Source organism: Myotis yumanensis, unplaced genomic scaffold (genome assembly GCF_028538775.1).
Source record: "Myotis yumanensis isolate MYYU_CA2020_CCGP unplaced genomic scaffold, mMyoYum1.0.hap1 SCAF_14, whole genome shotgun sequence".
NCBI lineage: Eukaryota > Metazoa > Chordata > Mammalia > Chiroptera > Vespertilionidae > Myotis > Myotis yumanensis.
The window spans coordinates 53,219,085-54,324,471 of record NW_027223765.1 but is presented as its reverse complement, the minus strand read 5'-3'; the positions used below and the strand labels follow the sequence as shown (position 1 = coordinate 54,324,471).

The following is a 1,105,387-nucleotide window of genomic DNA, read 5'->3' as shown; positions in this document are numbered from 1 at the left end:
ATGGTGGTGTGGTCATAAATTCCTAACTGGGTAGGTCATAATGGTAGTCATGCCTGTAGTTTCCTTAGCAAAGGGGTTATCTTTGTCTTAAGTGAGCCCTGTGCTTTGGTGTTTTTTAAATTGAATTAGTTGGGATAACATTGGTTAATATAAATTTCAGGTGTACATGTTTATAATACATTATCTGTATATTGTGTACTCAACTTGAATTACCATATAGTTGACCCATTTGGCCTCTCATCCTCTCCTCACTGCCTTTCTCTCTGGTTAACTACCATACTGTTGTCTGTGTCTGTGAGTTTGTTTGTTCATTTGTTGCTGACCCAGGGCACATTGAGGAGTTTGGTTAGTAAATGGTTTGCATATTACCCTATTCCATAAAAAATTCAGGAATACATGATCGATCCCAAGGAATTTGAAAAGGGATTGTATACCTGCACTTAATCTTTAAATCAATATTTTGAAGTCGATGCCATTATCGGCTTCTTTTATTTTTTATTTTTATTGATTTCAGAGAGAGAAACATCAATGATGAGATAGAATCATTGATCGGCTCCCTCCTGCACACTCCCTACTGGGGACCAAGTCTGCAACCCAGGCATGTGCCCTTGACTGGAATTGAACCCAGGACCCTTCAGTCCACAGGCTGATGCTCTATCCACTGAGCCAAACCAGGCAGTGGTTCTCAACCTGTGGTTCGCGACCCCTTTGGCGGTCGAACGACCCTTTCACAGGGGTCGCCTAAGACCATCCTGCATATCAGATATTTACATTACGATTCATAACAGTAGCAACATTACAGTTATGAAGTAGCAACGGAAATAATTTTATGGTTGGGTCACAACATGAGGAACTGTATTTAAAGGGCCAGAAGGTTGAGAACCACTGAGCTAGGGCTATATATATTTATTGTGGCAAACCAGCTTGTTAAAAAAATTATTTTAGCCGAAACCAGTTTTGCTCAGTGGATAGAGCGTCAGCCTGCGGACTGAAAGGTCCCAGGTTCGATTCCGGTCAAGGGCATGTACCTTGGTTGCGGGCATATCCCCAGTGGGAGGTGTGCAGGAGGCAGCTGATCGATGTTTGTCTCTTATCGATGTTTCTAACTCTCTATCTCTCTCCCTTCCTCTCTGTAAAAAATCAATAAAATATATAAAAAAATTATTTTAAATGGCTGCAATTCATTTGAATCAACTAACAGGAAAGCTACACTTCCTGTGCATAACAAAAATAGGATGGTGGCAAGTAAGTTCAGAAAAGCATTTTCAAAAATTACTATCCTGCCTAGCAAGTGTGGCTCAGTGGTTGAGCATCAACTTATGACCCAGGAGGTCACGGTTGTGGGTTCGATCCCCAGTGTAGGGCGTGCAGGAGGCCACCAATTGATTCTCATCATTGATGTTTCTATCTCTCCCTCTCCCTTCCTCTCTGAAATCAATAAAAATATTAAAAAGAAATTACGGTCCTTATTGGTAAGGGGTGGGCAAAGTATGAAATAGGCCAAGTCCTTTACATGAAGAGTAAATGAATTAATACCGTAAAGTGATTCAGAACAATTACTGGCCCCTGTCAAATACCATGTGTTTTTGTGTTATTTGAAAAAAGTCCAGATAACATTCCTAATTTAGCAGGTTATTAACGGAACTTGTAGCACCTAAAAACTTATTTTAAAAGCATGTAAGCCTTTGGAGATGTGGACAGACGAGAGCAGAGCAAGGACGATGGGCCAGGTACAGAAGGTCACCGGTGGAAAGCCCCGGGGGCCTAGCAGAGGACAATGCCAGGGTGGGACCTGGCCCTCAGGGTGACATTTCCTCCCCTAGCATTTGCTGGTCATGCTTTTTGGACCCGACCTTTCCTCCCTAGAGATAACATTTAGGCCTCAGTTATATTTCAGCTCCAGGCTCAGGAAAGCAGCCAAACCAGACAAGTGACCCCAGGGCTGACCTCAGGACCAGCTGCATTAAATAATGACCCCTCTCCAGGCTCCGACCCATTCATCAGTGGAGACCCCGACCCTGAAAGGATACCCCTGGAAAGCTGCTGAATATGCCATTGAGATCTTCCCTGGGACCGCCCCTAAAATCTCACCCTTAGAACCCTTAGGATGGAGGGCTCAGTGCCTCTCCCTCCCAGGAGCACAGGGAGCCTGTCCCCCAACCCCCCACCCCCCAACCCCCCCTAGCAGGCGCCTTACCATCACCTTCCTCACTCCCAAGCTCCAAGGCCCCTTCCTTTATCTCAGTAACTGGTTTCCTAAGCCCATCTCTTCTAGGAATTACTTTTTCCACCTCTGTGATTTACCAAATAAATGTTTCTCTAATTTGGGTCTTGGCTCTGATTTCTTTCTTAGCCAGAATTCAGGTTACCAAGGTTGCTGAACCCAGGTCCAGTCAGACCCCACCAGTCTAACACCCGGTGCCCTTCCGCTGCCCACAACAGAAATAAACTGGTGTTTCCTGTAATCGTATTACTTAACACTGGTGACTTTCTGTGCATAAGGTTACTTTGTGTCAGCCTTCATGTAACCCGAAATCTGTTCAAGTTGAGTCAGTATTGATCAACTCTAGTATGCTCTATACCAGTGGGGTAAATGGGGGTTCAAAAAATGATACAATAAAACAGAGTTAAAATAATTATAACAAAATGGTAAAGGTTAAACTCCACAGGCAGCATTTGAACTTGGCGAGTTTCTGATAGTAGGGAGAGAGGCAACTGTACTGTATACAGTGTGAGTGAACCCCAGAAATCTCACCACCAGAAAGGGCCAGCTCTGACAGCCAGGGGGGGCACTTCGGTCTAATCCAGGGAACAGCAAACCCGCCTCCGTGCCACGCAGCCAGGTGAACAGAGCCGGTTTCCCACTGCTCGTCCCGGAGTCCCGCGCTCTCCCAGCTCTGCGGAGCCCGCACCCCGACCCCGCCGGCAGCGCCCCGCCTCTCGGGCCCTCGCCCCGCCTCCCCGCCCCCCGCCTCCCCGCCTCCCCGCCCCCTCGCCTCCCCGCCTCCCCGCCCCGCCTCCCCGCCCCCCGCCTCTCCGCCCCGCCTCCCCGCCTCCCCCCGCCTCCCCGCCCCCCGCCTCCCCGCCCCCCGCCTCTCCGCCCCGCCTCCCCCTGCCTCCCCGCCCCCCGCCTCTTCGCCCCGCCTCCCCGCCTCTCCGCCTCTCCGCCTCCCCGCCCCCCGCCTCCCCGCCTCCCCGCCCCCCGCCTCCCCGCCTCCCCGCCCCCCCGCCTCCCCGCCCCCCGCCTCCCCGTCCCCCGCCTCCCCCCGCCTCCCCGCCCCGCCTCCCCGCCCCGCCTCCCCGCCCCCCGCCTCTCCGCCCCGCCTCCCCGCCCCGCCTCCCCGCCCCCCGCCTCTCCGCCCCGCCTCTCCGCCCCGCCTCCCCCTGCCTCCCCGCCCCCCGCCTCTCCGCCCCGCCTCCCCGCCCCCCACCTCTCCGCCCCGCCTCTCCGCCCCGCCTCCCCCTGCCTCCCCGCCCCCCGCCTCTCCGCCCCGCCTCCCCGCCCCCCACCTCTCCGCCCCGCCTCCCCGCCCCCTCACCTCCCCGCCCTGCCTCTCCACCTCCCCGCCCCGCCTCCCCGCCCCCTCACCTCCCCGCCCCGTCTCCTCCCCGTCCCGCCTCCCCGCCCCGCCTCTCCGCCTCCCCCCGCCTCCCCGTCCCGCCTCCCCGCCCCGCCTCTCCGCCTCCCCCCGCCTCCCCGTCCCGCCTCCCCGCCCTGCCTCTCCACCTCCCCGCCCCGCCTCCCCGCCCCCCCGCCTCCCCGCCCCGTCTCCTCCCCGTCCCGCCTCCCCGCCCCGCCTCCCCGTCCCGCCTCCCCGCCCCGCCTCTCCGCCTCCCCCCGCCTCCCCGTCCCGCCTCCCCGCCCTGCCTCTCCACCTCCCCGCCCCGCCTCCCCGCCCCCCCGCCTCCCCGCCCCGTCTCCTCCCCGTCCCGCCTCCCCGCCCCGCCTCTCCGCCTCCCCCCGCCTCCCCGCCCCGCCTCCCCGCCCCGCCTCCGTGCCCGCGTGGGCTGGCGGAGCGGGGCTCCCTGGCGCCCCCTGGCCCGGGCGGCGCGGTTTCCGCTGAGCCGCAGTAGCGAGCGCTGACTCCCTCCTCCTGAGCAGCGGCCTCTCCTCCGGCTGAGCCCCGACTCCCCGGCTCAGGTGGGACTCGCCCCGGGACCCGCGGCGCCTTCCTCCCCCTCCCCTTCCTTCCTTCCCTTCCCGCGGCGGCCGGGCTGCGCGCCCCCGGTCCCAGCGCCTGGTCTCCCGGCGCGGCTCCCGGCCCCGGGCGCTTGGCCCCTTCTGGGCGCGGGCGGCGCCGCGTGGCCCTCGGGCGCGCGGGGGACCTGCCGGCGGGGGCGGCGTGCGGGGCAGGTGCGGGCGGCCCAGGATCTCGGAGTCCCCGGGGCAGCCCCGCGGGGCCCGGGTGTGGAGCCGAGCGCGGCAGGGCGGCCGCTAAGGGCGCTCGCGCCGACTCCTCCGCGCTGGTCCCCGTTGACGTTCCAGCCGAGCTGGCGGCCTCTCCGTCGGGCAGCCAGGCCGCTCCCCGGCCATCTGCCGCCGCCAGGCTTCGGGCACCGCGGGGCGAGCGCTCGGGGGTCACTGTGCAGATGCGTGTAGCTGCCCGTTGGTCCACTGCATCCTGCACGCTTCCCCGTCTGCTGGGAGCATCGCCCCCGCCCACCCACTGCGCCCCGTCCGCCGCGGTGTTTCCTCTCTCATCGTCTCCTAGGCTTTTCCGTTTTCTCTTGCCTCCTCTTAGGCTTTGGAAATCCACTCGGGCTGCAGGAGTGGAGGGAGCCGGCCGCTTTGTGCTGAAGGAAAAAGTAGCTCAGCTGCTAAAGCTTCCATCTGCCCGGGAAGGGCCCCCACCCCTCCCCGGGGGCCTTGCGGGAGGACTCCACACCCAAAGTCCTCCCCCCGGGCCCTGGGGTGTGCCTTCTGCACCAGCAGCCACCTGCCTCTAGCTTATGCAAGTGGGTGCGTGCCCTCTGCAAAAGCCAGGCTTCTGATCTGTGATCCGTGGGTTTAGTTATGGCTAGAGCTCGGTCCAGGACAATACACGTGGATAACCAAAGGGCAGGAGGACTTGGTCACAACAATGACCTTATTTCTGGGGAGGATGAGTCAAAGGAATGGATGTCCGGTCTCTTGCACAGGGAGGCTCAAGTCCAGTCCTAGTGTGACTCAGTGAGTGGGTTACCAGGCTGAGAGCCGGCAAGTTGTTTGCTGCTAGGAATGCTTATCCGCCTGTACCCGTTGCTGCCTGCATACAGCGGGCATCTCCTTCCTGCTCAGCTCGAGGTTGGTACCTGTAACTATGAGTGTGATTTCATTAAGGCAAAGAGAGAGCACCAGCAACCAGGCCTTTTATTTAGTTAGGCCTTCGCTCACTAAGTGCCAGACTCTTTGCTTACAGGTTATCTCATCAATTGTTTTTTCTCTTATTATTTCCATTGACTCAAAATATCACCCGGGTAGTAAAAACTACTTCTGCATCTTTTTAAGGTAATGTGTTTCATTTCTGACAGCTTTGTATATCTGAAACATTATAACAGCTGCAGGGGGGTTTTGAGGATTAAAGTGGTAAATATTTTCATTATAAGATACTATTACAGTTTTTTAAAAATACATTTTTATTGATTTCAGAGAAGAAGGGAGAGAGAGAGAGAGAAAAAAAAACAATAGTGAGAGAGAACCATTGATGGGCTGCCTTCTGCACACCCCACACTGGGGATCAAGCCCTCAACCTGGGCAAATGCTCTGACTGGGAATTGAATCATGACCTCCTGGTTCATAGGTCAATGCTCAACCACTGAGCCACGTGGGTCGGGTGATACTGTTACTATTAATATGTACTTTTTACAAAGATTTTTATTTTTTAATATATTTTATTGACTTTTTACAGAGAGGAAGGGAGAGGGATAGAGAGTTAGAGACATCGATGAGAGAGAAACATCGATCAGCTGCCTCCTGCACACTCCCTACTGGGGATGTGTCCGCAACCAAGGTACATGCCCTTGACCAGAATCGAACCTGAGACCCTTGAGTCCGCAGGCTTACGCTCTGTCCACTGAGCCAAACGGGTTAGGGCTTACAAAGATTTTTAAATTGATTTTTAGAGAGAGAGGAAGGGAGAGGGAGAAAGAGAAACATCAATATGAGAGTGAAACACTTATCAGCTGCCTCCTGCATGCCCCCTACTGGGGATCAAGCCTGCAACCTGGGCATGTACCCTGATGTAGAATCGAACCCACAACCTTTGGGTGCACAGGGCATGCCTAACTAACTGAGCCACACTGCACACTGGCCAGGGTGAATTTATACTTTTAAATTTTATAAAATTGTAATCAACTCCCTGTTTGATAAAAGTCCTAACCAAAAAGATTAATTCAGATCACCCTTACAACAGATAACAGTATACTCTAGCTCCACCCAAAAGAAAATCGGAGTTTACCACTCTCCTTGGTGTCCCCCCTGTCCAGAGGTGACCTGCTGGCCTTGGAAGTTGGGGCTAATGGGGCACAGCAGTCTGCTTCTGAAAGCCCCCTATTTATCGCCCACAGTGAACGAACACTGATTTTGAAAGTTGAGTTTCCCAGTGTGCCCTGGTACAGCAGATCTAGCTGGGAGCAGCTAAGGTGTATACAGCTTGATCACCTTGTGGAAAGAGCACTTTTTTTAAATTGAGAAAAGATACCACTAAAGTGAACCGGAAAGATTATTGTCTATGATACTGATTATTGTCTACTAGAGGCCCAGTGCACGAATTTGTGCATGGGTGGGGTCCCCAGGGGGTAGGGGGCGCTGGGACACGATTGGCCCTCCGGGCAGGCCGAGGGATGCCCTTACCGGCCCGGGATCCGATCCGTCCCGCTGACATTCGCACTGGTTGTCGGGAGCCACCTGGCAGCCGCTTTTATAGTTTCTTCCTTGTGGAGCATCTAGGGAGGGGAAGCAGCGTGGTGCCTGAGGCCGACTTCCAGGAGGCTGGCAGCACTGTCAGGATTGTGCCAGCAGCGCTGGTTCATCAGCGCCTGGCCCGTTCTCCAGAGAATGGAACTGTAGGACCACTGAGGGAGTGAATGGCTGCTGCCGGGCTGGTGGGCCATGGAGGGGTCTGTCAGCTGAGTGGCGCTCCCGCTGTGAGAGCACACGCCTGGTCTCCCTCTGGGGCGATCATGGAGCCCTCCGATTGATCGATTGCTCCGCTGGCCTGTGGCCTGGGCAATCATGGGGCGATGGCTGGGCCCCCAACCAATCACATTGCGCCTGCCTTGGCTGGCCTGGCGCCAGTGGGTATCATAGTGTGGTCATCTGGAAGGTCGTCCAGAAGGTAGTTCGGCTGTCTGGTCTAATTAGCATATTATGCTTTTATTATTATAGATAGATGATATGTAGGGAAATCTGGTCCAAGACATTTAGATGGAGAGACTTAGAAAGGCACTGAGGTCTGTAACCATTATCTCTTCACAATTCTAAAGCAGGACAGGGAGAGCCTCAGGGTCTGTCTCTGAGGCAGACTGCCTGGATTTCACTCCTGGAGTTTTCCAAGTCTCAGCTCTTACTACCACCATAGATTGTCATACACGCACGAGCATGTTAGCTTCACAAGGGCAGGGAGTCAGTTCCTGACTGCGTGCTTGTTGCTGCACCTCGGTACCGAGACCCTGGCGCATGGTGTACTTGCTCATGCCGGTTGTATTATTACCTCACTCAGCAGACACGCTGGCTCCGAGCCATGGCACTTCTTTTCCTCTGTCTCTCTGGCATGTGTCCCTGCTCCTCCTCATTCAGGTCTCAGCTCAGATGTCATTGAGCACCCTGCACCCCATCCAACATGGCTTTAAACATTTGTTTTATTACTTTTAAAATATCTTTTTATTGATTTCAGAGAGAAAGAGAAACATCAATGATGAGCGAGAATCATTGATTGGCTGCCTCCTGCATGCCCCACACTGGGGATCAGGGATTGGGGGTTGAGCCCCCAACCCTAGGTATGTGCTCTGACTGAGCATTGAATTATGGTTCATAGGTTGAGACTCAACCACTGAGCCACGCCAGCCGGGCTAAACATTTATTTAATAAACATACAACATTTAACACACCAGATACATCTAAACACTTTACCAATATTTAGTGCATAGCCCTATGAGGAAGGCTTATTATAATTTCCATTTTACAGATGGAAAAGCTGAGGTACAGAAAAGTTAAATAACTTGCTAAGGTCATACAGCTTAGGAATCTGCATCTGGATTCAAACCTAGATGGTACAGTTTTAAAGTCCAAATTCTTAACTACATTATACTATGTTGTCTGTCATATTACTTTTATTTCAGGCAGCAGCAAACTGGTTCATATTAAGGACTTCCTCCCATTTTTGTAAATAAAGTTCTATTAGAACAGCCATACCCCTTCCTTCAGCTGCTTCCCTGACAAAGGCACCGTGGGGTAGTTGTCACAGAAACTGCACAGCCTGCAAATGCGAAGTAGAATTGGCCCTTTGCAGAAAAGGTCACCGGCCCCTGGGTTACTTGAGTCACAGCCCTTGTCATCTTCTGAAGTTGTGTGTTTATTTTATGTCTCTTGCACTAGGATAGCAGGGGTTTTCTTGCTTTGTTCTCCCCTGTATTCATAGCTCTGATAAGAAAAAAAATATTCTGAAATGTTCTCAATTAAATTACAGCAACTGGAGAGCGAGAGAAAGAGACAGAGCTGTGAGTCTGAGAATGGCTAGGGGCCTGCTAGCAAAAAAGTGGTCACATTCTTGTTTTACCTGCTGGGATTTCGGATTAATTTCCAGGTGGATATTCTGCAGATTATTTTAGCCAGCCACCATCTAATCCCAGGGAGCCCTGCTTCTCCCAGCCAGCCCATGGGAGCTGGCGTTCTCCTGCAGACGCTGCTGTCTCTTGCAGGGGCGTCGTCGCCCCCACCGCTTTGCCTGTAGCTCCTGTAAATTCTTCCCGACCACTTCCTTCTTTCCCTGCCTTGGCTGGATGTATAACGATGCCTGCAAAACTCCAGGATGACAGACATGCTTTATCTTCTTGCCATGCTGCTGGGGGCAAGACCCATCTTCATTTTGGCTAGCATCTTTGGCTCAATAAAACCTTACTTTTAAAAAGACTTGTAAAAAAGGGGACATCTGTAATACTTTCAACAATAAAGATAAATTTTTTAAAAAGTAAAAAGATTTGCAGCCATGGAGATTAAAAAGTTTTAGTGTAACAGCTCCTAACACAGTGCTTGGCACATAACAGTAAATGCTGTATTTATGGACTAAAGGAACGTTATGCCCTGATGTAGCAAAGTTCATTGTAATTATGCTTAGCGCTGGCCCCCTTAGATTGTTGAAGGATATGTCTTGAGGAACGTGTTTGCAATTTGATCTCTAGGTTTGGAGGCTGCGATGATAATGCTGCTTGTCTTTGGAATGTTGCTTCATGACCTCCCACTGAGTCGCCCCCAGGAAGCTTCGCCCCAGGTGGGGGCCGAGGGCGCCCAGGGCGGGCCTGGGTTTGACTATGCCAGCATCCGCCTGCCGGAGGAGCACATCCCCTTCTTTTTGCACAATAATGGGCATGTTGCCAGCGTCTGTAAGAAAGACCCACACTGTCCTTATAAGGTAGGTTACTTCTCTTGTTTATTAAAAGCATGCAGTTTAGACTAGCTTACTAATTCTGCTTTATAACTTGAACTTGAAGGTAGCATTTTATCTTTTGGTTGTAAGGTGAGTTGATCATTGTATTTCATATAAGGCTTCTAATGACCAAACTTTGTTTAAAACTCTGTCCCACTCACAGCAGTGAGATTTAAAATCTAAATCACTAGTACTAAAGTAAATAGGAAACCAATTCTATTTGTATACTCCATAAGTGAATCAAATTAGATTTTATACACAAAAGAGTATCTAGTTAAAAATAACTAAAGAATTTGACACCTACACCTCTCCCTCCTTCAGCTGCACTGAGGGTCTGTCCCTTAGCACTTCATTTCGATAATAACACCTCTGGCCCTGTCTCCACATAATTAAGGCTGATACTGAGGCTGTCCTTCTGGTGTAGAGCTGTTGGAAAGGCCTCAAATTGGAGCCCGTTAAGGCAGCTTGTGAGGCCCTGAGATCAAAGCTGGGCCTGTGGAACACTTCCTTTCCCACGGTGCTGGCAGGGAGCCCGCTGACAGGAGGCCTGGGAACCGGTAAGAGCCTGCGGGGCTCTCTGGCCACCAGCAGCTGCTGTGGCCCACGGGCTGCATAGCTTTCCATGTCTGTGGGATCTGCTGATCTGGGTGCATGAGTAAAGTTGCTGATCCTTTTAATTTAGCTGATTCTTTTGGTGACAAATTCCATTTTAGGTGACTTTTAGGGTCTGATTTTAAAATCAGTTTGCTCTCTGAGAAAGGAAGGCTGTTTCAGGAAGCTGCTTCCAGAAGTTTCAATGCAAATGGTCTCTGGTTGTCCAGGTAAAGCCTAGGCTTTTGGTCAGGGGACAGACAGGGGGAGGGGCTGGTAATTAAAGATAATTGTTGTTAAGAACCTGAAGACTCCTAGTCTTAGAATTTACTCTTGTAATTTTTATTGCTGAGTATGTATCGTAACATATAAAAGTGAAAGTCCTATAATGCTTTGTTTCTTCATGGAAAAATCTAAGAGTCCTCTCTAAATGTCAGGAGAAGGGAGCCTCATCTACATGCACATTGTTAGGGTCACCGAAGGAGGAACGCACGAGGCCAAAAGGGGTAAAGAATTATGATTTATTAGTCATCCTGAAAACCAGATGGGCTAAGCCTCCAAATGGTGCCAGCACCAGGAACTGGGAGTCTGAGGTTTTAAAGGATTCTAGGTGGGCTTTTTCTGGTCGGAGAACTCTCTGGGCAGATATGGATCCTGGAAAGGTCCAGAGGGGAAGGAGAATGGTCTTAGCAAGTGGAAGGTGGTTTAAGTGAAAGGGAATGTGGGTTGTGAAGTGGCCTAACAGTCAGTCTCCCAGGGAAGGGGGTATGGATTCAATTATTCGATCAGACCCAACACACATGATTTGTGTTCTAGAAACACTTAGAAAACCTGAAGTACTGCTGGGGCTATGAGGAATCCTGCAGACCCGAGTTCCGGTTCAGCTACCCTGTCTGCACCTACGTGGACATGGGATGGTAAGTAATGTCTCCCCTTTAAGCCGACCTTCACGGCTGGGGATGCTGATGCCCCGTTCCCGCGAGGCTCTCTGGTTTTAGATAGTAACTCCTTTAGACATCAGTTTGCTCACATGGTCATGGATTCAACTTGACTACCCCCAGGAATAGCTGTCATTTCCTCTGTCAGGAAGAGAAACGGTATAGATCACAGGAAATATTGCCCCCGGCAGACACTAGGAAGATAAACTGAAGTTTTCCTCGTGATTCTGGAGGGAAAGGTAAGTGTAATTTAAACTGCAAAAGTCGGTGTTTGTGGGGCTGGTCACCACCAGAACTAATAAGTCGAGTCAGGGATTGAGTCTTTACGGGCGCTTTATTCAGATGGCCTGCGATCTGAGAAGACTGCGGGTTGTGTACCCCAAAAAGACTGTCTTACCTGTCATCTCAAGCCAACCCTTTTATAAGGAGAAGAAAAGTGTAGGTAAAGGGTTTGGAATTCAGGAGCAAGGAGGTAAGAGGTTCGGAATTCCGCGGGAAAGGTTAGCCAGGTCAAAGCTGCGTCCGTGATTTCCCAGCATCCTCTCACCTGCGGATGGGTATCTGCGCCGGGCGGTGGGCGTTCCCTCCTGGGAGCACAGTGGGTCAGACTCGTCTTGGCCACTCGCAGTGCTCCTGGCCCACGGGGTCGGATTGCTGGCTGGTCTCCTCGGGTCAGCGCAGGTCATACATTCCAGTCCCCAGAACAGTAGCCTTTACATGCATTGATGACCAAGCCTAGTAACTATGTCTAAAGCTAAACATTTTAACATCTGGAGTCCCCACCACAGTTACTATAATCAATACATTCACGGTGGCGGGGAGGAGTGTGGGTGGAGGTGGAAGAGGCATAGAGGGGATAAATGGCGATGGGAAAATAAAATACATAAAAATGCATGCCAGGTTAATGGAGTAAGTAAAATACAGTAATTAGCAGTCCATTCTCTTTAGTTCCAGATGACCCTAATTTAACACATTTATGTGTGCATTTGTATTATAAGTATGTCTGTAAATAATGTATTTTGGTAACTTATTCATGTAGCAAGGGATCGTTTTAAGAAAATTATGATAGTTTACTTAAAAACATTAATGAAAAACTTACAGCAATTTAACCTTTCGAATGAAGACTCAAGTCTCAGAAAAAAGAAAAAGAAAAAAAAGTGACGAAAGTCTTTGTTTGCAAATAGGACGGATACCCTGGAATCAGCCCGGGACACGTTCTGGGAGCAAGCGGACTTCGGCTACGCAGGCGCAAGGCGGCGGGAGCTGCGGGAGCTCTGCCGGCCCGAGCAGACGGTGGGCTGGCGGTCAGCGGTGGTCAGCGGTGGGCTGGCGGTGGGCTGGTGGTCAGCGGTGGGCTGGCGGTCAGCGGTGGTCAGCGGTGGGCTGGCGGTGGGCTGGTGGTCAGCAGTGGGCTGGTGGTGGGCTGCCGGTCCGCGGTGGGCTGGCGATGGGCTGGCGGTGGGCTGGTGGTCCGCGGTGGGCTGGTGGCCAGCGGTGGGCTGGCGGTAGGCTGGCGGTCAGTGGTTGGCTGGCGGTCTGCGGTGGGCTGGCGGTCAGCGGTGGGCTGGCGGTCCGTGGTGGGCTGGCGATGGGCTGGCGGTCAGCGATGAGCTGGCGGTCAGTGGTGCCTGGCGGTCCGCGGTGGGCTGGCGATGGGCTGGCGGTGGGCTGGTGGTCCGCGGTGGGCTGGCAGTGGGCTGGTGGCCAGCGGTGGGCTGGCGGTCAGCGGTGGGCTGGTGGTCAGCGGGCAGTTTATTTAATATGCTCCTGTGTTTAGATCATGATGTGGAAACAAGGTGGACGGCCTTGAGAAAGGACTCCTCGCTCCTGCGTGTTTATTGGCTTAGACTCTTTTTTAACTTCTGAAAACAAGTTGTTCCATGTCCTTTGGAAACCGTGTCCCAGCTTCACACATACATCAGGTGGCCATAGTGTGAGGCAGTTAAAATATCACTAGGATTAGCATTTCCCTTAAGCATGTGCTAAAGAAGATAAATTGATAAAATGCATCTTTACACATTTGCTTGAAAGTACTTTGGGACAGAGGATACACTCACCATGCTGCTCATATTTGCTTAGGACTTCACAGCGTGTAAACAGCTGTTCTGTATATGTGAGCTGGTTGGGTTCTCGCAAGCACAGCAGAAGGCGGGCAGAAAGGCCCCGGGTCCTCAGCGACAGTAAGCAGCTTCGGTGAGACCAACAGCCGCTACGGGGACTGTGCGCCTAGAATTAGAACGCAGGTCTGTGTCACCCTCGCCACATGCACTCAGCTGGTAAACGCACCTTTGCCAGAGGCAGCCACTATCAGTCAGAAGAAGGACAGGGCCCCCACTGCAGGGTTCAAATCCTGATCCTGGACAGGCACCCAATGGGCTGTTTTTCAATTTCTCCTGCTTTTTAAACTTTTAAAAAAATATAGATTTTTATTGATTTCAGAAGGAAAGGAGAGGGAGAAATGTTGATGAGAATCACTGATTGGCTGCCTCCTGCCTGTCCCCTACTGGGGATCAAGCCCACCACCTGGGCATGTGCCCTGACTGGGAATTGAACCGTGACCTCCTGGTTCATAGGTTGATGCTCAACCACTGAGCCACATTTGCCGGGCGATTTCTTCTGCTTTTAAGCCATGCCTATTTCAGAGCTTGTGGTAAGGATGAAGTGAGAGTCTGTATATAAGAATGCTCAGTGCAGGGCCCAAGTCCAAGCAAAGGGTTCAGTGTTTGTTTTTACAGGTCCAGGAACTTGTAGGCACTTATGATTAGGGTCTGTTTTCTCCCCATGTGCTTGAACCCTGGCCGAGTCTTGGGCATCTCAAGCTTCTCCATGGTCTTCAGGCAATCAGAAAATTAAAGAAAGATTTTATTAATGCACTTGCATGCGCTCTGTAGCTTTTGGAGGCTGTCACATAATAGGACTTGAGGCACTTCTCGCAGGAAGCAGGGCAGGACCCACACTGTGCTCGGCCCTGCAGCAGACTCTGTCTCACCTGCCATCCTCTGGCCTGAGTCTGCTGTCTGTGCACAGGGCAGGCAGGAGCCACGGCCCACCTGGCACACTCCTCCGGGGCGGTTTGTAGAATGCTCTCCTGGCCAACATCTACCTCCATGTGCTTTGTGCTCTCAGAGTCTGATCCAACTGTGGACTCCAGAACACCGTGCCAGTCAAGGCCTTGTGTTCATGGGAGTTATAGGAAAAACAAATGGCATTTAATCTATAAGTAAAATCCAGAGACGATACTAGTAAAGTTCTTGACACTCCCTCTTCCTGCACAAACCAGACTGGTAGAGACAGGAGCCGGCTCTGGTGGCCGCCTCGCCAGCTCGCTTATGTCAGTGATTTAGAAAACATTGCCCTGTGTCACCGTTGAGACAGGGACCTCCACCAGCTTTCTGTTTGCAGACAGTACCTCTTATGGAATTGGCACACTGCCCTTTAGCCTTCCATGTTAATGTCTTGTGTGCATTCTTCTTGTTTCATTTGGCTCGTCTTTGAAAGATGCTTTTCACACACTGTGGTGGTGATGGTTCTGAGAGCTTTTCTACTTAGAGGACTGAACCACACATTCCGCTCTTGCCTTAACAAAAGGTGATGTAAATAGAACATTGGGAGTTCTTAGTCACTGAAAAATGTGAAAATAGGCAAAACTATGTGTGGCCAAAACCTTCGTGGGAGGGAAATGTCCTAAACAGAAGCAGCCTTTGGGAGTGTGCCTCGTCACACCGTGTGGCTCGATCTCAAGGTGCACATGCTGTCACACGTCTAGCACATCTGGGGGTGTCCTTGGAATGTTAATACTCAGAGTTGTTTTCTCAACCTTATTTCAGAGTGACTCAAGTCTGGTATGTTCCCGCTACCTTCAGTATTGCAGAGCAACCAATCTCTACCTTGACTTAAGAAACATCAAGAGAAACCATGACAGGTACTTAAGTGATTGATGTTAAAAATCCAATGGAAATTCTGAAATATTTTCAGGCCCAGGGATATACCTTGGGTTTGCTTCATAAAGACATGGCAATGAGGCTGGGACAGGTGGAGGATGGGGGACTTGATTGGCCACGAGTTGATTGTTGTGAAGCTGGGTTTTGGGTCCATCAGCTTCCTTCCTATACGATTCTGCTGCTTTTGTATACATTTGAAATATCTAATCTAATAAAAGGCAAACATTCAAATTAACTATACCTTTGCTACGCCTTAAGCCACGCCCACCAGCCAATCAGAGCAACTGTATGCAAATTAACCCAACCAAGATGGCGGCTGGCAGCCACGGAGCTGAAGCGAGCAGGAGGCTTGGTTGCTCCAGTGATGGAGGAAGCCAAGCTTCCTGGCTGGCCCTGAGCTCCACTGAAGGCAACAAAGTTTTAATTATAGAAGGTAAATAAACCCCAGAATAAAAAAAGAAAAAAAGGAGGGGCTGGGAGCTTCCGTCGCCGGGGGGCTTGGCCAGCCTGAAAACGGCCCTCAGCCCCTCACCCAGACTGGCCAGGCACCCCAGTGGAGACCCCCCACCCCCACCCTGAAGGGGCTGTGGCCAGCCTGCAAACAGCCATCAGCCCCTCACCCAGGCTGGCCAAACCTCCATGGGGTGAGGATTCCCACTGGGGGTGGGGGGCGCTTGACCAGCCTGCAAACAGCCATCAGCCCCTCACCCAGTCTGGCCAGGCACCCCAGTGGGGACCTTCACCCTGAAGGGGGTGTGACCAGCCTGCAAACACCCATCAGCACCTCACCCAGGCTGGCCAGGCACCCCAGCGGGACCCCCCAACCTGATCCAGGACACCCTTCAGGGCAAACCAGCCAGCCCCACCCATGCACCAGGCCTCTATCCTATATAATAAAAGGGTAATATGCAAACTGATCCTAACAGCAGAAAGACTGGGAATGACTAGTCACTCTGACACACACTGACCACCAGGGGCAGACGCTCAATGCAGGAACTGCCCCCTGGTGGTCAGTGCGCTCCCACAGAGGGAGGTCTGCTCAGCCACAAGCCATGCTGACGGCTGCCAGTACAGCGGTGGTGGTAGGAGCCTCTCCTGCCTCCTCAGCAGCGGTAAGGATGTCCGACTGCAGCTTGGGCCTGCTCCCCGCTGGCAAGTGGACATCCCCCGAGGGCTCCCCGGCTGCCAGAGTGATGTCTGACTGCCAGCTTAGCCCCAATTCCCAGGGAGTGGTCCTAAACCAGCAGGTGGTCATCCACCAAGGGGTCCCAGACTGAGAGAGGGCACAGGCCAAGCTGAGGGACCCCCCTGAGTGCACAAATTTTTGTGCACCGGGCTTCTAGTTCTATTATAAAGAGTTCAATTCTGATGAAAAACTGATTTTGGTAAACCACTTTGGTGACAGCTCATGTGCTTGAGTCCTGAAAAAATTTTCCAACGTAATTTAATTTTTGTTATCGACCAGATTTCAGGAGGATGTTTTCCAGACTGGTGAAATTGGAGGACACTGTAAGCTTGATGTGCATACATTGATGTCTGAAGGTCAGCGCAAAAGCCCCCTGCAGTCTTGGTGAGATTTTTTTTTTATTGTGTTTGTAATATATTTGCCTTTATTTCTGGAACTTGCAGATTTTGGTAGGGAATCCCAAAGGGAAAGTTTTACTTCATTTGTGAATAATTTGGCATGAGCTTTCAGGAATTGATGGCTACAGAGCAAATCCACCAGTTATAACTGAATTAAATACGTTTATAAAATATTAGGAAGTATGATATAGTACATACTTTTTGCTAATGAAAGAAAAAAATGAGTTAAAAATAATGAATTTTTATTAACTCGTAATTTCTGTGTTTTGGGGAATACATTTAAAAAAGAAACACAATTTATTGAAGTCTGTAACAAGCATAGAGAAAAGTATATAGTTTGGATTATGAACGAGTGAACCTACCTGTGTGACTCTGACCCAAGTCAGAAATAGACCATCATCAGGGGACATCTGTAATACTTTCAACAATAAAGATAAATTTAAAAAAATAGACCATCACCAGCACCCGACTCTCTCCCAGTCCCAACCCCCGTCCTGCTCTCCAAAGATAAACGCTATCCTGACTTTCAACACCATTGATCAGCTTTTTGAACTTTATATAAATTGGGGAATACATTTTGATTTAAAACATTTTTAAAATTAAACTAGTTCTGTGTTTACTAAGAAAGTTGCCATCTCTAGAAATGAAGGAATTAGGGTAATTAAAAATTTTCTTTAATTTTAAAATACTTTTAGACTCATAGAAGTTTAAAGATACAAGGAGTTCCCATTGTAGCCTTATCCTGGCTTCCTCAAATGGTGACATCTTACATAACCATAGCACAATGACCAAAACCAGGAAATGGACACTGGTTCAATATTAATAATGAACACATTTAGATTTAAGTATTTGCTTATATACTTTCATTTTTTGGGATGCATATTTCTGAAGTTTCAGGGGGCAGGTTAAGGGTTCAGTCCCTCAAGGCCAGGTTGTCACGTGTCCTCTGACTATAGGTTGGGTTTAGTTTGGCAGAGCTTTGAAGAACATTGTAGTTATTAAGTGGTTTATGTTGAAAGCATGTGGCTCAGGAACACCAGAATGTATGAGATGCGCAGGGCACGTGTGGGGCAGGGGTGCCGGGCTTCCATGTCCTCTCCAGGCACACCAGTCTACAAATCTCCAAGCGTTCCCCAACCCGGAAGCTCTCTGTTTCGTTTTCTATGGAGGCTTCATTGGTAGGCATTGCTGATGAAATCACTGGCCACTGATGGGTTCAGGCTCTAGCCTGTCTTCCTTTCCCAGAGGTCAGCAGGTGGGACTGAACATTCCAAACCTCTCATCACATGGCTGTTTCTTCTGGCAACCAGCTCCCAACTTTAAGGGTGAGCCAAAAGCTAACCCGCTAACACAACGAAAGACACCTTTATGATTCTCATGACCTCAGCAATCCTAAGGGTTTTAGGAGCTCTGTGCCAGAAATGGGGGTGAAGACCTAATATAACCCTATCTAATAATAGAGAAACATGGTAATTAACCGTAACTTCGCTACCCTTCCCATTGGCTAATCAGCGAGATATGCAAATTAACTGCCAACCAAGATGGCGGCCGGCAGCCAGGCAGCTGAAGTGAACAAGAGGCTTGCTTGCTCCAGTGAAGGAGGAAGCCAAGGTTCCCTGCCTGCCGCCACCCAGCTCTGAGCTGCACTCTAAGCAACTATGTTGCAATTATAGAAGCTAAACAAGCCTCAGAGCTGGAGCTGAAACAGTGTTTCAATTATAGAAGCCAAACAAACCCAGATCAGCAGCCGAGGTCTCAGAGCTGGAGCCGAGCCTCAGAGCTAAAGCCGGCTCTCAGCTCCAGTGACAGCCATAGAAGGTAAATAAATCCCAGAATAAATAAAAAAAAAGGAAAGGTTGGGAGTTTCAGTCGCCCGCCAGCCTGAAAACGGCCCTCAGCCCCTCACCCAGACTGGCCAGGCACCCCAGTGGGTACCCCCACCCTGAAGTGGGTGTGACCAGCCGCAAACAGCCATCATCCCCTCATCCAGCCTGGCCAGGCACCCAAGCGGGACCCCCACCCTGATCCGGGACACCCTTCAGGGCAAACCAGCCGGCCCCTACCCGTGCACCAGGCCCCTATCCTATATAGTAAAAGGGTAATATGCCTCCCAGCACCGGGATCAGCGGAGCCACGAGGCCTCCTGGCACCAGGATCAGCGGAGCAGCGAGGCCTCCTAGCACCGGGATCAGCTGAGCTGCGAGGCTTCCTAGCACCTAGATCAGCTGAGCAGTGAGGCCTCATTGCCCCGGTGTCAAGCGGAGCCACGAGGCCTCCCAGCACCGGGATCAGTGGAGCCTCGAGGCCTCCTGGCCCCTGGAGCAGTGTGACAGGGGGCAGCGCCCAAACCCCCTGATCACCCTGTGGCTCTGTGTGTGACAGAGGGCGGGGCCACAACCTCCCTATCCGCCCTGCTCTGTTCGTGACAGGGGAAGGCGCCCCAACCCCCTGATCGGCCCTGCTCTGTGCCTGATAGGGGGGAGCTCCCCAACCGCCTGATCGGCCCTGCTCTGTGCGTGACAGGGGGCGCTCCCCAACCCCCTGATTGGCCCTGCTCTGTGGGTGACAGGGGGCAGTGCCCCAACTCCCCTATTGGCCCTATTCTGTGCATGACAGGGGGGAGCTCCCCAACCCCCTGATTGGCCCTGCTCTGTGCGTGACAGGGGCGCTCCCCAACCCCCTGATCGGCCCTGCTCTGTGGGTGACAGGGTGTGGCGCCCCAACCCCCCCATGGGCCCTGCTCTGTGTGTGACAGCGGCGGCGCCCCAACCCCCTGATCCGCCCTGCTCTGTGTGTGACAGGGGGCGGTGCCCCAACTCCCCTATTGGCCCTACTCTGTGCGTGACAGGGGGGAGCTCCCCAACCCCCTGATCGGCCCTGCTCTGTGCGTGATAGGGGGCAGCGCCTCAACCCCCTGATCGGCCCTGCTCTGTGTGTGACAGAGGGTGGCGCCGCAACCTCCCCATTGACCCTGCCTTGAGTGTGACAGGGGGCGGTGCCCCAACCCCCCAATCGGCCTTACTCTGGGCGTGACTGGGGGTGGCATCGCAACCTCCTGATCCGCCCTGCTCTGTGCATGACAGGGGGCGGCGCTCCAACTCCCCAATCGGCCCTGCTCTGAGCCCGACCAGGGGCTGCACCTAGGGATTGGGCCTGCCCTCTGTCACCCGGGAGCGGGCCTAAGCCAGCAAGTCGTTATCTCCGGAGGGGTCCCAGACTGTGAGAGGGCACAAGTGGGGCTGAGGGACACTCCCTCCCCGCCAGTGCACAAATTTTTGTGCACCGGGCCTCTAGTATTACTATAAATCACAATATCACAAGTCACATAGGATACTCTTATGCTAATTTTTGAAGTCAAACACTCATTCTAAGAAAATCCTTCAGGATAATAAACTACCGTGCATCTGTATGACATTTTACATACAGTCGGCAGTGCGGTACCTTCTTTGACTTAACAGACTTCTGCAGTAGGAGCTTCTGTGTTCCAATGGGCGTTCTTAGTCCTGTATATTTTGTTATCTGATTTCACATGGTAGTTGCTTAGGGTATGTTTGTATTAGTTGTTTATTTCTATACAACACATTACTCCAAAATATACTCTAGAGCAGCAGTTCTCAACCTGTGGGCTGCGACCCCTTTGGCGGTCGAACGACCCTTTCACAGGGGTCTCCTAAGACCATCCTGCATATCAGATATTTACATTATGATTCATAACAGTAGCAACATTATAGTTATGAAGTAGCAACGAAAATAATTTTATGGTTGGGTCACAACATGAGGAACTGTATTTAAAGGGCCAGAAGGTTGAGAACCACTGCTCTAGAGTATATTTGCATTCATTATCTATTGCTATGTGACTAATTACTCCAAAATTGGGCAGTTTAAGACAGCAAACATTCATTATTTCATGAGGTTTCTGGTGGTCAGGATTTGGAGGCAGCCACCCTGGGGGTCCGGCTCAGAGTCTCTCACGGGTCCCAGTTCAGTTGTTGACAAGGGCTGCAGTCAACTGTAGATTCAGCAGCCTGGAGGTTGCTTCTGAGCTCACACATGTTGTCAGTTGACCTTAAACAAGTAGGCAGCTTGATATTCCTCTAGCAAAATATGCTTATTTGGGTATATCAAAGAATTGCAATTATGGACACCCACGCTCATGGTGACCCATGCCCAAGTCTAGAGGACAAAGAGAAGAACATTATTTTATAGAGAAACTAGGGGCCCAGTGCACGAATTTGTGCACCTGGAAAGGAACTGTGGACTGCGAGTGAGGCTGCTGTGGGCACAGGGGCGGGTCTTGGCCCATCCTCAGCACCCCTGCCCGGCCCCTCCCTCCATGGCCCACGGTTCCCTGTCTGCCGGCAGCCCCACTCCCCCCACCACCGCCACTCTCACGTGCTGATGGCGTTGGCCCTGCTCGCATCGCTGACAGAGCGGAGCAATTGGGGCGGGAGCTAGCAGTGGGTGTGAGTGGGGTTGGTGCCCTGATCGCTCCTCAGGAGCAGGGGGAAGTGGAGAAGCCCTGAGGGACAATCAGGGCCAGGGGGTCAGTGCAGGCAGCAGGTGCAAGCACTGGGTGGGACCGCGGTGCATGGGAGCAAAGAATTTTCAGTAACCACCAAAGGCTCACCCCGATGACAGCAACCGGCACCCCACCTTGGTCTGGCGCCCCCGCTCACCTGCTCCACCATCCCGCTGCCGCCGACGCGTGCCATGTTCCGCACACACCCCCTGGTGGTCAGCGCGCGTCATAGCGGCCGGTTGTTCGGTTGTTCTGCCATTTGGTCTGTTTGCATATTAGCCTTTTATTATATAGGAAGGGGAAGTTTAGAGGGTTATTATAAACAAAGACCCCATTGGAGGGAACTGGGAGTTGGAATGCAGCAGCTTTTCATTGGCTGAGCTGTGGTCGTCCTTCATTGATTTTGTGGGTTCCTAAGTGAAAAGATTCTCCTTCTTACTGTTGCAGTCCTGGGGCAGTCATTTTCCTGTGGAGGTTTTCTTCCTGTTTGGGTAGCAGAGCTCCCTCTGCAGGCCCTCTGAACTCCAATTTACAGGACATGAGCCTTCTGTTGACTGATCTTCACATAAGTTTCAGTTTCTTTCTGGCAATTGTAGGGGGCGTCATTTCTTTGTCATGTGGGTCTCTTCCTACTCATAACATGGCAGCCAGGTTCCCCTAGAGAGCAAAGAGAGAGAGAGGAGAGAGAGAGAGAGAGAGAGAGAGAGAGAGAGAGAGAGAGAGAGAGAATGCCCAGTCTCAGAAGTGACACCGTCACGCTGCCTCACTTTGTTCCTTAGGAGTGAATCACTAAGTCCAGCCCACACTCAGGGGAGGGAAAAGTTTCAAAGAATTGTGGACATATTTCTGAAACCACAATATTTCACTCTTGTGTATTTTAAAAGGACCTATTGGATATTTGTTTTACATCAGACGTGGTTTCAAAGCTGAAGTGCTGCAAAGGATCTCAGGTTAACGCTAAGTGTCTCTTGTCCCCTGCGGGTGATTGCCTTCTTCTCTATGGGAGGGACCTGTGCCCTGTGGCTTCCAAGACAAAGACTTTCCTTTCTGCTGGGAAGCTGAGCTGTGTGCTGGCTCTCCGAGACACCGATAATTCTTGGAATGCCGTCTTTCCAGGGATCCAGGAAGCCCATGCCCAGGAGCCTCAGGGTCAGGGTGACTGCCCAGCCTCCTCAGACTGCAGAAACCTTTGGATCCTCCCGCCTGCTGGTAGATTATTTAGCCCATTCACTGTGCAAATTTTCTTTTGTCTGGAAGGTTATCAGTGTATATCGCACTGAGATGTAAAATCATTTCTGTTCCTGGTCTCAGTGTTAAAATCGACAGCGACTTCCGTAAGGTTAGTAAGTGGGAAGGTCCACATGTCTTTCTAGGAGGCTGCTCCGGGATAAAGTCACCCTGATGAACAGAGCTTAAGTTACAGTGTTGCAGTAGGAGATTCGGGAGAATCACTTTGAAAGCGTCTCCCAATTCATAATTCCAGGTTCGCTGAGCTCCAGAGCTACACTCAGCTCAACTTCAGACCAATAGAAGACGCTAAATGTGACATTGTGGTTGAGAAACCAGCCTACTTCATGAAATTGGATGCAGGTGAGAAGTTAATTTGTAATTTATTAGTTAATGAGGCTTTGTTCCTTTTAAATAAATTTTATTTATTGATTTTGAGAGAGATAGAGAGAGAGAGAGAGATAGAGAGAGGTTTGTTGTTCTACTTATCTGTGCATTGGTTGGCTGATTCTTTTTTTTTTTTTCTTTTTTTCTTTTTTTTCTTTTTTTACCACATCTAATAATTATAATTAAAATTCCTTAATGACTATACCAGTAACATTGACTTTGTGATACCGCTGAAGTGTATCATTGAATTTTCTTTTTTTCTTTTTTTTTTTAAGCCCTTGCCCTCCCTTACCCCCCAGTGTCTTATGTCCATTAGTTATGGTTATATGGATGCATACAAGTCCTTCGGTTGATCTCTTACTCCCCTCCCTCCTGTCCCCCAACCCTCCCTGGCCTTACCACTGAAGTCCGACAATCGGTTTGAGGCAGCTCTGCCACTGTATTTATTATTGTTCAAAAGTTTGTAATGGTCTTAATTATCCATGAAAGAGTGAGATCATGTGGTATTTTTCCTTCATTGACTGGCTTGTTTCACTTAGCATAATGCTCTCCAGTTCCATCCATGCTGTTGCAAATGGTAAGAGTTCCTTCTTTTTAACAGCAGCATAGTATTCCATCGTGTAGATGTACCACAGTTTTCTAATCCATTCATCTACTGATGGGCACTTAGGCTGTTTCCAGGTCTTAGCTATGGTGAATTGTGCTGCTGTGAACATCTGGGTGCATATATCCTTTCTGATTGGTGTTTCTGGTTTCTTGGGATATATTCCTAGAAGTGAGATCACAGGGTCAAATGGGAGTTCCATTTCCAATTTTTTGAGGAACCTCCATACTGCCTTCCATAGTGGCTGCACCAGTCTGCATTCCCACCAGCAGTGCACAAGTGTTCCTTTTTCTCCACATCCTCTCCAGCACTTGTCGTTTGTTGATTTGTTGATGATGGCCATTCTGACAGGTGTGAGATGGTACCTCATTGTTGTTTTGATTTGCATCTCTCGGATGATTAGTGACTTTGAGCATGTTTTCATATGTCTCTTGGCTTTCTGAATGTCCTCTTTTGAAAGGTGTCTATTTAGATCCTTTGGGTTGGCTGATTCTTGCATGTGCCCTGACCGGGGATTGAGCCTGAAACGTGTCACCGGGACGATACGCTAACCACCTGGGCACCCAGCCAGGGCAGTGTTCCTTTTCTGATACATTATGTGATTTCCGGTAACTTTTGGGAAGCAGTATGACATTGAACAGTGGGTTTGCTTTCTGCTTTCTTCTCTGAAGCAGTGAACTGGTTTGAATTTCCCTTCATTCAATACCTTTAGAAGAAATCTGCATATTTGTATCGAATGACTCAATCAGAATCAAAGGGCCAGAGAAGAGGTGTATGAATGCCTTTGAAACTAAATGTACCCCATCACCTTTCCCGAAGCACTCGATGTAGGTGGAGCTTCGTTGGGACTCTCCTCCGAGTAGAAGCCATGTGTGCACTGCGGGCAGGAAAGGGTCCGTGACCTCTTCTGCAAACTTTCTGACATCGTTCCCATGATGGAGTAAATTTCAGATTCCTCTGGAAGTTGGGTTTGCAGTATATTCTTGGGGGGAAAGTTGAAATTACAGTGATTTTCCCGTTTATGCATAAACCTTCTAACTCTCAACTTGTAAGTACGCTTCACTTTGTGAGCTGCTTGTCTTGCACGCTCGCATGCTCCCATGCTGCTTGGAATGCAGCAGCTTTTCATTGGCTGAGCTGTGGTCGTCTTTCATTGATTGTGTGGGTTCCTAAGTGAAAAGATTCTCCTTCTTACTGTTGCAGTCCTGGGGCAGTCATTTTCCTGTGGAGGTTTTCTTCCTGTTTGGGGCCACTGGCCATGAGGGGTGGGGTAGCAGAGCTCCCTCTGCAGGCCCTCTGAACTCCACTTTACAGGACATGAGCCTTCTGTTGACTAATCTTCACATAAGTTTCAGTTTCTCTCTGGCTATTGTAGGGGGTGCTTGCTGTGGGAGGTGAGGGTCACGCTGCCGCACACATCACGCTCATGAGCGCCGGCCTTCGGCGAAACAGAGCTCTCCATCCTGGCTGTTTCAGCATTACGATGATTTATTGCTCATATTTTTAATGTGTTCTGCTTTCTGACGTCATAATTCTTATATTACAAAGTATTAAGTTCAGGAATCAGACAAGTTTACATTTTTAAAAATAAGAGCAAGTAAAAATGCTATGTTTGATGTCCTGACTCATTTAAAAAATATGCTAATTAAAAGGGGCCAAGAAAACACTGATTTGCCTGTAAAAGGGTTTATTGTGTGCACTGAGATACCTGTGCAGTAGCATATGTTGAGGGGGAGTGATCGGCCAGTTCTTTCCTATTCTACATTTGTCTTCTAACTTATGCTGTCTTCCCATTTTCCTTTTTTTGTAATACAGAGTTTCAGTGAAGTTATTTATTTTTTCATTTGCTGATCCATTTATTTTCTTTTTTTCCTTTTTATTGAAGTTATTGGGGTAACTGGTTAACAAAATCAGGTGCACAGTGCACACTGTACTGTGTGCCCACCCCACGTCCCGTCTCCCTTTCATGGGCACTCTTCCCGGGGAGAATGAGAGGCTGGGAGGAAGCAGGACTCACGTGTCTGAGGACGGAGCCTGTGATCGTCCCCGGCTTAGAACCCTCCTGGCCCGCGCGCTGTTCTGTGTGCTGTGCTGCAAGCACGTGCTGCGACCTGCTGAGTGACGCACGTGCACCGGGGGCTGGCCTGGGCAAAGGGCTGTGCTGGAATAGAATTCTCTTTTTCTTGTTTATTTGAAAATATACTCTTTGCCAACCTTTCTCTGGGTGAAAAAGGAGTCCCTCCAAACATCCATCTAATTTACTTGTCTAGAAAGAACTGAGTGTTGCCAGGGCCAGTGTGTCTCAGTGGTTGGAGCACCGGCCTCTAGACTGAAGGGTCCCAGTTTCGATTCCCTGTCAAGGGCACATACCTCGCTTGCAGGTTCCCCAGCCCTGGTTGGGGTGCGTGCAGCAGGCAGCCAGTCAATATTTCTCTCTGTCTCTGTCTCTGTCTCTGTCTCTGTCTCTGTCTCTCTCCCCCTCCCTTCCACTCTCTCTAGAAATCAATGGAAAAAATACCCTTGGGTGAGGATTAAAAAAAAGAACTGATTTTTTTTAACTCATTTTCTGGCATACAATGTAGTTATTCACTGTGGGAATGAAGTCAGAGTAGTTCATGATTTCTGCTCTTAAGAGTCACTTTTTCTTTTAGTAAACATTTTTCCTCCTTTAAAGTACATGTTTTAAATGCCAGTTGCTGGAATTGCATCCTGTTCAGAGTCGCGCATTTCCAAGTTGAATCCTGGGTCCTGTGTGCTGAGCCTGGGTGGCGCGTACTTGGGCCTGGGGCTCTCGTTCCTCTCCACCCATCTGATCCAGCCCGACCCAGCTAGTTGCCGTCGTTTCATGCTGCCAGGCCCTGGCTGGGCAGTTGTGGGTAATTTCTAACAAAGCTGGCACCTCAGTGTAGGGATTTCCTGTTTCTAGTTGAGGAGCTTAGGGACTCAGGAACTTGTCTGAGAACGTGGCTCGTGAATGGCTGAGCTGGGATTCAGCCCAGTTCCTCTGATTCCAAAGTTCAGGCTCCTTCAACTAGAACACGAGACATCCAGCCCTTTTAAACAATAGTCGGCTAATATTTCCCCAAGGAGCAATGTTGTAAGTAGTAAGTATGAAGAAAAGAGACAGGAATGAAAAAATACTCAAATGCTAATAGTTGCCGTCCTTTTAATCCTATGATGAACAGGTGTAGCCTAATTTCTTTTTAAAAATAAATGATCCTAAAAATAAATTCATGGTCCTATAGTTCTATCCAATTCTGAGCTAAATAGACTTGTATTATTCACTCCCCTCACCCCCCGGGAACTTAAATGATTATTTATTACTTAGTTTATATAGGAAAATGCATTCCTGATTTCTAAACAATCAATTTTAGAGTGAATTTTTGAACCCAATCAGTCTGTAAATTGAGGATTGCCTGAGTATAGATCATGTCATGTTTGGAAAAACTCTTTTCTCTCTCATTTATTTCAGCTAAAAGTCCATCATGTGATAAACAGAAGGGGTGGAGTAAAATTGTCTGCTCATGTGTTCTCCGGGGTTCGCTAACGCAGGCTTCTTTCTCCGACACTAGGTGTTAACATGTATCACCACTTCTGCGACTTCCTGAACCTGTACCTCACTCAGCACGTGAACAACTCCTTCAGCACCGACGTGTACGTCGTGATGTGGGACACGGTGCGTAGGCTGCCTCGCTTCCGCTCTGGCCTTGCTCCTCACATCTGTGGCTCTGCGTGGTGAACGGGACTCTCTAAGGCACCACATTCAAATATACACGCACGCACACACGTCCACGGGCGTGCAGGTGAGCGGGGGCGTGTCTGTGTGTGTATGCACATGTTCAGATGGGCGGACACATAGGTAGGCTTACATTTCACTCTGGGAACTGGAGAGGTGGGCAGTGGAAGAGTCTCCTCCGCGTGTAGGCAGCGGGGGCTCCGCAGACCAAACCTGGCTCTCCCTGACCTCGGCGCCCCGCGGCCCGGGGAGAGCTGCCCCTGCGTGCAGCTGTGCTGCGTGGATGAGCTCACTACAGGGCGGGCCCTAGGCCTGCACATCAGCACCGCACCTGCTTTTTGCTCTTTGTTTTTACTGCTGTCTTTTTTCTTTCTTCTCTCTCTTTTCCTGCCTTTATTCTTTCAATGCTGACCCCTCCACCTGCCAAGGTCACCCCCCAAGAGTTGCTCCCGTGCACCCGGCTGTGAAATAGGACAGTTGTCATCTCTACCCAAGTGTCATTTTGAGAATAAACCATGAGGTGTATGAACAGTCACAATGCCCGACACAGCACCTGGGCTCTGAATGTCCCTCTGACAAAGACAGTGGTGAGGACACGTGGTTTATGACACACACAGGGGAGGCTGCCTAGCCTGGGAAGTTGGAATGCTCACTGGGAAGTGACCTCAGGTCCGACGGAGCATTCCCTCACAGGATGCTCTGGCTCCCTCGTGGCACGAGTCTATTCAGACGATGGTGCAGGGGAGCTCAGCTTGCTGGCAGGGCGCATCGCCACTGCTGGAAGGCGTCTTTCTAGCCGCCCACACAGCACAGCTCGAGTGCAAGGAGGCGGACGCCTGGGGGCAGGCCTGGGCTCGGGTCCTACAGGATGTCCCCCGTGTGTCCTGGGACAGCTGATTGGCAATGCCTCCAGGGTCCCCAGAGAGAGGTGGCCAGTTCCAGGAGTCATTACCTGGTTTCCCGGTCCAGGTACAGTTTACCGAGAAAGCATCTTTTAAGTCATAAGCAGTGTTAGCTCGAAGCACAGGTGACACATGCCAGAGAGCAGAGCGAGACAGCAGACTGCAGGTCCAATTCTTGTGCAGAAGGGGAAATCTTTTTGCTAACACTTTTTTCATTTACAGGAAGCTTGTGGTCAGGCTACGTAGGCAGGTTTTCATTTTCCACACTCCTGAGGCCCTTGGTTTCCCTGAAGTCTGATGGGACTCGGTTCCCTAAGTCTTGGCCGTGACTGCGTCCCTGGTTCTCTGAGTCCGGCTGTGGGTGCGTCCCTGGTCCTCTGAGTCCGGCTGTGACTGTGTCCCTGGTTCTCTGAGTCCGGCTGTGGGTGCGTCCCTGGTCCTCTGAGTCCGGCTGTGACTGTGTCCCTGGTTCTCTGAGTCCGGCTGTGGGTGCGTCTCTGGTTCTCTGAGTCCAGCTATGACTGAGTCCCTGGTTCTCTGAGTCCGGCTGTGGGTGCGTCTCTGGTTCTCTGAGTCCGGCTGTGACTGTGTCCCTGGTTCTCTGAGTCCGGCTGTGATTGTGTCCCTGGTTCTCTGAGTCCGGCTCGGGGTGCATCCCTGGTTCTCTGAGTCCGGCTGTGGGTGCGTCTCTGGTTCTCTGAGTCTCGGCCGTGTCTGTGTCCCTGGTTCTCTGAGTCCGGCTGTGGGTGCGTCTCTGGTTCTCTGAGTCCGGCTGTGACTGTGTCCCTGGTCCTCTGAGTCCGGCTGTGACTGTGTCCCTGGTTCTCTGAGTCCGGCTGTGGGTGCGTCCCTGGTCCTCTGAGTCCGGCTGTGATTGTGTCCCTGGTTCTCTGAGTCCGGCTGTGACTGTGTCCCTGGTTCTCTGAGTCCGGCTGTGACTGTGTCCCTGGTCCTCTGAGTCCGGCTGTGACTGTGTCCCTGGTCCTCTGAGTCCGGCTGTGTCTGTGTCCCTGGTTCTCTGAGTCCGGCTGTGGGTGCGTCTCTGGTCCTCTGAGTCCGGCTGTGACTGTGTCCCTGGTTCTCTGAGTCTGGCTCGGGGTGCATCCCTGGTTCTCTGAGTCTGGCTGTGGGTGCGTCTCTGGTTCTCTGAGTCCGGCTGTGACTGTGTCCCTGGTTCTCTGAGTCCGGCTGTGGGTGCGTCTCTGGTCCTCTGAGTCCGGCTGTGACTGTGTCTCTGGCTCTCTGAGCCCGGCTGTGACTGTGTTCCTGGTTCTCTGAGTCTGGCTGTGGGTGCGTCCCTGGTTCTCTGAGTCCGGCTGTGGGTGCGTCCCTGGTCCTCTGAGTCCGGCTGTGGGTGCGTCTCTGGTCCTCTGAGTCTGGCTGTGACTGTGTCCCTGGTTCTCTGAGTCCGGCTGTGGGTGCGTCTCTGGTCCTCTGAGTCCGGCTCGGGGTGCATCCCTGGTTCTCTGAGTCTTGGCTGTGTCTGTGTCCCTGGTTCTCTGAGTCCAGCTGTGGGTGCGTCCCTGGTCCTCTGAGTCTTGGCTGTGTCTGTGTCCCTGGTTCTCTGAGTCTGGCTGTGGGTGTGTCTCTGGTCCTCTGAGTCCGGCTGTGACTGTGTCTCTGGTCCTCTGAGTCTGGCTGTGGGTGCGTCCCTGGTTCTCTGAGTCTGGCTGTGTCTGTGTCCCTGTTCTCTGAGTCTGGCTGTGGGTGCGTCCCTGGTTCTCTGAGTCTGGCTGTGTCTGTGTCCCTGGTTCTCTGAGTCCGGCTGTGGGTGCGTCTCTGGTCCTCTGAGTCTTGGCTGTGTCTGTGTCCCTGGTTCTCTGAGTCCGGCTGTGGGTGCGTCTCTGGTCCTCTGAGTCCGGCTGTGGGTGCGTCATGGGTTTACATTTTCCTTGTCCTCCAGTTTTGCTGCCACCAGTTTCATTTCTTGGAAATGTTTCTGTGAGCAAAGGGCACACTGTCTCTTTCTTTCTCTCTTTCTGTGTGAGGGCTTCTAGGCCGCGATCGCTGGTCATCGGCAGCCCTGAGGTTACTCAGTGTGGTGGTGGCTTTTTAAAAATGACACCTGGTATCATCTCCTTTCATACTCACAGCATCAATGGACCAGGGCTGAGCAGCCTGTTTCACAGGAGGGGAAGCTGAGGTCCGAGCAGCGGGCTGACCTCCGAGAACAGTCATGGAGGTGGAGTCAGGGTTCCCGTGCGGCCGCTGACCCAGATCTGCGCTTGAAGCCACAGTGCTGTATCCCTCCGAGCGGTCCCTGCAGAACCTGGGACGTGGATGGAGGTTCTCCAGAGACTTCCCTTCCTTCCCAGAGCTTCCTGGGCTCTTGCTGTGTGTTTGTCCCTGCCTCCCCCTTGGGCACCGAGCCCTGCGGGGCTGGCTTCACCCCCTGGGGAGTGTGTTGCTCAGCCACCGCTGTTTCCTGGCACGTGTGTCAAGCAGAGGGGCTGGGGCTGTCGGGCAGGCAGGTGGGAGTCGTCCAGCAGGCAGACACCCTGATGTTACCTCCCTCCTGGCTGCTCTCTGCATCCATTTCAACTCTGCCAACTGGGGCAGAGAGGCCTTTGCCTGCTGCTCACGCCGATTCTCAGGCAGCCAGGTCTGCTGGGTCGCTCGGAATGGAGGCCCACCAAAGGCTGACGGCTGCACCAGGACAGCGTCAAGGCCGCGTGGAGCCACTGCCACCCTCTCTTGCTGGTGAGGCCTTGAAGGAAGCAGCACTGTGACGGGCCGGCTGTGACCTGGAGCCCTGACGGTGGACGTGCTGCCTCAGCACCGGTCCCGAGGGCCTCCACGCGCTGGTGCCCAGGGCAGGAGCAGGGAAGTGGCCAGGCCGCAGGTCAGAGCTTGCTGACCTTTATGATCTGCTCTCTACTGGTCAGTGTGCATCATAGCAACCGGTCATTCAGCAGTTTGGTCAGTTTGCATATTAGCTTTTTATTATATAGGATTGAGCCAGAACTGGGACATTTCACTTTTGGTGGTGTCGAGAAGGGCCTTTCTTAGACTGGCATTGGAGAGACATTGAAGGAAGGAATTATTTTTTTATCACCACATTTAACAGTTCTCAATATTTTTGTTGTGGTTGTTAATCCTCACCTGATATTTTTCCATTGATTTTTTTTTTTAGAGAGAGTGGAAGAGCGGGGGAGACAGAGAGAGAGAGCAACATTGATATGAGAGATATATTGAAATGTTGATTGGTTGCCTCCCTGCAACTCAGGTACGTGCCATTGACAGGGAATTGAATCCAAAACTCTTTGGTGTGCTGGTCAATGCTCTAACCACTGTGAACACCAGCCAAGGCAGCAGTTCTCAATAATTCTGAAATACCTCTAAAATGTGCAACATAAAAATTTCATAATCTGAAAAAAGTGTGATAAAGATAAAACGATATGAACATAATATATAACCAACGGACACTTTGATATTTCTTATTTCTATTGGCTGATTTTCAATCTAAGTTACACAATTTTAAAATAAAATAAATTAATCTGCCTCCTTTAGCTGATGGATCATGTAATTAATTTCTACTTTTCAAAAATCTAATGCATTTGGTAAATGTACTGGAAAGTACTAGTTTCTGCATGTTCACAGGTTGCAAACATGGAGTCTGGAACCAAGCAGACTGGGCTCATCCCAGCCCTGCAAACACCAGCTCTACAATTTAGGGAAATTGTGTCTCAGTTTCCTCATCTGTAAAAAGGGGGTAATGATATTACATAGCTCATTAAGTTTGTGGGCTGGTTTAATCCTATCTAATAAAAGAGTAATATGCAAATTAACCATCACTCCCTCACTCCATCACTCCCTCACTTCGTCACAAATATGGCGGTGGCCACGGAGCGAGCAGGAGGCTTGGGTTGCCCCTGGCAATGGAGGAAGCCAAGCTTCCTGCCTGCCCTGGCCGGCCCTGAGCTCTGCTCAAGGCTACAACGTTTCAATTATAGAAGATAAATAAATCCCAGATACCTGCTTCCAGCCTGCGGCCATGGCCAGCCTGAAAACGGCCATCAGCCCCTCACCCAGGCTGGCCACACTCCCATGGGTGAGGGTCCCCGCTGGGGGACTAGGCCAGCCCTGAGCCTCTCACCCAGGCTGGCCAGGCACCCCAGTGGGACCCCCCCACCCCCACCCTGAAAGGGCTGTGGCCAGCCTGAAAACAGCCCTCAGCCCCTCACCCAGGCTGGCCACACCCTCATGGGGTGAGGGTCCCCACTGGGGGGCTTGACCAGCCTGCAAACAGCCATCAGCCCTTCACCCAGGCTGGCCAGGCATCCCAGTGGGGACCCCCCCAGTCTGAATGTGCTGTGGCGAGCCTGAAAATGGCCCTCAGCCCCTCACTCAGGCTGGCCAGGCACCCCAGTTGGACTCCCACCCTGATCCGGGACACCCTTCAGGGCAAACCAGCCGGCCCCGACCTGTGCACCAGGCTTCTGTCCTATATAATAAAAGGGTAATATGCAAATTGACCCTAACAGCAGAACGACTGGGAATGACTAGTCACTATGACACACACTGACCACCAGGGGGCAGATGCTCAATACAGGAGCTGCCCCCTGGTGGTAAGTGCGCTCCCACAGGGGGAGCTCTGCTCAGCCACAAGCCAGGCTGACGGCTGCCAGCACAGCTGTGGTGGCGGGAGCCTTTCCCACCTCCTCAGCAGCACTAAGGATGTCCGACTGCAGCTTGGGCCTGCTCCCTGCTGGCAAGTGGACATCCCCCGAGGGCTCTTGGGCTTCCAGAGGGATGTCTGTCAGCTTAGGCCTGTTCCCCTGGGGAGCAGGCCTAAGCCAGCAGGTGGACATCCCCCGAGGGGTTCCAGACTGCGAGAGGGCACAGGCCGGGCTGAGGGACCCCTCCGAGTGCACAAATTTTTGTGCACCGGGCCTCTAGTGTGTTAATAATATCAAATGCTTAGAACAGTGCCTGGGACATAGGAACGTGCAAGATGCTATTATTACTTCTGTTATTATTATTAATGTTAATGGGATGTTATCATATTACTCATTAGTCAATGGGTAGATCATGTCAGAGTTACACACATTATGTTTTTAATGTTAAAACTTTTCAAAGCATTTTTCTTGCTCTGAAATTTATTTCCAAAGATATTTACCCGAATGGTTTTGTTCACTGAGCATATCAGAGTGTGTGCAAACGGTGGTGTGTGCATGTGTTGTGTGTACTTGTACCGTGGATAGAAAACTCACAGGAAAAAAGCCCACAACAGCTGACGTTGCAGACATGCAAATTCTAAGGGTTGGGGTGGAGAAACAAACCACTCTGAGGAGACTAAGGCTGAAATTGCGGTGATTCTTTTTTTTTTTTTTTTTTAATATATTGCATTGAGTTTTTACAGAGAGGAAGGGAGAGGGATAGAGAGTTAGAAACATCCATGAGAGAGAAACATCCATCAGCTGCCTCCTGCACACCCCCTACTGGGGATGTGCCCGCAACCAAGGTACATGCCCTTGACCAGACTCGAACCTGGGACTCTTCAGTCCACAGGCTGACGCCCTAGCCACTGAGCCAAACTGGTCAGGGCTGTGGTGATTCTTTTTGATGACAGTACATCAATGAGGCCCACGGTGGAAGCTGGTTTTCTTACCTGGACTTCATAGCTTGCTTAGGATCGTTCCTTCTTCACACTCAGGCCAGTGCTGGTGTGTTTTACATTCTCAGAGAGCCACGTTGAGCGATTTTATTGCCCTGACTTATTTTGTTTCCTCTTTCAGAGCACCTATGGCTACGGGGACCTCTTCTCTGACACGTGGAAGGCATTTACTGATTATGACGTGATTCATCTGAAAACCTATGACTCCAAAAGGGTACTAGAAACCGCTGAAATGTCTATATTACTTGTCATTGCAGTGACTCACTCATCACGTGTATACTGAATATGGGTTTCTAGTAGCTATTACCATTGATTTCTTACTTTTTAGTTTCCTTTTTGGTAACTGGAATCCTCATTGTTAAACTCTGTAGCTTTTAAGACATTTTTTCATAGCTTTCCCAAAAACACAAATTTCACTTGAATGAAATAGTTTGCTATTCAAAAATATTTTAATGTAAAATAGAGGTTAGTTAAAATTTATGTTCTGTAATTATAAGTGCTGTTTTGGTGTGAAGGGTACAGATGGTTTCTTCTTACCTTTTAAAATGTCTTTATTGTCAGGTGTGTTTTAAAGAAGCAATTTTTTCCCTCCTCCCCCGGATGCGATACGGGCTCTTCTATAACACCCCTCTGGTAAGAACGTTATCTGTGGTGAACAGTCATATTTATAAAACTTATTCTTGACCTATTTTAAGATAACATTTGTATATAACTTGAGAACCTTTGAAATAGTAACAGAAATATTCATTGTCATAGGAACTATTCTTTTATTTTAGATTTCTGGCTGCCACAGTACCGGGCTGTTCCGGGCGTTTTCCCAGCATGTGCTGCACAGACTGAACATCACACAGGAGGGACCCAAGGTAATGGGCCCACAGCAGGTCCCAGAGTAATGCCGCTTCGCTCAAAGCCGTTTCCTTATACCGTTGATGAGATGCCTAGGAACTTCATTAGCCTGTGGTAACATTGGTTTTGTTACGTGTCGTGTAGCTTAAAGATGATAAGTGAGGACTTACTGCGTTTTGGGTTCTAGGTGGGCTTGACTTTTACCCTGAATAAAAAACCAATACCACCTTTGCAGAAAAGAAATACTCAGAAGACAATGTTTTCTGTGCTAGTTTCTGAACCTGAGTGTTAGAAATCAGATGTCTACAATTTATGAAAGATAAACTAGGGAGAGTGGATGAATGTACTTTCTTCTCTTTCTCTTCCTTTTGCCATATTTCCCCATACAGCCCAAATCCCCACCTGAGCCACACAGCTTATGCTAAAAAATCTACCCACCCATCCACACAGAAGTGTAAGGAACTGGTTTGTCTTCTGTGGCCAAAGGAGATGCATTTTTTATTTTCTGAGAGAACTGTGAAGGAATTAGGCTTAAATTTTTTTTTAAAAAGTTCCATAAATGTGTCCTTATTGCGTTTCATCTCTTTGTGAAAATCACATTTGAGGTTTAGGTGTTCACTCACCTGTCCAGGCATAGACAGCATTATTTTGCCTTGCCTTCTGATTACAGGATGGAAAAATTAGAGTCACCATTCTTGCACGGAGCACAGAGTACCGGAAAATACTCAACCAAAATGAGGTGAGTGTGTGGCATGCGTTTTTAACGTCACCGCGTTGAACTGAGCTTCCTCTAACTGGTGTGTTTTATTTTTCACATTGCATGAACTGTTTTGATTGAACTTACTAGCCTTTAGAAAAGTTTGATAGCTATGCCCAGTTCATTTATTGGATTTTTACTGAACGGCACCAAACCACTTGTTAGACTCCCAAACTCATTTCAACTGCAACAACTCACAGACTGTATTTCACCTCGCCTGAGGCCATGCCTGCAGTAGCATGGCTGCAGATGTATTCACAGCAGTGAGATTTGCTCCCCAAACATGCACTGAGCACCTGCCATGTGCTGGGTCCTGGCTCTGGGTCAGGTGAGAAACGGTAGGACCAGGTTACAACCCCCGCTTTCTGTAGTTCATTCCTCAGTCTTGGGGAGCAGGGGGGTGACTGCTCTAGCCACTTCCTGCCAAGAGGGGGCAGTGAGTCAGGAAGAGTGCAAGGAAGCACAAGAAATATGCTGAGAATACTTGAATACTAGGACTGGACAAGCAAATATCACAACCAGGAGAGGAAAACATTGTTTATGTTCACCCAGTAGCAAGTTAAGACAGGTAACTCAGGTTTCTACAGGCTGGTCCGGATCCTGGGCGGAAGCAGTCCTCTTTCGAGATGCCTGTTTTCTCTTCTTGGCCAGGTGGGGTCCGTCGTCCTGTTTTATTTGAAAGGGGACGAACTAGAGGGACTTCACAGGGTCCCTCCCGCTTAGGTTGTAGCTGACCTCACTGTGGGTTTTCCCAAGTCTTGAGGCCTGATAAAGCAGCACCCGGAGACTGCACACATTTTATAGTGTTGAATATTTTTACAGTATGCTTAAGCTTCCATACGGCCTCGACTGGAGCTTGCTCTAGGGCAACTGATGAGACCTCATCCCGAGTTAAGTTGGTTTCATGACATAGTCATCCTTTCAGTCTTGCCTTAGACTGAGTTCTCCGTGAAGCATGTAATTCCGAAGGCCTCGCACCTTTCCCGTCTTTCCTGGCTACGCCTAGTGGGAGCACCATCCAGCAACACTGGTGTTTCCCATTATTCTCTGGATTGTCCCATTCAAAGGCACACAGTTCCTGGGACTCAGGACCCGGGGGTATGTGGTAAAAGGCTTCTTCTAAGTCTAGAACTGTAAACAGCGACGGCCTCAGATGAGGTGGTAAGCACAGAAAAAGGATCTGGTGCCACCAGACGTCTGTCCTCTGCAGTGTGATGGCTCTCAAATCCCGTACAAAGCGATCCTCTCCGTCCTGGGCTCCTGCCGTGGCCGCTAGTGTTCCACGGGGATTGACGGGGTCGCGTTCACTGGCCCTCAGGCTCAAGTGTGGATGTGGGTGCCTGGACGAAGCTGTGCTCTTCAGCGTTGTGCTCTTGCTGGCCGCGGTCAGCCCAGACCCCGGTCACCTTTTGTAGACTTTGTTCAGGGGTTACTGGCTCAAGCTTGTCTTAGGACTGTAACAGCACCTTGAAGGGTGCGGGATTGATCTTTTTCTGGTGAGAAAGTCACTTGGGCATTTAATTTTGTTAGTGGATCTCATCCTGACAGGGAATGGGGCATTGGGGCGCACATGGAAGGCTGTGTCTTAAAGGTTTCCCGATGTGATGTGAGTGCCCGGAGGAAGGGCCTGGGGGGCTCCCCCAGCTGTGGTAGCCATGGTTTTAGGGGAGAGGGCCTTGTCTGGCATTTAAGACAGAATATGTAGCCACCGTGTCTGTCGGAAAGTCTGCGCCTCTCCTTCCCACAGCAGTTGTCACCCAGGGCTCCTGTGGGAAATGTCCAGGTCATAGGATCTCGGGGCCGCCCAGGGCCTGTCATGCCTGGTCCTTACCCTCTTGTTTCACATGCATGTTGTTGCCGCCCTAAAGGGGCAGCCCTTGCAGTCAGGGCTCCAGGCCTGGCCCTCGGGTGTTTGCCGGTTCCAGCCAGTGCCTTGCTGGGCCTGAAGGATGCTGGTGGGTGCCAAGCTGAGCAGCTTGCTGTCTCATGTCAGCCTGTGAGTGCAAACACCCTGTCTGGGAAGGGGACGGTGCTCCTGGTTTGGGTCCCTTTATAAAGCCCCGGTGCCAGGTGTCCACTTCTGCGGGGCCCAGATGGTGCACCTCGGGGACCCGGTGCTGTGGGCCTTCTCGTCCTCCCGGGTCTGCATGGAGCTCGGGTGCCTGCGTGGAGCTCGGGTCCCTGCGTGGAGCCCGGGTGCCTGCGTGGAGCTCGGGTCCCTGCGTGGAGCTCCGGTGTCTGCATGGAGCTCCGGTGCCTGCGTGGAGCTCGGGTCCCTGCATGGAGCTTGGCAGCAGTGAGCCAGGCAGGGGACAGGGCCAGGGGCCGAGGCGATGCCCAGCCCGCGCTGGCCGAGCACGCTGCCTGCTATGGTGTCCACCTGGCGGCTCCTCACAGCCCCTTCTTGTGGACACTCAATTGCCTGAGTCGTGCCTCCACTGAGATTTGAACATATATACAGTAATACTTAGTGTTTCAAGATAGCAACTAGAATAATTTCATTTGACAAATCTTCCCATATAATTTTAGTATGTTAAGTAGGCCAAATTAGTTTAAAACTTCTCTTTTATAGGGAGAGAGAACAAATGTTTGAGGCATTATAGGGAATAACCCAAAGCCATTTCCAGGTTAAAAAAAGTCTCCTTTAAAAACCTGGACCCCGGGAATACTGTCAAACATACTTGACCAAAAAGATCATATATCACTGTGACACAATATTAAATTGCCCGTTTACCCAAAGTGACAATAAAAGACCTCAGACTGTCGGTAGCTTAGGTTAAGGGCTAACATCTCACTCGCAAGGTGATTCATGTGGGGCTCCCGTTTCTGAAGGACTGCAGAGCTTCAGGCTGAGTGAGATGCTTCTCAGCGGGGGATGGGGACATGAGCGCAGCACACACACAGACACAGAGATACACCCACAGTCACAGACACACAGACACACAGTCACATACAGATATGCATACAGTCACAGACACAGAGACACAGTCACACACACAGCCACATACACACAGACACAGTGACACAGATAGATACAAACAGACACAGTCACACACGGGCACACATACAGTCACAGACACACAGACACACAGTCACATACAGATATGCATACAGTCACAGACACAGAGACACAGTCACACACACAGTCACATACACACAGACACACAGTCACATACAGATATGCATACAGTCACAGACACAGAGACACAGTCACACACACAGTCACATACACACAGACACACAGTCACATACAGATATGCATACAGTCACAGACACAGAGACACAGTCACACACACAGTCACATACACACAGACACACAGTCACATACAGATATGCATACAGTCACACACAGACACATAGTCACACACAAAGACACAGATAGTCACACACAGACACACAGTCACAGACACACAGATACAGACACAGACATACACACAGTGACACAGATAGATACACACAGATACAGACACATAGTCACACACAAAGACACAGTCCCATACAGACACACAAAGTCATAGATATACAGATATAGACACCCAGACATACACACAGACACACAGTGACGCAGCTAGGCACGCACAGAGACATACAGACACACACTCACAGAAACACACATACACTCACACACACACTCACTGCTGCCCACCCAGGACCAGCACCCACGAAGTGGGAGGCTGACCTGGGGTAGCCACGCACGTGCTCGCTCAGGGCAGTGACAGAGGGCTGCTGCGGGCGCCTCCCTGCCCTCATGGTCGGCTGGAGGTGGCGTGCATAGCTTCACCTTCATAGACGCTGGCGCAGACACGTGCAGGGTGGAGGCTCTTGCGGAGGAAGGCCCGCAGGGCTGGGGACGCAGCCCCCTCGGCTCCCTAGAGCCCCTCAGAGCCCCCCAAGGGCGGGGCTCTGACCCGCAGGCCTGACAGGCGTTAGACAACCAGGGGACACCCACTGCTTCTTTTCCCGAAAGTGACACTAGAAAGTAGCATGGAGGAGGCAAGCGTTGGGGCACACAGCCTCCAGCGCCACCTCCTGGGTCTAGGGCCTCAGGCAGGCGGCCATAGGCCACAGTCCCTTCCTGCCACCCAAGCCGTCACCGAGCAGGGCCACCACCTGAATGGTCACCGAGAGGGGCTGTCGCCTGAATGGTCACCGAGCGGGGCCACCACCTGAATGGTCACCGAGAGGGGCCGTCGCCTGAATGGTCACCGAGAGGGGCCGCCACCTGAATGGTCACCGAGTGGGGCCGCCGCCTGAATGGTCACCGAGCGGGGCCGCCGCCTGAATGGTCACCGAGAGGGGCCGCCGCCTGAATGGTCACCGAGTGGGGCTGCCGCCTGAATGGTCACCGAGCGGGGCCGCCACCTGAATGGTCACTGAGCGGAGCCGTCACCCACACAGAAGCCAATGCTATGACGTCGGCTGTGGAGAAAATGGAGGCTTTTTGGCATATCTTTGGGCGAGGAGGCGGGAGGCGAGGCTCAAGTCTGAGTCCCTGACCCAGGCCCGGTGGGACTTCGGGGGTATCAGCACCGATTCTTCCTGGAAAATGGACTTTTGCTTCTGAAAGGTTCCCGAGTTCAGGTTCTGGGAATGTGGGCCCTTGGAACGGTGCCGTGGGGACAGTGAAGGGTTCACGCGTGTTCTGGGGAGCCGCCTACTCCAGGCTTAAACTTTGGATCTGGCACTTGTGAGACCTGGGAAAGGATGTGCAGGGCTGCGCAGTCCGTCCTGCGCTGAGCCTCTGGGGCATCACGTACAGGCGCACAGAGCAGTCAGGCTCTGAGGAGGAGTGAATGCGGATGGAGACCTGCACCTAAGCTGAGAAGGGCCAGCACAATGTAAGGGCATAGTCAGCGAGGCTTTGTAACCGTTGGTGTGCATCTGTGTGCAACAGGCACAGGACACAGGACACAGGCTCAGGGCATAGGACACAGGACACAGGACAGACACAGGACACAAATACGGGGCACAGGACACAGGACATAGGGTACAGGACACAGTGCACAGGGTACAGGCACAGGACACAGGGCATAGGACACAGACACAGGACACAGATACGGGGCACAGGACACAGGGCATAGGACACAGGACACAGGACACAGATACGGGGCCCAGGACACAGGGCATAGGACACAGACACAGGACACAGATACGGGGCACAGGACACAGGGCATAGGACACAGACACAGGACATAGATATGGGCCACAGGACACAGGGCATAGGACACAGGACACAGGCACAGGAAACAGGACACAGGCACAGGGCTTAAGCCACAGGCGCGGGCATTTGTGAAGAGCCGGGAGTCAGTGTTGGGTTAAGGTGGCCTAATTCCCAGGGACATAGAAAACCCTGGCTTTGATTTTACTAGTAGGTTAATTTGCTTTTTTACCTTCTGTTTGCTAAAAGAACAATTGTTTTTCTGTGTAGAAATATTGAAAATGTTTTTCTGCCAAGAATTCAGTATTTCCAGAGGATGAGGTCCAAAGCACTAATGGTTTGTCTGAAATGAGAAAATGGATAGGAAGAAAATTCTTAACATAATGTCTGGAACCAGTAAGGACCCAGGAACTACGGGCTGAAACTGGAGGGAAAAACTAGCAAATGGTAGTAGTGGGAGCTGGCACGCAGCCGCCTCCCTCCGAGCACTCTGACCCGAACGGGTCCGAGTAGCCTCAGAACCAGCCACTGTGGAACTCTGGGAGGTCATGTATTCAGGGGTGCAGCCCACACGGGAACTCAGTGAAGGTTAGAGCAATAGACCTGAGGCTGTTTAGTACGTGAAAAATATTTTATATGGGAAAGAAGAAATTGAGGACTCGAATATAAGTAAAACTGGGGAAGGAAAAGAAATTTCACATGTTTCTGTTGCTTTCGCAGCTCGTGAACGCACTGAAAACGGTCTCCACATTTGAAGTCCAGATTGTCGATTACAAATATAAGTAAGTGACCAGCACCCTGGGCAGAGCTGGTGTCTCTGCTTGGATGCGTCGGGGGGAGAGGAGGGTTTCGGACTGGAGTGCTGGCCTCTAGGCTGGTAGGGGCAGCAGACGCCAGCAGGGATGAGGTGGGCAGGTGAGACGGGCACAGGGCGAGTGCTCTGCGCTGTTCCGGGCCTCATGTTGCTACCTTACTATCTCATCTCTCTTTCTTTCTTTTTAAAAATCTTTATTGTTGGAAGTATTACATAGGCCTCCCTTTCCCCCCCATTAACCTCTTGCAGCCCACTCCCGTCCCCCCCGCCCAAGGCCCTCACCACCCCATTGTCTGTGTCCACGGGCTATGAATATATGCAAACAAGTTCATTGGTTGAGCTCTTTCCACCCACTGACCCCACCTTCCCTCTGATGGTCAACAGTCTGGTCATGCTTCTGTGTCTCTGGTCTATTTTTTAAAAAATATATTTTTACTAGCGGCCCGGTGCACAAAAATTTGTGCACTCGGGTGGGTCCCTCAGCCCGGCCTGTGCCCTCTCGAAGTCTGGGGCCCCTTGGGAGCCCCTTCCCCTGGCTGCTGGCACCAGTTTTCCTCCGACGCCTGGAACCCAGGCCTTCGCTCTTCGCCGGGAGGGGCCAGCGCCGCAGGCTTCGCTCTTTCCCCGCTCGGGCCCTGGGGGCGGGGCCAGCGTGGCGGGCTTAGCTCTTTACTTGCCACTTGGGCCCTGGGGGCAGGGCCGGCACGGCGGGCTTAGCTCTTTGCTCTCGGCTGGGGCCCCGGGGGCGGGGCTGGCACAGCAGGCTTAGGTCTTTGCTCGCGGCTGGGGCCCCTGGGGCGGGGCCAGCGCTGCGGGCTTCGCTCTTCGCTTGCCACGCCGGCCTTCACTTGCTGCTCCTGCCCAGGGCCGGCGGGCTTCGCTCTGTCGCTTGGCGCCTACATATGCAAATTAGCCACCATCTTTGTTGGCGGTTAATTTGCATATCATGCTGATTAGCCAATGGGAGGCATAGCGAAGGTACAGTCAATTACCATGTTTGTCTATTATTAGATAGGATTGATTTGAGAGAGGAAAGGAGAGGGAGAGAGAGATAGAAACATCAATGATGAGAGAGAATCATTGATTGGCTGCCTCCTGTATACCCCCTACTGGGGATCGATTCAACAACCTAGGCACATGTCCTTAGACCGGAATCAAAACTGGGACCCTTCAGTCCACAGGCCAATGCTCTATCCACTGAGCCAAACCAGCCAGGGCACTGGGTTTATTTTTTTCATCAGTTTATGTGGTTCATTAGATTCCACATATGAGTGAGATCATGTGATATTTCTCTTTCTCTGACTGGCTTATTTCGCTTAGCATAAGGCTCTCCATGTCTATCCATGCTGTGGCGAATGGTAACAGTTCTTTTTTACAGCAGCATAGTATTCCATGTGTAGATGTACCACAGTTTCTTAATCCATTCATCTGCTGATGGGCATTTAGGCTGTTTGCAAATCTTAGCTATTGTAAATTGTGCTGCTATGAACATAGGGGTGCATATGTCCTTTCTGATTGGTGTTTCTGATTTATTGGGATATATTCCTAGAAGTGGGATTACTGGGTCAAATGGGAGTTCCATTTTTAATTTTTTGAGGAAACTCCATACTGTTCTCCACAGTGGCTGCACCAGTCTGCATTCCCACCAGCAGTGCACGAGGGTTCCTTTTTCTCTGCATCCTCGCCAGCACTTGTCATTTGTTGATTTATTGATGATGGCCATTCTGACAGGTTGCAATGGTATCTCATCGTTCATATTTGCATCTATTGGATGTTTAGTGACTTTGAGCATGTTTTCATATGTCTCTTGGCCTTCTGTGTGTCCACTTTCGAAAAGTGTCAATTTAGGTCCTTTGCCCATTTTTTTGATTGGATTATTTAACTTCCTTTTGTTAAGTTGTATTAGTTTCCTATAAATTTTGGAGATTAGGCCCTTATCAGATATAACATTGGCAAATATGTTCTCCCATGCAGTGGGCTTTCTTGTTTTGTTGATGGTTTCTTTTGCTGTGCAAAAGCTTTTTATTTTGATGTTGTCCCATTTGTTTATTTTCTCCTTAGTTTCTATTGTCCTAGGAGCTGTACCGGTAAAGATATTGCTATGACATATGTCTGATATTTTGCTGCCTGTGGATTCTTCTAAGATTTTTATGGTTTCCCGTCTTACGGTTAAGTCCTTTATCCATTTTGAGTTTATTCTTGTATATGGTATAAGTTGGTGGTCTAGTTTCATTTTTTTTGTATGTATCTGTCCAATTTTCTCAACACCATTTATTGAGACTGTTTTGACTCCATTGTATGCTCTTGCCTCCTTTGTCAAAGATTAATTGAGACTAGTGGCTTGGGTCGATTTCTGGGTTCTCTGTTCTTTTCCAGTGATCTATATGCCTGTTCTTGTGCGAGTACCAGGCTGTTTTGAGCACAGTGGCTTTGTAATATAGCTTGATATCGGGTATTGTGATCCCTCCAACTTTGTTCTTCTTTCTAAAGATTGCTGCAGCTATTCATGGTCTTGTATAGTTCCATATGAATTTTTTGAGAGTTTGTACTAGGTCTGTGAAATATGCCATTGGTATTTTAATCGGGATTGCATTAAATCTGTAGATTGTTTTGGGTAGGATGGACATTATATTGATGTTAATTCTTCCAATCAATGAACATGGTATATTCTTCCACTTGTTTATATCTTCCTCTATCTCTTTGTTCAACTTTCTGTAGTTTCCCGAGTACAGGTTGTTTACCTCCTTGGTTAACGTTATTCCTAAGTATCTTAATTTTTTTGTTGCAATGGCAAATGGGATGTTCTTTTTAGTTTCTCTTTCTGAGAGTTCATTATCTATACTAATAAAAGCATAATATGCTAATTAGACCGGCTAGCTGAACAACCTTCCAGACGTCATTCCAGACATCATTCCAGATGAAGCCGTGGCGGCAGAGACCGAGGCAGAGGCGGTTAGGGGTGATCAGGCAGGTAGGCGAGCAGTTAGGGGTGATCAAGCAATCAGGTGAGCAGTTAGGGGCTATGAGGCAGGCAGGCAGGTGAGCAGTTAGGGGTGATCAGGCAGCCAGGCAAGCAGTTAGGGGCAATCAAGCAGGCAGGTGAGTGGTTAGGGGTGATCAGGCAGGCAGTCAGATGAGCAGTTGGGGCAATCAGGCAGGCAGGCAGACTTGCAGTTGGGGCAATCAGGAAGGCAGGCAGAGTGGTTAGGGGCTATCAGGCAGGCAGGTGAGCAGTTAGGGGTGATCAGGCAGGCAGGTAGAGTCGTTAGGGGCTATCAGGCAGTCAGGAGAGTGGTTAGGGGTGATCAGGCAGGTAGGCAGGTGAACGGTTAGGAGCCAGCAGTCCTGGATTGTGAGAGGGATGTCTGACTGCTGGTTTAAGCCTGATCTGTGGGATTGGGCCTAAACTAGCAGTTGGACATCCTCTGAGGGGTCCCGGATTGTGAGGGGGTGAAGGCTGGGCTGAGGGACCTCCCCCCCCCCCCCCCCATGCACGAATTTCATGCACTGGGCCTATAGTTGGTATATAAAAATGCTATGATTTCTGAGTGTTAATTTTGTATCCTGCTACATTTTCATTTGTTCTGAATTCATTTATTAAATTTAGTAGTTTTTTTATGAGTCTTTAGGGTTTTTTATGTACAGTATCATGTCATCTGTGACTAATGAGAGTTTTACTTCCTCTTTTCCAATTTGGATGCCTTTTATTTCTTCTTCTTGTCTGATCACAATGGCTAGTACTTCCAGTACTATGTTGAACAGGAGTGGTGAGAGTGGGCATCCCTGTCTTGTTCTTGTTCTTAGGGGAAATAGTTTTAGTATTTGCCCATTGAATATGATGTTGGCTATAGGTTTGTCATATATGACTTTTATTATGTTGAGATCTGATCCCTCTATTCCCACTTTGCTAAGAGTTTTTATCAAGAAAAGGTGTTGGATTTTGTCAAGTGCTTTTTCTGCATCAACTGATATGATCATATGATTTTTGTCTTGCATTCTGTTTATGTGCTGTATCACATTTCTTGATTTGTGGATATTGTACCAGCCTTGCATCCCCAGAATAAATCCCACTTGGTCATGGTATATGATCTTTTTAATATATTACTAGATCTGATTTGCTAATATTTTGTTGAGGATTTTAGTGTCTATGTTCATGAGGGATATTGGCCTGTAGTACTCTTTCTTTGTCATGTCTTTATCTGGTTTTGGAATTAAGGTAATGCTAGTCTCATTGAAAGAATTTGGAAGTGTTCCTTACTCTTGAATTTTTGGAATAGTTTGAGGAGGATAGGTGTTAGTTCTTTTAATATTTGGTAAAACTCTCCTGTGAAACTGTTCGGACTAGGGTTTTTGTTTGTTGGGAATTATTTTTATTACTGCTTCAATTTCATCAGTAGTTTTTGGCCTATTCAGGTTTTCTGGTTCTTCCTGATTGAGTTTTGGAAGGTTGTATTTTTCTAGGATTCTGTCCATTTCCTCCAGGTTGTCCCATTTGTTGGAATAAAGTCGTTCATAGTATTTTTTAAAAATATATTTTTATTGATTTTTCACAGAGAGGAAGGGAGAGGGATAGAGAGTTAGAAACATCGTTGAGAGTGAAACATCCATCAGCTGCCTCCTGCACACCTCCCACTGGGGATGTGCCCGCAACCAAGGTACATGCCCTTGGCCGGAATCAAACCTGGGGCCCTTCAGTCCACAGGCCAACACTCTATCCACTGAGCCAAACCGGGTAGGGCTCATAGTATTTTTTTTTACGATCCTTTGTATTTCTGTGGGGTCAGTTGTTACTTCACCTCTTTTGTTTCTGATTTTGTTTATTTGGATCCTCTCTCTTTGTTTCCTGGTAAGCCTGGCTAGAAGTTTATCAATCTTGTTTATCCTTTTGAAGAACCAGCTCTTGGTTTTATTGACCTTTTATATTTTTTCTTTTTTTTCAGACTCTGTGTCATTTATTTCCTCACTGATCTTTATTATTTCCTTCTTTCTACTTACTCTGGGCTTTTCTTGTTGTTCTCTTTCTAATTCTTTAAGTTGTAGTGTTAGATAACTTACTACCTCTCTTCCTTCCTTCCTTCCTTCCTTCCTTCCTTCCTTCCTTCCTTCCTTCCTTCCTTCCTTCCTTCCTTTTCTTTCTTTTCTTTTCTTTTCTTCCTTCCTTTTCTTTCTTTCTTTCTTTCTTTCTTTCTTTCTTTCTTTCTTTCTTTCTTTCTTTCTTTCTTTCTTTCTTTCTTTCTTCCTGCCTGCCTGCCTGCCTGCCTGCCTGCCTGTAGTGCTATGAACTTCCCTCTCAGAACTGCTTTTACTGTGTCACATAGATTTTTGGATTGTTGTGTCTTCATTTTCATTTTTTTCAAGGATTTTTTAAAAATTTCTCTTTTGATCTCTTTGGTAAACCATTCATTGTTTAATAGCATGCTATTTAGTCTCCATGTATTTGATTGTTTTTGAGCATTTTTATTGTAGCTGACTTCTAATTTTATGCTATTGTGGTCTGAGAGGATGCTTGATATGATTGCAATCTTCTTGAATTTGTAGAGACTTAGCTTGTATCCTAACATAGTCTGTGTTTGAAAATGTCCCATGTGCACTCAAGAATGTATATTTCATAGCTTTGGGGTAAAATGTTCTGAAGATGTCCATTAATTCCATTTGATCTAGAGTGTTATTTAGGATTGCCGTTTCCTTGTTGATTTTTTGACTAGAAGATTTATCAATGATGTCAATAGGGTATTAAAGTCCCCTGCTATGATTATATTGCTGTCAATCTCTCCCTTGACATCTCTAAAAGCTTTTTAAAATATATTTGGATGCTCCTATATTGGGTGCATAAAAGTTTACCAGGGTTATATCCTCTTGTTGGATCGATCCTTTTAGTATTATGTAGTTACCTTTGTTATCTCTTGTGATGGCCTTCATTTTGAAATCTATTTTGTCAGATATGAGTATTGCTATTCCAGCTTTTTTTTCTTTTCCATTTACATGGAAAGTGTTTTCCATCCCTTCACTCTTATCCTGTTTGTGTCTTTTGTTCTGAGGTGGGTCTTTTATAGACAGCATATAGTTAGGTCATGTTTTTGTATCCATTCAGCTACCCTCTGTCTTTTTATTGGAGCATTTAATTCATTTACATTTAAGGTTATTATTGATAGGTACTTATTTATTGCCATTTTAATTCTGTATGCCTAGGTTTTTCTCTCTTTTTCTTCTTCTCATTATAGCAGTCCCTTTAGTATTTCTTGTAATGCTGGCTTGGTGGTGATGTACTCCTTTAGTCTTTTTTTTTTTTTTTTTGGTCTGGGAAGCTCTTTATTTGACCGTCTATTTTGAATGATAGCCTTGCTGGATATAATAATCTTGGTTTCAGATCCTTGCTTTCCATTACCTTGAGTACTTCATGCCATTCCCTTCTGGCTAGTAGAGTTTCTGATAAGTAATGAGTTGTCAGCCTTATGGGAGCTCTTTTGTAGGTAAGAGTTTGCTTTCCTCTTGCTGCCTTTAAGATTCCCTCTTTGTCTTTAATTTTTGGCATTTTAATTATGATGTGTCTGGGTGTGGGCCTGTTTGGGTTCTTTTTGCTTGGGGTTCTCTGTGCCTTTTGGACTTGCATGACTTTTTCTTTTACCAGGTTAGGGAAGTTTTTTGCCATTCTTTCCTCAAACATGTTCTCTCTTTCTGCCTCTTTTAGCACACCTGCTATTCAAATATTGTTATGTTTCACATTGTCCCACAGCTCCCTTAAGCTGTCCTCCTTTTTTGTAGTTTTTTTTCTTTTTGGTTTTCTGATTGAGTGATATTTTTCAACACTCTCTTCTTCTTTTTTATTGTTGCTGTTAATCCTCACCTGAGGATATTTTTCCATTGATCTTTTAGAGAGAGTGAAAGAGAGAGGGAAAGACAGAAAGAAACATTGATGTGAGAGAAACACATTGATTGGTTGTGCCCTGACCAGGGCCCGGGCCGGGGAGGAGACTGCAACCAAGGTACGTGCCCTTGACTGGAATCGAACCTGAGACTCTTTGGTCTGCAGGCTGACATTCTATTCACTGAGCCAAACCAGCTAGGGCCAACCTTGACTTATAATTTACTGATTCGATCCTCAGCTTCCCCTAGTCTCCTTCCAATGTGTTCTTTCTTTGTGCTATGTCATTCTTTTTAAAAAAAATATATATTTTTATTGATTTCAGAGAGGAAGGGAAAGGGAGAGAGAGATAGAGACATCAATGATGAGAGAGAATCATAGATTGGCTTGTGCTATGTCATTCTTTATTTCTGTTTTCATAGTTACTATATCTTTTCTCATGCTGTTGAGCATTTTACCATCATTATTCTGAACTCTATATCAGATACATTTCTTTTTTTTAAATACATTTTTATTGATTTCAGAGAGAAAGGGAGAGGGAGAGAGAGACAGAAACAGAAACATCAATGATGAGAGAGAATCATTGATCAGCTGCCTCCTGTATGCCCCCTACTGGGGATTGAGCCAGCACACCAGGCATGTACCCTTGACCAGAATTGAACCTGGTAGCCTTCAGTCCACAGGCTGACACTCTATCCACTGAGCCAAACCAGCTAGGCCCAGATAAAGTAATTTCTTTTAAAATATATATATATTTTATTGATTTTTTTTTACAGAGAAGAAGGTAGAGGGATAGAGAGTTAGAAACATCTATGAGAGAGAAACATCCATCAGCTGCCTCCTGCACACCCCGTACTCGGGATGTGCCCACGGTCAAGGTACATGCCCTTGACCGGAATCAAACCTGGGACTCTTCAGTGTGCAGGCTGATGCTCTATCCACTGAGCCAAACTGGTTAGGGCTCAGATAAATTTCTTATCTCCATTTCATTTATCTCTTCTTCTGGAGAATTCTCTTGTTCTTTCATTTGGGGGTTGTTTCTTTGTCTTCTCATTTTGGCTGCCTGTTTGGGTTTGTGACTATGTATTAGGTAGATCTGCTACACCTCTAAATTACTAGTGCAGGACAGTGTCAAACGCTGTTTCTGACTGATTAGACCAGGCAAAGACTCAATTTCTGGAGACAGACTGCCTACAGACTGATAGGGTTCCGTCTTGAATTGCCCTCAAGCAGTTGTCCACAGGTGTGGTGAGAGTTTTTTTCAACTGGGTGGGGCAATTGCTTCTCCCTGGAGTCTAATTGTTATTCTCAGTCTCTTAATGGGCATCAGAACCTCCAGTATGGTGGGGCAAGGTGTTTTCCAATAGGGTGGATCAGCTGTCTTCCCCTCAGGCAAGGTTGCCTCTATAGAAAATGTCTATGTGAGAAAGATGACCTCTGCAGTGTGAGGGAATGACTCAGCAAAGGAAACTGGGGTTTCTGCCTTCTCAGGTTTAACCCTACAACCCCCAATCTTGGATTCTGCTCACTCAGCTCCAGTCCACTCTGCCCTCCCTCTGCTGGAGCACAAGGTGGGTGGCTCCACAGGGAATTTTGTGCATTGGCCCTTTAAGAGGGTGCCTGGATTTCCAGCTATCTCTCCCTGCTGGCAGGCAGCAATCCTGCTTTTCACAGCCAGATGTCATGTGGGCACCCTTCTCAGTTCTGGTGCTCTCTGATGGGGGGCCAGCTTGGGGATTAGATCCCAGAGTTCTCAGTGGGAATCCCCCACAGCTGAGATATCTCTCTGGAACTTCAGTTGCTGTCTGTGGGAGCCTGGCCATCCTTTTTGTGCCTCCGCCCCTCCTACCAGTCTCTATGTGGTCTCCGCTTTCTGTTCTCAGTTATCAGGGTTCTCTCCAGCGAGTCTTCTGTTGATTATTCAGGAAGTTTTTCTGTATTTTAGTTGTAATTCCAGTTTGGTCCTGGGAGCCTGTCCATGCAGCATCCACTTACTCTGCAGCCATTTTTAATCTCTTGGCATTGCTTTTAGTTCAGAGTTTTGTATCTTTCAGTGTCTTGAATTCAAAGGACACTTTTAAAACCCTAACGTGCATAAAATTGTGGATTTGTCTGTTGCAAAGGCAAGAAAATGCTCAGAAGTATTGGGACCATTTTAGTTCTTCAGAATAAGTCAGCTCACTCAGGAGGAATCACTTTCCTGCTAAAACTCCTTTATCACCAGGGAATAGTCTTCAGTTTGTGCTGGTGTCCCAGACATCTCTTCAACCTTCCCTAATTTCTCTTTTTCATCGAGAGCAGGCAGATGGGCTTAGAGGGTTGCCTTGCAATGATAACTACCTTGATTTGAATAATGCTTTTTAGTTTGATTATGTCTATTTTTTAAAAATATATTTTTATTTATTTCAGAGAGGAAGAGAAATATAGGAACATCAATGATGAGAAAGAATCATTGATCAGCTGCCTCCTGCATGCCCCCTACTGGGGATCGAGCCTGCAACCCGGGCATGTGCTCTTGACTGGAATTGAACCCGGGACCCTTAAGTCCACAGGCGACACTCTATCCACTGAGCCAAACCAGCTAGGGCTGATTATATCTATTTTTACAATTTTGTTTATGGCCTGTGTTACTAGTTTTCCACTTAAGACAGCTATAAAAGGTTCCTTTTAAGATAAATGCATTTAAGTTTTTAAAAAAGAGTGTTTACTTGGGAAAAATGTAAAATTATTGACTCATTAAGTTATTAAATACTGGAGTAAGGCTTGAAATTGGCAAAAAGATCACGGTCGAATGTGAATTAAATCAGGAAAGACACTTGTATAAATATTGTTATTGTGAGTCATGAGCTCAACTGGACTTAATACTTTGTTCTCTCCATCTGTCTTCTGTATGTTCACAGGGAACTTGGGTTTTTAGATCAGCTAAGGATCACCCATAACACGGATATATTTATTGGAATGCATGGAGCTGGTCTTACCCATTTACTTTTCCTTCCGGACTGGGCTGCTGTATTTGAACTGTAAGTACTTGGCGCGGTTTTACATTGCTGTGGCTCATGATGTTCTTTATGCATGCTGAGACTTCTGCTCAGCGCACCCAAAGGCTAAGCACTTAATCCTTCCAGGGAAGTCACATCCTATAGGCATCTGGAAAGGAAAAAGACCTAATACGAAAAATGAGAAGGCTGCAGCCTGCCATTTCACTTAGCAAGCAAACCACCTGCTCCTCCCTGTCTCGGCAGAAGATGTGAATCTGTGATTTCTTTTCTTTTTTACTATTTTTTTTTATGTTGACTCTGTTATAGATGTTCCCCATTTGCCCCCTTTGCTTCCCTCCACCCTGTTGCCCTGTCCCAGGCCTTCACCACATTATTGTTTGTGCTCATGGTTATGCACGTGTGCATATAAGCTCTTTGGTTAATCACTTCCCGCCCTGCCCCTTCCCTCTGAGAATCGTCAGTCTGTTCCATGCTTCTATGTCTCTGGATCTATTTTGTTCTTCAGTTTATTGTGTTCATTAGACTCCACATGTGAGTGAGATCATGTGATACTCGTTTTTCTCTGGTTGACTTATTTCACTTAGCATAATACTCTCCAGGTCCCTCCATGCTGTCTCAAAGGGTAAGGGATTTTTATGGTTTCATGACTTATATTTAAGTCTTTTATACATTTTGAGTTTATTCTTGTGTATGGTGAAAGTTAGTGGTCTAGTTGCATTTTTTTGCATGTATCTGTCCAATTTTCCCAACACCATTTACTCCATTGTATGCTGTTGCTTCTTTTGCCTAATATATATTTTTTTAATTTAAATTTTTTATTGTTTAAAGTATTACATATGGCTCCTCCCACCCCCACCCCCCATTGACCTCTCCCTAGCTACTCCCAACCCTCAGCACATGCCCTAATCCCTCTACTATCTGTGTCCATTGGTTTTGCTTATATGCATGCATACAAGTGCTTTGGTTGATCTCTTACACACTCCCCCTCCCCTGTCTTCCCTCTGAGATTCGACAGTCTGTTTGATGCTTCTGTGTCTTTGGATCTATTTTTGTTTATTATATTCCACAAATGAGTGAGATCATGTGGTATTTATCTTTCACTGACTGGCTTATTTCACTTAGCATAATGCTCTCTGCGTCCAACCATGCTGTTGCAAATGGTAAGAACTCTTTCTTTTTCACAACAGCATAGTATTCCATTGTGTTGATGTACCACAGTTTTTTAATCCACTCATCTGCTGATGGCACTTAGGCTGTTTCCAAATCCTAGCTATTGTAAATTATGCTGCTATGAACATAGGGGTGCATATATCCTTTCTGATGGGGGTTTCCTGACTTTTTGGGATATATTCCTAGAAATGGGATTTCAGTGGTCTTTTGCCAAGTATTAATTGACCATATTGCCATGAATTGACTTCTGGACTCTGTTCTGTTCCATTGATCTATATGCCTGTTCTTGTGCCAGTACCAGGCTGTTTTGATTACAGTGACTGTGTAGTATAACTTGATATCCTGTATTATGATCCCTCCTACTTTGTTCTTCTTTCTTAAGATTGCTAAAGCTATTCGGTGTCTTTTGGGGTTCCATATACATTTTTGGAATATTTGTTCTTAATCTGTAAAAGATGCCATTGGTAGTTTAATAGGAACAGGCCTTTTACCTTTTTGGTTAAGAAAAACATACAGCCAACATCATACTCAATGGGCAAAAACTGAAACCATTTCCCTTAAGATCAGGAACAAGACAGGGATGTCCGCTTTTACCACTCTGATTCGACATAATATAGGAAGTCCTGTCACGCAATCAGACAAGAAGACATAAAAGGCATTCAAATTGGACAGGAGGAAGTAAAACTGTCATTATTCACAGATGACATGATATTATACATAGAAAACCCCAAAAATTCCACCAAAAAACTACTGCATCTAATAAGTGAATATGGCAAAGTAGCAGGATTACAAAATGAATATCCAGAAATGGGTGGCATTTTTATACACCAATAATGGACTCTCAGAAAGAGAAACTGAAAAAATAATCCCATTTACCGTTGAATCTGGTTTCGTTCTCAGGGTTCATTCCCCTGTGCCTCTCCAACTGGGCGTCGCTGACACTGGGCGTGATCAGTGTGCTGCGAGAGAAGCTGTGTGTTGCACACCCATGTTCACAGCAGCCCAGATGTGGAAGCCACCCACACGTCCACCAGGGGATGGGTGGGTTACAGAATGTGGGCTGGACACGCAGTGGAATATGACTCATCCTGACAAGGAAGGAAATCTCGTCACATGCCCACATGGCTGGACCTGGAGGACATTATCTGAAGTGAAGCAAGCCAGTCACAGGAGGACAGATACTGACTTCACTTACATGAGGTCCCTAGAGGGTCATATTCGCAGAGACAGAAAGTAGGTGGGGTGCCAAGGGCTGGGGCCCAGGAGGAGTGTGCGTTGGAAGCTGGAAGTTCTGGAAGTTGCTTACACAGTAATGTGAATGTCCTTACTGCTACTGAACTGCACACCTGAATGGCTAAGGTGATACATTTTATGTATGTGATTCCTACCACAATTTTTAAAGCATGAGAGTGTGAAAGCCTGTGCATCTCATGAAGAACCAGCTCCAGCACAAGCCCTGTTCCTGCGAGCTCCCATGTGCTCCCTGCTTCTGCAGGTTTCCTGCTCCCTGCTCCTGTGTGCTCCCTGCTCCCTGCTCCCATGTGCTCCCTGCTCCCTGCCTCCTGTGTGCTCCCTGCTCCCTGCTCCCATGTGCTCCCTGCCTCTGCCTCCTGTGTGCTCCCTGCTTCTGCAGGTTCCCTGCTCCCTGCCTCCTGTGTGCTCCCTGCTCCCTGCTCCCATGTGCTCCCTGCCTCCTGTGTGCTCCCTGCTCCCTGCTCCCATGTGCTCCCTGCCTCTGCCTCCTGTGTGCTCCCTGCTCCCTGCTCTCATGTGCTCCCTGCTCCCTGCCTCCTGTGTGCTCCCTGCTCCCTGTTCCCATGTGCTCCCTGCTTCTGCAGGTTTCCTGCTCCCTGCCTCCTGTGTGCTCCCTGCTCCCTGCTCCCATGTGCTCCCTGCTCCTGTGTGCTCCCTGCTCCCTGTTCTCATGTGCTCCCTGCTCCCATGTACTCCCATGTGCTCCCTGCTCCCTGCTCCTGTGTGCTCCCTGCTCCCTGCTCCCTGCCTCCTGTGTGCTCCCTGCTCCCATGTGTTCCCTGCTCCCTGCTCCTGTGTGCTCCCTGCTCCCTGCTCCCTGCTCCCTGCTCCTGTGTGCTCCCTGCTCCCTGCTCCTGTGTGCTCCCTGCTCCCTGCTCCTGTGTGCTCCCTGCTCCCTGCCTCCTGTGTGCTCCCTGCTCCCTGCTCCTGTGCGCTCCCTGCTACCTGCTCCTGTGTGCCCCCTGCCTCCTGCAGGCTCACTGCTCGCACAGACCTTGAGGGTCAGGGTGAACATTCTGGCCCCTGTGCTCTGCCCCTGCAGCTGGTGTGGAGACATGCCTCCTCTCCCGGGAGAGTTCCACACCCGGCTCATTTATAGGTCTCATATCCTGATTGTGTGGTTTCACTTTAAAAATGAGCTGACTCACTGTTTAAACAGATGACTATTTAGAAAGAGGTGCCAGGAACTTCCACACCACGCAAGACGTAAAAAATACACTTAGAGAAACAGCCAGATGATTATGGATTTGATCTGTCTTCGTTTCTCTTAGAGACGGAGCGGGGAGGGGAGGGGACGGGAGGAAAGAGAGGTCACTGAGGCAGCCCAGGCCTTGGACTTGCCCTGGCTTCGCTGGCTCTGTGACCTCGGAAGTGTTACCAGCCCCAAGGCCACGGCCATGCCTGCCGAGACGGGTATTATGAGGATATGGAATTCTTGGTCAGCCCTGTTAATAAAGGTCTGTCTCCATTCCATTCTGTTTTTTAAAAGTGAAGGTAATTTAGTTATGAGAATATTTTAAAAGTACAGGGTGGGGCAAAAGTAGGTTTACAGTTGTCCATATGGCAACGAATATGATAATAAATGAGAATAAACTGTTTCACGTACTGACCCCTGCACACCTGGGTTGCCCACCTGTAACCTCCCTCAGTCTTGTTCACTGTGTTCGACCTTTTGCAAGAACCTGTTTGGAGGTGCGTTTTTCCCCAGAGACTGTGGGCCGGGCACACACTGCAGCCAAGCCTCACGTGTGGCTGCCCGGCCTCAGGTACAACTGTGGGGACCAGCGCTGCTACCTGGACCTGGCCCGGCTCCGCGGCGTCCACTACGTCACCTGGCGCAGGCAGAACAAAGTCTTTCCTCAGGACAAGGCAAGTGCAATGGCGAAGCTCCCCGGCTTTTGCTTTTCAGCTCGTGTGAAGTGTGTAGTTATGAATGTGAAAAACCGTTGCTGGGCTTCAAAGGAAAATTGTTCTCTGGAATACTGAGTTGTATCTCATATTTGCAAATTGGAGGAAGAGGGTAGTTGTTCACTCGGTATCTTTAATGTTAATAAGAAAATTTCATGAAATTTGGGCCTAGAAAGGGCTATTCAATTGCATATCAGAGAGATCAGCGGACCGGAGACCAGCAGGCCAAATCTGGCCCCCACCTGTTTTTACAAATAAAGTTTTATTGGGACACAGTGTACCCTCTGTGTATGTGTTGTCTGGCTGCTTGTGCCCTTCCATGGCAGAGTTGAGTCATCGTGACAGAGGCTGCGGTCCACAGAGCTGAAATATGTGTTCTTTGGACTTTACCAAACAATGTATGCTGACTTCCGAGGGAGAGCGCGAATTAAGACTGTTGCTTTGGCCAAAGTAAAATAAATGTTTCCTGTTCAGAAAAGCATGTCCTCTGACTTACAGACCTGTGTTTTGGTTTGGTTTTCCAGGGCCACCACCCCACTTTGGGGGAACATCCGAAGTTTACCAACTACTCCTTCGACGTCGAAGAGTTTATGGACCTTGTCCTGCAGGCTGCAGAGCACGTATCGCGACACCCGAAGTGGCCGTGGAGGAGCAGACGAGACGAGCTGTGACTGCAGCTGTCTGCAGGGGGCGAGGTGGACACCCCTCCAGCCCCTCAGACCGGCCTCAGGGCTCTACCTGTGGGCTTTATACTGTTTCGTGTGACGTTTGTGTCACTGCTTTTTGTCAGATCCTCTTTTTGCACTGAAATGACTTTTTGAGTTCAAAAACTGGCCATGGCTCGCCGAGGATTGAGCTTTCTTTTCGGGGATCCAAGCACTCAACTTTCTCAGTGTTAGGATCTGTAACTGGTTCTGTGGGACACCTCAGGGTGGTTCATTCTAGAGGCTCCACGTGGTTATGATGTCGGAGTAAATTCACCATGGCCTTTATTTGTCATAATTTATTCATAGCACTGCTTGTGGTAGGAAAGGGAAGCATGCAACACCCACACACACACACACCCTCACACCCACCCTCACACCCACACATACACCCACATACCTACTCACACACACACCTACACTCACACCCACAGCCCGCACACACCACTCACACACACTTACACCTACACTCACACCCACACACCACTCACATAGTTACACTCATACACACACACACACACACACCCCCATGCACTCACACATATCCCTACTCACATCCACACATACACACACATGCACACCCCCACACACCTACTCACACACATACACACACCGATACACCCACTCTCACACACACCTACACACACTCACACACCCACACGCTCACATCCACCCACACACTTACACTCCACACCCCCACACACACTCCACTCACACACACCCACACATTCACACACACACATACACACACTCACACTCACACCCCTTACAGACCTCCCCACACAGGTGCGAATCTCAGTGCTGGGCCATAGGACGCACCTGCAGATGAATGTGCTGTAAGCAGATCAGCTTCACACTGTCCGAGCCCAGAGCCCCCACTGATTCCCTGCTGTATCTTTTCGGTCGCCTGCAGGTCATAGGCGCCAAGAGCCTGGATGAATCCTGCTGCTGTGCTAATTTATAGTCACATATTTCATATGCAAATCAGGCTTCCCACAACGCACTATCTGTGATGAGTGCACACCAGAACGTTCTTTAGGACTGCCTGGGACCTTCCAGCGGGCTTGCACGGCTCCTTGCTGGGGAGCAGGTCTGTCCAGCCCCGGTCTCCGGCGTGGGCGTTGTAGCCGCAGTGCCTGTGTGCGTGCCCCACCCTCTCCCAGGAGAAGTTGTGTCCAGTATTAGTGCAAACTTCCGATGAGCCCCATGGAGAGTCTTTCCTCTAATAAGACACGTGTGCATCATCCATTTCAATTGCAAAGAAGCCGTAGGAAGTGCCGTCGACGGAAGAGCATGTCGGAAGTGCAGGCCATCGGAATGGGCCTCATTTCTGACTGTTTATCGCTTGCTTTTGCAGTAAACAATCATGGGCTTCTCTTACTGCAAAATGTGGTGTTTACATTTTATTAGCAACTGACTTGCCTAATGTAGAGGCTGGTGACTTCTGTTTTTTAAAGTCTACTTTTAAAAATCAGCAGATTCCAGCAGAGCTAAGAACTTTTTTTCACATTTTAGAGTTATTAAAGAAAAGAACAATGTGTCACAGGGTGTGACCGAGCAACCTAAACCAGCTAAGAACGAGTCTGCTGCCCCCGCTTTAAGGGTTAGGAACAGTCTCCTAGAGGTTAGGAACATTTATTAAAACACATGCACACAAACAGTGCACTGCTGAAGCAGTAGCTTTGATTTGGGTCTTGAAATTGTGTGAAAAGAATGACAACATGAGTTTTCAATGATGGAATTGCTGCTGTGGTTTCTGCAGGATCCCAAGTTGGCAGGGTCGCACTTTTAGTCAGAGACATAAACATCGGGAAAGTTATCTTCTTACCTCATTTTAAGAAGCGTGTGGAAATGTGATGCTATTTATTTGCTAGTAATAGACGCGAGAATTTCAGAAATTGAGAACAATTTTATAATAAAACTATAATATTTGAATATTCTATATTTAAAGAGAATATGTTGTATATAAACAAAGTACATTTGACACTATGGAATTAACTTTTATCACAATTTTATGGTAGCAAAAGAAGCTTTCAAATGTTATAAAATTTACAATGTCAAGACTGCTCTTTTGCCGAAACCGGTTTGGCTCAGTGGATAGAGCGTCGGCCTGCAGACTGAAAGGTCCCAGGTTCGATTCCGGTCAAGGGCATGTACCTGGGTTGCGGGCACATCCCCAGTAGGGGGTGTGCAGGAGGCAGCTGATCGATGTCTCTCTCTCATCAATGTTTCTAACTCTCTATCCCTCTCCCTTCCTCTCTGTAAAAAATCAATAAAATATATTAAAAAAAAAAAAAAAAAAAAAAAAAAAAAAAAAAAAAGACTGCTCTTTTTACTAAATCTTTAAAAGAGATGCATTTCATAGTTTATACATTTGGGGATTTGGGGTATGGCTTTGGAATAAATTTTCATATATTTTATTTCAGTAGCAGACCATTTTCAAGGTCTTCTGTGTCTGAATGTTGCATGCTTGCTTTTTGGCAATCCACCAAGTCTAGATTATAAAAATTAAGTAGCTTGCTGATGGAGAATTCAGTTTAAATAAAAATTATACCTTACATTTATTTAGCCACTTATTATATGACTAGAGGCCTGGTGCACAAAAATTTGTGCACTCCGGGGGGAGGTGGAGGGTCCCTCAGCCCGGCCTGTGCCCTCTCGCTGTCCGGGACCCCTCGAGAGATAACGACCTGCTGGCTTAGGCCCGCTCCCGGGTGGCAGAGGGCAGGCCCAATCCCTAGGTGCAGCCCCTGGTTGGGCTCAGAGCAGGGCCGATTGGGGAGTAGGGGCGCCACCCCCTGTCATGCACAGAGCAGGGCGGATCGGGAGGTTGCAATGCCACCCCCAGTCACGCTCAGGGTAGGGCCGATTGGGGGGTTGGGGCACCGCCCCCTATCACACTCAAGGCAGGGTCGATGGGGAGGTTGCGGCGCCACCCCCTGTGACGCACAGAACAGGACCGATCAGGGGGTTGGGGCACTGCCCCCTGTCACTCACAGAGCAGGGCCCATCAGGGGGGTTGGGGCTCCATACCCTGTCAGGCACAGAGCAGGGCCCATCAGGGGGTTGGGGAGCTCCCCCCTGTCACACACAGAGCAGGGCCCATCAGGGGGTTGAGGAGCTCCCCCCCTGTCACTCACAGAGTAGGGTCAATAGGGGAGTTGGGGCACCACCCCCTGTCACCCACAGAGCAGGGCCTATCGGGGTTGGGGCGCCGCACCCTGTCACACTCAGGGCAGGGCCGATGGGGTGGTTATGGCTCTACCCTATCACACACAGAGCAGGGCCTGTGGGGGTTGGGGGGTTGGGGCGCCGCACCCTGTCACACACACAGCCACAGGGCAATCAGGGGTTTGGGGAGCTCCCCCCTATCAGGCACAGAGCAGGGCTGATCAGGGGGTTGGAGCGCCTTCCCCTGTCACGAACAGAGCAGGGCGGATAGGGAGGTTGTGTCCCCGCCCCCTGTTACACACAGAGCCGCAGGGTGATCAGGGGGTTTGGTCGCTGCCCCCTGTCACGCTGATCCCGGTGCCAGGAGGCCTCGCTGCTCCGCTGATCCCGGTGCTGGGAGGCATATTACCCTTTTACTATATAGGATAGAGGCCTGGTGCACGGGTGGGGGCCAGCTGGTTTGCCCTGAAGGGTGTCCTGGATCAGGGTGGGGGTCCCCACTGGAGTGCCTGGCCAGCCTGGATGAGAGGATGATGGCTGTTTGCAGCTGGTCACACACCCTTCAGGGTGGGGGTCCCCACTGGGGTGCCTGGCCAGTCTGGGTGAGGGGCTGAGGGCCGTTTTCAGGCTGGCGGGTGACTGAAGCTCCCAACCGCTCCTTTTTTTTTTATTTTTTATTCTGGGCCAGCTTTAGCTCTGAGGCTTGGCTCTAGCTCTGAGGCCTCGGCTGCTGAAAGCAGGTATCTGGTTTGTTTGGGTTCTATAATTGTAACACTTTTGCTGTCCTGCTCACTCCAGCTCTGAGATCCCAGCTGGCTGAAAGCAGGAATCTGCATTTGTTCTATAATTGAAACAATGTTGCGGTCCTGCTGGCTGAAGCCCGGCTGGCTGAAAGCAGGTTTCTGGGGTTTTGTTTAGCTTCTATATTTGTAACAATGTTTCTTAAACTGCAAGCTCAGAGGCCGGCAAGTCAGGCGGGGAACGTTGGCTTCCTCCGTCACTGAAGCAAGCGAGCCTCCTGTTCGCTTCAAGCTTCCTGGCTGCCGGCCGCCATCTTGGTTGGCAGTTAATTTGCATATCGCCCTGATTAGCCAATGGGAAAGGTAGCGGAGGTACAGCTAATTACCATGTTTCTCTATTATTAGATAGGATGCTTTCACAAATGTTGTATTGCATAATCCTTGCAAGGATGACGTAAGAATTGTTCCCATTTTCCTGTGGAAGAAAAGCAGAAGCTGTTCAAGGGACTTCACTGAAGACCCCAGGCTGAGTCCACGCCTTGCATTCCGCCCCCTCACGTGCTCACTCAGTGCAGAGGAGCAGCTCCTGCAGGCCCTGCTGTGCTGGGCTCCGGGCACAGCAGAGAGGAGGTGAAGGCCCTCGCTGTCCCGCGCTTGCCCTCAAGGGTAATCTGACTGTACGGCACTCGAGCGCTATGGTGGGAATAACCAGAGGGAGGTCTTCGGTCCAGTTCTCTGGAAAGCCACCTCTGGGATGGAGCTGTGTGTGCAGGTTTATTGGGGGCGGTGCTCACGATCCACTCCTGTGAGATGGGAAGGGGCCGGACGTGGGCCAAGGTAGGACTTGAACTGCAGGCAGTAGCAGGGGAGGCCTCCTCAGGGGAGGGTAGAGCGGGTGGTTCTTCAGAGGGGTCCCCAAATGAGGCAGGGATCCTCATATCAATGAATCGAATAGAGCCATCCCCATGGAGGGCGGTAACCTGAGGGCGATGGGATTCCTGCCAGGAACTGGCCGCCAGCAGCCAGCAGCCAGCATCCCGCACCCCTATGATCGGTCTGAGGGCATCCTGGGGGCCAGCTGCAGCACCCTCCAGGGCAGGGCGGTGCCATCCCGCTGCTGCCTTTGCCATCCACAGCCTGCCACCTACTACAGCCTGCCACCCACAGCCTGCCACCTACCCACAGTCTGCCACCTACTACAGCCTGCCACCTACCCACAGCCTGCCACCCACAGCCTGCCACCTACCCACAGCCTGCCACCCACAGCCTGCCACCTACTACAGCCTGCCACCTACCCACTGCCTGCCACCTACCCACAGCCTGCAACCCACAGCCTGCCACCTACTACAGCCTGCCACCCACCTATAGCCTGCCACCCATAGACTGCCACCTACCCACAGCCTGCCACCCACAGCCTGCCACCTACTACAGCCTGCCACCTACCCACTGCCTGCCACCTACCCACAGCCTGCCACCCACAGCCTGCCACCTACTACAGCCTGCCACCCACCTATAGCCTGCCACCCATAGACTGCCACCTACCCACAGCCTGCCACCCACCTATAGCCTGCCACCCACAGCCTGCCACCTACCCACAGCCTGCCACCCACCCACAGCCTGCCACCTACCCACAGCCTGCCACCCACAGCCTGCCACCCACCCACAGCCTGCCACCCACCCACAGCCTGCCACCTACCCACAGCCTGCCACCCACAGCCTGCCACCTACCCACAGCCTGCCACCCACCCACAGCCTGCTACCTACCCACAGCCTGCCACCTACCCACAGCCTGCCACCCACAGCCTGCCACCTACCCACAGCCTGCCACCTACCCACAGCCTGCCACCCACAGCCTGCCACCTACCCACAGTCTGCCACCTACTACAGCCTGCCACCTACCCACAGCCTGCCACCCACAGCCTGCCACCTACCCACAGCCTGCCACCTACCTATAGCCTGCCACCTACCCACAGCCTGCCACCCACAGCCTGCCACCTACCCACAGCCTGCCACCTACCTATAGCCTGCCATCTACCCACAGCTTGCCACCTACCCACAGCCTGCCACCTACCCACAGCCTGCCATCTACCCACAGCCTGCTACCTACCCACAGCCTGCCACCTACCCACAGCCTGCCATCTACCCACAGCCTGCTACCTACCCACAGCCTGCCACCTACCTATAGCCTGCCACCTACCCACAGCCTGCTACCTACCCACAGCCTGCCACCTACCTATAGCCTGCCACCTACCCACAGCCTGCCACCTACCCACAGCCTGCCACCTACCTATAGCCTGCCACCTACCCACAGCCTGCCACCTACCCACAGCCTGCCACCTACCTATAGCCTGCCATCTACCCACAGCCTGCCACCTACCCACAGCCTGCCACCTACCCACAGCCTGCCACCTACCCACAGCCTGCCACCCACAGCCTGCCACCTACCCACAGCCTGCCATCTACCCACAGCCTGCTACCTACCCACAGCCTGCCATCTACCCACAGCCTGCCACCTACCCACAGCCTGCTACCCACAGCCTGCCACCCACAGCCTGCCACCCATAGCCTGCCACCCACAGCCTGCCACCTGGCAGTTAGACGGGTGGGCTTCACTAGAGACCCACAGTGCGCCTCATTCATGCTGAAGAGGGTTAGAGCTGGCTTTGCGGGCCATGTGTTCTCTCTCATGTTATTTATTGCTCCCCTATCTTTAAAAATATAAAGTCTGCCGGGCCAGCGTGGCTCAGTGGTTGAGTGTTGACTTATGAATCAGAAGGTCACGGTTCAATCCTGGTCAGGGCACATGCCCAGGTTTCGGGCTCAATCCTCAGTGGGGCCTGCAGGAGGCAGCTGATCAATGATTCTCTCACATTATTGATGTCTCTATCTCTCCCTCTCCCTTCCTCTCTGAAATCAATAAAAAAAATAAACATATAAAATCTATTCTTCTACTAGACGTTTAAATAGAGAAGAGATCAAGGAACTTTCCCAAAGCCGGGCAGCTAGAAGGTAACAGATGGAGTGGAGAGAATTTCTTTGTAAAGTAATTTAAAGTTAAATGGAAGTTTACAGGCGACATAGGGAGGAGGAGAAGGAGAGAGGAGAGACATCAGTTGGGAATAGGGAGCAGAGCAAATAGTCCTGGAGTTAGGCCCCTTCTTGGTGTTACAAACAGTTTTCTTCAAAACAGTCCATGAAGACTTGTTTTTCTGAAACGAGGTGCATGTAAGAAATCAGCACGGGTACGACTGCCTCAGAGAAGCCAGCTGTTTAAATTAACCTATTCCCAACCAATGCTATTGCCAGACACTTTGACATCTTTCTTTTGTTTGAGCTTATTGGGGCAAATAAAAAAATGCCCTACACCTTCTTGTCAGCAAGCAAGTGGCCCAGGGCAGTGCCCAGACTGTGTCGGCCCCTGCTCTGGACGGCAATGCACATTGTGACCACGAGGTGGCAGCCAAGCCCTTCCAAATGGCTTCTGTGGCCTGAACCTGGTGTAATAACCCCCATGGCAGATTCTGAGCACCGGAGGGAGGCCCTGCTTCTGTGTGAAGGATTCTTTCATCCCTTCTGTGAGTGAAGTAGGAAGATTATCACGGAAAGTTTCCCATTGAAGTGTGACATTTCTTAGCTGCAGCCAACACCTGGGTCCTTGTAGGACATGCACGCCTGGAGCAGAGAAGGTGACCTCCCAGGCTGTCTTTCAGGGGCAGCAGCAGCTCAGTGGGTGCGTTTCACTGAAGTGCAGACATTTCCTTGCGACCGGAGCTTCATTTTAGGGTCAGACATAGCACATTAGCTCCTCAGTCACGGTTAGGGGCTCATTTCTCTCTTGTGTTGGCTTTATAGGTGATTGCAAACGCAGGGCTGCTCTCGTTTAGTTGAGCAGAACCAAACTGTATGCAGAGGATCCCGGAGGGGACCCCGGCGGTGCAGCGTCAGCCAGGAGCGCTTTCCAGCACGAGGAGGCTCAGCGTCGAGTCTGCTGGGTAAGACCTGGTGCTGCCCTCAGAGCGCGTGGAATCGCTCATCCCTCACAGCCTCAGTTGCCGAATTTTAGATGTTTTGCTGAAAAGGCCCTGGAGGGCCCTCGTGGCCTTTGTTCATCCTCAGGGCTTGCTGACTGCCAGGAGAAGGGCACTTCCAGACCAAGGGAGGAGGTTCCTTGGAGAGACAGGGACAAAGCAGTTCAGGCGCAGAGGCCAGAGGCCTGACAGCCTCGCGTGGCCTGCCTCCCGCAGCGGCGGTGGGAGCATTATCTCCCCGGCAGAATAGGTTAAAGATAAAATAAAAGGAATAAAGTTCCACTTGCTCAGGGCCTGGCACACAGGGTATGTTCAGGAAATGCGTTATTACATATGCACGGGGAACTGAGACTATTGCTATTCTGGTCCTCCGCCTCTCCCCAGACCAGTACATCAGAATCTCTGGGGAGCCAGCCACCCCGGGGCTCCCGCCCGGCAGGGGAACCGGGAACCGGTGTGGGTCTAAGCCGGCGCGCGTCCAGTCGCTCGCACTGGGTCCCGCTAAGATGCCGCGTGGAAGACATTTACTTGGGGACGCGCCTGGGGCGAGCCGGGCGCTGTTTGTGGCGGCTTCTCGGCACCTTTCCCGGCTGCGCCTCCGCGTCTCCGTGTGTGCATGTCGCGTGCGCTCCTTCCTGACTCGCTTCCCGCTGGAGCTTCTTCTCCAGGAGCCGGAGCTTCTTCTCCAGGAGCCGCAGCTTCAGAGCTGCGAGGCGCCCGCAGCCTTGCTGTGGCCGCTGCCTGGGGAATGGAGGGTGGGGGAAGGGGGTAGTGCTTTCCCTGGAAGAGGCTCAGCCAGATGCACCGGTTTGTGAGTTAGATCAATTGTGCCACGTGGTCACCGTTGATCGGACCAGAGATCAATAGCTGAGCCAAAGTTATCCAATCAGGCGGCTGAGAGGTAAAAATAAAAGACCCACCCAGACCCCTTCTGCGGGGACAGGAGGTGAGACGTGGAGCGCGCAGGAGTCCCTGGCTCCCGGGCTGAGCTCCCACCGGGAGGACTGGCAGCCACTTTCCAGTTTTCCATGCAAACACGTGTGCATGAACCGGCCTCCCTCCACCCGGCTGCACCGCCCCAGGCAACCAGGCCCACTTCCCGGTGACTTTCTCCAGATCTTCTTACCCCAAGTTAATGCCATCCAGCCAACCAGCAGGTAGGTAAAAAGCAATTGTCGTTTCCAGAAAAACCTGGAAAATAAATGGCAAGGACACAGTTCTGTTGAGGTGCCCGGAGCCGTGGGTGGAACCAGCACTGTGTAGGGGCTGAGGAAGGTGCCAGAGCAACAGGCCAGCTGGCCTGAGGCAGCTGGTGAGATGGGGGCGGTGGGGAAGCGACGGTGGCAAGTCCCAGAAGAGGCCCCGCGAAGGTGGTGCGGGCGGCAAACCAAGCCCAGGGCAGGGGTGAAGGGAGGGCAGCGCCAGGAGTCGCGCAGGCCTCAGGCAGGGAGAGGCTCGGTGGACGGTGCAGACGGCCCGATGGCGAATCTAAGGCAGCGATGCGCCCTGGAGCGGCCCTTCCCACTCAGGGCAGGGGGTGCGGACGAGAGCGAAGGGGAGTCCTGAGCGAAGTGCCTTCAACCAAGAGTCATTAAAAAAAGGAAAAACCCCGGCGATATCCAGCAACTTCCCGGGGAGCACTTACACCGTGCTTTCCAAGTGTTTGTGGAGATGGGACGGAGTTTCCCTCTGCCAGTTCGGATGTCACGGGCCTGCTTTTCTGTACCATGAGCAGGAGGGTGCGAGGGCAGAGCGCCAACGTGCGGCCCCACATGAGCGCCGAGCTGGCGTTGGGCTCGCCTGCCGGGGGTCCCCGGTGCAGATCCACCTGCCAGATGCAGCTTCGTGAGCCTTCCTGTTCACCCACTGGCCCTATGCTCTCCAGCAGCCTGGCTTCTGCCCCCTGAACAGTCTCCACGGAGGAGAGGTTCCCTCTGGGGCCACTGGTGTCATGGTGAGCCTGGAGCGGGGAGCAGAGGTGCCGGCAGGAAAAGACACCTTTCTTTTGTGGCTTTGCTTTTAAATTGGTGGAAAGCAAAGCTGGGAAAGACGTTGTATTTTGCTTTTCTTTGTCCTTTTCCTCCTCCACCAACAACTCCCCCCTCATCCCCGCTTTCCAAGGTCAGCATTTAAGGCTGCTTTGTGGATGGAAGGAAGCAGCCCTGGGCAGAGCCTGTGGAGAGGGTGGTGGTGTCCCGGCTCCTGCAGCCATTCTGGTCACCGTGGCCCAGGACTCTGCAGACAGTTTGGAGTTCCTGTTGGCTGCAGCTGCCCCGCTGAGGACCTGGCCGCCTGGGGCAGTGGTCGGCAAACTCATTAGTCAACAGAGCCAAATATCAACAGTACAACGTTTGAAATTTCTTTTGAGAGCCAAATTTTTTAAACTTACACTATATAGGTAGGTACATTGTTATTAACTTAATTAGGGTACTCCTAAGGCTTAGGAAGAGCCACACTCAAGGGGTCAAAGAGCCGCATATGGCTCGTGAGCCACAGTTTGCCAATCACTGGCCTGGGGCAATGCACTTCTTCCACCAGACTCGCTGTGTCCCCCCCTCCCCCCCCCAAACCCCCGGTTCCGCTGGAGGCGGTGCAGGTGCAGGAATGGGGAGGTGATGGAGGCCTCCCAGTGGCTGGGCTCCCAGCCTCCGGCCTCACACAGGCCCCACACTGCCCGCGTGGCCCCACGCCCGGAGCCTCAGTTTTCCCGTCTATACATGGGCTGTGAAGGAATCCGCCTCAGTGTTGGTCATCCCATGTGCTGGGAAGCAACGGTGAGGGCCGGTGAGGGCCGGGAGACGGACTGATCAGACAGCCACGCAGGTGGGCACGCGATACACGGCCTGGTGCTCTGGAGGGAAGGGCATGCTGTGACCCAGGGGCCGGGAGGGGGCGGTTAGTCAGGGGACCGCAGATCACACCTAACACCGCACACAGAGGCCTCCACAGCAGGGGTTGGGGGCTGGGGGGGGGGGGGGGGGCGGCCAGGAGGAAGGAGGTGCTGAGAAGCAGGAAGGAGACAGTAGGAAGCAGGGTCACTCTGAACACTGGAGAAGCCTCTGTGTAGGCGCCACCTTTAACCCCACAGGCACCCAGGCCTGTCGCCCAGGCCTGTAACTCCAGGTGCTTGCTCAGTGACCGACTGGCCGGCTAAGAGGGGGACAGCCTCAGGGACACCTGGGGAGACCAGGGGAGACCAGAAGGCCCAGACAGACGAGGCGTGGCCTCCAGACAGTGGGACTTGAACTTGGCTCCCACTGAGCGTCTTCTCCAGCATCACCCACTCCTCTCCCAGCTCGGCGCTCTCAGCTGGTGGATGCCCAGGTGGCACCAGCATCTAAGCTGCCCCCTGGCTGAGTCTGAGCGCGGCCAGCTGTCCGTGGAGGTGTGCGCATACACGCACCTCTCTGAGCTCACGTTCAGGGGGCGGGCAGCCGTGCTCATGGGCGGTGGGCTGGGCCCCTCTTGTCTTCTTCCAGTGTCTGCTCTGGGCCCAGGGCAGGGCTGCATGCCCTTGCTGAGCGGTTAGGCCGGGCGGAGCCTTAAAGCCCTGCTGCAGCCCTGAGTTGTCCGTTGTAAGTAGACAAGTGACCTCCGGGAGGTAAAACCCAGGCTGGCATTTGTGAAAAAGAAATGAGTAGACTGCTGCTTGGGGAGGGGGCTCCTGGGGCAGGCGTTACTACTCATTCGCCTTGCGGGGATCGTGGCCCAGAGGCCCTGGCCGGAGCCGGAGGTGGTCTCCGAGGCAGCCAAGCCCGCTGCACACAGAAAAGAAGGGCCTCACACATGAAGGCCTCTGTGGACTGCGACCCTTGTCCGTTCTCAGCATTTCGTCGGTCCCACCCTTAATATTACCAGGCACTCAGACGAGGTTGCTCTGCGGATCTTCGGCCTCCAGAAGGCCCCCTCCTGGCCAGAACGGTTTGGATTCCGCCTCCCAGAGAGACCCAAGGTTGGACGGTGGGCCGAGGGGCAGAGTGTAGCCTGGGAGTGTGTCTACGACTGGGCCACGGACAGTGCCGGTGGCTTGGATCTTTGTTGGTCTCCGAGTCAGAGGACTTGAGTTTCTGGTTGAATAGATAGTAGCAACTATCTTTCAAGTAAAAGAACAATCCCACAAAACACAAAACCTTTCCCAAGCCAGAAAGAAGAATCCACGGAAGGAGGTCTGCGTTGCAATCGTGTCAAAATGTGGACTCGGGATACTTTCTGTTGTGAATGTCTGATATACAGCACGGTGGTGGCTGATCTTCATCAGCCCCGACCTTCACCCCCTCTCCCGCCACCCCCTTCCTCAGCCCCGCCCGGCCCTGGCCTCACCCCGCCGGGTTTACATGTCTGGAAAGAGCAGCGGCGTTATTTCTCACCCCGCACAACGCTGCGCAGAGCCCGGTGGTGATGTCAATGGGGGCAATTCATTATTCTATCAAGCACTTGGCATGTCAGTCAATGAAAAAATACATGCTTGAGAAGTGACAGCTCAAAATAGTCCCTTCAGGATTGGCATGCCAAGATCTTGATAGTCTAATGAATTATTCTTTAAACCTATCATTTTATCGCATCAGTTTGGTCATATAGACTTTTCTTTTGGGGAGGGGGGAGGAGCAGGACTGAATTACAGAAGTTACCTAAAATAGCAAGCAAAATAACTTTGCAACCAGCACTTATATTCACAGAATCATAGGAGAAGTTCCCCGGTTTATAGGACTCTTAGGCATGAAACATAGTCTGTTTTCATGGACACCTGCAGAATGGCACCAGTTTCATCCTTCTTTTCCACACCCACACGCAGGGCAGATGCGTGACTCTGTGTGCATGTCGATGCAGCCTGCGGGCAAGAGGTCCTGAGCACCCAGCACAGTGTGAAGGGCAGTCACATGGGGCCTGGAGTTTAATGGGAAGGTCAGTTTTCCCAGGCAACTCCCATATGCAGATTATTGTCCTACCCTTGATGTACAGTTTTTCTTGTATTCACATGGCTGATTGAGTCCACTCCTTCTGAAGCCTGACCTCTTTACAGATCTGCACCCACCTTTTCTCCCCTGAGTGTTCAGAAAACAGGGTGAGAAATCGTGCAGCTCTCTGGCTGCGTGGGGAGTGGTGGCTGCAGGTGGCCGTGAGAATAAACTGTGTTTCATGCCTGCATTCGGGGTGCCTTCTGAGCATGGCGCAAGCACGCCCAGGTTTCAGCTGCGTAGGTCTAAGTGTTTCACCCCAAAATGTTAGCTTTATTCTAGGCCAGCACCTGCCACATGCATTTTTTGTCTCTCAGATATCTCTGCTGACTGCGAGGCGTAAATGCTTGTTTTCTGTCCTGTTAAACAATGCCCCCTGGTCATGGCGGGGGTCATTCTAAACATCATCCCCACATGACCGCAGCACCAGTTTGTTCTCGGGACTGGATCTCACTTGCTTGCCATAGTTTGAAGACGGGAACAGCCTCATGACCCCACTGCAGAGGCTCAGGTGTCTCATTGGAATGTTGCTGGGAAGGAGTAACTTCACACCCTTCACGTGCCCTTGGCAGCAGCAAAATGACCCATTCTGCATTTTCCACGACCAGCTGAGCAACTCTGGGCCCCCATGACCTTTCAGTTTGTGCTTCAAAGAAAACGTTTCTTTTTTTAAAAAAAAATTTTTTATTGATTTTTTACAGAGAGGAAGGGAGAGGGATAGAGAGTTAGAAACATCGATGAGAGAGAAACATCGATCAGCTGCCTCCTGCACACCCCCTACTGGGGATGTGCCCGCAACCAAGGTACATGCCCTTGACCAGAATCGAACCTGGGACCCTTCAGTCCCCAAGCCGATGCTCTATCCACTGAGCCAAACCAGCCAGGGCGAAAATGTTTCTTAATGTTATGTCATAAATCAGTCATCACTTGCTTCATAATCTCGATGCAAGTCTTTGAAGTTAGCGATCCACAGAGAGGCTGGGATTTAAAAAATTGACTCGCTGGTCATTTGATGTAAACCATGTTTTACTGATCAGCCGCGGAACAGTCCTTGACATGATGCCTGTGAAGGCATGTGGTCATGGGAGTGATGAGAAATGAGGACTATTACATAGACACACAGATACACACACATGTATATTTATAGTCTGAAGTGCATTGAAAATATGACTTCTTAGTACTTTAGTATTTGAAATTTGTCAGATAATACTAACTCCCCTTAAGCCCATCTTATTTTTTGTACATGAACATACTGGCATATACAATATTTATATATGTTATGGTTTGCCTAACCTTGAAATGACAATTTTTGTAATGGTATTTTCTATATATCCCATAGATTCCTTATTTAAAATGCACATTTACCCATGTTTGTACAATCCTCTTTGTCTGCCTTGATTTTTTTTGTTATCTGAAGAATTTTTCAATTTAGACATTTTCAGCTTAAAAACAATATCCTCATTACTTATTATTAGTGCTCTATTTATCACACCAAAAACCAGACCCAGATGTTTGTTTTGTTCCGTGGCGGAGCCCGGGTGACGCAGCTGCAGACCCTGCTACTGTGTGACTGACTGCGGAATTACAGATTCCTGACCTGCGGTGTATTTAGAAAAAGCAGCAAAATGCAATTACTCTGATAGTAACAGGGATGGAAGTTACTATTGGCCTGGAGCTAAGCCGCTCACTGTAAGCATCTCGCCTGAATAATTGACAGCCGCAGGGGCTCATTTCTGTTCCTGAAGAGCCCCTCATTGCTGCTGCCACCAGCTGCGAGACCCATCCTTCAAGGGGTGCTACGCTGCCCCGGGAGGGGCCATCTCATCAGCATCATGTGACAGTGCCTCTCTGGGAGCTGAGCTGCCTGGCTCCCTCTTCTCTTAGTTATGAGAGCCTCACGCATAGGGGAGCGGGCACATCTGGTTCCAATCTCAGCTCGAGTCCACCAGCTAGAACCTTGGGCGAGGAGTGGGACCCCGGACCACCCTTTGTGAAGACCTATCTTGAGGGCTTGCTTAAGGGTCGGCAGTTATAGAAGTTCCAGAAGCTCTGGTGTCTCACTGGTTTGAGGGCATGTGTCACTCAGAGCTCCCAGCCTGCACTTGGGATGTTGTTTCCAATCACAGGTGACTCCTCTCCCCCTCTCCGCTCCTCCCCTTGACCTTGCCCATCACTTCTGCTCCATAGGTTCTCTTTATGGAAATACCCAGAGGTTCTCTTTATGGAAACGGTGCCCCCAGGGTTTCCACATCTCTGCCAGGTTATGCCTTTGTCTTGTATCTGAGCACTTAAAACACATTACAGTAGGTTTTATCTGTTACTTTTTTTTTTATTTCTTATGTTTATTGTAGAAATACATGAAGATACAGAGAGGGGAAAAAAACACTTGAAGGAAACCTCAGTGTTTATCAGTCCAGAACTTTTTACCTGCTAGACTATGTACATATTTATACTAAGCACATTTCTGGGTAACCTGCTGATTGCTAACTGGATGTAATGGAACCTCTCGATTTATCATAAAAAGTATTTACATCAACCTTTTTAGTGTCTGCAGATCATTTCATTGAGCTAATCTCATGATCTTGGGCAGTTAGACTCTAATGACTTAATATTATTTAAAAAATAACCCACTGCCTTGAATATCCTTGTGCATATATCTTGGTGCATCTGCCCAATTACTTTTTAAGGATAATATCCTAGATCTGACTGCTGGACCCCAGGGCATGCACATTTTTAGAGATTTGATGATATACTGATGAACTTCCACCCAGAAATGTGGCCCTTTCACCTAAGCCCTTTGCTGACATGCGAGTGGCCAGCGCCCTGGTCACACCCGGCGTGTGAGTGGGAAGGGTTTCAGGCAGAGCTGTGGGAGCTTGTGCAGGCGACACGGGGAAGAGGACACGCTGGCCGAGCTGCTCACACACCGAGACAGCTCCGCACAGTGGTTGGGACACTCACACTTGTGACAAGGGTGGAGGCTGGACATGCACCTGACTATTGTTCTGATCGAATAGACCCGCGGCTGAAGGAACACTGACAGACATCATTTAGAGGCCCGCGTGGCTGTCACTTCTCAAACGAGGTTAAGTAAGAGAGGCTGCGTAAGAGAGGTTAAGTAAGAGAGGTTAATTAAAAGGTAGCAGCGTGCGCGGTTGGACACAGCGCCTGGGTAATTGTTCCTGCCACGGCGACAAGTGTGCAGTGCATATTGCAAAGGTCGGAACAAAACAAAACTTGTTTGACAAAGATGAGACATTTTGTCTAAAGCTCACGTGTGTTCTCGAATCCCCATATTGGGTGTTTTTAAGTCTGAACGCATAATGGAACATTTTGAAATTATCTACAAGCTCTGAATGGCTCTCCTGATCAGTAGGCGTAGGTAGGTTGTTTGTAATTGTATTTAAAATGATGTTAAAACCTCCACATTGTTATTTGGCAAGTTTCAAGTACAGTGGGGCTTTGACTTACAAGTTTAATTTGTTCCGAGACCGAGCTCGTTAAGGAGCTTGTTAACTCAAATTACTCTATCAACTCAATGCAAAAAATCCGCAGAGAGACAGCTGGTATCTCAAAAAACTCGTTAGTCAGGACACTTGTAAGTCAAGGCCCCACTGTATACACAAAAGCAGAGCAAGCAGTACAATGAGCGCCAGCCTTCCTGTAAGCAAATCTTTGGCATTGTATCCTTTTGCTCATGAACTTTTTAGCATATGGAAGTGATTTTGAGTGATTGGTCCTAATCAATTTCATTTTCAGATTCAGCATTATTGGAATATCTTTGTAAAATATTGATTAATTGTACAAACTCAGCAAAATTATTTGACCTCTCTGAGCTTCGGTTTCCTGTTCTGTAAAAGGTTAATAATAGGTAGTAGACACTGCAGTGGATTGTGAGGATTCAAGGTAACAGCATGAAAGTGAAGAAAATGTTAGCTCACCATCATTGCCGTTACCACCACTGGAATTCAGATCTTATGGGCCAATGACATGCGGGAGCTTTGGAGAGTTGAAGACAATGTGCAGGGGTTGAGAGGCTGCTGGGAAAGAAGATGGAAAATGCGGCAGGTGTGTCAGAAAAAGATGAGTGAAGCAGAAGATTCATGAAGAAGGAACGCCAGCGGAAATGCCAGCAGGGGGCTGAGGGAGAGGGAGGGCCAGGGGTTGGGAAGGTGGTGGCCTTGAGTTAGTGCTCCATTTCTCCGCGACAGGATCAGAACCTGGAGAAGTGGAACATCAGTGGAGATGGAACCAGCAACCCAGGTACATGCCCTTGACTGGGAATCAAACCTGAGACCCTTGGGTCCCAGGGCCAATGCTCTAACCACCGAGCACACTGTCCAGGACTAGAAGCAATTTTAAGCCTTGCCTGATGGGTTCCTAATTGCCAGAAATGATCAATAAAGCAAATCTATGTGATCAATGCGTGTAAATCATTCCTTGAAATGTAATTTTTGGGAACTTGATTGGGCCTCTAGCTGTGTTCATTTTTAAAAAATTAATCTTTATTGTTGAGATTATTACAGATGTCCTTCATTTTTCTCCCCATAGCTCCCCTCCACCTGGTTCTCACCCCAACCCAGGCCCTCGCCACCCTATTGTCTGTGTCCATAAGTAATGCATACGTGCATATAAGCTCTTTGTCTAATCTCGTCCCACATTTCCCGCACCTCCTTCCCTCTGAGAATCTTCAGTCTGTTCCATTTCCATGCCCCTGATTCTATTCCATTCACCAGTTTATTCTGTTCATCAGATTTTTTATTCATTTGATTTTTAGATTCACTTGTTGATAGATATGTATTTGTTGTCACTTTGTTGTTCATATATGTTTTTTATCTTTACCTTTTTCTTCTTCTTCCTCTTCTTAAAGAATACCCTTCAGCATTTCATGTAATACTGGTTTGGTGGTGATGAACTCCTTTAGCTTTTCCTTATCTGTGAAGCTCTTTATCTGACCTTCAATTCTGAATGATAGCTTTAGGCTGGGTAGAGTACTCTTGGTTGTAGGTTCTTGCTATTCATCACTTTGACTATTTCTTGCCACTCCCTCTGGCCTGCATAGATTCTGTGGAGAAATCAGCTGACAGTCGTATGGGCACTCCCTTGTAGGTAACTAACTTTTTCTCTTGCTGCTTTTAAGATTCTCTCTTTCAAAGAGCCCATGCATCTGCCTTCAGTGCTTTTCAGGCTTAAAAATGTCTGACTCCCAGGTCTGGCTTCTTTCCGTCTAATCACATTCTTAGATTTAATCTTCTCCACCCAGTTGCTGAGCTAATCCCATCTTTCCCAGGGGAGAACCACCCTTTCCTCCTGGGAGGGACAGAGGATACAATCTCTCCCTTTGCCCTCTAGGATGGCACTGTCTCCCCTCCAGCTTGTTTCATTTTAAATCTTAAATTAACCCAGAGAAGAGTCTTTCCATCTCTCTTCTTTCCAAGAAAAAAACACCCATGGTTTACGTGGCCATGGGTCATTCACAGGGTTCCCTTAGGAGGGCCCACCCCGATCCTGCCCAGCCCTGACCCTGCTTCTCATAATGATTCTTACCTGAGGGCCCTCAGAGAAGCCTTGGGGTCTACAGGGCCACTCACATGCTCAATTCCCCACCCCTTGATCCCTGTGGAGCTCATGATCTGCTATGTCAACTGACATAAAACCTCACTTGAAGCATGGACACATTTCAATTATTTTCTTTGTTGATGACACCAAATGGTGTCAGCTGTGGGCCTTGGCTGTTTTAACTGTGGATACATTTGGATTAGTCTAATGTGGCCAAAGACCCCCAGCCACCATGCTCTCAGGTTTTGTTTTTTCCTATTTAACAACAGGAAACCATTACACCTTCACTGTCTCACACTGAGGATGACAGCTGGGGGCCATCAGTCAACCTCAGTCAGTATCTGTGGAAGGAATCCATGAGCCAGGCCTCAACCTTGCCCCTCCCTAACTTTCTCTCAATCCATTAATCTGGAGAGAGGAAATAATCCCAATAAGATTAAGGGATGGAGACTGGGGTTTCTGATTGGATGTTAGCATTTGAGAAGGTGTAAAAAACCTCAGGCACCAGAGGAGAGATTCAGAGTCCTCCAGCTCTGCAGTCAGTGCGGTGGTTCTCCACCAGGTCTGAGATCTGAGCCCCAGCCAACCGGGTCACAGCAGACGTTTCTGCAGGATTCCTTTCTGAGCACCTTGAAGATGAGCATCCGGACCCCACCCACACTCCTGCGGCTGGCAGGAGGGAGCCTGCTGAGGGACCAGGCCTCAGCCATCGCAGCTCTGGAGTACCTGCCCGCTGAGCTCTTCCCGCTGCTGTTCATTCAGGCCTACCGTCGGAGAATTCAGGAGCCCCTGATGGTCATGGTGCAAGCCTGGCCCTTCACTGTCCTCCCTCTGGGCTGCCTGTCACAGCTGTCACTGGACCAGGTCTTAAAAGCCGTGTTGGATGGGCTGGATGTTCTGCTTGCCCAGGAGGTTCGCCCCAGGAGCTGGAAACTGCGGGTGCTGGATTTAAGGAACACGGGCGCCAACTTCTGGAGAATGTGGTGTGGAGACAGCACCCGGAATTGCTCACCTGCGGGACCAGTGGCTGTGCACAGCTCCAGCCCCAACACTGAGCACCCCTTGGAGGTGTTCCTAGACCTTAACTTCAATGAAAGGGATGGGGATGAGTTTCTCAAGTTCATCATCCAATGGGCCCAGCAGAGGGAAGGGTTGGTACACTTGTGCTGCAAGACGCTGAGGATTTCTGAGGGGCCCTTCCAGAGGGTCGGGAAGGTCCTGGATGGGGTGAAGCTGGACTGCATCCAGGAGGTGGAAGTGAACTACACGTGGGACCTGCCCACCCTGGGGACGTTTGCTCTTTACCTGGGTCAGATGCGTAACCTGCAGAGACTCTCTCTCTCCCACATCCATGTGTTGACAGAGGAGGAGGATGTGGAAGAGGAGGAGGAGGAAGAGGAGGAGGACAGGGAGGAGGAGGATGTGGAAGAGGAGGAGGAGGACGAGGAAGAGCAGGAGATAGAGGAGGAGGATGTGGAAGAGGAGGAGGAGGAGGAAGAGGAGGAGGACAGGGAGGAGGAGGATGTGGAAGAGGAGGAGGTGGAGGAGGAGGAGGAGGAGGAGGAGGAGGAGGACAGGGAGGAGGAGGATGTGGAAGAGGAGGAGGAAGAAGAGCAGGAGATGGAGGAGGAGGACAGGGAGGAGGAGGATGTGGAGGAGGAGGACAGGGAGGAGGAGGACAGGGAGGAGGAGGATGTGGAAGAGGAGGAGGAGGAGGAAGAGCAGGAGATAGAGGAGGAGGGTGTGGAAGAGGAGGAGGATGTGGAAGAGGAGGAGGTGAAGGAGAAGGATAGGGAGGAGGAGGGGGAGATGGAGCAGGAGGTAGAGGAGGAGGACAGGGAGGATGAGGACGGGGAGGAGGAGGAGATGAAGAAGGAGGTGGAAGAGGAAGAGGAGGAAGAAGAGGAGGTGGAGGAGAAGGAGATGGAGGATGAGGAGGTGGAGGAGGAGGATGTGGAAGAGGAGGAGGTGGAGGAGGAGGAGGATAGGGAGGAGGAGGGGGAGATGGAGCAGGAGGTAGAGGAGGAGGACAGGGAGGAGGTAGAGGAGGAGGAGATGGAGGATGAGGACGGGGAGGAGGAGGAGATGAAGAAGGAGGTGGAAGAGGAGGAGGAGGAAGAAGAGGAGGTAGAGGAGAAGGAGATGGAGGATGAGGAGGTGGAGGAGGAGGAGGAAGAGGAGCAGGAGTGGGAGGAGGAAGAGGATTGGGACAGAAAGCAGGAGGAGCAGCAATTCTTTTCCCAGTTCCTCTCTCAGATGCTCAGGCTGCAGCACCTCCGGGACCTCAAAATGGATTCTCCCTCCTTCCTCCGAGGCCGTCTGGACCAGATGCTCAGGTGCCTGCAGACCCCCTTGGACAAACTCTCCATTACAAATTGCCAGCGGCTGACGCGTTCAGACCTGACACGCCTGTTCCAGTGCCCGAACCTCAGGCAGCTGAAGTCCCTGCATCTATTTGGTCTCAGCCTCTCGGATTTTAGTCCCGAGCCCCTCCGAGCTCTGCTGGAGGCAGTGGCACCCACCCTCCAGGACCTGGGCCTGGATAACTGTGGGATGGCGGACTCCCAAGTCGAGGCCATCCTGCCTGTCCTGAGCCGCTGCCACCAGCTCAGGGACTTCACCATCCCTGAGAACCCCCTCTCCGTGGCCACCGTGGAGCAGCTGCTGCGCCACACAACCGGGCTGCGCAGGTTAGAGCTCGAGCTGTACCCCGTCCCCCTGGAGTGTTACAGGATCCAGGGGACCGTCAACCAGGAGAGACTTGCCCTGATCCGGGCTGAGCTCACGGCGATACTGAGGGAGTTAGGACAGCCCAGGACCATCTTTCTTGGCACCAAGTACTGTCACAAATGTGGCAAAAGTAAAGTTTATGACGTGGAGTTTTCATGACGGAGCCGTGCTGTGCCCCTGTAATGACCCTGCTCAGTGGGAACACTCAGCTAAAGCTTTGTTCTGGGCCCCTGGAAGCTGAAACCTCGGACCGGGGTGCGTTATGCAGGGGGCACCCGCGTTTCAGGTTCATGCTCAGCTTGAATGGGGAAAGGAAGGGACCAAGCCCAGGTCCACGATTACGGGGGCAAATGTTGGGGAGTTCATGGGACCTCAGGGGGCAAGTGTCCTAGAATCAGAAATATGAATCTGATTTGCATGGGGAGGTGGGAGGGGTATTTGGGCTCCAGCTGCATGTGTGGGAGTTAATCCTGAGGTGGATGATTGTAAAGGAATGATCAGAAATAAAGACAATTTTAAAGGCAAAAAAAAAAAAAAAAAGATTCTCTCTTTGTCTTTTGCCCTTGGCGTTTTAATTATGATGTGTTTGGTGTGGTCCTCTTTGGATTCCTCTTGTTTGGGGTTCTCGGAGCTTCCTGGGCTTGTAAGTCTATTTCTTTCACCAAGTAGGGGAAGTTTTCTGTCATTATTTCTTCAAATAGGTTTTCAATATCTTGCTCTCTCTCTCTTCTTCTGGCACCCCCATAATTTGGATGTTGGTATGCTTGAAGTTGTCCCAGAGGCTCCTTACACTATCTTCATTTTTTAAAATTATTTTTTCTTTTTGCTCTTCTGGTTGGGTGTTTTTTGCTTCCTTGTATTTCAAATAATTGATTTGATTCTCAGGATCCTCTGGTCTACTGTTGAATCTCTGTATATTATTCTTTATTTCAATCAGTGTATGCTTAATTTCTGACTGGTCCTTTTCCTTTTTTTTTTTTTTGCATTCTCACTAAGTTCCTTGAAAGTCTCACTAAGTTCCTCAGAGGTTTCTAGAAGATTCTTAAGTAACCTTATAAATGTGGTTTTGAACTCTATATCCAGTAGTTTGCTTTCTTCCATTTCTTTCATTTGTGACATGTTTCTTTGTCTCTGCATTTTGGCTGCTCCCCTGTGTTTGTTTCTATGTATTGGGTAGTTGCTAAGTCTCCTTGAGTTGATAGAGTGGCCTTGTGTGGTAGGTGTCCTATAGGGCCCAGTGGCTCAGCTTCACCAGTCACCTGAGGTGGCCACCCTTGGTGTACCCTTTTGTGGGCTGTGTGCAAAACTGTTGTAGTTGAGCCTTGATTGCTGCTGGTGTCACTGGGAAGAATTGACCTCCAGGCCAATTGGCTGTAGGGACCAGCTGTGACTACAGTGGGAGGGCTACTGTGCAGGAGACACCCTTATGGAGAAGGACTTGCTTCAGTGGGGCTTTGGTGCTCACTCAGTCTGCCCCTTGAGTGTGTCACTTATGGATGTGTAGAGTTGTAATCTGGTATGGTCTCACACTGACCACTGGGTACACTGGCTCTTGGGTCTCCAGGGAGATGCAAAGTCAGCCACTGCCTGAGTCCATCCAGTAGGAGCTACAGAGAGATCTTCAGATTCCTCCTCTTTGTATTGGATTTGGAAGTGACCAGATGAGACTCAGCTGTGAAGCAAGGCGGGCTAGTGCTGGTGACAGTTCTTGGGCCTTTTATTGATAGGTTTGGGGCTCCCTGACCTAGCTGCAGCTTGTTTGACAGAGTTTTAGCCTGAGAAAGGACAGAGCATTCATATGCAAAAGCTGATGCGCACATTTTGGGTGGGGTTGTAAATTGGATGAGATGGGGTCTCAGGGAATCACCAGGGAGGAGCAAACAGAAATGGCTACCAGTTCGCCCTGCGACTGGGAGGTCCCAGCACAGGAACAATGACCACTGCGAGCACCTCCGTCTGAAAGAAAGCTGCCCCCAAGTTCCTGCCCTGATGCCAGACAGTCCAGTTTCTTCCTGTATGTATCTAGGTCCCCCAGAGCCTCACCTGGACTGGGGGTCTGGTGTGGGGCTGGGACTCCTTACTCCTCCAGGTGGCCTCCAAAGAGGCGATCTCCCTCCTGATTAAAAAAGCGGCACATCCAGGTGCTGGACCAGCCTGATCTGCACCTCCACACCTCCCACCAGTCTCAATGAGCTTTCTTCTTTACCTCTCTAGTTGTAGGACTTCCACTCAACCAGCTTTCCCATGGTTCTGGATAATAGTTGTTCTGTATTTTAGTTGTAATTTTGATGTGGTTGTGGGAGGCAGCAAGTACAGGCGTTTACCTATGCTGCCATCTTCTCAGCTATGTACATCTTATCAAACAAAGGTGGTTAGATGATTCCCAGGTGATTTTGAAATTTTGGATCTAAAGTGGCTGTATCCATCATTCCATTCATTGGGTACCTTCTTTATTTCCTTTCCAATGCAAGTATCTAATCCATCCAAAAAATGACATACAGGATAATTTCACTATACAGAATCTCTCTAGACCCTTGAATATTCTATATACATCAGTCAATTATTTCAATTTTTATGCATCAGAAATAGCTCTCAGTACTGACTTAGACATCCTGGCCTCCCCCCCCCCCCCCCCACCCATAACTTATCTATCCTGTGACTCATCCCAAAGGATTAAATGGCCACAGAGATACTTCTCTCTCTAAAAATCAATTTAAAAATCTGAACACACACACACACACACACACACACACAAGAAACAACAACAGAAACTATAGATGCCTTGACTGGAAGGAGTGGATACCATGGACATTTTATTGGTAATGCCAGTGAAAGCAATATATTGGGGCCAGGAGGGCATTTGGTGTCTTCAAATCAAATCACACAAGAACAACATTACATTAAAGAGTTAGGATTTTATCCTCAATGGTGTGCCTCCCAACTGAAATGTGAAGTGACATAATCATATTTGAATTTTAGAAAGGTCACTGTGGATTGTATGGAAGCAGGACAGGAGGCAGGGAAAGTAGGAGGGGGTGCAGAAGTCCAAGAGCTAGGACAGAGGCAATGAGGACAGAGGGAGGAGGCGGGTTTAGGAGTTAGAATCCATAGGCCACGATAGCAACTTAATGCAGTGGGTGAGGGGGAAGGAGAAGTCGAGGATGACACTCAGGATGCAGATCTGGAAAGCAGGGTGGCTGATTGTATCCCTCATAATAGCAAAGGCAGGGAGAGGCAGGTTTTGGAGGAAAGATGATGAGCTCCATTTTGGATGTACGGGGTTCGAGGTGCTTTGAGGTACTGATCTGGAGGGTGCAGGAGTCTTGGAGCATAGGAGAAGAGATGTCACTTCTCTTAGAGACGTCCCCACCATAGAAGTGGTGGTTGAAGCCATGGGAATCAATAGGATCAGCGACAGCAGGCAGGCAGCAGAGGATGCAGGTGGACACACTGGCCGAGCCCTGCTGACGTCAGCTCTCTCTGGTTTGCAGCCTCCCTGATCTAATTAGTTTCTTAGGAGAACCACTCCTAATGTCGGGAAAGTGGTCAGTCATCGGGCCACATGCCCACATCTCAGCTGGATCTCATGCGGATTAAAGATGCCATACAGTCTTCTCATCTAGAGATGGGGTGCCCCCCTTCCCCTCACTTCTTATATCTTGGTGGGCTCCGTGACTGCCCGACCAACCCAGTATGTGGAAGGGACCACGTCCAGGCATTGGAAGAGTGGCAGCTTCTGATCTCTGTCTCTCCAAGGATGCGCTCTTGGCTTCCATGGAAGGTCTGACTACCCTGATGGACAGACCTGGGAGGGGCCCCCAGGCAGCAGGCAGCAGGACAGAGACCCGGCTGGGCCGGCCTCCCCGCGGTTTCACCAGGGCCACGTGAGTGCAGCTGCCGCACACCCTCCAAAGCAGCCACCAACCAAGGACCCCGGTATGACCCCTATGGCCCCAGGGTAACCCCTGTGGCCCCAGGGTAACCCCTATGGCTTCAGTGTGACCCCTATGGCCCCAGGGTGACCCCTATGGCCCCAGGGTAACCCCTATGGTCCCAGTGTGACCCCTATGGCCCCAGCGTGACCCCTATGGCCCCAGCCAGCACCACATGGAGCAGGAGAACCACTCAGCTGAGCTCCACTAAATTGTGAGAGACAATGAAATGTTTGTTGTCTGAAGTCACTGAGTCATAGGGTTGTTTATTCAGCAGGAGAGAATTGGAACAGTTGTTTGTGCCACCTCCCGCCCCAACCCAACTTTGTAAAACACAATGTTTTTGATTGAGTGTTCTGTTAAGCCCAAGGGACTTATACTCGGGACTGAAGCCTGTGTCTTCATCGTTAAGTCAGCGATGATATCCTGCCATGCCTTCTTCTCAGAATTATTTTAGGACTCAAGTGAGATAGTAGATGTGAGTGTACTTCATAAATTATAAAGCACTCTAGAAATCTCTACAAATATAGATGCATTTAAACAGAATTGCAAAGCACTCTACAGATACAGTTTAAATAGAATTTTATTGTAAAAAAGTTTTAAACCGATATTACAATTTTAAAAACAGTGTTAAATATACAATGTTAATTAGTATACCTACAATTTTAAATTACATTAAGATCAATTAGAATTACTCTGACTCTCCATAAATTAATTTGGAAGCTTTTTATCAGTTCTCCTGCTTAGTTAGTATTTTGATTCTTTGTAAAAGGATGGAATTTAATTTTCTCCTCTTCTTTCACCTTGTGTTGGTCTAAAAAGAGCCTTATGTTCTTGAGCAGATTTATTTTGGTTGAGAACAAGGAGTACAATTGGATCCAAATTAATACAGTAGGTACAGGTGTCCTCAGCCGACTAGCTTTCAAACGTTGGTCACATTACCTCTGTGGTAAACTGAATCACCAAGTTAGCATGAGCTGCTCCCCAATCTTCTGGCGATCTGGTACCAGTTTTCTTCAGGGCAATTGAATTAATTTGTGTAGTTTAAACGAACACGAATCTTGTAATTTTTCTATCACAACGCCTTTGAAAAAGTGATGGATGGAGAGATCAAATTGAATTGTGATCCTTAATAGAATCACGGGAGGGACACTCTCCAGCGTTTTGTTTGCCATGTGCTTGTAATCGCCAATTCAAAGTAAAAGCACGACAAAGTCAGATGTGAAGTGGGTTCCCAAAGAGTAGGGTTTCTCAATCTCTGCAATATTGATTGTTTTGGGTTAATATTCCTTGTTGTGGGGGGCTGTGCTGTGCATTGTAGGAAATTTAGCATCATCTCTGGTCTCTACCTACTAGATGCCAGTAGCAGCTCCCACCCCGCAACTGAGATGTGACAACCAGAAATGTCTACAGACACTGCCACCTGCCTGGCGGGGGCCCAGGTTGCCTCCTGCTGAGAACCATTGTCTTAGACGATAGACTGTGCACCAGGGAAACAAACACATTTCACTTCAGATTCCTCCTCACTTGTCATCCTTACCTCCCCCACCCACAGCTTTGCTCATCACACACATTTGTGTTTAATCAATCCATGTCTGGTGGTCTTTCCCGGAGCAATGGTATCTTCTTTATTTCCTTTGATATTTGACAATGGATCACTCTTTATTTGGCCCACGTGGAGACTGACATCCCCATTTGAAAGTGACTTTTTGAAAGAAGCCATCCTTTAAGAGGTCATAAAACACTTGGTGTTAGGTTCTCAGAGTGTGTGATGAATATTTTAATAGTTAAAAATATAGCCATGCAGCAAGGAAATGATTAAATGTTGTAAATAAATCTCGTTGTGGGATTTAATGCACAAAATGGACAGCACTGGCTTTAAGAAATCGTTCCTGAGTGATGGGATCTAGCCAGTGCCGCACTTTGTATGTGGCCCCACATCTGGAGGCAGTGTTCGCCGCCTTTCCTAGACATCGGAGGAAGACACGAAGATCACTCTCTCTTGGAGGGCCCCTATATGTTTCTGAAAACTAGAAGCCCATAAGGTTAACTTTCTGGAAATATTACTGGTACCAGAACCTTGAAGAGTGTAGCATTCATCACATTCCACTAGATAATGACAATAAATCCGAGCAGGAAAGGGGTGCTGATGCTGTACCAGGCCCCGCTCTAAGGGCTTTGCATGAGTTAATACGCAACCCTGTGCACTGACTGAGGAGTTGGCAAACTCTGGCTTGTGGGCCAAATCTGGCCACCGCCTGTTTTTATGCAACCTGTGAGCTAAGAATGTTGTTTATTGTTTTTAAGTGGTTGAAAAATATCAAAAGAAGAACATTTTTTGACACCTGGAAATTATATGAGATTCAGCAAAAGATATTTGATACAGGACTGTTAACCAACATATCCGAAGAACTTAAAAGGTCAACAATAAGGGAAACAAGCAACCCAATTAAAAAATGGGTCAAAGGCCTTAATGAACACCTCACCGAAGAGAATCTACAGAAGGCAAACAAGCATAGGAAAAGCTGCTTCACATCATATGTCACGAGGGGAATGCAAATGAGAACAACCATGAGATACTGCTGCATACCTGCCAAAATTCAGAGCACTGACAACACCTCATGCTGGGGCCGATGAGGAGCAACAGGATTTATATGCTGGGGAAACGCAACACGGCGCAGCCACGTTGAAAGCTAGTTTGGGTGCTTCTTACAAACTAACATAGTCTTACCTTGTGATCCAGCAATTGTGCTTTTTTATATTTACCCAAAGGAGTCGAAAACTTAGATGTTCCCCAAAATCTGCACAAGGATGTTTACAGCTGCTTTATTTTTAATTGCCACAACTTGGAACCAAGATATCCTTCAGTAGGTGAATGGTTAAATGAACTGTAGTACCTCCAGACAATGGAATATTACTCAGCACCGAAAAGAAGTGAGCTATCGAGCCACGAGGAGACAGGAGGAGCCTTGAATGCATATGACTGAGTGACAGAAGCCAATCTGAAAAGGCTGCATGCTGTATGCTTCTACCAGGTGACACTCTGGAAAAGGCAAAACTGTGAAGACAGTGGAAAGATCAGTGGTTCCCAGGGGATGGGGAGGCGGGATAAACAGGCAGAGCACAGAGGAGGTTCAGGGGAGTGAAATGGGCTGTGTGGCCCCATAATGGTGGCTATTTATCATTACACATTTCTCCAAACCCATGGAACGTGCAGCCCCACGAGTGAAACGGGAGGTAAACTATGGATTCCGGCTGATACGTTGCATCCATGTAGGTTCAACCTTTGTAACAAATGTACCATCTGGTGAGTGATGTTGGTAATGGGGGAGGCTGTGCGTGTCTGTACAGGGCGTATATGGAACATCTCTCTACCTTCCTCGCGATTTTGTTATAAACCTAAAACTGCTCTAAAAAACAGTGTTAAAAAATTATATGAGATTCAAAGGTCAGTGTCCACAAATAAATAACAGCTACGCCCATTCGTTGCATACTTTCTGTGGCTGCTTTCACACCTCAGGGACAGAGACCCGGCCGTCGAAGCCTGAAGTATGTGGTGTCTGGCTCTTACACAGAGCGCTCGCCGCCCCTACTCTGCTAAATGTAACTGATAGGCAAGTACCTTTGCTATGCCACCCTAATGTCACGGAGCATGCATCTATCCCCCCTTTGTTGAACCCTTCCCCCCAGGGATCTGCAGGGAATGGGCCAGTGTTCCCTGGGGAGTGTGAAAATGCAGCTTCCTGGTGAAGTGCCCAAGTGACATGCCTATAATGTCTGGCCTTCCCTTTGCGCTTTTCCTATTATTAATAACTAGCTAATTACAATGGTATCAGAAGTACAGAGAAGCAAGTCTTACTCAAAGTCACCCTCAACATGTGGCAGAACTGGGGTTTGAACTCAGCTAGGTTTGGTGCCTTGACTCCGCTGTGGTGCCGCACAATAGAGGGACGATAAAACTTGCAAGTATAGAACTCGTAGTTACACAAACACACCAGGAGAAACAACCTCCATAATTCAGCTCTTTTTTTCAATCCTCACCTGAGGATATATTTTCATTGATTTGAGAGACAGAAGAAGGGAGAGAGGGGGAGAGAGAAGGAGAGGGAGAGGGAGAGAGAGAAAAAGAGAAACATCTATGTGAGAGGGAAACAACTATGTGAGAGAAACAGCAATTGGTGCCTCCCGCACACACCCTAACCCAGAGATCAAACCCACAACCTAGGTATGTGCCCTGACCGGGAATTGAACCCACGACGCTTTGGTGCACAGGGTGATACTCCAACCAACTGAGCCTCTGGCCAGGGCTCAACTCTTTTCATTATACTTTACAGTCAGCGCATACGCCTCTCACTTAGTTCGGTACTGTCCCGGAGCAGCAGTTACTGAACGAAGAGAAATTTCCACTTCTTTGGCTTTCTCTATATGCCCTTCATAATTTCTAAGGATGAGTATTTATAATTCTCCTTTTATGCAATAAGACTTTTGCCACATGGGAAGCCATCTGAGGCTGTGTCCTGTGGGCTGGGAATAAAGGCTGGTACCTGACTTCCTGCTGCACAGGACCTGGTGTCCAGCACAGAGGCAAGTTCTGGGGCTGCTGACACTGAAATTTTAATGGCTGTGTAGAAGCTGGGGCCTCTAACAACCTCCAAGCAATCTCATCCAACAGGTTGGCCCAGATCGGCCTTGCCTCATTCAATTTCCCTTTCAGAGGACAAGTGGCACCAGCTGCCAGGCTCCAGCGTCGGTCCCAGGGAATCATCGTGTTTTTAATCAGAGTTTGGGCCATGATGCCATCCCTCTGTCTGCCCATCAGGATCAGTTCCTTCCTGTGTTGTGTTGTTAAAAGGCACTGGACATCAACTGGTTTCCAATGAGATTTGGCTCCCCAGGGAATTGGCTCACAGGTTTTAGTTTATTACTTTTGAAATTTTAGAGAGGAGTTCATTCCTGTAGCAGAAGGCTATCTAATAATTCTCTTGCCTTTTAAAAAATATATATTTAAATTTATTTCAGAGAGGAAGGGAGAGGGAGAGAGAGATAGGAACATCAATGATGAGAGAGAATCATTGATTGGATGACTCTTGCACACCCCCTAATGGGGATCGAGCCTGAAACTATGCCCTGGCTGGGAATTGAACTGTGACCTCCTGGTTCATAGGTTGACGCTCACCACTGAGCCACATCAGTTGGTCTCGCTTTCTTTTTTTAAGCAGCCACATGAAAAACTTAAGCATATGGAATGCTCTAGACCTTGATTGGAGTAATGGTCTATGAGTGTATACATTTGTCAAAGCTCATCCAACTGTATGCTTGAGATCTGAGCATTAGAGGAAAATGCATGAAAACTAGGTTTAAAAAAAGTCAAAGTAGTTACTTATGGCACCTGTCTGAGGCTGGTTAAATCCAGAATTACTCTTTAGTAATCACTTCTGATCCTTTAGATTTCTTGAATCCCAGATCAAGGTACCACCTTGTGGGAGGCTTAGACTTATTTCCTCTACTTTGTATTCTGTATTTATTTGAAAGCAGGCATTCTAAGGCCACATAAGGATGACAGATACTTATTCCTGTGAATAGTCAGTGTCAGAAAGGGAAGCTTCATCTTTGAGTCTCTGTATTATGCCGCACTGAATTTATAATTAAGCTAGAAGCCTGGTGCATGAAATTCGTGCACTGACGGGGAGGTGACCCTCAGCCTGGCCTGTGCCCTCTCACAGTCTGGTAGCCCCGCGATTGATTGCCCCAAAGAGGTAGGCCTCGCCCACCCGGCCAGGGCTTCGAGATGCATTGCCCCTGCAGAGGGAGGCCCAGGCTACGTGCCACAGCACCACTGGTCGGTGGCCTGAGCCTCCCTCTTTGGAGCGATCTTGGAGCCCCCCAGTTGACTGCCTCGCCTGCTGGTGGCCTGGGCCTTCCTCTGCAGGGCGATCATGGCGTGGTGGCTGGGCCCATGACCAATTGCATTGCACCCTTATTGACTGGCCTGGTGACAGTGGGTGTCATAGCGTGATCATCTGGACAGTCATTCTGCTGTTCTGTCGTTCAGTCGATTTGCATATTATGCTTTTATTATTATAGATAAAGATAGAAAAATCTACCTGGGATAGGGGCAGTGAATTTATTTAGGGCCCATTTCCTCCAGCTTGTGGGGAGAGTAAGTGTAAAGATAAGAACTATAACTTTAAAATAAAAAGTTTTTGGTTCAATCATGCATCATGTCTCCAATACAGATTTCTAGCCTTGGATATAAATATTTCAGGATCAGATGCTTTCATCTCTCTCTGCCTTGCAAGAAGAGAAGATTGGAAACAATCTTCCTTAAGTAAAGTAGCTTTAATCATTGTTTCTCAATCAGCTGAGCTGTGTTGGAAAAAAAAAAGATGTAAGAATCCTATAATCCCTGGTTTAGTGGTAATGAAATTGTCCAGGCTGAGAAAGGAACAGATGGATTTTGATTAATTTCTACTAAGACCAGCAAGTATCAACCTCAATATTCTTTATAAACTTGTCAGGGTAAATGTTATAAAGTCATAAGAGGATGAGACAAAAAGATATAAAATAAACATGAGTTTATAACTGGGTTGTGGATAGTTAAAGGGGGATTTACTTAAAAACACAACACATCAAAATTTGGATTCATTGAATCAGGACAATCTTTTTAGATTTAATCCCTTAAAGAATAAAATAATTTTTTGTATTTTTCCCTCAAGAGAGGACCCATTGCCCTAGGTATCCAGTGAAGTGGGCGTCACACCTGATGGGGGGCAGCAGTAAGAGGAATGCAAAGAAGGTTCAGAGAGCTGGGAGGCTGAACCTCGGGTTCAACATGTATGATTTCAGGGTGATAATTGAAAACAAAGATGAACTTTACCAAGACGTAATTTGGAATGAACTCAGACAACCCAGTTGCCACAGTTCATCAGTTTTATGGTTGATATTTAGGGCACTGAGGGGCAAGTTCTCAGCTTCCCCTGTCCTCTGCGGGACTCCTCCCTCCTCCCAGCTGTCAAAGGCCCAGCTGTCTAGGGGGCGCAGAGAGATCCAGAGGCGTAGAGATTTAAATTTGGCATTAACCTGAAATTAGAACTGATTAAAGAAAGGCCAAAAATAAAATATCTGAGTGACATTGGTTTCACACTTGCTAGGGTATGAAGTGTTTACCTCCAACAGAAAATCAATAACTGCTTGTTTTAGGTTTAAGAATACTTCTGTCTGGTGGTGCCCATTTCATTCCGCCCAGTCAGGAGATGGTCGTGAGGAAAGATAGTAAGAAGCTAGAGAAATTCCTTGGCAAGTGGAATGAGGGAAACTGAGACAAAATAGTCAATAGCCTGCTAATAAATTGCAACGTCTTTTTGTTGTTGTGGTTAGTCCTCACCTGAGGATATTTTTCCACTGATTTTTTTAGAGAGAGTGGAAGGGAGGGGGAGAGACAGAAAAACATCGATGTGAGAGAGACACATCAATTGGCTGCCTCCTGCACAAGCCCCAGCCAGGGCTGGGGATCAAGCCTGCAACTGAAGTACGTGCCCTTGACCGGAATTGAACCCGGGACCCTTCAGTCCGCAGGCCGAGGCTCTATCCACTGAGCAAACCCGGCTAGGGCTACCCTCATTTTGATGCATTAGCATATTAACAAACACACCTGGAAAGCTGCTGAATATTCTGTTGAGACTCTTCCCTGAAACCTCCTGTAAAATTCCCGCCTTTAGAAAACAGATAAGAACGGTAAAACAAAAGATGCCCTAGTGTGTGCTCTTTCTCAAGCACCAGAGACCCCTCCTTTCCTCAGGCATGTAGTTTTGCTTTCTTTCTCCTAAGCTCTAAGGGTCCCCATGAGACTTGCAACCAGGGGAGCAGCGGGCAGTGGCCGCTCATCCCAGGTTAACCCTCTGAACCTGTCTTCAAGGGCCATCCTTTATCTGCTGTAACTTGTTTCTTGAGTCCAGGCAGCCCAGCGTGGCTCACTTCTTCAGGCTTATTTGTACCAATAGCACAGAAGGACGCCAGTTCTATGTAGACAGTAGCCCAGGGATCCATGTGATCCGTCCTCACATCAGCAGACAGCGGCCTCTACTGTGGAGCCTGTGTGGGGGCCTGGGCATCTTTGGGAGCCTGAGCCTGAGCCGCAGTCAAAGCCTGGGGCTTGGTGTCAGCGTTGGCCTTGGACTTTGGCTGGCAGAGCCTGAGACCCTTGGTGATGTGGACCTGAGCACATTTCCCAGGCTTGGTGAGCAATGTAGGCAGGTCGACGGAGCTGTGGTTGTCACCCTTTGGGATCTTGGGCTTGACCTCCTTGGGCTGCACGAGAGCCTGGATAGCCTCAGGATGTGCGCTCATGGCCTTGGCATTGTTGGCCTGCATCTTCAGGCTCTTCTTGCTGTGCTTACTGGCAGAGCGCATGCTCCCCGGGAACTTGGGGTCTACCCCTTTAAGAGATTTGTATCTTTGCGATCGGGGTTTCTTGTTGCCATTTCTGTGCCATTTTCGGGACTGGTTGTGTGTTGTGTGGTTCTGGTACTCGGCCATGTCTGCACGGAAGCCTGCGGCTCCCAAAGCACCTGGGACCAGAGGAGAAAGAGAGCGTGGCTCCCTCCTGTTCCCATGGCTCCTTCGTGCGTTGGGTGGTTCACTCTGTGCTCACTGCTGTTGCTGTGATCTTGCCTCTTCTATCTTAAGCCTTTTCTTTGTTTCACTGTCCCCATCTTTAATAATGTGCTCTCAGAATCACCTGGACTCGGGGCGTGAAACCTTTCCTACATTAGGCCAAGAACCCACACGTTCCAGACCATGAGTTACAGACTGAGAGCTGGCTGAGCACATAGAACCCTAACTATATCCTTGAATATCATCAATACTTAACACCCTGCCAATTAAAGGCAGGATTCATCATGAGAAATTCTCATTTCTCTTATGAAAACAAAACAAAATAAAACAAAACAAAACAAATTCCAGCCTTGCTTTTCAATACTGGGAGCCAGAATGCAATCCTCATGAGAACATAGGAGACATGTTCTCTCCTTCACAGACGCCAAGTGGGGTTTACTCGGAGGAAGGTGATGGTTAGTAACGGAGTGTGACAGTCAACAAGTCAGGCATCAATCCTGCACTCGATACTCTAGAGCAGTGATGGCGAACCTATGACGCGCGAGTCAGAGGTGACACGCGAACTCATTTTTTTGGTTGATTTTTCTTTGTTAAATGGCATTTAAATATATAAAATAAATATCAAAAATATAAGTCTTTGTTTTACTATGGTTGCAAATATCAAAAACTTTCTATATGTGACACGGCACCAGAGTTAAGTTAGGGTTTTTCAAAATGCTGACACGCCGAGCTCAAAAGGTTCGCCATCACTGCTCTAGTGCTTCCCTGCTGTAATCTTGTCATCTTAGCCGTGACTTGGAAATAGGATCTGCTTAGGGACAAGGGCGCTGCGTTCACTAATGTTGAAACAGGCTCTTTGGGAAATCTGACCCAAGGATCATGATTTTAACTTGGCAGTGACCTTCTGTCCATTTCCTGTCTTTCAGGTATGCAGGTAGAAGAGATGGGGGCCTTGGTCAGGCGCTGGCCAAAAACAACCAGGGCCATCTACGCCATTACGCATGGCAGTAGGCTCAGTGCCTAGGCCCCTGATACATTGAGGAGCACATGAAATTGTTTTAATGTCTTTTTAAATATGTTTTTTATTGATTTTAGAGAGAGAGGAGGGGAGAGGGAGAGAGAAACATTGATGTGAGAGAGAAGCATCAATCAGCTGCCTCCTACATGCCCCCTCCTGGGGATTGAGCCCCTGACCCAGGCATGTGCTCTGACCCGGAATCGAACTGGCAACTTCTCGTGCATAGGACAACACCCAACCAACTGAGCCACAGTGACCAGGGCAAAAATGTTTCAATTTCTTTCAAAATCAGAAGAAAAACATGGGTACAATCCTGCCTGGATTATATTCATCTTTATATCAACACAGTCACAAGTGTAATTTTTAATAATTTTTTATGCAGGAAGGAGCTCATGGAGGTAGAAATGCTGAGTGGTCACAAAACTCATCATGTGAATCTGGAAACGGATGGCAACTCACAGACTTTAACTGGAGAGAATAAATCAAAGGGGCTCTTTGCAAAAGTGTGGTTGGGTTAAGAAAAAACAATAAGAAGTAGCGAAGTGCCCAGGGCCCAGCAACCATGGGATCCATCATCACCGTGGGGCCTGAATCGACAAGGGCAGGGACCACTGGCCAAACCCAACCAACAGTCAGCGTGGAAGGTAGCCCAGAGGCTCAGTCCATATAGGCCGGACTTGTGGGGCACAGAGCAGGGCAGACAAGAGCAAAAACTAGATGGGGTGTGCCGGAAGCCGGTTCATCCTTGCTGCTTGACACAGTCGCTACAGGGAAGAAACATCTGCACAGCATATGTTTAAAGGGACCTGGCATATATGGCATACTGTTCTTAATATGTTTGCTCCCCTTCTTAGCGCTGTGTGTTTTAACCAAGGTCACCTCTCCGAGAAAGCTTGTTTCCCCAGGTGGGATTTTTCCCTGGAGTTAGGGATTAACAGGACTAAGGAAGGGAATAAAACCCCTTAACTAAGTGCCAGGCGGGTAATTAATCACTTTAACTATGAACAATCACTTAGGATAATCTCCTTCAGTTACTTACTTGTAGCTTAACAGAACAATAGAGTAGTGACTTTGGAATGGAGATAACAAACGCCCTAACCTTTGGAATAGAATGGATAGGATTAAAATCAACTGGTATAAATACAGATGTAACAGGACAATAAAGACCGAACCTGGCTGGAGAACGTGGCTAGGCTGCTGATCAACTGAACACTGTCTCCGTGTCATTCCTTCCTGGCTGACTCCATCCACACCTTTGGGAACCCCTGGATCTGTTAGGGTTGGACCCCAACATCTGGCGCCTGGGGTCATGAATACAGAATAACCAGTACTGGACTCAGATTCTCACCACTCCCTGTTTCTAGAGTTTTCAAGTGGATGTAACTCCGGCCTTTGTGTAGGATTGATAGGGTCTAGGCATGGATTATAGAAGGAGGAACTTATTTTCTGTTTCAAAATGAAAAAAAAAATATATACCCCACACCAGATTTCGAAAGGATAGTACCCCATCAGGTGGCAAGTGTCTCAGCCTTTCTTGCCCATTGGCTTTATTCAGAAAGCATCTGTCTTTGAGGATTTAGGTTTCCTATTCCTTTCACAATCAGGGTTCAGTCTCCTGTTCTAGTCCAATGAGGGGACAGGCTGGAGAACTGGTCAAGAAAAGTCTTTTGAATCAGACTGCTTGGCCCAGTTTGGTTATTAATTAGCTATTGAGTCCCTGTGCTTCAGTTACTTTGTCTGTAAAGGTAGGACAATAGTAGGACATGCTTCAGAGGATGGTGGAAAGATGAAATGAAATAATAGATTGAATGAAAAAACATTTATACAGTGCTTATTATGAGCTAAGCACCATTCTAAGTGCTTCATGTATGTTGACCCATTTAATTGCACAGAGAAAAGCAAAGATGAAAACACAAAGAAAGACAAGCTTGTGATGGTATTATTTGAGAATCTGCATATGGTTGTGCTTGACACTAAACTGCCACTGAATTTTTCACATCTGTGAGTCAATAAATATTCCTTAATTTTTGAGGGATCTTAGCCAGTTAAATTGAATTTCTGCCACTTGCAACCAAGATAGTTTCAATAAAGTGATGATATAGATATGTATATGTACACACATATGTGCACATTGTATATATTTGCATATGCATAAATATACATTCATTAGTTAAATACATCAAGGAGAGTTATAGAATGCATAGGCAATTTCTCTGAGCTTTTGGGGATGCTTCTTCAGAGAATCTTCCATTAAAACTTGTTAGTACTACGCCCACTTAATGGAGGAGGATGGGAAGCTCCAGAGAGCTGGGGTACCTTTCCCAGGCACTTAGCTGATGGCTGAGTGAGCTAGGACTTGAACCCAAAGACGGCGTTCTTTCTCACAATAGGCTTCCTCTGCTTGTCATTCTCAGAGCGCAGGGATGGGTGGACCCTGGGCTTGAGCCAGTGTGGTTTTCGCCACCCTCTTTTATTTCATAGGAGGTTGGGGTAGCTGCTGGAATGCAAAGGATGATGAGGTCAGAACTGTGGCGATGTACACAGCTCATAATTATAAGTGAGCTCCATGCATCAGCTTTGAAAAGGCAACCGTCTCTCCTACAGATGACCGAACTCGGAGGCTTTCCTCCACCGGCTGCCACACTGTGTGTGCATTTGCAGCAAAGCTTTCCTCATTTACTTCTGTGGAAACTGACAGAGTAATTTTCTTACTATGTTATGTGCTTTGGCAGCAATAGAAGTGGGGCCCACAGGTCCAAATCTAGAAGCGAATCCCTCTTTTTAATGATTCCAGTTAACACTCTTCCTGCCCTTATGGGAAGAAAAGGCAGGTCCTAGTGGTAGGTGTAGGTGGGTAGATGGGATGGTGAGTAGATGGTACTTCCAGGGCCCAGAGCCTACAGTCTCTGGCTCCTCCCAGGGTGGGCCTGGGGCAGGAGTGGGGCCGATGAGTCCAGAAGCCACTCCTGCAGGCTCCAGCCTCTGAAGGATTCCACCTTCAATTCAGCCTTTCACAGGCCCTTCAAATCAGGAATGAAGAATGAAGGAACACCCTCAGACCTTGTCAAGCCAAGGTTCCCATCCCTTGGGGCAAATATCAGATGATTCCCTGTGACCCTTTTTCTGACCTTCCTCAGGCCCAACTGCTTTCTATGTCCTGTCAGCTTCCACAGCTTTAACAGAACACTCATTATATCTTTCTCTAATATTTTACAAATTATTTCCCTCTTTATAATATAACTAGAGGCCTGGTGCACAAAAATTTGTGCACTTGGGGGGGGGGGTCCGTCAGCCTGGCCTGTGCCCTCTCGAAGTCTGGGACCCCTTGGTGGATGACCACCTGCTGGTTTAGGCCCGCTCCCTGGGGCATTGGGCCTAAGCGGACAGTCAGACATCCCTCTGGCAGCCCGGGATCCCTCGGGGGATGTCCACTTGCCAGCAGGGAGAAGGCCTAAGCTGCACTCAAACATCCTTAGCGCTGCTGAGGAGGTGGGAGAGGCTCCTACCACCACCACTGTACTAGCAGCCGTCAGCCTGGCTTGTGGCTGAGCAGAGCTCCCCCTGTGGGAGCTCACTGACCATCAGGGGGCAGCTCCTGCATTGAGCGTCTGCCCCCTGGTGGTCAGTGTGTGTCATAGTGACCAGTCATTCCCAGTCTTTCTGCTGTTAGGGTCAGTTTGCATATTACCCTTTTATTATATAGAATAGAGGCCTGGTGCATGGGTGGGGGCTGGCTGGTTTGCCCTGAAGGGTGTCCCGGATCAGGGTGGGGGTCTGCTGGGGTGCCCGGCCAGCCTGGGTGAGGGGCTGAGGGCCGTTTTCAGGCTGGCCAAGCCCCCCGGCGATGGAAGCTCCCAGCCTCTCCTTTTTTTCTTTTTTTTTAATTCTGGGATTTATTTACCTTCTATAATTGAAACTTTGTAGCCTTGAGAGGAGCTCAGAGCCAGCCAAGGCGGACGGGAGGGAAGCCTTCTGCTTGCTCCAGCTCCTTGGCCACAGCCAGCTGAAAGCAGGTATCTGGGGTTTATTTACCTTCTATAATTGAAACTTTGTTGCTTTGAGTGGAGCTCAGATCCGGGCCGTGGCAGGTGGGAAGCTTGGCTTCCTCCATCACTGGGGCAACCAAGCCTCCTGCTTGCTCCAGCTCCGTGGCTGCTGGCCACCATCTTGATTGGGTTAATTTGCATATAGTCCCTCTGATTGGCTGGTGGGCGTGGCTTAAGGCATAGGGAAGGTATGGTCAATTTGCATGTTTGTATTTTATTAGTGTAGATGTCATTATATTCTAGACTCCTGGAAATAAGAAAATACTCATAATTCTTAAAAAAAAATTCTCACCTGGGGAAATACTTATTGATTTTAGAGAAAGGGGAAGGGAGGGAGAGAAGGAAGGAGGGAGGGAGGGAGGGATGAAGAGAGAGAGAAAGAGAGAGAGAGAGAGAGAGAGATAAACATTGATTGGTTGCCTTCTGTAGCACCTCGACTGGGGTTCAAACCCACAACCTAGCTGTGTGCTCTGACTGGGAAACAAACCTGCATTCTTTGGATGATGCTGCAACCAACTGAGCCACACTGGCCAGGGCAAGAATCATACTTTTTTTTTTTTAATATTTTTTATTGATAGATTACAGATATCTTCCATTTTCCACCCATCCCCTCCTCCTCTCAGCTCCAGCTGCCCCTCCCCCCAGCAGGTCTTCACTAGCCTATTGTCCATGTCCATGGCGTATGCATATAAGTATATAAGTTCTTTGGTTTACCTCTTCTCATCCCTCAACCTCATATCGAGGTATGTCAGTCTGCCTCATGCCTCCGTGCTTTGGTTCTTATTTTGTTGGTCAATTAATTTTGTTCATTAGACTTCACAAATAAGTGAGATCATGTGATATTTGTCTTTCTCAGTTTGGCTTATTTCACTTAGCATAATATTTTCCAGGTCCATCCATGCTGTCCCAAAGGGTAAGAGACCCCTCTTTTTTACTGCTGCATAGTATTCCATAGTGTACATGTCCCACAGCTCTTTTATCCATTCATCTACTGATGGGCACTTGGGCTTTTTCCAAGTCTTAGCTATTATAAATAATTCTGCTATGAACATAGGGGTGCATATATTCTTTCTGATTAGTGTTTTGGGGTTTTAGGATATGTTCCCAGAAGTGGGATCACTGGTTCAAACGCAAGTTCCATTTTTAGTTTTTTGAGGAAACACCATACTGTTTTCCATAGTGGCTGCCCCAGTCTGCATTCCCACCAGCTGTGTACTAGGGTTTCCTTTTCTCCACATCCTCGCCAGCACTTGTCATTTGTTGATGGTACCACCATTCTGACAGGTGTGAGGTGATACCTCATTGTTGTTCTAATTTGTATCTCTCTGATGATCAGTGATATTGAGCATTTTTTCATATGTCTCTTGGCCATCTGTATGTACACTTGGGAGAAGTGTCTATTTAGGTCCTTTGCCCATTTTTAATTGGATTGTTTGTCTTCCTTTTGTTAAGTTGTATGAGTTCCTTATATATTTTGGATATTAAGCCTTTATCAGATGTATCATTGCCAAATATGTTCTCCCATTCAGTGGGCTCTCTTTTCATTTTGCTGATGGTTTCTTTTGTTGTGCAGAAGCATTTCATTTGTTGTAGTCCCATTTGTTTATTTTTTTCTTAGTTTCCTTTGCCCTAGGGCCGTGGTCAGCAAACTGCGGCTCGCGAGCCACATGAGGCTCTTTGGCTCTTCCTAAGCCTTAGGAGTACCTTAATTAAGTTAATAACAATGTACCTACCTATATAGTTTAAGTTGAAAAAATTTGGCTCTCAAAAGAAATTTCAACCCTTGTACTGGTGATATTTGGCTCTGTTGACTAATGAGTTTGCTGACCATTGTCCTAGGAGATGTATCTGTAAACATATTGCTATGAGAGATGTCTGAGATTTTGCTGCCTATGGTTTCTTCTAGGATTTTTATCGTTTTCCAACTTACATTTAGGTCTTTTATCCATTTTGAGTTTATTCTTGTGTATGGTGTAAGTTGGTGATCTAGTTTCATTTTTTTTGTATGTATCTGTCCAATTTCCCCAACACAATTTATTGAAGAGACTGTCTTGACTCCATTGTATGCTCTTGCCTCCTTTGTCAAATATTGATTGAGTGTAATGGTTTGGGTTGATTTCTGGTGTCTTTATTCTGTTCCATCGGTCAATTTGCCTATTCTTGTGCCAGTAGCAGGCTGTTTGGTTACAATGGCTTTGGAGTATAATTTGATATCTGGTATTTTGATCCCTCCAATTTTATACTTGTTTCTCAAGGTTGCTGGAGCTTTTCTGGGTCTTTTTTGGTTCCATATAAATTTCTGAAGTATTTGTTCTAGCTCCGTGAAGTATGTCATTGGTATTTTAGTAGGGATTGTGTTGAATCTGTAGATTGCTTTGGGTAGTATGGACATTTTAATGCTGTTAATTCTTCCAATCCATGAACATGGTATATACTTCCATTTGTTTGTATCTTCCTCTATTTCTGTTTTCAATGTCCTATAGTTTTCCAAGTACAGACCTTTTATCTCCTTGATTAAGTTTATTCCTCGGTATCCTATTTTTTTGTTGTTGAAATGGTAAATGGGATTGCTGTTTTAGTTCCTCTTTCAGAGAGTTCATTATTGGTATATAAAAATGCCATCAATTTGTGGATATTGATTTTGTATCCTTCTACCTTGCCAAATTTATTTAGTAAGTCTCATAGTTTCCTGATGGAGTCTTTAGGGTTTTCTATGTACAATATCATGTCACCTGCTAATAATGACAAGAATCGTTCTTAATATTTGTACTCTGTTTATTTAAAAAATATTTTATTTTCTAGTAAAAGACCATAACTCCAAAAGGGTAGCATCTTTTTAAATTTAGGTAGTTGACACATAGTAGGTGCTTGGGCAATATCTGCTGAATTTAGTGGGTTGACCTGAGCACAGATCTGGTATGGATTTTATCTTGCTTCTAAAAAATTTCCAATTAGTGACTGAGCTACAGCTCAGGCTCCCTATGAAGCCCTTCTGTCTCTGCTTGTTTTTTTTTGTTTTTTTTTTTTTAAGAAAAGCTTTATTGAGCTATAACTCACACTACATGCATCTCAGTGGTTTTAGTGGATGGACAGTGCTGTACCACCACCGTTACTTACTTGTGAACACTTTCATCACCCCCAAGAGAAACCCCACACCCCTTAAGCAGTCTCCCCATACCCTTCCCCAGCCCTTTGCCACTAGCCTACTTTGTCTATGGATTTGTCCATTCTAGACATTTCCAATAAATGGAATTATACTATATGCAGTCTTTTGTGACTGGCTTCTATCATTTAATAATGAAATGACACAATGTTCTCGAGGGTCATGGTGCTACCACAGGCCTCAGAGTTCCATTCCTTTCTGTTGCAGCTCTGCCTGCTTTCTGTGTCTCCAGTTCTTACCATTCTTCAGAGCTCCATCACGTGCTCTGATGGCCCCTGCTCTTTACTGAGCGTGTCACAGCTAATGTGTCCCTTTGCTCACAACTCCCAGGAGGAAGTTAAAATCATCTTCAAATTTGCCATACTCTCAGAAACTCTTTATTTCAGGTTTATGTAATGCACGTTTACATACTTGAGTGTCTAACAGTTAGAAAGCAAGTATGTTGAAGGTAACAATCTTACACACAGAGATTCATATACATGCACACACAGAACAGCTCCAAAGAGAGTCAGGCAATCAGGAAAGTAAAATAGAATTTCTAGATGAATCTGTTGTACACTTTCTTAAAAAAAAGTACAAACCTGCAAAATAATTTTAAGTAACTGGAGGAAGGCTTCTAGGAAATAGAAAAGTTATGTGCTGTTTTATTTATTTTTAAAAATTTATCTTTATTGTTGAAATATTACAGATGTCCACCTCCCCTCCGCCCCCCATTGATCCCCTCCTCCCACTCCTGCCCCCTTCCCAGAAGTTATGTGATGTTTTAAATTGAGCTTAGAGTGCACCGAGATGGTGGTGTAGGTAAACGCTGGTACTTGCCACCTTCCACACTCACATCAAAACTACTACTAACACACAGCAACACCATTATTCAGAACCCCCTGAAATCTGGCCGAATTGAAGTCCTACAACTAGAAAAGTAAAGAGGAAAGTACATCAAGACTGGTAGGAGGTGCGGAGGCATGGAATGAGCTGTTCCGACACCCTCGTGTGGCATTTTTTTCTAATGGGGTGGGATATTGAGGCTGCAGAGGTCCCCCCTGAGAGGCTGAGCCACTGGATCCTACAGGGCAACTATTACACAAGGCCACTCTACCAAGACTTGGAAATATAGAAGTTCTACCTAATATATAGGAATAAACTCACAGAAGCAGCCAAAATGTAGAGACAAAGAAACGTGTCACAAATGAAAGAATGGAAGAAATCTCTAGAAAGGGAAATAAATGAAATGGAAGCAAGCAAACTATTGGATAAAGAGTTCAAAACAGTGGTTATAAGGTTGCTCAAGGATCTCAATGAGAGCTTCAAGGGACTTAGTGAGACTTTCAAGGATCTTAGTGAGAGTTTCAAAGACATTAAAAAGGACCAGTCAGAAATTAAGCATACACTAACAAAAATAAAGAATAATCTACAGGGATTCAACAGTAGAGGATTCTGAGTATCAAATCAATGATTTGGAATATGAGAAAGCAAAAAACACCCAATCAGAAGACCATCAAGAAAAAAGAATCCAAAAATATGAAGAGAGTTAAGGATCCTCTGGGACCCTTCAAGTATACCAACATTTGCATCATAGGAGTATCAGAAAGGGAAGAGAGAGAGCAAGATATTGAAAACCTATTTGAATAAATAATGACAGAAAAGTTCCCCTACCTGGTGATTGAAATAGACTTATAAGTCCAGGAAGTGCAGAGAGTCCCAGACAAGAGGAACTCAAAGAGGACCACACCAAGATACATCATAATTAAAATGCCAAGGATTAAAGACAAAGAGAGAATCTTAAAAGCAGCAAGTAAAAAGCAGTTAGTTACCTACAAGGGAGCACCCATATGACTGTCTGCTGATTTCTCAACAGAAACTTTGTAGACTAGAAGGTAGGGGCAAGAAATATGAATAGTAAGCACCTACAACCAAGTTTACTCTACCCAGCAAAGCTATCATTTAGAATTGAAGGCAGATAAAGAGCTTCACAGATAAGGAAAAGTTAAAGGAGTTCATCACTGCTTTGCCATATTTTAGGTTTAATGAGACTAAACCAGTATTACATGAAGGGTTGTAGGGTATTCTTAAGAAGAGGAATAAGAATAAGAACAAGAAAAAATGATAATAAACATGAACAATAAAATGGCAATAAATACATATCTATCAACATTGAATCTAAAAATCAAAATAAATGAACAAGGAATCCAATGAACAAAATAAACTGATGAATAAAATAGAACCAGAGGCATGGAAAGAGGGAACAGACTGACGAATTTCAGAGGAATAGGGGCAGGGGGCAGGGAGAGGTTAAAGATCTTATATGGATATATGCATTACCTATGGACACAGACAATAGGGGTGGTAAAGGTCTGGGGTGGGGTGGGAACCAGGTGGATGGGGGCAATGGAGGGAAATGGTGGACATCTGTAATAATCTCAACAGTAAAGATTAAAAATAAAAAAAATAAAAAAATAAATTGAGTTTATTCTCTAGGTATTAGAACCGAGAGAAACTGGTTCAAGGTTTAGCTGGAGCTTCAAAGTCTAACCCTTAAATTAGTGATTATCAATTACCTGCCACAGGCTGCCCAAAAGATTCCTTATTCTTGATGGGTAAGGAAATGGATCACTGGGATGGCAGGATGCTTCTTTGTAATGAGTACAGTTGAGTTGTTTTCCTAGCTGAGTTCCCGAGGTCTAGGATATTTCTTAACTAATCAACTCATTGCTTCTTCCTGTGCATATTATTAAGGCACTCATTAGCCTTTGATAATGCTGCAGAAGTTGGCTTTGGTTTAAAATTATGCCCATGGTAGAAGGGATGTTTCTACAAACTACTTAAAATATTATTAAGCTGTACTCCGTTCCACCTCAGAATTTAGTCTCATTAAACCTAAAATATGGCAAAGCAGTGGGTAGCATTTTTGTGTGTATGTGAATCAAAACAGGAAAAATAATGCAAGCGCTACAAGGTAATGGACATTAGATGCACTCTCCGTTGCAACTGTTCAGGCCTCAGGCAATATGAAATACTTAGGTGTCATTATCCAAAACACTGAAGATGGGGTTGTGTTTCCGAGATAAGAAATTAATTGGTAATAAATCTGTGTTAGAATGTAACTGGGAGTCAAAACAAACTGTACCAACCTAATGTGTCTTCAGGGATAAAAACAAAGCAGCTGCTGGAATTAGCATCTTTAAATATTACCCACTAAGTCAGCATCTGGAGATGAGATCAGTTGTGGAATTTTGCACAGGAAGCAGCAGATTCGCTCAAGCAAGAGCTCAGCCTTGACTATGTTTTGGGAATTCTGGCATCTGCACAAAACTGTTCTTAGAGACAGAACTTATAATCAAGAATTACCCTAATATCTGAGTGCTCACTAACGTGCATGTCATCCATGAGCAGTAGACATACTAATTTCCTCTGGATTGTTTTAATTTTGGCAGTATATATGCTATTGTGTGAGCACTAATAGCAAAAAGCCCAGGACTTAGTAGAGGTGGGTTTTAATCCTCTGTTGCTAAATAATTGTGTTGCCATGGGCAAGTCATGTGACTTCCATGAACATATTTTCTCATCAGTAAAAAGGGACCATGGGAAGCTGCTCTGCCCTCTTGACAACATGGGCAGCATGGTGGAAAGGTGAAAGCACTAGAGAAGCAGAAGGTATACTTTAAGTCATCAAACTATGTCTTAAACCAGTGAGATAGTAGATATTTTAGATACTAGAGGCCTGTTGCATGAAAAGATTCGTGCAATAGGCCTCCCTTCCCCTGGCTGCCGGCACCGGTTTTCCTCCGGCACCCAGAACCCAGGCCTTTGCTCCGGCTGGAGCCGCCTTCAAGCCTTTGCTGCTCCGGCTGGAGCTGCCTTCAGTCTTCGCTCTGCCGCTTTGGGCCTACGTATGCAAGTTAACCGCCATCTTTGTTGGTGGTTAATTTGCATATCTCTGATTAGCCGATGGGAGGCGTAGCAAAGGTACGGTCAATTTGCATATCGATTTGATTAGCCAATGGGAGGCGTAGCAAAGGTATGGTCAATTACCATGTTGGTCTATTATTAGATAGGATAACTCTCCAAATACCAGTTTCCTATGTTGAGAACATTTCTTAGGAATTTACCCTAACAAAACAGCCAAAGGAATATATAAAGATGTTCACCAGAGCATTAACGATGATGGGAAAATATTGAGAGTAACCTGAATGGTTAGCAATTAGGGATGGATAAATAGATGGTGTGTGGCTATGGTTAGGAATGCTATGCCTCTGTGAAAATTCCTGACTTGTAAGTAAAAAAATTGCAGATAAAACAAGATAACATATGGTTATGTGGCGCCACTTTCTGGTTTCCTGGAAATAAAATGCATATATTAGAAAAATTATGTGTAGATAAAACATTAACAATGATTATTTCTGAGTGGGTAGAGTATCGATGATTTCTTAGGAAAATTTTGTGTGTGTTCTTAAAGTTTTCTTTATTAAGAACACAGAACTTTTGTATTAGAAAAATATGTGTGTGTAAGTGTATGTAATCTCAATCTCCTTCTCTGTCTCTCACTCTCACTCTATCTCTACCTCTACCTCTATCTCTATCTCTACCTCTGCCTCTCTCTCTCCTTCTCCCTCTTCCTCTCCCTCTCTCTCTCCCTCTCCCTCTCCCTCTCCCCCTACCACTACCCCTAACTCTAACCCTACCTCTACCTCTATCTCTATCTCTTGCTCTACCTCTTTCTCTCTTATCTCTCACTTGATTTCTATCTCTACCTCTATCTCTACCTCTATTTCCTTCTCCCTCTCTCTCTCCCTCTACCTCAACCCTTACCTCTACCCCTACCTACACGTCTACCTCTACCTCTACCTCTGCCTCTGCCTCTACCTCTATCTATTGCTCTACCTCTTCCTCTCTTATCTCTCACTCGATCTCTACCGCTACCTCTATCTCTACCTCTATCTCCTTCTCCCTTTCTCTCTCCCTCTACCTCTACCTCAACTCCTACCTCTACCTCTACCTCCACCTCTACCTCAACCTCTACCTCTACCTCTACTTCTACCTCTACCTCTACCTCTACCTCTACCTCTACCTCTACCTCTGCCTCTACCTCTATCTATTGCTTTACCTCTTCCTCTCTTATCTCTCACTCAATCTCTACCGCTACCTCTATCTCTACCTCTCTCTCCCTCTCCCTCTCTCTCTCCCTCTACCTCAACCCCTACCCCTACCTCTACCTCTATCTCTCCCTCTACCCCTACCCCTACCCCTACCTCTACCTCTACCTCTACCTCTACCTCTACCTCTACCTCTACCTCTACCTATCTCTATCTCTTGCTCTATCTCATTGTTTTTCAACTGGGGAAAATTTTGCCCTTTCTCCACTGCTTCTCCGCACTCCCAGTGGGTACATGGCAACGTCTGCAGTTCTTTTTGGCCGCCATAATTTGTCAGTGCTACCGGCATTGAGGGAGTAGAGGCCAGGGATGCTACTAAACATTCTACAGTGCACAGGGCAGCCCCACCACAAAGAATTATCCGACCAAAATGCCAGTAGCGCTGAGGTTGAGAAGCCCTGTGTGTTTCCATCCTGGATCAGACTTTTTGCTGTTCTTGCACAGCGTGGGGAAAGCTGTCCACGTTGGCCTCTCTAGGCAATGCTCACCCCATTTTACTTTTTTTACCCAGACTATCTTCTCTTCCATCCAACCTATGGAATCTGTTCCTCCCCTGAAAGCTAGAGAGGAGTCTATTTCCCCCCAATTTATTGTTTAAGGTGTGCTCTGACTTTTTGACATGCAAAAACCTGGCTTCTGGGGTTTAGAAACTTCTGAAAACTACTGTTTCTGGCAAGGGTTTCAGCAGCCTGTTTTGAAACTCATAAGCCAGGGCTTTATTCTTTGTTCTCTGGGCTTTGCTTTGGCAGATTCCCCCCTAGGGCTTAAGCATACTGTGTAGATGCTTGAAGTTGTTGGGAGCAAGGATAGAAAGAAGGATCATGGAGTAAAGGTAAGTACAAGGGAATATTTAAAAAGTCATCTCAGCACATATTTTGGTTCCTTAAAATTTATGTCAGTGTGTGCTAATGATGAATCATACTTTACTTTTTATTATAAATTTTATTTAGTTTTGAAACAAGTAGGTTTTATAGGTTATATTTTTAGCATTCAATCCCTACTTCCCATATTCAAGATAAAGTATATAATAGAGGTTTTTAAAAAATATATATTTTTTATTGTTTTCAGAGAGGAGGGAGAGTGATGGAGAGATAGAAACATCAATGATGAGAGAGAATCATTGATCGGCTGCCTCCTGCATGTCCCCTAGTGGGAATCAAGCCCACAACCCAGGCGTGTGCCCTTGGCCAGAATCGAACCTGGGACCCTTCAGTCCACAGGTTGAAGTTCTATTCACTGAGCCAAACCGGCTAGGGCGAGGTTTTGTTTTTTTTTTTAAACCAAGAATTGACTAGCTTATTCATTCAGTAAATCTTGTTTTGCTCACCTATATGAAAAGCATAGTTTACTTCTGAAAATACAGTGGTAAATCAAAATGTACATGGCTTTTTTTCTTTGTACCTTTTAGCCCTTTCTCTATGAACTTTTATTTTTTTTAGATTCCACATATAAGCGAAATCATATGGTATTAATTTTTCTCTGTATGACTATTTTACTAGCAGAATGCCCTCAGAGTCCATCTGTGTTATTGAAAATAGCAAGATTTCATTCTCTTTTATTTTTGTTGTTGTTGTTGTTAATCCTCACCTGAGGATATTTTTCCATTGATTTTTAGAGAGGGTAGAAGGGAGAGGGAAACAGATTTCTTTAATTTGAAGCAAGAAGATGGGTAATTGTTGTTGCATTTAGGGTCACATGGCAGGAGGATATAGCTTGGAGCTTTTGAAGGGCATCTTCCCCACCTTATGGAAGAATTCTCCTCTTAGTAAGAGAGAATGAAGCCAATCAAAAAAAAAAGCTAAGAGATGGGGAAGGCATATGTACACATGCCCTCCCTTGAGTACCAGTATCCAATTACACATCTGGAACATCTCGGTTTCATGGACAGATAGCTCTTTTGGCCTATGTCAGTTTGTGTTGAGTTTCTGTCACTTGTAATCAAGGATTCTGGCTAGCACACTTTTCCAAACGGGGGTGTTTGGCAGACAGGCAAATGTCTTGTACTGCAACTTTCTTGAAATCCAGGAGATTTGAAGTCTACTGATAGATTTGGCTTCCCTAGGGTGTAGGTCCCTGGTCAAGAGTATTCCAAATGTCAGATGTCCAAGTGAAGCCTCTTAAATCCTACTTGAACATTAATGACCTTTGACTAAATAAAATTGTTCCAAGGTAGAGGCAGAAAATTCAAGTCCAAAAGTCAAGGTCAAATGGCATGTGGTTTTTGTTGCCTGCACTGAATAGGGCAGGTGGAAAGGACGTTGGAATAAAACCAATACTTATTTTCTGCTCTCGCCAAAGGTCTGCACGGGAGGTCTAGGGAGGAAATGGGACAGGCGCGGGCTGAAGGCAGAGCTGCTTTCCTACCACCGGTTGGCCACAATATCGACTTGCATGATGCAAACCCAGCATGTTCAGAGCCCACGTCCAAAGACAGTTCACTATTTCCCTCTCTTCACTACCATCGTTCTCCAGGTTGAGTTTTTTCCGGGGAAGCTGAGTTGGTAAATGGGGAGGAACCTCATCAGTCACTGTGATGTCAGGCGCTGCCCTAGGAGTTGCAGGGTTTAGAGGGAAGAGAAAATTAACAATGGAGCCAGGCGCGGCCATGGTGGGTTATGAAAATGATTACAAAGCCTGTGTCCCATCACAGGGCATTCTCGTCATCCTAGCGCTGGGCAGGCATTCCTGCCAGTGGACGCACTTCCGTTTTCACAAATGTCAGTCCCTTCTTGACCTTGTTGTTCCCCACCTTCCTGATTTTGCCATATGCCTAAATTATTACCATCACCGTAATATTTTTCTTTAATTGGAACCCAGGATATCACTGGTTTGATGTTGTTTAACTCACCCCCCCCCCCCAATATACATGAAGTAAATTACAAATATTAGGCAAATTCTTCTGTGTTTCAGCTAAAATTATGTTGCAAACCATCTGTGGGATGCAAACCACATTTCGGAAAAGACTGAGTTACCATATTCTTTCTTGTGTTGCCTCACAAATACTTTACAAGTATGGGAGGGTTGCAGTGGAAGCTCTATATCTGGATGTCATTAGCAGAGGTCAGAAGGTCGTGTGTCCGAGTCTAGAAGGGGAGAACCAGTAAATGCTGGTGGAGCACAGGGGCTAAGAAACAGTAAGTTCTCGCTTGGTATTTTCTCCCCTGCAGATCGGCAGCCCTGTGAGGGCTGGGCCTGCGTCTGTCTTGTTCAGTGAATCCCAGCAGGACGCAGAGAGCCTGGCACATGTACACACTCCTAAGTGTTTGTTGGAGGCGGAAAGTGTGAACTGAATCAGATCCCGTCCGAGTCAGCCAGGCGCTCTTCACAAGTTCTGTGAGTTCCGGGATGATGAATGTCTTTTAAAACTGCATCTCAAGCGCCTAGTACAGTGTTAGCACACATAAACCGAATGTAAAATTTTTTTATTTATACAAAAATATGTTAAGTCTAAGTATGGTCATTTCTGTACAAATTGATTCACATCTCACATTTTAAACTTTAAAATTTTGCCACTTGAAATTGATTTACTAGTAGAAGGTCTTCTGTTGTTTCAGAATTTTAAATTTTGGTGAAATACACATAAAATTTACTGGCTTAACCTTTCCTAACTGTACAGTTCAGTAAATTCCCGGCCCTGTACAGCCATCACCATCATCCATTTGCCATACTCTTCCCATCTAGCAAAACTCTGGCCCCATTAAACAGTGACCGCCCATTCTTCCCCCTATCTCTTCCCACATCCTTTGGCAACCACCATTCTATTTCTGTAGCTAGGAATTTGGCTCTTTTCGGAACTTCATATAAGAGAAATCATACTGGGAGAAACCAAGATGACGGCATAGGTAAACACCGGAGTTTGCTGCCTCGAACAACCACTTCAAAAATACAACTAAAAGACGGAACGGACATCAACCAGAACCACAGGAAGGCTAGCTGAGGAGAGACTCTTCAACTAGAAGGAAAAACAACAGCATTACGAGGCTCAGAGGAGGCGCAGTGTGGAAAATTTAAAGGTACGGTGGTGTGGCGGTGCGCACGCAAAGCGGGCTGGTGGCTGAGGGCGCGGTTGTCGTTTTCAATCAGGAGTGAGTCTCAGACTCTGGGCTACAGATCCGGGCGAGTCTCTAGGGACCCAGACTCAAACGGGAGAAGCGGGACTGTCTGGCTACGGTCTCTCCGAGGTTTGCAGCGGTCGCTGGGACAGAGAGGCAGAGCCCCTGGGGACGGACTGAGAGCAGCCATAGCTGCTCCCTCCCCCCGTCCTGTGGAGCCTGCCCCGCCCAAGCCCTGCGCAGAGCCATTTGCCGATCGCCTCAGGCAAAGGCTGGATTAGCGCCTCCCCAGAGGACTGAAGTTTTCCACACAGCTGATTCCTACAGCCAGTCGGCCTGGTGGTCAAATTCCTCTAGTGTTAACTACAACAATTAAGGCTTGGCTAGAACAAGACTGCGCACAAAGACCACAAAGGGGTGCACCAAGAAAGCATAAAAGATGCGGAGACAAAAAAACATGACAGAAATGGAGGATATGGAGCTAAAAATCGCAATTTTGAGGGCTGCTATAAACTTGAGCAGAGCCTCACGAAAACTAATGAGACCCTCGATGCTACGATAAAGAAATTAGAAAGTAAGCATACACGGACTGAAATAAAGAATATTATACCCAATAGCAGACCAGAGGAGCACAAGAATCAAACCAAAGATTTGACAAAAAACACCCAACTGGAAAAGCAAAATGAAAAAAGAATCCGAAAGTGTGAAGATAGTGTAAGGAGCCTCTGGGACAGTTTCAAGCGGACCAATATCAGAATTATTGGGGTGCAAGAAGATGAGAGACAGCAAGATATTGAAAACCTATTTCAAGAAATAATGGCAGAAAACTTCCCCCACCTGGTGAAAGAAATGGACTTACAGGTCCAAGAAGCGCAGAGAACCCCAAACAAAAGGAATCCAAAGAGGACCACACTAAGACACATCATCATTAAAATGCCAAGAGCAAAAGACAAAGAGAGAATCTTAAAAGCAGAAAGAGAAAGAGACTCAATTACCTACAAGGGAATACCCATACGACTGTCAGCTGATTTCTCAACAGAAACTTTGCAGGCCAGAAGGGAATGGCAAGAAATATTCAAAGTGCTGAATACCAAGAACCTACAACCAAGATTACTTTATCCAGCAAAGCTATCATTCAGAATTGAAGGTCAGATAAAGAGCTTCACAGACAAGGAAAAGCTAAAGGAGTTCATCACCACTAAACCAGTATTATACGAAATGCTGAACGGTATCCTTTAAGAAGAGGAAGAAGAAAAAGGTAAAGATACAAATTGTGAACAACAAACATGCATCTATCAACAAGTGAATCTAAGAATCAAGTGAATAAATAATCTGATGTACAGAATGAACTGGTGATTATAATGAATCAGGGACATAGAAAGGGAATGGACTGACTATTCTTGGGGGGGAAAGGAGAATGGGAGATTCGGGAAGAGACTGGACAAAAATCGTGCACCTATGGATGAGGACAGTGGGTGGGGAGTGAGGGCGGAGGGTGGGGCGGGAACTGGAAGGAGGGGAGTTATGGGGGGGGGGAGAGGAACAAATGTAATCTGAACAATAAAAATTTAATAAAAAAAAAAGAATCATACTGTGTGTGTGTGTGTCTGTGTGTGAGAGAGAGAGAGAGAGAGAGAGAGAGAGAGAGGCTGGCTAATTTCACTTAGCCCTATGTCTTCAAGGCTCATCCCTGGTGTAGCATGTGACAGGACTTCCTTTTCATTCTATTCTGTTCCGTTATATGCACACACCACATTTTGTTTGCCCAGTGATGTCGATGGACACGGGTTTCTTCCACCTTTTGTGCATGCTGCTGCTGCTGCTATGAACATAGATGTAAAATATCTGTTTGACAACAATTTTACAATGAATTAATAAAAGAATCAACGACAGAATGATTTAACACATGACAATAGCAGTCTTCTGTGCAGCTGGGGAGTTGAGGGACAGACGGAGGGAGGAGCATTGCCCTGGGTGGTGCCCCAGGCTGGTCTGGTGTGGCGCTGGCTCCTCTGCTCTGTGTGTGATCTCTGCCCGCGGCTCACAGGTCCTTCCCATTTGCATGAAGGCTGTTGGTTTCCGGGCATGCACTATGGAGGCAGCGGTGGTCAGCAAGGGAAGGGCAGTGAAACCCACCCAGCCTTCCAGTGAGTTGCTGGACAACTGGTCTGAGTGCCAAGCGCTTAAAGGAAGCCCGGCCACGCCCCCAGGCAGGAAGCCATGAGCAGCGAAGGCTGCCCTTCCTCTGCAGGCAGGGGGGGATTCGGGGTCCCAGGAGAGCTACCTCCTGTCCCTTCTCCAGGGCAAGTTCCCAGCTTTCTCCCTGGCCAGGCTGTGGGGGGCCATCAGGATGGAGAGTGATGCACCAAGACAAGCTGCAGCCATTGGCAGGGGCCCCCTCTCGCGGGAGGTCTGGGAGTGCCAGTGTGAACAGCTGGCACAGCCCGGCCCACAGCCTTTCCTCTGGCAGGGGGTGCTGCCTTCCTACTATTTGAGAGGGCCTTGTGCCGGGAGCTGCCTGGGATGCACTTTGGGTGTGTGACAAAGTAGGCTGAGCTCCACACTTGACCCACATTTCCCCAGAGGCTGCCTGAACATAGACAGACTGAAGAGCAAAAAATGTATCCGTTGTGTCATTTATCAAAGTTCTCCAAGTTCCCAGTTTGAAGCAAGGGAAAACCCAATGAATATCTGGGCAGAAAAGTGAACTTGAAAGCTAGAGGGCTGGGGCAAATAAAAATCAGAAAACAGTGCTCTGAAAACTTCAAAGACAGATGCCAAGGAACAGACCAAGGCTCTTTGCTTTTGCTCGCCGACCCTTGCCAAGCCTTGCAGGTAAAGAGATGGGCTCTTGGCATAATTTTACCATTGGCTGGTGGTCTCAACCGCGCATGTTACTTAACCTCTTTTGAGACCCAGTTTTCTCATCTGTAAAATGGAGATTATAATGAGAGCATTTATTTTGCCAGGTTATCTGGATAATAGTCCATGGGAAACTCTGAGCATAGCGCACACAAGCTCCCAATGAATGTTAGCTATTCTTCCTGTTAGTCTCTTAAGTGAAAAGCACAAGTCAGTACAGGAGCCCTGCAAGATTTCAAAACTGAAGCCTCACTTGCTAAGAGGATTTACACCAGGCCTAGGAGAGCTGGTGTCAGTTACCAGTGTACTGATGAAGCTCCGGACGTGCCCAGGGCTGTTCTGGGTGTTACACAAATGAGGACAAGAAACGCAATGTCCAAGTCACGTGGTGTCACTGTCTTCAAATACAGAAGCACATCAAGGAGTGGTGTGTGTGTGTGTCCAAAATCCTGTTGGCATGACCTTCACAGGTTCTTACACAAGAAGATAAATAATTTGACCCCATTTTTATGAAAAAGACATTGATTGATTTTGCACAACCTCAAAGGATGTAAAATGGGCGGCAAAGAGAGAAAAAAAGGGTGTTATGGAATGAATGGCAGGAATATTGTCTTGCAAAAGATTGTTGTCCTGCCTTACCAGTTGGGCCCCTGTTTTGTTTACCTCGTGTACACCAGCCTCTTTTGCAGTGCCTGTCACAGAGTAGGTCCACAGTTTCATGGAGTGAATGGTGTCCAAGGAGAGCTCTGTACCTCCTGCGGGCAGCGGCAGGCCTGCCTGGGATCTGCCCTTGTCCTTCATAGAGTCTCCACACTGAGGCCCCTCACAGACCTCCCTGCCCCTGAGGTTTCATTCCCTCTCAGACTGGCGACAACTCAGTAACAGACCTGTGTTTGGCTGCAGAGTCCCACTTTGATAATAAAAGAGGAAAGGATTGAAAATGTTAAATGATAAACAAAGTAAGATGGTGTGTGTGTGTGTGTGTGTGTGTGAATAGGGAGACAGAGGGGAGACCTGCCATAGATTGTTGAAGCAGGAAGCTCAGAGAAGGGCAAGTTGACCTTGGAGTGCAACTGGGGCAGGATGAGGCGGAATGTTATGTCAATCGGAGTGAAGATTGTAAGGCAAACCAAGGACAGTGCATAGCAGGTGGTACGGGGCAAGGCCCCTCGAACTTCATGCATGTCTAGTTACGTGGGGATCTTGTCACAGGAAAATTCTGATTCCAGGTGAGGTCTGCAGGTCTGCATTCCTCGAAAGTTCTCAGGGGATACCGCAGAAATGCTTCCTGGGTTCAAATCACACACAGCGACCACTAATGACTGCGCGGTCCTCAGTCAGTCATGGCCCCTCTCTGCCCTCGGCTTTGTTGTCTTCAGGTTTTCTCTTTGAAGTGAATACGATTTAATGCCACTGATTAGCAGTACTTCACTCGGGGAGAGGAGAAGAAGGAACGAGGGTTTGGAATGAGGTGCAAGTCTAAAAAGTCGTAGCTGTATTTCTGTAATTGTTGGGAGGCGAAATAAATATTCAGGTGCAGATGAGTGCGGGCTTCCTCCTCTCCATGCAAGCAAATGACATAAAAGCCAGAGTAGTCGCGCAGGTGCCACGCTCAAGGGCGGCTAAGGAAGCCTGTTTGCAAACGGCTTTGGGTCCTCAGAGGAGACACGACGCGTGGGGATTTCTTTCCATTGCGAGTCAATTCGTCTCCCTCCTGCGGGACTCCCGCGGCTCGCAGGCTTTCAGGAGGAACAGCGGCACCTGCCGAGTGGCGGCCGCCGAGAGGCGCTCGGGAGAGGCGCGGGAGCTGAGGGTGGGTGCGCAGCCACAGGGCGGGAGCAGGGCGGGGGGATTGGGGTTGGGGGAGGAGGGCCGGCCCAGGGGACCCCCGGCCGGGCGGGGGCAGGGCCCGCGGGTCCAGCCAATCAGCGCGGCCCGCGGCCGGCCGAGCCCCTCCCCGGGGCGCTCGCAGCTCACTGCACTGCTCGCCGCGCGCTGCCCTGGACGGGGCGCCCGGCCGCGCGGTTGCCTGCCGCTCCGGGCGGATCGCTGCCGCCGCCTCGGGAGACGCCGCGTTGGCTTTGGCAGGCAGTTTCGGACGTGTCTACCCAGAGACGCGGGAACTTTCCGTCCAGCGAGCCCGGAGGCGAGGGGCGGCCGCGGGGAGGCGGCGCCGGTGCGGAGGTCAGTGCCTCCGCCTAGAGCGCGCTTGGCTGCCGGGTCTGGCCGAGTAAGGGGGCCGGGACGGGGGGAGGAGGGTCGAAAGGAGGGGCTGGGGGCTCGGACCCCGCGCTCCACTCTGTCCCTTAGGCTCGGCTCGGTACCGCCTCGGCTCGGCTCGGCTCAGGGCAGCCCCGCACCGCGGTGCGTGGAGCGCGGGGAGCTGTGCCGTAATCGGCGCGACCCCGAACTTGGAAGCGGTGCCCTGAAACGAGGAGGTGTGGCTGGGGACGGGCGGTGCTGCTTCCAACCCCGGCGGTCCCGCGGCCATTGGACGACCCCGGGGCGCTCCGCGGGGGCGGGGCGGCCGCCGCGGGGTTGGTGGGAGAGGGAGGGCAAACTCGCCGTGAGCTCCTGCTCAGGAGAAGCCGCCTTGGGCTGCTCCCCGCGGGGCGCCCGCCTTGGGTCCCCTAGGAACCGGCGGGGTTAGTAGGTCAGCCTCGCCGGGCCGGCCGCCGGCTCGCGCTGGAGGGCTCCGCGGGCGCCGCTTCCGCCGGGAGCGCACCGCTGCTTCAGGTGCAGAGCTGGAGCGCGTCTGGAAGTTCTCTTTCCGATTTGCCCGCCAATCCGGCGTGTCTGTGTTTCTTTCCCTCTTTTTCAAACCTATTTGCCTCATTTGCCCTGCCAACCCGATTCTTACCCTAAGCCACGCGCTCACCCCCGGGGGAGATGGGAAGTGGGAAGTCTGATGTCCCGCCCCTAGCGAAGCAGCCCAAGCCAGATCCTGCTGGGCTGTTCTCTTGAATTAGTATCATTTATCGTTTTGGGGCACACGGACCCCTCTGAGAACCCTCTCCGAGCTATGAGTCAACTCCCCCAGCGAGATGTGTAGGCACGGGTTCATTGACTTGCTGAGACCTACTGTGTGCCTGCACATCCCCTACCAGGATGTGAGGGACCCCACTCCCACCCGTGAAGCACCTGTATCCTTGAACTTTACAATGGCTGTCCCTCCAAGACGAGCGAGGTGAGTGTGATGTGACACGCACCCGGGAGCGTGGGGATGGGCATGCTCAAAGCCTTGGTCCAGTTCTTCCTCTAAATCCTGGGCCCCAGGACTGTCCACAGCTTTCGGACCACTTGCTGACTGGTGACAAGCTGAGGGCAATTTGTCCATGTGTCTGAGCCCTGTTCAGGCAGGGACTGGAGTAGAAAAAAAATCGCTGAAATAATTTAGGAACAGCCATTTCACAATGCAAGACATCAGTATTTCCACTGAGTCATTTGAGAACAGATGTATGACTAGAAGAATCTTCCACAGCTTGTGTGGGTTTTACAGGGAGAAGCATTTCTGCTAAGTTTGGGGTCATAAGTCAGTGCGCAAGCCCAGCATTCCCTTTGGATTGGCCATGCAGCCCCTAACAAGGCAGCAGGAGAGCAGCCTTCAGAGTCCTCATGACTAACGATGACTGTCCTCCCAAACTGGCCGCGTGAGTTGGCATCGTGCATTTGTGCGAAAAGGGCTCTTCATTTGTGTGGACATTTCTTGGTATTTTCATAGTTGAAAGCTGTGTTTGGTTTCCTTTCTCAGGTCTGTCTCATTGTTCTGCGCTGCCTGACTTCACTGTCTAGATCTAGACCATCCTCATTACCCTTTGACACTTTAAAATTTATTGAGTTTTTAAGTCACGTTTGGCTTGTCTAGTTTTGCTCATTAAAGAGAAGAAAGTTACCCAGTGACTGCTTTTTTTTTTCTTAGTGGCTTTCTTTCTTTCTCTTCTCCCTTAACATACAAAAACTTACAAATTGTTCTTGATTATTGAATATTTTTCATGAGAAGTAACCTCTCCATATCTATAATAATAAAAGCGTAATATGCTAATTAGACTGGACATCCTTCCGGACAACCTTCCAGATGAAGCCAGGGCTGCTAGGGAAGCCTGGGTCCCGGAGGGAAGCCCAGGTCCCAGGTGCCAGAGGGAAGCTGGTGCCGGCAGCTGGGGGAAGGAAGGCCTACTCTTGCACGAATTTCGTGCATCGGGCCTCTAGTTTCTAATACTAGAATGTTCTAGGTCACTTGAATTTCAGTACTCATTTATTTGGTCTTTTTAGATATGTGTATTGTTTGATGACCTAGTTATATTTTGTCACACACACACACACACACACACACACACACGATGCTTTGCTTTATCCCATTACTACCTTTCCACAGCTCATTCCTTGTTACACTTGACATACTTTGTTATGTAAACGATGAGTGGAGGCCTGATATTAAAACTACATTCACTGGGGATTTCCCAGGCCATGACATCATCACCAGCCAATCCTCTATCTGATTTGAAGTGCATCGACAAAAGTCACATATTGTATTGAGCAGGGTTTCGTCATTGCCTGTGATGAATGAAAACAGGAGGGAAAGGTCTTTTTGGCTCTTCTAAACCCTAAATTAGCTGAACAATTGGAGAGCTTTGGGGGTTTCTATACTAAGAAGCTTAGCTTAATAATAAAATTCTCAGATTGCAGTTTTTGAAACACATTTCCCCTCTCATGGCTTCTTCCTCGTTGGGAGTTTTCACCCTGCATTCTGGCTCCATTTGTTTATGTGCATGAGGAGCTATCATAGTGCATAGACTAGCCTTTTGACTTTTTTGTCCTTAATGGATGGAACATTGAGGGGATGGACTAATTTGTTTGTGTACATTGTGGGTGCCGTCAGGTGTTGGATATAAAGCTGCTAGGATTAGCAAAATGACTTCAGCTCCTGAAGCCAGTCAAACCGACCAGGCAGTTACGCCGCGTGCTTTGTCCTGCGCTGAGAAGATTCAGGAGTGAGAGCGGAGGTCAGGCAATAGGAAAAAGGTGTCCACAAGGGGTTGGTGAAGTGATCATATTAACCACTTTATAGTTACTTGTTTTTAAAATGTTATGAGAAAGCTCAAGCTGGGCCTAGGCCCTAGGTGGTCAGTGGGCTCGGCTGGCCCCTCGGAGCTGTGCTTTGTAGTGATACCCACGCAGCTGGTGATCCCAGCAACCGGCTCTCACAAGGTAAGTGACTTTGGCGCCCTCTGTTTGATATTTGTGGGGGAAAAATAAAGGTACCTTCCTGTTTTACAGTTGCCATACAAATGAAATCCATTTTCCTTCCTAAAGTCAGTTAAAATGGCTCTTTTGTGTTTCTTTTAAAATTAAATTAAATAAAAAAATTATTTATTGATCCTAGAGTGAGAGAGTGCGTGTGCATGCAGAGAGAGAGAGAGAGAGAGAGAGAGAGACACTGACTTGTTGTTTCACTTATTTATGCATTCATTGGTTGCTTCTTGTATGTGCCATGATGGGATCGAACCTACAACCTTGGCATATCAGGACAATGCTCTAACAACTGAGTTACCCGGCCAGGGATTCTTTTGTGTGTGTGTTTTAAAACATGAATTTAATTGCATAATCTGGTTTAAAGAAAGACTCAAAGACTTGCAGAATTTTAAATCTGGGAAGTCCCTCAGAGTTTTAGGAGATGCAGGGTAGGAGGTGTGACTTGGATCACTTTGGTTTTAAATGAACTGGGCTTTGAAACCTGGGGTCCTGGGTCCTAGCCGAGTGCCCTTTCCAGTAGAGACCTGTGGAGAAAGACTTGTGATGGGCAGGACCCTCTTTCAGCCGTCTGTGCAGAGCGCGACAGCCTCCTCCTCTTTCACTCTCCAGGCTCAGGGGAGCCCAGCTGAGGATCGGAGGATTGTACGCAGCCGCAGTTCGCTTGAGTCACCTCCTAGTCGCTGTCTCCTTTGCAGTGACAAAGGAGACATTTAAAGGGGAGGCGGCTCTGGAGGAGGATTGGGTGGAATGACTCAGTTTGGACCTTTGAACACATGGGAAGACACAGATGTTAAAATAATGGGGAGGCAGTTTTAGGCAGTGATTTAATTTACTTGTGAAAAGAGAACTCAGAAAATTAACTTAGTGTGTGATAGTCTCCTTTTTAACATTTGTGCTTTTTAGTTGCTGTTAACCCAAACCAATGATTAGGAATAAAGGCCTACTTACTGCCTGGTTGTAATAGGAATGGTGTCCTCCATTGTTTACCACGGCATGTGTGCCAGGTGTAGGGTGTTGATGTTAATGAAGCATCCTGGTCACTGGGTGCCGCTCCGTGTGGATGAGATACTGATTTCCAGTCATGAATCTGAAAGCACACTGGATCCTTTTAAATCATTTGTTTTTAAAATTCAAGAGATGCCAAATTCAAAATTATTTATGCTCATGCTAATGACATTTATCATGAGCATAAATAATTTTAATTCAGAAGTATGCTAGTGTCAGATATTAGGGAGTTCTTGTTAATAAATTGGCAAATAAAAAGACATTGTATTTAGGAAGGTAGTAAAGATGTGGCTAATTTGTCTCCTTTTATGAGAGTGTTTGTAATATTGTTAGTGCAGAAGAATAAAGTATCCCATTTAGAAGCTACAAAGATACCCTTGTATTTCTTATAAAGAGGAAACAGTAAAATAAAAAGATGGCATTGCCTACGAAACGATCTGTGTTGGCTGTTAGTGCTGTAAGTTCATTCCAGACTAGATAGCAGTTGCACATTCTGCAGCATTTGAACTGTCTTAACTAAAACTGGAACTGTCAGAAGCGGGAGTTATTATTAGTACTAGTTTTTCAATGACCACTGTGACTGCTTGAATTCTCTTAGCTTCACATCTATGCCATATGTCCGAAAATTTTCTCTGAAAACTCATGGTTTTATTTCTTTATTCTCATTTTCATACCATTCTTTGCTTAGTCAATCAGGAAAATGTTGGTGAGTCCTTGGTATACCATAGTAGGTGCCTTTGGGTCTAAAACTCGGGACTTGGATACAGCTTGTAAAATGACCCGAGGGTCTCCAGCGGGGCTTCTCAGCGGGGCAGTGGGCCCCCTGAGGGTGCCCTGTGGTGTGGGGAGGCCCTGGGTGGCTCTGTAGTGGGCAGAAGCCAGAGATGCTGCTAAACATCCTACAGGGCACGGCCCAGCCCCCACAGCAAAGACTGTTCTGCCCACAGTGTCCCAAGTGCGGTAGCTGAGGCACTGCCCCGGGCAGCGTGTTAGGCGCCCAGCCAAGTGGCTTTTCCAGGGTCTGCAGCCCTTGTTTCTGGCAGGGAACCGGCCTCCGATGTGTAAGCCAAGGCCCTCTAACGCTCTAGGCTTCTGTGTGCAGCCACGGCCAGGGCCAAGGCCCCTCGGTGGCCAGGTGAGCCCCGTGGTCACGCAGGCGGCCTGCGTAGGGGGGACCATTTTCCGTGCATTTCTGTGAGACTCAGGTCTGCTCTGAGCCGTTCTCCGAAGGATGAGTAACTAGTAGAAAGGGCTATATGCCATTCTTTTCCACAGCTGTGTGTTATTCTAGTTAAAAATTTGTCTCAATATTAGTCATAAAACATCCAAAGTGAGAAGGGATGTGAGTCCTTTTAACGCAGTGGTTCTCAACCTTCTGGCCCTTTAAATACAGATCCTCATGTTGTGACCCAACCATAAAATTATTTTCGTTGCTACTTCATAACTGTAATGTTGCTACTGTTATGAATCATAATGTAAATATCTGATATGCAGGATGGTCTTAGGCGACCCCTGTGAAAGGGTCGTTCGACCGCCAAAGGGGTCGCGACCCACAGGTTGAGAACCACTGTTTTAACACATCCCTCTGTGTCAAGACAGCCAGTGTCCAGCATCAGCGCTGGGCAGGTCCTCAGCCCTCCCTTTTGCATTGCCTGCAGTTTAAACTTCCAAGTAGCTTGAAAGCCACAGATAGTTTATGCAGTGGGCGCTGAGGTAGGGCCACCCCAAGGAAATGAGACTGGGGTGCATTCCCGCATGTATTAGTGGGCAACACACCACTGTGGTCTCTACGGTTGAAGTCATCTGTCATGTGAACATATCACCTCTTCTCTGCTTCTGAACTGATTATGCAGCCGGCTTCGCGTGCGAGACTCACAGCTTTCTTCCTCTATAGTTTTGGATTAATTCCTTCTCAGCACACGCACGCACACAGACAGACACAAACCAAAAGAGCCATAAAATTGGTCAGCATGGCCCAGTCCTCCCCGCATCAAACTGAAATTTTGTTCGCATTCTGTCCTGCCCTCTGTGCTCTGTCTGCTAGGAGCATGGCTCTCCATCAAAGCTGTGTGTGGCTGCGCCATCTGTCCCTTGGTACCAATGTTGTTCTCCATGTGCTGAACTTCCACCCACCTCAGAGATCTAGGGGCTGGTTGGCAGCTGAGGTTTTGGAAACTAGCTGGTTAACACCCCCAGTGAAGCCACGTGGTACTAACAGGGGCAGGGAGGGGGGAAGCATGGGTGGGCAAGGAGACACTAAAATGGAATTGGAACTTTGATAGCAAATGTCTATCACTAGAGTTTTCTGCGGGTATTTGCTGTTTTTACATTAGGGAATATTTGTTAGTATTTGCTTTATTGACCTTGCCAAATATTATAGTAGCACCAATAGCTATCATCTGTTGACTAAGGTTATTGTTGGGTCCTGCACCAATAAACATCTTTAGGAAACTGTGGTGAAATATAAGCAGCATAAAAATGTGTGTACTTAACCACTGCCAAGTGCACAGCTCAGCGGCTGGAAGCACCTGCACACGGAGTGTGACCGTCACCGCCTTCCAGCCGCAGGACTCACTCATCTTGCAAAACCAAAATTCTGTTCCCATTAAACAATTCCCTATTCCCCCTCACGCCAGCTCTGCAGCCACCATTCTGCTCTCTGTCTCTGCCGGTTGAACTGCTCTAGGCCCCTCGTAAGCAAAATCACACAATAGTTGTCCTTTTGCTTCTGGCGTATTTCCCTGAGCGTGTCTTCAGGATTCATTCATGCTGTAGTGTCTGTCAGAATTTCCTTCCTTTTTAAGGCTGGATCACCTTCCAGTGTGCTATTTATCACACTTTGTTTATCCATTCACCCATCGATGGCTACATGGGCTGCTGCTTTTTGGCGATTGTGAATAATGTGGCTATGCACACAGGTGAACACATATCTGTTTGAGTCTCTGTTTTCAATTCTCTTGGGCATATTCTCACAGGTGGAATTTCTGTGAGAATTACATATGGTAATTCTGTTATTACTTTTTTGAGGAACCACCATACTGTTTCCTATAGTGGCTGTGTTATTTTACATATTTTTATGTACTGTCTAATTTACCCTCCCACCCCCGGCCCTACAAGGTGGACACAGCCACCTCTCCTGTGCATGAGGAGGGTCAGGCACCAGGATGGAGACACACAGGTAGCTGTGCCAGAGCCATGATTTGAACCTGGGCAGTGTGGTCCAGAGCCAAAGCTTGTCCTAGATCATTCATTCTTTCAGTTCAAGAAATACTGACCTAGAACTGCTCATGCATTTGGCTCAGGTATGGGGGAAGGGAATAAGAGATAAATAACAAACATGTTTATCCCAAGGAGAAGCTCTACAAGTCCTCATCTTGCCACACGGAGGAATTTGATTGAGACTTGGAGTTCCCATGAGTCAAACGCTCATTGTGAAATTGGTATTTTATCAAAATAAATGTACATTGTGGTTATTTTGGCTGCTGATGTCAGTTCTGTCTCTAGTCTTCTGCAGTTAATAGCCATGCCACCCATGGGTTTTAAAGTGCCATGCCAATTTCTGCTTCTCTTTGGAGTTGGGGGGTTGAGACATTTCAAAGAAATAATGAAGCTCAAGATCAGCCTTAGGTGAGATCTGAGTGAGGATTGCGTTTTTACTTCACAGAGACCGGGGGCATCTTTCCCACCAAAAACGTAGAGCAGTGGAGTTACTGCAGAGGATGACACGTTTGTCACCTTATAGCATGAACAGCGGATCGATTTGGTGGTGCCTGAGCCCCTCATGAGCGCGCTGTGTTTACTCATTGCTGTGATCACACAGTGGAGGAGGCTCTGCTGGATGCGAAGTGCAAAAGCAAGATGTGAAGACATTTAAATACACTCGAAATTAACGTCCGCACAAATAGGTATGGGATGGGTGTTCTGATTTGATTCCGAAGGCCTGGCAGTAAGCCTGCAATCTGCCTGTCAGATGTGTGCAGCTCATTGGCAAGGCTTCTGTGTTATTTAGAGGAAAATGGCCAATGTTTGGAACACACCAGCCCATGTTCCTCCTGGGTAAGAAGGGGGAGCTGAGAATATATGTAGGTCAGCTCACCATTGGTACCGGCCTAGCATGTTGGTCACCCTTTTATGTTGGTGTTCTTTTTTTTGGTTTTTAATTTTTTTCTTTTCTTCCCCCCCCACCCTCTTGGTGTTCTTGATAGCAGTGAAAAGTTGGCTTGTCTTGATCTATAAATGAGCAAAGCACACTAATCATCCTACAAAAGTATTAATCAGGAAGGAAAATATTCCTCAAGTCTGAAAGTTAAGGTCACCCTGAGAAAAAGGACTGGCACGATTCCTAGAAAACTGGTTCTTCAAGACATTTTTATTCTGAATTTACTCTTCGCGTTTACAAAGGACTCAGGATCCCAAGTGCAAACTCAGATTCCAGTTTGATGTGCAAATATGTCTGAACCGTAATGTAACTAGACGTGAACTTACAAGCAGTTGACTCCATCTATGTTTGAATTTCACAGTCCTCATTTAATTAGAAGTAAGTAACAACGGGAGATGGATACAGGATTTATACCGATTGCAATTTTTTTTCTTCTTCATATTCTGGATCTTTAAAATCTATTTCATATTGTCAGTCTTCTTTGGCATGCTTGTTCCCCAATTCCAGTGTCATTGCGATTCTTAATGTTGTCACTTGGACCAGTGCATAAGAATCACCTGGGGCCTCCCTTCAGAGCTCCTGGCTCAGTAAGTCAGGGATGGAGCCTGAGGATTTACATTTACAACAAGTTCCCACACTATGCCCAGGCTGCCAAGCCTGGAACAGACTTTGCATCACTGTAGTTCATTGTTCAGTGAGGAACATTTTTAATATGGAGAGTTTTGTAAAACAATATTGTGGAGAGCTGCTACAGTGTTTGGACAGGTTCAAGCCTCGGACTGATGAGAGGACACAGTCCTCTCATGGCCACATGCAAGTCCCAGCTTGGAGGACAGATATGCGGGTGGGGGGGGGGGGGGGGGCGTTCTCTCTTCCCTCGACCAGCGCAGAAAGAGAGAACGCAGGGGTTGATGAATCTTGATTAGAATGTGACGAGGATTAAGGGAAAACGAATAAAACAAGACTGAGACAGAAATAGAGGGAAAGCTGGGCCTGGGTGTGGCGTCTGCCCTCTGATGGATGGACAGACAGATGCGCAGCACCAGAAGTAAATTTAATATATATTCGAGGTAACAGGAAGTTACATCACATCTGGGTGGGTCTTGAGTTAATAGGATCCATCCACCTTAGCACCTGGGCGGGAAAGTCAGACTGAGTGGTGTCCTAGCCCCAGGGCGTGGCTCTGCCTGCGCCGTGCGTTCAGTTGACGATATCTAAAAAACACTCGGATGTGCTAGCCAGCAGCCCTCCCAGCACAATTATAGCCAACAGCTATAGTTGTGAGCTTGAACCTATGGTCTGAACACATGGCCCCATGTGCCTGAGTGATGTGGGTTTCATAGAGTTCAGGTGCATGTAATTGAGTAGGATGGAAACCCACGAGAATGTTGTAAACATCTTGACCACGCCCTTACTTTGCCTCGTGGCATCTGGCTATAAAATAAAGACATGGCCTGTAGTCCGTGGCGCTGTCTCTCTATCAGAGAGGGCAGCATCCCACTCAGACCCAGCTTTATTCTCTTGTCTGTCTTTTCTAAATTTTTTACCACCCCCTCTCAGGGTCACCTTTGGCCATGCTGGCGTGGCACACAATATTGTTTTGAGTAGCATGTAAATTTCTCATTTTGTAATATACTGAATGCTTGTCTAAATATTATGATTTTGAAGATAAATTTAAATGACTCAGCCAAAAATACAAATTAGATATTGGTTTCTTCAGTGTTATGTATGAGAAACTGATTTTGAAAATGTCCCTAAGTCTCTTTTAGAGAATAGGGCGCATTTCCTGTAGTTGAGGACATCTACACTAATAAAAGAGAAACATGGTAATTGGTGTACGACCGCTACCCTTTTCATTGGCTAATCAGTGAGTATATGCAAATTAACTGTCAGCCAAGATGGCGGCCAGCAGCCAGGCAGCTGGAAGCAAACATGAGGCTTGCTTGCTGCAAACTCAAACATTCCCCGCCTCACTTGCTGGCCTCTGAGCTACAACTCTAAGTAACTATGTACTATGTTGCAAATAAGAAGGTAAACAAAACCCCAGAGACCAGCTTTCATTCAGCCGAGCTTTAGCAACCTTGTATTGATGTTTTCAGCGGCCAGGCCTCAGAGCTAAAGCTGGCCCAGAATAAAAAAAAAAAGAAAACAAGGAGCGGTTGGAAGCTTCAGTCACTTGCTTCCGGGAAAACAGCCCTCAGCCCCTCACCCAGATTGGCCAGGCACCCCAGTGGGGACCCCCACCCTGATCCAGGACACCCTTCAGGGCAAACCAGCCAGCCCCCACCCTTGCACCAGGCCTCTATCCTATATGGTAAAAGGGTAATATGCCTCCCAGCACCGGAATCAGCGGAGCAGCGAGGCTCTCGGCACCGGGATCAGCGTGACAGGGGGCAGCGCCCAAACCCCCTGATTGCCCTGCGGCTCTGTGTGTGACAGGGGGCGGGGCCACAACCTCCCTATCCGCCCTGCTGTTTGTGACAGGGGAAGGCGCCCCAACCCCCTGATCAGCCCTGCTCTGTGCCTAATAGGGGGGAGCTCCCCAATCCCCTGATTGCCCTGCGGCTCTGTGTTTGACAGGGTGCAGCGCACCAAACCCCTGATTGGCCCTGCTCTGTGCGTGACAGGGTACGGAGCCCCAACACCCTGATGGGCCCTGCTCTGTGTGTGACAGGGGGCAGCGCCTCAACCCCCTGATCGGCCCTGCTCTGTGCATGACAGGGGGCAACGCCCCAACCCCCTGATCGGCCCTGCTCTGTGCATGACAGGGGGTGGCGCCGCAACCTCCCCATCGACCCTGCCTTGAGTGTGACAGGGGGCGGTGCCCCAACCCCCCAATCGGCCCTACCCTGAGCGTGACTGAGGGTGGCATCGCAACCTCCCAATCCGCCCTGCTCTGTGCATGACGAGGCGGCGCCTCAACTCCCCAATCGGCCCTGCTCTGAGCCTGACCAGGGGCTGCACCTAGGGATTGGGCCTGTCCTCTGCCACCTGGGAGCAGGCCTAAGCCAGCAGGTCGTTATCTCCCGAGGGGTCCCAGACTGCGAGAGGGCACTGGCCGGGCTGCCCTCCCCCACCCCGAGTGCACAAATTTTTGTGCACCGGGCCTCTATTTTAAAATAAGAATCATACAGCTGATTAATTGGACATTGAGGCAGTTTTGCTGCACATAGTACATAACCAGCATTGCCTTCTTCAGTCGTCCTGCTAATGTCTGTATTGACTAGGAAAAAGCGTGGCTTCTGTTTCCATATACTTTTGAGTCTGATGTAGATTTTAATCTGCTCAGCAGGTGACACAGGAATTTTGTTTTTGTTCCTGTAGAGTTAAGACTCAGCAGATGTTAAAAGCTGATGTGGATTTAAGATTTCATCCATTCTGGGAAGAACTGAAGATTTAGTCAGGACCAGAAGATGGAGTTGTAGATAGAATTACAGGACTTGAGGGGTATGGTACATTTTTGCACAGATGCCTGGCTTGTTGCATTCTCTTGACGGATGAACGGATACATTATCTTCTGTGTTTGCTTAAATGAAAAGCTTTCAGTGGATATTAGTTTGTCTTGCACTATTAAAACATGTGAAGTTTGCCAACCAAAATCTCTTCGGAATAAAAGCAAATGTAAAGAGTTTGATTTAAAAAAAATTTTACTCATTTTTAAAAACTGAGGTTTGCAAGATTTTTTAGAGATAGAATGACTAATAGAAATGTGTGGGTGTTGGCAGGAAGGTGGGAATTGCCAATTACCAAGAGCAATTGGTGGTCAGTCATGGACCTCTGCAGTCTCCAGAGCTGAGTGTTAATTACACGGCTGGTTTGCGGGGCATGTTGTGCAGGACTAGGTTTGCACTAACATTATCTTGGGACATGTCTGTCCGTGTTGTCCCTTCAGCAGGTTCTCACTTTGGTCATCTCAGCCCAACTGTCAGGATGCTGCAGATCTGCTCCCCGCGGCCTGCCATTGGCCCTTTGTCCCCCCAGCACTCAGCTCCAGACACTTAGAAGATGAGGCTTCCATGTTGAGAGTCAGACTAGGGCAGGACAGGCGAGAGCTTACAGGGAGGACTGAACAGAGAACCATCTAAACAGGAATACTGCTCTAATTTTATATATTATGTATGTATGTATGTATGTGTGTATGTATGTATTTTTAATCCTCAACAAGGGATATTTTTTTCCCATTGATTTTTAGGGAGAGTGGAAGGGAACCTGCAACTGAGGCATGTGCCCGTGTGCTCTTGACCAGAATTGAACCCATGACCCTTTGGTTCAAGGGATTGCTGGGATGGGCAATGCTCTAACAACTGAGCCACACCGGGCAGGGCTGCCCTAATTTTTTTTTTTTAAAGAACAAATATTGACTTAAGAAAACTCCCATGGTATTTGACTTAGAGCAGAGCCTGGTGTGTATGGATGGTGTTCTCTGCCAGCTGGGAATGGTAGGTCAGTGTTGTTATAGACACTTGCATTGTATCATACGGATGATGGCGCCACCAGTCACAGTACAGGATCACAGCAGCTTTGTGGAAGCCCCACTGGTAACGTGCAAGTTGTAAAAATAATAGTGAATTCAGAGTTATAAAAAGTAAAGATCCCCTTAATTATCCTTCCAACCCATATATATATTTATTGTTGACAATATTACAGATGTCCTCTATTCCCCCACCTCCAACTCATTTCTAACCCTCCCTCCCCAGACATTATTAAGAGTTTGGCTAATATCATACCAACACATATTTAATTTTTTTATCCTTTATTATGTACCTTTGATGAGTTTTTTTAAAAAAATCTTTATTGTATTACAGATGTCCCCTTATTTTCCCCCCATTGCCCCCCTCCACCTGGTTCCCACCCCACCCCAGACCTTTACCACCCTATTGTCTGTGTCCATAGGTAATACATATAAGATCTTGGGTTAATTTCTTTCAGTGTCCCCCCCATACCCCTTCCCTCTGAGATTCATCAGTCTGTTCCATGCTTCCATGCCTCTGGTTCTATTTTATTCATCAGTTTATTTTGTTCATTAGATTCCTTGTTCATTTATTTTGATTTTTAGATTCAATTGTTGTTAGATATGTATTCATTTCCATTTTATTATTCATGTTTTAAATCTCTTATCTTCCTCCTCCTCCTCCTCCTCTTCCTCTTCCTCCTCTTCTTAAAGAATATTAATGAATACTCTTAAAGAATAATCTTCTTAAAGAATACCCTTTTCTTGTCTGTGAAGCTCTTTATCTGACCTTCATATCTAAATGATAGCATTGCTGGGTAAAGTATTCTTGGTTGTAGGTCCTTGCTATTCATCACTTTGAATATTACTTGCCACTCCCTTCTGGCCTGCAAAGTTTCTTTTGAGAAATCAGCTGACAATTGTATGGGGGCTCCCTTGTAGGTAACTATTTTTCCTCTGATGCTTTTAAGATTCTCCTAACCTTTGGCATTTTAATTATGATGTGCCTTGGTGTGGGACTCTTTGAGTTTCTCTTGTTTGGAACTCTGTGTGCTTCCTGGACTTTAAGTCTATTTCTTTCACCAGGTAGAGGAAGTTTTCTGTTATTATTTCTTCAGATAGGTTTTCAATATCTTGCTCTCTGTCTTCCCCTTCTGGCACCCCCATCATGTGAATGTTGCTATGCTTGCAGTTGTTCCAGAGGCTCCTTACACTATCTTCATATTTTTTTATTCTTTTTTCTTTTTGGTCTTCTGATTGGGTATCTTTTGCTTCCTCATATTCCAAATCATTGATTTGATACTCAGAATCCTCTACTTTATTGTTGAATCCCTGTAAATTATTCTTTATTTAAGTTAATGTATGCTTAATTTCTGACCGGTCCTTTTTTATGTTTTTGAAATTCTCACTAAAATTCTTGAAAGCCTCACTTCAAGTTCCTTGAAGCTCTCATTAAGATCCTTGAGTAACCTTATAACCATTGTTTTGTACTTTGTATCCAGTAGTATGCTTGCTTCCATTTTCTGGAGATTTCTTCTATCCTCTCATTTGTGACATGTTTTTTTGTCTCCACATTTTGGCTGCTTCCATGTGTTTGTTTTTATGTATTAGGTAGAGCTGCTATGTCTCCTGGAATTGGTAGAGTGGCCTTGCGTAGTAGGTGTCCTGTAGGGCCCAGTGACTCAGCTCCCCTGCTCCCTCCCTGGTCACCTGAGCTGGGCATTCTAGTTGCACCCCAGTGTGGGCTGTGTGCACAGTCTTGTAATTGAGCCTTGATTGCTATTGGTGTACCTCGGATGAATTCACCCCCAGGCCAATTGGTTGTGAGGACCAGCTGTGGCTACAGTGGAAGAGCTGCTGGGCAGGAGATACTTCTGTGGAACAGGAATTGCTCCAGTGAGGCATTGGTGCTCACTGAGTCTTCTCCTTGAGTGTGTTGCTTGTGGATGTGTAGAGTTGTAATCTGGTATAGTCTGAAGCTGTCCACTGGGTTCACTGGCTCTGGGGCCTCCTGGAAGGTACAGAGTCAGCCACTGCCTGGGGTTACCAGGCAGGAGCTTCAGAGAGATATGCAGATGTCTGCTACTTGTATTGGGCTTGGAAGTGCCCAGGTGAGGCCCCACTGTGAAGCAAGGCAGGCTGCTGCTAGTGCCATGTCTTGAGCCTTTTATTGATAAGTTTGGGGCATGCTGACACCAGTTGCTGCTTGTTTGAGAGATTTTAGGACTGTCTGAAGCCTGAGCCAGGACAGGCCATTCATGTGGAAAAGCTGCTGCAAACATCTTGGGTGGGGCTGAAAATTGGATGGGGCTGTATTTTTGGGTAATTGCCAGGCAGAGTGAACAGTGTGGGCTGTACCCATGGAAACTCAGATATGGCTGCAAGTCATGAAGAGCTTTCAACGTGGGATGTCTCAGCATAGGAACAATGACCCCTGTGAGCACTCCCATCTGGGAGAATGCAGCAAGTTCCTGGGCCAATGCCAGACATTTCAGTTCCTCCCCGTATGTAACTGCATCCCCCAAAGATGCCACCTGGTGCTGGAGCTCAGAGTAAGCAGGACCATGTAAGTTTGTGTACCAGCCCTTAAAAGGAACAGCCTGGGACTCCAGTAACCTCAGTGTCACTCAGCCACAATCCCCGCTGGTTTCTACAGCCCGAAGTTATAGGGACTGATTTTCCCAGCTCTTGAACCATGGGCTTGGGGTCTGGTGTGGGGATAGGACCCCTTGCTCCTCACATGAAGTCTCCACAGCTGAGATATTCCTCCCGATTAAAAAAATGCCACACATGGGTGTTGGACCAGCTCGTTCCATGCCTCCACCCCTCCTACCAGTCTCAATGTACTTTCCTCTTTACTTTTCTAGTTGTAGGACTTCCATTCAGCCAGATTTCAGGTGGTTCTGAATGATGGTTGTTCTGTATTTTAGTTGTAATTTTTTTTTTTTAATATATTTTATTGATTTTTTGCAGAGAGGAAGGGAGAGAGATAGAGAGTCAGAAACATCGATGAGAGAGAAACATCGACCAGCTGCCTCCTGCACATCTCCCACTGGGGATGTGCCCGCAACCCAGGCACATGCCCTTGACCGGAATCGAACCTGGGACCCTTCAGTCCGCAGGCCGATGCTCTATCCACTGAGCCAAACTGGTTTTGGCTTAGTTGTAATTTTGATGTGGTTGTGGGAGGTGACAAGTATCAGCATTTACCTACTCCGCCATTTTCTTTTTCCACACATATTTAAAATATTTAATATACACATGTCTCAAAGAAATCCAAAGGGGAAGAATGGATTGATGGTGTCTGCTGGACCTTCTCTAACCATTTGAAGGCGATTTGTCATTGCTCTCTGATCAACAGAAGTAGGAAGCACAGCTGGCACAAGGGTTCCTTTTTCTCCACATCCTCCCCAGCACTTGCTGTTTGTTGATTCTGACAGGTCTGAGGTGGTATCTCATTGTGGTTTCAATTTGCATCTCTCTGATGATTAGTGATGTTGAACATCTTTTCATATGTCAGAGGGTATGTTTTAGAGTATCACACTGCTTTGGCAATGCATCTAGAAAATGGGGAGCTGCTGACAATCTCTTTCATCATTATGTTCTCTTGGAATCAAGAGATATGAACTCCAGAACAGGTCAGGCCCTGAACATTGTAAACAAGCTTATGACTCCCAACAGAACTTTCTGTGATGGGGGAAATATTCTAAAATGTGCGCTGTCCACTGTGGTAGCTACTGTTCCATCTGTGGTTGAGCAGTTGAAACTGTTAGTGATCAAGGAATTTTAACCTTTATTTAATTTTAATTAATTTAGCTTTAAATTTAAATAGCCATGTGTGCATAGTGGCTACCATGTCCGACATTGTGGGTGGAAAGTATACCCCATCATAGAGGCACAGCTGCTACCTAACTTCAGTCCCAAAGTGTTTCAGAAAGTGGCTCGTGGAAAGTTGGAAGTGTATGTGTTTTGTTCAGTAAAAGGCCCAAGAGTCGCTAACTGAAAATAGAGAAATAATCTAATGAGAACAAGACAGCGTCCTTACGATTGATCAGAGACTGTGCTCTGCCCTGGCCAGGCTGCCTGATGGGACTGCACAGGGCCCAGGCCCATCTTTGTAACGTGAATTGATGACTATGTAAATATAGCCAATTAACCTGAAGCACCTCAGACAGCTCCTTGGGCGATGCGATTTTCTTGCCCTTGAAAATGCTGGTTGATGGATGCCAAGATATTAAAAGATTTTTTTCCCCCCTCTAACTCATTGAAGAAATGTACCTTCCAAGTTACAGGTCAAAGGAGCCAGTGAAGTTGAGGGCCCCCAGGGTGTAAATACTGTGGCAGGGCTTTGGGCTCCCATTCTTGTACAGAGATATTTGGAAGGTTCACTCTTGATTAGCAGAAACAGGATCCTGTGTATTTGGAGGTGCATCTTATTTTAAAGAATATACAAATGGAGTTTTAATTTGAAAGCACTGATTAAAGGGGGTTTGGGGAAAATCTGCTTTTAAAGCAAATGATGTTCTATAATTCTGGAATTTTGTTTATATTTTAAAAAGGTGCACCTTGCCATTAAAATAACACCTTTTCTTTCTTTTTTCAAAATGCAGTTTTAGAAGTGGTTTGAGTGGGGATGTGGAGGCAGGCTAAAGCATACGATTTCTGTGTCGAAAATGTGTTGGGTAGTAGGAGAAGCAGAAGTGGTACTAGAGGAGGGTTTCCGGGACGGGATTTTCTCCCCGATGTCCTCTGAGTCTCTCCCCTGTCACTCCCACGATCACACTGGCCATCTCTGCTTCTATAGAGCCCTCAAAACCCCTTCCTTCATCAGTGGCTGTGTACTTGATGCTTCATTCCTTGGAGCATGGGTCCTTTGTTTATTTGGTTTTTCTTTTTTCTTTTGGTTGCCTCTCCTCATCCTAAAGTCTCAAATGTTACCTTGAGTGTATATATCCCTCACCTACTCAGGGCAACAGTGATCTGGCCTCCTATGAAGCACTGGTGGGAGTTTCCCATTGCTGACAATGTGGAAATGCTTTGACAACTGCAGCTCAGTGTATATGTGTGTGTTGCAACCATTCCTGAGGTTCTGCCAACATGTAGTGATCTTCCATGAGGCTGGGCATTGGTGTGAAATGCACAGAGGTGGGAATTTGGATTTTGAGCTTCTGCCTTATCATATGATCCTAGGGAAAATGCCATAATTTCTCTGAGCTTTCATTCTCCCTCATTGACACACAGAGATGGAAGGCTCTGATTCTGCTCTGGGGTTTGGATGAGATAGAAACACCCATCCTATCTAATAAAGATGGAATATGCAAATTGACCGTCACAGTGTCACAAAGATGGAGCCTCCCATAGCCAAAAGATGGTGGTGCCCAGACCCCTCAGCCACGCCAGAGTCCCCCAGTCCTTTCAGCCCTACCAGGGGTGGCAGGCCCGTGGTGTGGCCAGACCCGCCCTCAGCCCCCCAGTCGCCCAGGGCCAGCCTGAGGCGCAGGCAAGCCTCAGATGTTGGCTGCCCAGCCGCCCAGGGTGGGCCCGAGTTGCAGGCAAGCCTCGGATGGTGGCTGCCCAGCTGCCCAGGGCCGCCCAAGGCTCAGGTAACCAGGGCCGGCTGAGGCTTGCGCTGCTGGCAGTGGCAGCAGCAGAGGTTGTGATGGGGGCATCACCTTCCCCTGATGGATGGCTCCTGGACTGTGAGCAGGCTGGGCTGAGGGACCCCCCTCCAGTGCATGAATTTTCATGCATCGGGCCTCTAGTTGTTTTATAATTAAAATTCACAGAAAACAAAACCTGAAAACTCAAAGCACGGAACACCTCAGTCTCATAAGTGCTGTTGAGGTATTGTTTACATCTGAAATATGTTATGTTCCCATGATGAGGAAGCATGATGAAGTATTATGTTAACTGACCTGAGAAGAACTGTTCAATCTGAGAAGTACATTTAGTGATGAATGTTACCTTCCAGGATGTTGAAGTGGAATCTTCTGGGAGGTTTCCCGAGGTGATGGAAGACACCATGTTGGAGAATCTACCTTTCTTTCATTTATTTTATCTTCGATGGTCCATCTCTGTACAAAATGGATATACACAGTACAGGGTTGTGGGAGAGATGCTAGAGATCCTTCCCCCTTCATTCGTAATGGAACCCTGATTCTAGCCAAACACACACTGCACAGAATCAGGACTGGGTTTTACAGCCTCTCTGGCCCTAGGGTGGCCATGTGAGATATATGTAGAAGTGTTGGGTAGTATTTCTGGGGAGTTTTCCTAAAATTGAGGGTGGAGCCCTCTCTAGATCTCTTAAGTCCTGGAATGTGACATGATAGTTGGTGCTTCAGCAGCTCTATTGGACTATGACATGACCCTGAGGATGAGAGGCAGATGGGGAGAAGGCAGAGCAGAAAGATGGAAGCAGCCTGAGGCCCTGATGACTGTGTGGAGCGGAAGTACCTCTTTGCCTGCCTACCACTAGACTTAAATTTTAAAAAGAGCAAGCCAACTCCTGTTGACACCTTTATTTTGTAGGTGATTGGTACATGCAGTGAGGTGAAATGATACAGGTGGAATGCAGAGACAAATGAGGTTAGGACCTTATCCTTAATGAGTTGCTATTGCAGTAGAAGGATTTATAGCCTGTCAGTTGGAATGCTCCTTTGGGTTATGTGCAGACATAACCTGAGTGTTGGGAAGCAAACTCGACAGCACGTTTGGAATTGGAGGTACGACTACTACACAGATAGATACTCAGGGCCATTCCTGGGGAGGCTCAAACAGAGGTATTCTGTGGTTCAGGGGCAAGAAGTGAAGAAAATTGCCAAGGTTAGTAAAAGCCATCAGAGAATTCTTCAAATTGCCAGTATTGAAGTTAGTTGCAACTTATTCTCAACTAAATTGAAGTCTTTTTCGTTTGATGTGTTTTGACAGGAAATGTATATTTACTGCCTGAAATGACCCCAATTGCTGAGCTCTGAACTACAGTGTTTTACAAATGATTAACATTAGACCGAGCCAATAGAAGCCTCCCAGCTGTTCTTAAGCAGCCTTCCACAAGAAAGAATTTCTTACAATTGCAACGTATTTACCCAATTTCCAAAAGTACGCATTTTCCCTGGTAGGTTTTGAACTTGTCTGTCAAAAATAGTTATTGCTTTTGAACATAGAGAAATAGTTACATAAAATATAAGGAGATGAACAGATAAATTCAGTATTATCTTGGTCAATTTAATATTTATTGAATGAGAGTAGAACTTTCTCTTATAAGTTTCTTCCTCTATATATTTCTCAGGTGCCTATTTTGCATAAGGCGGTGGGCTGTGTACGATTCTTGATTCTAATATGGATTTAATATTCAGTGAGCTTTCTGTCTAGTAGGGGAGACTTAGCTGCAATGGATAGAGGAGGAAGGATTTCCATGTGGAGGAAATAAGCCTATTGAAAGTTCAGAGATGGGGAAATTCATTTTCCATCCCCACTTGACAGTTAAACTTTATTTTTTTTTATTTTTTTATTTTTTTATTTTTTATTTTTTATTTTTCGCTTAAAGTATTACAAAGGGTATTACATAAGTGTCCTTTTTTCCCCCCCCGCCCTTGACAAACCCCTACCCTCCCTTACCCCCCAGTGTCTTATGTCCATTAGTTATGCTTATATGCATGCATACAAGTCCTTCGGTTGAACTCTTACTCCCCTCCCTCCTGCCCCCCAACTCTCTCTGGCCGTCCCACTGCAGTTTGACAATCAGTTTGAGGCAGCTCTGCCTCTGTATCTATTATTGTTCAAAAGTTAAACTTTCTTATTAGCTAATTAGAACCCCAGTTATTTTCTACTGATACATTTCCAAAAATAGCCTAAATGTTTATTTTTAAAGACATACTAATGGTAACCAAACCGAAAAAACACACCAAAAAAACAAAACAAAACACTGGAGGTTTGGCTGCCTGCCACAACAAATGCCCAACTCGTGAGGCAGTGATGGTGCAAAAGGAAAGAGGTTTATTCAGCTCCCACAAGAGAATGGTGGTCTCCTCTCTCAAAGGCCCTCATTTCTTCTTGCTCAAACCTGGGTTCTTATAGGGATAGAGAGGGGAGGGCTTTTTTTCTATCCAATTATCTTGTTAGCTTCCAGTGTGCTCAGGCCCCTTGATAGCTTGTGGTGCACCCTGGTCCGTCCATTCATTTTCTAGCTTTTGGCTATTCAGTATATGAAACTCCCTGGTGCCATCTTGGCCAATGGGGTAGACTCCTGGGAGCCCCGGCTGACTGTCTAGGGTAACTGCGGTTTGAAATAGAGGAGGATTCTACAGTTGGTTGATTTTAAGCAAGATCTAACCTGAGGGCAGTATAAACATTCCAGAAAAAAATGGACAATTTTACCATGTGATACAGGAACTAACTCATGATGCTTGCTCATGATGGTTCATGATTGTGTTGTCTTTTGTGGCAAGGATCTCCTGATCAGGCCGAGTTGCCAGGGGGTCAGTGTGCAGAACTTGTACACATGCTGAGCACTTGAACCGGAGCTTTGTAAAGTCAGGATTTGCAGCTAAGGGGCTAATCATGGTGGGTATTTGAGAAGAGCCTCTCAGTGAGAAAGGATTAGGAGAGTATGGTGATTTTATGACAAGACGGGATTTATCTGCTACAGCTAGCAGCAAACGCTTTCTGTAAATGGCCATGTGGTGAATATTTTAGGCTTTTTGGGCCTCATGGTCTCTGTTGGAACTACTTACCTCTGCTGCTGCCTTGAGAAAAGAGCCAGAGACAACCCGTAAAGGAAGGTGCAGGGTGTGCTCCAATGGCCTGTGGTTTGTGGACAGTGGAATTTGAATTTCACATAATTTTCATGGATCAAGAAATACTATCCTTTTGATTTCCCTCAAACATTTAAAAATGTAGAAACCATTTTTAGGTTATAGGTTGGCTGGCTTCCCTGTGTCCTCTGTTCTCATCCCTGCTGGCCAGCGTTGTTTTGCAGCCCCCTTGGGCCACCAGGAGGAGGCAGAACTGGGTGGCTTTTAGAAAGTGGGGTCTGGAGTCACTTATCTTGGCTTCAGTCCTCACTCTGTGCAACCCTGGGCCCATAATGGGGGCTCTTTCAGGTGTGCTCATCAGCAAGTGAGAAACTACCAGGTAAGAATTAGACAGGAAATGCTGCACAGCACACAGCACAGTGCTCAGTACAGGAAGTTGCCATTAGATACAAGCAGCCATTGTATTTATTACTTACTGGAGGCCCAGTGCTCAAAATTCGTGCACTGGTAGGGTCCCTAGCAGCTGTGGTCTGCTGGCCAGGGCCTTCTTTCCTTCCCTCGGCCGGCCCCGCCCCCTGGTTGAACTCCCAGACAAATTCCTGGTTGAGGGGACAATTTGCATGCTATGCTTTTATTATATAGGATTTGGGTGGTGGTTACTCAAAATGAGTGTCATTAGGCAATTGGAAAATCACTGAGCACCTGAAAGTCTTCCCATGTTAATTCCTCTAGGGCAGACAGTTCCTTAATCACCCAAGTGCTGGTCTCTAAAAGTATAATCTGGCTGGGGACATATTTTGGGGGCAAGGCTCCTTCTCTAAACTCAATCTCGCCTTTCCCAGCAGCCTCCTGCGTTAGGAACCTATGCAAATACAGTGGGGCCTTGACTTACGAGTGTCCCGACTAACGAGTGTTTTGAGATACCAGCTGTCTCTCCGCCGATTTTTTGCATTGAGTTGATAGAGTAATTTGAGTTAACGAGCTCCTTAACGAGCTCGGTCTCGGAACCAATTAAACTCCTAAGTCAAGGCCCCACTGTACCTGCAACCCGCAAAGTGAGATCCACAGTGGTTTACATCCATCCAGAGAGAAACATAGGAGAACCCACAGGATTTTCCTTTGATTTTGTTCATCTCTAGTGGCTTCCTGAAGCCCAGAGCGGGTATTTTTAGGGCTCCCCAATTTTTAGGCTGTAACAGAACAGCAGAGTTTGATCTCTTTTTAGGAAAAGAACAGCTATGAGTCTGAGAGCACTTGAACCAGAGCCAGCAACACCTGGGTCCTCTGGTTCCCAGCTGACCCTGTTATCCACTGAGTGCAGAGCAGGCACAGGAGTAAGAATGGATTAAGGGCATGCTGCTTGCTGGCTGGGCCCAAATGCTTTGAAAATGCAGCGGATGAGGAGGAGGAAAACCAGGGGTGTTCATTGTGCAGAAAAAAACCACCCACCCAATATAGTGTTGCTCATCCCACTTCGCATTCATGCTACTGTTTTGCATTTAATTAGTGGCTAGTAGTTGGCCAGGAAGCAAACATTCTGGCTGTCCTTCATCAGGGCAGTCCCCGCCTCCTTCTTTCTTTTGATGTGCGATTCTGCCAGGAAACAAAAAGCCAGATTCCATGGGGCTGCTTGGAGGTGGAAGGGGATTTTGGTTTGCAGGTCTTTCCCCGTTTCATGATTAAAGGGGCCCTGGCAGGTGTAGAAAAGGATATTGGCTCACCTGCTCTTTAGGAGTGGGCTTCTCTTTAATGTCACCGGAAGTGGGAAACAGACAACAGGGCAAATAATGGGATAAAGGTGCGGGAAGCTCTGAGCCCAGACCCAGAGAATCACAGAGAAGGATCAGCGACTCGCTGGAACGTGGCGGATGAAACATTGATCCAAGGGGCTTAGGGGAGGAGGTGGGGCCTCAGAGGCGAGGCTTGGAGAATAGAAATGACCACACAGTGCTCGTGGGCGGGCAATCTGGGCACAGAGCCTCTGCCTGGTAACAAGCATGTTCCTGCTAATAGGGCCCCCGAGCCGAGGCAGCCCACCCGCTGACCCACAGCCCAGCACACCCTCCCCTCCCCCCCAGGCTGCGGTGCTGCATTTTTCTGTTTACTGAGGTAAATTAAGCAGCCTCCCCTCTCTATGTCCTATCTGCTATCCCAAGATTACAAGTGAACTTGTATTTTGCGTGTCTTCTGTTTATTGGTTTCTGGTTTATTTATAAGCCATGCAGTGGCTGGTGGTGTTCAGCACATATTTGTTGAACAAATAATTAGTTTTGGGGATTCTGCTGTGCTGGAGACATGCTCTCGCTTAGGTGATCCCTCTCTGAACGTCTAGTTTCCAGTTCTGGTTTGGGTGTGTGTGAATGAGTATGTGTGTGTGTATGCACGTGAATGTGTATGCATCTGTGTGTGTGCGTGTGTGTGCATTCGTATGTGTGCGTGTGTGTGCATTCGTATGCGTATGTGTGTCCTCATGTATGCATGTGTGTATGCATGTGTGTGTGTGTGTGTGTGTGTGTGGCTTTAGGCAAACCGTTTAGCCTCTGTCCCAGCTTCTGTTCCTTCATCTATAGAGCAGGGTTGACCCTCTGGGTGGCTGTTGGGTGTAAGTGAGCCAGCATGGGCACCTTGTCCAGCACAGTGCCTGCCATGCAATGTCTCTGTTAGTGTCTCTCTTTTCACAACCAAGGTTTACGGGGAATGTAAATCTTTTAAAAATAACATTTGGCTCTAATTAGACAGCATCTTTTAAGTGTTGATGTTTTGTCTTGAAAAGATGATAGAGATGGGGAAAGCAGTTGAGACGCCTCCCAATGCAGTCTTCTATAGGGAGAAATGGATTATGGGGGATTAATCTTCACGGTTCACATTATCGATTGGTGTGGCATAATTGCTCTCCTCTTGAACATCGGCTGCAACTGCACTCAGCAGCAAGCTGCTCAGAATGGGATCAGGGCCCTTACCCTGTTTGGGCTGCAGTTACTGAAATGTGAATTCAGTAGAGGAAAAAGAGACAGTGTCTGACCCTCTTGTTGGGAATGCAAAACTAAAATGGACAAATATTTCAGACAAAAACGATCCTCAAATTATTTTTACATGCTTAGCAATTTAATAGGAAGTAAGAGTTGATATCTATATATATAAAAGCCCAAGCGACCGTTATGACTGGTTGCTATGACGTTCACTGAAAACCAGGGGCCAGATGCTCAACCCAGGAGCTGCCCCCTGGTGGTCAGTGTGCTCCCACAGCCAACCTCCCTCGGCCGGCCAACCTCCCCAGTCCCTCCCCTCAGACTGGGCGAGACGACCCCAATTGGCCCCGATCGCTGGCCAGGCCAAGGGACCTCACCTGTGCACAAATTTGTGCACCAGGCCTCTAGTTTATCAATAAGTGCTAAGCACTGTGTCACTCTTTTAATGACACCTTTTTAAGACAAACCTCTGAGGTTGGGATGATGGATCTGATTCACATAGGACTTGGGACTGAATTAGTGCGTAAAAGAAAAATCATATATGGTCAGAATTGCTCGCTGAAAGATCCCATAAAGTATTCGTGTGCACAGTCCTGTGAAAGAATCCTCAGGGCCTCGGCATCGCTGAGCTACTCCACAGGAAGTAACACAGGAGTGCTTACATGCAGGAGTCCGGCATTCAGATTTGTTGAATAAATGAATGTTGAATGAATTCTGCTGATAACTGACCACGTTCTATAGAGTGGATGCCAGGTTGAGAATTCTTAAGTATCTCTCTGGCTTAAAGTGTTGCTTGCTTCTCTTTTAATATTAAGCCTCTTTAACCTAAATCTACCCTACTAGATTTGTTATTTGAGGTTTAAACGCTATTGTGGAGACAAACGGGTCCTGGTTACATTCTAAAGTGAGTTTGTATGTTAGATGTGCCTCTCATGACTCTATTGAAGTATCAGTGGCCTCTTCTATAACAGTAAAAGCGTAATATGTTAATTATGCTTCCGGACGACCTTCCAGACGAAGCTGGGGCTGCGAGGGAAGCCTGGTCCTGCGTGCCAGAGGGAAGCTGGTGCCGGCAGCTGGGGAAAGGAAGGCCTACTCTTGCACGGATTTCGTGCATTGGGCCTCTAGTTTTCATAGAAGAGAAGCTGGAGTGTGCTGACTTTCTAAGGTCGCTGTCACAGACAGACACCAGGGTGGCTGTGCATGATACCCACCTCCTAGAGTTCATACCTCTGTGGAATGGGCTCCCCTTGAGTGTGGGCTGAGTGTGGGTGGGATCTGACCTGCTTCTGACCAGTGGAATACAGCAAAGGTGGTGTCATGTCACGTGTGATCGCTTCCTTCAGTCCTCGGGCCAACGCTCTATCCACTGAGCCAAACCGGCTAGGGCTAGGGGCTGGCTCTTCTTAAAGACTTGGAGATGAGTGGGCATGCTGAGGAATCAGGTGTGGCAGGGAATGCAGGTGACCTCTAGGGACTGGGCCAGCTCTGCTGAGAGTCAGCACAACCCCAGAGCTCCCAGCGCTGCCACCACAAGGATGAAGGACTGAGTGTGGCCAACAGCCATGCCAGTGGGGACACGGACTCTGCCCAGTCCAGCCTCCAGGTGAGCACCCAGCCCTGGCTGACACCTGGATTGCAGCCTCATGAGACTCCAAGTGGAGCAGCCAGCTAAGCCGTGTCCAGACTCCTGGCCCACAGGAACTGAGGTAATAAGTGTCTGCTGTTTGAAGTCGTAGCGATCTGTTATGCAGCTGTAGATATCTAAGATAGTCACACAATAGTGAGTGTCCGATTTGAACCCAGTCCCAGCTGATGGTGGACGCAAGGCTCTTAGCAGATCTGGAAGGACCTTAAAGGCCAACTGGTTCAGCAGCCTTTTGGTGGATGCCTGTATCTTCCACAATATTCCCCGCAGGGAGGTAGCCAGCTCCCGGGGACTCCTCCAGACTGGGGAGTCCGCTGTCTTTGGAAGCATTTGTATGCCATTTGGACAGCTTCCTGTTTCACTGATTGATCGATTTCATTTCCTTGTTCAATAGAAGTGCTTCCCGAAGGCTTCCTTGTTGCCAGGCACTGTAGGTGCTGGGCAGTGAATACAATGGCCATGGGTCCTGCCTATAGAGGTGAAATTGTCATAATTATAAATAATTATTTCTTTACGGTCATGACTTGTATTTTACTGTAATTTCTCCAAGTCCTAGTTCTGCCCAATGGGCTTCAAAAATATGTCTAATCTCATTTCCACCAGACAGCACTTTCAGCTGTGCCCCCGAGGCTTCTCTTTAGGCTGCTATCATCCCAGTTACTTCCACCATTTGGCCTGTGCTGCCTAGTGCAGTAGCCAGAAGTAGCCACAGAAGTTTAAATTGATTAGACTAGCAGTTCTCAACCTGTGGGTCGAGACCCCTTTGGCGGTTGAACGACCCTTTCACAGGGGTCGCCTAAGACCATCCTGCATATCAGATATTTACATTACAATTCATAACAGTAGCAACATTACAGTTATGAAGTAGCAACGAAAATAATTTTATGGTTGGGTCACAACATGAGGAACTGTATTTAAAGGGCCAGAAGGTTGAGAACCACTGGATTAGTGAAATACATCTAGAAATGTAGCTCCTCAGCCGTATGAGTCACATATGAGAAGCTCAGCAGGCATGTGTGGATGGGAGGGCCTGGGGACTGTGGGTCAGGGCTGGGCCAGCATCCTGGTCACAGATGCTGAGCGAACCCTGGTTTGTCCATGTCATCCTTAAATTGAACTGAACAATGTCATAGCCTTCATTCTGGTGGAACTATGTCAGAGCATAACTGAACAATCCCTTCTAGTTTTAAGTAAGAAACTTTCATTAATAAAACATAAAATCAAAGTAACCTTTTGGGCCGCCATATTGTATTCCTTCTTTTAAATTCAAAGATAGTTAAGATGTTTACAAGCATTTTTTCCTCCGTGTGCTGCCAGAGAGCAGTGTCTCCTCAAACCTCCACGCTCCCACTCCTGTTTATAGACCAAAGCTTAATATTTTGCATTTACCTCCAGAGAATTCCGTTTTGTTACCTGTCAGTGGATTTGGCCCCTTTGTTGGAACTTTTTCAATTTTGCTTCTGACATGTCAGAATCGTTTCCTTTCTAGCTTCAGGTCGTCCCCAAATTTGAGTGGAATGCTGGCAACATCAGCATCCAAGTTATTGGGAAGAAGATGAGCAGGCGGGGCTCTGGACGGAGCCTGGTGCCTACCACTGGAGGCTTACCCTCTAAATCAGTGGTTCTCAACCTTGGCTGCACATTAGAATCAGCGGGAATCTTTTTAAAATCCTGATTTCTGGGCCTCATCCTCCGGAAATTCTGTTTCTTTGTTACTAATGTCGTGGCCCCACCTCATAACAAAGAGACAGAATTTCCGGAGGATGAGGCCCAGATAGCAGGATTTTAAAAAGATTCCCAGGTGATTCTAATGTGCAGCCAAGGTTGAGAACCACTGCTCTAAATGGACATCGCCAAAATTAATTAGCACGTTGGAAGGAAAACTTGTACTGGGTATTTCAGCCTACTTATTTTCATTATGGCTAGCTGATATTTCTTTTTACTTTTGCATCAGAATTTTGTGAAAAATTGAGAATATCTTGCTAAATTTCAGATGTTATGATCATAATGGCCCACTTCAGTGAGCCTGAAGACAGGGAGTGAGCACTGCCTGCTATGGATTATTCTTGGTGACTTTATGCTGATTCCGAGTAATCACTGTGCCCCCATGTTCATAATGACAGTCTAAGATTTTTTCCCCTGAGCGCTTGGCAGTTGCTTCCTGATTTATGATGGGCAAACCTCTGTTTTCCTCCCTTCTCCAGGAGTTTTCAGAGTTTGCTAACAACGTTCCTGCCACCTCACCTCGTGCCATCAGTAGCAGGGGCTTCACTCATCGGGCAGGAGCCTTGGACTCATTTCGAGGCAAGCGCCCTGGCACCTGAGCACGGATTACGGGTCTCAGTTCCCGCTGAGCAGTGGCTCCCTGACCCTTCCTGGGAAGTGTCTCATCCTCGGACAGAACAGGGACGCAGCTGGAGGCTGAGTAATCCTGTTTGCTGTCACCATTCCATCACAGCACCCTCTCTGAGCAGGAGACCTTTGTCTTCGTGTTCTCCTTGCCCTGAGCACAACGAAAATAGCCTTTTGTAGTTCTGCGGGTTTCTGCTGGGCTCAGCTCATTCTAGCCCTTGCCTTCCTGACACGTGTGTCAGGCTGAAGGCTCTGCATTTGAGGATCGAGGCGTCCTATCTGCAAAGCCGGCTGGGAAGGAGCCGCTGGAGAGGAAGCTGCTGCTGAGAGCGGCCCCTGGAGCGTATCTTGGCCTCCACCTCCGGTTCGGAGGGTCGCGTCAGTTTCTTTGACAACCTTGGGTCTTAGAGGAGGGTCAGTTTCTCTACCTTCTGTCCCTTGCCTCTTCTCTCTCTTGGCTAACACAGCTTTATCAAGACCCTTTGATGGTAGGTGTAACACACCATGGGAACGGGTTTTCAAATGGCAGCGGGTTCTGAACAAGATCCAGGTGCCTCTCTGCAGGCTCCATGGCCGGGAAGTCCGCTCGGCGTTAACACGGATTTAACAGAGCCCCGGAGCTTGTGGTGAGGAGGACTCTGGAATCTGGCCCTTGCTGGTTCAAACCCCAGCTTCCCTGCTTTTTGGCTTTATGGCTTTGGCCACGTCGTTAACCTTGCTGTGTCTGAATTCCCACTAAGAGGTTCCTGCCTCAGAAGGCTGTTGCAAGACTTGAATGAGTTAATTCATGTAACAAGTGTTCAGCGTAGTTGATGCTAAATACAAGCTCTCTAATAGCCATGGTTACTATTTGCATACCGAGTCTCTCCAGGCTAAAGGCCCCAGATAATTGAAATTAAAGGGCAGTCAGCTGGCAAGATCTTCAATTCTAACGCCCAGGGAGGGACATGTGAAATCAATACCGGCTTTTCTCTTACGCCAGTCAGTGTACCATCACCCAGGACACAGAAAGGCACGGAGCTCAGAACTCCCTGGCGTCTGAGGAAGGACACTGGTTTTGGTGGAGCAGAGAGCCCGCCCCTGTTCCACACCCGGCCTGCTGTGCTCGCTGAGCAGCTCACCTCTCATGTGCCTGTGCCACTGCCCCTCGTCAGCTCCTCCTCCGACGTGGAGCGACACTGTGGTTTACTCTTGTTCTGTCTTTTCGAAATGCCCTGGGACTGCAGGCAGTTGGGGTTTTTACTTTGGTTAACACTGTTAACCTCCAAGTTCAATGATCTGTGGATGAAAATGTGGGAAAAAAGGAAAGAGATCCTTTGGCTTAGTTAGAAGTCGAGGGCCCCATGGATGGTACAGGACCCGTCACCATCTGGAAACAAACCCACAGTCCGCTGACCCTGCTGACGGGAGCTCTGGTTCTACTGAGTGCTGCCCGGCCCTAGGGGCGCGGCACGGCCAGCTGGCTTCTGGCCCCTCGGGGCCTTTGCAAGGGTGTTCCCTCTTTTAAAGCTCTTCCTGCACCTGTCCCACAGCCGGCCCCTTCTCACCATTCAGGGGACAATTTAAAGCAATACTTCTGATGTCCCTTGCTAAGTCATCCTCTCTCCCTCTTCCCTGTCCACATCCCTCTTTCTCCTGTTAGTTCTTTTTTCGGTATCTGGAATACACATTTGCCAGCTGGCTGCAGCCAGTGCAGGCGGGCAGGGTCCTTGCCGTCCTGTTCATCGCTGTGTCCCAGTGCCGAGCACAGAGCTGGGGCCCAGGAATAGTTGTGAGTGAGTGAATTTTAAAATTCAGGGCAAGCCCCTCCAGAAGAGAAAAGCTCACATTTCTCGTTTGCCCTGGTTAGCCAGTACCTGTGCTACTCAAGTCTTGTCTCTCAGTCCCCCACGGCTGCAAGGATCGTTCCGAGCAAGTCCCGGGGTAAACCTGGGGGCGGGGAGGCTGGGGGTCCAGCACGAGGAAGCAGCTCCAGCTGCCCAGGGCTGCCCCGGGCGCGGTGGTGTAGAGCAAGGGCAGCCCAGGGGACAGGGGCTTCTTGTCTTTGCTGGAAACTGGTGGGTACATGCTTTCCCCTCCTTCCCTTTGGTGGACAATTCTGTGAGCCCCTCTCTACGTTCCTTGGGAGGCCCTAGTGGATTCCCATGGTCCCCTCGACCATGACTCATGGCAGAGACCTCGGTCAGGCGCCTCGACATCCTGGTCTCTGGCTGTGCTGCGGGAGGACCCACCCAGGAGCCCCGATCATGGCGACCACGTCACTGGTTGTTGCCTGCCCTTCGTCAGAGCCTGCATGGACCTGTGTGGTATGACTTGGGAGCCCTTTATGAACCTCTTTATTAACGGTTGCCTGCTTATATATTCTATCTTTTTTCAGGATGACCAGGGACTCTTGCCCTGGACTTCTGACCCCTGTTATCCTAAAGGTCTTTGAAAGGCATGCCCCTTTCCAGCTGAGCTATTGCTGGCCTCCAGCCTCCGGCCTCTCTCTTGCAGACACGATCTCGGAATCCGTCTTGCTGTTGCTTTCCCGGGCTGAGGGCATTCACGGCCCTGGCTCTCAGATTGCAGGAACGTTCAGAGGTGCTGGCTTTGAAACAGACTTTCTGAAGGACCTCTGTGGGGCAATGAGGCCTTCTCCTCACTTGCAAGTCAGAATACATTGTAGGTAGTGGCTGCGAGAAGGACCGGAGGCAATGGTGCTTTCTGTGTAGGGAAACCTGTGTTTTGTTTTGTTCTTTAGCCTTCCAGAATTGTCCTGCAGCTGTTTGCTGGTGCTTTTGTGATTGGTCTATGCCTCACACAGAAGTCATCGCATCATCTGTCAGTTCTCTTCCAAACTGCCTGTGTCTGAACCAGCAGAATTGATGGGCGAATGGTCTGGCTTACGCAGCATGGGAGGGGCAGAGGGAGAAGGCAGCCGAGACGGTGCACCTGAAGGCCAGCTCCTAGCATGTGGCTCCTTTAACCTCTTCTGTGCCTTAGGTGGAGCTAGTGGGTCCTGTCTCAGAATAATGTTTCGCTACACCTGAGACCAAGCGTAGAGGATGACAGAGGAAGCCAGCCATGAGATGGAGTCATCAGAACATTCAGACAATTTGCAGCGTAGAACCTGTGTTTCTGTATAGACACACTGAACAGCAGATCCACGAACTGAATCACTATGAGGCTGAAGTATCTGCAGCAAACGGTACAGTGACCTGAAAATACCAGTGGTTTCTAATTGTGACCAAGTCTCAGGAACTCCAGAACACCCTGTGGTTTGTTGCTGACATTTATAATGGAAGGAAAGGATGGGTTTCTAGTAGAGGTTGGTGAAAATAAATATGCCAGTTTTGTTCTCATCCCAGTGCCTGAACTCCTGAGTGTACATGTCCAGGGGGCCCAGATTTGGAATCTCTGTTCTCAGGGTGGCGGTTGTTACGGGGGGTGCTGACGGTCTTGTTCAAAGGTGGGGGGACCCTCTGCTCCAGCATTTGCCTCATGGAGATGCTCGGCAGTGCTGGTTGGAGGAAGCGCTCCTAGCACGGTGCTTGCCGTTACCACACACCAGGTAAATGTTAAGGATGGGAGTGAGGATGCGGGGATGTTGTCTCTCAGGAGTCCTGCCGCTGCTTTTTTTGTTCTTTCATCTGTTATAGAAATGACCATTGATTGGGAGAAGCAACCATGTCTGAAATTACTTATTAGATTGCAAATACTTTGGAAAGTGATTTTACTGACTTGGTTTGCTGGGTTTCTTGAGTTTGTTTGTGGATGATTCCTTTGCATAATGTTGTGACAAGAACAAGCTTTTTTTCTTTACATCAGGTGTTTGGGTCCAGTAAGGGTCTCACTCCTATATACAAATATATGTGCACCCGAGGTAAAAATCCTAGAAGAGAAAGCCCCAGACAAGATTATAACTAGAGTTTGCATACACGAAGTGCATGGTACAGGCATTATCTGAAATAAAGTGGTGGGGGTAAAAGAGAGGGCGGGTGAATGCCCATGTTCAGCTGAGGAGAGGCGGTGCTGTGCAGTGGTTAGGGGGGCAGAAGGCAGCCAAGACGGTGCCTTCACCTGGAGCCTGGGTCTATGTCCAGCTCTGCCACCTGGGCAAGTTGCATCACTTCCCTGCATCCAAGCTTCCTCCTCTGTGAGTGCGTTAATGACAGCAGCTGCCTCAGAGCAGGTGGGCAGGACGAACTCTGATGCGGTCCAGAGCCAGATATGTGCATGGACTCTGGAGGTGCTGGTGGGTGCTGCTGGCATTCATAATAGCTGCTTAGATTAGCAGAGGTGCCATTGGCAGAGGCCTTCCTGGCACCCCCAGAATCAGTAATTGATTCAATAACTACTAATATCTATTGAATGCTTGGTACATGTAGGCTCTGTGCTAGGTCCTCTGCTAAGGGCTACAGATGAAATGAGGTGCTGAGAGAAGACACCTAATCCTTACCCTCATGGAGCTTCAGGTGTTATGGGGAAGACCCACACATGTGTAACAATGCAATTGTGAAAAATCAAGAGAAAAATACTAAAACTTAGAGATTTTACTTAGTAATTAAGAGAGCTTCTTTGAAGAGCTGATCATTTTCTTGAGATATGAAGCTTGGGCCAGAATTATTGGGTGGAGATCAGAAGAATGTGTGTGCCTCTGAGCAGTAGGAATGGCATGTGCAAAGGCCCTGTGGCAAGAAGGTTATAAAGGACTGGAAGAAAGAGCTGGGTAATATTGGAATTTCATTGTTTTGGTTCCCTCTGGCACCAGTTACCACAAATACTTTGGAAGTGATTATATGGTAGTGTCCCCTTATCTGCAGTTTGCTTTCCACCGTTTTAGTTGTCCACAGTCATATGTGGTGTGAAAATATTAAATAGAAATTCCCAAATTTTAAATTGCATGCTGTTCTGAGTGGTATGATGAAATCTCATGCTTTCCTACTCCATTCTGCCTGTGATGTGAATCATTCCTCTGTCCCGTGTATCCATGTCCCATGTATATGCTCCTTGGCTGGCATTAGTCATCTTGGTTTTCAGATGGCTGTTGAGATATTGTAGTGCTTGTGTTCAAGTCACCTTTATTTTACTTCACAAAAACCTCAAGTGTCAAATGTAGTAATGCTGACAATTCGGATATGCCAAAGAGGGATATGCTTCCTTTAAATGAAAAGGCATGTACATAGAGACAATACACAGAAGGAGAACCAAGACAGTGGCATAGGTAAACGCCGGTACTCACTGCCTCCCACAACCACTTCAAAATTACAACTAAAATACAGACCAACCATCATTCAGAACTGCCCAAAAGGTGACTGAATGAAAGTCCTACAACTAGAGAAGAGAAAATCACATTGAGACTAGTAGGAGTGGCAGAGGGGCTCTGAGTATCAAATCAATGAGTTGGAATATGAGAAAGCAAAAAACACCCATTAGAAGACTAAAAAGAAAAAACAATCCAAAAATATGAAGAGAGTTAAGGAGCCTCTGGGACAACTTCAAGTATACCAACATTTGCATCATAGGGGTACCAGAAAGGGAAGAGAGAGAGCAAGATATTGAAAACCTATTTAAGTAAATGACAGAAAACTTCCCCTATCTGGTGAAAGAAATAGACTTAAATACCAGAAAGCATAGAGAGTCACAAAAAGAGGAATCCAAAAAGGCCCACACCAAGACACGTCATAATTAAAATGCCAAGGGTTAAAGACAAAGAGAGAATCTTAAAAGCAGCAGGGGAAACACAGTTAGTTACCTACAATGGAACAACCATATGATTGTCAGCTGATTTCTCAAACGAAACTTTGTAGGCCAGAAGGGATGGCAAGAAATATTCAGGGTGATGAATAGCAAGAACCTCCAACCAAGATTACTTTACCCAGCAATGCTATCATTTAGATATGAGGGTCAGGTAAAGAGCTTCACAGACAAGAAAAGGGTATTCTTTAAGAAGAATATTCTTTAAGAAGCAGATGAAGAAAGAGGAGGAGGAGGAGGAAAAGAAGAAGAAGAAAGAAGAAGAAGAAATAAAAAATAGAACAATAAAGTGGAAATGAATACACATCTATTGACAATTGAATCTAAAAATCAAAATAAATGAACAAGGAATCTAATGAACAAAATAAACTGATGAATAAAATAGAACCAGAGGCATGGAAGCATGAAATAGACTGATGAATCTCAGAGGGAAGGGTGGGAAGAGATTAGCCAAAGAACTTATATGCATATATGCTTTACTTATGATGCAGACAATAGCATTGTACAGGCCTGGGGCAGGGTGGGAACCAGGTAAAGGGGGATAAGAAGGGGGTAAAGAGGGACATCTCCAATACTCTCAACAATAAAGACTAAAAAAGGAAAAAAAGAAAATGCTTGTATGTATACGGAAAAACACAGCATATACAGAGTTCAGTACTATCCACGGTTTTAGGCATTCACTGGGGTCTTGGAACATATTCCCTGCAGTTAAGGGGAACTAGTACTGTTGTTTTCTCTGTACTGTAACATCATCCAATAGTTATCTTATTCATGTGTATTTTCTTGTTTGTCTGTCTTCCTGTGCTAGAATGTAAGCCCCTTGTCCATTGTCTGTCCATGCCCAGAACCCAACACAGGGCCTGATGCAGAAGAGTTGATAAAGGATAGTTGTTGAGGCTTAAAAAATGCCAGCAGAGTAAGTGGAAGCTACACTGTCACTCTCCCAGGACAAAACTGCAAATATAACTAAAATACAAAAAAAACACACCATCTTGAAAAATCAATTGAAGACTAGCTGGAGAGAACCCTGATAACCAAGAACAGAAAGTGGAGACCTCATAGAGACAGGTAGAAAGTGTAGAGGTGCAAAAGGGCTGGCCGGGCACCCACAGACAGCAGCTAAATGTCTGGAGCAGGGGTCCTCAAACTACGGCCTGCGGGCCACATGTGGCCCACCGAAAACATTTATCCAGCCCGCCAGGTGTTTTTGCCACCTCTGCCTGTTGCTTAGCAGCCAGCTAGTTTTTTTTTAAACTATAGTCCGGCCCTCCAATGGTCGGAGGGACAGTGAACTGGCCCCCTGTTTAAAAAGTTTGAGGACCCCTGGTCTGGAGGGATATCTCAGCTGTGGGGGATTCCAACTAAGAACTCTGAGGACTAAACCCCAAGCTGGGCTCCTCAGCTCAGAGCACTAGAACTGAGAAACGTGCCCGTAGAACATCTGGCTGTGAAAAGCAGCAGGGTTGCTGTATGCCAGACAGAGATGGCTGTGAATACAGGCACCCTCTTAAAGGGATAACTCACAAAATTTTGTGTGCAGTCACTCACCTTGGGCTCTGGCAGAAGGAGTGCAGAGTGGACTGGAGCTGTGTTTGGAAAGTCCAGGGTTAGGGCTCCGGGGTTGGGATTCAGAGGCCAATTCCCCTGTTTTCCTATGCTGAGTCATTTTCTCATGCTGCAGAGGACATCTTTCTCCTGTGGGCCTTTGCTTTCCAGGTGGTTTTTGCCTGGGAGGAAGGCAGTTGCTCCACCCTGTGGCTGATAGCCTGAGGCAAATCAAACCTGAATACAATCAAAGTGCAGGTAGAGATGGGTGTCTGGAGGCTTTGAGTCTTTGCCTGATCTCCTTCTGGGCCCAGGGCTAGGAAAAACAGAACCTGGTGCACATCTTGGTCCTTTCCAAAGACCCCCAGCCCCAGTAGAGGGAGTCACAAGCTGTGGATTGCTGATAGCTCCAAACAGGTTACTCAGGGCCAGTCACAAACAGCGTCTGACATTGTCCTGCACTAGAGATTGGGAGGCATAGCAGATCTACCTAATGCATAGACACAAACCAAAACAGGTAGCCCAAATGGGAAGACAGAAAAACAACCCCCAAATGAAACAGAAGAAGAGCTAAATGAAGTGGAGATAAGAAATTTATCAGATATAGAATTTAGAATAATGATTGCAAAGATGCTCTAACAGCATGAGAAAAGATATGTTAACTCTGAAAATAGACCAGTCAGAAATAAGGAATGACATAGCACTAATAAAGAACACTTTGGAAGGAATACACAGCAGATTAGGGGAAGCTGAGGATTGGATCAGTGAATTAGGAGATAGGGTAGAGCCCAACTGGTGTAGCTCAATGGTTGAGCATTGACCTATAAACCAGGAGGTCATGGTTCAATTCTCAGTAAGGGCAATTGCCTGGGTTGCAGGCTTGATCCCTACTGTGGGGCATGCAGGAGGCAGCCGACCAATGATTCTCTCTTTTCATTGATGTTTCTATCTCTTTCCCTCTCCCTTCCTCTCTGAAATCAAGAAAAATATATTAAAAAAAGAAGGTGGGGTTCTCAATCAGAGAACCAAAAAAAAAAAAAAAAAAAAAAAAATAGGAGGACAGCTTAGTGGAGCTGTGGGACAATATGGAACTTAACAATGTTTGTGTTATGAGAGTGCCAGAAGGAGAAGAAAGTGAATAAGGGATAGAGAACGTGTTTGAAGAGATAATAGAAGAAAACTTCCCTAACCTGGTGAAGGAAAAAGTCATACAAGTCCAGGAGGCACAGAGAGTCCCAAGGAAGAAGAACCTAGTCAGGCCCACACTGAGACACATAATAATTAAAATGCCAAAAATTAAAGCCAAAGAGAGAATCTTAAAGGCAGCAAGAGAAAAAGCAAATTGTTTTCTACAAAGTAGCTCCTATAAGACTGTCATTTGATTTTTCATCAGAAACTCTATAGGCCAGAAGGAAATGGCATGAAGCATTCAAGGTAATGAAAAGTCAGGATCTGAAACCAAGATTACTATATCCAGCAAGGCTATCATTCAAAAGAGATGGTGAAATAAAGAGCTTCCAGACAAAAAAAAAAAAAGGCTAAAGGAGTTTATTACCACCAAATCAGCACTGCAAAAAATGCTAAAGGGACTGTTGTAATGAGAAGAAGAAATAGAGACTGTACCTTGGTTGTGGGCACATACCCAGCAGCGGGTGTGTAGGAGGCAAAAAATAAATACTGTAAATGGTAGATGGCTATGTAACCATGAAATGATGTACGTCAAGTCTGACATAACCCGAGGACTGCCTGTATGACAAAATAGACTTCAAAATGCAGGCCATCACAAGAAGCAAGAAGGCCACTACATAAAACTAAAGGGATCAATCCAACAAGAGACTATAACTCTGGTAAACATATGCATCCTATATAGGAGCACCTTAATATATAAAAATCTTCTGGAGGACTTTAAGGGAGAGATCAATTCTGTATGCATACAGAATTAAAATGGCAATAAATAAGTACCTATCAATAATAACCTTAAATGTAAATGGACTAAATGCTCCAATCAAAAGACATAGGTTAGCTGAATGGATAAAAAAGAACATGACCCAATTATATGCTGTCTACAAGAGACCCGTCTCAGAACAAAAGACACACACAGGATGAGAGTGAAGGGATGGAAAAAAATTTTCCATGCAAATGGACACAAATAAAAGCTGTAGTAGCAATACTCATATACAGGAGGTCCTCCGGTTATGTCAGAGATCCATTCCTATTGCATGACGTAATGTGATTTTCACCGTAAGTCGGAACCCACCTACATAAACACCTACGTCACTCACATGGAGCACATACACAGCAGTAATGAAGTGAAACAGTAAAAAAAATGTAAAAGAAAGATAACAATTCCTGACCTTTACTTGTGGTAAACAATAAAAAAAATAAAGCACATATGTACATACGTCGAAATGATGGAACTTTTTTTTAAAAAATAAATACTGTAAATGGTAGATGGCGATGTAACCATGAAATGATGTACGTCAAGTCTGACATAACCCGAGGACTGCCTGTATGACAAAATAGACTTCAAAATGCAGGCCATCACAAGAAGCAAGAAGGCCACTACATAAAACTAAAGGGATCAATCCAACAAGAGACTATAACTCTGGTAAACATATGCATCCTATATAGGAGCACCTTAATATATAAAAATCTTCTGGAGGACTTTAAGGGAGAGATCAACAGCAATATAGTCATAGTAGGGGATTTTAACACCCCGCTGACATCACTGAATAGATCTTCAGACAAAAAATTAACAAGGAAACAGTGACTCTAAATTACACATGGGATCAGATGGGTTTAATTGACATTTATAGAACATTTCACCCCAAAGCTGCACAATATACATTCTTCTCAAGTGCACATAGAACATTCTCAAAGATAGATCACATGCTAGGGTACAAAACAAGTTTCTACAAGTTCAAGAAGATTGAAATCCTATCAAGCATTTTCTCAGATCACAATAAAATTAAAAATAAACTACGGGCCCTAACCAGTTTGGCCCAGTGGACAGAGCGTCGGCCTGCAGACTCAAGGGTCCCAGGTTTGATTCCGGTCAAGGGCATGTACCTTGGTTGTGGGCACATACCCAGCAGCGGGTGTGTAGGAGGCAATTAATCCATGTTGCTCTCTCATCGATGTTTCTAACTCTCTATCCCTCTCCCTTCCTCTCTGTAAAAAATCAATAAAATATATTTTTAAAAAATAAACTACAGTAAAAACAAAAACATTAAAACATATGGAGGCTAAGTAGCATATTATTAAACAATTAGTAGGTTACCAATGAGACCAAGAAAGAAAGAAAAAACTTTCTGGAAACAACAAGAACACACAACAACCCCGAATCTCTGGGACACAGTGAATGCAGTCCTGAGAGGAAAGTTCATAGTACTACAGGCTTACCTCAAAAAACAAAAAAAATTAATAATACACTACTTAACCCTGCAACTTCAAGAATTAGAAATAGAACAATCCCAGAGTTGCCCAGAGTAAGTAGAAAGGAAGGAAATAATAAAGATTAGAGCAGAAGTAAATGACATAGAGACTAAAAGAAATATAGTACAAAAAAATAAATAAAACCAAGAGTTGCTTCTTTGAACAGATAAAAGAAATTGTTGAACCATTAGCCAGATTACTCAAGAAATAAAGAGAGAGGACCCAAATAAATAAAATCAGAAATGAAAGTGGAGAAGTAACCCCTAACACCACAGAAATACAAAGGATTGTAAGAAAATATGAACAACTATATGCCAACAAGCTGGACAATGTGGAGGAAATGAACAAATTCATAGAAAAATACAATCTCCCAAAACTGAATCAGGAAGAATCAGAAAACCTGAATAGGCCAATAACAACGGATGAAATAGAGTCAATAATAAAACAATTCCCAGCAAACAAAAGCCCTGGCCTGGATGGCTTCACAAGGGACTTTTTCCAAACATTCAAAGCAGAGCTAACATCTGTATTCCTCAAACTTTTCCAAACGATCCAAGAGGAAGGGCCACTTCCAAGCTCTTTTTAAGGGGCCAGCATTATCCTAATTCCAAAACCAGATAAAGACACTACAAAGAAAGAGAATTGCAGGCCAATATCCCCGATGAACATAGATGCTAAAATCCTCAATAAAATATTAGCAAATCGGATCCAGCAATATATTAAAAAGATCATACACCATGACCAAGTGAGATTTATTCCAGGGATGCAAGGCTGGTACAATAGTCACAAACCCATAAATGTGATGTATCACATAAACAATTTGTGAGATAAAAATCATATGATCATATCAACACACACAGAAAAAGCATTAGACAAAATTCAACACCCATTTTGATAAAAACTCTCAGCAAAATGGGAACAGAGAGATCATATCTCAACATAATAAAGGCCATATATGACAAACCTACAGCCAACATCATGGTAAAAAATTAAAAGCATTTCCCCTAAGAACAGGAACAAGACAAGGATGTATGCTTTCACCACTCTTATTCAGCATAGTATTGGAACTCCTAGCCACAGTGATCAGATAAGAAGAAGAAATAAAAGGCATCCGAATTGGAAACAGGGAAGTAAAATTCTCATTATTTGCAGATGACATTATATTATACATAGAAAACCCTAAAGATTCCACCAAAAAAGCTACTAGATTTAATAAATTAATTAGGCAATGTAGCAGGATACAAAATTAACACCCAGAAATCGATGGCATTTTTATACACCAATAATGAATTCTCAGAAAGAGAAACTAAACAAACAATTCCATTTACCAATGCAACAAAAAGTTTAAGATACTTAGGAATAAACTTAACCAAAGAGGTAAAAGACTTGTACTTATAAAATTACAGAACATTGAAATAAGAGATAGAGGAAGACTATACTGTGGTCATAGATTGGTAGAATTAACATCATTAAAATGTCCATACTACCCAAATAAATATACAGATTTAATGCAATCCCCATTAAAATACCAACAGCATATTTCACAGACCTAGAACAAATACTCCAAAAATTTATATGGAACCAAAAAAGACCCAGAATGCTGCAGGAATCTTGAGAAACAAGTATAAAATTGGAGGGATCACAATACCAGATATCAGGTTATACTACAAAGCCACTGTAAAAACAGCCTGGTACTGACATAAGAACGGATATGTAGATTAATGGAACAGAACAGAGACCCCAGAAATCGAACCAAGTCATTATGCTTAATTAATATTTGACAAAGGAGGCAAGAGCATACAATGGAGCCAAGATAGTCTCTTCAATAAATGGTGTTGAGAAATTGGACAGATACATGCACAAAAATGAAACTAGACCACCAACTTATACCATTCACAACAATAAACTCAAAATTGATAAAATACTTAAATGTATGTCATAAAACCATACAAATCATAGAAAAAACCATAGCCACAAAATCTGAGACATCTCTTGAAGTAATATGTTTCCAGATGCATCTCCTAGGGCAGTGATGGTGAACCTTTTGAGCTCGGCGTGTCAGCATTTTGAAAAACCCTAACTTAACTCTGGTGCCATGTCACATATAGAAATTTTTTGATATTTGCAACCATAGTAAAACAAAGATTTATATTTTTGATATTTATTTTATATATTTAAATGCCATTTAACAAAGAAAAATCAACCAAAAAAATGAGTTCGCGTGTCACCTCTGACACGCGTGTCCATAGGTTCGCCATCACTGTCCGAGGGCAAGGGAAACTAAGGGGAAAATGAATAAATGGAACTACATAAAAATAAAAAGCTTCTGCACATCAAAAGAAACCATCAACAAAATGAAAAGGGGGCCCACTGTATGGGAGAGTATATTTGGCAATGACACATCTGATAAAGGTTTGATATTCAAAATATATATGGAACTCATACAACTTAACAAAAGGAAGACAAACAATCCAATTAAAAATGGGAAAAGGCCCTAAATAGACATTTCTTCAAAGTGGGCATATAGATGGCCAGGATACATATGAATAAATGCTCAGAGTCACTTATCAGAGAGATGCAAATTAAAAAAAATTAAAACCCCACACCTGTCAGAATGGCTATCATCAACAAATCAATAAATGACAAGTGCTGGCAAGGATGGAAAAAAGGGAACCCTAGTACACTGCTGGTGGGAATGCAGACTGGTGAAGCCACTATGGAAAATAGTATGGGATGTCCTCAAAAAATTGAATATGGAACTCCCATTTGACCCAGTGATCCCACTTCTAGAAATACATCCTTAGAATCCCAAAACACCAATCAGAAAGAATGCACGCACCCCTATATTCATAGCAGCACATTTTACAATAGCTAAGATCTGGAAACAAACTAATTGCCCATCAGTAGATGAGTGGGTAAAAAAGCTGTAAGTAATTTACACCATGGAATACTATGCAGCAGTAAAAAGAAGGATCTCTTACCCTTTGAGACAGCATGGAGGGACCTGGAGAGTATTATGCTAAGTGAAATAAGTCAGAGAAAGACAAGTATCACATGATCTCACTCATATGTGGAATCTAATGAACAAAGTAAACTGATCAATGGAGTGGATCCAGAGACAATGGAAGCAGGGAACAGATGCGGAATCTCAGAGGGAAGGTAGAAGGTGGGTGGGTGGGAAGAGATCAGCCAAGGAACTTGCATGCATATATGTGTAACCTATGAACACATAGGGTGGTGAAGGTCTGGGCGGGGGTTGGGGGTGAGCTAGAATGGGTCAATGGGGGAAAAGGGGACATATGTTATATTTCAATAATAAAGATTCAATTTAAAAAAGGGTAGTTGTTGAGGGAAAGGTGCAGTGGTGACCAATTGAACACGGAGACAGAACGTGGAAGATTGTGCTCGGCTCTTCTGTGTGGCTCCCATGTGTGGGCAGCCCCCCTACCTCTGTCCTCTCCCTCCTACCTTTCTCCAAGTTTATTGTGGGTTCCTTCAGTAGCTCTTCCACCTCTTCCACTAAATCAAATCAGAACAAAACAAAGCAAACCCACACACATACAGCTCTTTGCCCTTCAGTAACAAACCATGAAACAAGTGAACAAAAACAAAAGAAAAAAACCCCAAAGCACCTTTACTCCTTTCCCCAAATACCCCTTTGCTTTTTTTCACTCTTCTGAGTTGTTGTCCCTTCCAGGAAGTTCTCCAGGGTTACAGTGGTCCTTGCAGATCATACTCTCCTTGACATGGTTAAAGGTCTTTATTTTTATTATTCCAAAAGGCAGTGCCAAATCTTATTGGCTGACTTTCTTTGTTGCTCCATGTATGTTTGTCTTTTCCAGTTAGATTGTCACTTCTCGATAGATATAAATTGGTCGTATTGATTTTCCCCAACATGGCCTGGTATAATGCCAGTACCCAAATGCTTTCAGTATATACCGGCTGAGTATTTTGAGCATCTAAATCGCCTGGGGAGCACTGATAGATTGTAGCATGGACTTGTGCTACAGAAGTAACAGGGAAAGCCAACAAGTATGGGATCACGTTATGCTCTTGTGTTTATGGAGTGTAGTATTCATATAAACAATTACCATTTCATTTAGAAGCTATGAGTATATTTTAAAAATTTAAATGCCATTTAGTGTGATATTGTTATTTAATTATATAGTATCTTGTGTTTATTTAAGGATAGTTATATTTTTATTCTATTTATAAATATGGCTTTATTAAAAAATTAAAACATACTTATAATAAAAACATCGTAGTTAATGTTAGTACTGTCAAAATACTATTTTTTTTTGCCACAGGAGGGCACTGTTGTCAAACAAAAGATGATTTTAAGTTGAAAATTTAATAAAGGTTTAAATTAAGCTTTTTAAGAATCATTTATCCAGTTAATGGATCGAAATGGCCAATATTATCTGCAATGGGCCTTGTCTTCTTATTTAATCCTGCGGCAGCTGAATTGACTGTGTATGTATGTCCATGAGGTGCATGTCATTAATAGCTGAATCACACTGTATTTTCCCTAAAATGCTCTGAGAGTCACAGCTGGAAGGTGGGCATTTAGCTGAGCCATGTTAGTTCACAGGGAGGAACTTGGCGAGCATTGTGGTAAATGGGAGTGAAACTAGAGACGACTCAACAAACACGTTTACGCCCATGGTGTGCAGGGCATCGGGCTGGAGGTGATGGCACAAGAGAAATACAGGACCACCCCTCCCTCCAGAGGTTTGTCTGAGTTCTGGTTACGCAAGCGAAATGATGAAAGCAGTAGACGTGCTGTGACTGATTTTTATGCACAACTTTATTTTTTATGAATATTCTTTTTCCTTTCAATTTTATTTTGTGTTAGTTTTGGTGTACAGCCTAGGGGTTCCAGTGATGGCGAACCTCTGACACCTCTGACACGCAAACTCATTTTTTTGGTTGATTTTTCTTTGTTAAATGGCATTTAAATATATAAAATAAATATCAGAAATATAAATCTTTGTTTTACTATGGTTGCAAATATCAAAAAATTTCTATATGTTACATGGCACCAGAGTTAAGTTAGGGTTTTTCAAAATGCTGACACGCCGAGCTCAAAAGGTTCACCATCACTGGTTAGACAGTCATATACTTTGCCTAGTGTTCCCCTCAATATTCCCAGTACCCCAACGGGACTATACATAGTTACCATAATACTAGTGACTCTATTTCCTTTGTTTACTTACATCCCTCTGACTTTTGAATATTCTTTATGTGGAATTAAGTCATCACATAAAAACTTTTTAGATAAAAGTTCAAGTGCTTGGCAACTTGTGGGAAGCCTCCAAAATATGTTGGCTATTTATTATGTTTTTGTTTTTTTAAAATACATTTTATTGATTTTCTACAGAAAGGAAGGGAGAGGGACAGAGAGCCAGAAACATCGATGAGAGAGAAACACCGATCAGCTGCCTCCCGTACACCCCCCACTGGGGATGTGCCTGCAACCAAGGCACATGCCCTTGACCGGAATCGAACCCGGGACCCTCCACTCTGCAGGCCGACGCTCCATCCACCGAGCCAAACGGGTCAGGGCTATTATGTTAAATAAAATTCTTGAACACTGTGTTTTGATTATTTGAGTAATGAGAAATGAGAGGAAAATTTCCAATTAAAACCTGGTCTAATGAAAAGAAAGCAAGCCTCTGCAGTACGGGTAATTGGGCCTGGAGAGATTTATGGCTGAATTGCCTTTACCGCTCACCTTTGTTCAGCCCCAGAGTGGGCAGTGCCCCTCGGACCACAAGCTGTGGAGTCGCACAGGGTGTCCTTGGATTTGGTGAGTGCATTTTACTTTATGTAGCTTGCTCTTTTGTATGTAGGCTCTCAGTGAGCCATGATCACTCAGTGATGATTGCTTTTGGGCTCTTCATGGTCAGTGGGAGGCGAGGCTTCCTTATTAACAAAATGCACTGTTTGCCCATCTTCCAAAAGAAAGCAATACGTCACTGCACTGAACTAGGGTAGTTTTAGGACTTGCACAGTTCTTAAAATGACAAGAGTGTGAACCGTATAAAAATGCAGTAGGCTTTTTAATTTATGGAAATCATTGCCGACTGGAAGAGCCTTTTAAAAGAACTCTCTACCACTAATTTAGATGAGACGGCATTGGTAACACCTGAGATGCCATTTACAAAATTCTTTAATATTAATAGGCACGCTTTTCTTCTTTAATGGCTCATTTATAACAGCGTGTTGTAAAGTGGTTCAGTAGTAAATTCTTCATAGATGTTTTCAAGCAAGCAATAAAAAAGCAATTTATTGCCCTTTTGATGTGGCTCATTGGCTGAGCGTCAACCTATGAACCAGGAGGTCATGGTTTGATTCCCAGTCGGGGAACATGCCCGGGTTGTGGGCTCGATCTCCAGTAGGGGCATGCAGGAGGCAGCCAATCAATGATTCTTTCTCATCACTGATGTTTTTTTATCTCTCCCTCTCTGAAATCAATAAAGATATATTTTTTTATAAAGAGCAATTTATGACATGTATGTACCATATTCTGGCAGAAAAACGTGCATGCTTTAACATGTGATGTGACTGTGCGGTAAATTACAAAGCAGTCCATGAGCCTTGGGGTGATGTGAGAGTTGAGTGCGGCTCCCATCGTGTATCAGTGCTCGACAGACAGGCACAGAAGCAGCACACTCTCAGATACAAGGAGGTCCATGGTACTGGTCTTACTTCAGAATAAGTTGGTCAAGACAGATTGTAGAGGATTTTGCATACTTTTCGGAAAAGCTGAAAATTTCCGGACGACAATTCACTGTGGTTGTGTTACTTAAGCAACTGGAAATGGACCCATCTTTCTCATTTCCATCTGAAGAAATGGTGCATTATCTTATGTAGGCAACTTCCAGTTGTTGGACACCACATCGCTTCGTGAGACCACCGTCTCACCCCTTTCCACTCACAGAACTCGTTTCCACTCCCCAAATGCAGGAGCTAGCTTATGAAACATTGCTCACTTCTAGCACCTTTGTCTTGAGTAGAAATTAGTGTGGAGAAATGACTTACCACAGTCTCTAAACTCTTAGGGGCGTGACTGCCACATCATTAGCTGTTAGAATTATTCCTGCTGTGACCTGAAGTCACCAGGCATCCCAGTCGGCCCTTCCCCGGAGGTCAGAGGCAGGGATGGTGAGTCTGGCAGGAGCTAATTATTGACCCACTGAGGCGGTGATGCAAGCGGAGCCTGGGACCTCCCCGGAGAGGACTGGGCCTGGGAGCCGCCCAGCAGAGGCAGCCGGAGGACAGCGCTGTTCAGCAGCGTGAGGTCTCTCTGCTTTGCCTGCAAGCCAGTCTGCTGGCTGTTTTGTTGCAAAAATGCTTCTGAATGGGAGTTTGGGGAAATGAGCGTGAGTGGACGCACAGAGGGAAGTCCTTTTCCTCATTTGTTCCAGGCCTGAATTCCTTCCCGGAGCTCGGCGGCCTTGCGCTCTGGTGGTGGGTTTTCACTTGGGGATACTTTTTCTGTTGATCGTTTAGTCTTTAGCGTCAAAGGGAGGGAGGGTGAGACAGTCACACACCGTTTGGTTGCCTCCTGCACGCTGACCCGGAATTGAACCCGGGATCCTACAGTGCTTGGGCCAACGCTCTAACCAGCAGGCCACATGGGCCAGGGCTCTAGAATTCTTGCTTGTTTGGTCTTAATTAGGAAAATGATGTATACCTTTAATGAATCTGCAGCAAATCAGAAGCACTGTTTTTCACCAGCTTTTCAGAGATGGCAAAACTTATTTAGAGGTTAATACAAAATACCTTAGGTTCCAAGCCAGAATCTGGTAGCAAATTCAGCCCAGTTGCCTATACACATTTGTCCACAGACGGAAGTTTCACCTACATGATCAGCGTCTTGCATTCCAGAAGAAAGAGATTTATTTTCAGTCTATTTGCTAAAGCACGGAAGGGGGCTTTGGAAATAATTTCTACAACTGAAACAGTAGTGCCTTGTGCTGGGCGGCTGGAGTTTAGTCCTGACTGAGGCCCTTGCTACCTGCGTGACGCTGGGCAGGCCATACGTAAATCCTACTTTCAGTGAGTTAATACTTTACAGTGCGTACCGCAGTGCTTGGCCCATAGTAGGCATGCTGTGCGTGCGTTATAAATGCAAACAAACAAGCCTGCTCTGGGGCTTGGGTGAATTCTCAGAGAACGAAGTAACCAGAAGACTCCAGCTATCACCTCTCCTCCTTGTTTAGCATCGGAAATTAATAATCATTTTAGAGTATCTTATGAACTGACGCCTTATAAGAATATTTAATATCTTATTGTGATATGATTTCCAACTTAATGAAAAGTTGAAAAAATAGAAAAATAACTCTCATATACCCTTCACCTGGCTTTACCAATTGCTTACATTTTGCTCATTTGTTTTCTCATTAATTAATTAATTAATTAATTTTTCTTTCTCCCTTTCTTTCCCCTTTCCTCCCTTCTCTCTCTTTTCTCTCAGAATCATTTGGAAGTTGGAGACATTTGACCCTTTATTATTAAATATTTCAGGTTGTATTTTTTTAAATAACAAGGACATTTTCTTTCCTGACTATAGAATAATGATCAAAATCAGAAAATTTAATGTTGACACAAAACTAATTTAATCTGTCATCTATATTTAGAATTTGTTAATTGTCCCAATAATGTCCTTTATAGCTATATCTGTATGTATTTGTTGTATGTACTTATGTTTGTATGTATGTATGTGTATGATTATGTGTATGTTTACATGTGTGTTTATATGTGCATGTATGGGTGTATGTGTGTGGTATGTGCAGTTCATTCTGAGGATAACTCTGTATGTATGTATTTTTCACCCAAGATCCAATGTAGGATCACAATTGCATTTAGTTGTTATGTGTCTATCCTTTATTTGAGAATATTCCTCACATGTATGTGTGTATGTATGCATATATATACATGCATGTATCTTACGTGTACACACATATCTACTTGACACTTTTTAAGAATATAGAGCAATTCTGTTGCTGAATGCTCTCAAATTTAAATTTTAATTCATGATTAGATTCAGGTTTAAGATTATTTTGTCGTACAATTTTAAAAGGAACTGGGATATTTCATCATTGTAGGCTTTGAGAATGACAATGAGAACTTGATGCTGTATAGATTGATGTGTGGAGGGAGGTGGGTGCAAGAAAATGGACATGAGCGAGATTCTGAGGGTGCTTATCTGTAATGAGTAAATAACTATGTTCCCAAAGGGTAACCCTCTTAGGGACTTGTCCCCTCTGGTAGTGCAGGCAAGTAGATAAAAAGAAAGGAAAGGTGAAGCCTGTGTTTATTCCGTGGTGAGAAACCCAGTGTGGGCAGCAGCCTTCCTTGTGCGCAGCAGACATGGATTAAACATCCGAAGAATGGTCCCCGCCTCGGCAGCTCAGTCACTTGGCACCGGGACACATGAACAGGCATTCGCTCCTGTTGTACCAGAGGGACTCTCCCCACACAAGGTGGGAGATGAAAGTGTAGCCCAGCCTCCAAACACTGAGTCTCTTTAGTTCATTCTGAGAATTAGTGGACACATTAACAATTTTTTTCAGTCTCAATATGGTCAGTGTCTCTCATCATTGAAAATATTAGACAAGTGACTTTGGAAGCAGACTGGTAGGAAGGGCAGTGCTATTGCTGGGACACAGCAGAGAGAAATGAAATGACGGGAAGGAAATGCTTTCGCTTTCATGCACAACATTTTTGGTGGTCTTGGACGTGCTAACATTTGGAAGTGACAAGAGTTACTCCTTTTCCGTCAGTGTCTAGGGTCTACGGTGGGACATCTGACTGAGTGAGTTACTGCTCAGCCCAACATTAAGCTCCTGGTTTTATGTCTGGCATATGAACCATTAGGTCACATTTCTTCTCACTGATGGATTCATGTTTTAATGAATTGAAAAAAGAATCCCCAGTGGCTCTTTCTGTGTGAAGAAAACAAGATAAATATTAGCTAGGAAAGGTCAATTTGGTTTCCAATATTGTGGGGAGTTCATTATGGGTTCTGATAAATTATACTGTGTATTTCTTTCCGATAAGAGAAGGTCACATTGTGCTCTTGGGTGGACATCAGGACAAACATATTTAATAAAGTTGCGGTGTCTGGGAGATGAACACTGTCAGTGTTTTTGAATCCCTTATATTTATACAGTTACAGCCACTTTCCTCCGGTTGAGCTGATCACTCACGGCCTCTCTCCCTGCAGCCCCACAGGCCACACACCTGCTACTGAACGTGTTCTCTAGGCAAACATGCATTTATCTTCAGGGATGTCTACCGAAGAGAAAAATCTCAGCTGTGCTTTGGGGCAGATCTGAACGGGCTAGGCAGGATTCTACAGTAAGGAGGCTTTGTGGCAAGAATAATTTCCATATTGTATTTGCAACTTTAATATCTACTGACACACATGATTATTTCTTGTTGACCTCCACCATGGGAGGGACGCATTTAACTTAGCAACGTTAAAAGGGGTATAGTTTCACGGTCCGTTTGTTGTTGAGATGCCTTTGGTTTAGAACAGTGATGGTGAACCTTTTGAGCTCGGTGTGTCAGCATTTTGAAAAACCCTAACTTAACTCTGGTGCCGTGTCACATATAGACATTTTTTGATATTTGCAACCATAGTAAAACAAAGATTTATATTTTTGATATTTATTTTATATATTTAAATGCCATTTAACAAAGAAAAATCAACCAAAAAAATGAGTTCGCGTGTCACCTCTGACACGCGCGTCATAGGTTCGCCATCACTGGTTTAGAACCATCTGAGTTCTCTTTGTAAGAATGTTTTTGCTGAGTAGCAAAGGCCTGTTAGGTCTGGGCACTAAGGGGGTGCGTCGAGTATCAGTTCTGGTATTGACAGTGCCCTTTGAACTTAGGTATGGTGTTTTCTACTGGAACCACTTTTGCCCTCTGCCTCCCATCAACACTTTTCCAAAAGCGCCTGTGCTGATGGTTTAGCATCGTCTTTGGGTTTATGTCTCGTAAAGCTAGCAGGTCAGATCTTCGTGCTGGCTCTTCCACTGCTCTGTGAGCGTGGCAGGTTGCCGAGCTCTTGGGAATGGATCATCCCCAATTCCATTTTCCACCCTTGGTTAAGGAAACGAGAGAGGGGAAATTTGCATCATGAATGGTTTTGGAGTCTCCGTCAAATTTTGAATGTCTTTGCTGTTGAGGGAACTTTTACTTTAAAATTGTATTCTGTTAGCTAATATGTGGCTAGTTAATGAGTGTGGAATTTTGTATACCGCCGCATACTTAGGACACTTCACAGATGTATATGTGCTTGGCTGTGTACCACTTGCCGGAAACTGCAGGCATAATTGTAAAATACATTATTTTGCAACTGGAAGTTTGTATCATTTCAACATAAATGCTAATGGCTTCCTGTTTTCATTTTTTTTTGAAATAGGTCTTCTAAGCTAAGATAACTTCCTGGAACTGCAGAAATGGTTGGTCCTCACTACGAATGGGAATTGTAGTCACTCCGAAGTACACCCTGGAATAATTGTGTTCCCTGGAACCAGAACTTATGCAGTCTCCAAGGTAAAATAATTCTAACACTATCGGGAGCTGATATCGTTACGAAGCACTAAGAATGTAGCAAAATGGAGTAGCCGAGAGTTGATGATTCTTTATAAAAGCCTTCCTTTACATTTAATTTTTGGGAATTTGGAGAATTATAGTTTTTTAAGTTTTAGTTCTCATCTTTGAAATTATTTCAGTTTGTAAAGCAGTGTCTGACTGTTCAGTGGGGTGAGATGTGCGATTTTTAAGATAAACCAGTTTTGTTTTACGTCTGGAGAAAACGTCCAGTGGGGAGAATTGAAGCTGAAGAAGCACAGCAGGTGAGCGGCCAGGAGTCCTTTATTGGGGGCCTGGATTATTGAATGAAACGAGGAATTGCTGAATTGTGGCCCCTCATCCCCAAACATCGCTCCAGGAATCATGGCTTTATTAAGTCAATACTTGAGAGAGAGAGCCAGCGCTTGGCAGAGTGGGCTCCTGTAGATGTGGCCCCCGGCCCCTGGGGCTGTGTCCCCTATAGCACAGGGCAGCAGGCTCTGTGCACCAGCAGGCGGTTCCTAGACCCGCCCTTCCTTCCAGGACTCCCTCAGGGCCGTGCCCCCAGGGTTACCCGAACAGAGTCCAACCCCATGAGCCATGTCTTGGTTGAGTTTATACATCTTGTATATGAGGAGTGGGTTCCTTGGATCCACTGTGGAGCATTATATTATCAGGGACCTCATAGGATCTGGGCCAGGCAGAGCCCAATACCACTGCAGGCTCCAATCCCAAGTGCCCTGACTTTTGCTTGAAAAAGTTAATTAAAAAAAGAGCAAACAAAAAGCTAATCAAGTTCTAATTTCCCTATAATATAAAAAAGGGCAGGAAATTAGGGGGTGGGTGGTGTGCATTTTTCCCCCAATGGGTTTATTTTTAACTCTTGGTTTAAATGTTGTTTTTTGATGTGCATTTTTATAATTTCTTTTTATTTACTTTTTTGGGTTTGTTTTAGAATAGACCACACAACCACATTTGTGAACTGAATTGTCTTTGAACAACTGTTTCGATGAAATTAATTAAGTTTATGTATTTATTTTGTCAGGTTTATTGAGATGTATTTGTCACATAACATTGTGTATGTTTAAGGTGTACAACGTGTCATCTTGATGTCTGTGAACTGCAAAATGATGCCACCGTGGCATTAGCTGCCTCCTCCATCCCTCCCACAGACCCTTTTATTGTGTGTGTGTGTGTGTGTGTGTGTGTGTGTGTGGTGAGGACACTGAAGACCTCCTGTTGTAGCCGCGTTCACCTGTATGATACAGCGTCATTAGCTGTAATCCTCATGCTCTATATGAGATCCCAAAACTTGTTCATTTCATCACTGGGACTTTAATCCCTACATCTCGCCCTTTCCCCACCCCAGGCCCTGGTAACCACCTCTCTGCTCTCTATTTCTGTGGGTTTGTCTTTTTTAGATTCCACATATACGTGGTATCATAGCGTATTTCTCTTTTTCTGTCTGACTTATTCACTTAGCATAATGCCATCAAGGTCCATCCAAATTGAAGGCCTTCCTTTTCTCTCAGGGATGAACCATATTCATACATATGCACACGCTCCGTCTTCTTTATCCATTCATCCAAGATGTCCATATGAAGTTCATTTCTATTCACCTGTACTTGCCCATATTCCCACCAAACTTTGAGATTCATTTAATCAGCTACGAGGCCAGTCTTCTAGGATTCATAGTCAACGAAACCAGGACAAAGCTCTTGGGCTGGGTGTGAACACTTCTGTGGTTTCTTTCAGGTGCAGAAACCTGTATAATTATTTGCGTTCCCCCTCGGTGTGTAGCTTTCAAATCCTGTGATATAAAACGGTACGTGACGCCCGTGCTCTGCCAGGCAACCTGAGCTGCACCAGGGGGATTCATAAAGAGACTTCGCACCCAGGCATGTTGCTAACCTGGAAACTCTTAATTATAAAAGGTGTTTACTGAAAATTGGGTTACTGCACAGCGCAGATAAGGTGTGATTAGCCCTCAGCCCACCTCCCCTGGACCGTGCTTGCCAAAGAGCCTGCTTCACCGGCTCGCCCTGCTCTCTGTCCTTCTCCCTAGGATGGGAGTTTCTGGGAAGGCAGTCTGGCCACCGCACTGGCTCTTTCTGGCCTCCGTGTTGATCATCTGCTGTGAGCTGATGTCTGCCTCGAGCCTGCACCCCTGGGGACTTGCAGGTAGGCCCTTTATACCCATTATGTGCTGATGAGGTCAATTAAGAAAATTCTTTCAGAGTCAGAGTCCACCTTAGAACAGGTCAAGGATAGGAGCTCTTGGTGGCATATGTCTCACCAGAGGAAGCGCGAAGCCCAGTGGAGTCAAGCGTTCAAAGGTAAAGGTTTGGTGCTTAAAGAGTGTCGTTCAGGCACCTTTGCCTTTCCTGAGTACACTTCCATTTTTGTAGTGATTTTTAAAAGAAATCCAGAAAAGCAGCAGCACTTTATTATTATTTTAGTAAGTATATGAAATTCATCTTTATTTTTAAAACAACTCATAAGTTTATTTATTTTAAATTAAAAAAATTTACTCTTTCAATTACAGTTGACATTCAAGATTATATGAGTTTCAGGTGTACAGTAGAGGTTAGACAGTTAAATGATTTAAGAAGTGGTTCCCCCGGTGAGTCTAGTACCCACCTGACCCTGTACACAATTATTACAATTTTACTGACTACATTTTTTATGCTTTATTTCACATTCCTGGGACTATTTTGTAATTACCAATTTGTTCTTAATTCCTTCAGCTTTTTCACCCAGTCCCCCAACCCCCTTCTCCTCTGGCAGCCATCAAAAGATAGTTTCTTCTCTATCTTTTATTTGGTTTTGTTTGTTAAATTTTTTAAATTTTGTTCTTTAGTTTCCAAATATAAGTGAAATCACATGACATTTGTCTTTCTCTGTCCAACTTGTTTCACTTAGCGTAATACCCTCTAGGTTCATCCATGTTGTCGCACATTCTTTTGTTATGGCTGAGGAACACTCCGTGTGTAAATGTACCAGCTTTTTTTATCTCCTCATCTACTGGTGGGCACTGGGGCTGTTGCCATGTCTTGGCCACTGTAAATGCTGCTTCGGCAGCACTTCATTTGTGTGTATGTGTTCCCACAGCCTCATTCGAAGGTAGAACATCTTTGTTATGAACTTAAAGTGTACGGGGCTCTAGCAGAGGGAGCTTTCAGATAATTCAAGGCACTTTCCAGATGTAGGGGAAAGATGATGGATGGTTTTTTAAAAAATAAGAAAGATGCCGAAACCGGTTTGGCTCAGTGGATAGAGCGTCGGCCTGCGGACTGAAAGGTCCCGGGTTCGATTCCGGTCAAGGGCATGTACCTGGGTTGCAGGCACATCCCCAGTAGGAGATGTGCAGGAGGCAGCTGATCGATGTTTCTCTCTCATCGATGTTTCTAACTCTCTATCTCTCTCCCTTCCTCTCTGTAAAAAATCAATAAAATATATTAAAAAAAAATAAGAAAGAAAGAAAAGCAAAGAGGACCGTCTCTTTTGCAGGGGACCTAAATGAATGTCTAAAATTTTAAAGACTCATTCCGAAAATTTCTAAGACCCATGTTTATGCTTGCTTATTTCTAAAGAAAGATTAATCAGTTATGCATCTCTCTCTGCCTTTTCTTGTTGCATATATGTTTAAAGTGACACCGACTTGGAAACACCCTATGAATTGCATTTTCCTGAATAACTTATATTTATCAGTAGACTTGTTGCCAGACAATTAATTGTCTCTGCTTTGGTTATTTGAAGTGAAAGTCCCAGGCATGTTTTGACTTCTTAGTGAAAGAATGAAGCTTGAACCAAAATCCATGTAGGTGTCAAAACTATAAAGCCCTTCTTCAAAAGGTCTTGAATATGGAGTTTATTAGATATCCTTACCCTCAAACATAGCTTTTTCCTTAGTTATTGTGAGAAATGCTCACCTATCCCAATTAAAATAACAGACTTGGAGACTGAAGTATGACTAAAACAAGAACTAGTAGATGAGGGGATAAAAAAGCTGTGGTACATTTACACAGGGAGTGTTCCTCAGCCATAACAAAAGAATGTGCGACAAGGTGGATGAACCTAGGTCCTAGAGGGTATTATGCTAAGTGAAATAAGTTGGACAAAGCAAGAAAAATGTCATGTGATTTCACTTATATTTGGAAACTAAAGAACAAAATAAACAAAACCAAATTAGTTCTCGAGAGCGTGTGTTGGCTGGTTATACAGGCACACCTGGGGCGGTGATCACAGCCTATTTATCCCCCAGGTGCGAGAGTCCCTCCTCTGGTTCCTCACTGGTTGAGTACTATGGGGTTAACAGTTTCCTCATACGTCACCTAGGTCTTGCTGTCTCCCATTGGGCCATTTAATAATGGGCTGAGCCCTTTTCTAGTTGTTTCCACCTCCTCCCGTCTAGTTGAGACAGGCGCCGGAGGTCGGGGGTGGGGGAGATATCTACCATGATGCTGGCCCTTGTCCACAGTTCTTTGTTCTTACATCCTCTTCCCTCCTCCCTACATTCTGTGTGCCCTGGGGAAACTCAGTAACCATTTCCATTAGAAGTTGACTCTGCTGGAGATGGATCCCAGAGGCCTATTTCCTACAGTTATTATATTTTAAGTTAAGACATACTTTTAGGCTCAAAATGATTTTTAAAATCTCTCATGACTCAGTTTTCACCCCTCAAGCTACAGTTTCAAGAAGACAGGAACAGTAATGATTGACATTTTAAGGAGTCAGCATATAGTCCAGCCATGGGCAAACTACGGCCCGCGGGCCGGATCCGGCCAGTTTGAAATGAATAAAACTAAAAAAAAAAAAGACCATACCCTTTTATGTAATGATGTTTACTTTGAATTTATATTAGTTCACACAAACACTCCATCCATGCTTTTGTTCCGGCCCTCCGGTCCAGTTTAAGAACCCATTGTGGCCCTTGAGTCAAAAAGTTTGCCCACCCCATAGTCCCTACCAGTTGGCTGCTGCGAGGCGCCCCTAGCTGGTATTGTGCTGCGTGTTTCAATGAGCTGCTTCTCCAGGATGGAGTGCTTGGAGTCCTCAGTCTTACCTGTTCAATACATGTCTCTTTTCTTGGTGCTGCTGAGAGTCAGGCTGGTGAACAGGCCATTTCAGTGGAAAGGTTATCAACAGCAGACTCCCAGATGCCCAGAAACTAGGCTCGAGAGATTGTGCTGAGAGTGGCTGAAACTTGAAAGAAACAGAGGACACGGTTTAAGTTTTATCTGTGTGGCAGTCTTTGTTTCATACCAGAACCCTTTGATTTTGGGGAAGGTAGGACTATAGGGATAAATACAAATGACAGTTAGAATTATATACACCGTTAAGTGTGTAATAACACCAGGTTTAAGGAAGCAGAACATATCTGACTCAAAATGCTACCCATCATCTGAGCCTTCAGCGGGTTGTAATCCTTTTGCTATTGGAGGGTCTTGCTTGGATATGAAGGAAAAAATGCATTATCTGCAAAGCACAGTAAAGCGAAGCTCAATAAAATGAGGCACATCTGTGTGTGTGTATGCGTACATGTGTTTTATATGTGCGTACATGTGCATGAGTATATGCATACATATGTCCACGTGCATGTATGTATACATGTATATGTTTGCATGAACGTGCACGCAGATGTACATGCACACGTATGTGGACATATATGCATGTGTGTGTCAGTGTGCATGGGCATACATGTATGTGCGTATGCATATGCATGCGTATATGTGCATGCACGTGCATATGCGCACACACATATGTGTACTAATGTACAGATATGTGCATGTGTACATGCACACACATGCATACATATGTGTATACTTATATACGCATGCATGGACATGCATGCATGCATGCATGCATGCGCATGCATGTGTATGCGTGTGAATGTGCATATGCATGTGTATGTTTATGAGCGTGAATGCATACATATGTATATGTTTACATGCATGCATGTGAACGTGTACATGCGTACGTGTATAAGTGTATGCGTGTGTACATGTATATGTATGTCTACAGAATGTATCTATGCATGCATGTACACATGCAGGTGTGCATGCACATGTGCACACATGCTTGTGCATATGTTTATGTGTGTTGATGTGTGCATGCATGTGCATATGTTCATGTGTATATATTTATGACTATGCACACATGCATGTACGCATATATGTTTGCACTGTGTGAATGTGTGCATGCATACGTGCATGTGTGTATGAATGTGTATATGTGTGTGAATGTATGTGTCTCTGCGTGCATGTATGTGTTTGTGTGTGTCTCTGCATGCATGTGTTTATGTGTACCTGTGTATGTGTGCAGAGACTTATTGTAAGTCTGGCTCACACAACTATGGAGGCTGGGAAGTCTAATGATCTTCAGTCTGCAAGCTGAGGACCCAGGAGAGCCAGCTATGTGGTCCCAGGGCCTGGGAGCTGGGAATTGATGGTGTAGACTCCAGTCGGAATCTGAAGGCCTGAGAGTCGGAGCGCAGAGCTCCACCATCAGAGAAGAGGTCGTCCTTCTTCCACCAGGTCCTCAGCGGATTGGATGAGGCCCAGCCACACTGGGGAGGCTCGCCTGCTCACTCTGTCCACAATGCAAATGCTCACTTCTTTCAGAAACGGCCCCCCACACCCCTGGAGATATTGATTAAGCAGATATCTGGGCATCCCATGCCGAGTCAGGTGGACACATAAAATTAACCGTCACCACTATCCTTCTAGGAGAAAGGAATGTGTGTACCTATGTGTGTGTATGCACACACCTGTGTCCTTGCACCCTGTTCTGTACCTTGATTCCCCTCCCCCCATTTAACAATGGAGTTTGGGGCTCTTTCGTTAGTACTTACAGATCTATGTCACTCTCTGACACGGCATAGTTGTCTGTTGTGTGGATGGCCATAAATTACTTGATCTCTCCTAATTTGGTGGACATTGGGCTTGTTGCTGGAGTGGCACAAACATTTACGCCCTAACTTCAGTGAGGTCTCAGAGGTGAAGCCCTGAGTTCAGGTGCGTAGAAATGTGTTAGTGCGAGTAGGTGAATTGCTGTAACAGACCAAATCCACATAATGGCTCAAACAAAAGAACTTGTATTTTTTACCCTAGAGTGCTGGGTGGGGCCACTGGGAGGTCCCCCTCGACTGCAGTGCTGTGGGAGCCCACATGGATGGAAGCTCGCTCATTTGCAACCTGTGGCGTCCATGGCTGTCCTGAAGTGGTTTCCATTCTAGCCAGCTGGGAGGGAAATGAGCAGGGAGGGAACACCTGGGGTGTTAATGAGCCACTGGCCACACCTGAATGTGGGCGGATGGAAAACACAGCTGTGGGCCCAGGGGAAGGGGAGGGCATGAATGTTGGTGAGCATCCCACACCTCTGACATAGCATGTTAACCTGTTACTAGGCCAGAGTGCCTTTGAACTTATTTATACTTCCACCAACAGTAGTACATTAAACCCTGAATTTTGCAGACCTCTCTTTAACAGACTTTGGATTTAATGGACAAAATTTCTGTTCTGTAGGTCATGTGTGAAAATTAATACCCTGTTAATTTTAAAATGCTTTTAATCAAGATTTGCGTATAATTAAATTAGCAGGGTTTTTTGTTTGTTTTTAATTCACTCTTATTTTTAACACATTTTAGCAAATAAGCCATATATTGGAAAAAAACTAATAATTTCACCAATATAAATTTTACATATCTACAACTATATCTGCCTATTTAAACCCGAGTCACCACTAGTAAACAATGTGCAGTGAATGATTAGCACGTGAGCACACCACATCACCTGCATGGTACTTGGTTCTGTAGTCACGTGGCGTGACTTTCTGCAGCAGTTTTAATTCGTGCTGGCTGAGGTTCCCACGTGCGCTAAGCCCCGGGGAGTGCATTTGTTTACTCGCGGTGATTGGTGAGTGCACAAATTTACTAGACCGTCTCAGTATACATTTAAAACGGCTGTAATCACATAGAAAACTTTTGTGAAATTAAACTTTTCATACATCATTGTAATTGCACAAACGTGTCAACATAAGTAAAAACTGGTAAACTAATTTATTAATTTTTTAACATATGCATTTGGAAAACCTACTTTATTACATAACGGACTTTCAGCTTTAATGGACACCCCCTAACCCGAATTAGCCCATTCCATGGAGGTTTTCCTGGAGTGCGATGCCGGGCCCACCATCAGCTCTGGATGCTGTCATGTTTGTTTATTTATTTTTGCCAATATAGTAGTGTTTGGTTTTTTTTTTTTTTACTGAAGACTCCTTTAATGTGCTGGTGAACTGTTTGTTTTTCTTTGAGCTATTTATCCTTTATTCATTTTTTTCTCTTGCTCTATCCATTGTTTACGCATCATCTGGTCAAAGCTCTGTAAATGGAGGACAGGGAGTACCTTGATCATCCCTTCCTGTGCCTTCCTGCCCCTCCTCCCACCACTCCCATTCCAGGGAGGCTGCGTGTGAGTGCGTGTGTGAGTGTGTGTGCATGTGCACGTCTGTGTGTGTGTGTGTGTGAGTGTGTGCGCGTGCGTGTGTGTGTGTGTGTGTGAGTGTGTGTGCGTGTGCGTGTGTGTGATGGGAGAGAGTTAGGGGTGCTATACATTTTCTCTAATGACCTTCGGGAGAAGAAAGTCGTGACCCTCGCAGTGGCCAGGTGGTTTTGTTCCTAGTGCAGCGCTCAGCTGCTGGGAAAAGCTCAAGGGTCAGAATTCATTGGGGGTCGTGTAGCGAGATGCTGAGAAGCTCAGATTTTGACTTCACCGTGGTTGTCTCTGAGGGAGCCAGCTGCAGAGTCACCTGCGGAAGCTGGTGTGTGGTGTGTAGAGGTCCCCCACTGTCCCAGGGCTTGTGGTCGGTGCTGGTCGGTTAAAGGAACAGTGGCCCAGGAGCCCTAGGGGGAGGCTTGTTGGATGCTTGGAGTAGAGGAATGGCTTGTTGATGGTTGTGCATAAACGAGATATTTTAAACCCACCCTCTAAAACAGGGAGAGAAGGGAAGAAGGTGGGTTCCCCCTCAGTGTCAGGAGAGGGAGTGTTAGGTATGGATTTCACTCTAGTTCAAGCATTAAAAGACAAAACAAAAGCAAAGCCTGCCTAGTTTCACAGGTTGGTGGTGGGAATCGTTCTTTAAGGTAAATGGCAGTGATAAACTTGCCCAGGAGCCCAGAGGTGGTGTTTGTAAGGAGTGGGAAAACACAATAGTCTCTGTTGTTTTTAAAATTCTACTTGACATATGACTGGTTTGGAGACCACATGGACTTCTTAACCTCAAACTATCCATAAGGTGAAGGGGCCAGCTGGTAGGTTAATTTCTTTTAAAGGAAGCCAGAGTTAACTCATTTCCTCAACTAGCAATTTGCCCTTTATTCCTTTTCTCCCTTTCTTTTCCTTGTAATCAGAATATTTCCCCGCAAGAGGGCAGCAAACAGAAGGAAGTGGAAAGATGCTGGCAATTTCAGAACCCTGAGCCATGCGGAATCAGTCATTTGGGGATCTATCTGTGTGAAAACTTCACTTGACGTAGACATGATGAGTTTTGGACATGATGCACCTCGCATCCCTGAGATCTATCCCTGGGAACGTTGGCACTTCAAAAACTTTAAGTCCCCTCTCCCAGCCCCCAACAGAATCGAAGCTACTTTTCTGATGTGGCTGAGAGAGCTGGGGACTTGGGTGCTGTGGTTTACAAGTTCCTTTCAATAGTTCCGCTTCCCAGGAGCCTTCATATGACCTGGCCTGGCATGCTTCAATTCCACCAAATGCCCTGGTGCCTCGCTACTATTTAGTATAATCTATTTTGGGGTAAAGTCTCCCAGTTAATGTATTCCATCCAGGTGTAAAGGCCCTGCAAACCTGGAGACACTTGGGAATGAGGCAGTAAATGGAATCAGGAAGTGGACCTCAAGAAACAGACATAATCCTGCTTCTGCACATCCTGCTGTGTGTCCTTGTCTAGGCCACTTAACCTCTCTGAACCTGCCTCACCTGTAAAAACAATCTCTTTATGTGCTCTGCCTTCTCTTTTTGATAGAGGCTTGTTTCTATGCAGGTTCTGTACTGTTTAAATTCATGGACACTTAGGTTTTATATTTTCTCTATTATAAATGATAATGCAAAATATGAATGCTGTGATTGTGTGTTTTGGTGCACTGTGTTATTTTGAACTGGATAAATTATTTGTAGAGTGGCTTTGCCTCCAACTTCAGGGTGTTTCTGTCCCGTCTAATGGCTGAAATTTTGTAGGAATCCTGTAGATACTTTTGATTGGAATGATTATTTTAGCCCTAATTTTCCATAAGAAACTTCTATTTCTTTCAAAGACAACAATTGGGTGGGGAACATAACTTCTATAGGTTTGTGTGAGGCTTAAATGTCATGTGTTATTTGTGAAAACTTCAACTAATAAAGCTGCACGTGTAAGCTGCTCTTTTTACTTAGCGGACTAAAATGAATTGTACTGTTACAGATGGTTTTGAAAAATTATCTGCCTGTATTGACAGAGCTCTGCCAGCAGGGGGCGGGCAAGGCTTGGAAGAGCTAAACCGGAAGAGGCAGGGTCCTGGTCTATTGCAGGGGTGTCTGGAAGAAGCCTGGGCACCACACATGTAATTTTAAGCGTTCTATTACCAATTAAAAAGGAAAAAGAAGCAGGTGAAGTTAATTTCACTAATATATTTTATTTATCCTAATCCAAAATATTTCAGCGTGTGGCACTAGGCTCATGCAGCTGGAGGCTGCAATACCAGCTAACAATTGGGTTTTCGCATTACTTTCTGAAAGACTAGAGCGAGTTATTTGATTCATGGGCCAATCATAGGGCACAATGTCTTATATCCCTTTATTTTACTTCTTTTTTAAGGTTACTTTTTAAAAACTAAATGACTAATTACAAATTTAGGGAAAGTGCAGGTAAGTGGAGTTTATGGTGATGTTTCTTAATGAACTGCCCATGCGATCATTTTTTGCAGGAATGTATTTTTAGAGAGAAATGGCAAAATAACTTGAAATAGTGTGTGTAATTTCTGTATTTAACAAAAAGGGAAAGGAAAGAGTATCAGAGGTGTTAATACTCGGCTTCTCATGTCGGCTGCAAGTTCAAGGCCTGGTGCTGTGACAAGGCCAGGGTGCGGCGCATCTGACAGTGAGCTGCCCTGTGGCTTTCTCCCCGGAAGAAAGGCGGTTTCCCGGCGGGAGTGAAGAACCCCAGTTACTGCCTGAGCCTGAGCCTGAGCCTGAGCCGTCCTGCAAGCCCATGTGCTCCACCCTCACCGAGTGAGAGCAGGCCTCGGAGAGTTCTCTGGGCAGTTAGGAAAAGATGCCCTTCCCCTGAGAAGAGCATTCCTTTTTCTTCCCTCAAGCCATGAACTTCCACTCCCGTAAACAAAGCCTACAGTTTGGGCTTTAAAAAGCCATGGCCAGCCCTGCCGGCATGACTCAGTGGTTGAGCATCGACCTATGAACCAGGAGGTCACGGTTCGATTCCTGGTCAGGGCACATGCCTGGGTTGTGGGCTCAATTCCCAAAGGGGGGCGTGCAGGAGGCAGCCAATCCATGATTCTCTCTCATCATTGATGTTTCTATCTCTCTCTCCCTCTCCATTCCTCTCTCTGAAATCAGTAAAAATATATTTTAAAAAAGCCATGGCCAACATCACATGTGAATGTCAGTGCAGTACAAGGAAACCAAACCTCTGTCTCATGCCAGGGAAGTAAACTCATAGGAAAAATGGTGCAGGAGGGGTCGCAGTGGCGCAGGAAGAGCAATGAGATTTGGTGTCTTAGGTGTTGCGTGGATGCTTGCAATATTTTGGCCCATATGGTGGTCTCCGAACAGCACCCTGCAAATTCTTTCCTCCTCCTCCTCCTCCCCTCCTCCTCCTCCTCCTCCTCCTCCTCTTCCCCTCCTCCTCCTCCTTCTCCTCTTTCTCCTCCATTATTATTATTCCTCACCCCCCAAAATTTCTCCATTAATTTTTAGAGAGAGTGGAAGAGAGAAAGAAAGACAGAGAGAAACATCGATGTGAGAGAAACATTTCAATTGGTTGCCTCCTGCATGAGCCGAGACCAGGGTCCTGGCGGGAGGAGAGCCTGCAATCGAGGTCCGTGCCCTTGACAGGAATTGAACCCAGGACACTTTGGTCCACAGGCCTATGCTCTATCCACTGAGCCAAACCAGCTAGGACTGGAAATATTATTATTGAAGGGGCACTCAAAAACCCAGTAAAAAGGATGAAATGATTGTGCGAAGACTGTGCACAAGTTAAAAACAATCCCACTCCTAGTGCTGCGTGCCATCATGCTTATGTTTTAGGGACTGTCTGCAATCAGATAAGCACTAGGACCAATTTAAAGTGGGCTGGGAGGGCTCAGTGGTGGTGGGCCTCTCCAGCTGGGCGCACTCCTCCATCTCTCACCGGCTGTGGAGAGAGTACTGAGACCCCAGAGCTGGCAAGGGGACAGTAGAGAACGTGGTTGCAGGAAAAAGAATATGAGCATGAAATGAAATAAGTGAATGGATCCACAGTGTTGTCAGGAGCTGCTCACTTCTCTGTAGTTTGTCCCTCATTTTGCACAGCAACCTGCAAAAGGCTGGCCATTAACACAGTGAGCAGGGCTGCGGGGACTTGGACAACTTGAATGGTTGGGGATGGAGTGCAAGGTTAGGGTTTGTGTCTTCTCCCCCTGAGTCAAACACAGGTATAGACTTCATTCTTTGGAACACATTTGCAAGGGATGGTGGGAGTCATTTCTTTCAAGAGGAGCTTTTTAAAAAAATTATGTTTTTATTGATTTCAGAGAGGAAAAGGAGAGGGAGAGAGAGCTAGAAACATCAATGATGAGAGATAATCATTGATCGACTGCCTCCTGCACGCCCCACACTGGGGATGGAGCCTGCAACCCAGGCATGTGCCCTGACTGGGAATTGAACCTGTGACCTTCTGGTTCATAAGTCAATGCTCAACCACTGAGCCATACTGGCTGGGCTTTGAAGCCTAGTTGGATTCGAGCCAGAGAAGTTGCTATTTTCTCACAGGCGGACCAGGGTGGGCAGTGACTTCTAACTGGGGATACTGCATGTGTTTGACCTGTTGCTGGTCAGTCACATCCGATAGGGAGCAATCACCGTATATAAAGTGAGAGAGCAGCATTAACCATTTTTCTAGTGTGTGTACTTTTAGGGCACCATATAGAAACCTGAAATACCCAGTGTGACTACTTCAGCACTTAGGTCGCCTGGTGTGTGTGTGTGTGTGTGTGTGTGTGTAAGTGTGTGTGAGTGTGTGTGTGAGTGTGTGTGTGTGAGTGTGTGTGAGTGTGTGTGAGCGTGTGTGTGAGTGTGTGTGTGTGTGTGTGTGTGTGTGTGTGCCAGTCTTTTCCTGGAGAAAAGATCAGTTTGGTCTCTGGGGTGGGGGTGGGGCAGGAAGCTATCAGCCGCCTCTTCTACCCTGTGCTGTGCCCCTTGACCGTGTTTCCAGCAGGCCTGGCTTTTGACTCCGCACCGTGCACGGTGGAACCGGACTGTTTCCTATGTGGCTGAAACCTTAATTTGAACCCCATTAATTTTAGAATTTGTGATGATCCCGAGATGATAGGGCTGACATTTACCCATGTGCTGTCTGTGAAGAGACTTGCTTTGCAAATAAACAGTGTAAATATGTTTGCCTGGGACTGGTTTAAGTTATCTTAAAAATTGTCAAGTGCCTTGGAAGCATTTATTTAACATGAAATTAAAATGCTTGTGCCTTTGCTCTGTGAATTCCTATCTGTGTGAGCTAGTGAATAACAAAATTACTTAAGCTCTCTGGGCGCCAACCCAGTCTGTTAATCCTGGAAACTGGTGTAACAACATCCCCTATTGGTGTAAAAACATCTGAAAATGTTTTTGTGAGGTTTAAATGAAATAGTTTACATAAAGAGTTTGGTGTTATGTTTGGGACTTAATACATTGGTTTTAATTAATTAACTAATTAAAAATTTTATCTTTATTATTAAAAGTATTACAGATGCCCCCTTTTTGCCCCCATTGACCCCCTCCACTCCTGCTCGCACCCCCTCTCCAGGCCCTCACCACACTATTGTCTGTGTCCGTGGGTTATGCATATATGCATATCACTTCTTTGGTTAATCTCTTCCTGCTCCCACCTTCCCTCTGAAATACATCTGTCTGTTGCATGCTTTAATATCTCTGATTCTATTTTCTTAGCTTATTTTGTTCATTAGATTCCAAAAATAAGTGAGATCAGGTGATACTTGTTTTTCTCTGTCTAGCTTATTTCACTTAGCATAATACTCTCCAGGTCCCTCCATGCTGTCTCAAAGGGTAAGAGATCCTCCATTTTTACTGCTGCATAGTATTCCATGGTGTGAATGTACCACAGCTTTTTTTATCCACTTATGTATTTATGGACACTTGGGTTGTTTCCAGATCTTAGCTATTGTAAATAGTGCTTCTATGAACAGAGGGGTGGGTAAAAGTATTCTTTCTGATTGGTATTTCAGGATTCTTAGGATATATTCCTAGAAGTGGGATCACTGGGTCAAATGGCAGTTCCATATTTAATTTTTTGAGGAAACTCCATACTGTTTTCCATAGTGGCTGCAGCAGTTTGCATTTCCACCAACAGTATATTAGGGTTCCTTTTTCTCCACATCCTGGTCAGCATTTGTTGTTCCTTGATTTATTGACAATCACCATCTTGGCAGGTGTGAGGTGATACCTCATTGTTATTTTAATTTGCATCTCTCTTATGATTAGTGACTTTGAGCATTTTTTCATATGTTTCTTGGCCATTTGTATGTCCTCTTTGGAGAAGTGTATTTAGGTCTTCTGCCCATTTTTAAATTTGGTTGTTTGTCTTTCTTTCGTTGAGTTGTATGAGTGCTTTATATATTTTGGAAATTAAGCCCTTATCAGATGTTTCATTGGCAAATATGTTCTCCCATATAGTAGGTTCCCTTTTCATTTAGATGCTGGTTTCTTTTGCGGTGCAGAAGCTTTTTAGCTTGATGTAGTCCCATTTGTTTATTTTTTCCATTGTTTCTCTTGTCCTAGGTGATGTATCTGAAAATTCTGCTATGTGAGATGTCTGATATTTGTTGCTTAAGTTTTAGTCTAGGATATTTATGGTTTCATGACTTACATTTTAAGTCTTTTATCTATTTTGAATTTATTCTTGTGTATGGTATAAGTTGGTGGTCTAGTTTCATTTTTTTGCATGTACCTGTCCAATTTTCCCAGCACCCTTTATTGAAGAGACTGTCTTTACTCCATTGTATGGTCTTGCCTTTATTGTCAAATATTAATTGAGCATAATGGCTTTGGTAGATTTCTAGGTTCTTGGTTCTGTTCCATTGATCTATATGCCTGTTCTTGTGCCAGTATCGGGCTGTTTTGATTACAGTGGCTTTGTAGGATAACTTGATATCCAGTATTATGATCCCTCCAACTTTGTTCTTCTTTCTCAAGTTTGCTGTGGCTCTTCGGGGTTTTTAATGGTTCTATATAACTTCTTGGAGTGGTTGTTCTATATTTGTGAAATATGACATTGGTATTTTAATTGGGATTGCATTGAATTTATAGATTGCTTTGGGTAGCATGGACATTTTAATGATGGTAATTCTACCAATCCATGAACATGGTACATTCTTCCACTTGTTTATATATTTTTTTCAGTGTCCTGTAGTTTTCTGGGTATGGGTATTTTACCTCCTTGGTTAAGTTTATTTCTAAGCATCTTAATTTTATTTGTTGCAATGGTAAATGGGATTGTTTTTAGTTTCTCTTTCTGAGAGATCATTCTCATCATTGATATATAAAAATACCATATATTTCTGGGTGTAATTTTGTATCCTGATACATTGTCTAATTCATTTATTATCTCTAGTAGTGTTTTGGTAGAGTCCTTAGGGTTTTCTCTGTACAATATAATGTCATCTGCAAATAATGAAAAGTTTACTTCCTCCTTTCCAATTTGGATGCCTTTTATGTTTTTTTCTTGTCTGATTACTGTGGCTAAGACTTCCAGTACTATGTTCAATAAGAATGGTGCAAGTGGACATCCCTGTCTTGTTCCTATTCTTAGGGGGAATGCTTTTAGTTTTTTCCCATTGAGTATGATGTTGGCTGTAGGTTTATCATATAGGGCCTTTATTATGTTGAGATATGAGCCCTCTAGGCCCCCTGTGCTGAGAGTTTTTATGAAAAATGGGTGTTGGGCCTGGCTGGCGTGGCTCAGTGGTTGAGCATTGACCTATGAACCAGGAGGCCACAGTTCGATTCTTGGTCAGGGCACATACCCGGGTTACAGGCTTGATCCCCAGTAGGGGGTGTGCAGGAGGCAGCCGATCAGTGATTCTCATCATCGATGTTTCTATCTCTCACTTCTCTTTCCTCTTTGAAATAAATATATATTTTAAAGAAATGGGTGTTGGATTTTATTGAATGCTTTTTCTGTGTCTATTGATATGATCATGTTATTTTTGGTTTTCAATTTGTTTATGTGATGTATCACATTTATTGATTTGTGAATATTGTACCAGACTTGCAGCCTTGGAATAAATCCCACTTGTTCATGATGTATGATCTTTTTAATATATTACTGGATATTTGTTGATGATTTTAGTATCTATGTTCATCAGTGATAATGGTCAGTAATTATCTTCCTTTGTAGTGTCTTTATCTGGTTTTGGGCTTAGGATAATGCTCATAAAAAGAGGTTGGGAGTGTTCTTTGGAATAATTTGAGGTGGATAGGTGTTAGTTCTTCTTTGAATGTTTGAATGTTTAGTAAAAGACCTCTGTGAAGCCGTCTGGTCAGGGTTTTTTTTTTTTTTTTAATACTGCTTCAATTTCATCAGTTGTTATTGGCCTATTCAGGTTTTTTGATTCTTCCTGACTCAGTTTTGGGAGATTGTGTTTTTCAAGGAATTTGTCCATTTCATCCACATTGTCCAACTTGTTGGTATATAGTTATTCATAGTATTTTCTTACAATCCTTTGTAGTTCTGTGGTTAGTTGTTACTTCACCTCGTTTGTTTCTGATTTTATTTATTTGGGTCCTCTCTTTTTGTTTCTTGATGAGTATTGCTGAATGTTCACCAATCTTGTTTATCTTTTCAAAGAACCAGCTCTTGGATTCATTGATCTTTTTAATTTTTTTATAGTCTCTATGTCATTTATTTCTACTCTGATCTTTTTTAAAAAATGTATTTTTATTGATTTCAGAGAGGAAGGGAGAGAGAGAGAAAGATAGAAACATCAATGATGAGAGAGAGTCATTGATTGGTTGCCTACTGCACGCCTCACACTGGGGATTGAGTCCTGACTGGGAATTGAACTGCGACCTCCTGGTTCACAGTTTGACTCTCAACCCCTAGTCACACCTGCTGGGCTCCACTCTGATCTTTATTATTATTTCCTTCCTTCTACTTACTTTGGGTTTTTCTTGTTCTTTTTCTAATTCTTTTAGGTATAGTAATAGTTTATTAGATCTTTTTCTTATTTCTTGAGGTAGGCCTGCAATGCTATGAACTTCCCTCTCAGGATTGCTTTTGCTGTGTCCCATAGATTTTGGGTTGTGTGTGTTCATTTTCATTCATTTCCAGGAAGTCTTTTCTTTCTTTCTTGAATTCATTAGTAACCCATTCATTGTTTAATAACATGCTATTTAGCCTTCATATGTTTGAATGTTTTTGTGTGGTTGTATTGTAATCAATATCTAGTTTCATGCCATTGTGATCCAAAACAAGTTCAACCCTTTTGAACTTGTAGAGTCTTATTTTGTGTCCTAACATGTCTATTTTTGAGAAGGTCCCATGTGCACTTATGAAGAATGTATATTCTGCAGCTTTGGGGTGAAATGTACTGTAAATGTCAATTAAATCCATCTGGTCTAGTGTGTCATTTAAGGTCTCTATTTCCTTGTTTATTTTTTGTCTGGAAGATCTATCCAGTGATGTCAGTGGGGTGTTAAATTTCCCTTTGACTGTATTGCTGTCAATCTCTTTCTTTAAGTTCTCCAAGAGTTTGTTTGTTTGTTTGTTTATTTATTTATTTATTTGCTCCTATATTGGGTACATATATGTTTACCAGGGTTATATCCTTTTGTTTTATCTATCCCTTTAGTATTATGTACTGGCCATCTTTGTGTCTTTTTTTTTTTTTTTCTGTTCATCAGATTATTTATTCACTTGATTCTTAGATTCACTTGTTGATAGATGCGTATTTGTTGTTCATAATTTGCATCTTTACCTTTTTCTTCTTCTTCCTCTTCTTAAAGAATACCTTTCAGCATTTCATATAATACTGGTTTGGTGGTGATGAACTCCTTTAGCTTTTTCTTATCTGTGAAGCTCTTTATCTGACCTTCAATTCTGAATGATAGCTTTGCTGGATAAAGTAATCTTGGTTGTAGGTTCTTGGCATTCATCACTTTGAAAATTTCTTGCCATTCCCTTCTGGCCTGCAAAGTTTCTGTTGAGAAATCAGCTGACAGTCGTATGGGTATTCCCTTGTAGGTAACTGAGTTTCTTTCTCTTGCTGCTTTTAAGATTCTCTGTTTGTCTTTTGCTCTTGGCATTTTAATTATGATGTGTCTTGGTGTGGTCCTCTTTGGATTCCTTTTGTTTGGGGTTCTCTGCACTTCCTGGACTTGGAAGTCTCTTCCTTTCACCAGGTAGGGGAAGTTTTCTGTCATTATTTCTTCAAATAGGTTTTCAATATCTTGCGCTCTCTCATCTTCTGGCACCCCTATAATTCGGATGTTGGTACGCTTGAAGCTGTCCTAGAGGCTCTTTACACTATCTTTGTATTTTCGGATTCTTTTTTCATTTTGCTTTTCCGGTTGGGTGTTTTTGCTTCTTCGCATTTCAAATCTTTGACTTGATTCTTGCGCTCCTTTGGTCTGCTGTTGGGAGTCTGTATAATATTCTTCATTTCAGTCAGTGTATGCTTAATTTCTAGTTGGTCCTTTATCACAACATCAAGGGTCTCATTAGATTTTTCTTGAGGATCTCACAATATTTATCGGCGGTCTCACCAGTCTTTTCGAGGGCCTTACTAAATTTATCGGCGGTTTCTAGACAGTTCTTGAGAGACCTTAAAAGTGTGGTTTTGAGCTCTATATCCAGCATTTTGCTTTCCTCCATTTCTGTCATTTGTGTCCTGTTTCTTTGTCTCCGCATTTTTTATGCTTTCTTGGTGCACCCCCTAGTGGTCTTTGTGCGCAGTCTTGTTGTAGTTAAGCCTTGATTGTTGTAGGTAACACTGGGGGGGATTTGACCTCCAGGCCAACTCCTTTGTGTCTTTTTATGGCCTTTGCTTTGAAGTCTATTTTGCCAGATAGAAGTATTGCTACTCCTGTTTTCTATTTCTTTTCCATTTGCATGGAAAATTTTTTCCATTCCTTCACTTTCATCTGTGTGCTTCCTTTTTTCCGAGGTCTCATGTAGACAGCATATATATGGATCATATTTACTTATTCGTTCAGCCACTCTGTCTTTTGATTGGAGCATTTAATCCATTTACATTTAAGGTTATTATTGCTAGGTACTTTTTTATTACCTTTTTTCTCTTTATACCTATGTTTCTCTCTCTCAATATCTTCTTCATCTTAAAGCACTCCATTTAATCTTTCCTGCAATGCTAGTTTGGTGGTAATGTACTCTTTTAGCCTTTTTTTGGGAAACTCCTTATTTCCCCTTCAATTTCAAATTATAGCTTTGCTGAACAGAGTAGTTTTGGATTCAGGTCCTTGTCTTTCATTCCTTTGAATACTTCATGCCAATCCCTTCTGGCCTGAAGTGTTTCTGTTGAGAAATCAGCTGGCATTCTAATGGTTACTCCCTTGTAGGTAACTTTTGACTCTTTTGCTGCCTTTAAGATTTTTTCTTTGTCTTTAGTGTTTGACCTTTTGATTATGACATGCCTTGGATTGGGTCTCTTTGGGTTCAACTTGATTGGAACTCTCTGTGCTTCCTGAATTTGTGTGACTTTTTCCTTCACCAGGTTAGGGAAGTTTTTTATCATTATTTTTTTAAACAGGTTCTCTATTCCTTGGTCATTTTCTTTTCCTTCTGGGACCCTTTTGATGTGAATGTTGTTATGTCTCATGTTGCCCCAAAGTTCCCTTAAACCAGTGGTTCTCAACCTGTGGGTCGCCAACCTGTGGGTCGCAACCCCTTTGGGGGTCGAATGACCCTTTCACAGGGGTTGCCTAAGACCATCGGAAAGCACATATATAATTACATATTGTTTTTGTGATTAATCACTATGCTTTAATTATGTTCAATTTGTAACAATGAAAATACATCCTGCATATCAGATATTTACATTACGATTCATAACAGTAGCAAAATTACAGTTATGAAGTAGCAACGAAAATAATTTTATGGTTGGGGGTCACCACAACATGAGGAACTGTATTAAAGGGTCACGGCATTAGGAAGGTTGAGAACCACTGCCTTAAACTATCCTCCTGCTTTTTAATTCTTTTTTCTTTATGCTGATCTAATTGGGTATTTTTTCTACCTTCTCCTCCAAGTCACTGATTTGATCTTTGCTTCATTTTATCTACTTTAATTCCTTCCAGTGTATTTTTGATGTCAGACATGCATTCTTCATTTTCATCTGATCCTTATTTATGGTTTTTATTTCTTGTTTCATACTGTTGTAGTTTCCACCAAGTTTCTTGAAACTCTAAATTATGTGAACATCCTTATAACCATTACTTTGAATCCATATCTGATAAATTGCTTCTCTGCATTTCATTTAGCTCTTTCTGGAGTTTCCTCCTTTTCCTTTTTTGGGGGGTTGTTTATTTGTATCCCCATTTTTGTTGTCCCATTTTATTTGTTTCTATGTAGTAGAGCCAACTGCTAAGCCTCTCAGTCTTCTTGGAGTGGCTTGTATAGTAAATGTTTTGTGGGACCCAGTGGTGCAGTCTCTTAAATCCCCTGAGTTGGGTGCTCCAGGAATATCCCTTGTGTGCATTACTTGGACTCTCCCATTGTAATTGGGTCCTGAATGCTATTGTCGCTTTTGTGGGAGGAGTGATTTTACTTTTTTAAATGGTATAATTGACAAACAGTAAACTGTACATATTTAAAAGTGAAAAATTTGTTGTTTAACATATATTGATATACACACACACACACACACACACACACACACACACACATATATATATATATATATATTATATGCCTCCATGAAACCATCTCCATGATCAAAATAATGAGTATACCCATCACTCCCTAATATTTTCTGTGCATTTTTGTGATCAGTCCCTTTTGTCCTTCCCTCTCCCATTCACGGGCAACTACAGATCTTTCTGTCATTATAATTGAGTTTGTGTTTTCTAGAATTGTGTTTAAATGGAATCATATAGTATGTATTCTTCTTGTGTTTGATTCCTTTCCACATAAGTGTTTTATGATTCATGCATGGTATTACATGTATTAATAGCTTATTTTCATTGCTGAGTAATGTTCCATCATATGCCACACTACTCATCCATCCACCTGGCATATGGGGTGTTTCCAGTGTTGGGTATTACAAATTGAGCAGTTGTGAACTTTTCGTGTAGGTGCTTACATGGACCCATGCTTTCCTTTCTCTTAAGTAGAATACCTATGGGGCAGAATGGCTTGTTCATCTCTTAGGTGTATGTTGACTTTATAAGAAGTTGTCAAACTGTTTTCCAAAGTGGTAACATCAACCCACACTACCACAGACGTGCATGCGACTTAGTCCTTCATATTCTTCCCAGCACATGGTATGATCTGTATTTTTAATTTCAATAGGTGTTTAGTGATAACACATGTTGGTTTTAATTTGCATTTCCCTAGTGAATAATGACATTGTACATCTTTTTGTTTGATCGTCTGTATGTCTGTGGTGAAGTGTCTATTCAAATTATTTGACTGGGTTTTAAAAGTTGAGTTATTTTCTTAATATTGAATTTTTAGAGTTTTTAAATATATTCTTGATAAAATCCTTTATTGGATAAGTGAATTGCAAATAAATTTTCCTAGTCTGTTTGGTCTCTTAACAGAGTCCTTTGAAGATCAGAAGTTTTTTGTTTTGATGAAATCCAGTATACCAATTTCCTCTTTTTATGTATTGTGCTTTAGATGTCTTAGAACTCTTTGCCCCTAACCTAAGGTCACAGAGGTTATTTTCTATTAATTGTTTTAGTTTTAGGCTTTACATTTAAGTCTGTGATTCATTTTGAGTTAATTCTTTTATATAATGTACTAATGCATTTTTAGTAGGTAAAAAACATTGCCCGTTATAAATTCTCCATTTGTTATTTAGGCGAAGTTGCTGAGAGAATTTGAAAATAACAAAATCATAGATTTACTTTTACATAACTTAGGTATTTTAATAAGCCAGACTGATAGTTCCACACTAATTAGTGTGAGTTAGTGAGTTAAAATAAAGGTATTCGCTAATTTAAACTACACAGTTTTTCAGGTAAGACTATTTTAAACAGATCACATTTGTACATCTCTAAATAATAAGAAGAATGCCAGTCTGGAAGCCAGGAGACAAGCTCTTCTTCAGACTTAGACAATAACTAGTTCTGTAGATCATGACAGATTACTGTGATAAATTGTTTAATGTCTTAGCCTCAGTTTGTACAGCAATAAAACACAGAGGTTTAGATGAGTTTTTAAGTTCACAATGTGTAGATCTGCCCATGAGGGGTGGGTAGATTCTTACAGTTCCTCATATCCACCTTGGTACCAACAATTGACTAGATTGGCCCTCATCTGTATTTGTCTCATTTTTCAAGCATGTGTTGTTGATGGCATTTTGATGGAGAAAATATAAATTAACTTGAAAGGACTTTGATTTCTATTAATGCTGTGTCATTTATGCATTTTTGTAATCAAAGAGTACAATGGTGCAACCACTGTCTGATTGAAAATATACTGTGAACTTTATTCTTACTAGGAAAATGTCTTCTTACTCATGTGAGCTGGGGACCCTCCAGCTGGATGAGCTTCTGCTAAGATTTGGTCAAGCTTTGAGGTCTGACTGTGGCTAGTGGGTTTCAGCATTGCTCAGATGCCAGTTTGTTCAGATGGTTCCAGCCCAAGATGACTAAACGACTGGCCTTTGCTCCATGGCTCCTACAGTGTCCCTCACTCTGCTCTGTCTGTGCTGCTGATGGCTTGGAGGGGAGACGGTGGTAGAGTGATGATGTCACTATTAGGATGTATTTGTAGCTCAGGCCCTCTTGAAGAGTAGAGCTGGAATCCTTCTTCATGAATATCCTGTAATATGTGCTAGCTTGGAAACCCTCAAGAACATGTTAATAAACATGTTGATTAGGGCAAAAAGAAACATTCCTGTAAGGACTGCCATGGTCCATAAGCTGCTATGGCCTATTTTCAGTAAGAGCTCTATGTCTACATACACACATGCACACTCCACAAGTGATATTTACGGATTGCTTGGGTTCTTAACTTAGACTGTTCTAATGTAAATGATGTCCTCTGCAATGTTTCTGAGTTTTGTTTTATGCATTTATTGTACAATATTAGTTTTGAGAGGACGTTTGTAGGTTTCACTGTGACATAAAAAGATGAACATTTGCTGTGAGTGTTTACAACTACATCTTAGCCAACCTGCCCTAAACAAGTACCCTAACTTCCTACGGCGGGCATCTGGTGGCATGGTCAGAGCCTGTTTCCCCACAGGGAAGTGACTGGACGCTGGTCTGCCTTGCCCTCAGGGCCAACAAAGATAAGGTTACCTGTGGCCACTGGGACAGGGAAGAGGAAAAGTAGGTCAGCAACTGGCAGACGTGGAGTCAGTTACATCATCTTGCAGTATTGGGACATGGAGCTTATGTGTTTGGAGGACATGAGTGACATTTCTGTTGCAGCACCTCCCAATGAGGTGCCCAGGAAACAATGTCCATTCCTCACATTTGTCTTCTCCATTTGCCCTTCCAGCACGTGGGAATCAGGTCAGTCACAGATGCCATGATTTCCTGGTGAATCCCACCCGCTTGGGGAAAGAAGAGTAAATGAGTGCTTGGAAACTTCCAGGTGGGGTGTCTTGGCTGAGGGCATAGAGCTGGACCCAGGGCAGGTGGGCGGAGCCCTCCAGGGAGGGTCCTGGCACAGGTCCTCTCTTCTGTTCGGGTCCTGTGTGGAGCCTGTGCATCAGTCTCTCCCCACTGGGTGCGCATGTTTTTTGTAGCCTTTACCATTGAATAAGAAAATGATTTGTGTCTCCTTCTTCCAAGGCAAGAGTTTCTAAAGCTGCGGTTCTCAGCCTGTGGGTTGCGACCCCTTTGGGGGTTGAACAACCCTTTCACAGGGGTCGCCTAAGACCATCGGAAAACACATATATAATTACATATTGTTTTTGTGATTAATCACTATGCTTTAATTATGTTCAATTTGTAACAATGAAATTGGGGGTCACCACAACATGAGGAACTGTATGTATTAAAGTGTCGTGGCATTAGGAAGGTTGAGAACCACTGTAATCTAAAGGAAGGCACAGGTGTCTTATTTTTGTATCCTAAGGACCCAGCACAGTATGATTAAAAAGGCACACACACACTGAATGACTGAAATGTTAGAGTGTTTTTTCTCCTACAGTAAAAATTTCCCAGGATCTTTCATCTTGCCTTTTCAGGATACAAGTGGGAAAGATTTTCCTGTTAGTTCCTGATAGTGAAGGACACACCACCAAGATGCCAGTTGCTGTGGAAGATTCCACAGTGAACACTCACCACAAGGGAGTCCATTCTGAGGACTGGACACGCAGGCTGCTCAGCCGTCCACTATCCCAGAACGGAAACAAAACACACAGCAAAAGGAAGGTGCTGGCGATGCCGTGACAGTGTCCCTGCATGGGCCTGGCCAGCAATTTCCCTGGATGTCGGGAGGGGTGGCGGGTCGTTGGGGGAAAGGTGCGTATGTAACATTACGGAACTAACAGCTCCGGCCGGCCATCTGCCTTTCTTCCTTACAGTCCCAGAGCTGTGTGGAATGCCTTCTTTGAAAAGAAGGAATTTGAAGGAAAAGATTTTGGAAAATGGTTTCTGTGTGTCGTTTTATTAGAGTATGTGGTCAGCGTCAGGTGAGGGACTCACTGCTAAGTAAGAGCTGTGGACTTGAGTTCTTTCCTAAAGCGCTTTACCGCCAGGGATTCAAGTGTTCTGCGTACTGTTAGGCGTACAATTGTAATTTTGTAGCATTCTAAGAAAACCTGATGCTAGGAGGCCTAAAAGGTGGGTATTTGCACTTACACTTGAAATACTCGCTTCTCCTTTTGTGAGTTAGTGTTCACCTGGTTGGCGAGTGCTCCTGCTAAACCTATGGTGGGCACCGCGCTGGTGCTCCTGCCACTGCTGCGAAGCCAGGCAGTTCACGGTTGGTGTGTAGTTGGGAAGTTCTCAGCTGAAATTATTTTCATTATTTCCCAAGTCTCAGTCCATTAAACAACTTGGTCAAGAGGCCAGGAAGAGAAATGGCATTCTCGAAATATTATTAGCATTTTGCAGTGAATGCTAACACAGTACATTTACAGCTGATTAAGTCTTCTCTCTCTGTTTCATTATGGATTCTGACAGGGATTTTGAGACTGAGTTCCGTTAAATAATAAACAGAATCAGCAAGGTCATTTTCTTCCCTCCAAGGGAAACTTTGCAGGAAGAAGACAAGAACTGGGAAGAGATTTAGTTCAGTATCTCAGGAGGCATGAGGGAATCAAGTTTTTCAGAATCAGAATCGAACAAATACCAAACAGATATTTGCAATGAACTGTGGATATTACCAATTACTTATTGCCAGTGATTTGATTTTTTTTCCCCAGGGAAAATTTGAGTAAGGTATGGTTTAGGACAGAGGTCTCAAAGTCGTGGTCCACAGATAATTTAGATCCACAGATGTGTTTTGTTCAGCCCAGACTGTGTTTAAAAAGTGTCTTTAAATATGATTGCTTTGTTTGAAAAATAACAGAATTTTACATAAAAAGTCAGATTTTGGGTAATACTGTCTCCCCCCCCCCCCCACCTGCCTACTTTGTAACAGTTTGCTGCAGCTGAGTGTTGGCCGCCCCCAGCAGATGAGGCAGTTTTCATTCTCTATGTCACCTGCTTCCCTCCTTTATGTTGACACCATGACCGTGCAGTATAAGCAGTTAAGTTTGAGAGACTTGACTCACATGTTCTGGAATGAAGATTAAAAAGAACTAGAATATTTTATTTCAGATTTTGTGGATCTTTGTCATTTTATAGCACAATGGTTCAGTTTTTGGGCTCTGGAATCAAAATTTCCTGGAAACAAGTGTGGTTTCTTTCAAATTAGTTGTGTGACCTAAAGCAGGTTACTTAATCTCTCTGAACACTTGTTTTATCAGTTAACTAGCAGTTATATTTACCCTATAAGGTTATTGCACTGATTACATTTGCATCTGTATGAATGTGTATCTATTAAATACTAACACACAAACATACACACACCAGTTAGAATAGCGCCTTGTTTATGCTAACCCATCAAATATTTTTATAAACAAGTTGGTTTAAAAAGAAAGTTTATTTGGTAAATAAAGGGTATTTCTCTTCCCTTTCCCATTGGCTGAGAAAGGCAAGAAGTACTGTTTTTGCGTCACACAGGTGGTCCTTAAATGGCAGGTACACTAGGTTGATAGTATTTTTTTGTTTATAGATTGCTATGTTTTTATTCACTGATAAACTGAAAGTCTATTTCTAGATGATTATTTCTCTTGTACACTTCATTTGTTTTATTAGTAATCAAAGCCTGTAAAGAGTGGCTTCATCTAGTCCCCAGACTCAGATCTGTCTTCGTCCTGACAAATCTGGCGTAACAAAGTTCCTAAGTCTTCTTGTCACATGCAGCCACATGAAGGCAATTCTGAAGACTGTTCTTCTTAAGGAATTTCATGGTAAGATATTTTAAAATACCGTTTAGATAACTGTTTTTCAGAAACAACGGTGATTTTGTTCTTTTTAAAAATATTTCATTGATTTCAGAGAGGAAGGGAGAGGGAAAGAGAGATAGAAACATCAGTGATGAGAGAATCATTGATTGGTTGCCTCCTGCATGCCTCCTACTGTGGATCGAGCCTGCAACCCGGGCATGTGCCATTGACCAGATTCAAAACTGGGACCCTTCAGTCCTCAGCCCGATGCTCTATCCACTGTGCCAAACTGGCTAGGACTGATTTTATTCTTGAAGTATTCAATGTAAACAGCATTCCAAAGATTTCCAATTTTTCCATTGACTTTAACCTTCTCCCATAGAAAGGGTTCAAAATGTCCATAATTAAAAATGCCATCTTCTACTGGATGAGTAAGGTCCAAACCAAACTTCAAAGTTGTCCTCTTAGGATTCTTGACTTTTGGAGCCATCTTGAATGTAGTCTATGTGATCAGAGCTAGGTTGATAGTATTCTATTTTCACATAACTACAACATGGAGATTTGAAAGTTCGTGGATGTTATCCTGTTCTTGATATCCTTCCAAGCACTAGGACTTGAGGGGATGGTACTTGTATACAGGATGCCAGGTATTCCCAGGAAGCATTTTGCATGGTGGTCTCCATACTCCACTTGAGGATCTGGAGCTCATGCCATTTTCACTGATAAGTGACTGAGATCTGACCATCTGCAAAGGGAAGAAATGGCGTATTGTGGTGATGTTTGGTGTCTGGAAAACCAGAAATCAGATTTTAATTGCTGGATGATGGAATGCGATGGAGATAAATAGGCCTGCTCTAGTCATTATATCCTCTTTTGACTAGAATCAGAGGTTAATATATTGTGTTTTTTCAGCTTTCCCCACTCCCTCCTTTCTAAAAAATATGTTGTTGGCTTCCAAAGATATTTAGAGCTAAAACTCAGTGTTGTTAAAGTAGTTTTTGTGTCTGGAGCTTTAACTCAAGGAAAATTAATGACATTTAACTATTGTGTGTGTGTGTGTGTGTGTGTGTGTGTGTGTGTAATATAGTTAATATATTGCATTACTTATATATAAATAAACCATAAAAAAGGACCAGTCAGAATGAAGAATGCAATATCTGAAATGAAGAATACACTAGAAGGAATCAACAGCAGCTTAGATGAAGCAGAGGATAAAATCATTAATTTAGAGGACAAGATAACAGTAAGTACCTAAGCAGAGCAACAAAAAGAAAATAGAATTTTTTAAAAATAGGAAAGTCTAAGAGACCTCTGAGACATCAAATATAACAACATCCACATTAAAGGGATACCAGAAGGAGAAGAAAGTGAGCAAGGGCTCGAGAATATGTTTGAGGAAATAATGGCTGAAAACTTCCCTAACCTGATGAAATAAATATTCACACAAGTTCAGGAAGCACAGAGTCCATATCAAGAATAACCCAAAGAGGCCCACACCGAGACACATTATAATTAAAATGGCAAAGAGAGAATCTTAAAGCTGCAAGAGAAAGACAGTTACCTACAAGAGAGCTCCCATTAAGTTGTCAGTGGATTTATCAACAGAAACATTTCAGGCCAGAAGGGATTGGCATGAAATATTCAAAGTGATGAAGAGCAAGGACCTACAACCAAGACTACCCAGCAGGGCTATTACTTAAAACTAAAGGTGAAATAAAGAGCTTCCCAGACAAAGCTAAAGGAGTTGATTAAACCAGTATTGCAAGAAATGTGAAAGGGCCTTTTTTAAGAAGAAGAAAAAAAATATATGGGTGTGTGAGTGTGTGAGTGTGTGAGTGTGTGTGTGTTTATGTATGTGTGTGTATATATATATATATATATATATATAGAGAGAGAGAGAGAGAGAGAGAGAGAGAGAGAGGAACATAGGTATAAAGAATAAAATGAGGGGTGGGGGTGGGAGTGGCCAGGGAGGGGTCGATGGGGAAAAAAAGAGACATATGTAATACTTTAAACAATAAAAAAAGAATAAAATGGTATCTATCAATAATAACTTTAAATCTGAGCAGATTAAATGTTCCAAATAAATGAAGAAAACATGACCCATATATATATATGCTGTCTACAGGAAATTCACCTCAGAACAGATGATTCACACAGACAGAAAGTGAAGGGATGGAAAAAATATTCCATGCAAGTGGAAACAACAACAACAAAAAAGCTGGGATAATAATACTTATATCAGACAAGATAAATTGTAAAACAAAGGTTATTATAGCAGACAAAGAAGGACATTACATAATTGTGAGAAATGCTCACCTGTCTGAATTTAAATAACAAACTCAGAGACAGAAGTATGGTGAAAATGAGACTTTTAATATGTTCTTGAGAGTGGGTGTCTATCCGGTCGTACAGGCTCACATGGAGTAGTGATCAAGCCTATTTATTCAGTCCCTCCTCCGGTTCCTCATTGGCTGAGTACTATGGGGTCACCTGTTTCCTTATACTTCACCTACGTCTTATTGCCTCCCATTGGGCCATTTAAAAAAATTGGGCTGAGGCCTTTTCTAGTTGTCTCCACCTCCCCCTATCTAGTTGAGGCAGGCATGTTGCAGGTATCCACCATGATGCTGGCTCATGCCCACAGTTCTTTGTTCTTATATACTCTTTCCTCCTCCCTACATTCTATTTTCCCTGGGGAAATTTAGTAACCATTTTCATAAAAAGTAGACTATGCTGGAGATGGATCCCAGAGGCCTATTTCCTACTATAATACTAAAGAGATTAATCCTAAAAGAGGATATAACACTTGGTAAATATATATGCACCCAATGCAGGAGGGCCTAAATATATAAAGAAAATTTTGGTGGACATTAAGGCAGAGATTGGCAGAAATACAGTCATAGTAGGGGATTTTATCACCTCACTGAGATCAATGGATAGATCTTCCAGACAAAATAGTTAACAAGGCAACAGTGACCTTAAATGACACATTGGACTGGATGGATTTAATTGATATTTACATAACATTTCATCCCAAAGCAGTAGAATGTACATTCCTTTCAAATGTACATGGAACATTCAATAAGATGGACCTCATGCTAGAACACACACAAAAAAAGCCTTACTAAATTCAAGAAGATTGAATTATCAAACATTTTCCCTGACCACAATGGTATGAAACTAGAAATCAATTACAATAAAAAACCTCAAAAACACTCAAACATATGGAGGCTAAATAACATATTATTAAACAATGAATAAATACATTCAACAGTGTGGTAAAGGAAGAAATCAAAGGTTACCTGGAAACAAAAATGAACACACAACCCAGCTTCCTTCCTGAGAGGGAAGTTCATAGCATTACAGGCCTACCTCAAGAAGCAATAAAAATCCTATATAATAAAAGGCTAATATGCAAATAGACTGAATGGCGGAACAGCTGGAACAACTGAACAACCAGTTGCTATGGTGTGCGCTGACCACCAGGGAGTGTGCGCGGGATGGTGGAGCAGGTAAGCGGGGGTGCCAGACCAAGGTGGGGCTCCGGTGGTTACTGAAAATTCTTTGCTCTTTTGCTCCATGGTCCCTCCTAGCACTTGCACCTGCTGCTGGCACTGGCTGCCCTCGCACCCACTGCCAGCACTGAAACCACTGCTCACACCCACTGCTGGTGCTGAAGTTGCTGCTCATACCCGTTGCTGGTGCCCGGTGCTGGCCCTGATTGCTCAATGCTGTCAGTGAGTGTGAGCGACAGCTGCCGGCCCCAATCACCCCTCAGGGCTTCTCTACCTCCCCCTGCTCCTGAGGGGAGATCAGGGTCGGCAGCTGCCTCTTGCACCCGCTGCCGGTGCTGGAGCCACCGCTTGCACCCACTGCCAGCGCCAGCCCCCACTCGCACCTGCAGCTGGCACCAGAGCCACCGCTCGTACCTGCTGCTGGTGCCTGGTGCCGGTCCGGATTGCTTGGTGCCATCAGTGGGTGTGAGCAGCGGTGCCTGCCCTGATCACCCCTGAGGGCTTCCCTACCTCCCCCTGCTCCTGAGGGGTGATTGGGGCAGCAGCTGCCGCTTGCACCCACTGACGGCGCTGGCCCCAATTGCTTCGTGCCTTCAGTGGGTGCAAGCGGGGCCGACACCATCAGCACATGAGAGTGGCTGCGGTGGGAGTGCGGCTTCAGGAAGACACATGACCAGGGGCCACAGTGGGAGGGGCCGAGTGGGGGTGCGAAGGATGGGCCAAGACCTACCCTTGTGCCTACCACAGCCTTGCGGCCCACAGTTCCTTTCAAGGTGCATGAATTTGTGCACTGGGCCCCTAGTATCAAAATTCTCAAATCTACCCCTACACATAAAATAACTAGAAAAATAACAACAAACAAAGTCAAGAGTAAGTAGAAGGAAGAAAATAATAAAGATTAGAGTGGAAATAAATTACATGGAAACTAAAAAAATTATAAAATGATCAATAAAACCAAGAGCTGCTTTGAAAAGATAAACAAGATTGACAAAACTTTAACCAGACTCATCAAGAAAAAAAGAGAGAATCCAAATAAATAAAATGAGAAATGTTAGGCGAGAAGTAACAATTGACACCAAAGAAATATAAACGACTGTAAGAAAACGTTACGAACAACTATATGCCTACAAATTGGACAAACTGGAGAAATGGATACATTTATAGGAACATATACTCTTCCAAAATTGAATAAGAGAATCTGAATAGACCAATTATAACTAATGGAATCAAAGCAGAATAAAAAAAACTCCCAGCAAACAAAAGTCCTGGACTGGATGGCTTCATAGGCCAATTTTACCGAACATTTAAAGAAGAACTGACACATATCCTTCTCAAACTATTCCAGAAAAATTCAAGAGGAGCGAAGACATCCAAGATCATTTTTCAAGGCCTGCCTTATCCAATTACAAAACTAGATAAAGACACTACAAATAAAATTATAGGCCAATGTCCCTGATAAAGATAGATGCTAAAATCCTCAAGGAAATATTAATAAACTTGACTCCATTGAATGCTCTTGCCTCCTTTGTCAAATATTAATTGAGCATAATATCTTGGGTCGATTTCTGGGGGTCTCTGTTCTGTTCCATTGATCTGTATGCCTGTTTTTGTGCCAGTACCAGGTTGTTTTGATTATGGTGGCTTTATAGTATAACTTGAAATCTGGTATTGTGATCCCTCCAACCTTGTTCTCCTTTTTCATGATTGCTGTGGCTGTTTTGGGTATTTGTTCTAGATCTGTGAAATACGCTGTTGCTATTTCAATAGGGATTGCATTGAATTTATAGATTGCTTTCGGTGGTATGGACATTTTAATGATGTTAATTCTACCAATCCATGAACACAGTATATTCTTCCACTGGTTTATATGTTCCTCTATCTCTTTTTTCAACATCCTACAGTTTTTGGAATACAAGTCTTTTATCGCCTTTGTTAAGTTTATTCCTAAGTATCCTAATTTTTTTGTTGCAGTGGTAAATGTGATTGTTTGTTTAGTTTCTCTTTCTGAGAATTCATTATTGGTGTATAAAAATGCCATAGATTTGGGGGTGTTCATTTTGTATCCTGCTACATTGCCAAATTCATTTATTAAATCTAGTAGTTTTTGGGTAGAGTTGTTAGGGTGTTCTGTGTACAATATCCTGTCATCTGTGAATAATGAGAGTTTTACTTCCTCCATTCCAATTTAGATGCCTTTTATTTTTTCTTCTTGTCTGATTGCTGTGGCTAGGACTTGAATAAAATTGGTGAAAGCAGACATCCCTGTCTTGTTCTGCTCTTAGGGGAAAGGATTTTAGTTTTTGCCCATTGAGTATAATGTTGGCTGTAGGTTTGTCATATACGGCTTTTATTACGTTAAGGTATGATCACTCTATTCCCACTTTGCTGAGAGATTTTATCAAAAAAGGGTGTTACATTTTGTCGAATGCTTTTTCTGAGTTTATTGATATGATCATGTGATGTTTGTCTTTAAATTTGTTTATGTGATGTATCACATTTATTGATTTGCAAATATTGTACCAGCCTTGCATCCCTGGAATAAATCCCACTTGGTCATGGTATGATCTTTTTAATGTATTGCTGGATTCTATTTGCTAATATTTTGTTGAGGATTTTAGCATCTATGTTCATCAGGGATATTGACCTGTAATTCTCTTTCTTTGTAGTGTCTTTATCTGGATTTGGAATTAGAATAATGCTGGCCTCTTAAAAAGAGCTTGAAAGTGTTCCTTCTTCTTGTATTTTTTAGAATAGTGTGAGGAGTATAGGTGTTAGTTCTTCTTTGAATGTTTGGTAAAAGGCCCCTGGGAAGCCATCCAGACCAGGGCTTTGTTTGCTGGGAGTTTTGTTTTGTTTTGTTTTTTTGTTTGTTTTTTTTTTTGGTGAGTTTTTGATTACTGCTTCAATTTCCTCAGTTGTTATTGGCCTATTCAGATTTTCTGATTCTTCCTTTCTCAGTTTTGGGAGATTATATTTTTCTGGGAATTTCCATTTCATCCATATTGTCCAGCTTGTTGACATATAGTTGTTCATAGTATTTTCTTACAATCCTTTGTATTTCTGTGGTGTCAGTTGTTACTTCAAAATTCTCATCTGTTCCACTGACGATGATGTTCTCAAACTCAGTGTATTGTTTTGCCAAGTAAAGCATGTTGGCAGTATGGTTAATGGACTGGGCACAGTCATGGTTCCCCAAAGCGGCAGCTCCACGTCCTAATTCTTGGCACCTAAGAATTTGACCTGGCAAAAGGGACTCTGCTGATGGGATTAGCTTAAGGGTCTTGAGCTGGGAGACTGTCCCAGATGATCCGGGTGGGCCCAGTGCAATCCAGGATCCTTGCGGGTGAAAGGGGAGGCGGGAGCGTCAGGACCTGGGGATGCCATGACAGAGCAGGGGTGGCAGTGTGAGACTGCTGCCTTTGCAGGAGGCAGGGGACCAGGAGCCAAGCCATGTGGGCAGCTCGGAGAAGCTGGCACAGACGCGGAGGTGGCTTCTCCTAGAGCAGGGGTGGGCATCCTTTTTGTGAGTGTGTGCCAAAACCAGCAAAATCTCTGACTCAAAATTCTTCTGTGTGCCAACCCTAATTTTTTGAGAACATGTTATGCCTAGTTGATATCTCTTAAGGTGTACGTATGTGAAGAACCTTGAAGAAATAATGAAATTCATTCGAGCGACAAAAACACAGTATATGATGATGAAAAATACATTTATTTTTTTAATGTATACATGTACACTGATAGTCCGCCAGAAAACTTTATGACCCCGTTTGATATTATCAGTGGGACTTTTGCTGCTGCATCACTGATGACAGAGATTTTACATCAGGTTTATATTTCGTGACCTTCAGAGATATGCATGAGCTACTACTTTCATCCGTCAGGCTACTCCTATTACGAGACTTAACAAAATTCATCACTGAGAACAAAGATTCACAAGCGTATGTGGATGAAACCAAAACACTGGTCGGATCTAGGAAGGCAGGGAGAGTTAAGGCAGAGACATACAAATTGCTCTTCCCCTCTCTCGTCAAGCCATGTCTATGGTCTTTAAGATAACTTGTTATGTAAAATTATTTATTTATCTAAGATGCACCTACACTGAATTTATCTGAAAAATAAAAAGTCGATATTAAGAAAAAAATTGTAAATGGAAGATTATAAGAGAGGGTTTCGCGTGCCAGCAAAAGTTACTGGCATGCCATGTTTGGCACGCGTGCCAGGGGTTGCCCACCCCTGTCCTAGAGCCTCGAGAAGGGGCACAGCTTCAAGGTACCTGCACTCTAACTGGGGTAGAGCCGTGTGGACTCCTGAAATCCGCACGTGAGGTAGTAATTGTAATGTTCTCAGCCACCAGATTTGAGGTGATTTATTACAGCAGCAATAGGAAACAAACACAGGAAGTATTTAAACGTGATTGATATTGTGGTTATTTTTTGAGTAATTTGGAGCAGCCAGGTAGCCTCTCTGGGCTGGGCTCCCTCTTGCGAGGCAGGCCCGCTCTCTGCAAGGGGAGTCATTTCCCAGCCACTCTCCCCTTTGCGGGGTGTCACATAAAGCTTGTGGACCGTTCTCATAATTACGTTTTTAATTAATGAAAGAAAACCAGTATTTCAGCAAAGGAAACCCATTATATTGAAATAACAGTTATCAAATATTTTAAAAATTGTGTTAAAATAATACTTTAGTAACACATTAAACATGATGTTGTGGCAGGCCTGGTAACCACTGTCACCTTGCAGTCATAACGCACATAAATGGCATCTCAGCGGACCTGCAGACACTGAATGTGAGAAGGAGATGTCCGCGGCGGCCCCTGGTGCCCATCGCAGGCGCTGCTGGTTCTGTCGCATGTCATTGCCTGTGTTCATCAGGAAGTGCCTGGTTTCAGCTCCAGGTTAGTGGAATGAAGATGTAACTTCTTCTGCATTCAAGTTCTACTCATCACGCCCTCCCCTACCCCCTCCTCTCAGATCTGACTGTGGACCCTTTGGGGCCCCAGGACCTCAGGTCTGACTGCCTGGGAGGGGCATTGTGGAAAGATCACAGGGAAGTATGGCGACACAAGACCTTAGTACTTACACTTGGAGTCAATGCACGCACTCTGTCAGTCCTCAGATGGACCGTGGACGAGGAACTGACTGCTTGGCGTCCTCTGGGAGGGGCCAAAGCCGTTCTTGTAAATCCACTGAGCTGATGTGGGCCTCATGGTTTTTGACATTAGTTGCAAAGATAACTGACCAGGAGAGAGAAGGTAGCAAATAAACAGTTTTAGGCTAGGGTAGGGTGGTAAGTGTGAAATTAATTCCTCATAAGCAAAGCATTTAAACACAGTGAAAGGAATAAGTAGTGTTATGAGAATTCCAGTGAAGTTGCTTTTTGGAGATAATTTTGGATAAATAACAGTAGTTAGGGAAGTTTTCTTGCCTAAGAGTGAGTAAGAAGGTGCAGTAAATTGGCTGACCTTTGCCACTGAGCAGTATAGACAGTGAGTTTCAATTAGGGTCCATAGACGCGGCTTGATAGCATATCAAGGGCTTATTTGGTGTTAGGCTTAAATCTGACACGTTGCCTTGCACATAGTAGGCATGCAAATGCTTGTTAAATTAGTTTGAGTCAATAACATTTTGCATCCTATTCACTTTGTGGATTACATTTTTTAAAAAGTCAATATTTGTTTTCACTGGATACTTTAGAAACACAGCTAAGGCAGCCACAAGTAAACAGGTAGCTTTCAAAGCTGCCCTCACCTGCCATATACATAGAGTGAGCATCATACATGCTTATTTGTTAACACGAGGCTCAATAGGATTGCAGATTACCAGCAGAGCTGTCTAAAGGTGGCTTCCCCTGCAGATTTGCTAGAAGGAACTTGCAACTACCTTTGTAATGATGGATTTGACAGCTGTGTCTTTAAATAGAAGACAGAGAGCTGTTAGGTCTTTACATGGCTTGAACATGTCAATAGTTTTTCATTTTTCTTTTGATAAAAAATTATATTTGGGTAAAAATTCCTTCATGAAGTGTAGTTGGGAGTGTGGCCAGGGCTGGCTAAAGCCCTCACGTGGTTCATAATGCCCACCACCCCGACTTCTCTCCCTGGAAAAGAAATTAAGTGGGCTGTTCCCATGGCCCATAAATCTACAACTGTCAGTCTTATAGTGAGTGGCCTTGACACTGTGTCTATTTCCTCAGTATTTGTTTTCATAGCTCTGACTTTGCACCTGAATTAACAGCATGGTATTTTACCAGTGGATCAACAGTTATTGATTTTTGGCACATTTTTCACCATCAGTGAATGTATGAATGACATTATTACTGAACTTAAAATATATTTCAATTTTTAAGTATTGGCTGTTAAAACAAGAGCGCAATAGTGAGTGAAACTATCGGCTCCTACATGCTCACGAAGCCCATGGGTTCCGCATACCAGCTCGGGGCCCCTTCACCGTGGCGGAGCAGTTTGTAATACTCGCGGCTCACTGTCTTTGAAGTGAAATTCCACATCTTTTGTTTAATTACGGGGGGGGGGGGGGGGTTACATGGTTTCTACTTTTGTACATGAAGTGGAACTTCAATAATATTTCATATCTCATTTCAAGTTTGTATATTTCAAACTACAAAAAGCAACCAAAGGATATTGGCGACAAATGATATTTCTAGACAAATAGCTATAAGCTGCATATTGTTACAGTGAACTTTACATTCATGTCCAAATCATTTTGCTTCTCTGGGATTTCACTGCAGCGGTGAACTAAATTTGGAACTGGCAGTTCAAACAACATAACTGATTCTGGTTCATACTGATCCAAAGTGCTGTGTTTCCAGGGTTTTAATTTGTTCTTTAAAATGTTCAAATCCATGGCGACTACCGTATTAGAGTAAAATACCCATACTGGCTTGTTCCTGTGTTCTCGTGGGTGAGGGCATCCTGGGAAGTGATCATAACTATGCGGGTTGATCAGTTATTGCAGATTAGGATAGGATTTGAAAATACTTGCCACCCCTGCCCTCGGCCTCACTGACGTCCTGCTGGGCACGCAGCTTGCTTTGGCCTGAGTGGAATGGATACGTGCGCCTCCTGAGCAAAAGCTCCAGGTTAGGGGGTTATTGTGTTCTCTGTTCCTCTGTCCGGTGAGGATCAATGCTGAGATAAAGGCCAGCCCCTCGGTGTGTCCTGGAATGCAAGTGACCGAGCCCCAAGCACTGTCCATGTTCCCTGGGCATGTGGCCTCGGGAGAGGGACAGCCCTGCTGTAAGCCGTTCCCACCTGGGCCGTGTGCTTCCTTCCGTGGAATGTTCCAGTTCTGGCTACGGAGCCACACTCAGATGCTTCCTCTAGGTGTTTAGAGGAAGAAATGATCGCTTGGGCTTGTGCATATGGGATTGGAACTGTACCGTATGGGAAAATGTAGAGTTTGGAAACAGAGATGAGAATGGGCTTTGCCATAGGGAAACCAGAGAGGTCAGAGGTGTGGAGATGCGACTGGGACTGCTCATGACCTATTTAGGGAACAGTGTAGATTGGGGTGGCTCACCCAGAGGGCTCCAGTATGCAATACATTCTTCTGGGGAGGTTGGTCTGGATTGTGAGCACTTGAAGGCAACTGGGACTTGTCAAGGCTTCTGAGTGGGCGAAGCCATCAGCACTGTTGCATTTAGGGCGGTTGCTGCAGCAGCAGGATGGATGGAGGGACTTCAGAACAATGGGGGCCTCTCCGAGGGGCTTGCTCGTGGGTGTGGGCGGTTCTCTGCTCTGCTCCCTGCACGGAGGCTCCTTCTCCGCCGTGATGTTCCTGAACCTCTTCCTTTCCTCCCCCAGACCCGTCAGACTCAACCCCCTTTTTCCTAATAAATACTTGTCTGTACTTCCTATATTGTTCTAAGTCCAAATTCACAGATAATATAATCTCTTTATACCCATAATAAAAAAACCCTCCGATATGATGCCTTGTCCTATTATAAGGCAGAAACGAAAAGGCAGTACTAAAGTGCTCTGTAGTTCAGTGTGTAGACACTCCGACAGGGCAGTGCTAGGGACACAAGGACTTCACCGGATCACCTGCAAGTCGGTGCAGAAGAGAACGAGGCTCAGACCTGCAGCCCAGATGGACTTCTGACCTTCCTTCACCACCCGAGTGTCTTCCCTGGGACACACACTCGGCAGAGCAGTCACCCACTAACCCGCCGACCCACCACAGTGGACCGTGGCCTCTGTCCTACCCCTGGAGTGCAGGACGGCCACATCTTTGTGTCTAAATCAGCTTTGCCCAGGACAGAGTTATGGACAGGAATGCCGCACTCTCATCATTTCACCATCAAATCAACCCTTCCTCCTCCCATTTGGAAGAGTGACTGTGAGGAGGCAGCATTTCAAACCAGTTCTGTAGAAACACAGGGAGAGGAAGGCTGTTCTCTGGATTACCCAGCTCTGCGTTTCTAGTCGTCTAGCACAGGACATAATGGGCATGGCCACCAGACGGATGGAGCTCACACATACGTATTTATTGAAGCCTGTTAAGTACAAAATATGATGACAGGCTGCAGTAGATACGAAATAAGCTACCTTTGCAATTCACAATGAGGGGGATTGTCAATAAAGATATTTTTATGTTGCTAAAGATCTTTATTATGTTATCCTTTTACATGTACCTATTTCAGGTACGAAAATAAGTACCAGGGAACCAGGGGGAAAGGTCACAGGACCTAGAGAATCGTGGAAAGTTACACTTAGGCTTCAGCAAACCTTCGCCTCAGAGTTCCCGCCTGCATGGCACAGCTCTTCATCTTAACAGCGAGCTTGGTTTTTGACAGCAAGTTTCCAAAGAAGGAAGCACCTGAAATTCTCCTGCAAGTCCTCTATTGTGAGTGCGGTAATTGAATGGGAAGAAAGGCTAGTTCCTGGCCACGTGCTCTCTGTGTTACTACTGTGCAGGAGCGGGGTGATGTCCCACTGTGCTCAGCACTCTCCCTGTGGGAAGAAGGGTTCCCACTCCTGTGTGTGTCAGCAGGTTCTCCCTCTGGACGGGGTTGGTCAGCACTTGTGTTTTGGCTGCTCTTCAATGCAGAGCTTATATTTATGGTAGCTCCAGCCATCTGCTGCTCCACCGCTATCAGAACGAAGACCCATTTTCAATTCAAACGAAGCTCATCACACCAAAGAACGTTCGCAGTCTTTATCTTCCAGTGCACTAGATTTTGTAGTTGTAAACTCACACTGAGTTTTTACTTGCTTTAAAAGATTATTCTTACACACACACACACACACACACGACAAAAAAACAACGTGCTACCTTTTACTCTGGGACAATGCACAGGGCTCTAAAGATGACAGAGATTCATTTTGACCTTCTGATTTAGCATGTAAATTAGGATACTTGAAGCAGAAGGCTCCATATTTTTTCCAGTTCATGTGTAATGCCAACAGATTGCTATGAATCAAAATGGGACACTTAGAAGCAGATAGCATTTATAAAATGTTAATTAGAGAAGGCAAAACTGCACATCAAAGTGAGCTAACTGGTGATATCAATTAGCATAGTTTTCACTATTGTTTAATACCGCCATTACCATTTTGTACCAGGGTAAAAATGAAATGAATCTCCATCCTGTTATTCTGAAGAACTTTGTGGACGTTGGCGTGTATCAGTATTCCCTAATGCATTTCCCTGCAGAGACCCCTGAAGATCCCAGGGCTGCTTGGCACCTGCCTGTACACGGTAGGTTCGGGCTCTGGCAAACAGCTGCAGTCAGGTGCCACTTCCAGTGGGGATGCATCCGAGCAGTGTGTTGCTAGGTGGTTCCGTCATTGTGCGAACATCACAGAGGGCACTTACACAAGCCTAGGTGGTCCAGCCTGTTGCTCCTAGGCTACCAGCCTGTCCAGCATGTTGCTATACAAGACCACGTGAGATGAAGCCAAGAGAGAAGATGATGCCATCTGGACTCAGCACGAGATGTGTGAGGCTGCTGCCTGCGCAACACAGCGCAGTTTCTAAAAGTAGAAAATAACAATAAAAGTATAGTAAACACATCAACCAGTAACACAGTCATGTATGTCATGATCAAGGATGATGTATGTGCTGTACCTTTGTACGACTGGCAGAGCCGTAGGTGTGTTAACACCAGCATCACCACCAACCCGTGAGGAATGTGCTGTGCTATGGCACTGGGAATTCTTCAGTTCCATTATAATTTTATGGGACCACCATTGTATATGAGGTTTCTTCTTAACCAGAATGTTGTTATGCGGTGCATGACTGCATGGGATTTTTTGTAAATAATTTGAATGACTGGGGAATAGTTCAAACTATTGGGTTTAGCTAATAGCTCAAAAACAAATGGATTTATGAAATGGTTTTCTTAATTATGTTAATCAGAGGTTTGCAAAGTATGGCCCTTGGGCTAATTCATAGCATCTTTCCATAGGGCCATGAGTTAAGAATATTCTTTACATTTTTAAATGTTCACATTTTATACCTGGCCGGGTAGCTCAGTTGGTTAGAGCATCGTTCCGATGTGCAGGGGTTGCAAGGTCATCCCTGGTCGGGGCATGTACAGAGGCCAACCAATGAATGCATAGATGGGTGGAACAACAAGTCGATGTTTCTCTCTTTCACACTGATCTCTCTCTCTCTCTCCCTCTCAAATCAATAAAATAAAAATTTAAAATTAAATGTTCACATTTTTTTGTTTTGTTAATCCTCACCTTAAGATATTTTCCTTTGATTTTAGAGAGAGTGGAAGGGAGGGAGGGAGGGAGGGAAAGGGAGGGAGGGAGGGAGGGGGATAGAGAGAGAGAGAGAGAGAGAGATCAGTGTGAGAGACACATCAATTGATTACCTCATGCATGCTCCCTGACTGGGCTTGGGATCAAACCTGCAACCCAGGTATGTGCCCTTGACTGGGATTCGAACCTGTGATCCTTTGGTGCATGGGCAGATGCTCTAACCACTGAGGACACTGGCCAAGCAAATGTTCACATTGTAAGTGATTTTTTTTAAAATATATTTTTATTGATTTTTTACAGAGAGGAAGGGAGAGAGATAGAGAGTTAGAAACATCGATGAGAGAGAAACATCGATCAGCTGCCTCTTGCACATCTACTGGGGATGTGCCCGCAACCCAGGTACATGCCCTTGACCGGAATCGAACCTGGGACCTTTCAGTCTGCAGGCCGACGCTCTATCCACTGAGCCAAACCGGTTTCGGCGTAAGTGATTATTTAAGCATGGATATAATAGCCTCGATCGTGCTGCTTGGCCCTCAATGCCTACCATATTTACTGTTTGGTCTGTTAAGGGAAAGTTTACCACCCTCTGATCTAGATCATAGTGATGAGACTGCCTAACTGAATTGCCTGGATAGATAAGTGGATGCTAAAAATGCCTGCTGAGCCAAATTCACCATTCAGTTCACCACAGGTTGTGCTGTGAGTGGAGAAGCTTCAGGAACTAAGAAGCTTCTTAATCCAGCTTCACATACACGCCTCTGAAAAGAGATACAAGTGGTTCCCAACCTGGACCTTATGTTCCCCTGGGGCCCACCCCCGCCCCTCCTGCCAAGGCTGCAGCAAAATGCGCAGGGACTCCACACCTTATGCAGAGCTACAAGGTGATGGCCAATCAGACCAAGGCAGAACACAACAGGGATACGTCAGCAAAGCAGTCATTCTTCCTACTCTGCTGACCAATGGAGGGCCTGCTTGGAGTTTCACCTGGAAATCTACATGCCAATGACCCTACAGCAGCAGGCCCTTGAATAATGCCCTTTCCTTCAGAATCGTTTGATATGCATGTGAGGGTGATCTGGCTGCCACAGCTGTCACCCACTGATCACCGGGGCTTGTCTGGCTGGTGAGGCGGGTGTCCCCTCCTCCCTCACTGACCCACCTGGGTCCCTCCCGAGGCTGCATGCTCACCTTCCCGAGAGGGGAGGCCTTTCCTTCAGCCCAGGGTCTCCGGGCAGCTGCGCTCCCTGCTAGAACCTCTCAAGAAGCTCTCAAAATCGTTTCATGATGTGGATGCGAAGCCTTCAGAACATAACTCTTGTTTATGTGATAAAACTGGTAAAACTGGTTTATTATGCGTCGTTTCTCTTAAAGTCGCAGAATCTACCAACAACACTCCATGAGGATTTACTGTACATGAGAACAGGATGGATTAAATTTCCCGTCTCCATAAAAATAAGACGAGTATTCCTGGCATGGCGAGTCACCTCTCCTGGAACTTAACCCAGAGCAGGTCTGGCTGTGAAACTCGGGCTCTCAAATAAGGGCGTGGCCACGCCGGCTAATGGGATCCTTCAGAGCCGGCAGCTGTGGCCATCAGACACTCGAAAGCCCGTTCGCTTTGCACCGTGGAAGGGGTGGCACCTGCTCCGGTCCCCCGAGGCTTGCCACACACCCACGGCCTTGGTGACAGCTGATGTCCTGTCGTTTTGATCTCATGCCTTTGCTTTCTCCATAGCCTCACTGGCAATCCCACGTCTCATTAGTGATGATTCCAACTCATTTCTTCACGTGCTTTGGCTCTCGTTAAAGGTGTGGAACATGCACCTGGCAGAACAACTCGCCTTCCTTTCTTCCTTTACCCTCTGACCAACTCTCAAACACGCCTTAGTGCGGTTCTTCAGAAGCAGCCTCCGCGTTCTGGGGCCAGGCCCTGGAGAGCTGAGAAGCAAGTCAGCTGACTGTGAGCGGGAGGCAGAGCCCACATGCTCTGAGTCTGGGCCGTTGCCCAGCCACTGGGTGGCTCAATTTTTTCATCCGAGCAGGAGGATCCACCCCATGTTCCCATCTGTTTTGAAAAGTTTGATTCTACAAGTGATACTAGGATAGTATCTAGAAGAAAACTGGCTTTACACCACAAACTTAATTGTTTAAAACAACACCTATTGGCCAGTTTAGAGTTCTTGAGGCAAGAAGTTCGCAATGAGGTGTCTGCACTGCTGGTTCCTTTAAGGGAAGATTCATTTCCTGACTTCGTCTCCTCTGCTTCCTTGGTCACTTGCCACTCTCTGACTCAGCATACTGCTTCCCTCTTATAAGGACCCTTTCGATTACATTGAACCCATCAGAATAATCCAGAATAACTGTTTTGTTTCCAGATCCTGAGTTTAATCACACCTGCCAAGTCCCTTTGCCAGGTGAGGCAACACATTCATAGGTTCTGAGAGTTCAGAGGTGGACATCTGGGGAGGCGTTAGGGGAAGAGGTGGCTTTATCCTGTCTGCCAAGCATTCCTAACATGGTTCTGTTGAAAACCCTTGGATGGTTCCCTGTGCCTAGGAACTATTTTCAAGATTTGTCTTCCTTTAAAAGAAAACAAACAAAGACTACAATAAAACAGACTGTGTTCCCTTTTCACCCTGATTATCAGCAAGCTCAGTGACATGTTTAAATTTAATAACAGTAACCATGTTGATGTTTAAATGTGCATATTTTATTTTTTCAAAAATTTTATGTTTTAATTACAGTTGACATACAATATTATATTAGTTTCAGGTGTGCAACATAGTAATTGGATATTTGCATAACTTACAAGGTGATCACCTCAATGAGTCTAATACTCACCTGGCACCCTATATAGTTATTGTAATACTAGAGGCCCAGTGCATGAAAATTAGTGCACTGGGGGGAGGGGGTGTCCCTCAGCCTGGCCTGCCCCCTCTACAGTCCGGGAGCCCTCAGGGGATGTCCTACTGACGGCTTAGGCCCGCTCCCCGTGGAGAGCGGGCCTAAGCCACAGTGTGGCCTCCCTCTGTGGGAGGCGACTGGACCGATCAGGGGAAGGTGCCGCACCCATCACCTCACTGCTGCTGCCACTGCCGGCCACCGTGGCTGCTGGCCCTCAGCCCTTGTAGCTGCCGCAGTGGCTGTTGGCCCTTGGCCCTCGCTTCTTGGCAATGGCCCTGCCCCCTGCCCACTGGTGGGTGGGGGGCGATCTGGGGCCAGGCCGGCTGGGGAAGGGGCTTTGGGAGGTTGAGGCACAGCAGGTCGCACCCCGTCCAGGCTCTGCGGAGGCGTGGCGCCGGGACCGGGCCATGCCGCTGCCTCTGTGGTTGCCTCTGTGAAAGGGGCAGCACTGGGACTGGGACCACGCAGCCCCCTCTCCTTCTACCTCTGTGGAAGGGGTCGTGGTGCTGGACTGGCCCACACTGCCGCCTCTCCCATGCCTCCAACCCTCCGCCCTTGCAGCTGCTGCGGCTTTGTCTGGAAGGACGTCCAGAAGGTGTCCTGTCTATCTGGTCTAATTAGCATATTACCCTTTTATTAGCATAGATTACTAAATTCCCCATGCTGTACTTTACATGCCTGTCACTATGTTTATAACTGGCAATGGGCACATATTAATCCTTTCCCTTTTCTACCCACCCCCCAACACCCCTCCTGTCTGGTAACCATCAAAATGTTCTCTGTATCTATGAGCTTGTTTCTGTTTTGTTTGTGTATTTTTTTATTTTTATTTTTTAGATTCCACCTATAAGAGAAATTATACGGTATTTGTATTTCTCTGTGTGAGTTATTTCACTTAGCATAATATCCTCTAGGTCCATCCATGTTGTCAAAAATGGCAAGATTGCATTCTTTTTTATGGTCATGTAATACTCCATTATTTACATGTACCACATCTTCTTTTCTGTTCATTTATCAATGGAACACTTAGGTTTCTTCCATTTTGTGGCTATTGTAAGTAAGTAATGCTGCAGTGAATATAGGGATGCATATATATTTTTTAAATTAGCATTTTGGGTTTCTTCAGATAAATACCCAGAAGTAGAATTGCTGGGTCTTTCTTTGTTGCTTGCCTATAGCCTTTGTTTTAAAGTCCACTTTGCCTATTATAAGTATAGCTACCCATATTTTTTTCATTTTCATTTGCAGGAAATAGCTTTTTCCATCCCTTTACTTTCAGTCTGTCTTTTGATCGGGCAGAATATGTGTGGATCTTATTTTCTTATCCATTCAGCTACCCTGTCTTTTTATTGGAGCATGTAATTAATTTAGATTTAAAGTAATTATTGATAGGTATTTAGTTACTGCAATTTTATTATTCATATACTAGAGGCCCAGTGCACAAAATTTGTGCATGGGGGGAGATGACCCTCAGCCCGGCCTGCACCCTCTCCAATCTGGGACACCTCAGGAGACATTCCTCTCTCAATCTGGGACTGCTGGCTCCTAAACTGCCTGTCAGCCTGATCACCACTAACCACTTTGCCTGCCTGCCTGATGCCCCTAACCTCTCTGCCTGCCTGCCTGATCACCCCTAACTGCTCTCCCCTGCCTGCCTGATCTCCTTAACTGCTCTCCCCTGCCTGCCTGATCTCCTTAACTGCTCTCCCCTGCCAGCCTGATCCTCCTAACTGCTCTTCTCTGCTGGCCTGATTCCCCTAACTGCTCTCCCCTGCCAGCCTGATCCCCCTAACTGCTCTCCCCTGCCAGCCTAATCCTCCTAATTGCTCTTCTCTGCTGGCCTGATTCCCCTAACTGCTTTGCCCTGCCGGCCTGACCCCCCTAACTGCCTCTGCCTCTGCCTCAGCCCCACCACCATGGCTTTGTCCAGAAGGACATCCGGACGGTTGTCTGGAAGATGTCCAGTCTAATTAGCACATTACCCTTTTATTAGTATAGATTTTTTCTAAGTCTGGTACCCACCTGGCACTATACACCTTGTTGACTGTTTTTCCTATGCTGTACTTTACACCCGTTGACTGTTTTGTAACTACCAATTTGTACTTGGTCCCTTCACTTTTCTCACCCAGTTACCCATCCCCGCTTCCCTCTGGCAACCATCAGTTTGTTCTTTTTATCTATGAATTTATTTCTGTTTTGGTTATTTATTTCTTTTGTTCTTCAGATTCCACATGTAATTGGAATCATATGGTATTTGTCTTTCTTTGTCTGGCTTATTTCTCTTAGCATAATACCCTCTAGGTCCATCTATGTTGTTGAAAATGGCAGTATGTCATCCTTTCTTATGGCTGAGTAGTATTCCCTTGTATATATGTAACACATCTTCTTTATCCAATCATCCATCAAAAGATACTTAGGTTGTTTCCATGTGTTGGCTATTGTATAAATTGCTGCAATGAACAAAGGGGTCCATATATCTTTACAAATAAATATTTTCAAAAATTTAGGGTAGATACCAGAAGAGGAATTGCTGGGTCATATGGTAACTCTAGTCTAAACTTTTTGAGGAAGCTCCATACTGTTTTCAAAAGTGGTGGTACCAGTTTACATCCCACCAGCAGTGAATGAAGGTTCCTTTTTCTCCACAACCTCTCCAACACTTGTTATTACTTGTCTTACTGATAATAGCCATTCTGTAAGGTGTGAGGTAGAATCTCATTGTAGTTTTGATTTGTATTTCTCTAATAGCTAGTGAAGTTTAACATCCTGTATAATAAAAGCTTAATATGCTAAGTGTCCAGTTGTCCGTTAACCAATCAAAGCATAATATGCTAATGATATGCTAAGACTGCTCAACCTCTCACTATGATGTGCACTGACCACCAGGGGGAAGACACTCTGCCTGGTAGGTTTGCTTGCTGCTGGGATCCAGCCGATTGGGACTGAGAGAGATGGGCTGGACATGCTCTGGAGCCCTCCCGCGGTCCCTCCCTGGCTGGCCATGCTCTGGAGCCCTCCCGCGGTCCCTCCCTGGCTGGCCAACCTCCTGCGTCCCTCCCTGGCCCTGATCTTGCACAGGTGGGGTCCCTCGACCTGGCCTGTGCCCTCTTTCAATCCACGACCCCTTGGGGATGTCAGAGAGCTAGTTTTGGCCCAATACTGTAGGCTAGGATGAGGGACCCTACTGGTGCTCGAATTCGTGCACCAAGCCTCTAGTCTTTTCATATATATGTTTGCCATTTGTTGTCTTCTTGGGAGAAGTGTCTGTTCAGGTCCTCTGCCCATTTTTAAATTGGATTGTTTGCTTTTTTGCTGTTGAGTTGTATGTGTTCTTTATATATTTTGGATATTAACCCCTGATCAGAGGTATTGTTTGCAAATATCTTTTCCCATTTTGTTTGTTGCTTTCTTGTTTCATTGACGGTTTCTTTTGCTATGCAGAAGCTTTTTAGTTTGATATAGTCCCATTCATTTATTTTTGCTTTTATTTCCTTTGCCTTTGGGGTCAAATTAATAAAATCATCTCTAAGACCAAGGTTCATACATAAGTTCAGACATATGTTTTCTTCTATGTAATTTCTTGTTTCAGGACTTATATGTAGGTTTCTGTTCCATTTTGAGTTAATTATTGTGTATGGTGACAAACTGCAGTCTAGTTTCATTCATTTGCATGTGGCTTTCCAACTTCCCAGTACTATTTATTGGAGAGGCTTTCTTTTCCCCATGGTATGTTTTTGGCTCCTTTTGTTAAAATTATTTTCCCATATGAATGTGGGTTTATTTATTTCAGGGGTCTCATTTCTGTTCCATTCGTCTCTCTGTGTGTGTTTTGTCAATATCATACTATTTTGGTTGTTGAAACTTTGTAGTAAAACTTTAAGCCAGGTAGTGTGATACTTCTGGTTTTGTTCTTTTTCCTCGTGGTTGACTTGCCTTTCTGGGTCTTTCGTAGTTCCATACAAATTTGATGATTTCTTGTTCTATATCTTTCAAAAATGCCATTGGTATTTTGATGGGGAATAGATGAACTCCATGTATTGCTTTGGGTAATATGACCATTTAAACTATGTTGATTCTTCCAATCCATGAACACAGAATATCTTTCCATTTTGTGTGTGTGTTCTTCAGGTACTTTTAAAAATGTCTTATACTTTCCAACGTGTTGGTCCTTTACATTCTTTGTTAAGTTTATTCCTAGGTGTTTTATTATTTTTGTAACAATTGCAAAAGTAATTGTTTTTAAATTTTTTTCTGAATTTTATTGTTAGTAAATAGGAATACAATATATTTTTGTATATTGATTTTGTATTCTGCAACTTTACTACATTTGTTTATTGTTTCTAGTTTTTTGGAGGGTTTTGTATAAAAGAATAATGTCATCTGCAATTTTACCTCTTCCTTCCCAATTTGGATGCCTTTTATCTTATTCTCTTGCCAGTTGTTCTAGTTAGAACTTCCAGTACTGTGTTGGATAACAGTGGTGAGGGGGCATCCTCATCTTGTTCCTGATCTTAGAGGAAAAGCTTTCAGTTTTTCTCCACTGACTGTGATATTAGCTAAGGGTTTGTCATATATGGCCTTTATTATGTTGAGGTACTTTCCTTCTATACCCTTTTATTGAGCGTTTTAATGATAAATGGATGTTGTATATTGTCAAATGTTTTTCTGCATCTATTGATATGATCACACGATTTTGTCCTTTGTTTTGTTAATGTGGTGTATCACATTGATTGATTTGTGTATATGGAACCATCCTGTGCTCTTGAAATGAACTCCACTTGATTGTGACATGTTTTTTTTTTTAATGTTTTTGTGGTATTTGATCTGCTTATATTTTGTTTAGGATTGTTGCATCTGTATTCATCAGGGATATTGGTATGTATTTTTCTTTTATTGTGTTATCCTTGCCAGTTTTTGGTATCAGGATAATGTTGGCCTCATAAAATGTATTAGGAAGTATTGCCTCTTCTTCATATTTTGGGAAGAGTTTGAGAAGGATAGGTATTAATCTTTTTTGAATGGTAGAATTTATTAGTGAGGCCGTCTGGTCCTGGACTTTTACTTTTTGGGAGTTTTTTGATGGTTGTTTCAGTTTCCTCACTGTTGATCAGTGTATTCAGATTTTCATGATTCAATCTAGGAAGGTTGTATATTTCTAGGAACTTTTCCATTTCTTCTAGGTTATTATATTTGGTGACATGTCTTTCATAGTATTCTTGGTTTTTCTCTGGTATCTGTGGTAATTTCTTCTCTTTCATTTCTGATTTTGTTTATTTTAGCCTTTTCTCTTTTTTTCTTAATAAGTCTAGCCAAAGGTTTGTCAATTTTATTAATCTTTTTGCAGAACCGGTTCATAGTTGCATTAATTTTTTCTATTATCCTTTTGTTCTTTATTTCATTTAATTGTGCTCTGATTTTATTACTTTCTTTTTTCTGCTTACTCTGGCCTGCTTTGGTCTTTTTTTAGGTCTTTAAGATGTGGTGTTAGGTTGTTTATTTGGGATTTTCCTTGTTTCTTGAGATAGACTTGCAATGATATAAACTTCTCGCTTTTTACTGCTTTCGCTGCATCCCAAAAGTTTTGATCTGTTGTACTGCCATTCTCCTTTGTCTCTATGTATCTTCAATCTTTTTTTTTCTTCTTTGACCCCATCATTCTTCAGTAGCATGTTGTTCAATCGCCACGTATTTGTGGTTTTCACTGCCTTCTTTTTGCAGTTGATTTCTCATTTCAAAGCATTGTGTTTGGAGAACATACTTGGTGTGATTTCATTCTTCTTAAATTTGTTAGGGCTGGTTTGTGCCCCAGCATATGGTCTGTCCTTGGGAATGTTCCATGCGCGCTGGAGAAGAATGTAGAATCTGGTGTTCTGGGACGAAAGGTTCTGTAACTGTCGATATGTCCATTTGCTTTAATATGTCAGTTAAGGCAGATAATTCCGTACTGATTCCTTCATTGGTTCACATTCAGGAATGGGGTTGCAGCATGCTTCCCGAGGTGTGCAAGGTGTATCACCCCGCCTACATCTGCTGTCCCTTGCTGGCACTGATATCTGCTGGTCCGCCTCCGCTGCCACCTGTGAGATCCGCACACGGTGTAGAATTCTGGAAGGGATGTGAGGACAGGAGGGAGCCAGGGAGGCGGGAAGAGCTCCAGAGGGGGGAGAGCAGACCTTTGGTCAGTCAGGGAAGAAGAGAAAGTCGTCTGAAGGCCAGGGCTGTCCCTGTTGCTTTTATTTAATTGAGGATGAGGGTGTTTAAAAGTCATTTGTATATTTAACTTCAGTAAAATACAGCAATCTTTCATGCCATCTGGTTTATAAATTACAAGAGAAGAACTGAAAACAGCCTACGCTCTATCCACTGAGCCAAACCGGTCAGGGCAACCACCCACTTTTTTTTTTTAAACCACTTTTAAAACATTCTCACCTGAGGATATGTAATATTGATTTTTAGGGAGAGAGGAAGGGATAGAGAAAGAAAAACATCAATCGATTGCCTCCCATACCCACAACCTAGGTATGTGTCCTGACCAGAATTGAATCTGTAACCTTTGGGTGTACGGGAGGATGCTCCAACCAGCTGAGCCACCTGCCAGGGCAGCTGCCGTCCACTTTTAAATGGTGGCTGGGGGTGGTGTGCGTGGAGCAGCGGTACGTTCCAGGGTCTGACATGCCGGGGTTGACACCGTCAAACACTGTGCGGCTGAGCTCGAGTTTCCTGATAGCTCGGCAGGTGAAGAGATGACGGTTTCTGAATTTCACATTGTCTGATTTGGAATTCCTCTTTATGTGCCTACATTTGATTCATTGTTTCAGAGTGAATTAAACTTGCATGAGCGATGCAATTTTTATTTTTTTTTTTGTTCAGACCAGCATATTGGATCTCATTTGCTTTTCAAGAAGCAAATTGCTTTTATTATTTTTATTGACAATTTAAAAAACCCATAATTCAAGCACAGCAATAAAAGCGGCAGCTCCCCTTTTAAAGAACTGGCTCAAAGTCTCCCTCGTACCTTTCCTAAAAGGTCGTAATTGTTTTTCCTGAAGTTCTGCTGTTACAGGACAGAGAGCATTGGTTCATGCTAAATGTTTTTAATGTTCTCTTGCTCATATAAAAACTCAAAATTAAAATGCCACTTTTGCCATTTAGCTTTATGACTAATCATTGCATAAGTGGAATTGGATTTCCGAATTGACCTGCCTAACTACAAACTATCACATAGGGTTGCTTATCTGAAACAGTTTTCTGCAAACCCCAACCCTTGGACCGAACTACAAGCAAGCAATTTTAACAGAGGGCATTTTTCAGTAGAGCAATGATCATCAGAGTGCAGTTCTCAGCCCTATGTTCTCTTAATTCTGCAGTCTGCTTAGTTGAATTTAAAAACAATAGCATCAAACAGACTGTCAAATTATAGCGGGAAGGCTGGGGAGGTTTGGTGGGAGGGGGGAGTGGGGGAGGTAAGGGATCAACCGAAGGACTTATATGCATGCATATAAGCATAACCAGTGGACGCAAGATACTGGGGGGTAGGGGAGGCTGGGGGGAGGTCAAGGGGGAAAAAAAGGAGACGTATGCACTACTCTTTGTAATACTTTAAGCAATAAAACAAAATAAAAAATAATAATTAAAATAAAATAAAAAAACAATAGTCCATTCTCCTTTTCTATTTAGTAAATGTTGGGGTCGTCTTTTTCTGAGTTGAATCAGACGATCTCATCAAAGGTCTAGTTCCCAGTGTGGGATTTGGACAAGTTGGTTCCTCCTTTCGTGCAATCAGAGAGTTATTAACTGCCTGTATTTACCTGCAGCGTTGAGATGCTTTGTGAAGTCAAGAATAATAAAAGCAGAAATATAGGGAAAATGTAATCCCACTATTAAGAGACAATATAACCCCTTGATCTCCCAGAAGCAATAGCGCAGCTGTACAGGGATAATGAAGAGAATGAGGAGGCTTTTCCCTGTGTATAGATGGCCATCAATTTAATAGAAATATGAAAGTATCAAACTCATCTTATTCAGTGTTTGAGATTCTGCTTGAATTCAAGATGAAAGGTCTGAGTCTCATTAGGAATAGAAGCAAAGTTGTATCTATCTTCAGAGCACATTTTAGCTGCAGTAAGTGGCATTCTTTTAATCTAGTTAATTTGAAAACATTTTAGATGAAAATTATTGCTGTACAAAGAAAAATAATTACAAAATGATATGGGCAACTTTAGACCAATTTAGGAATCTAGATGATATTCATCAACCAAAATAGGTCAAGAGAGCATAAATCAGTCTGATTTTTTTTCTGAAACTCTGAAAGCTTAGAGGGGATTATCTTTGGGAAATGAGTGTCATATTTTGAATTTGAAGTAAAGTAATACTAGTGTTAGAAAAAGTCCTTCATCCTACGGCTACTGTACAGGTTTGCAAACTTTGCTGCATTCTAGAATCCCCAAGGGAGCTTTGAAAAGTCCTGATGTCCAGTCACCCCAGACCACGACTCAGGATGTGTGTCACCAAATTGCAGACTTTAATTCTGTCTCTTCTAAAAATGTTTCCTTGATTCATTGATGAAAAAAAATGATTGCCAATGAGTGAGCCCATATAAGTAATGATAGCTTATGTGCTCAACTAAAAATTACAAATAAAATTAATAATTGATGATGATGAATTAAGAATTCTTTATTAAGCTCTTTCCTTGATAACTAAGTACTATTTAATAGTGTGGTATTGGTTCAGCATTTATGAGTAGAATGAACTTGCAAGGATAGATGTTGATGGCATATTTCTAAGAAAAATTAATATTGTTTAATAATTTCAGAAAATCAGACAACAAGCGAAATCCATTGGTAGGCCATTAATGTTGAAAGTGCTATGGCTTTTCTCCCCGTTGTAGGGTTTTGTTAGAATCTGCATCTCTGCCTTGGGGTACTGGGGTGTGATTGACAGCAGGGATTGTAAGCTATGGCTTGTGAGTTATGTTTGGCTCACAGATGTGCTGTGCTCAGCCTGCACAGTGTTTTGGTGTCTGGGATTATCACATTAAAAATCCCAATTTTGGTTTCTAAAACAGATTAGCATCCCGGTAGCTGAGAAGCTATTGCTCTGCACACAGAGATAGGGCTCTTACTTGTTTCTGTGCCTGGTTAGGTCATATGGTCACTTGTTTTATTTATTGCCTTTGAAGCGTGAGATCCCTGCTTCATACAAGGGAATGAGGCAGAGTATGGTTTACTACCTGGGTGTCTGGTCCTCCTGATGGATATAAGCCTTATCTTTTCTCCCCACCACCCTCTCTAATGATGGTGTGTTCAAAGGGAAGTGTCGTCCTTCACTGTATTAGTTTCTTTGGGCTGCCATAACAAAGTACCACAAACAGGTGGCTTAAAACAGCAGAAATTCATTCTCTCCCAGGGCTGAGATGTCCAAAATCAAGAAGTTGACAGGGTCATGCTCCCCCTTCAAAGCTCTAGGGGAGGGTCCTTCCTTCCCTCTCCCAGCTTCTGGTTGTCCCAGGGTTCCTGGGCTTGCGGCTGCAGCATCACAGTCCCTGCCTCCATTGTCACACCGTTTGTCTCTGTCTTCACACCACATTCCGCTTCTTATTTACAAGGACACCAGTCATACAAGATTAGACTTCATTTGAACTTGATTATATCTGCAAAGATCTGTTCCCAAACAAGGTCACACTCATAGCCACTCTGGTTTAGGACTTCAACGTATCTTTTTGAGGGGCGCAATTCAACTCATAACATTTGCATTGAACATAGAGCAAGACCAGTGTGACCATTGGCTCCTGGGCCATGTGTGATCAGGTGGTTAGGGTGGAGCCCTTTTGTGGACCATGTGGCCCAAGATCAACCCATATTAAGAAGATGACTCCAGCCAAGGGGCCCTGTATTAGTTCTTTACCAGGTTTCTTCCTCTTTCAGTCACATGTCTCTATGCGTATCCATCCATACACATCTGCCCTCCTCCCACTAAGTCACTAACACATGGGAGGTGGTCATAAGTACTTGAAAAGGAAATCATTATGCTGGTGGGAAGTGGGCATAGATGCCAGAGAACCACAGTTACAAAAGCAGGTTCCTGAGGCTCGCTTAATGCCTTCATTAGCGCTGAGCTGGTACACAGGTGGGGAGATCCTGTCAGGTTTTCATTGCTCCTGGGCAATGCTTTTTCCACTTTGCCCAAGTTTGCAGGTCAGTGGTCGCAGCTATTTTGCTTTATTGCTGTGGCATTGTAACAGATGCTTCCTGGTTCTGAAGCTCTGCACTTATGTACGATTTAAGGTCATTTGCACAATTACCTCAGGGAATTCCAAGTCTATCTGAATGTGACACTGATCTTCCACCTGATATTTTATTGTGAGTCACTTAAGTAGATTTGGCATGATCCTTTTCTTCAACACACAAAGGATTCTTATTTGTTAAATTATGAGCATTCTCCTCATTTTATCCAACTTGATCATCTCTTTTAATTGGTGTGTTTAGATCATTTACATGTAATATAATTATTGATATATTTAGAATTTAGGTCTACCATTTTATTTTTTTACTAGAGGCCTGGTGCACAACATTCGTGCACTTGGCGGGGGTGGTCCCTCCGCCCAGCTTGCACCCGTTCACAGTCCAGGAGCCAACTGTCAGCTCGGCTTTTGGCTGAGCAGCACTTCCCCTGTTGGAGTGCACTGACCACCAGAGGGCAGCTCCTGGGTTGAGCGTCTGCCCCTGGTTGTCAGTGCACGAGCGTCTGCCCCTGGTTGTCAGTGCACGTTATAGGGACCAGTCGTTCTGCCGTTCAGTCAATTTGCAAATTACCCTTTTGTTATATAGGATATTTTGTTTGTCACTTCTGTTTTTTGTTCCTTTGTTCCCCTTTCTTGCCTTCTTTTGGGTTATTTGGACACATTTTAATATTCTATTTGCTTTCAACATTCATACATATTTTTTAAACATGTAAGTGGAGAAAAGTAGACTATACTTTCCCAGTTATTCACCCCTTATGTTGCTCTTCATTGATAAAGTTCCAAATTTCCCTCTATTATAAGTTCTCTTCATCCTGAAGAATAGCCTTCAGCATCTCTTGTAGGGAAAGTCTGCTGCAGATAACCTGTGATCTCATTCTAGAAGTGTGAGGTCACCATAGTTTCACTGAGGTGTGTGGGTACGTGTTGAGTATATGTGTTTCTTTTGCTTCCTGATCAAAAACAAAGTTAATTTTTTCAATGGGTATTTCTTTGGTGCCTGCTATGTGCCTGGCACTGCTATCTATCAAAAAATTGATGATAAAGCAGTGAACAAAACAGAAAAAAAATCTTTGCACTCGAGGCCTACATCAAGTATGTTGGGAGATAGCCATTAAGTAAACAAATAGGGCAGAGTGTGACAGAGCAGGGGTCAGAGATGGACTTTTCAATCACTTGCTCAAGGAGGACTTCTCTGAGAAGGGAATGTTCAGTAGAGACTTAAAGCAGGGGAGGGAGCCTACCCTGATGATAGCTGGGGGAGGAATGTTCTAGGAGAGGCCACAGCAGGAGCAGATGCTGAGGCAGAGGTGGCTGGCATGTGGAGGAGCAGCAGGGAGAGGCCAGGTGGCCGTGGTGGTGAGGGAGAGGGTGGTAAGGAATGAAGTAAGGCAGCAGATGGGTGAGGCTGGGGCCACGGGGGTGCTGCGGTGAGGAGGTGGAGAGAAGCCATGTGTTACACCCCTGCAGGGCATTTCTGTAGGGAAAGCTGTGTTTGATTTTAAAATTGTCACTCTTCTGGGGCCATAACAGGGATCAAAACATCTCAAATACCTAGGACCTGTCTCTAATTGAAATTGTAAATGCCACCTAGCACTGTCAGGTAAGCTTGAGACAGACCAATGAGTTACATCTTTTGACTTTTAAATATTGAGTACTAAAAAATTAATTTTTAAAGGCACCCTGATTCAAACAAACTCCCCCTCCTCACCTCCCCTCCCCGGTAGGCCAGAATCAGGTTATAAGTTGCCAGTTTCTGAGCACTGCATGGAAGCTTTGTCATACACCAAGTGGCTCCGCTCCATCACACTTTAAGGAAAACAACGCACTTGACCCTTGAAGAACGGGGCTGGGGAGCGTTTGGCTCAATGGATAGAGCATCTGCCTGCAGACTGAAGGGTCCCAGGTTCAATTCCAGTCAAGGGCATGTACCTCGGTTGCGGGAACATCCCCAGTAGGGGGTGTGCAGGAGGCAGCTGATTGATGTTTCTCTCTCTTCAATGTTTCTAACTCTCTATCCCTCTCCCTTCCTCTCTGTAAAAAATCAATAAAATATATTTTTTTAAATGGTCTTTTTTTTTTTTAATAAGAAAATTCTACTGTAACTACAATCTGCCTTCCATATCACGGATCCCAACCATGGTTTGAAAATAGTAGTTTGTGTGCAGATCGCTTTAAATTGATTTGTGCCCCTCTGGCTCTTTTGTTTAATTTGATGTTGTAGCCAAGGACTGTGGGCCATAGTGAATCACTTGGTGAGAAAATATTCTACTTGCAGGTGTGGCTCCTGTGGTGTCGATGAGCTGTGACCTGCTGGGTGAGGCATGGGCTCCAGTTCCTAAGTGGCTCACGGACGAGCTGCCGTGTCGCTGGCCATGCAGCCTCCGCCCCGTGTCCCCTGCACGCAGGCTTTGGGCAGTCTGACTTTCATTGCGGGAGAGGTTTATTATACTCCGCACAGCCTTCTCCTCAGCCTGTGATATAATTATGATAGTTATCTTATCGTTTGACTCTCCCTGCTCCGAGATGCAGCCTCTGGTAGAAATATGTGACAGGGAGGGCGCTGGCTCTTTCTCCTTCTCAGTCTAATGGATGAACAGCTGGGAGTTAATGAGCTTTTAATAGTGAGTGTAGGGGGTTAGTTTGTTGCAATTTTAGTCTCTGCTGAATACCCTGAGGAATCATTGTTTTTCTATTTTCCCTTAACATTAGCTTTATTGATACCTGAAAACACCTGCTTAAAATTCACCCAGCATGGAGGGAACATCTTTCTCTTTGGATCACCTTGGCCTCAGCTGACTCGCCTGTAATTAGGAGGCCTCTGTGGAACTTCATGTGAGGTTTCTATCTTCATTTTTAAGAATCTTAAAATATGTAATGTTAGATTAAATTCTTATTTAGCACAGGAATGTAAAAAAAATCACTTGCACAAGCTTTTGTATATTTTCTAGACTCATTTTATTCTTTCTGCTTTGATCTAGGGAAAAATACGACAAAAGCCTTCCTCCACTAATACATTTTATAGCAATGTTCTTAGCTTTTATCTCTCATTTACCTTTTCCCCCTAAATTAAATTTTCCTCAGACACATTTGTTGTACATTCTGGGTCACAAAATGATTTCATATTGCTAAAAAGATCATGATTAGCAACAATGCCTAACTGTTACAGTTTATTACCACTCTGTGGAGCTTACAAATCACTTTCATGTGCCTGTGTTTTCTCACTTAGTATTCACAATTCTCTGGGGAGGGGGGCCGGGCAAGTAGTATTACCATGTTACACAGTAGAAATCCAAGGTACAGTATATTATCAGTCAAGGTGAAATGGTGATAAGAGCTAACCCATGCACATGGTAAAATTTGAAACAGTACAAAGGTTATCCAAGAGTTCCCCTACCTGAGGTTAACCATAGTTAACCATAGTTAACCTGCATTTCTTCCAGTAGTTTTCCATGTACATACAAACTATTTTTATCTTTAATTTCTTTATTGGTTAAGGCAGTGGTTGGCAAACTGCGGCTCGCGAGCCACATGTGTCTCTTTGGCCCCTTGAGTGTGGCTCTTCCACAAAATACCAACTTCTGCACATGGGCCACGAAGTTTTAATCACACTGTACATGCACGCCTGCTCGTGGTATTTTGTGGAAGAGCCACACTCAAGGGGCCAAAGAGCCGCATGTGGCTCGCGAGCCGCAGTTTGCCAACAACTGGGTTAGGTATTACATATGTGTCCTCATCCCCCCATTAACCCCCAACCCCCACCCACTCATGCTCTCATCCCCCTATTGTCTGTGTCCATTGGTTGGGCTTTTATGCATGCATACAAGTCCTTTGGTTGATCTCTCCCCCTTACCCCCACGCTCCCCTACTTTCCCTCTGAGGTTTGACAGTCTGATCGCTGCTTCTCTGTCTCTGGATCTGTCCCTGTTCATTAGTCTATGTTGTTCATCATATTCCACAAATGAGTGAGATCATGTGGTATTTATCTTTCGACTGGCTTATTTCACTCAGCATAATGCTCTCCAGTTCCATCCATGCTGTTGCAAATGGTAAGAATTCCTTCTTTTTTACAGCAGCATAGTATTCCATGTGTAGATGTACCACAGTTTTCTAATCCATTCAGCTGCTGATGGGCACTTAGGCTGTTTCCAAATCTTAGCTATGGTGAATTGTGCTGCTATGAACATAGGGGTGCATATATCCTTTCTGATTGGTGTTTCTGGCTTCTTGGGATATATTCCTAGAAGTGGGATCACTGGGTCAAATTGGAGTTCCATTTTTAACTTTTTGAGGAAACTCCATACTGTCTTCCATAGTGGCTGCACCAGTCTGCATTCCCACCAGCAGTGCATGAGGGTTCCTTTTTCTCCACATCCTCTCCAGCACTTGTTGTTTGTTGATTTGTTGATGATAGCCAGTCTGACAGGTGTGAGATGGTACCTCATTGTCGTTTTGATTTGCATTTCTCGGATGATTAGTGACTTTGAGCATGTTTTCATATGTCTCTTGGCTTTCTGAATGTCCTCTTTTGAAAAGTGTCTATTTAGGTTCTTTGCCCATTTTTTGATTGGATTGTTTATCTTCCTTTTGTTAAGTTGTATGAGTCCCCTATAAATTTTGGAGATTAAACCCTTATCAGAGATAACATTGGCAAATATGTTCTCCCACAAAGTGGGCTTTCTTGTTGTTTTGTTGATGGTTTCTTTTGCTGTGCAGAAGCTTTTTGTTTTGATATACAGTGGGGCCTTTACTTACGAGTTTAATTCGTTCTGTGACAGAGCTCGTAACTCAAATTACTCGTATGTCAAATCAAAAAGTGAACGAGTGAGACTCGTGATGCTGGGCTGATGTTGTGGCGTTCACTGTGACGTTCGCTGTGCCAACTAGCGGTGGGGTATCTGAAGCTGGCTCGTAACCCGAATTTTAGCTCGCAACTCAAAGCAAAAAATTGGCCGAGAGACGGCTCGTATCTCGAAAAATCGGGACACTCGTAAGTCAAGGCCCCCCTGTAGTCCCATTTGTTTATTTTCTCCTTAGTCTCCATTGTCCTAGGAGCTGTACTGGTAAAGATATTGCTATGACATATGTGTACCACAGTTTTTTAATCCATTCATCTGCTGATGAGCACTTGGGCTATTGTAAATTGTGCTGCTGTGAACATAGGGATGCATATATCTTTTCTGATTGGTGTTTCTGGTTTCGTGGGATATAGTCCTACAAGTGGGATTACTGGGTCAAATGGGAGTTCCATTTTTAATTTTTTGAGGAAACTCCATACTGTTCTCCACAGTGGCTGCACCAGTCTGCATTCCCACCAGCAGTGCACGAGGGTTCCTTTTTCTCCACATCCTCGCCAGCACTTGTCATTTGTTGATTTGTTGATGATAGCCATTCTGACAGGTGTGAGATGGCACCTCATTGTCATTTTGATTTGCATCTCTCGGGTGATTAGTGACTTTGAGCATGTTTTCATATATCTCTTGGCCTTCTGTATGTCCCTTTTCAAAAAATGTCTATTTAAGTTCTTTTTCTATTTTTTTAAATTGGATTGTTTATCTTCCTTTTGTTAAGTTGTATGAGTTCCCTATGCACATCCAAACTATCTACATTTTTTTAAAACACAGTGGAGAATGCTGTCATTCTGTCCTGTAACTTGCTTTATTTATTTATTCCTGCAGATGGAAATGGAACATATCTGATGCCAGGCCTTGCAGGTCTCCCTCCTAAGTCATGGGGACCTTGTATAGTTTTTTTAACCTATTGATTGATAGTTAGGACAGTCCCTATTGATAGACAATTAGGTGACTTCCAATTTTTTGGTGCTGTGGAAGAGTACTAGCCTGAGTAGCCTTGTACATGATCTTTGTGTATGTATTGCAAATATTCTTGATTTAGACAAATATGCAAATTACTAGAAGTAGAATTGCTGAGTTATCAGGCATGCACATTTAAAATTGATACTGTTTTTAAAAGTGTCCTAATACTTAATTACACTATATATACAATATAACAATGTATATGAAATATTATGCCTTCCCTCACAACTGCTCTAAAACTTTAAATCATAACGTTTTTTTATTGCCAATCTGAGTTGTTTTAATATGCATTTCTTTAATTATTAGTGAGGTTGAACATCTTTGCATATGTTTATAAGCAATTTGTATTTTATTTCAATTCTCTGTTCATTCATGATTCTTTGCATTTTCAATGTATTTTCTTATTGATTTTAAGAAATTACTAGATATTGAAGAACTAATTTTCATCTGTCCTGTTGCAAATATTTCCCCCAATTAATCATTTGTGTTTTGACCTTTTTTTCATTTAAAAACAATTTTTTTTAAATTGCAAGAGTGAACTTGGGAAAATCTGAAAAGCAAAATGAAGAAATTTTAAATCTCCATAATCCTGTCTGTTATTTAGTGACAACCACTTTGTTATTTTGATACTAGAGGCCCGGTGCATGAAATTTGTGCACTGGAGGGGGAGGTGTCCTTCAGCCTGGCCTGCTCCCTCTTGCAGTCTGGGAGCCCTCGGGAGATATCCAACTGCTGCAGAGGTGGGAGAGGCTCCCGCCACTGCTGCTGTGCTTGCCAGCCATGAGCCTGGCTTCTGGCTGAGCGGCACTCCCCCTGTGGGAGCACACTGACCACCAGGGGGCAGCTCCTGCATTGAGCATCGGCCCCCTCATGGTCAGTGCGCATCATAGTGACTGGTCATTCCGCTGTTTGGTCGATTTGCATATTAGCCTTTTTATTATATAGGATATGTTCTTCATGTTTTTTTCCTCTGTGTGTGTGTGTGTATGTTTGTTAATTGTTTTTCAAAGTTTATCTTATATTGCCATTTCTGCAGCCACCTGGAGTGGCAAATAACTAGGTGGGAAACTCTGAGACTGATTCATCCACTTGTTTGTATCATTTCCCTCTTTATATTTTCTTTAAATAGGCAAACCCTTAAGTCCCTGCAAGGATCCTTTTCTTGTTCCTCTAAGTTTACTCTAGGAAGGTGGTAAGTGGGCTTCTCCTTGCAAACAAGTTTTTGGTCACAGTTTTTAAAGCTCCCAAGCTGGATGGAGCGCCTCTGTCTGTGTTTGTCTGTCTGATTCTGACATTGTCTGCTTTTTTTTGTTTGTTTTGTTATTGGGGTATAATTACTGGATCAGTTATAAAGTATCTCAGCTTTCATTTTTTAAAGTCAGGTTTATTAAGATAATTTACAAAACACAATCCCCTTTTTAAAATGTACAGTTTGATGAGTTTTGATAAATGTATACAGCGAGTGTAATCATCATGTTTAAGGTACAGAACATTTTCATCAACCCCAAAAGTTTCCTCAGGCAAGTTTGCTTCTTGCCACCACTGATCTGATTGCTGTTCCTATAATTTCACGTCTGGGTTGACATATACATGTCATTCATCACGTAAACTTGTGTCTCAGGTTTCTTTAGTTAGCGCAATGTATTGAAGATTTATCCATACTGTTCTGCGTGTCAGTAATTAATTTTTATTGTTGAGCAGTATTCCATTGCCTGGATATACCTGTTTATTCACCAGGTGGTAGACATTTGGGATGTTTCCAGTTTCTCACTAATAGGGGGAAAGCTGCTATAATCATGCACATACAAGTCTTTGTGTGGAAATCTGCTTCCATTTCTCTCGGGTTGCCGGGTGGTATGGCATGTGTATGGTTAACTTTGTCATAAATGCAAGCTTGCTTTCCTAGGTGGGTATTTTGGATTTCTACCAACGATGTATGAGAATTACAGTTGGTCCACATTCTCACCGGCAGTTGGTTTTGTCACATCTATGACTAGCAGTTCTCATAGTACCTAGTAACATCTTGTCACACTTTTCATGTGCATTTCTCTGATAACTGTTGATAATGAGCATATTTTTATGTTTATGTTGGTCATTCATAAATTTTCTCTTCAAATCTTGTGCCTATCGTTGTGGCACGGGGAGGAAGTGTGTGGGGTGTTGGGTTTTTTTTTGCCTTATTATTTATTGATTTGTAAGAGTTCTTTATATATTCTAGAGAAAAGTTCTTTATCAGATATGTTTTATTTTTCCCAGTCTGCTATAATTCCATTTTCAGGTGTCTTTTGATGAGATGTTTTTTTAAATTTCTTTATTGGTTAAGGTATTACAAATGTGTCCTCATCCCCCCATTGTCCGTGTCCATTGGTTTGGCTTATATGCATGCATACAAGTCCTTTGGTTGATCTCTTCCCCTTACCCCCACCCTCCCCTACTTTCTCTCTGGGGATTGATAGTCTGATCGCTGTTTCTCTGTCTTTGGGTCTGTCCCTGTTCATCAGTCTATGTTGTTCTCTATATTCCACAAATGAGTGAGATCATGTGGTATTTATCTTTCTCTGACTAGCTTATTTCACTTAGCATAATGCTCTCCAGTTCTATCCATGCTGTTGCAAATGACAAGAAGTCCTTCTTTTTTACCACAGCGTAGTATTCCATTGTGTAGATGTACCACAGTTTTTTAATCCACTCATCAGCTGATGGGCACTTAGGCTGTTTCCAAATCTTAGCTATGGTGAATTGTGCTGCTATGAACATAGGGGTGCATATATCCTTTCTGATTGGTGTTTCTGGCTTCTTGGGATATATTACTAGAAGTGGGATCACCGGGTCAAATGGGAGTTCCATTTTTAGTTTTTTGAGGAAACTCCATACTGTCTTCCACAGTGGCTGCACCAGTCTGCATTCCCACCAGCAGTGCAGAAGGGTTCCTTTTTCTCAACATCCTCTCCAACACTTGTTGTTTGTTGATGATAGTCATTCTGACAGATATGAGATGGTACCTTGTTGTCATTTTGATTTGCATCTCTCTTATAATTAGTGACTTTGAGCATGTTTTCATATGTCTTTCGGCCTTCTGTATGTCCTCTTTTGAAAAGTGTCTATTTAGGTCCGTTGCCCATTTTTTGATTGGATTGTTTATCTTCCTTTTGTTAAGTTGCATGAGTTCCCTGTAAATGTTGGAGATTAAACCCTTATCGGTGATATTATTGGCAAATATGTTCTCCCATGCAGTGGGCTTTCTTATTGTTTTGTTGATGGTTTCCTTTGCTGTGCAAAAGCTTTTTATTTTGATGTAGTCCCATTTGTTTATTTTCTCCTTAGTTTCCGTTGCCCTAGGAGCAGTATCAGAGAAGAAATTCCTTCAGCATATGTTTGCGATTTCGCTGCCTGTGGATTCCTCTAGTATTTTTATGGTTTCCCATCTTATGTTTAAGTCTTTTATCTATTTTGAGTTTATTTTTGTGTATGGTGTGAGTTGGTGGTCTAGTTTCATCTTTTTGCATGTATCCGTCCAATTTTCCCAACACCATTTATTGAAGAGACTCTCTTGACTCCATTGTATGCTCTTGCCTCCTTTGTCGAATATTAATTGGGCATAGTGGTTTGGGTTGATTTCTGGGTTCTCTATTCTATTCCATTGACCTATATGTCTGTTCTTGAGCCAGTACCAAGCTGTTTTAAGAACAGTGGCTTTGTAATACAGCTTGATATCAGGAATTGAGATCCCACCTACTTTGTTCTTCTTTCTCAGGATTGCTGCAGCTATTCGAGGTCTTTTTTTATTCCAGATGAATTTTTGAAATGTTCGTTCTAGATCTGTGAAATATGCCATTGGTAATTTAATGGGGATTGCATTGAATCTATAGATTGCTTTGGGTAGTATGGACATTTTGATGATGTGGATTCTACCAATCCATGAACACGGTATGTTCTTGCATCTGTTTATGTCTTCCTCTATCTCTTTTTTTCAGTATCCTGTAGTTTTTCGCATATAAGTCTTTTACCTCCTTAGTTAAGTTTATTCCTAGGTATCTTAATTTTTTTGGTGCGATGGTAAATGGGATTGCTTTTTTAGTCTCCCTTTCTGTAAGTTCACTGTTGGTGTAAAGAAATGCCTTAGATTTCTTGGCATTAATTTTTATCCTGCTACATTGCCAAATTCATTTATTAAGTCTACTAATTTTTGGATGGAGTCTTTAGGGTTTTCTATGTACAGTATCATGTCATCTGCAAATAAGGACAGTTTTACTTCTTCTTTTCCAATTTGGATGCCTTTTATTTCTTCTTCTCGTCTGATCTCAATGGCTAGTACTTCCAGTACTATGTTGAACAGGAGCGGTGAGGGGGCATCCCTGTCTTGTTCCTGTTCTTAGGGGAAATGGTTTTAGTTTTTGCCAATTGATTATGATGTTGGCTGTGGGATTGTCATATATGGCTTTTATTATGTTGAGGTATGATCCTTCTATTTCTACCTTGCTGAGAGTTTTTATCAAGAAAGGGTGTTGAATTTTGTCAAATGCTTTTTCTGCATCAATTGATATGACTGTGTGATTTTTATCTCTCAATTTGTTTATGTGATGTATTACGTTTACTGATTTGTGGATATTGTACCATCCTTGCATCCCTGTGATAAATCCTACTTGGTCATGGTGTATGATCTTTCTGATGTATTGCTGGATCCAATTTGCTAGAATTTTGTTGAGTATTTCAGCATCTATGTTCATGACGGATAGTGGCCTATAATTCCCTTTCATTGTGTTGTCTCTATCTGGTTTTGGTATTAGGGTGATGCTGGCTTCATAGAATGAGCTGGGAAGTGTTCCTTCCTCTTGAATTTTTTGTAGTAGTCTGAGGAAGATAGGTTTTAGTTCTTCCTTGAATGTTTGGTAAAACTCCCCTGTGAAGCTGTCTGGCCCCGGGCTTTTGTTTGCTGGGAGCTTTTTGATGACTACTTCAATTTCTTCCGTAGTTATTGGCCTATTGAGATTTTTAGAATCTTCCGGATTGAGTTTTGGAAGATTGTATTTTTCTAGGAATATGTCCATTTCCTCCAGGTTGTCTAGTTTGTTAGAGTAGAGTTGTTCATAGTATTTTTTAACAATTCTTTGAATTTCTGAGGGGTCTGTTGTTATTTCGCCTCTTTCATTTGTGATTTTGTTTATTTGAGTCCCCTCTCTTTGCTTCTTGGTGAGCCTGGCTAGAGGCTCATCAATCTTGTTTATCCTTTCAAAGAACCAGCTCTTGGTTTCATTGATCTTTTGTATTGTTTTTTTGGTCTCTATGTCATTTATTTCTGCTCTGATCTTTATTATCTCCTTCCTTCTGCTCACTCTGGGCTTTTCTTGTTGCTCTCTTTCTAATTCTTTGAGTTGTAGAGTTAGATGATTTACTATCATTTTTTCTTGTTTTTTGAGGTAGGCCTGTAGAGCTATAAACTTCCCTCTCAGGACTGCTTTCATTGTGTCCCATAAATTTTGGATTGTTGTGCTTTTATTGTCATTAGTTTCCAGGGTGTTTTTAATTTCTTCTTTGATCTCATTGGTAACCTAATCATTATTTAGTAGCATGCTATTCAGCTTCCAAGTATTTGAGTTTTTTGGATTGTTTTTATTGTAGTTTATTTCTAATATTATGCCATTGTGGTCTGAGAAGATGCTTGGTATGATTTCAATCTTCTTGAATTTGGGGAGACTTTGCTTGTGACCCAATATGTGGTCTATTTTTGAAAATCTCCCATGTGCACTTGAGAAGAACGTATATCCCGTGGCTTTGGGGTAAAATGTTCTGAAGATGTCAATTAAGTCCATCTGATCTAGTGAGTCATTTAGGATTGCTGTTTCTTTGCTGATTTTTTTTCTAGAGGATTTATCCAGTGATGTCAGTGGTGTGTTTAAGTCTCCTACTATGATTGTGTTGCTGTTGATCTCTCCCTTGTTATCTTCCAGGAGGTTTTTTATGTATTTGGGTGCTCCTACATTGGGTGCATATATATTTATCAGGGTTATATCCTCTTGTTGTATTGATCCCTTTAGTATTATGAAGTGGCCTTCCTTATCTCTTGTTATGGCCTTCACTTTGAGGTCTATTTTGTCAGATATAAGTATTGCTACCCCAGCTTTTTTTTCATTTCCATTTGCCTGAAAGATATTTTTCCATCCCTTCACTTTCAGTCTGTGTGAGTCCCTTATTCTGAGGTGGGTCTCTTGTAGACAGCATATGTATGGGTCATGTCTTTTTATCCATTCAGCCACTCGATGTCTTATGATTGGAGCATTTAGTCTGTTTACATTTAAAGTTATTATTGAAAGGTACTTACTTGTAGTCATTTCTATTTTTGTGCCTGAGTTCTTTCTTACCTTTATGTTTCTTCTTTTTACAGCATTCCCTTTAGCATTTCTTTCATTGCTGGCTTGGTAGTGATAAACTCCCTTAGCCTTTTTTTGTCTGCAAAGCTCCTGATTTCCCCCTTACATTTTGATTGATAGTCTTGCTGGATAGAGTATTCTTGGATTCAGTCCTTTGCTTTGCAACACTTTGTATACCTCCTTCCATTCCCTTCTAGCTTGAAGTGTTTCTGTTGAGAAATCATTTGATAATCTGATGGGGGATCCTTTGTAGGTAACTCTCTGTCTCTCTCTTGCAGCCTTTAAGATTCTCTCTTTGTCTTGTACATTTGCCATCGTTATTATGATGTATCTTGGTGTGGGTCTTTTGGGGTTCATCTTGCTTGGGACTCTCTGTACTTGTGTAACTTTTTTCTTCCCCATATCTGGGAAGTTTTCTGTCATTATTTCTTCAAATAGATTTTCTAATCCTTGCTGCTCTTCTTGTCCTTCTGGTAGCCCTATTATGCATATGTTACTTCGTTTCATGTTGTCCCAAAGCTCCCTTAGGCTCTCCTCCTGCTTTTTAATATTTTTCTCCAGTTGCTGTTCAGATTGAGCTTGTTTCTCTACCTTATCTTCTAACTCACTAATTCGGTCCTCTGCTTCTTCTAGTCTGCTGTTGAAACCTTCCATGGTGTTTTTGATTGTAGCTATATCACTTTTCATTTCTTCCTGATTCTTGCATAGGTTGTTGATTTTCTCATCCATCCGGTGAATGAATTGTACAACCATTATTCTGAATTCTTTTTCTGTCATGTTGCATGCTTCAATTTCATTAATTTTCTTTCTTGGTGACTCCTCATTTTCTTTCTTCTGGGGGTTGTGTTGTCTCCCTGTTCTGATTATCTCCAGATGGTTCAAACGTCGAGTTGCATGGGCCTGGGCCGTGTGCAGTGGGAGCCTCACACCACCCTAGTGTCACTGAAGAGCTCTGACACTAAGATGTGTGGTTGTGGTGGGATGGTGGGAACCAGGCTCACTCAGAGTCAGTGTTACCAGCACTCAATGTGGCCTCGTGTGTGCCCTTAGAATCAGGGACCCTGCCTGCACCGTGCTGAAACAGAGACCCCCCTGGAGCGTGTTGAAAATCAGAGCCCCCTAGCGTGCGCCAGGAGTCAGAGTTCCCCAAGAATCCAGTATCAGAGTCTCTGTTGCTTCGTGCGGCCTCGCATTGAGCATCAGGGTCCCTGTGTGCCCATGTACCAAGAATTGGAGTCAATGGCTCTTAGTATGAATGCACACGGAATCAGGGATCCTAGGCACAGGTGATAAGAAACACAGTCAAGTCACTGGTGCTTGGTGCTGCCTCCTGCCCAGAGAATCGGGGTCCCGGGGCCCACGCTACGCGGGACCAGTTCCTGGTGTTCGCGAGTTAGCTCCTAGGCCAAGGCTCCCTTAGCCTGCACTGCGCAGGACCAGTTCCCGGTGTTCGTGCATTTCCAGGCTAAAGTTCCTGTAGCAGCCCTGAGGCCCGGGCAAGGGGTGGGTCTATCAGTTACTATGGCGCTGCCCGAGAGCCTGCGGGGATGGGGATGGGCTCTGTTACTCACGGATCTGCCACGGGGATTTCTGGACTCTTGGTATCCGTGGCTTTGTAGCTGTGGTCGCAGGTCTCTGTCCCCAGTGGCTGCAGGGTCCTGGTTTGCGTTTCTGAGACCAGACTGGGTGGTGCTGAGGCCAGGATCCTAGTCTTAAGCAGCTCTGTTTCTCAAGATGGCGTGGTCTCTGTGCTGGCTGCCCAGGAGTGTCCACGCAGGGAGTGGGGTTCCGCCATCTAAGACTGCCCGGTTTAGCAGCCCCTTAGAAGACCTGCAGCATCTAACTGTCTGTAGCTCATACACACACCACACATATCCACACACTCTATCGATCCCTCGAGCTCTCACACTCTCTCCCTCCCTACCTTCCTGCCTGTCGCCATCGAGGCAAGCCCCCGAGGAGATATTTTTAATTCTGATGAAGTCCAGTCTATCTGTTTTTTCTCTTGTTTATACTTTTCCTGTCATATACATATTTAAGAATTCAATTCATTGCTCGATCTATGTCATTAAGCTGTATCCCTATTTTTTTCTAAAAGTTTTATAATTTTAGCTCTTACTGATTTGCTTGTTTTTAAGTAGATGTTTATACCTATGTTTATGAGAGATAGTGGTTGGTAACTTTCTTTGCTGGCAATGTTTTTGTTTGGATTTAGCATCAGGTTAAATAAAATGAGGTAGTAAATGTCCCCCCTCTTCTTTTTCATTTCCTGGAATGGTTTATGTAGACTTGGTATTAATTATTCCTAAATATTTGGACAATTTCAATAGTGAAATCGCCTCGCATCTAGTTTTCTTGGTAATCATAAGTCTGGTGCTGGCTTGAGTTGTGTGAGTTGTTCTAGTGAATTAACCTGCGAATCTGAGCTATATTAGTAAGTATGGATGACCTGGGGTCTGAAGTGGGGGCAGCCTCGTGGAGCATTTGACCCTTAACTGTGAGGCTGCACTAACTCCAGGTAGTTAGGGGGAGAACTGCATTGCAGGCCACCCCAGGCGGGTAGGAACAGACCAGCTGGTCTTCCAGGGGCCCCTTCGCTGCAGCAGGAGATCCAGGTTCTCTGTTGGGAATGACTGAGCTGAAGTCAACAGAAACTTTTTATTCTAGTCACTTTGATTTCATTTAGTTCAGATAACATCTGAAACTCCTCTTCATTTGTAAAACATTATTGGAATTTCATCTCTTAATGGGATGAATATTGGGGAGGGGCCTTTCATTGACACCACATTTCAAACTTCCTTTTGTTAGGTGTTGCTCTAGCCATGTTTCTCCTAGTGCCACAGTGAGATGATGGGCTGCACGAAAGTTACTCTTCTTTATAAAGTGGGAGAAGGTGAGCTGGGTCTGAGAGCAGGCATGCATGTGCCTCTATCATAGGAACATCTTCTATGTTTAGGTTAAAAAAAATGCATGGAGAATAATCTGGAAAGTGATTCCCTTGGAAAGTCTGTGTATTCCAGGGGTCCACATACCCTAGTTGGAAAAGTCCTATTTCAGTACATTGGTTAACAGAGCTTCTGCTTCACTTACTTTCATGTTTAAATTGCCTTACTTTCTTTAATTATAAAACCAGCCCCTGTGTATTCCAAAAATTCTTTTCCTTGGTCTCATTTCTCAGAGATGGTCACCGTTAGCAGTGGAATGCTGTACTAGATTTTTCCTGGCCGTTTCATAACATTCTATCACCACTTGCCCTGGGTGGCCGCAGACATTCCTGTCCTTTACAGCACAGTAACCCCACTTTCACTCTTCTTTGGGCATCTTTCCTAAAGCCACAAGGAGTAAAGATAGTCTCTTCAATAAATGGTGCTGGAAAAACTGGAAAGCCACATGCAAATGAATGAAATTGGACTACAGTTTTTCCCCATGTACAAAAATTAATTCAAAATGGATCAAAGACTTAAATATAAGTCCTGAAACAATAAGTGACATAGAAGAAATTATAGGTACCAAACTTATGGACCTTGGTTGTAGAGAACATTTTATGAACTTGATCCCAACGACAAGGGAAATGAATGTAAAAATAAATGAATGGAACAATATAAAACTTAGAAGCTTCTGCACAGCTAAAGATACTGAAACAAACAAAACAAAGAGGCAGCCAACCAGATGGGAGATGATATTTGCTCTGACAAAGGTTTAATTTCCAAGATATATAAAAAACTCAATACCAAACAACCCTATCAAAAAGTGGGCATAGGACCCAAGGAGACAGGAACAGCCAATAGATAAATGAAAGGATGTTTGATCTTACTGGCAATTAGGGAAACGCAAATCAAAACTACAATGACATACCACCTATACCTGTTAGCATGGCCATTATCAACAAGACAAGCAATAACAAGGGTCAGAGAGGTTGTGGAGAAAAGCGAACCCTCATTCACTGCTGGTGGGAATGTAGACTGGTGCAGCCACTGTGGAAAGCAGTCTGGCGATTCCTCAAAAAATTAATAGTGCTACCAGCAGTCCCTCTCCTGGGTATATGCTTGAAAACCTGAAAATGATGTATTCACAAAGATGTATGCACCCCAATGTTCATTGCAGCATTACTCATGATGGCCAAGACACGGACACAACCAAAGTGTCGTGCAATAGAGGACTGGATAAAGAAGATGTGGTCCATTATACACAATGGACTACTTCTCAGCCATCAGTTACATGCTCATATCTCTCCATCTACAGCACCATTTCCAGCTCTTACTATTGTCTCCAATTTCTCCCTTTTCTCCCTCCCTGTAACCCATTCCAATCATGACTTACTTCCATTTTTCTCCTGATACTTTTCTTGTTAAGGCACCAGTTACCTTAATATTGCAACATCCAGTTGTTCTCACGTTACTTGAATTCGTAGCAGCATTTACCATGATTCCCCATTCACCCTTTGATACCTTTGTCCACTGGGCTTCCAGAACACATCCACACCACACCTTTGCTCTTGGTTCTCTTTTCAGGCCACTGGCCACTCCTTCTCTTCTCCCAAACTCTGAATTTTGAAGTGATACTTTTCTTTATCCTCTGGCTACAATGATTCTTTTGGGGATTTTAATCCAGCCCCATGCTTTGTATACCGTCCACAGGTTCCAGTGGTGAGCAAATGTCCACCTTAAAAATAGACTTCTCTCTTGAACTGCAGACTCAGATGTCTAACTGCCCGCATTATCTTCCTCAGTTAGCTCTCTACTTGGCAACTAATACTTAACCAATCTCCCAGTTCCCCTCATTTGTTTAGGGGACAACCAAAGCCACAACTTTGGAGTCAGTACTGACTCCTCTTCCTCTCACATCTGACATTTAACCCATCAGCACATCCTGTCACCGCCACTTCTCATTATACCCAGAATTCCACCTTTCACCATCTGCCTGCTGTGACTTCAGTCCAGGACAGTATGACCTCGCCTTGGTTATTGTGACATGAGCTGTGTCCCTGCTCCATCCTGGCTCTTCTTTGGGCTGTTTTGATCACATCACAATAGATCCTTTAAAAATATCTGTCAGATCATGTCACCGTAAGTTCAACAGGTCCAGGGGCTTCATGTCCCATCGTGAGAAATTCCAGGGGCCCTACAGTGACCACCAGCCTGCAGCATGGCCCATTCACCCTCCATTACCTTCCTGGCATCATCTCCTGCTGAGCCCTCACATGGCTGCAGCTGTAAGGGCCCCTTGCCCACCCGTGAGTATCTGCAAGTCTTGTTCTTTAATTCCTGCTTTAATGTCCTACTCAATGCTAGCTTTGTAGGCCCTCTCTAACTTAAATGTCGTTCCTGCTTTGTGTTTCTTTCTTCACTGAAATAGGATAGGTCCTTGAGGAAGAGGGTTATTTTGCCTGTTTGTTCAGTGTTATGCTTACATGCGAATGGCACGGAGTACATGCTCAACAAAATGTGAACGAATATTCAAACAGAAGAGTCATTTAGCTCACTTGATGGACATCTAGCTCACTATGTTCATTAAGCACTTTAATTTAAACTTCATTACCATCACGTGAGGTTGGCAGTAGACTACTTAGATTTGAGAAAAGTGAGATTGAGGGGCTCCGTCAAATTCCTCTGGTCTGGAAGCTGGCGCTCAGCTCAGCCATTCCCACTCCAAGCCCAGGTTCTCACTTTGTGAGGGAGCAGGTGACGGATCCTCCCAGGAGAATCGTGAGTTTCCATCTTGTGTTTCCTGCTTGTCGAGCCCAGAGGCATCTCTCCTTTCCTGCTCTATCCCGAGCCCCAGCGGAGGGCTGGGCACCTTGTAGGGGCTCAGAAGATATTTGTCTCCACAACTAAGGTCCCAAGTTTGCCCAGCTGAATGTCCCGTGGCCACAATGGTCTTAATGTCTATATTGTGACATCTCCATTGGTGACTAAAGGCCACGTTGGGGCAGGGCTAGGGAATCCGAAGGGAAATGCTAGGAGTACAGGGCGTGTTTTCCAAAGGTGGTGACTGCTCTCATCTCAGGACATCTTGTTTTCAGCCTTCTCCGCCCTCTGTTCTGTGTCCGTGCAGCGAAGGCCTGAGGGTGCCATAGGGAACGCCATGCAGACGAAATCAATGCCTTCTGAGATGAGCGCGGGGGGCGAGGCTTCCCTTTGAGGGTGGGTATTTTATTTATTTTTATTTTTTGTGCTGTGCAGGAGGAGGGAGGGAAGAAAGGAGTTGAACAAAAGGAAAAGGATCCACGGGAAATAACAGCAGGAAGAAAGTCACTGCAATCTGCTGCCTCTGTCTCTCTATGGGACAAGTAGTTGCAGCTGCAGAGCTATTGCAGCCGTGCTTTTGTAGTCTATCCCTTTTATGATGGAAAGGCTCTGGTTGGATGTGTCCCCTGTTGTTTACAACTTTCTTAAAAGCAGTTTGAATAAGAATAAAAACGTGCATTTAAACAATTACTCTCCAGATAAAGTTTCTCATCCTCTATGGCAATCCCAGGGCAATCAGTTGCTTTAGGGAAGGGCTACCACAACGCTTGGAACCGTGTCCACGTGAACGAATTGGGGAAGTGAGGATCCAAGGGCAGCCTCTTCACCTTACAGTCCCGCCAATATTTTAAGTCACCTTTTTAAAAAGAAAATGTGCCACCTGATTGCATGTTCAGAATGAAGAAAAGAATTAAGAAACAGTTTCAAGTTTCCCCACTTATGAAACATGTTTCCAGGGCACTGAGAATGGAGTCTGGCATGTAGTGCTCTGTATCCAAGTGTTGGTTAAATAAGTCAGAATGAACACCTTCCATCCACCTACCCAGACAAAATGGGAAAGGCAGTGGCTCAGCAGCTGACGAGGATGAACAGACAGCACCTGGGGGCAGAGTGTGCTTTTTCTCTCTGGCCCGTTTCTCTCTTAGCCAGCTCCTCTCTGGGTAACCCAGTCTCATCTACTCAAACCCACACCTTGAAACCCTGAAAGAAACTCCATAGGGAAGTTTCAGCCACAACCTCCCACTCATTGCATGGGTCTCATGTATATAGATTTAGTTTTCAAGACAGAGCTCCAACGAAAATATTCCCCACTGTTTAAAATGGAAAACACACCTCCGTTTCAACTGGAAATGGCCACTCTCTGATACTAAGCTGTTGAACATGGCATCCCTCCTGAACCTAGTTAAATAACTAAGTTTGCCACAAAGCCACTAGTCTTTTATCTGTTCTCAGATTTCACCTTTTCTCATCTAGCAACACTATATTGCATAGTTGTGATAATTGTGATGGTTAATTTTGTATGTCTGCTTGACTAGGCCATGGGAATACCCGTATATTTGGTCAAATGTTATTCTGGGTGTTCCTGTGAGGGTGTTTCAGAAGGTATTTTGAGTAAAGCAGATTGCCCTCCCTAATGCGGGTGGGCCTCATCCAATCAGTTGATGGTGGGAATAGAACAAAAAGCCTGACTATCCCCTGAGTAAGAGAGAATTCAGTCTTTTTATGCCTTTGGATACAAATCCAAATAGGCTCTTGCTGGTTCTCAAGTCTGACAGCTTTTCAGCTGCAATGACACCAGCAGTTCCCTGGTCTCAGACCTTTGGGCTCAGACTGGAACTAAACTGTCAGGTCTTCTAAGCCTCCAGCTTGCAACTCATCCTTTGGATCTTGGGTCTTGCCAAGACCCGTAACCAATCAATCACAATCTCTCCTCCTCTTCTCTCTCTTCCCATCTCCTTTTCTCCCTGCCCATCGCCGCCTTCCCCAAACCTTCCATCTCCTGTCTTCTCTCCATCCTCATTCTTTATATCTACTTATATCCTATTGGTTCTGTTTCTCTGAAGAACTCTAATACAATGTTATAATACATGCTGCTCAGATGATATAATCAGTGATTTCTGTGTGTAACCTGTACTGGATCCTTATCTTCTGCCATCATGCTTTGGGCATTTTTAAGTACCTGTTTCTGAGTTCCTATCTCCTAGGCCAGGAGCTGTAGACTACAAAGAAGTAAGGCACACGCGTGTTCAAAGATCATAGTTCAGTGTCAACAGTACACACATCTAGAAAAGGCCGTCTATGCAGAGCCCCATAAACACTGTCGTCAAGTGGGAGAGCATTTTCAGTGGGAAGCTGAGCCATGTCTTGTGACCTGCTGAGGAGGAGATGCCACTTTGGCTGTAGTTGGGGTGATATTAGCTACATCACTCCTCCTGCCCCTCGTTCTGTGAGAATATGGATGCTGTCTGGGTTCAAAGCTCACCTCTTTCTAATTTCTAGTTGTGCGACCTTCGGTAAGTTGATTTTTGTACATTTTGTTAAATGTAAAACAAATAAAATTAGCACCTACCTCATAGCACTTTAATAAGATTACACAGGATAATATTTGTAAAGAATTTAGAACAGTGCCTGCAAGTTACCATATTTTATTAAATCCCAGAGGCTGTCAGTTGTGAGACAAACTGCTGTTATGTGTATTTCTAACAAAGAAAAGCAATGCCAATTATTGTGGTAAGGTGGTATCAGTTGTGACACCTCCCAACAGGTTAAAAAATGAACAAATATATATCTTAAAATCAGTAAAATACAATAGTGGGTGCTGTAAAATGAATAAAACCCTAGACCAGGCAAGCTGATTATTCAGACAAGTTTGAATAGGAAGAAAACCCCTTTCATTTGTGTTTGTCAATGGTTATCTAGATAACAACAAAATTCCATGCAAATTATCCTATATAATAAAAGGCTAATATGCAAATTGTCTCCTCAACCAGGAGTTCGACCAGGAGTTCGACCGGGGACCAGGGCTGGCCAGCCAACCACCTGGTCCCCTCCCCCTGGCCGCCCTGCCCCAATGGGCCCCAATCAGGGCGGGCTAGCCAGACCCCACCCATGAATGAATTCATGCACTGGGCCTCTAGTATTATTAATAAATGTCCCAATCACTTCTTGACTATTCTAAGAAGTTTCTAAAGCACATTTATTTTCTTAATCAGGTTTAAAGCTGCTTTCATTCTGGACTCCCTGGGGTCATTTAAAATCTAATTAAGGCATGATGGCAATTATGGACTGAATGTTTGTGTCCCTACTCCTGCCCCAATATGACTGTATTTGGAGACAGGGTCTGTGAGGAGGTGATAAAGGTTAAATGAGGTCATGAAGACAGGCCTAATCTAATAGTGCTGGTGTCCTTACCAAAAAGGGGAAGGGACCCAGAGCACTATATCCCTGTGTAGACAGGTTAGAAGGTGGCAACGAGAGCCAGGAACAGACCCCTGACCAGGAACGGAATTGGCAGTATCTTGATCTCACATCCACCCACCAGAATGATGAGAAATTACCTGTCATTTGAGCCACTCGGTATGTATTTTGTTATTGCAGTTTGAGCAAACTGAGACAGTGGCTGCAGGGAGTACTGTCGATGAGACAGGACCTGGGATGAATTCCCGCTGCCCCAACGTGGCTAGTCAGCTGTCAGGAATGTTACCTGAAGTGCTTATTTGCAACTGGAGGCCAGAAAAGGATCTCCCACCAACTCTTCCCAGTCCTCGCTTTTCTGCTTACTCAGATCTAAAGCCCAGGGTTACTACTGACATTGGAATTACTATTAAATTTTTTTACAATTGCATACAACTACCTATGGGAAATCACACTCTTGTTGTGAACATTTGATTAAGTTTATATTTTAACTAGAGGCCCGGTGCACAAAATTCATGCACTCAGCAGCGTGTGTGTGTGTGTGTGTCCCTCAGCCCGGCCTGGGCCCTCTTGCAGTCTGGGAGTCCTCAGGGGATGTGCGGGCCTAAGCCATCAGTCGGACATCCTTAGCACAGCCACGGAGGTAGAAGAGGCTCTCGCCACTGCTGCTGGGCTCTCCAGCCATGAGTCCAGCTTCTGGCTGAGATGGGCTCCCCCTGTGGGAGTGCACTAACCACTAGGGGGCAGCTCCTGCGTTGAGCGTCTTCCCCCCTGGTGGTCAGTGTGCGTCATAGCAACTGGTCATTCCACCATTTGGTCGATTTGCATATTAGCCTTTTATGCCTGCGGGATCATGCCAAAACTGGCTCTCAGACATCCCCCAAGGGGTCCCAGATTGCAAGAGGGTGCAGGCCAGGCTGAGGGACCCCATGGGTGCACAATCGAGGCCTGGGAGGGACACGAGAGGTTGGCCAGCTGGGGATGGACCATGGGAGTATTCCAGGGCATGTCCAGCCTGTCTCACTCCCGGACCCCAGCAGCAAGCTAACCTACTGGTCAGAGCGTCTGCCCCCTGGTTGTCAGTGCACGTCATAGTGAGCGGTTGAGCGGCCTTAGCATATCATTAGCATATTACGCTTTGATTGGTTGAACAGATGACAGGATGACCAAACACTTAGCATATTAGGCTTTTATTATATAGGATTACTTCTTTCACATTTATGCTTTCTTCTGCCGCAGGCTGACCCTCTCTTGCTGGGGTTCTTCTCTGGGTACTGGTTCTTCTTTTATATGTTTTACAAACAGAACTTCCCCTTAGTATTTGTTTTCCCCAGTCACTAAATTTTGCTCCCACCAATATTTAAGATAGTATGACATGGGAGAGCCAGAAAAAATTCAGAATAACATAAAGCTTATTTTGTGGGAGGCCTGTTTTTATGGATGAAAAGTCAGAATTGTGGAATATTTTTAAACTGGTTATGTGAAGCACATTACCAAACAGCAGGAGCCAAGGAAAGCCTTTCCCAGTGGGAAACCCTGCGGAAACCTCTTCTAATGAGTGATGCGATTGCTTGTAGTTCACAGAATCATTTATATGTAAATGGTGTATCTGAGAAGCATGAGGGTGCTCTAAAAGGTTGCCTTTTATTAATCATTTCTAAACCTCGCCTCCTCTGCACTCCTGTTTATGTTGCTTTTATTGGAGCAAAGCTCAGTCCCTGCATCTTGGTGCAGCCAGAGTTGGCAGTTTAGTTATTTGTTGTCATGCAACCAATTAGCTGAAATGTTAGAAGCTTAAAACAATCCACAAGCTATTTCACATGGGCTGTGAGTGGAATCTGGGAGTGGCTCAGTGGGGTGGGCCTGCCTCCTTTGTAGGATTCCAGTTGAGCTGTTGCTGGTGTTGCAGTCTTTGAAGACTCAGTGGAGGACAGTGGTAGTTTGCACCTCCATTCACTCAGATGACTGACTGATGGCAGTAGACTTCAGTTGTGGGCCCAGCGGCCTCTTCATGGAGCTACACACAACATGGTTTCCCCAGAGTGAGTGGTGAGCACGCAAGTGAGTGCGCTGCTGTCTTTTATAACCTAACGTGGCGGTGACAGCCACCACTGGGCGTCTCTGTGTGCCACAGAGCAGCACCGGCCCGTGGGGAAGGCAGTCTGCTTACCAGCTCACTTCCGGGACTGTTGGCTGCAGACCTCAGTTTCTTGCCACACAGGCCTCTCTCCAGGGGCTCTCATGCCATGCTTGCCCCAGAGGGCGTGATCTGAGGTGCACTGAGTGGCCACCCAGTCTTGGAAGTGACGTGCCATCACTTCTACTGCCTGCCCTTGGTCATAAGGACCAAGCTGTTTCCATGTGGGAAGGGACTGCACAAAGCTGTGGACACTAGGAGGCGGGATGGTTGGGGGCTGAGATGGTGGTTTCACAGATGACCTTGCCTTGAGCAGTATGACAGACTCATACAATGGAATGATTCATTCAGGGTCAGCCACAAGGAACATTCCACTTAATAAGATAAGTTCTCTCTCGGTTCTGCAGTCTCCTGATACTTTCCCAATAAATTCTCTTCAGATTAATTTGGCTCGGATCAGTTTCTGTTGTTATAACAAGAGACCCCCTAAGTAATAAAATGTATTGTGATATAAATTAAACAACCTACTCCCTGTTACAAACTGATTGCCCTGAAAGCTCAGTACCCCTCTGACAACACATACAGTTGTTGCTCTATTATTGACTGTGTTCTCCACACTGCTTTACATCCCCATGCCTCTGTTTATAACTGGTCATTGTACTTCTTAATCCCTTCCCCCTTTTCACCCAGCCCCCAACTCACTCCTATCTAGCAACTGCCAATTTGTTCTCTGCATTTCTGAGTTTCTGTTTTCTTCGTTTATTTTGTTTTTTAGATCCCACATATAAGTGAAATCATATGGTATGTGTCTTTCACTGACTGATTTCTCTTTATTAAAATCAATTAGTAACCTTAATGATATCTGCAAAATCTGTGCCATGTAAGTAATATAACATAACCATGGGTTGAATCTTTTGGGGGTCGAATTTCTTTCTACCACAGGCTCATAGAAATTATTTGCACTATTCTTGAGAGCTTTAAAAAAATGTTCAAACTTACCTTTGTTTTTTTTTTTAATTTGTATTTGCCATAACCTTTTAAAGCAGAATGTGACGAGAGCACTGCACTTCTATTCACAAAACTTGCTCCGAGTTAATTTCAAACGGCTTTACAACATATGCCTAGGTAGCTTATATTTCTGCTATGCTACACAATCCTTTTCTTTGGAGAGAAACCCTATGGACAGTTACTAGGAGAACTACAAAAAGTTTTATGAGCAGTTCTCTAAAAATATTAAGCTTGGAATTCATGAAGATTCTCAAAACCGGAAGAAGTTCTCTGAGCTATTAAGATACTACACATCTGCTTCTGGTGATGAGATGGTCTCCCTCAAGGACTACTGCACAAGAATGAAGGAGAACCAGAAACACATCTACTACATCACAGGGGAGACCAAGGACCAGGTCACTAACTCAGCCTTTGTGGAGCATCTTCGGAAGCACGGCCTAGAAGTGATCTATATGATCGAACCTATTGATGAGTACTGTGTGCAGCAGCTGAAGGAGTTTGAGGGGAAAACCTTAGTGTCAGTTACCTTTGTTGTTTTTATATGAAAAACAAAACATAGCCACTGTCAAACAACCCTGAAAAATGCATGCTGGAAGAAGAAATGATCAAATGATCACTGAAGTATCATCCTCCTCACTGTGAATTCTTTCTTTAAAAAGTTTTAAAAATTAAAATATAGTTAATATACAATATTACATTAGTTTATGTGGAGAGCAGCTACAGTGTTTGGACAGGTTCAAGCCTCAGACTAATGAGAGGGCACAGTCCTCTCATGGCCACGTGCAAGTTGCAGCTTGGAGGACAAAGCCCTTCCAGCACAATTATAGCCAACAGCTATAGTTGTAAGCTTGAACCTATGGTCCGATCACGTGGCCCCATGTGCCTGAGTGATGTGGGCTTGATAGAGTTCAGGTGCATGTAACTGAGTAGATTTGAAACCCACGAGAACATTGTAACCATGCCCTTACTTTGCCTCGTGGAATCTGGCTATAAAATAAAGAGATGGCTTACAGGCCATGGCACTGTCTCTCTCCATCAGAGAGGGCAGCGTCCCACCCAGACCCAGCTTTCTTCTCTTGTCTGTCTTTTCTAAATCCTTCACTGCCCCCACTCAGGTTCACCATTGGCTGTGCTGGCATGGCACAAGTTTAAGTTGAACAATATGTTCATTCAGCACTTATATGCCTAATAAAGTGATCACCATAATAAGTCTAGTAACCACCCAACACCCTACAAGGTTATTTTTGTATTATTGACTCTATTCCCTATGTCACACATTACATTCTGTGACTTACTGATTTTATAACTGGAAATTTGTACCTTTTAATCCCCTTCATGTTTCTCACTCTTCTCCCCATACCCATCCCCTTCCCCTTGGCAAATATCAGTCTGTTCTCTATGAGTCTGTTTTTGTTTTGTTTGCTTATTTTTATTTTTTGGATTCCACATATTAATGGGATCATATAGTATTTCTCTTTCTCTGAATTAATTCACTTAGCATATACTTCATTCATGTTGTTACAAATGGTAAGATTTCATTCTTTTTTATGGCTGAGTAATATTCCAGTGTGTGTGTGTGTGTGTGTGTGTGTGTGTGTGTGTGTGTATGTGTACTGCATCTTCTTTATCCATTCATCTATCAGTCACTGAGGTTACTTCCATATCTTGGCTCTCCTATCTAATAAAAGAGTAATATGTAAATTAACCATCACTCTGCGACAAAGATGGAGGGGCCCATAGTGGCCGGGGCGGGACATTGGCGGCATCACCCCGGCAACACAAGCCCAGCGTCCGCGCCCCGGCCACGCGGAGGGAGGGGAGGGGCCTCGGGCCGGAGGCCAGGGTGAGGGATGCTGGCATTGTTGTGGGCTGGGCTGAGGGACCCCCACCCCCTGTGCATGAATTTCGTGCACCAGGCCTCTAGTTTTAAATAATGCTGCTATGAACATAGTGTGCATGTATTTTTGAGTTAGTTTTATTTTTGACTTTTGACAGATATCCAGAAGTGGAATTGCTGGGTCACATGGCAGTCCTATGTGAGGAACCTCCATACTGTTTTCCATAGAGGCTGCAACAACCTGCATTCCCCCAACAGTGCATGAGGGTTTCCTTTTAGCTACATTCTCGACAACACGTTTTTCTTTGTAATAGCCAAGCTGACAGGTGTGAGGTGATTTCATTGGGATTTGATTTGCATTTCCTGATGATTAGGGATGTTGAGCATCTTTTCATGTGTCTGTTGGCCATCTGTATATCTTCTTTGGGAAAATGTCTATTCAGGTCCTCTAATTTAAATCAGATTTTTTTTATGTTGACTTGTATGAGGTCATTATATATTTTGGATATTAAACCCTTGTTGCATGCATCAAAATTGCAAATGTATTCTGCCATTTAGTGGGTTGCCTTTTAATTCTGTTGATAGTTTCCTTTCCTTTGCAAAATCTCTTTAGTTTAATGCAATCTCATTTGTTTATTGTTGGTTTCATTGTCCTTGCTTGGGGAGACATACACAGAAAATTATTACTAAGATTGATGTCAAAGAATTTACTACTTATGTTTTATTCCAGGAGTTTTATGGTGTCTGGTCTTGCATTTAAGTCTTTAATTCATTTTGAGTTTATTTTTTTATATAGTGTAAGAAAGTGGTCTAGTTTCATGTTTTTGCATGTAGCTGTCCAGTTTTCTCCACACCATTCATTGAATAGACTATCTTTTCCCCATTGTATGTTCTTGCCTCCTTTGTCATAGATTAATTGACCATGTGGGAGTGGGTTCATTTCTGAGCTATTTATCTTGTTCCATTGATTTATGTGTCTACTTTTTTTTTTGCCAGTATCAGACTGTTTTGATGATTATAGCTTTGTAGTATAAAATCAGTGAGTATGACACCTCCAACTTTGTTCTTCTTTTTCAAGATTACTTTAGTTATTTGAGGTCTTTTGTGTTCCATATAAATTTTAAAATTATTTGTTCTAGTTCTGTGAAAAATGCCATTGGTATTTTGATAGGGATTGCATTGACCCTATGAGTGCTTTGTGGACAGACATTTAACAATACAGTAAGCATGGTGTATCTTTTCATTTATTTGTGTTCCCAGTTTCTTTCTTCAATATCTTTTTTTAAAAAATATATTTTATTGATTTTTTACAGAGAGGAAAGGAGAGAGATAGGGAGTTAGAAACATCGATGAGAGAGAGACATCGATCAGCTGCCTCCTGCACATCTCCTACTGGGGATGTGCCTGCAACCTAGATACATGCCCTTGACTGGAATCGAACCTGGGACCTTTGAGTCCGCAGGTCGACGCTCTATCCACTGAGCCAAACCGGTTTTGGCCTTTCTTCAATATCTTATGGTTTCCAGTGTATAGGTCTTTCACCTGCTTGGTTGAATTTATTCCTGTGTATTTTATTATTTGTGATACAATTATAAATGTGATTTTTTTTCTTGATTGCTCTTCCCAATGGTTTGTTATTAGTGTATAAAAATACAACTGACTTCTTTTATAAAAATCTGTTTTTATTGATTTTAGAGAGAGAAGAAGGAAGAAGGATAAAGAGATATAAATATCAATGAGAGAGAAACATCAATCGGCTGCCTCCTGCACACCCCCCACTGGAATTGAACAGTGACCTCTTGGTTCATGAGTCAGTGCTCAATCATTGAGCCACACCGGCCAGGCCACAACTGATTTCTTTTTTAAAAATATTTTTATTGATTTTAGAGAGAGGAAGAAAGAGGGAGATTCTTTCAAAGATGAGAAAGAATCATTGACCAGCTGCCTCCTGCACACCCTACACTGGGGATTGAGCCTGCAACTCTGGCATGTGCCCAGGACTGGAGTCAAACCCGGGACCCTTCAGCCCTTCAGTCTACAGGCCCATGTTCTACCCACTGAGTCAAACTGGTTAGGGCCACAACTGATTTCTTATATTAATTTTGTGTTCTGCAACTTTACTGAATTCACTTTTTAGTTCTCATAGTTTTTTGGTGACTTTTTTATGGTTTTCTATATATAGTATTATCTCATCTGCAAATAGTTACAGTATAATTATTTGTAGTAATCTCTTATGATTCCTTTTATTTCTGTGGTGTCAGTTGAAACTTCCCCACTTTAATTTCCCATTTTATTTATTTGAGTCCTTTCTCTCTTTTTTTTATGATTCTGGCTAAAAGTTTATCAATTTTAAAAAATCTTTTCAAAATAACCAGCTTTAGTTTTATTGATCTTTTCTATTGTTTTCTAAAGCTGTATTACATTTATTTCTGCTTCGATCTTTATTATATCCTTCTTTCTATTAACTTTTGGCTTTGTTTTTTCTTTTTTCCTAGTTGCCTTAGGTGTAAAGTTACATTTGTTATTTGAGATTTTTCTTATTTCTTGAGGTTGGTCTGTATCGCTGTGAACTTCAATCTTAGAACTGCTTTTGCTTACCCCATAGATTTTAGAATGTTGTTTTCACTTTCATTTGTCTTAAGATATTTTTTTCTTTGATTTCTTTGTTAACCCATTAATCATTAAGTAGCATATTGTTTAGCCCCCTGTGTTTGTGCTTTTTCATTTTTTTCTTATAATTGGTTTCTAGTTTCATACCATTGTGGTCTGAGAAGATGCTTGATATTATTTTATTCTTAAACTAGTGACCTGGTGCACGGATTCATGCACATTGAAAGGAAATTAACTAGAAGGTGGCTGGTGGGTGGGACTGGGTGAAATGGGCCGGACACGCCCTGAAGCCAACCTCCTGCAGTCCCTCCCTGGCATCTGCGGAGTGAGCAGGGTCTCTCCGGCAGGCGGGGCCCTCCACCTGGCCTGCAGGGATCGGGCCAAAACTGGCTCTCTGACATCCCCTGAGGGTTCCTGGAGTGCCAGAGGGCACTCTGCAAAGTTGTTGTCATACAGGGTGTAGAATGTGAATGCAAGTGTGCAGTAAACTAGATTCGGGGCCAACAGTGCCCCAGCAACAACATAACCCATGGCCGAAGATGGAATCACGCGGCCCTGCGAGGAATCAGGCTCCCTCCTCTCTCGTTTTGAAGTGCATCACCCGAGAACTGCCACTGCCATCACTGCAGCTTGGCTGCTTCTGCATTGAGTGTGTGCCCCCGGTGGTCAGCGCTCATCATAGTGACCAGTTGGATGGTAGGAGGGACACTTAGCATATTAGCTATATATACCTATATCTATATATCTATATTGATATCGATATAGATATATAGATATATAGATATATAGATATATAGATATAGATATATAGAGATAGAGATAGAGATATATATAGATATATATAGATTGAGAATTGTCTGTGGCCTAATGTGGTCTATCTTGGAGAATGTCCCAGTGCTTCCTGGACTTGGATGCCTATTTCCTTTGCCAGGTTAGGGAAGTTTTTGTTTATTATTTCTTTGAATAGGTTTTCTGTCCCTTTCCCTCTCTTCTCCTGGGACTCTATAATGCAAAAGGTAGAATGCCTAATTTTGTCTCAGAGGTTCCTTACACTCTCATTTTAAAAATTTATTTATTTTTGGTTTTCCAATTTGGTGATTTCCACTATTTTGTCTACCATGTTGCTGACCTGTTCTTCTGCCTCATATTTGCTATTGATATTCTCTAGTATATTTTCCTTTAATTATTGTATTATTTAGTTCTGATGTTTTTATCTCTTTGTTGAAGTGCTCCCTGTGTTTATCCACTCCTCTCCTGAGTTTGGTGAGCACTCTTATGACCATTACTTTGAATTTTTTATCTGGTTGATTGCCTGTCTCCACTTTATTTAGTGCTTCTTTTAGGGTTTTGTCTTGTTTTCTAATTTGGAAGAAATTTTGTGTCTCCTCATTTGGTCTAAGACTCTGTTTCTGTGTATTAGGTGTGTCTCACAGTATTGGAAGTGTGACCTCATATAGAAGGTGCCCCATGGGGCCAGTAGCACAACCCCTGGTCACCAGGGCCTGGTTTTCCAGGGCATCCCCTGTGTGGGCTGTGTATGCTCCTGTGCTTGGGCTGCAACTGTGAGGGCACTGTGTTGGGTGGGCTGGTCTGCAGCTCATTTGTCTGATGGCGTGGCCTGCTGAGGGGTAGTGGGGGGTTGGGCTGGCCTCTGGCCTGGCCTGCTGCCACTGTTGCTGGTGTACAGAGCAGCCTCCAGGGTGGATGGCTGAGGCCTGGTCACTACTATTGTGGATACATTGGTGTGTAGGGTCTGGCCCCTCAACCTCACTTTGGGGATGTTTCTGGCCATCTCCAGGCAGTGGGGACAGAGCCCCCACTTTCCAGGCCTCCTGGGCTGCCACTGAGTTCTAGGGTGGGGAGCAGAGTGCTGCTTTGGAAGGTGGTTGGCTGGGTAGGTCCTCAGGGGAATGCCAGGTGGGTGGAATGGTTAGCAGCGTAATGGAGAGTGTCAGGCAGGCTGGAGAGCAGGAGAGCAAACAAAACAAACAAGGGGAGAAAGGCACTCACTATTGCCTCCGTTCCCAGAGAGAGCCCACTAAATCCCTCCAGTGGACACCCTAAACATAGTCACTATATCTCTTTCACGAATGACCCCCGTGCTTTGATTCAGAATGAGTGACTTGTGCACAGACCCTGGGAGGGAGGGTGCTCGCTATCCCAGAGCCCTCAGTTTCTGGAACACAAGCCCTGCTGGTTCTCACAACCAGATGTTAGGGCCTCCTCTTCCTGGAGCAGGTCCACGCTGGAGAGCCTGAGGGGGGTCAGACGCCTCACTCCTCCAGGCGGCCTTCAGGCTGTGATATCCCTCCCACTGTGGAATGCCTCTCTGCTGACCCCTTACCCATCTCGATGTGGCTTCCTCTCTATATTCTTGGTTGTAGAGAATTTGTTCTGCAGTTAGTTTTGATGTGTTGGTGGGAGGAGGTGAGCCCAGGATCTTCCTGTTCTGTCATCTTGACCCCACCTCTCCCCTCTGACATTGTTCTAAACATCCTATATAATAAAAGCCCAGTGATCATTACGGTGGAACGACCAGTCGCTATGATGCGCACTGATCACCGGGGCCATACGCTCAGTGCAGGGGGGGGGGGGTGCAGTGAGGCCTGGAGGCGCACTCTATGGCCCAGGGATCCCAGGAACCGCAAGCCCAGAGCTTGCGTTCCAATAAAAAAAATAAATTGGAAAAAAAAAGTGGCTGACGCCACCACCCTGGGAAGAACGGCTCCAGGAGGGAAAGGCCTCCTGAGGTCCCTCCAGTGATGTTCAGTAAGCACAGACCCTCCAACTCCAAAGCCAGTTGCACCGACAGCTGCTTCCTGTCCTGCTCCATGGTGGACGCAGCACTGCCAGGCCGCCTCAGCTCCAACTTCCAGCTTCTGGCCTCCTGCCTGCCCCTTCATATACTACGTGTGCTTGGGGGCATGGCTTCGGCCTCCCCGGCCAATAGCACCTCAGCACAGCCAGAGAGTGGCAGGACACAGCCACCAGGGCTGGCTGGGCATTGATTTGGCCGCTGACTGACAGCAAGTTACACTGTGTGTTTACATTTGTAGACTCCTGCTGCCCGCCTCACCTTCTAGGCTAAGAAAGGCCTGCTTATCTCCGTGTTTCTCCTCCCCTCCGGAATCAAAACCTCTTGGGATGAATGATCCCAGCGATGGCCCCAACACATGCTCGGTGTCACTGTCACAGACATTCCCAGTCATTACAGCCCATTCCTCAGCCCGCAGTGCCCTGCTCCACCCACTGCCACTCCTCACCTGTCACCCCTGAGGACCACCTCATGGTATCCTATTTGAAATGTGAGCAAGATCTCAAATGCCCCCCTGTCAATAGCTCCCTTGCCCTACCTTTCTTCCTCTAAAAACCTTGCATTTTAAGAATATATATTTGATTGATTTTGGACATGGAAATAGAAATATCAATGATAGAGAATCATTGATTGGCTGCCTCCTGCAAGTTCCAAACTGGGGATTGAAACCTCCCCTGGCCCCTTCCCCCATCCCTCCCCCTGGCCAGCAGTCCCCCGGGGGTGTGGCGGTGCCACACTGAGGAAAGAAGGGGAGGGGGGAGACGGGGAACTGTGGGGTGGCAGGGCACCGAGGGCAGCGTCGGCATCTGTTCCTTCCGCACCTGGCCCAGCAACCGTCACCTCCTCTCCCGAACATGCCAGGGCCTTTGGTCTCCGATTGGCCTGGCCCTGATCAGCCCTGATGGCATGCCAGGCCTAGGGACCCCACCCATGCAAGAATTTCGTGCACCGGGCCTCTAGTTTGCATGTGAAATTGCATCAAAATAAAAATTGCAAAGATTCTTAGGCAGCATAGGAAGTTGGAAAATGAAGCCATGGCATCATTCTTGTTCTTGGTGGTGTCCTTTCCTCATAACAGCCCTGGGTCTGTTTTTCTCCCCCGTTACCTACCAGGTCAGCATCATGTCAAGCAGGGGACCTGTGAGGTGGTTGCTGTGCACAGGTGCTGTAACAAAAACCACATAGAAGAGCGATCACAGACAGTCAAGTGTTCCTGCTTCCCAGGACAGGTTGCCGGCACCACTCGGGCTCAGCCTTCCTGTGTTGAAGGTAAGACCGTTCTGGTCTGTTTCTCTAATATTGCAGGAAGGGCCTACAACTACCAAGAATCTCCCAACTTTACTGTCTTTGCAATTCAAAGAAAACTAGGTTTATTCTAGGTCAGTGTTACCCCAAAAGTGAACATAAATGTAACTCCACAAATTTCATAATTAGTAAGCTAGGTTAATAATGGTGTCCCTTAAGAGGTACCAGTGGGGAGTTCCATTACTGGACAGTCAGGAAGTCGTGCTTTGATTTCTTCTGACCCACTATCCCATCTGCTTCCTTAGACACTTTTCTTCCTGCTCTCAAACTCTGGACTCAGCCTGGTTTTCTCACCTTATGTTAATGTTATAGACAAATGTTTTCTTAATTTCTAGTTTATTATTATTTTAACAAACATTATAAAGCATCTTCTTTGGCGCAACTTCTCAGAGAACAATTTGGGATTGTGCGGTATTATTCATTTGTCGTCTCCAAATCCTAGCAGAGCACTCTGCCCAGCAGAGTGAATGTTGATGTTTGTAGGTGGAGGCCTGGGATCGATTCCTTTTGATGTGATGCCTTTTCCCAGGAGACACCTTGTTAGAAACATTAGTTCCCAGGAGATCAGCTATGAGGTTAAATCTTGTAGAGTTTCTCAACAGTGGCATGAAACCTCCCAGAAAATGAACTTTTCCAGTCTCATCTAATGCACATGTAAAGGTCGGCAGTTAAAGCACACATGCACCCACACACACAGACACACGCACAGACATATTCTTAACTGCAGATCTATTGCACAATCGAAAATAATAGCTGACTCCCTCCCCTCTCTCCTCCAGGCACCTCTTTATGGGCTGTTTGCTCACCAGTGGTGTTGTATCAGCGTAATCTCAGTTACTCTAAAGCTGGAGAGGGAACATGGAAAATTTCCCTTCAACGTTTCCTTGTCAGAAACCCTGAGAGCCAAAGGTGTTGCCAAATTCAGGTGTCGTCAGATTTTTATGAAGGTAACATAGTGCATATACCAGCTATCACGTAACAAACCCTCTGTCTTCTCCAGTTGCACCCATAACCACAGCTGTTAATATTTCTACGGTGAGGTATATGGATAGTCATGCAGAAGGGGCAGGTAGGATGAAGAGCCTCACGCTAATTCAAGTCAGGTTTTGCTGCCATCTTACAGAAATCCTTTTCATTTTCAGAGCTTTTTGGATTTGGGGATTATAGGTAAAGGATTGTGTACCTGTAAAAAAAAAAGGTAAAGATCTTTAACACTAAAAATGCATTTAAAAGAAATTTTCTAAATTCCTTCATCTCCAACTGGGACAGTGTATTATGTATTTTCTCCATCAACTGAAGCCAAGTCATAGCCATTCTGTCTCCTTCTCTCTCAGGTCAGTCCACCTTTCTCTGCCCCACTGTCACCCCCCCGCCCCCCCAGTCTAGGGGCCAGCACCACATCCTGCTGAGCTTACTACCCCCCCTCCCCCCCGGGTTCCATTCCCTGCCCTGTTGCAAGAAAGATGCTTCTAAAAAACAGAACTGATCATGTCACTGTTATTCTTGAAACCACAGTTTGGTGACTTCCAGCTGTTTGAAGAATAAATCTATCTTTGGCTATCAAGTCTTATATATCTAAATCATGTTTTACAATTATCAAAGTGTTTTTACTTTAATCCTCACTTAAGGATATGTTTATTGATTTCAGAGAGAGAGGAAGAGGGGAGAGAGAGTGAGAGAGAAACATCGATGTGAGAGAGCAACGTGGATCTGCTGCCTCCCATACGCACTCCAGCAGGGTATTGAACCTACAATCTAGGTCTGTGCCCTAACCGGGAATCGAACCCACCTCCTGTTGATGTATGGGCAACGCTCCAATTAACGGAGCCACCTGGCCAGGGCAATCCTCAAAGTATTGGCACCTGGAAAATAGGAATGGGGTAGCAATTACTATTAGCATCTTTCTCTTAGTAAAGGGAACATTAATACCTTACCCTAAACTAGCTTGTTTTATATTTGGGCAAAATGCCCTTTGGCCACCACCCTAGGGCTACATTTATCTGTTTGGACAATATATTTTCCTGTGTATTTGTGTGTTTAAGATAGATTTGTGGAAAATGCAGATTTTGATATGAATGTGTGTTGTACACAAATGGTATCACATTGGATACTTCTCAATCTAATCTGCTTTAGTCAACGGATAGGCCATAATGTATGCAGCCGTTCTTATACTGAAGGGGCGTTTTGGTTGTGTCTATGGCAAATCAGCAGCCTCACCGGCTAACTGGCTGGTTTCCCTAATGTCATAGGTCAGGAGGTGATGGGGACCGATTATTTGGGGTCTGAGTGGAGTGTGTGCAGCAGAACCTTCTGTGATGATGCACACGTTCTCCTTGCATCTCTGCACCCACATGTCATGATGTGGGCGGGTCCAGGATGATTGGTAGTGACTAACCACATGTGGCTACCGGTTATTTGAAGTGTGTGACTAATTCGAACTGAGCATTTGAAATATGACTAGTACCAATTTAAATGGAAACTTTTGATTAGATGTGCCTAGTGCAGGATAAGTTTTATGTAAATATACAACTTCAGAGCAACATTTGTGGCCAGAGAACACCCAAACTCTGAAAGATGGGTTGTGATTTTGTCTGTGTATTTGTGTTCCCTGAACCTGGCATTGCCTGGCAAACAATTGGTGCTCAATAAATGTTTATTGGATCAAAGTCACAGAGGAGGTAGGAAGTTGTAGTTCAGGCTTTAGTTAGGATATATTTCTGTTTTCACATCTCCCTAATCTTCTAGTCCTTATCTGAATATATTTCCCCCTAATCTTCTAGTCCTTATCTGAATATATTTCCATTAGGGCTTTTTAGTTTTACCTGCCTAATCTTTATCCCATAATAATTATGCAGTATCATGCTGCTAATTGGCTTGTGGGAAGACCTGGTCTCTGCTGATACATTCCTCTTCCCTTATTTGTCAATAAGAATAGAGAGGACCTGAAATATAAAATTCATTTCAATTTACATTTAAATTAAAACAAAGGTGAGAACATGTTGGAGCAGGCACTAATTAATGTTGGCATAGGAAGTGGAACAGCCTCATGCATTTTTATTAATCCACACATCATTTTTTTCATCGCTTTTACATAAAATTATAGCTTTTACAAGTTAAACAGGGAGAACAATTAGCTATCCCCCCCCCCCATTTCCCTCATCGAGCTTCTTTGTTATAATGAATTTATGAGTCTCCCTGAATTATTGAAATGTGTCTTTAATACACATTTGGGATTTGGGAGATGGTCTGGGAATTACTTGGTTGAGGTTATGCTTACTTGGGTCCTCAAACAGACAACTGTTTAGCGGGTCAGTATTTTCCCCTTTGAGTCTTCTCCTGGCATACATAGGCTGTTTAGTGGTGGGAAATGCATTCTACACATTTATCAAAATATAGCTCTATAGAGATCATGCTGAGTGGTTTTATGATAAAATGAGATAAATGAGTAGTACAATGAAACTTAATTTATTTTGTCAAAGGGAATGCTTTCTAAACTGAGTTTAAAAAGATGAAGAAGACAGGCTTAAGAATGGGAGGCAGTTACTTTATAAACATTTTTCTTTTTTTAAAATATTTTTATTGATTTCGGAGAGGAAGGGAGAGGGAGAGATAGAAATATCAATGATGAGAGAGAATCATTGTTTGGCTGCCTCTTGCATGCCCCCTACTGGGGATCGAGCCCACAATCCGGGTATGTGTCCTTGACTGGAATCGAACCTGGGACCCTTCAGTCCGCAGGCCGATGCTCTATCCGCTGAGCCAAACCAGCTAGGGCAACTTTTTTCTTTCTTTTGATGATACCTGAATTTTTTTTCTCAGATGTCGGAACTTGCTGGCTTTGGGATGAGGGTTACTGTTCGCACTGGAGGCGATGTCTGTAGCTCCAACTGTGTGAGATCCAGGTCTGCCTTACAGCTGTGATTTCCCAGGGGTTTCTCATTGCGTGTGGTGTCCTGCCACTTACGATGAAGCAGGGCTCTGGGCTTCTCTGGTCATCAGGTGAATGCCAGCAAGGTGTACTTTGCAAAAGCACTTGGTGAGTTGGACAAATGTGTCTTGCATGTGTGAGTTCATTCATCAACTTTTAATTTAGCAACTTGGTGCCTGGCATGTCCTAGATGCCAGGGAAGGAAGGTAATTAGGCATAGGTCCTGCTTTCAAGGAGCCCACACCTTACTCAGAAGACGGACAATTAAATTCTAGTCGGTGAAGGGCTCTGGGCAGAGCAAAGAAGGGGAGCAGTGGTGAGAGGGAACTGGGCAGTGCAGCCACGTGAAGCACATGAGAATGAGTGGGAGGTGGAAGAAGCGCAGTCTGGCTTGGACATGGCAGGGGACCAGCCTGGAGGTGTAAACAGAGCCATGGGTGTTAGAGGCCGTAGATACAATTACATTTTAGAATTTAATTGCCACCTGCTGGGAATTTGTATTCTGGATTGGATGAAGCAGGGGTGCCAATAAGAAAGGGCATGAAGTGCTGTGAACAAAGTTCATTAAAACAGCCCAAGATTTCCGAGAGTGTAGGTTTCCAAGTGTTAGGCTTGTGGCATTGCCCACGGTGGGGGCATGAAGGAAGACCCGGGGCTGTGGGGCTTGGTGTCTATTGTGGAGTAGGAGTCTTTTAATGAGCCCTAGTTTAATGAGGTCTGATGAACAGCTAAGCCTCTCATTTGGTGTGAGTATCCTATATAATAAAAGGCTAACATACAAATTTGAGCAAACGGTGGAATGACCGGTCACTATGATGTGCACTGACCACCAGGGGGCAGATGCTCAACACAGGAGCTGCCCCTGGTGGTCAGTGTGTTCCCACAGGGGGAGTGCCGCTCAGCCAGAAGCTGGGCTCATGGCTGGTACGCGCAGCAGTGGTGGGAGGCTCTACCGCCTCTGTGGCAGCACTAAGGATGTCCGACTGCCAGCTTAGGCCCACTCCCTGCAAAGAGCGGGCCTAAGCCCTCAGTCAGACATCCTCTGAGGGCTCCTGGACTGCGAAAGGGTGCAGGCCAGGTTGAGAGACCCCTGTACACCCTGCCCCTTCCCCCCTGAGTGCACAAATATCGTGCACTGGACCTCTAGTATCTAATAACCACAAATAATGTTTCTCAACCAGGGTAGACATCCGACAATGTCTCCAGACACTTTGGGTTGTTACCCTGGGATAGAGGGTGCTACTGTCATTGGGGAGGTGGGGGCCAGGCAGACTGCTCAACATCTAACAAGGCACAGGATGGACTCTTGCAATAAGGGATTATTGGCCCCAAATGTCAATAGTGCCAAGGTCAAGAAACCCTGCCGTAGAGGTCCTCACTCCAGGGGTATGTACTTGTGTGAGGGGGCACTTGGCCGAGGACAGACCTGGTCACAAAGGGTCCGGCTCTGCATCCCACCACGCCCACTCAGCGCTCCGTGCACAGTGTGGGATGACAACACTGTGAGTGTGGAGTGGGAAGAAGTGGGATTCCCGAAGCAACATCATAGTGCTGTCATGGCTGCTTTTATGCTTGTTACCTGTCAGGTTGGAATGGCTTTTTGTCTTAAAAAAAAGAGAGAAATATACATTGGCAGGGCTTGCCACCTAGCAATCTTAAAAATTAATAAATGACTTATTTTTTTTTTTTTTTTGAAGATTGTGAGTGTCTTGAAATAACAATGGTGACAGCAAAATAGCTGAAGCTAAAACACAGAATCTCAGAGAGTATTCTGGTGGCTACTTCCATTTTCCAGATGATATATATTCCGGGAAGAAGTTTTCTCCATCTTCCTGTCCATGTGTCAGTGTGAAAACACATCTTTCTTTAGAAAAGCCTTAACTCTGTGTAAGTACAACTGAGCTAAGTCAACAAATGGGAGGCCAGACCTTGAGAAGTGAGCCTGTTTGCTGTTAGTCTTACCCAAAGGTGGCTTATCTAAGTAGCTATATAAACACACATTGTAAGTTGTGTTTAGTGGGATGATATTTATTTAAGATAAGGGATAGAAAACAACCCAAACCCTCAATGTATTTTTTACATCAGAGAGTAAAGAAAATGCACCAGAAGCAGATTAGCTGATTGGACACATTCCTTTTCCCCCTGGAACATTTATAGAAAGTACTACTCACTTCCACACAACCGGGGTTTCACTGTCTTCTTCTTCCTTTCTGCATAAAATGTGAAATTTATTACAGACTGGCATCTTTATGTTTTCATAAGTAAGGAAGGCATGAGGCTGTTAAAATAATTTAAAAAATAGAAGCGACAAGACATTCTCATTGAAAGTACCTTACGGTATCAACAGAAAAATAAAAGTATGCCTCCTACAGGTTTATTTCCTGTGGGCACAGGTTCAGGTCAGGGGGTGCTCTGCGGTTGTTCTAGGAGAACCCCACTCGTGTCCCTGCCTCAGCCTGGCCCTGCGCAGTGTGCACACAGAACCTGAGTGCCCAGGCCGTTCAATCACCTGCTCACCTGCAGGGCACACTCTTGGTTGGTTCGAACCTCATTATGAGCTTCTTAGTCAATCTTTAATCATAAAGGAATTTGCAGCTTTCATTCTGGCTCCTGTGGTGGCTCTGATGTCTGTCTCTTCTGAGAGAACATTTGCTCCGAGTCTTGCCCAGTGAAGCCCTGGGGAGCAGGCGCCTGCTGGGGCACCGCCCTGTGCGCCCTGCTAGCCCTAGGCCGGGGCTTCACAGTGGAAGCACTGCCCGCCCAGGGCAGCTCGCTCTTTACGGAGGCTCTGCGAGTCTGTCTCTGACAGTCACTTCATGTTTTCCAAGTAAATAAAAGAAAACTGGTGAGTAATTTCACAAGAGCTTGACTGTATATACTTCCTTCTTTTATTTATTTAGATAAATTCAATGTAAATCTTTAAAGAAAATACTAGGGAAACAATCTTCTTCTCTGTAGTTAAGAACTGGCATTTTTTTTCTATGATGAATGCCTGAATCAACCCATCATTTCTTCTCCTCCAGCGCCTTTCCTCGGGGTTGGCATGAGGTGTTCTTGGTCCCCCTGAGTCAGTAGGGAAGCACTGGCATTTCCCTGCTGTGAAGTGGGGAAAATGTGATGCACCCTGTTTTCTCTGCAAAGAATTGTTCCCAGATCTCTCCCTGCACTCACACCTTTTGGACCCCTTTATAGTGCTCTACAGGCCTCTGCCTGCTGACCCTTCTAAGACTTGCCTCACCTGTTCTCTCTCATACTCCTTTCTGCCCACAGCCTTTCCTACTGCCCTGCCAGGCGGACTCTGCCCGGTGCAGGTGTCCTTGGTGCCCTGCCCTGCCTTCCTCACACACTATCCGTGGCTCCCTGCTGCTTAGAGAGCCCGGTTTAGTCTAAACCCAGCCCCGGAGCCCCTGGAGATTGCTTTCTATACCATCCTCCTTGGCTGAGTGCCCAGGTGGCCTTGCTGACCCCCCCTTCGGCTGCATGGTCTGCTGGCTTCCAGGGTGGCCACTCACTGTCCCACCGCTCCTCCTGCCCCCACGAGGACAGGTCACTGACCATGTGCCCATCAAGGCTTCTTCTGACTCGTCCACGTGGCTCTGATTCCTCTGAAGAGTATAGAGTCCCCTGCTGAGTGAAAGCCAGGGTCTAGGGAACAGCTTTAAAGATAAGAGAAAGTATTTTAGATTCAGCTTTAACACTGTATAAATATAACCAAGCTCTGTCAACATTTATGAAACTTCTCCAGTCCTGTGGATGGTATTTTAAGTTGGGGGTTGAGAACCTTCTCTTACTTGCCTTTATATCCACTTGGGACCAACCAGGGTGTTCAGGAATAATGACTCAGTGGCAGCTCTATAAACATGGCCAGACGCCGGGGAGCACTTGTTAATCTAAGCTGTTGTACAGTGTGGCATAGGAGACAGATGGGTGGGGAGAGAGCACTAGAATCTAATACCTCCTCTCTCATTTAACTCATGTTACCGAAAGCTCTGGTGTTTATTCCTGGAACCTTCTGCTTCCATTTCCTGCTCTGAATGTTGTTGGGACAATCAAAAGAGGGACAGTAGGTAAAAGTGCTTTGAAAATGACAAAGCTCCATCTAGTTTGAAGATGAGCGTATTGTGATATCTGGGGCTGGAAAGAATACATGTTCTCAGGCCCCGATGTGTCCAGTGGCAGTGTCTCAGAAAAAATAACCCACTCAGCTCTTTCCCTCTCAGTGTCGGCGCCTTCCGATTGAACTAGCAAGTGGTTATCCCAGATCGCAGAACGCCCTACTCAGTTATTGGTTTTGATGGGACTGATGGCATAGGAGCTCAGGATTTGGCCAGAATCGAGAATGGTGGCCACTTTTCTGCATCAGGGTAGACGCAGTGTCCGGCCACCACAGCTGATAATGAAACCGTGCTGTGCCCTCATCATGCTGCACCACAGCTGCCTGACAGAGGAGCCTGCATGTACTGGCTCGCTGTGTCACCTACTTTCATCCCTGGTTCTACACAAGGGCTTGTTTCACTAGAGATCCCTGGTGTGAGGGAGCAGCTGTATACAGCGGTGGGCAAAGGGAAGCATACAGTTCGTATGGAAAATAATACAGTAATTAATAAATAATAATACAAGAATAAGCTCTGTTTTGTGTACTCACAACTGTAGACCTGCTTTCGCCCACCTGTATTTCCAGGTTGGAGCGTGGGTGCAGGGTCAGACTGCCTCCATTCAATGTTGCTTGACTCTCTTCAAACTATGTGACTTTGGACAAATCAGTACCTCTGGGCCTCAGTTTTCTCTTCTCTGTAGAAGCAAGGAGATCATTTTTAACCTCAGAGGTACAGCTACATTGAAATTAGAAAATGCAGGGAAGCCAATTAGCATGCCAGGCCCTCAAGAAAAGGATTTATAAAGATTTTCTTGAACTTGAATTTCAAACTTCTCAGGTGGTAGTAGTTTAAGTGAAATCCAATGGGGGATGTTTTCTATTAGCGTTGCTGTTTCAACAAGAAAAACAGGGCTAAGATCCTCTCTATTTCTCCCCCCACCCTCCCAGCACCCCGGCCCCAGCACCCTGTCCTGTACCAGCCTGTTGGCTGGGCTCACCCTTAAAAATCAGTCACGATCCTTTTGTCCTTTGATTCTGTGGGAATAACCAGCCAAGTTGATGGTACTTTCTTCACTTTTCTTCTTGTGCTTCTAAACCCAGAGGATTCAGAGGGTTGCTACTTCCTGCTCCATGGGCTTAAAACACAAATGCTTTTACTGGTCGCCCCCTGCAGGCATGCTGAGGTAACAGGAAGTGAATTCACAGGTGAGCTGGCTAGTCTAGAATGTGGCATCGAGGGGCTATTGGGACCCCCGTGTTGCAGTGTTCAGCACCGGCTGGAAAGGATGAGGAGATGAGCACCGCGTGGGTTGGAAATGTTGACTGCTGTTAGTCTTTGCTATTGACAACAAAAACCATTAAACATAACTTTGCACCATCAACATACAGCCTACCACCAAAGATGAGGACCACAGTAATAGCTAACGCTTTCCGAGAACGGAAGTGATTGCCCCAAAGTCAGCCAAGACTGTCACATGAATTAGCTTTATCCTTCATATCTTGTGGCGAGGTTCTATCTTTACCCCCATTTTACAGATGAACAAAATGAGGTGGAGAGCAGGAAATAATGAGTTCAGTGTCACTTGTAAAAAGTGTCACAGCCAGATTCAGCCCGAGGCAGGCCTGCCCTGAAGCGTGAGATCCCACTCACTCCGCTATGTCAGGGAGGTCAGCGTGCTCCTCCGTGCTGAGCTTCATGTCCACATTGGCAGGAAGAAGCAGTGTCACCTGCAGTATTTGGCCTTTGTTTTCCAGCTTCCATCGTGGTTCAGAAGTGGTGGTGTCACATGGATCCCTGTTTGGAAGGAGAGGATTGCAAAGTGCTGCCAGATGACTCAGGTTGGGCCTGTAGCAGTGGCAATAAAGTCAAAACTACAAAGGCAAGTATAGACAAAGCAGCCGCATGGTGCAACCTCAGCACTAGTAGCCATGGTCCCCTTTGGTGTTATCTGGCCATCAATTAGATGGGCAATCTTTTTTTTTTTTTTTTTTTTTTTTTTTTTTTTTTTTTATTTTCCTCTTAAAGTATTACAAAGGGTATTACATAAGTATCCTTTTCCCCCCCCCCCCCCCGCCCTTGACAAACCACTACCCTCCCTTACCCCCCAGTGTCTTATGTCCATTAGTTATGCTTATATGCATGCATACAAGTCCTTCGGTTGATCTCTTACTCCCCTCCCTCCTGCCCCCCAACTCTCTCTGGCCTTCCCACTGCAGTTTGACAATCAGTTTGAGGCAGCTCTGCCTCTGTATCTGTTATTGTTCAAAAGTTTGTAATGGTCTTTATTATCCATGAATGAGTGAGATCATGTGGTATTTTTCCTTCATTGACTGGCTTGTTTCACTTAGCATAATGCTCTCCAGTTCCATCCATGATGTTGCAAATGGTAGGAGTTCCTTCTTTTTAACAGCAGCATAGTATTCCATCGTGTAGATGTACCACAGTTTTCTAATCCATTCATCTACTGATGGGCACTTAGGCTGTTTCCAGATCTTAGCTATGGTGAATTGTGCTGCTATGAACATCTGGGTGCATATATCCTTTCTGATAGGTGCTTCTGGTTTCTTGGGATATATTCCTAGTAGTGGGATCACAGGGTCAAATGGGAGTTCCATTTCCAATTTTTTGAGGAACCTCCATACTGCCTTCCATAGTGGCTGCACCAGTCTGCATTCCCACCAGCAGTGCACAAGTGTTCCTTTTTCTCCACATCCTCTCCAGCACTTGTCGTTTGTTGATTTGTTGATGATGGCCATTCTGACAGGTGTGAGATGGTACCTCATTGTTGTTTTGATTTGCATCTCTCGGATGATTAGTGACTTTGAGCATGTTTTCATATGTCTCTTGGCTTTCTGAATGTCCTCTTTTGAAAGGTGTCTATTTAGATCCTTTGCCCATTTTTTGATTGGATTGTTTATCTTCTTTTTGTTAAGTTGTATGAGTTCCCTATAAATTTTGGAGATTAAGCCCTTATCCGATATGACGTTGGCAAATATGTTTTCCCACGAGGTGGGTTTTCTTGTTGTTTTGTTGATGGTTTCTTTTGCTGTGCAGAAGCTTTTTATTTTGATGTAGTCCCATTTGTTCAGTTTCTCTTTAGTTTCAACTGCCCTAGGAGCTGTATCAGTGAAGAAATTGTTTTGGCATATGTCTGAGATTTTGTTGCCTTTGTATTCTTCTAGAATTTTTATGGTTTCCTGTCGTACATTTAAGTCCTTTATCCATTTTGAGTTTATTCTTGTGTATGGTGTAAGTTGGTGGTCTAGTTTCATTTTCTTGCATATGTCTGTCCAATTTTCCCAACACCATTTATTGAAGAGACTATCTTGGCTCCATTGTATGTTCATGCCTCCTTTGTCAAAAATTAATTGAGCATATTGGTTCGGGCTAATTTCTGGACTCTCTATTCTATTCCACTGATCTATATGTCTGTTCTTGTGCCAGTACCAGGCAGTTTTGAGAACAGTGGCTTTGTAATACAGCTTGATATCTGGCATTGAGATCCCACCTACTTTGTTCTTTCTCAGGATCGTTGCAGCTATTCGGGGTCTTTTTTTATTCCAGATGAATTTTTGGAGAGTTCGTTCTAGATCTTTGAAGAAGGCCATTGGTATTTTAATGGGAAGTGCGTTGAATGTATAGATTGCTTTGGGTAGTATGGACATTTTAATGATGTTGATTCTACCAATCCAAGAACATGGTATGTTCTTCCATCTGTTTATGTCTTCCTCTATCTCTTTTTTCAACGTCCTGTAGTTTTCTGAGTAGAGGTCTTTAACCTCTTTAGTTAAGTTTATTCCTAGGTATCTTAATTTTTTTGGTGCGATGGTAAATGGGATTGTTTTTCTGATCTCCCTTTCTGAAAGTTCACTGTTGGTGTATAGAAATGCCTCAGATTTCTTGGGGTTAATTTTGTATCCTGCTACATTGCCAAATTCATGTATTAAGTCTAGTAGCTTTTTGATGGAGTCTCTAGGGTTTTGTATGTATAATATCATGTCATCTGCAAATAAGGACAGTTTTACTTCCTCTTTTCCAATTTGGATGCCTTTTATTCCTTCTTCTTGCCTAATTGCAATGGCTAATACTTCCAGTACTATGTTGAACAGGAGTGGTGAGAGTGGGCATCCCTGTCTTGTTCCTGTTCTTAGGGGAAATGGTGTTAGTTTTTGTCCATTGAGTATGATGTTGGCAGTGGGCCTGTCATATATGGCTTTTATTATGTTGAGGTATGATCCTTCTATTCCCACCTTTCTGAGAGTTTTTATCAAAAATGGGTGTTGGATTTTGTCGAATGCTTTTTCTGCATCAATTGATATGACCATGTGGTTTTTTTCTTTCAATTTGTTTATGTGATGTATCACATTTATTGATTTACGGATGTTGTACCATCCTTGCATCTCTGGGATGAATCCTACTTGGTCATGGTGTATGATCCTTCTGATGTACTGCTGGATCCGATTTGCTAAGATTTTGTTGAGGATTTTGGCATCTATGTTCATGAGGGATATTGGCCTGTAATTCTCTTTCATTGTGATGTCTTTACCTGGTTTTGGTATTAGGGTGATGCTGGCTTCATAGAATGAGCTTGGAAGCGTTCCTTCCTCTTGAATTTTTTGTAGTAGTCTGAGGAGGGTAGGTTTTAGTTCTTCCTTGAATGTTTGGTAGAACTCTAGATGGGCAATCTTGCATGGGCAATGCCACCCCATCTGTGACTTTGGCCTTTCTGGAATGTCCTTTCCCCAGCATAGCTCTTTATGTCAGACTTAGAGGCCCAGTGCATGAAATTCATGCACGGGTAGGGTCTCTAGGCCTGGCCGGCAATCAGGGCTGATCAGGGCCTTCCGGCTGCTGGCTGGGCCTTCCTTCGTTCTGCCCCCTGGTAGTCAGCACACATCATAGCGAGTGATCCAACTCCCAGTCTCCGGTCGAACTCCTGGGGGGACACTTTGCATATTAGCCTTGTATATATATATATATATATATTATATTGAACAGTGACTACGACAAATAAGCTGATGTAATATTTTATATCCAGGGCAGTGGGAGGTCATGGAGTCATTGTTGGTGGAGGAAGGAGGTTAACACTCCCATCATTTCTATGGGCTCCAACTCTAAGTCAATCCCAATCCACTTCCAACCTATGTAAACTCATGTGCTTGCTAAGCAAACTCACCTTAAAAGCATTCCATTGTCCTTTTCCCAGTGGCCCCTTCCGGCCATTTCCCTAACCCCTTCCTAAATAAAAATTTTGGAGTTACTGATAACCTAGGGTCGTACATCCATCAATGATAATTTTTTCCTTCACTGTATTTCTTGTAGACTAAGAAATGACATTTCAGAAGATTATACTTGTATTGATTTTTACTTATAATATGAAACAAGACCATGAGCACAAGCCATGTTCCAGAAAAGAAGGTTTCTAAGTAGCCTCTTGCCACAGCACTCCCTCTCTGTTTATGTGCAGTCAGGGAGGGCATTTGCAGGAAGCAAACCTTCAGGGCATTTTGGCTGTGTGTCGGGGAGATGAGTTTGCTCTCGCGAAATCCTCAACGGAAGTGACATTTCATTTGGCACTTCAAAAAGTGGCAGAAACATAATACAGTTCCCTAAGCTATCATGATACTTAGCTGCTTTTTTTTTTTTTAGTGATATGCCACCTGAGAATAATCTCAAAGTTGTAAAACTTTGTTGCCTTTATTAATCCAAGTCAGTGTGGCTTGGGCTGCATAAGATATTTTATGTCTTTTATGGATCTGACGCAGGTGCAGTAACTCATTTGTGGAGCTGTGACCAGCCTCTGTGCAGAGCGCGGCACCCACAGAAACGATTTCTGTGTCTTAAAATCAATGCTGACCTTACCCGCAGGTGAGACAGGGCTCCCGTGAAGGCAGAGCTGTGGCCTCCCTGGAGGAGGGCTATCAGCTACCTAACAAAATAGTTCCCACTTTCCTTAGGCGGTTCATCCCTACAGCAGTGGTTCTCAACCTTCTGGCCCTTTAAATACAGTTCCTCATGTTGTGACCCAACCATAAAATTATTTTCGTTGCTACTTCATAACTGTAATGTTGCTACTGTTATGAATCGTAATGTAAATATCTGATATGCAGGATGGTCTTAGGCGACCCCTGTGAAAGGGTCGTTTGACTGCCAAAGGGGTCGCGACCCACAGGTTGAGAACCGCTGCACTACAGCATCAAAACAAGGAAGGGCTAAAAAGTAGGCTTGTCGACAGTAAGCCGCCTATGTCAGAATTTTATTTTCCTTTAAATGTAAATAAGAAAAGAGTAAGCAGTTAATGAGACATTAAGAGCCTTAGGTGATGGTATGAAATGAGAGGGGACGGTTCCGGAAGCAGTCACCTAGTCTTTCCTGAGCATAAAAGGTTGGCATTGAGTTTATTCTACCCGTGCGGTTTTCAGGGTCCTGAGAAGAGGGTGCGGTGATTTCTTCTTGTGGGAAAATGTAACTGGCTCTGCAATCCCACCTCCATTGTCCTTTTCTTAATTCTGAGTTGCCCTGTCTTCTCGGTGCCGTATTAAGTGCCCGGTGCCCGCTTAGCACCAAAGCCAGCCATTTGCCAGGACTTTCTGTTATTTGAAAATAGAAGTAAATCATATTGAATCTGAAGAATTTTCAGATTTTTACAACATCTCCTAAGGGTGAAGAACTGTATCTTTAGAGCAGTAGTTCTCAACCAGGAGCATTTTTGCCTAAAAGGGGTTATCTGACCAAGAGTCGTCTGGTCCCAGAGTCATTAGTGCTGAGATTGACGACTTCTGCCTTAGAGAACAGTCTATATTTTCAGTAGCTCTTTGCAAGTATCCTACCTGATTCTCCTACTTCATTTTGATCTTCAAGGTTTCTGCTAAGTGTTTTAAATGTTTCCAGTATTTTACATTGGACACCCAGAGGTAGGAGTTAGGAATTTAAACAATAGGGCATTCTTCAGCACCTGTCAACCTCGCCATCTAAGATGCCCAGGTCCTCCTGGTATTGTCCTCAGTGGCCCTTTAAGGGCTGGATCCCTTTCTGTCTCCTGGGCTGTCACCGTGGGCCATCTTCATCCTCTTCTGCTACCATGCTATAAGAGTTTTGGTATCAATTGCTATAGAAAAGTCATCATGGGAACTTGTTAGAAGTGCCCTGCTTTGAGCCCCGCCCCGAGGATATTCTGGGACAGTCAGCCTGGGTCGGGCTTAGGAAACCACACTAGCAGAGTTGGGGTGATTCTGATGAGCAAGCTGGATGCAGGACGTGCTGTTTCTCCGAGCTCCCCACCTGCCCCTGTTCTCCCCTTCATTTGGCTTCTCCTCTGCTTTCTGTGCCACCCGAGTTACCTCCCTGCCCAGATTCTTCCTTGATGAGAGACCATTAATGGGTCCCCAAGTAACAGGTGGAAAACATGAAGTATACGCATTTTGAGAAGAGCCTTCATTGCCACCCACCCAAGAGGCTGTGTTCCCATGCCCACTGCTTTTTTTCTTAACCCTCCCCCCCCTTCTTCTAAAATTCCTCTTATCTTTCCAGGTCCAGCTGAGGTGGCTTCTTTCCCCTGGGGTTGGTCTTCCCTCATCCCTACGGCCAGAGCGTAAAACACGCGGTCCCCTGTCACAGGACAGTGGAGCTGATATTGGCTTGCTAGCAGCCTTATCCACCCACATTCCAAAGTAACATGGACCTTCTTTATACAATCAGCAAAACCAAGGTTTTACAGGAAAATAAATCCTAAAGAATCTTCTCCACCCTTCAGTGTAGATGGGCTCCAAAATGAGCTGGGCCTGGCGAATGAGCTTCCTGAGGGAGGATGCTTTTGAGAGTGACATCCTAGATGTAGGTCAGCACTTGGCTGTAAACACTGTTAGGGATATACAGATGATGGGGTCCGGAAAGAGCTGTTTCCTGAGTGTCAGCCGCATGCCCGGCACTGGGCCATGCTCCTCAGGCCACTGTCTCATTCACTCTTCCCTGCAGCGGAGGCGAGGAGACGAAGAAGCGAAGAAAGACAGTCCTCCCTATCTCGGGAAATGACCAACTCAGTCAGGATTTTCAAGCCAAGGACTGATTCCTCTTTCTGTCACATCCTTCGTGCTATTTGCCAGAAGTCCTGCTGGCGTTGCCTTTCCTCATCTCAGTCAGCGATTCCTTTAAGTTGCATCTGGTCGTGCGCTCCTGTGCCATCTTTGAGCCACAGTCAGGGAGAGGCCACACCCCGTGCATGGCCCGGGGCTCCTGCAGTCACCCCCTCTTGCCCCGGAAGGCTCTTCCTGCAGAGTCGGCGCTCCCGCCCCTCCTGCAAGTGTCTCCTGACATCTCCTTCCCTCACACGGCTCGGCACACAGGAGCCTCCCACCGCCTGCCCAGTGTCTTCCTCATACCGATGACTGTGCGCCATGGCACGTCACCTTCTGATGGACCATCTATTTGCCTGTTTGTGCAGTACTTTCCTCCAGAAAAGAAGTCAGCAAGCTATGGCTTGTCAGCCCAAACCAGCCCTGGCCTCTTCTTGTAAGGCCTCTGAGCTAAAAATGGGTTGCACATTTTTTATTTGTTGAAAAAGTAGGAAAGAAGGAAAATAATATTTCACAACATATGAAAATTCTATGAAATCCAAATTTCCGTGTCCATAATAACATTTTATCGGAACGAAGCCATGGCCCTTAGTCAATATCGCACTGTCTATGCTGCTTTTGTGTGTGAAGGAGCGTTGAGAATGTGTGACAGTGACTGCGAAGCCTGCACAGGAAGCATGCTCACCGGCAGGCCCACGTGGAAAAGTGTGCCAGCCCTGCCCCAGGGGGCCCCGTGAGGATGGCCGGTGTTGGCTCCGTTCGCTGCAGTGTTCCAGCGCGAACGTGAGAGCCGTTCTACTGCAGATGCATGAATAAAGGCCTCTCCGCCAGTTAGTCGGGAACCTGGGGTTTGACTAAAACCTGATTGGGTCTAAAGACCAGCCTTGGTGACTGTGCTACAAAATAACATAATTTACTTTGAAAATATTTTCCTGGTGGAGACCTATTAAAGTCCTAAGGTTTTTGCTTTTTCCTTCTAGCTGGTGTATTGATCAACCTGTAAAATTTCTTATCTAAAGGAATCAAACTATAGAAACTGCTGATCTGTTTTCTTAGATTTCAAGTAATGAGCCTGGGGTATTCCAAATGAAAAAAAACAACGAACTTTTTAATGGGTGTATCTTTCCAGTAATTACAGCAGTTTCATAAAATAACTTCTTCTTTAGAAATGCAAGTTAACTACATTAAAAAATAACACAGGCAATGTTTCGGTCCTGACATCTGCTGATTTTCATCGGCATTCATTACACAGAATTCCAGCACCGGTAACAGAGCACGCTCAGCACGTGCGAGTTAGCCCCATGGGCCTTGAATGGGATTTTTGTGTCTCCACAGACACAAAGCGAAGACACATAATAGCACGTGTGGGACTGTGTGCATGTTGTCTTTGCAACCTATAAGCAGGAAGTGTGAAGGAGGATTTAAAGAGCTGATTTGGGGAGGTTGGTTATGTGAAGGTGCAACCTGCTAACCTGCACACAGTGGCACAGACTGTGCGTGGAGGTGTGGGCAGGAAGGACTATGTCGGGGGGTGGGGGGTGGGAATGGGGCATCCCATGCTCACTGTTTAATTTGTTTTAGGTCACCCGGTAGCAAAGGGAGGTGTGTGTCCATCTCGGAGGAGCGACAGCCGGCAGAGCTTCTTGCTTGGATCACCGTCCGGCCTCTTTGTGGGAAACTGTTTTGGATTTCAGCAGCTTCATCTGGGCCTATGTGTGCTGTGAGGAGTGCACTCAGTTTCCTGCCCCTGTCCCCTCTCTGCCTCATCATTTTGTTACATGGAATTGTGACAGGGGCTGCTGCACAAGTGACAGCTCGCTGCAGCTCCTGACCGCTCCTCCACTGAGCCTGGGGGAACGAGGAATGCACCAGCCGCGGAATGGGCCGCCCCGGGCGGAATAGCGGCCTTTACAAAGGAATGTGGATATCGGTTCCGCTCGGCCTCCTCTTTCTTCTTTGACCTGTTCCGTTAGCGTTGCATTAAAGTGGTTTGAAAGGGATCTAGGTAACAAAAGCTGTTTGCAGATGTAGGTTAATGAACACTGATTCACTAGTGACGGAGACTTATTTTATAAACCTTGAAGAATAGCAGGACTTGCTGGGGTCATTGTGTGTGCATTTTATTTTTGCTTTTGATGATTGAAATGTTTTCTAGTTTAAGTTAGGTTAGCAGAACTGAAATGTGGGTGCTTTAACTTCAGTGCACCATTGTGCTGAGTGCTAAGGAAGCATAGCGACTCTATTGTTTGATTGCCAAAGCTTTATCGTGACATATTCACAAAAGAAAGAAAACCTCCCGGGCTTTGTATGGCTAATGTGTAGTCACAGAGGTAAACCATTTAAAAACGGTGTGGCTCAGTGGTTGAGCATCGACCTATGAACCAGGAGGTCACAATTTGATCCCCGGTCAGGGCACATGCCCAGGTTTTGGGCTCGAACCCCAGTGGGGAGCGTGCAGGAGGCAGCTAATCAGTGTTTCTATTTCTCTATCCCTCTCCCTTATTTTCTGAAATTAATAAAAATATATTTCAAAAAATAAAATAAAATGTGAAATAGTCTCTGTTTAGATCCAGAGTGACTTCTTAGATCCAACTTGTCAATCATATTAACACATTTCGTACTGCATAGAAATCTCTAAGACATACGCCAGGGACTGCACGTTTTTGGGCAAACCACGTTATTTAAATCATCATAATGCACTTTAGGTGTTGTTTTTCAATAATTATAACATTTTTATTTACAAAAACAAACAATTAATTAAAGTTCCTAGTACTTTTTTAATGTATGGTACTGAGTAAAACATTTTCCTCTATGAAGAGGGACCAAACAAAATTTACCTAAGTATCTAGATTCGCTCCTTTTTCCATGGGCGTGAAAAACGAGAACACTCGTGAGCGGTCCTTAACAGATGGCGCGAGAAACACGAGAAAACTCCTGAGCGGTACGAAATGCGTTAAAATATTTTAACTCCTAGACAGGCATCTTGAAATGCTGAATGTTTAGACTTTAAGTGATTTACTCTTAACATAGCTCTTTCCCTGCTTGTTAGTAATTTTATTTCTTTAATTGGAAGTAAAATCTGATTCATTTTTTTCTGGTTTGTTGATTTTGCAGCAGTCATGTCCCCACATATTCCCAAAAGCTGTTATGTAGAAATAGGCTGCAGATAAAAGACTGACCCAGATTTTAAATGCATAGTGTTATAAGAACACACACTACTTAATAACACTAGAGGCCCAGCGCACGAAATCGTGTGGGTAGGGTCCCTAGGCCTAGCCTATGATCAGGGCCATCTTCTGCCCCTTCGCCAGTCCCCAGTCCCAATGCCACCTCCGCTGCCAGGGCAGGTAGGTCACGGCGTGCCCCACAGCTTCTGTCAGCGCCATAAGCCCCAGTGGTGGCGGCAATGGCAGCGGTGGTGGCGCCTGTGTGAGCGGCTCCGAGTGGGCAGCACGTTCCATTAGCGGTCTGCCTGGCGCACGTGCATGGAGGTGAAGTTGCCGGCGCCCGCTTTCCTGCTGGCCTGAGCCCCTGAGCAGTGGGGTTGAGCTGGAGATCACAACGGCCTGACAGCCACCTGGTCCTCCCGCTACCCACCCCGGTTCCCCCATTCACCATTGCTGATCCATCGGAGCCTGCGGGCCATGGGAGGGACCAAGAGTTCAGCCATTCAATCCACTTGCCAGTCCCCAGTCCTGCCTTGCCTTTTCCTATATAATAAAAACCTATGTGGTAGTGACGCCCTCATGCTGTGATGCCCTCATGCCATAACGATCACCAGGAGGCTGCGTGCGCAGTGGGAGTGCATGGGTGGGCGGAGCTGCATGTGCGGTGAGGTGCGTGTGGGTGGGTGGGGGCTCCGCGAGGCAATGCCAGGGGTCCCGTGGCTCTGCACGGCGCAGAGGTGGGACCCTGGCTCCAGCCTACCTCTTTGGGGCAATCCATCAAGGAGCCCCGGATGGGTGGGCGGGGCCTACCTCTTTGGGCCAATTGATTGTGGGGCTCCTGCACTGTGAGAGGGCACAGGCCAGGCTGGGTGACCACTCCCCCCGCCCGAGTGCACGAATTTCGTGCACTGGGCCTCTAGTTATTATATAGGATGGGATAGGTTTTATATATTGAGAAATGCCAAAAACATACTTTCACTACTATTAGTGATCCCTGTATTCACACAATTATGGGAAAATATCACTATAATGTTTATAATAGTAACAGTTGCATATATTTAATTATATTCTTGCAAAAGGAATCAAAATAGATGACATCCATTTGTTCACTAAGTTTTGTTTGAATTTGACTGACTGGATGCTTACCAGATTGTTACGCTGGCATTAGTAAGTAAACAATCATTCTGCTGATGCTTATGGCATATAAGTTTTTGTGATTATTTTATTGCCTTGTGTTAACATCATAGTCTTGCAAATTTCAAATGCAGAAGTGAAAAATAACTTTAAAAATAACATTTAATGTTGGGGATGTGAACTATATGGAAAACTTCAGACCTAAATATGGATTACTATTTTATTTCTTCTCCAAACCTATGTAGCATTACGGAGATAAAATCTAGGGAGATTAATTAAGTTTAGGCACATTCAGGATGTTTTATGCATACTCTGCTGTCTTCAGTATAAGACCGCCCCGCCCCCCACCCATTGCAAGAAGAGAGAGTTAAAAAATAACTACATTTTATAGCACATGAAACAATGTCTTCATCCTTGCCCACACATCAGATCTTGTGCCCCAAATAAAAGCAAGTAAAAATGACACCGCCTCGCCTTGAGGCACATTTCTAGGGTGGAAACTACTTCCAGGGGATAAGTGGTCCATCTGGGAAAATGGCAGGTGTCAAAGCGGCCATTGCCTCCATTATTGCTCCGCAGCAGGCTGTTTGCCCTGAAATGGGGCTTTCCCGGGAGCATTTCAGTGTTATCATTCCAGCCCTATTCTCTTGGGAAGTAGAGAGACACTCTTCTATGTTTTCCACAATTTAAAGCAAAGATACCAAGGGAGTCAGGAGGCTTTCAGTCCTGCTGGCATTAGGCCCTCTAACTACGGCCCATGTGGCTCAAGACGCCAGAGGCTTCCATTCTTACACTTGCAGGCCTGAGCTGCCCAGGGAGCTGTTGGCTCAGCCCGGTCTCCCCGAAGGACCGGGGCCTCCCAGATCTCAGCTGCCCCTCAGTCCAGGTTTGCGGCTCTTCCCCAAGGACACTTACCTAATGCCTGTCCTCAGAGAGGTGGAACTCTGTTCACACATCAAATCAGTAAACACTTAATGAACCTTCCCAAGACCCCGCTAAGTTGTTGGGGAAGTTGTCTACCCTCATACACGAGTCCAGTTTTCTTCTCAGCCTGGGAGAGCTTATGAATATCCCTATTGTACAGAAGAGAATTTTAAGAGCCAGTAAAACAAAACCTGCCCCTACTCACATAGACAGTTACTACTGGAAGTTGCACAATGAGGAATCATGAAAAAAGAAAGTTTTATATTTACCTTCCTTCGAGCATTTCTTAAATGACATACACTGCCCTGTGTTCTCAGTGTCAGGACAACGGGCTAGCGTCAGGGTTGGGCAGTGTCTGCCCTGCTCCCTCAGGTCGCTCTGTGTCTGTCCAGCACCTGAACTCTTTGCCAGTCCACCCAGGAGGAAAGTCATGCTGACAGTATTTTAAAATCGAGTAAAATACACACTATTGAATTTCGACACGAATTTAAAGAGTAGCTGTACTTTTCATTAAAGGAGAATATTGGCCTGGGGTAAAATGAAAAAGAATTGAACTGCTCAGCAGCTGGACTTTGACCAGACGCAGCTCTCAGGTTGGATGCACCGCTGAGTATGGACAGAGCCCGGCTCTGCTCTGTGGAGCCTCTGCTCAGAGCCCCCACGGGCAGACAGCCCAGCATGCCACACGGGTGTCCGAGGTCTTCCGAGGAAACGTTGCAGCAACAGTGAGCCCTGTTCCCCAGGCGACACCATCAGAGGGAGAGGGGACAGCGGCCCTCCACGGGCCTGAAGTCCCAGGCCAACAGGATGACCACTGGGCCAGCTCCCTCATTTGAACCTTTGCCCACACTGTGGACTTTTTGGAAGGAATGTGTTGGTGCTGAAGGGTGATAATTGACTCCTGAAAGTGTCAGTGGAAATGACCTATTTCCTACATAAATTCCCAAGGATTGGAAAAATGTATGCACAGAATTCTTTGTGATGGGCTGTTAGGGACTCACTGACCAAGAATGAATCCAATGCCGACTTCACCACTTCGGATCTCTCTGAAATGACAAAATCATTAGTAAGCGCTGCATCGGGAGATGCCAGACCACAGGTCCGGACTGTCCCGCTGTTTCTGCAGACAGGCGTAGGGACTCAGCCATGGTTTGTTCACATGTCGTCTCTGCTGCTTTGGCAGTACACCAGCAGGTGGGTTCTCTGTGGCAGAGCCACATGGTCCTCCAGGCCTAAATACTCTCTGCTATTTTACAGAGAGGTCTGCTAATTCCTGTTCCAATGGTGGCAGGACATGGAGGTCTTCATGAGTTCCCGGGAGCACTGCAAGACAGTGACCGAGTTCAGGTGCCGAGGCAAAACCCTCCAGAGCTTTATGAAATAGGCATAATTACATATACCTCACAGGAGTTTTTCTTTTTCATGGATGTCATTTAAAAAATCTTTATTGTTGAGAGTATTACATAGGTCAGTGGTTCTCAACCTTCCTAATGCCGCGACCCTTTAATACAGTTCCTCATGTTGTGGTGACCCTCAATTTCATTGTTACAAATTGAACATAATTAAAGCATAGTGATTAATCACAAAAACAATATGTAATTATATATGTGTTTTCCGATGGTCTTAGGCAACCCCTGTGAAAGGGTCGTTCGACCCCCAAAGGGGTTGCGACCCACAGGTTGAGAACTGCTGACATAGGTCCTCCTTTTCTCTCCATTAACTTCTTCAGCCCATCCCCATAGGCCCTCACCACCCATTGTCCATGTCCACAGGTTATGCATAGATACATACAAGTTCAATAGTTGATCTCTTCTCACCCATCCTCCCCTGCCTTCGAGAGGTTAGTTTCTCATTTTGATTTGCATCTCTCGGATGATTAGTGACTTCGAGCAGTTTTTCATATGTCTCTTGGCTTTCTGTATGTACACTTTGGAAAAGTGTCTATTTAGGTCCTTTGCCCATTTTTAAATTGGATTGTCTTCCTTTTGTTAAGTTGTATGAGTTCCCTATATATTTTGGAGATTAACCCCTTATCGGATGTATCATTGGCAAATATATTCTCCCATGTAGTGGGCTCTCTTATTATTTTTCTGATGGTTTCTTTTGCTGTGCAGAAGCTTTATATTTTCATGTGATCCCATTTGTTTATTTTCTCCTTAATTTCTATTGTCCTAGGAGATGTATCAGTAAACATATTGCTACAAGAGATGTCTGAGATTTTGGTGCCTATGGTTTCTTCTAGGACTTTTATGGTTTCATGTCTTACATTTAAATCTTTTATCCATTTTGAGTTTATTCTTGCGAATGGTGTAAGTTGGTGGTCTAGTTTCATTTTTTTGCATGTACCTGTTCAATTTTCCCAACACCATTTATTGAAGAGACGGTCTCTGCTCCACTGTATGCTCTTGCCTCCTTTGTTAAATATTAATTGAGCATAATGGCTTGGATTGATTTCTGGGTTCTCTGTTCTGTTCCATTGGTCTATATGCCTGTTCTTGTGCCAGTACCAGGCAGTTTTGAGCACAGTGGCTTTGTAGTATAACTTTATATCTGATATTTTGATTCCCCCAACTTTGTTCTTCTTTCTAAAGATTGATGCAGCTCTTCGGGGTCTTTTTTGGTCCCATCTAAATTTTTGGAGTGTTTGTTCTAGGTCTGTGAAATATGCCATTGGTATTTTAATAGGGGTTGCATTGAGTCTATAGATTGCTTTCAGTAATATGGACTGCATAGCACTACAGACCTACCTCAAAAAAACAAGAAAAACTGGTAATAAGTTATCTAACACTACAACTTAAAGAATTAGAGAGATCAACTGGAAAACCCCAGAAAAAGTAGAAGGAAATAATGAAATAATAAAGATCAGAGCAGAAATAAATGACATAGAGCCAAAAAATATACAAAAGATAAATAAAACCAAGAGCTGGTTCTTCAAAAGGATAAAGAGGATTGATGAACCTTTAGCCAGACTCACCAGGAAATAAAGAGAGAGGACCCAAATTTAAAAAAAAAATCAGAAATGAAAGAGGTGAAGTAACAACAGGCACCATAGAAATACAAAGGATTGTTAAAAAAAAATACTATGAATGACTTTATTCCAACAAATGGGACAACCTGGATGAAATGGAAATATTCCTAGAAAAATACAACCATCTAAAAGTCAATTAGGAAGAATCAGAAAACCTGATTAGGCTGATAACTACTGATGAAATTGGAGCAGTAATATAAAAACTCCCAGCAAACAAAAACCCTGGCCCAGAAAGATTCACAGAAGAGTTTTACCAAATATTAAAAAAAGAACTAAAACCCACCCTCCTTACACTATTCCAAAAAATTTAAGAGGAAGGAACACTTGCAAACTATTTCTATGAGGCCAGTATTACCCTAATTCCAAAACCAAATAAAGACATAACAAAGAAAGAGAACTACAGGTCAATATCCCTGATGAACAGACGCTAAAATCCTCAACAAAATTTTAGCAAATCGAGTCCAGCAATACATTAAAAAGATCATACATCTTGACTAATTGGAATTTATTCCAGGGATGCAAGCATAGTCCATTATTTGCAAATCAATAAATGTGATACAGCACATAAACAGATTGCAAGGCAAAAATCACATGAGCATATCAATTGATGCAGGAAAAGCATTAGACAATATCCAATACCCATTTTTTATGAAACCTCTCAGCAAAGTGGGAATAGAGGGATCATACCTCAACATAATAAAAGCTTTATATGACAAACCTACAGCCAACATCATACTCAATGGGCAAAAACTAAAACCATTTCCTCTAAGAACAGGAATAAGACAGGGATGCCCTCTTTCACCACTCTTGTTCAACATAGTACTGGAAGTCCTAGCCATAGTGATCAGACAAGAAGAAGAAATAAAAGGCATCCAAATTGGAAAGAAGGAAGTAAAATTCTCATTATTCACAAATGACATGATACTGTACATAGAAAAACCTAAAGATTCTATCAAAAAACTACTAGATTTAACAAATTAATTTTGAAACATAGCAGGATACAAAATGAACACCCAAAAATCCATAGCATTTTTATATTCCAACAGTGTTCTCTCAGAAAGAGAAATTAAAAAAAAATCCCAGTTATCATTGCAACAACAAAAAGTTTAGATACTTAGGAATAAACTTAACCAAGGAGGTAAAAGACCTGTGCTCTGAAAACTATAGGACGCTGAAAAAAAGATAGATATAAACAAATGGAAGGATATACCATATTCATGGATTGGTAGGATCAGTATCATTAAAATGTCCATATTCCTTACAGAAGTTTTTAAAAGAATTTTGTGTCAAAATAAAAAACAACACATCTTGGCCTGGTGACTGGCAGTTAATAAGCTCTTGATAAAGTTGTGCCTCTTATGAGAATTTGTAGTCTGCGAAGTCACCTCATACAGAAAGAGAACCACACAGCGGAGCATTGCCTCAAAATTTGAACATAAATTTTAAGTGGACACAACTGACAGAAAATTGGGGCCACATAGGGTTGGATCTTAATATCTTCTCTTTGTTTCCAACTCAGCAAGGACTCTGACAAAGCAGAGCTAGGGCAAGCTCAGCAAACAACTCAAGGAGCATAGCCTCCCCTTGTCCGTGGCTGTCGGTGCGGTAGGGTGTTGCAGATGCTGCACTCACTTCATGGACAAGTGGGTATCCTGGCCCATGGTACCCATCAGGGAGGCTGGAGTAGCACTCAAAAGATGAACAGCATGTAGGCCTCCTGACCTGCCTCTGACCTGGGATGAGAAAGGCAGCACATCCCCCCAAACACCCTTCGTTCAAGTCTGTCTTGTAAAGTAAGCCCCATCCTGCAGTCACATGCAAGGAAGTGATCATTTCAGGTTACAAAGTGATGTTGTAAAGAGAAGCTTTGAACAAAAGAGCCCTTAAATAATTGATGAACAGCTACTGAAGCATGGTGGGCAGTCTTGGTAATATTGATTTTGGGCTGCGAATACAAATGTCTAATCACTATGAGGGGCTCTGCAAGCTCATGCTTTTGTCCTTTCCTTTTCTGTCTGGTGCTGTGGATATTCCTAGCCTGGTTATATGTTTGGAATGTGAACTACTGTCTTCATGTTGTTCATTTGGGCCCCTGCTCTCTGTGAATAGGGTCCCTGACCTATCCTTTAATTATCAGCATTGATTCTCTTAATGAGGAGTTATCAAAATAGTTTAAGACACTGAATAATTAAATGACTGCAATTAACGATCAGGGAATGGGAGCAATCAAGTGAACTTTGGTCTTCTACTTCCAAACCTGAAATCCTACTCTCCGTAGTTCAGTTTGGGTCTGAACTTCCCTGCCCTCTTTTTGAATTTCATCTTCACCTTTGCTTTGTCCGACATCTAGTATTTTATAGCCATTCAGAGACCATCATAGAAAAAATATCACACCCTTTACTATTTTAGCATTGCAGTAACTGGAAAGAAAACATAAAAAATAATCCATAGTTTCCCTCTCGAACACCCTCACACAGATCAATCGAGTGGACTGCTCAGGTCGGGTCAGTGGCATGGCTGAAATAAGAATCTGTATAATACTTTGGGATATTTAAATATTTATGAGTGCCATCTATCTGACGGAAGACTGAAGCTGATCCTTAATGCCACAGTAGAGACACTGCAGTGGAACCACTAAGTCTCAGCTTGAGAACAAGTTAGTGACAACTCTTGCAACTGTCCAAGTCAGAAAAAAATGGTATTTGATGCTGCCATATGCTATTTCAACCACTGTCTTTCTGATTCACTACTTGAGCGCAGCTGAAGAGCAGGGATGGGAAGGGATCTTTAAGATGCTGTGTCTGATATACTCAAGGGAAAGGGACTTTGCCTGCAGAAAAGCAATGTAGATGGCTCTGATTTGGTGATGTACACACTTGGCTGCAGTCCGAGAGTGGGAAGTAGAATGAGATTTCAGTGTGATTTTGGAGGCTCTTATTTCACTCTGATTAGGTAGAAGACTAGGGTGGCAGGTTTCCCCCACTTGTTACTCCATGCATCTTCCTGTGGTTTAAAGAGACATGTGTCTCAAACGCCAAAAGGGGCCCAAAGTGGGGAGCATTCTGCTCGAGGTGAGAGTATGGCCTGGAAGGCCAATCTACTCAACAGAAAAATGCTTCAAAAAATTAATAGATTTGACTATATAAAAAGCAAAACCTGTACATGGCAAAATCACACAAACCAAACTAAAGGTCAAACTGGAAACCATATTTACAGCTTTTATGGCAGGCAAAACATCAATAACCACCTAAACCAGTGATTCCCAAAGTGGGCGCTACCGCCCCCTGGTGGGCGCTGCAGCGATCCAGGGGGGGCGGTGATGGCCACAGGTGCATTTGGGGGCGATGAGTAACTGCTATTAAAATTTAAAAAAAATTAATTTCCAGGGGCTGAGTAATATTTTTTCTGGAAAGGGGGCGGTAGGCCAAATAAGTTTGGGAACCACTGACCTAAACAAAGCTTTTACAAATCAGTCATCAAAAGATGAACATCTCAATAGAAAAGTGAACAAGAGGTATAATAATTCACAAAATAATAAATACAGAAAGGCCAGTGTTGCAGTTTTTGATGACTAGTTGGGCTTGAACTGTCTCCTGTGTATCAGTGTGGCCGATATAAAAATGAAAGAGAACACTAAACAGCAGTGGCAGGGTTAGGGGTACACTGCATGTATTGCATATCAAGAGCCGTAGGAGTATATTGTTTCTTAACTCAAGATTAGTACTTATAAGAATTTAGGAATTAAGAGGCCAAGTGGCATGAGCAAGAATATGAATCACAGAATTGTTCATAAAAGCAAAACATTAGAAATCCCACATAACCATCCAAAGGGGCTGTACCTAGGTTCTGGGCAAGGTGCATCGCATTCACTGCTGTCAATCACCCGATCCCTGGGCACAGCACATCAGTCACCGCAGAAGCCTCGATGGTGGTGAAGGCAGACTAGCTGGGACCTTAAGACTTAAAGAACCAGCACGAGGTCCTGGTTTTTGTTTTTGTTTTTGGTGTGTGTGTGTGTGTGTGTGTCCTGTGTACCCAGCTGGGGTGTTTAAGAAGCCTGCAACCCAGGAATGCCAAAGGGTACAAACCAAAAAACAGGTTCCCTAAAAAGCTGCTTTCTTTTGCACGAATTACTAAAAAAGGGGCAACCCAAGAGTGCATAAACCTTTAACCATATCTGCCTGTTTGAGAGAACACTGTGAACACCATCTACAGCCACCCTTTACCCCAGTGGGTACTGCAGCAGGGGAGTCATGCTCCTCTCACACAATGAGTCTGTCCACCCCTGCAGGGCCTGTGGGTGAACTTGGGCTTCATCCCCTCTGCAGGAAGAAGGTGACACCTCCAGGTGTGTTAGTGCAGAAAACCCCGTCTTCCGCCCCCATTCTGCAATCACCAGGCATGTTTTCCCCTTCCTGCCCACCCAACCACCGCTGAGGGTTGACTGCTGTCATCTCTGTGGCACACACTGGGGCAGAGAGAAGGGCACTGCCAGGCTTTATAAACCGACATTTGAACCATGACATACAACAATGAGCCAGGACATGCATTTTGAACCTAATAGGTTGACTAGCAGATAAAGTAGAAGTTTTAAGTAGGAACCAGAATATGATAAAATAATATTCATTATGTCCAGGATATAGTCCAAAATTGCTCACCATAACAAAAAAAGGAAAACAAGAAAAAGGAAACTCTTAACTCAAATGAGAAAGGAGGTTTAACAGATGCCAACACTGTGATGTAAGATATTATTATTGGAAAATTGGGGCAAAAGTTACATATAAATAAATGCTACTATTATTGTAATTTCTGTGAGTCAAACTATTTCAAAATATAAAAATATAAAATCTTATAAAAGAGGGGGTGGATAAATATGTTATTGTATCTCCAGGCTTATTGTTATAGAGACATTGAAATGGCATTGGTGTATATTGAAACTATCTAGTATAACCCCATTTTAATAAAATACATGTATAGATCTCATATATGAAAGGGGAGGATGATGTGGGATTTTAAGTTCCTTCTTTACAATATCCTTTGAGACAAGTTCACTAATATATATATATGTATATATATCCTATCTAATAAAAGAGAAACATGGTAATTAGCCGTATGGCCGCTACCCTTCCCATTGGCTAATCAGGGCAATATGCAAATTAACTGCCAGCCAAGATGGCGGCCGGCAGCCAGGCACTGAAGCGAATAGGAGGCTTGCTTGCTTCAGTGACGGAGGACTCCAATGTTCCCCGCCTGCCACTGCCGGCCTCTGAGCTTGCAGTTTGAAACATTGTAACAAATATAGAAGCTAAACAAAACCCCAGTAGCCTGTTTTCAGTCAGCCGGGATCTCAGAGCTGGAGTCGCAACAAAGTTTCAAATACAGAAGGTAAACAAAGGCCAGAAACCTGCTTTCAGCAGCCGAGCCTCAGAGAGAAAGCCGGATCTCAGCTCCAGTGACAGCCATAGAAGGTAAATAAATGCCAGAATAAAAAAAAAAGAAAAAAAGGAGAGGTTTGGAGCTTCAGTCGCCCGCCAGCTTGAAAACAGCCCTCAGCCCCTCACCCAGACTGGCCAGGCACCCCAGTGGGGACCCCCACCCTGAAGCAACAAGATGGCGGCTAATTTGCATACTGAAGGCAGGCGGCAGCAGGCAAGGCTGTCTGTGGTCTGGGACCTGGATCTGTGACCCTGCCAGGCGGGGGGCAGTGCTTGAGGCTGTCCACGGTCTGGGACCTGGATCCATGTCCTCGTGGGTGGGGTGGCAGTGCTTGAGGCTGTCCATGGTCCCAGGACCCAGATCAGTGACCCTGCCAGATGGGGGGCACCGTGGGAGGCTGTCCGCAGTCCAGGACTCGGATCTGTGACCCTGCTGGGCAGGGGCAGTGCTTGAGGCTGTCTGTGGTCCCAGGACCCGGATCCGTGACCTGGTGGGCAGGGGGGCAGCACGGGAGGCTGTCTGCAGTCCGGGACCCGAATCTGTGACCCTGCCAGGTGGGGGGCAGCACTTGAGGCTGTGCACGGTCCCGGGACTCGGATCCCTGACCCTTCATGGCGGGGAGGCAGCCATCAGCACCCAGGAGTGACTACGCAAGATCCGCCTCCTGGCCCAGAAGGTGCAGGATCGCAGGGACAGCCACCGTGGTGGGCCAGACTGATGTCCTCCTGGCCGCACCACGGGGGTTTGCGGATCTGCAAAGCCAGAGGCCTCCAGTGTGCACATACCCCCCTGGCGTGCGAATATCCCCCAGCACACTGTCACCCTCCCGCGCCTGCAACAGTTGCAAACCAAGGCGTGCGCAAGTTCCCCCGCCTCTCCACCGCACTTCCATCAACCCGGCATGCCTAACACCCCCACAGGATGTGCACACATTCCCTCTGATGCACTCACGTCCTTTGGAGAGTGTCTGGGTGTTCTGTGTGCTGAGGGTGGGCGCCTGTGAGATGACAGTGAGAGGGCGGAGTGTTGGTGCCCTGTTCCCATGGAGGCCAGTGCAGCTACGAGATCACCTCTGGGAGGTTAATGCAGGTGCTGAGGCAGGACCAGGTGCAGACAGACACACCTGGTGGGCGCGGGCGGCCCTCTCTGAGGTGCCTTCGGTCAGCGTTCAAGATCAAGAGCCCAGAGGCAGAGAGGAATTCCATCCTCTCAGTGAAACAGTGGGATAGTCGGGGCGACTGTAGAGGAGGAATGTGCACTTTGGGCGCCAGCACCCATGAGTGAAGGCTGCCCTGACTGAGCTTTGCTTGCTTGGGGCCTAGCTCACTCCTGCCGGGCAGTGGGTGACAGGATGTGCTTTTCCGAATTAATGAGAGAAAACATTGATTCTCCTGCTGCCCACAAAGGTGGAAAGTGAAGTGGGGAGACATGTGGGGAGTGAGCGAGGTTCCCTGTCTGGGGGTTCCAAATCTGCTGTTGGTTTCTTTCACCACTGACTAGAGATATACAGGGTGTCCCCCCAAAATGTAATTGAATACCTACTAATTCCAATGGTTTTAAGCATAAGAAAGGAACAACAATGGAGCTGTTATCTGTTAAAAGTGTGGGCACAAACAGGTAGTTGGACATTCCCTGAGGGGTCTCAGATTGGAGAGGGTGAAGGCCAGACTGAGGGGCCCCTTCTCCCCCCCTACCCCAGTGCATGAATTTCGTGCACCGGGCTACTAGTATATAATAAAAGCCTAATATGCTAAGTGTCCGGTTGTCCAGTTGTCCATTCAGCCAATCAAAGCATAATATGCTGATGATATGCTAAGGCTGCTCAACCACTCACTATGATGTGCACTGACCACCAGGAGACAGACGCTCCAACCGGTAGGTTAGCTTGCTGCTGGGTGCCCTCTCTCAATCCAAGACCCCTTGGGGGATGTCAGAGAGCCAGTTTTGGCCCGATCCCACAGGCCAGGCCGAGGGACCCCACTGGTGCACGAATTTGTGCACTGGGCCTCTAGTATATATATAATCTCTTACTGGGCTACCTTCAGACATTCCCTTGACTTATATAGTCATTTTAACCTAAACTGAGTTATTCCAGGGCAGGAAGAACAATCCAGATAGCTAGGAATGACATTCTGTTTGACAGTTAAAACTCTTTGGAATAATTACTCTATTAACTAGGTTTTTCAAATATAAGTCCTGCCAACCCAGAGATGTCATGTATCAGAATGTTTGGGAAGAGATTTGTGTAGCCACCAAAATGGACCTATTTTCTAAGGGATCCCCATATTCTAGGTTTTGGTGCAAGCCTGAGATATCTATGACTCTACTGTGTAGGAATTGCTAGAGATTAAGGGAACTGATAGTTATTAAGCACCCACTATGTGTAAGGGACAACATGATAATGTGCCTGTATTTTCCAGATGAAAATACTGGGTCTTAGGAATACTGAACAACCATCTCTAACACTCACAATCAGTGTGAGAGCTGAGATTCACACCTCATTATACCTCCCTTGTCTTTCTTAGAAGTTTGCAATTTGAGAGTAAATATTAGTAAATGTTAATGCAGAAAGCACACATCATTCTCAAGGCCTTAAAGCTTGAGCAGACCCCGACCCCCAGGGAAGCCATTGTAAAGGTAAAGCCATATCAGGGTGGTTATGCTAGAAGTGAAAAGGAGACAGATTTGACACCTAGTGCTATAATCAACTTTGTAATTACGTAAGACTGTCCAGAATTGGGAGTTTGAGTTCTTAGAAAGTAAATAAATTTAAATGAGAGTTACTTAACTGGAAATTTGATAAGCTACTAATTGATTTTAGTAAAAAAGACATTATGTAAAGTACAGTCAGCAAGACTGATAAAACAAAGAAGTACGTGTCTCAGCGTTTAATGGAGCATTATCCCAATTGCCAAGACGCTGTCTCTAGCAGAAAATAGGAACCAGCAGGATGCTATTAGACGGAAGGATTTGTTTTTCATGGCTAAAAGGAGAAACTGGCAGGGCCCTGGGGGAAATGGCTTCTGGTTTTGCACCGATGCAAGTGATGACCCATTGCCTTCTGATCTGATTGCCAAACACAGGATTTCCTTGGCCAGTCCGAGGTTTCTTCAGGGGGGAGAAAGATGTCCCTGAAAGCTGGGCCACTGCTCCTGGCAATGGTTCAGAAAAATAAAAAGAAAGAAAGAAAGAAAGAAAAAAGACCAAATCAAGGCCTGGGAGAAAAAGAGGCATATCTCTAAGAACCTGGAAGCCATGTTTTTTCAATAAATATTTTCATTCTACTTTCTCACAATCTTTCTCTAACAAAGGATAATTTCCTTTAAATTTCTATCTGAAAAGGTCTTTTAAAAAAGATAGGAAGTATTGTGCTATCATGAGTAATATCGAATCAGTTCTAATGACTGCATTTGGAATGAAAGTATCGGAAGGACAAATGATAAACCAAATGCCATCCCCATGAAAGGATCCTAGCGGATGTTGATTTACTGAATCAGAGTCAAGCCTTTGTAGGTAGCAGTACCTAATGATAAAATTGGACATTTGATCATATGTAATGTTTGAGTCTTTTTTAAATGTTTCAATGAATATGTAAAAAAATAGTAACTCTTTGGTTCACAGTTAAAAAACAGATAAATAAAACTATATTTTAAAACAAATAAAACCCAGAACCTTTATTTTCTTCTGACTTTTGGAATATCTGTGGTGTGGCACAGATTAATTGCTAGAGTTGCCTTTCTACATCAGCTGTGTTCCATAGGTACATTGATTCAGTCATTCAGAATAATCCTGTGTGCATCTAATTGGAGGTTAAGGTGCTACTGAACATCAGCTTCAATTTTCCTGCCGTTTTTATCTTTCAATTGTATCTGAAATTCAGTTGTCCAGACAGTCCCAAGATACTAAAGAAGATGTTAGAATCTAAGATGTTTTGAAGGAGAGGAAGATCATTCCCACAAAACTTAACTCTTAAATGACAGTAACCATGGATATGGGAGTCTATTTCTGGATTCTTTGTTTTATTCCATCTATCTATGTGTTTATTCTTCCACCAAACATATAGTCATGATTACTATATAATAAATCTTAAAATTGATATCATTCCCAAGAAACCAGAAACACCAATCAGAAAGGATATATGCACCCCTATATTCATAGCAGCACGATTTACAATAGCTAAGATTTGGAATCAGCCTAAGTGCCCATCAGCAGATGAATGGATTAAAAAACTTTGGCACATCTACACAATGGAATACTATGCTGCTGCAAAAAGGAACTCCTACCATTTGCAACAGCATGGATGGAGCTGGAGAGCATTATGCTAAGTGAAATAAGTCAGTCAGAGAAAGATAAATATCACATTCTCTCACTCATTTGTGGATTATAATGAACAACATAAACTGATGAACAAAAACAGATGTAGAGACAGAGAAGCATCGACCAAATGCTCAAAACTCGGAGGGAAAGTAGGGGTGGGTGGGGGTGAGGGGGAGAGATCAACCAAAAGACTTGTATGCATGCATGTAAGCATAAACGATTGATGTGGACAACAGGGGGTGAGGGTGAGGGTGAGGGCAGGATTGGGGGGATGAGAGGACATTGGGGGGATAAGGACACATTTATAATATCTTAATCAATAAAGGGAAATTAAAAAAAAGGAAATAATGACAGGACATAAAATAAATAAAAAAAAGAGAAGCATTTGGAGCCCTGGCCAGTGTGGCTCAGTTGGTTGAGCGGATTCTCTTGCATCGAAAGGTCACAGGTTCGATTCCTGGTCAGGACACAGGCCCAGGTTGCTGGCTCATCCCTAGTAGGGAGCATGCAGGAGGCAGCCAATTGATGTTTCTCTCCCTTCCTTCCTCTCTCTCTCGCTCAAAAAAAAAATCAATAAAACATATAAAAAAATTGATATCATTATTCCTTCTACTTTATTCTTATTTATTAGAATTATTTTTAACTATGTGATAATGGTATTTTGAAAAATCTAGTCCCACCTGGGTGAATGGTTCACCTTGGATTTGCTTTTTAAACATTTTATTTAGAAACTAGAGGCCCAGTGCATGAGATTTGTGCACTGGGGTGGGGGAGTCCCTTAGCCTGGCCTGCACCCTCTCACAGTCCAGGACCCCTTGGGGGATATCCACCTGCTGGCTTAGGCCCGATCCACTTGGGCCTAAGCCAGCAGTCAGACATTCCTCTCACAGTCTGGGGCTCTTGCAGTCTGGGCCCATCACTCCTTACTGCACCCCTGCAGCAGAGGTGGGAGAGGCTCCCACCACCACCACTGCACTTGCCAGCCTTGAGCCTGGCTTCTGGCTGAGTGTTGCTCCCCCTGTGGGAGTGCACTGACCACTAGGGGTCAGCTCCTGTATTGAGCATCTGCCCCCTGTGCTTGTCATAGTGACCAGTTGTCCCACTGTTTGGTCGATTTGCATATGATGCTTTTATTATATAGGACTAGAGGCCTGGTGCATGAATTCATGCATGGCTGAGGTCCCTCGGCCTGGCCAGTGACCAGGGCCAATAGGGGCCATCTCGCATAGTCAGGGGGGAGGGACCGTGGGAGGTTGGCTGGCCAGGGGAGGTAGACAGTGGGAGCACACTAACCACCAGGGGGCAGTTTCTGCATTGAGCGTCTGCCCCCTGGTGGTCAGTGCGTGTCACAGCTACTGGCCAGTCGTCCAGTCATCTGGTCATCCGGTCATAACAGTTGCTTAGGCTTTTATACATATAGATAATTACAGGACTTGCAAATATAACACAGAGAAATACGTTCCTTTTACCCAGATCACCTGCTGGTTCTGTTTTACATAATTACAGCACAATCTCACACCAAGAGAGCATAGCCTTGGTACAATGTTTGCATGTATAGTTTTAGATATAAACTATGCCATTACCACAAAGATCTCCCTCACGTTATTCTTTTTAATGACATCACTATCCCAGACATCCATCATTCTTAGCCCTTGGCAACCACTGATGTACTTTCCATCTCTATAAAAATTCAGTATGAAGCCCTTGGGATCCACCCAAGTTCATGTGTCAATGGTTTTTTCCTTTTATTGCTGAGCAGTATTCCATGGTATGATTGAACCTCAGTTTGTTTAACCATTCCCCTCTGAAGGTACATATTGTTTCCAGTTTTCAGCTACTACAAATAAAGTAGTTATGAACAATCATATGTAAATTTTTGTGTGACCTTTAGGTTTTCATTTCTATGGTACAAATGCCCAAGAGTACAATTGTTGGGATATATGGTAAGTGAATGTGATTTTTTTTAGAAACTGACAAATTATTTTTTGAGAGTGGCTGTACCATTTTACATTCCACAGGTAATGCATGTGAGATCCAGTGTCCTCTTCAGTACTTTATCAGCATTTGTTTTTAATGTTGAGTTTTGAGAGTTCTTTATGTATTCTAAATATGAGAATCCTTTGTCAGATATATGGTTTATAAATATTTTCTCCTAGTCTGTAGCTAATCTTTTAACTGGATCTTTCACAGAGTAAAAGTTCTAAATTTTGATGCGGTCCAATTTATTACTATTTTCTTGACTAGGTCATGCTTTTTGTGTCATGTCTGACAACCTTTCATTAAAACATTTCATTTGTCCCAGGCTGTCTTCTGTAAGTTTTACAGTTCTGTACTTTCCATTTAAATCAATGATCCATTCTGAATTATTTTTTCTATAATGTGTGAGGTTTAAGTCAAAGTTATTTTTTTGCCTATGATGCAAACTATGTGTTGAGAAGACGACCCTTCTCCATTGAATTGTGTTTGCACATTGTAAAAAATCAGTTGGCCATGTATGTGGGAGTCTATTTCTGGATTCGCTGTTTTATTCCATCTATCTATGTGTCTATCCCTCCACCAAACATATAGTCATGATTACTATACAAAAAATCTTAAAATTTTTGGAACAATTCCCTCTACTTTATTTATCAGAATTATTTTTAACTATTTTAATTCCATTGCCTTCCCATATATATTTTGGAATATTCTTGTCTATCTACAAAAATATGATTGTGTTAAGGCTATATATAGGGATGCCCTAGCTGGTTTGGCTCAGTGGATAGAGCGTTGGCCTGTGAACTGAAAGGCTATGTATAGGGTGTCCCAAAATATGTATACACATTTTGAATAATTAATTCCCAGGGGTTAAATCTGAAAAGAAAGAAACATCAATTGAGCTATCTGCTGTAAAGTGTGTATACATTTTTTGGGGGGACACCCTATGCTAATTTTAGAAAAATTGACTTTTACTAATTGGTGTCTTCAAATATATGAACATGACATATCTCTCCACTTGTTTAGGTGTTTTTTATTTCCTTTGTCAACATTGTATAATTTTCATCATTCATATCCTATACAGGTTTTGATAGATTCACATTTAAGTATTTCATGTTTTTGGAATAATTTTAAATGGTATTGTATTTCAAATTTTCTTTTCCATGTGTCTATTGCTGGTATATAGAAATATAATTTTTTGTTATGTTGATTGAGCATTCTGAGACCTTACTGAACTCACTTGGAAGTTCTATGTTCTAGGAGTTTGGTTTTTGTGCATTCTTTGGGATTTTCTATGTAGAACATCATGTCATCTACAAAAAGAAGCAATCTTATTTCTTCCTTTCTGGTACTTGTCTTCCCTTTTATTTTCTTTCATTATTGTGCTGACTAAAATTTCCAGTTCTATGCTGAGTAGAATGATGAGGGCTTGGTTTCTTGCTTGGTTCTGATGTTAGAGGACACGTTTTTAGTCTCTCCCCATATAGTATAATGATATTTGCAGGTTTTTTGTAGATGCTCTTTATCAAATTGAGAGAGTTTTTCTGAGGGTTTTTATCACAAGGTTTTTATAAGTGTTGAATATTGTCAAATGCTTTCCCCCACTATGATTGATATAATTTTGTCCTGTTTCTTCTTTAACCTGTAATAGAGTGAATTATGTTGATTGATATTTGAATACTATAACCATCTTAAGTTCCTGTAATAAACCCCACTTGGTCATGGTAAATAGTTCTTTTCACATATTACTGAATTCCATTCATAAATATTTTAAAAGGACTTCTGTGTTTGCATTCATGAATGATGATGTGTAGGTTCACCTTTTTCTATTGCTTTTGTCAGCTTGGTATTAGAATAATACTAGCTTCATAAAATAAATAGGAAAGTGTTCCCTCATCTTCTGGTTCATGGGAGAGATTAGAGTTGGTGTTAATTCTCCTTTAAGTGTATGATGGAGTTCTTTAATGAAAACATGTGGGCCTTGTATTTCCTTTTGCACACTCATTGGAGTTTCCAAGTATTGCTTTCTCCAGCATGCAGTCTAAGACACAGATGAGACAGGAAGAAAAGTCTGGAACTCACTGCCTTGTTCCCTGGATCACAAGCTCCTTAGCTAGTTGGCCTTCTTCTTTATGTCATACTTTTGCCATGTTTGTCCAGAGTTTTTATTTGTACTGATAGGGACCAGTAAGAAAAAGTACGTATATCCCATAATACAAAAAGGGGAAGTCTCCAAAAGGAATTTAAGCTGGTGGGTAGCCAAGAAGGAAAATGTTTAGGAGAAAGGGGACAAGATAGCAAATTTTATTTTATTTTATTTTTTAAAATTTATCTTTATTGTTGAAAGTGTTACAGATGTCCACCTTTCCCTCCCCCCTCTACCTGCCCTCCCCTGGGACATCTCAATTGTCTGTGCCCATGGGTTATGCATATATGCATGTAAGTTATTTGGTTAATCTCTCCTCCCAGACCCTCCCACCTCCACCTTTCCTCTGAGATTCATCATTCTGTTTCTTGCTTCTATGTCTCTGGAACTATTTTGTTCATTAGATTCCACATATGAGTGAGATCATGTGACACTTGTCTTGCTCTGACTGGCTTATTTCACTTAGTGTAATACTCTCCAGGTCCCTCCAGGCTGTCTCAAAGGGTAAGAGATCCTTCTTTTATACAGCTGCATAGTATTCCATTGTGTAAAAGTACCACAGTTTCTTTATCCACTCATCTACTGATGGGAACTAGGGCTATTTTCAGATCTTAACTTTTATAAATTGCACTGCTATGAATATCAGGGCGTATACATTTGTGTGTGTGTGTGTTTGTGTGTGTGTGTGTGTGTGTGTGTGTATTTACTGATTTTAGAGAAGAGAGAGGAAAAGAGATATAGAAACATCAATGATGAGAGAGAATCATTGATCAGCTGCCTCCTGCATGCCCCAAGCTGGTTGATTGAGCCCACAACCCAGGCTTGTGCCCTGACTGGGAATTGAGCCATGACCTCCTGGTTCTTAAGTCAACGCTCAACCACGGAGCCACACTGGTCAAGTGCAAATATTCTTTCTGATTGGTATTTTTGGGTTTCTTAGGATATATTTCTAGAAGTGGGTTCACTGGGTCAAATGGCAGTTCCATTTTTAATTTTTTTGAGAAAGCTCCATACTGTTTTCCATAATTGCTGCACCAGTCTGCATAGCACACTAGCAGTGTACCATGGTTTCCTTTTCTCCACATCCTCACCAGCACTTGTCATTGATGGCAGCCATTCTGGCAGTTGTGAGTTGATACCTAATTTTCATTTTTATTTTAATCTCTCTGATGATCAATGACTTTGAGCAGTTTTTCATATGTCTCTTGGCCATCTGTATGTCCACTTTAGGTCCTTTGCCTGTTTTTTAATGGGATTGTTTGTCTTCCTTTTGTTAAGTTCTATGAGTTCCTTATATATTTTAGATATTACCCCTTTATCAGGTATATCACTGCCAAATATGGTCTCCCATAAAGTGGGCACCCTTTTCATTTTGATGATGATTTCTTTAACTGCAGAAGTTTTTTTTATTTTGATGTAGTCCCTTTTGTTTATTTTATTCTTTGTTTTCCTTGACCTAAGAGGTGTATTGGTAAACATATTGCTATAGAGATGTCTGAGAATTTTATACCTATGGTTTATTCTAGGATTTTTATGTTTTCATGACTTACATTTAAATATTTTATCCATTTTGAGATTATTCTTGTGTATGGTCTAAGTTGGTAATCTAGCTACCATTGCATGTACCTGTCTAGTTTTCCCAACACCATTTATTGAAGAGACTGTCTTTATTGTATGCTCTTGCCTCTTTTGCCAAATATTAATTGAGCATAATGGCTTGGGTTGATTTCTGGGGTCTCTGTTCTGTTCCATCAACCTATAAGCCTGTTCTTGTGCCAGTACCAGGCTGTTTTGAACACAATGACTTTGTAGTATAACTTGATATCTGATATTGGGATCCTCCAACTTTGTTCTTCTTTCTCAAGATTGCTGCAGCTATTCAGGGTCTTTTTGGTTCCATATAAATGTTTGGAGTATTTGTTTTAGATCTGTGAAATATGTTGTTGGTATTTTAAAAGGGATTGTATTGAATCTATAGATTGCTTTGGATAGTATGTATATTTTAATGATGTTAATTCTACCAATCCATGAACATGGTGTATTCTTTCACTTGTTTATATCTTCCTCTATTTCTTTTTTCAATGTTCTATAGTTTTCTGAGTATAAGTCTCTTATCTCTTTGGTTAAGTTTATTCCTAAGTAAATCCCACTTTGCTATGGTGTATGATCTTTTTAATATATTCCTGGATCTGATTTGGTAATATTTTGTTGAGGATTTTAGCATCTATGCTCATCAGGGATATTGGCCTGTAATTCTCTTTCTTTGTAGTGTCTTTATTAGGTTTTGGAGTTAGGATAATGCTGGCCTTATAAAAAAAAGGTTGGAAGTATCCCTTCCTCTTGGAATTTTGGGATAGTGTGAGGAGGAAAGATGTTACTACCTCTCTGAATGCTTGGTAAACTGTGAAGCCATACTGATGAGGGCTTTTGTTGTTGTTAATATTCACTTGATATTTTTCCATTGATTTTTTTAGAGAGAATGGAAGGGAGGGTGGGAGACAGTGAGAGAGAAACATTGATGCAAGGGAGACATATAGACTGGTTGCCTCCCACATACACCTGGACTGTGGCCAGGGATCAAGCCTGCAACCACGGTACATGTCCTTGATGGGAATCGAACCTGCAAATCTTCAATCTGTAGGCCAACAGTCTAACCACTGAGAAAAAACAGCTAGAGGTTTCAGGGAGTATTTGATTGCTGCTTCAATTTCATTAGTTGTCATCAGCCTATTCAGGTTTCCTGATTCTTCTTGATTCAATTTTGGAAGACTGTATTTTTCTAGAAATTTGTCCATTTCATCCACATTGTGCAGCTTGTTGGCATATAGTTGCCCATAGTATTTTCTTACAATCATTTGTATTTCTGTGGTATCAGTTGTTACTTCACCTCTTTTGTTTCTGATTTTATTTATTTGCTTTCTCTCTCTTTGTGTCTTGATAAATCTGGCTAAAGGTTTATCAATCTTATTTATCTTTTCAAAAAACCAGCTCTTGGTTTCATTGATTTTTTGTTTTGTTTTGTTTTAGTCTCCATGTCACTTTTCTCCTATTATCTTTATTATTTCCTTTCTTCTACTTATTCTGGGTTTTTCTTGTTGTTGTCTTTCTAATTCTTTAAGTTGTAGGGTTAGAAGTTTATTAAAATCTTTTATTTTTTGAGATAGGCCTGTAGTGCTATAAACCTCCCTCTCAGGACTACTTTCCCTTTGTTTCATATATCTTGGGTTGTTGTGTGTTCATTTTCATTTGTTTCCAGGAAGTGTTTTTTCCTTCTTCCTTAATTTAATTGGTATCCCATTCATTATTTAATAACATGCTATTTAGCCTCCATGTATTTGAGTGTTTTTACTGTAGTTGATTTCTAATTTCTTAGCTTTGTGATCCGAGAAGATGCTTGATATATTTCAATCTTCTTGAACTTGTAGAGACTTGTTTTGTGTCCTAACATGTGGTCTGTCTTTGAGAGTGTCCCATGTGCACTTGAGAAGAATGCATATTCTACAGCTTTGTGATGAAATGTTCTGTAAATGTCAATTAAATCCACCTGGTCTAGTGTATCACCTAGAGCAGTGATGGTGAACCTATGACATGCGTGTCAGAGGTGACACGTGAACTCATTTTTTTGGTTGATTTTTCTTTGTTAAATGGCATTTAAATATATAAAATAAATATCAAAAATATAAGTCTTTGTTTTACTATGGTTGCAAATATAAAAAACTCTCTATATGTGACATGGCACCAGAGTTAAGTTAGGGTTTTTCAAAATGCTGACACGCCGAGCTCAAAAGGTTCGCCATCACTGACCTAGAGTCTCCATTTCCTTGTTAATTTTTCATCTGGAAGATTTATCCAGTGAACTCAGCAGGGTGTTAAAGTCCCCTACTATGACTGTATTACTATTAATCTTTCCCTTAAAGTCCTCCAGAAGTTTTTTAAAAAAATATATTTAGATGCTCCTATATTGGGTGTATATATGTTTACCAGGGTTATATCCTTTTGTTATATCAACCACTTTAATATTATGAAGTGGCCTTTATTGTCTCTTGTTATGGCCTTTGTTTTGAAGTTATTTTGTCAGATATGAGTATTGCTATTCCAGCTTTTTCCCCGTTTCATATGCATGAAATATATTTTTCCATCCCTTCCCTCTCATCCTGTGTGAATCTTTTGTTCTGAGGTGATCAAGGTGTGACCGGGTTGTGGTCCCTCTGGTGGTGCAAAGGGAGAATCCATTTCTTTCCTCTTCCAGCTTCTGGAATGCTGCTGGCACTCCTTGGCTGATGATCACACCGCTTCACACTCCATCTCAGTGTTCACAGGCCTGAAGTCTTCTGACTGTGTCAAGTCTCCCTCTGCCTCCCCCTTATAACGTCACTTGTGATTAGATTTTGGGCCCACCCTGATAATTCAAAATGATCTCCACATATCAAATCCTCAATCACATCTGCAAAGAGCCTTTTTCCTAATGAAGTAACACCTACAGGCTCTAGAGAGCAGGACATTATCCAGGCTACCACCGTAGAATTAAACACTGTTTTTGCATGTGGATATCTAGTTGTCTCAGCACTATTTTGTGAAAAGGCTATTATTTCCCTCACTGAAGCACAGATACGATTCCTATTTTCATCACCAGGCATGTCCGCATGACTGGAAACTTGAATATTGATATCTGACAAATAATAAATCCAAGACAATATAATATTCTCATGCAAAATTAAATATATTTATGAGCCCTGGCCGGTGTTTGGAGCTTTGAACCGCACACCAAAGGATAGTATTCCCAGTCAAGGGCACACACCTGGGTTGCAGGTTAAATTCCTAGCCCCGGTCGGGATGCATGTGAGAGGCAACCAATCGATGTGACACACTCTCTCCCTCTCTTTCTCTCCATTCCACTCCCTAAAAATCAATGGAAAAAATATTCTCAGGTGTGGATTAACCAACAAAACAAAAACATGTATTTATGAGTGGAGTAAATCCCTGCAAGTCAATTACAAAAGAGCATCCTAAGATGTATCATATTTAGCTGAGGCATGAAACTATGTGTTACAAAATATTTGACAAGTATTGAGCTTTCAAGATTCTAAGATTACTCCTGAGGTCGCAGAGTGCAGGGCAGGGAAACTGGGCCCATTCCAACAGACAGGTCTCATAACAGGAAAACTGAGTGTTGATTACTTGCTGCTCATGGAATGAAGCAGTCTGTAGTAGAGTCCAAATCTACACTAATAAAAGACAAAGATGCTAATTGACCATACCTTCGCTATGCCCACCAGCCAATCAGAAGAGTATGCAAATTAACCCAACGAAGATGGCACTTAACTTGCATACACAGGAGCCCAGCAAAGACTGAAGACAGTGTAGAAGGAAGCTGAGCACTGCAGAAGGGAGCCAAGCAGCGGAGAAGGGAACGGATTGGAGATAGCAGAGATGGGAGCGGAGCTGAGGCAGCGGGCACGGGAGAGAGCAAAGTGGCGAAGAAGGGAGGGAGCGAGGCGGCAGACACGGGAGGGAGCCAAGGTGGTGGGGAAGGGAGGGAGGGAGGCAGCAGAGAAGGGAGGGAACCGAGGCAGTGGAGAAGGGAGGGAGCAAGGCAGTGGAGAAGGGAGGGAGCAAGGCAGTGGAGAAGGGAGGGAACCGAGGCAGTGGAGAAGGGAGGGAGCGAGGCAGTGGAGAAGGGAGGGAGCGAGGCAGTGGAGAAGGGAGGGAGCCAAGGTGGTGGGGAAGGGAGGGAGGGAGGCAGCAGAGAGGGGAGGGAACCGAGGCAGTGGAGAAGGGAGGGAGCAAGGCAGTGGAGAAGGGAGGGAGCCGAGGAGGTGGGGAAAGGAGGGAGCCAAGGCGGCGGGGAAGAGAGGGAATGAGGTGGTGGAGACAGGAGGGAGGGAAGCAGTGGAGAAGGAAGGGAGTGAGGCAGGGGAGAAGGAAGGGAGCGAATCGGCGGAGAAGGAAGAGAGCCGAGGCGGCAGAGATGGGAGGGAGCCAAGGGCGAAGCGGAGAAGGGAGCAAAGCCTGCCTCGGTGGGCTTCACTCCCTTCTCCGCTTCGCTCCGGTCTCAGGAAGCCCTATTCTTGCAGGAATAGGCCTGAGGAAGCCCTATTCTTGCAGGAATCTTCCTGCAACGGGCCTCTAGTGAATAATCAAATCCCAGCTATAACGTAAGGAATTCTAGATTGTGCAGTATCGTTGTATTACCAAGAAATGTCGTTGTAAGCTTATCTGGTGCCAGGTCCTGTGTAAAAGTTTTGACCTATGTTATTGTATTTATTCCTCAGAAATGATACCATGTAGTGATTGGAATTATCCCTGTTTTAAATATTAAGAAACTGAGGCTTTGAGCAGTTAAAGAACTTGAACAAATTGAACATTCTTTCTCTGATTCAAAAACTCTTCTTTAAATACTTTTTGCAGTTTCCTCCGCCAATACCACTGTTTTCGGTTGCCTGGAAGTTATACTGTGTGTCGAATGCTAGTGATGCATCTGGCTACTGGCCAGTCTCTTGGGAACCTGGGCAGCCTGAATGATGCTCTCAGAACTGAATGGATGATCATATTAAGTTGCCAAAAATGAGAGACTGTGGCTTCTTTGACCACATGAATTACTGGTTGTTGGGGGCGGGGGGGGGGGGGGAGCAATGCCTCCCTGCTTCTTGCCCCCTGACCCCTGAGTATAGACAATCATTGCTGTGGGAGGTTCGGGGAGGCTAACCGCTGTATGAGCTCAGAAAACCAAAAAAGCTGTGCTCGGCAGAATTCTAAAATGTCCCCCAAACTGCACAGATCCCTGTCCCCCATGTACACACCCTGTGAAATGCCCTCCCTGTGTGTATGGACAGACTGTTATTGTTTGCTGAGAAGAGCAGATAGTACAAAGAACCTGAATGATGCCTGGTGCACAGGAGGCTGTCTTTGTTGCTCAGGAGTTGTGGCTAAGGCCCCAGCTGAAGAGCTATCTGGACGGAGACTAAGTGCTAACATCAGGGGGAAGAGGGCGCTACCTCCCTGCAGCACTTCATAAGGCCCTGCAGCCTCCTCCCGGACTCAGCCTTGCCACCCACTAACAAGAGAAGTTCAGCAAGAACAGCTCTGCCTCGACTTCTCCCCAGGGGTATGTGGCGAGAGGCAGTCCCTCTCCTTGGAGTCAAGAAAAGCCACTCCTAAAGCTGGAGAACGACAGGACCGCTTTGCTCCTGAGTTGGGTACAGGTTGGAGACAAGAGATGCTCTCTTAATGTTGATGAGATTCAGGACTGGACACTAATGGGGCAAAGAGGAAAAAAGACCAGAATGACATTTAAAAACAATACAGCCAGGATTGAATTGCAATACAAATCCAAAAATGACCGTTGGGTTAAGTAGAAAAACATCTAAAACTCATGGAACTGGGCTGAGAGACTCAAGGAAATGTGACTTAGCTGGGAATGGGTGGGGAGTTTTACACAGGCTCCTTGAAAGAGTATTATTCGGAAAAGATTTTCCCCTAAACTTGACCCTTTAATTGAGCTGTCACACCAGGACGATGCTTGGGATGTAGCGCGCCCCAGTGGTCTTCCCAGGTGCTGCAGCTGGTGAGGCGTTTTAAAAATTGGCTATTGAATACTCTTTGCTTCCACCCTTTAAGCTCAGAGTTGATGAAACTAAAGTTATCATTAAAAGGGAGCGTGGGGGATGCATTTTGATATTCTTAGAGTATTTCTAGTTTTATAATTAATTCATGGATGAGAGACCATTATTCAATAGCATCCAGAAATGTGGGAATTATTCGTTTCAGACAAGCATCCCTGGTCCTGTTATAGTTTTTTATTAAAATGAAAACTTACCAAGTTTTATTCCTCAGTACATGATAGCTTCACGGGCAATTGAAATCAGCTAGTTCCATTGTTGGGTTTCTAATTCCAGGGCTTATAATAATACTATTTTTTTTGAGTCAAACATGACATAATGCTAAAACTCTTGGAGCTAGCAAAGATGATAAAGTGTTTTAGCCACAGCAGGTGCTCTGCAAAATCCTTTATTAGAAAGAGCTGCCACACGCAGGCTCAGAGTGTGATGGATTATACAGAAATTAAGAGTGACTCTCTATGAATTTACAACATTAAGTTTTGTCTCCTAATTAAAGCAACAGGAATGGCCCCAAACAAAAGCTGACTGGTGCTGGACAAGAGTGACTGTGTCCCCCAGGGCTCCTGAGGAAGAATTCTTGACCCAGAGTTCTCATGATGAGAGTGCTTGAATTAAACCATGAGCGGACAGCAAATGGAAGCTGACAGCATTTAATTAAAAGCCTCCCTTTTCTATTATACTTTGACTTTTATTTTCAGCTTGATAGGTGGACATTTTCAATTTTTTATGTGTGTGATTAGACTTCAGATGGTAGTTGTCCTGTTGTCAAAGTAAAAAGTTGGGGTGACCCCGTCAAGGCTTCAGGAGGGCTCACAGAGTAAGTGCAACTGTGACGCGTGTGCTAGAAGGCAGGCCACGTCTCAGAGCTCCCTGTTTTCTGGGGAAGGAGCCCCATGATGTCCCAGCTGACCCTTGAAGGGCAGGGATGGGTGGTGGGGTTTAGGAGCACAGTTACATACCACTTTTGATCCCCCAAAACTCAACTACGAATACCCTACTACTTACAGGGAGCCTCACCAACAACATAATCACTCGATTAACAGTTGATTTGCATGTTATGTGTATCGCATGCTGCATTCTTACAATAAATAAGCTATAGAAAAACACATCTTATTGAGGCAATCTTAAGGAGGATAAAATACATTTGTAGTATTGCACATGTTTATTGAAAAAAATCTGCATATCAGTGGACCTGTGCAGTTCAAGCCTGTGTTTTTCAGGGTCAACCCTACCTTATTAAGTTCATCCTTGCACAGAGGAAATGAAGGTATGTGTATGTCTCCTGTAGGAGGAATTTAATGAGTCACAATTGTGATAGAAAAACAGACAAGTGTACTTTTCTAATCCTGGGAGATAAAGGATGGGGGGCCATGCCGAGTGGATCACGTCTGGAATAGAAGTTTTCAGAAACAATAATGTAACCAAGTGATTGACTATGCTGCTATACAAGCTCACTTCTGATGTTCGTCCCCCTCCTGATTGTCAGTGAGGTCTTCCCCACACGGACCCATGAGTGGGTCCTTCATGCAGCAGATTTATAGCCTCCTTTTTCCTTCCAAACTCTGAGCAGGACAAGAACAGGAAAACACACACACTCTCATGCATAGTTCATACATCCCATACACACGCACAGCAGACTTTCTCACTGTTCCTTAAATACATCTGTATTTCCCATCCTGATAAATCATTGTTTTAATTACTTTTCTCTATTAGGGTGAGCAGTGTTATTAGTAACAGCATGGACTCAGAGCCAGGAAGCCCATGTGTCCTAGCAAGGTGACCTTGGGTAAGTCACATCACTAAATTGTTTTTGCAAAATGGGGAGGTCAATAGTATCTCTTCTCAAAGAGTGGTTCTTAAGATGGAATGAAGTCATGTATGTATGTCTAGTATGTGGAATGCTATCGCATACTACAAATGTATTTCATCATCCTTAAGATTTCCTCAATAAAATTTTCTTTTCTCTAGCTTATTTAGTGCAAGGATACAGGATATAATACACATAATATATAAATCAACGGTTAATCGAGTGTTTATGTTGTTGGTGAGGCTTCCAGTAAACAGTAGGCTATTTGTAGTTGAGTTTTGGAGGAGTCAAAAGTTAGCTATGAATACTTACTATCATTATAATTATCAGTGAACTGAGACATGAAATTACTCAAGCTAATAAGAAATTACACTTGCAAAAGTAGATTTTGGTAATAAATTACAAAACTCTTTCAGGAAGACAAGGAGAGGCCTCTTTCTTCATATGATACTTCTCTTTTCAATAGTGTTAGTGTCAGGGATGGGTGATGTCAGGGAGAGAGGGTAAGACAAATGGGAGGAAAAGTGGAAAAAATGAAACAGTGAGAAGATGAAATGGAAGGGGAATTCCAAGATGTAGGGAAGGAGAAAGAAGGGGTATGTAATTTTAAAACTACATTCTTATCTTTTCCCTCAAACCAGCAGCTTCTCTAATGACTGTTCCACTTATTTTAATGAGGCCCCAGAATCCTGCTCACATGCTTTTGAAAGCTCTGACTACTTTCCTATCACCGTGATTTTAACAGTGTCACTGCTGGACCCAAAACATCTTTCTCGCTATCAAAATCTTACCTACCAATTAGTCTATTCTCTCCAAATCACTGTGACTTCTTAGAACCCACAGTCCAAGGATGAAAAATAGAGTCCGACTCAGATACTGACTCCCCTGGAGTGGTGACGGCCACCTGCATTTCTATGTGGAGAAGATTTCTGAGTCCGTGTCTAGACTCAGACGTGGCACGTGTTGAGTCTGTCTGAAGCGTGGGAGGGGAGTAGGGGCAGGATTTTCAGGCACCGCTGTCCCTCTCTGGACCGTCACTGTCCGTGTCATCACTGTAGCTAGTTGTAAGTTCCATCCTTCATGAGTTCACTCTTGTGTAAAATCATTTCGACTGTCACTCAAACTTTCTGAGGAATTCACTGAAGAAGGATTTTGTCTCTCTTTTAGTAACAGTCCCACAGGAATGCTTCACATGCTGGAAGTATTTGTATGCTGAGTGACTGACACCCAGGAGCAGAAATTAAGGTGTTTTGAGGGAGTATAGGCAGCCACAGGACAACGCTTCGTTTCCTCTAGAATTTTTCTCTCTCTAAACACGCAGAGTGTGAAACCTCTCCAGCTCCCCTGGTGCTTTTCAACGGAAGACACACATGTATGCCCAGTGTGGGGAGGAGAAGAGGAGCCTGCCACAGGCTGAGGAATTTGTCTCCGGAACACAGAATCACTGAGTCGGTCTTGTTCGTTTAATGGTCTCTGCCCTGAAAGCCACGGAACGGAGGCCAGAGAAAGGCAGGCCTCCTGAAAGGGAGCGCACACCCTCATCGAGACGAGGACGCTCCATGAGGCTGGGAAAGCCGGGGCTCACAGCTCCGCGTGGCAAGATCGCAGCCACTCCTCGCAGGTGCCATAGCACCTGCCCTGCTCCCCACCGCTTCTCTCCTTGGGGTCATTAAAAGCCACAATGAACCAACAGGGCAGGGGCAAGCTGTCAGGTCAGAATAACTGTGGCAACTTTCAGGCTGCCGGATGTCTGAGAGAGAGAGAGAGAGAGAGAGAGAGAGAGAGAGAGAGAGAGAGAGAGACGCTAGGCTGGGGTTCACAAAGTAAGTGAGTGAGTGAGTGAGTGAGTGTGTGTGTGTGTACAGTGAAGGTGCAGATGGGATCAGCTCAGTTTCCTTTTCTTCTCAGAGAGGGATGCAGTCATCAAATTAATGACCGAGATGTTGTTTGGGCAGCTCTGACAGGGCGAATGGCTAGATAAATGTTGATGTTCACACCTAAGGGCATGAAGGCATTTACATTCTCCAGACTAGATCAGGGTTTCTCATCCTTGGCACCACTGACTGTCTGGGGCAGATCAGGCAGATCATTCTTTGTTAGAATGGGGCTGCCTTGTGTATTGTAGAATGTTGAGCAGCATCCCCGGCCTCTCTACCCACTAGATGTGGGTAGTATCCACCCCTTACAAGTGATAAACAAAAGTGTCTCCAGATATTGCTAACTGTCCCTGAACCGCTGGACCTGACCTTTCTCTTTTATCTGGGGGTGAGAGAGACATCGAATCAACACAGGATGGCTTGGTGACATGGCTAGACAAATTGCATACCTTGTATTTTATCACTCCGGCATTGCCTTAAGAGAAATTTGTATCTGTCCCAAACATTTGTATTTAAAATGTCTTTAGTGTATTAAATACTTGTAAATAACATAAGATCTTAATTTTGAAACATACCAGCTGACATCAATCAGAGCATTTTCATGCAGATAGAAATATGTATTCAAACACAAGGAAGTTATAACTATAAATCATGGCAAAGCTTGCAGCATAAATTGGAAATGAGCCTACACAATAAATGAAAACACAAAAAATTATAAAATGAGTATGTCCCTTACCACATCTGTTTTTATTATTATAAATTGGAAAAAAGAGAAATGCATACGGTGGGAGTTGGATATTCAATACATCCACCTGTCAAAATACACAAGCACAAATAAATTTATGAGCAGGTGTGGCTAACGGCTATTGTCATTAATCTGGATTTGTAAACATCTTGACTTTCCAATGAAAAGGTGAAAAATAAATAAATGAAATCCTTATCATCATTAATTGAATGACAAAGCAATGTCAAAGATGTACTATTTGATAAGCTTTCTATCAAAATCTTCACACCTTTCATTGCCAGGCATTTCTTCAATTTGTTTCCGTGTTGGCTACTCATTAACGCGTTAGATATGATGTGAAAAGAGGACGAAGATGGCCAAAGTGGTCAGAAGCGTCCCAGTTCACTGATGTAATTTCTCCTGACAAAAGACAAGCCTTCAGTCAAATTGTTCTTGCCAGGTAAATTGGCTGCTAATTTGGCAGAACTAGGCCTGGATAAAGGTTGCTTTAAGTATAGTTCTTTTCACTAGAAAAATAGGCTTAGCAACTCAGTCACCTCAACATTATACTTAGATTGGATAATTTGAGTAAGTAGTCCTTTTACCAAATTCCATCATTACATTTATCTTTCCCATTCTAAAGCAGGGTGATTGTCTCTACAAGTTAGATGCATTTGCAAACTTCCACCAGCTCTCTTGCAGTCACAGTTGAAGTCTTCAGTTCTTTTTCATTGTAAGGAAAGGATTTCTACTTCAGGGTATAAATTTTTGGACTGTTTTGTTAATGCATTTTATTATTTTGCTTGCTAATCAGGCACCTACACCAAGCAATTCTGCACTAAATTGGCGCTCTGCTCACACTTCTATTGGAAAAGGCAAGCCCCTGTTTGCTGAAGTATCGCCCATGACTTTATTCCAAGTGTCAGTTGATGAAGATACTGATGGACTTGCCTTCTTTAGAAAACACAGCCAGCTAGTCCCGGTCAGCTGCTGCTAATAAACTGGGGACAATGGCGGGTGTTTTGTTTTGCTGACTGGTGTTAATGTGAATCTTACAATGATCAAATGATGAGTTAAAACTAGTCCTTCTCCCAGGTTTAGCTGAGAGAACATGGCCCCTATAAACCACCTGCCAGTGAATCCACTCTTCCTTGTGCTGTAGCTATTTGAACATAACTCTTCTTAGTACTTAACCAATGGCATTATTATTTGTTTCCATGCCTTTCTCCCCTACCCAATGGTGAATTACTTGAGGGCATTGAACACATCTTATTGATTAGTGTATCTCTCAGAGATTTCATGACACTTAGCATAATTACTAGTATAGTCACTTGTCCAGTGTCTGTCTTCTCTGCTTGACTGGTACTAACTAGAAGACATTGGTAATAATAACATAATACTTACATGTACTTAAAATGTGCCAGACATTGTTCAAAACAGTTCCTAAAGTTAACGGCATCCTATTCAATCCTCACAACAATAAATGCGGTAAGTACAACTGTAGCCTTTATGTTATACTGGAGAAATCCGGCGTTAAGTAACTTGCTTAAAGTTATCCAGGGGCTAAGTGACAGGGATAGGGTTTAACTCATGCAGTCTGGCCCAGAGGAAATGACTCTTCATCATTACATTACAGTGCCTATTAGAATCTTCAACAACATTTGGTACGAACAGATGCCAGAGCCTCAAAATACCCGATTCAAAACTGAAAGGATTGAGGAAGAGAGAGAAATTCACAGGAGACTTTAACACTCCCCTCTCAGCATTTGATAGAACTACTAGACAGGAAATCTGCAACGATATAGAAAATTTGAACAGCGTACTCAACAAAATGATCTAATGCACACAACATCAGCAGAATATACATTCATTTAAAAATATATTTGTATTGACTTCGGGGAGGAAGGGAGAGGGAGAGAGAGATAGAAACATCAATGATGAGAGAGAATCAATCATTCATCGGCTGCCTCCTGCTCGCAACCCGGGCATGTGCCCTGACCGGGAATCGAACTGTAACCTCCTGATTCTTAGGTCAACATGCAACCACTAAGGCAAGCCGGCGGGGCTATACATTCTTTTTCAGTATCATGGAGCACTCACTCAATGTCCCAAGCCATAAACAAACTTCTATAAATTTGAAAAAGTTGAAATTACAGAGTGTGCTCTCTGACCAGAATGGGATCATTAACAGAATGAAAATGGTAAACACTAAAGAGTGTAGAAACACTATTAAGTAATCCATGGATCAAATAGAAAGTTTCAAAAGCAATTAAAAATTACATAGAAATGGATGAATATATAATGCAACATATCAAAACATGTGGGCTAAAGCTAAAGCAGTGCTAAAAGGAACACTAAGTGCTTACACAAGAAATGAGGAAAGGCCTCATAAAATAATCTCACTTTACACCTCAAAAACTAGAAGAGGAGCAAAACAAACTCAAAGCAAGAACAAAGGAAATACTAAAGATAAGAACAGAGAAAGGTAAACAGTAAAAAGTCAATGTAACAAAAAGATGGTTTTTAAAAAAAATTAGTGTAATTGATAGCCTCTAGTAAGATTAACAAAAGTAAAAGGAGAGATGATACAAGGAGAATATAAAAAAACGAAGTAGCAGATACCACTGAAGATCCCTCAGCCATTAAAAAGATAATAAAAGAGAAGCAGGTATGGAGATGGCGGCAGAGTAGGTGGATCTTTCTTGCACGTCCTTCCAGAATCAACCTGGAAATAAGACTAAATTGGGGAGCATTCACCCTGAATGACCAACTGAAGACTAACTGAAGAGGAGACTTTTAACAGGAAGGGCAGAACCACCTCCAGACTGGTAGGAAGGGTGGTGTTGCAAGAGGGGCTGGATCAGCACCCAGGGGTGGCAGGCCAAGGGTGAGGAGGATATCTCGTGTGTGGGGGTTGTTATCCCTGAGAGGAGTGAGGCCTGGACCCCAGGTTGGCACCAAAGCCGAGAACAGCATCCCATGTAACATCTAGCCATGGAAGGCGCCAGGGCTTCTCTCTCCAGGAAGAGGAGATTGATGGCGATAAAGCCGCTTTAAGAAACCAAACCAAAATAAACAAACAAATAAAAACAGAGTGCAGGATTTTCGTTTGCAGCCACCCACCTGAGGCTTCAGTGGAGGGAGGGTGGTGGTGCAGACTGGAGTCTCCTGAGTAGACTGCGGTGGAAGGCGCTGGGGGAGACATGGAACATCGGTGGCTGGGAGACCTGCAGTTGGTCATCCCCTTATCACAGGAGCCATTTTCCTGAGAGGCACAAACTGCTTCCAGCAGGAACAGCTGAGGAAAGACAAATATATCACCTTCAGGGATACAGCTCACTCCACCCTCAGGAATCCTGCTCACCCAACCATGCATCTCACCCCTGCTGAGGGGAGAGCAGCAGAGGCCAAGCCTACAGGTCAGGGCACTCACAGGGGGTGTCAGTGACTGGCTTTGGTAGGGGGCCTTTCCCGCGACTGTTCTGTGAAGCTGACGCGTGCTTCCCCCTCACATGAGAGCTAAGAGAAACTCCTGGCTTCCAGCAGACCCCACTGGACTGAAGATAAGGGGCTCTGTCCTGCCAACGTCAGGGAAATATTCTGGGACAGACTCAGACGTGTGGCTCTTGGACAGGGGAACACATCCCCCATCTTCCACAACATCTGATCAGCACCTACCCCTCACGGGAGACCCAGAGATCTCATCCTCCTGATTCTGCCAAAAGTCCTTCTAGAAAAAGTCTTTTTTAGTGACTAAGCCTGACAGCTGGCCTGCAGGTGGAGGCGGGCAGAGGCAGACAGTGAGATGCCATGGGATGTTTGCTGCCATGCCTGTGGACCACATGCTATTAACAAGCCAGCCTTACAACTCAGCTTAGCTCCTCCCATGTATAGTTAAATCCTGTGGAGGCAGCTACAAACTGTGGATCACGTGAAGTTTAGAACAGGCTGCCAAGAGCCAAATGCGGACAGCTTCTGAGAGTGGCTAGCACCAAAGTCCCTCCCAAGAGACCCAGAGCTGGCATACGAAACAGTGAGACTGAGTCCACAGAAGAGCAGGATCTAAAGAGAGCTCCCAGCAGGCACTAAGCTCTGCCAAGACAAACTCCACTTCATTTTTTGGACATTATTTTCTCTTTCTTATTGCTTTTTATTATTTTTGTCTTTTTTTCCTTCCATATCTCTTATTTTTCCATTTCCTTTTCTTACTCTATTTTTTCTCATTCTTTTGCTTTTTTTCCTTTATTAAATTCTTTTTCTTATTTCTCCTTTTTCCCTTCCTCTTTTCTTTTATACATTTTACTTTTATTTTTATTTGTGCTCTTCTGTGTTTCCATTCATATTTTTTTCTTCCCCCACTTCTTCATTTTGTATTTTATTCTTTTCTATTTATTCTAGTTCTTCTTTCTTTTTCCTAATTCTCTTTTCTTTTGTGGTTGTTGTTGTTGTTCGGGTGTTTTCTTTTATAAATTTTACTTATTTCTTGTTTTATTTTGTTGTATTTTATTTAGTTCTGTCAGCTGTGGCACAACAGCTCACATGATGTGGTTGGGGTTGGGCCTCACAGACAGCCAGCCTGAGAGGAGATCCCATCCATGAAACAGACAAAATATCAAGACCCAGTTACAACAGGTGAGCCCAAAAACTCACACAAGGGATATTCCAAGAACACTCAGCTCAGGTCAAAGAGACTGCACCATTGGGTCCTACAAGACACTTACTATATAAGGCCACCCCATGAAGACTGGGAGGCACAGCAGTTCTATCTAATACATAGAAACAAACACAGAGACAGTAAAATGGAGAGATAAAAAACCCCAAAATGAAACAAAAGGCGGAATCTCTAGAAAAAGAACTAAATTAAATTGAGGCAAGCAATTTATCAGATATAGAGTTCAAAATAATGGTTATAAGGAGGCTCAAGGAATGTAGTGAGACTTACAAGGAACTTAGTGGGAACTACAGCAGCATGAAAAAGGAAATAAGAACTGTGAACAAAAATCAGTTGGAAATAAAGAATACCATATTTGACATCAAGAATACACTGAAAGGAATTAAAAGTAGATTGAACAAAGCAGAGGATCGAATCAATGACTTGGAAGACAAGGTAGAAAAACACCCAATTATAGCAGCAAAAGAGAAAAAGAATTAAAAAGCATAAGGATAGTTTAAGGGAACATTGGGAGAACAAGAAATGTAACATCATCTCCATCATAGGGGAACCAGAAGGAGAAGAAAGAGAGCAAGGAATTTAGAACCTGTTTAAAGAAATAATGACAGAAAACTGTCATAACCTGGCAAAGGAAAATGTCACACAAGTTCAGGAAGCACAGAGAGTCCCAATCAAGATGTACCCAAAGAGACCCACACCAGGACACATCATAATTAAAATGGCAAATGTTAAAGACAAATAATCTTAAAGGCAGCAAGAGAGAGTTCCCATTAGACGGCCAGCTGATTTCTCAAGAGAAACACTTCAGGGCAGAAGGGATTGACATGAAGTACTCAAAGTAATGAAAAGCAAGGATCTGAAGGCAAGACTACTATATCCAGCAAGGCAATCATTTAAACTTGAAGGCAAAATAAAGACCTTCCCAGAGGAAAAAAAAAAAAAAAGGCTAAAGGAGTACATTACTACCAAACCAGCATAGTAAGCAATGTGAAAGGGATTGCTTTAAGAAGAAGAAATCAGGAGAGAGAGAAAGAGAGGAATATAAGTATAAAGAAAAAATGGCAATAAATAAGTACTAATGAACAATGTTAAATGTAAATGGAATATGAAATGGCAGTGGAGTAGCTGGATGTTGCATGGACATGCTACCAGAACCAAACTGGAATTACAGCTAAAATACAGGAAAACTTCCTGAATAATCAACAGAAGACACACGGGACAGAACCCTGATAACTGAGGACTGAAAGTGGAGACTGCATAGAGTAGTGATGGCGAACCTTTTGAGCTCGGCGTGTCAGCATTTTGAAAAACCCTAACTTAACTCTGGTGCTGTGTCACATATAGAATTTTTTTGATATTTGCAACCATAGTAAAACAAAGACTTATATTTTTGATATTTATTTTATATATTTAAATGCCATTTAACAAAGAAAAATTGACCAAAAAAATGAGTTCACATGTCACCTCTGACACGCGTGTCATAGGTTCGCCATCACTGGCATAGAGACTGGTAGTAAGGGCGGAGGCCTGAAAGGGCTAGCGGTCTCCCACAAACAACTGAAGTTCTGGAGAGATATCTCAGCTGTGGGAGGTGGCCACTGAGAACTCTGAGGTCTAATCCCCAAGCTGGACCCTCCAGCAGAGAGCACCAGAACTGAGAAGGGTATCAATATAACATCTGGCTGTGAAAAGCAGCAGGGTTGCTGTCCGTCAGGGAATGATGGCTGGAAAATCAGTTATTCTCTTAAAGGGCCAACGCACAAAATTCCCTGTGGAGCCACCCACCTTGTGCTCCGGCAGAGGGAGGGCAGAGTGGACTGGAGATGTGTGAGCAGAAGCCAGGATCAGGGGCTTTGGAGTTAGAGCTCAGAAAGCAGACACCCGGGTTTCTTGTGCTGAATCATTCCCTCAGGCTGCGGAGGTTATCTTTCTCATGCAGACATTTGCTATACAGGCACCCTTGCCTGGGGGAAGACAGTTAATCCACCCTATAGGAAAACACCTTGCCCCATGGGGGCGGAGTTGCTCAGGCCCTTGGAGAGACTAAGAATAACATTTAGTCTCCAGGCAGAAGCAATTGCCCTACCTTGTTAAAAAAACTATTGCCATATCTGTGGATGATTACCTGAGGGCAATTCAAGACAAAATCCTACCCTAGCCAGTTTGGCTTGGTGGATAGAGCATCAGCCTGCGGACTGAAAGGTCCCAGGTTCGATTCCAGTCAAGGGCATGTACCTTGGTTGTGGGCACATCCCCAGTAGGGGGTGTGCAGGAGGCAACTGATCGATGTTTCTCTCTCATTGATGTTTCTAACTCTCTATCTCTCTCCCTTCCTCTCTGTAAAAAATCAATAAAATATATATTTTTTTAAAAAGACAAACTCCTATCAGTCTATACAAAGAGGGGGTTTCTGGAGGCATTGAATCTTTGCCTGATCTAACTAGTCAGAAACAGCATTTGACACTCTCTTGCACTAGAGATTGAGAAGCATAGCATTTCTACCTAATACATAGTCACAAACACAAACAAGCAACCAAAATGAGGAGATAAAGAAACAACCCCCAAAGGAAAGAACAAGAGAACTCTCCAGAAGAAGAGATAAATGAAACGGAGTTCAGAATAATGATGGTAAAGATGTTCAAGAACATGAGAAAATATATAGTAACCGTGAAAACAGAAATAAAGAATGACATAGCACACACACACAAAAAACACATTGGAAGGGATACACAGCAGATTAGGGGAAGCTGAAGATCGAATCAGTGAATTAGAAGACAAGGTTGAAAAAAATCACTCAATCAGAGAACCAAATAGAAAAAACAATTAAAAAAACAGGAGGACAGCTTAACACATTTCGTGCCGCTCAGGAGTTTTCTCGTGTTTTGCGTGTCATCTGTTACGGACTGCTCACGAGTGTTCTCGTTTTTCACGCCCATGGAAAAAGGAGCGAATCTAGATACTTATGTAAATTTTGTTTGGTCCCTCTTCATAGAGGAAAATGTTTTACGCAGTACCATACGTTAAAAAAGTCCTAGGAACTTTAATTGTTTAATTGTTTTTGTAAATAAAAATGTTATAATTATTGAAAAACAACACCTAAAGTGCATTATGATGATTTAAATAACGTGCAGTTTGCCCAAAAACGTGCGGTCCCTGGCATATGTCTTAGAGATTTCTATGCGGTACGCAATGTGTTAAGGGAGCTGTGAGACAACATGAAACGTAACAATATTCGAATAGCAGGTGTGCCAGAAGAGGCAGAAAGGGAGAAAGGGATAGGGAAACGTGTTTAAAGAAATAATGGCAGAAAGCTTTTCTAATTTGGTAAAGGAAAAAGTCACACAAGTTCAGGAGGCACAGAGAACCCCAAGCAAGAAGAACCCAAGCAGGACCACACCCTGACACATTATAATTAAAATGCCAAAAATAAAGGCAAAGAGAGAATTTTAAAGGCAGCAAGGGAAAAGCAATTTGTTATATACAAAGGAGCTCCCATAAGACTTCCAGCTGATTTCTCATCAGAAACTCTACAGGCCAGAAGGGAATGGCATGAAGTACTCAAGGTAATGGAAAGCAAGGATCTGATACCAAGATTACTATATCCAGCAAGGCTATCATACAAAATAGACTGTCAAATAAAGACCTTCCTGAACAACAAAAGGCTAAAGGAGTACATCACCACTAAGCCAGCTTTACAAGAAATGCTAAAGGGACTGCTGTAGTTAGAAGAAGAAAAAGAGAGAGAAACCTAGGCATACAGAATTAAAATAATAAATCAGTACCTATCAGTAATAACCTTAAATGTAAAATGGATTAAATGCTCCAATCAAAAGACATAGGGTAGCTGAATGGATACAAAAACATGACCCAACTATATGCTGTCTACAAGAGACCCACCTCAGAATAAAAGACACACACAGGATCAGAGTGAAGGGATAGAAAAAATTTTTCTATGAAAATAAAAAGAAAAAAAATCTGGAGTAGCAACACTCATATCCAACAAAAGAGACTTCAAAATGTAGGCCATCACAAGAGACAACAAAGGTCACTACATAATAGTAAAGGGATGGATCCAACAAGAGTATATAACCCTGGTAAACATATATACACCCAATATAGGAGCAATTTAAATATGTAAAATATTTTCTAGAGGACTTCAAGGGAGAGATCGACAACAACACAGTCATACTAGAGGACTTTAACACCCCACTGACTTCACTGGATAGATCTTCTAGACAAAAAATTAACAAGGAACAGTGACTCTAAAGGACACACTGGATCAGATGGATTTAATTGACATTTATAGAACATTTCACCCCAACACTGCAGAATATACATTCTTCTAAGTGCACATGGATCATTCACAAAGATATACCACATGTCAGAACACAAAACAAGTCTCTACAAGTTCAAGAAAGTTGAAATCATATCAAGCATCTTCTCAGATCACAGTGGAATGAAATTAGAAATCAACTACAGTAAAAACACCCCAAAACATTAAATCACATGGAGACTAAATAGCATGTTATTAAACAATGAATGGATTAACAATGAGGTCAAGAAAGAAATAAAAAACTTCCTAGAAACAAATGAAAATGAACATAAAACAACCCCAAATCTCTGGGAAACAGCAAAAGCAGTTGTAAGAGGGAAGTTCATAGCACTACAGGCCTACCTCAAAATAAAAAAAAATCAACAATAAATTATTTAACCCTACAACTTAAAGAACTAGAAAGAGAACAATGAGAAAAGCCAAGAGTGAGTAGAAGGGAGGAGATAATAAACATTAGAGCAGAAATAAATGACATGGAGACTAAAAACAACAACAAAAATACAAAATATCAATGAAACCTAGAGCTGGTTCTTTGAAAGGATAAATAAAATTGATGAACTGTTATCCAGACTCATCAAGAAACAAAGAAGGAGGACCCAAATAAAATAAGAAATGAAAGCAGAGAAATAACCACTGACACCACAGAAATACAATAGATTGTAAGGAAATACTATGAACAACTATATGGCAACAAGTTGGACAATGTGGATGAAATGGATAAATTGCTAGAAAAATACAGTAGGTCCTTGGGTTATGTCGAAGATTCGTTCCTACAGCGCGATGTAACACGATTTTCACCTTAAGTCGGAACCCACCTACATAAGCACCTACATCACTCACATGGAGCACATACACAGTAGTAATTAAGTGAAACAGTAAAAAAAATTTAAAATAAAGATAATTCCTGACCTTTACTTGTGGTAAATAAAAACAAAACAAAACATAAAGCACATATGTACATACGTCGAAATGACGGAACATTTTTTTTTATAAATAGATGGGAGATGGCGATGTAACCACGAAACGACATACATCGAGTCTGATGTAACCCGAGGCCTGCCTGTACAATCTTCCAAAACTCAATCAGGAAGAACCAGAAAACCTGAATAGGCCAATAACAATTGGTGAATAGAAGCAGTAACCAAAAAAACTCCCAGCAAACAAAAGCCCAGGTCTGTACGGCTTCACAGGGGAGTTTTACCAAACATTCAAAGAAGGACTAACACCCATACCTCTCAAACAATTCTAAAAAATCCAAGAGGAAGGGACACTTCCAACCTCTTTTTATGAGGCCAGCATTACCCTAATTCCAACACCAGATAAAGCCACTACAAAGAAAGAAAATTACAGGTCAATATCCCTGATGAACATAGATCCTAAAATCCTCAACAAAATATTAGCATATCAGATCGAGCAATATGTTAAAAAGATCATGCACCATGTTCAAGTGGGATTTATTCCAGGAATGCAAGGCTGGTACAACATTCACAAATCAATAAACGGGATACATCACATAAACAAATTGAAAGACAAAAATCACATGTCATATCAATAGATACAGAAAAAGCATTCGACAAAATCCATCACCCATTTTTGATAAAAACTGTCAGCAAAGTGGGAATAGAGTGAACATATCTCAACATGATAAAGCAGGGGTCCTCAGACTTTTTAAACAGGGGGCCAGTTCACTGTCCCTCAGACTGTTGGAGGGCCAGACTATAGTTTAAAGAAACACTATGAACAAATTCCTACGCACACTGCACATATCTTATTTTGAAGTAAAAAAACAAAACGGGAACAAATACAATATTTGTATTTGCATGTGGCCTGCGGGCCGTAGTTTGAGGACCCCTGTGATAAAGGCCATATAAGACAAACTGACACCAAACTTCATACTCAATGGGCAAAAACTAAAACCATTTCCCCTAAGAACAAGAACAAGACAGGGATATCCATTTTCATCACACTTATTGCTGCAGGTGCGAGTGGGGCCAGCACCGGCAGCGGGTGCAAGCGGAGCCTTCACTGACAGCAGGTCTGAGTGGCGGCTGCCGGCCCTGATCACCCCTCAGGAGCAGGGGAAATTGGAGAAGCCCTGAGGAGTGATCGGGGCTGGTGCCAGGTGCCAGCAGTGGGTGCAAGCGGTGGCTCCAATGCTGGCAGCGAGTGTGAGCGCCCAGCAGAATTGTGGCACAAGGGAGCAAAGAATTTTTAGTAACCACCAGAGGCTCGCCCTGACGACAGCGACTGGTGCCCTGCTTTGGGCTGGCGCCCCTGCTCTCCTGCTCCACCATCCCACTACGGCCAATGCCCGCCATGTTCCACACTCTGCCACCTGCTGCTGATGCCCATTATGTTCTGCGCGCACCCCCTGGTGGTCAGCACACGTCATAGCGACTGGTTGTTTGATTGTTCTGCTGTTTTGTCTATTTGCATATTAGGGTTTTATATAGAGAGATAGTACTGGATGTCCTAGCCTCAGTGATGAGACAAGAAGAAAAAATAAAAGGCATCCAAATTGTAAAGGAGTATGTAAAACTCTGATTATTCACAGATGACATGATATTGTACATAGAAAATCCCAAAGACTCCACCAAAACAAAACTAGATTTAATATATGAATTTACAAAATCAACACCCCAAAATTGATGGCTTTTTTATACATCAATAATGAATTCTCAGAAAGAGAAATGAAACAAGCAATCCCATTTACCATTGGAACCAAAAGATTAAAATATTTGGGAATAATCTTAACCAAGGAAGCAAAAGACCTGTATTTGTTAAACTATAGGACATTGAAAAAAGAGAGAGAAGAAGATATAAATAAGTGGAAGAATATACTGTGTTCATGGATTTGTAGAATCAATATCATTAATATGTCCATATTATCCAAGGCAATCTACAGACTCAATGCAATCCCTATTAAATTACCAATGGCATATTTCACGGATCTAGAACAAATACTCCAAAAATGTATATGGAACCAAAAAAGACCCAGAATAGCCACAGCAATCTTGAGAAAGAAGAACAAAGTTGGAGGAATCAAAATACCAGATTTCAAGTTATACTACAAAGCCATCATAATCAAAACAGCCTGGTACTGACAACAGCAGGCATATAGATCAATGGAACAGAACAGAGACCCCAGAAATCTACCCAATCCATTATGCTTAATTAGTATTTGACAAAGGAGGCAAGAGATGCACTGCAGTCAAGACCAGTTCTTCAGTAAATGGCATGGGGAAAATTGGACAGATACATGCAAAAAACAAGACTACACCATCAACTTACACCATACACAAGAATAAACTCAAAATGGATAAAAGACTTATATGTAAGTTGTATAACCATAAAAATTCTAAAGAAACAATAGGCATAAAAATCTCAGACATATCTCATAGCAATATATTTATGAATACATCTCCTAGGGCAGTGGTCGGCAAACTGCGGCTCGTGAGCCATATGTGGCTCTTTGGCACCTTGAGTGTGGCCACAAAGTTTCAATCGCACTGTACGTGCATGCCTGCACGTGCGTGCCTGCACATGGTATTTTGTGAAAGAGCCACACTCAAGGGGCTGCAGTTTGCCGACCACTGTCCTAGGGCAAAGGAAACTAAGGAGAACATAAACAAATGGGACTACATCAAAATAAAAAGTTTGTGCACAGCAAAAGAAAAAAAAAAATCTATAAACAAAATGAAAAGAGAGCCCACTGTATGGGAGAACATATTTGGCAATGACACATCTGATAAAGGGTTAATATCCAAAATATATAAGGAACTCATACAACTTAACAGAAGAAGACAGACAATCCAATTAAAAAATAGGCAAAGGACCTAAATAGACATGTCTCCAAAGAGGACATACAGATGGCCAAGAGACATATGAAAAAATGCTCAAAGTCACTGATCATCAGAGAGATGCAAATTAAAATGACAATGAAGTATCACCTCACACCTGTTAGAATGGCACAACGAGTCAATAAATGACAAGTTCAGGCAAGGATGTGGACAAAAGGGAACCCTAGTACACTGCAGGTGGGAATGCAGACTGATGCAACCATTATGGAAAACAGTATGGAGTTTCCGTAAGAAATTAAATATAGAACTGCCATTTGACCCAGTAATCCCATTTCTAGGAATATATCCTAAGAAATCCAAGATACCAATCTCAGAAAGAATGTATGCACCCCTATGTCCATAGCAGCACAATTTACAATAACTAACATCTGGAAACAGCCCAAGTGCCCACCAGTAGATGAGGGGATAAAAAAGCTGTGGTACATTTACACAATGGGATACTATACAATAGTAAAAAAGAAGAATCTCTTATCTTTGAGACAGCATGGAGGGACCTGGAGAGTATCATGCTAAGTGAAATAAGTCAGTTGGACAAAGACAAGTATCACATGACCTTACTCATATGTGGAATCAAAGTAACAAAATAAACTGATGAATGGAATGGATCCAGAGACATGGAAGCATGGAACAGAGTTCTGAATCTCAGAAGGAATGCAGGGGAAGGTGGGTGGGTGGGAGATAAATAACCAAAGACCTAGTATGCAAATATGCATGGTCCATGGACACAGACAATGTAGCCGTGAGGGCCTGGGCCTGGGAGCTGGGAGTGGGCTGGAGGGAGTCAATGGGGGGCGGGGGGAAGGGGACCTATGTAATACTTACAAAAATAAAGAATTATTTTAAAAATGTATAAATAGAATACTACATGGCTGTAAAAAAAAAGAGCTCTTACCCTTTATGACAGCATGGATGGACCTGGAGATTATTATGCTACGCAAAATAAGCTAGCTAGAGAAAGACAAATATCACATGATCTCGCTTATATGTGAAATCTAATGAACAAAATAAATGGATGAATAAAATAGATAAAGAGACAAAAAACAAAACAAAACAAGAAAAAGACTATCAAATCTCAGAGGGAAGGAGGGGTGGGTGAGAAGAGAGTAACCAAAGAACTTGTATGCATATATGAATAACCATGGACACAGACAATAGTGTGGGGAAGGCCTGGGGCCGGTGTGGGCTAGGGGTTAATGGGAAAAAAGGGGCTGTCTATAATACTCTCAACAATAAAGATGTAAATTTAAAGTAAAAGAAAAGAACAGGAATAATACAGGGAAGTCTGCTTTCACCTCTCTTATTCAACATAGTAGTGAAGTCTTAGCCACAGCGATCAGACAAGAAGAAAAAAATCAAAGGCATCAAAATTAGAAAGGAGAAAGTGAAACTGTCATTATTCACAGATGACATGACAGCATATATAGAAAACCCTAAAGACTCCACCAAAAAAATGCTAGATTTAATAAATGAATTTGGAAAAGTAACAGGATACAAAATTAACATCCACAAATCGATGGCATTTTTATACACCAATAATGAACTCTCAAAAAGAAACTAAAAATAAAAAATCCCATTTACCATTGCAACAAAAAAATTACCATACCTAGGGATAAACTTAATTAAGGAGGTAAAATACCAGTATTCAGAAAACCACAAGATATTTTTAAAAAGAAATAGAGGCAGATACAAACAAATGGAAGCATATACTGTGTTCATGGATTAGTACAATTAGGTTTTATTATCCTAAATTTACTGATCAGAAAAAAGGCTGGAGGAGATAAGAAACTTGCTCAAATAGTAAATAGCAGCACAGAGCTTCTATTATCTTATGTTTAACTTATACTAGAGCTCAACTTTAAGCAACTATAATTTTTTATAAAATATATTTTATTGATTTTTTACAGAGGAAAGGAGAGGGATAGAGAGCTAGAAACATCGATGGGAGAGAAACATCGATCAGCTGCCTCCTGCACACCTCCTACTGGGGATGTGCCCGCAACCCAGGTACATGCCCTTGACCGGAATCGAACCTGAGACCCTTGAGTCCGCAGGCCGACGCTCTATCTCCACTGAGCCAAACCGGTCAGGGCAGCAACTATAATTTAATACCTTAATAATTACCAACATATGTAAGACGTTTGCATACATTACACATTTAGTGTAAAAAGGACACCATTAAAAAAAAGTCTCGATTTTTTTTTTTCTGATCTTATGCTGAGGTGACTGGTTCGGTAGCGGGCAAAGCTGGTTCTGTAGAGAGAACAATTATAAGCCTCTAAAGAATCCGTAAATGGTAAAGTTTGTCAAAAAGTAAAATATTACAAAGGCAGTTGCTATTAATTTTTAAATAATTGCTGGATCTCAGTTCCATTAGCAAGAAGAGACATCTATAATCTGCCTAATTTGATAGGGCTGAACTTCAAAAACAGATGAAGTCTTTTTAGTTTTTCATCTCAAAGATAATTAGCTTGAAATATAGGAGAAGAGAATAAATCACAAATACTGTTATTTCAAAGACATTTTCTGCCACTTGATCCTGATTTGGTTGATGTCTTGATGCATAAAAAGTAATGTTCCATCTGTGTGCAAGTTTCCCACATTTATTCAGAAATACCATTCTTACCGGGTAGCCCCCAGGTGATCGTTTCCAAGGTTCATCTCCTCTCGTGTGGCAGTTATTCAGGGATTACCTGGAACCTCACAAGTATAAACAGCAAATCAGATAATGTGGTAAAACTGAGAAATTCAGGCGATCAAAGGCAAGGCGAGGGGACTTTTCTGTACAAGCCTGAGTGATGGTTACTTCAATTCTTCTTGCTGCTTCAAAAGACCAGGAGCCACTCCTAAGACCTTCACCCTGAGCTCCCAGCCCCCTAGGAGGAACCTCAAGAAGATATACGTATATGTCTGCCTGATAGTTTCAAGCAAGGTTTTCACCCAGTATAGCAACATTGACATCTGGGCAGTACTTGGAAAATTGAAATAAACATTTGTCCACTAAACCCAAAGTTTGCCTTAAAGGATTACACGTCATCTTAGCATCACCTCATTTCTAGCAAAACCTGAACAAGGTCCAAGTCCGCGTTCCTCCTGTGGCTTCGCCTGGCGTGTGCATGTATCATGTCCCCTCCTAACTTGCTCACCCTAAACATTATTTCAGCCATCTAAACAACCACTTCGAACACCACTCACTAGGCATCACAAAATACCAAATGGAGTAATTTCCAGTTTGTCACGCCCATTGTGCTGACCAGCCACCTACAGACAGAAATGCTGGTATTTGAGTCCTGTGGTGGACAAGGAAGGGAAATAATAGCATATGCTATTTGCTTTGGAAAATCATCTACCCTTTTCCAAATTATGGACTCTGGTTGCACATCTTTTAACAAAACATTTCTAAGCCTGATCCAACTTCTGGAAAGTTGCAATAAAAGCCTGCCTTTTGTACTGCTTCCCATATTTGCCTCATTACTATGAGAAAAAAATGTTAGTCCAAACACCTCATTGGTCTGAAAACTGAAGCCATAGGCAGTTCATAAGATGCAAATTGCTTCCTGGTTGGATCCCTTATTTGCATGTGGACCACACCCACAATTGTTCAATTTGCATTGACTCTGTACATTTTGTGCTCAAATCTTATACATGTGCACTGGGCTGGGTCAGTAGATGGTGGTGGAAGGAGTTGTTTTGAAATAGTTTGAGAGTTAATTTGAGATTGCTTATGCAATAGGTAAAAAAAACCTACAGCATTGCAAAATATTAAATTATTAAAAAACACTATTTTACATGTCATCTTTTTTGAGGTGTAATTGACCTAGAACATTGTATTAGTTTCAGGTGTATAACATAATGGCTCGATATGTATACATGTTGTGAAATGACCACCACAATGTCTAGTTAACATTCATCATTCTACAAAGTGACAAAATTTTTTTCTTGTGACACACATGTCCTTTTCCAACATCACTGGTGCTTATATTCGACCTTCCAAATTCACTCTAAGGGCTGCACCAGGTGAATTCTCTCCCTGTATGGATCAGATAGAATCATTGCCTAATCACCCATTTGAAGTGCCTGTGTGAAAAGCAAAACTGATCAAAGTGAAATTGATCTGTGCAAATCATGGTGGCAACTCCAACACAGTTCAGTTTTTCTCTGTCAGAGCTCTCCCCACCACGGGACTTGCCCAGCTTGCTCTTAGCACAAGGTGTGTTCTTGACAAAGGTTTTTCTGTGGGGTGGCAGGTTATCCTCTTGATATCTACACGATCTGTTATCTCCTATATGAGATAGGCCTGCAGACTGCTAACATGACAAACACCCACATATCCAAACACAAGCTTCGGCATTCGCTGTCCTGAGGCTCAGGGTAGAGTGTTCACCCTGACTTGCACACTAATAAGTGGACCTACATTTAGAACAATCTCTTATAAATCCCAAGTGATTATGGAGCAGGGTCTCAGGACACGGATGTATTCCCGTGGTCTCTGTTCCTTGACCTCAAACCCATGGCACCTTCTTAGTTTCTATACTGATTGTCATTTAGCAAAGCTTGCCAGGGCTTCAGTCAACCTCAGCTGTTGCCAACCTCTAACGCTCCCCTTGAAGTGAACTTCCCCCTGCCCCCCATCACCTACAGGGGAGTAAAGATGAGACTGCATTGCCAGCTCCCAGATCATCACGCTGTGGACGGTTAGGGGAAGGCAGTTCTGGGAGTGCAGGAGCCAATTCTCAGAAATTGTCTTACACAAAGAAACGGACCCCATTCACCTGGAGCAGGCACTGGTCTCCTCTGCTCCTAGGGGGCAGCTCAGGAAAGTTCATTGGTTTTGTGTTCTTTTTATTACTTTTTTAAGTATGCATTTTAAATTTTTTATTGAAGGTATTGGGGTGACATTGGTTAATAACATTATATAAGCTTCAGGTGTACAATTCAACCATAGATCATGGTGACAGAGAGGGAGAGCTCTGAGAGCTGTGATCTTCACCATGACAGATGAGAATAAGATTGATGGCTTGGTAATAATTCTCCTGTTGAAGAAAATGATGATTGATTCTGCTAGGTTTGCTTTAGCAAACCCTCAAAAGGAGAAAAATTCATCGTAGTGAAAGGACTTCTTAAATACTGAGTTTGGGCTAATCACCTTAAAGCGACTGGACCAGGTAGACTTATGTTTTAGATACAGACAACAACCTACTATTTATCTTGGTGTTCAGAAAATACACTTTTTTTTGTTTCAATGTGATTCTATCTTTATTTTTTTCTGCCTGTACCTTAACAGAAACAGAAAACTTATTTTATTAAATGGTCAGCTGGTTCACAATTACTGGATGACTGAGCCTTTAGTAGACTAGCCTAGTCACTCCAAGGAATACAAAATCATGAACCCCTACAGGATTCAATCTAGATGGGAAAGGAAAAGTTTTATGCTTAGAAAACAATTAGAGAACAACTGTTTCATGAATATTTTAGAAGATCATTGCATTCTAGGGCAGCCAAAAAATATTTCATGGAGTGTGAGGAATTGACCTTTGAAAGCTACATAAAATCTAGATAAGCATTTTATTTATGTACTTATTTTAACATTTGTCTAGTTACACCTTAATTTACCTGGTTACATGTCCTTCTCCCAGCCTATAAAAGTGGGGACTGTCCTAGAAGTAGTTTGGGGTGCTGTCAGCTATGTATGTGCTTGTCACCTTCAGAACCAGGTATGAGCCTTTCCTTGAGTTATATCGTTTTAAGAAGATAGGCAGGAATTGTAAATAGTAGCAATTTATCTTCAGAAATATTAATTTATCTCTACTTACAACAAATTAGTTAGAAATCTATTATTCAGATACAGGTCCTGACTCTGGGTTGTTCACTTAGGAGAGCTGCATAAGGGTCTCTGATGGGTTGCTGTTGAGAAGAGGAGGTGCAGGTGTGTCATTAACTGGACAGCTGGGTCAGGGAGAGAGGGGGACGGGTCAGGGAAATTGGATGGGACTGATTTATGGTGGGAAGTGCGAGCACTGTAGTCTCTGTGGGGCTCAAGTCCTGACTCTGCCACATCCCAGCCATGTGACCCTGCGCGAGGTCCTCTGCTTTCTGGATGTCAGTTCCTGAGAGAACGGGTTATTAGTACTGCTCACCTGAGATCAGTGTCAATATGAGCAACATTTACTCAGAAGGGTTGCTATATATGTTAAATAGGTGGAATAGAATGAAAGTCAATTAGATTTTCTGTATTCAGTTTACTTTTAAATTTTCTAATATCCCATATCATTGTTTATATTTCATTGTATCATTAATAATGCTTACATGCAATACATAGGTAGCATTTTCAATATATTTTTAAAAAATTTAAAAAGGGAAGAAGTGAATGTAATTTCTCGTGCCTTATCCTGAGATATTCTAGATCAGCAGTTGCAATATGTACCCAGGAACCTGCATTTTGGAAATGCTCCAGACTTACAACATAGATGATTCCTGAGCTACCTGTTGAGAACCGGTGTATATATTCCACATTCCTTACTGCAAAGAAAGTACCTTTCTCTTCTGGATGTCCTCAGTGGCTAGTATAGAGCATGCTACATAGTAGTTGCTCAGTAAACCTTTGATGAATGACTAAAAGGATGAACAGTTGAGTGAAAAGGGATATTAATCCAAATCAGAGCTCTCAGCCTCAGTGGTATTGACATCTTGAGTCACATAATTCTTTGTAGTGATGGTTGTCTTGAGCATAGTAGGGTGCTTATGAACATCCATGACTTGTACCCACTAAATGTCAGTGCCCCCCCTCCAGTCGTAACAACCAAAAATGTCACCGGGCATTGCCACATATCTTCTTGGGGCCATATCATGCCCAGGTTAAAACCACTACCGTAGATGATGCAACAGCGTAAGAGAAAAGCCCTCGCACAGTATGTGCCACTTACGCATGGAACAAACACTGGTGCCATTGCTTGTACTGTTTTGGATGTTGAATCACTGCAGATAAATTGGAGGAAGCTCATGTTTAAACTTTCCAAATGAAAGGGTTATATGGTAGTTCTGCAAAGTTTGATAATTATTTTCTCCTTCAGAATGGTTATCTGAGAATGGTCATAAAATTAATTTGATTTTGAGCATCCCTAGTGGGTGTCTGATCCTTAATTAAAAAAATGTTATGTGTTGCAATTTATCAGTGTGATTCCTATTAAATCAGTGGGGGAGTCGATGAATAAATCCATACACAGGACTTGAAGACGTAACCTCGGATGTGATCCACTTGTTATATTCATGAGAATTAGAATTGATTGCCTGGGTATGCACATATTAACTTCTCCCTCTTCTTTAAAAAGTTAAAGTCACACATGTTTTGCAAAAGGAAATCACTTTGTCAAGAAATCAAAAAGAAAAATATAAAGGGTTAGTGCCATAAACTTTTTCACTTCATTCTTTTTTTAAAAAATATATCTTATTGATTTTTTACAGAGAGGAAGGGAGAGGGACAGAGAGTCAGAAACATCGATGAGAGAGAAACATCAATCAGCTGCCTTCTGCCCACCCCCCACTGGGGATGTGCCCTCAACCAAGGTACATGCTCCTGACCAGAATTGAACCTGGGACCCTTCAGTCGCAGGCCGACGCTCCATCCACTGAGCCAAACCGGTCAGGGTTTTACTTCTATAGTTTCAACCTAACATTAGACTTTCTCTGGGGTCAGGAGCAACTGACAGCAAAGGCGATGATTTGAACTACAAGTAAATGTGACTTCGTACTCTCCTCCTTCATAGGATTAGAAGCACATGGATCTCCAGTTCAAATTCTAAAGCAGAATTCTGACTTTTACCTGGTGTTCAAAATAATGAGTTGGGGACTTTAGTATGCTAGTTATAAAAAAATACTAAATAGAGAATCTAACTTGAGTTTTGCCCAAATTCTACCACCACAACAACTCCAAACGTAACAGCATTAACAGCAGTTAACATCAACAATAGCCACAAGACCACAAAACACCCATCTCTACTACAATAATAACCACTACAAACTTCTGCTCTAAACTGCTATTACTACACATACACAATAAGCACTATTACTACTGCACAGACACAATAGCAATAGCTACAAGGACAATAACAACTCTACTATTATTTCTACTATTCTTCTACTACTGTTGAAAGCCTGTATTGAGAAACCACTGCATTCCCTGGACTTTAAACAATCCTATGAGGTAGGCATTATAACTCCATTTTCCAAAACTGAGGCTTAGAGTTTGACTAGCGTGCTCACTGAATGCAGTTAATGAGGGTCCCACGTACTCCACTCAAGGTGTGATTCTGGATCTCCAGTTCAATGATGCGCTGCTATACACCACGAGGGCATCGCCTGTCTGCAACTTGATCTCTTATTTACTGAATGCAGAAGACATCAGATGATGTGTAAGCAGTGCCCTCCATTCCTTCTCAGACTGACTCTTTCACTGCATAATGTGAGCTCGGAGCAGCATGGTATTTCAGAGCGACTTATAACTGAATGTTCAAATGTGCTCTCTGGGTTTACGTGGGGACAACTGGCTATAGCTATGACCCAAGCCAATAGCTGCTAATTAAATTTGTCCTTTCTGGCCAACAGGACAATGTTGAGATCAGGATCCCCAGTGTCCACACCAAGGCTGGTGATAAGCCATTTTGTTTGAGTTTTAAAAAGGGATAACTATGGAACCCCCATAAAATAGACATTGTTGAAAAAACACGTGCCCTCAGGAAGAAAGCTTAGGGAGGAGTAGAGCCCAGAAGGACAGAATCAAGCCTGTTTGTAAAGAACAGAATTGTGAATGACAGCAATATTCCTCCTAGTGTTGTTTATAATAGGAAAACATTGGATGCCACTTATCCACCCATCAGGAGCGGGCTGGTTACATTAATTATGAAACCTCTTACAACGCACTGCTGCACAACCATTAACAGGACGGATAGGGGGCTTCTGATCGATGGTAGAGCCAGGAGAGGCTGTGCTCGCCTCCTCCCACGACCACATCAACATTAGAATGAAACTACAGAGTGACCGTCTCCGAGAACCAGCCAAGTCCAGCTGAACAGAAGTCCTATTACAAAGACACACCGAAGAAGCCAGGTTGAGAATGGCAGGAGGGTGGAGACATGCAATGGGCAGGCTCCACACCCCTGTGTGGTGTTAAAAATCAAGAGAGATATCTCGGCTGTGGAGGTCCCCTCTGAGGAGCGAGGGGACCTATACCAAGCCCCGCAGCCCAGGGTTCCAATGCCAGGAAGAGAAGTCCCCATAACTTCTGGCTGTGAAACGGGCAGACATTGTTACTGAGTGAGACAAAGGGCTACCGGCATCCCAAGCATCCCTCTAACAGCCCCCGCAAAAACTGAGCTCACTCCCTCTGAACTCCAGCGCTCAGGCCGCAACTCGAAAGGCCCCAGGGATACATGGGGAGAAACTAGATTCTCGGGCTGCAGGGTGAGGGCTGGAGAGGCAGCTTTCTCCAAGACAGAAGTGTTGGCAGAGGCCATTCTGGCTGTTGCGAGGTTTTAAATTGTTTGCGGGTAGTTTTTTTATCGCGCGCTAACAGGTGGTGCGTGGCGCGGGCCATTTTTGCTAATTTTTTGCGCAAATGGCAACATTCAGTAAAATTACGATAACTTTAGTTTACGTATTTATACGTTACCCGCATTCTACCGCTAGTCTATAAAAAACGTATTAATAGGTGTCCCGCGCTCTACTTACTACCAGTCAACGTAAAACGTATAAATACGTTTCCCGCATACAATGTGTTTGCATCTCTGATGACTAGTGACAAGAATTTTTTCATATGCCTATTGGCCATCTGTATGCCTCTTTGGAGAAGTGGGTCTTTTATCCATTTTAAAATTGGATTGTCTTCCTTTTGTTGAATTGTATGAGTTCTTTATATATTTTGGAAATTAAACCCTAATCAAATGTATCCTTGGCAAATATGTTCTCCCAAACAGAGGGCTCCCTTTTCGTTTTGAGAATGGTTTCTTTTGCTGTGCAGAAACTTTTTAGTTTGATATCATCCCATTTGACTCTTCTTTTGTTTCTCTTTACCTAGGAGATGTATCAGCCAAAATCTCAGACATGAGATGTCTGAAATTTAAATTTTTTTAATCTTTATTGTTAAAAGTATTACAGATGTTTCTCCCCCCCACCACATTGACCTCCTTCATCCAGATCCTGCCCCTCCCCAGGCCTTTCCCACATTATTGTCTGTCCACGGGCTATCCATATATGCATATAAATTCATTGGTGAGATTTTACTGCCTATGTTTTCATCTAGTATTTTTATGGTTTCATGCCTTACATTTAAGTCTTTTATCCATTTTGAGATTATTTTTATATGGTGTAAGTTGGTGGCCTTTACTTCATTGTATGCTCTTGCCTCCTCTGTGCAAAATATTGAGTGCAATGGCTTGGGTCAATTTCTGGGGTCTCTGTTCTGTACCATAGATCTATATGCCTGTTCTTCTGCCACTACCAGACTGTTTTGATTACAATGGTTTTGTAGTATAGTTTGATATCCAGTACTGTGATCCCTCCAACTTTGTTCTCCTTCTCAAGATTTCTGTGTCTATTCAGGCTCTTTTTGGGTTCCATATAAATATTTGCTCTAGGTCTGTGAAATATGCCATTGTTATTTTAATAGGAATTGTGTTGAATCTATAGATTGCTTTAAATCATGGACATTTTAATGGTATTAATTCTTATAATCTGTGAACATGGAATATGATTCCACTTGTTTGTATTTTTTTTCTATTTTCTTTTTTCCACGTACAAGTCTTTTACCTCCTTGGTTAAGTTTATTCCGGGATATCTTTTATGTTGTTGTTACAATGGTAAATTAGATTGTTTTCTTAGTTTCTCTGAGAGTTCATTGTTGGTGTATAGAAATGCTATTGATTTTCAGATGTTAATTTTATGTCCTGCTACTTTTCCTAATTCATTTATAAACCTAGTAGTTTTTTGGTATTATCTTTAGGGTTTTCTATGTACAATATCATGCCATCTGCAAGGAATGAAAATTTTACCTCCTCCTTTCCAACTTGATGCATTTGATTTTTTCTTCTAGTCTAATCACTGTGCCTACAGCATCCAGTACTATGTTGAGTAAGAGTGGTGAAAGCAGACTTCCCTGTCTTGTTCCTATTCTTAAGGAGAACACTTTTTGTTTTTTGGCCATGGAGTACGATGTTGGCTTTAAATTTGTCATATATGGCCTTTATTATGTTGAGATATGTTCTCTATATTCCCACTTGCTCAGAGTTTTAGGAAAATTGGGTGATGAATTTTGTCAAATGCTTTTTCTGTGTCTATTGATATGATCATGTGACTTTTAACCTTCATTTTGTTTATGTGGTGTATCCCATTTGTTGATTTGTGTATATTGTATCAGCCTCGCATCCCTGGAATAGAACCCACGTGGCCATAGTATATGATCTTTTTAATATATTACATTTGATTTCTTAATATTTTGTTGACCATTTTAGCATCTGTGTTCATCATGGATATTGGCCTGTTATTTTCATTCCTTGTAGTGTCTTTGTCTGGTTTTGGAATTAGAATATTGTTAGCTTCATTAAAAGAGCTTGGAAGTCTTCCTTCCTCTTGAATTTTTTGGAATAGTTTGAGGAGGATAGGTCTTAATTCTTTGAATGTTTGGTAAAACTTGTCTGTGAAGCCAATCAGTCCAGGACTTTTGTTTGCTGGGAATTTTTTGATTACTGCTTCAATTCATTAGTTGTTATTGGTTTGTTCTGGTTTTCAGATTCTTTCTGATTGAGATTCTAGCAATTTGTCCATTGCACTCAGGTTGTACAATTTATTGGCACAGAGTCGTTCATAGTATTTTTTTTTTTACAATCTTTTGTATTTCTGTGGTGTCAGTTGTTGCTTCACCTCTTTCACCTCTGATTTATTTATTTGGGTTGTCTCTGTTTCTTGATGAGTCTGGCTAGTGGTTCATTAATCTTGCTTATCTTTCAAAGAACCAGCTCTTGGTTTTAGTGATCTTTTGTATTGTTTGTTTGTTTGTTTTTGTTAAGTCTCTATGTCATTTATTTCCCCTCTAATCGTCATTATTTCCTTCCTTCTAATTACATGGGCTTTTCTTATAGTTCTCTTTCTGAAGAGAAATCTTTTAGTTGTAGAAGATAGTTTATTACAGTTTTTTTTGTGTGTTTTTTTTTTAGGTAGGCCTGCAACTTTCCTCTTAGGACTGCTTTCGCTGCATCACAAAGATTTGGGGTTTTGTGTGTTTATTTTCATTTGTTTCCAAAAAGTTTTTGATATCTTCCTTGATCTTATTTCTAAGCCATTCACTGTTTAATAACATGCTATTTAGCCTCTATGTGTTTGAATGTTTTTGAACATTTTTATTATAGTTGATTTCTAGTTTCATGCCATTGTGATCTGAGAAAATGCATGCTATGATTTCAATCTCCTTGAACTTTTAGACTTATTTGTGTCCTAACATGTGGTCTATCTTTAAGAGTGTTCCATGATGCACTTGAGAAAAATGTATAGTTATAGCTTTAGGGTCTAATGTCCTGTTAATGTCAATTAAATCCTTCTGATCTAGTGTGTCATTTAAAGTTGCTGTTTCCTTGTTGATTTTTTGTCCATTGATGTCAGTGGGGTATTAAAGACCACTACTATGACTATATTGCTGTCCATCTCTCCTTTAAAGACCTCCAAGAGTTTTAAATATATATTTATGTACTCCTATATTGGGTGAATATATATTTTCTAGGGTTATATACTCTTGTTGGATTGATCCCTTTAATATTATGTAGTGACCTTCTTTGTCTCTTATCATAGCCTTTGTCTGTGTCCTAATATGTGGTCTATCTTTGAAAATGTCCTGTGTGCACTTGAGAAGAATGTATATTCTGTAGTTTTGAGGTGAAATGTTCTGAAGATGTCAATTAAGTCCATCTGATCTAGTGAGTCATTCAGGATTGCTATTTCTTTGCTGATTTTTTGTTTAGAGAATTTATCCAGTGGTGTCAGTGGGGTACTAAAGTCCCCTACTATGATTGTATTGCTGTTAATCTCTCTCTTGATATCTCCCAGAAGTTTTTGTTTATGTATTTGGGTGCTCCTGTATTGGGGGCATATATGTTTACCAGAGTTATATCCTCTTGTTGAATTGCTCCCTTTTTGAATTGCTCCCTTTAGTATTATGAAGTGGCTCTCCTTATCTTTTGTTATGGCCTTTACTTTGAGGTCTATTTTGTCAGATATAAGTAGTGCTACCCCAGCTTTTTTCTCATTTCCATTTGCCTGAAAAAATTTTTTCCATCCCTTCACTATCAGTCTGTGTGAATCCTTTGTTCTGAGGTGGGTCTCTTGTAGACAGCAAATATATGGGTCATGTTTTCTTATCCATTCAGCTACCCTATGTCTTTTGATTGGAGCGTTTAACATATTTGCCAATGATATCACCCATAAGGGTTTAATCTCCAACATTTATAGGGAACTCATAAAACTTAACAAAAGGAAGATAAACAATCCAATCAAAAAATGGGCAAAGGACCTAAATAGGCACTTTTTGAAAGACGACATACAGAAGGCCCAGAGACATATGAAAACATGCTCAAAGTCACTAATCATCAGAGAGATGCAAATCAAAACAACAATGAGGTCCCACCTCACACCTGTCAGAATGGCTATCATCAACAAATCAACAAACAACAAATGCTGGAGAGGATTTGGAGAAAAAGGAACCCTCGTGCACTGCTGGTGGGAATGAAAACTGGTGCAGCCACTGTGGAGAACAGTATGGTGTTTCCTCAAAACTGTATCCCAAGAAAACAGAAACACCCAACAGAAAGGATATATGCACCCCTATATTTATCGAAGCACAATTTACCATAGCTAAGATTTGGAAACAGCCTAAGTGCCTATCAGCAGCTGAGTGGATTAAAAACTGTGGCACATCTACACAATCGAATACTACACTGCTATAAAAAAGGAATTCTTACCATTTGCAACAGCATGGATGGAACTAGAGAGCATTATGCTAAGCAAAGTAAGCCAGTCAGAGAAAGATAAATATCACATAATCTCACTCATTTGTGGAATATAATGAACAACATAGACTGATGAACAAAAATAGAACCAGAGACATAGAAGCATCGAACAGATGCTGTACAACCTATGAGGTAAGGTGTGGGGTGAGGGGGTAAGAGATCAACCAAAGGACTTATATGCATGCATATGAGCAAAACCAATGGGCACCACAGAGGGGTGAGGGCTTGTGCTTGGGATGGTGGGGGCAGGGGAGAGGTCAATGGGGGAAAAAGGAGGCTCATGTAATAGTTTAAATAATAAAAAAGAGAAAAAAGAAAGGAAAAAGAAAAATGAAAAAGGAGAAAGGAGAAGAAAAACAGGAGGAAAAAAGAGAATTGAGGAAGAAAAAGGTGCAAAACATAAATAAATAAAAAATAAAACCAGCCGAGTTTTAATGCTCATGGGAGCTGGCTTAGAACCCCACTCTTCTCTTCTGTCAACTCTGGGCTTCCTGTTAGGTACTTAGGTGCTGACCGCTGTCAGGCACTGTCTTTTGGCTTTTAGCACCTGCTTGGAGCTCCCAGCGATCCACTGCTCCTCTGCTTGTGTCTGCCTCCACAGGCCCTGGCTGCAAGCAGGCGGGGCCAATCAGCCCTCATTGCCTGTCTGCCAGCTGTCAATCTCATCACTCAAGCGTCTGTTTCAGACGGGCCTCAGGTGGGGCTGGTGTTGCGCTTTGAGGGAATAGGAGGGGTGTGTTTTCCTGTCCCAGAGCTATTCCTCCGAGTGGCCCAAACTACTCCTCTGCCCTTGGCTGGACAGAGATCCTCGCATGGAGAGCAGCGGGCCAGCTGGGACCCTGGAGTTTTATCAGAGTGGTTCCTAGAGTAGTGGGGTGCATGGCCCCTCCTCCACTCCAGTCACGGAGGCTCCTTGGGACTGCTCAGCCCCCTCAGCTTGGCCTTGGCCTTTGTTTCCCGGTGAAGCTCACATGCAGGGTGTGGCAGGCTGTATCACCAGGGCGGGTTTCTGTTTCCTTCACCTGCCCTCTGGGTGTTGGGAGGAGGTAGCTCCTCCCAGGGAAAATGGCCATTTGGGTTTGGAACCACATGAACGACCCAATGCTGGTCTCCCAGCTACTGCTTTTCCAAGTCTCCCAGCCCTGCTCCTCCCCACACCCACCCCCACCTGTCCTCAGGCACCTCAAGTCTGCGCCTCCCTCCCCGCGCCAGTGCCTTGGTGTGGAGCTTCAATGAAAACTCCCGTGCTCTGGGTTTAGAGATGAAAAAGAGAAAAGGCAATGGAAACTGCGGCGCCCCCCACCCCCCACGGCTCTGGTCTGCCGGGTCTAGACCCCGCCACCAGCAGTGTCGCTACCTTTTCCAGCTGCTGGGATCATGCGGGCGCTGCGGTCGCACTGTCGGGTCGCGCCTCCACGGGTCCTGAGTGGTCGGGTCGCCGCTGCCGGGCAGGTGTCTGAGCTCCTGGAACAGTTCTCCTGGACTCAATGCCCTCCTCCCCGGCTCCCCTCCCCTCGCGATCTCGCCCTTCCTACGGGCTCCAGGTGCCTTCTGTTCCTCCTTGTTAGAAGGCACCTCCTCAGCGGGACCACAGTTGGAAATCCCAGGTTCTCCAATTCCCTTGCACTTCCAGCCGGGCCCTGGGGCGAGGTGCCCACAGGATGGCCTATACGCTGCCATTTCTCTCACATCCCATTCTCTTCTTAAAAAGCCTTTCCAAGGCAGGTGTCACTACTCTGACTCTAACATGGAAACAAAAAAGTAGAGCAACAAAGACACCTGCCCACGGTCACACAGCTGGTGAGAATCAGGCTCCTCATGTTCATTTGCACAGAATTCAAACGACTCTCCTATTTGGTGGAGACCTGAGTGTTGTCCCAGAGACTCAGAATATATTTTGGTCTATTTTTAGTTCCTGATTAAATGTCGGTGGTTTGATTGCTCATCTGTTTAGTCTGCTCGGGCTCCTATAAAAGATAGCATAGCCTGGGTGGCTTAAACAAAGGCACCCTCCTGGCCTCATCTCAACCCAATTACCTCCCAAAGGCCCCATCTCTGAACACCATCACACTGGGAGTCAGGGCGTCAACATATGGATTTTGGGGGGACACAGACATTCAGTTTATAACATGGTCCTGCCCTTCGATCCTAGTCTCTCGCTCTCATCTGACCTCTCCTGAACCCAGGCATCCTTTGGCAGGCGTGTTAACCCGAGAAGGGAGCACTGGCTTTGTGGAGGTGGCTTTTGCTTCCATGTCCAGCAGCGCCCACATCTGGGAGCCAGAGGCACCGAGCTCGCCCTCTCCTTACTCAGCTTCTGCACACTTCATTCCAACACGTCCCAGGACATTTCAGCTAGAAATTGCTGTGAGCTGGATTCCCAATGAGCTTTTCCCAGTGGAGAGGAGGGGCACGCAGCCTCCTTACTCAATCTGCTAAAAGACCTCATTTGGTGTCTACTGAGAGGAACAGGCTTCAGGTGTTGCTGGCGAGGCTGAGCGGGTTAATAACTCGCCTTGGGTTATCAGCGGAATTTCAGCCAGAAATAAATCCTGTCCAAGCCATGAGATTACTCCATCTAGTCTGGAGGCGAGGGTTTTTGGCCTTAATGTCATGCAGCAAAACGACTCTGACTAATGCATGTTTTGTATGTTTCAGGGTTTGGTGAATTTAAGAGTTAGGATTATGGGAGAAGGTTGGCTTGCTCACTGTCACCAGAAATTTTATAGTCAAGGAGAATACGATTGAGCTGGAGCGCGGTTCTCATCCTGAGGGCAGGTTGCCACCCTTCCTCCCGCCAGGGGACCTTTGGCCACGTCTGGAGACATTGATCCCCAGGATGGTGGGTAAGGATTACCATTGGCATCTACTGGGCCGAGGCCAGGGATGCTGCTAAGCATCCGACAATGCACTGCCCAGCCCCCTCCCAACAAGGACTTTCCTGTCCAAAATGAAACAGTGCTGAAGCCTAAGGTAAATCCTCAGTAGACAAGGATGCCACACGTGCTTCCGATCGGCTGGAACGTTTAAGGTGCTACGCTCACCCAGGAAATGCCCCTTTCTTTGGCAGAGGCTGCTGACAAGGAGCTTAGTCCTGTGTTAGTTTCCCGCAGCGGCTGTAACAAATGACCACAAACTAGGCTTAAACAACACAGGTATCATGCGACGCTTCTGCTCAGAAGTCTCACTAGTCCCTCTGGAGGCTCCGGGGGAGAATCTGTCCCTTGTCTTTCTCAGTCTCCAAGCTGCCTGCACCCCTCAGCTTTTGGCCTCTTCCACCTTCTGAGTCAGCAACCTCATCCCTCTGACCTCTGCTCCATCATCACATCCCTGACTCCATCTTAGAGGACCCTGGTGATTACATTGAGCCCACCTGAATAAATCCAGGAAAACGTTTCTATCTGAAGACTCTTAATTTAGCACCATCTGTGAGATCCCTTTGCCATAGGAAGGTAGCATAGTCACAGACTTGGGGGATTTGGAGATGGTTATGTTTGGGGAACCATTGCTTTGCTTCCCACGGTCCCATTCCTCTGCTAACAGACTCCCTCTGATTTCTGAGACACCTTTGCCCCAAACTCCCTATATTACTAGAATCCTGTGAGCACAAAAAAAGCAGTTCTAGGAAAACAAATCAAAACCACATCCCTAACCCATCCCCTCAAAAGCTGAATCCCCTAAAGAAGTTTCTGGCCAATTGTTCAAGTTACTAAGCACGTAAGAGTGAATACAGCAATGATTATATTTTAAGATTCCAAGAAGGAATGTTTTGGCTTCCATTATTTCTTCTTTCTGTATGTAGATTTGCAGTAAACATTCTTATTTTAAAAAATTGAATTTCTAGTAGTCTTTATCCCTTCAATCTTACTTACTCAAAATTTCCAGGAAAACAGCTACTATTTTGGTCTAGGTTGGTGTCAATGTCCAACTCAGTCCTTCAGGGCCTCCCAAAACGCAGACGTTGAATTTCAAGCTCACTACAACAGCGTTCCTTTGGGGTCTGTGTTAATTTAACTGATTTGAGCAGCTACCTGTTCACCATTATGCTTTGGAGGGCAAAGTGGGCACCAAAGACATGCCGTTCTCCCAGGGGTCAAGGAGCTCACCATGTCTCTGCCTCCACCTATGGAGTTTGGAAACTAGGACAAAATTCAAGCCAATGGAGTGAATATTTATGGAGCATGTACTCTACACCACCTTGGCATAAAACACCAAGATATGAAGATAAACACACAAATGCTTCTCCTGATTTGGTACCCAGAAGAGGTTTGCCTTAGTCTTTCTCATTAGTCTGTCTTTGCATAGGTAGCCCCATAACAGCAAGCCTTCAACTTGTCTCCCTTCACAAAAGGTTACATCTCTACCTAAACATGACATTGTGCAAAGAAAATAGTCATTTCCCCGGCAATTGAGCCTTCAAACCCTAGGATTTCTCCTATGCTCCCTTTTAAGAAAAACGCCCTGGCTCTCAAAAGCACAGACCTTAGTTTGAACCCGAGTTTGGCCCCTTAACCTAAAGGCAGTCAGACCTTGGACACGTCCTTTACTCTCCCTGTTTCACTTTCATTTATAAAACGGGGTTAATAAGGTTCCAACGAGAACACTTGTAAAGACCAGGACCAACGCTGGGAAAGACTGCCCCCAGGAGCAGACACCTAGCGGGTGGCGGGTTAGTGACAGTTGTCACACCCGCTCCCTTCTGCCGCAGGTCATTAGAGAGCTGCTTACCTGTGACTGACCCCATTGGAAATCAGCTCACAGGCCTTTCTCCCCGAGGGGCTCAAAAAAATATTAATATGCAGACCAGTTACGACTGCCAGCCTCCTCAGTTCACATGTGGAATAATATGTTTCATACCTTTAAATATAACTCACTTGTTACATAATTGAAGGCCATAAAAGCCTCCACTTAAAAAAAAATTAGTACCCAACTGAGTGTCTTCTGGAAGGTGCTGACGGCAGTTTTTAAAGCTCTTATAATGGAGTCATTCTTCACTTTGGGAATGCCCCTCATTTTCCTACAGCCATGAGGCTGGCCACACAGCTCACTGCGAGCTTCCACCCCTCTCCATTCCAGGCAGGCACCTCCCATTTGGTATCATTTTGCCTGGAGAAAACAGTGGTATCAGCATTGTTGATCCACTCCATGCTTCTAGAAAAACTGAACATTGGCATCTTCATTTTATGATGCAATATCTATATGGTTTTGAGTTGGTGAGAAATTGAGGGCCTGAGTTCCAACTCTGCCATTGACTAGTTGTGTGGCTTTGGGCAACATAGTTACCCTTTCTGCATCTCAGTTTACCCATCTGTGGAATGGAGATTATAGTAGAAACTCGATAACAAGATTTTGTGAGACTAGACATAGTACTATAGTGCCAAGTGCATATGCTATTATTATTTTGCTGCAATTATTATAAATAATATCATTATTTATTATTACTATCACATTATTATACTTTATTGATTTATGGTTGGAAAAAATTAGCTGTTCAATGTAAAGTGCTCAGCATAAAGTCTGACAAAAAGAAATTCTTAGTAATGCTTTATAAACGTTTTTATAACTTATTTATAAACATTAACTTATTATGCACCCCTATGTTCATTATAGCATTACTAGTAATAGCGAAAATATAGAAGTGGTCTAGATGGCCAGCAATAGACAGGTGGGTAAAGAAGATGTGGTACATAGAACAATGGAATATTTCTCAGCCATAACAAAAAAGAAATCTTGCCGTTATGACAACATGGATGGACCTAGAGGGTATTATTCTCAGTGAAATAAGTCAGAGAAAGGCAAGTACCATATGATTTCACTTATATGTGGAATAAAAAAATCATAAATGAATAAACAAAACAGAAACAGACCCATAGGTATAAAGAAAAGCTGATGGTTGCCAAAAGGGAGGGAAACAGGGGGAAAGGAATTAATAAAAACACCCAAATAAACATTACTACCTTAAAATATTGTACAAAATCAAAAGGGTGGATAACTCTGACAAAAATAATTCTTTTTAACCTCGTGTCTTTTTCTATTAGAATGAGACTCAATTTAAACATGCTTTTTTCTGCTTAAAATTATTATTAAAATTTATCTTTATTGTTGAAAGTATTACACATGTCCCCTGTTTTCCCCCCACTGACTCCCTCCACCCCTCTTTTGTCCCCTCCTCAGGCCTTCTACCCCACTATTGTCTGTCTATGGGTTATGCATATATGCATATAAGTTCTTCGGTTAATCTCTTCCTATACGGACCCCTCTCCCTTTGAAATTAGCCAGTTTGTTGCATGCTTCAATGTCATTAGATCTATTTTGTGCATCAGTTTATTTTGTTCATAAGATTCCACATCTAAGTGAGATCATGTGACGTTTGTCTTTCTCTAATGAGTTCTTTAAAAAATTTGGTACTAACCCCTTATCAAATGTGTCATTGGTGAATATTTTCTTCATTCAATTATCCTTTTGTTTTGTTGATAGTTTCCTTTGCTGTGCAAAAACTTTTTAGTTTGAAGTAGTCCCTTTATTTATTTCTCATTTGATTTCCTTGCCTGAGGAGATATATTGGAAAAAATAATGCCCAGAGAAATGTCAGAGATTTTATTGCCTATACAAAACTCAAAGCCTTAAAGCAGTAGCCACAACCCTGATGTGATTGGGTGTAAAGGTAACTCATTTCTCAAATCCAGGAAATAATTTTGGCAACAGGTATCTTTATTATCATGCAGCTCAGAAGGACCCGCAGACCTCTAACCCACTGTCAAAATTTGAAGGACAAATGCTTCACCGTAGACAGTGCTTTGGTAAAGGGAAGATTGCAACCAGCCTCCACTGTTCATTGTGCCTGAGGTCACCTTCTTGGGAGGCAGCCTTGATGGTCACAGATCATGCTAGGAAGGGTTACACCAGAATATGTGGCTTTTTACAGCGGGAAGAGCATTCTGTCTGTTATGTCTCCCAGTTTCCAGGTCTCCTAGGTGGACCCATGCCAGTGCTGGGAATTCTTGATATTATTCCTAATTCTCCAAGACCTAACATATTGCTTGATAAAAGTGAGAGATAAAAATGAAAACTAAACAAAGCAAAACAAAACACTTTTAGAATATGTGTCCATTGTGGTTGGACTTAGGTTTCTACTTAACACTCCTGTAGACTTGTTATTCATTCATTTCTATACATAAAGTGTTCAGTCAGCTTATTTGGCTGCTGCTGAGTCATTGACCACCAAATGTCAGAAAGCATTTGAGTGACTGGAGGATGGAATGGCCCCAAGGAGGGAAGAGAGACATCGTGTCTCAGAGTCATTTCATTTGTTTAGTAAAAGTCATGACCTCACTTTGGACCACAAACTGGTGAAATTAAAATTTAGTAAAATAAAGATAACAAGAACAACAATAATATTTAGTATTTTTTGATTGCTGATTATATACTTTATACATTTTAGCACTTTTAGTGTTCACCATAACAATGATAAATACTATTCCTATTCCTATTTCATAGATGAGCAATTAAGCAGAGTTTTGGTGACTTGCCTACAGTCTCATAGCTAGAGCTAGTAAGTGGCATATGCTGCTCTCATCTCCCATTGGCAGTTCTCAAACTGTAGCAGGCAACAGATTCCCCCGGCATGTTTGTTAACCACACAGATGGTTAGGCCCTGTCCCCGTGTCTCTGATCATGTAAGTCTGGGATGGGACATAAGGATTTGTAGTTCTAAATTTACAGGCAGGGCTGATGGATTTCCAAAGGCCACATTTTGAGAACCATGGTCATAGGTAGATAGGCTCTGAAGTTTACACACGTAACAAATTTTAGGCGAAAAGAATATCCATTGAGAAATTGTGACATGTGTTGATTTGAATTTTACACTTTGCACTGCTGGCATAGAACCCATGTTTGTGCCCAGATACAGGTCATTTTCTCTCACACCTCCAAGACCACAAGCATTCAAATTGTGCACTGCACTACCTGATCACTTTGTATAGATTTCTCACAGCTGTAATGCAATGTTGACTTTTCTTTCTAGATTATTTATTCCAAGAGTAATTTGTTACAGAAGCCTAGGAGACCTCTCTCTGGTGGTCATCAATCATAACTGGTTAAGTAAAAGTACATGCAGCTAAACAAAGGTTATCTGTAATACGATCAACAATAAAAATATATTTAAAAAAGAATTTCCCAGCTTTCTTTTCAGCTTGTGTGGTGGCCACGTGATCAACTGCTTCCCAGATGAGATGAGTGCAGCTTTCATATTATCCTATATAATAAAGAGCTAATATGCAAATGGTCATCACGCCCTCACGCTGTCATGCTGTGATGCCCTCACGCTGTCACAATTCATCACCAGGAGGCCACATGCGTGGGGAGGCACGTGCGGGTGGGTGGGGACTTGACGCTGCTTGTGCTTTGCAGAGGTGGGTCCTGGCGCCTCCGTGTGGTGAGGCCTGGGGGGTCCCGCAGCTCTGCGCAGTGCGGAGGGGAGACCCCCAGCTCCAGCCTACCTCTTTGGGGAAATCCATTGAGGAGCCCCGGGTGAGTGGTTGGGGCTGACCTCTTTGGGGCAATCGAGCACGGGGTTCCCACACTGTGAGAGGGCACAGGCCAGGCTGGGGGATCCCCCCCACCCCCAGGGCAAGAATTTCGTACACAGGCCTCTAGTTTTCTTTATAAGAAGCTTGCTTGCCTTGAACATCCTTATTTTCCCTTTCTGTGAGCTGAGCTATAGACAGGATAGCAGCTGGCTTTGATCTTACAGATGATGACAGTACCATAGGGGATGGCAGAACAGGCAGAGGAACCTGGGCCTGAAAGAATGTGTGGCACAGAGATTTCCTGCTGCCTGGGCCTCACATCTCTAACTATTTTATGGGAGGAAAACAATCTTTATTTAAGTCATTGTGCTTTAGGATGGTTGTGTTGTTGTTGTTGTTACCAGCCTTTGCAATTACTAACAAAAATGACATATTATGGTATATATTAGTTATCTAAAATTACCCAAATGTAGTGACTTAAAGCTCCGAGTAATTTGTTATCTTATATTATCTGTGGTCAGAATTTGGGAGTAGCTTAGCTGAATGGTTCTGACTCAAAGTCTCTCCTGAGGGTGTAGATAAGATGTTGATGGGGGCTGCAGTTATCTGAAGACCTTCTTGGGACTGAAAGATCCCTTTCCAAAATGACTCACTCATATAGTGATGGGCAGGATGTTTCCATTCCTTGCCTCTTCTTAGGGCTACCTGAGTGCCCTCCCAATATGGCAGCTGGCTTTCCCTAAGGTGAGTGATCTGAGAAATATCAAGGAAGAAACCACAATGCTTTTATGAGCTAGTCTTAGAAATCATACTTCATTTCTGCAATGTCTTGTTGGTATACAGTACAGCTCTTCTCAATGTGAGAGGGACTGCGCATAGGAGGGGTTCACTGGGGTCACCTTAGAAGAGTGCCACCACTGGCATGGAACGATCTCCAAGATAAACTCAGAGCAAGTAGGGAGTGGATGGCAGGCACAGTCTGCTGCCATTTGCTGTGCTTTGGGCGATATACACATAATGCCTGGACACACACACATGCACCTCGTGGCTCTTTCTGAAAGGACACCCAGCAAACTGTCTCTGGAGTTGCTGTTAGAAGACTAGGGGTGCGCAGAAGGCTAATATCTTTTATATCATTTTTCACAGTTTGATCTACTGGTATATATTTATTTGTAGCCAAAGTTTAGTGAAAACACTTTTGTTAAAAGTCAAACAATACCAAAATAAAATAACAAAGCAAACAAAAATTGCTATTCAAACCTAAGTCCAACATACAACCATTCTTAAAAAAGTAAGCTAATATTAGATTTTGATGTTATTCTTTATTTCCCTCAGACTAATAACTCACTATGAGTTAACTAATATGATTTTTCTATGTAAAAAGCAGTTTTTCAAAGCAACACCTTCCTTGGAGTTAATATCTTTGCTGTAATGCACAAATATTTGGAAGTAGAAGTTGGAAATGCAGGAAAAGCCATAGCATCATCAATAGCAAATGTGTCCAGCAGGTGGAAACAGCAAAGGAACATAACGAACTCCATATCTCACTTTTTGAAAACATTCTTTTATGTCACTAAAGCCATTTGAAATGCTCCTAACTGATATGCTGTGTCTTGAAACAAAGCAGCTCATGTCTACAAAATCACAAAGTTGTTTGCAAGCAATGAAAACACTGTTTCCTGGAAAGTTTTACTGGAAGTTTAATTTAGATTGTGTTATTCAAAAGGAAAAAGGGAAATTTTGCCCAGCTCGTGTGGCTCAGTTATTGAGGGTCGACCTATGAACCAGAGGCCACTGTTTGATTCCTGGTCCGGGCACATGCCAGGTTGTGGGCTTAATCTCCAGTAGGGGCCATATAGGAGGCAGCTGATGGATGATTCTCATTATTGATGTTTCTCCCTCTCCCTCTCCATTCCTCTCTGAAATAAATAAAAATATATTTTAAAAAAAGAAAAAGGGAAAAATTTTAAATTTCTAGAACAATTAGTTCTAGACAACAATTCTGTGTTTAGGAGCCACGGGTTGGAGTGGTGACTGGGGTTCACATAAAATGCATGGGGAAAAGTGGAAGATGGTCAACTTTTTCCCCATTTATGACCATTCACAGTCTTTTAGCCACAACAGTGCATCTCAAATGATCTGTAGTGAGCAAAGCTTTTAAAACTTTCTTACCCATGCTATGGCCAATATACAGATCATGCCACACGTGACTCACCAGGTAAGTGAGACAGCATTCAACCCCACCCGTTTCCTTTAGAACAAGGTATGTCCAGTGAATACCTGCTGGGATGTCATGGCAATGTCAAATTGCTCTGGAAGTTTCTGAAAGCATACTTGCCACTTTGGTACTGATCATGGCCCAGATCTGGTCAGACAGTTCATGAAAGACATCAATCACCGTGCCAGACAGTGAATGATATTGAGCTAGATCACAGAAAGTGGGAGGGTAGGGTTTGGGCCTAATAAAGTATGGCTGGACCTCTTTGACTCATATATACTGAGGACACATTATGGGTTGAATTGTATCCCTGGAAAGATATGTTCAAGTCCTACACCCTGGTGCCTGTGACTATGACCTTATTTGGAAATAGGTCTCCTCTGCAGATGTAGTCACATTAAGATGTGGTCATACTGGATTAGAGTGAGCCCTAAATCCAATGACTTGTGTCCTCATAAAAGAGAGAGAGAGAGAGAGAGAGAGAGAGAGAGAGAGAGAGAGAGAGAGAAGAAATCTGAAGACCAGAGGAGGCACAGGGAAGAAGGTCGCAAGGAGACAGAAATGGGAGTTATGAGCTACAAGGCAGAGAACACCAAGGAAGCTGGCATCCTCCAGAGCACAGGAAGGGGCAGGGCAGGGCCCTCCTCCTCTCTCACCTCCAGAGGGAGTCCTGCCAACACCTAGATTCCACACTGCCAGCTTCTGGAACCATAGAAAATAAATTTCTGTTGTTTTGACACCAGTTTGTGGTACTTTGTCACTAGAGTCCTAGCAAACCAACACATACACCAACAGTGGATCCTGTTGTGAAATATTTTAACATGCATTAGGTTAAAAAAAGTTTTTGGCCAAATAACTAACAAAAAAAGTAACAAATTTAAAGATTAATCTCTATAACATTTCTTAGGGCTTTTAAGATAAAATTAGCAGCTCCAACTGACTCTCTCTTCCCAGAAGGTATGTCGAAAAAGTTAGGCTCATTAACTTGACTGACACAGCAACTCTATGAATTAGGAATATTGCTTTCCCCCCTTCAGAGATGATGAAACTAAGGCATAGAATGGTTGGATGACGTAGATAACTGGTGAGGAGTGATGAAGCCAAGACTCAAAGCCTGGCAGTCTGGGGCCAGGGTCTGGCCTATCCTGCATGTCAGGGGGGCCCCGGGGGTCTCTGTGATCTCCCAAGGTGAGAGCAGGGTTTTGTGTGCAGAAGATTCATAGGATGACTGCTCAGTGGGACTTGTCATCGGACAAACGTGAGAGTATGTTAGGATTCAAGCAGTGTAGGACCCCCTTGGGAAACTACTTTCTCAATGGCCTCCAGCGGGCAAACATGTAGAGAGCTGGACAAGTTTTTTTAATAGCTAGATCTTCCCATTAGGATTTGAGCTCTGAGCAGGGAGGCACATTGGTTAGTGACAAATACAGCCTGTCATAAGCCTAAGAATAAAACCGGCCCCAGCAAATGGAAGAAGGAGCTAAATAACTGGGCCGTGAGCACTGAAGAGAAACGGACTCAGCTGTGAAGAAATGGCACGATTGTGAGTCACACCACGTCGCCCAGAGAGGGAGCTCATTTTAAAAAATGAACAACACAAAAGGGATCAGGGAGACCCGCAGCGAGCCAGGGGCATGGGCTGCGGGAAAAGGGAAGGAGCCTGAGATGTGGCCGGAGAGAAGCATTTCAAAGTCCACTCTTCACAGAGAGTGACATGGGGATGATGACAAAGGAATAAACGATTATGCTGTTGGTGTTAGAAAGTCAAGATCACTCTGCTCTCGTGCTGCTTATTTCATTGAGAATCTGGTAGCAACCAGAAAACAACACCCTCCTGTCTCACCCAGAGCTACCCCTGCCTGCAACTCACCCACTTCTATCCTTTTTTCCTGATGTGGGGGAGGAGCCATCCCCTCACACATGTGGTCCCTCCATCTGCCCCCGACGCCTTCCTTCTCACCCACGTCCACTCCGGGACTCTCCTCCTGTCACCTTCCTCCTTCCATTTTGTGTCATTATTATTATTATTATTATTTTACTCTCACAGGATCACACCAACGAGATTATAGCCAAACTAAAATATTGTCGTCCTTAAAATGCTTTCCCTCAACCCTCTCCCTCCTCTAGCCAGAACCCCATTTCTCTTCTCCCCCTTTAGCACAAGAATTCTTCATGTTCCCTTTTCCCATTTCCTTATGTCCAATCTATCTTGAAAACACTGCGGTCTGGGCTTTTGATCCAGACCGTTCCACCGAATTATCCCTGTCAAGCTGGCAATACTCTGTCTTGCCAAATCTAACAATTTCTTCTCTGTCTTCATCTTGCTCAACCTCTCAGCACGTTGCCATGACTGATCCTTCTGTGAGGCACTTTCTCTGCAGGTTTCCAGAACACCCAGCCCCCCTGGTGTTTCTTCTGCGCGCTGGCTGCGTCTTTTCAATCCTCTTTGCTGGTTCTCTTTCCTCTGACCTCGAAAAACTAGGGCTTAAGCCTTGAAACATTCCTCTTCACCTTTATACTCCCCCGCTTGGGGCCCTCATCTAATCCCATGGCTTTGAATTCCATCTGCAGGTTGTTTTCTCCCAAATCTGCATCTCTAGCCTAGAGCTTTCCCCCAGCTCTAGGTTCATACATAGAATCGCTTCCTTGATGTCTCCCTTTGGCTCTCCAATAGAAACCTTGCCCACAACCTGTCGTCAACGGAACCCTTAATTCTCCCCGAGCCCCCCGAGCTCCCTCCCACCCCCCCGCCCTCAAACCTGCTCGTACAGGCTGGGTCCTCTGGAAGTAAATGTTGAGCTGGAGTTTGGGGAGCAGGGGGATTATTAGGGATCAACCTCTGTTGATGGGAAGGGGGAGTGCAGTGAGAAACAGGATTGAGAACACCCCTTGGGGAGTTCTGGAGTGCACATGACCCATTAGAGTTGCCCCACTGTGGGCCGGGCCTTTATCAGTCACTGGGTTTGGGCTGTCCGCAGAAGGGTGCTGAGCAAGCCACGAAAGCTTGGTATACCTCGGAGGTAGTGTCTTTGTCATCCTTAGAACCACTTTGTGTCACTGAACAGTTTTCTAGAGCATGTCGCCTTTGTGTCTGAGCTTAATGCAGTCCACTGGGAATCCAGGCATTTTGCTAATTTTGGATATTTTAACCCAGGCTACAAGTGTTCTTTGTATAACATTAGGACACCATCTTCTCCACTCACTCTGCACTGGTTGTGTTTGTGATCTCCCCACTGCCACTATCTATTTTATTCTAAAGGTATTCTTAAAGGCCCACTTATGACACAGAAGCTTTGCAGGTATAAGGGTCATATGTGCAGAAATAAACAATCTGTGTATACAGACAAGTGGACATTAAATGTAAGGCAGTAATTCTGTACAGGGGCCTTTATATGTACAAACTAGAATTGACTGAGGATCTTTCAGGCTAGTTTCCCCCAAATTATACTTGGTTATTCAAAATAAAGTAATTAAGAAACTTGTAAGGACATGTATATAAGGAGGTTCCTTATTTTCTGAATGATGAGTTTTGAGAAAAATACCTGCCTTATATTCAGGCACTTGTCATTTAAGACTATGCACAACCAGATAGATCCGTCACAACAGTTGAAGGAAACCCTACTCTGTATAGTACTGACTGCAATTCCTCTCAGGCCCAAACAACAAACCATTTTGCTTCAAAGCAGCACATCTTGAGAAAATCCTGCATTCCTGTTTCAGTTCTATTTCATTTTCCATATAAAGTTCCCCTTGAAAACAAGTACCTTGTGGAATAAGTGACAGACCCTTATTTCAAGGCACAGACTTGAGGATTCTACAATATGTGGGCCCACATCACCAGTTTCACATTTTACCACCTGCTCTTAGAAAACTGGGCCTGTCCTCCTCTATTCCGGGGTTGCATTCCTTACCAGGACTCTCACATTGTCCTCTGGAGTCAGGAAATAGTACTGAGAGGGCCCAGGGGCTCTGGCCCTCCGGGCAGGACTGGGGAGCCCACGCATGCGCGTTTGTATTCCAGGGGAAGTTAGGAATATTTCCGCCACCGCATTCTGGTACCTCATAATTTGTCAGACCCTCAGAAACATATGACTATAGAATTGAGAGGTGCACATGTTAGAGTAAGCATTATCCCAATTAGTAAGTTTTATTTTTAAAAAGTTCAACAAATGAAAAAATTTTAGGCCATTCTATACCCTTTAAACTTTGTAAAAAAGTGATATTGTTTTCTACTTCCTTCCTGCTCTTTCCCCAGGCTCACTCTGCTGCCTCCTACTGAACGGTTAAATGAAAGCAGTATCACAAATGGGATTGGTAGGATAGTTCATCTTTCTCCCAGGATCTCCCAGGATGGCCTGATCCGTGGCCCAGCACATGGACCACCACACGGCATGCTGGGCTCACCACCGCACAGTCTCCTGTCACATGACTTGCTCCCCACTTTATTGCTCTTCCTTAACATCCTTTGGCTAAAAAACTATTCCCCTCCCCCCAGTCATTATTACAAAACAACCAAAGAATATAAACTATTTATTGACTGTATATTATGCTTCAGGGTACTGTATCTAAACTAACTTCTGTGAAGTGGGTACTATAATTAAACCCACTTTCCAGATAAAGAAATGAGGCTTAAGGAAGTTAAGGAATTTCAGAGACAAAGCTATTTAAGTGGAAGGCTTGGCCTAGCTGCCAAATATACACTCTTGACCTCTGCATGTTTCAGAGCTAGAATACACCCAGCAGATTCCCTCTTCCTGGCGCCTCGTTTTCAGGACAACACAATGGCTGGCCAGGGAGGCAGAGCGATGCATCTGAGGTTACAGAATAGTTGGCCAGGATCATGGCCTGGATCCTTCTCACTTAAGTTCGATGGTTCAGGTACATTATGATGCTGCCTCCAATGTAATTAGGATTCTAGGAAATAAGGGACTAATAGCTCACACGGGCTTTGGTTCAACAAACACTGACTTGAAACTGTAGTAGTGTTATGTACATGCCGACACTTAGGAGAGAAAGTAGTGACTGTTTAGTTCCAGGTACTTTTCAGCTGCTTTTCATTCATCGCTGTCAGGCTAAATGGGCACCTTTCAGTGATGCCCATATCAAATGCTTTCATTGACTTGGTATCTTTGTGGATGTTTGAGAATGACCAGGAGAGAATCCGTTTCACTTATCTCACCTTCTAGGACTTGGCTCTAACTCTACCCATCATACCGGATTAGAAGGAGAGACCAATAGTCACTAACATGAGTTCTTGATGTATTTTGCTTGCGGCATTTGAATGCTAGTTTTTCAAGGATAAATAAAACATTTTCTCCCTCCAAGCTTCATCACTTCTCTATCTAATTATCTATCTATCTATCTATCTATCTATCTATCTATCTATCTATCTCTATCATCTATCTATCATTTCTGTAATGGCCAGGTAAGAAAACAGATTCAAACACTAAACCAAGTGGGGTAAAAGAATTGCTTGTCTTATAGACTTAACTAGAGGCCTGGTGCATAAAATTCATGCATGGGTAGGGTCCCTAGTCTTGGCTGGTGATCAGCGCTGATTAGGGCCTTCCTTCCCTGGCTGCCAGCTGCTGACTGGGGCCTTCCTTTGTTTCACGCTGTCCTCCCCTAGTGGTTAGCACACATCATAGCAAGTGATCGAACTCCTGGTCTCCTGGTTGAACTCCCAAGGGGACACTTTGCTTATTAGCCTTTTATATATATACTAGAGGCCTGGTGCACAAAAATTTGTGCACTTGGGGGGGGGAGGGGGCAGCCTGGCCTGTGCCCTCTCGCAGACTGGGACCCCTTGGGAGATAACGACCTGCTGGCTTAGGCCTGCTTCCAGGTGGCAGAGGGCAGGCCTAATCCCTAGGTGCAGCCCCTGGTCAGGCTCAGAGCAGGGCCGATTGGGGAGTTGGGGCGCCACCCCGTCATGCACAGAGCAGGGCAGATCGAGAGGTTGCGAGGCCACCCTCAGTCACACTCAGGATAGGGCCAATTGGGGGGTTGGGGCACCGCCCCCTGTCACACTCAAGGCAGGGTCGATGGGGAGGTTATGGTTCTACCCTGTCACACACAGAGCAGGGCCCGTGGCGGGGGGGGGGGGGGAGGAGGGTTGGGGCGCCGCACCCTGTCACACACAGAGCAGGGCCCGTGGGGGGGGGGGGGCGGTTGGGGCGCCACACCCTGTCAAACACAGAGCCCCAGGGCAATCAGGGGATTGGGGAGCTCCCCCCTATCAGGCACAGAGCAGGGCTGATCAGGGGGTTGGGGTGCCTTCCCCTGTCACGAACAGAGCAGGGCGGATAGGGAGGTTGTGGCCCCGCCCCCTGTCACACACAGAGCCACAGGGTGATCAGGGGGTTTGGGCGCTGCCCCCTGTCACGCTGATCCCGGTGCCGGGAGCCTCACTGCTCCGCTGATCCCGGTGCTGGGAGGCATATTACCCTTTTACTATATAGAATAGAGTCCTTGTGCATGGGTGGGGGCTGGCTGGTTTGCCCTGAAGGGTGTCCTGGATCAGGGTGGGGGTCCCCACTGGGGTGCCTGGCCAGTCTGGGTGAGGGGCTGAGGGCTGTTTTCCTGAAGCGAGTGACTGAAGCTTCCAACTGCTCCTTGTTTTCTTTTTTTAATTCTGGGCCAGCTTTAGCTCTGAGTCCTCGCTGCTGAAAACATCGATACAAAGTTTCGGTTCGCCTGGCTTTCAGTCCGGCTGGTTTCTGGAGTTTTGTTTATCTTTTTTGCAACATAGTACATAGTTGCTTAGAGTTGTAGCTCAGAGGCCGGCAAGTGAGGTGGGGAACGTTGGAGTCAGCAGCAAGCAAGCCTCATGTTCGCTTCCAGCTGCCTGGCTGCCGGCCGCCATCTTGGCTGACAGTTAATTTGCATATACTCACTGATTAGCCAATGAAAAGGGTAGCGGTCATACGCTAATTACCATCTTTCTCTTTTATTAGTGTAGATATAGACTAGAGGCCTAGTGCACAAAATTCATGCAGGGTAGGGTCCCTAGGCCTGACCGATGATCAGGGCCAATTAGGTTCCCCTCCACCTTACCTCCCCGCCTCCTCCTTCCCTCACCACCCATGTGCCATCACCACGCGGCTCCCCCCCACCTCCCTGCCTTCCCACCTCCTCCTTCCCTTGCGCCCTCAGTGCCCTGCTGCTGCCGCTGGTTGCCCACCATGTTCCACACCATCCCCTGGTGGTCAGTGCACATCATAGCAAGCAATCGAACTCCCAGTTTCCTGGTTGAACTCCTGAGGGGACACTTTGCATATTAGCCTTTTATATATACAGATAATTGACTTTCTGTGCACTTTGATTCAACTACATTATTTTTTTTAATACTCACTGGAGGATGTTTTTCCACTGATTTTTTTAGTGAGTGGAAGAGATAGGGAAAGACAGAGAGAGAAATATCTATGTGAGAGAAACACATTGATTGGTTGTCTCTTACATGAGCCCTGACCAGGGCCTGGGCTTGGGAGGAGCCTGCAACCAGGGTACATGCCCTTGACCAGAATAAAACCCGGGACCCTTCAGTCTGCACACCAATGCTCTATCCACTGAGCCAAATTGGCAAGGGCTGATTCAACTATGTTTTTGTTAGGCTTTTGTTAAAACATTTTATTGAGTGTGATGCAAAATTTCATAACCACTTCTGAGCTTGACTGCCAAACCTAAAAATTAAAAAAATTAACAAAAACAGTGCCTCCATGCAGTGGTGGTGCATAAGAGGCAATTTCACAAAGTATGCCACAGATTTTGATCTATAAAACTTTGCTAACAGATTGCCTGGCTGTAGTTTCAATTCTTATTTGCCATGGTACTGATGCATACTATTTTCCATGGAGGAAACAAATGATTGTGCTGAAGAATAATTTGCCACCTCTTCTAGTGGAGTTTGATAGAACTATTCAAGGCCATGTGATTGATGAATTATTTATAAACTACAGCACTAATGTCTGGCAGCAATGCTATTGTTAAGGGTCTATCAGATTTTCCAATAGATTTTATCCTTTTTCCTTCCTGAGTGCGGATGGCTTGCCCATTTTAAATTATAATAAGTGCAAACTTGGTGATAAGAATGACATTTTATAAAAAAAAATTACCAATGTCTCAGTAGATAGCAAAGAAAATTGTCCTCTCCCCAGTCATGTTTAAATTCCCAGGCACACAAAGGTTGAAGGCAAAGAAGTTGGAATAAGCATATATTTTCTCAAAATAAAACCAAGATAATTTATTATCAAGGAGAATAATACAATATGCTTTTCTATAAGATTTAAGGTAAGATGAATGCACAAATAAAATCCTGAGCAAGCTTACTCTCTCACCACCCTTTGCACATTCATAGGGATCATTGTCCATGTCAGAGTCAGATCTACCCTTTAATCTCTCTCTAAGGAGAATTTTCTAACATCCCCTTTACCAACACCTTGAGCTGCCTATTATTAGGATGGGAAAATGTGGTGTGCCTATACGCAGCATGAGTCAACCACAGTGCCCCTCTTTGCTGCTGAACCTGGCTTGGTCAAAACATAAGCACCCCTTGTTAGTTGTCTTGCACTGATGTTCTTCGAGGATGCACTCAGCTACTTCCATTTTATAGGAAGGGCAAGCCATTTCTTTTTTTAAAGTTACATGACCAGGACTGGAAGCAAGGTCTAAATTGTACTTTAAATCAGTTTCAAAACTGCCCGAGGCACTATGGAGATGGTGGGGAAGATCAAGTTAGTACCCCAATGCTCATTAGCTCACTAGACCGGATCCCCTGCCTTTTTAGAGGACAGTGCCTAGTTCATGACTTTAAAGATGCTCGGTGAATTGTAGTAACAAATAGGATTTGGACAGACAGGCTATGCCCTGGGATTTTGGTTTAGAAAAGTAGCTAGATTACATCAGAATTACTTGCGTTTTCCTCGTTGTGCCCCTAATCCTACTGTCATCTAGGCCATCATCATCTCCCACCTGGAACAAAGCAATAGCATCCTAACTCATGGATTCTTAACCTGGGTTTGTGTGTAGAAATCAGGGATGGAGGTGAAGGGAGTCATCCATAAACTTTGATGGAAAAATATACACCTTCACTTTTACTCACCATTTTATAAAAAAAAACACCAATATGTTTTTATTGATTTTAAAAAGAGAGGAAGGGAGAGGGACAGAGATGACAACATCAGTGAATTGAACTGAGGACTTCTTGGTTAATGGGTTGTCACTCAACCACTGAGCCACACTGGGTGGACCATTTTTACTAACCTTTAATTGAACTTGATCATTTCCTTCAATTATGTCTGTATGTAGCAAACCACAATAGTTCAAGCAGAATCTGTAACTTGTTCCCAACAAAAATCAGAGAACTTTTCACACATTATAGATGTTGAAAATATCTTGAAATAATCTTTGTGCTCACCACATCTTTGAAATTAGAGTGGATCCAAAGAGATTCAGTTATTTAACTAGAGGCCTGATGCACGAATTTTGTGCAAGGGGCTCCCTCCTCACAGCCCCAGCTTTATCTGGAAGGTTGTCTGGATGGTTATTCCACTGTTCGGCAGTCCAGGCCAGTCTAATTAGCATATTATGCATATATATATTTTACAGGCCCAATGCATGACATTCTTAGGCCCGCTCCCCACAGTCAGACTTTCCCCAAGGGGTCCTTAGCGCTGCCACAGAGGCAGGAGAGGCTCCTGCCACCACTGCTGCCCAACAGCTGTGGTGAGTGCAGCGGTGGTGGTAGGAGCCTCTGCTGCTTCCAAGGTAGCAATAAAGAGCAGCAAGCCCAGCTTCTGGCAGAGCAGCACCCCTCCTGTGGGAACGCCCTAACCACCCAGGGGCAGCTTCTGCATTGAGCATCTGCCCCCTGGTGGTCAGTGTGCATCATAGTGACCAGTCATTCTGCTGTTCGGTCGATTTGCATATTAGGGTTTTATTATATGGGATATGTATATATATACACACACATATACATGTATACATATATATGTGTGTGTGTGTGTATATATATATATATATATATATATATATTTTTTTTTTTTTTTCAGCAGCAGTTTCTGAGATCTTCATACAGATCTCTCGGTTCTGCTTTGCACTGGCTCTTTCCTTGGGGTGGAAACTTGTCCCCTGGTATTTTCATGACTCCCTTCCTACTTCCTTCAGGTCTCTGCTCAAATATGCCTTTATCAGGGGGTCCTTTCCTGACTATCTTATTTAAAATAACATCTCCAGCCCCATCTTTTCTTTATTGATTAAGGCATTACAAATGTGTCCTTATCCCCCTATTGCCCCCCCTTCCCCGCTTGTGCCCTCACCCTCCCTAGTGTGTGTGTCCATTGGTTATGCTTATATGTATGCATGCATACAAGTCCTTTGGTTGATCTCTCCCCCCGCCACATTTTTAACAATTAATTTTATATTCTTTAATTTTTCAATTACAGTTGATGCACACCACTCTCATTCTACTTAACTTTCTTCATTCTTTTACCACCACCAGCATGTTACATACTGTCGAGCTCCCCCACTGGACTCCAGGCACTCAAGTTTGTGTCAATGTAATAGATGGGTAAATAATGTGAGGAAAATGCACAGGCAAGACAAAGCAAGGGGATGCCCAAGGGGCAAGGGAATGAGTCTTACTCTGTCTCGAAAGTCTCCTCTTCCCAGCAGGAAAACTCCGGTGATCTTCGTGGTCTGACAATAAGCCAGGTGATTTTACCTTGGTCCTCAGCAAGGGGAATTCTGGGAGGACTGAGCAAAATGAGCATGTGGCTTCGGAGACTGAGCCCTGAAGTTATTGAGCTGGGATGAGCTATAGAATCTCTTATAGGCCCATGTTTCTCAGCAGCAAAAAAGGGACAATAACATTACCTAATCCTCAGGGCTGTTCAAGAGTAAAATGAGATAAGGCAGATAGGAAGTGTAGCTCAGAAAGTGTAGCACTGGCATGTGGCAAGTGCTCAGAAGAAGGTTAGTTGTTGCCACTGTTATTGTTGTTTTTATTATGGAAATGAATCATTTATCTACTATGTTGTAAGCTTTGGACCAGGAGCCTGCAAAAGTCTTCATGAGGGCTGTGAAGGCCAAATACTTTCAGCACGAACATATCTAGATTTCTCTGGAAAAGAGAGTGTGATAAACTCCCTCCACCTCCCATCCCATCTTCAGTTATCAAGATGAAGAGCAAGGGACCTGTGAGGACTGGGGTGGTAAGACAGGCACATAGCTGCAGCTCAGCACAGCAGAGAATTGTCAATTTCACTGAAAGACTAGGGGACTATATTTTTCCTCACTGGATCAAATGTATTGTGGAATAGAATACATAGAATTTAACTATTCATAAATTTTAGAAAGAAAACAGTAGAGTTCAAAGAAATGTCCTGCCATGAAGGCTTAGAATGATCCTCCCATGTCCTTTGACCTGGGTTTGACCTGGAAGAGGACTGCTCAAGGCTGCTGATGGGTGGTGTTGAAGGCTGCAATTTCGTATAAGTGGAGAGGCAACAGTTCTGCTTACACTTAATTGGCAATCAAATTTTTCTGCAACGTGGGCTGAAATGCCCAGAGATTCTGACTCAGTGGGTGAGAGGTGAGGTCCAAGAATCTGCAGATGTAGTAAGCACACTAAGGAATTCTGATACAAGTGGTCCAAGGCCCATTCTAAAAAAGATGGAGTGAAAGGGAAAAAGTTAAAAGGCAGGCCTCTCAGCACATCTCAGCTGAACTCTCCTGGACCAGAGAGCACCAGGATTTAGTGCAAACTCCAGAGGTGACAATAAAGAGATGCATTTGCGTGGCCTATCTTTTGTATCTCCAGCGCTGGAAACCTGTGTAGTGATGGGAGGCTAGTTGAGGCTTAGAGATCTTTACCGTCTTCTCCCTGGGAGCCTAGCTCAGATCCACTGCATTTTCTAAGATTATTTCATAGTCCTTTGTACAGTGGGGCCTTGACTTACGAGTTTAATTCGTTCCGTGACAGAGCTCATAACTCAAATTACTCGTATGTCAAATCAAAAGTGAACGAGTGAGACACGTGATGCTGCACTGATGTTGTGGCATTCACTGTGACGTTCACTGCGCCAACTAGCGGTGGGGTATCTGAAGCTGGCTCGTAACCCGAATTTTAGCTTGCAACTCAAAGCAAAAAATCTGCCAAGAGACGGCTTGTATCTCGAAAAACTCGTTAGTCAGGACACTCGTAAGTCAAAACCCCACTGTATCTTGGAACACAGTTTGCTCTATCCAGTAATCCACAGGTGAGTACTGAGGTATCTCTTGGAATTCTGGAATTAGGATTCTGATTTTATAATCTAGTGTGCAAATGCTAGCAAAGAAACAAAACAGAGTGTGGTAGATTAGAATATTATTAAGCAAAAAATCACTTGTTTTCACTCCTCCTTAGAAATAGTATATTTCCCGCCGAAACCGGTTTGGCTCAGTGGATAGAGCGTCGGCCTGCGGACTGAAAGGTCCCAGGTTCGACTCCGGTCAGGGGCATGTACCTGGGTTGCAGGCACATCCCCGGTGGGGGATGTGCAGGAGGCAGCTGATCGATGTTTCTCTCTCATCGATGTTTCTAACTGTCTATCCTTCTCCCTTCCTCCCTGTAAAAAAATCAATAAAATATATTAAAAAAAAAGAAATAGTATATGTCCCAGCCATATAAATGTTGGGTTTGACCTGGTGACCTTCTTTAGCTTATGTAAGGTGGGTAGATGTGACAACATGGGAATTTTAAGCCTATACCCTAAGATCCTATATGTTCCTACTTATCACTCCATGATTAGTTTTCTGTGGTTGCTGTAACAAATTACCACAAAATGAATGACTTAAAACAACAACATTTCCTTTCCCTGTTCCAGAGGCCAGAAATCTGGAATCAAGGTGTCGTCAGCAGGGCTGTGCTCCCTCTCCAGTTTTTAAGGGAGAACCCTTCCTACCACTCCCAGTCTTGTGGCCCTGGTGTTTCTTGACTTGCAGCTGCATTGCCCTAATCTCTCTCACCTGCACATGGCCTCTTCCTCTATGTGTCGTCTTCTCTTCTGTCTCATAAGGACTTTTGGTCACTGGGTTTAAGGCACTTCAGGACTACAAATCATAACCTCATCTGGATCTTCTTAATATATCAGCAAAGACCCTTTTTAATAAGGCACTTTCATAGGTTCAAGAGGTTAGGGCATGCACATGTCATTTGGGGTTGGGGGTTATATTCAACTTACTATATTCTGGGAGCTTCGGGTGAGAAGTACATGCCCAGTTCTCCACATGTGGGCACAACTCACAGCATGAATAAGAGCATACCAGCTGATCTACAGAAACTGGAACAAGAGGTAATGCTGATTCTTGTGTGCCACTGAGAATTTATGGTAGCTTGTTATGCAGCTAAGGCTGACTAATACACCAGGTATGAAACATGCACCCACTTATTTTACTTTTGGAGAAAGGGAATTTGTAAACTATGTCACAGACACAGAAACAATAAGAAGTGACTTTTTGTCCTGGAAGTTATTAGGGAGGCTGGATTTTGGCTCCTGTGCCAGATAATTTACCCCCAGATTGTCCTGAGAACATTTATTCTGCTGGCTTGGAGGTTGGGGGCAGAGAAAGTGATTTTTGTTCTCCTTACATGCTCGCTTCTCAATAAAACAACCTATAGTTGCAAGTAGTGGGATAGCTCCTTTGGATAATTTGCATTTTTTTCTTTAGAGAGAAACTGACTTTTGGAGATCTGATTAAATGTATCTTGCCACAGCACACTTTTAGTTGAATATATACCAGCCTCGATTCAGCCATAAGAAAGGAGTTATTAGTCAGATTAGGGAAAGTAATGGATAAGACTGTGAAAAATGTGTTTGCCACCAAGCAAACACAAGGCAATAATATATAGGAATGGTAGAGGCACTCAGGAGTGGAACAAAATTACAGCCTCACTTACAACCCATGGTCGTTGCCCATGGACTGAATTAAATAAGACATTTATTCATGTTCATAGCAACCTGTATAAATAGCTACTGCAAAGTCTGTGCACTGAAAGAAGGGACCAGATTCTGTTCAACTTTGTGTTCCTGATACTTGGCCTCAAGCTTAATACTGGAGCATATGGTCCCTAAGTGATAAATGGACACACAGAGCCAGAGTTAACATCTTAAAATGTAAGACCTCTTATGTCAACCCTCTGCTCCACTTAAGCCAGAGATAAATTCAAACTCCCTTTGATGATTTTCAAAGCCCGACATAGTCTGACCCTGAACTCCCACTCAAAAGTCATCTATCTTCTCTTGCTCTACAAATCACTCAATCTTCTCCAGCCGCACAGTCTTCCCCCTGTTTCTCAAACTCATCAAACTTGCTTCTGCCCCAGGACCTTTGCACTTCACAACTCTACCCTATTGCTCTTCCCTGGGATATCTCCCTGGCTCATTCCCCACTTTCTTGAGATCTATATTCAGGTTTCCCTGTTTGTTTGGCCATCTGTGGTCACCACCATATATAATATTGTAACTGCCTACCTCACTCCCCAACACTTCTTTCTTCCATTTACTGCTGTATTTATTTAAATTGTCATTGTTCTTACCCAATATAACAATGGACATTGATATATTCATCTCTCTCTCTAGCTAGGCTGTAAGCACCCCTAAATAACGATATTTTTATATTTTTTGTTTATTGCTTTATCCTGAAACAGTGCCTGGTAGAGAGCAGTCATACAACACATGTTTGTTAAATGAGTGACAGAGAAGCCATTTTTGCCACACAGTGGGTAATTTCATAAACAAAGAATGTGCCTTGGCAATGAGTTCCATTGTCCCCGCGCAGGACCAGGACTGTCTCTGCAGAGCTCACTGGAAGGAGCTAGTCTTGACCAGGTGAAAGGTGCACAGCAGGTAACTCCTCCAGGTGTTTGTGAGGATTGGACCTGACAGCTGGAATAACAGCCCACTTGGTGCCAATGGGCAGTGTCGAGGCAGCGCGTGTGTTTTAGCTCAATATTGCACATCAGTCTACAACTTTGTACTGGTCAAGAAAACAGCCAGGTGAACGTTGTGAGTTATTTATTTATGTATTTATTTAGTTATTTCTCACCCAAGGATATTTTCCCCCCCCATTGATTTTTAGAGAGGGTGAAAGGGGGAGAGTGAGAAAGAGAAAGATCGATGTGTCTTACATAGATAGGTTGCCTCCCGCATCCAACCAGGTGGGGATCAGATGTGCAATCCAGGTACATGCCCTTGACTGGCAATTGAACCTATAACCCTTTGGTGCATGGGCTGACACTCTAATCATTGAACAACACTGGCCAGGGTGAATTTTGTGATTTATTAAATGTGTAACCTTAAGATAAAATAGTGAATGCATTAGAATTTTCCATGTCTGCTGCCTGAGTCTTAAGAAGAAACCCTGTGAGAGATACCAGGTAAGCCCTCCTTACCTCCATTCCAATACATTGCCTTGGGAAAGGGACTTGAAAAAGCTGGTTCTTTTCTTGTAGAGAGAAGTAGAAAGAGATACCCTAAATCAGTGGTTTTCAACCTTCCTAGTGCTGCGACCCTTTAATACAGTTCCTCATGTTGTGGTGACCCCCGACCATAAAATTATTTTTGTTGCTATTTCATAACTGTAATTTTGCTACTGTTATGAATCGTAATGTAAATATCTGATATGCAGGATGTATTTAGGCAACCCCTGTGAAAGGGTCGTTCGACCCCCAAAGGCAGTGGTTCTCAACCTTCTGGCCCTTTAAATACATTTCCTCATGTTGTGACCCAACCATAAAATTGTTTTAGTTGCTACTTCATAACTGTAATGTTGCTACTGTTATGAATCGTAATGTAAATATCTGATATGCAGGATGGTCTTAGGCGACCCGTGTGAAAGGGTCGTTCGACCACCAAAGGGGTCGCAACCCACAGATTGAGAACTGCTGCCCAAAGGGGTCATGACCCACAGGTTGAGAACCGCTGCCCTAAATGTTCTGAGCTTTGGAAGAGATTGTGGCTGCATCTTTGCCAGCCTAACCTGCCATTAGAGCAAGGATCCAAAAACCAATGTTACCTCATTGGCTCTCCCTGGATGGAAAAGATGGGGGCCCAAGTGGTTCAGAGAGCGCAATGAACATAGCATTCGCCATAGGTCAAACCAAGCCCTGTGGGAAGGAGCCTCAGAGGTTTGTCCACTTTGAGGGTCTTCTATCTTGTGTCAGGGTGGGAGAAATGAGGGGGGCTGAGGTATCAGTTTCATCTTTATCATTTCCTTGTATAGGTTTTCTTAAATATTGGGATTAAAGAATAACCAAATTGGTGGGCTAAAGAACACTTACACTGTGAACTAAAGTCATGGCGAATAACCCAAATGAAGTTGTATAAATTATTAGGGATGTAGTATTGAAAGGGAAAATCCTGGGGCACAGATAGGTGACTTCTCTGGAATTCAGGAAAGTACAGACACTTACATACATTGAATGCTGGCAATGTGTGGGCAAGGTGCCTTAGGCACATTTCTAGTGTAATTCTCATTACAACCTCATTAGGCAGGTAATATTATCCCAATATGCTGATAAGCATCCGAAGGTTAATTATTATAATTTTATTTTTACCAGTTGGGAAACAATTGTAGTGAATGTAGATAACTTGTGCAAAGTCAAACAACTGGAAATGACAGAGCCATCGTGTGAGCCTGGCTCTTTCTCTTCCCAAGTCCTTGTCACTACACCCCACTGCCCCGCTGGCAGCCTGAGGGAGTAAATTTATAGCACTTCAAAGTAATAAGTTATTACACAGATATAGCACATTGTAAAACTCATTGTATAATAATGCCATTACTGGAGAAAAGTTTCAAAAGAGGTTCTGCATAAATTAAACTCTTACCCACATCTTCAACTATGTGTTCTATTTTATTTACCGCTCTAGCTGAATATTCTTCCTCTTCAGGTTTCTTATCACCATGCTTTGCATGGGCATTTAATCCAAATCCTACATATTTTTCAACACCTACACTAGTTCCTCTTTCCTTTGAAGCCATCTTATTTTTACTCAGGAAATTAGGTACTTACCTCTTTACACACCCCGTTGGGAGCCAGGGTTGTTTCTGATTTACTGCTACGATGCACAGTATACACCTATAACATGGCTTTAAAATAAATTTATGAAAGTAGATTGCAACCTTATGCGCTAGAACAAATAGGAACCAGAGCTGCTCTGTGGACATCAACAAACACCCGGATCAGCACCATGGAGAGCGGCCAGGCCTGCTAAGAACCTCACCATGTGTGAGCCCCGGGCTTCGTCCTTTGACAACTGCGTATGCCCTTCTAAAAAACGGTCTCACTTGTTACTAAGAAGGTACAGGTAAAATATAAGAGATATGGTACAAGGCTGGGGATTTTTACCCACTGAGAACATCAGATGCACTGAGCGGTGCTTTGGCTATCACAGCTCACATCAACACCTGACATGGAATTCAGAGAAACGCCCTCTCCACACAGCAGAGGAGGCAGCTTTGTAGAAGAGAAATCACACAGACGTCGGAGTCAGGAGATCTGAGTTGTAATCCCAGTTATGCTGTTCTGTACAGTCAATGTCACTCACTAGGCTCAGTTTCCTCATGTGTAAAATAATCATATTTTCTTTGCTTACTTAGAGGGTTATTCTGGCAATCTCTCTATATAAAACCCTAATCTGCAAATAGACTGAATGGCGGAACAACTAAACAACCAAACAACTGGTCACTATATCATGCGCTGACCACCAGGGGGTGCGCGTGGAACATGGCGGGCATCAGCAGCAGGCGGCAGAGTGTGGAACATAGCGGGTGTTGGCCGCAGCAGGATGGTGGAACAAGTGAGTGGGGGTGTCAGACCAAGGCGGGGCGTGGTCGCTGTCATTGGGGCGAGCCTCTGGTGGTTACTGAAAATTCTTTGCTCCCCCACACCACGGCCCTGTCCAGTGCTCGCACCTACTGCCGGCGCTGGCCCTGCTTGCACCTGCTGCCGGTGCCAGAGCAGCCACTCGCACCTACTGCTGGTGCCCAGCGCCGGCCAAGATCGCACGGCGCCATCAGCAGGTGCAAGCGGCGGCTTCCAGCCCCGATCACCCATGAGGACTTCTCCACGTCCCCCTGCTCCTGAGGGGTGATTGGGGCAGCCGCCGCCGCTCACACCGGCTGACAGCGCTGGCCCCAATCGCTCTGTGCTGTCAGTGGGTGCGAGCAGGGCCGGCACTGTCAGTGCGTGAGAGCAGCAGCAGCGGGAGTGGGGCTGCCGGCAGACAGGGGGCTGGGGTACATGGCAGGAGGAGTCAGGCGGGGGCACGGAGGATGGACTGAGACCCGCCCCTGTGCCCACTGCAGCCTCATGGCCCACAGTTCCTTTCAAGGTGCACGAATTCATGCACTGGGCCCCTAGTAATACAATAAGCATATTATGTATGATTACTGTAAAAACATAGTTTAAACTTTTTTTTGAAAAAGTAACAAAATTCCATAACTTTTGTTACAACAATCTCAATCCCATAAAGCCCAGCATGGACTGATCAATCAACCCACTAGACAACTGTAATTGTGTGGGCAGAGGGTATTTAAATTTACCAAATCAGAATTCTTTTAAATAAGTCATTGTCTTATTTCTGGTTACCTATGTACTGGCAATACTGTGAGAATAAAATTTATAAAGATTCTTTTTTTCTTTTTTTAGGTGAATTGAGAGGAAAAACGACTCCATGTTTAATGTGGCTACTTCTCAAGTTAGCATTTAAGATCCTGCTTTGAAAACCTTCCTAGGAAGTGAAAGAGAAACGATGCTAACTAGAATAATGGGGATTTCTGTATCTCAGTGTAAGGATCCTGGGGAAGAGAAAAGGCTTCCCGGGACAGCTCCTCCTTCAGGTGGGAGTGAAGAATGCACCCTGAGAGTGATAAAGGCTTTCTCCTCTGCTTGGGGAAGATTGAAAGCTGTGCTGAGGACTCTGAAGGATTTATGCAGGACTGATATCAATAGACAGTCCCCTACCCTTCAATCTCTGTGTCATTCTTTCTTCTCACGTGTGTGTGAACACACACACACACACACACACACACACACACACACCTCTGAGATGCCCTTTGGGACACATTTCCCCTTTAAGCGTGCCTGCATGGGCATGGCCCTGTATGTCAGCCAGAGCTCCCCAGCCCTCTTTATCACCCTTTTTGTTGCTTCTCCTGAGAAAAAGTAACACTCTATTGTCAGATCCTAGGATACTTTAGGACAAATTTACCAGTGGATGGAGCCACTGTGAATTCAGAGGGTATACACATGTTATTGAGCACAGTATCCAACTCAGGAAGTTTAATGTTAACATGGACTTTGAACTAAAGCAGATTCTTACTCTAGAATTTCCCTCTAATATCTGTCTGGTGTCTATAAAACTAGGTCCCCTCTACTAGTCAGATGATGGCATAATACATTCTATTGGTCCCCCTCCCCCCTCCGGTGCTGGGTTTGAGTTTCTCCTTTGTTCATACTTTCAGTTCTGAGGATCAGTTACAGCCCACAGGAAGCAGGGTATAGGTGAAAAGGTCTAAAATACAAAGTGATAACCTCTCCCACTGTGTCATAGAGACACAGCATTTGCAGTCTTTGGCTGAAGGAATTAGTGAGTCTGTTACTTATCATTTTGGACTTTATAAAATCCTGTGAAAGCCCTTCTCTCCAAGTTGGACTGCAACTGGGACTCTATGACATGGGCTATGCCACATGAGAAGAGAAAATGCCAAGTTCTGCCTCCTCACCCACCCCCACCCCCAGCCCCACCCCCACCCCCCTACCCCCCGCCCACCATGGCCTCTTCCTGAAGGACACTGACTAGGAAAGAGTGGCACATGCGTTTCATTAGCCATACAGTTGGGTGCGACTCTCTCTCTGCTTTTCTTCTTCATCTTACTTCCAAGATAAGCACACACCACCACTGGAGGAATCTGTTAACATGTATATTCTCACTCAGTAGTCTTTTTGGGAGACGGAGAATCTGAGTTTGTCACTGGCTCTCAGGTCTGTGACCCCCACACAGGCAGCCCGGGGTTTCAGCTCAGTCCCTGAGGCGCAGTCCTTGCCAGGAGCACAGGCGCAGACCCACCTAACAGCCAATTGATGTTTTGCTTTCTTCTGCTTCCATCTTTTGTATGTATAACTCCCTTAAGCTCTTTTTGGGGAGGGATGATTGGAAAGCTAGGTAGGATCTCCTTGTAAATACCACATTGATACCTTCGGATGTTACCACTATTCTTGTATTCCACTATTCCATTCCATTTGATATTCTAGATTTAACACTGCAGTAGTGCAGTACTTACTATCCAGAGGATGATGACCAGTGGCCAGAAAGGTGTCACTGTAACTTTTCTTTTTTTCTTGAGTTATGTTTAAGTTTCTTAAGACATCCAGTCTCCATGGAAGCCATTATCATTCAGTTGCTGATATTTTTGGAGCTTCCTGTGTAGAGGCTGGTAAGAGCTTTTTCAAACTAATGGCACCTGAATTAGAATAACACTCACAGACACAGCTTTAAACACAAGTGGGAACTCAGCAAAACTGCAGAGGCACATTCGCCTGCTTCCTCAGGCAAGCAGGGCGATGGAGGATTATTTCTCTTGGGCTGAGGACGTTAGCAGCCTCTCTTGAGTACCTGTTCTTTGATGCCAGTAATAATACTGAGTTCTGTTCCGTTACAGGATAGTTCTTCTATAAATGTTACTGAAGAGTTGCTTCATGTCAGAGACCCTATGGGAGTAACAAAGATAAATAAGACAAGTGCCTACTTTCCAGAGATCTAAGGCAGGCCAGAACTAACTCATTAGTGCCACGAGATTTTAAATAATTTAGTTGTCCTTTAATGTATTCATCTAATAAATATTTATTAAAACACTACAATGTGCCAGGCTAAAATTGTGAAAACAATAAATATAGTCCCTCCTTCAGTTGAGCTTATTAGATAACCAATCACAGGAATACACATGTGATGGCAAATTCACATGTCATGAAGGATAGATGGGCTGCAAGGAAGAAAAAAGAGGAATGGGGCACAGGGAGCTGCTCTGAGGAAGGGACGCTTCTTTCTCTGGAGACTGCAGCGTGAGGGGTTTGCTGGGTAAAGAGAGGGCAAGAGCAGATCAGGAAGAAAGGAGAGAAGGTACGGAGGCCCCCAGGCTGGAGCACAGCTGTCACATCTTAGAACTGAAGGCAGGCCAGTGGACCAGGGCTGCGAGGGAGAGGAAGAGAGCGGCGGAGTGAGGCTGGGCAAATAGGCAGAGGCAGCTTGCACCCAGCGCCTGTAGGACCTTCTATGAATCTGCACTTTCTTCCAGGTGCATTGAGAACCACATGGTCCATTCTGCATCTGAAGATGCTGACTGTGACTGCAGACAGGAGAGAGGCAAGGCTGAGGGGCCTGTAGGAGTTGTCAACGGGGCCACATTCATCTTCTTCAAGAAGTTTAACATTGAAGTGCTGCAAGTCAACTTGGACACAAGTGTGGTCAAATGTTTCATTCATTCATTTGATAATCTCTCTATATAAAAGCCTAAGCAACCATTCAACCATTTGACAGATAGCTATGATGCAAATTGACCACTAGGGGGCAGACGATCTGACCAGTAGGTTAGCTTGCTGCTGGGATCTGCCCGATTGGGACTGGGTGAGTGGGGCTGGACACTCCCTGGAGCCCTCTCACGGTCGCTCCCTGACCCCAATCATGCACCAGTGGGGTCCCTCATTTCCTTCCTTCCTTCCTTCCTTCCTTCCTTCCTTCCTTTCCACCCTCTCTCCTTCCCTAAAATGTTAAGTGGTTCTGTGTGCTACACAGCCTATTAAGAGCTTGTGAATACTCCTTTGCATGGCGATCCCTTAACTACACAAACCCATGGTGAATCAAATCCATTAGTCATTAACAACTACACTGGGGTATAAATGTTACTTCCTATAAATGTTTATTATTATTATTATTATTAATTATTACCAATTTCCTGCTTTCCTGTTCTACAATCAGGTCTTCTGAGGGGATGTGAGTTGGAGAAAGAATTTTAAAGCATGTCCTCCAGTGAAGAGCATGGGGTTTGGAAATGTCCTAAATCTATGCAATAAATCTTGTTATCCTTTTGGACAAGGGCAACACACTGGGTGTTGGGGGACTGGAGTTCCCATTCCCATTCACTATTTGTAAATTGTAACCTTGGGTAGCATGCTTATTTTCCTCATGTATAAGGTAAAAACATTGAATTGTGTAATCTCCAAAGCCCCCTCACCTGTAAGTTTCTTCTGTGGAAATCAACGTGGGATTTGGAATCAGAGGACCTGATACTTCTGCTCACTAACCTGTGGCCAGTTTCCTCATCTGAAAACACAGAGATAAGTGATGCTCTCTAGAATTTCAGACCTAGCACAATTTTAGCACAATGCCTGGAATTCGGGAAGAATTAAAAGCTATTTTTTCAATGGATGATTACTTTTTATCCTGTAAAAATTAAATGAGATCAGGCATAATAAGAAATTTGGAAACTATATAGCACTGTTTCAGTAATAGCTTATATACTTATTATTAACTCAAATTAATATATATATACATATATATATAAGCTTTCTTGTGTTGTGGGCTGGGGCTGAGTATGGCTCTTTATCAGGCATTATTTGTCAAAATGAGGGTACGTCTCCAAATTCCTCAGCATGCATTACAACAGCAGAAAGTAAGGCTAGAAAAAATGAGTGGGTATGCCAGTTAATGAGCTATTAAACTTCCCATCAGAAAGCCAGAAACTCAGAGGTAGTCCAAAATAGCAACTTCTGCATAACCAGCCAAATAATAAGCTACATTTAAGAGCCAGCAATCCATTCTTAACACGACTGCAAGATAAACTAAACAGAAACAAAGCCAGCGTTGGCTCAGACTTCCCTGTAAGGTAACTTGATTCATCATCTTTAACATTTCCAATTTCCAGGCAACAGCCTCCTAACATGGACGTGCAGGTTTGATATAAGAATGACAAGTAGTTTAAAATATGAAAAGTTGCCTCTGTTGCAGAATATTTGTCTTAGGTTGGGATTTCTGTAAAATGGTGGCCTGGTTTCAACCTGCCAATATTATTAATATTTAAATGCCAGGGTGGTGGTTCGCTTTGGTCCCCACCCGTATCCCAGCACTCTGGTTTTTCAACTTTTGCTTTCCCATTCTTGAAAGAGTTGTAGGGGAACCCACCATAGTTTGCTCTGGTTTGATGATCAGTAGATTTCCCATGAATAATTTCTCTCATTGAGAATTACTTTGAGCTTGAGGTGGATTTCAATGTTCTCTAAAGTCTAAAAAATCCTTAGGTTTGTGATATAATGAAAGAAAATTGCCTCCTATTTCTGCTCCAGTTCATCCATCTAGAATGCAGGCCAGTGGAAAAGCTGGAACAAAGGCTAAGCTAAGTAACACTCTGGTTCCAATATTCACTATTTCTATATTGCACCAGGAAACTTGCTGGTTGCCTCACGGAGTGAGCTGGAAATGAGAGAAGGGGAAGGTGCTATGTAAAGAGACATGACAAATAACAAGTATTTTATCAGGGAGTGGTAAGGACCAGATATTTTATTAGTAAGAACAGCAGAAAAAATAGAAGCAACACCAATAACTAAGTGACTACCATTTAACTGAGTGCCTACTAGGTGTCAGCTACTATAGAAGGTCAGTCATATACATCAACTTGCTTATTGCTTACAAAAACCACAAGCAATTATCACAGGTGAGGAAGTGGAGTTAAAGAGACGTTAAGTGATTTACTCAAAGTTATGTAACCAGAAAGATATAAAACTGGGAAACAGGTATGATATTGGCACCTACTTAATAGGATTGTTGAGAGGAAATAATAAGATGATGCAGGTAAAGCACTTGTTACAATAATCCTATATAATAAAGAAGTAGTATGCAAATTGAGCATCACACCCTCACAAGATGGCTGCCTATGACCAGGCCAGTAGGGAGGTTAGTGAGGAACAACCAAACGACTGAACAGCAGGCTGTGTGGGGTGGCCAGGCTGGCAGGGGGTGCTGTGAGGGGCGACCAGGCTGGCAGGTGGGGCAGTTGGGGGCGACCAGGCTGGCAGGGGGGGCAGTAAGAGGTGACCAGGCTGGTGGGGAGGCAGTTAGGGGCAACCAGGCCAGCAGAGGGGGGCAGTTGGGAGTGCCCAGGCTGGCAGGTGAGGGAAGTTAGGGGCAACCAGGCTGGCAGAGGGGGACAGTTGGGGGCAACCAAGCTGGCGGGGGGGGGGGGGCAGTAAGAGGTGACCAGGCTGGTGGGGGCAGGGCAGTTAAGAGTGACCAGGGAGGGAGCAGTTGGGGGCGACCTGGCTGGCAGCAGGGGGCAGTTAGGGATGATCAGGCTGGCACGCAGAGACAGTGAATGGTGATCAGGCTGGCTGGGGAGGCAGTTAGGGGTGACCAGACAGGCAGGCAGGTTAGTGATTAGGAGCCAACGGTCCAGGATTGTGAGAGGGATGTCCGACTGCCGGGATTGGGCCTAAACTGACAGTTGGACATCCCCTGAGGGGTCCTGGATTGGAGAGGGTGCAGGCTGGGCTGAGGGAACCCCCCGCCCCTCCTCCGTGCATGAATTTCGTGCACTGGGCCTCTAGTTTCTCAATAAATGTTAGAACAATTATCCTCCAGATGGACAAAAGAGGGTGCCTCAGAGCAGGTTGTATCAAGTTCTCAAGTTGATACAACTTGAATGGTGCTTTTAAGTGATATTGTTTGAAAATAGAACAAAATGATATCAAAGGACAGGGGCTCAGATCGTTGTGGCTGCTCCTCAATTCTGCTTTGCACTGTTTGGTCACATGTTGGTCTCACGTCACTTTAAGAAACATTGAATGGGCCATCACGGTGTCACTGGAGGAACCAAGTGCCGTCCGGAAGTTCTGTTCACGGGACCTGTCACTGCATCCTCGACTTGGCCATGCTCCCAGCACGAGGACCTGGATGTGCTCATTAGTCTGGATCTGTAAGAAGTATCATTCCGGGAAATCTTTTTGTGAGTCCTAAACCTGTCTGGATGCAATAACTTAGGACATACACGGCTCTCAGGAACTATCAGGGCTTTCTTTGACTGTGAAATTTTGATCAAATGCTAGGTGGGGAGTTTTGTACGTGACAATATCAACGCCCAGGTGGTATTGTCCAGGAGCAATTACTGCTGTTGGGAATAAAAACAAGCCACTGACACTCTTTATTTCAGCGGTTCTCAAAAGGGATGTCACAATATTCCTAGTGTACTGTGAGTTCTTCACATGTTTCCCTTCAAATTTTGGTCAGTGTGTATGATTAATTGTTGCCACAAATGCGGGTCCATGACATGATGGCGATTTCTGCCAGATGTGAGGTTGTGCTGACTGAGACTTAGAGAAGAGCCTGGGGAGCAGAGAAAACTGCTGACAGTGAGAAGAGGCTGATCTTGGTGTCAAGTCAGCATCAAGGAAAGGCTTGGTCTCTTCCACTCAAGAACTTTGCCCTGTGGATACTTTGCGACCTTAGGGAAGTAATCTGCTCTAAACCAGTCGTCATGGGATTGAAGAGCAACCAATGTTATTTCTGTAGACACTGTGAAGCATGATCCTATTTTAATAGAATTGTGCTCCTTAATACAGACTTATGACTTATCTATTGTTGCTTTGAATCTCTTAATTGCTTTCATATGTGGCTAAAATTTCTGATACTTTAAAGGTTGTTAATCACTATGTTAGCACCACAAAACCTGGTGTTTTAAATGTTGTAGGGAAAGAAACTCAGTGTTTACCCCATGAATGGGAACCTAGGACCTATGTGCTTACACATGGAATAGGCCAGACTCTCAGGAGAGCTTTGAAATTTGATGAAGTACAAAAAATATCTGAAGAATGGCAAGTTTGAAACTTCCTTATATTAAAAAGTGATAAGAAATCAAATGCTCTAAAATAACAAAGAATAATATGCAGCTAATACAAAACTGCTACACACAGATTTGAGGGGTAGAATACCAGTGGTTGAACACATATTTGTTGAATAGACAAACAAATGAATGAATTAGTCAATGAATAACCCTTACCATATATATTGTGGATTTATTATGTATCATACATGTATATAATGTTATTTAAGAAAGCAGGTATTATTATTGCCATTTTGCCATTAAGGATATAAAGCCAGAAATTAAGTAACTTGTTCAAGGTAAGATAGTAAATTATGCCCAATCATCAAAACCTATTCTATCAAGCCAAAATTTAACCTTGGAAAAGTTAAACCTGGTTATGCCATTCTACCACTAAAGTCCTAAGATGGTTTTCTCATCACTCAGATCATAAAATCCAAACTGCTGAGCAGGGCCCAGAAAGTTCCACATGATCTGGCCCCTGCCCACCTCTGGGTCCTTACCATTTTTTGCTTTGGCTTCTTCCTGTTTTTCTAACCAACCAAGCCTGTTCCTGCCTCATGCTTGCATTTGCTGTGCCATCTGTCTGGAATATGCTATGCCCAAATCTTTCCTGTTTTCTGCACAAATGCCACCTCTTATAAAGGCATTTAGTGGTCACCATATCTAATTGTATGTTTTATTTCTTTGCCTTAGTGTTAGTCACTGTATGAAATTTGTGTTCTGTTTACTTGGTTATTGTTTCTCACCCCCAGTCCTATGAGAGTTTTAGATTTCCTCAGTGTTATCAGTGCAGCCCTAGGCTCTAAAATAATGCCTGACACATAGTAGGAACTCAACGAATTTTTAAAAAAAAATGAATTCATCCCCTGAAGCAAAGACTGAGTGCTGGTTGTAGTCCTAAAAATATTTCTTCTGTCTGGAAGATAGATTACACCTTGAAGGGTTAGGGAGATGAAAAATAATGTCTGGGTAAAATGTTGTTACTTTAAGAAAGCACAAGATTGATCAAGGTACATAACACCCCAGCCTGTAAGAATAAGAGAGTGAAAAGATGAAGTTGAAACAGAATTGAAAGGGCTGAAAATTTGTGGTTATATTCCTGCTGGTCGGGTTAAACTTCATGATCTCAAAATGGTGCTGGTAAAATGAATTTTGGTCAAAGTTAGCTGATGACAAATTTGGCCACAGGGTCACAAGGCAGACATAATTTTCATGTAAACAACCTTTCATAGCAAGGGCAGTATCTTATTTGCGAGTGTGATTCCAATAAAATATCTTAAAGGCTGCAGAAATTTTGGCCAGACACAGAACTATACAGTCTCTAGCTAAGTTCAAGCCACCACAGAATTCAGAATATGTCTTCTGAGTGTCAACTTGTAAACCCACTTCTAAAGTTTTAGAAGATGACAAATCAATTCCCACTCTGAGACTCACCCCAAGGTTAATGTATCTCTGCAGCACGATCTCCAAGATTCAGATGTAGTTTGGGATTTAACAGTTATTGTTTTGGGTTAGAAGTAAATCTAATGAAGTGTGAGCTGGATCTCATCTGACTTTGTCATTTACATTGAATTTAACACTCCCACTGAACGCCTTTCGCGTAGCCCACCTTAAATGGATGTGATCTATTTCAATGCTCATTCTTCCTCCCGATGGTTTAATACAGCTGAGTAACTCCCAGGGCTGTGGTACAAATCATCAGTGTTGCTCCCTGCTGCCAGTGCTGGGCTGTGCATGACGTAGCTGGAAACTGACCTTCACACACACCTCTCCACTTCTACCACTGATGCTCATTCCAGAGGTGATCGGGAAACCCAACAGTTAACTCTCCCCCGAGGGTCTGCCCCGCTAGCCCATGGAAGGGAGGGTCTTGGCCGAGGTAGGATGTGTGACAGATGGGAACTGGAAACATCTGTTTCCTTTTATAATTAGAGCTGCACAGCTTTGAGAAGTCATTTAATGCTGCAAGGTAACATTATGCAGTAGTTTCTGGTTTCCATATTGGGTAGAGCATATGGGGAAGGCATAATTCACTCTGATCACTTCCATTTTCCCAGGTGAGCTGGTTACTGCCAAAGGATAAGTCATGGCCTTTATTTTACTTTTTCAGGATATTTGCATGGACTCGACTTCAATAACCTATTGCTGTCATATCCAAAGCATGGGAAGAATCGCTTTTTTCTACACCCATCCAAGTAAATGTTAGCTCATTATTTACCTAACATTATTGTATAAGCAACTGGAGAATCCAGATCTCTGTTGAGAATGAATGTGCCTATTTAGAACATGGAATGGGTAACTTTGGGCAAAATATCCTCTTTAGATTTCAGGAGATATGATATTCTCTTTGTGTAAATCAGATTAAACTATATTAATTTAAAAAGCTCTGTTGCTTCCTGATGTAGATTATGTAGTTTACTCTCCCGGGAAAACAACTACAGTTTACTTAATCAAAAAGACAGCAAAAATGGACCAAAATGTCACCCTAATTATTTATGATGAGTCTGCCATGTGCTGGGTCCTGCACTAGGTATTATAGGGAAGTCTCACAAAGTCAAGTCCTTTAAGAAATGAGACAGCTGGGTGATTTTGCCCACATCCAACTGCTGGCAGGAACAGCACTAGGACTTGAAGCCAAGTTCTTTCTGACTCTGAAGTCCAGTGTTTTCCTGACATCCATTTGCAATCAAGGTCTGTGATCCTATCCACCAGCAATGGGCTGGCTCCCTGAGGAGAGAAGCCATTGCTGAGGTATGACCTGCAGCATCCTTCTCAGGGACTACTGCTCGGTGCAGTGGGCACCAACACACTCAGAGGGCCATCTTAATGCCCGCGAGGATACTCATGTCTGTTTTATTTACCATGTTATTCCCAGCATATGGCAAGTATTAGGTGTTTGATACATAATTGGTGGCATAAGTGAATGAATGAACAAACAAGCAAATGGCTCGCACAGCAGTCTAAAATACTCTCCTCTGTAGGAAGAAGTTAGATGATAAGCTTTGAGGCACATAAAGGTCAAAAGCAAGAAGCAACAAGAATACTGTTAGTTCAGGTTATTGTCTCTGCCTCAATAATTCTACAAATCTTTGCATATTTGGCTCAACCTTTCCCTTTAGAGTTCATCTCCAATCCCACGTCCTCAGAGCTGCTTTCTCAGGCCTAGAGTTTGCCTCAAATCTGGTCATGTTTTGTCCCCCAACCTTGTTTTACTTTCTATAGAGCTCATCAGCAGGCTGTCCAAATTACTCATTCATTTCCTTCCTTGTGTATAGTTTGTTCTCCACCTTTAGAAAGCCAGCTGGCACCTGCTTGTTTGCACCACTGTCTCTAGGGCCCACGCACACAGTAGGCACTTAATTATATCTTGAGTCAATGGGAACAAATCCTGGAAAATGGGTTCCAATCAGGATTTCAGAGGTCAGAGTCTAAGAGGAGGGTCAAGGTCTAAGAAGCTGACGGTTAATTAATACAACAGCACACAGCTGATCCCCAGGCCTCTATACCCATCCCGCTTGGAGTTGGGGTCTTGTATCTCATCCCAAACCCTCTTTTAAAGCTACCCTGCTCTCCAGCATCTCCTCCCCACCAGACTGCTTGGAGGCAACTATTTCCATCCCTTGGCCTTTCACATTATTTATTCCTAATTGAACACGGGGGGGGGGGGGGGTGGTGGTGGTGCTGGGACAGATTCAACACTGACCTCTCCTGACCACAGGTCAAAGGAGATAGAATCCAGCTGACCTGGCTGGACAGAACTGAGCCTCTCAGAGATACAGCATTGCTCCCATGTTGATCTTTGGATCAGTCCACCCACCATCATCTTCTTCTCTCTGACCACTGCTACCATCCTGAGCCTTTCGGTGTTCTTTTATAAAATCCTCTCAAGTATTCCTTACAATCACCCCCATTTTACAGGGAGAAAACATGGAGGCCCAGAACTTGATTACTTCACACACCTCCACAGTGACCACCTTTGTCTGAACCATCATTGCCTGGAATAAAAAAATAGCCTTGTAGCATGTTTCCTTGTGGCTGCTTCAACACCCTGGAGTGATACGGCCAGCATGTAAATCAGGTTATATCATTTCATAGCTAAAAGTCTTCAGTAGCCCTCCACCATGCAAAGTACGATGGTTAATATTATGGGTCATCTGGGCCACAGGGTTCCCAGGTATTTGGTGAGACACAACTAGGTATGCTTCTGTGGGTACTTTTTGAGTAGGGTTAACATTAGTATTGGTGGACTGAGTAAAGTGGGTCTTCATCCCTCACGGAGGGGTCCTCATCCATCCATTGAAGGCCTCAGTAGAACAAAGGAGCTGACCTTCCCTGAGTCACAGAGACATCCTCCTGCCGGAATGCCTTCGGACTGAGTGAGCCCTCAGGCTCTTCCCTGCCTTCAGATTCAGACTGAAATATTGGCTCTTCCTGGGTCTTGAGCCTGCTGGTCTTGAGACTGGAACTGCACCACTGGTCTCCTGGGTGTCCAGCTTGCCAGCTGCAGGTCTGGGCACTTAGTCTGTATAATCACATGTGCCAGTTCCTTATCATCTCTCTCTCTCTCTCTCTCTCTCTCTCTCTTTCTCCACACACACACACACACACACACACACACACACACACACCGCTAGTTCTGTCATTTCTGTGTCTCTCTAGAATGCTGAATAATGCACACAGTAAAAGCCCTCAGTAGGGCTTCACACGATGTATAAGCCCTTTAGAGCAGGGTCAGCAACAGGCCTGTTGTGTGTGGCTGCTTTCACACCACAGTGGCTGGTGGCAGAGCTGAGCGGTTGACATGAAGACTGTACAGCTTTCAAAGCTGAAAATCTTACTATCTGGTCCTTTACAGGAAAGGTGTGCTGAGCCCTGCTCTAGTCTCACGCTGGCTCCTTGTCATTTTAAGAAAGGTGCAGCACTCTCCCGCCCCAGGGCCTTGGCACTTGCTCTTCTCTCTGCCTGGAAGGCTATTCCCACAGACACCTGCATGACTCCCCCGCACCCCCCCACCCCCAGCCTTCCTCAGGATTTTGGCCAAAAGTCATCATCCCAGAGAAGCCTTCTCTTCCCTTTCCCCCATCTCACTTATCATCATCTAAGTTAGCAAGCATTTTATTTATTTTGATGCTCATATGCTTTTCTCCACTCAATGTAAACTCCACGTGAACATGCTTTTGTTTTCCACTGTCGAACCACTAGTGCCATGAGCAGGGGCTGGCCGAGATGTCCAATAGAAATGCTGAATGAGCGAAGGAACCCATCTTCATCTCTTCCTAGGCTGCTGAACTTTGTCTCCTGAATCAGATACCACAGCTGGAACCACATGGTCACAGACTCAGTAGGGCTTCATATGTTAGTTAGCCCATGTAAGTGCGGATGGGCACTGAATCACACGGAATGAAATAGCAGTCTGAACAAATATATATAGAAACATATTTCATTTCCTCAGAAAACACAAAAAGGGCAAATGTACACTTCGAGCATTTAAAAACTTTTCTTTTAACTTTTTTTTTATCCTTCTCCCGCTCCATAGCATGTGTCATTCCTTGCTTACTCCCCGGCTCCTTGACTTGCCCTGAAATGACCACATTGGCTTTTCCTGGTCTATTATCTTCTCATCCTCTTCTATTTGTCCAGACTATCTCAGCTCTCATCCTTTAATTCCATTTAGTAAACAGGAGTGGCAAGAAGTAAAACAGAGGTAAACCTCAAGCACAGAGACTGTGGACAAAAATGAGTCCCATGAGGAATAGACATTTGTCTCTTTTGTTGAACAGCCACTCCGAGTCTGCCAGGCAATGCTGCGTGGTCGCTGCGCTTCCTGGGAGCAGATATTCATGGGTTTGCATGTGGTGGGTGAAGGAGGGATCGCGAGGACGTGGAAACTTTCCTCTGAGAACTTTCATTATATTCTTATTTAACTTTGCGTATGGTTAGGAGCTAACATATTTATGTATTTCTTTCCTGAGTGCAGTGCCACGCCCTTCTCTATAAATATGGACACAGCCATAAAGGATATGCTAGCATATGAGACATCTATATCTAATATACATGACATACTGGTATATGAATCAAAATCTGTATATTGATACCTGTAATTTAGGACTGCTAGAGACCCCCAAGTCAGCGATGGAGATATTAGCTATAGAAGCAGAGTCAGAGAGAGAAACAGAGCGAGCGAGAGGGAGAGAGGCAGGCCAAGACTCAGAGCTGCAGTGCTGTGGCCTGAAGGCGGGAAGGAGCCCGGGCCAAGGATTGCAGGCGGCCTCCAGGGGCGGAAAAGTCAGGGGAGGAGAGTTTCCCTAGAGCCTCCGGAGTGAATGTCGCCACGGACACCTGGATTTTATCCAGGAAAGTGTATAAGATAAGTTCAGATAAGTTCACGTCGTTTTAAGCTGCTAAGTTTGGTTGTAACCTGCCACAGCAGCAGTAGGAAACTGACACGGCTTCTTTGGAGTCAGAATGCCCTGGTTTGAATTCCCACTGCCACTTCCTGATCATGTATGTGTATCACTTGGCTGAGCTCTGTTTTGCCAAGCCTCAGATGCCTTCTTATGCCTAATAAAAGCACATGTCATAGGCTGCTGATCAGTAAATGCTGGGCTTGCAACACGCACTTAACAAAGATGAGTTAATAAGCCGATCCTTGACTAAAGCCCTGAGGCCTCCATAGGAACATTCCAGAAAAGAGTACATGTGGGGCATCACATCACAGCAGGTAGGCTACAGTGAAAACTTTGCTGTAGCTGTGGTCAAACATGCAGGGTGGGGAGAAGTCAAAATATGAGGCTGAAGGGGTGGGAGAGGAACAGATTGTGAATGAAGTGTCCACCTCACCTGCTTCATTAGGAAGCCAAGAGTGATCTTTAAGAGAGTGAGGGCTGAGATGAGTTTGAGTATTTACAGAGATGGTTCTTTTGTGGGTACAGAGTATAGGAATGGAGATTTGTTTGAGGGACATAAGAATGTAAAATGTCCTGAGTCTTACAAGTGATGCTGATTTGAGTGCTTACATGGTGCTAAGTATTGTGCTAGTTGTTTTCTGGAGGTTCTCTAATTTAATTATCCCAACAATCCTATAACATATTACCTTTGATGTACAGAAGGAAACATGTATACTTAGAAAGGTTAAATGACTTGTCCAAGGTCACTTGACTAGCAAGGAGTAGAGAGAGAATTCAAGTTCAAGCCTTCGATGCCAAGGATTATTGTTTTACCTACTGTGCAATTTTTCACTTCTGTCTCTGTAGTGCCAACTTATGAATAAAACTATCTTTTGATGAAGTCCTTAAAAGAAATTAGGGCTCCATGAAGAACCCTCACTCTATCGATTCAATTCCTTTCTTTCTAGATCCATACAAGAGCCAGTATCCAGTGTAATTGTATTTCTATGAGCTCATTATTGAGTCTAGCGCACATATATGCTAGATAGAGACTACTTAACAATGAACATCTTTATTGGTGCAAATTTTTGCCCTGCTCTGAGTCTGGCAGATAAAAGAATAATCACTTTATTAAAGTGCATCAGAGGGAGTATCTGCCTTGCTGGGTGCAGAAGGTGTTGTGATAATGACTTGGGATCTTTCCCAATGTGGAATGGGTGAGATAAATATTAGTGAAAGGCTCTTGAGTTATGGGAATTGTATGAGGTATACTTTATTAGGAATTATTAAGAACTTGCCCACATTCAGTAATATTCCTTAAACAGCAAATGTACCAAACCCCAGATAATCAGGACAAGAAAGGAAATTCTGAAATCTGATTTTGCACATTTAAGGCCAGAAGAAGTTGAAGAGTAACATCAAAGACAAGGGATGACACTTGTGGTTCCTAATATAAAACAGGTAGGCTAGGTTGAAAAAAGAGATAGGGTGGAGAGTAAACATAGAGGCAGAGAAATATGGACAGCATTGTAATGGGAATTTAATGTCCAGTCGAAAGATTAGAAAGAGTTCCCGAGTCCCTGGGGCAGTAAAAGGGCTGGGCGTACCCCAGATAGGTAAATTGGTAACACCAGGACAGAGATTTAGCTACTTGGTAGCTAAGCATCTCACTTGTGGAAAATCATGTAGCCATCTGAAGCTTCTCTCTTATCAAGCCAATAATTCATCTTAATAAATATTTGGTGACCAAGATTTTACTGTTATGTATAAGCTAAACACAAAGTCAGACACAGCTGGTGGAAAACCAAGCTGAAGGAGTTGTAGGGCCTGCCTGCCTTCAAGAGCTGGCAGTTCATGAGTTGCAGACATTTAGTCCCCACTTCCATCTCCCCTTGGCCCTAACATTTTGGAGATTTCCTCAACACATTTCTAAAACTATTGTCTCCTTTGGGCTAACCTACATAGCTGTTTTTGAACAGAGAAAACACTTCTCAATCTTATGAGAAGAAATGAAAAAGTAGCACATAATTTAATATGATGTACTCTTATGAAAGACATTTCAATGAAAAGGTAAGAATGTCATCTGGAAAAAGCGATGTTTCCACATGAAATATATACATACAAAGTATCACATCATTAAAATGTGTGCATTTTAACATGAGAAATCTAAGGTATGTTTCTGATAGAATCAAGAAACATGGTTATGAAGGACACATAAGCTTTTGGCATCTCAGTTCCATACTCTATGGGGGACCAGTCCTCTCATTTTCTACATGATTTGTGCATGGCTGTCTCTGCTCTCTGAGCACAAGAAGAGCATATAATCAGTTCCGGCCAATGTACCCCTCTCTCTGGCTGCACTGACTGGGGTTGGATACTTAACTCAAATAAGCCATTCACAGTTCTCCTTGGACATTTCTGCTGGAACTTTGGAGAATATGCATCCTCTTATACTTGAAAGTAAGAAAGTCTGTTATACACATGGGAGTGTTTACTGTCATCTATCCAATTATATGACAGGAAAAAATGAAAATGAGGCCAACACATATGAAAATAGAACTAGATATGGAGAAATAAAGGCAACCGACTGTCATCTGAGCCCCCAAAATCTACAATTCCCAACATGTAAATATCTTCTATGCCTGTGTCCTCTTGTGGACTTCCAGCTACAGGAAAAAAATTGAAATACAAAAATCACATCATTATATCAATAGACCCCCCCCCCCCAAAAAAAAACATTCGACAAAATCCGACACCCATTTTTTATAAAAACTCTCAGCAAAGTGGGAATAGAGGGAACATACCTCAACATGATAAAGGCCATATATGACAAATCCACAGCAAACATAAAACTAAATGGGAAAAAACTAAAACCATTTCCCCTAAGAACAGGAACAAGACAGGGACATCCAATTTCACCACTCTTATTCAACGTAGTACTGGAAGTCCTAGCCAATGGAATCAGACAAGAAGAAGAAATAAAAGGCATCCAAATTGGAAAGGAGGAAGTAAAACTCATTATTCGCAGATGACATGATATCATAATAGAAAACCCTAAAGACTCAACCAAAAAACTACTAGATTTGGTAAGTGAATTTGACAATGTATCAGGATACAAGATCAACACCCAAATATCAATGAATTTTTTTATACACCAATAATGAATACTCAGAAAGAGAAACTAAACAAGCAATCCCATTTACCATTGCAACAAAGAAATTAAAATACTTAGGAATAAACTTAACCAAGGAGATAAATGGCCTGTATTTAGAAAAAATACAGGACATTGAAAAAAATAGAAGAAGATATAAACAAATGGAAGAATATACCATGTTCATGAGTTGGTAGAATCAACATCATTAAAATGTCCATACTACCCAAGGCAATCTACAGATTCAATGCAATCCCTATTAAAACACCAACAGCATATTTTACAGATCTAGAACAAATACTCCAAAGTTTATATGGAACAGAAAAAGACCCCAGATAGCCTCAGCAATCTTGAGAAAGAAGAACAAAATTGGAAGAATCACAATATCAGATGTAAAGTTATACTACAAACCACTGTAATAAAAACTGCCTGGTACTGGCACAAGAACAGACATATAGATCAATGAAACAGAGCAGAGACCCCAGAAATCAGCCCAAGCCATTATGCTCAATTAATATTTGACAGAGGCAAGAGCATACAATGGAGTCAAGATAGTCTCTTCAATAAATGGTGTTGGGAAAATCGGGCAGATGCATGCAAAATAATGAAACTAGACCATCAACTTACACCATACACAAGAATAAACTCAAAATGGATTAAAGACTTAAATGTAAGTCATGAAACCATAAAAATCCTAGAAGAAACCATAGGTAGCAAAATCTCAGATATCTCTCATAACAATGTTTATGGATACATCTCCTAGGGCAAAGGAAACTAAGGAGAAAATAAACAAATGGGACTACATCAGAATAAAAAGCTTCTGCACAGCAAAAGAATCCATCAGTGAAAGAAATGTGAGCCCACTGTATGGTAGAACATATTTGGCAATGATACATTTGATGAAGGGTTAATACCCAAAATATATAAGGAACTCATACAACTTTATAAAAGAAAGACAAACAATCCAATTGAAAAATGGGCAAAGGACCTAAACAGACATTTCTCCAAAGTGACATACAGATGGCCAAGACACATATGAATAAATGCTCAAAGTCACTGATCATCAGAGAGATGCAAATTAAAATGACAATGAGATATCACCTGAAACCTGTCAGAATGGCTACCATCAACAAGTTAAGACATGATAAGTACTGGAGAGGATGTGGAGAAAAGGGAAACCTAGTGCACTGCTGGTGGGAATGCAGACTGGTGCAGCCATTATGGAAAACAATATGGAGTTTTCAATGTTGCAGCACTTATCAGTACTTCTTATCATAGCAAAAAGAGTGAATTAAATTATAATGAGAAACTAGCAGTTTGTTGGAATTTCAAATGTGGCAAATCTTCAGTGCACAAAAATTTTCAGTGATTGTGAAAAGGAAAAGAATGGTTTGAACCTTGAAGCTTTCTCCCAACAACCAGATCAGACCCAAAACAAGCTGAGCATTTCATCCTGGAAGGAGCTTATTGAATTAATAGGACAAGTCAATTAATACAATGCTCTGTTGCTTCAGGATAAAACACAGAATGGAAAAATATGAGGCTCTTTACCAAATTGGGATTGAGCAGCCAGGGAGACTGAACAAAACATCCTTCTTTGTCTTAGCCTTAAAGAAGAACTCAGCATGGCTTTGCTATGGAATAATGGTGTTCTTCCTGAAGTTACTTGTGGAAGGGCTTCATTTGGAGGTAGGAACTATAAGGGGTGATTACATTTATATCTATATATAAAAGCCTAAGTGACCATTAGGACCTAATGACTAGAACAACCAGATGACCAGAACAACCGGGACTACCTGTGGACTAGTCGCTATGACATGCACTGACCACCAGGGGCAGACGCTCAATGCAGGAGCCGCCCCCTGGTGGTCAGTGCACTCCCACAGCCAATCTCCTGTGGCTGGCCAACCTCCCATGGCCAGCCAACCTCCCATGGTCCCTCCCCCGGCTGGCCCCAATCACCGTCCAGGCCTAGGAACCCCACCAGTGCACAAATTCATGCACTGGGCCTCTAGTAAAGTCATAAGAGTGGGTCTCTGATTCTATAGAATTTGCATCATGAGAAATGACACGCGAGAGCTCACTCTCCCTCTTTGCCATGTGAGGACACAATGAGAAGATGACAGTTTATAAGCTAAGAGGTGGGCTCTCACCAGGAAGTGCAGTGGGAGAACCTTGATCTTGAACTTCCAGCCTCCAGGACTGTGAGAAATAAAGTTCCGTCATTGAAGCTTCTCAGTCTGTGGTATTTGGTTATGGCAGCCCATGCTGACAAACATGAAGGTATTCTGTATAGTGCTCTGGAGAGGAGGCTGTGGTGGAGACCAGCTGGGGCTCACCACGTGGGTCTCTTCTCCTTCCCAGGCACCCAGCTGGACTGCATTTCCCAGCCTCCCTTGCAATTAGGTGGGTACTTAAATAGAACTTTGCTTCATGGAATATGGGCTGCTGTATTTTCTGTCACTTCCCATAGCACCTCCAGACCAGATTTTAGTGCTTACTTTCTCTTCCCTGCCTGCTGGTGGGACTAGAGGCTCAAATGGAAGGTTTCATTGGCCAGACATGGCAGGGCCTCTCAAATCCCCAAACCCTTGGTCTATGGATAAAATTCAAGGAGTCCATGAGTCTGGTTAGAAAAACCTTACCTCTACATTTTCATGAAACTCTAACTTAAATTTAGCATTGCCTTGTATTATGAATGTAGTCAAACAACCACAATAATTTAAGCACTACCTATGACTTTGTCACCAAGAGAAATTACAGATATTTCAAATCACATTATAGTTGTTGCACATATTTAAAATATTTTTACACCTACCATTGCTTTGAAATTACAATAGTTATTAAACCTGCTGCTAGATATTGTGAATTAATGCTTTAATAAAGAGGCACATATATTACTACATCACATGTAAAATATTTTGATTAGTGAATTTTTATATAACTTTCTTTAAATCTTTTGTATTTTATTGTTTGTGTTTTAAATGTATTATCCTGAAAAAGTGTTGACAGATGTCACCAGAATGCCCACAGGGTCCAAGGCACACAAAAGTCTCAGTGCCACTGGGAAGGAGCCTGTGGCAGGAGGGTGAAGGAAACAGTTTTGGGGTTACCCACTGAGACTTTGAGGTGTTGGTTGTATTTGTTAGTCTCTGCAAAGAAAAGGTCTACACTGTCCAAGACATGAGTGCACAAAGGCTTTGTGGAAAGGTCAGTGAGTAAATATTCGGGCTTTGCAGGCTGCACAGCACCTGTCACCATTATTCAACTCGGTCCTTGTGGGAAAGTAACCACAGACTATTTGTAAATAAACGGGCTGGCTGGGTTCCACTAAAAATTTCTTTATAGAATTTGAATTTATTATAAGTTTGATATGCCACTAACATGTTTCTTTAAAGCTTTTTTCAACCATTTAAATATGTAAAAACCATTCTTAGCTCATGGGCCATACAAAAGCAGGCAGTGGGCTGTAGTTTGCCAACTCTGATCCAAGACCTGGGGCACATGCTACTTTTGGAAGGATTAGGAAGTATAAATGTGCTAACTGTGGAGCTAGCTGGATCACGTCAGCAATGTTTGCCTCGCTGGAGACATCCCTGAATGGCAGGCGATCTGAAGCTATTCTGCATTGTCTACTCTTCATAAATCTAAACACCATCCTAACACCACACGTCCTTAATGTTTTGAGGAGGGTTCTCTACCCTGGCTGTGCTTATTCTACATACTTTTATAAATAGTATGGGCGCGGGGGAGGGGGGCATTAAAAAACATACCTCGGCCGGGCCTCACACGGGACCCATTAAGTCAGACTCTCTGGGCTCTGAGTCTGCACACTGGCACCTTTACAAAGCTCCCTCCTGATCTCATGTACAGCCAGCGAGAGGACGCTAGTGCCCATGCGCTGAAGCTAAGGCTGATCATGCAGTGTGTCTCACAGTGGGTTGGGGGTCGGGGAGGGGGAGAGGAGAAGAGCACTTGTTCTCTCACACCTACAAGGTCTTGGTCTCCACTTTATTTCATTTCTCTTAGGTTTAAAATAGCACATGTCATTTTGGTTAAATAAATATAAAGCATTTCTCTTCTAACACACATCACCGGGCCAGTGAGGTACCAAATATGAATGACTGGAATGTGTGGGGCCTCTTGCCCAGAGTTTGAGGAATGGTTTGGCCATTTATCTTTTTCATTTTTTTCTGCCTTTTCCTGTTTCATTGTTTCCTCTCTCTCAGCCTCTGCCTCCATCCTTCTTTCCTCATTCCCTTCGAATGTATACAGGGAGGGGCAAAAGTAGGTTTACAGTTGAGAGTACGCGAAACACAGAGTTAATAAAGCCGTGGTCAGAATCATAGCCTGCAGATTTTTCTCCATAGACCAACTGTAAACCTACTTTTGCCCAACCTGTATTTGTCGACAATCTGTGTGCCTACTAAGACTTTTCTCCATGTCCTGAGGTTTTTTTTGTTTTGCTTGTGTGTTGTGTTAACATTTTTCAATTATTTTCCAGTGTTGAAAAGGGAGATTTCCCTGAGCAGTTAGAAGAGTTACCAGCATCTCCACGTGGGGACAGCTGGGGAGAGCTGAGTAAGGCCCCTCACGTTGGGCGGCAGGTTCTTTCTGCTCAGCTGCATTCGGGCCACTTCCAAACACTTACACACCCACGCATCTCTGTACCCAAAAGTTTTCGCCAGGTAGAAATCTGAGCTTTGACCTCCTACCCGAGTCACTTTTTAAGAAAATTATTCTATAATCTACACTTGTCCTCTCACCCTTACAATTAAGGGGCAGCTTCTCACATGAGAGCGAGTCTGCCACCCTCTGTGTCAGGGCCTGTGGATTGCGGCTCACATGCCACACCTGGCCCACGGCTTCTATCTGTGAGTTCCTTTGTAAGTACATTCTATTGGGCTACACCCTGTGCCCATGTTCATGTGTTGTTTCTGCCTTCTTTCATGCTGTGATGGGAGAGTTTAATGGTTGACTTTGTAGGCAAAGGTTTGCTAACCCATGATTTACCTGTTTGGTGTAAGAAGCTTGTATACCTATACATCTGTTAAAACCTGGATGATTTCACTTTTAGCTTTTCATTCCAATGTTTTATACTATTTGCAGCCCATTAGCAACCCAGAGGGCCCTGCCTATCTGTTGGGAGGTGCAGCCTCAGGAATGGGGAACACATGCAGAGGTGTGTTACTAGCACCTATTGCTATTCTTTTAATGAAATATCTTTTCCTTTATATTAATTCCAGTCACAGCCACTTTTTTCAGTCAGTTGTTTCTTCAAAGGGTCATTAAAAGAAACATTTTACTTCCTCTTCTTATGTAAATGTTACCTTAGTCAAAGAATGAAGTAATTGCTTGAGTTTTTAGCTAATTCCCACTTATCCCCAACTTCCTGGAACCATATGTGTAATAGGCACTGTGATAGATAAAAATAGCTCATGGCTGAAGGGTATTAGACCACAAACACTACTATTGCAGCTAATTTGGAACATGCTTAAGATACTACGCTTATTTTATGTCTCCAGTCAGCAGGAAAGAGATTTAGCTTATTGGGTGAGTGCAAAATGCTTGACAGTGGCAAGATACCTATCATGTGGCTTAATCCTCTCCCAGAAAAAGCTATTCTGACCTGAAAAAACTTTTTAAATGTCTCCCTTTTTATCCTCACCTCTACCTCTGCTCAACCTAAAAGGGCTTGTTACAATAAGATTTGTTCTCTATAGGGTTTTCATTTACTCTGCAATACCTTACAACTTCCTCCATCCCTGGGAATCGAAATTTTGGTGAGCTTCATGAACTGTAGTTCTAATCAAGAGAAAATATACCAAGCTATAATCCATGTCCGTTCATGCCATGAAAATATTCTGTGCAAATATTCTGTTGATTCCATCCCACATTTGTGTTTTCAGTTATACCTAGAAGGTGCCTAAGATTGTTCTCAAGACTGTGATGGGAGTAATGATAGTAATAATAATAACAATAATAATAATGCTTAGCTTTATTAAGCCTCAGTATTAAGAACCACGAAGCCAAAAGACCTAATACCTCATCCCAGCTCTACCATCACGAAGCACTGGTGACCCTGATGCTTTACTTACCTGGTTGTGTGTCCTCTATTGTGCTGTCTGAGAGCTCACCTCCGACATTACTGTGGCTTTGGATGAGCCCAAATGAGAAGCAAGAGTGTTGGAACTCCGTAAAGCACTCTATAAGAGAGAGAAGTTCTCGACTTACTGCTCAGGCAGCCCTTGGGATTCCTACTGAAGTTCCTCTCCAGTTTGCCATTAAAAGTCCTTGGCAAGTCCTCAGTAAGTTTTAATTGGCTGAAGGGCAGTTTGAGCTTAAATCGGGAAAATACATGCAAAGAATTAAAACGGTTCAAATGTGTTTACTTTCACAAAGTCATAATAAAACTCATTGGTCATTTTGGAGGATGTTGGTTAAACACCTCAATATTATGAAAGCTGATAAACTAAGAGAAACAAGCATTTATCACACCTTCTTATAAATCTGTTCCTGTAGATAATGATGAGGAAAATTCCTCTTTAGAGAAGTATTCCAGCTAATAAATAAAAAAAGAAGGGTGGGACTGAAAATTTCACTATTTTTAACTGCTAATAAATTAATGAATCTGAGCATTGATCATCAACAACTGATAATCAATCATTAATCAGTAATATTATAAAAACACACAAGCAGACATTATATACCTCTTAATGGCAAAATGCAACACGAATCTGAGCAAGCCTCTCGATCTAACTACTAACATTATAAATTCAAGAGACAGAGAAACATTTTTAAAAATACCACAGGGATGTAATCCATAAAATGATGACTTTGGGAAAATTCTAAAGGACAGAGACATCCACTTCTTCCAAAAAAATTCAAGGAAAGAAATTAAACATTTAAGTGGAAAGAAACTTAGGAGACATATCAATAATTGTATAGAATTTACTTGGGTTTTGACTGAGGAAATTTACTGAGAAATTTTAAGATGATCAGAAGAGCACAAATATTACTGACTTGATATCAGTGAACTGTTAATTGTTTATTATTTTTGATAATCATATTATGATTATGTTTTAAAAATATGCATGATCGTTTACAGTTTAATATTTTAACAGATGAAATGAGATGACTTACTTCAAAATAATATGGGGTAGGAGTAGTTGAGGATGTAGATGAAGCAAGATGGGCTGTGTAATACTATTTGTTAAAGCTGGGTGATGCCTAAACAAGGGTTAGTACACTATTGTATCTAATTTTGCTCATGCTTCAAATTTTTTATAATAAAAAGTTAAAAAAAATAAAAAAGAAGGAAAATAACTCCAGCCTGGAAGAAGAACAGACCTAGGATTCTTCATGTGTGTTCGGGAGCTTTGGCCTCAGAGCTGGTAGTTGTAAGAGCAGACAGGGCAGGTGAGAGCCTGGAAGACTCTTTCCTATCAAGTGCTTACGTTAGATTTAAATTAGATTTTGAGAAGCCAACTCTGAAACCCATATAACTCACTGCCCCTGCGGAATCCCCTTGTCTCTCATACACACCCATATCTCCAGTGTCAGCACAATCTGTTAAATGTCTCAGAAGATATAAAACATAATGACCACTGTTGCCGTACAAATTGAAAGACTCTTCCTGATGGACTGTTAGCCTTCCTTGAGTTTCTCTAACAGTGTCTGATCTGACCCACATTTATTGCTCTTTTAGATGCTATCTTAAACAAATGTGAAATGCTGAGTGGTCAGTTAGAAAACTAGATTTCACCTTATTCAAAGAGATTAACTGTATGTTCAGATGAAAACATTTCACAAAAAGAGTTTTCAGTTGCAGACTTTGCAGTGCTTATGTTAGGAGTCAAATGGAATTATTATTGTTGAAAAATACAGGGACTACTATGGGATTTAAAATTTTCCATGGTGTTTAGGAAGAGAATGGCATCCTATATAATAAAAGCCTAATATGCTAAGTGTCCGGTCGATGGGTTGGCTGTTCAACCATTTGAAGCGTAATATGCTAATGATATGCTTGCTATGATGTGCACTGACCACCAGGGGGGCAGAAGCTCCAACTGGTAGGTTAGTTTGCTGCTGGGGTCTGGCCAATGAGGACTGAGCTAGATGGGCCAGACATGCCCAGGAGCCTTCCTGTGGTCCCTCCCCAGCTGGCCAACCTCCTGCATCTCTCCCCAGCCCCTACTATGCACCAGTTGGGTCCCTCGGCCTGGCCTGCACCCTCTCGAAATCCAGGACCCCTCAGGGGATGTCGGAGAGCCAGTTTCAGCTGATCCCGCAGGCCAGGCAGAGGGACCCCACTGGTACATGAATTCATGTATCGGGATTCTAGTTTTTAAATAAAATGCCTTATTTTCTTCTCTCTTTGTTCATATAGTCAATATTTAAGCTAAATAATTGTTTATCAAAATACCACTGCACAAATGGCGATGGCTCCCAGTGGGCTCAGAAAACATTCTCGCCCTGAGGCCGCCATGACCAGCGGCTGGAATACTACTTCTGAGAAAGGTTGGGTTGCACCACTCTTCTAAGTTCCTCTGGGAATATATTTTATTTTGAAAAAAAATTGCAAATAAAAATGGAGTATTTTGAGACTTTCAGATTCTCCTGGGAACCATTAGAGACATCTTTGTGTGAGCCAAAACTTAGGTTAAAAATTACTGACTTGGATCCTGGTTTTAAGCCTAGAGTTTGGAAAGGGCCAGTTCATGGAAAGAAAAACTGGGAGGATTCTTTGTTGTTTTGGTGACACCAGCAGCTCTTGGCGCCTCCTCAGCTCTGCAGTCAGCTACCCAGTATCGCCTTTGAAGCCCTTCCCTTGTCTTGAGGCTCCTTTAACTGCTGTTTTTGATAAAAAATAAACAAGGATAAAAAACCTTTTAGAGACAGAAAACATCCTAAGTAGCTTGGAAGTTTTTTTTTTTGGTTTGTTTTCACCCTCTACCTCAAAACATCATTGAAGTCCTTCTTGAGAAACCTCATTATTGAACCGCAAGGGATGCTGAAAATTCTGAACAATATTGCACATTTTAATAATATTTATTTAGAAAACCCCAACAGGATCCCTCAAATATTTCCTGGGTCCATGGACAGGAGAGCATTGTGTACTGCTGGCGTAAAGTCGGTGGATGGGGCGGGAGAGGCAGGAGAAAGAACCAGCTGATAGAACTTGAATCAGCCTTGAACTGCTGGTAGGTGGTGGCTGATTGTCAGTTGGGAAAGCCGTAGTGCGAAGTATTTACACATTTAGATTATGTTTGCATATACTTACAGCTACAGTTCTCCACAGCGACCAGGCCTTCCTCTCCAGGGCCATGTGGAAACATGTGGAGTGATTGCTTGCGTGTTACAGGGTTGTGGGATGCTCCTACCAGGTGGTGGGCTGGGAGCAATGCCGTATGTCCTGGAATGCGTGAGATAGTTCTGCTCCAGGGAGAATTATTAATGATGTGCTGAATATTAATATAAGTAAAAAAACTGTTTAGAATGAATTATTAATGATGTGCTGAATATTAATATAAGTAAAAAAACTGTTTATAATGACGTGAGCCCAGAACTAAACACTGATACAAAAATAAATTTTTGTATGCTTTTTTTAATTGGGGCATAATTAACATTCAATAAAATTCACCCCTTTAAAGTAGTGTAGAAGTCAAAGGGTTTTAGTATATTCACAAGGTAGTGCAACCATCCCCACTACCTAACTCCAGACCGTTTTCATCCACCCCAGTCCCTTTTCTCTCTAACCCCAGAAACTCATTTTCTGTCTCTATAGATTTGCCTATTTTAGAAAGTTTATATAATGGAATCAGACACTTTATCCTCTGTTCCATCTGGTTTCTTTCACTCAGCATCGTGTTTTCAGTGTTGCATCACCTGTCAGTACTTCATTCCTTTATATGGTTAAAAATAGAACATTCTATTGTATGGATAAGCACCACTTTGTTTCATCCATTCATCAAGCCATGTTGTGTTGGGATGATTTCAATATGTATGAAAATCGCTCAGCAGTGCAACTATCATGTGAATGGGGGAAAGAGTGTCGTTTTTTTTGTTTGTTTGTTTTGTTCTGAGTTTTGCAAAGAACTTGTCACCATTATAGAAAAATCACATGATTGTGGAGTAGAGTTAACAAAAACTAATATGTTTCAGTTTTTATTTACAGATGTTGTATCCTTTGTTTTAAATATACACATGCCTATTCTTTTACTTAGTCCATATTTTAAAATATAATTTTTCAGCATTGGAGTAAATTTCACTTCTATTAAATCTAAACTTTGTCATTATAAGTACCCTCAAACCTTTAAGTATTTCATTTTATCTTCTGACATTATGTGCCAGAGCATTTTCTTATTTAAGATTAAAATAATTATTATTTTATTATAAATTTATTTTATCTGTTTATTTGTGAGTTATGTGTATCTTCTGGAATTACACGTATGGAGTGGTTATATCATTCATGAATTTTGTTTCAGAAAGGTAACGTGTTGTGCAAGGGGGTATTGAATATTTCAGGGTTGGTAATCACTGTTATTAGGGCAGGATTATCTTGTGGAGTGATGTCCCTCTGTGTAGGCCACACTTTTTTTATTTTATTTTATTTTTTTATAGATTTTGTGTCCATACAGGCATTGTTCAGAACCTTACTTTATTTGGGACAAGTGATTTGTATTTTGCTGTCAGACTTCAAGTAAACTTCCTGCAACCATAAATTAATTACCAAAGGACATGGAACCTTTCACTTAGCAAGGACTGTTCTCATTTAATGATTTTCTCCCACAGGAAGAAAACAAAACTTGCAACAGAGCAAGGGAACATCTGAGGGTCTTCTATTTAGACATCCTTGGAAGGTGTGTTGAGATCATAAGCAGCAAGTTAAAACTGAAATGTGAAAGATAGTTGAGAAACTTTTGTCTAGTGAATTTTCATTTATTGATTATTCCACTACCCATACGTGTTATTGTCTTTTAAAATCTAGTTTATAATTAAATGGCATCTATAATGTGTTAAAATGTTGTAAAGGAGGTGGAGGCATCCTGGCTAAAATACTCAGTGACTTGCTCAATGTTACAATTTGAGCCAATTCCTACCTTCAACCTTTTTGTTTTTATCTATTTGTTTTTGATCTGCTTCCCTGTTAGCAAACTTCCTGCTGGTTAATTCTTGGGTTATAGTTACTCCTGCCTGAACGTCCCTGAAGTCTTCTGGCCAATCTCCATGATGGAAAGCTGATATTTACTCTACAATTCCTGAGACTCCCAGTCATTTCCATCGTCATCCAGGATTGCCATCCCTGGCTGATGAGCGATGGAGCTGGCGTGCTCTGGGTGTGGCCTACTTACTCTGAAGGTACAAATGCTGCTGAAATTGGGAAGGAAGACCTATTTTTGCTAGTGATCAATGCTTCTGCGGCATTTAAGGGACATCTCTATGTCTGGTCTGTATATAGGCAGTTTGAGTTGCTTTTCAGAATTTAAGAATTAGTTGTATCACAAGAATCTGACATTATAAAATATCTCTAATTCTATTTTCACTGTACTGAGAAGGAATCAGACTCAGATAATCACACATTTCGAGTAGTATAAGATTCTTAGGCATGAATCCTTCTACATACAGCACTACTAAGAGTTCTGGTCTATCTTTGAACACCATTCATAACAAGAAACTCACTAACTAATATAAAAGCCTAATGGGTAAATTGTTCTTATATCAAACTGAAATATGTTTAGTTATTGCATGCACTCTTCAGAAACTAATTTAAATGAAGCTTTTCATTCTTGATCCACTTATTATTTTTCTATGAATCTAAACATTATGTCCTTCGACCATTTCTAACCCTCATAACTGTGTTCTACTGCTACTGGTATTTGTTTGAATGATTTAAGCTTGCTAGATAGTTGGTGATCATTTGACTGTAGATGATCTGAAGAATTGGTCTGCATACCGTATCTCTCCCATATGGTTGATAAGAAAACAATGCACAGGGCACGGCTGGAGCAGAACCCAAGATTCTGCTACTAGAAATCTTTCTCCAGGATACAATTATTCCACACATTAGAAACATTTGAATACGGCTATTCATTATGGTTATGTGCCTAAAGAACTCACATAACTTTTTACTATCTATCATCCAACCTTCTCCATAACGGGCCAGGGGTCCGCAAGCTTTACAAAGGGCAGATAATAAACAGTTGGGGTTTTCTGCGCATAAAATTTCTGTTGAGCTATTCAGCGTTGTTGTGTGTAAAAGCAGCTGTGGCCAGCCTGTAAACAATAGCACTTCATTCATTTACAAAAACAAGCCACAGGCCAGATTTAGTGTAAAGGCCACAGTTTGCCAATACATTGCTAAAGTTTAGTCATTTTACATTAATCAACTTTATAAAATCCTTCAAACTAGTTAAAGAAGACAGTGAGGCTAATGGAAAAGGTGTTTGGGTGATTTTTTTCCCAGTGATCCCAGGTTAGCTCCTGGTGATTACTGTTTCCCTAAGTATTTATTCAAATTTCTTACACAATCTGCCCTGGAACCTTGTCCTGGTCTGACTTCAGGGTGGCTCGTTTACAGTTTTTAGGTTCCACTTCCTCTTCTTGACAATTGCAACTGTTCTCAGCCACTTAACCAGAGTTGGGTGTAAAAGGGGGCATGAAAGGTCTTAACTCAGCAGTAACAGGGTTATCTGTGAATTTGGTTGGATGATTAAAATGATGACAAGAGAGATGGATGTAGGGAAAGAGTGGCCTGGTGTCGACATTGTGTGTAGTTGCTGAAAATTGTCTTACACACCAGATGGCTCAAGCTATTAGCAATTCAGGTTCCAGGTAAACATTCTGGACACCAGCAGGGTGGGGTGCCTTCTCCAACATGCAGTTACTTGCTTGTGTCAATGACATTGCTTAAATCTGGGTTATGCTGGCATTTTCCAGTGGCTTAAATACATTAGCAATGGTGATGGCAAATGGGGACTTCTACACAGTTGAACAAGGATCTCTTTCTATAAAGAGACAATAAAATAATATTTTGGCTTTTTCTCCCTAAGTTTGTTTTTCTGTTTGCCTTGAGTGGGGCTAGCAATGACACAGGGAGCTTTAAGTGACACACACTAGGAGTAGTCTGAGAATAGTAATAATAACAATAGTTTACCCACTGCTTTCTATTTATAAAACATTTTCATTTTTTCCTATTCTCCTAGTCCTCCCATAACCTTAAACTTTGTACAATGATCTCTATTTTACAGACATGGAAACCCAGAGAGAGAGGTTATGAGCTGGTGTAGGTTGTAAGTGGAGGGTGAAGACTAGGATATGTGGTAGGGGTCTCTTTTGGCTCATAATTGTAGGGCTCTTTTCCACAGAGCTGATATACAGAGCTGTCCAGTCCTGAACTGTGAGAGGAAGAGAGGAAATGTGAAGGTGGAGTGAGTGGCAGGGTGACTCGGAGAAACCTCGCAAGCTTCTCGAGCTGGCCATCTTGAAGAGGAGCCAGGTCAGGGACTGAGAAGTCCCTGAAATTCACACGTGTGGAAGGGTGTGTGCCGTGTGTGTGTGTGTGTGTGTGTGTGTGGAGGGGTGTGTGGAAGTTGAAAGTAGAGAGAAGAGGCTATCTTGATTGGGCAGCCAGTACCAAGCGTTCTTTGAGCTAAGTGTACACACTTCTCACATGTTTTAGTACCTGCTGTGGGATCTACTTCCTTCCATTCCCTACATTTTGCTCCCACAGTAGCTTGGTGATCCCAGAGTTAGAGTCTGTGGAAGTTTGATCCATATGCTCTATTGCAGTACAGTGGATGGCACTTTATTGCAACCTCAGCATGCCCCCCGTCGAGGGTAGCTGATGTCCAGTGCTGTACCATAGCATTCTCAGTGACCTGCAATCCAGCTTCATCTCCATCATTTTTTTTTTACTACCAGAGGAAGCATGTAAGAATGAAATCCATGAGAATAATGTAATTTTAGGCCAGGTTTGCAAACTGGTGTCTTGTAAGTAGAATAGAGTGTTTAGCCATATCTTTTAACAAAAATTCAATGGGTTAGAAATTGTAAAATTTGGATATTTCATATAAACATAAGTTTCTGGTTTTCCAAAAAAGAAAAGGAAAGAAGAGAAAAGAAAAGAAAAGAGAAGGAAAGAAAAGAAAGAAAAGAAAAGAAAAGAAAAGAAAAGAAAAGAAAAGAAAAGAAAAGAAAAGAAAAAAGACCCAGAAGAATTGGGCCACACAGGCTCCTAATGCTGCATCGCAACAATGGGCCAGGTGAGACAGTGGCAGCTCGAGCTCTGCAGAGAGCTTAGTCTCTACCCTCAGCATGTGGGCTGAGGCATTGCCAAGAGAATTTCATTAACTAACTTGTGTCACCTGGCTGGCTCTGAGAGGCATGTACGCCTTTTAGGCTTTGTTTGAGAACTACCCTTAACCGAGTATGAACCCTTCAAAAACACTTCTAATCCACTCCATGGTGTTTGGCACACACCCATGTGTCATGGCCTAATCATTAAGAATGACTGCCTTCAGGAAGGTCTGGCCTCAGGTCTCCCTCATGGCAGGCATGTGGAGCTATTGGGTTACAGCCTCTCTAAGCAGGTGGGAGATAGGACGGGATAAACATCACCTGGTCTATAAATGTAGTCAGTTATGGTAAGGGTCCTGGCTTTCATATCTGGTAATCAGTTATTTTTAGTAATGTAACTAACTACCAAAATAAAGAAATGGAAGCTTAACATTTTTGACATAAAACAAATCTACCTAAATAAGTAAAATAAATGAGAACCATTGATGGGTCAACGAGCTGAGCATGCCACAGCATCCAGTGATATGCCCCCGAGATCGGCTACGAGGAAAAACTCCTGACCTCCTCAGGCTAAACTCTCCAGCTCTTTGCTAGCAGGGGTTTTTGGGTACTGTGTGCATGCAACCAATGGCTCCCTCTTTCATTTTTAAGAGTGAACATGGTTCTATTCCTCGCTTTTGCATTGTGCCCATGGCTACTAGGGTCAGATACTAGTCCCAAGACCCCACATTCCTTAGTAGTGCCTTTTATCCTGTTTTGTGATATTTATAAACTAGATGGATGTGGTTGGAGCCCTAGAATTTGCTAGACACTAACTCCTTTATTTAGAAGGTAGAAAGCTCACAAAAGGAGACGCGACACACTTCTTTATCCATCAAGCCCTAATAGATCCTGAAATGGGGCTGTGAAGCTTAAAGAGAAACTCATATTTTGACATGATATTTAACTTTCCAGGAAGGAATGCATATGCCAGGAAGGTGAGGGATGTGCATCATCTTTTAACATTTTTTATACCTTCCATAACTTACTGAATCAGTGACAATGGCGAGGTGGCATAATATACTGCACTATAAAATCACTATATTGCTTTCTGAAAGTTACATTAGATTTGATCAGAAAAAGATGTTGAATTGTGTATCAGTGAAAACATTCTTCATCGTTTTATCATGGAAAAAAGCCAAGCAGTAAAACTTCTCAACGTGCTTGCCAAGTCCATTAATACATAAATCTAATCACACAAAAAAGTAAAAAAAATAAGCTTTATCTTACTCAAAAGTTTTTGTCTTATGAAAATAAGCCATATTTTCCTTTTACCCAAGAGAAGTGCTCTGGATAAAACCCTTTGCATTTGCTCTAATTTTGTTATAACATTATTCATAGTATTTCATGCACAAGCTCAACGTCAACATCGGTCATACCGCACTGAGTTCTTTATTACCAGAAATACATAGTTTTTAAACCATAAATGTTCAGATTCAATAGGCAGATGGTAGCTACTGAATCCCCCAAACTGGCGCAAGTTAAATTTAAACACAAGTTGATGGTTCACACATTTGTGTAAGAAACTTGGATAAATCTGAGTTGAATTTGATGACATTTATAAATATTTGAACTGTTTTATTGGATGGTTGCCTGATCCTGATGTGCTATTTTTTATGCTTCTCCCTTCTTGAAGGTCTTTCAAGGGTGACACTGCACTCAGTGACCAACAGGAAATGCACTAACAGACCTGGACCTCTACTAGCTCTTTCATTGACTTACAGGCTCTGGTTACGGAACAGGAAACGCTGCGAACTCCACGGAGTGTGAGTTTTGAGGAGGGTCTGTGTGAGTGAGGCCACAGGGAAGAGAATATCCTTTTCCTTCTGCTTGGATGCTCATTCAGGACCGACACTTCTAAAAGGGCATTCCAGGAAACTCATATAATAGAAAAGGCCACTTGGTCAGGGAATTTGGGGCAATAATAATGCTTGCTGAGTTTTTATTTAATAGAAATAATCTTCATGGTGGAGCAGTTAATCTTACTTAAGAAGATTAAGAGATTTTATGTAAAAATTCACATTGATGGTTCTCCTGAAAAATTAAAGCTATGATAATACACCTAATCTATCCTCACACAGAAATAATGTCTTGTAGCTTCTCATTAGGCAGAAAATGAGCTCTCCATTCATCAAGTGGCCACTCCGCACTTCTGGGAGATTCGTGCTTGGCTCCTCTAGTGCCGGCTTCCCTGAGGACACACAATGTCTTCTGGTGTATTACAGGCTCTGAAGATTCCCTCAGTAAACATGTCTATTTTATATTGTGTATTATTTCCCCAAAGTACATCTGATTATGTAATATTTTGGACTGTAGGTGCTCTAGACAATTCTTTGGGTTTTTAGTTTCAATTTATACTTTAAAGTGTCCAGATGAAAGTCAGTTTCTACTATATTACTTGGTATTTAAATTCAAATAATTCTTATTTTCTGCTACCTTCTGACAAATATTTGTGAAAGCATTTGGAAAGCTTAGATTTTGCAATGAAGATTTCATTTGCATATCTGGACGATTTTGTAAGCATTCAAGGTGTAGAATCAACCTGTCTAGTTAGAGTGTTTTCACATTCAATCAAACCTCAAGCTACATGGCAGAGATGAAGGAGCTTCTGGATTTAACCTGAGGTTCAACGTTAAAACGTCCAGATGACGGGACCCACTGTGCTGCTGATCTAATACGAGGCTCTCACAACATGCATTGCAGAAAAGGCTTTGGAGAAAAAACCAGATATACTTGTGTATGTATATGGTAAGTAATAGGAGTGTATAGTACTATTATGCTACCCTTGTAAACTAGAACTTAAGTAGGTATTTCCTTCTTATAAGCATCAGCTGAGTAATTCTCAAAGAGATGGGCAATAATTGCTTTTTGGGGAGGCGAGCCCCATATGTACCATTCAATTGCTCACTTTGAAAGCCCCCAAATGATATTTGACTTTTAATCTTGCTAGCTGAGGACACTGCAGTTATAATAATGGGTTTCTGGTTTTTCCAATGTTAGGGTTGGAAAGCATGCTTTTACGGCTGCAAATATTTCATGGAAAAAATTCTGACTATAAGTCTCTAAGTGGGGTGTTCTCTGGATTTGGTTGAACTGGATTCAGGAAAAATAAATGGCAAATAAAGAGGACAAGTAGGTTTAGAAAGAAGTTATTTACCATTTTAATAGGGCTGTCCAACATTTGGTCACATAGATTATTCTGAAACCCAATTGCTTTAATGGTCTTCCTATCTAACCAGAGAGATCTGAATACTCTTAGAAAAAGCAAATCAAACATAGAAAAAGATGCCATGATGAGACTTGTTGCTACAGCACTATACTTAATGATGCCAGAGTTTGGACTAATCAAGGGCATTCCTGCAGTCTAGGACAGCTGTACAAAGCCTCAGGACACTGTATTTACAGGGCTTATTAATACAGGGATCCATATCCTACCACAACTCCGCCAGTCTTAACAGTGTGGTGGAGCAGCAATCTCCAGCATCCTCTCTTTCTTATCTGTGTAAACGCTAGTATTCTGAAAATATTTTCCTGGAAGAGGTTAAAACTGTTATTATATATCAGTTGAATATAAAGTATGGTTATGTAAGCCAAGCTTGCATGCTACTATTGCACAGGGCAGAAAGCAATAAAGCAGGACGCGCACTTCCTTGGGCATCTGATACAAACGGAAGGAAGCTCTTGATTCAGTATTGTGACGCTCAGATTCCAGGAGTCCACGGGGAGCTGGCCTTGCAGTGTGAGTGCCCGGCTGAACTCTCAAAAGGGCACGTCTTCCTTGCCAGTAGAAAAAGAAATGACAACAAAAAGCAACAAAGCAAAGCATCTAAAATTCAAAGTGATACACCAGCCGTCTCAAACTGTGGCACTGTCCATTTCTTGAAGAGAATATATAATATTTCAAAATATTATATATACATATATTTCAAATGGTACAAAGTAACTATAGATCCATATTAGAAGACAGTTGCTCATTCTTCATAATCCCCATAATTTTCATTGAGAAAACCCTTTTTTTTTCTGGAACCCACTTTCCATGGTGTTGGCCAAATCTCCAGGTCTTCCCATTATAGGATACTTCATGACACACAGTAAAAGCACTGTGATTAGCTGGTAACCAGTCAAAGTGCAAGTAAGAAATCCATTTGGCTTGTAATGTGCTAGATGTTTTAAATTCTTAAAAGGTATTTTCCGCAGAGTTGGTTTCCTTTATTACTATAATCAATGCTTCTGTTAGGTTCTTGGGTGAATCTGAAACCAAAGAAAGAAAGACATTTCAGGAAGAAGAGAACAGAATGAAGGTACAAAGGAAAGTGACCAAGCAGAAGATTGAGAACATCTTGAATTTTTAGGGTGTTGATTCTTTCAGGTGATCTGAAGTGCAGAATGTTAGTGTTTAGAGCAGTAGTTCTCGAATGGTGACCCGAGCACATGGACAGACCACCATATTTTTAAAAATCAATTTATTAAATTGATTTTGCCGCAACTAAGGAGACAGACTCTCTGAGCCAGGTCTGACTGGCACTGGCTTTATGGGCCTGAGACTACCCGATAGCATAGTGCCCAGTGCTGACAGGGCCCTGCGTTTCGTTTGATGACCTTCTGCTGCCATCTTGAAATTATTAATTTTTGAAAAGGGGCCCTATGTCCCCATTTTGGACTGGACTCTGCATACTATGCCAGTGGTTCTCAACCTTCCTAATGCCACGATCCTTTAATACAGTTCCTCATGTTGTGGTGACCCCAACCATAAAATTATTTTCGTTGCTACTTCATAACTGTAATTTTGCTACTGTTATGAATCATAATGTAAATATCTGATATGCAGGATGTATTTAGGCGGCCCCGGTGAAAGGGTCCTTTGACCCCCAAAGGGGTCGCAACCCACAGGTTGAGAACCGCTGCACTATGCAGCCAATCTGTGTCTGATTAGAATTTGAACCTAGTAGGTCATTGTCCTTGTCATGTTGGCCTGTTGAGAGATGTAGAGGGGTGGCATAAGGTGAAGTCATTGCCAAGGTTTTGGGACACAATACATTTTTCTTCATCATCTCTTAATTCTTTATAGTATTAGAAATTGAGTGTCTGAGTACAGGGAGTATATTTGGCAGTACACATGAAGCTTTTGAGTTAGGTAAGGACAGTAATAAAAGACTGTATTCAAATGTGGAATCTACAAGAAATCACACATTTATCTTTTTCATCCTCTCCGTATAAATAACAGATCCTTCCAAAGCTTGGTTTCCTACATCCCAGTGGCATTTATCACTTTCTCTTTTCACTGTCTTTTTTCTTTTTTTTCATCAAAGCAGAGAAAAAGTGACATTCACAAAAATAGCCTTTTTGTTTGTTTGTTTGTGTCTACCAACCCATCACCCTTACCCCCACCACCCAAACTTGGTCCCTATCCTCCATGGAATACCAGGGGCTCTGCCATGTCCACCCTCACATCCTCAAGACCTTCATACACTAACTTCAGATAGTGGAGGCTTAAATATACCAATTGGCTAAAGAAATAAATGAGTTCCCTTGGACCTAGGGATTATTGTGATACTGTGTTGGGATAAGTTGGTTCATTCTTCCTTTCTGCAATCTCCAAACATGTCTCTCTCTCTCTCTCTCTCTCTCTCTCTCTCTTTCTATTTCTCTCCTTCCTCCCTCCCTCCCTCCCTCCCTCCCTCCCTCTCTTCCTCCCTCCCTCCCTCCATCCTTCCCCTCATCTCTTTTGCTACCTCAATTTTAAAACATTTAATACAAAATGAAATGGAGATCAGGATTGTACAGGATTGTAAAGGTTCTCAGAGCACTTCAGACCAGGTGGAATTCTGAGAGAGGAAGATGAACTATATCAAAGCTACTACTTTATCTTTTCAATAATATAAAAACATCATGGAGATATGCATGCCGTGGGAGAGGCACCATTAGGAGGATGGGCCAGATTTGTGTTGGGCTGATCACATAAAACAGGCATTTGACCAGAAGGTGATTGTAGTTAGGTGTGCAATCTGAGTTCTGTTCACTTGCCCTGTTAGAGGAGGAAATTTGATTCTGCATTGCGTACTAGTTTGATTTTCTCGCTGTTTGAAAGACAACATATGGGGTTGTAGGAAGCCCAAAGTTGCATGACACTTCCCCAGGTATTATACCACATTATATTTTGCTGTTTTAATCTGCTTATTTTTCTTTCCAAGAGACTTTGATTTTCTCCTCATTTCTTTTCCTTCCTCTTTCTATCACCAAACACCCAGTGTTCGCTTTTCACCTGTGAATTATTGCAGCATTGCCAAACGGCTGATTTCCTCTATGGAGAGCTCTGTCTTTCTAAACTAAGCCATTGTTCCTGCATACACAGTGTAGAGATTTGTTCCTCAATGTATGAGCTATTGCCTTTCCAACTTTCAAACTTACATGTTTTGATATATGAGTTTAAAAAAAAGGAATAAACCAGCAGGTCTCTGAAACCATAGGAAAAATCTCTAGTTGATATCTAAGTTGGGTATTCTTGCAGTAAACTACCAACAAGTTAATTTTAATAAAGCAATTGAAGCAAAGATCAAGCAGGGATAGGGTTGAAATTCAGCCCTGAGATTTTACCCTGCCTCTTCGGGAGGTTGTCTGTCACCAGCTTTCTCCTACTGGAGGTGTTCTATAGGCGGCATTCACTCAGGGAGCTTCCTCATCCCTTAAGATTTATTCTTTCAAACCTCCTGACAGGAGGACCCTTATCTAGCCCTACCCCTCTTCCTTCTGCATCATATTGTCACCCTGATCTCATCTCCCCAAGGTTTTCCTTCAGGTTGTGGCCTGTTATCCTGGCTATTGTCAATCGGGGGTCTAGGGGTTTAAATGGAACAGTGAATTTCTACTCTCTACCCTTTTAAAAAGAAACATCATAAAAATATAAATTAGATTACACTCTGAAGGATCCATCTGCATTTCAAAGACTGCTGAGATTTTTGGCTTAGATGCTTATTTGGGAAGTAAGCCCTCTAATAGGAAGACTTTGACAAACAAATACAAAACTATATAGGAAAAAGCAATGAGGTACCAGCAATCTTTTTTTTTGCAAATATCTTTACATTGGATTTACTTTTAAAAATTACATATAAAGGAAACTCTCAGTTGTCATTAACAATCTGGGTATGTTTCTTCATTTTTTTTTCCTGTAAGATCACCCTCTTTGAATCAGTCTTACATATAAGAACAAAAATGGTGATTTTTCTTTATTTTCCCTTTCACTTTAATAAGAACTTGAATAATTTGTATAATAAAGATCACCTCTTAGTTAAGAACAGAAAATAAAACATGTGATTTAAATTAAAGTACATCTGTGAATTTAACTCTTTCAAAAGTTAGATTGCTAGAGTCCATAGTTGAAGTCTGTAGACATATCATTCTCTAATGGGGAACAATCCCCATTAGAAAAATTGGTACAAAACCTATTTCCAGAGCAGATGATCTGAGGACTCTTGTTGGCATGTCATTTATACAGAATGGAGAACTCCTGTATGCATCATCTGGGCTTAAATGGTGCCTTTGTGTTTAAAAGTGTTTTTTTCATTGTGAATTTCTTGATAAGGAAGGGAGAGAAATTCTAAGTCAGTAGGAATGTCTGAGTCCTCTCAATGTTTAAAAAGTGCAACCTTGCCTGGCTGGCGTGGCTTAGTGGTTGAGCATCGACCCTATGAACCAGGAGGTAACAGTTCTATTCCTGGACAGGGCACACGCCCAGGTTGTGGGCTCAATCCCCAGTGGGAGGGGGGGGGGGCATGTGGGAGGCAGCTGATCAATGATTCATTCATCACTGATCTTCTGTCTCTCTCTCCCTCTCCCCTTTTCTCTGAAATAAATGAAAAAGAAATGCAGCCTTTTTCTAGTGTCTTCTTTTTCCTTGTCTCCAGACAGACCTGAGAATTCTCAGCTGACTGGTGTGCCACTCACAGGGCTGAAGAGCAGCGTTTCATTTCCTCACTGGAAATGGATTCATACCGTGGTTCTGCTTTCAGACCCAGGGCAAGGGCAGTTGTTTCTCTCGTACACTCAGCTGTCTGGGTTGCACTGCGCCCACCCGGGGTGGTAGCAGGCACAGTGCGCTCCAGCCTCCATTATTACCATGAGGATTCTGCATCCTACTACCCTGATGCCTGGAATGTCTCGGATGTATTTACAACAGGCCTGGTGCTTTTCCAACATACTCCACAGAAGGAGAGAAAGCCCATGGTCACAGGAAGGTGGCATTAACAAGTTCTGTGTTGTGTTTGTTGTTTATGTTCTAGCTTCCAAAGACTCTCCCACTTGGCACTCTTGGAATGTCCCATATTTAAATCCTGAAATGACTTGCATTATTGCTCTTTACTGAGTTCCAAGTCTGGAGGCATCATGAGAGCAGGGCTTATCTTCAGTAAAGGGTCACCTGTTATCATTTGGGATAGGGACTAGAGATTTCAGAAAATACAGGGTGGGCAAATGTAGGTTTACAGTTGTAATAAAAGTAATGAACACAATAATTAATAAATAATAATACAAGAATAAACTCTGTGTTTTGTGTACTCACAACTATAAACCTCCTTTTCCCCAACCCTGTATATCAGCAACATTTAAAAGAAAATGGTGATCGGATTCCAGTCATAATTCTGGAATTGCACCAGCCATATGCAGAGTAGCTTAAAACTAACTTCGAAGGCAGTGATGGCGAACCTTTTGAGCTCGGTGTGTCAGCATTTTGAAAAACCCTAACTTAACTCTGGTGCCGTGTCAAATATAGAAATTTTTTGATCTTTGCAACCATAGTAAAACAAAGATTTATATTTTTGATATTTATTTTATATATTTAAATGCCATTTAACAAAGAAAAATCAACCAAAAAAATGAGTTTGCATGTCACCACTGACACGTGTGTCATAGGTTCGCCAACACTGTAAATCTAAGGACATCTTCAAATTATTTGGTAAAATCATTTTCAGGCAAAATGTAACTAAAGGCAACCCTGAAAGCCACTCTCCACCAGGTAATTAAAATGGTTATGAGGGATAATTTGCATGAACCAGGTTTCTTTCTGTAGGTTTCTTGGGTAGGTGTTTCACTGACATGAAATACAAGAATCCAAGTTGAGCTTTTTGGGTGCTCAAAAATGTATGTTAAAAAGCCAAGATGGTTCAGAAATCTCTCCTGGCTGCAAGCCAGGGAGGTATGGCCATTTACTAGCTAATGTGATCAGTACAGGCAACTAAATTTGACAGGCAAAGCATCTTCACTTATTTTACATATGAAAAAATAAGTGTTTAAAATGGTATCCTGTAGAATTACTTTTGTTTTCTGCATCACAAAGCTGCAAGAACCAATTTTATTTTTTGAAAAGATAATGCTGAGAAGAAAGATCAGGTGAGACTCATAATACAGGAATTGGAATCAGAGGTGTTTTCTAAAATTCGAGTCACCCTTTTGGAAGATTACAAGGTCAGCATTTGGGGATTTATAATTGGTAGAGTTTCCTTTAAAAAAATATCCAATACATTAAAATACACAAACACCTAACTACCAGGGCTGATATCCACGTGGCACGGATATATGTGACCATACTGGTTGTTAAAATAGTAACATACCTTTGTACTGTAAATAGATAGATACTGCATTAAATGTTTTGAGTACCCACCCTCCCCTTACCCCTGCAGGACTCCCAGGTCTTCTTATGGTCCAGTACATGGAAGGTCAACAGCTCGCCTAGCTGGGCCTCTTCCTCCTTCTCCCACATTGTGACACCGATTCTGACCCGTTGGGTAAGCCCCTCAGTACAGGTTGTTACATATTTTGAAGATAACTTCTGATTTAACCAGAGAAATCAAGGAATGATTATTCACATCACAAAACCTTTCCTTTCTCTATAAAATTATCATAGAATTCCTTTAAAGAATCTCTACTTAAATGCAGACCTTTTCAACAAACTATGTGGACAAATTAAACATCCTCATTTCATCATCTGAGCACCAGAAGTGTTGGACGAATTGTCCAAATAATTGCCTCACTGCAACCGAACTTAATTTATGAGCCAGAAGCAGAAACAGTAGAAAAGTTCAGTTCAATCTCTAGCTTCTCGCTGATGGCTGGACACTGGTCAGAATGGTTTGTCGGGAAAAGGCTTCCCCTGCTCCCCTGTTTCAGCTTCTCTGGATGATACTCGTACAACACAGAGGAAAACAGTACAGTCGGTCACATGCACGAGACATTTGAGATAATGAACTTACTCTTGTGGTCTTAATCTTATTGCCTGTGGCGCACATCCATCCGGAATTGTCAGGGAGCGTCTTACATTCTTCTCCCTCAAGACAAGGCTCCATCTCACACCACCATTTCCCAATCACTATGGAGGCTGTTTAGAAACAGGAAACAAGTGTTTGCGATTCACTCACACAGCCCGGCCCTGCTGCGGCTCACTCCGCTGATATAGTGCTCTCTGAAGCAGCAGGGTCTTCTTTACCCTTCCACGGCTGGCTAAGAATACTCTATTTAGAAGAATAAAATTTAAATTTACGCCTTACAATGCAAATGGAATTATGTCGTCTGGTTTCATCAAACAGCATTTGGTCAAAAATCCCCTGGTATGATGAAATGATATGGACTGGAAAGACTTAATTTTTGGAAGAAGTTTTATCTTGTTATTTTTTTGTAAAATCAAAATCGTGTACTATTTCTTTCCAGTGACGGGGACAAATTGCTAACTGCTGTTCAGAATGACAGCCATTTTTTTTCAGAAAGACCAGTTCATCCATCCAGCGTTAGGGTTTATTCCCCGGCCTAGGGCTGGTGAGAATTTTAACGGCCTACAAAAAGGAAAAGATGAATCAACGGAAAGTACAAAAGAAAACCTGCAAAAAAAGGAGTAATAATAAATGAAAATATTGTTTACAGTCAAAAGTATATCTGATACAGGCTGTGTTTTCTATTGAATATGTTTGACTTGAAGTGGGTGAAACTTTCAAAAGCTGAGTCCCTGATGGAACAGCTCTACCTTCCCGGCCACATCGGGGTGGTGGGGGGTGGGGAAGCTGGCAGAGAACTTGCGGATGTTGACAGCCCACTGTTCTTGACAATGAGGTTTTACACAAGCGCTAGGCTGACTCACTCAGCACGAGTGAGGGAGCTCCACGTTTTTCTTAGTGCCCGGGGTGAAAGCCCTCTGTGGGCAAAATCCTGCTCCGCTTTTCTTTCTTTTCTTTTTTTTAAATTAAAAAAATTATTTATATTGATTTCAGGGAGGAAGGGAGAGGGAGAGAGAGATAGAAACATCAATGATGAGAGAGAACCATTGACTGGCTGCCTCCCGCACGCCCCCCCACTGGGGATCAAGCCCACAACCCAGGCATGTGCCCTTGATCGAAATCGAACCTGGGACCCTAGAGTCCACAGGCCAATGCTCTATCCTAGCGTTTCTCAACCTAGGAGTTGTGACCCCTTTGGGGGTTGAATGACCCTTTCACAGGGGTCGCCTAAGACCATCAGAAAACATATATATAATTACATATTGTTTTTGTGATTGATCACTATGCTTTAATTATGTTCAATTTGTAACAATGAAAATACATCCTGCATATCAGATATTTACATTACGATTCATAACAGTAGCAAAATTACAGTTATGAAGTAGCAACGAAAATAATTTTATGGTTGGGGGGTCACCACAACATGAGGAACTGTATGAAAGGGTTGCGGCATTAGGAAGGTTGAGAACCACTGCTCTATCCACAGAGCCAAACCAGCCAGAGCCTGCTCAGCTTTTCCATTCAAAGTCTTCAAAACCTCTGATTGGCTGATTTGCAGGACTCGAGTCTAGTCCTTCACATCATCACTGTTAGGCACACTCTTGCCCCTCCCGGGATTTTCCTGTTATTCTCATTGTAGGTTATTCAGGATTGAGGGCGTTGGGCTCCCCGTAAGCCGCCCCACCCAGTTTCCAGTGACCGCCCACACCTGGCCCACCTGTGCCTGGTCCCACCCGCTGCTCTGGGGACCTTCAGAAGAGACATAAACATCCGCTCCCCCTCCCCTGCCGCTCACACCGCACCCTGGTCTCCTGGCAGTGAGAGAAGGTGATAACATTTCTTAACCGCTGCATAAAACCTTTGGTTAACAAAAAGGAGCTAATAGTCATGCTATTTAACTGTTTTTGTAATATTTTTCTTATGGCTACATTTATCATAATAAAAAATCAATATTAAAAAGTCTTAGATGTCTTGAATGATAATAAAAATGATAACTGACCTTTTTGTAACCTTTTTAGATGTGTCTGTGTTAGGCACTTTAAAAGAATTGTATTAGTCTTCACAGCAACCTCGGAAAGTTGGGGGTACTCTAAACCCATTCTGCAGATGAGCAAGCTGAGCCCGTGTCCTAGCTGACAGGGAGGGAGTGCAGGAGTCAACACTAGCATCCAGGCAGGCGGGCCTGACCACAGCGCTCCCGGTTTCACCCTTCTAAGGCTCACGCATCCTAGTTTTGTGTTTAGGATTCACAGAAGTTAACAAAGCATTTATTGACCGCTGAGTGGAGGAATGAGCGCTCTCTGCTCTATTACTGTGGAAAATAAATTTCAAGCTGACACACTTGTGGAAAAAAAAATACATTTGGTTTCTTGTAAAATTAAGTTAATTTAAAAATAATTCAGGCAAGAAGGCAGTTTATATTATGCTTAGTTCTTCCTAGTCTGAGTTACACATGGCTTAATTTCATTAGTTACAGCATTTTAATAAAATTCCCGCTAGTGAATATGTTTGGAAGCCGAGAGAAACTTTGGAGGTAGATGCATAATTCTGTAAAAAACTTCCCTCCCTGAGAAGAACCAAGTTAACGAAATATCAGCTGGAAACTCCTCTCGCTTATCTGTGGCGATTACAAACGAGGGTCTTAAAGGTGCCTTAGCCCCGGGGTTCTGGGATTTGCTCGATGACTGTGCCATGTTCAGAAAAATAGCTGATCTTCAACTTTTTAAAGAATGCTCAGCTTTCCTTGAGAGTCTCAAACCCACTAAAGCCATGTTAATCATGAGTCTCGATTTCGCCCTTACACAGGGTCACATTGCTGTAGAGAAAAAAGAGAGACTGTAACGGCGAATCAATCTGTCTTTCAGGGATAAACCTTAAATAGGCACAAATCCTTTCTATCTTATTGTTGGTCGCTTGCAGGCACTTCCCCGTGGGAACAGAACAGGGTACTAATAAGCGGTGGGCTTAATAAACACGGCAAATACACACGGTATTGCCTAAGAAGTGTAGTCCCTTTCTATAATTTCAAAGAAATAATGTTTGCTTTTTAATTCAGTACTTTCCTTATGGAAAGCACTCCAGTTTGTAAAATAAGGAACATGACCTAGCCCTGCCCTCAGAGCTTACACTTCAGCTCAGGCGTCTCAACATGGGCACTGTTGGCTGTGAGGCCTGCATTACGGAGGCATAAACGAGCCGAGTGCTGGGCCAGCAGCAAGCCCGGCATTGTGTCAGAAGCGCAGGCTCCCAGTGGACAGCAGCCCGAGAAAACCTAAACAGGAGAGCTCTCAAAAGCAATGAGCCTGAGCTTTTAAATTTTTTTTTAATTGTAATTTTTAAAGGAATGGTAAGTCAGTAAAGATTCATATTTGGTGAGCAAAGGGAAGATGTGATTACAGGGGTGGTTGGGGAAGCACTAGTAGAGTATCTGGCATTAGTATATTTACTGTAAATGTTACCATCACCATCATCACCTTGGCAGTGACGTGCAAGATGGAAGACAGAAGCAAGCCGCTGACATGTCAGTAAGCACCACAGCTTCAAACAGAGAAGGGATAAGGGCTTGATTTTTGGATGCCTCCTCTGCAGTTGTGAAGAACGGCAGAGTTGCAACTGAGGAAACATTATGGCCAGTAACTCAACCCCAACCACGTTGGACTCAGCCATCGGCTCATGTGCCTGCCTACTTGCCAGGCAGTGAATGCCTTGAGGATCATGCTGCATTCATCTTTGAATGGCATGGAATTTGTCAAAACTGGTTTGCAACTTATAAATGAATAAAAAATGAAACAAAATGAGAAAGAAAACATAGTGCCTATATCAAAGGATGGGGAGGATCACATGAAAAATGCATGCGAAGCACCAGCAGAGCATCTGGCGTTAGTAAATGTACAATAAATACTAGCTATCATCATCATCAACAGCAGCAGCAGCAGCAGCAGCAGCAGCCACCCATTTTTATTACTCCAAAGAATAAAATCACTCCAAAGCAGAGAAGGCATTCATCACAAAGTTAGAGAGAAAACCACTGTTCTTTGATATTATGCCAAACTCTTAGCTCACTTCTATGACTTATGAAAGTTTCAGCATAAATTAAATGGTTGAACATATCGTTTCATTCATGTTCCCAGAAGTAGGTTATGAGAACATCAATCAAGAACAAGTTTAGGCTCATTTTTGTGCAACCTGTCATACAGTTTAAAGCAGTGGCTGGAACTCCATCAGCAGGGACTGGGCAGCCAGCTCTCCAGCCTCCCCTTTGCACAGGTGGTTGGAACAGGTGTTACAATGCTCTTTTTCAAAAGACCTGCAGTGGCTCTCTGTGTGTTACTGTCTTCATCAAAGCAGAAAATTAAAGTCTTTGAATACTATGCCTGCAGTCATTCCAAACCCCCTCTTTCCTCTGAGCCCACATTTCAGGACAGGATTTATACAGAGGCACGTGTAAAGACTGAGGTACGCTCTTGGCTGTGATAGAAGAACCTGGGTTTGGAAGTTAACCCTACCTCTTCCTGGCGGTGTGTCTCGGGAAAATTCCCCAGTTCTATTCTCAGGTTCCAGAGTTATAAATGGAGTTAAAAATCACTACGGCTTATAGTGAATTTTAGATGAGATAAAGTACTTAGCATAGTACCTAATGAACTCTATACTCAACACATGGCAATCGTTCCTATTATCTACCCATGCACTCTCTATCCAGCTAAGTATGCACCCATACAATTACTGTTTTAGAGAGCTAATGCCTTATCTTTAATGGAAGCGTATACTAATTCTTGGGTGTATATATTATTTTTTTACTGACTAGACTGTATTTCTTTGTAGGATTTACAATATATTTCTTTTTTGTTGAATTTATTGGGGTGACATTAGTTAATAAAATTATGTAGGTTTCAGGTGTACAATTCTACATCATCTGCATATTGTATTTTGTGTTTGCCACCCAAGTCTAGTCTCCTTCCATCACCGTTTATCCTCCTTTTACCTACAATATATCCCAAAGTCATAACAGCTGGTGATGGAGTTGTTGGCATTGCTCTCCTATACCAGTAGTTCTCAACCTTGGCTGCACATTAGAATCACCTGGGAATCTCTTTAAAATCCTGATTTCTGGGCCTCACCCTCCGGAAGTTCTGTTTCTTTGTTACTAATGTTGTGGCCCCACCCCATAACAAAGAAACAGAATTTCTGGAGGATGAGGCCCAGAAATCAGGATTTTAAAAAGATTCCCAGGTGATTCTAATGTGCAGCCAAGGTTGAGAACCACTGTCCTATACAAATTCAATGCTTTTCAAACTGGGGCAATTTTATGTTGGTGAGGTTGCAGGTGAGGGTGTGGATTGCAAACTGGGCAATATTTAAAACCAGAAGATAAGTATGATACAATTTTCTTGAATGGTAGTTTTTCTTAAAGGTATTTAAAGTTTTTCTTAAAGGTATTTAAAGTTTTTCTTAAAGATAACAAAAGTTATCTTTTATTCATTCAAAAGTTATTTGTTAGCTGCTGTGCTGGGAATAAAGACAGTTTATACTCTAAAGTGGAATGCAGTCTCTTATGGGAGATATTCACTAAATGTAATGAAGCAATAATATATACTGAGGAATAGCGATACACAAAAAGTTACAATGTGCTATAATGGAAACTAAAAAGTGGGTGTGATTTAGGTTGTCAGGGTGATGGTGGTAAGAGAAGCTCTCCTTGATAAGATAATTTAACAACTAAGTAATCAACAAAATAATTCTTATATTAAAGCATATATGTATATGTAATAAGGAAAAAGGCTAACTTCACAGGAATTGGAAGTAATACGCAAAACATAAAAGAAATCTTTTCCTTGTCATGGGTTGTGCCAACCTGTTTTATCAGAAGGCAGGGATACAGTTCATTGTTCTTTGACAAAAGCTGTCTCCTCTGGTGAGAAGAAATTTTTAGAGACTTTTTGCAAAATCAGGGAAGTGCTCTTAATGCCTGCCAATAATAATACTCTTCTTCTGAAACTGAACACCAGGGCTGGAGCCCCAGGCTTATTCTGCATTGTCAATAGAGTAGTCCCTGCTTATCCATGATTTTGCTTTTTATAATTTCAGTTACCTGGGGTCAACTGTGGTTGAAAATACATGAATGGTATTTATTGAAAAATACACATATAAGTGAGCCTGCACAGTTCAAACCCATGTTGTTCAAGGGCCAAATGTGTATTCTTATAATTGCTGTATTTTATTATCAGTTATTTTTGTTAATCTCTTACTGTGCCTAATTTATAAATTCAATTTATCCTAGGCATGTATGTACAGGAAACAGACTATGAAGGGTTTGGTACTAGTAGTGGTTGCAGGAATCACTGGGGTCTTGGAGTGCATTCCTGTGGGGAAGGGAGATGTCTGTACATGCAAAGCTATTGCTCCACCCACTCATAAGTCAAACACTGGATGCTTGTCTTGCTTTCACTAAATTGATGATTTTATTTTAGAATTAAATTCAGCATGTCTTCTTGCATTTGTATAGGTACATAACTTTAACATATGGTTAATTATTATGCTTATTAAGTAAATACCCTACTTTACATTCCCTGTATTTTCATATTTAGCATTCTGTCTGTATTTAAAATAGTTAAGTGTGACCTTGAAGTTTATAACAGATAGTTTTTTTGTTGAGATACAAACATTTTGATGTTCTCAACCACAGAAATCTTTACATTTCCCTCCATAGTTCTGAGTGTAGTATATATTCTTTCCTAGAATTCAAAACACACTGATCGTCAAAAGGAAAATATACATCACCCATAATCCCATTGGGTGGAGGTAGACTGTTACATATGTTTTGCCTCAGACTTTCTCTCTGACTATTCTTGACACAGCATCCAGAATGATCTTTTAAAATGCAAATAATTTCATATCCCTCCTCTGCCTAAACTCTCCAATGGGTTCCATCACACAGAATAAATTATAAACACCTTACTACATATCCTTCAGAGATCCATGCTATTTGAAACCTCCCATCTCTCCAGTCATGTTTTCTACCATCCCCACTGCACTCCACATTTTTTCCAATCTCTCCACCCCTTGCAAAGGAGGAACTTTTTAAAATTTGTAAATTTTAAATTCATAAGACCTAGTAGTAACCTGTTCCCTTTTCTACATTTCCTTATTAAATTTCTTAACAAGTGATAAAACATAAGCAGGATATTGCAAAATCAAAATCACTTTTTGTTTGATAAAGAGGTTTGTCGATCTCTTTTCTTATTTGGCTCACCCTCTGTCCTGGGTGTGTCCTCCCAGGGTTGACACTCACCTAGCCTAAATGCAGCTGTGCCTGTTTAGAGTGTTCTTTCTTGATCATTTACCTAAAATAATCCACACCCACCTCACCCTGCTACTTTCCCCTTCTACCCTGCTACGACTCTCTTCATAACAGTACCACTCCCTGAATTCACACAGTTTCAGTTTTCTTGGGTATTTTTCCTTCCCTCCCACTTGACTGTAAACTTCATGAGGCTTGAACGTTGTCTTCCCAAGTGTCTACAACAGTGCTGGCACATAGTAGGTGATCGATATTTATTTTTTTAAACAGTTGAATAAATGCATAGACCAACACAATTTGTAACATAAATTTTTTTTATGAAAGTAAGATTATATAACACACTGTACTCTAATTTAAAACCTAACCACAGAATCATAAACATTTTTCCTTGACTATAAATGAATTAAATGCATCATTATTTTAACACCTGAATGATATCCATAGCAGGACTGTGGATTTATTTATTTAACCACCTAATTCATTTAACCACTCCTTTCCTATTGGAAATTTAAGTTGTCACATTTGTGTGTATGGTTGGTGGTTTGTTGGTAGAAAGAACGTTTGTATAAACACCCTTGAACATATACTCTTTGCAAGTGTATTTAATTATTTTCTCAGGACGAATTACAAGGAATGAAATTTCTTAAAGGGTAAAAAGGGGGTTAGTACTTGTCATATATATATTGTCATATTATCCTTCAGAAAAATTGTACTAACTGCTATTTTTACCACAAATACCCACTTCTCTGCACAGCTTCATCAACACTGAATTCCTAATGATGTTAGTGAGGCGTAGGTTTTTCTTTTGGGGATACGGAAACATGTGGCTTAGCCAGCTGGTGAACCCAGCCAACTGCCAGCCTTCAGAGTTCATCTGGACTATATATAGAGCAGATCTAATATAGCAATAAAATCTCAATTTCTTTGTGAATAACTTCTTCTCAAAGAAGCTCAACTGATATGAAGGGAGAATGAAGAGGTCAAGCCTACTGGAGGCTCTAAGCCAGGGGTGGGGAACCTTCTCTCTGCCAAGGGCCATTTGTATATTTATAACATAATTCGCCGGCCATACAAAATTATAACTTAAAAAGTAGCCAGCTATATTTGGTCAAACACGTAATTAAATCACCCCTAATGCCTTGGCAGGGCCAGACCAATTGATTTTGTGGGTCTTAAACGGCCTGCCGGGTGGACCCTCCCGACTTCAAGCCTAAGCCAAAACCAACAAGCCAACCAACTAACTAAAACACGCCATATTTGATGCCTTTGTGTTAATGGGTGTTTCTTGTTATTCCGATGGTACACATATCTTTTAAGTTTAGCCAGCTCAGTGAGGAGAAACTTGCAATTTCAGAACAGAATTGGAATTCCTATCATTGTGGTTGTCACTTCTTTTTTTTTTTTTTTAAATAAAGCTTTATTGTTGAAAGTATTACATATGTCCCCTTTTTGCCCCATTGACCCCATCCTGCCGCCCCCCCCCTGCACCCTCCCTCAGGCCATCACTGCTCTATTGTCTGTGCCCATGAGCCATGCATATTTGCATACAAGGTTTTTGATTGATTACTTCCCATCCACTCACTCTCCCCTGCCTTCTCTCTGAGATTCTGCACTCTGTCCCATGTCTCTGGATCCACTCTGTTCATCAGTTTATTTTGTTCATTAGGTTTCACATATGAGTAAGATGATGTGACACTTGTCTTTCTCAGACTGGCTTATTTTGCTTAGCATAATACTTTCCTGGTCCTTCCATACTGTCTTAAAGGGTAAGAGATGCGTCATTTTTACTGCTGCATAGTATTCCCTGGTGTAAATGTACCAGGTATTTCTTATCCACTCATTTACTGATGGGCACTTGGGCAGTTCCCAGATCTTAGCTATTGTAAATTGTGCTTTCTGATTGGTGTTTCGGGTCTCTTAGATATATTCCTAGAAGTGGGATCACTGGGTCAAATGGCAGTTCCATATTTAATTTTGTGAGGAAACTCCATACTGTTTTCCACAGTGGCTGTACCAGTCTGCATTCCCACCAGCAGTGAACTAGGGTTCCCTTTTCTCCACAACCTCGCCAGCACTTGTCATTTGTTGATGATAGCCATTCTGATGGCTTTGAGGAGATACTTCATTGTCGTTTTAATTTGCATCTTTCTGATGATCAGTGACTTTGAGCATTTTTTCATAAGCCTCTTGGCCATCTGTATGTCCACTTTGGAGAAGTGTCATTTAGGTCCTTTGCCCATTTTTTAAAAAATTGGATTGTTTGTCTTCCTTTTGTTAAGTTGTATGAGTTCCTTATAGATTTTGGATATTAACCTTTTATCAGATGTGTCATTGCCCAACATGTTCTCCTATACAGTGGGTTCCCTTTTCATTCTGTTGATGGTTCCTTTGGCAGTGCAGAAGCTTTTTATTTTGATGTGGTCCCATTTGTTTATTTTTTCCTGAATTTCCTGTGTTCTAGCAGATGTATCGGTAAACACATTGCTACAAAAGATGTCTGAGATTTTGCTGCCTATAGTTTCTTCCAGTATTTTTATCGTTTCATGACTCACATTTAAGTCTTTTATCCACTTTGAATGTACTCTTGAGTATGGTATAAGTTGGTGGTCTAGTTTCATTTTGTTGCATGTATCTGTCCAATTTTCCCAACACAATTTATTAAAGAGACTGTCTTGACTGCTTTGTATATTCTTGCCTCCTTTATCAAATATGAATTGAGTATAATGGCTTTGGTCAATTTCTGGGTCTCTCTTTTTTCCCATTGATCTATATGCCTGTTCCTGTGCCAGTACCAGGCTGTTTTGATTATGGTGTCTTTGTAGTAAAACTTGATATATGATAGTGCAGCGGTTCTCAACCTGTGGGTCACGACCCCTTTGGCGGTCGAACGACCCTTTCACAGGGGTCGCCTAAGACCATCCTGCATATCAGATATTTACATTACGATTCATAACAGTAGCAACATTACAGTTATGAAGTAGCAACGAAAATAATTTTATGGTTGGGTCACAACATGAGGAACTGTATTTAAAAGGCCAGAAGGTTGAGAACCACTGTGGTAGTGGGATCCCTCCAACCTTGTTCTTCTTTCTAAAGATTGCTGTGGCTATTTGGGGTCTTTTTTGGTTCCATATAAATTTTTGGAGTATTTGTTCTAGATCTGTGAAATATGCTGTTGGTATTTTAATAGAGATTGCATTGAATCTGTAGATTTCTTTGGGTAATATGGACATTTAATGATGCTAATTCTACCAATCCATGAACATAGTATACTAGAGGCCCGATGCATGAAATTCATGCAAGGGGCTCGGCCCTCACAGCTGCGGCAGCCTCAGCTTCATCTGGAAGGTTGTCCGGAAGGACATCCGGAAATTCCTTCAGCTATCTGGTCTAATTAGCATATTATGCTTTTATTATTATAGATTCTTTGACTTGCTTACTAGTATATCTTCCTCTATTTCTTTTTTCAAAATCCTGTAGTTTTCTGAGTACAAGTCTTTTAACTCCTTGGTTAAGTTTATTCCTAAGTATCTTACCTTTTTGTTGCAATGGTAAATGGGATTTTTTGTTTAGTTTCTCTTTCTGAAAATTCATAATTGGTGTATTAAAAACCCATCAATTTCTGGGTGTTAATTTTGTATCTTGCTACATTACCAAATTTCTTTATTAAATCTAATAGTTTTTTTGGGTTTTCTATGTGCAATATCATGCCATTGCAAATAATGAGAGTTTACTTCCTTCTTTCCAATTTTAATGCCTTTCATTTCTAATTCTTGTTTGAGGGATAGGACTTCCAATAATATGTTGAATAAGAGTGGTGAAAGCAGACATCCCTGTCTTATTCCTGTTCTTGGTAGGATTGGTTTTAATTTTTGCCCATTGAGTATGATGTTGGCTGTAAGTTTGTCATATATGGAGCCAGGATCCTGCTATACCCCCTTTGCTGAGAGTTATTATCAAAAATGTGTGTTGGATTTTGTCGAATGCTTTTTCTGCATCTATTGATATGGTCATGTGATTTTTGTCTTTCAATTTGTTTATATGATATATCACGTTTATTGATTTGTGAATATTGGACCAGCCTTGCATCCCTGGAATAAATACTACTTGGTCATGATCTTTTTAATATATTGTTGGATCTGATTTGCTAATATTTTGTGGAGGATTTTAGCATCTGTGTTCATCAGGGATATTGGCCTGTAATTCTCTTTATTTGTAGTGTCTTTATCTGGTTTTGAAATTAGGACAATGCTAGTCTCACAAAAAGAGCTTGGAAGTATTCCTTCCTCTTGGATTTTTTGGAATAGTTTGAGGAGAATAGGTGTTAGTTGTTCTTTGAAGGTTTGGTAAAACTCCCCGTGAAGCCACTTGGACCAGGGCTTTTGTTTGCTGGGAGTTTTTCTTTTTTTTTGTCCTGATAGTATATATTTTTTAAAATTTAAATCCTTTATTGCTTAAAGAATTACATAAGTCTCCTTCCCCCGCATTGACCTCTCCCCAGCCACCTCTACCCCACAGCACCTGCCCTCACCCCTCCTCCACCAGGTCTGTGTCTATTGGTTATTCTCATATGCATGCATACAAATCCTTTGGTTGATCTCTTATCCCCTCACCCCCTGCCTTCCCTCATAGTTGGACAATCTGTTTGATGCTTCTATGACTCTGGTTCTATTTTTGTTCATCAGTTTATGTTGTTCATTATATTCCAGAAATTAGTGAGATCATGTGACATTTATCTTTCTCCGACTGGCTTATTTTGCTTAGCATAATGCTCTGGGATGTTTTTTTTTTTTTAAATTAAGTTTCTATTTCATAAGTTGTTATTGGCCTATTCAGGTTATCTGATTCTTCCTGATTCAGTTTTGGGAGATTTGATTTTTCAAGGAATTTGTCCATTTCTCCCAGGTTGTCCAATTTATTGGCACAGAGTTGATCATAGTATTTTCTTAAAATCCTTTGTATTTCTATGGTGTTAGTTGTTACTTCTCTACTTTCATTTATGATTTTATTTATTTGGGTCTTCTCTTTTTGTTTCTTGTTGAGAATGTCTAATGGTTTACCAATATTTTTATTTTTTCAAAGAAGAAACTCTTGGTTTCATTGATTTTTTGTATTGTTTTTTAGCCTCTATGTCATTTATTTCTGCTCTAATCTTTATTATTCCCTTTCTTCTACTTACTCTGTGCTTTTATTGTTATTCTCTTTTTAATTCTTTAAGTTGTGGAATTACATAGTTTATTATTAATTTTTCTTATTTTTTGAGGTAGGCCTGTAGTGCTAAGAATTTCCTTCTCAGAACTGCTTTCACTGTGTCCCATAAAATTGGGGTAGTTGTATGTTCATTTTCATTTGTTTCCAGGAAGTTTTTTATTTTTTTATATTAATGGTAGCCCATTCATTGTTTAATAACATGCTATTTAGCCTCCATGTTTTTGAATATTTTTTACTGTAGTTGATGTCTAATTTCATTTCATTGTGATCTGAGAAGATGCTTAATATGATTTCAATTTTCTTGAATGTGTAGAGACTTGTTTTGTATCCTAGCATGTGCTCTATCATTGAGAATGACCCATGTGCACTTGAAAAGAATGTATATTCTGGATCGTTGGGGTTAAATGTTCTATAAATGTCAATTAAAATGATTTGATCCAGAGTGTCATCTAGAGTCACTGTTTCCTTGTTAAGTTTTTGTCTGGAAGATCTATCCAATGAATTCATTGGAGGAATTAAAGTCCCCTACTATGACTGTATTGCTGTTGATATCTCCCTTAAAGTCCTCTAGAAGTCTTTTTTATATATTTAGGTGCTCTTATAATGGGTGCATATATGTTCACCAGGATTATATCTTCTTGTTGGATTGATCCATTTAGTATTATGTAGTGACCTTTGTTGTCTCTTGTGAGGGCCTTCATTTTGAAGTCAATTTTACCAGATATGAGTATTATTACCCCAGCTTTTTTTGTTTTGTTTTGTTTCCATTTGCATGGAAAATATTTTTCCATCCCTTCACTCTCATCTTTTGTAAGTCTTTTGTTCTGAGGTGGGTCTCTTGTAGATAGCATATAATTTGGTCATGTTTTTGTATCCATCCAGCTACCAGATGTCTTTTGATTGGAGCATTTAGTCCATTTACATTTAAGGTTATTATTGATAGGTACTTATTACCATTTTAATTCTGTATGCCTCTGTTTCTCTCTCTCTTTCTATTTCTTCTTCTCATTATGCAGTCCCATTAACATTTCTTGCAGTTCTGGTTTGGTGCTGATATACTCCTTTAGCCTTTTTATTTTGAATGAAAGCCTTGCTGGATATAGTAATCTTGGCTTCAGATCCTTGCTTTTCATTACCTTGAATATTTCATGCCATTCCCTTTTGGTCTATAGAGCTTCTGATGAGAAATCAGCTGGCTGTCTTATGGGAGCTCATTTATAGGAAACAATTTGCTTTTCTCTGGCTGCCTTTAAGAATCTCTCATTGTCTTTAATTTTTGGCATTTTAATTATGATGTGTCTGGGTGTGGGCCTGTTTGGGTTCTTCTTGCTTGGGACTCTCTGTGCTTCCTGAACTTGTCTGACTTTTTCCTTCACTAGGTTAGGAAAGTTTTCTGCCATTATTTCTTTAAACACGTTCTTTATCCCTTGCTCACTTTCTTCTCCTTCTGGTACTCCTATTATGCAAATATTATTACATTCCCTGCTATCCTGTAGCTCCCTTAAGTTGTCTTCCTGTTTTTTTTTTATTGTTTTTATTTTCTTGTTGGTTCTCTGATTGAGTGATTTTTCCCACCCCATCTTCTAATTCACTGTTTCCATCCTCAGCATACCTTAATCTGCTGAATGTTCCTTCCATTGTGTTATTAGTGCTATGTCATTTTTCATTGTTACTCTATCTTTACTCATGCTGTTGAGCATCTTTGTCATCATTATTCTGAAGTCTGTATTTGATAAATTTCTTATCTCCATTTCATTTACCTCTTCTTCTGGAGAATTTTCTTGTTCTTTCATTTTGGGCTTGTTTTTTTCTCTCCCCATTTTGGCTGCCTGTTTTGGTTTGTGTCTATGTAACAGGTAGATCTGCTCTGACTCTCTATCTCTAGTGCAGGACAATGTCAGATGCTGTTTCTGACTGGTTCTGAGTACCGGTCAGAGCTATCAACAATCCATAGCTTATGGCTCCCTCTGCTGGGTTTGGGTCTCTTTGGAAAGGACCAAGATGTGCACCAGGGTCTGGTTTTCCTAGCCAAGGGCCCAGAAGGAGATCAGACAAAGACTCAAAGCCTCCAGAGATACCTCTATGCCTGTAGTCTGATTGTTATCAGCCTTGATTTGCCTCAGGCTACAGATCACAGGATGAGGCTAGAGGTCTTCTAATAGGATATGTCAACTGCCTTTTCCCCAAGCAAAAATGACGTGGATAGCAAAGGTCCTCCATGGATAGATGAGGGAATAACTTCTGCAGAGTGAGGGAATAACTCAGCACAGGAAACTAGGGTGGCTGCCCTCTGAGCTCCAACCCTAAAACCCCCAACTCTGGATTCTTCTCACCCAGCTCCAGTTTACTCTGCCCTCCCTCTGTTGGAGCCAAAGGTGAGAGGATGCACATGGAATTGTGTGCATTGGCCCATTAAGAGGGTTCCTGCATTCCCAGACATCTCTTGCTGGCAGACAGCAACCCTGCTGCTTTTCACAGCCAACTGTTAGGTGGCAACACTCTCAGTTCTGGTGCTCTGCGCTGGGGAGCCCAGCTTGGAGTTTAGACTCCAGAGTTCTCAGTGGGAAACCCCACAGCTGAGATATTCCCCCTGGACTTAAGCTGCTGTCTGTGGGAGCCTGGACAGCCCTTTTGCACCTCCACACTTCCTAGCAGTCTCTATGGGGTCTCCACTTTCTGTCCTTGGTTGTCCAGGTTCTCACCAGCTAGTCCTAAGTTGATTTTTCCAGGTGGTTCTTCTGTGTTTTAGTTGTATTTCCAGTTTGGTCCTGGGAGAATGTCAGTGTAACTTCCACTTACTGTGCTGCCATTTTTGGATCTTTCCTTTGGCTGTCACTTCTATTTGATGCAGTCACATCCATGGTAACAAAATGGGGAGCCAGTAACCTGATTGTGGGTGTAAAGAAGAGCTCCCAAATGGCTTTTGCATTTTAAATCAAAGGGAAGATCAGATTTAAAAAATGATATTTACAAGGAAGGTTTGAGCACCATGAACCTCTGTATATGTTTTGGTGCTAAGCTCTCTGTGTTCTTACAACTTTAGCGGCATCTTACCTAATAATAGACAAACATGTAAATTGACTGTCCCTCCGCTACACTAACCAGCCAATCAGGAGAGTATGCAAATTAACACAACAAAGATGGTGGTTAATTTGCATATGTAGGCACGAAGCGGCAGAGCAAAGACTGAGGGCTCCGGCCCGAGCAAAGCCCTGGGTCCCGGATGCCGGAGGAAAACCAGTGCCGGCAGCCAGGGGAAGGCAAGGCCTATTGCATGAATCTCTTTGTGCAATGGGCCTCTAGTATATTTATATTCAAGTATTTCCCCATTTTGAAAAAAGTACTTTCTAAGATCATTAGACTCTATAATATAATTTTTGCTATAATTGCTAGAGATTTACTATAATCAGATGTCAGGTAAGTACCCTTCCTTCTTTTCATATATAAATTAATAACTTTTATAGTTATTGATATGTTGAAATATCACTTTTTGTTGATCTCACTTTGCAACTGATCCCAAATTAAATTACTCCCAGAAAACTCTTGGCATCAGGTTCCTTTGTGAAACTGGTGCTTACACAGTCCTAGCAGCAATGGGAAAGTTGTACATTGATTGTGCGGTCTTTCATTTTAATCTCACTTCTGCTAGAGAAGATTAACATTAATAAAATTTAAATAGAAAATGCATTTCAGATGCCAGCTGTGAAAAGGACTTTTTCAGCCTAATGAAGAAGTATCAATTTTCTCTACTTTATTCGATAAATTGTGACTCATTTTCTAAATGGATTAAAGAAAAGTTCAGGCTCCCCATGAAATGCTCTTGGCACTGATGGAGACTTTAGACCAGGGAGAAAGAACAGGGCCTGTGAAACCTCTTAAGCCTCTTCAGATCTATAAAAACTGTTAGCAAGTGTGAGAGAACTATCTCTAACCCTGAGCTCACCTACTGCCTTAGAAGCCATATCCCAGGGAATTGTTTCTCTTATTTTATTAGGATATCTTGGGTGGTTGACTGAGTTACAACTGAGAACATGGGCATCGTAGGAGATGTGAGGCCTGGGTGAAAGCTTATGACTCTCAGTGCTCTGTCTGCCTCTCTCACAGGTGTTTGATAAAATAAGAGAACAGCCAGCTCTAAAGCCATTGTACTCATGCCGTCTCTGGGGAGACTTTGATGCCTTCAGGTTTATTATAATAATTGAACTTCAGAAAACAACCTGACTATCTTGTGAGGATGAAATGTGTAAACCTTGATCATAGAGCATGCTTGGATCTAATTTATTTGTGTACATGTTTGAAATGGCAAGATAACTTCATAATTTGTTATTTTTGTAATTTCACAAGAACTTCCCAACAGCTCCTTGGAATATGCCTTCACCTACCAATGATCAGAGAAATAGAAAATGAGAAATAGAAAATGACTCACAATTTACTGCTTTCTTTATTTTCCCTCACACAATGGAACACAACTAGCATGGTTATTTTTGTGGAATTGTCTAGGTAGTTTAGAAGAGTTTAGCTTTGCTTATCAGAAAATATTGATAGACTATCTCTCTATGTTTAGCACCACTTACTACAGGCAGTATGAGCTACATAAAAGCATGCCAGGGCTTTTACATATGCATTTCAAAGTAGATAAATAAATGAGAAATAATGTAAGGTCCTTTTTTTAAATATTTCACTTATATGTGTAATATAAAGAATGAAATGAACCAACAAAACAGAAATAGATGCAAGGAACAGGTTGATGGATGCCAGGTTAGAAGTTGGGACTGAGTGGAAAAGATGAAGGGATAAGAACTAAAAATTGGGCCCTGGCCAGTGTGGTTCAGTTGGTTGGAGCATTGTACCTTAACCGAAAGTTCATGGGTTTGATTCTGGGTCAGGGCACATATCCAGGTTGCAGGTTCAATCGCCGGTTGGGATGTGTACAGGAGGTAACTGATAGATGTTTCTCTCTCATATTGATGTTTCTTTCTCTTTCTACCTCTCCCTTCCTCTCTCTTTAAAGAAATCAGTAAAAACATATCCTCAGATGAGGATTACAAAAAAAAAGTAAAAATTGGCAGTGACAAAATAGTAATGAGGATATAAAGTACAGCATAGAAAATACAGTCAATAATATTGTAATAACTATGTATGGTGCCAGGTGGCTACTAGACATATTGGGGGGAATCACTTTGTAAATTATGCAAATGTCTAACCACTATGCTGTAAACCTGAAGTTACTATAAAATGTCAACTGTAATTAAAATATAGAAAGAAAAGAAAACCTGCCAACATAGCTGGGAAAAGAAAACTCATAATAGTGGCATTTCAAAAGTTATGTTGTTCATGTCAATAATGGTATCTGGAGAGCTAGAGAACCGAATGAGACAAGGAAGATAAACACAGCAATGATTCAGATGTATCCATTTGCAGAAAGTTCAGAATTCTAGTACTACTGCCTTGAGCTACACATCCTCTACTTTTCTGCCTCAACAATACTTCTCTTTAAAGAAAATTATATATTTTTTATTTCAGAGAAGAATGGAGAGGAGAAACAGACAGAAACATCAATGATAAGAGAGAGTCACCCATTGGCTGTCCCCCGTATGCCCCACACTGGGGATTGAGCCGGAAACCTGAGCATGTGCCCCAACCAAGAATTGAACAGTGACCTCCTGGTTCATAGCTCGATGCTCAACCTATGAGCAACACTGGCCAGTACTTCTCAATCTGAGAGCTGAGGATCTCTGAACAGGTGAGGAGAGCTGTAGTTGTGGTGATGGTTTGAAAAACTTCCTGCAATAGCAATAGTGACTTAGTTATGCTGATTCACTTTTATTTTTAGTATTTACCTTCTATTTATGTCAGTAATACTAATTTCCCATTTTTGGCTATAAATGGCCACAAATTCTTCCTCTCTCTATATCCACCCCCTTGTACAGTGACTTTGTCTTTCCCCCATCAAGAAGTGAACTCTATTTCCCCCCTCTTTTATCTAGGTTTGGCCATGTGGTTTGTCTGGCCAATTAGACATTAGCAAACACGTGCTGGGGGCTTGTTGCTCTTTGGAATCCTGGACTGGCTGCCATGGGAGGTCGCATGGAGCACGGAGTAGCCATCCCATCTGAGGCTCTCCTGCACTAATAACCTGCCAATCATCAGACCTGTAACTGGGGCCATCCGAGGCTCCAGCTCCCCAAAGTCAATGTTGGCCTGTTCCTCAATCATCAATCCTCCCACTTCCTGTCTCAAATACTTAAATGACAGCTGCACTTTCAGTGACTATCATAAAGGAAAGTTCAGGAAAATTGCTGAAATGCTGGCACTTATGTCATTGAACCAATGTCAATAGCTAATACCTCCAGACTTCTTATATCCAAGAAAAAATAATTACTAGTAATCAAGGTACTGCAGCCGAAGGATGCTTGCCTAACTTTCCACCTAAATAAGACCAGGGGTGCTCAATACATGTATTTGTGGACTAACTGAATAGATGAATGGATTCAGATACATGACTGCCCCAAGGCCAGATCACGGCCATTTCTATCCACTTCTGTAAATATTCACTATGACCAAAGAATGTTTTTTGGTTATGTTTTGCATTCAAATTAAAAATTCAGATCGCCTATGGCCTGTAGACCATCCTGAGAGTGGCTTCCTGCTCTCCTTCTGTGTCTCTCTGCTTTGCATGCACACTCACACTATCCTTTACAACACACCAGATGCAGAGGAACAGAACTGGCACAGCTGCATGTGAGTTAGGCATCTCCCGGAGCACTTCAGTGCCAGAGGTAATGTTGAGTTCCTTAATTACAATCCAGATATGCTCACAATGGAGTGACACCAACTGTTATGGTCTAGAGAAGCTGAATTCAATTTTACAAAACTATTGAGATTCATTTAGATCTGGTGCTATTGGGTCAGAGGAGGAGAACATGTAGAAATCTCTCTCATGGTGAAGTGTCATCTGAGGCTTGCTGTAGCACAAGAAAGAAATTTGGAGAGGACTAAAAATCATCCATCAAAACAAAAAGGAATATATAGCAACTAAACTAAAAGCTTTTACTACTTATTTATTTATTGTTTATTTAATATTATTTTCTGTCCTACATCTGGAAGCCAAAAATCTCTCTCTTCCTGAGTATGAGACATGGGGAAAATCTTAAAATATTTTTGAGTTGGTAATATTTAGGAAGAAGACAGGTCTAAGAAACATTTTTTTTTCTGTTCTGAGTTTTTAAGTTGACTCTAGGCCAAGTGCCGAGTTCCAAAACCATTTCAGTTCACTTTCCAGATGACAACTTTTCTCAAAAAAAAATCACCAATGCAATATGACTTAATATGAAATTCTGCATAAAGCCATACTACTTTGTTGGGTCATAAAACTCCCTTTCTACAAAACAAAATATATCAGAATTACTTTCTTTTAACTATGAATTTGAGTATGCACCTTTTCCTGAGTCATGTCCCCTTTATGCAAAAGGTAAATCATATAGAGTATGCAAGTCGTTGGAACACATATCCTAATCTCAGCTCATTTCTGAAATGCATGATGCTCTGCAAAGTAGTTGGTGCCGAACGATGAGGCAGCTGTAAGTCACTTTTTAAAGAGACCCTTCCTAAATTGTATTTTAGAGCAAAAAGCCCCATTTTATGAAACATATACACACATGTATCAACTCATTATTTGGGACTAGAATAATTGATATTTAAACATTTTTTTAGTCTTATATTAGTATCTATTGCTAAGCTTGTTGTCATGTAAAGATCCAAGAAGCAGGCTTTATAGACAAAAATTAAACTGAAACCAGTGTTGTTCTCATCTGTTATTTGGCCTCCCAAGCAACAATTCTACTTCCCCGCCCCCCTGATAGTAATACTTGGGTTGACCTTTAGGGAAGCAACGTTTTCTCACCTTCTCAATTTATACGGTCCTGTGACCTAGTTCCAACCTCCTTGCCTCTCCCCTTCTTTGCCTCAGTGATTGGTTCAGATGTGAATAAAACTAGCAAATGTGTTAATTCTAAGAATTTGATTGGCTCCTTTGAGAAAAGGAAGCTCTCCCATGAGAATGCTAAACTGGTTAGTCAAATTTGGAGTGTCCAGGTCTCCCACATAGGGTGGTCCTGCTTGAGAATAGGGACAACATACACAAAATCACAGTCAGAAGATGGTGACCAAGAGACCAAGTCTTGAGCTTTCTCCCATAGCCTGTGTCCAAGTGTATTTGCAGCTAACTTGACATTGGGACTTTTGATAAGAGCCAGCTACATCTTCTGTTTTGCTTAAATTAGTTTGAGTGGTGCCTCTGTAACTGACAACTGTCAAGAACCCAGATTAACATGATGTATACATGGTTTTGAAGAAAATAGAGGTACTGTGAGCTTTATTTAAAAGCTTATTTGAAATAAATTGACAACAATCTATTATATATACTCACCCACACATATACCTGTTAATGAGTATCTTGAGCAGTGAATCATTACAGTGAGGTTAAGAGGGAACTCTCTGGAGTCAGATTCCCTTGCTTCAAATCCATAGTCAGATACTGTTTGGTCTTAGAAAAAGGATTAATGTCTTTCTACCTGTTTTCTAATCTCTAAGATGGTAATAATACTAGGACCTCACTTAAAGGATTGTACAATTGGAGGGATTAACACACATAAAGCCCAAGACCAATGCCCAGTACAAAAACCTTAACTTTTATTGCTATTATACAAGTAAGCATCAGCTGACCTCATCCAGATATAATTCAACTAAACAAAACTGTATTGCACTCCTGGTACTGTGCTGGGGCAAAGGACCAACTGAATAAATTTCAGTCCATGTTCTAAGGAGCTCCTAGGCTAATAGAAGTGATTATAATTTACTTGTAATCAATGTGGTCAGTGCAGTGGTTAACGCTTTGAAATCATAACATTCATATTCCCGCCTGCCTGCATTGCTGAGCTGGCCGGGCAGGGTCCCTGTCCTCTGCCTCACATTGAAGAGCGGGCCCTGTGGAATTAATGGCTGGGACCTGGGAACTTGTGGAGATGGCTATAGCCAAGAGATCCTGAACATCTGCCCACAAAGCAGGAGACTCTAGGCGGGCAGCTGGGACCATCCTCCTCCCTGACAGGTGTGTCTACACCAGGGAGGCCTGGGCACCAAGAAAAAGAAGACATTGAGCCCCCTTCCCCCACCCTCCCAGGATCCACAACACCACCGCCACTTCCCTGCGCCCTCCTTGCTCGTCTCTGAGGGGCGCGCCAACTGATCACAGCAGGGATTGAACGCTGGAGGCTCAGGCCCTGTGTTAGTTCTAATTCTTGAACTTCCTGCCTTACTCCGTCCCTCACCCTGGAGAAGGCTCTAGGAAAGGCCTCGGGCCTGGAGAGGCGCCTGCTGCCGTGGCCCCTGCTTCTCTCATCTCTGCGCCAGCGGCAGCTCAGAGAGGCCGGCAGAGGCGGAGCGCGTCTCCTCCTGGGTCAATGCTCTGTTTGTTGTGGCCAAAATCAAATATAACAACTTTAGGATAAAAAATAAAATTAAATGAAGTGATGCGTGGACAGCTAGCTGTGTGGACGGAGTGGGAGATGGCAATACAGATGCCACGAGGTCATTTGTGCTGCGCTGGCCCGCGGAGAACTTTGTGGTCACTTTCAGTTCCCAGAGCAGAAGGACAGTGACTCTCCCTCCTCCAGAGACGCACTGTCTACCCAAAGAACATTCCCCTGGAAGTCTTCACCACAGACACGGGAACTGTGCCTATTCTAGGACTGTGACGGGAGGAAATTGGGACACAGTGGATGAAGTTATCCACACGTCACTACCAATGCCAGGATTACTGGCTTTGAGAGAGGCGACCAGTTAGGGGTTCATTCTGGCAAAGGGACACCGTGTCCACTTATTGGGCATGAGTGTCCCTACAGAATTAAAATAGCCGCCTTCCAGACACTGCACTCCTGCCATAGGCATCCTCAGACTTCGTCAATCCTTCCACCCTCTGCAGCCCTTCCTCTCGAAATATCTGCCCCTGCAGATGCAGTGCCAGTTCACCCCGCAGCCCAGCTGCCCGGAGGTAGCCCTGCAGCTGAGCGATTCAGGCCAGGAGAAGGTCTGTCATAAAGCGGGCCTGTTGGTGAGTTCTAGCACTCGCCTGGGTAACTTGCCCATGTCACCAACCTCTCCTGTGCCAGGACAGCTCCGTGGAGTGTCTTTGCCAAGAAACTGTGCGAGTGACCAGCTGCCCAAACCTATCTCAGGTACACTTTCTTTTCTTAATCAGAAAGGACCCTCACAAAGGGCGTCTTCAGACAGCCAGCCGGTGTGAAATCTCTCAGGGAGCTGAAGGGGAAACTGAATCCCAGAGTTGAATGACCTGGACTGTGACTCCGTATTGTGATAGCATCTGTTTGAAAGGCTGTTGTAGGAAATACTCCTGGAAGTGTGTGGTCATCAGATCTGTCATCACTGGGTCTGTGCAATGGGTCAGAGAAATGATGAAGAGAAAACAAATGCAATTCAGGGGCTGCTAGACGAGCTTCCGAGGGCCTTTCTGGGGCAGTTCACAGCCTTGAGCAGCACCCCTCACCCAGTCAGATGACGGCATTTACCTTAGCGCTGTGCATTGCACCAAGCATTCTGTGGCCTCTATTCCTCCAGCCCAGAACCACAAAAGGTCACTCTGCTTATTCAATTTCCAATTGAAAACTGCTGCCGAGAACTTGGAGAAGAGACCGCTTCCCTCCTTGGAGAGCTTTAGGAGACGTGTGCTAGCGAGAATGCCTCCAGGATCTCTTGCTTGGGGGTGACTGACTTCTCTCCCCCAGCTTGGAACCTGAGCTGAGTGCGGGCGGTGACGTTCCGGCAGGGACGTGGTGAAGAGCCTCGGTCAGGGAAGCAGAAGCATGGACTCCCTCTTCGCCCTCTGTGACCATGACCCTGACCAGCCTGAGTGGGTGGTCTTCACCCTGAGCGACTTTGACTTGGGCCTTTCTGAACGTGCAGACATTCAAATGGAACGGCCTCTGGAACCCCGGCAGCTACTGTCCCAGCCCTGCACTGGAGGCCACCTGCAGGAGCACTCGGGCCACCTGACACCACCACACCCAGCTCCCTGACCACAGCTGCAGAAGATGCTCCAAAAACCCCGAGCCCAACACCAACTCAATGCTTTCCTTTTCAGGCAGTTTTACAAGATAAAGCCATGCAAGTCCAGCTGTGATGCAATTATCCCCCCAAAAGATAAGGACCATCTGAGGCAGAATGAACCCCCAGACAAAAATCACTTGGGTAGCAAGAGTCAGCAGGAGAAAGATGTCCTGCCCGGCGTGAGGGAAGGACTCAGCACAGAAAACCGATGGCTGCCCTCCAAGCTCCAAGCCCAGAACCCCCAACCCTGGCCTCTCCTCACACAGCTCCAGTTCACTCTCCCCCTTTCCTCCCAGAGCCTAAGGTGAGTGGCTGCACATGAAGTTTATGCATTGGCCCTTTAACTGGGTGCCTGCATTTCCAGACATCTCTTGCTGGCAGACAGCACCCCTGTTGCTTCTCCTAGTCAAATGTTCTGTGGGTATCTTTCTCAGTTCTAATTCTCTGGGCTGGGAACTCAACTTGGGGTTTCAATCCCAGAGTTCTCAGTGGCAATCTCCTCCACAGCTGAGATACCCCTCCGGACCTTCAGCTGCTGTCTGTGGGAGCCTGGCCAACCCTTTCATGTCTTCATTCATCCTACCAGTCTCTATGCGGTCACCACTTTCCATCCTTGGTTACTCTCCAGCTGATCTCCAGTTGATTTTTCAGGGTGGTTTTTCTGTATTTTAGTTGTATTTCCAGTTTGGTCCTGGGAGAGTGTCAGTGTGGCTTCCACTTACTCCATCACCATTTTTAAGACCTTGATTGCACTTTTCAGGCTCAAAGTGTGCAGGACGAGCTTTCTTCTGACTTTTGCAGCTCCAGTCTCATTTCTGGAATGCCTGTTGCCTCCGCTGTGCAGGCCAGCAGCCACCTGGCTTATACAAAAAATGACACCATAGAGAGTCACTCACCAATGCATTCTGCTACTCTTCAAGCCAGCACATGGTTGAGAAATGGTTTAGCCAGTTTGAAAAACTGGTCCCTCAAAAAGAAAGCACGGGCATCCAGATCAGAGGAAGAGAAAATAGCTTCTCAAAAGTACTCGTGGAGCAACCTCCCCATGATCTGTTGTCCCAGAAGCCAACTCACTGCAAGAGAAACAGGAGGACTTGGGCAACAGAAGGACTTGGGCTGTGCAGACAGCCCAGCAGTATAGCTCTTATCCTAGCCAAGGCTCAGAGAAACATAGCAGTTGTGGAAGACAGATGCGAGTTTTCTATGAAATCACATGAGGAAGGCGAGAATAGTGGGCAGTGCTTTCCCAGTAACCTGCCTTGTGAGAGATCCTCACCCAGCTCTTTGCTCTGGATGATATGTCCAGCTCAGTCTCAGGGCCTACAGTAGTCAATGATGTTGGGGACAAACATTCAAGCAGAGACATTTCACCACAAGAATCTTATTTCTCCAAGAACAGACCCTGGGATACTAATGGCATCAAGACAAAAATTATTATGATTTTTTTGTATAAAATACCTGGGATAGGGAGCATGAAGATAATCATTGCTAATATTTAGAACAACAAAATGATTCTGTTTATTGAGACTATTTGGCAAAAAAGTTTAGATGAAAAAATGGCACCACCCACCTACGTGTTTGGGAGGAATGGGGCGGTCCCTGTTGTGTGATTGTAGCCTTACCAGCAAAGAGAGAACACATCTTGGCTGTCGGGTCCTCCTCTGTCACTGGACTTTGGATTTCCTCACCCCCAGAAGTTTTTACATACATTCATTCTAAATGATTCATAACTTACAGATACTTTATTTCATGTCCATGGACCTTTCTCCTCTCTCACCCTCAGAGGTTACACTGGTACATCTGGTGTACACCCTGCCAGCCAGAACGAAGGGGAAGAGTCAGGAATGGATGTGCATCTTCCTTCATTTTAACGTGTAAGAAGTTGCTTAGATTTCCTTTGGGTCTCTTTAGTCCACCATCAGATGGACCTTTCTCCCACAAGCTGGCTTATTCTGAATTATTTTTCTGAGCCCCGGGGAAACTCTCATGTTGTCTTTCCATCTTGTCCCAATGTTGCATTTTTCAGTTATAGGGGGAAAAAGTAATGTTTTCGGTAAGATATGAACAGTTTTTTCAGTATTAGCTACCGGTATACCTACCTCTAGGGTACATGGCCCTGTTTGTGCTAAGCATTATAATTAGCTTTTAGAACTCCTTCATGGCGCTGGCCGTCTCAGTCACAGATGTGAAGTAGATGCCAACTTGTGTCCTACCACTCCTGTAGTTGGGCTCCTGAGTGTCTGTGTGCATCTTGTGTGGTGTGTAAAGGCAGCAGCGATTTCCCCACCCTCAGGGCAATGCTGCGGTCTGACCACGAGCTGTGAATGAAGCTCTCCAGCCTGCAGGTCCTTTCTGGAAGAAATTTCTTCTCTACTTAACAAAATAATAGCTTGAACCTTCCTTTTTTTCTCATATTGATGAGTAGAAAATCAACCGCCCAGTTTGAAGCATAGAAGAACATAGATGTCGAGGTTCTTAAATAACCACTTCCCTCTCTGTTTCCCTTTGATACTCCTGCGATGCTTCATGTGAATAGTTTGTTAATATTGCTGTAAAGTATTATATTGTATGATGTGAAGAACATGTCATTTTATTATACTCTGTTAACCTATAATATATTAGACTGCTACTTTATCTAAAATGCTTTGACTTGCATAATATATCTCGACAAATTTTAATGCCACATGTTATGTAATAAGTGTGTAATTTTGTACTTGCAGAAGCTGCTGCTTACTTTTAAAGTTGGTTTTTGATGGCACTGATAATGGACATGTATGAAGTCCACACTGTCAAACAAGAGTTAATAATCAAATAAAACATTTATGGAATTCTTACTGTGGGCCAGGCACTGTGCTCCTTGAATTGCACTGATTCTCTAATTTAATCCTGTGATGGTCCTGGGATGTGAGCACTATTATTATCCCATTTTAGAGAGGAGGGAATTAAAAAAGGCTGTATAGCTTGCTCATGCTCACACAGCTGGTAACGGGCAGAATTGTGAATCAGAGTAGCAACTCCCTCCAGAGCTTATTAGAGGTTGATGTCTGAGATAAGTGGTGAAGGATGCAAAGTAGACTTGGGTAATCTCAGTGGAGGCAAAGCTGTGCACAGCCCCAAGCTGTGCGCTGGAATGCTGTACTCTGGGAACTATGACTGATTTGGCATTCTGGAGCGAAAGTGCACGTGTGTTTGTGAGTGAGTGAGGGCAGGTGAGGCTGGCGTATTTTAGGTATTGTGGAATTTTTCAGTCTCCTTCATTAACTAGGCTTTACGTAAATGCAGTTGCTGTACCAAGTATGTCAAACTCAAAGGCTAACATGGCCCAAATAAACGAGGCATGCAGCCCGCAGGCCAGAGTTGGACATGCTCACTGTAGCCAATCAAAGATGCAATGAGGATACTGGAAATGATCACTTTTGATGAGAGCAGGTTCTCTCTCATCTCAAATAATGCTTTCTCCATCGGATGAATTTCCCCTCCTGGGCCATGGTGCTGTGTTTGGAAAGTGCAATGTGGTAGACTCTGGGCATGAATGAACTCTTTTGGCAGAAGCAAGCAGCCTGTCCTCACCAGACATTTCCTCCAGTTTACATCTCCATCAGAGGTAGCCTGGAGGAGGCTTGCTCAGCATTTGTATCACTCCTCCTATTGCAGACCTCTTGATTACAGGACTCGGTGTCACTGAGTGCTGTGTCTGTAATCACCTCAGATGATCTTATTTATCATCAGTGCTGTGACTCCTACACACAGAACACAATGGAATAATCTCAATTGCTCTCGTTCTCTTCCTCTCCTTCTCTGTTACTATCTCTTCTAGGAGCAGGAGGGAAAACTAGTTATGTCCTTAGAAGCCAGACAATATCCTGGCTGCTTTCAATCTAAGGCCACTTTTACTTAGGTTCTGTAACTAGACACATTAGTTAAAGAGATAAAGAACTAGACATATTAATTGAATATATAAATAAGTGAAATTGTAAAATATGAATGAGCTACAACATAAGTAGCCTAAGTTCCCCAGTTAACACTCAGATCATACAATGTATAAAGCAAGGCAAACATTACTTGAAGGACAGCTCAGTTTCAGCCCTGCCTCCATGATGAAAAAGCACAGACTGAGAAGTCATCTTTCTGGTATTTTAAGACACATTTAATTACTGAATTGGGAAGACAGCTTCCAGTACTTGAATGTCCAGGAAATATATTAAGCAATCAAGTTTTATCAGTGATGACCAATAAAAGAGGAAAGCTAACTTCAGCCTTAAATTTCATTATGAAGATGGCTTGGGTGACCTCCAATATTCTTTAAAAGACTGATGGCCTTGAGTGCTTAGGATTCCAAGAGAAATGAATTTTGAAGATAAAATAGGAAATAGTATATCATGGCAAAGATGCACAGAGGTACTCTCTCACATGAACAGGGACCAAAGTGTATCTATCTGCTTTTATTGATCAAAGTGAATAATGTGAATTGCATTTTGAAAACAAATGGCCAGGGTAGCTTGTAAACAATGCTTGGTTTCAACATTTGAAACTCCCTGGGCTACTCCAAACTTTATAGATAAGAAAGGTAATGTTCAAATTTATGTAATTAGCTCAAGTTACTGATTGGCAGAGTTAGAATACAAATACAGGCCACAAATTTTGATGTATATTTTATTTTAAAATGTATGTTTGAATCAAAGGTTTGGTGATACTTAGCAACTCTCTGCTACCTTGTCTTCTGGCAATAACACCCTAATTTTCCTTTGGGGAACTAGAGGTCTCACAATGTTAGTCAGATGCCTCAAATGGAGCTGACCCCATCTCTTGAAACAGAGATGGCACATGACGAGGCTTGTCCAATCAGGTCACTCCGTCTCCAGGTAGATTAAAGTTTGCTGCAAAAAGTTAGCTACTCCTCCCCTTGAGAAATAAAGTCTCACTTCCCTCATGCTGAGCCTCTGATGGCACTAGTACTTTGACCAAAAGAATGCAGCAGAAGTGGCATCTAGAATTCCTTAGAGTAGGTCATGAAAAGCCTTGCAGCTTCCACCGAGCTCCTTGGATGCCTCTCTGGGAGTCCTGAGCCATCTCCTTAGGAGACACTGCATGGTCTTCAGTCAATCCATATGGAAGATGGTCATGGGAGTGAAACTGTACTTCTGATAGTGGGTAAAGAAAATTGTGAAGAGCTAATGGAACTAGTATTTAATTTTGTAAAAGACATTTCCTTAAGCTGGCTACTCATTATTCTTCATGATGGTAAAATAGTATCTACTTTTAAAATGGTAGTGAATGATGTTTTTTAAAGGTAAGTTTTTGGAAGTGCTCAGTTCTATATTGTGAAAGATAAATCTAAGTGCAATAAATGATGAAAGAAGCAGAATGAAGTTTGTAAGCAAATGGACAGGCCTGGTCACCATGGCTGTGCTCTGAACAGCGCTGTGATGTGGGTGAGAGTCATGTGTAAAGTGAAATGTAGGATTGATGAGGCTTTGACTAAGTATGTAACTTCTTAACCTTGGTGTCCTCTCTCATCACATGGGGATAACCACAGAGTTGTTATGATGATTATATATTAAACAATTAATACAGAAGGAATTGGGAAGAGGACCTGTCATATAAAATGCTATATGCATGTTATTGATGATGATGATGACCATCACTATCACTTATATTACTTAGAACTATTCCTGCTTTATAACAAATGCTCAATTAAATACTGACTAACACTAAAATTATCTACTGTAATTCTAAAATGATATATTTGATTTGAATTTGAATAAGTAAATTATATGGATAATAATAAAGGCAGACAAGTGATTTCAGTTAATTTATGGTAACTACCAGAAAAAGGTTGAAAGATGGTAAGTTTGATAAATATTATTTGCATTTAATAAATTGTATTCTTTTAAAATTTAAAGGAATATATATATATGCAAACATTCTTAAATTTAGAGAAGAGAGTCATCAGAATCATTTTACAACATAAAATAATCTCCTGTTATTTACCAAGCACACACTCTATTGACTCTATTCAATTAATTTAGGTTTTATTGTTTAGAATCTAAACTTTAGATATAAGGACAATGGTTACCTTTTCTAGTGTATTTCTAATTGAGCTTTAGAATAAATAAGTTATTTCAACTTGTCTACAAGTAGAAATATATGATTAGAACTCTATTAAATCTATGAAGATAATTATATTAATAATATTTATGGTAACTGCATTTGCAATAGTAATATTTTCACATTTGTTTTCATACTTTTACTTCATGTTTAAATTTATCATCTCAACAGGCTGAGCATTATTTCCATATTTATTGCTATAATGTGAACAGATATTTACATTATATGCTTATTTAAAAAATAGCAATGGATATAATCTTGACTATGAAAAGCAAATGAAATATGATGGCAAAAGATCTAATGAGTTTTCTTCCTTTCAGAGGCAAACTGGTGAGATGCTTTTACATCTGAGTATTCTTAATATACATTGTGGAAAATCAATACAATAGATACCTGACCTTTCTCTTGTTCTTCTGAATAAGTAAGAACAAATTGAAATCAAAAGGTATAAAATCTTAAGAACTGTAATGAGCCGGTTTACATGAAGGAACACATTTTAACTTACATTTACCTGATAGCCAAAAAGGAATAATGTTTCTATTTCTTCCCTTTACTCTTTGGTAGAGCCCAATAAATCTGTCACCTTTCCACACTGTGTGAGCCCCAAATAATTTAGTCTAACAACATCTGTTTCTCCTTATGGATACTGCAGCTCAGCTGAATGGTAAGTTTAAAGGGTATGATAAAGGGAGAAGAGCTGAAAAATTCTAGCTACTAGTTTTTTGTTTGTTTGTTTTTATCCTCACCTGAGGATATATTTATTAACTTTAGAGAGAGTGGATGGAAGAAAGAGAGGAAGGGAGAGGGAGAGAGAGAGAAACATCAATATGAGAGAAAAACGTTGATCGGTTGCCTCCCATAAGCACTCTGACCAGGAATTGAATCCTAGGTGTGTACCCTGACTGAGAATCAAACCTTAAACCTTTAGGTGCATGGGATGATGCTCCAAACATCTGAACAACCTGGCCAGGCTCTAGCTACTAGTTTTAAGCAAATTTGTTTGCTCTGATGTGACTGTCTGGTAATCATAGATTATAATTTACAAATAATACTACTGATCTCATTTTTTTCCATATAAATATTATTTCAACAAACCTTTCTCTTTCTGTCAGTAACACCAGTAGCAAGGATCTCTTCCCTACACTATCTCATCATTGTTCTCCATCAGCCTATGTTTGCTATTTGCTTTTGAGCAGATTATCTCATTTTTCGTGAAATTTTGGGACCAAGAGTTGGTGCTATGATGAAGTAAATTAGAAAAGTGACGGTAGGGTAAGTCCAGACAAAAGATAGTCAACAGGCTTTAACTCAATTTCTAATCCAGTCACTGTCTGGGATGTAGAGTTTAAGATTTCAAAGCTCGGTCTCACCCCGAGGAGAATGAATATTGTGACTGATTATCAGTGTCTTCCATGGATGAAAAGACAGGATGGCAGTCTGAGAGCTCTAGATTTGGTGTGCATGGCCTAGAACTTCAAATGTCCAAGATTCTTCCTGTATCTTAGTCTTCGCATGAAGCCATAGAAAATATCGTTTCAGTCCAGAAAAACAATGTAGAGTATTTATGGCCATAGGAGTACATGTTTCTAATTCATTTTCAGTATGGTTGCCTTTAGGAATGATTCAAATGAAATCAGTGGGTATATTTGTCATTTCAAAAGTAAGGATATTTTCAGGAATGTTTCATCTGCCAAATTCAATGAAATGGTCACTGTTAGGTACTAAGAGCACCCTGGAAAATTAACTTCCATGAAAATATTTCAAAAATATATAACATTTTCTCAGTGTAAGGACAGTTATTTCACCCTGAATTTTTGGGCACTAGTAAGCCAATCAGGAACCAATCAGACGGCAACCAAACACAGACCAGTGGAACTCAGTATTGCTTCGATTATGTCCAAAGAGGGTTTAAACCAGCTCTCAGATATTGGAAATTACCCTGGAGTATAAATTGAGAAAGCATGTTTTCTACATGTGTGGTGTGTGGGGACACACCCTATGGTGACTGCCAATGATTCACGTTCTTGTTCAGCCCCCTCTGCTTGAGTGTAGCAGGACTGTGACTTGGTTTTAAGAAATAGGATATGGAAAAAGGGGTGGAGAACCCTTTATGTAAAGAAACATGACATTGTTTCTTTATATAAGACTCCGTTCCAGTAGACTGGGAGAGTCTCCTGCTGGTCTCAAAGAAGCAAGCCACCGCTTTGTGAACAGCCCGTGGAGAGGAACTGCAGGCAGCTCCTAGGACCTGTAGGTGGCTTTCATCTGGCATCCAGCAAGAGGCGAGGGTCCTCTGCCAGACAGTTGCCAGGAACTAAATCCCGCCAACAGCCTGAATAGTTTGAAAGTGGTTCTTCCCTCGTCGAGACTCCAGATGAGAACACAGCCCAGCTGGCTCTTCGATTGCAGCCTGGTAAGATACTGAGCAGAGGACCCAGCTGAGTCAGCCTGAATGCCTGACACACAGAGACTTCGAGTTACAAGTGTTTGTTAAGTTGCTAGATTTGTGTAATTTGTTACACAAATAGAAATAGAAAAGGAATATAAGGCGAGGAAGAGGAATTTGAAAGCTGACCGTTGATTTTGAATAAGGTGATCATAAGGTTATAGCCATCCTCAAACGTTAACAAGTGTGAGAGAACCCGCTAAAAGACACAAGCAGAAGACATTGGACGCATACAGCCTATGTCATGTATGACTGTCCTCTGGGCAGTGCTTTCTAATGTTTTGTGTTTGCTGAACACTTTTAGACACTAGACATTTTGGCTAAATGCTTGAAAGGATTGAACTGTTTGGTTTCTGCAGGTATCTTGTACACTCGGCATCCTCCAACCCTTCGCTGTTTGAGTAGATCACTTCCTGCTGGGCTCTGCTCTCGCACATGTGCAGAGGAAACGCTGCCGTATTTCAGGGGCACACTCTGGCCTTTGTGGCCTGCTTGGCAGAAGGCAGTGCTGCTGCCCTTTCGCTCTGACTTTTTTCATCAACCCGCACATTTTATAACCTGACAGCCTTTTCGCGTAACCTTTGTTTTGGAGTAGGTAAGTTCAGTCTTAGCAGGAGTCATTTTTATTGCTTGGCCACATTTTGATCCTTTGAAGGCACTGTGTACTCCCCTGTGGTGTAGCACAAGTTTGAAACCATTATCCCCTGCTACCCTTGCAGAGACTTTCACTTTAAATGGCCATTGATAGTTTTGTTGATCAGATGGGGGACATTTTAAAGCTTATTAGCTTAAACGTTAAGGGTTGGATGGTAAATTGTGGTAAAAGGGTAAAGAAAAGATTGATAACAACAATTCTGATTTGGTAGAGCATTTCCTCTTCTTCTTCTTCTTCTTTTTTTTTAGAATCAGATGGGAGAACACTTGAAATATAATGAGCCGACAGGGAAAGCTGCGGGTCTGTGACTGCTTTGTGTGGAGCAGGTGAACTTAAGTCCGTGGGCAGTCCCAGTGGCCGGTGCTGCAGGAGCAGTGTGTCTGCCAGGCTTGAATCCGATTAAAATCCTGGTCAGGGATGCACCCTAGTGCAGGGATGCCCTCACAGGGCTGCAGCAGGCTGATGAGGACAGCTGCTCTGAGAACAGTTCATGCCTAGAGTAGCTCTGGGTAGGATGGCAGTGCAGGAGCCTGCCCCAGTTCAAAACCAAGGCTGAGCAAGCTGCTTCCCTCCAGCTCAGGTGGTGAGCTCCGCAAGGACTCATGGCTGCACAGGAAAGATCCTTATTAAAAAACTAGAGGCCCAGTGCATGAAATTTTTCGCAATGGTAGGGTCCCTAGTCCTACCAGTGGCTGCTGGCTGCCAGTGGAGCCGCCCTTCCTTCCCCCAGCAGGCCCGCCCCCTGGTCAGACTCCTGGATGACCTCCCAGTTGAGGGTCAATTTGCATACTATGCTTTTATTATATAGGACTAGAGGCCCAGTGCACGAAATTCGTACATGGAGGGTGGGGGTTCCCTCAGCCCAGCCTCCACCCACTCCAATCAGGGACCCCTCAGGGGATGTCCAACTGCCAGTTTAGGCCTGATCTCACAATCTGCGACTACTCACCTGCCTGCCTGCCTGATCACCCCTAACCTCTCTGCCTGCTTGCCTGATCACTCCTAACTACCATTCCCTGCCGGCCTGATCGAGCCTCCAACTGCTCTCCCCTGCCAGCCTGATCTCACCCCCAACTGCCTTTGCCTCCCTGATCGCCCCTAACTGCCCTCCCCTGCCAGTCTGATCTCGCCCCCAACTGCCGTCCTCTGCCGGCCAATTTAGTTCTGATTGGTCAGTTTCTACGCCAGTCAGCGTCAAAAGCTCTGCCTTCTAGGCAGCCATCGGCTCCTCATAGTTGACTCAGATTTGGTTCTGATTGGTCAGTTTCTATGCCAGTCAGTGTCTCTGGGCCTATCAATGGGGCCTGATCAGAAAGGCGGGGCTGATCAGCAGCCCCGGTGGAGGCCTGGAGAGAAATGGAGGTGGGGCTGTTGGCCAGGCCGGGAGAGAAAGAGAGGCAAGTTCTGATCAACAGCTGCCACAGAGGCTAAGGATCAGACCCTGCCTCTCTCTCTGCAGGCTTCTCTCTGGGTCTGATCTGCAGCCCCCTAAGCAGTCAGTGCTGGGTTGGGGTGCCCACAAAAGCTCCAGTCACTGCTGGGTCACCACAGCAACCCAGCACTGACTTCCGGTCTGGTCGAGCCTTCAGTCCTTAATCTGTCTTTACGACCCTGGCTCTTTATTATATAGATGCCCATGCCAAAGGAAGTAAAGGCAAAATTAAATGAATGGGACTAAATGAAACTAAAATTATTCTGCACAGCAAAAGAAACAAAACAAAGAGGCAACCAACCGAATGGGAGATGACATTTGCAAACAACAGCTCCAACAAAGGTTTAATTTAATATATAAATAACTAATAAAATTCAACACCAAACAACCCAATTGAAAAATGGGCAGAGAACCTGCACAGACACCTCTGCCAAGAAGACATACACATGATCAACAGTTATGTGAAAAGTTGTTCAACTTCAGTAGCTATTAAGGAAATGCAAATCAAAATTATAGTGAGATACCACCTCACACCTGTTAAAATGGCTATTTCCAACAAGACAATTAATAAAAAGTGTTGGAGAAGTTGTGGAGAAAAGGGAACCCTCATTCACAAATGGTGGGAATGTAGACTGGAACCATTATGGAAAGCAGTCTGGTGATTCCTCTAAAACTTAACAATTTTACCATACAACCCAGCAATAATGCCTCTCCTGAGTATCTATTCTAAAAACTCAAAAATATTTTCATAAAGATTTATGCATCCCTATGTTCATTGCAGCACTATTCATGGTGACCAAGACATGGAGACAACAAAAGTGTTCTGTGATATGATGATTGGATAAAGAAGATGTGGTACAATGGAATACTACTCAACCATAAGAAAAGACTAAATACTGCCATTTGCAACAACATGGATGGACCTTGAGAATATCATGCTGAGTGAAATAAGTCAGGCAGAAAAAGCTAAGAACCCCAGGACTTCACTCATATGTGGGATATAAAACTGAAACTTGTGGACACAGACAACAGTGTGGTGGTTACCAGAGGGAAGGGGGGGTGCGGTTTAGGGGTTGGAGAAGGCCTAATAAATGGTGATAGAAGATGATTTGACTTTGGGTAGTGGACACACAGTGCATTATACAGATTTTATACAGAAATGTACACTTGAAACCAACATGATCTTACTAAACAGTGTACCCCAATACATTTAATAAAAATAAATAAATTTTTTAAAAAATGTCTGTGAGACTAAAGGGATAGTTGAACTCCACTTGCAAAGGTTCACCCTCTGCTGTTTGCCTGGTTGCACATAAATAAGGCTAAAATCTTTTCCTTGTCCCTATACCACAAACATGCATATATAACCCTTCAAAAAAGACAGCAATCAATTATGTATGAACTAAAATTCAGTTTGCTATCCATTAGATTACTTTTTCTGTAATTATCAAGTTCATTCAGATTATATAATGATTATCTTATCTAATAAAGAGGGAATATGCTAATTGACCCTCACACCATCACAAAGATGGCAGCACTCACAGCCAATAAGGAGGGAATATGCTAATTGACCGCCACACCCTCAAATATGGTGGCACCCACAGCCAATAAGGAGGGAATATGCTAATTGAATGCCACACCCTCAAAGATGGCAGTGCCCACAGCCACAAGATGGGCAGCAGGGGAGGGCAGTTGTGGGTGATCAGGCCAGCAGGGGAGGGCAGTTAGGGGCAACCAGGCCTGCAGGGGAGGGCAGTTTGGGGTGATCAGGCCTGCACGGGAGGAGTTAGGCATCAGTTGGGTCTAAATCAGCAGTCGGACATCCCTCGAGGGGTCCCAGATTGGAGAGGGTGCAGGCTGGGCTGAGGGACACCCCCTTCAGTGCACGAATTTAATGCACTGTGCCTCTAGTGCTATAATAATGATCATGGCTTTCTTTGACATGATGTCATCATCATCACCATCATCAACAACAACTATTTACTTAATCATTTGAGCAGCATTGAACATTTAGTTCAAATACAAAAACAGACCCATCAGTGCCAATTCACTGGCTTCCTTTCCAAAATATGTATTATTAGAAAATGATGCTTCCTTCTGGGGAAATGGACACACATTCACTTTTTGCCAGAAAGGCCTCCTTATGAAGAATGATTTTTAAAAAATTGTTATGGTAATATTCACATAACTAAGACATACCATATTAGCTATTTTATTTTTAAAATATATTTTTATTGATATTTTAGAGAGAGAAAGGGAGAGGGATAGAGAGATAGAAACATTGACGAGATAGAAATATTGATCAGCTGCCTCCTGTATGACCGCCTGCCCCCCCCTCCCCTGGGGATTGAGCCCCAAATCCAGGCATGTGCCCTGACTGGGAATCGAACCTGTGACCTCTTGGTTCATTAGTTGATGCTCAGCCACTGAGCCACACCAGCTGGGCCATATTAGCCATTTTAAAATGTACAAATCAGTGGACTTTAGTGCATTCACAATGTACAATTATCACCATTAACTAACATTTTCATGATCCCAAAAGGAAACCCTGTACCAATGGATGTCTATTCCCTCTTAAGAACTATTCTACTAGAACTATTTTATGTTTAAAGACAGTTCTTATTTCTGTGTATTCTAAACCACAAGAAGACCCAAATTTATTTTTCTAGCAGACAAAGGAATAATTATAATCATTATCTGTAAAATGGAGTTAATAGTAGGGTTACTGGGAGGATTGAGTAAGTTAATATGTTTAAATTGTTCAGAACATTGTCTTAAATATTTCTCAGTCATTGTTATCATTACTCATTAATGCACAGCAGTGAAAGTGATGGTTCAACAATTAAATGAAGTCATGTTATCCCTGCAAAGTCTTTCTACTTTACTGACTCAGCAAAGAATTGGCATGTGCAAAGGCCCTGCCTGATCAGTTGCCTTCTAATTTCCTAAAGATTTTCGGAGTATTTTTCTTCTTGCTCTCTCTGATCCAGCCATGTGGGTTTCTTTTCCTAGAAATGACCAAGATTTCCCTGCCGCTGGGACGTGGGACGGGCTTTTCTCTCTGTGGGACTGCATCCCCACTTCCCCTGGCTGCTGGCTCTTCTCCTGCTGGAACTTTGCTTCAACATCACTTGCTTGTAGATGCCTTCCTTGCTATAGAAAACCCTCCGTTATTGACTTCCATTTCCACTCCCTTTGCTACACAGTGAAATGTTAACCTGATTATAAACTGCACTTACTTTATTTAACTCCCCACTGACTAGTTTGTTCATCCATCAGTCTCTGGAAAGAACTGATGTTTAGCCCACTGTTTTTCTATCATGATATGTATTTATTAAATATTTTCTAAATAGATATAAGCTTCAAATAGTATCCATTTCCATTTCTGGAAAGTTGAGTTATGTAAGTATTTAGAAATACAATTATACACAATCATGTTTTATACACTATTACGGTAGGTGCCATTAACTCATATTATAATAACATTGTAAAATTATTATGTATTCCTTTGCATGTTTTATTCCTCTTCCTTCAAGGGATTTGAAATATGAGTCCTATTGAGTCTCAGTTATGGCCTGAATTCACTTAAGGCGAGTTTTCACTTTGCAGTGTTCATTTTATATAGTCATTCAATTTTAAGTAGAGTCAAGAAAAGAGGAAATTAAGAGTAAAAGGTCTAAATTCTGTACTAGACACTTGAAGGTTCTTAGCTTTCTAAAATAATACCCTTTTCTTTTTATAGCTGAATCTCATTTCCTTTGGAGAATCATGCAATCTCTAACCTCACCCATACGTTTCAGGAGTGGACCTGTGGCTCCTCCTTGCCAATCACTGGTCACAGTCTTGGGGTTACAGTGATTGCTCAGAGTAGGAATTGGCAAACTTTTTTCTGTAAAAGGACAGATAGTAAACATTTCTGCCTTAAAGGCCACATAGTCTCTGTCCAACTACCCCATTTTATCATTATATCACAAAAGCAGCCTAGACAATATGCAAACAGTGGGCGTGGCTGAGTCCCAGGACAGCTTTCCTGGCCCCTGGTGGTGGACCGGACACCTGTGTGAGCTGGAGTCGCTGGCCTGGCTGAGAGCCCCGCCCACAGGTTGGACTGGCATTGCTCTGCAACCAGGTAAGTGCAGGGATGGAGAGACTTTGGGTAGATAATTTTATGCCAATTTGGCAGTCATTTTGTGCTGTGAAATCTAATCATGATTTAGGCTTGTATTGTGTAGCTCCCTTTCACTTTTATGCTAACTCATTCTTAATTGTATTCTATAGAATTATTGGTCCATGACAGGTTGGCTATTTTAAGAAATAATTAAAAAATCTTTCATGAAAGAGAATTTGAAAAGCACTGGCATAGGCAATAACAAGAGAAGCCAAATTCATCAGCCCAAACCAAGCTGATCCAAAGAATTATATAAAGAGACCCCTTTCCCACCCCCATCCCATGGAGACCCAGGAAATGTGAGCCGGGTGCTGTCCCGAGCACCTCCAAGAGCCTCGGAAGGCAGGCAACTTATGGGAAGGCACGACCCCACGGTGGACAGGGATTGCGCACAATGATGTCAGTGGACACTCCGCCTTGATAGAACCTGGTGACTGGTGGCTTGTGTTTGTCTGTTTTCCCAACAAAGTTTTACCACCTGACTCTACTTGTATATAAGCCAGGTGTCTCCTACCCCCTTTTTAAAAAGCCAGTTTCAATTGTTCTCTGTCACTTGTGACCAAGAGATTCCTGACAAGTACACCTTTTCTTACTTTTTGCTCCCATTAACTCACTGTGAGATATTGGAAAGTCACCTCCCTTATTCATATATTCATTTCTCCAAATATAAAAATTATGGGGTTTTGCCAAATAACAACTTAGTTCTATTAGAACTTAAAACTGTTTTATTACACTCACATTTTTATGGTTACATTGAATGCATTTATGTTCTAAATTTAAAATGTGAATTAAAGAATTTTAGTTTGTGTGTATTCTAAAAAAGAAAGAATGAACCACTGAATAATAAAGAAAAAAAAGCAAAAATATCCTCCCTCTTAAGAATTCAAGATTTGGTTGTCATGTTGTTCCTAAAATATATTAAGAATGATATGAGTGCTTCAATAAACAGTGTTTTTAAAAGTCAACACAGTTTCCATGGAAAATACTGCCCAGATAGTCCTGATTCCTATCAGCTTGACCCTGACAAAGAATTAATATATACGAAAATTCTGCATGGATCTCAAAGGATATTTTAATACCCAGGCTGCTTTAGGAGCTTTGGGAGAAAATGTATGTCTTTGATGATTTCCAGTTTCCAGTTTAATGACATGAAGTTGGCCACTGTGGTTTCTATCAGGATAAAGGGAAAGGATTGTTGCAAAAGCAGAGAGAAAAGGTACTTCTAGAATCCATCCAGTGCACGTCAAAGTGCTGTTTGCACACCTGTAGGCCTGTGGTTGGTCCCTGGCACCTGTTTATTTCTATGATTTATAATCCAACCCTTGTAGATTGTAAGTATCCTTGAGAGTGGGGACATGAACTAATTCACCCTTGAATCCCAGTGCCTGGCTCAGTATGTGTGGAATGAAGGATTACAAAATAATAAGAATTATCATGGAATATTCTCTCCATTGCAGGTGTTGTCACAAGTGCTTTTCATACTTCTAAACCCCATGAATAAACCGTATTCATATGCCCATTTTACAGATGAGAGAACAGGCACAGAGGATTAATTTTTCCAAGGTCCTATGACTGCCAGTAATTGCTGAACCAAGATTCAAACTCTGACTCTGAATCTCTAAACGATTTCACTGTACTGAGGACTGACCCTCACGTCTCTGTTAGGGAAGTGTACTAACTACCAAGCAAGGGACTAGTGATCAGAGTCAGCGACAGGTGATGCTCTCTAGAGTAGCATCAGACCCAGGTAGATCCTTAAACTATTTGCTACCAATTGAGGATCATTATCCAATGGTGAGTGACTCCTGAGTATTTCTCCACCCTGCACCACACCCTAGCCCAGTGATGGCGAACCTATGACACGCGTGTCAGAGGTGACACACGAACTCATTTTTTTTTGGTTGATTTTTCTTTGTTAAATGGCATTTAAATATATAAAATAAATATCAAAAATATAAGTCTTTGTTTTACTATGGTTGCAAATATCAAAAAATTTCTATATGTGACACGGCACCAGAGTTAAGTTAGGGTTTTTCAAAATGCTGACACGCCGAGCTCAAAAGATTCGCCATCACTGCCCTAGCCCAAGCTATTATCCTCTTTCTGCACCATAGCCATATCCGCTCACATGCATACCTCTCCAGTCCTTTCTATACACAGCAGTCAGAGCCATCTAAACAAAGACACACACAAACACACCATTCTATGTCACTTCCTTACTCTAAAACCTTCACTGTATTCTACATGCCCTTAGGAAAATGTCAAAATCCTCCCCTGAGTGTGGAAAGGCCTTTGTTAGTGGCCCTGCTCACTTATCCAGGCTTCTCTCAAGTGTCTTCCCTGTGTCCAGCAAAATCTTTCATTTCCTGGAGGAAGCACACTTTCTCCTAGCTCAGGACAGATGCTCAGGCGGAATCTTCTGCCAGGCACACTACCACCCCATGCTTCTACTGCCCAGCTGTGTCACTTTGACCTGCTGACACACTTCTACTCATCCTTCCTTTTGGCCTCAGCTTAGCCCTAAAGGACTTTCTGGTTACATTCCAATCTCAGGTCACATTAGAGTCCTCTAATTTACCCAGCATAGCCTTGTCTTGCTTTTCTCTTTTTAAAACTCCCATTGTACCCTTAAAATTACTCATTGATTATCTGCCTGCCTTCTCCATATTCCCAGTATCTATCAGAAGTTCTGTCATATTGTTGACACTCCATAGTTGTTGTATGAATTAATGAAAATATGTTAAATAATTAAACTTTTATTACTTCTAGGACCTTTACCTTAGAGATGATAATGAGTCTGAAGCTTATGTTAAAAATCTAAATAGTTGGTAGCATACTGGAATAGTGTATCCAAGAACATTCATAAGTGGTTTGATAATAATAGCTAATCTATGCTAAGCTTATACTATGTAAAAGGCATTGTTCTAAGCAGTGTACAAAGCGGCCATTTTTATTTTGGGTTTTCGTTGGCTTTTTCACAATGACCAAGTCAGAGATCTTTCTCTTTCTACTTTAAAAGCTGGTAAGAGTCAACAACACTATCAACAGTAGTGACAGTGTTGTTGCTGGTAATAGTAAAGATAATGGTGATGACGATGGTTGTGACAGTGGCATGTTGTGGTGGGTTACTGTATGTTATGTTCTTCAGATGCAGCATAATCATATGTGGTTCTAAGGACCATTTTAAGAGATAGCTAACATTGTTACCCACACCACAGAGATGAAGAAACTGTGGAACAGAAGGGTTAAGTAATTGCTTACAGTTACTTAGATAATAAGGGCAGAGTCAGGATTCACATCAATCCACTCTTTAAATTTATTTTTTATTTCTCTATCACAGTTGACATTCAATGTTTCATGTGTACAGGAGAGTGGTTAGACACTTAATGTAACTTAGAAAGTGATCCCCATTAAGTCTAGTGCCCATCTGACACCACCACCGCATCAATCCATGGACAATCGGAGCACACACTCTTGACCACTGTGCTTGACAATATCTGTTCCAGTTTCCTATTGTTCAAAATTTGGAAGCTGAAAACAACAGGATAACTCAGTTTTGTGAGTTGACTGGCCTTAGCTGTGTAGCTCTTGAGTGGGGTTTCCCATGTGATTGCAGGAGATTGGGGTCTCTAATCATCTAAGCTTTGTTGGGCTGGATAACCGAGATGGCTTAGGTACAGGGCTGACATAACTGTTGTCTGGGAGCTTTTTGAGACCAACACACAATCTCTCCACGTGGCTTGAGCTTCTCCCAGCACTGAAGCTGGATTTTGATATGAATTATCCCAACAGGAACTTTCCATGTTACCATGGAACCTGCAGGGCTTCTCATGACCTGGTCTTAGAAGTTCTGAATGTGACTTCTCTCGCACTCTACTGGTCAAGCAAACACTAAGGATACTCCAGGTTGAAGAGGAGAGGAATTAAGCTCAACATGGAGAGTGGCAGATGTGCACAGAGAGGGAAGGACTGGATGAAGGTCGGCTCAACAACTATCTGCCTCAACATGCTCTTTTCCTTAATTACCCTTGGTGCTGATAATCTTTAATACTGATGGTGCCCAGTACATTGCCTGCGTCCTTCCAGGGCTCAAGGGAGATCAACTTCAGGCATCCTTTAGACAAACCACAGACAGAGTGATATTTGATTTGAGAAAATCTATTTTTTGTCTTTTTTTCTTTCTTCTTTTTTTTCTTTTGCTTGAGGGAAAGAAGATTCACTCTCATTTTATTTCAAGAGGCAAGTGGGAAAATGCTGCAGAACAAATAGGAGCACTTCAAAGAGTGCCTCTTAAATCACTGTCCACAGAGATCACTTTTCCCTTTAAGGCTGTGCAGGAAGTTTCAAGTTGCCTAACTTGTTTTGATGTAAATTTCTTCATCCGTTTCCTTTCTTTCTGGATCCACCTGGGAGCCAGGGGAGCATGTGTCTTTCTGCACCCCTCAATCAACCCCGGGTTGCTTTAGATATCTGTCCTCGGGCTATGCCTGTAGCAATGTGGACTCTGGATGGCATTGAGAATGTGCCCTCTAATCCAAAGAGGTTGAGGATGGCAGTTGGTGAGTTGAGAAATTCAGTGAAAGCAATAAATGAGAAGTTGATACACACACCTCAAATACATTTCAGTGAAACTGAAAACAACTAAATGTACAATTATTTTCCAATTTTTAAATGTAAGGCCAAGGACTTTTCTTGGATTTAGAGTTTAGATTTTGAGGTTCCAATTAGTCAATCTTTCATGACCCACATTTATTATGCATCATCCTTGGTGTGCAATTTTGTTTATTTTAAAGTAAAATGAGAATTTTAAGGCAAAGCACAGAATACTTTCAAGTTTTTAAATGATTTTCCCCACATGCCAAAAGATAAAGTTTCTCTCTTATTTAGCTTTTCTAAATATTAAATTACACATTTTATATACAATTAATTATGTATTTCAATAACATATACAACAAGCAGCAACAGGCTTAGACACAATCTTGCTAAGTATACAATTCAATTGGTGAGAACAGAGTACTCAGCTGCACTGAAAGTGGCCTACTTGTGAGAGGCCTCTCTGTGGGGCTGGTCTCCATCGGGGCTCATAGAGGACAAGGAGAGTACCCGCTCCCTCGAGAGCAAGGCTGGTCTTCATGGGAGTGGGAGTGGGCTCGTGGAGGGCAAGGAGAGTACCCGCTCCCTGTGCTTTGGCTTTTCACTCTGTCACTTAACCTCAGTGAAAACCACAGTGTCCACAGCCCAGAAAGGAACCAGCATGGTCCTTTTGTGATGCCCTGTGGAATCCAAACCCAGTTTAAACAAAAATTATCATTTTTAAAGCATATTCTATGTGTCAGGCACTGATCTGAGTGTTTGACATGCTTTTTTTTTTTTTTTAAATATATTTTATTAATTTTTTACAGAGAGGAAGGGAGAGAGATAGAGAGTTAGAAACATCGATGAGAGAGAAACATCGACCAGTTGCCTCCTGCACACTCCCCACTGGGGATGTGCCCGCAGTCCAGGTACATGCCCCTGACCGGAATCGAACCCGGGACCCTTCAGTCCACAGGCCGACGCTCTATCCACTGAGCCAAACCGGTTTCGGCTTGACATGCTTTTTTAAAAAAAAATATCTTTATTGATTTCAGAGTGGAAGGGAGAGGGAGAGAGAGATAGAAACATCAATGATAAGAGAGAATAATTGATCGGCTGCCTCCTGCACACCCCCTACTGGGGAAGGATGCCGCAATCCAGGCATGGGTCCTTGACTGGAATTGAACCTGGGACCCTTCAGTCCACAGGCCAATGCTCTGTCCACTGAGCCAAACCGTCTAGGGCTCACATGCATTGTTTAGGGAATGAATAAGCTGCTAGTTCAGGAGTAACAGGGGCTTAGAAAGGCAGTTAGTTTTCTTGTAAGGAAATGATAAAATCAAACAGCCCAGGGTTTGGGTGGTATCATTAGGAGTTCATCCATCACGTGTGACTTCCCTTTTCAAGATTATTGCCTGATCCAAGGTGACTAGTGGTGTCTTCACATCTGTTTTCTGGCAGCAAATGGCAAAAGGGAGGAAAGTTCTCCGGGAGACTTATCTAAGATTTACAACTTACACTGCAAAAGCCACACTTCTGTGAGGGAGTTAGTGTATTTTTTAGCTGTGCAATTTGATACTCGACATAGAAACTTAGTGGGCATCAGCTACAGACAAGGACCCAGATGGTCCTTGTGACTCTGTTTTGTAGAGCAGGGAACTGAGGTTCGTCAAGGTAAGATCTTGATCATCAGAGTAGTGACAGATCTGACACTGAGACCAAGTGTGGTGTTGTTTTAACCCTTACCACCAACCTAGCAAGGTTGATCATAGCTGTCCTAATTTTTAGGAGACTCAAGTTTAGAGAGGTTAGCCCTCAAACAATTACATGTCAAGTAAGATCAGAGACTATAAGGGAATCCTGGTTTAGCAGATCCCGAGGTGGGAGCTCCAAGCCAGTATACTGTCCTTGCTCCATTGGGTGCTTTTGGGAAGAGTGGACACAGAGTCCAGATACAGCCTTACCTTTCTGTGCATGAGGCCCCCAGGAATGTTGTTCAGCATCCCAACTATTACACATTTACAATATGCAATTAGCAATATGGCTCATTCCCCTTCAACCTGTTTTCAAGCTTTCTAATCACTAAGTATTCAAATTTGTCTGATCATAAAAATCACCAAAGTATTTGTCAAAAAATAAATTCCCAGGTTTTCGCCCCTAGAGATTATAGTCAGGAGATCTGGGGTAGGGAAATCTGTATTTAAAAAATTCCCCAGTTTATCCTTATAATAGGCTAATGTGGGAAATATTTACATGGTTAATCAAATTCTGTCTCCGTTAGTGCTGAGTTCACAGGGAGCTTGAAGGTGTTTTTTTAATGTCTTTCCTTCCAACAAAAGAAACAATAGCACATTGTTGCTTATTCTTGATCTACTGTTTTCCCAGCAAAATAAATGTGGAACCATCACAAGCAAGCTATTGTTCCAATTCCAAAGTCACTTACGTTGAAACTTCAGGATTAAAAACCATCCATGAATAAAGTAAAACATAAATACCTACAACGAAACCACAGAAAACTGGAGCAAACCCTCTTTTCTGACTCATTCATTGTTTTTTTCTTTTGGTCACAGAGAAACCAGAAGAACCGGGGGAACAAACTAGGAACTGCAGACTTGAGCGGCAGTTCACTCAGGAGCTCTCCCCGAAGCCTGGCTTCCCTGGCTCACCACCCTCACTTTGATAAGAGTCTCAGTGGCAGACACCTGCTCTGAGGGTTTGGAAAAGGCTTCATGCAGAAGAAGGCTGCTGGTCACAACGGAAGAGGGAGGAAGAGGCAGTGCTTAATTCATCCAGGCTCAATCACTGGAGGAAAGGGTGTTTTTACACCTTTCTAGGGAGCAATGCAACTATAACAGGAGACCCACATGGTTCTACAGAGCAATGCGATATATAGAACAGAAAACATATCATCCTCCAATTTTATCTTTTGTGCATATTCCTGGTTTTCTTTAAATCTAATGTTCATAAAATATTAGTACCAAAGCATATAGACTACTAAATATAGACTGAGTAAATGAATAAGTATACGTAAATTGAGGGTGTGATCTCGAGTTTTCTAACTGTGATGTAGGTGATCAACTCAGATATAGAACACTGCTTCATCTTTGAGGAGATTCTAATCACCTGGAAGGCTTGTTAAAATGCAGATTTCTGGGACCCATATCCAGAGATTCTGATTTGAGAGGTCTAGGGTGAGGCCCATGGAATTACCTTTTAAACAATTTCTCAGGGGGTATTCTCACTGCTCATCCATAAACAACACTTTGAATAGCAGGATTCTGGAGCAGTGCTTTAATAGAGTTTGTTCTCAGGATTCTTTTATATTTTTAAATTGGTGAGGAACCCCAGAACTTTATTTACCTACTAAGATCCATTGATACTTACTGAATTAGAAATTAAAAATTGAGAACTTTAAAAATATATTTATTTGTTAATTCATTTAAACATAATAATAATAAACTCCCTATGTTAACATAAATAGCATATTTTAAATGACAAATAACAATTATTTTCTAAAACAAAATTATTAGCAAGAAGAGTGGCTTGTTTTATAGCTTGTAAAACTCTTTAATGTCTGCCTTGATACAAGAAAGGAATGATTTCATATCTGCTTCCATACTCATATGTTTTGATATGTTGTTTAGCTTAAGGTATATGAAGAAAATCTGGCTTCCCATAGATATGTAATAGGAAAGAGAGGGAATATTATCTGATAATATTACGGCATTATAGGGTCTTTAAGGTAATTGTGGATATTCTTTGATGCTCAAAACTCGAAAGGTTGTCGTTTCCTAAAGTTTAATTGCAATGTAGCTGTGAAACCGTATCAATGGACTCGAGAATTTGTTCAAAGTCTCACTTTGAATGATCTCCTCTCCATGAAAGATTCTGTAATAACATGAGTCATTCACTGGAAAATACTGGTTTACTGAGTTAAGAAGATTTTATAAATGTTGAGTTATGTCACTGTACTATATTAGAAAGCACAATTGTTCATGTAGCATACCATAAGATCTTTTAAGTATTGGGAATCTCTCAAGTTGAAGTTTTGAAAAATTTTAATTTTTCACTTGAAACTTGAGCTTTGTCATGAGCAGAGTGTCATCAGTTGTTTTCCTTGGATGTGGTAGGCTCACTTTTTTTTTCTTTTTTTGGAGAAAATGTCTGCCCAATACCAAATCCGAGTAAGCATGGTTTGTGAACTTACTGTTTAAGTAAAAATGGCATTCCATAAAAAAGGTGCTACTTCAGTCCTTCGCCTAGAGAACGAACTTTGTATAAACTTACCATTTTATCACACTTAAAAGATGTATGTTCAAAGGTTTAGATTAAACAAATGAATACTTTTTACTGCTTTATTAATGGCATTTTTAAATAAAACTGGCATTATTTTATTTTACTGTGAGAATGTGGTAGTGAATAAAACAATAGTTAGTGATATATTTTGGAAAAACTGCCTGAATTCATGTTAAGGCATCAACATTTCTACCTAACACTGCTTTTGCATCATTGATGCAAATGTCAACACAACATAGAACATATTTTATTGTTATTGTGAAGATAGTTTTGATCATGCAGAAACACGTAGTCACCGTGAAGGGGTCTTAGGAGACCATCAAGGATCTACAGATCACACTCTGAGAAACACTGATCTAGAGAATAATATTGAGGTGACATTGTAAATTGAACTTGGCCTGTAGACATTGGCTTTGGCTATCACAGATTTCAAAATAAACCGAATTAGCTATAAACATTTACTAATCAGGAGGCTTCCTATTAAAATCTGGGTTCTAGACCTTTCTTCATAGATAACACAGCTGATACCATTGGTTCCCCATTCCTTGATGGTGATAATGAGTGTTGGCTACCCCTTTACATGAGGCAGGCTCTTCCCAGGTGCCATCATTTGCACTCAGCTTATTTCAGTTATTACATTTACCTCCCCAGGTGCAAAGCAATCTGAGTCTGTAACTCATGGTATTATGATAACATGGTGAAAAGCAAAGGCTTTGAAGTTAGATATTCAAGAATTAAGAACTCAACTTTTCTACATGCTAGCCATGTGACTTGAGAAGTTAGCTCAGTCTTTCTTAGTCTCAGTTTTCTTATCATCTAAATGGGGTTGATAATATGATAACATGAAAGTTGTGAGGATTAAAGGAGATTAGGAAAGTAAAGAATTTTCTCAGAGTCTGTCAAATCCATAGTGCATACTACATATTAGTTCTGTCACTAATGCCACTTTTGGTAGAGAAAGAGAATAGTTTGACATTGAGAAAAGTTTCAACATATAAAGGAATAAACATCACTTCTATCTTCACAAATATGCCATAATTTGTGAACCATTTATAAGAATGCATAGTTAATTGGCTGTGAAAAATTAAAACCATGGACATAGCTATGTTTTCTTTTGTCATATTTAAAGGTTTTAAATAATAAAAGAAATTCACTGTGTGTTAAAAAAATCTTGCTGTTTTCTGACTGTAATTAGAATAACCTGAACTTTGCTGTAGAGCACTAGCAAGCTTCCAAAATCTTTCCTGACATTATAATGTTTGGGATTTAGGTCACATTTCTGGGCAATTGACATTCTCTCTTATTTGCAATTAAATTCTGAAGTTTTCAAACACTCTCAAGTCATCATAACATTTCCATCTTTTCATAAGTTTAAGAATGACCTTGCTTGGGTTAATTGGATCCCAAAGGGCTGTGATTTCTGGTATTTTATTTCATTTTGTCACTGGTTTATTGTCAAAATTTATTGGAAATAAAGCACCACAATAAACTCATATTTAGTTTTAAATGGCTTCAAAAATAAGCATACCAGCAACACATAAGGTGATGCCAAGCTGCCTCTGCAAAGCTGTGTAACGCCAAATGGCAGTCGGATGAGACACAGGTAACTCAGTTGTCCGAATGCCCAGATGTCAAGACACCTGGGTGACTAATGTACTGCTTACCTTCCTTTCATAAGAGTTGTTGCTATGTCGACAACATTAAACAAGGGTTTGTTGCACAGATTTGAGAGGTCACTATTGTTAAGTGCTTTGCTATGTGCCATGCATTGTCTCTGACAACAGCTACCATACAAACAGCCTATAAAGAGGTGAGTTACTAGCCTCATTTGACATATGAGAAAACTGAGGCTTAGAAAGATTAAGGAAGTTTCTGCAAATCACTGAGCTGGTAAATGGCAAGGCTGAGATTTGAGCCCATGTCTGTTGGATTCCCAAGCCCAGGCTTTGGTGTGGCTCAGGGGCTGTAAATGGAAACACTTCCAGGGGTGAGGCCGATGGCTTGCATTTGTGAACTGCGTTCTGTCAAACCACAGGGCGTGGCCAGACCTGTGAGGAACTGGAGGTTGCGTGCCTTGGCTGACAGCTTTCAAATCCAAAATTCTAAAAAGCACTGTGTAGGCAAAACAAAACAAAATCTCCTGTTGTTCCCAGTTTTTTACTTTGCTGCTCTGATGTACATAAAAACAGAGCAAAAAACATAAATAGAGGTTTCTCTTTTCATTTAGCAGCTAGTTGTGTAGGCAGCTGAAATCTGTATTAATAAGGACTTAGTAAAGGAAGGAAGGAAGGAAGGATTTCTGGTTACTGAATGGGAATGAAATACAGGCTCAACTTTTTAAAGCGGTGCCTGGAGTGGAACAGTGACTGTCTCCTCTTAAATCCGTACACTAGCTTTGCACTGTCTGAACATGCGCATCTCAGTATTTAACGTTTCCTAGAAATCATAGTTCAAGGTGCTAACCAGTGGCGAACTGCCCTCAGGCCAGCGGCCAATGTGGCGGTCTGAATCACCTAATGAATGAACAATTGGGCATTAAAATTTAATTGACTTGATATACAATTCTTTATGGGATAGACACAAAGGCCTTTTACAATAGCTATCATTTGCCTACACTTATTGGAGTGTCAAGGGAAGAGAAGAATAAAATTATCTTAGACATTAACTGGTAAATGTGGTGCGTACAGACTGGGTTTTAACATAGAGCCAAGAGTGGTCCAGTAATTTTCATCAGGTAAACAGCTTTTTTATTTAGACCTGATTTTGTCAGTTGGGGCAAAATGGATCGACTGACTTTTTCTAATTCTCTAAGGAAGCCAGTGGCAAAGTAGGAAAAACATTCAGATTTATTGAGGCCACTATTACATATGTAGTGTGCTTTGGGATAGAGCAACTTAATTCAGACGAGTGGTTATTTCTAAAAAAAAAAACCCCAAAACTGTCTAGAATTAAGTTAAACATCTGGTAGAGCCAGCTGGCGAGTTACAACATTTACGTTCTTCTCCAGATGGCTTCAGTGTGATAAGGTAGTGGAGTTGACTATCAAGAGAGCTTTTGTAGCCTGTGGAAATCATTAAGAGAGGGGACAGTTATTGGTTCTGGGTGGATTAGAAGCCCTAGAGGCTGGGGCTGCAACCAGTGAGCCTTTCACTGCTGCTTCTTCAGTGTATAGATAGAGCCTCCTCCACCTGGAAATTTCCACAATCTCCGGCTCTTTGCAAGAGCATGTGTTTTCGGGGAAGGTAATGAAGGGAGGGGTTACAATTACCTGGGGTATAATTTTTGCCTTGAAATGAAACCCCAGCAAACAAATTGTTTCTCTTTCCCTGAGAAGATTTTAAATCCAATTTTATTTGTGGTTTCTATTTAAATTGAAAATCCTGTAGCATCTCTTGCAAAGTGAAATCAATCTCTTTAGAAACAGGAGGAGGAGAAGGGAGTAGGGGAGAATGGGGCCAAGTATATGTAGATTAAAACTTGTTTCTTCAAAGATTTTGAAATATGAAAAACTATCTTTGCCTTTAAGATTAATGATGGTTCATCAGGACAGACCCGCGCTATTTAACTGCTTTCCTGGATGTCTAATAGGCATCTCGAACTTAATACATCTAACCTCCCCCCCTCAACCCCTCCTCCTGCTTCTGCCCAGCTTCATTCTCTCCTCAGCTCTGCTCACTCAGAAAATGAAACCAACAACCTCATTGTTTTACCATCCCCTATCCAATCCAGTAGACCTTTCCCCACCACACATCCTAGTTTCATCTCGCTGCCTCTGTGACCCTGGGCCATGCCCTTCCACCCAGATCCCTGCGATGGCATCTGCCTGGTCCCCTTGCTTCCACTCTTACTTTTGACCAGCCATTCCCTCCCCAGTAGTCAGGTGCTCTCTCTAAAACCGCACTGTCCAGCATGGTGGCCACTAAACATAAGCGACGACCTAGTCGTGGAAACGTGGCTAGTTCCAAATGAAAAGTGTTGTCAGTATAAACTATCCACTGTATTTCAGAGACTCAGTGCAAAGAAAAAGTAATGGGAAATGTCTCATTAATAATTTTTATACAAATTACACATTGACATTATAATATGTATGAGTTTGGATGAAAGAAAATACAAGGTGCAGCAAAAGTAGGTTTACAATAGGTTATATGGAAAAAATAATCATTAATACATAATAATGCAATAATAAACTGTGTTTTGCATACTCTGAACTGTAAACCACTTCTGCCTCACCCTGCATATTATTCAATTTCACTTATTTCTTTTTGCTTATTTCTTTGGCTCCTAGAAAATTGAAGATCTTGGGTATGACTCACATATTTCTGTTGGACAACATTATAAAATATGTCAGATCATGTTATTTAAAAATCCTGTAATGGCTTTCCATGGCATGAAATCCAAGTTTCATACTACAGCCCATAGACTCGTAAGTGACCCACCCCCTCATCCTGTTCTCTACAAGCGCTAGGCCCTAGTCACACTGGCCTCTGGCTTGGGTTTTCAGTAGGTGAAAGACATGCTCTTCTTAATGTCTTTGGTCTTGCTATCCCTTCTTCTTAAAAGGCATCTCTCCCAGGCATTCACCTCTCCCAGGCCCAAAGAATTTCCTTTAGAGAAGTATTTTCCATCCCAGCTACAGTAACCCTTGACTCCTCCAATCTCACCACCCTGCTTACCCTTCTTCCTAACAACCGTCATCTCCAATTGTCCTGTTGGTCATTTGTTTTATGTCTTCTTTCCCCATCTGGTCACACTCCACCTCAACTGAGTCAGAAAGCAAGGCAGTGTGTGCTAACTTAGCTTCATATCTAGAGGCTACATCAGAGCCTATTGTGTAGCAAGTGATCAACGGGCACTAGTCGAACAGATTAATGGCAAATCTGAAGCATCATAGACCAGGTGTTGGCAAGCTATGGCCCCCACTTACCCATTTTTTATGGCTTCCCCACACAGACATGCTTATTTGTTTACATATTATATATTGGTTACTTCCATCTTACAAAGGTGGAGTTGAATATTTATGAGAGAGACCATATTTGGCCTCTTGGCTGATAGACCTGAAAATATTTACTATCTTGTCTTTTAAGAAAAAGTTTGCTGACTCCATATATATATATAAAGTCATACAAGATCCTTTATGAGCTGGACATTATCTCACCAATATCTGCTTAAGTCACTTCCTCTGTCCCATTCTGTGCTGCAGCCAAGCCAGGTCCCAGGCTGAGGACTGCACTCACCATCTTCTCCCATGTTCCCTTCACTGGAAATGTTTTTCTCTCCTACATCTGGCAAAGTCCTATGCTGGTTGCAAGAGACAACAGAAATGAACCTAACTAGTTTAAGAGAAAAGTTGAATTCAGTGGTTCCATTAACTAAAAACTTTGTAAGTAGGACTAATATTTGGTACAACCAGGACAAGTGTTCAAACTATGTCAACAAGATCTGGTTTCTTTCTTTCCATTGCTGTGTTCTTCCTCTGTGTTGACTCCAACCTCAGGTAGATTTTCCACTTGTTCTGCAAAAAGGCTTCAAAGACATCCCAAAGCTGTGAGGGTCCAGAAGTCCAAGGAAACTGTACTTATTGGTTCCAGTTGGACTATATGTCCATACCTGAACCCATCACCCTCGCCAAGAACTAGGTTAAATGGCTCAGAACTAGGTTAAATATCAGTCAGCTGAGTGTAGGCAGTTCTACCAGAAGACAGAGAGTAAGGAAGGTGATTTTTCTGAGGAAAGTCAGGACTTTGTAACCAGGAGAAGCAGGAAATGAAAACTGTGTGACAGGAATCATGGATACCTACTGCCTTGTCCTCTAAGTCTTAGTGGAAAGGTCATCATCTTCTTTGGGGTTCTTCACTGATTTCTTCACCACTATTGCAGCTGAGTTCTACACCCATTTTTGTCCCCCCTGGCCCTGGACCTTCCTCTATGTCAGGACGGCTCACACTACATGTTAATAACTGGTCAACTTGCTTCTCTCCTGCACAAACTTCCAGCTTCTTGAAACAGGACTTTTCTTTTTGTATTCACAATATCCAAAGACAGTGCTTGGTTAAAAGGAGTCTGATAAATGCTGAATAAATGTTTATAAATCTGTACTTTATCCACTCTTTTCTTGAGTAAGGAATAATGCAAAGGTGTTATTTTAGGAGGGTTACTCTGGTAGTGATGTGTAGGATAAATATGGGAAGATTGCAGCTAGGAGGCCTTTACTATGTTCTGGTGTGAAATGAAGAGGATGAGAGCAGGGATTGAGTCATGACAATAGGAAAAGAAATGAAGAAACTTAATGTCTATAAATTTAGAAGTTAGGTTCTAGATCAGTGATACACAGAGAGAGTTTCCAGACATCTTCTAAATCATTGATCAAAAACTTAAACTAAATGTAAAATGCTACTGTTTATTGATAACTTGCCTATGGGCTAGACACTATGATATATGCTTTATGTAAATTAACAAATTAAAGTCTTTTGATACCCTTGAGGTAAGTGTTATCCTAATTTTAGAGATAAGGAAAGAATTTCAGCAGCATTAAGCAAGCTTTCAAAAGTCATGCAGTGAGTTCGAGTAGAATCTAGATCTGAATGAATATCTGTCTCCAAAGGTTACGCTGTTGATAAAGCCAAAAGAAGTATGTATATGTAGTCACCCAGTTCTTCTTAAACTCTTTTAGGTCCCAAAATGAGTGACTTTGGGATTAAGGATCCATACTAGTTTTAACCATTTGAGCAAGACATCACTTGTTTCTGGTAATATTTTTCATAAAAACCAATTGACTAAGACACACACTGGTTATAGACTCCAAAAGGTCTGTTGTCACATTAATGTCTCAGGAGATCCCCCTAATGGCAACCAGTAAAATCAAATTCAGATAATGGTCATGAGTTGAATAAAGAACTTATTACTTCATTGTCATGGGACATGAGAAGAAGTATTAGGTCCAGCAATCAAAGAGATATTAAAACTCAAATCATGAAGATTCAAAAATATAACTGTTCATAAGGTGGACAAGTTTATAAGGGATTCTTATACTAGTAATACTTATGTCCTCACTATTTGCTGTAGGACGTAATAGTTACTGTCCGTTGACTAGATTTCTGACCCATTTATTGTTCTCAAAAACTTCACAATATGAAGGGAAGAAAAGAGATATCTGGGATCTTGAGGATTTCACAGGTTCATAGAATGTAAGAGCTGGAAGGGGAATTCCAGATAAGTTATGTTCTCAAACCTCAGTCTGCTTCAGAAAGACCTGAAGGACTTTGCTGAAACATGGTTTACTGGACCCTGACTCTAGAGTTTCTGAGTCAGTTGATCCTGAGCAGACCCTGAGAATTTACATTTATAACAACTTTCCAGGTGATGCTGCTGTCACTGGTATGTGGAACACACTTTGAGAGTATCTTTTTGCAAAGGAGAAGTAAAAAACTTGTCCCAAACCACATTAACTAATGTCACAGCTGAAAATGAGTCACATGATAATTTGTGGGTTCCTCTCTAAAGTGGAAATGAGTCTGTATGAGCTCGTGTGTATGTGCACATGTGTGAATGTCAATGTATGCATGTAAGTATGCATTTACTTATTTGTTTTTGGCCTGTGAGGCATCCTTTACTCCTTCTTTTCATCACAATGCTCCCCTCCTCTTAGTTCCCATGATTTGAGTGAAGTTGATATCATGCCCACTTGCAAAGACAAGCATGTAAAAAAGGCTGGGAACAGTTTCAGAATTTATGTAGCCCCTCTGATTGAGCATGTACATTTTTCAGAATCTATCCTACAAATATAGTCTCATGTTATGTAGTAAAGATATTGAGTATGGATGTTTATTCCAGCATTGTTTTAATATGAAAAAACAGCAAAGAACCAAAATGTTCATCAAGAAGAGAGTGTTTAGCTGAATTATGGTAGATGCTCATGATGGAATTTTATGGAGCTATTTAAAAAAACAACAAGAGATGAACTGACATTGAGTCCTGAAAATCTTGCAGATGCTGGAAGAACTATAATATCTAAGTGAGAAAAAGCAAGATATAACACAATGCATAGAACTGCCGTTTATATAGAGTACAGCAATAATTGTATTCACATAAATATACACATAACACAAGCATACATGTGTGTATTGCACTGTGTTCTTGTAGGGTTTAGTAATATAGATCTCTCTCTCTCTCTCTCTCTCTCTCTATATATATATATAGAGGCCCGTTGCAAGAAGATTCATGCAATAGGCTTTCTTTCCCCTGGCTGCCAGCACCAGTTTTCCTCTGGCACCAGGGACCCAGACCTTCACTCTGGCCACCGCCTTCCATCTTTGCTCTGGACACAGTCTTCGCTGCGGCTGGAGCCTTCAGTCTTTGCTCCTCACTCCGGCTGGAGTCTTCAGTCTCTGGCCAGAACTGCTCCTGTAGCTCCTTCTGCTCCCCACCCTCCCCCTCATAGCTTGATCGCTGCTTCGCCTGCAGACCTCGCTGATGGGCTCCTGGGTCCCAGGGGGCTGCCTTGCCTGCGGCCTGGCTTTCCAGTGGCTCCTGGGGTCGCACATGGGGGCCTGGATGGCGGCTCCCGGTGTCCGGCCCTGCCTGCAGTATGCAAATTAGCCACCATCTTTGTTGGTGGTTAATTTGCATATCGCGCTATCAGCCAATGACAATGGTAACAAAGGTACGGTTAATTACTATGTTTATCTATTATTTGATAGGATTATACATATATAAACATACATACACAATGTGTGTGGTTGCATATTTAAATACTTCATGAAACTATTTTTTTGGACTTGCTCATAATACAGAAATACAGATTTTGGTATTTGCATACATGACATGTATGTATTCTTCAGGAAATCATTCACTCACTTAAATCATATGTTTAAACTACTCTATACTTACATGTTATACTTACAGGTTGTCCTTCTGGCCTTAAAAAGTCATGTTGCTTCAAAGTGGAACATAAGTTGAGGACCACTTGTACTAATGTCTTAGAATGATAGGGACAATCTACATAAATTTATACTTATTAATCATTTATCATAGCTTATAAACTACCATGGTACAAAGATGATAACAGAATTTGAAGGAAGAATTATTTCTTCAGCTTTCAGCATTTTATGGGAGGTGATTAAATATTCATTGAGAAAGAATTCCATGTTTTGCAGCCTCTAAACCTCACTGAAAATAATTTTTACTTGTCTTTCTTTTTACTTCCCTTTCGTTCATGTCATAGAAGTTACTAGATTTTTTCCCCCCTCAAACAGATTACTGAAAGCCTTGCCAATCTGTCCTTCAGGAAGAGCCTGCTGACTTTCTGCTCAAAGAGAATGAGAACAAAAAATATTCACAAGTGTCCTAAACTCATTATGTTCATTGCTGAGAATTTGCCTCCACTCTTCTGCCAACTTGCCACACAGCATTCTGATTTGTTAAACCAAGACAGCAACAAAGTTGGGAACATATATGGAATTACCAACTGCTGCTACTGTCGTCTATGAGAATTCAAGAATCAAAGAGAATGTGCTCATACCTCAAGGACCAGCTTCAGTCTTGCTTTCTATGAGAGCCCTTCTAGCTCTAAATTCCATTCTATGATTGAACCCTAACCCCCTTTTCTGGTGAATAAAGCATAAGATCCAAAGCTCATGAATAGACAATCCCCAAGCCACAGGCAGAACTGTTAAAGCTCAAATTAAAATGATAAATAGACACCATCATATATCAATAGGATTTTTAAAAAATCCCAAACCTGATAATACCTTATATTGGCAAATTATGTGAAGCAATTTGAACTCTCATTCATTGCTGGTAGGAGAATAAGTTGGTAGAACCTCTTTGTAAAATTATCTGGTAGTGTCTTCTAAAGTTAAAAATATGCATATTCTTTTACTTGGAAATTTCACTCTTAGATTTATATCCAACAGAAATACTCACATATGTTTGCCAAAAGACATGTATAAGAATGTCTATAAATGTATGATTTGTAATAGTCCCAAACTAGAAGCTACTTGAGTGCCCATCAAACTTATAATAAATCAATAAAATATGCTATGCTGTTTCCTGTGGAATACTACACATAAATAAGAATAAAGAAAAAAATTATTATGCATAACACTAGGGATGGATCTCACAAACAAATTAAGTTTAAAATGCAGAAATAGAAAAGTGTGTAGTATACATATTCATTGATATAAAATTCAAAAAAGAGTGAAAAATGAATATATGGTGTTAGCAGTCAGAATAGTCAATATCCTTGGGGACAAGTAGAAGTTGAAAGGAGACATAGAGGGCGTCTGGGATGCTGATAATGTTTCTTGCTGTGAGTGCTGCATAAGTGGGTGTGTGCACTTTGCAAATTCCAGTGGCTTTTTAGTATGTATGCTATACACTACATGACAACAACACAACACAAAACAACAATAAAACAATAACTATTGCAATAGAATTTATTCATTTCATCATATTTCCAATATTTAAAATTCTAAAAACTATAACTATTCTAATAGCTATAACAATTTCCAGGTTAGAAATGTTTTACACCTCTTTTGCAAACATGCTGATCCTCCCAATAAAATCCTATGAATTTGAAAAGACAGATATCTACACTAATAAAAGAGAAACATGGTAATTGGCGTACGACCACTACCCTTCTCATTGGCTAATCAGCGTATCCTTATGCAAATTAACTGTCAGCCAAGATGGCGGCCGGCAGCCAGGCAGCTGGAAGCGAACATGAGGCTTGCTTGCTGCAGTGACTGCAGACTCCAAAGTTCCCCGCCTGACTTGCCGGCCTCTGAGCTGGCAGTTTGAAACATTCTAACAAATATAGCCGGCTGGGATCTCAGAGCTGAAGTTATACATTGTTTCGATTATAGAACCAAAACAAACCAGATACCTGCTCTCAGAGCTAGAGCCAGAGCTAAAGCTGGCCCAGAATAAAATTAAAAAAAGGAGCCGTTGGGAGCTTCAATCAACAACCGCCAGCCTGAAAGAAGCCCTCAGCCCCTCACCCAGACTGGCCAGGCACCCCAGTGGGGACCCCCACCCTGAAGGGTGTGTGACCAGCTGCAAACAGCCATCATCCCCTCATCCAGGCTGGCCAGGCACCCCAGTGGGGACCCCCACCCTGATCCAGGACACCCTTCAGGGCAAACCAACCGGCCCCCAGGCCTCTATCCTATATAGTAAAAGGGTAATATGCCTCCCAGCACCGGGATCAGCAGAGCCGCGAGGCCTCCTGGCACCGGATCAGCGTGACAGGGGGCAACGCCCAAACCCCCTGATCGGCCCTGCTCTGTGTGTGACAGGGTGCGGCGCCCCAACTCCCCCCACCCCCCCCGCCCCACGGGCCCTGCTCTGTGTGTGACAGGGTAGAACCATAACCTCCCCATCGGCCCTGCCCTGAGTGTGACAGTGGCGGCGCCCCAACCCCCTGATCGGCCCTGCTCTGTGTGTGACAGGGTATGGAGCCCCAACCCCCCTGATGGGCCCTGCTCTGTGCGTGTCAGGGGGTGGCGCCCCAACTCCCCAATCGGCCCTGCTCTGAGCCCAACCAGGGGCTGCATCCAGGGATTGGGCCTGCCCTCTGCCACCCGGGAGCAGGCCTAAGCCAGCAGGTCATTATCTCCCGAGGGGTCCCAGACTGGGAGAGGGCACAGGATGGGCTGAGGAACCCCCTTTACCCCCAAGTGCACAAATTTTTGTGCACCAGGCCTCTAGTTAGGAAATAATTTACTCAAAGCTAATTTAGGTGGGGCCCCAGGTTATACCATGTATTATAGTCACTATCCAATGAATATTAGGCATGTAAGCTATCCTAAGCCAACTTAGAAAAATTGCATTTATTGGGTTTCATTAATTATTTGAAAATATTCATTCTTATACCACCCTTTCAGATATGTAGTGAATGGGGAATAGATAAAAATTTAAAATGGCTAAACCTGAGTTATTCACACATTTGCATGCCACCTCAACTTCTCCAGTGCCTGGTCTTTATTTTTAAAGTCTAGTTGAGTTACATGCTTCCTTTTTATAACTTTTGTGCCAATAGGACCAGTTTCAAGCACTTTCTCACTGTATGGAATGGCTGTTGGTTTCTGAAGACCATGGCTATATCAGAGCACATACCTGGGTTGTAGGTTTGACCCCTGGTTGGGGCATTTATGGAAGGCAACTGATCAATGTCTCTCTCTCTCTCTCTCTCTCTCTCTCTCTCTCTCTCTCTTCCTTTCTCTAAGCATGCCCTCAAGTGGGGATTAAAATTTAAAAACAAATAAAAAATGACAAGCCAACCTTAAAAAGTTGCTCTAGCAGTGGTTCTCAACCTTCCTAATGCCGCGACCCTTTAATACAGTTCCTTATGTTGTGGTGACCCCCCACCATAAAATTATTTTTGTTGCTACTTCATAACTGTAATTTTGCTACTGTTATTAATCGTAATGTAAATATCTGATATGCAGGATGTATTTTCAGGAATCGTGACCCACAGGTTGAGAACTGCTGCAGAGGGTTAGCTAGAACCTTTCCACATTTGACTCTGAGTAAGGGGATTTTCAATTCCAACATCAATGGTAAACTCAAAGGAACAGAACCTCTTTGATACAAAGCAAGACCTTGGCTAGTCAGTTCAGCAGAACTCATCCCAGCTGCAAGAAACTCTCCACGTTCCTAATATTCAACAGGACAAATACAGTCATACCGACAAAACAAAGCCACACTAATGTGATAAACAAGAACTTTGTCCTAGGAGTCAAAGTTATCTTTGTCACTTTCAATGCTTCTCTTTCTTGTACTATTTTCCCCTCTGCCGGAGACGGTATCTTAGTGATGATTTATTTTGCTCCCCGTGTCTTAATCTCTGGCATGCCTTTCTATTTATGACCTCTTTCTAAAATTTTCCCCATAAAAAAGTCATAGTAATGATTGGAAATATAGTTAGGGCAATAATTTTCAAGGATTTATGAAACCAAGATGCCAAAGCTGCATTATATCTATGTAAACTCGGTTCTCTTGACAACCACTGCTTTCCAGAATCTGCCTTGAACTATTTCTAGTTCTAGAGATCAAATCTGCACAATGAGTCCAAACCTTACTTACTCTGGAGGCTCCTGCCAAATAACCTCTAAAGCAGCGGTTCTCAACCTGTGGGTCGCCAACCTGTGGGTCTCGACCCCTTTGGGGAGCAAACAACCCTTTCACAGGAGTCGCCTAAGACCATCAGAAAACACACATATAATTACATATTGTTTTTGTGATTAATCACTATGCTTTAATTATGTTCAATTTGTAACAATGAAAATACATCCTGCATATCAGATATTTACATTACGATTCATAACAGTAGCAACATTACAGTTATGAAGTAGCAATGAAAATAATTTTATGGTTGGGGGTCACCACAACATGAGGAACTGTATTAAAGGGTCTCGGCATTAGGAAGGTTGAGAACCACTGCTCTAAAGCGTCTGGATGTGGATAGCCTTCTGACAGCTGAAGAGCCTGTCTCGGTTCTATGGATGGTGCAGCCAGGATGCCATCATTTTCAGTAATGAGGCACGGGTGTGGACAACTCTGAGGCAAAGCCTCAGGTCCTCAAATGGTTGAGCAGACAACCCCTGTTCCTAGTCCCATCAGAGAAGTGAAGCAGCTTGTAAAAGTGGTAAAAATACAGGTTCGGGAAACTTGGGTACATTTATACCCTAAGTAATTTTCTCACTTAATCTTGCTAGCCTTTGTTTCATTGTCTATATATCAGATCAATAATACCTCCACATTAGCATTATTATGTTAAAAAACACCTATGTCAAGTGCCTAGGAAATGGTTTGGCACTTAAATTGCAGCCCAGACTTGTAATGATAGATTGGCATTTTATTTCTTTAGGATGATACGTTTTCTTGAAAATGCACCATTTCCTTTTAGGCTCTAAGCTAATCCACTGCCCATGGTGACTTTCTTCTCCATGAAACCGTTCTTCATTCAACAAATATTTACCCCACACCTTCCACGTTTCAGGTGCTTTATGTCTGGAGGTTTAGAGTAGAACAAATTAGAAACTAGTGGGGAGGAGGTAAAGAGTAAATAAGCACACAAGTAAATAAATGAAATGATTGAAGATTATGATAAACTCAAGGAATAAAATAAATAACAATGATAGCAAACTCTTTGATAGAGTAACTGGGGTTGAAGAACAAGTATGCTAACTCAAGTAGGGAAGATCTTTGCAGCCGTGGGCAAACTACGGCCCGCGGGCCGGATCCGGCCCGTTTGAAATGAATAAAACTAAAAAAAAAAAAAAAAGACCGTACCCTTTTATGTAATGATATTTACTTTGAATTTATATTAGTTCACACAAACATTCCATCCATGCTTTTGTTCCGGCCCTCGGGTCCAGTTTAAGAACCCATTGTGGCCCTCGAGTCAAAAAGTTTGCCCACCCCTGTCTAGAGCCTGTTCTGTGCCTGTAGCAAACTGGAAGCCAAGTGATCAAGACTTAGAATGACATTTTCTTTGCTTGGCGTTACTTGCTCCCCTAGCCTACCAAGGCAGACAGATTGCAGACCTGATCTCAGGTAACCACTCTGCCTTTGTCACTCCTCCTTGAGAAGGAGGCAAACCAAACAAGTGAGGCTGATGCCAGCTAGTGGCAAGTTTCATTATGGAAACAATGCTACCCAATAATAAGATCCCTGGGTGGTTAGTGTGAGGTGATAAATGCTTTACATGGAAATAGATGGGAAAATAAAGAGAAGACAGCTGAGAGTTGTATTTCCTGGAACCCCATTCCCCATGTGTTTCCTGGTTAGCTACAGTCAGTGAGAAGCATTTGAGAGAGGTTGGGAAAGTGGAAGAAAAATAGAAGCCAAGGTTCTCTGATGGCAGTTTCAGGTCAACAGCTTTCCTGGGATACTGAGGGTCCCAGCAGCCAAGATCATGGACAGTGGGTTTCTTTATCTTCTGTGGATTCTTCTGAACATCAGCAACTTTGGTCTTGAAAGCAGCTGGTATCATTGGCTCCTATTTTTTTTTGCAATTACTTTACGATTTCCTGAAAGTGGTCTCCTAACCATTTCCTCACTTTTCCCACATGAACCCTCTTGTCAGTTATGTAAGCCTGTAATTCCTGTATGAAATGACTAGCTCAGTGGTTGGCAAACTCATTAGTCAACAGAGCCAAATATCAACAGTACAACGATTGAAATTTCTTTTGAGAGCCAAATTTTTTAAACTTAAACTATATAGGTAGATACATTGTTATTAACTTCATTAGGGTACTCCTAAGGCTTAGGAAGAGCCACACTCAAGGGGCCAAAGAGCTGCATGTGGCTCTGGAGCCGCAGTTTGCCTACCACGGGCAGCTAATCAAAATACTAGAGTGGCTTTTATTTTTCTTTTCAAAACTTGAATGATAAGGGCCTGCAGGTCCACAAGGGCTTGGTCAGGTTCATCCCCAAGGCCAGGCGGCCTCCCTGGCGCCCCGAGTTCTGCCCATTCATCTGGGAAGGCCTCAGCGCGCCCTGGGGGAGAGTGGGGCCACCGCGCTGGTTTTGCGCTCAGAGCCCTGGAGCTTCTTCTCTGCCAATTTGGGGAAGAAGCGGCCCATGGCCTGGAGAGCCACATCCTCAGGGTCCAAATAGAAGCCCAGAGAGAGGTGGATCCGATATTGAATACCTAGACTTCTATAAGCCTGTCGTGTGGTTTTGGATCCTCGTAGGACTTGCTTACTTTGCTGCTGTCCTGAGCATGATTGGAGACTGGCTCCGAGTGATTTCGAAAAAGACAAAGGAAGAGGTGGGAGAGTTCCGAGGCCATGCTGCCGAGTGGACAGCCAATGTCACGGCTGAGTTCAAGGAAACGAGGCGGCGGCTGAGTGTGGAGATATACGACAAGTTCCAGCGTGCCACCTCCATTAAGCGGAAGCTCTCGGCAGAACTGGCTGGGAACCACAACCAGGAGCTGACCCCTTGTAGGAGGACCCTGTCCGTGAACCACCTAGCCACTGAGAGGGATGTCTTGCCTCCCTTATTGAAAACTGAAAGTATCTATTTGAATGGATTGACGCCACACTGTGCAGGGGAGGAAATTGCTGTTATTGAAAACATTAAATAGCCCTCTCTTTGAAGAGCCTTAGGCATAGCCATAGGTGAGGACTTCTATATGCTCTTTAAGACTGTTGCTGGTAGCATTTTTAAAAATTGTGCATGAACTCCTAAAGGGGGAAAATAGATACACCCATCACGGTCATCTACCATCAAGAGAATTTGGAATTCCGAGCCAGCACTATCTTTTTGATGATGCTTGTACTGTCTATTTTCTTTGACCAGTGGAATAAAACAAGCAAGGTCTGAAAAAAACAAAAAACAAAAAAACTTGAATGATATACCATTCCTCATTTTTTATGTTGTTAATTTCCATAAAATAAGCAAATTTTATTATTGAAAGCAATTTATCAGATAAGTAGGCATTTGCTTAAAAGTAGCTATCATTCATTGGGGATACACAATGTCCCTAGGCATTGAACTACTTGCTTTACATGCATTTTACTATTTTTTAATTGAGATAATTACATGTTAACACACAGTTGTAAAAAACAATATGGAGAGATCCCATGTATCTTTTAACATTTTGCCAAACTATAGTACAATATCACAACCAGGATACTGATGTTGATATAATCTATTGATCTAATTTAGATTTTCCCAATTTTACTTGTATCCGTGTGTGTGTGTGTGTGTGTGTGTGTGTGTGTATTTTGTTCTCAACCATTTCAGCATGTTATAGGCTCATGCATCCACCACAGTAGTCAGGCTAAAAAACAGTTATTTCCATCACCACAGAGACTTTATATGTAGTTTTAAAGTTCAACCCTTACAGTGGACCTATGGGTGCTATTATTATCTGCATGTTCTAGGTAAGAAAACCGAGGCTTGGGCAGCATAAGTCAATGATCCAAGGTTATGTAACTAATAAGTAGTAGGGCCAGAATTTGAATCCCAGTTCTTTAACAGCTGGCCCAGTAGGAGAGCGGACCTGCCTCTGTAAGACAGCCAGAGAAGCTTCTAGTACCTCGCTGAATGTCTCTGCCTTTTCAAGACAGAAAATAGCAGAAACAGCCGTCAAAGGCAGCCAACAAATGGTGGATGAATTATCCTTCACCACGGTTAATCTGCTTCTTTTCTGTTTGGAGAGCAATTGAGTCTCCTGACTATGTCTTACCTTTTTTTTTTTTTCTTTTAACATCCTATAATACTAGAACAAGTCAACACTCCAAATGCATTCTTCTCTCTGACTTCTTAAGCCTTGGTCAATTCTTCACAATTGCTTGGAAAATAGCTCTGATTTCAGGCATTGTGGCATATTTCTTACTTCCTCTTTCTTCTGTGGCTTTCTAATGAACCACCACTTTGAAAAGCAATAATTTGACACCTTGTGGAATTAATTTCTTACTACAATGATGTAGCGGTTGATGAGTTGGCAGTTTTTAAAGTCACGTAGGCAGCAAACATATGTCTTTCTTAGAGACCAGATCTGAAGATAAGAGGCAAGTGCTGATTATGTGGCCTCATGCTGGATGTAGCTAACCAGTGAAGAAGCCTCATAAATCTCAACAGTATTGCCAACTCCAAGCTATTGATAGTAATAGGGGTCTAGAGAGCACAGATACTGTAATTGAAATCCACTGATAATCTAAAAACTTCATTTTATCCAATAGTTTCAATGCCCTCTTGGGCCAAGCTCTTGACAAGAATGGATACCAAGAGATGTGAGTTTCATCTCTTTCTTCCTGTCTTGTCACAGCTGGCAGTGGAGGCACCCAGCCTGGGAAAATGCAAAATTCAGGAAGCAGAGCCTGTCACTGAGAAGATGGGAGTGTAATTTGGCTCATGTCTCATAAATACAAAAAACCTCAATTTAGACTTATGAAAACATCTCCAAATAAAGTTTTGTACACATAGTCACAGAGGCACAATGTAGGATTGAAAGAAAAATATGATATGTTGTTCATACATAATTACATTTATATGCCATTTCTAAATCACCATCTCCCTAATCTAGATACCATGTATTAAATTTTTTTTAGATTTCACATTGTTATGATGTGAATAATGCAATTTTACTGTTTCTTTCATTTTGCATTAAAAACTAAAATTTGTTAAATATGCCTTTAAGCTATTATAAATATTTGAAACCCTGTTTTAGTATCTCCTGACTTTTTATGTATCAGGGCTACCAAAAAGTGACAGTGGCCTATGGTGCTAGAAGAAAATGTAAGAGAATTTATGAGGAACTGGATAATCATTTCTTAATATCACAGTAAGGTATATAGTTATTTTTACTTTTCAAAAAATAGAGGATACCCATTAAATCTTTACTATGATGAATATAAAGTTTATGGACATCTCTAGATTTTGAAATATTTACCCACCCATAAGCATGGCATTAGTATGATTGGTTAATGGTCAAACACGTAGTGTTAAAATAAAAATATTGAAATTACGGCAATGTGAAGCTTTGGTAAGACAAAAAAATATAAATATATTTTGTTCATCAGTATTCATCTTTAGGATAAATAAGTAGCTCAACATTTTGGATTGAAGTATGAAGAACTGGAAAGACTCAACTTTTCATCCTATATAATAAAAGGCTAATATGCAAATTGACTAAATGGTGGAACAACCAGTTGCTATGATGCACACTGATCACCAGGGGGCAGACACTCAACACAGGAGCTGCCCCCCCTGGCGGTCAGTGTGCTTCCACAAGGGGAGTGCCGCTCAGCCAGAAGCCGGGCTCATGGTTGACTAGCACAGCAGTGGTGGCGGGACCCTCTCTCGTCTCCAAGGTAGTGCTAAGGACCCCTCGGGGGATGTCCACCTGCCGGTTTATGTCCCTTCCCTGGAGTGGGCCTAAGCCGGCAGGCAGACATCCCCTGAGGGGTCCTGGACTGCAAGAGGGCACAGGCTGGGCTGAGGGGCCCCCCTCCCCCTCAGTGCACAAATATTGTACACTGGGATTCTAGTATTTAAATAAGATCCAATTTTTCAAGGGGTGTGGCCTTTGCCATATCATCTACCTTCTCTGACCATATGAAAAGTAGGGATTGTAATATTTACATTTCAGGGTTGTAATTTAAGAGATTGTACATGTATTATTATATCAGTGAGGATTCCTGGGTTACATCATAAAAACACACAATCTCTAAATCCCAGTGGCTTGAAAAAAAAGGTTTATTTTCTCCCTCTGCTGGTGGCTGAGGTACCTGCTCCATCTCATTGGGCATTAGGCCAACAGGGCAGCTACCACCTGGAACAGTGCCAGCTACAGTGGCAGAGGAGACACTCTCTGTAGGGTTTCCTATCAGTAAATAATGCTTTTCTGAAAAGTGAAACATGTCACTCCACTCACACCTTTCTCACCTTGAGAATATCAGGAAGTACATAAACCTCCTATATACCCAGAAACAGAGGAAGAAGTGGAATATTTGGCAGCCATTTCCAGTGGAGAGCTTGATACACTCAACAAATGGTAGCTATTACCATAGCAATACACACTACAATCAGCTCTCAATCCTATATAATAAATCCCTAATATGCAAATTGACCAAATGGTGGAATGACTTGTGGAATGACTGGTTGCTATGGTGTGCACTGACCACCAGGGGGCAGACACTCAATGCAGGAGCTGTCTCCAGCCTGCAGGTCCCAGGCCAGCCAAGGCGGGTGCCAGTAGGGGCCCCCAATTGCCCCACCGGTCACCCTGCAGAGGGAGGAGACCAGCAGTGTCTGTGGGGTGGTGAGGGGGGCCAGGGCTGGTGAGCTGGCTGTGCCAGGCTGGCCAAGGTGGGTGCCAGGGAGGGCCCCCCGATTGCCTCACTGGTTGCCCACAGATTGGCCCTGATAGCCAGCTCGGCCTAACCATGCATGAATTTCATGCAACAGGCCTCTTGTATACTAATAATTGCTGGTCTTTTGATATAGCTGTCTATGGCAGAAAGACTAACTGCTATTTCCCCCTCCACCAAATAGGTTATCCTCCTCTTCTTTTGGTAACTGATTCTCCATGTCTTAATCAGCTACATAGCTTCCTAGCCAAAGACATTTTCCAGCCTCCTTTGCAGCTAAGAGTATTCATCTGACTAAGGGCAAATGGGATACAGTTGGAAATGGTTGTCTTTAAAGGAAAAGGTCATATCCTTCCCTGTCTTTCCTCTTTCTTGCCAGGCGGACTATAGCCCTGGTGGCTGGAGCTGGAGCTGTTCCCTTGTCTCACAAGGTAACTGTGTTGTTTTTAAATCCTCACCCAAGGAAGTGCTTTTATTGATTTTAGAGAGAGAGGAAGGGAGAAGAAGAGAGGGAGAGAGAGAGAAAGAGAGAAACATCACTGTTCCTTTCACTGTCAATTATGAAGAACTGGACTAGTCTTAGCAAATTTACACACAGGTGCATCAAATTAGAATGCATTTGGCTGCAAGTAACTGAACACTCAAATTAATAGTGATTTTAACATAAAAGACACCTAGAGATGTCTAGACATCAATTTTGATGCTTTTTAAAAAATCTGTGATCCTCATCATTTTGGATTTGGTCACGGTATGGTTACTAGATGGCTGCAGCAATGCCAGTTAGCCCTAATGGTACTCAAGGCATAGAGAGGAGATAGGACTCTATTTTTTATCAGAAACCATTATCCTTTACAGAAGTTTATCACTGGTCTCTGCTCCTCTCCCTCCCACCCCACTCCACAAGGAATTTTCTTTAGTGTCTAGAACAGCCGTGGGCAAACTACGGCCCGCGGGCCGGATCCGGCCCCTTTGAAATGAATAAAACTAAAAAAAAAAAGACCGTACCCTTTTATGTAATGATGTTTACTTTGAATTTATATTAGTTCACGCAAACACTCCATCCATGCTTTTGTTCCGGCCCTCCGGTCCAGTTTAAGAACCCATTGTGGCCCTCGAGTCAAAAAGTTTGCCCACCCCTGGTAGAAGAACAGTGGTTCTCAACCTTCTGGCCCTTTAAATACAGTTCCTCATGTTGTGACCCAACCATAAAACTATTTTCGTTGCTACTTCATAACTGTAATGTTGCTACTGTGATGAATCGTAATGTAAATATCTGATATGCAAGATGGTCTTAGGCGACCCCTGTGAAAGGGTCGTTCGACCGCCAAAGGGGTCGCTACCCACAGGTTGAGAACCGCTGGTCTAGAACAAAGCCATGTGCCCTCCGCTAAGCCAATAATTAACAAAGACTGGAATGACCATGGCTTAGGGCATCATTACTCACCTCCTGGGGCTGGGGAGTGAGTAGCCCTTCCCTGAGCAGACTGCTGCCCAAGTAAAACCAGGCTCCTGTACATGAAGGAAGAGGGGGAAGCAGAGTCTGTCTCACAATTCACGAATCTGATTTATACTCGACTTTTACACAAGTCTTGTAGCTCCATGTTTAGTCTAAATACAGCAAGTCCTCACTTACTGTCATCAATAGGTTCTTGAAACTGGTGAAACAACATATAGCAAAACCAGTTTGCCATAGGCTAATTGACATAAACAAGAGCTAAGTTCCTAGACATCTGTAATGGCAGGACTTTGAACAAAACCACGTCAAAGACTTCTTGTATATAGAACCACATGAGGAGGTAGAGAGGAAGGATACTTCATAAATGCTCTTCCAGACGCTGTCCATTTCCCTTACCCACATAGCTCCAGCAAATAGACCAGTGCCCGGCACAGGGTACGGGCTCAACAAGTGAACAAACAGTTGGGTGATGGACGTGGTATTTGAAGATCATCCCTACCTGGCTAAAGAAAATGGCATGGAATCGTTTCCTTTGCCCATGAAAATGAAATGACATCCTACCTCATCCAGAGTGCTGGTCAAATTTATGAGTCAGGCAAAGCACAGTTGTGGAAATAAAGTAAAAGGCATAAGCCTATCCATTTACTGTTTTGAATCCATTTGGCTCACTGAATTTGTCTTAAAGCCAATATCCTTTTTTTTTTTTTTTTTTGGTAACAATATGTATCTTACTCATGATGGCTATTCCAGAGGCTATGGAATTGCCTGTTAAGCTGTGGATCATAACTCAGCAGACATGGCTCAAAGAAATAAAAACTGAATATCAATCCTGCAAATAAAAAAAAAATTGTCATCAGATTTTAACTTCATGTTCCCCAACATCACCTGGCAAGGCTTGCTCTTGGGTATGAGGACATGATCAGTGTTTCTTATTGAACTCCTTCTATATAAATCTGCAAGCAGGTTCAAACATGGAGATAAAAAAAGAGTTTTCAAGTGACAAAGATGGAGGAGATAAGCAATATAATTCAATTGGCAAGAGTAGTTAGGGACAAATCCAGGGACAAAACCAAAGTCATCAGACAAGTAAAATTCCCACTTGTTTGTCAAGAAAAAGTGCTAATAAAAAAGCCAAGGAAAGTGCAACCTTTGGCAGAAACCTTGTAAATGACTGCATTTGAAAATGCAACTTGTTCACATCAACCCCGGGGATGAAACAGTGGTTTCTCCATTATGCTCCAGGAAATAGATTCTTGCTAAATAACTTCAACTTTTCTCTGGCATCTATTGATTATATCCATAGAAATTAAGAGGAGAAGGCAATTAAGTTTAAAATTTAATGGTGCTCTGCTGCTGTGAATTTAGTGGCTGACTCAATCAATGCGTCACCCTGGCTGGAAATCTATGCTCCTTTCCATGCGATAGAAAGCTTTACGACGGCCTTCCAGCTAGAATTGTAATAATCACAAGAAACCGAAGAACTAAGAAGCAGGCACCATACAAAGATGTGAGAGAGTGACTACCACTGCCTGCAACAGTTTAATCCATGTTTTTAAAGAGGCCACTTAAATGGAAAATTACAAATCTTAGTTGTTTTGTTTAACTTAGTACTTGCCAATTTTGGAATTCACTAAGTGGTACATAAGCCACACTCATAACAAAAGGTAAGTTTTTAGACCCATGAGAGCTAAAGTAGGTATGTACTATAGAATTTCAACTTGCTTGTCAGGCAATGAACAGAAGTTCTGGGTATATGTCATGATTTAACCTGAAAAATACATGGTTACTCTAAAAGGAGATTATTTTATTTGCCCTAAGATGTTAGCATATTAGATAAGCCCAAAGCTTAAACAGTTCACTCTATGACAATAAACTTTCCTCAGGATACAACTCAAGACAAAACTAATGGTAATTAGATATAAGTAACTAGAATATCTTACTTTTCACAAAATGTATCTGGAATCTGTTATCTATTAGGTTTATCTAGCTTTTCTTTTAAATTATATTTTATTAAAATTAAATTTATGTATATAGGAAGTCCCCCAAAATGTATACACACACTTTGAATAATTATAAAGGCAGTGTTTATTAAAATAAAATTCATTTTCAAAATGGAGCTACCAGCTGTTAAACTGTGTACACATATTTTGGGGACACTCTGTGCATGTCTCTGCATTTATTCACATTACAAAACACAAGAAAAGAATAAAACAACAATCTTCTATTCCCTTAAGCTTCCCTTTTTACCTACCAATGTACTGAGAGTGTTCCCAAAGTCTTCGCAAGTACCCTTTTAACAGCCAAGACCTATTCCGTTATTAGTGCCTCACGGCCCCAGACTCTCCTCCTGCTGCACCGTGTGATCTGCCCACTTTTGCTCCCATGAATCTCCTTGTTGCAACCCAGAAAGCAGCTTGAGGAGTGAGTGGTTCTCTCTTTTCTCCGAAGGCATTTGCCCGTTATGCATGAACAGCATAGATGTTCCTAGAACAGGCTGTCACAGTAAAATTAACCAGAAAACCAGCAAAAGTGGGCGCATGTGTCCTGCCTGCCTGAGCCACAGGACGACACCCTGGAATTAGCACCATGTTTCCAGGGGAAGAAAAGCAAATGGGACCACAAGGGCAACTGCCTCCTGCTTGAGAAGAGATGAGCAGAATAACAGAGCGGTTTTCATTCCTAACGACATTGCGATGACATGCTATGGTAGGTGTGTGCTCTGTCTGGCACTAGAGTTCCACAAAACCACAGAGGCCGTTGTTATGAAAGGGGGGTGTGGGGATCAAGGCCTCAGTCCTTCTTCATGCTGCCACCCCACCAAGTCTCAGCCTTGAGTGGGGACAGCCAGGGAAACTGAGGGCAGACTTAATTAACAGTGATAGGAAAACAAATTGGGTCACAGCCAGGTCCCCTCGCTCCTATCTTCACATGCACATGTACATAGTGCAGCATTGCTAGCAGGGACCCTTCAGGATATCCTGGGAGGGGTATTTGTCCTCTTTCTCTTCTCTATTTTGGGCCTTGGAGCAACTCATCTTTATTTGTTTTATATCTTGGATGTTGGAGAAAAATTTTATCTCAAGATACCTCCCTCTTTTTAAATATCTATATTAAAATGTTAAGTTTCTGGTATGGTGGTTCTCCAGGTGTAGTCCCCAGTAGCATCAGCATCACCTGAGAACTTGTTGGAAATGCACATTCTCAGGCCCAGCCCTCTCAACAGAGTCAGGCATTCTGGCGGTGGACTCAACAACCTGTGTGTTCCCAGCCACTCAGGGTGCTGCCTCCTCTTGTCCCTGGCATCTGTGTGGGTGAGTATCCATTCTCTGTTTCTGGGCTCCAGGCCAGGAAAGAGCAGGGGATGCTTTGGACCTAGAACATGAGGAGGAAGTAGACATTCTCACAGAGATCTTGCCTTTGAATGTTATATCTAAAACTCTAGGTGGACTTCCTTTCCTGGGCTGGGTAAGCTCCTGCTGCCATCTACCCTGTCCCTTATTATGCTAAAGGTCTGTGTCTTCTCTGGACCAGGGTGACAGTATCCTATCTAATAAAAGAGAAAGATGCAAATGGACCGTGGCCCCGAATGCTTCCCATTGGCTAATCAGCATATCCTTATGCAAATTAACTGCCAACCAAGATGGCGGCCAGCAGCCAGGCACTGAAGCGAACAGGAGGTTTGCTTGCTCCAGTGACGGAGGAAGCCAATGTTCCCCACCTGCCGCTGCTGGCCTCTGAGCTTGCATTTTGAGAAACATTGTTATAAGTATAGAATCTAAACAAACTCCAAAAACCTGCTGTCAGCCAGCTGGGCTTCAGCCAGCAGGACCACAACATTGTTTCAATTATAGAACAAACCCAGATCCTTGCTTTCAGCAGCCAAGGTATCAGAGCTGCAGCCGGGCCTCAGAATTAAAGCCAGCTCTCAGCTCCAGTGACAGCCATAGAAATAAACCCCAGAATAAAAAAAGAAAAGAAAAAAGGAGAGGTTTGGAGCTTCAGTTGCCCGCCAGCCTGAAAACGGCCCTCAGCCCCTCACCCAGACTGGCCAGGCACCCCAGTGGGGACCCCCACCCTGAAGCAACAAGATGGTGGCTAATTTGCATACTGAAGGAGAGCGGCAGTGGTCAAGGCTGTCCACGGTCTGGGACCCGGATCTGTGAACCTGCCGGGCGGGGGCAGTGTGGGAGGCTGTCTGCTGTCCCGGGACCTGGATCCGTGACCTGGTGGGCGGGGGTGGCAGCGGGCAAGGCTGTCCGTGGTCCGGGACCGGATCTGTGACCCTGCCAGGCATGGGGCAGTGCTTGAGGCTGTCCGTGGTCCCGGGACCCGGATCTGTCACCCTTCCTTGGCTGGGCGGCAGCTCGCACAGGAGTGGATCTGCAGGGGGTTGGGCAGGGCAGGACACCTGGCTTCCGCCCAGCCCCAGTCACTCTGGGCAGGTGAGCAGCGCATAGAGCCTCTGGACAGGGGAGGCAGGCCGGTGGAGGGCGGCCTGTGCTCCCCACATGGCGGTGGTGACAGTTGTGAGCGCGCCAAGTGGAGCCTGCAGGCTGAGCTGAAGTAGCGCCTGCAGGCCATCAGCGCCCAGGAGTGGCTGAGCAAGATCCGCCTCCTGGCCCAGAAGGTGCAGGATCGCAGGGACAGCCACCATGGCGGGCCAGACTGACATCCTCCTGGCCGCACCACGGGGGTTTGTGGATCTGCAAAGCCAGAGGCCTCTGGTGTGCACATACCCCCCTGGCGTGCGAACATCCCCCAGCACACTGTCACCCTCCTGCGCCTGCAACAGTTGCAAACCAAGGCGTGCACAAGTTCCCACCGCACTTCCATCAACCCAGCATGCCTAACATCCCCACAGGATGTGCACACATCCCCTCTGATGCACTCATGTCCTTTGGAGAGTGTCTGGGTGTTCTGGGTGCTGAGGGTGGGTGCCTGTGAGATGACAGTGAGAGGGCGGAGTGGTGATGCCCTGTTCCCACGGAGGCCAGTGCAGCTACGAGATCACCTCTGGGGGTTAATGCAGGTGCTGAGGCAGAAGCAGGTGCAGATAGACACACCTGGTGGGCACGGGCGGCCCTCGCTGAGGTGCCTTCAGTCAGCATTCAAGATCAAGAACCCAGAGGTGGAGAGGAATTCTGTCCTCTCAGTGAAACAGTGGGATAGTCGGGGCGACTGTAGAGGAGGAATGTGCACTTTGGGTGCCAGCACCCATGAGCAAAGGCTGCCCTGACTGAGCCTTGCTTGCTTGTGGCCTAGCTCACTCCTGCTGGGCAGCGGGTGACAGGATGTGCTTTTCTGAATTAATGAGAGAAAATGTTGATTCTCCTGCTGCCCACGAAGGTGGAAAGTGAAGTGGGGAGACATGTGGGGAGTGAGTGAGGTTCCCTGTCTGGGGGTTCCAAATCTGCTGTTGGTTTCTTTCACCACTGACTAGAGATATACAGGGTGTCCCCCCAAAATGTATACACACTTTGAATACCTACTAATTCCAATGGTTTTAAGCATAAGAAAGAAACAACAATGGAGCTGTTATCTGTTAAAAGTGTGGGCACAAACAGGGAGTTGGACATTCCCTGAGGGGACTCAGATTGGAGAAGGTGCAGGCCAGACTGAGGGGCCCCTTTCCCCCCTACCCCAGTGCATGAATTTCGTGCACCGGGCTACTAGTCCTATATAATAAAAGCCTAATATGCAAATTGACTGAACTGCAGAATGACTGGCAGAACCATCGGTCACTGTGATGCATACTGACCACCAGGGGGCAGATGCTCAATGCAGGAGCTGCCCCCAGGCCACAGGACTCAGGCCAGCCAAGATGGGTGCCAGCGGGGAGCCCCCTGATCGTCCCACTAGTTGCCCCACAGATTGGCCCTGATCTCTGGCCAGACCTAGGGATCCTACCCATGCACAAATTTTGTGCACTGGGCCTCTAGTTGAAAAATAAAACTCCTTTATTCATGGAGAAACCAGACCCTAGGAAGAGAGTGGTGAGGGGAAATATAGCCACCTCACACTGAGTTCTTCCACAAGGGGAGAAAGGAGAGCCTTAAGTGCATTTATTTATACCTATGGTTAATTGTTGTATGAATCTTAACAAGCAAATATTGGAAACACAGCCCAAATGGAAAAATAACATCACTTTTCCGTGCTTTCTAGAGCTCTCGGTATCTCTAATTACACATGACAAGTTCACCTTTATTTAACATGCTTTTTATTTTTATTATTTTTAAAAATCTTTCTTGTTGAAAGTATTACATATGTCTCCTTTTATCCCTCATTGACACCTTATAGCCTGCCCAGCCTCCTGCCCCTGGCCTCCACCACTCTATTGTCTGTGTCCATGGGTTATGCCTATATGCATACAAGTTCTTTAGTTAATCTATTCCGGCCCACCCACCCTCCCCCACTTTCCCTCTGAGATTCCACAGTCTGTTCCATGCTTCTATGTCTCTGGATCTATTTTGTTCATCAGTTTATTTTGTTTATTAGATTCCACATATGAATGAGATCATGTGATACTTGTCTTTCTCTGACTGGCTTACTTCGCTTAGCATAACACTCTCCATGCTGTCTCAAAGGGTAAGAGATCCTTCTTATCATTTTCTTTTATTTCACTAGGGATTATATTAGTTCTTGAGAAATTGACTGGGCATCTTAAAATGAAAGTCTTATATGAGCAAATAGAGAATTAGGGAAAGAGCAACAATGAGATTTCTTTGTATTGATCTTATCACTCATTTAAAAGATGAAATAATATTTTCTATCCACTGCAAACACTTTCATTTAGCTCCCATAAAACTAGTATTAGTTCCATTTATTTTGTCCTCAGAATCGAGATATTTATTCAATTCTCAGAACTTGCATTTTGTAAAAATGAACAGTCAAGGGTGAAGCATTGCTTACTTTTCTTGTGTGCATTTAGAAATAAAGAGAACAAAAAGGTAATGTCTTTGAACTCAGTCCCTGTTTAAAAATTCTCATTTCTTTCTCTCTAAAATATAGATTCTGAACCCAAAGTCAAAGCATAATAATACATAAATTTTCCAACAATTTCCAGTGCTCTAAATATTCTCAAATATTCCATTATTTTTTGTGTATTCTTATCGATTGTTGTCCTAAAGGGTGGGGACTTATTTCTTGTAGTGAATGCTATGATGTGCCACCCAGACCCCCTCAGGACGAACACACTCATACTCCCAGGTCTGTGCTGGCCAAGGGCTCACGGGGAACTTACTGGGAATTGCCCTCAGCTGAAGAGAGTTTCCTTGTCCAAAGTCAATGTCTGGCAAATGTAGGGATGAATGGGCCTGATTCCTTACCTAAGGGAGAACAACCCTGAAGGGCCCCCTTGTGGAATGGCTAAGGCTCTGTTCTTTCTGTACACAGCCCAGCTCCTCCCTCTGCCCACCTGACCCCACCTCTCCCACAGTGTGGATCCTGAGGACATCACCCCCTAGACATCCTGAAAGCAAAATTGCCTTAGAGTATGTTTCCCAGGGAACCCACCCAATATATTACTAAATATCAGGATTTACCCTTTCCTGTAGGAGAAGTGAAAGTTTTTAAAAAGCAAAGAACACTCTTCAAAAATATCTCTACTACAGTCACATAATATTCTCATGCAAGCGACCTACCTATAGAGGGTTGGTACCTAAGACATCTGGAAATGTCATAAGAGTAGTTGCCATTACATTATTTATTCCCAGTTGAAAAATCTATAGAGCCTCTTAGGAAGACTGGGGTGAATGATAAACTTAGAATCGAAATCCTGACTTCTAATGTTGGATTCTGAGTTAATAACTTTGGACAAACCATTCAACTTTCCTGAGTCATCTTGGAAATGATAAAATTGAACAGGTGAGTGAATCTCTGTGCAAAGCAAAGCTGTAACTTTGGCTTACCAAACAAATATCCATCTGTTAATTCATACAGCATGCTGCTGTTGTAGAATAAGACCAGATCATTAAATGCTTCATGGAGTCCTCTCCTTACCCAAGAGTGATAGGGTAAACTACTTTAAAGCACAGTCCGTAAGAAAACATAACTCAGCCTGTCTGTTAAAAAGTACCTACTGAGCCAGGCTGGCATGGCTCAGTGGTTGAGTGTTGACCTATGAACCAGGAGGTCATGGTTCAATTCCTGGTGAGGGCACATGCCCCAGTTGAAGGCTTGATCCCCAGTGTGGGGTGTGCAGGAGGCAGCTGATCAATGATTCTCCCTCATCATTGATGTTTCAATCTCTCTCTCTCTCTCTTACTCTCTCTCTCTCTCTCTCCCTTCCTTTCTGAAATAAAAAGATTTTTTAAAAAGTGCCTACTGAATCTGAATCCCTGGGAGGTGGCATTAGGGATCCAGCATGTTCAGTAAACATTCTTGGTAATTCTCACTCACCTGCATTGGAGAGTTGCAGAACAGGCTGGGTGTCAGGGCTCAAGGAGGGAAAAGAAGGCATGAAAGACCACCTGGTTGAATTACCAACAATGACAAATAATTGCCACGAAGAGCTCCTGTGAGGATGGATCAAATTGTTGTGCATAGCATGGGAACAGCCCAAGATTTCCAGTACTTAGAAGCTCCGGAATGGGCTTGGAGGTAATCAACTCTATTCATTCAGAACTGAGGCTGTGTCACTCAGGATCCAGTGAAGGAATGTAGATATTGGCTGCCAAGTTCACAGTGATGAGACAGCTGACATTGTGATCTAAGGCTGGAGGAAGGGCACTGAGACCAGTTGGAAGCTGATAGACTAGGGCAGTGGTCGGCAAACTGCGGCTCGGCAAACCGTGGCTCGTGAGCCACACGTGGCTCTTTGGCCCCTTCAATGTGGCTCTTTCACAAAATACCGGCTCTTCCACAAAATACCGACTTCTGCGCATGGGCCACGAAGTTTCAATCCCACTGTACGTGAGCGCCTGCACGTGGTATTTTGTGGAAGAGCCACACTCAAGGGACCAAAGAGCGGCATGTGGCTCATGAGCCACGGTTTGCCGAGCTGCAGTTTGCAGACCACTGGACTAGGGGAATTGGGAGGGACCAAAGGGGTCACAGTGGTGGTAAAATCAAGTTCAGTAGAAGTGACAAAGTAGATAAAAAGAACAAAAGTTTAAAGACAGACAAGAACATTTAAGAGACAAAAATACATATGGCAATCCTATTTCTTGTAAAGGTAATATAATGCTAGAAGCCTGGAAAAGCTGCCACGATTCTTGGCAATTCCTGGGTCAACTACAGTAGATCTCATATTTTGAAGCTGCAGAACATTCGTTTAATAACACAATTGCAATCACTGCTATAAATTTACAAGTTGCTATAGGTGCCCCATTGGTACCAAATATCTGTTAACCTGCCTTTACTTCTATGAGATGGGCAGACTTAATTTTTCATTTCAGTATTTCTCCTGAAGCTTTATTTACTCAGAGGCTCCTGAAAGTGAACTTCATGTTTCCATCAGAGCCAAGGTGAAGAGCCACAGAGTCAGTGCATCTTTATCAATAAAGAATAAGCCCCAGAGGATTATGGGGAATGTGAACACTTTAACTGCAATGTAAACCTTGTAACTAATTATCATTTAAATCATGGGGTTGATAAACAACATCCCAGGAATAACAAATATTCATTTTGACAACTAGTTCATTACATATTATCTAACACGATGTTGGCATATTGCTTTTTGTCAAATTAATCCTATGCCAGATGCTTCCTAAAAATCTGTTGCCCATTGCCAAGTGGCCTAGCAGCACATTTTTCTCATGCTAACTATCTGGTTAGCATTGGTAATCTGTGCAGAGAATACATCATGTATAATTGAGGACAAAGAGGTGTATGTGTTCTCTACACCCGCAATGCCTGTTACCACCCTACACTTCCATTCACTTGCTTGTTCAAGCCAGCCCATGTACACCGCAGCCTCGCATTTGGGGAATCAGAATGTGCTAGTCTCTGGGTGTAGGACTGCAGCTTGCATTTGATCAAACAGGAATGAAAAGTGGCGTGAAGAAGACTTGCTTGTATAATGTGCACCACTTTTGCCATTTTTGAAACATGCTGTATTTTTTGATTGGAGACATTTTCACATCCTAATATAGAACTTGGCACAAATTCTGTGAGGGTCTGCAATTCTGAGAGGAATCTGCAAGGACTTACTTGTCAAGGCAGAGGGCTTGGGTCATCACCTCTGACCCACTCAAACCCCAGCATTCTTAAAAAGATTTTGAAAATCTTGAATCCGGCAGCTCTCAAGGTTAGCAAGTACTTATGTCTCTAGAGATGAATGCAATTTTTCAATCGTTGAGAAAAAAGCAATGCCATAGCAGCGAGGGAAAAAAAGGGAGTATCCAGCTACATGTAGTATTTCAGATGAATTACATTATTCAAAAAGGCGAGTAGCTGAGCCTGTGATTGACAACTACAGTATCTGACATTTACAATTCCCTCCTTAGGGATATTTGGAATCGATTGAAAAAGAATGCAGTGTGTAGCAACTACTCAGGGGCACTTTCAGTAAAACGCTTTAAATAATGACTGTCTGAAGCTTGCGAAACACTGTGTAAATGTCAGAAACACATTAAATATGTTAAATGAACATGTTCGATATCTAGAAAACAACACAAGTGATTTACAATCAATTTCCCACTTGCGAGGAATGTCTCCTGATGGAAGACAAAAAGATCCTTTCTGACGGGCACACCGACACAAAGCCTTCATTCTGGCCCAGTATCTAGACTCCCAAGGCTGCTGACACACAATGGGGGCGTTATCTAGAGCAAACTACGTGCTGTGGAGCTGAATAAACGGGGTGTTGAGGATGTCTCCTCTGGCTGCGTTACTAAAAGTGGGTGAGAGAAAGGAACTGGCTTCTTGAAGTTAAATTCCGAATCTCTGCCCGCAGCCTCTTGTCTTTCGGGCTTTCTCTGCTCTTCCTTCCACCTCCCGACTCTCCACCATCATCCAGGCGTGCAAGCATTTTGTCCCTTTATTCTTTCCAGCCCTTTGTCTCTCCTCTGGCTTCTCATTCTTTCTTGGGTGACCGTCTGAAATACTCTCTCATAGGCCACCTGGATTCCTTCACAGTTCTCTCTGCCATCACACGTGGCCAGAAAACCGCATTAAACGCAGAAACAGCATGAAGCCCATCTTTTCACCATAAAATGCCTGTTCTCCAACCTCAGTTAGAGCTGCTCTTCAATCCTTTTATCGGTTAGCAGCCTCTGCCTCCTTTTGGAGTGGTCGCTGCGTATTCATACCTCCCCCTCTCTCCTTCAGCCCTCACCACTCTCTTGACAGCTGGCTCTGACGTCTGTCTCATGAAAAGTGTGTAACTCTTTTATTCTCTACTGTAAACTTCCTTTAAGTCTTATTAATATGTTCAAGTCTTACCATTGTAGGTGCTAGTCAGCTTCTAGTCTCCCTTCATGAATAACATTTCTCATGTATTCATTTAAAGAATGCTTCTTGAGAGCTTATGAACAATGAGACACTGTAGCTCAAAGAGCTATTTAGACTCACAATAGGTATTTCCCGACTGAATGGGTGAACAGATAGAATTTATATTTCAATCTGGAAAGGAAGTGCTTCTGGGACAGCATTTGGAACAGCAGGTATAAACTTAGTCATCCTATTTACTACCCACTGCAATCTGGAATGATGGTCCCAGAGCCTGGACTCTGCAGCTAGACTGCGATCAAACTGTGGCTCCATCACTTACTTGCAGTGTTTCCTTGGGAAAGTCATATAACCTCTCTGCCCTCAGTTTCCTCCTTGTAACCTGGTGATGGCCATAGTACCTATTTCATAAGGTTATTGCTTTAAGTAAATTAAAACGTAAAGCACTTAAAGCTCTGCCTGTCTACAAGTGCGATGGAATTATTATCGTTATCTGGCATTGTCCTTATAATTATACTGGGATTGCTTTCAGTAAGATTAACAATGAACTCCAAATATCCAAGTTGAATGGACTTTCATTTCTTATTGCATTTGATACTTTTTAAAAATTGTCTTCTTTGACTTCCATACTACTCTCATCTCTGGACTCCATTCATTCTGTGTTTCTATCCCGGCTTCATTTCATGAGCTCTCCTCGTTAAATGTGCCATCCCTGGGCTTTTGCCCATGAACCATTTTTGAAACTCGGCTCTCCCTGAGTGATGGAATTCACTCTCATGGCTTCACCTACCAACCATCTGCTGCTGACTCATTAAATCTGAGGTTTCACTCAGATCTCTGTGGATTTCATACTTACATACTCAACTTTCTGCTCAATATTGCTACTCTGTGTTCCAAATTTTCCTCCAACTCAACATTTCTAAACCTGATATTTTCTTTACCATAAATATGTCTTTTCTTTCTTATTCCTTTAACTGATTGAACCACCAGCAGCCTCCAAGTACTAAGGAGAAAGCAGGGAAACCATCCTTTTCCTCTCTTAGCCTCAGAGTCAATAGGTCACGAACCCTGTTATTGCATCGCCAGCAGAGTGTGAAAATGCACTTCTCCTTGGGCATCATAGTTTCAACTCTCACTCTAATTATTTCTTGCTTGGATCATAGTAATCACTCAACTGTTCTCCCTTACTCCAGTTTTGCTCCAAGAAACCTGTCTCCATGAGTCCACCAGTCCATGCTGTCCATGGCCAGAAGAGCTATACACTCAAATATCAAGCTTCAGGTACGTACTATGAGTGAGTGAAGCTGGTTAGAATAAGAAGTGAAATATTGTTTCTCCCATTTTTCTCAAAACATGTGGTCTGTCTTCTACTTTCCAACTTTTAAAAATATATTTTTTTTATTGATTGCAGAGAAGAAGAGGGAGAGAGAGATAGAAGCATCAATGATGAGAGAGAATCATTGATCGGCTGCCTCCTGCATGTCCTACACTGGGGATCCCAGCCACAACCCAGGCATGTGCCCTGACTGGGAATCAAACTGTGACCTCCTGGTTCTTAGGTCGACACTCAACCACTGAGCCTCACCGGCCAGGCCACTTTCCCACTTTTGACACAAATATGAGTACAGAGAAATATTTATTTCCTGTAAGAAGAATGTACTGAAGTCTGATGATAAATGGGCCCACTCTTATAATTCATTGGGCATTGGCAAGGAAACAGAGAGTAGGGTAACCAAAGCTAGGTCTAGTCAGGCCAATAGATGCCATGCGGAATGTAACTCTGAGATGTTGAATTTTCCTTTCTTTCTTCTTCTTTCTTTCTTTCTCTCTTTGAGAGTTAGTCACCAGCTTTTTAAATATAGGAAGAATTTTTAAAAATTCAATATAATGGCCAAACATATATAACCTAGATTTTTCCAGACAGTCACCAATTTGTAACCTTTTTCTAAAACATAAATTTGAACATATAAATTACCTAATCAGAGGATATTTGGGTCTCCAATCTCCTGTAGAATATGATCCAAGATCCTTAGCACTTCAGGTAAGAATTTTCATGTTCTGGCCCCTATCTCTCTCTTCTTATCTCTCAAAAATTTCTCTCCTTTCTAGTACATCATGCTTTGGCAATGGCAACATGAGTCTCATTTTCTGCATACATAAGCCTGTATCTTAGTTCTATGCTACTTGTGCTGTCCCCTCTAAGTGGAACACACATACTCTTTCTTTGCATGACTAACTTCTATTCAACACTAAGGGCCAGTTGCATCACCTCCTACAGGAAGCCTTCCCTGAATCTACTCTGTACATTTCCCTCTCACTGTGCTTCCCTCATAATTTTGTAACGTGTTTGTCTTTCCCACAGTAGACTTCAACCTTCTTGAAGGTAGGGTCCTCTCTCATTCATATTTATACCTTAGTATGGAACCTATCCCAGTATAGGCACATAGTAGGCAACCAATGAAATATTGATTTTAAACAGTATGAATGAAAGCTGAGTAAAAGGCTACTTAAATTTTTATACTACCTTGCAGTAGATTTTCAAATAATAATCAAGTTATCCTAGAATTAATAACAGTTTTTACACCTTATAGAATCATTTCCAACACTGTTATTTTTTTTTCTGCTGCTTTATATCATCCCTGTAAGAGGTCTATTTCTATTTTGCAGAGAGAAAATGAAAACGCAGGGAGGGTAGAAGACTTGTTAAGGTTATACAATTACAAAGAAGTTAATAAATTCTACTTCTGCCTTTCACATCCAGTTTTCCCTTTACAACATTAGAGCCACTCTTACTATAATTCAAAGATTCAGTGGGTAGAATTCAGAGGGTCTGTGACCTTAAATGGGAAAAAAATTACACCTTTACTTCCATTAACCTTTAACTAAAATTTAGCATCTCTTTCAATTACGTGGGGAGGCAACAAACCACAGTAGAATCAATAGTACCTGTGGCTGTCACCATGGAAATCACAAAGATTTTCTTATCTCGGGAAAAGCTGATGCAGAGTCTTTGAAATAGTATTTATGCTCTTCATTATTTCAAAACGATGGCTGCTCTTGGACTCACTGATGAATCTTGTTATTTACTTCATTAATGAGGAAGCATGCGTCTTACTCTCTTACAAATTTACTACTAATATATGTTAAACACTGGATTTCAATATATTTGACTTTATAGTTACCCAAGTCTTTTGGTTTAGACATTTGCAACATTATTCTGAGAAGGGATCTGCGGGTGTTACAAGACTGCGAAGGCTCCCCTGCAAGAAACAGACTCTGCAGCCCCCAGACTTCTTGTTACGGTGCCTTCACCAGGAGGCTGCCCCAGGGAGGCCGAGGCCTGTCCCACTCACCTGCTCTCTCTCACCCTCCACACTGGGCTGCAGGCTACGTGGGCTCCCGCCAACCCTGCTCCACTCCTGTCCTGACTGTGCGTGCCAGGCAAGTCACTGAGCGCTGTGGCTGTCGTTCCCTCATTTGCGCCTGTCTCGTAGGGTTGTTGCAGAATTGGCCAGGTTAATATATTTAGTGTGTTTAGGTCTGTGCCTGGCAAGTTGTGCTATGTGTGTTGATTCTTCTGATTACTATTTATAACAGTCTTTCCTTCCGAGGCAGAGTGTAGCTTCAGAATCCTGCTCAAAACAGCCCTGCCAACAGCCGCCAGCCACTGAAAAGAGGTGGCCGGAGAGGAGGAAATGGCCGTCAGTCTTGTTTTCATTCAGTTTGCGGGCCTGGGCCTGTTTCTATGTTTCGAGTTACAGCACCCTATGCAAACATACACGTTTTTATTCTCAACTACCATCCACACTCATCTACCTGTTGCCTATATCCTTGAAGTGGACTTTGGCCTGTTAATGCTCAGACCAGAAGCTAGAGCGTTTAGGAGCACTGGTCGCAGGCACCGGGAGCAAGAGCAGACCAGAGACTCCCTGGGAACACGCACTCAGAGCCAGTGACGCATCATGACTGGATCTAGTGATCACACCCAGAAAACTTTGGAGGCCTTCGCAAGTGGGCAGAGCAGAGCTACCGGCAGTTTGGTCCTTAGTCCACAGTTCAATCCCGGCTCAAGCATTCACGAGTGGGTGAACTTAAGGGAGTCTTCTTAGCTCTTGAAAGCTCAGTTTTCCTTCCCATAGAATTAAATTCGCCTCCTGTTACTGTCACACGCTGCCACCAGGAGCTGGAGGTGGCACACATAAACCTAAGACCCTCTACTGGTACACTTAGGGATACTCAGCAAATGCTCGTTTTCTCTTCTTTACCTCGCCTTTAAAGTAGGGGACATTATTCCAATACCATATACATCCTTTACAAACGTCTCATTTAATGGGCCAGCAAATGACCGACACCACCAACGAGAATCTAATCTGATTCCTCACCCTTTCCTTTTGGACCGGCTCAGAGATGCGATAGACTGGTACTGAGTGAGGTGCAGTCATCAAGCCGAGAAGTCAGCGGGACCACACAGACCTCACCCCCGGGGCTTCACTCCACCAGAGGGACCTCATCCAGTAGCGACTGCATTCAGACACTTTGTTCTGTGCAAAGGCCTGTTTCCCTTCTTGAGCTTCCCCAGCAGATGAGCAGCATGTCTAACCAAGTGGACAACCATTCATCGCCTTGATGGAGCCCCTTTGTCATCGCAAAAGGGAAAGCTAACCACTGTGTCTTTTCAAAAGGTTCGCGATAAAAACTGACTTTGTGATTCTTTTTAAATAGAAGTCTTCTATCCATCTAGTGGAAATTACACTGAAGTGTGTAATTCAATTCCCTTTAATTTTCAATCTTTAATGACAGGGATATATACATTATTTGTCCTTATAATTGTGCTGCTGGTGAATCCCTAACTCAAGGCAATGAAGGGAGCTTCTGGGAGGTATTAGATGGGAGGGAAGGGGCCAGGCCTATTTCTGTTCCATTTCCCACTCACTTCCCTGTTCTTTAGTCAGGGGTCAGCAAACTTCTTTTCTGTAAAGGAACAGATATTAAATGTTGTTGGCTTCACAGGCCTTATGGTCTCTGTTGGGATGATTCATCTCTGCCACTGTAGTGTGGAAGCAGCCACAGACATTGAATAAATAAATGAGAGTAGCTGTGTTCCAATAAAACTTTATTTATAAAAACAGATTGTGAGTCAGACTGGGGTGCAAGCTGTAGTTTGCCCGCCATTGCTTTCGGCTAGTGGATCTCAAAGTGGGGTCTCAGAGCAGCAGCCTCATTTGGAGACTTTGATAGAAATGCACATTTGTAAGCCTAGGTGTACAGAATCACAAACCTTAGTGAGGAGGCCAGTGCTGTGTCCTAAGAAACCCTCTAGGTGAGTCAGATGCATGAGAACCACTGCTTAGCCTGTAGGACCACATGTTGGATCCAAATATAACTCCCTCAAACCCAGTTTGCAGCTAAAACTCATTTCAAAGGATTTTCATGCTGAATGCTAATTTTAATGTCTGCAACTGCATCAGCATTTATATATTTGTTCAATATAAATTATCCATGGATAATTCCTCAGAGAAAATTAGTTTGCCCATACTTCATTGCATAGATCACTTGTTCATTTGTTGACTAATTAAAACAATAATCTTGTAAAGCAGATAATCCTTCAGTGCTACATTCTACAAAGGTGCCCATAAATTTAGATCAAATTATGCACTGTTTGGTGCAGTCAGGCTTTCTTCCAAATGGATTGGGGTGGTTGCTATTACTTTCACAAAAGGCACAATTAAAAATGGCAGAAACAGATGATGCGTTATACATATATTTTAGTAAATCGGCTACTTTTACAGAAATAAAATGCTCAGATGCAAAGTTTATAAAGCATAAAATGCCTTAAAGATATAAATATCAGCATGTCCAGGTCTTGTCTAATTATCACTCAATGACTAAAAAAACTAGACACAGATAATGACTATAATTATCAAAATAAATTTTAACTCTCATTTTAAATTACTGCACAGTTATTGGCTAGATAAATACATTATTTAAATATATCACTCAATGTAACAACTTTGTTAAACGGGTGCTTCTCAATATCTTAAAAATAACAAATTGTGATATTGAAAAGAAGGAGAATAATGTTTGAGATTATAGGAGATGCAAATATTAAAGGTGAAATCTGAACCCAGATTCACCTTAATTAAAAAGAAGAGCTGACAGCAGTAGCATTTTATACTATACTAGAGGCCCAGTGCACAAAAATTTGTGCACTCAGTGGGGGAGGCTCCCTCAGCCAGGGCTGTGTCCTCTCACAGTCTGGGCCCCCTCGGGGGATGTCCACCTGCTGGCTTAGGCCTGCTCCTGGAGTATCAGGCCTAAGCTGGCAGTCAGACCTCTCTGGCAGCCTGGGAGCCTTGGTGGGATGTCCACTTGCCAGCAGGGAGCAGGCCTAAGCTGCAGTCAGACATCCTTAGTGCTGCTGAGGAGGTGGGAGAGGCTCCCGCCATCACTGCTGTGCTGGCAGCCGTCAGCCTGGCTTGAGGGTGAGCAGAGCTCCCCCTGTGGGAGTGCACTGACCACCAGGGGGCAGCTCCTGCATTGAGCATCTGCCCCCTGGTGGTCAGTGTGTGTCATAGTGACCAGTCATTCCCAGTCGTTCTGCTGTTAGGGTCAATTTTCATATTGCCTTTTTATTATATAGGATAGAAGCCTGGTGCACGAGTGGGAGCCAGATGGTTTGCCCTGAAGGGTGTCCTGGATCAGGGTAGGGGTCCCGCTGGGGTGCCTGGCCAGCCTGAGTGAGGGCCTGATGGCTGTTTGCAGGCTGGCCAAGCTCCCCAGCGGGGACCCTCACCCCATGGGGTGTGGCCAGCGGGTGAGAGGCTGAGGGCTGTTTTCAGGCTGGCCACACCCCCTTCAGGGTGGAGGTCCTGATGGCTGTTTGCAGGTTGGTCACAGCCCCTTCAGGGTTTGGGGGGGGGGGCATCCCGCTGGGATGGCTGGCCAGCCTGGGTGAGGGGCTGAGGGCCATTTTCAGGCTGGCCATACTCCCTTCAGGGTGGGGGTCCCCACTGGGGTGTCTGGACAGCCTGGGTGAGGAGCTGATGGCTGTTTTCAGGCTGGCCAACCCCCCAGTGGGGACCCTCACCCGATGGGGGTGTGGCCAGCCTGGGTGAGGGGCTGAGGGCCGTTTTCAGGCTGGCCACGCCCATGGGCTGGAAACAGGTATCTGGGATTTATTTATCTTCTATAATTGAAACTTTGCAGCCTTGAGCGGAGCTCAGTGCTGGCAGGGCAGGCGGGAAGCTTGGCTTCCTCCATTGCTGGGGCAACCCAAGCCTGTTGCTCACTCCAGCTCCGTGGCCACTGCCATTTTATTTGGGTTAATTTGCGTATTTGCTCCTGATTGGCTGGTGGGCATGGCTTGTGGGTGTAGTGGAGGTACAGTCAACTTGCATGTTTCGCTTGTATTAGGTTAGATATGCTTAGCAAAATATTTCTATTCTTTCAAATATTCTCAGGGAGATAAGGTTCATTGGTCAGCTCTTCTCTGAAGATTGGTGCTCCCTTCCATGGCATAGCATGGTTACTGGAAAGCCCAGAAAAGGACCACATTTCCCAGGCTACCTTGGTTTTGGGCAGTCATGTGACTAGTTATGGTATATGCCTTGTGAACTGAAATGATGCTTCACACAAGGGTGAAAGCAAAGAAATAAAGCAGACTTGAGAATAGCTTCTAGGAAATAACACTGAACTAGATCAGTGGTGGGTAAAAATTATGGGGAAAAATAGGTCAGGAGCCTTTAATGTTTTAGGAAATTGTATTGCCCTAATGACAACAATCTCAGATTTTTTAAAAAAGGATTTAGCTGTCAGAGCTTAAAACTACTCTTGTGCTCTCAGTTCAGTATGAATGAAAGGTGCAGGGCGAGAAGGGCACAGGCCTGAGCCTCCCTTCAGGTGAAACCAGGAGGTGATGGACGAGCAAACCCTACTGGAGGGCAGAGGCAGCACCGTGGAGGGAATGGACCCGGACTTCCTCCCACGCACAGGGCAGGGGTCTCCGCAGTGTCCTTTGGGCAGGATTTTGGATTGTTAAGAAAAGGTGACCACTGTTTCTTTTCTGCTCTTTCCTGATCCGAATGGGAGTTTTTAAACTTGATTCTGCCCTGCTCCAATACCTATCTAGTTAGTATGTGGGATGGGGAGAGGGGTGATTCCTCATGCTCTGGTGTCTAGGAGGCCAGGTTATGAGGAGGAGTCTCAGCTACACTGGATGGAGAAATGATCTGCCACCTGGAGAACCTGGACTTTGGGCTGTTTTTGAGGAAGGGGAAGGCTTGTGATGTGCACAGGAGATATTTGGTGGCTGGAGGTAAGTCCTGTGGAAGAGACAGTGCTCTTATTTCACAGAGAAAGGATGTGACAGGGAAGCAGCTGCTTGCACAGGCTATTTTCAGCTCCCTTGCAATACGGTGGGGCCACTCACTACTGCGATGTGAAAAGATGTGATGTGGGTCATTCCTGGGCCCATGAGGATAAGAGGTATATGGGCCTTCTCCCCTGCCTGCCACTTGGTGTGGATGCCCCAGTAGCCGTGCACCACAGAGACACAATATGGAAGGATCACAGTTCCCGAAGCACCACATGAAGGAGAGCCACCTGCCATTCAGTATGCGGGAACCAGTTCTCATATGAGCAAGACGTACATTTCTATTATGTTCAGTAACTGAATCAAGCAGCTGGGGTTTACAGGAGTATATCGTCAAATTACTGCTCCTCCATCCTTAGCAGATGTCTGGTGGAGAGAAGGTCTTTAGGAAAGATTGCCTGTAAAATACCTAATCTGTTCCCTTCTATGGGCACTAAAATCTATTGCTGGTTTCAGTCAGACTAGCTGAGTACTGATTCCTGCACCAAGTCATTCTGCATACACCACCTATAGAATTTATTTTACTGAATTGTGGGAGGCCATCAGCCCACTGTGAGGAATGTTGGCAAAGTATCCCATGGATTTTTGAGACAGGTTCCCCTCCCCCATCTTTCTTCCTCTCCTCACTCATTAAATATGCATTAGCTGCCATAGTGTCATGCCTGCTATTGGGGTGCTGGGATGTGATGAAGATGCTACTATTTTACACAGTGCCCTTTTTATTTCAACTTGGGAGACTTCTCTCTGGCATTCTCTCTCTCCTCACCAGTTGCCAGAATTAAGCTGAGAACCTTCTAAATATTGTAACCAACCTTGTTTCCCTGTCTACTACAAGGCTTAAAGCCAACCTGTAGCCCACTGCTGGAGTTTTCACAGCCTCCGTGTGTTCTCATCCTTCCAGCCTCTTCTTCTGTCTCCTCCCCTATTTTCCCTGTACTCACTCCTTTCAGATCTATACTAGTGGTCCAGTGCACGTATTCGTGCACATTGAATGGAAATTAATTAGAAGGTGGCCGGTGGAGCGGGACTGGGTGAGACAGGCTGGACAGGCCCTGGAGCCAACCTCCCCTGGTCCCTCCCCAGCCAGCCACACCTGGGGCACAGTTCAGCAGTAAACCAGATTTGGGGTCAACAGTGCCCCAACAGCAACATAACCCACAGCCAAAGGTGGAATTGCATGGCCCCGCGAGGAATCAGGCTCTTTCCTCTCTGGTTCTGGGATGCATCACTCGAGACTTGCTGCTGCCAAGTCACTGCAGCTCAGCGGCCCTGGCATTGAGAGTCTGCCCCCTGGCAGTCAGTGCATGTCATTCCTACCAGCCAGTTGGCCAGTTGGAAGGTCGCTTAGCTTTTTATATATATACTAGAGGCCCGGTGCACAAAAAATTGTTCACTCGGAGTGGGAGGGGGGTCCCTCAGCCCGGCCTGTGCCCTCTCATAGTCTGGGACCCCTCGGGAGATAATGACCTGCTGGCTTAGGCCTGCTCCCAGGTGGCAGAGAGCAGGCCCAATCCCTAGGTGCAGCCCCTGGTCGGGCTCAGAGCAGGGTCGATTGGGGAGTTGGGGCACTGCACCCTGTCACACACAGAGCAGGGCAGATCAGGGGGTTGGGGTGCCGCCCCTGTCATGCACAGAGCAGGGCGGATTGGGAGGTTGCGATGCCACCCTCAGTCAAGCTCAGGGTAGGGCCAATTGGGGGGTTGGGACACCTCCCCCTGTCACACTCAAGGCAGGGTCGATGGGGAGGTTGCGGTGCCACCCCCTGTCACGCACAGAGCAGGGCCCATCAGGGGGTTGGGGAGCTCCCGCCTGTCATGAACAGAGTAGGGCTGATAGGGGAGTTGGGGCACTGCCCCCTGTCACACACAGAGCAGGGCGGATCAAGGGATTGGGGTGCCGCCCTCTATCACCCACAGAGCAGGGCCGCTCAGGGGGTTGGGGCGCCGCCACTCTCACACTCAGGGCAGGGCTGATGGGGGGATTATGGCTCTACCCCGTCACACACAGAGCAGGGCCCATGGGGGCGGGGGGTTGGGGTACTGCACCCTGTCACACACAGAGCCGCAGGAAGATCAGGGGGTTGGGGATCTCCCCCCTATCAGGCACAGAGCAGGGCTGATCAGGGGGTTGGGGCACCTTCCCCTGTCACGAAGAGAGCAGGGCGGATAGGGAGGTTGTGTCCCCGCCCCCTGTCACACACAGAGCCACAGGGCAATCAGGGGGTTTGGGTGCTGCCCCCGTCATGCTGATCCCGGTGCTGGGAGGCAAATTACCCTTTTACTATATAGGATAGAGGCCTGGTGCATGGGTAAGGGCTGGCTGGTTTGCCCTGAAGGGTGTCCTGGATCAGGGTGGGGGTCCCCACTGGGGTGCCTGGCCAGCCTGGATGAGGGGATGATGGCTGTTTGCAGCTGGTCACACATCCTTCAGGGTGGGGGTCCCCACTGGGGTGCCTGGCCAGTCTGGGTGAGGGGATGAGGGCCGTTTTCAGGCCGGTGGGTGACTGAAGCTCCCAACCGCTCCTTTTTTTCTTTTTTTTTTTTATTCTGGGCCAAGGCCTCTGCTGCTGAAAGCAGGTATCTGGTTTGTTTCGGTTCTATAATCAAAACACTGTATCATCTCCAGCTCTGAGATCCCAGCCGGCTGAAAGCTGGTTTCTGGGGTTTTGTTTAGCTTCTATATTTGTTAGAATGTTTCAAACTGCCAGCTCAGAGGCCGGCAAGGCAGGCGGGGAACGTTGGAGTCCTCCTCACTGAAGCAAGCAAGCCTCCTGTTAGCTTCCAGCTGCCTGGCTGCCGGCCGCCATCTTGGCTGACAGTTAATTTGCATATTGCCCTGATTAGCCAATGGCAAGGGTAGCGGTCGTATGCTAATTACCATGTTCCTCTTTAATTAGATAGGACTAGAGGCCCGTGCACAAAAATTTGTGCACTCGGGTGGGAGAGGGGGTCTCACAGCCCGACCTATGCCCTCTCGCAGTCTGGGACCCCTCGGGAGATAACGACCTGCTGGCTTAGGCCTGCTCCCGGGTGGCAGAGGGCACGCCCAATCCCTAGGTGCAGCCCCTGGTCAGGCTCAGAGCAGGGCTGATTGGGGAGTTGGGGCGCCGCCCCCTGTCATGCACAGAGCAGGGTGGATCAGGAGGTTGCGATGCCACCCTCGGTCACGCTCAGGGTGGGGCTAATTGGGGGGTTGGGGCACCGCCCCCTGCCACACTCAAGGCAGGGTTGATGGGGAAGTTGCGGCACCACCCCCTGTCACGCACAGATCAGAGCCGATCAGGGGGTTGGGGCGCTGCCCCCTGTCACGCACAGAGCAGGGCCCATCAGGGGGTTGGGGAGCTCCCCCCGTCACGCACAGATCAGGGCCGATCAGCGGGTTGGGGCACCGCCACTGTCACACTCAGGGCCGGGCCGATGGGGAGGTTATGGCTCTACCCCGTCACACACAGAGCAGGGCCCATGGGGGGGGGGGGGTTTGGGGTGCCACACCCTGTCACACACAGAGCCGCAGGGCGATCAGGGGGTTTGGGCGCTGCCCCCTGTCACGCTGATCCTGGTGCCGGGAGGCCTCGCTGCTCCGCTGATCCTGGTGCTGGGAGGCATATTACCCTTTTACTATATAGGATAGAGGCCTGGTGCACGGGTGGGGGCCGGCTGGTTTGCCCTGAAGGGTGTCCTGGATCAGGGTGGGGGTCCCCACTGGGGTGCCTGGCCAGCCGGGGTGAGGGGATGATGGCTGTTTGCATCTGGTCACACCCCCTTCAGGGTGGGGGTCCCCACTGGGGTGCCTGGCCAGTCTGGGTGAGGGGCTGAGGGCTGTTTTCAGGTTGTTGGGTGACTGAAGCTCCCAACCGCTCTTTTTTTTCTTTTTTTTTTTTTTAATTCTGGGCCAGCTTTAGCTCTGAGGCTCGGCTGCTGAAAGCAGGTTTGTGGCCTTTGTTTACCTTCTGTATTTGAAACAATGTTGCAGTCCTGCTGGCTGAAGCCTGGCTGACTGAAAGCTGGTTTCTGGGGTTTTGTTTAGCTTCTATATTTGTAACATAGTTGCTTAGAGTTGCAGTTGAGAGGCCAGCAAGGCAGGCGGGGAACCTGGCTTCCTCCGTCACTGGAGCAAGCAAGCCTCCCTGTTCGCTTCAGCTGCCTGGCTGCCGGCCGCCATCTTGGTTGGCAGTTAATTTGCATATCTCAGTGATTAGCCAATGGGAAGGGTAGTGGCCGTATGGCTAATTACCATGTTTCTCTTTTATTAGATAGGATAGGTAACATTTAATCTTTCCTTGCCGGGAGGGTTGCATCCTTGTAAGTTACCTTTAATCTCTTCTGGAATATTTATGAGGGTAAAATGAAAAGAACAGAAACAATTTTCAGCACTATTTAGAGTTTCCTGCTGAAGTGGTCTTGGCTCTCCCTGTGAATGAGCCATGGGGTCAGGTGTAGCAAAGATGAGGACTGGTCTTGCTGAGTCCCAGTATTTAATAAGACCCAGTGCTTTGCTGTTCATTGTCGAAACTTATGATTATTTAATTTCAACTTTTCAAAGAGATATCTATTTGTTCCAACTTCTGTGTTAAATTCAAATCAGAACCCGAATTTGGAATGTACTCTGATCAATTCTGTAATTTATTCTATATTGTACACTAAACACCTGCTTGCCTCACATTTGGAGACTATGCTATTAGATCATCAATTAATGAAAACTTGGCTCAAATTTTAACATTAGCCTGGAAGGCAAGAAAGCAATTTGGCCCCAACTTGTCTTTCTAAATGTTTTTCCCCATTATTCCCTGAAGCACCAGCCAAACTAATTGGTGCCCTTGAAACATGCATTATGGTTTTTATCTCTATGCTTGTTTCTCCTGTGAACTGCATCTGGGTTAAGAACAATAGCTTACATTTACAGAGCACTTGTCTGCCAGGTATTGCAAATCCCTTTACTTGCACTGATCCTACCAGCTAGATATTATTATTTTTTTCATTTTACAGATGAGGAAACTGAGGGCAGATAAAAGCTAAATTCCTTTTGTGTCTATATTTGATGTATCCATGTAAGCCAGCATTTATGAAATGTTTATAAGTGGAAAATTAAAAGACCAAAAATAAATCTATTTCCAGAAAGAGCTGTAATTCCAACCCATCCTGCTTATGCTCCCCAAATAATATAAAAATAAAATCATAAATAAATAAAAATTGAAGAAAAAAAGATAATGCTAAGTTAAAAGAAAAGAAAAGTTACTTTTGTTGAAATGTATCCATTTTACAGTAGGATGGCCATTCAGAGAATATGGTCTGTCATATTGCCAAAAGAGAGTACCCATTATTTAAAAAAATTATTGTAAACTTGAACAAAATTTGTCTAAAGTTTATTCTTACACATAACGAGTTAAGTAGTTATAAAATAAAGCAGCCCCCTAACTATTATTCCATCTCCCCTCTCCAGAAAAAATCCCTTTCCCTCTTCTAGCTTATTCTTGTGGAATTCACTTCCATATCTCTAAATAATATACTTCTTGCCCTAGCTGGTTTGGCTCAGTGCATAGAGCATCGGCCTGAGGACTGAAGGGTCCCAGGTTCGATTCCGGTCAAAGGCACATGCCTGGGTTGCAGGTTTGGTCCCCAGTAGGGGGCATGCAGGAGGCAGCCGATCAATGACTCTCTGTCTTCATTGATGTTTCTATCTCTCTCTCCCTCTCCCTTCCTCTCTGAAATCAACAAACATATATTTAAAAATATTTTACTTCCTGTTTTTTTCCAATTTTAAGCATGATATTGACTTCTTGCTATGGGAGTTATTTCTGTCCCACTGTCTCCTATCCCCACTATGTGTGAGGCATTCCTTAGTACAACTATATGTAACTTTGATGAGATTAGTATTCAGTGTAAAAACTATTTAGAGTTGAACTATGTTGTAATAAACTAATTACATTTCCTTTTCTGCCGCCCTCCCCCCCCCCCCCCAAAACGAGATGTTCAATAATAACCTGAAGGAAGGGCCTGGTGTTTGGACGTATGGATTAGGTTAGATAGGAGCTGTTTGGGTCTCTGAAGCCGTGAGAATAAATGAATGAAGTCACCTCCGGAGAGTGTCTATAGTAAGAAGAGAAATGGCAGCCGTTATATGAAGGCTGAGAGAAGACCAAAGCCAGAGGTACTCCAGTTTGTGCCTGATCTTGAAGGAAATGTAACCTTCTTGTTCCATTCTAAAATTCATCATCCATATGAGATCTTTCGATCTCAGAGATGCTGTGTGCACACCAACAGGCACTTGAAAAATGAGTGTTTTCTCTTACTTGGACTGGCATTAGAAGATGATGTTCGTTTTTAATGTCTTCACTTTTGAATAGAAAACAAGCGCATCTCACTGAGAGCGTGAGATGTTCAGGCGACAGCAACCATGTGGGTAACAGTGTGTGTGGAAGGTAGTGCTATCAAAGAGGCAACCTACTTTGCTTTGCGTTGGCGCTGTCTGAAGTGTTAGCCTACTGCTTTCAAATCTGCTTCCAGACTCCGCAGCGGGAGAGTGTCTTCTCAGTAGAGGACTCTCAATGCTCTCTCATCACACATACAATCCAAGTTGACTTACCATCCCACTTCCCACAGCAGATCCCAGCACTGCTGCCTTTTCTAAGTATTTTACTAAACTATCTCACTTTTAAAAACTATATTAGGAACTGGAGATACACAGCTCAGTCACAACACTACTGCTTGGCCCCTGGCTCTTAAGCCTCCTCCTGAATATGATACTATTGTTCTTTGGTTTCAGCCACCATGGCTTTCTCCCAAAGTCTCTATCAAAACCCAAGACTTTCCCCAACGCTGTTCTCTTTCCTGGAATCTTCACCAGCTACCTTGAGTCACACCTCACATCTCAGACCTCGGTCACTTCTCCACAGAAGTCTCAGCTTTCCAGCCTCCTTCAGATCCTGTTATTACATCCTTTCCAAAGCCCGGGTTCTTTTCCTTTTGAAGTACGGTTTCTACTTGTGCGTCTTTATGTTTGATTAGATTAAAGTCTGTCTGTCCTGCTGAGCTGTAGGCTCCACAGGTGCCAGGGGCTATCTCCGCTCATCGTTATGTGATCAAGTGCTTGGCATAACTTCTGGCACACAATCAATGTCCTGAAGATAATAGTTGAATAAATGAATACATAGGTAAATCTCTTTAGCAGAGAAGACCACAAGTCAACAAACTATTATCGTACTTTATGGTCAGTTACGATAAATGTTGTTCAGGAGGATGTTGCTCTGCAGAGGAGAGCATCTGTTAGCTTTAGGCATGGTGGGTTGAGGGAGGACCTCTGGAATTGGTGATACAAGTTGGGAAGTAAAGTCAGAGTCAATTGAGGACACATTTTAATTAGATAAGAGTCCAGATCATGGCAGTATTGAAATTCGGAAATGGTGAGAGGTCGATGGGTTTGAGATATATGGGACATGGATGATGATGGTGTGTATGCTAAAGGGGGTGCTTAAGTAAGAGTCTAGCATACCTGAATGGTGCTGTCCTTCTGCAAGGAAGGGAATACAGGAAGTGAACAGGTACTCTGCACCTTTCCTAGCCATGCTTCTGATGCTCTCTCCTACCCATCTTGTGTGGAAGTTCCTCACATGGGGCCCCAGAACTACTGCTACCGTGTCCTGGATGAAATAACGTAACCTCTCTAAGGCATCAGATTCCTCCTCTATAAAATGGAGTGTTAATAGTACTGATCTTATAAGGCTGCTGTTGTGAAAATGACCTGAAGTAATAATACAAGCAATACACAAGGTCAGCACATAGTAAGGGCTCAATAATTATAACCCAGTACAACTAGTAGTTTTAAATTAGTACTTTAACTATACTTGAGAAGACCCTTGCCAGCTGACCTGGACAGACTTAATCTCCCTAGTTTCTGGAGGAAAGAGAAAGAGAACGAGGCAGATAACTAAGGAGAGCCCAAGAGGAAAGGTGACATTATCGGTGAGACAGAGCCATGGTGAACACACATGCCTGACCCAGTTGCAGCTGCCCAGAGGCCTGCTATGAGCCACATCTGCTCTTAGGTTTTGAGGCCCTAATACATTCTCACAATAATTCTCTTTTCATTTGAGCTACTACTAAGAAGGCTTAGGTTTCTTGCATCCTAAGAATGTTGATAAGAGCAGCATTAGCATAAAGCAAAATTATTTTATAGTAAGAAGGAGAGCATGAATGACAACTTCCAAGTTGGCACATGTAGGAAATTCTACATTTGAAGGAAAATGACCTTCCTTTAAGTGAGTGGCTGGTTAACCATACAATCATTTTACCAGCCTAACTAATATTAGTTGACATTGAAATTTAGTCCATTAAATCTTACCATTAATTTTTTAAAATAATGCCATAATGAAAATGTCAAATAACACTAGGGATTATAAGTGAAATAGTTATGTTGGGGAAGTGAGAATGTTCCACCAATGTTCTAGCTCCATTGGAGATCTTAATTCTATCTAGCCTTGTATAATTGGTACATGAAATTTCCTTTCCATGTCCATCCCACCCAATAGGAGCCCAGGTCTCTCCTCTGGCTTCCTGGTTTTGTAAGTGTCCTGGGGTCACCTATTCAGGATGAAATGTGAAGGAGGGCTTAGGACACTGGTGGTTATGATTCCTGTTGGACAGTCAGTGCGCCATATTTTATATGCTATTCATGGATGGTCTAACTGGAAGACAACCAAAAGGATATGAAGAGGGAGTGCTGAGCTGTCATACATAATGCTCTCTTGGTTGGCAGTTGGAGAGGTGGTCTACCAGGGGTGACACATCTCTCTGATTGTGGTGGCAGAGAGCCTTTGCTCCAGTGAACCACACTTCTCTTATACCTGTGGTCCCCCCTCCCTCAGCTCACAGCGTCCATCATAGTCTGGGGGTAGGAAAAAAGTAATTCTTCAATTTATGTCTAAGTATTTAAATGGCTTTTGAACTTAATCACCAAATATTTGGGTCTCTGTTCTTTGGTTAGTGGGTAACTAATGTTTCACTGTTTGGGCTTGGGACAGACCCTCAAAAACTCAAAGAGCTGGAAAGGATGGAGGAAGACACCATTAATTTTCAACATAGTATCCATTCTCATGAGTGTCTACACCAGTGATGGTGAATCTATGACACGCGTGTCAGAGGTGACACGAGAACTCATTTTTTTGGTTGATTGTTAGTTAAATGGCATTTAAATATATAAAATAAATATCAAAAATATAAGTCTTTGTTTTACTATGGTTGCAAATATCAACAAATTTCCATATGTGACACGGCACCAGAGTTAAGTTAGGGTTTTTCAAAATGCTGACATGCTGGGCTCAAAAGGTTCGCCATCACTGCTCTACACAGCCTTAGCTGGAATGACCGGCATCTTCCACATAGAAACGTACTGATATTCTCAGCAGCTTCCAGTGCTACTGCAGAAGGACAGGGCTATACATTTCCCGAGAACTGTGAAAGAACAAGCCGCACTCCTTATTCATATGGAAAGCACATAAGTAACACAGGACCTGAAATCTTGCCTTGCCTAGGCTGGAGCCCAGCTAGAGGGCTGGGAGTTGACTCCTTAGATTTAGAACAACATCCCCCCTCCGCCCTTTCTGAATAGAAAAAAAATGAATAAAGTGCTCTCATTTTAGACAAGAGCAGGTCTTTGAAAACACCTGAGTTCCTTGGATGGAAACCAATGACTTTGGGGCTACTTTAGGGAAATTTTCTCGTTGATGAATTTGAGATTATTGTAACCCAGTATATCACAGCTACGTACATGACAGGGTTTGTGTGTGCCATGCCATGATGTCTCTCTGTCTCTCTCTCTCTTACACACACACACACACACACACACGAATGACAAATATTTGTGCAGAGAATTTTATACCTCTCAAGTGACTACAAAGACGGACTTATGATGGAACATACTGTATTTAGGCCCAAGTATATATATGCACTAAATATACTTTTATATATAGTTTGAAGTGACATCAAAATCTTTATATTTCTTAGATAATATCAAGATTAATTAATTTGATCCTGTTAAGGAAATGCAGAGTATTATACATCCAATAATTGTTGCTAAATAAAGTTACCACCAATAGATATAATGCATATAATTTGTATTATGTTCCCCAAACATCCAGTCTCATTACAAAATTTGGTATTTCTCTTCTCTCCTTTTAGTGAATCAAATAAAGAAAAGTAGCTGAGTTTGTAAGCTGTTTATCACTGAGTATGACTTACATGTAATTTTTCTCCCTTCCCTCCTTAATACTGGGTATTACCAACCTTTTTATCTCTGCCCATTTGATTGCTGAAATATTGTGTATTAGTGTTTAATTTATACTTCTTCAATTAAGTGATGTTGAGCATTTCCCCATGTTTACCAGCCACTCTTTCACTGAAAGAGTGAACTATATAAGACAGTTACTTATACTTAAAAAATACAAATTCAGACAATTTTATATAAAATGATACCATTTTCATTTATCAAGTTTTATGTGTGGGCATCTACAGGTCTGCATGTATATAGATATTTTCTGTAATATACACAGAGATATGGGAACAGTTGTTCCTTCTGATAATTAAGATATGAGAGTACTGATGGGGGAGGGAAAAAGAGGGGGCTACTGATATTTTTATATTTTCTTTGCTATTTTTGTATGCATGCTTTTATTTCTACTTATTCCCAATTATGTGTATTATTTTATACTATACAGAATTTTTTTCCAAAAAAATTAATTTGCTTATTAATTTGAGAATAGTAGGGGGGACTGTGAGCCAGAGCTATCCATTCTGCTGTCTTCAGCAATCAGGCAGGTAACATGCATGTGCCGGAGTCAGGTATGATCATAGGTGTGGTGAGCCTGTGGGAACTGAGAGGCACACAATGTCACATTCCCGTCACTCTGCTGCCCTATGGAACAGGCCTGAGGGTGGTGTCTGCCCATGGGCTGTGAGCTGGCAATGGCTGCTCTACACTATAAAGCAATGACATCCACTATCAGAGGTAGGGGACCAGCTGAAGATGGAATTCACACTCTTTATTATGCGAAGGAACAGGTACAGAGACTGATGTTTAGTATGAAAAACTGTGTCCATTCTTGCACGTCTTTCCTCTCATTCCTCTTACTAACACAGGCTTCCTAATTTCTCTTACCCAAGCAGTGTTAAGTGGCAAGTAGGGGAGCACAAGAAAATTCATATGTAATTCAGAAGTTATACCTGAAAAAATGCCACTGTCTTCTAATAAAAATGACTGGATCTCCTTTCACAAATGCCTCCTGATAAAACCAACTGAGCTCTGCATTCATAACAAGCCAGAACCTTCCTTGATAGAACAAAGCAAGTTTCAAATGACGACGTAGGAAGGGAGCAAGGAGCACTGCTGTGGCCTGTCCCAGACCCACCTCCACAATTCATTCCTTGGTATTTCATTGTGTGGGATGGCAAGTAACAAATGGCAGAACCAAAGCAGGCCCTCTTCCCTTCCCCTATAATGTTTCAAATCTGTGACTAACAATAAGGGCTTAAGCTTTTCATATTGTCTTTGCTCAGGAAGGTCTCTAGATGGTTCCAAACTATAGCTGAGTCTGCCATGTCACTAAGACATGAGCCTGGTCAGCCAGCCTTAGGGAAAGGCACTGAGCTCTTGGCATAGTCGTTCTCAGCCAGCCCGGGAGACCTACAAAAACACTTAGAGAGACGAAAACAGAACGTCCTCTACCTGGTCGGTACCAGCATGGCCCAAAGTCTAATGTATAGGACACTGGGTCTGCAGGATGCATTACAGAGAAAGGCTCTCTCATCAAACATGTGTACTTGAAATATCGGTGCATCACTTTGCAAAATATCTTATTGTCTAACGGTTAGACTCTAACCACCATGCTGTACCTCTGAAACTAATACAACATAATAATTAATGTAAACTGTAATTGAAAAAAGAAAAATTTTAAAAATAAAACATTTGAAAAATACTGTGTTCAAGCTCCTCAAGCTTCTTATCTGTGGAACTTCTCAGGACCTTACTTGCTACGATGGTCTTCTACAGAGAACTGGTGCTGAATTTCAAGTTTCCTCCGATTCCCAGACCTTTTTCTCCACCACATCTGTCTCTAAGGAATATGATGGTATGTGGTCAAGAAACTTTTATCAGGGTATTTCCGTGGTAAGGAATGATCTCCAGAAGCAATTTTTTTGCAGAGATTCTGGTTCTTAAATTATATATAATGTACTTTAAAAAAGTTGAAGTCTCGATCTACTAAATAAGTTTTATTTAGTTAAAAATAGTTATAAGCTGTGAGCATGAGTACAAACTGTTGTTTGGAAGGATGAAGGAAGCAGTTTTATGGATAGATGCTTTAATATGTCTTCTCAGTGTCTAGTCTCTTATTTCTCTCTTTTGTTACAGTTCTTTCTGATTTTTCCTTCCCATGGCCCTGTCTGTCTTCTTCCTTTTGTATCTATTTGTCTACCTGGGTTTAGCCTTGTGCATCTTTATTTCTGTCTCTCTTGCTCTGATCCTGGAGGCTAAGTATGATGAGCAAGGAGCAGTGTCTTGATATATTGTGGGGGGTTTTCTTCACAGAAATAGGTAGGATGGCTTTCTCATTATGTTAACTGTACTCTAATAGTTAACATCAGAAATCTGGGGTTTCCATAACTGAAAATTAGAAAGTTACGTGTTATAAGCTGACCTCTTCTTGCTGTGGCCTTTGGCTGGTAACCCAGTATAAAAAGACAAGAATACCAAGTAAAGTTTGCTAGCCATCAGAGTCATTAAAATGGTCACTAGAGGCTCGGTGCACAAAAATTTGTGCACTCGGGGGGGAAGGGAGGGCCCCTCAGCCCGGTCTGTGCCCTCTCGCAGTCTGGGACCCCTCGAGAGATAACGACCTGCTGGCTTAGGCCTGCTCCTGGGTGGCAGAGGGCAGGCCCAATCCCTAGGTGCAGCCCCTGGTAGGGCTCAGAGCAGGGCTGATTGGGGAGTTGGGGCGCCCCACCCTGTCATGCACAGAGCAGGGCGGATTGGGAGGTTGTGATGCCACCCTCAGTCACGCTCAGGGTAGGGCTGATTGGGGGGTTGCGGCGCCACCCCCTGTCACGCACAGAGCAGGGCCTATCAGGGGGTTGGGGCGCTTCCCCCTGTCATGCACAGAGCAGGGCCCATCAGGGGGGTTGCGGCGCCACCCCCTGTCACGCACAGAGCAGGGCCAAACAGGGGGTTGGGGCGCTGCCCCTGTCACACATAGAGCAGGGCCCATCAGGGGGTTGGGGTTCCATACCCTGTCATGCACAGAGCAGGGCCAATCAGGGGGTTGAGGAACTCCCCCATGTCACTCACAGAGTAGGGCTGATAGGGGAGTTAGGACACCGCCCCCTGTCACACACAGAGCAGGGCGGATCAGGGGGTTGGGGCGCCGCCACTCTCACACTCAGGGCAGGGCCGATGGGGAGGTTATGGCACTACCCTGTCACACACAGAGCAGGGCCGAACAGGGGGTTGGGATGCCGCACCCTGTCACATACAGAGCCGCAGGGCGATCAGGGGGTTTGGGCGCCGCCCCCTGTCATGCTGATCCAGTGCCAGGAGGCCTTGGGGCTCCGCTGATCCCGGTGCTGGGAGGCATATTACCCTTTTACTATATAGGATAGAGGCCTGGGGGCTGAATGGTTTGCCCTGAAGGGTGTCTTGGATCAGGGTGGGGGTCCCCACTGGGGTGCCTGGCCAGCCTGGATGAGGGGATGATGGCTGTTTGCAGCTGGTCACATACCCTTCAGGGTGGGGGTCCCCACTGGGGTGCCTGGCCAGTCTGGGTGAGGGGATGAGGGCTGCTTTCAGGCTGGCGGTTGACTGAAGCTCCCAACTACTCCTTTTTTTCTTTTTTTTTTTTTTTTTAAATTCTGGGCCAGCTTTAGCTCTGGCTCTAGCTCTGAGGCTTCCGCTGCTGAAAGCAGGTATCTGGTTTGTGTTGGCTCTGAGATCCCTGCTGGCTGAAAGCTGGTTTCTGGGGATTTGTTTAGCTTCTATATTTGTTACAATGTTTCAAACTGCCAGTTCAGAGGCCTACAAGGCAGGCGGGGAAGGTTGGAGTCCTCTGTCACTGAAGCAAGCAAGCCTCATGTTAGCTTCCAGCTGCCTGGCTGCCGGCCGCCATCTTGGCTGGCAGTTAATTTGCATATCACCCTGATTAGCCAATGGGAAGGGTAGCGGTCGTACACTAATTACCATGTTTCTCTTTTATTAGATAGGATAATTTACACTGAATGGGAAAGAAAGGCCTATGAACTTATCATGGGGATTTCTCTTAATTAGATTGATACTAAAATCCACCATTGAACAAAAAGACCTCCTCTACTAACCAGTAGTTATAATCATTTTTTCACATATTTCTCTAAGTTAGAAATAAATTACATGAGAATAAACCCTAGAGAAAAATTGAATGAAAGTTTCCCTTTGAAAGTCATTTTATCCTCTATGCCTTAAACACTGAAGCTTTAGTCATTCTCTAAAACTGAAATCATATTTTCAAAGCTGCTTCTTACGTAGGGCAATCAATCAACCATCCTTAAGACACAGAAAGGGAAGAGGCAGATACTGCCCAAAGTGAAGCATGGTAGTTCCGGAAGTGTCCACGTGGTTAGACTTTCTTCCTCTTCTCAAAGCCCCTGGGTTAGAACCTGTGCAATGTTAGATCCTGGTTTGGCTGTGATTGATAGTCGGAGGCCCTGGAGTCAGGGAGCCCAGGCGACCTCCTGCTCTGCCACTGCGGGCTGCGGGGGTTTTGAGCAAGCCTCCAAATCTCTGTGGCTCTCTTCTTGATGGATAAAATGGAATAATGGAAGGATATACCACATGGGCTTGGAGGTAGGATTAAATAAATATACAGACTTGAAGGACGTGGAAAAATTGGAAAGCCTTCATGAAAATGTTAACCATTAGTCTTATTACTAGGGGCCCAGTGCACAAAAATTTGTGCACTGGGGAGGGGGTTCCCTCATCCCAGCTTGCCCCCTATCACATACTGGGAGCCCTAGGGGATGTCCTACTACCTGCTCCCTGCTCCCCTGGGGGAGCGGGCCTAAGCCACAGTCTGGCCTCCCTTTGTGGGAGTCGACCCGGGCTGATCAGGGGAAGGCACCAGCCCCATCACCGCACTGTTGCAGCCACTGCCAGTCACCGCAGCCACCAAGGTGTTTTCATCAATATGGACTCCAGTCCTTTTACCATGAAAAAATGACAACTTTCTTTAGGCATTTTCAAGAAGTGTCTTTCATAGGATATGACATTTCTTTCTTTCTTTATCCTCACCTGGGGTTATGTTTCCATTGATTTTTAGAGAATGTGGAAGAGAAAGGGAAAGACAGAGAGAAACATCAAAGTGAGAGGAACACTTTGATTGGTTGCCTCCTGCATGAGCCCTGACCTGGGCCAGAGCCAGGGAGGAACCTGCAACCTAGGTACATGCCCTTGGTCAGAATTGAACCCAGAATCTGCGTTGGGCAGGCCGAGGCATTATCCACTGAGCCAAACCAGCTAGGACAGGATATGACATTTCTTAACCCTCCAGCAGCAGACCTTCCTTTTTCTCTCCAGGAGTGTGGTAAAAAAAACCCTAGATCACTTTTTGGACTCTTATTACCCAAGTTACTAAGAATATTACCAGTGGCATACAGGGAGCTTAACCAATCAGCAGTCAGAAAAGGTGTTTCCTCTGTAGTTCACACCAATTGCTGGTTTGGCCCCTGCCCAGGCCTAACGCCTCTGGCGAGTCATTAGCCCTGGGCCAGGGCACCCTCAGCTCCCAGCCTCCGTGGACATCAAGGATCGCTGGCTAGCTCCTCCCTGGCCCGAGGCGTTAGGCCTGGGCCGGGGCACCCCCAGCTCCCCGCCACCGCAGCCATCAATGATCGCTGGCTGGCTCCTCCCTGACCCAGGCCTAAAGACTCAGGCCGAGGTTTTAGGCCTGCGCTGGGGCACCCCCAGCTCCCCGCCGCTGCCATCAACAATCGCTGACTGGCTCCTCCCCGGCCTAAGCCTAAAGCCTCTGGCCGAAGTGTTAGGCCTGGGCCGGGGCACCCCCAGCTCCCCGCTGCTGCCGCCACCAAGGATTGCTGGCTCAATGATTGCTGGCTGGCTCCGCCCCAGTTCCCGCTGCTGTCGCCATCAATGATCACTGGCTGGTTCCTCCCTGACCCAGGCCTAAAGCCTCAGGCCGAGATTTTAGGCCTGGGCCAGGGCACCCCCAACTCCCCGCCGCCACCGACATCAAGGATCGCTGGCTGGCTCCACCTCGGTTCCCCCGCCATCGCCGCCATCAACCATCGCTGGTTCAATGATCGCTGGCTGGCTCCTCCCTTACCCAGGCCTAAAGCTTCAGTCCTTGGCTTGGAGTCGACATATGCAAATTAGCTGCCATCTTGGCTGGCGATTAATTTGCATATCTCACTGATTAGCCACTGGGAAGGGTAGAGGTTGTATGGCTAATTACCATGTTTCTCTTTTATTAGATAGGATTGTTATCATTATTTTTATTAATTATATTCCATTATTTTTAAAACTTTGAGCTGGATATTCTATGCCATTACAGATCAATTATAATAATAAAGCATATTTTAAAAAGCCCCCAAGAATTTCTGTTTGTTTGTTTTCCATATCTGCTTGGAGAAGGTCTTCCCTAAAGTAAATAATTATGTTTTGAAACACCATCTCTTGTTTGTGAGCTTTTATTTTATTTTAGGTTTAGTCCCTGGAAAGTACAACTGACCTGGGAACAACGTGGGTTTGAACGGTGTGTGTCCACTTATACATGAACCTTTCATATCCGTCGGCTTCGCATCTGTGGATTCAACGAACCACAGATGGAAGAGCAGTTTTGCATTTCCAACCATGGTTTCCAGCCATGAATTTGAAATACAGCTTTTGGTTCTTGGTTGGTTGAATCCACAGTATTGAAGGACACACTGTAGAGTCAAAAGTTATACTCTGATTTTCAGCTACTTGGGGCTGGAGGTGGGGAGGCGAGGGTGGCACCCCTAACCCCAGCATTGCTTAAGGGTCACCTGTAACTGGAGATTAATAGAAGGCTGTACATTATAGTCTGAGTTGGTCTCAACCAAAGATATTGAGTAAGGGTGTCCCCACCCCCATTTTGGGTTATAGAATAATTAAAACACTTCAGGGTGTGGATTAAACTATAAAGGCATATTCCTTCAGAATCGTGCTAGACCCAAGTCCAAGGCATCCTGCTTTTTGTAATATTTACAATGAGTACCCTCAAATTTAAGTTGTTGAGTTGTTTTGCTATTTTCAGTCACTAGCCAATAGAATATCATTTTAAAACTAAAATTGACTACTTAAAGATTTCTCCAAATATCATAAATCACACTTTTAAATAAGTTGCTAAGATTGTACTGCAGAATTTAAGTCCCATTTAAAATGATCTGGTTTCAGGTTTGGAATCTTAATCCAATATATGCTTATTTTAAACTCTTTGCTCTTCCTCTGCTTTTGAAAGTACTGTAGAAATTGCCACCGACCCACACTTTCAGAGGAAAGTGAGTAACAGCCATCAGAACCCTTGCCATGGGAAAGGCACCAGGTGTGACAGATTATGTTTAGGACAAATGTGCTTCATGGACCGACAAGTGCTGTCAAGGGCAGGGGCTGGTTCTAGGCTTCTTGGGCTGAGGAAGGGACGTGCACAAAGCCCCATCTATGCACCAAAGTGGGACATAGTTAGGTAAACAGTGGTGATCCTCCCTGAACCTATGTGGCTACTGACAGAGATGTCCGAAGAGTGTGTATTAAGGTGGGAAATGCTCATCATATAGTAAATGAAACAAGCTGCTGATAAAACAGCTTCTGTATTGTTCTCTCGGCTCATGCACTCTGGGGAAGGCCAGACGCCATGTTGTCAGAACACCAATTTTAGTTTAATAAAATACATAGTATGTGAGTTGCTCTTTAATAAGGGGTAATGCTGGAAAGCGGTGCACATGTTACCTTATAAAGCAATGATAATCTTTGAGCAACAATGTTATGGGTGATTTTAATGTACAGATGCATTCTTTTAGTTTTCAAGATTCCTAAAATGAACATGCATGTATTCCTGAATATGGCATTCGCTATATCCAGGGTAAATGGTCAGAAGCAGTTCCAAGGAAAGTTGGTGACTAAAATGCCCCTGTGTTGAATTAACATAAAAACAGGACGGCGTGAAGCAATGCCTCCTCCGAAGCATGACCAGCATGCATTTGTGAAGCAGGAAACAGAGGCCATCATTTAACGAGCACCGGATGGGAACCGGCCATCATGCAGAACACTGTGCACATGACTCCCTTAACTGTGTGAAGTAGAAACAATTATTATCCCCATTTTACAGACCAGGAAGCAGGTTAGAAAAGAAATGTCACTTGCCCAAGGTCATGGCTTAATTACTGTACCAGAAATATTAATTTACATACACACTTCATATTTAATCTGCATGTAGAGATCTAGGCCATTAAGTCCATTTTGATCATAGCAACACACAGACTTGCCATCCATGCCAGTGGATCCCAGGACACCAGCCAGCGGGAGACTCTGGAACACTTTATTCTTTGGCTTTCACTTGGAAGATAGAGACTAATAACCCTCGTGCCCGAACCTACCACCCTAAAGGTTCAGAGTTTCCCACGCCAAACAGACCTGCTCTGAGAGACAAATGCTACCATGACACGGCCTAGCTTCTCCCAGAATGAGGGCCAGCTGCCACCCCTCTGCCAGCAGACACAGCATCCCTCTCGGTGCCTGGCATCCAAACCCTGAAGGGAGTCACAGCTCTCGATCATTAGAGACAAAAACGAAATGAAACGAAATGGGATTTATCGTTAACAGACTCGGGGCTTTCTTTGGCGAGAACAGGAGAAACCATCATGGTTTTATGTTTATTGGCTTCTAGGACCAAGAGTTTTCTCTGGTGAGAGGGTGAGGCAGCTTTTCTGGTCTAGCCGCTTGCCTTCCCCGCACTGGAGGTGCCTCGTTGTGTTGACTGGGATTTAGAAATAACCATAGTTCAGGTTTCTCAACCGCAGCTCCACTAACATTTGGGGCTGAATGACAGCCTGTGGTGGGGGCTGTCCTCTGCATTGTGGGATGTTTAGCAGCATCTATGTCCTCTACCCACCAGATGCCAGGAACACCCCCTTAGTTACAACAATTGACAAATAAACCCCGAGGATCACCCTGATGGAGAACTCCAGTTCACGGTGTGTTTCCTCTCCTCACTTTTTTACATCCTTAAAAAAAAAAAAAAAAGCTTTACATTCCCACAGAAGAGAATGGGCAGTGTGCATGCCACATAAGTTTGTTCCTTTGGCTGACTGGGCAAAGGTTGGCATGTGACCCAAGCTGGGCCGATCATACTTAGTGTTTTCTGAGAATGCATTTAAGACATAAACTGAGTCAAATATATTTGGGACATACCATGATGCTGAGGGAGTTCAGAGCAGGCACAATGGAAATAAAAGCCTCACTCCGTCCTCGAGTTATGGGAGGCAAAGGTTCAAATCCTCGAAGAGGGAACCAGTCCACACAAAGGAGAATGAAGGAAACAGGTCAGAAACAAAGCAGATGGAGAATTTTTGAATTCTCCAGGCAGCTGAGGTTTGGCTGAATTTCCTGTGACCAGCTCGCCCAGAATTTTTCTATTTTCTTAAAAAATAACTTCATCTTTACTTGGCCCAGTTTGAGAGTGTTTCTCTTACTAACTACATAGTGATTCATAATGAAAATCCGTAACAGGAGCCAATCTGGAAGGCTTTTTACCATCTATATCTGGAGCCAGAAGAGTGAGCCCTGAGCCAGAAAAGTCAAGCTCCAATTCCTGCCGTGTGACCCTGAGCATGTGACTCACTTCTTTAACCCTGATTTCCTTACTGAAGAGTTTGGAGGTCAACTCATATGTGGCTCTAAAATGATAAAAGCTGAAGCTGGCAAGAGAAATGTGTGGTCTCTTTGAACCTTGGACTCACTGTTTGATAGATCATATAAAATTGCTTTAAAGATGGTGCTCAAGACCTAGTATTACTATGTCAGTTACTCAGGGATCAAGAGTTAGTTAAGCCCAGCCGGTGTTGCTCAGTGTTTGAGCATTGACCTATGAACCAGGAGGTCACGGTTTGATTTCCAGTCAGCACACATGCCCAGGTTGAGGCTCCATTCCCAGTGGGGGTTATGCAGGAGGCAGTCGATCAATGATTCTCTATCATTGTTGATATTTCTATCTCTCTCCCCCTCTCCCTTCCCCTTGAAATCAATAAAAATATATTAAAAAGAAAAAGAGTTAGTTGAGCTACGACTTATCATCCATGAGACACTGAAAATTACTTAACCCTTCTAAGCCTCACTTTCTTCATGAATTAAATGCAGGGCAAGTGTACCTGTGCCAGGGGTCCCTGTCTCCTGGCCTTCAAGCCCTGGCCCATTTCCACACTGAATGCAAGGGCTGATGTGTATAACCAATAGGTTATCATGGAAACAAGGACGTGTCACTTCTGAGCTTAGATTGTCAAAAGGTCATTTTGGCTTCTGTATGGTTCTCCTGGCTCACGCACTCTGGGGGAGGCCAGATGCCATGTTGTCAGGATGCCAAGCTTCTACAGAGAGGTCCCCTGGCGAGGAGCTGGGGCCACCTGCCCACAGCCAGGTGAGAGAGCCGTGTTAGAGCCGTCTTCCAGTGCCAGGCGGGCTGTGACCGCAACTCCAGGAGAAACCCTGAGCCAGAACCAGCCAGCAAAGGTGAATTATTGACCCACAGGAACTGAGATAATGTCTGCTGTTTAAAGCTGCTAAATGTGGAGGGTAATTTGTTGCAGAGCAAATGATCTAGTGCATGGGAAGTGTTTAGGACAGTGCTTGGCACACTCCATCATGAATGTATGTGAAGCACCAAGCATATAGTAAATGCTCATTAAATATGTGTTATATGAAGGTTAGGTATTGTTTTCTTACTACCATTATCACCCGCATCATTGTATGCAACCTCAATCCACAATCACTTCCCAAATGAGCTGGATTCTCACATTTCTTCTCTAAAATTGTGAAAATAGAGCTACTTAAAAATGTGATAGCCCGAGAAACAAGAATTAAAACTCTACCCCGAGGGCTGGCATTTACTCTGGATGCCCCTTGTTGACTATCCTGAGCCACATTTAGGTGAAACAGAAATGTATGTTGTGCCCGGTGAGCCCAACCCCAGGTGAGCACCCGGAGAGAGAGAGGGAACACCAGTGACTCACCGTCCACACAGGAAGGCCGGTTCCTGGTCGTTCCGGCCACTTTCCCAGGTAGACAGGAGCACTTCACCGTCTGCGACCGCTCCTCGATGCGGTTCTTATTACAGCATCTGTGCGCGGCTATCACTTCACACGTCCCTCCTTCTGGAGAGAGAGAAAGAATAGGGCATCTGATGAGAGGGGATTCAAGCGGCCATTTATGCCTGTGGGGATCCGTGGGGAAGGCTGGGGAAATGGTGTAAGAGAGAAATGATAGAAACAGCCACCCTGAGATCTAATTCCTACGGGATTCTTCCCACCCTCTCCATGTAACATGTACATATACATGTAGACACAATTATGTACAAGGTCTGTGTGATCTTGAGGAGGACAACGGCATTGCAATACACTTCAAATAATGCAACAAAGGCACCATGCAGAGCCCCGGGGAGGGCGACTTGGGGCTGACGCACTGAAAGGCCGAGCTCAGCGAGCGCCTGGGGCTGCCACAGAGAAAGGGGCGGCCTGACCTGAGTGCCTGAGACAATGGGAGCTCACTGCTGGGTTACCTTTGATTTGCGATTCTCTGCGCTCCCGTTAATGGCAAGCACCTGCTCCTCCAGCGATGCAGCGCCTGCAGAGGTGGGAGGACTGCCCAGGATTTCTCTCTCCCTCCCGCCGCCTGCCCTCGCTCAAGGGGGCTCCATGGAACATCTAACTGGGAGTCATTTCCCCAATCCAGATCCATTCCAGAAATTATAGGAATAACCGCTGGGGAAAATAGGTCTGTGCTGTAAATGGCACCTCAAACCAGAGACCGAAGCAGAAGGCTTCGCTGGTTGCTGCAGGCCAGCCATGCATTCCTCAGCGTTCCTTGGCACCTATTCATGTCTGTCCCTCTCCTCCCGGTTCTTCCTGGGCGCACTGCCATGACTGTGAGGTTTGGTGAGCATTCAGGTGGGCCTGTCCTGCCTGCAGGGCATCCTGTTCCCAGGGGACATAAAAGACACTCCAAGTGTCCAAGAACCAGAAATTATCTTCCCAACATCAAGCTTTGCATTTAGAAAAACTGTTTTTCTTTTGACAAGAATCAGCCATAACATTTATGATTATTGGCATTTAGGATTCAGTTGGCAGAAATGCAACACACATTTGCTAAGCAACCACTATATACAAGTTACTGTGTTATAAACTGTATGGGAGCACTTAAAAAGGGGGGGGGGAAGGAAATTAAGAAAAAAGAGAGAAAAAAATCATTGATAAAAGGAGAGGGCGGGGAGGAAGGAGCGAGGACTGAAGGCAGCTCCTTCCTGTCCTAAAATGTACAGTGTAGTCAGTGCTCCTCAGTGCAGGGGTGGGGGCTGAGGTGGTCTGACTATTTGTCCTACCCACTAATGATATTTGACAAAACTGGAGACATTTTTAATCATCATGACTGTGAAAGTTGGATGAAACTTTCCATCGGTTGCCTCCTGTACATTCCCCGACCAGGAATCGAACCCACAACCTGGATATGTGCCCTGACTGGAAATCAAACCATGACCCTTCAGTCAATGCTCCAACCAACTGAGCCACACCAGCCGGGGCACATCACTATTGCATTCAATATGTTGCTCAAAATATTCCAACTTTGGCCACTGTGAGCTCTTTCAGGTGATTTCTGTGTATTCCCCTTTCCCCTTTTCTTGAGCACTTCCTTACTCTCTGGTGCTACAAGACCCTCCAGATTTACCTCATTTATGTCCTATGCTGGTCCTAGAATCAGCCATTTCTCTAAGGAGACTGTCATTTAATAATATTAAATACATTATTTATATCATTAAATTATTAACTAGAGGCCCAATGCACGAAATTCATGCAAGGGGCTTGGCCCTCGCAGCCCCAGCTTCATCCAGAAGGTCATCCGGAAGGATGTCTGGAAGGTTGTTTGGCTGCCTGGTCTAATTAGCATATTATGCTTTTATTATTATAGATATTAAATAATATATTATATTATTAATATATTATTAATATTAAATAACGTTATTTATTTAAAATTATTTAAATGATTTATAATTTTTCAATTAAAGTTGACATTTATTATTATACTAGAGACCTGATGCATGAAATTTGTGCAAGGGCCTTAGCCCTCGCTGCCGCAGCAGCTGCCTCGGCCCTCCCAGCCTTGGCTTCGTCCAGAAGGTCATCTGGAAGGATGTCCGGAAGGACATCCAGAAGGTGGTTTAGCTGTCTGGTCTAATTAGCATATTACGCTTTTGTTATTATGATTAATTTCAGGTGTGTAGCATAGTGATTAGACATTTATATAATTTACAAGGTGACTTCCCCAATAAGTCTTGCACTCACCTGACACCATATATAGTTATTAAGATACTACTGATTATATTCCCTACACTGTAATTTACATCCCCATGACTATACTGTAACTGCCAATTTTTACTTTTTAATCCCTTCACCTTTTTCACCCAGCTCCCCAAACCCCTTCCCATCTGGCAACCATCTGTTTATTCATTCTATCTATGCATTTGTTTCTGTTTTGTTTGTTTATTTTGTTTTATAGATTCCACATTAAGTGAAATCATATGGTAGCTGTCTTGCTCTATCTGACTTATCTCATTTAGCACAATACCCACTAGGTACATTTAAGTTGTCACAAATAGTGAGATTTCATTCTTTTTTATTACTGAGGAAAATTCCATTGTCTATATATACTACATCTTCTTAGCCAATCCTTTTTCAATTGGAGCATTTAATCCATTTATATTTAAGGTAATATATGGTTATATAGAGATATGTGTAATCCATTTACATTTAAAGTAATATATAGGTATGTAGTTCCTGCCATTTTATTAATTGTTCTCTGTTTTTATAGTTCTTCCCCATTGCTTACTAGAGGCCTGATGCAAGAAATTTGTGCCAGAGTAGACCCAGGTGCCAGCACTGGCTTCTCTCTGGCACCTGGGACTCAGGCTTCCCTCCGGCTGCATCTGGAAGGACAGAAGGACGTCCGGAAGGACATCTGCTCTAATTAGCATATTACGCTTTTATTGTTATAGATTCTCTGCTCTTGTATGTTGATGACTTTTTGTAGTGTTGTATTTGGATTCCTTTCTCATTGTTTCTTGAATATCTCTTATAGACTTTTGGGTTTTGGTTTCCATGTACTTCATGTATACCAAGCTACATCTATAATAGTCTATTTTAATTTGATCATCACTCTAAAATTACTACCACTTTTACTCACCCCTTCTATGTTTATGTTTTGTCATATTTTTTATTTCTTTTTTGTGTGTGTATTTGTGTGAATTCTTTAATTTACTGTTAAAATTATATGTGATCTTCTTACATTTGCTGTTTAAAAACAATATTTTTATTGATTTAAGAGAGAGAGGGAGAGGAAGGGAGGGATGGAAACATCAATGATGAGAAACATCATTGATTGGCTTCTCCTGCATACCCTTTACTGGAGATCGAGCCTATAACTCTGGCATGTGCCCTGACTGGGAATTGAACTATGATTTCCTGGTTCATGGGTTGATGCTTAACCACTGAGCAATACCAGCTGGACCCTACATTTTCCTTTTAAGCTTTATACTAGTTTTAGTGTTGGTTGATCCACTGCTTTTGTCAGTTAGAATTATTTTTTTTTGCAATATTTTCTCATGTATACTTTAAATTTTTTTCTCCTTAAAAATGTTCCTCTAACAATACTGGTTTGGTAGTGATGAACTCATTCAGCTTTTTCTTGTCTGGGTAGCTCTTTACATGTTCTTTGATTCTAAATGATAGTTTTGCTGGATGGAGTTATCTTGGTTGTAGGTCCTTGCTTTATATGACTGAATATTTTGTGCCAATCCCTTCTGTTCTGCAAAGTTTCTGTTGAGAAATCAGGTGATAGCCTAATGGGAACTCTCTTGTAGGTCACTGCTTTTCTCTTGCTACTTTTGTACTGGGCTGCATATCTGGCACTTAGGCCAGACGGGGCTCGCTGTGCTGTCTGTTCCTAAAACATATAGATAGGAAGGTACTGACATCCGGCCAGGCCTTGAGATATGGTCTCATGGCCCCTTCCCGGCACTCTGTACTCTCTGTTCCTAGAACACATAGATAGGAAGGTAGTCACTGTATGATGCTATACTGTGTCGAGAACTAATTATGTAAACAAGGCTTTGTAACTAACTTTGTGGTTTTTGCAAATAAAAACGCTGTAACTCTTGCAGTCAGGGCTGCAGTTCAGCCTCTGCTTCGGCAGGGTGCTGTAACTGTAGTCAGCTGGCCAGCTTAATAAAGGCTCTTAAATTTAAATTCTGAGTCGGTGGTCTATCTCGCTAAGTGAACTCATAACACTTTTATGATTTTCTCTTTGTCTTTAATCCTTGGCATTTTAATTATGATTTGTCTTGGTGTGGGCCTCTCTGTGTTCATTTTGTTTGGGACTCTGTGATTTCTTGATTTGTGTGTGTATTTCCTTTACCTGGCTAGTGAAATTTTTTGTCATTATTTCTTCACATAGGTTTTCAATCCTTACTCTCTCTCTCTCTCTCTCTCTCTCTCTCTCCTCCTTCTGGGATCCCTATGATATGAATGTTGTTACACTTAGAGTTGTCCCAGAAGTCTCTTAAGCTATCCTTATTTAAATGTATTTTCTGCTACCTTGTCTACCAAATTGCTGATTTGATTGTCTATTTAGTCTGATCTGCTATTGGTCCCATCTGATATATTTTCAATTTTAGTTATTGCATTCTTCATTTTTGACCAGTCCTTTTTTATGCTTTCCATCTCCCTTTTTATGCTTTCTATCTCTTTGTTGAAGTTCTCACTAAGATCACCTATCCTTCCTCTGAGTTCATGGACACTCCTTATCAGCTGTATTTTTAAATCCACCTCTGATAGATTGTATCCAGTTTGTTTAGTTTCTTTTTTGGAGTTTTGTCCTGCTCTTTCATTTAGGGCACATTTCTTTGTCTTATTTTGGTTGTCTCCCTGTATTTGTTTCTATGTATTAGGTAGATCTGTTATGAGTCCCAGTATTAGCAGAGTAGCCTCATGCAGCAGGTGTCCTAGTCCCCTGGGCAAAGTGCTCCAGGAGTGTATCTTGTGTGTCTGAGACTTGATTGTTGTTGGCATATCAGTGGGTGGGATTGACCCTTAGGTTGACTGGCTGTGAGAACTGGCCATGACTATAGCAGACAAACTTTTGTGTGGGGCTTACCCATGGAGTGGGATTCACTTTAGCAGGCTCAGGTGTCAAGTCTGCCCTTTGGGTGTGATGTTTGTGGCATTAATTGGGTGGTCTTCTTGTGTGGTCTGAAGTTTGCCACCAAGTATATTGATTCTGGGGCATTGGGGTAGGGACTCTGGTTAAGGCCAAGTTTAACCACTGCCTGTGTCCAGTCCAGGGCCACCTGGTAGGAGCTACAAAGTGATCTGCACTTGCTAGATGCCTATGCTGGCCTTGGAAGTGCCTGGGAATGGCTATGCTATGAACTGAGACCACCTGCCACTAGTACAGGGCTTGGAGTCACTTAGCCAGAGGCATGGAGCATGTCAAGGCCAGCTGCTGCTTGTTTGGGTTTTGGTATCTTAGAGAAATTTAGGAAAGTCCACAGTGTGGGCTCAGGCTGGATGCTTGTTTGGATTACCTCTTAAAGAGGATCTGTGGATTGGGTGGGGCAGGCACTCAGAGAATTACCAGGGTGGGGCAAGAACAGTGTTAATCAGGTTAATGCAGACTAAGATTTGGTGGCAGCCTGCACCTGCAGGTTGTGTGGGGTGAGGGCTCAACAGAGAAACAATGGTACCTGCCTGAGCCTTAGTCCTAGAGAAAACTGCCCTTCCCACCCTCTCCTTGAAACCAGACAACTCAGTTCTTCCCTGTATGTCCCTGATGCTTTGTGGATGCTTTCCATTCACTGGAGCTTAGGGCCAGTGTTTGTGAGCTGGTGAGTTTGTGTGCAGGCCTGTTAAGAGGACTCCTGGGTCTACAGCAGCCTTCTGCCTCATCTGGAAGGAATCCCTGGTTTTCACATCTAACTGCTGTGGGGACTCCTCCTCTAGGCACTGGTGCTCTGAGCTGAGGAGCCCAGTGTTTGGATACTGGGATCTTCCCAGCTGAGCTATTCATCCTGATTCTTAACTGCCACATGTGGGTGTGGGGCCAGTTGCTTTCATGTCTTTACTCCTCTTACCAGGCTCCATGTTGCTTCTCCTTTATATGCTTAGTTATAGAATTTCTGTTCATCTAGTGTTCAAGTGGTTGTTCTATAATTTAGTTATAATTTGGATGTGGTCATGGGAGGAGGTGGACCCAGTGTTTATGTAGTATGCCATCTTGACCAGAAGTCCCAGTCAGGGTATTTAAAAAAAACAACAACATTAGAGTACATGGAACTGAATACCTGAAATAGCATTTAATTTGAGCTGGCTTCCATCTCCAGAGAGAGACCTTATTCCATGTTGCAATGCAGCGCAAATGGGTATTTTAAAGCCAGTAACTGACGTGATCTGAATATTGCTCTAGAGTGACCAACTAGGCTGCTGTTTTCAGTAGTGGTCAGAGAAGTGCAAGGTGCCAAACGGAGGGAACAAAAAGCCAATCGATGCAAGTTTCTGAGCAGGAAGTAAGGAGGCTTGAACTGGATGGTTGAAAGACAATCTCAGTGTCACCACATGCCCATCATTGGGATTAGAGTTAATGGAACAGCAGTGTTAATCACACATTACACTCTAACACAGACACCTACAATTAGGTCCCTTTAGCTTGTAATTGTCAGCTGCAAGTTCCCTCAGTCAAGTCAGTAATAGCTGGTTTTTTCGTCATGAAAATTCCACTAATTTAAAAGTAACCATCTGACTTTAATAAAAGACTAAAGCAATGCTTATGACTGAAAACAGTACAAAGCTTATGAAAGGTCCAGGTTGTATCTTGAATCTTATTTGATTTACAGTCAGTCCAGCAGACCCAGTGATAGACATGCCAGACTGAGTTACTGCACTGACTTAAATAATATGAACAACAAGGTGGCCCCAGGAAGCCAAAACTCAATCCCTCCCAGCACAGTTGTGAATGAAGAAAAGGGGCAGCTCTGTGTCATCTCAGTGCTCACTGCCATTTTGGGAGCTCAGAAGAGGGTGCTGGGCACTGCACTTGGCTCTTAACCTACATTATTTATAAGCCTCATAACAATTGTACAGCTATTGTCCCACTTCACAGCCAAAAACCTGATGCTCAAAGAGGTTGAAAAACCTGCTCAGAATCACACACGTGCGACCCAGATGTGTTTGACTCTAAAACTCATACTATTTTTGCATCTTATCACAACTAGTAAGTCTTTGCTGATGAAACATTCCAAAAGGAAGTCTGACACTTTGCTTAGAATGGTGATCATGGTTAACTAACCAACTTGCCCTCCCTAACCTCCCAATCAAGTTTTGACCTCATTTGCTACCACCCTCTCTCTGCTTCGGGGACACGGTTTTTTTTAAAGGCTATGGCCTAAACATGATGGGCATGATCCTTTTTGAGGGCTGCTCTAAATCCATGAGGTGTTGCTCTAAATAGCAGGCATTTTTGGTTTTGACAAGTTGAACCCTGCACCTCTTGGGGCACCCTTCTCACAGATCTCTGGCTCATTCTCTCACTTCTACATATTTGCCCAAATGCCTTAGTATCAAAGGCACATTTGACCACCCTATTGAAATCATAATTCCCTTAGCCAGCATGTTGGACTATGCCCCACCTGCCCTCCAGGGTACCTGTAACTCTCAAATATAGTGTATAATTTATTTATTAATTATACTTATTGTCTGTGTGTTTTTCCCCTGGTATGTAATATCCTTAAGGACAGGGGATACTGCTGTTTTCTTTATTAAACATTGTCTGGCATATTATTATTGGGGTTTAAAAGGTGCCTCTAATACATATTTCATTTAATCTTCAAAATAATTCAAAGACAGAAATGGGACTCCTGTTATCCCCATTTTCTAGTGAAGATGCAGGCTAAGAACAGCCAAATGACATGGCCATATACATAATGATGATAATAATAATATCACAGGAACTAAACATTCATTGAATATTTACTATGTGTCTGACATCATGGTAGGCACATTACAAACCCTCAATGCAGTTTTTTCTCACACAAGCCCAATGAGGTTATGATTTCCCTCATTTTACAGAGGAGGCAACTGAGATCAAGAGGAGCTTAAACATTTGCCCACATTTTACCTAGTGGTGGCCGGCCGCATCTGGACCAGAACCTAGATCCTCTGACCGCATACACGGTGCTCTTTCCCAGTCCCACCCAGGCACTCATGCTGCCAGTGACTGAGAACTGACAAGTACTCCATTTTCATTAAAACCTTGTATATAAAATCAATGACGCCAGACCACATTTTCCTCAGGCCCATGAATGATGGATTTGCCCACTGGAAGCTAGAGAGGTATTGCTCTAAATAACAAGCTCATGTGGTCTTGCCAAGTTGAACCAGGGCTTCAATTATACCTACTGCTCAGGTATGCCAATGTGGAGTCCAGACCAGGTCTCGGAGGCCCACGGGACCCTAACATTTAGAAAGTCTGATTGGAGCCATCATACTCAAATTTCCTGACCCCCAAGGTTTACATTTGTGACTGACAGCCATAGTTGATCAGAGAAATGTAATCTTTCAGCCTATTCTGATGGTGAAATCCAGTTCTACTGATTTGTGTTGACAAAATAAAAATACTGGATTTCAACAGGACAAGGCTCACATCTGTGGTCTTTGATAAGAAGCTTTCAAGTTATGCTTGTGGGGCTCTACAGATTATCTGAGAGGGTCCAGTTACGTCACCGGAGGAAAGAACAAAGCAGCTCTAGTTATTTTATTGTTGACCTTCAGTATAATAGTCTATTCTTCTGTGATTGCTCTACTAAGGAAAGTGAAAATAACTGTACACAGCTGATGCTCAGCCCCCTCACATACTGACAAGTATTTGTTGGATAGATGGATGGATAGATGGATGGATGGATGGATGGATGGATAGCTGAACAAGATGAAAAATAAATTACAAATCTGTCCTGGATCTTTGCACACTCAAACAGCATGGAACTATTTCTTGAGAAGGTTGAATGTCTTTGGTATAGTAGTGTAGAATTACTTTGTAAGATACATTCCCCCTCCAAATTCTATCTGAGTTTTACTTCTTGGCTATATCAACAGTCCATGTTTACTTTGTCTACCCAAGACATAGTGAGAAGCTAATCAAATTCTGTAAAAAGAAATAAAATTATGGACTTCTATTATAATCACAGGGACATAATTTCTCAAAGACACTCTGGAACAGACTTTTTTAAAAAAATATATTTTCACTAGAGGCCCAGTGCATGAAATTCATGCATGAGTAGGGTCCCTAGGCCTAGCTGGTGATCAGGGTCAAACGGGGCCTTCCAGCTGCTGGCCAGGCCCTTCCTTTGTTCTGCACCATCCCCTGGTGGTCAACACACAGCATAGTAAGCATCCCAGTCTCCTGGTCGAACTCCCATGGGGACAATTTGCATATTAGATTTCTATATATATAGATGGATTTCAGAGAGGAAGAGAGGAGAGAGAGAGAATGAACATCATTGATGAGAGAGAATCATTGATCGGCTGCCTCCTGCACGACCCCTCCTGGGGATTGAGCCCACCACCTGGGCATGTACCGTTGACCGGAATTAAATCCAGGACCCTTCAGTCCACAGGTTGATGCTCTATCCACTGAGCAAAACCAGGTAGGGCTGGAACAGACTTTTAAGTCTTGCTTACCTACTGTCCTCATTTGCTGGCTGTTTGAAAAGGGGGACTAGAAACCAAAACATTCTGTAGATTTGTCCCAATAAAAGCAAAGTAAAGTTAGATTTGTCATAACTTTTTCTGAGAACTAGAAAAATGTCCCTCAAACATATTTTATCTGCATTTAAAAAATTACCTAGGTAACTGTTCTTTGAAACCTAACTGTAAAGATCATTATAAAATCATAAAGTTATTTGTCATGTAGAAATCTTTCAGACTTTTCTTTGGCACAAATATCAATCTATTCCCAAGTTTTATTTCAATCTGAGTCAAAATGATTTCAAGATGATCTGTGGCCATCAAAGCAAAAATCATTTAAGTGCTCAGGAAATTGAGTTTCCTGTTTTTGCTTATGGATTATCAGTAAAATGGCTTCCTTTCTGGATTTTACCCAGCATCCATAGATCCAGCAAACAAGACAGTGAGGTAACCTGCAAGCTAATGGCAGAGAATGTGGTGCAAGGAACAAGCCAGTATGGAGGTTGTCCATACTATTCAGAGTTTTCAGGCTATTGTTTCTATCCTCACCTTTCTTTGTCTATAGAAAACACATCTAAGATAAAATATAAGAAATTAGCTTTATACCCTAAAACAAAGGGGTCCCATTGTTCTTTCAGATTAGAAGGTAAGTATAGTAATTGTCTGGCTAATGCAGGCTATCTGAAAAAATTAGATGTGTTGGATGGACATCAGTTTCCAAGTTCACCCTCCACCACACATTTTCAGAATGATTGTATTGCTTCTCCTTTGTCCATGTTCCCCCAGGCGGTGATGGGAAGGTCCCCTGCAGGGTAGCTCTGCTAAGCATCTGTCCACTTCCCCTTCTTTCTTTCTCTTTGGTTTGTCAGAGCTCTGAGTACATTATGAAAACCTATTTTTAACAGGAAAGAAAGTTTCTAATATCCAAAAAGGGGGGAAAAAGACAGCATTTCAAGATTATTCCTGGCAGCATCAACTCTCAGAGCTGGAAAAGTTAAAAAATTGCCAACCCCAATATGCTTCTAGCAGTGATACCTCCTTCCCAGCTCAATGTATCATTGTCTTGCCCTATTCAAGTGAGGAAACATAAAGAAGATGAATTAATAAGGATACCATTTCCTATAAAGAGTCCCCATTGATGAAAATTATATATCACTAGAGGCCTGGTTCACGGATTTGTGCCTGGCCTATGGGGATCGGGCTGAAACCAGCTCTCCAACATCCCCTAAGGGTCCCGGATTGTGAGAGGGCACACACCAGGCCAAGGAACCACACTGGTGCACAACTGGGGCTGGGGAAGGACTGTGGGAGAGCTCCAGGGTGTATCCAGCTCATCTGGCCCAGTCCTGATTAGCCAGATCCCAGCAGCAAGCTAACCTACCACTCAGAGAGTCTGCCCCCTGGTGGTCAGTGTGCGTCACAGTGACTGGTGGAACTGTTGAATGAACAGTCAGACACTTAGCATATTAGGCTTTTATTATATAGGATAATGGAAAGGAAAGATGAGGTTAGGAATTGGCAGGCAGATGGCTAAAAACTTGAAGGTTGGCATCATGAAACAGAGTTTGCCCCCCAAATAAACATCTAATAGAAATAGCTTATATCAGCCAACTGAATTGCTCTGAGCTACAAACTGGCTCAGCCATTGAAGAATGAGCACTTGTGGGAAATTGCTAATGTCTAATCCTTTTCTGAATGCCAAAGAAGTTGACATTCAGTAGTATATTTTGGTGTTGATGGTTTCATGTCTATGACTCAGCATAGCCAAGCAATTCAAAATTATTACACCACCAGCTTTTCTGGGAAAGAAGATGCTAGAGAAGAATGTAAAGTTTGAATCAAAGAAAATTATATTTTAAAAAAGGACTAACATAAGTTTAAATATAAGTCTATACATTTTTTTGGATCCTATATTCACTATATAGGTTTTCTTTAGGTGGTCACCTTGAACCCCCATTATATGATCCTATAACTTCTCATAATTATACCACATTAATAATCACAATGCATTATTTTGGCATTTTAAATAATGTTTTACTTTTCTTATAGAGGGTAAAGCCAGCAATTTTTCTGTTTCATCACTTTATCCTGAGTACTGGGCCCAGGTCTGTTCTATAAATTTTTGTTGAATGAACCCATTTCCTAAAGAGTATCTCTTGACCCGCATTGTATGCTTTCAACAAGCTGGCCTTTTGTGGTGTGCTTCCTGGAATAACTGGTTCACTGTCTGCATGTCCTGTTGGGCTGGACTTTTCATGATAGTAGAGACCACATCCTGTTTACTTCTTTATCCCTAGTGACTGGCATAATAGTACACAGGAACATATTTGTAAATGATTAAATGACTGACTGATAAGAGAAAGAAAGAAAGAAAGAAAGAAAGAAAGAAAGAAAGAAAGAAAGAAAGAAAGAAAGAAAGAAAGGGAGAAAGAAGTCAGAGGAGGAAGGGACCTGGCCAGTGTGGCTTAGTTGATTGGGTGTTGTTCTGTGCAATGAAAGGCTGCAGGTTTGATTCCTGTCAGGGCATATGCCTGGGTGGCAGGCTTAATCCTCAGTGCAGGAAGCAGCCGATGGATGTTTTGCTCTCACATGGATGTTTCTCTCTCTCTCTCTCTCCCTCTTCCTTCCTCTTTCTCTAAAAATCAATTTTAAAATCTTTAAAGAAATAAAAAGAAAGGAATGGAGTGTGAGGAGAGAAAGAAAGAGGAAAACAAGAAAACAAGTAAAATGAAAAAAAAAAGAAATATTGTGGGAAGAGATCAACCAAATAACTTGTGTGCACGAATGCATAACACATGGACACAAATAATAGTGTGGTGAAGGCCTGAGATGGGGCAGGGCCAGGCTAGAGTGAATCAATGGGGGGAGGGGGGAAGAGAGTAAGTAATACTTTCAACAATAAAGATTTTTAAAATATTTTAAAAAAGAAAAGAAGAAAGATTGAACATCAATTAATTATTTTGCTGGAACTTTCCCTGAGTATCCATATGTAGTCTTTTCAGAAAACAAACTTGAATAATAAATGTAGCTTTTAGAATGAAATTTTTGCACCTTCAAGAAAAATCAACTTGAACATTGGTTTGGAGTAGAGCCAAATGGTACAAATAAAAGCACTTTATTCTAAAAAAAAAAAAAGACTGGAAAATGAAATAGCAATTAAGAGAAATCATAAAGAGACTTTAGTCCTTTCAGTCCTAATTAATAGTTAAGCCAGAACATATCTACTCATAGACCAACTTTTCAAGGAAATGACTAAAATGTGACTAAGGAATGTTAAGCCTGACATGATTACTCAGACCCTTGCATTTTCATTTTATTGCAATGGTTCCTTCCTTTAAAAGCTACTATCTGTGAGACAAAGCACAGATTTCTGAGATTCACTTTTATGGGACTTCTGGATCAAGGCCTTATAAATAGCTCTCTTAGAATCTATTCTAGCAGATGTCAGAAATGCATACTTAAGACTGTGTTAAAAATGCTTTATTGACCCAATGGACTAGAAGGCAGCTCCAAGTGTCTTTGTAAATCATTGGCAAGAGAGACACTAATGAATCTTTAAGCATGTTTTGGTCGAGGGAGGCAAAAATGGCTGTTTGACTTGTTTATGCTCTAGATTAAACAAATCACCATCTTCTCCTTCCCAGGGCTCCGGGTACATAGAAGACAGACAAATGTAAGAAAAAGGAACAAATTCCGGGTCGGACAGCCATACTGGAGGCAGTACAGCATAATGAATCAGATAACAGGTTCTATGATCTCTTTGGTAACCCATCATTGTTTAATATCATGCTATTCAGCTTCCAAGTGTTTGAATTTTTTATTGTAGTTTATTTCTAATATGATGCCATTGTGGTCTGAGAAGATGCTTGATATGATTTCAATCTCCTTGAATTTGGAGAGACTTTTTTAGAATAAAGTGCTTTTATTTGTACCATTTGGCTCTACTCCAAACCAATGTTCAAGTTGATTTTTCTTGAAGGTGCAAAACTTCATCAATAAAGAAAAAAAAAATAACGGGTTCTAGAGCAAGGCCATCAAGATTCAAGTACTGAATCTGCTGCTTCCTACTGTTTCCCATTCTTCACCTCAGGGATCTCCTCAGTTGGTCAAATGTGGGTGATAATAACATTAACTTCACAGAGTTGTTTTGAGGACTAAATAGCTATGACAATTAAATAACTATAGGCAAGTGATTATATTAACACCTGCTTCAGAGTAGGCACTAAAAGATATTCTGCTGTTAGTAATAATACTGGAAACACCATTTTTGAGTAGATCATGAACTTTTTCTCATGCCCATCTCCCTACTCTCACACCAGGCCGATGGCTGGGGAACTGTATTTAGACCTCAGTATCCCTCTAAAATAAGATTGCTAAAAGTAATGTATACCATAATACACTCAAAACACAACCCCTAAATCTCTCCTTTATATTTTTAAAAAAGGAAATGGCTTAAACATTGGATATATTAAACTTTACTGCAGAAACTCTTTTTAGTAGCTGCACTAACAACATGGAAATATTTTTTACTCAATGATGCAGTAATGAGGTTACAAAAAGAATATCCTTGATTTTTTTCTGGTCTTTACATACTTTAGAACATTTGCTCTTTTCCAGTAAGGATGCCTTAGATAGTATTAGGGAGGGGAACCCAAGTAGTGGTTTGAGTATCAGACTACTTTTGTGCTATTCTCAGCTCTGCCTGAGAATTTTGTTAAAATAATAACATAACATCTTCATCTGGCTATTTTCTGCACACAAATTTGCTTGCCTGGTCTAGACTTGCCTTCAATACACTGCAAATCAATGCAACCACAGAAGTGACTTATTGCCCAGTAAGAAAAGCCACTCAAAGGCTTGGTGGCGGCTGAAACAATGGAACGGGGAGCTCTACCTCAAAGTGCAGTATTTACCTGGATGTAAGACCTGGAAATGAAATCACAGCAGTGCCTCCAGCTTCCTTGGGCCATTGTCTAAAATAAATAAGTCTGTATTCTCTTATTATGATTATAGAAAAAGTTGGAATGAAATGGGCTAATAAAATATCTGCATCCATTATTCCCCTCTAAGGTGCAAGATTCTCAATCTACATCCCTCTTGGATCTCTTCCAACTCTATGCTTCAACCAACATCACTAGTCCAGCTGGTGATAGTTTATCAAGCTTTACTTCTTTGTCACTAGCCTTCAAGGCTAGGTACAATGTGGAAACATTTTCTAGAAAAGAGGCAGACCATCCTATTTTATATAAGCCACTTCTCAGGTTAGAGTTTTCTAAAATTATCTGAAACACTGCCATGAAAGGTGAAATATATTAATATATAAATGGTATTTCAAATAATCAATATCATTTGAGTTGCTAGCTGGGTGACTTGAAGAAATCTGTAATCTCTGAGCTTTGGTCTCTTGTGAGTAAAATGCTTAACTTAAGGGATGTTTTAAGCATTAGATATTGTGCATTAAACGTAATTAATACATTGAGTAGCACATAGTAGGTACATTATAAATAAGAGCTGACATTCTTATTAGCATAAAAATGAAATTCAATTTCAAAGACAACGCTGGAGGCGGTTACAGTCTGACATGAATTTTGATGGAAGGACTGAATTTTGAAAGCTTGGACAAGGAGGAATTTACTGTAAGGCATCAGGGCCTGTGAAATGTCTGAACTATTCATGCCATGATGGGTCATCTAATATGCTTCCTACATTGCATCCTTGCCTTATCTGCTCTATGTCTTCATTCATTTTTGTTCTATGTTTCTTGATGACATTTATATAATGGCATATAATCAGGAATACACTAAAAGAAGGAAGCCCAACAGTAATTATAAATTTTTAAAAAAATATATTTTATTGATTTTTTACAGAGAGGAAGGGAGAGAGATAGAGAGCCAGAAACATCGATGAGAGAGAAACATTGATGAGCTGCCTCCTGCACATCTCCTACTAGGGATGTGCCCGCAACCCAGGTACATGCCCTTGACCGGAATCAAACCTGGGACCCTTCAGTCTGCAGGCCAATGCTCCATCCACCGAGCAAAACCGGTTTCGGCATAAATTTTTAAAAATTCTTTTAAAATGAGATTTTTCTATTATCTTCTATTGCTGAGTCAAAAACTGACCTCAAATTATAAGTCCTTCCTTTGGCACATATAGGCAAACCACATGAAATTTTATAGATGTTAGAGTTTCCTTCTGTCTATGGGCTAAATTACTTGCAAATTCCTAAGTGAATTGTTAAGCATTATGGAAATAGGTTATGCAAACACTAAAATTAGTATTTTGCTTATAGCTACTGAATTCTATAATTAAGGGTTTTGTGAAGAAGGTCTCTGCAGTATCAATGGCTGGGATTTTCCAAGTTCCAGAGAGTCCACATGTAGAATGGTTGAGTATAATGTTTGAGATTGGACTTTGGAGCCATACTGACTGGGATTAAATACTATCTCTATCCTTCATGAAAATCATTTAAGTTTTCTATTCTTAGTTTGCTCATCTGGGAAATGGGAAAATAATAGTACTTCCATGATAAGGTTGTTATGGGGATCAGTGAGTGAACATTCTTGAAGTATAAGAACATGTGTTTGCTATTTATGTTTTTGCTATTATTAATTTTAGCTGGGTAGCACTTAGGGCTTATAAATTATATATCTGGCTCTCCTCCTTCTGGGCTTGTGGCAATTCCTAGTTCTCTTAAGGAATGTTGAGCCACATGATTATTGTTAACAGTAGTAACGTATCACTTCCATACTGAGCTTTGAATTCCCTATGCAAGGACCCTCTAGGGCTCTCTTCCTGCTAGTGAGGCAACCAGTCATATTTTAGATCAGAAGCCAACAATTTTTTTCTATAAAGGTCCAGACAGAAAGTATTTTTGGTTTTGTTGGCCATCTGGTCTTTGTGGCAACTACCAAACTCTAAAGTTGTAACCTAAAAGCAGACATAAAAAATATGTAAACCACTGAGTGTGCCTGCATGCCAATAAAATTTTATTTGTGGAAACTGAAACTTGAAGTAATTATGTGTCACAAATATTCTCCTTTAGTTTTTGCCAGCCATTGAAAAAGTAAAGACCATTTTTAGCTCACGAGCAGTACAAAGCCAATGGTGAGCAGATTTGGCTGATGGGCCCTAGTTTGCCCACCCCCATTTTAGGGGCTTCTGCTCCAGCAGTTATACACTAACTCCTACAAACACAACCCCACTGTTGAACCACAACAGGCATGGTGCATGTTCAAAAAATAGACCTTTGTTGTTTTAAGCCAATTAGATTTGGGGTGGTTTGTTGTTGCAGCTTAACACAGCCTAATCTGGCTAACATATTACTCTTTAAGATGATGAGAACAAAAGAGGTATAATACCTCCTTATGAGGGTTTAAGTAACTTCTGTTAATATCTACACTAATAAAATACAAACATGCAAATTGATCACTATGCCTTAAGCCATGCCCACCAGCCAATTAGAGTGACTATATGCAAAGTAACCCAACCAAGATGGCAGCTGGCAGCCACGCACGGAGCTGGAGCAAGCAGGAGGCTTGGTTGCCCCAATGATGGAGGAAGCCAACTTCCCGCCTGCCGCGGCAGCTCTGAGCTCCACTCAAAGCAACAACGTTTCAATTATAGAAGGTAAATAAATCCCAGATACCTGCTTTCAGCTGGCTGTGGCCACGGAGCTGGAGCGAGCAGGAGGATTCCCTCCTGCCCACCCTGGCTGGCTCTGAGCTCCTCTCAAGACTACAAAGTTTCAATTATAGAAGGTAAATAAATCCCAGAATAAAAAAAAGAAAGGAAAAAAGGAGAGGTTGGGAGCTTCCATTGCCAGGGGGTGTGTGGCCAGCCTGAAAACAGCCATCAGCCCCTCCACCAGGCTGGCCAAACCTCCATGGTGTGAGGGTCCCCACTGGGGAGGGCTTGACCAGCCTGCAAACAGCCATCAGCCCCTCACCCAGGCTGGCCAGGCACCCAAGCAGGGACCCCCACCCTGAAGGGGGTGTGACCAGCCTGTAAACACCCATAAGCCCCTAACCCAAGCTGGCCAGGCACCCCAGCGGGACCCCAACCCTGATCGAGGACACCCTTCAGGGCAAACCAGCTGGCCCCCACTCGTGCACCAGGCCTCTATCTACACTAATAAAAGAGAAACATGGTAATTACGGTACAACCGCTACCCTTTTCATTGGCTAATCAGTGAGTATATGCAAATTAACTGTCAGCCAAGATGGCGGCTGGCAGCCAGGCAGCTGGAAGCGTACATGAGGCTTGCTTGCTGCAGTAAAGGAGGACTCCAATGTTCCCTGCCTGCGCTGCCGGCCTCTGAGCTGGCAGTTTGAAACTTTGTAACAAATATAGAAGCTAAACAAAACCGCAGGGATCTCAGAGCTGGAGTTATACATTGTTTCAATTATAGAACGCAAACAAACCAGCAGCGGAAACCTCAGAGCTAGAGCCAGAGCTAAAGCTGGCCCAGAATAAAAAAAAGAAAAAAGAAAAAAAGGAACGGTTGGGAGCTTCAGTCAATCGCCAGCCTTAAGGCAGCCCTCAGCCCCTCACCCAGACTGGCCAGGCTCCCCAGTGGGGACCCCCACCCTGATCCAGGACACCCTTCAGGGCAAACCAGCCGGCCCCCAGGCCTCTATCCTATCTAGTAAAAGGGTAATATGCCTCCCAGCACCGGGATCAGTGGAGCAGCGAGGCCTCCTGGCACCGGATCAGCTTGACAGGGGGCAGTGCCCAAACCCCCTGATCACCCTGTGGCTCTGTGTGTGACAGGGTGTGGTGCCCCAACCCCCCCCCCCCCCCCCCGACCCCCGCACAGGCCCTGCTCTGTGTGTGACAGGGTAGAGCCATAACCTCCCCATTGGCCCTGCCCTGAGTGTGAGAGTGGCGGCTCCCCAACCCCCTGATCCGCCCTGCTCTGTGTGTGACAGGGGGCGGTGCCCTAACTCCCCTATCGGCCCTACTCTGTGCGTGACAGGGGGGAGCTCCTCACCCCCCTGATGAGCCCTGCTCTGTGAGTGACAGGGGGGAGCTCCCCAACACCCTGATGGGCCCTGCTCTGTGCATGACAGGGGGCAGTGCCCAACCCCCTGATTGGCCCTGCTCTGTACGTGACAGGGGGTGGCGCCGCAATCTCCCCATCGACCCTGCCTTGAGTGTGACAGGGGGCGGTGCCCCAACCCCCCAGTCAGCCCCACCCTGAGCATGACTGAGGGTGGCATCGCAACCTCCCAATCCGCCCTGCTCTGTGCATGACAGGGGGCGGCGCCCCAACTCCCCAATTGGCCCTGCTCTGAGCCTGACCAGGGGCTGCACCTAGGGATTGGGTCTGCCCTCTGCCACCTGGAGCAGGCCTAAGCCAGCAGGTTGTTATCTCCCGAGGGGTCCCAGACTGCGAGAGAGCACAGGCCGGGCTGGGGGACCCCCTCCCCCCAGTGCACACATTTTTGTGCACTGGGCCTCTAGTTTCTATATAATAAAAGGGTAATATGCAAACTGACCCTAACAGCAGAAAGACTGGGAATGACTCGTCACTATGACACACACTGACCACTGGTGGTCAGTGCGCTCCCACAGGGGGAGCTCTGCTCTGCCTCAAGCCAGGCTAATGGCTGCCAGTACAGTGGTGGTGGTGGGAGCCTCTCCCGCCTCCTCAGCAGTGCTAAGGATGTCCGACTGCAGCTTAGGCCTGCTCCCTGCTGGCAAGTGGACATCCCCCGAGGGCTCCCAGGCTGCCAGAGTGATGTCTGACTGCCAGCTTAGGCCCAATTCCCCAGGGAGTGGGCCTAAGCCAGCAGGTAGTCATCCCCCAAGGGGTCCCAGACTGCGATAGAGCACAGGCCAGGCTGAAGGACCCCCCCAAGTGCACAAAAATTTGGGCACCAGGCCTCTAGTGTTTAATAATAACTAGGGAGGAACCATTTCCAAAGCTATGACATACAGTCTTTCCAATCTATGCCTTCCATGAAAAAGTAGAATGAAATGAAGCTGCTTAATGTCCTCCTTCATGCATACACCTCACCGTGCCAAGTATCTGGCTCTTGTCATCTTGTCATTTTATTGGTTTAGCAGAGAGGTCATAATGAAAATATATATTTATTTATGTCATGAGATTATGCCTCATAGCCAGGGAGATCAGAAAACACACAGTTAGGGGGAAAGAATGTGAATAGAAACTGATTTGTGTTACACACTGTAGAAGTCATTAACTATGACTCAGGCAGAAAGACTTATTAGTTCTCTTTTTGACAGTGATGACAATTTAATAGTATTTGGCTCTACCAAGTAACATAAAGTGTCCGGAGGCACTGAAAGGGACTGTTTATCAAGATGATAAACAAGATTTCATTTTCTCCCTGGCTGCCTGGGTGTGATCAGAAGTCTGAGGCCACCAAAACCACTTAGCTCTCAGTCTGGCCACCAGGCAGACGCTGAGCCACTCAGGGCCATCTGCGCTTGCATGAGCTTCACTTAGTGGACAGTCTCTGCGCAGGTTGGCGCAGTGGAGGTGTGTTTGCATGAGTTCAGGAGCACTGGGCGTTCTGTTGGGACCTGGAGGCTGAGGCAGGGGTATTCGTCCTTCTAGAAACCCTGCTCTCTGGGAATCTCATGCTCACTCATTTCAAACCAAAGCTATTCAGCCTTCTGGGTTGGAAAAGCAGACTGGAGAAATTCTCAGCACGCCAGGAATGGAGAATGAGAATTTGTAAGCATGTAATAAACACTTTTAAGTGTGAATTCTTACTATGGTTGCTATTATGATTGTTGGCTGCAGCAGTCATTAATGCCATTAATCATTTCTACTCTGTAGGAGGCTCCTGTTCTTTCTGCCTGCCTAGCAAGCACTCCCACTTCTACTGGTGACTGTGGATTCCTTTGGGGAACCTTCGTCCCCATTCTCAGCTCATGGCATTTTGACGGTGCTGTCCCTGATGCAGGAGAGGACACAAGACTTGAGACTAGCTAAGTGGATCATGCATTCTCCAGTGACCACATGATTGCTACAGGGGCTGGCATCTGGCTCACGTCAGGCACAATGAAATGTCATAGTAAAACGTTTATTATCTGGAAAATGTAATTTTTCTAGCAGTGTTTCTAATGAAAATACATAAATCTGAAACTTGCCATTATCATAGTACCAGGATAGAAAAGCTACAGATGAACAGCGCCAGCAAAGAGGGAAGCCAAGTGAAGACGTGCAGCACTTTCTGGCATCATGAGTAGGGCTACTTGATGCAACTTCACCTGAAGCTGGACCGGAACTTTAGCCAGCATATGCTTTTGTTTGTTTAATTGACTTTGAATTAGATTTTCTGCACTTGAAATAAAAAGAATCATGCAGTGCACTTATACTAAGGTTTCAAGAAGATTCTCTGCAATTATCTTTTCTTTTTTTCTATGGATTGTGTTTTAGGCAGGGCCCTATGGTAGGTGCCAAAATTAAACCAGATATGCCCGTCTCCGTGCCACCCTTTCACGGAGGCCATCTTAATGTCCCTTATTAGGTCACTCACTTCTCCTCCTTCCCATTTAGACTCTCAGAGCCGTTTCCACTTCAGCACATTAACGACTGTAATTTTACATGTGTTTGTCAAATATTTTTTATTATTGTCTACTTCTTATACTAAGTAAAAAGCTCGATGAGGCAGGGACCATATCTGTTTGTATTGACCGTGTTATCCTGACTGCCGAGTGCAGTGCCTAACTTGGGGGTCACTTCTGCCAACTCGGCACTTCCCTTCTTCTTTTCATAGATCCAGAACAATCGTTTTGATCAGAGTGGCCATATGTTCACACATGCACAATAGGTTTCTGTTCCCCTTACAGCTACAGATGGACACGTGACCCTTGTCCATGGGCCATGAATGGAGATCTGATGAGGCTGTCTAGGAAGACTTTGCTTTCCTACATAATAGCAGCTCCTTCCTATTTACCATGTCCTGCTTCTTCCTGCCTCATATGCAGGCACGGTGGCTGGAACCTCAGTAGCCATCTTGTGCCAATGGGAGACAAGAAGGTCAAAGAAAAAGGTCAAGAGGATCAGAGCAACCTCTACCTAAGAGTGTTGGGCCACTGAGTCAAAGTCACCAAGCCTATTCCTCCCAACTTTTCTGTGAGTGAGACACAAAGACACCGGCCTGCCAATCTGTTTAACTCACCATTCACTTGGAGTTTCTAGTACTAGCAGTCGGATATATTGGTACATGTTTGACATTCAATAAATACTTTTAAAATGTGTGAATAAATAAAAGGGAGGAAGTGTCCTTGGCTTCAAAGATCTAGTCAGAGAGTTGAGACAGAGAGAGAAAAATAGTCAATACTTCGAAGTAGAAAGCCCTCCTGACACATGCGAGCTGGCAGCATTAACACTGCTGGCCGGACCTCTGAACTTCTTATCTGAGGGTGTCAGAGTCCTTCTGTTCCTTTGATTGTGTTTGCTTTAGCCCACGTAGAACTCTGTGGCTCTCTTCTCACGCCATTCTCCGACTCCCTGACACCAACTGGCATCCAAGGTCTCGCTTCCATTCTGGCGCTCACACCGGGAGTTAGGCTCAGCCCCACAACACTGACCTCACCACAGAAGCCAGCTGCAAACAGGGTGCCCAAACCACCCACACCTCCATCTGAGTTGGTGATAAACTTGGGGTTCTCATGAGCCCTCCTCAGGATTGACCATTTGCTATAATGGCTCACAGAATTCAGATAGGAAGTTTATTTATGCTTCTGCTTGACTATAAAGGATACAACTTGGGACTAGTCAAATGGCAGAGCTGCATGGGACAAGGCATGGAGGTGGAGGGGGGCAGTTAAGTGCAGCTTCCATTGTCTCTCCAGGTACTACCACCCTCCCAGCACCACAATGCACCAGCCCAGCAGCTCGCCAGCTCTCCAAATCCTGTTATTTTATGGAGGTTTCATTAGTAAGCATGATTGATTGAATCATTGGTGATTAAGCCCCTCTCCAGAGGGGGCAGGTGAGGGTGATGTTTCCAATCTTTTAATTATGCCTTGGTCTTGCTGCTGACACTCTCTATGAACCTCGGGCCACCAGTCATTTCACTGGCGTAGAAAAGATACTCTTATTACTTCATAGAGTCGAAGAATTTTAGTAGTTTTGTTCCAGGAACCAGAAACAAAGACCAAATATTTTTTTATGATACAATATGAATTAAGTTTTAGTGTTCTAACATTGCACAGTAGTGCCCCTTCATCTGTGGGAGGTATGTTCCAAGACCCCCACGGATGCTTGAAACCTCAGATAGTACCAGACCCAATATACACCATGTTTTCTCTTGTACCTATGTAACTATGATAAAGTTTAATCTGTACATTAGTCACAGTCAGATATTAAGAACAGTAACTAATAACAAAATAGAATAATTACAACAATATACTGTAATAAAAGTTCTATGAATGTGGTCTCACTTTCTCTCAAAATATCTTACTGTACATAATGTGTGTATAGAATAGATGCACTGGACAAAGGGATGATTCACATTTCACCCAGGATGGAGAGAGACAGGGCAAGATTTCATCACTGTATTCAGAATGGCTTGCAAATTAAAATGTATGAATTGTTTATTGCTGGAATTTTCCATTTAATATTTTCAGACCATAGTTGACTGGAGGTGACTGAAAGCATGGAGAGCAAGGATTGAATTTAAAAAGTCATATAGGCCCTGGCTGGGTAGTTCAGTTGGTTGGAGCATCCTCCCGGTGCACCAAGGTTGTGGGTTCAATCACTGGTCAGGGCCCATATAGGAATAAACCAATGAATGTATAAATAGAGTAATAAATCTATGTCTCTCTCTCTCTTTCCCTTCCTCCCTCTTTAAAATAAGTCAATTAAAAAGTCCCATAAAGAAGCATTCTGTGCAATAACTACAATACAATAAGTTCTCAAACTGGTAGTCATTTTTGTTACCATTATTGTTACTATAACTAATCATATTGCTCATATCCTTTATTATGAAGTGAATGGAATTTTATTATTCTAATACACATATGGGTCTGCAAGAATTGTTGAATGTCTCTAAATTTACTGACAGCAGTTGGGAGAATCAATTAGATTCTGATTTTCTGAGCTATCTACTGCAGGTGAAGTCCAAATTATTCACCATATCGATTAGTAGCAATGGATAGTTAAACAATCAGTTGAATTGACTCATCATCAATGAGATGGCCGTGTCTCTGTTGTTGAGAAATCTCAAATAGCAAAGCCATGAAAAGATTGGCAAAATATTATAGTGAAGTCTCCTGGGTTAGTAATCTGCCAAACATTGTTTCAAATCCCAACTCCCCTGCTTATACATGTAAAGTGGATACATTTCTTAATCCCTCTGAGCTTTGTAAAACAGGGAACATCTTCTTCATAAGGTAACTGTAAAGAACAAATGGAATAATAACAGCTCAGTACAGCCTGACTCAACTCGTAAGACTGTGTAGTCATCATCACTTTCGATGTTTTAAATATATTGACTGACATGAATAAACTCTTCCAACTCTAAAGTGATGTAAATTAGACCTTCACATTTTGGCCAAACAATATTGATTAATTGTGTCTTTTGAGCAATGTAGAAGCAATGTGTAGAAATAGATTAATTTAGATTAAAAGTAAAATGAAAATAGATTAGTTTAGACTGAGATAAATTTTCGTACCTAATGTAAAAGAATAAGTCTATAGGATGCATGTTAAACTATTCCTTTAGAGAAGTCATATATAATGAATAACCCTGCACTTGAGAGCCTACAAGAAAAAAAGAGGTGCCAATTTGGTTGGATGTCAATGTGTCAGCAAACATTTTATGAGTGATAATCTGAGAAGTAGAAAATGGTTGTTGAAGTTTTAAAATCCCTGAAGAAAAAGCCATGTAAGTTAATGATGAAATAACATTATGGAAAAGCTGGCCAAAAGGTTCATAAATATCATCCTAAAGCCAAAGTTTTCTTCTTCACAGCAACTCATTTTCAGGCTAATGGGGCCAGCACGGGAACTGAAGCTGTTCAGGAGGCCACTCTGCTCGTACCCCATTCCCACTGCAGTCAGTGGCGCAGGAAACACGGGGCGCTATGTCCAGGCAGCACTGTGAGGGCCCAAGGTCTCCGCAGAAAAGTCCTGTGGAAGGAACCTGTTCCTCCTTTGTTCACCATAGTTTCGCTTTGTCTCAGCCCAGGGTGTTTTCCTTCCTCCTCAACCACTCTTCACCTTCTTGTCTGTCACCTCTAACCCCACTGAGCCCCTTTCCTTTACCCAGCACACCTTTTGGGGGCAGTTACATTAGCAACAAAAAACAGCAGCCAAGAAAACAGAATCTGATCGTTCAGGGTGCAGTGTCACACTGAGTCCCGGGGTTATTTAACAGTAGAATCTTCAAATAATTACACTTCCCCTCAGATTCCTTATCTGTTAAATGAAGTTGATTTTTAAAAGCATGTAAAGGAATAGGGAGAGCAATAGCCAGTTTGGCTCAGTGGCTAGAGCGTTGGCCTGTGGACCCAAAGGTCCCAGGTTCAATTCAGGTCAAGGTCATGTACCTCGGTTGCAGGCTCCTTCCTGGTATGGGCCCTGGTCGGGCTCATGCAGGAGGCCACTAATTGATGTGTTTCTCTCACATCAATATTTCTCTTTGTCTTTCTCTCTCTCTTCCACTCTCTCTAAAAATCAATGGAAAAATATACTCGAGTGAGGATTGAAAAAAAAGGAATAGGGAGAAAAGAAAAAGTTAATCAAAATTAGCCTAGAAAAAAAATCATTAATTCTATCAGATTGGAGAGATGCTGACGATGTAGGAGGCAAGGAGATTGAAGACTAAGTGGGGTAGAGTAGACACAGAACTGCCCCTTGCTCACTGCAGGGCATTCCTGAGAAGAAAGGTGGGGTCCCTCCCTGTGAACTGCCCCTCATTTGCTATTGGCTCTAGCTCCCTCCTTCCCAACCATATGTGTTTAAATTAAGTTCAATGCATGCAGAGAGGCACATCTGTTCTTGTGTCCGGAGATTAGAAAAGAATCAATTTTACTCTATTACTATTATATTTTAAATTTCAGCAATAAAAATTGTGGTACTTTGTTTTCTCTCTGACATGTTATTTAAAGTAATAACATTCTTAATTTTGCCTTTTGACCAACAAAGTCTAAATCCTTGCTATCTTGCCCTTTACAGAAAAAAAATTAGCCAATCTCTGTTCTGAACTCAACATCTAACTTTGTCCTTAGGCACTGGGTAATGGGTGATAGACAGAAGAAATGAACATTTTTGCTGCTAAGTAAAAAAAAAGCCTGATGTGTCCCACCCCTCCTCTGCCTCAGAAGGTGCCTGAAGCCATGGGAGCAATGGTGACCATTGACACTGGATATCAGAATGGTTCACTTTTCCAGACTCCAGTTCTTTCAGTCCCACAACAACCCTAAGACTTAATTACTATTATCATCCTTATGTGACCAGGGCAGCTGAAGCTCAGCAAGACTTACTCTAGGGCACAGTTAGTGAGAACTGGAACTGAGGCCTAAGGCAGGTCTTCCATCTACAACCAGGATGGCAGTGAAGTGGAACAAAGCCATCCTCTGCTTTGGGCTGAACTTGTTAGCACTCATTCCGTGGCGGGCATGTTTGGTTGTCCTGGGAAGAGTTTGGGGAATTACAGAGCATAGTTAGTAAGCCACTTTGAAGTGGAGACTAAGGTAGAAGTGAATATATAGAAAGAGACATGCTATGTGGAAGTTTCTAGAAACTCAAACAGAAGAATGAAGGTTTTGTTAGTCCTTAGCCAGCAGTTCTAGGTACCTAGGCATATATGTGGCTTTCATCTGTGTTTTAAACAATCATTGCTTCCTTCCAAAAATAGTTTGATGATTACTGTTTGCCATCACTGAGTTAGGCAGAATGCAACAATGAAATCTCCTCCATTTAGCCAGAAGGACAGACAAATAAAAAAAAATTCAATACAATGATATGAACGATATAACTTGAGATGCATCTGAAAGGGAACCTAACTCCAAGTTAGTGGCTGGGAGAAGGTGTCTAAATGCTTTAAGAACTGAAAGAATAGCAATAGTTCTCAGAGAGGGCACAGGAGAGTTGAGGATTTCTCGGGGGTAGGATTCAAAGAGGTTTTGTCCTGAGCAAAATGGCAAGCAATTGGTATGGTTGGAGACTAGAGGGATGAGGACAGTGTCGAGGTAGGTGCTGTTAGAGATGAGAACAGGGGAAGCATTGAAAAGATAACCTGGTGCCGAGCCACTAGAATCCATGTAAAATGCTCTCAGTTTATTCTAAGGACATTGAATAAAATGAGATAAAGGGAGCAGTGTTTTAATAGAATTTTTTAAACTGCTATGGAAAATTGGGGAAATGTTAACAGCCATTTTTTAAAAGAATATAATTTGACAGTATTTATCAATATTGAAATGGATTCCCTTTGACCCAGTATTATTCAATTCTAAAAATCTCTTTGACCAATATTCTTGTAAAGTGTTACAAAACTCTATGTACAAAGATATTCAAAGCAGCCTTATTCATAATAGATAGAAAAAGTGGAATAGTTGTTAAAGATGATATAAAAAATGAATAAAATATTTTTAGTTACAAAGAAGCCACCCTGATGAAAGTGTTTTCCTCTGGTAAAAAATATAAGCTTTACAAATCCTGTCACCAACTAAGTTGAGGCTGTTGGAATAATTAAAAAATCAAGGTGAACCACATTATAGTTTTAAAACTAACTGCACATAAGATCTCCTTGATTCAAGGAAGAGATTGTCTAGGTAGATTTTTCAGAATTGCTATCTCCAATTATAATTTTTAAAATATGGACTTGTCTTAATCAACATGTATCATGTGCGAATTAGCAGACCAACAATTTTATTTTTAATTAAAAATTGACCTGTATCCTTTGACCTATGGTCAGAAACAGTTCTCTCATTTTCATTGTAGAAATAAGTTCTCACAAAAAGTACAAATAAAGTGACCTGTATCATGGTTCATTAACTTCACAATAAGCAAACCCTTTTCCAAACCACCAATATGCAATGACATACTTGGGGAGTTCCCCAGATAAGTATCACTTAGCAGTAAAAAAAATTATAACCTAATTTCCTACAAAACAGATTTTTGAAGTAAAGCTACAGACTGATGGCTAGTCACACAGAGATCTATTCTATGCTGTGATAGAATTGCAGGCTAACTATTAAGGTAGTGGTTCTCAACCTTCTGGCCCTTTAAATACAGTTCCTCATGTGACCCAACCATAAAATTATTTTCATTGCTACTTCATAACTGTAATTTTGCTACTGTTATGAATCGTAATGTAAATATCTGATATGCAGGATGTATTTTCATTGTTACAAATTGAACATAATTAAAGCATAGTGATTAATCACAAAAACAATATGTAATTATATATGTGTTTTCTGATGGTCATAGGCGACCCTTGTGAAAGGGTTGTTAGACCGCTAAAGGGGTCGCGACCCACAAGTTGAGAACCTCTGGCTAAAAGACTATTTCAAAGGCCCCTTTTGCCCCTTAAATTTATATCCCCACCCCCTACCTCCCACACAAAAACAGATGGCCATGAACTCTTTAAAAAGAAGCACATCTTTATTAAGAATGATTTGGTTTGTAGAGTCGTTTGCCAGTTCCCTATTTTTTTGGAATATAGGCCTGCTATCTAAATCTGAAGATGATGGAAATTTATAAGGGAGAGCAAACAAATAGGATGCTGGTGGTTACAATCTACGGAGAAATTCATAGTTGAGATAATAGCTGAATCTAGCAAGCAGTTAGTGATGGAGGTAAATGTTAGATAGGACATATTAGAAAAAAGTGCACGAGTGCAGGTGGAGAAGAGGCTAAGCCGCAGCAACCGTTTACAAAGAAGAGACTCACACTGACAGTGCATTCAGAATGAGGCCTCTGTGTGACATGTTTATTAAAACTGCTAAAGTGCTCTTGGGCTTGATTAACAAAAGTTTCATATCAAGCTTAATGAGTCCAAGCTTTTTTTCTTTAAATCATACTACCTTTTTATAAACACAAGGGTGAAATCCAGATTGTAATGTGCATTCATTCAGTGGGTGGCCCATTTCCCAACCCCTGATCAGCATCATTTTTCTCTGCATATCTCTTCCAGCCGAGATTTCTTTGACCTTAATGTTTTGTAATGTGAGTTAAGATACCAGGAATTTTATTTGCTTTCTAAAAATAACACTATATGGAAATAGTGAATATACCTTTTCAAACTATAGAGAATATGCTTATTATGTGATTAATGATTGATAGTCATTTATAAAATAACACAAGTTCCTTTAGTAGAATGGGAAATTGTGAGCTTGACTCTCAGAAATTAGTGATAATGAGATAGTCAGAAAGGTTTTAGGTACTTTAATGAATACGATGGTAATTGTCCTAGACCTGAATGCAGTCCACGTTACTAAAAATCTTCCAAAGCTGTTGTGGTCTCGGAAAGCAACCACAGGCTCCTCCACTTAAAAAAATGAAAGGGAGGAAGGGAGGAAGGAGGGAAGGAAGGAGGAAGGAAGGAAGGAAGGAAGGGAGGGAGGGAGGAAGGAAGGAAGGAAGGAAGGAAGGAAGGAAGGAAGGGAGGGAGGGAGGGAGGAAGGGAGGGAGGGAGGGAGGAAGGAAGGGAGGAAGGAAGGGAGGGCAGAAGGAAGGAAGGGAGGGAAGAAGGGAAGGAAGAAAATGAAGAAAGAAAGATGAAAGAAAGAAAGAGAAGGAAAGTTTTTCATGTCACTGTCAGAAGTTGCAGGTACTATGGATGATCCCCTATGGCAGCGGTTCTCAACCTGTGGGTTGTGACCCCTTTGGCGGTCGAACGACCCTTTCACAGGGGTCGCCTAAGACCATCCTGCATAACAGATATTTACATTACAATTCATAATAGTAGCAACATTACAGTTATGAAGTAGCAACGAAAATAATTTTATGGTTGGGTCACAACATGAGGAACTGTATTTAAAAGGCCAGAAGGTTGAGAACCACTGCCCTATGGGAACTCTTCACTATAGCAGAGAATCTACAAATGATGTTCTGAGTGAGAGCAGGAGAAAGACTCTAAAGGAAACAGAAAATCTGGGGAAATAGATCAACTTCATGCACCTTCATGCTTATTTTCACCAGCACCCATCATAATGCCAGGCACAGTCACTGTGGGGTAAATGTTTGTTGAAGGCTGAACACGAGGTGAAGTCAAGAGTCTCCATTGAGGCAATTTCTGTGGCATGCTGGCCCACATTATCATGCACAAAAGTTGCCTGAAGGGCACTATTTAACATAAGAAATCATATATAAATACATGTCAGTGCAAATTAGGCTTTATAAACATTTTATTTAAAAGAGAACCTTAAGGAGATGCTTTTATGTAACTGGGAAACTCCAAAAACCACTTGACAGTCAAACAATGTTTTTCTAGCACAGAGAACATCAGATTTGTAAGGAACCTAATTATCACCGCAAGTGCAAAGTCTGGATTTATAGCCACCAGAATTTTCAGTCCTGCTTTCAGCCAACAACAAAGATGGCTTTTGAAGTTGTAGATTTGAGATTCATTCCACCACTCTTCTTGTGCTTAAGGGACTCATCCGTAAGAAAGTTTATGGAGTCTATATGCAGACAGAAAGAAAGAAACATCAAGGCACAGTGTCTATATTTAATTTCTGACTTTGCAAAGAAAATTCTGAGCACACTAGCAATCTAGATGCAGGGCAAGTAAGTGTATGTATTTCCATATCAAACCAACATATACACTAGAGAAAAATCTTTCTTTCTAAACTAAAGAATCTTGCAAATTGATCTCATGGGAGAATTTTCCTAGGATATAATTCTTATGCATATAACATATTTCAAAAGTGAATCAAAGAGAAATTGTACCTTCTACAGCCCAATAAACTTCTAGCAGTTAAACTTCAGACACGTGGCATTCAACTGGCTCCACACCTACTAGCGGCAGAGCAGACATGGAAGAGGCCAATAGGACAGAAGGCCAGTCTATAACGCTAATTCATCAGCTACACAGCTGGCCTTCTGCACGCAATACTGTTGGTGCAGGCAAATAGTTCTGTCTTGGGAAGAGGAGGATGATTGTCAAAAAAGATGGAGGTGTGAAAACATACCTGTAGCTGGGTCAGCCTGACCTGGGCTTGCTGGGCTAGGTCAAGTGCAGAGCATCCTGCATGAGTTCTCAATGCAGGCGAAATAGAACTGATATGCCTGAATATGGACTTTTTAATTATGTATTCTTTGTGCCATCTGTATATGATATTAGATACAAAGTTCAACAGTAATTAGTAACCACCACAGTTACTATATATCAGTGATGGCGAACCTTTTGAGTTCGGCGTGTCAGCATTTTGAAAAACCCTAACTTAACTCTGGTGCCGTGTCACATATAGAAATTTTTTGATATTTGAAACCATAGTACAAAAAAGACATATTTTTTATATTTATTTTATATATTTAAATGCCATTTAACAAAGAAAAATCAACCAAAAAAAATGAGTTCGCGTGTCACCTCTGACACACGTGTCATAGGTTCGCCATCACTGCTATATACCATCAAAGAACTATCTAGCCTAAGCTGAGAAATAAGATCAGAAATGTGTACTGTGGAGTCTAATAAAAATGGTTCAGGTTCAGCTTTGTCAGTTATTGTGTGAATTTAGAAATTTTACATAATAACTATGAGCCTTTGCTTCTTCTGATGCGCAAGGGGGCCAACAATAGGAACTACCTAGCATTCTCCACATAAGTATTTAGCACAGTGCCTTGCTTATAGCAGAGGTCAGAAAACTTTTTCTGTAAGGACCAGACACAGTAAATATTTCAGCTAAACTTCAGCAGCTGTGGGTTCCCCTCACCACTACTCAGCCTGGCCTTGTAGCACAATAGCAGCCAGAGACAAGTCTGAAAATGAATGGATGTGGCTGTGTCTTAACAGAGCATCTACAAAACTAGGTGAACTGGATTTGGCTCTGAGGCCCTCATATATAATGTCCTGTAGACATGCTTAATAATAATATATGAATGACCCTAATGATACCAAATATTTGAATTTGCTTACAGTATGGTACATACTACGCTGAGTGCTTCACGTGAATTAGCTTATTCAGTTGTCATAAGGTAGAAACTATTATGTCTCCATTTTGACGAGATGAAACAGGCCCAGAGACATTAGATAACCCACTCACAGTTCCACAGCTAAAAAGCCAAAGGGCCAGGCTGCAGAGTCTGTCTTCTTAGCCACTGGCTATGATGTTGACCATTATCTACCAGCTTCTCTATTAGAATGCAATGAAATGCCAGGTAAGTGTCAGCTTGTAATTACAGTTCAAATAAAACACTAATGTATTTCAATTTTGAAAAGATACAACATTTAGGATTATGATAAAGATTAGCCAGATAGAAAATTTAGAAGAATTCCAATTTAGCTTTATCTTTGATTTCTACCATCACTATGTAGTTTTCTTGAGAATGTGTTCTACCACTAAGACATCATGTAGATTATCTTAATGATGTGAAGCTATTTAAGAAAATTAACTCATGGGAACATTAATAAAGATGGATGGGGCTACTCTAAATTATTTAGGTGAAAGAGAACTTTAAGAATAATTTGTTATGGAGTATACAAACAATGTATAAGTGATGATTCAGTTAAAAACACATACTAAATTGATTGACAAAGGACTTTACTGTTTGACCGGGATTTAGCCTAGGGAAACACCCTAGTTTTTACAGTCATTGGAAATGCTTTCAAAATAACAGGCAAAAGATTTTTCCTTCTTTAGGAAACAATGTTGAGGGCAGTTCTTCCTCTGTTCCTCAGAACAGTCTATGCATATATTAGCTCCTTTCATTCTCAGGGGGAAACCCTGATAAGGTAGGCTCCACCATTATTCCATTTGCCAATGAGAAGTGTGGGGTTCAGAGAGGTTAACTTGCCAAAGCTCACATAGTTAGTAAATTACTAACTAGCATTAGGAAGCAAACCTAAGATATTAGATTCCAAATTTCAATGTGAAGACACCTAAACTCTGCACATGTCATATAACTGATAGAGGTTAAGAACATGGGGCTTAAAGGTGCATGTCCTGCTTAAGACCAGAAGACAAACAAGAGAAATGGAGTGAAAGGTCAGTGAGACACATCATCTAATTTGGAAAGTAGTTCTCAAACACTCACTGGACAGTGTCTTTAGAAGGCTTTAAAAATTTATAGATGCTTGGGCTGCTGGTCCAGAGATTCTCATTCCTTTTGGACTGGGATGGTGCTAAAAGCAGAGACTTCACACTCACCAGGATAAAATTGGATCATTAGGGGATCTTTATACATGAGTATGTAAAAAATGAATTCCAGCCCAGGTCTTAAACCTGGCCATACATTTGAACCACTTGTGTCTATAAAGTATTTCACACAGAGCCTGATACATAGAGAATACTAAAAATAATATTAGCTGTTATTGTTAGCTAAGAATGTTAAAAATGATAAAGCAGATCTCATAACTGTTTTACTAAATTGAGTTAAACAAGGAAAATGATTCATAGTGGTCCTTGGAAGTTGTCTTCAAGTTATTCTGATGTTTACTTTTCCCAGCCATGAGAGTTGATTGGGCTTATTTATATATACAGTATATATATATATATATATATATATATATATATATATATATACTACCTAATGTCAGGGACAACATCTAATTTATCTTCTTTTTGCTCAGTGATTTGTATAGAATAAGTACCCAATATTCACTCACTGGGTTGATTGCCAATGTGCTTTATGTAGATAAGCCAGAACCTATGATCTTAGTGAACTATATTTTAATCAAAATAGTTTTAGAAATTATTTACAGAAAAATAGAAAGTCCTGACAGACACCGTCATATGGTAACATCACTGTCTGGAGTAGGGTACCCAATGGAGACCAGGCCTGTTTGGAACAAGAGGAAGCTCTTGAATTCGATGGCAATGGCTGATCAGCCAGCAGAGTGGGAAACAGGAGTCAAGAAGGCTATTCAGATTTGGGAGGATTAGAGTTCAGTTGGGAGCACTGGGAAAAAAATCCATAGGGTCATGTCAAAAGAGGATCTTCTACAAAGATTTGGTTTGGATAAGATCAGTAATAAATGAATTTATCCTCAAATACAACTATTCTGGAATGTGATTAGCCTAAGGAGAGTTAACAATGCCATCGCCAGGAGAGAAAGATGGTTGAGATAATGCGTTCCTTTTACTTTTCCACTGGAGGATAATTTTACAGGCAGAGAGATAAGGGGTGTTCAAAGTAATTGGATCCATAAAGAAAATAGAGAGACAGAGCTCCTGAGATCGTTGAGATAATAAAAAAGGCTAAGCAGAACTTCCTAGCAGGAATGGGGACTTTTATCTCAGAAGAAAGCATAATAAGTAACTTAACCAGAAGACCTGGAAGTAAGTGATTTTCATCAATACAAAATCATAAGGTGAATGCTGAACATGATGCTGACATGCCAAGGTGATTTTTGGAAATAGATGGGATGCAGCTATATAATATGGAATTGTTATAGGAATTAAGTCATTTAATGCATAAAGGCATACTGAATTATTGAGTGCTCAGAGTCAATTTATTGTAATAAATATTTGTTAAAACCTTTACAATCAGTGACCTTGTACTCTAAATTCCACTTTGTATTTGCTTGTACACAGCAGGGATAGTTTTCTTTTTATAAGTACACTAGAGGCCCGGTGCACGAAAATTTGTGTATTTGTGGGGGAGTGAGGGGGCCCTCAGCCCAGACTGCACTCTCTCGCAGACCAGGAGTCCTTGGGGGATGTCCGACTGATGGCTTACACCTGCTCCCTGGGGGGGAGTGGGCCTAAGCCACAGTATGGCTTTCCTCTGTGAAAAGCGACCTGCTCACCAGCCGGCCCTGTCCTCCATTGCCTCACTGCTGCTGCTGGTGGCCTCCCTCTGCAGAAGGCGACCTGTGGGGCAATTGAGAGATGGCACCGGCTGGTGAGTGGCTGGCCCCATCCCCCGATTGCCCCTCTACCACCACTGGTCACTGCGCCGTCCCCCTCCCAACCTCCCCCACCCTGATCGCTGTCACCTCCCTCTGCCTGTTGGCACCCACCTTGACTGGCCTAGTGTTGCCTGCTCACCAGCCCCACCCCCCCACCAACTGGCCATTTCGAGGTTCAGTCGATTTGCATATTAGGCTTTTATTATATAGGACAGTGCGACGGAGAGTGTTTACTCTGCTGAGAGCTCACACTCCTTTAACTCCTTTCTTATTTACAGAGACAAGTCCCTTCTGCTCTGCTCCATTCACATGTTTACAGTGTAAGCAGCCATATTCCTAGAATCTGACCCCTGCCCCCCTAGTTCAGTTGATTGTCCAGGACTGGACAACTGATCCATGCTGGACCAAAGGGTCCATCTTCACCCTTCTGGTTGATCTCCTGAATAATTGGATTTAATCACAGAAATGGTGGATGGCTATGTTCACCATGTGGGGTGTGAAGCAGAGAAAGCTAGTCTGCAGAGTAGAGAGATGCAGGGGAGACTGTCTGTCTTGGTTCTATTTCTGAATCTTAGATGCATTTCTGCCCTCTGGTCAAGGAGACACTGTATATCTTTATAATAAATTTCCCTCTTGTGTTTTACTCTTGCTCAAGTGGCTTTCCATTTCTAGCAAACAAGACTGAAATAATACCGAAATGGGCTTTAGCTGTTTGCAGAATCCATTTACTTTTACTTATGAAAAAGAGTCCTAACAAATGAATGTTTCCTAGGCAGCGTGACCCAGGTTTGCAGTTGGAATTCTGATAAGCATTTCCCTCACATTGTGGTTAGATTTGAAAGTCTGATCTCAAATGAAGATTGGCATAGCTGGTCTTCCAGACGATGATTTGTGTCTTGGTATAAAATGAAATGATTTCTGTCTGCTATGGTAGCTCTGACACCCAGATTTATTACACAGCCAGAGTGTGCTGGTGGTTGCTGCTAAACTGTGCTCTACAGGTATTGTTGGCCAGGGCTTCAGGGGTGGTGGTGGGGGGAATCAGTGGGCCGGGGGGGGGGGGGGGAGTGGCTATGGTATGAGGGCAAACAGGTTGGAGTAGATTACCTGGATTTAGGCTTCTGTTTCTTTGAATAGCTTGAACCACCCTTCCTAAGCTTATGTGCATGAAAATAAACAGAATGGTATTTTTAAAAAAGGAATATGCTCTTCAAGTGAACTAGTTACTGGTTCAAATCTCACCTCTGCCACTTACTGGTCATGTGACTTTAATTCCACTCCTCACAATTTCTGAATTCCAGTTTCTTCATCTGTAAAATGAAAGTTATTCTATTTTCTTCCCTTACAGAATTATCATAAGTAACACTGTAAGGGCTGGGTAATTACTGGGAACATAGTAGTTACTGTTTGTAATTAGGCCAGATGAAGTTGCTGGATTTAATTCATTTGTAATACATGTATTTATTCATTCATTCCACAGATTGCTTTCTTTGTTAAGGCTGGAATTGCATCAGTGAACAAAAGTGACACCCATGTCTTTATTTTTTAAAAATATATTTTTATTGGTTTCAGAGAGGAAGGGAGAGGGAGAGAGAGATAGAAGCATCAATGATGAGAGAAACTCATCAATCTGCTGCCCCCTGCCCCACCCGCCCTGGGGATTGAGCCCACAACCTGGGCATGTGCCTGACCTGGAATCAAATCGTGACCTCCTGGTTCATAGATCGACGCTCAACCACTGAGACATGCCAGCTGGGTGCCCATATCTTCATGGTGTTTCTAATTCAGTGTGTAGGAGAGACATTAAACAAACATAATGGAGGATCAAGCTTCTTGGTTTTTGGAGACCCCATAAGATAAACACAAGGTCCTATCTAAGCACTCAGTGGCAACTGCTTGCCTTCATTTTAAATGCAATGTGTATAATCACACCTTTTTTTTCTTCTCAGGCTCATTCTTAAACCATCTGTATGAGGGGTTAGTCATTTGGGTCATTTTCTCTTGGCCACAATTTGCAAGGCACTGGTCTGTATCTTTTTTTGGTAGGCAGCACCATGGTACTCAGCAAATGATAGTGGAAACTTATAATTTAAAACTGGAAAGATAAATTACCTGTGAACTTTACATTTTGAGGGACCTTTTTTTCCCCACTGAGATTGAAGCCACACAAAACCATCTCCAGTGGGAGATTTGCCCCAGGACAGATTGGAGGCCTTGAACACTGGCTTCCTTTATAAACCTGGACAGTTTTTCAAATAAGTTTTGTATTTTTCAACAGATTCCTGGCTATAGCTTCTTGTCAAGGCTATTCCTTTGTGTGTTCCCTTTGTTTTAATCACAATTTTCTTCAGTGCTGGATTTATTTTTCCATCTGATTGGTTGTGCTATTTCATTTTATTAATTCAACCTTTGCTGCATGCAGGTCTTCACAGTTATTCCCCAAATTGTGTTTTTCCAGTTCAGCTTTCATTTGCCGCTCTGACAACAAGGCTATGCTCTATTATGCCCTGAAGTGTCTTTACTCTGCAATTTTGGATCACGTGCCGGTTCTATACTAGGCCATTTGTCATGTGATTAGCAATTAGTAAAAATGGCATTTTGAGAACATGCCTAGAGGAGCACATCCATCTCCAGAGCCACCCTGGTTCTCTTCCTCACAGTGCTCATTAACTCAGAATTTGGGCTTCCCTGCTCTCAGTTCCTGGAATTGAGTCTTCCTCATTAGATCAGCATCCATGATAGTCTTCTCTGTACTTACATGTACATTTTCAGTTGTCCCTGACCGTCACATGGCCACCAGGATCCAGAGGAGCCCCAAATAGTGCACAGTTCTGTTCTTCTCCTTGGGTTTTCCAGACCAAAAACTACCAACGCTGTCTTTTTTATATTTCAAAAGCAAATATATGACACCTGATTTTTGTGTTTCTTTGATGGCTTATCTTCAACCTATGGGGCATCTTAAATAACCTAAATATTATCTTATAATTAGATAAAAGTTAGAGAAATAGATAACATGTTTATGAAATATCTTCTATATGTTAGACCACAGATTTCAAACTGCCTACAAAGCATTAGCCCATCAGATACTCCCTTGCCTCAAGGTTTTACGAAGCTTGAATTAGTTACAATCTAATTTCACGTAAGAATCTAAATAACTGGCTTGGCTGGAGTGGCTCAGTAGGCTGAGCGTCATCCTGTGCACTGAAAGGTTGGTAGTTCGATTCCAAGTCAGGGCACATGTCTGGGTTGTGGGTTCGGCCCCGGTTAGGGGCATGTACAGAAGGCAACCGAATAATATTTCTGTCTCATTTCCTCTCTCTCTAAAAACAATGAATATATCCTTCAGTGGGAATTTTTTTTAAAAAGCATCTAAATTTCTAGTTTCTCTGAATAATATCGGAATTTTTGGCAACAATGGGTCTCTATACCCCAAGGGGAATAATTAACTGGTGTTGAAGCTAACTACTAACCCCATCTTAAATAAAAATTTGGCCACTTTGGTTATTTCTTAATTTTCTGCATCTTGTATGCATTTGAGGTTGCAATATTTGAACTAGATAATTTTAAGCATTTTCATTAAAACCCTGAAAACTAAGTACTATTTGTAGTTTACCAATGAGGAAACAAGATTCAGGTTTGGTTTCAGTTACAAAAGAACTTGTGCTTAATTTTCTCTTAACAGAGGACTGGATGAGAAAAATAGTGTTTCTAGCTCCCTTGGCCTGTTAATGTTTTTTTTTCACTGATTTCTAGATTAGTATACTACTTTAGTGTTTTAGTTAGAGGAAAAAATAACCAAAAGCTAAAGGAGGAAAAAGGAAAAGTGGTGTTCTGAAGATTATATCTCTCAATATCTTCTTTAACCCAGAATATTCAACCACATAATGGCAGTCAATTAAGTTGATAAATATTTTTCTCTCTCTTCTGGACCAGGCTAGGCTGTTTGTTCCTCCATTGGCCCGAAATTTGAACTGACTGGCGGGTACCGTAGCACCTAGGTAAGGAGAATGGTGTAAGCATCAATTCTAAATGCTCCCAACTTTCTCCCTGGCACTCCACTGCTTACTATCTGATTATGGAGTCAAGACAATTAAAACACACAAAAAAGGAAGGGGCTTAACAAAAAGAACAGCCATTCTCTAATTTTCTAATAATATTGTGGTGGGTTGGACACATAATTTCCTGAAGACAACATTTAATTCTTGCAAGGCTCTGACATCACTTGCCTTCTAGACTCTTAAAAAAACAATCACACCATCCCATTTGTGGCATGTACTTCTTTAAGTAGTCAACAATTCATTTAGATTTTTGAAATAAAAGTTCAACTATTTTTTTAACACTGGTTAAATTCAGGCTGCAAAATTTTCTTTTAAATCAATGCTCTGTAATTTGAAACAAGTATTTATTAAGCTATTAAATCTCTTGAATGTTTTTAAAACATATGGGCTGTCCTATTTTCTTTTTTATTGTCTTAAGGGAGAATTTTTCTGGTACTGTGAAGGTATGGTACCTGCAAATATTTTGAGAATGAACCTTGTTTTGACTTAATAAGAAATCTAGAAATGGGAGCTCTTGTTTAACATGAAGAGTATTGGAGAAACAATGTAAGAGGCAGAACCAATTTATACTGAGATTGAAAACAATGTGAGAATGAATGATGGCAAATCCCTAAGAAATGGAGGATTTAAATGGAACAAGAGCTATAAAATAGAATTGGTAAGGGAGAAAGATTATTCAGAAAGCAGATAGGACAGTCCTTTAAACTGAGACTACTGTTGGCTAATAACCAATTGGATGAAGTGGATGACATTACCAATTTTAAAATTTGGGTCTAAAACATTCTGTCAATTTTAACCATTTATTTAAATACATATACTTTCATTGCAGGCATGATTTTTTTAAAAAAATTAAAAAATCACTATACTTTTGAACAATTAGTTGAACTTCAGCATTAATGTATTGACACGTAATGCAAGCCGATACATCACCTTTTTAATATCCACTATGAGAGATATCCTGATCCAAGGATTTGTCAAAAGTTTATCCCAACTGTTACAATGGTTGCTGGTCTAACAGCCTTCCATAACAAAACAATTTATATACAAAACAACTATATACTAGACTCTAGCTCTATTTTTATCTCTCTCTCCCTCTCCCTTCTTCTGATTGTGTGTGTGTGTGTGTGTGTGTGTGTGTTTGCGCATGCGCATGATAGCCTGATGTCCCAGAATGTGTTTTCTCTGAATAGGCATGTGGCATTGAAGTTACAAAACCCACTTTAGAGAAGGAAAGTCTTTGCCATAATGAAACACACATAATACATTATGATATCAGAAGTTAAGATCAAGTAATACAATGAAACCATCAACAAAACAACAAGAGAGCCACTGCAGGGGAGAACATATTTGCCAATGTCATATCTGATAATGGCTTAATCTCCAAAATTTGTAGGGAACTCATACAACTTAACAAAAGAAAGATAAAAAATCCAATAAAAAAATGGGCAAAAGACCCAAATAAACACTTTTCAAAAGTGGACATACAGAAGGCCAAGAGGCATATGAAAAAATGCTCAAAGTCACTAATCATCCAAGAGATGCAAATCAAAATGACAATGAGGTACCACCTCACACCTGTCAGAATGGCTACCATCAACAAATCAACAAATGACAAGTGCTGGTCAGGATGTGGAGAAAAAAACCCTCATACACTGCTGGTGGGAATGCAGACTGGTGCATGGAAAACAGTATGGAGTTTTCTCAAAAGATTAAAAATGGAACTCCCATTTGACCCAGTAACTCCACTTCTAGGAATATATCCTAAGAAATCTGAAACAACAATCAGAAAGGATATATGCATCCCTATGTTCATAGCGGCACTATTTACAATAGCTAAGATTTGGAAACAGCCTAAGTGCCCATCAGCAGATGAGTGGATTAAAAACTGATACATCTACACAATGGAATACTATGCTGTGCTAAAAAAGAAGGAACTCTTACCATTTGCAACAGCATGGATGGATCTGGAGAGCATTATGCTAAGTGAAATAAGCCAGTTGGAGAATGATAAGTATCACATGATCTCACTCATTTGTGGAATATAATGAACAACATAAACTGATGAACAAAAATAGTCATAGAAGCATCGAACAGACCATCAAACCTCAGAGAGAAGGCAAGGGAGGTTGGGTTGAGGGGTAACAGGTCAACTAAAGGACTTATATGCATGTATATAAGCATAACCAATGGACACAGACAATAGGGGGGTGAGGTCTTGTGCTGGGTGGCGGGGGCAGGGTGGGAGAGGTCAATGAGAGAAAAAGGAGACATGTGTACTACTAATACTTTCAATAATAAAGAATTTAAAAATGAAATAAAATCTGGATCTGTAATTACTATATGTGTGATCCTTGGAAAGTTAAGAATCTTAAGAAAGAATCTCAGTTTCCCCACCTGAAAAATGGGCCCATACATACTTCACTGGGTAATTCCTAAGAAAATACATATGAAATAATAGTGTAGTGCTTGCTTAGTATATGAGAACTGCTACAACGCAAATAACTGCAATTATTATTACTCTTCCACCCTACCCCATGTCAGCTTTATGGCATGGTTAAGGGCATTACAAGCCAATTGTCATCCAAAATAAAGGTTCTATGTAGCAGAAACTCCACAGCCAGATGTCTGGGTCCATGACCTTTGAAAAGTTGTTTAAATTTTCTGTACCTTAATTTTCTCATCTACAAAATGAAATTAAAAATAATATTTATACCATAAGGTGGTTATGGAGATTCAGAAGTTAATATGAAGATTAATATCTGTGAAGTCCTCCAGTTAACGCCTGCATTAAGCAGTATGTCAGTATTATTTTTGTTATTTCATTTAATTTCACTGCATATTCATTCTAGCAATACAGAATTAAAGACTATCCTAGAAAACTGTATGTTTATAGGTTACAAACGCATATGCCTTAGTTTAAAAGATAAAACATTTCCTTAGAAATACATGTATCACCTGAAATTCATTAATCCACTCATTATCCTTACCCTCTTTATTAAATTTTTGTTCCAAATATCTCTTTAAGGTGTTCTTCTTATCATTTGGTAACTTATTTCCTGAAATTTTAGAGACACGCCTCTTGAATCAAATACAACATGTAGACTGCAAAGTGCATGTTAATTGCCACGGATCTCTGTTTCTCAAAGATCTCTGCTGACACCACCACAAGTGTCTGGAAAGTACTCAGGTCACCCAGCCTCTCCCTGGAAAATCTGAACTCAGCAAGTTGGGCCAGAGCCCAGGAATCTGAATTTTAAGGGAACAGTGCAGGGTATTCTTCCTGCTGGCTCCATCTGTCCCAACGGCTGACTTGGAGCTGAGGAGAGATAGCAACAAGGCCTCCAGTTACACTTCATACATGTTTCAGCTCCTGTTCTTACTAGTCCCAGCCCCAAGGGGACAATTTCCTGTGAGCAATTACCCTCAAACGCACTGAGAAATCTTCATTTCTCAGATTCCTAACCTCTAGTAGCTCATGTTTTCAAGCACCCCAAATCCATCAGCTGGAAACAGTTTTCGTGGCTTGTTGAACAAGACAGTGGCAATGAGACTCCAGAGACTGCAGAGAGGAGGAAAACAGGTAAAAATTTTGTGTTGCCATCTCTGTAACCTTGAGAAATGCAGCGAGGCCACCTGTGTCTTAGTTTGGGTGACCATAAGGAAAAAGCCAGCACTTCCTTTCCTGTTTGGATGCATTGGAGGATTTTATTGGTTATCCCAGGCAAAAAAAAAACAAAACAAGTCGATGCTTTAAAAAGAACCAGATCGCCCTAGCTGATTTGGCTCAGTGAATAGAGTATCAGCCTGCAGACTGAAGGGTCCCAGGTTCGATTCCGGTAAAGGGTACATGCCTGGCTCAATCCCCAGTAGGGGGTGTGCAGGAGGCAACCAATCAATGATTCTCTCTCATCATTGATGTTTCTATCTCTCTCTCCCTCTCCCTTCTTCTTTGAAATTAATAAAAACATATTTAAAAAATAAATAAATAAAGAGAACCAGGATGATAAGAACCAAGGTAGGTGTTCTAAAGAAAACCTGGCAAAGGCACTCTATAATTATAAACATTTTTCTTGTTGATGTTTCCTTCAAATTGCTTTTTCTCAGGAAATAATTATGAGAAGTAAGGATTTCTTAAACTTGGTCTGGATAGAGACAACATAGCCTAGGGGTCAGGAGCAAGCCATGTTTCCATGACCTTGCTATGAGACCATTATGAGAAAAGCCACTTGGCTTCTGTGAGATTTTTTTCCCCATCTATCAAGGGGGAACAATACTATCGACCTCATAAGACAGTATAAATTGATTTTGAATTTGTATCCAAAATCTGTATCTCACTCGCTCTGTGCACTCCACGTTTGCTCTCCTCTTACAGACCAGGTTTCATGTGTAAAAGGCATACCCCAAAGAGCTTTTGCATGACAAATAAATGATGTACAAAATCACCCAACACCAAGGACTTGTATGCATGCATATAAGCCTAACCAATGGACACAGACACTAGGACGGTGAAGGCATGAGTGGGGGGTTGGAGGGCAATGGGGGGATAAGGACACATATGTAATACCTTAATCAATAAAGGGAAAAAAGTCACCCACACAGTAGGTTACCAACAACGCACACTCACGAAATGTTGGTTCTTGTGCTCTCTTGCTTGTGTCTCACCGGAGTCAGGTGGGTTACTGTTTATTCTTGCACAACACCTACTGCAGACAACCAAAGGGTACTGACTACCCACCTACACTTATTTAAATACCTGAAGACTATTGTGAGATCATTCTTCAGATCTTAGTAAATAATTTGAGTTTTCAGTGAAACTGTAATATGTCATATTACTTCCTTAGCATAAAATTTTACCACATTTTTATCCATCATCATAATAGAAAAGACTGGAAACTACAGTTATTTCTTATGAACATTAAACTTATTAATTTTAAAGGCTCTTACCAGCTTTTTCTAATATTCAGTGAATAATAACTGATATTAATACATTTTGGTTTTTATTAGAGTACTATAAAACTTTCCCCATGGTTGCAGCATGTTGCCAACATGCTAATGTATGGTACAGTCATTTCTGTGGTAGCATAAAATGAAAGCATTTCCGTAAGTCAGTCATTTTAGCATGGTTGTGTCTTCATGGGGCCAAGCTGTGAATGTAAATAGTGGCATATGTCATGCTTACATGTATAGACAGCATTTCAAATGACTAACGGCTAGAATAGGACTGGTGCCACTTTGTGAAATTTTCAACAAGCTGAAGGAACACTCGTGACTTAAAAAATCTACATTAAAAGACATACCCACTGAGTAACTAACAAGGTGAATTTTTCCCTTTTGTTTCTGCCCACAGCCCCCTTGTGTGTACATGTGTGTTGGGTAACAAGTGCAGTTGGCGCCCTGTTCTGGGAGGAAAATGACTTCCTTATGCCAACAATACCGCCGGGATGCCCTAACACAGATCATGTCCCCTATGGTGGCTGCAGCCAGGCGAGCAGCCTCCCAGGGGAGAGGCACCTGTGCTTTACGAAGCGTGGACATTGCTGGCCATAAGAGCGTCCTGTTTGTTAAAGTGGTTGCTCCAAAAGGATGCCATTAGTGGTACTGTCAACGAACTCTCCTCCGGGTGTTGTAGGCTTCTATCAGGATCTGTTGAGTAACATTGTCTGCCAAATCACCATGGCTTTTAGCATTAAGAAGCATGGGATTGAAGAGCCTTTGAAGTTGGTTATTTACTCTTACTGTTCAAGGAATCAAATCCACATCAATTCTGCAATTATAACTGCGAATAACAGAGTGACACTGATTGAATATGATTTGGGGTCTAAAAAACATACCCAACTACCAACAAGGATGTTGAACCCATGAGTCCTCTAAATGTAAGATTTTATGGGCACAGAGAATGGAATTTTCTTGTTCAGTTTATCCATGTTTTGTTAATATGTCTCAGTCAAAGTCCCCTCTAATGGAGTCTACCCAATGGCTCATTATGAACATAGAAGGGCTGTCCTTTGATGAAAACAAGTCCTCTGCTATGACATTGAATAAAGTTCAGCACCAGCCATGATTTGGTAGTCTATGAAGACATATTTGGGGGCTGTATTTCTTCCCTATTGCTGTTGTAACAAATTTCTGCAAACTTGGAGGTTTAAAGCAACACACACTTATCATCCTCCAGAAGTCCAACCTGGGTCTCACCAGGCCAACATCAAGTGGCAGGCAGGGGTGTCCTCCTGCAGCCTCCAGGGAGAACGATTTCCTTGCCCTGTCCAGGTTCCGGAGGCCTCCTGGACTCCCGGACTCATGGCCCCTTCTTCTGTCTTCAAAACCAGGTGGGCGCATGAGTTCTTCTCACAATATATCTTTCCAATCTTCTCTTCTGCCCCCTTTTCTGTTTTTAAGGGTCCTTGTGATTACACTGGGCCCACCCAGATAATCTAGGACAACACCACCCCACCATTTTAAAGTCAGCTGAGCAGTTACAAAACAGACATGTGGATATAAAGCACAGCATAGGGACTAAAGTCAATAATATTGTTAATAACTATGCCAGATGGGTACTAGACTCATCAGCGGATCACTTTGTAAATTATATGAATGTCTAACCACTCTGCTGTATACATGAAACTAATGTAATTAAATTTTTTTAAAAAAAATTAAAATTAAGTCAGATGGTTAGCAACCTTAACCTTACCTGTAACCTTAGTTTCCCTTTACTAGGTAAGGTGACATAGTGACAGGTTCTGGGGATTTGGGGCGGACATATCTGGGGAGCCATTATCCTGCCTACCGCAGTGCGAACCCAAGAGCTACTGACAACTGTTCTGCAATTTCTGATAAATATAATTTTAGAAATATTTGCCCTTTGCCAAATAACATACAAGAAGAATTTTGCATACTAGCGCCAAGTGTGAAAAATAAAAAAGGAGATTTATCATGGACAAGGATCCCATAATTGATATGTATCTGGCCCAAGTGTAGGTAATGGTATATTAGCCATAACATTTATGTTATCAATCAGATCCATGCCAGAAAAAGACTTTTTGGTAAAGTGGTGAAGCCCAGTTATATTTCAGTGGTGGATGAGCTGTACTTTGATAGAACCCCCTAATAGTTCCATATGTTAAAGCAAATTCTGCTTTAGGCAGGATTAAAGGTAAATGGAAGTCTGGAAGCGGAAAATCAATGCAGACTAGTCAATGGGTGCCAACACCTTCAATGAACAGCTATGGCAGGGTTCTTGTCTTCTCTATAATGTTATCGTGAGCTTTCTACAACTATACCTAAGAACCAGAACAAATCACTATCGTGCCAAAGGAACTGTAATTCTGACAGCATTCACTCTTCAGCAATAACTGCAGCTGAGGGCTGTGGTGGCTGCGGGGATGAGAATTGACAGAGAATTGGTGGAGAATGAGGGTGATCAGGACAGAAATGGGGTCAGTCCACATTGAGGGGAATAATGACATACCATACGATGGGATAATGTTCACCATTTTCTTTTTTTTAAAATATATTTTATTGATTTTTTTTACAGAGAGGAAAGGAGAGGGATAGAGAGTTAGAAACATTGATGAGAGACAAACATCAATCAGCTGCCTCCTGCACACTCCCCACTGGGTATGTGCCCGCAACCAAGGTACATGCCCTTGACCGGAATCGAACCTGGGACCCTTGAGTCCGCAGGCCGACGCCCTATCCACTGAGCCAAACCGGCCAGGGCAACCATTTTCTAAATGAAGCCGTATCCTGTGGTGTTTGAAAGAATCCCTCAGTTACCAGCTGCGCATCCTTGAATGAGTTACTCGACCTCTCTAAGCTTCAGGTTCCTTGCCTGAAAATAGGGTAATGCTTCGGATTTATTGAGATGTTAATGATATAACTGATGTAAATATCTTCACATGAAATCTGAGACTTGGTATGCCCTCAATAATCAATGGCTATTTTGGGCTTTATAATTTTGAATGTCATTATCAACTTAACAAAAAGATACAGAATGATATCCAAGATTTAAAAATAAGAAAAATTAAGATAGAGAACTAGAACAATTCCATTTTGTTTTGTAAGAACAGCTCAAAATTCTATATACAGAGTTGATGTAAGTATAGGGACTGTCTGCAAATACACACACCTGGTAATCATCCTGGCAGTGGGATCATATACAGATGTGATTGACTTTCACATTGATCATGGTAAGAACAAACAACTTTGCTGGTTGATGGCTCCCTGAAAATATCACCAAAACTATCTGCTAATCAGACAATTTACTTAACAAATACCATGATGCTTCTTTAAAAACTACAACGAAGCACACCGACCACCACATAAAGTGTGTCTAAGTAATTTGTGTAATATTTCAAGCCTGCATAATCAGATAGATCCTATCACCTTTCACAGGAAAATCCTCTCCCCAGTTTCAAAGATGTAAAATCTAAAATAAAATGGAGAATGTTCCTCATAATTCCCTGGGAATCTGAACCAGGATGTTTGAAAATTCACAAGCAGAAGGAACATTCACATCTGCTGCAGGCCGTTCCTCCCTCGGGCTGCTTTTCGCACACCAAACAAGGATCAGAGCGCTTGCAAGGATGCACTTGCCACCAGCCATTTCCTCCCCGGGTGCTCGGCCTGGGTAACGTATCTTTAACTAACCAAGTGTTCAGCTGATTACAGTTTCCTACATGGTTGGCTTAGCAGAGACACGGCAACTGCTGTGGGGAGCTCGATCTTCAGAATAGAAGGGGTGGAAATGACCTAAAAGTAAGCAAACCTTATCACAGCTTCTAAAGGAATTAAATGACAACACAAAATTAAACAAAATAATGTCAGGTTCCGAATCAGCCAAGTGTTCTCCACCTTTCATATAAGGATTCTTAGTTATCTTTTTAAAGAACAAACACCTTTTCCACCTTGGCAGTAATTAGAGTGCTAACCAACATGTACGTAACGAGCACTTGCTTTGCTGCATGAAGATGGACAAGGTCCACTGAAGTAAGTTGCGGGGAAAGAAAGCTCTTGGTCAATTTGTACTTTTTGAAGATTTAACTCTATTTAATTAGGCAAATCGTCATTTAATCCTTGTGTGTTCTTGGAGACATTAAGAAACAAATGTTATAGCTGTAATTCTTATCTACTAAGAAGTGACAGTATCATTGGGAAGGGATACACTTGGCATCTTCATCCTATATGACTGTGGAGAGATTTAACATGGCTCCAGCAGCAAAAGCATCTGGGAAATGTTGGACTCTGTTTAACTTTCTGTGACTGTTTAACTCTCTGTAGCCTCAGGTTTGGCTGACAACCCAGAAAACCAGAACGCCACCCAGAGGTAAACATCAGGCCCAGGAAGGAGGTATAGAGTGTGGCTAATGGCCGGGTGTTATCTGTTAACTTAGAAATACACTGTTCTTTCTGGTGGTCCATGTGACCACCCACCAGATGCTTTTACCATTAACCCCTACAGAAAAGGGAGCCCGTCAGGGAGGGGTGTGGGTCTCCTCCCGCCCAGCCACCACTGGGAGCAGCTGCCTTGCCCACGTGTGTAAGTTGGTCTTATGAATTTGGGGAAGGCTACGTGTCAGTTCTTCAGACTTGATCCTGAATTTAGACTTTTGGGGCTTTCCCCCAACAATGGCAAAGGCCATCGTGATGTCCACCCTTAACTATTCAGCTCACTGGTCTTATAAACAAGCAGATTAGGCTGGGAGCACAGTTTCAAACACTTGGTGCTGGAGGTGTAATTCCAATACTGGATGCACCAGTTTTTACATCTGAATTGTTAAACAGGTTAACTAAATCTTCAAAAAATGCTCAACCTAGTAAACTCAATAAAAAGGGGGAAACAAAACAGAAAACTATTTAAAAATAAAAATGGCTACAAGAGTTCAATGAGATGGTGCATTGATGTTCTTAGCATAGTATCTGTCATATGTAATACTCTATACTAATAAAAGGGTAGTATGCTAATTAGACTGGGAGACCTCCCGGGAGACCTTCTGGACATCCTTCCAGACAAAGCCATGGTGGCGGGGCTGAGGCAGAGGCAGTTAGGGGCAATCAGGCCAGGAGGGGAGGGCAGTTGGGGGTGATCAGGCTGGCAGAGGAGGGGCAGTTGGGGGCAAGCCAGCTGGCAGGGGGGCCAGTTGGGGGTGAGCAGGCCGGCAGGGGGGGCAGTTGGGGGCAATTAGGCCGGGGGGGGAGAGTTGGGGGCTATCAGACCAGCAGGGGGGGCAGTTGGGGGTGATCAGGCCGGCGGAGGGGGGCAGTTGGGGATGAGCAGACTGGCAGGGTGGGGGCAGTTGGGGGCGATCAGGCCGGTGGGGGGCAGTTGGGGGCAAGCAGGCTGGCAGGATGGGGGTAGTTGGGGGCAATCAGGCCGGTAGGGGGGCAGTTGGGGGCGAGCAGGCTGGTGGGGGGGCAGTTGGGGGTGATCAGGCTGGCATGGGGGGCATTTGGGGGCGAGCAGGCTGGCAGGCAGAGTGGTTAGAGGCAATCAGGCAGGCAGGCAGGTGAGCAGTTAGGAGCCAGCAGTCCTGGATTGCAAGAGGGATGTCCGATTGCCGGTTTAGGCCTGATGTGGGATTGGGCCTGAACTGGCAGTTGACATCCCCCGAGGGGTCCCAGATTGGAGAGGGTGCAGGCCAGGCTGAGGGACACCACCACCACCACCCCCCCGTGTGCATGAATTTTGTGCACTGGGTCACTGGTCCATATATATTAGGAGTTATGAATTACAATCAACCTGAGTAAAAAAAAAAAAAAAAAAAAAACAACCTGTATTGAAACTCTGTATGCATCCTCTGTACAACCCTGGGCAGCTCACACAATCTCTCAGCTTTGGTTTCCTCAGCTGAGGACAGTGTGAGTAGCCTCCCCTGCAGGATGGAGGTAGGAACTAAAGGAGATAATGTAGGCAAGGCATTTAGCTTGAACCCGGTACATGGCTACGTGCTCACCAATGGCAGCTATTGGCATTGGGAAGAGGCTGCTCTTTGGAAGGTGGGCACTACCCGGCTGCTTCGGTGGACTGTGTCACTGGCTCTCACATGTCTCCCTCAGCTAAAGCATGGCCCCGAGCACCTGTGCGTCCTGGTTTGTGCCAGACACTGAGCTTGGATTTTGTTCAGTTACACTCACAGCAACCCTCTGGGGCAAGTTGTAATTATACAGCTGGGGAAACTGAGCCTCAGGAACAGTGCTTTGCCTGGGGCTATGCATGAGTCTGAAATCCAGGCGACTTGGCAAGTGAGCTTCATACCCTCACATCGCAGTTTCTTCGGGTTTCCTGCTCCATGCTTCCTGGATTGACCTTTCCCAAGTAACCAGATTCAGAAACACGGAGCGGAATACCCCTTTCCATGTGCTGGTCATGGGGCTTTCTGTGATGATGGACGTTCCACTCATGTACTGTCTAATAGAGTAGCCACTGGCCACTCGTGGCTATTGCTGTTAGCACTTGAAGTGCAGCTACTGTGGTTGAGGAGCTGAATTTTAAGTTCATTTAACATATATATATATATATATATATATATATATATATATATACACACACACACACACACACACACACACACACACACATATACTAGTAGCCCGGTGCACGAAATTTGTGCACATAAAAAGGAAATTAATTAGCAGAGATATTTTAATATTGCTATTTGCCCTTTCTCTATAATAGAAGTGTGAGAGATGAAAGGAAATTAGTAAAATGTATATAAAAATAATATATAAATTTATTAATAAATAAACAGTAACAAAAGGATATAACAACAGAGGCATGATATAAAAAAGACAAAAACATGATATGAAAACAACAAAAACATGATATAAAACAACAAAAACATGATTTAAAAACAACAGTGATGCAAACAATGTCTGATAAAGTGATTAAACTTATTCTAATATCTCTCTGTATACCACATTAAGAGTGAAAACACTTTCAGAGTGCTTGACTAATTTCCCTTATAATGAAGTATTTAGAACTTTAACTGTAACATCACATGCTCTTCAAACTCGAGAGAAAGCAACGTATAACTGACCATGTGTGAAAATGGGTTCAGGTAGGAATATGCCTACTCTGCCTAGAGTTTGTCCTTGTGATTTATTAATAGTCATCACAAATGTTGGCATCACCGAAAACCATCATCGAATCAATTTAAATGGGAGGCCAGTGTCAGATGGGGACAAATTAATTCTTGGAATCAGAACAACCTCTCCCTCTGCAGATCCTGTTAATACTTCAGCTTCAATAATGTTAGGTTGTAATCTTTTGATAATAAGTTTGTACTATGGCCGATCACATAGCATGTGGTACAATACTGAGACATTGTCGAAAATCTCCTCCAAGAAGGAGAACTTTCCCAGCCAGTACAACATTTAAATTTATCTTAGTAATCTGTCTATGGCGTTTATAGCATGACTGGATGCCATGGTGCATTCATCAATAATGAGAAGTTGGGCCTTTTTAATAGTTTTAGCAACTTCACTCTTTATATTGAGTCTAGAAATTGAAGTTTCATTTAATGAAATTTAATTTATATTGGGAATGAAAGGTGCTTCCACTGAGAAATAAATTTGCAGCAATTCCTGTAGACGCTGTGGGTAAAACAATACCACCACGACCTCTAATATAATGTATTAAAACTTTATACAGATATGCAGGTGAATAGGATTCCTAGCTGGCAGGCCCCTGACAGCAAGCTGGCCACCTGTGGACTCCGTGAGGAATGGGGCTCCCTCCTCCCTCCTGTCAAGGTCTGGGGTGCAGGTGAATGGGGTTCCTGGCTGGCAGGCCATGACAGCAAGCTATCCAACAGCAGATTCTGTGAGGAATGGGGCTGCCTCCTCCCTACTGTCAGGGTGTGGTTTGAAGGCCGGACTCAGTACTTCCACGCTCCGCTCCGAGGGCGGGTTCCTGCCTGAAACCTCCCCCTCCAGGAAACAGCTGGGGGAGGGCACAGCCGTTTCCAAGACGACCCCTGCCGGACTGACTTCCTTCCAGTTGGTTGCACTTCTGGCTGTGATGTTACACCCAGGGTCTTTATATAAGTAGATAAAAGGCTAAGCGACAATCCGACTGTCCGACCAGTAGCTATGATGCACAATGACCACCAGAGGGCAGATGCTCAATGCAGGAGCTGCCAAGCTGTGGTGACTTGGCAGTGGCAGTTTTGGGGTGATGCACCCCAGAACCAGAGAGGAGGGAGCACAATTCTGGGCTGCATCACCCAAGAACCACCCTCTCGCAATCTGGGACCCCTCAGGGGATGTCGGATTGCCAGTTTCGACCCAATCCCCGGAGGCCAGGCCTAGGGACCCCACTTGCCAGAGGGACCCTGCTCACTCCGCAGATGGCCTTTGAGCCCCGGTGCCACCCCAGGTGCAGCCAACTGGGGAGGGACTGAGGGAGGTTGGCTCCAGGGTGTGTCGGGCCCATCTCACCCAGTCCCTCCCCGCTGGCCACCTTCTAATTAATTTCCTTTCAATGTGCATGAATACGTGCACCAGGGCACTAGTTTTAAATAACAGAGTGAAGTACTGACACAAAGCTCAAGGCTACCAATGGGGACAGCCAATCTACAGTATCTCCAGTGGACAATCATCCAGTCTTGGCTGGGACAACATAACTGACAGGTAGCTCCTCACCTGACATGTAGCCTGTTCAATTGTTTTCTATCCCTGGATGTAAGAAAGGCCTTCGTTATGTTGAGCCAACATCGGTTTCTCTCTCACTTTTACTTACTTGGTCTAATCCTACTCCTTCCCCCTCCCCGAGTGCTATATGAAGTATGCTCAGTCATTTTCATATAATAGCATCCCCTGATACTCTTCACCGTGTACAGACCTTCAGGGTTGTTTTTTCAGGCTGTGGTGGGGATTCAGCATACTGGCTGGTGATGTTCTAATGATGGTAATAGGTGTTATCATGTACTAAACTCTTCCTACTGGCATTGTTTTGAGTCCTTTACATAGACTAGCCTGCTTATCTGTTAGAGCAGCCTTACAGACTAGTTCCTATTACTGGGCCCAATTTGAAGACAAAGGAACTGAGACAAAGGGAAGTTGAGCGAATTGAATGAAGTCATTGCCCTTCAAGGGTGAAGCTGGAATTTGAAATTGTGTAGTTTGAATTCTGGCTTTTCAAGGAGGGCGGAAGTCCAGGGACCTGGGTAAAGTGTTTGGTTATTTAAATGTATCTTGATCTGCCCCTTATTTTCTTCCTGGAAACATGCTGTCCTTTCAGGGGCTTTTGCTTTCTCATTTTTCAGGGATATGAGCACAATGCACATTCCATAGGCTCTTCACGGTATTGCTATTGGAGGTGCCAGGAGAGCTAATGGCTATTGTCACTTGGCCCCTTTGCTGGGACACAGTGGGCGTGGAGAAGCCTGTGGCTAACTGGAGGGCATGTGCCCTGTCTGACGGACAGCGGTGCCCCCCTCGAGCTTTGCCAGCTGTGCACTCACGGCCTTGCCACCCGAGTTTTCCAGGGAAGTGTGAAATGCAGATGTTTTATGTGAAATATTTCCGGTTTTAAATATTGACAGTTAATTTAATTAAAATTACCCTGTGCTAAATGCACAATGGTATCTAGATTAGATCTTGGGATAGACAAACAACACTACAAAACACACACAAAAACAAAACAAAACAAAACAAAACAAAACACACAAAAAAAACTAACATCTGAATAAAGTCTGGAATTTAGTTTTTTAAAAAGTTGAAAAAGAAAAACAATGGCACAACTTGAGGGTCAGTTAATGCACATGTAGACTATGGGTGCCCGCTTGTCATACCTAATCTGGCCCAAGGATCACATTTAGTGGGAAGCTGAGGCCCAGAGACTAAAGACCTTTGCTCTCCCTGGCCGGGTGGCTCAGTTGGTTGGAGCATCACCCCATACACCAAATGGTTCCGGTTCGATTCCAAGATGGAGCACATAGGAGAGGCTACTTATTGATATTTCTCTCTCACATTGATGTTTTCCTCTCTCTCCCTTCAATAAAAACATACCCTAAGGTGAGAATTAAAAACAAACAAACAATAATAAAAAACACTTTGCTCAAAGCCATATGAATCAGTTGCCATATTTTATCTTGAACCTCCACTTTTGTACTGCTCAGGCCCGGCATGATTAACTCTGGGACTATAAGAGCCCTGTCTCTTTTTCAGTCCACAGTGGGATGAAGTAAATTTATGGGTTTCACCTGTGAAGTTCATCCCCCGGGGTAAGACATTACTGACCAATATGTTGTGTCATGGCCATGATGAAGATGTTTCCTCTTGCCCAATGGCCTTCCTCCCTCACGGCCCCAGGCTTGGTTCTCCCATTGGCGCCTTTTTCTGAGTAGTTACACTTTTCTTTTACTGCTCCCCACCTCCCTGCTGCCAAGGCTGCATGTGAAGCCAGCTAATGAGGCAGATAGTGGCTATGAATACAGAATGAGGTGCTTATCCACAAACCTAGTCCAGAAACAGAGTTCCATTAAAGCAGCAAGCAATGCGCAAATCACCAAATAGGAACTGTTCCTAGAGTGTTCATGCCACACTGGCCACATCACATGCTCGTGCCTCCGAGCAGAGCAGAAAACGGTCAGGCGAGGACCACATGTGTGTCTTCACTTAAACAAATGATGTGGGCATGTGAGCCCATCCTGACAATGTGCTTCTGAGGGACCTGGGGGACTTAAGAGAAGAGCTCCAGACGTCCTGTTTGTCCAAAGAGGGACCAAGATGTCAGGTGCATGGGATTAGCAGAGAGATAGAGCTGAGGGAGAAGGCAGAGCCAGTGAGAGGCAGTTCCAGCACGCTGTGCTTCCCACTGGGCACTGAGAAAAGCCATGGTTTTCCGGACAAACCAGCAGATTCCGAGTGTGCGGATCACTGCTGCTCCCTGGCCCAGCAGGGCTGCCCCTGCAGACTCTCCTTCACTGCACCTGTCAGACCTGGGAGCGGGCATTTGAGTGAGGTTCCGAGGCTGCCTCGTTGGCGATGGCCAGAAGCAAACGTGGCCCCTGGCTGTCCTCACTGTCCCCTGTGCTGCCTCCAGGAAGTCTTCCCACCTGCCGGCTGTGCTGCTCCCCAGTGTCAGGCTCCGCAGCCTTCCCTGGTGCCCTGCGGGGGTGGCAGCATCTGCCTGCCCATCCTCCATGCAGGTGCCTCCTGTCCTTCACGGGAGCTTCGTGTGGGCTGCTAGTGACTTTCCCCAAATCTTCCAACTCCTTCAGGCCTGCAGGTCGCCAGCTTTTCCAACTGTGTAGCCTATGCCAGTGTACGTCCTTTTTCCTTAACACTGTCCACACTGAACTCCACTTAATATACTAAGCCATCCTCTGGGTGGGTTCCCTCCGATTCACCTGATCACAATAATCACTGCGATTGCTTATTAAAGGCCCAGATCCCAGGGTCCCCCTAGGTCCCATGGGCTGTAACGTTCATGGAGGAGCGTTTTCATAAGCATCTGAGTGGACCCCTGCCACCAGGGAGCTCCGCCACTTTACAGCCACGCAGGTGCCAGTACCGGTACCAGGTCCATGGCCTGGACATCAGGATTGAAAAGCGCCTGCGTGGTGTGGCTGGGCAGCCACAGTGAGAAGTCCTGCTCTCCGGGCATAGGGGTGAGCCATCTACTGAGGAGGAATGCTTTCCTTCCAACTCGCTAGTCAAATCTGACAGGCACCACACGCCGCAGAACGGAATTCTCCTATGGAATTCTAAAGTCAGTGCTGCGCTACATGGGGCTAGTGGTCATTTGGCAATGTCCTCATTTCTGCCCTGAGGTTAGAATGCTGAGGCCAGAGAGGCTAGGTGGCTGGTCCACAGACACCCAGGAAGTTACTAGAAGGCCCAGCTCAGAGTTCTTTCTGCACAGATAAGCAGCCTCTTCATCAATGCTAATTGTGTCTGGAATAAATGTTCTTGCATTTATTGACTTTTCTGAAGGGGCACTCTGCTGCTTTTCTGTTAAAAATGAGCTTAAATTACATCCAATAAGTAAACAGAAGGAGCCATTCTTGTTCTTGTTTTATGGGAACAGTTCTGCAACTTCTACTCACAAAAGAAATACCTTGGGACCTGTTACGAATGCAGATCCTGGAAGATTGGTTCAGGAAATCCGGTGGCCTAGGAATTTGCAGGCACCACGCCCACCCCACAATTCTGAGAAGGTCTGTCCTATCATTTTATTCCAAATAATGGTTTAAAATGAAACAGCATCTAGCTCTCTTCATATATAACACAACATTCGACATTCATTTTCCCCAATGTGTGCGAATATTAAACTCTCAGGTCTTCTAGATCAAAGACGAGATCCACAGCACTTCTAAAGTGATGCCCGGTCAGGCAGTCAGTCTCATCACTGGCTGAGCACACACAAAACCTTCCTCACTGCAGCCTTGCCAACCACTTTGGCGCACCAGAGTTTAGAAATAATGTTTGCTGACCGTGTACCAATATTTTTTGTATATACATGTGATTCAGTTTACATTCATGAAACCAGTCATAGACTCCAAATCCTACAGAGGCCAGAGAAATACTGCAAGTGAATCCTGACCAGGTTGGGTTTCCCAGGCTGCACTGAGGACCCTGGCACATTGCTAGCTCATGCTGCGTCTGGAAAGATCAACTGGTGTTTGGCTCCAGGCTATCTGATGCAGTGGCAGTATGAGCTTATCTTCTGGTCTCGCCCAAGAGAAGGTGACAATCTAAATGAAGAGTCCACAAACTAAGACCTGAGAGCCAAAAGCAACCCCCATTTGCTTTTGCAAATAAGGTTTTATTGAAACACAGCTACATCCTTTTTGTACATATTGTCAGTGACTGCTTTCTGCCCACTATGGCTGAGATAAGAATCTGTGATTGGCATAAGGGTGAGCCTTACATATTTCCTTTCTTTTTTCTTTACAGTTCAAGTTGTCTGAAATTTTAAAATTTCAAATTTTAAAAACACTGCAGGTCTAAGTAAAACAGATGCTGAAGAACAAGCGATCATTACTGTCCATTTCCTCTTGTCTGCATGGCTGGGGATATGACTCTCTATGGTTGAGCAGAGGGAGGTTACTTATTCCTGTAACACCTTCTCATAAGGGAATACATGAGCACAGAGTACTGTGATACTTGGACATTTGCAGCATCTAGAAATCATTTTGCTTGCAGAAGCAAAAAAAAAAAAAAAAAAAAAAGGAAGCACAATGGACTTTGAATTTGAAGACAATAGAATAATTTTTTAAAAATAAAATTAAAAAGTCTAATCTAGATAATAGAGCCTGTGGGAGAATCTACCTCAATTTTTTATGATGCCCTGGTGAAAAAAAACACAGCAAACTTTCCTGAATACATAGATACTAATTCAGGAAGTTCCCACAAAAAAAAAATCAATCCTCTATAAAGGAACAAGAAGTAGGTTGGCATCAACCTTCTAATAAGGTTTTTAACATGAGAAATCCAGTTCGTTTCAGAAGCAAAGTCTTCTAGAATTCTTACCACCTGTGTTTGACAATTATTAAAACCCCAACCCTCTGTTTTATATGCACCTTTGATCCCTTGCATTCAGTTTTCTACCCTCGCTGCTTCCAACAAGGTGCATGGTCCCTGTGCTGCTGGGATTGCTGCGATTCACTCACATTTCACGTTGAGTTGTTGGGAAGAAAGCGAGCGTCATAAAGAAGCTTGGGTTGAAGTAGTTCAGAATTCTGCCAAGATGAAAACCCTTTACAATCCACTGGTGTTTCAGGAGCCAAATTTCAACCTCACCAATAGTTCAGAACAAAATGCCTGATTTGGGTCTTACAACCTACATCATTTCCTTTTCTAATCTCTCAAATGTACCCAAGTAATAAAATTTGCAAGATAGGTATCAAGTACCCTCAAGTGGTGTTCCAGCCCCTAATTTGTAACTCGAGAGACTTAGAAGTCAGTCTGACTTAGAATTGATGAAGGCTTTCATCATCATAAGTATAGGGGTAAATAGAAACCATACCAGTTTCCATAGACTTCCTATGCACAAAGCTCTGTGGTGAGCACTCCACATAGATCATCTCATTAATTCTTACAGGGGATTAGCCCCTCTTCTAGGCAATGGCACCGAGCTCTGCAGAGGGTAAGTGACTTGTTCTAGATGACACAGTTTTCCAGGAGTCCTGTGGGGGGCTGATTTACAGACATGGCATGTGAACGCTCCGAGGCAAGAGCATCCTGGATACCTGGCAGCACTGGGACTCGAACCCAGATCTCCGGACTCTGGTGCCCTCTCTGTAAGGCCACACCATTCCTCATCTGGAAGTCCCAGCCAGCCATTCCAAGCAGAGAGATGCAGAAGCACTCACAGGAGTGCAGCTGCCGGGGGTGCTCCCAGGGAACAAGTCTCAGAGAAGGACAGAAGCGGACCCTCCCAAAGGCAGGGCCTGGTCGCTATTCTGAGGTATGGAATGTGACTAAAAAAGGCCAAAGCTAATGATTTAAGTGTAGGGATCACCAAACTGTGGTCTAATGGGCCAAATCCAGCCCCATGGGCCAAATGCATCCTCAAACCTGCTGCTGTAAATAAAGTTTTATCGCAACACAGCTGCAGTCATTCGTTTACACGTGTCGGTGGCTGTTTTCATGCTGCACTGACAGAGTCGTGTGGTTAGTTACAACAGAGACCTTATGGCCTGCAAAATCTAACGTATTTACTGTCTGGTCCATTACAGAATAAGGCTCCCAAGCCTCTTCCCAGGGCAATGCTGACTGCCAGGAGAGTGGCATGGCTCTGCGCCACAGGGCACCGCTCCCAGCGTGACCCAGCGGGCAGCGAGCTCCCTGCTCACAGGAACACAGTCCCCCTCTCGCCCCGGGGGCCTGGAGAGCTCTCCCCTCCATGGATGGAGAGGGAGAGAGCAGGAGAGACAGGCTGAGTGTGGGGCTGAGGCATCACTCAAGGTGCCCACTGAGGGAAAAGCAGAAGCTAGGATTTGCAGAGTATGTTAAAGGGAAGCAAAACTTTGTACACAGATACCACAGTGAGGATGTGCTTTCTGCAGAAGCATAGCACTAGGAACACTCCCCATGAAGATGATGTGTAATGACAGCCATGATGCAGTAACTGGATGCCTCCGTGCAGATGCAGGAGATGAGAAGCAGGTCCCTGCTCAGGGGAAGCACATGCCTGAGGCTAGTCCTCCCAGGGTAAGGGCAGGCCCCTTCTCACAGAAGATCTGGAGAGTTTTACTGCAATTTGTTGCCTGTTTCCTACAGTCTAATCATTTTTGTGCATGGCTATATACACTAAAATGTTTCCAGTTTTTTTATTTTTCTAGCAGCCTCAACTCAGAACCCGGGAAGTTACATTTCACAGATCTTATGTCATGACATCAATGTCATCACCCGAGCCCCCTCCGCCTTTACCAATTGCATGGCTTACCCCAGCATGCTATAAAAATATATACAACATATAAATAAATTATATGTGCAATTATATATTTATAGTATATGTCATAATACAATCCTATCTAATAAGATACAAAAAGGGTAATTAACCATACTTCCGCTACGCTTCCCATTGGCTAATCAGCGAGATATGCAAATTACCTGCCAACAAAGATGGCGGCCGGCAGCCATATAGCTGAAGCGAGCAGGAGGCTTGCTTGCTCCAGTGACGGAGGAAGCCAAGGTTCCCCGCCTGCTGTGGCCTGGCTCTGAGCTCCAGAAGCAACAGCTCCAAAAGCAACAAAGTTTCAATTATAGAAGCTAAACAAACCCCAGATACCTGCTTTCAGCCAGCCCTGGCCTCAGAGCTGGGAGCGCCAGTGACGGCAACAAAGTTTCAATTATAGAAGGTAAATAAATCCCAGAATAAAAAAAAGAAAAAAAGAAGAGGCTGCGAGCTTCAGTCACCAGTCAGCCTGAAAATGGCCCTCTGTCCCTCACCCAGACTGGCCAGGCATCCCAGTGGGGACCCCCACCCTGAAAGGGGTGTGACCAGCTTGAAAACAGCCATCAGCCCCTCATCCAGGCTGGCCAGGCACCCCGGCAGGACCCTCACCCTGATCCGGGACACCCTTCAGGGCAAACCAGCTGGCCCCCACCTATTCTATATATCCTATATATCCAGGACTCTATCCTATATAGTAAAAGGGTAATATGCAAACTGACCCTAACAGCAGAAAGACTGGGAATGACTGGTCACTACGGCACACACTGACCACCAGGGGGAAGACACTCAATGCAGGAACTGCCCTCTGGTGGTCAGTGTGCTCCCACATGGGGGAGCTCTGCTCAGCCACAAGCCAGGCTGATGGCTGCCAGTACAGCGGTGGTGGTAGGAGCCTCTCCTGCCTCCTCAGCAGTGCTAAGGATGTCCGACTGCAGCTTAGGTCTGCTCCCCGCTGGCAAGTGGACTTCCCCCGAGGGCTGCCGGGCTGCGAGGGATGACTGATTGCCAGCTTAGGCCCAATCCCCCACGGAGCAGGCCTAAGCCAGCAGGTGGTCATCCACCGAGGGGTCCCAGACTGCAAGAGGGCACAGGCCAGGCTGTGCATCAGGCCTCTAGTGAAAATATAAATCATTATATAAAATATACATTTTAGGTATATCATATACATTTTTTGTATTAAATATATTTTTGTACATATTATTCATTTAATATATAATTTATACTATCTAATAAAGAGGGGATATGCTAATTGACCCTCCTGCTGTCGCAAAGATGGTGGCGCCCACAGCCAATAAGGAGGGAATATGCTAATTGACTGCCCCGCCCTCAAAGATGGCGGCACCCACAGCCACAAGATGGCAGCACCCAGTCCCCTCAGCCCTGCCAGGGTTCCGCATGCCTGCCTCCAGAGTCCCCCAGTCCCGTCAGCCCCCCAGCCACCCAGAGCCAGTCCAAGGTGCAGGCAAGCATCAGATGGTGGCTGCCCAACTTCCCAGGGCTACCTGAGGCTCAGGTAACCATGGCTGGCAGAGGCTTGCGCTGCTGGCAGTGGCGGCAGCAGAGGTGTGATGGGGGCATCACCTTCCCCTGATCACCGGGTCACCTCCTGCTCCTGAGGGCTCCCGGACTGTGAGAGGGGGCAGACCGAGCTGAGTGACCCCCCCTCCAGTGCATGAATTTTCATGCACTGGGCCTCTAGTTTCAAAATAATATTGCTGCACAACTGTTTAGACATTTGTATCAGATCAGACACAATCACTCTTACTTCTTGTTCCACATTGATTTTCTCATGGAACGTGCTTTTAATCTCAGCAACTGCTGACAACCCAGCTGTATAAAGATTAGACATCATCAATATGCAGCAAAATTTACAAAAGATATGTAGTTTGAATTGAACCACCTTGAGCTAGCAGTTGGCCTAGTGTTCAAGAGATGTCGAATGTCATTGTATCTTCCTATAAATATAAAAGATCTAGGGAGCCCTCAGCACCCAGTTTGAGAACCATGGACTTAAGCACTCTTAGCTTCATTGTCTTTACCTACAAATATGGAGAGGCTACTATCTATGTGAGGATGGAATTAAATAGTGAAACTCCATGAACAGAAACCAGTGGGACTCAACTTTCAGTGTGCATAAGAATCACATGAGTTCACTTTTCAAAATGAATTATTGGATCTCTCTCCCCAGAAACTGTCTCATTAGGCTGGGGGATTGCCTTCCCCGGAGTCCGCATTTTAATTCTCACCAGGAGAGTTATATGCAGGTGATCTAAAGACTACACTTGTAGAAAAACTGCTTGGAATCTAAGATTGACTTATTTATTTGGGATGCATGAAAATGCCAGCAATTTAGAGAAGAGAGTTAAGTTATGACAATTTCTTCTTAACGGGTAATGAGAAAGCTCAGAATGACTCCAGTGTCTTGGTAAGTAAATCCCTCTCATGCAGTTTCCTGGGTAATCAATGTATAGATCCTCATCTACTTCTACATGGGCCACCTGATGGCACTTTGCTTAAACAGCTAACCTATAGGAAATCTGATCCATGAATAAAGAAAGCCCATGAAAGGAAAAATGATACTTGGAGTGTGTGAAGAACCTATTATTAAGTTGTAAAGGCTGCACTGCATAAAGTGAAATTATTGTTATTAGATTCCCCACAGATTACAAGGAGCAGCAGCTCAGACTGTAAAGGGAGGCTGGGCCTTTGTAGTGCCCGGGCACTGGGCACAAGGGAGGTTGACTTTGCCTCTCGAAGGATATTTGCCAGCAGCATAACGCCAATAATGGGGGCACTATCAGATCAGATGAAGGGGAGGCTTTTATTCTCCACGGAACTGAGCAATGATGAGAGAAGCACTCTGGGAATTTTCCCTTTAGATTAAATATTTGAATCACAACTGTCTGAGACAATCAGATTCAGCTCAAAAATTACTTTGCTATCTCAAGCATACTGAGAATAAAAGACATTTTCGATATCACAATTAAGACATGAAAATCTTCTTTTCTATGGGATTTCAATATTAAGAAAAGAAAAACATATATTTAAATGGTACTTAATGTTCTAGCTGAATTTCACTAGCTCCATCTTGCTGTATAAACCAGGAATGAATGAGTTCGCAGCCTTTGGAGCTGATTAAAGACTCTGCCAAGCTCACATCAGCTCTCAGCAGGATCGGACGAGGGAAACAAACAAAGGCCAACAGGCCACCACCCAGTCGTTCTGCACAGAGGTAGCGAATATTGGGTTCCTGGAATCTTCTTATATTCACTTCCCAAATGGCCTGGACCTCAAATTCCACAGGCATATTGTTATCAAGCCTTGGAGGCCAGAGTCAGCATTGTTTTGTGGGTTTGCTACCTTTATCTTATTTTTGCCAGGGTCAGATGTTATTTCTTTGGAGTCCCCCAATGCCCCCTGCTTTCAGAAGAATTGGTTAAAAGGATGGAGACATTCTATGCTTCATAGCTCAGCTAGTCTCCCAAGTGTGGCAGCCTTAGGAGAAGGTGGTAACCATTTAATAATGCATTTGCTTTAGCAAGATGCCTTCACCCAAATCTCAACTCTCAACGCTGTTCATTCCCAAACCACCGTGAGACTAAAGGCCCATTTATCGAGTAAACTGTCACTTCATGCTTCTCTTTGCCCTTTCTAAGCCCCAGTCAAAGTGAATCAGAATTTTTTGCTCTTACACTCTGGTCCACCATTTCTGGACCTTACCCCCGTGACTCCTTCTACTCTTGAAGACTACCCCACTCCTTCCCAACTTATACATGTTAACATCTTACTCATTGTTAATGCCCTCTCTTCCAGGAAGGCTCCCCTGACTCCCCAGCACCCCCACCGAAGAAGTGTCTGTTGTCTTGGATCTGGACCCATAGCACTGATCTCAATGTGCCCAGTACTTTCCTCCTAATAGGATGGAAATATGGGTATAGGTCAGACTTATGTCTGCCCCATTAGATTACAACTTTTCAAAAGTTCAATTTCGCTTTGCATCCTTTTATACATATGAGACAGGGCCCATACCACACTATGAATGCAGAGTAAATGAATTAAAAATTAGAGAAAAGAGTTGATATGCAGTTAACCCTAGAAATCCTTCCAAAAATCTAACAAGTCTAAAGTGTGCATGATTGAGCACTCCTGTTTCTATGCAAGGGGATGATAAGGAAAAGGACTAAGCAGAGAACACAGCACATGTGGTCACCACTCAGTCCTGAGCTCAGGGGCAGTGACTTTGGGAGGAGAACAGGGAGATAGTTCTACGGGAAACTGTACCTTGTTTAATTGCTTTGCTTAACACTTGACAAAGAAGGGGCTCTGTTTCTCCACCCAATTCTGATCATTTCACATGAAAAAGGCAAGAAGCCATTGCTATATATGCCATTGAACACATTCCTTAATGTAATCAGCACAATCAAATTCCTGGTTTCATGTAGCCCGTAGCCCCTTTCAGATGGAAGGGGCAGGCAGAAAGGAGACATCTCTGGCCCTTAAAACCTTGGCTATGCAAGTTCAACAAGGACATTCATTTCTTTCTTATACCATGAGAAACATGTAACCAGTGATATGTGGTAATATCAATCTAGACAACTTCTCATATAGAATATGTAATTTGCATGGCCAGCAAAAACAGTGCCCAGTGCCTTGTTTTCAAGGCTTTAAGCATGATATTTTCATATTGGTCTCGGAAATCACTTAAGTCTAAAGCATTGTTTTGATGCTATATGAGAACAAACTCAAGAGATATGAAAGAATAATAATAAAAGCCTAATATGCAAATTGTCCCCTCGGATGGTTTTTCAACCGGGAGACCAGGAGTTCGATCACTTGCTATGATGTGCGCTGATCACCAGGGGGTGGCACGGACCATGGTGGGTGTCAGCGATGCACTGCAACTTCTCACCGGCTACCTGGAGGTGGGGGTGATGGGGACGGAGGTGAGGTGGGAAATGTGGGGTGTCCGCCAAGCTCACTCTCGCTCCCCCTGTTACCTTCCCCCAGGACGCCAGGGCTCCCATGCTGGGGAAGCCTCCACACTCAGATTCCGGGTACCAGTGAGAAGCCCGCCCCGCACCCACTCCACTTCTTCCAGGTGAGCCGGGCCGCAGCTGCTGAGACCACAGGGGCTGGTTGGGCTCCCCGTGTGTTCATGCAGGAGCCTGTCTGCAAGGCTGGCTGGGAGAGAGAGCACGCTGCCCACCCAGCTTCTGTGAAGCGCTGCTGGGCCTGGGCCCTTGCCATCTGGCTGCACTCACCACATCTCCACGTGAGGACTCGGGCACCGTGACTCAGGTGGAGGGAGTCACATGGGGTCCCAGTGGCACAGGTGCTGCCCAGGGCCCAGAGGTCAGCTTGAACCTGCCCTTCCACACCAGATGTTCGTGTTTCAATTGCTGGCCAGGCCTAGGGACTGCACCCATGCACAAATTTCATGCATTGGGCCTCTAGTGAAAGAATAATTAGAATAAATGGAATAAGAAACTCCTCGATTCAACCAAGATGGTGGCATAGGTAAACACCTGAAATTGTTGCCTCACACAATCACCTAGAACCACAGGAAGGCTGGCTGAGTGGAAATTCTAGAACTAGAAGGAAAGAGAAAAGCACACTGAGACTCAGAGGAGGTGCAGAAGTAAAGTGCAGAACTGGGCCTCATCTGGGCACCTCCAAACCCCAAACAAAGAAGAGGAGTCTGCAAATCTCTCCGTAGCTCCTGCTGGGTAGCCTCAGGCCTCTGCAGGCTTCAAAACCACACCTAAATTAGCACCTCCTTAGAGATCCAAGAGCCAGTGTACCCAGTGGTCAGAGTGGGACCATCCAGATTACAACTCCTCAGATCCATAAGGGACACACTCAGGGAACAGACTCAGTGAGCACCAAAACCCCACTGAAGCAAGTCTTGCCCCAGAAGGGTGTCTCCAGCATAGAAGCTCTCCCACCATAGACACAGCTGATTCTCACAGCCAATTGGCCTGGAGGTCAATTCCTCCCAGTGATACCTACAACAATCAAGGCTTAACTACAACAAGACTCTGCACACAGCCCACAAAGGGGTGCACTAATAATGTCCACCTCAGGTTATTGGGGATGCTGAACCACTGGGCCCTATAGGACACCTAGCACACAAAGCCACTCTGTCAACATAGGGAAGCAGCCAAAATGTAGAGACAAAGAAACAGGTCACAAATTACAGAAATGGAGGAAAGCAAACTACTGGATATAGAGTTCAAAACCACACTTATAAGGGTTTTCAAGAATTTTCTAGAAACTGCCAATAAATTTAGTGAGACCCTTGATAAATCTAGTGATCCTCAAGGATATGAAAAAGGACCAACTAGAAATTAAGCATACACTGGCTGAAATAAAGAATAATATACAGAGATCCAACAGCAGACTAGAGGATCGCAAGAATCAAGTCAAAGATTTGAATTACGAAGAAGCAAAAAACACCCAACCAGAAAAGCAAAAAGAAAAAATAATCCAAATATATGAAGATAGTGTAAGGAGCCTCTGGGACAACTTCAAGCATAGCAACATTCGAATTATGGGAGTGCCAGAAGAAGAGAGAGAGCAAGATATTGAAAACCTATTTGAAGAAATAATGACAGAAAACTTCCCCTACCTGGTGAAAGAAATAGACTTACAAGTCCAGGAAGTGCAGAGAACCTCAAACAAAAGGAATCCAAAGAGGACCACACCAAGACACATCATAATTAAAATGCCAAGAGCAAAAGACAAAGAGAGAATCTTAAAAGCAGCAAGAGAAAAACAGTTAGTTACCTACAAGGGAGTACCCATATGACTGTCAGCTGATTTCTCAACAGAAACTATGCAGGCCAGAAGGCAGTGGCAAGAAATATTCAAAGTGATGAATAGCAAGAACCTACAACCAAGATTACTTTACCAGCAAAGCTATCATTCAGAATTGAAGGTCAGATAAAGAGCTTCACAGATAAGAAAAAGCTAAAGGAGTTCATCACCACCAAACCAGTATTATATGAAACGCTGAAAGGTATTCTTTAAGAAGAGGAAGAAGGAGAAAAAGGTAAAGATAAAAATTATGAATAACAAATACATATCTATCAACAAGTGAATCTAAAAATCAAGTGAATAAAAAATCTGATGAACAGAATAAACTGGTGAATATAATAGAATCAAGGGCATAGAAAGGGAGTGAACTGACATTTCTCATGGGGAAAGGAGTGTGGGGGGTGCCGTAAGAGACTGGACAAAAATCGTACACCTATGGATGAGAACAGTGGCGGGGGGGGTGGGGCGATGGTGTTAGGGCAGAGGGTGGGGGGGGGGGAACTGGGTGGAGGGGAGCTATGGGGGGAAAAAAGTGGAACAACTGTAATAATCTGAACAATAAAGATTTAATAAAAAAAGAAAAGAAAAGAAATTCAATATCACAAAAAAGAAAGAAAGAAAGAAAGAAAGAAAGAAAGAAAGAAAGAAAGAAAGAAAGAAAGAGGAAAAAGAAACTCCTTGATGGAACAAATATTATTGTTATATTAGGAGAGGTTTCTGGGAGCTGACTCATATCAGAATTTTGTGAGCTGGTTGGATAGCCACTGGTAAATTGAAAGTGATGTGGTGGGAATATTTATACCATAGAAATTGGCAAACATTACAAGTCAAAGCCTTTCAAAGCCTTTTTCTTTTTTTCTTCCTTTCTTTCTTTCTTCCTTCCTTTCTTTCTTTCTTTCTTTCTTTCTTTCTTTCTTTCTTTCTTTCTTTCTTTCTTTCCTTCTTTCTTTCTTTCTTTCTTCCTTTCTTTCTTAGAGCTGGTTTACCAATACACCACTGAGTATAGGCCAGGACAGTCATAGTTTGTGAAGAAAAAAAGTAGATAGATATTTTTATTGATGATTTTTTCCTGAAATATCTACATTAAGAACAACATTGGTGACGACATATTTAAAAACACTGATAATTTTTAAGCAGACCTATACACATTGCAGAAGTATGATTCTATTTAGGACAAGAGGATTACAAGTCACAGCTATGCCAAAATAAAGCATCAGAAATATTTTTAATAAAATGCCTTTTTAAAAAACTTTTAAAAAATATTTTTTTTATTGATTTCAGAGAAGAAGGGAGAGAGAGATAGAAACACCAATGACGAAGGAGAATCATTGATAGGCTGCTTCCTGCACATCACCCACTAGGGACAGAGCCCAAAACCCAGGCATATGCCCTGACCAGGAATTGAACCATGACCTCCTGATCAATAGGTCAATGCTCAACCACTGAGCACACCGGCTGGGCTAAAATGCATTTAATTCACAAATTTCCTCTTTTTCTCTTGTTGTTTATGTAATAGCTCCAAAGAATGAACGAACCATTATCATTCATAATGTCATAATCATCTCTAAACAGTAATTGACTGAGCCCTGTTTCTAATAATACAATTCTCCATCTCTTTATGACTAAGTTGACTAATTTTTCTAGGGTAAAAATGCTATAAAATGATAAAAGAATAACTTTAATAAGAATGACCAAATAAAATCCTATTACCTTTTGTAGACAAATTCAGTTATTTTAATGCTGTGCTCATTAGAATCTAATCCCATGTCTTTGACAGTGAGAAAAAAGACTTTTTTTATGTATTTAATCATTGCTGTGGTGCACCCCACACCTGCCCCTCTCCCAGGATTCACACTGGCCTCCACGCTTCCCAGCACCTCAAGAGCCATTGTGAATTTCTCTTCTGTTCCTGACCCGGCCTGTGGAAAGCTGTGACCTAGGGAGGCTCCATCCTTTAGCCTGAACCCCAGAATGAGAAACATGCACAGGCTTGAATCCAACCTCCGGCCTGGACCCAAGCACGGACAAGGCTAGCTGAGATCAGCCAACTCACCTACCCAGGAGTGGACAATAAACACTTACTTTGAGCCCTGAACTTCTGTTTGTTTTTTAAATATTTGTATTGATTATTAGAGGAAGGGAGAGGGAGAGAGAGAAATATCGATCAGCTTCCTCTTGCATGCCCCCTACCAGGGGCCCAGCCTGCAATGTCGTGGGCATGTGCCCTGCCTGGGGAATGGAACCAGCAGCCTTCTGGTGCCCAGGGTGATGCCCAACGCCCGAGTCACATGGTCAGGGCAAGCCCATGAGTTTCGACATAATTTGTTATGCAGCAGTACGGTAGCAGTAGCTGATTAATATAGTTATCATACATCAGGCAGAAATAGGAAGTATTTGAACCTTTCTTTATGACAGTTTACATGAACCAGCCTTGAGCAGGTTTTGGAATAAGGAAGCAAAGGTTTGAACCCTGGTTCAATTATTTACAAGCACACTAGCCTCCACTTGTCATCCATAAAGAGGACAAGAAGGTGAACGTCACAGGTTTCTGGTGAGGATGAACTGGAATCCTCATCATAAAATGACCCATTGCAAAGGGCTTGACCTGGAATCTGGCACACAATAAACACTCAAAAGTTGAAAGCTATAAGGATTGTTTTTATTAAACAGCATTTGTTGAACATGTACTATTGACAAGAGCACTAATACTAACTGAAATCTGATAGAGAAGCAAAAAGCATATTTTTGGTTTGGAGTCAGAAATCACTAATACAACAAAATCCCTTGCACGGCAGCATATTCACTATTGACCGTAGAACAACCAAAGGCAATTGCTTTGGGATTAAACACAGGTTTGGAACAAAAACTTAATTTTAAAATGCCACTAGGTAGTGGTCATATCAAAAAGTCTGTGCAAAATCTAATGGATGAATTCTATTCTACAAATAAAACTAACACATGGCCTTATCTGAGTGTTGTGAACAGCGGGCACTGCAGATCCATAACAGGTAGCCCAGAGCTCACCAGGGAGGAGAGTTTTCCACCTGAGCATGTACAACAAAAACAAATGCCCATATCATTAAATGAACTCCAAATCAAAGACCTTAAGCCTTGTGCTTGAACTTGGGCTAATCTAATTTGACAGCGACACCCTAAGTGATTAGGAAAACTCAACTGTGTTGTCTTCAGTGAATTAATGATGTCACTGGGGACTTGTCCCAGACATACCCTAATGCCTTTGTTGGTGGAGGAGAGAAGATGGTAGAGAATAAAGAATGTACAGTTCAGGGGGATGCAGACCTCACTTCAGATAGTAGCGAATCCCCTCAGAAGCCACCATGTCCCCACCTGTGTGCCCGATACCATTTCATGATTACTTTCAAAAGGCAGGACCTCCACTAGTCCATGCTGTCAGACATTAGAGGACACAGACTTACTCAGAAGCTGATTTAAAATGCGTATCCCGCTCAGCAGCCAGGTCTCCTACTGGTCTGGGGCTCAGGGGTCTGGAGTGAGCCTGGGACTGTGCTTTCCCGGTGTGTAGCAGGTGGTTGTCAAGCAGACAGCCTGAGGAGTGTACTTGGAGGAACATTGCACTAAGCTTAGTGGGAATCAGAAACTAGTCGTCCGTGGGCCAAAAATGTGTTTTCTTTGGCTCACAGATTTATTTTATTTGGTGGTTGCCAAAAGGCAGGAAATTTCACATAAGTAGATTTCTGGATTTTCTTTAAAGTTAAGTAGATATGGTAATTCCTGAATCAGGCTTCTGCATGACAGAAATATCCTGGAAGTGAGTAGTGTGGCAAGAAGGTCAATTAGAAGGATCTGAAAGAATGAAAATGAGAGATCGAAGGTATGGGCCTGGTCGGGCAGGATGCCCAAGTGAAGACTTTCAGGCTAAAAGCCCAGACCACACGGGATTATAATAATCATAGCCAACCTTTAAAGGAGGCATGCAATGAGCTAGACTTTCTTCAAGATGTTTTACACACATTGTTTCTAATCCTAACATCCACCCTGAAAAACAGCTAATACGTTCTTTATTGTAAGACTAGAGGCCCAATGCATGAAATTCGTGCAAGGGGGTTGGCCCTCGCAGTTGCTGCAGCTTGCCTCAGCCCTCCCAGCCCCAGCTTCATCCAGAAGGTCGTTCGGCTGTCTGGTCTAATTAGCATATTACACTTAGATTATTATAGTTTAGACAGTCAATGGTCAGAGAAATGAAGCGGTTTACCTAAGGCACACAGCTGGCCAAGGGTGTGCTGGGCTGCACGCCCAGGTCTGCCTGGCTCCGGGGCTCCCCTTCCTTAATGATCCATTGCTTTTGGGACTCAGTATATTAAGGAGGAAGAGACGTGCAGGACAAATGTTGAAAGCAGTGGGCTGGGACTCAGTAACTGTAAAGAAGGTTTACAAATCTTAGTTTGACAAAGCAACTAAGAAATGTTTTCTGTTGCCAGCAATATGTATGTGACTTTCTTCTTTCTTCTTAAGGGCATTTTTGTTTGAGCAAATAACTAAAAGACAACTTGGTGTTTGTTCTGGCTATTGATACCATCTATTATTTATCCTGCAATTTTTAGTATTAATGGAATTACTTACAAATTTGGAATATAATTATGTGTCTTCCAATGCTATTATGTGTGTTTGTATGTGTGTGTAAAACCCTATGTCTTTGTAGGATACCCTTAAGTTAAAAAAAATTGGTATCATTGTGCCCATAAACCATTGGAATAACCTAGAAATTTTAGTCCTTTAGTACCTAAATTCCATCCTAAGTCAACTGTTTTAAAAGTAAATGGTGCACAAATTATTTTATAAGATTATGTGCACTAACCACAGGTACAGAAAAGTCTGTCTGTTTGGATAATCCCTTCATTGTTTGCCATTTCTTAGAGTTAGAAATGGGCAGCCATGTAAAAACCCAAAGTGGAAGCCCAAATAACTGAGTTCTAGACTTGATATTCCTGTTCTGGAAAGAAAGTGATTACCTTCGTTTTATGCCACTATAAAGAAGAGGATTGGAAATAACTTTCACAATCTTTTTAGCTCAAAACTAATCAATTTAAGAATTATTAGCTTATTCTCTGAGGAGAAAAAGAAATATCACTCCGAACTCTCTAGTAGATAGAAGGTATGTAACTAAAGCTTGAGGCAAATATATTTTGTGTGAGACTTGTGAATAACTATGTCCACTCCCTCCTTTTTAAAAAAGATTATTCTTTTTTATTACAGTTACATTCAATATCATGTTCACTCCCTTGAAGTTAGGGATGCCCATGGGACTAGTTATGGATGATGAAATATGATTAAAGTGATCAAGCTGCTTAACTGACAGCACAGTGTCCCAGCCTCTCACTTCCTATCCCTTGGATGGCTCAGCTATGACATGGTAGATCCTCCAGTGACAGGGTCCCTAGTGACTCATGGAGCTGAATATCTCAGCGCACTTGCACCAGGCATATAACGTGTGTAAGATATAAAACTTGAGGAAGACATACTTCTGGGATTGGAGTTAATTTCTTTCCATAGCAAAACACCAAAGTGTGGTATATGATTAGCAGTATTGGTATCATTTGGAACACTATATTGTACACCTGTAACTAATATAATATTGTATGTCAGCTATATTTTTAAACTGTGAGAACTATACAGATGAAATTGCCTATCTTCAAAATTTCAAATCTAGTAAGGGATAAAGATATTTAACTATTAAAAATAGAAAATGTCAGTCACTTAGACTAAGACCATTAAGGCAGTCTTTCAGTTAAATATCTCAGAGCTAAATATCTCCTAAGTTAAATAAAACAGACAAATAAGCAAAGTTGGGAGGCTTGGTAGTGAGTTACACCGGATTCCAATCCCATTGCTATGGCTCATTACCTGTGAGCCTAGGCAATTTACTTAATTTCTCCAAGGCTTAATCTCCTCCTTGGCAAATTTGGGAATAATGAGAACATATCTTGTTTCATAGGGTTGTTTGATGGATTAAATGTGAGAATACATGTAAAGCATTAGGAAGGCTCCGTAAGTGGTCATCATTATTATATACACTTGAAAGAAAAATAAGATGTAAACAAGGTGAAGTAACAACATGTGGAGGAGATCCAGGGTGTTCCTTTCTGCAGAGCCCCCTCCTTCCCTCCTTGGTTAGTGTTCTCTGCTCTGTAAAGTAATGCATTTTCTGAGGTTTGGTGAGGCAGACTCCCTCGCCAGTCACTGGGATGGGCACCAGAGCCAGCCTGGTCAGTCTGAGGACTTTCTTGGGGCCAAAGGGATTGCTTCAGGGAATGGCAGGTGACACAAATTGAACTGGAATCTAATATGATTTTGTTCTTATAAGACCATTGGTAAAGGAAGGCTTCTTTAGCATCTGGAACCATAGGAGGATGTACCATTCGCTTCCTTGTTCATCTTACCTATGCTGTAGGAACAAAGGCAGTTACGGTCAGAAAGAATTAGGCCAACACCCACACATGAGTCCAGCTGAAAGGTGGAGAGGGTGTCTATGGCCATCCTGTGAGCCTCTGGACCCACCTGTCCTGCAGTTAGCTACTCATGACGCGTCAGTACTTGAGTTCATATATGTATGTATTTACCTACGTATTGATTTTGCTTAAGCAAACTTGAATTGGGATTCTATCGCTTTTAACTTAAAAAGCCATGACTAATGCAAAGTTGAACACAGAACCAGTTAAACTAACTCGTTTATACAATTCTAGACTCACAAGTCATGAGAATCTGCTATTTCTCCTTCTCTCTGCTCAGTCTCATCAAAAACACACTACCACATGCTGTCTATGGTTCCCATTTCCAAGTTATACCCGTCAAACTCTTCCAAAAGAGTGTAGGCCTTCCCAGCAGCTAGTCCTGAAGATGTGTGCCTGGGGGTCCTAGAGAGACCTCAACACCTGAGACTGAAGGCATTAAAAACAAAACCAAATGGGGAGGAGAAAATGGCGGAGGCTTAGACGGACGTGTTGGTGCTTCGTCCCGGACCAGATAGGGGCGAGCAGCTGAAACGGGTAACAATCAGCCCGATCAAGCTGGGGAGGTTCAGCTGAGAGACAGTCTGCAGCCAGGAAAGACAGAAAACTCCTAAAAAATGCGGATGGTTAGAGATTGAGGCTGAAACCTCCCTCTGGGCGCCAGCGCAGCGGCGAGACCGCGCCATCTCAGGCAGCGTTTACCAGCATCCAGAGATCGGCTACTAACCCGGAGGCAACGATTCGCAAACAGCGCGACTGCAAGAGCCAAGGGGAGACCTGCACCCCTCCACGGAAAGGTTAGACTTACCTCAAAGGTGCGGTTCGCAGTTCAGGTTGGAGCGAGGAACGCGCGCGCGGGCGCAGGGGGAAATCTGCGTCCGCCAAAATCCGCGCTCTCCAAAATCCGTGCCTATAGAGGCCAGCGTGTCTCGCAAGGGGGGAGGGCTCCCGCAGGGCTGCTGCCAGAAGGTAACACTATAAATGAGCCCATAGTTGGACTGGACAAAAGGGCTGCCTCAGAGTTTCCCTGATAGCCGGCTACTTGTTGTTGCCAGGGGCTTGAGCGCGCGCAGACACTCCGCGCGGTTCTGGAGGGTGGAACCCTGCGAGTTCGAACAGCTTCCCAGGCTCTAGTTTACATACTTCCTCTTACTTCTGTGAGTTTGATTGTTGAGCCCAGTGCATGTGAGTGCCCAGTTGGGGTCACTAGCAGAGCTTGTAGGGGAAGATTGATTTTGGGGAGCCTGGGAAACAGAGCTGGGAGTGGCGCCGGGGGAACCACCTCTGGGCGGAGCTGGTTCAGGTACAATAGAGAACTGGTCGGAGAGAACTTATAGCCTCGGAGGTCAACCCAGACACACTGCCACCCAGAGGCAGAGCCACGAACTGACTCCTCTATAAATACAGATAAGGCATTAAGGACTGTGGCTTGCAACAAGGAGGAACAGTGTATCAGAGGGAAAGTCAACATTCTCCTGAATTCCGGGCATGCCAATAAGAAGAGTAGAAGATCTGAAGCACCTGCATTAATGCACATTTTTATTTTTATTTTTTTAAATTACTTTTTCTCCTTTTAACTAAGAAAACATTTTTCTTTTTTTTTTCTTTTTTTTTCTTTTTTTTTTCTTTTTCTTTTTTCTTTTTCTCCATCACCCGATTTTGCCCTTTCAGCTACTACATTTTTATTTTTAACTAGTATTATTACCGCTACCATTTTACCAGTTTTTAAAGTGTCATCTTATCTTGTCTTTATTTTATTTTGGGACTAATGTTCTCCATTCTATTTTCATCGTTCCTTTAGCAACATTTTTCTCTACCTCAATTTGCCTCTGTGCTAAACAGTCTTCCCCACTTTTTCCCTTTTGCTGTCCTGTTTCTCTTACCCTACTCCAGCTTTAGATCTTCCCTATTCTTTTTACCCTCTGTCAAAATTTAACCCTGCTTAAATATCCTATGTCCAATCCCCTGTTCTAAATCCTTATACACCTTTCCCTTATCTTCCTTCACTATCCATTTTTTTTCTCTCTCTTCTTCTTCTTTTCTCTCTCTATTGTTTTATCGTTGTTTGCCTGATTGACGAGTATATTGTTTTTCTTTTTTTTTTCTTTTTTTGATCGTTTGTGAGGTTAGACTGCTTATTCTTTTTATTTTCCTGCCCCTCCCTCTCCCCCCCGCCCCCCTGGTTATTTCTGCGCTTCTCTGTCCCCTTGCGTCGCTTGATATTATTGGTTGTTTGTAGTTTGTATTCATCTCCAGGAATCTGTTGCTGCAATTTGTTGTTATTAGTGGCGGACCTATAGGAGTTTTCTCCTCACATAAATAGTCTCTCCCCCTTTTACACTTCACTCTCTTTTCTCTCTTACTTTTTTTCTTCTTCTTTTTTTTCTTTTTTTTTCTTTTTTTCCTCCTCTTTTTCCCCTTCCTTTTCCAATCTCATTTTTGCACTCCTTTTTTTTTCTTTCTTTATTTTTTCTCTTCTACCTTTTTCTCTTCTTTCCCCCTTATCTCCCAACTCTCTTAGCTCGGGTGGCCACCTTTATTTGGGGTTAGTAATATCGTAAATACAATAGTGTTCAGTGCCTGGTACGTTGTGCCTTGTTGTGTTGTATTTTGTGCCTCTAAATCAACGCAACAGATTCAAGCAACAGCGGCCTCCTGATCACCACACGCTCTGCCTGGGGAACAGTTGCTGCGTCTGAAGCCTCCCTCCACCAGCCAGAAGAGCCACCACAACTGTGAACAGCACCCATCAGAGGCCCTGCTATCAACAGAGGAGCCGCTGCTACCACAACCGCCCAAGGAGCAACCACAGACCGAGGAGCCACTGCCACCCAGGGAGCAGCCACTGCCACCCAGGGTCCAGCCACTGAACGATTCAACAACTAGTAATGTCAGTGAGATCAAACATGGGTAGACAAAGAAACCCCCAAAGGAAAGAAAAGGAGGACTCGCCAGAAAAGCAGCTAAGTGAGACAGAGATATGCAACATGACGGAAAAAGAATTCAGAATAAGGTTCCTAGAGTACATGCACCGGATGTTCAAGAAGCAAGAAGAAACAGATGAAAAACTCAACTACGTATGCAAGAAGCTAGAAGAAACAGATGAAAAAATCAACAACTTAAGTAAGTCCCAAGAAGAAATGAAGAGCGACTTAGCTGCAATAAAAAACACCATTGAAAGTATCAACAGTAGACTGGGAGAAGCGGAGGACCGAATCAGTGAATTAGAAGACAAGGAAGCAAAACACACTCAAACTGTACTGCAAATGGAGAAAAAAATTAAAAGACAGGAGGAGAGCCTAAGGGAACTTTGGGACAACATGAAACGAAGCAACATACGAATAATAGGGGTGCCAGAACAACAGAAAGATGAACATGGATTAGAAAACCTATTCGAAGAAATAATATCAGAAAACTTCCCTGAGGTGGGGAAGAAAAAAGTCACACAAGCCCAGAGAGTCCCAAACAAGGTGAACCCGAAAAGACCCACACCAAGACACATCATAATTACCATGGCAAATGTTCAGGATAAAGAGAGAATCTTACAGGCTGCAAGAGAGAGACGGAAAGTAACATACAAGGGATCTCCCATTAGATTATCAAATGATTTCTCAACAGAAACACATCAGGCCAGAAAAGAATGGACGGAAATCTACAAAGTGATGCAAAGCAAAGGACTGAATCCAAGAATACTCTATCCAGCAAGGCTATCATTCAAAATTGAAGGGGAAATAAGAAGCTTCACAGACAAAAAAGGGCTAAGGGAGTTTATCACCACCAAGCCAGCCATGCAAGAAATGCTAAAGGGACTGGTGTAAAAGAAGAAATATCAAGCTCAGAAAGAAAACAGCCACACACACACACAAAAAAGAAATGGCTACAAACAAGTACCTTTCAATAATAACTTTAAATGTAAATGGACTAAATGCTCCAAATAAAAGACATCGAGTGGCTGAATGGATAAAAAAACATGACCCATACATCTGCTGTCTACAAGAGACCCACCTCATTGGAAAGGACTCACACAGACTGAAAGTGAAGGGATGGAAAAATATCTTTCACGCAAATGGAAAGGAAAAGAAAGCTGGGGTAGCAATACTTATATCTGACAAAATACATCTCAAAGTGAAGGCCATAACCAGAGATAAGGAAGGCCACTTCATAATACTAAAGGGATCAATACAACAAGAAGATATAACCCTGGTAAACATATATGCACCCAATGCAGGAGCACCCACATACATAAGAAAACTTCTGGAAGATATCAGGGGAGATATCGACAATAACACAATCATAGTAGGGGACTTTAATACACCATTGACATCACTGGATAAATCCGCTAGACAAACAATCAGCAAAGAAACAGCAATCCTAAATGACTCACTAGATCAGATGGACTTAATTGATATCTTCAGAACACTACACCCCACAGCTGCAGAATATACATTCCTCTCAGGTGCTCATGGGACATATTCAAAAATAGACCACATATTGGGTCACAAGCAAAGTCTCCACAAATTCAAGAAGATTGAGATCATAAAAAGCATCTTCTCAGACCACGATGGCATAATGTTAGAAATAAACTACAATAAAAACAACCCAAAATACTCAAACACTTGGAAGCTGAATAGCATGTTATTAAATATTGATTGGGTTACCGATGACATCAAAGAAGAAATTAAAAACATCCTGGACACTAATGACAATGAAAATACAACAATCCAAAACCTCTGGGACACAATGAAAGCAGTCCTGAGAGGGAAGTTTATAGCTCTACAGGCCTATCTCAAAAAACAAGAAAAAATGGTAGTTAATCATCTAACTCTACAACTCAAAGAATTAGAAAGAGAGCAACAAGAAAACCCCAGAGTGAGCAGAAGGAAGGAGATAATAAAGATTAGAGCAGAAATCAATGACATAGAGACCAAAAAAACAATACAGAAAATCAATGAAACCAAGAGCTGGTTCTTTGAAAGGATAAACAAGATTGACAAACCCCTCGCCAGGCTCACCAAGAAGCAAAGAGAAAGGTCCCAAATAAACCAAATCAGAAATGATAGAGGCGAAATAACAACAGACCCCACAGAAATACAAATGATTGTTAAACAATACTACGGGCAACTCTACTCCAACAAACTAGACAACCTGGAGGAAATGGACAAATTCCTAGAAAAATACAACATTCCAAAACTCAATCAGGAAGAATCTAAAAACCTCAATAGGCCAATAACTATGGAAGAAATTGAAGCAGTCATCAGAAAGCTTCCAGCAAACAAAAGCCCAGGGCCAGACGGCTTCACAGGGGAGTTCTACCAAACATGCAAAGAAGAACTAAAACCTACCCTCCTCAGACTACTACAAAAAATTCAAGAGGAAGGAACACTTCCAAGCTCATTCTATGAAGCCAGCATCACCCTAATACCAAAACCAGGTAAAGACATCACAATGAAAGAGAATTACAGGCCAATATCCCTCATGAACATAGATGCCAAAATCCTCAACAAAATCTTAGCAAATCGGATCCAGCAGTACATCAGAAGGATCATACACCATGACCAAGTAGGATTTATCCCAGAGATGCAAGGATGGTACAACATCCGTAAATCAATAAATGTGATACATCACATAAACAAATTGAAAGAAAAAAACCACATGGTCATATCAATTGATGCAGAAAAAGCATTCGACAAAATCCAACACCCATTTTTGATAAAAACTCTCAGAAAGGTGGGAATAGAAGGATCATACCTCAACATAATAAAAGCCATATATGACAGGCCCACAGCCAACATCATACTCAATGGACAAAAACTAACACCATTTCCCCTAAGAACAGGAACAAGACAGGGATGCCCACTCTCACCACTCCTGTTCAACATAGTACTGGAAGTATTAGCCATTGCAATTAGGCAAGAAGAAGAAATAAAAGTCATCCAAATTGGAAAAGAGGAAGTAAAACTGTCCTTATTTGCAGATGACATGATATTATACATACAAAACCCTAGAGACTCCATCAAAAAGCTACTAGACTTAATACATGAATTTGGCAATGTAGCAGGATACAAAATTAACCCCAAGAAATCTGAGGCATTTCTATACACCAATAGTGAACTTTCAGAAAGAGAGATTAGAAAAACAATCCCATTTACCATCGCACCAAAAAAATTAAGATACCTAGGAATAAACTTAACTAAAGAGGTTAAAGACCTCTACTCAGAAAACTACAGGACGTTGAAAAAAGAGATAGAGGAAGACATAAACAGATGGAAGAACATACCATGTTCTTGGATTGGTAGAATCAACATCATTAAAATGTCCATACTACCCAAAGCAATCTATAAATTCAACGCACTTCCCATTAAAATACCAATGGCCTTCTTCAAAGATCTAGAACGAACTCTCCAAAAATTCATCTGGAATAAAAAAAGACCCCGAATAGCTGCAGCGATCCTGAGAAAGAACAAAGTAGGTGGGATCTCAATGCCAGATATCAAACTGTATTACAAAGCCACTGTTCTCAAAACTGCCTGGTACTGGCACAAGAACAGACATATAGACCAGTGGAATAGAATAGAGAGTCCAGAAATTAGCCCGAACCAATATGCTCAATTAATTTTTGACAAAGGAGGCAAGAACATACAATGGAGCCAAGATAGTCTCTTCAATAAATGGTGTTGGGAAAATTGGACAGATATATGCAAGAAAATGAAACTAGACCACCAACTTACACCATACACAAGAATAAACTCAAAATGGATAAAGGACTTAAATGTACGACAGGAAACCATAAAAATTCTAGAAGAACACAAAGGCAACAAAATCTCAGACTTATGCCAAAACAATTTCTTCACTGATACAGCTCCTAGGGCAGTTGAAACTAAAGAGAAACTGAACAAATGGGACTACATCAAAATAAAAAGCTTCTGCACAGCAAAAGAAACCATCAACAAAACAACAAGAAAACCCACCTCTTGGGAAAACATATTTGCCAACGTCATATCTGATAAGGGCTTAATCTCCAAAATTTATAGGGAACTCATACAACTTAACAAAAAGAAGATAAACAATCCAATCAAAAAATGGGCAAAGGATCTAAATAGACACCTTTCAAAAGAGGACATTCAGAAAGCCAAGAGACATATGAAAACATGCTCAAAGTCACTAATCATCCGAGAGATGCAAATCAAAACAACAATGAGGTACCATCTCACACCTGTCAGAATGGCCACCATCAACAAATCAACAAACGACAAGTGCTGGAGAGGATGTGGAGAAAAAGGAACACTTGTGCACTGCTGGTGGGAATGCAGACTGGTGCAGCCACTATGGAAGGCAGTATGGAGGTTCCTCAAAAAATTGGAAATGGAACTCCCATTTGACCCTGTGATCCCACTTCTAGGAATATATCCCAAGAAACCAGAAACACCAATCAGAAAGGATATATGTAACCAGATGTTCATAGCAGCACAATTCACCATAGCTAATATCTGGAAACAGCCTAAGTGCCCATCAGTAGATGAATGGATTAGAAAACTGTGGTACATCTACACGATGGAATACTATGCTGCTGTTAAAAAGAAGGAACTCCTACCATTTGCAACATCATGGATGGAACTGGAGAGCATTATGCTAAGTGAAACAAGCCAGTCAATGAAGGAAAAATACCACATGATCTCACTCATTCATGGATAATAAAGACCATTACAAACTTTTGAACAATAATAGATACAGAGGCAGAGCTGCCTCAAACTGATTGTCAAACTGCAGTGGGAAGGCCAGAGAGAGTTGGGGGGCAGGAGGGAGGGGAGTAAGAGTTCAACCGAAGGACTTGTATGCATGCATATAAGCATAACTAATGGACATAAGACACTGGGGGGTAAGGGAGGGTAGGGGTTTGTCAAGGGCGGGGGGGAAAAAAGGACACTTATGTAATACCCTTTGTAATACTTTAAGCGAAAAATAAAAATAAAAAAAAAAAATAAAAAAAAAAAAACCAAATGGGAAAGAAATAGTTGTGTTTGAATACAGCAAAAAAGCCCTGGTAGTCAAGGACTGCGACCCTGAACTTTACAGCCAGTCTCCAAGGTGTCATTAACCACCACCACTTAGTGCAGATTTATCCTATGACAGAACTTGCTTTGAATGGCTTTGCTGGATCAAGTTATGCATAAGGGGCAGAATGTGGAGGCTGATGGGCCCAAAATGGTAGAAGAGTCTTTAGGAGTGGCCTAGAGCAAGATTATGTTCTACTCCTCCAAGGAGGCTTGGAAGAAGTGACTAAGGGCAGAGATAACTCATAGTGCTTAGCAACACCAAGATTATGTTATAATTTTCCATTTTGCACAAATCTGGAACCAACTTGCATTTTGTTCTTGCCTTCCTACTTGCTATCACTCCTCTCCGCTTCTCTGTCCTTGTTCCCTACCATTAAACTCTATTTATTTGGTCCAACTTCATTTTCTTTCTTTGCTCTTTGGAGCTGTAAGGATATGTACACATTCATTATATATAGAACTTGTTCTCTGAAATGAACAAAAAAGAGAATGTACAGAAACCAGGGTTATTTGTGAGTTGGTGCTCAGGCAGAGAGAACTCCAAAGCGAAGAGCACAATACACACTGGTTACTGTAGCGGGGCCTCCTGTCAGCTTGCTGGTCCATGCAGGTCCCTGGGAAATGGCCTAAACAATTTGTGATAATCCACTGAAGTTGAAATATGTGCAGGGCAACCACACAATGTTTGTTAATACCTCTCAGAAAACAGCCAAAATGCTTAGACTAGCAGATACTTTCCCTAGCAATTTCAGCTCAAGGGGCTTCAAAGCAGTAGAGAAACTACTTTTCCCAAACACAAATCGGAGACTAAATATGATCATCAAGAAGAGACTGTCCTTCTGAAACTGGGGCAGCAATTGCCATGTTCAATAAAAATAGCATCTTACCCAACATCAAAAGCAATTTTATGAAATTGGTAATTTCAACACACCACACAGCCCAGGCCAGACACAGAAATGTATTTGTGAGAGTAGCACAAAATCTCAGTTGGTCTCCAACCAGCTGATTCAAGAGAACTGCAGACAGGTACGAAATAGAAGAGTTGAGGCTAGATTTCCAGTGGAGACAGATGAGAAAAAAATCAGATTCTAGGCATCATCGAAGATTAATATTTTTTTTATTTCTATTGATTTGAGAGAGAGAAAGGGAGAAAGAGAGTGAAACCTTAATGTGAGAGAGAAACATTGATCAGTTGCCTCCCATAAGTGCCCCAACTGAGGATCAAAGCTGCATCCTAGGTATGTGCCCTGATTTGGAATTGAACCCACAACCTGTTGGTGTATGGGACAATGCTCCAACAATTAGCCACCCATCCAGGGTGGAGAGTGACATTTTTATATCAATGGATTTACAGTTCAATGACATATGTTAGGTAAAATGAGCAACAAACATGTTCTTGAAAATATGCCCTATTTAAATAATTAACACCCCTCTAATCAATTAGTTATTTCAATACCAGATGCATCCATGTAAAATTTTTCTCATATTATAAAAAAACTATAGTAATAATTCTCAAGGATTAGGAAAGTGCCTAGTTTGTAGATTGGTCTCCTTATTTCTCCTTATGGAGACTATGGTGGAGTGAGGCAGCCCTACATCTTGCTTTAAATGACATGATTCATTTGAAAGACTTCTTCAATGAAAATTTCTATCAGTAATGAGAGGTCAGAGGTTTTCATGCATTTCAGTTAGTTGCAAACAAATAATATGGAACTATATACAGAGCAATAATAATGCCCAACCTTACTCCCTTTTGAGTCCAGCATTGTACCAAGGATTTATAAAAATTAACCCATCTAATCTTCTCAATAAGCCTATAAAGTTATTATTAATATCTCCACTTTACTGATAAGAGAATTAAAGCAGTTTGATGTTAATTTTTTTACCACAGTTTAATGTTGCTAATAAGTGGTTAAATCAATACTTGAACCCAAGTTGGTCTAATATCAGAGCTAATACTTAACTCATATTGTCTCTACTCAGTTATACTACTCAGTTATACATTCACTGTAGTTTCAAACTTTGGTAAACGTTGTTTCTTGATAACACTCTAGATGGTAGGCATAAAATTCCTGAAATAATCACCTTGTTAATATGTAAATACCCTTGAAAGAGGTAGTAGTGTGGGCAACATAGTCTATAATAAGAGACAAAGACAAACATTACATAATGAATGATAAAAGGATCAATCCAGCAAAAGGATATAACCTTTTAATCATTTATACACCCAACATAGGAACACCTAAATATATAAAGCAAATATTGAGGGACCTAAAGGGAGAGATCAACAGTAATGCAGTCATAGTAGGGGACAATAAAACCCCCTTGACATCAATGGACAGATCTTCCAGACAGAAAATCAACAAGGACACAGTGACCTTTAATGATACACAAGCCCAAATGGATTTAATTATAATTTTCAGAACATATCATCTCAAAGCAGCAAATATATATATTTTTTCAAGTGCACATGGAAATTTTCCAAAATAGACCACATGTTAGGCCACAAAACAAGTTTCAATAAATTTAAGAACATTGAAATTATATCAAACAGCTTTTCCACAGTGTGTGTGTGTGTGTGTGTGTGTGTGTGTGTGTGTACTAGAGGCCCGGTGCATGAAATTCGTGTGGGGGGAGGGGGGGTGGGGAATTCCCCTCAGCCCAGCCTGCACCCTCTCCAATCCGGGACCCCTTGGGGGATGTCCAACTGCCAGTTTAAGGGCTTAAACTGGCAGTTGGACATCCCTCTCATGATCCTGAACCACTGGCTTCTAAACACTCTCCTACCTGCCTGCCTGCCTGGTTGCTCCTAACTGCCCCCTACCCCCCACTGCCAGCCTGATTGCCCCTCACTGTCTCTGTGTGTTGGCCTGATCACCCCTAACTGCCCCCCTGCTGGCCTGGTCACCCCCCATCTGTCCACCATGCCAGCCTAATTGCCCCCAAATGCACCCCCTGCTGGCCTGGTTGCCCCCAACTACATTCCCCCACTCGCCTGGTCACCTCTTACTGCCTCCCCCAACCAGCCTGGTTGCCCCAACTGCCCCCCCTGCTGGCCTGGTCACCCCCAACTGCCTCCCTCTGCTGGCCTGGTCACCCCCAACTGCACCCCCTGCTGGCCTGGTTGCCCCCAACTACATACCCCCACTGGCCTGGTTGCCTCTTACTGCCCCCCCCCAACCAGCCTGGTTGCCCCCAACTGCCCCCCCTGCTGGCCTGATCACCCCCAACTGCCCCCCCTGCTGGCCTGGTCACCCCCAACTCTTCCCCTGCTGGCCTGGTTGCACCCAACTGCCCCCCTGCTGGCCTGGTCACCCCTCACGGCCACCCCACTAGCCTGGTCACTCCACGCAGCCTGCTGTTCAGTTGTTTGGTCATTCCTCACTAACACCCCTGCTGGCCTGGTCGCCCACACAGCCTGCTTGTTCAGTTGTTTGGTTGTCCCTTACTAACCCCGCTGCTGGGCTGGTCATAGGCAGCCATCTTTGTGAGGGTGTGAGGGTTAATTTGCATATTACCTCTTTATTATATAGGATGATTTCACTTACATGTGGCGTCTAAAGAACAAAATAAATGAACAAACAAAATTTAAACAGATTCAGAGATATAGAGACCAAACTGATGGCTGCTAGAGGGGAAGGAGTTTGGGGGACTGGGTGAGAAAAGTAAAGGGGTTATGAAGTACAAATTGGTAATTACAAAGTAGTCACAAGGGTGCAAAATAAGTCACAAGCATAAGAAATATAGGGAGTAATACTGTAATAACTATGTACAGTGCCAGTGGGCAATAGAAATACTGGGGGGAGGGGATATTTTGCAAAATATATGATTGTCTAACCACTATGCCCTACACCTGGAACTAATACAAAGTGACATTGAATGTAAACTTTAATTGAAAAATAAAATTAAAAAAGAAGAAGCAAATTCTGAGAAAAATAAAAGTGTATGTACCTTTTCAAACATCAGATTCTGATAATACACTGGCCATGTGAATGTGGCTGGTAGCTGAGGGTGGCACAGACTGAGCAGGTTCATTCAGGGTAGCAGCACGGGTGTGTTAAATGCAAGCTCTCAAGCAAACATGACCAGGACTGGTATGAATAGACAGATGATCTGAATGAGAAATAACTATCTGGTACTGATATGATTAGTGAGCCCAACAGATTTCCAATGGTTCTTATTCTGTCTTTCTCTGGTAATACCTCCCACCTTCCCATTTGAGACTTAATTTCCAAATTAATTATCAATGACTTGAGGCTGCAGAAAGAAACCAACGCTCACTTAAAACAACCGCAGATACTTTTAAACTCAACCGTGCTACTGGGGACACGGCACACTTGGTTTTACTCAACACTAGCAGCAGCAAGTAGGATCTCCAGTGTCCTCTGTTAGCTAGGACCTTCAACTCCTTGTTTGTCATATGAAAATACGTCGCTTCAGGAAAACAGCATTTGGGATTTGGGAACACAGTAAATTTCACTAAACCCTTTACTTATATTTTCTTTGGAATTTCCATTTTCTTGGATTCTCAGACATTTTAACGTGTTCTACATCTGTTTTAAATGACCTGTTTCAATAGCTAAGACAAAAAGTTATGATATCTATTGCCCCCTAATGAGCCCTTCTCCCAGTGGGTCCCGGCCAGAGGAGTGATTGAGAGCTTGGGATCTGGGGGGAAGTCTGTCTCATCACTAACAAGGTGTGTGTCATTAGGCAGATTACTTAACCTTTCTCAAGTCTCAGTTTCCTCGCTCAAAACAGGGAGCTCCAAAGAGACTTTAGGAGCCTCACGGGGTTATGAGAACTGAATAAGGTGATGAAGAGATCAATACATGCCAATTATTACACATGATTCATATAACTGTGGATCTCAAAACTGCAATTGTTTTATCCCAAAGTTTATTGCGGTTGCAGCTCAAGTGAGAAATTGTCTGTGATGCCTAGTACTTGGAACATAATAGGTGTACAATTAATAATGATAGTGACCTTCAGAATCACCACCATACTAGTAGACACAACTACATACTAAGCATACATTCAGTGCTAGGCGCTTCACTAAAATATTTACATATTTCGCCTAATAGAATCATCAAAGCAATTCTTAGAAATAGATTCTAATATCTTCCTCAGTTTAAAGATGAGGAAGAGGTTGAATAACTAGCTCAAGGGTCACAAAGTATGTGGGGGCCAAGATTCAAACTAAATCATGGGTTCTCACCCACACTCTCAACCACAGGGCTTTCCAGGGAATGACTATGTTTAACTCAACCTTTCTCCTACAACTGATGAAACTGACATGTGGAACCATGAGGTGGTTTTCCCTAGGGTCACACATCTTGTCAGGGACAAATAGGGACTCAAAATCATGTCTTCTAAAACTAATCCTCTATCCTTTGTTGCAATAATACCAAAACATTCGGATCTCACGAATAGCTGTGATATTGAGAGGAGAGAGAGAGAGAAAGAGAGGAGAGACCCCTGACTGGTGTACTGGTATCAGTTTGGAGCAGACCTGGCCCTAACTATTAGATCCTGTGTCTAAAAAATTTCATGGAACACCAGCTAACATTAGATATGGCTGCTCTGTGACGTGGTGGAGACAAAGACAAAGAAACCACTGTCTAACCATATCTGAGCACAGACTAAAACAAGAACATGACCCAGACTCCCCTTTGCCTGCCTAATGAGTGACTGTTATTTCTTTACTAATTACTGCTTTAGCCCCACTTTGTTGTTCCCACCTACTTATAAAAATTGTCAAGATACCCAACCACAGGATTCCTTCTACTTTCTGAAAGTGCCCAATCTAGAACAAAACCATGAAACCTTCCCCAGATACTTAACAAGCCAAATCCTGTAGTAAGCCCTTCCTCATGCCATCTTGTTGCAACTCCTTACACTTCCACAAGGAGCGCTGTCTTCTCTGCAAAAGGCCAAGTGCCCAACTTTCATTGACCTCTGATATTCCTGGTATTCTTGTGGTGTAGCTGGTGTTCGTTGATAGTATCTTCAAATAATTTTTTGTGAATTGAGGATAGTTTTAAAAAATTACTATCATTGATCTATAGCCATAATTCCTGAAAAAAATATGCATTTATCAGCACTTTCCCCCTCCCGGCAAATAAGCCCCGTAAGACTACTGCATAGTTAATATTATTAGGTTAGTGTTATGAAAAAGTCTAAATTGTTCTTATTTTTCCTACTTTCTTTTAGACTAGCAAAATCTTTGCCATGGGCCAGTACTGCCAAGAAGAGATGTGGGTTTGGAGAGCTTAAAGCTTATATAATTTGGGGGGTGGGAAGCTATTTTTAAAAAAATACAAAATGCAGGCAGAAAAGTTGATGGTTCCTAAGAATGAGAAAAGAAATACAGTAATTCCTAGAGTCGTGGAGAGTTAGTTTCCCTTCTCCTGGTATCGTTTTAGATGCTTTATCTGAAATGCTTAGGTAGAAATGATGCTGGTTGCAATCTGGCTTCCCATCCAGAACACAATGTAGGGGTGTGTGCACATGGGGGTTCCAAAGCTAACATTTTATAGGAAATCCACCAAATGCTGGCATTGGTAAGCATTGCCTTAGTCATGCAGCTTCTGAGAATTGTTTTTCAAGAACTGAATTCCAACTGATCTCACAGAGTAAAGGACTAAACAAATATTTGTATCATTGGTTCACCTTCACTAGGTGACAGTTGGTGATTCTTCCCCTTTCCTTTTAGCTTAAGACACGTATGGGTGTGTTGGCCTTGAAAAAATGATAGTTTTGATGGCCCAAATTACCTAGTTACACATACAAAGACAGGTAATTCAATAAAATTTGTCCAGAGAATTGTCAGACACTGGCCTGTGATTAATTCCAATGTTCTTGCTTCCTTTCTTTATAAAACTCAATATTTTATTTTGTTTGATTTAGTTTCTAAATCCCCTCAGTTTTTCTTTACATTTGTGCTGGCTCCTATTTCTTGACTCTTAACCGGTTTCCAAGTTTTGGCCAATTGCATCTCTTCATCTCAGTGAATTTTACACAGCTGGGGAGGTCTGCAGGGGGCACCTAGTGTGTTATGCAGGTGGCTCCATAAATCCAGATTCATTTCTTTTGGAGGAGACAGCATCTCCTACTGGGGTAGAGTTAGTTCACCTGGATCTCGGGCAGACAGCCCTGGTCATACTGAAGCCAATGTTTAAGGTGAGATGATACTTGACAAAACCGCATGAGGATTTTATAAAAGATTCAGTTTTCAAAACATATTTCAATATAAGCAATGGTACCTTTTCCCAGGAATTATGAAGTTGATTACAAACCCCAAATGGCCCTCATTTTCCTGGAGGTGGTGAGCTGTGTGGTGTAATGGGAAGGGCATGGTACTAAGGGCAAGATTCTTAACTCTTGTTCAAATTCTGTTACTATATGAACTTGATTGTAAGCCATGTAACTCCTCCAAATTTTGGGTCTCTAATAAAGTAGAGACTTCCACTGATGTTTTGGGATTGTGAGAATGAGCTAACTTAATGACTCTCTGGATTTATTGGTAAAGTATGTGTCTTTCAAGAGCATATGACATGGGTGAGAGGAACAGGAAAACATGGGCACCAACTCAGCAAATCTTCATGAAGCATTCATTTTACTTTACTTAAAGATTGAGCTTCAAGTAATTTAATTAGGAAATACATTAAAATATTATTTTTGTATTAAAACAATTATAAAGTTTGAAGCAAACTGTGGATGCTTTCAATAAAAGTATAATATAAGATCATAAAAAAATTTCACTTACATACGTAATTTTGGCTTATGGCCCCAGACCCATGAAAATTCCTTTGAATTTATAAAGTACTCTCTGAGGTTCTAGAACAATCCTAATTGATATATGTGACTGTAGATAAAGATCTCTCTGCTTTTGGGAATGGGCATATAGCTGAAGTGCATGGGAACATATTTTAAGATAAATATATATCTTTTATGACTGACATTCACCCAAGAGAGAAGAAAGTGGTTATCTGTATTTAGTGCCTTTCAGAGAACCTTGAAGATTATAGTTGGCTATTTCCTTTCAAATGGCAGACAATGTCTTCCTGTGGTTTTCATGGCCTCCAAGTCAAGAGAAGGTGGACAGAGGTGATGAAACATAGAAGGCACAGTGGGAGGGGCGACAGGAATGGACAAATGACTGGTGGGGGCCTGTTGGAGGAGCAGGGACCAGGTCAGGGAAAGAGGAAGGACAGATAAACAAGAGCATCAAAGGTTTCCTTTCAGACAAACACTTAGAAAGGTTGCAGCTTCTGAAAATCCCTAGTGATTTTTATTTCAGTCTTGTTTTCTTACATGCCATTGTTTACTCATGATTCTTAGATAAACCAGAACTGATGTCTTACATCTGCAAAGTGTAAGGAGTAAAACCAATTAAATATTTGGTTCTTGTGCATTTAATATTTTAATTTACTTATTTATTAACATAATTTTAATATTTTTTCTCTCCACCATCAAGGGGAATATCAATTAAAGAAACCCCCACATGAGATGACAAGAATAACAGCTAATTTACTGAGCGCTCATTATGTGCAGTCACATGCATTCAAGTCTTGCATCTAACCTACGAAATAGGGGCCATTGTATCCCCATTTTGTAGGATGACCAAGAAGGATGGTAATGATATCAGCCAATGTTACAGGAGGTTTCCCTGTGTCGAGCAATGCTCTCTCTAATTGCTTTTGTATATTAGAATACATCTATGTCATCAGATCTAATGAGGTAGATTTTATTATCCCCCATTTTGTAGAAAGAGATCTAAGGAAAGAACAACTAACTGACTTGCCCACATAACACAGCAGCAAAGGGCAGGTCAGAGGTTTGAAAGCAGACTGAGTGGCTTTGGAGCCCATGCTTGTCACTCGGTCTATATTGCTCCCAATGTGGAAGAATTGGAGGAGGCAAACGGGGTCTCCTGGCCCCTTCTGTCCTAGTGCCTGCGGGAAAGGGCGTCCAGCTGACTGGAGACCTGGCCAAGGGAGGAGGAGCAGGAGCACTCTCCCTCCTGGACCACAGCCCCCTCTCAGGCCGCACCTCCTCTGCTGAGCCTGGCCTGCCCCTGCGCACCAGCCACCTGGAGTTCTGGGTGAGTGTTAGCATGAGAGGCCTTCAGATCAGGCTTTCATCAGAAAGCTGGCCACGGGGGTGAGAGCCCAGGTGTGAAGGGAAAATGGAGGTGGGGACCCGCAGTAGCAGGAGGCCACCTCTGGCCCTAGGTCCGAAGCGGCCAGAAGAGGCACATTCCTGGGGCTGTCGGTGGAAGGTGGAACCAGGCAGCCTGTCCACAGGGTCTGGAAGCAGGAGGGGATGGGCAGGGGCAGCGGGAGAAGCTCCCATCGCCCTCCTACTGGTCTCCATGCTCCACTGTCTGAACCCCACTGGCCAGGAGCAAGGGAGGCGCAACCCGAGACAGACCACACTGCACAGAGCAGAGCCAGGGAGGGAGTGATGCCCCTGTGGGCAGACCAAGACCCACCCACGCAGTGGGCACATTCCCCTCAGAGGGAAAGACGCACAGAAGCCAGATGGTGGCCACGTATCAAGCCTGTTCTCAACTTGGCTTCATCATTAATAACGCTAAAATACTGTTATAACCTTCATTTGTATGATATCTCTCAACTGACTTGGAATTTGGGGGACAAGAAAGAAAAGCTTGATTATTATTCTCTATCTTCAACCCAAATGGTAAAACGAATCGTTAGATTGTAAGCATTGAATGATTTGTGTTGTTTTTACACACACACACACACACACACACACACACTCAAATTGGACACAAAACATTCAGGTGAAATCATCACTTTAGAAGAAACACTGTTTTATACTATTCTCACTATTCTCATTACTTGCTTTATCAAAGTGAACAACCATTTTAATGTTGCTATGAAAATACCAATTATTTTTATGATAATGAAGACTTTAAATAGCTCAGTAGGATAAATTAGATCCAAACAATGGCTTAGCTGGTTCCTTCCATCTGTGGAATACTAAACTAGAATGAAGGATTTAATCCTTTTAATATGGAAACGTGTCTTTAGAAGTATAAAGAAAAGAAGATATTTCTCACTCAGTTTCACGCATGATGAATTACTTTGGGGAAAGGGATGTGAAGAAATAATTTTTCCCTGAGGGACAATGCCCAGAAAAAATTTAAGCTCAGTCACAATCCTTATGGTGACAAGGATAGACTCCAGCAATGCATGTCCATGTCATAGATTGGACGAGACTTGACTGCTTTGCTATAAGCCACTCACCTTCCTGAGGCCACGGAGCCTCTAGGTCAGGGCTTCTCAAACTCACAGTATTAACCTTTTGAGCCAGATATTTGTGTGTCGGAGTGGGGTGCTGCCCTTTGATTCCTGCACCCTGGCCTCTGTCCAGGACATGCCGCCAGCTCTCCTGCCCCGTGAGGACATCCATTTCTCCAGACTTCATCCAATGTCCCTGGGGCAGGAGGGAGGGGGGCAAAATAGCACCGCTGAGAATGGCTGCTCTGGAGAGGCAGTTATCTGTTTCACTTATGCTATTGTTGGCTCTGACTGTTTGCTAGTTTTGTTAAATTAGTTCAACCTTTAGCTTTAAAAATTGTAAACATTTTACTGGATTGTACTAGTATAGAAGTAATACCCAAGGATCAAATCTTTCTGTGGGATTAAATCGTTTTCTAACTACCTTTTATGTCTTTAAAGTGAACCAAAATTGTAGTTTCAATATGCTTAATGGGACCCAGGGTACCTCCAGTACACAGTGGAGAGGATCTATGGGCTGAGAACGAGCAAGCAGGATGGGGAGAGGAGGAAAGAACAGTGTCCAAATAAAATGCCAGCTCTGAGCTACCTGCATCGGAGTAATTCCTTTAAAAAGTGGGCATTTATTCATGTTATGAATTCTGTTTCTAGCTATGAATTTAAATATTGGGACCTGCTTTTTTTAATAGTAGGCAATTACATGGTACATCTTTATTGAAGAGGACATAATTCAGACCAATTAAATTCAATTAATTCTCAGGTAAATAGCCCACTTTGACCAGCTTATCTTAGAAATTTTCCACAATCATAAGGAAAGATGTACTCTCCAGATGTGAAAAGAAGTAAGTTTCACATAAAACAAATTTCTCAAACAGTTTAAGGAAACCTTTATCTTCTCCTATAACTTCTCATGGAAGCAGGAAACAAAAATCAGATTAAACATTCAAGGAGGAAGAAAAACATAATAAATTAAAACATCTAATCATATTAGAGAGACAGTCAGGAGAGCTGGATTTTTGCCAAGTCTGTACCAACGTAGTATGACCACAAACATGACTGTTTCTATGGACTTCAGTTCCTCTGCCTCCCCTCTTATCAGCGTTTCAGATAAGACACTCAGATTAGAAGACTGTGGAGAGGGGGATCCAGGCAGCTGGTAGGTCGGGGGTGAGGCTCCCAGGCACAGGTGCAGGTCTGCCCTTGCCAGCAAGAATCCCTGTGACTGAGCAAGCAGGGAATTTGCTATTTAAGTAGCAAATAAAAACATTATCACACACACACACACACACACACACACACACAGAAAGAGAGAAAGAGAGAGAGATTGAGAGAGAGAGAGAAATCCTTTATATTTTTGTAACTCTAATGGAACTTTTACCCCTATCTTTAACACAGGGTCTTGCATTTTTATATTACACTAAGCTCCACAAACGGGGCTGACCCTATAATCAACAAAGAGTACCACGCCGGCCCTTTTGTGTTTTCAATGACTGCGGCATGATTACCCTGCCACCCCATCCCTGACACTATGTGCCAAGACCACTTCAAAAGACATTCCCTGTGTACTGGTGAGGAATTATCAAAATCACTTCTTCAGATTGAGTCTGGAGCTTATAGAATACTCTAATTGTCCTCCCTGGGTGTCCCATGCGGAGCAGGGCCATACATCCTCCCCCTGGTGAACTCGGGAGGGCCCTGCAGCTTGCTCTGACCCATGGAATGTGGGCAGAAGTGTGTGTGTGTGTGTGTGTGTGTGTGTGTGTGTGACTGGGGCAGGGCTTCAGCAGCCAGCACACCTCATCTGTTCTCCTTCCCTCAGCTGCAGTGGCTGGCCGTGCCCTTAAGAGATGTTGGCCCCTTAACCTGGGTGGTGGGAGGGAAGCTACATAGAGTGAAGTGGCAACTGACACATCACCTGAGAAATGAACCTCAGCTGTGGCAGGTAACTGAGACATAGGAGTTGGCTGTTGATGCAGCAGAATCTAACCGACTCTCACTGATCTACCAACTTATGGCCTCTCACTGGGGAGAAGAAACCCTATTTAATCCCCAGTGATTTAGCACGAGAGATGGAACCTCTAAACACATGATGTCTGTACTACATCCAGAAACAACGATCTTTTCAACAGATGGTTGGAATTCCTTTTCCTAATAATTGGCTTTCCAGCAATCATCCTTATAGCCATCCCCTCCACCACTCATCACCAAATTATTGCCTCTTCAACTAATGTGTGTTTAATATGACGAATTTTAAGTCTTACCTGGTACCATCTATGTGAAATGTTGACTTGGCTTTGTCCTTTGCATGCCACCATCACAATGTGATGGAAAAAATGAAGGAAATATTGGAGGTATAAGGCAATTTTTTCATTAATCAAAACTTGTAAGAAATATTATTTCATTAACTACATTCTCTACTTTTCCCCATATCTCAAAAAAGCAGAGCAAGAACTGAGCCACTGAATTCCAATACAGACATAGTTCTACCTCCCAGATTCATTCCAAATGTTAACGGAGACCTACTATGTTGCCAGACACTGTTATAGACATTGAATTCCCCAATACCTAGTGTAGCATCAGCAGTCAATAACTAGTTTTTCAAAAAGATGGGAACTTAGTGACTCTGTTATGTACTCACCCTCCTAAGAAAACCTATATGGTTTTCAAAATGTTTTTTAGGCCCATTTCTTTCCCTTGTCTAAAAGAAAATGCCAGGGAAAGGAGAAAAAGCTCAGGCCATTGCACGTTAGCAACCTGAAAGGCAGAACAGTGTGAACAACCCAAACGTTATCAACCCATTATTCAGAGGGAGATTTAGATCTAAAGCAACATGAAGCAGGACTGATAAAGAATTAGTTCTGTTTGCTTCCAGCCTGCAGGGAAGGCTGAGATATCTTGGGGCAGGTGAATTTTCCAAGCCACTACAATTTTATGTAGCCATTTTGATCATTTCAATCTCCTCACTGCCAGGTATTCTTCAGTTTTGTCAGGTTTACTAGCCAAGTAGTAAAATGCATATGTAAAGTAAATTATTTCAATACGTGCATTAGTAGGGTTATGGAACAAAATAATTTCTACTCGGCTTAGATTCATGAATCCCTCATTTAATTACACGGGAGAGGTTAGAAAGTCCTTACACACACGCCTATTCTCTGGGGATTACCTGGCCCTGAAATATAATGAATCTACTCTCGGTGCCTTCATTCCTCACTGTGCACCGAGCCAGGCTTCCTCCTTCTTCACTCATGTTCCTCTGACCTCCCTCACTGTGACCACAGACCTGGGGGGGATTTCCTCAACTGCTCAGTGATGGCTAGTTATTATTAAACCCATTCATCAAGCACATTGTCAGCTCACAAACAGGAAATTTCTGCCTATGTTTAGCCTTTTCCATATACAGCAGTCCAAGTAGTACATGATGGCATCTGTCAATGTTGACAAAAATTAAATTTCAAAATACTCTGAATAATTAAGCAGTCACACAAGGCTTTTCCTCTGGAGCCTAAGCTAGCAGTATACACAATGTGCATACTGGGTTTACAGCTGTTTCAACATGAGCTGATTGCTGTGGTTCATTAAAATGACTTGATTTGTCAGATACCATGATAGTTGAAAGTTTGTACATAAAATGAAATTTGGCAAAATTTTTGAGTTTGAAAGCGGTGCACACATGGCGTAGAATAAAGTGAGGTCAGGACTGTATCTTCAGGAAAAATCATTAGGCTTGTAGAGTGAGAGTTGACTATTCCGTCAATTCCAAAGGGCTTCAGGGCAAACCCGGTTTCTGTCCCAGCAAAGCTGGCTTCCTTTCCACGCCCAGCTCAGAGGCGTGGGACGGCTCAGGTGCACCACTTTCAGCTGTTAAATAAGTAAGAAATCATTGATTATTCTTCCTTCCAGATCATGAAAATCAAACTTTCTCACCATTTTTTTTAAGTGAGTTCCAATCTTCTTGTAGGAGAAAATGCCAACACACCATTTATCAGCTTCACTGCACAACTAGTTTTTATGATTTCGGATTGAAGTGATCGGCTAGTAGATCTGTGGAACTGCAGAATCCACTCCACAGGAAACTGTCAGAGGCAAGTTTTAACATAAAAAAAACTTTTTATGTCTAACTGATGATTTTTCAATATATTTCATTTCCTATTCAATGAGTTCATATATCACCATCATCATCATCACTATCTACATGACTATTCTGAGACCCAAGAATAACCGAGTAAGGTTTCAGCAACTCTTTCAAAATGCGGCCTGAACATGCCTTTATGTGCTCTTTGTGCTGAGCTCCTCCCACCTCACTCAAGTGCAGGGGCCAGGCTGGCCTCTTGTCATACGCCATGTATTTAAGAACTTTTAAGACTCAATATAAAAGCACATGTTAAATGCACTTATGGATGCAGTTCTAATATCAGTAAAACGGAACTCTCATTCCATGACTAGTCACAATCATTAGAAGGGGCTGTGTGTGCCCAGCCCACTTAGGCGTACTATAATGATTTCTCTTTCGCAAATCAATCCCATCAAAAGAGAAATGTGTGAATTGTTTTTATTTTATTCAATGGTATGTAGGAAGAATTATTTTCAGACAGAATTATTTGTGAACTTGAACAGCAGGAGAATCAGAGCATGGGGACTGAGGGAGAGACAAGAATGACTGGATGTCGGCAGTGGGACTTTGCTGGGATTGCTGCAAAAAGGCAGGCATTCATTTCCTTTAGAATCAGCATCCAAATAAAGCTCAGCTTTCAGCATCTGACCAACTCCCCCATGGACAGGAACAGGTGTTCTATTTGAATTTTCTAAGGAAATGGGCACACGCCTACTCTCCCACCTGTCAATGATTGCTATCTAATTGGACCAGGTGTTCAATACCAAGGGCAGTTTCTTCCTAAAGAGCTTTCGTGGTTATCAGAGGAAAGACAGGGATCAAACACCAAACTAGACAAGCCCCCAGTGCCTAGGAAAGTAAACAGGGAGCCTGGATTTTAATCGGATGCAGACACAATGCAGTGAAAATTGTACTCTCGCTTAATGTTGAAAAACAGATAAAAATCCTTTCCTGCATTTCTACTTATTTCTGTAATCACACAAGCAAGGCAGGATGGAGACTTCTGCAGGCTGCTCTTCACAGCCTTTATTAGAAAAGAGCCTTCCTACACCCCCATCCCAGAAGCTTCTATTGAAACAGACTTAACCCCAGGCCCTGAGAGTAAAGGAAGACCCACCAGAACAGCGCATTACCCAGCCACACTGAACGATGTAGGCCAAGCATGTCAAACTCAAAGGCTAACACCGGCCAAATAAATGAGGCATGTGGCCCATGGGCCACGAGTTTGACATGCTTGATGTAGGCAAATGACCCAGGCCAGACTATTTAGGGCCAAATAGAGTGAGTACAGGGGCATTCTTTACACTTTTTTCAGAGTAGTTATATATAGTTGTCCAGGTTGCACACTGAAAAATGGCATTAGAGCTGAGAAGGTACCATTCATATTGATATACTATCATTATTTTGACATTTCTTATCTACACTAAGACAAACATGCAAATTGCCCATACCTTCACTATGCCTTAAGCCACGCTCACCAGCCAATCAGAGCAACTATATGCAAATTAACCCAACAAAGTTAGCGGCCGGCAGCCATGGAGCTGGAGCAAGCAGGAGGCTTGGTTGCCCCAATGATGGAGGAAGCCAACTTCCCACCTGCTGTGGCTGGCTCTGAGCTCCACTCAAAGCAACAAAGTTTCAATTATAGGAGGTAAATAAACCCCAGATACCTGCTTTCAGCTGGCCGTGGCCACAGAGCTGGAGCAAGCAAGAGGCTTCCCTCCCACCCACACTGGCTGGTTCTGAGCTCCTCTCAAGGCTACAAAGTTTCAATTATAGAAGGTAAATAAATCCCAGAATTTAAAAAAAGATAAAAAGGAGAGGCTGGGAGCTTCCGTTGCCAGGGGTACTTGGCCAGCCTGAAAACGGCCCTCAGGCCCTCACCCAGACTGGAAAGGCACCCCAATGGGGACCCCCCACCCTAAAGGGGGTGTGGCCAGCCTGCAAACAGCCATCAGCCCCTCACCCAGGCTGGCCAGGTACCCCAACGGGACCCCAAACCTGATCCGGGACACCCTTCAGGGCAAACCAGTGGGCCCCCACCTGTGCACCAGGCCTCTATCCTATATAATAAAAGGGTAGTATGCAAATTGACCCTAACAGCAGAATGACTGGGAATGACTGGTCACTATGACACACACTGACCAGGGGGCAGACGTTCAATGCAGGAGCTGCCCCCTGGCGGTCAGTGTGCTCCCACAGGGGAAGCTCTGATCAGCCACAAGCCAGGCTGATGGCTGCCAGTACAGCGGTGGTGGTGGGAGCCTCTCCCTCCTCCTCAACAGTGCTAAGGATGTCCGACTGCAGCTTAGGTCTGCTCCCCACTGGCAAGTGGACATCCCCCGAGGGCTCCCAGGCTGCCAGAGGGATGTCTGATTGCCAGCTTAGGCCCAATCCCCCAGGGAGCGGGCCTAAGCAAGCACGTGGGTATCCCCTGATGGATCCCAGACTGCGAGAGGGCACAGGCCGGGCTGAGATAACCCCCCCACTCCCGAGTGCACAAATTTTTGTGCACCGGGCTTCTAGTTGTTATCATAACTTTGTTACATTCAGCATAAGTGATTTGTGTATTTATCTTAATTTTTTTGGCAGATAATGCAAGGTTTTATTGTTCTAAGAAAATTAATATTATGAGGATAATTTTCCAATAGGAAAAAGCAAAGGCTGTTGTTCTAACTGTATATATATATATATATATATATATATATATACTTCAGCCTATGAAGAATAAGCAGTATTGAGAATTAAGAGACTGCACCAATTTAGCATCATCAAACATAGTGTGTGATTCTAAGCAAGGAGCTTAACAAGTAGGTAGATTCTGGAATGCAGGGCAATGATGTACTTCCAAAATTATTCACTTTTAAATGTATTTGTTTAGTATTAATTTGGTGTGATGTTTTGAACAATATTAGTGTTTTAAGCAATATTATAAGAAATCAAATTTCAGCATACAAAAAGCACTTTAAAGCAATAAAAGGAATAAGAAATCCTATATAATAAAAGCATAATATGCAAATTGACCCAACTGTGGAATGACCAGTCGGTGGGGGTCAGGGCCAGTGAGCAGGCAGTGCCAGGCCAGCCAAGGCTCATGCCAGCAGGCAGAGGGAGAGGATGGAGATGGGGGAGGGGACGGCAGTGACCAGTGGCAGTGGAGGGGCGATGGGGGGGCGGGGCTGCACCAGCTGGTGACACCCCCTAATCAGCTGACTGGTCACCTCCTGCAGAGGGAGGTCAGCGGCGGCAACCGGGTGATGATGGTGGTGCCATCTCCTGATCGCCTCCCACAGAGGGAGGCTGGCAGTGGCAGTGGCAGTGGCAGTGGCAGTGGCAGTGGCAGCGACAGCGGCAGTGACAGCGGTGGGATGATGGGGGTGGCGCCATCCCCTGATTGACCCACCTGATTGCCTCCTGCAGAGGGAGGCCAGACTGTAGCTTAGGCCCGCTCCCCGGGGCAGAGTGGGCCTAAGCTGTCAGTAGGACATCCCTTGAGGGCTCCTGGACTATGAGAGGGCACAGGCCAGGCTGAGGGACACTCCCCTCCCCCAGTGCACAAATTTTCATGCACTGGGCCTCTAGTATTTTTAATAGAACAACGTGTTTAAAAAATATGTACAATTAAAGATACATAAATGTAAAATACTTTAGCATTAACATTGACTCCTCCAGCATAGAAAATATTTGACTCATTTCAAATATGAATACTGCAATTACACCCATCTATGTTCCAGAATTAATTTTAAAATACTTCTTACCCTATATTTTCCATTAACTATATCACATTTAAAATACACATATAATAATTTTTGATATTGCTAGATGAGATATAATTTAAAAAATTACAATGAACATGACTACTCTGAAAATGTAAAATATGAACTTGAAATTGACCTGGGAATATAGTAAAAAATGTGATTCTGAAGGGACATCAGTATATGAGGAGCTAAATTTATACATAGTTTTCTAAAACATAGAATGTCTCTCATAACCTTACTGAAATATTCATGGTAATTATTCACCTGAAAATTTCCAATGCTTTTATTTTAAACCTTTTAAGATATATTTCACTTAGTCAATATTGGTCACTAGTTAAGAACTTCTCAAAATTAAAATTAAAATAACTTAGAGTTTTCACTCTCACCAGAAGGATGGTGATGTCTATGATTAGATTGTTGGCACAGATAAGATTTGACAATATCATATTTTGTTTTTCTGAAAGGAAAACAAGTAATTGTTTTATATTAATTAATACATAGTAGTGTCTTTGGATTATTAATTTTTGTGATTAAAAAATTACATTTTCTACTATGTAATTTTCAATAGCATTATTGGTGTTACTTTTTAGAATGCTGTCTGTATGTTCCAAGTATTTTTGCTAAATCACATACAAACTTTGGCGATCTGTTTGAGAAAGGGCTACCTTGTCTGATTTTACGACTGTGCCACATGAGCTGGCAGGAGCCTTGGCTACTAGGGACGCGAACTTCCTCGTCCAGTGGCATAAAAGACAATACAAGTGTTGGTGCTGCCAGGCGACCCATCTGCCACGTGAACACCAAGGAAGTGGAGTGTGGAAATTGAGGGAAAATGGGGGCCTGGTGACATCATTTGAGCACTAGATCCCTCCTCTTTAAAGCCATCCCTTAATCTGTTCAATTCTATGGGCTAATTCATTCATTATGTTATTTTATATTTTCACTCAAGCAGATTTAAGCAGAAATTTCTGCCACTGCTCACAAAAAATATATAAAGGATGCAAGTCCCACAGGGAGTATTTACTCACAAACAACCATAGGGATGGTCAACGGGGAGAGGGTTAAGGGGTGAGTTTAGCTTGAATCCCCCATTGTGGATAACCGGGTTTCTTTCCACATGTATAGATGATGGTTAATGACATGGTTCTGCTATAGGACAGGCATAGTTTCAAATCCCTCTTGGCTAATCACTAGTGCTATGGCGCAGAGTCCATGTGAGAAATTCAATAGATAATTTAGGCAGAACACCTTGCATTCAGTAGGTGTCCAGTAAATGATTATCATTAGTAGCGTTTATTTCTTTTATACTTCTTCAAGATACTAGGTATATTTGTACATATTATGATTGATTACTTATTTTACTATTGAAATTGAAATTAATTATTACATTTGACAAATAGTCCTTGAGTGCCAGCTGTTTGATTGGTTGTCCTGGTGAATAGGGTGGACAATGCTCATTTTCCACTTTCACATAGCTTATGTTCAAGTGGGTAAAATGAACAAAAAAGCAAATTAACAAATCAAACTTCAAAGATTGATAAGCACTATAAAGATAATAAAACAAGATTGTGGATTCAGATGTATGGGGTAAGGCATACCTTAAACTGGGGAGACTTTTGAGCTTAGAGATAAATGATGAGGAAGGATTAGCCATGTGAAGATCTTTGAAGAGTGCATTCCAGAACATTCCAGAGAACACTCAAGGCTCTGAAGCAGCCCTGACATTCTAGGGAGAGGAGGAAAGTGACATGGCAGTCCGACTGAGGAAGCCAGGTGATGCGGATTTGAGTTGTTTCAGGAAGATCATTAAAGTCAAGGAGGCTAGGTACTAAATTTGGATTTGATTTTAGAACTGCCAGTGCTTTTTGCTCACCTGCTACTTTCAGAGGTGCATGTGTGTGTGTGTGTGTGTGTGTGTGTGTGTGTGTGAGAGTGAGAGAGAGAGAGAGAGAGAGAGAGAGAGAGAGGGAGAGAGGAAGGGAGAGAGGGAGAGAGAGAGAGAGAGAGAGAGAGAGAGAGAGGGAGATGGCTTGGCTACTTACTACTTTGTAATAGCACCGTGTTTCTCCTGTGTCACTGATAAGCATATAATTCAGTGGAAGTTTCCCACGACAGTATGGGGGTAATGGAAATTGTTGAACTCAGGATACATTACGCTGTTTAATGAACAACCTGGTAAATTAGAAGCCTTTCTTTTCTGCATTGTTATAAGGGCATCCACTTAGTACACTATCTGTTTTATGTGGTCTGCGCCGAAGATAGCAGATTCATTGGGAAAGGCAGGAGGGAGTACATGGAAAGAAACAAAAGGTGGAAAAGTATTTCTATTTTGTAACAAAATGAAATAAGCATCTTTTCAAAAAACAGAATAAAAAAGCAGAAACGTGGAGCATGGCCACTTGAGGGGTGCAGCATTTTAAGGAGCACAGAGTGCAGCAGAGAAGCAGAATGTGGGATGTCAAACGATGTGCATGAGACAACCACCTTAGGTAAGGAGCCGCCCTTGAGCCTCTGAGTCATGTGACAGTACCGGTTTGTAAATCCTAGGTTTTCAGCCCTAATGGTCTATCCTTCTGAGACTCATTTTCTTTTCTTTTTTAAAAAGGGCACACCAGACATTTATTTTATTTTAAAATGGCTATAAATTACAGATTGTATTTTTTTATTTTTATTGAATGTATTGAGGCAATATCCTCTTATATAATAAAAGGGTAATATGCAAATTGACCCTAACAGCAGAACGACTGGGAATGACTGGTCACTATGACACACACTGACCACCAGGGGGCAGACGCTCAATGCAGGATCTGCCCCCTGGTGGACAGTGTGCTTCCACAGGGGAGCTCTGCTCAGCCTCAAGCCAGGCTGACGGCTGCCAGCACAGAGGTGGTGGCAGGAGCCTCTCCCGCCTCCTCAGCAGTGCTAAGGATGTCCGGCTGCAGCTTAGGTCTGCTCTTTGCTGGCAAGTGGACATCCCTCAAGGGCTCCCAGACTGCCAGAAGGATGTCTGACTGCCAGCTTAGGCCTGATCCCCTGGGGAGCGGGCATAAGCCAACAGGTGGACATCCCACAAGGGGTCCCAGACTGCAAGAGGGCATTGGCCGGGCTGAGGAACCCCTTGACACAAATTTTTGTGCACCAGGCCTCTAGTTGGTTAATAAAATTATACAGGTTTCATGTGTACAACTCTCTAATAAATCACTTGTATATTGTATTCTGTATTCACTATCCCAGGGCAAGTCTCCTTCCATCTCCATTTATCTGCCCTTTACCCTCTTCTACCTCCCCCACCTCCCTTTCCTTCTGGGAATCTATGAGGGTTTTTTTGTTTTGTTTTGTTTTTTGCTTAATCCCTCCTTTTTTACCCAGTCCCCCAAATACCCTCCCTTCTGACAGCTGCCAGTCTGTTCTCTATATCTATGAGTCTCCCTCTTTTTTGTTTGTCAGTTCATTTTGTTCATTAGATTCTATAAGTGAAATCATATGGCACTTGTCTTTCTCTGGCTTATTTCAATTAGCTCATTTTCAAATTAAGAATTAAATATTCCATTCAGATCACCTAATTGATTACCATACTTGGTATTTTGGGGATGGATTGCACATCTTTATTTAGCATTGGTAATATTAAAAATGAGCATTTTTCTCTTAAATTTTTTTTGAACATTCTAGAAGGCTACCATAGTCATATTAGACACCATTCAATTGACAAGGGCAGTTATGAGTCTCTGGTACAATGACTAGCCACTTCTTATTCGTCCTTACATATTCCTAACTCGAACCTCACGCTCAGCTTCTCACATCTCCTCATGGCATCCTTCCAGTTTGGGGGAGCACTGGCTCATGAATTTGTCAACTGCCCAGATAAAACTGGCGGGCTCAGTCAAGGGAAATGTCCAGGGCACACTTCACATTTCCGTTCCTTTAAAATGTTTGCCCTGCCAGCTAAATGAGGTAAGAATTAGATACTAAAGTTAAAATGCAAAAATTATTTCAAGGAAAAGTGGAGGCAGGTTTCCAATTAAAGCCACTAATGAGAACTGGACACAGCCATCCATCCAGGAACTCTGAGAAAGTTAGTCATGTTGCCACGTGTGGTTGAATGTTACCGCTGAGTGTAGCAGATGATACCGATCTGAGAACCTACTGTGAAAAACTGTAGAATTTGCAGCTATTCCATATTTATATGCCCGGGATGACCTTACCCAGAGACCACTCTAGATAAACAACGAAATACCAGAAAAGTTACCCAAACTGCCCATCTTCGTTCTCATTTTGAATTCCAAGACGAGGCAAATATTTCTACAAAGCTAACTCAAATCGTTCCTAACTTTTGCATAGTAAGATACAAATAAATATACTACGTAATTTGCTTTCTTCATTGTATTTTAAAATGGACTTTAATCTTAGAAAATGTGCGATGAGAAATAATAGCTAACATTATCAATGTTGATTAAGCACATTTTGATGTGCTGGGCAATGTACTAAACTTTTAACATATGTTATCCCAATTATACTATTATTACTAGCATTTTAGAAATGAAGAAACAGAAGTCCATTGAGGTTCATGGCTTTCCAAAGTCATTTGGTTCAGTTGGCATTTGAGCAGTCCTGGCTGGTTCTAAAGATCATGTTAATTTTTAAAATATATAGATTTTTATTGATTTCAGAGTGGGAGGGAAAGCGAGAGAGAGAGAAACAGACATCAATGATACGAATCATCAGCCAGCTGCCTCCTGCACGCCCCCTTCTGGGTATTGAGCCTGAAACAGGGCATGTGCCCTGACCAGGAATCTAACCATGATCTCCTGGTTCATGAGTCAACATTCAACCACTGAGCCACACTGGCCAAGCAAAGATCCTGTTCTTAACCACTACGTAATGCTGCCTTAAAATGTCACCAAATATTTACAGAAAAAGGTGTGCAACTATGGGGCAGAAAGTCGTTGAAAATATGTGAACTAAGCCATAATTGGTCTCATGGGGAGCATGGGGTGAGGCTGGTGCTAGAGTGTGGATTTGAGAAAAACCTCTTCTCTTGTACAGTGAAGATCCAGCATTAGAATAGCAACCCGGGGGATGTCGCTACTGCCCTGGGCAGCCTGGCCCACAGAAGCCTGAAACTCAGATCAGACGCTGCAGATATATAACACTGTAGTCAGGATGGCTTTTCAAATGATGTCGTTCCAGAGACCAGCTGTAGCTCCCCTGAGGTCTGGATCCCTCCAGTGGCAAGACTCAGTGAATTTGTAAGAGATCGAATTTAAACTGTCCAGTCAAAATATATTTTTTATAGCACGCAAATTCCCTCTCTCTCTCTCTCTCTCTCTCTCTCACACACACACACACACACACACACACACACACACACACGGATGTTTGTCAGGCCAACATGGGTGGTGTGCAAGTCTTGGACCCCTGTACCCCACCTCCCACACGAGAATCATTGTAATGATTTGATCTCGTAAAAAAATGTATCAGTGTATTGCTATAACCCCCAGGGACCTAGAGTGCCCATTACTTCCTTGGAGAAATTGATTCTTTCAAGGAACTTTCCTTTTCCCCAAGTCTTTATTGTAGGTGGGATGGTACCTCCAGTCCTGAGCCTGGAGCTTGTAAGCGTGACTTCCCTTGGAAATCAGGTCTTTGCAGGAGTAATCAGGGAAGATGAGGTCACTGGCTGTCCCTATGCAAACAGGAAAACACAGGAGAAACAGACGCACAGGAGAACCTGCTTGTGATGGCGGAGGCGGAGGCGGAGGCAGGAGCGTGCAGCTGCAGGCCAAGGATGCCGAACTGGACGGCCGCCGCCAGAGGCTGGGAAGGGGCGAGGCTTCCCGGGTTCCAGAGGGGAAGGGCCCTGGGACAGCGGGCTTCCTCCTTCAGCCTCCGGAACTGTGGGAGGGTGGCCGTCTCTCGTGCCGAGCACTCAGTTTACGGTGCTGTGCTTCGCAGTCCCAAGAAAGGAACGCAGCCTTTCGTCCTTTACTTCTAGCCCAGGGTGCATGAAATGAGGCCTGATGGGATCCCCATGCAGTGATGGGGTCTGCTCTTGTGAGGTTCTGCCTAGTCAGCCAAAACACACACGGATGAAAACACCTAACCAACCAAACAGACAAACCTTCCTTAGCAATCATTTCCCCCAGTGACTCCACTTTGCCTCCTCGTGTGAACTGACCCAATAATTCATTAGCATCCAAAGTAAATGTATGTTCTTGGTTCTCCATTGTAAAACGGTGACCTTCCCAAATCACTCATCAACTTCTTTAAGGAGTGAAGTATGTGCTGTCATATCTCAGTAAGATACAGAATACACTGTAACAATGTTATACCAGGCTCCCCTCACTTCCTGGGCAACCACGGGAGTGGTTATCACTCCATTGTTAGTAAAAACCCTGATAAGAGGCGTTTTCCTCCAACTTCATATACATCCTGATGTGTGGAGGGAGCACAGGGCAGGCGGCAGGCCCACCTCCCAACCTTCACTCACATTATTTAGAAAAGTTACATACTGAAAAACTAGCAGCAATCCAAAGATCTATAATTACAAAAGCGTAATATGCAAGTCGACTGAACAGCTGAACAGTGGAACAACCTTCTGGACAAAGCCGGGGCTGCAAAGTCCTACTCTTGCACGGATTTTGTGCATCGGACCTCTAGGAAAATGATAACCAGGAGTACAAAGGTACTTTAGCTCAGTCAAGATGTAAAGGAAACTTCAAAAAGATTTCTCATTGTGGTTAGGTATTTTCTTGTATTGACTTGGGCTTTAACAAATAAAACATGACGTGCGGCATTTGAATTTTGTATAAGCTTATTCTAAATGCAAACTTCTTAACATATGCTCACATCAGGCATCTATCATTTAAGTCACACAGCAATTGAACACTTGCTACTTTAATAGGCAACAGGATGAAAACAGGGTTAGAAAGTTTCCATGTGCTTTTAGAAACCTTCATTTTGCTGTGTTTAAATATCCAGTTTCAGATTTCTACATTTGAATAGCTCTGCCTTACTCTTTGTGGGTAGAACTGTTACCGCGCACTTCAATTTTCCACAAATGCAATGTCTACGTTTGTTAAGCAAACAGTATATTGCGGGTGCAGCCCTAATATTTGAAATTCTAATGGGTGTGTTTCCAGGGTAACACAAAGAAATAAAAAGCTTTTATTATTTTTTTCTTAAAAATTTTTTTATAAGAAAGACTGTGGTTCTCTGTTTTTCAAATACATGTCTGCAAACTGCCTCTTTGTGACATGTTTTTGAAGTCTTCTTAAGAATTTCCATTACCAGGAGAATTGGACCAAAAGGTACCTTCTTTATCTCTCTTTAGACAGAGTAAGTGGCTAACTTTGAAGGATGATATGCGGGCCAATAAAAAGCCATTCCCCCCCAAATCTCACTCCATCAGGATGCCAGCATTTGTGGTTCTAGAGAAGCTTCCTGATAGAAGATGAATGTGTGTCCTTGAGAGGGGGGCACCAGTCTGGAAACCTACCCCATGAGTTCCTCCTGCAGCCAACGCCTCTCCATCACCACATCTCATTTGAGTGTCACAGTAATGCTGGTGACAGAAGTGGCTACATTTTAGTGAGTAGCTACTAGGTACCAGGCACTTTGCTACATACTATGAAGGAAACAGGCAGTCCTCCTGTTACCGGAGAATTAAACTCCCTGGTCCCTCCTGGGGGGAGGTAGTTGAATTATCTTCAGGAAATGAATTTCCTGAGACTCGCACAGGAGGGCGGGATGTGGAAGGCAGCTTTACTGGCATGGAGTTCCATGCCAGGCTCCAAAGGCCCCTGCCCCGAAGCCAGTCCTGGAAAAGGTGCCGCTGGGGTTTCAGCAGAGTCAAGAACAGGGAGGGAACCCTTTCACTCCTTTCCTGCTAAATAATAACCAGGTCAGCCCTAGCCAGTTGGCTCAGTGGATAGAGCATCAGCCTGCAGACCAAAGGGTCCAGGGGTCAATTCCAGTCAAGGGCACATACCTGGGTTGCAGGCTCCACCCCAGCCCAGGCCTGGTTGGAGCTCGTGCAGGGGGCAATCAATCGATGTGTTTCTCTCACATCGATGTTTCTCTCTGTCTTTCCTCTCTCTTACATTCTCCCTAAAAATCAATGGAAAAAATATCCTCAGGTGAGGATTTACAATAAATAAATAAATAAATAAATAAATAAATAAATAAATAAATAAAAACCCGGGTATTACAATGGCATCTCTCCCAACAATCCTTGAGGTGGGTTATTAATAGTTCCTCACTTTAAAAATGAGGAAGTTGAGGTTCATGGTTAAGTAGCTTGCCCAAGATTATATGCAGCCAGTAAGCAGTAGAGCTCAGATAACTTGCTGACTAGAGCCTGCATTTGGGGCCTGAGTCCTTAGTCCCATTTTATGAACTGTAGCTAGAGAATATCATCTTCCCTGCGGGGTTATATGGCTAGCAAACGTCCAAGGGGAGATGGGACTTCCGGTCTCCCTGGCTTCCGGTCTCGTGGCCTTTCCTGTAGCCTAGATTGCCACCTCTGTCCCATTCATTCAACAGGGTTTATGGGGCCCTGGCCAGTGCAGCTCAATTGGTTGGCATCGTCCTGTGTACCAAAAGGTCATGGTTCAGTTCGCCTCAGGGCACATGCACAGGTTGGGGGTTCGGTCTGCATATGGAAGGCAGCTGACCGATGTTTCTCTTTCACATCAATGTTTTCCTCCCTCTCCCTTCCTCTCTCTAAAATAAATTAAAACATATTTAAAAATAATAAAATAATTTAACTTTTTAAAAAAAGGGTTTACAGAGTACTCTTATGTGCCAGACGACATCCTAGATGTGGGCATGTGACAGCGAAGAAGGCAGACAAGAACACTGCATTCTTGAAGTTTATTTTCATGTGTGGGAGTAAATGATAAGTAAATGGATGAACAAGAAAACGGGAGATTTTAAGAAAGCTATGAAGGAAGCGGAGAGGGTGATGTGTAAGTGGCTGGGGAAAAGTATTGCCATGGTCACCCACACCAGCAAAGGAACTCCACTCACTTCCGGAGGAGCTAGCTGTCACTTGTTCTGCATAAAGAGGTCACGATTGCCTCGGATGGGAGGGACCAGGTCATCTTGAGTAGAAAGTCCCTCTTGGGCGTGTGCCTCCTGGGAGATGCTCAAAAGATACGCACTGAACTGAACTGCCTTGCTGGGGAACTGTGCCACCGCCAAAGCAGTAAGACCACGGCTGGCCTGAGAACAAACACCTGTGTGTTTCTAATGGTTTATTGAGTTGAGGTTTAATGTAATTATTATGTTGGCCTTTTGAACTCCAACGGAGAATATTTATTTCTTCCTTTCAATGAGGATAAAAGAAAACATCTACTCGTTGGTAATGGCCATCAAAAGTATCTTAAATGAATTTAGGTTTGTGTTGAATGTATTTTTTTCAAGAAAATTATAGAATAAATTCTGAATACATTTTGTTTATCACAACAGAAAGAATAACACAACAAAAATGAGTAATTAACAAAAAAATGGACTCATATAAAATGAACTAAAAATACAAAGCTGAATAAACTTACCAAAAAAAAAAAAAATCTCTAAAATATGGCCTTGTAATTAATCCTGTCATTCAGAAATATACTCTCTTTTTCAGCTTTGCCTGGACAGTGATGTTACGGTCTTGCTTTCCCACATAAGCGCCACCGCCAGTCACCTAACGGGCTCCTGCCAGTTTCCAGTGTTGGCCGAGTCTCCAATGCCTGTTTTTAACTGCTGTGACCCCATGATCCTAAACTGTTCAGGTGACGCTCTCTTGGACTTAAATAAATAACTTCCTCTTTCCTTGGCGAGGTGGACTCCCGCCTGGACTGGGCTGTGCTTTCCCTGCTCCCAGCCAGGTGGCCAGCCTGCTCCCTGCATCTGATAGCGTCGCCCCAGGCTGCTGTGCGCATTGGACAGCTTCTCCCAGGCTTTCCCCAGATGCCCGTTTTATGAAATACATTGTGTCTTGTTTGTCTTGGCGCAGAAAGCTGCTCAAAGATGGTGCAAGTAAATTAAAGCTGCAGCCTTTATACGACGGGCTACTATGTGCCTGTGAAAGGAAGCGGAACTCCGTGTGAGATACAGAATGATCCTCAACATCTATTAAGTGAAAATAGTGAGAGGCAAAGGAGTTTATGTAAGTGAGCTAACTTTTATCCGAGGAGGAAAAATTGATTTTAAAGTTGCTTGTATTTTGAAGAAGAATGAATGGGAGGAAAACACAAGAAAATAATAAAAGTGACTATTTATGTGGTGGGGAACAAGATGAATTGGGGATTAGGGGTAGAAATGTCTCAATGAGTGGGTTTTAACAGCATTTTGGTTTTTTAAACATATGCGTGCATTACCTCCTTAAAGGATGGAAGAGGTTACATGAATCTGTGCATGTGGTAAGCTTCCATGGGCCTGTCCATTAAAGAAAGAAATGCATGCATGTGGAACCGCTGAAATTTAAGTCCAGTCTGCAGTTCAGTTAACAGCCTGTCGCCAACGTCCACTTCTTGCTTTTGAGTGCTGTGCTATGTTGGGGTAAAAAGATTTCATTGGGAGAAGTTAGATCAGGGGTATGTGGGAACTCTGTTTTATTTTTGCAACTATGTGAGCCTCATATTATCTCAAAACAGAAAGGTAAAAAAGCCAATTTACAATAGCTAAGATTTGGAAACAGCCTAAGTGCCCGTCAGTGGATTAAAAAGCTGTGGTACATCTACACAATGGAATATTATGCTGCTGTAAAAAAGAAAGAACTCTTACCATGTGCAACAGCATGGATGAACCTGGAGAGCATTATGCTAAGCAAAATAAGCCAGTTGGAGAAAGAGAAGTATCACATGATCTCACTCATTTGTGGAATCTAATGACCAACTGATGAACAAAAATAGACCCAGAGACACAGAATCATTGAACAGATTGTCAAACCTCAGAGGGAAGGCGGGGGAGGGGGGTGTATTAAGAGATCAACCAAAGAACTTGTATGCATATAAGTATAACCAATGGACACAGACAATGGGGGTGGGAGTGGGGGTGGGGTGAAGGCTGGGGCGTGGGGTGAAGGCTGGGGCATGGGGTGGGGGGCAGGGGCAGGCTGGGAGAGGACAATGGGGGGGAAAGGGGACATATGTAATACTTTCAACAATAAATAATTTTAAAAAATAAAAAGCCAGAAGTTACAGAGTTAGCTCAGAATTCCAAGGAATTGGCATTATTGAGAAGTGAAATAAAACAGACTTCTAATACAATAGGTAAGAAAAAAAATAGGTACTAACTAATATCTAACTAATATGTGCAAGAAAGGGGGATTTAAATAGGAATTCAGTAGAGAACTCAGAGGCAGGAAGAGAGCCCCGCATAGGGTGTCCTCAGAGAGAGCCCCGAGCTCTGCCCCTTCTCCCGGGGGCCCTCTCTCTTTCCCACCTCTCTCTTTGCATCATTATTTCTTCCTTCCAGTGTCTCTCTGCCCCATGGTCTCTTCTCTGCCTTCTCTCTTCAGCCTCCTGTTTTTTTCTGTTTCCATCTCTGGGATTTTGTCCCTCCTGCCTCTCCGTTAGCCACCCAGCTACAGGATTTTCATCCTCGCGCAATCCCTCCATTTCGTCCTGGCTCTTTCTTCCTGTCCTTTCCATTGGGTTTCACTTGCTTGGCCTCCCCTCTCCACAGTGCTTCTCAGCATGTGACATCCACAGCCATTTGTCCACTCTCCTGACAGCCCCTCCGGTCCCATCCTACATCCACATGGCCTCTCACTAATGGGATATGTTGGGTCCTACTTAAAGTTCCTGCAAGAAGATCTGAGTGGCTACTAGACTCGCACCCACCTCTGGCTGCTGAGATAGTTGTGTTTTCATCTCACTCTGTGTGTGTCAGGGACAGTGGGCCCAGGCTCTGGGGGGACTGGCACAGTTAGAGCAGACACCTCACCTGGCAGATGGAAAGGACTCACAGAGAGACAGGGGGGCGTTCTCCAGGTCTCATTTTGTCTGGGAGGAAACCTCTTTCTTACTTCTAAACTGTTCAGAAAGTGTAAATAATAGGATTGCAAGGAAGTATTTGGATTATTGCAATATCTGAAATGCTAGACTTAACTGAGCTTGTAATTGATTCAATTAAGTTTCAGAATAAATAGAAACACCACTTACAAAGAATAAAAACTTTGCAAGGAGGAAAGCAAAAGAAGGGGCATAAACTTCTAGAAACATTTTTTAAAATATTTTTTATTGATTTCAGAGAGGAAGGGAGAGGGAGGGAAAGAGATAGAAACATCAATGATGAGAGAGAATCATTGATTGGCTGCCTCCTGCACACCCCTACTGGGGATCGAGCCCACAACTCAGGCATGTGCCCTTGACTGGAATGGAACCCAGGACCCTTCAGTCCGCAGGCCAACACTCTATCCACTGAGCCAAACTGGCTAGTGCTAGAAACATTTTAAATAATATATTTGAAGACTCAGAAACTTCAAAAAATAAGATATCACAAAGCCCATTGAGTTCAGGAAGCTCTCTCTATAAACGTTCTTTTCCATTAGATCATTGGTCAAAAGGACTGGCAATATCATCTATCCCACTGAGGAGGAGTCAGCGAGAATAAAGGGTGGTGCACAAAACTAAATTTCCAATGCAATAGCTCCTAGACTTTACTGTCCATCAGAAAGGCGAACAGAAGGTGTGAAAGATAAAGGTGGCTGTGCCCACCGTAGATCTGTAGATCGGGATCTTCAGGAACAGGGGGAGAAGGCCTCATTCTCAGATCTGTTTTAAATTTCACCAGGGGTTTGGGGTGAAGACTCAGACAGAGACTGTTCTAGAGACCTAAGGAGGAGAACCCACACTAATTCTTGTCTTTCTTGAGAGAACTGAAGGTCTGCGTAGTGCCACAACCTCAGTTAATAAAAAGGAATACCCTATTAGGATGGGTGTTGGAATAAAGACCAGATCAGCTTTCCATTAAAGACTTAGAATAAAGAGTAAATGGTGCACATTTGTGGCAGAGCCTGCCGAGGCCTGTAGGTCTGGCCCCTGCTGCCCCTCTTCTTTGCCCTGCTACATGCCTGCTTGCCCTCTGAGTGCCAGCTACATGGCTGTACTTTGACTCATCTGAGTGCGCCAGGGTACCTTCTGTCTCAAAACTCCGGCACATGCTGTTCCACCTGGAAGGCCTGGCCCCCTTCTCGCTCCTGCGGCCTAGTTAGCAGTACGTCATTCTGTGGGTCTCAGCTCAGCCCAAGCCTTCCTGACCTCCTCTCTAAGCTCCCCACACCACTGCCTTCCTCCCCCGCACATGCAACTTACTGTGCTCACCTGTTTCCATTTCAGTATTTGATGGACAGGTCTCCCCAGTGACAGCAAGCTCCCTAAGGGCAGCAGCCACGTGTGTTTGTTCATCTTTGAATCGTGAGCTCCTCGCACGTGTCCTATGGACCCATTGTTTGTGTCCCCTGGGAACTCATATGTGGGAGCCTGAGTCTCTCCTGTGCTGGCACTCAGAGGTGGGGCCTGGGGGAGGTGATGAGGCCGCAGGGCAGAGCCCTCATGCGGGAGAAGTGCTCTTGTAAGAAGCGACATAAGAGAGATGACTGCGCTCACTGCTCTCTGCCCCCGGGGGAGACCATGAGAACACAGCCATCTATAAGCCTGGAAGAGGGGCTTCACCAGGAACTTGACCTTGCTTGTACCCCGACCTCAGGCTTCCAGTCCCCAGAGCTGTGAAAACAAATCCTGTCCTTTCAGCCACCCATCCCCGAGCTTCGGTGACAGCAGCCCACACCCTGACCGCAGACGTTCAGTGACTCTTAGGCACCTCCATGTGGAGGCTCACAGGTGGGCACTTTTATGTGGAAGCAGGAAGAGCTTCCATCTGGGCCATCGGTTCGGAGAGACCGCGGGGCAGGCTGGCTGAGAGCCAGGGCAGGAGGTTTGAGAGGGTGTCTTTATGAGCCTTAGCCATCGCGTGCTGCTGAGTTCCTTTCAAGGGCAACCTGAGTCCATAAAGTGGACTCTCTTCCTGTGGTCGTTGAGCGTGAAAGCACCCACATGATTTTCATTACAGTACAAGGTAATGTTTGGGATTATGTGCTCTAAATAGAGATTATAAAAATACAACAGAAATTCATTTAGGGGGCTCTTGGGAGCAATTCAACCAAACAGAGAGGCTGAAACTGAAATACAAGAAGATACACATGTGGAGATCCATGTCTTGTTTTAAAAGCCATAGAAGGGAGCAACAACCATGGATGTCACATATGAATCCAAACAAAAGTTATGAGGGCCGGCAATCCAAACCACCAGTGCTGACTGGTGCTGGCCCCAGCTAACACCAGCCCTGGAGGGAGCTGGGTGCGGTGATGTGAAGTGGCTATGATTTGTTGATTTCTCCATATTAATTCCCAGAACCCTTTGCCTTGTATCAGATGATTTTTTCACGTGTATTGATTTTTAATATAAAAATAATACATGTTCTTTGTTCAAAACTGAAATACTAGGGAAGCCTTTGAAATGAAACAGGAAAGTTTCTGTTCTTTCCATCCCTCTTTGTGGGGGCAAACAGTTTCAACAATTTGATGTGTATCTTTTCACAACATACAGACACACACACACACTCACACTCACACTCACGCACACAATCTCACTTTCCACTGTGTCCATTTCACTTAATCTCTTCTTCAACATGAAAGCATAGATTTTTCTAACGGAAAGTCTTAAAAAGACTTCTTTAAGGAACAGCCTAAGTGCCCATCAGTAGATGAATGAATAAAAAAGCTGTGGGACATTTACACCATAAAATACCGTGCAGCTGTAAAAAAAAAAAAAAAAAAAAAAAAAGGATTTCTGGCCTTTTGAGACAGCATAGAAGGACCTGGAGAATATTATGCTGAGTGAAATAAGCCAGTCAGAGAAAGACAAATATCATGTGATCTCACTTATTTGTGGAAATTAATGAACAAAATAAACTGATGAACAAAATAGATCCAGAGGCATGGATACAGGGAACAGACTGACAGCTGTCAGAGGGGAGAGGGAGGGGGACTGGATGAAAGAAGATGAAGAGATTAGCCAAAGACATGCATGCATAACTCATAGAACAGACATCAGTGTGGTCATGGCCAGAGGCAAGGGGGGCTGGAGACTGGGTGAAGGTGAGCAAAGTGGGAAAATCTGTAATAGTGTCAACAATAAAAATAAAGTAAAAGAAAAAGAAGGTAGCAACCCACTAAATCCTAGCTTTGGAATTTATAGCCATCAGTGGCAGTAGAGATGATTTTCTGCCTCTACAAATGTGGAACCTGATTCAAAAATCACTAAATAATTGACTAATAATTTAATATTATTAAATTATACATATGTTAGGCTTAGTTTACAGCCCTTTCACCTACATTATCTCATTTAAATTTCACAATAAATTTATGAGCTCAGAGAGCTAGATAAAGGAGAAAAACTGAGGCTCAGAGAAGGCCAGTGAGTTGCACAAAGACACAGTAACAAATGGGAGAGCCCTGACTGGTGTTGCTCAGTTGATTGGGCAGCATCCCAGGCACCAAAAGGTTGCTGGTTCATGGTCAGGGCACGTGCCTGGGTTGTGGATTCAATCCCTGGTAGGAGGCGTGCAGGAGGCAGTGGGTCTCTGTTTTGCTTTCACATTGATGTTTCTCTCTCTCTAAAAAGAAAAATCAATAAAAGTCTTTAATAATAAAATGGAAGGGACCAGAGCTTCTGACTCAAAATTCACATTCTTTCCCATAAACCTGGACTGTTTAACATGACAGCCTCTAGCCACATGTGGCTACTGTGCACTTGAAATGTGGAAGCTTTGTCACCCAGGAACTAAATTTTTAATTTTATTTAATTTAAATGTAAAATTTTAAATGGAAATCTCTATATATAAAAGCCAAGCGACCAGAACACCGGAATGACCAGTCGTTATGACACGCACTGTGGCGGCCAACCAGCTGGATCAGGGCCCCTATCAACACCCCCCAACCTCCCACGGCCCCTCCTCCCGGCCAGCTTTGGTGAGGATCTCAATAGGGGGCAGGGCCGGCCTGCCAACCTCCCGTTTCCTCTTCTCCTCCTCCCCCACCTCCCCACTGACTGGGCCTGATCAGCCCCCAGGGCGTGAGCTGGCTAGACCCCACCCGTGCATGATTTCATGCACTGGGCCTCTAGTATAAAATAGATTTCCTCTAAATACAACTTAATTGTTTTGGCAAAACTGCATTTTACTTTTACCATTAAAAATTTAGCATTAGAACATAGATGTATTGTGTCATAGACCCATTGGATTTCAAGACTTATATACTGGTAGTATATAATTCAGAATCTCATTAATACAATTTTACACTGACTACAGGTTGAAATAACATTTTAGATATACTGGGTTAGCTATGTGATTACGATTACTTTCCCTTTGTTTAACTTCTAGATATTTGATGACATGGAACTGTAATATTAACCATGTGGCTTGCATTTTACTTATTTTGGGTAATGTTGCTCTAAATTACACTGCCCTGTCAATTTCTTGACCACCGGGGGAATCGTGTATAGGATATTGAAATGTGTGTTCTTGCTATTTGGGGCATCCTTCCACAGTTACAGATGTGCTAAGTGTTCCCTAAAGCAGGGGAGGCCCCAGCCAGAGTCAAGTCAGGGGCAGTTTCCCTAACTCTGGAGGCTCTTGGTAATGCTCCGCTGAATGTGTTTCACTGCAAATGAACACAAATCCTAAATCTTAATCGACAGCTTTGCAGATCGATCCTCGGTGCTTTGATCAAGTTCTGCTTCTCTGCCTTTTTTGACAAGGTGTGCTTTTCTCCCTGACCTTGTTCATAAGCGGGCTGGAGGGAGCAGTCCCTCCGTGGGCCTCGAAACGAAATGAAAGGGCCTTTTCTGTTACAGTTCTCAACCTGGAAATTGCTTTTCAGATTCCCCCAAAGTCTCCAAAGATCAGCTTCTTTGCCTTTGCTCCCATTCCCACTGAAAAGCCTGAACCACTTAATAAATACAAAGCTTTATGAAGAGAGTAATAGCTCACATCGCTTAGCCCAATGCTATGTCCTGGCATGTGCAATATCTCATTTAATTCTTTTGGAGACCTACCTGTGAATACCAACCGCAGGGCTGGGGACAGACAGTTCGCTGTGATCATATATCCAGAAAGAGGCAGAGGTGGGTTTGAGCCCTTGTTCACCTGCTACTGAGTATATTCTGTGAACCACTGCACTCGGTCAGTCCACAGGATAACACAGGGGTTTTTAATCTTGGTCCTCAGATGAATGTCGGGCAGTACAGGAAGCTCCTGACGCTGTCGCTCCATTTGTCAGCGTGCTTGTCCCCTGGGAGCGGATCTGTACCTTCATGCACTGTGAAATTACTCAATCAACCAGGAGGGCTTATGCACCTTTGGTCTACACAGCAGTGAATCTTTCTGGGAACTTTTCTAACTTTCAGATAGTTGTTAATACAAACCTAAGGTATTAATAAAGTCATCCTTCTATACTAATAGCTTAAAAAGGTACAAGATTGAATATGCAGCCCTTTGAATTCATGAGGGAGTGGGAGGGAATTAATCAATGAAATGCTTCTTAATCTCACCTGTGGACGGGAATGAGGAGGTAATTATTTTTTCCTAGGAGCACTCACAAGATACAAAAGATTATGCAAATCCTTACATATAACTCAAACTACATGCATATGAGACTCTCAAAAGTTTTTAAATACTTGGAAGATGTACAGTAAAAGAGCAAAAGAAGACTGGGGAAGAGCCATAGAGAAGATGGTACGGGAAACACGGACAGATGTCTGGCCCTTCTTTAAACCACTAGGTAGGCAAGAGTAACTAACTCCACATAGCTACTAAGCACTATATGTACATAGGTCAACTAAGTGTGGTCTGCATTGCTTAATTTCATGTTTAGAATATATAACATTTAGAATATATAAACATGCAATATGTGTGACAAAAAAAACAACCACAGCTGATACCTAGGTTGCTTTGGGCTGGGAGAGAAAATAAATATGAGAGTATATGATATGGATGAAAATGAAAACCATATTTGTCCCAATACAGAAATAACATTCTCAAGATTTTGAAGGAAAAATTTCCCTGAAGTTTTGCTGAAGTCATTGTTAGAGTCTTTACAAAGTTACAAAGCAAGAGAATCAGACACATTTTCCAGAATCTCAAAGAGCCTGTTTACCATTGAGTATGAGCCCCCTATCCGGAGAACTTGACTCTTTCTATTATTTCCTGGTGGATCTACCTCCAGCCGAATGGCTACCTCAATTTCCCTCAGAACAGACGATGAGTACATGCTGTACGCATCCTCTTGTGTACAAATGTAGCTAAACTATACAATAAACTTAGCTAGTCTAATCCCAAACACATGAAAAACCATCTCTTCTAAAACACCTTCAGCAAATGCTCCAATTCTCTTTGTTCACCTTCCTGAACAATGGTTCTGCTACCTCACATTTTATCTCTAACTTGGTCTGCATTGGATTAAAATTATCTCATTTATGCAACCACTCCCATATATATGTGAAGAAAATACTATATGCATGACTCTATCTCCCCACTAGAAAATTAGATTTTAACGTGAAGAAGTGCACTTTATTTCTGTTATTTCTTGTATGGCAGTTGACCCAGGATTCTCTAAGTAAACTTATGTTTACGGTAAGAAAGTATTTAGACTATTTAACTTATGGCTTTAGGGAGATGAACAGCATTTTGGTTTCTAAGACTTTAGAATTCTTTGAGCAGGACCCACGTTCTTTCTGTGGGGAATGGCCATGTTGTGTGAACTTGCACCGCCTTAGGTGTAGATCCTTCTCCGCCTTCACTCCTTTCATGCAATGACTTCTTTTCAGGGGTCCTTTCAATACCAGCACTTAGAGTGGGTGAGAGTACGGGCTCCCCAGGCAGACAGACTTCAGTCAGAACCTACCTCCAATACTTCATAGCGGTTTGGTTCTTGGACATCTTACTTGGACTCTATAGGGCTAATTTGTTGTTGTTGTAAAATGGGGTCCATAAAATTGCGCACCTCCTGAAGCCATGGTGAAGGCAATGGGCCTTAGCGTACCACTAGGCAAGTGAAAGTACACCCTGTGTGGAAGCTGCAATACTGTCATCCAAAGCGCCTGCTAGATTGTTCCTAGTTACGTTTCCCCCATTCTACAGGTGAGAAAAATAAAGTTTGCAAGAATATACATTTATGAAAGGAAAAGTGGGCTAGACCTTGAGGAAAAAGAAGCATTTGTTTTTAAAAGAGAGATTCAATTCATTTTGAGTTGCAGTTTTAGATTTATCTCTTCTTGACACCATAGTTGATAATGTAATTTTCTGTAATTATTTCTCACATGCAGGTCATAGGTTACACATTAATAGTTAAACATACTGGGAAAGCTTGCATTCTTCATGAAGGAGCAATATAGACGTCAGTTAAGTAGCACATTAGGCATGCTTTTGACTTATGTGCACAGAAGAGAATTGCTGCCATAGGAAAGAGTTTTGACTCCTGGAGAGGCAGGTAATTAGGAGGCTGTCAAAGCTTGGCAGGTGTCTTGTAGCAGTTGGTGTTCAGAATAGTTCTGGCTGCTCCTGTCTGAACGGGATGAGGTTAATATTCAGCTTCAATCAACAAAGGTTCAAAGGGGACAATTTAATTTTGACTCTGTAACTTCTTAATTTTCAATTATTATGACATGGTGGTAACTGCCCTTGAGAAAGAGCTGTTAAAAGACATTTTTTTTCCACACACATAAGATTGCATAAATAGACAAATTTGAACAACAAATAATGTTTGCTTGTTCATATTTTTCAGTGTTGCAGTAAAGTAATAAAGTCTCCAATGTGTGTGTGTGTGTGTGTGTGTGTGTGTGTTTGTGTTGTAACATATTAATATGGTAAATTAAAGACCCACTTTTCCTAAAGTTTATTTAATAGAACATTAATGAACTTGTGCAATTTTAACAGGTCTGACTTTGAGAAAAAATTTTTATCAAATAATAAACTTGAGCCCTGGCAGGTTTGGTTCAGTGGATAGAGCATCAGCCTGCAGACTGAAGGGTCCCGGGTTCGATTCCAGTCAAGGGCACATGCCTGGTTTGTGGGCTCGATCCCCAGTGGGGAGCGTGCAGGAGGCATCTGATCAATGATTCTCTCTCATCATTGTTGTTTCTCTCTCTCTCTCTTTCTCTCTCTCCCCCCTTTCCTCTCTGAAATCAATAAAAATATATTTAAAAAATAATAAACTTGATATATACTGGGTTAAATAAAGCCAAAGAAGTATTTACTTCAGAAAATATGAGATTTAAGTAATGTATATAAAAAACCATCAGGGGAGTTAGTATATAAAATATACTTGATAGGACGATCCTTACTTTATTTTTCTATAATGATTTGAAACTAAAGGTCAATGGAATATTCTCTGGGTTTGGTTTAATGAGCAAAAATCCTGAACTTAGGGTGAAAGCACCCAGGAGCTCTAATTCTGACACTGACATATTTATTAAAGGATAGTCCGTTGGTTCATTCACTCATTTTCACTTAGATGAGTCAATCACACTCAATACTATCACTCACCCAGACACTCATCAAAAATTAAAGGACATCCATAATTTATCTTTTTCTCTCACCTCCCATCAATAAAATTTGAAAGTTCAACTTCTGAAACATATCTTAAACCCAACCACTCCCCTCTATTTTCACTGCTACTGCTGAAATCTTAGCCATAATCATTTCTCACCTGAAATATTGAGGCAGAACTATCAAAATGCTTTCCCTGCCTCAACTTCTATCCATCTTCCACATAGCAGCCAGAGAGGTCGCAATAAAGTATGAACTAGCCCATGCCAAGCCTCTCCTAAAAACATTCCAGTGTTTCCTAATGGCTCCACACCATCACCAAAACAAAATTCTGGGTGAATGTGGTGCTAACAATGAAGGACAAGCTGTAAATGTTCTAGGAAGTAGTAGTGCAGGCTATGGTCCTGACTTTGGGACAGGGAGACATTTTAAAAATGGGATTAACAAATCATCATAGCAGAAAAGTTTGATAAATGGACTATGTTACAATTAAGAACTCCTATTCATCAAAATATATATTAAAAGAGTGAAAATGCAGTCTACATAATAGGCTTTTATCAACATATATACTAGACAGTGTATTCATATCTACTGCTTATAAAGAATGCATATAAAAAACACCTATAAATCTTATAAATATGGAAACACCCCAATAGAATAAAGGCTAAAGGCATGAACAAGGCACCTTAAAAATATCCTATGTCTTGGCCATGTCAGTGGTTATACACTTTTCGATATTTCATTGAGCTGTACATTTATGGAATGCAGTTTCCACTTCAATATATGTGACAAAAATTTACATATTCGAATAGGTCAAGACATGAGCTAATGTACTTGGAGACTGAAGTAACTTGACCTAGTTTTAATACTTAATTATCTCTGCAATGGTCTTTACACAGCAAGTCATTCTTTTCTTGAAAAACGTAAGGCATATTTCATTTTTTGTATGGGGCAGTGCTAGCAGAGCCTTTTGGAATGAGAATCGCATCATTATGTAAAGCCCTAGCTCTCCATATCACAGAGCAGTCATTAATAAGTCATTGCATCTGCACGTACAGTAGCATTTAATACAGATGGAGGGCTCGCTGTTGTGTTTTGCATAAGATGAATAAACAAAGAATCACAGAACAAGGGGCATTAATATTTAAGTGCGGTATTTAATTTGAGAAGCAGGACGGGAGACATTAGCATTGAAAGCAGATAGGGAAAATGTCTGCATGAGAAATGGAGAAGAGGCACCATAAAAACGTGGGCTAGGGAAGAACACAAAGACAAAGGATTCTAACCTCCCTTGACAAACAGCACTTAGCTCAGTGCAAGGGTGACGTGGTCTTCCGTGGGCCAATTCTCCACTGAGCTGAGCACGGGAGAGAAGTTTCTGGAGCCAATCTGAATTTTAATGGCCTAATGTCTGCGTTTGCCAACAAACCCAAGGATAGCTCCGTCTTGGCAAAGCTGCTTAAGAGCTAATGACTAGGGAGCCTGTGGCGATGCCGGGGCTTACACGTGGGCCTAGCAGTGGTTCTCAACCTTCCTAATGCCGCGACCCTTTAATACAATTCCTCATGTTGTGGTGACCCCCAACCATAAAATTATTTTCGTTGCTACTTCCTAACTGTAATTTTGCTACTGTTATGAATTGTAATGTAAATATCTGATATGCAGGTTGTATTTTCAGGGGTCGCGACCCACAGGCTCCACTTTGCAGTGTGACAGGGAGCTGCAATGCAGGAGTAGGATTCCCTGGAGGAGCGCGGTTTCCGATTCTGCTGATTCCGCACTAGAAACAGCCAGGGACTGGCCCCTGCAGGAGGGGGCCATCCTGACCAGAGGGAAGGGTCTGGGAACTGAGCAAAGCCGCCTGCGGACCCAGCACCGGCCTCACTTCGGCATCTGCACACACGGGCTCCAGCGCAGGGTCCCGGGAACCTCGTGTGAATAAACAATCAACCTAAGGCCTCCAATCATTAGGGGCCTCTCAGAAAAAAAGGCCTCAAATCCGAAATCCACCACCGAACAAAGACCTCCCAGACAGGAGAATCGAGGCAAGGTCTACAATGCCCTTCATTCCAAGGAAATAAGCAGATGTAACTAGATTTCAAGAATGCCTCGCCTCAGGGCAGGCCGAGCGAGGGACAGATAGTTCTGAGCGGAACTGCATATAGTGCGCCACCAAACACCGCGATTAAAATCACTTCCTTGAATATATTTGTAGCGCACTTGCAATATACGTGGAGCATCAGAAGGGTCTTAAAAGCCTTTAGCAGGAGGGACAAAGCAAAGCTGAGGTCCTGGGTCTGAGGAGCCGGGTGTCAGGCTCTGGAATTCAAGGGCCAGAGCAGTGCTCAGTGCTCCCTGCCCCAGGAAGGCTCTCCATGTCCCCGACTGCGACTTGCATACCAATAACTTCAACTCCAAATGGAGCTCATCTGTTTGCTCCTGGAGCAGCGTGGGGGGCCGCTGGTCAGGGCAGGACAGCTGCCATCAAACACAGTGGCTCGGGGAGGTTTGCAGAGCCAGTGGGTGACGCATGAAGGGCAGGGGGGCGCCTGCTCCTCCTGTGATCTCTGTGATGGCCGCCGCATTCGGGCTGCTGCACTCCCCCTGGGCTGCTGACAGCTTTTCCATCACAGGTGCAAGGAGGAGATAACTCACCTCCGGAGTGAGGGAAAAGAAATGAACTAAATGAACTGGGGGCTGAGGCTTAGCCAACAGGGTCCCCACTTGGGCATGCAGAGCTCAAGGCCGTGTGAAGGAGGAGAAATGGCTGTTTGCTGGTGTTTTTCTTTGCAGCGTGGTCTACTGTGAGGCCCTGGACTGCCGAGGCCCCTGCTAGAAGCGCATAGCCTCTGTCCAGCTGGGAGCACCCAGGGTGCCCCATCAAAGCCTGATGCCCAGGGGCCGGCCCTCCAAGTAAGATGGCCGCCCCTGTTCCATCAGCACAGGGAGAGGGGCTCTGTCCAGCTTCCTCATCGGCTCGCCCTTCTCTTTCTCCTACCCTCGGTGAGAGGTAAGACCCAGTGTCCGATTGCCCTACATTACTGCAACTGCACTTGTCCCTCGTCCCTACACGCCACTGGGACAGCCCTAGGAAGATGACCGCTCAACAGGGCAATTCTAATGCCCACGAAGCAGGTGCTCAGAAAATCTTTGCTGAAGGAAACTCACCAGGTGCTTCTGCAGTTCCCGATTCTTGGGCTTTCTGCCTTTTCCCTCCTGGTTCTCCTTATGAATCCCCCTCAGCATGTCCAAGGGGGGGGTCTGTCCCCTCTGTCTCTGGGAGCATTAAAGGTCTTCGGCTTCTGGACGCTCTAGTTCACTCCAAATATTCTCTTTATGCATCTCTCTGAAACTCAGAGCAGCAACGTGTGCGACTGGAGACCCTCACGTCTTTCTCTCCAGTCCAGATCCAGGTCAGGCCTGAGCTCTTGGCCCGCAGTCCACAGGCTCCTCTTGAGCGGCTCACTGGGGCAGAAGCCCTCCCCTCAACCCACTCTAAAGGAGTTATGATTGTTGTGCTACATATTTCAGTCACCTGAGTTATCAAACTGGGCTTCCTTCCTGCAAGTCAGTATCTGGCCATTCTTGTTTCATCTCTTTGTTCTCAGTTTATTGGTTGAGAAATTTAATGCATCCCAGACATTGTATCATTTCACCTTGAGTCACAATATCATTATCATACCAAATTTAATATTAAATCCTTAATATTATTTACCAACTAGCCCGTGTTCAATTTTCCCCCAGTGACTCCAAAATATCTCCATAGATTTTTTAAAAAATCAGGCCCAAACAAAATCCACATAGTTTGCATTTGATTGAAATATTAAATAATTCTTAGTCTGTAATAGTTATCTCTCACCCCCTTTTTTGATGCCACATATTTATTTTTAAAACTGGGTATTTAGAAGGGTTTTCATAGAAAATTACCAATTTTTTGTGACATGCCTTATCTTAATAAATCTCTTCCAATACAGTATCTAGGTTACTTGGAATTTTTGAGGTATGGTGTGAATATAGTAAAGTCCACAAATCTCCAAAGCACGTTTCTATGCCTTTACCTATGCATACGTAATGTCAGCGCTCCCCCAGAACGCTCCCTGGGCCTCTTCCCAGTCAACAGCTATTCCCCAAGGCAGACAGTATTCTGACTGGATTGTTTTTGCCTATTTTTGGACTTTGTGTTAATGAAATTATACATTGTAAACTCTTCTTTACCTTGCTTCTTTCATTCAACATATTTTTGTTATGTCCATATTGTTGAGTGTATTATACTTTGTTCTTTCCTATTGCAGTGTAGCTTTCTATCATATAAACAAGCACAATTCAGTTATCCATTCTCCTAATAATGGACATTGGAATAGTTTCCAATTTTGGCTATAATGAATAAGGCATGTATTTGATTAAAGAGTGCTAATTTACCAAAGTGGTTCATCATTTGATGTTCTTATCAGGAAAGTTATGAAAGTTCCAGTTATTCCACATCCTCACCAACACTTAAAATTATCCACCTTTTAAATTTTGGCCATTCTGAAGAATGTTCAGCGCTTGATGGAAGAACAGTGCTAGCACTTACTTTTAATTCCCAAAGTTCTGAGAGTGTTTAAGAATAACCATACAACTTTCATAAGTGTTGGCACTAGAAGAAACACACTCTTTCAAGTCATGTCATCTGACATCAGTAAAAGTGCAATTAAGGTTGGTGGGGCTGACAAAAAGAGAAAGACTCAAGCTCATCTAATTCTTTCCTCTTTCAAAATTCTTTGGCTGAAGGGGGCTTCTGTACAGATCCAACATCAAAAACCTAATGCCATCCAGGCCAGTTGTAGATAACATCGCACGGAGTAGCAGATATTCTCCTTGGCTTCTGGTTAAAATGGATGATTCCATCTTTTCCCCTATGGCTTTCACCTAATTTGGCAATATGTGCAAACTGCACAACCATTTCTCCAAGAGATCCAACTAATCAATGAGCATTTCAAAACTTATGCAACTACGGAATATATAAAAGCAACTTGAAGGCGAATGAAAATACCTGCCTGCTCTTAATCCCAGGAATGGTTTTCTAATTTGTGGTGTGAGATGGGCTGTAGGGAAGAGAAGTAACACGTGCTAAGTAATTGCAATGCGCCAGGCATCATGCAATACCTTTTATGTAGACAGAGCCCTGAGTCTAACTAGGTTCTCACTAAAGTACTTCAAGATGGCTTCCATTACTGCTGGTTACTGAAAATGAAACTGAGGCTCAGGGGCACCTAGGAGTTTTCACTGTAAGTGCTCAAGCCAAGATGCACCCAGGAATGTAATAATGCCAGGGAGTTTTAGCACAAGGAGGATGGAGAACATATTAAATTTAGAGATAATATAAAAATTGTGTATAATTGAATCTAGAAAATCCTTTGAATTGCCCACAAAGTAGGGCAAAGTGGTTTTTTATATATAATAATCTAATCTAATAAATGAGAAACATGCAAATTGACAGCACCTCTGCTATGCCTCAAGCCACACCTACCAGCCAATCAGAGCAACTATATGCAAATTAACCCAACAAAGATGGCAGCTGGCAGCCACGGAGCTGGAGCAAGCAGGAGGCTTGGATGTCCCAGCAATGTAGGAAGCCAAGCTTCCCACCTGCCCTGGCCAGCTGTGGCCTCCGCTCAAGGCAACGAAGTTTCAATTATAGAAGATAAATAAATCCCAGATACCTGCTTTCAGCCAGCCTCCACTGGGAGCTTGGGTGGCTGGGGGCCATGGCCAGCCTGCAAACAGCCATCAGCCCCTCACCCAGGCTGGCCAGGCTCCCCATTGGGGACCCCCACCCTGAAGGGGCTGTGGCCAGCCTACAAACAGCCATCAGCCCCTCACCCAGGCTGGCCAGGCACCCCAGTGAGGACCCCCACCCTGAGGAGCTGTTGCCAGCCTGAAAACAGCCCTCAGCCCCTCACCCAGGCTGGCCAGGCACCCCAGCAGGACCCCCACCCTGATCCGGGACACCCTTCAGGGCAAACCAGCTGGTCCCCACCCATGCACCAGGCCTCTATCTTATATAATAAAAGGGTAATATGCAAATTGACCCTAACAGCAGAATGACTGGGAAAGACTGGTCACTATGACACACACTGACCACCAGGGGGCAGACGCTTAATGCAGAAGCTGCCCCCTGGTGGTCAGTGCACTCCCACAGGGGAAGCTCTGCTCAGCCACAAGCCAGGCTGACAGCTGCCAGTACAGCAGTGGTGGTAGGAGCCTCTCCTGCCTACTCAGCAGCGCTAAGGATGTCTGACTGCAGCTTAGGCCTGCTGGCAAGTGGACATTCCCTGAGGGCTCCCAGGCTGCCAGAGGGATGTCTGACTGCCAGCTTAGGCCCAATCCCCCAGGGAGCAGGCCTAAGCCAGCAGGTGGTCATCCCCAGAGGGGGTCCCAGACTATGAGAGGGCACAAACTGGGCTGAGGGACCCTCCCCCCCCCCCCCCGCCAGTGCACAAATTTTTGTGCACTAGGCCTCTAGTAAATAATAATACTTATGGATACCAAAGCTTGAGTATCATTAAGTTAGGCTAAAAGAGAGAACAAAAGGTATTATAGGCAGATTTGGGGCTCTCTGTCCTTCTGCGTTTTTTAAGATGGTTATAAAGCCTCTAGTGGTGAAATGCCACTTCTGTTTGTGTGCAGGGTTTACTCATTTGGTTTAAGCAATAATCCTCCACAATCATAAAACCCTTTATATATGTTTGTTCTGAGAATTTTACAAAATAGTGAAATCACTCACAGCTGCAGGGAAAACAGTCATTGTACAAAATCAACCAAAATGTAAAATGTGTATGCAATGCCATTTCTTTGTATTCCTCCTGTGCTATTAATGAAACTGAGGTTCCAAGAGATTAAATGTGTACCCAAAGCTCTAGTACATGCCAGACAAAGAAGTGAACCCAGTTCATCTAGCATAAGCTCAGAGTTGAAGTCCCTTTCCATGATCAGGTGGCCAGTGCTTTAGCCACAGCAGACCTGGAATCAATTCACCTGGAATTTGGCAGACAGTCTCATTAAAAAGGTGGGGGAGCTTATCCCTAAAATTATTGTGCAAACTCTTGACTGGCTAGAGAATGAAGGCCAATAATTCTCCTATTTAAAGACAAGATGCTTTGAGAATGCTCTTTCCAGCCTCAATCCCACGATGATGGTCATAACAGATGGTGCTCTAAGAGAGCAGGATGTGCTCACACGGTTGTACTCAGGTGTGGATTCCATGAGGGCTGTCTTTTAACTACTATTAGAGATGATTTTTTGTGACACACCCATAAATTCTGTGACAATGAGACTTCTATATGGACTTTAAGTGGGCCAATGTGAATCCTTTGAGGATAAGCTGAAGAAGAGAGAAGAATGTTGGTCTTCTTAGGTTTAAATTCCAAGTCTGTTTTTAGTTGCCTGTTAGACCTTGGGAAACTTAGGTCTAAGTCACGGTTGTCTCATCTTGTAAAATGAGGATGAAAGTCATGCCTACTTAATAAGGTTATGGTGAAGAGAATGAGAGAATATACTTAACCTGCTTAGAGCATTTAGAGAATTTTATTAAATCTGATGACTACTTCACTTAGGATAATATTCTCAAGATTCATCTATGTCAGACAGAAAAGGTTAAGAACCATGTGATTTCACCCATACAGGGGCTATATAACTAAAAACAACAAATAAACCAGAAAAACAAATAACAATTCACAAACACAGACAACAGTGTGGTGGTTATCACAGGGAAATAGAGGCAGTAAAGGGTAAAGGGGGTCAAATATATGGTGACAGAAGGGTAGATGATGTATCATAGAATTATACACTTGTAACTTATATAATGTTATTAACCAATGTCACCCCAATACATTTAATTTAAAAGAAAGAATAAAAAATGTGATGTGTAAGAAATAGAAGATGGACAAAAGCAATTAGAGAAGTAAGAAGAACATGTGGGTATAACCTGCCAATGTATACCATTAAGAGACAGCAAATTTCAGCATTAAAGAGGCTGCCCATGTATTGACATGCTCTTAAAGTAGTTTTATTACCCTGATGCACAAAGGTGTGCTTAGAATCATTTTGATGAGAAGAAAAGGAGGTAACATCAGACATGATCATAAGGTCTCACAGCTGCATACTTGGGTCAGAAGAGATTTCTTCTGTAAGTATGAGACATGCATACCTTTGCTTCATATCGTATCAGGAGAAGCAGCATCACCTTCTCTCTGTGAGAATGGGTGTTGGGACTGAGAAATGGCATGAGTTCCAGTCCTACCATTTACTTGCTGTGTAAACTTGGGCAAGTCACTGAACTATCTCTGCTTCTCAGTTTTCTCAACTGCTAAATGGAGATTAATAACTGTAACTACCTCATAAGGCAGTTGGGGGAATTATGCACAAAGTACACAGGACGGTGCCTGATTCAAGTTCTCAGTCCCAGTTGTCCATGATCATCACCATCAGGAAGAGGAAAGGAAAGAGGGCAAAATGATTGCATTTCCTTCTGGGGATCAGAAACATTGATATCTTATTCTAATGGAAATCAAAGAGGCAGAATAATGGTGCTACAAATGCACCCACTCCTTTACTTTCCTAAGCAATATAAAACCTTCCCCTGGAAGAAAAAATACAGTCAAATACTCCAACAGATAAATCACATCAAATAGAGGACCTCCATGTCTTTAACTGAATTTTAGAGCTGATGGCAGACTCTGTATGAACAATAGCCCAGATAGCTGAAGATTCAAAATGTAAATTCTAAGTTAGTTGCAAATCACCTATACCACTGTTTTGCTATAAATAAATATATTTAAATACTATAATTGTATTCTCTTGGTCTTCGTTCTCCAACAATCACTATATGCTTCATTAGAATGGTTAATGTATACATTGGTGCCCAGAAAAATCCAAACATCTTAAATCACTGATTCTGGGGCTTGATGTCACAGCATGTTTTTCTCATTTCTGATTTAAAAAACACTAAAAATATAATCTTAATAAGGTATACAGGTAATATCAAGGGCAAAGGATGTAGGGGAAAACGCACTAAGTTAGAAAATGAAGGTTTTAGTCTCATAACATCATTCATTTTTGTGTAACTTTAAGTTGTTTTGTAATGTATACTAGTAAACCTACCAATTTCTTTAAGCCTCAATTTTCTCATCTGTAAAACCTCAAATAAAACATTTATTATGTCTATCATATAGTGTCTATCATAACCTGATAATGTATATAAACTTTAAAAAACTGACAACTTATAAAATACTTTATTAGAAATTGTGTTGGTTTCTTGTTCCATAATAATACTACAAAATACTAAGAAATAAGTTGCATAACAGCATGAAAATATACCTCGCCGTGCCACTGAGCACCAGGGAAAGACAAAACATGGCCACTCCGTCGAAGTGGAGGTGGAGTTCTTTCGTAATGATGTGAGGCTGCCAGTTTGTACCCCTGAGTCCCTTTAAAAACATAATTTCCTGCTTGAGCTCACTCTTTCCACCTGAGGATTCTCCTAATTCATGTACGAGGCTGCACTCATCAAGACATAGAAGGCTGAGGCTGCCTAACAGTGAACCACAAAGCAGGGCAGCAGGAATGCCACTAACTTTGTAACTTACAAAGAGCGATTGCCAGCTGGCGCTGTTAAAGGGATCAATGGTATTGAAAGAAAGAGCTGTGGGGAGCCCCGTATTGACCATTGAAAAGAGTGATGGACAATTACAGTCTCGTCCAATACCAGTGTTATAAAGGTCACTGCTGAAAAAAAGTCTCAGTTCCCCCTTTTAAAAGCCCTTTTATGCTTGATTACATTTCCTCTTCCTCTCCATGATTCTGTTTTCTCATGTGGTTCTTTCAGAATATTAAGGACAGTGGATAGCAACCTCCAGCAGACTAAACATACCACTTACATTATGAGCATTTTGTGATTTTCACAGCCTCTATAGAAAGCCAAATAGAATGAGGAGTTTGGAAAGCACAAATGCTGTGCAAGACTGCAGTTGGCACATTACTTAACATGCAAATGCTAAGTTGTACATCATTAAGACTACAATCGAAATTCCCCCGAAGTCAAGAATGAAGCAAGTTATGCTTCTCCGGGTGGTGTTCATTTCCCCACTGTCACATGTACTGTGTAATGAGCATTTATGTTATACTTACAAATTTAGCTAATAATCAGGAATACAACCCAAGCGCAAGTCCCATATCATGACCTAACTAGAGGCCTGATGCACGAAATTCGTGCAAGGGGCTTGGTCCTCGCAGCCACAGCAGCTGCCTGGGCCCTCTCAGCCCCAGCTTCGTCCAGAAGGTCATTTGGCTGGCCAGTCTAATTAGCATATTACACTACACTTTTATTATTATAAAGGATACTTAGCAAAACACCACCTTGCCATTTATATGCTTTAGTGAGATTTGTTTTGAAATGGGAAATTTTCTATTAAGTAAATATTTTTAATTTAACTTCCCAAAAGGAGAAAATAGAGAAAGAGAAGAAAATATGTTTTTCTCTGACTTCATATAGGTGTTGATAGTGCTTTATTCTCTACGTCTTTGACCAGTTTATCAGGTCTAGAGAAACAGGATCATCTCCAATTCCTGACTCACTCCAGCATGGCCACAGCACTGGCGCAGCCATGGAAAAGGTCAGTGCAAAGCCTGCCTTGATAAGATGGGTGTTTTGAGGAGGGACGAGATGAATCCAAGAAAGAACACTGTACATCACATCTATGGCATGTAATCTAGTGACTTCAACACTTACTTATCGACACAAGAATTGACACAAAAGTTGTCTGAAAAAGGTTCCCTGAAAAATCAGTGATTAGAATTTCTCAATATAGGACCTTGAAATGTGAATTTTAGGGAAAGCTTCTCAGTTCAATATTTTGAGCTCAAGGGACCCCTTGTTTCTAGATCAAACATGGCCAGTTAATTTCACTTCACAAGCCATCTCTGGCCGTGACCGCTGGAGACCTAGATAATCAAATTTGGTCCTGGACCGGCAGTGTCACCTGAAAGCTTGTTAGGAAAGCTGCATTCTGGGCCGTCCAGCATGAGTGGATCACATCTGCACTTCAACCCGAGCCACTGACCCACAGGCACACTAACTTCCGGGAGCACTGGTCTAGAACGACGACAGCAAAGTAGGACATGGAGACTGGCACCATCAGCATCACCTGACAGCTTGTTAGAAACCAGAATCATAGCCATCTCAGACCCACGGAATGAGAGAGAAGCTATGGGAAGGATCCAGGGATGTGTTTTCACAGCATTCTAGGTGATGCTTTCATGCTACAGTTTGAGAAGCAGTGGTCTAAAGCACCATGCTAAGAAGAGTTGTACGGATACACCGGAGCTAACTGCACAAAGATGTATTGATCAATTAATAGCATCTACCCAGGTGCAGAAGGGGAAACGTGATGAGATCCATCCCACCTACTCATTATCTCTTCTCTAGATAAAAAAACAAAAAACAAAAAACAAACAAAAAAAAAAACTTGACTCATGGAGATGGAGCTTTAAGCCCAAATAGATTTGGGGGAAAAAAATCAACATTGATACTAGGATGATAATTTAAAAAACAACAACAACCCAAAAAGTAATAAAAAGAACAATCAAACCTTTTTCCTCCTCCTTCCTCCCTCCACAAACTACTTAAAATATAGAATCAAACTCTGATAAAACTCAATATACAAGATGAGTGTTAGGGGATGGCAAGAAAAATAAGAAAATAATTAAACCCCATGTGGATAAAAAACGTGTGGCAATATATTGGTAATTGTTGAAGCTAGATGATGGGTAATGGGAATTTATTACACTATTCATTCTTATCTTATGTTTGTGAAATTCTTTATAAAAAATCGAAAGATAAATCCATCCAGAGATACATTATTGCCTATGTAGTTTGAATACATTAATAGACTGATAACATCCACTGTTGATGAAAGTGGGAAAGAAGATTCTCATACACTGTTGGTGAGCGTGTCAATTATTATGAACTTTTAAAAGGCGATGTCACATTAACTATTAGAATGTTTTAAAATGTTTCACATATATTGATCCAGTAATTCTATTTCTAGAAAACTTATCTACCGAAGTCACCCCTTTGTGTATGGATACAGTACAAAGATATACACTGTAGTTTATAAAAACCTTAAATTAGAGAAAGTCTATGTATTTACAAAGATGGGTCAGTTTAATAAATACAATATGCTCATAGTGTGGTCCATTGTATAATTTTTACTTGTACACTTCATTACTGTACACTTTGTTATTTCTAAATGACACATCTAAATATTGATCTGGAAGGATGTCAATGATAGACTGTTGAGAAGAAGAAAATGTCTATAATATAGCCTTTTAAAGAAAGAGAAAAGCAATCAATGCTCGTACGTGTGGTTCTCTCTGTATGTACTCAGGCAAACATCTGGGAGCCTAATACTAAGTGGTTAATGGTTACCTTCAGGAAGGAGTATGCCTGCTTTTAGGAAGTTGTCTATCACTTTCAACTGTACGATTTTGGACCAGTTTCAACTTTTGTCTCTTGGCACATGTGGCACAGTCCAGTCAATGAGATGGGTGTCACTGGGAAAGCTGGTTTATGAGGGCACATGCTGGTGGCCTCTGCCTTTTGTTCTCCCCCCTTCCCACCGTCCTCCATTTCTGAACCTGGGTGAGGAATGCCTTCTGTTCTGCAAGCACTGGGCCAGTGGGCTCCTTCTAAGAAATGGTGCGATGGAAAGCCAGGAGGCAGAGGGGGTGGTGGGAACTGCAGATTCCTGCATAGGCCAGGACTGGTTCTCTCAAAAACTTCTTAAGAAAAAGTTGTTAATTTGCTTAAGTTGATGCTTTTCAGGTTTCTGTCACTCACAGCCAAACAATTCATGACCAAAGCATGTCCTAGCTCTGCAGGTGCTGAGGTACACCTGTGGGATACACAGTACGTATATGCATCAGGCTCACCTGAAGACGCCCTGGCCATCTGGTCCAACATGAGCCCTCAGCCGCAGCCCAGGCCCCGCACGTGGTCTCACAAAGGAGAAATGCATCCACAAAGGAGTAATGTACATGGCTACCTCCAGGTTGTGGGATTATGGATGTTCTTAATTTCCTTTTGTGTACTTGCCTGTATTTCTGAATATTTAAAATCAGGGGAAAAAAAACCTCTTTTTAAAACTTGTTAAAACTCTATAGGAAAGCTGTGTGGTAAAGCTGAATGACAAAGTGGGACTGTGTTACTGAACAGACCTCAACATATTGCAAATAAAGCATTTCTCTCCTCCCCTTTCCCACTACAAACTACTTAAAAAATAGAATAAAATCCTGATAAAACTCAATATACAAGATGAGTATTAGTCTGATCACCCATCAAGATGATAAAGGAGGTTTACTCTACAATTATATTACATATTTATGAAGAAAAATTTTGAAAGTGGTTTCTTTTACATTGATGGATGTCTCAACACTAACCATAAAAAATAATAAAAAATTAAGCATCTTTGTTTTGCTGCTGCTACGAACGCATATATGATGTACAGAACTTCAATCCCGGGGACGCATTTATCATTCCTCTCGGGAAAACCTTGCACACAAATCAGCTGAATGCCTCCGGGCGGCAGGGCTTCCGCACCATCCTAGAGTGTCCTGGGTTAATCCGAGTAGCAGAGTCCCGGCCGGGCCGCATGGCAGCACCCGGGGCATTTGCCTTGTGGGTCCTGCTGGACGCCTGGCACCAGTGGGCGGGCAGCGCCGCCCAGCAAGGCCCAGTCCCTCCGCCAAGAATCATTCGGCCCAAATGCCAGGTGACGAGGCTGAGAAACCTCTGCTTTATTTTATTTTATTTCCCCCCCCTGTTTTCTTTGCGAAACCTCTGCTTTCCCCTTGTTTTCTCTCTTGTAATTTTTGGGGTGTACCCACCCCCATGAGAAATTGGACTGCTTTGACTTTCTGGACTTTTTATTGGGTTAGTAGCTTACTCATCAGCTAATTGAATTTTAGCATCTTAACTGTGTTTCTTTTGTGTGTGTTTTGTTTGTTTGTTTGTTTGTAGTCGCAGGGCTTTGACACTCCACACGTGGCTACTGTATCTTAGGGATCCCTTCATGCAACACATTTTGCCTGGTGTCTGGTAGCTCCCGGACATCGCCCAGGCCGGGTAGCACAGCGGTGGGTGACCCCGCGCCCAGGCCCCGCATTGCCCTGAAACAGAAATGCCCCCGACTTCAGGCAGCAGCAGGCCCTGACCATGATGGGTGTGGGTGTGGGTATGGGTGTGGGTGTGGGCACTCCCGGGAGCTCCAGCCCAGGACCCAATCCCAGTGCACCTTCTCCTGCTCACTGAGTAAACCCCGGGGCGTGACCCGCACTCTGGCACTCTGCGCCCCCCCGCTCTGCGTGAGAAAGCCCTCGCTCCAACCAACCTCTGCGGGGTCTTCGCTCCTTTCAGTTCTGGGCTCTGCTCAAGGCCACCTTCCAGAGGACGCTCCTGACCTCCCAGCTGCTGTCTCCTCCAGGCTGCCTCCGCCCGCTGTCCTGCTTCCTAGTCCTTCTCCGAAACCATCGAGTGTACTTGCTCAGTGTTCCTCTCCACAATGACTCTATGGCTCTTCCAGGCCTTGGCTGTGGCGACTTCTGAGGAGGGGGTGCCCCCCTCCCCTCACGCTTTCCAGCCGCACTGGGCGGCTCTGCTCCTCCCTCTGCAGCTGACTCTGGGCCTCTGACTCCTCTCGGCCTGGCACTGGCTCTGCCCATGCGGGCTGACAGCTCTGCACCCCTCAGCGTCATCTCTAAGCCTTTCCTCCACCACCCAGGTGGCCACCATGCTTCTCGCCAGCCTGTGGATTCCATTTTAGGTGTGGGCTCCCCTGGCCTGCATGTCCTCTGGGCTGTGCTCCTGTGAAGGAGGCCCTAGTTTCCTGGCTCCCTGCTACCGCTCCAGGTCCCGCCTAAGATTCGCTTACTTGCCTTGGCTGGTGTGACTCAGTTGGTTAAAGCATCCTCCCCTACACTGAAAGGTCGTGGGTTCAAAACTGGGTCAGGGCACATACAGGAGGCAACAGATTGGTTTTTCTATCTCACATCAATGTTTCTCTCTCTCTCTCTCTCTTTCCTTTCCTCTTTCTAAAAACCAATAAAAAGCATGCCCTCAGGTGAGGAAAAAAATTAAAAACAAACAAACAAACAACAACAACAAAAAAACAAGATTGGCTTATTCCATCCTACAGACCTGAAACTGGTTTTTTAAAATTAAAATTTAGTAAAACCTTAACTAACAATTTTATCTTGTCTGCTTTTCTGAAGAAATACTAACTTTACGGACCCACCTCTACTATGTTTCTGCAAATTGCATTTGGACTATTGCAACAATAACAATAAAAATGCAAACAAGGTCCTTTGCTAATAGAATAATTTCTAGAGAATATAACTAAATGAGAGAGAGAGAGAGAGAGAGAGAGAGAGAGAGCGAGCACAGTCATAGGCTCATTAAACTGAGAGAGTCCACAATGGAACTTCTGGCTAAGGCGGTGACATACCCACACACCTGCAGTTACATGTGAGCAAGATGCAAACCCCAAGCCCCTCTCCACTTCTGTGAGGCCCGACGATAGGATTCATGAACCGTTTAACCATTTATCCCCCAAGTCCTCCCAGTGGGAAAGGTTGCCTCCCATAGTGATCCAGGCAAACTCCTGTTGCAGCCCAACAAGCAGGGCTTGCCCTTGAGAATATTAGTTGCAGAAGGAATTTTGCAAACCACACTGTGAAGCTCTTGTTGACCTGCTGGCATTGAATCTGCAGACAAACATGAACTTGGGGTTTTTCTTGGATGACTTGGCATCCCACACTGTTGTTCCTCTATAAATTCACCATTTCTATCTGAACACCAGAAAGAAAAATGTTGAAGGAAGTTTGGAGAATTTTCTCTTTTGAATACTTCACTTAACAAAACTTGCATCATATTTCTTTGTAATCTTTTGCACTTTTTGAAAACCATCAGCCCAAACACCGCAGAGTGAAACTTAGCATTCATGATCTGGATTTAGGAAATTCATAGTCTGGATTTGGAATTGACATTTCACTTATATACCTGACTGAATGAACCATTTTGAAGCCATTCTGAATGTAAAAGAGAGAAGATAACACCATTTCAAGGCCAGCCAACTCCCAGAGTTCTCTGTAAGACCTACATTACTTTCTCATTTTTTTGGCCCATCAATATTCCCACATTTCTGCCTTGGAGAAGGGCTGGGAAACTGGTCAGAGCATCCTACCCAACCCAGTGGAGGGGGTGTAAAGTTTGGTGTGGCTCTGGGATATTTATACTCTAGACTAAAATGTTGACTCAGGAGAGTCCTAGAGATCACATTCTACATGCTCGTGTTACAGTGAAGCTGAGTCTCAGAAACGGAACGAAGAGTAAGCACATCGCATAGACAGGGGTAAGGCTGAAACACTTACTGTGCATTAAACTGTCACCACCTAGGTTAGCCCACCAGCATCTCTTCTCTGAATTTCTCCAGTTGCTTTCTAAGTGGTCTCTCTGCTTCTACTTTCATTTTTTTTTCCAACCTGTGTCTCCACAGTAGTAAGAGTGGTTTTAAATTATAACTTACTAGAGGCCCAGTGCACGGATTTGTGCACTGGTGGGGGGTCCTCAGGCCTGGCCTGCACCCTCTCGCAATCCGGGACCCCTTAGGGGATTTTGGACTGCCAGTTTTGGCCTGATTCCCACAGGCCAGGCTGAAGGACCCCATCGATGTACGAATCCATGCACTGGGCCTCTAGTATGCATATAAGATCTTTGATTAATCTCTTCCCACCCTTTTCCCTCCCCCTTCCCTCTGAGATTCATCAGTCTGTTCCATGTTTCTTTGCCTGTGCATTGAGCGTCTGCCCCCTGGTGGTCAGTGAGCATCATAGCTACCGGTCTAACAAATGGTCACTCAGGCTTTTATATATATAGATATCACTCTAGTCCCTTGCAATAGTTCCTCAAGGCACAAAGAAATAATACAAGCTTTTCACAACACTACAAAGTCATATAAGATCTCCCTTCCTTTCTCCAATCACATATCATATTACTTTCTCCCACTCACGATTCTTCAGTTACATTATTTTGCAATTACTCTAACATCAAACAATCCAATCAGAAAGTGGGCAGAGGACCTGAAAATACACCTTGCCCAAGAAGACATACAAATAGCCAATATAGATATGAAAAGATGTTCAATCTCACTGGCAATTCTGGAAATGCAAATCAAAACTACAATGAGATACCTGTTAGCATGGCCATTATTAACAAGACAAGCAACAAGTGCTGGAAAGGTTGTGGAAAAAGGGAACCCTCATTCACTGCTGGTGGGAATGTGGATTAGCACAACCACTATGGAAAGCAATCTGGCGACTCCTCAAAAAATTAAGAATAGAGTTACCATATGACCCAGCAATCCCACTCCTAGGTATTCACAAAGATATATGCACCCCTATGTTCATTGCAACACTATCCACAGTGGCCAAGATATGGAATCAACCAAAGCATCCTGCTATAGAGGACTGGATAAAGAAGATGTGATACATAGTACACACAATTGAATACTAGTCAGCCATAAGAAGGATGAAATGGCACCATTTGCAACAACATTGATGGACTTTGAGAACATTATGCTAAGTGAAATAAATCAGACAGAAAAAGCTAAGAACCATTTGATTTCCCTCATCTACACTAATAAAAGAGAAACATGGTAATTAGCGTAAGACCGCTACCCTTCCCATTGGCTAATCAGCATATCCTTATGCAAATTAACTGTCAGCCAAGATGGCGGCTGGCAGCCATGCACTAAAGCGAGAAGGGAGGCTTGCTTGCTCCAGTGACAGCGAACTCCAACGTTCCCCGCCTGCCGCTGCCGGCCTTTCAGCTGCAGCTCTAAGCAACTATGTACTATGTTGCAAATAAGAAGCTAAACAAAACCCCAGAAACCGGCTTTCATTCAGCCGGGCTTCAGCCAGCTGGACCGCAACATTGTATCGATGTTTTCAGCAGCGAGGCCTCAGAGCTAAAGCCAGCCCAGAATAGAAAAGAAAAAAAGGAGCGGTTGGGAGCTTCAGTCACCCGCTTCAGGAAAACAGCCCTCAGCCCCTCACCCAGACTGGCCAGGCACCCCAGTGGGGACCCCCACCATGATCCAGGACACCCTTCAGGGCAAACCAGCCAGCTCCTACCCATGCACCAGGCCTCTATTCTATATAGTAAAAGGGTAATATGCCTCCCGGCACCGGGATCAGTGGAGCAGTGAGGCTTCCGGCACTGGGATCAGCGTGACAGGGGGCAGCGCCCAAACCCCCTGATCAGTCCTGCTCTGTGCCTGATAGGGGGGAGCTCCCCAATCCCCTGATCGCCCTGCGGCTCTGTGCGTGACAGGGGGCGGGGCCACAACCTCCCTATCTGCCCTGCTCTGTTCATGACAGGGTGCGGCACACCAACCCCCTGATCGGCCTTGCTCTGTGTGTGACAGGGTAGAGCCATAACCTCTCCATCAGCCCTGCCCTGAGTGTGACAGGGTGCAGCGCCCCAACCCCCTGATCTGCCCTGCTCTGTGCGAAACAGGGGGGAGCTCCCCAACCCCCTGATCGACCCTGCTCTGTGTGTGACAGGGTATGGAGCCCCAACCCCCCTGATGGGCCCTGCTCTGTGAGTGACAGGGAGCAGTGCCCCAACCCCCTGATCGGCCCTGCTCTGTGCATGACAGGGGGTGGCGCCGCAACCTCCCCATCGACCCTGCCTTGAGTGTGACAGGGGGCGGTGCCCCAACCCCCCAATCGGCCCTACCCTGAGCGTGACCAGGGGCTGCACCTAGGGATTGGGCCTGCCCTCTGCCACCTGGGAGCAGACCTAAGCCAGCAGGTTGTTATCTCCCGAGGGGTCCCAGACTGTGTGAGGGCACAGGCCGGGCTGGGGGACCCCCTTCCCCCCCCCCTCGAGTGCACAAATTTTTGTGCACCGGGCCTCTAGTATGTGGGATATAAAACTGAAACTTATGAACACAAACAGCAGTGTGGTGGTTGCCAGAGGAAAAGGGGTGGGGGAGAAGAGGGTCTTAACATGAGGTGAGGGGAGGAGATTTGACTCTGGGTGGTGAGAATACGATGCAATATACAGATCTTGTAACATAGAAACCCAAACATGAAACCTAAATGTTCATGTTGACCAATGTCCCTCCAATCAATTTAATAAATAAAATTTTAAAAATAGTTCAGTTCTTCAAATATATTCATATCTAACTCACTTGCTCTCCCCTCTGTTTGGAATGTTCCTCTTTCTCTCCTACACATGGTGAAATTCTTTTCATTATATATATCAGTTTACATTGCTAATTTCACTCATTACCTGTTTTATAGTCCTTGCTATATGAAAACCAGACTGCCCCCATTAGCGTTACTTCAGTTTCTCTTGATTTCTTTCTTTACTTCATAACGTGTTTCAGATTGTAATTATTTTTGTGATACATTTTTACTCTCTTCCCCCAGTTAAAATGTAACTGCTTTGTGTAGAACAGAGCAAGGGACAGAGTGGCACTCAGTTCATCCTTGCAGAATAAAATAATAAATGTGACTTGAATATAATGCATAGTCAACTGCATGAAGATGAAGATATTAAAAAAATGCAATTTCAATATTTTACCAATTCAGCCACTACCAAATCATTGCTCAGCCTAACATAAAGGTTAGCTTTGCTTCAAAAACATTCAGCAGTTTCTTACAGTACAGAAAAACAAAAGCTACCAAAATGCTTTACGGAAAGTTTTAAAGTTTTAACATCTAGGAGAAACCAAGATGGCGGCATAGGTAAACACGGGAGTTTGCTGCCTTGAACAACCACTTCAAAAATACAACTAAAAGACGGAACGGACATCATCCAGAACCACAGGAAAGCTGGCTGAGTGGAAGTTCTACAACTAGGAGGAAAGAGAAAAGCATACCGAGGCTCAGAGTAGGCGCAGTGCTGAAGTAAAATACTAAGGTTCGGAGTGCATGCAGAGCGGGCTGGAGGCTGAGGGCGCGGTTGTCGTTTTCAATAGGGAGGGAGTCTCAGGGTCTGAGCTCCAGTTCCGGGCGAGTCTCTAAGGACCCACACTCATACGGGAGAAGCGGGACTGTCTGGCATCGCTCAGAACCCTAGGGCAGCTTTCTCTCCCTGGGGCTTGCAGCGACTACTGGGACACTGAGAAGCAGAGCCTCTGAGGGCAAGACTGAGAGCAGCCATAATTGCTAACCATCCCCTGTTGATCCCGTGGGACCCACCCTGCCCAAGCCCTGCAGGGAGGCTTTTGCTGGATAGCCTCAGGCAAAGGCTAGATTAGCACCTCCCTAGAGATCCAGGAGCCAGGAAGCCCAGAGGTCAGAGTGGGACCATCCAGCTTGCAGCTCCGTGGAACCATAAAAGACACACTCAGGTGTTGGGAGCCATTATAAATCACACATGCATCTCCAGTTTACAGCATAATAGGTTTCTGGCTCCTCCAAGCCAACTCCCGGTTTGGTCTGGAGTTAAAAGACAACCTTGCAGTTTGGTCTGGAGTTGAAGGACAACCTTGCAGTTTGGTCTGGAGTTAAAAGATAGCCTACCCTCACCCTAAGCACAAACCTTCTACATCTCCGCTGATAAGCTCACAGCTGCGACATTCCAGAGCCCTCCTACATCCTTAATGATAGGCTACTCCCATGGACCTCCTTACCCCAACCCCCCTCCTCTAGAACTACATAAATTCTACCCGCTGTAAAAATAAAACTGAGGCTTGATCAGAACTTTGTCTTGCCTCCATTTCTTCGCGTCTCCTATCCTCTCATTCCTTTGCAGGATTTGGTATGGAGTACCCACGATGCGTGCCCTGCAGGCCGGGGCACTCAGGGGGCAGACTCAGTGAGCACCAAAGCCCCATCGAAGCAAGTCTAGCCCCAGAGGGATGTCTCCAGCACAGAAGTTCTCCCACGGCAGACACAGCTGATTCTCACAGCCAGTTGGCCTGGAGGTCAATTCCTCACAGTGATAACTACAACGATCAAGGCTTTACCACAACAAGACTGTGCACAAAGCCCACAAGGGGGTGCACCAAGAGTGTCTACCTCAGGTAATTGGGACACTTAGCACAGAAAGCCACTCTATCGACACAGCGAAGCATAAAAAATGCCGAGACAAAGAAACAGGACACAAACGACAGAATTGGAGGAAAGCAAACTGTTGGATATAGAGTTCAAAACCACACTTTTAAGGTCTTTAAAGAACTGTTTAGAAGCTGCCGATAAATTGAGTAAGGCCCTCGAAAAGACTGGTGAGACTGCCTATAAATGTAGTGAGATCCTGGAAAAGACTGGTAAGACCGCCGATAAATGTAGTGAGATCCTCAAGAAATCTAATGAGACCCTCGATGTTGTGATAAAGGACCAACTAGAAATTAAGCATACACTGACTGAAATAAAGAATATTATACAGGCTCCCAACAGCAAACCAGAGGGTCGCAAGGATCAAGTCAAAGATTTGAAATACGAAGAAGCAAAAAACACCCAACCGGAAAAGCAAAATGAAAAAAAGAATCCGAAAGTGTGAAGATAGTGTAAGGAGCCTCTGGGACAGCTTCAAGCGTACCAACATCCGAATTATAGGGGTGCCAGAAGATGAGAGAGAGCAAGATATTGAAAACTATTTGGAGAAATAATGACAGAAAACTTCCCCTACCTGGTGAAAGGAATAGACTTCCAAGTCCAGGAAGTGCAGAGAGCCCCAAACAAAAGGAATCCAAAGAGGACCACACCAAGACACATCATAATTGAAATGCCAAGAGCAAAAGACAAAGAGAGAATCCTAAAAGCAGCAAGAGAAAGGAAATCAGTTACCTACAAAGGAGTACCCATACAACTGTCAGCTGATATCTCAACAGAAACTTTGCAGGCCAGAAGGGAATGGCAAGAAATATTCAAAGTGATGAATACCAAGAACCTACAACCAAGACTACTTTATCCAGCAAAGCTATCATTCAGAAGTGAAGGCCAGATAAAGAGCTTCACAGATAAGAAAAAGCTAAAGGAGTTCATCACCACCAAACCAGTATTATATGAAATGCTGAAAGGTATCCTTTAAGAAGAGGAAGAAGAAGAAAAAGGTAAAGATACAAATTATGAACAACAAATACACATCTATCAACAAGTGAATCTAAAAATCAAGTGAATAAATAATCTGATGAACTGGTGATTGTAATAGAATCAGGGACATAGAAAGGGAATGGACTGACTATTCTTGCGGGGGGAGGGGGGAGAAAGGGGTGTGGGGGTGAGTGAAGAGATTAGACAACAATTGTGCACCTATGGATGAGGACAGTGGGTGGGGAGTGAGGGCAGAGGGTGGGGTTGGAACTGGGTGGAGGGGAGTTATGGTGGGAAAAAAGAGTAACTAATGTAATAATCTGAAAAATAAGGATTTAATAAAAAAAATAAATAAAAAAAATAAAGTTTTAAAGTCTAAGAGTGTGCTCAAGATCTTGTCTGAATCTTGTTTCAAGTTGAAGAAATGACATTAGCCCAGACAGATGAATTACCACAAGTCCACGGACACTGCTTCTTCTCCTAACCCAGTGGTCGGCAAACTGTGGCCCTTGAGTGTGGCTCTTCCACAAAATACCACATGCGGGCGTGCACGTACAGTGAGATTGAAACTTCGTGGCCACACTCAAGGGGCCAAAGAGCCGCATGTGGCTCGCGAGCCGCAGTTTGCCGACCACTGTCCTAACCTAACATCTAGTCTGCTTTTTACATCCAGTTTCTCAAAAACAGAATAAAAATACCACTTCTGACTTACACTGACTTATTCCATTCACTACATCCCCAACATATACCAACTAGCCACACGTTGACTCATCACCAGTTGTGCCCTCATAATATGTCAGGTCCAGAATTCCATGTGTGTTTGTTTTTCATCTTTATTATTGAAAGTATTACATAGGTTCTCCCTTTCCCCCCATAAACCTCTTCCAGCCCATTCCAGTCCTCTCCCCCCATCCCCCCAGGCCCTCACCACCATTGTCTGTGTCCACGGGTTATGCATATATGCATACAAGTTCATTGGTTGATCTCTTGCCACACACCCTCCCCTGCCTCCCCTCTGAGTTTCAACAGTGGGTTCATGCTTCTATGTCTCTGGGTCTATTTTTGATCATCAGTCTATTTGCTTCATTAGATTCCAATTACATGTTTTATGGGTTTTACCTTATTTTGTCCTAACTCCTCCTGCTTTAGATCACTTGTCTTAGTCACTGAAAGGATGAGGAAACTGAGGTTTAGCAAGTGAATCCGGCCCCCAGGTAAGACCTGGTCAGGCAGGAGTACAAACTGGGGGCAGGTTGGCGCTGCCCTAGATGGTTTTAAAGCCCCGTGAGCTGCCTCCTTGAACGGTGCTCCAGTGCCCACAGGAGTCGCGTAGTTTTTCAAAGTATTGTGCTTTATTACAAAAAAGGCTGCTTTTTACCCAGTGAGAATAGGCTCTTTTATGTAAAGTGATTTTTATCTCTGGCAGAAAGCAACTGCATTACAAAGTCAGATTTCACTCTGTTCCTAGCTTGGATCTCCCTGTACATCTCCATAGTCAATAGGACTGGTGAGAGAGACTTTTCCCTGAGCATCCATTATAGTTATATAGCACAAACGGCTATGTACCTGAAAATCACTCAACCACATCCCAATCCTGTGGGTAAAACCCTCTGGCTAACATCGCATCCATTTTTTGAGGTGGATAAGCTATTCTATATATTCAAAAGTGTGTGTGCGCACACACACACACACACACACACACGTGTGGAAGTGTGGAATAAAATCTAATATGGAAAGTGATGAAACACAGGCAGGTGTTGTCTGAACGTTTCCCCTCCCCATCTTCTGAACTACTTGCTCTTTGGAAGCTATAAAGCATTTGCCCATATCACCTTGTTTGGGAATGCTGCCCCTCTTCGCTGCAAAGCCTTGGACACTCCATCTGTAAAGGAATATATCACCTGTAGTTCCTTTTGGATCTTAAACATCAAATTGTTCTCCCTACCCACAATTCATTCCTCTTCGTGGAGCAACACCTGATTCTGCGAGGAAGTCACCTCTGTTGCCTTCTCAGTCATGGACGCACATGGCCCCGGGCCTGGCCAAGGAGAGGGCGGCAGTGCCATTCCTGGACCACACACTTGGCGCCAAGCTGAGCGGGTGGCCGAGCAGGGCCTGAGGAACTGGGTCCCAGGACTTCTGGGGCTCCACCTGGGAAGCAGGACTCTGACTTTCAGTGGAACTTGATGACACGGTGGGAAACAGACCTGGAGTGGCTAGTGGCCGTTGTCACTACCTCGCAGAGAGCTCTTTTCTGAAATTGAAACCAATTCAGAAAAAGCCACACCAAGAGACAGAGAGGGAGAGAAAGAGAAAAGGAAGGGGAGTGGGTAGGGGAGTATGACATTGACCCCTTCATCTTGCCATGCCCAAATCCAGCCACATCCTGCAAACTTCAGTTCTTTAACCCAACAATTTCTACCTTTTCCTTTTCTTTTGGGTTAAGGAGTTTTGTTGGGGTTTCTATCATTTTCAACAAAAAATCTTGACTAATATAGATTGAATATCAATATTTTTAACAATTCTTCAATAGGAACAATAATTTTTCCCTTTTTATCACTCTGTGAGCTCAATTTCTAAAACACTATATATACAAAATGGTTCCCATGTGCTTCTCTAATCAACTGTAAGTTGAGGGTCAATTTTCCTCTACTGTTAAGTCCATAACATGTCCCATAATTGTCAGTGGGCTAGTTGACCACACCTCCCAGAAATAAAGGTACTTTTGACCTTCCCTTTGGTGCTTTCATCTGAGAGAAGCTCAAGGCCAAGAGGAAGGACAGTTTGGGAGGAGAGAACCATTGCAAGTCCAGCTGATACTTTTGTACATGGCGTGCAGACACCTGGACCTCTAGAAATATCATTGATATCTACAGGAAGCAAATTCCAAAGAATTGTACTGACAGGGGAATCAATGCCACCTAGAAACATCGAGGGACTTCTGAATACATTGAAAACTAACTTTGGTTCACATAAGAAACAGTCATATTTCTAATTCCAAGTATAGACAATGTGAGATATTTTGGAATGTTTGCTCATCTTCTTACTGGACACAACCATGCTACATGTGACAAAAATCACCTCAAAATATTAACAGCTCATGTTTGAAACTCCTAACTATATTCTGATGCTTGCTAACCCTTCACTGAGGCCCTTCCACAATGCCGTTAGGTAATTACTGACTTTATCCCCATTACAAACGGGTCTAGTGAGGTTACGTAAGGAAGTTATGGAGCGGAGATTGACCCACTTCTCCCCGCATCCAGAGGTCTTAGCCCTCCATTCTGCTTCACAGCAGCTGGGATTGGATGTGGTTCCAGCCATGGGGAGAGACCACAGCCTGCCTAGGGTTGGCACGGGATTATTTCACCAATGAGGATCTGAGCACCACTTCCAACAGGGCCTTTGGCTTTGTTAAAATTGGTTATGTCTAAAAGCACCAGGAATGAGTGGGTCATTGTCTTGAGACTTCTCAAAGCATGGTCCTTGGGCCACCACCATCATCATCTCTTGGAACACTGACAGAAAGGCAGGTCCCCAAGCCTCGCCCTGGATTTGCTAAATCAGAATCTGCATTTCAGGAAGACCCCTGAGTGATACAGGTGGGCATTCAGTTTTGGGAGGGACTGGACTGTTCTGCAACCGGCTTTCAAAGCCTGATCCTTGGTCAGCAGCATTCATACCAATGGGAGCACATTCCAGAGGTAGAAGAAGGGTAGGAGGGAGGGAAGGAGGGAGGGAGGGAGGGAGGGAGGGAGGGAGGGAGGGATGGTAGGAAGGAGGGAGGGAGAGAGAGAGAGAAGGAGAGAGAGAAGGGAGGGAGGGAGGGAAGAGTGTAAGGAAGGGAGGAGTGGAAGAAATATCTGCATTAGGTGGAAACTCTTGTGGGCCTGATGCAGTGGGCATTGGAATTAATGTTAGTTCAGTCAGGCAAAACAGCTTAGTGTAATGAGTTCGCATCAGCCGCTCTGGAAGCTTACATCTTTTTTAATTATCATGATTAGCCAGCTGACTGGTTTCTTTCCAACAGCTGGGGGTAAGCAGCCTTCGCAGCCCCACAGCACACGCATACGAGAACAGGTGGAAGTGCCATGAGGCAAGGGGATATTTTTAGGTTTCTGAAAGAAAACCAAAGGGCTTCATTTGACCCTCTTCTCCAGGGGTCAGGGTGTGTGGCCTCTCCTATTTCATCCATTCTTCTCCTTCTATTCCCTTTGCCTTTCATTTTCTTTGCCAGATTTTCTCCTAGTGAATGTGGGGGGTGTGGCAGGGGGCGGGAGGTGATGACAATGCCCATCAAAGAGAGGTCAGGTAGCACAGGGAGAAAATATCTCAAGGACTCTAATGTTTAGCTGACAATTGAACTGCCCTCCCCCCCACCCCTCACTCAGTACCCACAGTGCATTGAATCGTGGGGGCCGAGCAATTTTGATCTCTGGTTTGGATCTGCAAAACCTCAAAATGTCAAAGTTTAGGCAACACCTTAAAACATATTTCCTTGTGGAAACCGAAATGCTTCGGTCTCGCCTTTATTTTCTTCTATCCTGACCTGGCTGTCCGTTTTTAGAATATTATCTTTTGGAGCCAAAACTTCAGGCATCTCCTTAGAATAAGCAAGGCCCATAATGGCACTTTATTTTGGGAGCTGGCGCTACAAAAGAGAAGCCTGGTGGAGTCTGGGAGCAGGCCTCCCTCCCAGCACCCCTGCAGGGGGAAGCTTCAGCACCGAGGACAGCGCAGGGCATTGTCTGCTGGGCCCAGGCCAAAAGGCCTGCTATCCTAATGAGCTCAGGAACTGGCGGGCTCCGGAAGGAAGTTACCTTCGCTGTCTCGTGTTCAGGGCAACTTTAATCATATGTGACAATTGTCTAGCAGACATTTATCTCCTGCTAACGGTTTTTCCATCGCAGACATAAGAGGAGTCACAGAAAAAGCACTCAGAGGGAAAGAAAAGGTAGAATTGAAAAGCTACATCCACAGAGAGGAATATGAAGCTTGGACCTCCCCACCTAATCCCTTAAATAGGAAAAAAGAAGTTCCTTCCACAACCAGCGCAGGTGGAACACGATTTCCAGGAGACAATACAGAAGTCTTACCAGAACCAGTGGTCCCTCCATGAGGGACAGTGCCCACCAGGATGCTGCCAAACCATTGAGCCAGGGCTGGTAGGAAGCCTGCCTCTGGAGGGGGGCAGTTCTGGGGCCACTGGATACCTCGGCTCCAGGTCCCACAGCTGCACTTCACACCCTGGCTTCACACCTGATTTTCTGTGTCACTTGCGTGAGTCACGTGAGCTTTGGGAGCTTGGTTTCCTCATATGAAAGATGCCCACATTATTTATACCGCATTATTTGAATAAAATCGCATGTGTTATGTGTTCAGTATATATATATGTGCAAGAGTTCAGTCAGTCCAAATTGCTGTGTTCTGATGGTCCAGTTTGTATAATGGGTGGGAAAAACCTGTGCCATTCATTGTGATGGGAAATTCAGCTTTCTCTCCTTAAGGCCTCAGGGAAGGAGGGTGATTTGCATGCCAGAGTCTGTCCCTGAGAACTGGTCTTTACTGGCACCCAAAGCCTCGCACCTCTGGCATATTCATGGATAACGCGAGTATATTCATCCACAGAAGCTGCTTTTGCTTGACTGAGCCCAAGAGCAGACGTGCCTCATCAAAGGCCAGCCAGGCAGGGCCAGGCAGAGCTTCAGATGATGGGAACAAGCTTATTAAAGCCACACACTTCCTCCTGGGACTGGGCAGCATGCCGAGAGAGGGGGCTACAGAGGACAGACACCTGCTGGCCAGGGCAGTGGATTGTGGCGTCGCTTTCCCCACCCTCTGCACGTCCCATCCCCAGCACCTGGGAGCTGAGCCTTCCAGGCTCTGGCGTGGACCCCACTCTGCGTGTCTTGGGCCGGGCCAGCTCCCAGTCCACATGCAATAGTTAGCAGCTCTATGTGCTAGAAATGCAGAGTTTCAAACTCAAAACAGGTCTTAGTGAAGGGAGAACAGCATTACTGTGCACACAGAGAGATGGAGAGGTTAAATGAGTTTCTGTTTGTGAAATACAAGCCAAATGTCAGCATCACTGACGATGGCACTGAGGGGCCGAGGTGAACTCAGGCAGTCTTCGGGTACAACAGGACCAGCCCTCACCGCCCAGCACAGGGCACAGGCCTTTTCAATTAGAGACTTTTTTTTATGTCCCGTCTCATTCTGCACTTCCCACTGGCTGAGGGGCACCTTCATCACAGGGTGCAAAGGTTTAAGCGCCACCCGGCTGTCAGGTTGCACTGCATGAGAGAGGTGACAGCCCACTGTCTCAGCGCAGCCCGACGGGGCCACTTGTCTTTGAGGCCTTCTGTATCATGGATGCTTGCTTCTCCCCGCAAAAGGGATGTTTTCTGTCCTGAAGCGCAGCAGCCTGGGCACTGCAAGACGAATAAGCCTAATCTAACTGCACCCTTCAGTGCAGGAGCTCAAGACGCTAGTGTGACACTGACCATATACATTTCCCTTTACTATTCAGAACTTTAACTTCCAGGCGCACACCTTTAAGGGACACATGGAGCTGTTCCAGGCCCGAGAAGCAGCCTGGAGGCAGGAGCAGTGCTCGCAGAGCTTGGGCTGAGGGGACTTGGGTCTCCTGGTCCAGTTCAGGAACCAGCCCCCCAGACAGCTCCTGCTAGCTGGCTGCAGAGACCTCTCTTCTGTTCCTGTGACTTTTCTCAGGCCCGGAGGTGAACCCAGTTAGACCAGGCTTCACCTGCATCTGCGCCCCAGACAAGTTCCTCTCCTTGGCCAGACTGATCAGAACATCTTTCTGAGGCTTCGGGATACACAGAAATTCCCACAGGGCACATGGAGTGCGAGGGGGCCGAACCTTGCCAGGGGCAAGGAGGATGGCTTTGGTGGGAGGCTGGCAGTGTGAAAAACCATCCTTAATTAACAAGGGAGCACTCTGGAGAGGGGGAATCACTTTCAGGACAGGATCTCCCAAACCAGCTGGGAGTGGGGAGCCGCAGGGAGTGCGCAGCGAGGAGAGTGAGAAGCCGGTTAGATTCCTCGCAAGAAATGAGTGAGACAAAGAACATGAACGTGGCAGTGTTAACAGTGGCTGAGGAATGTTAAATCTACGTGATCAGAGCCTCGGGAAGGGTTTTTGATGACACTCTTTTAAAAAGACCTTCCAAGTTAAATAGATCCATGATGACGTGAAAATAAAAATTGGGATTATGGGAATTATACGAAATTGAACATTTCTTGCATTGCTAGCTAAATAGCATATGATTTTCTAACTTCAATATTACATCAAAATGCTCCAATTTTGTATTACATACAAATATGCCAATTTTATATGGAGAGACGTGTTATTATAGCAGATCTTAATAATTATCAATAAAATCTTAACATCTTTTTTCAGTGTTTTTGTGGTATAACTAGAAAATTGTAAGATACTTGAAATATTCAACATGATGGTTTGATGAATATATACACATTGTGAAAGAAAGGCCTGTGGGGTGAATGCACGATGCACGTCCATCACCTCCCTTGCTGACAATGACACAAGCACTGTTATCAACGCCAGTCACCATGGTGTACAGTCCACCCTCTGCTGCTGAGAAGTTGGAAACTCTGCCTCAGGGAGTGGGCCGGGGCCGAGAGTCTTGATTTCCAAGGAGCTCCCAGGCGCTGCCGGTGGTCTCTGGGCAGTGTTTCGCATGGGAAGGTGCTAGGACACCTTTGACGTTATTCCAAGGAGACCAAATGGATGAGGCTTCCAATTAAGAAATCAATCTCCATGGTTGTTGTGTGACTCTGGGGCCACAGTATGAACACTGACTTTCCTGTGCTGTGGCCTTAGCATTATCTGCAGTTTTGATGTGAAAACATTCCCTGAACACTTAGATTCACCATGACAACCAGTTAAACAGATTGACTACAAACAGTTCCTTATTCTTCTGAAAAAATATTTAAAAGGTAGTTTTAAATTATTTAAGAGTATTGAAATACTCTAGTGGATAGAAAGAGACAGGCTAGCATGCTCAGTATATTCAGAACAGTCAACAGCATGCGGGCCTGAGCCTGGCCATGGGAACCAGCAGGCGGGGGGCGGCGGGGTGAGGGGGGGGGCGCGGGGCGGCGCGGAATCCCTGCTGCCCCAGTGATCCACGTGCACTAACCAAGGCCAGCCCTGCTTTCTGAACCAGCTTAGCCACTTCAAACATTGTTTTGGTTCAGAATACTTTGGATATATAGAAATGTGCCAACATAAGAGAGCTCTTGTATACCCTTTACTCGGCTTGCCATGACATTAGCATCCTACATAACCACAGTGCATTTGTCAGAACTAAGAAATTAACATTGGTATAATACTATTAACTAAACTACACACTTTATTTAGATCTCATCAGGTTTTTCACTTTGATCCTTTTCAGGATCAAAAGAAAACGAGGAGGAAGTAGCAATTGTTGGGTTAAAGAACTGAAGTTTGCAGGATGTGGCTGGATTGGGGCATGGCAAGCTGAAGGGGTCAATGTCATACTCCCCCACCCACTCCCTTCCTTTTCTCTTTCTCTCCCTCTCCGTCTCTTGGTGTGGCTTTTTCTGAATCGGTTTCAATTTCAGAAAAAAGCTCTCTGTGAGGTAGTGACAACGGCCACTAGCCACTCCAGGTCTGTTTCCCACCGTGTCATCAAGTTCCACTGAAAGGCAGAGTCCTGCTTCCCAGGTGGAGTCACAGAAGTCCTGGGACCCAGTTCCTCAGGCCCAGTTCAGCCATCCTCTCAGCCCTGCACCAAGTATGTGGTCCAGGAATGGCACTGCCGCCCTCTCCTTGTCCAGGCCCGGGGCCATGTGCGCCCATGACTGAGAAGGCAACAGAGATGACTTCCTCACAGAATTGGGTGTTATTCCAAGAAGAGGGATGAATTATGGGTAGGGAGAACAATTGATGTCTAAGATCCAAAAGGAACTACAGGTGGCATATTCCTTTACAGATGGAGTGTCCAAGGCTTTGCAGCGAAGAGGGGCAGCATTCCCAAACAAGGTGTTTTGGGCAAATGCTTTATAGCTTCCAAAGAGCAAGTAGTTCAGGAGATGGGGATAGGAAACGTTCAGACAACACCTGCCTGTGTTTCATCACTTTCCATATTAGGTTTTACTCCACGTATGTGTGTGTGTGTGTGTGTGTGTATACTCACACATGCATATACTAGTACACTCAAGTGTATAAAATAGCTTATTCACCCAAGAAGTGGGGATGTGATCCCAGAGTGTTTTGCTCACTGGATTGGAATGTGGTTGAGTGATTTCCAGGTATACAGGGATTTGCAGTGTGTTTGTCATTCCTTGCTTTTCATGATCTGGACAGTTCGAAGAGGCATTTTGTACAGTGACCTTACAATGGGGTTTGTCTGATGTTTCCTCACGAGGAGGCTGGGGTTCTGAATATGGGGAAGAATATCCTCCACGTGAGCTGCCTTTCTGACCACATCATGTCATCAACCTTTTATCATTAGTTATTTGACCTTGGTTACCTGGTTCAGGGAGGGTCTTCCAGTTTCATCCACTGTAAAGCAGTTTCCACCATTTTTCCATTTTCATACTCTATTCTTTGGAAGCAAGTCAATACCTTCAGTCCATACTCCAGGAGAGAGGGTAGCCACTTTTTAGAGAGATCAAACAGTCCCTTTTTTATGTCCACTGTGTGATGATAGATCATTTCCACGTTTGTAAAATGGTGATTCTAATTGTAATTAACTCAAAAGGTTATTGTGAGGATGAAATAGAATTATGAGTATTGTTCACTTAGCTCAGTGATTGGCGCATGGTAAAGTTCATTTGTCCATACATTCATTGATTCCACAGCTATTTCTCAAGCACCAACCATGTAACCATGTCTGAGGCATTATCCTGGGAATCTGGATTCAAATAACAAAAAACAAAACTAAATAGACACAGTCCCTAAACATATGGAGTTAACTGCCTATTGGGGAGAGGGAGAAGGGGATGTACCTACTGATAAACATAATTCACATCCAATCTCCAATCTTCTTTCCCCACATTACTTAGCTTGATTTATATTCTAATTAACTTCCCAAGCTTGCAACCTACAGTTGAATTTGCTATCCTCCTGTTCCACAGTCTCCAAATAATATTCTTCACAAATATAAGGGCATGTACATTAAACTACATACAACACTATGCACATTAAATTTTTTAAAATTATAAATACAATGCTTTCAGTTATGTCTTTATGTCTTAGGGTAGACACCCGAGTCTTTTAATAGAGAGGGCTATTAATTATCTGACAGAGAAATTATTCTCTCAAAAAGACAGTAGCAACACATAAATGATGCCACTGGTCAGCAGGAGGTAAAATGTGACTCTACACAGGAGATAGGTATAGTTATCACACCACCCCCACTGCCAATGTGATAACTGAGGTGCAAACAGGTCAGGCAACACACAGTCAGTCTACGTGCTCTGAACCAGTCTGACATATTTCAGTGCTCAGGGAGTTTTGGCTTGAGAGGACCCCTGGCATTTTTCCTGTGGCTAAAGGAAGATAGTTGAGGTTAAAGAAGAATATTTAGAAAATATGGAAACTCTTTAGCAACTGGGCTTTAGGAACTCTTGCCAGAGGTCATCTAAGACCAAATGAGAATAAAAAGTCTTGTATTTTACTCCACATTTAAAAGGATTGTTATAATGCTCCTATTTAAATGGAGTCAGAGCAGCCGTCTGGCTTGATAGTAGAATCTAATATTTGGAAAATGTTTTCATGCGATTTTCTGGCTTTGATAAGTAGTGTGTATTGTGGCAGATAGACTACTATTCTGAAAGAAAACAATGTTAGCAAGTGGATTCATTAACCAATTGAATCACTAGTAAATGGATTTATTAATTCCTCTTCTGTTAACTTAAAGCATGTTTGTTAAAACTGCAATCTCAGGTTTTTGCAGATTAACTGCCTGTCAGCCACAGAAAGTGGACTAGCCTTTCAATTCCTATCAGCCTGCCTCCAACCATCCCCTCTGCAGACATGTGAGAAAAAGAAAATGCTAAGCATCTTTAGGTCCCTTTAACATGTACGTTATTATCCCTCACAAAACAGACATAAAACAACAACAAACTACAGCGATCTATAGCATGGCTTTAGTTTTACTTTAGTGATCCCCTGTGCTGAATGAATATATAGACAATAGTTAGCTCACATTATCAGAAATAAAGAGGGGTATATAGGTCCCTTTCCAATAAATGTCACAATTAAGGAAAAATACTGGCAACTGCTGATCTGACATTGAGACCTTACTTCGGTTTAATTCGAAATACTTCTTTGATACACTGAAGAGCTGGCAAGTGTTTTTACTATCCAGATTTTTAAAAAATATATATTTTATTGATTTTTTACGAGAGGAAGGGAGAGGGATAGAGAGTTAGAAACATCGATGGGAGAGAAACATTGATCAGCTGCCTCCTGCATACCCCCTACTTGGGATGTGCCCACAACCAAGGTACATGCCCTTGGCCTGAATCGAACCTGGGACCTTTCAGTCCACAGACTGATGCTCTATCCACTGAGCAAAACCGGCCAGGGCACTATCCAGATTTAATGATTACTTGTAATCAGAATCAAGCCAATGAATGTAAATAGATTATGTTTTTCTCTATTAGACATAGATCAGATTTACAAAATATAGGTTCATAAATCACAGCTAGTAAGAAAGATAATAATATTTAATAGAAGGACACTTGAGAACTAATGGATTCTCTGTTCCTTCTTAACCCAGTCACATTTACTCAGATGGGATCACTCTACTTTATTTTAATAGTTTCTAATTGTAAAACCAAATTATCTTTTTAGTGACAAGTGATTCATTACAAAATTTATGTGCTCCCCACTTTTTCAATAAGGTCAAGTGATTGCCAGTTCCAGGGTTACTTTTAGTGAGAGGATCAAATTTATATATCTACACTAATAAAAGACAAACATGCAAATTGACCATACCTTCATAATGCCTTAAGCCACGCCCACCAGCCAATCAGAGCTACTATATGCAAATTAACCCAACCAAGATGGTGGCCAGCAGCCATGGAGCTGGAGCAAGCAAGAGGCTTGGTTGCCCCAATGATGGAGGAAGCCAAGCTTCCCTCCCGCCCAACCCGCCCTCCTCTCAAGGCTACAAAGTTTCAATTATAGAAGGTAAATAAATCCCAGAATAAAAAAAGAAAAAGAAAAAAAGGAGAGGCTGGGAGCTTCCATTGCCAGGGTGGCTTGGCCAGCCTGAAAACGGCCCTCAGGCCCTCACCCATACTGGCCAGGCACCCCAGTGGGGACCCCTAACCTGAAGGGGGTGTGACCAGCCTGCAAACAGCCATCAGACCCTCACCCAGGCTGGCCAGGCACCCCAGTGGGGACCCCCCACCCTTAAGTGGGTATGGCCAGCCTGCAAACAGCCATCAGCCCCTCACCCAAGCTGGCCAGGCACCCCAGTGGGGACCCCTAACCTGAAGGGGGTGTGACCAGCCTGCAAACAGCCATCAGACCCTCACCCAGGCTGGCCAGGCACCCCAGTGGGGACCCCCACCCTGAAGGGGGTATGATCAGCCTGCAAACACCCATCAGCCCCTCACTCAGGCTGGCCAGGCACCCCAGCAGGACCCCCACCCTGATCCGGGACACCCTTCAGGGCAAACCAGCTGGCCCTCACCTGTGCACCAGGCCTCTATCTATATAATAAAAGGGTATTATGCAAATTGATCCTAACAGCAGAACAACTGGGAATGACTGGTCACTATGACACACACTGACCACCAGGGGGCAGACGCTCAATGTAGGAGCTGCCCCCTGGTGGTCAGTGCGCTCCCACAGGCGGAGCTCTGCTCAGCCACAAGCCAGGCTGATGGCTGCCAGTACAGTGGTGGTGGTGGGAGCCTCTCCCGCCTCCTCAGCAGCACTAAGGATGTCTTACTGCAGCTTAGGCCTGATCCCCTGGGGAGTGGCATAAGCCAATAGGTGGACATCCCAGGAGGGGTCCCAGACTGCGAGAGGGCACAGGCCAGGCTGAGGGACCCCCCCAAGTGCACAAATTTCTAGTATATATATAATTTCAGAGAGGAAGGGAGAGGGAGAAAGAGAGATAGAAACATCAATGACAAGAGAGAATCATTGATTGGCTGCCTCCTGCATGTCCCCTACTGGGGATTGACCCCAAAACCCGGGCATCTGCACTTGGTCAGAATCGAACCCGAGATCCTTTGGTCCACAGGCCAATGCTCTATCCACTGAGCAAAACCAGCTAGGGCAATATTCCTATTTAATGCACTGTGTAAGCTAGCATTGTGGATTTGGCTTGCTGCAAACAAGATTAATTTGGCATCTCTGACCCATCAAAATATCCCATTACTTCCTTCTGCCTCCATGAAACCATGAGCCTTGGTGGAGTTGAGTCAGACCTAACATTGCAGAAGGTCACTTTCAGAAAACTGGGACTAGTTGTGGTAGACCCATTGATAAAATCTAGGGTTATTTGTAATATCCCTACATATCTTTAGCTTTTATTCACAAAGGTAATAGCTATCCATCAGAGGATCGCTTTGGTTCCCATATAGTTGGATTTTAGCAGGAGTATATTCAGAAAGTGGCCTCAGTCATTGTAGCCCCTCTCCTCATTGTGATGGCATATGGAAAAGTGTTTTACTTAAGGAATTTATGCAAATGATGGCTTTAAAAAGGTCTTTAGAGATTTGACTGAAATTTAGATAGGCACTAACTTATATTAATGAAAAAGTACACTTTGAACCTTTCATCTCCACTAACAATTACATCAATGTTGATGTAATTGATTTTCATACTTTCCCGTAACTATTTTCATGATCTCCATAGCATAACCCAATGTATGTTGAATTTTCACATTTTGTCTTTTATCCATTTTGATGACCAAGGCCTGATATGAATCACACTCATTTATATACAGAATACAGATATAGATATAGATGATATAGATATACAGTTTCTTATATAGCTGTCAGAGCTCCCTATGATTTTTAAAAATGTGTCTAATAGGTGTATAGCTTCTATAAGGTAGGAAGAACTAAACCATATCACAGTTGCCATAGAAAAATGAACTTCATTTTGGAACTACATCACACAGTAATGACCTTCAATCCACATCAACCAATATTAGAAGGGCTGAAAAAAGAGGTTTAGCCTCATACTCTGTTATTTATAACTGATTAGACAGAACCTGACCTTCGAACTTGATATTGTTGGCCAAGAAAAGTGTCATATAAAACTTTTCTCCCGGGGTTTCAGAAACTACATTTTGTACAGTATAGCATTTGTGCCAACTCTGCCAGGAAGTTGAGGCAAACCTAATCATCACCTGCCATGCTTCTCCAATCTGGTGAGAGAGAAAACATCAGCCCAAGCAAGTTCAATGTCAATGCAAATGAATAAGTAAGTATATAATAAAATCAGAGCTAGAGGGATGGAGAGCAGTAAGAAATGATGTTGAGCCAGAATAGTCAGTAAAGGCTTCCTAAAAGGGTGAGATTGGAGGTAGATCTCAAGAATTTGGTGATCACGGAAGACTGGACAGGACATTTTGGAAGGAGGATTAGGCACATAAGAGCAGGGAGACAGGATTATAAACGACATGTTGATCTGACAAGTATAGCAATTTAACTGATACAGGGCACAACTTATAAATGGCAACCTCAAAATTAACCTTTATTGAGTGCTTTCTATGTCCAGACACTGCTCTAAATGTTTTTACATATATTAATTCATTTAATCATCACCCCAGGGATATGAGATAATCATTATTCCCTATACTTTACAGGCAGCCATAGAGATATTAAGTGCGCAGTCAGCATTATAAGATTAGTAAGTGGTAGAGCGGGATTTTCAATCCCAGTAATTTCAATTCCTCAATACCCACTATTCTTAACTATTGCCAAAATATGTGTCACAGCCTGCGAGGACCAGACAGGTTAACCATGACACCTGTGGACATCTTACCGTAGAGATTGGTGAAGACTGTACTGGAATTCATGCCCCATAGAGAAAGGGCAGATGCTGCTCTGCTTCAGCCTCTTGGGAACATGGGGCCAGTATTCTCAGATCTGATTTTTTAAAAAGCGAGTCCAGCCATCTAATTCATATGTGCTTTCTTTTAAGGAACAAATGGTCAAAATGTAGCATGCAGGTGACCAGCTAGAGATGTGGAGGAATAGGAGGGATGAGATTGAAAAGGTAGGTTGGTATCCAATTACTAAGGGTTCAGAGATCTGGAGAAGATAAAGTGTGCACAGCTTGAAGCTCAAATAGGACCAATGGAAAAGAAAGAATACAGTCCATGGATTTTATAAGAGACTAGAGGCCCAGTGCACGAAATTCATGCAAGGCTAGGCCTTCCTTCCCCTGGCCGCCGGCAGGCACCCAGGACCCGGGCTTCCCTCATAGCCCCAGCTTCATCTGGAAGGACATCTGATCTAATTAGCATATTAACCTTTTATTATTATAGATAATTAATTGTATCTATGACAGAAGGGGGAGATTTAGGGAAAGTTGGATTAAGAAATAAGATGAGAAATAAATCCAGCTGAGATTTTGAGGGTGGAGATCTCAATAGATGTAGTTTCAAGGGCTAAGCTTAATAATAAAAGCAATAACAGAGCACATATACTACATGAAATTATCTACTGAGTAACTGAAAAGCTATGCTGTGGTTAAAAATAATTAAGGCTCCAAATGTGTTATATCAATGAGCTATTTAACATCTCTTTAATTTCCTTTTCCTAGCAGGTGAGTCATGTCACTCCCCTGCTGCCATTCATGTATGGCTTCCTATTACCCTCATAAAGAAATCCAGAGTCTTGACTTGGCCTACAATTCCCTGGCCACCTATCTTAGCTCATGTCCCCCTACCCTCTGAGCACAGGCCTTTCACAGAGGCCAGGCTCTGTTCTTCACAAATACTGTTTCCTCCTCAGGACCTTTGCACATGATGGTTTTGAGGCTTAGAACACTTTCCCCTGTGCTCACACCATGGCTTCATTTAGGTCTCTGCTCAGATATCATCTGCCTGGTGTCTTCTCCATCACCAACTCCTTCTCCTTTCATTTCCTGTCTTTCTCCCCCACCAGCAGAAAGCCTTTATTTTCTTCATTGCTATTTCGATAGCACCTAGAATACTGCCTGGCCTTGAGTGGGCATTCAATGAATATTCACTGAAGGGTATGAATGAATGAGCCAAAAATGCCAAAAGAAGAGAACAATACAACTTCTACCAGAGAAGTGGTATGTAGGTTAAATGACATATATAATACGTGTAAAACACTTAGCTGAAAGGGCGAGGGCTAGGCCCTCCATCTTGTCCCAGGGTAAGGGCTAGGCCCTCCATCTTGCCCCAGGGTAAGGGCTAGGCCCTCCATCTTGCCCCAGGGCAAGTGCTCCATCTTACCTTGGCCACATGCTTGGCAAGGAGCTTCTTCCCGGAAGTCTAAGCCTCTGCTAGCCACACCCAGGAACAAGACACCGTCTTGTGCCTGGCCAATCGGCAGAGCACAGTCCTTTCTCCTCCCCTTACTCCAACCCCCCTATAAAACCAGTCTCCACACAGAGTTTGCTCTCTCTTTGCTTCCTGTCGCTGCGTCGGCAAGGTGGGGGAGCCGAGCTAGCTCGAATACAGACTCTTATGCTTTTGCATCGGACTGGCTGGCTCCCTGATGTGGTTTCTTGGGGATCCTGAAATCTGGGCATAACATTAGCACAAAGCCATAGCAAGCATCTTAAAAAGTAGCTGAAAATGTTAGGAAATATTAAGATGGGGCCAGGGAACTGGAGACGAGCCTTGGAGCTTGTAGTCTGAGGTTGTGAACAAGCTCGAGCAGCTTAACCTGTGCCCGCTGCACCCTGTCACCACATAGACTCTCACTGGTCTATCATCTGACTTGGGGAGACTTTTGAATGTTATCCTATGAGAAGCTGATGGGTCATGATGGTGTGTCATAAGCAAATAATATGTTTTCTTTCTTAAAGATAATCTATAAACTGCCACTTGTTGCTGCTTTGCTGATAAATTGGAGGTTTGAGGATGGTATGGCATTAAACTAAAAGCAATGGGAAGTCTAAAGAAAGCAAATGCCATTCTATCAAATGTACTGTGATTCTTCCAGAAATTACCATTTCATTACCATAATAAGATAAATAGGGTTCCTTTTCTGATTTTTATGTAATTACACCCTTTATGAATAGTAATTGACTTGAAAATAGATCCTTGTCCTACAGGGTCAGGCTCCAGGGAAGAAGGAAATTGCTAGAAAAAAATGACAAAAGGATCATTTACATTTGCCCAATTTAGCTAGAAAATTCCTTTTCTTCTCAGAATTTCTATCTGAATCCCCACTCAAGCAATTTTCATTTTGCCTTAGGGGCTGCTTGCCTGCAAAAGAAACAGTAGGTGGGAATTTAAAGTATGCAAGGTATCTTGCAGCTGAGTCCCTGGATGTTTTGGGAACAGAATTAGTCTTTAGAGAAAAGGCAGTGCTGTGGGTTATTCCTAGGAAGCCTGGACAGGTAAGGTGGGGCTGCCCTCGGGATAAAATAGGCACCAGGGCGGCCCAGGTGGGCTAGAAATGGAACTCCTGGTGCGCTGGCGAATTGTACCTTTTTGGAATACTATAGGCAAGTAAGTCTGATTAGTTCCGAGATCATTTTCAAATGAAGCCAAAATGCCCCAACAATAATTACAGACAACATGTGCTTCCCTGCTGCCAGGTCCTGTGGTAGCAAGCCTCTGCAGGTGGATCATTGTTCTCCACGTTGAACAGATAAGCAAACTGAGAGCCAGTTTTGCCCAGGGTTACACAGTTAGCAGGTGGAGAAGTTTAGATTAGAATCATTACACTAGACAAGGAGGCAGGAATGTGACTACAGGTGAGGAAACTGTATAGTTATTCACGGAAATACTTTTTCCCCAAATGAATTTATGCTTTAACATTAATAAAATAGCTTTGATGTGCATTTGGGAGACAGAAAGCTGAAAGAACAATACATGCTTAGAGAGCCATTTTTCACGGTTTGATGTTATTCGGGTAGGTGGCCTTTGGAGGGTCGGTGATTGAGACACATCCATGCAGCATACCAAAGTCCATCCTGGAAGATACTCACAAAACACCCAACAAATCTCCTAGGCAGGGCTCCACGTGGGCTAGTGCTGTGCTTTCTGCTTCTTTATGACTGGGTGGGTGCATGGACCTCGGGAGGGCTTTCCCTTTTCAACTTTCTTTTTCTTTCTGGTCCCTTCTTGCTCATAGTCCTACCTCCTCCGACCCTGTGCTTGTCAGCTCCAGCCTTGGAGGGTGGGTAGTGGAGAACAGCATGTAGATTCCTCTGCTGAGCAGCCATTTCCCCTAGTCCATTGACAGAACCACAATGACCTCAAAGGAAATGAAAGGGCGAGGGCTAGGCCCTCCACCTTGCCCCAGGGTAAAGGCTACGCCCTCCACCTTATGTCCTCCATCTTACCTTGGCCACGTGTTGGGCAAGGAGCTTCTTCACGGAAGTCTAAGACTCTGCTAGCCACACCCAGGAACGGGACATCGACTTGTGCCTGGCCAATCGGCAAAGCACAGTCCTTTCTCCTCCCTTACTCCAACCCCCACTATATAACCGGTCTCTGGGCGGGGTTGGGCTCTCTCAGCCACTTGGCCTGCCGTTGTGTCGGTGAGTCTGGTGGACGGGAGCCAAGCTAACTCGAAATACAGATTCTTATGCTTTTGCATGGATTGGCTGGCTCCCTGATGTGGTTTCTTGGGAATCTTGAAATCTGGGCATAACATTTGGGGGCTCGCCCGGGGTTCCCAAGACCATGTAGGGACTCCCCCAATTCATAGAATCTGCGTGGCCGCGGTAAGTGTCTGTGAGTTGTGTTTGTCTGTTCTGTGTGCTTTATCTGTTCTGTGTGAGCTCACTTCTGAAATCTGTATCGCTCACATTGACCGTGGACGCACAAGGGGGTCACAGGGCGGGAGGAGTCGGGGGACGCCTCGATCCTCCATCTGTATCTGTAGGGGTGTAATTTTGCTTCCGAAAAGGCGGAAGGTCTGTAGAAACCCCAATCTGAGACGAGGTGGGTAGTTCCCGCCGGTTTGGCGTAAGCCATCGTCTGTCTCTTCCATGGAAGTGGAAGGCTGTTTTGGGCCCTGTTTGTCTGTGCCTGTTTCTCTGTTTTCTGTGGACTTACTGGACGGATGTTATGGGACGGACTCAGACTGCTCCTTTGGGTATTGTGATTGATCAGTTCAAGGAGATTGCGGGAGGCTTTAGAGCTCCCTCAGAAATTGGGAAGTTGTTAGGAATTGAATGGATTGTTTAAACTCTGAATGAATGTCTGGTGAAAGTATGTGAGTGTAAAGGCAGGGGATCACTGTGCCTCGGGCCGCAGGAGAGGAAAGATGCGCCTGGATGCGGAGGCTGAAGCCGGCGCGCGGCTGCCCCGGAGCCCGGCCGCGCCGCAGGCCCGGGCGGCTCGGCTGCGGCGGCGGCCCTGGGAGCTCAGCCTCCGGCCCGGTCGGTGGCGGGTGCTGGGCCTGAGCTGGAGCCCGAACGGCGCAGCCTGGGAGAGGCCCTGAGGCCACGGTTTTTTCCCAGTTGGGAGCTTCCTCGCGCCGCACGCGGCCAAGGGTCGAAAGGGTTGGGGTCGCGGGGCCCGTCGCAGCGAAGGGGTCCCCTTCCCCACCCCGGTCCTGCCGGGGTTGTGGCTCGCGCCGAGGCCGAGTCGTGCACGGGGTTGCGCCCCGGGGATGAGATGGGAGAGGCGGCGGCAGCCCAGGCAGCCCGAGCCCCGCAGCTTGGGCCTGCGCTTGGCGCCATGGGCGGCGGCGTGCCTTCGGGGGGCAGCCCTGGGGGCTCGGGCCGGGCGCGGACAAGCTCGTTCGCGGAGCCTGGCAGCGGCTGCGGCGGCCTGCGTTGGCCGGCGTTGGCCCCGGGCTTGTGGCGAGTGAGTGGAGCCAGGTGGAGCGCGGGGGGCGGGGCCGGCGCGTCGCTCAAGGGAGGCGGGAGCAGCGAGGCCCCAGTCGGCATCGGGTCGGGGGAAGGTCCCCCGCGGAGCCTGAGGGCCGGACACCCGGGAGGCCGGGGGCGGCGGCGGCTCTGGATGCGAGCTGGCCTCTTCCCATGGAGATCGCCCCAGCTAGAAATGTAAAAGTTTTAAAATGCATCTGGGATTTCTGTGCACGTGTAAAGGGAAAATACCAGTTTAAAAACGAGTGCGCATAGTTTTGAGCTGAACCTGACCATTTGCTGTGTACAGAATAAAAACCCGAGACTGTTTTGGCCTTAAAAATGGCAGAGTTAACCTGACAAAGAAATGTTTGGATTGAATTGGGAAAAATTGTGTTATTGTGGTAACTAAATGCCTTTGCTTATTGGTACAGCCACCATTTTGGGCTCCAAGCCTTGGCATCCGCCACATTGGCCACATGGTTTGCCGCTCCCCTGGGGGCCGCCATCTTGAAACAGCAAAGGCCCCGCCCTCTGATTTACTCAGGGGTGGAGCTTTAAGGCGGAGTTTTATGGGGCTGCAAGCGTGCTTGCTTCGAGGATTTATTTTTAAACTAATCTCTTAAATCTAGAAAACCCTGCTTTCCTTAAACTAAGGACAATCAAAGGTTATGTCAAAGTCTTTAAGAGGGACTGATAGCAGTAATCTAATTTCTAAAGTACGATTATTTCAGGTAGAAACTGGTTTCTGTAAATTGATCTGTCCTTATTGCTTAAATATGTATCCTTGTTGTTAAATTTGAATGTATTGTTAATCTGAGGAATGTTAATTATTTACATGTCACCTAAAAATTAAGGCTAAAAGTTCTAACTAACTAAAAAGCATGGCTTTGGTGTAATGGAAGGAAAGAAATGTTAAATGAATGTTAAGAAGCTGGAACTGGTCACTGGTGGTGGATTGTGAGAAGGGCTGGAACTTCTCCTTCCTTGGTACCCCTAAAACATCAGAGGGTACTTCTGGCCTTGATTTTCTTGGTTTTGGATTTGTTTGTTTTTTTGTGATAAAAACCGTTTCTATCTAAATAAGACATAGGTCAAGAATCCTGTCCTGGGATGTGGGAAAGGGAAGAGCCCCACATCTGTTCCTGTCAGGCCCCCATCAGGGGACTTGGGGGCGGTGTTCCTGTTATCTGCTCAAGAGCCCAAGACTGTAAAGATACTTGTTCACTGAAAAGGTGTAAGTATGTTTGTAAACACCTCTGTCTGTTTGTTTACTGGGAACTTTGATTTTCTATGTAATATTCTGTGCTGGGTTGGGATTTTGGAATTCTAGTCTGATTGGGACATTTAAGGATGGGGCTCACAGTTCCTCAAGGCAGAGACTTAATGGGCCTTTTCCCCTGCCTGTAAAGGAAGACAATGGGCCTTGAAATTTGTAAAGATAGGCGAGAATGAAGCTGGTCAGGCCCCACCCCCTATCATTCCTGACTTTCTTTTTTTTTTTTTTTAATATATTTTATTGATTTTTTACAGAGAGGAAGGGAGAGAGATAGAGAGTTAGAAACATCGATGAGAGAGGAACATCGACCAGCTGCCTCCTGCACATCTCCCACTGGGGATGTGCCCGCAACCCAGGTACATGCCCTTGACCGGAATCGAACCTGGGACCTTTCAGTCCGCAGGCCGACGCTCCATCCACTGAGCCAAACCGGTTTTGGCATTCCTGACTTTCTTGCTGCAAGAATTGTCTCTTTTATTGAGAGGGCTCCAGAGGGCGCACGAGGACATTTGGCTGCGCCTTGGCGCCAACCAGGCAAAAGGCACCTCCTGAAGCCTCGATGGAAAAGTCCCTACACCCAACTCCGTGGTGCTGACGACCCCCACCGCTCTCAAGATAGACGGCGTCGCGACCTGGGTCCATCACACCCACGTCTGGTCAGCAGACCCATCCGAGATCCGGAAAAACTTCGTCATCGATCGAGAACAACGCAACCTGCTCAAGCTCAAGCTACGGCGTGCTCGACCTGCCTGATGCTGGTAACATTGAATAGACTTAGATAATGCCTGCATCTTCATGGACATGGCTCCAAAGAGACAAGGACAATTTATAGGATCACATGTTTAGTAGCAGAAGATGTGGCTGCCTAAAGCGGCCATGATGCCTATATTATGTTTCATTGTATTGATGTGTTATATTGACCTTTAATTCTCTTGCAGGTTTGAATGTATGTTGGCTGTCCTGGAAGGGTACTATGTGGGGTGAACCCCAAAAAGTAAAGGGTGCCTAGCTGCCAAGAGGGCAGGTGCCCACCTGGGCAGGGAACAGTGCCCATCAGGTTTTGGTCTCTGTTGAGAGACAGCTAACAGTTGGCAGCCTGTGTACTGCTTGCAGGCCTTTGTGACCATGCCCATGTCAGGGGTAGTCTGAAAAAAGCCTGCTTAGAGTAGAAGGTCTGAGGCATGGTTATGCATAGAAAAAAAGTTTAATGCCAACAATTAAAAGGAATTGGCAAGGAAAGTCAGAAAATCTTAGAGTAGATCAGTATGTCTTTCTTCTTATGTAATTCCTCCGAAATTTGGCAATGCTAACATGGCAATACGTTTCTTTGCATAGATTCAATAAGACTGGTTCCTAATAGTGGTTTTATTAACGGAAAACTTTGACTGGAGTATCATATTTTAAAGAGCCCTGTCTAAGCTCTAAAGACTTGAAACCAGTAAAAATGCCATGAAGAAAGCCTGGTATCCTGCTTGGAAGCCCTGAAGATGGCTGGCGCTGGAGCGTCAGGCCCATGCCCTACCATCACTGGCGGTTGGTAAGAGTAGAAGGGGAGCAGTAGGGATGCCTCTACGTTCCTGCGGAACCCCCACACACTCTGGACTGCAACGGGTAGGAGGACTACTGAGATGGGCCTTAAAGCCTGGAGCGTGGGCTCAGGTAGAGTTGCTACAGGTGAGGGATTCACCTAACTCAGCAGATACTGCAGGCGGGCCTGATGGCAGCTGGGTGGCGTGGCTTCCTGGCCCTACGGGGCACATTAAGATTCAACCATGAGATTCCAGCAAAGGTAGTCAGTCACCATTCTTGTTGTGTTTATGCAAACATCAGGACAGTAGATAAATTAATCTTGATTTGGCTTTTTGATAGCCATGGAGGAATTTTAAAAAGAAAAATCCTATTTCAATAGAAGTTGTTAAAGCTAAAATGGTTTCTTCCCCTTCCACCAGACCATTTGTTAAGATATGCCCAGTACGGGCCTCTAGCAACGGTGGAATGGAAGTGCAGTCCGTCTCATGATTGAGCCGGAAGTTCCAAGACAAAGGGGGGAATGAAAGGGCGAGGGCTAGGCCCTCCACCTTGCCCCAGTGTAAGTGCTCCATCTTACCTTGGCCACGTGCTTGGCAAGGAGCTTCTTCACGGAAGTCTAAGGCTCTGCTAGCCACACCCAGGAACAAGCCACCAACTTGTGCCTGGCCAATCGGCAAAGCACAGTCCTTTCTCCTCCCTTACTCCAACCCCCACTATATAACCGGTCTCTGGGCGGGGTTGGGCTCTCTCAGCCACTTGGCCTGCCGTTGTGTCGGTGAGTCTGGTGGACGGGAGCCGAGCTAACTCGAAATACAGATTCTTATGCTTTTGCATGGATTGGCTGGCTCCCTGATGTGGTTTCTTGGGAATCTTGAAATCTGGGCATAACAGGAAACACTCCAGTGTTCATACAGGGGACAAACGGCATGGAAATCAAGCCCTGGCAACTGTAATTCCCCCTGAACCAGGTAACTGAGCCTCAGTCTCATTCTCCCCAGTAGAATTGCTGACTTGGTGGGAAGGTTCTGCCCAGTAGTGAAACCCACAGAGAGTGAAACAGGCATTTTAGGGGGATATAGGCAGGTTTAGGGAATTTTTGGAATTGGGGTCCATGGAAAAACATAGAGCTACAGATTGGGAGAAGGTACATCTCCATAACACAAGGAAGCCAGGTGCAGGGAGCAGCAACAGTTGCATTTACATAAGACAAGGGAGATGGAAGTAGCCTAAAAGGTCTATATTTACAAAATAAAGAAGAAGGAAGGAAGCCCAGAAAGAAAAGAACAATGAAGGAGGAGGGCATCACATGTCCCACATGTTGTTTGACCTTTGAGTTCAGGAGTTGCTATAGAGACCAAATAAAAAAGGGGATAGTGGCCAATCAGAGGGGGTATCAGGACACAGGAACTGCAGCCTTTATAAACCATGGAAACAGGAAGTCGGTGGGATCCTTTCCCCTTCTCCACCTGAGAGTCCATTCTTTGGGACTCTTTCCCTCTCCCACGTGGGAGTCTGTACTTGTTCTTCAATAAATCTCCACCTTTGCTATACTATCCTCTGTCCCTGGATTCATTCTTTGACTGTGGCGGAGAAAGAATCCAGGTTCCAGTCCAAAAATTGTTTCATCAGGGCCTGGGAGGGATCAAGTCCTGACAAGGGCATGGAACTCCTGCATCTGCATTGTTTCTGGATTAGTTTAGTAGGTGCGTTACTGCATTTCTTTTGGCACTTAGCTAGTTTGAGTTGGGTTTTTAAGGCAGGTGGTTGTGTGTGGGGTATCTTCCAACAGCATGCCAACTTCAGGAAGATGTTTACTCTGATGTCTGGATTCAGTCATGTGATAAACTTTCTCTTTCCAAGAGAACGATCGCATCCTTAATCATTTCTCAATAATTTAATTTTGTTTATAGAAACATCAAGCCTCAGGCAAATTGAAATCTTCTCCCACTAATTATCTCAATCATGTCGTTTTATCTAGTGTTTTCAGTGATTGGGTCGTTTTAGGGTTTTGTATTAACCAAACTGGAAATTCTTAGATTTATAAAACAGCCCACCCTCAGATGTTACAAATAAATCTTTACTAGTACATGATATTGTCACTGCATAAGTTATTAGAAATTATTGTAATAAATATTTTAATATTTTACAATAATTTTAGTTCTTCTCTTAATTTTTCATGCATTAAAAATCAGTTATGTTCACATTCACCCTAGTTTTTTATGCAGGTCCTAAAAGGATCCTAGAATCAGACTTAGATTTTCTCTCCAATAGTTTTGCAACCAAATACTCCAGATTGCAACCAAGGGCTACAGATTGGGAGAAGGTACATCTCCGTAACACATTAAGGGTCATCCTTAATTCTGCCCTTTAGCCAATAGTGGTTTGATATTCAAATTATCTTCAGTTTATAAAGAATATAAACCACAGCCTGAGAATTAGTCATTTCCCCAAAGTTACACTGCATTTCTTAACAAGGACAGATATTCTTTCCCCCCAGACACCAATGAAGAGAAAAAATAATCAGACCAGATGATTAGGGCTTAGTGTAGAACACTGCAGAGCTCAGAGCCCGAGGTGCCCACCAGAATCTGTAGCAAGAGCAACTTCAGGTGGCTTCAGGCAAAGATTGTCGTGACATCACAAGGTTCTAAGGGCATTCCATCTGAGGAGGTCACCCAGATCTCAGGAATCTGGATCTAGGAAAGGTGATAGCTCTGGTGACATGCTGAGACAAGAAAAAACAATCATTCTTGAACATGTCTTTTTTGTTTTTGTCCTTAAAGCCTATGAAGAAATTAGAGCATTCCTAGCGTAAAGAGAGTGAAGCTCCTCCTCAGAATACACATGAAAGAAAGAGACTTAGAATCTGAGCTGGTGTTCCAAGGGGACTTTCTTCAGGAAGATACACAACAAAATTTTATTTGCTTTGAATCACTCCCATCTTTCAAAATCCAGGGAAGGGTAAGAAAGGAAGGAGAGATAAAGGTAATAGGTAAGTAGGGTAATTAGAGGTTTTAATAATGGTAATATAACAACTTATATTTATTATATGGCAAGCATTTTTTTAATCATTTTATGTAATTTCATTGGATTCTTACACCATGAGGTAAGAGTCATTATCATATGGCACATAACTGGCAAAGAAACTGAGAAAACAGAAATCTCAGTAATATCAGAGTCACTAGTTGAACCCCAGCAGCTTAATTCCATTTACCATCCTTCTGAATCCTCAGTTACCTAAACTTACCCCATTTTACATATGGGATAAACAAGGTTTTGCTCATTTTCAAAGTTTTGATTTCTGACATTATAGCTTAGTTTCCAGCCAGTCTGAGCAGAAACAAAGCTGTGGTATCACTTCATTGTTATGCAGCAGTGACAATCCTCCTTACATAAGAGATAGTGCTCTGTCATTTGGGAAGTCTTTCACTGGAGAGTTGCATTTCATATTGACTACAGATCAGTGAGGTCTAGAGCTATACCTCATCTACAAAAAGAGCATTGATAACAAGGGTGGGAAAACAGACCGGCCAAGGGTATCCAAGACTCTTTTTCTTGGTTCAATTTCATTTCTTCAAGAAGGTCGGGACTACTTTGGAGGCAAGAGATGGCTGGGGATCAGGAGCATTGCCTTAGGATGGAGTGTGAGGTTCCAAGGCACACCTGGCCAATTTCATTATCTTATAAACTCCACATCAAGGTCTGGAAACAGAAACCACAACAGCAGAGGAGAGTACCAGACACAGTTGTTGTCTCTGGAGATAGAGCAATAAAACACACAGACCCCCTGTTCTCAGAGAGCTTCCATTATGTAGACAATTCTGTGTCATGCTAGTTTTAATCCATGCCTCTGTCTTGCCACCTGCTCTAAATGGGCCCGCTGTGGTTTTTATAAAACACCCACGTATTTACTCTTGCTTCTAAAAGACCAGCCCGTACAATTCACACAAAAAAACAAACAAAAAGCAATAGAGCCTAACCCTCAAGAGCAAAGCATTTGTTTTCTCTGTGTTCTGCACTCACAAGATGGCAGGGTGAGACTGGGAAGCTGTTCAGGGTCATTCAGCAAGTAATCAGATGCGGAAGCAAAGCAATTTATCTTCTGATGGTGCTGGATCCCCGAGATTTTCTATTTGCCGACAGTGACCAAATATTAAATGTTTATGAAAGAAAGTAGAACTATGGTTAAAAACAATCCCCTACCAATTTCCTTCCAAGCAATGTATAGCACTAGGTGACCCTTTTGTTCACTTTGCTTTAATATGCAACATCTAAGCAATCCTCCATGATACGGAAAGTAGCACATTAGAAATATATGTAAATTGAGGGTAACATGTAAATCACAAAGAAATCATTACAGCAGGGTAATGTCCGAGAAAATAGCCTATCAAGACTCTTACAAGCAATTAGATAAGGAAAGGCATCCTTAGCTACATGAACTTTGTTAAAAATCAACAAAGCTCCAGAAGAAGTTCTGTTAAATAAAAATGGAATAAAAAAGAACAAAATTACATTAGGTTTTCTGTTTGTAACTATTGCATGACAAAGAATAATGTTAAAAAATCGAGTCTGTTGGGGTGGGGGAGGGGGTAAGATGGCTACACTCTAAGGAAGTTCCGTCTGCTTGCTCCCAACACTGGACTGGACTGTGGCTATTCTGCAGAACATTCCACCTGAAAAACCAGCTGAAAGAAAAACTGATAGGAAATACTGCAAGAGGGGATCATGGAAAGAGGACAGGAGAAGACACGGAGTAGAAGTGGCGACAGGGGGTACCCGTGACCCAGACAAGCTGAGGCACTGGAAGGAGAGGAAGTGCCCGTGCGCCCTTCCTACAGGCTACAGGTGCCACCCCGAAGGCAAATCTGTTGAAACCACCCTGACTGGGACCAGAGGCCCCATAGAGCCCAGTTCCAGGGGGAAGGGAAAGCAGCCCAGAGCAAGTAAATTCAAGGGGTGAGCCCTGAAGCAGACACAGCCTCGGGGCTAGGAAGGCCATGCCTCCAGACTACTTGGGGATCCACCCTGCAGGGCTTCAGCCAGGGCCAGGCACAGACAGCAACTCCCATTGGTCTGCACCAGAGAACAGCCAGGAAACCTGAGACCCACACCACAAGGGACCAGATACAACAGCATAGGAGCAAAATCCAACAAGCTTCAAAAATAGCAGACCAAAAGGGCATTTTGGTTTGTTTGTTTGTTTGTTTTTTAAATATGTTTTTATTGACTTCAGGGCAAGGAAGGGAAGGGAGAGTTAGAAACATCAATGATGAAAGAGAATCATGAATCAGTTGCCGCCTGCAAGCCCCCAAATGGGGATCAACCTGAAACCCAGACATGTTACTTGACTGGGAGTCCAGCTGTGACCCCGAGCACACCAGCTGGCCAGGTCTTTTTTTGTTTGTTTTGTTTTTGTTGGGTTTGAACATTCTGTCTCTCACTTCTCTTTTTCCTCCATAGTCTCTAAATGCTATTGCTTATTTTAGTCTAATTTTTTTCTTTCTCATTCTCTTTACTTTTTGTTAATTCTTATTTTTAATTAAATTTTTCCTTATTTTCTCTTCTCATTTTTCTTTTCCTATTCTATATTTCATTTTATTTACAATTTTAATTTTTTCAACTTATTATTATTGTTTCATTTGTTATATTCTGTCTTATATTTTTTATACTTACCTTTTTCTGGTCTCTTCCTCCTTTGCTTTCATATTCTCTTTCATTTATTAATTTTATTTTTATTTTTCTTTTCTCTCTTAATTCTTCTGGTCTCAAGTCTTCTAGTATTCTTTTTTTTAAGTCTGGTTTTTCTTTGTAAGTTTGGTTTTTAGTCTTTTTATTGAGGCAGTTGTTTTATTACTGTTGGTGTTGTATTTTTGTACATTTTTGCTTTTTGTTTTATTCTTTTTTTTTCTTCCCTGTTCTTTTTGGTTTGGTATGGCTTTGTCTTTGTTTTGTTCTGTCAACACCTGAATAATAAATAGTTGGCTTGACTTGGTCAGGGTCAAGAATCATAGTTAACAAGCCTGAGGGCTGAGCCCAACATAAACAGAACAACAGCAACTATGATGGATATATTGACGGCAAATAAGCAACTGAAAAGATGTCCAGCATTATGAGTCATTAGGGAAACGCAAATTAAAACCATAACAAGATATAACTAGACCCCTCTCATAATGGCTAAAATAAACAATAGTGATCAGATAAAATGCTGGTGAGGATTCAGAGAAACTGGATCACTCATACATCTTTTGGGAATGTTAAATGGTACAGCCACTTGGAAAATAGCTTGCCTGTTTCTTTAAAAACTAAAAATGGACTTAGAAATTGCACACTTGGGTATTTTTCCCAGAGAAATAAAAAGCTATTTCTTCAGAATGTGCGTCTCATCTTTATTCATAATAACCAATAACTGGAAACTACCAAAATGTTTCTTAATAGGTCAATGGTTAAACAAATTGTGGTATATCCATATCATGAAATATTTACTCAGCAATATAAAGGTATGAACTATTGGTATATACAGCACCCTGGACAAGCCTTGAGGAAATTATGCTGAGTGGAAAAAGTCAATCTCAAAAAGTTAAATACTGTATGATTTCACTTATATTTGTGGAATGCCATAATTATAGAATAGAGCACAGTTAGCAGTGTGAGGGCTGGGGATGGGAGCAGGAGTGAAGTTACACATGATGGAGCTGCATTGGTCTACACTTACACACAGTTCTGTGAATCGTACTATGTTGATTTCCTGGTATTGATACTGTACTACAAACATGTACAAGGTTAACACAGGGAGAGGCTGGGTGAAGGGAGCATGGGGCATCCCTGTATATTTTTATTACAACTTCCTGTGAATCTATAATTATTTCAAAGTAAAAACTTAAAAACTATGCTGACTTTAGTACTTTAGGTAAGTACTTTTAAAGCCCCCCATTTCATGTAAAATTCCAGCATAAAACCTGTGCTGTTCTGCAGAAGAAATATCAACTTAAAATACTTTCCAGGAAATAGGAGACAGAAATGGGGTTGTTTCATCACATTTCTCCCATTACACACATGGTTACTTAAGAGTCACCATATGCTGTGTTACACACAACACACACATCAAGAGATATTTTATGTAGCCTACATCAAAATTGCAGTTTATATAACAATATATGCCTGCACTCAATTCTCACCAATAACATTGAAATAGGAAAAAGGAAAGCACATTTTCAGTTCTATAACTACATTTGTGATGTTAGACAAATCACTTCAACTTTCAGAATAGTTTTCAACATGGCAATTAAACTAGGTAATATTAGAGATTCTAACTATCATTAAATAACTAGAAATTAAAATCAAACAAGTACTAGAGAAATACTACATTTAATGTACAGTAAAACCTCATTAATTTAGGCACCACTAATTTAGAACATGTAACAGCTTAGGGTGGTTGCTTTACATATCACTACTTTTAATGTTTAAGAAAAGAAGAATTTTCAACATAAACAAATTGTGGAAAGAAGTGTCTAAGAAAAATATAAACAATAAACTTTACAAGCTCTCATGTGTGTGCAAGAAGGGAGGGGTTTATTGGAAATCCTTCTTATTCTTCCATCGAGTCCTGGGGGCCTTAGGGTGGTGCTGGAGCAGGAACTAAACCTTTGCAGGAGATTCCCCTCAGCCCATTTATGCCAAGGGAAGCCCCTACTAGCTCCCACCTGCTACCCTGGAAAGTGTCTCCAGTTGGCCAATCTATGAGCCTGGCCCTCAGCTGTATTACTGCACATTCAGACAGAGCAAGGGGTAGTCAGGCCAAAACCCAGGCCCCAACAGGATAAAAACAAATTGACATGACAAAATGACAAAACAAACTTTCTGGACCCAAGTTTTTATGGAACACTACTCAGAACATTTGCAAAGCTGCAGAAGTTTCCATTACCGATTTTTAAATGTCTTTTTCACACTCCCTGCGTCCTGTTAGTCTTGCTTTTCACTTTGGCTCCAAAATCAATTGGACTTTTTGGGCTTGGCATTCTAGTGGGGAGGAGAAAATGAAACCTTCGAATCAAGCATTGCTTTGAGTCTGATGCCCATGTGCTTACCACACTCTTTCCTCTATGCATTCACCTAGCCGTTGCACTTCTAAAAGGAGTCTTAAAGAAGTATGACAACCAGTTCACAGGAAGTTAATATACGACACTATCACACCCAAGTAATGACAGGAAAAGCACGTCCATGGAAAAGCACAATCATTTGGAGTTTAGGGTTGTGTTCTTTGTTTCACTCTAAAGTACTAGCTCTCTTTGCACTAATTCACTTTTAAGCTGGAAATTTTTTTTTAATTTATTGATTTTGGAGAGAGAGGAGGGAGAGTGAGAGAGAAAAAAAACATCGATTTGTTGATCCACCTATTTATGCATTCATTGGGTTGATTCTTGTACATGGTACGTGTCCTGACTTGGGATCGAGCCCACATCCCTGGCCCATTGGGATAACGCTCTAACCAACTGAGCTACCTTGCCAGGGTTTAAACAGTTTTCTTAAAAGTCATGAAGAGATGGACTGTGCAACATAGTTTCTTCCCCTAGTTTGTATTGTCCAGACAGCTTTCAAAACAAAATCACATGGAAATCATATAATTTGTCCAAACACATTGCCATAATATAATTGTACCATATCAGGGTATGCAGAAAAATAACACCAAAGATCACCAAGCAAGCGCTCTATTCTTTTTCCTTATTTTGTGCTCTTTCTAGTAGGATTAAGTATCAAAACTTTTTATATGAAATTGGCAATTTTATGAATAATACACATACTTATTTCACAACCCCAACTTTTTCCTTACAGCTGATAACTGACCTAACCATCGTGAAGACATAAAATTTCATACTCAGACAAGAGACAACTGTTCTGTGATGGTGTATAGCTGTGGAGACCTTTTCCCCTCTGTCAATCAGAGGAAGGCATGAGAGCCTCCACACCAGAGCTGATTTCAGAGCCTCAAAGCTTTCCTTGGCAGAGGTAGGTGTAGCCAAAGCTCAGGTATTTAATGCCTCTTACAGTTCTGTGTTCCTGGCTCAGTTGCTTTCTGTCTCTGCAACAAAGCCTAGACTAAGAAACAGGAACATGTCCACTTTTTCTCTTGGCGGTACAATTGGTATGAGACTGTTTGCGAGTCCTCTGGGAAAAGCTTTGTAAAGATGCACAGCAGCTTCAGAAAGCACGTGGAGGCTAAAGGAAGGATACAGCCAAGACTTGCCCTCTCCTGGCCTCGGTCTTCCTTGCTCTTTTCCTCAGGACAGGGCTAAACACTGGAGGCTCAGATTCTAGGACATACATGTCTAGGTCACAGAGTGGGCCTTGCTGGCCAGAGGGCAGAGCTGCTCTGTAGTCAAAGGTCATGTACAGAGACAGTGTGGGCGGCTGGAGTGAAACCAAAGGGTCCTGTGATGTTCTGAACCAGACGTCTCTGGCTTTCTCTTCTGTTTCTCTGCTCTCACAAAGTGGGCCGGTGGAAATAGCCTGACACTTGTGTTGGCATTTAAGAGAGAGGGAGAATCCCTGGGACCCTAATTAGTAAGAGTCCTGCCTTGCTGTTTTGCTACCATGTTCTTAAGCAACTTCGTCTGTTCATCTGTCTCATGAGGGGGCACCATAAAGTGGGGTGGGATAATTTTATAATTGAAGAGACAATAGGAGTACTTCAAGATCCTTTGGCATAAATATACATGAGCACTCCATTGCCTTCATCATTTGTAAAAGCAGAGAGAGCGCTGAGCTGGCAGTCAAAAGACGAGACACTCTAATCCCAGCTCGGATGCCGACCTGGGCAACCACTTCATCTCTCTAACACTCTGCTGCTTCATTGGTAAAATCATCCATTTTACAAAAGAGCTGCTGTGAGCATCAGCGTTCAGAATGCATACGGAAGCCTTTCAGTGGTAAAGCACTATTTATTTGTAAGGTGCTTTCATATATTTAAAAGACAAGTTCATCCCCAAGGAAACCATCTACTTCTACCTAGGAATGTGCCAATGAGGTGTCACTGGACATGGGGCTGCGAATGGTGCTGAGCCATTGGGATTCAGTTGATCTCTGGGCCAGTTGCTCTTAGTGGCACAAAGGAAGGGGATGGACTGGTTCCTTCACCCTGACTAAACCTGCTAACTAGTCTCTGAGAGATTAGAAGTTACACTAAACACTACTTGAACTCCTCTATGTGCGACTTGAGAACTAAGGCCTGGGCCACTTTTCAAGTACGAGTAATGTGGTCTTCATGGTTACTGTTGTTATTTGGGGCTGGGGAGAGGAGGAGTGCAATGCACACGGAATTTAGATGCCTCTCCTGGGGAAAGAGTTGAAGATTGGAAAAATGTCTTCTTACCAAAAATTAGGGAAGAAATAATATTATTTGTTTTACTATAAATTGGAAATTCAGCACAACTAACTGAGAAATAGAAACTTAAGCACCTTAGTTATAAAATATATCTCTTAAGAATTGTCTTGTGTTCCAATAACATACTGGAAAATTCAAGGACCGAGGTCTAACTTCGCCAGTTACATGTGGTGCTGTTTGCCATTAACACCTTGACACCCCAATCTACTGTTGAAGTTCATAAATCTTTATATTATGAACTGCATGCCTGTTCCAGTTACTGTGTAATTTCTCTTTTCTAACTGGATCCTGATTAATACAATATATTTGGCTATACTTTTATTCTTACAATGAGTAAGGAATATATTTATGATTGAAAAAAAACAACAGCAAAGCAAAATTTTAAAGCCAAAAACATGTGTAGGTAGGATAAACACATGACAATTATTTGTTTATTTTTATGAGATAGTTTGCCTCTAAAATGTCATTCCCCAGAATGTCATGGGTCTTATTCATGACCACATGAATTCATATATACAAGCCTAGTTATCCATGTGCATCTGATGTGTGGGTAACATTCCAAACAAACCAACTGGGGGTCTACTGGGTACCTGAGGATCAATAGTCTATGGTATGTATCCTGTTTTACAATGTTAACATATCCCCTGTGATATTATTCAGTGATTTACTATCTAGTAAACACACTCTAACTTTGATTAGAGCAGCAAATTCATCTCTGAGACTTCTGTTGAGGTCACATTAAATTCAGCACATGATTTTTTTTTGTTTTGTTTTGTTTTGTTTTAAATTTTTTTTCCCCCCCCGCAACGGCCGCCCGGCTCCCCCCTGGCCGCCGCCGCCGCCGCCGCCCGCGCGTCCCAGCACATGTTTTATGAGCTCCTATTGAGGTGCTATTAACAATCCTCTGCAAAGGGTTCCATGATCATGACCTCATGAGAAGATGCTACATTCTCAACATAACCCCTCTAGGAGGTCCAAGGAAGCAGGTTAAGTGATGACATGATGGCCTTCTTCCATGAAACCATATTATGTGACCAGACAGGGATAGTCTAATGCTCACTTAGTTTCAGAAATAATTAAAATCCACTTTAAGATATACATTTTCTTGTGAATAATTTTAACTCATTCTGCATATGACAGACTGCAATTGAAATACTTGATGCAATAGAGATGCATCTGCAACTGCATTCTGTCATTCTCCCCATCATGCACTTGGTGAGCTAATGTCAGTCTCCTGAGTAGGTTGTGTCCATTAACATCCCCTTTTGGCCCATCTTGTTGTTGCTATAACCCTGTCACAGAGCACATCAACCAATAATGAAAGGGAGCTAGTTTAATTGGTCTTTACCCAATACTTTGATTTTGGTAAGAAAGTTATTTTGTAATTCCAGTAATGATAGTAATTTATAATTTCATTCTGAATGAACTAATTTGTGAAAATATGTTTTAAAAACTATAAATTTTTTAAATTAACCTATAACCAAAACAACCTTGCCATATTTTTTAAATAAGAATCTTAGAATATTATCCCACATGCCCTGAGGAATTAGAGGTGTGCCTAATCAAGCAGCTGCAGAACTCCCACCTTCTTGTAAAATGATCCCCACCTTGGTTCTGCTTCATGCTGAGCTTTCAGGCATTTAGGCTTTAGGGAGCACCAACCTCGTACAAAAGGATGGTTGGCAAAGGCGGCTGTGTTGTGATGGTTTTACTATTAATAACTAGAGGTGTATGTTAATCAGCCCCCCAATTGCAGATGCCAAACACCCAATTCAAGACAACTTAAACAAATAAGGGAAATTCATAGTTGTCTTATTGGAAAAGTCCTGCGGTGGTTCTAGTTTTAGAAATGGCTGTAAGAGCCCTAGCTAGTTTGGCTCAGTGGATAGAGTGTCAGCCTGAGGACTGAAAGGTCCCAGGTTCAATTCCTGTCAAGGGTACATGCCCGGGTTGAGGATTCAATAGGGGGCATGCAAGAGGCAGCTGGTCAATGATTCTCTCTCATCATTGATGTTTCTCCCTCTCTCCCTCTCTCTTCCTTTCTGAAATGAAAGAAAGAAAGAAAGAAAGAAAGAAAGAAAGAAAGAAAGGAAGGAAGGAAGGAAGGAAGGAAGGAAGGAAGGAAGGAAGGAAAGAAGAAAGGAAGGAAGAAAGAAAGGAAGAAAGAAATGGCTGTAAGATACCCAACCCATGTGATAAGGACTCCAGCTCTGGCCATATCTCAGTTCTACTTTGCTCAGCTTTTTCTTGACTCTCAAGAATTTTCAATGTGTGTGGTGGTTCTTGAAATCTCCACGTTTATACTCTCACAGAGTGCAGTGCAGCTAAGAGACAATTCCCAGGTCTGAGCCTCACAGGGCTACTATGGGTCACAGGAAGCTTGATTGGCCAGTCATACCAAAGCATAGGGTAGGCCGGTAGGGGCAGCAATAACCAGATCATAATGACCCCCAGAATCTCTGGGGAAAATGGAAACAGGTGTTGGACAGACATAAAAGTTCTCCGTTTGTAGCAGTTGCTATTTATTTTAGCTATGAACTAACCTATAGGTGATATTTCATCCTCACAGTACCACCTTTTTCTTGTGATTTACAGACAAGACAGTTGGGGCTCAAAAAAATTAAATAATATGCGTAGGATTTTAAAGCTGGCAGGTGTCAGAGCTGCTATCAACATACCCTTAGCTGCTGTTAATATAATAGAGACAAAGCAATTACTCATGCAGACCCTGGTTCATTGAGATATGATCTCCCAAATGCTTTTCATGACTAATGTGCTGGGATATAGGAGAGAAAGGTGATTGCCTCAAAATGCTTCACTTAGCTTGATTTAAATAAAATAAGATTTCTACCTAACTAGCTGAACTCAAAGTCTCTCTACAAAGTTGCCTTATTGTCTGCAATAAAATACTTAAGACTCTTACAGAAGGAGTAAATACTCTTCACCTTGAACTGATATGATGAAAATGCATATTGGCCTCTAAGAGTGAGACCTTCAAATCTCCAGGGTGTGTGTGTGTGTGTGTGTGTGTGTGTGTGTGTGTGTGTACATGCACACAAGCATGTACTGTACATATATGCACACACAAGGTGGGATAGAGAGTCAGGAAAGATTCAAATGCTTATCCAAGACAACTGAATCTTCATCTGTACTCCTCATCCATTCATTCCAGTGTGTTTACTGGGCATGGACACTACACTGAGAAATAGAAGCAAGTTGCACCAAATAGACACAAAATCTACATCACTTGCAATAAACATGACCTGCTCTGCTGCTTTCCCTTTAAGCATGTGATTTTCAGGGACTGAATACTGGTGGTCAGAGGGAATCCAAGTACATTTATTGCTGATACCAATTATGCTGTTTTTCTTGGCGGGGCTTGGGGGAGAGAGGGTTGGTGTGTGTGTGTTGGGCGGGGGGGGGTGGGGGGCAGTTCTAAGGCTGAAAGTAAAATGTGGGAGAAGCTAACTGTCAGTGAAAAATGTAGTGAAGGATGATTCCGTCTGGGGAAGCCGAGCAGAGCTATGGCAGGCCGAGTGAAGTCATAAAGAGAGAATCCAGAAGAGTGAATGAGTCCGGAGCCAATCATTTTGGAAGTAAAAAAAACGGTAACTATGGCTTTACAGCTTGTTGGAAGGACTGGTGCTTTTTTGTACTTTAATCACACCAGAGTGGATGGACCCTGCCTGCTCTCCTTTGAGTTAGCACTGGCAGTTTTATCTCCAAAAGAGAAGGTACACAGCATGTGCGCTTTCCCATTCCTCCCTCCCATGCGCCCTCAGGGAATTTTAATGGGAAGAAACCTAAACCTGTCCGCTTGGAAACCTGCCGTGGAAGGAGCTTCCCTTGGAGACGTCTCTCAACTTCCCTCATCGCTGGGGAGTCTGCATCTAGCTCCCTCCTGTCTGAGGCCAATTCCAAATGCGGTTAACAAACACTTGCCACTGCTGTTCCTTGATTTCACTCTCCGATGCCGTAGTGGGGAATGTGTTTAAGCAATCACCACCGGCCGGCAACCTCAGAAGCCTCAGCTGCCGGATAATCTGTGCATATTCCCCCACCGGGCGCTGGTGTGCAGAGGGATGGCGCTCCTCAGCGAGGCCAGCCTGGCTCGGAGCAGCGAGCCAAGCGGCCAGCAGCCAGGGCTGCTGCTTGACTCCACCACTACCCGGGCTTTCCAGCCACTCTCGGCCTTTCCTCCGCCTCTTTCCTGCCTCGTGTGTTTCTCATCAGAAAAATGGGAATGATTTTGTGCTCTAGGCATAAAGAATTAGAGTGAGTACAATGTTAAAAAAATTCCAGGGAGAATTTTCTGTGCCATGTAACCTCTGTTTTGGCATCCTGGGAGTCGAAGCATAAAGCACCCATGAACCCTTGTTATATTGGTTAAGACGTGCAGCCTTTCAAACCTATAGTGGCAGAGCATAGAGTATCGTTGCCTGAGCTGAGCGTGAGAAGAGAGAGGACTACAGAGTCAAAGGAACCCTTTGGTGATCAAGATGGTAATGTTCTAAAGTTGGAGAGGGGTGATGGGGGCACTCTGTGAATTGACTAACAACCACTAAATTGTACACTTAAAACAAGTGGATTTTATGGTGTGTACATTATATCTCAATAAAGCTGTTAGCAAAAATAAAATGGATTAAGGGATGGATGGATTGTATAATAAAATATTAATTGTGCAAGCTAGGTATTGGTCATGAATGTTCATTCTAGAATTTTGTAGTTTTATGGGCATTTAAAATATTTATAAAATGCCAGATAAAATACATGTGTACAAAAAAATTGGTACCTGAGCCCTGGCCAGGTGGCTCGGTTGGAGCATTGTACCATACACAAAAAGGTTGTATGATTCGATTCCAAGTCAGGGCACAAATCTGGGTTGTGGGTTCGATCCCCAGTTGGGGAGGGTTCCAAAGGCAACCAATCAATGTATCTCTCTCACATCCACCTCTCTCTCTCTCTCTCTCCCCCCCCCCCCTCCACTCCCTTCCTCTCTGTAAATAAAGATCAATAAAAAATACATACCCTCCGGTGAAGATTAAAAATAAAATTGGTGTCTGTGGGCTTGTTGGAAAGAACTGAGCCCTCCACTTTCTATATTTCTGTGTAAATATACAAATACATATAATTAAATAAATAAGAATGTGAACAAACCCTTACTGTCTTTGAGGAAAAATACACAATGTGGTGAGATACTTGTGATTAGAAATGGCGCGCACTCAGGAAATAGTGAGTGAATGATACTTAAACAGTTACGGCTAGGCCAGGACTACATCTCCCACGCTGTTCCAAGGACTGTACAGACATCTTCACGTTCAGTGATCGAGGCAGGCACTATAAGTATCTCCATTACATAGAGGAGGACGCTGAGGCTCAAGGAGATTAAAATACAGACTAAGTGGAGGAGTTAGAATCTGAAACATCTGACCTGAAAGAAGACACATTGCAAGCTGCTCACAGGACATGGATCACATTTTATTAGTACTTCCCCACCCACCAAGAAGTATAATTAACAATGTAAAAACCAAAACTCAACTACCTGTGATACGATTATTTTGGCCATATTGTAGTTCCAGTCTAAGATTCTACATTTTCTATGTTAGAGAAGTATTTTTGCATCATTAAAACACACACACACACACACACACACACACACACACACACTATGGTGTTTTGTGCCTCTACTTAGATACTGTGGGGTATCTCCCTCTACCTCAGTCACAAATCAGGGAGAAGGGTAGACTGTAGAGCAGCAGGTATGTTTTCTATGCTTTAGAACAAGATATTTGAGCAAGAATTTACATTTTTAAAGTTAGCATATAAGGATTTATTATACATGTTTATTATATAGAAGTGAAACTGTTGTTTTTGAACCCTGAAAGAGATAATAAAGAGCAATTGAAAATCTTATTCATGTGCTTGGTTGCCAATGAAGAAAGCAAGTGAGAAAACATTTAGTATGACTCCAAATCTATAACACAAAATGTTGCTAAGACTATTTGGTTCAGAAATCTAAAGTTAATAGCCAAGCCCTGGCTGGTGTGGCTCAGTAGTTAGCAACCAATTGATGTCTCTCTCTCCCCCCTTCCTCCTTCCTTTCTACTTTCCCTCTCTAATAATAATAATAATAATAATAATAAATAAATAAATATCCTCAGGTGAGGATTATCAAAAAGGTAGCCAATATTTCTTGAATTTAATGAATATTAATCTACTGGCTTATCAAAAGTTGAGTGAGTTGCCATATTTGGAGGGGGTAGGAAGTATAGGGGACATGGGTTTAGAACAGGAGAAATGAGTGGGAAACTGCCTGGGGTAAAATGTACTCTTCTGGGGCAATCCTTTTACTTTTACCCCCTCAGTGGCCCTTTTTCCTTTTTCTTTCTCCCAAACCTTCCCCTTCTTTGACCTTCACTTAACCTCAGATCTTTGAATAAGACTCCATATAGGTGGAGGAAGGGTGCCACCGCGTCTGTTTCCCTTGCAAGTTTGACATCAGATCAGATGGTTTTATTCTAGTCTTGGTGTATTTCCCAAAGGAGGTGTTACTAAGAAGCAAAGAAATGCTGCTTTCATCCATGACTTTTGTGTATCCTGAGAACTAGCAAATGTTGTCTCTAGGCAGTGGGACTGGAGAGACTAGGAGAGACCATGGGAATAACCTTTGCTCTTGATACATTAATAGGATAATAGGAGAGATGGGCAGGTAAACAAGTCACTTACCAAACAGTCCAGCCAGAGCAAATGAAAGAAGTAAAAGTACAGAGCCACATGTTACTGCTCCACAGGACAAAGATATAGTAGGAATGTATTTATTTCCTATAGGAAGATTCTTGAGTCTGGTTATTAGGTAAGCTTGATGCACTACTAGTTAATATTTTTCGAGGGTTACCACCCATCAGGTGGTGTGATGCTTTAAGTGCAGGATCTCAATTCACTTTCACAATTACCCAGGCAGGCCGCTCCTTCTGTGGCCTCCATTTCCACAGACGAGCAAACCTCAGATACACCTGCTGAATTGGGCTCTGTTCTTCCTTCCATCCCGCAGGGAGGCCCAGCTGCAAAGCGGATTCTATGCACTTGTCAGCCCGGCTCCAAGTTTAACCCTTCGCTGTTTCCTCCAAAAGGCAGCCTCTAAAGTAAAGATGTGCTCAACTCTAAGTTACAGCCAGTGACAAGCATTTCCTTCTGGGGAATCATTTTTCACTTAGGGTGCACAGACCTTGCCCCATGGAGCCTATGTGGAGGGGAAAAGGGATCATTTTAATAAAGTGAAAAATCCCAGATGTTCCAATACTGAGTGATAAATTCACACCCTATTTGGAAATGCACCAAAGATTTGAGCCAGATCTAGAGAGAGAAAAGTTGATATTTCTGACCAAAGTTGGGAGAAAAACCAACACAACACTTTCTTGTATAACACAGAAGTGACCTGCATTATTAATTTTTTTCATTCAGTCTTTCACTTAATTTCTCCCATTGCATTTGGTGATCCTTTATTATTCAATATTTCGCCAAATTGCCACGCAGGGCCTTTCTGTGTGGGAGGTGGCATTATGAGTTTGAAGAGTTCTTCCTCAGGGTTCACCTGGAGGGGCTGTCTTTTCCTTGGCAAGGCTCACAAGGACCTGGCCAAACTCCAGCCCCAGTAATTATCTTCTAACCTATCTTTATCCCCTCTCCTCATTTTTCATGTAATGTTCTTAACACAGTTTAAACCACAAAATTCTTTGCTTTTTAGCAGGAAGGGAAATTAATGGAGGTACTGTGAAATTGTCTGATAACATGTGATTTATTTTTAGTTCTACTCCTGTTTGATGAAACCTAAACAAAGAGTTGTAGGATACAAGCTAATCCACATTAAAAATATTTTATATGAAATACAGGAAAATTACATATAAGGTAAATATTAGGCATTACATGCAATATTTGCATATAAGTTTCACCTACTAGAAATGTTTGGCTCTGTTTAAAAAATATTGACATATTTAAACACTGAGCCTCAGCAGTGAATGACCCGACCCAACTGGCAGCAGATCATTGTCTCATGTGTATGCATTTTTAAAATTTCACTCTATTGATTTCAGAGAGAGGAAGGGAGAGGGAGAGAGAGATAGAAACATCAATAACAAGAATCATCAATCAATCGGCTTCCTCCTACATGCCCCCTCACCTGGGATTGAGCCCACAATCTAGTCATGTGGCCTGACCGGGAATCAAACCATGACCTCTGGTTCATGGGTTGATGCTTAACCACTGAGCTACACTGGCTGGGCCATGTGTATGCATCTTGACGCCCCCATGGTAATAATCATTCTCCAAATGGCAGAGGCCAGGCCAGCTTTTCTTATCTGCTCTGCACTATCTAGGACAGGGCTGGATGCCCTTTGCTCCTCGGAACTTCTACTCACTGTCTGGTGGCACTCATTGGTGGTCGCTGCCTTTTTCAAGAATAGTTTTCTCAAGTGTGTGAAGGGGTGCGATAGAATGAAAAACACTGGCACCCAGAGGGAGCCGAGCTGGGAGGGACCAGTATGGGTCTGTAACTCGGACCAAACTGGCCAAATCACTTTTGAGCTTTGTGTTTTCAGGCTTTAAAAGATAATAGTTCATACTCTGCCTACATCTCAGTTGAAAGTCTTACATAATATAATACACATTTTTATATACATGAAGGTGTCTTGTAAAGCGTACTGTACAAAGGAAGTTAATGTGAAGAAGAGGAGGGCAAGGCAGAGGGAAGAAATGAGTCGGCCTCCTCTCCCACTTAAATCACAAGGTCCTTAAGGTCAAGGAATATACATCTCAAGTTTGATGGTTGCTTGCCTTTGCGTCTCTTATATGGGACTCACAGAAAGGCAGCTAGCGATTGGATTAAGTGGCAGGGTGCGGTGTGGGAGGGCAAGCACACATTTTGAAATTATATGCATATGGCCACATAAAATCATGTCCCTGAGAAGCACGAGAGCCACTCATTCGAACATGAAACAGAGGGACAGGGAAACCAAGGCTGTGATAACACAGTTGTCCCTCTCTGTTTGATGGGCATGAAAACCCGCTGAGCTCCTCTGAGCACATTGGCTTGCGGTGAGCACAAGCACTGCACATGCCACGTAATGATTTCATTTTGAGCTACAGCACAACCCTGTGTTCAGTGGTGTGGCCGAGAAGCACTCAGGGACACGGGGAAAGGCAGACCACTTGGGACAAGAAAATCACCACATTTTTCCATCTTTGAACATAAAGTTGAACTCTGCCAACGGGGCTCAATTTCAAGTCTCCTAGTGACGGCATGCCAAGTGAGCGTTTTGATATAAACACGCCTTTTTGTGAAATGACTTTCTTAGTCATGTCTCTATTCTATGCCACAAATTTACACATAATCATATATTTTCTCTTTATATTGCTAGATGGTTTGCAAAATATTTCCATGTGGATTATGTTTGTTTGATGCTACAGCAGCCCTGAGAAATACAGGTCTCATTGTTGCTCTCCTTTGAAAGAGGGGTTATCTGAGGCTCAGAGACGTTAGGAAACTTGCTCAAGATCCATAGTTGCAAAGTAAGAACGAAAACAAAGAAGAATTTAGGATGAGAACGTCAGGCTTAGCGAAGTGAAACAGACTGCCTAGGCCTCATAGTCAGACACAAGACTGGAACCTGGAGACACTGGTTCCGCACCCTCTCTTACCCTGTAGGGTGGATGCCTGGTACAGGGCCTGTCACATAGTAGGTGCTCAGAAACATGTATTTCCTATCACTATAGGCAACCATGCCCTAAAGCAGAGAGAGCAGACATACTTAGAGATGTGACCTCGTCAAGGTCGCCAGCTGGCCCTCCTTCTCTGGCACCATATTGCCACCATAGGTAGGAATTATAAGGCTATCTATTTAGACTGTGGCTCTCAATGGATTCCTCTAGTGTGAAGAAGTTTATTTTAAACAGATGATCTCCTCTTATTTGTTATGAATATATGGGCATAGGATCTATCTGTGCGAATGTATTACAGGTTGTTGAAACTTCCTCCTCATACCTCCTCTTGCACATGAGACTACAACGGGTTAAAACCAGTGACATAAACTGCCACCCCAAAACTTGATGTAGCCCCACACCTCAAGGTTTCCGAAATGCAAACACCAAGGAGCAAATCACAGGCCCACTCGCTCCTGTCTTCTACCACCTCCTCCACTGCAAGTCCAAGATCCCTTATGTCTATTGTTGACTATTACCGTGAGCTACTCTCTTTCTGAAATCACTTGGGCTAAATGTCTCATTCCAGAGGTGGGGAAACTGAGGCCCAGAACAATGAAGGGAATTTCCAAAAATGACAGCCTGCAAACCTTGGCCCGGAGGTGACTGGTGGCCTGTCTTCCCCCCACCGCATGATGTCGCTGGTAATGACAGCCACAGGCCACAGCATTTTCAAGACAGCAGCACACATCTCACTACCACTCCCATTCTGGATTCTGAGAATGCCAAAGGGTTTGCCACAGAAACTCAATATACATTACCTCCTCTTCAACTTAGATTACACTTTTTTTAAAAAAAAAAAAAAGAGGATTAAAGTGTGAATTACTATGATTTCCTCTGTCCGAGCCTGGGGCAGACCGGAGCGCTCTCCCTAAGGTCTGATGCTGGCTGAGTGAGTGGGGTCAGAGCGAGGGGGGGAAGGGGGCGGGGGGTGGGGAGCCCGTGAGAGTGAGCGTCAGTGCTGGTCTTATTGGAGTTCTTTGCACTGTCTTTGATTTGCCTATATCTACCTTTGCTCACTAAGGCGGTTCAGATATGCATTGAAACCTTCCTCAAAGGGTTCAGATTGTATGTTGAATGTGAGCAGCAAACCAGAAAGCATTGTTCTGGGCGGGAGACACAGAGCATCCTAAACCCTGGCTGCTTGCCAAGGCTCACATGGTGGATGACTATGCAGTTAGTGTTTAGTGAATTTTATTCTTAGTAACTCATTCTGGACAAAGAAAACAATGGATTATGTTTAGTCAAATTAATATATTGGATACTGAGGCATTCACATCTGCATGGTGCTATGGGCTTGTATTCAGTTTTAAATACAGAAGTTAAAATAAAGCAGATGAAATCCATAAAACTTTGATCAATCTCAGGTCTCAGCCCAAGATCACTAATAATTTCAGGTGTGCCGTGAATTACATTTGCTCTGACCGGCAGCGTCATGGTCCGGGCTAAATATTTATGAGACCCTGCCATTTGTCTAAGTCCCCTATCCCGTCAGTAGGCCTCGGGGAAACCCTTAGATGAGTACATGTTTAAGACGTCACTTAGGAAGCCTGGAGGAGTCAAAAAATGCAAATGCAAGTCATCCACGTCTTTGTAAGTAAAATCTGGAAGACCTAGGTTTTTATGACGAGGGCATGATGATGATAGGAAATGTGCATGAGTCTTATGTGCATATAAATTTATCTACACATACACATCCCTTGAAGAAAATTAGGAATGGTGCCCTAGCTGGTTGCTCAGTGGTTAGAGAATTGTCCCACAGATTGAAGTGCGGCGGGCTCAATTTTGGTCAAGGGCACGTACCTCGGTTGCAGGCTCAATCCAATCCCTGGCCCTAGTCAGGACCTGTGTGGGAGGCAACCAATCCATGTGTCTCTCTCACATCAATGTCTCTCTCTCTCTTTTTCTCTCTCTGTTTCTCCCCTTTCTTCTACTTTCTCTAAAAAAAAAAAAAGTCAATGGAAAAAAATCTCCTTGAGTAAGGATTAAAAACAATAACAAAAAAATACAAAATGGCTTTAAATTTGCATATTTCTATGGCCCAGCTCTCCTGATTGCAAAGATTGCCTGACACTATCAAATAGCACCGTGGGTATATAGCACTTAGCGCAGCGTTTGGGACATAACAGCCATTTATTGAAAGAACACTGTGAATGGGAGTCCAGCTTTCTTATTGGCAGGGATTTCCTGCGTGGTGTACATGGAGATATTGAGCGGTTTGGTAAGCTATCTCACTCGGAAGCACTTTGGAGGTGCCTGAAAATTATTCCAGAGGCCCTGGACTATTTTCCATGGGAAGTCCCTCCCACCCTGATCACCTATGCTAGTCCTCACCTCCGGTCTTCCAAAAGGGATATCAAGCCTCAAAGAATAAAAAATGCCAAAATGAAGGATGCTCCATAGCATGTGAGTCATATTTGAAAAGGCCATACTCCCCACTCCTTAGAAAGAGAATTCCTAAGGTGTGACTTAGAGCAATGATCCCTTCATCACAATGAGGATTTACTTCACTCCATTGTGAGGAAACAGATCCTGCACAGGTAAACTGTGGAAAATTAGTGCAACCAATGAATAAACAGGTACTGAATACCCTCCAGGCCGGAGGGCGAGATGGCAGGGGAATACGGAGCAAAGCAGCCCGACCTTTCAGAAAACCCAGCAGCGGCCGGAGAAGGAGATCATCAAGTAAGAGACCAACTCTCATGGCCTCACTTTAAACTCTGCAAGTAAAGAGCTAGCAGGAGAGGAGACGGGAAGGACACGCTAGTGCTGTTCTACCTCGCCCTGAATTTATCTTGTGAAAAGGACAATTATCTAAAGGCACACTTTTTTCTCAATAACATCAGATAAAGGTTCTTTAAAGGACAAGATAAACTACGTCAGCTTGTATTTCTTCAGTGTGTTGCAGTTCCTCTAAAAACACACAGCATTGCACGCGTTAACTTTTCGCTTGTAAAACAGAACTACACACTTAGAGAAGTCAGGTTTTCTCTTGCATTCCTTTCAGTCTCAATAAAATCATGAACGTAAAATGAAAGAGTTAGAGGAGTTTGGGCTTACTCAGGACCAACAATTATTCATCTTGAGAGAATAAGCTCTCCACAGTAGCTCCCAGAGCACTTCCAGGTGTCATTCCCTATTATATTTTAGTGTTCAAAAAATACACCACGAAATCTCATTCTTCTAGACAAATAAGTAACTTTTTCAGAGAGAGGGAGAGGGAGAGGGAGAGAGAGAAACATTGATATGAGAGAGACACATCGATTTGCTGCCTGCCATTCACACCTGCCCAGGGACTGAGCCCACACCCTAGGTAAGTGCCCTGACTGGGAATGGAACCCTTGACCCTTCAGTGTATGGGATGACGCTCCAACCAACTTAGCCACACCGGCTAGGGCATAAGTAACAATGTCTGTGTTCAAATTATATGGGAAATATTATGATTTTTATTGGTGCATCTTAAGGAATTAAAACAAAACAGCACAATCACATTGTATTTGTGTGTCAGATTCATTGAATCTCCCCCCTGTATATTTGCTCATTCTATTTTTTCTACGTAGATACCCGGCTACTGGAAATACTATTTAACATTCTGTGAAATGATTTTCAAAAACATGAATATGCTTTTCCTCTTTCACTCAGACTCTTCTTAACCCCCACCCCCACCCCCCTGTTGCTCCAGGGAATCTGTCTTCTGTAGGTAGAGAAGGAGGGTAGTAGGTGTGTAGACACAGAAGCAAGATAAGGAGAAAGGTAATGCTTTGCTTCTAATGTGGAAAAAAAAAATTGATGCTGTTACAAAACAATTGCCTTACAAGCCAGGCTATTTTCTGGAGAAAATAGAACTGAAAATTATTTTATTCCTCCTTTAACATATCCAAAGGCAATCTAGTCTCTTTGTGTTAGGTTTTTATCTAAGACAGATCTGGACAAGGAAGAGAATAGGCCCCAGGAAACACTGGGAAGGAGAATAGACCAGAGGAGAGCAGATCGGTCCCAGTGATCTTCACTCATGGCCAAAGCCAGGGGCATGCAGCTACCCGGGGGAGCAAAGGAGAAAGGGCATCGGGCACTGGGACAAGATGGTCATCTGGACCATTCCCCACACCCGTGTGAGGACATCGAGTAGCAAGAGGGCAGGTGGAGCGAAGTCCTGGGATTCTAAGCCACACTTGACCCTCCTATGGGAGAGGCCAGATTAGAGCCGCTAAGGGGGTGAGGGGAGCTTTCTGACAGGCGCTGTAGCAGGAGGAAGGAAGGCAGCTCTATGGCTCGGCTCTACAGCAAACCATTGAAACCCATCTCGACGGAGGTCACAGCCAGTAACTCTCCCTAGAAACACTGTTTCAACTAACGGATCAGACAGGCCTTAGACCTGAGTAGACATTCCACTAGGGTTGTTTTTTTTCACTTCACTGATGGGTGGGTAAAGGATTTAGGAAGAAGACTCTGCTAATTATAGATGAGTTAAAGAAATTACACCTTCTACATTTCAGTTGTGAGTATTAAATCTGTGACTCTGCTCTGCTCCCAGCCTCAGCACCAAGGCCCCACACCTGGGAGAATGAATCCCTCCCGTTAACCACTTCCTCATCTGGTCGTCACAAGATCACTTTCCTCTAGCGCTGACTTCATTCAATTTTGCATTGCAGACAATATTTATGTAGCTAAGTCAGAAAATTATAAGCTCTTTGAGAGTACCTAGCCCAGTGATCATATAATATTTTGTCTTACTGAGTTAATAAGTCACTGAATTTAGAACCTAATGGCATTCTTTTCCAATTAAGAATGTCTTGTTTCAAAGGTCTAATTGGTGACTTGCATAATTAAGTGGTCCAAGTAAAACTTACAAATCAATTTAGCACATCACATCCACAAATAATCGGAGAGGAAAAAGTCTTCTTATGCTTTGCTACCTATGGTACCTCTTGTTTTCTGTTTGCCTAGTTACACACAAGGGCGCCTTTTTGTTCTGGTAACAAACTCTAATGCCCAGACTCATAACCAATGCTGAGCCACACTGGTACCCACGTGTGATGGGCAGAACTGGAAGTGGCCCCAAGGTGCCCACTCTGGTGTATACACCTGTGGAATCTTCTCTGAGTGGGCGCAGGGTCCCTGAATACAGAGATAGCATGCCCTTGATTAGGTTACTAATCCGGTGACCGTGAGATCATCCAAAGGGAGATTGTCCTGGAGGAACCGGACTGAATCAGGTGCATCAGAGGCGCTCTCTGGAAGCCCCAGAGAGCCAGCCTCAAGGAGGGGAAGAGGGGCCTCCTGTGGGCTGAGAGCAGCCCCTGGCTGGCAGCCAGCGAGGAGCGAGTCGCAGGGACGTGGCGTGTAGGCAGGACTAGGGAGAGCTCATAAAGGCACCGTGTTTGTGCGCAGCTGCCGTGGGCAGAGCTGAAAGAAGTGTGAGAGACACTGCACTATTACTTCTTCCTAAGTACCATGCTTTCTAGATTATGTTTTGATGCTCAATAATGTCTGTATTAGTAAACTACAGTCACGAGTGGATTGCACTCATTTAGATTTCATTTGACTATAGTTCTTGTCAAATTAAAATACTTTAAAAGTGTCTTTCTAAGGAAAGCTGGAAAGGAGTCTAATTCATTTCTTCAGGCTGTGCTTAAGATTTATTTTTTAAAGATATCATAGCTACAGCCATACTTCCCTGGTGATAAAAAGAAATCCCCCCAGTAATCCCTATGAAATCCTAATGGGCTAACATGCAAGGAAGAGGATTTCCAATGGTAAGTTACAAATCCTTTAGAGAACACCTCGGTATAAAATCATGTCAGAAAAAAGAAGCACGCTTAGGAATTCAGTAGGACTATCAGCAATCCTTCAGCGATATCGAGGACCCTGGAAGGATGTTACACCTGGGGCGGAGAAGATCAAATGAGGCTGTGCTTGTGATGGTCGTGGGCAGTTAGAACGGCAGTTACCGGAGCTCATGGCTGTACCGCTCAGAGCTGGAGAGAACGCAGGGCCCTCACTCAGTGCCGCCCCAGCCAGCGAGCCCCACACACAGGCTGCTGCACACGGACCTCCCAGGTCTGGGGCAGCCACTCCTCAGGTTAATGGAGCAGAAACCGGCTCCGTGTGCCTGCTGAACTACATAAACTTTGCTCTCAGACACTCCAGAGAGGAAGCCGCATCTCCCTTCTACCTGGATGCACTTCCAGTATCTGAAACTGGATACCAATGGAGCCAAGCATGAAATTTAACAAAGACATAAAGACACAGGTACGAAGCTCTGAGACAATGAGAGTGATGCGCACTGCGGCAAACCGCCTCCAGCTGCTCCTCACGCCCCACTCACACGTGGTAACTGGGGAATTAATCACAACAAACCAAAAATAAAACTCTCTCCTTTGAAAACTGTGATTAATTAACCTATATACACAGAAGTCACATTGGATCCCCCTAAACACGTCATTACATCAAAGCATGCTGCAACTAAGACTTTAGAGCAACATTTATATCTTAAAGCCATGTGTCATTCGATGTTGAGTACATAATCTGAAATCTATGTTTATTTAAATACACAGAAATGCAAATCTTGGGACCCTTCATTGAGATTCTACAGTTGTGACCTGAAGGCCAGAATTTTTTATATCGAGATAGTGTTGGAAAATTGAAATATCACATCCTGTGGGAGGCTGATTAACCCCCCGGGAAAATACTGTCTAAACACCGATCCACAGAAAAACCTGAGCACGTGGTGAGTGCCTGGGCGCTCTTCCCCGCAAGCCGAGTAGGAGCAGAGCCCCAGGCATATAATGGGAGGGGCTCACCCATCCCCTGGAAGGATCATTTCCTTACATCTAGATCCCCTTCAAAATAAAAGTGATCATGATACTAAAAGGTAACCTATCAGGCAATGCAGAGGGTTATGGTGAAGATCGCACGAGATAATAAATGAACTGATCTCAGGTAATTGTCATATGATTTGTAGAATATTCCTCATTTTACACTTATTTGATTATACACTTATCAAATAAGTGTAAAATGATTTGTAGAATATTCTACAAATATAAGTGTATATGATTTGTAGAATATTCCTCATTTTACACTTCTTTTTCTCCTGATTAGACTGAGATTATGGGTTTTAAAGAGGAAGATCACAGAGAGCAAGTCATTTTCCTCTTATTATATCAAAGGTGCCTACCGCCAGCGCGGCATCACTGTTTATGCTACCCCCAGCCACCTGCTGAGGTCATGCTTGTCAGCCTCCTCCCCTGCAAGTTACTCTTCCCCCCTATTCCCTATTGTTCACATAGAAGGAAGTCATTGTGCACAGCCCACACTTAAAGAGGGTGGAATCACTACAAAAATTATTTGGCATTTTCCTACATGGTAGTTTTGTCTATTCTCTTCCATTTATCTATGTATTCAGTTATTTGTTTATATCAATATGGAGTCATGGCTACGTATTTTAAACTTTGGGTTACAATCCCTACTAGTTTATTTTGTTGCTCGAGCTTTCCTGTTGGTTTTTGTTTATCTAGTTCTGGTCACTGGAAGCTCTCGGTGGGTGCCAGGGTCTGACTCCGGCAATGTGGGGTGTCTTCTTGCTGTGTGCACATGCTGACTTTCTGGAACTGCAAGGTGATCCAGGCTCAGCTTGTGTGTTTTCTGCCCCAGTCCTTGGATGAGCTGTTTCTCAAGAGCCCTTGGTCCTTTTATTAGATAAAGACATTAGGAACCAAGAACTGGGCCCTAGATGCGTTTACTGCTCCTGCAGGAAAATAGATCTGTGCAGAGCAGCCCGCGCACATGCACACTTACGCACACTCCTGTGGGGCACACCTTCATCAACCAGAGACAGTGTTTATGTACGGGTGTTTGTTTGTTTGTTTGTTTGTTTACCATTTGTTTTACAAACCCTACTTAATTCTTAAATGACTTGTCAGAGTTGTTTTCCCCAATTCCATTCAATGAGGCTGTTTCATATATTTTAATATGGTTAATGGTGAGTTGCTTTTTGTGGGTTTTTATTTTTGTCACATTCTGCATTCATTCAGGATCTCCCAGCTCTAAAATGATTTTTTCTATTTGCATACATTAAGATTTACTCTTTGTTTCTGTAAAGTTCAATGGGTTTTGACAAATGCATGGTGAAATGTATCTACAATTACAGTATCATACAGAATAGTCTCACCACCTTTAAAAAAAATCCCTTGTGCTTGACTTGTCAACCTGGCACCCTCCTGAATCCCTGGAAAGCACTGATCTCTTTACTGTTCAAGTTTTACCTTTTCTAAAATACGGTGTGGTTGGCAGCATGCAGTACGTAGCCCTTTCAGACTGCTTTCTCTAGCTGAACAATATGCATTTAAGTTCCCTCTGTGTCTTTGAATGACTCGAGAGCTCATTTTTTTTATAGCTGAACAATATCCCATTGTGTGGATATAACACCATTTGTTTATACATTCACTTGTTAAAGAACATCTTGGTTGCTTCCAGTTTGGGGGTGATTATGAATAAAGCTGCTATAAACATTTGTGGGCAGGTTTTTGTGAGAACATACACTTTCACATCCGTTGGGAGTGTGATTGCCAAATAACATGGTATAATATGTTTAGCTTCATAAGAAACTGCCTAACCGGCTCCCACAGTGGCCGCACCGGGCCTCAGCCCACAGCAGCAGGAGACTTCTGGCGCCTCCACGTCTGGTCAGCAGTTGCTATGGTCAGGTGCCAGGGTTCTAGCCACTCTATGGCTTGTTGTCATTTATTGGCTATTTGTCTTGCACACATTTTCTCCTGGCCTGTGGTTTGTCTTTCCATTCTTTCAATAAAGTCTTTCACTGAGCAGAAGCTTTCATCTCAATAAAGTCTAGTTTGTCAGTATTTTCTTCCATGGATCGTGCTTTTAGTGTTGTATCTAAAAACTTACCACCAACTCAACTCCACCTAGCTTTTCTCCAGGCCTCCATTTCACAGGAATTACGTATTACTTTTTCTCAGGTGGCAACATGTGGATGTGAAGAGTAACTGGGCAGAGCTAACATCGCATGAATTTCAACTCAGGTGGTCTGACCTCCAAACCCTGCGTGTCTCTTGAGGACTATGTTGTTTAGTGTGAAGAATAAAGAAGATACTTCATGGAAAGCACTCAGGCATGTTGAGTACAGTACAATCTACTTTCCTCTATTACCATTGCTGATTTGTTTTTGCTGTTGTAGCTCCTCTTAGGTGTGCACGTGACCTCAGGTGTGGATTTCAGTGAGAGCTCCCAGAGAACCCTCCTTGGCACACTGGACTAGCGACGCGCCACGGAATGTAAAGTAGTTTTATGGAGCTTCATACTGACGTGATTAAATAATGCAGAAATCTGAGCGCCCTTCATGTCACAGATCAGCATCAGTGCATACAACCTGGGAGCAAAACTCTCACTTTCTTCTTTTATCAGATGCCTTAGCTGAGGTTGTAGAAGCCCCGCCTGCCCCCCGAGCTCCCGCTCCCCTTACCTCCTTCAAAGGGAAACGTGTGGCATTTATTATTGAAAAGGCAGGGGCAATGGGTTCTCTTATGAGTGCCATAAATAATCAAAGACGGTCTGTAAGAGCAGGCTGGGAACATCTTGCGGAGCGTGTTTTAAGGGCAAACTGAAGCAGCTGACGAGAACTTCAATCATTTCTGTACCTCTTGCTGTGTGCTAGGCACAGTAACAAGGATTTACTTAACACATGTTACATACTTAACCTCAGTTACTGTTAATATGCTTATTTGAAAACCAGGAAACAAGAGGCCCAGAGAAATTAAATAACTTGCCAGGTGAGAAAGAAACGGTGCAAGGATTTGAGTTCTGATCTCTCTGCCCTGAGTCTGTGCTCTGAAACACCGCTCTCCTGCCCTCAGCCGAGTGGCTAGAGGCCAGCCCTCCTCCACACCAGCTTTCTTGCGAAGGAAAAGACCGCAGAGCAACTCGGGAATGGAATGGGAGGATTTTGGAAGACGACCCCCAAAATGTTACCTAGGCCACATGGCCATGAGAATAACAAAGAATCGTAGCCTCTATACACAGAGCTCAATGCCTAATCAGTTTAGCAAATAAACTATCATGTCCCAAAGATGCATGGCAGGTTAAAGAAATTATTGTGTTCTACAAACTGAAATAAGAAGGACACAGAAGTGTCTGGATCATTGAATGCTGAGTTGTCAATGTATGTCAAGGAATAGACCAATAGCCCTAGCTAATCTATTCTTTCTAACAAGCTAATCTGAGAAATCAATGCTAATGTGTTTGACTGGGATAATCAGAATTGGTTGAGAAATAGCTTCTTGCAAGCCAATGGTAGAAGAGTAGACACATATATACACAGCTAATATTGGGAACATTGCCGATTTGAAGTCATTTCTTTTTTATATAGTCACATTTCTTTTCTGTATAATAATGCCCATCTACCTAAGGTGAAGACAGGAAAAATTCAAATACTTCTTTTAAAAAATTAAAGTCAAGGTTGAATTGACTCAATATTGGTAGAATGTGCTAAGCAGAACTTTCCAGATGGCTCTAATAATAAAAAGATTTAAGCTGCCACACTCTTTGATTTCAAACATTTATTGTGGATATAATTCCTAAACTGAAGGTTATTATACAGAAAAATATGGCAAGTGACTTTTCATAATTTATCAATCAAATTACCCTGAACATGTAAGTTGGGCATCTTCTTGGCTGGGTGTGGGATTAATAGAATCTACAGGCTTGATAGCATTTCCCCTAAAATTTCAATCTTTCATGGACCCAATAACATACCCCCTTGCCCTGTAAGAACTTGGGGGAGAAAAAAGGAAAGAGGAAATATCACCTTTGATAACAACACCCTGATTTCCTTCTGGAATATTACTTCTCCAAATTACACAGTGCCAAGCTAGATCGGTAAGTTCTCAGTTGAGATTGTTTAATATTAAACAGAATGATGCAAAAAGAAAGAAGCAACAAGTGGTGAAGCGCTTCATCCCAGAAGTGACGACTGGGAAAGAGTGTGAGCTACATGCTGCATCTTACATCATGGACACTTGCTGGTTTCTGTTTTTTTTCCTCCTTCCTGAAAGTTGTTTTTCCAATATTCCCTTTAACTTTCCAAGTCTCCGGGTAGTCAGTCATCCAACCCATTCATTCTCTATTTATATTAGCTGGAGTTGCTTTCTTTTTTAGACAACAAAGTATAACTGATCATATCACCCAACAGAATCAGGTACCAATTTCAGTTGAAGTGCAGGTTTATGTCAGCTTTTTTTCTGCCTAAAATGGTTTCATAAATAACACCATTTGCAAGTTAAGGCTGCTAACCCTGAGGAAGGTTACTGAAGGAGAACATGGAATGAGCTGCTATAGATGACAGTGCCCCCTCTGGCTGGGCTGCTGTGCTGCAACCCCATCCAGCTGCTCAGTGTGTAATTCAGCCACGGGGCTGAGTGTGCACAGGCACAGCCAACTGAAGATGCTCCCTGCGTGAGGGGTAAACCTCTCCAAGCAGTTACCCCCTTCTCCACCTTCCCACCATGGCCTCCGCTTTTCACTTTGGCTGGCCTCAGTGAGACATGTTTTTAAGAAGTGGCTGACATGTCATATGAATAACACTAAGAAAAGGAGCTCCAGCTCCAGCACAACTCTGAAACGGAGTAAGTCTAAGAAACTGTGACACCTGAATAAATGGACACACATGTATCATATCATGTAAGTGATCTGTGTTCTACTAGCAGGAGGAAAGAATAGTGAAAGACATGTGGACCTATAAAAAGACAAAAAGAGAAATGAAGGTAACAACAGTTGAGACTGAACATCCATTTGCTACCTGGTGGTAAGACTAATCAACCCAAAACATAAAGAATAGCATGTTGCTTTTCTACTAAAAACTTCTTAATGGCTCCCATAGCATCTGGAAGTGACCCAGGCGCCCCATGTGCCCTGGCCTTTTCCTCCCTCCAGTCTACTCTCTTGCACCTCTCCTCCCGCTCACTGCACTCAGCCACTGATCTTTCTATCAGCTCTTAAACAGGCCAAACTACATCCCTAATGGTTCATGCCTTTGCTCTTTCATCTCACTTTCTCCCTCCCCCCAACCCAGTTCCCCATCTTTATAGCTCGGGTTCCTTAATCATGCTTTTTGGTCTTGGGTTAAAAGTTCTCTCCTCATCGGTGATTGCCTGATTCTATGTAGTGATTTGCTATGTCAGTGATATTTTCAATAAGATGATCATTGCAATGTCTTTTTACCTGTTAGAGTCTCTCCGCCTCGATTATAAGCATCACGAGAGCTTTGCTCTGTCCATTTCAGTTACCACAGCATTTTTGGTAAATGACAGAATGATAACCAGCAAACAGTAGAACATCAGTAAATATTTTAAAATATACAGATTCAAGCTGATTCATATGCAAGCAAGTAGAATCTGAATGTGATATGAACTGATTAATATCAGTTCAGAATCTACTCTTGGTCACATCCTTTGAGACAGGAGGATGATCTAACAGTTGAGAATAAATACAGAAAATATACTTTGTAAACTGAAACGATATCTCTCCATCTGATGATCATGTTCCAAGATGGTCACATTGATTCTCGCCACCTGTTATTCATGCCCCTGTAAGACTGAATGGCATAACCAGTAAGAAACTTTGGACATGGTGAAGCATGGTTTCCAAGGTGAGGTGATCACATACGGAGCTCTGGCTGCCGGCGCTGCCCTGGGGCACAAACTCTGAGGGAAGCCAGGGGCCGTGTTGCTAGGACTCTCGCAGCCCCTGGAGAGGCCCAGGTGTGGGGATGAAGGCCTTCTCCTCCTACCTGCAGCACCTCACCAGCCAGGTGCGTAAATTATCTTAGAATCAGATCCTCTAGCCCCATCAAGCCTTCGGATAACTGCAGCCCAGGCACTATCTTGACTGCAACCTCCTGCAGCACCTGAGCTGCAGCCACACGGCTAAGCCAGTCTCGGAGTTTTGAACAACAGACTGTGTGAGGTAATAAATGTTTGTTATTGCTTCAGCTGTGACGCTTCAGGGTGCCTTGTCACACAGCAATAGTAACCAGTGAACTACCTCATGGTTTCCGGAACATAGCATATGGCGTGCACAGTGGCAGCAACGGCAGGGTGGCCACCAGAGTGGGACTGGGAAGGAGGGGGGCATGGGACAGGAAAGGACGCTGGGCTGTGTATAGTCCTGCTTAGTCCTGGTCAGCTGGGCAGTGTGGCTGGACATCAGAACTGGCTCTCTCACTGTGCCAAGCCGAGGCTAACTGAAGCTGGCACAGTGGAACGTCCAGGCGGTTCAGTCTCTGTTAGCGGGGTTGCCCCATGAGACACTGTCGCCTGGGGAGCAAGTCCCAAGACGACTCATCAGTCGTCCCCCTTGTGCCTAAAGAATGTGTTTAATGCGGGGGGGAGGGGGGGTCATGGAGACAACGCCCGGCCTCTCAACATGGGCCTCCCAGTGATGTCTCTACAGGCAACTTTCATTTTAGAGGGAAGGCCCTACAAAATGGGCGTATGGCCGCTTGATTTTCAGACTGGAGTCAGGATATTTGTGATGAAACCTCTAAATTAAATTCAGTTTCTTCAGTTTTTGATAACTGAATTACACTTCAAAGGTAAAACAAGTTGAAGGTATTAAATAATAGAAAAATCTTCAAATATAGGACTTGGTTTAATAGGACAGATAGTTCCAATCATTTTCTCCTGTTTTCTTTCTCTCAGACACAAGCTCATTACAAACCCAGGGCAATAAAAAGAAAAGAAATAGATTTGTGATAGACTTTGCTGGTTACAAATCATGTTTAAACATGCTTAAGACAAAATTAAAACTGATGTTGCTGCGTTTAAAAGATCAACCCAGAATTTCAGCTACTGTGGGTTTTCCGTCTAATGTTTGAACTATGTATTTTTGAATTTCAATCTGAGACAGTATATTATATATAAGTTGTGTTGGCTTTTATACTTTGCATTATCGCTATATCTGTATTATAAAACAAAACATTAAATTCTCTAGCACAGCAACAATATAACATGAAAAGTATAAAGAAAAATCTTAGAGATGTTGCAGTCGATGTTGATAGAAAGATAGTGTTTCAGCAATTCAAAAGAAAAGCAATACTGCAATTGTGGATCATCGTCCAGTCACAGACTGGAAGGGCAGGGAAGAGACGGCTGACACATGCTGCACACGGAGGAGGAAAATGACTGGTTACGAAGCAAGAAGGGGCAGATGGGGATAACACGCTATGCCATCCTCTGAACTTATTTGCCCATGAGAATCGCAGCATTTCTGGGCTTTACATGTGTAATGTTGTAGGAGTCTTGAAAATTACTGCTACACAAGTCACATTCCAGCTGGTGGGCCAAGTGTGTTCCTGGCTGTATTAGTTTTCTGTTGCTGCCAACAAATTGCGGCAAATTTTTCAGTTTAAACAATGCCCATGTGTCACCTCACAGACTGTGTCAGGGCCTGGCATCTTCCCGCCGGTCCTCTGCTCGTGGTCTCACACGACGTTGTCAAGGTGTTGGCTGGCTATGGCTTTGTTTGGAGGCTGCACTGCACAGATCTGCTCCCAGGCTCCCCTGCTGGCAGCGGCATGACTGAGCTTCCCATTTTTTTGTTGATGTCAGGTGGGGACCTCAGCACCTACAGGTCACTCTCAGGTCCTTTCCACGTGGCCCTACTTATTAAATAGTATTAAAAAAAAACAGGAGGTGTCTTCATAGCTTTGAATTTCTTAAGAATTTCTGTCTCTGACCAATAGACCCTCCTTTAAAGGGTTCACCTGATTAGGTAAGGCTCACCAATACCCCAGAGGAGGGGGTTGTTCCGGGCATGCACACTGGAGAGTGGGACTCTTGAGGGCCATCTGGAACTATGCCCACCACACAGGCATGCAGTAGGAGAACATTTTGTGCAGAAGGGTGGCGTGGGCTAAGGCACATATGTGCAACCAAGAGAGCTGGCTTGGTCCTTTTTTTGCTGCAGGGCAATGAGCTTCCTGGGACACGGAAAACATGGAGGTTCTAATACTGTTCAGGACCACTGACACTGCTCTCTTCTCAGGACAAGAATTAGGCACTGTTGGGGCAGAGTTCAGCTCAAGAAGGAATCTAAATCTTTTGAGTCATTCCTCCCAATTGTTGACATATGAGTGACTACAAAAGGGCAGCTACTCAGAGAGGATTCTGATTTTTTTCCCAGATCTGGCAGGACCCTAGATGTCCAGAAAGAGTTCTCTGAATCGATGTGCCCCGGAGCGGACTCGGGGCTGGAGAACAGCTGTGCCCGCAGACACTGCGCCCACTCCGCTTGCTGTGACCGCTTTGCCAAAAGGAAGGCTGAAGTCACAATCCAGTTCCTGGGGGGAGCTCCAGTGTCACAAATAAACGCATGCTGGGCCTCCTGAGGCCGCAGGTCACCCCCCTGAAAGGACCAGCTCTGCATGGGCTGGGTCACGGGCAGATGCAGAGCAAGCTCCCTACTTCTGTGTCCTCTATAAGGCAGTGTTTGGCAAACTGTCCCTCAAAGAGTTAAAAAAACAACAACAAACTCGATCTTTTCTTTCTACCTAAAAATAACAATAAAAACTGACAAGGTTTACATTAATGTGAATATGGAGCCAAACACAAAAGGCCTGTCTGTTTCTAAAAATCTCCCCATTTCTTGTTAGTCTCTGGCTAGAGAGACCTTTCCAAGTGCCCACATTATGGGCTGGGTGCCGAAGGAGTGTCAGTTACCAGCTGCGTGACCTAGAATAAGAACTTCATTTCCCCCCTTGGCTTCCTCCTACATAAAATCAGGATGATGAGAGTACCTACCTCCTAGAGCTGTGATCATCACATGAGATACGCATCCATGGTGCCTGGGTTACAGCGAGAGCTCGCGAGTATCAGGCACGACCGTTGCTGTGGGGGGCACTGCTAGTACGATCAGCATGAAATGTGAGGGGATGTGGATGATGGCTGTAAAGTCATGGGCAACAAATTACTTGTGATGCTCAGTTGGCGGTTCTCACGCCTGCGGCACAGAGTCCCCGATGGCTTGAGTCAACACAACTGCTGGGCTCCACGTCCGGAGCTTGGGATTCAGTGAGGAGTCTGGGGTGGGAACCTGAGCGCTGAGGTGACATGCTCATGTCCCAGTCTACTCTGCGAAGTTTGTCATCTCACTAAGTGATCAGAAAACTAGTCACTCCAAGTGGTTGCATGATATTTTACTGCTCAGGTAACCCTTTCAAATGGATCATCTTTTCACTTTGTTGAGTCTAAGTGATGGTCTACAGAAACAGTACCAGTTTTAATTAATCATGACATTTTAATATAATTTAATTTGGAAAACACACAGAAAGTGTAGTATGCAGGATCTTGAAGTTCTACTTCAACAATAATAAATTTATGGCGAAATAAGCCAGTCAGAGAAAGACAAGTATCCCAAGATCTCATTCATATGTGGAATCTAATGAGAAAATAAACTGATGAACAAAATAGATCCAGAGATATAGAAGCATGGTACAGACTGATGAATTTCAGAGGGAAGGTGGGGGTTGGAGGGTGGTTGAGAGAGTTTAACCAAAGAACTTTATTGCAAACTAGAGGCCCAGTGTACAAAATTCATGCATGGGTGGGAGGGGAGTCTCTCAGCCCAGCCTGCACCCTCTTCAATTTGGGACCCCTTGGGGGATGTCTGACTGCCTGCAGTCGGACATCCCTCTTGTAATCCGGGACCAAGGGCTTCTAACTGCTTACCTGCCTGCCTGCCTGATCACCCCTAACCACTCTGCCTGCCTGCCTGAAGGCCCCTTACCACTCTGCCTGCCTGCCTGATTGCCCCTAACCGCCTCTGCCAGCCTGATGCCCCTAACTCAGGGGTGGGCAAACTTTTTGACTTGAAGGCCACAATGGGTTCTTAAACTGGACCAGAGGGCTGGAACAAAAGCATGGATGGAGTGTTTGTGTGAACTAATATAAATTCAAAGTAAACATCATTACATAAAAGGGTACGGTCTTTTTTTTTTTTTTTTAGTTTTATTCATTTCAAACGGGCCCGATCTGGCCCGCGGGCCATAGTTTGCCCATGGCTACCCTAACTGCTCCCCTGCCAGCCTGATCGCCACCCCTAACCACTCTTCCCTGCCTACCTGATCGCCCCTAACCATCTCTGCCTCGGCCCCCGCCACTGTGGCTTTGTCCAGAAGGATATCCAAAAGACATCCAGTCTTTCTGGTCTAGCATATTACCCTTTTGTTAGTATAGATATACATAACCCATCGACACAGACAATAGTGTGGGGAAGGCCTTGGGGAGGGTGTATGTGGGAGGGGGACAATGTGGAAAAAAGGGAATCTGTGTAATACTGTCAACAATAAAGATCATTTTTAGAATAACAAGAACAAATTTATGGTTCTTGGTTACCAAAAAGTAACCCCATTTAGTCAATAGTGGGCAGTATCCTCTTTTTTTTTTGTTAATTTGGGTCTGAAAAAATATCTGTTTTCTAAAAATGATTAATCTTACAGTTTTGTCACTCAGGGTAGTCCCTTCCCAGGCAACTTATTATTAACCCTGACCTCAAACCTTTAGTTTCGTACATACTACATATATAACATTTCTGGGTTTTATTGATGTCAAATTACTTGGCCTTTTTGGGAAAAGTACCCCTATTGTTTGTCAGCGTGCTATGGATGTGACTGACCCCAGCTCCCAGCATCTGTGGGGACCACGTGACCTGGGGCTGACCAATCAGTGAACTCCATTCTCCTGACTACAGGGACAGGTTCTGGTATGGGCACAAACCCAAGTTGGTCTGATAAGATACATCACCAGCACTTGGGTTGGGACCACTCTAAAATGTTTTCTTGGGCTCGAGGTGAGTCAAGAGCTGGGGAGAGAGACCTCGCCAGGCAGCAAGAGTGGCCCAGGGCACAGCAGAGCTCAGAAATAGAGCCTGACCAAGGGCCATGATGGACAACTGGGTCTAGCGCTGCCTCAGGCGGTGATATCATTTGATTCATATGGGAGAGTGAATAAATCCTCTTGTTTTGCATAAGCTGATTTTTTTCTATGTGGGATTGACAGAACCCTGGATAACATCATATGGAAATTGTTGTATTTTTATAGAGCATGACTAACTTAATATTAGCACATATTTGATAATATTTTGTAGCATTTCATGACAAAACACAGACATATTAAAGAGAAAAAAAGACATTTTTTTATTTTAAAGCTGTCCACTGGCTATTGGTTGTTGTGTTACTTTTTTATTTCCTGAGAAAGTATTGTATTTTCTACATTAATAGAGAAGTAAGTTCAAATCCACCATTATCCTACTACCTTAAGAAACACTGCATGTATTTCTTTTTTGTGTTGTAATGTAAGACATGGTTTAAAACTACCCACAATTTCTTTACTACTCACCAAAGACTGCTGGTTATTTATGTGTAAACTTGTGATTTTAAAATAAAACAAATAACAAAGGATTAAGGCACTTAAAATCACTCCAATCTTCATTTGACACATGAGATGAAGAAGAAATCTCAGACCACGTCCTTAACCACAGGCTTGCTGGGCAGGGTAGCTGTTCTCTCTTCCCCTGCAGAAGATTCCAGGCAGTAGGACCCCAGAATGCATTGGTGTGTCCCTGAAACTCAGGTCAGCTGCAAAGAGAAGCTGTACAATATTCTGTTTTGGCCTTCCTCCGGGTTCATGCTTCACTACTTCACAGGTTTTCTTATGAGTGTGAGGAGGACCAAGTCTGTGACTAATTAATTGCTCTTTTTATTTCATCCCTCCTTAGGTGAACAGCAATTTTGTTTTTCCGGGATACAGCTTGTAATAATTTACATTTCACTTATAATCTGTTCCTGTAGATATTCACATCAGCTACACACAAATGCAGTGGTTTGAAGAAAATATTATCTTGGGACCTTTTCCAATCTCCAGGAGTCCAATGTCAAGGCTACGGTCACCCTGGCCCGGTTATAGTTACTTAGCTACCAAACACAGATAAAACCAGCCAGCACGCTGCTCTGAATTCCTCCCTTCACATCACAGGGAGACGAGTGCTCTGCGCGGAGTTGGAGGGGAGGCCTGTTAGGTCCCGGGCGCCCGTGCAGTCACCCGCCTCCTCTCCGCGGGGCCTGGTTGTGATGAGAGGCCATGAAGGGAACACAGCTGGGGCCTCGTCCCACCAGGATTTCCACCGGGTTTATCGACTAAGAGTTTCAGTTCATAAAGCACAGACCCCTGTTACTGAGCTGGTTTAATCATCTCAGGAAGAGTGTTGCGTCCGGAAGTCACCCATGTCTTGTAGGATCTGGTAAAAGGGAATTTCTGTCTCATACTTTGCACTCCTGGTTTGTAAGTCCCGGTTAGCCTTGGGCCGGCCCAATTATGCCATGTCCGCGCATTCAATACAAGGCCAGCTCTGTACTGGATGTGGAGCTGCGATAGCCAATCTACTTGTAATTCTGGGGCAGGATAGGATTACGAGATGGTTAAAGTTAGGCTAGAAGGGAAGGGAAAAGGAGTTGGGTTTGTAGGGCATCTTGGCGGCCAAATAATACAGTGGGAACAGGCTCTCTCCTAGGAAGCCAGATCTGAGTTATCCCAGGGACTGGTCATCAGCTCACTGCACGGCCTTGAGCGAATCACTTCCATCTTACGAATCTGTTTGCTCTAAGGGAGTTGGAAAGGTTTATCACTGAAATCAAATAAAACGCTATATAGGAAGATTGTTAGAGGAATGCAAGGAGCATCTGTGCTTCTTGCTTTTATTTGGCTTTCCTCTGGGCTCTGCCTCTTCTACTCCAAGTGGGTCCCGTGGGCTCCCAGTCCCAGGTACCCCTTCCCTGCCCCAGTGGTGGCACAGGAACCAGGCTGACCTATCCGAGTATCTCTCCTTTCCTCCCTCTGGACACTGTTAGTGCTTCAGAGGTAAACAATATCACAAAAGAGCTAATCAGAGCCACTTCTGGAAATTCATATGGATATAGGGGATGAGAATTGGACTAATTGTGGGAGGACCTTCTAATGACCATATTTATTACCAGATGATGAAGTTCTAAGAATTAAGCCAACACAGAGAAAAGCAGAGATGAAAATGAAAAGAGAGCCGGGCCAGTGTTGCCCAGTGGTTGGGCATCGACCCATGAACCAAGGGGTCACTGTTTCAATTTCTGGTCAGGACACATGCCAGGGTTGCAGGCTTGCTCCCTACCAATGTTTCTATCTTTATCCCTCTCATGTCCTCTCTCTCTAAAGATCAATAAAAACATTTTAAAAATGGAAAGAGAGAGGCAGAATCCAGGTAACATCATTAGGATCTGGAGCCAGCTATACCTAAGGTCAGGTTTATTCCCCTAGACTTCCTAAACGTAACCACATAAGCTTCCTTTTACCATTTGAGATCATTTGAATTGGGTTTTGGTCACTTGCTACTGATTGAATTCTGATTAGTACATCCAGAAATTATGGTATTTAATCTCTAGAATGGAGTATGATTCTGCAACAAAGTAATTGCTCATTAAATAGGTGTTGGTAAATTGAATATATTGATATATGCTATGAATGTTTCTATGACTCTAGGAAATATATGTATGTCCAATATTTACTATATTATAATATTTGCATTAATTGCATTTACATATTTACATTATTATATGGAATTACATTATTAAGGAAGACATGAAGACTTTCATGTTTAATGACTACTCACCATTCCTTTACTCATTCACTGAGTACTGACTGGACAGTTTTCCATGCTAAGCCCTGAGGAGGCAGTACTGAACAAAACAGACAAAAAGGTCTTCACCACTGAGCCAATATTCTAGCAAGACCTGAGTTATTTTATACTTAATTACATCTGATTCAAGTCTTCAAAACACTCAGTCCACTTATATTCAGGAACAATTAGACCCAGGATGCAAAATAACACCATGTAACTTATGGGCCTCAGCTTCCCAAAGGCTCTTCTTTTACCAGCGAATTTGGTAACAAGTTAAACAAGTTAAGTTTTGAATAAGAGCTCCTGCTTGCTATTTTGACAAAGATATCTTCATGCCTTGTCTGATTACACATTTCTGTAGGCTAATTTTGCGTAGCCCCTGTGAACTAAAGTTAGTTCACTGCCAGCAAAGAATTTTTAAAAAGAATCCACATTTCCTTCTCTATAATTCGTTGTTGCCCCTGAATGAAGACACTGTCCTGAATTTCAGTTGTCGCCTGGTGCGATGCTCAGTGCGTGTCCCAAACCCCTGTTATAAAGTCTACCAGGCAACACTCAGGTAATTCCAAAAGATACACCTGACCCAATGAAAGCACATACGCCATACCATTCTCATTTAGTTCTCTTAAACTTCACCACGTTATTGTTAACAAAAGCAATCCAGTATGTTAGGGAAAACTTTCTCAGCAGAGCGTAAATGTTCTCTTTAAGGTCTAGGGAATTTTTCATGCACTGTGCCAGCGCCTCATACTAAATAAACCGGCGTGTGGCAACACCTACCCTATTAATCAGTACACATTCATACATACTCACCAGTTACACTGGGGCGTAAGCATGAGTCCAGGCCTCCTAACTTCAGCACTGCTGCCATCTTGGCCAGATGGCTTTTGCTGTGTGGGACAGTCTTGTGCATTGTAGGATGCTGTGCAGCATCCCTGCCCCCCGCCTACCAGGTGCCCGCAGCATCCTCAGTTACAACCAAAAGGCCTCCAGTCATTGCCCGTGAGCCGGGAGCAAATCACCCTGGTTGAGAACCACTGGCCTATAGGTACTGATGTTTAGAAATGGAAAAGTTATAGCCTGTAGTTCCAGATAAGACACAGTAATAAGCATCTATACACAGGAAGTTCTCAAAATACTTATTAAACTAGGATGTAGAGAAGCCCAGTAGCGGTGCCCGGGGGATGGAGCAGAATAAAGGAACAAGGAGCCTTATGGTGTGTCTTCCCAGGGCGTGGGCTCCCGTCGAGGATCAGGAGGAAAATAAGCAGTTTGGGTAGTAACCAGACCGCCATGTTTATATTTAAGCAAATGTACGTGTTACAGGGGAACCCAAATGAAGTGGGAGCTTGAAAGGAAACTTCCAAGTGCTGTGGGCTGTTCTTGGAGCTCTGTCCCAACCCCTTCGAGCACACGTTCACCTTCCCCACCATCATGAGAACAGAGGAAGCCCAGGAGGACTCAGAGGTGACTAGCACCCAGGAGACCCTGCACTTTACACAGGACTTTAGCACGTGGAAGGGCTGCATTTAAAGAGTGACTACTGCAGAGAAACCTGGGAGAAGGCAAGGACCACTTCACGAGGACGATCCGATGATGATGATGATGACGACGATGGCAAGGAGGACAATGACGGCAAAGCCTCACGGGTAATGAATACTTCCTAGGTGCAAATCTCTATGCTATGCACTCTCAGTACAGAAGCTCACGAGGGACAACTACTGGTGTCATTGTCACCTCAAAAAAGAGGAAACTAAGGTTTCAAACATTGAAGTACTTTGTCCCAAGTTGCACAGCTAGCCTGCTAGTTTCCCAGGTCTGCTGTTACCACAAACTCAGTGGCTTGTAACAACAAATTTGTTTCTCACAGTTCTGGAGGCTAGAAGTCTAAAATCAAGTTGGTAGGCCATGTTCGCTCTGAAGCATGCGGGCAAGAATCCTCCCATCCTCCCTGCCTCTTCCTGCCTGCTGGGGTGCCAGCAATGCCTGGCATTCCTCGGCCAGTGGCGGCAGCACCCCAAGGCCTGCCCCCATCTTCACACGGCCTTCTTCCCTGTGTGTCTAACTCCAAACTGTCCTCTCCTTATAAAGACAACAGTCCCCTTTGAGTCACTGGATTTAGGGCCCACCCCTAAACAATATGACCTCCTCTTAACTTCCTAACATCTAAAGATCCTATTTCCAAATAAGATTTCCAATTACGGTACTGGGAGTATGGCCTTAAATGTATTTTGGGGGGACACAATTCAACCCACAACAGCAAGTAAAAGGCAGAACCAGGTCTCCCGATTACTTAGCAAGTGCTTATTTATTAAGAAACACTAACTCTATGCTAACAAATTTCCTAAGTGGGTTCTAAGTATTCATTCTGCTAATCTCACATGCCTGAGCCCCAGGCACTATCATTATCCCTAGTGTTCACAGGAGATGCCCAAGGCACAGAGAACTACAGAATTCAGCAAAGGTATCCAGAGTCTGGCCCTTACTCATCCCACAATCCCGACTTCCCAATTTGCACACTGAATTGTAAATTACAATTGAAGCATCTGATATAATTGGGAGTTACTCCAGGTTAAAAATATATCTGTGAGTGCAATAAAAGAGTGTCTAGGTGCATAAGATACAAGATTTATATCAAAACACTTAATTCTTTTTGTTTTGTTAGCTCAGCTAGCCCATAAAATCACATTTAGTCCTGATCACTCCATTACCATTTTAAAAAGCAGTATCCCTCTCTTAAGAGTTTGAGGAGTGCATTTATTTTAAAAAAAAAATATATTTTATTCATTTTTTACAGAGAGGAAGGGAGAGTGATAGAGAGTTAGAAACATTGATGAGAGAGAAACATCAATCAGCTGCCTCCTGCACACCTTCTACTGGGGATGTGCCCGCAACCAAGGTACACGCCCTTGACCGGAATCGAACCTGGGACCTTTCAGTCCACAGGCCGACGCTCTATCCACTGAGCCAAACCGGTTACAGTGAGGAGTGCATTTATTGAGTACACCTAGAGTCTACCCATGTTCGAGTATCCAAAAATAATGTTCTTGGCCTCGTTTATTATTCTGTGGAAAGCCTAACTCAATTCGATCCTGGTATAAGGCCCATATTAGTTAAAAATGACAAGCCTGTTACATTCAGTAGGTTCTTGGTTTATAGTATTTCTGAAAATAATTTATTTCTCATTTCATATTTCTAAATGATTTACTGCATACAAATATTCTTAATCCCTGAAATAACATTTTTTCTTGAATGGACATTATGTGGTAAAATAAAATTATATTGCTTGATCATATGATTTTGATAGAATTTTTGAGCACAATATATTTTTGGTAATCATAACCCAACATTTTCTGTTTAATCAATAGTCATCTTCTTTTCCATTAGCACATCTATAAAGGTAATTTTCTGTAAAATAAATTACCTTAGTAAAATCCTTTTAATTTTTTATGGTGGTTAAAGAGTTCTAATTTGTACATTAGTATAAATCTAAGTGGAGTAGGCAATGGAGACTCTCATTTAAGGATATTTTAGTCATCAAGGTGGACTGGAATATTGCTCCCAATGCCTAACTTTCTCCCATGATAGAATCACATACCCTTTGTCATGTGACGTGGTAGTGACTCCCTTTACTGAGGCAGAGTAAGCATCCCTGTCCCGTTGACTTTGAGCTAGGCCATGTTGCTTGCTTTAACCAGTGAGAAGAAGTGACAGTCTTCTCATTCCAAACCATGGTTTTAGGAGGCACTGCAAGATTCCACCAGCTTTTGTCACAGGAAAACCAAAATTCAGATCTTTCAGCCCTAGTGTTAATGAAGACATTAAAATGGCCTAAACTTGACTCAAAGCCTGACAGACAGCCTAGTCCAGACAAATTCAGCCAAGATCAGCTGAACCACAACTGAACTGCAAGCCCCTAAACCTGTAAATCAATGCTTACAGTTGTTAGAAACTGGGATTTGGGGATTGCTTGTTACACAGAAACCTGCCTAAACCGGCCACCATTTCTAATAGATATAGAAGAGAACTGTTCATTTTTTACAACCTAGCTTTAGACATCGGTAACCTAGGTAAACTAAAAAACTTGGAGAAAACAGAATTTCTGTAAATAAAATTATGTTTCCTACTGACTTAAATCATCATTTCAGAGATGTTTTTGCCTCCAAAATGATAATGAAAGCCACACTCTCGAGAATGCAGTGGACTCAACAAACAAAACTCTGCCTGGATCCTGTTCTTGACTGCAAGAAATTGTTGAGCAACAATACGTGCTGAGGTGAGAAGGTTCACTGGAAGAAGATGTAGTCTGGCTTTTGGGTTTTCTGTATTTCTGTTTGTTTTAAGTTTCAAAGGTAGCTGTTTTAGACAAGTTTTCTTTCTGTAAATTCTATTTAGCTCGTGGGTCCCTTTCCTGACATTTTTGGTAAAAATATTGAAACTAGAGCACAGTGCTTTACTATTTCTTTTACTTGACATTTAAAACACATTTTTTGCTTTGCTTTATTTTGTTTTTTTTAAAATCCTCACTTGAGGATAGATTATTTTTAAAATATATTTTTATTGATTTCAGAGAGGAAGGGAGAGGGAGAGATAGAAACATCAATGATAAAAATCATTGATCAGCTGCATCATGCACAACCCCACTGGGAATTGAGCCCACAAGCCTGGCATGTGCCCTGACTGGGAATCAAACCATGACCTCCTAGTTCATAAGTCAGCACTCAACTATTGAGCCACACCAGCCGGGTCTAAGGATATTTTTCCCATTGATTTTTTTTTAGACAAAGTAAAGAGGAGAAATGAGGGGGGAAAGAGAAACATCAATGTGAGAGAGACACATTGCTTGGTTGCCTCCAGTTTGCAAAGCAACTGGGGTTGGGGATCAAGCCTGCAACAGAGGTACATGCCCTTGACTGGGAATTGAATCCGCAACCAGTAGGTTCTCAGGCAGACACTTTAACCACTGAGCAAAACTTACCAGGGCTAAAAACCATTTTTTAATGCAAAAGCATTATGGCTTTATGTGTTTGAATGACAGGGAAGTACCCAAAATAAAAATAAGATAACTGTCTACTATCAGATCCCATCCCCCAAGCACCACAGTTAATAGCATGACATATAGAATTAAGACTTTTTCAGGCTCTGGTCAAGATGGTAGTGTAGGTAAACATGGTACTTGCATCCTCCAGACAACCACATCAAAATTACTGGAATCTAGCTGAATTGAAGTCCTACAACTAAGGATATACAGGAGAAACCACTTTGAGACTGGTAGGAGGCACAGAGATGCAGAACAAACTGGTCCCACACCCACATGTGGTTGTTAATAAATGAGAGGGATATTTTGGCTTTGGAGGACCCCTGAGGAGTGAGGGGTCCCAGCCCCACACCAGGTACCCAACCCTGGATTCCAGGACCAGGAGGAGAAGTCCCTATAACTTTTGGCTATAAAACAAGGCAAGAATTATGGTTGAGGGAGATAGAAGCTGCTAGAGTCCCAGGCAGTTCCTCATAAAGGGCCTGCACATGGACTTATTTGGACTTACTCCCTCTGAGCTCCAGTGCTGGGGCAGCAGCTGAAAATGCTCCAGAGACATATAGAGAGGAACTGAATTGTCTGGCTTTGGGGCAAGACCTGGAGAAGCAGTTTTCTGCCAAACAGAAGTGCTCATAGAGATTATTGTTGCTGTTCTGAGATCCCCTCACCACACAGAACAGGCAGGCAGGCACCATATCTTAATCTCCACCAGCCTGGTTGTCACTGTTCACCCTGCCCTGATGATTCCCTGAGACCTGTCCCACCCAAATTGCAGGCCCACCCATGCCACTTCCAGTGGCTTTTCCAGACAAATGGCCTGTCTTGGCTTATTCTTTTGACTTTCCTAAACTCTCTGAGCAGTTTGCAAATCCCAAACAAGGAATATCTGGCTTAGACATGGTAAGTGGCCCCAGGCCCAGCACTAGTGGCACCCAGATGTGGTTTTCAGCCTGGCCTCTCTCAAGCACCCTCAAATCCAGCACCAGTAGCAACCATCTGCCCATCACTTTGTAGCTTGTGCTGAGAGGCCCTGGCAGGAAACAGTCAGTGGCTGCCCTTAGCTGGCAACTCCTTGGAGACCTCAGAGCCAGCACACCAGGTAACCAGCTTCAGACAACATGGAAGCACCACTCAGTCTCCTTCCACAAGCAACACATTCAAGGAGTGGACTTGGCAGTCACCAGTTCTCTGCTGAAGCAGGTTCTTCTCCATGAAGTCATCCCCTGCACAGCAGATCCTCTGCTTTATTTGTGCAGAGTCCTCATAGCTTATCTGCTTTGGAGTCAATGTCTCCTATTGAAGTACTAGCAGTAATCAAGGCTCAACCACAACAGGGGGTTCACACAGTCTACACAGGGCGTGCCCATGGAGTACCCAGCTAGAGTAATTGGGAAGGCTGTGCAAAGGGTTCTCCATGACCCCTACTACATAAGTCACCTTACCAAGACTGGTAGACATAGAAGACTTGCCTAATACATAGAAACAAACACAAAGAGGCAGCCAAAAAGGGGAGACAAAGAAATAATCTCCAAAGTAAAAGAACAGGAGAAATTCAGAAAAAGAACTAAATGAAATGGAGGCAAACAAACTACAGGATGCAGAGTTCAAAACCATGGTTACAAGGAGACTCAAGGAATTTAGTGAGAACTTTAACAGCATAAAGATGAACATAGAAACCATAAAAAGAACCAGTTGAAAATGATGAATATAATAACTGAAATGAAGAATACACTAAAAGGATTCAAGAGCAGATTAAATGAAGCAGATAATTTTATCAGCAATTTGGAAGACAAGGTAATAGAAAACACCCAATAGAGTAGCAAAGAGAAGAAATATTTTTTTAAAAATGAGGATAGTTTAAGGGATCTCTGGGACAACATCAAACATAGCCACATCAGCACCATAGGTAAATCAGAAGGAGAAGAGAAAGATCAATGGATAGAGAACCGATTTGAAGAAATAATGACTGAAAATTTCCCTAACCTGGTGAAGTGAAAAGGCATACAAGACCAGGAAGTACAGAGAGTTCCAAACAAGATAAACCCAAAGAAGCCCACACCAAAACACACACGCATCATAATTAAAATGGCAATGGTTGAAGACAAAGAGTTCTTAAAAGCAGCAAGAGAAAAGCAGTTAGTTACCTACAAAAGAGCTCCCATAGGACTGTCAGCTGATTTTTCAACAAGAACTCTGCAGGCCAGAAGTGAGTGGCCCAAAATGTTAGAAAAATGATCAAAAGCACAAACCTACAACCAAGTTTACCTAGTGAACTTATCATTTAGAATGAAAGGGCAGATAAAAAGCTTTTCGGACAAGATAAAGCTAAAGGAATCCAGTACTGCAAGAAATGTTAAAGCATCTTCTTTAAGAATAAGGGGAAAATGATATAATAATATGAATAATAAAATGGCAAGAAATATATATCTATCAACAATTACTTTAAATTCAAATTGATTAAATATTCCAGTGAAAAGAAATAAGGTGACTGAATGGATACGAAAACAAGGCCTTTATATATGCTGTCTACAAAAGATTTATTTCAGGTCAAAAGACACACACACAAACCAAAAGTTAAGAGATAGAAAAATATATTTCATGAAAATGAAAACAAATAAACAAAAATTGGGGTAGCAATACTTATATCAGACAAAATAGACTTTAAAACAAAGGCTATAACAAGAGACATGTACCTGGGTGCAGGTTCAACCTCTGGACTCGGTTGGGGTGCATACAGGAAGCAACCAATCGATGTGTCTCCCACATCAATCTCTCTCTCTCTCTCTCTCTCTCTCTCCCTCCCTCCCTCTCTTCCTTCCACTCTCTCTAAATATCAAAGGGGAAAATATCATCCAATGATGATTAAGAGAGAGAGAGAGAGAAAGAGAGAGAAAGAAGGACCCAGGAGTTTCATTTCAGGGTATTTATCTGAAAAAACCCGAAACACTAAATTGAAAACAAAACAAAACACATGCATTCATATATTCGTTGAAGCATTATTTACAATAGTCAAAATATGCAATCAACTTAAGTGTCCATCAATAGATGAATGGATAAAGAAGAAGCGGTGCCAATATATAATGGAATATGACTCAGCCTTAAAAGAAATGAATGAAATATTGCCATCTGCAACAACCCGGTGGACCTAGTCCTAGCGAGTATTGTGCTGAGTAAAATAAGTCAAACAGAGAAAGACAAATGCCATATGATTTCACTTGTATGTGAATCTAAAAAATAAGATAAATGAACAAGCAGAATAGAAAGAGACTCAAAAACACAAAGAACATTTTGATGGTTGCCAGATGGATAGGAGGTTGGAGGATGAGTGAAAAAGGTGAAAGGATTAAAAAGTACAAATTGGTAATTACAGAATAGTCATGGTGATATAAATTATAGCATAGGCAATATAGTCCATAATATTGTGGTAATTATGTATGGTGTCAGGTTGGTACTAATTTGACTGAGATTATCACTTCATAAGTTATATAAATATCTAATCACTGGGTTGTATACCTGAAACTAAGATAATATTGTACATCAGTTATAAATGAAAAATAAATAAAATGTTAAAATTTTAAAAAGACTTCCAAATCTTTTGTTATTCTGATGTACACTGAGGTTTCTGTTGTATTTAGCAGGGTGCGGCGGGCACTGTGACTCGTTTCTCAAGCTTAGGCTACTTGAATGGCTCCTCATCCCCACAGGATAAAGCTCAGCATCTCTCATAAGGTTTAAGAAGCCCTGAATAAACTGCCTCAACTACCACCTGGGCTCCTCCCCAGATATGCTCTATTTTACTTCATCCTATTTGCTTTGCACCCCCCCCCCCCAACTCCCCTGGACCTCTTGGGTGCATCCCTGTCTTCCTGAGGTAACTCCTAGTAAAGTTTCAGTTTTCAGATAATCTATCACAGCCTGCAGCACCACGTATTTTACGTTCTAAGACCAGTTATAATTCCTTGCTATACTCTCCCAGGGTATCCTTTACTTCTTTACTAAAATATTCATTATAATCATACATGTGTACTTTTGCCTCCAACTTTATGGTGGTATAATTGACAAATAAAACTATAATATATTTAAAGAATACAATGTGATGATCTGATATACATACACATTATGAATGATTCCCATAATCAAGTTAATTGACATATCCATCATCTCACATAGTTGCCTTTTTAAAAAGGAATGTTTAAGATCTACTCTCTGAGCAAATGGTAGAGCATACAATACAATATTATTAACTAGAGTCACCATTCTGTACTTCAGATGCTCAGAACTTATTCGTCTTATAACTAAATGATTGATGTTTATTTTTAATCACAGTGATCTCCATGGTAGTCACTCAATAACTAGCCGGGCTACAGTAAATAGAACTCTCGTAGCTCAGAAGGCCAATAGTTAGGAATTCAGACTTTGAAAAGGAAAGGGAGGCAAAAGCAAAAGCACAGAAATGAGAACATGGAAGGAGTCCTGCAATGAGAATTCACCTTAAAACAGTTGAAGCAAAGGAGGTGCTCAATTCATTCAACAGCTCTTGTGACACTGAGGAGATGAACAAAACACCATCCATCAGCTTACATCCCAGGTAATGACGACATCATCAGGCCTCCTAAAATGCCCCAGGGAAAGAACCAAGTGCCCATTACTGCACTGCTTACGGTCCCCAGAGTATTTACACCAAACCTACAATAAATGCAATTTACCGATCATGTTGTCACCTTAAGCCAAGCAGTGGCCCTACTGTAAAATGTGTCTCTTCTATTTCTTGATTCTACTATATTTGCTGTAATTAAAAATTTTTGTGGCAACTATAGTTTAGACTTAGCTGATGAGTAAAGTCTAATTTATAGTTTGAAACCTGACCTATCCATATGCCTTTCCTCAGATATTTCACTCCATCAGTTCTGCAGGTAAACACACTAAACCCAAACCAATAGAGACACAAAGAAAGGGAAAAATAATTGGATACAACTTCAGCTTAGCAACTTTAGTGAAACCACTAGTTTCAGCCTCAATGATTCACTTTATTTTGACTCTATTCATGCTTTTCCACTGCTTGAACAGACTTACTAAATGCCTCTGTAATGATAGTTCTACATGTCCTGTGGGAAATGTTTTCAAACTCTAAAAGATGCTACATAGAGTACACACTCATCCTTTTATTATTGGGGATTCCAGGAGAGGGATATTAGAAGAGAAACTACCCATACAAATAAAATGTGTTACATTGTGTTTGCCACTGATTTTTTTAAAAAATCAAAAAACGGAAAAAAACAAAACAGAAGCAAGATGGGCACTCTAGAGACTCATTATAAAACAGCATCATTCCTCCCTCCTCTGTGTGCAGCCTGAGGACCGTGCACCTGGGCCTTCCTCTAGGGTGTGTTTGAAGTCCCCCCACAGGTGAGCTGAGCCAAATTTCTGAATTAAACCAGCTGTGCTGATGAGCTTTTATGTTTTTATAAATTGTAAGAACTATAGTACAGCGTGGAGCAAAAGTAAGTTTACATTGTTTGTATGAAAAATAATACAAAAATCCTATATAATAAAAGGCTAATATGCAAATCGACCAAAAGGCGGAACGACTGGTCGCTATGATGCACACTGACCACCAGGGGGCAGATGCTCAACACAAGAGCTGTCCCCTGATGGCCAGTGGGCTCCCACAGGGGGAGCACCACTCAGCCAGAAGCTGGGCTCATGGTTGGCGAGAGCAGTGATAGTGGCAGGAGCCTCTCCTGACTCCATAGCAGCACTAAGGATGTCCTACTGCCAGGTTAGGCCTGCAGGTAGTCGGACATCCCCTGAGGGCTCCCGGACTGTGAGAGGGCACAGGCAGGGCTGAGGGATTTTCCCTCCCTACCCTGTGCACAAATTTTGTGCATCAGGCCTCTAGTTAAGAAATAATAATATAAGAATAAACTCTGAGTGCCGTGTACTCACAACTATAAACCTACTTGTGCCCACCCTGGACAGGCAGTACCTGAAATCACTAGGATGTCAATGTGAGGTGAGAGTCATTTGTTAAGATTGTACCTGGGTTCTGGTACTTTATTTCATTCGCACTCTGGTCTCATTGGAAGTTCATATTTCTTTGTTTGAGGAAGACCCAGAAACATATTAAATTGGGAATAAATGGAAAATTTGTTTCCCTGGTTCATAAAGATGTATTAAGAAAAATATTAACAGCCCACTGGTGAATTTCCTCTTTGTGCCCACAAACTCCCCCCAACATACATACACTCATGCAGTGGAGTCAGGGGTGGAGGCCGGGGGTCCAGGTTGAACGTGCAGCAGGAGCCCATGGCTGTCTGCTGAAGACACAGCCGCTGGCTCCACAGGAAGAGCTGGGCACTGGGCACAGCCACAGCCTGGCACGGCTGCCCGCACCCAGCCCCCGCCACAGAACAGATTTTGAGAAACAGGGAGCAACAGGGTGACAGACTCCGAGAGGGGACTTTCCTTGCATCAATATTTCATCTTCAGGAAAAAAACTCATGCAAATCAATTTCTGAAAATATGAGTGGAAGCGCTTCAGGAAATACTTGCAAGTGCTTTCCCAGTGCACTGGTGTCACGGGCAGCGCCCCGCAGTGGCCAGCCCTCGCACGGCCAGCGCCGGCTGCAGGCTTCATACCCTGCGATCAAATGAATCACGCCTCTCACTGTCGGGCAAGGTGGCCATGAGAGAATCTTTTGGCAGCTGACAAGGAATACTGGAGGGGAAAACAAGAGTGACAAAATGCTGGAATCCATTGGCATCTCTTTCTGACACCAGCCAAAGGCGAGAGCAGGCTGACTCTACATGACGAATAGCGGTTCTCTTGACAGAAGCTCCTTCAGCTGGAGAAAGACAGCCTTTCACCCGCTGTAGCTGATATAATATCTCTGAAGCTCACCAGCTGCCTCTGTTCTAACTTATGCTCACCAGCCTCCTTCTCCTCTGTCCCTGGGTGTTCAGAGTTCGCTCACACGCCCGGAGCAGTTCCCTGGCTCAGAGGCTGATAGTGCCAGCAGTGCCATTGGAGTCATGGGAGTGACGGGAGCCATGCGCATGGCAGCTCCCTTCATGCCAGGCCCTTACCCTGCACGTTCCCATTTCCTATTCCAAGCAGCCCTCTGAGGGAGATGTAATTATTATCTACATTTTAGAGATGAAGAAACTGAGGCTCAGAGAGGAGTGATTTACATGAAGGTCCCTTCAGGCTGTTCAATCTGATCATAGAACCCGCTTCCTGTGATTTTCAGCTTTTCCCCTCCCCTGAACACCTGCTGCTGGCCCAGTTGGTGACTGTCGGAAGGGCCAGTGCTGGGCGTGGAAGCTCGCACGGAGGCCATGAAACCAGCGAGCTGGGCAGAGCTCTGAGTGGCAGCTGGGCTGATATGCATGAGGGTGACTGAAATGGGTTGCCAACCCAGAGCTGATATTTAAACTGGGAGGACAGAGTCCGGAATTGAGGAGACAGATAGTAACAACGAGGGCAGGTTTAAATGTTATCACAGGTCAGGATGAAGCAGCTTTTAAAACAGAAATTGCTGTGTGGGGCTGTATTGCCTTTGCCAGATAACAGCGACATGTGCAAGTGTGTGGGATTGGAAAGGCCAGGGAGGGGCAGGCCTGCTACTTACTGTGTCTGTGCATTGTTCCTCCTTGCTGTCATTAGCTAACTGGGATTGAGCACCTGCCTTTGTGAATATGATGATAACAGGATAGAGGCCCCACCTTCATAGAACGTCCATTCTGTAAGTTTACCATCCAATATTTTAGGTCCCTCTCCAAGGATTTTATTTGGTGTAAACCAGCCCCTGAGAACATGATCACTAGTGGTGATCCAACTTGCAGATCTGAGTGTCTAACACAGACTACAGCCTGGGCCCGGGAAGACCTGATCGTGGTCACCAGCTTTCCCATCTCGGGGCACACACCTGGCACCACATCCTCAGGAAAGAGAAATGGCAGGCCACAAAGAATATACCTGACCAAGGTTATCATGAATAATGCAATTTAACCAAAAGCAGCATCACAGAAAATGGTGGCCAGTGTTAAAAAGCCATCATTCCCTCCCCATCATGGGTCTGTTCTCAGTGGGAAAAAAAAGAAAAAGAAAAAGAAAAGCATGGAATTCAGAGTTAATGAAACCTACTGTGCTTTCCCTGCCAACCACTCAACAATTGATGGGAACACAAAGACTGCTTGCAAGAGTCAGGGCTGCACCTGGACATACTAACACAGGTATACGACGTGCTGTTTTCAAGTGGTTACACAGAAACTATTTAGAGAGATTGCTTGAAAACAGGAAAGAACTTTAAAATAAAACATGCAGAATAGGTATAAGGGGAAAATAATTTTAAAATATTTTATTAAAGCCAAATGACTAAACAATAATTAACTTATCCAGTGAGGTGGGGAATCAACATTGCCAACTTGTTCTTACCTATGGTCAGGCAAGCAAGGCAGCAGAAAAAGCATTTGACAACATCTATTTATAATAATAAAAAATCAACAAAGTGGCTATAAAGGTAATGTACCTTAACATAATAAAGGCTATTTATGACACAGCCACAGCAAACATCACACTCAATGGTGAAAAGATGAAAGCTTTTTCACTATGATCAGGAACAAGACAAGGATACCCACTCTCACCACTGTTATTGTACATAGTATTATAAGTGCTAGCCATGGCAATTAGGAAAGAAAAAGAAGTAAAAGCATTAAAATCAGAAGGGAAGGAGTAAAAATGTCACTATTTTCAGATGACATAATACTATGTTAGAAACCCAAAGATGCTACCAAAATAATTGTTAGAACTAAGAAATCGATTGTAAAGTTAAAGAATACAAAATTAATATATTAATATCTATGGAATTTGTATCTATAATAATAAATGGGTAATATGCTCATTAGACTGGACGTCTTCCAGATGTCATTCCTGAGGAAGCTGGGGCCAGGGGGAAGCCAGCCCAGGCCCTGGGTGCCTGCGGGCAGCCCAGGGGAAGCCAGCCCAGGTCCCGTGTGCCTGCCAGCAGCCGGAGGAGGGAAGCCCAGGTCCCGGGTGCCAGAGGAAAGCTGGTGCTGGCAGCCCGGGGAAGGAATGCCTACTCTTGAATGAATTTTCGTGAATAGGGCCTCTAGTATACTAATAAACTATCAGGAAGAGCAATTAAGAAAACAAGTTCACTTACAATTGAATCAAAAAGAATAATATATCTAGGAATAAATTGAACCAAAGAGGCAAAAGACCTAAACACTGAAAACTATAAGACATGATGAAAGAAACTGAAGAAGACACAATTAGATGAAAATATAGTTCATGTTTATGGATTGGAAGAATTAACATTGTTAATATGTCCACACTAGCCCAATTTAAAGATTAGATGCAATCCTTATCAAAATTTCAAAGGCATTTTTCACAGACCTAGAATAGTGATTTTAAAATTTGTATAATGACACAAAACACCTGATTAGCCAAAGCAATATTGAGCAAGAAGAACATACATGGAAGTATCACACTCCTTGATTTCAAACCATACTACAAAACCATAGTAATCAAAATAATATGATTTTAGCATAATAGCCACATAGATCAGTGGAACAGAATAGGGAGCCCAGGAATAAATCCAGATATATATCAACATATATTGACAATTATTGATAAAGAAACCAAGAACACACAATGGCGTTAGTCTCTTTACTAAATGGTCCTGGTAAAATGGAACAGCCTATGCCAAAAAAAAAATAAAATAAAATAAGACTATCTTAAGTTATACACAAAAGAAACTTAAAATGGATTAAAAAATTGAATGTAAGATCTGAAATGATAAAATTCCCAGAAAAAAGCAAGGGCAGTACACTCGTTGACATTGGTCTAGCAATGTTTCTTTTCTTTTTTTGGGATATGACTCTAAAGATAAGGGAAACAAAGCCAAAAACAAACAAATGGGACTACATCAAACTTAAAAGCTTCTGTATCAAGAATGAAACCATCTATAATAATAGCGTAATATGCTAATTAGACTGGACAGCCAAATGACCTTCTGGACGACCTAGGCAAGCCGCCACGGCTGTGAGGGCCGAGCCCCTTGAATGAATTTCGTGCATCAGGCCTCTAGTCATTAAAATAAAAAGGCAACCTACTAAATAAGAGAAAATATTTAAAATTTATACATTCAACAAGAGGTTAATATAAAGTATATATAAAGAAACACATAACAACATAAAACAAACAATTTAAAAAATGGGAAGAGGTTCTGAATAGACATTTTTACAAAGAAGATGTACAGATGGCCAAAAGGCACATGGGAAAATGTTCAACAGCTCTAATTATAGAGAAATATAAATTAAAGAAAACACAAAGAACTGTCACTTCACACCTGTTAGAATTGCTACTATCAAAAAGGTGGAAAAAACACACACAAATGTTTGAGGGGATATGGATAAAAGGGAGCTTTTCTGGTGGGAATGTGGCTTCTGTAGCCACCATGGAAAATGGTATGGAGATTCCTCAAAAAATTAAGAATAGAATTAACATATGACCCAGCCATTCAACTTCCACGTATTTATTCAAATTATACTAGAACACTCATTCTAAAAGATATATGTACCCTCATGTTCATTGTAGCATAATTTAAAATAACCACAAAATGGAAACAAATTAAGCACCCATTTCTAGATGAATGGATAAATACAATAGAATATGTTTCAGCCCTAAAAAAGGAATCAAGTCTTGCCGTTTGAGACAACATGGGTGTACTTGAGGATATTATGCTAAGTGAAATAAGTCAAATGGAGAAAGACAAGTACCGTATGATATCACTTATATGTGGAATCTAAAACAAAAACAAACTCACAGAGAACAGATCGGTGGTTACTAGAGGAGAAGAGGGTTGGAGAGGATGGAGTGGGTGAAGGGGATCAATTGTACGGTGATGGATGGTAACTAGATTTACAGTGGTGATCACTATATAATGTATACACATATCTAATTATAGTGTTGTACCTGAAAATGTATGTAACGTGTATACCAAACTTACCACAATAAGAAAGTGCTCTTCTCTTTATGTTAGATGATACTGGTGTTGCAGTCACATAGTGATATACTTCCGTTTTCTTTTAAAATAAATTAATTTAAGAAAAAAACCAAGTAGAGGAAAAGCAACATATTAAGGAAATAATAGTACAAGTGCTATTAAAGTGGGGCAAAACCAGGAAAATGCTATGAAAACTCCAAAGATGGGTGAACACAAGTTTAGAATCTGCTGTAATTTTCACCCCCAACCAACTCCTTTCAGCCACAAACGTCTCCTACCCGCTTTCCCAGCCATTAAGGTTTCCCAGATTCAAATCACTTGCTTTATTGACTCTGGCCCCACGATGAGTGTTGCTGTTTGGAAATGTCCCTTCTCCCTCTTCCTCTCCTTGACTTCCCTTGCTCAGCTCCTATTCATTCCCCACGGAGCCCTCCGGTGTCACATCTCAGAGCCACACTTCCTGCTGTCCTGATGCCGATTAGGGCGTGTGCATGGCAGGGCACATGCAGGTGTGTCTTCCTGACGGCCTGGGGGCTGCATGAGGACAGGGCCTGTGAGACAGCTATCTGAGCAGAGTCTCTGTCACTTAGCAGAGTTACATATTTATTGATTTGAATCAAATGGGGCCAAAACAGCACCCCAAGCAGGCAATGGAGTTTATAGCAATGGTTTTCACTTGGAGGGTGCAGAGGCCTTCCTGGGTGCTGCTATAGAATGCCCTTTCCCGGGCCTCTGACCCTGAGAACCTACATTACTACATTGGGTTCAGGGGCCAATGTTTTTTAAGGGTAAATGGTGGTCCCTTTGGGCCTATTAATATAACAGTCAATATCCTTTGGGCCTGATACCTTTCTTTTTCCAGAGCAATCCCACATGAGTAAGTAGTTAATCTTTGTTCATTTACTCAAATCTAGTATTTATTCAACACCTGCTTTGTTAGCAAAAGGGAACTTCGTTGGAGTTAATCAATAGTTTGGACTTTGGGATAGAAAAAAGAGGTGTTTCTTCCCCTCCCCCCACTACCTTACCACAAACACCTTTGGAGCATTTTTGGATTATTTTCTTGGAGTAGAAAATAATTTTTATATTTAAAAAGTATAAAATCAACTCTCATTCTGTTTTTCTTATACACATATGCACACACACAGTCATGTGTACACACATAGAGCTTATCATCTTAGATGTGAAGAATATGTTGGTATTCCTTCCAGCAAATGTGTTTTTAAAATACGAACCCTAATCATTTTCCAAGCCTCTAGCTCTGCAAGGCCCATCGCACTTGATATCTGCTTTCATATCTGCTTTGGGGCAGGATTTAGGATGAGATCGCTGTCATGTGTCTTGTGGAGGCAATCTATTCCATTGGCAAGCCCAACTTTCATAAATCATCGGAGTTATAAATGTTAGTGTCGACTCCGTCGTTTGCTTCTTTATTCACAGCAATTGATAGAAAAGTTCAGGAAGAACAAATACGTAAGGCACTTTTTACTGTCCAGTTCCTCTTGAGGCAGATGAACGCAAAATGTCATATTGACATCCTGGAGAAAAGCAGCTTAATGTTAGTGTTTGAATAAGATATTTAAGTTTATTGTTCAGGTAATGGATTAGAAGCAATTACATTAAACTGTGATGAAAGGCAATATCTTTTTGAGTATATTAGCTTTGCAATACAGAAGACCAAGATTAGCTCATTATCCCTCATTGTGGTTATCTCTAAAGCACATGGCATTATACTATACAATTGTGCATTCATTTTCCCTGACATGCTAACTACAGTTATGACTGTTCTGCCTGTACAGATTCCCGTTCTCAGAGAAAAATGAAAACTATAGAACTGACTTTGCTCTAAGTGGAATAATAGAATTGCTTAGTAGCAAAAATGCTATCTTAATCCCCTGTGTTACCAAAGTGAGGTTTGAAATCACCACATGGAAAATGAAGGAAAGGACAGGCCCTAAATTCAAAAGTGATGCATGACCAAGGGGCTCATTTCAGGTGACTGCAGAAGCTGTGCAATGATCGTATCACCTTGTCTGTCATGGTTGAGGGCAGCTAATGAATAGTAATAAAGGATAAACAGCATCCAATAGAGTCTTCCAAATTATAACAGTTCAAATCAGCAAGTCGTCCTTATGCCAAAAATACAGTTCATTCTCAAAATGGGAATTGGACCAGGCTATTAATATGCACCTCACTTAATACCTCACTTGAGACAATGCATCTGAAACCTAATGACTTGCTGGAGTGCTCTAATGCATGGTGATGCTTGCCTCCTGGTTCATTATTTCCTGATGTTATGACATTACTGTCCGATCCCGGAGCGTAATGAGGAGCTCGAGATCCTGTATTATCACTTAATGAAGTCCAATTAAGAATCATTAACCTTTGATCTACTCTGCATACTTCACAGACAATCAGTGGTCTTGGAAAAACTTTAAAAGGTGAAATTGGGAAAAATTAGTCAACGGATTTTTTTGAAGAGTGAAAGCTCTCTCAAACCACCATTTTCACCTAAAACAAGGGCCAGCTGATAATACTGATTAATGATAAAATTACATACACACCCCTCAGGTCAAATGTATTGAAAATTGCAAGAATTTGATGACAGAATAATTATTTGAGAGGGTTTGTGGAACCAACAGATAATACAGAAATAACATTTTGATGACATGTTTTTAGCAGTTCATCTGTAAACTGAATCTAGATGCAAATTACATTTCTTTTTATTTACAATGAGTTCCAACCCATATTTATCACCACCATATGCATTAAATGTAAACTACTTTCATAAAATGTAACTTTATTACTAAAAAAGAAATTGAACTGCCCAAAATAAATGTACATAATGCATAAGGCAATGTACTTCTATAAGGCTTACAGAAACATGAAGTTTATACAAAGAAATGGTTTAAAGTCTACTAGACATTACATTATGAAACACATGAAAGTATGCCTGTGTAAATATCATTAAGCACTTTAAAAGTATGTTCAGGTTAATCTGGAAGATTCAGTATTCTGTAGGAGCAGGGAAATTAATAACAGAGGTATAAGTTTAAGCAACAAACTCACACTAATAATTCTTAATATCCATTTTGATATTTGAATATGTTAAGCTGTTAAAGTAGTTTTGAATAAAATATTACTGCATTGTATGTAGCATTTACAATTCATATATCACAGCCTCGGAAGCTAAGACATGATGCATAGCACTCTATATCTTATTCATGTTTATCTCCAAACCAAGCACAGTAACTGGCTCAATGCAGTGCTTTCACAGAGCTCACTGACCACAGAAATGAACAGTACGCTGTTTCCAGCTGAAAAGGGGACATTGAGCAACCCACTAAGGATTCCATAGCTTATCGTACAGAATCACACTTGGACCTTGGAGGACGTGGTAGCCCTGCTCCGCCCCTTTCCAACTAGATGTCGCCCTATTTTACAGATCTAGGAGCTGCACCCCCTCTCCTGGTGCTCCCAAGGAGACCTCCAGGGTCTACGTCATTAGCCGGCCCCTCGGGGAGGTGTGGTCTGGGAACTTACCATGTTAATACTGTCCAACATGTTTGTGTATGAGACCTACTTTTGATCACCAGACTACTTGGAAACACGTCTGAAGGGTTGTAAGAAAAAGAAACTCAAACATTACTGACAAAGTAATACTTATGTAAGCAACATTTTAGTATCACAGTCTCTCACCACAGTCACCTTATCTCACCATTGGTCACTCTTTATTCATTTGACAGTTACCGTGCCCAATGTCTGCCACTGTACTAAAAATAAAACTACAGCCCTGGGAATAGGAAAGGTCACTGCCTCAATTTATACAACCCCAAGGAAAGTTTTTGGAAGTGCTAGTCAGTGACCCATCTTTCTCTGAAGTAATAAGGTATATGATTTATCTGTTGCGGCATGACAGATCACTCTGAAATTTCACAGCTTAAAACCACACAGAGTGGGGAAGGGGTGGGGTAGAGCATGCAGGACGCTGTCCTCCCAAATTTCAAGAGCCTACGTTCAAACAAAGTTGTCTTATTTAACTTAAAACTCAGTTCAAGAGAAGCTAATTCCTACTTCACAGATTCATATCATCAAGCTCATTCATTTGAAAACTAATAAATGGAAAAGTCTAGCATTGCGGGGCTGCAGATTAGCTGATGTTACTTTGGAAACTTTACAGAGAAAGCATTTTCATGTTCTCCAGGGGCAGAGTTGTAAATAAGTCCTTGAATAAAGCACTAGATAAGTGCTTGTTATCACATAATTACTTAATAATTCAGCAACACATGGCTTACAAAAAAGAAAACCCGCAGTTCAATGTTTACAACTTCAGTTACTCTGTACGTCCAAGCCTAAGTAAAATGAGTCAAAAGGAAAGATAAACAAAATCAGCAGAAAAGACCTGGTGCACCCCAGCCACTCCTAATGAGACACTGGTGCCCCCAGATGACCTCCTGAAGGTCATTTAGTCCACAGTGTCATTACAGGCCTAAAACCTTCCTCCCAGAGAGGAGAACACCAGAGGAAATGCTGATCTTTACATGTACTTGAATTTTAAAAATACCGTGTTTTCCAGCAAGGAAGGTGGGGAGATGTAAAATATAGTTTCCCTGAAAATAAGTTATGACCTAGTGAACTTACAAATAAAGAGATGAGTTTCAAAGCAACAGTAAGTGCAATCTTGAGTGATTCTGCTATAAAAAGCTGCACTTACTACGTAAGTGCCTTCTGAGCGTTGCCTCCCTGACATGTGGAAAATGAAAACATCTACCATCTCAGAATTCGTCAGCTACACAGGGGTCCCCGACATGGAAGTCTGGGATGTCCCCTGTAATCTGGAAGGGGAAAACTCAGGACATTCAATGGCTTTTGAGCCATTCTCCATGGGTAGCTTGAAGCACCTTCTTACAACATCAACCTTATTATCTTTTCTTCTAGGGCTTCTCTCTACATTCAAAGTGCAATTTAAACTTCTGTGTAAGCAGGGGAACAGAGCCCCGTGCTAACCTGCCTTTGTTTCCTGCTCCAAGTCGATCCCATCAGGCTGCCTCCCCTCCCTCCGGTGTAGCCAGCAGGCCTTCAGAGCCTGTGCAGACCAAGCTCTTTCTGCCTCAAGGAGCACACACGTGCTGACGCTTCAGCAGGAATGCTTTCTCCAAGCTGGTCTTCCAAACTCCCTTTGTCCCTAAATTATCAACTTTATAGATGCTGCCCCCTTAAAACCTTCGCGGAACACCCTGAATTAATTATCACACCCCTCTCTCCATTGTCGGTGTTCTGTATTAATCCCTGCCTTGCTTCCTTCCTTCCTAACACCTATCATAATTCATGGTTAGTTGCCTGATGACTTCCTCCCACCAGATTATTAGCTTAATGAGCAAGGCACTCTGCCTACTCTGTTCACCATTGTACTGAGCATCTCATCAGTGTGTCTGAAATAATGAAAACAATGGCAAGTGTGTGGAGTATGAGTAACTGAATGAATAAATGACAAATTGCAAGTCCATTTTGATTAGGCTACTGAATAACTTAACATCATAACAGCTACCATGTACTAGGCATTGTGCTTTGCAGGGTTACCTTTTTACATTTGATAACAATCCTCTGAAGTAGCTACTATTATCACCATTATGTTATAGAAAGAGAAACTAAAGCTCAGAGTCTTACAGTTATTTGCCCAAAGCCCAGGTAGTGAAGGGAGGAGGAACAGCATTTAAACCCAGTTCATCTTACTCAAGAGTTCTGGCTTATAAACAGTCCACACCACTGATATCGAGATCCTTGCTGAAAATCGGGAGTTTCTGATTATGTAGATTGGGACTACATTTTAGATAACTGCCTAAAATCCCATTTGAACTTGTACCTATGATGACAATGCACCTAATCACAAATCGATTCTGATAGGAACACACTCCTGGTCTATTCCTAATTTCTACAGCTGGAGGGTTCGGGATGCTCTGCTCTCTCTTCAAAAGAGCAAAAGGGCAGTCGGAGCACAGATCCTCCAGATTTTTCCCCTTCGTGAGGTTTTCCCTTTCGCCACTAGCTCTGTATCTACATCGAAGAGAAATCTAACATAAATGGCAGTTTTCTAAAAGACCTGGATCTAACCTTTTCTGAGCAATAGCATTGATTCACCAATTAAATAGCTCAGAGCAGTTCGCAGGAGATACCTTGGCATCTTCTTGGTAGAAATATACTGGCAACTGAGGAATTCCCTGCATCCTGCTCCAGTGAAATATGTTACCATTTGTGCCTAATTAGAATTACTTTTTCCTTTTTAAATTGCATTCCTATGCAGATTTGTCCTCATTTATGTAATATAAACAGTGGCACCATCTGAGTTACTGTAATATTTACAGTTTGAGTAAGGCCTGCGAAGGCATCAGTGAAAACCAGTTCTCAATGATCTCCAGTCCATAAAACATCTTAATTCAAGAATCAGATGAGCAGGATAGCAGATCATAAACAACCATATAAATTTCCCCTCACATTCCTACCAGTCCTGGCAAATAACCTACTCCCAGGCTGAGATTTTGTGCTGAGTTTTATCCCCAAGCACAACTTTCAGCAGAGTTATAAGCCCCTAAATTGCTGATACAACTTTAATTATCGCTATGCTGGCGACACCGTTCTAATGAACCCTGTGCTGCTTGATGAGGCTGGGCTCCCAGAAGGAGCATTGTCTAAATGTGCAAATGCCCTGGTCAGGCTGTAGCAGGCTATCTGGGGGATAGAGTACTGGTGAATATGTGTGCATGCGACTGTGTGTGTGTGTGTGTGTGTAGCTTTTAGTGCAAATGTGAATTATGTAAATTGTAATGAGTATAAAACAAAAATGGTGACACCAGTTACTATTGTAAAAATACACTTGAAATAATGCTAATTCAAGTAAAAAATGTATCAAAATGAAAAAGGAGACGAACTGTTCTCTAATGGTATTTATATTTACACTAGAGGCCCGATGCATGGAATTCATGCAAGAGTGGGCCTTCCTTCCCCTGGCTTCTGGCACCGGCTTCCCTCTGGCACCTGGGACCCAAGCTTCCCTCTGGCCCCGGCTTTGTCTGAAAGGTCGTCTGGAATGACTTCCAGAATGATGTCTGGTCTAATTAGCATATCATCCTTTTATTATTATAGATTACTTCCTCTGTTGGCATTAACAGCAATGTTTTGGCTTTCAAACTGAAATAGCAGGCACTTCCCAGTTCCTTGCAAACCAATGCTTTTCAAAGCATAATGTGTTCACACGGCACAAGCCGGTTAAATGTCAGATCTGGATCCTGGATGCCTGGATTGGAGCTTTGCATTGTGCGTTTCTCATAGGTGCTTGGTATGGGATTTCTACCGGAGACTCAGGTCACCACTGTACTTTTTTTTTTTTTTTTTAATATATTTTATTGATTTTTTACAGAGAGGAAGGGAGAGAGATAGAGAGTTAGAAACATCGATGAGTGAGAAACATCGATCAGCTGCCTCCTGCACATCTCCCACTGGGGATGTGCCCACAACCCAGGTACATGCCCTTGACTGGAATCGAACCTGGGACCCCTCAGTCCGCAGGCCGACGCTCTATCCACTGAGCCAAACCGGTTTCGGCTACCACTGTACTTTTAAAAATAACATTCAAAAATCACTTTGAAAATATATTGGGTGAGAGTTTCATACCAGAAATATGTATTTATCACAAGTCAGAAATATTTGTTTTTAAGTTAAATCTAAGCTATTATCTAAAGATTTTTAAGTAGTTATTCTAGTATTGTTTCATAAAACTGAAAAGCTTCTGAAAATTAATGGCTTTGGAAGTGAAGGGAATGGCTTAAAAATACCATGAGGAAAGGCAAACAACCAGTGTGATACATAATTTAGAAAAAGGATCTTAAGAAATATCAAAGTTAATGCTGAGAAGATAAAAAGCAGCATAAAAGCAAACACTTATAGATTTACTAGTGGCCCGGTGCATGGATTCATGCACATTAAAAGGGAATCTGGTGCAGTTGAACCAGATTCGGGGCTGACAGGGCCCCAGCAGCAACCTAACCTACTGGTCGGAGCCCCCTGGTGGTCATTGCGCATCATGGCTACCGGTCAAATGGTCGAATGGTCTCTTAGGCTTTTATATATATAGATAGGCCCCCTTCCTCAAATGCACTCTCATAGGAAAATGAGTCTCAAATCCTGTAAGTTTCTGAAGTGTTGAGGTTTTCAAAATACAACCTCTGCATAAGTATGTGGACCCTTCCATATTGAAAAGCAAGATGAGGAGAAAACACGGCACCCCACAGTATGTTATTCCCTGGTTCTCTTTTTCCCTTTTCAAGTCTGACATCACAAGACGACCACATTTGCTTTTTTGCAGTGTGAGGATATTCCATTACCTCCAAGGAAAGTCAGAAGGGGATGGTTGGCTCCAAAGCTACAGTCCTTAGACTCAGTATGAAAAAGCATTCAGTCAGACTGGTGTGGCTCAGACAGTTGAGCATTGACCTACGAACCAAGAGGTCATGGTTCGATTCCTGGTCAAGGTACATGCCTGGGTTGTGGGCTCCATCCCCAGTAGGGGGCAGGCAGGAAGCAGCTGACCAATGATTATCTCTCATCATTGATGTTTCTATCTATCGCTCCCTCTCCCTTTCTCTCTGAAGAGCATTGTAGAGGAAATATTAGGCCATATTATGTGACCTCAGATTCCAATTTCTACTCTGAAACAAAATCATAAAATAGTAAACAAAGAACTGTGCCATTAAGCTAGGAGAGTTTGCTCAAAATATGTACCTTTATTCAAATGCTCTGGGAGAATAAAAAATCAACCACCACAGGAATGTGAAGAGGCCCTTTAGAAATGAATATATGTTTCGTCCTATTTATTGGATGAATTACATCTCCAACTTGTCAGCAATCACATATATTTCTGGGTATGAACTGCCACTCAAGTATTTGCAAAGTGGCTTTTGAATGACATATGTGATTCATAACTTTGACATTAAATGAAATGAAATGTTAGTGATAAAGCAACATGCAGGCTAATGGAAATTCTTGCACTTAAAGTTGGTGGTGATTGCACTCTTACCTTTCAGGAAGAGTGCAATTTTCTTGGGGAAAAGAGGAATGCAGAGGATTCAAGGAAGATATTTGAATACAGAGGATGTCAATACAGTTCTCTGTGTATTGAAATAGGAAGTCCTACACAGTCACAGCTCCGAGGTAGTGCAGGCCGGGTTCCAGACCACCTCAATGAAGTCAGTGCTGTCGAGACCTTAGAGCCACGCACTGAAGAACACGTTCAGAACCATCCAGTGGGTGGGTTTATAATATATAAAAAGACAAAATCAGATTTGCTCCTGTTGGGGTCCCTCTGATCTCTGGGCCTCTCATCCTCCCCCCACAGTGTGACACCTGCTACACCTGTGACAACTCCTGAAGGTGACACTCAGGAGTAGACTGTTCCACCATGGGTCTAGCCCTCGCCCCCACATTTTACTCCAGACCTGTGAAATGATTTGTCAAATAGCATGCATGTACTTGGTGGGAGAACTTCAACTAGAATTTTAGCTGGTTCTCCTCGTGCCGCAGCAGTGCTGTACCAGAATACCGCATCGCCCCCTTGAGAGCACAGCTGGCTAGCGCTATTGAGAAGGTTAGGGAAAGCATTTTTCCCAATGTACACACCAGGGCAATGACTTAAAGACATATTAATTAGGAATTTGAAAGGATTTTTAAGATAAAAAAAGCTTTATTCAGATATTTAAATAGCAAAAATTCACCACTTTACAGTATAAAATTCAGTGGTTTTTAGTGTATGCATGGAGTTGTGCAAACATCACTGCTATCCAATTTTAAAATATTTCATCAACCCCAAAGGATACCCCATATCAACTCACATTAGCTGTTCCCTATTCCTCCCCAATCCCTGGAAACCACTGATCCATTTTCTGGCTCTATGGAATTGCCCCTTCTGGACATTTCATATAAGCAATATTGTGTGGCATTTTTGACTGACATTGTTCACTAAAAATAAAGTTTTTGAGGTTTATGCATGTTATAGCATGTAGCAGAATTTTATTCCTTTCTACGGTCAAATATTCAGTTCTATGTATAAGTGGCATTTTATTTATCCATAGAGCAGTTTGCCGTAGACCAATTCCAGCATGTCATAATTTTAAGAGTTTCGTCAAAAGGTTGATGAAACTTGGGGACTCAACAGGGTTGAGTCAAACCTGTTGGGAATGGCTAAAGGCATTTCCCCAAACCTGAATAGGAAACTGTGGCTGCCAGACAGTTAAAGGGCATTTTAATCTACATGTTATTGCCTCCTATTGGCCAAACACCTGAACAGCCGTAGGCTATTCCCCAAAACTGACAATGCTTAAGTGTATTATCTCCACCTTGCCTTAGGACAAATTGTGTTAATAAAAGCAAGGGTCCTAGACAAGGAGGGAGTTTACTTCTTAGTCTTATGAATAATGCTGATGTAAACATATGTGTACAAGTGTGAGTACACAGGTCCGAGCCCTTCTTCCAGGGCCTGGACCTTCTTGAACATTGGATGGTAGACAGAGAAGACATGAGAAATTGTAGGTATATAAGGGAGTCTTTATTGTAGGAGCCAGTAGCCAGGTAGCCATTGATAACAAGGAGCCACTAGACAAAACAGCTTCAAAGTAAAGTCCCATAAGTAGGTAGCTGCACACTGGCTAGGTAACAAAACATCTTTCCTACATAGTAGCAGCCTCTGTACTGACGGCCATTATCTGAGCAGCCGAGTGCTGCCGGCTGGTCAGTAACACATCTTCCTCATAATGCAGCTAGCCCCATACTGGCTGGTCAGTGGCAACTATATACTACTTAAACAAAAGAGGCTTTTTGCCAAATAGTAACCTCAGTCTTATGGGTTATAGAAGGGCATGCTTGCACAGTCTAGATTGCTGCGTCCTTGACCTGTGTATGGTATCTTAGCCTTGGACACCCTGATTAAGATTCCCACGTTCAGAGTGGCCTTGGACATCCTGTGTACTCTGAGAAAGGTCTCTACACTTCAATTAGCCTTGAGCATCCAGCGAACTCTGGCATGGTTCCCACAACAAGAATTTATGTGGACTTAAGTTTTTAGTTCTCTTGGATGGACACAGGGAGGGGAGTTGCTGGGTCACGTGGTAACTCTGTTTAGCATTCCTAGGAACTGCTCAACTATTTCCACAGTCTGCACCATTTTACAATCCAACCATCAATGTACAAGTGCATGAGGGGTCTAGTTTCTCTACATGCTTCCCAACACTTGCTATTGTCATTTTTTAAAAGTTTAACTATTTTAGTGAGTATGAAGTAGACATCATTTTGATTTTCATTTCCTTAATGATTAATGATGTTGAGCATCTTTGTATGTGCTTATTGGCTATTTATAAAGATTCTTTGGAAAAATGTCTACTTAAATCCTTTGTCCATATTTAAATTGAATTATTTGTCTATTAATTATTGCATTGTAAGAATTCTTTATATATTCTGGATGCTTATTAGGTAAATGATTTTAAAGTTTTTTCACCAATAATGAAGTTTATTTTCACTTACTTGATGGTATCCCTGGAAACACAAAAAGTGTTGCTAAAAATAAGTAATAATTGATAAAAATCAAATCCATCTATTTTTTTTCCTTTTCTTGCTTCTATTTTTCATATAATATTTTAAAAAAAACTATTGCTTAACAGGCATGTGGAACCTTTTTTCTGCCAAGGGCCATATGGACATTTATAACATCATTCGTGGGCCATATAAAAATATCAACTTAAAAATTAGTCTTCTATATTTGGTCAAACCAAATGATTTTGAGGGCCTTATATGGCTCAAGGGCTGGACATTCCTCAACCCTAGGCCTAACACAAGGTCACGAAGATTTACTCCTATGTCTTTTATAACAGTTTTATAGTTTTGGTTCTTACATTTAGTTCTATTATTCATTATGAGTTACTTTTTTAAAAAATATTTTTTGTTGAAAGTGTTACATATGTCCCATTTTTCCCTCCATTAACCTCTTCCATCCCTGTCCTCTGCCCCAGGCCTTCACATGATTGCTTGAGTCCATGGGTTATGCATAGATGCATATGAGTTCATTGGTTGATCTCTTCCCACCCCCACTAAGGTTTGACAGTCTGTTTGATGTTTCTATGTCTCTGGGTCTATTTTTGTTCATCAGTTTATTTTGTTCTTTAGATTCCACATATGAATGAGATCATTTGATACTTGTCTTTCTCTGACTGGCTTATTACCCTTAGCATAATACTCTCTGAGTTACATTTTTACATGATGTGAGGTAGGGGTCCAACTTCATTCTTTTGCATGAAGCATTACAGTTGTTGAATAGAAGGTCTTTTCCCCCATTGAACTGAGTTAGCACCCTTCTAAAAATCAATTGACCATAAAGTAAGGGTTATTTCTGGACTCATTACTAGTGTGTGTGTGTGTGTGTGTGTGTGTGTGTGTGTGTGTGTGTGTAATATTTTATTATATATTATATTACATATACATACATATTTCCATCCTTACACTTGAAACACAATGTTTTCTTCGGGCTATTTTCTGTCCTTGCATTTCCATATGAATTTAAAGATCATCTTTTCAAATTCTGCAAAAGAGTTGCTAGGCCTTGGCTGGGTAACTTGGTTGGTTGGCGTGGCATCCTGTACAATGAAGGGTTGAGGGTGCAATTAAAGGGACATACCTAGGTTGTGGGTTCAACCCCTCAGAGCTCATAGGGGAGACAACCAATCAATATTTCTCTATCACATTGATTGACATTAATGTTTCTCTCCCTCTCCCCCTTCTCCCTTCCCCTTTATCTAAAATTCAATGAATATGTCCTCGGGTAAGGATTAAAAAAAAAAGTTGCTGGAATTTTGATAGAGATTATATTGAACCTATAGATCAATTTGGAGAGTATTTTCCTCTTCATGATATTAAGTCTTTCAATCATGAATATATTAGACATTTAAGTTTTTTCAATGATAGTCCGTAATGTTCAGTCTTGCACTTCTTTATTAAAATTTATTTCTAAGTGTTTTATTCTTTTTGTTGGTGGTATAAATGGAATTGCTTCCTTAATTTTATTTTTGGAGTTCTCATTACTAGTATGTAGAAATAAAATAGATTTTTTATATTGATCTTGTATCCTGCAACTTTGCCAAACTCATTATTAGTTCTAATGGGTTTTTAATGATTCCTTAGGATTTTCTCTATCAAGATCATGTCATCTGCATTTAGAAATAGTTTTACTTTCTCCTTTCCAATCTAGATGACTTATTCCATTTTCTTGCCTAATTTATCTGGCTATAATGTCCAATACAATATTGAATAGAAGTGGTGAGAACAGACATTCTTATCTTATACTTGATAAAGGGGGAAGCATTCAGTCTTTGGCTATCAAGTATGCTGTTAGCTATGGGGTTTTTGAAGAAGAACTTTATTAGGTTGAGAAGTTTCTATTTCTAGTTTTTTGAGTGTTTTTGTTATGAAAGGCCATTAACTTTGTCAAATCTTTTTTTCTGTGTCTATTGAGATGATCATGTGATTTTTATCATTTATTCTATAAACACGAAGTATGATATTGATTATTTTTTATATTAAATCAATCTTGCATTCTATGAATAAATCCCACTTTATCATCATGGAATATAATCCTTTTTATACTTTCCTAGTTTCTGCTAACTAGTATTTTTATTCAGGATATTTGTGTCTTATTCACAAAGGATATTGATCTTTATCTGGTTTTGGTATCAGAGGATACTGGTCTCATAGCATGAGTTGGGAAAATTTTTTTTCTTTTTCTTTTTAGATGACGTTGTGAAGGACTGGTGTTCTTTTGTTGAAAGTGTGCTAGATCAACAGTGAAATTATTTTTCCTGGCATTTTATTTTTGGGGAATTATTTGATTATTAGTTTAATATGCTTACTTCTTATTGGTATATTCACAGTTTCTATTTCTTCTTTAGTCACTTATAGTACTTCTTTGTCCTTCTAGGAATTTGTTTATTTAATCAAAATTATCTAATTGGTTTGCATATTAATTATTGACATTATTTTCTTACTATCCTTTTTAGTTTTATAATAAGGGTAGTGATCCTAGTAATGTGTGTCTTCTCTCCTCTTGGTCAATCTAGCTAATGATTTGTGCATTTTATTAACTTTTCAAAGAACCAACTCTTTTTCCTTATTTTTCTAATCTATTTAATTTATTTATTCTACTACAGGCCCAGCGCATGAAATCACGCTAGACCCAGACCGCTCCCCCAACCCACTCCCCCCCCCCCCATGTCGCAGGACCCCAGACTCCCTCCTGCTGCCGCCTTGGGACCCCAGAGTCCCACCCGCCACAGGCACCATGGGACCTAGAAGTCCCGCCCACCGTGGCCACCACAGGACCTATCAATGCACAACCTGGTGAGTCCAGTCATTGGTCATTAAGTGTTACTGCGTTATGGCCATAGGCCTTTTATAATATAGATACATAGTTATTTTTTTTTCCTTTTGCTTACTTAGATTTAGTTTTTCTCTTATTTTTCTTATTTCTAAAAGTGGCATTTAAAATCTTATTTCTTCTTCTGCTTTCATGGCATTCCATCTTTTTGTGTGTTACATCTTCATTTTGATCCATTTCAATGTATTTTCAAACTTTATTAGTGATATCTTCTTTGATCCATTGACTATTTAGGACTATGGTGTTTAATTTCCACATATTTGTGAATTTCCAAAATTTTCTAATGCTGTTGATTTATAAGTTTATTCTCATATTGTTGGAGAACATATTTTGTATGGTTTTTATCCTGTTAACATTTTGAAGGCTTCTTTTATGGTCTAATATATGGACTATCCTGGAGAATGTACCAACTGTACTTGGGAGAAGAGTGTATTCTGTTGTTGTTGGGTGGAGTGGTCTACAGATGTTTGTTAGGTCTAGCTGGTTTACTGAACTTTTCAAGTTTTCTATTTCCTTATTGTTTTATCTATTATTGATAGTGAGGGGTTGCAATCTTCAACTGTTATTATTGAATTGTCTATTTTTTCCTCCAATTTTGTCAGTTTTTGGTATATGTGTATTTATTATTGTTCTGTCTTCCTAATGGATCTTCATCATTATAAAATATCTTCTGCCTCTGGTAACAATTTTTGCTTGAAGCCTATTTTGTCTGATCTAGCAGTTCCAGCTCTGTTTTGTTTATATTTGCATGACTTATCTTTTTCCATACAATCACCTTCAACCTATTTGTGTACCTTGAATCTATAGTGTATCCCTTGTGAATATAATGTAATTGAATTTTTCTCATCCACTTTGCCAATTTCTGCCTTTTGATGAGAGTATTACCTCCATTTGTATGTAATGTACTTACTGATAAGGTGAAATTTATGTCTACCATTTTGCTATTTGTTTTCAATGACATTTCATTTAGTATTCTCTAGTCTTTCATTTCTGCCTCTTTTATGTTAAATAAGTATTTTCTGGTATACAATTTAAAACCTGTTGTTTCTTATACCACATTTTAAAAAAAATTTCTTCTTAAGTGGTTGCCCTGGGATTACAACTAACAACTTGACTTAATCTATACTGGGTAAATATCAATTCAATAATATAGAAAAGTCTTACTCTAATCTCTTCCCACTCTTTTGTGCTACTATTATCACAAAGACATCTTTGTTCATTATAAGCCCATCAGCACAGTATTTGATTTTACACAAATTTCTTTTGAATCTGATAGAAAAAAAAGGTTACAAACAAAAAAAGCATTTATACTCTATTTTGTATTTACCTATATAGTTAACTCTATCAGTGTTCTTTATTTTCCATGTGGATTCTAGTTACTGTCTGTGTCTTTTTATTTCAGTCTGAAGTGCTCTTTTTAGTATTTCTTATAGGAAAGGTCTGCTAGTTATAGTTTTTCTCACTGTTTGTTTATTTAGAAATGTCTTTTTGTTTGTTTGTTAATTCCACCTGAGGATATTTTTTCCATTTATTTTTAGAGAGAGTGAAGAGAGAAAGGGGAGAGAGAGAGAGAGAGAGAGATTAAAGTAAGCATATTGATTGGTTGTCTTCTGCATACACCCCTACTTGGGGGCCAGGGAAGAACCTGCAACCCAGATTTGTACCCTTGACCAGAATCAAATCCATGAGCCGTTGGTGCACAGGCCACACTGGCCAGGGCAATGTCTTACTTTCTTATGTCTTAATTTCATTTTTGAAGTATAACTTTGCTGGATATAGAATTCTTAGTTAACAAAATTTTTCCTTCAACACTTTGAATATATCATACTGCTTTCTAGCCTCCATAATTTCTAATAAGAAATGAACTTTTTGAGCAGCTCTTATACATGATGAGTTGTTTCTCTGCTTCTCTTAAGATTTACTCTTTTTATTTTTCTTTAGGCAATTTGACTATATGTCTATCTGTGAGTCTCTTTGAGTTTATCATACTTGGAGTTCATTGAACTGCTTCAATATGGAGACTGATGTTTTCAACATTCTTTCTGCTTTCCCCCATCTTCTTTCTTGACTCATTTATTATTTTCTCTTTAATTGGTCAAACTGGATGCTTTTCAATTGACCTATATTCAAGTTTGTTTGTTATTTTTCTGCCAGATAAAATTTGTTGTTGATCCCTCTAGTCAATTTTTCTTTTCTTTTTGGACTTTTCAAATTAGGGATTTTTATTTGGCTTTTTCTTTTATAATGTCTATCTTTTTATTGATTACCTATTTGGTGAGACTTTTTTATACTTTTAACTAATTCTTTAGACATAATTTTATTTAAACATATTTTAATAGCTTACTTAAATTCTTCATCTAGTAATTCCAATGTTTGTACTTCCTCTGAAATATTTTTTATTGACTGGCCTTTTTCCTGTGTAAGGGCCATACTTTTGATTTTTTTATAATTGGACATTTTAAATATATAATCTTGCAACTCTGAAAATCATGTGTCTCCCAATTATTTATATTATTTTCCTCTTGCTACTGAAATAAATTATCACAAATTTAGTAGCTTAAAACTAAAATTTATATATTACATATATAATTTTACATTCCTGCAGGTCATAAATCCAAAATGGGCGTGATTAGGCTAAAACAAAGGTGTTGGCAGGGCTACATTCCTTTCCTGAAGCTTTACAGTAGAATCTGTTGTCTTGCTTTTTCAGCTTCTAGATACGACTCAAATTCTTTCACTCAGCTCTATTTCATCTTCAAAGTTATTAATAGCTATTTGAGTCTTTCTCACATTTTGTCACTCTGACACTGAATGTTTTTCCTTTCTCTTCCACATTCAAAGAACATTGTACAACCTATATAATTCAGGGTAATCACTTTAATTTAAAGCCATCTGTTAGCAACCCAAATTCCTCCTTGCAAGGTCACAAAACAGATTAACAAATCCCAGGGGTAAAAGAGATGGACATGTTTGGGGAAGGGGCATTACACTGCCTACCACAACTTCCTGTTATTTGCTGTTATTATTGTTGGTTGGTTGGTTCAATGAATTTCCTGATCTAACTGCCTAAAGTTTGGTGTGTGTGTGTGTGTGTGTGTGTGTGTCCACTAGTCTCTGCTTGATCTGCCTAGTTGTCAGCTAGTGATTAGACAGAGATTTCTTGAAATGGCCTGAACTAACAAGTCTCCCACTCTTGCCAAGGGACAGTGTGCTTTAGGGACATGCTTCCAGTGCTCTGACTTTTAAAGGTCTGCCTTCGCTTTTACTCTCTGTCTGTGCTGAGCCCCAATAGCAGCCAGAGATGAAAACTTGGGGACTTCCTAGTTTATTTCTGATATGACCACAGTCTTACACATGTGTGTTGCCATCTAGGCATTTGTCAGAGCATTTTAAAACGTTGGAGCATTTGAAATGCCTATATGGCTATCCCTTTCCCCAGTTTTTCCTTTTAAATTTTTGGGTCAAATACTTGTATCACTGCCTCAAGGAGCTGCATTGTTAAATAAATGCAGATGAAGGTTTTCAACATGCACCTTGGGAATAGAGCTGTTTGCACAGAGACTCAGGCTATAGAAAAGCTATTCCCCTCCCCTCTATCCCCACCCCCACCCCCCAAAATAGTGAAAACTCTCTAGGGATGGGGCTTTGCAGGGAATTTCAAAACTATTTTTTACCCCTTCTTGTGGCTTATATACTGCTGGTTTTCACAAAAATCATGTTTGTAAGGTGATTAGTTGTCAAGGCTACTGTAGATCTGGGACAGGGAGAAGGGAGTGAGGCAATTTAAAATATCACAAAGCTTGCTTTTCTTACCAATTTTCTGCTGCTTTTCTTGAGTAAGTGATCTTGGGATTGTTAACAAGCCTTCAGTTTATCTCCAAAGTTCTGTAAAATTTGATGTAAGGCGTTTTTGCAAGGGTTCTCATTGCCTTTACTGAGAAGCATATTTGGGAGGTCCTTACTCTGTTGTTCTGGAAGGAACTTCTGAAAGGTTTTCTTAACTTTCAAAATCTATGTTTTCTGCAACTAACATTATCTGTTACTAGAGGCCCAGTGCATGAATTCGTGCACAGGTGGGGTCTGGCTGGCCCGGCCCCAATCTGGGCCTGTTGGGGGGAGGAGGAGATAGCAGGAGGTTGGCTGGGCTGGCTGAGGGAGGGGCCACAGGCAATTGGCCGGTGGGCCCTGCCCCCAATTGGTGTGTTGGGGGGAACAATTGGGTGTGGAGCTGGCTGGGGATTGGGGCTGTGGGCCAATCAGGGTGGTGGGGGCTGATCAGGTGTGGGGCCAGCCATGGGGAGAGACTGTGGGCAGTGGGCCAGCTGGCCCCACTCCCGAATGGGGTTGGGGGAGCCAATCGGGGACCAGCAGCCTGGGAGAGGGGCCATGGGTGGTTGGTTGGCCGGCCCTGCCCTGATCTGGTTGGTGAGGGCCCATCTGGGGCAGGGTCGGCTGGGGGGAGAGGCTGCAGGAGGTTGGGTGGCCAGCCCTGCCCCCTATTGGGGTGGGGGGGGGTGATCAGGGGTGGAGGGCTGGGGGCCAATCAGGGTGGGGGAAGGCCCATCAGGGGCAGGGATGGCCAGGGGGAGGGGTGCCGGGAGATTGGCTGGCCAGCCCCACCCTAGATTGGGCTGGTTTGCTGGCCACAGTAGGTGTCATAGCGACTGGTTGTTCTGGTTGCTCTGGTCACTGGCTTTTATATATATATATATATATATATATATATATATATATATATATATGACATTAAACTTTCAGACCAATCATTGAAGGCAGCCAGAAATATAAGTTGCTTTTCTCTAACTCATCATCACAATCTTTTCTTCTAAAACCCATCTAACAGCTAACTTTTCTCTAAAATCCTTTACATAACCAACAGAGTGAGATACAGGTCATGATCATCATGGAGTTTGGCATGCATCCAATAATTTGAAATTCTTTCTTGTCTTTGATGATAAAATTTTTGTATTTGTTATCTATTGTTGACTAATTACCACAAAATGCATTGGCTTAGAACAATAATACCATGTATTAGTCATAAAATCCTATCTATTAAACAACTCTTCAGGGTTGTGGGGACAAGTAGCTATTGCTGCACAGTTTCTGTGGGAAATGAAATAATCTACTTAGTTGGGTGATTCCAGTTTGGGTCCTGCCATGTTGCAATCAGTGTTGACTGGGTCTGTAATGAGTCACTTGCAAGGGGATTCATTGCAAGGCTGGTAGCTTAGTGTTTGCTTTTAACCAGGGGCCTAGTTTCCCCTCCACGTGGGCATCGTAAAAGGGCTGTTTAAATGGCATCATAACATGGCAGCTGGTGTCCACAGTGAGTGACCCAAGCAAATGAGGAAGAAGAGCCAGCGCCTCTGATGCCCTCGCTTTGGAAGTCATGTATCAGCACATCGGTATAGTCAGTTGGTCACACAGGCCAACTCCGATTCAATGAGGGAAGGCCACAGACATGGACACGTGACCACTTGAAGATGTCATGGAGGCTAATTACTATAGCAGCTATTTTGCTTAAGACTCTGTACAGGACATAAACTTTTATAAATATGACCCATCCCTTAAAGAAGTCCAAACCTGTTTGCAGAGAAAAAGGTATATGTTTCAGTAACAGCACTACTGCTACAGGAACCTAAACAGGGTACAGTAGTTCCTGTGATTTGCTGTTGAACCAAACAGATCAGGCCTATTTTTTGTATCTGAAAAGAAGCATATTAGCACCAATAAATAGACAAAAATTTCTAAATTCATAGTAGCAGTCAGTTGTTCGTAAAATAAAATAAAAACTTAACTAAAATAGAAAAGAAAAAGAACTGAATAAAAAAATAGAGGACATTATCCCTTGACCAATGACAATGAAAGTGACTTTTAGACCTACCTCCACGTTTGGCTTTGAGTTTCTTGAAAAAATATTTACGTAAATTCTCCTTTATTTTTAAGCTCGACCTTGGGAATGATTTAGATAGTTTTATTAACTATTTCAACCTAGGTTAGGTGTACTTTGGTGCAGCAGTTTGTGTGGTGAGATTTCTCTAGTGCTCTTGTCAGAAATGCAGATTCCTGGGAGCCTACTTCCAGAAAGGTTGGTTAGGTGAGTCCCTCGAATCTGCATTCTACCTCCTGTAAGCTGATTTCAGAGCAGTTATTCAAGGCCACACTGAGAATTAGAGAGCTGCAGCATGGGAACTGTCCCCTCAGAGCACAGAAGGAACAGCGACATTGTGATCCAGCTGACCTAAGTTCACGTCCAACCACTGACTGGCCAGGTGCCCTTGGGTAGTCCCCCTCACCCCCCTGGACTCCTCTGCATCGTGTTAACACCCCTGTCCTGTGCGTTGAGGACAGAAGAGGCCGCATTAGTGAGCCTAAAACCTCCGCTAAGGATAGTAATATCCTCTCTCAGCGGAGGCATCTGCCAGAGGCGCAGTTCACATCCTTGATCTTACTTACCATTCAGAAGATGTTTACTGCCTGTCTGCCCTGTACCAGGCTCCCGGCAGGTGCACTTCCCCTGGCCTCTCCACAAGCCCAAAGGGCTTTCAGGACCTGCAAATGGGCCATTAAAGGCCAGCTCTTCCTGAGCGTCCTGCCCCATTTGATATGCAGGACCCTCCTCTGATGCTTAAACTGGCACCTCTGCATGGCGAAGACCCCTCCTGGCCATCAAGGAGGGTGCTTGCTTGCACCATAAGCTTCACAAGGGAGGCGTGTGGCAGATGGCTGCACACCGCTAACTGGTACTGTGGGCCGTCAGCCCTGGCCCGGCTGTCTGTGGCCCGGGTCCCCGCGGTCCAGTGCCCTGGAACAGGGATGCAGGGCAGGGCTGCTGATCGCTCCCCGCTGACCAGTGCCCCGGAACATGGATGCAGGGCAGGGCTGCTGATCGCTCCCCGCTGTCCAGTGCCCCGGAACAAGGATGCAGGGCAGGGCTGCTGATCGCTGCCCGCGCTCTCTGTGCCCCGCGGCTGCGCCTGGAAGGCGGCTCTGCCAGGCTGGAGGTCCCCAGATGGCAAGCTGTCTAGTTCCTAAGTCAGTGGAACACGTGGCTAGCTGGTTGTAAGGAACTGGTCTGAAACGGCTGCAAAGGGGCGGTCGCTTGTCTGACTGGCTGACAGGTGAGGGACAACATGCACCAACAGGAAGGAGCAGGCACCGTCAGTGACGGTGGGAAGTGACTCAGGAAAGGAGACACTGGGAAGTGTAGATGGACTAAAGGTCCACTTGCTGGAAACCTTCAGGTGGCTCCAGTCTCGCAGGGGTCCTCAAACTTTTTAAACAGGGGGCCAGTTCACTGTCCCTCAGACCATTGGAGGGCCGGATTATAGTTTAAAAAAAAACTATGAACAAATTCCTATGCACACAGCGGCGGCAAAAACACCCGGTGGACCAGATAAATGTTTTCGGCGGGCCGCATGTGGCCCGCGGGCCGTAGTTTGAGGACCCCTGCTCCACAGGATAGCAAACCTTCTCCCTGGCAAGTAAGACCTTCACGATCCAGTTCCAACTGGCTTATCTATGTGGTCTCAGAGTTGGGTGACCCTGAATTCAGGATTTGGAGTCATTCTGGTCGTGCACACCTGCCTTTGCCTGGCTTTCCCTTTCCATCTGGATCGCTGGCCACTCCTCTGCTCCCACAGCCGGCCAGGCTGGACTTCTGGCCCCTGCAGGCTGAACGGACTGTCCTCCTCAGCGCCCCCTCATCCTTTCACCACAGAAATATTCCCCCTTAGCAGCACTTATAGCCCTTACTGTACTCATAGTTATTTTTATTTGTTTCCTAAATATTTATTAAGCACATACTATATGCCAGATACTGTACTGGATGCTGCGATAGAGCAGTTAGCAAAACACACACTTGCCTCCCCAGCTTAACTACTTGCCTATTGTCTGCCTTCCTGAAAGACGAGAGAGCAAGGTCTTATCTGTTTAGTTCATCACTGTATTCCCACTGCCTTGAACAGTGCCTGGCACATATACAACACGTATTCAGAGAATGACTATTTGCTGAATAAAAAAACTTTATTTTAATAGTAAATGTTACTATAGGATGCCGGTGAGATACCTGTTTTGCAGAACAGACTGCAACCAACTTGAGGGTAGAGGCCACCTCTCCTTTACCTGGGGCTCGGAGCAGATGTGCTTGAAGACATAGAACCATCTATACCTGTAACTTTAGCCCATCCATGCATTTTCTATGCTGCAGCTAGTTGGCCAAGTGAGGCAATTATTCTTCCTGAGATAGCTTACAATTGAAGTGCTACCCTAAGAAGTCTTTTCTAAAGATAGGACTTCAGACACTTAGGAGTGGGCAGAATCTCTCTCTCTCTCTCTCTCTCTCTCTCTCTCTCTCTCTGCCTGTGTGTGTGTTTGGGGGGCGTGGTCTCATTACTGCTGGTTAGGCAGCTTTGCTGGAGGCAGAAAGGGCTTTGGAAGTTCCCACCTTATAAGCATCAAGACTGCTGCTCATTTACCAGCACTTTGCACTGTTAGAAGTGATGGTTGATTCATGGCATCACTCATCAGGTGGAAGGTGAGATTCTGAAATCCCAACAGTCCATGATTCTTGCATAAAACAATATAGAATTGTGGGTTATCTACTTGTTTTCTTTGTCTTAAATTTATTTTTCAATTACAGTTGGCATACAATATTGTATTAATTTCAGGTGTACAACATAGTAATTAGACCAAGTGATCACCCCAATAAGGTGAGTCAATATATTGATGATAGTCCCTATGCTGTACTTTACATTTCTTTGGCTATTGTTATTTCTTTGACTGGCAACTTCTAATTCATAATCCCTTTCACCTTTTAACCCACCTCTCCAACCTCCCTCCCATCTAGTAACCATCAGTTTGCTTTTTGTGTCTATGAGTTTGTTTGTTCATGTATTTTGTTTTTTGGATTCCACATGTAAGTGTAATCAGGTCAGATGGCATTGTCTTTCTCTGTCTGACTTATTTCACTCAGTACAATTCCCTCTAGATCTACATATTTTCAACTTCCTTTTTGGGTATTGCATGTGGCCTGAGCTTTATCCCCCTGATTCTCCATGATGAAAGTTTGTGCAGAGTTCATGCACAAACAGCCGCCCTTTGTTGTTCACAGTATGAAAAGAAAAGGATCCAGATACTACATAGTAGTTGCATATACACAGCAGCATTTAAAAAATTGATTTTAAACATATTTCATAGAGTTTAGGGGACAAAATATATTCCTAAAATTATATACCTCAGAGGATCTACAAGGACTTTTTAATCATTCTGAAAGGAGTTTTTAGGGGTAAAATAGGCAGGTTTTAAGAAATTTTAGGAATTAAGGGGTCCATGGGAAAAGCACAGGGCTACAGAGCTGCAGAAGGTACATTTCTGTAGAATAAGGGACCTGATTGCTGCAGAAGGTACACACTTACAGAACAAAGGGAAGGAAACCCCGCATTCAGAGACGGAAGAGGAAAGCCCAAAGGAATAGGAAAACAGTAAGGGAGAAGAAGAGGAGAACCTCATGTACCTCAGGTGAGGTTTGAGCTCTGAAGTTGCTGTAGTAACCAAATCAGAGGGGATAGTGACCAATCAGAGGGGATGTCAGGGCACAAATATCTGCAGCCTTCATAAACTGTAGGAAAAAGGGACTTAATGGGACTCTCTCCCCATCCCCATGTGGGAGTCTGTGCTTGTTTCTCAATACATTTTCTTCTTTTACTATACCACCTTCTGTCTGTGGTTTCATTCTTTGACTCCACTGAACAAAGACCCGGAATCATCCTGCCCAGAGGAACACCATGCGTTCCAGTTCAGTTTTCCCATTTCAACTCCATGTGTATTATAATGGGGAAGAGTCAATTTGGTTAAATCTAAATGGATGGAAAAGTAAAATTATAGAACAAATATATATATATAATTTCCAATGTGAGTACGCATATGTGAGAATTTCAGAGCTAACCATAAACACTAAATATTAATTTAATTTTCCACATGGACCTACACACAAACACACACATGTTTGTGTTGCAAAGAGAATGAACTTGGAGGATGAGATGGTGAGGGAAAAGCTGAATAAGAGCAAAAGCCAATGGAAAGGGGAGAGAGGATGTCATAAAAAAGAAGAGATACTGCAAAAATGAGAATTTGTTGAGTTTATAAAAACTGGGAATATTCTATAAATGTAACTATGACAATCACCCAGAGGTGAGAAAAGGATTCATTCTAAACTTACCTGAGGCCACCTCCAGGATGAAGTGTCAACATTTCAGGTAACAGGTAAGTTACAAGGCCTTAAAGGCCCTTTCTAGAATTCCACTTGAATGTTTGTAAACTCCAAAACAGTCCACATACACTAAACAATGTCTTTTAAGGACCTGTTTGAAAATATACCATTCAGGCCCTAACCAGTTTGGCTCAGTGGATAGAGCATTGGCCTTCGGACTCAAGGGTCCCAGGTTTGATTCCGGTCAAGGGCATGTACCTTGGTTGAGGACACATCCCCAGTGGGGGGTGTGCAGGAGGCAGCTGATCAATGTTTCTAACTCTCAATGTACCATTCAGAAGCAAGACCTCCGGTGACAAGTCTCTACCCTGAGTGAATTTTTATGGCCAACTTAGAAAGCTGGACCCAGAGATTGCAGTGGAGGTGCTCACTCAGCAGCGAATGGGAGGGGAACGGGCACTGCCTTAATGAGGCCGAGCTGACATGCATCACTCCTGAGATTAGCACATCTGTTAAACATAAAAATAAGAATATTCAGCAACCCAGCTAAAGCATGTTGCCAGTGGTCAGCAGAGAGGAAATTTTTGCATCAGTGGGGAGATTGGGAGATTAGGTCAGGAGACACAAAAGGGATTAAGTTGTTTACGGACCTAACTGTCTGAACTGTGGAACTCCAGGTTGGATTCAGTCTCTTTTCGCCTATTGTGTTCCGGCAGGATGTCCTTTAACATAGTCCCTGGCAGATTTTGACATTACTTCACTGTCACCTCCATCCTCCTCGTTGATTTTTCAGTTTTACAGCAAAAATTGTCCTTTAATTCGCTCATCTATCAGAAATGTGTTTAGCATTCACCATACCCCAGGTATTTGGGATACCCTGATAATCAAGATCTAGCTCCAACCTTCAAGAATGTCATAGTTTACAAGGGGAATGCAGCCAGCACAGCAAGTAAGTTTAGCCCACAGTGAATTATGCAACAATGGAGATGACTTAGCCACCTGAAGTTAGGCAGCCTTTGTCAGCACTCTCCCACACTCCCCCCAGTGTGGCACAATGGCTTAGAAATGAAGTGGCCACTTTGGCAGAGCGGACTATCAGAACACAGAGATGAAATATTTGACCCAGGTTGTGGAATGTCAATGAAATTAAAGATTTAAACCTTGGCCTACAGATCTTAGGGCCAACTCAGCCTTTAGCACACTTTCCTATAGTGATTAACAGGTTCAATGTGAAGCATTAACTTCTTCAGTCATTAAAACCAATTTAATGTCTATACATGGGTAGAACCAACCGATTACATGAAGAGAGTAAGCATTGACCTGCGAATCATCAGGCTGAAGCTTGTTCACTTTTACTAGCCGAATGACCTTCATTGAGTGTCTCAGCCTTGCGTCCCATGGATTAGGAACACCAGCACCAACTCATCTGACTCCTTTGAGATTTGAAGGAAGTGAGTGTGTGATGCACTGAGAGAGGGCACCCAGGTTGTGGTCAACGGGATGGTGACTGCAACATTGCTCCTGCTGTTGCTGGCGCTATGCTTCCCAAGCCGCCGACTTATTTCATAAATGGCTATGTATGAGGACATAAGTGATTCAGGTTCTGCAAGTTGAAACCACCAGCTATCGGAGAATTTTCATGGCTCTGCCTCTTTTTTATATATGATTAAAGGACATTGTTCATCAAAATAGTATAAGGCAGTTATTTCTAACAAACTTTGTTGTGATGAAAATATTTATATAGTCCAGTTGCCACCAGCCACATGAGGCTATTGAATGTTAGAAAGATGGCTACTGTGACTGAGAAATTGAATTTTTAATTTTATTTGATTTTAGTTAATTTAAATAATCATGCTGTGTCAAATGTTTGTGCCCCTCCCAAGTTCATATGTTAGCACTGAGCCCCAATGATGATGATTTCAGGAGGTGAGGCTTTTGGGAGGTGGAGAGTCATAAAGGTAGAGCCCTCTTGAAGTGAGATCAGTGTCCTCCTTAGGAAAGAGGTTCCAGGGAGAGCCCTAGCCCCTCTGCTACATGACGATACCATGAGAAGTCTGCGACCCCAAAGGACTCCTCTCCTGAATGCGCTTCCAGCCTCCAGAAAGGTAGCAAATGTCTGCTGTTCATCAGCCACCCAGCCTGTGGCGTTTGGTACAGTAGCCTGAGCACACTAGACAAACCATGTGTAGCTATTGGCTGCTGAATTGGACATTGAAGGTTTGTGACATAAAAATGCCCATATACTGCTGGGGCAGTTCATCTGCATATTTACTAAACACCCCAGGTGCAGCGTAAGCATGCAGATATTGAGAGCTACTGCACTGTTTCTCCTGCTCTATGGTTTTGATTTCACAGCCAGGGATTTGTAGAAGGGTCCTGAGCTTATTAGTTAAATGAAATATATTTTCTTGGAGGGTATCTCTATGCTAGGCACTGTAGGCAGAGCAGAACTTAGGTGTAAGTTCTGTGTTCTATTTTAAAGGAACTGTTGGTGTTTTGTAGCCTAGTTAAGACATATGCAACAATTATAAAAGAAAAACTCATAAGGGTGAACAATAAAGAATTAATTTGTACAGAAGAGGTTACATGTGGAGAGTCACTGTACTGTGGAGTTAGGCAGGGACACCATGTGGAGGAGGCAAGCATGAAAATAGAAACCAAAAAAAGCAAGAGTGTGATGAGAATGCACAGTTAGAGATAACTGGAAAATACTAACAGCCCTTTTTTCCTCAACCTAAAAAGGGGATACTAATTGTAGTGACTATTAATTGAGCATTTACTTAATGCTGACCAGGAAGTGGTGTTAATGTCAGCTGTGGAATCCAGAGGTCAGAGGAAATCATTAGGTCTCAATTGAGCTGAATTAAAATACTAGCCTAATATTCACTGCAGAAGTTATATTTAAGACTCAAAAGGTGGAATAACAGTATCAACAAGAAAAATAATGGGATCGAGGAAGTTAGCAAGCCTGCACCAAAATAGCCTGTGGGGCCACTGCAGACAAAGAGAATCCTCTCCCTTCAGGTCACAGTTTGCTCCTTTATTTAAACTTTGTCCTGCCCACAGGCCGGAATCATCTGGTCTGGCCCTGCCAAGGCATTAGGGTGAGTTAATTAAATGTTTGACCAAATAAAGCAGGCTGGTTTTTAAGTTGATAATTTTGTATGGCCTGCATGAACCAGTGAGAAGCATGCAGTACTCAGGTAAAGTGCCGATATTGTAGCTCAGTGCAAGCTTTTGCACTAAAATGAAACTTGTGTTGATTCCTTAAACATGGAAGCTATGCCTTTCACCTCTGGGTCTTATCATTTAGTAAGTTCAGGAGTCTCTGCGGGCACCTTCTACTCTGCCGTCACCTGCTGTGGTTTTCCAGTCCCTGATGTGAAGGGATCTCTTCCACACCACACATGCAGAAAACAGGGAATGGAAAAGAGAAATATTTATAAAGATTTAAAGTAAAAAGTATTTTTCAATAAGCACATAAATATTTGTCTCAGAATATGGTTTATACAATAAGAAAAATAATTTTACCACGACAGCAATATACCCCGGGGCCGATTTCTCTATCCTCACCATTTTTTGAACCTTAGACGAGATTCTCTAATACTAGTATATTATGCACTGGGTTTCAAGCAGAGTACATTATGTTTAATCAGAGCGGCATGGAGGAATCATGCTTCAGCAATAATCAATGGCAAATGTATTTTAACAATTATAATTGCTATATCTCCCATAGGGCTCAGGATTATTTAAAAATGAGGCAAAGTTAAAACTTTCATTGTAATTTTCTTGTCCCCAAAGTAACCAAAGGGTAATTATTTATTCTTCTGTGTCCTATCCACTTCTTAACATGTGCAGTCTTTAAAACAAAGGTGCATTAGCAGAAGATGACACTACAGAATATACATAGGAAAAAAGCCATGATGATGCTACACACCATCATAGAAGCCAGAGACAGTCTACTTGTTTATTGACACATAGTTTCAATTTATACAGAAGCTCCTATTTTTTTATATTAGCTGCTCAGGACACTAAATTGAGGAAAATTTTGAGATTGGCTTGGTGGAGAATAATGAACAGAGATGGACTAGTAATGTCTGCCATAGTGAAAGCATCAAGTTTGTGGTGCAAATGTTTATATTCCTTGCCACTGATTTTGTTCACACATTAACTTTAGTAATTAAGAAAGTGAGTCCCACCTGGTATGTAATCTACCCAGGGTTCTACAGCACGACCATCGAAGAACTGGTGTGAAGATGCCTGTTGGCTAACTCCCAGGTCAAGGGCTTGCCCGCTGTATCAAGCTGCAGTCACCCTACATTCTTTATTGCTTTTCTTTTCTTGAAATCAACAGTACTTTGTTAAAATTCAGCCAAACATACCAGAAAAGGCTGAGCAATACATAGGCAAGAGTAGTCCTTCAGAAAATTACACAGAAAGAAAAATACATCGGCATGCCCTTGAAATAAAAGCTACGTTTATTTAAGCTAATAAAGCTTTATTTGTTCTCTAGCCATTAAGTTTATAGAAATTAAAAGTCTTGACTATTTGTCTTTTGCCAACATGAATTCAAAAGCGGCTTTAAAAAATCTCATTAAGGCTCTGCCTCCTTTTTCCTGTCCCAAGCCGATTCAATACAAAACAGATCACCTCCTGTCTGTGCCACAAAGTGCACATAAATATTTCACAAACCAATTTATCTCCAAGTTTGTCATTCCTCATTCTGAGTCTGGACACAGAGCTCACTATAAAACACTTTAGGTTGCCGAGGCCGGTTTGGCTCAGTGGATGGAGCGTCGGCCTGCGGACTGAGAGGTCCCGGGTTCGATTCCGGTCAGGGGCATGTACCTGGGTTGCAGGCACATCCCCGGTGGGGGATGTGCAGGAGGCAGCTGATCGATGTTTCTCTCTCATCGATGTTTCTAACTCTCTCTATCTCTCTCCCTTCCTCTCTGTGAAAAATCAATAAAATATATTTAAAAAAAAAAAAAAAAAAAAAAAAAAAAAAAAAACACTTTAGGTTTTTCAGAGAACATAATCCTTGAGGCAAGAGTATATTATATTTCCTCTTCTGATTCTTGCCTGGCTCAAAATACTCTTTTTGTTTCCAGAATTTCACTATGTCAGATTGGTACACACACAGTTAATGGGACTTCCAGAGAATGACTGGGAAATACTTAATTGAGGTCATTTAAGAGTCAGAATACTGATACAGCCTACAGTACTGAGCCAAAGGGGAAGGAGAAAACCAACAGCGTTAACTGGTTCAAGTGGGAAATTCGGTCCTGCCGAGAGTAGGGTGGCTGAGAAACACGCACAGAAGCGTTGAGGCACCTCCGTTACTGTAGAGACATTAGGAAGCTGATGTTAACGGCCCTCCCTTCTGCTACTTTCAATCAAAAGTTATGAGAAGCATCTGTTGTCTCTACACCAGCGATTGGCAAACATTTTCTGCGAAAGGTCAAATAGTAAAGGATTTCTGCTCTGTGGGCCACTCGGCCTTGTTGCAACTGTTCAGTTCTGCTGTGGTTGTGTGGAAGCAGCTTCTCAGAGACAACACAAACGGGTGTGGTTGTTACAGTAAATCTTTGTTTACCAGGGGTGGGCCGGATCTGGTCAGCAGGGTGCTGGTGGCTGCCTGGCTCCAGAGGACTGTGAGCTCCAGGAGCTCCTCTCGCACCCGGCCTGTCTGCTGTCTGTCACCCTTTACCCAGATCCTTCAGTCATGTGGCTTCCTTGCTGCCTACCAACCATTTCCTCCCTCGGAAAGACTATGAGCTATTTGAGACCAGAGCTTCTGCCTTCTCATCTCTGTCCCATCAAACTGAATAATGCTGAGAACACGGAAGCGCTCAGTTCTGCTTGTTGAATGAGCAGTGAGTGAAGGGAAGCAGGGCCTCTGCAGTGACTGTAATCTCTTCTTTCATCCAACCTCTGTCTTGGTGAACTTCGAAGACGTGGATATTCCCCATTCAAACTACAAGATTCTCCCCTCACCTCTATATATGCAAAATGCCTTCTCCTGATGCAGTTATATATCTAGAGTTATAGCATACATTTATTTAAATTGCATGACATCAAAGGCATTTACTTTGTAAAAAAGAAAGAAGGACTGTGCGGATGGGAGAGGAAAAGAGGGGAAAAATAACTTAATTCAGCTGCAAATTCCTGAGATTTAGGCCATCTCATCTCAATGCGCCAGGGTTTCATGGTGTACTTTCCATATGACATGGCCCTCTGTGCAAGCCAATGACTTACCTTAGATGCAATGGGAGAAAGAGTGAGGTTTACTAGCCCTGAAGATTGGCTGGGTAGGACTTCTTGATTGATAACCCCTCATACCTATCTCCAACCTGGGTCAATCTGAGTACATTATATCTAATATCAAGATTCAATAAAAATAAATTTAAATCACCTTTGAGCAACTTACAGTCTTCACAAACTGAATTTGAAATCAACACCTGAAAGAGACACATTTCACTATTCTGTAGATGTCACCTGCTCAGTGTTGGCAGAAAAGTAGGGACTCCCACAACATGCCGGGAGCTAGCGCCCAGCCCATGCGTGAGAGGGCCAATCACTGAATCAGCACCGCTGCAGAGCTGGGCCGCAGGACGAAACCAGTGCGAGAGATTTGTTAACATCTGAAGCCTATTTCCTATCAATCTCGGGCTGCCAGGACCAGCAAGGTCCTGCAAAGCATTTGACGAGGACCTTGATGCGATATTCAGGCTGCTCTTCAGGGCCGATTTCGCAAGGAAATTGGTTGAAGTCTTATCACAACTTTTAATTTCAGCCGATTCTCACAGAAGCTATTGAGCTCCGGAACCTGTTAAATCTAAGGTTGAGAGGATGCATCCGAGGGTGAAGGGACTCAAATGTGACCGCTGCCCAGGTCTTCCAGGGGCTCCTCTTGGGAAAACACAAGATACAGTTTTTTATTATTGCAACTAAAGACTTCCAAGCCACGAAGCCTTACTTTCATTACTAAGGACACCTAGCATGTCATTGGCACATAGACGTGTTACAATGAAATTTGCAGCCCGAGCTATTTGGAGATAAGCTAAAGATGCCAGTCCAATTTGGAAATGACTTAAGAGCCCACAGGTGAGTTTTTATTATATTGGTTAAATAAATGGAAACATAAAACCTGGGAGATGAGACAATAGGATTTCTTAGTCATTTCTATTGATTGGAAGGCAGCTCCAAAGGACTCGAAACTACTTAAAAACAAACAACTGTATTTTTTCCCTGTTTGTTTGTGTGCCTTGCAAGCAAGGCTAATTTTATTTTATTTTTTCCCTCTTCTACAGCCGTTGGAGAGATTTGTTTCCAGTAAAGAAAAGCTTATTTATTATTTTCTTGATAGAGTGATAATCATCTTTATTGCAGTTATTTTTAATCTCTTGTGGCAACGGCTTTCTGATTTAAGATCACAGACTTATCAAGGTTTTCTACCTGCTGCTAAACATTGACCTTGGCATAGATTGCGACAAGGCATGGTCAAGAGCATGCTTTAAAGCACAAAGACAGCAAACAAAAATAGAGAAAAGCTAATAAATAATAAATAAATGTAATAAATAAATATAAATAATAACTTTCCAGGTCCTTTCTAAATATGCTCTAAACATATTTTCAAAACCATACCAATTGTTCTGACTTCACTCTGAATCCATAGACGAGGCTAGCACCCCAACATAAAACTTTGTTAATATGGCATAAAAAGAACCTTATCACATTTCCCTGGGGGTTTATAAAGTTGGAAAGCACTGTGGATAATGGTGATAGAATTGAAATAGCGGAGTTCTAATTCAACTCCCTCATTTGCCACCGAAAAGTAGGAATGGCACTGGGGAATTAACATCACTTCTCTGCGCCTCCATTTTTAATCTATAAAATAGGGATGTTACTATCTACCTCAAGGTTAAGAATGGCTTAAATTAAAGCTAACAGGGACTTAATGTTTCCCCAGAACATAATTCATAGTCAATAAGCTGTGGCTGTTATTATTATGAAGATGAAGATGATAGTGTTTAGCATTTCAAAGTTTATTAGTTGTGAATCATCCTAGCTCAAAATGTCAGTCACCGAACTGTTTCCTTTCTCGGTTGTAATACAGGTAAAATGGATTAGCCTTAATGGATCGATTATTGCACAGAAGACAATGTGCTAAGCAGTGCATTTTCTCATCTAGTGGGAACTACAGCCATATTATCTGTTTCTATTTTGCAGATGAGGAAGCTGAGGCCTGAAGTCACATATATTTCCTAAAGTCTCACACTTAAGAAGCAAGTCCGGGGGTGGCGGGGGACAATTGAGCAAACAAACAACATTCCACCTGATTCCCTACGGAAGCTCATGAGCACTGCAGCCCCCACCCATAATGCAGATCTCGAGCTTCCCTTGGGGCTGCCACCCTCCCTTGCTTCCCAGAGACTCCAGTTAGGAGGGAGCTCGAAAGTCAACGCTCAGGTACAATGGCCTCTGGTCTCACAGCCTCTGCCTTTCTCCAGACCTATCTCAGGATCCTGGCTCCCCTTCCTGATTCTGCCTCAATAAGCAGTTTGGTACGCGTGTTTTATTTACCCTCTACTCATAGACTAGTCTGTTCTGCCATTGCTTTTAGTTTCTTCAAAAGAACTCCAGAATCAGAACCGGTAACCTTGGGCCAATTGTAGCCTGCCTTGCCCCGGGGTTGGACCACATGGTACTTGAAGCGGGGAAAGAAGTAAAAGTTAATTATTGCAACCACCTGCCTGCCATCACTGCTGTGCTCACCATGGCTGCCAGGTGCTAAGCTGGCAGGTTGGATCAATTAGCAGTTGTAACTGAAGCTCACTGCAATTAATTATATTGCATTAAGCTGTTCACATTTAATACCCCCCAAATTACTCCGTGAAATGAATATTGCAGCAAATAAAGAAGAGCAGTTAGAATAAGGTTTCTGTAAATACTTTCTTCAGGTTTGGATCAAACTTAATTCTCACATATCATGTGTAGCCCAGCTTGTTCTATTTACCCATTATTAATTAAATAATTTGTTAATTTTCAATTTGTGGCCTAAGACTAAAAAGGTGTGGCTATTCCTCTCATAGACCATGAGGGAGAATGACTTCTCCCCCAGGCAACTCTCTGATAGGTCTTCAGTGAGTTACAGGAGACAGAAGGAGATTATGGTCTATGGGGTCATAGGGATTAGCGCTTGAGTCCTGGCTTTGCTCTTAAGTAACTTGGAAAGTGATGGACTTATTTGCCCTCCATTTTCTCCTCTGTAAAATAGGGATCATATTAATTCAGGTAAAAGTAAGTGAGACAGAGTGTACACATTGATTGACACATGTCTGGCACAGTCAGTGCTTGATCAGCACTAGAGCAACACCACTGTCTGCTGACATCTGCATGGTTCAGGGATGGGCAAGCCTCCATGGAGGCTCTGTCCCAGTCCCCCATGACTAGCCGTGACCATGTGATCTACTTGTTAATGACTCTGGATTTGGAGCCTGCTGTACGTGGGTTCTTGTCTCCTAGAGATAAGTGTTCAGGAACCACTACTGTAACTTCTTCAAGTCTCAGTTTCCACATCTAAGGTGAGAAATGTTACCTAGTTCATAGGGTTGGTTTTTTTTTTTAACATTTTTATTGATTTCAGAGAGGAAGGGAGAGGGATAGAGAGATAGAAACATCAATCATTGATCGGCTGCCTCCTGCATGCTCCCTACTGGGGATTGAGCCTGCAACCCAGGCATGTGCCCATGGCCAGAATCGAACCTGGGATCTTTCAGTCCCCAGGCCAACGCTCTATCCACTGAGCCAAACCGGATAGGGCCATTGGGTTGTTTTGATGATTAAATGCAATAAGACATGGGCCTGATGTACATAACCAATATAGGCAATACATTTTAACATTTGTTTATGACATGATGACTTTATTGGAATTATAATTTATATCATTTACTCTTGGTATTTTTCCCATCTTCACTCCACAATGTTAGCCAAGCCTTTCTATGCATCTTGCTTCAAGGCTTCAGGTAGGGCAGAAATTAGAAGTCAATCTAATGTCCCAAGTACAGTGGAGAGATAATATAAGTGTGTGTGTGTGTGTGTGTGTGTGTGCGCGTGCCCGCTTGCGCTTCCACGCTCCTGCGCTGAAGGTGGGGAAAGAGAAGTTATTTGAAAATGACAAAAGTTCCAGGAGAGAATGAAAATTACCCCAGAAAGAGAAAGGACACTTTGGGTCTCTAGAGTAGAGCCCAAAAGCCCAGGGAAGTAGAAAGAACACTATGTAGGTGGCTAGATGGCTCCCTGGAAAGAGTGGCCTGAGGACATCCTGGTTTCCAGCTCGGCGTGCGTCCCCATAGGACAGCGAGAGAAGAAATGCCATAAGAGAACTACTAGCTGCAATCCGATTAGGCTAAGGAGGCCCCGTTTGGCAGCTAAGTTTCCTAGATTTTACTATAATCTAGAAGTCAAAGGAAACCCAGTAATAATTGTATCAGGAAATGCTGAATACTCACTAAACCATATCCTTTTCTTGGGTGCACAGGGAAATTACCTTTGCTAGGCTTCTTGGTAATTAAGGTGGGGCCTTGCAGCTTGATCTGGCCAATAAAATATGAACAGAAGTGGCGTACACAACTTTCAGTCCTATAACACCCTTCAGGTGCGTGCCACATTCTTTCTCTTTGCTCATTAGCTAAATGAAGATATAGACCCAGTCAGAGACTCTAAGGATGTCTTAGAAATGGATAGAAGCTTCCAGAACCTCTGAACCATCTCATGAAAAGTCAGTTGCTGAATACATAATCTGACTTTGATAGGATTGAGAAATAAAATCTCTCTCTATATATAAAACGCAAATAGATTGAACGGTGGAACAACTGAACAACAGTCACTATGACGTGCGCTGACCACCAGGGGGCATGCACAGAACATGGCGGGCGTCAGCAGCAGGCAGCAGAGCATGGAACATGGTGGGCATCAGCCGCAGTGGGATGGTGGAGCAGGTGAGTGGGGGGTGGGGGGGTGGGGGGGGGCGCCAGACCAAGGCAGGGCGCAGGTCACTGTCATCGGGGAGAGCCTCTGGTAGTTACTGAAAATTCTTTGCTCCCATGCACAGCAGTCCCACCAGGCACTCACACCCTCTGCCAGCACCCAGCACCGGCCCCAATTGCCCCTCAGGGCTTTTCCACCTCCCCCTGCTCCTGAGGGGTGATTAGGGTAGCAGCCACCGCTCGCACCCGCTGACAGCTCTGGCCCGCTTGCACCCACTGCTGGTGCCGGCCCCAATTGCTTCGTGCCATCAGTGGGTACAAGCAGGGCCAGTGCTATCAGCGTATGGGAATGGTGGCAGTGGGAGTGGGGCTGCTGGCAGACGGGACCAGGGGCCACAGGGGGAGGGGCTGGGCCAGAGCGCGGAGGATGGGCCAAGACCCGCCCCTGTGCCCACCACAGCCTCACAGCCCACAGTTCCTTTCAAGGTGCACAAATTAGTGCACTGGGGCCCTAGTTATATGATATTAAGCCATAAAGAATTAGATGCTGTTTATTAAAATAGCCAGCATTAATTACTCTGATAAAATGTCTGGCATAAAAATTTTCATCAGCCCTAAAAGGTGGAGATTGGAAAGCAGAGTTAAAGTAATTAAGGGAAATAAAGACTATACTAAGACTCATACCTAGGTTTTCTCATAGCGTTATTGTTAAAAAATTGATTTTCCACCCAGCAATCTAAGCAACATGTGGGCAATAGGAATTTCAAAAGGCAAGGACTTTCCACCATGGGTTGTTCTGATAACTAAATCAGAAGAGCTGTATGATAGGATTCTCTCACTCAAGAAAAACATCAAGGTTGGAGTGGCATGTCTTAGCCATCTCACCACGAGGAGGACACCATAGATTGGTCAGACCAGCATCTGATCTCAACTGACCATCAAGTCCTCTCTCCTAATATGCATGATGCTAATACCTGGATGTTTAAAGTAAGAAAAATAAACTTGTTTTTGTGAACCCAATTCCAAAGCCCTTCAAAGTTATAGGAGAGCTTTTCAACTTAGGTCTAAGAAACACCCTCATCTCCACCCACTCTTTCAGCTTTCCCAACACAGTTCCCATTCTCTCCAGCCCCTCAGTTTGCCACCTTCTCAGCTTCTAATATGACCAATGTGCTTCTCCTAATCATCAGCAGGTTCTAACTGCTCCTAGGAAGTGTCCTGAACCTGTCATAAACCACTTTGTCCATCAATGATTTGAATCATTTGGGAAATAAATTCCATCAGAACACTAATCAGATCTGATGTGAATAGTTCACTGTTGATCTATAGCAGTGGTTCTCAACCTTGGCTGCACATTAGAATCACCTGGGAATCTTTTTAAAATCCTGATTTCTGGGCCTCATCCTCCGGAAATTCTGTTTCTTTGTTATGGAGTGAGGCCACAACATTAGTAACAAAGAAACAGAATTTCCAGAGGATGAGGCCCAGAAATCAGGATGTTAAAAAGATTCCCAGGTGATTCTAATGTGCAGCCAAGGTTGAGAACCACTGATCTATAGGAAGATATACCTGTCAGAACACTAGATCCCATTAGATTTTATAACATTTAAAATATTTTCTAAGGCAATTATGCTACATGTAACTACCCAGGAGAACATTACAGCTGAGCTATGAGCAAAGAATGTAGGCTCCTTTTATCTACTCATGGGTGAGAAGAACATTCATTGATTTGCTTGCCCAGCATTCATTCCTCTTAATTGGAGTATTACACTCAACCCCAACTTTCCTTCCAAAGTTTGGCCAGACTTGGATAGCATGTCTTCCCCTGGCTTCTGCTTGGTTCATGGGGTTATGGTAGTAATCTAAACCCAAATCCATAGGACTTTTGAAGGAATTATGTTGAAAGATATACTCTGGCTATTGGAAATGCTAACCTGGAGAATGTAAGCTTAGAAGTGGTGGGAGGTTAAGAAGTGGCTACTTAAGAATGAAGCCAAACAGTCCTGGCCTGTGGGGCTCACTTGGTTTGGTGTCATCCCGTGCACCAAAAGGTTGCTGGTTCGATTCCCGGTAAGGGGTTATGCAGGAGGCAGCCGACTGATGTTACGCTCTCACAGAGACATTTCTCTCTCTCTCCCTTCCTCTCTCTCTAAAAGCAATAAAAATATTTTTCTTAAGAGAGAGAGAGAGAGAGAGAGGCTTAAAAGAAGACTTCCTGCCCACCAAGTGGTGCACTACCTTACCTCCCTGGTGAGGACTCGACCTTTGCTGAGGACACAGTGGAGCAGCAAGAACCCACCAGCACCGGCCATGCCTCTGATGTTAAGGAGTCTCCAGTACGATCTCTCAAATCCATTTGTTAATGATCAGCCTCTGCTGGCTTAATGGTTGCAGAAAAATCAATTTTACAATTTTCTCCTTTCCCAAATGCCTGTGCTTTGGCTGATAGAGCAATGATTTAAGTCAATAGCTGAAGAGGGAATTTGAGTATATTCTTAAAGGATAATCGCCAGGCTCCTTCCTGGGATGCATCTGTGTTTAACAGATATCTCAGCCCCTGAGTGTGGTAATTAAACAGAGAGGTGTACGAAACAAATGGTAGAAACCGAAAGTCAGCTTCATTCGTTTCTGGATCTTAGGTAACTGCAGGTGTGTGTGAATGAATTACATGACGGGTAAAATGAAATTAAAGGCAGCTGCATGTGTTTACAAAACTGCAGCTGAAAATTATAGGCCTGCGTCGCATCCATAATTCACCCATAATTGACAATTTTCATATTATTGGAATAAAGAATCAAGTCAGGCAGATGATTACAGTGTTTGCCTTTCAGCGCTAGAGATTTTGCTTCGTCTTGTATGCAGCATCTCAAGTGCAATAAATGACAGTTTTCAGGTGGAGTTGGGCCTCAAGGTAAAGGACCAAAGTACTGTCAACAAGCCAGCCCCATCCCACCTCCCCTAACTTCTGGATCCCTGTTCACAGAGAATTGAACTCACACACAAGCTTTAGAAACACACAAGCTGGGTCAATTTCGACATTGCTGCCTGAATGAGGAATCTGAGGTGAGTTTCTTAAAACCCTAGGTCTCAATGTCTTGATCAGTTACCTGGGGTAATACTAGTGCCTGCTGCATATCCATCAGTGGAACTGAGTTAGTTAAGGTTGAGTTGATGCACGTGAAGTGCTCAGAGCAATGGCTGGCACCGAGTAAGCACTTAGTCATTGTTCATTAGCATCTCCAAGCTGCCCTTTTCTTAACCATAAAGTGGGGGTAAAAACATAGTCTGTCGGGGGGGAAAAAAGAAAGAACAATAAAAAGCATTGCCTAGTGCCTGTTTGTCAGGACAGGGGAGTGAGATCACACGTGGGAAGCGCCTGGTTGACTTTCAGGCACAGGAACAGACGGGAGTAGCAGCCGCCGTGCCGATAGAGACACAACACCTCGATATTGCTAATATTTAAAAAGTTTCTTTCATGTGAAAATCCCAAGTCTTGGGCTTATAACTTATTTAAAATACTTTTGTTGTTGTTGTAAATCCTCACTTGAGGATATTTTCCCCATTGCTTTTTCAGAGAGAGTGGAAGGGAAGGAGGGAGAGAGAAACATCAATGTGAGAGAGACGCATTGACTGGTTGCCCCCATCGGGGGTGGGGAGCAAACCAGCAACCCAGGTAGTGCCCTTGACCTGGAATTGAACCCCAGACCCTTTGGTACTCGGGCAGACACTCTAACCTCTGAACCACACCAGCCAGGGCTCATTTAGAATTTTCTTTTTCACTTGGGCATTCCGATGCAGATACTATTAGCAACTAGACTTTTACAAAGCACCTTGGCCTTCAATAAAAGTCCCTTGTATGAAGGGATGCCCTGTGCATTGCCCAGAGGCCCTCCATCCATCCACCTCCTCAAAGACGCCGACCAGGCCTGCACGTGGAGCCCTCGGCACCGAGGCGGAGGCCGCAGGAGGCCGCTCAGGACGCTGCCAGAGTCGGAGGAAAGCTGAACGCAGCCGAGGGGCGACAGAGGCAGAGCCGGGAAGCTGCAGGGACACAGGGCAAATGATTGTCTGAAATATCTGTGACGGTCCCCAGGACTGACTTCTCAGCGCCCATCATGTCACAGGTGAGAATTTGAGGGCCTGCCAATGTTAAGTACTTCGGTTCCTATAACTGAAGTGTGGAGACAAGACAGCGCAAATCCACAGTATCGCCGGCGCAGAATTTCTTAGACAGACCAGTCTGAACAGGCTGATCTGTGCAAGTTTCCTGCCCGAAGGACCCAAGGGGAAAATGCTCGTAGAGCCCAAGCTGGTTTGGCTCAGTGGATAGAGCGCCGGCCTGCAGAATGAAGGGTCCCAGGTTTGATTCCCGGTAGAGGGCGTGCAGGAGGCAGCCGATCAATGATTCTCTCTCATCATTGATGTTTCTATCTCTCTCTCAGTCTCTGAAATCAATAAAAATACATTTTGAAAATAAGAAAATGCTTGTGGAAAATGCTATGCTTTGGGAAAGGGAAGTTAATTACACAAGACGTCCAGCAGGGTTGGACCACTGTGCACTTTAGACAGGCATAAATGAGTATATGAGCGTTAGGATAAAATTGTGGCACAATATGGAGCCATCTTCAGACATGACCCATTAATCAGAAACAACAGGTAATCTATAAGAGAAGCAAATGGTAAGCAAATTATCCGCAGCTATTAATTAGATATGCCAGGCAACACAGATTCGGCCTCTCCTGCAGAGAGCACGGGGCCTGCTTTCTCTCCGATTTCTGCAGCATGGGACCCAAGACACCACACAATGTGCCTCATTCTCAGAAAGAGCACTGTTATTTCATGAGAAGAATAGGTCCTCACATTTGTCCATGTGTTTGGTACAACAGGGCACCGAGTGTTTTCTCTGCACAGGGTCTTGTTTAATTTGCATGGTGGGTCTGAGAAGCAGGCAGGGCAGGTGTGAGCTGCATTGTGTACTCGAAGAAAATGATACCTACGAGGCTAAATGTCTTTGCGAAAAGTCTACCTTCACGTGGATGAAAGAGCCAGGAGTGGAACTCATGTCCAGCACAGCCATGAAAAGTATTTCTCTCTCACACATTTCAAGGATTGGAAAGGAATTCTCAGCTCAGAGCCTGCAACAGACACAGCAGAGACGTGCCTTCAATAGCGAGGGGGTGGGAAGCGAACACTCCTTGTGCTCCTTCTCTGCCCAGCCTGTCACCCCCAGGGGCCCCACATTCCCAGCCTGCTTTAAGCCATGTACGTCTGTTTAAACAAGAACCCTGTTGTATACATGCAGGCCTAGCACTTCAGGAGTTGTCTTTTTTATCATCTGAGCATCAGCGGAAAATCAGGTGAGCTATTGCAACTACAGGGCTGTCTGTGAGCGCTGGGTTAGAAGCTCCTCCCGCCCGGTGATCCTCAGCCTCCTCTACACACTGGGGTCACCTGGGGGCGTTCAGACTGCTGGTCCTGGGTCCCCACCCAAGCCTGTGATGTAACTGATCTAAAGACACCTGTAGACTATGTAAGGGAAATTCTACACTAAGCCACCTAAAATGTTCTTATTTGTTAGGTGTTTTGTTGTGTGTGTTTGTTTTTATATGATACACCGATGCCCCACATGGCTCTCCAAGAAGGGGAGTGAAGTTGGGAGTGTTTGGCAAATTTATTTCACTCCAGAGTCCTTTGCGTGCGAACATCTTCTGGGGCTCTAGTTCCACGCTGACTTAAAGAATTCTGGGACAGGAGGGGGTTGTTTTGATGGCTCTGTATTCAGTAAGAGCCATAAGGAGAACTGTATCCAAAGAAAGATGCCATGGAGACAACCTTCCCAGTCTGGAGCTCCCTACACAGTGCGGGCCCTGCCACAGCCCCAGCGGCAACACAGGGGCGTGTTAGTTAGCAATGCAGAATCTCAGGTCCCGTCCCAGACCTGTCACACCTGAATCTGCATTTTGATAGGATCCCAAGGGAGGCATGCACGTTAAATTAAGAAGCCTTGCTCTAATCCATCTTTTTTTTTTTTTCAACATTTTCCCGGGCTTCATCATTTTGGCTTTGAGGAAACCATTCCCGAAGTTTCAACACTCAACAGCAGGTGCTTCTGCAGCTCATCTTCCACATCCCACGGGAGGCAAGAGAAGTCGGTCATGGCTGTTAAAGTCCACCAGTTCCAGGCACGTAGACCTTAATGTGGATGGCAACCCCTAGAGCAGTGGTTCTCAACCTTCCTAATGCTGCGACCCTTTAATACAGTTCCTCATGTTGTCACCCCCAACCATAAAATTATTTTCGTTGCTACTTCATAACTGTAATTTTGCTACTGTTATGAATCGTAATGTAAATATCTGATATGCAGGATGTATTTTCATTGTTACAAATTGAACATAATTAAAGCATAGTGATTAATCACAAAAACAATATGTAATTATATATGTGTTTTCCGATGGTCTTAGGTGACCCCTGTGAAAGGGTCGTTCAACCCCCAAAGTGGTCGTGACCCACAGGTTGAGAACCACTGCCCTAGAGGAATATTTTCAAAATGGACACAATACCGTATGGAGGATAGAGCCCCTGCCTATCAGTATTGTCAAAGAGTTTAATCAGTTCAAGTTTATCAGTCCTTACATTTGAGCACTTAATAGGGTCATCTCTATTGTTTTAATCCTCACCTGAGGGTATGTTTTCATTGTTTTGAGAGGAAGGAAGAGAGAGAGAGAGAGAGAGAGAGAGAGAGAGAGAGAGAGAAATCCATTGGTTGCCTCCCATATATCCCCGACTGGGGATTGAACCTGAAACCTAGGTATGTGCCCTTACAGGAATCGACCCTGTAACCTTTGGTGTACAGGACACTGCTCCAACCAACTGAGCCACCCAGCCAGGGTAGGTCTAGTCATCTTGATGCCAGCTTACAGTCATTATTTTATGCTCTAAGATGCAATCTCTCATTATCCCCATTTTCTGATAAGGAAATGGAGGTTTCTATGGGTTTATTAAAGATACGCACAAGGTCAAAGAGTTTGAAAACAGCAGAGTTGAGATTGGATCCTAAATCTAACTCCAGAAACCATGCTCTTCACTACATGTAGAAATGAATTCAAAGATTTTGTAAGACATACTATTGAGATAGAAAGTTACAGGAAAATTGAGAGATCTTATTTGAAGAGAGAGGTTCGTATAAAAAGTGTGGCCAGAATACATTTTTAGGGGACATGGTCTTGGTTTTGATCAATTTGAAATTAAGAACCCTGCATAAGTAAACAATGGTGAAACAAAAATTTGCTACATGGTTACAATGTCCAATCATATTGACAAATAATTTGCATAAATCGACAAATAGATATTTTCTTGTTTTATTCTCACATCAGTCTGATGGAAAGTTTTTCCTTCTACATTTTTAGGGACAGGGTAAGGCATAGAAATTTAAGAATCTTTCCTAAGATCTCAAAGAACAGAAGTAATGGTTGTAAAATTCAAAGCCAGCTCTTAAAATGTTCAGGCCATGAGCTCTCTTTCTCAACCATCAGATCAAAGCTAGGACCTTCAGAATAAAAGAGGATAAACACTTCTGTGTTGGCCTGGCCTGGGCAGCTGACAGACAGTGAATGAGAGGGTTCATGGAAATGAACCGATAAAACAACAATAATAAAATTTAGAAAATGCCTTCCAAGAATTTTTCACACTTTAGCAGATGTTCAGTTCTAACAAATGGTTGATTCTGGTACCTAAGAGCACAGAAAGTTATTTTTCCACAACCCTTAAATTTTTGTTTATTTTTTTCTCTCTATTCAAAAAAAAATGTTTCTGCCAAGTTTTCTAAAAAAGAAAAAATAATAATAAAAGAAAGACTCCTCCGTGCTTCCTGTGGCACATAGGGCCGCCTGGCATGCACTGTCGTTAGTCCAGGCTCAGGGGACAGGGCACAAGAGGGGTGAGGTCAGCTCCTGGTTAGAGTGGCCCTAGAATTTGAGGGTCAGCAGGGATCTTGAGAGGTCAGTCCCTTCTCCGTCTCCAGGAATGATCCCCGTTTGTCTATTAATTTGAGCCATGATAGAACAAATTCATCCTGTTGGAAATATTGGGAAGGTTTTCTGTGGATCAATACCTGGAAATACCTGTCCATCCTTACACACCTACTCTTGGGCCTGGTTCTCAACCTGGAAGTGATTCTGCCCTTGCTCCTCCCCACTACTCACCCATCCAGGGGACATTTGACATTTGACAAAAATTCTGGAGATCTTTTTGGTTCTGTAAACTGGAAGGGAGGTCCCTACTAACCCCTGGTAAACACCCTACAATGCCCAGACCAGCTGCCCCACAGTGGATATGCAGAGGTTGAGAAACTACAGCAGGGAAAAGGGGAGGGCACCATTCCTTGCATATTGCTGTCAGTGCTGGTGGGAGGGTAGATAATGTGATATTTGTCACTACAAGAACCTACCTAAGTGGAGTAAGTCCCATGGTTCTGAAACACATTGCTTCATAAGACAATGTAGAATTTTTCTTTTAGTCAGACTTACCTAACTCTCCACTGAATAGCTAGTCTTAGCTGTTGGTCAGTAAGCTTTCTGAGGGCAGAAGCCACTATGGCTAATCTCTGCTCCTCCAGGGCCTGCGTACCACAGCGAATGGCATGTAGCAGATGCTTCATATGTGCTTTGCAAATCTCTATGCACAAACTTAAACCACCTCGCTGTGTGCAAACACCTAGATGGATTTTCACAAAATTCAGGGCACGTGCTGGAGATGGTTTAACTAATGCACAGGCTATTTTGTATAGCACTTGAAATCGTGGCTGTCTCTGGGGGAGGCATCCCAAGAAGATGGATGACTTTCCAGTGTAGCTGAAACCAAGGAGCTTTTGTGACTGTAAATGGGGCATAGCATGCCATATGTATGAAGATTTTGTAGATTAAAAATAATGTGGTTTCCAAAATAAATCCAATGAGAACATTGTAGGGACAGATTCTCCAAATAGTGGCTGTTGCTCTGCTTCCCACGATGGCAACCCTATTTGGTGATGCACTGGTCCACGCCGTGGACATGAGCCCCTCTGAGAGGAATGTCTTAGAGAGCATCAGAGCTGAGCAAGTCACGGCCTGGGTGTATAGAAAGTGCTCTTGGAAAGCTACCAACTACCAATATCACAGACACAACCCATTTCTGTTTTAACAGGAACTGCTTTAGCCCATCCTGTTCAGAGTAGGAGGTTTTGCCAATTTCCTTTTTGACTTTAATTGATAACACACAAATCTGTTGCCACAGATGGTTGGGTGGGCAGCATCTGAAGCTGAGGTCTGGAGAAAGGCTTCCCACCCCCAGCAAATATAAGAACGCTCTGGAACGCAGATGTGGGGTGCACCATGGAAACAGGATTGAGGGGAGAGCTCCAGGCTCAGCCCCAAAGCATAAGGGGTCTGGACTAACGGTGCCCTTGCATGAGGAAGGTTACAGGTTTTCCAGATTGCCTTTGTCATGTGCAAATAATACTATATGGTTTTAAAATCCCAGAGACACCAGCTATTAACTGTGTGATCTAGGGCAACTTCTTTAACTTCTCCACGTTCTGCTTTTCCCTGTATGTAATAGAGATTAATACTACCATCTCCCTTTTGAAATTCTGAGGAGCTTTAATGAGATATAGAGCAAGTTTCTATTAATTATTAGTATTTCCTTGTGCATGAAACAGAACTGTCCGAAGAGGACCTGTTCTCCTTGTCCCAGACGACTTTTTACCTTTCCTACTACAACCTGCAGGATCTAGGTATTCTGTTAACGTAAACGGAGAGAGCAGAACCCAAGAGTCGGGAAGCTGGGCGACCTCAGATTCTTTCCAGATGACTGGAGTCTCACCTAACGTCAGCTGCTCGCAAGAAGGTAAGAGACCTGGGAGCACAGATAACACAGAATGAGGGTGAAATTTGCTAACCTGGTCTCTTTCAATGGCAGGTGATTAAAAGTCAACTAAAGCTGCGTGAAGGAACAAACAGGAAGACACCTATCAACTCTCATAGGTGAGAAGTCCAGTAGGAAGATCCAGGCCAGGCAGGAGCCGCTGATGAGAAGAGGTCATGGGAAATCTTGTCTTTCCATCTCTCCACTTTGCTTTCTTTTGTTCTGGTTTCACTCACAGCAAGGCCACTGCAGCGGTTGGCTTCCAAGAGCTCCAAGCACACATCCTTTCACCGTCAAGGCCAACAGACCAAAAAGCACCTTTCCCAGTCGCTCTGGGGAAAGTCTCAGGCCTGGGTCACGTGCCTACTCCTGCAGCTGGCACTGCACCTGAACCAGGTCAACTGGGCGGGCAGAGGAGAAACCAGAAAAGGGGAAACGGATGCTATTCCAGCAGAATGGAAGCAGCCGCTGCATCTGCTGACCACCCAAGTTCTCCTTCCCGATACAGGGCCTCCCTCCCTCCTTCTCTCCTGTTACATTATGTGGGCTGGGATGGAACTGAAGCGAGCACAGATAGGAGGGAGCAGATTATACACGGCTGGACTGGAAGAACTTTCTTGTGAGCTATTTGAGTCTCAATAAAAATAAAAGCCTCCCTTGGAAACAGGTGCCACGTGCCATGTTGCCGTTCTTCTGTACAGCAGTTTGGCCGCATGAGAAAAGTAGATTCTCCGTTTCCCGCCAGCCTGACCTTTATTTATCCTAAGACCCCAGAGAACTAAGATCTATCAGAACAAGAAGGGGAGCTTCGCGTGGGTGTGAGATGCTCAGCATAAATCCGTGGTCTGCTAACCCCCTAGGCATGCAGAAATGTGAACTTATTCCAGAACATTTCTGCCATTGTTTTCTCCAAGAGCTGGTTTGGAGTGTTTCTCCTGGAGCACACGGGGATGGCAGCAGCCAGCACCACGTGGCTTTGAAGGACGGGAGGCGCAGGACTCGTGGCCGTGTAGGAGGATGCCAGGAGAGGGCAGGAGAGGAGCTAAGTCCTGAGGCTCCGAAGGCAGGCAGACGGGGCTCCAAAACCGTGAGAAAATTGTTTAACTGTCCTGAGACCTTTGCCTCTAATGGAATAGGATCATGATAACCCTGGCTGCTCCCCACTGAGCCCTTGCCATGTGCCCCGCGCTACTCTAAATATATGTTCTATTGCTCTGAGTCCTCACACCAAACTCCATGGGGTAAGGGCATCGCAGTCTCCACTTTTCACATGGTGGCTCTAGAGGGCCAAGAACTTGACCGAGGCCGCACCTCTGGGAGTGGCGGGACAGCGTTCAGCACAGGGCCTTGCATATAGTAGCAGGCTCAAAAACTGCTCATAGAGGGGGAGAGTTAGAGACACATGCAGCTCCTCCATTAGAAAGGTACGATCCAGAACTAGTGCTTATCATGAAGACAACTGAGGAGGAAAGGGTGTGATTCTTTTTTTTTTAGAAATATATTTTATTGTTGTTGTTTTTTTTCAGAGAGGAAGGGAGAGGGATAGAGAGCTAGAAACATCAATGACAGAGAAACATCGATCAGCTGCCTCCTGCACACTCCCTATTGGGTATGTGCCCGCAACCAAGGTACATGCCCTTGACTGGAATCGAACCTGGGACCCTTGAGTCCGCAGGCCAACTCGCTATCCACTGAGCCAAACCGGTTAGGGCCAGGGTGTGATTCTTGATTGGGAAATGCGGTAGTTTAATCTGGAAGGACTTTTTTGGAAGAGGAAATTTGTTTTCATATTTTACTGATAGAGCATCATACCGAGCAATTTTGAAAAAGACCCAGGCCTCTCCCTTCCAAGCTGTAGGAGCAGCTAACCATTACACGCAATGAGCGAAGCGGGCCACTGGGCCATGGTGTGGCTGCATCTTCTGAATCAATTTTGATGACTGATGTCAAGTGTTGCTGTCACCAAATTGCCCTCTCACCTAAGCTGTGTCTAGACAGATGTTATGACAGGCTGGAAGACAAGATTGCTTTAACTCATATCTATTATGTAATATTCACAGCAATTTCAGGTGCACAAGTGAAACTGAGTCCAATGTAGCAGGAAAGTCAAGTTGGATGACACCTAGTGTTTGTGGAGGACTTATTACAATTTCACATGTACTCAACCACCCCATTCTGAAGGCAGGAAAAACAAAGCTTACTGAGGGACTTGGTCCAAGGTCACGTAGAGTAAGCAGAGGAGCCAGCCTATGGTGCAGAGCTTCTACTCTTAACCACCACATTCTCAGGTTCCCATGTTGACATGGGTTGAGACAGAGCATGAGATGAATTCAAATAAGAAAGATGTGCCTTTCTATTGATTAGAAGAGATTCCTAAACCAGACACCAGGCATCATAGAAATACAAAAGTTTGCTCTGTCATAATTGCATGACCTCAACTTTTTCATGTAAAAATTCTTGCGGCCCAAGAAATTTTCAAGTTCATCCTATAAAAGGAAGCAACATAAATACTCCAGTTACAATAAGCAATTCCAGATATTTCACTTTTTAAAAAGAAGAAAATGAAAAAAGAAATGGCCCACAGGCTGTCTTTTTCATAACAAGACTCATTGTGCCCACAGTGAATCAATATTTCTCCATAATGTTACTTGTCTCCCACAGATTTCCTCACAAAATCCACAGAGGAGAGCAATGCTTGCAGTACATTATTACTTTGGTGTTTCAAGGGGAATTATTCATCCCTACATATTTTCGAAACAGTACTCAATTTATGGAACCTATTCCCAACTCTAATTTCTAATAGTGTGTATTTCTCCTCTTTTCTGCTCCTTAAATACACAATTAATTTCTAAGGTTAATTGACCTGGTATTTGGAATGTCAATGTTTGCATGTGTTAACATAAGTAAATACTACATATAGTGATGGATATAACAGTGCAGTAAAAATTCATTTCTCAATGGAAATCAGCAATTAAAACATGTTGCTAGTTCCCAGAATTCTAAGGGTACCTCAGTGCAATTCTAAAATATAGGGCAAGAACAATCTGATTCTACATGGTCACACTCAAGGGCAGTGATTCCCAGAGCAGAGGAGTGCTCACATCCTGATTCATTTGGCATTTCTTCCTTTAGTGGTATTCAGAGCCCCAGTCCCACATAGAGAGCGGCTACAGTGTTTGGACAGGTTCAAGCCTCAGACTAATGACAGGGCACAGTCCTCTTGTGGCAAAGCCACGTGCAAGCCCCAGCTTGGAGGGCAAAGCCCTCCCAGCACAATTATAGCCAAAGGCTATAGTTGTAAGCTTGACCATATGGTCTGAACCTATGGTCCCAGATGGCTGAGTGATGTGGGCTTGATAGAGTTCAGGTGCATTAATTGAGTAGATTCGAAACCTGTGAGAACATTGTAACTATCTTGACCATGCCCTTACTTTGCCTCATGGAATCTGGCTATAAAATAAAGACTTGGCTTGCAGGCTGTGTCACTGTCTCTCTATCCGAGAGCAGTGTCCCACCCAGCACCAGCTTTATTCTCTTGTCTGTCTTCTTTAATCCTTCACTGCCCCCCTCAGGTTCACCCCTGGCCATGCTGAGTGCGGCACAGTCCCACCCATCCTGGCGACTCCCAGCAATGTCAAACATCACCCAGTTCTACCCTAGAAAATTGCGATGATTCATTTTCATAATAAAAGCAACCTCACTATCATGGAGACCAACTATTGATAATGACACAGTAAGAACTACCAACAGTAGTGATTTTCAACCTTTTCCATCTCATGGCACATAAATTAATTATTAAGATTCTGCAGCACACCAAAAATATATTTTTGCCAATATTAAAAAATAGGTATAATTTTGATTCATTCACACTGGACAGTTATTGTTGTGTTGGCTGTTGTCATTTTTTAAATTGACAATCTAACAGGTCAGTGTCCCTGACTAAATAGTAAGGTATTGCATGTTATAAAAATTCTTGGGGCACACCAGTTGAAAATTGCTGACCTATAGTATTGAATACACACCATGTGGTCAGCACCAAGTGCTTAATGCTTTACCCTGGTTATTTCATGTGTGGGCAGCAGTCTCTGTCTTCCACAGGAAGAAACTGAGGCACTGAGGTACTAACTTGCCCATGGTCCATCAGCTCATAAGTGCTTGAGTTAGGACTCCAACCCATTGCTTTTTATAACTCTGAAATCTATAGTCTTAATCGTTCTATCACCTGTTTTATATTAAAAAATTGTTGAAGAAATTCCAACTTAGTAACAAACATTATGTTTATTAGTCAGGACGGAAGAAGCTGTTCTGTAGTAACAGACAACTCCCATGATCTTTGACTTAACAAGAGCCACAAGACAGACAACTTCCCTGGACCAACTTCCCTGGACCATACCATGTGTGTGTTCTGAGGATGCATTTTAAGCATGTTTCCATACTTGTACCTGTGGCGCCACCATGTAGCATGATTCCCAAGGCCATGGAGGTAAAGCTTGCGGACCTTGCACTGGCTCTTTGATACTTCAGCTCCCAAACCAACATCAGCTCTGCTTTGAGCCCATCGGCCACGGCCAGTAGCATGGCTCTGCCCAGTGCAAGAAGGTTGGACAGTGTGGGAGGTTACATGGACATTCGATGAAGAACAACTGTCCCTACCACATAACTCCCACATGGAGCTCGCCTTTCCTGTGGGAGAGGCAGACAGCAAACAAGCCAGCCAACAAAGGACCAAAGGAATCCCTGTGTCATGAAGGAGAAGGCGTGCGATGCGGCGAAAAAGGCCTGGGAGGCGACGAGAAAGGCTGAATGGGGAGGTAATGCTTGTGCTGAGACGTGAGGGCGGGAAGGAGCCACCTCTGCAGACCTGGTGTGGAGAAGCCTTTCGGGAGGAGGGGTCAAGAGGTTCAAAGGCCCTGAGGCAGAAGAGTGCTTGACATGCGGAGGAAGAGACACAGGAGGGGCCAGGAAACCAGGTGAGGAGACTGAAATGGGGGGCCCGAGAGGAAGAGCTCTGTAGATGGGTATAAATGTGGGATTTATTCTAAGGGGAGGTCTTAGAGGGTTGTCAGAAAGAGCACCAGGCTCTGCCAGGGGTGTATGCTGGGAGACGGTAGTCAATGGAACAAGAAGAGAAACACACAGTTAGGGGGCTGCTGTGGAGGCCTGTGTAGTTTGGGCAACTTTGGCAGAAAAAATGGAAATAGATGAAAGGGGTTTGGGCTGCATCTTGGAGAAAGAACCACGGCGCCTTTCGCCCAAAAGCTTTACTGCCCCCAATGTCAGCAGCAAACAGCTCACGCACCTCACGTTTCTGGAACTAAAGAATTAAAAAGGTGATAGGCTATGTTCCAAATGAGCTTAAGATAGGGATTTTAAGTACTTTTGCTTCCGGCTTCAACTTTCTAAACGAAAGGGCAACTCTTTAACCTCCGTGGGCTCCGGATGCCAGGGCAATGTTAGCCCCGACTCCCTGGCAGGGCTGTTGTGATAAATTAGCTAATAAATGAAGTAAAACCTTTAAGGCTCTATGCCAATAGTTCCCAAATGGAAACATATTTTCTCAAAGAAATAGAAAAAATAAGCATTTCACAGTCAAATACATATGTAGGCTTTTATATTGCAGGACTTACCAGAGCCTTTAACGAACTAATTTGTATGGTAGCGCCAATAGTTTACTATATTTCTCAAACTTATTCCAAGAAGAAATTATTTGTAACCAGACTGCCTGATTACAACCCCTGTGGAACCCAGTTTGGCAAACATGGCATTACAGAAATGTCAAAGACTATTGGAGGCCTTTTAAAATTCAATATATTACAGCAATATATTGTACACTTACTTATAATTATTAGTGCTTTGGAGAAGAATGGCCAGGTTAGGGAGCCCACATCTTACCTAGGTCATGGTTACAGAATGGAATGAAAAGGGATGCGTAGGTGAGACGTCTTAGGAATGCAGTTTCTCTTAATCCACTAAGAAATCTGTGAAGCAGCCATTACAATCCCCGTTTAACAGATGAGAAAACTGGGGTTTGAAGAGGTTGAGTAACCTTCATAAATTCACCCAGCTGGCACCTAACTAACATGATACTTCTCACCGTGGCACTAGAGGGCTTTTGAAACGCCAGGATTAGATGCAGCACCATCGGGGCTAGTGTGGCCTCTGTTCTAATTCTAACCACAAGGAGCAGCAGAGCGCAGAGCAGGCTAGGCATTTAAATCCTGGCCTTGTCACTTACCAACTGTGTGCTGTGTGACACAGGCAAAGCCCTTACCCTCTCTGAGCCCTGACTAACTCACCTGCACCAGACAGATGACACAATGCCCCCATCCACCCACCCTAAGGTGTGTCATGAGGGTGAACTAGGAAATTACAAGTCCAGTACTTAGTCCAGGTCCTGGCACATTGGGAGCCCAATTAAATGCTTAGGCTTGCTGATTATTTTGTACCATATTACGTGTGTAATTTGGGATTTTTGAGGAGCCGTGAACTCCTGAGGGGATGTTGGGTACAAAAAGATGAGGAAAAATTTTCACCCCTTTCAGCATTTTGATTAGTATCATTTATTCTGATGCCGAAGTCCATGACTAAATGACAAAGAACAAAAGCTGCCCATTGTCATTTAATGCAGGAAGACTACCTTTTCTAGAAACCGATTTTAAAGAAAAGGATCCTTCCTTCCTTCCTTCCTTCCTTCCTTCCTTCCTTCCTTCCTTCCTTCCTTCCTTCTTTCCTTCCTTCCTTCCTTCCTTCCTTCCTTCCTTCCTTCCTTCCTTCCTTCCTTCCTTCTTTCCTTCTTTCCTTCTTTCCTTCTTTCTCTCCTTCCTCTTTTCAGAGCACTGGGTTTGGAGTGAACTCAGGAGACTGAGAAATCTGAGGGAAATTAGAATCCTAGTGAGACAGACTTTAGCTGATGTCTGAATGGTTCCCAAGGGGCTGCTCACATACGGCAGATTTCCTCCCATTCAGCCTGCCCAGGTCCCATCAGGGGGGCAGAAACAGGAGGCCGAACATGACAAGGCAGGAGACACCAGGAATGTCAGTGCTTTGTCAGTGAGGAGGGGTCTGTTCTGACTACACAAACACTCTGATTCAAATCACACCTTATTCTCACCTTAGTGAAATCTACAGGAAACCAGTGTTTGACCTTTCAAAGACAATATCCTCTTGCTCTCAGTCCCCCTGCGAGCTGGTTGTCTACTTAATAAAATTGTTGCTTGGTTAATAAAGCTGTGATTGAGGTCCTGACTCTTAGCCATTAACTTCAGGATCTGAGTGCATTTTTCTATTCATTACACTCTTGGTCCCTTAGCAGTGGGGTGTAGGGTCTTGCTTAGAATTGAGTGTGGATGGTCTCTGATCTTGATGCCTTTAAATTGAAACACAAGATGTTAAATTAGTATTAAGACTGTGGAATTAAGTGTCGGCCTCTGGAGTCAGCCTGCCTGGGTGTGAGTCTTGGCTTCACTATGAACTGTGTAACCTATCCAAGCCTGTTTCTTCCACTTTAAAATCTGAAGAAAATGGTAATAATGATACCTACCCTACATCAGTGGCTGGTTATGAGGATTATAGGAGAAGCAGAGAGCCTGGACCATAAATACTCACTGTCATTATTGTTGCTACCATCAGCACCACCATCAACATCATCACCACCACCATGTCTATCACTATCAGCACCAACAACATCATAACTAAAGCTGTCACTATCACCACCACCATCATCACCATCGATATCATCACCACCACCATCTCTACCACTATCAGCACCACCAACATCATAACTAAAGCTGTCACTATCACCACCACCATCATCACCATCATTATCATCATCACCACCATCAGCATCACCACCACCAGCATCATCACCACCATCACCACCACCATTATCATCAGCAACGGTGGCAAAAAATAAGGTCATGGTCTACCCAAATCCACTACCCTAATTTTTTAAGACACATTTAATGTCTCTCCCTTATTCTTGCACCCAGACATTTTTCTTTTTTTCAAATTCCATTTCACCTATGCTCATGTTTTCCATATCACAACTAAAAGCAGCTTTAAGGCTAACAAGACATTAAGCAAAAGTCATTGTGGCAGCTAGCAGAGAACTTTAACACGTCCCTTTGTGTCCTCTAAATAGCTTAATTCCAATGTCCTGCACCTAATATATTTTTGGTTCATTGTTAATGGCCTTTATATTTTACTAGAGGCCCGGTGCACCAATTCGTGTACAGGTGGGGTCTGGAAAGCCAGCACGATGGGGGCCAATCAGGGCTGGGCTGGTGGGGGGAAAGGTCCCAGGGGGCAGGGTCATCCAGGGGGAGTGGCTGTGGCAGGATGGGGGAGGGGGGTGATCGGGGCCCAGATTGGGCCGGTTGGCCGATATAGTGCATGTCATAGTGACCAGTAGTTCTGGTCATTCTGCTGTTCCAGTTGCTGGGCTTTTATATATATAGATTATTAGTCACTTAAATAAGACTCATTCTCTTTTGAAACTTTATCTACAAATACCTTCTCCTCTTTAGCAGCCAAGTGAGTCACAGATCCTCTCAGGACCTCCAGTCAAAAGTTAGTTAATCTATGTAATAAAAGCCTAAGCAAAGGTTACGGCAGAACAACCAGAATGACTGGTCACTATGATGTGCACTGACCACCAAGGGGCAGACGCTCAGTGCAGGAACTTCCCCTTGGTGGTCAGTGAGCTCCCACAGGGGGAGCGCCACTCAGCCAGAAGCCAGGCTCACAGCTGGCAAGCTCAGTGGCGGTGGTGGGAGCCTCTCCTGCCTCCATGGCAGCACTAAGGAGCTGTGAGCTGAGCGGTAAGGAGCAGCGAGTAGGCAGGTGATAAGGAGCAAGGGGTCCCAGATTGTGAGAGGGATGTCCGACTGCCAGCTTACGCCCAATCCCCAAGGGGAGCAGGCCTAAGCCAGCAGGTGGACATCCCCCCAAGTGGTCCTGTAGTGTGAGAGGGCGCAGGCCAGGCTGAGGGACCCCTTGCCCCAGTGCACAAATTTTGTGCACCGGGCCTCTAGTATTTTTATATTTAGACTTCAGTTGTGCTCATTCACCACAACTTAACTTCATAGCGAGTGTGTGTGTGTGTGTATGTGTGTGTGTGTGCGTGTGTGTTTTCAAGACTCATTAAAATTTCATTAGGGACTGACTCATTGAAATAGAAGTAAGGCTTTAGAACCTTCTCTTTCAAAAATATTTCTGTAGTACATCCTAATTTTCTTCCTTGCTTCCCTCTCACCCCAAACAGCTCTCCACAAGAGTTTCAATTGCCATAGAAAAATGTGTTATTTCCCCACCTTGACAATCCTCCATCAAGCTATTCTCAGGTTCAATCCTTGGAGACTGAGATGTGGTTTGAGTACATAAGGGGAACAGGACTGACAAGAAGCCTAGGAAGAGTGGGCTGCTGCTGCCTTTAGGGTATCACTTAAAGGTTTGCCAAAGGCACCACTTAGTTTAAATATTTCCTAGATGCCTCAGGGGGATGCAGTCTCATAGGAAGAGATGGGAGGGATGCTGAAGAAGAAAGTGAGGAGCCCTGCTTGAGAGAATGCAGGACTTTCCCTGTTGCATGCTGAGAGAGTGGTGGGTAGGCATGGTCGCAGTGCTATAAAACTTACAAACAGTATCTCAAGCACCAGGCACTATTGTCCGGTGAGAGCTTTCACTTCTCTGAAATGGCGGATGGGCTGTCCTTGGTGATAGTTTTAGTTAAATGGTTGAGTCTATTTCATTCAGAATAGGGTCATCGCTTCCCAATTAACACAGTGGCTTGGTCTGCAGTTGGTTTAATAACCAACTGGTTTAATAATTTATCCACTGGAAATATTTCGAAGTCCATATAGTTAGTTATTCACCTGAAATTTGGTTGTGGAATTCATAATAAAGACTGATATTTGTACTACCTTTGGTTTTAGAACCTGCTGTGCTATGAGAATGTTTACATCACTTTTAAACTTTGATAAAAACAACACTTTAAAAAATGGGTTTGATTCCTTGGAAATGTTGGGAATCGCCGTACTCTTGGCTTTTGTCACAATATCCTTACGTCTGATCATTGGACAAGTCAGGTCATGTGTGAGGGTCTGGAGACCTTAAATGTTGAGATTCTTGCATGATTTGATAATTTTCTGACCTATCTTAATCACCATGTATAAAGCATATGTTGGAGGGGGGGTTGTGGAGTAAGTTAATATTGCCTTTGACTTAATTAACTAAAATTTTAATAGAGTTGGTTGTAAGCTTTTCTACTCAGTGGTAATAGAGGTTTTATAATTATAGAGGTTATAAAAAAGAGAGAACCTTCTTTTTTCTTTCTGTTTCCACTGCTCTTAGCAGTTGATGCCGTTTTTTGTCCCATGCACGTACTGCAGCACTTCCTTGGGTAAGATTCCTAGGGGCTGGCTAACGTGGGCGATATCTTCAGAGGGTCTGCTTAGTGGGTTGTTCTGTCTCTGAGACTTTGTGTAACAGCAGGTGTATGTGTGCATTTGTGAGGGAAGCCTGTCTGTTGCATCATGAACACATAAACAGGGCCACCCCCTAAGTTAAAATCACAGGCTCCTCCCACAAAGGGTGCTTGGCGATGGAGAAATAATGAAATGGCCAATGCTCTCCATGTGTAAGGCGCTGTGCTATAACTCTTACAAATAGTGCCTCATGCACAGGCACTATTGTAAGGCCCATGTTGCAGCTAAGGGAGCCAATGCTTTAAAAACTCATGTGAGTCAGTGTTTGAACCCAGGAAGTCTGAACCAGAGTCTGAGCCCCTAGTCCCTTATTGAACAAGGGTTCCATAAACCAGCTTTGTCACTACCCAGCCATGACATGTCAGGATCCAAAAGAGCCTCTAAGGAGTGGACTTGAGAATGAGCTTGATGGAGGAAGGTCAAGGTGGGGAAACAGCACATTTTTCTACAGCAAGGAGAAACTTGTGGAGAGCTGACTGGGGTGGGGAGGGAAGCAAGGAAGGGAAGTACGAAGCAATCTACAGAAATATTCTTGAAAGAGAAGGTTCTAAACCTTATTTTCTTTACTTCTATTTCAGTGAATCAGTCCTCACTACCCAAAGAAATTTTAATGAGTCATGAAAATACACACACACAAGCACCATGGAGTTAAGTTATGGTGAATGAGGGTAAGTGAAGTCTTAATATAAAAATAAATAAATTCCTTATTTATTTCAAGTTCTGCATATGGAATTTTAAACAACCTTTTCTTTATAGGCTTTGCATTTTACAATAAACACATAAACTATGGCAACGGCAAACTACTAGGTTTATCTTGACATTGGTTTTCATTAGAACATGGTTCTAAATTCACATTTAACTCATGTTCTTTCCTCCCACAGGAGCAAGTGTTGGGTCACGCGGATTGCTTAAGCTGCACATTATGTTCAGCTCCATATAATCAGTTCATTCTATTATCTTCATCTCCTTTATGATTCTTTTCCAATCTGCTCTTTTCCCGGGACATATGTGATTATTTAATCTTTTATCAGAGTTTGAAAAAAAGACACACCCTCCTCTGGGCCAGTGTGTTTATAAGTATTACAACGTCTGTCCACAACTAAGATCGCTCCTCCCAGTATCGGTGTCATTGCCATGGAGGCAGGGAAGACCCGCTGCACACTTGTGTGGGAAATCCCAAAGTCAGTAGTAAAGTTAATTATTTAGAAAACATCAGAACTAAGTGATAACAGAAGAGTTCTATCCAAGGCCCAGGCAGAATAGGAACGTCATAAAAGCCTGACTCTGGAGTTGGATGAAATACAGTTTGAATCCCAGATCCATGTCTTATTAGCAGACCTCAGCTTCCTTCTTTGTAAAATGGAGATAAAAATAATATCCACCTCGTGAGATAGATGGGAACATAAAGCAACAGGGCTGAGCAGAGTGCCTGGCACAGAGTGGGTGCCCTATAAACCTTAGTTGGTATTATTAATAGACACAAAGAACTCAATATAGTTATAAACACCCTGCAATTAATCTTTCCTCTGTGCTTCCAAATGATGACTCCCTAGAAACTTCAGGCTCATATCAAGATTCATACCAGTGCTTCTGAAGGGAAGGATACTCCCTTTTGAGCTCATTATCATTTGTTGTTAGAAATCATAGCATATGCTGTATTTGAATTGATCTTGGTGACAAAGGTAAGATATTACACAGAATAGTAAATTATGGCCTTTTTGTTAGTGTTTTTATCTTCAACACAAACACTGCCTAATTTTGGAGGAACTGGAAAACATGTGATAATTGAATTAGGGACACCATGGAGAACTTGGTATCCCAGCTGGTTCATTCACACCCTAAATATGTACTGTTCTTATTCAAGTACAGCCCGTACATTCAGTTCAAGAGCGTTCTTTAAAAACCTTGCTAGTGAACTTCAGATTTCTTGGAACACCAAAAATAAGCTTGCATGTGTACAAGATCCACAGACAGAATAATGAGTTCTTTTAAGCTTTTTAAAAACAGAGGGAAGTATTCTTATTTCCTCCCTATCTTTAATAATTATTGAGCCAGAATATCCTGAGTTCACACATATGAGGCCCTTGTTGTAACAAGGGAGATTTGTATATATATATTCATGTATAACATTAAAAAATTTTAAACCAAATTATGTCCTAAAATAATGGAATGTATTATAAAAAGCATGTTCAGACTACATGGAAACATTATTAGCAAGGGACCTAAAATATACTCTTTTTTGTTAATACTTAGAGAAATTTAAGCATTTCTTGGCTTGTTATCCCAATACTGCTGATTTGGTAATGGAGATTAGCTGAGACAAAACAGAAAGCTACCAGAAGGAAGAGGCTATGGTATTGATATAATGCAGGCTTTGGGTTTTCCATGTAGCTCTCAATCCCAGCTACAGATAAAGTTCTTAAATCACCTTTAGTTAATTTACAGGCATTTATCCATAAAAATGGGACCACACCCTCACATTATTAAAGGTGACAGGAACTTGGGAACGTGCATTGACCCTTTAGTACTTCATAGTCCTTTTTATTCTCTTAGGAGAACTCAGTCCCCTGAGAATAACTCTTATTCTAGAATAGGTTCTAGGATAATGATCCCAAAAGACTTGCGAAAAACCAGCTTCCTGCATGAATAGGCATAAAAGAACAATGACTTTCAGTTGCATAGAAACAGGAAGGTATATAGTGGTGTCTTCAAATGGTCCTTTACCCCAAGATTATGAACCTCACCTTAGGTAAAGTGAGGCTGAATCATCTGCGTATTCCTCACTAGGGTAAAGAGGCCTAGAAGCAAATGTCAAGGCTATGCAGGCTTACCATGACAACTGACTGGCACAGTCTTGTAGGCAAAAAGGGCTGTTTGACTTTCTTCACTCCATCTCCCACCCCCACCAATAGGAAGGGTTTCACAGTTTGCTTAAAGGAAAAATGGACTGACATCTCCTACCAAACATTTGCCTATGGACCTCCTTTCCCCGCTTCTTTAAACCCAGGTCCATAGTCCTCTAACTGTAGTATGCCCAAATAACCGCATAGGGCTGCAACAAACTATGCATATTAAACTATATGGGTGACCCCACATAACCAAAATAATATTGAAAAACAAGAACAAAGGTCTTACACTTCCTGATTTCAAAACTTATTACAAAGCTACAGTAATCAGTGTGATCCTGGCATGAAAACAGACATAGAGACCAATGGAATAGAATTGAGAGCCCAGAAATAAACCCTTGCATATATAGTCAAATGATTTTTGTCAAAGGTGCCAAGATTATTGAAGGACAGTCTTTTCAACAAATAGTGTTTGAAAAACTGGGTATCCAAAGGAAAAAGAATGAAGTTTGATCCTAACCTTATACCATACACAAAAATTAACTCAAAATGGACCATAACTCAAGGTATGAGCTAAAAATATAAAACACAGAATAAAACAGAGAAAAGGCTTCTTGGCATTGGACTTGGCAATAATTTCTTGAATATGACACCAAAGGCACAGGAAACAGAATTCATAGAAGCAGAAAGCAGAATGTGTTTGCAAAGCTAGGAGAGGGGAAGGGGAATTGTTGTTGAGGGTATGGAGTTTCTGTTGTTACAGAGGAAAAGGCTCTGGAGATTGGTTGCACAACCATGTGAAAATAATTAACAATGCTCAATACTTAACAATACATAAAAATGGTTAAGTTGACAAATTTTATGTGATGTGTATATTACCATTAAAAATGTATGGGTCACTTAAGAAAAAAATCGTAGGTGATTTTGACTATATGAAATTAGTCATTATGAAGTAATGAAAACCTTTGAACCCTTACATTAAGCTGTGATTCTACTGTATTTTCTTGCTACTTGTTATGAAGGTTTCTATGAATAAAGCAATAGAATTATAAAGAACTATAAACATTAACTAGCCTAGAGTTTTCTAATTACTAAAGAAGAAACTGAGGAACACTAACTTGGAGAAGTGGTCTACTGCTCAAGTTTATACATAGCTAATGGAATAACAAAACTAGAAACCAGGGCACTGTACTTCCTGTTAACATAAGATAGAATACTTCATCCCTGGGTGCTGATAACCTGTTATATCCAACTAGGGGTTATAACAAATCGTACTGGCCACTCTAATATACCACAACCCACCTCATTACCGTGGCTTTCCATTGAACTCCTGACCTGGCACACTGCTGCCACTCTTCTGAGAATGAAGGCGCTGGAACACATCTCATAGCATGTAATTAATGTGCTCCTGAGAAGTTATGCTGAAACTGCTTCACATATCTTATCGTACTTTAGAATAACCAAAACCCCAAGGGAAAATGAAGGGCACATAATCACTCAATGAGTGAAGTAAGTTCCCAGAGAAAAACCACAATACAATAAAACAATTAATTAAGGGTAACATGCAAAAAGAAATGTACTTGGGCAAAAGAGAGCTGCTTAGAGACACTAATAAATGATTATTTCATTCCTTCACTGTTTAATAAGTTTGAGAACCCTCACTACTGTAGTTACACTTCTAGATCAGGGATCAGCACACTGTTTCTGGAAAGGGGCAGGCGTGCATATGTCGGGCTCCGCAGGCCAGACCGGAAGCAGCTATGGGTAATATGTAAATCCTTGGGCAATGCTGTGTTCCAGCACTTTGTTTATAAAAATCGGCAGATGGGCTGGATTTGGCCCACAGGCCATAGTTGCAAACATCTGTCCTATATATTGGAAGACAGTGGTGACCTGGGCCCGAGGACTTGTTTTCATGAAGTTTATAATTCAGCAGAGGCAAAGGAAAAGCAGAAATTAAATAATTCATTAAAGATGCTATTAGGTGGCATGGAGTTATGTCCTTTTAGAGAGTCTGTTCCCAACATCTTCCAAACTAATTAATGGCTTTCAGGTCTGGAAATTCCACAGATTTTCAGAAGGATTTGTAAAATATCAGATTTGTAAAATATCAGTGAGGCTTCATCCAAAAAAGTCAACACTTTTTTTAGTGAATAATTTTAAAAGCCTCACCACCACGCAACACAAGCTGAGGATCCACTGGGGAGCCGGGCAGCAGCTGTAGGACACGTTTGAACGAAGTGGGCCCAGCATAGAGGCTAGAGGGCATTATTTAAAAAAATTCTCTAGGTGAGACCTTTGGTCAAACAACCTTTGTTTTTGAAAGTATATTTGAGAATTATAAGATTATTGTTCATTTTATTGACAGAGAAACAGAAAAATAGGAAAGTTGAATCAATGGCCTACTAATGAATCAGCTTCCTCAACACATAAACCCAGAGCACATACATATAAACAGCACAGCTGACTGAGATACTTATACTTCTCTTACCTAAGAAATCTGAATACATTCATATTATGTGTATGATATTCACTCCAAGTTACTCTTTAAGAATTTCTGACACTGACATTTTTATAAGAAGTTACTTTTTCACACCAATACCAGGGGGTAGTGCGTCCTCGAATTTGTCTTTACCAAAAATGTTTTTGGTGACAATAGAACATGTGTTACATAAGGAATTCTAAATCACCCCTAGATATGCTGAGCTGGCTCCGAGTTAAATAAAAACACTATTTGTCACACACACACACACACACACACACACACACACACACACGAGATAGTAGAGCCCCTCAAGGGAACAAAGTGAAAAGGTCCAGGCTCCTCCCCATGTGTACCTGCTGTGTTTTCTGCTGACAAGTCTATAAAACTGAGAGACAGGTACACCCCTCCTGGGTGACCGCAGCTACCCAGGAGCAAGGAACAAAGGGATCCCTGAACTAATGCGGTGCTTCTCAGATCACATCAAAACCTCCACCTGGCCCCTCAGAAGTCATTTCTCACTAATTCTCGGTCTTATTATTGGACTATGTGTTAGCACCTCTGTACTAGCATTATACTTTGACATAGTGTGGAATGCTAAAGGATGGCTTGAAGCCATCTGGTCAACCAGCTTATTGCTTCATAGATGCAGTGGTGGTGGTGAAGGCCAGAGAGCAGTAACAGACTGATGAAGGCTGTTGAACTTTCATGATGTTTCCTTATTTCTTTAAGAATTTCATAGACATATAACATGCTCACAGCAAGTACATAAAACATAACTGAACTATTTAATAAATCACCATGCAGCAAACCTTCATATAACCTTCAGGTCAAGAAATTAACTTTGCCAGCATTCCAGAAGACTCCTGGCTGTCCCTGCCAATTACAAGCTCTCCCTTCCTGATAAATGTAACCACTACTCTGATTTTATAGTTTCCACTTCCTGGCTTTTCTTTATGCTTTCATCTCCTGTGAACTATAAATTACAGTATAGTTTAGTTTTGCCTGTTTTTGACCTTTACATAATTGAAATAATCTATCTAAAATAATAAAAGCATAATATGCTAATTAGACTGGATGTCCTTCCAGACGTCCTTCTGGACGACCTTACAGATGAAGTCAGGGCTGCAAGGGAAGCCCGGGTCCCAGATGCCAGAGGGAAGCCAGTGCTGGCAGCCAGGGGAAGGAAGGCCTACTCTTGCACGAATTTCGTGCATCAGGCCTCTCGTAATAAAAGTTTATTTCTGAATTCTTTGCCTACTAATTCAACATGTATAATTCAACGTGTTGCTGCTTTTTAACTGTAACTTTTTTCTTTTTCATAATTGTATTCTAGTGTAAGAATACATCACTATCCATTTATAAATTGCCAGATATTTGAGTTGTTTACAGCTTAAGACTATTATAAATAATGCTGATGTGAACATTCCTGTATTTTTTAGTATAAAAATACATGTTTTTTAAAATATATATCTAAAAATTAAAGTGTTGATCTATAATATATTTGAATTTTGAGTTGTTAGCTGATGCCAATCGGTTTGTCAAAGTGTTTTGTGCCAAGTTACAGCCCTACCAGCACCACATGAAAATCAAATCTGCTCCATGTCTTTCTCATTGCTTGGCATTGTTACTCTAATTTTCATCATTCTGGCAGGAGTCTTATCGTAGTTTTGTGCTTCCCTAATGATTCATGAGATTGGACATCTAATATGCTCATTGGTTGCTCATGCATGCTCTTTTATACAGTACCTGTTGAAGTCTATTGCCTATTTGTATCAGTTAACTCACTACGTGACAAACTATTCCACAGTTTAGTAACTTAAAAGAAACTCAAAGGGAAAGTTTTCAGCATTTAACCATTAAGTACAATAGCTACTTGTATTTTTGGTCAATATAATGTATTAAATTAAATAAATTGTCTTTTTGTTTTTCCTAAAAAATTTTTTTAAATCTTTATTGTTGAAAGTGTTACATATGTCCCCTATTTCCCCCATTGACCTCCTCCAGGCCTCTTCACCCCCTACCCCAGGCCTTCACCACCCTGTTGTCTGTGTCCATGGCTTATGCATATATGCATACAGGGTCTTTGGTTGATCTCTTCCCACCCACCCACCCTCCTCCACCTTCACTCTCCCAATAAATTTGTAAACTGTGAAATTACATTTAGTTTTTGTCACTCTTCTGCATTAATTAAATTTACATTTCTCCTTTAATCTGATAATGTGGTACAGTACACTTAAAATCAATCAACGTTAAATAACTTTGAATTTCTGAATAAACTCTATATGGCTGGAATCAGTTTGCTAATATTTAAAGTACTAATTAGCACTTCTGCACTTATTATACTTACGGATGAGACTGCCCTACAATTCTCCTTTCCTGTAATCCCCTTTTGGATTTGGAGGGGTACGCCAGCACCCTAAAGTAAACTGGGGATTGTTGCCACCTTTATATTTTGTGGAAAATTTTAAGATTATTGTTACTTCTTCCCCAGATGTTTGGTTAGATTATTTGACAAAACAGGTATCATCCTTCCTTTGGGAAGATTTATTTTTATTGAAAATTGAATTTCTTTAATTGCTGTAGGGCCATTCATAGTTAGTATAAATATTTTGTGTCCATTTTAAGGAATTGTATTTCTATAGGATTTTTTTCCTTGTACTTACATTGTCAAGCTTTCTGACATAAAGCTTAAATTTTTCTATATCTGTAGGATCTATAATGAGGTCTCTGTTTTTATTCCTGATATTATTTCCCTTAGTTTAAAATTAACCTCTCTCCCAGTTTATCAATTTAATTAATCTTTTCAAAGAACTCACTTTTGATTGTACTAATTAATGTTCATTATGTTGTTTATTTTCTATTTTGTCTGTGTTATTTTACCTTTATTATTTCGTTCTTTCTATTTTCTTTGAATTTATTCTGTTCTTTATTTTTAATTTTTGAGACAAACTGAGTGATCTTCCCTTCTCACATGGACTCCTCTATGCATGCTGCAGCTGCACCTTCAACTTCCGATGCTGGTTTCAGCATCATTCATGTAAAATTATTTCCCAATTACCATTTTGCTTTATTTCTCTGACCAATGAACTATTTCAAACTGCATTGCTTAATTTTAATTTTGGGGAATGTTTAGTTATCTTTTTTTTTTTTTAATATATTTTATTGATTTTTTACAGAGAGGAAGGGAGAGAGATAGAGAGTTAGAAACATCGATGAGAGAGAAACATCGATCAGCTGCCTCCTGCACATCTCCTACAGGGGATGTGCCCGCAACCCCAGGTACATGCCCTTGACCGGAATCGAACCTGGGACCTTTCAGTCCGCAGGCCGACACTCTATTCACTGAGCCAAACCGGTTTTGGCATAGTTATCTTTTTGGTCTAATTTCTAGGCTAATTAAACTCTGGTCAGAGGACACATGCTCTATAAGTTTAACTTTTTGAAATTTGTTGAGATTTATTATAAGATACTGTAAAATGTCCTAACTGTACTATATGTGCTTAAAAATGTGTTTCTTACAATTACTGGATATAGTGCTCAATATATGCACTGAGGTTTTCAAGTCTTCTATCCCCTCGCTGAGTTTTGCCCTGCTTGTTATATTAGTTACTGAGCAAGAGGTGTTGAAATGTTCCACTGTTCACCAGAACTCACTGAGCAATCATATAGCTCATGAGGAATTGTAATAAAAAGTATATGGCACCATAAAACAGCAACCAAATAAAGCAGGTGCAGCCATATAAATGACTCCATTGCCAGTAGGTCTCCAACTTTTCCCATCTCCCCAGCACTATGAGCAGTTAGAAGTACATCTCTGAGAACCTCATTTTCTCGATTGGAAGACAGCCACAATTTTTCTCTTTGAATGTGAATTGCACTACACATTCACTTTATCAGCAAGTCCTTGTATTCTACCTTCAAAATATATACTCAATCCATGCCTGGTCTGTATCTGCATTGCCACCACCATCTCTCACCTTCATGACCTCAAAATCATCCTACCTTGTCTCCTTGTGTTCACCCTTGCCTCCCATAGCCCATCCACCGAACAAACATTTAAAATTAACCACACAATTGCATAAATTAGATTATGATGCCCCTAGTTTATAACTCTCCAATAGCTTTCCACTAAACTTGGAGTGCCTTGTTTTTCTAACTTCCAAACTTCTTACCCTGGCCTTCAAGGCATTCCATGGATTAGCTCCTGCACTTTTCTCTAGACATACTACAATAATTTTCATCATGTGAATATCCAAATTAATTCTTGCCTTTGTTGCTTTATATTCATAGTCTTCTTTACCTGAAGAGAAAAAAAGGTTTTCATTGTCTTTCTCACGGCTGGTTTCTCTTCCTCATTCAATCTCTCCTTAAACGTTACCTCTTTCAGGCCTTCACTCACCATCCCAGCTGAAGTTCTCCTTCAGCAACTCTCTTGTGCATTACTCCATTTAATTTTGTTCTTAAAATTCACTAGTCTCTGAAATTATTCTTTTTATTCTGTGCAAAAGACCTCAGTCAAAGATAATATGAAAAGATCTCTTTTTTATATAGAGAAGACTGCTTGAACATGTCAGGATTAATTATAAAACTAAGTCAACAAAAAGAAACAAGTAACACATAAAAGCATGTGGCGTAATGCTGGTACATAAAAGTTTATTGAATACAGTACATTTGCTAAAACTGAGAACACAGAACTCTGGATATCACATATAAGTCATTAATCCAATCATGTTCTTATTAATTTATCCTTCATATAGCTATCTGAGTTCCTTCCCTTTCATCCTTAATTTTAAATCTGTCATTTAATATATACCTTTTTCCTTCTCAAGATAACAGCTTTTTTTTTTTCAACCAAAAAATCTGCTCCTAGTAACATATTCAAAGAAATAGTCACACAAGTAAGCAAATAATTGGGTATAAAAATGTGAACTGTAATGGGGGAAAGTGGAAAATCTAAGTAATCTTTAAGAGAGGAGTGGCTAATGTATCAAATAGCCTAATTATATGCTACCTTGAAGAAGACCTGTAGGCATTTTCATGGAAAAAGTTAATAGTAAATTTGTTTTATTAAAGAAGTTGTAGAAGTAGATGAATAATATGATATTTTCTAAAATATATATCTATGTATACACATATAAGTCAGTTATGTTTACAGAGGGAAATTGGCAATGGAGAAGACTATCATTTTTTTTATTTTTACATCTTTGCCTTGTTTTAATATTTTATTTCACATATATTATCCTATATAATAAAAGCATAGGTTGGTGAGCAGGCAGTGCCAGGCCAGCCAAGGTGCATGCCAGCAAGCAGAGGGAGGGGATGGCAATCGGGGGGGGGTGGGTCGTGGCGACAAGTGGCAGTGGAGGGGCGACTGGGGCGGGGGGGGCGGGGTGTCGGGACCAGCCTGGTAGCCTCTTACAGAGGGTGGCCACTGGTGGCGGCGACGTCAGTGACGGTGGGGTGATGGGGGGCAGGGCTGGGCGCTTGCCACTGGCATCTCCCCTGATCACCCCTCTCTTAAAGTCATCAGTCAGACATCCCCTGAGGGCTCCTGGACTGAGAGAGGGTGCAGGCGAGGCTGAGGGACACCCCTCTGCCCCCCAAGTGCATGAATTTTCATGCACTGGGTCTCTAGTTCTTTTTATAATAACAAAAGACCAACAAAGCTACTTAGAAATTTTAAAAATCATACCTTGTTTAATGCTGATCATTTCATTTAGCTGTACTTTTATATGTTTATCTAATCAGTAATGATACCATTCTCAAGGTGTCAAAAATTACTAATGCACTTTTAAGCTCTATGCTATCTAGATTAATTTGTTTTCACTTCCTGTCTAGCCTGGCAAGCTCTTCCAGGAAACAGCACTCAATAACCAATGCCGTGATGTCACAAGCCCAGGAGGTAGACAAGACCGCCAGCAGCAGAGCATACAGAGTGCTGAACTCCACTGCATTAAACAATCTTCACTGGGGCATCTTTCCCACTACTGATCATGGCTTTATCACACTGGAAATTCCAGAAAGAAAAGTTACCTAATTTCAACATGTTTTGGTCTCTCATTTTTTCTGGACTGAAATCTATTGATGCATTAGAAAAACTTATGACAATTCAGTTCAGCTTGTATACTATATTTAAAAACAGCTCCACAAACCTTATTCGAGCAAGTTTCTACATTTTATGACATGACAAATACTTTAGAGGAGAAATAATAAGCTATTATACATTATTTGCTGTACCTATCCCATAGAACTATACAATAATTATCTACTAAGGATGATTTTACTTTTACTAATGCAAAATGCTTAAAAAAAACTTGGTGTGAAATATTAGAACAGATTATTAGAAAAAATTCCAACCAGCCTGTTAATCTTTGTATTTTTTCACCCATACATTTTAGCATCAAACCACCAGGGTTAGACTCAAATAGGTAATTTAGTTCTTAAGTGTTTAATGGAATTAATACCCTAATATTAACTAGGGCAGGACCATCTAAAACTGATTTTTAAAATGCAAGTAGAATAGACATCAAATTATATGGTAGAAAACTTTAGCCCTTTTGCATTTGTATGTAAAACTAGACTTTGTTATTTGATATTATTGTCCAAGTGTCAGAAATCATTTGAAATAAGCCACTCATAGGAACTTGATCAGGAGGGAGAATTCTGACCTCTTCAGTCTGATGTAAGATATGGCATATCTTTGAAAACCCATTTGATGGATTAACAGCAACTATAATCTATGTGGTAATTCAGGATTACCTTTCACACTCTTAACAATTGGGGCAATGTGAAACCTATTTGAAGAAAATATTATGGATTCAGGTCCCAAGTAAAATATTAGCTTAATTCATGTTTGTAGCTTTATTTTTAAATGAGAGAGAGATTCCCCATTTTATTCTTATTACTGCATTCTTTTACTATTTTTTACCATATAGGAGTAAGACAGTAGGGTTTCCCTTTGGAACTATTTTTATTCCTTCCTTTTGGGGTGATAAAAACACTCTAAAATTCAAGAAAGACAGAAAATACCTGGAGACTGGTAGGAAGGGTGAGGTCCAGTGAGGAACTGACCCAGCTACCAGGGGCAGCAGGCCAGCGGAGGCTGAGAGAAGAGGGAGTGTTGTGCTATAGGAGGGTCTGTTCCCCCAGAAGATAGAGGCCAGGACCTGGGCTGGGCTACACAGCCTGAGCACCAGAGCTAAGTCCCGAGGCTCTGTAACACCCAGCCATGAAAGGCGGCAGGGTTGCTGGCCATGGTGGAGTCTAGAGCCAGTAGACTGGAGCTGGTCGGAGAGAAAGCCAGTTTCTTTAGGTACTTGTTTTGTTTTGTTTTTAAACTCAGAGCACAGGAATTTTCATTTGCAGCTACTCACCCAAGGATTTGGTACAGGGAGGGAGATGCCGACTCGAGGTGACTAAGGAGAGGCTGGGGTGGGATGCATTGCAGAAAGACTTGGAAAAATAGCAACCAGAGCATTTAGTCATAGGCCCCCACGCTGAAAGGCCATTTTTCCTGAGAGGAGCTAGTCACTCCCAGTAGCCACAGGTGATACAGCCCGCCCCACCCTCAGGAGCCCTGCCTGGACACCCTGCACTGTGAGCTTTTCAGAAACAAAAGCAGAGGCCAGGCCTATGGGTTTGAGCAGTCTCAGGAGCATCAGAGACTGGGTTGGGGAGGGGCCATCTGTCCCACTATCCTGGAAACCAGACTGGCACTTTCCCCGCAGGAGAGAGCTAATAGGAACTCCAGGTCTCCAGCCGATCCCACGGATTGCATACAAGGATCTCTGCCCAGCCGAGGGCAGAGTAATATTTTTGGCCACTTGCATAGGAGTAGCTCTGGGACAGGGAAACACACCAACCACATTCCTGAAATCTGAACAGCACCTCACCTGCCTAAAGCCCTTTCAGAAACAGACTGTTGAGTGATTAAGATTGACAGCTGGCAAAGGTGGAGTCCAGGGAACCAGGAGAAGTTTGCTGACCCAGTCCTGGGCCCCAGGCTGCTAGCAAACCTGCTTAAGAGGGCAGATTGGCCCCTCCTGTTTGCAGCCAAGTCCTGTGAGACAGACACAAACCGTGGATCGCTTGAACTTCAAGCAGGTTGCTGAGAGCTGAAGGAAGACAATGTCTGACAGGGTTAGCACCAAAGATCTCACAGAAAGCCCAGAATTTGCCGACAGAACAGTCAGCCAGTCATCAGAAGAGTAGGATCCAAGGGAGCTCCCATGGGGCACTAAACTCAACTGAAAGGAACTTCAATTCACCTTTTTTCCCCTTTTATTTCATTTTATTGTGTTTCTCTTCCTTTATGAATGTTTTCTCTTTCCTTTCTTTTTTTCCTTTTTAAAATTATCTTTTTTATCTATCTGCTGTATGTATTATTATTCTAGTCTATATTGTTTTGTTCACATATCTAATTTTCCTCTTACCTTTTGCTACTCAATCTTTTTTTCATCTTCACTTTTTCCCTTTCCTTTTCTCCTGCTAACTCATCTTTTTTTCCTTTTCTTATTTTGGGTCTATCTGCTTTCTTTTCTATTTTCCTTTTCAAATTTTTCAAAAATTTTTTGCTTTTCTTTTCTTCCTCCTTTATTTTAAACTAGAGGCCCGTTGCAGGAAGATTCCTGCAAGAATAGGGCTTCCTGCAGCCGGAGCGAAGCAGAGGACACTCCATCGGCAATGGATCGGCGAGGCTGGAGCGGCCTCTGGAGTAGGCAGATTGTGCCTCGCTGCTCGCCACCCCCCCCCCCCCCCGCCTCCCCTGCCACCTGCCTGGCCAACATTCCTGGACATCTCAGCAGTGGAGCTGAAGCGACTAGGTGCCGCCATCTTTGTGATGAAGTGTCAGAGTGACAGGGTGATGGTTAATTTGCATATCGCTCTTTTATTAGATGGGATTACTTTTCCTTCACCTATTCCCTTAGTTCTTTATTTTTACTTTCATTATTTCAGATCTACATCTACATACTCCTTTCACCAAAAACACTTTCTTTTTGTCTTTTTTTGTTTTTTGTTTGGGTGGGTTTCTTTTGTTTGGTTGGTTGTTCTGTTATTTTTCTCATATTTTTTCTTTCTTCTGTCATTATTGTTCTCTTCTCTCTTTTCTATTTCTCTTTTCTCTGGTGGCTGCTTTTGTTGTTGTAGGAATCTTGTATATGTTTTACTTTTGTTTCTTTTGTTTGTCATTTTGTTGTGTTGCATTTTTTTTTTTCTGTTCTGTCAGCACCTTCATAACATTTCACACAACATGTTCAGGGGTGAGCCACATAATCATTGAGCCCTAGACGAGATTTTATTCATGAATGGGACAATAACACTCAAGACCCAACTACAACAGGAAAATCCAAATAATTAAAGCAAGAGACTTTCCTAGAGCACCTGGCTCAGGAGATCTAAGAGACTGCACCACTGAGTCCAACAAGACACCAACTATGTAAGGCCACCCATGAAGACTGGAAGGCATAGCAATTTGATCTAATACAAACACAAAGGGACAGCAAAAGTGGGGGGACAAAGAAACAACCCCAAATGAAAGAAACGGTAGAATGGCCAGAAAAGGAACTAAATGAATTGGAGGCAAATAATTTGACAAATGATGAATTCAGAGTAATGGTAATAAGGGTGCTAAAGCAATTCAGTGAGAACTATAAGCAACTAATGAGAATTATAAGGAACTTAATGAGAATTATAATAGAACTAGAGGCCCGGTGCACAAAATTCATGTGGGGTGGGGGGATCCCTCAGTCCGGCCTGTGCCCTCTTACAATCTGGGACCCCTCGAGGGATGTCTGACTGCTGGTTTAGAGGTAAGAAAAAAACCTTGGAGAGAAAAAGAACAAAACAAAACTGAGGCCACTCCAGCGAGGGTGGGTTCTGAGGAGCTAGGGTTAACTTTCTGTGTGAAGATTTTCCAGGCCAGGGAAGAGGGGGGAAGGAGTAAGTGTGTGTGTGTGTGTGTGTGTGTGTGTGTGTGTGTGTGTGTGAGAGAGAGAGAGAGAGAGAGAGACCCCAAAGACTCCAGACTCTTTTGTTCTAAAGAACAAAACTTTGCTTTCCCCACATTTATTGCATATCTAAACACAAACCATTGTGTACTTCAAGCAACATGTATTAGGAAAGGAGAATGCAGCCTTAAAGCAAAGGTTGGGGGTGTCAGAAGTGAGTACCTCCTCTCGTCCCCCAGCTGAAGCTCCTCGGGGGCCTGCCTCTTTGCGAATCCACATTCATCTCTTAGTGTGTGGGAGGTTAGGGAGCGCAGCATTATTCTGGGAGGGGGAGGTCACTGGGACTGCATCCGTGGTACTCGCCCCAAGTTTCATTTCCTCACAATAACGTGTCGCTTTTCACCCCTCCACTGATCCAGTAAATGGGTCAGAGGTCTGCAGCTAGATGCCTCCAGGTGGAGAGCATGCTGCGGTCTGGGTGGTCCAGCTCTGAGGCCCCTGCATCCATGCCCCACCCTGCCAGCTTCCCAGCTGCGGGCAGTGACTCCAACAAGACACCAACTATGTAAGGCCACCTCCCCCCCCACCCCACCCCCCGCATGCCAGACTCAATACAACTGGGTACAAGGAGAGATTGGGCAGCTCCACGGCTAGCAGCTTTGAATTGTGTGCCGCTGGGGGGAAAAGAAATGCCTCCCCAGAAAGAGGTTTTTCAAAAGCCTTCAGTGACCAGGAGGTTGACTGGTCAGGACCTTCCTTCCCCCAGCTGCTGGCAGCCAGGCCCACCCCCCACTTACACCACTTTGGCCTGGCACTGCCTGCATCTGCCACCACCCACCTCCGGTTCCCTGTTCCCCATCAGGTGATCGGCACCTGCCGGCTGGGGGGAGGGACTGGGAGGTTAGCCAGCAGGTCCTGATCAGGCAATTGTGGTGGTCAGTGCGCGTCATAGCGACTCGTCATTCTAGTCATTCAGTTGTTCCACCATAACAGTCAGTTAGGCTTTTATATATATAGATGGGCCAAGACAGCCCTACCTAAAGTTTTATGTGCTTGCATAGCAATTCTGTACAGGAAAAGCCATGCTACTAGTTAACGAACAATGGCTCCATGCAGTTCCCCTTCTAATTAGGGTAGTGGGGAAATCCTGCTGTACACTGAATCGAATGGTTGGACAGAGCTACAGGATACTGCAAAATTGTAATATTAAAGTTGCCTGAGAGGTAGGTAATTAAGTGGTAGCAAAAGAGCAGCCTTTTAAGTCCTAAGCACATGATATTAAAGAATTCAAAAGCCATCTTGGAACTTTCATCTTGGGAGAGTTTACAGTCTTCTAAACTTTAAGAAATCCCCTCAGCCTCACAGTGCAGGCCAACCCTGATGTTTCTATCTGAAATGAATTAGCACAGAGAGGGAAAAAGGAAGCATTTCCACTGAATCTAAGCCAGGATAACGTCCAGAGTTGAAATATCAAAGTCACTTGTCTATATTTCTTGAAAAAGTAAAACAGAGTCTGTGATGCATTTTTGTCTTTAACAAGGCACTTGATTTGAAAATTGCCTGACCTACCCTTTCCCCCAAATAAGCATCTGGGTCCCCCACTTAGCACTCCTCGTGCAGATTCCTCCAATCAGAGCAATCCACTTTGAGATCGGTGTTAACTTGGGTCCCCAGAAAGGTACTTGGGGAGGAACTGGCCGCACACATGGGGAGCTGTCTGGAGCTAAGGAACGCCGGGCTGGATGATGGATGTTGAGACTGAAATGGCTCCCGCTAATATCCCCGGATTCCCACGAGAAACCAACCCAACAGAGCTCAGCAGCCGCACCGGGCTCGCTCGTTCTCATCTCAGCATAACAACAAGTTCGCCTCTTGGTAGAACACTATTCATGTGGATTCGTGTACTAGAGTAGATTATCATCTATTTCATAATGGAATAGATGCATGTTTACGAAATAGTCACACCTTAAAATGTCTTGAGTTGGGAGGTTGTGCGGGTTTTTCTTTCTATTTAATGCAGTCAGTTATTGACTTGTTCACAATTCTGTGAAGACATGGAGTCCCCTGCAAAGTTTCATTAGAAAAGGGAACATATTCTGTGCAGTGAGAACCCCGCCAGTCCTCTGTAGTCCGTGGCAATGGCAGACCCTGACTGACCGGTTTGCGCTGAGAGCCCTCCACAAATCATTTGCCATTTTCCATGCGAGGCCACTGAGGCTCGGGAGGAATAACGTGCCGATGCCTTCGTGCCTAGCACTGCCCCTGTTATCTGACAGGGAGGCATGTTCTGGACCAGCGATGCCGGGCTCTCTGCCAGCAGCCTGTCAAGATTGGCAGCGAGCACTCCAGCCTTGGCCTCTGTTCCCTTCCCCCGGCCATCAGTCCAGTTCTGTACATTTCCATGGCTCTCAGGCAATCCCTGTGGCACAGTCCTTACTATATCCCACTGTGAATATACTCACACAAGTACTTACTGAGCATTTGTTAAGTGCCAGGCACAAGCAGTAACAAGACAGTCTATCCTGCCGTCAGACCGTAAGCCACATACGAACAGGGTCACGCCTGCCTTTCTCCCTCGCCTGTCACTCCTAAAGGAATGAGATACAGCAAGAGGACGTGGGGTCAAGCACCGAGTGACTGTCCTGAGGCAGCGGGACGCAGGCTGGAACCCCACGCTCCTTCAGGACAGAAGAGGGAAGTGGTGTGCCAGGACCCGGGGAGCACTGATGGGAAGGTAAACCACTTGAGACAAAAAAGCATTTTGTTTACTCAACCATAAGTAGAAGCTAATTGCTCTTCCACCTGAGTGTAACTGTTGTGGCCCCCAGGCTGAAAGGTGTTTATTTCAAATGAGAGTTTTATAGGGAAGGAGAGTCGTGTGTAAGACTCCGGGTTAATGGAGCTGAGATGGTAATTATCATCACGAGAAATCCCCCTGGGCCATGCTTCCCGGGTGATGGCTGCTGTGCTCCCTGTCAGACCCTCATTTCTCTCGGGAGGTGCTGGTGGTGATCACAGGGCGGGGAGTGCATCCATGGCAACAGCGTCAGAAGGAAATCCCTGGGCTCACCGTGCAGTGCAGACAGCAAGGCACACTTCTGGAAAGCGGGGTTCACACATGTCCCCAGACACCACCCCACCTGCTGAGCGGGCCTGGGGGACACCTGCTATGGTAATCAGCTATTTTCAAAGCTCTCTAATCCATCTGATAGCCTGCACCATTATCTCGGAGAAAAACCCTCCCGAACGCACACTTAAGCTACGGGAAAGTGCTTTGGGATTACAACTCTGCAGGCGTGGGGTATGTGAATGTGTTTGTGCATTACTTACACATGCCCCATGGTAATGATGGTGTCATTGTTAGACATCAAGCTTCTATTACAGTTTAAACTAAAATGTAAGAGTACAGGCTTTGTTGTTCCAAATCCCAGCTCTGCGGCTTATAGGCTGTGAGGCCTTGGGGAAGTTACCTCACCTCTCTGAGCCAAAACTGGGTCTCTGAGTGCTTTGCCTCAAAACAAGAAAAGTTCTATTGGGGCGGTATCCACAAATTACCTGAAAGATGGGGGAAATGTGTAGCTAGCGATGGACATTACTTTGAATAAAGCATTTTTGATGTTTCTCTGAAATTCTTGTGTTTTCTTTGATTACAAAATCTGCATTATTAACTGGTACACCTAGTAAATGCTCAATAAATGTTACCTCTTAGTACGGTTGTACTGTTACTATCGGCATCATCATTACCATCGTCATCATCACCATCATCATTACCTGATCATCTGCTGGAGGGCAGGGAACATGGCTTACAGATCATTCCTTAGCCCAGATCTTTGGGAGATAACTATAGCTTAGTATTTGTGGATAGTTGTTGTGGAAATTTGAGGGTGAAATCTCTACAGAATAAAGACTTGCAACCAGGGGAAGGAAGGCCCTGATATCAACTAATCAGGCATTAAACCCATACCCTGAAGGGCTCCGAGTGCCACAGCTAATATGAAAGGCTTTTCCAGTCTGAGTGCACAGGCTTGAACAGCACCAGGCAAAGGAATCTCAGTGTAAAATTATCTATGAATGGTACTCCTGGAATTAATAAAACTTTTTAAAATGGCAATACCACTTAAAAGAAACTCTGGCCTGTTTCTATTTGAACTAAGATTAAGATCCAGCAATCCCATCTCATAGAAGGTCAGAAAGGAGAGAATCTGTAAGCAGCAGAGTTTAGAACCTCAGAGCTACATCAAGTGTGTGCAGGGGTGTCCAGGGAGCTGTAAACACATTGGAAAGCAGCCAATCAGATCGCTCGTGCTTGAAGACAAGGGGCTAGAATGCCTCTTGCCTGAGGCCAAGACGCTGAAGGGCCTCTGAGAGGGTCACGGCCCATTGCCGGTGATGGGTGGCCTTGCACACTCTGCTGAAGGAGTAATTCTCTGGGACTACCAACAGTAATTCTACAAGACTACCCCTCGTTAACCCAAGAAAAATGACCCGTGAGAGCTAAAGCAACTCCAATTATGGCTGAGAAACAGAGCCCATGTTTAATTTCCTTTTTCTACCTTTTTATCTCTGATGTTTCACATCACCCTACAGGCTCATAGCTGGGAAAGTATAAAACTAACATTCACTGAGTACCTGTGTTGTGCCAGGCATACCACTCACTATAGGAGCAGTAACCCTATCCCCATTTTACAGATGAGAACACTGAGGCTCATAACCTTAAATAACTTGACCAGTATCACATAGCTAGTAACTGGCAGATCCAGGATTAGACTTCATCTCTCTCTTTCCTTCTTCCATGAGAATTGGCACCTGTCTGTTCTATATTGTAACCTCAATACTTGACACTTTCTAAGCATTGTTCAATGAATATTTTTAAGACACCTTGCTTTCTCACATGTAACAAGATCTGAAATGAGCAAAATGGGGTCTGTTGTGCAATGAGAAAAGTGGAGTCTGTTTCTTTTATTTATCATTATTCGTTCTTTCAACAAATTGTTATAAGACCTCACTGTGGTCCAGGCACTGGAGGTATATCAGTGAATAAAACAAAGATCCCTGCCCTTGTGTATCTTATATTCTAAAGGAGGGAGGGAGAAAATAAGTACTAATATCAATAAATAAACAACTTGCTTAGGATATTCAAGATTCATTGACTCAGAGGAGATAAATGATGTAAGCTCACACAAACCCATCAAAGTTGGAAATCGTGACTGGATAGAATTAGAATTTTGATAGACATAATAATTTTTAAAAGATTAAACTGATGTACTTTTCATTCACCTTACATCATGATACCCTGGGGTCTCTTTACCATAATGGACTTCAGTGACTCAGAGAAAGAGCAGGCATCATCTAGGGCCATGGTCGGCAAACTGCGGCCCCTTGAGTGTGGCTCTTCCACAAAATACCACGTGCGGGCGCGCAGGTACAGTGCGATTGAAACTTCGTGGCCACACTCAAGGGGCCAAAGAGCCTCGTGTGGCTTGTGAGCCGCAGTTTGCCAACCACTGATCTAGGGGAATAAAATCTAGGCTTCACGTTGAAGATCAAATTAGGCTAATTGTGACTCCATAACAATATTTTTGACAGTTGGGCCTTGTCAAAAGAGAAAAGACAAATCTCAATACTCCCTTTCCCGTCTCAAGAGACAAGATTAGTGTCTGTACTGTGAGGCTTCTCTATACCCCATGGGTAGAGAAAACTCAGGATAGAACCTACTGTAAGTTATCATCTAAGCGGGGAATAGAGAATGTTTCCAGAGAGGTCAGAACTAGGGTTCTTATTTTTCATGACCACTATCACTCTTGGGGACAATATCACCACTATCAGTCCTTCAGGGGATAATAAAAACAAAAGATCTGCAGATATGAGGTTCCATGAGCAACTTCCCCTCTGTAACTTGGGACAATGATACTAGCCATGTGCATCCTCAGACATGGGGCAGCTGCCACAGAATATAAATGGAAGTTGGTCAGAAAGTGACTCCATGAGACTGCCCCACCCTCCCAGACCCCACCATGGAGCTTCATGGAATGCTCATGGCATGGGAACAGTCTGCCAGTATCCCAAGAAATGCAAGCTGAGCTTTAAGAGCCAGGAAGCACCTTGGGTCTGCCAGGATGTTTCACAGTCTGTCTTACAGTTGAAATGATGAGGGTGAGCACCGGTTTAACATGGTCATAGCTGAGCCCCCAAAGGATCTTCTAAGCAGCAGAAACCCAGCGAGACCAAGTTATAGGATGAGAAAGGGGCAGAGGAACGGAGAGCCCCTGGAGCCCACTGTGTGGAGAGAACAGTCTCTCCAAGTGTGAATGTGAGAGACATAAAGAAAGATGTTCAGTCACCAGACTGGACAAAAATGACCTCAGTGGAGACCAATAAGAACCCAGGTGACCGTCCAACTCTCCTTCCTCCATCACCATGAGTACACAGAAACGATTCACTATCCCTAACAACATCTTGGACTTGGAGGAAGGACAGGGAAAACTTTTGAGAGAAAATAAATTTACATAAAAGTGAATGTCAACCATTCATTTATGAATATTTGTCTCAAAGAGAGTGAGCTAATATGAGAGTAACTATTTAAAACTAGCAGTAAGTGAAAGACTAAAATTAAGCTATTCCCAGCCAACCTGTTCAGCGAGAAACAATAAAACGGGGTTGCAGCACATAAATGGCGATCGCTGGGTCAGAGGGCTATGCCCCAGCTGTTGGACTTCTCCTGCCTTGTTCTGTTTGCAGTGGCGCCGGCTGCGCAGTGGTTATTCTGGTGGGCGTCCAGGTACTCAGCTTTTGTCTGACTTCTGAGAGTTTCGTGCGGGGAGGAGGAAGTACTCTTGCCTGTTGATGCACCTGTAAACTCTCTGAGGGAAACTGCTCAGAAGGCCCATGAAAGATTGACTCGACAGATGAGCAGAACTTGGCTCGATCATTTTCTTTACTTGCCCATTTCTCACAAGAGCTTTCTCATCAGCCTGAAATGCTTCTTTGAATGAGTTTAAATCTGTCTTCGTGTAGGTCTCTATTCTTCGCAGCACCTCCCGAGACATGTGCAGACCTCTTTCCAAACATGCACTGGTCTCGTCTGCTCAGAGCCTCCTCTCTGAGCACCTCCTGGGCCTCTAGACCTTTCTGACTTTTTCTCTGTAACAAGTTACTGTTGACTAAGCTATTTTCCTCCTCATGTGTATTTCATTTTAGTAGGTTTTATTCCAAATCTGAGTCAGCAATTTAATCAGTGATAAAATCTTTACCCAGCAGACAAATAGTTCCGTCTTTCATTCATTCGACAGTGCCTTCAAGTCAAAGAGCAACTGTGTGTCTGAGGCAGCTCTGGGCTCAGGGCTGCTTTTCTCAGTATGTTCATTCATTCACTCATTTGTAATAGTTTATAAAAATTAACAATTATTTAATTCATTGTTTTTACTTGATATTTTATTATTACTTATATTAAAAATAATCTCTACAAAGACAGATACCATGTCTATCTGCTTCATCATTTTATCCCAAGTGACTGCTCAGTCCAAGGAACAAAGCACCTGGGAGACTGAGAAATCTTGGAAGGTTTCAAATCAGACACTAATAATTACATTAAATCTTATGGCTCAGAGCATTAAAGAAATGAGAATGGACAGAAAGTCAGCCAGCTTTTTCAGATTCCAAAAAGTAAGCTTTTCAATAAAAAGTTGTTAAAATATACCATATGTTCTTAGGTAGCCATGAGGGCATATTTCTTTATTAGACTATTTATTTCAGATAACCTGACAAGCTATTTAAAATGCCCAATTATCAATGTTCCATTATCCCTAGAGAGAACCTGTGGGTGTCCCAGTGATCACAGGGAAGGTTTCAGAAAACATTAACTTAGATTGTTATTTAAGAGGGGAACTTTCTCAGCTAAGATTGTCCAGCTGATTAGAATAACATTCGAGAACCAAAAAAGTATTCTTTATATATAAAAAAAAAACTATTCTGAAATAGGTGCTTTTTTGCAGGCTTGATTTCAAGACACTTCAGTAGCTGGATAATTGATATTCAACTCAGATTAGATTGTTTAGAAAAACAGTAATTTCCCCCCATGTGTTGAAACACATGTATTTTGCTTGTTTTTCAGATAGAAGTCTTTCTAAAGAGGACATATTTGGGCTCTGAGAAGCAAAGGTCTTGCTGACATTGATTTTCAGTAGCACCACCACTAATGTCCCAGGAACCTATGACCTGTGCTAGGTAGATTAATTGATTTGCTCATCCAACTCTTGGTGCCAGATATTAGCCAGATGCTGTAGAAACAGTAGTGAAGAGCAGATGTAATTTTTGCCCTATGAGGTCGTAGTCACAAAGAAAAGCTGACACTGAACAAGTGAGCTGAGCATTGAAAGTAGAGGTACCCAGGACAACGGGAGCACTTGCAGACGGCCCATCCTGACCCTGGGTCACAGCTGGAAGGGAACAGCAGAGGCCACAAAACATGGAAAATAGATGCCTTTGACTATCTTTAAAGTTATGGTTTCAACTCTTACATTTCCAACTTCAATGATTTAAATCTTAGTGTAATCTTAAGATTCCAAAATGTAAGGCAAAAATGAGTTGTCAATATTCTGGCTGTGATATTAACTATAGTTCTTTAGGTGTGCGTGTTTTTGTGTGTGTGTGTGTGTGTGTTTGTTTTGTTTTAGGAATCACATGTCTGATTGAGACAAGATTTTATTTTATTGAGTAAATGTTGGACTTTTTTTTTTTTTAGTTTCTCTCCCTTTTTTTAAAAAAAATTCATTTCAGAGAGGAAGGGAGAGGCAGAGAAAGATAAAAACATCAGTGAGGAAAGAGAATCGTTGATTGGCTGCCTTCTCATGCCCCCTACTGGGCATGTGCCCTTGACCAGAATCGAACCTGAGACCCTTCAGTTTGCAGGCCAATGCTCTATCCACCAAGCCAAACCAGCTAGGGCTTAACTATAGTTTTTCAAGGTGTTACCATTGGGGGAAACTGGGTAAAGGGTACACAGGATCTCTTTGTATATGAATCTATAAAAATTTGAAAGTACTTAATTTTTAAACAAGGAAGCTTATATTATGCAGGGATTTGTCTGTTTACTGGGTTGGAGAGAAGACTCTTGAGTTGTCATCAACCAATGACAATTCAACCATCATACTCCAAAACACTGAAATTCTCAGCCAGTGTGATATCTGGCTCATATGAATTGCTCTTCACAGCTCTCATGATTAAATGAATGAGGCGATTCTCAGTGAGCAGATGGACTCAGACTGCTAACCTCAATTGCAAAGTCTTGGTCATTACAATGAAACACTCACTTAGTGTTTAAGAGGGGCTCTCCTGAGGTCAACCAGACAATTTCACTTTTAGAGATCATACATACAGTAGCTTCTGTGAGTCATGAACATGTTTTTAACTAGAAGTTGTAATTCAAGCCAGGAATGTTTATATATCTCTCTTTAATATTTTATCTTTTATTCCTAACAAGGCCCAGCTCAGACATCGAGGACCATGTAAATACAGCTGGCTGAATCACTAAAAGGGTTCTCTCTGAGCACCTCAGAGACTGCACCAGGCTTTCTAGTTAACATTTCCATTTAAGCAAGTGAGGGTTAGGACTGCAGTCAGCTCCACACAAGGATTGTGAAACAGTCCACCATGATAATATGGACTCTGGGGATTCATAGCTTGGTTTCCCTAGAAAGTGTAATTAATAACGCATATTTATTCAACCTCTAAATAAACTTTAGGACCTGCCTTTCCTCCTGTGCTCTCCATGACTTACACTGAAGCCAGATGAATACATGTTTTCTCCTTCTCCAAAATGGGCCAAACCTCTGAATTGAGTTTTAAAAGTATTCATGTTAATTAATTAATTGATCAACAATCTATCCATCCATTTACCCATCCCTCCATCATCATAATGAGGAGGCAGAGCTAATGTTTATTCCCCTCTTACTATAAATATTAGTCAGTGTGCTGTAATTTTTAAAATTCATATTATCTCATTAATCTTTACAAAAAAGCATTATGTCCACCTTATAGATGATTAAATTGAGGCATAAAGATTAAACTAGACCACAAACTTACACCATACCCAAGAATAAACTCAAAGTGGATAAAAGACTTAAATGTAAGCCATGAAGTCATAAAAATCCTAGAAGAAAACATAGGCAGTAAAATCATGACATCTCATGTAGCAGAATTGTTGCCAATACTTTCCTAGGGCAAGAGGAACAAAGGGAAAAAATAAACAAATGGGACCACATCAAACTGAAAAGCTTCTGTGCAGCAAAAGAAACCACCATCAAAATGAAAAGGGAGCCCGCTGTATGGGAGAACATATTTGCCAATGATACATCTGATAAAGGATTAACTTCTGAAATATACAAGGAACTCATACAACTCAATAGGAGGAAGACAATCTAATTAAAAAACGGGCAAAGGACCTGAATGGACATGTCTCCAAAGAGAACATACAGATGGCCAAGAGACATATGAAAAAATGCTCAGTCACTAATCATCAGAGAAATGAAATGAAAACCACAATGAGATAGCACCTCATGCCTCTCAGAAACAAGAAGTGCTGGCGAGGATGTGGAGAAAAGGGAACCCTAGTTCCCTGCTGGTGGGAATGCAGACTGGTGCAGTCTCTTTGGAAAAGAGTATGGAGTTTCCTCAAAAAAATAAAAATAAAAGTGCCATTTGACCCAGCAAGCCCACTTCTCGGAATATATCCTAAAAACCCAGAAACACCAATCAGAAAGAATATATGCACTCCTATGTTCATAGCAGCATTATTTACAAAGGCTAAGATCTGGAAACAGCCCAAGTTCCCATCAGTAGATGAATGGATAAAAAAACTATGGGACATTTACACAATGGAATACTATGCAGCTGTAAAATGGAGAGAGAGAGAGAGAGAGAGAGAGAGAGAGAGAGAGAGATCTTACCCTTTGGGACAGCATGGATGGACCTGGAAAAAATTATGCTAAGCAAAATAAGCCGATTTGAGAAAAACAAATATCACATGATCTCACTTATTTGTGGAATCTAATGAACAACATGAATTGACCAACAAAATACGACCCAAAGCAGGGAGGCATGGAACAGATTGACATACCTCCTGTAGGGTGGAGTGATGAGGAGAGATAAACCAAAGAACTTACATACTTATATGCATAGCCAATGGACACAAACAATAGGGTCCTGAAGACCTGAGGCAGTGGGGCAGTGGGTGAAGGAGGGTCAAGGGCGGGGGCGAGATTGGAGACATCTGTAATACTGTCAACAATAAAAAAAATTAAAAAATAAAAATATTTAAAAATAAATAAGTTGAGGCATAGAAATATTAATTGTTGTGATTAAGGTCACTTATCCAATGTTGACAGTTTCCAAATTTAAATAGCCAGCTCTGCCCTCTCTTGAGTTTTAGACCAATATATCCAATTCTGTCTGCACTTAAGCAGCTCCAGCTGCATGTCCAACAGGCACCTGAAATACAACATGTACAAAGCCAAAATGCGGACACGCTCCCCTCCGCCTCCTTGAAAACCTTTGCTCCCTCACTGTCGTCCACCTCAGTAGCTGACAACCAGCATCCATCTAGTCGTTCAGGCTTTGGCTGTAGAGTCGCCCTAAATGTCTCTCCTTCTCACCTCCATCAGCATGTTCAATCAGCTCTGCCTCCCAAATGGAGCCAGCCTGTGACTCTTTCACCCCTTCTTCAGTGATACCATCATAATCCCTCACCTTGTCAACTGTAATTGCTTCCCATCTGGTCTTCCCACTTCCACATTTGGCTATCTATAGTCTATTCAAACACATAATAATATTAATCTTTCAAAATTTTATATATCAAATTACTTCTTGGCTCAAAGCTCTCATTGTATTTATTATTTCGTTATCCACATCTCTTAGCTTAGCTCTGATATATTGAATCAATATTCCGAGTAGTGTCCCAGACTATTTCAGTAGTAACTTCCAGCAGAAAAAAATGAAAATCCCACAGGTTCAGAATTGCCAGAATGATAGAAACTGAGAAATTATCTAGTAATATATTTTTATTTTACAGATCAGGAAGCTGAAGCTCAGGAATATCTGATTACTTCTAAAGTTCAAGTGGCCGGTGGGTAATTGAATTCAATTTTACACCGAGGACTCCTGGCTCCTGGCTCCTGGCCAGTGCTGCGTGCAGGAGAGCACCCGGTCTTCATCTGCTAGTGGCTATGAGTAGAAACTTACACATGTGTCAAAAGCACAAATGATCAATCAAATAAAAATTGATGGAAAGATAAATTTTGTCTACTTGCTGATATTAGCAGTTCACTCTGGCTGTGGAGAGCATCAGGTAATATAATTGCTATGTAGTTTTTCTGTTAAATTACTATAAGGCTACACATGCCCTGTGAGTAAATATTGTTACTCCTAAGTCTGTATTAGAGTATTACTTATATAAAATCTTGTAATGACTTAGGGAAATAGTAACCACAAGTATTAACATTTTAAATGATGATAAAGACTGTCTCAACAAAAAAGAATGTTTTTACTCTAAAGTAAATTTAATTATCTTCTTTTATTTATTTAATATGGAAGCATAGTAAAACAGAACCATGAGCTGTGTCTGATATTGTTGTCCCTATGAGCTAGGATACAATATGAGCTCAATAATGACTTATTGAACAAATGAATGCTCTTTATCACAGAAATGTTTAGAATAGACTGAAATTAGAAACAATATAAATACCCAATATAAGAATTTGAATATATAATTTATGAAAAACTTATACAATGAAATGAAATTTCCAGAAATATAATTACTGACATGAAGCAACATAGTTTGAATGCATTCCATGTCATTAGATATATTTCTGTTTTAAATACAGACTGGCCTAGCTGGTGTGGCTCAGTTGGTTAAGTGACGACCCATGCACCAGGAGGTTGCGGTTTGATTCCCAGTCAGGGCACATGCCAGTGTTAGGGTATTCGAAGGAGGGATGCCTGAGGCCAACATGATGAGGAATTATAAATTTATTAGGTCATCTGGATACTAGATGGGCTGAGCCCCAAAATGGCTCCAGCACCCAAAAATGGGAATCAGAGGTTTTAAGGGAATCTAGGTGGGCTTTTTCTGGGTGGATAATTCTCTGGGCAGGTCCAGATCCTAGAAAGCTCTAGAGGAGAAGGATAATGGTCTTAGCCAGTGGAATGTGATCTTAGCAGTGGAATCTGGTCTAAGTGAAAGGGAATGTCCTTTGTAAAGTGGTCCGAAGGTCAGTTGATTCAATTATTTGATCAGACCTAGCACACGGGTGCAGGCTCAATTCCCTGTAGGGGGCATGCAGGAGGCAACCTGATGGATGTTTCTCTATTTGTGTTAAAATTGATCATTTGCATAACATTAATAATTGTTTTAAGGACTTTTGGTCAAGATAGCAGAATACATAAACTCTGTGCTCACCTTCTCCCACAACCACATCAAAATTATAACTACTAGTAAGTTATAGAGCAACCATCATTGAGAGCCATCTGAAGACTAGCTGAACAGAATCCCAATGCTAAGGATATAAAGCCAAATGGAGACTGGTAGGAGGGGCAGAATCACAGAATGGACAGGTCCCACACCCACGGTGTGGCAATTAAGAAAGAGGAGGAGCCTGGTCAATGTGGCTCAGTGTTTGATCATCAACCCATTAATCAGGAGGTCAGAGTTCGATTCCCGGTCAGGGCACATCTCCAGTAGGGGGCATACAGAAGGCAGCCGATAAATTATTCTCTCTCATCATTGATGTTTCTACCTCTCTCCCCAAATAAATACAATCAGAAATAAAAGAGAAGTAACAACTGACATCACAGAAATAAAATGGATTATAAAATACTATGAACAATTATATGTAATAAATTGGACAACCTGGAAAAAATGAATAAATTTTTAGAAACATACAAATTTTCAAGATTGAATTAGGAATAAACAGAAATTCTGGACAAACCAATAACTAATAACAAAATCAAATCAGAAATAAAAAAAAACTCTGAGCAAACAAATATCCTGGACCAGATGTCTTTATATATGAATTTTGTCAAACATTCAAAGAATTAATACCTATCCTTCTTAAACTATTTCAAAAAATTGGTGGCTCCCAAACTCATTTTACAAGGCCAGTATTACCTTGGAACCAAAATTAAAAAAAGACATACAAAAAAAAGTACACTGTGGTAAACACACAATACAATATACAGATATGTATTGTAGAAATCAATACCTGAAATTTATATCACTTTATTAACCAATGTCACCCAAATAAATTCAACAAAAAGAAAAATTTTTAAAAAATCACAGGCTAATATCCCTGATGAACATAGATAGAAAAATCCTAAATAAAATATTACCAAACCAAATTCAATAATACAGTGAAAAGATCAAGTGGGATTTATTACTGGTATACAAGTTTGGTTCAATATTCACAAATAATTTAACATGACACCACATAAACAAAATGAAGGATAAATATCATATGATCATATTAATAGATGAAGAAAAAGCATTTGACAAAACCCAACATCCATTTATGATAAATACTCTCAGCAAAGTGAGGATAGAGGGAAGATACCTCAACATAATAATCATAATAATATACAACAAACCCACAATTAACATCATACTCAACAGTAAAAAGCTGAAAGCTTTTTAATATCAGAAACAACACAGGGAAGTTCACTTTTAGCACTTCTATTCAACGCAGTACTATAAGTTCTAGACACAGCAGTCAGGTAGAAAAAGAAATTAAAAGACATTCATATTGGACATGAAGAAGTAAAACTATCATTATTGCAGATGACATGATACTAAAGAGAAAGAATACTAAAGATTCAACCAAAAACCTATTAGAACTGATAAATAAATTCAGTAAAGTATCAGGATACAAAATTAATATTCAGAAATGAGTTGCATTTTATATATTAATAACCAACTATCAGAAAGAGAAATAAAGAGAATAATCCCATTTACAATTGCACCAAAAAAGAATAAAATGCCTAGTAATAAATGTAACCAAAGAAGTAAAATACTTATACTTTGAAAATTGTAAGACTTTGAAGAAAAAAATTGAAGAAGACACAAGTAAATAGAAGAATATACTGTGCTAATGGGTAGGAAGAATTAACATCATTAAAATGTCCACCTTACCCAAACCAATCTAGAGATTCAATGCAACCCCTATCAAAATACCAATGGCATATTTCACATAACTAGTACAAATAATCTTAATGTTTATATGGAACCACAAAAGATTCTTAAGAGCTAAAGCAATATTGAGAAAGAAGAAAAAAGTTAGAGGTATCATTCTACCTGATATCAAACTATACTACAAGACTGTATTAATCAAATCAGCATGGTGTTAGAAAAACAAGCAAACAAACAAAAACAGGTGCATAGATGAATGGAACAGAATAGAGAGAGCCCAGAAACAGACCCATGCCTACACATGCTAACCTCCATCAACCTGGCTCACACGGTTCGCTCCACTGTGGGATTCCCTGAGATTATGCCCCATCCAACTTGCAGCCCAACCCAAGCTGCTTGCTGTGGCTTTTCCATATGAATGGCCTGTCCTGGCTCAGGCTTTAGACTTTCCTAAAATCTCTCAAACAAACAGCAGCTGGCATCATACCTCTCAATAAGAGGCTCCAGGCCTCGCAGTAGCAGCAGCCTCGTTAGTGTTACCTCTAACTCAGTGGTTCTCAACCTTGGCTGCACATTAGAATCACCTGGGAATCTTTTTAAAATCCTGATTTCTGGGCCTCATCCTCCGGAAATTCTGTTTCTTTGTTATGGGGTGGGGCCACAACATTAGTAACTGTTTCTTCTTTCTCAATATTGCTTTGGCACTTAAGGATTTTTTGTGGTTCCATATAAACATTAGGATTATTTGTTCTCATTCCGTGAAAAATTCCATTGGTATTTTGATAGGGGTTGCATTGAACCTCTAAATTGCTTTGGGTAGCATGGACATTTTAATGATGTTAATTCTTCCTATCCATGAGCACAGTGTATGCTTCCATTTATTTGTGTCTTCTTAATTTCATTCTTTAATGCCTTCTAATTTTCCAAGTGTAAGTATTTTATCTCCTTGGTTATATTTATTACAAATTGGCCTCTCCTCGGCACTTCCAAGCCCAACACAAGTATCATCCATTTGCACTCTGTAGCTCCTGCCAGTTAGCTCCAGCAGGGCACAGGCAATGGCTGATTTTGCACTTCCCAGGAGGCTGCAGAGCCAGTGCATCCAGTGGACAGCTTCAGACCACACCAGATTACAAGTCTACACTTCCATAAGTGACATACTCAAGGTGAAAACTCAGTGAGCACCAAAGTCTCACTGAAGCAAGTCCTTCTCTACACAGCTGTCTCCTGCACAGCAACTCTTCTACTGCAGTTGCAGCTGGTCCTCACAGCCAATTGGCCAGGAGGTCAACTCCTTTAACCAACACCAACAGCAATCAAGGCTCAACTACAATAAGACTGTGTACACAGCCCACACAGGGGTGCAGCTGGAGTGCCCAGCTGCACCAGTGCTCAGGTGACTGGGGAGGCTGAGTCACTTGGACCTACAGGACACCTACTACACAAGGCCACTCTACCAATTCCAGGAGACGTTGAAGCTCTACCTAATACACAGGGGGGGGAGTGGGGGGAGGAGAAGCAGCCAAAATGCAGAGACAAAGAAACATGTCACAATTAAAGAACAGAAGAAATCTCCAGAAAAAAACCAACTATATGGAATAGAAGCAAGCAAACTATTAGATACAGAGTTCAAAACAATGGTTATAAGGATGCTCAAGGACTTTAATGAGAGCTCCAAGGGACTTAGTGAGAATTTCAAAGAACTTCATGGACTTTCAAGGAAATTAGTGAGAATATTAAAGATATGACAAAGGACCAATCAGAAATGAAGGATACAGTAACTGAAATAAAGAATAATTTACAGGGGAAAAAACAGTAGAGGATGCTGAGAATCAAATCAGCAATTTGAAATATGAGGAAGCAAAAAAAATCAGATGAGCAAAAAGAAAGAAGAATTAAAAAATATAAAGATAGTGTAAGGAACCTCTAGAAAAACTTTTAGCATACCAACATTCGTATCATGGAGGTCCCAGAACAAGAAGAGAAAGAGCAAGACTTTGAAAACCTATTTGAAGAAATAATGATGGAAAAATTCCCCTGTCTGGTAAAAGAAATAGACTTAAAAGTCCAGGAAGCACAGAGAGTCTCAAACAAGAGGAACCCAAAGAGGCCCACACCAAGACACATCATAATTAAAATGTCAGGGGTTAAAGATAAAGAAAGAATCTGAAAAGCTACAAGAGAAAAGCAGTTAGTTACCTAGAAGGGAGTGCCCATAGGACTGTCAGCTGATTTCTCAACAGAAATTTTGTAGGCTAGAAGGGAATGGCAAGAAATATTCAAAGTGATGAATAACAAGGACCTGCAAACAAGATTACTCTACCCAGCAAAGCTATCATTTAGAATTGAAGGTCAGATAAAGAACTTCACAGAAAAGAAAAAGCTAAAGGAGTTCATCACCACCAGACCAGTATTACATGAAATGTTGAAGAGTATTCTCTAAGAAGAGGGAGAAGGAGAAGGAGAAGGAGAAGGAGAAGGAGAAGGAGAAGGAGAAGGAGAAGGAGAAGGAGAAGGAGAAGGAGAAGGAGGAGAAGGGGAAGGGGAAGGGGAAGAGGGAAAGGAGGAGGGGGAAAGGGGAAGGGGAAGGGGAAGGGGAAGAGGAAGGGGAAGGAGAAGGAGAAGGAGAAGGAGAAGGAGAAGGAGAAGGAGAAGGAGAAGGAGAAGGAGAAGGAGAAGGAGAAGGAGAAGGAGAAGGAGGAGAAGGAGAAGGAGAAGGGGAAGGGGAAGGGGAAGGGGGAAAGGAGGAGGGGGAAAGGGGAAGGGGAAGGGGAAGAGGAAGGGGAAGGAGAAGGAGAAGGAGAAGGAGAAGGAGAAGGAGAAGGAGAAGGAGAAGGAGAGATAAAAATATGAACAATAAAATGGTAATAAATATATATCTATTAATCGAATTTAAAAATCAAAATAAACAAAAGGAATCTAAGGAACAAAATAAACTGATGAATAAATAAGAACCAGAGGCATGGAAAGATGGAACAGATTGAAGAATCTCAGAGGGAAAGGGGGGAGGGTGGTGAGAAGAGATTAACCAAAGAACTTATGCATATTACCTATGGACATAAAAAAAATAGGGTGGTGAAGGTTTGGAGCTGGGCAGGAACTGGGTGGAGGGGGGCAATGGGAAAAATGGGGGATGTCTGTAATACTCAAAACAATAAATATTTCTTTTAAAAAAATAAAAGCAATGGCTACCTGGAAAATAAAAAGAAGAGATGGTATATATATATATATATATATATATATATATATATATATATATATATATATAGTGGAATATTACTAAGCCATAAAAGGAATAAAACATGACCAATGTGATGACATGGGTAGAGGCAATTATGCTTAGTGAAATAAGTCAGAGAAAGATAAATACCAGGTGATTCCACTTGTATGTGGATTGTAAAAAACAAAATCAACAAACAAATGAGACAGAAACAATCTCATAGAGAACAAACTGATGATTGCCAGATGAGAGGGATTTAGGGCACATGGGTGAAAAAGATGAAATTAAGAAGTACAAATTTTTTTGTTATAAAAATAATCATGAGGACCTAAAGTATAGCATAGAGAATTCAGTCAATGATACTGTAATAACTGCAGGGGATCAGATGGGTACTGAACTTATCAAGGTGATCTCTGTGTGAGATATATCTATATTATAAAAACCCAGTGGCCCTAACGCCGTAAGGACCAAAGACCGGTCACCAGGAGGCTGCGTGCGCAGTGAGGCACACGTGCAGGTGGGCGAGGACTTGACTCTGGGTCTCGCGGTGTGGCGGGACTCGGGGGAGTCTCGTGGCATGGCAAGGCCTGGCGTCTCGCGCTATTTCACGTGCTGGGTCACTAGTAAATGTCTAATAATTATGTCATACATCTCAAACTGATGTATGTCAACTGCAATTGAAAAATAAATTTTAAAAAATACTGTTTTAAAAAAATGAGTATAGATGGACAATTTTATTGGCAACCTCATGTCATCTACATGAAATATGAAATGAGAGTCGTTGTTTTACTCATTACCACAAACAACAAAAACCCCCTACACCAAATGAACATCTGTTTCCAAGCCCTTTCAACGGTTGTTGCAAAAAAAATTTTTTTTTCACTAAAATATCTGGGAATGAGAGCTTTACATATTTTGCAAATTAGATTCAATCCCTTTGTAAATGCAATTCCTGCCTGACAGTAGGTATCCAATGGTAACTAAGCAGGGCTGTTTGAACAATGCATAAATATTTGATAGTGTGCGAAAAGCCACAAATGCCGATCTCTAAAATGTCTGCAAACATGCAAGATTTCCAGTTCCAGGAATGTAATGATTGTCTTGGGGTTTGTGGGGTGTCGTGCTGAAGACCCTTTTTATTTTGATAAAACATCTCAGTTAACCTTAATGGCCCTGTTAAGGGGCAAATTCTTTTTGTAAATCGTTTAACAGTACACTCACTAAAGCCTTTTGTTGTCTGATAACATCAAAGAATTCCTCTTCACAGGCCACTGTTTGGGAAAATGTGTTATATCACAATAGGCTCTGTGGCCACAAGTCCAACAGCTTCAAAATCATTATTAATGGCAATAAGCTGCCATCACTCTTTAGGCTAAATTCAAAGTAAATAGTGGTGTATCTTGCCTTACCCACATTCTCGTTACTGGGTAAGAATTTTTTAAAAAATAAACCAATAATTCAGATATGAATTTAGAAATCAGAAGGGGAAGAGTAGTCAAAATGCTTTTTTATGCCGTTGACTGATCTTATGACTTAAGAATAAGTGGAAATGAGAAGCAGGAAGGCTGCTTTAACACACAACAATCAGCCACACCTACCACAATCGGGCAGAAGGGATCTCTCAGCGGAAATGAATGGGCACAGAAGAGGCTCTGCCAGTGGTGATAGGCCACCCCCCAAAATAACCTGCGTCTCCAAGAAGCTCCAAACATACCCGGAGCTCTCCCCAGCTAGGGGCACCTGGCCGGTCAGGCCCTCTCCTGCCCACCTGGCCTGCATTCTGGGGGGTCTGTGACCACAGAGGCTGTGGGACAGGACAGGAAGCGACTCCAAGAGGTTTTCATTCTGCACCACTCATCACAGAACAGCAGGGAATCTTACACGTCCACGTGTCAGGGTTTAGGACTGGCTGCTTTAGTATTTACAAGCCGGCTGTGCCTCTCGCGGACAGAGCAATCCCCTCGGGGCGCGGGGAGAACCGTGCTTCAGAAAGTCTCAGCTGGTTCTCTCCATCCCCGGTAAGGGCTCAGCTTCCACGGCGGAGGTCAGGACCCGCTCTGGAGCTGGCCGCGCTGGGCAGTCGGCTCCGGGAGGTCTGTGCTGCCTTTTCCTCAACGGAGGAAAGAAAAGCAGGGAACCCCGCCTCTGGAGGAGTGCTCCCGAGGAGAGCGGGCCTCACACCGGGGCAGTTCATTGAAACGGGCTCTGCCTGCAGAATATCGCAAAGGGTCATATTCCTTTCGCCTAGTCGCTTAGTGACAAGGAATTCCAGGGAATTCTAAACCTGTGACAGACACTTGCATTGTTGGAACAGGTAGATACACGTTTTAGAATGGGTAAAAGCCAAAAGCAAAATGCGCTTCTGTGCTCTGTAGAGAGCAACGGGCTTGCTCTTCAGTTGCTGATGGGGTCAGCGATGGCCTTGGCCGTCAGTGGCCTGTTTCACAGCCGGCTGCGGACTCTGTGCTGGGGAGTGAGCTGCATTTATGGAAAAGCAGCGCCCTCCAAACAGAAGCCGAGGGAGGAAAACATCCAACAAAGATCGCATGAAGGCTAGTTGATGAGGGGCCAGAGCAGGAAAGCACAGGGACAGAAAGCAATGCAGACAGGAGGGGAAGCCCGTCATCCGCGGCCCAGGGGGGCCGGTCCTGCGCCTAGTAGTGAGGCTGTCCCATCCCCGGGCGGTGAGGCTGTCCCTCTGTCCCATCCCCCTGCAGTGAGGCTGTCCCTCTGTCCCATCCCCGGGCGGTGAGGCTGTCCCTCTGTCCCATCCCCGTGCAGTGAGGCTGTCCCTCTGTCCCATCCTGTGCAGTGAGGCTGTCCCTCTGTCCCATCCCCATGCAGTGAGGCTGTCCCTCTGTCCCATCCTGTGCAGTGAGGCTGTCCCTCTGTCCCATCCCCGTGCAGTGAGGGTGTCCCTCTGTCCCATCCTGTGCAGTGAGGCTGTCCCTCTGTCCCATCCCCGTGCAGTGAGGCTGTCCCATCCCCGTGCAGTGAGGCTGTCCCTCTGTCCCATCCCCGTGCAGTGAGGCTGTCCCATCCCCGTGCAGTGAGGCTGTCCCATCCCCGTGCAGTGAGGCTGTCCTATCCCCGTGCAGGGAGGTGTCCCATCCCCGTGCAGTGAGGCTGTCCTATCCCCCTGCAGTGAGGCTGTCCTATCCCCATACAGTGAGGCTGTCCTATCCCCGTACAGTGAGGCTGTCCCTTAGGCCCATCCCCGTGCAGTGAGGCTGTCCCTCTGTCCCATCCCCGTGCAGTGAGGCTGTCCCTCTGTCCCATCCCCGTGCAGTGAGGTTGTCCCTCTGTCCCATCCCCGTGCAGTGAGGCTGTCCCTCTGTCCCATCCCCGTGCAGTGAGGCTGTCCCTTAGGCCCATCCCCGTGCAGTGAGGCTGTCCCTCTGTCCCATCCCCGTGCAGTGAGGCTGTCCCTCTGTCCCATCCTGTGCAGTGAGGCTGTCCCTCTGTCCCATCCCCGTGCAGTGAGGCTGTCCCTTAGGCCCATCCCCGTGCAGTGAGGCTGTCCCATCCCCATGCAGTGAGGCTGTCCCTCTGTCCCATCCCCGTGCAGTGAGGCTGTCCCTCTGTCCCATCCCCGTGCAGTGAGGCTGTCCCTCTGTCCCATCCCCGTGCAGTGAGGCTGTCCCTTAGGCCCATCCCTGTGCAGTGAGGCTGTCCCATCCCTGTGTGGTGAGGCTGTCCCTTCGGCCTATGCCCTACGCCACAGCCTCACGATGCTGCTCAGTCTGCGGGGAGCCCAGCACCCATGCACCATCCCAGTCTGTGTAAGTCGGGCCCATGCCACTACAGGAGCCTACATTTAAGCAAGTTTAGAATAAGAAAGAACAAAGAAATCATTTATAACCTCAGTGCTCACACGTAACGATCATTTTGGTGTATTTATAGCCAGACTTTTTGATGTATAGTATTATTATAAATTATTTTCACATAAAATCTATAGGAAACAGGCCATTAAAATTCAGATAATTCGCCCTGGCTGGGTGGCCCATTGGTTGGATCATTGTCCTGTATACCAAAAGGTTGCAGATTCGATTCCCAGTACTAGGTTGTGGGTTTGATCCCTGATCAGGGCACTTACGGGAGGTACCAACTGATGTTTCTCTCATATCAATGCTTCTCTCTCTCTCTCTAAAAATCAATAAAAACATATCCTCGGGTGAGGATTTTAAAAATCCAGATAATTCAAGCAAATATAAAAGTGATTATCACCTGAAATATTTACTTACGTAGAAACAAATCGGTGAGGGTGGGGGCTGGGTGCAGTTACCTGCGGCAGTTCATTCTCTGACTGCTCCCAATGCCTTCCCTTCTCATTAGCGCCTCCTCTGACTTAGAGGCACTTTCACTCAGCGTGACATACAGCATGGCCGTCATTCTCTTTCACTTAGGCCCCTGTATACTGGTAAGCACTTTACAACTACAAAAGAAGGAGTGAAATGGAGCCCATGAACTTCATTCATGTTGAATATTAATTTCTCACAAATTAAGATACAAGTTGCCTTAAATGTTAAATGCATTCTTAGAGCATCTCTGAACAGGCACCTCTTCCTTCTATATAGGAAAATGGATAAACCAAGAGGGGCAGTGACTTCCTTGATGTCAAACAGCAAGTGATCAGCAGTTTATAAGATAAGTCTTTATGGCTCTTAAGCTCCATTCATTCCGTTTAGTCCTACACCTACCAGATGCCTCCAAGACAGCCACAACCAATCAGCCTCCGAGGACTCAACATGAATACAATTCACTCCCACTTTCGTCCACTGGTTAATGGGACAGGCATACATAAAAAAATTATCACAAAGCACTATACACAGGAAATCATCATTATCATTGCCGGAATCAACAGCATGGAGTCCCTTTAGAACTATTTTTCTCTTCACTATCAAAAGCCCCTGTGAGGAAACAAGACTTTTAGAGATTAATAATTTATTTCATGTCACAAAGCTAAACAATGTCATGCTTTAAGACAGTGGTTCTCAACCTTGGCTGCACATTAGAATCACCTGGGAATCTTTTTAAGATCCTGATTTCTGGGCCTCATCCTCTGGAAATTCTGTTTCTTTGTTACTAATGTTGTGGCCCCACCCCATAACAAAGAAACAGAATTTCCGGAAGATGAGGCCCAGAAATCAGGATTTTAAAAAGATTCCCAGGTGATTCTAATGTGCAGCCAAGGTTGAGAACCACTGCTTTAGCATCTGGCTCAGACCTATAACCACTGTACTGATGTACCTCCTACATTTGAGTCTTGTATACATTGCTTCAGGAACAAAAATGAGGGCTAAGTTAATGAGGAAATAGGAACAATGCAAAGATGTCTTATCGCTTCTAGGTTTTTATAGAGTCTTGATTTCTCTTATCAAACTCTGAGCCCCCAAAGACAATGAGACCAAGAGTCAGACCAAGCTTTTCCTGCCACGTTTTAAATGGCAGTAGACACTAACAGAAAGAAACATCTCACAACATTGCTGTGATTCTCAGTTAATTCTGCTGATGGAGGTTTTTCCCAGATGACTGAGAGGGATTTTTTCTATGGAAGAGAAAAAAGAATGGTCCATCAGCACTAATGCTGACATCGGCTTCAGTTTTCTCTCCACTTGAGACACTTGGACGAGGTCTAAGGATTTAAGTTACATAGACAATATCCTAATGCTGCTTCTTCACAATGTGCAACAAAACAGCATTTACTTTTAACAACCCCCTTGTTACAGTCCTCGGGATTTAAAATGGTATAAAATGAAAGCAATCCATTATAATTCTACTGAGGCAATCTTTTATTTATAGAGTTAAATGTAACATTCTAGTTAGGTTTTCAATACTTTTATCACAAACCACAAGTTGGTTTCTAAATCAGCTTATGGAAAAATAATAGAGAGTTAGAAAGCTCATTGAAGGTGACTAGCATCTGTTACCCCAGGAGTAAGAGTCAGAGCCACAGGGGGTGCAGGGACGTCAAAAGGCAGCATATCCGCCCTCCCCAGCACCCCCTCACCACCGCCCCTCCCCCGCCATTGTCCATTAGTAGGGAAGGCAGTAACTGTGCAATCCCTGGAAAGCAGGATCCAACTGTGGCCAACCTCAATGCAACAGTGCATGCAAAGCAGCAGTCAGGGGTATGTTGTCTACACTATTCTAACAGCAGTATTTTGGACCCTGGATCTATCCTCTGTTATTCCACGTTGTCTAGTCTTCAGTCTTGCAGGCTAAAGTGCACCTTTTGTCAGCTGTCATTTTCCTGGCAAAGGCCAACCACCCATGATCCAAGAGACAAATGTTTACAGCAGAGGCATCTCGCTGCAACGATTCCAGAGGGTTCAGAATGGAACATTCTATATGCTAAAAACTGTCCTTGGATAACAAAGACCAATACATATGCCTGAGTAAGATGTTGTTTAAGATTTAAGAAGCGATTTTCAAGATTCAAGATTGAAGTTATGTACTCAAACAAAATGTATATGGTGATTTTGAGACAAACTTAGGAGACAAATATACCTTGATTGAAATCCCAGCTCTACCAGAAAACAGCCTTGTGGGTTATTTCACCTGCCTGAGTGTCAGTTTCCAAATACGTAAAATGGGATTAATAATAAAGTCTCTTTCACAGAGTCAAGATTATAACCTTTGCCAGATGCTTGCTATACTTTTTATGTTATTTTAGTCTAGATCTCTTTCATGAAAGCACTTTTATTTTTCTTATTTTTACTGATGTGGAAATTGAGACTTCAAGACTTTGAATATTTGCTCAAAGTCAGGCAGCCAGAAAATGCTTGCACTGAGATACATTCCCAGAAATTTGAACTTGAGCATTAAAGTTTCCAATTATACTTTTTAAAAAAATTATATCAAAAGACATGCTTATTGATTTGAGAGAGAGAGAGGAAGGGGGAGAGAAACATTGATTGGTTGCCTCCCAAATGCGCCCCAACTTAGGATTGAACCCGCAACCTAAGCATGGGAATTGAACCTGCAGCCTTTTGGTGTACCGGACGATGCTCTGTCATTATTACCTCCACTACCACCACCTTCTATTGTCACTCTACTCTCCTGTACCACCTGCTGCTGGTCCTGCCAGCACCGCAGTCAGTAATCACATTTGGGAAAAGAAGGGTTGTGCGGGAGGATGTGACATTTGTCTTTTAAATATGGAAACATTTTAATCCAACAGAACTTTCTAGCCACACTTCTTTGGATGGTTTGAAACCAGTATGCTGTGTTTCACTGAGGAGACTTTCCACGCTGACACGTCCATCCTGGCAGTGCTGCATGTACTCATAGTTTATGTCCCCCTTGGCTGTAAGGCAGGTAGTAAAAGGGAAGAAAAGAATTAAGACGTGCAGATATACATCTTTCAATATGAGAAATGAAAGCCTGCATGGAACACTGGCGAAGCCCGCTGCTGCAACCCAGTGAACTTGACTCCTGGGCCTGGTCCCATCATGTATTTGCTGTATTTTCCCCACATATAGCATATACCAGGTTGCTTCTAACTCTAATATTCTGTAAATCTATAAACAAATGGCTTCTTCCATGGGTATCTTCCATATGTCTATAAAGCCATAGGTATGAGCAATCCTTCCAGAAGCCCACAGAAAATGGAAGTCTACCCAAAGGAGAGCTCTTCTGCTGGCTTATCTCCTTGTTTTGTAATCAACCAAAAACGAGTATGGCCTGTTTGAAAATGTCCTTTGGAACTCTAGAATTTAAATGCATGTCACTTTACACAGTGTTTTCTCTTCAGAAATCCTCCTAATGAGCTGGGAAAGAGTACATTGTTCTTGTTAGAAAAATTTCATTGGAGTTCTTTGTATTTTAACATAAACTAATGATTGCTAAAAACTGCAGGAATAGGATAACTCTGCTCTGAATGTCTTATATCTGCAGAGGTCTTTTTAGTTTGCCAGAGCTTTCATATATATTAGGTTATGTGGTCCAAGCTTCAAACTACACCAATGACTCAAACTTAAGACCCCTAATGTCCAACTGCCTGTAAGCATCTCTGTGAGGACATCCCACAGGTACCACCCACTCCACTGTCCAAAACTGAACTCACTGACTCTGGAAACACTCCCTGGTGCTTTAGCTCAGTTAGTGGCCTTGCTGTTCACCCAATTCCCCAATCAGAAGCCTGACTTTCGTCCCTCTCTTCTCATAAAACTGGATCTGTCTACTTTATCTCCCTTCATTTATTAAATACCAGAGGCCTGGTGTACAGATTTGTGCACTGGTGGGGTCCCTCGGCCTGTCCTGCGCCCTCTCACAATCTGGGACCCCTTGAAAGATGTTGAAGGCCTGGTGCATGAATCCATGCACTGGGCTGGTTTTGGCCCGATCCCCGCAGGCCAGGTGAGGGACCCCACCAGTGCACGAATCCATGCACCAGGCCTCTAGTATGCATATAAGCTCTTTAGTTAATCTCTTCCTGCCTCCCCCCTTCCCCCCTGCCCTCTGAGATTCATCAGGCTGTCCCATGTTTCCATGCCTATGCATCAAGTGTCTGCCCCCTGGTGGTCAGTGCACATCATAGTTACTGGTTGAACAGTGGGACAGTCAAACCATTGTACACTTAGAATATTAGCTTTTTATATATATAGATCATTTTATATATATATATATATATACTAAGGGCCCAGTGCACGAATCCGTGCACCTTAAAAGGAATTGTGGGCCGTGAAGCTGAAGTGGGCACAGAGGCGGGCCTTAGCCCATCCTCCACGCCCCCGCTGGGCCCCTCCGCCACAGCCCTAGTCCCCTGTCTGCCAGCAGCCCCGCTCCCGCCACTACTGCTCTCACACACTGACAGCACAGAGTGATTGGGGCTGGTGCCATCAGCGGGTGTGAGCGGCGGCTGCTGTCCCAATCGCCCCTCAGGAGCAGGGGGAGGTGGAGAAGCCCTCAGGGGTGATCGGGACCTGCAGCCGCTGCTCACACCTGCTGATGGTGCTGAGCGATCAGGGCCGGCACCAGGCGCTGGCAGCAGGTGCAAGCAGCGGCTCCGGCGATGGCAGCGGTTGTGAATGGGGCCAGTGCCCGCAGCAGGTGTGAGCACTGGGTGGGACTGTGGTGTGCGGGAGCAAAGAATTTTCAGTAACCACCAGGGGCTCACCCTGATGACAGTGACCAGCGCCCCGCCTTGGTCTGGTGCCCCCACTCACCTGCTCCACCATCCCACCACGGCTGACGCCCACCATGTTCTGCACTCTGCCACCTGCTGCCAATGCCTGATATGTTTTACATGCCCCCCTTGGTGGTCAGCGCATGTCATAGTGACAGGTTGTTCGGTTGTTCCACCATTCAGTCTATTTGCATATTAGGGTTTTATATATATAGATAGATAGATCTTGCCCCCTTGTCCATGTCCCACCTCTTCACCATCTGTCACCTGGATCCCTGCAGGTCTTCCTACTTTCCTCACACTCACGTTCCACAGATCCTCTGGAGTGACATAGAAAACACCACTCTCGGGCACTCCTGGGAAGGTTCTCCATCAGTTTAAAACCCACAATACAAACCCAGGGCCTTTCGGGCCTGACCCTGCCCATCTCTCCAGGCTCACATCCCAGATTGCTCCCCAACAAGGGTCAGCTTGTCTTCTCTGGGCTATTGTGCCTGTTCAGTCTGCTGGGGATGCCACTGCTTTTACCTCGTCTCACAGTTCACCTGGTATACTTCTCATCCTTTAAGCTTTAGCTCAAAGATATACCTTCAAATATAATGAGAAGAAATAATTAATAGTACTTACAATGGACCAGGTAGTGTACTAAGCAAATTACCGATATTAACCCATTCAATTTGTCCAATGACCATGTAAGTCAAGTGCTATTTATATCCCCACTTTACATGTGGGGAAAGTGAGGCACAGATAAACTAAGTGACTTAAGGTCACACAACTAATGGCAAATGGCAGAGCTGAAATGGGAACTGAGGCTGCCTGGCTCCCAAGTTCTGTTCTTAACCACTGCATCACACCTCCTACAGTAAGCCTCCCCTGATTTACCAGTATCACCTCACCCATCCCACTGGTGAGATATAGTTACTGGAAGACCAAGGCTCTTTTTTCCATCCCAGCAATTTGTCAATTATAGTACATATACACTATTGTTTCTCAAAGTGCAGTCCTAGCATGTCTTTCATCAGAATAATCTAGCATGTGAGTTAAAAACTGTGGAGTTGAGTCACTCCCTTTCTTAAAACTATTCAAAACTGCACAGTCCTCCACCTCACATCAGAGCTACTGATTGGCAATTTCTAAGGGCTTGGCTTGGGAATCTGCATTACCCACAACATACCTGGGGATTAAATCACATAATGCATGTGAGAAACTCAGCCCATGGTTTCTCACATAGCAACTACTCAAAAGGTTAGCAACTATTATTGCGATGATTTTCTTTAGTATTGTTTGAGCCAAGAAGAATAAGCTAGAACCACTTTTCTACTTACTAAAATAGAAATAGGGTGGGAAAAGGCAGACTGCAAGCCATGCTGCTAAAGCCATAACACAAGATCTTACTTGATCAGACAAAGAATAATTTTGGAGGAAATAAGAAGTTTGTGGTTGCCAGTTCTATGTTCTTTGGGGTTTGTTTTAGGTAAACCACAGGGGAAGAGAAGACACAGATATGTTTTTATTTTAGCAGCTCTATTCCTGAGCATAGTGGCGCCTACTTAAGTAACATGACCCCGAAGTACAGGAATTGGGGTGATTAAAGATTTAAAAGCTTAGAGCCATCAGCATTGTCATGCTATGATGTCTCAAGCCTCAGGACAGGAGGAAAAGCCAGCTAACACCAAGACAAGTCTGTCTGAGCCAGAAATAGGTGTCTGATCCTAGAAGAGAAGATGTACAATAACATTAACCCTTGAATGACGCCTTGAGCAGAGTGGTTCACAGCCTGGACATCTCGCTGCATGTTGCATTGCTTACTTTGTGCGCATCACTTATTGGAGCCAGTAATTTAACTTGTCTGGTATCTAATAGTTTGTTTGAACTATTTAAGTCAGAGTCTTTGCTCAATGTGATTAGCTCTTCCCCTCCAGACCCTGGTGGTAGAGCCAGGGACCTGCGGGTTGCTTCTCCTGGGTAGCAAAGACATGGCTGCCACCTGAAGAATAGCAAAGATGGTGCATATCACAGGAAGCAAAAGGGAGGAGGTTGTGGTCACAGAAGAGTAACCATGCTTACTAGTATCTTTACACTTTTCTTTAAGCGTTTCCTAATTCCTTTTTAGAATTACGTTCCTGATGAGACTGTCATTGCTTGTGCATCTGTCTTCCTGCCAGTTCTTTGGCAGCAGGTCAGGTCTCAACTTTGTGTCTTAACATCTAACACAGAACAGGCAGTCAGCAAGTGCTTGTGGAATGAGAAAAGGGAAGGAGGGAAGGCAGGAGGAAGGAAGGAAGGAAGGAAGGAAGGAAGGAAGGAAGGAAGGAAGGAAGGAAGGGAGGGAGGGAGGAAAGGAATGGAAGGAAAAGTTTATTTCTGTATGGTCATGATGCTTAGCAATTTATAATTAATGTTGGTGTAAAGTTTAGACTTGCAATAATGACACAATAAAAACAATTTTGTAAAACCATTATGTCCACAATAATGGAAACGCCTACTGTGTGCCAGGCAATGTGCTAAACCCCAGTGCTTCTATTATCTATCAATCACACACTTTAGCTTCCAAATTCCACTGCTCAAGAATGAGACAAGAAAATGGCTCAGAGAAGCTCATTTAGAAGATATTTAAGAACTTAAGTTGGCCACAAATTCAAGATATAAATTGGCAATAAATGTAAGTTGGCCATACATTTTAAAATGTGATGTAAAAAATTAGCAAGCTCTTAGGTTGCATTGACAGAAATATAAAATCTCAAATGAGAGGTGTCAGTTAGCATTTTTTCAAAAGAGAGTCCATATCTGAAGAACTGGGTCCAATTTTGTGTCCAGAAGACAGTGACAACTTGGTAATTCATTCTTTTGGTAAATATTTTTGAGCATTCAGCACGTGCAAGACACTTTGCTAAACGCTGTCAGTAAAAAGAACAGGATAATAGCATCCCTTACCCTGATTACATATTACATTATATATTCTAGAAGTTTACCTAAATGAAATCATAAAGTATGTATTTATTTTTGTCTGGAATAATTATTTTGAGATTCATCCGTGGTGTTGCATGTATCAATAGTTCATCCTTATTATTGCTGGGTAGCATCCTATTGTATGGATATTAAACAGTTTTTTTCTCCATCCACCTGTTGATGGAGATTTGAGTTATTTCCAGTTAGATAGGTAGACAGATGATAGGCAGATGCATATACATATACATATACATACACATACACATATAGATATACATATACATATACGTACATCTATCTATTTACACATGTATGTATATAGTTGTCTATCCACCTGCACACACACAAAAAAAGATTTACACACAGATTAACAGATTAAATGGGACATGTCTATGTCTCCACTCACAATTTTCACTCTCCAGCATGCTACCTGGCTCTTTCGTGAGTTCTAAGTAGAAGAGAGTTGACAGTTGTGATACTGTGATATAATAAAACATATATACTTGGTCTTCAGGCCTGGTCCCTAAAATGCTTACAATATCCAGGGTGATGGTGTCTTTTTGTACTGAGATAACTGGTGGCTCAGGGCCCTAGATACCTTCTGGATGGAGGGTGAGCTGGACACCACAAAGACCAAGGCAAGATTACAGGGTTGAAAACTTTAGTTCCAAACCCCAATCGCATGGAATGGAGAAGACCAGAAGGTTGAATCCAATCACCAAAAACCAATGGTTTAATCAACAATTCCAATATAATAAAACCTCCATAAAAATCCTTAATCAATGGGGCTCAAAAACCTTTCAGGATGGTGAATACATCCATGTGTCAGGAGAGCGGGACACCCCAATTCCATGGATCTCACCCTATTACCTCTTCCTCTGGCTGTCCATTAATGTCCTTTATCATAGCCTTTATAATAAACGGGTACTAGCAAGTCAAGTTTTTTGTTGTTGTTGTTCTGTGAATAATTTCAGCAAATTGTGCAGCCCAAGGATGGGGTTGTGGGCACCCCTGATGTACACAGTCAGTCAGAAGCACAGGAGGCCTGGGACTTGGGACTGGCACGTGAAATAGGTGGCAGTCTTGTGGGACTGAACCCTTAACTTGTCGAGTCTGTACTAACTCCAGGTAATTAGAATTGAATTGAATTGTAGGGTGCTCAGGTGGTGCCTGAAATTTTGGAGTGTTGATTGGTGTGGGGAAAATATCCCACGTAGTTGGTGTCAGAAGTGCAGGTGAAAACACTTTCCAAAGTAATAGGTGTGGGAGACAGTGAGTAAGATCCACCACCAGGCAGGACAGGTTGGTCAATTTCCTCAATGGTAACTGTAAACATAGAGGGCAGGACACTAGGCACCTTCTCGGGCGCTCAGGAGGTGCCCTTGCGCTGTGCTTCCAAAGCACCCCCTACATCCCCAATCGTAGCCAACTGGTCTCATTCTAGTTTAGAAAATCTCCAGAACGCAAAGATCAGGCATTCACATTTACATGACCATGTAAGAAACCAATTTGCAATCATTCTTGGAAAGTCCTAAATAAAACAAACTAAACCAAAAATTCTACCACATGCTAAGGAAGCAAATCAAAACTGAAAACTGCCACCGGCAACAATCGGAGTCACAGGGGGTGGGAGAGGTGCTCCCGGGCCTGGGGGAGAGCAGTGGCCTGGCCTCCCTCATCTGAGGGTGGTTGTAATTTGGATAAGAGACAACACAAACTAGCTGAATACATGACCCACAGGAAGACATTTGCAGAGTACAAATCCACAGCATTTACAAGTTTCTGTCTGTGAATTTACAAGTTTGGGTCTGGATTGACTCATGACCCACAGGTCTGGGAGACAACACTGAGGGGTACAATGGACTCCTACCATGATGAGTGGTGATTAGCTGTCCTGTACATGTCAAAGATTGTTTTTCCCAAAATGCAGGTATTTCCCAGGGAGAGTAAGGGGGAATAATTCAATGACGAAAAAAGACACTCCTAGAGTTTGCATCTTTGTCTCTTGTTAAATTTACAATGAGAAAGATCTTTTTTCATCTAAATTATATAGTAGCATCAGATACAACAGGATGCTTCTCAGGCAGAAAATGGAAAACAAAAAACACAAGATGTTTTCTAAGGAGTTAGGAAGCTTTCTTTGACAAGTTATGTCGCAATAAAATATTAATGTGTGCTCATTTGTCATGTGTTAATTAGCAGAATAAGCTGTAGGAAGTCCGGATTACCATGCAAATGTTAATTAGGTCATAATTTATGCTAAGCATTTATAATTTTAGGAGACTGTGTCTCATTTAGCAGCAGTTGAACTTTAGAAATAATTTGCATGTGCAACTGCTTGGTTTCAATTTTAATATGATAGTCACTTTATTTTAATAAATACAAGAGACTGCATTTAAATAATAGCAAATTCTGAGCTAATGTGGTCACAGTCAGTACATTTCCCTGATAGAAGAAGCTATCCTTTAATCACCCCTGGTTTGGGGGGGGGGGGGGGGAATCAACACCCTGCTTGCTTTTGCCAGAAAACGTGCTCCTCCATGATTTTTACAAGACCCAGCCTGACGCTGTGAGCCCATGTTGTCATGGTTTTGTCTCCACCTCAGCTCTCTAAAGACACAACCACACAGCAGCATCCCTTGTCTGTTTTCCCAGAATTAAACTTCATTTCTCATTTATTTCTATTCTGTTCCAGCACGATGAGTGATCGCAGTGATGCCTGAATTCCTGTAAGCAATGGGGAACTTAGATGGGAACCGTGTCCCTGTCCCTGTCCCAGGCAGGACAGCTTGCGGGAGGGAAACCCGCACTGGCACCCGAGGCTGGGCAGCTTCCTGTCCGCTCCCACGCTGATCAGAGCGGGGCTCACCTGTTCCCACCTCATGGTCATGGGCCCCTTGAAGTGCCTGTGGAAGCCAGAGGACCGCGTTGTTCGAGGATCATGAAACTAAAGGTGTGATTATGCTTTGGGTCAGGTTCACGTACCTGCTGATTGGGAAGACAATTTTTTCTAAACTTCTAAAAAGATTTGTAATTCATGCTTTCCTAATTTAAAATTGTTCTCTTTCATTATGAAATATAATCTTTGAAAAGAAATCTTTTTACCCTCAAAAAGTATTTTCATTTACACTTCCTGTCCATGTGCACGTATGTTAACATACCTGTAACTGTGGTGCATGTCAAGCTTATCATAGGTCCATGCTTTCCCACTGCCAGTGGCCGTAATATTGAAAATATGCTCTCAGAGGTGAGCCCACCACCAGCTCAGCAAGGGGAAGGACACAAAGGCAGGACTGGGCGAGGTCACCTAACCCCGCCCCAGCAGCTGGCGTTTATTTCCTAGGCGGGCTTCCCAGTGAGCTTCCATTCACACTTTTCTTTTTGAATGTGAGTTTGCTGCCCACGTGTAAAGCCCAGCTTTCCCCCTTCTCCTGGGCAATGTTGCATCTACATTTCTCCATGGCAACCACCCACTGCAGCTAGCCTGGTTTTTCCTACATGTAGTAGCCCTCTCTCCAAAGTCAGTTCTCCTCTAGGTTACCTGCCTGGCTCTGTGGACACCTGGGTGGGCAACCACTGCTGGACCATGAAGTTCATATTCCTTAGCCCAATGGTCGGCAAACTGTGGCTCGCGAGCCACATGTGGCTCTTTGACACCTGGAGAGTAGCTCTTCCACAAAATACCGACTTCTGTGCATGGGCCACGGAGTTTCAATCTCACTGTACGTGCAAGCCCACATGAGGTATTTTGTGGAAGAGCCACACTCAAGGGGCCAAAGAGCCACATGTGGCTCGTGAGCCGCAGTTTGCAAACCACTGCCTTAGCCTGTCATGTAAGACTCTGAATGAGTGCCTTCAACTACTGATTTTCAACTACTGATTTCAACTCATTGTTTCACAAGTTTTTGCTAAAATCAAAGTGATGTTACCTTTGACCCAAGAAAGGAAGCTTTACAGACCAAGAGGCTTTTCTTCCCAACATCCCACTAATCAGGGCTGCTGCTTCCCTGTCTTTGCCCTTAACCAGGTCATGTTTATATTTCAAGTCATTATTCCGCCACTCCCTCCCCTGTGAACCCTCATTTCCCACTGCAAACTGGAATGGTTTCCTCTAGGCTCCCAGTGAAACCGGCAGAAAGCACATATGTGGGTTCATGGTTTAGCTTTTTCCTAGATAAACACTAGGGTCTCACTCACATCTAGGAAGACATGAATTACTAGTGGATTATTTGAATTGGTTTGGTCAAGAACCTGTTTTTCTGTTTTGTTTTGCTGATACTTTGTTATTGCTGTTTGTTTATTTGGTGTTAATATACCCTTGACAGATCCTTCTCCAGAGGCCACAGTGTAGTGTTTCAGGGCTTCGATGGCATTTTAAATGACAGGAAATTTTGTTTCTTTGTCTATATTTCTGCATCCTCAAAAACATTTGTACAGAATCAGGACGGTGAGCCTGAAGCCTCATATGGCAACAACTGGCTAAAACTGAATAGCAAGTCTTCCTGAGCCCGGAATATGCCCTCCGGGTTGCTGCAGTCCTCGCCACTCCTAGTGACCCTGGTTCACCTCAGCAGCCCCTCACTTGCCTGCCCACCCCCGCGGAAGCACCTCAGTTTGACACCACCTAGTCCACACATAAGTGACAGTCAACCAAGAGCTGTTCCCTGTCAGCAGTGAGGTAGCACCAGATAGATGGACAGATTTCAAAATAAAATACCACTTTCTTATGCCTATACATTTGCTGGATGCATGGAAACCTGCCATGGTTTGGAGATGACAGACTGTATTATCGAGGCATCATGTCTACGTTGCCGCAAGGAAGGAAATCCCATTTTGATGAGGAATAAAGGTAATGTATCCAGGGAACACAAAACGAGAGACTCCGCTTTGCCCATGGTTTAGCTTCCCCTCCTTCCTGGGGGATGTCTGGGGAGAAAGATGACCTCATCTTCAGAAATACAGACGCTCCTACATGTCCCTCATGCAGCTTTCGTCATCAGCCACAGCTCTGCTCCTCACTCATGCACCTGCTGGTGGAACCCACTCCAGGTCCAAGCTGCTGCACAAGGTGGGTAGAGCTTACGGCCCGTGCAAACGATCCCTGATTCTGGTCTTAAGTGATCACTTTCAGGCTTTGAGCAAAACCGTCAGTTTTGGGGGATGAGATAAACAAGCGAACTTTTTCGTGCCTGGCCCCTTTCTAACTCCCGTGCCTAGGACGGTGTACCATTCTTACTCAGACGGAGGATCCGAGTGGGAACCTGAGTCTCCTTAAAGCACACAAACGGAATTAAATGTAGAGGCCTTGGTAAGGAAAGCAGAAATTTATCAAGCACCATATTTTTTAAAATATACAGATGTCTTCTTCATGCAAAACTTAAGGCAACTGAGACTTAATAAATGCCCTCAGATTCTGCTACTGACACACACCAGGTGCACACAGCATCGATAAGAAGGGCCAGCGTCACACGCCTGTCACAGATCCCACCACCACGGGAAGGGTTCGTGGTTTAAGCAGACATTTACTTTCTCCAACTGTTAGCTCCATCTCCAAAGTTAAAACCATCCAGAGAGACAGCAAGAAGGAGAGCGAGGGTGCAGACTCGGTACAAATCTGCACCTTGGTCAAACTACACTACGGTATCGAGTTCCATCATCCATCCCAGCAAGACGGTGAGCGACAGTGGGACTTGAAGAATCCAGGCTTTCATGAAATAGAGCCTGCCCTCTAAGACGAGCAATCAAAGCCCAGCTAATTGGATTACCCAGGAGCCCATTTAAAGAAGAAATATTGCTCAATGAAATTACCCAGTCTCCCAGAAGCCCGCCTCCAACCCTTTTATCTTTCCTCTAAGGCACATGCATCTGAGCCCAGGATGAGGGCTCATGGCTCAACCCAGAACTGGCCCAGGAGCACTGGAAATCGAGCCAGCTTATCTACATCCACGGAGGCCAGGGGACTGTGATTCATTAGCCAAAATAAAAATAAGTAAATGAACTATAACAAAGCACTGATTTCCCCTGAAGGGCCCACCATGTCCAGAATGTTCCCCCCACCCCGTACCCCCACCCTCCTACTTCACTGCTGAAATACCACTGTTCTGACTTTAGTCCGCAAAGTATGGTGTCATGGCCTCAAGATGCTTTTGATATAGAAATACCCTGCCCGGGGCATCAAATAAAGTTGCTTTCATCATCTGTACACCAGTGTCTGCCCATGTACATTCCCACCAGCGGGTATGACAGCCATGACGAGGGGAGGAGGCACTTTGGGCTGCTGTATGTATGTACACACACACATGCACACATGCGGGCAGACACAGGCATGGGTGCAGTGGTGGACCTTTTTTTTTTGTTTTCTCCTCACCCAAGGATATTTTTCCATTGATTTTTAGGGAGAGTGAAGGGAGGTGAAGAGACAGAGAGAAACATCATCGATGTGAGAGAAACACATCGATTGGTTGCCTCCTGAATGAGCCCCAACCAGGTTCCTGAGCTGGGGAGGAGCCTGCAACCAAGGTACATGCCCTTGACCGGTACATGGTCCACAGGCCAATGCCCTATCCACTGAGCCAAACTGGCTAGGGCTGCAGTGGTGGACTTTTGAGGCAGGAGGGCCTGTAGGTTGAAGGACAATACAGAGGCAACAAAGATCAATGTGTCCTCCTGGCAAGCCCTGCTCACAAAGGAACACGCCCTCTTGAGCATTCAGAGCAGGTTCTCACTTCAGTCGCCTGAATGAGACGAGAGGAGCGGGTTCATTTAGGCCCCAGCTGAGGACGCCAGGAAAAGCCCGTGGAGCCGCTGCCGCACGGAAATAGATTTATTTGCACCCAGTCACTTAAGCTCAGGTGCCCTTCTAAGTTAATAACAATTACGCTCGCTCTGCCATGGCATTGGGTTAATAATTCCCAACTGAGTCAGTAAACCAAACAAGCCTATTTTTACAAAGACCTTATTTCCTCTGAATCCTTAATTCATTAGTTAGAGCTGGCCCTTGGCTAGATTGGGGAATAGATCAAGCTTATGCATGGAGCCTCTTCTCTCAGTCTGCTTCCATATATCCCAGGCCACTTCTTTCATTGCACAAATACATCATTGGGTGTTTCTTGCTGACCCCAGTGATCAGGGACCCTGTGATGGAACCTTCCCTGCCTGTGCTCTCTACCCAGCATTCTCCCTTCTTGCTCTCAGAAGTCCCCTAGCCTGTCCTCTGCTCTCGCAGAGATGTTTCTTTACCTTCCCAGGGAACTTAGTGGGTAGGAATGTAGGCTCTGGGGCCAGGGCACTTGAGCTCAAATCCCACTTCTGCTATTGCTAACTCCGTGACCTTGAGAAAGTTATCCAGCCCTCCGTCTCAGTTTCTACATGTGTAAGTCAGACAACAGGGTTGTTGGAGAAATACGAATATTTATATGCCTACTGCAATTAGAGCAGCACCTGGCAATTTGCAAACCCTCAATAAGCATTAGCTACCGTTTTTATAAATGTCATCTAGTACAATATTCTTCTTCCCACACTGTTGTCTTCAAGCCACTAGCACAAATGCTCCCCAATACTTCTTCTCGGCTCCTGTAGAAAATATGAGGTTGCAGGAAAGGAGGCACTTGGATACCACTGACACCCTGAAAGTGATGGGGACAATTACCTCTTACTCACTTAGCATGTGGGATTTTATACATAATGGCAAACACCCCACTATTTGGTCCCATCTTCAACAATCTCTGTTGGCTTCCAATCCTGAAACTTCTCAATTTATGATACTTTTCTACCACCAGAATTCATCTTTCTAGATAGTCAGTGACTGAACTGAATGATAAGCAGCCATAGATAATATCATACATATTTAACATATATTAAGTACATATATTCTACATAATAAAAGCCTAATATGCTAAGTGTCGGATCATTCATTCAGTCGTCTGACCCTGCAGTCCTCACCACTCCCTAGCGACCCTGGTCAGTCACTATGATGTGCACTGACCACCAGGGGGTAGACGCTCCAACTGGTAGGTTAGCTTGCTGCTGGGGTCTGGCCAATCAGGACTGGGCGAGATGGGCCGAACACGCCCTGGAGCCCTCCCTCGGTCCTCCCCTGCCTCTAAAATATTTCTTCTAATTAATTTCCTTTCAATGTGCACGAATCCGTGCACTGGGCCTCTAGTATACATATGTAATTAAACTGTAAAGTTTCCCAAAGTCCTAAAACTTAGATATCAGTACACACCTTTGTTCAACAAAGGGAAGTGAATTGAGTTCTGAGACATTACCAAGTGTGGGCTCTGATGTGCCATTGGGTAAGCATGTTTGTTTTTCCTTTCCCTCTGGGATTTAAGACCCATTTGATTATATTCTCAATATCGATTCAGGAGGGAAAGAGTGGGTTCGGGGTCAGTCTCAGCCATGCCTGTTAAAGACTGGAAGACCTTGTCAATATTCATTAATCTCCAGACTCCACATGTTTGTCTAGAAAATGGGGAAACAATCTCAAAGAACTGATTTAAGTTTCAACTAAGATATATGGAAACACTTTGTGAGCTGTGCAGTCAACACAAGCATACAGACCATTATTGGCATGTTACAACAATAATAGTCAGTGCTTTTTAGTTCTTATTATGTGCCAGGAACTCTTTTAAATGCCTTATATAGATTGTCTTGTTCAATGCTCAAAACAACAAAATCAGATGCCATTAGGATTCCTGTTTACAGATGAGCGCTAGAACTTGAATTCTCTCACTAGATTTTCAGCATATACCCATACTTCCACCAGAAATACAGAAATGATTATCATCTGTGATACCCTATATATTGGGTTCTTATTGCTGCTGTAACAAACTACCACAGACTTAAGTGGTTTAGAACAAAACAAATATATTATCTTAATTTCTCGAGGTCAGAAGTCTGAAATGGGTTGTAAGAGGCTAAAATGGAAGTGTTAGCAGGGCTGCATTCCTTCTGAAGATTCTGGGGAGAATGCATTCTTTTCCTTCTCCAGCTTCAGGCTCCACCCACTGCTGGGCTGTTAGCTCCTTTCTTTGTCTGCAAAGCCAGCAATCCCAGGACACCTCCCCTGCTTTTGTCACATCTTCCCTGACGCTGCCTGGAGCCTTTCTCTTTCACTTACAAGGACACTTGTGATGACCTCGGGCCTGACCAGATAATCCGGAATAATCTAATCATGTCTGTGAAGTCTGCTTTGCCAGGTCCAATACCATATTCATCAGTTGTGGGGATTAGGATGGGAGCATCTTTGGGAAGTCATCATCCTGCCTACCACACCCTGCAATGGCCAAGTTATAAAATTACAATAAAGAATTGTTTCTAATACATAAAAATGGAAAGGAAGTAACAACATCTCTTCTGTGACAAAGATCCGTGCTTCAGTGTGGCGGGGACATGTATGTTGTCTCACCACCCTAGTGAAATGATTGATGTGGTAGCAACAGCGGGGCAAATGCACAGAAGGGAGGAGGCTGGCTGGGGGGAGCAGGGGAGCTCTGTGTCCGGTGATGAGGCTTGGCTGTTGGATAAGGCTAACTGTACCATCTCTACCAATGAACCATGAGAAACTATTTGAGTTATCACAGCGGCAAATCTGCACATTATGCTAGTAGCTCTCCATGCCTGGCTCCCAATTCAGGTTGTGGGCTACACATCTGCTCTGACCCAGGAAGTGACCCTGCACCAGCCCTGGGGAAACCGCCGAGATCAGCAGAGCTGCTGGCCGAGGGTGAGAGGAGCCCACAGCTGTGGGAGAGGAGCGGGATCATGGACTTCGCCTGTGGCTCAAGCCTAGCAGCCGGGACGGTAGCTCCTCCCCATTCCACGTCCCATTGCAAGTTGTGCCCCGAACCCTTCCTGTGACAAAGTCAACTTCACGTGGGTCATCAGTGGATCCGAGTGAGGCCAGGGTGAGGGACAACACATGTTGCATCGCCCTACTCACACCTGCCAGATGTGTGCATGTCTCCAGGGAACTCTAGTTGCCAATCTCCGCATCCCTGGGCCCCAAAGCCTTTCCCTCCAGAACAGTGGTTCTCAACCTTCTGGCCCTTTAAATACAGTTCCTCATGTTGTGACCCAACCATAAAATTATTTTCGTTGCTACTTCATAACTGTAATGTTGCTACTGTTATGAATCGTCATGTAAATATTTGATATGCAGGATGGTCTTAGGCGACCCCTGTGAAAGGGTCATTCGACTGCCAAAGGGGTCGCGACCCACAGGTTGAGAATCGCTGTTCTAGAACTATGATCAGGGCCCCCTGACCAAGGTCACCAGGCCGGATGTGCCTGGAGTTGACCTCCAGAGTCGCTCTTCCCACGGTCTCGCAGGAATGGAACTGGGGCGCACACTGTGCAGGGTCCTGGCTTCTCGGCTGGCAAGTCTGTGGTGCGGGGGTTGCCCTACTTCCCGGTCTCCATGAGATTACGGTCTGAGGGCTCGTGATGGTGTCTGGCTTCATCCTGTGGTCTGACTGGTCGCCTGTCCTTTCCTGTATCATATGACGTTTCCTGCACCTCCCAGGCCAACCTGGATCGCCTCGGGACCTACGGCTGGGTAAATGACATGGAAGCAGGCAACCAACCACCCTGTTTGCTCTGGACTGATGGGGTTCCTGGAACATGGGACTTTAAAAAATATATATTTTTATTGATTTCAGAGAGGAAGGGAGAGGGAGAGAGAGAGAAACATCAATGATGAGAGAGAATCATTGATCAGCTGCTTCCTGCATTCCCCACACTGGAGATCGAGCCCGAAACCCGGGCATGTGCTGTGATCAGAATCGAACCATGACCTCCTGGTTCATAGGTTGATGCTCAACTGCTGAGCCAGGCTGGCCAGGTGGGACTTATCATTTTAAAACTAAAAGAGTCCTGGGCACCAGCTCGCAGGGGCCTGGGGCCGAGGCCTCTCAGGATGTGGAGCTGCAGGGCTGCCTCGGAGAACGCGCTGGGGAAAGTGGGATGATTCGCCCTCACAAATCTTTGGAATCGGTTTCTGCTGCCAGAAACGGGCAAAATGGCAACACAATCACCTTTGCTGGCAGCAAGTGGGGTGCGGGGCTACGGTGTCATAAGTCCTAAACCTCCCGGAGAGTGGAATGGGAGGGCGCGCTGGGGGAGGACGCCCAGCTTAGGCGCCATCCAGCACTGGAGAGAGACGCTGGCATGACCAGGGTGAGGGCTGCGGCCTTGGCTTGTGTCACATACCACCAAGGGGCTTACAAAAGAAATAACAGGTGCCAGGGAGCTAACACCCGGCCGAGGCACAGCGGGTGCCGGGCCTCTGGACCAGCACTGGGAGGACTCAGCCTCTGCAGGCTGCTGGGAGAGCCTGCAGCATCCGGGCCAGGACCTGGCGGGGAGAGCAAAGGGGATGTTTAAGTCATGGTCTCAGCAAGCCTGCCTGTGCAGGGGGGGCCGTGATGAAGACACCAGGGGACCCTAAGGCGTGAGCCATCTGGTAAATGAACTCTGGGCACAGGAACTCCCACTTTCCTGCCAACCCCCTGGGACTGAAGAAGCCACCACCATCCCAGGGTCAGAAGACAACATCCCCTCCTTGTCTGCAGACCAAGCAGAAGCTTCACTTGGGAGGAGACCTTGCAAACTGACGCTCTCCTTCTTGAAGATCTGCCCGCGCTTCCCACAGAGGCCAGGAACGAGGTCTTCGGGGTGGCCTGACTGCAGAAGTGCTAATCCGGCATCCGGAAGAAAGGAATTGCTCACAGAGCTTCAGGACCTGGCCATAGGCACCTGCAGAACCGGGCGAGATGCCTGGTCATGGCCCTTGAGGGTGCTGCACCTGGGGCAGGGAGGGGAGCGAAATAAAGCCCCAGATGCAGGAGATTTGACAGATATCAAGGCATTCCCATACAAGACAAGCCAGAGATGCTAAGAAATTAAAACACCCCCTCCTCCCTCTCTCTCTCTCTCTCTCTCTCTCTCTCTCTCTCTCTCTCTCAGTTAATGAGCCTTGGAATTGGTAAATAAATACACCCATTTGATGGGCCATTTCTGAGGCGTGTGTTTTGCATATTTCCCCGTGGGATTAAGCTCCAGTCATCCACAACGGCAGGTGGCTTAGTAATGTCCCTGTATTGACTACCTTCCCTTCCCTTCCCTACCCCCCACTCCTTGGGGTGCTTCCTTTACATCCACATAAAATATTTGCATCCAAATCTTTGCCTGAGAGTCTGCTTCTCTGAGAACCCAGACCTGAGCATGGAGGCAAGTATCTCACTACTAAAACTTTAAGCACATTCTTTAATCTACCCTCTCAAAAATTAAAAGGAAACAGAGAAACATATTTAGTACCAGATTACAAACTTGAAAATAATAAAACTCTCTGCCATTATGCTATCACCCCAGATCTTAGAAATTGTCTGACACATAATCTCTACTTATGAAGTATGCATTCAATAAATGAATAAACAAATGAATAAATGAAAAGATTAACTACCACCAACAACGTAATTGAGGAGGTGACAAAATGTTGCATGTGAAGGGCAGGACAGTACTCTAAGTCCTTCAGGCTTTCAGTCACACAGTATCAGTCACTACCAGGCAGCTCATCTCTTAAAAGGTGAAAGTAGTCATAGAAAATATGTAAGCAAATGAACATCGTTGTGTTCCAACAACATTTTATTTACCAAAAAGGCAGAAGTCTGGATTTGGCCCATGGGCCATAGTTTGCCAAACTCTGGTGCAAACCAAAATTAAAACCATGCCAAAATTTCAAATAAGGGAAGCACAGAAAATGTTCTGATTTACTGATATCAATTATCTGATTTATTGATGACTATATTAATATTAATTGTATCATTTATCTATATTTATAGTATTTATAATATTATCAATATTAACTAAATAGTTTTGATAGCTAATTTGATACTTTTTGAAATATAAAATTATTATGTTTAAAAACTTATTTTTGATGGCCCTGCTTTGCTTTGACTATCCTTTGCCGGTCTATTTTGCAACTCTGAGGAGAAGTTAGTTTGCTATTTTGGTAATTCTATACCACACAAATTACTGTAAAATAAAAAAAAAATTCACAAAATGAAGAACAGAGACAGATTCCATTGCAAAAAATAAAATAGGCTGGTCTAAGCACAGTGGTGTCCACAACTAACTGATCAAAGTCAGGTACAGATTTCTTGCCCTGGCCAGTGTGGCTCAGTTGGTTGAGCATTGTCCCATGCACAGGTGGTCACCAGTTCAATTCCCAGTCAGGACACATGGGAATTGTCCTGGGGCATGCAGAAGACAGCAGATGGATGATTCTCTCTCCCTCTCCCTTCCTCTTTTTCTAAAATCAATAAAAATATATTTTTTAAAAAGTAAAATAAACACATACATTAAAATGTGGACACCAAGTTTTGGGAGGTAAAATGCAAAGAGATGGAATAAACCTGATTTTGTTTTCATTCCTACTTGGAAAAACACCAGCAGACGCGAGCAGTAGCCTGTACTTAGGCCTTAAATATTGACATTTTCACCTGTACAATACAGCCTTTATCACAGGTGTTACATTTTCAATAGGCAATTCTGCTGGAGTATTACTTTAAACAATTCACACTGGAATTATCCTTGGCTCTCCATTGAAGAAGGTCCCACCCCCACCCAACCACCTTCTTTCAAATCACACAGCTTTATCTCTGTGATTGCACTAAGAGTTATCTGAAATGTTTGTGTATTTGAAAATTGCCCATGCTGATGCTGAAGAAGTTGTGAAGATGTTAACACGAACCCAAAATGGCTGCTGTAGAATGCCGGATGGTATCTAGTGGGTCCACGGGGACCCACTCATTGTGTACAGTGGACACCTTTGGCTGCTTTTGCCAATCTATTTTGCAACTCTGAGGAGAAAAAGTTAAATTGAGGATGGTGCTGGTGAAATGAATGTTTTCTTTAGAGAGTAAGGCAAATGATTCCTGCTTGTAGCAATGCAAATAAATATTGTCCGTTAGAGATTATAAATCTTTATAAGTCCCATTTTCATTAGAATGAAATGTGCAGTATTGCTGGTAAACTAAAAAATTAATAAGTTAAATAAAATCTTTGATGTGGTCACTTTGTACTTCTGTCAGATTCACAGTTTTACCTTTTTGAAACATCTTTTAACACTAGACACAAGATTCAAAAGAGAGCCAGATAAGGGACATTGTCACGTTCAATGTTGTGCCAAGCACATTGAAGAAACTCAATAAATGTTCGTTGTCTGAATGAATGAATGATCAGATAAATGAATAACTAAAATAAATGGAGATGGCCTACCAGGAGAGAAGGCCCGGGACTTTCAGGACTGCCCTGGAGAACTTCCAAGCTGTTCAGTGTCCGAGAGCTTCCAACCCAGGGTCTATGTCCTGGTTTATGGGGATGTATTTTCTCAGGGTAAAGGATGCCTTTCTACAATTAGCCCAAAGGCTCCACGTGGACTAGGGGAGGGTTTGAGAACACTGTGCGGATGCTGAAGACCCAGAGTGGTCATAGTGAAAATTCAGCATCAAGACAAAACAGACTGTCATTGAGAAAGGATGTTTTGATGAGGAGGAACTATTTAGGGCCTTTTAAATAAAAATTATCTAGAAGAGTCATCTTTCAAGTTGAAGGAAGACTCAGCACTTAAAAATAAGGGAAAGAGGAAGTCCTGGTGATTTCTCAACAGTGAAGAGCTATTAACAATCACTCACTGTGGTGAGATTCAGAACAGGAAGCATTTTGAATTGGAATAGTCCATTTTAAAACTCATGCTGTCATAATATTGAGAGTTAAACAGGTATAAATCATAGCCTTGCGTGCTTCTCATTGCCAGATACTTCAGTGATTTATGGAGAAAGTCTTTCTTGGATCACAACAAAGATGAAGGATTTGGTAGGCTGTCTCCTGTCACCTCAAACTGTCAGAGATTGATAGAACGATATGAAATGTAAAGAGCACCATTTGTATTGTTAAAAAGATTCTTCAATGGTTAAAATTACTTTAGAAGAAAATAAAATAATAGTTTTGTCAACTACGAACCTGGTACATTTAAAAAAAAATAGATTATTAAAAAAAAATAACATTCCAGGCCTAAACCAATTTATCTTGCCAAAATATTTTCATGCATCTTTCTGAAACTGGTAAACCAGACAAGTCATGAGGATGGTTTTAAATCATCTGAAATATCATAGTGCACCCAGTGCCAAATGTTAGAGGGTAAAAGTTCAGAAGTGACATATCCAATCTAAGCCAGGGCTTCTCAACCTCAGCACGAGTGATATTTTGGGCCAGAGAAGTCTTTTTGCACAGAATTATCCATCCCCTATAGAGTGTTTAGCAACATCCTTGCCTCTACCCATGAGGTATCAGTAGTCCTCTCTCCCATAGCTAGGACCACTAAAGAAATATCCAGACATGGCCAAATGACTTCTGGGGGACAAAAAGCACCCCTCGTTAAGAGCCACTAACCGAAAACCCATGCATTTCTAATAAGTTGTTCACATTTAACTAGTACATATTTGTACCAGATCCCAATCTTAGCAAGGATATCAAGAACTATCTTGTTATCTTTTCTCCAACAGAATCCCAGTGTTTCTTCTAATGAAAAACAGAGGAACAGTAGAAATCAAAGGGACTATAGTAGAAACTTTTATTGAGTTGTGATTATGTGCCAGATGCTATGCTAAGACTAGTACATGGATAACTCCTCCAATCCCCACAACTCTATGGGGCAAGTATTCTTATCATGACCATGTTGAAGATGAGAAAATGGAGGGTTATAGAAATGCTTAAAATCACCAAAGTAGAAAGCGTACCAGCAGAGATTCAAAACCAGGCAGGATGATAAAGACTCTACTTTTAAAAAAATTATCTTTTTTGTTGAAAGTATTACAATGTCCTCCTTTAAACAAAATAGATCTGGAAACATGGAAGCATGCAACAGACTGATGAATCTCAGAGGAGAGGAGTGGGGCAGGAAGAGATTAACCAAAGACTCTATTTTCAATGTCTATGTTCTATTCTCTCCATGAAGTACAGTCTTTATCTCAGTAGACAGCTATGGACAAAGATACTTTGGCTCATGGGCCAGACAATGATCCATAGGTCAAAGCCAGCCCCATTTCCTGTTTCAGTAGGTAAAGATTAATGGAGCCACAGCCACGCGCATTCATTTACATTTTGCCTGAAGATGTTTTCACTCAAGAAAGGCAATTGAGTAGGGGAGACAGAGACTGTAGGGCTCATAAAGATGAAAAAATTTTTTCTGGACTTTTGCATAAACACTTTGTCTATGCCAACCTCTGTTTTAAGCTGCGAAGCTGGCCCCTCAAATGGTAACTGGTTGAGCCAGAACTTGAACCCAGCCCTATTGCTCACCCAGGCTCTTATCCACAGAGCTCTGCTGAGCACAGTAAGAATGGCACCAGCACTGAGCGGGAGCTCACTCTGTGGCAGGCACTCAAGCATTCATATGTGGGAACTCATTTAATCCTCTGAAAAACCCAATAAGGGGCCAGGGTGTGTGTAAAAGATGTAGTTGGTGCCCAGCCCATCTCCCCCCCAGTGTTCCCATCTGCACCATCTGGACGTTTCTCCCTTGCCTTGGAAGCACATGTGGCCCAAGGAGAGGGAAGATGGCAAGTACCAAAGAATGAGTGACATAAGGAAGCTTCAAAGGCTTCGTGACAAATTCCACAGTCTTGGTGTTGGTTTGGGATAAAGTCGAGGTCTCTTCTACACTCTCCAAGGTCCCAGTCCCCTGCAGTGGTAACTGGTGTGATAACACAGCCTTTATTGGCTTTCTCCCTTCCCTCTCTCATTTCGGTTTCGCAACCTATGATTCCCAGAAACATTTCCCTAATAAACAACCTGTACTTGAATTCTTATCTCAGAATCAGTGTCTGAGGGAACTAAAACCAAGATATGTCATTTTTAAAAATATATATACTTTTATTGATTTCAGAGAGGAAGGCAGAGGGAGAGAGAAATAGAAACATCAATGATTAAAAAGACTCATTGATTGGCTGCTTCCTGCATGCCCCCTACTGGGGATTGAGCCTGAAACCCTTGACCAGAATCGAACCTGGGACCCTTCAGTCCATAGGCTGATGCATAAGGACAAACCATTGAGACAAACCAACTAGGGCAAGATATGTTATTTTTATAGGCAGAAAACTAAGGCCCAGAGAGGTTATGTAACTAACCTAAAGTCACACAGCTGGTAACTGGTGGTGTCAGGATTTGAACCAGGCCATCCAGCTCCACAGTCCACACTCTTCACCAAACCACTCCCAAGTAATAGTCAATCATGAGGCACCTGGATATTCTTCTTCTCCTTTCTTCACTGTGCGGAAAACAGATAGCCAAGCATGTATTTCAATTTATTCTGGAAGTGCTTCCAGTCATTTCGGGCAAACACAAGCCCAATGCCTTCGCTCTGCTTCTTCCCCTCCCTAGCTAGGAGGGGCAGTCAATTTCTGTACCAACACCCGAGAGAGAGGGACAGAGGCAAACTTTCTAGTCTTAGAAAGAAACATCCGCACACTCCTTTTGTTTGAGCTCCATTACCATCCCTGACCCAGCACATCCCCTCCAGCTCCAAGTAAACGATCAAGATTACCATTTCCCTGGGCCTTATAATAGATATGAAACTCTGTCCGGATTCCATTACTGAGATGCAGAATCCATGTGTGCTCTAGTCCTCTTCAGAGTGGGAAAACAAACAGAATATCCTTCTCTTTTCTCTGAGGGATTAAAAAAGCACACATTTCACTGATATACTACTACCATAATTCCTCATCCACAGCCCCCAGTCCTCATGTAATGAGAGGCATTAAAATCATGCTGCCTGTCACACATATATCCTGCCTCATGGCTGAGTAAGAGCTGCTTTCCAAGGAAAAAGTCCCTTCAATAGCTACCCTAACTTGCCCCTGCCACAGACACTATAGGAAAAGAATTGGGGTTTATTTTCTTCTAAAAGCCTAAGTTGTAAAAAGTAAATTTCTGATAACATAAGTTGTCACAGAAAGAGAAAATGAGGAATTAATTCAGGGTTAATATATAGAGTTGTAGTGAAAATTTTGTCCAACTGTACATGCCACCATTACCTTACACTCATATCCAAGGTCCATAAACCTCATTTGGATCTGTCTTCCCAAGATATTCCTATAATTGTAACTATTTTTTTAAAAATATATTTTTTATTGATTTCTTACAGAGAGGAAGGGAGAGGAATAGAGAGTTAGAAACATCGATGAGAGAGAAACATCGATCAGCTGCCTCCTGCACACTCCCTACTGGGTATGTGCCCGCAACCAAGGTACATGCCCTTGACCGGAATCGAACCTGGGACCCTTGAGTCCGCAGGCCGACGCTCTATCCACTGAGCCAAACCGGTTAGGGCATATAATTGTAACTATTATATTATTGAGTATTAATGATTTTCTGAGAGAATATCAGAATACTTCTTCTTGGAAGTAAAGAGTACTCAACCAATGGCAGTTATGTTTCATAAAGCAGGGAGAAAGGAAGCAGGGTAATTCAGGGGTCTGTTACCTTAGATCTGGGCTCCAGATTGATTTATCCGCAATTATCATGTCTCTGACTCTTGGTCACAAGTTCATAAACATCTGGTCAAATTCACATGATCCTTGCAGGAATCGAGTACCCTCTATTGTAGTAAAGTAATACAATCAGAAGTTTCTGAGTTTTGTAAGGTTATCCCATTTTAGAATCACCCAATAGTTATCTCCCTGAAGCCTAGGTGTTCCTTTGTTCTGTATATGTAAGTGTCTCTAATGTATCCCCATTCCCCATTCTTAATATAATCAAATTGCTAAAACAATCCAGTTGTCAGCTACCAGAAAGGGGTGTTTCTCCTACTATAGTTTAAATTAAATTGCATTCCAAAAGGAAGAATAGAATCCATTAATTCTAGCATTCCAGAGGTGAGGGCTTTCAGTCCTCATTAAGAGTACCTGCTATCCATGTAAAATAAACTTTCCCTTGTGATCAACCATGAAAATGTGGTAGGTTTCTGTTATTCCTTTGTGATGAGCCCCTCCTTAAATTTATTATTTTTTCTTATGTTTTCTGTGTGTTTATTTGAACTGGAAGATTGCCTCACAACTATTTCATCCCTGGGTCCCGTCATGTGGTTTTATTTATTTATTTTTTAAATATATTTTATTGATTTTTTATAGAGAGGAAGGGAGAGGGATAGAGAGTTAGAAACATCATCGATCAGCTGCCTCCTGCACACTCCCCACTGGGGATATGCCCGCAACCAAGATACATGCCCTTGAATGGAATCGAACCTGGGACCCTTGAGTCTGCAGGCTGACGCTCTATCCACTTAGCCAAACCGGTTAGGGCCCGTCATGTGGTTTTATATCTCCATCTGAAGAGGGCCATTTTGAATGTGTCACGAGCTTCCTATGCTGAAGGATGTGATAGTGCCCATGTCACATCCTGGACTTCCTAAAGAGGAGGAAGGCTCCCCTAAGTGCAGGCACTTTCTGAAGTTGACGTGTGCAAAACCCACAGCTGGATTACCTTCATCGGGGTGGAGACTGTTGAAGGATAAAACTCAACTATTTTCAATATTAAGACAGTTTTTTACAGATATCACACTGGAATGACTAATGAGCAAAGGCTTTTCACAAACCTTTAAGTACAGCACTTGCATAATCTTTCTAACAGCTTCTCATGCAAGTGGTGCACATTTAATTGTGTTTTCCTTTGAGAAATCAATATGCCATATGTGAAACTAGTTACCAAAGACACATTCATATCCTGGGGTTTTCCATGTTATGGTCATGCCACCTACAGTAGCAGCATCTACAGCACAGCTCAGAGTCTGTCTACCTGCCTTCAGCTCCCACTGCCAGTCAACCTGCCTGAATTTTGGTTTACTTATGAATTCAACAGGTGGACCTACCATAGAGTGTTGTATGAATTGAATGAGGTAAACCATGGACCACACTTAGCATGATGCTTGAACATAGTCAATATTTATTATCATCAAATATGCTCAACATGGATCTTAACAATAAGATAATTAGACCCTAATTTGAGCAATTTTACTAATTTACTTCTAGAATGCTTATTTCTAACCAATAAATTACTTAAAAATTTTAAAGTGTACCATTACAAATTCAGAAACAGTTATAGGAGATGGTTTTAATAATGTAAAAAAAAAGTAAATTAAGTGAAAATTAAGTAAATTCCAGAATTAAGTGAGCTACAATACTTTCAAGGCTCTTCTTAACCATGTCTTTGTTTTGAGTATAAATTATTTTATACTATGCAAGCAGAGTCACTTAAATATAACCTTATCTTAGAGAAAACAACACAAACATTTAACTAGACTAGTATTTCAATTTCTTATGTAGTATAGAAACTAAATAAAGATATGGATTGTTTCAAATATTGAAAACCACTTTCAAAGTAACTGTTATCCAACACTGCAGTTGCAAAAGTGAGTATCCTCAATGGGAATAGGGCTTATATAAATAACAGAGATAGGAGAAAAATGAAGGAATTACTGTAAACCTATTGGGGAAATATGCTGCCAATGGGGCAAGATAATTAAAACATGCACTAAGCTAATTCCCAAAACTTTAGTAATTAATTTATTGCAATATATCACTGGAATACTACTTCATGTTATGGTCATTTATGAATGAAATTTTCTTTAGGACACAAGGTGTTCTCACCATAAAAATAGTCTCCTTTGTTAATTTTGACACTTCATTTTGAAAATGGAATAAAACTTGAAAGAAAAATGCAATGAATGATTAAAGAGCTGAAGACTTAAGAGATCATATACTAATAGAGGCTGAATACTAAATATTACATAATAAAATAATAAATACAAATCATCAGTGCCATCGCTCCCCTGCCCGGTGCCTATGACAGACAATCAATCCAAGTTGGCTGGTCTCACAGCTCAAACAATTCTTCCCATCCAAGATCAGCTGACTCCTCAGTCACATAAATAAGTCAGCTTTCAGTCATTAAGATGCCCCCAATCAACCCACAGCAGCCTGAGGGGGAAGATGTTAATATTTCTGAGGTGATATGAATATTTGTTACACAGCAGTAGCTGATTAATATAATTATGATGCATGTGATGATGATTATTACTATCTCAAATAAATTCCATCTGATATGCATTTTGCCATTTTATGTCTAATCCTTACAACATTTCTGCAATAAATAGTATTATTATCTCCACAGTAGATACTGTGAAATGAGACCCAAAAAGTTTTAACTTGCCCAGGGTCTAACATCTAGTAAGTGGCTGTTCTATGGTTTGAATTCTGGTATAATAGCAAAATTCCATGTTCTTTCTTAAACACCCCACTTACTCTCTCACCTTCTTTTTATCTCCTATTTACCTATCAATGTCAATATATCAACGTGAAACAATAAATTTTCCTTGAAGATAATAAAGGCTTACTCCCGAAGGCTGGAGTGAGGTGTGCAAAGGGAAAAGCAGTAGGACATGAGGTGAGGGGCTGGTCATCCAGGACCTCCCAGGTCACTGGAGAAAGTTCAGATTTTACTCCGAGCCACATGGAGTGCCACAAAGTGAGGAACACAGCATGGGCTCACCCACGTATTCATTCAGCAGATATTTAAAAAACACTTTGCCAGACACTAAGGTTTCAATCATGATCAATAATATTACAAAAGTCCCTACCATCATTGAGTTGACAGCACAGGGAATGAGGGCAAGATGGTACTTGAAGAACCAAAATCAAACCTAAAAAAAACAATAACTGTCATAAGTGCTAGAAGAGAGAAGTACATAATTCTTTGAGAACCCAAAGTATAAGGAAGTTGAATGAAGGAAGGAACTGATAGAAAGGATTCCCGTCCAGGCCTAAGGGTGCACCATGTTTGTCATACCTGGTTCCAAAGGTGTGTCTTTAAAGAGTAAAATCCTGAAATTGAGGGCAATGGACTTTCTTACCTGTAGGTCTGATACAAAGGGTGTCTGGGATCATGGAAAGAGGCTCTAGGTCAGAAACTAGGAGTGCGTTTTCTGGTTTCAAGAAGCCCCTGGGTAACCCTCAGAGGTCGTTTACTTCAGAATGAATGCCATCGGCTGCAGTGCAGGCAGGCTTTCACTCTGCCAAGCAGCACCCAGGAGCCCATGTTGAATGACCAGGAAAAGAGAAGGACAGGGCACAAAACATGTCTCAATCGCACAAGCTGCCAGGCCTCTCCTAGGATTCCGAGGCAGGAAAAAGCAAGCTCCAGGCTCACCTTAGATGCCAGAGGAAAAGAACTCATGGAAAGAGAAGTTCTATGAATAATGAACTCACATTATTATGTTTTATGTTGTAGATTCAGCTTTTTCTTCAGCAGCAAAAGCAATATCAACCTACTTTGAAGAATTTTAATACATATGAAGGGAAATGCATTTGGTTTCTAAAATAAACAATGCATATGTGTTTTGACTTGGCTAATCTTTTAATCATCTTTCTTAAAACTATATATATATATATATATATTCCACTAAAAATAAAAATTTCTGAGTAATATCTTAGAAAATGAGTAACATTGCCTATTCTATCTGGATTGTTCTTTACTTTTGAAGAAAATCCATTTAGCAAGTTTCTCTTTCAATCAATTTTTAAAAGCAATTATTCTCCCACCTCAAATAGAAGAACTCAGAGGCTCATGGGACTGAGGTGGATTTCAAATAAACAGAAATGGGAAATTGTTAGGAAGACAGTTTTAACAGTGTCTCTCTCCCTCTGAACTCACCAGGCCTTCCTCCCAGCAAGGAGGACCAGAGTCACACAGCAAATGGTGAGGCAAAGGCAGAATCTGCTGCTAGTTGTTGTTTTTTACATACAATGCGGCAGTCTCCGTTGGTTAACATATACACTCAGAACAGCACAACGGAAATGGTCACGGAAATGGAAATGAATGTGCGCCTGACGTCTGGGGACTTCACCCAGTCACCAGCCTCTGCACCTCTCATCTGTGAACAGACTCGGTGCTGCTCTCTGCCTTGTGCTGTGAGGCTTCGCCGGGTGTGCTCCGAGAGGCGGGTTATGCACAGCTGTAGCAGGTGTTCCATTTAAAGACGAAGAGATAAATGTCAATGGTTCCATTCATCAAATTGAAAACAATGTCTTCCCTGCAAAGCTCACAGGAATGTAATCACAAGACAAATGTAAAGGATTACAGTGATCTCAAACAACTGCGGAGATTACATGCCGTTTATGTTCCAGATAGGAAGTAAAGGCTAGAAACAGAATGCCTTCCAGGCTCAAAGCAGGGGGGTTAAATTTGGGTAAAAGAAGAGTAGTCATGAAACTGGGAGTGGTGGGGGCTATGGTGGATCCTGGCCAATCATAGGAAAATGAAGGCTTACTGTGGCCAGATCTGCCCATGTTTCCAGAAAAGCTGGAACTCTGGATTTTTATGAGTTTCTAAAATATTGGCAAATAATTTTAAAAAATCTTAGTTTGATGACAACATTGAATGTATCCAGCAAAAGCGCTCGCTAAGATATGCTTGCAACTTACAGTCTGGGTCAAATATTTTCAAACCGTACTACAGACACATCAAGAGTAGATTGAAAGATCAGGAACCAGGACTTGTTCAACAGTCCATACCTGCCTGGGTCCTTCTCTACTCCCTTTCACAGAGTAAGTTAAATTGTACCTTCTATATATTGCACCTCTACATAAGATACATTTTGAATGGGCAGGTTCCACTCTTGTGAGAAGTTGGGAAAGCATTGGTGTGTCCAGGGGAAGGCACTGGGGAGCGTGGTTCTGCCCATCTGGGACTGGGAGTTCTGTGTGCAGCCCCAGCACCTAGCAAAATGCCCAACGGAGGAGACACTCAGCAATGATGCAATGAGCAGTGTTAGGCTCCACACCTTTCAACCCAAGTTCATTTTCTGAACTGCTCCACATTCGAGTTATTCCTATTGGGAAGATGGAAGAGAAAAAGTGTATTTTTCACAAGAATAGAGTAAAGATGCAAAATACTCTACATGAGCAGCTTCATGTTCTCAACAAAAGTGTTTCCAGACAACGCAAAGGCATATAAGTGTGTTCCTTCACATGAATCTATGTATAAACTCTTGGAGAGCATGCAAACTAAATGTTGGTAAAACAGCCCTGACCGGTTTGGCTCAGTGGATAGAGCGTCGGCCTGTGGACTCAGGGATCCCGGGTTTGATTCTGGTCAAGGGCATGTGCTTCGGTTGTGGGCGCATCCCCAGTAGGGGATGTGCAGGAGGCAACTGATCGATGTTTCTAACTCTCTATCCCTCTCCCTTCCTCTCTGTGGAAAATCAATAAAATGTATTTAATAAATAAATAAATAAGTAAATAAATAAATAAATAAATAAATGTTGGTAAAACAAACCAGTTTGCTTCATTATTCATTAACCAGATCATTTTATAAACAAGAAGGATATGTTTTATGTAAAAGAACCTCAACAAAGAAACCACTGGGAGTGTGAACTATCACATAAGTTTTTTGGTTTTGGATTACAGTTTTCTTTATAGTGAGATACGTGCCTTTTAATTACTAGCCATGATACTTGCAAATATTATCAAGTCATTCTATGAAAATAATTTGAAAGATATAATCATGAGGTTATCTTGATTTGTATGATTGCAATAGTCTGTGGTGTATTGGAAGAAACAGAGGCATTGTCTTGATACAATTTTCAAAATGACATTCTGTTTTCGTGGTGGCGTGATCTATAAATGTGCAGAAGTTGAGGACATCCGTTCTTCATTAGTGATGCTTTATTAAAGAAAAAATAAGTTTTCAAAATAAGAGGGAGTTTTCTGTTTTACTAAAAAAAGGATTATTCTATAAATATCAATTGCCCATAAATACTGGGACAAATATAAACTGAAAATGACTACAACAGTGCTTATCAAACTTGAGTGAACATCAAAATCTCCTGAAGGACTCGGTAGAGCAGACTGCTGAGTCGCAGCCCAGAGGTTCTGACTCGGGAGGGGTGCAGGAAGGAGGCCCCCGAATGGGCACCTCAAACAAATTCCCAGGTGACACTGATGCTGCTGGCGTCCACACCACCTGGGCCACTGGACTGGAGGAAACCATGACACCCTTTTGGAGGGAAGCTCTAGGGACTGTGGGTAAGTCATTCCCTCGCCCTGGGAGCACCAACAGCAAGGACCTCTGCTACTTGGCACTAACAAAACCCTTTCCTTGGACACACATGCTGCTTTCAGCTTCCAAGTCTTTAAAGCTGTGGCTGGGTTTCCTGACTCGGTTCATTTGAAACCCACCTGTGGGAGCAGTGAGCTCCCCGGGAGAAAGTTCCAGAGTCACATTGTTGAGCCAGAGAGTGTTCAAGACACGTGAATGGCTGTGTCAGCAGGCGAAGCGCAGGGAGTAGAAAGGGCTGAACGGGGGAGCAGGCGCGGAGGAGTGCCTGGCAATCGCATTTTCACATGGAAACAAAACAAGCAAAGGCACGGGGTCCAGTTAAGAAGGTTCAAATGATTATTTAATTTTTTTCCTAGAATACTTATTAAAATTTGGACACAAACACATACAAAGGTGCAGAAGGATGTCAGTGCAGAAGTTATGGGCGCTCGGTTCCTGCCCACCTGAGGGAGAACTTTCCATGGCCCTGCATGCAGCGCACGCCCTGCACGCCCTGTGCACACTCCTGGGCATACCCCCGGGCGGCAGAGTGTGGAGGAGTCAGTGCCCAGGGCAGCAGCCCACACCAACGACCAGCTGGAGTGGGTGGGTTCATACCTGTTTATTCACTCCCCCGGGGACTTATCTGAGGCACGTTCTGCACAGCCCTGCAGGCGGCCTATTGGGAGGGAGTCCCAGGTGTCCTAAGCAATAAGCTCCTTATGGGAGAAACAGGCATGGGCTTCCCTCCCTCCCTGTCCCGTTTCCTACTGCCTGCTGGTGCTCCCTGAGATCAAGTAAACAATCTACCCTCCAATTATTGCTTCAAGGTCTGTAGCTGAAGAAACTCAGCTCTTCACTGAAATGTTTACACTAGTAAGAAAGAAAAACGAATTATCCATTATGGTATATCTGTAAGATGAAACCCAACATAATCATTGAGTGGGCAGAAATTTATAGAATAAGTAATGATTTGTAAAAATAATAAAAATGTGTAATAATAATATACGTAAACAATAGCATATACTTCAACTATACTATATAATAAAAGTGTAGTATGTAAATTGTCCCCTCGACCAGGAGGTTGTCTGGGAGTTTGACCAGAGGGCGGTGCCAGCCAAAGGAAGGGAGGGAAGCCCTGGCCAGTGGTGGCAGGTGACAGGGTGAAGGGAGGGAGTACCCGGCTGGCAGCCAGCAGCCACTAGGGGCCCTACCAGTGCACAAATTTTGTGCATTGAGGCTCTAGTATTGTACAGAAGCTGAGAAAATGATCTAGACAATTACAATTAAACTGATAACTATGATTCCCTGCAAGGACCGGAGGTTGGGCCTTATATGTAATGTTTCCATTTTTATATGGTGAATGTATTCATGTATTATTCCATAGCTCATAACTACTAAAATAATTTAAAGTGTGCATAAGTCCTAATGTTGATGTGAGAGAAATCACTCACAGCAACTCCCATGGAAAACGTTTATTAAAAGTCTAAGATTTTAACAACAGAAGCGTAAACAAATGAATGATGGTATATTTAGAAAATAAGAAACCGTGCAACTAAAATGAACAAAACATTCGCCACCAATCAGCCAGTGCTGAATGCAAGGGCCTGGTGCAGAGCTGAAGGCTGGAGGCACATCTCCCGGCACCTGGGGTTAACAGTCCGTGGAGGGAGGATGACACAGGATCACATTGCAAGTTACCTCTGAGTTAAAACGCAGATATTTGTGATAGATCAGTAGGAAGAAACAGGCTACTAAACAGTAGGCACAGAAGCATCCCATTTACAAAATAAATATATTGATGCATTATGAAGAAGATGGGAGATTATGTAATGAGAGAGTAATAGTAATGACCTCTGGGTACTGAGAAACATTCAAAACAATCTTGGTCAAACATCTAAAAGGAAATAGAGTTGTTTATTTTTCTACCTTTAATGTAAATGTTTCCTACTAGCATTGACCCTTGTGTAGATTATACATGCTTTGTTTTGTTTTTAAAAGATGGCCTCTACTTTAAGCCAATTGTAGCTGAGAAGATTGGCCAACCTGCATCTCACCTCATATCAGATTTGACCTTATACTTCCTTCACCTTAGCATTGTTTCAAAGCACTTGGAGGTTAGATAAATACTGCTGTCTCCAGGCGACATTCATTTATGCAGTGGACACTTCTGCATCTCTGCTGGAGTCGGTGCTCTATGCCATGTGCTGTGGATTCAGTTCTAACAGAGAGAGACTTCTCGAGCTGCATAGACATTGTAGTCTGAGAAAGAAGTCTGATTAAGCAAAGCATTCCATAAACTAGCACACTGACCTCAACAGAGAACTTTGTGTTGGTTATACTGAAATTACACCTGGCCAACAACATTGGCTAAAGATTCCTGTGACACAAAAACTTGATTTTCAAAAGCTTTTAATTACTTGTGTCAATTTTCTAAGTCCTTTGTTTCCCATTACCTTCCCAAAGTGACTCATTAAAAAAATATAAGGAAGCCTGGCCCATGTGGCTCAGTGATTGAGCATTGACCTATGAACCAGGAGGTCACAGTTCAACTCCAGGTCAGGGCACATGCCTGGGATGCAGGCTCCATCACAAGAAAAGGCATGCAGAAAGCAGCCCATGGATGATTCTCTCTCATCATTGATGTTTTTTTCTCTCTCTCCCTCTCCCTTCCTCTCTGAAATCAATAAAAGTATATATATATATATATATATATATATATATATATATATATATATATAATATAGTGTGTGTTTGTGTGTATATATATATATCCTATGTAATAAAAGGCTAATATGCAAATTGACAGAATGGTGGAACAACCAGTTGCTATGACATGCACTGACCACCAGGGGGCAGACACTCAATGCAGGAGCTGCCCCCTGGTGGTCAGTATGCTCCCACAGTGGAAGTACTGCTCAGCCAGAAGCCGGGCTCACAGCTGGTGAGGACAGCGTCAGTGGCGGAAGTCTCTCTCACCTCCGAGGCAGTGCTAAGGATGTTGTCTGACTGACCGCTTAGACCTGCTCCTGGTGGGGAGCAGGCCTAAGCCGTCAGTCAGACATCCCTGAGGGCTCCCAGGCTGAGGAACCTCACTGAGTGCACGAATTTCCTGCACTGGGCCTCTAGTGTATATATATATATTGCAGATTCTATAGTTCTTAAATGTGACAATAATAGTTTTTAAAATTGTGATAAATATAGTAAAGTATTTTACAAGCAAAACAAAAATACATTAAACTAAATTTACGGTCGGCAAAATTCAGCATTGCTCTGGAATTTTTATAATGCTTCTTCTGTGGTCTGTTAATGGTACAATCAGTTGAGAATCATGTATAATATAATAATTCAAATGACATCAGGCTTTTATGCAATTATATGGAAAGGTTCTTTGTGGTTTTCTTTGTATTTCTTTTCTTCTCTGTCTCAGGAGGGAGAAAGACACCATACAATTTTATTAGGATTGCATTTCCAGTTGCAGAGAAAGAAATAGAGTGAGAATATGTTTTCTTCCTCTGTTATCCTGCCTGGCCATCAGATGCTTACAAAGATTTGCTTAAATTGAGCCTTTGAGCAATAAAATATATCTTCCCCCTCCACGTTGCCTCTGGAGTGATCTTTCTAAAATGCAAATCTCACTGTGTCTCTTCCTGTCTAAAATCATTTAAAAGGCCCCCTTCCACCTACCACAGGAAAACAGTAAAATACGTACAAGCTTTTTCCACTAAAACGGAAAATAGTTTTACCGAAGTCCATGCATGCACTGCACACTCCTCCGAAACTGAATTATTAGGTTACTTAATAGAAAAACGTCGTTGGAAAACATTGACACTGCAGTTGACATACAGGAGTTAATACCTTTTGAAAAGTAGGCACAAGAGGGTAGCTTTCTAATCTTTCACCCTGAAACCAGGCTGTGCGCCAGTAGCATAGTGGGGACCTGTGGCTGGGTCCTCATCACAGACTTCTGTGATAAAAAGCACGAATTCCTCCGAGTGACATACCGCACAGGGCCCTGCACAGCTGGCCCTCGGGTCCTGGGCCCCATCTCCAGCGGCGTCCCCTGCCAGCAGTTCTTCGGACCGCGTTTCCCGGACACTATGTGCCAGTCCGCGCCCCCCGTTTCTCTACCTGCTCTTCCCTCCACCCGAGTGCCCCCCTCCACCTTTCTCTGCCTGGAGAAGGCTGTACTCATCCTTCAAGACTTTGCAGCTGCCATCATTTCTGTTCATTCTTCCCTGACCTCCCCCTGGGGCGGAGGTGAGGGGGGAGGCGGGGGGCGCCGGGGATCACTGCCTCCTCCTAGTTCCCCACACTCCCTGCAGTTACTGTGCTGCATCTGAGCATTGCCTGTCTGGCTGCCCCACCGACTGTGGGCTTCAGAGGGCCTGGCCCAGGATGGGGCACTTTCGGGTGCTCCATGAGTGATCAATAAATGAATGATTGCACAAATGGAATAGAAAAAAGAATCCTACTGTAACAGGAAAGTATTCAGAATCCTCTTGATGTCAAAGGGACCATAGACCAAGTTCTTATTTAAAGAAATAATTTTATTTCTGGAATTCTGAGAACCTTAGTAGCAAAGCCACGGGAGGGATTGCTCTAGAAGTCAAAATCTTTGGGGGGATCCATAAAGTAGACGTCATGCTCTAACACATACTAGGGAGAAAAGGGCTAAGATTTGGGAGCAGAGCAGATGAGTAGGAGAGAAAAAGTAAGTGGTTCAGCCTTGGCCGAGGGGCTCAGTTGGGCATCATCCCTGCACCCACAGGTTTCCAACTCCAGTCCCAGTCTCCCTGGATTGCAGGCTCGATCCCACTGATGTTTTGCTCTCACATCATGTTTCTCTCTCTTCCTCTCTATTGCTCTCTCTCTAAAAAATCAATAAAAATATATAAGGGTGTCCCAAAATTCACGCAAGATTTGAATTTAATGGTGCTTGCTATCATGACATGATAATCCAGTTTTTTCTGCCTAAATTGCAAGATATGGATGTGGACAACATGTGGTTTCAACAAGACGGTGCCACATGCCATACAGCCCGAGAAACAATTCAATTACTGCATGAGTCATTTCCTGGTCGTATAATTTCCTGTTTTGGTGATCAGAATTGGCCGCCCAGATCATGCGATTTAAGGCCGTTGGACTTTTTTCTTTGGGGTATTTTGAAGTCCAAGGTTTATGCCAACAAGCTCACAACCACCCATTCCTTGAAGGAGAAAATTGAGCGCTGTATCAACGAAATTCAGCCACATTTATGCAAAACGGTCAAGGAAAATGTCAACAAAAGAGTGCATATGTGCCAACAAAGCTGTGGAGGCCATTTACCTGATATGCTATTCCTTACATAACCCTATACTGTATACTTTATGAATCAATAAAAAATTTACAATTTTTAATTATAAACCTGTGTTTTCTATCAAAATTACTTCTTGCGTGAATTTTGGGACACCCTTTATTTTTAAAAAGTAAGTGGTTCATCTTCACCAATATTTGTGCAACTAGCCTGACCTCACAGGGATTTACTGGACCTTTCTACATCCAAATGGTGACACACCCAGGAATTGGTAGATTCTTAGAGCTTTATGCAACTCAAAATATGGAAGATCAAAATCAAAATCAGTGACAGGATCCCTGACTTAGACAACACATACATTCACTTACAAATGATGCCAAGGCATCTTTTTGTTTTATATTTTATTCACTATTTTGAAATTTACTTACTCTTAAATTCATTCTTTTTGGTGAACTGTTCTATGAGTCTTGACCAATTCATAGTCATATACCAACACCACTATCAAATATAGAGCATTTTATCACCCTCCCCGCCCCCCCACATTTCCTCAAGCTGCCCCCTTGTAGTCAACCCCTACTCCCAACCCTAGCCCTGAACCAGTCCTTTGTCTCTATAATGCTGCCTTTCCAGGATGGCTGCAGGCGGAGCCATGCAGGTGCCAGACCTCACTTGGTCTAATGCCGTGGAGACACATGTTGATGCATTTCAGCAGTTTGTTCTGTTGAGCGCTGCTCCGTCCTGCAGCTGCACCACAGGTCTGTCCACACACCCTGGCCCACTAAAGGACATTTGAGGCATTTTCCCTCCGGAGTGACTGTGGAGAGAACTTCTATAAGTATTCACATATGTTTTTTGTGTGAAGGTAAGTCTCATTGCTCTTGGGCAAATACCTAGAAGTGGCATTACTGAGTCATATAGAAAGTACGTATATGTTTAATTTTATAAAACTGCCAACCTGTTTTCTGGAGAAATTATGTCATTTTCCATTCCCAGACAGCGAGTTGCCCCACATCTTCACCAGCAGTTGGCACTGCCAGCCTCATAGAGTGGATTTTGCCATTCTAGTCAGAGGATCTCTGAGGTGGGATTTTTAGAAATAGAAGGTGGAGTTTTAAAAATATGTATAATGTGATAAAATAAGGTAGTAGTAGTAATACTGTAGTAACAATGGGGAGTGTTCTTTTACCAAGTATGCTAAATGTTTCATCACTACAAGGAAACGTGAGGAGATCTATACATCGAGAATCTGGGGTTCTCGGAGACAGAGGAGATAAGTATAGGGACATGAAGCCTGTGCTACTGAGAGATGCCCGAGGCTGACACGTGAGAAATAGCCATCGCTGATCTGACGAGAGCACAGGCCGGACCAGAGCACACATTTCTGGGAAGGGGGTCTGATTTCTGAAGATAGGTCAGAGCGATGCTGGTTTCTAAAAAACTGTCCAAGATGAGGCATGATCTTGGAAAGGAATCACAATTAAAGACAAACAAACAGGCAGGAATGTCGAGGTTTACTCAGCGGCCTGATCCATTCATGTTGGGTGGGTAGCTTGGAGGCAAACCTTGAAGTAGAAACAGAGAGAATTGGTGAGTAAGCCCCCTGATGGCTCTAACCTGGCGCCGCTATCAGGATAGATGTGCAAATAGCAGTAAGTACATAATACACCTGCTTTAGAGGACACTTTCCCCCTTTCTAAGTGCGGGATATTGTTCATCCGCTGCTCAGCAAGCATTAGCCTCAGCATTCCCGTCCTCACCACCTGCAGTGCTCCCAGCTTCTCTCTCCTCCCATCTGCCACGGGAACTGTCAGGGCCTTGGCCTCACGTCCTGCGGCAGAAAATGCTCTCACTCGCCAAGCACCAAGCGAGAATGTGAAAGGATAATAGTGATGTCCAGCCCTCCAGTCCAAGGAAGACGAGAACGGAAGATGGAAGGACAGCTTCGTAAGGAAAACCGTTTAGGCCTCCTGCCATAGGCCAGGCAGGAGTGGCGTCGATCTTTAAGAGTCTGGGCCTGAAATCAGACTGCTTGGGCTCAAACTCCTCTCCCCACATAGAGTGTGTGAGGTTGCCGGGCAAGATCTGAAGAGCTGTGTTGCAGGATCCTCTTCAGTGCAATGTGAATAGTAGCGCCCTACAAATTTGTGGATTAAATGAATTTACACGAGGAGATTGAGTAGTGCCTGCAACATGATAAGATTGTAGGTCAAAGGTGAGTGGACACCAGCCAATGACTCTTCTCGCTCCTGCCTGGCTTGCTTTGCTCCTCTTTAGTCTATTCCTGTTTCCAGTGGTTTTACAGTGATGCTGTCACCTATCCATCATGTTATTAAAAGGACTGTTTTAAAAATTACACCAAACCCCAACTGAAAGGTGTTATCAGAAACCCAAAGATAGTGCCTATTTGTTCATCTAGTCTAACTCAACAGAGATGGCAAACTATATTTCCAGCATTTATACACGGATAATGATGTCCTCTAAGAAAGACTTTTTAAACAGAGAAATATATTCCTGTTACACGTTCTATAGAGGAGAATAATTACTGCCTACTTTTAAAAATTCCTTAAAAGTACTAATTTTTGCATTCCACTCATTGCCTTAGTAAAAAAGGTGTTCAGCATCAATTTAATCCAGAAAATCATAAACTAATATTTGCCACATCACATTGGCTTATATGCGTACAAAATTACTATGCTGTCATGGGGGATATTAACATTGGATGGAGAATGTACTTGTTTAAAAGAGAAATGCCGAACATATAATACAAAGTCAATATTAATGTCAGAAGCTAAACACTTGCGTTGTGAATGGATTTAAAATCACACATACAAAAGAATAAAACTAAAAATAACCCCCAGTTAATCAATGCCCCTGGAAGAAGGACTCTGAGACAGCCTGTTCCAGATCCGTCAGGTGTTGAAGTAGAAGAACAGTCCCCGACTGTGAGGAGGGAGAAGGTGACGATTGGAAGAGCTGAGCAAGTTGGCAGAAGAGAAAGTGAGAAGGAAAGCTCGGACACAGGACAATGTGAGTCCCCCATTCACGCAGGCAAACAGCAACTAGGTCAGCACAACGTGTGGAAGATTACAAAATGTCTTATCAATGTTTGTTAAAAACTGAAGGCAATTTAGTCACATTTTCATTATTGTAAAAGTGCTTCCTAACTAGGCATTATCTCTAAGTCACCATTGAGTATATATTCTTTCCTCTGACTTAATTTTGGGAGAAATGAAAGGCTATTTCACACAGGAAGGCAGGGATAGAATGAAGAATTGGGAGGGGAGATAGGAGTAAGGGTGAGGAGGTAAAGAAGGGTGAGTAACAGAGCAAACAATTCATTCACAAACACTAACATCCCCCAAGTTCTGAGGTATGTGGGTCCTAAGGGAGACCCTTTTGTTTTACTGAGTGTGTGTTCCGCTCAAGAGGAACACGTTTCTGTACTTGAAAATGGATTGGTTCCCAGGAGGAAACAGAGTCTAGAACGGGAGAAGCAGAGTCAGAAGAGGGGAGAGAGGGGCAGGAAGGGAAGGTGAGCCAGGGGACTGGGAAAGAGTGGGTTGGGGCTTGAAGAAACACGGACAAGGACGAAGGCCACTGCTGGGAGGACTGGGCTGAAAGGAGGCCTGGAGCCAAGTCTCCCTCCATGTTATAAGTGCAATTCCTTTTATACCACTTCCGGGGGCTGTTGGCAAAGCCCACATTTCCTTCTAAGACTTCTGCCCTTCATTTGTGTCGTTTGGATGTGTTAGTGGGATGGGATGGGCTTTTGGATGGGAGCTAGATATCCACTGAGCAAAGGACAGTGGAGGGAGGAGATGAGGAATAAGAGATAAAACTGGTCAGGGTTCTCAGTGGTTAGTGCTTCCACCCTGTCACCAAAGGGTCGCAGGTTCAATTCCTGGTCAAAGGCACCTGCCAGGGTTTCAGGTTCAATCCCAGGCCCGGCTGGGGCACATGCAGGAGGCAACAAATCAATGTACCTCTCTCACATCTCTCTCTCTCTCTCTCTCTCTCTCTCTCTCTCTCCCCCCCCCCCCCACTCCCCTACCCCTCCCGTCTATTCTCTCTAAAAATCAATGAAAAAAAATTTCTTGGGTGAGGATTAACAAACCAACAGAAAAAAGGGGAGATAAAACCAAATAGGCAGTCATTTGCTCATTGTAGCACGTCTTGCATATTTCCCCTGTGTCTCAGTGCACGTGCCCATCTATGGAGATCTGCCTCCTGCTAGAGTGCGGTAACAATACAGAGTCTCTCAGAGCCTCAGCTAATGAGCCTCAGATGCAGACCAGATAAGCTCTTGGTTTGTTCTGCAAATGAGGCAGCCCAAACCCAAAAATAGTCTTAAAAGCAGGATGGCACCTGCATGAGGCTAAAGATTAAAAATGTTAAGAAATCTCAGAGAAAAGAAAAATACCAAGACTCAATTTTCAGTGTATCCAGTAAGCAAATAAGTAAATAAACCCTGCGGCTCAGAGAAGGAAATTCTATAAGAAGATTCAAATAAGTATAATTTAGAGATTGGGTATGAAAACCCTGTCTCCTCAATTCTGGCTTGTTTATCACAACAGGATAGAACTCAAGCAGTATTTGGATTAGAACCGGAGGCCACTGGAAATATAACAGAGAATACAAGTCATGGAAACTCACGCTCTCACAGAAATAGCGGCTCTGCATTATTTTTAATGCTTACACAGTGAAGCTAATATCTTCCTTAAGCCCAGTCAGTCTGGCTCAGTGGTTAAGCGTCAACCCATGAACCAAGAAGTCTCTGGTTTGATTCCTAGTCCGGGCACGTGCCTGGGTTCTAGGCTCAATCTCCAGTAGATGGCATGCAGAAGGCAACCAATTGATGATGTTTCTCTCTCGTGGATGTTTCTATCTATTCCTCTGCCTTCCTCTATCTCTAAAAATCAATTTATGTAAAAAGCATATTAAAAAGAAAGAATCCTTAGAACATCAATTTAATTAAAATTGATTTTATTTATTCAACACATTTTGAAATGATTGGCTACTCTGGGTGCTGGGATTTATACAGGCCCCTCAGATAGAAACAACCGGCAAGTGCAAATGATTATTTCCTCTTTCTTCAGGGCCCACTGCTCTGCCGTCTCCTCCATGACTGAGGTCTCCCGTGCTGTTGGAATCATTCTCCCTCACACCTTCATCCAGCACTTCTTTTCCTTACCTCAATTCATCATTCATTCTTTAGGCATCACCTGCTGCATCGTGAGAGCTTTGGGGTTAAGGTCTACTTCTATTCTCTCCCAGCACCTAACAGTGTTAGCACAGCACCACATCAATGATGGGCATTACATCAGGAACCGGGTAGGACATCAAATTGGTGACCAGCCATTCCAAAAGAAAACTACATCATCACCAGTTTCTCAAGATAGACAATTCCAGGCCCCAAAATGAACTGACTATGTATCCTTTTCTGATAATGATTATAATAAAACTAGAGGCGCAATGCATGAAATTCGTGCAAGGGTAGGCCTTTGCAGCTCCAGCTACCTTCACAGCTCTGGCTGCCTCGCAGGCCCAAGACCCCACCCCCCACCCACTGGTCATTACGGAAGGTCATTTCGCAGTCCAGTCCAATTAGCATATTAGCTCTTTATTATATAGGATATTCCCAGCTGAGACCTGCAAATTTCTATTTTTAATAAGCATTTTCCCCCTATAATTTTTCTGGGGACTGATTCTGGACAGGAACTTCTGAGTTGAGATAGAAAACAAGTTTGGGATGGATGCATGCCAGCCACATAGAAGCAACATGTTTTTGTAGCCTGATCATCTCTAAATCCATGATATTTTTGTTGGTGCAATTTCTGGTATTGAATCTAAGCTCTCATAATGTAACACAGAAGCTGGCTAGTGGTGTTTTTAAAACCACTGCAAAGGAGACATTTTTATCTTCCTAGGAAGGTGCGTGTGAGCCCAGGATTGCTGTTGGGAGCAGTCGCATCTCCTCTGGGGACCTCTGGCAGAATGCACTGGGGAAAGATAGACGGCTCACAACTCCACTAAGCTACATGCAGACCAACAAACAAACAAACAAACAAACAAACAAAAAACAACAACAACTTAAATTTATTGTATCTTTATAGCATGTTTTACTGATGTGGCATTACTGTTTGCCATTACTAATAATGCTAACCATTTTATTTCCAGTTATATTTATTCTCATGACATTTAAGTATATCCTTTTATTTCTTCATCTTACAAAAAATCAACTTAACATCCTGAGAAGCAGTTCATTAGAGGAACTTAGAAGGGCATTCTTATCGTGCTCAGTGGAAAGTGGAAACAGAGTCTGACCAGGTTAGAAGCACAGCTTCTCTTTAGATTACATTGGCATCTTAGTCAAACATTCTCAGATGTATTTTTCCCATTGATTTTTCTTATCTATCATCCCATACTAGCTTCTTATAACTGAGGCATTGGCAAAATAAGAAAACCAAGAGCTCCAGGTCCTGACACACAACAGGTGCTCAAAAATACTCATAAATAAAGCTTAATGCCACTTAAAGTTATGCCAGCATTATATAAAAGAGTGCACCAGCTCTTCTATATTCTAATTAATCCTATATAATAAAGAGGTAATATGCAAATTGACCATCACTCCAACACACAAGATGGCCACCCCCAAGTGGTCAAAGATGGCCACGCCCATGTGGACACAAGATGGCCAGCAGGAGAGAGCAGTTAGGGGTGACCAGGCTGGCAAGGGAGGGCAGTTAGGGGCAACCAGGCTGGCAAGGGAAGGAAGTTGCAGGTGATCAGGCCTGCAGGGGACGACAGTTAGGGGCAACCAGGCCAGCAGGGGAAGGCAGTTAGAGGCAATCGGGCTGGCAAGGGAGCAGTTAGGCATCGATCAGGCTGGCAGGGGAGTGGTTAGGGGGTAATCAGGCTGGCAGGCAGAAGCAGTTAGGGGCAACCAGAGAGGCAGGCAGGTGAGCAGTTGGGAGCCAACAGTCCTGGATTGTGAGAGGGATGTCCGACTGCCTGTTTAGGGATGTCCGACTAAACAGGCAGTCAGTCATCCCTCAAGGGATCCCAGATTGGAAAGGGTGCAGGCTGGACTGAGGAACACACACACACACACACACACACACACACACCGTGCATGAATTTCGTGCACCGGGCCTCTAGTATCTAATAATTAAAGTGAGCTCTAGCACTGCATTACATGAGACAGTAGCCACTAGCCACATATGGCTACTGAGCACTTAAAAAATGTCTAGTGAAACCAACAAAATATATTTTAATTTTTTTAAATTTATCTAATTTAAATTTTAAAACAATTATTTTATTTCTTACTAGAAAATTTAAAATATAATTAAAATTTGAATATGTGAATTGATTTTTTGTTTCCTTTAAATTTTATAAAATCTAAATACACACCAGATTTCAAAAACTTGGTACAGAAAAAAAAATGCAAAGTATCTCATTAACAATTCTTTATATTGATTACATTTGGACATGATCATTGTAGTGGGCTGAATAGTGATCCCCAAAAAGATATGTCCATGTCCTAACCCCCAGAATCTGTGAATATTACCTATGTAGTAAATGGGTGAATTCATGCCACCTTCCATGGCAAAACAAATGTGATTCTCAAGAGGAGGCACTTATCCTAGGTTATCCAGGTGGGCTCAGTCCAATGAGGAGTGTCCTTTAAGAGTGATGAGTAGATAAAAAAGATGTAGTACATATATCAATGGATATTACTCAGCAATAAAAAAGAATGAAACCTTGCCATTTACAACAACATGGGTGGACCTTGAGGGTATTATTATATGGGAAATAACTCTGACAGAGAAAGACAAATACCATATCATTTCACTTATATGTGAAATTTTAAAAAAATGAAAAGTAGACTCATAAAAACAGAGATCAGATGGTTGCCAGAGTGGAGGGGCGAGGTGGCAGGATGGGTGAGAAGGTGGAGAATGTTGTGATGTCCGCACAGTCACAGATGATTACTAGAATTAGTGTGGTGATCACACTGTCAGGTCTAAAAATGTTGCATCACTATTTGTACACCTGAAACTAATGTAACATTGTATACCAACTATACTAAACTTTTGTGTAAAAAGAGTGACGCCAAGAGAGATTTGACAGGCAGAAGAGAAGAGGATCATGTGACTATGGAAGCAAAGCAAAGAGCCATGAGAAGCGGGAAGAGGAAAAGCAGGGACTCTGCCTAGAGCCTAGAGGCACTGGGGCCCTGCCTACACCATGACTTTGAACTTCTGGTCTCCAGAACTATAGGAGAATAAACTTCTATTATCATAAGCCACCCAGTGTATGGTAACTTGTTACAGCAGCCACAGGGAACAAAATAATATCTTGAACATACTGAGTTACAATGATTAATTTTATATTTTTTAAACTTTTCTAACTGTGGCTACTACTTGTTTATACTGAATGTAGGCCATAAATATATAGAATATATGCTCTTTATATTTCTATTGGACCATACTATTCTAGAATAAAATATCAGAGATTACCTACCTTTCCAAATCATGTTTTTCCTAGAATTTGCACCGTTTAGGTCTCATTTGTAAGAAGCTTAAAAACTTTCTCAATTCACAAATGATAACATGTTGGCATGCTAACACTATTCTTGGAATATTTAGAAATTTTTTTAAAATATTGAATCTGTATCTCCCTTTCCGACCTGGTCCGGCAGAACGGCTCCACAAAAAGGGTGGTGAGAAGGAGGACCTCCTGCCACAGCCAGGCAGTGCCCAGCGGGCAGGCCACCTACATGCACGCGAGCATCCAGGGAGCGGGTTCCAGGAAGGAATCTGCCACGAGGGAGATGGAAACTCCAGGTGAGTTCATTGGCACCAGGTCACCAAGGCTGCCTGGGCCAAAGGAATTGCAGTGTCTGAGGCCACATCTGGGTGCGGTCGTCCAGGAAACACAATGAGGGTGACGAGTCACCAAATGAGCTCTACACGTTGGTCACCTACGTCCCTGTCAGCACTTTCAAAAATCAACAATCAGTTAATGTGGATGAGAACTAACTGTTGGTTGTATGATAAAGTTATAAAATTGCAAAATTATTTAATCTGTAGATTTTTCTGTTCACTCAAAAACATTAAGCTGGGAAATCTAGTTAATATAATCAATGAGATAATTTTGGACGTTTCCAAAAAAGACGAAATGGAGGTTGGAATCTAACATGCTAGAAACGAGACAAATTTAAAGTTCACACTGAGGCACCAGCAGCCAGCTGTGAGAAACCTCGGGAGCTGTGACTTCAGGTGGCATGTGTGAGAGAGGCCCGGGGGCTTTTGCTGATGATAAACTAATCTGAAGTGGCAGGGTGGTAGAGCTGCCAAGGGAGTTATTGTGACCTTGGGCTGTTTCAATAAAAACCAGAGTTCCACAGCGATGGTGCCATCCTAGCCCACGGCTGCACCATTTCCTATGAAATCAATTAGACAGAAAGGGGATGACCTGGAGAAACATCGCCTTTACATCTGAATGGCTCTTGTACAGAAAGACATCCAACTGGCTCTGTAACCAGCCACAAACTAAAAACACTCCAGATGTTCTTCTCCAGCCCAATCCCTCTGGATTCTGCTAAGTATGGGGGGTGGGGGGGCAGGGGGAGTGGCATCTAAGTATTTTGGCTATCCATTCATGAACCAGGCTGCCAAAAAAGTAAATAAATTCCCATGTCTTAGAACAGATTGAAGAAAATGCCTTTTATGGGGTCTGAGAATGTAATTCATTTCCCTTAAGAGTGACATCCCAAGATAACTGTGTACCTTTTTCTAGAAATAAAATACACACAAATGAGGTTATAGGACAGTGTTTAGGAGCATAAGCTGTGGATTCAGGCTGCCTGGTTTTGAATCCTAGCTCTGTCATTTAATAGTTATGCGGCATTGGATTTACCCTCTCTGAACTTCTAATTTCTCACTTGACCAATTAGGATAGTTAAAGTTCCTACCTTCTCAGGTTATTGTTATAAGGTTTGGCCATGGGCTACAGGCCTCGGGCCCACTCCCGTAGCCAACAGAGCCATTCCATGTCAGGGGGCCAAGACCACTGAAGCTAAAAAAATTCATTTTCAGCAGGTCTACAGGCATGTGGAGATATGAAAACACCTATTACATTTGATGGGGAGTAGAGAGGATGGTCTGTATCTCATGAGGTCTTAAAATTGTTTTATTTATTTATTCAGTCAAAAATCTTTATTAAAAGCCTTCTTTGTGCTCTATGATACATTAGGAACCAAAACTGATGAAAATATCTGCCTCCGTGGAGCTTACATTTTATTTGGGAGAAAAAATAATAAATAAGTAAATGATATGGTGCAACAAAGGCAACAAATGCTACTGAAAAGCAGAGCAGGGCAAGGAAGATCTGCATGCAGGGAGGAGGGGGAAACTGAATAAGTGGCCAGGTGAGTCCTCCCAGAGAACACGATATATTTGAACAGAGACTGGGTGGGGTGCGGAAGTGGACCATGTAGATATCTGGGGAAGAACATTCCAGGCTGAGTAAGAGCCAATGTGCACAGAAGTGTGTTTGTTTCTGAAGGGACAGCAAGGAAGCTAGTGTGGATGGATGTAGGAGCATGAGCAAAGAAGAGGGTGGCAAAGATGCCACAGAGATAATGGGGGTCAGGGGAAGGCACTTGTGTAGAGCCATTGTGAGGACTTTGACTGCTACATTGAGAGAAATATGAAACCACTGAGGGTTAGACCAATGAGTGGCAAGATCTGAGTCACCTTTCATCTATGGTTCTGCCTGTTCAGTGGAGAAGAGACTGCACAGAGCAAAGGTGAAGGCAGGAGATCCACCATAGGTGTCTGCAATAGACCACCTCAGAGGAAGCAAGGGCTTCTCCCAGGGCAGCATGGAGTCTGGGTATATTCTGAAGGTAGGGGGAAATATCTTCACTGACAGGTTGAGTTGAAATCTGAGAGAAAGAGTGGAGTTGAGGGTAATACTAAGGTTTTGATGTGAAAAATGAGAAGGATGAAATGACCATTAATGGAGATAAAGAAAACTATGAATGAAAGAGATTTTAAGGCAGGAGCAGATTAGGTTTTGATTAAAGAAATTTATCTAGGCCAGAGAAAAGAGTCCAATTTCAGCATGCCCCAAAACAATATGGCGGAAGATCCAACCAGGGAATTCAATGCACAGTGGATATTTTGAGGCAAATGAAGTAAGTGTCTGATGTAATCTTGGTTTAGATGATTGCGAAGGAAATTTCTAACTTTCAAATTACCTAAGTGTAATTTTCAGGTATCTTAGCAATATATGATGGTGTGTGTGTGTGTGTGTGTGTGTGTGTGTGTGTGTGTCAAGGAGCTCATTTTTGGAGTCCTGTAAAATTTTAACAAAATAGTTTCTTCAGCCTTAGTCCATCTCTAAGGAATGGGAGGTTAAGTAGTAAAGCCAAGTTTCACACGACGAAGCCTGATATGTGAGCTGTCTTCCTGAATGCTCCATGGGGAAGCAACACCTGCTAATGGCATTTGTGACAGAGAGGAGTGTTGACAGACCAAGCTAACCTCCCTATTTTCCTCCTCTTCCTTTAGACTCACAAGGTGAATTACAACCTTTTCTTCTCATGACCACAGACTTGCTCAGCTAATGAGGAAAAAAACCCTGTTCATTAAATAACAGCTTTCAGGAAGCCTAACTCTTCCTAAACCAACTTTTTTTCAGCTGAGATCACTATGGATTATGAGGGCACTTAATTAAAAAAAAGTCAGAGAGGAATCATAGCAGCGTACTCCTGAAGTCTGAAAATAAGTCATTTAGCACTTAAAATGGAAAAGTTTCTGCTATCACTGTTTTCCTAACTTAATTAATTTTTGTATTCCAAAGTCAGCATCCACCCTACAAGCCTCTGTCTCCTGCTGTCATCCAGGCATTTATAAGCATTAATCCATGGCAAGTAGGTGCATTTGATCCTTAACTAATTACTTAGCCTGCCAAATAGAAACAGAAAGAGTTATGGAAATTAAAATTAAAAAATAAAAATACCTAGGATAATATAAAAATATTATCTACTTACTAAATACGCCCTGTAAAAGTTTCCTCTAAAGCAGCGGTTCTCAACCTGTGGGTCGCGACCCCTTTGGGGGTCGAACGACCCTTTCACAGGGGTCCCCTAAGACCATCGGAAAACACATGTATAATTACATATTATATATGTAATTAATGATAAACTAATCATTGTTTAATAATGATTGTGATGTGATTAATAACTATGCTTTAATTATGTTCAATTTGTAACAATGAAATTGGGAGTCACCACAACATGAGGAACTGTATTAAGGGGTCGCAGCATTAGGAAGGTTGAGAACCACTGCTCTAAAGCAAACAGCAGCATCCAAGATAGTATAGATTGACGGCTTTGACCTTTAATTCATAGGTGACAATTCTTAAAAGTGGAAATCCATTCACAGATTAGATTCACACAAGTGAGAGGATAGAATGCAGAAAGGAGAGTGAGTAAGCAGGACCCTGGGGGTTTTCTATAGGAAAGAGACTCAGTGTGGGGCAGGAACTCCCATAGCCCCACAGGTTTGCTGCACATTCACTCAAAAGTGGAGTTGAACCTTGTGACACTCATTCATTCAGAATTCATCTATGTGTCATTGGGGATAAAGGGGTGGGGAGGGGGAACAAAACAAAATAAAACTGAATGTCTCGTGTCCTGTTGTTTTGTTTTATTTTGGTTTCCTTTAAGCTTTTGCATTCACTAACTGGATTATCCTCTTCTTTATCAATTAACTGAAGTTTTGGAGCTTTCTCCAAATACTGAAATAACAAAAGAAGCCACATCAAGACTGATAGGAAGGAGAACAGAAAAAGGGCTGTCTCTGCCCCCATGGGTAGTGGATGAAATTCTGGAAGGATATTTCAGATACAAAGATCCCTCCTGAGGAGTGTGGGGACTCAACCCCAAGCCACACTCCCCAGCCCAGAACACCAGAGCCAGGAAGAGGCACCCATATAACATCTGGCTATGAAAATAGTAGGAATTCTGCCCCCTAGGAAGAGACAGAGTCTACTAGAAACTAAGGAACCCATTTAAGGGGCCAGCAAACAAAATCTCATTTGTAGCCATTCACCCTGGACTCCAGCAGAGTGAGGGTGGAGTGGACTAGAGTCACGAGAGTCTGGGGCTTGTGGGTCTCAGAGAAGGTGGGGAACAACTGCCAGGATCCCTGTGCTGAGTCATCCTTCCATATTGCAGATGTCATCTGTTTGGGTGGAACACACCTGTCAGTACCACATCAGCCTGAGGTAAAGCAATAGCTCCACCCTCCGGACTCCCTTCTCCCCACCCTGCGGAGCTCACACCTGTTGAGGAGTAAGCTGCCTGAGTAGAATGTAGCCTTCTGGGCAGACTCAGGGGGTGTTGGTGACTGAGTTGTGTGGCTTTCTCCCAACTTTCCTGTGAACCTAACTGGTGCTTCCCCTCAAAGGAGATAGACTCTCCCCCGCTCAGGGTTCCTGGCAGCCCCATGCTCCTGACTCCTGGTGGCTCCATCCTGTCAAGGTATGGGAAGAATCTAGGACAGACTAAGTTGTGCAGCTCTAGGATGGGAGCCATTTTTCCCTGAAACACCTGACTGGTGCAGAACCTTCCCTTCACACAGCCAAATCTTGGTCTCTTGAGGCCTGATCAACTTTGCTGGCCTCCTCCAGACTAATCCCCGAGACCTTGCCCCCATGCAAATGCGTGTGAGAACCCAGTGGTGGAAGCTAGACTTGGTATATATACCCTGGGGCATTTCTAAGTAGCCTCAGACCCAGCACTGGCACCAAGCTAGAACCTGCATGAACCTGGTGAACACCACTTGCCCCTTCCTGACAACCTCTCTCATGCAACTCAAGAACCACCAGAGTCACTTCCAGTGACTGAACCTAATAGGCAGCCAGCAGGCAGAGACAGGCAGAGGTGGATCTCAGGGTGTCCTGGGCCTTTTGCGGATCTTCCCTGGGCTCAGTGGAGGTAAAAGCCAGCCTTAGTGCATAGCTTGGTCCTTCCTGTGCACATCCAGGCCCAGCAGAGGCAGCCATGAACTATGGATCCTTACCTAGATCAAAACAGGTTGTCTAGGGCCAGTCACAGGCAGCATTTGACATTGGCCTGCACCAGAGTCTCTGCAAAGGGGCTCCAGAATCAACGCACCTGGTGGCCAGCTTATACAGCATCAGAGCAGCATCCAATAAGCTTCATGTAAGTGGCATATCCACAGGGAGATCTCAGCAGCACCACAGCTGGTGAAGCAAATTCCGCTTCATGTGGTCAGCACCTGCACAGCAGCTCATACGCTGCGGTCAGGATTCATCATCACATTCAGCCAGCCTAAGGGTGGACTTCACACATGAATTGGCCAATAGCAATCAAGACTCAATTAAAACAGGAAGCCCTACATAACCCACACAAAGAACATTATGCCAGCCTACCAAGACCGGGAGTTATACACAGCAAATCTGTCTAATACATAGAAACCAGTACAAAGAGGCGGCCAAAATGGGGAGATAAAGAAACATGCCCCAAATGAAAGGAAAATAGAAGACTCCAGGAAAGAAAGCTAAATGAAATGGAGGCAATGTATCAGATACAGAGTGAAAAAAACAATGGCCATAGGGATGCTCAGGGAACTTAGTGGAACTCCAATAGCATGAAAAAGGACCTAGAAACCATAAAAGAGAACTAATCAGAAATGAAGAATACAATTTCTGAAATAAAGTGTACAGTAGAAGGGATAAACAGTAGGTTGTCAGTGATTTCAAAGGCACAATAGAAAAAAAACACACCCAATTAGAGCAACAGAAAGAAAAAAGAATTTAAAAATGAGGATAGCTTAAGGGACCTTTGAGACAACATGAAGCACAACAACATCTACATCACACTGGTACCAGAAGGAGAAGAGAAAGAGCAAGGGATTAACATCCTATTTGAAGAAATAATGTCTGAAAATTTCCCTAAATTGGTGAGGAAAAAGACACACAATTCCAGGAAGCTCAGAGAGTCCCAAACAAGGTTAACCCAAAGAGGTCCAAACCAAGACACATCATAATTAAAATGGCAAAGGTTAAAGACAAAAAGAGAATTTTGAAAACAAATGAGAATGACAGTTATCTACAACCCATCTCTCATAAGACTGTCAGCTGATATCTCAACAGAAACATTTCAGGACAGAAGGAATGAGCTTGAAATATTCTAAATGATGAAAAGCAGGGACCTACAACCAAGACTGCTTTACCCAGAAAGGCTATTATATAAAATTGAAGGAGAAACAAAGAGCGTCCTAGACAAGAAAAAGCTAAAGGAGCTCATTATCACCAAATGAGTATTACAAGAAATGTTAAAAGGTCTTTTTTAAGAAGAAAAAAAATAGTAATAAAGAATAAAATGGCAATAAATACATACCTATCAATAATCACTTTAAAAGTAAATGGTTTAAATGGTCCAGTCACAGACATGCAGAAGTTGAATGGATAAGAAAACAAGACCCATATACATGCTATCTACAAGAGACCGATCTCAGAATGAAAGATACACAGACTAAAAGTAAAGGGATATAAAAAGGTGTTTTATGCAAATGGAAATGAAAAAATAGTTGGGGTAGCAATACTTAAATCTGACAAAATAGACTTTAAAACAAAGGCTATAGTAAGAGACAATTAAGAACACTACATAATGATAACAGGAATAATCCAACAAGAAGATATAACCCTTGTAAACATTTATGCACCCAACATAGGAGCACCTAAATATGTAGAGCATATTGTGATGGACATACAAGGAGAGACTGACAGTAATTCAATCATAGTAGGGAATTTTACAACCCTACTGACATCAATACATCGATCTTCCAGACAGAAAATCAACGAGGAAATGTGGCCTTGAATGACACACTAGCTCAGATGGACTTAATTAACATCTCCAGACCAGATCATTTCACCACAAAGCATTGAAATGCACAGTTTTCAAGTATGGAACATTTTATCAATCACACACACACACACACACACACACACACACACACACACACACAAAACTGAATATTACACAAAAACATAAAGATATGGACGCTAAATAACATGCTACTAAACAATGATTGGGTTAGCAATGAGATCAAGGAAGAAATCAAAAGATACGTTGAAACAAATGAAAATGAGAACAACCCCCCACACACTCCCCACAATTTTGGAATAAAATCCTAGAGGGAAACTCATAGCATTACCGGCTACCTCAAGAAACAAAAAATATCTCAAATAAAAAATCTAATTTTACACTTAAAGGAACTAAAAAAAGAACAATAAACAAAGCCTAAAGTGAGTAGAAGAAGGGAATAATAAAGATCAGAGCAGATATAAACAATAGAGTCAAAAAAATACAAAAGATCAATGAAACCAAGAGCTGGTTTTTTGTAAATATAAACAAGATTGACAAACCTTTAACCAGACTTGTCAAGAGAAAAACAGAAGCCCCAAATAAATGAAACCAGAAATGAAAGATAGAAGTAACAACTCACACCAAAGAAATAAAAAGGATCCTAACTACATGCCAACAAATTGGACAGCTTGGAAAAATTTAATAAATTCATAGAAACATACAATCTTCCAAAACTGAATCAGGAAGAATCAGAGAATCTGAATAGATAGATTGCAACCAGTGAAATTGAAGCAGTAATGAAAAAACTCCCAACAAACAAAAGTTCTGTACTGGATAGCACTACAGGTGACTTTTACCAAATATTCAAAGAACTAACACCTATCCTTCGCAAACTATTCCAAAAAATTCAAGAGAAGACTTGCAAGCTCATTATATGAGGTCAGCATTCTCCTAATTCCAAAACTAGATAAAGACATGACAAACACAAAGAATTATAGGCCAATATCCCTGATGAACATAGATGCTAAGATTCTCAACAAAATATTAGCAAACTGGATCCAGCAATACATTAAAAATATCACACACTATGATCAGTGAGATTTATTCCAGGGATGCAAGGTTGGTACATTATTCACAAGTCAATAAATGTGATATATCACATGAACAAAAGGAAGTATAAAAATCACATAACCATGTTAATAGATGCAGAAAAAAACATTTGATAAAATCCAGCACCCATTTTTGATCAAAACTCTCAGCAAAGTAGGAATAGGGAAAACACACCTCAACGTAACAAAGACTATATACTAGTATGACAAACCCACAGGCAACATCATACTCAACGGGCAAAAACTAGAAGATTTCCCTTAAAATTGGCAACAAGACAGCGATTTCTGCTTCCACCACTCTTATTCAACATAGTACAGGAAGTCCTAGCCACAGTGATCAGAAAAGAATGAAAAATAAAAGGCATCCAAATTAGAAAGGAAGAAGTGAAACTGTCATTATTTGCAGATGACATGATATTGTATATAGAGAAACCTAAAGATTCCACACACACACACACACATAAAACACTGAAGAATGAATTCAGTAACATAGCAGGCCACAAAATAAACACCCAGGAATCAGTTGCATTTTTATACACCAATAATGAACTGTCAGAAAGGGAAACTAAAAAAAAAAAAAAATCCATTTACAATTGCATAAAAAAAAAAACCACCTAGAATATATTTAACCAAGGCTGTAAAAGACCTGTACTCGGAAAATTATAAGACACAGAAGAAAGAAACTGAAGAAGATACCAGTAAGAGGAAGTCTATATTATGTTCATGAATAGAAAGAATTAACATCTTCAAAATGTCCATACTACCCAAAGCAATCTATAGATTCAATAAAATTCCTATGAAAATGCCAATGGGGTATTTCACAGAACAAGAACAAATATTCCAAAAATGTATACAGACCACAGAAGACCCTGAATGACCACAGCAATCCTGAGAAAGAAGAACAAATTTGGAGGAATCATGCTATCTGATATCAAACTACGCTACAAGGCCACAGTAATCAAAACTGCATGGTACTGGCATGAAATCAGACATATATATCAATGGAACATAAATAAACCCACATCTTCATAGTCTCCAGCCAAGAAATAAACCCACATCTTTATGGTCAATTAATATTTGACAAACAAGGCAAAAATATACAATGAGGTAAAGATAGTTTATTCAAGAAATGGTTTGGGGAAAATTAGACAGATACATGCAAAACAATGATACCAGACCACTTAGTACTCCATACACAAGAATAAACTCAACATGGATTAAAGTCATAAATATTACTCAAAACCATAAAAATCTTAGAAGAAAACACAGGCAGTAAAATAGCAGACATTTCTTGTAGCAATATTTTTTTTCTGATATATCTCCTTGAGCAAGGGCAACAAACAAACAAGAATAAACAAATGGGACTACATCAAACTAAAAAGTGTTTGCACAGCAACAGAAATCATCAACAAAGTTAAAACACAAACCATTGAATGAGAGAACATATTCACCAATACATCTTATAAGGGCTAAATATCCAAAATGTATAATGAACTAATTAAGAAGTGGGCAAAGGACTTGAATAGACATTTCTTCAAAGCGGACATACAAATGGCCAATAGACATATGAAAAGATGCTCAAAGCCATGAATCATCAGAGAAATGAAAACTAAAACCACAACGAGATATCACCTCACACCTGTCAGAATGGCTATCATCAATAAATCAACAAACAAGTGTCGGTGAAGATGTGGAGAAAAGAGAATCCTTGTGCACTGTTGATGGGAATGCAGACTGGTGCAGCCACTGTGGAAAGCAGTATAAAGTTACCTCAAAAAATAAAGAAATGGAACTGGCTTATGACCCAGCAATTCCTCTTCTGAGAATATATCCAAAGAAATCTAAAACTCTAATTTAAAGGCTATATGCACCCCTATGTTCATTGTAGTGTTATTTATAAAATCAAGATTTGAAGCAGCCCAAGTGCCCATCAGTAGATGAATAGATTTAAAAAAGCTGTTGCACATTTACACAGTGAAATACTACTTGGCCGTATAAAAGAAGGAAATCTTACCTTTTGCAAGAGCATGTATCAACTTGGAAAGTATAATGCTAAGAGAAATAAGGCAGTCAGAAAAAGACAAGTGCCATGATTTCACTCGTATGTGGAATCTAATGAACAAAATAAACTAACAAATCAGAAACAAACTCATAGATTCAGAGAACAGACTGACAGCTGTCAGGGATAGGGGGTTAGGAGCTAGAGCTAGGTAAAAAATGGTGAAGGGATTAAGCACAGAAAAGACCTCATAGACACAGACAATTACTCACCAATTATTTGGAGAAAGTAATTGGTAATTATCAGAGGGAAAGGGAGATAGGAGGAAGTAGAAGAGGGTAAAGGCAAAATAAATGGTGATGGAAGGAGACATGACTTGGGGTAATGAACACAGTATAATATACAGAAGATGTATTATAGAATTGTACATCTGAAACATATATAATCTTATTAACCAATGTCACTCCAGTAAATTTAATAAAAATAAAAAAATAAAACTTTAAAATTTAAAAACCAAATACCAAAATAAACTAAACTTGGATATCTAAAATAGGAAGACTACTGTAATAAAGAAAATATCATTTCCTAACCACTAAGGCATTTTATGGTTACCACGAATGCTGTTCACCAAATGCCTCTCACTGCCTGCCTTCCAGACACATGGCCTCATCACTCTGCCTGGCCCCTTGCAATTGGGTTGAGTCTTATGACCCCTGGCGAATGAGTGGGAGCGGAAGTGAGATGTGCTACTTCTAAGCAGAAGCACTTCTTTGCTTTGTTATCTGTAGAGGAAAGAGTGTGCCATCCCAAAGTATGCCTTTTCTAGATATTATTTTCAAGAAAGTGAATACTCAGAAAAATCTTAGAAACTTTCCCCTTACTGCCTAAAAGAATTTAGGTAAAAGACCTGATCCACGAAGGGAGGTATCATCAGAGACAACTATAGCTTAATATGAACTCGTGTGTAATAGACCGAGAGGACCCTAGCACGGCCCCTTTGATCACAGACCTCTTTGGGTCCATTGTTACAGATGGTTCGGCTTTTCCGTCTGTGTGAATGGCCTTCTTGCCCTTTGAAGTCCCAAACCAATACCCCCTCTCCTTCTCCTTCGCTCAAGGAGGCCTAGAAGCCTGTCTGCCTGATCTGCCTTTGGATCCTGTCTTCTTAGGGAAAGGCCTTTGTAAATACATAATAAACTTGGTCATTTTCTCCTGTTAATGTATCTCAGGTTGACTTGAGCAGCCAGGGGAACTTAGCAGGTGGGAAGAAATTTGTTTTCCCTGCCCCACAGTTTTGGTGAGCCAGCAGGGGAACTTCCCCCTGAAAAACCACTTTTCCTAAGGGCACTGCCGCTGAGAGGACCTGGGTGTCTGACAATGGAACTGGACAACAGGTAAGCTTTTCCTCACCTTTTTGGTCTCCTGGGATCTCTGTGGGTACAGTGGGGGGGAGGAGGGAGGATGGAGGGGAGGGCAATAAAACTTTTGTATCTTTCCAAATTTAGATTATTTGGAGAAAGTACTGGTGAAACTAGTCTACTGGGGAAGTGTGGCCCTGGTAAAGATTTTGAGTTCTGTTTTCTGTGCATCCTTTCCTCTTCCTCTGTCGGCCAGCTGGAGGATGCATATGCCCCTGGCGCGGGCAGCTGAATAGGCTGTGGGTCCAAACTCGGGAAAAATAAAATGTTATTCTGTTCAAAGGGGGAACGTGATTCCTCGGGCTTTGGAACAGCTGCTGAAAGACAGGACACTTCATCTTTCTTAAGCGAACACGGGCGGGAATTTTTATAGATCGGTGGCACTGTATCATCTGCACTCTCTTGGGGACACCTCCTACTTCCTTGGTTAACTCATAAAAGGCTTATTTGTTTGAATTTCATTTAAAAATATATATTTTTTTATTGATTTCAGGAGGAAGGGAGAGGGGGAGAGAGAGATAGAAACATCAAAGATGAGAGAGAATTGTTGATCGGCTGCCTCCTGCACACCCCACACTAGAGATCAAGCCCAGAACCCCGGCACATGCCCTGACCTGGAATTGAACCTTGACCTCCTGGTTCATAGGCCGACACTTAACCACTGAGCCACGTCTTGGCTGGGCTGAATTTCTTTTAAAGTCCTACTCACTGTCAGTGGCCAAATGATGGATTCTTTGAACTAGAAAAACTTCTAACTTGAAAATTGTTCATAGAGCCCTCATTTGTATAATGAATAGCCATTAAGACTCCTTCAACAAGATGAAAGGACAGAAATTAGAACTAAAATCAAAGTCTGCTCAGACCCCTTTCAATTGGCCTTCAGATATCTGCATATATTGTAAAGAAATAAATCAGTAAATAAGTCAGGACTTGGGGAGTATAATTGCTTGTCATTTAAGAAGAAAAAAATAAGGTGTATAAAGCAAATATTAATAGATATGGAACAAAGAAGAAATATAAAAAGGGTAGTTACAGAACTAATCCCTGCAGGAGAGAAATATTTAGGTAGCTATTAAAAAATTGGATAAACAAAATGAACATAAATGTCAAAATAAAGATTTTAAAACAGCACTACCAGAGGCTGGATGGGCCAAGGGGAGCCCCTACTTGTCCCCCTAAATCACAGGGCCCCAAACAAGTCCTGCCTATTTACCCCAGTTTGGATAAGTTTAAAAGGCTGGTTGGCAGAGATTACAATGAAATATTTAGCAGGATATTTTAAAAGGATTTAATAACTCTGTGATCAGAAGTTTGGCAAAATTTGAAGCTTATTTTTCAAAGTCTGATAGGAAAACTTTAGAGTCTCCTCAGCAACTCCCCAGACCCTCCTGTGAATAATCGGGGATATAAACACTACCCAAAAGGTGTGTGTGGGGGCGGGGGGAGCGGGCGGGGGGGGGGGGGGGGGATCAGGAGATTTTTAATAGCACAGTGACTAAAATGTCTTCCTAGCTTAAATCTACCCCTCCAGCCTCCTTAAAAATTGTTTTTCAAAGGCAAATAAAAATCTTAAGTGTCTTCTCTACAAATATTAGTAACTATTTGTGCTTGTGGTCTCTGTGTTTGCTTCCCTGCATGTTTTATGTATGATGTGCTATTTTTCTACCTGTGGATGATATTGCTAATTTGTAAAATAGCACTATTTAATCACTTAAACAGATAAAAAGTTATATAAAAATTCCCAAATATATAATTTAAACTAACCCAAAATGCTCTTCAGGTTCCTGTGATTTGGGGAAAATATTCAGAATTAAATTTAATTTATAATTTGTTGGTTTAATTAAAATAGGCATGTCATTAGAGTTAGACTTAAGTATTATACTTTTATTTTACCTAGGTTTACAAAAATAGGTTCATATTATCTCTTACAAAATATATCAGCAGGAAAAAGCTTGGAATAATAAATGACTTTGATGTCTCATGGAGTTTTCGTGGGTAATCTAAACAAAATTGTTCAGGATTAATCAACTAAGCAGTGTAAGTAGGATAAAAACATTTTCAAAGTAAAAACATTTTAGCAGTAATTACATGTCATAGTATATGTACTTCAGAGTAGTTTCCAAAATCTTTTGGTAACTTGAAAACATAGCGTTTTACTAAGTTAAATGATGGAATTTATTGACTATCTAGGTCAGCAATTTCCAACCGGCGTGCCACAAGAATTTTTAAAACATACAATGCCTGACTATTTAGTCAGGGGTACTGAGCTCTTTTCCCTTAGATTGTCTAATAAAAAAAAAAATGACAAGTAGCTGTCTGATGTGACTGGATCAAAATTATACTTACTTTTTTTGTTAAGTCAGCAAAAAATATAACATATTTTTTGGTGTGCTGCAGAATTTTAGTAATTAGTTCATATGAGCCATGAGATGAAAGAGATTAAAAATCACTAATGTAGCTCATTATCAAATAAGATTATTTGGTAACATTAATTGTTAAATAAGTCTAAGTTTATTTTTGGCTTCTTATTAGAAAGACATTAAAAGATAAATTTTGGATCTGTTAATAAAAATATCTTGCACTTTCATTGAGGAAGCACATGTTTCTAAAAATTATGACATAACATTTGCCTATTAATAAAAGCCTATGTGTCTAACGATCATGAAATGTATTCATGGATTTGCCAATCTATAGAATACTGGCTGATTCATAATTGCTTACTTTTAGTTGTCTTTAGGAATTAAGATTGCTAAGTGTTAAGAACTCTAATTGAAATGAAAGAAAAATAATATTTTTAGTAATGGAAGGTATAAGTTATAGAGATACATTTTGGGGAGGGAATTTAGAAGTGATTTGTCCTAAAAAATAAGCTGATTATTTCTGAATAAAAGACTAACTAAATTCCATAAGGAAAATTGTAGATGGTTTCTGATTTAAACAAATTTAGAGGCAGCTGATTGATGTTTCTCTCTCATCAATGTTTCTAATTCTCTATCCTTCTCCTTTCCTCTCTGTAAAAAATCAATAAAATATATTTTAAAAAAAAAACAAATTTAGTTAGGCACATCAATCTAAATGGTTTTCTCCCTTTTTAAAAAAGGACAAAGTTTTTCTGGACTATTGGTCTGGTCCTGATAACATATTGTGAAAAGTTTTCTGCCTAGAAAGCAAGTATCTGTGTTTTATCAAAATAATTTTCTATGGTTTATGTTGTCTTAATCAGGTCCTTGGTTACTTAAAAAACTGAATATTCTCAATAGTAAAAGCTAAAGTTTTGCTAACAATAATGTAACCTTATGTATTTGCGTTTGAATATTTTATTTTGTTACTTTGTTTACATCAGGAGTGGGGAACATCTGGCACACGGGCCATATAAGGCCCTCAAAATCATTTGGTATGGCCCTGCCAAGGCATTAGGGGGCGTTAATTAAATGTTTGACTAAATATATCAGGCTAATTTTTAAGTTGATAATTTTGGCCCTTTTAGAAAAAAGGTTCCCCACCCCTGGTAAGTGGAGAGTTAAGTATTGTTTCATAATAATCTGTGATCTTTTTCATTAAATGTCCAAAGCTTTTGAACATATTTTGACCAAAAAAAAAAAAATCTACTTCCCAATATTCAAATTTTAAATGCTATTTTTCTTGACCTGGAAATAATTCTGAGGTATTCCAGAAGGCCCCTGGAACACCTCAAGAGATTTGTTCTCTCTCCTTATAAAAGGGAAATGTTAAACTAATTAGCTTTATTGGGTGTGTTGAATCATTTTCAAATACAAGATTACAAACTTCTAGGGTATATTATATGGGTAATATTAATATAAATATTCCAAAAATTATATGAAATTTCTGAAATTCTCAAATGCCTGGTATAATGTTATCACTTACTAGAGGCCCAGTGCACAGAATCATGCACCAGTGGGGTCCCTTGGCCTGGCCTTCGGGGATCAGTGGATCTCTGTGCTGCTGCAGCCCGGCCTTACTGGCCAGCTCCTTGGCGGGGAGGGGCACACAGGGGTAATATCTGCCGGAGAGGCTTTTGTCTGGCGCCTGTAGGTCAGCTGAGCGGTGTTTCTGCTGTGGGAGTGCACTGACCACCAGAGGGCAGCTCCTGCACTAAGCATCTGCCCCCTGGTGGTCAGTGTGTGTCATAGCTACCAGCCGTCGTCCAGTCATCTGGTCAGCCAGTTGCTTAGGGTTTTATATAGAGAGAGATAATTCTAGTTATTTCCTTAAAATGTTTTGTGTCTTAAACAAATTCCCTTGTCAATTGCATTATCTTTAACCTTGGGTATTTTCAATCATTGTCACTTACAGAGAGCCATTGTATTACTGGGATGGTTTCGAATATATATTTTATCTTCAGAGAGACTTATGGGAGGACTCTGACACTATAAAATACAGGTTTCTGATACACTTTCAGATCATACATTGAACCAGGTAAAAAGTTACAGAAATCTAATGGGGGGAAATGATGGCTTCATAAAGCTATTGATAAAATATCAAGATAAACAAGAATTAATTATGTGGGACTGAATGAATTGATGAGGATGATTATAATTTTTATGACTTTTATTTGAAATATTACTGATTTTTAAAATCTCTGTTTGGCAGATTTAAGGAAACTTTTTCTCTTAAGCTATCTATGATTTAGAACAATTTAACAAATTACACCTTTTAATGAATTAAAACATTTAACTCCTTTCCCCTACCTGATCACTGAAGAACCTGGAAACTCTTAGTGAGTATCCTTATTTTTCATGGCATTATAGTTATTTTCATAAGTTTAAGAAGAACAAGTTGCCTTTGTAGCAGAGTACAATTGGAAAAGGGTCGTATCCCCAAGGTTTGGACTGGAATGTCATGTCTGAGAATGCATAGACCCGGATGTGACCAGACAGCCTTAAGGAACAAGGATGGACTCATGAAAGCCAATAATAATAATAATAATAAAAAACCCTGGAAAACAGCCTGGTACCTTTCTTACAGGGTTTCCAGAAAAGTTACTTCCTGCCAGGTTCAGAAACCTCAGGATATTTGGGGAACCTTGAGAAGATAGGAATTCACCCAAATCTAGAGGTACTGTAGGCGAGTTTGGTGGCTGACAGACTTAAAAGAGCCTATAACATCAATTGCTATTCTTGATGTATTTATACAAACACAAGTTTATTAAAACTAGTCTAGTTTTGCAAATAAATCAGTCTCAATTTGTCTATCTTTGGTACAATAGAGAGGATTTCAGAGTGAAAAATTATGTTTCAATAGAAACTATAACATACAATTATGGATATTAAATTCTAGTTTTATTAACTTCCTTGAGGTTTTTGTTATTAGCTGTATACTGGACTGGGTCCTGAATTCTTAGAGTTTTCTCAAGTATTTGTTTCCAACTTTCTAAACTAACATTTCTGATTTCCTCTCACTTTTGACTTGGAATCATTAAAAACTAAAACTGTTTATTTCCCAAAGCCCTGCAAACACCAGCTCACTTTGATATAAACTTCAGAGAAATTGCTGCAGTGTCCATGCTTAGACAATCAGGCCTGCTGCTGCATAAGCTACTCCGAAGTTTGCCTGATACTCAGCGACATCACCAGAGAGATGGGAAACTGCAAAATACCATTCAAGCCTGCCATCCAGACCTCTTTGCCCCTGGGGCTCTCAGGACTCCGACGCAGCTTATAACCTTCTCCGATGTGTTTGCTTCCACAGTAAGAAATGCTTCTTCTTAAATAGCTGAGTGCTTGCTTACACCGTATAGGCCTGATTGGGGAGCCCACCTGCATCACCCTCCTGAGAAGAGACCCAGCTGTTTAACGCAACCAACCTATTCTCAGAACTGAGTCACTGGTTCAATAAGGTGTGGAGCAGTCTACTAACTTCGCTTTTGGACTGTGGATCTTCTTATTTGAAGTTTCAATGTGGGGACTGAGGCAGAGCAGAATTTGCCACGCCCAAATATACCTTTTCAAGATCTTGATTGTTTTAAACTTGTTATTTTCAAGAAACAAAAGACTCATCAGAAAACTTTGACCTTCCCCCAAACTGCCTAAGCAATGGAGCTAGAGGAGCTGCCCAGGAGGGGAGCTGTGGCCACAGCGGAGCAGTTTAACCGGGACTGTGTGTTAGCGGGGCCCAGGGAGGCCCTGTGATCAGTCTCCACCACTGTGTCCCAGTGCTGACTATATATATAAAGAGGTAATAATGCTAATTGGTCCTAACGGTGTCCCAGTCATGACCGTTCAACAGGTTGTGCGTGCATAGGAGCTAGTAGGTGGGGATGGGGGTGGGGACTTGCACCACCAGGACATGAGGCTGCCACCAGGGTCATCAGGACAGGCCACGGCAGCCCCCCCAGCAGAGGCATGCGCAGCCCACTCGCCGCCCGCCCTGGAGGGGGGGGTGTCAGGATGGGGGCAGGGCTTCAGCAGAGAGCTCTCAGCACTCCTGCGCTGGGGTCTGAAGGCACAGAGAGGAAGGGAGAACAGATGGGCAGTTAGGGGGTTTAGGCCAGGAGGGGAGAGCAGATAGGCAGTTAGGGGGATCAGGCCAAGAGGGGAGAGCAGTTAGGGTCATCAGGCCAGCAGGGGAGCAGTTAGGGGCAGGCAGGCAGGAGAGCAGTTAGGGCCATCCGGCAGGCAGGCAGGTGAGCGCTTAGGCGCCAGGGTTCTGGAATACTAGAGGGATCCCAGATTGGAGAGGGTACAGGCCAGGCTGAGGGACACGCCCCGCCCACTGCAGGAATTTCATGCACTGGGCCTCTAGTAAATTATATTTTTGCTGATCTAACCAAAAATAGGTATAATTTTGATTCATTCACACTGGATGTCTATTGTTGTGTTGGCTGTTGTCATTTTTTTTTTTTATTTGGCAATCTAAGGGAAAAGAGGTCAGTGCCCCTGACTAAACAGTCAGGTATTGCAGGTTTTAAAATTTCTTGTAGCACACCAGTTGAAAATCACTAACCTCGCCTATTATTTCTATCTCAATAATGTCCATCACAACTAACACTAATGGTACTGGCAGAGACAAAGAATTTATGTATTATAGCAGTAAGAGCATGTGCTCTGGAACCAAATCACCGCAGTTCAGAGCCTGGCTTTACCTCTTTTAACTCTGCATTTTGGGTCGGATATTCAAACTCTCTGAACCTTACTTCCCTCTTTTCCAGTAGAAAGAAAAGAATAAGAGGAGCTGCCTTAGCATGGTCAATGTCAGGATTAATGAGATAATATTGAATAATTAACACATGCCAAGCATATAGTACAGACTTAATAAAAACCTATGTTCAGTGTATATATAAATCTCAGACACAACTGAGGAGGAGTGCGAATTAATTTTTTTATTCCAATGTCAGCTTCCACTGCTTGTCTCCTGCTGTCTTCAAAACATTTTTACCTGCATTCATTAATCCGTGACATAGTTGTACCTTTTCCCTGATCTCCTGACCTTCCTCAGATTTTTCTAGTGTATCTTTCTTTCTGCTTCCAGGTCTTCATAATGATGTCAGTGTTGCCTAGAATTCTTTGCTGCCCCAAATCCAGCCTTAGGTCTTGTTTAGTCCTTCCTACTTCTTCAGGTCTCATTTGAAATATACATATTTTTAATGAAAGCCTTGACCAAGATCTTATCCTACCATCCCAAACGGCCCCTCCAAAGAAGGAAAGAGGGGTGGGCAGATGGTCTTGGAGCTCCTCGGGAGGCACAGGAGAAAAACAGGGATGTCTGTTTTGGCAGGAACCCCATTGCCTTTACCTAACACTGGATGTATATTACAAACACTATGTGAAGTTTCTATTAAAATGACAACTTCAGTGAATTAGAATTTTTATATTGCTTTCTGTTGATGAATAATGCCATATCCAAAAGAAAGAACTTTGCACCTGATCTTATTCATACAAACAAGTACACCCATAGAGCCTTCTGTTTATAATAATAACAAACTACCCTTCTTTTCAACAATTTAATTAAATACAATTAACTCTGGTTTGTTTTGCCAACCTATTAATGTCAAATTGAATATAAATAGACTTATGAAAAGATTATAATAAATTCTTCACACTACTGCAAAATTACTCCAATCCTCTGCTCACCACAAATACTTAAGAGCATTTTGAAGTGTGTTAATGAGGACAGTAAAAAAGATTGAGTTTTATCAACTAACTTGCAAGGCTTCTGTGAGGCTTTGACCTCATCAGTGGAGCACCCTTGCCTGTTGGGTATGGTGCTCAGGAGACTCTGAAACACTAATTGAAAATGTATCATCATTTTTAATATTTTCAATCCATGCTTCTCTCTGTATAGGCCAGTCTCTCATGCTGAAACAAATTACCTGGAGGCTTAAAACATAAGAAACATTGGCACTTTTTTTTTTGCTAAGGTTCAAAATATTAGCCACCATGACTCCTAGGCAACTCTTAATATACAAAGATATCATTTTGTATTCAGAGCAAGCAGAAAATATGGGGTATACATAGGAGTATACAAAAATGGAACCCTAGGATGCAAGCCATGGACATTTAGGTAACATTGTGTTTATCAGTATGTACCTGTATTTCTTCCTTTAGTAGTTGGGTCCTCTGATAAAGACTTAATGTGTTATTATAAAAACAATGCAGTTAATTGGAAAGGCAGCTGATGAAGTATTGATGGATTTTATTATATTTCATTTGACTAGTAGTTCTTTTAGTAGAGTTATAATAAACTTATGATCCATTTTGAGAATCATAAAGCACCAATGCTGACTTTCGGGCTGATGCTAAATTTTGGACTTTTTCCTATTAATAAGTTATTGGCCAGATGTTTAAATTAATTAGTCAAACTTCCCTATTACTTGGGAACATACAGACTCTACCAAACTTATTGATTAGAGTGCTATTGGAAGGAAGGATGCTATAAGTATTGGCCTGTTTATATTGACTTAGAACTCAAGGCTAGTCATTACGGATTCCAGAACAGAGATTAGCCATAAAATCCCTATCTATTGTCTTTTCTGAGTACATGGAAAAGTATCAGAAAACTCGGATGGGTTCATAAAGCGAGTAAAAGAAGCTCAAGTTGTAAAATTTCTATGTGCATCCCTTTATGCAATAAACTATTATGGGTGAATGTGTTAGTATCAAGTAGTCCTTCTATACCATCTTTGCTTTGACATTCATATATTTATATAACAATATAAAGAGATGCCAAGTACTAGACGCCTACTCAGGTGTAGAACAGACATCTCCTCTATTCTCACTTAAGGTAGAGATTTTATAAACAAGAATCTCCTCTTCATAGATGAGGCAGGGGGACTGGCATTGAATTTCCCACACTTACTTAGAGTTAAAACCATGATAAAATAGAGCTGATAGATGAACTCCTGTTTTTGCTTATACACCCACCTGCTCTTAGCCTTACAACGACTTGGCCCAGGGTCACTGGTGCCAAGGAGGGTGAGGTCAGGTAAAAATCCCGCAAGCAAGTCAATTCTTTAATTCCCGATGATGTATGCAACACTACGACAAGTACTTACCCTGTTTCAGGACTCATTCTAAATACTTTGTTTGTATCAACATGTTTAATCATTTAAATCAGTATTTCTATTTTTAATTTATTTTTAAAAATATATTTTTATTTATTTTTTACAGAGAGGAAAGGAGAGAGATAGTGAAAAACATCGATGAGAGAGAAACAGCTGCCTCAATCAGCTGCCTCCTGCACACCCCCCACTGGGGATGTGCCCGCAACCAAGGTACATGCCCTTGACTGGTATCGAACCTGGGAACCTTCAGTCCACAGGCCGATGCTCTATGCACTAAGCCAAACTGGTTAGAGCTAAATCATTATTTTTAAATGAATAGCATGGTCCACTTTGAGGGGAAATCAGTTACCTATAAGCACAGGCCAGCGGTCCTGAGGGTGGTGGTTGTTATTGTTCCTGAAATCATTCCTCACTCCTTTACCAACTCAGTGCCTGAGCACTGCTTGGAAGGACTCAGAGGTTGAATCGACTGAAACACAAAGGGCGCCATGTTGATCAGCAATGACCGCAATGGAGTCCTAGGAAGACTGAACTGTCAGGAACTTGCCATCACTGGCCATGGGGATATTGCAGGGCAGAGGAAGAAATGTATTTTGCTGGTAAGAGGACTTTCAAAGAGAGACAGCAGGTCTGATTACATAAGCAATTTCTTTTTTATATATGTATATTTTTATTGATTTTTTACAGAGAGGAAGGGAGAGAGATAGAGAGTCAGAAACATCGATGAGAGAGAAACATCGACCAGCTGCCTCCTGCACACCTCCCACTGGGGATGTGCCCGCAACCAAGGTCCATGCCCTTGACCGGAATCGAACCTGGGACCTTTCAGTCCGCAGGCCGACGCTCTATCCACTGAGCCAAACCGGTCCCGGCTACATAAGCAATTTCTACCTAACATGCTACTGGGCTGCAGGTCTAGAAAGTTTTATCTGAAAGGCAGCAAGTTCATATGTTTGCAAAAGACACTGTTGCAAACGATCAAACCACTTACTAGAAAGGTCAGCCCACTTTACAATATTCTAGATAATTTATAAAGTTTCCACATGATAAATGCCAACAATCTCATCAAAAAGTTAAATTGCAGTTACAGAGAATTTTCTTCCCTGGGAAATGAGTCCAATAAATGTAGATTCATCCTCTGCTGCTACTCCCCTGCCTGGAAGCACAAAAAGGGCCTCCCAGACTCTAAAAAAATAAAATAAAAAAATGCGTTGGGAGACAATAGCCTATTAAAAATACTTGAAAATGAGGTTCTGTTAAGCCAATAAGAAAAGAAAGCACACTTCCAGCCAGGCCTGTGGGCACACAAAGTTAAGACTGAAGCATTACTCAGCCACAGCGCTCAAAATTATTGTGGGACATGCTGAGCTAAGTGCCCAAGACAGTTGCTAGCGAACGCAGAACTAGGCCCTCACAGAGAAATGTGCTGTGTGCATTAGACTGACCATGACCAGCTGGCTGATGCTCCTAAAAGCAGGACTTGGCCGTGAGGGAATGAGCGCCGGCCGGGGACCCTCTCAGCTTTATCATTATTGCCCACATTTTGCAGGGTTTTGTACACTGAGATCACAGTACCAACCATGTAGGGTTGTGGTACAGATCGAACATCTTATCTTAAGAAACAGCTTGTACCAGGGCCGACACACAGCACAGACTCAATAAACGGAACCTTATTCAGAGACTAGAGGCCCGGTGCACAAATTCGTGCACAGGTGGGGTCCCTTGGGGTTGGCCTGCTGGCCAAAACCCACAGTCCAATGCTGCCTGCTGCTCCTACCTGCTGCTCCATCTCATCCCAGCCCCGCTGCACCTGCCTTGGGCTCACGCCCAGTCAGTCCCGATCAGGAGAGGCTCATGCCACCACAGTGGTGCTCGCCAGCCATGAGTCCTGCATCTGGCACCTGTCCTGAGAGGGGGGAGGGCGGGATGCGATCTGCCCACCCTGTGGGCGGTGGAACACCCCTGTGGGTCCGGATCCATCCTGCTGATGTTCACACCGGTTGTCGGGAGCCACCTGGCGGCCGCTTTTATATAGTTTCTTCCTTGTGGAGTGTCTAGGGAGGGGAAGCGGCAGCAGTGCCCAAGGCCGACTTACAGGAGGCCAGAGGTGCTGTCAGGATCATGCCAGCAGCACAGGTTCATTGGTTGGACCTGCAGGACTGCTGAGGGAGAGAGGGCTGCCACTGGGCTGGTGGGCCACCAAGACAGGTCAGTCAGCTGAGCGGAGCTCCTGCTATGGGAGCGCACTGACCACCAGGGGGCAGCTCCTGTGTTGAGTATCTGCCCCTGGTGGTCAGTGCATGGCATAGTGACCAGTGTCAACCGGTTGACTGGTCGACTGGTCATTCGGTCGCTTAGGCTTTTATATATATAGATGGGAAGCTCTCAACTTGCCCTCCCAAACTCCATGTCTCAGAAAAGTCAATGATCTCTTCTTTAAGATATTTTTAATCAGTAAAATGGAAAAAAATTCTACAAGGTTATTGGACGATTCAATGAAACATTAAATACTTAGGAGCATTCATTCTTTAATTCACCCAGCGAATATTTATTTGGCCCTGACTATGTGCTGCAGAATTGCTGACTGCTGGTCCCTGCTCGCAGGGAGCAGAGATCTGGGAGGAGAGCATTGTGGGAGACCTCAGGGACTCGGAGTCTGGCTGTTGCTGCATTTTTGTTAATTAACAGACTTGCTTTTCATAGAAACTCTAATTGTGGTTACTGGGACTCTTTCCTTTCATCTTACCTAGCTCTCCATCTGTGGTCATTTGTGTACATTAGATTACAAAACAGTAACAAAGAAAACAACCTTGCTTTCTCTTTCATTGGAATAATAAAGTTTTTCTAATAGTTTAGGGCCTACAGCAATTCAGGTCTGCCCGCACCTCCACCCTTGTTCCCCTCACCTGCCTCTAACCTTCCCTTGTTCTGTTCCCTTTAGAGGTATAGACCTCCCTTGATCCTTCATTACCAGCTCACTTCTCTAAGCCCCACACATCCGAAGCCCAGCACGGATTCACCCCCTTCATGAGGGTTTCCCCAACCTTCTCCGCTTGGAATGACTGCCTCCTGCTTTAGGGTCACAAAGCATGCTGTCGGGGTTGAGCTCATTGTGAAGTAATGAGAAGAATGCCTTGCGACCCTCGGAAGGCGACAGAATTGTCTAATGCCACACTCTCAAACAGTAGTCACTAGACACCTATTGCTATTTAAATTTAATCGCAGTTTGGTTCATTTTCCCGTTTTCTAATGAAGTGTTTTATGGCAGCGTTTTGGGGGTAGGAGAAGGATTCTGGAGAAAGTTAAGTCACAGCAGAACTGGTCATAGACTCTCGCCTGCACGCCAGCGTCAGTCGGTTCACAGGTGGTGCCCGGAGAAGAGCTGAGACGGATTCTGACACCACATCGAGGCTCTGTGGGAACAGTCACTGTGATTGATTGTCGAGGCCTGGGATAGAGAGAGGGCAGGAGACTGGCAGCACAGACGCCATCAATCTGCTTTTACTTCCAAACAACCCTGGGAGGAGCTGTCAGAAATGTTGTCCTACAAACATTCACCCAGTGACCTAGATTCTCAAACACATGTCTGGTGCGTGGCATCTTGCATTTTCATCAGATAAAGAGATATAAGAAGCCACAAAGACAATTGAATTTAACAAGACATCTTCTGGGAGGCTCCCGAATAGCATGGTCTCCTGTCTTGCACCTTATTGTTATATTTCAGAAAAATGGCTTTATTTTATTTTGTATTAATTTGCTATGCCATATATTTTAAAATTCAGAGTTCGATGATGGACTTGTCTCTAGTTACAGTTTCCTCATAGAACAGTGGTGTTCAAACGTTCCTTACCACAGCACATTGTGGAAATGGAATATCAAACTCCTACCAGAATCCACTTCCCAGGGGAAAAATACTTAGGTAATAAATACCTAGAGGGTACATTTATGAATCACTAATTACCTTTATAAAATAACATAAGCCTATTAACATGCTCATATTTTATAAAATGGAGCCCAATAGACATAAAAATAAACATAAAATGTTACTTACCTTGACTTACGTTGCTCACATAGGCTCTTAGGCAGTATAGATTTGTCACCATACAAATAAGTGTGAGACTGGTTTGGATATACATGTTTCACACAAGGATACCACAATTCAGGAATGTCTTAAAGTCTAGTCTCCAACAAATTTAAAATCCAAAATATGTAAATATGCATCATTACAGACTACTAAATAGCCCACAGCAAACTTAATTGATAATGAAACTAGACCCACACTATAACTGAAAATCACTAACAACTCAGACAACACTCAGGATACACTGATAAATTGTGCTTCCCCAAATTGCATGAATTCTATTTGCACGCAGGCATTTTCAATATTTCCAAGAGAAAAGTATTCTATTTTTTCTAGTAAAATACTGAATTGAGAAAGCTCGGCCAGCCTTAGTTACATGTCCTTTCTAGTAGAATCATCATTCAGTTGGGGTACTAATAAGTAGTCTGTACTTTCATATACAAAATGAAGACACATGAAATCTTTTATTTTACGTTTTCTTACTTATTTCAAAGAGAGGAAGGAATAGGGAGAGAGATAGAAACATCAATGATGAGAGAAAACCATCAATTGGCTGCCTCCTACACCCCCATGCTGGGGATCAAGCCCAAAACCCGGGCATGTGCCCTGACAGGGAATCAAACTGGGATTCATGGGTCAATGCTCAACCACTGAGCCACATCAGCAGGGCAAGACACATGAAATCTTAAATCACTTGATCAAAAGAATCATACAAAAAAAAGCTTTGGGTTTTAAGATAAATTACAACCTATCAGTGGACTTTAGAGAAGATGTTGAAAATTTTAATAAAATGTTCAATTAAGGGTTATACAGGTATCACTATGAGGCCTGCTGCTTCCCTCTGGCTTATTACATTTGCAAATTAGTATTTCCCCCACACCTTAATCTAGAGGAGAATTAATGGACTTTTAGCAAAAATTTAAATGAGACCTCTGTTCAGCCCATTGCCTTCATTCGATAAATGCTCACTGTTTTCAGACCCCCAGTGTCAGACAAAGGGGGCAGAAACCCAGGGTTCCGGCACGCTGGGTGTGACTCAGGCTAGGACTAGACCATGGGCATAACTGTAAGCAGGCCGAGACAGATGTGCATAAAAGTTCCTTTTGGGGCTCCATTGCCTTCACCTCTCTCCACCCTGCCTGCAAAAAAGGATTTGATCAATTCCTTCGGAATCGAACAGTGTTGGAGCTGGAGATAATCGTGTCCGTCACACACAGACAGCCTTCAGGTGGGATACGGCACTGAGTCAACTTTTGTTTGGCCCACCTGGCACTTAAAAGATAAGGAAATTGTACCCAAAAGTCTAGGTTTCCATCTCACCTGAAAATATTGCATGCTTGGTCGTACTGAGCCCATCTCAGATGTGCCCTCTACCAGTGCCTATGCTTTTCAGCTGACACAGTCCAGCATTTTGTATGCCTGGTCCTCCAGCTGATCCAATCAGTTTTGTTAACTGACTGGTCTATGAAGGTGTTTGGCTTGCTCATTGATGAAATCATCCAGAACGTTTTCAAATAGTTTTAGCAGAAGGTTTTTAAAATTATACAAAGATGATTTTATACTGAATCTTGCTCTGTCAAATGGATAAAATCAATGCATCAGTTCCTTGGGCAGCTCATAGCTTCACTATGTGGCAGATTATTCCTTACTGCTCGGTAAGGTATATTCTTGGAGTTGCTAGGCTCTGTGTGAAAATCCCTGATTCCTTCCATCCCTCTCATCTGGAGCCTTGCAAATGACTCCTCAAGGGAGACCTGGGAGCTCCAGCAGCCCATCCTCACTCTGGTGCTCTCTCCTCATTGGCATTAGGCACCAAAAGGCTTAATGTGCTGCTTGCCTGGTAGTACGTCATCCTTAAAGCATATAGTATTCTTGCTTGCTGATCAGAATATATTTATTGAATACTTACTCAATATGTATTCAGTGGGACATATCACCGGCTGGCCTACTGACCCCAACCCAAGATATACCATCAATTTCAAGAGTCTTAACATGCCTTTCCCCCACTGTGTGTGATGGCTCATCTAAATCTGGACCCTGGCATTCTGTATTCGCTTCAAAGCACATGACTCTTAGTCCTTTCTCCATCCATGCAAGAGGAAGTCAGGAAAATCCCAGGGATGTGAACAGACTCAGTCAGCTTGGTTTATTTGTGGGTAAAATGGAGCATCCCTGGAGAAGATGGCCTAATAAGGAATAATAAGATGAATGCAGGTAATTGCACCAGCAGAACAACCTTGGCTGAGGACTAGGAGGTCTTCCTCCTCCCATACTCAGTGAGGACTGGTTCGCCCGCTTCCCTACATGGATGCAGAATCCGCTGCAGCATACCTATCCATCTTCTGAGAGAACGTCACTGTAATAATATTACTTCTCTTTCTTTCTCTGCAACTTTATTATATAAAGACAGAGAAGGAGAAATAGTGGGCCAAGATGGCCCCTAAGTGCCTTGAAGACATTATCTTTTGAGAATTCTATTCATTTACACAAATTGTTAAAAAAAAAAAAATCATCTTGCCCTGGCCAGTGTTCCTCAGTGGTTACAGCGTTGGCCCCCACACCAAAGGGTCTGATTCCAGGTCAAAGGCACCTACTGGCTTGCAGGTTCTATCCTGGGCCCCAGTCAGGGGCGAGCAGGAGACAGCCAATCAATGTGTCTCTCACCTCTCTCTCTCTCTCTCTTTCTCTCTCTCTCCCTCCCCCCTCCCTTCCACCCTTTCTAAAAATCCATGAGAAAAATATTGTGGTGGGAGAACGTTAACCTTCATTTTACCCCAAAGAAAGAAAAAAATGCTTGTGTAGAGTTATTTTCTCACTATTAGAAAGATACAGTGATTTTTTCTCTTGATATCAAAAAATTTGAAAGCAAAAATCCTTTCCCTATTTGCTAAGTGAATTTTCTCTTCAGTCCCCCAAGACCAAGATTTTAAATCTCTAGACTCTAGAGCAGGGGTGGGCAAACTTTTTGACTGGAGGGCCACAATGGGTTCTTAAACTGGACCGGAGGGCCGGAACAAAAGCATGGATGGAGTGTTTGTGTGAACTAATATAAATTCAAAGTAAACATCATTACATAAAAGGGTACGGTCTTTTTTTTTTTTTTTTTTTAGTTTTATTCATTTCAAACGGGCCGGATCCGGCCCGAGGGCCGTAGTTTGCCCACGGCTGCTCTAGAGTCTAAAGGGGAAAAATCATGCCATGACTGAAAAACCATAAGGATTTAATTTTTTACTACATTTGTAAGAATATTCTTTGGGTTATTTTGATTAATGGAATGGCTGTCAAATACAGAATAAAGTCAAATATCTACTCAAAGATATTGCACAGATACACACAAGTTCTACTGCCAATTTAATGTTTGCATCACTCTTCATTGGAGGTAGCTCCTAATTATAAACACACACTCACTTACAGGTAGTAACCAATAAGGAAAAGCTTAAGATTTTACCAGAACAGTCATTCCTTCTTTCCTTTTTTATTTCACATATTTTCTGAGCACCTATTACATGTCAAGTTTCTCACCAGAAGTGAGACATAAAAAGATGAGCAGCACAGGATTCCAGAATTACCTTGGCGCACACTCCTCAACACACATCTGCGGTATGAATAGGCACTGTAGATGTTGACCAAATTAAAAATGTTTGGAAATATAAGTTAAACACAACCAGGTTTCCTATTGGCGAACTTCCCAAAACCTCTACACACAACACGCACTGCAGCCCCCGAGAGAGGACACACCAGGAAGTGAGCGTCCCCCCACCTCACCCCCCAGCAGCTGTCTCCCAGGGGGCATCCTGAGGAGACAGTGTTCTGTGAGCTGGGAAATGTTAGCCTAGACATTTCACTCAATATTGAATATTGGAAGCTCTTGAAAAGAAAGGGGCTTCATGATATTTCCCTACTTATCCTTCTTTCTGTTCTTTAAATTGGAAATATTTTTTGATAATATTTCTAATGTTACCATAAAACTATCTGTAGGAAATATTTTGAGCTTTTCATTTAAAAAAGCAATATATACCCATACTAAAAACAAATCTAAAAAATAGAGAATTAGAGAAAAAACTCATTTATTTTAGTTCTCCCACTACAGAGAACACTTATAAACAATGTTCATGTTCTTTCTGACATTTTTATGCATGTGCAAATATTTTTTTCCACAAAAATTATTTCGATGCTAAGTCTTCTGTTCCTTGTTTTCTTCAGTCAACAGTAGATCATGGGCATTTTTGTGCACAGGAATATGAACATGTCCTTTGCAGGAGCCATAGTGAATCCCATTGCGTAGATGTTCCAGAATTTATTTTACCAATGCGCTTCTGAGAGAAATGAGACTCCCCTCTAACTTTTTGCTACTAAGATCATTGTTGTAATAACTAAACCTTAACATACATCTTTTCATATTTGTCAATCACTTTATTAAGATAAATGTCTAGAAATGAAATTGTTATGATTTGCACATTTTACATTTTGGGAGACACTGCCAAATTGTGTTTTTTTAAAAATGTTGTACCAGTTTATACACTCAAGCTTTGAGAATTTTATACAGAATTTAAAATTGGAAGAGGTTTTACTTTAAGAAATTAACAAATGAAGGCTAATGATCATTTGTACAACTTCTAAATGTTTGTTTGTAGTACGGTATGATATCTATTTCCCTTACCTATGAATTGAGGGCATAGGGTTGAGTTCACATGAGTAACAGTGTTTATATAGCACTGAAATAATTCTAAGTTCATGAGTTTGACAGAAAATATTTATTTGCATCTCTTGCTTGGTTTTGAAATTTGGGGTTTTTTCAATTGTCCATAGCTGCCCTCTGACTTTGGGATGAGGTCAGTATTATCAAACAGATGATCAATGGGTTATCACAAGCATCAGCTTACACCAAATATCAACCGGTCTGCTCTAAACTTCACACCAATTCACTAACTCAGCAGCCTTGTACTAGTCCAAATCCTTCAAAAGCAATATGCTGTCACTATTGTCCTCACTATTTCTATTTATATTACAATTGCTAAAAGAACTCTTTATTGCAATGCCTTGGCATTCTAATGCATAAGCCTTTGGCAGCTTTCAATAAAGTAATAAGGAACAATGAGGTAAAAATCAGTATGAAGCAATGCTTTTTAATATTTTAATTTAAAAAACACTTTAAAATGAATGGTAATGTTTAGTGTGTAATAATTAAGTCATAAATGCATACCTCTAAATACAGCGTTTGCTTAATATAGCTTTAAATCAGGCCAGGTGCAAATTACACAGATGATTCTATTCAGAGCAATCTTTTTATACATCATTTCCCTACATCCCTGTCAATAAAATAGCAGTGACTGCAGAATAAATGATTCATTAGGCTCTTATAACTTCTTGTCTCATGTAATTTATCTACATAATTTTAAATTACTAGAGACTCTCAAGGATCTTTTCTCACTAAAGTGTTTTGAAATTATCCATATTTTATTAAGTTTCAAGGACAACCCTTCACACACACACCCACACACCCTCACATTTGAAATTAAGTAACCATTTAAATTGCTGTCATAATTCATATATTCATAAGGGAGGAAACTAATGCTAAATTAGAAAGTTACATTTAGCAAACCATTCATCCTTTTTTTATCTGTTACCCAACAACTGGTGATTAGAAGGACTTGAAGCTATTTTAACCCCCTGGACAGCGAAATCCACTGTCAAGGATCCTTGGTTAGGCTGCCTTTCTCAATGGAGTGCCCCCCTCCTCGCTGTACTGCATATATAATAGGCGTGAGTGTTCTTCAAGTTGGTATAGCAATTTCCTACATTATTCCGGCAATAAAAATGCGATTTAGCCAAATATTAAATTATTGCAATTACAAATCTGTTAATCTATCGCACATTTTACTCATTTGTGTAACTTTAAAATTCACTTTCATTTGATTGACTGTTTTAATCTTCCTTAACTAGTGAGTAACTGAAAATAAATGGTTCGTTCCTAGCACTGCGAGGACGAAAAATAGGAAGTGCTTAGGGACTGCAGGGGAATATATTAAAATCTGCCCGTTTTCTCGTTTACATATTCTCATTCTGTGTGTGTACAAACCCACTGCAGTGAGAAGGCAGAGCCCCAATTCGCGGTCTCACAAAAGCACCGCGCTGGTTCCATGTGTTGACAGCAGATATTGGCCCACATCTCGAGCCATTTCCTCGGAAGACCCTGGCTGGCTGGTGCCATCCAGGTGCCGCACACTCGGAACAGGGGCGCCTGGGATCAGTTCCACGCATCTGTCAGTGCGGTGGCTCATTCTTGAGAGACTGCGATTGGCTGCTTGGGACCTGAGCGCCATCAATCTTACCGGGTAGGGGACGGGGGTGGCCTGTAAGAGGCTGAGAGAGGGGCCCAGGCAGCCGGTCCAGCGTGGAGGAGGCGGCCTCAAAGCCCCGCTCTCCCTCCGCTGGGGCCCTGAGTGAAAGATCTGTCATCTCTCCCATTTCCTGGTGCTTGGTATGCACATGGTGTCCGCCTGCTCCTGCTCCAGGAAAGAGGCGATTTTTCAAGCTTAGGCAAATGTGGCAAAGCGCAGGGTGTGCTGGGGTCTCATTTTTCCTCATCATGTCACTGGTTTGAACGGATTTGAGAAAATAAGATTATGTTTTTCCTCTTTGCTCCTTTATCCAGCTATTTGTTTATTTATTTGCTCATTTAGAGGTGGGTTGTCACAGAGAACTGGCCCGATTTCTCTCTTGTTTTCATACACATTTCATTAGTGTCCCTGAAGATTTAAGACCCCAAAGGGAAACATCCCAGATCTCATCACAAAAAGCATAGATTTACTCTTAAAATCAAAACAGAAGGGCGCATTAAAGAAGACCGTTTCTGAGTGAAATAATCTAGAATACTGCCATGTCCAAGATCTATTGCTTTAATCTTTTCAGCTATTCTTAAAACCCCAAGGAAGTTGAATAAACATATTACATACATTGGACTTTCAGTTTAATATCGTTTTAATCTTTCTGTGTCTGGAAAGAATATTTATAGTTTCTTCATTTCATCAATGAATCTGAAATGAGTCTCAAATATAAAAGCACTTGGGGTTGAAATTGGTGTCAGCACTGGTTTCCAGGGGTATTTGAAGTACAGATTGATGACATAACACTGTGCATTGGTGATCATAAGCAATTTCTGAGGGTAGACAATGAGAAAACTAATACTGAGTTTCACTTCAGCCAGAACCTAATGGTGTGTTTCTGAGTTTAAAATTATAACATTTTTATAATAAGCCTCATAAAGACATGAGTTCATTACGTAGCATAGTCATAACCCCTCATTAAAAAAAAAAAAACCCTCAAAGATTAATTGATTACCAGAGACAGTGTATGTGGAGCTTATTGCAAACTGCGCTGTTTCTCCTGACTGTGTGCATCGAGAGGAAAACAAGACACATCACATTTGGTGACTATGCTAGCCAGGTACCATGTAGTTTAAACCAACAGCAAAAGTAAAAACGAAGTTTTGACCTCAGTGGATGGACTAGATGTGTGAACAGCAAATGTTGGTCATCAACATCCCTGGCCTTCTGTCCTCAGCTGGTAAGTGGGACCATGTCAGTAATTCCTGATATTGATGAAGAGCTTTACAACTTACAAAGCACTTCCGAGGAGATTGCTCCATTTACACCCTGAAACATCCCTCCAGGGGAGGGAAATGGAGCCCAGGAAGAAAAGGGACTTGCCCAAGGTCAGGGCACTAATGTTAAAAGGCATGGCCAGTTCTGTGCTCTACGTCATTATATGCCACCCCCTCCCCCTAAGCCCCCCTCCCCCGCCCGTCCGCCACGCCCCCTTTCAGAATGGCTTTGCAGTCAAGTGAGTCCATGCATTGACATAACTTGAAAGTTTTCACAGATTTTGCCAAGTGACTGCCAGTTCCTCAGGGGCTACTTGGCATTGTTCTCTGCCCTGAGAGGCAGTGCTTACAGCCTCCTGGGGACCAGGCTCGGGGGGAATGACTGGCCTGGCCGCCAATGGCCGTCACTGCCCTGTGGTCTCAGCCACCCTGTCCCTCAGAGCTTCCCTCTCGGAGGCCGGAGGAGGGGGAGGGGCTTGCACCGACTTGCACAAGGGCCAGGCCGAGCCACTTGCATTAACCTGGGGAGTAACTGAAACTCACCACAGTTGCGTTTGTTAAGTGTCCCTGCGGTTAAGCAGGACCAGGAATGCAGGTTCCCCGCGCGATTTGTATGACTATGTAACAAGTCAAAGACATTCTTGCCAGAACGGATCCGTGACTAACTGACTGGAGGCGACGTGCGGGTTCCCAAACCCACGTCTGCGGCTCCTCCGCCTGGCACCGGAGCCTGGGTGTCCAGCGGTGCGGCTCCGGGCTCCGGACCCACGCGGCAGAAAGGCGGGCGCGCCCCGCGATGGAGCGCGACCCAGGCCCACCTGCGGGGTCCCCGGCCCTCGCCTCCCTCCTCCTCCAGGGCGTGGGGAGCGAGGGTGGCTGGGCCCCAGGCAGCCCTGATCTCAGGCCGCCCCCGACCCTCCTCCCGGGCCACCCGGGCTCCGCGGGAGCAGCTGGCGCGCGGGAGGACCTGCCGCACCCGCTCCTGGCGGCCGCCCAGCCGGATGCAGGGGCGCCGGCAGGTGATGCTGGAGGACAAGACCAGCCCGGGAGCCGGGAGCCGGGAGCCGGGAGCCGGGAGCCGGGAGCCGGGAGCCGGGAGCCGGGAGCCGGGAGCCGGACCCGAGCGCCGGCTGCGGAGCCGGGAGGCAGAGGCGTGGACGCGGCGGAGGAAGCCGGCGGAGGCGGGGGGCAGGAGGGCGGCGGGTTTGGAGAGGGGGGTGCAGGGCCGGTAGCCATGAGAACTGCGGCTCGCGAGCTCGGGCGCAACTGGTCCCCGGAGCTCTGACCTGGGGGCGGCGCCCGGAGACGGCGGGAGAAGGCGGGGGTGCAGGAAATGGACGCAAAGGCTGAAGCTAAACCGAAAATGGACGGAAATCTTTATGAGAAGCTGAGCGGGTGCGGACGATCGAGCTGGGGAACAGTGATGAGAAAGCTGGCGAGGCAAAGGAGGCGAGAAACCCCCAGATTTAAGAGCGAGGCCACGAAAGGGTAAACAACATATTATGAACAGAAAGATCAAGAAAGCAAAATGCTTCCAGAACTCAAAATCCAATACAGGGAAAACACCCAACCAGGTTCAGGGGAACTGGCCCCTGAAGCTGCCGAGAGAAGCCGCGGAGATACTGGTGAACAGAAAGGGAAGAAAGGGAGAAAGGAGGGAAGACAGATTATACCAGACAAGAAATAGTAAGTTACTTTTTAATTTCTTTTTCATTGACAAACTATTTCCAAAGTCAGTTTGGGCACGAATATTCCCACAAAATTCTTAGCCCCGTACACACCAAGATGATAGTATCTACACTAGATAAAAATGCATCCAAGAATACACACACATTATTTCGTCAGTTGCAAAGATCATATTTTGTCCCCCTAAAAAAATCTCCAAGTCTTGAAAATTATCCCACCTCTTATAGAATATTCTATTTTTGGCCGAAGTACACAAAACAAAGGACTTTTCAGTGTGTGTGTGTGTGTGTGTGTGTGTGTGTGTGTGTGTGGTGGGCTCTTCGAGACAACCCCATTTTTGAGAAGTTAATAGAAATACCGCCAAGCCATTTTAGTGACCCCCTTTTCCAAAGGCCTCTAGCCAACAATATGTCTTGGAATTCAGAGGCGAGCTGCCCAGACCACAGCACTGGAGTCGCCTGCCTTCACCATCTGTTAAGGAGACAGCGGTGAGCCTGGGGGCTGCAGCGAGCCCGAGCCAGCAGCTTACCTGGTCTGTGCAGGTGGGGCTGCTGGAAAGTGTGCTGGAGGGCCCCGTGGCAGAGCAGCATGGCACAGGCACTTATCCACAGGTACAGGGCCCAGGACATCGCCGAGACCACCGCCATGCTCTGGAGGGGACAGCAGACAGGGAGGGTCAGCCCCAGCTCCCAGGCCCCAGCCCACTCAGTCCCACTGAGGAGAGCAGGGGGTCTGGGCTCATGCCCCTCTGCTGCTAGAAAACAAGGCCAGCAGAGGTCATGCCGCGCAGCAGGACTGAGGAAAAGCACTCTCCGGAAGATCATGCATTCGTTTGTGAAATTCAGCAAAACCAAACTCCAAGAATTGCCAAAAGACAAAAATAAATTAAAGTTTGCCTATGGCTTAGGCAGTTTGAAACATAGTATCCTAACTAACCTTCCTGCTTGACACACTGATCTGTAAGTGACAGTTTTTCCAGGCACTGCACACTCCTGCTCATTCTAACTTCATTGCAAGTCTGACATAATGAAAGGAAAGAGTAGATTCTTTTTTTTTTTTTTTAATTCTACAGTCATGAATTTTTAATCACTATGCTATCTTCTAAACTAAGTAATCATTTCTCAGAGGCATGTTGTAATCTCCTGATAGAATCAGTCTCTCTGGCTGGACTTAAAATCAGAAGGAATTGTCTTCCGCCAGAATGAGTTTCACATGCAAGACCTGTGCATCTGCCATAGAGCAAGCCGTAATTTACAATATTGCTTCACCTCCTCGGATCCCGTTGTGGCATTTGAGGTACAGTATTGACGAATATGCATATACAGGTGGTGTATGCATTTATGGATGAGCACACACCTTTTCACAGGCACCGAAACTTTGACAGTCTTATCTGCACCCATACGGACCTTAGAGCTGCAAAGGCTCAGCTACGCTACATAATGTCCAATTTCTCAAACAACACCTTCTGCCGCACTTCATATTGCCAGATTAATCAACTTGAACATCATCCTCACTCAGCCAGTGATAGGGAAGCATTTTCTACACAGGAATACAGTGAAGTGTATACTATTCTCTTAGGTAGAGAGAGCTTCGGAACCAAGTTTGTTTCTTTTTCTTTTCTTTTTTAATTTCCCATTGTCAAATCATACACTTCAAGTATTCCAACTATGTATTTAAAACCTGCTAGTGACCTCCCATTGTGGCTTTTTTACTCATGGAAATTAGTATTCTTTCAAGAGACTGTAATTTTAGAAAGCAAAAATATGCATTATATGTGTGTGTATACAGACATAGTACACGATAATTTATGGGTTTTAAGAGAGAGATGTCTTTAAGAAGGGTTTTAGGACTATTATAGACAAATGGTGACAACCATAATTAGGTGCAAAGTAGGAAAACATTATTTTCAATAGCATGGTGCTTTTCCGGCCCCAGTCTGGGATTCAGATGGGCCATCCACTTTCTAATTGTCTCACTGCCCACTGTTTACTTTTGTATACAACAGATTTAGCTCATTGTCTCCAGAACTATCAGTGTAACATAGATTCATTCTCTTCAGCAGTTAAATAGCAACACCCCTCCCGGGAATCCTGAATGAATGCATTTTGGGGTCTTTGCAAAATACCCTGAAAATTATAGAAAGACAAAGCAGAGGTGACCGTGGCACGCACTGACTGCTTGTGAATTTCAGCTAAAATGCAGCAGGAATTAATCTAAACTTGAAAAAAGCCTCCCACAATCAAAATTTCACAGTTCAGTGCCTCTTGCTCATTTCATCACCCACTTGATCTGGGCACTCAGAAAGATTACTGTGACTTGACCTTTACAGGATTTTCTTTCTTTTCCTTTCTTTTAAATTTAACTTTGTTTCATTCTCAGCATTACTTTCAAGGTCCCTACATATCGCTCCCATAGCTTACTCTCTATGTTAATAGGTGCTTTCCCCCAAATAATGCATGCAGCCTTACCTAGTTCCCTAGAGAAGATTGAATAGGTTACAAATCTGCTTTCTGAATCTTAAATCCTTAAAAGAGGCTTCTTACCTGAGAAATCCAGCCAGGAGCAGAGCTCTCTGTTAGTGTTCATTGGAAAGCTCTACCACTTTCTAAAACCCATCTGTGCCACAATTCGAGATATTTTTTAAAGAGAGCTTCCAATAGTCTTCTTTATCAGGATTTTTTAAAAAAATGTTTCTTCTCTTCTGATGCTATTTCCACAATAAAGGAGACATCGGGTTCATTCAGACTGTATTGTCAAAAGAGGAGCCAAGGTTTGAAGGCTGGAAACCTTGTCATTTTCACCTTTAAATCATCTCCTGGCGTCACCTCTGCCTGACGAGACCTTTGAAGTGATGGTGAGATAATGTGCAGTTTCCTGATGAGAATCAGTTTATAATTAATGATGGACCATCCCCTCTCCGGTGCATTCAGGGCAGAGTAGGCAGCAAAATGTAGGAGCTGGGCTGCTACACGGTGCTGTAAGTAGCAGGAGTCTGTTTCAATACATCCCTCCTCTGTAAAGTATCACATGTCTTAAAGTGACATTACCTCTATTATAGCTACAGTGGGATGTAATACCTGCCCACTAACTCTTCCACAACTCGAGCAGCACTGTAACACTGTAGTGCCTGGTACGTTAGGTTAGAGATTGTATCAATAACACTCATTTGCCAAAAGAATAAAGAAGGAAGGAGAAACAAAAGCAAAAAGCATTCTGCAAAATATTGATAACGTTAATGGGTATTAGACTTCTAAAGTAAATGGGAAAGTGAAATATGAGCCATTTCTAACCCCTTAATGTTCTTATAACCAATAAGTTAACAAAAAATGTTGGTAAGTTCATATACATTCAAGTCTCTCAAATGTTTTGACAGCTAAATCTGGGAATATGGCATATCTGGAATACAATATAATGTTTATCTGCATAAGCCCAATAAAAACCTTCTGAGTTTTTTTAACATGTTTAATAAATAGAAATATGTCATTTTCAGTATTAAAGTCTGGGTTTTGACAAATAAATATGCTGAAAGCGCTATTTTTAAATGTCCCTCCTTCTCAAATAAAATGCTGAGATGGGAAGAGGAAATACTCAAAAGTTCAATATTTTGTTCTAGTGCTAAGGTTTGAACACTTTCTTCTTTGGAAATCTAGTGTGTTTGGATTGTACCTAAATATCAACAATGTAAGGTCACTTATAGACTGCATTGCACCAACAATGATTCTCAGAAATACTCATTCAATTCTTTCACAAATCCCTTATAAAGCACCTAGTATGTGCAGATGCATGGGGACAAGGCAGAAAACACGATGGATGTGATCTCCATGGTCAAAGATTCTACTATCTAGTCTTTCTTGTTGTTTTGAAAATCAAGTTAATTCTTATCATTTTCCTCCTCAAAAACCGTTTGAAATGCTTCAGAATACTCTCTTGCCTTTTTGCAGGCATTATAAAGAAGGTTTGCTGCTGCAATGAATATCTGGAAGCCATTGTCTCTTCCTGTTTTACAAACAATGGGAGAGTGAGGGGCCCTTCAGACCCAACAGTCCTTCCCGCTGGTCTTTCTCATTGCACTGTGCACACATAATAGCTCTTTGTAACTTAACAACTGTTTGGTGAATCAGACCAATAAACAAATTTCAAGATAACAGTGACTACTAATCTTACAGTTAAAAATAAGTCAAACACCAGAGTTCTACTTGGTATTGTATGTTTCCTTTCTGTGGTTCATTATTGTTATATTGGTGAATATATATAGAAAGTTGACACAGACTGGGCAATATCAAGACTAAAATAATAATAACATCAGTGGCAGCAACTAATGTTTGTTAAGCCTTCACCATGTGCTGGTTCTACTCCATAGTATGTTTACATAGTATGTAAAAGGATTGAATTACACCTCCATAGTAAGGTGTAATTCAATCCTTTTCACTGACCCCAGAACATATTGCTATTATCTCCATTTCATGAATGGTGAACTTGAGAGAGGACAGAGAGATTAAGAAATTTGCTGAAGGTAATAGAGCGAGTAAGTGATAGAGAAGGTTGCAAACCCCAGTGATTAGCTTAGGAGCCCATCTATTAAATACTGGGATAAAACAATTTCTGGGGAAAACAAACTACACGAAGTTAATTATTACATTATACATTGAGTGGCCAGATTATTATGACCAGCCAGATTATTATGACCACCCCATCAATACAATGAAGTGGATTAGTTATGCAAATAATAATAATAATAATAATAAAACCTTGAGAGTATTTGCTTAGGAAGTTTTCAGTATTCAGTATTTTTGGAAGTGTCAATGAAGTACTGATGGGGTGGCCTTAATAATCTGGCCGGTCATAATAATCTGGCCATTCAGTGTACATTAACATTAAAACACTCTCAAAAAATTACTCACTTTTTTAAGAGGCAAATATTGAGTCCATTCCAGGCATTTGGAAAATAGCAGTGTGGAGACTGGTCTTTGCCCTATGATTGCTCTTGTTTTTTTTCTTGCTATGCTAATGAATTAAAATGAAAAGGAAGTTCACATTTGCTAATAAAGGCTACCATTTTGAAAATCTGTAACCATTCTTTTCTTCATTTCTATGGATTTAATTAAGGCTCAATATAGTTCCTTATCTAGAATTCAACTCATTTTAACAAACTTGAAACATGTTCTATGGATTCTGTTCAAGCCACTCAAATAGGAATTGTTGATAATTAAAATTAAAAAAATAAAATAAAAAGATTGGAAGAAAGACTTGTCCTTTAAGGTTTAAGTGAATTTTATATCTATGTATGTAATAAAACAAGAATATCAACACTTCCATTTTTTTCTATCAAATACATTGTAGTTTATTATATTGCAGCCAATTATCATTTATCCTAATGATATAAGCATCCACACATTGATATTTAAGACAATTTAGTCCATTCTCCCAACTAAAAGTGAACTACTTTCACACATCTCAAAGAAGTGTGGGCCTTTCTACCTTTGCAACTGTAAGCTTGCACTTCCTGATCCTTCATGGTTGGGTGGAGTGTAAACGTTCAGCCAATGAGGTACCGCTTTAAAGTTGGAACATTTAAAGGTTGAAGCACCTCTCCCTCCCCAGATCTCTCTTTGCACTCTCAGCCTGGATCCATGACTGGCTACAAAGAGGAGAGGCCACCCATTTCCTATACCAACCCATAATGCATGTACATAATGAATAAGCAACAGTTTGTTCTTTAAGCAATTGAGACTTGGGGGCTATTTGTTATTACAGCATATCCAAATCTATCCTGACTGATGAAGATTTTAGCCAGTATTATTCATATAACATTTTTTCATTAAACAATTTTTTATGTCCTAGCCACTGTTCTAAGCACTGAGGAGATAGCAGTGTCTACATCTCACCAAGTTCCTACCTTCACTGAGCCCTCTGCAATAGAAATACTTTGGAGGTCTTTTATTAGAGCAGTGTTAGGTCCAAAGCATTGATTGTTGCAGCTGGAGTATCTAAGGGTTCTCATAAACCAGGAGCTATAAGCTGATCACTTACGTTGCCCATGAGCATGCTCTGTTCAGCCGTTTTGTTATGCAGCACGATATTTCAAAAGGCAAAAGACCAGAGCACCATAGCCCATCCAGTTTCATCAATTCAAGATACTCTAATGAGTTGGGTGTTCAAACCACGTTTCAGCTTAATCCCTAAAGATACACCTTTCAAATACAGCGTCTGCTTAAATGCACACTTGTGTATACATTACAGAAAGAAAATCCCAATCACCAGAACTCCTCCCAATGGAGGAATCCACATTCTGTCATAAGAAAGGCTCAGTGAAAGTAAGGGGGGTGGGGGAGCTGACACACTCAGACTTCTTAAAGAAACAAGAATATTCAGCAAATTGCCTGCATAGTAAAAGTATGCAGTATGTAATAGGGTAGAAATCTGGAGGAAAGAAAAAAATAGTGAGGAGCAGAGAGACAGAGCTAGAGAGAAACACATTAGAGGCACAGAAATAAAAGCTCTGAGGGCAGGAGTTTCCACTGGGGATATTTTGGTGGAAAGAGATATCCTGTGGAGTGTGACTCCTTCCTGTATCTCTCCAAATAATTATGAAAACCTAGGGGGGAAAATACCCTCACATATACTTTGTAGTAGTAAGTTGTGTGGAGGGGACCCATTGGAGGGCCTGAATTCTGTATCAAGGCTCAAAGTACCACCATAAACTCCCTCATTCCCATGATTACCACACTTCCCATTTCTTGGCATCTTTAGCTTAGTTGAGGAACAATCCACTTAATAATTTGGTTATTTTTAATTCACAAATGCGCAGAAAAAATGAGACGTACAAGATTTTATGTTTGTGCATATTTCTAAATTGAAAAGCAAGTAAGGGAATTTAAATAAATTACATCTGGACTGAGAAACATGCCAACTTTCAGTCAAACTAAAGTGCCTTATATGCACAGCATTTAAACCAGTTCTAAGTATTTCTCGAGAAAACACATTTTGGTTGGGTTTTCATAACCCTGATGTTTTCTCTTGTTCCATTTAATTGACTAATGTGAATGGAGGCGTGGATAAAAGGACCATTGTCATGGCACCTGACCTCTAATCTCTATGCTTGCTGTAGCATTGAAGCCCAACTTCTGTTTTCTGTAGTAACTGGGGCTACCCATCAGTTGGTTGACAGTGTGTCTGTTTTAAATCCCTGATGGCAATAGATCTTTTCCCTCTGGTAAGTATTAATATTACCCTTTCTTTTTTCCATAGCCCAACTGCATAAATCAATTATGTTATCACCTCTTTTATAGAACTCACTTGAAATATTCCCATCTCTCATGGAATCCTACCTAGCATGTGCCCCATACCAGATATATAGCAACATCCCTAGCTTGTCAGTCTTCCCTTTGGGATCTAACTATGGTACATACTAGTATACTTCCCTTATTTACGGTGTTATTCTGTACCATGCATTGTTTCAAAATATATTTAAGCTAAGAACTGGAAAAGGATGATGAATAGAAAGCGGATGAAGTACAAGAAAATATGAATTATAATAATCCTATCTAATAAAAGACAAAAGGGTAATTAACCATACCTCCACTACGCTTCCCATTGGCTAATCAGTGAGATATGCAAATAAACTGCCAACAAATATGGCTGCTGGCAGCCATGCAGCTGAAGCAAACACGAGGCTTGCTTGCTTCAGTGATGGAGGAAGCCAAGGTTCCCCGCCTGCCGCTGCCCGGCTCTGAGCTCCGAAAGCAACAAAGTTTCAATTATAGAAGCCAAACAAACCCCAGATACCTGCTTTCAGCAGCCGAGGCCTCAGAGCTGGGAGCGCCAGTGACGGCAACAAAGTTTCAATTATAGAAGGTAAATAAATCCCAGAATAAAAAAAGGAAAGAAAAAAAGGAGAGGCTGGGAGCTTCAGTAGCCAGCCAGCCTGAAAACGGCCCTCAGCCCCTCACCCAGACTGGCCAGACACCCCAGCCGGGACTCCCACCCTGAAGGGGGTGTGACCAGCTGCAAGCAGCCATCAGCCCCTCACCCAGGCTGGCCAGGCACCCAAGCGGGACCCCCACCCTGATCCGGGACACCCTTCAGGGCAAACCAGCCGGCCCCCACCTGTGCACCAGGCCTCTATCCTATATAGTAAAAGGGTAATATGCAAACTGACCCTAACAGCAGAAAGACTGGAAATGACTGGTCACTATGACACACACTGACCACCAGGGGCCAGACGCTCAATGCAGGAGCTGCCCTCTGGTGGTCAGTGTGCTCCCACATGGGGGAGCTCTGCTCAGCCACAAGCCAGGCTGATGGCTGCCAGTACAGCGGTGGTGGTTGGAGCCTCTCCTGCCTCCTCAGCAGCGCTAAAGATGTCTGACTGCAGCTTAGGTCTGCTCCCTGCTGGCAAGTGGACATGCCCCAAGGGCTGCCGGGCTGCCAGAGGGATGTCTGATTTCCAGCTTAGGCCCAATTCCCTGGGGGAGCAGGCCTAAGCCAGCAGGTGGTCATCCTCTGAGGGGTCTCAGACTGCGAGAGGGCACAAGGTGGGCTGAGGGACACCCCCCCCCCATTTTTGTGCACTGGGCCTCTAATAATATACAATATTGATGATTATTGATGATCATATAATAATAAGGAGGATTCTATTGTATTAATACTTACTTTGGGGGGGGCTTTTTTCTATGTACAAAGCACCAGTTGAGCCATTACATCAGTGTCTCATTTAATACTCACAAAAGTGCTAATGGGTCTGTATTACAGTGATTTCTGTTTTATGGATGAATTCCTAAATTTCAGAGAAGTTAGAGACTGAATTAATGTCGTAAGGTTGAAGAACTATAAATCATTCTCATCTTTGATTCCCAGAGCTCTAAGCTCTAAGCAACCAAATTCTAGGCAAACAAATTAGAAATAAGCAATAATTTTACATGATAAAGATAAAAGGCAACGTAAGCAAAGAAAGATGAGCCTACTGTGAAGTTTGAACATAAAATACACATCATCTACTGATATAGTGGAAGCACTATTTAACTCTAAGCTTCCTGGCAGTAGAAGTGAAGAAGGAAACAATTATTTCTTAAAAATATACAGAATCCACAAGGTAAAAAACAAAACCAAAAAAACAGCAAAACAAGCAAGACAAAACAAACAAAAAACTAAATTGCTGGCAGACTGGTGCAGCCACTGTGGAGAACAGTATGGAGCTACATCAAAAAACTAAAAATGGAACTCCCATTTGACCCAGTGATCCCACTACTAGGAATATATGCCAAGAAACCAGAAACGCCAATCAGAAAGGATATATGCACCCCTATGTTCATAGCAGCACAATTCACCATAGCTAAGATCTGGAAACAGCCTAAGTGCCCATCAGCAGAGGAGTGGATTAGAAAACTGTGGTACATCTACACAATGGAATATTATGCTGCGGTAAAAAAAAAAAAAAAAAAAAGGAACTCTTGCCTTTTGCAACAGCATGGATGGAACTGGAGAGCATTATGCTAAGTGAAATAAGCCAGTCAGAGAAAGATAAATACCACATGATCTCACTCATTTGTGGATTATAGAGAACAACATAGACTGATGAAAAGGGACAGATCCAAAGACTGAGAAACAGCGATCAGGCTATCAATCCCCAGAAGGAAAGTAGGGGAGGGTGGGGGTAAGGGGAAGAGATCAACCGAAGGACTTGTATACATGTATATAAGCCAAACCAATGGACATGGACAACAGGGGGATGGGAGCATGAGTGTGCGGGGGGGGGGGGGGGGGGGGTTGGGGGTTAAGGGGGAGGATGAGGACACATTTGTAATACCTTAACTAATAAAAAATAAATAAAATAAAAATAAAAAATAAAAAGTCAAAAGAAAAAAGAAAAATCATTAACAATAAGATAAAATGAACAAAAACTAAATAATTTTCTGTCAAGGCTGGTGATATTCAATGGTATAATTTGGATGTGAAATATAAAGCAGAATTTCCAGTAACTGTGAAAAAGGGCAAATGGAAGACAAGATTTTTCTTAGGCTGGAAGAAAAGATAACCTTCATGTAGAAGTCTCATTTTTCACCTCTGGCAGCCTATCTCTGCAATTACTTTATCAATTATAATTCCTCATTGCTTATCTTATCTGTCTCTCAGAAGAAAAAGAAAGAATAAGGTAATTTCTTTTGTTCTTCCGCTTCTCTCTTTATTCCCCCTTTTAAAACAGAGTTGAAACCATAAGAACTTCACCAACTTCTCTCTAATAAAAGTGATAAATACATTGTTATGTTAGACATTGAGTGGTCACTTTATTACAAGAGTATAAACATATAAGCACATAAAGGTCATGAAAATGTCTGCTTTGATGATAATAAAAGCAATGACATGATTTATAACATGGTTTATAAAACTCTCTGAACCATCACTGGACTCATAGTCACCATCCCCCAAACTCACTCTATGACATGGCCCTTCACCCACTCACTGATTCAAGCCAGAAATGAAGACTCTCTTTGCCATCTCCTCTCCATGAACTCCCACATACCATGTCATTTCCTATTAATTTGACTTACTATACATGCCTTAAATCTGTTCATTCTGTCCTCTCCATTCAAGCTTCAGCACCTAGGCTCCCATCATCTTTCACCTGAACTACAGCAATACTTCCCTAACTAGTCCACTTGCCCTCAGCTGTGTCTCCCACCCATCTCTGCAGCCACACAGAATATGTTTGAGATGTATATTGATCATACCACTTCTGTTATTTAAAAACCTCTCAATGGTTCCCTACTAAGCTTCAAATAAAGTCCAAATTCATGACCACAGTTACAGTATGTTGCACGAGCTGTGGCCCCTGTCTACTTTCTAGCCTCGTCTCTTATAAACACTGTCACTCTTGGTTCCTACTCTACTTTTTTCTAGAGTCCTTAAATGAGACAGGGAAACTTCCCCCAATAGCTTTCTCTAATGCTACAAACCAGATCATACGGTTTATACTCCTACGGCTCTCAGAATATCATCTGTGTAGCCTTAAATGCCATTGTAATTAACTGCTTCTGGAATTATCTGTTTGATATCTGCTTTATCTCCTTAGTAGAATCACCATGGGCAAGAAGAACCAGCACCTTGTTCGCTGCTGTATCTTTAAAATCAAATATACACTATATACTACCTGGTATATAGTAGACACTCAAATGTTTGAGTGAATAAATGAGGAATAATGAATGAATCGAAAGAAAATATCAGTTCACTATCAAGATGGCATGCATAATGAACTGTTTTTCTAGAAATCAGTAGCTTTTGTGCACTCTCAACCCCCAATAGCCTTTGCTGGTTCTTTTGCTAGCCAGTAGCATGCATTTGTGAAGTGTGACACTTATTCAGGTGACCACCTTGGTTCTGTGAGAGATTATTGCTATGACAGTAAGGAAAGGAAATTGGCCAATACATTAGTTTAAATCCATACCTAGATGCTACTAAACTTATGTTGGGTATTTTTGCTAGAAGAAAAAAAAGTAAAGTTTCCTGAATTTTTAGCCCTGGTTCTCAGTATTTGATATCCAAAGATGACCTGATGGCAGAGCTCACAGCTCAGTCTTGAAAAATAAAAATTCTACAAATATTAAAAATCAAATGAAAGCACTTAGAATTCCATTATATTGAACGTAGAAGAGCCCCATCCCCCAGTGAGTACCAGTCTCCTCCTCTGAGGGTCTTCTCTCTACTCCCTGCCGCCTCCCTCTCTGCTCTCCCACAGCACTGGGGAGTAGACCTTCCTGTGACACTGAAAATGCTCTCCACCTGGCCTGGCCAAGACAGCAGGCACCGTGTACATGTGGCTATGAAACGTTTAAAACGTGGCTAGTACAACTAAGGAATCATCAGATCCTAGACAGAACCTAGAGAGAGAACCTAGAGAGAGAACCAAGAGACAGGACTTGGCTGGAGATCCTCATCAGCTCCTCATCAGCTCCTCATCAGAACCTCATGAGATCCTAACCAGAACCTAGCCAGAGAACATGGCAAAAGATCCTGGACAGAACCTGGCTACAGAACTTCACTGGAGAACCTAGACAGAACATGGCGACCAAACCTGGATAGAACCTGGCAGGAGAACCTGGCTACAGAACCTGGAGACAGAACCTGGCTGAGGAACCCAACTATGATGATCACCTGAATACTGCCTTCGTGTCATTCCTTCTTCGCCGACTCCGTCCACACCTTTGGGGACCCCTGGACCCGCTGGGGTTGGACCCCTAATTTAAATTTAAATAGCCACACGTGGTTAGTGGATACTGCATTGGACAGCATAGTTCTAGGATATACCAGCTAGGTCAAGAAAAATAAAAACTTCAAATAATTTTTAGTAATCTAGAAGAAATATCTTAAGTGACCTGTTAGTAATGTTCCATAAGGTAGACTGTGCTTGGTTATAATTAACAGGAAAAAAAAAACAAACAGAAAAGCAATTCAAACTAGAGTAAGTGATGAAGAGGATGCATGGTTTCTTACAGGACGACAACAGGTGGGGCTCAGCTCCCAGAGGGTTGGATTCAGCAACTCCACTCAGCCATCAAGTCCAGCTCATTTCCAAGTCTCTCTTTGCCTTTCAAGGTGCCTATCTTGAGGCAGGCTCCCCACCATGGATAAAACATGACTGCTGACAGCTCTCTGGACTAAGTGCTTCTTTATCTACATAATGGCAAGAGAAAGGATTGCTTTGAGAAGCTCTCTCAGGTAAGCAAAGAAGACTCTTTCAGAGCTTCCCCCGGCAACCACTGCTCATGTCTTCTTAGCTTCACTTGGTTACAACTTGAGCCAGTTACCTTGGTCAAGGGAAAAGTTTACATTGCTTCTCTGAGAGCTGTACCACATGCTCATGTGTAACCAAGAGGGAAATTAGCTTCCCCTCGAAGAGATGCATGGAGTGAAAGAAATTAGGACAATAACAAGAAAGAGGGAACACATATTAAAGACATAGTCACAGTGTTTACTAAAGCTAGAAATGTTTTCATATGTACTTTTAGGACTAAAGTACTCTGATATTTGTATAACTTTTATACTTATAAAGTAATATATTCATATTTTTAAAGGGTAGACAACTCAAGATTTAAATAGGAAAAATTTTAAAGTTATCAAAACCACACAAAAGTTAACAGTATTCACATTTAAGTATACAAACCCCTAATACTTTTCCAAACATGCCTATTTGTTTCTGTTGCTTTTTCTAAAAATTATACTTTAATATGTAATATGATTTTTGATTTGCTTTTTTAAATTAAAATATCACATTTTCCAATGTCAGTAACTATTCCTCTAATGGGGACCATAATATATTTAACCAATTTATGGTACTTTGTTTCTCTAAATATCCTACAATTTACATTTGCTTATAAATTGTGGGTGATCTTACTTTTTTGGCAGTAAATTTTCTACAATGCAAGACAGAAAATTAACAACAAGAACGTTTTTTCTTTTTCTGTAGGTTTCTATGTGTTAACTACAACAGAAAAACATAAATCTCATTTGCTTGGTATAGGCTTCAATCCAATTAACTTTTCTTGACACCCTATGTTTATATCTGATTTGCTTTCCAGTAAATTTTTCCTCTGGCTTTTGTCTTATTATCAATATGGCTGATTATCTGGTCTCTTTTATCTTGTTTGAAGTTCAATTACAGGAAAGAGATAATTTCCAGAAATAGAGAATATATAGGAAAATAGAAATACATATATATTTGAATCCGTATGTTCGTGGGCTTCCCTCCTTTTATTTCTTTATTTCGTGACGTTGATGAGGCAGAAAGCACAAGAGCTAAGAGCATGGACTCTGGAGTCAGACCGCGTGGAGCCTTGTTTCAACATCACTTACTAATTGTGAACTTATGCAAGTAAGTCTCTATAAATTTTTAAATTAAATTTGATTTCTCTGACATAACCAAGATTTAGCTCTAAAGTTTAAGATGCTTTCTTACTTCTTTATGCTTATGTAGATTCAGCATTTTCTATTTGCCACATCCTTGCTTCCCCTTCCATTTTCACTTACCTTGCCTCTACCTGCTTTCTCCTAAATCAATCCACTTTCTCAATTTGGTTCAGTCGTTTCATTCTCCAAGGAGCTTTTCTTGGCTCCCAAGTCTAGGTTAGACAGCCCTTCTCTACTTTCCTGTAAGATTCAGCATCAAATGTACTTGCAGCAACATCTACTGCTCTGTGCCATATCCACTTCCCTGTCTCTGCACTAGACTACCTTCCATCTCCTATCTTCAGGTAAAGCACAGTGCTTTTCACTTCTTCAAACATGCCTTTCTTGACTACAAGCTTTTGCATATCTTGTTTCCTCTTTCTGGAATATTCTTCCAGCCTATTCTTTGCCCAAATGGCTCTTTCTTATCCCTCTGGTCTCAGAGATTCTTTCCCTGACCTTAGTCCCTGTTTGAAGACATGCAATCACTTTTAATGCACAGAAAATAATGTCTCATTAAAAAAACAAAACAACAACCATAGACCACAAGGCTTAGCATAACTATCTGCCCATTTTCCAACCTAAATATAATTTCACTCCTACATTTACCATGCTCCAGTTACTCTGGTCTGCTCTCGGTAATATACTCAGGTATTAATTCATTCAGTGAGTATTCATTCAAAAAACAAGGTAGAGAAAAAAGAACTCATGAACAAGATAATCATTGCCCTCTCACACATTTCAAAAACTTTCCAGATCAGGGCCCTTATACAAGCTATAAGCTCCTATTCTGTTCACTGTTGTTCTACCACCTGGCAGTGTATCTGGCACATAGTAGGTGCTCAATCAATATTTATAGAATAGATGAATAAAGGAGTGTGAGTGAATGCATAAACATAGCCTTTCTCCTTTATTCATGTTTTAGGCGTCTTAGGAAGTTGCAGCAATATTCTAAGCAAGTGGTTGGCAGTGGGCTGAGCAGGGAGGAGGCTAGGAAGACATTTCAGATGATGTGTCTGTATGTGTATGGGTGTTTGTGTGGGAATCTGAGTCTGAGGCAAAGCCTAAATGTGCATCTCCAACCACATCCCAGTGCCAAAGAGAAAGACTCTTGCATTGCTTCGTGTTTTCTCTCACCACCCTTTTGTCCCTTTCTCCTAACACACCATATTGACAGTAGGCCTTCCCCGCTCTTGGCTTCCACCTTCACATTTCGTTTTTTTGTGGGTTTTTTTTCTCTTTTCATACTGAAATGGAAAGGATGTGGTACCTCTGGGAGTCCCAGCACAGAGGGAAGAATCTGGCAGTTACTAGTTTGGAACAGAAGAGAAGAGAATTATAAAAATGAGCTCCAGGGAAGCCCTGGACACGCCTGCCCGCTGCCCTGGGACATGCCCATGCTGAGATCCCCTATGCCCGAGGTCCTCAAGCTGGCTGTGAATCACAGTCACCTGAGGAGTTTTAAAACTCTAAGGCTCCCATCCCAGGTTAATCCAATAAGCATCTTTGGATGTGGGGCGCAGGTGACAGTATTTTTCAAAGCTCCCGACATGGTTCCAATTTGCATCCACATTTGAGAACCACTGCACAAAAAGAAAAAATTACTATAGGCCTCTGGTCACTATGGCAACCTCAGAAGTACCTGTGATTTCTTGTTAATTAGTTGCCAACTAAGAGGTGTGTTCTCTATGTTTAACAGATTTAAGGTAGCCCAATGTAGGTGCCTTTATTGAATGCTTACTATGTACTTGATATGATAATGGTTATGATATAAAACCTCTATTTCATTAATTTAACTGCATAAGATTATGGGAACACTAATGTTCCAAGCAATGGTTAGTAGACTACATGGTACCTCCTTGCAGCCCCCTTCTTGAGTTTTAGTCATTTAGCCACATTTCCCCTTGCCGAGCTAACTGCTGGTTCCAGAGTTTTCTCAAATCAAGGTAGCCCTGTCCCCTGGCCATCATCAGAGATGAGCACAAAAGCCAATTGGTGCCAACAATATCTGAGGACAGGTCTGCAAAGAGCTCATGGAAAGATGCTTCCTCGTCCATCTCAAACAGCTTCGAGAAATGATTTCCCCTTTTTGTCCAAACCTGAACAGGAAACCAGGTCGTTGACGGGAGCCATTAAAGGCATTTGGAGATCCTGAAGGAGTGCCAACCTTACGTGAGGCCGGCACCGTTGAAAGCAGAGTGGACAGGTGGGGAGACGTCTTTCTCTGACTCAAACCCACCCTAAAGTCCAATCAACACTAGGCTTGCCCTGTGTTAGGTTCAGGCAGCTTGAGTTGGGCTTTCTGTTACTTGCAACCAAAAGCATCCTAATTAACAGAGCATTAAGAGACAACAATCAAATATAAAACAAAAACTATCCCAAAGATCGTTTATTCCAAATTCTCGTTTTAAAAAGAAGACTAAGACCATAGAGCTGAAGTGATTTGTGTAAGGTAACACCTTCTACCCGGCCTCCTGTTACCCAGAACTTGACTGATATCCGCTGTCCTAATTGCCAGCTCATTGTTCATTCTACTAAACTGTACTCATCTTCGTCGTGAACATTCACTTCGATTTTCTATTGTTGGTAAATTAGCTGTGAGAACCCTAATTTTTAAAATATCATTAAATTTCCTTGGAAGAAACTCTCTCTAGAAATAGATATTCTCAACCCTCTCTCAAAAGACATACTCAAAGCCTATAGATATCATTTGATTTTTAAATGAAAGAATATGTAAAACTGTTGAAAATATATATCACACAACCCACCCCCAACCAAAAGAAATATTTAAAAGTTTTATCCAGCTAGGCTGCTTCAGTAAATGATGTTGCTGAATATATATAAAATACTTGAATCTAAATTTAAAAATGTCCCCCCTCCCCTATATATAGGAACGCTATGTGCCGAGCCCACTCGCCATCTGCCACCACATTCTCCAAACTTCTCTTCCACCCCCTCCTCTTACACAATCTTATCACATAAAATATTAGATTTCGGGGATTTGTATAATTTCATTAAATTTTCTGAGCCAAGTAAAAATAGAGGAAGCACTGGTATATCAGAATGACTCATGTTAGAGTGCCCACCCAATATCCATGGTAGCCAGCAATGCCCTTTAGGCAGAATTTATATGGCCAGGAATAACAAAAGTTTTTTTTTCTTTTTATGGCATTTTATATTAGGAATTTGCAGGTGTTCCCCATATTGCAGAGAGGAATTTGGAGAGCTTCCAGCGAGTCCTGACTCATATGCCATCATATTGCTTTGTTTATTAACTTTTGCAAAGTTTTGTGAGTTTTCTCAGATTATTAGAAAAATACTTACCAGCCAATTGGGGATTGTCCATGTTGCTGCCTTCCCTCTACAGTTTTGGAAATGACTTTTAACCACCTCACAGCAGGGTGACTCTACTCACCCAAGTGCTTAGGACAGAAATTAAGAGTCTCCCTAGGTTGTTCTTTTTCCTGCATCCCACATGCAACCCATCAGAAGTCATAGTCAACGCTTCTGTTTCCAGATCCCAAGGGAGGTCTTTGACAAATGACCAGGGAGACTGGCTATAAAGCACAGGTCTACTACACAATGAGGAATCGTTAAGGATGGCCCCTGAAGTAGGTTCTTTGCTGTTTCTCTGCATATGTAGGTAAATGGAGGCTTGTAATGAGCATCCTGTTGTACTACCAAGTATCCTTCTTTCTCTTATCCTCACCCCTGGTGGTTCTGAAGTGCTCATTAATCACAGTGCTTCAACCATTCTCTGATCACAGGGGCTGACCAATCAGGAATTTCCATGTTCTGTCAACAGAGACTGGCCCAGGTGTGGGCATATTAAGCAAGAGGAACACTAGGGAGAAAGGGACTTACTTCCATTATAACATAGACTTGGGGCTCCTGGTGGCCATTTCTATCTGCCATGAGGAAAAATAATGTGCCTGTGGCAGCAGAGAACACAGGGACACCAGGAAAAGACACAGATAAACTAGGGCTGCAAAATGTAAAAAGAGAACAAAGGAGGGAAAGAAGAATAGAGTCTAAATCAGGACCCATAAGCTAATGGTCTGCCTTTTGTTTTCATAAATTAAGTTTTATTGGAACACAAATACACCCATTGTTTATATATTGTCTGCATGTGTTTTCATACTGTGGTGGCAGAGTTTAGTTGGTACAGACACTATACCTAAGTGAGTATGCCTGATGAGGACAGATGAGGTACCTTGTCCCCTTCAAAGATCGTACACTTTACTGGAGGGCCAGAAAGGCAAGTACATATTTACAGCAAAATAAGACAATGGGAAAAATAAAATATGCAATAGAAAGAACACATAACCCTAATAAAATAGCAATGATGCTAATGATAACAATGCTCCCGGTAGTGGAAGCTACCAATTACGGATCACATATTATGTTTCTATTTATGCATCTTGTCACTCATTCTACAAATAACCTTGCCAAATAAATACATCAGTCAACATAGGTTCAGTTTTGCTGCAGTAACACACAGCAATATCTCATGCTACATATTCATGGTCGATCAGTAAAAAACTCTGCTTATTGTATAGCCAGGATCCCAGGATGAGGGAGTCTTCCCAATACATGTGCCCACATTTGCCTCATTGAGAGAAGGGACCTTGGCAAATCACTCACTGCCTCTCAAAGCTTCTGTCCACAGTGAAGCATACCACTCCCCATTCATATGTCATTAACCAAAGGAATCACACAACCAGGCCCAAATTAAAAAGCACTTGCTTGTTCAGGTGCTCAGAAGGAGACAAACTGAGTATTTAGAGATACCAGAAATGTTTACCCAAATCAGTATTCATCTTCACCTTTCCACTGAGGAGATACAGTAAGAGAATGTAGGAGGCTACCTCAGGGCCATAAGCTAATAAGCAGCAGTGTTTGAATGGAACCCAAGTCAGTACAACTCTAAATTCCAAGCTCTTTATGCCGGACCATGTCAATTCCCTTCATCCTCAGCTTTGTGTTGGAAAAATGGTCCAGATTACTGAGGGAAGGAATAGCAAGTTAACCTGATAGGGGACCAGGAAAGGGGTATAAATATTTTGGCTTGATGAGCTTGAAATAGGAAACACATTAAAACTGTTTGTTAAGGATGTTTATATTATGTAAGCAGATGTAATAAAGATATGGATGGAAGTTTTGACTAGGGAATTGGGCATAGACGGGATAATTTGGGGAAAGGCAGGACAGTATAGAGGCAGGAATAAGGTAATGCAATTAAAAGGAAAAGGAGGCATTGGGAGAGAGAGAGAGAGAGAGAGAGAGAGAGAGAGAGAGAGAGAGAATGATAACATGAGAATGAATAGTTGGAAGGGAGATTTTAGATTGAGACCATTTCTGTTCTTGAATATCTTAAATATAATTCTTTCCTAAAAGGCTCAAGTTCAAATATTTATGAGACAGAGTTACTGTTCCTTTTAGAGGCTTGTCAAGTATAAAAGAGGAGGAAAACTCTGTTGGTGAGGGGAGTTTACAGTATGCTCAAAGTTTATTTTAAAAATAAATAGGACTTGATAGATGGAGCAATAAACAACAGGCCTCACCAGTAACCTGCCAGGAGCACTAACAGGAAGCATCTGTAGGCTGCCAAGAGCCAGAAATAAGAATGAACAGCTCTTACTGTCAGTGAGTCACAGGAACATCCACAAACAAAGACGAGAGCTGGGGTGCGGCGTCTCTCAGCCAAGAGGCTCTGTCAGGAACGCACTCACTCAGTTCGTGGGGAAGATACCCACACAGGTGAAGTCGCGTCTGACTCAGATGTTGCTGGCTCCCTTTGCTATGAATTCCAGGTATGGTTTTAGCCTTAACTGTGACATGGCATACAAAACTATGTAGAGAACTTTAGAGAAATTTAATATCACAGGAATATTAAACTTGGCAAGACCTCAATAATTAGGAAATTATTCTCTGTATGACCAGAGAAGTCCATGTGTTCCCCCCAAATATTTACTTTAATGTATATATATTTAAATGAACACAAACATGATTAATATTTATGTGTGCCTACTATGTGCTGGGCATGATTACAGGAGCTGAGGATATAGACAGGAAGAAGAAAAACAATCTTTACCTTCGTGGAATCCCCTATTTTAGTGTTAGAGAAAATGAGCAAACAAACAAACAAGGTGACTAAAGATAGGGATAGGTGATAGAATGATGATGTAATAGGAAATCTGGAGACAAGGAAGGATCGACCTTAGGCAGTGGTCAGGTACCACTTTGGAGTGGGTACCTTTGAGATAGATCTATAAGGTAATGATGATAAGGTATGATATATAGTTGGGCCTTTTAATTAATAAAGATTTTCTTTCTGGAGATAAAATATAGTAGAGCTGAGTTAGAAAGCTCACTGAGTGAGGACTCAATAGATCCGAGTGTCTTTTCTGCCACTTAATAGCTGTATGCCCCGAAGCTGGCCACATAAGCTTGGCGAGTCCGGATTTCTCCATGAAGTGTGTGGGCTGGGCCAGAGGATCGCTAGTCTCTTGGCACTAAAAGTTCATACTGATTTCTCTCCTGCTTCTACTGCGTGTGTGTGCATATGAGCATGTGCACAAACACACACGCAGGACATATAAAAGTCTTCTATTGTTGTCAGGAATCAACTCATTGCAAAATAAGAAATGCTTGTTCAATACAATTTCACTATTGATGAAAGCCACCTTGCCTACATTTAACCTCTTGCAAAAACTCCACCTTTGCTGAAATACCACGTTAGCCTTTCCATAAAGACCTCTGGGGACAAATGTGACATCTCATCTTTGAGGACACACCCACACCCTCTCTCAAAGGACCTGCTGCTCCCCATAGCCTCTGCTACTCCCAGTGCAGGCAGCTCTCCATCCAGACTCTCTCCCCAGTGCCGCCAAGGCAACTCCATCTGAATGGACCAGAAGGATCAGCCACAGGCTGGTCACTGACCTGGGGAGTAAGGAGAACAGGTGAGCCAGGCCAACCCATTTGCTTATAGAGAATTGGGTTTGGGGATTGGGAATCTTTGTTGGCTTGGTGCAGAGCATAATGACAACAGAGCACTTGAGTGAAGCCTGAGGGCTCTGTGACTGTGGTGGGACAGTGCAGGCTCCCAGCTGTGCAGATCCACACCCACTGTCCTGTTCTAGCTCCCGTGAGCTCTGGCCTGCCAGCATTCCAATCCTCATCACTGTGCAATGTTTCTGGGTCCTGTCAACAGCCTCCATTTCTACCTGAACCAGCTTAACTAGATTTCTTTCAGCCATATTTTATTTTTTAAAAAAGTGGCTTATTCAATAAATAAGCTAATCTCCATGGTAATGTTAATGTAACCAGATTTAGAAATCAGAGCAATAAATAAAAATGGTGGAAAGGCCCCGTCCTCAGGAAACAGAGGTCAGATGGCCTTGAGCCCAGGGAGATGGGAATGGCCCTGAGCAGAAAGTGGATTCCAGAAAACATGATCTCAATTTGCTCTGGGAGGACCCCGAAGAGATGACCAGGATGGGGAATTTGATCTACAATGATGCTAATGAGAAGCGCTTAACAGTGTAGGAAAACAACAGCCCCGAAGCTCTCAAACATTTGTCTCCCCCTCCTCCCATCTTCTCCCCAGCACATGCGTAATAGATAAAAAATGGGTCCTTTCAGTGGAGGCATCAATTCTTTCAGGAAACACAAAGGAAGGCATTTCTCCTAGTCCTTCTGTAAAGAACACTGTTTTCCATCCCCTTTAACTCTTAGAAGTGTTTCTTAATTCTATGGCTTATGCTCCTCAACTTAGGGATCACGGGGACACAAATCGAGCTCCTGGTTTTTAGGAAGAGTTTGGTAAGGAGTGATCGTGCAATAGTCACTTCCAACTGCCATCTGTGACAAGTCTGTAAAACATTTCATTTGCATAATATATGGGAACTTTATTAAAATACAGCACACAGTTATAAGAAGTGGGAATATTCTAAGTCAAATTATGTCTCCTCATAAAACTGTCCCCATGGTACTGGCAACAAAACTGAGTTCTTCTGTGTTGCTTTAAATAAAAATCCACTGCTCAAGGAAGTATTGAATAGACACCAAGCCTGGCTTAATGCAATGCTGTAGACACGCCGAGAAGTTAGAACCAGAGGAAGACTGAGCAGAGGGCATTTAGCAGAAAGATCTCTGTTCTGGGGTAAGCAAGGAGAGAAGAACAATCAGTTTATCAAAGCAGGTGTTGTGAGCCATCCATAATGTAGACCTATATATCTGACCTAAACAGGCCACTGCTGGTATTTCCAGAATAGAAAAATGGATATCAATACCTTACCTGTAAGAAAAGACCTTTGTGTTCTGTCAGAAGTGGGCCAGCAAACTGATATCTTGACAGCGTGCTGCAGAATCTAGGAAAAGGGATGGGGGGATGTGGACTCTTAGTCATTCCCTGCCTCGGTCCCTAAAACACAGATGACATTCTAACTCAGCGGTTCTCAACCTGTGGGTCGTGACCCCTTTGGCGGTCGAACGACCCTTTCACAGGGGTCGCCTAAGATCATCCTGCATATCAGATATTTACATTATGATTCATAACAGTAGCAACATTACAGTTACGAAGTAGCAACAAAAATAATTTTATGTTTGGGTCACAACATGAGGAACTGTATTTAAAGGGCCAGAAGGTTGAGAACCACTGTTCTAACTAAAGAAGTACACCTGTCTGTCTAGGTCCAGAATTCTTAAAAATATGCTATGGTTTGCATAGCTGCAAACCTGCTTGTGGCTACCGATGGACGTTTTCAAAAGCCACCAGGTTAGCGAAAGACCACGGTTCATTATTGATGACTAGAGGCTCCCCCAATAAGCTTTCCAAATTTGAGTGATCAATTGGGAGAAATCTGAAGGAGAAACAGGACAGAGGGAATGAACGGGGGTTTCTAACCTTTCGTGTTTTAATTAGCACAGTTTAATAAAGTAATTTGAATTACCAATGAACAGCTGAAACTTGACTCACTGTCAAAGAATTCCCATTGAAAGGCAGGCCCTGGAAATAAGCTTAGGAGGCAGGCTTAGTTGTCTGTTTCAACTCTGTACTGAGTGTTCTTTCCACCCGAGGCCGGGACACTTACACATGCTGTTCCTTCCCGAACGGCCTGAAGGACAGCCACTCCTGTGGCACACGTCCTTCTAGACAGATGGTGGAGCAGCGATTACCGCTCAGCTCCGATTCACTGCTGTCTTCTGCAAGCAGCACGGGTGAGCGCGCTGCTAAAGAGAAGGCTCCACAGCCATTTTGCCTAATTTTCACACCAGGATGAAACCTCATGCTTTAGTATCCTGGGTAACTTCCCTGTAGTGTTTATGAAACTTGCCTTAAATTTGTCATTGAAAACTCATAACTGTTCAAGTTCAGACACTCTGCTAAAGAAAAATAAAAGAGAAGTTTGTTATTTTCTGTGCTGTCCCTGACCTAATTGTCTGCCTCTTGATTTGTGGAGGTGTTTCCCATTTTCCTATCTCTGGCTCATATTGTTCTTGGGGCTCCATCTCTTTTATCCCATGACTAGAGGCCCAGTGCACGAAATTCGTGCACTGGGGGGTGGGGTTCCCTCAGCCCAGCCTGCCCCTCAGTCCGGGAGCCCTCAGTGGATGTCCTACTGATGGCCACAGTCTGGCAGCAGAGGCTCGGAGCAGGCGTCCCGTGTGTGTGTGTGTGTGTGTGTGTGTGTGTGTGTGTGTGTTTGTGTGTGTCTGCTGGGGGCCTGCCTCCAGCCAAACCATGGAGGCTTGGAGCAGGCGCCCCTCTCTGTTGATCTCTCAGGCTCCTGGCCTCCACTGCGTGTTATACTCTCCCTTGAGCTGTGGCCAGGGTGGGACCTCCCTTTCCTGCTTTGGGATCACAGCACGACCCAGGGGCAGGCGCACATAGGGGCTGGCTGCAGGCCGCCCTTTCCTGCTCTGGGATCTCCAGTCGCCGATCCCTGGGCAGGGGGGGGGGCCAGGGAAGAGGTGGGCACCAGCGCCCGCCTCTTCCCTGCCCCCCTCAGCTTCTCCAATCACCGGCTGGGGGGCGGGCAAAGGCGGCCCCGGTTCTTCGATCCAGGGCCGGGGGGCAGGGCAAAGGCACCCTGCCTCCTGGCTCTTGCCTGCCTCCTGGGTTTCCAATCACCCTCCTTCCCCTTTCACCTCCCATCATTGTGCCTACGTATGCAAATTAACCGCCATCTTTGTTGGTGGTCAACTGCCATCTTTCTTGGCAGTTAATTTGCATATCGCCCTGATTAGCCAATGGAAAGCATAGCGAAGGTTCGGTCAATTACCCTTTTTGTCTTTTATTAGATAGGATGCCACTGAAGAGAAGCAAAGAGCCGCCATACTCTTGACTAGGCCACATCTAGATGTGTGCTCCTTTAACAAGTGTACTGCATGCCCATTGCGAAATAGCCTCTGTGCTAAATGCTTTATTCTTTCTCTGGGTTAATCTCACAACACTGAATGATTAATGCCATTTTATAGATAAGAAAACCAAGTCTCATATAGATTAGGTACCATTTCCAAAATTACACAGCTCAGAAATGGCCGATCATAAATTCAAACTTGGGTATAAAGTTAAAACACCCATATTCTGCCCTAGCCAGTTTGGCTCAGTGGATAAGGGTCCTGGGTTTGATTCCGGTCAAGGGCACATGCCAGAATTGTGGGTTTGATCCCCAGTAGGGGGTGTGCAGGAGGCAGCTGATCAATAATTCTCTCTCATCATTAATGTTTCTATCTCTCTCTTCTTCTCTGTTCCTCTCTGAAAGCAATAAAAATATATTTTTAAAAACGCCCATATTCTCACCTACGATACTACTCAGCTCCTTTAATCCCATTATTCAGGGGAAGCTGGAACTTCGATTTTAGTATCAAGGCCTGAGCAACAGCAGCCTTACCTTTGACATTCCAATCCAGGCTTCTATTTTGGTGAATTTCCACCTGGTGACTAAACACTGATATTACTTTGTACTTGCCTGGATGAAAAGAAATTGATTTTCTTTGGTTGGATATAAAGACAGTTTAAGCAGGCCTTGCCCCTTAAAAAAGGGGCATGTGGTACAACTATGTACTCACTAATATTTAATCCCTTACCACAGTCCAAGTTCCATAAATTCAGAGACCTAATTTTTTAAAATATATTTTATGGATTTCAGAGAGGAAGGGAGAAGGAGAGATAGAAACATCGATGATGAGAGAGAATCATTGATTGGCTGCCTCCTGCACACCACCAACTGGAGATCGAGCCCGAAACCCAGGCACGTGTTCTGATCGGGAATTGAACCATGACATCCTGGTTCATAGGTCAACACTCAACCACTGAGCCATGCTGGTAGAGCCAGAGACCTAATTTTATATCCCAAGCTTGGAGCCCAGACCTTGGCATTTAGATATCCAAGTATTTATTCAATAAGTGAATGAATAAATGAGCATTGTTTTCATGACCCAGTTGCTTTAAACAACCACACTGCTGATATATGTCCATTCCCTGGTTCTCATTTGCCAGTTTAGTTATTAAACCAATTGGATCCCCAGCTCCAAAGCTTCCCTTGACTCTTTCTTCCTGATAAAAAGCCCTGACCACCCACAAGAGTATCATAAGTTTCAGAATGAACTTAACTTTTCTCATGTGGTACTTTTATATACCTCTCAATGTCTAGCCTGCCAGGAGTAGATTTTATGCTTTACATAAAGACAAGTAATCAAACTTTTTAGCAATGAAATAATTTTGTTAATGGTCTACCATTTTCATTCATTCAAAAAATATTTATTGAGCTCTTAATACGTTCCAGGTATGTTGTAAGAGCTGTAGCTACTATGTGGATGAACACACAGCAGAAAAGAATTCTTGACCTTATGGAACTTAGATTGCAGAGGCAAGGGTGTGTTAGGAGGTGACAAACAGCAAAAGAGAAACAAAGAACAGAAGTGAAATAGAAAGTGATGAGGGCAGGGAGCAATTTTATTTTTATTACTAGAGGCCTGATGCATGAAAATTCGTGCAAGAGTAGGCCTTCCTTCCCCCGGCTGCTGGCACCGGCTTCCCTCAGGCATCCAGGACCTGGGCTTCCCTCTGGCACCTGGGACCCGGGTTTCCCTCCTCTGGCCACCAGCAGGCACCTGGGTCCCGGGCTGGCTTCCCTCTGGCCTCGGCTTCATCAGGAAGGATGTCCGGAATGACTTCTGGAAGACATCCAGACTAATTAGCATATTACCCTTTTATTATTATAGATTCTTTTTCTCCACATCCTTGCCAACACTTGTTTGTTGATTTATTGATAATAGCCCTTCTGACAGGTATTTCATTGTGGTTTCAATTTGTATTTCTGATGGTTAGTAATATTGAGCATCTTTTCACATCTATTGGCCATCTCTATATCCTCTTTGTAAAAGTGTCTATTCAGGGCTTTTGTCCATTTTTTTATTGTATTGGTTGGGTTTTTATGTGTTGAGCTTTATAAATTTTGGATATTATCCCCTTATGAAATGTATCAGCAAATATGTTCTGCCATTCAGTGAGCTGTCTTTTCATTTTGTTGATGGTTGCCTTTGTTGTTCAAAACTTTTCAGTTTGATGTATTCCCATTTGTGTATTTTTTTGTTTGTTTCCCTTGCCCCAAGAGATATATGAGAAAAAATATTGCTACAAGAAATGTCTGAGGTTTACTGCCTATATTTTCTTCTAGGATTTTTATGATTTTAAGACTTACATTTAAGTCTTTAACCAATTTTGAGTTTAGTCTTGTGTGCAGTGTAAGAAGGTGATCTAGTTTCTCTTTTTTTTGCACTTATCTGTCCAATTTTCCCAATACCATTTATTGAATAAACTATCTTTACCCTATTGTATATTTGTATATTCTTGTATCCTTTGTCAAATATTAATTGACCATATAGGTGTGGATTTGTTTCTGGGTTCTGTATTCTGTTCCATTGATATATATATATATATATATATATATATATATATATATGATATCAGGTAGCGTGATTCCTCCAAATTTGTTCTTTTTTGTCAAGATTATGATGGCTACTCAGGGTCTTTTGTGGTTTCATATAAATTTTTGGAATATTCCTAGGTGTGTTGATTTTTTTCATGCAATTGTAATGAAATTGCTTTCTTAGTTTCCCTTTCTGATAGTTCATTGTTGGTGCATAAAAATGCAACTGATTTCTGGATATTTACTTTGTATCCTGCTATTTTACTGAGTTCATTTGTCAGTACTAATAGGTCTTTTTGTGTGGAATCTTTAGGGTTCTCTATATACAAAATCATGTCACCTGAAAATAATGACTGTTTTACTTCTTCCTCTCCAATTTGGATGCCTTTTATGTCTTCTTCTTGTCAGATTGCTGTGGGTGGGACTTCCGGTACTATCTTGACTAAGAGTGGTAAAAGAGTATATCCCTGTCTTGTTCCCAATCTTAAAGGAAACATTTCCAGTTTTTGACCATTGAGTATAATGTAGGTTTGTCATATGTGGTATCTATTACATGAAGGTATGTTCCCCCTTTGCTGAGAGTTTTATCATGAATGGGTGCTGTATTTTATCAAATGCTTTTTTTTTCATCTATTGATATGATCATGTAGTTTTTATCCTTCATTTTATGTATGTGGTATATCACATTTATTGATTAGAGGAAATTGTACCAACCTTGTATACCCAGAATAAATCTCACTTGGTCATGGTGTATGATCTTTTTAATGTATTGCTGAATCTGGTTTGCTAATATTTTGCTAAGAGTTCTAGCATCTATGTTCATCAGGGATATTGGCCTATAATTTTCTTTCTTTGTAGTGTCTTTATCAGGTTTTGGAATTAGGATAATGCTGGCCTCTTAAAATGAGCTTGGAAGTCTTCCTTCCTCTTGAAATTTTTGGAACAGTTTGAGAAGGATAGGTGTCAGTTCTTCTTTGAATGCTTGATAATATTAACCTGTGAAGCCATCCAGTCCAGGACTTTTGTTTGTTGGGAATTGTTTGATTACTGCTTCAGTTCCACTAGTTGTAATCTGTCTATTCAGATTCTCTGATTCTTCCTAGTTTGACAGGGAACAATTTTAAATAGGTGGGTGCTATGGGTTACCCTCCAAAAGGTATACTGAAGTCCTAACCCCCTGCACTTCAGAACTTGACCTTATTTAGAAATAGAGCCTTCACAGATGTAATTAGTTGAGATGTTGTCCTGCTGGAGTAAGGTGGGCTTTTAATTCAATATGACTGATGTCCTTATAAAAAGATAGTATGGAGACACCCAGGGAGAGTGCCATGAGATGACAGAGGAAAAGACTAGAGAGATACAGTTACCATCCAAGGAATGCCAAGGATATCTGACCATCTCCAGGAGCTAGGAAGAGCCAAGCAAGGATTCTCCAACGAGCTTCAGAGGGAACATGGCCCTGCTGACACACTGACTATGGGACCTCTGGTCTCCAGAACTAGGGAGAGTCCCTATCTGTTGTTTTCAGCCACCAGTTTGTTGTATTGTACAACTGTAGCCCTACAAGTCTGATGTAAAGTATGGGAAGGCCTCAACTGTGAGTATGACATCTGAAAAAAAGACCTACCATTGATGAAGTTGACACTCATGTGTCTGTCTGTAGGGAGAGGTAACAGTAAGCACAAAGGCCCCGAAGTAGGATTGGACTTTGCATATTCATGTGGCTGCCAGGCGGCCAGAGTGTCTGAGGACAGGGAGAGTAGTCCATGAAGTCCAAGGGGAATGTGACCTATATACCATGGAGTGTTACAGTGCAGTAGTGCTCACACTTTAGCTGGGCATCCTAATTACCTGGTGGACTTATTAAAACAGACTGCGGGGGTCACCTCCAGAACCTCAGAGTTTCTGATTTAGTAGATTTGGGGTAGGACCTGAGAGTATTTACGCCTGTCTAACAAGTTTCTAATACTGATATTGTTGGTCCAGGAACCACATTTTGAGAACCATTGCTGTAGGGTATAACAATGAGTTAGATCTTGGTTCTGAGCTAAAAGCTCATAGAGGGTGAGAGCAGAGGAGTGACACAGCATTTCTTCTGTTTTAGCAGGACACTGAGCTTGTTGGGTTGAGACTAGTCTGCAAAGGATAACAGGTAGAAGCAGAGAGACCAGTTGTGAGACTATAGGAAGAAGAGTGCATGATGTGAAGCACCTATTTAAAAGAATACATGAGCTGGTATATGCTACATGTGACCCAGGGTGTTTTTGGAGGGGAGAAGAGCATGTGGGTTACTTCACAAAAAAATAAGATTGTAAATGAGAAATTTGATCCCAGCTGGTGTGGCTCAGTGGTTGAGCATCAACCTATGAACCTGGACATCACAGTGAAATTCCTGGTGAGGATACATGCCCAGGTTTTGGACTCAATCCCCACTGTGGGGGGGAGGGGGGGGGGAGGGGAGGCGGGGCGGGCATGCAGGAGGCAGCCAATCAATGATTCTCTCCCATCATTAATGTTTCTATCTCCTGTCTAAAATCAATAAAAATGTATTTTAAAAAAATAAGAAATTTGAATTACTTAGTGCCTTGAAAGTTGGGCATTCTTAGAGAACAGTATTTATTTAAAATAAGTTATACTACCTCTGTGTGGCATCTTCTCCACACGTCACATCTTGAAATTTTTAATGGGCTCTGTGGGCCATCCACTGTAGTTTTGATTTCTTGAATGGCTTTTGAAAGAGACAAGGGTCCCTTACCTCATCCTAACATCAACCCAGAATTCTTTGAATTGTAAGAGCTTTTGTTTGAGTAGCTAATGAGGACTCTAGTACACAGGTTTTGTTAAATCTCTCAGGTTATTCTCAGTATGACCTTTAAGAAGTTCCTAACATATATTAGAACATATATTGTATTTTTATATAAGGCCTAAATCTTACAGTGGAAATTTCAAATGGGAAAAATAAAACAACATACTAGGGTTAATCATAACCCAAAAAGGAATATTTAGAAGAGAATAATGCACTTAACCTTTTAAAGCATCTGATTCCTATTAACACATTCTCTTTCACTCAGTAAGTGCTCTCACCTTCCTGTCGATCCATCATCTTGACAATATACTCATACCATCTGCCCAGACTGCTTTAAACCATAAATGTCTGATTTTTTGGCTGTTTGAAAGACTTTCTGGATTTTGTAATTTGGGTTTTATGAATACCTTGATTTTTAAAAGGGTAATTATTTAAATAACCAAAATCTTGGAGGAGGACATGGCCTGTGACCTTTCTACTCCAAGAGCAAAAGTGAAGCTTCTTCAAAATGTATTTAGACCACTTGAGTGCTGACATACTTTGTCATTAGCCATGTGACCCTAATGCAGATGTTAACTTCTCTGTTCCTCAGGATTCATATCAGTAAATTAATGAAGTCTGGACAAATCATAAAAGCTCCAGTAGGCTTTAAAGTCACTTCATTTAAATTGTATCATTGTATCCTAGATTTATTTGGGCTTTAAAATAGGAAAGTTATTTTAAGTTGTGCCTTCTCTGATATTAAAACTGAGATCCTATTCAAATCTTAAAGGGGCTAGGCTGGTAATATAACTGAGGGAAGCAGATGAGGGACAAGCAATTTAAAGTCAAGAATAAGAAGTGGCCATCTGAGAGGGGACATGGTGAGCTCTGACTGAAGGACATCTTTCTGAGCTTGTCTATGTGTGCATTGCAGGAAGAGACAATGGTTTATTAGAGCTTCCCATGTGTCAGAAGCTAGAAATATTCATTTTTGTTTAAAACTTCTTGATATTTAAATGACAAGTAATTCAACTTAAAAACATTGCTATCACTGTATGGGCCAAGCCAACATGTCTTCCAGTAGAATACAATCTACGCGCTATTAGTTTGCATGATGAAAGCAATATTGGTTAGCATTTATCCCTTAAGGGATTGTGGTTGCATGAGTCCTTAATCTTTATTAATTTTCTCTCTAAAAAATAACTGCTAATCTCATGTATGCCCCTCCAGGGAAAAAGTTAAATAAAGCATTCATAATAGACAAAAATAGACCAACAATAAGGCAGACACGGGGAACTGTAAAATGCCTACAGAGCAACACAAACTGGTTTTGCAGAGGAGCATTAGCCAACTGAGATTTGAGCTATCGAGGCCTAAAGCAAGATATTATCAATATCGGTCAGTTCCATTGACCAAGTGGTAAACAGCAGAAGTCTGGTTGAGCTGACTGATCAATCGACCTGGCCACAGAATGAAAATTTATTTTCTTTTTTTCCACCTCTAATTTACATCCCCCACACACTCCATTCATGTTCAGCTCCTCAGTGAAATTACTCATTGGGTGTAAATCACAAGAACTGCCCAATACCTAAACCTAGAAAATAGAGAAGTAAACACATAATTAACACTAAAATAGAATTGCTTTATATAAAGATTAATAATTAAGAAGCAGGCTATGTAGGCTATCTTTAAGATATGTAAGTGTTTATTTACTGAGAATTCACTTAATATGAGGAAATGTTTCAAGAAAAGGTACTTAGGTTTATGGATTTTTCTATGTAAATAAAATTAGATTTCTGTCAGTTTGTCTCCTTAATACTGAATTACACAAAAAAAATCTGGATGTATTTTCACCAATTTTGGAGAATATAGTTGCAATGATATGCATAAAAATGTGTTCTGCATCTAAAGTTGGATTTCTCCACAAAAGAGCCCAAGATAAAGTATTAAGTAATTTACTTGAGAGGTGACTCCAGGAAGCAGGAAGATGGAAGGAGAAAAAGCCAGTTAAGCTACATTATTGAACTGTGGATAAATGTAAGCACCTAGCCTCATTCCTAGTGGGGAACATCTGAGAACCACGTGGAATGTGTTTCAGAATGATCTTTCCAAAAGCCAGAGAGGTGGGGACATTTACACATAGACTCTCATCCTCACAGTTAAGATTTGCCGTGAATATTATCTTCCCTGAATATGACAACTATTCATGGCTTTGGGGAAAGTCTTAAGACAGAAGAGCAGAGAGATCCTAGGGGCATTTGTGGTAAGATGGCATCAGCCTCATAGAAACCATCTGTCACATCTACAGCTGTAATTACAGGTAGACCACTAGATACAGAACTGTTGAATTATATATGCAACAGTGGGACCCATAAGAAAGATAGGATGCTGTCCTCCAGCGCAGCTATAACTGGACTGAGGTATGCAGAGAAATTCATGAGTTTGCCAATCAAAAGAGAAATGCTACAATCCTCAGATCATGATTGTCAGCTCTGTTGGGTGCTTCCTAGGTGGGGCACTGTTCCATGGGACTTACAGGTATCAGTTCATTTAATCCTTCCCACAATTCTGTGCCACGGCACTGTTTTTATCCCACTTTGCAATAAGCAAACTAATAATCAGGAAAAGTATGTCACAGCATTTTAATATACCAAGGGAAGTAAACACTAACTGTAGTTCAAAAACCACACCCAAATCAAAAGTCCTAAGAGAAGACACCTTGAATCTCAGGCACTGATTGGCTACAAACTGCTTTTCATGTGGGTAACCCTAGAGAATATTCTCCAACCAGTGGCTATAAGGATATTTTTTATTATAATTTCTGATTCTCTAAGCAATGATCAGCACACTAAGCAAGTAACAAATAAAAAGTTTTCTGAACATGTAGTCCAATTCTCTGGGAAAACAGGATTCAAATTAAAAATATTTCGTGGGCACTAATTTTCAAGAAGTACACCTACTGTATAACAAAAGGTTCACTCATATAAAGCAAATGCTATGCAAGCGCACCTGAAGAGAAAGTTACACTAACAGGAATTATGTACAAAAAAGTATTTTTCTCTCCTGCTGGGTATGCCCATTGTGGGGCTCTGAAACAGAAGCAGGCCTTTACAGTTTGATAGCTTGGTACCACCACCAGCGCACCAAAGACTGTGTGCCCCATGCAGAAATGTACTTCTCTTTCATGGTAACTAACTAATGACTCCCCCACCCTCTGCTTTATTGGCTTTCAGTACAGGTTTTGAAAACCAAGGGGAAGAAAATGGAGAAAATAGAAAATAAACTGCTGAAAAATAATGGGTAAAGTTATATCATGTTACAATGAGCATTTTTATTCTGATTAATTTAACTTTATTTAGGCAGGCAAAGTGGGTAAATGTTGTGGGCTTGGTTGAATGAGTCCCAGGAGGTTAAATCATTAGAAATCCTTTAATGATACCGAATGAAAGTTTGGTTGACAATTAAGACATTTATCCACCTAGATTGGTACAATTTTCTTCCCTGTTCATGATAGATCTTTTCATGATTTGAGTTTCAATTTTGGCTCAACTAGAGGGATTTTCTAAAAACTGTATTCAATTTTATTATATTAGAAGGTTAATTCATCCATACCAAGCTATGGATATTACTGTCAAAGAAATCCTTTCTACCTCCCTTAAAAAATTAAAAAGTGAACAAAATAGAAAGAGAATGCACTAGACAGTAAAGACATAATGGACTTAGGAGGTAATAGACGTAGGTGGTATGAGAGAGATGTCTTGTCCAACCTGTTAGCATACTGTCAGATACTAGTTTTTTACTTGGTTTCTTAATTTTAATCAGATGGTCTTAATTTCAAAGCATTGGTTCTATTAATTCCTCACCAAATAATATATGCACGTGAGTTTTTTCTTATATCAGAGCAGACAGGAGTCTTCCAGTCAAGATGGTAGAGTAGTTAAACTGAGCTTGACTCTTCCCATAATCACATCAAAATTACAACTAAATTATAGAGCAACTATAGTTGAAAACCAGCTGAAGATTAGCTGGAGAATTCCTATAATGAAGGATGTAAGGAGAAGCCATGTGGAGACTGATAGGAAGGGTGGAGACACAGAATGGGCAGGTCCCTCAGCCACAGTGTGAAATTAAGAAACTGGAGGGATATCTCAGCTGCAGAAGTCCCTCCTGAGGGGCGAGGGCCCCCAGCCCCATAACATCTGGCCTTGAAAACCAGCAGGGATTGCTTCTGAGAAAGACAAAGGGCTACTAGAGACCAAGGTGCTGCTCTGAAAGGGCTGAGGACAGACTCACTCACAAACTCACGTGTGCTAAGCTCCAGTGTAAGGGCTATAGCTCAAAAAGGGCCAGGGATGTGAGAGGCAAAACTACATTGAATAACTTCAGCATGAGGACTGGAGGGACTGGGTAGGGCAACTCTCTCAGAAATGGAAGCCCTGGCAGGCACCACTGTCATTTTGTTGAGATACAAATAAGTGGAGGCTATACTGCTCTAATGGATAGGAAGAATTAACATCATTAAAATGTCCATACTACCAGGAGCAATCTATGGATTCAATGGAATCCCTATCACAATACCAGTGGCATTTCACAGAACTAGAAAAAATAATCCTAATATTTATATAGAACCACAAAAGAACCCAAATAACCAAAGCAATACTGAGAACAAAGAACAAAGCTGGAGGTATCATGCCACATGATATCAAACTACTCAAGGCCATAGGAATCAAAATAGTATGGTACAGGCATAAAAACAGACACATAGATCAATGGAACAAAGTAGAGAGCCCAGAAATAAACACAATACCTTTATGATTAACTAGTCTATGACAAATGAGGCACAAATATAAAATGGATTAAGACAGTATCTTAAATAAATGGTGTTTGGGAAACTGAACAGATACATGCAAAACAATAAAATGAGACCATTTCCTTACACTATACACAAAAGTTAACTCAAAATGGATTAAAAACAAATGTAAGACCTGAAACCATAAGATTGTTAGAAGAAAGCATAGGCAGTAAACTCTTTGATATTGCTCTTAGCAATATATTTTTGGATATGTCTCCCCAGGCAAGGAAAACAAAGGAAAAATAAATAAATGGGACTACATCAAACTGAAAAGATTTGCACAACAAGGGAAGTCACCAACAAAACAAAAAGACAACCTACTGAATGAGAAAAGATATTCACTAATGACACATCTGATAAGGGGTTAATATCCAAAATATATAAGGAACTTGTGCAACTCAACACACACAAACAACATGATTTAAAAATGGGAAAAGGACCTTATAGTCCTCCAAAGAGGACATAGAGATGGCCAATATACAACTGAAAAAATTCCCAATATCACTAATCATCAGGAAAATGCACATTAAAACCACAATGAGGTATCATCTTACACCTGTCAGAACAGCTACCATCAATAAATCAACAAACAACAAATGTTCAAGAGGATGTGGAGAACAGGGAACCCTTATGGACTGTTGATGAGATTGTAAAATAGTGCAGCCAAGATGGAACACATTATGGAGATTCCTCAAAGAATTAAAAATTAAACTACTATTAAACCTAGAAATTTCACTTCTGGGTATTTATCCAAAGAATTCCAAAATACTAATTCAAAAAGAGATATGCAACCTTATGTTCCTTGCAGCATTATTTACAATAGCCAACATATGGAAGCAACCTAAGTGTCCATAGGTAGATGACTGGGTAAAGAAGAGGTGGTACATATACAATGAAGTATTACTTGGCCATAAAAAAAGAATGAAATATTACCATTTGCAACAACATGGATGGACCTAGAGGGTATTATGTTAGGTGAAATAAGTCAGACAGAAAAAGATAAATACCATATATTTCAATTATATGCAGAAACTAAAAAATAAACAAAACAGAAACAAACTCGCAGATATAGAGACCAAATTGATAGTTGCCAGATGAGAGAGAAGTTGGGAAAATGGATGAGAAGGGTGAAAGGTATGAAGAAGTACAAATTGCCAGGTATGCAATAGTCATGGGAATGTGAGGTACAGCATAGGGAATACTGTCAATAATCCTATATAATAAAAGCCTAATATGCAATCGACTGAACAACCAGTCACTATGATGTGCACTGACCACCAGGGGGCAGACGCTCAATGCAGGAGCTGTCCCCAACCTGCAAGCCCCAACCGACGGTGGCGGGTGGTGAGGCCGGTGAGTGGGTGGCATCAGGCCAGCCAAGGTGGGGTCCCCCCAATCACCCCGCTGGTCACCCTGCAGAGGGAGGTGACTGGTGGTGGGAGGGGTCACCTGAGCTGGCGAGCGGGTGGTGCCAGGTCAGCCGAGGTGGGTGCCAGTGGGCCCCCCGATCACCCGCTGGTTGTCCCGCAGATCAGCTCTGATAGCCGGCCAGGCCTAGGGGCCCTACCCATGCCTGAATTTCGTGCACTGGGCCTCTAGTATTGTAATAACTATGTATAATGTTAGGTGGGTACTATAATATCAGAGTGATCACTTTGTAATATTATAATATAAATGCCCAGTCTCTGTCATATACTTGAAACTAATATAATATTGTATGCCAATAGTAATTGAAAAATAAATTTAAAAAATAAGAAATAGTAAATCAGAGCATACAACAATGAGCATGTTTCTCTCTCTCTTTTTTAAATGATATTATAAGGGGAAAATGGACATCTTGGGATTTTTTTTTTAATCTTCAAAATCCCCTTAACACCATCATGCTGTATGCCAAATTATGGATGGGTATAATCTGGGAACTGTGTTGTAGCTTTCATTAAAATCTCAAAGGGGTCTTAGACATTTTTCCACAGCATACACACACACGCACACACATGCACACACATGCACACAAAACCCAACATACAGCCCCCCCCAAAAAAAATAAAATAAAACAAAAACAAGGAGAAAGAAAATGAATAAGCATGCTAAAATAATGTGATCTTTACTTTTGTCAAGCTGGTCATAGTGATGAACCACTGGCCTTCATTGAGGGCTATCAGAATCCACCCACTCTATGGCCTGGTCTTTGTTCCATACCAGAAAATCTTCCTGGGTCCCTACTCAATAGAACATTTTTCTCAGCAAGCCCTGCCAGTATTTATGTTTTGGAAATAGCCAGTCTTACAAATGCTTTGGCCAACAGGCTTAGTGCCAAGTTTGTGGCTCACGTGCAGCAATTAGACCAGGCCCTAAGATCCATATTTCTGTGATCTAATTTAACCCTGGAAGTAACAATTTCCCTAACCTTATGGCCAACTTCTTGGAATATTTGTGCAATTATTCTGTGCCTTTTGTATTTTTATAAGTTGCTTTAGACTCCTGTGCAAATACAAAGCATAAGATTCTTGTGAGAAAAGTAAAACTGGGGCAGTTAGGTCACATTCCATCATTTTGTTCCTAACCTTGCTTTATTTTAGAGTGTAGCACTTGTAAACAACTACTTGACAGTATATTACACACCGATTTGTTGAGGTTTTGTCTGTCACCCCAATAGAAGGTAAATGCTGTCAAGGGGGGACATTGCCTAATATGTCTAGCACGGTATGACCAGCACCTGGGACAAAGTGTAGCCCTGATAGGACCTCAGTGGAGATTGTCTACATGAACTTAATTATCTGAGTTTGTGGAAAAGGTTAGTGACCAATTACTCCCAGAGCCCAGCCAGCTAACTCACCGCTCTATGCTGTTTTGATTTCTCCTGATGAATTCTCCAAAGCATTCAAATAGAATCATGTTTCATTCTTGCAACCTCTTACATTTAGACGGAAATATGTTCTATATCAGTGATGGCGAACCTATGACACGCGTGTCAGAAGTGACACACGAACTCATTTTTTTGGTTGATTTTTCTTTTATAAATGGCATTTAAATATATAAAATAAATATCAAAAATATAAATCTTTGTTTTACTATGGTTGCAAATATCAAAAAAATTTCTATATGTGACAAAGCACCAGAGTTAATTTAGGGTTTTTCAAAATGCTGACACGTCGAGCTCAAAAGGTTCGCCATCACTGTTCTATATACATGAATGTTTCCTACTTAAATAACAATTTAAGTCTTAGGACTTGTTTTAAGTGATTCTATAAACAGGAAGTCATTGGCTTTACGAGAATTTTATAATTGGAAACCCAGGTACATCTTCGCCAAGGCAGATGGATACCTAGTTATTTTTCTGTGGAGCTGCTCATCTATAGTTCCTTGAGAGAAACTCTTATGAAACTTTTAAGGCTATTCAAAGCAAGCTTTCCTTTATGTTTCTAAAGAAAATTAACATGCTGTTTGTAGCCTTATACCAGCTTCACTTTCACTGCACTTAAATCATCATTTATACACTCTCAGTGTTCAGCAAAGAACAAAATATGTGTCCCATAGAATTTGTGGTTTGTTTTAAGGATGCATGAGAGTACAATTGAGAGCCATGCAATTCATAACAAATTCAATCTACACAAGACAGCACGCCATTCAATGCAGCTCCACCCATTTCTCCTTTCCCGCAAGAGACGGAGAGAGGAAGTTATTCACTCGAATATGAAATTCATGAAACGCTTTAAATCTAAGACAGCCAGAAAATCATTTCATCTCATAATGCTTTAGAGACCCCAGGCAAATGTAAACAGTGGATGCTGTTAGACATTAAGGATTCATTATGAGTACTAAAGAGCTAAACTGAAAATCTAGTGATTTATTTGTAAATACATGGAATTCTGGTAGGAGATTTATTAAATTATTTACCAAACTTCAAAGGGAAAAAATGATCATTTATTGAATCTGAATATAACAGTTATAGGCTTATTTCTTTCACACACTGCTTTATACTTAGTGATAAAATACATGGTAGAATTGTTACTGGGAGACCCCCGATTGGGCTCGAGCTGCTTGTCACTGTGTCCAATAAAAAAGACAGGGTTGAATCATATGAGGTGTTTATTGAGAAGGCTAGTCAACCAAGAAAACAGGGTGCTTACAAGCATTTAAATCCTGTCTTACAGCAAGGTGCAGGGGACAGGATTATAAAGGGGAAGGGGCGAGGGTGCTATGTACAGTCCTGGGGGTCCGCAGACGTCAGCTATTGTCCTTAATCGCCAGGCGATGAGATGATATTGATGAGATGATGTTGATGAGATGATATTTTGACTCCTGGTGGGTCAACCTGCCCATGCTTATTGGTTCTGCTTGCTGGATTCACAGCTGAGTCACCTCCCTAATCGCTTGGCACAGGCCTTCAAAGGGATACTTAAGAAAAACTTAACCCCCTATTCACATATGATAAACTTAACCCCCTATTCACATAAGTACATGTGTTCTAAGATTTAAAATAATATTATTTTCAGATTAATACAAGTGCTCTATCAGATTATAAGTCCACCTATCAGAATAACATCTAGTGTCTACCATTAATTCACAAGTAGTGACCTGTGTCGATACAGGACTGCATTGCTTCTATGAGCTGACTCACTGGTGAGTAACTATTCCTAGAATCTTGTAATAGGATTTACCTTCTGTCAGTGAAACTTGTCTGGGTCCCAGAGACCAAAGTTAGCTCTTTATACATAGAGAATGGTCCTCTGTCAATGATTGTCATTTGAGAAAACTATTTACATAATTTCACCATAACTGGTTCCAAACTTTCTAAACATATAGAACAAGTGCTGGATATTTTTCTTCTCTTAAGTTAGTATGTTCTTGCCAAAAATTTTTGTCCATAAATTATATATATTGTGTGGGTCTGGACACACAGACACTGTAAGCAACTGTACACACAGCAAAACACAAATGGAGAACAAGGATTAACCAGGTAACTCTATGAATAGTAGGAATTATATGGTGATGATGGAATGAAAAATATCAGTGTTGACACTCAACCATCAGAAAAAGAATACAAAGGCATTGTTGCAAGATTCAAGGATAGCCAAAAGTCCCATGAGGACAGATGACCAAAGAAACACCATCTTGTATAAATCTGTTTCCTGATGGACAAAGCCTCTGGGACTCCTATGACTTGAGGACAGCGGAAGTGGAAAAAGAGAGGTGGGGAAGGCCGGTCACTGGAAGACGGGGACAGCACAAATGGACTGTGTCTCTGTGGTGAAGGCTGATTGTGCCAGGGTTCCAGTATGTGGAAAAGGGAGGTGAAGAAGAAAGTGTGAGTGTGAAAGCCAGAGAAAGAGATTTGAAGATGCTACTTGGCTTGCCTTCCAGATGGAGGAATGGAGCCACAAGCACAGGAACCCAGGTGGGCTCTGGAAGCTGGCAAGGAGAGAAATGGGTCTTCTCCAAAGATCCAGAGCATCCCAGTTGCCCTCACCTTGATTCTGAGCCCAGTGGGAGTTCTGGAGTACAGAACTGTAAGGTAACAAATTTTATTGTTTTAAGCTATGAAGTTTTTGGTAATCCTATATAATAAAAGGCTAATATGCAAATTGTCCCCTTGGGAGTTCAACTGACCAGGAGTTCGACTGCCTGCTATGATGTGCACTGACCACCAGGGGGCAGCGTGGACTGAAGGAAGGCCCCGGGCGGCAACCAGAAGGCCCCTATCAGCCCTGATGACCCTAGGTACTTTACCTGTGCAAGAATTTCGTGCACTGGGCCTCCAGTTTATTATAATAGCAAGAGGAAACCAACAGGCCCATTCTTGCCACTTTTCATGTGAATTTTCTAGAACTATCTTATGTTGTACTCATTGAATCCAGTAAACTAGACAAATATTTTTGTCTGAATAAATTTTCTTCAGCTTTCATTCCTCCTTGCACCCCTCAATTTAGGATTGAAAGACTTATTTATTTGCGGAGAATATTTTTCAACCTAGAATAATCCAAAGAATCATTTCATCTCCAAATCAAATTCGGCTGTGCAAATCATTAAACCCAGTAGACCTCAAATGACTTTAGATAAATTACTTAAGATAAATTTTGAAACAGTTTAATAATAAAGGAAGAAGTTGATTTTTTAATTAAATTAATGAGCAATTAAATTAATTTAATTGTCTTTTACACAATTTTAAAGTTATTTTCATCCATTAATGCTGGGTCTGTCAGACTAAAGTTCCTGAGATCTGTTTGATCAAAGTTAAACTCTGTCTCTAAACAGAAAAGCAAAATGTCATTTTCACCACCTATTACACATTCTGTCTCGCTCTTTAAATGCATTCACATGTCCCTCCAGGAAGTGTGTCTGTATGTTTTATCCATAACCCAGTTATTTCCTCATCCTGTAAGTTTATTCCCACTGAGATGAACAGACAGCCTCCCAGGGCTGTGTGACCGGGGCTCCAGAACCATGAAACTTGAGCTGCCTCCTCGCCGTGTTGGCATTTGTCCCCATTGAGAGTCTAGATCTGTCAAATACCTTCAATTCAGCTTCATTCAAGACTGACCAGAAAGAGATCATTTGCTTGTGTTCCCCTTATGTTGTCACTTTGATTTTAAAACAAACAAACAAGAGTGACATGAAAAGCAGCACACCACAGGGTTGAGGGCACAGATTTGAAATCAAACCGGAGTTTACACCCTGGCCGTGATCTCCCTGAACTTGGGCAGCTAACTCCACCTTTTCAGCTCTCATTTTCTCACCTTCACAAGGGAGAAGTACAGTCTTTATTTTAGTTGCTTGTTAGGAGAATTAAATGAGATACAATTTCCAAAGCTTTTACTTAGTCTTGCTGCTATTCCTCAATAAGTCCCACTCTTACTCTTGCATTTCTTAACTATTTGAATGCAAGACACATTCCTTAAGTTCTTTGGGTGAAACCTTCTTCAGTTAAGTAGGGAAATTTATGGTAATAATCACTTATCCTTTAGTAATGAAATTCTAGTATTCTAAGAACAGTTGAAATATTAGAAATATAAACTCCACAGTTGTAAAAGTGAGAGGATATTTAGGCAAAAGAATATGGAAGGACAATAATGTAATTAGATGTGTTTCTACAACTGCCTTTTATTAAAACCACTCCCATAATAGCTCTAAAGTTCTGTTGTGCCATAGATCATTTGGGAATATGGATCTGTGACATTTCTTCAATCAAAACTTATAATAAAATAAAAGCTAGCACTTATTGTTGATGACAGGCACTGTTCTAGGGGTTTATATGTGTTAACTCATCTGATTCTTGTTAGACCTTAATATACACATGGAGAGAGACACACACACACACAGAGAATGAGATAACTCAGGCAGAGTTTTCTCAGTGGAATCCTATATAATAAAAGCCTAATATGCTAAGTGTCTGGTTGTCCAGTTGTCCATTCAACCAATCAAAGCCTAATATGCTAATGATATGCCAAGGCCATTCAACAGCTCGCTATGATGTACACTGACCACCAGGGAGCAGACAGTCAACCAGTCAACTAGTTGCTATGACATGTACTGACCACCAGGGGGCAACAGTCGACTGGTTGACTAGCCGTTATGATGTGTACTGACCACCAGGGGGCAGATGCTCCCACCAGTAGGTTAGCTTGCTGCTGGGGTCCAGCTGATTGGGACTGAGCGAGACTGGCCAGACACACCCTGGAGCCCTCCCGCAGTCCCTCCCCAGTTGGCCAACCTCTGGCTTCTCTCCCTGGCCTTGATTGTTCACCGGTGGGGTCCCTCAGCCTGGCCTGTGCCCTCTCGAAATCCGGAACCCCTCAGGGGATGTTGGAGAGCCAGAGCTAGTTTCAGCCTGGTCCCGCAGGCCAGGCCGAGGGACCCCACTGGTGCACGAATGCATGCACCGGGCCTCTAGTTATTCAATAAAACGTTACTTTAAGTTTAGTCTTTGCAGGATAAAATTATGATTCGTAATCAAAATCTCCCCATCTTTGTATTTTTTTTTTGAATATACCTGAAATTCTCACTTGGATGTCATTTCAAATAGCTAAGAAGGTTTAATAAATTTTTAAGAAACATGAGAGTCTAGACTAAAGAGTAGAGAACCAGATTCAGGACATAAACAGATGACTGTGTTAGAATGAGGCTTACATGCTGGCATAAAAGTTTCAATCATTTTAAAGAGGAAAGTATGCTAACTAAAGAGTGAAATCAGGGAAATATGCCCAAGACAAATGAAAATTCTAGAACAATGTTGTCCAATAAAAATACAAAGTGAGGCATACAAGGGCCACATATATTAATTTACATTATCTAGTAACCACATTAAAATAGTTTTTTAAAACAGGTGAAATTAATTATAATATGTTAAACATTACATCTGAACTACTTTCATTTCAACCTATAATAAATATTTAAATTATTAATGAGATATACTACATTCTTTTTGTCATACTAAGCCTTGAAATCTGGTGTGTTTTTTATTCTTATAGAACATCTCAGTTCAGACTATCTGCATGTCGTGAGCTCAACAGCTACAAGTACTAACTAGTGATGGACAATATAGGTTTAGGTCTCTCCAAACTGTGGCTAATGTACAAGGGGTAACAACGTGTTATTCTATGAAAATTATATATTCACTTATATTTGGAGATTTAAGAATTGCTTTAATAAGCTTCTATATAAACTGCTGCTTGTTACAGGTGATGGTTTGGGCTTTCACAAGTATTGGGATTGCACGAGGGAGGGGAAAGAACAGGAGGCAGAGATGGGAGGCCTGGAATCCAGCTGTGGCTGGACTAAGTCACAATTCATGCAGCTCATTGTCCTCATTTCTAAATTGTGGAATGTTGCATGCTTTTCCTCCCTCCCTGCATTGTTTTGAGGACTGAATAAAAACTTAAGTGAACTTGTAGAGAATACTACAATGTAAAGAAAGGCAACTATGGTTGCTATTGATGATGATGGTGATGTGATGATGTCAGCATTGCTGTCCCTTATAACCTAGATCAAATCATCCTTCCAAAGAAACATAATTCTAAAAAATAGAGCTTTACTTAAATAATAAATTATTAACTTAATAAAACTAAAATTACCAACCAGTTTTATAATTATCAAATTTTCTTAACAGTTGCCTTTATTTCATTTATTCACCAAAATTAAATCTTTAGCTCTAAAATATGTCAAGATATAAAGGAGATAGGCATGCAGACCATAGTGGGAATGGTAATTTATATTTGGAAGAATACTATAGGCAAGGAAAATGTTATTTTGACTATGTTAATATAATGAATAATGATGTCAACATTTGTGTCAATGAAATAAACTAGAGAGAGATTATATTTTACCAGAAAGCATTAACTTTTAAGAAGAAACAGTTTAATTAAGTCATTACTGTCAGCTGGATTGATAACTGTTTATTCTAGACTACTTTATCACAAACTACAAATCCTCTTGTAAGTAAGAGTACATAATTGTATGCTAGAAGTAGTTAAGTAATTTTAGGGAAAGCATGGGTTTTAAGTTGTAAATTATATTTAGCCTTCACTTTGGTGAGAGAAGTGTTAGGCACAGATTCATGAGAAAAAAAGTTTGAATTAACTCACATTTTGATAGAGGATTTTTAAAAGCTTTACATTGCCCTGACTGGTTTGGCTCAGTGGATAGAGCGTCGGCCTTCGGACTCAAGGGTCCCGGGTTCGATTCCGGTCAAGGGCATGTACCTCGGTTGCGGCCACATCCCCAGGAGGGGATGTGCAGAAGGCAGCTGATCGATGTTTCTCTCTCATCAATGTTTCTAACTCTCTATCCCTCTCTCTTCCTCTCTGTGAAAAATCAATAAAATATATTAAAAAAAAAAAAAAAAAAAAGCTTTACATCCACTAGTCAAAGTAAAACAGAGAACATTTACTCTCATTTTAAAAGAAACCAACAGGATATATTAAGATTCTATATCCTATAAAATAAAAGCCTAATATGCTAAGTACCTGGTTGTCTGGTGTCCGTTCAACCAATCAAAGCATAATATACTAATGATATGCTCAACCACTCGCTATGACATGCAATGACCACCAGGGGGCAGACAGTCAACTGGTCGACCAGTCGCTATGATGAGCACTGACCACCAGGGGGCAGATGTTCTGACTGGTAGGTGAGCTTGCTGCTGGGGTCCAGCAGATTGGGATTGAGCAAGATGAGCTGGACACACCCTGGAGCCCTCCCAAGGTCCTTCCCCAGCTGGCCAACCTCCCGCATCTCTCCCCAGCCCTGATCATGCACCATGGGGTCCCTTGCCCTGGACTGCACCCCCTCGCAATCCAGGACCCCTCAGGGGATGTTGGAGAGCCAGTTTCAGCTGATCCCACAGGCTAGGCCGAGAGACCCCACTGGTGCATGAATTCGTGCACCAGGCCACTAGTAGGATAATAAACAGGTAAAGGATAATGTATCTAAGAACAAAATACATCCTTTCCCCTTGGTTTGGTTTACAGGCATTGTCTTCTCAAATGAAATATTTTGAATAACTCCAAGATGTAAAACAAACTAAAGTAATATTTTTTTAATGTAAGTTAATTTTATGTTCATATTTATATTTTGTTATTAATGTCCATTAATAAGAAGGCAGTTTTTCTAAATTAAAATATTTAGTAAATTTAAAATCATTTTCAATTTTGGCATCTCATTCTCTCTGTAATTTTACATGTGAATAACTATAAATACTAGGATAAATCATATAAAATTCCCAATATTGACCAAAAAGCACATCATGTATTTTAACTAACAGTAATAGTTGTGTTTGTTTATGTTTCTTACCTGTATCCACCTGTGATCTTTCCATTCTCTTTGATTTACAGTATCCAGAAACTAGAAATATGGTAAAAATTTGTTTCAAAGTTTAATCATTAACAATATCAAGAATATTCTCACACTAACATAAGAGTAGTGTCATACAACTAAAACTTAGTGTTTTATTGAAGGTTCTGACTCTCACTAAGAAAAACTCTTAAGGATGTATATCAAGCAGAAGGATGTATACCTCACACAAAAGGGCTGGGTTGCAAGAAACAATGTGACAAAACATACTGGCAAATATATGGATAAATTAAAAAATCAGTAACAATATAAAATATAATATTGTCTAATTTGGGAGAAATTATAACCAAAGCACTGGGTAGTGGTAATATTTAAGGTCCTGTATTATTCTGCAGTATGATAAAGATATTGATTAACTTCAGATGTCATTAAGACAGGGAGGCATGTTACTATCGCTTACTAAAATAATGGATATATGACACAGATGTTCCCCAAAAATAAAGGGATAAAATGGAATGAGAAAATATTCTTTATGAATCTAAAATAAGAGAAGAAAACATAGGAAAAATAATACCTACTACACATAAGTGACAGCAATAAATGCAAATTTTTAGGAATCATACAAATGTAAATGGGCTAAGCTCTTTGGTAAGCTCTCCAGTCTAGTTTTTAAAAATTATTCTACTGATTTTTTAAAATAAAGCAACTATCTGCTATTATAGGAGATACATCTAAATTTAAAGATTTAGGGGACTGAAAGACAAAGGACATATCAGGTGAACAATAACTGAAAGAAAATGGGTATAGAAAAAATAATATGACACAATAGAGTTCAAGACAGAAATAATTCATACAAATAGTAATAGTTTAATACTAAGAATAATAAAAATTTAATTCACTAAGAAGATAAACAATTCTAAACTAGTATAAACCTAAAAACCTAACTTCAAAACCTATAAAGTAAAAAAATGACAACTACAAAATGAAGGATAGACAAGTTCATCCTTACAGTGAAAGGATGATGTACCTTCTGTACAGCAGAGAAAGAACAGAGACAGACAACTTACACAATACAATTAGCAAGCTTGATCTAATATCCCCAATTTCTTCATGATCTTCTTGAAGTTCCTTCCCTCCCTCCCAGAGTGAGGGGAGAACCCACAGCCCAGCGCTGTTTCCATGAACGTCCAATCTTCTGCCTGCATAGCCTGCAGCGGTGTGGCAATGCGAGAGCACGGCCAGGACTTAGCAGCCTCACGTGGATCCCCCGGCTGGCTCCCTTATGAACAGAGGGGTGCAGAGTGCCCCAATCCCATGACAATAACTAAAGTCCAATTCCACATTCTATCTTGCTTCAAATAACTGCTGGAACTATCCTGAGCAGGACAGTGCCAATGCACATTGCACACATTCTTGTCACTGCTCAGTGTGCTAGTCTGTCCTTAGGAGACCTACGCCAAAGAGACGTCACGGGCATTTCACTGAGGTCACTCTAGCCTGCCTAGTCTATAATCATAAAAGTGTAATACACCAATTAGACCAGACATCTTTCCGGGGCTGCTGCTGTGAGGGCCGGGGCAGTGGCTGGGGCTGCTGCCTCAGCCCTCGGAGCCCCTTGCATGAATTGCGTGCATTGAGCCTCTAGTTTTAAATAAGCAGACAGTTCACTTCTGAATTTGAATCCAATGGCACTGAACAGAGTTAAGCGATCCCTAATCATTAAAATATTCTCAAGGTTTTCCAACAATGCATATGCACAGAAATCAGGTGCGTGTGTTGGGGGTCTTTCAAAACCTACACAAAAAGAATACGTGAACCTGGTCACAAAAGTTCAGTGTTAGCAATTCCAATGTGTTCAAAACTGGTTTACAAGCATTCTGACTATTGAATTTAATTAATTTTTAAGTAGTTAAAAATATAGCTCAAAATAAAATCAGAATTAAGTGCACCAAGAGCCCTAAGGCACTGTGAGCAGAGCACAGTTAAGAAAACCGCCCGTCGGACACAGCCTTGCTCCATGGCTCTGTGGACACAGGGGGAGCAACATGCACTTGCAGGGGTAGTTCCTACTATTGAGTTCATTTCAGCCATGATGTGTTTAGTCGTCATGCTGGTCCCTGTGTGGTCACACTGCTGCCACCAAGGACATAATCCAAGAACATGCCCACGTAACCAGCACACGCACACCAGGCAGGATCCTATGTGGTTTGGTACTCAATGTGTTCAGTAAAGGTTTCTACCAAAATTTATTCACTGAGTGGTTTATTGATTCGAGTAATAGTTTTGAAGCTTCTACAAGTGCCAGTTGCCATGAAAGACACTGGAAATGTAGCCCTGACCAGGACAGGCAAGATGCCTGCTCTCGTGGAGCTTCCATCCTAATTTCGGATTCAAGCAAAACCAAGAAAGGAATAAATGGACGAGGTAGTTCCAATGAGCGCCCAATTCTTTGGTGAATGTAAGTCAAGACTATACTGTGAGGGCTGTGCTGGGCATTGTAGGATACTTATGGCATCCCCACACACTATATTCCAAGAGTAAGACCTTCTCAGTTATGACAACTGACACTATCTCCAGATATTGCCTAATGCCCGCTGGGGGGCAAAATCACTCCCAGTTGAGAACTGCTATGCAAGTGACCAGGACAACGGGATGAGAATTTTTTTAATATGGTTTTATTTATTTTTAGAGAGAGAGGAAAGGAGGGGGGATAAATAGATAGACATGTTGATGAGAGAGGAGCATCATGGTTCGACTGCCTCCTGCACACACCCCTACTGGGGATTGAGGCCACAACTCGGACATGTGCCCTTCTTGGTCCCTAGGTCGACACTCCATCACTGTGCCACACTGACAGGGCAAGAATTTCTTTAATTGGATGTTCAGGAAAGACCTCTTTGAGGGCTTAAAAGTAAAAGGGGAAAAAATCCAACCAAGAAATGATTTTGTAGAAAGCTTTCCAGGCAGAGTTGAACAGTAAGTAATAGGTGAAAGGTGATAATAAAATTGGAGTCCTAAAGGAACAGACAGGTGGCTTTTGTGACTAAAGCATAGAGTAAGAGAAGGTATCAGAGAAGCAGACAAGAACAGATCATAAGATCACATAAGACTGACAGGCCATAGTAAAGAGTTTAGTTGTGTTTTGCTAATGTCATAAAAGTTTCGGTGGAGAGTATCTGATTAGTTGTGGAGGACAAACTGTTTCTAGCTGGGCCTTTAAAGGTGGAGAGACCTAGATTTCACAGTCTGAGATGAAGACAGAAGTATTCCTGGTACAGATAAGGGATCACAGATGGTGGAGCCTGGCTGCACAGGAGTGCTATTCCAGAAGTGTCAGACCTGTGGGATCCAAGGCAGGCACAAGGGGCTTTGGAGGGACATCTTCCCTCCAACCACAGGAGCTCTCTCAAGGAGAGTGTGTTCTAGGAACAGATTGCCAGCAGCTGCGAGCTGTGGGACCCACTGCGAGCGTGTGGACTCTGGCTCAGCCTCCAACGTGCCCCGTAGGGAAGGTGGGCCCGAAGCCAAGTGCAGGACGAGCTACCCAACAGGAGCCAGAGACCAACAACCCAGGAGCAGGTGACTAACAGCACAAAGATGTCAATGGCTTGATTCTAAAATATTCTTGTTAGAGGTTTGCAGAGGCAACCCTTTGAGACCTTTGGAGACAAGGGTATAACCTGGGGCTCTTTATTCCAACTCCCTTGTCACTGCAACCCGTCTTTAAGTACTGGCATGTGTAAGGCCTTGTCCTAAGCATTTTGCATTCATTTCCTCATCCAACCTTCCGACCAATCCTGTAAGATAAATTATCTTATTTGCAGCCTTTTATTTTTTTAAAAAGGGCACTGGAACCTAGAGATGTGTTGCTTGCTGGTGGAACCTGAAACTTAAGCAGTCTGTCTTAAGTCTAATCTCTTACCCACCATATAACAGTCAGATCAAGCAATCAATTCCATGCACTGCTCAGGTGAAGGAACTGACAAAGATGAAATCACTTGCCAAAGGTCACATCCAACCAATGCCTGATTGAGGAACAACCAGTAATAAATTGCTAGGCCTGAACACCTACTAGTGCTAGTGATTTTTCTAAGCACTGTACATGAATTCTCCTGTTTAATCTTCAGGATTAAACCTGTGAGAAATGTCTGACTAGTTGTCTCATTTTATAGATGAGAAGCCCAAAGGCTAGAGATCTTGAGTAACTTTTCCAAAGTCATAAAACCTGCAAGTGGTAGAATTAAGATTGTAATTTAGCATTCAAATGTGCAGACCTTCTCTCCTAACACTAAATAATACAACCAGCTCTCTTCCAACAACAAGAAACTGTTTTAGAAACTCTTTTAATCTTATTTGGTAAAAATAAGATGTATTATTTAAAATCATATGAAATTATTTGAAGAATTTTACAAACAAGTATCTACACTAATAAAAGAGAAACATGCAAATTGACCGTACTTTCACTATGCCTTAAGTCACGCCCACCAGTCAATTACAGCGACTATGTGCAAATTAACCCAACCAAGATGGTGGCCAGCAGCCATGGAGCTGGAGCAAGCAGGAGGCTTGGATGCCCCAGTGATGGAGGAAGGAAGCTTCCCACCGCCGCAGCCGGCTCTGAGCTCCACTCAAGGCAACAAAGTTTCAATTATAGAAGATAAATAAACCCCAGATACCTGCTTTCAGCCAGCCATGGCCATGGAGCTGGAGCGAGCAGGAGGCTTGGGTTGCCCCTGGCGATGGAGGAAGCCAAGCTTCCTGCCCCGCCCTGGCCAGCTCTGAGCACCACTCAAGGCTACAAAGTTTCAATTATAGAAGGTAAATAAATCCCAGAATAAAAAAAAAAAAGAAAAGAAAGCCCTAACCAGTTTGGCTCAATGGATAGAGCGTCGGCCTGTGGACTCAAGGGTCCCAGGTTCAATTCCAGTCAAGGGCATGTACCTGGTTGCAGGCACGTACCCAGTAGGGAGTGTGCAGGAGGCAGCTGATCAATGTTTCTCTCTTATCAATGTTTCTGACTCTCTATCCCTCTCCCTTCCTCTCTGCAAGAAATCAATAAAATATAATTTTTTTAAAAAAAAGAAAAAAAGGAGAGGCTAGGAGCTTCCATCGCCAGGAGGGTTGGCCAGCCTGAAAACGGCCCTCAGCCCCTCACCCAGGCTGGCCAAACCTCCATGGGGTGAGGGTCCCCACTGGGGGGGGAGCTTGACCAGTCTGCAAACAGCCATCAGCCCCTCACCCAGGCTGGCCAAACCTCCATGGGGTGAGGGTCCCCACTGGGGGGGGAGCTTGACCAGTCTGCAAACAGCCATCAGCCCCTCACCCAGGCTGGCCAAACCTCCATGGGGTGAGGGTCCCCACTGGGGGGGGAGCTTGACCAGTCTGCAAACAGCCATCAGTCCCTCACCCAGGCTGGCCAAACCTCCATGGGTTGAGGGTCCCCACTGGGAGGGGAGCTTGACCAGTCTGCAAACAGCCATCAGCCCCTCACCCAGGCACCCCAGTGGGACCTCCACCCTGATCTGGGACACCCTTCAGAGCAAACCAGCTGCCCCCCACCATGCACCAGGCCTCTATCCTATATAATAAAAGGGTAATATGCAAATTGACCCTAACAGCAGAACGACTGGGAATGACTGGTCACTATGACACACACTGACCACCAGAGGGCAGATGCTCAATGCAGCTGTCCCCTGGTGGTCAGTGCGCTCCCACTGGGGAAGCTCTGCTCAGCCACAAGACAGGCTAATGGCTGCCAGCACAGCGGTGGTGGCGGGAGCCTCTCCTGCCTCCTCAGCAGCACTAAGGATGTCCAATTGCAGCTTAGGCCTGCTCCCCGCTGGTAAGTGGACATCCCCCGAGGGCTGCCAGGCTGCCAGAGGGGTGTCTGACTGCCAGCTTGGGCCCAATCCCCTGGGGAACGGGCCTAAGCCAGCAGGTGGGCATCCTCTGAGGGGTCCACACTGCAAGAGGGCATACGCCGGGCTGAGGGAACCCCCTGAGTGCACACATTTTTGTGCACCGGACCTCTAGTCTACACTAATAAAAGAGAAAAATGGTAATTGGCGTACGACCGCTACCCTTCCGATTGGCTAATCAGCGTATCCTTATGCAAATTAACTGTCAGCCAAGATGGCGGCCGGCAGCCAGGCAGCTGGAAGCGAACATGAGGCTTGCTTGCTCCAGTGACTGCAGATTCCAACGTTCCCCGCCTGACTTGCCGGACTCTGAGCTGGCAGTTTGAAACATTCTAACAAATATAGCCGGCTGGGATCTCAGAGCTGAAGTTATACATTGTTTCGATTATAGAACGGCAAACAAACCAGCAGCGGAAGCCTCAGAGCTAGAGCCAGAGCTAAAGCTGGCCCAGAAGAAAAAAAAAAAAAGAAAAAAAGGAGTGGTTGGGAGCTTCAGTCAAAACCCCTAGCCTGAAAGCAGTCCTCAGCCCCTCACCCAGACTGGCCAGGCACCCCAGTGGGGACTCCCACCCTGAAGGGTGTGTGACCAGCTGCAAACAGCCATCATCCCCTCATCCAGGCTGGCCAGGCACCCCAGTGGGGACCCCCACCCTGATCCAGGACACCCTTCAGGGCAAACCAGCCGGCCCCCAGGCCTCTGTCCTATATAGTAAAAGGGTAATATGCCTCCCAGCACCGGGACCAGCGGAGCCGCAAGGCCTCCTGGCACCGGATCAGCGTGACAGGGGGCAGCGCCCAAACCCCCTGATCGCCCTGCGGCTCTGTGTGTGACAGGGTGTGGCGTCCCAACCCCCTGATCGGCCCTGCTCTGTGTGTGACAGGGGGTGGTGCCCCAACCCCCCCCCCCCCCACGGGCCCTGCTCTGTGTGTGACGGGGTAGAGCCATAACCTCCCCATCGGCCCTGCCCTGAGTGTGACAGTGGGGGCGCCCCAACCCCCTGATTGGCCCTGCTCTGTGTGTGACAGGGGGTGGTGCCCTAACTCCCCTATCGGCCCTACTCTGTGCGTGACAGGGGGGAGCTCCCCAACCCCCTGATGGGCCCTGCTCTGTGCGTGACAGGGGGGAGCTCCCCAACCCCCTGATGGGCCCTGCTCTGTGCGTGATGAGGGGGAGGGGCAGTGCCCCAACCCCTTGATTGGCCCTGCTCTGTGAGTGACAGGGGGCAGTGCCCCAACCCCCTGATGGGCCCTGCTCTGTGAGTGACAGGGGGCAGCGCCCCAACCCCCTGATTGGCCCTGCTCTGTGCATCACAGGGGGTGGTGCCGCAACCTCCCCATTGAACCTGCCTTGAGTGTGACAGGGGGCGGTGCCCCAACCCCCCAATCAGCCCTACCCTGAGCGTGACTGAGGGTGGCATCGCAACCTCCCAATCTGCCCTGCTCTGTGCATGACAGGGGGCGGTGCCCCAACTCCCCAATCAGCCCTGCTCTGAGCCCGACCAGGGGCTGCACCTAGGGATTGGGCTTGCCCTCTGCCACTCAGGAGCAGGCCTAAGCCAGCAGGTCATTATCTCCCGAGGGGTCCCAGACTGCGAGAGGGCACAGGCCGGGCTGAGGGACCCCCTCTTCCCCCCCGAGTGCACAAATTTTTGTGCACCGGGCCTCTAGTCTATATATATAAAAGCCTAAGTGACCAAACGACCCAAAGACCGGTCGCTATGATGTGCACTGACCACCAGGGGGCAGAAGCTCAATGCAGGAGCTGCCCCCTGGTGGTCAGGGCACCCCACAGCCGGAGCGCCACCCAGCTGACTGACCTGTCCCAGTGGCCCACCAGCCTGGCGGCAGTCATTCACTACCTCAGTAGTCCTGCAAATTCAGTCTCTAGAGAATGGGACCAGGCACCGATGAACCTATGCTGCCAGCACAATCCTGACAGCGCCAGCTCTGGCAGCCTTCTGGAAGTCGGCCTCGGGCACCGTGGCCACTTCCCCTCCCTAGAGGCTCCACAAGGAAGAAACGACATAAAAGTGGCAGCCAGGCAGCTTCCCTACAACCGGCATGAATGTCAGCAGGACAGATCCAGATCCTGGCCTGGCAAGGGCATCCCACCACCTGCCCAGAGGGCCGATCATGTCCTGGCCATCCTCCAGCCCCCTCAGGATGGGCGCCAGACATGGGGCTCAAGGCTGGCGAACACTGCTGTGGCAGTGCAAGCCTCTCCCAATCAGGACTGCCTGGGTGCGAGCCCGCAACAGGTACAGTGGGGCCGGGATGAGCAGAAGTGGCAGGAAGGAGCAGCAGGCAGTGTTGGACTGTGGGTTTAGGCCCCATCACCGCAGAATACCCCTAGGGACCCAACCCACGCACAAATTCGTGTACCAGGCCTCTAGTATCTGATAATGTTCTAAACAGAGACAATCCCTTGGGAAGCCTCCATTTTTTTTGTTTCTGTTTGTGCAGAAATTTCTTTTTAAAAATAAAACAAATTAATGTATCAATTTATTTCACATGCTATGTTAATTTTCAATTAAGTATATGAAAAGAGGATGTGGTTGTTGATTCTCCAATCTCTTGTTCATGCAGAGGATAGTTAATAAGTTCAGATCTTTCCAAGTTCCTTTAGGTAAAGGATATTTCCTACCCTACCTGCACTCCCACCTACAGGTCTTCTAATCAAACACATTTGAAAAATCAGATCAGATCTAGAGTTCCAGAAGCTACTGTTTTGGAATCTGTGTATCTGTCTGAATTCCCTTGACATAGGAATGACACACTGCTGCTACCTGTGTTGGCACACTTCATGGCCCCAGTTCGATGTGAGCGATTGGAACAAGCTGTTAGTGACACAATCTGTTGAAAAGTGTGTATTCTCATGAAAATTGGAGTCACCAAAGGCATCTATGTTTCACTTTTCTCCACATCCTCACCAGCACTTGTTGTCTGTTGATTTATTGATGGTATCCATTCTGACAGGTGTGAGGTGATACCTCATTGTCGTTTTAATTTGCATCTCTCTGATGATTGGTGACGTTGAACATTTTTTCACATGTCTCTTGGCTTTCTGTATGTCCTCTTTGGTCTGTTCAGGTCTTCTGCTCATTTTTTAATTGGACTGTTTGCCTTCCTTTTTTTTGAGTTCTATAAGTTCTTTATATATTTTGGAAATTAACCCCTTGTCAGATATGTCATTGGCAAATATGTTCTCCCATAGTGTGTTCCCTCTTCATTTTGTGATGGTTTCTTTTGCTGTGCAGAAACTTTATTGTTTGATGTAGTCCCTTTTGTTTATTTTTTCCTTGTTTCTCTTGCACTAGGAGATGTGTCAGCAAAAATTCAGCTACATGAGATGTCTGAGATTTTACTGCCTATGTTTTCTTGTAGAGTTTTTATGATTTTAGGACTAACATTTATGTATTTTATCTATTTTGAGTTTATTCTTGTGCATGGTGTAAGTTTGTGGTCTAGTTTTGTATTTTGCGTGTACCTGTCTAATTCTCCCAATACCATTTATGGAAGAGACTGTCTTTCCTCCATTGTGTGCTCTTGCCTCCTTTGTCAAATATTAATTGACCATAAAGACCTGGGTTGATTTCTGGACTCTCTATTCTGTTCCATTGATCCATATGCCTGTTATTGTGCCAGTGTCAGGCTGTTTTGATTATAGTGACTTTGCAGTATAGTTTGATATCTGGTATTATGATCCCTCCAACTTTGTTCTTCTTTCTCAATATTGGTGTGGCTAGTAGGTTTTTGTGTTGTTGTTGGTTTGGTTTTTTTTTCCATATAAATTTTTGGAATATTTGTTCTAGATCTGTGAAATATGCTGATGGTATTTTAATAGGGATTGCATTGAATCTATAGATTGCATTGGGTAATATGAACATTTAATGATGTTAATTCTTCCTATCCATGAACACAGTATATTCTTCCACTGTTTGTGTCTTCCTCTAGTTCTTTTTTCAATGTCCTATAGTTTTCTGAGTTTTCTTTGGTTAAGTTTATTCCTAGGTATCTGTTTGTTTTTTTTTTCATTGCAATGGTAAATGGGATTTTTTTTTTTAATTTCTCTTTCTGAGAGTTCATTATCTATATAATAAAAGCCTAAGCAACTGTTAAGGCGGAACGACCAGAAGGACTGGTCGCTATGATGCGCACTGACCACCAGGGGGCATACACTTAATGCAGGAGCTGCCCCCTGGTGGTCAATGCGCTCCCACAGGGGGAGCGCCGCTCAGCCAGAAGCCGGGCTCATGGTTAGTGAGCACAGTGGCAGTGGCGGGAGCCTCTCCCATCTCCGTGGCAGCGCTAAGGAGCAGCAAGCAGGCGGGTGGTAAGGATCGAGGGGTCCTTGACTGTGAGAGGGATGTCTGACTGCTGGCTTAGGCCTGCTCCCCACCAGCAGGCGGAAATCCCCCAAGGGGTCCCGTACTGTGAGAAGGAGCAGGCTGGGCTGAGGGACCCCCCGCCAATGCACAAATTTCATGCACCAGGCCTCTAGTTGTTATATAAAAATGCCATTGATTTCTGGATTTTAATTTTGTTTTCTGCTGCTTTGCTGAATTCATTTATTAAATTGAGTAGTTTATTTTTGGTGGAGTCTTTAGGGTTTTCTATCTACGATATCATATCAACAGCAAATAATGAGAGTTTTACTTCCTCCTTTCCAATTTGGATGCCTTTGATTTCTTCATCTTGTCTGACTACTATGGCAAGGACTTTCAGTACTATGTTGTATAAGAGTGGTGAAAGCAGACATCCCTGTCTTGTTCCTGCTTTTAAGGAAAACACTATTAGTTTTTGCCCATTGAGTATTATGTTGGCTGTAGGTTTATTATAAATGACCTTTATTATGTTGAGGTATGTTCCCTCTATTTCCACTTTGCTGAGAGTTTTTATAAAAAATGGGTGCTGGATTTTGTTAAATGCTTTTTCTGCACCTATTGATATGATCATGTGATTTTTATCTTTCATTTTATTTATATGATTTATACAATATTTTCAAATATTGTACCAGCCTTGCATCCACTGAATAAATCTCACTTGGTCATGGTGTATGATCTTTTTAATGTATTGCTGGATCTGATTTGCTAATATTTTGTTGAGGAGTTTAGCATCTTTGTTCATCAGGGGTATTGGCCTGTAATTCTCTTTCTTTGTAGTGTCTTTTGTAATTTCAGCAAAAAATATAACATATTTTTGATGTGCTGCAGAATTTTAGTAATTAGTTTATGTGTGGCAAGTGATGGAAAAGATTGAAATTCGCTGTCTTAAGGCACTACTTCAACCCGTCTAGGTTCAACTTGAGTGAGATAAATTTTGAAACCCAGGAGCAACTATCTTTCAAATCTTTAATACCAATAACAATAAGAACAATAATAATAGCATCTCATGTATAAGTCAACTATTTTTGCAAACAAAATACTCTGAGTCATAGCCTTAAAAACAATTACAGGGTGTCCCCAAAAAATGTGTGCACAGTCTAACAGCGGATTCTATTACATTTTGAAAATGAAATGTATTTTAATAAACACTGCCTTTATATTTTTTCAAATTGTGTATAGATTTTTGGCAACACCCTGTATTATTGTCAACTAACTGCACTTGGCTGGGAACCCGTTCGTCCAGGTTGGGTGGGAACCGGTTCATCCAGGCAGGGTGCACATAGGCAGCCCGGCCTCAGGCTGCAGGCCCATTGGCCCTGGCTTCTCACTGTGGTACCTGGGGCCAGGCCTGTGTAGGGCAGTGGCAAGCGTGCAAGAGACCATGTATGTGATCACATTCCAGGCCTCTGATCTGACCTATGTGGATCATATTCGCTAGGCACTGACCATGTGTTAAGCAACCACATCCTAAGAGCTTTACCTACATTCTTTCACATGATCTTCACAACCACCCTGTCAAGCTAGGCCCATTTTATTCCTCATTTTAAAGACGAGGAAATGGGGGTGAAGAAGGTGAGAAACTTTCCCAATATCCGGCAGCTAGTAAATGGCAGTCAGGTTCCAACACAGGCAGTGGGACTCCGGGGACGGTAGAGTTGCCACTACGTCCTATCGACAGCTGACATCCTAGTCGCCCAGCACTGTGATTAAACTGGGGCTGGTTTCAAAGCGTTGAACATACCTGGGTTTTCATACCATGACGCTTCAAAAATACACGCGTTTTGTTTTATTTACATCACAAAATATTTGCTATGCACAGAGCATCTGTAGCATTCACCTGCCATATCATGCCTGATAAAATGAATATTACCAGTGTCTTTGTGTGCTCTTTCTCTGTATCAACTTCTGTATCCCTCCTAAGGTAACCATTAGTTTGATCTTTATGTTTATTATTCTCTTGCTTTTTAAAATATAGATTATTCATATAGTTTTGCTTGGTTGAACCTGCAATTGTGCTGTCACATAAATCTGTAGTCAATTCATGTTTTATTGTTGTATAATAGTGCATTTAGTAAATATATCACAATATATCAATTATTCCACCAACAAATATTGGGCTGCTTCTAATGTTCTGCTATTAAAAATAATGCTTGTATAAACAATCTCACTGGTAATGTAGGAGTTCCTGCTATGCTACATCCTTGCCAACATGGGTATTGTCAGGCCCATAATTTAGAGGAAGCAAAATAACATTTATTGTGATATTAACTTGCATTTCTCTGCTTACTAGGAAGGTCACCACTGAGAAGATGCTGAGAATCAGGGATGCTACCACCTGAGATAACTTTAGACCTTTCAGAGGCCACAGGCTTAATTTAGGAAGCACAGGTTCTGGCCACCTAATTACCCTGGACAGTCATTTCTCGTGAAATGTGGAGATAAACACTATGCAAGTACGTACATGCATATCCTGACAGTGTATCTGACACCTGCTCTACAGCACTTCTAAGCCCTGCCCCACCGCCCGCCCCAGCCACTCACACAAGGATGGCTTCTTCTAAGTTTTGACCAGTTTTGTGCTGGTGCAACCTCACAGTGACTCACTCACTTCTAAAGTTGAATCCATTTCCAACATTTTATCTTTGGCACTTCAATGTCATGACACGGCTCCAGGAGTCCCTTTATTGTGAAGATTTACCACACTCCATGTCCCTCTTGCTTTCTAGCCCATGATACTTCTAAGATAGCGTGGCATTGGGTGCCTACAACAAGCCTGGAAGTGTGAGGTCGTTAATGTTCACGGGGCTACTTCTGACCACTGGGCTGGGAGCAGATGGATAAATGCGTCCCCATTCTTAAGATAGCTTCGGTGGGGCCTTCATCTGCTAGAAGAGGAAGAGAGAGATACCGTTTCCCCAAGTGCAAGGACACAGACCAGAGGTCCAGTGCCCATACAGGGAGATAGTGGTCACCTACAAAACAAGGAAAGAGGCACCAGAATGAACCCTACCTTGCCAGCACCTTGGTCTTAGAGTTTCCAGCCTCCAGAACCTCGAGCAATAAGTTTCTGTTGTTTAAACCACACAGTATATGGTATTTTGAAATTGGAGTCCAAACTTAATAAAATAAGATGTTTTATTTCTTCATAAAAAATAATCACAGTGCCCAGCCAGTGTGGCTCAGTGGTTGAGCACTGACCCATGAACCAGGAGGTCATGATTTGATTCCAAATCAGGGCACATGCCCAGGTTGTGGGCTTGATCCTCAGGGGGTGTGCAGGAGGCAGCTGATCATTGATTCTCTCTCATCATTGATGTTTCTATCTCTTTCTCCTTCTCCCTTCCTCTCTGAAATCAATAAAAACATATTTAAAAAATAATCGTATTGAGAGTAGTTTAAACAGTCTTTGCCTTCCTCTTCTCATCATAGACTATGATACTGAGCCAGAATCTTTTCCATGCCTTGGCAAATTATCATACTCCTTTCTAAGTGTGAATCACCTTTCAACATTTTTTAAGCTTTAATGGCATTAATATCTCCAAGAGTTCTTTTAATATGACTTTTTTTTTCTAATGTCACTTCCTTTTGGACATTTTCATACTTTTGTCACACTTTCCTCATTTATGTTGATTAGTTGGCCTTCACTAAGTTCCTCTTACTGCACATCTAACTAGGTTAAAAGATGGCATTCCTATTGTTTAATAATTTGAACTCTGCTTATACCAGTTGTCATTCATTCATAAGTTTTTTTCCTTTGGTTTGGTTTGTGTGTGTTTTAATATTTTATTATTATTATTTTGGAGAGGAAGAGAGAGGGAGAGATAGAAACATCAATGATGAGAAAGAATCATTGATCATCTGCCTCCTGCACGCTCCCTACTGGGGATCAAACTCACAACCTGGGCATGTGCCATGACTGGAATCGAACCATAACCTCCTGGTTCATAGGTCTACGCTCAACTACTGAGTCACACCAGCAGGGCTCATTCATAAGTTGTAAGTACACTGTTCAGAAAACTTATGGCCTGCATATGAGTATGAATAGTCTCTTTTATGAGGAACAATTAAAATAATTAGTGATTAAACTGTACACAACCCATTACTTCTTGTGTCCTTTCCATTACAGTTACCAGAAATGAACTAATTCATACAATCAAGTCAAAACAGTTAATAACATTTGCAAATGTCTATATAAAGCCTTTGGAGACATAAAACTAACAATTGGAAAACACCAACTTTCAGAGTTCTATCACCATTGATTTTGTAGAGTGATAATGTCTTCTATAATTTTTATTATTTTAACCTTTTATTATCTATTTATAGTTTATTGAGCAACCCATAAAAATGCTATTATTGACTTTATAAGTCATAGCTCCCTAACCAAATACTTATAAAAAATTTAATTCTTTGAAAAGTGCCTGCTCTCTAGAGACTTACTACTTAGAGAAATACTTGTTTTGAGATGCAAAAGGGAAACTTGTGTAATAAAGGGTCTTCTTTAAGCATATACAGTACTAAGAAAATGAAGCCACAGGTTTTTCTTTTACATAGAATTTTGTCTTGGGATTGTAATGCAGGACTCTGCTTTGAAAGCATTGTTCTCTAACTCTAATCAGACCTCAGTCATATTGACGAAAGGAAACCAAAAGTCACTGGACACATGAGAAAAAAAAAGATTGTTGCATTAAAGTCTGTTTTTTTTAAAAAAATTAATACTATAAAGCATGGGTTAGTCATTGCTAGCAGTTTTATAAGATAAGGGAGAAGGCCCAAAATAAATACAAACCAGCTACCATCACTTCAGTTAAATCTATAAACATTCTGTGTTCTGTTTTCCTGAAGGTTAGTTTCAGTGTAACTCTGTCAACAATATCTTCCCTCTAAAAATCAAAGGGTTTTTTATTATTATTATTTTCTTAGACTTGCTAACTTGGAATCTTGAGATTACCCCAAAATTTCATCCCTGGGTACATTCACAATAATAAAGTGCACATGTGTTCATAAAGGTCATGTTCAAGGCAACGTTAATTTTTTCTTTATTTTATTTTTCACCATCCCCATTTATCCCCCATACCCTCTTCTAACTCCACCCACTCACTTCTTCCCGAAATCACACTGTTGTCCACATCCATGAATCTTTCTTTCTTTCTTTCTTTCTTTCTTTCTTTCTTTCTTTCTTTCTTTCTTTCTTTCTTTCTTTCTTTCTTTCTTCCTTCCTTCCTTCCTTCCTTCCTTCCTTCCTTCCTTCCTTCCTCCCTCCCTCCCTCCCTCCCTCCCTCTTTCTTCCTTCCTTCCTTCCTTCCTTCCTCCCTCCCTCCGTCCCTCCCTCCCTCCCTCCCTTCCTTCCTTCCTTCCTTCCTTTCTTTCTTTCTTCCTTCCTTTCTTTCATACAAATTGGGTTAAATTAAGGAAAAAATTTTAAGATTTTTTAAATTGGTTTTGAGAGAGCGGGGAAGGGAGAGGGAGAGAGAAAACATTGATGTGAAAGTGAAACATCAATCATCTATCAGCTGGGATCAAGCCCGTACCATGGGATCAAGCCGGAAACCCAGGCATGTGCCCTGACCCCATCAACTGAGCCACACCAGCCAGGGCTCTTCTTTTCTGCTTTTTGCTCAAACCCTCCACCCCCACAGCATCCCAGACCCTCACCAGAGCTGTCTGTCTGCTCTCTATGCGTCTGTCTCTATTTTGCTTGGTAATTCAGTTTGTTCATTAAACTCCACATCTGAGTGAAATCCTATGGTACTTGTCTTTCTCTGACTGGCTTATTTCACTTAGCATAATGTTCTCCAGGTCCATCCATGCTGTCACAAGAGGTAAGATTTTCTTCCTTTTTATGGCTGAGCAGTAGTCCATTGTGTAAATGTACCGTAGCTGCTTTATCCATTCATCTAGTGATGGACTCTTGGGCTGCTTCTAAATCTTGGCCATTGCAAATAAACATTGCTATGAATATAGGGATGCATATATTGTTTTGAACTAGTGTTTTGGGTCTCTTTGGATAAATTCCCAGAAGTGGGCAACATAATTTTTAATAGCCCCAAACTGGGAACTACCCAAATGTTCATTCCAGTGGATTATTCACTCATCAGCAATGGGAATGAGCCATCTTCAATGGTGTGCAGCTTCACGCATCAACTGACAAACTCAGTGCTGAATAAAAAAAAAGTCAGACACACAAAAAAGTACATTCCATATGATTTCACGAATTAAAATGCAATGTAGGCAAGATGAACGTATTCTTACAGTCAAAGGTCAGAATAGTGGTTTCTCTGAGGGTAGGAGTGGTGCCTAGAATGGACAATGAAGGGGTTTCTAATATGCTTGTTTGTAAGTGCTGTTTACACGTGTGTGCACACTGTGTGAAGATATATTGAGTTGTATAAATTTATGTGCATGTCTCTATGTTAATGATATTTCAATAAAAATTTAGCATTATAGCCCTGGCCAGGTGGCTAGTTGGTTGGAGTGCCGTTCCTTACACCAAAAGGTTAGGGGTTTGATTCCCTAAGTCAGGGAACATACCTAAGTTGCAGGTTCAAACCTTGATCAGAGTGACTATAGGAGTCAATGGATCAATGTTTCCTTCTCTCAAATCAATAAAAAACATATCCTCGGGTAAGAATATTTTTAAATTAACATCATAAAATAAAATGCCTCTGGTAAGGTAATTTTATTTGCTCCCTTCACTTTATATACTGTTTTCATGTAAACTTTATGATAACCAGCAGTTATGTGTACTTAATAACAAAGCCATCATCTTCCTTGCAGAAGACTTTTTATAAATTAACTACTGACTCATTCCTAAAGCAGGATGCAAAGTCGAGGTCCACAGAGGGGTTTCTGCCTTAGTGACGTCACTGGTTCTGATAGGCTTACCTAGATGGACACACCTGACGAGGGCAGAATAAACCCTATGCACTCCATTACAAAGGCATTGTATACATAAACGTCAAAATCCATTCCTCCAGAGGATATGACACAGCTAACTGAATTTGCATCTTATTGAAGTTCAAGGCCAGAACTCGGCCCTTAAAACAAAAAGTATGTAGGATCAAAATTATTCTTGAAAATTCACCAAAAATGTGGCACAGCAGACATTGAATTTAAACTCACATTCTATACACAAGAAGACTTTTTCTCTAACACTAATTTGATCATTTTTCTCTAATTAAACATGAGATAAAGGAGTTGGCATGCATTTAGAGTCATATTATTAAAAGGAAACAAAAATATCAGAATCACACCAGCCTCAGAAGCACCTGGGAGCTGCAATTACCTGAATAACAGCAGGTCTAAAGTGTCCAACTCAGAGTTCCCCAGACACACAGTCACACTCATTGGATGCCGTGGCTGGATTATCTTTCTTATTTAAATTATTTCCTCTTTCATTCTCTTCCAGCCCCCATCCCTGGCTCCAATGTGGTGCACCCACAGTCGAATTTACAAAAATTAGCCCAGATATAGAACTCTACTGTGCTTTGAGAAGACTCAAACTTTATAGCCAAGCAGATCTGAAACCAATGGCTGGACCTGCCACTTAGCATTTATTGATGAACTTTGGTTTGCTTGTCTGAAAAATGGAAAGAATACCTTCTATGTAGTGCTAAAGATGAGAGATAAATGTATATGAAATACCTTATGGATTGGATAGTCTCTGGCACAATGGAGTACTCAGTAAATTACAACCATTATTACAATGAGAGAATAAGAAAATAAATAAAAGACAGAATTATTATTACAAAGCTCATTTAAAATTAATTACTCTTTTTCAACTGTTTGGGGAAAAGTTTTTTAAATTTTAATTCTATACGTTTCCCCCAATTCAGGATCCTTCTCCTAAAGTTCAAGGCCGCGTGTCCAGCGGGCTTCTTTCCGGATCCACCCCGGACACACGCTTGGGAAGCCTCCAGGAAGGGTGAGTCTGTCCCCAGCCCCTTGGGCCCAGGCTGGCTTGGGGCTCGTTTGGGCAGCAGAAAGCAGACGTTGGGGCAGGGGGTGTGTTCCTGGCTTGGGCCTCAAGTGGCTGTGTAAGCTGTCACTTTGTGTCTGTGTACCCTGCCTGTCCGGAAAACCACCTCGGGCCAGCCTGCAGGAGATAGGGACAGTGTGGGCCAGTGACCAGCCAGCCTAATTGTGTCCATTGAGCTCCCAGACATGTGCGAAACCCCAAACTAATGAGCACAGCCAGCCTGCGGCTCTATTGTGGTCACTCCCGGCTGACCACAGAGACATGAGGAGGCCAGCACACTAACCGTCCGGCCAAACCATGAGCCAAGCAGTGCTTATTATTCTAAGTCACCACGTTGGGGTGTTTTTATAGTCATACCTACCCAATGCAGACCAGGTAGTCTGTCATCAGTTCTTCAAAATTTTCTTTTAGCCCTAAAAATATTACTTGTAATTTGAGGTTCAGATACAGCACTCCTACAGATTACGTAATATGTTCAGGCATTCCATAATATTCCAGTGAGATATATGTACACACAAACCTGAAGTTGGTTTTATAAAACTGCCTCTCATTGACCTGAATCTTCTACATCTACTTCTCAATGAAGCTCCTGTAGACCTACTGTGACAAAGCCAACAGCGTGTGATCTGGTCATTGTCTCTCTGTCATGTTATAAATAAATCATGTAATTGACATACGTATAAGAGATTCTTGTGAAGGTATTGGGGTAAGCACCTTATTTCAGTCTTGATGTATAATTAGGAGACACCTAATTGAGATCAGCTTTAACCTCCTTTTTAAAATTTAAATAGGCACATATAATGAAAATTAATTTCAGATTCTTGCTCTGTCTCATTTAAAGGCAATTTCACAGTCTATTTCTTATCTAGCCTTTCAGAGATACTGAATCTGCTTGTATACATAATAGGAACACACAAAAGTAAACATCTGTGTGTTTGTGTGCATGTGTGTGCATTTGCCCGCCCCCTCACTCCTGTGCATTTCTCATTAGTTTATTTGGAAATCACATCATGCCACATATACAGATTTAAGGCGGAACCTGACAGGAAGAGAGCCAGTCAAGTGCACAGAGGCCAATGCTATTGAGCCGCTGTGGTGTCTGGAACGTGGTGAAGTACAATCTTCTATTCAACCTTCACTTTTTTTATTCTCTTCACTGAAGAAGAGACAGGGTATGATTGCCAAAAGTAGGGGTTAATTTTCTCCCCCTCTATTCAACCAATATTTGATGACCTCATACGATGCTTAGCCATGCAGGAGTCACTGACTTAAATAAAATCAGCCCCAAATTTGACAGGACAGAGAGAATGGGACTTCAATTTAGATCAAATCCTTTAAATGCACAATTCCTTTTTTAAAAAGCTTTTTATTGCTGTAATAATATTAGCCAGTCTTTTCATTTCTAAGAATGCCTATATGCGGAATCAGACTGCACCCTTACAAGAAAACTAGGTGCTCAGGGAGCATCTGTGCTGGTGACTGGCAGAGTCTCAGGTGTAGACCCAAAGCCCAGACACAGATCATGCCGGTGCTGGTGCCAGTCTTGGTTCTTCAGAAGCCAAGTTCATACAGCGGGGGAGCCTGTGTCCTGCCTCCTAGTGGTCAGGGAGGTTTGCGGCTTGATGATGGCCCTTCTCAAAATTATCCTTAAAGATAGTGTAATGCACCATAAATACATCTAAGTTCCTTTTAGCACCCAGTGTAGAAAAAATCAGTAATACAGTTCCTAAATTTTAGGAACAGTCTGTGACATTGAAAAAATTCAGGCTGTTTTTTTTGTTTTGTTTTGTTTTTTGCTTGTTGGTTTGTCTTCATTTCACCACCTACTTCAGATGATGCTAGCTAATTCCTAAAAACATCGATATATATAAAAGCCTAAATGACCATTAAGACTGAATGACCAGTTGCTATGACATGCAATGACCACCAGGTGGCAGACACTCAATGCAGGAGCTGTCCCCTGGTGGTCAGTGTGCTCCTGCAGCCAACCTCCCATGGCCAGCAGCCAGCCAACCTCCTGTGCTCCCTCCTTCCAGCTGATCCCTCCCCCCCAGGCTAAGGCTCTGGCACCAGAGAATCTGGGTCCAGGAAGCCTGTAGGAGGAGAGCGACCCCGACACTGATTGAGACAGAGTAGCAGCTCGTAGTGGGCAGAAGAAGCAAGGCAGCAGCCCAACTGCAAAGACATAAAGTAAGCACCACCACCATCTTCCCTCTGCCACCTCACCACGCGCCACTTGCCCTTCTGCCCCAGTCAGCCACTTCTAGCTCGGCCCCACACCTTTCCAGGCTCCCAATCATTGATTGGCTAGTGCTCCTATGGTGGCGCGCCACCATTGGCTGAAGTCAACTACCTATCATGCTTGGAAGTGGAGCCCCGAGAAAATGTGCGGCTGAGGTAGGAGAGATGACCTGTCTGTCTGTCAGCAACTCCACCCCAGGGAGAGTGAGGTGGCCTGAGAGCACGGGCAACGGAGTAGAGCTGTAATTCCACCTCAGAGCAGAGCCGGTGTTCAGGCTGTTTTGGGGCGCTCTGTCTGTGGTCTTCACTCGCTGCTACCTTAGCACATCTACACGACTAGATTGGGGCCTGCCGGCTAACCTCCCTTGGTTCCCCCACTCACGCCCCCCCATGCACAAATTCGTGCACCGGGCCTCTAGTAAAGTCAATAAAACAGTAGCAAGTTATTATAAGAAATTGAATCTTCAGTTCTTTTTTTAAATAATCAGATTAAATTCTGGATACATTTTCCAAGTGTTTGATATCTGGGACAGATTTTTTTAGCAATGTTACAGGAACTAATGTGGAAAGGAAGAAGGGAAGGCGGAAGGAGGGGGAAGAAGGAGGGTACAGGAAGAAGGAGGCAGCATGAGGGTGAGATGGAAGGGGGAGAGGGAGGGCAAAAGAGAAACAAGATATTTTACTCCCAAAACTAGTAACCCCAGGAAAAAGCAAGTGCGTTGGAGAGAGGACCTCAGCCTGCTCCCACGCACAGGTGGACACCCTCATCTGCACCGAATTGGACGATCGCTGTGGATGCTGGTTTTGTCACAGATAAGGCAGCACATTTCCTTAGACACCAACAGATGGGCTTCCGAGAATTACATACTGAGGACAAGGTGATTGCTACAAAAATAACGAAAGCTTCAGGTTGATTTCTCAATAGACAGGAACCTATAAAACACTGAGAGTTTCCAAAGAGAAATCTGAAACAAAAACTGCATCCAAGGAAGCATCCGGAAGGTGGGCGTGGGAAACAGCCTCGCTATTTTTTCCCTCTATTATATTCTCTCCTCCTGATAATTTTGGAAATAATATCATGTCCTATATTCCTCCGGGACTGTGGAGGCTCTGAACTTTCTGTTCCTGCCCGGCGGGGATCCATCCATCCACAGTCTCTCTCCACTATTAAATCTATTTCTCAATATAGGCCACTTGAGTCGAGATTATTCAGTCATGGATAAAACATAACCCTGCACTAGAGGGACTCATTTTTATCTCAACATTCAAAGAGTTGCCCTGGTGCATCCCAGTGTTGATAGAGGTCTGCTCATGACGCTTGCAGAACAGACTATAACTTAGACTCTCCTCTCCCCTGGTAACTAGCCTCACCTCCACTAACAGGAAATGACAATGTGTGGCTGAGGAGATGCGCACAGACCCCTTAGCTCACCCTCATGGTGAAGGCGGTGACTGGCCCGCTGGGTGCAGGCCCCTCTGAAAGCACAGCCGCATTTATGGAAACATATAGAACGGCCGCCACTGCTGCCTGGAGCCCCAACTGTGAGAAAAACGTAAGAGAAGCTCTGTATCAAGTCTGTATGCCATTGTCACAGAACCTTCCTGCTTCTTGGCATATCTAGTAATTTTGGGTTTGAAACTACATGTTGGTTATACCTTGTAGTGATTCTGGAATACTCTGAGGATCATTGGTTTGCTTGTTTTATTTTGCTGTTGTTGCTGTAGTAGAAGGCAATTTACCTGCCCAGAGTGAAGCTATGAAGGCGTCCTCCCTGCTATGCCCAGCAGCTGGTGTAGGACCCGTTAGCTTTGGCTTAAGCTTTGCTGCTGTTTGGCTTGGCCCTTGAGTGGCCCCTGTGCCTGCATAGTTTAGCTTCCAGCCTAAGATTTGGGAAAACTTCACATTGAGAATTTAGGGTTCACTCTCTCTGAGGTTCTCTTGTTTCTAGGGTTTTTTCTCTAAATTTCCAATATATTTCCAGGCTCAACTTCCTACCTAAGATGAGGAAGAATTCTATTTTCTGGTACTTGATGTGATTTGGGAAACACACTCAGTCAAAAATGCAGCAAACGCACAAACCTCAGTAGCAGCAGCAGCTCTGAATGTTCGTGGTCTCTGACCCTCGAGAGCCCATTGCATCTGTCCCAGGCCCCCTGGCGCCAAGCATGTGCAGTGCTGTGCTCAGCGAGGGGTTTGGGAAGAGTGTGGACTCGCACTAGGGCTGGGGGCCTCCACAGCTCCTTCCCTCCCACAGTGTCGCTTTCAAGGCCCACCTTTCCTGTTCCCTGAGCTCTATTGTCTGCGCCTTCTAACCGTTAGACTCTCGCTGGGAAGGTTTGGGGAGCTCTCATGAGATAATTCCAATTTCTGTGAAGTTGTAAGGAATTTGTAGGAAGTTGTAGACATGCATACTCAGTCCCCAGGACTTTTCTAAAACTGTAGCATGTGATCACAACAGGGCACAGGTGTCCCCCCACCTTTCAAAAGTGCACTTTACGCCACCACTTCCATTTTATGAATGACCTATGAGTCGCTGTCTTCACTCACAGGAATCCAAAAAGGATTTTTGCTTTTAGGAAAGAAGGTGAAAGTGAAAACACGTTCGGCATTTGCTTTGCACAAGCTGTCACAGAGGCAGGTGCAGCCCAGGCGTGACCGCCACCTCCTGCCCCAGGAGCCACACTCAGCGTCGCAGCACCCGGCCTCCAGGTCGCAGTGCCTGGCCTCCAGGTCCCAGAGCCCGGCCTCCAGGCCCCAGCACCCGGCCTCCAGGTCAGCACCTGGCCTCCAGGTCACAGAACCCGGCCGCCAGGTCGCAGCACCTGGCCTCCAGGTCAGCACCCTGCCTCCAGGTCCCAGCACCCTGCCTCCAGGTCCCAGCACCCTGCCTCCAGGTCAGCACCCGGCCTCCAGGTCAGCACCCGGCCTCCAGGTCCCAGCACCCGGCCTCCAGGTCAGCACCCGGCCTCCAGGTCCCAGCACCCGGCCTCCAGGTCAGCACCTGGCCTCCAGGTCACAGCACCCTGCCTCCAGGTCAGCACCCTGCCTCCAGGTCCCAGCACCCTGCCTCCAGGTCAGCACCCGGCCTCCAGGTCGCAGCACCCGGCCTCCAGGTCCCAGCACCCGGCCTCCAGGTCAGCACCCGGCCTCCAGGTCGCAGCACCCGGCCTCCAGGTCCCAGCACCCTGCCTCCAGGTCAGCACCCTGCCTCCAGGTCCCAGCACCCGGCCTCCAGGTCGCAGCACCCGGCCTCCAGGCCCCAGCACCCGGCCTCCAGGTCAGCACCCGGCCTCCAGGTCAGCACCCAGCCTCCAGGTTGCAGCACCCGGCCTCCAGAGCGGGGAGCTGTCTGTGAGCACCTGGGCTGTGTCCCGGTTTGTTTTCTGCATCTGTTAGCAACATCGTCCTCGGGTAGGGGCTTCTTCACTTTCATGCCCTTTGACTGACAGAAGGTTTTATAGGAGCGCTGTACTTGGCCGTTGCAGGGGAAAGGTATTGTTGACACTGATGCACACACTGTTCTACTCACATTTCCTCAGTTTTATGTGTGCGTATTTCATCCTATAAAATTTATCACACGTGTAAGGTTTTGTATCTACTGCCACAGTCGACACCCAACAGCTCCACCACCAGAAAGATGCCTTCTGTTGCCCTTTTGTGACTCCATCCACCTCCTTCTCACCCCCATTCCTTCTTAACCCTTGACATCCACTGATCTGTATTCCATTTCTAGAATATTCTTATTTCAAAATGTTTTACAAATGGACTCATACATTATGTAATCTAGGATTGGCTTCTTTCACTTAACATAATTCCCGAGATTCACCCAAGTTGTAGCATATATCAATAGTTATTTCCTTCTTCTTATACAGTCATATTCCATAAAATAAACACACTGCTTACTGTTTATGGAAGCATTCACCTGTTGAAAAACACCTGGGATGTTTCCATTTTTTAGCTAATCTGATCATGCTGGAGGTATGGTGGTGGTGGTGGTGGTGGTGGAGGTGGTATGGTGGTGTATGTGAACACAGGTTTTAATTTCTCCAGGATAAATGCCCAAGAGAATAATTATGGGGCCATATGGTAATTTCCCGTTTCATTTCAAAACAAGCTGCCAACTTTCTTCCAGAGTGACTGCACCATTTCTCATTTCCATCAGCATGAGCAATCCAGTTTCTCCATGTCCTCACCTACATTTGGTGTCATACTCTTCTGTATTTTAGCCATTCCTTTAGGTGTGCAGTGATGGATTCCTGGGGTTTTGATTTGCACTTCCCTGATCTAGACTATACAGATAACCTTGACAAATACTCAGCTAGGAAATGGGCAAAAGACATGAAAGACTTTTTACTGAAGAAGATATACAGATGACAAATTCTAGAGATTATTCTTTTTAAACTTTACTTCTGCAGGAGGAATTATCTGACATCTTCAGGCCATCATTGCTGAATTAAAATTACATAGAAATACATGGATAGCATAGCATAATGTAGAATGGAAGAATGGAATTTTATTTTATACTAGAGGCCGGATGCACAAAAATTTGTGTACTCGGGCGGCGGGGGGGGGGGGGGGGGGGGGGGGGCGGCCCTCAGCCCGGCCTATGCCCTCTTGCAGTCTGGGACCCCTCGGAGGATGTCCACCTGCTGGCTTAGGCCCACTCCCTTGGAGATCAGGCCGAAGCTGACAGTCAGACATTCCTCTGGCAGCCTGGCAGCCCACAGGAGATATCCACTTACCAGCAGGGAGCAGATCTAAGCTGCAGTCGGACATCCTTAGTGCTGCTGAGGAGGCGGGAGAGGCTCCCGCCACCACCGCTATGCTGGCAGCCATCAGCCTGGCTTGTGGCTGAGCAGAGCTCCCCCTGTGGGAGCACACTGACCACCAGGGGACAGCTGCATTGAGCATCTGCCCTCTGGTGGTCAGTGTGTGTCATAGAGACCAGTCACTCCCAGTCGTTCTGCTGTTAGGGTCAATTTGCATATTACCCTTTTATTATATAGGATAGAGGCCTGGTGCATGGGTGGGGGCCGGCTGGTTTGCCCTGAAGGGTGTCCCGGATCAGGGTGAGGGTCCTGCTGGGGTGCCTGGCCAGCCTAGGTGAGGGGCTGATGGGTGTTTGCAGGCTAGTCACACCCCCTTCAGGGTGGGGGTCCCCACTGGGGTGCCTGGCAAGCCTGGGTGAGGGGCTGATGGCTGTTTGCAGCTGGTTACACCCCCTTCAGGGTGGGGGTCCCCACTGGGGTGCCTGGCCAGCCTGGGTGAGGGGCTGATGGCCATTTGCAGACTGGTCAGGCCCCCCTGCGATGGAAGCTCCCAGCCTCTCCTTTTTTTCTTTTTTTGTTTTATTCTGGGATTTATTTACCTTCTATAATTGAAACTTTGTAGCCTTGAGTGGAGCTCAGAACAGGCCAGGGCGGGCGAGAAGCTTGGCTTCCTCCATCACCGGGGCAACCCAAGCCTCCTACTCGCTCCAGCTCCGTGGCCACGGCTGGCTGAAAGCAAGTATCTGGGGTTTATTTATCTTCTATAATTGAAACTTTGTTGCCTTGAGTGGAGCTCAGAGCCGACTGCGGACGGCAGGAAGCTTGGCTTCCTCCATCACTTGGGCAACTGCCGGAAGCCGGTCCATCCTTGCTGCTTGACACAGGCGCTGCAGGAAAGAAACATCTGCACAGCATATGTTTCAAGGGACCTGGCATATATAGCATATTGTTCTTAATATGTTTGCTCTCCTTAGCGCCATGTGTTTTAACCAAGGTCACCTCTCCGAGAAAGGTTGTTTCTCCAGGTGGGGATTTTTCCCTGAGGTTAGGGAGGAGATACAACCCCTTAATTAAGTGCCAGGCGGGTAGTTAAGCTACATAATCTTTACTCCCTGGAATGGAGATAAGAAACACCCTAACCTTTGTAATAGAAATTGACAGGATTTAAATCGGCTGGTATAAATACAGATGTAACAAGACAATAAACATCAGATCCTCATCAGATCCTCATCAGATCCTAAATAGAACCTGGCTGGAGAACCTAGACAGGACTTGGCTGGAGATCCTACACAGAACCTAGAAACAGAACCTAGAGACAGAACCTAGCAGGAGAACATGGCAAAAGATCCTGAACAGAACTTGGCTAGAGAACCTGGACAGAGACTGGCTAGAGAACCTAGCAAGAGAACCTGTACACAGAACTTGGCTGGAGTTCCTGGAGGGAGAACCTCACTATGCTGATGAACTGAACCCTGTCTCCATGTCATTCCTTCTTCGTCGACTCTGTCCACACCTTTGGGGACCCCTGGACCTGCTGGGGTCAGACCCCAGCATATGCTGGTGTCTGTTATGCCCAGATTTCAGGATCCCCAAGAAACCACATCGGGGAGCCAGCCATGTCCGATGCAAAAGCATAACAGTCTTTATTCGAGCTAGCTCGGCTCCCCCACCTTGCCGACACAGCAGCAGGAAGCAGAGAGAGAGATAACTCTGTGTGGAGACAGGTTTTATAGTGGGGGTTGGAGTAAGGGGAGGAGAAAGGACTGTGCTCTGCCGATTGGCCAGGAGCAAGTCGGTGTCTTGTTCCTGGGTGTGGCTAGCAGAGGCTTAGACTTCCGGGAAGAAGCTCCTTGCCAAGCACGTGGCCAAGGTAAGATGGAGCACTTACCCTGGGGCAAGGTGGAGGGCGTAGCCCTTACCCTGGGGCAAGGTGGAGGGCCTAGCCCTTACCCTGGGGCAAGGTGGAGGGCCTAGCCCTCGCCCTTTCAGTGTCCAACCCCAGCAGGTCCAAGGATTCCCCAAGGTGTGGATGGAGTAGGAGATGAAGGAATGACACGGAGACAGCGTTCAGTTGATCAGCATAGCAAGGTTCTCCCGCCAGCAGCCTAGCCAGGATCTCTAGCTAGGACCTCCAGCCAAGTTCTGTTCAGGTTCTCCAGCCAGGTTCTCCAGGTTCTCCAGCCAGGTTCTATCCAGGTTCTCCTGCCATGTTCTGTCTAGGTTCTCCAGCCAAGTTCTGTTGCCAGGTTCTGTCGCTAGGTTCTAGTCAGGTTCTCTTGCCATGTTTTCTTGCTAGGTTCTGTCTCTAGGTTCTGTGTCTTGTTGTCTTGTTACATCTGTATTTATACCAGTTGATTTTAATCCTGTCAATTTCTATTCCAAAGGTTAGGGCATTTCTTATCTCCATTCCACGCAGTAAAGATTATGTAGCTTAAGAGTGATTGTTCTTAGTTAAAGTGATTAACTACCCACCTGGCACTTAGTTAAGGGCTTTTATTCCCTCCCTAACTTCAGGGAAAAATTCCTACCTGGGGAAACAACCTTTCTCGGGGAGAGGTAACCTTGGTTAAAACACATAGCACCAAGAAGGGGAGCAAACATATTAAGAACAGTATGCCATATATGCCAGGTCCCTTGAAACATATGCTGTGCAGATGTTTCTTCTCTGCAGCAACTGTGTCAACAGCAAGGATGGACCGGCTCCCGGCAAATTCCCCGATTTTTATTTTTTAAATGATAGCGCATGTAAATCAGCAGCCACCTCTCGGATTGGGTTGTTTAAGACTCGGAAGAAGACTGACAAGCAATGATAGCGAGCATAGCTATAAACATAGTGGATGGAGTGCACACAGAGCCTTGTTCCTGTAGAAGGTTGCTGGCCTCTTTAGTCAAGGGATTTCAGCTGTCCTCAAGTTGTGGCTTGGTTGTCCTTGTTGATCTGGCTAGTGGGCAGTGTCATTGGCGACGGGCTTCCTGAAGCATCAGTGAGTTGAAGGGCTGCATCAAAGGGTCCATCAGGGCCGTGCTTGATGGTGGTGTCCGTGTCCGGGGAGGAGTCAGCTGTGCCCTCTGGGTTGGACGATATGGATGATACCGGGGAGGAGGAGGATAAAGAGGAGACGGAGGGTGGTGTGACATAAGGTCGGATTAGACAGCCTGCAATCCACACAGGTGAGTCTGCATCCTGTGGAAATATACAAGCATCTCCTCTCCCCCAGGTTAAAAGTACATCAGGTCCCTTCCAGGCTCCTGTAAGTAAGTCTTTCCATTTGACGAAATAAGTGAGTTTCTGCTAAATGAAAGTTTCTTTTGCTGATTTACTCAGAGTCCTTGGACTTGGCTGAGAGAGTAGCTTCCAATTCTTACTTTTCTACCATCTGTTGGGCCTCAGATGTTAACTTCTTTAGCTGACCCCATGTTGGCACCTCAGTCCCTTGCATAGCCTTTCTTTTCTTCTTTTTTCCACTTTTCTGTCATCGGGGCAACTCTAAGTCTTTGGAACGATGGGACAAGGAGCCTCTCTGGGTCCTTTGTGGTGATGCATGTAATGCATTTACTCAATCCAAGGCAGGCATTAAAAAGAAAAACCCCAAATGCTCTTTTGTATCCATTTTAAGAGTAGGATTGGCGCTTTCCACTATTACCTGCGTCCTGATCTATCACCCCAGGGAGAGCTTGCCAATCCTGCACTTTTCTGGGGTGGAAAGGCTGCAGTGGGGTTAAGGATAAGGCTCCTTGGGCCTATCTTCTCCCATGCCTCTACATTTACCTTTCCGGCACCTTTCCTTCCTCAGAAAAGCATGGACATACTTCTTGTATAAAACATTCCGTCTGACTGGGGGTAACCTTAACTCCTCTGCTAGCAAGCATATGTGTTAAACGATCAATACAGAGTCTTCTTTCTTTGGACTCAGTATGGCACATCTTCTCAATCTAAGGATCAATACAGAGTCTTCTTTCTTTGGACTCAGTTTGGCACATCTTCTCAATCTAAGTTCTGTACTATCCACCTTCTTACCCTACTTATCCTCTATAGGGGGGTCTGTAGCACCCTGGTGGAGTTCTATCCATCCCGAATGTGGGGGTTCTCAATGGGGGTGGGGGGCTTACCTAGGGGAATCCTGTTCCAGGGGTTCCCAAAGGTGTGGACGGAGTCGGCGAAGACTATCCACCCTCTTTCTACGGTGGAGTCCTATTCGTCCCGAGAGTGGGGCTTACCTAGAGGAATGGGGGGCTTACCTAAGGGTCCCTGTTTGGGGCCTCCTGCTTGCTCCAGCTCCGTGGCTGCCGGCCGCCATCTTGTTTTGGTTAATTTGCATATAGTCGCTCTGATTGTCTGGTGGGCGTGGCTTACGGCATAGCAAAGGTATGGTCAATTTGCATGTTTGTCTTTTATTAATGTGGACTAGAGGCCCAGTGCACGAATTCATTGGTGATTGAGGTCCCTCGGCCTGGCAGGAGATCAGGGCTGATTGGGGTGTCCGGTGGAGGAAGTGGGGGTGGGGAGAGATGTGAAAGGTTGGCCAGCCATGGGAGGTTGGCTGTGGGAGTGCACTGATCACCAGGGGGCAGCTGCTGCATTGAGCATCTGCCCCCTGGTGGTCAATGCTCATCATAGCAACCGGTCATAACTGTCAGGCTTTTATATATATAGATTTGAACACAATCTCTGTGTAAATAAAATCTAAAAACAAATATATTAAAAGATACAATGATTATCTTTGATGACACTAACTTGAGTCATATTTGGCTCTCTATTTTTTGGTGTGTGTTAGTGGGTAGTTAGAAAGTTATCCACTATAATTACAAAATTATTTCAGCACTTTTATGAATTACAATTTAATCATTGCTAAAAATGTGTTTTTCAAAGAGATTAACAAAAATTACAGCTAGAATGCTTTGCTTAGATACAGGGTTTTCTACCTGATCCCTACTACATATTTTCCTAAATCTCCCGAAACCACAAGGAACTTCAGAGGAGAGCATATAATGTTTCTATTATTAAGGAAGTGTTCAGGTAATGAGTTCTAACAGATTTAGTAGTTTCATTCATACACATAACATGTACATAACATATTAATGATAATAATGTGTCATGAATAATTTCAGCAAGTTTTAACCATATCTTCAAATAAGGACTTTAAGGTTAGCCTCCTAAAATATGTAAATTTTTATGCAATAATCTTACCTAATAATAGACAAAAATGCAAATTGACCATACCTTCGCTACACCCACCAGCCAATCGGATGAGTATCCAAATTAACCAAACAAAGATGGCGCATACTTAGGCCCCCACTGGTGATCGGAGCCTGCAATCAGAGCTGAGAGGTCCCCTGCCCAGGCCTAATGCCTTGAGGAGCTCGGCCTGGGCAGGGGCAGAGCTGGCGATGGTGGGGAGCAGGAGCAGAGCCTGCAATCTTGGGGAGCTGGGGGTCCCCTGCCCAGGCCTAACGTCTTGGTCAGAGGCGTTAAGCCTGGGCAGGGGCAGGGATGGATCCGGTGATGGAGGGGAGGTGGGGGTTCCCTGCCTAGGCCTAACGCCTTGGTCAGAGGCATTAGGCCTTGGCAGGGGTGGAGCCAGTGATGGTGGGGAGCAGGGAGGGAGCTGGTAATGGTTGGGAGCAGGAAGGGAGCCAGCGATGGTGGGGAGCAAGGGCGGAGCTGGAGATTGCAGGAACTGGGGGTCCCCTGCCCAGGCCTAATGCCTTGGCCAGAGGCGTTAGGCCTGGGCAGGGGCTGAGCTGGCAATTGGTGTGCACTATAGAGGAAACACCTTTTCTGACTGCTCATTGGCTAAGCTCCCTATATGCCACTGGTAATATTCTTAGTAAATTGGGTAATAAGAATCTAATAAGGTGATCTAGGGTTTTTCCACCACACTCTTGGAGAAAAAAAAGAAGGTCCACTGCTGGAGGGCTAAGAAATGTCATATCCTGCCCTAGCTGGTTTTGCTCAGTGGATAATGCCTCGGCCTGCCCACCACAGGGTCTGGGTTCAATTCTGACTAAGGGCATGTACCTAGGTTGCTGGCTCCTCCCTGGCCCGGGCCCAGGTCAGGGCTCATGCGCAAAGCAACCAATCAAAGTGTTCCTCTCACTTTGATGTTTCTCTCTGTCTTTCCCTTTCTCTTTCACATTCTCTAAAAATCAATGGAAGCATATCCTCAGGTGAGGATAAAAAAAGAAAGAAAGAAATGTCATATCCTATGAAAGACACATCTTGAAAATGCCTAAAGAAAGTTGTCATTTTTTTATGGTGAAGGGACTGGAGTCTGTGTTGATGAAAACACCTTGGTGGCTGTGGTGACTGGCAGTGGCTGCAACAGCAGGGTGATGGGGCTGGTGCCTTCCCCTGATCAGCCTGGTCGCCTCCCACAAAGGGAGGCCAGACTGTGACTTAGGCCTGCTCCCCAAGGGGAGCAGGGAGCAGGGAGTAGGACATCTGAGGACTCCCAGTATGTGATAAGGGGAAGGCTGGGCTGAGGGATACCCCCCTCCAGTGCACAAATTTTTGTGCACCGGGCCTCTAGTTTAAGATAAAATTCATCTATGGAATGTTATCCAAATATGAAATATATTTTAGTGGAAAATTTTCAAAAGAATTCCACATACAGTAGAATAAATGATAGCTAAGTAATGAACTATACGCTTATGGACATTTAGGCAAAGTTTCTCTGGATAAGCTGGGCCCTAGGCAACTCATTCTACTTTGCTAAAGATGACACATTCACGTTATAGTGAGTCATATAGAGCTGCCTGCAAATGCAGCAGAACATTCTGACTTTGCTTAGAGAGCTACACATAATCCATTTAAAATTTATTTTGGTTCATTTTTCCTCCAGGACCAACAAAGAAATCAGTATTCGCCCCCCAAATCTGTAAATCTAGCATATTAAATTGTCTTTTAGACTCAATTCTTATATAAAACATTCCAGAAAGTTTTGCTTTTAAATTTATAAAAGTTCATAAACACCTATAATTTAAAAAGAAGTAAAAATGACTTATTAGGTAAAAAAAAAAAAAAAAGCCATTCTCAGACCAAGATTACAAATTCTGCAATCCCTTGGTGGAGTACATAAAATTTTTTCTGCACCATAAGGCTGTTAACATTTAAAAATTGGCAAGGTGGCATTTCATGTCGTAAAAACCTTTTTAGAACGCTATCATCCACACGTCAACGACAGTGGCCCATGTTCCAACCCGACCTGCCTGTTTATTGAAGTTGTTGAATATGACTTTTAAGAGTTTTCTTTTTGTCTGGAATAAGAGTTGGAGAGAAAATCCTCAAGTACAATATTAACAGTTAGTGAGCTGATGATTAAGTGTACCTTTAAGTGCTCATAAATTAGAAGTTCAAGTCATGAATCCTACAAACACTCCACTAGCAGATATGCTCCTAAAAACACAGTGGGCCATGATGAGCAAGTTGAAAAGGTTAGGTTTAAAATTTTATATATTATTCATTTCCCATTGGTCTCTTATAACAGGCAACTACTCAAAGGAAATAAGCTGCCAAAGAAAAGTTACAGTAAAGTAATCTTGGGACTGGGACTAAATAGGGGAATAAGAAAATTTGTTATTAGTGCTTAAAAGTCTGCCCCCATATGCAGCAGGTGTGGCTTAGTAGTTGAATGTCAAGCTATGAACCAGGAAATCACAGTTCAATTCTCAGTCAGGGCACATGCACAGGTTGCAGGCTGGATCCCCTGTATGGGACATGCAGGAGGCAGCCAATCAATGATTCTCTCTCATCGTTGATGTTTCTATCTCTCTCCCTCTCCCTTTCTCTCTGAAATCAATAAAATATGTCCTATATAATAAAGAGGTGGTATGCAAATTAACCCTCATGCCTTCACAAGATGGCTGCCTATAACCAGGCCAGCAGGGGGGTTAGTGAGGGAAGACCAAAAGACTGAACAGCAGGCTGCGTGGGGTGACCAGGCCAGTGTGGGGGGGGCCATGAGGGGTGACCAGGCCGGCAAGGGGAGCAGTTGGGGGTGACCAGGCCAGCAGAGAGGAGCAGTTGGGAGCGACCAGGCCAGCAGTGGGGGGCAGTAAGGGATGACCAGACCAGCAGGGAGGGGCAGTTGGGGGCGACCTAGCTGGCAGTGGGGGGCATTTAGGGGAGACCAGGCGGGCATGGGGGGCAGTTAGTGGCAATCAGGCCGGCACACAGAGGCAGTGAGGGATGATCAGGCCAGCGGGGGCTGGGGGGAGCAGTTAGGGGCAACCAGGCAGGCAGGCAGGTGAGCGATTAGGAGCCAGTGGTCCAGGATTGTGAGAGGGATGTCCGACTGCCAGGACTGGGCCTAAACCAGCAGTGGGACATTCCCATGAGGGGTCCCGGATTGGAGAGGGTGCAAGCTGGGCTGAGGGGACCCCCCCCCCCCCCATGCACGAATTTCATGCCCTGGGCCTCTAGTATTTAAATAAAAAGTCTGCCCTCAGCAGATAGAGCAGTGGCTGGACAGGCATGGGAGCTCTGATTTGCTTCCCAAGTCCACAGCGGCTGCAAGCTAGGGATTTAACCTACAGCTTCTGAAAAGCATTTTAAGTCGTTCAACAGGAGTGAAATTTGGCAATGTGGTTATACTGATATCACATACCTCGGCCAGTCTCTCCAAGATTTCTCCGTAGCTAATATCCTCAACTTACTTCATCTGGTAAAATGCTAGTTTGTGCTGTAGGACCTTATTTTAATTTGAAAACATCCCATTGAGTATTGAACATTTATGAGGTGAAGAGTTTATGCTGAGGACTTTTCCTCTTGGTGCCATTTCCCTGTTGGAACATATAGTTAACAGGTATATGATAAAGCTTGATAGAAATGCCCAGATGGCTGTTTAGAAAATGGTATGCACCCTTATGATGCACTGGTCTTCATCTTTTAATGACCCATTTTGCAGGGACAGATGCTAAGAATTGGAATGCACAAAGCTCACTTCTATCAAAGAATGTATGTTGTGGTGTATTGAGCTGTCTCATTATAAACATTTATGTTTATGCCCAGCAGTGAGCCACCTACCTCATGCTAGCATCCTCCGACACACCCCCTACAGAGCCTTCAGCTACAGATGGAGGCTCTTTATTCCGGGCGTCCCTCCCCACTGGCACAGTGACCTTGTAGGCAAAGTGCTGCCACTGGGTGTTCTGTTACAGTATCATTGCGGGTTTGAGGTGAAATCTGTTGTTTTTGCAATAATGTTCAGGAAAATATACTGTACATTCCTTATTTACGTTTTTGAAATTAATTAAAATTTAAAATGAAGAAGTATCTCTAACTATCCAACCAGGATTGATGGGACATGTTTTTAAAAGTGTTTTCCCACCTTTTGGAGGGGTGTATGGTCCTAGGGAAGCCAGTGGCTGAGAGGGGGAGTGAGGCAGGGGAGCAGGAAATCAGGCCTGAGCGGGTGTGACCACTGGCCTCAGCTTCCCCCCAGGATCAGGGAGACCCGTCACCACCGCAGGGACAGCTGTTTCAGAGAACAGTCAGCAAGGCCACGAGTGGCTACACCATCTGCTGGCTTGTTTCCCTCCCCGGTCACTTACTGGCCAGCGTTCTCCCCAGGGCACCCTGTCCCCTGCCCCTTGGGGTCGCGGTGCGACACCCTTCCAGGCAGCTGGGGGCCCAGCCCTGGGCACTGGGACTGCTGTGCTCTCACACAGCCAGAAGGACGGGCACATGCCGGAGTCTGGCCTGTGTCCACAGAACAGGAACCTCCACTGGGCAAGCAGCCCACACCTACAGGAGTCTGCAGCAGGCTGAGCAGGTAGGAGGAGGCATGTCCCTGGGTCACATGGCCCCTGGGTCCACATAGAGGACACGCGGTTCTTCCTCGCATGGAAGATTCCAGTCAAGGACAATTTTGAAGATACCATCCAGCAACAAAATGTCATGATCACACGCAGCGAGAGCCAGTTACACTGCTGGTGAGCCCAGCTAAGCCCCAGAGACAGAGAATCACAGTGAGTTTCAACCACTTGGCTTCTGTATTTTGAACGTCTCCTTCTACACATCTGCTGCGGCCCAGGCGGGCATTTCTGCTGGGAGGGCTGAGGGACTCTGGCGCCGGGGGGCAGGGACGGATGCAAATGACTTTTGCTACTTTCCTATTTTAAGGGAAGTCTAAAGCAACAGGTAGCATTCTGCATGCAATAGCTTCCCCAGCTGGTGCCGCTCATTGGTGCTTCTCCTGACAGCCCTCCGCTCCCAGCCTCCTGGGTCTGGCTGTGCGTGACTGGCCGGGCAGGTGCCTGCATCCACTCGCCCAGCGGCCCCCTGGGTAGCACGGCCCTGCCTCCTGCTGGGACACGCTCCTCCTCAGCCTCCCAGGGATGCGAGCAGCTCACTGACTTGCAGATGTCCGTCTGCACCCACATGTCCACCTGAGGTTTCCCGCTTCCTGCCTGAATCAGTCCTTTGTGCAATCCGGAGCTCAATGCCTATTTTTTTAAATGGCAACGGAGCTGCTTTACTGGCAGTGGCAGCAACGAAAATGGCATTGAAGTTGTTTCTTTCTTCGAGTGTCTCCTCAAGGGCACAGCTATTTCCCGAGCAGCTTTGGATCCCGGCCCCTACACCGAAAACGCCATAAATAGCTGCTGAATAATGAGTGGCACAGACAAGATGGAGATTGGCCCCAAAAAGCACAAACTTAGGCTAGGGGGAAGGAAACTCATACTTTTATAATGTGTGGACTATTACATAAGAGACAGCTATGTGAATAAGCAGGATGAAACCTACCAACATGCCAACATGGCCATTTTGTTTTGAAAAGCTTATAATCACAAACCTATGCAAGGACACGTGTAGAACCATGTGAAGGACAGCACTTAAAGCACAGGCAGCAAAACATGAACAGTAGGCATCTGTGGCCAGTTAGCTTACAGGTAATTTTTGTTGTATTCTTTTTATTTTTCAGATTTTCTAAAATAAAAATGTATTATAATTTATAACTTGAAAAGTGATGCTATAAAAAGTCTGCCCAAAATTCAATAGAGGGAAGGGGAGTAGAATAAGAAATAATCCTTTTAGAATTTAACAAACTGTAAGAACTGCACCTCTTAGGGTACCACTGCTAATGATAAACCTTATAAAATACTGTCCTGGCTGTGGCAGAGTCCACTCCCTGCGTGGAGATGCTCCCGCTGTATAGCGCTGTGTGGCACTCTAACTCTCAAGACCTGCCCACAAGCTTGGTGGGCCTGGGAGAGACCCCTGAGGGCTGGGGCCAGGAGGATTCGGGGGAATCGTAGGCACAGCCAGGTCCCAGGCTGCGCACCAGCTAGAGATTAATTCCATCTCCCGACACGGAGCCTGCTGTCCCGGGGACACAGGCCATGCTGCGCGCCTCATTCCACATTCCTGCTCTGTAAAAGCATTTGAAACCTTCTCCCATTCTTTAAATCTTACACAACACAAAACCAAACAAGGGCATCTGAAGGGCTGCTGTCCAGGCTCTGTGATTTTTTTTTTTATTAAATTTTTTGGGGTGACATTGGGCAACATGAACATATAAGTTTCAGGTGTGGGTTTCTATGTTTCAAGATCTGTTTATTGTACCATGCGCTCACCACCCAAAGTCAAATCTTCTCCTGTATGATTTTAAATGAAGGGTTTTCCATAGGCCTTCGTTTGAACCCCAGGGGAGATATGACAAGATCTAGAAACCTTTTTGCTTGTTGCAGCTGGGCAGGGGACAGGTGCTGTGGGCATCTAATGAGTAGAGGCGCAGCAGGCCACAAAGTACAGTACAGCCTCAGAACAGGATGACTCCACTCAAAATGTCAGCAGTAATGAGGCTGAGAAACACTATTTAAGAACAGGAAAGAACAGGTCAGGAGAGTGGGATACTGGGAACCCGCCCTGGAATGGCCAACTCCAGGCCGGGCCAGACACAGACAGCAGAAAATCACTGCAGCCCAGCCATGGGCCTCAGGGCCTCACCTGCCTCCTCGATGCACATTGCTAAGAAGACAGACGGAGCGCCCTCACCCCGCCTGAAACCAGTCTCGGGATTACTCACTGAGGATCCTGACAGGCAAGTCCAGGCTTCCTCTTCGGGGCTCGTGGGCAGAAGAGCAGGATTCAGGAAAGTGTGCCTATACCCTCATCTGCTTTCTGAACCTCCCTCTGGAGTTAGCACAACCTCGACCAAGGGATGCCGGGAGGGGAAGGCCTCACCCCCGAGCTGTGCACTATCACAGGAGGATGCTTGGGCTGGATGTGGGCTGAATACTCTCCTCGATCTAAGAGAGATTCTTTTTAGGTCTAATGCAAGCAGTGCTCCCTGTGGGAACTTTATCATTCCTGACTCTGTCATTGCTGAATTCTTAGTCTCTCAACTGGCTGACTTTGGTTTTCAAGGTATTTTTCCTCCAACAAGGGCTTCATCCTGATTTATGCTTGATAATGTCTCTCTGTAACCATCAGGAATAAAAGCCACTTTGCCAGGTAATATTTCCTTGGGTGGTATTCTCTCCCCGTCAAAACTAGAGACATGGCTTTGCTTCTTCGAGTTGGGTGTTCTATGGGGCGGTTTGAGGCCTCCAGAGTCCTTCCTCCAGGACCTGGTTTTCTCTTTCTGCCCAGAAACCTGGAGAATGGAATGTGCTGCTGAGTCATTGTGTGCTTGCTGATCTGTAAATGTGGTTCTTTCTTTATTTCAGGAAAATTCTCTTTGTGATATCTCTTTGAATGCAATTTTTTTCTTTTGCTCCTGGAGGAATATCTATCTTAGATCAGCTATTCTTCTGCTGGTTGTTTTAGCCTTATTTATATCTGGTAGCACTTGCATTGTTTTAATCTCATCAGAATTCATTATGACTTTATCTACTTTACCTTCTATGTCAATAATATATAATAATTTAACCTTCAATGTTGATTCTCTTACTTAGTATTGGGAATTATGTATCTGTTCTATAATGACATTATTTTCTAAAACAAATTTGTTTCCTTGGGTCTGCTAATTACTCTATTGTTTAACTGATTATGAAGAATGCTGGACTTGACAAGATGCAATCATGAAAAAATTGGTATATTTCCTCCCTCTGTCTCCCTGACCTGTCCTATGTGCTAATCCTATCTTGTTCATATTTGAAAAGTTGGACAAGTCCTATAGCCTCTCCCAACCCTTTCAAGTCACAAGAGCTGTCTTAGTTCAGTGACTAAAATGTCCAGTCTACCTCTAAATTTTAAACTGTTCTCCACCCCAGGTTCAAATAGACTTCAGGCAGAGAGGCCTGTAGTTAGCAAAGGGCTGGCTTGGCGTGGCAACCAGCCCACCCTTCCACCACTCCCTCCCCAGAGGGGCTCTGAGGCCTAAAGATCTAAGCAGGGAGATGTGGTTTATTAGTCAAGCCTGGGACACCCTCCTATGGGGAGCTTCTGACTACAGCTCCCCTGACACTTTTAACTTTCATCCCAACCCAAGACTATGCCCCTTCTTTTTTCAAAACCTGGCAGAATCAGGTTTGCCATTGTTCTAAAATTATACCTGAGATTTAATGTCTAGTGGTCTGACTGAGTAACAGTATGGTGAGGCCAATGTCAGGGAAAGAAGGATGTATTATCTGCATTTCTCAAGAGAAGGGGACACACTGTGCCACACAGGACCACAGGGGGAGCAGCAGGATGGTCAGGAGGCAGAAGACAGGGCTGAGGGGACACCCAGGCCAGAGCCCTTAGCCCTTGCTGAGGTTTCAGTGGAAAAGGAGGGCAGAGTGAACAGTTCAGGATTCGGATCATCCCCGTGGACTTTGAGGCGCAGGGACCATCCCTCACTGTCTGGCCCTGGAATGATTTAGGGCCAGAAATGTCGGCTCTGTGTGTGAGAGTTGGATGAGGAGGTGGTTGGAGCTGCACACTTGGGATTGGGTGGTTTGCATAATAGAGCCTTGCTCCTGGTGGAGTCTTTGCCTAGCCCTGGGTGGTGGGCATCTCTCCCCAGGACCCCAGATGCCAAAGCATTAAGAATACAGAAAGAAAGAAAATATAGTTCATTTATTGGCCCTGTGATGGATGGGTTCCACGTAGAGCAGTGGTCGGCAAACTCATTAGTCAACAGAGCCAAATATCAACAGTACAACGATTGAAATTTCTTTTGAGAGCCAAATTTTTTAAACTTAAACTATATAGGTAGGTACATTGTTATTAACTTAATTAGGGTACTCCTAAGCTGGCCTTTGCTAAAAACGTCTTCAATCTGATTGAGGTACATTCACTGAGGTCGACCCCTTCCAACTCTCCCATCCACACTCGTCTTGTATACTTGTTTCAGATAGACGAGTGTGGATGGGAGAGTTGGAAGGGGTCGACCTCAGTGAATGTACCTCAAAACAATGTACCTCCCCCGCACTGCGTATCCCGCGGCCCACCTGTGCCTCGTCTCCAGCCGCAGGACCAACCGACACCCCGCACTTCTTCTAACGCCACTTCTTCAAAATAGACTCGCCCAGGCCGAAAACCGACTTCCGTGCATGGGTCACGAAGTTTCAATCGCACTGTACATGCGCGCCCGCACGTGGTATTTTGTGGAAGAGCCACACTCAAAGGGCCAAAGAGCCGCATGTGGCTCGCGAGCCGCGGTGAGGGCACTCAGTGTCTGTTGTCTTTTTTAATATAGGTGTGTCACATGTGATAATTTTTATACTAAAAAATGACTGTGCTAGTTTTCTGTGGCTGCCATAACAAGTTACCAACAATATAGAGGCTTAATGCAACAAGCATTTATTATCTCACAGCTGTGTAGGTTAGGACTCCAACATGGGTCCCACTGGGCTAAAATGAAGATTTTAGCTGACAGGGGTGCCATAATTTTGGAGGCTGGTGGGGATCCCCAATGTGGGAAACATCTCCTTCGCGCAGACAGTTAATCAAGGCGCCTTGTCCTCCTCTGGCCACTGAAGGACAACTAGTGTCCCCCAAGTGTTTACATTTTAAATGGAGACAGTCAAGGCTGGAGCCTATTGGAGCTACTTCACCTCATCTGAGGGGACCTGAAAGGGCTGGTCACTCATTTGTGCGACCAGATCGCGGGCGTTGATGTCTGTCCCTGCTGAGGCCTCTTCACTCTCTGAGCCTTATCCTTCCAAGTTGTGTTTTTTTTAACCCAACTTAGCCAGAGTCCGTTTCTGTTGCTTTCTGCCAAATAAATGTGATAGCTAGTGTTAATGTGAAACAGGAGCAAAGGGAGACATGCTTTAAATAGTGATTCTGCACTGTGGAGTTCATGGCCAAGTCAAGTTTCTGTGTTTCCGTGACGTATTGGGTGCTCACAATCACAGATCCATACCATCTTCGTAAAGCATAATGCTTCATGCACCTCACTCCAGGAAGAATGCATTTCGCTTGGAAGAAGCCAATGACAGAAAGATAACTAACACAAATTTAGTGTTTCTTTATAGTGATTTAGGTTCTTGCCGAATTTGACATTTTTATGCCAGTACCTCATGGGTCACTGATATAGACAAATCAAGGGCATAAATCACATGAAAGCCGTAATTGCCAGGGTGGTTTGGTTTTCACTTAATCTTTATAAAGCCTGTTGTTTTGCTCTATCACAGTGTCCCTGCTTTACCTGCTTCTGTTGTTAAGCTAAGACAGTGTCTGCCTTGGATTATCTGTTTTTCAGGCCCTGTGTCGAAGCTCAGTCATAGCTGGGCACGCTGGACTTGAGCTGGTTGCCAAATAGCACTAACGCCTTTAAAGAAAGCCAGTTTCCTGCAGTAACATGCATGACATTACCCTCCATGGAAAAGTCCTTTGGGAGAGATCTGGGTTAATAAGTACCTAGCCACCATATTACAATGTAGAATTATTCTTTTAATAAATGTGTTCCTTAATTAATAATTAATTATAAGTAATAGCTACTTTATTACTTTATTAGGCATTTGTTACATGCTAGGTAATGACAAAATTACATTTATTTTTCATGGCAGCCGTCTGGTTTAGGAATTCAGCTCGCTCGCTTTAGAGATAAGGAGCCCGAAGCTTGCAGGCTGCAGACTCACACAGACAGAGCCAGGATCTGAGACCAGATCTGATGACTCAGAACGTATTGCTTCCAACACCTCTAACATTTGGCTTTTTCTCAACTTTCCATTTAGCTCCTAAATGATTCAAAATGTGTGTATATTCATATATTACACTTTCAACAAAATGAAAGCACGGATCTTTCTGTGAGTTATCGTAGAGAACTTAGACATCTCAGCTGAGGGTCGGCTCTCTTAAATCCCTGGGCTGTCTGACCCATTTCAGGGTAGTTGTTTGGATGTTCACTGTGGACACCTCGGCACGTTGTTAAGTCGGTAAATAAAGGGAAAGTGTGGAATACTCCCTTTGGCAACGATGCTGGTGAATGCTGGCTTTCCAAGCACCTGCAGGCTTGAACCACTGGTGCCCCCCACTCTCTTGTAGGGCAGCAGGTGAGAGCAGATGACGAGTGGGACTGATCCTTCTCTTGCCTACATGACACTCTTCTTATAGAAGAAAATAAAGTTAAATGACGGAACTTGAGATCTGGGGACATTCTCAATGCAGACCATCCTTTCATTTCCATGTGAAGAAGCATAATCATGTTCAACCAATGATGTGCATTCTTCTTAGCATTCTACAGGTGTTTTGGGTCTGCACATTGAGCACCGATACCTGTAACACAATTGAGCACAGTGGTTAAACCCAGGCTCTGAACCCATAGCAATGGGGCTCAGATTAGGGCTGTGCCCCTCTGAGTGGTGTGGCCTGGAAGGATGTAATCTAGGTACTCTAACTTAGACACCTGTGAAAAGAGTGTCACCGTCCCTACTTGGTTTCACAATGTTTTTGAGGACTAACTGGTTAGTGCTTGCAAAATGCTTATTAAAGTTCTTCAATTATTATAAATGATTAATAAATGTTGACTATTGTTTTTATGTTGTATATAAGTTCAGGGATGTCCTCAAATTGTTAAGGGAGTATTTTATACTTTTGAAAAGTACCCTCAGAAAATTACTCCCAAAAAGAATCACTATATACCCTCTAACTGATGAGCACTGGCATAGGTCTGAGATATTAGTTAGGTAGGGCAACTTTTTACTGTTGTGTAAAACAATCCCCAAATCTCCTTGGCTTGCAATGACAAAGTTTAATTTGTGGATAGCGCTGCCCATCTGTGTCAGTACAACTGGAGCTGGGCTGCACATGGCTTCAGGCACGCTGCATCTTTGAATGAACTGCCCACATCCAGGCCTTGGCTGGCAAAGGGGAAAAGGGAGCCCTGAGGAATCACTCAATGACTTTTCTGGTTTCGACTTGAAAGCAACACAAATCACTTCCACTTGAATTTCGCTTGTTAAAACAAGTCACAAGGCCTAGCTTAAATTCAGCGGGTCAGGAAGGTATTATCATCCCACAGGGAAGAGTAGAAAACATTTGAAGAACAATCCTATTGCTACCATACCTAATAATAACCAGTATTTATTGAGCAACTACTATATGTCAAGCCATACTTTATATGCTATTAGACACACTATATCTCATGGTCTGCAAATCCCTATAAGACAGTTGTTTTTGTATCTTCTCTAAAGTAAGGAAGCTTATACACAGAAAAGTGTGATTAATTCAACCACAGTTTGTACAGTCAGCTCTGTGATGGGCTTTGCATTGCACCTCACTGCAGAGGGACATTGATGACCAGGAGAGTTATGGCCTTTACCACAGGGCACCTGAGGTTAGCACAGGAGACTAGATAACAAACAATTATTTCATTACCTTTGTGACAAGTCCTCAACAAAGAGGTAGAGGGTGCTATGTGAATAAATTCTCAGACAAGTCAAGGAAAGTTTCTCTGAGAAAATAATTTAAATTTTTTTTCAATTACAGTTTACTTTTAAAAATATTTTTTAAATTGATTTTTAGAGAGAGAGGAAGGGAGAGGGAAAGAGAGAAACATTGACGTGAGTGAAATGATTGGCTGCCTCCTGCACACACCCCAACCGGGGATCAAGCCTGAAACCCGGTTATGTTCCCTGACCGGAATCGAATCGGCAGCCTTTCAGTGCACAGGATGACGCCCAAACAACCAAGCCACACTGGCCAGGGCACAGTTTACTTTCAGTAGCAGGACGGGAGCCAGGATGAGTGTATGGAGGACTTTATGTGCAAATGGCCTGAGGGGAAATGACACGTTGCTGGGTTCCCAGCAGCAGTCATAGGAGAGATGGGTGGCGACAGGTCTGCAGTCACAGGCAGAGGAAACGCATTCCTTTAAGGGACATAGAGGGCAGTCACCTAGCCTGGGGTTAGGGGACAGGCTCTGAACCTGCATTGCTGGGTTGAAATCCTCATTGTCTGTCCCACTTACTATCTGTACAAGAGATAAGGCAATTTATCTAACCTCTGGTCTGCTGTCTCCATCACAGAATGGCAATAGAAATGATAGTTACCTTAGAACTGTGGTACCTGAGCCCATTTTTGTGAAGCACTGAGATGGTGCCTAGTACTCAATTCACCATGCTCGGGGAAGATTGGGGTCCCTTCTGCTATTACCAAAGCGCACAGAACAGGAAGCACTCGCATATCTGCTGAGCCAACTAGAACATGAGCCCTTAAAGAGACAGTCACAACCAAGCCCTCACTCACTCACTGTGGCCAGCGAGGCAGATGCAGCAGAGCGGGCCGGCTCCCAGCTGCTCCATTTCTCCCTGGAACTGTCCTGGGCGAGGCTCAGGGACATGCAGACTGGGGACCTCCTCACCTCAGGCCCAGGAGACCACAGAGGCTCCTGAATGCCACTGGGCCCATGGGGGAGGAGCAAGGGAGGAGAGGGGAGAAAGGGTGGGAGTGGAAAGGTACCAAGTCCAAGTGGAGAAGAGTGACTCAGCCGTGGCCCCTGGTCAGGAGGTTTCAGCGCAGGGGCCGGAGATAGGCATGCAGACAGCAGGGGCGCCCAGCGCCCCCTGGAAGGCAGCTCCCTGCTGAACCCGCGCAAGGTGTGAAAGGTCACCCCGAGAATGCTGGCCTGGAACCAGACTTCCAGGATCCTGTCAGCCAGTGGTTCTCAACCTTCCTAATGCTGCGACCCTTTAATACAGTTCTTCATGTTGTGGTGACCCCCAATTTCATTGTTACAAATTGAACATAATTAAAGCATAGTGATTAATCACAAAAACTATGTAATTATATATGTGTTTTCCGATGGTCTTAGGCGACCCCTGTGAAAGGGTCGTTCGACCGCCAAAGGGTCGCGACCCACAGGTTGAGAACCGCTGCCAGCGCTATCAGTGTTTTTGGCGTTTCCCAGCTCTGATCAGACTGTGCTTGGGGGCAGGAATGGCAGGCCAGCACCTGCAAGGGTCTCTATTTGACGGTCTCTCTCTTTTTGCTGGTTGTTTGTTTAATAACCTCTGGCCTCCCCGCTGAAGACTGGCCCCAGCAGGCGGAAGTCATGGTCCACAGCCCAGCCCCGCACAGGCCTGTCAGGGCCTTTCCAGCGAAAACGCATCCTGGCGGCTCGCTTCCATCAGGCGGTTAAGGCCAGTGTGACGGAGGAGACCCGAGGACAGCCCGGATGAGGCCGGAGGACAGGTAGGGGCAGAGCAGCGTCAGCGAGTGGACTACAGCCAGCCCCCCCGGCCAGCAGGAGGGGACACCCGAAGCCGCGTGGGCCCGCCCAGCCCTGCTCACTGGCCATCACTTGACACGCGGCGATGGTGGAGGCAACTGCTGGGCGTTTCTGTCAAGTTGTACCCGATGCAGAGGGAGAGGCGGTGCAGCAAACACAGGTCGCGGTCGCGAATGGAGGAGACTTTTGCTTAGGATCACGAAATCGATTTTTGATCTTTTGATCTGAACCGTGGAGAGTGAAGCTCACGGGGCTTTGGAGCCGCGGGAACTGCCAGGCGGAGGAACGGCCTGCCTCCCACCGTCAGGGACTGGCTAGCCCTCCAGCCAACGTTCAGCTTTTCCAGGCAACGCAATGAGGGGAAAAGTCAGTCCGACTCCATCATGCATCTGCTCATAAACTTCCATTTGTTAAATAGGAAGCAAAAATCTGACAGCCATAAAACAGGATGAACAGTTGTGTGTTTGTATTAAAATATCGCCGAGATAAGCAATAATCGGTTAGCCGAGCAAAGGAACATCTGCGCTGTGTGGCGCTGCGTGTGGCTGAGTCATCTCGTGCCAGGAGAAAACACAAGGAATGGAGAGCCTCTTGCACTGCTCTGAGCTGCGCTGAGAAAGGGCTGGTTTTATCTTTCCAGATGCCACAGGTGTCATTAAAAAAAAAAAATGTAACTGCTTGTTACAGTTCAGTGAAAATTAGGCCTGACAACCAACTTAATTTATTTTTGTCCTGACAATTCCTAGACTAAAACATGAGCACCTAAAGTATTGTAATTATATAAATCTGCCTCTACTGCTCGCCGGCACTGAGGGACAAGAAGTCCTGGTGTCCCGGGGAGGCGAGGGGCTCGGAGACGCCGCCATCACTATTTCCTCCACGCTGGCGACTCCCTGTGACCCCGCCCTACCCTCAGGGCTGTGCCAGAGGCACAAGAGGGAATGACTGTGCTTTTACAAACTCTCAAATCCACTGAGCTGGTTCGGGCGGGTCTCTGAGGCCCCAGGCCCCAAGGCGAGAGACAGCACGGCCTTCCAGCGGTCAGGAAGCGAGGGAGGCTCTGGCGCGCGGCTGCTCGCCGGCACTGGGGGATGCAAAGTCCTGGTGTCCTGGATAGGCAAGGGGCCGCTGAGTCTCCGCCCCAGCGTCTCCCTGTGACCCCGCCCTACACAATTTACATTCCCATCTGGGCTGTGCCAGACTCACAAGTAGAAACGCCTTTGCTTCTGCAAACTTTCAAATCCACTGAGCTGGTTCAGGCGGGATCATGAGGCACCAGACCCTACGGGGAGAGGCAGCACGGCCTTGCAGCCATCAGAAAGCGAGGGAGACTCTGTTGCACAGCTGCTCGCCGGCACTGGGGGACACAAAGCCCTGGCAGAGAGTCAAGGGGCCGCGGAGACTCAGCCAGTGCTATTTGCTCCGCCATGGCGACTCCCTGAGACTCAGCCCTAATCAATTTACATCCCCATCCAAGCTGTGCCAGGTGCACAAAAAGACCCACCTGCGCTTTTGCAGCCTATCCCAACAAATTGCAGACTTCAACTGCTCGCAGCCATGGGAGACACACTCAAGAAGCAGACCCAGGAGAACCAGGATGGCGGCATAAGGAAGAGACCTGTGCGTGCTACCTCACACAACAACATCGAAACTACCAAATATCAGACAAACACCTATCATACAGAACCCTGGGAAAGTTGGCCCAGTGGAAGCTCTACAACTGGAAGGAGAGAAAGAACATTGAGACTGAGTAGGATGTGACACCAAGTACAGAGCCCAACCCAACAAACTGCAGATTTCAACTCCTCGCATAGAAAGAAGCGCATTGAGACTGAGTAGGATGTGCAGAGGCACCAAGTACAGAGCCCATCCCAGCAGGCTGCAGATTTCAGCTCCTTGCATCTGGGAGGGACGCAATCGGGGGGCAGAGTCGGGTCCGGGGCCGGCCAGGGCTGGGCCTGACTCGGCCGGCACTGTGGAACTGCTGTACCAGCAAGCGCACAAACATGCCCACTGGTCCCAGTCTCTTGTGGGGCGCTGGGGGACAGCAGACAGGCAGTCTGTGCACTTGGTGGAGGGCAGGAGTGCTGGATGTTCAACCACCAGGAACGCCTGGAGATTTTGTCTGGTGGAGAGCCGCCGGCAGAGGACAGAGGGCCAAACTTCCTGTTTCCCCGGTAAGGCTGGGATGGCCCCTGTGAGGTCGGGATGGCCCCGGTGAGGTTGAAGCAGCCCCGGTGTGGTAGGGACGACCCCGGTCAGGTTGAAACGGCCCCCGTGAGGTAGGGACGACCCCGGTGAGGTCGAAACGGCCCCGGTGTGGTAGGGACGACCCCGCTGAGGTTAAAATGGTCCCTGTGAGGTAGGGACGACCCCGGTGAGGTTGAAACGACCCCCGTGAGGTAGGGATGACCCCAGTCAGGTCGAAACAGCCCCGGTGTGGTAGGGACAACCCCGGTCAGGTTGAATAGGCCCCGGTGTGGTAGGGACAACCCCGGTCAGGTTGAAACGGCCCCCGTGAGTTAGGGATGACCCCAGTCAGGTCGAAACGGCCCCGGTGAGGTAGGGACGACCCCGGTGAGGTTGAAACGGTCCCCGTGAGGTAGGGACGACCCCGGTGAGGTTGAAACGACCCCCGTGAGGTAGGGACGACCCCAGTCAGGTCGAAACGGCCTCGGTGTGGTAGGGACAACCCCGGTCAGGTTGAATCGGCCCCGGTGTGGTAGGGACAACCCCGGTCAGGTTGAAACGGCCCCCGTGAGGTAGGGACGACCCCGGTCAGGTCGAAACGGCTCCGGTGTGGTAGGGACGACCCCGGTGAGGTTGAAACGGCCCCCGTGAGGTAGGGACGACCCCAGTCAGGTCGAAACGGCCCCGGTGTGGTAGGGACGACCCCGGTGAGGTTGAAACGGCCCCCGTGAGGTAGGGACAACCCCGGTCAGGTTGAATCGGCCCCGGTGTGGTAGGGACAACCCCGGTCAGGTCGAAACGGCCCCGGTGTGGTAGGGACGACCCCGGTCAGGTCGAAACGGCCCCGGTGTGGTAGAGACGACCCCGGTCAGGTTGAAACGGCCCCGGTGTGGTAGGGACGACCCCGGTGAGGTTGAAACGGCCCCCGTGAGGTAGGGACGACCCCGGTGAGGTTGAAACGGCCCCCGTGAGGTAGGGACGACCACGGTCAGGTCGAAACGGCCCTGGTGTGGTAGGGACAACCCCGGTCAGGTTGAAACGGCCCCGGTGTGGTAGGGACGACCCCGGTGAGGTTGAAATGGCCCCCGTGAGGTAGGGACGACCCCGGTCAGGTCGAAACGGCCCCGGTGTGGTAGGGACAACCCCGGTCAGGTTGAAACGGCCCCGGTGTGGTAGGGACGACCCCGGTGAGGTTGAAATGGCCCCCGTGAGGTAGGGACGACCCCGGTCAGGTCGAAACGGCCCCGGTGTGGTAGGGACGACCCCGGTGAGGTTGAAACGGCCCCCGTGAGGTAGGGACGGCCCCGGTGAGGTTGAAACGGCCCTGGTGAGGCTCAGACGGCCCTGGTGAGGTTGAGACTACTCCAGTGAGGTTGGGACAAATAAAGGGGACCAGTATGGACTGATGAACAGGGGTAGATACAGAAGCAGAGCAACATTGAACAGAATGTTAAACTACAGTGGGAAGCCTGGGGAGGGTTGGGGGGGGATTAAGAGACCAACTGAAGGACTTATATGCATGCATATAAGATTAACCAATGGACACAAGACACGGGGCGGGGGGGTGCGGGGGGTCGGGGCCACGGGAATGTCAAGGGGGGGAAAAAAGGAGACATATGTAATACTCTTTGTAATACTTTAAGAAATAAAAATTATTAAAATATTAAAAAAAAAAAAGAAGAGTAAACAATTCTCTGAGTGATGCAAGGAAAGGAAAAAAAAAAAAATCTGCCTCTAAATTTCTAGTTTTGGGGAGGATTTTTTCCCCAAAAATCAGAAACATGCAATAATGCTGTTTTCCAGGTACGTGCTATGAGGAAGCTTAACTAATAGGCAAAACTCCCTCCATAACAAATACTAATGAGGCGCTTAGTAATTTATTAACTAGCCCCCTTGAATAAAGACCCTCATTACAGTGAATTACCTCCTATAGGAGAATATGAAATAAATGAAATCCAGATTCTGGATCGTTGGAAGAAGCTTTCAAATAACTTACTGTGACACTGTTAGGACTTTGGTGATAGACATGCCCAGAAATGAAACTGCCCACCAAGCCTACCAGTTAGAAAGGGGCTGTCAGTTACAGAAAAACTTTGAGGTCCAACATACCTGGATTTAAACATTGAATGTGTGTTCTTGAACAAATTACTCAATCATTCTGAGCTTCAGTTTCTTTGTCTATAAAAGGGGAAAACATTACAGAGTTTTCTCAAAATGTTCTTGAATAGAATAAACCAGGCAATATATTCAAGTGAGGGCATAGCACTCTGCTCACAGCAGATACTCAATACATAGTTCTTATCAGCTCGAGGGAAAAAGTAGGACCCACAGTTCACCATGTTGTTATTTCTGCATATAGGGTAAAGAGAGAAAGAAAATGAAAGAAATATAGATTTGAAACCATCAGTTTTCCCAGGTACAGCTTCCAATCCCCCGAGAAGCATGTGCTTCGGAGGGTTCACAATACACCCAAGTCTATTTCACTCACACGTTACTTAACAACATCTTCCAACCCGAGTAATGCAAAGAACAAAGCAAACATAACCTGAGGACGGACTGCGTTCAAAGAGCTAACTAGATGGACGGGATGATCCTGCCGCCTACCTCTCTGTGGGAGAGAGGAACAAAGTATCTGTAATCTATTCCTGACCAGCGAAATCTTGCCAGCTGGCTTGGCACAGCTCCGCTCTGTGTTCAGGAGATCTGATTCACAAATGTCCTCAACCTCCCCACACGCCTAGCGAAAGCAAAGAGACCAAATACCAAAAGGCTTTCTCGCAGGCAAATTCAGTCAGAGTCATAGATAAAATGTTTTAAAGAAAACAAACTCAGTGTACACAGCCTCCACTGGGTGAGCAGAGCCCTTTGAACATTACCTTCCAACAGGGAAATACAAAATAAACAGCTGGTGACTTGAAACAGAAATCTACTTTTAAGTAATACAAACTAGAGTCATCAACTTAAATGTGTGTGCAAAGCTGTAACTTTGTACAGTACCTTTTCTCTCTACTTTATTGATCAGACAGCCCATTTAGAGGTATAAGACATTAACTCATTAGAGATACTGAAAACTTAGAAGGGTTGTTGTACTGCTAGTACATGACTCCTACTTAAATACAAACTACCTGATATAATGGTGTAATAAACATATAACTTTTGTCACAAATGCTCAGCCCCTTTACCAACACATCGATCTGCATGTCACCTCTCTCAGGTCTGAATGCATGCTGTTTCACCCCCACTTTCTGTACTGTATACGATGAGAATAATCACTTCCCAGTGGGAATGATGTTTGTTGGAGCACAATGGAACTGGTGCCCCCTGGAGGTGTGCAGTATGACAGTCCTATTTGCGGCCGAATTTACTCCAAATTTCCTCCAAGCTTTGGTTGCCTGTTTTATTTTTTCCTATAAACCCTTGTTTTTAAGTGGACAGAACATTTTGTGTGTCAGTTCTTTCAGGTGTTGACTTCAGCTAACACATGAGAGATGTCCACCAGCCCTTCAGGTTCTCAGCCCCACACATAGCGGAGGCCTCCCTGCCCGTCCACATGGCACTGTCAATACAGTAAGTGAATATCAAGAGTTGGCTAAAATGATTCGTCTGTATATGAAAACCTAGACTACCTTTAAAATATTGCAGGACTCACTACCAGCATCTGCAATCCTATAATAGTTGCTGGTATACATAAAAGTTTATATAGAAATTGGCAGGAATGTTACCAGCATGCATCCTTTAGAATTTGATGGTTTGGCTTTTTAATTGTTGCTTTAGATATTTATTTTTATAAATACATTACTTACCATCATTCAAGAACCTATTTGCCATCCTTAATTATGGTTTAAATTATCATTTGTATTGATTGGTTTTGATTGGCTCTGAACTCTTTGTCCAGGAACAAAAAGTAATTTTTATGAGAAATTGCCATTAGTTACAGAAAGTGCTGTTTAAAATATGTTTTTTAAAATGTATACTTTTATGATGACTGGGGCAATAATAATTTTTAACTATCTAACTTCTACTTAATGGGTTATGTGGGAAAATAATATAAGATTTCCATATAATTTCTAAAGTAATTTAAAACCTATATTAGTTAATTGGCATTGATGTTTTGCAAAGTCTAACTGATTTTCCCAATAATGGAATTTTTCATTTATATTATGTCAAAATATTTAAGTTAGTATGTGTATCTGATGAAAAAGAAATACAGCCTAATGTTCCATTTCTCTCCCATGACCTGGAATTCCCTGGGTGAGCTTGTTGTAAATCATGGGCCTTTCTCCAGGACAAATGAACCAGACACTATAAAGGTTATTGTGATGGAGTATGTGTGGTTTTAAAGCTGGAAGACAAATATGATGGAGGTAGTGATGATAGTGATGACAATGTCCATTTTAAAAGTAAACTGAGGCTCAGAAGATTAAGAAACTTGTTCTAGGTCACTTAGATATTTAGTAACAGGCCCAGGACTTAAACCCATGGGTGCCCAACATCACAGTCTGTCTATACCCTTCCCCACAGTGCTTGAAGATATAACAAACTTACATGATATTTACAAATTTATGTGAAAGAATGACAGAGAACATAGATAACACAAACAAGGGAGAGAAGAACAATATGGAAAGGCAGGAAGACAAAGGGAAATTTTTCAGGAGACTCTAAAGAATTCCTATAGACCCCAGCTGTGTGTTTCTGTTGTTTCAGGTTTACCTGAGCGAGAGCGCTTCATCGTGGGTAGCATCTTGAACGTCAGGTTGAGAAAAACGCTGTAAGCAATGATATGGTTTCTGACTAAGGATGCTGGTCAGTCTGTTCTCTGGAAACCCTCAGTTCTGACCACCGTCACTTGCCAACTGGACCACAATAGCATTCTAAGTGGTCTCTGTGCCTTCAGGCATCACTTCCCAATTTACCTGCCACCACAGTGCTCCATCCAGAATGAGAATATATGTCATTATTCTGCATGAAACCCATCTTGACTTCCCAATATTGAGGGTAAGGGGACCCAAGATATTTACCAGGGCTTCCTCAGTCTTCGAAATACAGACCCAATCACACCTCCTTACCTAAGTCTTCATTTCTAATGATGTCTTTCCTCCGACTCCATCTCCACCCATCACACTCTGACACCAGACACACAGACCTTCTTTCATTTCTTCGCAAGACCATGATCTTCTCTCCCACTTGGCCTTTGCATATCCTGGTTCCTCTGCATGGAACATTTTTATCTCATTCTTGCACATTTCACTCTTACCTATCCTTCAGGTCTCTGTTTAGATACCAGCCTCCCCACCCCAGGCCCAGCTACCCAGGCATATTTATATAGTGTTCCCCTTACTTATTCTAACATTTATCCCACTGTATCATAACAAGCTTCAGGTGTTATTATAAACCCCATTAGAGGTGCAATTCCTTTAGGGTGGGTTCACGGTCTATCTTATTTACTAGGAATCCCTAGTGCTTGCTCCACTGCCCGCCAGTAATTGGCCAACAAATATTATTTGTCAAATAAGTTGAAAGATGAATGGATAAATGGATTACTGGGGAGAATCTGACAGGACAGATAAGAAAGGATAGATATGGGAAACCTGACAAAGCAGTTGAGTCACTTTAGATTAGGAAATCAAAGAATAATACATTTAGTTTCATAATGTAGCAAAGCATACTCTTAAGAAAAAAAAATATCTATTTCTTCACATTATCTCTACAGGATTTCCATAAAGTCTGGAAACACAGATAATATTTTATTTTCTATAATGTGAAGATTTCTTTGATGACATTACATAATAACAGAGAAACATTTGCTTACCAGTAGGTTTCTAGACTTTTGGGACACCCAGGCATTATGCAGATGATTTTCACAATTATGCTGCCCCGATTCTTGCCTGATGTGGGGACATGTGGGGCCTCTGAGTCAGGGTAAGGGGAGGATTAGTTGACAGGAGCAGGTTGACCCAGACTGTTCTGTTCATTCATCTGGAGCATGCTACCATGGGATGGCCTCTTATACCATGTGTTCTTCCCACTCCAGCCTCTGGGGAATTCTAGACAGGCTGGTGGAGCACCCTGGTCAAGAGGATAGTCTTTGGTGTCACACAGACCTACATTCAAAGCCCAGCAGAGCCAGCATGACCTTGGAACATTCTAGGCCTCAGTTTCTCACATACCACTCTTCATACCCAAATGGCAGTTTGCAGCACCCACTCCCTGGGAAGTGAACTCATTCCCTCATGTTGTGTCCACTATAAAAAGGACCATCAGCAAGTCATGATTTTCCCCAAAGCCTCCCCTTGCTTTTTATTTTTTTAATATGTTTTTATTGATTTCAGAGAGAAGAAGGGAGAGCGAGAGAGCGATACAAACATCAGTGATGAGAGAGAATCAATTGGCTGCATCCTGCATGCCCCCTACTGAGAATCGAGCCTGCAACCCAGGCATGTGCCCTGACCTGGAATTGAACTGTGACCTCCCAGTTCGTGTACTGTGCTCACCACTGAGTCACACTGGCTGAGCCTCCTCCTGCTTTTTAAAACTCACACTTAAAATGAAGCTGTAAGTTACTCTAGGGCGAAGGAGTAATCTGGAAGGAACCAAATTGAATGAAAGGCTTGCCTACCTAGAAATCAGAACAGTTGTTGATCACAGACATAGAGGCAAAAGGAAATAAAGATCTAAAATTTTCCAATAGTGGAAGAAAATACGGCCTATGAAGAAAAGCATTCCTATGTGAATGCTACATATTCAATAACCATCTAAATTACATACAAATCGCTGTCACCTATAGTTATCGTAGTGAGGGGAACAATTCTCACATTAGCTTCAGGTGCTGCTTGCATTTGTTTCTTTTACAATATATTATTCTTATTGAAAACAAATGGAAAAGTACCAGGGTGAATTGTTCTGCAAAAGTAGGGACCTCAGTCTATTCTTAGTCCTTTTGCTTCAGGAAATCTTTCCAGAGTTCCTTATTTTTGTATTTTTGTGGCAGGATAATAACTTTGAGACATTATGCTGTATATTCGTTTCTTTAAAAATAACATCGCTCTATCAAATATTAAATTCTTCGGCTTTTCATGAATCTTTATAATATATCAGCATTGTGGGTCAAACTTCCTTTTTTCAAAGGAAAAATCTCTCTTTACATCTTTTGCAGTCAGAGCAAGAAGCATACTCCTCCTCAAATTGCCTTTTTTACTTTTTATTGTGTTACAGTACAACCTTCTGTGTACAGCATACCAATGCTAGGCGGTCACCGTATTGGAGATGTGCATGCATAATGAATATGGTTTTATTTCAGCAGTTGGTGAGTAGTTCATAATGCAAGAGTAGAAAATGGGAGAATTTTAATATTTTGGGAGGCTTCAATATATATTCACGGTGCAGGCATATACATATTTACATATAATTTTCATCACTCTTATTTATAAGCAAGTAGCAAAACAGGCAATTATTTGTCTGTGGGCCAATATGATACAGTCAATGGTTTGGAAAATATAGCCTAGTTAAGTAACTCATTATTGTAAATAGAAAATGCAAGTAAGGTATATCAGCTATTTGAAACATAAGCCACTGAAGACAAAGTAGTTACCTCAGAATCAAATTTAGGCGGTACGTTTATATATAAGGCCTCTTATATTTGTTATATTTAAGAGAACATGGAATTATGAAACATTTTGAGAAAGCTATTTTAGAGTAAGATATGGCCCAATACCTTTCTATAAAAGAAGCCAGCAAATCAAAACCAACATGTTCCTTGTGCTTTTACATTTTAATTCCTGGGAATGTGTTAGTTGGGCTGCAGTTTCAATGCAGTTAGTCACTTGAATTACAAACAGTGATACCTGTAGAGTGCTAACCATAAACCTAATGAGCCCTTATATTAGTGCCAGTCTCTTCTGAAGTCAAGTATTTGAAATTACTCAAAAGAAGCCTAAAGAGGAGACAGACATACTACACACAGGGTTGTTTAGGCCAGGTAGGGGCCGTGTGTGGGGGCATGCAGCCCGCGCTCCATCAACGCCCATCCTGCTAAAACAGTGAATGAAAATGACTGATCTACAATTTGCATCCTGTTTTCAGTCCATCAAGAGAACATTATTAAAACCAGTCAGCCAAAGCCCATTAGAACAGCACTCACGTATGAAACAATACCCAGGTCGGCTTGTTCTCCATTTTTATGCACTGCTACAGGACTATAAATATTCATCGTAATGTAACTGAAAATTATTGAAGTGAGAAAAAAGAGAAACAGGGAAGCCATTTGCTTCAATTCATAAACAGCATCTGTTGGGAAGTTATTCATAGATTGCTTCGGGGCCTGCTGAGCAGCAAGCCCACGGAAAAGGAGACCATTGCAGGCAAATTGGTGCAAACTGCATGGAGATGCTATTAGACATGATTCTCCCACAGCCAGAGAGAATGATCAGGCACTGGGCTGTTTTGTGTGTTCTTTTATCCCTGGGACACAGAACTACCCTCCAGCCAATGTCTCTCACAGTTCAAATTAGAAGCGCAACCTCGAAGTTCACTGAGGCCTAACTAGTGGCTTAGCCTGTGAGAAGCAGCCGCCAAAGTCCAGGTGATAGAACCTGCTCACCTACCCACACCTTAGGTGCCCTTCACATTCTGCCTGCACAGCCTGGCAGGTTCAGATATCCCCAGTAATACATTGTCCATCAAAAACAGAAGGTTCAAGCCAAACTGGTAGTGTGTTTGCCCTGAAAGGAATGAAAGTGGGTGCTCACGACTTATCAGATCTTGCTAACAAGAAAATTCTGCAGGAACGCTTTCCAGGCTTTCCAGTCTGCCAGTGCTAATGAAGTCGTATTCCATCAAAAACTGGACTATGGCTTCCTAGTCAAAGCCCCAAATTCAGTTCAAAGAAAATAAACACAGCAACAGTTTTCAAATGTGGAGTGATCATGAAATAAAATAGATGGGTTGATGTAGTAGCTGTTTATACTTGTATATTGATTTATGTGTTTGTGATAAAAAGCCATCTTCAAGACTAAGAAAATATTTATATCTCACATTTTGGGTGTTTCTTTTGGCAACATTGAATGTCATCCATTTCATACTCAACCCACTGATCAATTTTAATGTCACTAAAGGAGAGACAACCAGGCCCAATGTGCCCCCCAATATGAGACAATGGGGAAGTTATACCCTTCCCTGAAAGACCCTTATGCGTGTGTGTGCATGCACACACACACCCCGAACATAAATTAGATAGTCTTTAGATCTAATTACTGCTCTGTAGACAAAAACAAGGGGCAGGAGAACACATTAGTGACACCATGAAGTGCAACAGCCAATCCATACTGGAAAACTACAGGACATGTGACCTGATTCCCCCAGCACACAAATTGCAAAGACAATAAACGAGGCGGGGAAATGAGAAGGGAACCTATAGATTAAAATAGACAAAGGATTTATCAACTAAATGCTAAGTGTAGATCCTTTTTGGATCTGGATTTGCATAAACCAAATGTACACCCCTCCTTAATATATACTAGTATATATATGCAAATAGGCAATCAGGCAAATTCCAACACTGAGTGAATAATTGATAGTGCTGTGGAATTATTGTTAGTTTTTTTGTATTGTGGTTATATTTTTAAAGAGTCTTTATATTTCAGAGATGTAAATTGAAGTACAGGCTTCAAAATAATCCATCTGGGGATGGAAGGAACAGGTGGGGTACAGATGGAACAAAATGTTACCTTGTTTGATAATTACCGAAGCAAGGTAATGGGAAAACGGGGGTCTGTTAGCCAATTCTCTCTATGCTTTGAAATATTCTGTAATAACTTTTTATAACTTCATAGTTAACTTACCCCGTGTTTCACTGGAGTTGGCTTACACTGGCTCATGAGAGCTGATCATTAAATTTTTAGAAGTTTTACACACCTGTTGTTAAACCATTGGTAGCTTATAATCATCCACAGTGTCTATTTAGGTCCTTTGCCCATTTTTTAATTGGGTTTGTCTTACTTTTGTTAAGTTGTATGAGTCCTTTATATATTTTGGATATTAACCCCTTATCAGATGTATCATTGCAAATATCTTCTCTCATACAGTGGTCTTCCTTTTCACTTTGTTGATGGTTTCTTTTGCTCTGCAGAAGCTTTTGTTTTCCAGTTTTGTTGTAAACTATTTAAAAATTTTTTTAAATCTTTATTGTTGAAAGTATTACATATGTCCCCTTGCCCCAAGCCTTCATCACCCTATTGTCTGTGTCCATGGGTTATGCATGGTTGATCTCTTCCCACCCACCAACCCACCCACCCTTCCCTGCCTTCCCTCTGAGAGTCTGCAGTCTGTTCCATGCTTCTATGTCTCTGGATCTATTTTGTTAATCAGTTTATTTTGTTCATTAGATTCCACCTATGAGAGATCATTTGATACCTGTCTTTCTCTGACTGGCTTTATTTCACTTAGCATAACACTCTCCAGGTCTCTCCATGCTGTCTCAGAGGGTAAGAGATCCTTCTTTTTTACTGCTGCATAGTATTCCATGGTGTACATGTACCTCACCCTGAACCGTCCCACTTGGGCTCTGAGCTTTCCTTCCTTCAGTCCTTATCCTGTCTCTTTCTACTGAAACTTATCCAATCAGTGGCTTTCATGGCCTACTCTATAAAACACAGTGCTTAGATGATTTTTTATCCACTCATCTACTGATGGGCACTTGGGTATCCCTATGTTCATAGCAATGCAATTGACAATAGCTAATATCTGGAAACAGCCCATATACAGAAGCTTTTTATTTTGATGTAGTCCCATTTGTTTATTTTCTCCTTAGTTTCCTTTGCCCTAGGAGATGTATCAGTAAACATTTCTACAAAAGATGTCTGAGATTTTGCTGCCTATGGTTTCTTTCAAGGTTTTTATGGTTTCAGAACTTACATTTAAGTCCGTTATCCATTTTGAGTTTATTCTTGTGTATGGTGTAAGTTGGTGGTGCAGTTTCATTTTGGGGTGGGTAGGGAATGATTAACTGGGGAACTTATATACAGATATGCATAGCCCATGGACATAGACAATAGTGTGGTGAAGGCCTGGGAAGGGTGGGTGTGGGGTACAGGGGGGTCAATTAGAAAAAAAAAACCAAGGGGACATCTGTAATACTTTCAACAATAAAGATAAATTTTAAAAATCTGTTGTAGTGGGTGTACTTACACCATGGAAACCAGTTAATGTTTCAATTAAGGCTTTTTAAAAAATAATAATAATAATTCATTATTAAACAGTAACCAGCACACAACTGCTTATGACCTCATGCCCAATGCACAGAACTCTGTACATAATTGGGGAACTTCCCACCAGTAACACAGAAGCTGGCTTTTCAGTGGGGCTCCTCCACTCTCCCCCAGCCTACCACCTTTTCTTAGTGGCCTCAGGCCCCAAGGCTTGGCCATCCATGGCCTCCCCTGAACCATCCCACTTGGGCTCTGAGCTTTCCTTCCTTCAGTCTTTATTGTGTCTCTTTCTATTGAAACTTATCCAATCTGTGGCTCTCATGGCCTATATAGCCATGTGCTCAGATGATGATTGACTGGTTTTGTCTAAGTAGGAAGAAGCCCGAATCCTTCAGAAATAATTTTCTTTGGAAATTTCTGATCTTTATGCAAGTTTTATATTCCTGGGTAATTCTATACCTCTAAAGTTCTTTCATACACATTTTTTCAGTTACTTAGTTATTTTTTAGATTTTTTACATGACTGCTTATTAACAAGATAAACTCTTATTAGCACATTGTCTTATTAAATCCTCAAAATAAATGAGTTAACTGAAGGTCTGGAATTTTCCTCCTCTGACAAGTTAGAATGAAAAAAAATAAGAGAGCCCTAACCGGTTTGGCTCAGTGGATAGAGCATTGGGCCTGCGACTGAAAGGTCCCAGGTTCGACGCTGGTCAAGGGCATGTACCAGCTGATCGATGTTTCTAACTATCTATCCCTCTCCCTTCCTCTCTGTAAAAAATCAATAAAATATATTTTAAAAAATAAAAGAAGTCAAATGTCTTATCTGAGACCACCTGGCTACCTAGAAACTGAAAGGGCGAGGGCTAGGCCCTCCACCTTCCCCCAGGGTAAGGGCTACATCCTTCATTTTACCTTGGCCACGTGTTTGGCAAGGAGCTTCTTCCCGGAAGTCTAAGACTCTGCTAGCCACACCCAGGAACAAGACATCGACTTGCGCCTGGCCAATCGGCAGAGCACAGTCCTTTCTCCTCCCCTTACTCCAACCCTCCCTATATAACCGGTCTCTAGGCAGGGTTCTCTCTCTCAGCCACTTGGTTTGCCGTTGTGTCGGTGAGTCTGGTGGATGGGGAGCTCAAGCTAGCTTGAAATACAGATTCTTATGCTTTTGCATCGGATTGGCTGGCTCCCTGATGTGGTTTCTTGGGAATCTTGAAATCTGGGCATAACAGAAACAAACTCCAGACCAAACCGAAGCATATTTTCTATCGTGTTGCAAGAATCTTTCTAAAACCACCGGCTCAGTGATTAGTTGAACAAAGTGGATTTCCTCTCCTCTCCAAAGACAGCTTTGTGTAAACGTGTAACACACAAAGGAAAGGAATCCCAAAGGCATTTTGTCTTTGCCACATAGATGAGTATGAAGGCTGCTAGCTACTTAGGTCCAGTGCACAAGCGTTTATGGAGCACCTGCATAATGAATGGAGCACCTGCCACACGGAATCAGGAAATGAAAACCTCCGTTTTAAGAGAAAAGGATGTTGGCTCCCTTCGGTTGTAGTTAGCTTGGATTGCCAAAGGGGTGTGTTTTGTTTGAAATACTGTGATTTGCAAAATTATGTGTTTGTCATTACTGGTTTCATTATACATTTCCACAGCAGCCACGCCAAGCTTGCCCAGGAGCTATTTAGTGCTGTTGGCCCATTAACATCTAAATTTACTGCATCTGTGTCCTTCTCAAACTAGATGAGTAAGACAAACAATCCCATCAACTCTGGTGGTTTCCATCTGCTTTCCTGTGACTATTCATTCTAACTTGAATCCTGCAATGGAGAAAATGGCTGGGGGTGGGGCAAGGGCACAGCGTGGATCTCCATGCTAACATGAAAGACTACATGTTGTTTCCTTTTGTGTCCTTGGCAGAAATTTGAGTAGAAATGAAGTGTTCCTAACTTCTCATTAATTCCATTAGCTCCTTTTGTTTTATTATTGACCACCTGCTATACACCAGGGATTGTGACAGAAACTTGGAGAGACTGGTTCCAAGGAACTCACAGGAATGTCAAAGGGAGAATTACAAGTAAAGATGTAAGTGTATTGCAGATGCTAAACACCAATGAGCTCAATGAGAGCACAGAAAGCAAAGAGGAGCATTTCACCTTTAGCCTGGGGCAGAAGGAATTATTCATAGACACTGAGACTTCTAAGCTAACACCTGAAACACAAAGAGAATTTTTCCAGTGAAGTGAAAACACTTTGAACAACACAGGCTGAATTTGGGAAGATCCCACCCTGAGATATTCTGATTCAATAAGCCTGGGGTTAAAAAGCACCCCAAGGGATTCTACTGCAAGTGATTAAAAACTTTGAGAAGGTCGGAGGCAACAGGGTAGTTTGAACACGTTCAGAATGTGGTCATCCTGGGAAATCTGGAAAATGTGTCTCATGTGTCCATGCAGCACCTTTTTTGCACCATTTATATCACCAACTCAGGCCACCTTGATTATGTACCTGCCCGATGCAAGCTCAGGAGGCTATGGGTGTGGCTCTAGAGGTACACAAGGTACCTGCTGAAGCAGAGAAGTGCCAGAGGAGTGGTGCCCGTGAGGAATACACCTCAAGGTGGAGGCCATGAAAGGAGGGCTCCTGGGCTGCAAAATGCTGAACTAGGACTTGTCGCAAGGGTAGGATTCATCTGAAAAGACTTGATTTCCAAATAAGGTCACATTCACAGGTACCAGAGGTTAAGACTTCAAATTATTTTTGGAGGGGATACAATTCAACCCACAACAGTGGGTAATGTTTGGAAGGCCGTCTCAATATCATTGCTTCCAGGAGGCCCTCAATAAATAATGGGGGATGACCTATTTTGCTCACAGTTTTTAGATAAGGCCATTAAATTTGCCTTGCTCACCAATCACAAAATCAATATAATGGAAATTAGAATTATGGTCAAATAATCCCTCATAGGAGGAAGATTCTTTCTATACAGCAGTGTCTCCCAAAATAGGGTATGTATGTGCCTATGGCTCCTAATTTTTTTTAGATGTTAAGTAGACAATCTTTATTGTTAATAATTATGTGTTTACTTTAATATGTGTTAGTGACCATGATTTCATAGATAACACTTAGGATATCCTTAATATAAAGCTGCCATTTAAAACAATTAGGTATTTAGCTGAATCAATCAATAAAAAGAGAAAGGGAAAAGAGTTGTTAGTAAATGGCTATAGCAAAAAATACTGCAGTCATACTTGCGTGATCAAGTTTCAGAAATAATACCCGCCCACATGATGTTTCTTTCTTCATCCTGTCAGACAAACAATCATTATTGCTGTATGTCTTGACATAAATCCAATTTTCAAAGTACAGTTTGGGAAATTCCTCATTTGGGGCATGAACTAAGATTATAATGTGTCTTCATGGCAGCTGCTTGTTAAATTGATGATCATTTCCCTCAAATCAACTTTTTAAATGTGTCCAGAGCTCAATTCCAAAACTTACTGTAAAGCCACAGTAATCAAAACTATGTGGTAATGGCAAAGGATACACATAGAGATCAATGGGATAAAAGTGGGGGTCCAGAAAAGGACCCATACATGTGTGGCCAATTGGTTTACCACAAGGGTGCCAGGATAATTCAATTAGAAAATAGTAGTATTTTCAACAAATTGTGCTATGTCAGCTGAATATCCACATGCAAAACAACTCATACCATATACATAAATGAACTCATCATATATTGGAAAAGGGTATATTACCTTGTGTGTGTGCACACACCAATATTTTCTTCTATTCTGGGATTATCTTTTAACTTCCTTGATGGTGTTCTTCAATCTATTTTTTCTTTGGTTTGTTTGTGCTTTAGGTGTCATACCTAAGAAGCCATTGCCCAACACAAGGTCAGGAAGCTTTAGATCTATGCCTTCTAAGTGTTTTATAGTTTTAGATCTTACATTTAGGTCTTTGATCCATCCTGAGCTTGTTTTCACGTATAGCAGTCTCCATTTTTCTTTATATCAGAGTGTTTTAATTTTTCTGAAATTTTTTTGAAAGGTAGTTTTGATGAATTTATTGGTTAACACTCTTTTTCTCTGAACACGTTAAATAAACCATCTTACTGCCTTTGACCTCTATGATATCCAATGAGAAATCAGTTGTTAATCTTATGATCCTTTGTAAGTGATAAGTCACTTCTCTGTTGCCACTTTCAAGATTTTTTCTTTATTTTTGCCTTTCAACAGTTCAATTATTATTTGCCCAGGTTTAATCTCTTAGAGTTTATTCTACTCAGAGCTCATTAAGTTTCTTAGATGTATAGATAAACATTTCCTGCAACTTTGGGATATGTCAACCATTATTTCTTCAAATATTCTTTCTACTTTCTCTCCCTTTGGTGATTCCATTACGTGTATGTTAATGTATTGAGTGTCTCACGGGTCTCTGAGGCTCTGTTCATTTTTCTTCCTTCCTTTTTTTTTTTTTTTCCTGTGCCTTAGACTGGATAATTTCAATTGACCTATTGTCAAGTTCAATGGTTCTTCCACCCACTCAAATCTTATACTGAGCCCTTCTAATGAGTTTGTTATTTCAGTTATTATGCTTTTTGACTCCAGAATTTCTATTTAGTTCTTTTTTTATAATTCCTATATCTGTATTGGGAATCTCAGTTTGGTGAGAAATTATTCTCATATTTCCTTTAGTTTCATAAAGATGGTTTCCTTAATTTTCTGAACATTGTAAAATAGCTGATTTAAAGTCTTCATCTACTTTGTTTAACATTTGGGCTTCCTCAGGGACAGTTCCTGTCAATTGCTTATTTCCCATGTTTGGGCTATACATCCTTATTTCTTTTCATATCTCCTCATTTTTGTTGAAAACTAGACATTTAAATAACATAATGTGGAGACTCTGAAAAATGATTTTTCTCCCCTTTCCAGGGTTTGTTGTTATTGCTGATAGTTATTTGTTTGCTTAGTGACTTTTCTGAACTAACTCTGTAAAATCTGTAGTCTTTGTCTTATTTGGTCAATGAAATATCTGCTCAGTTATCTTAGAGGTTGTTAATTATTAAACAGACATTTATTTAAGCACTTGAAACCAATAGGTGCCCTCATCTTTGCTGAGGGGCTCTGTATGCATATTGGGGCACACCATAACACTTAGCCAGCCCATTGACAACTCTACCTAAGTTTTTACTTAATGCTTGCATAGCGCCTCAATATCAGCTAAAGGTGAAAGCTTAGGAGATGTATCCCAGGTATTTCCTGAACATGCACAGAGCCCTGGGCATGTGTATAATCTTACACATGTGCATGGTTTTCTAAAGTCTCAGAAATGTGTTGAAGTTTTTCAAAGGCTTTATGAACTTCCCAGCTTTTTTCCAAATGTTGTCCGTTGCCTCAGGCAGCAAGTTAAACATTGGCCTCTACATATTTTAAACAAATGTCCCCAGGCTTCACTAAGGCTTGCTTTACTAGATAAGGTATAAGTCAGGTTGAATAAAGACATCTTTGCAAGTAAGGTCTTCTTGGAAACCACTAAATAGGTCAAATATTGATAATTCTCTGGGAATGTGGCTTCAAAGAAGCTCCAGCTACATTCTGCCCCTTCAGCAGAGGCCTGCAGGATGATTCTCACCATGATTAGGATCTCTTGTTTTCAGTGTTCCTTGTAGAGCTGTAGAGAAGAATATCAGAATAAGTTAAAATGCAACAAAGCTTATTCTTCTTATGAAGACTAGCCTGATTGGGCATATTGGGGTTGGTGAACACACAATACAATGTAGATGATGTGTTGTAGAATTGTGCACCTTAAACCGGTATAATTTTGTTAACCAGTGTCACCCCAATAAATTCAATAAAAAGGAAAAAAGATTTACCCACTTTTCTTGAATAAATACTCCCCGGATTGCTGAAAGTCTTTGTTAATTTCCACAGCTCTGAAAAGTTGATTCAGACGTTCAGACAATTTTTGCCAATTTTCTCATTATTTTTAAGGAGAGAACTTTTGGGAGCCCGTAGTCTATCATCTGTAGTCATGTGTCCTTCTTTCTTCATCTACAAACTGAGGGTTGGCTTGCTGTGCTGATTCTTCTTTATTGTTTTCTTTTTTTTTATTGTCCCCCTTATTTTATTTCTGGAAAACACAAAGTGTCAGAGTTGGATAAAGACACCAGTGTCAAGTTTGGTCAAGGTTAAGAAGATCAGAATCATTTCAGGCTAAGTCATTTTTTATTCATTTTGTCTCATCCCAACTGATGATTATTCTACTAACTGTGTTGTTATTTGCACTAAAAGAAAACTATCTACTAAAGCACACACATTAAATGAGATTGATGTTTTGGCATTGAAAGGTGATACATAATGAGACCATCACAAATGCTCAGGCTGATAAACACAGGTTGAGTTAGACCAATCACATCCAGGAAAATGTATTTTCTCTGTATGACTTCAACCCTTCCAACTTTTACTCAAATTCACCTTCAGTTGGTAGCCATTTTCCCAAAGAAACACAGCTGCTGCTGTTATTTTTCTAATCAGTTGATAAATGTTACTAAATATAAGAAACAGTCAAAGATATCAAAGCCTCATTGAGATCTTGATGCTAAGCAATTAGTTAAGTTCATTCACTAGCTAAGTGATTCATTATTTTACTTTACCTAAGAAAGTTCAAAATTATTATCATTATGAAACTTTAAGTTCACCAGTACAAACTTTATAATCTGAATTTTTGAATAACAAAGACCAATACTTTTATGTAAGTTTCAGAGATTTTTATAGGTGTTTTCTAATAACCTATATAATAAAAGCCTAATATGCTAAGTGTCTGACAATTCATTTGACCATTCGACCAGTCGCTATGATGCACACTGACCACCAGGGGGCAGACACTCTGTTGCTGGGGTCCAGCTGATCAGGACTGGGTGAGATGGGCTGGACACACCCTGGAGCCCTCCCGCGGTCCCTCACTGGCCCCAATCATGCACCGGTGTGGTCCCTCAGCCTGACCTGAACCCTCTTGCAATCCAGGACCCCTCAGGGGATGTCGGAGAGCTGGTTTCAGCCCAATCCCTGCAGGCCAGACCCAGGGACCCCACCAGTGCACAAATCCATGCACCAGGCCTCTAGTATAAAATAATCAATGATTCATAAGAGCAAAAGTAGCCTTCACCAGCTGTTTCACATGCCCTTTCCTGTCAGACTTGACTTTTTCCTCAGTGCTTCCCAAAACTCCAAATTATTTTCTGCCTCAAGGAAGGAAAGACATTCCCTCCTGTCAGAGACAGCTAAGATGCTGCAGTAGCAAAGCTGGCCAGGAGTGATTCTCCCTTCCTGTGAAGCAAGGCAAGTCATAGAAGTAGATCATTCTGTAACTACAGAAGTATATCATTCTGTAAAAACCCCAGAACGGTCATTCTTTGGACTTTTTCTTTAAATTTCTTTTATTTGATGAACATTGGCAGTCGGAAAATCGGAACTTTTGTTTTAGTATAAGAATTATTCACCAAGTGGGAACTTAGTGTTCCAAGCTTGACAACAGTCTCTGGTCACACCAGGGAATTCATTTACCACACATTCCCTAAATATTTAGGATTTAGAAACTTTGTGTATTTGTTTTTTATCTTGGCACCAAAATGGGAACAAAATGTGTTGTTTTAAGAGAGGGCCCCTGCCCCCTATCAGAAACAAAGAGCAGCTCAGTCTCTTCCTAACTACTCAGTGAAGCTATTTTGTCCTGTGAAGGTCACCTGTACAAGTGGTGACTGCTCCACTGGACACATTTGTCTGCCTCTGAGTGTGGCCTGAAACATCTGGCTGGGACGGAACTCACAGCTACCTTGCTCATGGTTGCAGACAGATCCTCAATAATATGGGTTTGGGGAGGGAACACACACCAATGTCCTGGGCACTTATTTTAAATCAAAAGGAGATAAGGAAGTAATAACCTTGCTCCTAATGTAAATTCCAAGGAAGGAGCTAAATAAATTTCCTCTACTCTGTCCAGACCACGATTAATCTATACAAATACTGGTCAATTAAATTAGATTACATTTCTAAAGTGCTTGGCTTGGCACCAGGGCCTAACACATAGTAAGGCTTCCAGTAAATCTTAATGGCAATTAATAATAGATCATATTCTAAATAATCTGATGATGTTTTGCATGTATTTAAAATTCCAATAGAGAAGATGACCCCAGTGCAAACACATCAACCCAAAGTGCTCTTTGTAAACACATCAGTCATCAGGTAATCTTTTACACATCTGGGGACATCAGGTATTCTGCTTCTGTACATGTAGGAACATTACATGGATATGTTTTGGGGGAGGACAGATACAGCATCAACAACTATGGAGGTAAGGGGGTAAAATTGAAATATGAAATACCCATCACTGTTTCCACTCCTTTGTGGAAACAGTATAGCAAATGAACCAATAACATTTAAATCTTTAAACTATGGATTAAGCAATGACATACTATTTTGTCTCAGAGTCCTTTGTGTAAGAATTGTAAGTTAGTTTTTGCTTTGAGATTCATTTCAGGAAAATCATTGTCTTTATAGATTAATATATCTGCTTTCTATTTTCAGAAATTACACTGACTCACTTGTTATCTTTCTTTTGTTATTTGAGCAGCTTTAGAGTTATACCTAACTTTATCACCCAGGTGGTAAAATCTGCTCAACCAAGATGCAGAATGCTAAAACCATCAACTCCTTCTGCCTTCTCCAGATGGTTTGGAGATGTCTTACCCTACCCAGTGTTGAAAATTACCTTACTTTAGAAAGGTTTAAAGATCAGCATAAAATAGCATTTATAATAGAGCTTTTCCAAGAGGACAATGTGGCATAATGGTAGATGTTATTCATGTTCAGAAAACCAGTTCAAATTGTACTTCCACCAGTTACTTGCCTCTTTAGTTTCTCCAAATCTATGGTCCTTTTTTTGTCTTTGCCCATGGAGTTTGCCTGGCTTGAATGAATTCCCTCTTTCTCTCCTCTCACCTAAGCCAAGTGATTAGGCAATGCCTTCAAGTTCCAGGTCCCTTTCTCTGTAGACAACTCTTGTCAATTGTATTTCTATTATTCCAATGACAGTGAATCACTCAAGAGAATATGTGACCCCAGATAGTCTCATTAAAGCAAAGTGTTTTAGCACCTGACACTCATGCTAGAAATAATGGGTAGTAAAACCCTTTTCTCAGTAAGCCTGGGGCTTCCTGGTAGCCATATTGGCACCCAAAACTCACACTAGCATTGAGGGAAAAAGGCTTAAGAGATGGAGACACCTCTTTGAGTGTTTAAATCCAGTCATGCCCGCAGCCATGTACCAAGAAACTTTTCAGTTATATTGAGCAATAAATTGTCTTTTATGCTTCAGCCTGCTTGAGTTTCTTTTCCCTCACTTGCTACTAGAAGTCTACTGTTAATGTACCTACAGTATGCTCAGTGCTGAACATTCAGCAGTGATGCCAACTCATTGAGTCAACATCATAATAAACTTCTTACAGTGAATAACTACAGAGGGCTATGGGAGCACTCAACTTGACCCAATTCAGAAAGTCCAACAGGGGAAGACTTCTCAGAGAAGACAATGTCACCTGTTCTTTAGGGTTTAAATCAAAGATGCTTCATTTTCATTGAAATCTGAGAGCACTGAGTCCATAATGTTGACACCTAGCCATAGGTATTATCTCTATAACTCTAAAACTTTTGCTTTTCCTTAAAATTCCCACCCAGTAAGATGTCATTTCTTCATTCTATTTTAATAGCTAAATTTACATTATTCATGATTATTGCCTCAAAAAACATAGATTATCACAGCTGTTCAGCCACCATATATCTAGCTTCCAACCCACCACCCGCTCCTAATCAGAATTTTGGCCATGGCCCCAGTTGGTACTGAGAGAGAACACATAAACGTTAAATACTATAACAATCTGTGGTAGAGGGGAAAAAATTCAGCAACTGACATGCTATAAAATTGTACCCAGGAAAACAAAAATATCTCATCCAAGTGCCCATTTTTTAAAGTGATATATGCTGACACAGCAATTGTTTGATAGGTTTAGTAAACCCATCAAAAGGCTGATGGAATGGACTCAATAAAACCTTCATTTTATGGCTCTTTTACTGAGAAAATAACAGAGTTGGTCAGGCTTGAAGCAGTAGGTTAAATATCAGTAACCAATAAAGGACATCATACATTCCCATGTATTTTATATATACACATTAATTACATGCCAGAATTTATAAGAACTGAACATTTTCAAACCTTACAAAAAATTTCAAATGAAGGATCAATAATATTAAATTGCTCAATATCTGGTCATAGGAGTTTCTCCCAATCCATTTGCCTTTTGGTAGTTAAGTAGAAAAGATTTTGTAAGGAATTGCGCTCCAAGAGATCCACAATGAAATATTGTCAAGCTGTCCTTCAAAACACCCGTATAGTGACTTAAAAATTAAAAAGAAATCTAAAACACAGAATTATGATGAAGCTCTTTTTGAGATATTTCAAACTTGGAGAAATATTTGAGATGTGAATCCACAAGGGTAGGATTGATCAGATGTGGTAGCCAGTCTCCAAAACCACCCCCAACGATTCTTGGCTCCTGGTATTTATGTCCTGTGTAGTCAGTCCCTTCCCACCATGAAAGGACTGGCCTGTGAAACCAAAAGGATACAAAAATAAAGGAGTGTGACTTCTGAGGTCAGACTGATGTTGTGGCTTCTGCTTTCTCTTGGATCAGTCACTCAAGGAAAAGTTAACTTCCACACTGTGAAGACACTCATGCAGCCCCCAGGAGAAGGCCACGTGGGAAGGAACCGAGGCTTTTCATCTGTAGCTGCCACCAACTTGCCAGCCATGTGAGCAAAGCACTTTGGAAGCCTACCGACAGCTGCAGCCCTGGCCAAAGGCTTGATCATGACCTCGTGAGACCCCGAGCCAGAACTACCCAGCTAAGTTACTCATGGATTCCAGAGCCACAGAAGCCACGAGATAATAAATTATTATTGCTGTTTCAAACTATTATGATTGGGATAAGTTGTTATGTAATGACAGGTAATAAACCTAGATAATTCACCAGACAAATGACCTATTAATTTCTTTATTTCTAGACTGTAAAGATATTATTTATTTAATAATAGGGTGAATATTGTTTTAAATATCCATCAATGCTGCTGACTATTAAGATACAAATCCCATAATATTTTTTCAATGGCCTACGTATCTAACATTTGGGATCTGGCAGATTCCTGAGACTGAAGGCATTTGCAACTCCTTTCTGTACATATCCATTCCCAGGATACTTTGGCAAATGACAAATAACCGATCTAGTCCATCTGCAAGAAACTGTAAACAAAGCTCACACCTATCCATGAACCTAGAATGTCTCTCTGCACCTTGACCTTCAAGGATGGATTCATAAAGTAGTGAAACTCGTAAAAGACTATAAATAGCCTCAAATTCAACTCCTCTTCAACACACCAGCTATAAGTTCTTCATGCTAAGCTTGATGCCTTTGGTGACAGGAACTCATTACTCATCATAATTCATTTAAAATTTCAAGCAAATTTATTCAAGAAAAATTCTCTCTCTTCTCTCTCTTTCCTCCCTCCCTCTCTCTCTCTCCTTCCTTCCTAACCTCCCTTCCTCCCTCTCTCCCTCCCAAATACTGGTCTTAGACATATCCCACTCTGGTCGGTCTCTCAGATATCTGAAGAAAACACCATCTGATTCTCTCTTCTGTAGGGTTCAGTCCAGCTCTAACTGTGCCTCAAAAGACACAATTGAACCTCTGACATCCTTGATGCTTTCCTCTTGCCCCAGTTTCTCTGTAATCAGAGGCCTAGCAGCCTACAGGTGTGTGGACTTTTTTCCCTTTTGTTTTAGAGATTTGATTTGGATACTTTTAGAGTAGCATTCCCTATTCAATTCTCACAAACCCCACAACTCTTCCTAGCTTAAAGCTCAGTTCCCTTCACCCATTTATCTGGTTCCTAGCTCCCAGAACACAGCCAGAATCCTGACTTTGAATGGGTTACACTCCTGCTGAGCCTGATCAGTAGACCACAGGTGGCTTGGATTCAGAAAGCCTCCAGTAGTCATTACTGGGACAAAATCAGGGCTTCACCACCTTCTTACCTTGTCTTTAAGCATATCAAGTTAACAACTATCTATTAAGCATTTCCCAGATGGAGGAAAGCTCTAACTAGGAGAGAAAACCCAACTGCAAAATACAAGGCACAACTGCTTGGAAAATGTAAGCAGGGAAAAGATGTCTACCCCTTGGTAAAGGCGGGGGGAGACACAGAAGGATGTGCATTCCTCACTGGGCAGCTGCGAGTCAGCCCAGCCTCTTCGGGCAATGACCCCTTTGGGTGTTTCATCAGCATCTGACAATAGCTAAGTCTGCTTTTGCTCCCGTGTTGGCAACTTTAAGGACTAGAAGTGGCCTTTTTGTTGTTATTTACTCTGTGATTTAGTGATGGTAGATCTAAGGTCTCTTTACCTTTCTATTAAGGAAAATGTTATAGTGGGTCAAAAATGTAGGCAGTAAGTTGTTCTCAGTAAATGATATTAATGATAACCAATCCATGGCCCACCTCCAGAGGTCGATCTTCATTGTTGGTTTCACAGAACACACATCCTAGCAAGCCTCAAGTGGAATAATTGCTTCTCTAACTAACAGCCGAAGTGGGGACAAACACCAGTACTCAGTGGCACTCAACTTTTCATTCCAGTGACAATGAAAACACCATTAAACTATACTTTGTCTTTGAAGTGCTAAAAAGTTAAATCAAGAGCTATGCAGGTCTGTATCTAGTTGAGAAGAACCTTCTCAGTATGAAAGTGTGGCATTGGATGCTTGAAGGACCTGGAGTGAAATAGCAGGTAGTTCAGAACAAGTTACAAGGAAATGGAATCATAACCACTCTCCAGAGTAGTTACCCTGGCGTATGACATATGAAGCAGAGGTCCAGATGATTGGTTGATGGCATAAGCTTTCTCTAAGGTCAGAGGCCTGTTTTCCTCCTGCTCTGATGTCTGCATTGGCTTTGTTCAACCACTAACTTCTGACACCCAATTTTCTCATCTAAATATGTAGGTAACTAGAGGCCTGGTGCACAAAATTTTGTGCACTCGGGGGTGGGAGGTCCCTCAGCCCAGCCTGTGCCCTCTCGCAGTCTGGGACCCCTTGGGAGACGACCACCTGCTGGCTTAGGCCTGCTCCCCCCGGGAATTGGGCCTAAGCTGGAAATCAGACATCCCTCTGGCAGCCCGGCAGCCCTTGGGGCATGTCCACTTGCCAACGGGGAGCAGGCCTAAGCTGCAGTTGGACATCCTTAGCGGTGCTGAGGAGGCAGGAGAGGCTCCCACCTCCACCACTGTACTGGCAGCCATCAGCCTGGCTTGTGGCTGAGCAGAGCTCCCCCATGTGGGAGCGCACTGACCACCAGAGGCCAGCTCCTGCATTGAGCGTCTGCCTCTGGTGGTCAGTGTGTGTCATAGTAACCAGTCATTCCCAGTCTTTCTGCTGTTAGGGTCAGTTTGCATATTACCCTTTTACTATATAGGATAGAGGCCCGGTGCATGGGTGGGGGCCATCTGGTTTGCCCTGAAGGGTGTCCCGGATCAAGGTGGGGATCCCACTGTGGTGCCTGGCCAGCCTGGGTGAGGGGCTGATGGCTGTTTTCAGCTGGTCACACCCCCTCCAGAGTGGGGGTCCCCACTGGGGTGCCTGGCCAGCCTGGATGAGGAGCTGAGGGCTGTTTTCAGGCTGGCCACACCCCCTTTAGGGTGGGGGTCGCCACTGGGGTGCCTGGCCAGTCTGGGTGAGGGGCTGAGGGCCATTTTCAGGCTGGCCAGCGACTGAAGCTCCCAGCCTCTCCTTTTTTTCTTTTTTCTTTTATTCTGGGATTTACTTACCTTCTATAATTGAAACATGGTTGCCGTCACTGGCACGCCCAGCTCTGAGGCTGCGGCCGGCTGAAAGCAGGTATCTGGGATTTGTTTAGCTTCTATAATTGAAACATTGTTGCTTCCGGAGCTCAGAGCCGGGCCGCGGCAGGCAGGGAACCTTGGCTTCCTCCATCACTGAAGCAAGCAAGCCTCATGTTTGCTTCTGCTGCGTGGCCGCCGGCCGCTATCTTTGTTGGCAGTTAATTTGCATATCGCCCTGATTAGCCAATGGGAAGCGTAGCAGAGGTACGATTAATTACCCTTTTTGTCTTTTACTAGATAGGAGGATAGTAGTACTGACTTCATAAGCTCCTTTGAAAGATTAAAGTGGTGTATAGTAATCACTGTAACTCTAAGCCATGATTTATTAAGAGCCTACTATATATCAACCTCAGAGCTAAATGGTAATTTTCTCTTTTTAAAAAAAAAAATATATTTTTATTGATTTCAGAGAGGAAGGGAGAGGGAGCGAGAGATAGAAACATCAATGATGAGAAAGAATTGTTGATCAGCTGCCTCTTGCAGACCCCACACTGGGGATCAAGCCCACAACCCGGGCATGTGCCCTGACCAGGGATGGAAATATGGTTCATAGGTTGACACTCAACTGCTGAGCCATGCCGGCCAGGCTTATCTTTTAATCTTAACAGTAGTATTCCCTTTCCCATGTTATAGAAAGTAGTGAAGAAGAAGCAAATTTGAGAAAGAACAACCTTCAATTCCATGACAGATTGAGTGTGGAGTAGGAGCAGGACATAGCAGGAGCAAGCATGGTCTTTACCTTGGTCTCCACGTCTCTGAATAGCATCCTCCAGTCTTTCACACATAAAACCATTCTAGAATTTTAGCCTTTTTCCATCTGTCAATAACTATATTAAGAAAGGAGTCTGAATTCTATATAGAACCTAATAATATTGTATATACGACTCAAGGCTTTTACGTAAAGTTGCATAATATATTTAAGCAGCTAAGTTATCTAAGCAGTGCTCATCATCACCTGAGACCTCTATTGTTCCCCTCCAGAGCAGATTTTAATCCAGGTGATCCTGAGTTGAATTGCAAGTGAATACTCATTCATATTAAATGACATAGAGAATGTACTGGCTGACCTAACTGAAATGGCTAAGATAGAAGAGCTTCAAACAAATTCAGATACTCGAGCATTATCATCAGGACTCAATTTCTCTATAAAAGTTTCATTTCCTGTGGGTTGGCCTCTTTGAGGTAGGTTCTCTCTTTTGGGTAACAGTCAATGCAGCAGCCTTTGTTGAAGGATGACTTCTCTCTATAACAATTAGACCCAAAATTCCAAGATTGACAGTCTTTGCCTGTCTTGGACTTTGTGCTCCATCTCTAAGTCAAGCACTGTGATCAGAAAAATAGTCTATGTTGATTGGCCTGGGCTGGGTAAGTGGCCACCCCTGGAGATGAAAGAGCAGTCCAAATTGAGATACTTTTAGGAGGAAAAAGACGAAATAGATGCAGGGCAACCAAAATCAGCAGATGGCTACTAAAACTGCTTTTATGAGAATAGAGAGAATGTTGCTATGGACAAAACCCAAATATGAATTCAAAGTTCTTCAGGATATACCATTATTGTTTTCAAAGCACAGGCAACTGTCCAAACTCATAAAACATGCAAAGTGCAAAGGTCAGAGTTCTGCAGACTCTTGTCTCTCTTCATAGACTTAGAATTATGAAATCTAGCATTTATAGTTACACTTAATGACCAGTTTAATGCAATCACATTGGTCATTCAATCGATTCTTTTCAGTGAAAAAGATGACCCCAAACTTCAAATTGATCTTTCTAGTCTAGGACTTTTTAAAGTCCTAGACCATGTCTTCTTCATTCTCATAAACGATTGTCTCATTCATTTTTTTTCTTCTGCCTTCTACTTTTCTGCTCTTCTCATATACACCCTCATTCATATATCTGTTCTCATGTCAGACACTTGAATTCAATTTAATGTTCTATTTTATTTTCTCTGAGTCGAATAAAGTTCTTGATTAAATTCCACTCTACTCCATTTATCCTACAAATATTTGAGTTGTGGGCATTATTTTAGGCACTTGGATCAAAGCCATAAACAAGTCAGATAAGATTCCTGTTCTCATGGAATTCACACTCTGGTGGGGGAGACAGATAAATGCACCACTATGTGTGCTCCTTTGCTTGCTGCTATCCAGCATGACCTAAGATCATCACAAAGTCTCATGCACATGATCTGATTTAATCTTCCCAACTCATTGTGAGAGGTGGAACAAGTCCACTGACCCCATTTCACAAATATTACTGAACAGAAAGGTAAAGTGAGAACAAGAATTTAATCATTCAATATACGTCTACATATAAAATGCCAGATATTATGCCAGATATTATGCCAGTTATATGTTAATAAGTATCCACTAATAGCACTTTTAGAACAATTACATTGACCTGGGTATTATCTTTATGAGTCTAGTGAAGGATATCAATAAATAAAATGGCAATTAAAAAATATATGAAGTCAAACAGCAAATTAGTGATGGACCCAAAATAGTTTTCAGCATTTCTGACTTGAGTCTGCTCTCTTCAAATATGCTAACAGTCATGTGATCCAAACCCCCTTTTTAGGCACAACCAACAAAAGTTATCCTCATGTCAGAGTCTACACAGGACAGGCCTAGAAAGGAATGCTATAGTCCCAGTCGAGACGATGCTGCTACTCCACAAAGAACCCCACTGATGCCACCTCTGCCAACCTCTTCCACTGTCCAACATTGCAGTGAATGTCTTCATGAGTGCAATGTGATACGATAAGATGCTAGGACAGGAAAGCACAGCACAGGAAAACATAGGACAGGACAGGACAGGGCAGCACAGCACAACACAGGACAGGACAGCACAGAACAACATAAGACAGGACAACATAGGACAGGACAGAAAAGGGCAGCACAGCACAGCAGAGGACAGCACAGGACAGGACAGTATAGGACAACATAGGTCAGGACAGCACAGGACAGCATAGGACAGGACAGCACAGGACAGGACAGGACAGGACAGTACAGGACAACATAGGTCAGGACAGCACAGGACAACATAGGACAGGACAACATAGGACAGGACAGCACAGGACAGGACAACATAGGACAGGATAGCATAGGACAGGACAACATAGGACAGGACAACAAACGACAGGACAGCACAGGATAGGACAGCATAGGACAGCACAGGACAGGACAGCATAGGACAGGACAGCACAGGAAAACATAGGACAGGACAACACAGGACAGCACAGGAAAACATAGGTAAGGACAGCACAGGACAACATAGGAGAGCACAGGACAGGACAGCATAGGACAACATAGGACAGGACAGCACAGGACAACATAGGACAGGACAACACAGGACAGCACAGGAAAACATAGGTAAGGACAGCACAGGACAACATAGGACAGCACAGGACAGGACAGCATAGGACAACATAGGACAGGACAGCACAGGACAACATAGGACAGGACAACATAGGACAGGACAGCACAGGACAGGACAACATAGGACAGGATAGCATAGGACAGGACAACATAGGACAGGACAACAAACGACAGGACAGCACAGGATAGGACAGCATAGGACAGCACAGGACAGGACAGCATAGGACAACATAGGACATGATAGCACAGGACAACATAGGACAGGACAGCACAGGACAACATAGGACAGGACTGCACAGGGCAACATGGGACAAGACAGCACAGGGCAACATAGGACAGGACAGGACAGGGCAGCACAGGACAGAACTGGGCAGAATAGGATAAGATAGGACAGGATATAATAAAATGACAGCCCAGCTCCTGTATCAGTCTTTTTCTCTTCAGAGCCAAGGCTTCTAACCATCCTGCTTTGTTGCCTCTCAGCAAAGAGGGCTTTACTAAAGAAAAAGTAAAATTCACAAAAGAAAAACCAAGATTCGCCCAGATGAAATGTATCAATTTATGGATAATATAAGATAATAGAAACAAGCAAGAGAATACAAGTGGTTATTTGCATGCATATACTGGTACACATGGGAGACACTATTCAGAACAGATAAGAATTTCTATAAATGAGGTAGAAAAAGAAGGCAATGATATGACTAGGCAAAGTACAAACCCAATGCCCCCTAAAAATTATCTGGCAACCTAATTACTGCAAATTAAAGTAACAATAGCATACCATTTCATACTCCTCAAATAAGGCGAGGTGACCTCACAAAGCAGTGTGCATGGCGGGGGGGGGGGGGGGGGAGTTTTAAAGTATGAAGTAGAGTCTGCTTCTGGAAGGAACTGGCTGCTACGACCACTTTGGGGAATAGTTTGGCGCCATCTCAGACATTTTTAAAGAGAACATAATTCAAACCCAACAATCCCATCCCTACCTGTACACCCTGTGGAAATTCTTGCACTTGTGTCCCAGAAGACTGCTTCAGAATGTTTACACCAGCATTCACAAAGTGGTATAATAAACACACTAAAAATCCATCCACAGTAAGATTGATAATTAGATGGAATGCCACAAAATTAAAATAAAAAAAGCTATGCCAGTGTGGTTCAGTCTGAACAGATGTCAAAACATAATGCCAAATAAAATGTATATTTTAGCTGGTTACATATGGCATATTACAACTTCTAAGTATTTTAAATGCTCAAACAATAGTATATGTATACATATATAATTATATATCTATGTGTATATATTTATATATTTTATATAAGTAAAAATTTTCTGGAAAATAGAAAAATATTTTCTAGAAATAAAAAATCTCATCTCCCCAACTAAGGCACAGGTAGGAGAGGAAATGGAATAGGGAGGGATAACAGGAATGTCAGTAATGCAGGTTATATTTTGTTTCTTTTACATTAAAAAATATGAAACACTAACAAACAGTAATTTTTTATTAATGTGAAAATCCCAGTGATTGTTATATAATTTTCTATATTTTATTCTTCTACTAGAAGCCTGATGCATGAAAGTTCATGCAAGAGTAGGCCTTCCCTCCCCCAGCTGCCAGCACTTGCTTCCCTCTGGCACCCGGGACCAGGGCTGCTTCCCTTGGGCCCCGGCTTTGTCAGGAAGGACGTTCGGAATGAAGCCTGGAAGATGTCCAGTCTAATTTGCATAATGCCCTTTTATTATTATAGATATTTCTCAAAAGAAACAACAACACCTCTCTATGCTTGCAACTTCCTCTCTCTCTTCCCCAGTCTGAACTTCGTGGCTCTGGACCGGCAGAAGCATCATGGTAAAGCACTTTGATTCCAACGTCGCCTTGCCAGGTGCCTGGGCTGCTTTAACCTCTCTCTGCCACAGTGGCAGGTGTAAAGGGGGGAAACAATAGTACCCACAGTGTAGGGATGTTGAAGGGGACAAATAAAATGCTTCATGTAAAACACTGAGCACTGAGATTGGCCCTGGTCGTTGTCATGATGACTAGGGCTCGGGAAAGAGGCTGGTGGGTGACTGCATCCGGGGTCTCACTGCTGAGCCGAGATCTCACCTGCCTGACGATGCCCTTTGGCCTCCGGCCCAGAAGAGAGGTCCCTGCATCTTCCGTGATACCCCATTCATTGTAGCTGCTCCATCAGTTCTTCACTGAAAAGTTATATTCAGATAACCTTAGGTGTCAGACAGGATCTCCAAAGAAAGAAATCACTAATAGACACATCTTAGCAATGTCTTTCCTTGAATTGTTTTATTCACTATTTTTTGAATAAATATTCACTAAATGCCAATCATGCTCAATTGCTACTCAAAGTGGAGTCCATGAACCGGCAGAACTGGGGCCCCATCCCAAGCCCCAGAATCTGCATTTTACCAGGATCCCAGGTGACACATATTCAATTTGAAGCTGAAGAGGCTCAGGTACAGAGGTCTATGTGTGCTCACAGGAAGAACTAATGTTGGCTTTTGGTAACGGGCTGCCTGGGTTTGAATTCTGGTTCTACCCCTGCTAACAATTGGACCTTTTCCCAAGTCATCAGGCTTCCTGAGTCTGTTTTCTCATCTGCTAATGGGGATGTAAGTATGTACCTCACAGGGTCATGGTAAGAATTAAGCCCATGTTCTCTCACCTGGACCATCCTCCACCCTTGCCCTGCTGCAGCCCTACCACACAAAGGGGCAAGAAGGAGGTTAAAATGGTAATTCTGATGTCAAACCCTGCATAGTTGCCCACTGTGTGTCGGATGTAGGTGAAAATCCTGCCCCTAAAGGCTGGCCCTTTATTCACTGAACTTTCAAGTAGTTTCCCTCTCACTCCCTCCCTCCACCAGGACCCCAGACAACTTTCCCACGGTCAGACTTCTGCTAGAATTGTCCATCCCTGGCCTCGCCCCCGGCGGCCCAACTCGCCCCAGAGCCCCTCCAGCCGGGTCCTAGGGCAGCTTCCACAGCGCAGGCTTCCACTTCAGGCCGGACGGTGGCTCAGAGCCCTCAGAGGGCGCCCTTGCTCTCCTTCGGAACATTGCCTTGTTGGGGGGACAGACTCTATGGTCCTTTGCCTTTGCCTGCCCATTTGCACTTTTGGCTTCCTGCTCCCTTTTATGTGTTGTCTGTACGAATTTCACCCTCTTGCTCCACAAACAAGGCAACCAGAGTGTAGCGCACACTCCTCTCCTGTTACCTACCAGTTTGTTCTTTTGGCCTCTGGGACCTTCCCTGATCTTGGAAGGGGTGCAGTGCCACTTTTGAAATGTTCCTTATTGTATCTCCCCCAATGTTCCAATGTTTCGGGTATTCTGAAACCAGAGGATTTCTTGTCATCCTAGCACATAATATACAAGCAATGTAACGCTCCATCTCAGACTATAACTGTGTATCTTCTATTATTTAAGAAAACTTGCCCATGTCACTATATTGTAATCTCCTGGGCAGAAGGCAAGGAGTATGTTTGACTTATCACTGATTTCTGTTTTTTAAAGGTTGCCCAGCGCAGAGTAGGTCCTCAAAAGCATTTGTTGACTGAATGGCCAGACCAGAGCTGGAGGCTGGGGACAGCCCTTAGAGCAGTGGTTCTCAACCTTCCTAACGCCGCGACCCTTTAATACAGTTCCTCATGTTGTGGTGACCCCCAATTTCATTGTTACAAATTGAACATAATTAAAGCATAGTGATTAATCACAAAAACAATATGTAATTATATATGTGTTTTCCGATGGTCTTAGGCGACCCCTGTGAAAGGGTCATTCGACCCCTAAAGGGTCTCGACCCACAGGTTGAGAACCGCTGCCCTAGAGCATCTTGCTGAGTAGCTGAGAAAACAACCAGAGGTGAGATGACCAAATCCGAGATGCTCAGCGTTCTCCCAGGCACTTGCAGATAAAAGCCTCAGCGCCTTTGATCACCAGAAAACGTGGCTCTCCCACTGGCCTAAAGTCATCCATCTTTAATACGGTTTCCACTCCATCCATCCCACGCGTAAGTGTCCATATTCTTCATTAATTCTCATATCAGCAGCAGCCTTCCCCTGAGGCCCACGGCTCGGGAGCTCTCCTCTCCAATACCAAAGGCAGATTTTTTTAAAAGACAGGCATAAATTTTGCCCACAAGATTTTGTGTAGCGATATTACCAATTAGCCTTTTCTGTGAACAAATGAATCGCCTACTAGTCATCACTCTTAGGGATTAATTGGCCAAGCAAATACTGAGAGGCAGACAATTCCGCTGCCAAGCAGAGACCTAGTTAAGGCCTGTGTAGGGATTTCTCCTTGGGAACAAACTCCTTTATATTTTAATCACATTGTATCATTTGTTCAAAAACTCAGGTTTTTGTCCCTAGGATCATCCTCAACTGATTTGTTCTTTGCCATCTGGGATTGGCCGGACTTGCTTCAAACTTTTACACAAAGGAGGCGGATGTTAGAAGGCAGATGTTAGCACTCCAGCTGGTTTCCATGTCTCTCCTTGTACTCGGAGAGACCAACCGTGGCAGAATGCCCCTGACATACCTGAGCTATGGACAGTCAGACGATTGGTCATGGAAATTTTCTTGAAGATCTTCTACTAGTAAGTCCAATGAAAGGCTGGGGAAGCGAATAGGGCAGTCTACTAGACAGGGACCCAGCAGGAGGACAGTGGCACAGTGAAATCGAATAGCAAGGACTTTTAATAAAGGAATTATTACAAAGAGTGTGAGCAAACCAGGAAAGCCGTAACAGTGCCCTGATGTTAGTGCCAACAGAGCTGTGCCCACCCCTGAGCTGGAAGGGGCACGAAGAGTTATCAGAACTTGGAGAGAAAAATATGGAGAGGTCACCTTCCAAGGAGCTATAACTTTTGGTCAAAGTGACACCCAGTCCAAAGTGACCCCTGTAGGGGGAGCCAGGAAAATAAAATTCCCAGTCTTCCTCTCCTCCCCACCTCCTGTATCCTAGAGTTTCCCATTGGCAGTTCCCAACAGGAAGCCAGAAAGCCTTATTAAGGATGTTAATAAAGGCAGTCCACAGAACCTGGCCTGAGAATAGAGCATGGTCCCAAAAAGTGTTGATATATATACTGGAGGGTAAAATAGAAGATATCTAATATATCGAAGATCAGATGCATGTAGGGAAGACTCACAGAAACACAGATTCCAGAAACATTTCCACTCTTACTAAATCAAAATCATAGCATGTATGACCCCAGGCACATGAATTTTAGGAAAATTTCAGACAATTATGATGCATATCTTTGATTAAGAATAGCTGGCATCTTCATTCAAACCTCTAATTTTAACCTTGACAGCTCTTACAAAAAAATTTAAAAATCTTGGTGCAGAGAATTTGTCTTTGTACCACTAACAGCATTTTTATTGATTATCCAAAGAAATAGAGATATTTAGGAACCCAGACTCTCAAATGGATACATACCCACAGTCACTAGACTTCTCAGAATTTTTTCATCGGAGAACTAAAGCATTACCCTTAGACAGATGTTCTGACCCACAACTTATGACAGTACAACCATCTATTTATGGTCTCGTTATTATAAACAACACCTTTAAAACTGCTTACCAACCAATCACTTACATCTGACTTCATTAAAAAAGAAAACATGAGAGGCTATTTTTTTTAATGACAGACCCATATGAAACTACCATATAGAGAAAGGTACGTTTTCTTAAGACCTCTGGATTGGCTACATTCTAGATTTCTAATATTCCAGAAAGGGTCAGTCTCATAACTGTTTTAGTGATTCATTTAAAAAGCTATTGATTTCCATGGGTACAGACAACAATGTGGTGATTGCCTAGGGCAGGGAGGTGGAGGAGGATAAAGGGGAGATAAATGGTGATGGATGGAAACTTGTCTTGATGTAGTGAACACACAATACAGTGTACAGACGATGTGCTATAGAATTGTGCACCTGAAACCTGTATAATTTTATTAACCAGTGTTGCCCCAATAAATTCAATAAAACAGAAAAAAATAAAAAGCTGTTGATTTTTCTTTTTGCAAGTCTTTGTTTACATGTTTATTACCACAACTGACATCAAAGTAACTCAAATATCAGGAATTCTACTTGTAACAAGAAAGCACTCTCTCAGAACTCTCAAAGTGTTAACCGCATGACTTGGGGTCCTTATAACTCTTTTCCATCCCCTAAGTAGGTAGATTCTCTCTCTTTTTTTTTTTTTACTTTATTTTTACTATTGACACTATTACAGATGTCCCCATTTTCTCTCCCTTTGCCCACCTCCACCCAACCCCCGCCCCCACTTTCCTCTGGCCATCACCACACTGATATCTGTGTCTGTGGGTTATGCATATATGTTCTTTGGCTAATCTCTTCACCTTCATGCATCCAGTCTTCCCCACTCCCATCCCCTCTGACAGCTGTCAGTCTGTTCCATGCATCCACGTCGGAATTATGTTGTCTGTCAGTTTATTCTGTTCATTAGATTCCACATATAAGTGAGATCATATGGTATTGTCTTTTGCTGACTGGCTTATTTCACTTAGTATAATAATCTCCAGGTCCATTCATGCTATCGCAAATGTGTTTTGTTTGCATCTACTGGACCTGTGTGCATGGGAGAGGACAACCTGTATAAAAGGATTGGCTTCCTTAGAGTTGGGGGCAGATCTTTTAAAGGACCCAGGCTCCCTGAAGTCCACTTCCATCTGTCAGCTACTTTTTCTCCCCTTGAGGTTGCCTGGTCTTTCTCAAGAACCTTCCAATGAGAAACTGTAGGATGAGCCCAGGCTAGCCAAGATAGGGCTAATGGGCCCCCTGCGTGGGGATCCTGCAGTCAGGTACTCATTGAGGTGAAAGCAGTCCCTACCTCAAAGTTAAACCCTTCAGTCTCTGCCAGTCTCCAATTCCAATTCCCTCTAGGGCAGCGGTTCTCAACCTGTGGGTCGAGACCCCTTTGGCGGTCGAACGACCCTTTCACAGGGGTTGCCTAAGACCATCCTGCATATCAGATATTTACATTATGATTCATAAGAGTAGCAACATTACAGTTATGAAGTAGCAACGAAAATAATTTTATGGTTGGGTCACAACATGAGGAACTGTATTTAAAGGGCCAGAATTGAGAACCACTGCCCTAGGGGGTCTCACTGCAGGTTTAGGTTGCGTACAGACAGCCATCCCCTCTGCAGGAGCAAGCTCAGCTGCCCTCCGCTTAGGTAATAGATCACAAGAGTATCCCATTGAGGATGACGCCCAGCCCAGAGGAGAGGGCTAAGCATTTTGTCCCCGTCCCAGACAATACTATCCACTTTCACTTTGAATGTCCCCACCCTGCATCCCTCTTTTTCAAGCCACACAACTGTCTGGTCTCCACTAAAAACCTCTCCCTGAATAGAGAGCCCCTTAAAGTCACTGCTAGGTGTAGCCAGAGGACCCCTCCACTGGACCTGAGTATGGCAATGTGACCTTTCCAGGAGTTGGAGTCCCAAAAGAACTCCCCAGGCTGATGCTATAACTTTAGGAGTGCTCTTTCCCTTGCAGTGGTTCTCAACCTCCCTAATGCCGCGACCCTTTAATACAGTTCCTCATGTTGTGGTGACCCCCAACCATAAAATTATTTTCGTTGCTACTTCATAACTGTAATGTTGCTACTGTTATGAATCATAATGTAAATATCTGATATGCAGGATGTATTTTCATTGTTCGTGACCCATAGGTTGAGAACCCCTGCAGAGGGTGTGGTCTGAGTCTCCCAGGTAGACTGAACCCCCACAATCCCCACTTACTGCCACCACCAGATGCTATGCTCCAAGGGTAGGGATGGGGAACACCTGACCCAAGGGCTTTATAAGGCCCATGAAATCATTTGGTCTGGCCCTGCCAAGGCATTAATGGTGAGTTAATTAAATGTTTGACCAAATATAGCAGGCTAATTTTTAAGTTGATAATTTTGTATGGCCCGTGAATGGTGTTATAAATATCCACATGGCCCTTTGCAGAAAAAAAAAGGTTCCCCACCCCTGTCCTAGAGGGAAGGAGTTCCTCAGGCATGATATTCCTCCAGCTTCTCAGCTGCCGTACTTGCATGAGGGGCCTATACCTCCCCACATCTCCACCCTTCTTATCAGTTTCTATGTGGTTTCATCTGAACTCCTTCATTACAATATTTCAGATCAGGTAGTCTTCAGTTGGTTTTTCAGGTTGATTGCGCTGTAATTTAGCTGTAAATCCCATTTGGAGCTGGGAGCAAGTGGGTACAGCTTCCAGCTACTCTGTAGCCATGTTGGATTTCTAGGGCCAGTAGATTTGATCGTCAACCCCCTATCACATCTGGGAAAATGGCCTCATTGGGATCTTTTTAAAAATGTATTTTTATTGATTTCAGAGAGGAAGGGAGAAGGAGAGATAGAAACATCAATGATAAGAGAGAATCCTTGATTGACTGCCTCCTGCACACCCCTCACTGGGAACTGAGCCCACAGTCCAGGCCTGTGCCCTGACTTGGACTCAAACTGTGACCTCCTAGTTCTTAGGTTGATGCTCAACCACTGAGCCACCGCAGCCTGGACCATGGAATCTTTTAATGTGCTAATTAATAAAGACCACTATGGTGGCAAGAATGACATACAGTTCACTGACTTTCAAAAATACAATAAGAGGAAAGCTTTAAAAAACTCATTTTTTATTGTTGTTTATGAAAATATATTGACTTTGTGTCCTATGTCACCAAAATTGTAGAAAATGCATCATTGTAACTCACTTTCATCTCATATAGGGCTCTAAGGTTCCCAAGAGCTTTTGCCTCCTAATCTCAGACAACTCACACTGCAGCCCTATAAGGAGCATGTTACTACTGCCCTCGATTTTTAGCGGGGTCTGTGGCTTTGTCTAAGGTGGTGTTTCTTAAGAATGGCAGCTGGTTAGAAAAGCAGAATCTGGAGCTTCACCCCAATCTCTAGAATCAGAAACTTGGGGGTTTCGACAAGTTATTCAGGTGAATCTGATTCATGCTCAAGTTTAAGATTCATTTCTCTAGACCAGAGTTCTTTAATTTGCCTGATGAAACTCACCTGGGACATTATTCTTCAACCAGAGCTTCCAGCTGGTGTGGGTGATAAGCTTGTGAAAACACCTCCCACAGAAATTTTCTCAGCGGGTCTCACATCGTGTTATGAACTGAATTGTGTCCACCACAGCTCCGCCCAAATTCATAAGTTGAAGTCTAAATCCCCAGTTCCTCAGAATATGACTTCATTTGGAAAAAAAGAAAGTCATTTGAATAGATCATTAAGTTAAAATGAAGCTTTTACAGCGGGTCTTAGTCCAACCTGATTGGTGCCCTTTAAGGTGGAGGATAGCAGGACACACACAGAGACGCCAGCTACCCACAGGGGACGAGAAAGGTCATGTGGAATGCAGCAAGCAGAGAGCCATTTACAAGCCAAGGAGAGCGGCCACATAAACCAGACCCCACTAGTACCTCGCTCTTGGATTCCCAGACTTCCTGTTGTTTGAACCAGCCTGTCTGTGGTATGTTGCTATGACAAAGTATCTGTATTTTCAGTTGGCACCGCAGGTGACTCCTCCACTGCAGCAAGTCTAAGAACTTCCCTTCACCCTTCCACTCAGATCTGATCCTCCAAGCAGCAGCCTCAACATCACAGCCACTGAGCCAGAATCAGCATTTTAACAAAGTTCCCCGTTGACCTTTATACATAGCAAAGTTGGAGAAGCACTCGTCATGCATTAAAGTCTGGCATCCCTATATTTAGCTAATAAATATTTGCAATAATTGTTGGGACATACTTGTTTATACATACATACATACATCAGTAGATCTAGTCACAGAAAAACATATTTATGGTTTACCTGGAATTCAAATTCACCTGGGCCTCTTGTATTTTATCTGGCAACCCTGCCACAGTGGCCTCTTCCAGGTACAGCAGGGAACTGGATCAGTTCACCAGAATGATGTCAGGATAGGCTAGTCAAAGACTCAGCTGCGGCTTCGGAAAGCATCCTTCAGGATTGTGTTTCTTATCCCCAAATTGAATAATGCAACAACACTCAAAAGGACTGACATTTCCATTAGTGGAAAGAATAGGAAATCTCAGTGATCTTGTCTAATCTTCAGGTACTGAGATTTCTCACTGGAAACATCTATATCAATCCTTACCCTTCAAGCCGACAGCTTGTTTTATGGAAGGCAGCCCTGATTTTAGAGTTCCTGGCCGTCCAAACAGCCTCAAAAACATACAGTGATTATTTCTTGTGGTGGTGCCCTAGCTCTCCAGGTTAAAATGGCAGGTCACTTGCTTTATTTTCTTAAAATCACAGAATGTTAGCACTGAAAAAATCATTGTAAATCTCTGAATTTAACCTCATGGTATAGTGATAGGAGTCATAACAATTGCTGTTTATAGAGTAGTTGTAAAACATCAGAATAATTTACAAGTGTTCTTTCAAAAGAGAAGGTATGATGACCTCAATTTCACAGCAATAATATGGCTAATGTTAGTGATTACTCACTGGCCACTGTGCTAAGGTGCTTTGTTACATTGACTCATTCTGTCCTCACACCAATCCTTTAAAGTAAATATTATTATTGTCCCCAATTTACAGATAAGGCAAGTTATCTTTCCAAGTTTATAGAGCTGATAAACAATTGAGTTGAGCTTGAAACACGGGCAAAACATCCCCAAAATCTCACTACTAATTACTGACAATTTCTCCTCACTTGAGGATAGAGGAGGCAACCCATAGTTAAAGAACTTAATACATTTCCCTCATGAAATTGGGGGTCACCACAACATGAGGAACTGTATTAAAGGGTCGTGGCATTAGGAAGGTTAAGAACCACTACTCTAGAGAATCTAGCTCAGTTTCAATAAAATGACAAATAGTTTGTACACATACCACTTTGACCATAATGGCAAATATTTCTTACACACCAAATAAAAGTAACATCTTAGCCCACTGGCATGGCTCGGTGGTTGAGCATCAACCCATGAACCAAGAGGTCACAGTTTGATTCCCGGTCAGGGCACATGCCCGGGTTGCGGGCTCAATCCCCAGTATGGGACATACAGGAGGCAATGATGATTCTCTGTCATCATTGATGTTTCGATCTCTCTTCCTCTCCCTTCCTCTCTGAAATCAATAAAAATATTTTAAAAATAAATAAAAGTAACCTCTTGCTCTAAGAATTATTGAATTCCAAATCAATTTGAGTTTTACAGCACTCAAATATTATATATTATAATATCTTGACTCTACTAGTAGTGTGAATCTTGGACAAGTTACTTAGCCTCTCTGAATCTCAGTTTCCTCATCTATAAAATATGGGTACAGGTACAAACTACCTAGCTCAGAGGGTGGCTTCCAGAATTCAGTTAGTTCAAATCAACCCACAACAAATGTTGGCAAGGTTGTGGAGAACAAGGAACGCTAGTACACTGCTGGTAGGAATGCAGACTGGTGCAGCCACTGTGGAAAACAGTATGGAGCTTCCTCAAAAAATTAAATTTGGAACTTCCATTTGACCCAGTATTCACACTTCTAGGAATATATCCTAAGAAACCCGAAACACTCATCAGAAAGGACATATGCACCCTTATGTTCATAGCAGCGAAATTCACAATAGCTAAAGCTTGGAAACAGCCTAAGTGCCCAGCAGCAGATGAGTGGATAAAAAAAAACTGTGGTACATCTACACAATGGAATACTACACTGCTGTAAAAAAGAAAGAACTCTTACCATTCACAACAGTATGGATGGACCTGGAGAATATTATGCTGAGTGAAATAATCCAATCAATCAGAGAAAAATAAGTATCACATAATCTCATTCATATATGGAATCTAATGAACCAAATAAACTGATGATCAAAAATAAACCCAGAAAAAAATAAACATTTTTAAAATAGAGAACCAAAGTCATAGAAGCATGAACAGACTGTTGAGTCTCAGAGGGAGGGTGGTGGTGGGGGTGGAGATCAACCAATGAATATATATATCTACACTAATAAAAGAGAAACATGCAAATTGGTGTCACACCGCTACCCTTCCCATTGGCTAATCAGGGCGATATGCAAATTAACTGCCAGCCAAGATGGCGGCCGGCAGCCAGGCAGCTGGAAGCGAACATGAGGCTTGCTTGCTTCAGTGAAAGAGGACTCCAACATTCCCTGCCTGCCTTGCCAGCCTCTGAGCTTGCAGTTTGAAATATTGTTACAAATATAGAACTAAACAAAACCCCAGAAACCTGCTTTCAGCCAGCCAGGATCTCAGAGCTGGAGTTGAAACAGTGTTTCGATTATAGAACCCAAACAAACCAGATACCTGCTTTCAGCAGCCGAGGCCTCAGAGCTGGAGCCAAGCCTCAGAGCTAAAGCTGGCCCAGAATTTAAAAAAAGAAAAAGAAAAAAAGGAGCAGTTGGGAGCTTCAGTCACCTGCCAGCCTGAAAACAGCCATCAGCCCCTCACCCAGACTGGCCAGGCACCCCAGTGGGGACCCCCACCCTGATTCAGGACACCCTTCAGGGCAAACCAGCCGGCCCCTACCCGTGCACCAGGCCTCTATCCTATATAGTAAAAGGGTAATATGCCTCCCGGCACCAGGATCAGCATGACAGGGGGCAGCGACCAAACCCCCCGATCGCCCTGCTGCTGTGTGTGTGACAGGGGGCGGGGCCACAACCTCCCTATCTGCCCTGCTCTGTTCATGACAGGGGAAGGCACCCCAACCCCCTTATCAGCCCTGCTCTGTGCCTGATAGGGGGGAGCTCCCCAACCCCCTGATTGGCCCTGCTCTGTGTGTGACAGGGTGCGGCACCCCAACCCCCCCACCCCCACGGGCCCTGCTCTGTGTGTGATGGGGTAGAGCCATAACCTCCCTATCGGCCCTGCCCTGAGTGTGACAGTGGCGGCGCCCAACCCCCTGATCGGCCCTGCTCTGTGGGTGATAGAGGGCGGTGCCCCAACTGCCCCCCACGGGCCCTGCTCTGTGTGTGATGGTGTAGAGCCATAACCTCCCCATCGGCCCTGCCCTGAGTGTGACAGGGGGCGGTGCCCCAACTTCCCTATCGCCCCTACTCTGTGAGTGACAGGGGGCAGCACCCCAACCCCCTTATTGGCCCTGCTCTGTGTGTGACGGGGGTGGCACCACAACCTCCCCATCAACCCTGCCTTGAGTGTGACAGGGGGCTGTGCCCCAACCCCCCAATTGGCCCTACCCTGAGCGTGACTGAGGGTGGCATCGCAACCTCCCGATCCGCCCTGCTCTGTGCATGACAGGGGGCGGTGCCCCAACTCCCCAATCGGCCCTGCTCTGAGCCAGACCAGGGGCTGCACCCAGGAATTGGGCCTGCCCTCTGCCATCTGGGGGCAAGCCTAAGCCAGCAGGTCATTATCTCCCAAGGGGTCCCAGACTGCGAGAGGGCACAGGCCGGGCTGAGGGACACCCCCCCACAAGTGTACAAATTTTGGTGCACTGGGCCTCTAGTATATATATATATATATATGAATAACCCATGGATACAGACAATGGGGTGGTGAAGGCCTGGGAGTGTGTGTGTGTGTGTCGGCGGGCGGCGGGGAGTGCGCTGGAAGAGGTTAATGGGGGAAAAGGGGTATCTATGTAATACTTTCAACAATAAAGATTTTTAAAGAAAGAAAAGAATTGAGTTAATGTGTGTAGTTGGGAGGGTGTCTAAGGCACATAATAATTGCTATAAAGTGTTACTTATTCCTGATAAGTGAACCGAGGTTCCCAGATAAGATTTATTCAAATGTGGTCCCAGGACCACCAGAGTCAATCTCTCTCAGGATGTCTGGTAGGAAAGGAGATTCCCAGGCCTCCGTTGCTGAACCGGGTCTCAGTGGTAACTGCAAGCCCTGCCTGTCCCGGTGATCCTTACCTACATGAGTGTCCGCGAGGCGGTATCTGCGCGCCGCAGCCGGTAAGACAGGCAGGTCCCTCAGAAAGGACGCAGTTCCTTGACCTACCAGAGTGCCAAATAGAACGGAATCTCAAGTGTTTTTCCAAGATGACAAGTTACCCTAGTAACAGGCAGAACCAGAATTTCAAAACACATCTGTGACGGTTCCGGGGGCTCTCAGCCTCTCCGCCAGGGACAGAAATGTGTCCGGAAGATGCTCACCTCTGAATACAGAGCAGAGCGAGCTCTCTCAAAGCATCTCGCGCTTGATTTCAGGACACTTTCTCCATTAAGCCAGAGTGCCACTTCTGGACTAATGAGCAGGGTCCCCTTACCCTTAGGAAACTTAGTACAGAAGGGCAGACCCCTGAGCCCCTGCTGGGAGGGAGGGGCGTCCCCAGCGGTGGTGGGTAGGACCTGGCTTTGGAGCAGCCCAGGTACCGCGGTCCCTTAGGTGCTCACACCAGGGCTGCCGACAGCCAGGATCGCCTTTTGGTCCGACAGTTTCACTTTGGAGAATTTCCTTTCAAGGCAGGATTTTTAATGCTCATAAGAGGACAAGATCAATCAGTTTGGGCTCTTCAGTAGGTCAAGGTCAAAAGGGAAAAACAAAGATGATACTTCAGATTCAAAGACCTTAAGAGACTGTAACAACCAAAGGTCATGTGGGTTCTTGATTGGGTCCTTATTTGGAAAATATACTGAACTGTGAAAGATGTACAAGTAATTTTGGAAAATTAGAAGATGTTTAAATACAATGTATTAGACGATATTAGCTAATTATACTTAATTTTGTTGTGTATGATAATGATGGTTATATAGGAAAATGTCCTCATTTTTATGAGACACACTGCAGTATTAGGGCAAAATGTCATAATAAGTGTGTTTTATTTTCAAATACATAAAAACATAGGTTAAGCAAATATGGCAAAATGTTAAAAGGCTACATATTGCTGCTAACCATATATTGGCATTCTTTATGTCATCCTTTGTAGTTTTATGTTGGCTTGCAATTTTTCATTATGAAAAGTATGTTTTTAAAAACTTAATTAGGTCAGTTTGGGCCTACCATATCCACATCTAAAAATGTGTCAATATTTATTTGTTTGGTGAACAAAAGTGTCAAGCAGAAAGAAAATAATTAGGCAAGTATTTAAGTTGATTGTCACAGTGTGATAGATAATAAGTGAAAATTAATTTTTAAAAAAGCTAAATATCCAACTACTAGAAGCTAAGAAACAAATTGTAGTTCATGTCTGGAGTGGGAAGGTATGCATCTCGTGAAGAATGATATAGGAGTCCCTTTCTAAAGTCAAACAGAAAAGTGTTGAAGATGAAATCATGTGAAAAAAATATGTAAAACTTATGCTTTTTTTGTAAATAATACCATTTTTGTTAAAAAAAAACCACACACATATATCTACTTAATGGTGATTTTACAAGCTCACATGCATTGAGAACTTACTATTTCCAGGCCCTGGGTCACATTATAGGATTATTTCATAATTACCAGCACTTTCTATCCTGGAAATTGAGGACAGAGAGGTGAGGAAACTTGCCCGAGATTATCCAGCTATAAGAGAATTTGAACCCAGGCTGTGCGATTCCTAAACCCAAAGCCTTGTGCTCTGCACTGGGCCCCCACAGGCAGACAACCGGACCAGCCTCAGCACGATTTCCTTCGCTCTGGTTGTGTGCAGGGATGGTGGGTAACTGTTTTCCTGTTATATTTCCCTATAGCTTCTATTTTTTTCTATAATATTGTTACTTACAGCTCTTTTTATAAGTTTAGGAACAAATCATAAAGGAAAAAAATATAACAAAGCAGAATTTTCTGATCTGGGCCCAGACATCCATCATCCTGTGGCCGCGCAAAGCTGTCTGCTTACTGCTGCAACCCCGGGGGCTGTGTCTAGCTCCTGCCCTGCATGTCGCTTTCCACTTGTGCCTGTGTAAACCTGCGGCCCAGTCTGTCTAACTCTGTCAGGCCTTCTTTCCTTGATTGAACTTCCCTTAGAATAATATCTTCTACTTTGCTGTGGCCTGTATTTTCCAAAGATGGCCATAACTGTCTCTCACCCCGATGCTTTTCCTAACATGTGACTCACATGTGACTTTCTACTCCCCCATTAAGCAGTGGTGTCTACCCCCTTCCTTTGAATCTGGTGGAACTCTGTGATTCTCTCAGTCCACAGAGTGTGGCAGAAGTGATTCTGCATGACTTTCCAGGAAACAGAACAGCTTCTCCCTGGTTTTCCCTCTTAGGGATGCTTGCTCTTGGAACCCAGCCACCATGCTGTGAGGAAACCCAGGCCATGGAGAGACCATGCGTTGGTGTTCCAGACAACATTCCCAGCTGACATCCCAACCAACAGCCAGCATCACCAACCAGGCATGAGAATGAGGAAGTCTTTGGATGACCCCAGCCCCACACTATCTGACCCACATTGTATGAGACCCAAGCCAGAACCACCATGTTGAGCCCAGTCAGCCTCCAGAACCATGAGAGGGAATAATATATCATTGTTAATTTACATCACAAAGTTTGGGCTATTTTATTACATAATTATAGATATCGTACACAATCATGCAGTACATTGTAATTTATAAAGCATTTTTACATTCATTCTCATATAATAGTTACAACCCTGTGGGTATAGATAAGATAATATTCCTTTTAGAGAGGCAAAAACTGAGGCTTTGGGAGTTAGGAGTCTGGGATTATAAATATCAGAGACCTGGGTCTAAATCCCATTTGAAGCACTTACTAGTTACATGATCTTAGACAGTTCACTTAAGTTTTGAAAGATTCAGTTTATCTACACTAATAAAAGAGAAAGATGCAAATTGACTATACCTTCGTGACACCCACCAGCCAATCAGGAGTGAGTATGCAAATTAACCCAATAAAGATGGTGGGTTAATTTGCATACGCAGGCGCCAAGCAGCCGTGGGCGGGGCAGGACTCTTGGGTTGTCGCCGCACCGCCACAGCTGCTCTGGGCCTCTGGGCAGCATGGGAAAGCAGAAAGGCGGCTCCGGGCTGGAGCGAAGGCGGTGCCGGCAGCCAGGGGAAGGAAAGCCCATTCTTGCACGAATCTTCATGCATTGGGCCTCTAGTTCATCTAGAAAATGGGTACAATACTATTATGAGCCTTGCAGGGCTGAGCAGTGGGCTGTTGAATGCATGTGAAGTAATTATTACCAGCCCATCTCAGTACATGCTTCCAGTTTTCAGGCCCAGGACCTTGGCAGTGTCCTTGACACCTTTCCATCATGCCTCAGATCCAACCATCAGCATATCTAGTAGTTACAGCTCCACAGTGCATGTGAAACCTCATCCAGTGTGAGCCCAGCATCCTGGGGCTGGAGGCTGAGTGACCAGCCTACATACTAGTAGGCACAGCAGTGCCGTGGTCTCCCTGGTCTGCCCTTGCCTTCCCCTGACCCCATGTTCAATACAGACACAGAAGTGACCTTGCAGTCTCTTCACACCTCCTCTCACAATCCCAATGGCTCCTCCTTCCACTCTGAGCAAATGCCAAAGCACAGCCAGCCGTGTGCACAGGGCCTGGCCTCTGTTAGCTCTCTGACCTTCGCTGCTTCTCTGCTCCCCTCCTACTCCCCTTCTGCACGTGCGGGTGTGCATGTACAGTGGGATTGAAACTTCATGGCCCATGCACAGAAGTCAGTATTTTGTGGAAGAGCCACACTCAAGGAGCCAAAGAGCCGCATGTGGCTCATGAGCTGCAGTTTGCCGACCACGGCCCTAACCCAATGACAGTGTCCTTCTCCAAAGAGGAGAAAGTGATGTGCAGGTGGTGGCCCAGACTGGGGTGATGCAGCTACAAGCCGAGAGCACCACAGACTGCTGACTGCCACCAGAGCTTCCCTCAGGCCCGGAAGGAAGCAACCCCGCCACACCTCCATCTCACACCTCTACCTTCCAGGCTGGGAGGGATTAGAACTCTGCAGCCAGCCAGGCTGTGGTCACTTGTTATGGCTGCGCTGGGAAAGTAGTACAGACACCAGAGCCCGATGTCTCCTTGGACACTGAACTGGGCTCCAGTTTGGCCCAGCAATCTGGACTTGACCTTACTTTGCTAGCAGGCCTCATCGTAACTGCACACCCTTCCAGGTGGACAAGTGCCCTGGCTCAGCCTCCGCTCCGCTTGGGCACAGCTTCCCTCACAGGCCCAGCCTGGCCCGTGGTCCTGAGCGTTCCGGCCTGTTCCGGGCACAGCAGCGTGGCTGTGAGCAGCTGATAAGGCTCTCGGGCCCGGCTCCAGACCCGAGTGGGCTGAGGTGCTGTGGGATGGGGGCCAGGCCCATGGCTCTCCGGCCCCGCCTGCCTGTGACCTGGCTGGCACCTCCCGGCTCCGACCTGCTGGTGCTCTCGCTGCCCTGGGACCCATCGGCCACGCTGCATTAACGCACTGGAGCTCCCTTCGTTCCTGTCACCGTTCCAGCCGACGCCTGTGTGATGTTTCATTTATGCTGTAAGAAGAGAAAGGCGTACACTCATCCGGCCTCAGACGCTTGCTGGCACTGCTGGCCCTGGCCCGGGAGACCAAGTGCCAAGAGGAAGGTTTGCCTGCCCTCTGGATCCAAAAGGGTTTCACACCCCTCCTCCCCGCAGGTGGGAGCAGTGGCACTCAGTTCCCCAGACCTCCCCCTGGAGCAGTGCCCCCAGGCAGACAGGAGGCGTGGTCTCCACCCCTTTCTCCTTAGCCCGCAAACAGATTGACAGCTAAGCAGGTGGCTTTCAAAATGTCTTTTGCTTCCTGTTAATCAAGCTGCAGTGCCACCTTCCCACCCACCCAATTTGTCAAGTCTCCCCTCAGTCCCTCAGGAGAGATGAAGTGGAGACACCCACCTCCTTCCCACAGTTCTCTGCACGCGCACTGCCAGGTGAGCCGTCCCTTCACAAACGTAACCGCGCAGAGCACTCCCCAGGGGAAATGTATCTGAACAGGTGAAGCTAAGACAAACAGCTTCCTGTCGGTGTTGAAGGCTTTTCAGTCCAGAAGCGGATTCCATTCAATGGAACAAAGATGTGTTGAGAACTTCCATGCACCTAGAACCGCTCAAGACAAGCCAGCCCTCAGCATGTGGACTCCTGAAGGGCGAGGAGTTATATCTATGCTCAGTGGAGGCCTAGTGCTGCCAATGGTCCTGGCACATAGTAGGTGCTCAATCATGAATAAGGATGAATGTTGAGTTCTTAGGAAAGAAAACAACTGGAAGTTCTGGGAGAAACTTCCAGAAGGTGCGTCCTTAAAATCCAAACCAGCAAGGCCTCTTTGGAATCATCCTGCTACCCTCAATGTTTATGAATAATGACAATAGCCAGCACTTACTGTGAAGTGCCAGGCACTGAGCTGAGCACGATAGATTTATTACCTCATTTAATCCTATCACTACCCTCATTACATACGAGGAGATGGAAGGTCAGAGAGGATAACTAACTAACCTGAGGTCACACAGCTGGTGAACAGCAGGCCAGGACTCACACCCAGCTCTGTGAAGCCAGGGCCTGTCATGTGTGACTCTGTGCTATAATGTCACCTTTTATAATATAATAAACTGAAGCCAAGAAGAAGGAAGAGGCCACCCGAATTTGCACAGCTGAAAGTAACACTGAGAGCTTAAACTTGGCATTACTATCTCTCACCCCACACTCCTGCTCGACACTGCAGTGCCTCTTACCACAGGCCAAACCAGTAGTCTTAAAGCTCCAGCTCTTACAAAGACAGGCTTCTGTCTGGGCAAGGCCTTTAAAGAAGACAATTTTAAAAAATAAAATAATTATTTTGGAAAAAGGCAACATGTCTGATCACCAAAAAAAAAAAAAGGACAAATAGAAAAAGTTAACCTGCTTAAAATATTAATATACTGCTTGTATACTGCCTTTTTTCCAGGAACTAAAAGAGTTTAATACAGGCCATTAATTCTTGGACTATTTCTGAAGGGACGAAAGCAAGCATCAGTATCTACTTTTTAATATGAGGAAACGGAAGCATAGGACCCACTGGAGAGTTGGAATACAGAGCAAATTCAGGTCCAGTGAAACGTGAAGGCGTGATTGTTAAGAGAAGCTGTGGCTGCATGTTCACTGGACGTGGATCCCTTCTCTGAAGTGCCTTGATCTCCGCTGAGTAGGTGCCTTGAGAAGCCCACGGCTTCTGATCATTCACCAGTGAACCCTGTGATTTATAGCATTGTTCTTGAAGGGAAAGTCTAAACAAGTGATTCTCACACTTGAACCTGCATCAGAATTACCAGGAGGGAGAGAGCACCGGTCAGGGCAGCACCCCAAGCCTTTCCTCCCCTCCCCTCCTTTCACGTTCCCTCCCCTCCCCTTCCCTCCCCTCCTGTCCCCTCCCCAGTCTGACTCAGCAGATCTGGAGTGAAGTCTCCATTCTGCATTTGCACAAGTCCTGCTCCAGGGACCACACTTGAGAAGCGGCGCCAAAAGGCCGTGCAGTTGCAGATGGTCCTACAGCAGGTAGGCACTCAACCTGCAAAAAAGCCACACAGTTTTGACTTCTGGCTCTGCCAATTTACATACTTACTTCTTTTATATTTCAACTAGAGGCCCAGTGCACAAATTCATGCACAGATAGGGTCTGGCCAGCCTGGCCCAAATCATGGAGGATCAGAGCTGGGCCTATCGGGAGGAGGAGATGGCAGGAGGTTGGCTGGCCAGCCAGCCCCAGTTGAGCCCAATCAGAGCCAGGCCAGCTGGGAGAAGGGGCCGTGGGTGATTGGCCAGCGGGCTCTGCCCCCAATTGGGGTTGGAGAGGGGCTTTGGGGAGTGGGCCAGCCAGCCCCGCCTCTGAATGGGGTAAGAGGTGCCAAGGGGGGGGTGGTCAGAGAACTGGGGGAGGGGCCATGGGTGGTTGGCCTGCTGGCCCTGCCCCTGATGGGGTGGGGGACCAATCTAGAGTGGGGCTGGGTAGGGGGAGGGCCTGCAGGAGGTTGGTGAGCTGGCCCCACCCCCCTATTGGGGTAAGGGGTGGGATCAAGGGTGGGGCGGCCAGGGGGCGGAGCTGCAAGAGGTTGGCCACCCAGCCCCACCCTCTATTGGGGTGGGGGGCTGCAATCAGGGGTGGGCCAGCCTGGGGGGGGGGGGGCAGGGGCTGTGGGCCTATCGTGTTGGGTCGGGCTGATCTGGGATGGGGTTGGCCTGGGAGAAGGGAGGGGGCATTTGGCTGTAGGCCCGCTTTTGATCGGGGTGGGAGAGTCTGATCAGGGGCAGGCAGGCAGGAGGGAGGGGCCTCGAGGTTGGCCAGCCGGCCCCACCCCCTGATCAGGCCAGTTTGCTGGCCACACAGTGTGTGTCATAGTAACCGGTCATTATGGTTGTTATGGCCGTTACAGTCACTGGCTTTTTATATATATAGATGTTTTTCTTTTGAAAAAATGGGGATGATGATGGTGATAACTTCACAGTGTGTGGCAGAGTTGCAGTAGCTGGCACCCTCATTTTGTCCTGACGCAGGTGACCGTGCTTAGCAGTCTTCCTTGATGCTATAGAGCTTCCCTAACACGGCATCATAAATTAGGAAATAGCGCTTCTGAGAAGCCGGTGGTCCCCGGGAACTCTTAATTATGGGAGTGATCGTGGAGCTCGCGGGCCCTGCAACTGTGATCAGCGGATGTACTGCTCTAGGATATGAACTTCCAAGTCCTGCGGTACAAGCCCATTAGCGAGGGTAGTGACCTAACTGTGATCCATTTCCAGAGAGTTAAGTAACAACATCAAATTTTAATGATGCTGGCAAGGATAACTATGTCTGATGGCAGTATATTCAGCAATACTTAAGTCTGAATTTTAATAAAAGGGTTTTCTCCATCCCTGGGTTCCATTTGTTCCCCAGCTGGAAGAAAGGACCTGTGTACATGTAAAATGGCAAGAGTATGCTGAATTTTTACTCATTTCCACAATTCCTCCAGTGAAATGGAATGCCTAAAGTCTCCATGGCTTGCCCCTGTGAAAGCATATGGGGAAATTAAGCATTCGTTGCAACTGTTACTAGGGCTCATGTTGTCCCTGGCATTTTATGCAAGCGAACAGGTAGTGCTATGGATTTTTAGAAACAGTTTGTCACCCAGTGCCAGTTCAGCATCTTGCAAATGTCCCATCCCACACCTCTTGTGGACTCGCACCCTGCCCCAGCCTGCAAGCAAGGGTGCACACCCGTCCTAGGTCCCTGTGGCAGGGCCTCGACTTCACGTCTTTGCACACAAAGCTAATTCTCAAAGGGAAGTGATAAGGTGTCCTAAGCTATAGCACATGGAGTGGTGCGGCGGACTGTACTGGCCCTAGTGAATGACCCTCTGGCATTTATGCTCATCTGTAGCCCACTCCCCTGAAGTGGGGCCAGCTCTGTGACCAGCAGGACCAGGAAGGGATGCTGGTGTGTCTGTGATTCGGCTTTTGCGCCTGCTCTCTGTGAGATCAGGCTACCCGACACCACCATGTGAAAGACGTCCAACCTCATCACGTGGACAGGCATACGTGGAAGAGAACCCAAGCCCCAGCCAGGGGCCCCCTCAGACTCCCAGCGGCAGCCACACCTACCTGCCAGCTGGTGACTGAGGCCATCCTAGACGCGACGTCTCCAGCCTCAGTCAGCAGCCCCAGCTGCAATTTGAGAGCAAATACAGTGGCTCTTGTCTAGCTGCTGAGGCTGCTGGGTCTTATTAAGCAGCAACAGATAACGGAGAGAGTAACTCAAAGAATAGCCAGCGTGGCTCAGCACGAGGATGGTGTGCAGAGCGCATCTGGATGCAGCCTTAACGAGCCACGGCCGCCGCCCGGTGCCATGGAAAACACTCGTCCTGAGGAGCGTGATGCACACGTTATTTGATACGTTTCCGATCGCAGCCTTCTTTCACTCTTCTGTTCTCACCCCTTTGGGGTTGATTTTTATATCAGGAAGAAACCCAAGAGGAGTATTTTTATTATTATTAGATTCTGACAGTCCAATAATCTAGACCTGGCATTTAATTATGTCTCACATTCATTTTCATCATAAGAGCATCAGAAAAAAATTGGTCAAATATACAAAAGTGATGACCTAATTAACCCGATGGTTTCGTGTGCGTTTAAAACTGTGTGTACCTCAGTGCATTGGGGACTAGTGACAAAAAGAACTGACTCCACGGTGAGCCATTCACCCTCCAGCCGTGCGTCGCCCGCCTGGGAAACTCACATGTCTGTCTGTTAACTTCAATGTCTGTACAGTGAAGGTTTCTGGCCGTTGCTCTGTGAGGCACTCATTTCTACCAGTATCTTCCCAAAGTGAGAGGAAACACACAGGACCCTCATAGACCAACCAGCAAACTGTCCTTGTGTAAGATTCTGTAAAACCTGGTTCTGTTCCCCTCTAACTCCTGAGGAAAATGCATAGATGTCCAGCGTAACACCAGAGGCTGATTTTCAGTCTTAATCCTGTAGTGGCTGTTTCTCCAGACCTCTCGACCCCTCTGAAGCTTCCTTCTCTCCAGAGAATGGCAGTGGTTACGTGGACTGTTTGCTAACTCCATCCTGCAAGAGGGAGACTAGAACACGCATGAAGGTTTGGTGTTACCTTTGCAACAGTGGGATTTTCCGAACTTCTGCAAACAGATACTTTAACCTCCTGCAATGTTTTCTGGGAATTAAACACAAGCAACCACACCCAGAAGGGAGCTGAACTGTCAGTTGGCACCGCACACTGGTCCCTGAGGCCTCCAAGGAGGTGGGGAGCCCGTGGGGAAGAGACTCAGACAAGGGCCCTGGGATTGCGATCAACTCCACAGCTTCCTCGCACCAATGCAGCGAGATAAGCCAGCGTCTGAGAAAGCACACTGACATGCTCTACCAAGACAGGACTGAATTGTTGCTATTATTACAGCATTCTTAACCTCCGAATATTAACAACAGCTACTATTTGTTGACGGTCTTGCACTTCTTGCATGACCTTGACCAAGTTAGTTTTCCTCCCTAGGGCTGTTTCCTCCCACCAGCTATGAAGGAGCTGTAGTGAGGACTGAATGAGGTCTCCTCAGAAGCTGGGGTTTACTTCCCAAATAAACAAACCACGTGTCAAGGGTTGTTGTCGGAAGATCCCACACCAAGAACCGCAGAGTCCGGGTGGTCGTGCCTGATTTACCAGCCTTTGCCCTCACTGTCCGCTGTCTGGGACTGGAAACTCGAGTGCCTGGCGGTTTCAGTTCTCACGTGAGAGCAACCATGTCAGCTCCACCTCTGCAGCATCCTGATGTTCTATATTCTTTAAGCAGCTGACATCTTTTTAAATATATACATTAAAACTAACAAAACCTGCTACCCAATATTTCTTTTATCAACAGAAAAAAAAGTGCCCCTGAATGCATGTTCTTCTGGCATAGAAATGTGCCGGGAAGCTGTAAGCATCACATTGTTTCCGCTGCTGTGGTTCTGAATGTGCTTATGATCCACTCCCTGGTCCTCATGAGATTCCTGGGCCTTTTTACCGGATGTGGGATTCAGCCAGCAGACCCACTTTCGCTAACCATAGACTGGAAGACAAACGGAGACATTGACTTACACCCTCAACTTGCCTGCAGTCAAATTTTGGAGACAACTATGTGCATAAAAATATTTATATTTAAGAACGACTCTAGCCCTGACCAGTTTGGCTCAGTGGCTAGAGTGTCGGCCCGTGGACTGAAGAGTCCCAGGTTCAATTCCGGTCAAGGGTATGTACCTTGGTTGCGGGCACATCCCCAATAGGGGGTGTGCAGGAGGCAGCTGATGGATGTTTCTCTCTCATGGATGTTTCTAACTCTCTATCCCTCTACCTTCCTCTCTGTAAAAAATCAATAAAATATTTTTTTTTAAAAGAATGACTCTAATGCTATAACATAGGTGCAAAGGGCAAGAAACTGGGAAAAGAATGCATTTCTTTTGATCAGAACATCAGAAAAAGCTTGCGCATCAGAGATAGGCAACAGGACCAACCAAAGCATAAGCACTAATCTGAAACATGCAAAACAAATGTTTAGGTTCTGCAGGAAACCTGTAGCTGCGAGCTGGTTATGAGTTTACAGCGCACAACTGTGGACAACTGCGCTGAATGGCTACCCGAGTTACGTCGCTGATTAAGTGCAGGGTCAGCGCCGTCGCAGTCGGAAGATGGCCGGTACCGGACTCACTGCCACGGCTCTGGAAAGGGGCTGTTTACTCAGGAGGTTTTCACTGACGGCCAAACCCTTGTGTCTCTCATGCTTGGGGAGGGGCAGCTGTATGGTTCCCGAGGCAGGCTGCCTCACCTTGGAGTTTTCTCTTTTCAGTAACCATAGGCTATGCACACCCCATCAGCAGCTGGGTTACATAATGCTTGGGCAACCTTATATGTGCATTCCCAGATCCAGTGCCCCATCATGTATCAATCAGTTACAAACTCATCTGTAATCTATTTCTACAACGACCCTCTACCCATCCTCTCCCAGCCATTGCTGCCTTTCCACCCTAATTTTAGATATGCATGGATTGTCTTTGGGTTTTTGCCATCTGGTCTCCCTTCTCACGCTCAGTTTTTCCTTCCCAGCCAGCCATTATCCCTCTGCCTATGTTACCTTCCTGAAGCCTGATTGCAGGTAATATAATGGCGTGTTTAAGAGAGCAGGCTCTGGCACAGACAGAGTTGTGTTGAAGGCTTGCCTCTGTAGATAAAAAGACAATAAATGGGAATGATCATCTACATCCAGGGTTGGCAAGTCTGGCCTGTGCCATAAAGTTTTGTTGGGATGAAGCCATTCCCATTCATTTCTGTAGGACTGTTTTCCTCTACAGAAGCAGAGTTGAGTTTTTGTAACAGGGATTGTATGGTTCTCAAAGCCTAACATATTTATAATATGGTCCCTACAGAAAAAGTTTGCCAATCCCAGATCTATATCACGGAGGTGCTGAAAAAATTACATACAAAATGTCATGAAAAGAGGCAAAGGGATTCAAGATGACAGTGTAGGAAAAGCCTGAACTCACCTCCTCCCACAAACACAACACATCTGCAGCTGCATACGGAATAATGTTCTTGGAAAGAGACCTGAAAACCAAATGAACAGTAAATCTACAACACAGGATAAAAGAGCCACATCGAGACAGGTAGGAGAGGCAGAGATACACTCTTGCTCTACGTGGGGCAATCCACAACTGGGAGGGACCACAGAAACACAGAACTTGTCACCAAGAAGCAAGGGTTGATCCCCTAAACTACGGCAAGATTTTACTGTTCATTTTAGTTTGCTCCTCAGCCAAATGGGATTAAAGGGTGTTGAAGTATTCAAGGGAGGATTATAAAGGTACAAATTAGATTATACATATTAACAAGGTTAGTCCCTCCTAGCCTGCAGGAATAAGAGGAAATCCCATCAACCATACTTCTAAAGATCATCCTAGTACCACCCTTTCCCACAAGTCTCACCTCCAAGGAGGAGCCTTTGCTGGGTGAGGTCTTAAAGAGATTAATCCTCCTAGTGGTATATATAGGCCAGGCTTCAGAGACTCTTCTTGGAGACACACTTCAGGGACTCATTCAAAGGAGCAGGCTCCAGAAACGACATATGACTTGGATTGTGCTTGGTTTTTGACCAGGAGCACTCTACATCCCTTGTGCAAAGTGGTGTTAAATACAGGAGAGGGCAACAAGAAGACTGGACTACAGCTGGTGGCTGGAACTCTTCTTGGAAACTCCTAGTGGCTTCCACAGGGAGGGAGGACTGAGCAGACCTCAGCTTCTCACTTTTCCTCACTCCTGGAGGATCACATGGACTGACTAGACTGTCTTGGGACAGACACCCTCCCTGTACAATGGCCAGCTGTCCCATCTGCCTGGATTACCTGAGACCCAGTGACCACTGAGTGTGGGCACAACTTCTGTTCCTCCTGCATCCACCAGAGCTGGGAGGGTCTACAGGGCACCTTGCCCTGCCCTGTCTGCCTCCACCACTGCCCTGACAGGAGTTTGAAGAGGCACACCCAATTGTGTCACATGACTGAGATTGTTCAGCAGATTCCCGGCATGAGGGGAAAGAGGAAAAAGCAAGAGGAACCCCTGTGTAAGAAGCACCATGAAGGTCTGGCCCTGTTCTGTGAGAAGGACCTGCAGCTGTTGTGTGCCCAGTGCAGGGTCTCCTCTGATCACGGGGATCACCCCCTGATGCCCATTGAAGAAGCTGCAGCTACTCACAGGAGGAAGCTCAAGAGCTATATTGAGTCCTTGAGCGAGCAGATTGAAGATACTGAAAATCGGTCAGAAATGCAAGTGTCGAAATGTTTTGAATTGAGACAGAGGATAGAACATCAAAAGGATGAATTGCACTCTGAAGTTAAACAACTTAAAAATTTTTTGGAAAAGAAACAGGATGCAATGCTTATCAGTTTGCTGACTGAAACAACAAATGTTGAAGAAAAATTAATGGCAGAGAAAAACCAAATATCAAACCACAGCTCCATATTAAACAGTCAGCTTAGTGATATTATCAGTAAGTGTTTGCAGACAGACGTGGATTTACTCACTGGTATTGAAAGTATCCACAACAGGTATGATAACCTAGAGACCCTAGCCACCCTTTTATATGAATTAAAGGAGGAGAGTTGCTCTCTCCCCCCACATTATTTGGGCCTGCATAAAATGATCCACACATTTCAGGTAGATTTGACACTGGATCCTGAAACAGCCCATCCAAGTCTCATTATCTCAAGAGATAGAAAAAGTGTGACCTATAGGACATCATTTGGTCTTCATAATCTTCAGGCACGCACTTCTTACCCAGCTGTCCTGAGTTCTAAGGGATTTGATGCTGGCAGGCATTTTTGGCAAGTAGAAGTAAGAGGCACAGGGGCATGGTGCTTAGGCGTGTGTAAGGAATCTTTCCCCAAGAATGCTCCTATGCCACCATCCCCAAGAAATGGCTGCTGGCAGCTTCAGTTCTGGGCAAATACATCTGTCACATGGGATTCAGGCAACTGGGAACAGATAGGCATTTTTCTGGACTATGAGTTGGGAGAAGTTTCATTTTATAATTTGAGAACTAGATCACATTTGTATACTTTCAGTGAAAGGTTTACAGTGAAACTTATGCCCTATTTCTGCATAGGACTTTTTACAAAATCACTTGTAATGCGTATAGTCAAAGATGAATGATGAACTGCCTTGTAATCTGTTTGATGCTTTCTACTCTCTTCCTGTGTTAATAGAGAGTGCTTGTAATAAAAGGCCCAAGTACAAAAAAAAAGAAGAAGAAGCAAGGGTTTGTGCCCCACATCAAGCACCCCCAAAGCCTAGGTCCTGCTCTACAGAGACAAGCTGCCAAATATCTTGCTTTGAAAACCAGTGGGGATTACATCCAGGAAAATCATGGAACGCTAAGGAATGGAGAGTCACTTTAACAGGAGTGCATGCAGACTCGCTTGTCCTGCTGACCTAGCACAAAGGCAGCAGTTTGAAAAGCACCTAAATACATGTGAAAGAGACACAATTACTAATCTTAAAGCTTCTTCAGGGAGGTGGGAACCTGTTGGGATCTTCTCCAGGGACAGAGACACTAATGGGCACCATTTCTGAAACCTGATCCTATCTTGGTAGGCCTGGCTGCCTGGCACCATTTTAGAATTCTTCCTCTCACCTCCCTAGCAGCTGTGGGAGTGCCCCAGCAACCTCCATGCCACAACCATGTCCCAGCCAGCTGGGCGAGCACCCCACCTGCACCCACACAGCATCCTCCACCCCACCACAGCAGGTGGGCATGCAGCCTACACAAGGACACCCATGGGAGTCTGGCTCTGGTGGCCAGGGGGATTGTGCTTGTAATCCCCACATATCATCTCCTACACAGGCATCTCCTTCAAGACTGGGAGAGGTAGCTGATTCATCTAATGTGTAGAATCAAGCAAAAGTGGACAGAAACATGTTCAAAACAAAACAATATAGAACCTCAAAAAAAAAAAAAAAGACTCTGTAAAGCAGAGATAAGTAATCTGCCTGACAAAGAATTCAAAGTAGTGATCATAAAAATGCTCACTGAACTTGGGAGAGAAATAGATAAGCACAGTGAGAACTTCAACAGAGAGAGAGAAAATGTAAAAAAGAAAAAGCACTTAACAGAAGTCACAAACAAAGCTGAAGAGTAGTTGAACTGAAAAGTAACTAGAGGGATTCAATGTCAGACTGGATACAGCAGAAGAACAAAGCAGTGAACTGAAGGACAAAGCATGGGAACTCATCTAGACAGATCAGAAAAAAATAAGAAAAATTAAAAGTGAAGACACATCATAAGATCTATGGGACATCATTAAGCAGAATAAAATTTGTATTAGAGGGGTCCCAGGAAGAGAAAAGAGGAAGGAACAGGGAACTTATCTGAAAATATAATGACTAAAGCTTTCCTAATCTGGGGAAGGAAACAAACATTCAAGTCCAAGAAGCCCAAATAAGAAAAACTCAGATCCACACCAAGACACATTATAATTAAAACTAGAGGCCTGGTGCACGAAATTAGTGCACGGGTGGGGGGGGGGGTGTGGTCCCTCAGCCCAACCTGCACCCTCTCCAATCTGGGAGCCCTCAGGGGATGTCCTACTGATGGCTTGGGCCCACTCCCCTTGGTTCTCTGCTCTGTGCCGGGCCTGCCTGCTCCATACCACGGTGATGGGCAAGCAGGCCCTGCTGGGTGCTATCTGCGGGTGCACTTGCCTGCTCCCAGGTTGCCACAGCACCAGCGAACTTGCCTGCTGGGCTCACATTGCCGAGGTGAGGCCTCCAGTGTCCTGCCCTGGCTGCTATGGGCACCGCCATCTTTGATGCAGAGTGATGGTTAATTTGCATATTACTCTTTTATTAGATAGGATGTCAAAAGTTAAAACTAAAGAAAGAATTCCAAAAGCAGCAAGAGAAAAACAACTTATTACATACAAGAAAAACCCATAAGGATATCAGCAGATTTTTCAGCAGAAACCTTGCAGGCCAGAAGGTAGTGGTACAATACATTCAAAGTGATGAAAGGGGAAAACCTACAACCAACCATACTCTACCTGGCAAGGTTATTACTAAGAACTAAAGGAGATCCTGGCTGGTGTAGCTCAGTGGTTGAGCATCCACCCAGGAATTAGGAGGTTATGTTTCAATTCCCAGTCAGGGCACATTCCCGAAGTTGCAGACTCAATCCCCTGTAGAGGGTGTGCAGGAGGCAGCCAGTTGATGATTCTCTTTCATTATTGATGTCTCTCTCTCTCTCTCCCTCTCCCTTCCTCTCTGAAATCAATAAAACATTTGTGTGTTTTTTTAAAAAGAATTAAAGGGGAAATAGTTATCCAGATAAGCAAAGCTAAGACTTCACCACCACTATACTGGCCTTACAAGAAATGTTGAAGGGTCTTTTTAAACTGAAAAGAAATGGTAATACTTAATAACAAGAAATCATATGAGTGTAAAGGAAATGTAATAAAGGTAGGGTATTAATAAATTATAAAGTTAGTAAAAAGGTCAAAAGACAAAACTAGTAAAGCTACAGCAAATAGTTAAGAGATATATACAATTAAAAGATGTTAAATGTGACATCAAAAAACAAAATTGGGAGAAGAATTAAAATATAGCTTTGGACTATGTTCATATTCAAGTTGCTATAAATTTGAAATAGACTCTTATATTCACAGAAAGTTGTATGCAACCTCATGGTAACCACAAAGAAAATACTTACAGTAAATATGCAAAAGAAAATGAGAATGGAATATAAACATAGCACTAAATAGTCATCAAACCAGAAGGAAGAGAGAACTAGAAGAATAAAAGGACAGAGAGGAACTACAAAAACAACCAGAAAACAATGAACAAAATGTCAATAAGTACACCTCTGTCGATAATTACTTTAAATGTATTGGAGAAAATTTCCAATCAAAAAGCATAAGTGGCTCAATGTATAAAAATAATGAGATGCATCTACGTGCTTTCTACAATCGGCTCACTTCAGAAAGATAGACACACAGACTAAAAGTAAAGGGATAGCCAAAAATCCATGCAAATAGAAAAGAAAGCTGGTGTAGCTGGACCAATATAAGATAAAATTTACAACAAATATCATAATAAAAAACGAAGAAGGGCATTAATCACATAATAGACCACATCTAGGCAGAGACAAATAAACATATCCTATCCAATGTAAAGCATCTAGAACAAAACAAATGAAAAAGCTGAATTCCAAGTGCTACAGAGGAGAAAGAGTGAATGAGCAATATACCTGACTACCGGTTAGAATTTGTTTTAATTACTCCTAATAAAAATTTAGTTCCCTAATATTTATTGTAATTTTGCAAGGCAGGTATTGGGACTTATTCATTCTCAATATCCCTAGTGGCTCACTGAACATATGCCACTTAATGATGCTCAATAATTATCAGAGGGATAAATGAATGATGAAGCAAGAAGATAAAGGAAGTGGATAAATGGATGTGTGAAAGAAACACTGTATCCATCCATCCATCCATCCATTAATGGACACTTAGGCTGTTTCCATGTCTTGGCTATTGCATAAATGCTGCAATAAACATAAGAGTGTATATCTCTTTTTGAATGATTGTTTCCTTTTTTTTCAGGTATACCCTAAGTGGAGATGCAGGATCATATGGTAGTTCTATTTTTAAATTTTGTACAGACTTCCATAGTGTTTTCCATAATGGTTGCACCAATTTAAATTCCCACCAACAGTGCACAAGGGCTCCCTTGCTCCACATTCTTACCAACACTTGTTATTTCTTGTCTTTTTGATAATATCTATTCTGCCAGGTGTGAGGTAATATCTCATTGCATTTTTCTGATTATTAGTGATGTTGAGCATTTTTTATGTCTTTTTGGCCATCTGTATTTCTTTAGAAAAAAATGTCTATTTAGATCTTCTGTTGATACTTCAATTGTATTTTTGTTATTAAGTTGTATGAGTTCTTTATTTAGTTAGTTTATTGATCCCTTGTCAGATAAATGATTTGCAAATATCTTCTCCAATTGAGTAATTTGGCTTTCATTCTGTTGATGGTTTTCTTTGTTGTGCAGAAGCTTTTTAGTTTGATATTGTCATATTTGCTTATTTTTGCTTTTATTGCCATTGTGGTCAGAAAACATGACTGATATAATTTCAATTTTCTCTAATTTACTAAGACTTGTTTTATGGCCTAATATGTGATCTATCCTGGAGAATGTACCATGTTTACTTGAGAAGAATGTGTATTCTGCTGCTTTTGGATAGAATGTTCTGTATGTATCTTTTAGGTACATCTGGCCTAATCTGTTGTTTAAGGCTGATATTTCCTTATTGATTTTCTGCCTGAATGACCTACCCATGGGTGCAAGTGAGTTATTAACGTCCCCTACTAATACTGTAAGACTGTCTATCTTTTCCTTTAAGCCTGTTAATATTTGCTTTATATATTTAGGTGCTCTTATGTTGGGTGCATAAATATTTATAAATATTATATCCTTTTGTTGGATTGACCCCTTTATCATGATATAATGCCCTCTTTGTCTTTTATTATAGTCTTTGTTTTAAAGTCATTTTTGTCTTTAATAGACATATTACCGGAAAGGGACCAGTCCTGATAGCAGGTCAGAGACAAAGGGGGCCTTGGAGACAGGCTTAGGGGCAAGCCCTGGACGAGCTGCTGCTACCCATTGCTCCCCTGATTGCAAGTCTCATGGGATCTCTTAGAGTTTAAGAGATGCACGCATGTGGAGGAAGAGAAGGGGAAGAGAAAGGCACAGGCATGATCCTGGGAAGGAGGGTATATGCTGGCTCCTTCATTGTGAGGGTTTTTAAAGGCTGAGAGTTTAAGGAAGGTCTTATGGGAGATCTTAATACAATATTCATCAGCTTGTTGCTGATGCACCAAAATGAGATTATTCCCTTAATTTCATCTATCCTTGAGTGTTTTTGGCACAAATGGTGGCACTAATTAGATTTCTGCTATTCATCTCCCTAGTAGGATGATTTAAGCTATTTACCCTCTGGTTGGGGAGAAGTGTAAACTATTTACTCTTTTCTTTTGGTGTTTTAATATTTTTATTTTTTGTTATTTTTTAAATGTATCTATTGTTGAAAGTATTTCCCACATTGGTCCCTTCACCTCTCCCCTAACCCCCTCCCCCAGGCCTTCACCACACTATTGTCTATGACCATGGGTTATGCATATATATATATATATATATACAAGTTCTTACTCTTAAGTGTCCTTGATTAGGGAAGATAGGATTTTGTGATTTACTAGATGGCTGTAAACTGCTTGGCTATTTAACTATCTGTCTCAGCTTCTCTATCCCTCTTGTCCTGGCTTACTGGCCTGTATCATTTCCCCCTCAGAGACTTCCACCCCTGACATCTTTTAGGGGTGATGAGGCAGAATGGTAGGTCTTCTGTAACAGCTTCCTGCAGACAAGGGCTGTGGTTCATGCCTACACAGGGTGTGGAAGCCTCTCCCTGCCTGACCTAAGGGGGAAAGGGATGGGGATCTGAGACTGGGACAGAGGCTGTTAGCTGATGCTTCCAAAGTAGAGAAAGGCTGGAACCCCCAAAGCATCATCATCTGTGTTGAAGGTGGAAATAGGATTCTTCCACGGAGTTGCAAGAGAAGCATTTCGGGGCTCACACATAGGAGGCTGTGAGGTGCAGTGGTAAGATTTATTGGAGCAAAAACTAAGGACTGCCCCCAGATGCCAGTGTCTCACCCATGACCAGGTGGCTCATGGACGGATGTCCAGGGCCTGGTGAGCACAAGGGCCCAGCAGGAGGGCCAGGATCCAGAACTGTAGCACCATCCCACTGGGCTCGGATAGTCCAGCATAGTCTGTGCCCACCCTGTGCTCCGGCCCCACCGGCGCCATGCTTCAGTCCAGGCTGGGTCCACACAGCTTCTATGAAGAGAGAGCACACCAACCAACTTCAGGCCTTGTTAAGCTTTCCCCATATTTCCTTGGTTTGGGGAAACAGAAATCTTTCTTTCAGACTAACCAATCTTCTCCCAATTCTTCATGAGCTTGTACTGGGGTCTTCTAGGTCTTGTGCCCTTATCCTATTCAGTCTTTTTTCCAGATTTTTCCCAGGCTAGACTCTTCCATTTTAGTCATCATCTTGGCTAAACATGTCTCATCGTTTTGTTTCATCCTCTGGCTTCTGCTGTGCATGTCTCAGCAGAGGGATTTCCCCTGCCGTCTGTGCTTGTCTCCCAGAGATTGCAAAGCTGATTCTTCCTGCCCCTGGGGGGAGGGATGCTGATCCCCTTGGCTGGGCAATGCAGCTGAGCCCTGGAGTGTCCAGAAGCTATAGATCCCACACTTAATTACTCTTAGCCAGGTTTGCTCCCTTCTCTTTTGTTAATACCTGACTAGCTGCCTACTGTAGCAATGTAAGTATAGCTACCCAGTTTTCTCCTGGTTTCCATTTGAATGGGACATTTTTTTTCCATTCCTTTGCTTTCAGTCTGTGTGTCCTGATATCTGAAGGGAATTTCTTGTAGACATTATGTAGATAGGTTTTGTTTGTTTGTTTTTCTATCGATTGAGCAACGTCATGTCTTTTGATGAGAGAATTTAAATCCAATACATTAAAGTAATTATTGATAGGTGTGTACCATTGGCATTTTGTTCATTGTTTCTGGCTGTTGCGTAGTTTCTCTCTGTTCCTTTCTTCTTCTCTTGCTTTCTTCCCTTGTGGCTCAATGACTTTTTGTAATGATGGGCTTAGATTCTTTTCTCACAATCTGTTGCATATTAACTATAGGGCTTTTTTTTATTTGTGGTTACCATAAGGTTTACCTATCACAACCTATACTTATAACAGTTTCTTTTGTGGATAACAAATTTGGTTTGAAGACATTCTAAAACTCCAGATTTTTACATTCCCCCAACATTTTGTGGTTTTGATGTCATATTTCACATCTTTTCATTGTATGTTTTATGCAACACCATTAACTAACCATTCTGCTCTTCTGCCTTCTATCATTTTATATAGTTTCCTCCTTTTAATCACTGTGAATTATCACTCACTCTTTTCTTTTGATTTTTTAAAAATAGCATATGCAACAGTCCCTTGATTTTTATTTACTTTATTTTTTTACTTGTATTTGGTTATTTTATTTTCTGATTTTAACTAAAGACTCCAAATATATTTGTCCACCTTCCATGAATCTGTTAAACATACCTATAAAATCAATCTACACTTAATACAACTTTTTCATCTTTTCCTTATTTTATAATCTCCTAATTCTCCTTACTTTCTATAATGGCATTATCTAAAATGTGCTTCTTGAGGAGAAACCAAGATGGCGGCATAGGTAAACACCAGAAATTGCTGTCTCATACAACCACTTCAAAAATACAAATAAAAACAAAAAGGGCATCATCCAGAACCACAGGAAGGCTGGCTGAGTGGAAATTCTACAACTAGAAGGAAAGAGAAAAGCACACTGAGACTCGGAGGAGGTGTAGAAGTAAAGTGCAGAGGTACGGAGGTGCATGTGGAAAGGGCCGGCAACTAAGGACGCGGTTGTCTTTTTCAATCGGGAGGGAGTCTCAAGCTCCCGACTGCTCTGAACTTCAGTTCTGGGCAAGTCTCTGGGGACCCAGACTCATACTGGGAGAAATTGGATTGTCTGGCATCAGGCAGAACTCGAGGGCGGCTTTCTCTCAGAGGAGCTTGCAGCGATTTTTTTTTTTTTAATATAGTAGGCAGTTAGACAGACATGAGCAGAGCAAGGACGATGGGCCAATTGGCACTGCCAGATGTAACTAAGTGTTTCCACCTCTAGGTATGTAAGACAAGGGGACTCCCCAGAAGTAAGAGGGAACTAGGCTGCAGATGAAGCAGCCCGGGAGGCTGCCCTAAAACCAGTGGGGCCTCTACAGATTCTCATGACTCTTCCAGACCCTGAACTACCCATCTCACCAGCTTACAATAAACCCAATCTAGAAAAGCTGAAATCCATAACCAATCTTTTCTCAAGTTCTTTCAGGCTTTACAGTCTACCTAGGAAGCAGACCAGAAGCATGTCCGAGATGCTCTGCCTGTATCCGGTTCATCCCTTCCAACCTGGTGACTCTGTTTGGGTAAAGAAATTTGCTACCCAAGGACTGACTCCTACCTGGAAAGGACCACCCCCACGGCAGTCAAGGTTGACAGGATCCTGATGTGTCTTCATCACGCCCGCCTCAAGACAACCAGACAAAATAGAGAGTCCAGGACTCTTTGGACCCTCTAAAGATTACTCATTGGACCCTCATTCCAGGCCCTTATCTTATAAACAGGCCCACTGACTTTATTCAGCAAAGAATTAATTCTATCAAGCTTATAGTCCTGAGGGGTCAATTAATATAACTCCTTCCTCAACAATGACCCAAAAGAGTCAATGATTTGACTCATGTACCTAAAACCAGTGGGGAATGAAGTATCCATCTTATATAAAAACTGCTGTTTGAAATTTTAACCCTGCTATTCTGGCTTCTGTCTTAAATAATAAGGAAAATAAGACAACTCCCATTCCAGAGAGGCCGTAAACTATGCCCCAGACAGAGTTGTCAGTGCGGACATCAGGCCAGGCCTTGAAATATGGTCTCATGGCCCCTTCCCAGCACGCAGGCCTTCTTTCTCAGAAGGCCCTGAAGTCTCACTCCAAGTTAGGGAGACAAAGGACTGGAAAAAGTATAAATAAAGAGAGTTTCCTCCATATTGGGGGCCGAGAATTTGAAAGACACATTTTTCTCTGGGCCTCCACAGAATTTAATAATAAAATGTAACTCCTATAGTCGGCACTGCAGTTCAGCCTCTGCTTCGGCAGGGTGCTGTAACTGTAGTCTCTGGCCAGCTTAATAAAGGCTCCTAAATTTTGATCTGAGTCCCTGGTGGTCGTCTCTGTAGGTCAACCCATTACATTACACTGAGACTCTGGGGCCTCTTAGGGTAGGACTGAGGATCAGCCATAGCTGTTTGCCCCGCCCTGTCGATTCCCTGAGACCCCACCCCACCCAAGCTGTGCGCAGAGGCTTTTGCATATGAATGGCCTGGCCCTTTGCAATCTGAAATTGCCTAACAAACTGCAGCTGGGTCAGAGAGACCCAGAACATCCAAAAGAAGGCCCAAGGCCCCACAGCAGCTTGCATTGCTTCACAGCTGGGCCTCATATGGGCACCTCCAAACCACAAACAAAGAAGAGGAATCTGCAGATCTCTCCATAGCTCCTGCTGGGTAGCCTCAGGCAGAGGTTAAATTAGCACCTCCTTAGAGATCCAACAGCCAGTGTACCCAGTAGTCAGAGTGGGACCATCCAGATTACAACTCCTCAGATCCATAAGGGACACACTCAGGGTGCAGACTCAGTGAGCACCAAAGCCCCACTGAAGCAAGTCTTGCCCCATAGGGGTGTCTCCAGCACAGAAGTTCTCCCACCATAGACACAGCTGATTCTCACAGCCAATTGGCCTGGAGGTGAATTTTTCCCAGTGATACCTACAACAATCCAGGCTTACCTACAACAAGACTGTGAACACAGCCTACAAAGGGATACACCAAGAGTGTCCACCTCAGGTAATTGGGGAGGCTGAGCCATGGGGCCCTATAGGACACCCAGCACAGAAAGCCACTCTATCAACACAGGAAAGCATAAAAAAATGCGGAGACAAAGAAACAGGTTACAAATGACAGAAATGGAGGAAAGCAAACTACTGAATATAGAGTTCAAAACCACGGTTATAAGGTTTTTCAAGAATTTTCTAGAAACCACCAATAAATTTAGTGAGACCCTCAATAAATCTAGCAAGACCCTCGAGAATATGAAAAAGGACCAACTAGAAATTAAGCATACACTGACTGAAATAAATAATATTATACAGAGTTCCAAGAGCAGACTAGAGGATCCCAAGAATCAAGTCAAAGATTTGAAATACAAAGAAGCAAAAAACACCTAACCGGAAAAACAAAAAGAAAAAAAGAATCCAAAAATATGAAGATAGTGTAAGCGTACCAACTTCCGAATTATGGGGGTGCCAGAAGAAGAGAGAGAGCAAGATATTGAAAACCTATTTGAAGAAATAATGACAGAAAACTTCCCCTACCTGGTGAAAGAAATAGACTTACAAGTCCAGGAAGCACAGAGAACACCAAACAAAAGGAATCCAAAGAGGACCACACCAAGACACAACATAATTAAAATACCAAGAGCGCCGGACCGGTTTGGCTCAGTGGATAGAGCGTTGGCCTGCAGTCTGAAGGGTCGCAGGTTCGATTTCGGTCAAGGGCATGTACCTTGGTTGCGGGCACATCCCCAGCAGGAGATGTGCAGGAGGCAGCTGATCGATGTTTCTCTCTCATCGATGTTTCTAACTCTCTATCTCTCTCCCTTCCTCTCTGTAAAAAATCAATAAAATATATTTTTAAAAAAATACCAAGAGCAAAAGACAAAGAGAGAATCTTAAAAGCAGCAAGAGAAAGACAGTCAGTTACCTACAAGGGAGTATCAATATGACTGTCAGCTGATTTCTCAACAGAAACTATGCAGGCCAGAAGGGAGTGGCAAGAAATATTCAAAGTGATGAATAGCAAGAACCTACAACCAAGATTACTTTACCCAGCAAAGCTATCATTCAGAATTGAAGGCCAGATAAAAAGCTTCACAGATAAGAAAAAGCTAACGGAGTTCATCACCACCAAACCAGTATTATATGAAATGCTGAAAGGTACCCTTTAAGAAGAGGAAGAAGAAGAAAAAGGTAAAGTTACAAAGTATGAACAACAAATACACATCTATCAACAAGTGAATCTAAAAATCAAGTGAATAAATAATCTGATGAACATAATAAACTGGTGAATATAATAGAATCAGGGGCATAGAAAGGGAGTGGACTGACTATTCTCGGGCGGGGGGGAGAGATGTGGAGGGTGCGGGAAAAGTCTGGACAAAAATCGTACACCTATGGATGAGGACAGTGTGGGGGAGGGGGGGAGGTAAGGGCAGAGGGTGCGGTGGGAACTGGGTGGGGGGGAGCTATGGGGGGAAAAAAGAGGAACAACTGTAATAATCTGAACAATAAAGATTTAATTTAAAAAAAAATGCCACCCAAATAAGTGTGTATACGATGGAGGTTTTGTACTACAGAAGTCCCTCTTTATACACAGTTTTGCTTTCCACAGTTTCAGTTACCTCTGGTCAACTGTGGTACAAGACTATTAAATGGAACATTTCAAAAGTAAAAGAAAATTAAAAAATAAAATAAAATATGCTTCTTGAAATGTTAATAGCTATTCTATTTAAACAAAATAAAAAAGACTTGGTATTGTAGGGTTGTGTTTTTTTTCTTAGAGGAGAAACAAAAGAGCAAATAATTTGAAATTTTAAAAAGTGTATATTGGCCGAAACCGGTTTGGCTCAGTGGATACAGCGTCGGCCTGCGGACTGAAGGGTCCCAGGTTCGATTCCGGTCAAGGGCATGTACCTGGGTCGCGGGCACGTCCCCAGTAGGAGATGTGCAGGAGGCGGCTGATCGATGTTTCTCTCTCATCGATGTTTCTAGCTCTCTATCTCTCTCCCTTCCTCTCTGTAAAAAATCAATAAAATATATTAAAAAAAAAAAGTGTATATTGTAATTCCATAAAGTAGTTGTTTGGGGAAAACATTTTTTGGAAAAAATAACTTTTTTCTTTAAAGTAAGCAGAGATCTTTGTTTTCATTGCTGAGGTTTTGTGAAGAACACTTCCAGAATTATAAAGTTATTACATTATTTTAAATACTTAAATAATTAAGAAGACTAAAATATTATGTAATTTGTGGTAAGCTACTACTAAGCATTTTCTTGGAAACTAATAATTTAGTATCAAAGATAAGATTCATTAGTATCCAAGTTAAAGCTGTAGTCACCCAATGGAGTAGGAGGAAGATGAGACAGTATTAAAGCTGATTTCCTCATTGGGGCAGTGATGTCAGCCATTTAAAAACTTCCCAATGGTATTGATTGAGACTGTGTGCTAAAGACTATGAAGCCACAACATAGAGAAGCCAGAACTCCCGCCCCACATGCACTCCTTAGGCTGAAGTGAGTGAGAAAGAAACTCCGGGAATTTAGTGCTAAACCACTGCAATGTTGAGGTTGCTGTTATTGAGCTAGTGTTACTGACACTGAGAAAACTGAGGCCCAGAAATGTGAGAGCATGTCCAAGGATCCACGGTGAACAAGGGCACAGCAGTCCTGTACTCTTTCTACCCAACGATACAGCTTTATTTAGAGGAGACTTCATCACTTTATTCTCTTATTTTTAAAAACCAATTTGCAAGTAATATTTGTTCCCTCTCATAGCTTACCTTAGGTAAAGGTAAAAATTGCACCAAATGTCAGGACATTAAATCAAGTCATTACATAAAATTACAGTGGCAACTACTCCAAAACATTGAAGCAGATCTATAATATAGCACATTAAGATAAATGAGATAACACTGCTTAAACTTTCCACTGCTACCCAGTAATAGAACAGCCTGACATGACAGTCAGAGGTTTCCATAGCCTCAACAGTAGGAGTTCTATGTACTTCAGGTAACTCTTTCCTCCCCTACCAATTGTTTTGCTCTAAATTAAATTATATGGGTATTTCTTACTTTAACAAGCCCGCAATGTAGGGCATAGTGTCTTTAAACACAATCCTAAATAGAAACCCTAATAAATCACTGAGTTTTGGATCTGAGCCATGTCTCCACTATAAATTGGAATGGAAGATAAATGGTTCTGCAGAGGGACATTCACCTAAATAGGTTTAGCCTCAGTAACAATGGCAATGTTTTACAGGGATATAAGAATCTAATGGAATCTCCCGGGAAGCTGGAAAGGTGCAGTGTCAGTAGAGTGAATCCAGGTCCTCCCTGTTAAATAGCCATTCTTAAGCCAATCCTGACCAAGAGTTAAAGATCTCAAAAGCAAAAATTAAGCAATAGAGGCATTAGGAGCTACCTCCACCCCACACTTTGTAAGGCTAAGACCGGGATAGAAGCATAGAAATTTATATCTGGGCAGGGGAAATGTCAGTAAACAAAAGGCAAGAGCAGGGACACCAGAGGTCAAATTTAGGATGGACAAGGAGAATCATAGGCTTGAGACCTAAAATACTGACCAAGCCAAAGGAGAGAGAAAGATGCTTATGAGGGTGGAGGAAGGGGGAATTAGGACCTTAAATTTAAAACTAGATTCAAAACCTAATTCTACTACAATCAGAAGACTATTGGGAAGTCATCTCTTATAGCTTGTTTCCTCATATGTATAATGAGAATACAGAATTGTATCTAATAGTATATATTATGCAAATTCAAATATAACTGCTCAGCAAAGAGAGAGAGAGAGAGAGAAACAATCTAATTAGCTCACGGGTTCTGCCAGCCTTTAGTGCTGTGCTGGGTGCTCTGGAGGCTGCGAACTTCTTCCTGTGTCTGTGTGCCTCTCACATGTATGAGGTCAAGAACTCATGTCTCAGCTAGTCGCTGTATTCTCAGTCTCGAGAATAACACTTGACATGTAGAAGTCCATAAATATTTGTGGGAGGGAGAAGGGAAGTAAAAAGGAAGGAAGAGAAAATAGGATCTTGTTGTATTGGGTGTGTCTCTGTTTTTTTATATGACGTGACCCCAAAGAGAAGTCATTTACTTTACAAGGTGTGAGTGGAACAAACAGCAATGAACCATAATACTTGTGTGAAAAGTAGCTGTGTTGAACCTTTGAAAGACAGAATTCTCAGGGGGTAATTTTGGCAACATAAACAATTTCTGCTTATGTACTTTAGAACACAGCTGCCAAGCAAGATGCAACTCTACTGTAATAATAATTGTAATGATGCTTGCACTAGGTTCATAAAACTGAGTAAGATTAAAATATAGACTGGCATTCAGCATAACAGTGTTGTAGTATGAAAATGCCAGGTAAAATAATTTAAGTCATTTTCTGACTTCACATACTAGTATATCCTTTTATATGGAACTCTGTCACATAACAACTACTGCACATAGTTCCTATAGTTGCGTGGCAAAAGGAATTTCTACAGTTGAACTGCTAGATGATGATACCCAAGGGATAGGAAAATTCGCTGACTAAGGAGTACCAGCTACTCATTCCATTAACCATCTTAGCCTTGTAGCTCTATTGACATTCCCATCTTGGTTCTGTGGGGCTTGTCAATAGACATGCTCACAAACAATTAAAAGCTATTGCTACCATTGTTAAACTTCTAAGCCTACATTCATTACTATTTGTGAGGTGTTTTGTAATCTAATGACAACTCAACTGGTCAGTCAATGCTAAAATAGAGTGGGCTGATATTTAAAGAAGCTACCTGTATCTTTGGGCAGACCTAAGATCAAGTAGAAGTTCTCTACTTATTTGTCCTATGAGTTTGAATAGCTCATTTGCCTTCTTCCTCAACAATAAAATAACATGTCTATCATGAATCTCAATCTTAATAGGTCATAAATAGAACACTGCAGCTCTCACACTAATGCTCATACTGCTGTCCTATCCATGTATATGGCATCTTTCGACCCCCAGGTAATTCAGACAAAAACTTAGGACTCATTTATGCCTTCCTTTCCTTTACCTGCTCCCAACATCCAAAGATCACTGAGTTCTGTAGGTTCTTCTTTCAAAATACATTTCATTTCTAAAAGCTTCTCTCAATATTCACTACCATCACCGGACCACACACCACTATAACTTTTTTTGAACTACAAGCCCACTTAACTAGTTAGTTTTCCTCTCTTATCCCTTGTCACAATAATTACTTTACAACCTCAAATCAGCCTTTTAATTGTTTTCCTTTCATTCCTGTTAATATAAAATCAAAACTTCCACACCATGCCCTAAGAAATATTTCCCATATTCTAAGGGTCACTTACTTCTGTGACTTCATCTCCTACCCTCTCCCATCACTCACTATTGTTCAAGTAGACAGCTCTTCTGTTCCCCCAAGACATCATACAGTTTTCCAACTGAGGTCTTTGTCATTATTGACCTTCCTTCTGCCTAAAAGGCTCCCTGGCCACTGATCAACGGATTAGCTCATTCTCATCCTTCAGAGCTCAGTCACTTCTCAGAGAAGCTTCCCCTGACTACCTTCAACAAGTCTCCTGCCCTTATTAATCTCAATAATCTCAACCTTTCTAGAAACTACCCCAGTATATAATGAGCTCAATTACCTTTTTAATCATTCTCTCACCCACTAGAAAGTAAATTTTATGAGATCAGAGATCTTGCCATTACTCGGTACTGTGTTTGTAACACATAGAAGTTGCTCAATAACCGTTTTTGACTAATGGAATGAATGGTGGGAGAGAGAGAGAGAGAGAGAGAGAGAGAGAGAGAGAGAGAGAGAGAAAGGGGGGAGGGGAAACTGACATATGGGAGCATGGGATTCCAAAGAATAATTTTGACTACACAGTTTTCACTCTGTATATGTAGAACCCATCTCCTGAGAAAAATATAATTCCACTGCAATCATATCTGTGTAACCTAACTCCTTAAGCTTATAGAAATTCACTGAGATTAAAATGTATAATAGGCACTTAAAAAATATCAAGAACCATGCAAATGTGATATATAAGTATTTTGTTCTCATACTTTTATTCTCGGTGTATCCTCATACATTAATACTGTACATAATATAACAAACAGTATTCATGTGAAGACAAGAAACAGAAAATCCATGTCAATCCAGCTCAGAGGACAGAGAGAATTTACTGACTCGCATATGGGAAAAGTCCCCCAGGTAGGGCAGACTACTCAGGGCCCAGGCTGTTTCTTTGTGACTCTCTTGCCTCTCCCTCTTGTCACTGTTGGCATTATCTGTGAGCTGGTAGTGAGAAGGCTGTGCCCTTCTCCACAGTGCTAACATATTTAAAGGAGCTACCTTATCTTTATGGCCTTTGTGGAACACTTACTTCCATAAAGGCCATAACCATGACCGTGTCCACAGCTAAGGGAGTCCATCTTTCCATGGCTTTCTCTTTTCCAAATGACCCCAGCAAACATGCCAACCAGTCCTTCACATGCACTGAGTCACATGCTACTTCTGAACCCATTATAGACGGTCCTCGGGTTACGTCAGACTCGATGTACATTGTTTCATGGTTACATCGCCATCTCCCATTTATTTATTTAAAAAAAGTTCCGTCATTTTGACATATGTACATATGTGCTTTATGTTTTTTATTATTTACTGTATTTACCACAAGTAAAGGTCAGGAATTGTTACCTTTCTTTTAAATGTTTTTCACTGTTTCACTTCATTACTGCTGTGTATGTGCTCCATGTGAGTGACGTAGGTGCTTATGTGGGTGGGTTCCGACTTACAGTGAAAATCACGATATGTCGCCTGTAGGATCGGATCTCCGATGTAACCCGAGGACCTACTGTATTTTATCCAGGAATGGTTGGCTGTCTTAGGCCTAAATTCCTATGCCAACCACTGTCCAAGAGATAGGAGACAAATCAGACTCATGTGGGAGCTGGAGACGGTCCTGCTACCCCTGGAACACCGGTGGGGTTCCAAGGAGGACATGTAAATACCAAAGAGTAAGTCAGGCAGGAAGGGGCAGTGTGTCCACTACATTTATACAGAGTAAATGGCTAAGACAGGTGGAGCACTCAGGCAATGTCTGGGATATACAAAAATACTCAAGAACACTAACCATCCTTTCGTTGGGACTAGAACTAATCTATTTTTCTAAATAAAATTCTAGAAGCTTGGGCAACAAAGGATTTATGTCAAACCAAGACATGGGCTCATATAAAGTATTTTGTAGATTTTTTTACTTGTCCTGAAAGTAAAAAAAATTTTAGTTAGACTTTGGTCAATGTTTTAGTATCTACACCATGAGAGACACAATTTAAATAGCTTTCTAAGCCCTAGCTGATTTGGCTCAGTGGATAGAGCATTGACCTATGGACTGAAGGGTCCCAAGTTTGATTCCAGTCAAGGGCACCTGCCCAGGTTGCAGCTCAACCTCAAGTAGGGGGCATGAAGGAGGCAGCCAATCAATGATTCTCTCTCATCATTGATGTTTTTTTCTCTTTCTCTCCCTCCCTGTTCCTCTCTGAAATCAATAAATATATTTTAAAAAATAAAATAAAATAAAATGCTTTCTAAGACATTAAGTCAAAAGTATAGTTTCATCCAAGAACTTGGAGGCTAACTCGTGACGTGTTCTATAGCAACATTCAATAACGATGTATGTTGGTGCTATATAAGTGGAGCTGTATCAACATGAAATAACAGTATAAGTTAAATATTAATATTTTGTGTAATGCAAATATGTATACATAATAATAGAAATGCTAAATAATTGGTTCATTGCAGCAGTGTTTTTAAGAGCCTGTGCATTAGAGCTCTGCAGAGTACAGTTTGAATCCTTGCTTTAGGATTAGAATCTGAGTGATACTTAATAATTTATTACTCCTCCCTCACTTTAGTGCCTTACCTGTAAAATGTACTTCTCTCATTGGGTCGTTGTAAGAGTTAAATTGCATGAGCTGGGCCAGATAAGGGCTGTCACTACGTGTGGAATATCGTACGTGTTCTGTAAAGGCTAGTTAGTCTTAGAATCACCATTCTCAGTATGATCCCATTTTACAAAATCCCAGAAAAATAAGTCAATCAAAGTAGATGAAATTTGGTCTGTCTTAAAGAAATGTAGGTTTCAAATTGGCAATTTAATCACAAGTCAAACTTAGGAACTCAATAAATAGCCCACACTGGATAAGGGGGGATATGTAATAACAAAATATATTTGCACAGCATCTTATTAAACCCTTCTATTTAAAATTTAAATAGCTATTAACTTCCCTCACCCCCATCTTTAACCTGACTCACATATGCCTGCTTTTTAACAAACAGGGAAACTTAGGCCGGTAGTTAAGTACTTCATATCTATTTTCAAAATGAGGCGTGTTCCCACAGGAAAGAGACCTGTTCTTATTTACAGAAAGTCAAGTAAGGAGTTAAAGGTGCCCCATGAATATTGAATGGGTGATTATGGGGCAAAAATAAATGAGTTAGTAGATAATGTGGGTAGAGTCGTCTGACTAGGAAGCAGCAGAGATGGAACTGAACAAGAACTTGGGTCTCCTAACTCCTGATCATTTCTTAATTTTGCCTGTGACACCTGCCCCACTCCACATACAGGAATTTCCAAGAAGAGGCTGGTCAGGAGCCTCTCTGGAGAGTGCAATGGTCAGAAGCTCAGATAAACACCTAAGGCCCATCATGTCCCAAGAGCAGTGGGGAAGGACTCTGGTTAAAACCTCAGTTCCTCCTTTTCTAGAACCTTCTGTGACCTTGGCTAAGTTACTTCACCTCTCTGTGTCTCATGTCCCTGATTTATAAAAAGGGGATAAGATAACAGTATTTATATCCTAAAGTGGTGAAAATTAAAGGAAACAATGCATGTAGACCCATAAAACAGTGCTTAGAATCAGAAAGCACTTCATAAATGTTAACAATTATTACTTAGAAAGATTAAAGCATTGTCTTTAGAATATTGCTGTTTTCTCTGGTTGCCCCCATCCCATCCTGCTCCCCTTGCATTTGAGTGCATGCCACTGGAGTCCTGTTGTGTTGTTGTGTGTGTGTGTGTGTGTCCACTGGGCCTGGGGGCAGCACGCAGTCCTCTCCCACCCATCTGCATGCGCAGCTCCTCCTGAGCAGTCATGATGCAGCCTCCTTGAGCGGGTCGTGATGCCTGGCTAATTTGCATATTACCTGTTTACATATATAGATTATGAGGACTGCTTGAGCTACTAATTTAAAAGATTTAAAACAGCAGCTAACAGTTGGTTCTCAATCCTTGCTGTACATTTGAATCACCTGGGACCTGTTAAAAAATGCCATTGCCTGGACCCCACCATGACCAATGAAACCAAAATCTTTGGGGGTGAGGCCAGAACAACAGTTTTAAAAACCTCCCCATGGGATTCAAGTGAACAAGAGGGTTGGGGGATCACTGTTCTTCTGCTCAGTGAGTGCTCAATAATAAATAATAACAATGAATAATAAATGTTATAGTAAATAATATAATAATAAATTATAAATGTTGGCCAGCTATTATTGCACAGCTTAGCTAAACAGAGAAGTAGAACATTCTGTATTTTAGTTCTTCCCCTGGATCTACTCTGCATCTGGCTTCTTTCTCACTCTCTTATCTGCTTTGATACAGGATGTACTTGCTACCAATATAAATCAATACCAAAGATGTCTACAGTGCTCCCACTGAGACAAAGGTGGCTTTGAATACCAGTCTTCCCATTAACCCAGAGATAAAAGGTCCTTCCTTTGATATCAGGGTGGGGTATATTTCAGAAGCTCCTCGGTTTGAGGGGGGGCAGGGATGACTTCAATCAAGTCACCAAAGATCCCTAAACAATGCAAAGCAAAGATAGGACAGGGGGTGGTGAGAATGTTAATTTCTTCAGCTTGTATTTCTTTCCCATCAGTATGGATAATCATATTTCTGAAATGTCCTTTTGTCATATTTATGATGGTAGCACCTCCATTATGAATACAGAAGCTCATTTGCAACACAACCTGACAAATATTGAATGTTCTAGACTACATTTAATTCCAAGATAACTAAAATCATTTGTGTTTCTTAGTAACCAGAAAAGGTGTTGATCACACAAAGCTTATGATGCAGTCTTCACAATGAATCTACCAATCAGGACCTGGACTGGGGCAGGGTAGGAGCTGGAGGAGTGATCAGTTGAATCAATTTGGCCTCAAGATCTTGAGGATCTTGGTTTCGGGCTGAGGTTCACGGACACATTGGAGGGGAGTCGCGTTTCTTAACTGAAATCCACTGACTGTTTCCCAGCTAACTCAGGAAATAGGATTACAAACATGAGGCCATTGGGACTCAGAGCATAGAAGCTGCCTTGCATAGACTCCCAGAGGCCCCAGTCCCAACATCCAATTGTTGAACGCCTGCTGTTTGCCCAGACTATGGGTCTAAGAGAAAAGAGCACCTGCCCAGAGCTGCTGGTACTCTTGCTGGCTCCCCAGTCCTAAATACCTGAGAAGGCAGCTCTTAAGAGTTATTATAAAATACCATAGATTCAGGTGGCAGCGGAAGCGTCACAGGGAGGACAGTGTTTTCCATACGTGTGGAACCATTGTGGTGCTGGAGCTAATGCAGCAGGGAAGACAAGCGCGTTGTGCAATTGAATCGACCGCATTGAGCTGGACTGATCAGAGCGCTTTCCTTTCAGTGAAGTGTTAGCGTTACCAATTCTGAAAGTTTGCTTTGTTACACAGGTGTATGTGTGTGCACATAAGGTTGTGATGTAAAATGGAATGTTTTGATGTGGTTCAATGTCTACAAAGAATGAATTCACCATATTAGGGGAAAGAATGTCTTTGGGACAAAATTTACAAACTGGTGACCCATTGGGTGGATTAGAGGGGAGGGGGAGGGGATAATATTGTTTTATTCTGTTCTGTGTTTCAAAAGAGAGATTTTGAAAAATATAAATTAATAGCCAGTAGCTAACAGCCACTGTATTTCTTAGATTTCTTTTCACCAGCCTTGTAATTGCATTTTTAGTTTTCTGTGTGTGTTTTTTCTAACCACAGTGTACATTCAATACCATCTGCACCAGTTTCAGATGAACAATAAAGTGGCCAGAAAGCCATGCGCTGTACAGAGTGGTCCCCCCGCTGCCCTGAGCACCCACCTGGCCCCACACCCCGTTATCTCTACTTTATTGATTCTGTTCTCCATGCTGCAATTCACACCTCTGTGGCTATTCTGCAACTACCAATAAAGAACATACTTTTCAGCTTCTCTTCAAATAGCCACAGTATCTGGAAATGGTGACTGCATTCCACAGGCCAGGAGAGTCCATGTCTATTTTTTTTTTAATTTAATATAGCTTTAATTCATTTGTAAAATAGATTCCTACAAATATTTTAAGTAATTGCAATAAAAACAGTAATGCTTTAATTCATGGCATGTCCTAACGGCTACACATAATTTCTTTTTTTTTTTTTTTAAGGAAATAGGCTGGTAGGTGAGTCAAGGGAATCCATTTCTGTGATTTTCTATCCCAGGGTCCTTTGGCTTGACAATGGTTTGGACCTGCCATCTGCTCCTACTCATTTCTGGCCTTTTCACTGACCCACCTCCTGTTCTAGCCAACTGGAGAGCTAACTTATCCAGCAATAGTTGCCTCCATCCTCTGAATATGTGACACCCTCTTCTACTCCAGCCCTTCTTCCAGTTGAATAAAAACTTTATCAAATCCCAGTTTCAATATATAGACCTTCCAGAAGGCTTTTCTGTATCTTCTTCTATCACTTCCATGGTCCCTATCCCTGAATTCTACTTGAACATTACCCCTCTTCTGTCCTTGCAGTGTTCATAATTCCGTATAATGTATCATTCTTACTTATTATGATCTGTCTCCCTCGGCAGGTGAGGAGCTCCCTGAATGCAAGAACCATGTCCCATTAGTTTCTGCTTTGCCATCCATTGCTCAGACTAGTGAATTGCATGTAGCAGATACTCAATAGTTGGTTGACGAATTTGATTACAAAAAGACTTCAATATAAAATTATTCATTGCAGCATTGTTTGACATAGCAAAAATTTGAAAACAATCCAGCTGTTCATCAGCTGAGTTTGAATAAATCAATTATGGCTCCTCCATACAACGGAGTACTCTGAGACTATTAAACTATTAAGATCTATATTTGATGATGTAGAAAGATGTCCAGGACACATTACTAACTAAGAGAGCAGTTGGCAGAACCGTGGAGGGAGCGTTATCCAAACAATTTGTAGGGAGACATTTCTGTGTAGAGAAAAGGTCTGAGAAGAGGTTTACTGATGCTTACTCTGAGCCCAGGACCATTCCAAGAGCTTTACACACAGAATTATACAAAGCAAAGTCTCGATGAACATGGAGCGGACATGCTAGTGGGGGAGGGGTAGAGACAAAACCATATGTAGGACAATAAGTGTAACAAAAAGAAATAAAGTAGGAAAACTGAATGAAGTGATAGGGCTGGTGTGGGCAACATTTCTGTATTACAAAAGTAATCATGAACCACTTCTATATGAGCAGGTATTTCCCCAGAAACATACATCACACAGTTATCTGGGGACGAGGATTCCAGGGAGAGGGAACAGCAAGTGTCAAGGTCCTGAAGCGCAAGTGTACTTGTTGTGGGGGGATAGAGTAAGTAGAAGGAGGGGTGGGAGGAGATAAAATCAGAGAACCAGTGGGAAACCACACTGCATAGAACAAGATGACTGTCAGACTTTAGGAAAAAATAAGAGTTAGGCAATGGATATGTTGAGAAGCCTGTCAGAGCTCCAAATGGGAGGTAGACCATTGAATACATGATCTAGAGTTCAGGAGTAAAGGTTAGGCCAGTATTATACCATTATAAACTGATGAACAAAAATAGATACAGAGGCAGAGCAGCATTGAACAGACTGTCAAACTACAGTGGGAAGCCTGGGAAGGGTTGGGGGGGGGGGGGGCGCGGCAGGAGGTAAGAGATCAACCGAAGGACTTGTATGCATGCATATAAGCATAACCAATGGACACAAGACACTGGGGGGTAGGGGAGGCCAGGGGAATGTCAAGGGGGGGGAATAAAGGAGACATATGTAATACTCTTTGTAATACTTTAAGCAATAAAACAAAATTTTAAAAAAGTATTATAAATGGTATTAAAATCCACTTTCTAGGTAGGTAAGACTACCCTGAAAGCTAATGTAGAAGGCAAAGAGGTCTGAGGACTGAGCCATGTGGCCTTCCATCATTTATGGGTCTGGAAAACTGGAGAGTCTTCAAAGCTTAGAAAGGATAGCTGAGGAGAGAGGAACAAGAGAGAGCGAGGTGAAGAGAGCCTCATGAACAGATGAGGCTCTCCCGATGAGGAGCACCAGGAAAATGCTCTCAAATTCTACCAAAAAGTTGACTAAGAGTTGGACTGAGAATTGACCATTGAGTTTAGTGACATGAAGGTCACTGGGTGACCTGAATAAAAGCAATCTTAGAAGAATAAGGATGAAATGAATTGGCAGGGCTGACAGTAGGATTATACATCCCTCTCAAAGCCTTTTAGACATTAAGAAATACCAACAAATTGAGACGCATTCCAGATGAAAGCATCAATGTCATAAAATATTTTTTTAAAGCTGAGAAATTGTTCCAATTGTTCCAGATTAAAGAGACTTGATTACTAAATTCTATACCTGATTCTTGATTGAACCCTGGCAAGGGAAAAGTTGTTATAAGAAACATTGAAAAAATTGGTAAAATTTGAATATGGACCAAAGTTTAAATGAAGATATTGTATCAATACTAAACTTCCCAAATTGGATCACTGAAGTGTGGTTATATAATTGGGAATGTCCTTGTTCTTTGCAAACATTTTCTGAAGCATATAGGGGTAAAAGATTCTGATGGATGCAACTGTCACTCAAATGATTCAGAAGAAATGTACATATACATACGTATATATGCATATAAAACAATAACTATGCATATAAAATATATACATGAAGAACACAAAAAATATCCTATATAATAAAAGCCTAATATGCTAAGTGTCTGACCATTCATTCAACCTTTCGACCAGTCACTATGATGCGTGCTGACCCCAATCATGCACCAGTGGGTTCCCTCAGCCTGGTCTGCACCCTCTCGCAATCTGGGACCCCTCAGGGGATGTTGGAGAGCTGGTTTCAACCTGATTCCTGCAGGCCAGACCTAGGGACCCCACCAGTGCATGAATCTGTGCTCCAGGCCTCTAGTATACACATAAAATTGGAGTGGGAGTTACATGGGAGTCCTCTGTGTTATTTTTACAAACTGTAAATTTGAAATTACATTATAATAAAACATTTTTAAAAATATTATAGTGGTATAATATAGTAAATTTTACAGTATAGTAAAATAGTGGAATAATAAAGTAATGAAATTTTTCCTATCTCCTTATCTCTATTTTCTTTTCAATGGGAAACAGTGATCAATTATGTTAAAATATAAGTATTTTTTAATAAGAAAATATGTCAACCTATGAACCATTCAAAAGGGAGGTGTTTTAATTATCTGGGCAAAGACTAATTTTATGTGTAATATTTATCAGATTTTTAAAAATTATAGACAGATTTTTAATGATGAAAATATAATCCCACATATGATATTTTATGGGTCAGTGTTCACTTACCAAAAAAGAGGAAGTTCATTTTGTAAGTTATATAAAAGTCTAACCACTATTTTGCATACCTGAAACCAATATAATAGTATGTCAACTGTAATTGAAAAATAAGAAGATTATTTAAAAAGAACCCTAGTACACTGCTGGTGGGTATGCAGACTGGTGCAGCCACTTTGAAAAAGTATAGTTTCCTCAAAAAATTAAAAATGAAATTTCCATTTAACCCAGTGATCCCACTTCTAGGAATATATCCTAAGAAATCAGAAACACCAATCAGAAAGAATATAGGCACCCCTATGTTCATAGCAACATTACTTACAATAGCTAAGATCTGGAAACAGCCCAAGTGCCCATCAGTAGATGAGTGGATAAAAAAGCCGTGGTTTATTTATACCATGGAATACTATGCAGCTGTATAAAAGAAGGAGCTCTTTGCCCTTTGAGACAGCGTGGAGGGACCTGGAGAATATTTTGCTAAGCAATATAAGCCAGTCAGAGAAAGACAAGTATCACATGATCTCACTCATATGTGGAATCTAATGAACAAAATAAACTGACAAACAAAATTGATCCAGAGACATGAAAGCATGCAACAGACTGACACATTTCAAAGGGAGAATGGGGAGAATGAGGGCAAGAGATTAACAAAAAAAACCTATGCATAGTCCATGGACACAGATAATAGTTCTGTGAACCTAAGGGCAGGGAGTTGGGGGCAGGAATGGGGTGGAGGTAGTCAATGGGGGGAAAAATGGGGACATCTGTAATACTTTCAACAATAAAGATAAAAAATTATTTACAAAGAAAGAGAAAATTAATAAATTGGGATATTGCTTTAAGTATTTTAATACTAATTATAATGATAAAGCACCAAATAAATTGATAATTTTGAATTCTCTGTAACTCAATTGGCAGAATTTTCTTTAGAGCTTAAATCATCATCTCTATCTTTGATGTGTTGGCTTGATCATCCACAGAGGAAGAGTCTCAAAAAGCAATTAATTCTACCCTTTAGTCTCCCTTAGAAATTTCTAAAGCATTTCTGTAAAAAGGGGGGCAGGAATAGGGTGATTTAAAAAAAATGTCTGTACAGTCAGATTCTGCCCGTGGGGAAATCTGGTTGAATACCCATGGCTATCAGAACAAGCTTGCCATTATCACGTAATGATAGAAACTCATTTGTGGTAGAAACTCAATAGCTACAGGTTGATTAATTGGCAAGAAAGGAAGGAGAGTTTACATCAGAGACAACTTGACTTGGCAAGATCCAGTGAGGTTGGCATCAACTCTCCCTCTCCCGATGCACAGAATAAAGGCTGAAGTGGCAGGAGGCTGAATGGAATCTTTTAAATGTCAATTCATCTAACAAGAAGGATAATATGGTTGACCACAGGCCTTAGAGCACTTTATTGACTTAACAGTCAAATAAGAAAAAAAAAAGTGGGGTCGGAGGGGAGTAATGAGTGAAAGATGGTTGAATGACTAATTTTGCTACCAAGATTTGTAATTCAAATGGACTAAGTCATTTAAATAAAGCCTTAAAATAATTATAAAAATAATTATAGAGATATCTTTAGAATTATCTCTTTATAATTACAGAGATGTATATTTACACTTAATTGTTTTGAAGGTGTTTAAAATTATATATGTATTAATACATGTATCTCAATTTCAGTTGTTGGTAGCATAGCAGACTAAATACTCTACTGACTAAAACTAAATAAAACATGAAAATCTATTATACTGCATTGACAAACGGGCAAACAGGTAAGGATTCTCCAGAAATGATAAGGAAAACAGGAGCCCAGCATGGCAAGCAGAAGACCAGAGCTCACTCTCACCCTAAGAACATCTGGGAGCAGTTAACTTTGGGCTTCACTTTTCATGGCGCCTCATAGAAAGTGAAGAGATGAGAAAAATCTTTCAGAGTGGAAAGCCTAAAAGGAGATTCTAAACATATACATGGCCTAAAAAAAATTATATCCTAAGCAAGCAAATAAGAAATAAAATTGTACCTTGTAGGGTTAAGAAATAAAACTAACTATCTACATCTTGTTTCTAGATGGAAGCAAGGAGGAAATACCTAAAAAGTAAAGAGCACACATATACAAAGAAATATGATTTCCATATATGACAAAGAGTTGAAATATGTAATTTTTGAAAGATAGCATTTGCAAGAATACTAACAAATGAATCTAACCAAATATGTACAAGACCTTGACAACATCAAAAACCCTTGAAACTTTATTGAAACATATCAAATAAGAGCTAAATAAATGTCGGGATTCACCATGGTTCATATAGGATGACTCAAAATTGTAAAGATATACTTCTCCCCAAATGGATCTACATATGGGTTTTACTTTGAAGCTTGACAAAAGAATGTGAAGTTTAAATAGCAGAGCAAAGACCAAGAATAGTCAAAGCAGTCTCTAACAGAAAGTACACAGTGGAGATATTGCCTTATCAGGTTTCAAAAGTTATAAAAACCTAATATTTAGGGTAAGGGGGTATTGGTCCTGGGATATATGAATAGACTAGTGGAACAATATCAAGACCCAGAAATATATCCATACACATGAAAGTTTCATTGACAAATTAGTGGGAAATATTGATTTTTCTATAAGCAGTGGTAAAAAAATAAAATTGATACCTAACTTAAACAAGATAATTGCACATGAATTAAAAATCTAAATATGAACAGAAAAGGTATATTGTTGTCAGTCTTCACCATTCCACTGAAGGAACTCTCCAATTGTTGGAGCTGATGTTGGAGTGGGGAAGGATTTCTTAAGTACAATAGAAGCAGAACCTGTAAAGAGAGTTAAGCTCAACTACATTGAACTACCATATAGTTGAGACTCTGAGTACTCCCAACTGTCCATGTGCTTCTCTACACTTCTCATCCTCCCTTGGGGCCTCGTAAACAGATGCAATTTGCACAGCAGTGACAGAAGCCACCTCCAGGCCTACAGTGTGAAGACATCCTATGCCGTTCTCCAGTTCTCCTTCCCTTCCCCAGCCATGGGCTTTCTAAGCACAGCCTCAAGATGGAGAACTAGCATCAGACTCTGTTATTCCACTAAGATTCAAGGTTTATTTGTGACCCCGAGTTTCGTCTATCGTACACTGTCTAATAGACTCCAGAGCAAACATGGCAGCTACAAAGTAGAGAAGACATTTTCGGTATATCTAATTGATAAAGATTACTATCCAATATATTTTAAAGCTCCTCCAAATTAATAAGAAAAAGATAAATATCCCAGTGGAAAATGGGCAAAAGATTTGAACAGCCTATTTCATAATGGCCAATAATGACATAAAAAGGTATCCATTCTCTTTAGCAAATGGGGAAAAATGGTACCTCATCATTTTCACTCCCATCAATATGGCAAACTTTAAAGCCTCACACTACCCTGTGTTAATATAAATGTAGAACGATAGGAATTCTCTCCCACTGCTAATGGAAGTATAAATCAATATGACTACTTTGGAAAACATCTTAGCATTACCTAATAAAGGTTAAGACGCCCATTATCTTCAAGCCAGCAACTTTGCACTTAGGTAGATATTTTTGGCCAGTGCTATCCAATAGAACTTGGATGATGATAGAAATTTTCCATAATCTGGTTGTCCAATACAGTAGTCACTTGCCATATGTGGCTATTGAGCACGTGAAATGTGGCTACTGTGATAAAGACATATTTTATTTCAATTTATTTTTATTTCAATTGAAATAGCCACATGTGCTAGTGTCAAGGCCTGGTGGGGAGTGGGGAGAACTGAGTTAAACTTCTAGGGAAAAAAAAAGGTGTAGTTTTTCCTACTCCTCTCATTAAGTATAACTAAAACTCTGGTGGGGACATGGCGGAGATATACACGATCTGAACAGTGGAGGGAAGGCAAACCACCCTTCACAGATGAGGAAGCCTACCACAGGGAGCACAGAGACTGCATGGAGAACCTTGACTTCTACCTCTGCCCAGTTGTTACAAGACCATGCCTCCTCCTTCCCCTGCTGGAGGAGTGTCGAGACAGCAGCTAAAACAGGATGTTTAAACAAGACCCAGAGTCTCATAAAATAATGCAAAACTGCCCAGGTTTCAAACTACATTCCTGATGTCTTCAGCAGGAAATGGTGAAACAAACTATGGTACATCGGTACCATGGAATATAGCTCAGCAGTTAAAAAAAAAAATGAGCTACTGTTACATGCAACAAGCTGATAAGTTTCCAAAAAATTATACTGAGTAAAAAAGCAGTCCTCAAAGGTTGTATACTATATGTTTATGTTTACATAACCTTCTTAAAAAGAGAAAATTATAAAAATGGAGAACAGATTACTGGTTGCCTCCCTTGCATTAAGGGTGGAGATGGGGTCTGAGGGAAGTGCATGTGGCTATCCTTGGGCTGATGGAAATGTTTTGCATCTACATTAATGTCAATATCCTGGCCGTATATTTAGAGTTCTGTAAGATATTCTGGTAGTGAAAATTGGGTTTATGTGGGACCTCTCTGTATTATTTCTTTCTCTTTTTAAAATATATTTTATTGATTTTTTACAGAGAGGAAGGGAGAGGGATGAGAGTTAGAAACATTGATGAGAGAGAAACATCGATCAGCTGCCTCCTGCACAACTCCTGCTGGGGATGTGCCCACAACCAAGGTACATGCCCTTGACCGGAATTGAACCTGCGACCCTTCAGACCGCAGGCCGACGCTCTATCCACTGAGCCAAACCGGTTAGGGCTGTTTATTTCTTATAGCTTCTTGCTGGTCTACAATTATCTCAGAACAAAAACGTTTAATTTAAAAAACACTGGAAAGAACTCCAATGTCCACCAACAGTATAATGCAAAAATACATTCACTTACACATTGCAATGAAAGTAAATGCAAATGATACATTAAATTCAGTAGACAGTATGATCTCTGAAAGAGAGAGAATGAGATGGTTTCCGGATAGGCACTTAATGGGATTTCAAAGCAAAGGTTCTATTTTTCCTCCCATAAACTTGGTTGATGCACAGGTATCAAGTGTATCACTATTCTTTTTACCATACACATATTTTATAAATATAGCACTCTTTTGAAAACACTTACTTTGAATTTTAAGTTCTTTTTAATGACCTTTCATTTTCATCTATTTTTAAGGGGTATTTTCAGTGCACCAATAAACTAGAAATTAAAAAGAAAAAGCCCACAGCCCTTAGGAATAGGTGCTGAATAATTTCAATAAAAAATAGCAGCACATTTAACATTAAGATTAAAAATTTATGTTCTGCTTCTTGTACAAACTGTCTGACAACACAGAGGAATGACTAGAATGTAGTTTGAGACAAGGCAGCAGTGAGATGGAAGACGAAAGGGGGATGTAATTTAAGGTCAAAAGTGAGGCAGCCACTGTTTAAATGCAGGTGACATCATGGCACTGGGCCAGGGTTGGGAACAAAAATGACAACAAGGCAAACCTGCCAGTGCCCCAAAGCAGTCGGGGCCTTTCCCGTTTGGGGTGGAGAAGACCCACGGGGCTCTAGCCATCAATCAGATGTGCTAACTCTTCAGTGTGTGTGTGGCTTTAAGGAAAAGGCAGAACATTTTAGAAGACAGCAGCACTCAATAAAGGAAAGGCCTAGAGAATCCTGGGAATGAAAGCATTAAGGCACAGGATACATAAAAGCAGAAACACAGTGGAAGTGTCTATCAAATTTTGAACAAATTTCCCATTGGCAGAGGGAGGAGACGTCTCCAGGTGGCTCTCCCCCTGGGCCCTGCTCTCAGAGCTGCATGGAAATTAGCAGGAACCGCTGAGCCTCCTGAACACTGACTGTGGTTCAGGGATGGTGTTAAATGCTTTCCCTGCATTGGCTCATCCAACAGCCACAGACTTCCTCTGCAACGGGACTGTTCTTTTCCTGGTTTCACAGGCGGGCGCTGAGAGTGGGTGAGGTTCAGGACTTAGCTGAAGTCCTATAGCTAACAAACGGCAGAACGAAGGCCCAGACCCAGGTGTGTCCTCAGAGCCCGCGCTCTGAGCTGCCATGTGCACTGTGTTGAGAAATGGGAGGGCAAAGAAGTAAAAAGTAAGGGTGTGTTTCTGCTTAGGAGAGGCAGGGAAGGCACATAGAACAGTCACATGAGTGACTTCATACCGGCCTACCTTAGTCAGCTGCTAGAAAGTTCAACTGGCATAAACGTAACTTTAAAGCGATTCCATGGCCCATTCCCACCATTTTCTCTCGGTCTATTTCATGTGCTCCTGTTGGTGCAATGGTGCTTCAAACAAGCCTTGGGGGGGGCAGGGGGGGCGCTGCAGGGACCTGAAATGTCGTGTCCCTGTGGCGCTTTCTCCGGCTGCACAGAGAGGACTGAGCAGGAGGAAGGAGTGCTGTCCGGTGCTCAGGGGAGACGGATTCCGGAAGCCGGCACTTCACATGCCTCTGGGCGAGGAGGCTGGACCTCGCTCTCCTACCTCTTTTGGAGGAGGGCACAAACCCAGTTTGATCTGCTTATGCGGGGAGTGGAAAGCGATTTTTCCCGCAGCGCTGGCACCCTGACAAGGGAGTTCTGCTCTCCAAAGGCAAAATGCTCTCGGAGGGCACAGAGCAGCCTGCCCTGGGTGGTCTAGCGGCTCCTCCCCATTGGCAGAAAAGTGGCCTGGCTCCTGCCGCTCCAATTTGCCATTTCTCTCAGAAACTAGCGTGAGTTTTGTATGTGCATATTCATAACATTGAAATAACCTGATGTGCTGGCACTCTGGGCCTAGAAGCTGAGGAGGTTGCAGGAGAAATATTTCTGAGTTTTCAAGAAAAAGAGCAGGGCCAGGGAAGGCAGGAGTGGAGGGAGGAGGCCCTCTGGGAGGAGCAGGCAGGCACAGGTGTGAACAGTGGGGAAGGCATTCAGCCTTCCTTCTCCCAGACCTGAAAGCCCCGGTTGCCTGGCCCAGATGGTGGGGTTCTGGTGTCTGCCAGGGCCAAGCTGCGGCGCTGTTGGATGCAAGCGCCAGGCCGGCAGCCAGGGAGACAGAGGCGACGCTGCAAACCGGAGGAGGCGTGCGCATCTGACCAGCAGAGGTGCCCTTCAGAGCAGGCTTCCCAGCTGCTCCGGTGGCAGCAGCTTGAAGAAGAGCAGGGAGAACATTCTGGATGGTCTTTGTCTCTCCGGTTCCATTCTTCTGTCTTTCTTCATGGAAGCAGGAGACTTTGTCCCGTGCCTTCGCCCTGCCTCCCTGCGAGGCTCCAGGCAGCATGGCCACGGGCTCCTTCCACGGCCACAGCTGCGTTGTGTGGCGGACCGCGCCTGCTGTGGCCACCACCGGCTGCTTCCCCATCACCCCGTTTCTCTGAACACCACTGTCCCCCGGTCCCGGGCAATGATCCCCTCGCAACACTCCACCGGATCCCGCTTGGATGCTCTCTCTGCTCCCTGCTGGCCCCCAGCTGAGGCCCGGTTAGTCCTGGTGGGGAATGAGCTGGGAAGGCAGTCCGCAGAGGGAGGAGAGTGGTAGGTGGAGAAGCGGGACGCTCCGGGCCGCATGCAGCGTGGTCCTTGGCTGTCCTCTCGGAAAGCAGCTCCAGAAGCCATCTGGCTCCCGCGCTTCTGCTGCGGAGATGAGGAGAGTGACATTGTGTGGCCCAGGGAGCTGGGAGGGAGGAGAGGTTATGGAATGAACACAGGTTTGCGGGGCCACAGCCCGGGGCCTGTAGTTTGTAGCCCCGAGAAAGTTACTTGTCTCTGAGTCTCGGTTTTGCCTCTGTTCTAGAAGATGGCGGGACCCACATCTTGGGAACTTGGTGTGATGGTTCATCATCACAGTGACAAATATAAAGCATCCAGGACCAGGACCTGGTCCATGGTAGTTCCCTTCCTCCCTCCCTGCCTTCAAGCGAGGAGACAGTGATGCGAGGCCAAGGCCTGGGGAAGTGGGTGCTTCTAGTAGGGGAGGCGGGGATGGTGCTGGACTATGGCTTTGCCAATAAGAGGCTGTGGCACCCAGTGGGAGGTGGACGGTGCTGGCATCAGATATGAATTCAAGGTTTAGGTCATCCTCAAAGTCAGTTGGTTTATGCAAGACAGTTCTCCTCTCTGAGCCCCAGTGGCCTGTTAGGAAAGTGAAGTTTGGGGCCAGATGGCCTTTCTTCCTAAGGAATGCCACAGTCCAGAACTGGGAGGGATCCTGGGGATAGGAGAGGAGGATGTGCCCCTTCAGGGAATTACAAGTCAATAGAAATGGAAATAGTGCATTAAATTACTTTGAGGCAGGCCACAGCTAGATAATCACAGGGGGTTTTTTGTGTTTTTTTTTAACCTGGTAAGGTGGTCTAAAATTTAACATCATTTGACAACCTTTAAAAATCTAGAGCTGTCATCTGCAAATTGAGATTACCGGCTTCTTTTGAAGGTCTGGTTATACTGCACGCCCATCACAGCTTCCTCCAGGGTAGGGAGCCCAGGGCTGTAGACCTCCTGCCGCCCTCAGAGAGAACTGCTCTCCAGGGCCACAGCCTGCACCCGACACTTCACTCACAGACAGGACATGCCAGTGTCTGCAGGCATTTGAGTGTCTGACACCTAAAATATGAAGACAAACAAGTCCCAATATTAAAGGCCCTGAAATAGCTTAGAAATTACATTTTATTTTCATTAAAATAGAAAATAAAAACTAAGAGTACATTGGCATAACACAACTGATATCTGACTCAATGAAGAATTCATTGACACTGTTTTGCCAGTGAGAATTTGATTGTGTCGCCTCTTACGTGGTTGGTCACTTTTGCATTGGAAACAGCCACATAATTTTGAAAACTGATAAATGAGGGGCGGGGGGGAGAATCAAAAGCTTATTCTGTCTTTCTTGTGTAAACTCTATTTCCAGGTAACCAATAATTGCTGAGGGGAAATTTCCCTTTACAGAGGTATTTCAGCTAATAATTACAGAAAGAGTGATTGAATTAGAATAGCATTTTGTAGCACCCTATAAAATACTAATTTTTATAAGCATCAATGGTCAGTAACTCCACAAAATAAGGCAAAATCAGGTTATTTTGGTCTCTTGATGGGTGGACCCAACACCACCTAAAGCATTTTTAGGGGGGGAAAAACTGCATCTAGTCAAATCTATAATTCTAAAAATCATACCACCCACTCAGAAATACAAGGGGCAGAGAAACTGGTTAAATGGTACCATGGGAACACAGTCAGCAAAATCTAGACCCAGGAAACTACTTTAATTCAACAAATAAATACTAAGAAAAAAGTCAGAGAAGGAGAGGATAATATACAGATAAAAGATGATCCCAGTCAACTAATGACCGTGTGTGGACCTTATGTAGAACATGATTCAAGCAAACTGTAAAAATAAGTTCATAAAGCAAGCAGGGACATTTAAATAGTGAGGAGAAGTTTGATGGCATTTGGGAATTACTGTCATTTCTGTGGTATGAGAATCGCACTGGTACTTTTTGTTATTAATAAACTTTATTTTTAAAGCAGTTTTATAATCACAATAAACTAGAACAGAAAGTACAGAGAGGTTCCATGTACCTCTGTCCCCACACACATACACCTTCCTGTGCCATGCACACCCTCACCAGAGTGGACACTGTTACAGTCGGTAAACCTACATTGAGCCATTATTACCTAAAATCCGTAATTTTCGTTAGGGTTCACTGTTGGTTTCTACATCCTGTGAGTTTTGATGACTGTAAATAACACGTCCATCTTTGCTGTACGTACAGAGCTTTTCACTGTCCCACAAGTTCCTTGTGCTCTGCTTACTAGTGTCTCTCTCTCCTCTACCCTCTGGAAACCACTAATTTTTCTTACTGTTTCTCAATAGTTTTGCCTTTTCCAGAATATCATACAGTAGGAATCGTACAATATGGTTCCTTTCGCTTAGTAATGTGCTTTTAAGTTTCCTCCATGTCTTTGTACGACTTGATAGCCCATTTCTTTTTAGCACTGACTAATATCCCATTGTCTGGATGTAACAGCGTATTTATACTTTCACCTACTGAAGGGCATCTTGGTTGCTTCTAAGTATGGACACTTATGAATAAAACTTCTATAAATATCCACGTGCAGGTTTTTGTGTGGACATACATTTTCAAACCATTTGGATAAATACCAAGGGACATGCTTGCCCAGATCATATGGTGAGAGTGTGCCCAACCGTCTTCCTCAGTGGCTGTACCATTTCGCATTTCCACCAGCAATCAATGAGAGTTCCTGAGGCCTCAGATCCTCACCAGCACTTTAGATTTTGGCCACTCTAATCAATGTGTAGTAGTATCTCGTTGTTTTAATTGCATTTTTCTGATGACATGTGATGTGGAGCATCTTTCTATATGTTTAATCATTGTTTGTGTATCTTCTTTGGTGAGCTGTCTGTTAAGGTCTGTGATCCATTTTTTAATCAGATTGTTTGTTGGCATATTTCACAGAACCAGAACAAATATTCCAAAAATTTATATGGAACCACAAAGGACTCTGAATAGCCACAGCAATCTTGAGAAAGAAGGACAAAGTTGGAGGAATCACAATACCAGACATCAAGTTATACTATAAAGCCACTGTACTCAAAACAGCCTGGTACTGGCATAAAAACAGACCTACAAATCAATGGAACAGAAGAGAGAGCCCAGAAATAAACCCATGGCTTTATATTCCATTAGTATATGACAAAGGAGGCACAAACATAGTTCATTCAATAAATGGTGGTGGGAAAATTAGACAGATACATGCAAAAAAAAAATAAACTAGACCACCTTCTTACACTACACATAAGAATAAACTCAAAATTGATTAAAGATTTAAATGTTAGACTTGAAACCATGAAAGTACCAGAAGAAAACATTGGCAGTAAAATCTCAGACATTTCTTACAGCAATATTGTTTTTCTGACATATCTCCTCAGGCAAGGGAAACAAAAGAAAAGATAAACCGGGAGAGACCAAGATGGCGGCGTAGGTAAACACCGGAGACCGCTGCCGCAAACAACTATTTCAAAAATACAACTAAAAGACTGAACGGACATCACCCAGAACCACAGGAAGGCTGGCTGAAGAGAGACTCTACAACTAGAAGGAAAGAGAACAGCAAATCGAGGCTCAGAGGCGGCGCAGTGTGGAAAATACAAAGGTACCGAGGTGCGCGCGCAAAGCGGGCTGGTGGCTGAGGGCGCGGTTGTCGTTTTCTGTCGGGAGTGAGTCTCAGACTCTGGGCTCCAGATCCGGGCGAGTCTCTAGGGACCCAGACTCAAACGGGAGAAGCGGGATTATCCGGCATCAGTTGGGACCTGAGGGCAGCTTTCTCTCCGAGGTTTGCAGCGGCTGCCGGGGTTCTGAGAAGCAGAGCCTCTGGGAACGGGACTGAGCGTGGCCATAACTGCTCCCTCCGCCCGCCCTGCTGATCCCGCCCCGCCCAAACCCTGCGCACAGCCATTTGCCAATCGCCTCAGGCAAAGGCTGGATTAGTGCCTCCCCAGAAGGCAGACGTTTTCCACACAGCTGATTTCCACAGCCAGCCGGCCTGGTGGTCAAACCCCTCTAGTGTTAACTACAACAATTAAGGCTTGGCTAGAACAAGACTGCGCACAGAGACCACAAGGGGGTGCACCAAGAAAGCATAAAAGATGCGGAGACAAAAAAACATGACAGAAATGGAGGATGTGGAGCTAAGAATCGCAATTTTGAGGGCTTGCCATAAATTTGTGCAGAGCCTCACGAAAACTAATGAGACCCTCGATGCTACGATAAAGAAATTAGAAAGTAAGCATACACGGACTGAAATAAAGAATATTATACCCAATAGCAGACCAGAGGAGTACAATAATCAAACCAAAGATTCGACAAAAAACACCCAATTGGAAAAGCAAAATGAAAAAAGAATCCGAAAGTGTGAAGATAGTGTAAGGAGCCTCTGGGACAGCTTTAAGCGGTCTAATATCAGAGTCATTGGAGTGCCAGAAGATGAGAGACAGCAAGATATTGAAAACCTATTTCAAGAAATAATGGCAGAAAACTTCCCCCACCTGGTGAAAGAAATGGACTTACAGGTCCAAGAAGCGCAGAGAACCCCAAACAAAAGGAATCCAAAGAGGACCACACCAAGACATATCATCATTAAAATGCCAAGAGCAAAAGACAAAGAGAAAATCTTAAAAGCAGCAAGAGAAAGAGGCTCAATTACCTACAAGGGAATACCCATACGACTGTCAGCTGATTTCTCAACAGAAACTTTGCAGGCCAGAAGGGAATGGCAAGAAATATTCAAAGTGCTGAATACCAAGAACCTACAACCAAGATTACTTTATCCAGCAAAGCTATCATTCAGAATTGAAGGTCAGATAAAGAGCTTCACAGATAAGGAAAAGCTAAAGGAGTTCATCACCGCCAAACCAGTATTATATGAAATGCTGAAAGGTATCCTTTAAGAAGAGGAAGAAGAAGAAAAAGGTAAAGATACAAATTATGAACAACAAACATGCATCTATCAACAAATGAATCTAAGAATCAAGTGAATAAATAACCTGATGTACAGAATGAACTGGTGATTATAATAGAATCAGGGACATAGAAAGGGAATAGACTGACTATTCTTGGGGGAAAAAGGGGTGTGGGAGATGCGGGAAGTGACTGGACAAAAATCATGCACCTATGGATGAACACAGTGGGTGGGGAGTGAGGGTGGAGGGTGGGGTGGGAGCTGGAAGGAGGGGAGTTATGGGGGGAAAAAAGAGGAACAAATGTAATAATCTGAACAATAAAGATTTAATTTAAAAAAAAAATTATCTTATGTGTTAGAATAAAATATTGTTATATTTTAAAATACCAATTTTAGATAAAATTACATTTAGAAAGATTTTTGAAAAAATATAAAATATTATTGCAAAACAAGATAAAGCATGTTTATATCTCATGTTTCCATATAGATGCAAGGAAAACTTCAGAATTTCAAAATTATAGCTTATTGAACAATAATACTGAAATTACAGTAAGTATAACTTAAGACAGAAAGAACACAGTAGGAGTCCAAGAACAGAGTTAATCTCTTGAAAATGCACATATTCATACCCTAAATCTGCTTCTCTAGAACATTTTGGAAAACATACGAAATACAGGTACACATTTCATTAGCTGTCAGAGCAATGACATCATGACACATGGAGCCTCTGGAAAACTCCACTGTACATTTGTGAGAGAGTGAGGGTGCAAAGCAATGTTTTAACTATTATTATGAAAGTAATTTTGACCTCAGAGACCCATTGAAAGCATCTGCTAAGGGTTCCCAGACCACACTTTGAGAACTGCTAAACTAGGGTAATGTGTATTCTGTGGAATATTCTGCATCTTTTAAAAACAATGAGGTGGATATGCACTGTTATATATCAAGATGCAGAACAATGAAACAGTGTTTACAATACAATAGGAACACACAAAACAAATTTACATATTTTATACTTAAATATATATGCTTGCGAACACATAGAAAATTCTAGAATTGTGGTTAATTTTAGGAAAGGGAATTGGTGGCTTAATAATGGAGAATGTTTGCTTTATCTGTATTTGAAAAAATGATCACAAGGAGGTCGTATACATGTATTGCTGGTGTCATTAAAATAAATAGTTGTCTTCATTTTCTAAACAAAAAAAAAAAAAAAAAAAAAAAAGAAAAGATAAACCAATGGAACTATGTCAAATTGAAGAGTTTTTGCACAGCAAAGGAAACCATCAACAAAATGAAAAGACAACCCACTGCATAGAGAACATATTGTTGAGTTTCAAAAGATTTCTTTTCCATTGTGAATGTACAAGTTTACATTCCCACCAGGAGTGAATGACTGTTCTTTTTTCCCCACAACCTCTCCAACACTTGTTATTATTTCCTTTATTGACAGCCATTCTAACATGTGTGAGATAGTATTTCATTATAGTTTTTATTTCAATTTCCCTAATAGCTAATAAGTTGGGCATCTTTTCATATATATATCTGTTAGCCATTTGTATTTTTTCTTAAGAGAAGTTCTATTCAGGTCTTCTGCCTGTCTTTTAAATTGGATTGTTTGGGATTTTCTTGTTGTTGAATGAATTGTATGAATTCTTTATATATTTTGGATATTAACCTTTTCTCAGAGGTGTTGTTTGCAAATATCTTCTCCCATTTGGTTGGTTACCTTTTTGTTTTGTTAATGGTTTCTTTTGCTGTGCAGAAGCTTTTTAGTTTGATATAGTCCTATTTATGTATTTTTGCTTTTACTCCCCTTACCTTTGAGGTCAAATTCATAAAATACTCTGTAAGACCAAGGTCCATAATTTTAGTACCTACATTTTCTTCTATGTAATTTATTGTTTCAGGTCTTATATATATTTAGGTCTTTGATCCATTTTGAGTTGATTTTTGTATATGGTGACAAATAGCAGTCTAGTTTTGGCATGTGGCTTCCCTAATTTCCTACCATCATTTATTAAAAAGAGTCTTTCTTTTCTCCCCTGTATGTTTTTGGTGCCTTTGTCAAAAATTATTTGCCTATATACATTTGGGTTTATTTCTAGGCTTTCATTTCTGCTCCTTTGGTCTGTGGATATGTTATTCTAACAATACCATGCTGTTTTAATTACTGATGTTCTGTAGTATAATTCGTGTTAGGAAGTGTGATACTTCCAGCTTTGTTTTTTCTTCTTAGGATTTCTTTGTCTATTCGTGGTCATTTATGGTTTCATACAAATCTGATAATTGTTTGTTCTATTTCTTTTTAAAAGGCCATTAAAATAAACTGTTGAATAAAATAGATCCAGAGACATAAAAGCATGGAACAAACTGTCAAATTTCAGAGGAAAGGCAGGGGTGGGAAGAAATCAACCAAAGAACTTGTATGCATATATGCATAACCCATGGACACAGACAATAGGCTGGTGGAGGCCTGGGGCATGGGGAGGGATGGGCAATAAGGGATCAATGAGAGAAAAGAAGGGGACATATATAATACTTTCAACAATAAAGATTTTTAACAAAATAAAAAAGGCCATTGGGATTTTAATAGGGATTGCATTAAATCTGTATACTGCTTTGAGTAACATGATCATTTTAATTATGTTGATTCTTCTAATTCATAAATGTAGACTATCTATTATTTCATAGATTAAGAATAAGGTTATCTACTCTCACCAATCTTATTTAACATAGTATTGAAAGTACTAGTCAGAGCAATTAGGCAAGAAAAAGAAATAAATGGTACCTAAATAGGGATTGAAAAAGTAAAATCACTTTTTGCAGATGACATGATTTTTTTATATAGAAAACCCTAATGACTTACCAAAAAACAATTAGAAACAATAAAAAAATACAGTAAAGTTGCAAGATATAAAATCAATGTAAAAAAAAATCCATTGCATTCCTATATAATAACAATTAAAATTCAGAAAAAGAAATGAAAAAAATTATTTTTGCAATTGCAACAAAAAGAATAACATACCTAAGAATAAACTTAAAAAAATGTAAAAGACCTATACCCTGAAAACTACAAGATATTATTAAAAGAAATTAAAGAGCACCCTAAGTCAGTGATGGCGAACCTATGACACGCGTGTCAGAGGTGACACACGAACTCATTTTTTTGGTTGATTTTTCTTTGTTAGATGGCATTTAAATATATAAAATAAATATCAAAAATATAAATCTTTGTTTTACTATGGTTGCAAATATCAAAAAATTTCTATATGTGACACGGCACCAGAGTTAAGTTCGGGTTTTTCAAAATGCTGACACGCCGAGCTCAAAAGGTTCGCCATCACTGCCCTAAGTCTTTTGATTGGAGCATTTAATCCATTTACATTTAAAGCAATTGTTGATAGGTATGAAGTTATTACAATTTTATTATGCATATCTTTCATCTTTTTTATCTTCCTCTTTTTTTAAAGCAGCTATGTTTTCTCAATATGTATTGCATTGTCAGAAGCAACAGCACATTTTTAAAATTGATTTTAGAGAGGGAAGAGGGGGGAAGAAAGAGAAACATCGATGTAAGAGAGAGACATGAATCAGTTGTCTCCCACATGTGCCACAAACACAGCCTAACTGGGGATAGAACCCACAACCTATGTATGTGCCCTGACTGGGAATAGAACTCATAACCTTCCAGTGCACAGGACGACACTACAACCAACTGAGCCATACTGGCCAGGGCTTCCTCTTCTTCTTCTTAAAGAAGTCCCTTTAACATTTCATGTAATACTAGTTTGATGAAGATGAATTCCTTTAGATTTTTCTTGTCTAGGAAGCTCTTTATCTGTTATTTGATTCTAAATGATAGCTGTTTGGGATAGATTAATCTTAGTTGTAGATCTTTGCTTTTTATCACTTTGAATATTTTGTGCCAATCTCTTCTGCCCTGCAAAGTTGTTGAAAAATTAGCATTTATCTGTGAATCTGTCTATATTTTGCTTGGTAGTTCAGTTTGTTCATTAAATTCCCCATATAGTGAAATCATATGGTACTTGCCTTTCTATGACTGGCTTATTTCACTTAACATAAGTTCTCCAGGTCCATCCATGCTATTGCTATTGCAAATTGTCTTCCTTTTTACAGCAGAGTAGTATTCCATTGTGTATCTTTAATCTTTGTCATTTTTATGATGTATCTTGGTGTGGACATTTTTGGGTTCATCTTGTTTAGGACTCCCTGTGTTTCCTGGTCTTATATGTCTATTTCCTTCACTAAGTTAGGGAAATTGTTTGTCAGAGGTTCTCTCGTTATTTCTTCAAATAGGTTTTTAATTTCTTGCTCTCTCTCTTCTCCTTCTGGGATTCCTATGATGCAAATATTTGTACACTTGCTGTTGATCTAGTTTCTTTAAACTATTTTTATTTTTAAAATTATTGTTTTCTTTTGGCTGCTCCAATTGAGTGTGTTTTGTTTTCTTGTCTTCCAGATAGCTGATTCAGTCATCTGCTTCATCTAATTTATTGTTGATTCTCTATTGTGTATTCTTCATTTCAGTTGTTGTATTCTTTATTTCTGACTGGTTCTTTTTAATGTTTCCTATCTCCATTTTCATGTTTCCCATCTCTTCATTAAAGTTCTTAGTGAGTTCATCAATTCTTCCCCTAAGTTTATTGAGCACCCTTATAACCAGTGTTTTGAACCCTGCATTGGGTAGATGGCTTGTTTCAATTTTATTTAGCTCTTTTTCTGGAGTTTTGTCCTGTTCTTTCATTTGGGAGATGTTTCTTTGTCTCCTCATTTTGGAAGAATTGTTTTGTTTTGTTTTGTTTTGTTTTGTTTTGCATATATAAGGTAGATCTGCTACATCTCCTAGTCTTGACAGAGTAGCTTTATATAGTAGTTGTCCACTGGTGCCGTCTCCCTAATCACCTGAGCAGTAGGTTCCTATGGTGTCCCTGTGTGCATTGTGTGTGCCATCTGTTATAGGTGAACCTTGATTTCTGTTGGGACATCAGTGGGAGGAATTGACCCTTTAGCTGACTGGAGGAATGTGAGGAATGAGCATGATTACAGCAGACAAGCTGTTGTGTGGGGGCTGACCCCATGAAGTGAGATTTGCTTTAGCAGGGCCCTGGTGCCTGCTGAGTCTACCTTTGCAGGTTTTATTTGTGGTGCTAATTGTTTGGTTATCTTATTTGTTCTGAAGCCAGCCACCATGTGTATTGGTTTTGGGGCCTCTTTGGAGGGGCCCTGGTGCAGGCCAAGGTCAGCTGTTGCCTGTCCCTGGCCTGGAACCACCTGGTAGGAGCTACAAAATGATCTGTATATGGATATGGTTGCCACCTGTGCTTGCTTGAATGCACCAAGGAGAGGCTAAACTGAAAACTGATGACTGCTTCCACTAGTCTGAGGCTTTAGACTGCTAGCAAGAAATATGGTACATACCAATGCCAGAAGCTGCCTCTTAGGGTTTGTGGATCTTTGAGTGATGTTAGGAAATTCCACAGAGCGAGCCAAGATAGACCATTGCATGGGAAGGTGCTGGAAAAGCTTTGGGCTGGACAGTCAAGTTGGGTGGGGCAGGGTCTCAGAGAATCACAATGGCAGTCAACTGGCAACAAATTCAATTTTTGTTTATGAAAGCTTTTAGTTCTTTTTCACATTTAAAGAACTATAGTTTAGTGAGGTTTTTTTGTTTAACACTTTAAATAATTTACTATACTCTCTTTTAGGTTCCATGGTGTCTGAGGAGAAGTTAGATATAATTCTTACATTTGGTTCTCTGTAGTTAAAGTGGGTTTTTTTTTAAATCTGACTTTTTTCAATATTTTTTATTTATCTTACATTTTCTGAATATGATATTCCTAGGTATAGGTTTTTGGAATTTATCCTGCCTGGTTTTCTCTGAGCTTTCTGGTTTGCTGTCTGATGTCTCACATCAATTTAGCGGAATTTTTACTCACTATTATAAATATTGCTTCTGTTTTTTCTCTCTCTTTCTTCTCCTTCTGGCATTCTGATTATATGTATGTTAAACCTTTTGTAGTTATCTCACAGTTCTTGGGTATTCCCTTTCCTTTCCATCAATAGCATTCTTTATCTCGGTAACTGTTTTTGATATCTAGTATTTCTTTTGGATTCTTTCATAAGATTTCCATTTTTCTTCTTACATTAGCCACCTATTTTTGCATGTTGTCTACTTTTTCCATTAAACCCCAAGCATATTAACTATACCGGTTTTATAATTCCAACATTCCTGTCCTGACTCTGGTTCTGATGTTTGCTCTGTCTCTTCAGCTGTGACTTTTCACTTTTCGTAAGCCTTGTCATTTGTGTTGATGAGAGAAGATCCTGTGCTGGGTAGGAGACTGTAGTAAACAGGTTTTTAGTGACATAGTGATAAGGAGATGGGCATGTGAAACAGTCTGTAAACCTACGATTAGGTCTGTCTTTTGCTCAGCATGTGCCTCTGGACTGTGAACTGCACAAGAACTTCTCAGGGTTTTCTCTCTCCACTTCGGTGGGGCAGGATGGCTGCAGAGGACTGGAGTTGGGTATTTCTCTTCCCCCGTGTGGAAAGCTAAAGTCAGCTAAGGTTGGGTGTTTCCCTTGCCCAGATCAGTTAGGCTCCGATAAAATCTCAACAGGTTAGACTCTGATAAAATAATTTCTCCCAAGGGCAGGCCTAGTTAAGAAGGACAGAGTGTTCTGGTATGTTTCAAATGCTTTCTTTCCCTCTCTGCCTTGCCAAAAGCACATAGGGATTTTCTCCAATATTCCCTGTGAAGGCCTGATACAACTCCTGGAGGTAAATCAAAAATGTGAGAGGAGCGCCCCCCCCCCCACACACCCCTTCATATGACTGAGTCCCCCTGGAGTTTTTAACTTCAAAATTGTCTACAGGGAGCCTTCATCAATTATAGTTTAGGTTTTCCAACCTGGCACTGGCTCCCGGGGAGATTTGAGATTGGTGCTTCTGGGTTTCTGCTCCAGTAAGCTGAGATTTTTCTGTATCCACTTGTCTGTTTTTCCAGGTTTGGGGCAGTGGTTTGCCTTGGGACCTCACTTCCCTGACAGATAAGAAGAGTTGTTAATTTTTTTCTTTATTTGGCTTTTTTCTTGTTGTTACAACAGAGTGGCAACTTGCAAGTTCTGGACTAAGACTAGAAGTCTACTTTGTTTTTAAAGATTTCTCCTCTTTTTAATATTCATGCAGAAATATTTACAGAAGAAATGATATTCTATCTGGGATATTTCAAAATCATTGGAGAGAATGGAGATACAGATGTATCAAAATTGGCCACGAGTTGATCAGTTGGACTGTGTGATGGATACACTCGTGTTCACTATATTATTCTCTGTACTTCTGTAAGTTTTTTTCCCTTTTCAAAGTACGGTTTAATGTTTTCTTTTTTTTCCTTTCTGATGAATTTCCAGTAGCTATACTTTTCCAGCAGCCAGTTCCGTTTTTCTCCTTCCTTTACTCCCATTCTCTCCTCCAACACCTTATAAATGTTGAACACAGCTCACTGATGTTTCAAGAAAAATAACTACAACTTAGCAGTATTTCCCATACTTTAGTCCTTCACATTTGTGCCCATATCTTGAATACCCTATTCTGTTATTTTCTTTAACTTCATTTTAAATTAACTCTTTTTCTTAACTTTGCCCTAAGAACATTATCCATTAAATCAAAAGAAAAGAGTTTCTATCAATATTTTATCATATATAAAATGCATTGGTTCATATACCTCTTTTGCATTTTACCAATCTTTTGCACTAGATTGAATAATGATCACAATCATGGAGAGGTACATAAATACATCCCACAGTATCCTAAAAAATTTTGTCATATTATTTCCTTTCTAATATTTAGAAGATAATTAAGTGGCAGGATTAGAGTCTCTTACTTCTCCAGTGTAGCACTTTGTCTTAAATCTGAATTTCTAGGAGAAATTGAACCTACTTTACTATGCAAATTTCCAATAGGTTTAGATAATTCCATTGTTGTCCTAGCTGTTCATCAGATAAGGGAAGTACAAACACAGGTTTGCTTCTTGAGAGAGGATTCAGATTTCTCACTGAGAGAGTTGCTGCTCTGGATTTGCTTTGTTTTCAGTTTATCTGAGAAAGAAACTCTGAATGAATGGGTCCCAGAGGATGGTATTTCGTTTCTGAATGCAGTTGTGTAAAAATCAATGTACATATAAAAGTGGCAGTCCATTTCAACTGTGCCTGGAGTCTTGGTTCTTTTTCACCTCCTAGATTGAGTTTTCTTTCATTTGATCAGTGATTTAGAGACCTTGAGAGGGGAAAAATAGAAGAGAGTAAAAGTCTGGACTCTGATTAAATCTTGCAGAATTTGAAAAATGACCATTCTTTGTTTCTTTGGTCATTGCAATGCAATAGGACCAACAGCTGAGTGATTATAAGAAAATAAATGCACCAAAAAATTGGTCTGGTTCTACGACCTCCATTAAAACCTGAGCAATTACTCCTGGGAACCCAACAAAATCCATGAAATTCATGTAAGGAAATGCTTCTGAAAATTGAATATGGAACTTTATAAAAAGCATCCAAGAAAACTTCTATAAATGTACCAGGCTTTTAAATTAACTTTGAAATAATGAACATCAATTTTCAAACTTTTTAGGCTATTTTATATCGAAGAATGTGATGAATGTTGCAATATCACTTTTTACTCCGGTGCAAAGAAATATTATTCTCTCTAGATATTGCAACATAAAACAAAAAAATGCTTTTATTACCAGTAGCCATGATGTGACATGCCTGATAAGTGCAAGTTTAAAATTTCTTTGAGTTTAGGCTTCCCTTCACACTTATTTTCAAGTTACTAATAGATTCTGTGGGTTTAACTGGCCATCATTTAAGAGTGTCATTTAACCTGAAATGACAGAAAAGTAAAATGTTCTTAAATGTCCCATTGTTCTCTTTTCCTGACTGAGTTGCTAATGACTAAGACCTTTACTCATGTTGTCTGAGTGATGGAATTGTCATTGTCAAATGGTGACTATCAAGCAGAGGGGGTTCATTTAACATTTTTAAAAAAAACTGTAATGGAAAACTGGCTACCCAGTTCTGTTCTTTTGTTTTTTGTTTGTTTTTTTGAGAGTCTTGAACTGACACATAAATATTTCCAATTTCTTAGGCCTTAAATATCTCTATAAATGAGTTGGCTTATAGGCCATTTAGTGCATTGAAGGCCAAAGCATGATTTTACTGTGTTCTCATACACTAGGGAGGTTTCTAATGGTGACAGTTGAAGACCTGCATGTAAATAGTTAATGACAAAACAATCCACTGCTTTCCAAGAAGCATTTTCTTTGAAAGTTCAGTGATCATATTTGAAATACTGCATAATCGCCACATTAGGATCTCTGGGCTGGTTCCCATGAATTTTGAAATGTAAATACCCAGCTTAGATCCCTCAGCATGTCTTGGAGGTTGAAATTTAACTAACTCAATATTTTGACTTGCCATTTGGCAAAATATAATTTTTTCCCTTCACAAACAGTTCCAAAAAAACATTAAACATGTCAAAGCTTGTACAAAACAATGTTTATCATTGTTGGAACTTTTCATTCACTCATTCATTTCTTCCATTTCTTCATTTATATTAATTGATGACCTCCTTTTTTAGTTTCAACTATATGCCAAACACTGTGTGACACACAGAGGAATGATAGTAAACAATACAGGTAGATCCCCTTTCCTACAAAGACCATACCAATGGGAATTTAAGTAAAGAACAATAAATATGGCAGATTCACACAGTGAGAGAGTGACAGAAAGGGACAGGAGAATGGGGTGTTGCTGTACACAGAAGGGCCAGCAAAGGAATCAATACCCAAGAGCGGTGTTTTCTAGACCAGCGGCATCTACATCACCTGACATCATGATACAAATGCAGATTCTTCCACCCCTGGACCTACTGAATCAGAAACTCAAAGGTGGGCCCAGCTGTGATGTTTTAACAAGCACCCTTTTCACAAGTGATTCCGATGCACTCCTGACATTTTGATGGGCCCCAGCGAACTCATCCAAACAAACCCTCCCAGTGATTCTGACTCACCCACACACCTTACAGTTCTGCTGACTCCTGACCACACGACTGTCCCCCTACCTAAGTTATTTCCCACTTTTTTGCTCCTCAAAGAGAATCTAATTCCTTTTCTTACAATCTTTCTTAATCCTACTCCAATCAAGTTTATGTATACAGTACTGGATCAAAACTGCTCATGCCAAAATCACCAATGAACTCACTTCCCTAAATTCAAAGGATGTTTCAGTCATTGTCTTACTTGAGTTATTCACACCATTTGACATAATGGGCCAAACTTCCTCCCTGAGGCACTTCCTCCCCTTGGCTGTCTCCTACCTTACTGATCGGTCCTTCCTGTGGGTCCCCTTTATATGTTCCACTTGTAAGTTGCAGTGCTCAGAGCTTAGACCTAGGACCTCCTTTCTACCCTGCCTACAGTCACCTCTTCAGTGATCTCACTTAGTTTCATGGTTTTAAATACCATCTATTTGCTTTCAATTCCCAAACTTTAATCTCTATATTTGACTTTCCCTGAACTTCAGACTTCCACTTTCATGTAGATGTCTAATTAAACTTAACGAGACCTTAATGGAACTTCTGATTCTCACCCTAAAACGTATTTCCAAATCTCAATCAATAACAACTCCATCTTCCAAACTGCTCTAGCACCAAATCTTGGAGACATACTAGTACTTGACTCTTCCTTCTTTTTCATCCAGCTTCCAACCGTTTAGTACTGTGGTCGGCAAACTGCGGCTCTCGAGCCACATGCGGCTCTTTGACCCCTTGAGTGTGGCTCTTCCTAAGCCTTAGGAGTACCCTAATTAAGTTAATAACAGTGTACCTACCTATATAGTTTAAGTTTAAAAAATTTGGCTCTCAAAATAAATTTCAATCGTTGTACTGTTGATATTTGGCTCTGTTGACTAATGAGTTTGCCGACCACTGGTTTAGTATATCCCTCATATTGGCCTTGCCTGCAAAATATATCTAGAATCCAACTACCTATCACCACCACCACTACTACCATCTGGTCCAAGTCGCCATTATATCTGACTTTAATCATTGCTCTGGAATCCTAATAGGTATCCCTGCTCTCATACTTGCTCCCCAATGTCCACAGGAGGAGTCACCTGTTACTCCAAGAAAAAGACAAGTTTTTGTAAGAATCCACAAAGCCCTGCATGATCTGACCTCCTGTTATCTCTTGGCGCTTCTCTTCTATCACCCTCCCCGTTGTCCCCGCCACTGCATTCACTCAGCTCCATGGCTTTCCTCAAAACACAGGCGTGCTTCTTCCTCAGGGCCTTTGCATTAGCTTCTCCCACTGCCTGCAGGGTCTTTCCCCAGATATTCTCAGGCTCATTGATGACTCCCTTCAGAGTTTGCTCAGAGGTTTTAGCAGTGACGTGTGCCAGGGGTTACTTTCTCTGTAGAATGAGATGCTATGTAATTATTTATCTATGTGTTTATTACCTATCTATCCTCATTAGCATTGAGAACAGATACTGTGGTTTTATTCGCTCTTTTATCTCCGATGCCTAGAATAGAGCCTGACACTTAAAAATATTTATCGATAAATATTTGCAAAAAATAATTAATTTAATGCTTCATGTCTCAGAGCAAATATCCATCTCCTTAGAGTAGATTAATCCATCTGAAATGCCCTTCCACAATTCACTCTCTGGCCTATCACCTTGTTTATTTCCTTATCATAATTGTAAGGATCTGTGCTAACTTAGTTGCTACTTTATTTATTTGTTTATGATATATTCCTCTCAAACACACTAGAGTGAATCCCATGGGGGCTAGGGCCTCATCTATCCTCGTGCTGCTCAGCATAGCACCTAACACAGTGGTCACCACAAATGTTTCCATACAAATGTAGACAAATATAGTGCTTTCTCTATGCCCTTTTTAAAAAATATATATTTTTATTGATTTCAGAAAGGAAGGGAGAGGGAGAGAGATAGAAATGTCAATGATAAGAGGGAATCATTGATCAACTGCCCCCTGCAGACCCCCACGGGTGATCAAGCCCACAACCCAGGCATGTGCCCTTGACCGGAATCAAACCTGCGACTCGTCAGTCCGCAGGCCGATGCTCGATGCATTATACCAAACCAGCTAGGGCTCTATGCCCTCTTTTTTTTTTTAAATATATATTTTATTTATTTTTTTACAGAGAGGAAGGGAGAGGGATAGAGAGTTAGAAACACTGATCAGCTGCCTCCTGCACACTACCTACTGGGATTGTGCCCGCAACCAAGGTACATGCCCTTGACCGGAATAGAACCTGGGACCCTTGAGTCCGCAGCCTGACGCTCTATCCACTGAGCCAAACCTGTTAGGGCAGGCTCTATGCCCTCTTGATATTGTCCTATTAAATCTTCATTCCAAACCTCTGAGGTAAATGATGTCATCTCCATTCTATTTATGAGAATACCAGAGCCCAGGGAAGCTAATAACTGCCTAAAGTTACTTAGAAAATGAATCACAAAACCCAGGTGAAACTCTAAAGTCCTCTCTCTTTCCGTTGCATTGCTCTGTAGGGAAGCCAGCCAGAGATCCATAAAATCTTTTTGACATAACACCCTGATTTGATAAAGAAGATATTTTGTGTAAGGTGTTAATAATCAGTAATATACTTTATTGTGACTTTAAAAAGGGAATTCAACATTTTAATGCAAATGAATAATAAGCTATTTAGCCCTGTGAGAACAAGATGTTTGGGGAGATCAGCCTTTCACTCCCTTTAATGACTCCGAAATGGCAGCTAACTTTCGGGGCTACACCGAGGGGATGATGGTGCAGTGGAGGAGGATTAGATTTAGAATCCAGGTCTGTCACAAGTTAGACTTTGAGAAGAATTATGTTACCTCTCTGAGTGGCAATTTTCTCACCTAAATAGTGAGAACAATGCACACTTGAAGAACCTGCAGAGATCAGAAGAATAAGAAAGCATGCCATCGTGTCTGTTGTCACCTCCACATTATTGTCACCCCGTCCTGGGGTGTCCCCTGCACTGCCCAGAAGCCGGAACTGCAATCCCCAGAATCCCTGTGACCCGGCATCTCCACCTTGGATTCCACCAGGGGAAGCACTTGTAGAAGAAGTGGGGGGGGGGGGGGGGGGGGCAGGCGATAACTTTAAGAGGACTTGCAGCAGATGCGGCTGCGCAGCAGTGTCTGGGCACACCCCCTGCATCGCCCACTCCAGTGCCATAGGCATCTGAGGAAATGGGCTGCATCTTCTGAAATCCCCCCCCAAAACACACACACCATGTGGTCAGCTGAGCTGGTCAGCAGGCTTCCTGGGCGTCTGAGAGTCAAGTCAGCTGTCAGTGAGGGTCCAGACCAGCAGCTCAGGGCTGCAGGCTGAGATGATTGCAGGAGCTTTCCTCACCTTTCTTCCCTCACACTTTGCAAAAACTGCACAAGCCTCCAATTCCCTAAATGCAGCCTCTTTACACTGGAACACATAGAGCGGTTTCTGTTTGAGTCCCAGGCAATATTAACAATGTATGCATGCTGAGCCCTGGCCTGAGTGGCACGTGCTACGTGTGCTATGCGTCTCCTTGGACTTCTACCATGGCCTAGGGAGGAACTTCTACCAATTAGCCTATGAGGAAATTGAGACTTAAAGAGGTAATTTGTACACAATTTATAAGCACCAAAGTGGGAATTAGTAAGTGTTTTACTTAGTTCAGGCTGCTATAACAAAGCACCATTGACTGGGGGGCTTAAGCAACACAATTTTCCTTCCCACGATCCCGGAGGCTGGAAGTGCAGGGTCAGGACGCTCTGTGGTTGGATGCTGGTGAAGGCTCCCTTCCTGGGTGCCGACTGCTGACTTCTGAGGTGTATCTTCACATGTCAGCAAGGGGAGCGAGCTCTCTGGGGTCCCTTTTATAAGAGCAATAACCCCATTCATGAGGGATCCACCCTCATAACCTAATTATTTCCCAAAGGCCTCACCATTTAAAGCCACCACACTGAGGTTTAAGTTTTCAAAATATGAATGGCGGGGAGGGGGCACAAGTATGTTGTCCATAATAACAAGAAAGTACATGACAAACTGAAAGGCACTGCAGCAATGAGTGTGCATGGCTATATATTCTTTCCCTGCAGAATTGCCCACAAGCATGAGGGCAAACCCCTCCTTCAGGGACTGGGTCCTCAAAGTTTCTCTATTCTAGGATTTCTTGACCTGGCATTATTGACGTTTGCCTGGATAATTTTTGTTTTGCCAGGAGGAGCTGATCTGTGCATGGCAGGATTTTTGCAGCATTTCTAGCCTCTACCCACTACTAAACACCCTCACTATGAGTGTGACAACCGAAAATGCCTCAAGCGCTGTCAGGTGGCCCCTGGAGGGCAAATGTATCTTCCTGTCTCCACCCCCAGGCCTTCTCTCAGGACCACTGAGTTGGAAGATTGGAGTTCTGAGCTCAGGGACTCAGCTCTGATGGCCACAGAGCTCGCCCTCACTGAGACCCTTCCCTGGGTCCCTGGGTCCCTGGGTCCCTGGGTGTCGTGTGTGTTTCCTTCCACGTCCTGCGTGGTTTAGGGTTCAGGATCTGAAAAGAGGAGCCGCACACAAATGAGAGAGAAATGACATGAGATCATTTTGAAATATTGGGGGACCAGGCGGGCAAGTCCAGAAAGACTTCCACTGATGCTCAGACCCCTCCAACCTTTTATTGAGCTGGAGTAGCCCTTAGCTAAGGAGATTTCAATGACACACAGATTAGCTAATCAGCAGACAATTTCCAGAAATAGGCAGAATATCTAATCAACAATAATCAACAAGGATTTACATAAGATCTGAAGAATTAAGTGAACTAAGGTTGGGATGATGCTTCAGCTACGATTATCTAGATTAACTGGGTGGTATCTAGATTAACTGGGTGGTGCACAGCCCTGACCTTTGCTAGGGCTTCAAAGGTTACTAAC

General features: G+C 43.2%; 5 protein-coding genes and 3 pseudogenes across 5 annotated transcripts; 5 read left to right on the top strand and 3 right to left on the bottom strand.

Moving 5' to 3' along the window:
- The first annotated feature begins 4,106 nt into the window (after positions 1-4,106).
- EOGT (EGF domain specific O-linked N-acetylglucosamine transferase) lies at positions 4,107-58,572 on the top strand. Its single transcript, XM_070390978.1, has 16 exons — positions 4,107-4,141; positions 9,379-9,608; positions 11,031-11,131; positions 12,337-12,445; positions 14,980-15,074; positions 16,559-16,663; positions 22,680-22,786; positions 26,987-27,090; positions 33,791-33,883; positions 34,231-34,302; positions 34,446-34,532; positions 35,186-35,254; positions 41,151-41,212; positions 51,007-51,126; positions 55,296-55,398; positions 55,962-58,572. Exons 2-16 carry the CDS (start codon positions 9,393-9,395, stop codon positions 56,106-56,108), a joined length of 1,590 nt encoding a protein of 529 aa, XP_070247079.1. The 5' UTR covers positions 4,107-4,141; positions 9,379-9,392; the 3' UTR covers positions 56,109-58,572.
- A 16,658-nt stretch (positions 58,573-75,230) lies between these two features.
- On the top strand, positions 75,231-77,483 carry LOC139022427 (PRAME family member 20-like). Its single transcript, XM_070433584.1, has 2 exons — positions 75,231-76,016; positions 76,752-77,483. The coding sequence occupies exons 1-2, from the start codon at positions 75,231-75,233 to the stop codon at positions 77,481-77,483; spliced, it is 1,518 nt and encodes a 505-aa protein (XP_070289685.1).
- Positions 77,484-89,335: 11,852 nt separating this feature from the next.
- On the bottom strand, positions 89,336-89,791 carry LOC138992773 (large ribosomal subunit protein eL29 pseudogene; annotated as a pseudogene).
- Positions 89,792-112,276: 22,485 nt separating this feature from the next.
- TAFA4 (TAFA chemokine like family member 4) lies at positions 112,277-269,469 on the top strand. Its single transcript, XM_070391737.1, has 6 exons — positions 112,277-112,344; positions 162,912-163,045; positions 165,129-165,244; positions 250,234-250,389; positions 260,205-260,329; positions 268,104-269,469. Exons 2-6 carry the CDS (start codon positions 163,032-163,034, stop codon positions 268,113-268,115), a joined length of 423 nt encoding a protein of 140 aa, XP_070247838.1. The 5' UTR covers positions 112,277-112,344; positions 162,912-163,031; the 3' UTR covers positions 268,116-269,469.
- LOC138992771 (ribosomal protein eL22-like) lies at positions 189,879-190,470 on the bottom strand (annotated as a pseudogene).
- Positions 269,470-389,479: 120,010 nt separating the features above from the next.
- TAFA1 (TAFA chemokine like family member 1) lies at positions 389,480-907,726 on the bottom strand. Its single transcript, XM_070390977.1, has 5 exons — positions 907,305-907,726; positions 905,291-905,411; positions 507,989-508,129; positions 398,352-398,476; positions 389,480-392,361 (listed from the first exon to the last, which is right to left on the bottom strand). The coding sequence occupies exons 2-5, from the start codon at positions 905,406-905,408 to the stop codon at positions 392,344-392,346; spliced, it is 402 nt and encodes a 133-aa protein (XP_070247078.1). The 5' UTR covers positions 905,409-905,411; positions 907,305-907,726; the 3' UTR covers positions 389,480-392,343.
- LOC138992573 (rho GTPase-activating protein 20-like) lies at positions 418,444-423,497 on the top strand (annotated as a pseudogene).
- Positions 907,727-1,052,518: 144,792 nt separating the features above from the next.
- Positions 1,052,519-1,053,854, top strand: LOC139022426 (tripartite motif-containing protein 60-like). Its single transcript, XM_070433583.1, is given in 2 exon segments — positions 1,052,519-1,052,550; positions 1,052,552-1,053,854. Coding segments are annotated over 2 exon segments (1,335 nt in total).
- The last annotated feature ends 51,533 nt before the right edge of the window (positions 1,053,855-1,105,387 follow it).

What these genes read in the sequence shown, in the direction of transcription:
- TAFA1 (XM_070390977.1), bottom strand. Translation starts at nt 905,408, where the DNA reads ATGGCGGTGGTCTCGGCGATGTCCTGGGCCCTGTACCTGTGGATAAGT. An exon ending in GCCCCACCTGCACAGACCAG is followed by an intron (nt 508,130 to 905,290) that starts GTAAGCTGCTGG and finishes CTCTCTCTCCAG; the next exon opens with AAGGAGGGACGTGTGAAGTG. An exon ending in CCGGCCTTCCTGTGTGGACG is followed by an intron (nt 398,477 to 507,988) that starts GTGAGTCACTGG and finishes GTTTCTAAACAG; the next exon opens with CCTCCATAGTGATTGGGAAA.
- EOGT (XM_070390978.1), top strand. Translation starts at nt 9,393, where the DNA reads ATGATAATGCTGCTTGTCTTTGGAATGTTGCTTCATGACCTCCCACTG. An exon ending in TCTTCTATAACACCCCTCTG is followed by an intron (nt 34,303 to 34,445) that starts GTAAGAACGTTA and finishes CTTTTATTTTAG; the next exon opens with ATTTCTGGCTGCCACAGTAC. An exon ending in AAATACTCAACCAAAATGAG is followed by an intron (nt 35,255 to 41,150) that starts GTGAGTGTGTGG and finishes TTGCTTTCGCAG; the next exon opens with CTCGTGAACGCACTGAAAAC.
- LOC139022427 (XM_070433584.1), top strand. Translation starts at nt 75,231, where the DNA reads ATGAGCATCCGGACCCCACCCACACTCCTGCGGCTGGCAGGAGGGAGC. An exon ending in AGGACAGGGAGGAGGAGGAT is followed by an intron (nt 76,017 to 76,751) that starts GTGGAAGAGGAG and finishes GAGGATGAGGAG; the next exon opens with GTGGAGGAGGAGGAGGAAGA.
- TAFA4 (XM_070391737.1), top strand. An exon ending in GCACCCCTGGGGACTTGCAG is followed by an intron (nt 165,245 to 250,233) that starts GTAGGCCCTTTA and finishes GTTACCTACCAG; the next exon opens with GTCAGCATCATGTCAAGCAG. An exon ending in TCAGCCTTCCTGTGTTGAAG is followed by an intron (nt 250,390 to 260,204) that starts GTAAGACCGTTC and finishes TTTGTTTTCCAG; the next exon opens with CTTCCATCGTGGTTCAGAAG.